The sequence below is a fragment of the Choloepus didactylus genome, chromosome 8 (assembly GCF_015220235.1).
Source record: "Choloepus didactylus isolate mChoDid1 chromosome 8, mChoDid1.pri, whole genome shotgun sequence".
Classification (NCBI taxonomy): Eukaryota; Metazoa; Chordata; class Mammalia; order Pilosa; family Megalonychidae; genus Choloepus; species Choloepus didactylus.
In genome coordinates, this window is record NC_051314.1 from 131850522 (window position 1) to 132839512 (window position 988991).

Genomic DNA, 988991 nt, shown 5'->3' on the forward strand with positions numbered 1-988991 from the left:
CTTTTCCCCAGCTTCTGCCCCTTAAGTTCCATAAAACTTACACAAGATCATTTGCCTCTTAATTTTTCAATCTTTCCATCTTTAAGGTGTGAAGAACAAATCCTTACTCTAAAATTGCTTTGAGTTTAGAGAAGACAGATGATACAGGGGGCTATGATCGTATTGTAAACATTCATGAAGCAAAAATACCCTATAGCCTGAATGACCTATCACCCCCACAATCATAAAGCATTTATTGAGAGCCCACTGGGTGAAATTCATTCAGTCAGTCTTCAAGATTTATTGTTGCTTCTTGCGTCTCTGCTGAGATTACAGGGTCTTTTCATCCCTAGTCCCTGCTTTCCTGAATAAGATGAACGTACTGTTATCCTGAATTTGGTAGATTAATGTATGTAAACAACAACACACCAATATGATTCCTTAGTAAAGAAGGATTAATTTTATTTCTGTTTAGAATTGATGAAGGAAATGAACATTTCGTGTTTCTACTGTCTTGTATCTGACCTGTTTTCTACCCAATATCTTACACATTTCCATCTCTTCTCCTTTGTCCATTTATCCCCTAAGGAGCCTCGAATGACCTTTTCCCAGAAAACTCACCAACTTCCACCCTCTCGCATATGGTACTCCCTTCCTATGAATACTCATTGCACTCTGTTGCTGTTTGTTCTGTGATACTTCACTCACTTTATCCCAAATTATAACAATTAGTTTAATTTAATTATTTGTTACATATATTTTCCAGCGTCAAAAAAGGATAAAATATAAGAGTTACTGTATTTAGAAGAAAATTGTTACAGAAAATCTAGGCTAAGTGTGGTTATTGAAATTGAAAACAAATTTGCTTTGAGGTTCTTGACAGACAAACAAAAAAGGAGAAAAAGTAATTTCATAATTTTTATGATTTTTATGTTCTTGTTTATTGCCCTAATGGTCCCCCAGCACTTAGTTCAATGCTTGTGCATAATAGAGATTCAGTAAATGCTTATTCTATTGAACTAAATCATGACTTAGTTCAATTTACTTATTAAATATCAGCAATTTTTAAAGAACTCACTATTTTTAGAATATCGAAATCCAACTTGAGATAAAAGAGCATACAATAGAAAGTCCTGATCTTTCAGAGTTTATATTATAAGGGAGATAGGAAAAAATGGAAAGTATTTTAAACTTCCAATATTGTAAAAAAAATCAAAACAAATTTTTTGAGATTAAAAAAAAGAAGAAGAAAAAGAAGGGATAATGTTACCTTGGTTTTAGTATACCCATATTGTTCATATCCTTGTTCCCAAAGGGCCTTGTTCTCTTTCCTTTTATTCTTTTTTCCAAATGCTTAAAGTCTGATCTTCTAGGTTGAATCCAGACTTTTGCCCACTTATTACCTGAATAATCTGAGAAATCAGACCATCAATACTTTTCCAAATATACCAAAATGCAAGCTCTATATTAGCAAAATGCCACTTACAATAGACAAGTTCTTTTTTAAAAAATTATTTTGAAATAATTTTAAACTTACAGGAAAGATGCAAAATAATATAGAAATGATACATGGAACTCCAGCATACCCCCCCCCCCAGATATCCAGAATTACCAACTATAAGCATTTTTGCAGCATGTTTTATATCATTCTCCCCCTCCCCCTCCCCTTCCCCTTCTCTCTCCCTCTCCCTCTCTTTTTTTAGTTGTGGTAACATATATACAACATAAAATTTCCCATTTCAACCATTCCCAACATATGCACAATGTTGTACTACAATGTCTCACATCTGTTACCAAAATTTTTCCTTCACCCCAGAGAGAAACACTGCACCTTTTATGGTTTAACTCCCCATTCCCCCTTAACCTCCCCCATAACCTGTACTCTACTTTCTCTCTCTATGAATTCGCATAGTCTAGTTATTTTATTTAAGTGGAATCGTATGATATCTATCCTTTTGCATCATCCATGTTGTGCATATATCAGAACTTCATTCCTTTTTATAGCTGAGTAATATTTCATTGACTATATACAGTTCACATTTTGATTGGCTATGAATCTGTCGATGAGCACTTGAGTTGCCTCCTACTTTTGGCTCTTGTGAATAATTCTGTTATGAACCTTGGTGTACAAATATCTCTTTTCATCTCTGCTTTCAATTCTTGTGGGTATATACCTAGAAGTAGGATTGCCAGGTAAATGGTAGTTCTATGTTTGGCTTTTTGAGGAAGTGCCAAACTGTTTTTCACAGCAGCTGCACAATTTTACATTCCTGCCAACAATGTTTAACAGTTCCTATTTCTCTGCATCCTCACCAGCATTTGTTATTTTCTGTATTTAAAAAAAAAAAATATCCAGTTTCATGGGTGTGAAGTGGTATCTCATTGTGGTTTTGATTTGCATTTCCCTAATGGCTAATGATGTTGAGCATCTTTTCATATGCTTATTGGCCATTTGTATATCTTCTTTGGAGAAATGTCTATTCAAGTCCTTTGGCTTTTTTAAAATTTGGTTGTTTGTCTTTTTGTTGTTGAGTTGTAGGGGTTCATTATATATTCTGTATATTAAGCCTTTATCAGATATATGGTTGCCAAATATATTCTCTGGTTGTGTAGGTTGTCATTTCACTTTAGTGATAATGTCATTTGATGCAAAAGTGTTTAATTTTGATGTAGTCTGATTTATCTGTTTTTTTTCTTTTTCTTTTATTGCTCATGTCTTTGGTGTAAAGTCTAATAATCCATTGCCTAATACAATGTCCTGGAGATATTTCTCTGTTTTTTTTCCACTTTTTTCCCACTTTTTTTCAGTCTTGTATTTAGGTTGTTGATTCACTTAGAGTTAATTTTTGCATATGGCATGAAGTAGGGATCTACTTTCATTCTTTTTCATGTGGATATCTAGTTTTCCCAGGACCATTTGTTGAAGAGACTATTCTTCTCCATTTAATGGGCCTCATACCCTTGTCAAAATTAATTGGCATAGATGTGTAGGTTTATTTCTTAACTTTCAATTCAATTCTTTTGGCCTATATGTCTATCCTTATGCCAGTACCACACTGTTTTGATTACTATAGCTTTGGAATAAGTTTTGAAAACAGGAAGTGTGAGTCCTCCAACTTTGTTCTTTTTCAAGGTGTTTTTGACTATTTGAGGCCCCTTGCCTTTACATGCGGATGTGATGATTAGTTTTTCAGATTTCTTCAAAGAAAGCTGTTGGAACTTTGGGATTCAGTTGAATCCATGAATCTCTTTGGCTAAAACTGACATCTCTGTTTTTCCTCTCTTTTTCTTTTCCTTTGTTAGAGAAGTTGTGTGGTTACAGAATGATCATGCATAAAATACGAGATTCTCATACACCACCATCAACTAACAATTTGCATTGGTGTGGAACATGTTACAATTGATGACAGCACATTTTTATAATTGCAGTATTAATTAAGTCCATGGTTAACTTAGGGTTCACTGTGTAGTGTAGTTCCACGGATTTTTTTTGTTTTGGGTAATATTGACATCTTAATGATATTAAGTCTTCCAGTCCATAACCATGGAATATCTTTTCATTTATTTAGGTCTTCTTTAGTTTCTTTCAGGATGATTTGTATTTTTCTATGCATACATCCTTTACATCCTTTGTTAAATTTACTCCTAGATATTTTATTGTTTCAGTTTATAAAGTAAATGGAATTGTTTTCTTGATTTCCTTTTAAGATTCTTCATTGCTGATGTGTAGAAACACAACTAATATATTTGTGTTGATCTTATACCACATCTCTTTGCTGAACTCATTTATTAGCTTTAATAGTTTTCTTATAGGATCTTCTAGATTTTCTATATAAAGAGTCATATAATCTGCACATAGGGGTAGATTTACTTCTTTCTTTCTAATCTGGATGCTTTTTATTACTTTTTCTTGCCTAATTACTCTGGCTAGCACTTACAGTAAAATATTGAATGGTAATACCTAAAGTGGCCATCCTTGTCTTGTTCCTGGTCTTAGGGGAAAGTTTTCAACCTTTCACCATTGAGTATGACATTAGCTGTGGATGTTTTATATATGTCCTTTATCATATTGAGGAAATTCCCTTCTATTTCTAGTTTTCTGACTTTTTTTTTAATCAAGAAAGGATGCTGGGTTTTGTCAAATGCCTTTATTGTGTCATTTAAGATGATCAATTTTTTTCTTCCTTCCATTAATGTGATGTATTACATCTATTGATTTTCTTATGTTAAACAACCCCTTGCATTACTAGCATAAATTCCACTTTTTCCCAGTGTATAATCATTTTAATGTGTGGTTGGACTCAGCTTGCTATATTTTACTGAGGAGCTTTGCATCTATATTCTTAAGAGATATTGACCTGTAATTTTCTTTTCTAGTAATATCTTTATCTGGCTTTGGTATTAGATTATGCTGACCTCAAAGAATGAATTAGGAAGTATTCTCTCCTCTTCAAATTTTTGGACAAGTTTGAGAAGGATTGGTGCTAATCTTATTTGAATATTTGGTAAAATTCACCAGTGAAGTCATCTAGTCCTGGATTTTTCTTTGTTGGGAGGTTTTTGATTTCCAATTCAATCTCTTTACTTGCTCCTGGTCTGTTGAGGTCTTCAATTTCTTCTTCAGTAACTGTAGGTAGTTTGTGTGTTTTGAGGAATACATTATTTAATTTGTTGGTGTAAAATTGTTCATAGTATTTTCTTAAAATCATTATTTCTCTAGGGTCAGTAGTAATGCGTGCCCTTTAACTTCTGATTTTAGTTCTTTGCATCCTATCTTTTTTCCCACTGTTATTCTAACTAAAGTTTTGTCAATTTTATTGACCTTTTCAAAGAACTAACATGTCATCCTTGATTTTCTTTATTGGTTTTCTATTCTCTATTTTTTTTAAACCTCTGCTCTAATCCTTATTACTTGTTTCCTTCTGCTCACTTTTGGTTTAGTTTGTTTTTCTTTTTTCTAGTTCTCCAGGTGTGAGGTCAGGTTACTGATTTGAGGTTTTTCTTCTTTTCTAATGTAAAAATTTATAGCTATAAATTTCCCTCTGAGCACTGGCCTTTGTTGCATCCCATAAGTTATGGTATGTTATGTTCTTGTTTTCATTTGTCCCCCAATATTTTTCTAATTTCTTTTGTGATTTCTTCTTTAACTCATTTGTTGTTTAAGTGTGCATTATTTAATTTCCATATATTTGTGAATTTTCCTGTTCTCCCTTTGTTATTGATGTGTAGTTTCATTCCATTGGAGAGAAGATAATTTGTGTCATTTGAATCTTTTAAAATTTATTGAGGTTTGTTTTATGGCCTAATATATGGTTTACCCTTGAGAATGATCTATATGCACCTGAGAAGAAATGTTATTCTACTGTTGTTGGATGAAGTGTTCTATATATGTTTATTAGTTCTAATTGATTTACGGTATTTTTCAAATCCTTTATTTCCTATTGATCTTCCACCTAGATATTCTATCCATTATTGAAAGTGATGCATTGAAGTCTCCTAGTATTAATGTAGAGCCATCTCTTCCTGTCTTCAAATCTGTCAGTGATATCTTGATATAATTTTGGGCTCTGTTGTTAGGTGCATATATGTTTATAATTGTTATTTCTTCTTGGTGAATTGTCCCTTTTGTCAATAAAGTGTCCTTTGTTCCTTTTAACAATTTTTAATTTGAGTTGTATTTTGTCTGACAGTAATATAGCCTCTCCCACTTTCTTTTGGTTATTACTATTTGCCTGGAATATTTTTTCCCATCCTTTCTCTTTCAACCTACTTGTGACTTTGGATTTAAGGCATCTCTTGTAAACAGCATGTGGTTGGGTCATGCTTCATTATCCATTCTGCCAATATCTACCTTTTGACTGGAGAATCTAACCGTTTGCATTTAAAGTAACTACCGATAATGCAGAACATACTTCTGCCATTTTGTTACTTCATTTTTGTGAGTCTTTTTATTCCTTTTTGTACCTCAATTCTTCCATTACAGCCTACTTTTGAATTTAGTTTATATTTTGCAGTGAACCCTTTAAAATCCCCTTTTAAATACTTCTGTGCATATTTTTCAGATATTTACTTTGTGATTACCATGGGGCTTAAATTTAACTTCCTAAATCTATAATAATCTCATTTGATTTGATGCCAACTTAATTTCAATAGTATAAACAATGTACCTATAACCCTCTGTCTCCACATCTTTATGTTGTTCTTTCACGCTTAGGCTTCATTCACTTTTTTTCTTCTTCTTCTCCCCCTCCTTCTCCCCCCTCCCCTTCTTCTTCTCCTTCTTCTCCTTCTTCTCCTTCTCTTTCTTCTTCTTCTTCTTTTTTCTCCCCAGACTGCATAATTTCAGTTGCCTTATCTTCCAGTTAGTTGATTCTTTCTTCTTTTAGCTCCAGTATTCTGTTGAACTCCTCTAGGGAATTTTTAATTTCAGTTATTGTGATCTTCATCGCCAATATTTCTCTGGTTCCTTTTAAAGATCTTTATAGATTCTTTTTCATGTATTATTTTGCTGATTTCCTTTAGTTCTTTGTCTGTGTTTCCCTTTTGCACTTTGAACATATTTAAGACAAATTTTGAAGTCTTTTTCTGGTGTGTTCAAACTCTGGTCTTCCTTGTTGATGGTTTCTGATGCTTTCCCTTGTTCCTTTGCATGGGCCATCATTTCCTGGTTATTTGTTTGCCTGGTAATCTTTTGTTGCGCAATAGAATTTTAATATTTTAATGTGCTGTGTTTGGAATTTAGTCATTGAGTTTGCTGTTCCTTAAGCTTGTGTTCAGCTATTGTTATGACAGAGATTTCCTTGAATGCCAGGAGTTAACAGCAACAATAAAAATAATAAACAAAACAAAACAAAAACCCACCTTTCCCAGTCTTTGCATATTAGCCTACATGACTTCTCTCCTTTAGAGCTTATCCTGCCTAACAATGCATCTAAAGAACAGCCTGAGGCAAAAGCATAGAGTTGTCCCTGGTGTTTTCTATATATGCATCTTGTCTTGGGCTTATGTGTATGGCCCTAGGAATTACTCCATCTACACAGATCCAAATGTCCCCTTTCCACCAGGAATCATTCTCTCCTCCCATTCCCAGGTGCCACATTGCATATATGAAAGTCAGCACTCCTTTGCCCCTGGCAGCCACAAACTGACCTCTCTTCTATAGTTCTCCAGCTGCACGATGAACTCAACCACATGCAGGGCAAGCTCTGAGATGGTGAGCCTGCGACAAGTATCCTGATTCTGTCTTTCAGGCTGCCACCAAACAGACTGGCACAGACATACTTGCACCTAGTAAGTACACAAATGTTACTCTGCTCCCTCCAGACCTGGAACTGGAGACCCTCACAGGGAGCCTGGGCCAGCTCTGCACTGATCCAGGGAGAGGTAGGCAAGTTCTTTTTTAGTCCATGTAACTTAAACTTCCATGGCTTTCACAGTGCTGGCATCTTTCCAATATGTTTCTAGAAGCCTCATCACAATACCTTGTACAAATATTGATGGCTTCAGGACTTCATGATTATATTATAATTGTTACTATGAGATTAAATATGTCCTAACAGGTGGAATTACAAAGTTGTTTACTGCAATTTAAAACAAATTTGTAGTATGATAAAAAATAATGTCTTGTTCTGGGATTTTTAAACCACTGCAATGACTAAGTAAGATAAAATTCACCATCTAGTCAATCAAGGTAATTTTAAGAACACAGCATGTATAACTTGTCTGAAAATAGGAATGTAACTGAAATATGTTTGGTTTTTTTAGTCATGTATAAATGTTTGTATACAAATATAGACTAACTTTTTATGACATAATAATTTTAAAACATAAGTACAGTGTTTCATTAATCTTCTTATCATTATTGTATAAATAACCTCTAAATTTTGCATTCTTCCTGTAGTAAAATGTGTTAGAATGGAGGGCAAAAGCGGAACTTCCAGGATCCCCTAAGAGTTTGTGATTCTAAAATGACTTCAGCAGTCTCTGAATGCTTATACCATTGGTATGAATTGCCCTTTTTGTTAGGGATTTTATTTCAGAGGATGATAGTATTGACAGAATTAAATCCCTTGTCCTTCCAGTGGAAGGCAACCGTTAAAAGCTGTTGGTTATCAGATGTTTTCAATGCATGGTGAATTTCTTTTTTAAGTAGCAGAGCCCAGTGGAAAGGGAGCCTCATGAATTGGGAACATGGTTTAACCTCTTTCTATCTGCATGACTTTTAACAAGTGACCTCATTTGTCATTTGGGGATAATAATATCTGCCTTACCAATTTCATGAGGTAAATGAGGTCATATGAGAAAATGTACCTGAAAAGACTTGAGTAATCTATACAATGCTCTGCAAATGAAACAGAAAGCAATTATCATCATTGTTTTAGCCTGATGGGCTGCTGAAATGAATATACCAGAAATGGGCTGGCTTTTAACAATGGGAATTTATTAGTTTACAAGCTCACAGTTCTGAGGCCGTGAAAATGTCCAAATCAAGGCAACATCAAAACGATACCTTCTTCCTGAAGATAGGCTGCCGGCGATCCAGGACTCCTCTGTCAGATGGCAAGGCACATGGCGGCATCTGCTGGCCTTTCCCTTCTCTTCCAGGTTTCGTTGTTTCCAGCTTCTGGCTTCAGTGGCTTCCTCTCTTCCTATGTTTCTCCCTCAGCCTCAATGTCTGTCTCTCTCAGCTTCTGTGTTTTTCTCTGAATTTCATCTTCTTATAAAGGTCTCCAGTAAGAAGATTAGGACCCACCCTGAATGAGGTTACATCTTAAGTTAAGATCCTACTTATCAAAGATTCTACTTACAATAGTTCCACACCCACAGGAATGGATTATTTTAAGAATATAATTTTATGGGGAACAGAAGAGCTTCAAACCATCACAACATCATTATTTTCATTGCCATTATTATTATTTCTGTTAGAAATCTAGAAGGGATCCTTCTTGTCCAGTTAACTAGCTGGTGCTTGAAACATCTCAATGATGTTCTGCATAACTGAAAAGGAACATATTAATTTCTAGGACAGTTCATTCCCAATATTTTATAAGATAGAGGATGTGAGCTAAAGCAAACTCATTTTCAGAAACTTAACAAGTAGAGGAACAAATGCTATAGGAGACTTAGCCCTGTGTTCCAGGAGGTCACATAAAGGTATTAAGATTTGAAACAATCTTTTGGGAGACTTGGAGGAGAATTAGAAGGGAATGAAATTGGGGAGTGTGGGGGAGGAAGGGACTGAAGGGTGGATCTTTGCTAAGACAGGAGATAACCTGTGGCAAAGAAGCACTTCTCTAACTTGGGTCCAGCAGAAACTTGGACTAGACGTTCTGCTAACCTTATAGGATGGGGATAACTGGAGCCCTTTGGAGCGAGAGACCATGCATGAACATTCTCTTTTGATTTCTCTTTATCTCTCTCTGCTGGTCCCACAAAATCCATTAATTAGACTGTCATTGGCCAGGGGCAGGCAAAGGCTCAATGGCCTTGCACACCTCTACAATAACATTTTTTTAGCTGCTCCAATACACGGAACACCTATGACAGGAGGAAAAGCCTCTAGTTCCACATGGAAAGATAATCGGCTCAAAATGCGAAGACTTGATTGTGGTAACTAATATTCCTGAGTTTCAGTCAAAGTCACCTGATTACTAAGAAGGAGAAAAGGATGGGAAGGGTGAGCTGAGATGGCAGAAGGCAAATTTCCCTATTTTACCGTGTGTGCACCATGTGTAGAGGTTGTCTGCTGTGCTTTTGAAAACACAGGTAGCTTTGCTTCACATAATTGAGGATGGTGTTAAAAAAAGGAGTTTTATCTTGGGGCAGAATGAGAGTGCGTGCATGTGTGTGTAGGGGAGGTGGGTGGTTGTAAATGGATTGTCCATTAGAACTGTGAATCTGAATTGCCTCAGATGATCAGATGATTCATCATAATAGTTCTAAGGCTATACAGGGGGGACCTGCATGATTATGTGACTCGATCAAATAATCCACAGTTCTGGGCAAGTCATTTCACTTTGCTGTGGCATAAAGGGATTGAATTAGAAGAGCAATTGCCAGCTCCAAATTCTGTGGTTCTCTATTGAATCATGTCTGTTCAGATCAAATGAAGCTCTCTTTATAGACATGTAGATAAACTCAGAAACAATATTAAATAATCTGGTTGAGGAAACATACCACATTGCAATTAGGTCAGGGTAGCTGTGGGTTAAGGACTTTTTAATGTTATATCAAAACTGAGGGCTGAGTGCTTTTATCAAGAAAGAGAAGGACTTTTCTTCTTTCATCTGTTGTGTCCCATCATTCTCAAAGGAAAGCAGCCACGGGTGATCAGCTCTTGCCAAAGATTTTTAATCCAGGTGAGATGCATATTTCAAATCGTCTGTGATGATTTACACGGCAGTTTATAAGACACAGTGCTGAAAGACTGTCATGGACCCCTGGGTGGAATGTGTTTGAAAAATCTTCTAATTACTTAGTGTTATTACAACCTGCTATGTCAGCTTTTCACTTTGTGACTGATTTTTCTCTTTTTTAATGGATGTATCAAGCCCCAGAGGAAATCAAACTGCAAAATATTGTGCTGAACTAAACTTGAGTCCAAGGTGAGAGGCTTTGGAAAAATACTTGGCTTGATGGGAAGCTAGGATTCTAATAGTGGTGTAAGGCATAGAATACGCCTGCTCATTTCCCCAACTAGTCCCTGCAGCCAAATCTGACCATCTGCCTGTTTTTGTAAATAGAGTTTTATTAGAACACAGCCATGCTTATTCATTTCTGTATTGTCTATGGCTACCGTCATCCTACAACAGCAAAGCTGAATTATTGCAACAGAAACTGTATAGCCTGCAGAGTCTAAAAAAAATTATCCTATTTACAGGAAGAGTTTACTGACTCCTGGTCTATATTATTTAAACAAATGAATCAAACAATAAGTTATACTAAGAATCTATTACATGCCCAGTAGGCATCTATTGTAAGCACACAATAGATTTGAAGTTGTGACAAAGCATGAAGCCTAGTCCCTATTAAGGAATTTAAAATCTAGCTGGGTAGAGAGACAAAGACCAGCACTCATGACCAATGTATTCACCACGATAAACCATTTTAGCTTCCTGGCTGCTAAGACAAACACCACAAAATAGGTGGCTTAACAAGAAGAATTTAGTGGTTCATGGTTTCAGAGGCTAGAAGACTTGCTTCTTCCTGGGGTCGGTAGTGTTCTGTCTGGCCCACAATCCTTGGGTTCCTTGGCTTTCCTGTCCCATGGTGATGTCCTCTCCTTTCTCTTCTGGGATCCCTCGACTTCCAGCTTCCATTCCTCCCTGTGGCTTTCTCTATAAGGCCTCCAGTATTAAGATTAAGACCCATCCCCATCCAGTTGGGCCACACCATAACTAAAAATAACATCTTCAAGAGGTCCTATTTACAATATGTTCACACTCACAGAAATGCAGATTCAGATTAAGAACATGTTGAAATTGGTGTTCATAATTCATTCTACCACATGAACAATAAAAGATAATATATAAACACAGGTTAAATTGTGGCGTACAGACAAATACTGAAATTTGGAGAAAAGGAAGGAGGATCGAGATCTCTAGTAGTTGGGGAAAGAAATATTTAACTTAATAAAGCTCTAGGACACAATGCATACTTGAATACTCCTTTGAGATCCACTGTAATTGGATCTGACCTGTATTTCTACTTCAGTGTCATGTAAGTCACTGATATTTTTGACCTGGTACTTAGGGGATGCCTTAATGACCAGAAATATTTCTGAGTAACTTTAGCAGACTGATTTTTCTAGGATTTGGGATTCCATCAATCTCCCCAAGCTATAGAGAATTCACTCGTCATAGTGGCATGAGTCTTTATTTTTGCATATAGATCGACTTTAAGGGAAAAGGGAACAGATCTAATTTTTGGCTCTGTCTCCTCCTACCTGTGTAAACTTGGGGGTTCTTAAAACTCGGGGCCTTGTATTCTTCATGTATAAAATAGGTAAAATAATAATGCCTACCTCTTAGGGTGGTTGAGAGAACTAAATAATACAATGCCTGTAAGGTGTTAAGAATGTAAAGGGCTTGATGAATGTTTAGCTATTGACCACTGTTCCCAATAATACTGAGATTTATACCACGGACAAGAGAGTCACACTTCCTTCCAGAATAAAAACTAGTTCATTGCTGTTTATAAAGACGCTTGGAGTATAGTTACAAAATAAACTGATGGAAAGCACAGGATTACAGTGCTCCATTTTTTAGTTTACTAATTTTTTTTTTTTTTTTTGGTTGCCCCCTAATTTATTTTTATGATGTCCTTGGGAATTTGGAGACAGGGAGTACTGCATAAAAATGCAAGTACAGATCTGCACTCTATACTGCTGGCGGAATCTGGGTGTTTCTACGAGGCCTCTTGATTGTCTTTGTGGTCAGGCAGGTTGGCCAGGGGATTAGCCTTGAGGATGGGGAAGCAGCAGCCCTAGGTTCTCACCCATTTCTGTGATTATGGAAAAAATCACACAGAAACCAGATCAGTTCTTCTTATCTGTAATAAGGGGATAATAACGTTTATTTTTGTAACTGTTTTGAGTATTGCTGAGAGAGCTCTTTGAAACACTTGAAGTGTTTTGATGTAATCACAAAATATGAGGCTTTAAAATCAGGGTCTGATTGTCCAAAGAAGGCTCTGCTTTCTACATGGGTAGTGTCTGATGACGGCATTGTTTTCTGTTTTCCTCCGGGTAATTGAAGATGAAAGGGCAGGGCGTTTGCCACGTTTCCTGTTGGTAATAAACAGCCCTTCTCCAGGGCTTTGACCTTCGCTGCAGCCCTGAAGGCTTTTAGGGGCAGTGGCGGTGACTCCAGACAGCTCAGCTCACGTTGTCTGTCCTTACAGACTTCTGGTTCCAAGAGCCTTCATATTAACATATTTTTTTAAGAACCTAAAACACTGATGCCATTGTTGGGTTTTGTTCTGTCTTATTAAGAATTATATGGGCTTTGTAAGGAAAAAAAAAAAAACTGTCAGAAAACCAAAAATCTTTTTTAACCCAAATAAAACATGTTTAGTCTAAACTAGGAAACTCTTACAATAAGCAGAACAACTCACGTCTCACCACTTCCGCATGAAGCAGGTAGCAAGTATTGCTATATTTGTTTGCTGAATAACCTTTACATTCACTCTATGAATATTTATTTTGCTCTTACAATGTGACAGACACTGGGCTAAGAGCTGGGGATACTGCAGCAAACAAGATGGGCTCCCTGCCCTCCTGGAGCTTAGAGTCTTACTGGGAAAACTATACGCAGCAGGTAATCACAATAAAGTGGGGTGAGTGCTATGTGGAAAGTTTGGGGTGCTGTGGGAGCACAGGGCACAAGAGAAGCTTAGTTTCTTTAAGTGAATTGCCAAGTGTAACAAAATGAAGACACTGCACATTTCTCTCCACACCCAGACGAGGTTCGGAATGGCTCTAAGAATTAGAAGATGACCCTGGGCCTTCTTGGACCATATGACTTTTCTTGGGTGGTTTGGGCTTTGGGGCTTATAGAGACTCTACCAACCTGTCTGAGTAGTGCCATAGACATCATCCTGAGGCGCTCTTTGACCTGATGGCCTTGGAGCACATCAGACTAAGTAAGACCCTCTCATGAGCAATGAGCACTAGAGCACTCTCTTCTTCCTGGGGGGCTCCCAGGGCACGGCCTGCCCCTGCGTGAACTCCACACAACTGAATCAATGGTAGGTTTCCTGGCTTGGCCCTTTTTCTCTTTGGGGGCTACCTTCCTAAGAGCACAGACACGATTCTCTGCTTCTTCACACTTGTCACTCTGAGGCATGGGCACAGAAGACCCAGTCCATCTGTGGAAAGAGTCATGTAACTTGTCAAAAGATTCTCCTGCCCCCTACTCTCCATCCCTTGACTTAGTGCTGAACGAGAATCCTCGAGTCTTCCTAAGGAGCTATGCAGCCTTTTGTTTGCTTTACTGCATTTCATAAAGTGGGCTATAGTGTTAGCTCATCACAGCCCTGATTTCCCTTTAGTGGGGGCTAAAAATCCAGGGGAATGCTAGCTGGGGACCCACATAGGAGTTCCAGAGGCCCCTTGTTGCTTGAGCTTGAGATTGGGGGATATTGGGGGGGGGGGGGCAGAGATAATTGCAAAAGTTTAAGATAATCACCAAAATCATTGGTTCCAGTCATCCTCTTTGTATAGAGGAAATTGAGGTCCAGAGAGATGAAGTAGCATTGGTGAGGTCACATCAGCTTAGAGTAGAGAGAGCCAAGAGTAGTTGTTCTCAACACTGTCTACACAATAGAATTGCCAGATGTTTAAAAAGAAATACAAGGACCAGGCTTCACCCAGATTAGTTAATCAAACTCTGAGGCTGGGTGTGGGAAAATCTCCTCAAAGTGATTCTAACTACAGTCAGGATGGAAAACCACTGAGCACCTGGTTGTCAGCCTCGGTGCCTAGGTTCGAATCAGACTCAGCTCCTAGCTAGTGTGGGAACGTGGGCAATTTACTTATCTTATGTATGCCTCCGTTTCTATCTCTATAAAATGAGGTTACTAATAATACCTACTTCATAGGATTGTTGTTGAGGATTAAATAAGAAAATACAAATAAAGCACCTGGAACATCTCAAGCCCTGAATAAATACATATTTCTGATATTACTATTTGGTAATGGCAAACGGGACTAGGATTCAGGTCTCCTGATTTCCAGGTGATGCTCTATCCACCATGAGCTTTTCATCTAGGTCTGTGGTGATCAGTTTGGAGGAAAGTGGGGTGCTCCATCCTTTAAAATGGTTCCCTTAAAAAAGAGACACAAATGGTTTTGCTTTTAAATAAGAATATTATTTTTCTTTTTTAATGGCTCCCTAAGCTTTAATAAGTTTCCTAATTCAGTGCCTCCTGCTAGATAGTCATTCATTCATTTGTTCATTTATTTCGCAAAACTTTGTTGAGTGCCTTTTAAGTGCCAAGTGCTGTCTAAATATCACGCATACAACTAAAAAATTAAATCCTGACCTTGTCTTAAAGGGGCTTATAATTTAGTGGAGGAAGGAAAACATTCTAAGAACACGGTGTCTGGTCCTTCAAGCAATCTGGGCAACCAACATACTGTTACAGTTTTGGTATTATTTAAGGGGTCAGATGCCTGGCTTCATCCCTAGTCATTCTGACTTAATTGATGTCAGATGTGACCTGGGCAGGGGTGGTTTTAAGAACTCACTTGATGTTTCTAACATGCATCAAAGTTTGGGAACCACTAATTTAGAAGCTTTCTGGTCATTAAGATACAACGTACAAAGACAGGCTAGAGCTAGGTGGTTAGAAGGGTTCCAGGACATGGCTTATGCTTTGGAAATTTAAGAGTTTATTCTCTAGGCAATAGGGTGCTATTAAAGGTTTTAAAACAGGTAAGTGACATCTAAATTTCAGAAAGATAATTCTGGCTGCAATAAAGAAAATGGAAAGGGCTGAAGACAGGATAATCCTCTAGGAGAAAGAGGTGATACCAAGTGCCTACATTCTCCTGGGATGGTGTCCTAGTCTGCTAATGCTGCAGAATGCAAAACACCAGAGATGGATAGGCTTTTATAAAACGGGGGTTTATTTCACTACACAGTTACAGTCTTAAGGCCACAAAGCGCCCAAGGTAACACCTCAGCAATCGGGTACCCTCACCGGAGGATGGCCAATGGCCTCCGGAAAACCTCTGTTAGCTAGGAAGGCAGCTGGCATCTGCTCCAAAGCTCCGGCCTCAAAACGGCTTTCTCCCAGGACGTTCCTCTCTAGCAAGCTTGCTCCTCTTCAAAACATCACTCCCAGCTGCACTCTCTTTCCTCTTTGAGTCAGCTCATCTATATAGCTCCACCTATCAAGGCCCACCCCGAATGGGTGGGGCCAAGCCTCCATGGGAACATCTCATCAAAATTATCACCGACAGCTGGGTGGGGCACATTTCAAGCAAATCCAACCAGCACCAAAAACTTCTGCCCCACACAAGACCACAAAGATAATGGCATTTGGGGGACACAATACACTCAAACCGGCACAGATGGGGTCCCCTGAGGCTAGATATCCGCAGGAACCCTGGTGCATCAAGGAAAAGAAAAGGAATATGAGCAACGAAAGTGTTTTGCTTCTGCTAGTTTTCAGTTCTGCAATTTAATTGCTGCCTTATTGGTAAATATCGACAGAATTCAGTTAACATGCATTAGGATGGTCTTTATATAAGGGCAACCCCTTTAAGAACTCTCAAACATTTATGGATTTCAGAGTTATACAGAGAAGAATTATCACCCTTAAGAAGTAAAAGGATAAATAGGGGAAGGGGAGTTATTGCCTAATGGGTTGTATTAGTTAAGGTTCTCTAGGGAAACAGAATCAACAAGAGATACCTAAATAAAAGATTTTATAAAAGTGTCTCATGCAACTGTGAGGATGCACGAGTCCAAATTCTATAGGGCAGGCAGCAAACAGGCAACTCCAATGAAGGTGTTCCAAAAGGTGTTCAAACTGGCAACTCCGATGAACTCCTCAGGAAATGCTTAGCTGGCTAGCTGAAGAAGTGAAGGTTCTCTATCTGTCTTGCTTAAAAGTCTTCAACTGATTGGATTAAATCCAGCTGATTGAATTCTCTCATTGTGGAAGACACGCCCTTTGTTGATGTAATCAGTCACAGCTGCAGCCAATTGACTGGTAATTTAATAAAGCAGCCTTCTGGTTTATTAACCAGCCACAAATGTCCTTGCAGTAACCTAACTGTTAGGCCAGTGCTTGCTTGACCAGACACCTGGGTACCATCACCTGGCCAAGTTGACATGTGAACCTACGCATCACATGGATGCACAGTTTCTGTTTGAGGTGATGAAAAAGTTGGGGTAATGGATGTTGGTGATGGTAGCAAAGTAGTGTGAATGTAATTAAATGTAATGTAATATAATTTGAACGTGGTTAAAATGGGAAAATTCAAGTTATATATATGCTACTATAATAAAAAGTCAAGAAAATAAAAATAAAAGGACACAGATTTTGTAATTATCCACCTAATTTTGGCAATGCAGATCGTTAAGCAACCAAAAAGGGTTGGGGGGATTTGGCTACTTACACTGACCCAATTACCTGGATAATTGCCAAATATCCACTAAACGTTATGATGTGCAGATGATTTTAGTCAATGTATCTTTTCTCTGGGGTCTCTCTGTCTCTCTCTCAGCCTTCTTTATCTAATGTTCCTACGTATTTTTTTTTACTGTTACTGGTTCTATGGAGCTAATATGACTGTGGTGAGATGATTGGATTCCATATGCCTTGTGCTCCATCAATATCAGTTGTCAGCTGAGTTCCAATATCAGACTCATCGCTATTAGGAAGGAGGTGGAAGGCAGGAAGAGCCCAAATGGAGACTCAGGTTTTGGCTTGAAGGCAAACACAACAAATTAGAACAACGATAGTTTGCCTTCTAAGCTGACTCAATACAATATTGTCATTGCTTCCAAAGTGAGGTTCTGAATATTATTTATAATTCTTTAAAAATATAAAAACCATTCGTAGCTCAAAGGTCATACAAAAACAGCCCACTGGCTGGAGTTTGTTGATCCCTTGTCTAAATAATCAACAAAACAAGAAATGAGGCCCAGATTTGTAAATTTGCTGACTTCCCTGGTGTAAATCCTCTCACCATGACTAATTTCAAGTTATCCAGATGAACATCACAAAATATGGGGATGGGAAGAGATGTGCAGTAGTGCATGGTTGTATAGTATTCCCACCACACAGATAAAATAGATATAAATAGCTCTGAGAACAAAGATAGTAGTTAAATGTAGCAAAATAATTAGAAAGCAATGAGTTTATGAGTATTTATTGTCTTTGTTTTTAGTATAATTTATGTAATTGTGTTAATACAATTTGCTTTTTTTAATTCGATTTTATTGAGATATATTCACATACCATACAATCATGTAAAGTGTACAATCATCATATAGTTGTGCATTCATCACTCCAATCTACTTTTTGAACGTTTCCTTTGTACCAGAAAAAGTGAAAATAAGAATAAAAAATAAAAGTAAAAAAGAACACCCAAATCATCCCCCTCTCCCACCCTACTTTTCATTTAGTTTTTTGTCCCCATTTTTCTACTCATCCATCCATACACTGGACAAAGGGAGTGTGATCCATACGGCTTTCACAATCACATTGTCACCTCTCATAAGCTACATTTTTGTACAATCGTCTTCAAGAGTCAAGGCTACTGGGTTGCAGTTTGATAGTTTCAGGTATTTCCTTCTAGCTATTCCAATGCATTAAAACCTAAAAAGGGTTATCTATATAGTACATAAGAATGTCCACCAGAGTGACCTCTTGGCTCCTTTTGGAATCTCTCAGCCACTGAAACTTTATTTCTTTTCATCTCGCTTCCCCCTTTTGGTCAAGAAGATGTTCTCAATCCCACGATGTTGGGTCCAGATTCATCCCCAGGAGTCATATCCCAACAATGTAGTTTTAATACTGGCCATGTTTAGCAATCAGCCACAAAATTTCTGGAAATTTAGCAATCTGCTCTCACCAGCTAGTCCATACTGGCGCCAGCACACCACTGCTAGGAGACGGGGAGTTTGAAGGTTGAGAGGCAGTTGGGGTAAAAGCCAAGGAATGAGGAAAGGTGAAGATCATAGCTATGGACAAATGCTTGATCCATCAGTTGAGATCTAGCCAAGCATGAGTGTTGGACAACACAATAGCTGATATTAAAGAGCTGATTTGGGTCATTTTCCCTAATAAACATGACTCAACTAATTTGGGAAGAAAACTCAGTTCAGTTTGGATGACCAAGATCAGACAGGGACAGATATTTGACTTAACATATGGTAAGTCTGATTTCTAAAATACAATGCTCAAAATTTACATTTTTGTAAAATAGTACAAATAGTAAGTGAAATTATCCTGGTAAAACAAAAGAGAGTGTTTTTTCCCTCCCCGTAATGTTGGGTTTTCTTTCCTAACCTAGCTCCCTTCCAAATAAGCAGATAAACTTAAACCGGCTATGGCAGTGGTCCCAAATCTTTACTTTTTTGAAATTTGACCTTAGCTTAAACATTGCCTAATGAGGGAGTAAAATGTATCACTCCTCAACACATGGGATGCCTGTGCATGCTTGTGGTAGGTTGAATTACGTACCCCAGAAAAATTAAGCTCTTAATCCTGTTCCTGTGGGTGTGAACCCATTGTAAATAGGAGTTTTCGAAGATGTTATTTTTAGTTAATATGTGGCCAATTGAATCAGGTCTTAATCCTATTACTGGAGGCCTTATAGAGAAAAGGCCATGGGGGTGGGGTGGGGGCAGCTGGCAGTCAGTGCAACCCGGAACCTGTAAGAGAGAGAAGGGGACATCACCACATGATGGGAAAGCCCAGGAGTCCAAAGATTGCCAGCCAGCCAGAGCACTACCAGCTAGGAGGAAGCAAGCCTTCTAGCCTCTGAAACCAGACACTCACATTCCTGTTGTTAAGGCAAACTGGGCGATTCCCTGAGCCATTACTTCGGCTCTGAACTTTGAGTCTTTACAACTGCCCTTAAATGGCGAGGAATGGAATGGTGGGGCAAGAAGTTGGGAGCAGAGGTGAAATCCAGATTGCCTCTAATGGAATGTGCAATTTTTCTGTGAGGGATATTGGAAACTATAAAGGTCATTATTTAATATGAAATATGTACCTACACATATTTAATGTTTACCACTTAATGGTATCCTTGAGATATGATACTGTTGTTTCTAATTATTTCTTACTTTTTTTTTTACCTTTCTGCAGGGCAGGGAGGGACTTGTGTTTTGTAAATTTATTTTTATGTTTCTTAATATGCAACATTATGCTGTAACATAGTGGACAATCTTTAATAGAGTGTTAAAGACAAACATAAAAAGGCATATGGTTCTTTCAAAGAACTATTATTTCCCTCTCTCTCTCTCTCTCTTTCTCTGTCTCTCTGTCACACAATACGTGTACAAGTCTTGGAAATTGAAGGATGCACAGGAACAGGAATCCCATTAGCAACTGCACTTTGTTGGGCATCAGTAATAACAATTGCCAACTTCCACTGAGGACTCCCTACATGGCAGATTGCATGGAAAGCACTTTACGTACATTACATCATTTAAGTCTCAGAATAACTCTGAGAAGTTGGTACTGATGCTGCCCACATTTCTCAGATAAGGTGAGGAGGCTCAGGGAGGTTGAAAGCATTGCTCAGGGTGACACACAGTAGGTGGGAGAGCTGCTGGGGTGCTTGGGCTGTTTCCTTCCAAGCCTGCTCCCTGCAGCACGCGCTGTACTGCCTGCCTTCTCAAATCACTTACCTAGGACAGATTTCCTGAAGTAGGTCTACATGGGGACAACTTAGAATGAAGGAACAAAAGTAGAAGGTTGTGGAGAATGGGAGAAGGTGGGCTATTTAACACCACAGAGGATACAGTAGAGAAGACAAACTCAGATGCTTTAAAGCTCCGGAGTCTAAAAGTACACTTGGCTAGAATGAAGTGACTGAGTAGGAAAGAAGGAAAGACAGAAGGGATGATTTGGTGGAGGGCCATGGAAAGAATAAAATTAGATATTGAAGCTACAGAACAGAAGCACTGAAACCACACTGAAGCTATGGAATTTCAGGGGTGGAAGAGAACTCGAGTGCCACCTTAGTCCAACCACTGGCCTAATTCATGAATTAGTTCAGTGTCCTGACAAGGTGGTGATTCAACCTCCTTGAATGCCCTTTGTGATGGAGAACTCACTAGGTCCTCTCTGCAGATGAGTGAATTAGAAAGTTCTTCCCTGTATGATACCCATATTTGGCCACTAGTAACTTCTACTCAGTGCCCAGGGCCACACACACAAAATGTTTTACAGGACAGTTCCCAGGGTACAAATGAAAATATCCACACACTGGACTATTGTTTCTACCAATAGCAAAATTACTGTTAGATACTGAGTTCACCAATGCCCCCTAATTACGAATTATCATTCGGTGCATTTCTTAACTCGCTTCCTGGGAGGTAACAAGAATAGCTGACAATGGCCGAATGAGTGTTGACACGTGCCAGGAGCTTTGCAAGCATCATTTTCTACATTGTCATCCTTACCTTACTGATGAGGATGCTGAGGCCCGAGAAGTTCAATAATTTGTTAGGTTGTAGGCAGAGGAGTCAGGATTTGCAAATAGGCAGCTTGAATCCAGAACTAGAGAACCTAAGAAATAAACCACACTGTCTGGCAAATAGGCAGCTTGAATCCAGAATCCAGAACTAGAGAACTAGAACCAGAACTAGAGAACCTAAGAAATAAACCACACTGTCTGGCTTAAAAAGAGAATGTTAAGGGAAGTAGGGAAGTAGGCTTCGTTGGCACGTGACTTGCTCACCCAACTTAGAAGGGCCTCGCACTTGATTGAACATTCTGCTGCTGTCGTCTTGAAAGTTTTAATACATTTTGAACAGGGGGACCCTGCCTTTTCATTTTGCACTGAGCCCTGCAAATTATTTGCTGATCCTGCATCTAACATTAATAAAGAGAGGAAGAAAAGAAAACAATCAAGCTGATAAATAAGCCACCTTGTTTGGTGTCTCGAGGCATCTGGCTGTTCTGTAGTTCTGTAGGTTAATGTGCTTTGGAATCACCTTTAGAACCCACTCCCCATTCTCTGGCTCCAGATCTTACCACCCAGGAAAGCCCCAGTGGGCAGCTGCGGGGATCAGGGGTATAGGGAGTGGGGGCTGTGGATTTCCTCCCTTGTATCTTCAATACCGTTGGTGCTGAATTCTGGCAGGAATGCTTTTACATTTTTGGTTTTTGTCACTTTCTACTCCTATGACATCATGTCTCTGTCAAATGAAATTTATGGGCACATTATACTAGTTGACAGGAACAAGGAGCCTCCAGGATTTCCCCAGGAGAAACTACCACCTGCTGAGTGAGAGTGTCCTCCTTTCTGCTGATGTGGGAGCTCTCCCTGTCTTCATTACCCCTTCACCCTGTTACAAACGCCAGGAACGCGGACTTCAAAGAGCAGGCCTAGACGCAAACTGGAACTGCAGCGGGACCCCCTAATAACTGTGCCAGGACACGCCAGCTGGGAGAGGTCAGCAGTGCTCCTTGAGTGTCTGCTTCCAGTTGTCTTAGTAAATCCAGTTCAACAGAAGTGTGCCTTTCCAAGCAAATATGGCTCAGTCCATGGCAGTCAGTTAAGAAATAAGACAAACTTAACATGTAATAATAAATATCTACCCAACACCTTCTTTATAGCATCAGTTGCTTATTATGTTTTATGACTTAATTGTCTTCATTTAAATTATGAACTCCTTCTAAGTGTCAGTGGAATATATTGGAAAGAGCACTGGACTGAGAGGAAATCTGGTATCTATCTAGCATGTAACTGTTCTAGATTGAGTGAGGGGGTTGAACAAAGCAATTGCTGTGTCCTGCCCTTAGTATCCAGCTCAGAGTTTTATGAGACTTCGTGGAGTGGGCAGATGTTGAACTTGGGTTTCCTTCTGTTGGCTCAAAGTGTATAGGGTTTCAGTCAATCAAGAGACGTTTACTGAGGTCTTTTTATATGTCCAGAACTGAGTCAGAGTGACAAGTAGCCTGCCCAGGCAAACGTGAGTCTCCTAACGAGAAGATTCCATAAAGTGGCTGCTTTCCTGCTTTTCCAGTCGGGGTTGGGGAATCTTGGCTCTGACTGTTAGCGGAGATCCACCAGGGCCAGGTATTTGCACGTGACATCCTTAGACCAGGTCTGCGTCAGTTCAGACACAAATTCAGCTACTATAATAGAAACCCCAAATAATAGTGAAGTAAATGGAACAGACATTTGTTTCTCTCTCAAACAATCCAGAGTTTCCCAGTGTCAGACACCCGGCACCGTCTATCTTGCTGCTCCTTGCCCTCATCTGCATGGCCCCACACGGCTCCCGTGTTGCCATGGTCCAGGAAACAGAGGAAGGGAGGGGAGCTAGAGGCAAGTTACCCACACCACTCTCTCCCAGCCCAATGATCAGAACCTAACCCATGGGAAGATGGGGAATGTAACCTTTATTCAGGGCTGCCATTTCAGAGAAAGGATATTGGTGCACAAATAGCAGTCTCTGGCTGTGATCTTCATCTAGGGATTTGATTAAGATGAAATAAGGGTTTCTTGAGAATATCCACACTCCTGTCCTGTCAGGAGGTGTTCCAGTTTGCTAAAGCTTCCTTTATGCAAAATACCAGAAATGGATTAGCTTTTATAAAGGGGATTTATTAGGTTACAATTTTACAGTTCTAAGGCCATAAAAGTGTCCAAACTAAGGCATCAACAAGAGGATGCCTTCACTGAGGAAGAGCTGATGGCATCCAGAACACCTCTGTTAGCTGGGAAGGCACGTGGCTGGCGTCTGCTGGTCCTTTGCTCTCTGGTTGCATTTCAAAATGGCTTTCTCCAAAATGTCTCTGGGCTTCTTTCTCTCTTAGCTTCTCTCAGCTCTCTGCTTGGTTCTCCTGGGGCATTTCTCTCTAAGCCTCTGGGGGTCCTCTCTTAGCTTCTCCCACAGAATACAGAGCCAACACTGAGGGTTGGCACCAACTCCTCAGAAGGAGGAATGGATGGTTGCTGCCAGAACTTGCTTTCAGTCTTCACAATCCATTGCCCATAAGTCCATGTGCTGAAGTGCATGGAGACCTCCTGTACCAGTAAGAAACTGTTATGTACCCCAGGAGAGACAATGTTCTTTAATGCAATCTTGTGGGGGTAGACTTATTATGGGTGGGATCTTTTGATTAGGTTGCTTCCATGGAGTTGTGATCCCACGCATTCAGGGGGCCCTTTGGGTGGGAAGAGTTACTTCCTGCTTAGAGTCATAGTGGGAAGGGACTGTCTACGACTCTGGTGCTTCCATGCAACATCCGTGAGAGCCGATTCCAGGCAGTGGTGTCCCCAGAGAATTGGGGCAGTGCTGATGCCTCCAGAGCCAACATCTGGCAGATGATTGACACTGGGCATTGTGGGGTATGTAGGGAATCTGGAAGTGGATGTGACAGCACACTTTCCCCCAATAGCTCCGTACTTTCTGCAGAACAGAGTGGGAGTGCTGCAGATGTTTCCTTCTTGTTCTGGTTTGCTAATACTGCCCTTTTGCAAAACACCAGAAATGGATTGGCTTTTATAAAAGGGGGTTTATTTGGTTACACAGTTACAGTCTTAAGGCCATAAAGTGTCCCAGGTAACACATCAACAAAGAGTACCTTCACTGAAGGATGGCCGATGGTGTCTGAAAACCTCTGTTAGCTGGGAAGGCACTTGCTGATCCTGGACTGTGTTCCAGCTTCTCTCTCAGCTCCTGTGCATTCTTCAAGGTGTTGCTCTTGGGGTGTTTTGTCCTCTCTTAGCTTCTCCAGAGCAAAAGCCTGCTTTCAATGGCCGTCTTCAAAATGTCTCTCTTAAGTTGCAGCTCCTCTCTCAGCTCCTGTGTGTTCTTCAAAGAGTCCCTCTTTGCTGTAGCAAGCTCACTCCTTCTGTCTGAGCTTATATAGTGCTCTAGTAAACTAATCAAGGCCCACGCTGAATGGGTGGGGCCACATCTCCATGGAAACTGTCCAATCAGAGTTATCACCCACATTTGGGTGGGTTGCATCTCCATGGAAACACTCAAAGAATTACAATCTAATCTGCCCATACAAGATTACATCAAAGATAACGGCATTTGGGGGGACATAATACATTCAAACTGGCACACTTCTTAAGGACTAATTTACTCTAATCCTCCAAAAATGGTTCCAGGGCTGGTTTACTTTTAGCTTTCAAACATGGCTTGAACTTTCCCACTACCTTTTTTTCTCTCCCAGTTCAGTGTCTTGGAATGCAGGTCCGTCTTCTGTCTTCTGATTCAAAGCTTCTCCATCCTTTGAAATACCTCCTCTTGGAGAAGCTTTCCTCCAAAATACCAGCCTCTGAATTTTTATGACACTTGTTGAGTCTACCTCATATTTCTTTTATTGGTTGAGTTGAACTATTACTTACCTCAGTTGTTAGGTATTTAACTTCACATATGTTTGTCTTCCTCTCCTAGTTAGGTTGCAACCTCTTGAATTCTTTTATTATGCATTTATCAGTCCCTTACTAGGGACTGCTCTTTGCTGGGTACCTGCTAGGAAAGGGGGTACAAAGATCAATAACTCCCCTTCCCTAAGACCTCTCTAGAAAAATCGAGGGGGGAAGGCAGGCATGGAAACAATAACAGAGGAAATCATTGCTAGTAGAGATGCCTGCAAAGTGCTTTGAAAGAACAGAAGAAAATCAGCTATCCAGGGTTGTTGGAAAGTTTCATAAAGGAGCTGACATTTTTACTGGTTTATAAGACAGCAGAGAAGTGGGGGAGTAGTTTCTGGCTATGGGAGATGCGAGTGTAGAGGCATGTGTTTACTGGTTTGAGGGAGGCAAAGTTTGAGGACTATGCATGGGAAGAAGGAGTTACAATGGATGAAGATGGGCAGGAGATAAGGCTGGAAGGATGAGTTGGGCAAGAGGGTGAGGTTCTCATGGACTCTGTTTTCATTTCCTAGCTTCTAAAGCAAATACCATGAAATGGGTTGGCTTAAACAATGGGAATTTATTGACTCACAGTTTTGAGGCTTGGAGAAGTCCCAAATCAAGGCATCATGAAGGTGATGCTTTCTCCCAGGAGACTGTGGTATTCTGGGGCTGGCTGCTGGTGATCCTTGGTCCTTGGCTTTTCTGTCTCATGGCAATGCACATGGCGGCCTCTCCTGGCTTCTCGGTTCTATTGACCTCTGGCTTCTGGCTGTTCCCTCTGGCTTTCTCTCTCTCAGTGGCCTTCCTTATAAGGCCTTCAGTTATAGGATTAAGACCCATCCTGATTCAGTTGGGCCACACCTCGACTGAAGTAACCTCATCAAAAGGTCCTATTTACAAGGGTTTATACCCACAGGAATGGATTAATTTTAAGAACATGTTTTCTGGGGTACTGTGCTAGTTTGGATGTATTATGCCTCCCCCAGATGCCATTATCTTTGATGCAATCTTGTGGAGGCAGATGTATTAGTGTTGATTGGGTTGGAACCTTTGGATTGGGTTGTTTCCATGGAGATGTGACCCATCCAACTGTAGGTGATAACTCTGATTAAATCACTTCCATGGAGGTGTGGCCACGTCCATTCAGCATGGGCCTTGATTAGTTCACTTATAAAAGCTCAGACAGAAGGAGCTTATAGCTAGCTGCAGCTGAGAAACACATTTTGAAGACGGCCGTTGGAAGCTGACACTGACTTTTTGGAGAAAGCCATTTTGAAACCAGAACTCCAGAGCAGACGCCAGCCATGTGCCTTCCCAGCTAACAGAGGTGTTCCGGATGCCAATGGCCATCCTTCAGTGAAGGTACTCTATTAGTTGATATCTTACCTTAGAGACTTTATGGCCTTAAGACTGTAGCTTTATAACCAAATAACCCTTCTTTATAAAAAGCCAATCCATTTCTGGTATTTGGCATTCTGGCAGCATTAGCAAACCAGAACAGGTACGAAGCTCAAAACTGCCACAGGCTCTGTTAAAACTTTCGGATTTTCCTGGTGGTAATAGGGAACCTTGAAAGTTCTTAAGAAAGGGAGTGTATTTTAGAAAGACGGCTTTGTATTGGAGTAATAACTGAATGATCATGGTTGGAAATGAGACTCAAGGCAGATGGATACAAATTCATGTTTGGTGGGGGCACTAGCAGAGAGGGGAGATGAGGAGAGGCCAAATGACGGCAGGGACAGGGGATAGGAATGAGTGACACTGAGGGTGACTGTTGGCTGTGGGGGATACTGCAGATGCCCAAAGCCTTTGGTCCTCCACATAAGATCTTGTCTTACCTCATATTCAGTATATATCAGTTGACTTTCGAAAACTGTGTACAGTGATGCATACTTTTGTGAACATTAGATTTTGGACATTAATTCCTAAGATTTAAACAATGTGGATATTCTTTTTTTAAGTTGCTTATACATTTCATGTGAGTTTACGGCGTTAGTACAAAACTTGGTGATGTTGATTATTACCCTACTTGGTGGTTAGACTATTTTTTTTAACCAAGTACTATTTGTGACATTTGGGGGAGCATGCAGTGCACATTCTGGGAGTACACAGACAAAATGTAAACTCGGCTATATTTTAAAAGAAAAACTAAATGTGCAAAGTGATCCTTTTCCTTTAGGGTTTATAGTTTTTGAAAAGTCAGTGGAGGAATAACTTTCTAATTCTTTCTTTCCATTGCCCAAAGGAAGTTACTGTGATATTTACTAAATTCTTACTTTGTTTTGTTGTTGTTTACTGCCAACAATCCAAATAATAATTAGGGGGTGGAGAGAAAGAGAAGAAAAATGTTTCCTCGTATAATCTTTCTTCTAGTACTAAAGAAGTGCTTTGTCCCTGGGGTAGTACATGCCACCCAAATGGCAGAGTGAGGTGGTTTAGGAGAATGTCTTTCATTTTTGTCTGGTGTTGGCCATAACCACATAATTGTTTTTAAGTTAATTGGCTCAGATGCTACATTGTTTCCAAAGGAGATCAATCTTTCTTCTCTCCATCTCTCTCCTTCTGCCTTTTTTCCTTTCCTGTTTGTTAAGTGCCTTTGCTTTAATGCCTAAATGCTTAACAGTCTATCTGCTGATCCCCTCAGCTCCCAGATACTGAAAATAAATTATCCTTATGTTATGGCCGCTATTAATATATTCCTGTTTGTCTTGGCCTCTGAGTTATGGGTAGCCCTCTGCCTTGAACATTGCATCATAACAGTTGTATAACCTCTTTCAAGCACTGCAGCAAACTTAAATTTATATGCACCCGCGGAGTGAGAGAAGAGAATGGGGTGGAAGCAAGCGAGGACGGTTGAGACAGAAATTCCCTTCCCTGAAGGTCTCTGTCAGTTGATCTTTCTAGAATGACTATGAGAGATTAATTCTCTAGCTGACATTCCTTGTCCAATTATTCACTGACCAAGTTTAATTATGGGGACCGGACGAGATGCCAGTATTAAGTTTTATGAAGAATTGAGGGGTGCTATCTTGGTTGATAGAAAACTCTAACAACTAATCCAGTTCAATAATGTGAAGGCTATTTAGAAAAAACACACAGATTCAGAATTGAACAACTTTTCTCTCCAGAGGGTTCCGTTTGGCTGGTAACATGTAGCAAGTAGTTAAGAGGGATGCTGAGCCCCTTGGAGGGTTTAGATTTAGAACATTCTTAAACCAACCTTTGCACTTCTTATCTGAAATCCTCACCTCCCCTGTGCAAGATCATCAATCCCAACCCAAGTTTTGGAGCGAAGTGTCTAGAGAGCATTATAAGTTTTCCCACAATGCTAATGATTGCTAAGGATTTGAATTTAAGGTTTTTAGGTTTTATTTTTAAAAAATGTGTCTATATAAAAACTTAGGAGTATGTAGTCAAGTGGTTGTCCAATTGTGTTCCACAGAGTCAAAGGAGTACCAGGAAGTGACTTGGAATCTGCTCAGGGCATGGAGAGAGGCTCTGCTTCCTTCCTCTGCTACCTCAAACCAGAACAGCTCCACACTTTTATCTGTCTTATATATCAGGCTTTAAGTAAGGTTCGATTTAAATAATGCATTCTGCTCATTAAATAATTGGAAAACCATTGCTCTAAAATTTCTCATTTTAGAGAAGAGGATACTGAGGGCCAGAGAGGTTTCTAATCTGACCAAAGTCACAATATCAGTGACCAAGATGGATCTTGAGCACCGATCTCCTGTCTTCCTGTCCAGGCTCGTTACTTACCCATTAAACTACTGGGTTCCTCGGTTTGGCCTGCACCAGCATTGGCCAGTCAGCACCAACCAAAGAACTACAATGGAACCCAAAACAAAGTGGGTCTTGTCTACGGAGAATCTGTAGAGCACAGATGTTTAGCATGTAGACTCTGCTTGGACTGTCCAGGTTCGAATCTCTACTCTACCACTTATTAGCTACTTTGGATAAGTTACTAAACTTTCTGTAGCTCAGTTTCCTCCTCTGTAAGACAAGAATACTGACACCTCTCTCTTTGGGCCATTCTGGCAATGAAGTAATTCAATGCACGTGCAAGCACTGAGAAACAGTGTGTCGCAAGTAGTAAATACTTAGTAAATATTAATCCTATTCCTAAGTTTGCATTGCCAGGCTTTCTGAATCCTGGGCTTTCTGTAACTTTTCCTTGAATGCATTGTAGGCTGTAAGTCATCCTGCATTCTCTCTTTGATGTTCAGAGGGTGTCTGCATGTCTGTTAAAGTCTTTGTTACTGGGGTGGGAGGATAATAGGATCATAGGATCAGACAGAGAGATACCTCCGGGGCAGGGGTCTCACCACATGGAGGGAAGCAAAGAGCACCCCAATGCCTGCCACCAGGAATAGCAGTCAGGGCCCTAACCCACTTCATGGTTTGCAGGTGTTGGGGTAGCCAGCCAAAGCATGACTCACACAGGCACTGGGTGGAACAATGTGTACTTATATAGAGAAGAGACAGAGCAAGGCCAACTTCAGTGTTAGTGTTTTCCCCCATGGGCAGCAGGTTCCACTCCACTGCCAGTGCAGGGAGATGTCTGAGTGCACCCCTCCCTCTCAATGCTGTAGGTGAGGAACCCCACTTCCTCCCCTCCACGAACAGATCTAGAGGTAGGGATGGTTCAAGTGCCATAAAACTTACATACTTTAGCCAGGCTGTTTCCAGTGGATGGTTACATCTGCTAGGGGCAAAGGGGAAGGAATGGGCTGGCAGGCCACTCCTGCTAGAGGATGAGTTTTATCTAAAGGTATTCCCAAAGAAGGGAGCCAGGCCACATTTATCACCCATCCTCGGAGCCAGGCCAACACATCTAGTCCTGAGCACAGGGTTTATTTGTAGGTCCCCAACCACACAGAGGCAGTTTGAACTGGAAGCTGTCTTCCTTATGTTACACGAAACTCTGAGAACTGAGGCTCCACGATTGGAAATGACGTGCTCAGTCTTTTGGAGTTTCCCAAATGGATGACAGGGAAGGCAAGGCACCTGCCAGCTTGTTGTCACACGTCCTCCTGCTGATGTGTGGGCTCACTGGGTCTTGGCAGCCATGTTGTAGCGCAGAGTACCAGGGCAAACTGTTATAGCACATCATTTTGAGGTGGTTCATTTGCTAAGGGGGTGAGTTCCTTGTCTGTAAGGATGACCATTGGAACTGTAGGGGAGAGATTTAAAAAAAAAAGTCACATTCTATTCAGGCCCAATAATTCCTCTTTCAAGTGGATCCAATGCTGAGGAATCTCTGGCATCCTTCCTTGGAATCAATTACAGTCAATTTCTTCACATTTTACACCAGTTAAAGGAACATTGTCAAAATAAAATCTTGCCCAACATAATTTTTTTTGTTGTTTTAATTTCCTTACTCTCATTAGCCAAGAACTCCGTAGATTATTTTGCCAGAAACGTATTTATAGAGCCAAATGGATGTGTTCAGCCTTTATTTGGGCTGCAGTGAGGAAAGCCATGCCTTCTTCTTCTTGATCTCATGTTGGTCCATATTACTGCTTCAGCCCCTCTCTGAGATTCTCAGATTTGCCCTTGGGCCTGCGTTTGAATCACATGCCAGGGCCCGTGTCCTCAGTCCTTGGGTACATGTGATCTTGCCTCTGTCCTGCTGATGGGGCGTTTGTGTTAATCTTTCCAGCGTGCAGGCATGGCTTACAGCAGAGCAGAGTGGTCTGGAAAGGTTGGGTCAGGGAGCCTGGGCCAGCAGATGGGCAGCAGAGCTCAGCAGGCACGAGGTCATCACCACAGGTCTGAAGGATTACGCACCATGAGCTTGAACCCAGGCAAGTTAGCCAAGGGAGGAAGGATCAAACGGGCACCAGCAGGGAGGCAGGTGGAAGCCGGAGAGCCAGCAAGAGAAGCAGCAGCAGGCTGGGGACACTGAGGCAGAGGCAAGCTTCGTTGTGCCCTCTTTGACCTTCTTTGTTGCTTCCTGGGACTGGCAAGAACCCACAGGTGTGTGTTTGCTGCTGGACAGCAAGACTGGTCTCTGCAGGTACAATGTATCCCTAATTAAAGATGGACAGAGGCTGAGACCTTTATGAGGTTACCTAATGAGAGATTTTGTTGGGTTGTAACAGAGAGACCCAAACACCTGCTTTTTAACTGTGCCTGGCCATCTTTGGGCAGATCTTCTCCCCATCAGCGACACTGAGACATCCAAAGGGTCAGACACCTTCTCTTGCTTTTGGCGGTTGAACCTGGATTTTGTCTTTTCCATCATCATGGCCTCAGTATGGGGAAACCAAGACTCAGGCCACTCAAAAGCCTGTCCCTGCTTTCCTTCTGAGAGCTCCCTTGTGTCCAGGTGAGTGTGAGATGTCTAAATGGTGGGCAGCATGGTGAGTAGGGAGTTGAGCTGAGGTCTCCAGGCTAAACCATATGAGAGACAAAGCTTTCCTGCCTCCTCCCTCCCCCTTTCCCGTCTCATGTCTTTTTGAGACAGGATTAAAGAATGAGTCTCTTCTTTATTTCCATCCCTATTTTTATGACATAAAGCTTTAAATCAGTCTGCCTGGGTCTCTGTCTCTACTTCTCCTGCTCCCTCTCACTTGAGGTTCTCCACTCTGTCTGCACCGTAGAATCACTGGGCAAATTTAAACATCCAGGCTGCACCCCAGACCAGTTAAGCTGCATCTCTAGGGAGGGTCCCAGGCATCCATTTTGTTGAGCCCCCCCAGGTCATCCAAACGTGCAGCCAACTTGGGAACTACTGCCTGAGCGAAATGTATGGCAATGGACTAACCGGGGCCATCTTGGTAAATGCAGAGCACCCCTCTGTTTTCCTTTTCTGGATGGAGCTGTCAGGAAACCAGGCTTCACTGCAGGTGCAATTCTTTTTCTGAAGCAGAACAGCAGCGAAGAGCTTGGCTTCTAGCCCAGGCTGCCCGGGTTGAAATCCTGACTCTGCCACTTGCTCACTCAGTTTCCTCATCTACAAAGTGGGACTAACCGCTGTGCCTTTGGGAGGATTCCTTGAGTTATTTATTCTATTTATGTATAGAAGATTTGAAATTGCAACTGGCCCATAGTAGGTGCCAAATAAGTGTTACTATCTGTTATGGAATGATATGTTTCAATAAAACTTTATTGTTGGATTTTGGTAATGGATTGTGGTGATGTTAGCACAATGTTATGAACATAATTAACAGCACTGAATTATATATTTGGATGTGGTTAAAAGGGGAAATTTTAGGTTGTATATATGTTAGGAGAATAAAAAATTTTTAAAAATCTATGGAACTGCACTTCATCAACAGTGAACCCTAGGTGAAACGGTGGACTATGGTTAATAGTACAATTATAAAAATGTGCTTTCATCAATTGGAACAAATGTACTACATCAAAGCAAGGTGTTAATAATAGGGTGGTATATGGAAAACCTTTATTTTATGTATGATTGTTCTACAAACCCACAACTTCTCTAATAAAAACCAACCAACTAAATAAATGAAATGGACCCCCCCCCCAAAAAAAAAAAAAAAAGCTTTATTGTAGGACATAAACTTTAGCGCTTGGCCATTTCTCTTTTGTCTTAGTATCAATTTCCTTGCCAAAGACAATGGGCTGTTGCTGATCTTTCATCCTCTCCAACATCTTTTGATGCTTCCAAACCATATGGAGTCCCTTTCATCTATGTTCATCACAAGCTTTAAGATCTCCCTGGATTTTATTATACAGTGATATGAGTTTTGGTACAATTTGGAATTTAGATGGCTCAGTGACTTTCTTGGGTGCTTTTATTTTTAGTTTCCTTGAAGTGTTCTCCAAGCATTGCTCAACCCTTCCTGTGATGCTCTGGGAATTCTGACCTCTTGGACAATGGCAGGCTCTTGAGGAGAGAGAAGGCAGGCAGTGGGCAGCTTCTGTTTAGTCTTACCAGGAATATATAATGCTCATGTTCATTTGCTATTTATCCATCCTGAAGACAAATGCGTTGCTCCTCTGCATGTTCTTTTCAGGGAGAGGGTGTGGAGGGGTGAGAGAGGGTGTAGCCACAAGCTCCCACTTTGGACCCTTCTGTGCTGTAAGGTCTGTTGAGGGTGAGTCAGCTGTGAGTGGGGCACCACCTCCAGGAGTCCCTGTAACTGGAGACGGAGGACGTGAACTGGGGCACAACTTGGGGAATTCCTGGACTTTCAACTCCCATCCATCTCTGCTTGAATTCTTTTCCAGTTTTCGGTTTCTTCTGAGTATTTATGTCATGACTCACGTCAGCCTCTGCGTCACAGACAGTCACTATCACGAACATCAATCTGTCACCTGCCACATTTGGGGTCTACCCCAGGGGCATCTGGAACACTCACTAGGAGGTGCAAGCCCGGCCTTATGGACGGCACATTTAAAAAAAGACTCTTGTTACTCCTGAAAAGGACTGTAAAAAAAAAATGGATTTAGCATCTTGTGTTTTCTTCCTTTACTAACAATCTACCAAATGCATCTTTACTTTAACAGAAGTCAAAGTTAAGGCAGTCGATGTTTCAGAATAATTGACAGGCATGTAAAGCTGCTGGAAACAGCAATGTTGTTAGGCAACTGTTTGTGGGTGTTCAGATGTGAATTAAACCAACCCATTACACTTGTTTGGTGTTCATCGGGGCTGCAATATTTTTATGCAGAACCTGTGAAAGGAGACACAGTTCAGTGGTGTTTATTAGTGACCTTGTCTTGTCCTCTGAATTATGGACAGGCAGGCTCAGAACATCGGGAGGTGGTGTGAACAATTGTGCTGTGTTTTCTGCATATTCCAGATCCATGAGATGCTGCTGCCATCTCGGGCTTGGGCTTTGAAAGTAGAGACAGCGAATGTGGCTTTTCAAATTAGAAATATTTTTAGAAGCAGGTTCTGATTTAGCAATAGCTGAAGCCCTTGCGCTGGAAATAATAACACAAATTGGGAAGGAGAGAGGATCCCCCTCCCCCATCAAACAACTACCTCAGGACTTGCTTGCTTTTTTGGTGGCCTTCTCTGTGAAAAAATTAAGGATTTGCCAATCTGATCAAGAGGGTTTTCAACTGGAATTAGGGGGTGGCGGAGGTAGCACTGACAGGGAGCCGCAGGCTTGGTGTAATAATGTGGTTAACCCACCCTTGGGGGGTGGGTCCAGCTGGCTCCATCCATCTCTGAGGGGAGATGCTTGAGCTCCACAGTCCTTGACTTACAAGGAACCCTGGGGAATGAGTGGGCGGCATCTCCTTCAACACGCGGAGCCCAGTCTCTCGGTGCAGCTGGGTCCTCTTCTGGGCTCCTGACACAGGGGCTCTTGTGATGCCCACTCTCAGCCATCCTTGGCCTGTTCCCAGGCATGGCCACCCTCTGGACTGCAGGCCTGTCCTGGAAGGCTGGGTGGGGGGCCTCAGCATCTGCCACCCCTGAAACCCAGAACCTTGATCCCTTTTTAACTCCCAACCCAGGCTTTCGGTACACCTTCAAAGCACAAAAGTCTGACTCTACTCTCTCTCCTGGAGATTGCCCTTTATTCCCATTCTTCCATGCTAAATGTCTTCAGGGGTCTCACGCTGACACAGTTGTCTTGCCGTTGGGGCACTATCTTCAGGACCTTGAATATGACTCATGCTACAATTATAAGGACAAAGACTTTCTGGCAATTTCATTCTACAACTGATAAGAAACTGAAACAAAAAACTACCAGCTCCCCCTCCCTGAGTCACCTCCCCTATCAGGTACACACAGCAAGTCACATCTCCCACAATCATCCCACTACAGGATTGAGACTAACGGGTCAAAATGCCCCATGAGCACTGGAGATGCAGCTGCCAATAAAGCTAAAGTAATTTTAGATACCATTAATAGAAGTATAGCATCCAAATGAAGGTGGTGATGGATGGACACCAGCCATACATACCACCCTGGAGGACTGAGCTCAAGTCTGGTCGCATATTTTGAGTGGGACCCTGACAGAAAAAGACAAGGATGGCAGGGGATATGAAAGTAGCTCATGTTTTGGGCTGGAATAAAGAAGATTCAGGGAGGGGAGGAAGACAACATATCTAAATTTCAACATTTATTAATAATAAGTACATTTTGAATATCTGCCATGTCCTCATTTTAGTCTTCACAACAACCACCTTAGGTGAGTATTACTATTCCCGTTTCACAGATGATGAAAGTGAGGCTTAGAGAGGTTAAGTGACTTGCCCAAACTCACACACTTTGTAAGTGACTGAGCTAAGTTTCACACCCAAGTCCTTCTAACTCCAATGACCATGTTCTTTCCGCAATGTCTCCCTGGTATGGGGAAGAGAGATTATGCTTTCTCTGTGTGATGCCAGAGAACTGAATTCGAACTATAGGGAAGCCCTCCAAGAAAGAGAGATTCAACTCAACCTAACAAAGAACTTTCTCAAAGAGTTGTCCAGAGATGGAGTGGACAACTCCAGCCGGTGCCGAGTTTCCAGTCCCTCAGAGGTCTTTAGGCAGAGGCTGTGAAGCTAATGTTGAGAGTAAAGTGGAGGTTATTTAATATTATAAGGGGTGTCACTATATGACTGTAATGATCCTTCCTGTTTTATTACTCTGTACAGAGTAAAACCCCCATACACATAAGCTCAAAGAGAAAGGTTGATGTACCATGCTGGGTCAATATCTAGATTACTGTAAAACTGAATTCAAGGACTAGCTATGCCATCCAGTGTTACCAAAACTCTTGGTTTCTCATTTGCTCATTCATTCATTCACTCACTCACTCATTCACCAAGTATTTTTCTGAGGCCCTACTCTGTGCCAGGCTCTGTAGACACAGTGTTGGATAAGGCACAGTCCCTGTCCTTAAGGAGCTTGCAGACCAGAAGGCGAGAGGGACATGTAAACAGGTGACCTTAATTCTGTGTGCAAATATAACTAGGGAAGTTCAGAATGCTATGGGATATCTAATCTGCCCTATGGGAAGGGGAAACAGACTCAGATGCTAGCCAGGTGAAGGGGTGGAGAGGAGAAAGAGGTCTAGGGACTGAGCACAGTTCATATAAAAGCCCTGTAGGCACGAGAAGCCTTCGCCCTGATCCGGAACCGCAAGAAGCCCGGATGTCCACTCCAGGTGCCGGCGCCCCCTGCTGGTCTGGAAGACCTCAAAGCCCCTGGAGGGCAGGGCCTTCCCATGCTTTGCTTGGGGTGCTGGAGTTTTCCCCCAGGATGCCGATGTCTGTTCCAAGGCAGTGTGTCACTCTAATCCAGATCTTCCACATTTCAAAGTCCTGAAAGGGGGCAGTTTCCCCTGAAATTGTCACCCAGCCAAAGCCAAATTGGGTTTTTCAAAGACTTGGGGAAACTGTGTGTCTTCCCACTGGATGTTAGGCTTTGTCAGTTGGAAACAAAAGCGGGGCTGCTTGTGTCCCTGTACTTCTCAGGGTCCCTTGGGAGGGGCTGGGGAGGCGGGCAGAAGTGGGGCTGGGGAATAGACACCTCCCTTTCTTCCAACTCCCTTCTGGTCTCCAGAAGCCCCAGCACAAATCTCTCCCGTGGTGACAATTTCTCATCTCAAGCAAACAGCCCTGAGAGCCTCCCGCCCTCTCGGCTGCTTGGAGACGTCTGAATCCCAGCGGTGGTGCACAATCCAGAGCCCACCTGGGATTCCCATAACGTGTGTTCTTACATCCAGGCGTTATTCTAGAGCCCCAGTGTGTGACAGGTGAGGGGATCATCTCGTTATTTTCCTACCTCCAAGGCAGGACTGTACTTAAACCATCTCAGACAGATGGTTAAGTGTCCTATTTTAAAAGATCTCCAGGGAGGACGATTTCACAATTCCCTGTGGCTGTCTGTTCTAGTATTTAATCATCTTCATTACCAGCGAGTTCTTCTTTATGCTGGATCTAAATCTCTTTGGTCATGATTTGTCTTTTTTTTCCTTGAGGGTAGATGCTGTGGATATTCTGATTCAGGAGAGGAGAGGACATTGCTCCTCATTCTGCTACCTTGGGAATCATCTATTCTACTTTAACACCCTTTTTTGGGGTTTATTTCATTTATTGGTTAACAGGGGGTTGGGTTAGGGATGGCTCCCAAAGACGGTACTAAGCTCTGAAAGCTATGACTTCTCAAATTAAAAGTGCTGCAAAGATATCCGTGCTGGAAATAATAATGCTTTGTGGCATGCAAAGCTTGTGGCTGGAATTTGAAATGACGCAACATTGACTTAGTCCAGAAAGCCGTCCTCCCTTCGTGACATAGAGCGGGAGTGTGGGGTGGGATGAGCAGTTGGGGGGGCTACAATCACTCCCAGTTTGACCTCCCAGAAGTCACTGCAGAGTGAGGCCCTCAGAGAGGGGATGGTCATGTTTTGGGGCTACTGCCCCAGCTCCTGGCAGCTAAGAATCTGAACACATAGAGGAGGGCAGTGGATATTAGGTGAGATTTTCATCCTCCCTACCCTTTCCTATCTTTTTATTGCAAATGCTCTAGGAAGTGTAAGCCCTTAAGCCATTATTAAGTAATCCTTTAATCATCAGTTCACACTTTCAGAAAGGAGGCAAACATGGGGGGTCTGCAGAGGAGGATTCAGGACACCCATGGGAGGGGGGTTTGCCAGGAGCAAAGACAAAGTCTCCACTTTGTGGAGAAGTAAACTTATTTCCCATTTTTTCCCAAAGTGTTCTTGTCTGCTACCTTGAAGCCAGTTCTTGCTCTGGGCCAGCATTAGCTACCTGGCTCTGAGACAGAGACATACCAGGTGCAGTTCGTCCTAAGCGAAGTTCCACCAGCCACGGCCCGTCTAGCCTCTAGCCTCGTCTGCACATAAGAGTAAAAAAGGCTTCGGCCAGTGACTGGATCACATCATGAGACAGATTAATCTGCCATTCACTTGTACACTCTTACCTCCTGGAGCCCTTTAAAAGGAGAGGGAAATAAAGAATTCATTGTTGGGTAGGCATGCGAGGAATTTTAATCTTCTGCACATGTAAATGTGAGATTGTAGAATTTCTGTTGCTTTTTTACTGGTTTCATCAACCATGGCACTGGGTTTGCTATCTGTGGACAGCATTTCTTGTATTGTCATTTCAGAGTTGGCTGGGAGTTCAAGCGCACTAAGGACTCAAGTCTTAGAATTGCTAAAAGTCACCAGATACACGAAAAATGATTTTGGACCTGTCAATCCAAACTCTGAAGAAGACAGAAGGGTCAGTATGGTCCCCACCCAGCTGTGATTCTCCTAGAGAGGGGCAGTGCTCCCCACTTTGTGCAGATTAGCCAGTTCTTACTATTGCACCAGTCAGGGAAGGATTTCAATGAGCTCAGGCTTCTCATCGTGCCTCACTGGATGAATGGCGTGAAGGTTTGAAGATACTTGGGCCCTCTGTATATAGCCCCCCACATATCAGTGTGCTTTTGGGGACTAACAGCACTAGTATCACCTGGGAGCTTGTAAGAAGTGCAGAATCTCAGGTCCCATCTCAGAGCTACTGAACAAGAATCTGCATTTTAACAAGACCCCCAGGTGATTCATAGACACTTGAAAGTTTGAGAAGGGGCTGGGCTAGCCCACCTGAAAACAGGGCCCTCCTGGGTAGATTTTGAGTGCATAGTCCTGGGCAAAATCACTAAGGCAGGCCAAGTTTTTCTTTGGACCACCCACTCTACATTTTGATATCTCTTTCTCTCGTTGAAGCATCCTTCTCCCTCCATTTCCCTCTACTCCCACCCCTCCCCCACCCCCAAAGCAGACAGACAGACAAATAACAACAAAGACTGGACTCAGTATTATCCAGGTCCCTTACATCCTAGAGAAAAGAGACACTTGAAAAAATAATTCTTAGTAAGTTGATAGTGGCTTGGAAACTTGAAAGGATCTTTCTCAGAGGGAAATTGTGCTCCAAACAGGATACTTAATGAATCAATGCTTAACCTAAAGATGATATGTCTGTTTGTAGAATCTGAGTCACTCTGGCACTCTGATGGAGGCTGTATATATTTGGGGTTAGGGTGACTTTCTTAATCATTCATATGACACTACTATGTGGGTGACCATTTAGTACAACTACCTAACAGACTGGCCCTTACTGAAAGGGTGACACCCTCCCAACCCTCTCAGCCCAGTAAGTCCTCATTCTTGCTCACAGACACTAAATTCTTTGTGCTGCGTTTTAGATACTTCTTTCTTATCTATGTTATTTTGATATGGTTGGCCACTTAAGATACAAAGTCTGGTTTTAAAAATAAGCAATGGATTTTAGGAGGGTTTTTGATAAGCCAAAGATGCATAAAAGAAGAGAATTGTTGAGATATGATTCAGGAACTATTCCTGGAGATAGCTGGACCCATGCTTAACAGGGTGTTAGGGTTTTGCTGGGCAGCTTTGACATGCGGTGGCTGCTCATACATCTTTGAATGTCCATTTTATTTCCTGTTATTGTAGGGACAGATCTGGCTTGCACAGTCTTTCTTTTCTTTCTTTCTTTCTTCCTTCCTTCCTTCCTTCCTTCCTTCCTTCCCCTCTCTCTCTTTCTTTCTTTCTTTCTTTCTTTCTTTCTTTCTTTCTTTCTTTCTTTCTTATCTCTTGATCTGATTTCTTTCTCACCTGAGTCATCACTTCCCAGAGATCCAATCCCACAATCCAGCAACTCCCTGACTTTCCTGGGCCCAGATGTTTTCTGAGGTGAAATCCCCAAACATGGATTTTGTCAATAAGAGCTTGTAAAAGACAGATGCTAGGTAAGGGGAATGGAGAAATCCAGGTAGCATAGATGGGACATTGGCAAAGGCGGTGATTGCAAATGTTATATCAGTAAACATAAGCATTATAGGTAGGAAATTGCAAAAGACAGATGCAGTGAGTATGGTGGTCTATGGAGCCAATAGTCCGTTGGATACCTCTTACTAGAAAAATAAGAGCTGAAACTTTCACGCAGAGACCCAGCTCCTTAGAAGAGGGTCTGTTTAGCCAGGTAATCCACTAAACAATGAAGAGAGGACCAGTGAAACAATTTCCCATTAAACTGATCTCCCTGGGTAACTTACCAGGGAACTTTTTCAGGAACATTAGCTACCAATCAGCTCAAGGCTAGCCTTTTCATGCATATTCTTTTGTGAAATGATTGAGGGAAGTAGGGCAGGTCTCCTTGTCCTAAAATATTTCCTCTACAAGCCTGCAACATGCCTGCAATATAGCCGTTTGGATTCCTTCCCTATCACCCTTAGGGGTTGATAGAGCAACCATTCATTCATTCATCAGATGTTAAGCACTTACTATGCGCCAAGCACTATTCTTGACAAAGGAAATTCAAAAGCCAGTAGAATATGGTTCTTGCTTGCAACGTGCTCAAAGTCAGGGTGGGGATACAAAGAGTAAACCAATAGCCGAAGAAATAAAACTAAATGCTTTGATACAGATAATTATAAGATTCTCTTGGGAGCACAGAAGAAGAGGAGCCCAGCCCACCTGAATAAATCTGGGAGGCTTCATGATAGGATTCTTGAGCTGAGTTTAAAGGATGAATGGGAGCTAGAGCCTGCCAGACACATCCAAAGGAGAAGGCTTGGTGACTTGAATGTGGGAGGGAAGAAGAAATAAGAGATGATTTTGGATCATAGAGCCACCCATGGGGGAGTTGGGAAGGGGCACATCTCTGTGCCTGGGTTGGAGATTACAAGTCTTGGGTTCCCGTAGAACAGCATAGAGGTGTTGATGCCTATGAATGCAAAGAGGGTGCTTCTTGAGATGGGAGCAGGACTTCTGCAAAAGAGGAGATGGAGGAAGACAGTGATCAATTTTTCTACTTGGACACTCTATTGAAGGTGTGACAGCACCAGGTTATTCTTTCAAGTCATCCCCTTGCATTGCCATGGTCACCCACTTGGTGGAGACTTGCCCCATAACTTCAGCAGTGAAAGAGTTAACCAGCAGGTTTTGAGGTTGGACAGCAAACCTCCACCTGTTTTGTTTATTTTGTTTAAACATCCATGATTTGGGCATTTAGAAAATTATTGAAATGCCTTAAACAAGGTCTTCGGATGATGGGAAATGCCTTTAGCCCCATGTTTTCCAAATCTCTATAACATTGATCAGTTCCACGTAAAGGAACTTTCTTTACATCTGAAGGACAATCCATCTTGATGGGGGCCTAGCTAAATGCATAGACGTGATGACATATAATTTAGCTAATCTAATTACTAGCCTTCTAGGGTTTGCTTTCAGAGTTTTAAGGACAATTTTCAAGCAGAAAATGACTACTTGGATAAAATTGTTGACATTCAATTTGACTTTCATGGGGAATTTGGCAGAGTTTGGTCATCCAAGTCTGAGTGGAAGGCTGGGCAATGTAGAGTTATTAATATCCTTGACTTTCACTTCTGAATTGGTTTCAAACACTCTCTCTTCAAATAGATAATGGATTCTTATAAAAGAGATGGTGACCAGCTGTTCTCTTTTTCCAAAAAGGGAAAAAAGGCAAAAAGAAAAGGGTTGGAATTGTGGTTAATGATATTTAGGTTGGGCAAGCAGAGATTATCAGGTGTTGAAACAGATTGTCAAAGATGATTGCAAAATTCCATCTTCAGAGGTTTGCAGGTTAAAAAAATCTTCTGCTACTTCTATACTTTTCCTACCAAGACTTTTCATACTAATATTTCATTTTATATTCAGGACTCTCCCCTTGGGTGTAAATCTTATCCCCAGTGTAGGGGTGAAGGACCTGATACTCAAGGAACATGAGAGAATTGGCCAAAGTTAAACAGCTGTGTAGTAATAGGAACAAACTTGGAAATCAGAGCTCCTTCTAATACCTAACCCTTTGACTTCAATACTGTAAATAAAAATATGGCAGATTCATATCCGTCCAATAAATCCTAACCGAAGGTCAGAACTGAAAGAATTTTTTAAGGCCTAGAAAATTCAATCTCAGGTAGTTGTTGGGCAGACAGAGGCAGTGAGGTCCCAGTGTCTGCTGTGTTTGGCCTTTTTGGATTAAAAATATATGTAGAAACTTGAAAGACAACCATGGAATAAAGCACAAAGAATCGGGGATCAAAAAGACTGCCCAGAAGTGTTTGGCTTGTCATGCTCCTATCATCCAGGATAATGTGACCACACGGCACTTTGCATTTATGTCTCCAAGGATCTCAAGAAGATTAAAAAACCTTAAGAAGGACAAATTGCTCAAGATCATGTTGAGAATAGAAGACACAGTGAGAATGAGAAGTTAGAAATGTTCATTTGTTTCCTAAACATTTATTGAGCAACCATTTCGTATGCCAGGCTCCTGCTGTCTGTACCCCCAGCCTTCACACTGGAGAGTTTGACTTGGGCTGGTGTGTTCAGAGGCAGCTCCAGTCCATGAATTGGGCTGCTGAGTTGGGGCCTCCTGGGGCCTTGGGCTGTGCTGAACTGGCGGTCTCCATGCTGCTTTGCTTGCATACCTCCCAAAAAGGGTTTGGAAAAAGTATGTGTCCATCATACATTTTCAAGTTGACATTTAAGAATGCTCATGATAAGTTTAGATGGTTGTAAAGGATGCAATTTCTGGTGCTTTGTAAATCTTGGCAGTTTAAAATAAAATTGTTTCCTAGTTCCTTAAAATTTTTCCAGTGAAAAATGAACATGATAGTTCTCCGATACCTTCTATTATCCATTTAAAATATATATAAAAGCTCTTTCTTTAATACTTATTTTACATCATTTCTTTTTCTCCTTGGAAACATATTTCCATTCCTTTTCCTCCTTAAAATTTTATCCTAATCTAATATAGCTTTATGCTTGAAAATCTTTTGTTGATCACAGTCATACTACTCTGCAATAAAAAGAGATATATAAATTGAAATGAAAATTAAAAAAAATTTCCTTTGACTATAACGCCTTGTGTTAGCCATGTCTTCTAGATTGACATATCATTACAAATATATTAATGTACCATGAATCAACCCAACATAATTAATTATGAGATTAAAAAATTAGTAACGAAATTAAAATAGTACTGGAAATATAGCTCTTAAAAAGATGGATGATGGGGATGTAAGATATCTAATTAAAGGAGGCTTTCTGGACACCAGTTTTTCAAATGTCTCCTTATTTGGCACAGTGGAAGCATTCACACCCCAGAGCAATGGGCCATGGAAGGACGAGGGGTGGGGGAGAGGCGTGCCTCTTCTCTCTCATGTGGGTGAAGGGGGCTGAGAAAGCACACAGGTGGTGTTCCGATTTGCTAATGCTGCCTTTTCGCAAAACACCAGAAATGGATCAGCTTTTTTAAAGGGGGTTTCGTTGGTTACACAGTTACAGTCTTAAGGCCATAAAGTGTCCAAGGTAACACATCAGTAATCGGGTACCTTCACTGGAGGATGGCCAATGGCATCCGGAAAACCTCTGTTAGCTGGGAAGGCACGTGGCTGGCGTCTGCTCCAAGTTCTGGTTGCAAAATGGCTTTCTCCCAGGACATTCCTCTCTAGGCGACAGCTCCTCTTCAAAATGCCACTCTCAGTTGCTCTTGGGGCGTTTGCCCTCTCTTGGCTTCTCTGGGGCAACAGTCTGCTTTCTATGGCTGTCTTCAAACTGTCTCAGCCCCTGTGCATTCTTCAAAGTGTCCCTCTTGTCTGTAGCAAGCTCTCTCCTTCTGTCTGAGCTTATGTAGTGCTCTAGTAAACTAATCAAGACCCACGCTGAATGGGCGGGGCCACACCTGCATGGAAATTATCCAATCAGAGTCATCACCCACAGTTGGGTGGGGCACATCTCCATGGAAACAACCTAATCCAAATGTTCCAACTTAATCAACACTAATATGTCTGCCCACACAAGATTACATCAAAGATAATGGTGTTTTGGGGGACACAATACATTCAAACTGGCACAGGTGGGAAGGGAGAATCAGCAGGTAGCCTCCAACTTCTGCCCAAGATTGTCCTCAGATCAGTGTTAAGATTGAGTACATTTGAAAGTCAACGATCCATTAAAACAATCCATGTACCACAAGGTTACCCATATATCAGATTCTAGACTGACATCCTAAAATACCATAAATACCTTGCAAGCCCTCTTGGATAATTGCTAACATGGTCTTGATTCACTCACACAAAAACATAAGTATGCCTGTATTTTCAGCAGTTTTTAAGAGAGAACTGTGTTTTGGAGTGTTTCATCTGTAGAATCAGTTGAAATGGATACCGCCACTGATTTATCTAGAATAAATAAAATCTTTTGTGTGCAACATAAATTATAAATGCTCCCAATATTTCTTCATTGCAAGATCGTTATGGTTACAATCTGCCCTCTTATGAGTTAGAATCATTGAAGTTATGCTAATTGGAATGGAAGCCAATTCAATAAGCAGAATGTGCTTCTAACTACATATGGGTCACACACGGAGGTTTGTTGCTTTACGCCAGTCTGTTCTTCAGGATAGGCAACATCATACGATGGCAATGACCTCTAGATTCTTGAGTCTTAATACATAAAAGTTTATTTCTTGCTCACACTGTATGTCCAGAGTGGGGGTCAGTGGAAGGTTCTACTTCACAAAGTCACTCAGGGATTCAGGCTGATGGCTACTTCTCAATCTATCACTGCACCATCTGGATAATGAGGTAGGTGAAGAGAGGAACAGGAGAATCTCAATGGGCCTTTCACCACCTGAATTTGGAAGTGACACATGACACTTCTACTTATGTTGCACTGGACAGAACTCTGGTCTAATAGTAGCATCTAACTATAGGGTGGTGGACAAGTGCACTCCTCCATGAGCCTAAAAGAGGAGGAAGAAAGAATATTCTTGATACCTAACCATAGCAGAGGTTGATGTGGGTGGCACTTTATAAACAACATTGGTCAATTTGGGAAAAAAAAGATCACCAAGGGTTGGTGAGCCATGATAAATTGACGAGGTCATACGCATTATATCAGCAAGACTGAACATGGAAAAGGTGGAAAATTTGAATCTAATATGGGAAAAGGCAAGAATGATGGACTTTGGAAGAATGAAACTTGCCCTCAAGTGTGACTTTTACCTAAGATCTTTCTAGGAGATAGAGCTGCTTCTGTAGGGCCATGTGCAGAGGTAGTTGGAAGTACCCCACCATACTTGAAAATTCTGCCAGGTTCTTGGTTCCACCAGACCCTGCCTAGCAGCTGAATGGAAATCATTAGGCAAGGACATTCTATTCACCACTAAGAAATTTTCCCTTTTGTGGGTCACATAAGCTCCTTGACTTTGCTTTGTCTTAAGTTTTAGTCTAGGGAGATTACAGAGTTTTGACCTCACTGTGAACAACAATTAGCTTGTTGTTCACCCTGGGACTTGGAAAATGGCTTACCACCAATTTAGAAGATAAAGAGACTGAGCCAACTCCAGTACTGAGTGCAAATTAGGAAGTGGAGGCAGGGGGACCACAGGCAGAGACTGGAGTGATGGGACCACAAGTCAAGAAATGCTGGCAGCCACCACAAGCTGCAGAGGCAAAGAATAGATTCTCCCCTGGAGCCCAGGAAGGGAGCACAGCTCTGCTGGATTTCAGCCTTCTAGATGCCAGAACCTGGGAGAATACATTTCTCTTGTTTTAAGCCACCCAGTCTCTGGTGCTGTTATAGCAGTCTGAGGTGGGGATGGCTTCTGCTTTGTGGCTGCCTTTGAGTACTTTGAAAGTGGACACCATATCAGACTGAATCTGAGCCTAGACCCAGCAATCATTTCCTATGGGGGTAAACAGGTCACCCACAGGGGCCAAACTTTCTCATGCCTGATCAAGCAATTAAGAAAATCATTCTAACGATTTAGCTCTTCTTTTTGTATCTCCTTCTCTTTGCAAAGAGCCACAGGAAGTGAGGCAGAGGGTTCCCATTTTGTAGATGAGCAAACGGGGTATGGGCTGGTTCCATGACTTAGCCAGGGCCTGGTGAGGTAGAGAGTGCCATGTTTTGAACTCACACATGGTGAATGGATTCTCCCACCAGGAGAGTCATCCTCACGATCAGGCCAGAAGCCATTCTGCTGCTTTCTATCTTCAGGGGTTCATGCTGCCGAAAATCACAAGAGTAGATGTGCTACCACGATGTTGATTTCTTAGCAATTGGAGAGTGCCATAGAAGGAGGATTGTATTCCCTCCTACTCCAAACTCTCTGACCTCACATTGGGACCGAAATTGGTGCTGAGCTCCCAGGAGAGTGTCCCTTAGATGCAGATTACAAAGATAGCCCAGGTGTTAACAGGGATCTGCTCTGCCCTGTGGCTTCTAGTCAAACAGAGCAGGAAAAGAGAGTTGGATGTGACATAAGAAAGAACTGTGCCAGCAAAAGTTCTTCAGAACTGACATGGGTCGGCAAAATATCAGTGTTATTATGGGTCTTTCAAAAGAAGGAGTGGTACAGGGGTGGTATATGGGAACACTGTGTTTTTTACATGAGTTTTCTGTAAACCTACAACTTCTTTTATTAAAAAGTTAAAAGAAGGTGTGGTAATTGAATTATGTCCCCACAAAGACACGTTCAAGTCCTAAGCCCTGGTCCTGTGGAGAGGTGAACCAAATGGGATCCTTGAAGATCCTGTTAAAATGAGGCCAAGATAAATCAGGGTGGCCTTAATCCAATATGACATCCTCAAAGGCAAAGGAAATTCGCACATGGTGTAGAAGCCACAGGAGGAGACGGAAGGAGACAGATGCAATGGAGGTGAGATGGATTGCCACGAGCCAACATTAGCAAGCCACGGACTTCAGAGAAGCACAGCCTTGCAGATCCTTATTGCTGGACTTCCAGCCTCCCAAACTGTGAGCCAATAAATTCCTGTTGTTTAAGCCAGTCTGTGATATGTGTGATAGCCACCTTGGCAGTCTAGGGCAGAAGGAGAGGGGTCACACTATACCTTCTCAGCTCTGCTCTCTGAATTGTGAGTTGATAGAGCTCTCTTGAAGCCTTCTTCTTCCCTCCATTTGGTTCTCATGCCTGAAATGTCTTGTGTCATAGAGCGGACTGTGCACAGCCTTTGGATTTGTGTAGAGCTTGTGTCCAAATCCCAATTCTATCACTTACTGACTGTTAAGGATTGAATTGTGTCCCCCAAAAAGATATGTTGAAATCCTAACCTCCAGTATCTAGGAATGTGACCTTATTTGGAAATAGGGTCTTTGCAAATGCAATCAAGTTAAGATGATGTGACCACAGAGGCTGAGATTGCAGTTAGGCCGTCAAGCCAAGGAATAGCAGGAGAACCCAGAAGCTGGAAGAGGCAAGGAAGGATTCTTTCCTAGAAACTTGAGAGGGAGCATGGCCTTGCAGACACCTTGATTTCAGACTTCCAGCTTCCAGAAACATGAGACGATAAATTTCTGTTGTTTTAAACCACCCAGTCTGTGGTAATGTGTATTGGTGGCCCTAGGAAACGAAGACACTGGCCAAGTGAGCTTGGGCAAGAAAGTTAATCTCTTAGCTACGGTGTTGCGTCTGTAAAACGGGGGTGGTAAATCCCTTTGGCAAGGCTGTGGTCAATTCAGGACACATAGTGGACACTTGATAAGTCTTTCTTATGTGGATGAAGGGCGACAGTAGCTAACACTGAATGAGCACACGGCACATTCCAAATGCTTTACCTTTTTATTTCGTTTAATTCTCACAACAGCCTTGTGGAGGAAGGTACTGTTATTATCCCCTTTGGAGAAACTAGGGATTAGGAGGTAAATTCAGGTGTCCAAGTTCGCATAATTCGTGGCAGGGAGAACTGGGTTCTATGGCTGGCCTGTCTAGTTGTGTTTGAAGTACCTACATAGTATCTGACATGCATTAGATGCTCGTAAATGATGTTAATTAGTGTGAGTTCAACAAATGTATGTTGAGGACAGCTATGTGCCAGGTCCTAACTAATTTACTCATAGAAACATCTAGGCAAGTAGCCTGGTAAAAGGCTAGAACACTACACAGAGGCATCAGTTAGGTTTGATCAAGAAAGCAGTGCCACCATGATGATGCAAGGTAAGGAGCTTATTATAGGGATTGGACCTCACCCAGTCGTGGGAGGCAAAGCTGGTGAAGAATCTTTGGAAGGCGGTTGCGTCTGTAGGTCAGCAGGGTCGGCAGGCGGGAAGAAGAGCTGGTTGTGATGTGGGAGAGAGTGAGGCCAAACTGGAGCCCATTAGGACCAGCAGGAATCCATATTTGTCTCTCACTGCTTCCGATCTTGATGAAAAGCTGGCAACCTTAGCACAGAGGTGGACACATGCTTTGCCCAGAATTTGGAGTAGCTGGAGAAGAATGACTTGGCAGCAGCTGGAGAGCTGCTGGCCCATGTCAAACAGGGGAAGCCAGCAGGGCTGTGACAAAGGGCACCCCTTGAAGCCACACCTGGAGCCAGAGACTGACCGTCACAGCATGAAAGAGCTGCTTCACTTCCACCTCCCAAATGTCCATCTTTTGTGGACAACCCTAATCTGGAGCCACATAGAAAAGGGAATTCTAGGAAATAGAATTCCAGCTTAGTTAAGTCAAGCTGATACAAAACCACTGCAATGATGATCTCTGGCCTCTGAGAAGCAACAGTCCTACAAGGCCCTGTATAGATATAAGGATGATCATCTCATGGAAGGCACATTTAAGCAGAGGCCTTCTGACTCACCCCTTCCTACTCTGGCTCGACTGTCAATTTTACCTGGTTTTAAATGCCCATGCTTGTACACAGACAATCCCTTGAGTTAGAATTTAAAGAAGGAAACATACCAGAGGGTACTGCTAAAATTTTTACCTTAATTGCATTAATTACTTGGTGGTCCCAGCTCTCTACCATCAGCACAGAGTAGCTGACACCATAATCAGACACTTTGGGATGCAATGAGGAAACCTCACCATTTGGCCTGAGACCCCAGACAGGTGATTTTTGCAAGTGGAGAGCAGCATTTAGTGTTAAATGGCTGCTGGGATGGGCAGAGTGAAAAGAAGGGAAGGAACACCTTGGCACTTAGGCAGGAGTTATTCCAGAGAGATCTATTAAAGGTGCCTTTCCTGGCTGGGCAGAGGGGTGGGGGTAACTTGGCAAGAGGAAGAGCCTGTTTGGCCGCCTGTTTTTCAAAGCCTCTGGCCACACAGGAAAAAAGAAGACAAATTTACCTGTAATCCCACCCAAAGAAAGCTACTGTTAACATTTTGGTGCGAACCCTTTTTAGTCTTTTTCCCAGTTCAAATATATACCTGTGTTTAAAAGAAAAGTGGAACCATGCCAGAGATAATATTTTGTAAACTGTTTTTCTTTTAGTGGAAATAGAGTTTTTATCATGTCACTAGTATTCTTTGTTGATATCTGTTCACATCCATGGGGGAATATGTAGGATTTCATTGTATGAATGCCTGCCTAGTTATATATGTAGTGGTTATGAGCATAGATTCTGAAGAGACTGCTGGGGTTCAAATCCCAGGCCCTCCAACATTTACCAGCTTTGAAAACTTGGGCATGTGAGTTGACCTTTCTGTGCATTGGTTTCCTCACCTGTAAAATGGGGATAATTGTACTTCCCTCATAGGGTAGTTTCGAGGAGCAAATAAATTTATTCATATGCAGATATATTGTGAAATTTATATATGTGGAGATATATGTTATTATTTAGAATAATCTATCAATGTTATTATTTAAGCAACCTTTTTTGTTGGATATTTAGATAGTTTCCAAGCTTTTCACTCTTGTAAGTACACCATAACCAACCAATTCAGTGCACTCTTAATTGCTTCCAAAGAAAATTTTTGTGGTCACGTTGAGGAATCATTTTCTGAGTGAATCATGCACTCAACATACATCAAGTGTCCATATGTACGAAGCATTTGTACTAGGCACAAAGAAACATGCACACAGTTCTCTGAAGACATTTAAAATGTAGTGATGGGTTGAGAAAAGGCACGTGTGTGTAAGTAGAAAATAGTGGACAAATGAAGAACTATAGCAAAGTGCAGAAGGGAGAGGAGCTGGGGAAGCAAATCATGCAGTAAAAGACAGAAACACTCCCTCCTCATCCCGCACCACCCCAGACCAGAATTCAGAATTGCATCTGTTTGCCACACTGAGAATCTGTCACCTCAAAAGAGACTATCCAGGGCTGTGTTCCAGAGCAAGAAGCTGGAATATGGATGTACCTTGCAGACCAAATACTGAGGAAATACCTTTTTCTGGAAAGGAAAGAACACATTTCACAGCTGAAAAGAGAAGTGAAAAATGAAACTAAAGAAGCATGAAGGTAATATTTACTTGCTAGATTTGTACAGTGCCTACCTTGAGAACAGCCCGGCTATAAATCTAGCATTTGACTCCCTAGTATGCATACACCCCATTCTCAATTATCTGGCTATTGGTGGATTATCTGTGGCACATTTGCAACCATTTTACTGTCATCCTAAACTGCTCATTTCCTCCCCAGCTCACTGTTAGACCCTCAGAAGAGAGACTGGGATAATGGTGTGAGAGTGAGGCTACTGTACTGAGTCAGGTGCCACAGTTTAACATCAGTTGACTCTGGACATATAACTGAATTCTCTATGCCTCAGTTTCCACATTTGTAAAATGGGGATAATAATAACACCTACCTTATAGGGTTGCAATGAGGATTAAATGAGCTAATGCCTGAAAAAGGACCTACTGCTGTACCTGGCCCAGAGCACTCAATAGTGTTACCTCAAAAAAGACTATCCAGGGCTGTGTTCCAGAGCAAGAAGCTGGAATATGGATGTACCCTGCAGACCAAATACTGAGGAAATACCTTTTTCTGGAAAGGAAAGAACACACTTCACAGCTGAAAAGAAAAAAGAAAGCTCTTATTATTCCTATAATAATTCCTGTGTGTAAAGGGGATGCGAAGCAATTTTAATAATAGTTTAAATAAGCAGTTACATTGCCCCTAAAACACAGGACTATAATGCATCCTAAAGCTAAATGGAAGAGCTGTTTGGATTTGTATCATTGCTACTTGTCTTGATGAGTGAGATCGAAAGCTGAGTATGAACACACAAGAATGGCAAAGAGGGCCTATTTCTCTGTAACCAACAAAATCTAGACACTTACTCACATGAGAATGAAGATGATGATAAAGTTTAATGTCTCCCTCAGGGGCATTTGCATTTTAAAGTGGGGCCAAAACTAAAGGAAAAGGAATGAAGTAGGAGCAGTGAAGTTGCAAGCATCGGTTAGTGGGTGGACAGAAGGAGACATTTTTGATGCAGTGAATTGCAGCACTCCTGAAACCCCCCTCAGACATTCATTCACTCACCCAACACATATTTATTGAGCACCTACTATGCCCTTGGGGTACATTGGTGAACAGCATGGATGGAGATCCCTGTCCTCATGGGGTTTGCATTTTAGCCAGGGATACAGACAATCAACAAACTTAATAAATAAGTAAACTATATGGTATGTTAGAAGGCGATTAAATACCATGGGCAACAGTAGAGCAGGGTAAGGGGAGATCGGGAGTGCTGGGGGAGAGTGACCAGTTGCTGCACTAAATAGGGTGGTCAGCGTGAAGCTTATCGAGAAGCTGGATTTGGGCAATGTCTTGAAGGAGGAGAGGAGGTTCACCCAATGGATATTAGGAAGAAGAGTGGTGCAGGCAGTGGGGACCAATAGAGCAAAGGTCTCATGGTGTGTGTGTTTGTGTGTGTATGTGTGTGTGTGATTATCTGGAGTCTTTGTGGAACAGCAAGGAGGCTAGTGTATTAGTTCCCTGGGGCTGCCGTCACAAATGACAACACACTAGGAGGCTTTATGTATCAGAAATGTATCCTCTAACCGCTTTGGAAGCTAGAAGTCTGAAACTGAGGTGTCTGCGGGACCACGTCCGTTTGAAGGCTCTGAGGTCAAAGGGGTGCCATGCCCCTCTCCCAGCTTTCGGAGGCTCCGCAATCCTTGGCTTGTAGCTGTGTCACTCCAATTCCTGCCTCTGTCTGCGCATGGCCATCTTCTCTCTGGGTCTCTGTGTGTCCTCTCCTCTTATATGGACACCAGTAATTGGATTTAGGGCCCTTATCCAGTATGACCTCATCTTAACTTACTGCCTCACACAAAGAGCTTGTTTCCAAATAAGGTCACATGCACAGGAACCTGGGGTTAGGACTTCAACAGATCTTTGGGGGAAACACGATTCAGCCCACCACAGATAGCTTGACTGGAGCAAGAGGGAGAGCCATCGGAGAAGCAGTACATGGCGGTTCACACAGGTCCTTGTAGGCTACTTTAAGGACTGTGTTAGTCAGGGTTCTCTAGGCAAACAGAACCAACAGGAGATATCTGTAGACATGAGATTTTATAAAAGTGTCTTACACAACTGTGGGGATGCACAAGTCCAAATTCTGTAGGGCAGGATGCACAAGTCCAAATTCCATAGGGCAGGCAGTGAGCTGGAAACTCCGATGAAGGTTTTCGATGAACTCCCCAGGAGAGGCTGGCTGGCTGAAGAAGAGAAATTCCACAGGGTGGGCTGCGAGCAGGCACTCTGATGAGGGTCTTCAATGAATTCTCAAGGAAAAGCTGGCTGGTTGAAGAAGTGAAAGTTCTCTCTCTTTTCCCTTAAAAGTCTTCAATTGATTGGATTAAATGCAAGTGATTGAATTATCTCATGGTGGAAGACAGACCCTTCATTGATGTAATCAGCCACAGATGCAATCAGTTGACTGATGATTTAATAAACCAGCCTTCTGGTTTATTAACCAGCCACAAATGTCCTTGCAGTAATGGTTAGGCCAGTGCTTGCTTGACCAGACACACCTGGGTACCATCACCTGGCCAAGTTGACACATGAACCTAACCATCACAAGGACCCTGGCTCTTGCTCAGTGAAATGGGGAGCTATTGGATGTGTGTGTGTGTGTGTGTGTGTGTGTGTGTGTGTGGTTTGAGCAGAGGAGTGACATGACATGATATTTTCAGTGGGTCACTCTGACTGTTGAGAGCAGACCAAAGGGGGGTAAGAGTGGACCAGGGAGACCAGTTAGGAGGCGACTACTGAAATCCTGGGGAAGGATGATGTTGATTCAGCCCAGGGTGGTAGCAGTGGCGGAAGGGAGAAGCTGTCAGATTCTGGATTTAGCTGAAGGCAGAGCCAACAGGATTTCCTGATGGACTAGATGTGAGTGATGAGACACAGACGGGTCAAGAAGACTCCAGGATTTTGGCCTGAGTGACTGGAAGGATGGGGTTGCCTCCCTCCACTTAGATGGGGAAGGCTGCGAGCGGAGCAGGTTTGGCAATAGAAGACCAAGAATCCAGTGCTTGCACATGCTAGGTTTGAGGTGCCTGTTAGACACCAGTGAAATGAGGGGTTGGCTGTAGAATATGAGTCTAGAATTCAGAAGAGAGCTCTGGGCTGGAGATATAAATTTGGGAGGAGTCAGCATATAGACAGTAGTTTCAAGCCATGGGAATGGATAGGATCTCAAAGGGAATGAGAGTGGACGGGGAGAAGAGGAGGTCTAAAGCCGGAAGGGAGAGGTTTTCCCAAAGAGGGAGGAGTGGTAGGCTTTGGGCAAGGGCTCACACAGCCCCACTCTAGCAGTGCCCGGGCCTGCAGGGGGTGCCGTGGACCTTGCTTGTGGTTGCAAGGGTTTGCTTCCCTGGGAAGGAAGGTGTTGGATAGATTCCTGCCCGAGTGGCAGAAATAATTAAGAGAAGTAGGTAAGAATTTCCTTGTAGAACACGTGCTCGGCTGCCTCCAAGGAATTAGAAAACCTGGGTCTATTAATCTAGTCAGACATCTGGGCACCACTGCCTTGCTTAGGAGGCTCCGCCCCTCGGGCCCTTCCTCTGACCCCCTCCCCTCTCCCCATCCTTGCATCTATATGTCACTTCTACAACCGCTCTGGTTATCATTGATCAAACAGAATCACGGCTCATTTCGCCGTTTGGTTCAATGGCCCGTTCTGAAAAGAGACTCCGGGATTTCGGCAAATTGTAGCCCCCCTTCTTGGAATTCCGCCCACAGAGGCCTTCCCGTCGTGGTGGGCCCCGCAGGCACCAGCCGGGGCGGCCGAGGATAACGCGGGCGGGGGGCTGCAGGCGGGCTTGTGTCCGCGCCGCGGGCCCTCGGCGGTCTCCGCGCGCCCCCACCCTCTCCAGGGGCACCCCACGCAGCCCCTGTCCCCTTCCCCACCGCCCCCCCTCCTTGACGTCATGTGGGTAGAAAGGCGCCGCCGAGGGCGCCGAGCGGGTGCCCAGCTTCGGGCTCCGGGCGGCGCGGACCCCGCGACGTCCGCCCTGCCGGTGCGCCCTGCTCCCTGCGCGCCGCCGCCGCCACATCTGGAAGCGTTCAGCGCGTCTGGTCCGCGCGCCGGGCGGGCGCAGGGGAGGGCGCGGGCGCGGCGGGCCGGGCGGGGACCGGGGTAGCGCCGCGCTCTCTCGCGCGCCCGGTGTCTCCCTCTCGCTGCCTCTGCAGAAACAGCTCCCGGCCAGAACGGCGCTCGGCGCGGCTCGGCGTGGCCAGGAGAGGCCCGGAGCGGCAGCGGCATCGGCCCCCGCGGCGGCGGCAGCGGCGGCTCTCCCTCCCCTCTTCGCCGCCAGGAGTTGCTGGATCTTCTTGAAAGAAAAAAGCCGACCAGGGACCTCGGGGAGTATCCATAAAGAGGGGTGCAGAGACGTCCTCGTCCTGCTGGCCCGGGAGAGCCCCTTCCTCCCGCGTCTTGGGTGTCCATTGCTCCCCCTCTCCCCTCCTTTCGCTCCGTCTCTCTCGATTTCTCTTTTCAAATGGTGTAGCCGCCAGAGGTGCGGGGCTCAATTCTTGGAAGGGGCCCGGATGTACGGAGGATGCATTACAATTTCACTCAAGGAGGCAGTAGTGGAAAGGATCAATTTTTGGTGTTTGATGCAATAATGGGAATCAGGTAATCATCAGAAGGGAAGAAGAAACACTGCAGATCCACAGCTGCCTTGAATTTTGCACGAGAGCCGCCGACCTCGGAGGAGGGATTCGTCCAGACCGGCTTGGGGGTGTTTTTTTGTTTGTTTGTTTTTTAATTTCGCCCTCTTTTTGGCTTCTCCTCCTTGTAAACAATTTTTGGTCAATGGTCAATGAAAACACGAGGATGTACATTCCAGAAGAAAACCACCAAGGTAAGCCTAGCCCCACCGCCCTTGCCGGGGGCTCCAGCCGGGTCTCCCCACCTTCTCCTCCTCTCCCCCGCGCCCAGCCCAGCCGGCTAGCCCGGGTGCTCAGGCCGCGCTCCCCTCCGCCCCGGGGTTGGTCCTTGCGGAGTTTCCCGGGGCCGCGTCCACGAGGGACGCCCGGCGGCGTGGGCGCCTCCGCCTCCGAGCGCCGGGGAGCCGGCGGGACCCGGGCAGGAGCCGTCTATGCGAGACGGATCGGAAAATTCCCGCCCCTCCCCCGCCTTGTCCCCGGCTTCTTCTCCCGAGCATGTGTTTCCTATGAAATTCCAGGCGAGGGGGGGAAAAGTTCCCCAAGTGTCTGCTTCTGCCTCGCCTTCTCGCGGTTTGCCTTGAAAGCCGAACTGCCTGGGCTTGGGGAGGGGGTGCCGGCGCCAGGAGCCCGGCGGGCCTCGGGCCCCCGTGACCGGCGAGGGACCGCGGCCTGGGGTCCTTCGCCACATTTGGGGCGCGGCTGGGAGCAGGCGCGCGTAGACCGCACCAGGCCGGCCCGGCGCCTTTTGGTCACCCCCAGGCTGCCCCCGCGCGTCTCCTCTCTTCCTGGTGCCCCTTCCCTGGGCACCGCACTCCAGGTGACGAGTGGGGGCGGGGATGCAGATGTGAGCCTCAGCGTCTCGCTGTCTCCCTCACTCTCTCTCCCCGGCTCATCTACACCCACCCACCTCTCCACTGCCGTTGACCCCGAGCGCGCCCACGCCCCATGTGTTCTAATTCGCGCCCACATGTGGGCTTGCACCTGAGGATGCAAGGGGTGAGAATTTGGGCGGCGTGTGGGCTTTTTTTTTTTTTTTTTTTCATGTTTTAAGGAAATAATAAAAGGGTGTGACGCGCTCACGCGGCTCCATACTATTGCCCAGTATTTTATGAGCATCTCCATCCTTGGCATCACGTGTCACCAGCTCCCCTGTGATGGTGAAAGGCGTTCGGTTAACTCCCCGCTTCCTGGAAACTTTCTCCCTCTCCCCTCCCCCCACCACGTATTAACAAGTTGTTATTTTTTGACATCGCTCAGCGATTAAGGTTGTAATCGGGTATAGATAAAGTGGGTTTGCTGGAGTGTCAAGTGTCTTGCAACCTCCAGTTTCATCTCTGTCTTCTCTCCAGGGCTCTCTGTCTCTTTGGGTGTAGCCTCTCCCTCCTTTTCTCTCCCAGTTTCCCAAGCCTTCCTGATTACACTCTTCTCACCATCTCTTCCTCCAAATACCTGTCACCACTGGTCTCTGTGACTTCCTGAGCTACTTGCGGGGTGAACCCCAGAAGACCTGCTTGGTGGAAGCCGTTGTCTTCATGGCTCTTTTGCTCAGCCTCCTCCCTCCTTTTGCCCCTGTCTCCACCATATGGGGACAGGGCCAGAAGCCGCTAACCAGCCTGCCTGCCATCCTGAAACTGATTTCAGGGCCAGTTGTCCCTCTGCTTTCCAGCTTTGGGTGGCAGCATGGGGATTTTGCCCTTCTTTGGTAGGAAAAATTTTGTCAAGGTTCTAGGGTGAGCCAGGGCTTTGGGGTCCCAAGGGCAGCTTCTATCCCTGGATCTCTCTTCCCTGTCTCCCCCCCCATCCCTTACCTGTTTCTCTGTCCCTGATGGAGTAGTGGATGGATTAGGAGGAAAGGAAGGAGAAACATAAAAAAAGGTGATGTTTTTGGAGAGTGGGGATGTATCACTCTGCTCCAGGAACTCAGCACCTGCTTGCTTGGCCCACCTCTCAGTCTAACAACCTTGAAGAGAAGAGCTCTCCAGTACTAACATTACTATTATTGCCACTGGCTAAAACATATTATTATTTGCCTCATAATGATCCACATAGTGATCATCTTAAATAGTTTACAAGGTCTCCTTAGTGCAGGATGAACCTCTTCTTCATCCATTTCCTTGCTCTGGTAGACTCCTCTCTTTTGCCCTTTACCCCATGACATCCCGCCGTGTCCCACCACACCCAAGCAGGGAAGCAAACATTAAAAGTAGGAGCGCCGATTCTGGAGAGGCTCGTGAGGAAGATGGAAGGAGAGGGAGCCGGTGGTCGGGGGCCCTGCCTTTCCAGCAACATGCCAGCAAACGCTATGGCAACCCGAATTCCAGTTCTCTGCCTTGGAGCTGCAGTGATTATATAATTCACAGGAGCAATTGTGCCTCCGTTCCTAGATGCGGTTCTCAGGTGGAAGAGCACCAGGGTCCCTGTCCCCCACTCCCCTCCATTTTCCATACCCTCTTCCTTGGTCTGTTGGCAGTGCCCAGATTGCCCAGGTTTTTTTTTTCTTTTCAGGGGTGGGGGCAGGGCAGTGGGAGGTGAGGAGGGAGAATGAGTTTTTATAAGAAAGAGGTTGTTGCTGTGGCTTAGTAACTGAAGAGGTGAAGAAACATGATTGGGGGTGAGAGTTTCAGGAGACAGAGAGAAAAGGGGAGCCAAATGTTGACCTCAAATCAGTAATGGTGATGGACCCAAGTTGGAGAACCAACCAAGTTGCCCATGCCCGGGGCTTTGAGATTTGAAGGCGCTGAATGCATCGCCTTTTCTCCCCCAGTGTTTTGATGGGGTGTGCTTGTGTGTGTGCTTGTGTGTGTGTGTGCATGTGTGTGCGCAAACGTATGTGTATGTGTGTATTTTGAGGGTTGGGGTATGGAGGCCCTTGGCCAGCACATTAGAGTAGTGTGGAGGGTCCCTAAAAGACTGGCTTCGGGCCCTGGGTTTTGGGCTGGGGGTGGCCCATGTGGGCCTGGCTTCACCTCTGGTGCCCCCTCTGTGCTGGAGCCGTGTCAGCCTCCCACTTTTCTGCGCTGATTTTCCATTGCAGGCTCCAACTAGCAAGTGAGTTTCTTAATAGTCACCAATTTAACAAACACAACATCAGAATGTCCCTTATCTGCTGGAGTCAAGGCAGAGGGGAGAAACGTGTGTTCTGGGAGTGGAAGACACACTGTGCTCTTCTTTTAACTACTTAGCAATGCGGCATAATAGCAATCATCGTAACAAAGTCATAATAATAATGATCACAGTGAACTCTTTACAAATGGTCAAAGAACAATGTGGCTTGCACCTTGGCTTGTGCAGGTTAAGAAAAGCAAGATCTGAGCTCTTCTTTCTCTGGATACAGCATGGAGAAAACGAGAAAGAGGTATTTAGGTACATAATACTGTTTCCTAGTACTGCTCAAGTACTTTCCGATGTATCAGAATACTACATAATAGAATATATTAAAAGGAATCAATTATTCATTTCCATAGAGCATAGGCTAACAGTATTTGAATGTGTGCCTATACACACACACATGCACACGCACACACACACATGCACACGCACACACACACCCTGAATAAGAAAAGCTATTTTCAATAGATTACACAGAGCCTGATGCACTTCAGGGACTAGGGGTGTTGTGGAGAATAGTGGCAATGCAGGCCCTGAAGGTAATCGGGATGCTTCTGCCTCATAATGTCAAGTGGCAAGTTGTTCTCTGCAGGTAGATGCCACAGGTTTGGCACTTGGCAAAGGAAACGGTTAGCCGTTAGCTCCCCCTGCCCCCAGCTGTCTGTCTCTCTCTTTCTCTCTCTCCCTCCCTCTCTCTTTCTTTCTCGCTCAGCCCTGGTGATGACTGAGGACTTGAGGTTCATTTTCTTTATGGTTTCAAACAGCTGGAGGTGGGTTCTTCTGTGAGTACGACTCACTGAAGAGGCCCGAGGGGCAGACTGATTGGAGAGCTGGAGGCCCTGCCCATCGCTTTGCCCCCACTTCCTACTACAGATCCTGGCTCATTGCAGGGGCTTGATATATGACTGACTGACTGACTGAATGAATGAATGAATGCATGAACAAATGAATGAATGCTGGCCCGGCAAGACCCAGAGTGGCTGTGGCTTCTGCCTCTTCCAGTAGATGGTGCTACAGGGCTTAGGAGTCAGGAAAGGGTCGGTTTGGTGAGGAAAGATGTCGGGAGGGTTTGGAGAGAACTTCCCCTCTGTGATGCCTGTTTCATCAAGCAGGCCCCCAGGTAACCCGCCAGGCCAGCGTGCGTCGCTGTGTCACTACCCGCATCAGAGGCCCTCCCTCAGGGACCTTTCCACCATTCTCTAATGAAGACCTACTTTGGATCTTTCCCTCTTGATTGCACACTGTTACCTCAGACTTTGTTTACCTCCAGCACAGACAGCATACTTCCAGGTCCTTGCGGGAGCCCTTGGGGCGATTAGCTGAACTTGTTACGGCCTTATATTAATTTTCTCCCTGATTTACCATGGATGGTTCAGTAACCACAGGGCCCAGTGGTTCCCAAGTCCAGTGGAGCATGAGGTGACTTGAAATTTTAGATCTGGCAACTGTAAACTGTGGCGTTACAAAGCTTGTCATCTCAAAAGTGAGAAGACATTTCCCTAACTTTATTAGGGGGAAAAAAAATCACAAAAACAACTGGGTACACTTCACAGCTGATTTCTGCTTGTGAGTCTGGCTTGGTCTCCTGCTGGGTAATGGCAGAAAAGCTCAGGGGACCGAGGGCAGAAAGTAACTGAGATTTGTTCTAATTTTCAGCACTGTTTTCCAACTCCTGGTGTTTTCTTTTATGTCCTTCCCTTCACTTGGCTTTCTTAGTCTTTGTGGCAAGTTCTGTGAGGTCTGAGAAACCCTCAACGCTGTGTTGAGAAGGGATGAGTGGCTGACAGCACTTTCTTCCTTTTACAGTCATCCTTCCTGCCTGATAGTACAGCTCTCAGTTATGTAGTAGCTGCAAGTCAGCCGACACCAACCCAACTGCTCCTTGCTGTGACTCTGAGATCAGTGCTCAGCCTTCAAATTCAGGAGACAATTTTATTTTCCAACAGGAATGAGAAAAAATAAAAGCCGGTAGGCTGGGAAGCACCTGGAGATGTAACAACAAGACTAATTACCTAAATAATCACGCTGATTTAGCCTGTTTCTCGATTCTGTCCTCTTTGTTGCCTAAGTTACTGTTGGACACTGTTGAGGAGAGTGGGAGACTGATTAGGAAAAAAAAAAGGCATGGGGAATTGTATGGTAAAATATCAGGTGCTAAATATTTAGCGACATAAGCGCTAAATAATCTGATAATGAAACAACACTCCGAGTCATGGCTGTCATTATTAAAATCATTTATTAAACACCTGTTTACATGTACCTCAGTGTTAGATACCGTATAAAACAAGTAAAACTGACAGGATCCCCCTGGGAACGGGAAAGCTTTCCAGAGCCGTTTCCAAACCAGGTGCATAGACTTTAACTGAATCCGTTGAGCAGAAAGAGCAAAATGGAGGGACAATTAATGTGGTCATTTGAACCTAAAAACCAGCTGCTCCGGAATGGGCTGCTTGGTTGCCCAAGACGAAGCTTGGCAGACCCTCGTTGCTCCTTTCCCTCTATGGTTTGGGAGTGCTGGAGGCAGCTGCTTATGGGAAGAGGGGCCTGGAATGGGTTCCCTGCTGCCCCTTGACCTTCACCAGCCTCACTTTGAGCTGGTGCCTCGGTTCTTGCCGTGTGCAGTGTGCACTGTGTGGGTGGGCTCACAGATAGGAGATTGGGAGCCCGCAGTGATCTCACAGAGAAGCGGAGTTGTGAAATGGCTGGGGTTGCAGACCACAGGGGAAGGGAGGAAGGGCCCAACTGAACTGGGGTGTCTGCAGGGGGAATTTGGGGAACAAAGTTATAGGTCATAGGGGGCACTCAGCTACTACTTGTGAAATGAGATTAAGTTTAAGTAGGGAGGGATTTAATGGGCTATGAGAAGCACAATTTGGGCTTGGAGCTCAGGAGTAAAACAAAGGTTGAAAACAGGTCCTTACTTCCCCAGAGGCCAAGGGGACCAAAGAGAGAGTTAATCTGGCTTTGGACAGAGGATGAGGAAAGGAAGGGTTAATGGCAAGAAACCAAAACCTCTCAGTCCCTCCCTCTCCAAAATCCACAGAGCATTACTCTCTATAACTGAGTCATTTTAAGATGATCTTCTTGTGCTGTACCCTGTGTTGTGTGTGTGTGTGTGTGTGTGTGTGTGTGTGAGTGTGTGTGTGTGTGTGAGAGAGAGAGAGAGAGAGAGAGAGAGAGAGAGAGAGAGAGAGAGAGAGAGAGAGGGAGAGGAGGGGGGCTCTAGACTCTAGACTCATGAACTTGGCAGGGATTGTCAAACAGACATAGAATAAATATGTCTCTTCTGGAATTGACTTTCTAGGATCAGACTTTATGGGTAAAAGGAATCTTAGGGACAAACTCTTTGCATTTCCAGCTGAGAAAAGGCTGCCTCCTCAAGGGTCACTCAGGCAGCCCTTCTGTCCAGGCTTGTTATCCTCCTGCCTTCTCTTGACCACACTTGGCGTATGTTATCAGCCCTAAAAGAGTGGAATTGCTTGGTATTTCTAGTTAAATTTTGCCTAATACCCTCCCAGCCTCTCCCTAGTCTTCTCACCCCTCCCCCAAATTTTGGACTGACAAAATTATTTCTGTGATATTCAATTTAGAAACTGTGTGTGTGTGTGATCTATCATTGGAAATGTAAAAAAATAATTACTGATTACTTAAACTACAAAGTAAAAGTTCATAACACATCCACAAGAGACCTATAAAATTCAAATCAGTTTTGTCTGCAACAGATACACCTCCGAACCTTTTGCATTTGCTTGCTTCCTTTCTGCCTCGATCCAGGTTGGTTTCAGCCCCTTCTGGGGAGTGGGGTGGAGGAGAGGAGAAGCGAGGCTGTGATGTAGAATTCCCTTGGCAAGCCGTGGGTTGGGTTTCGCTGCCTGGCCAGCTTTGCTGTTGACCAAGGCGCAGATACACGGATTAGCTCCAGGGTAGAACCCGTAGGGACGTTTAGGTCACAGCTGGCTGGAACAGGACAGTCCGCCGTGGACTCTCCTGGAGTTGGGAGAACAAAGCCTTCTTCCTGCTTCCTTGGCAGGGTCTTCTAGGCTCCCCTACTGGTCCCAGGAGATACTTAACTATGGAGTAGTGGTTTCGGTTCAGCACATGGAGGAGGATGCGTCTAGGAGCTGGCTCTGACTTTCCTGTCATCCTTGAAGCCCTGAGGTTCACTGGCTGACTTGCTTGATACTCTTCTAAGTCGTCTCTGGAAGGTCTTTGCGGCTCACTTGGTTTAGCTTTAAGACAGACTCCTGCTTGGAGAGGTGGTCTTTGAGATCCCTGGAGGGAGCCGCCATTCTAGAACATAGCCTTGCAATAATTTCATGAAATATTCAAGCTGCCAATTTGCCGACGGGTTTCTTTTAATACACTCGGCTACATTTGGTGTTGCCTGCTTGAACCTAGCAAAAAGGAGAATAAAATAATCTTGTCTCCTGTCCTTTAGAGAACCAAGCCAAAATCCTGACAGTACATGAATATTCTCCCCCGTCTTGCCCGTGGGCAGAAATGTTGACTTGATTACACAGTTTAGCTCTATTTACTTTATAACCATTGTGTCATGTTCAGTCATTTATATTGTTCCTTTTTTTAACTTCCAAAATAATCCTACAAATTGGGCTAAAACCTTTCGAAGATGTTAGCCCAAGTAAAAAATAAATGAATAAATAAAAATAAATAACGCTACAGCTTGAGAGGTGACTTGGGTGGGAGCCTTTGCCTTGATCTCTTTCTCTGGCAGTTTTGAAGGAATTGAGTCTCATTCCTTTCATCTGTAAAATGGAGATAATAATCCTTAGCCAGTCAACTTCACGGGGCAGCCCCATCACAGTGAAACCCCAGTGGGAGAGTGAATGTAAATTATTCTTAATCTCTTCATCAGAGAGCAGGGCACTGGAGTTTGAAAAAGCAACGTTCAGAGCATTTCAAACAACTCTGTAGGTATTGTTGGATGGGTGGCATTATTCAAAAGTTCAAGGATGGAAATGGGAAGCAGAGAGAAACAGCCTGAGGTCACGTGGCTGATAGGATACCAGGACAATCAGAGAAGTAGTAAAGAGTTAGTCAAGATAGGCCTTATATCTTGGCGTATCGGGGATGTAGTGGTCTTTTTTTTTTTTGACAACTGTCAACCAATCTGCAGCCAGAAGAACCCCAGAACGGAACAGTGGGACCATCTAGACTGCTGTTTGCCAACCAGGGGGTCAGGAATTCCTTATGCCCAGCAGCTGTCCACCCGCCCTGCTGCCGTCTTCCCAGCCATGGTGCATGGTTCCTGTTTTCTGCCTAAAGTCCAAAGCCAAACTGGCCAGAGACCTTTGATGGGTCCAATATCTAGAAATAGGGCCATCGAGAGCGGGAAGGGCACCACCTGGCAAACAAACATCTCTTCACTTTCCAGCACGAGGACCCCAAACCTAAACACCTTTCCCCAGTACAGGAGGACAGTCTGCCTGGAAAATAAAGCTTTGCTTCAAAAAAGTGGACTTTCGAAAACATGCTAATTTTTTATTTATTTTATTTATTTTTTTAATTGCAAAAGTGCCAAAGGTTTGTAGTTAAAGAGAGGGGACAGTTCCATATAATAACTTGAGGCACTTATCAAAATAGGAAAGGGCTTTAATTGGACATTTTAAGTGACAGGATTAGCCTTTAGTTTCCAAACACAAAAATAGTATCATCAGGTGCTGGGAAATGTTTGCATTTAAGTTTGCACCCCATCCCCTCCCCACCTCTGGCCCTATGATCTTTGGAACCACCCAGATTTTTATTTAATCATACTTTTTTATTGTGGAATATAACATATATACATAGAAGTGATAATTTTCCAAGTGTAATTTAACAAGGAGTTAGAGAACAAATTTCAAAGAATGTTATGGGTTACAGTTCCACAGTTTCAGTCATTTCCTTATTATGAAATATACACAAAAAGGTAATAACTTTCAAAGTACCATTTAATGAGCAGTTATATAGGAAATTTCCAAAAATGGTATGAGTTACATTGCCATAGTCTCAAGTTATTTCCTTATTGTGAGATATAACATATATACAAAAAGGTGATAACCTTCAACTTACAATTTAACAAGTAGCTGTAGAGCAAATTTCAAAGAGTGCTATAGTTTACATATGGTTTAAAGGTTTAAAAATAAACTTTATTGAAGTATATTATCTCCCTTTTTATATTTTTGAACGGGCAGGAGTGAAAACTGCCATTTCTTGACTGTCTATTGTGTATTAGGCAGTGTTCTTGGTGCTTCATGTGCTTGATGTCATTTACTCCTTACCCCAATCCTGCAAAGCAGGTGTTGATGTTTGTCAGATGAGGAAACTGAGGACTAAAGATCTTAAGTAACATGGCCAAGGTCACCCGGATAATATTGGAGCAGGGAATTAAACCCAGGTCTGTTGGATTGCCAATGCACTAGTTCTTTTTCTTTTTTTTCTTCGTGAGGAGGAGGTGGAAGAGGAACCTACTTCCCCATCTGTCTTGGAAAAATGACCTTGGTTTGATGTGCTTTGTGGGAGCCCCTGCATCTGCTGGTCACATGTGCTGATAAGCAGTTGACTATTTATTCTTCCAAGATGGCAGCCATGCAGTCATTCTCCACGGCATCTCCTCATTTTCCCACTGTCCAGCTATTCCTTCATTGCCGTGTGGCTGCCTGGGCCCTCTTCAGCTCTTCACATCCCTCTGTAGACCTTAAGGGCAGACCTAGAACAGCCAGCCTTGTCTTTGAGATGCCCACTTCCTGGCATGGGCTTGTTTCGCTGTCCATTCGTGGAATGTCTTCTTAGTAATTCCCTCCTGGAAGAGATACTCTCCACTCTAAACAAGATGCCGATGAATTCTGGGGTCCCTGGACTTCATGTCTTTATTTATTTATTTTACCTTTTAAATATCAGCTTCATTGAGATACAATTCACATACCCTAAAATTTACCCCTCCAAAGTGGTTTTTGGTATATTCATAGTTATGTGACCACCACCACTAGTTAATCCAGAACATTTTCGTCTCCCCATTAAGAAACCCCTCATGCCCATTGGCCGCCACTCTCCTTTCCTTCTGTCTCTTGGCTCCTGGCACCCTCTCATCTGCTTTCTGTCTCTGTGGGTTTTCGTGCATTACTGATAACAGTGATAATTCTACAGCTGGAGCTTGCCTTAGTCGTCTAACTGCGGGCAGCCCATCTCACGCACTTCAGACCTAGATATGTTATGGCAATCTGCATAAGAGATGGAATTAAGAGGAAGTGCATGAGATTAATTAGGGATCTGGACATCATTTGGAGTTGGGGAGGAGCACTTTCTTCCAATTACACAAAAAATGTTTTAAAAATTTTTTTTTCTTTTGAGTATCTCAATAAAGCTAAGGCTGTACGTCTGACCTACCAGTGGTTGAAAATGTTATAAGGTTATAACATCTAAGATGTTATAGATATATGTTACCTATGTTGTAGATACATCTATAGATAGATGCTATAAGGTTATAACATATCAGATGCTATAACATATAAGATGTTAGAAGAATTTTTATTTATAAGAGCCTGCTTCCTTGTGTGGCTCCCCAAATTTGAATCATGTGAGATGGGAATACAGCATTGGAAATCCCGCTGTGCCAGGAGGGAGGTTCTAGTATTTTTTCTGGGCTCCCGTTGTCTGTATCAGAAATTTGACTTTAATTGGGTGTTTAACAATCTAGCAGCTGCTTTTTGATGAGGCGTGACTGTCATCCCCTCCATTCTAAAAAATGAAGGGCTCTAGATCTGGATTTCCCTCCGTGGCAAGTGGGCTTCATAATGTGATGGGAAATGGATATTTGTCAAGACACTGCTATTTAGTCCGTCTGCCTCTGTCTGCCTGTCTGTCCAGTCCAGTAGTGCCTCGTGGACAGTCACGAGGACTCTGGGGAGAGGAGCTTTTCCTTCTACAGGTGGTCGTGTCGTGTCCTCCTCTGTGGGCCGTGCAGAGCGAGGCTGCCCTGTTCAGAGGTGCAGCCCCTCCTGCCCCAGCGCAGCTGAGTGGGTGAGGGGCCTTCTGTCTTCCAGCCTCCAGGCTGCCTGCTGGGAGGAGTGGGGTCCCAGGGGTTCCTGCTCCTGGCACATCTGAAGCCTAAACAAAGAAGAAAAACAAACAGGGTTGGGGTGGGGAGCAGAATCAGGAAAAGAGGAAGAGAAAGGAGAGAGCAGGGACTGAAAGAGCCACAGGAAATAGTGACACTTGGTGGGCCCTTTGCTGTAGATGGACGACTGAATTAAATGACTTTGGAGACCCCCTTTCCAGTCGTGGGGTGGCTATTTTTCTTTGGTCATCATTTTACTTAAAAGTAACAACATCACCTTACATTTTGATTGTTCTTTTATACCTTTGAAATCCTTTTCTCATCTACTGCTTCAATGGATCTTCAAAAGAATTAAACTCTATGGAGTAATGGGATGAATTTTATTATTCTTATTTTTCTGATAAGGAAACCTGGGCCTAGAGAATTCGAATAACTTGCCTGGTCAGGGAAGGAAAAAACCTGATATTTTTTGAGGGTGTGTAGTATGTTAGGTTTTCCCTTGGGTGGACACATATGCATTATTTCATTTGTTCCTTATAAGAGCCCTGTTAAAGCTGGGCAGCTTGTTGGTGACAGACCAGGCCGGAATGCCCACTCCCTGACTCCTGGTCCAGTGCTCTTTCTGTAGCCTCACCGTATCTGTCTGTTAGGGCACTGTCTCTGACTTAGGTACAGATGCTCAAGGCTTGAGTTTGCTGAGCCCCACACACCTCCGTGAGCCTGGGCATCTTTTTTTTTTTAAAAACATAATTTTATTGAAATATATTCACACACCATGCAGTCATCCAAAGTGTACAATTGTTCACAGTTTCGTCATATAGTTGTGCATTCAATACCACAATTTTTGAACATTTTCATTACTCCAAAAAATAAAAATAAGAATAAAAATAAAAGTAAAAGAGAACACTCAAAGCATCCCATACCCCTCCTACCCACCTTGTTTACTTAAAAATTTTTTTAATTGAAATATATTCACATACCATACAATCATCCGAAGTGTACAATTGTTTACAGTTTTATCATATAGTTGTGCATTCATCACCACAATCATGTTTTGAACATTTTCGTTACTCCAAAAAATAAAAATAAGAATAAAAATAAAAGTAAAAAGAACACTCAAAACATCCCATATCCCCCCTCCTTCATATTATTCATTAAAGTTTTGTCCCCGTTTTCCTACTCATTTGTCCATACACTGGGTAAAGGCAGTGGGAGCTACAAGGTTTTCACAATCACACGGTCACACCATAAAGCTACGTAGTCATACAATCATGTTCAAGAATCAAGGCTACTGGATTGCCATTCAACAGTTTCAAATATTTCCTTCTAACTATTCTCATAAACTAAAAACTAAAAAGGGATATCTATGTAATGCCTAAGAGTTACCTCCAGAATGACCTCTTGATTCCTTTTGAAATCTCTCAGCCACTGAAACTTGATTTTGTTTCATTTCCCTTCCCCCTGTTGGTCCAGAAGGCTTTCTCAGTCCCAAGATGCAGGGTCCAGAGCCTGGGCATCTTTTGACCCCACACCCAGGTCACTGATTGGTGGGTTCCGCTGGGGCCTAAACCTGGGTGCTTGTGTTTCTTGCAGAATAGCAGAGGTCGGAGTGCTGAGGCAGAGGGGCCGCCCAGGCACTTGGAAGGCCAATGCCCTTAAATTTAATCCACCTTCTCATGTGGGCTCTGCCTTACCTTCCCTCCCTGGTCCTGCACACAGATGAGTCCTGGCCATGTCCACGGCTAAAGTGTTGCACAGGGTCTCTCCAAGGGTCTGTTGCCTCGTCTGGCTGCCTGAGACGTCTTGGGGATGAGCTCCATATCCAAGTGTGTCACAGTGACTCAGGCTCTTAGCTGGTCTGCAGTGGATAGATTCTTGTGTCCCTGTTTTGCAATTACCAAAGAGGCAAATTTTTTGACCTATGCCCAGCTATCTGAAAGACCAAGAGATAAGCCCCTTTTCAGGATAAATTGACTGTGAAATGTTCCTGAAAATGGGGTTATATCATGCTATTTGTGATGGAAACAATCAGTTGTTGCCCCTCCCCCAGATTTGGGATAGTTAGTCTCCAACAAAAAGTTGTTGAGCATTTGCTGTCTATAAGGCAGCTGGCTCAAAGAATCACTGCATTCAGGGGAAACTTGCATCCTACAGCTCCACCTAGCCCCTTCCTTTAACGAGTGTGTAGTCTAGTAGGAGATGAGCTACACAGCAGCAGGAAAGACAACCCTTGTGATCGGAATGAAGGGTCTGCCTTCCATTTGGTAGGCAATGGAGGGCATTTAATGTGTTTGAGCGAGGGGTGGCGTGATCAGAGCTGCTCTTCCAGAAGACTGGTCAGGCGGCAGGTGTAGAAAGAAGTGGGGGAGCTAAAAGAGCAGGTGGAGGGACGTTCCGAGGTGATTGCCATAGCCCAGGCGAGAGAGGAAAGGAGAACTTTTCCCCCCAAAAAAGCCAGAGGGCAAGGGGTCCCTTTGATGTTACCCAGACAGACTTCCTTCCCGAGGTGAGGCAGGGTAGAGTGGATTTGGAGGACAAATGAAAGATGCCCAGCGCACATGCAGAATTCTCCTTAAGAAGGGGATACTAGAAGCTGTGGAGATGGATGAAATTATCAGGGGAGAGAGAACAAAGAAAGGGAAGATATGAGAGGGCTGAAGATGAGGCTGAAGATGGAGCCCTTACGTCTGAAGGACAGGGAGAGGATGAATTGGAGGAGACTGAGGCCAGGTGGTCAGGGAGTAGCGGGAGAGCCTGGCTGCTGCAGGGATGGAGATTGAGGGAGGAGAGTGTGTCAAGGAGGGCATCACTATCCATGTTCCAGGGAAGATGGAAGCAATTAAAAATAAGCCACTGGGTTTGATGATTTAGGCATCATCATTGGCTTTGAGAGGGGTTCGGAGCAACTCTTGCACAGTCAGATTGCATGATGCCGAGGCATGGTGGGTGTGAAGTAGGGGTAGCACATGTCTATCTCTTTTTCTAGACTTTTGGCTGTGAATGAAGGAAGAGGGAAGGAATTTGTTGGCACAGGAGAGCTTGGAAATTCTGGCGAGGGAGGCTACTGATGAAGCAGATCTGGAAGACACCAGTGAGTGGTGGGGTCAGGGGCAAGGAGGGAAGGGTTTAACCCAGGAAAAGGAGGTGGAAATCTTTGTCTTCAGAAACAGACATGAGGTAAGCAGGGATGCAAAAACGCTGAATGGTATTGAGGAAGGGGAGAGCTGAAAGAGGGGTTAGTAGTGGTCTCAGGGAGAGGGTGCTGCATCCCAAGAGAGGGGAGGGCGGCCGGAGGGGAGACTGAGCTTGAGGAGACAATAGGAAGAGTCAGCAGCCAGTGGGAAACAGTCTGGGACATCCCAGAGAGACCACGAAGGGTTCCTAAATCTCAGAAGGAACCCATCTGAGGTCAGGAAGCATGAGTTAGGGGCCTGTAGGATTAGCATTCCTTGAGAAAGTTTTCCCAAAATTAGAGTTTGGCAAAATGAGAGAGGCACTAAGCTAGGTAAGGAGACAACAAAGCCTGGGAGAACTGAGGTATCTGCTGGGAAGAACCGAAGTGGCTGGTAGAAACGAGGGCCCCAGGACACATCATTTTAGTAGGAGTCAGGGAGTCTGAATTCTCCATTGTGCCTCTATTAAAACATGGATTATTTATCCAAATACATGGTTGGCTGTTGAGCTCTAAGTGGATATATACACAAAGGGGCAGGCAGACTTTCTTCTGAGGGCATGGAAAAAGGAGGGTACATGGCAAGCCTAGGTGGTGGGGATGGTGACAGCTTAAGGAGCATAGGCCTAGGGTAATGGAGTAAGATGCATTGTGTGTGTGCACATGTGTGCATGTGTGTGCATGAGTGTATTTACATGTGTGTGAATATGGACGTGTGTGTGTGTCTGTGCACATCTATGTGTATGCAGGAGTGAGTGTATGTGTATAAGGGTAGGTACCTGGAGACAGTGTTGGCTTCACAATTTGGCCTCCTGAGAGTCTTCTGGGTGCTGACACCGGAGCAGACAGCATGTGGCCCAGAGGCATGAGGTTGTGTTCAGGATATGGATGGGAGCAGGTGACATGAGAGCTGGTGTAGAAGTGGATGTCAAACATCAGGCTTTTCACAGGCCTTCACGGGCAGTCATGCACATGTACTTGCCCTGCCAGCCTCTGTCATGGCACAGCAGAAGAGAGGAGGAGTGTTCTGGGCAATCTAGATTGGAAGGGCCAACTTTAGGGATGGTTACTTAGAGAGTGACTTGCCGCCATGTGGCTGCCACTCCTCCACCCCATTCCATCCGCACCAAGCCAAGCATCCCAGGCTGCGGTATCAGCTCTCCAAAGAACTGGTTGGCCTTTGTAGAGTGTTGAAGTGCTGTGATTTTATATCTTATAATTATAACAGAATATCAAATTCCTGCAAACAGAACATTTTATGATGTTTTCTTTATCCTTTCCTTTCTCAACACCCCATAACAAAACTGTTACAAACCACTAGAAAATCTCAGGTTGGATCCTCTTTTAGCCTTGCAATGTCTGGATTTCCCTGTAATCAACAAAAAATATGATATCCTGAATGTTTAAAGAAGGATTTGAGTTTTTTTTGGTGCCAGGACAATGCCATGGAAGGAAGCCCTGCTGGATTGGCTTTGAGTGCACTCTTGACTTAAGAAAGAGTAAATGACCACTCATGTGGGTAGCCAGGAGGTGTCTCCAGGCAGCATTAATGGTCAGGAAGGCCTTTCCTGGTGGAATGGGAAGGCTGCATGTGCCCAGTGTCTCCGGCGATAAGGAGGCCGGGTCCACAGACTTCCACCCCCTTCCACCTCTCTGCACTGGCCAGGGCCTCTGGAGGCAATGGAGGCTGGTTTCATTCTTGTATGTTAGCATCGTTCCAAAAAGAAGCACAGATCTTGACTTCTCCATCATAGCTGCCACTCTGCGTGTTGTCTGGAATGGAGTGTTAGCCCATCATGGTGAACTGCACAGAAAGCCAGTGGCTCTGAGTCTCCCCTGCTGTAAGCTTCTTGGCCCCTGCCTCTTTGATATGGTTTCCCACCCCACCTTCTCTTCAGATGGGCCTGAACATAGGATGGGACAATCCAAGGGGGAGGGGGAGGCTTTGCCTGACAGCATATTTTTTGTGCCTTTCTTGGAGAGGGAAGTAGCACAAGTCTGTCTGTCTGGCCTGGAAATGGTGACTTAGGACAGACCTCATGGGCACTGGTGTGGCTGCCCCTGTGGCCACCGTTCACCCTAACTGGCCTTGTCTGGGAAACCTACTTGCAGAATTTGGCTTTATTCTGAGGAGCCTCAGGGCAGTGCTGACCCTGACTCAATCTCTTGCTGGGTCTGGGCAGCAAAGAGCTTTGAGATTTCTCCCCTTTTTCCCTCCGGAGAGACTTGGGCTGAATGCAATATTTTCTTCTGAGGCCATCAGTTGTGGAGTGAGCTGAGTCAGATGGACAGGTTTCCTCACTTCCAGCTGCTGTCATGCCTTGGATACCTGATCCTCGGCATTTCTTTGGAGTTTGGTTTGGCTTCAACTGAATAAAGGGGAAAAGAAAATCCCAAATAAGAAAATGACCAAGAGAAAAATGTTCTTGGATTGGGTGAGGCACTGGAATGGGCCTGGTTTTCTTGAGAAGTGGGCACAGCTCTTCTTGGAGACATCCATAGGTAGCAGAGGGTATCGATTGCCTTCAGGTGTTCCTGGTCCATGGATGGGCACAAATCAGTGCCGCTTAAGTTTAAGGCTGTGGTCAGTTTGAAAGGGAGAGGATAAAATGGCAATTGAGGTAATCTAATTAGTGTTTTTCAGCCCCAGGAGTAAATGCACAGGAATTTAAACCAAAGACTCTTAGGGAAAAGTTTCTCTAACACTCAAAGACCACATGCACACAAATTCTTTTTTTTTTAATCATATTTTTTTATTTTGGAATATAACATATATACAAAAAGATAATATCTTTCAAAGTATATAGGAAATTTCCAAAAAGTTATGAGCTAAAGCACCATAGTTTCAGTTATATCCTTACTGTGAAATATATATACAAAAAGGTATTAACTTTCAAATTACAATTTAACAAGTAGGTATAGAACAAATTTCAAAGGATGCTGTGTTACAGTTCCACCATTTCAATTCTTTCCTTCTAACTATTCTAATACCCTAGCAACTAAGAAAAAGAAAATTATATAGGGATTCAATATCCATAATCCTTTGTTAAATTCCCTCTTGTCTGTTGCTACCCCTTCCTCTAGTTTAGTCACTTTCCTGAACTTTGGGGATGTGTAGGTAGTGAGCACCCTCACTTGTTCCTGTTGAAAAGGGATGTCAAATTTATGGGAAAAGGGGACACATCTAGTTAATGTTTTTGAAGAGGCTATTGCCTCTGGGTTTTGGGACTTAGCTGGCATAGGAGTTCTCTGAAGGATTTAAGTTTCTGAAGAAAGCTCACAATGTCTTTAACAGGGGCTTGCATGTGGTGTGTGCATGCGTGTGTGTGTGAGAGAGAATTTAGGAGAGAAGGAGTGGGGTGGGGGGAGAGGGAGAGAAAGCCAGGAAGAACGAGAGAGGAGAGAACAGTGTGCCTTAGTGTGAAACCTCGAAAGACAGCATACTGTCACAAGATGTATGTGTATCTGGGAACAAGAAGATCTGTGTTTAGATGTACCAGATGTACCTCTACCTCGTGACTTGCTTTGACATTTTAATCAAATCATTTCCTTTCCCCATGCCATAATATCTTATCTACTTTCCCTTCCATTTAAGAATATGTTTATTAGAACTGTGTGTGTGTGTATGGTCCTTTATGCAATAGCAGCTGTATTTGTAACTTGTAGTATTGTATTTTTGAGGTTCACATGCTTAAAGAGGAATATTTCTGAGCTAAGTTTTCACCAGGAGAGAGTATTTTGGGGGTGGGGCAGGAAGAGTGTAAAACAATACTGGTCCAAGACTTCAAAAATAGTACCTGACAAAACAGGCTTTAAAGGCATGGGGATATCGTGCATTTTGTTGGCCTTTGTATATAAAACTATTACTTTGTATATAAAACTATTGAGAAGGTACTGTAAACTGGGGATGCTTTATCTTAATGCAGGAGATGTGACTAAGAAGCCACACCTACTTCCAAGAAAGTCTTTATGAGAAAGCTTCATTGGCTTTGCATTATTTTCCTTCCTTCTGGTTTTCTTTCCTTATTACTGAAGCACATGATTTTATAGTTCTTTTAGCAAGATCTGTGAGTGGAAGATATCCTCAGTTCTTGTCTGAAATACTCTTTTTTTTTTGTCCTCTTGAAGAATGGTTTAGTCAGGTACAGAATTTTGTATTAGCAGTTATCTTCCTTCAACAATTTGAAGATATTCCACTATCTTCTGGTTTCTGTTGTTGCTGATGAGAAGTCTGCTGTCAGTCCAAAGGAGTAATCACTCTGGTTTTTAAAAAAGATATTCTCTGTATCTTTAATGTTATGTAGTTTTACAATATTTGTGTTAATAAGTAGATTTTTAAAAAAATCTTGCTTGAGACTTGTGAGATACTTCAATCTGAGGATTCATATTGTTAAATCAGTTCTGGAAAATTCTCAGTCATCTTTTCAAATATTGCCTCTCCCCAAGTCTCCTTATTTTATTCTTCTGGAACTTTATGGTTTCAACATTGAGCTTTCACATTCTACCTTTTCGCTTAAATGCTCTTTCACAGTCTGTATTTCATTATATCTTTTTGCTACATTCTGTATAATTTCTTCAATTTTTTCTTCCAATTCACTGGTTTTCTCTTCAGCTGTATCTAACCTGTTGTTTAACCTCTAATTGCATTTTTATTTTCAATGGTTATTTTGATTTCCAAAAGTTCTATTTTCTTCTTTTTCAAATCTTTTGTATTTTTCATTGAGTATTGTTTTTTTTTTCCTTTATGGGTTCCCTTCCATATTTTAGATTGGTAAGCATTTTAATAAGTATCATATTTACAGTCTATTTCAGATTGTTTTCTTTATTCCAGTCCTTGAGGAATGGTTCTCCTGTTTATTGTATCCACTGACTTTCACTGATGATGGATTGTTTCCCTCTGTGACATCTAAACTTTGAGTTTGGCCCATCTTCATTGTGACTTTTTTCCCCACGAGAGTCTAAGCACCTTGGATTGTGGAAGTATTACTATAATGCTGTTTTACACTTGGCTCTGCTGGGCAATTTGGATGGTTTCACTGGTCTGGAAATAAGTTTTAATATTTACTTCTCAACTTGGAGTGTTCACACCACACTAGTCATGAGAAAAATTTTTCACACTCAGATTCTCAGTCAGCGACAAGTGGAACACGTATATATTGGATATACTGAACTCAATGTATGTTCAGGAAACATTTTTATTTTTCTACCATTGCTGCATTCAAACCATCCCTGTTACATCTTCTTTTCCTATCTTTTGACATCATCTCAGGCATAGCTTAGCTTTCCACTTGCATTCAGTTATTAGAACAGTCTCATTTTAATAATTAGGATCCATTTACAGATATTAAAGATTCAGTCTGGTGTGCTTGAAGCTCCAGTCTCATATTCAATTCAAAGTTTCTCCTCTCTGACTACTTCAGGCCTTACCCATAGCTTTCAAATTTAATGGGAAACAGTGTCATGGCCTATTTTTCCCCTTCTAGTTTTTCCTCTCCTTGGTCTTCCAGGATTGGGGCAGAGGAGAAGGATTTAGAGGAAATGGGGCTGAAGTCCTTTTCCTTTTTCGGTGCTGTTTTTGCCTAACACTGGCTGGCCATTGTGCTGTCCACCATGGTAGCCGTTTCCAAATTGGCCCTTTCTTGGTGCACCTTTGTGGATTCTTTGTAGATCCCCGTGGGGCCATTCGTACTGCAGGGTGATGTGGTCTCTGCTCTCCAGACCAGACCCTGGCTGTCTGCTCACCATCCACAACTTCTTTCTGCTGAGGCAGCCCTCTTGGGTGGAACACTTTTACGGTGGCTTGAATCCAGCTACCTTACATGTCATCAGCTCAGCCCAGTTGAGGTGACTGGGAGGTGCAGGCTGCTCCCCATTGTTGCCCTTTCTTCTTGCTCTGCCAACATGGCTTCTCCAATTAGCTTCCTGCCTGGAGAATTCTGACATCCCAGGCCCTAGGGATGCTCCCCTTGGTCTCCATGTCACTTGGCTGGGGAGGAGGATGGGGGAAGCACACTCTGCCTAAGCCCACACCTCATGAGCTCTAGGATCTCCCATAATGCTGTTCCCTTTCTTATATAGGTTGGGTGGGGATTTGAGGGAGGGTTGAAGGACAGCTCTGCAGGGTGGTACCTGTCCAGCACCTCTTTTGTCTGAGGGGAGCTTCCCACTGATTGTTCTTAGTTTGGGGCTTCAACTGGAATTCTGAGGCAACAGGAAAAATCTCAGTCAACATCCCAATCAGGTGAGTAACCATTTCCTCATCTCTTCTCTGGATGGGTGCACAGAGATTTAGACTATTTTTACTGGGGGCAATTGATCCAGGTTCCTGGCTTTATGCCAGGACCCCAGTTCCAGCTTTCTGCTCTCTGGGGTCCCTTAGCTATGTCTCTTGCCCCCTGTAGGTGCTGAAACCCCAATCTTGGTCCCCCCAGGACCCTCACGGTGTTAGTGCCATAGCACATCGTTCCAGCTTTAAGTTCTATGCAATGTAGAGAGAATGAATTCTGTATTCCATGGTGGTATAAGCTTGGCCTGCCATATTGCCAGGACTTGACATTGGCATCTGTTTTTCTTTATAGCCCACTAGTAATACTTCTACCTCTATCACAAGGATGTTGAGAAGGCAAATGAGATAATGGATATGGACAATGCTTGAAAGTAAACCTGCAATACATTTAAGAGAAAGGGATTATTATAAATATACCTCTGCTGAGATGGTAAAGAATTCTCCCTGAACTGGACATTAAATAAAACTATATTTATAAGAGAAAACTCTCAGAAGCCAATGTGACATGATGATATTTAATATTTTACCTGCTTTTTAATGATTGTTTCCCGCTTATGAAATCTAACAATGTCTAGTCTGTCAGACGGAACTTCCTGGTTTTTAGAGTATTTTAAACTTTAATCCATTGTTTCTCTTTTTAAACAACAGTAAGTATAAGAGGTATTTATGAAGTATACATTAAAATATATATGTGGTACATTAGATATCTATTAGTAAAATTGGAATATAGAAGGTACACCAGGCTGACTTATTCTGTCATCCTTGCATAGGGAGCCAAAGACTGGACATGCTGTCAATCATCAATCAATCAATCAATCAATCAATCATGGTTAAGAGGGTGCTTACTGTGAGTTTGGCACTGGAATAAGTGCTTGGCAGAGGCATAAACAAGCATATCAGATTTTGACAGCCATGCATGAAGTGTCTGCTAGCTACCTGGATGAATGAAGCAGATGGGCATTTGCCCTCCTGGAGCTTACCATGGAGGCACTGGCTGAATTGTGTTAGAATTTCTCCATGGTGGCAACCTAGGCACCTTGTTACAACTGTACTAGTTTGAGAAATGAGTGCATCCTCCAGACTCTGAACATGCTGCTCAGTTTTTCACCAAGCTCCAGTATACAGATTGATACCCTGATCACTCAGCAGCTTTGGGTGTAAGGGGGTCAAACATGGTATGAAAGATGTTTTTTTATGGCACTCTAACATGAATTGGGAAGGGCATTTGTGGGGTCGAGTTGCTCTCTGCATCATTGAAGTTTACCTTTGGTTGCCATCTTCCCCTTCTGGGCCCTTTCCGTTGCTGTGAACTTTCTCACTTTTCCCTCAGGTATTCAGGGCTCTTTCCTTTTACCTTTCCTGCCCTCTGTCAAAACAGGCCGTGATGCCCGACAGGCCCCTGGCAGCACTCTCTTTGCCCATGCCATCCCAGGTGTGTCTTGGATGAGCTTGGCTGTGCTCGGCTCTCTCTGGAGGCCAAGGGCAAAGCCCAGGGTGGGAGGAGAATGGAGAGCTCATCGGGAAGAACTCATCAGAGGGAGGCAGGAACTGCCTGTTCACATTTTGTACAAATTTAAGACATTTTATCTCCTCTCTGAAGCCTTTGCATGTTCAGCCTTTTCTCTCATTGTGAAGTGAAAGACTTTGTGCCTTCTCCAGAAACTTCAAGTCTCAGCAAACACGTTCTGGAGGAATTAGTAAGACTAAAATCATCCTGTGGATGCTTTTCCTGAGCCTGTGGGTTCAAATTAAATCAGGCAGAGGATGCCTCTGACATGACATATAGGTTTCAGGTTCTGTGCAGGCTACCTGGTGAACTTGTGGAAAAGGATGCTGAAGTGTAACCTGAGCTCAGGGGGAAAGGGTGCTGTGATTGATGAGTGATGTCTGCCACAGAAGCAGGGTGCCGTGATTGATGAGTGATGTCTGCCACAGATGCAGAATGGGGGTGAGGCACGCAGAACTCCCACTACTCTGGCCATTCCTGGTAGAAATGGGCAGGTGCTTAGGCTGTGTTTAAACTTCTGTTCAGCCAGTTTATTCAATCAATTTGTCAAACAAATAGCCAGTTCATTGAAAAAAAGAGATCACTTGAAATATGTGCTTTGATAAAATGCAGGAAAAAGAAAAAAAGCTTACCCATTTTTAGGTTATTTTCACTTTTTACTCAGGTGGGTTGGTAAATCGTAGAGATCTTTTTAAAGATGAATTAAGTCTAAGAGCTTCTCATTTCTGGTCTAACTTTCTGGAAAGCTTCACTTGATAATACTTTGTAGTTTTATTACATTTTCCTTCCAATTTTTTTTCCCCAAATGTTTCACAGATATTATAACATTTTATCCTCATGTGATCCCTGTAACAGATTCGAATCTACTGTATAGACGGGGAAATTGATGCCCAGAGGTGACCTGACTTGCCAAAGGTAGATGACATGTCATGGGCAAGTGAGGGATTGGCCATGGTCTCCTTCCTTTGCACCTCCATCTTTCTGTGAGTCTCCTTTGGGGTCTTGAGGAAATTTCCATCCATTTTATTACTGTTGATATACTCTCTCAGGGCAGGAGACTGTGTTTGGTGCAGTGACTCAAAATAGCTGTCTATTCCCTGCTTAAGAGGTTGCCCTTTCAACAAAAAGCTGATGAATTAGACCCCACTGCTCCGATAAATACTTTGGGGTTTATACGATGGAAAATTTTGTTTGGAAATGAAAATAGCCCACAGCCATTCATACCCTGAAGTTGTCAGCTAATGCTCTCTGAGTCACCTCTCTCCATCTCCTGGCACTCGTGGGGGGCCCCCAGTGGTCCACCTAGAGTGGCCTGAACTTGGCCATATTTGGTTTTCTAGCGTGCCTTGGCTTTGAAAGTGCCTTTCAACCTGCCAACACCCAAGTGGGGACCCAATTCAAGCAGAGCATTTAAATGGCCAGGCTGTAGAGAAAGCTCAAGTGGAGATGTCCAAGGGATGAGCGGCCATTTACTTAACATAAATCAGCTTTCTGAGTGTGAGCGTCTTAATGCATTCCTTTAGTTATAAACAGTTTAGAGTCATGACGGCCAACATCTTCTCACTCCCTCTCTCCCTAGCCCAGGCCTCCATTTGGATGTATTTCTACAACCAGGGACTTTGATGATTGCAAGGATGGGAAGGAGGCTGTTCTGAAGAATAAAAAGCTGATGTTTATTGAGCCCTTACTCCTGGAGGGTTAGCCGTGCCACGGGTGCTGGCAGACTCTCAAGCACAAGCACCCAGTGGGCAATGTGCTAAACACATCCCACGCCCCACCTCGTTTCATCCTTGTCTCTAGTTTATGAGGTTGGCACGATGATTATCCCCCTTTACAGAAAAGGAAACCAAGGTTCAGAGAGCTTAAGACATTTGCCTAAGGTCACCCAGCTAATACATGGTGGAGCTGGAATTTGAACCTACACAGCCTGTTTTCTGAGCCCTTGAGCTTAAAAAGCACAGCCATGATTATATTGTTTCTCTTCTAACTTGGAGAGTTTGTTGTTGGGCTTGGGAGATTTTTCTTGGTAGCTTAAATAATAGCCCGCTGGCTGGTGGAACAGACCTGCGGACACTGCCCAGACCCCTTCCAGCCAGAGGAAAGTTCAGTTAGGAATGTGCATTGTCACGGAAGTGGGGTCAGTGTGATGGCCTTGCCCAAGTCTCTAATTTAGAACATAGAGAACTGGGCGCCCAGCATCTTGTTTGTGCTCTGCTCTCATTGCTGGGGCTTCTCCTGGAGGCAGAAGTGCCAGCGCTTGTGCTTGGTAGCTGCTGCGTCCAAGCTGCGGCTGACAGTCAGGGAGTCCGTTTTGGTATAAACAGGGGTTGGTATATTTAGAAATAATCTCTAGAGACTGTCATATGTGTTTATCTGCACGCTCAGAGAGAAAAGTCAGGGAGATGGGTCAGTAAGAAAATTCTCGGGTTGACATCAAGTTGACACAGTGGCTCTTTCCCAGGGATACAGGATTGCCTGATACATGGGGCCTATTTTAGGGTCTTTCTTTATCAGTTTGGAATTGTCACTATCTGCAGTGCGGTAAAACAGGGCTAGCCTGGATCTGCCTTTTCTGACTTGAAAAAAGTCATCCCGCAGGCTTGTCTTAGATTCAGTCTCTCCTCCTCATGCTCACATGTGGTGGGGCCCTTTGTGTTCTCTCCCCAACCCCCCTGCAGATGTAGCCTTCTGATTCACTGCCTAATTTAGGGCAGAAACTTGCAAGCAATGTCAGGAGGGTCTGTTTTCATATTGCACATGCTTAATGTTCTTGTTTTGAATGCATTCCAAGAGGATACAATCAATAAAGGAGGATGGACACATTTAGGGCTGTGTGGTGTGGTCAATGGAGAGTCCGCTGCTTTCGGGGATAAATCACATTTCTTTTTCCCTTCCCTTCCCTTCCCTCTCCCTCTCCCTCCTTCCTTCCTTCCCTCCTTCCCTCCCTTCCTACCTCCCTTAAGGGTATTTCCTTAAAAATACCCTTTTCATTTATTAGGCGGAACAGTTTTCCAAGGGGGTAGGAAAGGGCAACAGAGATTGCATCTCTAGCAGTTAACAAATTCCTTGCCTAATATTATTTGGTAATTTGCAGTTACAAATTGTTTGCCTCTGGCTTTTCTCCCAAGTTTGATGCCTATTTATTTTAGAGTCATCTACACTTGTGTCGAGACCATCAGTGTTTCCTATAAGATGGTTCAGTTAGAACGAACTCCTGCTCTGTATCGTGGGGCTCTGAGTGAGGCTTCTTAAGCAGTCACCGTGTCTGCAAGGCTCGGGACCCTTCCTGCGCTTTGTGATATAGCCACTGTGTTTGGAGGACACAAGGTTCTGCTCTATAGTACTTTCCACGGTGAGGGAAATTAAGGAGTAGAAAGTGGAGCAACTATCCATGGAATCCAGGGAAGGGACAGAATTACTGGCTGGGGCAAGACAAGCTCTCATAATCTGGAACCGACTCTAAGCTGGGGTTATGACTTGTGGTTCCCTTGCTGTAGTTAAATGTTTAGCAGTGAGGCTGACTGATGGTCAGTACAGCGCATTGCCCACTCAAGAGATGAATGGGCATCTGATTTACTACCTGTATCTCCAGGGTCAACTGGGAAATTCAGTTTAGGTACAACTAATAGGTGGGTGAATGTGAGTGTGTGTGTGTGTGTGTGTGTGTGTGTGTGTGGTAGGTTGGTGAGAGTTTCTTTTATTTTGTTTAAATCTGAATATTAGCTAACCTTCTGGACAAATGCTTCATATTGTGGTATCTAACATATAAAAATAATTTTAAGGTGCAGACTTTGTAACTGATTGTGATATCTCTTTGGGGTCTGGGAGGCCAAAGAGATATGGCCTCAGAGCTATAAGAGATGAGGGAGCTAGAATGGATTCCTTCCATAAAGTGCAGAGTCTTAAAGAGGTTCCTGCTCAAGAGAGAGAGAGGAGAAAACTTCTGTTTACTGCTCTGGCATAAACAGCAAGGAAGCTTACAAGTCTGTTCAGGTGCTTACTGTATCACCCACGAGAAACACTAGGCCTGTACCACTTACAGGTGTGGAGTCTGAATTTATACTACATGCATATTATAGGAACTTTAGGATAAAAAATTAACATGAAAACTAGGTCCAGGATAATTGACACCTGTAGGACCCTTCAAAACGAAACACTAAACAATTCTGAAGCACATTTTGACAGCTCAGAGCCCTTGAAACTTTCATAAAACAAGCAGTCCTGGCTGAAGTTCAACTAACAATAAAAATATTGGCCTTATAACAAAGTAAACCACCATGAGCAAGAGTTAGCAGACACAACAAGCAGGAGAATTAGCACCCTAAGAACAAAAGTAACAGGACAATTTAAAGGGACTACAAAATAAATTTGTTTATAATGTTTAAAGAGATAGAAGAAATATGAAAGAATAGTTATTTGTGGTGGATTGAATTGTGTACTCCAGTTTGGACATGTTCTTGGCCTTGATTGGCATTCTGGTGGGTGTGGACCCATTGTGAATAAGATCTTTTTAGGCTGTTACTTCAGTTAAGGTGTGATCCAACTGAATCAGGTTGGGCTTTGATCCGGATCGCTGGGGTCCTTTTAGGCAGAGTGAAAGTCGGATGGAGAGAGAAGCTGCAGTGAGCAGCCAGAAGTGAATAGAACCCAGAAGAGAAAGAAAAACATGCTGCCATGTCAATTGCCATGTGACGGAAAAGTCAAGGACCAGAGATTGCCCACTAGCTAGAAGATACTGACTCTGGAAGGAAGCAAGCCTTCTAGCCCCTGAAAATGTAAGCCAACCCCACTGTGTGGTATTTGTTTTAGCAGCCGGGAAAGTGAAACAGTACTGTAGAAAAAAGGATTTGATAAAAGGGCCCAACAATGCTTCTCGAATTGAAAATCACAATCATTCAAATGAAAAACTTAATGGATGGGTTAAACATCAGATCAGACATAGCAGAAGATAAAATAAGTGGATTGGAAGTTAGAGCTAAGGAAGTTGCCCAGAATGTAGCCCAGAGAGATAAAGTTTTGAGTATATAAAAGAACATTTGAAAGAATTGGAGGATAGAATGAAAAGGTTCAATATATGTCTAAATGGAATACTAGGAGACATTAGAAAGAATGATGAAAAGACAATAGTTTAAAAGATAATGCTGAAAGTTTTCCAAAATTTAAGAAAGATATTGATTTTCAGATTGTAATAGCACTCTGAGTAAGGAATAGGGTAATTAAAAATGAATGTATGTCTCGACACTCAATGTGGAAAACTGCTAAAATGTCAAAGAAAATGAGAAAATCTTAAAAGCAGGCAGGGAGAAAAGACAGATCGTCTATCTGCAAACAGCAGACCACAATAGAGGCCAGAAGACAATGAAATAATATCTCCAAGGGATTGAATGAATGTCAAACTAGAATTCTATGCACATTAGATTATCATTCAAGAGGGAAGGTGAACAAGACACTTTTCATATAAAGAAAGACTGAGAGCATTTACCTATAAAATGGTCCTCACTGCAAGACCTGCTACATTTAATAAAGAAGCACTAATGTTTTTTAAAAAGAAGACCATGATTCAGAATGGTTAAAAAATGAGGTGGTTTAAAACATTGAACAGGAATAAAGTAGATTAGTGATACAATTGGTGCAAAGAACAGAATTTAAGGTATTCTGAGGTCCTGGTATTTTTCAGGGGAATAACAAACTGTTATTTATAAGATTTCTTAATTCAAAAGAAACAAGAGAGAAATATCCAGACAGGGACCTTTGGATACCATCATCATCACTTAGAATAACAAACTTATGCCGAGTTCTGACTGCATGCCAAGGTCTCTTATTTATAGTATTTCATTTAATCTCACAGCAACTATAAGAAAAAGGCAATGATCCTCTTTTGATAGGTAAGGAAACAGGGGTCTATTTTGTATCCCCATCTCAAAATAATGTGCAGTCTGTGTTCCACCAATGTGAGATAAGGTTTAAATGCATTAAACACCTTGCCCAGGTCACAGTGCTGGAAGAGTGGTGAAACTGTTCTTCTAACTCGGGTCTTTCTAACCTCAAAGCCGCAGTCCTTTGCCCCTCACTGTCTCCTTCTCTGGGTAAATGACTTTCTGGAATAGTCAGACGTTGGCCCCCTACTTCCCTTAAATCGATGCTGCCCTCTTCCCCTCCCGCACATTCTTTGGTCTCCTGTGCGACTTTTCTCATTCAGACCTGATGTCCTGGCTGTGTCATTACCAGATGTCACACAGACCCTGATCTTTGTTTTGTTTCCAACAAGTCTGGGCTGGCTGGCTCTCCCTGATTTCTCTGTGGTGCTCGGGCAACATCGCCAGCACCAAGTTGCTAGGAAATGCAGTAACGATCGTAGCATTTGGAGCATGTGCCTCTCTCCCTGCTCCCGTGCACACCTGCCTCTACCATCTGTTCAGGATGCCCACTACTGCTGTTTCTAGCACTTTGACCCTGCCCTTCTGAGATGCTCCACTGCCTTCTGGACTGGGAATCTTAAGGCTTGGATTTCCTTAACCCAGGAATTATCAGTGAGAAACCAGAGGCCGAGGGCACTAAGCTGCACTGGGCCCCGATGTTGACCATACACTAGAGACGAGGTGCTAAGAATGAATTGTCCTGCATTCAAGGAATCTTCATTCAGTTTCATTGTTTTGAACAAAAAGGTTATACCTTAAGTTTAGCTCCCAGTAGGCTGAATTAACTGGTTACGTCTGTGAAAATGGTTTTTTTCTTTCCTCCTTTTGGTTGGTTGATTGTGGACCACACTGTTTGGTTTCCTGGGTTGCCAGTGCATTCCATGCTAATATGGTTCATCAGATAGTCCCACATGACCTGGCTTGAACACAGAAGGAGAGGGGAGCTCTGAGTGTATTCAGGCTGCTTGTCTCTGGCTTCCCACTGTCATCATCCTTTTTAGGGTTTTCTCCGTGCATGTGGGGTCCCGGACTGACATTGCCAGGGTTAGCAGGTCTGGTAAAACAAGGCTCTTGGCATCAAGAGGGGAGCCACAGGTCTGTCCCTCACTCTGCTTTTCCCCCAAGAGGGGCAGGACCAGGATAACCTGTGGTATGTGGTGGCCCGTGTCCTATGTCTTTGTGACTAAGACAAAGTATTTTGATTTCCCCAGTGTGTGCCAGAGGATTGGCAAGTCCCTTCCTTAGGGAGACGGTTGAAGGGGGTGGAAACAGCATCCATGTTGCAGCTGGAAGAGCCAGGCTCACGTCCTCACTCAGCCACCCTGGATGCGGCCTTGGGGAGCCTCTGATCCTCAGTGTCTACAGCTGTAAATTGGGGACATGAATCTCCATGCAGTAAAGATAACCGAATGAGATAATGCGTGAGAAAACCAGTTTGTAAACCTTAAAACACAATGCAAATATAAGGCGTGTTACTTTCGGTGCTCAGGAGATGGATTGTGGGGAGTTAATGGCCCTGGTTTTTCCATACTTCACTGCCAGGAACCACGAGAGCTGTCAATAAAAATTGATTGATGATGAGGCAGAGAAGCTGTTTGACTCGATGTGGAAGCCAGTGCTTTGTATATTAAATGCATGCATTCATTCAATCATTCATTGAGCAGCTATTTATTGAGTACCTACCAAACGCCAGATGCTGGAGTACAACAGTGAGTAAGACAGGTGGAATCATGATAAACTCTTTCTCTGAGACTCACGAAATCAGAAAAACAAGGTGAATATTTTTCAGAAAGCTAAATTCAGTATAAGGGATTGTCCTTATATTATGCTGATGGTATATCCATCTTGCTTTTTGGTGTTAAAATGTCTTTTATTTTGTGAAATGATGGTGATAATAGATGGTAGTTGATTTTTAAAAAATTATCAGGTAGTGAAATTAATAAAAAAAAGTTTTGCTGGTCTTTGAAATCCTTAAGTTGAGGAACCTCTGATCTAGCCCAATCTTTAGCATCCCTAACAGGGGTCATCTACTACATCTGCTAAACTCATAGGGCAGCCATGCATTCCAGTTTTGAATAACCTTTACCTTTTGAATGTTCTTTTTAATATTAAGATGAACTCTGCCATCCTATGACTGCTGTCTGTTAATCCTACCTCTTCTATCTGGAGCAAAGAAAACACATTTACTCCATCTCGTTTAGCCTTCCATATTTTTGAAGCAAGCTACCATGCCCTCTCTAAATGTATTTTCCTGGCTCTGTATCCCACTTCTTTACCCAGTTCTCTTGTGGCTTCTTTCCAGATCCTACATGGTCTTGTTCCACTTTGTCAGTGTCCCTCCTGGAGCTGATGCCCAGAATCGACACAGGGCCCCAGCTGTGGGCTGGCTTGAACCAAGGGCTCAGCTTGCTGCTTCCCATCTTCTGCCCCTGAACGCAGATTAAGGAAGTAGAGATTGCATTTGCCTTTTTGGCAGCTGTGCTATGCAGTTGACTCATATGAGTTACAGTCGACAAAACCCCTAGGGTCTTTGTTCTAAAAAATTGCTGATAAGCCAGGGATTCTCCCCTCCCATCCTATGTGTAGGCAGTGGATTTTTTTTTTTTTTTTTTTTTTTTTTTACTCTAAGTGCAGTTCTTTACATTCATGCCCATTATATTTCATCTTGTCATCTGGGACAATAGTTTCAGCATATTGAGGTCATTCGGATCTTAATTCAACCTTCCAACGTATAGCCGTTCCTCCCAGATTTGTGTCAGCAGTGCATTTGACTGATTTGTCTTCATCCAAAGTTTTAAGTCAGTGCTAAGATAGCTAGAGCCAAAGACAGACCCCTGGGTCACATCAGTAGAGACCTTCCAAGATTAAAGACACCTGTGAATCAGTGCTCTAAGCAATCATGCATAGAATAATATATGTCTGAAGGCATCCGTCACCCATGCATCTATGAATCAGCTAACTCCACGTCCACCTAACTGTGTTAACCACGCTGGTGATGTGAGTTCTATTTCTGACCCTTCCAGCTTATCTTTCTTTAGGCAATCAACTTTGTTCATTCTTGAACCACACCATCTGCACGATTGGGACTTTCACATTTACTTTTTTCGGCCCAGATATCTTTCTTGAGCTTGCATATTTTAATTTTCTACTGGACATCTCTAGAATGTTTCAAGAGTTTTTCAAAATCTTCCAGCCATCTGGAATCTTCTTTTTCTGTAATCTCTATTTCAGTGATGGCACCATCAAGGTGACCAAGCGAGATTCCTGGAGCCATTCCCAGTATCTTTGTTTTCCTCTCCCTCCACATCTAAATCAATCAGCTGTTCTTAAAGATTCTACTGCCTCAATATCTAGTAATCCATCCCTCAGGCTCTCACCTGTCTTGCCAAGACAACTGTTAGAGCTTTCTGACTAGACTCCCCATTCCTGTTTGCACTGCTTCCAGCTCATACTCTTACCATGTCAACAGAAAGCAAAAGCACAAATCATGTTACGTCATTATACTCCTTAGAGCCCTTTGCTGGCTCACTGTCCACTGTTCCACTTTAAGTGATGGTTGATGCTTTGTGGCCTGCCTTTCCTTGTCTCACCAGCCTAATTCCTGACTGCTCCCCTATACCGCTCTGCACTTTCAATGTATTTTCTATCTGCTGGTTCCTAAATGTGGTATGCGCATTTGTATTTTGCACATGCTGTTTCCTTTTCCTGGAATGCCTTTTCACCCTTTCTAGTCACCTAACTTCTACTTCTCCTTCAGAACTCAGGTCAAGCTTCCCTTCCTTTGGGGCTCCTTCCCTGACAGTTCCAGATTGAGTTAGTTGTCCCTTTTCTGAGTTGCCATAATGCTCTGGGTGTGCCCATTAGATAACTTGTCACGTGGTAGGGTAACTGCTTATCTGACTCTCCCTCTTGGTTGGGGGCCCTTCTAGGGCAGGAACTGGGCTTACTTTCTCACTGTAGCCACATTTTCTATTCCTGAACCTACCGTACACTAGGCACTCAGGGTTTGTTGAAGAAATGGGTGATAGATGGCTTGATAGGTACTTTCCAGTTTAACCTGGACCAAATGATCGTTAATTTCTCTTTTCAGTGATATGCTGTGATTCTGTGTCTGTGGCACCCCTTTGATTTATAGGCCTTGTAATCCTATTAAAAAAATAAAACAGGTACTGTGACATTGATTGGGTTTTTTTCCTCCATAGGTTTTCCAAATCATCTGACTTCTAATCTACTCTAGGCTTGTTAAGCTCCAGTTTTACCACTTAGTTATGCATGTGTTCCTCTGACCCTGTATTAGTCAGGGAAGGCTGCCACCTGTAACAAGCAGCCCCCTGAATCTCAGTGGCTTAACACGGTAAAAGTTTAGTTTTTATTTATGTCACCGTCCACATAAGTGATTTGGTGATTCAGGTTCGTTTCATCTGTGGCTCTGTGCACTTCTAGGTCTTTGGAGTACTCTCCGTGTAGCTGACGTATGCAGATGAGAAAGCAGAGATTGCATATGGGAGGTTCTTTCAGGCCGGGCCTCCAAGTAGCACACCCTCACTTCTGCTCACATTTCACCAGCCAGAACTTAGTGACGGGGCCACTTCCAACTGCCAGGGAGGCCGGGCAGCATAGTCTAGCTGTGTCCCCAGGAAGAAAAAGGGACACAGATACTGATGAGCACTAGCAGTCTGTGCATTGTTCCCATTCCTGGGTTCTGACCATCTGTTTCCCAGGCTGCATTCCAAGGCCGTCCTTCTCCAGGGCTTCTACTGGGCACCAGGCCCACTGATCCTCCATCTCCCAACCTGGGGGTTTGATCCTTGCTCTTTGCCTTCCTGTTCTCCCAACCCCATGGGTCAGCCAGCACCTAACTCCTGCCTTTTCCCAACCTGTCTGGACTTGATTCTTCGTCTCTCCAGGGCCCTGTTTCCTTGCAGCTCCTCTTTGCTTTGCTCACCTGCCTGGGACTGGACCCTTCTGACTCTTGGTACCTGCCGATTGTTGCCAGGTGTGATCCTCAGATGACAGAACCTCCTTCCCCCAACTTCCCGGCCCCAGAAGGGTAGAGAAGAATCCTATGCCCAGAGCACTGCAGTTGTCCTGTGAGTGGTGGGTATGGCTGCGAACTCTATTTCAGAGACAAAGTTGCAATGAGAGCCATATAAAATGTAGGACATTGGAAAACATTGCTGTTGGGAAGCCAAAAGAATCAATTCTGTATTTCTTGAAGAAGAAAAAGCCTGAAGGCGATAGCTAGTCTTGGTATATATAAAAAGTTGGTTTAAGTTTTTTTTTTCTTTTTTTTTTAAAGCAATGGTGCTAGAGTTGGCTTTTTTGTTTGTTTGTTTGTTTGTTTTTGTTACTGGGAAAGAGAAGACAGTATCTTACATTTTCAAGTGGGATTTTTAGGTTAGAGACTGTTTCAGTTTGCTAAAGCTGCCAGAATGAAATATATCAGAAGTGGGTTGGTTTTTCAATGGGGATTTATTAGGTTACAAATTTACAGTTCTAAGGCAATGAAAATGTCCAAATTAAGGCATCAAGAGGAAGATACCTTCTCTGAGGAAAGGCTGATGGCATCTGGGGTTCCTCTGTCACATGGGAAGGCACATGGTGATGTCTGCTGGTCCTTCTCTCCTGGGCCCTGGTTTCAAACTGTCTCTCTGTTTCTGTGGGTCCATCTTGCTTCTCTTGGGGTGTTTTCTTTCTAAGCTCTCTCTCTTCCTGAGCTCTCTTAAAGGACTCAGTAAAGGATTAAGACCCACCTTGAACGGGGTGGGTCACATCTCCATGGAAACAACCTAATCAAAAGTTCTCAACCACAACAGGTCTACACCCACAAGGATGGATTAAAAGAACATGGAATTTTCTGGGGGTAGATAACAGTTTCAAACCAGCACACTAGAGACAAAGAAATAATTTCTGAATTCCAGAATTTGGGGAGATGGGAATGGGTTCATGAGAGAGGTTAAGTAATGGACTTTCCTGGAAAAAAAACCGTGGGTGGGATGGCCTGGCTCAGGTGCCTCGGTTGCAGGCCGTGGATGAGCAAGTGCCAAATCTTTTCCCATTCTGCAGTTTAAAAAAAGAAAAGAAAGAAAGCTGGATGTTAGGCTTTTGGTTCATACCTCTTTTGAGAGAGATGCTCACACTTAAAGTATTTGTCTCTGGGTAATATTTCCCAATGATCTCGTAAGTGGAAGAGGTATTGTCTTTCAAGGTTTTAAGAACTGCGATGCTCAAATTCCATTACCAATTTCACTGCCCCTCGTTGGGTCACCCATGTGGGCAGGTCACTTCTCCATTCTTTGGATGGTCTGTTTATCCGATAACTGGGGATGGAGACGGGATGCATTTTCGGGAGCTTTGGGTGTGAAGTAATGCATGCTTCTAACCTGCTTTAGAATACCTAAGTAAAACATCCTTGTGAGAATTCAAAATACAATCATGCTTTTATTTTGCTAGGAGCGTTTCTGTGCATCTTAGCTGTTTGGTGCTTGCCATGAGACATGCACAGATTTTTGCAAGTGCTATTTCTTTGAAGTAGCTCTTTACGCTGTGTGCCTCTCCAAGTGAGGCCTGAAAGGGTGGGCCTCTGCTGCTCCGGGGCTGCGGGGGACAGATGCCAGCTCAGGCTGCTAGTGAGGTGGTTAAATCACAGATTCCTGAGCCAGGCTGCTTGGCCTGAACTGGTGGCTTTCAACAAGGTAGTTAACCCCTCTTTGCATCTCACTTCTTCCGTGAAGTGAGTAGTTTTAATGCCTACTGTAGTAGATTGAATTATGTACCCCAATTTAGACACGTTCTTAATCTAATCCATGTCCCTCTGGGTGTGAGCCCATTGTAAATAGGATGGCTGGAAAATAGTTATTTTAGTTAAGGTGTGGCCCAATTAAATGCAGTTGGGTCTTAATCCGGATTTCTGGAGCCCTTTATAGGCAGAAGAAATTCAGACATAGTTGGAGAAAGCCATGGGGAGGAGCTGGAAACCAGAAGTCAACAGAAACAGGAAAGACAAAGGAGAGGACATCACCAAGTGATGGTGAAGTCAAGGAATCTGAGGATTGTCGTCCCACCAGGACCACTCCTGACCCCAGGAGGAAGCCAGCCTTCCAGCCAGTGCCTTGATTTGGACTTCTGGCCTCTGAAACCACAGGCCAACAAAGTCTTGTTGTTTCAGCCAACCCTTTGTGAAGTGTTTGTCATAGCAGCCTGGCAAACTGAGACACCTACCTACCTTAGGGGATGCTGAGAGGATTAAATAAATATATGAAGAAAGAGCAAGTTCTGGCCCATAGTGAATTCTTTCTAAGTGTTAACCATTATTTTTTAAGCAAGAATTTGAAGAAGGTACCTGTGCCTTCTATGTATTGTGTCCTCCAGAAAAAGCCATGTTCTTTGGTGCAGTCTCGTGAGGGCAGATGCGTTGGTGTCGATTAGGTTGGAACGTTTGGATTAGATTGTTTCCATGGAGATACGCCCCACCCAACTGTGGGTGATAACTGATTGGATAATTTCCATGGAGGTGTGGCCCTGGCCATTCAGCGTGGGCCTTGATTGGTTTACTAGAGCACTATATAAACTCAGACTAGAGGAGTGAGCTTGTTACAGCCAAGAGGGACGCTTTGAAGACTGCCATTGGAAGCTGATGTAGACATTTTGGAAAACGCCATTTTGAAATGCAACCTGGGAGCAAGCAGATGCCAGCCACGTGCCTTCCCAGCTAAGAGAGGTTTTCCGGACACCGTTGGTCACCCTCCATTGAAGGTACCCAACTGTTGATGCATTACCTTGGACACTTTATGGCCTTAAGACTATAACTGTGTAACCAAATAAACCCCCTTTATAAAAGCCAATTCATTTCTGGTGTTTTGCATTCCAGCAGCATTAGAAAACCAGAACAGTACACCAGCCTCACTTTCTCCTTTGTTACTTGCTGACTAAACAGCCGCCTCCCATGCATTTCAAAGGCCCTGGGGCAGCCTCTATACTTATGGAGGGAGAGGAGAAAGACCTTCCCCCTGTCCACCTGCTCTGCCTGGGGTTCTGTAAGGAAACGACCATCAGGACGCAGAGGAACCAGTGTTCCAGCTGACGGGACTTAGCTGATGTGGATGTCACCTGTCCCTGCAGCACCCAGACAATATCAGGGGACCCCGCTGTGCGAGCAGACCTCAAAGCCCACTCTCTGCTGACATTGAATTGAGGAGGTGCTAAATTGGGAGGGAAGACTATGCTTCTGGGACTTGGATTATTACTTCGGTGGTGGTGGTGGAATGTGGCTCTGAGACTAAGGTCTAACTATATTGAAGCTATTCCTGTTGTGGATTGTTCTTCTTGTACATCTGGTTCTGTGCTCTGGAGTGATTTCGCCTGTTTCATGCTACCCACAGAAGGCTGGGGCAGAGGGGAGAGAAGCGGTATTAAATGAACATACAGAGGATGTCTGTGCTGTGTGGGCCTCTCCGTATGCCCTTATCTATGCTTGCCCGTCCCCTGGTGCTGGGCCCAATAATGCCCCTGACCCTGGGGGTAAGCCAGGGCTGGGGGATGTAGTAGAACAATGTCAGCTTAGGAAGAACAGGATTAATTTGCACGAGGCTAAGGCCACACTGTTTTGAACAAGTAAATTAACAAGTGTTCCTCTAGCCCTTGTTCAGTGTAAAGCACCTTGCCAGGTGCTGGGTGGGGTCCTTAGAGTAGTTAGACTTGACTCGTCCCTCGAGGAATCCCTGATCTCTTGGGGGAGATGAACCCATAAATGAAACAGACCGTGGTGAATGCAGAAGTAAAGGCAGGAGCAATGGGAAACACCACACTCACTGGGCTGGAGGGCTCCTGGGACCCCCAGCTGGGCTCATTTGGTGCGTGTTATACACACAGAGGCCTTTATTTCGGTTCTCCCGTGCCCCCTAGACTTTGGATTGGCCTGCTTCTGCAGAGCTGGGCAGACCTGGCGTGCACTGTTAGGCAGAAGCAGTGGGCAGAAGGACCCTTTCTGCCTCAAGAAGCCCCCAAAGTATACGGGTTACTCATCCCCATTGGTCAAATAACCAGCATTCTTGGGAGACCACTTAACCCTGCTCCCTTGCTGCTGCTTTCGACTTGAAATGGTTTTCAGATGAGATGCAGGGTATATTAGTTTGCTGTTGCTGCTGTAATAAATCATCCCAAATTTAGTGGCTTAAAACACCGTGCATTTATCATAATACCATCTGGAAGTCAGAAGTCTAAAATGGTGGATCCACAGGGTTATGTTCCTCCTGGAGGCTCTAGGGGAGATCCCTTTCCTTGCCTTTTCCAGCTCCTGGAGTCACCTGTGTTCCTTTGTGCCCCCCCATCATCAAAGCCAGAGACATGGCATCCTCTCTCTCCTCTCCTGCCTCCCCTTTTTAAGACCCTTGTGATTACAGCAGACCCAGCGGAATAACCAAGGATAATCTCCCCATTCAGGATTCTTTATTGAATCACATCTGCCAAGTCTCTTTTGCCACGTAGGATAACACAGGACCTGGATATCTTTGGGCGGCCATTCTTTAGCCTGTCACATGGGGCCTCTGCGGTGGGAAGTGCAGTGCTGAGAGCAGATTTTGGAGGGAGATTTCTCATTCTGTGCCTTCCTGCTTTCAGCCTTATGCTCCGTTTTGGCTTGGCCTTGACCTGGCTGTGGCACCAGGGCAAGTGGCTTGCTTTCTCTGGGCCCAGTGTCCTTATCCGTGGAACAAGGGCCTGGGGCAGATGCTCTCCAAGCACCCTCCCAGCTCGGTCCTGGCTGAGTCTTCCCCTCTCCCACCGGCTCCCGTTCCTCATTTGGTTTCCTCACACTGCTCTGTCCTGTCAGCTCATGGAGAGACCTGGGCTGCCTGGAAGGGGTTCAAGAGGACAGGAAGGTGAGGCTTTGGGAACTGGTTCCTGGGCACCAATTAATTAAAAGGAGGACAAGGTGCCTAAAAATCTCCCCCAGAGAACCTCTTTTGTTTCTCAGATATGGTCCTTTCTCTCTGTCTAAGCCCACATGGCAGGTGAACTCACTGCCCTCCCCCCTACGTGGGACCTGATTCCCAGGGGTGTAAATCTCCCTGGCAACATGGGACATGATTCCCATTATCCAGTGTATGGACAGATGAGTAGAAAAATGGGTCCAAAAACTAAATGAAAAATAGGGTGGGATGGAGGGTGTTCCTGTTTGCTAATGCTGCCTTTTCACAAAACAACAGAGATGGGTTGGCTTTTATAAAGGGGGTTTATTTGGTAACAAAGTTACAGTCTTAAGGCCATAAAGTGTCCAAGGTAACACATCAGCAATGGGGTACCTTCACTGGAGGATGGCCAATGGTGTCCGGAAAGCCTCTGTTAAGCTGGAAGGCACGTGGCTGGCGTCTGCTCCAGAGTTCTGGTTTCAAAATGGCTTTCTCCCAGGACATTCCTCTCTAGGCTGCAGCTCCTCAAAAATGTCACTCTTAGTTGCTCTTGGGGTATTTGTCCTCTCTTAGCTTCTCCAGAGCAAAAGTCTGCTTTCAAAGGCCATCTCCAAAATGTCTCTTTAAGCTACAGCTCCTCTATCAGCTCCTGTGCATTCTTCAAAGTGTCCCTCTTGGCTAAAGCAAGCTCTCTCCTTCTTTCTGAGCTTTTATAGGGCTCCAGTGAACTACTCAAGGCCCACACTGAATGGGTAGGGCCATGCCTCCATGGAAATTATCTAATCAGAGTTATCACTTACAGTTGGGCGGGTCACATCTCCATGGAAACCCTCAAAGAATTACAATCTAATTAACACTAATACATCTGCCCACACAAGATTGCATCAACAATAATGGCATTTTGGGGGATGTAATACATTCAGACTGGCACAGGGGGGATAATGGAATGCTTTGGGTGTTCTTTTTTACTTTTATTTTTATTCTTATTTTCATTCTTTTTAGAGTAAGAAAAATGTTCAAAAATAGATTGGGGTGATGAATGCACAACACACAACTATGTGATGGTACTTTTAACAGTTGATTTTGCACCATGGATGATTGTATAGTATGTGACTATATCTCAATAAAACTGAATAAAAAAATGGAGGACAGGAATAGCAGAAAAGGTCATGTAGATGCAGTGATATTGCCCGGCCCTATATAAAGTATCCTTGGAAACAAATGAAAATATGGCATGCCCTGGAAACCTAATTGGGCCATAAATAACTTGTACAGTGATTTCATATGAAACTTCAGTTATTCTTCTTTTCCATTTAAAGCCTGATAAGGCCAAATATTTGTAAACTGCCGGCCAGATGGAGGGTGTGTCTCCCTGTGGTTGGGATGCCGGATAACCCTGTCTGTGTGCGGACTGGTCTGAGCTGCTGTGTTCAAGGAACGGAGAATGTCTGGCCAACCCTGAACATGGCACTGGGGGCAATACATCACTAAGTGTTGTTTCTCAAATCTGGGGGGTGGGTGTCCAACTCTGCTCTGAAATAGGCTGGGAGAAGTTGCCAGAGGACTGGCAGGGAAGGCGAAACTCCTGTATCTCCCCTCACTCTTTGCCACTGCCAACTCAAGAGAGTGTGTGCTCGTGAAAGTAGTTAACCTTTCTTAAGTGTGCCCTATTATTAATGCACTGTATTTAATCCTTTTACTATTATAGCATTCCTATTTTACTGATGATAAAACTGAGGCCCAAAGAGGTCCAGTTAGGAAGCAGAGAGTTAAGACTCACTCCGAGATCTGTCTGCCTCCAGAGAACATTGTCTTTCTACTATGTTGCATCGTCATCTCCTGGGGCCTTCCCTTCTCTTCCCTTGAAGCCACTGCCTATGGGAATGGAGTGTGGGAGCAATGGGTGGTGAGGATGGGAGTGGCGTCTGCACAGAACCCCAGTCTGGGTAGTTGAGGATGCAAAGCCATGTGCTCCAGCAGACATAAACCTTGGGCTTTATAAACCAGGCCGCTGGGGACCTTTGGACTGGTCTTGCGATGGCTGCTTTGCCCTCATGCCCAAATTTAGCTACATACTTTGAGAGAACAAGGTCCCTGCTGGGCAGATGTTACTGGAAAGTGTGTGTGGTTGTGCTTCTGTGCCTGTCTGTGTGACAGGGGCATCTCCTTCCCAAGCAAACTGGCCACTTGTCGAGTCAGGGAGAGTGTCCTGCACATCTGTGTCCCAATTGCCACACCAGGCAGGCCCAGGGAAGCTACTTGCCTGGACACTTCTTGACCACTGGCCCTGAGCTGCAAGGTGGGGGCTGCAAGGAGGAATGAGGCAGGGGCCCGGCTGTCAGGATGGACACTGTGTACACATTTAATGTGGATATAAGGAAAGCAGTGACATGCAGCGTGGATGAAAGGCATGATGCTCTGGGCCTCCCAGTCACCTTGGTGACACACGTGTGAGTGCATGTGTGTGTGTATGCTTATATACGTGTGAGGGGGACTGCATGACCATCTGGGGAACCTGCCTCGCTGGACCCCAGACCCTGGCTGGGTAGCAGGGGCTCTTCCCTTACCAGTTCCTCTACGCCCATCACAGGTCACTTTACACATTTGTGTGATCATTGATGATTTTGGGGGCTTCATAACTCCTTGGCTCAGGGGGAAGGTGGCCCAGGCACTGCCATCCTGAGCCCAAGCCCTAAATCCATAGTTTTTTCAAGAAAACTGCCTGTCTTTCATGATGCTTGGTTGCAGTGTCTGCAGGTGCAGGTAGCCAGGGACCACCCAGTAACAGAGCTATATGCTTCATTCTGAAAGGACCTCTTTCTTCAATGGAATACTGGGTGCATAGAGCAGACCAAAGCAGAGGCTCCATCCTCCCCCTGCCTCGGTCACCTTCTCTCCATGTGTGAGGTAGCCTCTCATCAGAAGAAGGATGCTTCCAAGTTGTGCCAGAGATTCCACCTACATGGCCATACCTGCTGTTCTGGTTTGCTGAAGCTGCCATTATGCAAAACACCAGAAATGGATTGGCTTTGATAAAGGGGAGTTATTAGGTTACAAATTTACAGTTAAGTCCATAAAAATGTCCAAACTAAGGCATCAACAAGGGGATACCTTCACTGAAGAGCAGCCGATGGCGTCTGGAACACCTCTGTCAGCTGGGAAGCCACGTGGCGGGTGTCTGCTGGTCCTTTGCTCCCAGGTTGTGTTTCAAAATGGCTTTCTCTAGTATGTCTCTGGCTTCTGTCTCTCTTAGCTTCTCTCTCTCAGCTCCTGTGCGTCCTTGCTTCTTTCTCTCAGGGCGTTTCTTTCTAAGCATCTGGGGGTCCTCTCTTAGGCAAACTTTGGGCTTCATCTCTTAGCTTAGCATCTCCAAACATCCTTCTGTCTGTTTCTCCAGGCATCTCCAAGCGTCAGCGTCTGTGTCAGCTCTTGAGCTCTCTTAAGTACTCCAGTGAACTAATCAAGACCCACCCTGAAGGGGCAGGGTCCACACCTCCATGGAAATAATTTAATCAAAAGTCTCACTGACAGTTGGGTGAGTCATATCTCCATGGGAGGCACTCAATCAAAAGGTTCCACCCAATAAGATTGGGTTAAAAGATCCTGGCTCTTCTGGGGTCCATTACAGTTTCAAACTGGCATACCTGCTTTGTCATCTCTTTCAAGGTGAGTGGCTTTTATTAGCCCCATTTCACAGATTGGGAAAATTAAAGGCAGGAAGGCTGCCCAGTGAGCCAGGAAAATGAGGGGTGATTGTCATTCCAGGGGGTCCTGCTCCAACGCCTGCGAGCACCAGAGAGGGCCAGGAAGGGCAGCTTGACAAGGCAGCAGATGCTCCAGAGGCTGGGCCCAGTGGGCGTGTAACACGGCCAGCCCGCCCCATGAGCCCTGCTGGACCCCACTCAGGGGAGGGGCCCTATTGCGGTGGCTGCCCGGCTTGCCAGGTGCTTTTCAGATTCGAGTGTTTATTAACTTTGAAGGAGGAACTTCAAGAGTGGAGCGAGTGGGAGGTCCGGGGCTCCATTTGGGAAGCCTATTTCTTTTGCCAGTGTGTTCCAAATCATAAAGTCCTCTGCCACCAAGGGGGGATTCTAGAATCAGTGAATGCCACAAAGTGCATAGGAGCTGAGAGGGTCTTTGGTGGACTCCTTCATTTTACAGATGAGGCGACTGAAGAGAGAGGTGACCTGCCCGGAGTCCCATAGCTGCTTGCGGGGGAAAGCATGAGGAGAACCGGATATCCAGCCGAGCTATATCTCATCCTTTTTAAGAAAAATTGTGGTTATTTATTTATTTATCATAAAATTTGCCATTTAACCGTTTTAAATGTGTAAAATTTAGTGGCATTAATTACATTCACAGTGTTCTGCTACCATCACTGCCACCCATCCCAAACCCTTTTCATCACCCCAGACAGGGACGCTGTACCCACTAAGCAGCATCTCCTTTTCCCAGCCCCTGGTAACCTCTAATCTACTTTCTGTTTCTATGAATTTGCTTTTTTTAAATATTTCATGTAAGTATGATCATACACTATTTGTCCTTTGGTGTCTGGCTTATTTCATTGAGTGTAATGTTTTTAAGATTCCTTCACATAGCAGCATGTGTCAGAACGTCATTCTTTTTTATGGCTGAATAATATTCCGTGGTATGGATACACCACATTTTGTTTATCCATTCATCTGTCGATGGGCACTTGGGTTGTTTCTACCTTTTGACTATTGGGAATAATGCTGCTGTGAAAAGTGGTGTACAAATACCTTCAAGTCTCTGCTTTCAGTTCTTTTGGATATGTGCCTTGGAGTGGAATTGCTGGGCCATAGGGTAGTTCACTGTTTAAATTTTTGAGGAACCATCAAGCTGTTTTGCATAGTAGCTGCATCATTTTACATTCCCACCAGCAGTACATGAGGGTTCCAGTTTCTCCGCATCCTTGCCAACACTTGTTATTTTCTGTCCTTTAAAATAATAGCCACCCTAGTGGGTGTGAAGTGGTATCTCTTTGTGGCTTTGCCTTGGCCTTTTTGACTCAAGAGGGAGAACTGACTGGGGAGGTGGAGTGGCTTCAGTGGAAACGTGGGTGGTGATGGAATGTTGGCTCTTGGCAGGGTCCCCACTGGGGTGCCTTTCTTAGGCCATGACCTCCCTGGACCCCTCCTTTGGGTTCCAGGGACTCAGCCCTCTTTAATGACAACATCAGCAATGGAAACAAGACCAAGTAATGACTTCTCTTTGTTGAGAACTTAGTCCAGGGCTGCACCATGCTAAGTGCTTATAAATGTTTTCAGATCCTTGAAATGACTCAGAAGTACCTGTGTCTCAGAGATGATAATTAACTCGCCCCAGCTCAGGAAGATGGCGGCAGTGCAGAATTTGAACTGTCATCTCATGTGACTGCTGAGCTGTGCTTGTAACCAATACTATTTTCTCTTCCTGGAGGTGGTTCCCCTTACTTACTCAATCCCCTTGCAGATTTGTTCCCCTAAAATCTAGTATTTCTAGGTCCCACACCCTGCCTTCCCACCTTTCCCTTGTTATCTTAAGGGACCAGTACCCAGATCCTTTTTGTCTTGGAGGTTATAACCTCCTAATTATTATGGAGACATAGCCAGGGGACAGCAATCTAGAGAGGGTGACAGAGTTACAGGGATTGGAGAATGTTTCTGAGGTGGAAGGTGGAGGGGACGTTGGCCTCTGACCTCTGTCTTCTCCTTAGGGCTCCTAAGGCTGGCTTCCCCTTCCACTCCCTTTCAGCCCAGCCCTTAGCTGTGAGTGAGGCCTGGGGGAGAACCCAGGCAGCAGGTAGACGCCCTGGGCCTGAGTCGGGACTTGGATCTCTGGATGCTCCCCACTGGACTGAGCCTTGTGAGATGTTTCCTCAGCCCTCCGAGAAGAAGATGTTGGAGAAGTGGGACCAGGAGAGGGCAGACACCACAGGATCTAGAAAGTGTCATGAAAACCTGAGCAGCTAGCTGGGAGAGAACAGGTAGCTCGGGCACAAGTTGGATGGGAAACATGCACGTGGCACTCAGGAGTTTTCTGGATCAAGAGGCTCTGAGGAAAGCGCCTGGATTCAAATTGCCGAGAGGTTGAGGGATGGGGGTGGGCAAGTCAGTCTTAACCTGGATCTCACTGGGTGGGGGGCTGTGTGCCTTCACTTCTCTCTTGGTTTCATCACTGGCAATGGGAATGATGTCACTTGTCTCCTTACCTAAAATTCTCAGGCCTGGTTGAGTTCAGCTTTCCTTCAGCATCTTCTATTTATACCTACTGTGTGCAGCTGTCAGCCGGCACCAGAGATCTAGAGATGAACAAGTCATGGCCTACCCTGGGGGTACTCATGGGTGCCCAGAGCAGAGGATTTGGACAAGACTGCAGTTGTGCAAAGGCAAGGAATTGATCTAATGTTCCAATCATCCAGCTCGCACGGCCAAAGGTCTGACGCCTGATGCTTAATGACGCTTGAAAAAAACCGTAGATGTCTTTGGACATGAGTCTGGTTTTACTCAATTGTGAAGGTGTGTTTGTGAATGTGCATGTGTGATGTATCTGATATTTGAAACAATTTATGACCGAAATTCTTTGCACCCTCCTCTGGTCCCATGTCACATGCCGAGGGCCCTGCACAAGGCTCGGTGGGGAAACACTTGTGTAGGGATGGAGAGCCGTCAGAGCCCCCAGCTCCCCTCTGGACTGGTTGAGATTCCTTCCTCCCACTCCCTTCTGGCAGTACAGCTTGCATTTCTTATATTCCAAATACCTTCACCTTCCAGCTTCTTTTCCCGGCAGGGACCTCCCTCTCTTCCCGTAGTTGCCTCCTCTTAGGATTGTCCTCCAACATCCCCACGTCCAACCCCATCCCTGTCGAGCCATGCTGATTCTCCAGGAGTCCCTGGGCAAACCGTGGGATAACAAACCAGCTGAGAAATGGTGACTAAAGGGTCATATCCCTCATTGGGTGGCCCTTGAGGATGCACTTGCCCCATGAGAGCAGGCCTATTGGAGACGGCAGCTCAGGAGAGCTGGACAGACGCCCTCTCTGGCCGAGAGCCCACCCCAGTGAGCAGCAGGGGGTGGTCACCAGGGAGGAGACCCAGGCACCATTTCCAGAGCCCCGAGGAACCTGGTGGGGATGAGGCCGGCCGGGGAGGGGTGGCTGGAGCAGTGAGATGCCTGGAGTGTTCTAGACCCTCAGTCTGCCAGCTGGAAGGGCCCTTTTATGGTGTCTGCCTGGACTGCTTCCTTGTTCTAAAGAAGAGGGACTGGAGAGCCAAAGAAGGGAAGTGATTTGCTTGAGCTCACGGAGCAAATGCGAGATGAAGCTGGGCCTGAACTTCAGACCTCTTGACTTTGGCCTAGTTCTTTCCCCACCAAATGCATGGAAAGAGTCAAGACAGGTTCCTGTCTGCCTGAAGCTTGATCCTCACCAAGGAGCCACAGCCTGGGGGATGGAGTAGGGGGAGGGGGGCCTTGCTTGCGTTTCCCTCCCTCCCACCTTCGTGCTGCCTGCTGTCTGGCAGGGCTTTGGTGGGGATTAATGAGATAAATGGCTTTGACTTTTCTAAATGAAAGAAGCATTATACTTCGTACAAAGCATCGTTATTAAATGGCCTGTGAGTGTAGAGGAATAAGCTGATGCTGTTTCTTTTGTCCTGCCTTAATGAGAATTAGAGACGTCTAGAAGTGGGACAAATCGGCCGTGTTTGGGTGCGTTTGTGTGTGTGATTTTTTAGTGTGTAAATATGTGGGGGAATTCTACCCCCATCCCATACTGTGCAATTCCATCGATAACGGAAGAATCTCAGAGCCTTTCACCAGTAGAAGATTCGTGGAAAGTGGAGCACCGTTTTCAAGGACCTCTGAAATTCATTGTAAGACATCTGTATCAATCCCCCTTCTCACAAATTGACACCTTCAGTACTGGTGGGTGAGATACAGCCATTTTTAAGAGGCCTTACGTGGAGGGTTGTGCTTCTGGGGAAAAGACGTGCAGCTTTCATGTTTTATTTCACTTCATTGAAAAGGAGATCCTCCACGTCAGTGCCCTGGGGCTTTATATGTGGGCACCAGTGGGATGATTCTTATTAAACAATGCTCTCTATTTGGGGAGTACTTTAAAGTTGTCCAAGTGTTTTCATGGATGTAATCTCATTTAGTCTTTACGATTGACCTGAGAGGAATTTATTATTGTCTGGATTACCCGGAGGAGGTGGTGGAGGCTCAGGGACACGTCCATCACTCGGTCCTTGGCCGTGCCCAGTGTCAGGGAGCTGAGGCTACTCGCCTGGGCGGCTGGGGAAAGCCACTCACCTCCTGAGGGCTCGTTCTGCTCTAATGTCTTTGGAGGGCGCATCCCAGAGCTGGGGCCTGCGGGGCCTCTCACCTCAGGTAAATGTACTTGGAGCCCAGTTGACGTTAAATGGAATTGTTTTAAAAAATCGAGACAAAATGAAAACGGGAAGGATCTTGCCCATGTTTCTCAGCTAATTTTCAAATCAGCCATTTTACTTTACCCCAAACCGAGATGCTTCTGCCTACAGACGGTCTCATTTGGTGCCACAGGGCCGCAGATGATCCTTTGCCTAGCATTTAGGTTCAAGCCAGCAGACGGCTGCAAAGAGGGGGCAGAAAGTTTTCACGGGGCATCTTGTTTCTCTGTGGCCCCAGGTGGACACAGGTATTTCCCTGCCCCCGAGGATCTGGTGCCCTGTCCGGAGGAGAACCGTCACCAGCTGGAGAGGAATCTGACACTGGGTTGGCCACAGTAATTTTGGAAGTGTGCTGAAACAACAGAACAAACCCTACCTTTTCTCCTTTTGATTAGAAAGAATTGTTTATTGTAGAGCACTGTATAGCTAAACTTATAAGACTCTAACCCTCAGGCACTCATTTATTGTCACCACCGTACTGTGACATAGACTCTGTTATTGTTTCTGTTTCACAAACGAGGAAGCTGAGGTCCAGAGAGGTTGTTTCACTGTTCAAGGTTGCACAGCTGGTAAGTGATAGAGCTAGAGTTAAATCCAGGCTGCCTGACTTCTGAGCCCATGCCCTTGACCGCCTTTTGGGAAATAAATGTTACTTGTCACCTAAAGGTAACCATTATTAATATTTTTATGTCTCCTTCTAATCTAATATGAAGAAAATATCTTTTATAAAATTGGGCTCCTATTGTATATACATTTTTGGACCTGTTTTTGTTGCTTAATATTATGCTGTGAAAGTTTTTTTCTATACTGTTTAACCTTTTTCAGAAGCGTAATTATGGCTTCCAAAAATCCTATCCCATGGATGTGCATTGGTTTATTTAACCGATCCCCCAGTGATGGGCTTTTAGGTTGTTTCCTATTCGGTGTTAGTATAGGTTACTAACTATAGGTTACTAACTATAAGTTAGTATAGGTGGTGAAGACCCAAGTACACTGCTTTGCCAGAGTCTCTGATGAGGTCTTTAAGTAGCTTCTGAGAAGCGCAGTGGAAGGTTTGCATTTTCTAAGGACTCTCCTTACAGAGTGCTAACTTGCTTTCCCGGCAGGGTTTATCAGAGCTTGCTTCTTTCTGGGTGGGGTTCTGGAGCTGAGCTCCTCTACCCTGAGGCTGGAGGAGCTACTGACCCAGCTCCTGTTTCTCACTGAGCCCGAGTATCTGAGGCTGAGTTCTGAGCTCTTGGCCCAGGAACGGGGTCTTCTGTTGCAGGGACCACTGGACCATCCTGCTAACCCAGGCCCTTGGCCCAGGAGGCGGGATGGCACAGGTGTGACATGGGCTTAGTGGAGCTGCCACTGGCTCCCAGAGGCGCCTGGCACGTCAGTGGGTGACAGCGCACAGGGTTGGTGGATATCAGCCAGGTAAGCCGTCCTGTCACCTCATCCTCCCAGGCAGTGAGAGGGACGGAGGCTGGGATCTCCGAGTACAACGAAAACTGTTGTCGCAAGGCAGCACTGCCTCAGATGCTCTAATACTGGTGACTGGGAAAGGTGCTGTCACTGTCTCCATTTTTGTACCAATAAATTGGGGCCAAAGCAGCAAATACCCCTATATCATGGGGACAGAGGTCTAAGTAATTAATGCTATGGGAAAAGAACCTCATGGGACTGTTACCCTGTCAGATATACATATTTTCATTCATTCATTCGTTCATTTGTTCATTCATTCATATGAGTTTTATTGAACATATACTAGGCCCCAGGCTGTCCTGGGCTCTGGAGATGCAGCGATAAACAATGTAGACAAAAGGTGCTTGCCCTTCTGGTAGGGGGGAGACAGATAAGAAACAAATATTTATTTAACATGTAATAAGCTTATTTAGCAGATGAAAACCACACAAATTCAAAATAATCTAAAAGCACCATCTCTATGAACCTCTGAATAGAAATCTGTAAAGGCTAAAAAAAATTCTGTACGAGAACTTCCTTGCAGCAGATGTCCTTTAAGCACCTACTAAGTGACAGCCACCGACTGTGCCAGGATCTCTGAGGACCACAAAGTGGGTTCCTGGTCTCAAGGCGCGTATGGATTGCTGGAAGAATAAAAGAAGGATCCCCAGCTTTAGAGTCTGCCTCATCTCAGGCATTCGTAAGCTGAAGCAAAGTAGAGGGCGAGCCAGCATTTGGGTCTTAACGGTATTGTGCTTGACCTCTGGGACTCTCCCTTTTTCCTCCTCTGCACTCCCTGCCCATCCCTGGGCACCAGCAATCTGAAGGGTTTTCCATTTTTCTAGCTGGGTGTCTTTGTCGGGGGAAGATCGTTTTTGCATTACAAAAAGGCTCCTTTCCTTTCACAGTTAAAGAGCTGAAATGCTGACTTTCATTTTAAACTTTAATGCATCCTCAGCTAGGTCCTGTAATTCGGGTATGCTGCCAGCAGTGGTGATACGTGCCCCAGTTCAAAGAGCAGGAAATCCACATTTCCCTCCTCTACATGCTTGCAAATAATTGGAAGAAGAGTTTTGTTATTATTGCAATTTATCCTCTTTGGTTGAAGATTATGGTTTAGCTGTGTGTATCCGTCCATTTGATTTCTGCCTGATTTTCTTCCTTCTGGGCTCTGATGGCAATTTGAAAGTCCCTGGGTACCAAGGGAGAATGCCATTAGATTAGGGTCCTCTAGCCAAGAGCACAGTGGCTCTTCGGTCCTCTGCAGAGTGAGGGTCACTGGCTTCCAGTGGGATTCTCTGCTAGCATTCCTTCTCCTCTCTTTACCTCCTCTTGACTAGCTGCCTTAGAAAGAGCAGAGCAAAGTTTTACTTCTCTGGATCACTAGAAGGTGTAGTCTGGTGGCTGGACCACTTTTCCAGTTGGCGTGGCTTCTGAAATGCTTTGGGTTCCTTTTTCTCCCTCTTGCCTTTTCCCTAGTCATTGGAGGCAGGTAATGCGTAGAACAGAAATGAGGGAGTTGTATTTAAGGCTAAGTCTGAGCATAGGGCTGGGGAGATAGCTGCAGCTGTCCCTGATGTCTTGCCTGCTCTGAGCGTCCCCACCTCTCAAAAACTGTGTCTGTAGCAGGGTGAGAAACAGGAAGGTGGAGGAGTAAGAGAATGCCATGGAAAGTAGTTCAGGTAAAAGGAAATAGGAGTGAGATGCATGTGGTTGAAACGTTCAGGAACCCTTAGGGAGCTCGCTGGGGCAAGAGGATTTGCATCTCGGTGGGATGCTTTCTCTTACTTAGGTTTGGGGGAAATGTCAGCTTCTTCATCTGCCCACCGAGAAGAAATTAGTTTAACATTCATGAGTCAAGTGTATTAAACACCAACAAAGGACTTTTGGGTTCTATGTTGTTTGTTGGGTCCCAGAATCCCTTATCCTTTGAAAATATGTCTTTTTTGCAGAGGCGGTTAGTTTCTGATCAGAAAATCCACCCTGATTAGGGACATCAACTTCTGAATTGGTTCTTGACTGTTTTTTGTTTTGTTTTGTTTTTTGTTTTCTTCACAATTTAGCATGAAGTGTGCCGTGAGCCAGCTTTCCAACTTCCCACACCTCAGTTCTCGTCATGCTTTGCCCATTATGACCTCCTCTCAGTATGCAGCCGTCTTGCCACTAGCCCCAGGTGGCTATTTAAATATAAATTAATTGAAATTAAATAAAGTGTAAAATACAGTTCCTCAGTTGCACTAGCTACCTTTCAGGTGCTCAACAGCCACATGTGACATATTGGACCAGAATGCTAGAACGTGACTGTCATTCTGGATAGTTGTAACATATGGCGCTGCTGTAGATTGAATGTCTCAGTCGAGGTTCAAGCTTATAACAGAAATTGCTCTAGCTATTTTAAGAGGAAAGATCTTTCCTACGGGAATTTAAGGGCTACCAAGTTATCGGAAGGGTTGGCAAGCAGGCTGTGGGCTGGGCCTCCAGAAATGACTCCCTGAGCATCACCACAGAACCGGGCTGCCAAGGGAACTGTGACTCCAGAACCGTCAGGAAGCCGGGGAAGCAGAGGTCACTGTGCCAAGAGCTGGCTCCAGGATCACGCCACCCTAGCCGTGAGCCAGGGATCAGGAAGCCCTTATCAGCACCATGCCAGCCCTGTACCAGCAAAATGGATATTCTCCCCACTTAGCTTAGTTTCAGTCCTCTTCTTGAGTTGGCTAACTCCAGAGGGATCCAGCCTCAGGGGAGACTGCGGATTGTGGTTTGAAGCTCTCCAGCCTCTGCAGCACCGGGAGGCACCCTGCCGTCATCCATGCCTGCCACTGGGTGCTGAGCACGCTGCATCCTTTCATGGGTGAGCACCACTGGGCTTGAGGACCAGCAGGCCTGGGCTGTCATCTAAGACAGAAATGGAGCATCCTCTCTGTTCTTGCACTTTCCGACTATAGTTGTAATGCACCAGATAGGGGAGATGAACAGCCCCTGTCTGCTTTTGAACTACTTGGCCTTTAATGGGCAGAGAAAGTAGGATTTCTGTTTCAGGTTGGCTCTTCCCCTCTTCAAGCGAGAGCAGGCCTCTTGTGACTACAGTGAGATGACAGACAGCAAGAGCCAACTGGGCTTCTGCGAAGATCTCGGGTGACACCCTGGCCTGAGAAAAACATTTCCTTTGCACTGGAGAGATTGCTAAGGGGATGGTCGGGACTTTAGAAAGAAATGTACTTGCAGTTCTCTTCTTTCTAGGTGTGGACTTCTTGCTCTCTATAAATCCGTCTGGGTTGTCTCTGTTTGTGCGAAAGCTGTTCATCAGGAATGACCTGCCTTTGAGCATTGCAGAAGGTACCGGGACTAAGAGGGAGGCAGAATTGTAGAAGCAGCTCTGCAGCACTGTAGCCTTTCCCACACACATGTCTAGCTGGGGATCCCTCTATGGTGCTAGGAGGTTTGGGCATCTTTCTTCAAGGGTGGCATGGAGGTGGGGAGATAAGGAATACTGACAGTGAACGTTTGAGTTCTGCTTATTTAGAGTAGAGGATCAGGGAGGGGCTGTTGAGATGGAATCATTTAAGCCCAAACATGAAGGGTGAGAAGGAATCACCAAGAGCAGAGGGTGGAAAGTTCTAAGTATGTGCAAAGGTCCTGTGGCAGACAAGAGCTCAGCATGGGTGAGTAGCTGAAAGGAGGTCAGTGTGTCAGGAGTGCATTGGAAGGAACAGGCCAAGAGTGGAAGGAGATGAGTTCGAGAAGTGGGCTAGACTTCGTAACCCATGGTAAGGGATTTGGATTTCGAAGGGCTTTAACAGAGCCTGATTTTTAATTCATATGTCTAATAGATAACTTTGGCTACTGCATAGTGATTGGATTAGGGGCAGGCAAGAGTGGAAATGAGAGAAATGTCAGGGGGCTATTGCAGCATTCTGGGGCAAGAAATGGGTGGTGGCACAGGAGACAGAAAACGTTGCTCACCTCCTCTTTCCTCAGAAGTCCTACCCCACAACCACCTCCAAGAATTAGGTTGAAGAGCCTCATGGCTTGAGAAGACGCCCGTTCTTTAGGGCATAGAGGGACTGACTGCAACAGTGTTCTTTGTTAAGTTTACCTGTTGTCTGCCGTCAGCTTTATCATGACGTCATTGTCACTGTCTTTGAGCATCTTTGGGGATATGGTCCTGGATCAGGTTCATGGATGGAGATGCATTGAAGAAAAAATATTCATCTGTTTGTCCTTGAACACCTTCCAAGTGTCCACGCCTCACTCCTGGGGTGTCCCTCTGAGCAGCAGCACCTGTGTGCAGGAGAAGGGCCCCAAATGGGGGTCACTTCCTTATGTCCTGGGAAGAGAGGCTGTGGGCACTGCCTGTTTGTGGGCAGCCTGATCTGCTAAGCTGCTGCTCTGGGGCTCTTTCTGGGACGAGAGTATCGGTGGAACAGGCCTCCTAAGGCAGGAGCCAGAACAGACTTAAACCGCGGCATCCTTTCAGCTGGCAGCGGAGACAGAGCTTTGAATCAGCTTTATAATTTGAAAATTGGTCTCTTTGCATTGGGTGGTTATTTCCTGCTAACAAAAGCCATCAGGCACACAATACTGCCTGCCCTACCTTCGTGGCACCGCTCTGTGTTCAACAATGTGGGGCCAGGGCTGGAGGTTCTCTATTCCTCGGATTCTTCGCTGACGGTGCCATCCTGTTGCAAGCAGGTAACCCAGAGGTGCTCTTTAGGGGATGATTCTGGATGGGGAATCATGGCGGTGGATGAGAAAAGCCTCCAATGAGGCACTTGGGAATCCAGTAGCAATTGCCACTTCCTTGGGATTTCTTCCCACATTATCAGTGCCGGATTATCTATAGGTAGATGAATTGTACATCGATATGTTCAATGTTATCTCTGCTTTTACCTGTGTCATCTCATAGCCCAGGAGGAGAGAAGGTTATAGAAACTGCAACTCATGGTTTTCTTTCCCAACTAGGTGGAAAGCTCAGGGAACTGTCTGGAAAGTGATGGAGTCCTTGGTAGACATGGGTGGGGTTTGGGGGACGGAATGAAGGGGGCAGGCCCTCCTTGGAGTGAGACTTCATCTTCCTTTAAATCACTGTGACTTTTCAGAGTATTGAAAGACAATTGAAAGCACAAAATATTTCAAAGCAATTTTTCAATGATGCAGCTGTCATCATTGATGGCTCTATTCCCTCCCAGTTACGAGAGTAGGCAACTTAAAAAAAAAAAGAAGAAGAAAACTTTATTTGGGTAGAGCAAAAGAATCTATCAGACAGGACTTTCAGAACTTGCTGGATCTGCTTCTGGATAATGGCTGGGTTAGTTGTTTATCTAGGGGTGAATCTTCCCCAGATGACCCTCAGTTATGTGACGGCCTATGGGGGATAAACTGCATTTGTCGGGTGCTTTCTGGGAAGGAGGAACTAAGACGAAAAGGGAACACAGAGAAACCTCTTACTACCTGAAAGCACGTGAGCACGTTATTCAAAATGCACGTTGGCTTTAAATATTTCATCTCTGAATTTGAGAGCATTTTGTATTCTGGAGAGAAAGGCATTGTGGAATAGAAGATCCAGGAGCTCCAAAAGGGAGAGTACTTTGGAGGGGTAAATTTTTTCGCGGTGAAGGGGCAGCCGAGCTGGGCCTGGAAGGTCGACCGTTGGCCCCGAGAGGCCATGCCCGCCTCACCTGTGCTGCCCCCGGGGGTCGCGCTGACCGTGGCCAGGCCCTCTGTCATGTCGCCAGGCTGTAGCGACGCTCAGCACCGCCAGGACGAAAATACTGAAGGTTGTTTTCTTGTCCTCTGGCTAGGGAGAGATTGACATTCCATTTTTCCCCACGGGCTTATTCATATGCGCTTTCTCCGGATGGTGTGCTCCAGAGAGGTCCCTGTGCTCTGGGAACAGTTCACAACATAAATAAGGTCACCCGTGGCGCGGGGAGGCTCGGAAGTCAGAACTGCCTGGGCGCGCTGCGGACCGGCTGCCATCTTGCTCCTCGGAGGCCGTTGCCTCGATGCCTCAGGGTGCCAAGTGTGGTCTCCAAAGTCGTGGGACCGCTTGGTTTTTGGAACTGGCAAGTGGTAAAGGAGAGGGCGATGAAGGAATACGTGTGTTTGTGTAGGGTGTGGGGTGAGTGAAAAGACGAGAGTCTGAGACGTGGCCATCTCAGGGAAGCTGTGACGCGTGGAGGCCTTAGTCGAGGATTGGGGTGTGGAGAGGCCGCCCACAGTGGAGACACGGCTGATTGTATATACGTGAGGGAACAGGAAAAGTCAGTGCAGGAGAGAAAACAGTCCATTAAATTGTATCAATGCCAAAGAGGGAGAACGGGAAGGAAAAAGTATACACTACAGATTGAACACAGTGGGTTTAGATTTCCGGTCTTCTCTGGAGAACCCAATAAAACATGCGCTTAGGCCATGTTGGACCCGGGCTCTCCAATAGAAACACTGACACCTCCCACTTTCCCTCATCCCAGCGGTTAATAAAGGGGCTGTAGTGTGGTGAATGCTGAGTGTGAAGATCACGTTAAACATAGAGATTACTCTTGGAGTCAGAAACTCAGTCCCTTCAACCTCAGGCCCCATAAAACCCATGTATGTGAGCACACACAGGCGTGTGCGTGTGTGATCTGAGGGCGTGGGAGTGCATGCTAGCAGATAGTGGTGAGTCCCGGGCTCGCCGCAGAAATCTTCCATTGTCTCCCTCGGTGACTTCTCATGAGTCATATGGTCCTTTGTTTTCTTCTGTGTAAGATGGAGACACTCCTTGCTGGCTGGTGATGAAAGCCGTTTCTGTGCTTCAGGTGCCTATGAAACACTTGTAACTTTTGTCATTATCGATTCAAATCACCTCTTCTAATTTTTTTCCCTGGGGTGTTAGGAACAAGGCGAAGGCTCTCGGCTTCCTGGAGTCTTCTTCCCCTTATGTGTAGGGCCCTCAGGGTGAGGGAGGTGGGGGGCACTGATAAGGTGAGGAGAGCAGACGTCTCCTGGGAAGGGCTGGGTTCTGTCTGATCCCGATGATCTGATAATCTGCCTTACCTCCGGGCAGGGGCACTGCCTGGAGCAGCTGGGGCAGAGGAAAGGAAGAGGGCAGAGGGGGTGGACAGTGAGGTGGAAGTCAGGGTGGCTTTTAGAATACAGCCATGAATTGAGACTAGCAGAGAGGAGTGTTCCAGGCCCTGGGGTAGGGTGGGTTGGGGTGGGGCCCTAATGCTCCAGGGACCAGATGGCAGCAGTGCAGGAGGCAACTACTGTCATGTGATGAGAAGGCAGCTGGCCAGCTGGTGCTGGAGAGGGCCTGATGTGCTCCTCTTGGCATCATTCAAGGTGATAACTAGGTGGCGTCTGTGGTATCATCCTCCCACCCGCTGTGTGCCCAGGGCAGACAGCATTAATCTGTCATGATATGCTGTCCTATTGTGCTCAAAAAGCCTCAGAATCCTTTCTGAGCAGTATTTTGGATGGTCATATCAATCAATCAGCATGAGAGTTGAAACCTATTGTCCGTCACTGATGTGATGGAAAGGATCTTGACTTTGGGATCAGCAGAAGTACATTCAGATGACAATCAGCCAGCAACAAGCATGGTGGCATTGAGTAAGCTAATTAGTCAGATCTCTGTGGATGCAAGGGACAGAAACCCAATTCGAATGAGCTCAAATGAGCCCAAGCCACATTACTCATGTCCTGTAACAGGGAAGCTCAGGGCAGGGCTGGTTTTGGGATCCAATGAGGTTGCTAAGAATTTTGTGTCTAGGGCAGACTCTCTCCATGTGAAGATGTTGTGATTGGCTAATCTGGGTAACGGGCTTCTCTCTGAATGGTCCCTTTGGGGGTCAGGGATGCTAGTGGAGTAGTGAGTCCTAGACGGCAGGCACGCTGGGAGCCAGGTCATCTTGAAGGTCAAATGCTAGAAGGATCAGGAGAAGGGTTGGGTGGCGGCTGGAGGAGACACTGAATGGTCACCTGTATGTTAGTGATCTGCAGGCCAGGCCAGGGAAGGGCTCCATGAGGCAGCTTGCTCTGGGCCTGGCAGCTTCCCCGGGAGAGCCTTGAGCAGAGAAGAGTCTCGTTGTGGGGGGATCAGCAGTGACGGACGTGCAGCTGGTCCAGCTGTTCTGGCCACGGTCTCCTGGGTGACTGGAATGGCATGGGGATGCCAAGCTCCTGGCCCCCTGTTCCCCCTGTGCTCTGCTCTTGTTCCTGCTGCACCTGGGCCAGTGGCTGGAGGTGCCAGGTCTCAAGGTCACGCCTGTTTTGGGACGTTCACTTGTGGGCTGAGCTGACCATATCCAGCAAACCCTGTGGGATTCTAGGGTGAGACATCCAGCCTAACGGACAGAGGAGTGTGCACCAAGTTTGTGTGGTGTTTTAGGGACTATGGTTGCCTTTAGACAGAGCAGCTCAGAGGTCCCTGCTCTGTAGATGTCAGTCCCTCTGGATTTCCTGGCCCCTACCCAGGTTTCCTTCCTGATGGTGTCTCTCTACCCCCACCCTGCCAACCCCAGCCACACCCAGCTCCCTCTCCCAGCTATTTAATGCTATATAAGAAATCACCGCCAAACCCAGCAGCTTATAACAACAATCATCCTACTATCTCTCAGTCTCTGTGGATCAGGGATTCAGGAAGGGCTCAGCTGGGCGGTTCTGGCTTGGGGTCTCTCCTGCGGTACAGGCGGATGGGGACTGGTGCAGCTGGGGGCTGGCTGGGTCCCTGTTCCTCCACATGGCATTTCTGGGTAGGTTACCCTGGGCTTCTTTGCAGCAGGGCAGCCTTGGGGTCTCAGGATGCCTTACATGGTGGCCGGCTTCCCCCAGAGAGATTCAAATGGAACAGCGTGCCTTTTCTGACCTAGCCTGGGACGTTACAAAGTATCACTTCTGCTCTACTCTCTTGGTCAAAACAGCCATCCAAGGCCCACCCTGTTTCAAGAGGTGGGCGTTGACCTACTTCTCAAGGGGTTGGGTGCCAAAGAATTTGCCATCAGGTCCTCCCTATCTCCTCTTATCCAACCAACATTTAATGCTGAGATCGGTTTGCAGTCCTGGATGTGACCTTACTTTGGTCCAACCCTTTCATTTTATCGTATTTATTTTTATTGTTTGGTACTCAGGTGTAGAGTGTTGAATGAATCATACTCTTCAGTTCATTGTGCATCTATTATTACTGATGCTTGCAATGGCCTTTCTCATTCATTCATTCATTCAGTCATTATTCTTTATCCCCACATTCTACTAACATTTTCTCATTTCTCTTTTATCCAGTGAATGTGTTTTTATTTGTTTGTGTTCTTATAAATATGCATTAAATTTTTTTTCATTAGAGGAGTTGTTGGTTTGCAGAAAAATCATGCAGAAAATAGAGTTCCCATATTACCCGCCTATTATTAACACTTTACATTATTGTGGTACTTTTGTTACAATTGATAAAATATTATTATAATTGTACTATTAACTATAGTCCATAGTTTATATTAGGGTTCACTGTGTTGTACAGTCCTATTTTTTAAAAATTTTTATTCTAGTAACTTCTAAACAACCTAAAATCCCCTCTTTTATCCACATTCAGGTATATAATTCAGTGATGTCAATCACATTTGCAGTGTTGTGCTATCACAACCATGCATTCCCAAAAATATTTCCAACACCCCAAAAAGAAATTCTGTATCAATTAAGTATTAACTCCCCATTCTCTACCCCGAGCCTGGTGCCTGCTAACCTGTATTCTAGTTTCTGACTCTATGAATTTGCTTAATTTATTTTGAATTGCATTTCCCTATTAACTGATGATGTTGAATATCTTTTCATGTGCTTTTTGGTCATTTTAATTTACATATATTGCATTGTGTATTTATCTTATTCTGCATCTACCTTTTCCCCCTGGCACCACGTTTCTAAGGTCCACACAAGCTGTAAGCAGGCATGCAGTGACTTGTCCCCTAAAATGAGGCAGTGAGGCCCAGAGAGGGGGAGTGATATGTCCAAGGCCGCACAGCTGAACGGGGCTGAACTAGGCCTAGAACAGATTTCCCGACTCTTTCATCAGCATCACACTCTAGTGTTTCCATGTGTCCCCCTCTCAGGTTTCTGCAAATTCTTGAAATAATTTTTTTTTTTTTTAAATCACCAGTCTTGGACCCAAAGCTAGGCACAGCTCAACCGTCTTCTCTGCAGTGACTGCTGTCCTCTGTCCTCTCCTCCCGCAGGTTCCAACTATGGGAGCCCGCGCCCAGCCCACGCCAACATGAACGCCAACGCGGCCGCAGGGCTCGCCCCCGAGCACATCCCCACCCCGGGGGCCGCCCTGTCCTGGCAGGCGGCCATCGATGCGGCCCGGCAGGCCAAGCTGATGGGCAGCGTGGGCAACGCCACCATCTCCACAGTCAGCTCCACGCAGCGCAAGCGTCAGCAGTATGGGAAGCCCAAGAAGCAGAGCAGCACAGCCGCCACTCGCCCACCCCGCGCCCTGCTCTGCCTGACGCTGAAGAACCCCATCCGGAGGGCGTGCATCAGCATTGTCGAATGGAAGTATCCTTTGTGCTCTGGGTGCCCGGCCCCAGGGGTCAGCCCTGCAAGGCTGGCAGCAGTAGGCTGTGATGGCCGTGGGGAGCCTACAGATTGGTCCTCCCGCCCACTGTACCTGCAGCACTGTGGTGCTGTTAAAGTGCTGAGTCTTAGGCCCTACTCCAGACTTGATGGCTCAGAATCTCTGGGGATGGACCCAGGAATCTGCTTGGGTTACAGGCTCCCCTCTTAAGTACACCAAGCAGCATTTGAGAAAACCAGCCTTAGAGGTTACAAAGCAGACCTCACGTCACTGAGCCTGCCCAGTGATCTGCCCGTGTGATTAGCGATGGCCATGCACCACTCCAGAACCTTCTTTCCCCTCTGTGTCATGCTGCTGGGATGTTTCATGGTCTCGTCTCCCTCTAGGGTGAAGGATCCCAGGAGTGCAAGAGGCAAGAAGTGAGTGTCCCAGCTCTTGGCTTAAGGGCTCAGAGCAATGGTTCTCAGCCTTGGTGGCACATTAGAATCACCTGGAAAGTTTTAAAAGAAAACCAGATGCTTGCGCTCCACCCAACACCAGTGAATGCCAGTTCCCTAGGGAAGAGCCCAGGCATCATATTTTTGAAAACTCTCCGGGTGTTCCTAATGTGCAGCCAAAGTTGAGAACACTGGCCCAGAGTTGTAATCAGATCCATCCTGTGAGTCTAGAAACCAGTGATGGGTCCTTCAGAGGAAATGGCTTGGGAGGGCATTGCAGGCTCCTCAACATCGTGGAGCCGTACGTTTGGAGCGCTGGATCTTAGAGAGCAGTAGGTCTGCCCTTGACTTTGACCTGTGATGACTTTGAGCCCCCACAGGAGAGACTTACCTAGGGTCATCTTGTCAGTGACAGAGCAGGACTAGAAACTTGGTACTTGGTGGCAGGCATCTTTTTTTAAAGCAGTTTTATTGACATATTTTCACACACTCTACGATCCAACCAAGGTGTATAATCCATGGCTTGCAGTATATTCACAGAGTTGTATATTCATCTCTGCAGTCGATTTTAGAACATTTTCATTACTCCAGAAAGTAAAACCCCTTACCCCTTACACCCCCTTATTATTGACACTTAGCATTGATGTGGTACCTGGTGTTGGGCATTTTCATCATGAGGATCTATCCATTCAGGCAGGGCTGTCATGTCCTTCAGGGACTGGGGATGGAAACATTAGGTTTCAATAATGAGTTTCCATGGAAAGATTTTAAAGTCTTGGGTAGTGGTTAAAAGGTAAAAAAAGATGACGCAGGGATAGATGAAAGTGTCTGTTTAGCAAGAAACATTAGCTCCATAAATGTTTGAGCTCCTCAACTCAAATTAACTTTAATAGAATGCAATTAAAAACAGGTGGCTGCTGCAGAGCTGGCCAGACAGGCCTGAACGGGCCATCATGGATTCAGTGCCCAGAGAGTGGGGAGAGACTTGGCTTTGGTTGGCCCCTCTCTGGCTCATCTCAGAACCCAGGGAGCGGGAAAGCCAGGAGGGGACCAGGAGAGGGGCAGTGAGGCCCAGAGAAGCCAAAGAACTTGCCCCAGATCGCACAGTTGGCCACTACCAGAGCTGGGTGCTAAATCCAGGTTTCCTTGTGTCCAAAATCCAGACACGTGGCCATGGCTTGAAGAAAGGTATCAGGGTGAGCATTCGGGGAGGCAATGCAGCCCCTGCTGGGTCACGGTGGGACATGGGTGTGCTGCCTGACTGCCACCCCAGGCCTGTCCCTTGTACTCCCAGTGCTCGTGGCCTCTCTTAACTGCCAGAGCTTCAGGTCCCCCATCTGTAAAAGAGTCATAGCTGTCACCTCCCAAAGTATTTGTGAGGGTTACACCATCCATGCACGTGGAAGCACATGCAGAAAACCTGCCCCATGAGAGTGGTCAGTCAATATTGGCTAACGCTGAGTACACTCTTCACCTCTAGGAGGTACTGAGAGTACAATGAAGTTCTGGTCAGTGGACGAAGCCCGAAAGAAGGGAGAAAAGGGTAGGGGAACTGTCTGCCTCAGCAGAGAGCAGTTACAACAGAGGCAGGTAGGGGAAGCAGGTAAAAGAGGGGACTTCGTAAATGTGTGATGCAGTGTTCATTGAAACTGGTCAAGGTCCCAGGGGGCTGGAGCCAGGGACTTGGGCAATGACTGTAACTGAGCCAGTGAAGGTGTTGATGAGGTAGTTTCCCCAGCTGCTAAATGGCACCTTGGCCACCTTGTTGCACCCCCACATTGGGGCAGGGGGTGCTGCAGCTGTCCCTCCCAGGGGAAGATGCCCATCCAGCTGCAATGGAGAAAGGAGACCCAGCCTCGGCAGCGCTAGTTGTGCAGTGTTCTCAGACTCTCTTAGGTGTGTAGCTGGACAGGTAAGGAGGTAGCCAGGTGTGCTAGCTAGTCAGTGTTTCTAGAGAAGGTGGAATCCGATGCTGTCATTAAGTAGAAAAGGCAGTTTTAAAAAATGATCTGGTCCCCAGATCATGACACAGAATTCTCCCAGGGCTTACCTCAGCTCTCCTCAGCTTTTCAGCGGATGGCTTTTCTTATCTGCCTGGTTGTTTCCTTTTACACATTATCTTCTCTGGCTTTAGCTGGGGACTGTTAGCATAAGATGATGGGTAGACAGCCTAGGTGAGGGGAGGAAGTGGAGCTGATAGCCCTAGAAACACCCCAAGCTTAGCTACTGTCCTCCCCAGCTCCGTGGAGGGGGCGAGCTGGCATTTGATGAGTGGATGACTGTGAAGTCTAGTTCGGTTGAATTGATGTGCCCTTGCCCTGGTGGGGAGGAGCTCAGGGGACCCGATGGAGGGACTGAAACTGACCAGCCTCTGGGCTGAGGGCCACTCTCCCAAGCAGGTATGAAAAGGGTTAGGAGGGGAAGAGGGATGGGACAGTGTGGCCAAAGGTCTACAAGAATACCTTAGGGCTACTTTTGGGGAGAGCAGTATAGACTAGTCCTTAAAGACTCAAACTCTGGAGCCAGTCTTGCTGCATTTGAGACCCATTCTACCATTACCCAAGTGACCTTGGGCAACTTAACATTTTACTGTGCCTCAGTTTCCTCATCTAGAAATGTGGATAATTTGTACGCTTAGGGTGTTTCTGTAGAGCAGTTAGTGCCTGACGCAGCTTTCAATAAGTGTTAGCTAGTGTGGTTGCTAATTACCCTCGTCATCGTCATCATCAGCACCACCCTCATCATCACTTGTTCCTTGGCCTACTCAAGGGGCAGCATGATGTATTGGAAAAGATTAGTCAGTTGCTCTGCATTCTGGTCCTGGCTCTGCTATTTACCAGTGTGGGATCTTGGAGAGATTGTTTTACTTTCTACATCTGTTAAGTGGGGAGTTTGGACAGGTCCACTGCATGCCATCTCTTAGGAAATGCACTCATAGAAAATAACTTTCATGTGGTGTGTTGGGTAAATGGACCCTCAGGTGTACCCACAGGTCCGAGGGGCATCAACAACCAGCTCATCAGTTGGGAAGCTCTGGCCTGGATAATGACAAAGATTCCTTCCAGTTCCAGACTTCTGTGACTCTGACCCAGGGTTGTCCTTCCTGCACGTCAGGCAGTCCGTAGCCGGGGAATGAGCACTGGACTCGGAGGTCAGGAAATCTGGGTTCTAGTCCTTACTGGTCATTTACCTGCTGTGTGGCTTTGGAGATGTTCCCCAGCTTCTCTGGGCCTCAGAGGTTTGCAACAGATGATCTCCAAGGTCTCTTTGTGCTTCAGAATTCATTAATCTTGTGAGTGCAGGTTTTCCCAGAATTAAGTCAGTCTCCTCACCTAGGAATTTCCATCCCTCCTTCTCTTCCTCCCCCAGTTAGATTTCATATGCTAGGTGGAAAATTTGGTAATGTGGGTGAATGGGGCTGGAAGGGCACAAACTGGCCTTTCCTTTGAAGCTTCCCCTTTCTTTCCTTTGCTTGTGGGTGTGGATGGGGCCTCAGTGGAAGGGATCTCATCACATTAGCTCACTTTTCTCTTGATACTGGCTTGTTTCTCTAGACCTTAGCAAATGCAATTTGAAATGCCAAGGGCCTAGAAGTGAAGGCTTTGCCCACCGAAGGTAGTGCCCTCCAGACTGACTATACTCTTTGTCTTCTGTGGGAAACTCTGCTTGGAAGGAGAGATGGCTTCCTTCCTCCAAACACCCACTTCCCCTCTGTACTCTTCAGGATTCTGAGACCCCGGGCTGTCTTCAGGTTCTCTGAAAGCTCTGAGAGGATAAGAGAGAGGGGGGAGAAATCCTCTAAACTTCAGTTTAAAAGATTTAAAAGTCAAGCCTCCAGACTTTAATTAGAAACATTAAAAACCAGATCGGTCTTAAAATCCCATCCCATCCCGTCCCTCCCATCCGAGGCTGCCCGTTTGGGCCCCTGGTGGCTGCCGTGTGAGCCGTGAGGAAAAGAGGGTGCCAGGGGCGGGGGGCTGGCGAGTCCTGACTGGGGCAGGCCCTGCTCTTTCAAAGCAACCCCAAGTACTCATGAGGGAAAATGAAGTCAAATGTAATCCAAATAAATAAAAGAAGGGGAAAGAAAGTTTTTAGAAATCTGTGTTTACTCTGGCACGCGACTGACCTCCACTGCTTTTGACATATTAGGAAAAATTTTGGCGGCGACCCACTAGAAGCACTTAAAAAGGCATATGTTTCTTTTCAGAATACAAGGGGCTTGGAATGTATTGTTTAAACAACATTCTTATGAATCCTTGATTCATTTAAAAAAATATATGTTTGTATGTTTGTTTCACTTGTGCCTTCTGAGACATTAACTTCCTTAACTCCCTTCCTCAGGCCATTTGAAATCATTATTTTACTGACTATTTTTGCCAATTGTGTGGCCTTAGCGATCTATATTCCTTTTCCCGAGGACGATTCCAACGCCACCAACTCCAACTTGGTAAGTCCACCACCGTCGAGTCTTTGCTTTTCTTAACTGGTGGAGAGTTGCACTTGAATCACATGGATTCGAGTTGGGATGTGGAAGTGAAGAAAGATGTGTATTTGACATGTACTTGAACGAGAGCGCCGCAGAGCTCAGATCTTGAGGGCTATTTTGCTCTATATTCAAATCAGCACCTGTCTTATCACAGCCTGCTTTCAGAAAGAATATTCCAATTAGGTGGGAGTGAGCTCTGGGTGTGTGTGTGTGCATGTGTGTGTGCATCTTGAGTAGCAAATCCCATGAGTGCTACAAAATGTGCTGCACAAGTTGCAAGTGCAGGTGTTTGCAGGAGTGAGCTTTTATTCTTGGCTCATTGGTTGTATTTATTTTAAGAGCCTTGGTTTCATTGGTAGCATTTGCTCAGGTGATCTGTAGCATTGCTGCATGATGAATAAGTTCTAGGAAGCTTTTAAGAAAGTTTGCTTTTGAAGCCAAGATGGATTATTTAGTAAAGAGGTTTCATTTTCTTGGGAAAGGCAGCTTTCCATTTGGATTGTTGGGAGGCCAGTGCTGGCAATTTGGGGTTAGAATGGAAAAAATGGAGAGTGTGTTTACTTTTGGCTGAATGTGAAGTCATTCCAAAGGCCTCTGCTCCGTCTGGGCATGTGAGGAAAAGAGCTGTGGAATGCAGTTGGCAAAACCAGGCACTCTGGGATGCCTCTGCCCCAGGCTCGTAGGAAAATCCTGTCTCTCTCCCTCTCCCCTGCAAAGTCATCAGTACTTTCCATATAATTTCCACCAAGTGTGTTTGGTCACCAAAGCCGCCATCTTTCCCGTCATCAGCACCTTCCTCTAATTAGCGGGGTTGGACTGGCTGGTGAGATGGTTTTCAAAGGAAGCAGGAGGGTTACTAGATTCTCCATTCCACTGTTGCCAAGTGCTGATGTTCTCATAGGGTTCGTGTTTTGGTTTTTTAACCTTTGACATTTGCTTTGACCTCTTCAGCAAAGAAATCTGAGGCATGTTTGAAACTTCTCCACCGTTCTCCCGTCTTTTACAATCAGCTGCTGCTTCATGTTGGGCCAGGTGTTCGGTTGGGCCAGGCTGCTACGTCTCGTGGCTTGGCCGGGGGACATGTGCTGGGAACGAGTTCCAACCCTGGGCCAGTGAGTGTTGAGTGATGACAAGGACAGAATCCGCAGGCAGAGCATTAGCTGCGGTCCACATGGCCTTCCGAGGCGTGACCTTGTCTCTTAACAGGCAAGAAAATCTTACTGTGTCAAAATAAATACAAGCAAAAAGTGTCTCATAGATGGTCCCTGGAAAAGCGGGTGCTTCTTCCATGGATTAGAGTTCTTCTCTGTGTGCTCACCTCCCTCCTCCACCACTGGTCCTCCCCCAAACCCCTGCAGCTTTATCCCTGATCTGCGGCTTTTTAGAAAGGAGTTCTGGTTACATGTGGAATCTACTTCTTGTTCTTAAGCCAATGAAGCTTTGGGTCTGCTCTGGGCCAAGCAGTGCTGAACGTGGGTGGAGGAGCTTGGCTTTATCTTATACCCCCGAGATGGCTGTGTGACATCTCACCCTGGGGTTTGCAGGAGGATTAGCAGTGTCACTTGGGGAGCTATGGAAGACCAGGGAAACCTCGGGCTGGCTGAGATCCGTCAGCCCCACACCTCCGGAAGGCAGAGGGGCTGGAAGGAGAGCCACAGTGTCACCTTGGACTTATTCTGGAGCTGGAGTGGTGGCTTTGCTGTGTTTAGATAATGTTGGAGGGAGAGCAGTTTTTTTCTAAAAAAAAAATCACACCGCAGGGTGATGGAAGTATTGTAAAACTAGATTGTGGTGATGGCTGCACAGAAATTTTATATTTATATATGAATTTATATATATAAATTCACTAAAAATCATTGAACTGTGTACTTACAATGGGTGATTTTAAAAAATGTATCATAGTAAGATATATATATATGTATATATATATATATGTATTTATACCATAAAATTTGCCATTTTAACCATTTTTGAGCGTACAATTCAGTGGCATTAATTACATTCACAATGTTGTGCTACCATCACCACCATCCATCCCCAAAAGTTTTCTATCACTCCAAACAGAAACTCTGTACCCATTAAGCAATAATTTTCCAATCTCCACCCACAGCCACTGATAACATCTAATCTACTTTCTGTCACTATAAATTTGCTTATTCTAGACACTCCATATAAGTTGAAGCATTACATTATTTGTACTTTTGTGTCTGGCTTATTTCATTGAGCATAATGTTTGCAGGGTTCATCCACACTGTAGCACGTATCAGAACTTCACTTGTTTTTGGCTGAACTATGTTCCATTATATATGTGTGTGTATATATATGAATTATGTTCCATTATACACACACACACACGTGCGTGCACACACATTTTGTCCATTCATCTGTTGATGGACACTTGGGTTGTTTCCACCTTTTAGCTATTGTGAATAATGCCGCTATGAACATTGGTGTACAAATATCTGTGTAAGTCCCTGTTTTCCATTCTTTTGGGTATATACCTAGAAGTGGGATTGCTGGTTCACATGCAATTCTAGGCTCAATTTTTTGAGGAACTGCCAAACTGTTTCCCTACAGTATGTAAATTATACCTCAACAGGTATTTTGTTTGTTTGTTTGTTTTGTTTTTAAAGAATAACAGCAGCACATGAGCCCAGGCTTCTCAAGGCATTCCGTGGTGAGGCTCCTGTTGCTGTTTCTTAAAAATAGCGGGTAAGGTTGGATAGAGGAGGGAGAGAAGTGATGAGAGCCAGGGATATTTGTCGGAGACTGGGCGCTATACATTTGGGAGGTGCAGAAGAGAGTGTGGGGAGTTTGCAAAGGGGCTTCTAGTTGCTAAAGCAGTTCCTCCCTCTTTGAAGCGAAAGCTTGTGTGACAGGCAATGCCTTACGAGCTCAGGTTCTTCCATCCTAAAACCAGACAGACAAACACACAAACATGTCTCACTTCTTCCAGCTTCACCTCTTAACTTTGTTTGGTGGCTCTCTGTTTTTTGGAAGAGTAGTTTGCACTTACCACCTCTGTGAGTTCGTTTTTTCTCACTCCTTGGCTCCTTGCTCTGTTTCTTCCATTCTTGTCATTTTAAGAAAATGGGTCTTTGGGATGTCACAGATAGGAATCTCAGTTGGCAAATTTAGGCAGGAAAGAAATGTAACTTTCTTTCCCTTAACTGAACATAATCTCTAAGATTCCATCTTGCCAGGTAGCATAAACTTAATCTCTGTTAATTCAGGGCTGTCAGCCCTTTCTCTCAGGTGTAGCTCAGTCCCAGGGACTTCTCCAGGGCCACTGCATTGCGGGGCAGAAGGGACATATTGTTCTTGGAGCAGTGGATCCACCCTGCTGAAATGGCTTTGTCCTTCTGGAAGGGCCTTGGTCTTTGATCCAATGTGCTTGCTTGTTCTCCATCAGAAGACCTCTCCAGCCCCAGATGTCTTTCAGGCTTGGGGATGGGGCACGTGGTGCTGACTTGAGGGCTCCGTCTCAAGGACATAGCCCGGGATCTAGCCCATTTTTGCTTCCTCTCTGACACGCCCGTGTTTGCCATCTTGGGATTGTTGTTTGTTTGGGACTGGGTAACCAAGAGACTCCTGTGGTTTTCCAGATCTATTGCTGATGCCCTGACCTGGGCTTCTGTAACCCAGAAGCCAAGGATCTCACTCCTTCTTCTCTGTGTTAGAAAACCCCTAAAACAAACACCTACATTTACCAGGCCATTATTCTACTCCATGAGATAACCAGTATGAAAGTTAATGTTGTGATGTGAGCCCTTCTCCTTCCTGTTCTCTCTGCAGCATATTATACTGCCAAATACCCCTTCTCAAAACTCTTTACCCCTCGGCTTCTGGGACACAGTTACTACAGGTCTCCTATTTTTCTTTACCATTTCCTTCCTGATTCTTTTGGCTTCTTTTCCTGCTCTACAGGAAACTTCACCATGGTTCTATCCTAGACCCTCACAGCACCTTTTCCTTTACTCTCCCCTTGGTGAACTCATCTATGTCCACAATTCTCTTTATCTTCCCTCAGTGAATCTGATTCACTAGTTCTGGGGTAGGGCCCAGGAATATGTATTTTAAAAATTCCTCATACGGGTGCTAAGATCAGTCGAGTTTGGGAACTACTGGCCTCTTGGTTAGAGCAAAATTTGAGTCAGACAGACCTGAGTTCAAATGCTGGCTTCACCGCCTTGTAGCTCTGAATCTGAACTTAAGGTTATTTGACCTTCCTGAGCCTCATCTTTAAATGGAGGTGGTATCACCTCCTAGAGTTCTTGAGATGAGTTAGGCAGACAGTGACCGTGCAGTGCCAAGTACAGTCTTGGCACAGGGTTATATGGCCAGGATGTCTTGCAGGTGCCTTGAACAAACGAGACCCAAATAGAACTCATTGTCTCTACCATCGTACAACTCTGCCCCCAAAAGAAAACAGAAAAATCTGTCTCTGCTCCTCTTCATTGCCTTAGCTTGGCCAATGTCAATGTCATGCTTGTGGTCGTGCAGAGTCTTCTTTAATGCCTCCTTCCTCTCACTGTGCTCCTCTGAGCAGGCATCAGGAGGTGGAGATTTTAATTGGCAATATATCACATTTAGCCTCCTTTTGAATTTCAAAGTAATTTGTTTAAACTCTTTGTGCCTTAGATTCTTCATCTATAAAAGGGGAATAACAATAACAGTTTCTACCCCGTAGGGTTGCTGTGAGGATTAAATGAGTCAAAACATATAAGGATCTTAGAAGAATGCCATAGGAAGAACTATGTGTTTGGGTATTATTGTCATTGTTGTTGTCATCATAGTCATCCTCATCCTCATCCTAACCAAGGCCCTTGTCATCTTTTGCCTGGACTATTAAAATAGTCTCCTTCCTGGTGTTCTACCTCTAGTCTCTCCTTCTACTGGTTTGGTCACTATTTTGGGATACTTCAAGGGGCAGCCTGTGTCTTATAAGGAAGATAAAAATGCAAGTAGATTTCTGTAAATACTGAGGGTGACAGAGAAGGACAGATCCGTTTTGCTGGTTGGGGAGGGAGTAGTGGAAGGCTTCACATGGGAAGACATATTTGAGGTGCATTTTCTAATAAGGAGGTAATTACCAGGCCAAATGAGGCATTTTGGGCCAAGGGATGCCCTTGTACGAAGGCCCCAAGATGATGCTGTTTATGACTAGAGGATGGGGTGCTGGTTGCTAGTAGATGAAGAATGGCTGGGTGATGGGAAGCTTCACGGCCTTTGCCAACGATTGAACTTAACCACAGGCAAGGAGGAGACCCTGAGGGTTTTAGGAGCAGGAAAGTGCTGGATTCAGATGCATATTTTAGAAAGCGTGCTCTTGCAGTGTAGGGAGGGTGGCTCAGAGGGAGGCCTCACTGTTTGTGAGGAGAACAGGAAACTTTTGCAGAAGTCTAGATGATGGTGACAATAGGGATAAACAGGGGGTGATGGCTTGAGGAGGTAAACCTGCCTGGACTTGTGACTGATTGGTATTTTGGGGAGCTGCCTCCCAGGCTGGGGATGAGGGTGACTAGGTGCCATTAGCCAGGAGAAGGACTTTGGGAGAAGGGTCTCTTTTAGGGGGAAGGGGATGATGGGCACAGTTTGGGATTTGTCAAGCGAGGAGTCCATGGAATGTGCAGATGGAGATGTCTTCCAGGCAGTAGATATCTGTCTGGAGTTCAGGAGATGGTTCACACTGAAAGCAGAGATGTGGATTCAATCAAAGCATAGGCAGGAGAAGGAGTCATAGCTGTGGATCAGAGTGCCAGTGATGGGGTGGAGAGTGGGGGATGTAAATAACCACAGTTGGAACCCTGGAGCACCCCAGCATTTATAGAGTGGTTGGAAGAACAGGAGCCAATAAAGGACAGGAGGGAGGTTTGGCCTGAGAGGTAGGAGGGGTAATTGGAGAGAGTTGAGTCTTGGAAGCTAAGAGAAGACTACAAAAATATGAGAGGGACTGGTTGGTAGTTCAAAAGCTTGTCTTTGTGGCCACCTAAAGCTGCTAACAAGATTTATTATGAGGAGGGGAGCTGAGCTTAGGCCTAGAAGTAGGAGAAGAGGGCAATTGACCCACGTTTGTACCTTACCTAGACCCGGGCCTGCAACAGTAGATACATAACAACTGTTTATTGAGATTCAATGGCTGCAACATTTCCCTTGTCATGCCAGAATGTGGCTTCCCAAATCAGTCACGTACCCCTAAAAACATGCTTAAGAAGTCCCCCATTACCTTCATAGCTTTTTTTTTTAAAAAAAGAATGATTTCAGAGTCCCACTTTGAGAAAAAGGCTGCCTACAGCCGTGGTTCTTAAGCCTCACGGCATGAGAACCATGTGGCGCGCTGATTTAAATGCAGATTCCCAGGCCCTGCTCCCAGAGGTTCTGTTTCTGTGAGTTGAAGGAATCTGCATTTTAAACAAGCTCCCTGGGTCATTCTGATGCAGGTGATCGTGGTCTGCTCTTTGAGAAGAGGAACCTAGGACATTCCCCATCGTATGAGCGGCTTGTCCTTCAGCTCGCTAGCTAGGATGGGACACAAAGATGAGACACATCAACTGCTGAGGGGTTTCCCGCTGTGTTTGGTTCAAGAGTAATCTAGCAAACCACACTCACACTGTCATAGAGTTAGAAAATTCTTCTTTTCACACATGCTTGCAAATTCACATCTGCACTGGCTCCTGCTTGCAGTTTCTCTCGCAAATTTGTCAGCTTCCATCCATTCTCTCTCAGCCCTTTCCTTTCTCCCACCTGTTTAAAATAATCCCCATTTATTTTTCTAGCACTTTACTTTCTTCTCTTTCCAAGAGAAGAAAAGTATTCCAGAATAGATTTTTGCCATCTTTCTCTCATTATTTAAATGAAAGTCTGTTTGTTTTATGCTCCATCTAACATACACTTTTGCACCAGAATCAATCATCTTTGTTATCTTTTCTTTAAGCTAGTGGAGCCTAATGAAACCTGAACCAGCCCATGACACATTTCTTTATTATTCACAGTCTTGTTGTTGCATTGCCACCTACTATGCAGTAGATCATTCATTATATAGAAACTGTAAATCCATTCTACCAAAGCTTCACCCATTTGGCAAATTGTATGATGTCTCTGGAACAACCTTTGCAAGCAGAGAGAACTCTGTGTGTGGAAAACTTCCAGTTCTCCTTAAGCCCCAAAGTCTACACATATTTGGCTTGAGTTGAAATATTAAGAGAATATATTTGGCATTTGACCTTGAGCAAAGAACAGTGCCATGTACTTTTTGGAGCAGGAGCCAGGCTTGATGGGGAGGTGGAGAAGGGAGGGAAAGAGGCCAGAAAAGGAATCTTCTTTGGGGCTGTGTTTTCTTCTCCTTTAGGGGAGAGTTCAAGAGAAATGGCTTGGTCAGATTGAGCTTCCTTTAAGTCAGGGGGCTTGAGCTAGACTTGGGAGAAGCCTGGGATGTCTGTGAAATTACTGTAAAATTGGGGTAATAATGAGAGTTGCATCATAGGTGGTTGTGAGGATTAAATGAGTTAACATATAAAATGCTCAGAACAGTGCCTGGCACGGGAAAGGTGTGTTGCCATTTAGAATATAACACCAGATTCTGGAGGCCCTGTCCTGCCCCTGGTCCTGGGTGAGTCAGGGTCAAGGGCACGTCAGGATGAGAGAGGAGACCAAAGAGCTGTTTCCTGGCAACTCTAATCCAGCCAGCCTGGTGTGTCTCTGTAGGCCTTGTTTCTTATTACACGGGGAGGGGAGCAGGGAGGCATTTGTGGGGACAGAGGAGCCCCAAGGAGAGAAGCCGGAGTGGCCTGTGGGGACCACACCACCCTGTCCCCACCCTCCCCCACCCCCAGTTTACTTTTTGGGCCTGAGTCATCCCTCTGTCCCCCTCCCAGTCACAGCTCAGGGGGCCGGGGTGCGTCTGCGGCACTGTGAAATGGAGGTTCACTCATTCCTGGGCAGTACTGGGTGGAAGACGCCCCACCTGGGGTCCTGTGTTGAGACCCTCACAAGTTCTTAGAGGAGTCTGAGTCCTGCCCAGCTTTGAGCAGAGCTTGCGGCCACAAGTCAGAGCTTTTATTTGAGAAGTGAATTAAAGTGCCGGTTTGGGTTCCCCTCGTCTTTCTGCAGTGAGCCTTGGTTTTGAGGGTGTCTTGGATCTGAGGTTTCCATGCATCCATGATCATGATCATAGCAAAATGAGATTATGATTGCTGTCTTGTATGTGTCACCCTAACATGCCAGACACACAAATTTGGCAGAAAAATACTAAAATATACCAACAGATAATTGCAGGTAATGAGCCACATGGCTTCTGCATCATGTACCGATCATGTCCTGTGCTGTGCAGTCAGAGCAGGAGAGGGTGCGGGAAGTGGCCGGGGAGAGTCTGCGTGTACATGAGAGGATTAGCTTGACACTGTGCATTGGGAATGTGATTCTGTGGTTCCATGGTCCTAAGATCCCCCCCAAGCATTCCTGCTGAAAGGTCTGGGTGGGGGCCTGGGCGTGTCTTGAAAGCTTTCCAGGTGGAGCCAGGGCTGGGAGGCACTGACCTGGGGAGCCAGGCCTGGGCTGTGTGGCCTTAGGGCAGGCACTTAACCTTTCTGTTTATGCTTCCTCGTCTGGCAGGTACGTGACTGCATACCTGCTTGGTCATGCTGAACCCTGGTTGGATGACTCCCAGGAGCCAGTCCTCTGCCCACAATGCTTCTAATCCTTGCAACAATAAATTATCCTGTCTAATTACTTACTTGAGGGTAGAGAATTTATTTCCATCCCATTCATCCTGTTCATCTCAGTGCCTTGAGCAGTAACTGGCACGTGGCAGACGCTCACTCAGTATTCACTGAGCGAATAAATGGGTGAATGAATGGACCTGCCAGGTCTGTGGGATCCTCCCTTTATGACCGATGAGGAAATAGAGGCTCAGGGAAGTGACTTGGTGAGCAAGTGGCAGAGCTGTAATTTGAACGCAGGACTGCACAAAACCACAGCGTGGGGGCTCTTTGCTCTAGTCCCTGGAATATGTAGGGCTGCTGTAACCATCAAATGGCATAGTTGTGAAAATGTTTTGAAAATTAAACACTCAGCACTATTAACAGGTTATCATTATTATTTTTAAAGCAACTTGGTTTTGTTGTAACTTGAATCTGGTAAATGCTGGGTTAATGCAAGTTGAACAAGTTACTTTACCGTAGGGCTTCTCCAAGCTTTCAGCACGATAACAACAGGCGCCATTTATGTGTTCGTGCCATATGTAGAGGCTGTTCTCAGTGGTTTATGTGTATTAATGTATTTAAACGTCTTGACCCCATGAGATGATACTGCCCCGTTTTACAGATGAGGACACTGAAGTTCGGAGAAGTTAAATACTTCGCCCTGTGAAGTGTAGCTGTGAAGCAAAGATGCCGTCAGGCAGATGCAGGCAATTGATCTGCAGATGTGTCCCTGATCGTGACACAGCCCTCTCTATGTGCACTGAGGTGCACCTTGTCTCGGTCCAGGCACAGAGACCAGAACCTTTCCAGATCTCACAGACAGCCTGAGGCATGGCGTTTCTCAGAACACAACTTGGCAAACGTTGCTCTGTAGAAGTACACAGGCTTAAATTGCAGACAGAGGAGAAAACCCTTGCCCCAAGGACCGATGCGTTAGGAGAATGGAGAGCCCTGGGAGCAGGGGAGGACAGGCTGCAAGGCCAGTGCAGGAGAGGACTGCATGAGCAGCCTGTTAGGAGCACGACATTTCAAATTAGATGCCAAGCTCCTTGATAGATTTGTGCTTAATCGAATCCTCATAAACCTTCATGGTGCCTGGGGTGGTTGTTTGCCTGCTGTGTTTACTCACTAAATATTTCAGAGGGAGGAGAAGGCATTGTCTGCTCTGCATTTACCAGTGGATGGGGTGAGAGGAGGTGCTGCTTTGAAGTCTAAGTGTGGTGACACTTCTTGATCCCTTTGAGACCCTCTTTGTTTGGGGAGAAAACGTTCTATCTGAATTCAAGTTCTATGTAATGGGACCCCTTTCATGCACCCAGCTTCTTTTAATTTAAGTGTGTTCGAAGAAAGTCTTTCTAGAATGTGAAACAAATCTCTGGACCCTTAAAAGAAAATTTCTGAAAATATTTCATCCGTTTTTCTGGGACAGCATGGTCATTAGGAATTTCAGTGATTAAACCTGCTGGAGTAGCACGAAGACATCAGAGAGCTGAGTTACCTCCAGGTGGTCTCAGGATGTGATGATCTGAAGAGGTTTTGGACATGTTTTATGTCCCCCACCTCTATTGGGGTGTCTGCCTGCTCCAGCACCAGCCCTTTGAATTTGCTGCTAACTTCTCTCCTGTGGGCTTGAAAACCAGATAACAGGATCCATTATCGTTATGTGCAAAGTAAGAGTAAATAGATTCTGATTGAAAACCTAAGGGGCTCACTTATGAATAAAGTGCATTAGCTTTAATTCATGGACTTTATAACATTGATTTTGGCTTTCAGAAGCCGCTCCCCCCACCTCTTTATTTCCTTTTGTTCTTTCTGGTTTCTGTATGGTGGAAGTTGTTGGATTAGTGCCTTCCAATCATAGTCGGTAATGTCACCCCTTGCATAGCCCACACTTCTGTCACTGGCACTGTTCCTAGGACATTATGCTTATTAACTCACTTAGCCCTCTCAACGTCCTGTTAGACCTCTTGTTATCATTATAATCGTTCCATTTTACAGAGGAGGAAACGGAGGTCCGGGGAAATGGACTCACCTGCCCCCAGTTAGGAAGTGGGAGAGCTAGTGTCCCAGCCCCGGCAGGGGGCCCCTGAGTCTGTGCTCTTAACCGCCCTACTGTGGGGCTTCCTTCAGGTGCACAAGGAAGGGGTGCTTTGCTTAGAATATGGTCCTTTAATAATTGGGGCCTCAACTCTAGTATGTACAACATATGTGATTATCTCTTCACCAAGGGGGTCCCCAGGGAGGAGAAACAAAAAGTATGGGATGGAACTCTTCAGGTTGTAGTGCATCTGTGGATGTTTTAGGGCAGGGGCATAGCCATGGAGCCCCTCATCTGTGCCATTTGTTGGGGGGAGTGAGGCCATGCATTTTGTCCAGTGCTGCCTGTGGTGGGCTGGTTCCTGGGGGGTTCCTGGGGAGTAGACTTGGCCTCGAGGCCCTTATTCTCCCATGGACCAGTGATTCAGCTGAGCTGAGCTCCTCCTCCTAAACTGATGAGAGCTTCCAGTTGGGGTGCAGGACCCAGAGTCAGCCTGACTTCTTTAGACTGGCTTCAAACCAGAACAAACCTTGCAGCCTGAGCTGTTGCAAGCAAGACCTGGGAGCTTCCTTGAACTCAGGGACTTCTTGGCACCCTGGTCTGGACTGACTGCTGCTGGGGGGGCCAGGGCTCTCATAAGTGGGGAACTTTCATGGCACCTGGCCCAGGTTAGCCCGACATGCCTTTCAAGTTTTAGGGCTCCATGGGAGATGCCCAAGCATAGCAGAGCCACGGTCAGAGCGACAGGGCCCGTGGTGGGCAGTGAAGGGGCATCGAGCCGGGACTTGCAGTCCTGGGTCTGGTTCCATTTCTGCCACTGACTAGTGGCCTGGTCTTAGCCCTTTCCTTTCGATTTCTTTGCCGTGTAATAAAGATAACAATTCCTACCGCACAGAATGATGGCGAGGTTCAAATGAGAGAATGCATCTGGAAAGTACGACAGGCTGTACTAATTAGGGGCATTATCACGATAATTGTTATTATTAAAACCGGGCAGATATATTCCGTCTCTGATCTACTTACTCCCTCTTCCGGCACATTCCTCCGTGAATCTTTTCCCTCAGCCTGCTCTCAAATTTGGAGATAACGTCAAGATGCAAAAGAACTAAAAGCCAAGTTCCAAATTTAGTTCCTGACCTTTCCCAGATGGATGGCGAACGGCGTGGAGGTAACTTGGTTGCCGCTGAGAGCTCAGCTGGGCGGCCCAGGGAGCGGGGTCGGTGTGACCCTTGACTTTTTGTGAAGTCCCAGAACAGACCCCGTCACCTCTCACAGAGCCCGTTGCTGCAGAGCTCACCCAAAGTACTCCTTTTTCCTCACTGGGTCTAGTTTACCTGGCACAGCTGAGCATAGCTGTTGTATGGTGCCTTTAGCTCCATCCTGCAGTTTGCAAAGCCTGCTTCACACAGAGCAGAAAGGATGTGGGAAACCCTGGACTCCTCTCTCCGTGCTCCAGGGCACACAACCAGAAAGACACCCTGGGAAGGGTCTTGGGAGCAGGGTCCGATGTTGAGAATGAGGAAGAACGAGCACTCAGAGGAGGCTGCATGGCCTGTGCAGGGGCTTCTTCACAAGTCCAGGGAGCAAGAAGCTCAGGGCAGCCTGTGCCTTCAGGTAGATTTGGGTTGTGTGGGGCAGGGGAGGTGGCAGATGGTAGATAGTATGCTTAACGGCTGGGCTCTGTACACAGCTCAGAATGTGGTTGTGTGGGCATCCAGGGCAGGTGGACAGGGCAGGTGGGGATGGGCTTTGTGGGAAAAGGTTTGGAAAGCCCACACCTGGCTGTGTGCTCTGCCCCAGCCAGACAACCAGGAGAGAGTGGGTGGGAGAATGTCATGGGCAGCAGACTGGGGTAACTTCTGCTTTCTCTACTCACAGAGGGGTTGCGCTTCTGCAAGGCCTCACCACTCTCAGCTTCCCTGGCCTCAATGTATATGGCTGTAATGTGGCACTACACAAGGCAGGCTGTCCCCTGAGCCCACGTGGGAGGCACGTCTGAGCTGGGGCCTCCTGGGTTCCAAGCTGCAGACCCTGGGAGAGTGTGCTGGGTGGGGTCAGAGGGGGAATGGAAGGCAGCGATAGATGCCAGAGGAGAATGCACAGGGAAGCGAGCAGCGTTGGTGTGCAGGATTGCCACCTGCCGCCTTGTACTGGGGGTAGGCATGGGTCAAAGATCAACCCTGGTGACCTGCACCCTTGTTCTATCCTCCCCACTTGAGTGTGAATGAGTGAGATAATGAGAATCGCTGCTGTGATCAGGTAGGCTCTGTGCTATATACTATGTACAGTCGACTTTAAGAGAGGGAGATTATCCTGGGGGTGGGGGTGGGGGGCAGGGAGGTGGCCTGACCCAGTCAGCTGAGTCCTTACAAGGGACTGAGCTCTTCCTAGTGAAAGAGATTCAAAGTCCAAGGGGATTCAGTGCAGGAGAAGTTCCCTGCTGCTGGCTTTGAAGATGGAGGGGGCCCCATGGCAAGGATCTGAGAGTGGCCTCTAGGAGCTAAGCGTGACCCCTGGCTGACAGCCAGCAAAGAACCAAATTCTGCTGACAACCTGAATGAGTCAGAAGAGGGTTCCAGGCTCCAGATGAGAGGGCAACTGGCCATCACCTTGATCTCATTCTTGAGATTCCCCAAGCAGAGAACCCAGCTATTCCTTGCCTGGACTTCTGACCTGCAGAATGGGCTTTGCTTTAAGCTGCTGTTTCTTTTTATTTGTTACACGGCACTAGAAAACCAGTACACCTCCTCTCTTCCACTTCCCCCTTGCAACAGGTCTTAGCTTTTTCACGTTGGGCCTTTTGCTCTTGTTGTTTCCTTTTGGCTCCTTGGCTCCTCTGCTTTGCCTGCTAAAACCAACTGATCCTTCATGTCATTTTCTCTGGAAGCCTTCCCCGAGCTCCCTAAAACAGCTTTATTTGTTTGTTCTTCTGGATGATATTATTCACCCTCAGGGCTCAGATGAGAAGTCACTTCTGGGAGGAAGCCTGCCCTGACTTCCGTGGCTAGATTTGGAGCCACCCCTCCATGTTTCTGTAGGATTCCAGACTGCCCTCCCTGAGCGCTTTTAACCTCCCGTGTACTCATCTGCAGCTCTCCCTAACAGTAAGCTCTGTGCGAGCAGGCAGCATGGCCATGCAGTGTCCAGCTCTGTGCCCGAAATTTAGTTGGAACTCAATAAGGAATGGCTGCAGGCCTGGCTGGGCTATAATAGGGAGTGCGTCTTAGCTGCGGACAGGGTGGGCTCCCTGCGCTCTGCTTATGTATAACCTGCCCCTGCTGGCCAGTGGCCTTGGTCCACCAGGAGGTCCCTTCCAGCCTGAGGGGCTGAGACTTTGGTTCTGCCCTGCAGGGTCAGGGCTGGCTTCTCCCCTCCCTCTCTTGCCTGCTCTGCCCATTAGCCTCAGACACCTGCCAAGGAAAGCAGGGAATGCTGAACCGGAATGGAGGTCTGTGGGCAGGGGTAGTCGCCAGGTCCCTGCAGGCCCGGCCCCGACCCCTCCTCTGCACCCCCCGGACCCCAGGTGAGCCAGAGGGAGGAGGTGGGGCCACCACGAAGAGCCTGGCTTTCCGCTTCCAGCTCCCTACAGACCATGACCTTCCAGGGAGGCCCGGACACATCCCTCCTGCTCTTCCCTGGCATGCAGGCTGGTGAGAATTGGGTTTGGCAGAGAGCTCAGCGGTGGCTTGTCTCTCTCACGCTCCCATCCAGATGGGGGTGAGGAGCTCTCGGTGGACACGTGGAGATGGGGCTGGCTGGGCCCACACCCTTCCACGGGGCATCCCTCCCCACGGCCTCTTGCTCGCCGCCTTGGGGGCTGGGGGTTGTCACTGGGTTCCTGGCAGAAGACCCGCCTCATAACCATCTCATCATCTCTGCCTGGGATAGGGACCGGCCCGGCTCACTGTGGGAACAGTCTCAGAGGACGGACGGCTGGTAGAGTGAGCCCAGGGGGTGCCCTTCCTCCCCAGGAGGAGCCGTTCACTCCCACAGGGTGATTTCTTTGGGATGTAGACAGAGGGGTCCCATTCACCCTTAGCTCTCTCTCCGTCCTTAGCACAGTTCCTGAAACACAGACAACACTCAGTAAATATTTGCTGAATAAGCACATGAACAAGAGCAGCCATCCATGGACTGGGATTCCGGTGAGGTGGTAGCAAAACTGAGAGATCAGGAGCCAGGGGCCCTGGATTCCAGACCCTTCTCTCCTCCTCACTAGCTGGGTGAGCCGGGCAGGTAACTTTGTCTCTCTTAACCTCTGTTGGTTCATTTGTTATAATCTAGAAGATTATGTTTGGGTGATTCTTTTATATTTTGCATGTCTATGGTTCTTTGCCTGATAAATAGGCCATTTAGCTTGGCATCCATATATTCATTCATTTATTCAAATCAATACCTATTAATTGAGTGCTTACTGTGTGCTGGGCAGAATGCTCGATGCTAGAAGTACAAGATATGCAGAAGCAGTCAGGTCTCAGCCTTATGAGACTTATGTTCTGTGATATCCATCAGGGAAACAACCAGGCAAATTAATAACCAAGATAATTTCAGATAATCTGCAGTATAAATACCATGAGGGAAATAAAAGAGCATAATAAGAGAGTTACAGGGGCTTTGCCTGTTTGGATATATTATGTCCCTCACAAAAAGCCATGATCTTTAATCCAATCGTATGGAATATTGGGATTAGGTTGTTTCCATGGAGATGTGACCCACCCAACTGTAGGTGAAACTTTTGATTAGATTGTTTCCATGGAGGTGTAGCCCCGCCTATCCAGCATGGGTCTTGATTAGTTTACTGGAGTCCTTTAAAAATGCTGGCACAGACCCAGACGCTTGCTGGCTTAACCCAGAGATGCTTGGAGTTGCGGACGCCTGACGTTGGCTGTAGCTAAGAGAGACATTTTGGAGATGACCATTGAAAGTAGACTTTTGCTAGCCTAGAGTTTGCCTGGGAGAAACTAAGAGAACACCCCCAGATGCCTAGAGAGAAATGCCCTGGGAGAAAGCCTTATGAAAGCAGAAACCCGGAGCAGATGCCAGCCACGTGCCTTCCCAGATGACAGAGGTTTTCTGGATGCCATTGGTGTTCTTCAGTGAAGGTACCCTATTGTTGATGCCTTTGCTTGGTTGCTTTTATGGCGTTTGGACTGTAACTTTGTAACCAAATAAACCCTCTTTATAAAAGCCAATGCACTTATGGTATTTTGCATAATGGCCGCTTTAGTAAACTGAAACAGGGGCGAAGGGGCCACTTAGAATGAGCTGGCAGGGACGGTCACTCTGAGGAGCTGGTGCCGGAGCTGAGAGGTGGTGAGAAGGGCTGTGGGAGGGCCTGGGGAGGGGCCCTGCAGGCAGGGGCAGCAGGTACGGACCTGGGGGCCAGGAGGGCTGGAGGCGAGGCAGGGAGGTGGGCAGGGCTGGGTCATGTTGGCCACGGTGAAAGGTTTTGGCTTTGTTGTAACCATTGGGGCCAACAGGTGCCCTTAGCTTCTGAAGGCCTCCAGAGTATCCAGGAGAGTGTTAGAAAGGTGGAGGTTACTGCACGTACTTTGGCATTCTGAGAGTGGTTTGTGTGGTTGTCCATGGGCCTGTGTAGATTTTGCTGAGAGAAGAAAGCCCTGGCAGGTGAGAGCTGTCATTTGGTGAAGGGAAGTTGGTCACAGAAACATGTCAAAGAGACGTGTCAGAAAGCGAGTTTCCTCTGGGGGAGGCTTTTACTATACACTGTGGTCTTGGCGAGTCAGCCTTCATTGATCTGGCGACTTCTTTCCATCCAGATTCCCAAGGGGAGTCTTTTTGGCCCTCCCAGCAGGGCGCTGTACAAACTCCTCAGCCCTATGTGAGTTGGAGAGCTTTCTAAGTGTCACTGCTGCACTCCTCAGGGCCTCTGGCCTCTCCCGCCTTTGCTCTCAGAGGAAAAGCAGTGTGGAGACATCACTCTGGACCGCCTAAGTAGGCTTCTGTGTACCTGCAGTGCACCCGGTCCCCGGCCATCTGCAAGGAGGGTGCAGGCACCCTGCATTCTGAAGTCCAGTACTAGGGGTCAGTTTTGAGCAAGCCGCCATGATCCAGTCCACATGAGGATACTGTAAGCCAGAAGCCGGAGTCGCCTTTGAAGGGGGGATGTTTGAAGGGGTGTCCTCTCCTTTCCATCATTCCTTTATTTGGGAATGAGGCTCAGGCACAGGGGAGACAGCACGGAGCTGGGAGCCTCTGGTCTGGTCCTGGACAGTCACCAACTGCCTGGGTCACCTTGGTGATGATGCCCAATGCCTGTGATGCTTCTAACGCCTGCAGTGCTGAGCCTCACGTGCGCCATTCATTTAGTCCTCCCAACAACCACGTGTGGTAGGTAGTCCCAGTAACCCCTTTGGCAGATAAGGAAACAGGTTGGAAAAGTGGGTAGCTTGCCAAGTGGCAAGGAGCTGTGATGACACCCAGGCAGTGAGAACCCGGGGTCCATGCTCCTGACCACACTGTCCTCTACTGCTTGGGCAAGTGGCTTCAGCTCACTGGGCCTCAGTTTCCTCACCTTTAGGGGAGGAGGGGGTTGGAGAAGAGCTGGAGGAGGGTGAGATGATCTATAAAGTCCTCCCCAATGATGGTGTTATACAAATTCTTTCCATGAACCCCAACAGAACAGAAGCTATGAACAGCAATAGAGTTCACATTCTAAAGGAGGAAAACGAGGGCACAATCAGTGTACAAAAATTTATTTTCAGGAATCCATCAAAAAGAGATCAAAAGAAATACTTTCTATCCTCCTACACTTGCTCGCAAATTGTATATTTATGGGGAAACTTTAAAGAAATTTATTCAAAAGACTATTGGTGTGGGATTTCCCAGCTCTTGTTGGGTTGTGATATCGTCTGGTTGTGCTATGCTTTCCTCCGCATGTGTGATTTGGCATTTTATTCTCCACCCCGTCCCTCACCCCTTTTCCAGATTTTGGCACAGAACTGGGTTCTAATGGGACATATTCTCCATATGCTATAAATTGTCTCTTTAGTTTACTTTTAAGTTGCCTAAAGACATTTGACTATACATTTACACTCACCGGTATTAGTGGTGTTTGAAAAAAATAAGTATCGTCATCCATTCATTGGTATCTTGGTTTGTCAGGACTGCTATAACAAACACCACACACTAGTTGGCTGGAACAACAGGAATTTAATATCTCACAGTTTTGGAAGCTAAAAGTCCAAAATCAAGGTACTGGCAGGCTGGGCCTTCTCCAAAGTCTACAGCATTCTGTTGGCGGCTTGCTGGCCAGTTTGTGCTTCTTCCTCATGGAGATCTCTCTCTCTTTCTGTCTCGTCCTGTGTTCTTGTGTCCAGATTTCCTCTGCTTATAAGGTCTCCAGTCATACTGGATCGAGGCTCACCCTGATTCAATTAGCCTCATCCAAACAGGATCTTGAAGATTCTGTTTACGCAGGAGTCCACCCCCCAGGCCTGGGGCTTAGGGGTTAGGAGTTGAGCGTATCTGTGTGGGGGACATGAATCCATCTACCACCATTCATCACTCGAAACATGGATGACATCGTGTTGAGTGAAATAAGCCAGGCACAAAAGGATAAATTTCGTGTGATACCACTGATATGAAGTAATTAGAATAAGCAAATGGATAGAGTCAGAATCTAGATTATAGGTCACCGGGGGACAGGGTGGGGATAGGGAATGGGAAGTTAAGGTTTGAAATTCCTATTTGGAGTGATGGAAATGTTTTGGTGATGGATGGTGGTGATGGTAGTACAATATGGTGAATGTAATTAACAGCACTGAATTATATATTTGGATGTTGGGTAAAAGGGGAAATTTTGGGTTATATATATAGTACTAGAATAAAATTTTTTAAAAAATCCATGGAACTGCAAAACACAAATAGTGAGCCCTAAGTTAAACCATGGTCAATAGTTAATAGTATAATTATGAAAATGTGCTTTCATCAGTTGTAACTAATGTACCATACCAATGCAAGGTGTTAATTTTAGGGAGGTGTATGGGAATCCTGTATTTTGTGCATGATTGTTCTGTAAACCCACAACTTCTCTAATAAAAAAAAAAGATTCCTATAATAAAATAAAAATGTTTTGGTAATGGTTGGTGGTGATGGTGGCCCAACTTTGTGAATGTAACATTACTTGATTGTGCACATGAGTTAAAATGGGAAAATTTGAGTTGTATATGCTACCATAATAAAAACAACAACAACAAAAACCCATAACAGCCAAACTAATAATCATTATATTGCATGGGCAGAGAACAGAATTGTCTTATAAAGATGATATCTGTTCTCTTACATTATGATTAAAAATGTTTGGGGGTAGACTGTGGAATTTTTCATCCTGCTAAAGTGGTTCCTGGATGATTAAACTTAAGACTTGCTGGATTCCAGGGTAAAGAGCTAGGAGGAAATCTGAATTTTCATCAAGTGTTAGAGTGTGGCTGTTTAGAAGTATTGTTACACCTGCTATAAGGCCTAAGGAGAGGCTTCTAGGAAGAAAGAAAACATACCCCAGGGGAAGGAAACTGAGCAGACTTTTCAACTCCTCTGTAAGATTAGGGGAAGACAGGCGGGCAGTACTACGTTGGAGGGATTGTGAAACAGCAAACCCAATTAGGAGGCAAAAAAGTTTATGCATTTAAAGGGCATTTTAACTGTCAGTAAGATACTGAGGCTGTGAGTGCTGCCTGCCATCATTCCTTAGCATCAGGACAATTTTAAATTCTAAGTTTCCAAAGTCATTTATCCCCCTGTAGCCAGTCATTTCTAGTAAAGCGTGTTTATTTCCATTAAAAAAAAAACTGTTATACTCATTTTATCCTTTTGGAATCAGGAGAATTTTCTGCCTGAATAATTTATTTTTTCCTCTTCTCCGATGTAGGATTCTTGGTTTTGGCCTTTTAGAGCGAAATAATAAAACTCTTTGTTTATTCTAGTGGTGCTTTGCCTACATTAGAGTTGTTTCATCTCAAACATTTGTAATTCTATAATTTGAAATCAGCTTTCCTTAAACTTGTGGACTCCTTAGATTTGAAATCCACTCCTGGTTGTATTTTCAGCGATGACACACCTCTTAATGTAGGTTTATTCATTGGCTTGCTTGTTCATTTAGTTTTTCATTCGTTTATTCACTCAACAACCATTTATTGAATTACAACTGTGTACTAGACACCGAGTGAGGGGTTTTCAGTTGTAAAATACATCGTCCCTACTAATCTCGGTGGCTCACATGGTCGTGTGGGAAACACCGGATTAATTCTTGATTACTGTAAGCGTGAATCTCTGCCACATTGGGGTGGGATTTGATGGATCGCATGGGTTTTCCTGACTATCTGTCTTTCTTGCCTCCATTTGTCTGCTAGTCAGTTCATGCCCAGGGATGTTTTAAAGGGTATAGAGTAGTCCTGCCGTGTAGATAAAGTGCTAACCTGGGCCCGGAATGGCTAACCTGGCTCCCTGCCCTGGGGTGAGTCACTCAACCTTCCTGAGCCTCAGTTTCCATCTGTTCCTTAGAGCTAATTATAGCTGTGTAGCTCACAGGCTTTTTGTGAGGAGCATTATCTCATTAGAGATAATGTTTTTAAAAGCTCTTTGGAAATTCTGCAGCATTATTCAAATGGAAAGTATTGTTATTTTTATTATTGCATGCCCATTAATTCAGCACCAGGGTGGTGACAAAAGAAGAGAGGGCCTCATTGTCACACTCTGCTCTGCACCGTCCCTGGGTGTGGGTGTGTTTGGCTTGGGGATGGGGAGGGGGTGTGAGAGGAGGCTCGAGCATGGTTCCCACCCTTGAGGAGTTGATCGATCAGATCGTGGAGACAGGAATCAGGTTGAGAATCACGGAATCATGAGAAGGGAGAGAGGGCTTTGAGAATCTCTTTGGGCCTCTCTGCTCCAAAGTTCCACAGTCGTATTCTGGAAAGCCTTCATTTGGGGGGTGGCACTGAGCTTAGCTGTCATCAGCACCAAAATCAGAAACCACTTTACCACTGTCATTAATGAAATAATCATTCGTTGAGTAGTGGTGTTTATCTAGGGGCATATGGTTTGGCTGGGGAGTCAGGATACTTGCATTAAAAAGGATGGATAACAGAACAGAATTTCCTCCACAGGTGACAGCTGAGAGAATGCCATGTGCTGTAAGAAACTGGAGGCCTGAGGTTGGGGGGTCTGGGGAAGGTGTCTGAGAGGCAGTGGGCCTGAAAGAAGGAAGGGCAGAATTCAGACAAAAGCAGAAATGCCTGAAAAGCCATTCTGCGTTTCTGCTTATTGGTAGCATTTAATAATGTTTTCCCTTCAAGCTTGAAAAGATTGCTTTTTGCTCTCAGTACCACGTTTGGTTTACCTGCCAGGTGGGGAGGGCACCATCAAACCAAATCCATGTAGCTCTCTTCACTGTTGCCACTCCTTTTTGCAGGCAGGGGTTTTGCAGTGACTTGCCTGTGATTTTTTAGGTCCTGGGTCATTCAAGGTGAATGTCTAAGAGACAGGACCTGACAGGGCTGGAGGGGGTTGGGGGAAGGGGGGAGGTGAGGTGGGGGGAGAGGGAGAGGGACAACCTGAGTCCATCCGGATGGGAGCAGATGAGAGAGGACACGTGACTCCTTCTGGAGAACTCTAACCCCTCAGATTATCACAGCATATTAATTTCACTGTAAGTCATATCCCGATTCCTAAGCTCCACCCTCATCCCTGTCTCCATCTCTGTATCTGCACAATTCAGGGCTGGAGGGGAAGGGGATGGCATCTAGGGAAATTAAACAAGTCACTGAGAGAGGGTGGTAACCCCCCAAACGTTGAGAAGTGCTTGTTTAGTGTTTCAGAAGCTTCCAAGGCAGTGAGTAATTCCCCTGAAATTTCGAGAAACAGGGCCAGACAGAGAGAAATGGGAGTTAGAACAGTACACTGCAGAGGGCAAATTGGGGAAAGAGAAATTCTGCTGTGGTAGCCAGGCCAGGCTCCGTTCCAGACAGCGGCGTTTCTGTACGATGTTAGGACAATGGGAGAATTATTGACAACTTCCATAGGCCACCTTGGGGAATGAAACACCAAATATGGGCAAAGCAGACACTTGGCTTTATTGGCACTGGGGCTTCACCAAAGTTATCTGCTCTTAAATACTTTCTAGGGACCCACTGCCTCTGTATGACAAGTGTTAGATAATTCCCATCAACTCAGTTATTGATAGAGAAAGCAGAAAGGTAGGACAGTAGAGAAAGAAGATAATGCTCAGTTAACTGGAGGAAATGGGAAGATAGAAAGGAGAAAAATGGAGAGAAAGTGTAGATTTTAGGGCAATAATATGTAAAAGGAAATTGTGAAAATACTATGACCAGACTGGAAGGAGAGGGAGTGTGAATTGTAAAGTGAAAGAGATGTCTGTTTGCTCAAAACTTTCCTTTTTTTTTCGGTAATTAAATAGGCAGCAAGTTTCCTCCTAGGGGAATCATTTTGAAAAATTCACCCCTTAACACTTGGGATTCCTTGTTCTTGATTCATATTCCTAGGATTACCACTGTCAGTTTTGCAGATCCCATTGGGAAGCAATAAGCCATCAGCGCATCTGGTACTAGTTAGGGGGGTGCTGGGAATGGGGCTATTTTTATGCAACTTCTAGGGCTTTGTAAAATTATTTGTATGTTCACATGTATATTCTGTACACACACACATGCATGCTTATATAAAACCTGTCATATCTTTCAGAAATCTTTGAAAGAATTAGCATTTTAAAGTCATACAGAAATCTCCAGAGGGACTTTAGAGTAGAGAAAGAAGAGAAAAAGAGAGGGAAAAGAGCAAAAATCCATCACTCTGCAGTAAATCAATCATCCACAGGACTGTGGGAATCTCTGATAAATCTCTTGTGAAATAAACCCCCTTGTGCCTGACAGTTCTTTTTGGAAACATTGACTCTGTCTTTCGGAGTAAAATATTGCTCTGAAAAGACTGGCCGTGGAGATATTGATCCCACTCACAGGCAAGGAGATATCTGAACTTGTCCTCCAGCCACTGCTCAAAGATTGCAAATCTGCTGTTCGCATGTGTGTATTTAACCAACCTCTTTCCATGCCAGGCCCAGATTTCTGGGAATGCATTGCAGTTCAGGGATTCTGTGTTGCATCTTCCATTTAACTGTTGTGTTACCTTCAATGATGCTAATAATGATTACTACTAAAAGTCTAAATCATGAATTGTGTGCTGGGTGCTTTGAGCTCCTCACTCTAATCGTGATAATAATTCTGCAAGGGAAGTGTTTTCAGGTCCAGATGAAAACAAGGAAGCAGGCTCAGAGGCAAGGGATCCTTGGCAGGGCTACGTAGCGAGGAAATGGGGAGCTAGGACTCGTGTTCCTTCAGTGTACTGGATATTTGCATCCATGTCTCCCTTGGGTGTGGTTTAGAGGGGGATGGGGAGGTGGGTGAGGCATCCTGGTGCTGGGACCACAAGAATGAGCAAGTGAAGCTTCTCCTTCCAGGGGCTTGGAAGGGGTGTTAGGACTTGGGCTTCCTTGACCCTGGTGCCCTACTAGAAGCAATCCCGTTGGTAGGCTGGTGGGTGTCCCTGGGACTCATTGCTTTGCTTCCAGTACCTGTCTAGACCAGCTGTGGAATTTGTTGTCTGACCTTTTCAATGCAGAGTCTGCACAGGATTTGATTTTTCCTAGGGTCATCTGTAAGGAACCGGGGAATGATATCTTACATCTGGGGAGATGTGATCTTGGAGGTCACCTGAACAACAAATGAAACCTTGCAAGATGACATTTGGGGCTAATTAACTCGGAAACGGATGGGTTTACTTGATCTAAGCTCTCACAAAGGGCATTTGAATGTCTGAGGCTGAGGGAGAAAGGGCAGCTTTGACCCATCTTGGGGTTTTGTGCTTTATTCTTATGAACCTTTGAAAAAGTTCAGGTTAACCCATATGTTCAGACTCATGCCAGGCTTGTGTGCAGAATCAAGCTGAGTAGGCATCCATTCTAGGCTCAGAGCCAAGAGAAAGAGAGAGGGGCTTGGCAAAATATCATGGGAAATATCGCAGTGCCCTTCTCCTAGACTCAGAAAGCCCAAGACCCATTTACTGTATCAACTGTAAGACTTCTATTGGTGGTGCTTTGGAAGGCAGGACTCTAGGAAAATCCTGGCTATAGGAATTCTTACAGAGTAGAGATTGGGCTCCTACCTTTTCTGATTTTCAACATTATCTTGATTTTTATGACCATTTATGAACTGTCTGCCATACCAGAGAGTTTCTTGGATCAGGACTGCCCTTGAGTAGGATACAGTGGCCTAAAATGCGGGGCAAGAGAGGTTTTTGCCAACTGAGGCCAGCAAGTGGGACTGGACTTGAGTGAACCAGCCCCAAATAAGGAGGCCCAACTCCCATGAGCATGTGCAGGTCCAAGCTGGGCAAACCCAAAAACAGGGCTGTTGGTGAAGCTGGTTGTCTAAGCCTGGGGTACTAGATGAAGTGGAATGCCAGATTGTTCAGAAGCTCTGGAACCTGGATAGCTGGCAAAAGTTAAGGAACCAGACTGGCTTTATGAGTCAGGACTGGATGGGAGGCAGGAAGCAAAGCTAGGGATCCAGGTTGGGATAACTGGCGATTAGGCCGGGGCAGGGGGCGGGGGGTGTCCCAAGGATCCAGCAAGGAGACTGGGCCACAGAGAGCCGGGATACCGTCATGGAATCTGGGCATCAAGAGTAGCTCTGGCAGCCCCTAGAAAGGGCTGGCAACCCTTTCCATCAGCGATGGAGCTTATCATGTTGGTGAGAAGCCGGGAGTCATTCTCAGGTTTGGCTGGCCTGGAGCTTGCAGGTGGAGTTAAGTCGGGGTCTGGCTGGAATGTAAAACTGAAGGGGCAGCATAGGACAAGTCCTGGCCTTGGTAGGAAGAGGTAAAAGGCAGGTGTCCATTGAGCAACAGAATCAAGAGGTGCAAGAGTGGCCCCCTAACCCCTAATCTCCTACCACCCCCTGGGGAACAGAGCAGATGGCATTCCAGGATGAGTTCCCTGCACTCAGAATATGGAATGCCCTGTCCTGCCTCCTTTTCTATTTCTTGGAGAGGGCCTTAGGATTCAGTGTTTACACTTGGCTGGACTCATGGCAATAGGAACACAGGGGAGCTGTCCCTTCTTTAATTGGGAGGCTGGGAATGTCCTTCAGCAGTTCTTTGTTGAGCTTGACCTTGTATGAGATCTGGAAACTGACTGTACAGGATGAACTGGTACATTTATTTAGAACACTGCTCTCAGTCCTGCCTTCTCCCTTAATTTGATAAAATCCAGACAGTAAAGAACCCACCACTTCTTTCTGAAATCCAAAGCACATTACAAAATGTTATGATGAAGACCAAATTTCTTAAGTAGGCCACACTTCTCTTTTTGAATTATTTTTTTCATCCCTGTACCTCTCCTAAGATAGGGTATATAGGTGATGTTTGCTTTCTTGCCTGCTTAGGACAAAGGGAAAATAAGCCAACTCCCTTCTCACTTCATATTTACAATATTCTGCCCTTGTAATTCTAAATGGGGCTCCCAGGCAACTTAAAGCAGCTTTGACAGTAGCAGTGCGTTCCCTCTCCTCTAGAAAGTGAGGCAACTTTAAAATATGTGAGGCTAATTTCATCCCATCTCTGTGAGTTCTGATCGAAAGGGTGTCTGGTAAAAAACACGTGCAGGCTGGCACCCAGTGGCTACTTTTTAACATGGGGATTTAAAGACAATGACCCAGAATCAACATTTAACCCATGTTTGAGTTTTCAGTTTTCTTCGGCTGCTCTCTTTTCTTGAGAAGCAGAGATGGGGAAACTGTCTCCAATATCTTGATCTAATAATCTCATACATTTATAGAGAGCTGTGTAATGTATGAAGCACTCTGGCTCTGCCTTTTGGAAAGATGACATGTAAAATACTTTGGTAAATGTTATCTCTGGGCAGGTGCCAGGGGCCTGAGGCAGCCCGTGTCCTTGTGTCCTACATGCTTTCCTTTGTGTTGGTTGGCTCTTCTGGCTAAGTTCATGGTTTGTCTGTCTTTGACAGTTATGAAGACTGTAACAGAGTCACAGATTTCCTGATTTCCACTGAACTCATGCCATTTGTTCACAACAGACTGTCCACGTGGTATGGGTTTCCTGGGGCCACAACTAAACTCAACTGCAGTACAAGTCAAGGTTGGTCGATCATTGGGGCTAAAAGAAAACTTGAAGAATATTTGATTCAATTTCCTGACTTTGCAAGATAAAGAAACTGAGCCTAAGTAAAATTTTGCTCAAAGACTAAATAAAATGAAAGTTACCTATACCATAGCCTGTGTTCTTTGTATACCCTGCTGGCTGTTGGTAGAAGCTAGAAAATGGAATTTGGGATGACAGGGATGGTTGTCTGCCTAAGAAACCATATTTAATAAACTTAAAGCTTCATTTATCACTCACAAGGCATTCATATAGGTTTGGAGGAGCAGAACCAAAAATAATCCTTCACTTTTCAGGAGCAACTCTGCATAAAAGACTCAGGGGGCTTTGGACTCTGTCCCTGTCTTGTCCCTTTCAGTAGTCAGGACAAGGGACCTGGCAAGGGGGCTGGGTACCTCCCAGCCAGAGAACAAGTGCTTGTCATAGAATGAGTCGTGAAGCTGGGCAGAGAGCCAGGTTTGCAGAAATGGCTTTGTACTGATGAAGAAAGGAGAATTATACCTTGTTTTGGCCTCCATCATAATGAGAGTGCTACAGAAGAGTACAGAGGACTTTTCTCCGCTCCATATGCATAGCTACATAGATGAATGGATTCTCAGGAATCCATTCTGTTACATGGATGGATGAGTTAAAGATTGGCCCATTTTAATAGCTTATTGCCTGCCAGGTGTATCCTGAGCTCTGTTGCTCCAGGGATGTAGCATGCCTCAGAGTGATCTGGACTGAATAATGATGTGGTCATCAATGGAATGACTTATGGTCTTGGCCTATTTGGGCAGATGTTAAAACCTCATATTGCTAGTGCTTAGACTAGTTTTAGAAGGTTGGAACTCAATCTCTCATTGCGAATTGTGGTGTTGGTCAGTGAGCTTCAGGACAACATTGGATGTGCACTTCCTTAGGTGGTAGCTACATCACAATTGACCACATCATGGCGTACCCATTCCAGTATGGATTGTTCATAGGAAAAAGGACACAGGTCCCCCTTATGACACAAATGACTAATCATCATCCAATGTCTGTTTTCCTCTTCTTCTTTGGTGATGGAATTTGCAGTTGGATGCATGGCTCTTTGGAATAAAGAACTATAATTTCCAGCCTCCTTTGTGGTTAAGTGAGCTTGCACGACTAAGTTCTAGCTGATGGGATGTTGGCAGAAGTGATGTGTGTAACTTCAAGGTGTGCCCTTAAAGGGGAAGGTGTGCCCAGTGCTTTTCCTTTCCTCTTTGCTGCTGGCCAGATGCTTTCATGGTGATGAGCCATTTTGGATCATACAGACTAAAGCAATCCCCTGGGGTGGGGGGGTGGGGTGAAGTCATAATACAGAAGGAGCCTAAGCCGCTGACAGCTGGCAGGGGAGAGCCCTCATACCCATTTGGACTTCCATGCGAGAGAGTAAGTAAATTACTCTCCAGCATAAGCCACATTATTTTGGTTTCTGTCACCCACAGCTCAATCCATAACTTAAGTTCTGCTTTACTTATTGGGCACTTTGATTCTAAATAAAACAAAAGGGAGTGGTTGGATAAGATGGCCAAGCTCCTGTGACACTGAACGGGCCAGAGACCAGAACAGAAAGTGGAAGCACGTTGTTAGTTCTCTTCTTTTCCTGCTTCCTATCCCACATGTAGGACTGGTAGGCTGTGTGGATCAGTACATCCCACTGGTGCTGAGCATCCTACTGCTCTTAGTTTTAGATCCTCTTGGGACTAGTTCCTCTCATGATTGGAAGTGGTGACAGACAAGTTAAAATTGGAGGGTGAAGGCTCAAGGAGTTTGTTGTAGGAAAATCCGTTCTGGGTTGGTTCCTCTGGCATGGGCCAGCAGAATGAAGGGCTAGGAGACAACCTCATTTCTGATCTCACATTAATAACTGACTTGGAGCAGCCAGTAAGTTGATGAAACAGTTTATATACCTTTTAATCTTATCTGTGTCTTTTGGTCCTCAGACAGCCAGATTATTGTAACTTTTCTGAGAATTGGCCCTTACCTTTGAGACTAATGACAGACAGTGTTCCTTTGACAGGAGTGTCCTGCTTATATAACTCTCTCTCCATTTTAAGGTAGAGACTACTTTGCACTAAGGTGGGGGAGAGGTGGATGAATTCTTTGCCGGTGGGAAGGTGTCAGGGATGGTGTTGATTGGGAAAGTAAGGACTCCAATTGCAATTCTGCTTTTTGTTCCAGTGTAGAGAGTGGCGGCCCAAGGCTAAAATGCTTTCCATCCTTTTATCCTTAAATTTTCCTCCCTTCGTCATCTGGAAGCACACAGGCATAGAGCACCAATACGATGGAATGTGCTAGGCAAAGCAGTAGAAAAGGCATAACCACAGAATCCCTCCCAGTCCCTTCTACTGAATTGCACTTTCATGAATTCTTGGACATCCCTTTTCCCTGCCTGTTCCAGTTTGCTAATGCTGCCGATTTGCAAAACACCAGAAATAGGCTGGCTTTTATAAAAGGGGGTTTATTTGGTTACAAAGTTATAGTCTTAAGGTCATAGTGGCAAGGTAAGGCATCAACAACAGGGTACCTTCACTGGAGAAAGTCCACTGGCATCTGGAAAGCCTCTGTTAGCTGGGAAGGCATGTGGCTGGCTCCTGCTTGCTCCCAGGTTGTGTTTCAAAATGGCGTTCTCCAAAATGTCTAATCAGCCACAACTCCAAGTGTGTCTGAGCTAAGCCAGTAAGCGTCTAGGGCTGTGCCAGCATTTTTAAAGCACGCCAGTAAACTAATCAAGACCCATGCTGAATGGGTGGGTCCACACTTCATGGAAATAATCCAATCAGTGATATTACCCACAGTTGGGTGGGTCACATCTCCATGGAAACAACCTAATGTAAAGGTTCCAATCTAATCAACACTAATAAGTCTGCCCCCACAAGATTGCATTAAAGAGCATGGCTTTTTCTGGCACACTGCCCCTTTCTGGTTCCCCCTGTCCCCAAATGCTTAGTAGAAGTTCTTTTACATTCAAGAAAAAGAGAAGACTTCACCTTTCTCTTCAGTGACCCTCCTGAGGCCTCTTCTCTGATTAGGGAGATTCCCTATGTAGGAATCAACAACAGGGCTTCCCAGAGCATTTTTTCTTTCTTTAGCTTCTCCTTTTAAAAATGTTGGGTCCTTCCTGACAAAAGGAGGCTTAGTCATCTTGCCTCAGTGACAGGCCCTACTTAAAAAATAAACAGCCAAGAAATCCTACGTCCCCCTCCAGCCACATGCTGCTGAGATGGGCCAGGGAGTGAGAAAGAAGATGATGCTCTCAAAGGAGAGGCAGCTCCGAGGCTCTGGCTGAGCTGGCAGTGAAACGCAGGGTGGGCGAGCAGAAAAAAAGAATCCGCCAGGTTATAAAAAGAACACCACCTCAGATGACAGAGCTCCTCCCTGCCTGCTCCCTGGCCCCTTCATTGAGGGAGTCGGCTGTGTCTGGCCTCCTGATGCCCACTTAACCCATGGGGACCAGGAAGGATCAGAAGAAGTTGGGGTTCTCACCTGGCCAGATGTGGGGCAGCAAAGAACCAGGGTTGGGACTCGGGACTCCCAGCTGGGAGCCCTGGACTTGACTTTGGAATCTTGGATGTGTCCAACTACAGCTCGGAGGGCATGGGGATTTGCTTACGAGAGAATCCAAGGTTCTAGAGCAGGTGGCACTGAAATGGCACTGGGCATTTTAATGGGGTGGTATGGGGGAGAGACTAAAGCCTAGAAGGCCAACTTCTCAGTTGACTTCTTGCAGGCTGCTTCCTTCCTTCTCTCAACTCCACAGGCATAGAAGATCTCATCGGAGAGGTTAGCTGATTGCTTTATATCGTTTCCTCATGATTTCATGTACCGGCAGGACAGAAGGAAGGTGGGTGCCGCACGATGGATGTTGATGACACTCCCTGAAGTGAGATGTTTCCTGGGGCTTGTTTTCTGAGGTGGCTCTGTGTTCTTAGAGAGGCCCATGCTGCCTTCCTGAGGGTGTAGGTGTGAGCTCTCACTGTTTATTATCAGGAGAGGAAGGATTTTCCACTTGGTGAATCCTGTGACACTGTGAGAAGACCCTTCTCATGCGGACATCATTCTCTTTGTGATCTCGTGAGCTCATGAACACACGCAGATGTGTGATGGGCCTTGTTTTGCATGGAGAACCTGCAGCATGGAGATACAATTTTCTCTGAGGGATGCTTCTTTGGCGGAGAGCTGAGTTCCCTGGAGACCTCAGGGATTGGAAGCTGGAGCTCCTCAGGATCTGAGAGTTCGTGTGGTGCTCACCTTCCCTCTGCACAGGGAGAAGCTTCAGCTTCAGGAGCTTGAAAGGCAACTCGCTCTGGGGCTCAGAGAAATAACTTTACTTCACTTGCGCTTCAGTTTCCTTGTTTGAGAAAAATAGGATTACCCTACAGGATCTTGGAGGACTTTTCCAGAATTCTATAATCAGTGGACTTCTGTTGTCACTTTCTCACCATTCTTTGTCCTTAGAACTGGCTAGAAGAACTGGATTATTGGATGAACCTTGAAGACATAATGCTCAGTGAAATAAGCCAGACAGAAAAAGAGAGATATTGTATGTTACCACTAATGTGAACTCAGTGAAAAATGTAAAATAAATATTTTGCATTGTAGAATGTAGGGGGCCTAGCGATAGCGATAAACAGCAACTAGTGAAGGGGGAACGGTAATCTAGTAAGAACAGATAAGTTATCGAGGGCAATTTCAATGTTATAGGAATGCTCAGGAATGGTTATGGTTTGCAGATTTTCTTGGGTATGGTAGGAACATATTGGAAGCAATGTAGCTATTTTAGGTTATTTGTTTTTCTTATTCCTTTGTTTTGTTAGGGTTTGTTAATTTTCTTGGGATATGGTAGGGACATGTTGGAAGCAATGCAGTTATTTTAGGTTATTTGTTTTTCTTATTCCTTTGTTTTATTTTGTTTGAATTGTTTGTTCTTTTCAATTTTTGGATAAAATAAAAAAAAAGCTGTTGCATTTAAAAAATTAGCTTCAACGTAGTTATTTTAGGTTATTTGGTTTTTCTTATGTCTTTGTTTGATTGTGGTTTGTTAATTTTCTTGGAGTATGGTAGGAACATGTTGGAAGCAATGCAGTTATTTTAGGTTATTTGTTTTTCTTTTTCCTTTGGTTATGGTTTGTTAATTTTCTTGGGGTATGGTAGGAACATGTTGGAAGCAAAGTAGTTATTTTAGGTTGTTTTTCTTAATCCTTTGCTTTATTTTGTTTGAAATGTGTTTTTGTTTGTTTGTTTTTTAATTTTTTGATAAAGTTAAAAAAAAAAAAAAAGAAATAAAGCACATGACTGGATACAACTTCCAGAATCAGTGGAAAAAAAAAAAAGAAAACTGGATTGTTTGTTAAGGAATTTCTGACTTCAGTCTGCTTTCCTCATACAAGGAGTTCATCAGTTTTAGGGGTTCATGTCACCTGGAGCCATGGCTGACTTAAAAGCTCTACAGGAATATGTAGGATTTCAGAGAGAAAGGGCTGACTACCTCTGGGGACACATCGCCATTCAGAACCAGGGCATCTCCTTTCCTAAAGAGAATGGGCTCTCAGGAGACTAGGTCAGGCCTCCTAGAAGCGGGAGGATGAGCCCTGGAAAGCCATTTTAGGGGGCACTTCCCACAAGCTTTGAAAAGTCTAAGGAGAAATATTTCTGAATCTGAAGATTTTCTCTTTTAAACTTTGAGCGAATTACCTAACCTCTCTTATCTTATCTTGACATGCTACCTCCACAGCTCCCCAGTACCTCTCATTTTTATTATTAATATTGTAAGGTGCTTGTCATTAAAGGTAGAGATGCAGAAAAAAATCAATAGCTTAGACCCAGCAACAGCAGTGAATCTGACAAGACAAAAGAATGTGTTTAGTGTGATTCCATCCGTATAGAGTTAAACACAGGCATCTAAAGGGATGCATACTGCAGTGGGAAAAACAAGAGCTTCTGGGTGTTGGCAGTGTTGTGTTTCTTGAGCTGGATGGTAGTTGATGAGGGTTTACTTTGTACTTATTTATTAAACTGTAAAAATCTGTTTATGTACTTTTCTGAAAGTGTGCTTTTTTTTTTCAAAAATAGAATAAAGTGATGTGGAAAGCAGAAAGAAAAATAAAAACCCAGTAACTTAGGAATTGCAGATAGACATGGCAGATTGCATTTTCTCTTCCAAAACCACACTAAAATGATGGTAAAGAAATCTTTAAAAAGTGCATAGACCACAAAGACAAAATGAATGGGAAAGAAGACACCAACAGCCATATATTGGGGAACTAGGTTTTTATTTATTCTTTTTTTTTTTTTTTTTTTGTATTGAAATATTCTTTGATGACATAGTTGGCTTGCAATTCTTTTCCATTGTCCTTAAAAGCCATAAACCTGCAGCCAACTGCTTGGAGGGCTTTCCTTTTTTGTTGATTTTGCAGAGGCTTACCCATTTCTCTGGTTTCTTGTTGTGAGCAACCTTAGTGGGGTTGACCTGGTGCCCCTACCAGCTTTTCATGCACAGACTCATCACAGTTGGCTGCAGGCACAGATGAATTCCACGAGTTGGGCCTCAGTAGATGAAGACGTACTCTAGCACCTCTTTCAAAGCAGTGTTATTATGCATGACAGCTCCAGCAGCAGTGCCCTCCTTGGCTGTCTGTGGTGGTGGGTTAAGAGCGGGACTGGGTCTTAAATTTACGGAGGAGACCCTGCCTCCATGCCACCCAGCAGTGGTAGACAATGACAGCAACAATATTTTGAAAGTAGTAGAAAGTAGATAGTAGCTGACTTTGCAGCTATAAGAGAGCTGAATCCTAAGCTGCCATCGGGAAAATTGAGACAAAATTAAATTTGAAGCTCATGACTCCCAAAACATTTGGGAACTAATAGTATTGGGTATTTTTGGAAATGGTGGTGAATGGGGCTAAAAACTGGACAACTGGTTGAAAGTCTGTTTAAGAAGCAATTAGACTTCTGATCCCATTCTTAGCAGTTGCTGCCCCTTCCCCACGTTAGCGAAGACTGGAGCTTTCTTCTCTAGTGAGGGTAAAAGCAAAGGACTCGGCCACAGAAAGTACAATTGAAGACAGGGTACTATGTGGTGAAAATAGGGCTGAGGCTTCTGGGATTTCTATCTGGCTCTTAGGCAGGAACATCCTTCTCTGGTAGAGTGGACCAGGGTAAGAAGAAAGCCCTAAAGATATATCAGGGTCTACCCAAGAGAACAATTCAGCTATTAACACTCACTCTATAGCGAAGCCTGGTTGACAAGTTCCACCTACCACTTAGAACATCCTGCCAGTTTTTTGTTATTTCACTCTCAGATGTGAGCAGTTCAGTATCACTGAATATCTGAGGAAAGCTTTTGAAATAAAAATAAAAACCAAAGCAAATAAGCAAATAAGCAAAGAAAAGCATTTTAAAGGAAACAATATGAACGAAGAAAACTTAAAAAAAATTGTTCTCTATCTTTAGAGAGGTAAGAGAAGACATTATATCCCTGAAACAGAAAGTAATTGCTGTATAGAAAGAACATTCAAGAAACAAAAAAGGAACCCTTGAAAATTAAAAATGTGATAGCTGAGGGCTATGAACGAAACAGAACTGAAGAGTCTCTGGGAAAGTAGGGTAAAAAATCAGAAATGAAAATTAGTTGGAAAAATGAGACAATTAGATGATCCAGTCCAGTAACTCCAACCTCTGAATATTAGAAGTCCCAGGAAGACACACCAGAAAAAAATACAGAGGGAAGAAAATCATCAATGAAACAATTCAAGTGCATTTCTTAGAACTGAAGGACATTAGTTTCTAGACTGAGAGTGCCCATTAAGTGCCCAGAAAAATGGAAGAAAATAGGCTTACAGCAAGGTACATCATTTGGAAATTTAAAAAAAGTGGGAACAATTGGAGGGTCTTAAAGGTTTATAAAGAGAAAAAATATGTTACAAAGGATCAGAAATTAGCCTGGTTTAGGATATTTTAACAGCAGCATTGGAAGCTAGAAGACAGTGGAGCAATGCCCTCAAAATTCTGAAGGAACAAGATTTCCAATTGAGGATTCTATATCCAGCCAAACTGTCACTTGAAGAAGAAGGTAGAATAAAGAATTTTCAGATAGGCAAAAATCTAACAAAACTAGCTCCTTCTTTACACCTTCTTGGAACCTTCTCTCAGGAAGTTACTGGAGGAAGTTCTTCACCATAAAGGAGTTGTCAAGAGAGGGAAACATATGTTATTCAAGAAACAGGGGATTCAACACAAGAGAGAGGCAAAGAGAATAGGTGAAAGGAGATCCTTTATAGCCGTGATATTGTAATCCTAAGATATTGATCTAACTTAAATTACAGTATAACTATTGGGAAAAATGGGGGGATGAAAAGTGTGGGACGGGGAAAGAAAGCTAAATCCTTACCTTCCACAGTGGGAAATCAACTGAAAAATTGGTAAGAAACTTTATAAGCATATTATTTTAAAATAAGGAATTGAACACCAAAAGAAACTTCTAAGGAATTAAATGTAGTTGTTGTTACAATGAAATGGGGGATAAGAAAGGAGAGTCTGGATTTTTTTTCCCAATAAGCCTTTTAGAATTATCTGACTCTCTTTAAATTATGTGAATATATAACAGATAAAAATTAAAAATAGGAAAAAATTAATAGCTTATTGCTGATTAGTGGCTCTTGACTTGGCTATCTCCTTTGGCATTATTTCACATAAATAAAACAAGGAGCCTATGTTGTCCATTCATTTATTCCACAAAATGTGTTGAGCACCTATTGCCTGCTGGGCATTGAGGCGATTTCTTTTTTATTCATTGTTATTCCCGTTTCCCCTCTTCTCATTGCTCCTGTCCTGGACCCTCCTGCTGGGACCGTGTGTGTAGGGAGCTGGGACTGCCTGTCCCCTACACCTCCCTTCTAGATCGGCCTCTCGGATGGGTTCGAGAAGCCTTGATTGAGCTTCTGCCCTGCTCTTTCCAGTGGTAGGTTGTTAGGGGTGATGATTTATGCTCTTTTTCTTCTAAGGGGGAAGGAGCTTGCCCTACTCACAAACTCCTGCAGGGCAGGGTCCATGGTTCATTTGCTGAGCACAGTTCCCAACCTGTGCTTATTTCTTCTCTCCGGCCTCTCATCCTCAAAGTAGACCTAGCTGCCTGCATCCTCAGGTGACGGCTTAGGCGACTGCGGCCGTCAGGGAAAGCCAGCGGCAGGCCCTCCCTGCCCTACATTTATGCTTTTGCTACCGGCAGTCTAGTTCTTTGTGACTTAATCCCTTGAGTCTTGAAGGATGTTTGGAATTTAAGGAACGTATAAACGCCCCTAAGAGGGAAAATACTATGAACCATTATCATAGTAATTTCCGAGCTGGAGTTCCCACACCGCAGACTCTCAGAAAGGGCATAATGTTGTCCAGAGAGCTATTTTTAATATTTCAAAACACCTAATGGAAATTGCCCATTTGTTCGTGTTCAATCTGCTAAGAGTAACTAAAATGTCAAGTTTCTTTGCTTTCAGCTGAAAGGTATGTATTCACCTGGGAAGGCAGCTCGGGTTATTCCATGCTGATCCTTACTCTAGTTGGTAGCCAGTTGTCTTCAATAAGCATAAAAATGGGAGGGGGAGAGAATATTGATCAGTTTATTTGGATGTAGAATCTTTCCAAAGGTGGACTGTGAAAGGAGTCTTTGGGAATGAAGAGATGGGGTCTCCATGTGCCAGCTCACGCATTCCTGGGGGTCCGGTGGCAGCTGAGGGCAAAGTCCAGGACAGAGGGCAGAGGGAGGGGCTGCAGGGAGCAGTGGGAAGGCACCGATGACACACCTCGTTGACTTGCTTTCTCATTTTGCTGAGGGCTGGCCCCAGTCGCCAGCATGGCTGTACACGGCACCCAGCGCGTCACTTCTCCATGCAAGTCAGACCCAATCACGGCAGCCTCGTGGCAGCAGGGAAAATGCTCCAACGAGACCAAGAAATCCAGAGAGAATGGGAGCCCCAAGCCGTGAAAAATGATGTAGACCATGGCCTACTTTCTTGCTTTGTAACAGTCACTTGCACTTTTCTGGGGCACAAACAGACTGATCCAGGCTGGAGAATGGAAATGTGTGAGAATGTTGTTTGGCAAACGAAGGCCGTTCTCTAGCCTCCGGCGGTTCTGGCTTTTGAGTCCAGACTAAAGAAAGCCAAGCTGGAGACTGTATATGAAACTTTGCTAGCCCAGTTACCTCTTTGCTGCCTTGGGGGTGGGATGGGGGTGGGGAAATGGTTGTCGGGGATTTTTTGTCTTTGTTTTGTTTTGTTTTTAGGGAGTGGTGTTTGGAAGCAGAGGCATTTAATAAACACATTCTGACCTTCTACGGCCTTTAAGCCACTGTCACAGACTGGCACTTAATTGGTCTCCATTTGTTTTGATGTGTTCTAATTTTGTGTTTCCAAGCAGACTGGAAGCTCACTGATGTCAGTTTATTTACAGGGAAGCCTCAGTTTTCTCACCTGTAAAATGAGGATAATAATGCCTGTTTTGTACATCTACTATGAATATTCGTGGTTTGGGGAATTTAGTTTTGGTTCTGAATCCTCCTATCCACCCTTCTTCCCTTCCAAAGTTCTTTTGGGAGGGATCTTACTTCCAAAGAACAATTGACAAATGGCAACAAGATGACTGCTTTCTTAAAGAGCTGGGCAAGCACCTGATACCATCCGCTCCTGTTTTGGGTCCCCCCATTCCCTCCCCACTGAGTCTAGACCAGTTGGCTCCTAGGGGCAGGTCCTGAGCCCATTTGTGCAGCCAGTGGTCTGGGCGAGGATGCCCACCTACCTCTATGGAGAGACAAGCCCCACCCAGGTGCATGCCACGTGGAGGCTGGAGGTGCAAGAGAAGACGGGAAACCCGTGAGGAAAGGTTCACAGAGAGAAATGGTCCATTCTTGCCTGTCCAGTGACCCTGCCCATTGAGTGTCCCTTCTAGAATAGCCACTCATTCTACAAGAAGACCTAGAAATGGGTGGAGAGAGGGGTGGACAGGAGTGGGTGGGTGGGGGTGGGTGGGAAATGGCCTTCCAAACGATGAGGGCTAGAGGTGATGGATGTCAAACCCCCAATGCACTGCCTGGCCATGGAGTGAGCGTCGCCAAGGTAACTGTTTTTATTAGTAGTGGTATTGCCATCCCCAGAGTTGATGTCCAGGCTGAAAACATGGAATTTCAACTGAGATGAAATTTCTTTTTTGGGTGTGCTTTTGAGGACCACTTCACTGAGAACCAATACAAGGCAACAGGCTTCTTGAGCATCTTCGTTAAAACTAGAATAATTTCTGCCCCTCATTTGCCCATGCATCTGGAAAACCCATGGGTTGAAAAATAGAACTGAAATTTGTATAATGCCTTAAACTTTACAATGAATTTCTTCATATGTCATTTGAGCCTCGTAGCAGGGTTGTGAGGTAGGTGGGATTAGTGTTCTCGCTTTGGAGATGAGGACACTGATGCTGAAATGACTGAAGCACCGTGTCAAGTTCATACCATAAGGAAGTGGCTGAGGGTAGGACCTGATCCTCTGGGCTCCACACCTTGTGCTCCTTTGTGTAATCTACAATGCTTCCTCTGCCTGCTGCCCATAGCTTAGAAACAAGGCTTTTCACTTTTCCTATCAGCCCTCGTTGAGGGGATATCCATGTGTAGCCTTTTCTGTATTCCAAGGGGGTAAGAGATAGGGCTTTCAGCTCCTGCTGGAAGGTCACAGAAAAATGGGATCCAGAAATGCCTTCGAGCTGGGTCCAGCAGAGTTGGGCAAGTGTGTTTACCATCGCTGAGTCAGGCCCTTCCTCCCCCGCTGCCTGGATTTTGGATTGATTTTGCAGCGATTCTGGCGTCTCTGTATTTCGCTTGGCCTCAGAGGCATTCCAGTGATGATGATGGCTTGTCAGGGTCATGGCCCTAGTACAAAGCAAGAGCTATTCATGGCTGATCTAAAACATAACTAGAGCCACCTGCACCCGAGGCTGGCTTCTCAGGCTCTGGGGTCTGGAGCTGCTGAAAGTGGCCATATCACTGTGTGTCGCAGATGTTAAAAGGAACCTCTTTTCCTATTGGCTTGCGTGAGTATTTGGAAAACCAAGTTGTCTGCTACCCTGCCATATCTGGTCACGTGGCTCCATTTTTCATTCCATCTCCAGGGCCTGGAATGTCCCTCTTCCCTCTCGTTGTCAATCTGAATCCTGTTTGCCCACAAGACCCTACTTCCTCCGTGAGATCTCCCTTCTCAGAAATGCATGTGACCTTGTCGTGTGTCACTCAAGTTGGTGCTTCATTATATATTCCTTGCATTGTTCTATGACTGCTTCATGGGCAGTCAGTCTGATTCTGTGTGCTTCGGGGACAGGCAGTGGTCTTTCTCAGAGTGCAAGGATGTGTGGGGTCCAAGTGAATGCTGACAAATTCATTTGCTGAAACGTACTGGAGGGTAATAGAGACCTGGGGACCCAAAATCCTGGTTTTGTTACCCAGGACAAATCACTTTGCCTCCCTGTGTCTTAGTCCTTACCTGTAAAATGAAAGATGTGAACTAGAGCAACTCTAAAGTTTTTTTTTTTTTTAGTAATTGTAGAATTATCCAAAGAGATTGTCGTTGCTTTTATGTGTCTATATGCACTCCCCATATTGCAGGCTGTTAAGCTGTCTTTGACTTATCATCTGCACCTATGATTTGGCTGCATGTAATTAAAAAAAATTTATCTGCATATCTCAGGGGAAGGTTACGGGGAGCATGATGGCGTATTGAGTAGTGTTCAGAAGCAGGGGCTCAGGAGTCATCACACCTGATCATGAGCAAGATACTTCATTAAGCACCACTTTTCTTATCAGAAACATGGAGTTAACAAAACCACTTTCATGGGGTGAATGGAGGAATAAGCAAGATAATATATGTACGTACACACACAGGCAGGGCTCAATAAATAGTGGTGGCACTAATAATTATCACAAGTGGGAGGGGGCGGGAAGCAAAGGGGGTGTCCTCCAATCCTTCGATGAGCATTTTCCGATTTGTAAACCATTGGCTGTGTTTTAAGACGATGCCTTTGTCCTTTTAATAAGCAGCGTAATGATTTGAGGGAAACCATTTCAGTTCTAATAAGAACACTAGCGACGCTAATTATTCACGATAGGATTTTAATAGAGTTCCATAATTTATGGAATTGGGAGAAACTTACAAAAACATGGATGGAATCTCTGGAGTCTCAGGTTTCTGGTGAATGATTCAAACAGACTGGTCTTGCTTCCTGCCAGCACAAATAAATCAAGTGTAAACCTTTACTTTTTAAGCAAATTATGAAAAATGGAACAACTTAAATGATAAGAAACTTTTAATGAGACACTTCATTCTTGAGGTGATTTGGTTAGGAGAGACTCTCCAATTTGACCCTGAACTACAGAAAGCATCAGACCTATTGTATTTACTTTTACTTTTTATTTCATTAGTTCTCTGGGTTTAAGTAACTGAAACTTTCTCAAGTATTAAAGTTGGAAGGTGGCTCAGTGGAGACTTTTAAAGAAAGACTTTGGGTATGAATCAAAATTTTCTAACTCCCTTCCTCTGAGACTTTGGGAAAGTCGCTTGGTGATAGTGAATGCCTCAATCTTACCAACCAATAAAAATGGCATGAAGAACATGACCTGGTTTTAGAGGGTATTAGTGAGAAAATAAAACTTTAAATGATCCTTTTCTGTCTAAGTGAAAGAATGCATTTTGGGTGAGTGTTACCTTTTAAGTAACTTCTGGGCAAAGTCCAGTTTGTGTGTGTGTGGGGGTGTGCGTATGTGCGTTTCTTAGCCTGAAATCTAAGTACTTGTCAAGGCTTCAGCACATCAAGACTTTAACAAACAGAAAATAATTTGATTAAAATAATGTCCTTTCATCAGTGGTGGGTGAGCTAGACTTAAGACTTCAGATCTCCCATATCTTGTCTTGACCATGTATGTTGAACTGAGTTTTAACACTGACTCTCAGAGTCAGAAAAAATTCCAGAAGATAAAGGAGAACCAGAAAGCCAAATATTAATAAATACTCAGAGAGCAAAAAGAAATAATGGGAATGGGCATCCATTGCAGAGGGCATGTAGCAAGTGAGAAGAAATTGCTTTTGATAAAGTAGCACAGGGTGAAACTTCAAAGAAGTTATCTTCTACCTTTTAATCCCATTAGTGCTCTAGTGATTTCTCAGAGATTGATTATCTCTGAAGAAATGTGTTTTCCAGTACCATTAGGCTCAGCAAATGTTCTATACTGTTGGGATGATGGGCATTTGTTCTATGTTAGCCCATGTCCTTCCAGCTTGTCTCCATCCTCACTAGCCCCAGTCAAGGGTAGAGAAATGCTTCTATCCTCAGTATCAGTCTTTGGGATTCTCACTTGTGTCCCTGGGGAAGGCAAGAGCAACTCAAACAGAATGGGCAGGAACCATGTGGTCAGGTGATCTTTAGGTCAGCTGACCAATTCTTCTTATGGATTTTGGTGTTTGTTTAGGGTTTTCATGGTGGGGAGATACACTGTCCCCATTCAAAATACATCTTTAAATTAGAAACGAGATACCTAAGGAGCGTCAAAAATGAGAGAAAGAAATGCTTTCTCTTACTTTGTCCAGTCTGGTGGGTAAAGGGCATTGCCAATTTTTAACCTTGTAAATAAACTTCTTATACTTTCATTTTTGTCAGATATAAAATGGCTATAGTACTAATACTTTTCTCAGCGTTGTTAGAAGAATTAAATGGATTAATGTTTGTTAAATGCTTAACTCTGTGTCTGCTTGGAACCACAGAAGGCAATTAATAAAAATTAGCTAAAATTATGCTAACTATTCTAAGGAAAAGGGTTAGTAGGTATATTGGGGATGGATATTAAGAAGGAATAAGGCCCATATTGGGAAAAGTGGGAATCAGGGAGAGGATTAGCCAGCAGGCTTCTGAGTGTGGGAAAATGCAGGATGTAAACAAATTTCTGTACTTAAGTGTCAGCATCTTCCTTGTCTCAGAAAAAACCCACATCAGGCAAGTAAGAGAAAAAGGACCTATGCATTTTCAAGATGGTGTGAGCACAGGGCAAAGGGGCTGCCCGTGAGTCCATGGCAATCAAGTGTATAATATTGGTCTCAATTACTTCACTCATTGCTTCATTAGTCAACTCACATTCATCATTGAACCTGTGCTGTACATTGATTTATAGATAAAACTGATCCACTCCCGACCCTTAAGAAATCCAAGGAGGAGACAGATAAATGACCAGTTAGACAACAAGTTGCTGAGTGACCAGGAGGATTTTATGCCTGAGATTATTTGAACAACAGTTAGCTAGCAAGGGGAGAAGGGTGTTTCAGGTAAAAGTTGCTGCATTGGAAAGGCCCTGAGGGCAAAGCACCATGTGTAATAAATCCTTGTCTGCTCACCCCAATGCCCGAGTCATCTCAGGGTTGGTCTCCGTTGATTGCCTTTTCTCTTAAGTATGGGACATATTTTCATGTTTCTCCCCCCATATGTCTGATAACTTTGGTTTGTACTTTGGACATTGAGTGATTGATATGTTGTAGAGCCTATGGATTCCGTTATGTTCCTTTGAAGAGTTTTAATTTATTTTTAATTTTTTTCAGTCATTTAATTTGACTAAACTGTAACATTAAGCTCTGTCTCCTCTGTGTTTGGCAGCAGTTGAAATCTCCATTCAGTTCTGTTAATCTTAGCTGAGTTGCTTGGAGTCTGCCCCATGCCTGCATAGCTCAGGGGGTCAGCTAGAGATTTGGCTGGAATTTATATAAAGAATTTAGAGCTCCTTCTCTGAGGCTCTCTTTTTTCTAGGATTTCTCCCCTCATTTCCCACCTTCCCCAAACTCTGTCCTCTGATTCCTCAACCAGTAAGCCTGCAGCTTTCTATCTGAATTCTAGGCACTCCACAGGGGTCTTCTCTCAAGCAAAAGGCTATAAAACCCAGAAAACTTTCTTCCCAGTTTCTACCTGCCTTTGGTTGCTCTCTAGTGTTCAATAATAGTTATTTTTAATTTTTTGTTCAGTAATAGTTATCTGTAGAGGATTGATCTGATGTAATCTACTCCACTGTCATTGGAAACAAAACTCAAAACTCCCACAATGGGTGTTTCAAGCACTGCAAGTAGTTGCATATGGTTGGAGAGGAGTGTGTGTGTGTGTGTGTGTGTGTGTCTGTCTGTGTCTGTGTGTTGCAGGGACTAGAAAGATTTGCAGCTGAGAGGAATGCAGAGGCCAGATTGTCAAGAAGCTTTATATTACACTAAGGAATTTTAATTTTAGCCTGAAGGCTATGATACGCAGCTTGAATCAGAAGAGTGAAGTGATCAGAATTGTGTCTCAGAAACTTTGCTTGGCGTCTTTGCAAACGAAGCACCAGAAAGTGTGGGAAGGTAGCTGGGAGGCTGGTGGGTCAGACAGAATCCAGTTTTCTCCTCTGTAAGGTGAGGAGTTGAACTAGCTGACCCTTAACACCTCTTGCAGCTCTAATACTCTGTTCTTCCCATTAATGCCCTCATTTGGCCTTACTGGAGCTGGGAGCTCCTGTGGGGCTGTGTTTTGCTGAGCCCCATACACAGCCCTTAGAGCCCAGGCTTTAATTGATGCCATTAGAGAAAAATAAACTTGATGGGGTTTTGTGATTTATGAATACATTAAGGTAACAGGAGCACAAAGCAACACACATGAACAACCATAATGGTTAACAGCCTTTGAATTTCTTTGGCTCTCCCTTGAGACCTCCTGTGTCACCATGGGTATTTGATCTTAAATGACCTATTATTAACCTGACTTTGATTTTTTAAGTCCTCAGAGAAAAAGAAATGAGCCTAGGAGGACCCAGTGGTGTGGATCCATTGCACTGGGGGGGTACCACAATTGGGAAGGTGGGAAGATAGTCTAGTTCTGTCCCTGGAGGGCTTCAGGAGATGCTGATGGGCGTGTTGATTTCAGCCTTTCCTGGTTCTGCAACAGGAGGGAAGTGGAGCTTCCCGGAGCCTCAGGTTACCGTACCCCTTCTGAGGCTTCCTGGAAAGCAGAGACCCTTGCTCTGCCCTGGTATGAGTCAGAGCTTGAGAGGAAATGCTGAGAAGCCACCCCTGTGCTTGCCAGGGAGGGGCGTGCAGAGGCCGGCCCAGGTCTGGCCCTGGCTGGCAGTTAGAGCTGGGAATCTCTGCCTTGCAGCAGGACGCATTTTTAGGTGCTTTGTCCCAGTGGGAGTTCAAGCTTCAGTGCTTAGAGGTAACTGAGTGTGCTGCCCGTGGTAAATTGATTGTACACTCAGGTCATGATGCCTTGGGTTTTAGGAGTTGGGGAGGCAAAGACATAATTCTCAAATGCTGTTGTTTGCGTGCAACTGGAAACTGAGGCTTTCCTCATGGGATTGCAAGGCGTGGCGTGGTGGTTGGTGAATTGCTTCTTCCTGGCTTTTTGCTTTTTCACAAATGGTATCTTATTCAGAGCTGACAAAATGATATTATCTTTTATGACTTGAAAACTTTTTTCCGATCTGTCCCTAACCGGGAGTTTATGAGTACATCAGTTCAGACATTTACTAGGCACCTGCTCTGGGCTTGGCCTGAGGATATTCAAGTGATAAAGATATGCATCTTGTCCTCAGGGAGGCCCTAGTCTAATTACGTGCTCCTGCCTATTCCTTGGCTGCTGGGCTCTCTGTTAGGCAGACTGAGCCTGTAAACTGGGGGAACCTTTCCATGCAGGTCCCCCGTCTTCTTTCAAGCACTGAATTGGATTTGGCTAACATACCACAAAGTGGGTGAATGTGCTTGGGGCATGTGATGTTCAAGTTAGGTCACACTTGATCTTTTGCCAGCTTCTGTTTTATTGATTCTAGTGGAATCAGGGCCACCCATGGACGCCTGTGCTATTATTTGAGAGGTGTTAGGAGGCCTGCCCAAGTTTGTCTCCTAATTCCTTGCCTTTCTGCCTGACATCTCTGTCATTGGTGTAGTGTGCATGGGTCAAGGCATTACCTCCAGAATAATCCTATCTATGCAGGCCCATTGTTTTGGAAGGAGTTGGTTGGGGAAGCACATTAACTTATTTATGATGCTGCATCGGGAACTGTGGATGGCAGATATGGGGACAGACAGGTGAGCTTCAGGAGAGAGAAACCGATACACAAGAATATGGGATAGGAGGGAACAGGAAGTCTCTTCTGTTTGAGTTTTGGCAGGCTCTGTGTCGGTTTCTCTCCCCACTTTATTCCCAGCACTTTTCCCAGAGTTTGGCACAGAGAAGGTGCTCAGGAAATGAAAACCCCAGGTCTGGCCCGGGCTGGCAGTTAGATCTGGGAAGCTCAGCCCTGCTTTAAGCCTGGCCAGACCTGAGTCATTAGAGGATTCTTTGCATTGTCTGACAGTGGAATTTTTGCTCGATTTCATTCTTTTTAGTGTGGCGTCAGCATGGGCAGGACTGCGAGGACAGTGGCTGTCCTTCCCGACGTGGGGACATGCTCTCTGCTCTCATTTACCTGCCCTGGTTTAGGTCAGACGCCCATTTTCAGAGGGAAAAGTCTGTGAGAGAGGACCTAAAGCATGATCTAAACAAAGATGCACCGGGCTGCTCCGCCACCTCACGTATGGCTGATGAAACCAAGTTTGGCTGTGGGACTGGTCTTGGCCCAGGATGCAGAGTATCCACTAATGAGGCAAGTGACTTCCAGAAGATCAACATAATTAGTCAGCTTTCACTGTTCTAGTGACTCACCATCTTAAAGACATTATGTTCCAACCTAAGTGTTAGGGAGTTGAGGTAGAAGACTCCGAGCTTCTACCCTGGGGAATTCAGAATGTGACTGAGAACCTTGAGAGCTGGTGGAGAATGGAAGGGGACTTGAGTTCTTTTCTGTGTGCCTGTGCTTTTACTCTCTCTCCTCGCTTGTTCAGTTGGAGGGAAGATGAGGGAAATACTGTATTAGAGGTTGAGGTGGATTGAAATGGACTGATGAGAGACAGATAAATTGCCTAGCAGAAAGCACTGCTTACCAGGCCCCTCTAAACCCGCAGGCATTTCTGGGGGGCAATTAGTGGACGTGGCTTTCTGGGGCAGGGGTGGGGCGGGAACCAGCCCCCACTGTGTGGCCAGGGTTAAGCGTCCCCTTTGGAGGCAGGGAGAAGAGCTGGATGGCTTCTGTACCTTAGATTCTGGAGCCTGTGGAATGCCCTGTGGCAGGGAGAGATGGATTCAGACCCAGTGGCTGGTTCTGGGCTGGATCACTGAGAACGTCTTTTCCCTGGGGTGTCTCAGAATAAGTGAGGTGGATGTAGATCTGGAAAGCTAACCAACATCTTCTCTGAAGGCTGGGAATGTGTTGACCTTTCAGGGTATTAAATTCTGTAGCTGTTTGGCCAGGGTAAGAGGTGCATCTGATGAAGCAGAACTTTCCTTGGAACTAAGCACGTTGGCCCCTGTAGAGCTTGAATGCTTATCCTTTGATCTCATGTGTCCCCTGCTCCGGCCAACTCCCACATGGGAGGCTGGAGCAGAGAGTGGGTGTGCCTTACTGCACACCCTCCCACTGCGAGAAAGACGAGGCAAAGCACACATGCTACTCCCCGTGGTGCCTGGAGTCTCTGGTGACCCTGTGTGAGGAGCCTTCCAGGAAGAGTTTCTAGTGGGAAAACTCAGACAGAGGGAGCTGTGTTCGAGTTCTGCCACTTCCTGGATGGGTGACCTTAGGGACGTCACTTAAACCTTTTGAACCTTCTTTCCCTTCTTCTCCTCCTCCCTCCCTCCCTTCCTTCCATAAATAAATATATATATATATATTTGAATGCCTGTCAGGGATTTTAAGTGGTGGAAATGCAGTGGAGGATAATATGGACATGGCAGATGTTCTAGTAGGAAGAGAGAGAGAAAGAAAAATGAGGTAAACAACAAAATAAGTAAGACCATTTGAAGAAAATAAGGCAATGCGATGGAGAAGGCCTGGGATTATGTGCTGTTTTAGATAGGGTGGTGTGGGAAGGCTTCCCTGAGGTGATGCTATTGGGGTTATGATCTGATGATAAAGAGCCCTGCACTATAAGTCTAGAGAAAGAAGAGGGAGGAGGCAATGCAAGGCCTTGAGGCAGGAAGGACAGAATGCCCCAAGGCAGGACAGAGCCTGGTTTCTGAATCACCATGTGGACAAAAGCTTATCAGGAATTGTTTATGCCTGGGACTGTGAGCAAGAAATTAACTTCCATTGAGTTACACCACCTGGATGTTGGTGTTTATCCCTTATGGCAGTTCGTTGCCCGCAAACTAATATGGTATAAATCGTTGTATGCAGCAGTGCCGAAGACCTGAAGCAAATGTGGAAACTTGCGCACAAGAGAGTTAAGCCAATTATCACCTCAGCAACAGGAGTCAGTTGAAGAGCCAAAGGGAGGCTGATTTCCACATTCAACGCTGAGCCGAGGCTCTGTCCTGCTCTAATGTCGATTGGAAAGGCAGCATTTCCAGACTCTTGACGCATTACCAGGAGTTCTTTGTCCTCTAATTAAGCAATAATGTGCTTGTCCAATAAGTGCCATATGGTTGTAATGAATCAAGACCAAACTCTCGGAGCTCTAAAAATTAATATTATTAATGATAATAAAATCCTGCAATTTTACGCCACGCTTGTCTTCTGAAGAGCTCACATTGCGAGTATGAAGATATAGGTCCAAATATCCTACCAACTGTACCAAGGGAAGAAATGAAACCCCACAGAGAGCTCACGGAAATGGTTTCAGACTCTAAGATAAGGCTCAAATCTTTCCATTGTCTTTACCTCTGACACCATAATGATAGCTAATCTTTTCTAACAATAAACCAGAATAGTGTGATAGGATTAGGGAAGCGGGAGTATTTTAATGTCACAGGGAGGAGATGAAGCACAAATAAGGGGCTGAAGTTAATTAGACACTACAGAATGTCAAGATTGGAGAAAACCAGAATAGACTTGTGCTGATGAAGCTTGTCCACTGAGAGAGGATATGGGGTGAGGACAGGGAGTGGCGGAAGGGGCTGGTCCGCCTTGGCCAGTGCCTCCCTGGACGGGAAGTAGCAGGTGGCTGCAGAGATGGTGAGGAGCCGAGGGGGGGACATCTCGGGAAGGCTGCGTTCTGCTGACAGGGACACGTGAGGACAGGGGACGGTTTTCTGTCCAAGAGAGAGCAGGGCTTAATATGAGCAAACGGTGGAATGAGGGTGTCCAGGCACATCTCTTTTTTAGGAGTCACAAACGAAAAGGGCAAGAGTTTCAGAGTTTGGCTCCAACTCAGATCTGCTTCTTCACTGGCCTAAGAGATGTGGGATGACCCAGGGGAGTCTGGGGACAGTCACAGCATTTGAGAGAGTTGCCAAGGAAACTGCGGAGACCATTATCTGGTCAGCCCTCCACTTCCATCCAGGAAGGCCTATCACTGTAAAAAAATACCATTAACCTTTCATTCAACAGGTATTAATTAGTTGGCCATTATGTGCTTTCCTTACTCTGGAGGAGCTTATAATCAAGGTGACCATATAATTTATCATCCAAACTGGGACGCGTTTGAGAATGAAAAGGGCACTGTTAATAATGATGTTGGGACAACAGGCTTACCCAAGGACTGTCCGTGGCAAACTGGGACATACGGTCACCCTGCTTATGATCTGTGAGCCATGCAGCCGTCCCGCCGAAACGAGGCACAGCGAGATACCTGCTGCATGTGCATCTGTCTTACTTCCTAGGGCTGCCTTAAGGTACTGCAAACTGGATGCCTTAATGCAAAGGAAATTTATGGTCTGACAGTTCTAGAAGGCTAAAAGTCCAAAATCAAAGTGTCAGCAGGACCATGCACCATTGGAAACCTGTAGGGGGGCCTCCTTCCTGGCCTCTTCTAGCTTCCGGTGTTTCCTGGCAGTCGTTGGCGTTCCTTGGCTTGTAGATGTGTCACACTGCCTCCTCCATCTTAGCACGGCTGTCTCCCCGTGTCTTTCTGTGTCTCCTCTCTCCTTCTTATAAAGGCATCGGTCACATTGCATCAGGGCCCACCCTAATCCAGTCTGGCCTCATTTTAACTAATCACATCTTCAAAGACCCTAATTCCAAATAAAGTCACATTCACGGGGACTGGGAATTAGGACTTGAGCATGTTATTTTGGGGGACACAATTTAAACCCATAATAATGTCTCTGTCTTCTGCCAAGAATGAGGCCCCCCTTCTCCCTGCCGGAGCCCATTCTCCTCTTCAGGACCCAGCTCAAGCCTGTGCACATCCCTTTCCACCCACCACTCTGGCCACTGAGCAGGTTTGTGACCTTGGGTAAGTTCCACGACCCTTCTGTGTCTCTGTTTCCTGATCAGTAAAATGGGGACAAAAACAGCACCTACCTCACAGGGTCACAGTGAGGATGAAATGGGTTAACATAGGTTTACACTAGAACGGCCTGACAAAAGGAAAGCACCACATACACACTGGCTATGATTGTGATTAGCTTGTGATATTTGTAATTTTCCCAGTCTCTCTGCACTTTAATTTCTCATCTGCGAAACAGGGACAACAATACCTACCTTTTAAGGGCCTGGAATTCAATAAAAGTCAGCCCCCCTTCCCCCTTAGAATCAGCAGCAGGCATCAAAGGGTGAGTTTTAATACTTTCCACGCAAGTTCACAGATTTATTACACAATATATTTAGATGTGGTTAAAGAACATCTTACTGAAGGGACTGCGGAGTTGCCCAAGGGGAAAGAAGCAGATGAGGAGAGGGATGTGTGGCCTTACATGGAAGAGGTGAGCAGGAACCCAGAGACGCAGACGCCAGCCTTCCCAGTGCTTGCAGGCCAGAGAGAAGACTCTGGAAGTCACCAGGTGTCTGGCCTTTGTCTCAGGATAAAAACCAGAGGGACCTTCTCTAAACTAGGGAGGCAGGGCACTTGGGTACATCTATAATCATAAAATGACAAGCTGGTTTGCTTCCAGCATGTGACCTCCATCCAGAGCTAATGGGGGTACACAGAACTACTGTAGGCACTTGGAATTTTTTTTTTTTTTACTTTATTATATTCTTCTATAAAACAGAAAAGTTTTATTTAAAACAAAATGTTTTTATAATGAAAAAATTCCAGACAATATCAAAGTAAAGAGACGTGTAGAATGAGTTCCCATGTACCCATCTCCCAGCTCCAGCTTCAAGAACTATGACACTTGCCAATCTTGTTTTGTCTATTCCCCTCAAGAATTTTGTGGGTTTATTTATTTTTTGTGTGTGGGAATATTTAAAAGCAAATTCCAGCTGTTGTATATCTTCAACTGTAAATAGCTCAGTATGCATTTTTAATAGACAAAGACTTTTTTTCATATATATATATATAGCCAAGTGTCACTATCACCCCAGACAACAACAAAATCCAGTAAATCCTTAATATCATCCAGTACCAGTTCATATTCCAGTTCCCCTCCTTATCTCAAAATATCTTTTGACAGTTGGTTTGTTTGAAGCAGGATCCTAATAAGGTCCACATGTTGCATCTGCTTGTATGTCTTATAAATATATATATTTTTATCTGCAATTGTCTGCCCCTTTTGAAAGCCATTTGTTTGTTGAAGAAACTAGGTCAGTTGTCTTGCAGGCTGACTACTTCCTAAGTTTATCATTTAATCTGTTCCTTTATCTAACTCCATGTTTTCTGCAACCTGGAAGTTCGACTCAGGTTCCCTGTGTTTTGCGGGGAGGAGCGAGGGTTTTCTGGTCATGGCTGTGCATCTCCTGTCCTGTCCCATCAGGAGGCACTTTTAGGGATGCTGAGACCGTTGAATGGGCTCAGGAACCGTCAGCCTGATCCCTCCATTATAGAATTCTTCAACCTTTCGCCTAATGGTTTTAGTGTCCATTGGTGATTGCTGCTCTTATTTCATTAGGGCTTGCGAAATATTGACTTCCTGATTTTATCATTTCTTTTGCATTGGTAGTTGGAATTCTTCTATAAAAAAGAATGTTGCTTTGCCAGTTATTTGATTATCCTGAAATACAGTTTGACAGAAAAAGCAGGCCATGTGTTTTCCCATTATTTATCCATTTGCAGAGTAATGAGTTGGTGCTCTAGCTAAGGAGGATAGCTGTTTATTAATTAATTAGGCAAACATTTATTGAGATCCTAATGTGTGCTGAGCATTGTTCTAAATTCTGATGATCAGTAGTGAACAGAATAGATAAAAATTCCTACATTCCTGGAACTTACATTCTAGTGAGAGAAGGTGGACCATAAACAAATCAGTAAGTTTAGATATTGTGTAGGTGATAAGTGCTCTGGGGAAAAATAAAGAGGGCAGGAACAGAAGGAGGGCTGGGATGGGGTGAGAGTTGGGTTTGCAATTTCAAACAGGCCCAGGAAGCTCACGAGAAGGTGGCATTTAAGCAAAAATCTGAGGAAGGTGAAGAAATGAGCCATGGACGTGTTGGAGAGGAACATTCCAGACAGAGGGCCTGGAGGTGGGAGCATGCCTGGAATATTTGCAGAACAGGAAGGAGACCTGTGTGGCTGGTATGGAGTGAGCCCAGGAGGCTTTAATAGGAGATGATATCAGAGAGGTGGGATTGGGGGCAGATCGTGTAGGATCTTCTAGACCTTTATAAGGGCTTTGGTTTATACCCTGAATGAGAGGGGAAGCCCCTGGAGGATTTTGAGCAGCACGGTGACAAGATCTGATTTTTACTTTAAAGGGTCCTTCTTCCTTCTGGCTGTTTGGGACAGAGGATGGAGTAGAAAGGGATGGGGCAGAATTGAGTTTAGACTTAAAAGCAGAAAGCCTTCAGTCCTTCTTAAGCCGGTGTCTGGTGAGGGTGACAGGAGTGGCTTCCTTGGTTTGTTGGGGAATCCTGTGCTTCTGACTAGGAATTGAACTATAAGAAATGCCTCCCTCTCAATTCTAAACTTTAACATTTTTAGGTGTCCCATTCTCCTTGGCACAGTTGAGTGCTCTGTAACATAAAATCCCAGGGCAGAACTTTCCTCCTCCCAATTCCAGGCAGAATGACTGTATGTCCACTGTCCCAGAGAAACAGAATTTTATCTGACAATAAAAGGGTGACACATGGGGAAGATGCCACCACCAGGAGAGGGTATAATAGAAGCAGCCTGTATGCCTGTCAAAGAGCTGTTCCCCCTCTCATCTTCTCCTCTGGGTTTGTATTTGTACTGTTGGCAGCCAAAGAGACACTCAACCTCAACTTAAACAGTGACTTAAAAAATTAAACTGAATCTAGTTCAAGTAGATCTTCCCTCAAAGAAAGCTTGCCATCTCCCCTTATGGTTGCTTACAGGCCTGTTGGGCATCTTCACCAACACTGAAGAATGGTATTGGCTAACCAGGTACCTCTAGTGGGAATTTCAGATGATTCCAGAGCTAAGTCAGCATTTGTGGTGCGATAGGCCAGTCATCTCTCCCAGTCACCAGTTTGATGATGGCAAGGGTTGGCTTAACGAAGAGCCTGATGACATGTGGTGCGGATCAGCTGAGCACCCTTTCCCCAGGTAGCTTGGACCACACCACCTTTTCATCCACGATGCAGCCAGTGAGCCTTTGTGTGTATGTATGTATGTTTGTGTGTGTTTATGAGCATCTATCCTTGCCTGTAGTACCCACCTATCGTAGACTGCTTATGAATTTCTGGGTGCTTAGCAACCAGGAGAGGGTATAATACAAGCAGCCTCTATGCCTGTCAAAGAGCTGTTCCTTCTCTCGTCTTCTCCTCTGGGTTTGTATTTGCACTGTTGGCAGCCAAAGAGACACTCAACCTCAACTTAAACAGTGAGTTAAAAAAATTAAACCGAATCTAGTTCAAGTAGATCTTGCCTCAAAGAAAGCTTGCCAGCATCTCCCTTCTCATCATTCCCCTGTCTTTGTTTCACGTGTTTCCCTGTAACCTTCTGGGATCCTTTCCCGTGGCCTAGCAGAAAGGTGAGATGCACCAAGAGAGACAGGGAGGTCTCCAAACTGCAGATTTCTTCTCAAGCCACAGGTTCTCCATGTAAAAAGGAAACAGTGTGGGAAGCAGATTCTTCAAAGAAGGCATGTCAGGACTTGGGTCTGGACTTCTGCCTCTTATTAAAGGGAAGGTTTTTTGTTGCGACTGTATCAAAGCATTTCAGTCTGGCCACAATCCTCAATAGCTACCGATACCCATCAGTTTAGCAGGACAGGAAACAGTGTCCTGATGCCAGGGGTCACCTTGAGGAGCCAGGGGCTGGTGGGAATAGAAGGGAACTGTCGTTTACTGAGTGTCTGCAAAAAGGCCATGCAGAAAAGGTCCTGTAGGGAACATGGACCTTTGCTTCTTGCATGGGATGAGCCAAACCCATAATGGATGCTGCATGTAGAATTGTGTTCTGCAGAAAATTCAGGGATCCACGGATGCATTGATAAAGGATCTGTGTTGGGATTTAAGTAATTGTCAAGGCATCCATGGCTGCAGAGCAGGATGCCAAGACCTGGCTCCTGGGCCCTTTCTGGGATGGTCACAAAAGGCAGTGAACATCTCTTAGCTCCTGGAAAATGCCTTCCTTTCTCTGCCCCTGGGTAGACTGTGACTTCCTTCATGACCTGGTTCTCACAGGAGAGCCCTTGGAGCTGCTCAAGGACCAGTTTCCATAGCAGGACTTGTGGGTGTGCTCTTTTCTCTACCAACTCCACAGGCCCTTGTGAGAGGAAAATAAGAAGACACATGCACTGAGGGTCTTTTCTGTGATTAGGAAAACCGAATACTTATTTAATGGATTAAACCAGCTTTATAATGAGTGCTTGAAGACTTGGAATCCAAAGTCTTTTGTTAGAATCCAATGTTCTCTTGTACTTCTAAGCACTCCTGGCTATTACAGGGATCCTGGAGCTGGGGGAGGGGCACAGAAATAAGGGGGAGGTGCATTGTTAAAGACTTATCAAGCATTTCTTGGGTCTGCTGATGGGAGATCCATGGAGTGATCATCTTAGCTAGGTTCCCGGATCAAGTGTGCTGTCTGACACAGGGAACAAACACAAACCTATCAGTGGGGTCAACCTCGTAGACCCACAAGTTCTTTAAGGCTGGCAGGACCTTTGAGGTCATCTAGCCCAGTGCCCCCATTGAATGCTTGATTAGTAATTGCTGCAAAAGCTCTGGGCTCTGCAGGCCACACATTGTTTCAGGCCCATATTGTTGGTGCAGAATATGGTTGTAATTAGTGGGATGCTGCTAGAATATTGGCTCCAGACCTGAATCCACAAATTGGAAGAATTTTGGAAACAAGAATGTCCAGAGGAAGCAATAGACAAGAGTGAAGTTAGAAAGTGGAAGCAATGAGGAAAGAGTAGGTCAATTATTTAGAAAGGAAAAATCAAAGTTTCATAATAATGAATATTCAGTAGTTCAATAAAAAGTATCTTTGTTCTGCTCTCATTTGATTTGAGTTTTCTTTCAGGAAGAGCTCTTGTCTTCCTGCCTTTGGTTTCTTCACCCTCTCAACGATTGAACACACTGTGGTTTGACTGATCTTCTTTTTTTTTTTTTTTGGCTTTTATAAAGGGGGTTTATTTGGTTACACAGTTAGAGTCTTAAGGCCATAAATTGTTCAAAGTGATGCATCAACAATTGGGTACCTTCACTGGAGGATGGCCAATGGTGTCCGGAAAACCTCTGTTAGCTGGGAAGGCACGTGGCTGGCATCTGCTCCACAGTTCTGGTTTCTAAATGGCTTTCTCCCAGGACATCCCTCTCCAGGCTGCAGTTCCTCAAGAAGGTCACTCTCAGTTGCACTTGGGGCGTTTGTCCTCTCTTAGCTTCTCTGGAGCAAAAGTCTGCTTTCAACTGCCATCTTCAAACTGCCTCTCATCTGCAGCTACTCTCTCAACTTCTGTGCATTCTTTTTTTTTTTTTTTTAATCTTCATTTTATTGAGATATATTCACATACCATGCAGTCATACAAAACAAATCATACATTCGATTGTTCACAGTACCATTAGATAGTTGTACATTCATCACCTACATCAATCCCTGACACCTTCATTACCACACACACACAAATAATAAGAATAATAATTAAAGTGAAAAAGAGCAATTGAAGTAAAAAAGAACACTGGGTACCTTTGTCTGTCTGTTTGTTTGTTTCCTTCCCCTATTTTTCTACTCATCCATCCATAAACTAGACAAAGTGGAGTGTGGTCCTTATGGCTTTCCCAATCCCATTGTCACCCCTCATAAGCTACATTTTTATACAATTGTCTTCGAGATTCATGGGTTCTGAGTTGTAGTTTGATAGTTTCAGGTATCCACCACCAGCTACCCCAATTCTTTAGAACCTAAAAAGGGTTGTCTAAAGTGTGCGTAAGAGTGCCCACCAGAGTGACCTCTCGGCTCCTTTTGGAATCTCTCTGCTACTGAAGCTTATTTCATTTCCTTTCACATCCCCCTTTTGGTCAAGAAGATGTTCTCTGTCCCACGATGCCAGGTCTACATTCCTCCCTGGGATTGACTGATCTTCTAAGAGTCTGTACCTACTGTTTGGAAGTGGGTTTCTCCTAGTCTAACAGGAGAGAGTTGGAGCTCTCTGAGCCTGGTTTTCCAGGCCTCACCCTATCTTTCCTCACCCTTCCATATAAGCTTTTATTTGGGTCAGGCCTTACTCTGAGTCTTTGGCATGCTCCTAGCACAGGGGCATGTCTTCTGGTGCTGGTATCTTCCGTGGTATCTATCATCAGCATAAGCACATGGTAGATGCCTCCAAAACTTTTAAAGAAAGAATGAATGGACCCTCTATTCTGAGTACAGAAGCAAACAGGTGTGAACACAGAAACACCACACACTGCTAAGCATCCATGGGGAGAAAGAGCCTCTTCTCTCTTTCCCGGCGTTTGACAGAGGGCCAAGGGGCAAGAGGAGTATGAATATCAACCTGAAACATTAGGATACAGGAGCTCCAGGTCTTGTTCCTCCCTGGAACCAGCATCTGCTGGAAAGCCCAGTGTTGGCGAGCCTGGCATGGAGCCCTTCTTTCAGAGGAAGTGAAATGTCCTGAAAGGATGAGTCAGTGGGAGAATGGAACCAAGGAGTGAGTCACATTGGGAGGAGAGGCTAAAGGGTTTTCTCCGCTCAAAGATATTTTAGGCCTTGGTAGGTTTTTTCCCACTTATCTTGTTTATATATAAGTTTGGGGCATGTGACTGCAGTGCCTAAGTCTCACAATATAATGCACAACGCTTTCCTTTGACCATCAGGAGTGCTGCATTCTAGAACATTCTAGAGCATTCTAGAGAGGGGCAGTAGAGCAAGGGGTTAAAACGACTGGTTTTGGAGCCACCAGACTGGGTTCTAATTACAGCTCTTCCTGGAACCAGCTGGTAACCTTGAGCAAGTTGTTTAATCTCTTGAAGCCTCGTTTTTTTTTTTTTTTTATTATTATTATTTTCCATGAGCGTCAAATGAGGCAATGTGGTCATTTATCAACAATATTTATTGAGTACCTAGGATGTGTATCTGGCACAGGGACATGGACCCTGCCTTCAGGGGGATTACAGTTTAGTGGGGGAACAGACAATGTAAAGCCTTTAGCCTAGTGCCATGAGCAGAAGGAACTCAATATGTGACAAGGGTTACAAAGACAATTACTGCCTCTGTGATTTCGTGTAAACCAGTTAGTCCCCTTTGCATCTCAGTTTCTTCATCTCTAAACTGGGGACCTGAATGAAAACCATGTCAAAGGGGAGAGCCCCTAAGTCTCTAATCTTGGGCTGAAGATTTTGAGCTCGTGCTTGGAGTTGCTGGAGAATCTCTAGGATACAGCTGGAGAGACAGCTGGAAGGATCAACCCCGTGGCCTTCAGAGTGGAGCCAGAATTAAGATCAACATTATTGCAACTGGCAGGTATGGTGAGCTGAAACAAATAGGAAAACTTCTGAGCCTGATATTTAGGTTCCAAAACTCAATTGCTGAAAAACACGACTGGGGAGATCAGACTTGAGGGTGTTCACATGAAAAGAATCTAGAGGTTTTATTCTTATGTGGTTAGGGCTGCTAAAAATAGGACACAATCCCAAAATGAAGGATGAATGGTTTGTAGGGCAGGGAAGACAAGTAAGACCAATAATAGTGAATATTTTGGAGTTATTGCAGGCCAAGAGAACTACATACATTATATCATTTAATTACACTGTATCATTTAATCCTCATAAAGTAGATATTATTATTATTATTATTACTACCACTTTTTTAGATGAGAACACTGAAGATTAAGAGAGGCTAAGTAATGGATGACGAGGGATGCTTTGCCCATGGCCCATAGTGAACAGCTGAAGGACCCAGGAGAGCTGTTGGGGAGGATGTGGTAGTTTGCTTCTTATACTTTAGGGGGTCATATGAGGAGGAAACATACTGAGTCTGGGTTACTTCTAAATGCAGAAGTCAGACCAGTGGGTGGATATTATGGGTTCAGTAAAGAGCTGTTCAGAAATTGCATAAGTTGAGAGGCCACACGTTCTCCATCCCTGAAAGCATTCCTGCAGAGGCCAAGGGACTGTCAGATGTTGGAGAGGGGATTTTGTTCTTGGGAGAGAACTGGCCAGATGATGGGTAAGTTTCTGTCTGCAAAAAAAGTAATGATAGTATCTGCCTTGAGCCCCATGTAAACTTTTTTTCACCCTATTCAAAGTTCCATGAAATTATGAAGTTTGAATAAACTATTATGGTGTTTGAATAAACTGACCATACAAGTTAAATTATACAGTGTGCTACAGAAAATGTAGATTTTGCACCAAATAAACATCTCTTCCCTTGGTCTCACACAGAAGTTGAAGTTTTAAAACAGCCAATAGCATCCTTTACCCTTTTGTCTGATTTACCTTAGTGCTAACCGAGTCCATTTTGTTCATATCTCTAATTGAAGTCTGATCTCTTTTTCAGCCTTTTTAACAGTTGCTGTATGAGGTAATGCTGACATTCATAGCTGCTGAAGTCTGGCTCTGAGTCTCAGGTGTCACACAGATACCTGAGGTTCCCAGGACCGACCAGGTTATACACAAGAGCTCAGCATCTCAGAATTTAGAGATAACTATTACAACTCCGGAACAGATGTGACTGCCGTAAGAGCTTACAATCTAGGAACCCTTACAATAAGCCTTCCCCGGATGACCAATGCTCTCAGATTCAATTATTAGAGTTTGCACATTATAGTTAATCCATATTAGTGAGGCATTAAAGTGTTTGTCTTTTCCTTTCTGGCTTATTTCACTCAACATACAGTCCTCAAGGGCCGTTCACCTGAGTGCATACCTCACAACTTCATTCCTTCTTGCCACCGCTCAATTTAACTTTTTAATAATATCCCTAATAAGAACAACAATAGTAAAACTGTCTGAGCAAATGAGGTAACATGGATGAAAGCAAAACAAAAGCATCTGTATTATATAAAGGAGAACATAAATTGTACGATGCTGGGAACCCTGCACCCTGAGTGCTGGGCTCAGCCCTCACGTGGCGTGTCTGAGGGATTTCCTCAGCTCCTGACAAGGCTGACAGCCCTTCTCCCAACACCCTGTCCTCCCTTCCAGGGCTAGTTTTCTTTCCCTCCCGCACCACCTTAAATTGAAATGCAACACATATGTGGAGTCTTCAGAGTCTTTTTGCCTGTTGGTTGAGCCATGTGGAGGTTGTCAGTATGTTACAATATAATATTGAGTTCACAGACTCTTAAGTCATTCTGGGGAAATGGCAACTCTACTGATATAGTTCCCAAGTTTTATAGGGAGCAGTGGTCAGCTCAACCCTACGCTGAAAATGCATCCTCCCTCCCTTCTTCTCTCCCTCCCTTGCTCCTTCTCTCCCTCTCTCCCTTTAATTCATCCAGGAAATGTTTGTCGAGTGCCCACTGTGCACCAGAGCCTTGCTGGGGGCTGGAGATTCAAATGTGAATGAGACGGGGCCCGTGAGGACCTCTCAGTCTGAGGGGAGACAAGGGCAGGCAGGGAGTGACACCCCAGTATGCGGAGCATTGTGACAAAGGCTCGCACAGGGCACTGTGGGTGGGTGGGGCACTTAATCTGGGGATCCCCCAGGCAGGGCTGTGTTGGTGGGGTCCTCCTGAAGAGAGGACTTGGGAATCAGGCAGACCTGGGTTGCAGACCCCAACCCACCACATGCTGTGTAATCTTGGGCAGATTCCTTAACCTGTCTGGGCCTCTGGCTTCTCACCCACTAACTGGGGATGGTATTACTTTTTTCGCATGGTTTCTTTGAAAGTCAAGTTTAATGAGTTAATTTAGGGAAAGCACTTAGCAGGATGCCTGGCTCAATAAAGGCAAGTTCCCTTTACTTCCTGACCTTGGAGAACAGAGATCCTTAACTGTCCTGGTTCACCTTGGTACCCAGCTGCATATCATAATCACCAGGAATAGTTTCTGAAGTACAGATTTCAGGGCACCCACTCCAGAGATTCTGTTTTGGTGGGTGTGGGAAGGGGCTGCACAGCAGTCTGGAAAGCTCCCCAAATGATTCTGAGGCACAGCTAGGCTTAGAAACCTGCTGAAAATATATGCAAAAAATCCGTGTGTAGGTGCGTTTTTCTGGAGAGAGGCTCCCTCATTTTCATCAGATTCTCAGAGTGCTCTATGATCACACAAAAACAAAGAACCACTCTTGCAGAAACCGTAGGCCAGTGGGCCCGGAAGGCGGGTGTGCAGCTATGGACTTAGGACAGGAAATGGCCCCCCAGGCTAGCACTGCCTGCCTCTCCCTCGGACCCTCACTCCTAAGATTCCCCGGGAAATCAGAACAGGTGGTTAGTCTTCTGTCTCTCTGGCATGTAGATAAGCAGTTGGGGAAATAGAAGTGTCTCCTCAGTTTTGTCTCCTGAAGTTCTTAAGATTCTTTGTTGTAACCAGCCTGAAAAGGTGCCATGGAAATTGTTTCAGCCTGGTCCCTGTAAATGTAAGATCTGCTACGGATTGCATTCGTCTGAGCGCGGGGTGGAGATGGAGATGAGATTGCGTGTGTGCAGGATAGCCAGCCTCTGCATGGGCTGAAAGCATTGGCATTATCTCCTAACTGGCTCAATCCTTTTCTGTAATGAACCTCCCTTTCTTGTCTCTGTCCCACCGCCCACTGCCCCTAGCCGCTGCTAGTTTCCTGGCAAGGCCAGTAGTCACCAGAACCCGGGATATTGTCATTCTGATGAATTTTCAAGTGTGTGATGTTAAAAGTAGGTGCAAGGGGATACTGGCTCTGTGTTTAGCAGCTGAGGGGACCTGCATTTCCACGTGTCTTCTGATGCTATGATTCCTGGACTTTTTTTTCTTTGCTTTTTGTTATTATTTTTTCTCTTTCCACCTCTTTGACTTTCAGTTCTTGGTAAATCTTCTAGGATGCTCCATGGACTGTGGGAAGGACAGGGATTTGCAACTGTCCTGGTCACTTGGGATGACCCCGTGCCCTGATCGTTAGAAAGAAGTTTGTGATGGTTTGTAGTCGCTGGTGAATACATCAACACACACCTTCCTTTGCTGTTTCCTGTCAGAGCTAATCGTAGACCACGTTGAATGGATTTGTGTGATTCTGTGTGATTTGCCTCACATAGAATCCTGACCCCCCCACCCCATGAGGCTACATCTAGAATGTGAAATATTTGAGTGTCTTGAGTATCATTCTAAATAGTTTGTTCATTTGTGCATTCATTGGTTTTTTCCTTCATTCATTCAACAGCTGTTTTGTTTGTCTACCAGCAGTCCTCGTAGGGACTGGCAGTATAGAGAGGGACAAGGCCACTCCTGCACTCGGGGAGCTCCATTCCAGCGTGAAAGGCAGGTGCATCCGGAAACATTACAGGTAGACAGAGAATCGCACTTTCTCAGCCTGCTTTCTCCTTCAGAGACCAGTGGCTGTGTATTCCCACCTCCTCCATCCCCAAATCTGCTCATTTGCACTAGGATAACTTAAATAACTTAAAATGCTACCTCGCCCGTGGGCACGTGCATTTAGACTGGGGTTAACGTCTAAAGAACCGGGGTGCGGGTCTAGCTTGGGAGAGGGGCAGGGCCTGCTGGAAGACGGGAAATCTCAGTCTAGGGGGCTGCTCCTTCCTGCTGTACTCGGTGAAGCTGTGGCTCCTTGCCAAGCGATACAAACACTCCCCCCTCCAACTTTTCACTTTCTTGGGTTTCTACTTGTCTGGCCTTTGTCTCCCCCACTTACCAGTGGCTCCAATTCCTCTCTATTTTAATGTGTGAGATGGAGAGGGAAGGGGAGGCCCACAGCAGGGAAGGGGGCTTCCCCCCTCTACCCTGCACCCTCCACCCCTCCTTCAGGGCCAGTTCTAGCCCCAGCCCCCCACTGCAGGGCCTGACGGTGCTGCCCGGAGGCTCTCTTGGCTAACTGCTCTGGCCCTCACCCCTGGTCTGCTGTGTGGCCCTGGGACCTGTCCTCTCTGTGCACACGTCTTTGTCCAGCACTCCAAGACCTCCATCAGCCTCTTAGACCTCTCTGTGGCCGTCACTTGAGTGCCCAGTCCACACTGTTCCCAGCCCGGCCGCCCACTGTCTCCTCTCTTTTCAGTCCCCTCACGGGGTCCCGCTCTGAGGGGGCAGAGTTCCCACCATGGCTGTGGTGTTGGGTACCTGCTCTTCAGTCCTCTCAGCTTTGTGGGAAACCTGATTACAACGGATGGCTGCAAAAAAGGCTCCCCTCTCTCCAGCATGGCCGAGCTTGCAGCCTGCACGCACGAGAGGGGCTCCTGCCCTGGTTTCTGGTCGTCCACAGCCACCTGGAGCGTCTGCTGGGTACACGTGGCCCCGGTGGTCTGTGAGGTCAGGCTCTTGCTGCGTCAAGGCCTGGGCACCTCGGGGGGAGGCCAGGCACCCTGCACCGCCTTGGGAAGGAGCATCTGCCGGAAAGCCGGACAGAGTCTGTGGGCAGTGAGGTCCTGAGTGGACAGCAGGCCCGGGGAGGATGGCTCCTGAGGGAATTGAGGACTCCTGTCTGTGAGAAGAACAGCCTTCTGCCCAAAGAAAACAGGAATTTGATTTTTTTTTTTTAAACAGGAATGAAAGGAGTAAAAAAGAGACCAAGAGAACTGTAGAGGTCAGAGACCGAGACTGAGACAGAGAGACCAAGATGGAGCCAAAGAGAGGGTCAGAGGAAAAAACAGAGAGAAGTAGTAACACACACACACATACACACACACACACCAAGAAGTCCAGAAGAGGCAGTAGTGACATTGTTTAGGATTTATGGATCTCCAGCTTGTTCACAACTTGTGTTTGGGATCCAGTACTTAAACGTTTCCAAAGTGTAGTTTTAATGAAGCTATAAATCTAATAATAATATGATTTATTGAGTGATTATGATATGCCAGATACTGTCCTAAGCTAATGCATTTATAAACATGACCTCCTTTAAACCTTGTGACAGGGAGTTATAATTATCCCCACTTTATGGAAGAGGAAACTGAGGTTCAGAGTAGGCCACATGGCTAGCAAGGAGAGGCACTGGGACTCTGAATTCAGGTCTGATTCCAAAGCTTATAATTGTCTTTTGGGGGTTGCACTAATCATTTTATCCTATGAGGCTTTGTTTTCCTTAAAATTGACTATGAGCAGGCTCCCAACCCTGTATCACCCTTGCCCCCTGCCAGCACTCTATCTTTTCCTGTTGCCAACAGAGTCAAGCACACAGACCCACTGGAAAAAATTACATTTGTGTTCTCTTTTGGGGATTCAAAGTCTTTCCCAGGCAGTACCTAGTTTAATTCTCACTGTGTTCCGTGAGTGGGTGTTATTACCTACATCTTACATATAAGGAAACTGAGGCTCAGAGAAATTTAGCGATTGCCTAGGGTTGCCCTACACAGCTCTCATGGTGCAGCGAGGATGCAAATCCAAAGTGTTTGGAGTTCAAGTGTAGCACACCCACCCTAGGGAGCTGTCCTCTGTGGAGCCAACTTCCAAAGAAGCAGTTTGCATTTGGCATTGAGATGGGCCCGGTGGGGATTAGAGAGCCCTTGTTAGCTGTTGTTAGCGAGGGGCAGAGTGAGCATGCAGAGACTTCTCTGGAATCGCTTCCCAAGGTGGAGCATCTGAGCCATGGCTTAGCTTGTTCATTCTGGGAGCTTCAGAGAAGTCTCCTAATAAAGTAAAATGATGATTAGTCTGGCATGTTTGGAGAGACCACCTTTCTGGGAGGCATCAGTGACGGGCAGACCAGAGAAAGGGGCAGGCAGTCCCCGGGGAGGGAACGGGGTGTGGCCAGGGGAGCCAGGGCCCTGCTGCACTCTCTCCCTCTTCTTTCAAGAGAAGTAACAAGGGAAGTGTTGGGGATTGACCCATGTCCCTACAAAAGGCACATTCAGGTCCCAAGCCCCAGTCCCGTGGGTGTGAACCCATTTGTAAACAGGACCTTTGAAGATGTTATTAGCTAAGGGGTGGCCAAACTGAATGAGGGTAGGTCTTATCCAATATGACCAAAGTCCTTGTAAGCAAAGGAAATTGGACATGGAAGGACAAACCAGAGGAGGATGTGCAAGAAGACAGATGGCCATGTGACAGAAGGCTGATGGAAAGCCATCAACAGAGTGCTACAGACTGGAAAAAGCACGGCCTTGTGGACACCGTGATTTTGGACTCCTTGTCTCCCAAACGATGAGACAATAAATTCCTGTTGTTTAAGCCAACCCATTGTGGTATTCTTCATAGCAACCCTGGGAAGCTAACAGAGCAAAAGTGCATTTCCCTCTGGTGTTTCTTCCTGGTGTTGCAGCAAAAGTCTGAGGGCTCTAAGACCCCTGACATGCGTCCTGATCTTAGAGCCGAGTCTGTGGATGCTTAGAGGAGAGATAGCAGTTTCTCTGCACAAATGGCGAGGAGAACGGCTGAGGGGAAAGCATGAGTTGCAGCCACAACCCAGGAGCTGCCTCTCCTCGGAGTGGTGACTCAGGCCTAAAGGAGAAAGTGGGGCTGCCAGCCAGAAGCAAATAGCCCCCACCCCCAAAAAACTTGAAGACAATATAATACCCTCAGGGCTACAGGTGGTATTAACTACCACCGCCTCCAGGGTTGATTATGACTTTCCAAGGCCCGAGGTCCTCTGGTATTTGGTGACCCTGCCCTTCAGCATGTCAGACATCTTACCGTGTCTCTACATCCCCCATCAAATACAATATTTTTGCTGCAAAGAAATTAGAAAATATGCTTGTATTTTATAAGGTTGGGTTTTATTAAGAATAAATTATTCATTTGCTCTTGTGACAAAAACTATTATGTTGAAAGATAAGTGAGTTGAGGTGCATTTGACTAGTTGATACAATGTTAAATTTTATGGACATTGAGTTAAATATTCATTTTGATTTTGAAGTTTTCTTTTATATTTTGGACCAAATTTGGTTTTCATTTGTTTTTTTTTTTTTCTTTAATTTTCAAGTATTTTTGTAAGACAATGAAAAGCTTGTAGGCTGTAGGCACTGAGACAGTTGTGCCTAGTGGATAAAATCTCTTCTATCCCTTTCTACCTCCTCTGTCCCCAGAGAGAGCGAGAGGAAGAAAGAACAGAGACTACTTCAGGGAACTGACGTTCAGTTTCTCGGCCTTTATTATTCTAGGTTATCAGTTCCCTTCTTTGGTGTTGACTTTCTAACTATATAAGCAGTGTTCTTTGAGAAATGTGGAAACTTTCTGTGTATCCCAAACAGATAATGCTAAATCAGTTACCTCAAATCCTTTGGGAGAAGGAAGGATGTAAATTCTAAATATGATTGTATCGAACAGCTCGGATTCTCACACGTGGAGGTGAGGAAGGTGAGGAGGGCTGGCGCTTCAGAAGGCTGAGATCTGCGCTGCTGTGTAGATGGCAGGGTTTCTGCCCCTTCCCCGTCAAAGAGCCTCACCAGGGTGCCGAGATGGCAGAGCCCTTGGCGGGGTTGACTGTGGAAGTACTGGTCACCAGTGGCCACCTGAGAAGCAGAGGGAAGAATGGACTTGGGATGTAAGAGCTGGGTGTGTACCAGGAGAGGAGGGCTGGGGAAGGCTCTTCCAAGCCAGGGGACCCAGCTGGCCCAGGCATGCATTTAAGGCCAGTCCGTGGAAACAGGAAGACGCTCGGCCACCGGGGACGCCATGATCTCCTGTGTGGCCACCGAAGCTGGGCTCTGGCTGTGCTGCCCAAGGCAGGGGGCAGATCCAGTTTCCAAAGGGCAACTCAAGGGAGAAAGCTGTTACCCCTCTGGAAAACTCTCTCAGCAAGTGGAGTAGGAACCGTGGGGGAGAGGGAAAGGAAGGAACATTAGGCTACCCTCAACCACAGTGATTTATCTGACATAAGAAACACTAAATTGAATTAGCCTGAAATTATGACATCCCATTAACATGACAGACTCATTAAGAACTCTGATGACTACTGATACTTAAAGAAGAAAAAAAAAAAAAAGACTCACAAAAATATCCAGGGAGATTTACAGCAGGAAAAGAAAACATAGATCCCTTGAGAGCCCTGATATAAGAGAACAAAGGAGATCCTGAAAGTGACTGCCGTTGATCAAGGTGAGAGCTGAAAGCTTTAAGGCTGGACCATGGCACTCCCTAAATCCGGACGAAGCATCCTTTGGATCATGCCAGGTGCTTTTCCATAAGGCAGTAGCACATCCAGCCAGAGCTTGCTCTTCATTAATGGAATGGAATCCCCTTCCTGCACTAAAAACGAAATTATGTGAATCCTTTAAAATTTATTTGAAAGAGGGAAGGTTTTTTGTGCATCGTGTCTTACCATAGACTGAAACCGTCTCACTCCTTATTGCCTAATTAGTAATATTGTATTTCTGGGTGAAATGGTGTGTTTAAACATTGCCAATCGATTTAAACAAAAGATTTCAAAATACTGTAGGATGGAGCACAGTGAAAAATTCTCTGCCAGCCAGCCTTCTCCTAGGGTAAGGTTTATGTCGTTTTAAGGTGCGCCTGCACGGTGGGAACCTAGCAGGAGAGGAAAAGTTTTACTATTTCATGGCTTCCTGATCTGCTCCATGTTTTCTAGCTCCTTCATCTTCTTTATCTAGGGCTTAACCAGTCCTGGGTCTGTTGTTTTTTGTTTCATAAAACTCATTATTTTGGGGGGCATATAATAGACATGTGCTGGGCTCAGCTGGGCTTCTGTCATTCATTTATTCATTGTGCATTTAATAAAGATATAGTATATTCCAAGACTTCATGACATGTTCTAGGTGTTAAAGATATAGAGATGAAGATAATGCTAGAGATGAGTATAATACAGTTCCTGACTCTGAGTAGCTCAGTCCAGTGGGAAAACAGAAAATGGCAACAAAATTGCAATTGTATTGTTTTTGTAGAAAATTGCAATACAACATGGTGGGCAAGGAGGATGGTAGAGAGATGAACAAATTACCACGGCATCCTTGAGAAAGAGTATATTAGAGTAGGTATCTGGTGTAACAAGTAACCCCAACTGATGGTGGCTTGAAAGGATGAAGGTTTCCTTCCTGCTTACTTCACAGGTCAGCCTGGAGTGATGGGGTGGGGATGGGGTTATTCGGTGGCCCAGACCCCTCTGTCTAGCGGCTGTGCCATCCCCTAGGGCCTTGAGTCTTTCTGGATCTCCTGCATCTGGCTCTCAGGTTAGGGACAAGAAAGAGGACATGGAGGGCTGCACACTACGTTTTAGGGTCCAGCCTAGAAGCAGTGCTTAGCCTCTTGTGGGGCAGATGGGAATGTGGCTGCTCTGTGGCCTCAAGGAAGAGAAACAGGTTCAGTGGACACTAATGGGAAGGTGGGAGAAGCTCCACCAGAGGTGAGCGTTGAGGGTGGAGTAGAGTTTGCCAGGTGTGAAGATGGGTGCTGGGTGGGTGGGTGGGGAGATCAGGGGCATGAGAAGGTGGGTCTCAGTGAAGGGAGTGGAAGTGGCTTGGATGTGGCTTCAGATAGAACCGGATTTAAGGGCTGGCCCCATAATTACCAATGGCGTGACCTTGGGCCTGGTCCTTCTGTGTCCCAGGTGTCCACTTCAGCCCTTCATCCCATGCCGTCTCCAAGGTAACGGACGTCCCCGGGGACTTGCCTTCCAGTCACCACAGGCTCTGAGCCCCTCACCGGGTTGCTGGTGGCTGGGGTGGTGGTCTTTGCTTTGCCCTGCACAATGCAGACATGGAACCTCATCCCTTTTCTTTCATTTGCGCGCGCGCACACACACACACAAACACACACACACACACACACACACTCTTATGCAAGGCTTTTCTTCTGTTAGTGTTTCAGTCTATGCTCAAGTATTGAGAAGATGGAGGGAGTGCATATCCTCATAGTGTGAATATTGAATATTGGAAATTTCTGTGCTTAAAAACGCCCCTGAGGCATTTTTTGCCAACTTGGGCTTCAGCCTTTTAAAACTGTTTCTTGTCCTTTCCACCTCTCTCTCTTTGCTGCTCCCAAACAACTCTTATCCTCCCCCCTCCATTTTTATTATGCAGAGCAATTCAGTTCTCTCTAGTCCTTACCCCTGAACTTGGCTCAGTGCCTCCAGCATCTCCACTGAGGTGCCTTCTCGAGCAGAGGGCCTTCCAATGGGGGTCTGGCCTTGGCTCCTTCAGCACTGGGAAGGGGGCAGTAGGAGATTTATTTCCCTATTGCTTTGAATTATGCCACCTTCTTAGAAGGCAGAAGCAGATGGTATCAATTTTTGTGTTTAGTAACTTTTTCTTCCCTCTTATACTTAATTTCACTAAAGCTCAGTCAGTTTCCTCTTCGGTAAAATGGGAATGTTGCCACTGTCTTTGGAGGGTTGTTGGGAGAATGAAATAAGATGATACATGAAAGTTGGTGATGTGGTGCTGGGCAGGCAGTGTATTTATTTTAATCCTCAATTAAAAGCCAGAGAGCATCAAAGGGCTTGGGGTAATCCTGTGACTCTACTGTGGGGTGATTGGAGGGAAAGAGATATCTGGAGGGGAGTGAGTGGAGCCCAGTCGCTTTGTGCTCCATGGTTTTCCAAGGAGAAAGGACTGTTCTCTACACTCAGAAGCCAGAATGTAGCATATCAGATTCCAATGGGAAGAGAACATTTTCTGTGTCTGAAGTTTTTTCCATTAGGATTCAGGATGTGGCTACAAGGAGGCTTCAGTCTGCAGGGCGCACCCCGGAGAGGTGGGTTAGTGGCTCTGGGATTCCGTTCCTGCCATCAGGGTGGTGCATGGTGGTTTCCTCCCAGGTGTGCTGTGGCTTAATGGCCCTGCCAGGAAGATTTGGTTGAACCTTGTCACTGCAGAGGAACTGGTTTGCATGAAGGGTCCTGAAGGGAAGTGGCTGATGAAGGTGGGTGGTGCCCAGGCACGCCTCCCCTGCAGGTGCCACTTCTGAGGCTGAGTGCCCTCCACCTTTCCTTCTCTGTTAGAGGTGGAGGACGAGAAGCCCAGCTCCTTAGGGCTGCCCTAACAGAGTAGTGCAAACGGGGGGGGGGGGGGCTTAAAGCAACAGAAATTGATTGTCTCACAGTTCTGGAGGCTGCAAATCCCAAACAGAGGTGTTGGCAGGGCCGGGCTCCCTCTGGGGCCTCTAGGGAAAGATCCTTCCTTGTCTCTTCCAGACTCTGGTGGCTCCAGGTGCTCCTTGGCTGATACTGCAGTCTTGCCTCTGTCTTCACATAGCTGTCTTTCCTCTGTGTCTGTATGTCTGTGTCCAAATATCCCTTTTCTTATAAGGCTGCCAGTCATATTGGATTTAGGGCCCACCCTAATCCAGTATGACCTCATCTTAACTAATTATATTTCTGTAGACCCTATTTCCAAATAAGGCCACATTTTGAGGTTGCAGGTGGCAATCTAATATACCAGGAAAACTGTGAGCAGGTCATTGGAGTTGGGCAAGGGACCCTTGATCTGAAACCGTCCTCTCTCCTGGCATTTCAGAGTCTCATGGAGCTAACACCCTGCAGAGGAAGCCCTGCTGGGACACCTCCAGAGATGGGGAATCCATTTGGGGGATGTGAAGAGCAGAGGAGCAGAGTGAATCTATTATGCTTGAATCTATTATGGCCCTGACAAAAGCCATGTTCTTTTACACCAATTTGTGGGTGCAGACTTATTGTGGGTGGAATCCTTTGATAAGGTTGTTTCCATGGAGATGTGACCCACCCAATTGTGGGTGAGCTTTTTCATTAGATTATTTCCATGGAGGTGTGGATTCCGCCCATTCAGGGTGGGTTTTGATTAGTTTACTGGAGTCCTTAAGAGAGTCCTTAAGAAAGATGTTTGGAGATGCTAAGCTAAGAGATGAAGCCCAGAGTTTGCCCTGGAGAAGCTGAGAGGACCCCTAGATGCTTAGAGAGAAATGCCCCAGGAGAACAAGCAAGGATGTACAGGAGCTGAGATAGAGAAACTAGGAGAGACAGAAGTCCAGAGACGCTTTGGAGAAAGCCATTTTGAAACCAGAACCCAGGAGTGAAGGACCAGCAGACACCAGCCACGGGCCTTCCCAGCTGACAGAGGTGTTCCAGATGCCACTGGCCTTTCTTCAGTGAAGGTATCCTCTTGTTGATGCCTTAGTTTGCACACTTTTATGGCTTTAGAACTGTACATTTGTAACCTAATAAATCCCCTTTATAAAAGCCAATCCATTTTTGATATTTTGTACTCCGGCAGCTTTAGCAAACCAGAACAGATTTGAACAGGGGGTATCTGTGTTGGTGAGAAAGGTCTTCCCTATAGCACTTGTAGAGCTGCCTTCTTTTACCTTCTACCCACTGCCCTTCTTTTACCATCTGGAAAGGAAAAAAAAAAGTATTCTCTGTCCCTTATGGTTTCCTTTTGGGAACCTGACTCTTTGTCATCTTCTCTTAAGTTAACTGTCCTTCATCTAGGTGTTTGTCCTTCATCCACATCTCAGTTCCACTTCCCCAGCCCACCCCTCAACAAGATGCGATTGCTTCCTGTTTGGGGCAGCTCATTTCCGTCATTGTAGCCCAGGATTACACACCCTTTTTCTTAAAAAAGCAGCCATATTATTTTGTTTACTCATGTTGAACTTTCAGACAACTGAAATTCCTAGGTCAGTTGCTGGTAAGCTATGCTTCTCCCTTTCCATCCTTGGATAGTTACTTCTTTTGGATGTTTCCTACCAAATGGTTTTCACTGGCACACTTTTCCTCTCTGGCTCCCCTTGCCTGGCTGCCTTCCCTCCTTGTTCCTGCTCTGTGACATCCTTTTTTACTTTCTCCACTGTGAGTCCTGTATTTCAGTGATGGGAGAAGTTTGGGGCTTCATCCATTTTATGAGCTTCTTTTCCTGCTAGCACTTTGGTTCCCTCTGGCTCCACCCCATTTTTCCACACAGGAACATTTTTTCCCAAACTCTGACCCTACTACTGAACATCTGAGTGGGTTGACCCTGGGGTTCTTGCCCTTATAAGAACACAGTGGTCATCAGGAGGATATACTGCATCCTACACTGGAATATCTGAAAAGCAGGGAATGTTTTACTAAATTAAGATCCTGTGTGCACACCGGGCCCCTTCATTCCCAAGAACAAAATGATGACTAGGATGTCTTTTTGGCTACAACAGAATCTGGTAGAAAGTCTCATGTTACCTAAAGAGAGAACATGTTCTAATGTTGCCTTGCAAATGAATCAAATGCACTTTCCTTAACAGAAGAAGAGACATGTTTTTTTAATCATTGTTGACGTTGTTGGTCATTAGGTGCATGGCACTGTGCTAAGAGCTTGGCTCCCCTTGGTTGCCCAGTCCACAGAGCAAGTCATGAGGAAGTGTACAAGTCTACAGTCTCCACGAGGTCGTACAGCTTGTTCTGGTCACACTGTTAGAGAGCAGAGACCTCAAGCCCCTTCTTGTGAAAGGAGGGGCTCCAAATCAGGAAATCACATTGCCCATAGATGGAGAGGACAGTGGGTGGAAAGCGCGTGGGCTGGTGGCTGTCACTACTGCGGCCACGTAGGTGAGCCTCTGCATCTCGGATTCTCAGGTGGTGAAATGGTGGGGTTGGATTAGGCATTCCCAAGAGTGTCTCCGGCTAAAAGTTCTAGGATTTGATGTCTCTGTCATTTCAGAAGTAATTTCCTTTCGAAAACGTCACAAGAAAAAAAAAATCGCCTTCTATGGCAGTGTCCTCTGAATGAGCTTAGTGCCAGAGATAGAAACACATTTTTACAGGAAGTGGAGGTAGACCGAATAGGGAAATTATTAGAGAACTCAGTTTTCAGGGAGTCATCAGCTGATATATTTCTGACTTAGTACCCTGGAATTTGAGCCTGCAGGGACAGACAAAGGTCTTCCACTCAGCCCAGACTCAGAACTTACGTCAGGTCTGGAAGGGACCCAAGAGCCCTTCTAGTCCAGCCCCTCGTTTTGGGAAAGACCTTGGAAGCCATAGGGGCCAGATTCCCGGAGAGAGCTCTTAGATCGGGTCATCCTCCCAGGCCATGCCTGCCAAGGGCTGCTCTATCCCAGGAATGTGGAGCTTCTGAGGATCTTCTAGCCTCTCTTCCAATAACTTCTGCTTTAGAAATTACAACTGATAAAAACACTCTTGAGACTTACTTTTTATTTAAAATAGGTGGACCAGAAGTTCACCTGCCAGACTTGGTTAACGCAGCATGCCTGGGACAAGGTGTCTGGAGACCCTCCCATTAACTTAGGAAGTTCATCTTACCATTGAACCTGAATACCTTCCATTGCCAGCTCACTCTAACAGTTAACCACTGCAAGGGATCTTGTTAGTGGGAATTCTTGAATCCAGAATTCTTTGCTCCTTCTCAGGCAATAAAGTGTGATAAACTACAGTCAAGATTTCCTGGCCTAGGTGCAGTGAAAGCCTGAATGAGGTCTGATTGGTAAGATATTTTGCGTTCTTCACACAAAAGTAATTTATAGACAATCCTCTTTCAAACTGCTCTTTTATTCATTGGTAAGTTGGCATTTCAAACCTTGAAAAATGTAAAGGACGTTTAATTTTCCAGGCTGGCTGGTTTAACCCATGGCACAACTGAAACGCCGAGTTGCCGTGAACCACAATGGAATTGATATTTTTGCAAAGGAATAAATCTAGTATTTGAGTTACGGACTTGCTCTTTCTTATACTGCTTTTGGAAGGAAGGAAGGCCTTCAGCAGTTCCAACCAGAGCATAAGCTCATCTGTACTAAAGCATAAAAGAAGAATATCCAAGAAATCTTTACTCTGGTAGGAGGGAAATGAAGAAGGAGCAAGAGGTCACTGGGTATTGGCAGAGGACTCCAGGGACAGCAGCAGACAGAGCAGTGGGGTTTAAAGTTCATAAAGGCATGCTTGTTTGCTGCCATTATGGTCCCCTGTAAGCGTTTTCCCTGGGTGTTTTAATAGTCACACTGACTAACTGGGCTGCAGAAGTAGGTCCAGAGGTGATCAGAGTGAAGGTGGTGCATGCAGGGGAAGGCTCTAGGGCTTCTCCAGCCTGTCTTCTGTTCAGAATAGATGGACTGGAGCTGCCACCCAGCAAAGGACATTTGGCTCCCTTTCTAAGTCAGCAGTCTTCTGCCCAGTGCTGCATCCAGAGCCCAGCTTTCCAAAAGGCACATTCTTGCCCAAAGCACCTCCTTCCCCCATGGGGCCCCATCCTGCTCTCCTCAAGGTTGGGGGCTGCAGTAAGGGACACCCCACCCCTGCCAGGCTGCATACACCCAGGCCCTTAGGAAATTTAAATCCCATCACTCCCTTTGCTGCTTTCTCTATCAAGTTTGTAAATTGAGATCCCAAATTTGAGAATTCATTTGTTCTTCCCTGGGTAGTCTTTCTCTCTCTCTCTCCCTCCCTCCCTCCCTCCCTTTCAATCTTTTGCTTCCCTCAGAGCCTTCTGCTTCCATCCATTGGAGTCACTCATTGACCACTGAGAATGCTCGATTAAATCCCAAGTACTGTGTAACTTAAATTCAAATTGTACCCCAGGAAATCTGACACAGTCTGTGTCTCTCATTGATTTAAAAAATTAAGACTCAGTGATATAATGTAATTCATTATTATGTAATAAAATCCTATTATGGATTATAGTTTTTCAGTGACTAATTTAATTTCACTTGTTAATGTTCATTTACATTCTCACTTATAATATGTTCTATACCAGAAGTCCTAAAACCATTTTTCTTCAAAAATCAGCAATACAGAATTTTCCCATCAGTTTGGACAAGGCTTCCCTTGTATTTCCTCCTCCAAAAACATTCAGTCAAGTGAGGTTTCCCTACATTTAAATTCACGATTGAATAGAACCACTCTGGGCAATAATTAATTTTTGAACCAGAAGCCCCAGACGGAAATGAATTATATTAATTTCAAAATTGGACACTTTGAGGAGCCTTTAAAAGAACCAGGGCTGCTGCAGATAAGCACCTAGTGAACCAATCCGGAAGTGAACCCGTATCTTTAACCGCGACAATAAGCTTGTTTCATTAGGACTCTGTCCCTGATTTACATTTTCTGAGGGCTTAGGAAATTTAATTCAAATCTGTTTCCTCTGAATTTTCACTATTGGGATGCTCTGGTATGGAAATGGCCCTCTGTCCTTATGCAGGTTGCCTGTCCCAGAGGGCGAGCTGACCTTGAACTTAGGACTGCAGGCATGGCTTGGGGAGGATTGGGAGGTGACACTGAAGGCTGAAGGACAGGCTTTGGGTCCTCTCCCTGCTTCTGCCTGCCCCCAGAGACCACCTTCCGAGGTGCCCCTGAAGTGTGCGCTTGGCCAGGAGAACTCCCCATCTCTGTGGAACCCTGGGCCTCCCTCTGAGCCTGGTTAAATGTGTCCCCAGGCCAACACGCCCTTTCACAATTAATCACAGCCCTGAAGATGAGGCACTGCAGGTCTGTGGGCGTGTGATTTCAGTGTTGTACGATGGCAATGAGCGGCTCCATGTTCCCAAATTGTGATGACTTGGACTTTTTAAAAAACAGAAATCAAACCTGATTTGGAGGAAAAGGCAAATCTGTACAGTGTCTGTGATAGAAAATCATGTTTTCTACCTGGTGTCTGCAGGTTTCAACCAGGGCAAGGAGAGTCAGACTGGGGATACTGGTTCTTAAGGGAAAAGGGCAAGGAAATTGCCCCCTGAGCTTTATTGCCCATTGCACCGGGGCTGGCATTCATAGGTGACATGGAGAGAACATGTTTACATTTTGTGATTTTTAGTTTTCAAAGTGAGGGATGCATTTTGATATCCTCTTAGTTTCTCTTCATCATATATTGTGGGCCTGTTATCCAAAATTATTTTCTAAAGTTTTCTTGACATATATTTTAGCCTTTATAAGTTAAATATTGACTATATAACATTATCTATCTTGATTCTTGGTGCAAATTTGTCCCTTTGAACTTGGAGTGGCTTCTGGGTGTTATATCACTCGCTCATACCCATTATGTCTTGAATAGACTTTTGAACATGAATCTTTCTCATCTCTGGTTTTTCCTTCCTTCCCTCCACCATTCCCTACTTCCTCTCCCCTCCCAGCCCCCAGTTATACTTCAGCTTTATTAACTTTCTCTTAGTTCTGGGACCAGGCCAAGCTTTTTCTGACCTCAGGGCCTTTTCATCTGTTGTTCACTCTGCTGGACTGCATTTCCCGTAGATGCTACACACCTTCCTTATTCGCCTTTATCATGTCTCAGTGCAGATATTACATCACAGCAAGGCCTTCTCCAATGAGCATCTAATGTGGCACCTTCCTCCCAGCACCTCACTCCCAAGAGTCTCTTGTTATCCATTTATTCTATTTTATTTTTTCCACAGCACTTATCACTATCCAAAATGATTTCATTTATTCCCTTATTTGTTTGTTGCCTGTCTCCCATCAGGATGTTCTCTCTGCTCTCTGCTCTGCCCCTAGCACTGGGGCATGCATGCTCAACAAATACTTGTTATAAAGATGAACAAATGAATTGATCCTGGACTCCTAATTTTTTTTTTATTCCAGGCAACATCTAAGAGCTTTATGGAATGAATACATCCATTAGGAAGATCAGTAATGTGTAAAAAGCTTCCTATGAATACTTTCATTTAGTGTTTACCCGTAAATATCAACTGATATTTATGGAGTCCCACTGAGTGTCAGGCACCATTGCAGAGCAGTGATTCTCAACCTAGGGATGATTTTGCCCTTGGGGACAATTGTCAATGTTTGGAGACATTTTTGTTTGTCACAAATGGGGTAAGAGAGATGCTATTGGCACTTAGTGGGTAGAGGCCAGGGATGCTGCTAAATATCCTGCAATGCACAGGACAGACCCCTCAACAAAGAGCTATCCAGCCCCAAATGCCTGCTCTACAGTCCAGGATGCATTGGTGAATGTGGGGGAGGCAGACAATAAACAACAAGATAAATCCTGATCATGATAAGGGCTGAGAAGGAAATTAAATGGGGAGATGAGATTGTGGCTGTGGGAGTTACTTAGGTTGAGTGGTCAGGGAAGACTTTCTGAGGAGGTGGTATATGAGTCAGGACCCAAAAGTGAGCCAGAGTCAGCCATGGAGCTCTGGCAGATGCTACCAGGAGTAGAGGACAGTGAGGGCTCATGAGGGGTGGGAACGGGGTGCAGTGGACAGCTTTCCAAAGGCCCTGAGGTTTCAGTTGTTTTAATTGAGGACCAGTCATTCTGGAGCTTAAATGGTACTTTCATCCAATGAAGATAGCCCAGAAATCTGCTTGAAAAGCCATAAAATGATTGTCTGAAAAATCTGTCCTAGAGCGGAGAAAATTTCCTAAACATTTATTTTCAGACTTCCATAAAGTCTTTTAAGAATTGGTGGTTTATCTTTTGGTAATTTGCTGCCAAGATGATTGCCTCTTCCTCTTTTTTGGTATTTGGATGCTTTATAGATTCATTTTCCCACTCAGGGCACAGAGACTTGCAAATGTAGTCATAGGATCAGATTCTATGATAAATAACGAAGTCAGGGCACAGAGATGTAAGGAATTTTTCCCAGCATGCATGGCCACGTTTGGCTTTTCAAAAATGGAGCCTGTGAGGTAATTTGTTTCCTTCATAATAGTTTGGTGAATGTAACCTTCTTTGATCCATTGTGCACCCTGTGCTTAGAGAGTCCCAGAATGTCACCCCTTCCTCCATGTTCCCCCTGAGAGATTTGTCACTGTCTTTCCTGGGGTCTTTGTTGCCAATCCTGGAAACGTCAAAGGATTTACTTCTAGGATGTCCTTATCCTTGATATAAATGTAGCGTTTCTTTACTACTCGTGCGTCTGTTAGGTTGATTTGGGCTGCAAGTGTCCTGCCAACCAACCCTCACAGCAGTTATTGTCTCACATAGCAAGAAGGCCCAAGGGAGAGGATTCCAGGACAGGGTAATTCAGATTAATTATGTCAGCAAGGACCCTGGGTCTTCCCATCTCTATGCTCTGCCGTCTCCAGGGTGTCATCTCTGAACTCAGAGAGCTCTCCTCAAAATCACAAGATGGCAGTAGCAGTTTCCAGCATCACCACAGGCAGAAGCAGCAATGCCCAGGGGAATGTGGTGTGTGAGTGTGTGTGTGTGAGTGTGTGTGTTTGTGTTCCTTGAGTGACTCTTAAAGAGTGTGGACACCTTTCCAGAAGTCTCCACAGACTCTCTCCATGTTTCATTGGCCAAGGATCAGTCAGATGTACCTCTAGCGAAGAGAGTGGCATTGTCTTGACTGACTTGGGTGAATTAGGATTTACCTGTATCGTTGGGAGAGGCGTGGACACCCGAAGGGCATCTACCCCCTCCCCACATCCAGAGAGAAGGGGGATCTGCTTCTGGTTGGCAATGATTCTAATGTTATCACTGGAGGCCTCAGAGAATATCGACCCCCATATATTTCTCTAGCCTTTCATCATGTGCAGAACTATGTGATTCTTTTCTGTTAAGTGATAATGATTTAAAAAATGACAGTGATGATGTTCTTGAGTCTCTCTTCCCCCTTGTCTGAGGGGCACCTTTGCAAAGTGCAAGCCTTGCTTTTGATACATTGGGTTGAACGGCAGGATTTTAGATTTGGAAAGCTTTAAAAAGCATTCAGTTCCGTCTCCTCATTTTACAAATGGGAAACTGAGGCTCATGATGCCAAGTACCTTCCCAGGATCTCACAGCTAAGAGTTGAGACATGCCTTTGGTGTCTACAGCTCTCCACTTACGTCTTTTTTTCTGCTTTCATGATGCCTGGTCCCTTTTCCCTCCAGGCAATCAATGCTATTGTGTACTTTTGAGTTTTTATCTCAGTTAAAATCTGCGGAAGGGCTAAATGGCATCATTTATAGCTCAGCATGAATATTAGATAATTCATACTTTTAGTCATGTTTTGAATCACTTAAAGACATTTCAAGCATTTATTAACCTCTGTGGAAAGTATTTGGGGAATATTTGGCCCTTCAGAATCACACCATCTGGGTGGAACCTCTTCTGCCTTCTTCCTCCTCAAAGGTGGACCCCAGCAGAACCATTTCAATGGCCATAAGCAGAGAGGAGAAAGGGATCTTCCTTCACCTGGGAAAAAGCATCCTGCCTGGCACCCTCCCTGGGCCCTTTATATTTAATTTACACATGTTCTGTGAGTAAATCCTGAGCTCCGTTTCTTCTCATATGAGTGGAGGGTGAGATGAACCTTGTGGATCAAGGGCCCTGAGCCCTTAGAATGCTACAAACCCACAGATGGGAGTGCACATCTGGCAGTGTCCTTCAGGGTGTCCCCAACCCAACAGACCTCTCTTCTCCATGTTGAGGTGCTTTGCTTCTGGAAATCCCCCTGCATGATCATAGCAACCTAGGAAGTGGCTATTTGTACTTCACAAGCTTTCCTTTTGTCAGTACAAATGGGATCATAACGGGGATCCTACTAAAGTTCCTTGGAGTATTTAGGAGGTGACTCGATTTCCACATTGAGAATTGCAGCCATGGAAAACTCATGCGGAGTGAAGCACACACCATCTTCCCCATAAACGGAAGACCCTCCTAACTGTTTGGACCATCAGGTCAGAGCCCAACTGGCCAGAACCAAGAAGATGGGGTAGGATCTTAGGGCTACTGGTCCCGTGTTTTCATTTTCTCCCCCTCTAATGCCACTGTGCGCAGCTGTTATAGACATTTGCTCTCTTCCTCTTGCAGCATTTCTCAGTTGGGGTGCTGTTGGCATTTTGGTTGGGACCATACCTCGTTAGGGGCCTCTCCACCCATACCCATTGAAGGGTGTTTAGAATCCTTTGCTCCCCTCCCACCCCCATTTACAACCCAAAGTACTCCCACTCATTTGGCTCCTGGTTGAGAACAATATTAAACACTGAAATAGTTGAGAGTCAGAATTCTGGAGCCTAATTTAGCCTTATGTCCAAGCCTATCCCCTTACACCACTGTTCCTCTGTTTTCAGGGTGGTTTTCTGAACCTAGGAAAGTTCACGCTGAAGGACATTCTCTCTTATGTTCATCAGCCCCAGCGTTTTATAGCTTCACTCAGCAAAGAAGTGAAATGGACATTGATCATTAGCTTTCCCCTTTCTTCTCTCCCCACCCCACCCCATGCCCATGGTGCTTTCACCCAGACTTTCTGGATGTAGTTTTGTACCAGAGCCTGCGAAACAGAGCCCAAGGGGGCAGAACAGAGTGCTGTGACCTAAAGCGTCTTCACAGCATGTCTGCTTCTTGCCAAGCCTCAGAGCTGTAACCCCAGGCCCACTGCTTCAGTATGCAGGCCGCATGTGATGTCTGCGCAGTCACCACTTCAAAGGGGGAGGCAGGGGCTAGGGAGACTTGGCAGTTTCTTGGACATCAAACAGCACTTACAACACAACAATTTGATGAGTTATGAATGAATCAGAAACAGACGAGTTGCATTTCTCTCAGAATGCATATTTAAAACTTCTTATACACACATATACACATATACTCACAAACACACACATGCTCCCAGCTCCAAGAACAACCCTTCCTAGGGATGAAGAGGCTTTGTCCACATGTGCTGGAGGATTCCTGAAGCCAGGGTGCTTTTTCAACCCATGACACATGCGGGGTCTCTTCCCTTCCCTTTCCTGGCCACCAGCCTTCTAGAAGGAAGCCATCCCTTAAAGGGCTGGGTGAAATCAGGTGATGGGTTCTGCACATTATCTTGGGAAAGCCTCTGTGTATGGAAGTTCAGTGGACCCTTCCCAGCCCCACCTTGGGAATCCATAGTCTCACATTTTCCATATAGGAGATGGGCTGGGGGAAGGGGTGGTTTTGGGGGTGGCATGCAGCTGTGTTTACAGGGAGGAAACGGGTGACCCAGAGGCACTCACCCCTAATTTGGCTTTCTCTTTCTCATCTTTCTAGTCAGGTCTTCTTAAATGTCACCTCATCTGAAAAGCCTTCCCTAGGCTCCACCCTATATCATCTCGCCCTGTTATAAATTTTTGACGTGCCCTCTCCTGCCCTTGGCTTTTGAAGCACTTAAAACAATTTGTAATTATATATTTGTTTGTGTGGTTGTCTTTTCCTCCGACAGTTGGTAAGCTGCATGATTTTGGGGACCTTGTCTGCTTGCTCTGCATTGCAGTTTGCTCAGTGCCTTCACAGTGCCTGGCATGTAAAAAACCCTTGTCGGATGAATGAAGGTGATGGTTGAATCCTCTTGGGTTGATGCTTTTGAAATAGGGAGTAAGCAGAGGGTTTGATGTACGTGGACGACCTTGGGGCTTGACCTTGATGAGGGGTGTATTTAGGATACAGGAGGGCGAGCTGGACATGCCTCGCCCTGCTTGTGAACATCGTGTCCAAAGCTTCTTGGAAGCCTGTTTGAGATCTAGCTGCTCTCCGGGAGCTCAATGCAATGTATGAGCCAGGCTTTGGAGGAGATCCAGAGGGAAGAAGGCCAGTTGATGACTTATAAAATGTAGATTAGTATTTTCAGAAGCTTGGAGTAGTATTTTCAAAAATGAAATGAGATGTTGAGGGTTGGGAGAATGACAGCATGGGAAGTCGAGGCTGCTTCTCACCTCAGAGGTGGTGGTGTGAGACCGTGGAAAGAGCTCCAGCTCTGGAGTTAAGCCTGAGTCTGAGGCTAGGATCTCACTACTCACTAGTTGTGCGGCTCTTGGTCAAGTTGTTGATCCAGTCTGAGACTCAGTATTTTCACCTGTAAAATGGGGCTAGCGATGCCTCACCTCAGGGTTGTCATGAATATTGAACAAGATGATAGATGTACCCACCAACCACAATGCCTCCTTCATGGTGAGTGTCTTGTGAGTGTTAGTTCTCACCTCCTTTCCTCCGCTGAATGGCCAACGTAGTTGATTTAAGTTTTCTTGTGGTCTCCAACTCAGTCTAATTTTGTTTATTCTGGCAACCATCAAACATCATAATTAGCCAGTCCATAGGTACATGTTATGCACATACAATGTACCCATCATAGTGTTAAGGATGGTAGAGGTTCAGAAGGGATATAATTTATCCTGTAGAATGTCTCCCATGTTGACATATTCTCGGGGATATCTGTCGTGGTTTTTAATACCCCTGCTCCATATTGTATATGCAGCCCGGAATAAAGTGATTTTCAGGTGCTGTTTATATTGAAAAAGTTGGTCCGCCCCCTCAACTCAATATAACATTATTAAGAAAAGTCTTGAGTTACTTTCCAAATAGAGTTAGCAGAACGTCAGAATCTTTGCCTGTAGGTGCAGAATGTCTGCAGAATGTCAGCAAAGGAGATTTGTAGCTGGGATGTTTCTGGGACTAGCAGACCATGTGACTATATCCCCAAAACATCCATCCATTCTTGGGGAGAGGGGTCTTAGACACATGTGCTGGAGGATTTGCGACCCCAGGGTGCTTTTCCAACCCACAACACACCTAGGGCCTCTTCCCTTTCCTTTCCCTGGCTGCCAGCCTTCTAGAAGGAGGCCATCCATGTGGGTCCTTTGCAAGGGCTGGGTGAAACCAGGTGACAGGATGCTGTGCCTAAGTCGAGAGATCAGGAAATATTTAAAGCACTCTACTTCCTAATATGATAATTTCTGTGATAGCCATATGATATGACATATTATATTTTGGTTGCCTGTAGGCAATTGCCTTCAGTTTGTGGGTTAACATGTAATGCATTATAATGTTTCCGATTAAAATAATGGGAAATAGGCTAGTTTTCCCACAGAATATCCAACTTTCAGGAATGGATTACTGACACCTGCTTTAATATACATGGTCTCCATCTTCAAGGAACACATGGTCTAGTTGTGGTGACAAGACAGACAACTAGAATTGAACCCTCACATAAGGAGCGTAGCACATAGTACAGGGTGGTGTGCAGTCAAATTATGTGTTAACATGTGCAACACAGTCTTCTGGTTCTGTGTTCAAGAGAAGTCTCCCTGTGGGGATGGAGGGTGCAGAGGGCCTCATGGAGGTGTCACTCTCCTGGCCCCCATAAGGATGGTGGGTCCTGGGTGGGGAGGTGTTCCAGTTTGCTAATGCTGCCGTTAAGCAAAATACCAGAAATGGATTGGCTTTTATAAAGGGGGTTTATTTGGTTGCAGAGTTACAGTCTTGAGGCAATAAATTGTCCAAGGTAGGGGGGTACCTTCACTGGAGGATGGTCAATGGTGTCTGTAAAACCTCTGTTAGCTGGGAAGGCACATGGCTTGCATCTGCTCCAGAGTTCCGGTTTCAAAATGGCTTTCTCCCAGGACGTTCCTCTCTAGGCTTCAGCTTCTCTCCAAAATGTCACTCTCAGTTGCTCTTGGGGCGTTTGTCCTCTCTTAGCTTCTCCGGAGCAAAAGTCTGCTTTCAAAGGCTGCCAAAATGTCTCTGCAAGCTTCAGCTCCTCTCTCAGCTTCCTTGCATTCTTCAGTGTCCCTCTTGGCTGTAGCAAGCTCGCTCCTTCTGTCTGAGCTTATATAGGGCCCTAGTAAACTAATCAAGTCCCACGCTGAATGGGCAGGGCCACACCTCCATGGAAATTATCCAATCAGAGTCATCACCCACAGTTGGGTGGGTTGCATCTCCATGGAAACACTCAAAGAATTACAATCTAATCAACACTAATACATCTGCCCACACAAGATTGCATCAAACATAATGGCGTTTTGGGGGACACAATGCCTTCAAACTGACATGGAGGGGAAGACCTTTTAGGCCATGGTTATTTGAATTTCAGACTTTAGAAGTTCCTTTCAGCAAACAGTCCTTAAGTATCTATAATGCACCCCGGTCCTATGCTAAATATAGAAATGATAAACAAAGAAACAGAAAACACAGTATGATGCCTGCTGTGAATTTCTTTAGGTCTAGGAGGAGTGAGAAGAAATGTACATTGAGAACATCATGATTCAAGGTTGAAAGTTATGGCATGCTAAAGACAGGGACTGCTGAGTAAAGCACTGCTCAGAAGAGGGGGGCGGTTTAGGTGGCATCTGAGAAGTGGCCGTGGCTTTGGTGCAGCCAGTTCCGTGAGGTCTGGATGACAGATGTGTGTGATATTAGCATCTGGAGCTGCCGTACCTGTCAGAGTGGACACTGCCGGCCAGGAGAGCTGGCCCAGGGTTCTGGAGCCTTCTGCCTGCCAGGCGCACACCCTCCATCTGCTGGAGAGGTGGGAGGCCTGGGGGGCTGAGGAAAGGGACCAGGGTGGTGGGGGGCACTGAGGAGATTAGGGCAATGGCTATTTACCAACCTCCGCAGAAGGATTTTCAGATTTAATGATCAAGTCCTTACCAGGCACAATAGCTGAAGTTCAGTCCAAATGAGAACCCCAGGTTGGGAAGCCAGTGAAGACGGGAGTGCAGGTTATCTACCTCCCTCACCCCACCCCAGAAAATATATTTTGCCCCATAATAGATGCCTTGATTTTCTCTGAGGCTTAACAGTAGGGCCTGGGTACCCCACACGGGCCTGAGTACCCCACACACAGATAATGGAGAAACCGGTTACCTTTTCCAAGCACACTGGCCCCTGCCCCAGGCTGCTGGACCTTCCCCCAAGTCCAGCAGAGGGAGGGGGTGAGCCTGGCAGAGCAGAAGGCTCCCGAGCCCTGTGCCAGCTCTCCTGGCTGTGTCCACTCCGATAGGCAGGTGCCTGGGTGGCACCAGGCATTAAATATTTTAACAATCACTTCCTGCCCTTATACCTTCCCTTCTCTAACTAGTAAGAAGCAACAGGACATATTAACCCATTGAAGTCTTGGTTTCAGATGAGGTGTATGAATGTTAGAATTTGTTTTCTTAAACAGTAATCAAATACCTTTGAAAACATTTTAAGACTCCATTCTATAGATCAATATGGTTTGAAAGAAGGCAAGAGTAAAATAAACACAACAGTCCCCGTGAACAAACAAAGAAAGCAGACAATTGTAAGTGGTCTCGTTGATGGTTGGAATGGTAAGAGTGTCATTGGGTGGGACGACTGTGTGCCTGAAATTTGATGGCTCTCAGCAGGCAGATGGTGTGCCATGTGTGTGAGTGTGTGCCGTGTGTGTGTGTGTGTGTGCGCGTGAGAGAGAGAGAGAGAGAGAGAGAGAGAAAGAGAAAGAAAGAGGGAGTATCCCCTTGGCTGCCCCGTGATTTGGTTGTTGTTGCCGGAGGTTGTTAACTGGCTCTACTGCCATACTCACAGTGCCCCATTAGCCCTGTAGTTGTTTGGCCAAGAATAAGGAATCCCTAATTATATTTTAGAAATACAGTTTAAGGAGCTGAAGACTAAAATAACTGTCTTAAGCTTCAGAAAACTCATCTCTGGAAGCTATCCATGGAAGGATGTTTGTACTTCCCATGGGGATCTGATGGAGACAAAAATCAAGTCAGATTTTTCTACATTTCAGCCAGTGTCCTCCTTAAAGACTATTCATATATTTCTTCGAATAGTAATTGCTTTCTTTTTCAAGAGCCAAAATCCATGTAGTCCCCAAATCAAATTCTCAACTAAAATCAGATGGTTTAAAATCCAGTTATTTTAAGTGCTGTGTATGCTTTAAAATGTGTGTCTGGGTATATTGTGTATAAGCGGTTCGCATCAGAGATGCAGCCAGTTAAGCTATGTGACGTTCAGTAATGCATGCCAGAGAGAGACACTGACATCCTTATCCTTTCCTCCAGGAGAGGCTCCTGTTTTACTTTCAGCCTGTTTCTAAAAATGGCAGATGTAAAGTAGGAAAACAAGTTTATCTATTGTAGGAAGGAAGGAAGGGTGGGGAGGGGAGTCTAATTTTAGGCTTCAGTGTGACTTATTTATTTATTTACTTATTTATTTAACTTTTATTTTGAAATACTTTCAAACTTACAGGACAGTTAGAAAAATAATACAAACCCCACACAGAGAACTCATATCCCTACCTTCCCCCACCCCCTGATAACCAGAACCACCAATTTTAACATTTTGCCAATTTGCCATTCCTTCCTTCTTTCCTTCTTTCTTTCCTCCCTCTCTCCCTCCTTCCCCTTCCTCCCTCCCTCCCTCCCTCCCTTCCTTCCTTCCTTCCATTTATCTATCCATCCATCCATCCATCCATTCATCCATTCATTTTCTAAACACTTGAGTGTAGGTTGTATACATCAAGCTCCTTGAAACTTAATACCACCATGTAAATTTCCTGAGAACAAGGATATTCAGTTATGTAACCACCTTAAGTACAGTTATCAAGTTCAAGAAATTTAGCGCTTATACAAAATTTATAGTCTGTGTCCATTTTTTTCATTTGTCCCAATAATGTCCCTTTGAGCCTTTTCTCCTCCCTTGCTAGATCCCATTCAGGATCATGTATTGCATTTAATTGTCATTGTCTCTCTAGTTGCTCTTTCTTTTTTTAAAAAAATTAATTATGGGAACATATATACAACATGAACTTTTCCATATTAACCACTCCCAAAGTATCCATTCAGTGGGAATAATCACATTCACTATGTTATGGTCCCCTCACCACCTTCCATTACTAAAACTTTCCCATCTCCCCAAACAAACCCAATATCCATTTTACCTGCTCCTGCCCCTTGAATCTGTACTTGAATTTCTGTCTTTATGTACTTCCATATTCTCCGATATTTCTTTGTAATTATATTGGGGCTTAACTTTAACATCTTAAATCTATAACAATTTCCTTTGCTTTGGTATCAACTTGATCTCAATAGCATACACAAGCTATGTTCGTATACCCTCATCCCCCCACCTTTATGTAGTTCTTGTCATAAATTACATGTTTATACATTATGAATCCAAAACAACTGATTTATCATTCCATTTTATGCATTTGCCTCTTAGATCCTGTAGAAAGTAAAAAGTGGAGTTACAAACCAAAAATACAGTAGTGCTTGCATTTATTATTTACTCATGTCGTTATCCTTGCTGGAGATCTTTATTTCTTCGTGTAGCTTCAATCTATTGTCTATTGTCCTTTCCTTTCAACCTGCAGATCTCTCTTTAGCATCTCCTTTAGGGCTGGTCTGTGGTGACGAACAACCTCAGCTTTTGTTTTACCTGGCAATGTCTTACTACTTCCCTCATTTTTGAAAGATACTGGTTTGCCGGCTATAGAGTTCTTGGTGGGCAATTTTTTGCCTTCGGCAGTTTAAATATGTCATCCCACTGCCTTCTTTCCTCCTCCTTTCCTAGGATAGATCTGCACTTAATCTTATTGAGGCTCCCTGTTTGTGACATATTACTTCTCCCTTGCAGCTTTCAGAATTCTGTCTTTATCTTTGGCATTGAGAGTTAGATTATAATATGCAGCAGCATGGGTCTATTTGGATTTGTCCTGTTTGGAGTTTTTAAGTATCATGGATATGTATATTCATGTCTTTCATTAAATTTGGGGAATTTTCATTTATTATTTCTTTGAATATTCTCTCTGGCCCTTTCTCTCTTTTTTCTCCTGCTGGGACTCCCACAGTGCATATATTGGTAGGCTTGATGGTGTCCCACAATTTCCTCAAGTTCTGTTCACTTTTCTTTATTCTTTCTTCTTTCTGCTCCTCAGATTGAGTGACTTCAATGGTCTTATCTTCAAGTTTTCTGATTCTTTTTTCTGCCAGCTCCAATCTGCTGTTGAACCCCTCTGGGAAATTTTAAATTTCTGTTACTGTGGCCTTCAGCTGTATTTGGTTCCTTTTCATACTTTCCATCTGTCTATTGATATTCCCTTTGTGTTCATTTGTCATTTTCCTGATTTCCTTTAGTTCTTTGTCCATGTTTTCCTTTAGCTCCATGAGCATATTTAGGACCATTTTTTTATTCAGTTTTATTGAGATATATTCACATACCATACAGTCATCCATGGTGTACAATAAACTGTTCACAGTACCATCTTATAGTTGTGCATTCATCACCCCCATCTATTTTTGAACATTTTCCTTACACCAGAAAGAATCAGAATCAGAATAAAAAATAAAAATAAAAAAAGAACACCCAAATCATCCCCCCCATCCCACCCTGTTTTTCATTTAGGTTTTGTCCCCATTATTCTACTCATCCATCCATACACTAGATAAAGGGAGGGCGATCCGCAGGGTTTTCGCAATCACGCTGTCACCCGTTGTAATCTACATTGTTATACAATCGTCTTCAAGAGTCAAGGCTACTGGGTTGGAGTTTGGCAGTGTCAGGTATTTACTTCTAGCTATTCCAATGTATTAAAACCTAAAAAGTGTTATTGATGTAGTGTGTAAGAATGTCCATCAGAGTGACCTCTCAACTCCATTTGAAATCTCTCAGCCACTGAAGCTTTATTTCGTTTCATTTTGCATCCCCCTTTTGGTCAAGAAGATTTTCTCAATCGCACGATGCTGGGTCCAGATTCATCCCCAGGAGTCATATCCTGCGTTTTTACACCCCTGGGAGTCAGGTCCCATGTAGAGGGGAAGGCAGCGAGATCACCCGCCAAGGTGGCTTAGTTAAAGAGAAAGGACCACATCTGAGCAACAGAGGCACTCAAGGGGAGACTCTTAGGCACAATTATAAGCAGCTTTATCCTCTCCTGGCAGCAACAAGCTTCTTATGGGCCAGCCCCAAGACAGAGGGCTCAGCACATCAAGCCATCAGTAGGATCATTTTTAAAAAGTCTTTGTCTGGTATGTCCCAGGTCTGGTCCTCCTCACTGATGGTTTCTAATGCTTGCATCTTCTCCTTTGCCTGGTCCAACACTTCTTGTGCCTTTGTATGTTTTGTGACCTTTTGTTGAGACCTAGACATTTTGATATTTTAATGTGTTATCCCTGGAATTTAGACTCTTTAGTGTCTGTTTCGTAAGCTTACATCCAGCTAGTATTATGACTGAGCTTTCCTTGAATGGCAGGAGTTTAAAAAAAAAAAAAAAAAAAGAAAGAAAAAAATGAAAACACCTTTCCCAGTTTTTGCAGATTGACCCATGGGAGAATTGTCCTTCAGTGTTTATCCGTACAATCAGTTTAGACAATGACTGCGGCAAAAGTATAGTGGCCTCCCTGATCTTTCTGTGTGTGCATGTGTTTTGCACATGTGCCCTAGGAATCTCTCCCTTTTCCCTAGAAAACAGTTTCCTCATGGTCCCAGGTACCATGTATGCCCTACAGCCAGCAATGCCTTGCCCCAGACAGCCACATGACTGCTCTCCCACAGCGTTCTGCAAGGGAGTTCCTTGAGTTGCCTTTTACATGCAGGGCAAGTCCTGGGATGGTGAGTCCCTCAGGCCACCACCAGACTGATCAGGCCAAACATATGCGCTGCCACTCTGTTCCTTCCAGAACTGGTTCCAGGGATCTACACTGGGAGCAGGAGCTGGCTCTATGCCCAGCTGCTTTTTGGTGGTGGTAGTGGGAACAGTAGCCAGGGTGCCAGGAGATGCCACTGTTTTAGGTAGCCTTTCTCCTGATTCGATGCTCACCCTGTGACTGCAGTCCTTTATTTTTTCTGGAGCTTTGAGAAAGATGTTTCTTCCCCTTCTTGCTGGTTGTTCAAATCTTCTGTGGGGGGATGTAGCCCTGGAGCATCTCACTCCACCATCTTGAACAGGGTGGGGCCAGGGTGATTATTTTCATTTGACTTGCTTTTGCAACAGAACACCCGGGGACTAGTGTGGATTTGAGGTCTGTTTATGTTTCAGTAGCTTCATTAGAACCATATTTAGTGGGCTAGTGATGATATTGTTGATAACAGCTTTAGGATTTATGACATCTTTAACTGAAGGATTAAAGCAGCTTGACTTCTTTCTCTTTCCAGTGGGGAAGATACCTTTGATGGTGATACCTCTATTCTGAAGATTGGGAAATTAGTGGAAGGTTAGGTAACTCAAGGTTAAGAGTAGATTTCAACTCAGTTCTCCAGAACTTATAGGACTCACGATGATGTTGGCATTTGGTGCTATGTGTGTGATCTGGAAATCTGAAACAAGACAAACATTATCAACTTTAGACTGGCGGAATCTCAGAGAACTGGGCCCGTGTTTTGAAGTTTGGAAGCATCCCATTGATCAAAGTATACTAGGGGAAAAAGGTTCAAGTTAATTTTTCATTCATTCATTCATTCATTCAGTGTCTATTTCTTGATCACCTGTGAGGGGCCCAGCTCATTACTGGGCTGTATTTGGGATAGATTGAAGCGGATGCAGTATACTCTCCTCCTCTTCAGTAAGTAACTCCATTCTATCTGAATCTGTAGCTATAACTGGGTATTTTTGTGCCATAGAGAAGGAAGAAATTATGCAGGTGGGTAGTGTTGAACAAGCTGTGATTTTATGTATCAAGATGGTTGTATAGAAATGGTGAGAGCTGTCTCTTGAGGTGCCTCTTAGCAGAAAGGTACAGAAAATATTCAAAGGAGGCCTGTTCTCCAGGCAACATCAGGACTGACATTTCCATTGTTCTGCTGAGAGCCCAGGGTCCAGGTGGGCATCAGCACGGAGGTGCCCCCAGCCCCATGTGCAATAAATCAGGCAGATCTTATTGAATGAGGAGCCCCCCCAAGGCCATTGGGTTGGGCCAGAATCCTTGGAATTTTGTGGTTTTCTGGGCGCTCTGCGTCTTCTTACACCTTGTAGTTACCTTGCTCCTGTATCATCACATCTGTGGGGCTGTCCCTGTCTGTGAGCTCCTCAAGTTTCATGAACACGTGAGGTTTCATGAAACCTCAAGGAGAGGTTTGGGATGTTCTCACTTTGCTCAAGGAAGAGTATGTCCATGAACTTTAACTTCTCCAGAGACAATGCTAAAAACACACTTGATGGCTATTGTTGCCGACTTTTTGTAAAAATATGTACCTCTGTGGAGGTTCCTTTAAATATAGCAGTCCTGTGCATCTCTATAACTTATGCAGTAGAAGCAGAGATGAGTCTTGTTCTCCCAAGAGCATAAATTAATTCATACAGGTTCAGTCTTGCTTGGGGGATTGAGGTTTGGGGTGGGGGGGTATGATAAACAGGACTTGCTCTCCAGTCCCTGTTCTGCTCCCTCTTTCACCTGTCATTCTCACTGCACCACTTTGAAGTTATGTGCACAAGCTTGGGGGATGAGAGGCAGAAACTGGCATTTGGATTAATGGCTAGATAATCTGGAAGAGTTCAAGAACCAAGAAATAATTCATAGTTTGTTCTGGGTTATATATTTTTATGGAGCAGTGCTGCCAGAAGCAACGGCCTTAATTTCCTAAGTATCTACTTCTTGCACTGATATTAACTTTAGCTACTCTTTGCATTTGCTGAACACATGTCAACTGTGGTAGGGAGAGAAAACTGAAGGGCAAGTTAGTGGCAGGGAGAGAAATGAGGGATTCTATTGCTGCTGTTAGTAATATGAATCACAGTATAGATTCACATTATTATATACTGTCTGACTTAAGCAAATTGTACTTTAAAGAAATTCAGACAGGTTCAGTATTTGAGGGACTCTTAGCATGATTACTTGCAAAGAAAAGAATAGCCACCAAAATTCTGGATTTTAATTTATCTGGTCTGCTTAAAAGCATGACAAACCTGTATATGTGTGAAATTTTTTCTAGAGAATAGAAACCTGGGTAGGGAATAATATTTGGTTCTCAGAGTGCAAAGCTTTGAATTTTAGCAAAAGAGGTATTTTATTTAGGTCAGATAGTATTACTATTTGTTATCTTTGTTGTTTATCCAGAATGTTCTCTCTGTTATGCCTGAGTTGGTCTTTCTTTGCCTCCTCCTCCTCCCTCCTCTTTCCCTCGGTGTATTTTTTGGTGCACTGGCTGCGTGTCTGGGATTACCACACGATGAGGCTATATGGGTGAACAGTTGGATGTGATTTGTGCCTTGGTGGAATCTGGTAGGAGAGACGAACAAAAGAAACATGCCTCTGTTGGACGCCATGTATTGTCTTCTCTGATATTCAGACCCACCTGGAAAACCCTGAAACTAATATCATTGCATGCCTCTTGGAGATGTTTACAAATTGCTCAACAACCTTTTTGCTATTAAAATATCTTCCTTTTTGGAATTGTCACATTGGCTCTTCTGGCTAGTGATAAATCATGACCTGCTCATGCTGCCCGTTCTAGGCTCCCCTTCACTCTTGGGGGCTTTGGACCTAATTAAGCATTTTCCAAGAGCAAAGTGGTCCACCAGGAGAGAGTACCTGCTTTTCTCCTCTTCCAGAGCCGAGGAACTGGGCAAGTATCTGACAGCCTGAACAGGCCTCGGCTTCAGTCTAGAGTTGAGGTTACCCTCAAGGTTAGCGACTTCCTAAGGGGAGAAAAAAATCCCTCTCAGCGTTCTCTCTGCAGCTTCATCTGGTGCTGCTTGTTCCGCGGCCTTCAAGTTGTCACCAGCAGGTTATCTATCTTCAGGTCCCCCATTCCCACCCCTCCAGTCCTCCTCGGAGAGGTGATCAGGTTGCGCAACGGCTCAGTGTGGGCCTCTAGCCTTCGAGCAGCATGGGGGCTGCCTGGGGAGAGGGGCTGAGGGTGAGGAGGAGGCGAGAGTACTGCCTGTTACACATGGACATCTAGACGGGGGAAGAAACATAACGGCTTTATTTTTAGGCTTTGCTAATTCTCAGTCTTCTCCTGGTTCGCTGCTACCTGGCAACAACAGATTGTCATGGCAACGCCAATGTTAATGAGTGAAGCTTTCGGTGTGTCTCTTTTACCCGGTGCTCTGTGACAGACTCAGTGTGGGGCTCTCTTTCTGGGCATCAGAGCCTAAAAGCTAGACACCCCTGCTCTCTGAAGACCTCATGGGCCACCGCCATAAAGGGAAGGAATGGAGGGGGAGGGTGTTGGCAAGGGATTTATAGTTTAGCTTACACATTCCTAATTTGTTCTGCATTTAGGCCTCACACACTGCCCCTCCGGCTGCCCGTCCACCCCTTTATGTTTTTAAGCAGCCCCTCCCTCGGCTGCCCAGCAATTTACCTGGCATTGCCATGTCAGGGTGCCGCGGGGTGGAAGCAGGGTTTTAAGGCACCTTTTGTTTTTTTTGCATTTGGTCAGCAGGTCTCTGCATCCCAAGTCCTGAAGCAAGAGATCTATTGCTAGTCTTGGAGAAACTGGGGCTGAAGTCAGAGGCTGACAGCCTGTCCCCTGGCCCTCAGGCCGAGAATCAAAATCCCACCGATCTTCTTTCTTGCTGCACCCCACATCTTTTGCTCAAGGTTGATGTCTGTGCCATCACACTAGTATGTGAGACAAGCAGGAGGGTCTGTTGCAGCTTCTTGTGTCTCTGTTTTTCCACTCCTAAAACAGCACTAATCCGATACCTTTATGGTCCTTAATTTCTGTGCTGCTGCCGAGTGATGTGTGCAAAGTGCTTTGGGCTCCTGCTCGCCAAGTCTCTGATGTCGGAAACTTGCTGAAGCTCGCTGTGACTCAGTTTCCTCATTTGTAAATGAACAATAATAATGGTGTCTTCCTTAGTATCTGGCAAGACTTAAGCCAGATAAATAGGTGTCAAGTACTTAACACAGTGTCTGGAGGAAATGATTGTTCAGTAAATAGCAATTATTATTTTGTATGCTTATTAGTTCATCTGCACACTGATCTTGTGAGATGGGTGCTGTTGTTATTCTCAAATTACAGAGGAGGGAACTGAGGCCTGGAGAGGTCAGGCACCTGTCCAAGGTCACGGCAGGGCACATACTTGACCTTGAAGCCTCTGTGTGGTCTTGGTCACCACCTGCACTGTGAGCCTGAAAGTGCTGGCCCTCCACACCCCTCGATTCCCTGTGCCCAGACTGTACAGAGAGCCGCACCCTTCTCCTGTGGGGTTACTCTGAGGTCTCCTGCATGTGCACAAGCACTTTGCACTCCTTGAATGACAGGTGCTTGTGAACACAGAGTGTTCCTGTCATTATTATGTGTTATCTACAGAGAGGCTGCTCTTAGCTTTGGGGGCTCATCTTGAGGTTGGCCCTTCAAAACCCTGTATTGAGCAGTGGGGTCAGAACTCTGGCTCCTCGTGGCAACCTCCACACGGCCCTGGCCGTTTCTTGGGGTATAGGGTCCCTGGTGACTGCCTTTCAGGTGGGCTAAGGAAGACACTGCCACTTTACTAGCTTGTCCAAAGTTTTCAGCTCCTTGTAGTGGGCTTAAATTTGTTTTCAGAGTAATAGTTTTTTTTTTTTTTTTTTAATGAAGTAAATTATTCTATGTATTTTTAGAAAGGTGGTACAATCCCAGGATGCAAAATTAGAAATAGCATTAAAAAAAAAGGCGTACAGTGAAAAATCTCCCTTCTTTCCCAGCCCTCAGCTACCAGTGCTTCTTCTTGTAAGGAGACCTTCCATAAATGAGTGTGTGTGTATCTATCTATACATTAATTTTTTTTTAAGCTCAGATAGGACACACATACATTATGTCGTGCTTTTTTTAAAATTTTTTTACTAAACAATTGTATTATTTAGGGTTCTCCAGAGAAACAGAACTAACAAGATTAGACAGAGGTAGGTAGATAGATAGATAGATAGATAGATGGATGTAAGCCTTAAGAGTTTTATTATAGGAATTGGCTCAGGTGACCATGGAGATTGGCTAGTCTGAGTTCCGTAGGGCAGTCCACAAGCAGGAAACTCTAGTGAAGGGCTCGATGAATTCCCCAGGAGAAGCTGACTGGCTGAAGTAGAGATAGAAATTCTCCTTTCTGCTTGCTGAAATCCTCAGTTCTTCCTTTAATGCCTTCAGCTGATTGGATGAGACTCCTCTCATTGCTAAAGGCCATCTCCTTAGTTAACTGTAGATGCATCCCACCACAGATGCAATCAACTGATGATTTAAGTCCACTTAATACCTTTCCAGTAGCAATCAGGCTAGTTTTGCTTGACCGAACAACTGATATCATAACCTAGCCAAGTTGCCATATGAAATTAACCTTCACAACAATATATCTTTGGAAAATTCTCCATGTCGGTATAAAATCAATGAGAGTGACTGCATTCATTTTCAATGGACAGCTCAAAAGGTTTATTGTTATTCTGGGTAAATGAAGGCAATTATGCAAGTAACTGTGATATAAGCTTATGAAAGTCAAACTACTGGGAAGAAGTTAATAGCAACAGTGATTGACTATTGAGTATCATCAAATAACACTACTGGATTATTTTTAATCCCCATAACAGTTCTTTATCTCCCATTTTAGAGCTGAGATCCAAAGCCATAGAGCTAAAAACATGGCTGAACTGCAGTGTGAATCTGAGTTCACATCCCCGTGGTCCTCAATCACATCATGCTCCTTCTCTTATATAAATATGCTTAAAAATGGGTCCCAGCCACAGGCATGGCCCGTAGGAGTCAACACCCTAGGACCCAGCTGTAAATATTTAAATTTAGTAATGGCTCACTGAACAGTCCTGGTCATACCAAGCTCTCTTTCCTATCTTCCCTGCATGCCCAGTGTTATTTTTTTATTTTTTTTTTCAATTTTATTGAGATATATTCACATCCCCATATAGTCATCCAAAGTGTACAATCGGTTGTTCACAGTACCAGCATATTATTGTGCATTCATCACCCCAATCTATTTTTTGAACTTTTTCCTTTACCAGAAAAAGTGAAAATAAGAATAAAAAATAAAAGTAAAGAAGAACACTCAAAACACCCCCCCACCCTATTTTTCATTTAGTTTTTTGTCCCCATTATTCTGCTCATCCATCCCTTCACTAGATAAAGGGGGTGTGATCCACAAGGTTTTCACCATCACACTGTCACCCCTTGTAAGCTACATTGCTATACAATTGTCTTCAAGAGTCAAGGCTACTGGGTTGGAGTTTGATAGTTTCAGGTATTTACTTCTAGCTATTCCAGTCATGCCCAGTGTTATTTTGCTGGTGGACACTTCAGGTTAGCAAACACATTTCCTTGATGTATGAGGTTTGTTTGAACTCTGTCCCTTCGAGTCTATGCTTCTGCTTCTTTACTTCTGAAGTGTGCAAAAAGGTCTCACCCCTGCCTAAAAGAGGTCCTGAAGAAGGGAGAAACATAGCGTCCGGTGCCTCAGCTGAGCTCCTCTCCTGTCCCCTCTCCCTCTGACGTAGGTTTGAGTCAGACCACTGATGCTCGCAGGTGCAGAGTAGGTGCTCAGCAAATGTTTGCTTCGTGAGACAGCTGGCTGCGTCTCGATGGATTACCCATTCAGAGATGCATCAGAGATACGTCAGTCTGAGTTCCTTTGCTGTAGGTTTAATCTTCTGCTATTGGGAGATGTTCTGTTATGTTCTCCAGGGCTTTGGTCTTCATTTTCCTTATCTTTCACACTTCGAATCTCCCTTCCCTTTACATGTGCTTGCCCATCTATTAGGAGAGATTCTGGTCCTCAGTTTTGGTACTGAGCGCCCTGTTAACCTGACAGCAGGCCTGAGATGAGAGGAGGTGAGTGAGTTCAGAGCTAGACCTGTTCTGTCCCAGGCTGGTCCTGTCCCCTGGATGGAGAGCCCTCTCCCGCTTCCTAGCCTTGGCTGCATCATATCCAGTCATCTCTCCTGTTGGGGCCAGCCCACATCTGCCTCCTCTCTGCAGCCCATCATGCTGTTTCTCTCCTCTGAGCTCCTACCACCATTTCTGTCCCCAGCACCCACACAGCGTGCCAGGTTATTCCGTTAGCATTTCACGTATGCAGGGGCACCTGGAGAGCCATCCCTGGGAGCTGAGTTGACCTGCCCTTGGAGGATCAGGAGCTGTCCCATGGAAAATCCTAGTCCTTGGATAGTCCTTGGGAGCTTGCAGTGACTACTGTGGCTGTAGTGTGAACAGCTTCTAATATCCTGTGCGGAGGGCTCTCCCCAAAGAGGCAGAAGGACCCCTGGTGAGCTGAAGGGCCTTGGAGCCCCATGCCCGCCCTGGGAGAGGGGAGCCCCCGGGGCAGCAGGGGGGGAGTCTGTGTCCTAGGCCATGCCTCCACGCGGCCAATATCATGGCTACCTGTGTTGTGAAGTTTATGCCAAAGACGCTTAGAGCTCATCCTGCTCTCTAAGTCACCAGTGCTCCCCTTCTCTTGGCATCCTCTGTGGTCAGAAGCTCCACAACCAGAGATGCTGCAAGCAGCATGGAGATGCATTCTGGGATGTCAGCTAAGGGGAGTTAGGTACAGAGGGAAAACGATCAAACAGTACTGGACAGAACTACACCAGATGTCCCCAGAGACACCTAAATCCCTGAGAGTCTTGGGCAAGAGTGAGGGGAGGCCAGGGCTCGGATGGGGGGTGGGGGGTTAGGGTAGTATGGGAGGAGCATGTGGGGGTGTCCCATGGCTCATCTCGCACTTCTTGCATCTCCAGGCAATCGGCCTCTTTGGCAGCCTCAGCAGCGTCCTTTGGGCCTTGGTGAGGGACTAAACCAAACTTCTGCTCCTCCTCCTATCCCTGCCACCTTCGAAGGGCTGGATTGTAATTACCTGAAGGACCAAGTAGACTAGAAATAAATTCTCCCCTACCTGCTTCCTCATATCAACATTCTTTCCAAGAAAGAAGCAAGCTCTCATTCCACAATTAGAGATAAAAGGCTTACACCGGAGTTGGTGATGATGTGGAGGGAAGGATTTTCAGTTGAAAGGATTCCAGTCTCTTTATATAAGAGATTTCTTATATAAAGAGAAGGGGCCCCCAAAGAAAAAGGTTTAGAAAACTGATGCTCAGCCCTTTCTGCACATTATAATAATCTGGGGGGCTTTTAAAAAATACCTTTTCCCCTGTCTCACCCGAGTTCCCGATTCTGATGGCCTTGGGTGGGGTCTGGCAATCATTATTTTTAAAAGCACCCCCATGTGATTCTAAAGACAGAATGAAAAATGTGCACACCCCAGCATAGAATTTGCTATCCCAGACCAGGGCCGACTGAAGGCAGATTTTTAATCTGCGTTGCACATGTGGAAAATGTACATCAGGATATAAGAAGTTTAGCTGCTGAAAAAAATCTTTCATTTCTGATTATAAGATTCCTCTGTTTATTTTAATATTTTTGGAGAAGAAGAAATTTACAGAGAAGAAAATTAAGAAATCACGACTGTTGATATTTAGATGTGTTTTGTCTCTTGTATGTATAAACATGCAAACACACACCCACACGCTTTGGATCCTGCTCTATATAATGCTTTGCAACCTGGGTTTTCATTTGGTCTTGCTTTGGTTTAATACTTTTTCCTTACAGAGATGGTTGCATTTCTGGGGAGGAGTGAGTGAGATGATTGTTCAGGAAGCAATCTGGTACAGGTGGGTTTGGAATTGGACACAAATTTGTTCACATTGCCACTGTGTAACCTTGGGCTTGATTCTGAGCCTGCGTTTCCTCATTTTAGGAAATTAAAAATGTGGATATTGTTTAGGAAAGTAAAGGTAAGGTAGGCCAAGCACTATTCAGAATCTCGGGCAATGGTAGCTATTATTGGAGAACCACAATGGGGGGCTACTGAGACTTGAGGTGCTCATTATAGGGTCACTATTCCCTTGTCTCCCTCATCTAAGCCTAGGAGAGAGGGCTGGGGGAAGCCCCCAGCTGAGATTTAGGAATCGGTTTGGCTGTTGCCTGGTGCTGTGACCTTGGGAACATCCCTGCCCTTTCTGGGTCTTGGTTATGGCATCTGTAAAGTGAAGCTCTGGGCTCCCCCAGTCCAACATCTCTTGCACCTGCGATACCGCAGAGCCTCCATAGGTACAGTAAATGTTTTTCAACAGTGAGACTCCTGATCTGCTTTCCTTTCTCGTGGTCTTCTTAGGTTAAATGCAACAACACCCCAGATATGACCTACCCCACAGAGGGCCAGCTGCCCCATGGCAGATGTGCTTGGTTTTCCTAAAGAGTTTAATTTCCAGTGGGGCAGTACCATGTTCTCAAGGTGCTAGGAGGGGAGGGGTATTTTTCCCCAAGGACAGTACACGAGGGGTAAAACTGCAGCACAGACTTCCCCTTTATGGCTCCTGAACTGGGGCAAAGGAAATGTGGATTTTCAAAAGCATAAAAAGAAGTTCAAAGTCTAACCGAGAGCTGAAAGCATCTTTCAGCTGCTGAATGGAAGGTCTGTGTGGCAGTGCTGGGAAGGGGAATCGAGTTAGTCTGGCTTGTTCCAAATAAAATGCTATATTTAATTTCACTGTGGGAAACATTTGATGTCCGGGCTCCTGCAATACATAAAATATATTTAAGAAGATCTGTTTTGTTAGAACAACAGACAAAAAAAAGGGGGGGGGTCCTCTATATCAGTTGCAGGTTGCACATAGTCATCTAAGTGTTTCGATTTGTTTTTTTAAATCATCCGGCAGCTGCTGACCAAGGGTTGACCATTCAGTGTTTAGCCACCCAAATGTCATCATACGAATTGTGTGTGTTTCAATATTTCAATCTATGAAATGCCTTTTGAGTAAAACAACATACTCAACATGGGGATGGGAAGCTGTCAGTTTTAGAACTTGCGATGTGCATTTACATGCTTGATGTGCTGGGGGAAGGGCTGAGTCTAAACCTGTGCTGAATTAGAGTCAGCAAATATAGGCATGACCGTGTGTTTTAAAAATCAGCCTGGTGGCTTCTCCTTTCCAAAATCGCCGTGGCCTTTGTGCCTGGCATAAGTGTGGTGGTCCTTTGACCCTTCTCCCCCTCTATAGAGGACTGCCCTTGTGGATTTCTGGCTAACTGGAGATGCAGAGTTTGGGGGAAGAGGCCCACAGAGCAGCTTTGCTCCTTTTTATTGTTCCTATCCCTTAAAGCTCCCACGATTTCCCTTCCTGACTCTACCAATAATTTTTGGTGTGATGTCCGATAAAGCTCTTCTCCTCTCTTTGGCCTTCATTATATTTACCATTCAGAGGACCAGCCTGGCTTGCTAACTCAACGTTGGAAACTCTGCTTCCTTGCAGTTTTCCTGGCCAACTAAACACCAAGCATTTAAATTTTTTGCTCATATATTTTAAAGTAATTCTTTAAAAAGAATCAAGTATTTTTTAAGAGTGTGCCACTCTCTTGGGTTGTAAATAAAAATTGCCCAATATGTCTTCTGTCCAGCTTTTCCCCATAAGTCTTCCAGGGAGAGGGAGAGATCCAGGTTGCTTGTCCATAATTGGCTTGATCCCTTTTGCTGGGATGCAAATTTGAGAGATGAACTAATCTTTTTAAATGACTACGAAGGTTTTTCTCTTTGGATCACCTGAAATCCTGGAAGTGTTTGCTTTCACACACACCACGGACTTTCTTGTATCTTGAAAGGATTTTCAGAGGATCTGTCTCAGAAGAGGCCCTGGGAAAGCAAGGATGTATGAGATGCTCTTTGGCCTGTTGACACGGGGCACAGGGGAGTGTCTGTCCTTGAATAGTTCTCTCTGATGCTGGATCCCAGATCCAAGAAAGAGTGGGAGCAAAACAACTCCCAGACATTGTCACTGCCAGGAGAACCCATGAAGAGAATGCTGTTCCTACCTAGAGAGTACTTCTGCATTTTAGAGGTTGAAGAAAATGGTTCTCTGCCTCTCACAGCCAGACTCAACCTGAGATAGTGGAAATGGTGAGGGATTGGGGGCCTGGGAACTCCAGTTCCCAAACGGACTGTGCTGTGGGCTCGCTGGGCCATTCGGCAACAAGCACAGCTCCATGGCAGGTGGATCTGTGTCAGGATCCTTACTTTGGGATGCATTTTGCTCTGTGAATTTGGGTGAACTCCTTAACCTCTCTGAACCTCAGTTTCCTTATCAGAGAATTGTTGTGAGGATTGTACCTGGTAATGCATGTGAAATACCAGGTAAAGGACTGGCTCCCTATGAGAGCTCAAAGGTGGCTGCCAGGACTGTAGCCGCATTACATCCGCCCTCTCCTGACACCACAGGTGTGAAGGCCTGCTGATATGGTGGAAAGGACTACGTAAATATTCATCTTTAGTACTGTAATCTAGAGAACTGATATATAAATTTTTTATATATTAATACATTGGTTCTTGCAATATTGTAAAACAGCTGTAACACCCTATTCATATCTTGTTGAACTAGACAACTTAAACACCTTCAATGTGAAAACAACTGAGAATCTATTCTCAGATTCTCAGTTGTCATATATGTTGTAATGTTTTATGGTAAAATTTTGTCTTCTTTTTGCAGTGACTTTGTAAAAGATGCAGCTTTTGGAGTCTGTGAAAAGGATTTTGTTTTCTGGTGAAAAAGGATCTAAATCTGATACATGGTTAGATTCTGCTAGATCACTCTGGTGTGGGAGAGGCATCTGCAACCCGAGCTCTTGGTGATCTGCTGTTACCGACCTTGTTTGTCTGGACTCACTCTTGTTTGTGGTGTCTCTTATCTTTTTTACTTGTGTTTGGAAGGCAGCAGATGGTAGGTTTTACATTATATTTAGGGTTAATATTATGCCTTGTTAGAGCAACACCAAAATTAGCTCCTCTTTCCTGTGCATTCATTTATTCAACACATATTTATTGAGCATATACAATATTCTAGGCGCTTTGGCAGACTTTGGTGATGCAGGGGTGAACAAGAGTTTGGCATCTGAACCATTCTCTGTGTGTATGGGGAAGAACCAGAAAATATAGACGTAACAAATAAATAAATAAGGGATCATCGTATTATGTTAAGTGCTATGAAAAACAAATCAAAATGAACCAAAGCAGGGTAATAGGATAGAGTGACTAGAGGGAGGGCCCTACTTTAGGTTGGTGGCCAAGGAAGGCCCCTCAGGGACTCGGATCACATTTCTAGGTACTCCACGATCAACTAGTCAGTGACACAGGTCTCTGGAAGTGAGGCTATTCTGATTACTGCTTCGACTCAGCTGTCCATCATGGTAGCCAGCCCACGTTGTCCTTGGCCATTAAGTGCTGCTGCTTGGCTGCTGCCAGCCTGGGATCTGATCATCCCCACTGTGTTTAAGGATTCCAGCTCAGTGACAGCAGTTCCTATGGTAATATCTGACCTGCAGAGAAGAGCAACCACAGAGCTCTTCAGGGATGATGGAGCTAGTCCCAGAAATTTATTCCTCACACATCTGGTGAAAGGTGTGTCCTCTGGACATTCGGGGTGAGTGAGCAGGTCCTCCATGATAAATCCACTTAACTTTCCAGTCTCTAAGCCTTTGAATCCCCTCCCCTACATTATAGCAGGGCAGGTCTGGCATTTCGACCTCAGGTAGAGTCGGCCACCTTTTGGACCATGCTTCAGCGAACCACCCTAACAAACTGTTAGAGCCCTTTCTAACCCCTCGAGCTACGACACTGAATCCAGAATCTCTGCTTAGTGGGCCCATATCAATAAATTCAGCTTGATCCAACTTTATGTTCCTTCCACCATTATCTGATACCCTTAAAATTCATTCCCGCACATATTTCCTTGATTTCTGTCTATATAAACTGGAAAAACTCATGTAGTTCTTTTGGAATATAGCATACTTCCTCATGGGTCATGCTTTGTATATCACCTCTCAGGACTTGTTGGGACTTTAGTTATAGGTCTGGAATAAAAGGGGGTGGGGTGGGGGTGGGCCTATGAGAGGAATTAGCAGTGTCTTGCAAGTGAGCTACCTCAGGACACTCCATTATAGTTTCGTCTGGTAAAATAGGGTTATCCTTTTCAGATGGAAGTGTGAGGGCTGTTTCCTCAAGGGAGGCAATTATAAGTTTATCAGACAAGCTAATGGAGGCTGGAAGATTGAATCCTCAGGGCAGACTGGAGGTTTATATGGCAAAGAAGACTTGGCAGAATCTATGGTTTCAGTATCCCCACCATCATCGTTATCAGCCCATTTATCCGCATTCCAATTTTTGGGATCCCATTCTTTCCCAATCAGCACCCTCACTTTAATAGCAGACACCCTGCAAGGTTGGGAATTCAATTTATGCTGTAATTCAACCACTTACCCAATGAAACTCTGGTTTTCAGAAATCTCAAATCTGCAGCCACAAGAAATAAGAGGCTCTTTCAGGGCCCACATAGAAATTTTCATGTCCTTTGTGTGGTGCTTGAGCTGGTAATTTGAAGCCTTGAGCTCATCCCTTTCTTGAATAAAGTATCCAGCATCCTTAGAAACAACCAGCCAACAATGCTATGTTTTAACTCCAAATACTCTGTCACTCAGAGCCTTGCCAAGTAGCAGTATTCCTTGGTGATATTTTGTGTATCTCTATTGCCAGTTTACACTATGGACTATCAGTGCCATCTTGATCGTTGAAAATAAAGTCATTAGCAAGTTTTAATCTAATAAGTTTGGAGAAACAATTCCCAAAACCCCAGAACCAACTCGGAAATCTCATCCTTAAGATTCTGTTTCTCAAGAACAATTCCTGATATCAAAATCTGTTTTAAGGTTATCCAAAGAAATAGAACTCTGTGTGTGTGTGTTTGTGTGTATAAATATGTGAGTGTGTAAATATTATGTGATTTATTATAGGAATTGGCTCATGAGACCTTGGGGTTTGGTAAGTCCAAATTCCATAGGGCAGGCTGCATGCTGGGAACCTGACGTAGGTTTCAGTGAAATCCCTGAGAGAAGCTGACTGGCTGGAATAGAGAGAGAAATTCTTCTTTATGACTGCTGAAATCATCAGTTCTTCCTTTAAGGCCTCCAACTAAGTGGATGAGACTTCTGTGATTGCTGAAGGCAATCTCCATTGTTGACTGTAGATGCAATCTGCCATAGATGCAATCAATTGACTAATGATTTAAATCCATGACATACCCTCCCAGTAACAATCAGACTAGTGCTTACTTGACAAAACAACTGGACACCATAACCTAGCCAAGCTGACACATGAACTTAACCATTGCACATGGGAAGATTTCAACTATGTAGCTGAGTGGAAAAATAGAGAATATTATCATAATACAATGATCCCATTTTTAGAAAACATGTAAACTCCATTTATATGTGATATAGGTACATATAGGATTTACTATATCCTGAAAAATCTAATAGGATGTACCTCAGATTGTTAGTGATAAGCCATTTCAGTGGATGAAATTGCACATTATTTTATTTCATTCTCCAAATATTTATGATTCTACCGAATTTTCTACAATAAACACTTTGAAATGAAAAGTGAAAAGAATGTGTTGTTTTTTAAAAAAATACTAGTGATTTTGGTCTCACCATGAAAAGCTAAAAGCTGCCCGAGTAAAAGTCTGAAGAGTGAATAAATCAGTGAGCTCACGGCCATTTTAAATACCCTGGCTCCATGGGGCAGCAGTTTGTATTCAGAAAGGTTGTGTTGGAAAAAAGCATCAGATTTTGAGTCAGAAAACTTGGCGTCCAAGTCCTAGCTCTCCCTTTGATGGGCTGTGTATCTTGGACAATACTCCTAGCTTCTAACCACATGGACCTGTGGCATCTTCAGTTTGCAAAGGGAAAGGAATGATGGTAGTAAAAAAAAACAATAATCTTGTTTTCATGGAGTCCTTGAGAAGATTCAATGAAAAGGAATGAGAAAACATATTGTAGGAGAAAAAGCACCATGCAAAGATGAATATTTGAGGTGCTCATGTTGTCACACAGACTTGACTGTGGCCCAAATGCATTTTGGGGTGCACATTCTCACGAAGCAAAGGGGACATACTGTGATTAGGTGTTGGGCCAGCTTCTGATGCCACGTTGGAAATAAGCCGACACTCTGAACTTAAGGTTTAGTTCACTTGTCCTGAGCCCCCAGTGAGGTGTGCTTTCTCATTCACTGGAAGGCTGTAGATGAAATGTCATCTCAACAGCAGCCGCGCTGACCGTGTTCCGCAGCCCCTTTGATAGATTGCTCAGCTGTTCCATTGCAATGATCCATTGGAAATAAACCTGCAAAGGAGTTGAGCAGAGGGAGGTGCCAATCTGAGTAAGGATGCAGGAGAAGGGCAGTGCCTCTCCATTTAAATGAGGTTTGCATTTTAATGGACCTTGGGTACTGGGATCTGAAATGTCACAGTCCTGACGTATTGGAACGGACATGGACAGAAACATTGATGAACAGTTCAACGGGCACTTCTGTTTTAAATCCTTGATTTGTTCAAGGCCAGGGACATCTTGTCTGGCTCTACAAGATTGACAGTGTCTTGGGCAATCGTGTCCACATTAGGATGTCTTAATGGAGAGTCAATCCTCCGCAGAGAAGATGTACAGAGAATAGAATGGTCCAGGCAGGGCTATCATGTAAGTGTTTGAGCCCCTGTTATCACCCAGGTATTTCTGGATATGTGTTGGTGAAGCAGGCAAGTCTGTTCAACCTCTGAGATGTATTTCCTTGGGGACGCACAGCCCCATTGAGATGCGGAAACTGTAGCATACACACAAGGATAATGGCTACTGGGTTGAACTGCCATGTTGAAAAGTATGCTGGTGCTCAGCATTGCCTTCTGACCCTAAGAAGAAAGCCCTGATCTTGCCATTTTGAACAGGTGCCTGAGTAGCTACTGATTATTGCTCCAGCAGTGCAGTTCTTTTTGATATAGCATCCATTGTCCTTCCTGTAGTAGGTGACCCTCCTGGCCCGCCTGTTGATAAGGATATATAAGAAGGATAATGACATCACTAACAATACCCAGCATTTGCTCTGTGCTGGGTACTGTGCCAAGTGCTTGACATGCATAATCCTGCTTAACCTTCACATTGACCTTGGGAGGCCAGTTTTGCTAACCCCATTTTATAGAACAGGAAACTCCTGTCAGCAGTACTATCCTATCCCATAAAAGATGCACACATAAAATCCTTTGGTAGTTCAAAGAAGGGAGAGAGTAATTCTGGAGACATCAAAAAAAAAAAAAAAAAAAAAAAAAAACCAAAAACAAACCTCAAATTAAATTTAATGATCTGTAAAATGGGGTTAGCAAAACTTGCCTCCCAAGATCATAGGACTAAAAAGCTACTACTGTGGGGTTTGAACCCAGGTGTCTGACTCTAAGGTTCATGCTCGGAACACCTCAATTATCCTGCCTCTAACTGAATTGGGTTTCCAGCACTAGTGATGGTTTTGAATTTATTTATGTGCTATGTATATATTAATGAGTGTCTACTCTGTACCAGGGAACTGCTTAGGGAATTAAAAATGAATGAATCATGGTTGTGTCCCTCAAGAAGCTTAAATATATAAATTTTTGAGTTTAAAGTCTATAGCAAGAGCTCAATAAATGATTGATTACTGAGTAAGCAATAATAAACAAACATATTCTAACTTTGTTTACAGACACCTATAACTCCTGTTAGCATTTATGTCCTATCCCATAAAAGATGCACACATAAAATCCTTTGGAAGTTCAAAGAAGGGAGAGAGTAACTCTGTTTCGAGCCATCAGGAAAAAAAAAAAAAACCACCTCAAATTAAATGTCATATTTGAGCTGGGCCTTCAAGAATGGGAGGGTAGAGACAGTGAGGATTAGTTTCCAGCTGGCTATGCCTTTTGGACTATAAACTGAAGCTACTGCCTGCCGGTTGATTCTTGCCACTGACCCTGTGTGTCCCTGATCTGTTTCTCTTTGTAATTTCACTTCCCAATGACATTCACAACTTCAACTCGGAAACAGTTTTAATTATAATGAACATGTTTGGTCACAAGAGACCTAGGAGAGAAAGTGTGATTTCCAATCTCCTCTCCACTGTCATCTGTACACGAATGGCTCACATCTATATTTTTATTCTAGGACTCTGTCCCTAACTTACAATCCTGTTGGCTTAGCATCTTGATATGGTTGTCCAAGCATTCTCTTAGGCTTGAGGCTAAATGTGTTTCCTTCCCCGTTCTCCCTTCTACGTGAGCTCCAACCAGCTTTCCAATCACTTGTTCTGGTTGACACCTATTCATGAGGTAGCAAGGCTGGTCCATTAAATTTTATTTTAATATTCAGGAAGGAATGGGGTGATGAGTCTAGAGACTTATGTTAGAAGGTGACTTTGGAGATCAAATTCATTTATTGGATCACTTTGAGATCTTGGGCAGTAGCATAACTTGCCATCAATTTCCTTATAAAGAAAAGGACAACTTGGCTTTCTTTGTATAAGCAGTCAGATCAGAGCTGGAGATAATTAAATTAGAAAGCACCTTGGGGTCCAAAGATGGAAGGTGTCATGTAAACATCACGATGCCGTTGCCATCGTTGTCAGGCGGGAATGATAATGTAAGATTTGCTTACAAAGTGGTTTTGTGATGTTTGGCTGAAAGTGATAGTATGTTCCTGAGCCAACTGTTAGGGCTATTTTTCTTCCAGCACAATTTACAAAGTGCTTTTCATTACACCCAAATTTTGCTGGACTGGAGAACTTGGACGCTTAAGGTAGTGGCTTTTTAGAATGAATGAATAAACAATAGCACTTCGAACTGTAGACTGTCAAGACTATTTCTAATTTGCTTTTCAATCTCATGCAAGTCACTTCACCTCTCTGCTTTTTGTTTCTCCATCTGTGAGATATTGCTCACTTTGCCAGGATATCTTCAATATGAATAAGATAATGTGTGGAACCCATTCAGCTGCTGCATCATTAAAAAGCATTTATTCAGCACTTACAAAGTGTTGCACAAAGAATTATAACGACTAGGTCCCTGCCTTGCCTGCTAGATTAAATTCTATCTTAAAAAGGCAGAAAGTAGGCAACTAAGGAGAGCAATAATTCAAATGTAATCTTTGTGTTATGTTATACAAATCATAGTAGCATAAATAATGAACAAGAACTGACACTGGAAGAAAGCCTGTTATTCAGACGGAACTCATGTCAAAAAGGTAAAAGATACAGATGAAATGATCAGGAAGTTCTCACCTACCTGGAATGAGGTCATCCAGGAACCTTGTTTATGTAAGTGAATAGGTTCATGGCCACGGCCAGACATTGCCCAGTGGGACCTGAGCAAGAAAAGTTCCCAGTAGGGGAAGAGGGAAAAGGAAGGTCCTCTGGAGAATTTTGGAGTATTTACATTTTATGTTACTGTCTCCTCCTGTCAATCTCAATTGTGACTCAGACATTAGGCTTAAGACCCTGAAAGAAGAAAGGCCTGTTTCTTAGGGAGGACATTCTTAGGTAGTAGGCAACCACCGTTTCATTTTCCAAACAGCTCTCATCATTGCTTCACGGGCCTTCCTGAGAATGAGATCCAAGCCAAGCTGGACATGGATGGAGCCTCGGAGAGCAAGGCAGCCGTGCAAACATGATCAAACACAAATCGTCTTGAGGAGTCTGCACAAGTCTGTGTACATCCGATTTCCCCATCAGTTAAACACTTTGAAAGGTTTGCCCCAAAGATAAGAATACCATTTGCTTCCCCAGTGCAAGGAGGAAGAGGTTACTATATCAGGTTTACTTATTAAATTATCTCCTACTGCTTCTTAGAGAAGCTAAACCCTTGGGGTATGCTGCTTGCACAAACGTACACATATGCATTTTGCCAGGAGATTAATTAAATTAGCTTTTGTCTGTGTATCTCTTCATGGGTTTACAAACAAACATCCTTTCACTGGTTTGATCTCATTTGATACCAAAAACTAGCTATTGAGGTTGGCAAGGTTATTATTAATTATCCCCATTCTATATATGAAGAAAACAAAACTCAGGTTAAATGGTTTGACCAAGGTCAGATAGCCAGTTGCAATTTAAGATGGAGACCAGGTCTTTATACTCTAGTTTACTCTAACACCTCTTTTTCTGGAAATCATCAACATTCCAAAACCACTTGTATTTAAAGACCACCTGTCGATGACACATTTACTGTACAAAGATTTCAAGTCCCATCTGGATCTCTGGATTCCTCTCAATATCCCATGCTTTAAAATTATTATTTTTGTCACCATAGCACAAAGTATGGTTAAAACCTGATGTGCTGCTGTTAATAATTACACAGTGTCGCTGTTTCCTCCAAGGAGACTCAAAATGGAAGCTTGCACACCGGAAACTTGTCCTTCACTCTACTTGGGTCTTAAACAGCTATTGAGTACATGGATCCTGACTCCCATCTATCTCCTTCTGGTTCTCCAGTGCATTCCTTGTTGGTTTTCAGCAAGGGTTTCAAGCATTCTTTTGGCATTGGAGGGCTCTTGAAAAAATAGCCCATATAATGCAAATTCTTTTCTAATAAATGCATTGTATAAGCAGTAACTCTGAACAAACTACATCTGGATCCCTGGCCAGATGGTTGATGCTAAACTTGTTTAAAATTTAAAATAAATCTGCCGTGGCCCCTATTTCAGATGTGGTTGTTGCTACTGGTGGTACGGTGGCCCTGTGTGTGTATAGGGAGGTGATTCTAGCTAAGCATACTCTGGGTTGGCCACCACGTTTTTCTCTGTGCTCTGGCCTCTTCTTATTTTCATCTTCTCTGAACTTCCCTCTCCCTGACTTTAGCCCAGAAACTGCTTTCAGCTGCTCTCCTCCCTTCCACCAAGAGCAGCTTTCTGGAAAAATGATTCTTGTGCTTCAGTGTCAAATTTTCCCAAGTCTTCAGCCTTTCAAGCTTTTAGTGCTAACTGGGGAATTGATCTAGCTGAAGCAGTTTTCAAGATAGGCCATGTAATCTAGTAATTCCCATCATGGACTTTTTAATCAGACAGATATGAGTTTGAATCTCAGGTCCACCTTTCACTGATCTTTGGCAAGTTGCCGAACCTTCAGAGTCTGTAAAATGAAGTAAATATTATTGCCCTTTTGTAAGGATTAAACGAGGTTGTGTAAAAAACCCGGATCTGCTCACCTGGTGGAGAGTCGGTACATTTCAGTTCCATTTGTCTCTTTCCCTCTTTAAGAACTCAGGAGGCATCTCTCTCCAACTTTCCATTTGGGGATACTGGGCAATATGTTGATCAGGCAGGAGAAGCCAAAGGTCATTTTACCATCAGTGACCACCCCTCCCTGATGATAAGCCCCAGCTGTCCATTCGTTGCTGGCTTGCGATACTACATTTTATTGATACTAAGACATACATTCTCCACTAAATGTTACTGTCTCTAAAACTGGGATGCATTTTACAATAGATGGTGTGCTGTAGTTTAGTTGGCAGCGTTTTTTCTTTTGTGGTGGTTCATAAAATAATGGGTGTGTCGTACAATGTATGACTTTTTCAATTTTATGAAATATAGTAGTCAACTTTAAAAACGTGAGTCTAGTGCTACATGGGGAAGCTCTGCTCATCACAGCAGCTCAGGGAACCAGGCTGCTGAAAGCCTCGTCTCTACGCCTGCTCCTGTAAGCTCCCTGCTGAGTGAGCGGGGCTGGGTGGATTCTACACTGGCTCTTACTGACCCTCCTGGAAATAACACGCCACTTCTCGTATTTCATTGGCCAGAACAAATCACACGGCCGCACCTGACTTCAAAGGAGGTGGAGTCCTTGGATATGCAAAGTATTCAATAAATATTTATTAAATAAATAGTAAAATACTCGCTCAGTGGAGAGACATTTTGTTGAGGACCTACTGTGTACCAGGAACTATGTTAGACATATGGATAAAATAGAGCTTTAGCCCCTGAAAGTTTTAAAACCAACTGCCAGACCAAAGAGGGCTTCTGGGGTGCTTGAAATGTTCTTTTTCTTAAATGAGGTAGTAGTTCCATGGGTGTTTGTTGTCCATAATTCATTGACTGTACATTATTGTTTTGTGTATTTGTATATGTGGTCTATTATATAATGTTCTAGTTTGCTAATGCTGCTGGAATACAAAACACCAGAAATGGATTGGCTTTTTAAAAGGGGGTTTATTTGGTTACACAGTTACAGTCTTAAGGCCATAAAGTATCCAAGGTAAGGCATCAACAATCGGGTACATTCACTGGAGGATGGCCAATGGTGTCCGGAAAACCTCTGTTAGCTGGGAAGGCATGTGGCTGGCGTCTGCTCCAAGTTCTGGTTTCAAAATGGCTTTCTCCCAGGACGTTCCTCTCTAGGCTGCAGTTCCTCAAAAATGTCACTCTCAGTTTCTCTGGGGACCTTTATCTCTCTTAGCTTCACTGGAGCAAGAGTCTGCTTTCAACAGCCGTCCTCAAACTGTCTCTTATCTGCAGCTCCTCTCTCAGCTCCTGGGCATCCTTCAGAATGTCCCTTTTGGCTGTAGCAAGCTCGCTCCTTCTGTCTGAGCTTATATAGTGCTCTAGTAATCAAGGCCCACCCTGAATGGGTGGGGCCACGCCTCCATGGAAATTATCTCATCGGAGTTATCACCTACAATTGGGTGGGTCACATCTCCATGGAAATAAAGGATTCCAATCTAATCAGCATGAAAACATCTGCCCCCACAAGATTGCATGAAAGAATGTGGCTTTTTCTGGGGGACATAATACATTCAAATTGGCACATATAATAAAAGAGTTTGAAAAGAAAAAAAAAAAAAACATATGAGTCTAAATTCTCTCAATTCAAGTGTGAAAGATCTTCTCTGACCTGATATTTCTTGATACAGACTCTTTTGGGCTCCTTATTCTGTGTTATCTGTCCAAAGTGCCAATATAGCAGGTTGCTGTCTAGATAAAGGAGTATCTGGAGGAAGTGTGTCTGGGCTTCTGATGAACAATTTAATACTGAGTGAAAGACATTTAGGGTTGCATTTTCATGTTGGAGCTCAGTTTGGCCCTCTCTGGCTCCAAGATGCCTTTCCAGCATCTTATAGAGGGAGCCACCATATCACTTGTTTTTTTGTTGTTGAATCATCACCACTATCCATTTCCAAAATTTTTTCATCATCCCAAACAGAAACTGTGTAATAACCATTAATAACCCCCCATTTCCTCCTCCCCACAGTGCCTGGTAGTCTCTAATCTACTTTCTGACACTATAAGTTTGCCTATTCTAGGTATTCATGTAAATAGAATCATACAATATTTGTCCTTTTGTGTCAGGCTTCTTCCACTTTGCATATTATTTTCGGGGTCCATTCATGTTGTAGCATGTATTGGAACTTCTTTTTTTTTTTATGGCGGGATAATGTCCCATGTTATGGCTATACCACATTTTGCTTATCCATTCATCTGTAGATGGGCACTTGGGTTCCGTCCACCTTTTGGCTATTGTGAATAGTGCTGCTACGAACACTGGTGTAGAAGTATCTATTTGCTTCCCTGATTTCAATTCTTTAGGGTATATATCTAGGAGTGAACTTGCCAGATCATATGGTAATTCTATATTTAACTTTTTGGGAACCTCAAGTTGGATCCTTCTGCAAGCACTTATTGAGCAGTTACTCTGTATCAGGCATTGTGTTAAGCACTTGACATGTATAAACCCTCTTAATTAGTATAATAACTCTATAAAGTAGGCATTGTTACATCTTTTTCTTACAGATGCGGTGACTGAGGCTCAGGATTACCTAATTTACCCAGGACTTGAGCCCTTGCCTGTCCACCTCCAAAGGCCTTGATCTGAACCACTGCCTTTCTCCCAGTCCAAGTCAGCAAAATGGTTCTTAGATTACTCCCACTCTGCCTTATCTAGTGGAAATGACAGAATAACATAGGGGTTATAACAGGATTTTTATTGTACTGTACTAGGAATCCAGTTGACATGCTAAGTGCCAGACATGGAGGTGAGGAGATTATGGATTTTGGAGGTGGGGGGAATGGAAAGGATGGCAACACAACCCAGATTTTAGCCTTTTAAAGTGAGTTTTCTGATGAACGAAATGTGGTATATATGCATAATGGAATATTATTCAGCGCTAAAAAGGAATTAAGTTCTGTGACAACATAGATTAGCCTTGAAGATGTCAAGTTGAGTGAAATAAGCCAGACACAAAAGGAAAAATATTGTATGCTCTCACTGATATGAAATAATTAAAATAAGCAAATTCATGGAGTTGGAAACTAGAATATAGGTTACCAGGAACTGGAGTTGGGGTAGGGAATGGGAAGTTAAGGCTTAAATTTACAGTTTCTATTTGGGATGCTGGAAAATTTTGGTAATGGATGATGGTAATGGTAGCACAACACTCAACGTAATTAACAGCACCGAGTTATATATTTGAATGTGGTTAAAGGGGGGAAATTTTAGGTTATATATGTTACTAGACTAAAAATTAAAAAAAAATTCCCCAAGATTGTATAAAACAGTGACCCCTAAAGTAAACCAAAGGCTGCAGTTAATAGTACTATTATAAAACTGTTCTTTCTTCGATTCCAACAAATGGAACACATAATGCAAGTTATTAATAATAGGGTGGTATTTGGGAACTCTGTATTTTATGCATGATTTTTCTGTAAACTTACAACTTCTCTAATAATAATAATAGATTACAAAACACTATTAGCTTTGCTCATTGATTAATTATCAATCAAGGATTAAATACAACAGCAAAAAAAAAAAAAAAAAAAAAGTGAGTTTTCTGTCCTTGTTTCATCTTTTCGCCCCTGGCTTTGTGTAAACAGGTCTCGGGGCAGGGGTGTTTGTCTCTTATGAGCAGTGCCCCACTTTGCCCATCTATGATTTTCTTTCTTCCTGAAGATGAAAAAAAAAACAGCAGGATGCTTTTCTTCCTTCTGCCTTCAGTCAGATGTGCCCCAGTTGTCAGGGAGAGAGAAGTAAGTGCTAGATGATCTATCAACTCAGTTGGAAAGAAAATGAGCATTTCCAACAGTGAGTAATTGGGGCTGACTGTGTGCCAGGAACTTTGCTATATATATATATATATATATATATATATATATATCTATGGGTCCTGAGACACAGACGAGGAAGACCCTGCCGAGGCCGCCAGCAGCACCCTGTCTGGTGGAGAAGAGCTGTGCTTGGTCTTCCGTTAGCGGGACCATGCTGATTGGTACAAGGAGGATGTGTTTGGGATTTGGGGTCCTGATGGGTGTACTCAGCTTTATCTTTTCCTTGCTCTCTTTTAAACCGTAAGCTTCTGGGTTCTTGACTTTATAATGTGGGTTGTTGTATTTTCCTCACGGACGCGTGGAAAGGATTTATCAGATGCTCTTGTAAACTGCAGAGCCTCATGGGGGCCTCAGCCAGTGCCTGGGATGGGGTTGGGTTCCAGAAGTGACAGCCATGACTTGCATACACATGAATAAAAATGTGTATTTGTATATATGTATGTAGATTTTAACATTCATTCCCTTGTTCATTCAGCAAATATTTATTGAGGACCTGTTCTAAGTGCCAGGCATTAGCAGCCCCAAATCCTGACCCATCAGGAGTCCTGTGTTCTTACGAGGAGAGACACTGAATAAAATAAACAAGTGAAATACATCTTTGTTGGAGGGTGGTAAGTGCTATTGAGCGAAGTAGAAAGGAAACGGGTGGGGTAAGGTGGAGGTTTACATTTTAAATAAAATGATTAGGGCAGGCCTCAGTCTGGTAGAAATGACAGAAGCAGGTGTGTGGCTATTTGGGGGGAAAGCCTTCCAGGCAGGGGGACCTGTAAGGGCAAATGGCCAGAGGTAAGAGCTTGCCTGGCCTCTTGGGGACCAGCTCAGAGGCCAGTGGGGTGCATCTGGAGTGGCAGGAGTTGGAGGGGGGTGGTTGGTTGCAGGTAAGGCCATTCGCTTTTACTGGGTGAGGACATTCACTTTTACTCTGAATGAGATGGGAGACTTTGGAAACATTGAGCCAAGGGTTGGCCTACATTTTCACAGGCTAATTGTGGCTGCCGTGGGGATAAATCACTCTTGTGAGGACACATGTGTGCATGTGTGCGTGTGTGTGAGTGTGAGAGCACGTGTGTGTGTGGGTGTGTATCCCACCGTCCTCCAGGGAGCCCTGCTTTCAGCTGAGGGTGTGATGACCTTTCTCAGAAGACCAGATGAAGAAGGGCCACAGCCAAGGAGGAGGGGAGCGGGGAAAATATGGTTTGCATTGTGGCTTTGGCCCTTCTTTGCCTCCGTTCTGGTTTCCCACCGCCTGCTGTGGGCCTGGAACGCGGTGGCAGGAAGTGAGGGGCTGTGGGCCCACCCGCTGACCCGCCGGCCCTTGAACATATCCAGATTGCGGTTGGACCAGCCGAGGACAGACACGTGGCATTGGTGTGTGTCAGAAACAAGGGCTTGGGCCGTGGGCCAAGGCAGGAGGGTGAGCTGAGGGCTTTGAGGGGCCTTCTCCCCTCTTGACTTTGAGGGACACAGCAGGGGGGGGATTCTCCGGAAGGCAGGTGGGGGCACAGAGACTTCAAACACCATCGCCAAGAAGTGAGAAATCACAAGCATGAGTATTCCTCCTCCCCAACCCCAAGAGAAATCCGAGCCTGTGGAAGGTGGCAGTGTGACCTAACGTGCCTAGGACGCGGGGAAGAGAGCAGATGGAGTGGGGAATGAAGTTGCACAACACTCACCCTGGTAGTTAACGGCCTCCAAGTCTGCCTGGTTCGTGCACCCCTGACTTTGTCCTCCTTCTCCCGATCCTTAAAGGGATCTGGGACTTTCTGGAGAAAAGGGGCCTTTGCAAGCAGAAACTTCTATTCTGATCTGTATGGGGGGAGGTTACTATTTTTCACTGTTAATCACAAAGCCATAAATACCTTTCCCCAAGAAAAGAAGAAAATAATGAATCTAACAACTAACTCTTATGCAGTACTTGCTTAGTACAAGGTGCCGTTCTGAGAACTTGATCTGTACTAACCCATTTGATCTGAAGAACAATCCTTTGGTGTAGGTAACATTGTTATCCCCATTTTGCTGACAAAAAAGCTCAGCCCAAAGACCCACAGCCAGTAGCTTCTGGGCCTGTTATTCAGACTCATGCTTCTGACCCAAGGCCTTTGTCAACCATGTCATTATTTCTTGTTCACCTTCTGGAATTTCAAGAGAGGGTTTTTGGTAATCATTTGTACAAATATACACAAGGAGCAGAAGAAACTGGCTTAAGTCCTTTTTTTTCCCCGTCTCCGTGTGGGCCAGTTGCCTGGCATCTGGCGACTGGCAATTCTCTCTTCCCGTTTTATGCTGTCATTTATTGGCATATATTTCATCTCCTTTTCTGAGGCCGGAAACCCATTGAGGCCAGAGTCCACGTGGGATTCGTTTATATATCTGCCAGAGTATCTAAGCCGACGCCTTGGGCATAGTAGGTACCTGGTAATTGTGAAATCATTTCTAAAGTTGGTGGATGCCTCTGGTAACCAATTCTCACTTAAGCCACTCAATTCTGAAAACAATGAAAAGACAACCTTTAAAAATGTGAATCAGAAGACAGTGTTATAGTTGAGTAACACTTGTATGATTTTCAAAACCATTCTCCCCAGTTTATCTCACTTCATCTTCCTACCAACCCTGGGAGGGTGGCAGGGCACACGTTTAATTATGGGGGAACTGAGGTTAGAGAGAATAAGCAATGGTTCCAAAAAGATTGGAGCCATCATCTCCAGATTTCCTTTTCTGTGAGCAGTAGTCAGTACACACATCTTTTGGGGACAAAGCTTGAATACAGCACTTAATGATACTTATTATACATGGCAAATAGGGTGTCTTGATGCTGTTCTTTCTGGTGGGTTGGAAGGAATCTAGTGATGTGCTACTCAAAATGTGGTCCCCCAACTGGTAGACCAGCTACCTGTTATCTGTTACCAGGTCAAGACCATGCAGAGAATATAAATGTCTATGAGCATGTTCCTCAGTTAGGGTGACCTTTTTTCTTAACTTTAAAAAATAATTTTAAAATAATTTTACTTTTAAATAATTTTAGACTTAGAGAAAATTAAAAAAAAAAAAAAAAAAAAAGGAATAGTACAGAATTCTCCTAGACCCTTTACCCACCTTACCCTAATGTTAACCTCCTGCATAACCACAATATCAAGAACAAAACCAAGACGTTTACATTGGTACAATACTTTAAATTAAACTTTAGGCTTTATTTGTATTTCACCAGTTTTTCCACTTCTATCATTTTTCCAGTCCAGGATCCAATCCAAGCTGCCATATTGCACTTAGTTTGTCATATCTCCGTATTCTCCCCCAATCTGTGGCAGCTCCTCAGTCTTTCCTGGTTTTTCATGACCTTGACACTTTTGAAGAGTACAGGTAATTATATAGCAAAATGCCCCTTATTTAGAGTTGGTCTGAAGTTTCCCCACAATTAGATTGAGGGTCTGTGTTTTTGCACAGCGAGTAACCCAGAAGTGATGCACCCTGCTCAGGGTCTTGTATGAGGAGCCCACGAGGTTGCCACATCCTCTGATTGGTGCAGTGAATCTTCACCAATTGGCAAAGGTGGTGGCTGTAAATTTCTTCACCGTAAACCTGTTCATCAATAAATTTCTCAGGGGAGATATTTTGAGACTATGAAAATGACCAGTTTCTTCTCACACTTTTGTTCATAATTTTAGCATTTGTTGGTGGGTCTTGCCTGCACCAATTATGGCTGTGGTATTTTCCTAATGATAGTTTTCTATTGTCCTCTTTCCTTCTACATGTATTCATTGGAATTCTGTTAGAGCTGTCCCTTCTTCCCTATGTATTTATTCAATTATTAATTTACACTGGTATCATGGACATTTATTTTGTTCGATGGGGTATAATCCAACATTAAAATTATTTATTTTGTTGCTCAAATTGTTCTAGCTTTGGCCTTTGGTAGCTCCTTCAGCATGGCCCTGGTGCCAAGCACTCCCTTACTTCCTGACACCACAAGATGTTCCAGTTTCGTCTTGTATTTTGCCCTAACCCTGGAATCAACCACTTCTCTAAGGAGTCGTGGTTCCTTTTATTGGAGAATGGTGTTTAGAAACCAAGATCTGGGTGCTAGCTGTGCCCATGGACACCAAGTCACTTTTTTATGTCCACATTTTCTGGATGAAGGAAACAATAAGTCAGTTCCCATTTTGGGACTAGATCCTTATCGTGTCATGGCTCAATAACAGTTTTGACTCTCCCACTTTGAGTCCCATTGATCTGAAAGATCTTCTCCGTCACCATGTACATGTGACCTATGTGATGCTAGTTTCAAATTCCATTTAATTAAAGTCATTCAGTGTAATTCATTCCTGCATGCATTTAGCAACTTTGTGTTGCACACACATGATATGCCAGACCTTGTGATGGGTCTGGGTTTATGTTGGTGAGTAAAGCTCTGCTTGGAAGTTTATACTACAGGCTCTCTTATCAAATCTAGGAAACCGTACCCCTTTTCTTGGTCACTGCATATTACGAGAACTCATTTCAGATTATTCAGCATTCTAAACCTTATAAATCCAGCCTAGGGGAGTGTTGCTTTTGATTTAGTTTCAGAAATTGGAAGATGAAGAGTCTGTCTATCCCCTAGTACCTTCTGGTGCTGTTAAAAATCTTTGCCCACAGCTTGATTCTGACAAACATGCTGTTGACTCTTTTAGGCCTCATGCCTAAAAGGTCTTTGACTTGCAAAGACCTTTGAAATCTAACTGCTTACTCTAACCAACACGTGAAAGTCTGTTGGCAGGAAGGAGATAAAGCTTGCTACAAAAATAGGGCTCCATCTTCAATGCTCTGCTGTCCCAGGGAAAGGGAGAGGTCTGGGGTTGGAGCACTCCTCTTCAAACTCTTCTCAGACCCCAGAAAGACCTCTTCAGCAAAATTCTATTGCTTGACTCTGATCTACTCCACCTACACATCCAGCTGGATCTGGGTTCACATTGAAGGAGATTAATAGTGATGTCACGTAAGGTTCCTTGGACATGCCTTATCCTTGCTCCCACTTCTTATACTTCCCATCTGGCTCAATACAATCTGGTATTATTTCAGTGCCTCTCACTTTGGCTGGTTATTAGCACTTTCTTTAAATATTCGAGCATAAATGAATTAAGAGTCACATTCACAGCCAGAAAGGCATCCCTGGCAAGGAGGATTTTGCTGGCGGGACAATGCAACCCTTTCAAACAAGTCAGTTGTCAGGAAGCATCCACTGGTCTCCTTTACTTTCAGAAAGGGTGGGAATGCTGAAATCTCATGCTAAAGCTGGCTCTCTCCTGGTCCTTTCTGCTATGTAGTAAATGATCAGCCTTTTGTGTCACTGGACAAATGTGTGTTCTCAGCATACAAAGTATATACACAGTAGCCTGTTCTTGGGAGGAAGGGAACTGTGCTGGTTTGAATCTATTATATCCCCTACAAAAGCCATGTTATTTTAATCCGTTCTTGTGGGAGCAGACTTATTATGGGTGGGACATTTTGATTAGATTGTTTCCATGGAGGTGTGACCCTGCCCATTCAAGGTGAGACTTAATAAGTTCACTGGAGTACTTAAGGGAGCTCAGGGCCGACAGACCCTGACACATGAAGATGTAGACAGAAAAACATTTGGAGATGCTAAGCTAAGAAATGAAGCTCAGAGTTTTCCCTGGAGAAGCTGAGAGGGGACCCCTGGATGCTTGGAGAGAAGTGCCCTGGGAGAACAAGCAAGGATGCACAGGAGCTGAGAGAGAGAAGCTAAGAGAAACAGAAGCCCAGACACATTTTGGAGAAAGCCATTTTGAAACCAGAAGCCAGGGACAAAGGACAAGCAGACGCCAGCCACGTGCCTCCCCAGCTGACAGAAGTGTTCTGGAAGCCATTGGCCTTTCTTCAGTGAAGGTATCCTTTTGTTGATTCCTTAGTATGGACACTTTTATGGCCTTAGAACTGTAAATTTGTAACCTAATAAATCCCCTTTATAAAAGCCAGTCCATTTCTGGTATTTTGCATAACAGCAGCTTTAGCAAACCAGAACAGGAGCTGTCAAGCTGTGGTCAAGTTCATGGCCACATGCTCTGTGACTGGAAAGGTGAGGGCAATAGGAATTGCCTGCATTTGCCTTGAAAAGTAATGTAGGGTCCAGGAACCCGAGAATCCATTTGCCAGATGTGCCGAAGATGGGCAGCTAGATACATTCTCCTCGGCAGGGAGAGCCGTTTGTCTGATCCTCTAGCCTTGAGCCTGCTAGATGACAAGAAGCTGGACTGTGGAGATGAAACTTTAGTGCCTCCTTAATGCTTTCATGTTGGTGCTTTCATGAAATTTTTCTGTGCGTCTGTGCCTGTGCATTTTAGTACATGGAATCAGGTTTAGAGAAAAGCTTTGTGCATCCCATCCTGCTTGTAATGCAGTGGTCTGCCCTTGAGAATTTTAAATTAGCTGACCTAGATAGCTTAACTATTACAATTAAAAGTAAGAGAGCCTGTGGATTGGCAGGGGGTGCAGGGCAGGGCAGGGAAGATACCTCCCAGGAGCTTTGGTTCAGGCAAAACAATAGATGTGCTAAGAGATGCTGGGTGGGGAGCATACTTGCTAGCTGCCAAGGAAGCTTCAACAGCCCTTTTAGGACTGAAAGCCATGGGAAGGTGGCTCATTGGTGTCACCCTGCTGAGGACCCATGACCTTTGTGGGATTGTGCCAGGCAGATTCTCTTCAACAGAAGGATCACAGCAACATCATGGCTGAGATTTCCAAAACATTCATGCTTCCATTTCACCTCTATGTTAGATTCTCTGGGGGCAGGCAGTCTCCTCGCCTCCCCAGCCTGGTCCCAAGGGAAAGCCTGGAGAGGACCTGCTTTTCATGGTGCCAAGTAGCCATACTTGCCTTCTTATTTCCTGTGTTTTCAAATTCCACAGAAATTCCTAATTAACTCAGTTGCTCTACATTGACAAGCTCACATCTGGAGCTTCCAAGTCTGGAAAATCATTCGGCCTGGATCCATCTCGGATCTTCTCCCCTTCACACCCAGCGCAGCAGCTGGGCGCTGCACCAACTCCGGCATTGCAAGATGTGGATGCCAAGGGCTGGAGCCGCTTAGGGCTGATTGTTTCACCCAGAAAATCATGGGTGAGATATTTTTAAATTGCTGGCTTATTTGGAAGCATTTTTGTTGTTGTCGTTGTTAGGAGAGTAGGAGATGAAATAGTCACAAGACTGGAGAGGTTACCTCTACCACATGCCGAGTCCGTACAGTATCCTATAACTGAACCATCTCAGGGTATTGGGGTTTATTTAGGGCCGTGACTGGGGTGAAGTATAGCACTCTTTAGATTAAAACTATGGGTCCCTTGGGGATAGGGTGCAAAGTCAGGTGGTGACAGGTGAGGTGTGGGGAGGGGATGAAGGTGTGAATGACTAACCAAGTATGTGTCTCTGTCAGATGGCGTAGAGGCAGTTAGGTGCACAGGGGATGGAGAAGCCACTTCCAGTTCCATTCTTCAGTTCTAGCTCCCATCCATTCGCATCATGGATCTGCTGTGTTGGTTTGGATGTATTATGTCCCCCAAAATGCCATGTTCTTCAATGCAATCTTGTGGGGGCAGAGATATTAGTGTCGATTAGGTTGGAATCTTTGGATTAGGTTGTTTCCATGGAGATGTGACCCACTCAACTGTGGGTAATACCTTTGATTAGATTATTTCCATGGAGATGTGACCGATCTTAATGATATCACTGTAGGCGTATAAGAGCTCAGACAGAAAATCGCTTCTGCAGCTTAGAGAGACATTTTGGAGACAGCCACTAAAAGCAGACTTTTGCTGACACTTTGCCCCAGAGAAGCTAAGAGAGGACAAACGCCCCAAGGGCAACATTTTTGAAGAATGCACAGGAACTGAGAGAGGAGCTGGAACACAACCTGGATCAGCAGACACCAGCCACGTGCCTTCCCAGCTAACAGAGGTTTGCTGGACGCCTTGGCCTTCCTTCAGTGAAGGTATACTTGTGTTGATGCCTTCATTTGGACATTTTTATGACCTTCAGACTGTAACTTTGTACCAAATAAACCTCCTTTATAAAACCATCCATTTCTGGTATTTTGCATAACTGCAGCATTAGCAAACTGGAATAAGTGCTTACTAGGTAGCAGCCCTCGTCTCAGTGCTTTGCATATGTTGACTCCTTTGATGCTTGTGGGACACTATTGGGAAGCTATTATTATTATTATCCCTGTTTTAAAAATGAGAATATTGAGGCATTGGGTGGTTAATACGTTTGCTCAGGAATATTGGCTTCCAGAGCTAGGATTTAAGCCTAGGAAGTCTGGCTTCAGAATCTACTCTGCCCTACCCTAGGCAGACTGTCACTAACATTGGTTCCATTCTATCCCAACCCCAAGAGTTTTCAGAGAAAGCAAATCCATGGTGTCCTTTAAGATAGTGCTTCTCAAGCTCAAATGTGCCTTTGGGCCATCCAGGGATCTTGGTGAAATGTAGATTCCAATACACTAGGACTGGGGTGGGGCCTGAGAGTCTCATTTCCAGCAAGTTCTCAGGTGATGTCAATGTGACTAATCAGTGGTCCACACACTGAGTAGCAAAGCCTTAGTAGGGTGTTATGTCTGTGGTTTTCATTACCAGGTTATTCTTAACTGGTTGTTGGGAAACCCATCCATTTAAGTAGAGCTCCTTCAGCAGTAAAGTAACCCTACTAAGAATTTAATGAGTGATCTTCTGGAGAGAAAAAGGGCCTAAATATCAGAGAATACCCAATTTCTGTTTAAAAACTAATTTTCCTAGGACTTTAATGGAAAATGGAATGATTATGTCTCCTTTTTCATATCTTAGGTAAGGCTCATTCTTTTTCCTGACACTGATGGGTTTACTTCAGTCCTATTTTTTTGAGTTACCATTGTATATGATGCCCCCAATCCCACCCCAGCAGTGTAAAAGGGTCAGACACAAAATTAGATTCCATCACAAAAGCAGAATCACCATGGTAACCACATCCTTTGATTCTTGAGTGTGCCCAGCGATCCTCGCAGGGCTGTTGAACTGAGCCAAGTAGTTCTCCTGAGAAATGGAGGTGAGTGGTGCCCTGCCCACACTAGGTTGCTGTATTGTCACCACTAAGGCAGTGGCCTTCTCTTTACTCTGAAGATTCCAGATACTCAAAATCTCCTCCAACCCCTGGAATCCTGAAGTTGGCGACCGGGGTGTTTTCTGATCATAAGCTTCTAACACCATGCGAGTACTACAGTGCATTGGGATTCTCTTGTTCTTCTGGTTTGAGTTTTGGTGGATAACCACGTCTGAGTCGTGCTGTGTTAATGTGTCAATATTTTGGTTTATCTGCTTACTGGTGGTATGGGGCATATGGCAAGTCCAGTAGTGAATGACCCCAGGACATATGCCAGACTCGACCATGTGGTAGCCTCTTGGAGAGTCTTAATTCCAGTTAAGTGGAACCAGTGAAAATGTGGCTTTCTCCGTCAAGTTTTAATTTTATACATTAAAGCAAAAGTTAGCTTCTGTCATTTGGAACAGTCTCCTCTTCTCCTGTCTTTCCTTTCTGTTCTCTTTGTGGCCTCCATTCCTTATTGGATGGTGGTTTGGATTCGCTTTGTCTATCTCATTTGGATGACCTCCTCAGAGAGCACTCTGTACCACTCCATTAAGACTCAAGAGATGACTTAATGTTTGATGGAGCTGAGAAAAAGGTAACCAAAATGACTCACTGGAATGAAAATGCTGCTTTCTGTTCACCAGAAAGGAAAAACGAACTAAATTGAAATAGCTTGGCCACATGACTTCTTAACAGGTACCTTTCGTATGTGGAAATCAATGGTCACCCTTTTCTGAGACATTACCAACAGGGAAGGAAATCCAGGCCCTCCTGCTTCCTGTAGAATCTCATTTTTAATGATGATGACTTATGAAGATTTGACCTATGCAAGAAATGTGTACAGACAATGACAATGACTCTAACCTCACTTGCCTTACTTTTCATTTTTATATCAAAGCTTGAAGAAGCCAACTTCAGTACAGATTTACTGTCAGTACAAATTAAGACCTGCACTGCTTCCCTATGCCTTCTCAAACTCTACTCTTATATACCTACCTGCAAAACATTTTAAGTGGTATCAAAGAGATGATGATTGGCTTTAATACTGAAAATCTAAAATTAATAAAAGTGGTTTTGACTGCTACTACTATTTGTGTGTTCTTTTATGTAGGTTTATTTAAAAATCAAACAATAGTGCTGGTTCCAGAGACTCTTTGTTCCATTCTTCATCATCAAAACAGACAGAATCAGGTTTGGGAGCAAGGCTCATGCACATGAAACCAGGAAATTACTATGCAGAAGAAGCATTTTCCCCCCAGTGTGATCAATATAGAGAGTAAACATGATGTATATATATACCAAGAAGTATTTCTTGTCGGGGAGTAACTAGATAACCAGTTGACTTTGACATGATCGTCTCACAGAAAGATTGTGTTGTACCAAATATAGGCAAAGATTTCTAAACTCTTCTACTGAATTTAGAAAGAACTGGGGCTGACCAAAAAGTGTGTCTTCTCATCTTCACTTTGAATATCATTTCTGGGCTGCAGATCCAGAAGTTTCCCACATCCATTATCTGGCCATCATGGTGGTAAAGGTTTGAGAAATGGGAGCTAGAGTAGGTATCCCACCAAAATTGCATTAAATCTTATTGAAAAATTAGAAGGTAGCCAGTCAGTGTGACAGATTGCTCTGGTGTAGCCTCAAGGGTCAAGTAAATGCAAAATGGGCTTTGGTATTGATCCTTGATGTGCCCTGTGGATGGAAGGGATGGGCTGTAGTCTGGAGTGGAGAGGGAATCTGAATTACTTGGTCCTTTTGGTGGGAAGGTCACTTGTGTCCAGAGGGAGTGTTTTTGGAAAGGTGTTGCTCATCTGTATCTTCTTTGAGAAGCAGAAGTTGAGAGTTATCCCTGCAGGAAGTAGAGAAGAAGGGTAAAGAGGAGTAAAGATCCCTGGCTCGGGCTGAAATATGGGAACTGATGATCCAAAGAGATTCTAGAACCCCAAAACCCTGGTTCTGGAGGTCCGGGTTTTAAAATTTTGACTAATGTAGCTCTTCAACTCATTAAATATTTTGACCAAATTGCTTAACAACCCTAAACCTGAAGTTTGCTTATCGATAAAGTAGGAATAATACTTACTCCAGAGGATTAAATTAAATAATGTATATGAACCATTTAGCTAGCATCATGCCTGTTACCTAATAAGCTCTTGAAATTGGAGTCATTATTATTACTTCTGCTATTATTTCAATTGCCTGACCAGGAAGTGTAATTGGGCATGGAGGAAGGATCTGTATAGATAGCCGAGATGTCAGCATTAGGGTTGGCATAGCAATGGCAGTAGAACGGTTGAGAGGGGACATTGCCTACAGACACTCCAGTTGAGTCCCAACCTCCAGGCCCCACCAGCCACTGCAGTGGTTTATTAGTCCCCTGTTTGACTGCAGGGTTGGGACAACATAGCTCTCCCAGCTACTCAGGCTTTCCATCCACGCATACTTTATCATATTTTTTATTGTAGAATATAACACATATACAAAGAAGTAATAACTTTCCAAGTGCAATTTAACAAGTAGAGAGCAAATTTTAAAGAATAGTATAGGCTACAATTCCACAGTTTCAGTTATTTCCTTATTATGAAATACAACATATATACAAAAAGGTAATATCTTTCAATGTGTGATTTAACATGTAGATATATAGGAAATTTCCAACATTGTTATGAGTTATAGGACCATAGTTTCAGTTATTTCCTTATTGTGAAATGTATATTCAAAAAAAGGTATACTTTCAAATAACAACTTAACAAGTAGCTATAGAACAAATTTCAAAGGATGCTATGGGTTACAGTTCCACCATTTCAGTTCTTTCCTTCTAACTATTCTAATACCCTAGCAACTAAGAAAAAGAAACTAATATAAAGATTCAGTATTCATAATCCCCTGTAAATTCCATCTTGTCTGTTGCTACCCCTTCCTCTAGTTTAATCACTTTCCTGATCTTCAGGGGTGTCTGGGCAGTGACCACCCTAACCTGTTCCTGTTGAAAAGGGGCATCAACTTTATGAGCAAAGGGGACACATCTGGTTGATGTTCTTGAAGAGGCTGTTGCCTCTGGGTTTTGGGACTTAGGAGTTCTCGGAAGGATTTAAGCTTCTGAAGAATAAACTCAGTGAGCCATCCACACATACTTTTGCTACACTATGGGGGAGACACACGTGTCATCCTGGAAAAAGCTCTGGGTGGAAGCCACAGCTGGGACGCTGCTAGAGGATATGGCCTTGGAAATAGCCTCAGACTGAGTTACCATGGGGCCTGCTGTCACAAAGGCCTTTCCTCCCCAGGGTGTTTCTCATTGGCCCAAGGGTTTTAGCTATTTTCCTGGGAGGCTCAGTTTTTAACTGGAAAGTGATTTTATTCCAACAGTCTGTTTTCATTCCCTTCCCTGTTTTTGACCGTCCCTCCTCTCTCCCACCAGCCACCCACTCTGCTCCCCTCTACACCCTGCCTCGTTTCCAATTTTAGCGGTGTTGCCAGGGTAGGTTTTCCGAAAGCCTGCTTCCATGGCTGGGGCTTGGGCCGTTTCCACAGAGGCTTTGTGCCCGGGTACCTTTCCCTGAGGCTCAGCAGTTGTGCCCCATCTGTTTGTCTGGCCGGAGCCATGGAAGCATCTTCAGGGGGCAGTGAAGACTGAAACCACCCAGACAAGGGGCAGGGGAACCTGGCCCCACGATGACCGGTGTGTTAGGGGCCCCAGTGGGAGGCTGCCGAGTATTCTGAAGGAGGGAAAGAAATGGAAAATAAAAATAAAATTAAAAATAAAAATGTTTTAAAAAGTGATTTGTGAAGAATTAAACACATTTCTTTCAAACTGCTTTATTACTCAGAGGAAATGTATCAATCAACAGTGAGAGCTAAATTACTAGATCAGTCAGAAAATATTATTGCTGCTGAAGAATCAATGCTAATTGAATCATTAGGGCATTATTACATGAAACACAGATAGCGCGGGATGATCACTCCGCTCCGCCTGATCTATAGTCTTCAAAGAAGCAGTGAAACTGTGATTGCATCGCCTAATCTACTGACACACTGGATTTTTCCTTCATTATTGGCTTTCTCATTGGTATTAAAAGTAGGTGGTGCTGTGAGCCATTGATTGTATACTTTGGATGGTTTCTATGGTGTGTGAATATATCTCAATAAAATTGAATTAAAAAATAACAGCACCCCCCCCCCCCCAAAAAAAGTGGTTGGTGGTTGTGGGAAATTTCTCTTATTAAGAAAAAAGAACATAACATAGTTGTCCTTGAAGTCAGTGAAGCTGAGCAATCCTGACAAGTAGGGAGGTAGCGAACAACTTGGATTACATTTTAGAAATCTTCCAGTGGGATCCGTGATGCGTGAGGAAATATCTGCAACTTCACTGAAGTTTCTGCTGAAGCGAAAACCGAATGAGGACCCAGGCTCCGCGTATGAGGCAGGGCCTGCAATGGGTAAATGGTTTCGTGGCCTGGACACTCAGGTCTGAGCCTCCGACCCCACTGGAATGGCTCCTGGGAGGCCAGCATGAGAGCTGTTACCTCTGTCCCCACCAAGCACCTGGCACTGACCTTCCCACAGGGCAGACGCTGAAGGGTATAGACCGAAGGAACGACATGCCTTTTCCCACCATGTTTGACCTTCTCATTCCCTCCTTTCCCACCCTCTCTTGCCATTTTCCTTAACCCCATTCTTAGTTTTCCGGGGCTTCTATGACAGATATCACAGACCGGTTTGCTTAACCAACAGGAACTTATTACTTCATGGTTCTGGAGCTGAAGTCCAAGGTGCTGGCAGGCTGTGCTTTCTCTGAAGTCTGCAGCACTCTGGTGGTGGCTTTCTGGAAATCCATTGCCCAGTCCCTGCCTCCATCCTATGGCCGTCTTCTCCTACTGTGTCGAAATTTCCTCTGCTTATAAGGACGCCAGTTGTCTTGGATTAAGGTCTACCCTGATTCACGTTGGCCTCAATAAAAACATCTTCAAAGATCCTACGTATAGAAGGGTTCACACAATCTTGCATATGCCTTTGTGGTGGACATGATTGAACCCCTCACACCTCTGGCCACCCACAGCCCTCCTCGGTAGCACCCATCCAGGCTGCCCCCTTCAGTCAGTGGCTCCTGTTCCAAAATTTCCCCTCCTCTGTGCCAGTGCTTCATGGGGCCTGGATTTCCAAGGTGAGGCGGTAATTAAACTGAGAGTCCCCTGATCCCATCATCTTAGTGAGTGCTCTGGCCAGTGTGGGGTCCCTTCTAGGGGCTACATTTGCATTTTAACAGGAGGTTACAGGGTCTCTGCCTGAATGGAGTGACCATCAAAGGGATTTTGAGTATTTCTTAAATAATGCTGTAGAGAGACTTAGTTCACCCAACCAGTCTCTGCCAGGATCCTCTTAACAATATGATGTGATGGGGGTGGGGAGGAGGTGGGCACTTCCTTGAAAGGTTCCCAACAGCTGTGTTTCTGACTTGCAAATGGCTCAGGAACTCTAGCTCCTCCCTCCTGTGAGTCAGGAGCAAAGTTGCAGAGCGAGGCGGACAGCATTTATTGCTGATCCTCTGGTCCGGGGTGCTGGGCTGGCTCTGTGCTGTCACCTGTGTCATTTAACCCTCATTAAAATTTCTCAGAGGCAAATATTATCATCCCCAGTTTTGCAATATGAGACGACAGAAGCTTATTCTGAACAACTTGTCCAAGGTCATGCAGAAGAGGTAGCGTTCAAATCCAGGTGCTCTCAACTCCATTCTGCCATGTCGTTTTTTTGCCTCCCCCTTTGTTCACCATCCACCACACATATGTGCACTCACACACACACAGACTTCTCAGTTGATCCTAACTCTCCTTTAGATGCCTACTGTAGTTCTTCTATTTGTCACTTCCCTGCTCATTCATCTGCAGAACCTCCCCATTGTCTGCTGCCTCTAATCACTTTAAGTCCTCCACCTTCTGTCTCTCCCCTTCTCCAAGCTTCTCTGTCCTCCTCCATTGTGCTGCCAACTTACATGTTCAAGCGCTGGCTACCCCTCCCCATCTCTGTGTTGCCCCAGTAGCCCACGTGTCCAGGAATGTAGTAAATATGGAATGAGCAAACCCATAATGCCTGTGTGTCATCTTCCCTCACCGCCTTCACGTTAACCAGCCTGAACCAACCCCCCTTCACTACTGTCCTTTTCAGCTCTGCAGTAATTACTGCTGGCTGAGGAGGAAGACAAATGGGGAGTGTTTGGTTGAGAAGGAACCCCTGGTAGACACAGTTAGTGGATATGCACTCACAGATAGAAAGATTAGGACATTTCTCCTGTCTTCATTTCCCTTGTCCACTCATGTATGTGTTTTCCCATTGGCCCCAATATTCCTTGTTCTGCCTCCTCCACCCATGGAACTGAGAGCTGTCTCCAGGAGCCATGAGCTGTGCTTGTGTGCCTCCCACTTTTTCCAAATGCTGAGGACTCTTTGTATGAGATCATCTTGTTGTCAAGGTGACCCCTCCTGAAAAAGCTTAAAGGTGTGTGTGTGTGTGTGTGTGTGTACGTGTACACACAGTGCTAGAGAGTGGGTGAGCAGAAGAGAGCACGTGTGTGTGGGAAAGGATATGTGATCAATCACAGAATGTGAGAAGCCTGGAAAAACAGGTCAAAGGGATGACAGGACCTGCTACATTTGTTCTAATGTTGAAGTTCATCCAGTGTCTTAAGAAGATTAATGAATGTGGTTTTGAGTTGCTTTGTGTTTTCATGGGCTGAGCAGCGACAGGTGGATTGTTTTTGAACCCCATCTCCTTGCTTGCCCCTCTCCCTGCTCAACAGGGGAAAGCAAGCGCAGCTCTGCCATTTTTCTGTGCTGCTTTGTTCAGAGACACTGATACCCAAGGCTCTTGGCTAATGGGGTGGAATCATTAACGGAGACTTTGTGGAAAAATCCCTCCCACTTCGGTTGTATATGCCGTGAAAGCAGGGATTTTTGTCTTGTTTTATGCCCTGCTGTATTCCCAGTGATCAGTACCTGGCACTCAGTGGTTGCACTAAATTTTGTTGAATGAATGAATTCATTTGCCAGATATTTTTCCAAGTTCTCAACCCACCATATTTCCATTTCCTCTGCACCCCAAGGTAGTATTGCCATGCCCTGCCGTCGCATCCCCACTGTCACCGTCACTCAAGATCCTCCCTCCGTAATGCAGCCTTGTTCCTCCATCCGAACTTCTCCCCAGTCCTCCGCCTGCCCTTCCCCATCCACGTAGCCCCTCCTTCCAGCCAGCCTGTGTCCCCACGTCTCCTGCACTCCCATGCCCATTTTCCCCAGCCACGCTCTGCTCTTGCTACAGTCTTGTATTCCTCCTGGGATTCTGTTTGTCCTTCAGGTGAGAGGACACAAACTCACATGCCCACTGGAGCCAGGCGAAGGAGGGTACCTGGGAGAAGTGGGCCAGATAGAGGAAGAGTCTTCACTTTGCCATAGAAATATGCTCATTCCCAGTTCTCTTGATGAAAACAACAATAGAAAATGACGATAAATTGCTACAACACCTGGCTTCTGTGTTAGAGAGAGGATAGGGAATGGGGGGGTCTGTGGCAAACAAAGAACACCTGTTACCTAAGGTGGACGCTGTAACAGTTGAGCACCATGAGAGATGGTGTCAGTTGTTAGGAGCTCTTCTTATTTTTTAAGACAAGGAATTTGGATTTTACATGAAATCTACTACTTCTTAAATACTGGCTCAAAAAAATGTTTTTTTCTGAACACCTGTGCCTGCCAAACAAAACCCATCTGTGGGTCACATTGGCCCTCAGGCTTCTGGTGTGTGACCTCTGCTTCAAGGATTCTTTCCAAATCACTGAAGCCCCAGTGGACCTTTCCCTTCCCAACTGCTTCTAGCCCTTGGTGAGCAGCTTCCACCATGCAATGGAAAGACCACTAGCTGGAGAATCACAAGGTCTGACCTCTAGTCCTGGTTCTGCTGCTGGGCCTCAGTTTCCTCATCTGTAAATGAGAGCAATAATATTTGCTCTGTCTAATAATATAGTATTGCATGGCTGTTTGGCTTATAATTTCCATGTGCTTTCATGGGCATGATTTCATTTGATCCTCAGAAGATCCCTGTGCAGCAGGCTTGCAAAGTGTTATTTTTCTTAATTTAAGAGGAAAGAACTGAAGCTCAGAGAGGGTAAGTGACTTATCCAAGATCACATAGTTTGTAGATCACGAATGACTTATCCAAGATGACACAGCTGTAGAGTGGACCCCAGGGTTGGGGACTTTTGTCTTCTGGCCCACAGCCAGAAATTAGTCAAACTCAGACTAATTGTTGTTTGGTGTTTTGTTTTATTTGTTTGTTTTTCTTTTTAACTTTTGGATAAAATGAGAGCCTCCAACTTGGTAAGCTGTTAAGCACTAAATGGGTATTTAAGGAGTAAGGAGCTTATTGTTAAGTGGGTTATTTCTAATAAGATATGTGCCATACATTTCTGCATGGTTTAGCACTTCTGTAGCCACCAACATAATTGATCTCTGATTTCCTGATGGATAATACTCTGGTCTCTCTTAGCAGGTTGTGGATCCCCAGGGATAGGGATGCAATCTAGTGCAGAAAAGTGGGGCTGATAGGAGGCATGTGGTAAATAATGGCCAATAAAACTGAGCCGAAGGAAAGTGACGATGCTACTGAGAGAGAACCATAACATGAAACCAAGGCTGGGCTGTGGCTGAGGACAGTCAGGAGGCTCGACAACTACGGTTCAAAACCCTCAGTTCGTAAATTGCCTATTGTCACTGATCAAACATGCATTGAAGCCTAAGTGGAGGCTGCCAAAGGTGGTCACCACCCGAGGACACCAAATTGGGGGGTGGGAGGGAAATGGTATTCTGGAGTCAGATCTGAGTTTGACTAATTTCTGGTTGTGGGCCTCGGCTTCTTCATCTGTAAAATGGGGATAACAATACCTACCTCCTGTGATGGTTAGGAAAGCTAAATATAGGAATGTATACAGTTACAGCTGGCATAGTGCCCAGCCCAGAAGAGGGGCTCGAATGCAATGCCCAGTGCACTCAAAAAGCAATCTCTTTGAGCAGTGCTGATACTGGCACTGTGTTACCTGGTTTTGCTGTTTCTGAGCACTGAATTCCTTACTGCGATTGTCAGTTGGGTTCACGCAACCCAATATTCATTTCCAGCAGTATTTGGAAGATCCTTTTAACTTGAGATTTTATGAAGACGATAAAAACAAGCTGAGAATGACTAGTCCCACATAATGGAAAGAGAGCTATTTTCAGTTTACTTAAGGCCAAGGTTAAACTGGATATGCAGCCGAGTAACGATGCAAGATGCCAGGTCCTCTTTACTAAGGAACGGGATGGGACCCTCAGCTGCAGTGATGATGGGCATACACCCTGGACAGCTTCCCCAAGAGGTTCCACCCACCCCATGGTGGGCCTATCCCTTGCTGCTCTTTGCTGGAACTTGCCGTTCTGTTTTAGGGCCTTTCACCCGGGTCTGCAGTTAGGCGCTTGCTCCAAGACTCTTTTAGCTTCCGCCTTGATTAAGTGCACTGTCAGGGGTCTCTGGTGGCCCCCGGTGTGCTTTGCAGAATGCTAGCTTCCTGCTCTTTTTGTGACCTCTAGCCCAGGAATGCACTGTTGACTCATGACTGCAGCCCTGCTCGCCAGCAGAAGCACTCGGCGCCCCGAGTCTGTGCTCTCTCACTAGGCGGGGAAGGATATTTCCTAAGGGGGCCCCCAGATGAAAGCAGACCTCATCTTCCCCTCCTTGTGTGCAGGCTTGGCTGCCAGGACTCTACCTGGGCAACACCTTTAATGCAGACACCTCCCTCTGGAACTGCCCAGAACCCTGGGGTGGTGCAGGAGTCCCCTGTTAACCACTTCGTGCCCACTGTCACACGCCCTCCTCTGCATGTGAAGGATCCCAGTGCATCAGGCTGGTGACCTGTGAGCCATGCCCCAGCCGCACAGGCTCCGTGCTCTTCCTCGGAGCAGAGTCTCCGCCTGCTCTCGCATGCACCGGGGTCTTGTTTAGCTGTTGGACGTTGAATTCCCCCCACAAAACTGTGCTGAGGATTATTGGTTAATGCCAGGGAAGCACTTGGGGCCATAAATGTCAAGTTTAAATCAATAAACAGGGGGATTAGGTTCATTTATGCAAAAGGGAACTCTTTACAGTGGACATGGGAGGAAAGACTTCACTTTTATCAACAAAAAAACAAACAGGGTAAACTGTAAATCCAAATCCATCATGTCCCAGGCCTTTATCTTGCCTTCTCACCCTGACAATCCCGTGGGATTTCCCTCACGGGCTGTACACTCTATTCCACTGCTGGATTGATTGCCTAATTGAGCATGTGCATTTGCGGTTATTTTTCCAAAGGAATGTACGTGTCTTAGGAAAGTGTTGAAAGAAGAGGGAATGAGGCAGAGAGCACCTGGCCCCGCAGAGAGGCCTGTGCCATTTGGGATGTCAAATGGAAGATGTATCTTTTTTGGATTTTGCCTGCTTTAAGGCTGCGGTTCGATTAAGGATGAGATTCCTATTGTGGAGACAATAGCACTGAAGCAGAAGGTTTCCGTGTGAACCCAAATGCTTCTAAGAGGCTTCCTAAATGAGCCATTCCCAGCTCAGTTCCCTTCCCGATAGACTCTGTCAGTACATGGGTACTCAGCCCCCCAGACTTTAAAGTTTTCACTGACTCGACATTCAAGAGGAAGGATCCTTGGCCAGGAACTTTTCGGATGCTTTTTAAGCCTCTCCTCATCAGGTTTCTCACAGAGGAGGCAACTGAGGCTCCAAGAGGATGTATAGACCATGTCCCAGCTTATGTTCCTCCCAGAAGCAGCTTTTCTATTGTCCCCATAAGCCTGGTGGAGCTCCACAACTCTTTCTCTGTAGTTCTGAAATCCAAAAATCTCTGAGAAGTGAAAGTTCACTTATTACCCATTTGGCAGCAAAACTTGACCTGACCCAAACTCATTTGGGGGTAGAGTGGACCCAAACTGACACAAGGCTACTGATAGTCTTTATTTAACCCCCTTAGAGGGGATAGTCTTAGGATTCGCTGAAGAAATATTAATGTGCTTGATTATGGGGCCCTTCACCCTGCTGTGGTGTTATAGAAAATATATGCACAAATTCCCTTTCTGAAATATGAAAATTCCTGAATGCTGAAAGGCAATTTGGCCCCTAGAGTTTGCAGTAAGGGGCTATGGACCCCTGTAAAGTTCTGCGTGCGGTGAGCCCTCATGGGATGTTGTTGATGGAAATGTTGCTGAACTTTTCTATGGTGTATCCGGTAGTGAGGTAGTCATAGAAACCAGGCACCTTGTTTGGAGTCTTCATTAGGCACCTCCCTTATGGTGGTGGGAGGAGGCACCTGGATACAAAGAAAGAGAAGCTACACACAGGACAGGTGACAACAGTCCAGGTAGGATCTGGGTGGCCCCTAAAGTGAATAGCGTCCACAGTCAGAGCTGCAGGAGGACCAAAGGGGAAATGATGCCCAGCCAGGCCAGGTAGGGCTGGCACAAGCAGGGGGCCTTAAAGGCAGGAGGAGAAAGTGGGAGGGGTGCTTTTCGGCCAGAGGAAGATCAGGGGTTCAGATTCAGAGCCTGGGATTGAGTGCAGGGTGCCCAGGGGTCAGAGGTGGGGAGTAGGGGTGTGGAAATTTTGCAGCTGCTCCTCACAGTAGGCAGCAGGGCTGGGTGGAAGGGGACAGATTCCGGAGGCCTCGACTGCCCAGCTAAAGAGCGTGGCCCAATTCTGCAGACACAGAGGCCAAGGCAGAATTCTGAGCTAGGAAGTACCTGCCAAATGTGGGGCTCTGGTGAGGCTTCCAGGATGAATTCGATCCTGAATCCCAGTTTTCCTTTATCCCTCAGAGCCAAAGCTTCCCTTTCTTGAAGCATGGTAGAGTAGTAACAGCTAACACTTATTTAGTGCTTCCTGTGTAATAAGTACTTCCCTTAATACTTTACCTATTTTACCACCTGTACTCTATGAGGTCAATTATGTTCTTATCCCCATTTTATAGATGAGGAAACCGAGGCACAGAGAGGTTAGGCAACTTACCCTGGGCTCATGGATGGTGAGTGTAGGGGCTGAAATCAGAACCCAGCCAGCACAGATTCCATGGACTTTTATCTGCTGCACTCTACCATACACTCCTCTTCCACACATCCCAGAAATGAAGCTTGTTTCTAGTCAACCCTGACCCTGGATGTGGAGTAGCCCATCGACTCCAGCGATTTCAGCCAGTGCTCTGTTCCTGCCCGGAGAATGTGATGGTGGAAGGACGTGGGGACAGGGCAGGTGTGACCAAGGCATACCCGACGAGGTAGAGGGTAGGGGATGAAGTCCTGAAGATGATGACCCAGTGAATAAGAAACGCAATTTGATGTCTTCAAGGAGACCGATTCCCTTGGCTGACAGCTTCGTGCATAGAGGCTACTCTACTTCTCTATCCTCCCATCCACTTCCAGGCCATCCTGTCCCCTTGTGCACACACACGCTTCCGTTTACGCCTCTCGTGCCCTACGCTAACTCCCTGATAGATAGAATTACAGCCTTAAAGTGCTACGGAAAGCTAAAGTAAAAGGCTTCATTGGTTTCCTTCCTCCAATTCTTTGATTCCTGCAAATACGTAGCTCCCTTTTTTTCATTCTGAGTTTGTCTTTTCCCATTTTCATCCGGATTATCCCAGAAACAAACCCCATTTTTTTCTTAAAAATATCCAAGACCTTTTTTCCTGCATGGTGGGGGTGGCCTTCTCTAAGCGCACTTTCTCTGCAAATCTGTAAGCTTTGCATTTCCTGGGGGTTGGACACACCCTTGCATTATTCCCCGAGGTTACTGTTTGATTTCCATGCATTCTCTCTGCCTGGTCAGCACATTGTGTTCATTTTTCCTATAATTCTGATTCACCCTCTTCCTCAGACCCCATGCTTTCAGGCAGGTTTAGTTAGCTACGCTTGCATAAGCTAAAATGAGATGTAATGTTTGTAGGGAAACTGCTCGTGGCTTTCCGGGTTGGGATACAGCAGCGCTGTGCCGTCCTGTGGCCCCCAGCTACCGCGGCAGCGTGTCCGCAGGCTGCATCTGTCTCACGGGCACTGTTTCCCCGTGTCTGAGCTCCAGCCGTCCTGACTTTCCTGGTGAGCAGCCAACGTGAGGATCCAGATTTCTGTGTTTTTCCTCATTTCCCTCTGGACGATGATGGCAAGAGTGTACAAAGAGATGATAGGAAATCTTTGCAGAAACTTTTCAGGTCACTCCTCTTTTTCTTTTAAAATTCCTGATATCTGCCAAGCCTTTTCGTCCTCTTTTAATTCTCTGTCACTTCGTCTTACCTTCCTTCTTACCTGCTGCTCTTTTTCTTTGTTTCCCCCAAGGAATGGGAGGACAAATTTGATTTTAGGAACAAAGCAAGAAGCGATGTGGGGAGAGGAGGAAAGCACTGTGCCCCCCACAGAACATGGACAGATGGCTGAGAACCCTTGTAGACCAGAAAGAACTCTTCTTTCCCTTCCCGTTCTTGTAAAGTTAGTTATTTCTAAAATCAAGACCAGCTGGGTAATTGGGTGTCTCTGTCCCCTTAAAACTTTAACTCAAAAGTTCTATGTATGAGTGTAGGTACATGTATGTGTTTCTTTTTACTGGGGAGAAAACAAACACCGCAACAACTTGGATAATCTAGGAAGGTTTAGCTCAAATGTCCATTGTAAACTAGTTTAAAAAAGACAATTCTCCTGTCCTCTGTTTATACTGTACATTCCCTTAATTTCCACTTCTTGGCTGCTGGACTCTTCTTTATAAATACAACCAGTGAGCAGTGTCTCTTCCTGCCCAACTCCTGGCCAGCTAAGGAGAAGAGCAGATGGGTCTGAGAGCCAGAGTTGGAATGCTGGGAATCTCCGTGATGTCCTTCCAAGGAACATTTCTCTGCAGCTGGGCCAAGGGCAGGAGCCAAGGGAACGTCCCTTTCCATTGTGAAGAAGCTGGGGCCCCGTCCCCTATTTTTACTTGGCAGCCTGCAAGTGAGATTTTAAGCTCATGGTGCCACAGAAACTGACAGGTGATGTGTATTGCTAAGTGCCGTCCAGGACAAGCAAGATGCTGCTGGAGAGGGGATGGCTGCAGCTGGGGAACAGAAGTGAGTCTGTCTTTCTTTCTCGGGGTTAGGCAGGTGTAAGTAATTCCCCAAGAAAGTGCATAGATATGCATGTGTCCAAAGCCTCAGTGGTGCCAGCTCTTGCAGAGAGCAACGTCCAACTCCACTTTTCAAAAGGCATTTGGAGAGAAGTGAACAAAAGTAGGGGAGCAGATGTAGCCTCCTGCCATTATGCCTCACAGTGTAAAGGTAGAAGGGCCAGCTCTGGAGTCAGACTTAGGTTCAGCTCTGGCTCCACTACTTACCAACTCTGGGAACTTGAACAAGTAGCTCCAACTCTCAGCCTCAGTTTCTCCATCTGTAAGATGAGGGTCATGACAGACCCTTCTTATGGTTCAAGGAGACTGTAGACAGGAAGCACTTGGTCCAGTGCCAGCCCTCATCGACTTGTCATTGTGGAGATGCTGGTGCCAAAGCCCTCACACACCCTTTCCATCATCTATGGACCTTGCTGTCTGATCGTTCTTTTCTGGCTGTAGCTGAAATTCCATATACTTCAGAAGGTGGTTCTGCTCTCAGGGGAGATGAAGAGAAGCTACCCAGAATAATAACTGCATTTCTTGGTCTTTGGCCTTGAAGGTGTCCTCTCCCCAAGCAGTCCCAGAAGCCTTTCCTGTCCTTATCGGTTTCTTGGGGGAAAAAAAACCATTCCGTCTACCACAGCAGCTTCTACCATAGCCTGCACTTAGAGCACTTTCAGTTTGAGACAGAAGGAGGGACAGACTGTAGAATAGAGTCATGTCGCTTTGGACAGCCCTGAGTTTAACAGGTGCGTGCGTGTGTGTGTGTGTGTGTGTGTGTGTGTGTGTGTGTGTGTTAATACTCTATAATCATTAATTTCTATCTCATCAACATCTAGGGAGTAGAAAATTGTTCCTGAGAGCTTCTCAAGAACGTGGGGGAGAGATGGAACACAGTCTCAGTCATCATAAGGTCATGGGGTGAAGCCCAAGGGAAGGCAGAGTTACCGAGTCATCCAGGTCCCCTGAGGACTGTTGCCCAGCACGGGGATAGATGGTGGTTGACTAGTTAGAGCTAAGCCCAGCTGTCAAGAGCAGTGATATGAAGGGGTACAGCTGGATCACATGCAGACTTTCTTCATGATGAGAAGCTGATGCTCTGAGGGATTTCCAGCAGAGCTTTCCAAACCGCGGAGGTTGAGGTGGTTCGGCAAGGCAGCCAGGAGGCAGCGAGTTGCCCTGGCATTTACCCAAGTGGACCTTCCATGGCCCCTGGGCCTCCCCCATTACCAACTTTCCTGACTGAGAAGAGTCTTTCTAGACATTGTCATCATAGTGAAATCAAACTCCAGCCCTAGTCCCAAGCAAACAAATGTGCACCGCTTCTGGTGGGTAGAAAATAAATTGCTTTATAACCAAAATACTATCTTTTGGTTATGTGTCTCTCTTGGACAAATGATCAGAAACAGCTGCCCTGCAGTTCTCTGGAGAATGGCATCTGCCTAGCGTCCATGAAGCAAAAACACATCGGGGATCAGAACCAAGAAAGGACTGGGGTGAGAGGAGGGACGTAGAATTAACGCCTAGCACCACTTCCATTGGAAATGAAATCACTTCCTTTCTCTGGCCTTTGGTTTCTGCATCTCTTCAACAGGGCTAATGAAACCTGTTTCTTACTGCAACTCCACACCGTGAAAATTTATTCTCTCTGCTGCAGCAGGCTTAGGCAAAGCAGCCAGCTACATAAAACAGCTTGATTTCTTGAACATGGTGGAAGGAGGTTGTTTAATGAGTGAAACCGTGTAGCTGACTCCATGTCTGTCCTACCATTAAAATTTTTATTGTTATTTGTGAAGTATCCACTGGAGTTCAGAAAAAGCCTGCACACCACGAAATCCAGTCAGCTCAGCTCCTGTTGCAGTTAAAACAAGTTCTGTAACCCCAATTAATAATGATTTTTTTTTTCCACCAGAGACAGCTGTTTGCATGAATGTATCTGATGGGGAGCTCTTATGTGCTTGCTCCCTGAGTGTAAATATTCTGTCTGCCTAAAACAGAAAGTCCAAAAAAGGGCAGGTTTATGCAGAGTGGTCTCTGTGATCTGGCCACAGTCAAGGGCCTCTTCAAATCATCAGCTCTGATATTATACACAAACGACTGGGTCTCTGGGAAAGTCTGGAAGGAGACGGCAGAGGGAGGGCAAAAAGCTCAGTGGGAGGTGGAAGGGAACGATGGAAAAGGAAAACCGAACGACTGAGAGCTGAGAATTTGGGAAGGAGAGCTGCAGGCATCTGCCACGGTTCATGGCTTGCCTTCTTGTAGAGCCTTTACTGTAGATCAAGAAGCAAGCACAAGAGTGATGGGTTCTGAAGGCCAAGGTTGTCTCTGTAAGTGGCAGAGGCCAAGTTTGTCCCCAGAGATTATTCAGATTCTACTCATAGCAAACACCAGAACTGATCAAGGTTATTTCTACCTGGATGGCTGTGTGTTATCATTCAGACCTGTTGAGTGGGGCCTTTTCTCTCTTCTTTCTAAGCTCCTACTCTTACCCACTTATTTTTCTTTCCTTTCCTGTTCCTTCTTCGGTGTTTCCAGTAAGCAGAGTCTCCTGGGTCATACCCCTTGACAGTGAAGTACCACTTGTTTGCTACTCTTTGTGTTACCATTTGGGGGATTGGTTTCCATCTCACCTCCCTAGTGAGGCAGGTAAAGGGGAAACTCTTCTCACTTCTTCTTGCCACCTCATGCCCTTGTCCCTGGTGGGAGAGGAGTGACTTATCTGACAGATGAGTTTGGCTTAGCTCCTTCTTGGGACTCTCCTTTGCATCTCCTTGACCCCAAAGAAGGATTCACAAAGTTACTGGGGCTGGCTCTGGACTTGTGGAGAAAGCCTGAATGGCCCTAATGTTTGGCTGGGTGAGTAGGTTTAATTCTGGAAGGAAGTATTGGGAATCCCCTGTGACTACACATCTAAGTCATATCCTCCAATCTAGAATTTATTTGTAATAAAGCTGTTACTTTGATTTCATGGTGTATGCCTCCAATATCTTATTTCTTAGTTGGTTCTGAACTTGGAAGGGGAAGAAAGGAATATTATTTACTGGCCACCTCCCAAAGCCCCAGAACCCCTCCTTGGTCTTTGATTAATGTATATAGAAGGCTCTGTCAGCAGCTTCAGATAAAATGGAATCAAGGAAACATCCCTAGACCCTTTTCTCCTCCCAGAGTGCTACTTGAAAAGACACTGGAACCTATCTCTATTGCTTCAGTTTGCTAAGAACATCTGCTAGAGAAATGGTATTATCTTCCCTTTTTCCCATCTCTGAAATAATGATATCTGCCTGACCCAAGGGTGTCAACGATTAAATGAAATGACACACACCAACACGTAGTAGGTGGTCAATGAATTCAATACCTGCTGCTCCCATCCCTTGGCGACCTATTTCATGGTTAAGTGGCACTTCTCATGTCTAAATTACCTTCTGATATTTAAAACATGCCTCTCTTATTGCAAATGAAGGCCATTTCTTTTATTGCACTGACAGCAGTTTATAGTCTTAGAACATGATGGGAAAACCTCATATCCTGCATACCTGGTTTAGGGGACTGTTTGAAAGAGAAAACTTCAAAACCTATATAGAGAAGTCAGGGATGCATTCTGAGTGGGAGCAGAAACAGTACAGGGACCCAGAGGAAGCTGAGTGTGTCAGAAGGAGCTGGGCCATTAACATTAAAAGTGGGACGATGAGCCTTGAGGTATCCAGTGGTTGACCTCACCTGGGCACCCCTGAGTTTCGCTTTGCATTATTTAAAGCAACGAATGACTAGGTCCAGAAAAAGTCACCAGAGATATCCTATGTGAATGTACAGTTTCCCACAAAGGGGAATGCAGAATCCACTCATTTCTCTAGAACTTTACTGTGTGTGTCCCATACTGTGCTCACCACTATGGAACCTCTAGAAAGGCGTCCACTCCGCATTACTCACAGGCTGGTAGGAGGGAGAGGATCCATACATAGGCGTCAGAAACACAGCCCTCTGTCCATCCGTGAGCTTCTCGTGGACATGGCCTGAGCCTAGTTACCCCCTAACCCTCTAGAACAGTCCTTCCATTCTGTTTCTCTCTCACACTAGCACTTCAATTCCTTGTTTGTTTATTTGAGTTCTGGATGTGAACTCTGCTGTGACCCTGTGTTTCTTAATTGCCTCTTAGTATAGGAAGGGAGGGTTGGGGTTCTGAGACTTCCAACGGGAAGGACTGTCTGATTCCCCAATGTCCTGTGTCCTTTGTGTCTTTTCCATCCCGGCTGCGAGAAGCGGACAGAGGGGTGCCTTGGCGACTCGCCCTGGGCTGTCTATCGGTCGTCCAGGGTCAGAGCTCCTCCCTCCCACTGCTCACCTTTTCTCCACTGCACTGTTAACACCCAAATCAAATGAGGGAAAAGGAAATCCCAAATTAAATACTCCACTGGGCCTTTGGTTATGGAGTCAGGGTTGAAGTCGGCTTGGTGGGCCCATCAGAATCTGCGGGGAAGGGAAGAGATGCAGGTTGGAAAGTTCCTCGGGGCTTCTGATCCACCCCACCCCACCCCCACCGGGAACACTGCAGTCTCCTCCCCACTGTCAGGAGAAAGATCTTGCACGATCCCTCTGTCCTCGCTTCACCTTGAATGGCAACTGAGGAGTGGTCTCCCCGAAAGAGCCTCCTCCAAAGATGTTTTAAATGAGGGGAGACAATGCGGAGCTGGGTACTTTTCGGAAGAACAGAAGCCTACGATGCAAAGCTGTGGATCAACACCTTGAGTTAAATCAGCCGTGCCTCCCTGTGGCATAATGGCGCTAGGCGGTGGGAAAGCAGCGGCTTAGGATGGCGGGAACTTGGACGCTCTCCCTGGCTGCATGGCTGACTTGCTGGGTGACCTTGGGCGAGTCAGACTCCCGCTCCACCTGCTGTGTCTGTCATCTGCAGAATGTAGATGAAGACACAGGCCACCTGCTGGCTTTCTCGAGGTGTTGTGAGAATGGAGGAGAGCGTGGGAACCGAGTGCACAGTGCTCTGCCGCAGAAACAAATTCTGGTGATTCGTGAAGCACCGTTCCCGAGGAGCAGGGGCATCTGAGAACCTGTGCAGGGCTCACTAACAGTCCTGGGGTTGTGCCAGGGTGTGGAGGGCAGGCTGTCCCTGCAGGGTCTGTATCCGCCAGCCGATGTCCTTGCCTGCCTGTGCCAGCAAAGAGGAATGGGTTGTTTGAGCTGTCGGGAGGCGGTTGGTACAGGAGGTATCTGGCAGAGCAAAAAGGAAGCGCCAATCAGAGGAAGCTGGCTCTTCAATTAGAACCCTGAGCAGAAGGGTCTGGGGCAACCCAGAAGGCCTCGCCCAGTTCGCGAAGTGTGTGACAGTGAGCTGGTGGCCTTCCGCGAACCACAAGAGTCAGACCTAGTTCATCTCCTTTCTTCTAGAAAGGCAGACACGTGAGTGTCCTCCTCATTTAACAGATAGTTAAGCTTTACTATGAGCTGGGCAGTGCCTTAAGCAAAATAGACCTGCTCCTGACCTCACAGATGTAACAGTCAAAACTGTTTCTTGTCACTTGCTTAAGAATCGGGGGTAGGGGAGGGAGCCGTCATAAATGCAGATTCCTAGATCCTGCTACCAGATCAGACTATCTGAGGGTTGAGCCCAGGAATCTACATTTTTCACATGTCACAGGTCATTCTTGTGCACATTAAAGTTTGAGATCTCGGTCAACTCTGTCAAAGCTAAGGTTGATCAGTCATCTCCTTGTACACACTGGTGTTTAAAAATGAATTATGCACACACTTGATACGGTTTCATTTACTCTAGCCTAATATGTCTAGATTGCTAGTAAAGCCACCCGCCCCTTTATTCTGATCTTATGGAAGATATCTGCTCAAATCAAATTCAGGTGTTGATTTGAGCTTTTATTCTCTGCCTAGCTTCATGCTGTTCAGAAAAGACATATAAAAGCTCTAATCTTGGCCCCTGATAAAGCTTACTGTAACAACCATGGTTGAAAAAACCCACCCATGCTAATCAGTTAGAGATGAGGAGAAGGCAGAGTAAGATTCAGGACCAAGATGTAGAGCAGAAGATGAGTTTGCAGGGGTATAGAGTCTGAAGATGTTGATGGGGGCAGGACCCCTTTCCAGCCGTTCTCTGATTCCAGTCTGATGACCAGAGTCATAACCATCTAAAGAACTTTAAAAATATATGTATCCTGGGAGAATTTAGGAGATCCAGAGAGGGTGCAGGAATCTGTACTGATTAAAAAGTTGCACAGGTGATTCTGATTTGGGTTACCGGATTCGGGAACCACCCCACTATCTTTTTAAAAAGTTAGCCCCTTACCCCACCACCCCACTTGGTCTCTCTACTTTGGGCACAATAACATCAGCTCCTTTATCCATTCCTGAATTCTGTTAGCTGTGTAACAGTTGGACCCTGAGATTGCGGGGGCTTAATACAACAGGAGTTTACTTATCACTCATGTAAATCTAACCAGGGGTCTGGTGGCCCTGCTCCATGTTTGTTCAGGGACCAAGGCTTTGCCATCTTTAGCAAGTAGCTTCCTTACTGGATGTGGTCCAGCTGACAGATGGCGAAGCATGATCAAAGATACAGGTGCCTTTTATGGGCCAGACCTGGAGGGGATGACTCTCACTTCTGCTGACCTCCTGTTGGCCAGAACCCAGTCCTGTGGCTACCCCTGTCTGCACAGGAGGCTGGACGACGTGGCCACACTGCAAACCTGAAGGAGTGGGAGGTGGGTGTGGTGTCAGCTGGCTCTTTTCTACCGCGTTCCCATCACAGTTCCCTTTCTCTACAACTCTTTCACCGTGCTCATTGGTCCCTTCTGGCCTCTTCTGGATTCTCCCAGGCCCTCTAGGGGTGAAGGTCAAAAGGAGTGGTAACTCTCCAATCTTCAGAATTTTCCTTTATCATTCTTAGAACTGCAGAGAAGGCCTCTTGATTTTATATTCTTTTCACCTGCTCCCTCCATCCCCCTATTTCTCCTTTTCCCCCACTTTATCTGATTTTACTCATAGGTTAAACCATATGAAATTGCCAATGTTTGATCATTTTTTACTTACAAAGTGGCATTTTCATTTGGTTCAACCGAATACTACACTCCCAACTTTCTTCTAAGAGAACCCTGATTAGCCTTAGTAAGTGGACTTGCAGTCTGCTAGCAGAGATTCCCTTGAGAATCAAGCCAAAGGAGAGAGAGAAAAGATGTAGAAAGAGTTTCTTCCCATTAAATCTCATTGCCAGAGGCGTCTTGTGCCTGTCCATTCTGCCATAAATGTGAGTTCATCTCACATCTTCCTTCAGCCTTAATCACGGCTTCTCATTTCTGGTTATTTAATTGCTTCCAGGAATCGGTCTGTTTCCACCTCTCAATGAATTAGATAACAAGAGTTATATCATAATTTCCTTCTTCAACTTAACCACCAGGAAGCTAAGGCCAGCTCTTTTGATTACCCAGAATAATTGAACTATGCTTTTTGATTGGCATAATTTTTTTTTTAAAAAGCATATATTTTGCTTGTTATTTTATGACCATTGTCTTTTTAGTCTCACATTCTTTATTTTTTTAATGTGACATAAAAAAGACTAGAGTCATTTTAAAAAATGATGTGGGCTAAAATAAATGCAATTATCTCATAATCTTTTGAGGAAGATTTTACTGTCTCCATGTTACATTTGTGGAACCTGAGGTCCATAAAAATTAAAGGGCCTTTCTGAGGCCGTAAAGCAACTCGGAGGAAGAGCCTGGCCTGGACTGCAGGAACAGGTTCAACTCCAGTGCTCCTTCTGCTCTAAGATCCTGCCTTTTCCTAATTGCCCATTGCCACTGGAATCTCTTCCTTCCCAAGTTCACAGAGCTCATATTTTAAAAGAGTTGAATATTTTCTCATTTGTTATTACAGGTGTAAGAGCATCATCTCCTGAAAAGAAACTCACTATATATTTTTGATCAAATTCTGGTTAGTTTTGTCCCGTTAAAAGGAATTTTTTAATTTTTGGAAGAGATGGGAAAGGGCAAAAGCCCTTTCAAAAAGTAGACTTGAAAGACTGATAAGTAATTTTATGAGTACAATATAAATTTATGTGTACATTCTTTCAAATTCTCAAAAATCATTGGGGAAGATGGGATTACACTGGCGAGTAAGTATGATTACCAGCTTTGCTTTTTCGTAATTGGAAGTGTTTTACATGGACTTGGGGAAAATTGGATAGCCCAGTATTTTCGATATTTTCCTTTCCTTTTTTTTTTTTTTTTTTTTTCCATTTGGAGGTAAAAAAAAAAAACCAAACAATTCAGGAGCCACAAAGGTGCTGGGAAAGGTAGTTTAAAGCAGTAGTTCTCAAAATGGGGCCCTGACCAGGCAGCATCAGAATCGCCTGGAAACTTACTAGAAATGCAAATTCTTCATCCCCACCCCAGATCTGCAGAAGAGCAACCCAGCATATTGTGTTTTCATCAGCCTTTCAAGTTTTTTTTAATGCCTAGTAAAATCTGAGGCCAGCTGGAAGCCACTTCTCCCTATGGGTAGGAACTAGACAGTTAAAACATCTCCGAGCTAATTAAAAATGCTAATGAGGAAAATTAATGCCTTTGTAAAAAAAAAAAAAAAACAAAACAAAACAGTTACAAGTTTGTGCTTAAAGTCCAGAAGTAAGTTGCCTGTAAGAAATTATGTTTTTAGATGCAAAGCTGCTCTGAAGTGTTGATACAGAGAGCTAAGAACCACAGCAGAATTTCTGAGGGTCTCTTGACAGGAAAAAGTGGTTTGGGGAGTCTTTTCCCCGTGGCCGTGATTCTGTCACTGTTGGATTAAGCCTGGTGTGGGATCTAGGTGTGTCACTTTCTTTATATATGCTTTAAATCTAGAGTTATACTTTGCTTTCATTTTATCATTAATAATTAGTTCATTTATGCTTCTATTTTCTTTTTAAAGTAGGAAAAGCGTAGTGACAGCATCCTAAGCTAAGTTCCTGTCTTCTCAGGTGTCCTGGGCATGATCAGTTTCCTCTTTCCTTGCAAGCAGCCACCAGGCTGCTCTTTAGTGTCCTGGAGTATGTAGCCTCTCAGAAGTGCTGGTCCAGCTATCCGGGAGGGCAGACATCCCATTCCGATGAGGTCATTGACGCTCGCCTGTGCTGGGCCCATTCTGGCCCGAGTCGGCACTGGGCTGGTGGGGACAAAAGAGGAGGAAAGATGGCCAGCCCCCCAAAGGCAAGGAGTGGGGGCGCTCGGCCGGATGGGGGTGAGTGCCACTCAGGATCAAGGGCTCAGACTTCAGATCCCTACAGACCTGAGTTCGAGCTGTGCTCCTGTCTTAGAGAAGCCTCTGTCTCTCTCGGCCTTAATCTCCTAATTTCCCAAATGGAGGGAATAATAATACATACCTTGTAGGTTTGTTCTGAGAATTTAGTAAGTTAATGCAGCAGTTCTCAACCTTTTTGGTCTCACCCTCAACAATTAAAGAGGACCACAATGAGTTTTTATTTATGTGGGTTATAACTATCAATGTTTACTACATTAAAAATTAAAAGTGAAATCATTTAAAAATAATCATCCCATTACATGTTAACATGTCACATCTTTTTCTCTGGAAAATAATTATTTTCCTAAATGAAAAAAAAATTAGCAAGAGAGGTGACATTGTTTTACATTTTTGTGAATTTCTTTAATGTCTGGCATAACAGAAGACAGTTAGATTCTTTTATCTGCTTTGTTACTCAATGTGTCATGTAGCCTCTGGAAAACTCCATGGTATAGTTGTGAAAGTATTCGAGTGAAGAAGACAAGTAACATCCTAGAATTAGATGGAAATAGTTTTGACCTCGCAGATGAATTGGAAAAGTCTCAGGAACCTTTCTGGGGTTCCCCAGTTCACTCTTGGAGAACCACTGGATTAATAAATTATGACAAGTGTTCAGTACAATGCCTTACACATAGTATGCTCTGAATAATAAGTTATAATGACAAGCACTGCCATTAGCAGGAAGACATAGCACTAGTGGCAGCTTCTGCACATAGACAAGGCAGAGATCTAGAAGTGAACCAGGCTCTGCCTCCTGCAGGGTCTCTGCTCAACCCACACACCCCACCAATGCTCCGTCTCTGCTGAAAGGCAAGCCCTGTGACGTATCCTCTGCCAGCGGGGCCCCGAGAGTGTCTGGACGTGTTTCAGGCTGCAGCACTGGGACGTGTGCATGCGTACTAATATGGCAATGGTGTTCACTGGACAGCCCGTGGTTGCCTCTCCTCCCAGAAGGCAAATCCTTGCCTCTCCATCATCTTGTTTATCTTCTCCGTGTCCCCATGGGGGAGAGACTCAGTCCGGCCTCTCGGTGCATCATCCCAGGGCCAGGACTTGAACCCAGGTTTCCTGACCTAGAGTTAAGTCAGGGTAAAGAGGGAACAGACAGAACAGAAAACCTCTTTGGGTTTGGCATAGACCTGCCCGGGGGCGCCGTGGGGTGCTTGCGGGACTCACCTGTGCTGGAGTTGGCTGCTGGGAACAGTACTTGTCAGCGCCACCCGGAGATGCTCAGAGTCACCCGGAGACACGGGCCAGAGTCCGTGGCTTTGTCCTCCCATCAGAAGACTTGCAGACCAGGCGACAGTTGGCTGGCGCTCCCCACCACCTTTTCCCTGGCCTTTCTTTGAGTCCATAAACCATAATGCCAGCAGTGGGCTGAGAGCTGTAGCAAGCTGCTGTGTTGGCATGTAATTTGGAAACCCTTTTCACTTAGCCATCTATGAAACACCTGGTGTGTTTTCAGCCCCCAAACTGTTTCCTCCCTCGTCTCCCGCCCAGGCAGAGAATAGAGGAATGCTGACCAGTCCAGACGAGGGCTCAGTCTCGCAATTGCAGTAGCAGGCTTGTGGCCAAGACCTGGGTCTCTGGTATCATCCTTGCGGGACCTGAAGCCATAGGTTGAGAATGATGGGCAGGGAGCCGGGGCCAGGAAATTCGACCCGTGCCAGTGGCTGGGGTCATATCAGACAGGTGTCAGCAGCATCAGTGGGGATGGCAGACTCAAGAGGCAGCCAGAAGGTGGTGATGGAAGGGGCAGCAGGCGGCTGGGAGCTAGAGTGCTCCTGCACCTGTCTGGGTGGGAGTGGGAGAGCCTAGAATGTGAGACAAATGATAAGGGTCTAGAAAGGAGTAGGAGAGTGACAGTGAGGGGAAGGTCAGAAACACAAGGAAGAGCTGGTAAGTGGCTTCTGGCCTCTGCATTTAAAACAAAAATTATGGTAACATATCTACAACATAAAATTTGCCATTTTAAGTGTCCAATTCTGTGGCATTAACTCCTTTTACAGTGTTGCCATTAACACCATCTACTACCCAAACTTTTTCAGCACCCAAGATAGAAACTCTGTACCTATTATGCAATCATTCCCCATTCCGCCTCCTTGCAGCCCCTGTCGCTATGAATTTGCTTATTCTACATATTTCATATAAGTGGAATCATACAATATTTGTTCTTTTTTGTCAGGCGTATTTCACTTAGTATAATGTTTTCAAGATTCGTCCTTGTTGTAGCATGGACCAGAACTTCATTCTTTTTTATGGCCGAATAATATTCTATTGTATGTTTATATCACATTTTGTTTATCCATTCATGTCTTGATGGACACTTGGGTTCTTTCTACCTTTGGCTATTGTGAATGATGCCACTATGAACAACAGTGAATTTTCTTTTATTGCTCTTGCTTTGGGATGTCATATTTATTACCCCTGCTTATTTTTATTTTTATTTGATCTCTCCTTTTTAAATGTTCTCTGGGTGCCTTTAAGTAGGAAACACTCATTCATGCAACAGATATTTATTGGGTTCCTATTATGTGCCAGGCATTCATTTAGTGAACAAAACAGACAAAAATTCCTGCCCTCGGGGAGCTTACACCTTAATGAGTGGAAGAGATTGAAAATATAGAAAAAAATAAGTAAAATGTATAGTACTAGTTGCAGAGGGGGAATAAAAGCAGGGAAGGAGACAGGGTGTTCCAGAAGGATCAAAGAAGTTCTCGCTGGGAAGATGGTGTGTGCGCAAAGTCCTATAGGGAGTGAAGAAGTAAGTCATATGGATATCTGGGGCAAGGGCATTCAAGGGCAGAGGGAACAGCAAGTGCAAAGGCCCCAAGGCAAGTGGTGCCTGTTGTGTTGGAGGATCAGAGAGGAGGCAGGTGTGGCTGGAGCACAGTGAGTCCCAGGAGGAGAGGTCAGTGAGGAACAGGGGAGGGACAGGGAGGGCCTTGTAACGGGTCATTGTGATGGCTGTGGCTTTTTCTCAGAGTGAAGGGTGGAGCTGATGGGGGTGTTGAGCAAAGGAGTGGCATGATCTGATTTGCTTTCAAAGGGAATGAAATGGTGAGAGTGCTGGGCCTGGTAGAAGCTGGAAGGTTGATTGGGAGGCCAGATCAATAATCCAGGAGGCAGATGTTAGTAGCTTGGACCAGGATGAAAACAGAGGACATGGAGAGAAGTTTCTGGGTTGTATTTTAGAAGTACAGCTGATATGATTTGCTCAAACATTGGATATTGGATGGGAGAAAGAGGAGTGAAATTCAACTCTAAATTTTTTGGCCTGAGCAACTGGAAGGCTAGGGTAGCCATCATCTGAAATGGGCAGGAGATGGATGGTGGCTGGAGGAAGTTCAGGAGTTTGCTTTTGGACCTGCTAAGGATGAGATATCCAAGTGGAGCTGTCAAGTAGGTGGCTGCAGAGGTCCAGGATGGAGCAGATGGAATCAGGGAAATGACCTGAGGAGTGCAAAGGAGAAAGAGAATCAGCAGCAGCAGCCCTTGTTAAGCCAAGCCTAAGCCAAGCCCCACCCCAGGACCGAACACATATAAATGAAAGGGTCCCTCAGAACCAGACTCATACCCTGGGCGTCAACCCAAAGAGCTATTATGGTTCAAATTGGTGTCTCCCAAAAAAAGATACATCAAGTCCTAACTCCTGATCTCTTGAATGAGACCTTATTTGGAAATAGGATCTCTGAAGATGCAATTAATTAAGATGAGGCTGAAGTGAGTTGGGGTGGGCTCTAGTCCAGTATGACTGGTGTCCTTATAAGAAGGAGAGAACTGGACACTGCTGTATAGACACCAGGGAGAAGGCCACGTGAAGATGGGGCAGGCAGAGATTGGAGTGTTACATCTACAGTCCAAGGAATGCCAACAATTGCCAATGAACTACCCAAAACTAGGAAGAGGCAAGCAAAGATTCTCCCCTAGAGGTTTCAGAGGGAGCATGGGCCTACCGACATCTTGATTTTGGATTCTACCTCCAGGACTGTGAGACAACCAATATATGTTGTTGTGTGGGACCCAGTTTGCAGCACTTTGTAATCTCAGCCCCGGGAAACTAAGATGGTGGCCAAGGGGGTCTCCACTCCTTCCTCTTCCCTGTTGGTGCTGCAGAGCCCCTCCGGCCTCATGGGGCAGCAAGTGATGGTGCTCACAGCCTTACTTCCAATAGGAATGTCTCCTAGGGTGTGGGTAGTAGGACGAGGTCCTGGCTGGAATTGGAAGGGAAGCACCCAATGGAGTGTGGTCTCCCCAAAGACCAGGGCTGCCTCTGAAAGAGTTCCAGCGGGGCCTTCCAAAGAGGGTCCACGCTCTGCTTTTCCCAGCCTGGCCTCTTGCTCTGTTGTTCTCCTGGGCCTGCCTTCAGAGGATTGCAGCTATCCAGGGAGATGGGATTGGCAGATCCCAAGTCCTTGATTAGAATCTGCACAATGTCAAAACTGTCAAGGACCGGAGAGAGCATCCTGTCCAATGCTCTCTTCTTGCAGATGAGGGAACTGAGGGCTGGGGGGAGGGGGTGACGTGACTTGTCCAAATTAGAAGCTCCATGACCTAGGGCAAATCACTTAACCCTTGCAACCGTGCCAGGCCAGAGGGCATTTCCCCAGTGTCTCTGGCTTAGAGATGGCTCTGTGCTCATCGTCCTCCTGTTTCTCTCTGACCCTCCTCCACTTGAGTTTTGCTGCCAGGTCAGGGTTTCGGGAATGATTGACAGTGCTGCAGTCACCCAACCCTTTTGGCAGTCTGCCTACCCTGATGGAAGAGATGTGGATTTCCTTGGCAGCAGCATTTCCTCAAGAAATATCTTGCCTAAAATTGATGGTCCCTCCTTTGCTTTGGTAGTCCCCATGTCTATGGTGGAGCAGAAAGTTAGCTCTGTCCCAGGATATTCTTCCCCATCTGCCAGAGTCCACCCCTCACCCCATCCCAGAGCTATTTTTTTGTTCTCCTCTGGCCTGCTCAATCCTGTATAGGTCTCTTTTGCTCTCTGCAAATCCCTCAGTCCTTCCAATTGTCTGGGCTGCCTTTTTCTTGACTACTTTTTAAGCCTCGGGACTTCTTAAATATCAGCTCCAGTGTGCCTGCCTGATGAGCTGAGGTCATTCCTACCCTCAAGTGACCTGGTGGATTAAGCAACAATGCTAAGGATTCCAGGACAGTGAGTTTGAAGATTAGCATCTTTGCTTGCCTGTTGGGAAGCCCTTGGCCTTTCTGGAAGTAGGAAGAGTGATATTGACCTTCTGCACAGGCTTTGGTGGGGAACAGTTGATTACCACAAATGCTCAGCTCTCTAGCTGAGGAGCTTCCCACTTTCTGCCCCCACCCAGTGGTTCTGAACTTGTAGAGCTGGAGCCAGCAGACTGGGACATTTGTTCCACTCCTGTATCAAGTGAAAATCCCGGGCCTGGGTGTCTCTGATGACACAAGTGCTTGACACTGCATTCCAAGGCAAGGAAGGACTGTGCTGCCTCTCTCTTATATTAGGTCCACCTCTACTTCCACGTTGCTGGATCCATAAATTCACCGCATCAGGAACGCCTATCCCCTCCCGCACCTCTGTCCCTTCTTTATAGGTAATCAAACATTTTTCATTCTGTGGTTGCTGAGTAAAACCCCCCGGGGGACCATCTTGCCTGCAAATAGAAGGTGAGCTTGTCTGCTGGCCTGCCTGCCATCATATTTTTACTGATGGCGATTCCAGAGCTCAAACCTATAGTGCAATGGAAAGAGCCTGGAAATGAGAAGGAAGACACTTTGGCTCTAGTATACTTGCCCCCTCCCTTTCTACTGCCACCTGGAAAAGTTATCTTACCCCTCTTAGGCTCTTACAAAAAGGAAGTGCTAAGCCGGCAATCTCTGGGGTCCCTCTGGCTCGTACATTCTGCAATTCTCTGTAGCCTTCTTGTTTCCAGTGTATTTTTAAAGAATCCTGCATTATTTATCCCAGTATTTCGGTTCCTCTCCATTGCACAGTGCTATCCATGCAGTAATGCCATCAAAACACCTACACTGTACCTCAACAATCTGATGAGATAAAATGCCTCATCCTTGGGCTCTGGGAACAGAGTAGCAGTTCTCCGATTCCACTATCAAAGAGCTCAGAAAACACAGGCTGCCAAGGAAGAAGGAGCAGCCACGTGGAGCACCATGTGTGTGTCATTAGGCAAAAACACCTTCTCTATCCCCAAAGCCTCTGTTTTCCCCTAAGCTGCCTTATTTATTCCCTACCTCTACCCTTAGAATAATGCCTCTGAGCTTGTTGGCTTTTGAGAATGTGTTGGGAGGGCTGGTATTGGGAGCATATGGCCTTGTTATCCTGCCTAGAGCTCAGAGTTGGACTCACCAGCAACTGGCTGGGTCCTGCAAGTAATTAAGCTGTGCATATTGATCCAGAGTGGCACAGGGGCCTTGGGCTTGCTCCAGCCTCTGACACCTGCTCTCGTGTTCCTTGTGCAGTGTCCCTCCGTGCTCTGGGCACACCTGTAGATGGAGTGTGGGATGCTCAAGGTTGGTGCTGCCAGGGCTGGCAGGATGTGTTTGTGCCCCTTTTCCCTTTACAGACACAGGATCTTGAAAGGAGCCTTGAGTTCCAAGAGAAGCAGGAGCTGGTGTGGTCTTGTAGTGAAAATAGAACTGGCTCTGGTGCACCAAGTGAGTGACCTTGGGTCTTAGTTTCACTCTAAGCAGAAAGGAGATCATTGCAAGTTCTTCCCCACTCCAAGGTGGGGTCCCAGTGAGATGATGTGAAAGCATGTAGGAAAGTTTAGAGGGAGTTTAAATATGAAAGTGTCACTTATGGAGGCCGTGGTCCAAGGAGAGAAGGGCAAGGGCACTGGAGCTGCACAGACCTGGGTTTGAATCCCGGCTCTTCCTTGGGAAAATGACTTACCTATTCTGAGCATTCCTTTACTCATCTGTAGACTGAAGGATGATAAAACAACATTGACTGATTATTGATAATAGTAAGAGTATCTGTGATTCATTGCATGCTATTATGTGCCAGGACCCTCATTCCTTTTCTTCCTAGAACTTAACAGGATTTGCAGTCACATATTACTATGTATGGATTTTTGTGTGTTGGTGTAACGTCTCCCTTCGAGACTATATGCTTTGTCACCACTGTAATCGCAAAGTCCAGTTCATCACCCAGCCCACACACAGCAGGTGCTCAAGGAATGTTTGTAAAGTCAAGGGAAACTGTGTGTCTTGCACTTTCTCCTTTGGTTCCTATATTCACCCTTTAAGGTATGTACTATTATTATCCCCGTTTTAAATGGGAGTTAAATGGGGCCAACAGAGGGTAAGTGATTTGTTCAGGGTCATGCAGCAGGAATTGGTGAAATAAGGACTCAAACCCTGCAGTGCCTGATTGCAGTGCCTCATCTCCCAACAACTGTGTGTGTCTCCAGTCAAAGAAACAGCAGGGCCAATGCATGGGTGTCCTAAACAATCACCCTTCGATTTAAGTTCCAAGAGATCCATTTTCATTGTTGAAGATTAGCAAGTACTGGTGAGCTAAAAGAGGAAAATTAAAACCACATATTTCCCCACCAATTAGAGTAACTGCTATTCATATTTTGGTGTATATCCTTCTAGTCTTCTGTACATAGTTAACAAAAAAAAAAAAGAGTTTCTGTTGTACATACTGCTTGGTAATCTGCGTTTTTTAACCTAAGAAAATATTGTCAAGATATTACTGTATTAGTAAACATTTTTTTCCAAAATATAATTTTAATGACATAATTCCCCTTGCAAGGATGTACTATAATCTATTTAAACAACCCTTAACTGTGGTGGACACATATGCTACCCTTAATTTTAATCCATATTTACCTTTTTAAAGTATTCTGAAAGGGTGGCTGGGTAGAGAATTCACAGCCAGATATAGCTTGGGTTTCATCCCTCAGGTTGACTTGCCAGGCTCCTTCTCTAACTGGGTGTGGTCATAAAACTTTGGGGTACTGGGGCAGCCAGTAAAGGACCATGCTTTGAAATGACTACTGGGTAGTGAGACTCCAACTTCCATTGTTATAAAAATAGCAGTGGCCAAAAGTAAGTGTGTGTGTGTGTGTGTGTGTGTGTGTGTGTGTGTGTGTGTGTGTTGGGAGCTCAAGGTTGAAAGTTAGGGGTTGGTTTGCTGTTGACTTTGGAGCAAGTGAGTTATAAGGCAGTAGTTGACACAAATCAGTGGTTTCCCCGGCTTTGGAATGGGTGCCTGGGAGACCCCTGGAAGCTGAAGTGTGAGGACCTAGTGGGCAGAGTGAAAACAGTGCTTGGGGGCGGTGGGTTGGGGCCTGGGACCAAGGGGTGGGCTCGGGCCCATGGGATCTGTTCTGTAGCCATACATGCCAAGCACTGGTTTTTAGTACTGGTGGGGGAACTGTGATGTTTACAGTAGGATTTATTGTTAACACCAGCATTTATTTAAATGGGATAGGGATTTTCCATTTGTTAAAAGCAGTTTTCTCTTCTCCAACCTGCCATTGTTTCAAGCCTTGACCTACAGTACTTGTCAGCACTTCTTTGGAAGTTTGGAAATAGGGTGTGGGGGGACTGGGCAGAGAGGAAACAACCAAACACGTAGTAGGTGCTCATGGACAAGCGACGGGAATAGATTATATCCTATATCTCTCGTAATAACCCACAAACTAGGTGAGATAATACCCATTTGACAGCTGTGGAACTGCAGCTCAGAGAGGGCGATAACCACTGGAACTGCTCAGCTCCAACTGGAAGCTTATCTTGGAGGCGTCCAAGTGAAGGAATTGAATCATAAGAAGAAAAACACTAAGCCCTGTGCCCCAGCTTCACTGAATCCCCCTCTCTCCCAGGGGAGGGGTTTGGAATGTCTGACTCCTGCGTGCGGTAAGGAAGACGCCCGGCCGGGATTCCTTCTGTGCGGCACATCTGGGAAGGGGTATCCCCCCTTGGCGATTCTTGGGCAATCTGGATGTCTGGCTGGTCAAGCCAGCCCCATTCCCCTGACTGTTCTTTTGGTCTTGGAGCACCTGCCAAACATCTGACATTGTTCAGTATCGATTGCACGTAAAATGAAGAGTCGGCGCTTCAAAACAGTTGTGTGTTTTTTTTTCCCCCTTGTTGTCTAAGAAACAGGTTTTTAGGGTCTTTGATTCTCTCCTGGAATAACAACCATTATAGGGGCATCCATTTAAGCTAAAGAGCCTGTGCCGTCTGCAAGGGACCAGTTTGTTTTCATTTCACGTTGAACCTTGACTGGCTCCAAAAATTTTTAATCAGGTGGTTTCTGAAAGAGGCAGAGACTGAGGGGGGTGTGAGGGATGAGGATTTGGTCCTGAAGAGGTTTAGCTTCCAAGCGTATGGCCGGAGTGGGGCTGGGAGGCGGAGGGGTGATCCTCTGAGAAGGTGAGGGTCACTGGCAAGATCCAGCCAGCCCTGTGTTCCGCGGCTGGAACAAAGAACACGTTGAACCATACAGGACTCTGGCGTGTTTGTTGATCGACTTACCCAGGGGCCAGGGCCAGCTGCTTTTGTTCCAGAGGATTTCATGGATTAACTCCCTGGACTTTGGGAAATTGTTTCCTTTTGAGAAAGGGAAGTTTTGGAGTGGCTGCAAAGGAAATGCTCCTGGGTAGGCTTGGGGAGTGAGGGGGGTGTTGGAGGGCATGAGAGGCCATGTATTATTCATTGGTGGGATAGCCAGGGGCTTCCAGGGAGGGAACATTCCAGACTTGTGGTATCCACACTCTGAGTGCTACTTCCAGTAAACACACCGTCTAGCGGAAAGAGGAAGCCTGAGGCCAGAGCACGTCATGGGTACTTAAGCTAGACCGCAGTAAGAACTTCCCGGTGCTCAGGGTTGCTAGGCACTGGGATAGGTTTCCCAGGGAGATCGTGGCTAGAAACACCATCTGCCAAAGATGGTTTAGTCCCGGAAGAGGTGAGGGAAAGAACAAGACGGTCCTTTCTGTCCTACTTAATCTTGGTTCTGCTGGCTCCAGGCGGAGCTTTCCTTTCCGAGGTGGAAGTAAAGGCAGTCTGGGGTCTTGGACAAGCTCGGAGTGTCTTGTAAACGGGAGGGCTCCACCTCCTCAGCATCGCCCCCACCCCTGACCCAGGGCCCCGGGTCTGCAGAGTTTGTCTGCTCCGTGCCGCTGTCCTACCCGGGCGGCAGGTCCCAGCAAGTCCATGCACCGCGCGGGAAGGGAGGAGATACGGCCATATGATTAAATACTCACGCTCTGTCAAAACACTGACAGTTACCAAATGCCTCCTCCTCTATGGGGAACGGTGAGCAATGAGCAAAATGACTTCAATATGCAAAAGGCATTCGCCGGAGGAGGCCGGGAGGGAATGCTAATCCCGGAGCCAGGAGGGAGCAGCGGGGATTAGCGCTTGATTTATAGGCTGGCTGAGAGAAAGCAGCGAGGCTCAGCCGCCCGCGTTCTGCTGTGCGCATGCGTGCGGAGGGAGCCGGCCCCAACGAGGTCTGAAAAATGGGTGGGAGTGGGAGGGAGGGGACTGGCCGAGAGTTCTCGGCCCGGGCTCTGGGTGCAAAATCTCACACACGGGCCTCTAGACTTTGCAGGAGACCGGAGTGGTGAGTACCCGTTTGGGAAAGACTGGGGAATCACCGCTCCTGGAGGTGAGGGATCCACTTCTAAGCTCTTCTATATAAACCCTTCTCAACTGGGTACAGAGAAGGGCGACTGAGTGTTCAGTGAGCGTCACAAAGGGAATCAGAATTCCACACAGATGCTTCACCCCAAAAGGGCACTGAAGGGCGTGTTTACAGGGGAGCGAGGCGGCCTGCAAGGGAGGTTGAGGCACCCAGGGCTGGCAGTCCTGGGAGCTGTTCCCGCCCCTAGGCAAGGGATGGAAATAGTCTTCCTGGAGCCCAAGAGCAGGAGGCTGTGGCCACTGGCACCAAACTCAGGGGAATGTTGAAGAAAACACCCTGGCTTCTCTTTCCCGATGATTACCAGTGTCCCGTTGGTGCCTTTCGTTGGCCAAACCAGCTCCAAGCCAGAGAACCAGGGGGATGTTGCCTGGAGGCAGCAGTCTCCCAAGACACAGAGCAGAGAAGGGAGGGTGCATAGTGGAGCCGCAGCGTAACAGCTTATCTGTAGTATTAGCTTAGCTTTAGCCAACTCTGGAAAGCCCCTCCTGAGAGGGGAAGTTTTAAAGAGGTTACCCCCTCTCAAAGAATTCTTTCCCCAAGACTAGCACATGTACCTTGTAAAACAGATTAAACAAAAAGTAATGAAACTCTGAAATGCCACATGTACACCTTCCTTTCTCTGTGAAATACCGACTTTCAGGGGGCAGGGATGGAGACTTTTATTACCAACGGTCTGGAATAACTTTAACCTCCCCCCCCCCCCCACTGTGTACAGTTCTGGTCAGCGTACAGGACTGTTTCACACAATTACTCAATTCTGACAACAACGCTTGGAGGCCGACAAGATGGTGACAAATGGCAACCAGTGGCCTGAGTTCTGCAAGAATAGATGAGCAGGCCTGACCCAGCCCAGGCTACAGCCGCTCTCAAGGAGATAATAAACCCTCCATGGAGAAAGACTGCAGGGGCCTGTGGCAGGTGGAGGGCAGGATGCAGAGATGGGAAGAAACTGGACTTTCCTCTTGGCTTAAGGCTGGCCATCAATAGTCTCAAGTGGATCTCCTGCTCCCTAAATGTCTCCACAACGCAGAAGCCATGATGTCTGTCCTGCCACTGTTCTTTTGGGCCATGTCTGGTGGTGGTGGGGATCAGACGGTCATTTCCTTCCCTGACCAGGCTAGAGGGGCTGGGTCAGCAAAGGGACAGTCAGTCCCAGAGGGTGCAGGATGGAGGGAGAGGTAAAGAGAATAGGGGAGGTGAGGGGCAGCAAACCCACCCACACCCTTTGCCAAGGACTGGGGGCCTTGGCTTGTTCTCCAGGGCAGTGTGGACCTACTTGGGGAAACTGCAAACTCTTCTTCCTCATGGAGCTGCTTCTTCCTCTCTAGAATCCCGCTGAACACTTTGCCGCCAGGGTGCCCTGGGGTGGGCAGGCATCGTCACCTAGAACCTTTTCCAGGTGGTGACTGCCACCGCTCAGGCTAGACAGACACCGGCGGTTGGGGTGTGGAATTCAGTTCGTGGAATCCAGTTCGTGGTCTCTGATGCCAATTTGGGCGAAATGTGGATTTTCCTCTGCTCTTGTGTGTCTCATTCCCAGTTCTGTTCTGATTGGAAAGAAAAATAAATTATGTAGATTTGAGTCCAAGGTGCAGCCTTGGAGTTGGTGTTTTCCTTGTTGACACAAACAAGATGAAGACTGCCCTGAACTTAGGAGGAACCCCCAGTGAGGGTCCTTCCAAAGGGCAGTTTAAGGGCTACAAGCCAGACTGCCTGAGCTCCAGTCTTGGTGTTGCCACTTACTAGCTGGGTGACCTGGAGCAAGTTATTTAGCTTCGTTGTTCCTCGGTGTCCTAATCTATGAAATGGAGATAGTTGCAGCATCTGCCTTAGAGAGTTTATATGAGGATTAAATGCTTTCAAGTGTGTAAAGTGCAGAGAACAGTGCGTAGTGCATACTATGTGATGTAAATGCTCTCCGTTAATATTACAAGGGACTCCTTTCTGGGCAAAGCATCTTCCTAGGGCTTTGGGGAGATGGGACATCTGTGAGGCTACTCTGGGCAAATATTCCCCAAGCATCTACCTCATTCATCAAGTTATTTCTTTGCTCAAAAACCTTGCGTGAGTCTGCTTGTTTGAAAATACCCACTTGGATCAGGCAAACACGTGAATTCTTTGTGGTTGGCTCTCTACAACCTGGCTTCCAACCTCACCTTCTCCTTGAAACTCTCTGCTTCACTAGAGAAACCTGTTAATGGACTCCAGACGCATATTTGCTTTTACCCCCACCTCACCCTGCCTGAAATGCTTTCCTCCCTCACTTTTACCTCCAAAGCCTCTTCATCCTTTAAATTCCAGCTCAAGTTCCAGTTCTTCCACAAAGCCTTTCCTGTGCCATGGGTCTCCCCATCCTCTGAGATCCCTCAGCCTCCCTGCCTGCCGTGGACTGGCCCTCCTGCTACCCCTGCCTCGTCATGTCAGTCATCTCCGTTTAAGCCTGTTGCTTCCCAGACGGAGGGAAGCCACAAGTCAGAGGGAAGCCACAAGTCAGACTTGTTATTAGGGCCGGGCATTATGGGGATTTGCATAGTTGCTTTATAGGAGTGTCCACTCTAAGACAGTTGACTTGCTTTCTTGATTCTTCCATTATGTCCTTATTGTGATATGGAGACCCTTCTGCATTTTGAATGCCTGGGAGAGGACAGCAGAAGTGTTGTAGCCACTGCCTCTAACCATCTTTTCCTAAAATGGAGGCAATTTACAGTATGACTAGTGCTATTGTGTATTTATCAGTTCTATTTAACACATTTCCATAGGTCCGGGACCTGAATAAAATAAACAGACAGCTGAAAGAAATCAACTGATAGCCAAGTAAGGACCTGGTGTTGGTTTTTAAAAAGAAACTGCTTGTATCATGGATTGTACTTTAATTTTGTTCCTATTAGAAGTAGAACGTCTCAGTGATGCCTTATTTGTTTTGCTTATTTGCTTAGTTGTTAAAAGTTATTTGTCCAGATTTTTGGATCGTTTCAAATCCAAAAATCAACAGCTCTAAGGGGGGAACCATGGACCCAGGCACTCATGACAGACATTAGGGGAAGGAGGGGAGCTGGTGGAGAAGAAACTGGGCCCCAAGAGCTGATTCCACAGCCTGAGGAGGTCCTCCGAGGTGCTGGGTCAGGACCTACAGGGCAGCTGGTACACTGGGGACATGCTGTTCCTTCTGGAGCTGGGAGAAGGCCTTGGGCTCTTCGGAGAATTAAATCAGAGTGAAGCCAGGAGAACCGAGACCTCTTGGTGTAACTGGGCAAGGAAAGCCCCAACAGACAGAGGAGTGTTTGAGGAGCCCTGAAAGATATCTTGTGGGCTAAGATCCTACAGAGAAGGGAGAGGGCTCTGCCCTGGAGCCTACACAAGAGTTCTGCATGCTCAGAAGATGACAGCAAAGGCTGAGATGTGATGGGGGTCCCTGAGGATGGGGCTGGATCCTGGGGTAGCACAGCATAGACTCTGCAGCCTGCTTGGGAAGCTGTCCACTGCTTTCTAGCATGTGACTTTGAGCAACTTCCTTTACCTTTGTCTCAGTTTTCTCATCTGTAAGATGTGATCATAATTGTCCCCATCTCCGAGAGGGTTGATGTAAGAGCTATCAGTTGAGGTATGCTACATGCTTCCAATGGAACCTGCCATATACCAAACCCCTGAGAAGTTGTGCTCCTCCTGCTGCTACTGTTGTTATTAGTATTATTCTTCAAGATTAATCCATAGAAGTTTCTGCTTTCCAATGACTTGAGTCCAGCATCTCCCTCTTAGTTTGTTGCCTCATCTGGGTCTGCTGTATCATGGCTTGAGGATTAGTTCAGTCTGTAAACAACTATTTCCCCTCTCTGTACGGTGCACAGTTCTCAGCCCTGTGAAGGATACAGAGGTGATGATTAATAAAACCACCTTAGGCAGATGTGGCTCTTCAAAGGTGGGAGTGCTCTGTGGGAAACACTCTCCAATGGGTTCATCTTGAGAGTCACCAGCAGGAGCTTGGCTGGGTCTCAAGTGATGCTGCAGGGGAGTGATATCCTGTGGGGCTTTCAGGACCCAAATTCTTTATGGCAGTAACTAACAAGGCAGAAAGTGGGGGGCTAATGGGGACTGGATGTGCTGGCTGGAATGAGCCAGAAACAGAAACAGTTGGAGAGCTGTACTTGTACTGAGGCTGTCTCTCTGTGTTCATTTTGGGCAGCCATGAAAAATGAAATGGACTCTTATACCTCTTTTAGGCAGGGTTTGGTCTAGGGGCAGAGAATGAGAGTTGTCTGAGGAGATTTTCTGCTTCCCTCAGGACTGATGCCTTGACAGCACTTTTATGCAGCCTCTGTCTTTGTCCCTGGCAAGTACTTGGCGGGCAGCTGTTTGACTGAACAGTGCAAGGGATATGAGCTTTACATGGCAGCTTCTAGTAGGCTGGGCTTGTTCATCTGAGTCCTGTACGGCACTCAGTTGGAGTCTCCTTGGCCTGAGTGTTGAAAGTTGGCTCTGGTTTTAAGGAATAATAGAAGCTCACACTGAGGTGTTGGATGATGATGATGATGATGATGATGACGATGATGATGACTGACGACAGTGATGATGATGACAGTGATGATGATGACGATGACGATGATGACAGTGATGATGACAATGGTGATGACAGTGACAACGAAGATGATGACAGTGATGATGATGACAACAGTGATGATGACACTGAAGACGACGATGACAACAGTGATGATGACACTGATGATGATAACAATGATGATGATAACGACGACAAAGATGATGACAATGACGGTGATGATGACGACAATGGTGACAGTGATGATGACAGATGATGACAATGATGGTGACGATGACAACAGTGATGATGATGATGATGCTGATGATGACGACGGCAATGATGATGACAACGATCATGATGACAACAGCGATGACGATGATGATATGATGATGACAATGATGACGACGATAACTGATGATGACGATGACAGTGATGATGATGACAATGATGATGACGATAATGATGATGACGATGACAGTGATTATGATGATGATTATGATGATGACAATGATGAAGCCTTTGCAGAGGATTCATCATATCCTAGGTCCCATTTCTAACCCAGACACCCAACAGCCACTCAATAAAGCACTCAGGAGCCCAGGAATCCTTTCAGATGATGTTGACCCTCCAGAGCAGCTTTGATAAGAAAAGTCTCTGCTTCATTCCTTCAACTGTGAAGAATGTACTGATGTTTCTGAGCTGTGCGGGTTTCCCTCAGGTACAAAGAGGTCATTACTGAGAAAGGGAACGTTTATCTTTTGTCCCACAGAGAGATGTCCTGAGAGCCTTATAACTACTGGGAAGCCTCCCAGGTACTCACTGGGTTGCAATAAAAAGGTTCAGCTCATGGCTGAAGTCATGGCTGCTCACTTGAGACTTGTGAAAGATACTAATAACAGTAATGATTAAAATAGTAACTGTTAGGAAAGTATACCAGATACTAATTGCTTTACATGCATGATTTCTAATAGTCACAATAACTGCATAAAGCAGTTATTCAGATATTCTGAAGTTGGAGACCATGGAGCTGCAATTCAAACCCAGGTCTCCCTGATTCCAAAGCTGTGCTTTTTCTACAGCATATGGCAGAGGTGCATTCTGGAGCAAGAGGTGATGGGGTTTGCGTTAAAGGAAGAAGGTGGAATAATGCCTGGGCTGGCTCTTACTGTGGCTCCCGGCTGGACCAGGCTGCTGGCTCCCCCTCAATCCTTGAGATCTTTGAGCATCAGGGATGGGACTAATGTCTCTGTCAGTAGACACTGGTCCCAAGGCAGCCAGGCATGCTGGCAGCACTCTCAGCCCAGTCTGTCCTGCACCATTCCCTCAGCGTGCATGGGCCTCCTGACAAGGAGTGACAGCTGTGATTCAACGCCTGCACCAGTGGCGGGAGGCATGCAGGTGAAACAAGGGGGAAAGAACTGTAATTACCTCTTAACACATTTTCACATTTTCTGCTGTCAGAATGGTTTTGTTTTCTGATTTGTTTTCATCTGCTTGAAAATTAGTTGCTGCAGTGCATATTGGTCTGTGGCAGTTGTTCTGCGAGTTGCAGTCATCGTCAGCAATGTCAGCCTGGCAAACGTGGTTTTTCTCTCCTTTTCCCAATATATGTCCATTTCTGTGTGCCTTGAGGGTGAGGAGAAAGGGATGACTGTATGTCTGTCTGCCCAGACTCCTCACTGAGACCTGAGAGGGGACAGACTTACAGACTGTGTCTTCCCTGAAGGTTCAAGTCCCATAGGTTGAACTGCATTGCTCTGTGCTCTTTCCTCTGAGCTCCCTCCCCATCCTCCTGTTCCAGGCCATCTCCCATCTCCCCTTCTCTCCCCCACCACACAGGTGTGCAGCCTTCCCTCCCCACACACCTTCCAGCCCAGGTACAGCTCCCCATCTACTCCACTCCAGCATGCAGCCCCCACATGGTAGCCAGGCCCACCCTTGACCTGCCCACTCCATCAGCTTCCAGGCACCTGCACCCAGACTTGGAGACTATCCATGAAATGGAGAGGATTTGTTCTGACCTCTCTCGGCCACAGCACTGGCTTTTGGGGCCACTCCCTGTAGGAAGGTGGCCTGTCTTAGTCAAGCTGGGTAGCAGTCTTTTTTCTTAGGCTGAGACAGGCAAGGATGGAGAGGCAGCCACCTGTTGTCATGGGAGCAGAGATGGAGAGAAGAGTGGGCATGCAGAATGTGAGGTCCTGGGTACCCTCTGAGGGGGGATGCCCACCAGCAGCTGCTCCCTGGAGGGAATGGCCTCTGAGCACTCAAGGAACAAGAGTATTCGAGCCAGAAGGAACCTCTGGAGTTATTTCATTATTCAGGAGAAAAAACTGAGGCATGGAGGAGTGTCAAGGATGAGCTTAAGGCACACAGCTGGCTGTTAGTACGTCTAGGATAGGGACCTGGATCTCAAATGCATTCCATCCAACAGTGGCTGGGGCTGGTTTCATGATTTAAGCAGACAGCTGCTTATGTGTCAGGATTTGAGGGATCTGCCATTTCATCCCTAGAATTCTTACCTTTAACATTAAGTTTTGGAGTAAATCAGGGACTATTGAATGTTCTATAGCCAAAGAATGCTTTCATCTAGCAAAACCTTACACCGGATGGAAAACAGGAAAGAACAGGATACTTTGGTTCAAGTATGAAAGGAGGAATGGGTGAGCAGAGCCCACCTTCAACTTCTCCAGATCCCTTGAGGAGGTCCCTTGGGCTCCTCTCTAGAACCTTCAGAGCCCCATGGAACATAATTGGAAAATGTTTAGGGCCTGTTACTAGGGCAGACTAACAGATGAAGCCATTAACAAGTGTACCTTAGCAAGTTATCAGAGTAATTGAAAGCAGAGACCAGGCCTATGAAAGAATGAAACCCCCAATGGGGTAGATTTTGCTTAAAGAGATATCCAGAGAGAACAGGAAAAGTTTGCCACATGGGAAGGGCCAGCTCATCTGGGATGTGCCCTTGGGGTGAGGACAGGGCAGACACAGAAACAGGGCAGCCTGGAAGCTGGGTGCCTGGATCAGGGGGCAGTTACCCAACAGGCCAGAGAATGTCTAGCTACTAATTGAAATGAAACCAATTTCCTAGAAACATTTAGTTTAATTCATCTCTGTCTCCTCTAAGTATACAAGCAGACAGACAGACAGACGCATGTGCGCGCTCACATGGGCGCGCGCGCGTTTTTCTTGTTATGATGATTGGAAGGTAAAAGGATGTTCACGCTTCACGTCTCAATAACAGCTTCCCTATCTTTGTTCTCTACAAAAAAAAAAAAAAACCCAAAAACCTTCAGAACACCCAACACTGTCCATAAAACCAAGGAAGCTTCCGGCGTCAATAGTAGGGCCCAGCTGCTCCTGCTACTGGCTTCTTTTCAGAGCCCCAAGAGTTTATTCCAACACCAATTCCCTCTAAGAGCTCAGCACAGTGTGGGCCGAGCCCTGTACCTCGGGGTCCCTCAACCAGGCCGTGTCCCAGGGAGCCCGGGGAGCCTTCTTGCTCCTGTCTCCTGGCCTCCCCAGCATCCTCCCAGCCCAGCTGCTCACCACAAGTGGATTTCGTTTCTGAGGCTTCTTTAATACATGTTAACACTTCATTCGGGACTTGATCTGGTTACACCTGCACAAAGAGCAGAGCAGAGGGGCCCTGCAGATAACACATTTGATGTAGGAACCAGCCTTCATCTCAATGCACGGAGGGTGGGTACTTATCGTTGGCACCGTTAGCACAGACCAGGGCTGATGGGCTACCAGTGCTGGACCATGGGTTCCTGGCTGCCTCCGTCAGTGTGGAGGATTCCTGGGCTGTCTTCATCAATGTGGAACCTCTCTCCCCACTCGCCCTCCCCTGCCAGGGGAGTGGATTCCAGAACCTTCTCCTTGCTGCTGGTGTCAGAGAGCGACACAGGGCGCAGAAATGGTTTTAAATTCTACAGGAACAGACAGTTGCAGTTGTCAGATGTCCAGATGGCTCCACCTGACTTTTATGTCTGCCATTTATTTGTTTTAATATTTTATCTCAAAATGTCTAAAATTTGCAAACACTCTGTACCCACTAAGCAGCAACTTCCTGTTCTCCCTTTCCCCCCATTCCCTGGTAATCTCTAATCTACTTTCTCTATGACTTTGCTGTTTCTAGATACCTCATATAAGTGAGATTGTGTAGTATTTGTTCTTTTGTGTCTGGTTGATTGCACTTAGCATTATGTTTTCAAAGTTCATCCATGCAGTAGCATGTGTCAGAGCATCATTCTTTTTTATGGCTAAATAATATTCAGTTGTATGGCTATACCACATTTTGTTTATCCATTCGTCTGTCAATGGACACGGGCTGTATCTACCTTTTGGCTATTGTGAGTGACGCTGATATGAACATCGGTGTACAAGTATCTGTTTGAGTCCCCGTTTGCAATTCTTTGGGGTATATACCTAGAAGAGGGATTGCTGGGTCATACGATGATTCTGTATTTCACTGTTTGAGGAGCCACCATACTGCTTTCCACAGTCCTGCCACTTATTTTTGAATTTTTTTTATTTGTTTATTGAAGTGTAATTTTTTTCCAGTAAAATTGACTCATTTTAGGTATGTAATTCTATGAATTTTTGGAATAGCTTTATTGAGGTCTATTGCACATACCACAAACTGCACCTATTTAAAGTGCTTGCTTTGAGAAGTTTTGACATATATACCCGCTGCGAAACCATCACCACATTCAAGATGGTGAACATCTCCACTACCCCTACCCAGTTTCTTCCTGTCCCTTGGTAATCTCTCTTGCTCACCCTTCCACATCTTCCCGTCTATTTTCTGTCACTATAAATTAGTTTGCATTTTCTATAGTTTATATAAATGCAGTCATAAAATATATACTCTTTTTTGTCTGACTTCTTTCATTCAGCATATTTTGAGGTTCATCCATGTTTTTGGATATATTGATAGGTCATTTCTTTTTATTGCTGAGTAGAGTTTTATTGTATCATATGCCCCAATTTGTTTATCCTTTCACTTCCTGATGGACATTTGGGTTCTTTCTAATTTGAGGCTATTTAAATAAAGCTGCTATGAACATCTGTGTACACATCTTTGTATGGACATGGGCTTTCCTTTTTCTTGGGTAAATACCTATGAGTAGAATGGCTAGATCGTGTGGTAGGTGTATGGATTTCTTCTAAGCAGTGTATAATTGAGTCTTGATTTGCAAATATTTTATCCCAGTTGGTGGCTTATCTTTTCACTCTCACCCTCGTGAAAAACCAGTTTCTATATCTGTGTGTGTCTACTAGGCTCTCCACTCTGATCCATTGATCCATTTGTCTACCTTTATATTTTTGTGTCACCCTTTCTTGATTACTACTGATTTATAATCAGGTGGTGTTAGTTAGTTCTCCAATTTGAGCTTCTTTTTCAAAGCTGTTTTGGTTATTCTAGGTCCTTTGCATTTCCACATGAATTTTTTTTTTTAAATCTTCATTTTATTGCAATATATTCACATACCATGCAGTCATACAAAACAAATCATACATTCGATTGTTCACAGTACCATTACATAGTTGTACATTCATCACCTAAATCAATCCCTGACACCTTCATTAGCACACACACAAAAATAACAAGAATAATAATTAAAATGAAAAAGAGCAATTAAAGTAAAAAAGAACACTGGGTGCCTTTGTCTGTTTGTTTGTTTCCTTCCCCTATTTTTCTTCTCATCCATCCATTAACTAGACAAAGGGGAGTGTGGTCCTTATGGCTTTCCCAATCCCATTGTCACCCCTCATAAGCTACATTTTTATACAATTGTCTTCGAGATTCATGGGTTCTGGGTTGTAGTTTGATAGTTTCAGGTATCCACCACCAGCTACCCCAATTCTTTAGAACCTAAAAAGGGTTGTCTAAACTATGCGTAAGAGTGCCCACCAGAGTGACCTCTTGGCTCCTTTTGGAATCTCTCTGCCACTGAAGCTTATTTCATTTCCTTTCACATCCCCCTTTTGGTCAAGAAGATGTTCTCCATCCCACGATGCCGGGTCTACATTCCTCCCTGGGAGTCATATTCCACGTTGCCAGGGAGATTCACTCCCCTGGGTGTCTGATCCCATGTAGGGGGGAGGGCAGTGATTTCACCTTTCAGGTTGGCTTAGCTAGAGAGAGAGGGCCACATCTGAGCAACAAAGAGGCATTCGGCAGGAGGCTCTTAGGCACAATTATAGGGAGGCCTAGCCTCTCCTTTGCAGCAACAGTCTTCCCAAGGGTAAATCTTGTGGTAGACGGCTCAACCCATCAAACCACCAGTCCCCTATGTCTGTGGTCATGTTAGCAACCATCGAGGTGGGGTAGGCCAATACCCCGGTATTCTCCACAGGCTCCTCAAGGGGGCTCTGCATATTTTTTTCCTTGTTTTTTTAACTTTTTTTTTTTTTTTAATCAACTGTATGAAAAAAAACACACACAAAAAAAAATAATTAAAAAAAAACAAACATACAATAAAAGAACATTTCAAAGAGACCATAACAAGGGAGTAAGAAAAAGACAATTAACTTAAGATAACTACTTTACTTCCAACATGATCCTACTCTACCCCAAGAAAGTTACCTAATAAAGAAACATTTCTGTGAACTTGTTCCTTCTATACCCATCAGAAATTAACAGACCGTAGTCATTCCTGGGCATTCCCAGAACGTTAAATTTACCCGTGATCGCTTATCTGTTCTTCTTGGATTATTGTTCCCCCTTCCTTAATTGCTCCCTATCGCTAGTTCCCCTACATTCTACATTATAAACCATTTGTTTTACATTTTTCAAAGTTCACATTAGTGGTAGCATATAATGTTCCTCTTTTTGTGCCTGGCTTATTTCACTCAGCATTATGTCTTAAAGGTTCATCCATGTTGTCATATGTTTCACGAGATCGTTCCTTCTTACTGCCGTGTAATATTCCATCGTGTGTATATACCACATTTTATTTATCCACTCATCTGTTGAAGGACATTTGGGTTGTTTCCATCTCTTGGCAATTGTGAATAATGCTGCTATGAATATTGGTGTGTAGATACCTGTTCGTGTCACTGCTTTCCGATCTTCCGGGTATATACTGAGAAGTGCAATCGCTGGATCGAACGGTAACTCTATATCTAGCTTTCTAAGGAACTGCCAGACTGACTTCCAGAGTGGATGAACCATTATACAGTCCCACCAACAATGAATAAGAGTTCCAATTTCTCCACATCCCCTCCAGCATTTGTAGTTTCCTGTTTGTTTAATGGCAGCCATTCTAATTGGTGTGAGATGGTATCTCATTGTGGTCTTAATTTACATCTCTCTAATAGCTAGTGAAGCTGAACATCTTTTCATGTGTTTCTTGTCCATTTGTATTTCCTCTTCAGAGAACTGTCTTTTCATATCTTTTGCCCATTTTATAATTGGGCTGTCTGTACTATTGTCATTGAGTTGTAGGATTTCTTTATATATGCAAGATATCAGTCTTTTGTCAGATACATGGTTTCCAAAAATTTTTTCCCATTGAGTTGGCTGCCTCTTTACCTTTTTGACACATTCCTTTGGGGTACAGAAACTTCTAAGCTTGAGGAGTTCCCATTTATCTATTTTTTCTTTTGTTGCTTGTGCTTTGGGTGTAAAGTCTAGGAAGTGTCCACCTAATACAAGGTCTTGAAGATGTTTCCCTACATTATCTTCTAGGAGTTTTATGGTACTTTCTTTTATATTGAGATCTTTGGTCCATTTTGAGTTAATTTTTGTGTAGGGGGTGAGGTAGGGGTCCTCTTTCATTCTTTTGGATATGGATATCCAACTCTCCCAGCCCCATTTGTTGAAAAGACCATTATGACTCAGTTCAGTGACTTTGGGGGCCTTATCAAAGATCAGTCGGCCATAGATCTGGGGGTCTATCTCCAAATTCTCAGTCCAATTCCATTGATCTATATGTCTATATTTGTGCCAGTACCATGCTGTTTTGGCAACTGTGGCTTTATAATAAGCTTCAAAGTCAGGGAGTGTAAGTCCTCCCACTTCGTTTTCTTTTTTAGATTATCTTTAGCAATTCAAGGCATCTTCCCTTTCCAAATATATTTGATAACTAGCTTTTCCAAGTCTGCAAAGTAGGTTGTTGGAATTTTGATTGGGATTGCATTGAATCTGTAGATGAGTTTGGGTAGAATTGACATCTTAATGACATTTAGCCTTCCTATCCATGAACTTGGAATATTTTTCCACCTTTTAAGGTCCCTTTCTATTTCTTTTAGTAGAGTTACGTAGTTTTCTTTGTATAGGTCTTTTACATCTTTGGTTAAGTTTATTCCTAGGTACTTGATTTTTTTAGGTGCTATTGAAAATGGTATCTTTCTCTTGAATGTCTCTTCAGTTTGTTCATTTCTAGCATATAGAAACACTACTGACTTATGTGCATTAATCTTGTATCCCGCTACTTTGCTAAATTTGTTTATTAGCTCTAGTAGCTGTATAGTCAATTTCTCTGGGTTTTCCAGATATAAGATCATATCATCTGCAAACAATGACAGTTTTACTTCTTCTTTTCCAATTTGGATGCCTTTTATTTCTTTGTCTTGCCGGATTGCCCTGGCTAGCACTTCCAGCACAATGTTGAATAACAGTGGTGATAGCGGGCATCCTTGTCTTGTTCCTGATCTTAGAGGGAAGGCTTTCAGTCTCTCACCATTGAGTACTATGCTGGCTGTGGGTTTTTCATATATGCTCTGTATCATATTGAGGAGGTTTCCTTCAATTCCTACCTTTTGAAGTGTTTTTATCAAAAACGGATGTTGGATTTTGTCAAATGCTTTTTCAGCATCTATTGAGATGATCATTTGATTTTTCCCATTCGAATTGTTAATGTGTTGTAATACATTGATTGATTTTCTTATGTTGAACCATCCTTGCATGCCTGGAATGAACCCCACTTGGTCATGGCGTATGATTTTTTTAATGTGTCTTTGGATTCGATTTGCAAGTATTTTGTTGAGGATTTTTGCATCTATATTCATTAGGGAGATTGGTAGTTTTCCTTTTTTGTAGCATCTTTGCCTGGTTTTGGTATTAGATTGATGTTAGCTTCATAAAATGAGTTAGGTAGTGTTCCATTTTCTTCAATGTTTTGAAAGAGTTTAAGTAAGATTGGTGTCAGTTCTTTCTGGAAAGTTGGTAGAATTTCCCTGTGAAGCCATCTGGCCCTTGGGCATTTGTTTGTGGGAAGATTTTTGATGACTGATTGGATCTCTTTGCTTGTGATGGGTTGGTTGAGGTCTTCTGTTTCTTCTCTGGTCAGTCTAGGTTGTTCATGTTTCCAGGAAATTGTCCATTTCCTCTACATTATCCAGTTTGTTGGCATACAGTTGTTCATAGTATCCTCTTATAATTTTTTTAATTTCTTCAGGATCTGCACTTATGTCACCTTTTTCATTCATTATTTTGTTTATATGGGTCTTCTTTCTTTTACATTTTGTCAGTCTAGCTAGGGGCTTGTCAATCTTGTTGATCTTCTCAAAGAACCAACTTTTGATGATATTTATCCTCTCTATTGTTTTTTTGTTCTCTATGTCATTTATTTCTGCTTTAATCCTTGTTATTTCTTTTCTTCTACTTGGTTTAGGATTGGTTTGCTGTTCATTTTCTAGCTTCTTTAGTTGATCCATTAGTTCTTTGATTTTGGCTCTTTCTTCCTTTTTAATGTATGCGTTTAGTGGTATAAATTTCCCCCTCAGTACCGCTTTTGCTGCATCCCATAGGTTTCAGTATGTTGTGTTCTCATTTTCATTCATCTCTATATATTTAGCAATTTCTCTTGCTATTTCTTCTTTAACCCACTGATTATTTAGGAGTGTGTTGTTTAACCTCCAGGTATTTGTGAATTTTCGAAGTCTCTGATGGTTATTGACTTCTAATTGTATTCCATTGTGGTCAGAGAATGTGCTTTGAATAATTTCAATCTTTTCAAATTTATTGAGCCTTGTTTTATGTCCCAGCATATGATCTATTCTGGAGAAAGTTCCGTGAGCACTAGAGAAGTATGTGTATCCTGGTGATTTGGGATGTAATGTTCTATATATGTCTGTTAAATCTAATTCATTTATCAGATTGTTTAGGTTTTCAATTTCCTTATTGGTCTTCTGTCTGGTTGATCTATCTATAGGAGAGAGTGATGTGTTGAAGTCTCCCACAATTATTGTGCAAACATCAATTGCTTCCTTTAGTTTTGCCAGTGTTTCTCTCATGTATTTTGTGGCAACTTGATTGGGTGCATAAACATTTATGATTGTTATTTCTTCTTGTTGAATTGCCCCTTTTGTTAGTATGTAGTGGCCTTCTTTGTCTCTCAAAACATCCCTGCATTTAAAGTCTATTTTATCTGAGATTAATATTGCTACACCTGCTTTCTTTTGGCTGTAGCTTGCATGAAATATTTTTTTCCATCCTTTCACTTTCAGTTTCTTTGTGTCCCTGTGTCTAAGATGAGTCTCTTGTATGCAACATATTGATGGTTCATCTTTTTTAAGCCATTCTGCGAATCTATATCTTTTAATTGGGGAGTTTAATCCATTTACATTCAACGTTATAACCGTGAAGGCATTTCTTGAATCAGCCATCGTATCCTTTGGTTTATGTTTGTCATATATATTTTTCCCCTCTCTCTATTAATATCCTTTAATGTACCCATACCGAATCTCTTTAGTACTGAACCTTTCTCCAAGTTTCTCTGTCCTTTCTTTGTTTCTCTGTCTGTAGGGCTCCCTTTAGTATCTCCAGTAGAGCAGGTCTCTTGTTAGCAAATTCTCTCAGCATTTGTTTGTCTGTGAAAAATTTAAGGTCTCCCTCAAATTTGAAGGAGAGCTTTGCTGGATAAAGTATTCTTGGTTGGAAATTTTTCTCACTCAGAATTTTAAATATATCGTACCTCTGCCTTCTCGCCTCCATGGTGGCTGCTGAGTAGTCGCTACTTAGTCTTATGCTGTTTCCTTTGTATGTGGTGAATTGCTTTTCTCTTCCTGCTTTCAGAACTTGCTCCTTCTCTTCCGTGTTTGACAGCATGATCAGAATATGTCTCGGAGTGGGTTTATTGGGATTTATTCTATTTGAAGTTCGCTGGGCGTTTATGATTTGTGTATTTATGGTGTTTAGAAGATTTGGGAAGTTTTCCCCAACAATTTCTTTGAATACTCTTCCTAGACCTTTACCCTTTTCTTCCCCTTTTGTAACACCAATGAGTCTTATGTTCGGACGTTTTATATTATCTATCATATCCCTGAGGTCCATTTCGATTTTTTTGATTTTATTCCCCATTCTTTCTTTTGTGCTTTCATTTTCCATTCTGTCATCTTCCAGGTCACTGATTCATTGTTCAACTTCCTCTAGTCTTGTACTATGAGTATCCAGAATCTTTTTAATTTGGTCAACAGTTTCTTTAATTTCCATAAGATCATCTATTTTTTTATTTAGTCTTGCAATGTCTTCTTTATGCTCTTCTAGGGTCTTCTTGATATCCTTTGTATCCCGTACTGTGGTCTCATTGTTCCTCCTTAGTTCGTTGATTAGTTGCTCTAGGTCCTGTGTGTCTTCTGATCTTTTGATTTGGGTGCTTGGGCTTGGGTTATCCATATTGTCTGGTTTTTTCATATGCTTTAGAATTTTCTGTTGTTTTTGGTCTCTTGGCATTTGCTTAACTTGATAGGGTTCTTTTAGGATTTGTAGACCAATTGAAGTCCTTATCTCTAATTTATCAGATCTACAGCTTCGTGGAGTACACTTTCTCTAACTAACCAGCAGGTGGCGTCCACGAGCCACCTATTCTCCACAAGCCAGTTCTCCCCTGCTTAGCCTTTGTGGTGAGTGGGGGAGTGAGTCTTGTGGAGTCCAATTGGTGTACCAAGCTTGCGTGAATAGTTGGTGTTGCCCACCCTGTATATGGGGCGTGTGTCTGGGCGGTCACGGAGTGGGGGTGACTCTAACAATCAAATCTCCCTGGTGTTCCTGGAGTTTTAAAGCTGCTGCAATAGTGTAATCCTTCAGTTCAGTCCTGCCACAGTTTGTCTCTGCCACTGACCCACAAGTCCTTGGTATTGGCGTATGGCTCCTGAGACTTGCTAGTGGGTCCCTCTTCCAATCCGTGCACCCCCTGGTCCTCTGTTGAGGGATGACTGTGCTATGTCACAGGTGAGTGCCGTCCCCCCAGGGCGGTTCTGGGCTGCTGGGCTGTATAGGGAGGCTCCCAGTCTGCTGAAATGATGGTTGAATGGGGCTTTGTTAATTCACGCTGCTCCACCTTCCCGACTCTGGGACAACCAGCTGAGGGTGCAGGGAAGGCTAATGTCCACACGCAGTTTTGTGGTGTGTGCATGTTATCTGAAGCACTTCTGTCACACTGGGTTGTCTGGGGCAGCTCTGGGCTATGGGGCTGGTGACGGGCAGGAGTGTTTCCTGTCCACCAGGATGATGGCTGTGAGCAGACACTCCCCTTTTCTTGGGAAGTTGTGGTGTTTAGGAAATTTTCTCAGCCACTGGATTATTGCCTTTTGTCTCAGAGCTCTCTTAGTTCTGCTCTTGTCTTGACCTACCCACACTGCAAGTCTTTGAGGGTTTCTGTATTGTGCTTCTTAATTGTTTTAGAAACAGAAAAAAAAAAAAAGATTTAAAAAAAAAAAGCCCTCCTTGCAGATCTAATGGGTTATTGAAATGCTAAGAGACAAAGCAATTAGGGCCATTAAGGAAAGATCCAGGGTGCAGAGAGATCAGTTTTTCTTCGGGATTTGCATATGAGCCTCAGGGCCTGAGCTCTGCCCTTCCCCTTTCTATGATCACCAGAACTCCAAAAATCCTCCGCTTTTATTTTGGAGTATTTCTTGCTGTTTTTTGCTATGCCTATCTCCTCTCTGCTGGGCTGGCTGCTCTCAGATTCTCTGGTGTCTGGTCTCAGTCTATCTATGGTTAGAGTTTGGATCAGTAGAATGAGTTTCCGATAAGAGCTGCCACTGCAGTTCTCCCTTCTCCTTCCCAGCGCTGATGGCCCCTCCTCCCACGGGACTGAGCCTGGCAGGGAGGGGCATGGGTCCCCTGGCCGCAAAAACTTACAGATTTCGCTGATCTCAGCAGTTTGACGTGTTCATGAGTGTTGTATGAAGTATGCCCAAAGTCAAATTGCTCTGCGGTGTCCAGTCCACGCAGTTCCTGGCTTTCTACCTACTTTCCTGGAGGAGTAACTAAAAGATACAGCTCACCAATCCGCCATCTTGCCCCACCTCCCTCCACACGAATTTTTTGAGTCAGCTCATCAGTTTCTAGAAAAAATAATTTTTGCTTTATGTATTCTGAAGCAGTGTTATTAGGTGCATAAAAGTTCAGGAGGTTATGTCCCCTTGACCAATTTTCCCCTTTGTTGTTTTGAAAAGAACTTTTTTTTCCCCTGGTGATATTCTTTTTTCTGAAATCTACTTTGCCTGATATTAATATAGCCACTTCAGTTTTCTTTTGATTCACAGTAGTATTGTATATCTTTTTTGTATCCTTTTATTTTTATGGGTTACATTTGTCCCCATATTTAAAGTGGATTTGTTGTAAGCAGCGTGTAGTTGAGTCTTGCTTTTTTATCCAATCAGACAATCTCTGATTTTGAGGCATTTGGAATATTTGCATTTAATGTGAATTATTGATATATGTTAGGTCTAAGTCTGTCATCTTGCTATTGTTTTCTATTAGTCCCACATGTTCTTTATTGTTCTCTTTTCCCTTTTTCCTCCCTCCTTTTGAATTAACTGAGTATTTTTATGATTCTGTTTCATCTCCTTTTTAGATTTACTAGCCATAACTCTTTGTTTTATTATTTTAATGGTTGCTTTAGGGTTTATGGTATACATCCTTAATTCATCACAGTTTGCTTTCAAGTGCTATTATACTACTTCACATATATAATAGAAACCTACAATGGTGTGCTTACATTTCTCCCTTCCTGGCTTTTATGCTATTGTTGTCATTCCTTCTACTTCTGTACTTGTTATAACCTCCACAATACATTGTTATTACTTTTGTTTAGGCAGTCAATAATCTTTCAAAGAAAAAAAATCTCAAATACTTAAATATGTACTAACCATTTATGGTATTCTTTATTCCTCTATTTTCTACCTAGTATCACTTTCCTTCTGCTTGAAGGACTTCCTTTAACATTTCCTATGGTGCAAGACGTCTGGTAAAAAGTTCTTTCAGCTTTTGTGTGTCTGGAAAAAAGTCTTTTTTTTTTTTTTTTGCCTTTGTTTTTGAAAGATATTTTCACTTAGTACAGAATTCTAGGTTGACAGTTATTTCTTACAGTGATTTAAAGATGTTGTTCCACCATCTTCTTGTTTGCATTATTTCCGACAAGAAATCTGCTGTCATCCTTATCTTTGTTCTCTTGTATATACTGTGTCTTTTTATTATGGCTTCTTTTAAACATTTTCTCTTTATCACTAGTTTTGAGGTGGATGTGCTGTGCCTTGGTGTAATTTTTTTTCATGTTTATTATGCTTGGCATTCATTGAGTTTCTTGCATCTCTGGGTATATACATTTTATCAAATTTGGAAAATTTTTGGCTATCATTTCTACAAATGTTTTTTCTGTCTCCCTCTCCTATTTCTGTGCGAATTTCTATCACTTATATATTAGGCTGCATGAAGTTGTCACATAGGTCACTGATAGTATTTTCATGTTAATTATTTTTTTCTCTGTTTCATTTTGGATAGCTTCTATTACTTTTCAAGTGTACTAATCTTTTTCCACCATGTGTAATCTGATGTTGCCCTCACCCAGTGTGGTTTTTATCTCAGACACTGTAGTTTTCAACTCTAGAAGGTCGATTTGGCTCTTTTTAATATTTTCCACATCTCTCCTTAATTTGTAGACCATTTGGAATACAGTTGTGATTACAGTCTTAATGTCCTTACCTGCTCATTCTAACATCTTTATCATTCTGGGTCAATTTAGATTGATTTTTCTTCTCATTATGGGTTGCACTTTCCTGCTTCTCCTTGTATCGGATGCCAGGCATTGTGAATTTTGGCTTGTTGATTGCTGGATAATTTTGGATTTTTATACAATTCAATTAATTAAAAAATGAATTTATAAATATTCTTGAACTTTATTCTGAGACTCAGGTTACTTGGAAACAGTTTGATCCTTTTTGGTCTTGCTTTTAAGGTTTGTTAGACAGGAACAGTGCAACATTTATTTAGCGTTCGTTATTCCCCACTATGGAAGGAGGAAGACCTTTTTGAGTACTTTACCTAATGCTCTGTGAATTAGGACCTTTTACAGTTCCTTGATAGGAACAGACACTCTCTCCAGCTCTATGTGAGCACTGGCCACTATTCACTTTAACCCTCTCAGATGGTTCTGGGGCCCTCTAAGGTGACCCTAGATGACTCCCACCTCCCTATGTGTAGTCTCCTCACCTTAAGTGTGGGTGGAGCCTGTGACTTGCTTCTAACCAATAAAATATGGCAAAGGTAATGTCACTTCTGTGATCAGGTTATGTGAAATGGCAAAGGCAATGGGATGCCGCTCCTAGGATTATGTTGCATTACGTAAGGCTCCATCTCAGCAGACTGGAGGTAGAGAGTCTCCTTGCAGGCCTGCTGAAGTAAGTGACCATGTTGGGGAATCCCTTATGGTAAAGAACCTGAGGGTGCCCCCCAGCCACCAGCTGGTGAAAAGCTGGCACCCCTGGTCATCCAGCTACAAGGAAATGAATTTGACCACCGAACTAAATGGATCCTTCCCCAGTTGAGTTTCCAGATGAGACCACAACCTGGCCAACACCTTGAGTATTGCCCTCTGAGACTGAGCAGAGGACCCAGCTACGTCATGCTTGGACTTCTGACCCATGGAAACGGAGAGATAATAGGTGCTGTTGTAAGGCACTGAGTTTGCGCTAATTTGTTATGCAGTAATAAAAACTAATAAAGTTCCTTCCCTGGCCTCAGGTAATTTCCTGATATGCATGTGCCAGTCTGTTCTCTGCTGAATAATCATGGGACCTTCTGCAGACATCTGGAGTTTTCTCTCTGTGTAACTGTCTCCTTTCCGGTGGCCTGTGCTATGAACTCCAGCCACCTTGCCTCCCCAGACTCAGCTCCAACTCCTCAACTCAGGGAGACCGTAAGGATCCACCTGGGTTTCCCCTACATGTGCTGAGGCCTGGACACTTTACTGATGCAGTAAACTGGGTCAGTCGTAGAGTTGACCTCGTTTGTTTCCTGTCTCTTGGGGGGGTCACTGTCTTTTGTTTCCTGATGTCCAATGTCTTGAAAACTGTTATATATATATATAAAATGTTTCATACAGGAGGGTAAATCTGGTTTCTACTATTCCATCTTGGCCAGAAGAAGTCTCTAATTCTATGAATTTTGTCAAATTTATAAAGTTCTATAACCACTATCACAATCAAGATATAAAGCATTTCCCTTATCCCACAAAGCCCTCTTATGCCTCTTTGTAGTTAATCTTCTCCCCTAACCCCCTGGCACCTGGCAATCACTGTCCTGGTTTCTATCCCCATAGTTTCACTTTTCTAGAATAGCATACAGATGGAATCACACAGTATATAGCCTTTGGAGTCTTGCTTCTTTCACTTAACAAAATATTTTTACAATCAATCCATGTTATTGCTTATTATATGTTATTTGTTCCATTTTATTGCAGTGTAGTATTCCACTGTGTGGCTATATCACTATCCTTTCAGTGACTTGGGGACAATTGGTCCAAAGAGTCATAGATATTAAGGGAGAGGATTAAATTCCATGCACCAAGCCTAGCCTTTCCTTCTTTCCTTTCTCCCTCACCCCCTCCTTTTCTTCCTCCCTTCTTTCTTGCCTTCCTGCCTTTCTTCCTCCCTTCCTTTATGAAAACCTAGGAAGATTTACCTAATAATTTGATAATGATTATTTTAAAAGCCATCCCAGAGTTTTTAAAGTTGTCCTCCACAGGCTGAGAAATGTACACCCACCCCCAAAGCCAGAAGACTGATTGGAGGTTCTGGAGAGAGGAAATCCAGGGGATGGACTTTCTGGAATTGACAGCCTTTGCACAGCATGCATGTGGAGGCTGGTCTGGGCTGCATCCAGTCTCTCCTGCATCCTCCTTCTTTCCTGTCCACAAAGTCAGGACAGTCCTTTGGGCCAAGAGGCTCCAGACAGCCTGACATGTTTCTGGCTCACAGAAATGAATGCCTGGATTTCCTTCCCAGCAGGGAAGTCTGGGAATCTCTCTGAGGAAACAGGAATGTCTCCGTGGAAGCTGAATTTCAAATAAATACCTGGGAGGAAACACGGGCTCCCCTCTGGGCCCTGGAAGCCCGGCACGAGGCAGCGGCTTGTAGGAGGAAGATATCTTGGCCATGTCTTCCCCACAGGGGCATCAGAAGGGAGCAGGATGCCCACCAGAGCTAATGAGGGGGAACACGTGTGCACCCTGTCCATGGGTATGCATGGTGTCAGGGCCAGCCGTGTCCCCCGAATGAGCCGTCCGAGACAGGGGAAGGCCACCCGCTTTCTGCTGGAGAGAAGAGGGGGAGGACCAGAGAGCTCTGCAGTCTGGCTGTGGCAAGTCTCTGGAAGAGGTTTCGCTTTCTTTGAGCCTTGGTCAACTCCTCTAAGATCCTTCCTCCTTCTAAAGAACTTAGTGCACATGTCTGTTAGGAAGGAGTTCAGCTTCAAGTGACAGAGTACTTGATTGAGAGTATTGGTTGCTTAAGAAATTTCAAAGTCGGGTGTCCCGGGGTTGGTCCAGCAGCTGGAGATACCACCAAGGCCCGAGGCTCTCTCTCTCTTTCCACTAACTGGTGTGACAGCTGGAGCAGGATTCCCCACTCGTAGAACTTCAGACTCAGCCCTGAGCATGGTACATGGTACACGGCAGGCCCCAATGATGGTCTGTTAAGGACAAAGCGTCTCAGACTTTAGCATGTATATGGTTTACCTGGGGAATCTTGTTAAAATGCAGACTGGGATCCAGTAGATCCAGTATGGGGACTCAGGATACAGCATTGTGAACAAGCTCCCAGTCTGATGCCGCTCCTGCTGATTGGGAACCTGCTTTGAGCAGGTTGGGCTGAGGACACACAAGGAAAGCCCTTCCCGACTTCCTGGCTGTCACGCCGGGCGAGTGGCTGTCTGCAAGGATGTTAGCAGGTCTCAGATGTGGGCCTGTGTAGAGAGGGGAGAGAGAACCCTGGCTGTGGTTGTCTCCAAATCAGGGGGACCTGGGTGCCCACAGATCTCCTCTTTGCCTCTCCAGGCTCCCACCTGCCAACAGCTCATAACTTGCCCGGCTCCAGCCATGAGCAGCAACACGCCCTCCCACACCTGGGTTCCAGAAGTGCCAGGGACACTGCCCTACTGTGGGAAGGGCCAATGCCTTTCAGATGGCTGAACTTTCCTGGCGCAGAGTGGGCTTTGGGGGCAGTGGCGGGGAGACTGGGAGAGGGAGGGAAAAAAATGTATTTTTGGTGAACATTTGTGCCCAGGGGAAAAGCCAAATTCTCCAGAGCAGAGCAGTAGATTCTTTTTTTTTTTTTAAGTAGTGGGAACTGAGTTACTGGAATTTCTTCTGAATTAAAAGCCAAACAAAAAGTTCCTTGTGGTTTCAGTTACACAAGAGGCTGCTGCCAAGATGGAATGAATGAGAAGAGCTGCTGAAAGGAAGAAACGACGAGGGGGGCTGGAGGATAAGGGTTGAGCAAAATAGGGCCCCAGGGCCCCACACAAAACAATTCTCCAGGTTGGGGCAGGATGCCTATTTTTGACAGTCAACTTTTCGGGGAAAGAACTGACTGTACTCAGGAAAAAAAAATTGTATGTGAAAGTGATGTGTATGCTGTAAGATGCAAACACATGTGAACAATTATTATTTCTTTGTAATTTACCATAATTCGGGCCTTGCCCTCTATGGGGTCTTGCTTTGTTTGGTTTCCTGACTGACTGGCAGTGGGAGCAGACAGTTTTGCCCCCAAGCTACAAGCGAGCTTGCAGTTCAGCCTGGCTCAGATGGGAGTCTGCAGCCAACGCCTGCTGTTCCAAGAGGCAGGGATAATTAAATTCTATTGGTAAACCCAAACTTCATTTAACTCCAGGCCTCAAGCCTCCTCTCTGTGAAATCTTCCTGGTGGCCGTGGAGTAGGCCTGGGCCAGAGTCATGTCCCCTTTATTCTCCAGCCTTCCCTTTGCTTGCAGCTGATGTGGCTTGGGGTAGGACGGGCCCCCTCCCATGGGGCTCAGCTTCTCCCCAGCTCCTGGGAGAGGGCACTAAGTGCAGCGGCTTATGGCTCAGACCTTGCTCCCTCCCAGAAACGCTCCATCCGCCCCACTCCACGCCTGCGTGCTTACCTGCAGGCCCTTTCCCCTTCCTTGGATCACCTGTGTTGGAAATGGCACATGAAAGCTGATTGAACTCATCCTTCCTGACTCCACATTCAGTGTCTTCACTTGAATAGCTTGAAATGGGTAATGGCAGGGGTGTTTACACCAGAGAAATTGGCAAATGCTACAAGCCTGGGCTTTTTAACCTACAGAAAGCTGGTTATTAAACATTTACCAGCACATCACTGGTGGTGACCACTTGTGAAGGTGACATAGGTTTGGGGGAGAGTCCAGATAGTAGAGAAAATCACCCGCTTGCTTCCCCACTACCTGGGCTGGCCACCCTTGAGTAATTCTTTGGAATTTAGGAGCTGGAACTCACTTTGGATACCTTCTTAGTCCAGGGCAGTGGGGTGTGGGGCTGATCTAGTTCTTTTGTTAGAAGACTGCTCTGGAACACAGCTGGAATTACTCTAAGCTGCCTTACAGAGAAGGCTCATTTTCTATGTTCCTATTCTCCCTTCTGTCCCCCTCTACTATCCCCTATTCTTCTTCCGCTTTCTTTTTGTTAGACATTATTTCTACCCTCTTTTCTCAGCTGCTAATGTGTTCGTTGTGGGTGTGTGTGGTGGGGGGTGGGGGGTGGTTGGTGTAGACTTACCCAGGTGCTTTTGGGGAGGAAAGGCATTTTATTAGAGATCAAAGTTTTAAGTCCAAGGAATAATCCACCGATGGTGGAGTTCAGTCATTTTCCACCGGAGGTAGAGAGGTGCTTTTTCAATTGCATAACTTTTCAGGCTTGGTGGTGTTTCAGATCAACACCTTTTAGGGTTGGAATTCACCCTGGAGCTCCCTTAGTCCAGCCCTCATTGTACAGGTCCTGAGGCAGAGACCAAGGGAGCTGCCTGCACATTCAACTCTAATGCAAATTAAGGCCTCCCAGCCCCATTGCCTGTTCCTTCCACTTCACTGTTTAAAGGGCCATTGCCTTATGTGAATTATGGCTGACTGCTGGAGTTATTAGAAGGGACAGAGGGTTACCAAGAGCTAAATACTCGCCATTTCCATCAGGCCATTTCGCTTTTACTTGTCCTTTTTCTCTGCAAAGAGCAGACTGGCCTGGTTGACTTCCCATTTAGAGTTCGTGTCAAAACTCACCGAGGTCTGCAACACAGTTGGCTCCATGAGAAGAGGGTAGAAGACAAGAAGCTTGGTTTTCCTAGACTCTTGCCTTGATAAAGGAACCTGAGGAAATGTCCTAGAGGGCAGTGTTCCCAGAACAGGATTCTTTTGAGATGGAGCAAGTAGACAAGGAGGTGCCTTAGGCAGGATGCCAGGCCGGAAGGGCGCAGATCCATCCACGGGGTCGGCGTGGGTATCTTGTAGTGAAGGCATCACAGGTACCACTGGCTTGATGGCCCAGGATCAGCTGCTTGGCTGTGGTTCTGGCTTCAGGTTCTTCTTGATGGTTGGAAAACAGGTTCTTGAGGTTCATTCAGAGGCTACTGTTGACCGAATGTAGATTTTGTGCCAGGCAGTGGGCCGGGGTGATGGAGATGAGGCTGGTCCCTGCCTGGAGAGCTCACTGCCTAGTGGGGAGACCAGCCGAGAAGCAGACAATGATGTCACCCGGGCGCTGGGGCCCTCCTGAGCAGCTCTCTTCTGGAGAGGGAAATGTCCTCAGGGGGCTCCTTCTCACAACTTTGCTATGTTCTTTCCTAGCTGAGCAGGCTTCATAACAGGATAAAGGATTTCTTCACTGCCGGAAAAGAATGTATGTTTCGGGTGCTCAGATTTGCCAGGACAAAACTGGTTGTGGCCCTCCCTCACTCTTCTGTCCCCGAGTGCTTTGGAGCCCCAGGGGATCTTTAAGTCAATTTTTATTCTGGTTTTCTGGATATAAAATCAAAAGTCCAGGGATGGGGGCTTGTGTAAGAAACTAGGACATTGCGCCCCTGGTCTGGCTGGCTGGTTTCAATTTTGCCTTCTTAGGAGGGGCCCCAGGACCCAGATGTGGGGGTCTCACAGGGCCTGCCCCAGTCAGCAGAGGCTTCGCCATTCAGACCCTGTCTGGGTTTCCTTCCCCCTTGGTCTCCTGGTTCCTTTACTTCTACCCCTTCTTCCCAGGGAAGGTTCTAGAAGGGAGGGTTTCTGGGAACCGGTGCCCTTTTTATTTGACCTTCCTCAGGGAAGGGATGAGGGCAAGTGTCAAGTCACCCCTGCTCGCCCTGACCAGGGTCCAGGCACATGTGCCCTGGTGAAGTGTCAGTGGATAAATGACCCGTGTCCCTTGAGGCAGTGCTGCTCATGGTACAATTCCAGAGAAGCAGGGGAGTGAAACTGATAACTTGATATCAGTTACTCCGGGAGTTTGAATTCGCTGAGATCAACCCCCTCAAGAGGCTTTCAGCCTGCACTGCCCAGGTGAGGTCTTGTCTGCCACTAAGTCCTCTCTATCCTGTGATTCTGGGTAGAGCAATGATTACGTAGCACCGGGAATGATCACCATTTTTAAGTCACTAATGCTCAACTGCGGCCACATGTTTGAATCCACCTGGGATCTTTCTGCAGCAACAACTCTGGGATCCTGAAGTCTGCTTACTCTAGGCCATGATTCTCAAACTCAGAATCACCTGGAGGGATTCCTGGGCCCCACCCTCAGCTTCAGTAGGTCTGGGTGGGGCCAGAGCATTTGCATGTCTGAGAAGCTCCCAGATGATGATGCTGATCTGGGACCACACTTTGGGAACCACTCGGATAGACAGCTGGATCAGAATCTCTGCAGGTGTAGCCTGGGCATCAGCATTTTCCAAACTCCCCAGGTGATTCTAATGTGCAGCCATGCCGAAAACCATTTTAAATCATGGCTTCACCTGACTAATTGTCACGGGTCAGGGTGGTGCCAGGTGCCGTGTTAATGTGGAAGGAACCTTCTGGAGTCCCGCTGATCAGTGAGCCACCCAAGGAACAGAGGCCTGACCAAGGACATCCGGCTGTTTTCCTTGTCCTTTTCTCTGAGCATGAATGTGCCGCAAGTTGTCAATAGCAATGCTATTCATCCTACACCTCCTTACCCTCTCCTGCCAGCTTCTCTTGGAGGTTTGATGGTTTCTTGCAAAATGTACAGTGATGGGCTGTTTACCTCACTCCAGAGTTTGGAGAGTTTATTTGCAGATTCCACCCCCTTGGGCAGTTCCAGAACCAATCAGCCAGCCCGCTGGCCCTAGCAACCTGGAAAGCATAGTCAGTTGCCCTGAAATAGGATCATTGCACCCAAAAAGTGCCCTTTCCACTTCTCCCCATCAAGTGTGCTTTTTAGTTCCATTTTCCTCTTTAAGTTGGCTTTTATGGTCCTATGTTTATGATCCTTGATGGGACTGGTTCTGTTTCCAAGGCCTTCAGGAGAGGCTCTTTCTGCCCAGTCTAGGTGCAAGGTTGAGAATCTGCCCTCGTATTCTTGGCAGGGCCAAGCCTCTCCCTGTCTCTTCTCCCCTAGACCACTCACTGCCCCATGCTTGTGTCTACAACAAGGAAGAGCAAGCAGATTAATCGCCACGCTGAGGATATCCTGCTACCCAGTGGTTCTGGCAGCTTCTGTCAAAGGAGTCTTTAGTGCAGCCTCTATCAGCTGGGCCGTAGCCACTGCTTGCAACTGAAAGGTAGCACTAATATGCATGTGTGACCTGAAAATTACAATGTACGCTGCTGGGCAACACATGTATAGGAAGGCACATTTTAATTAAAAGTCTATTCTCCAGCTCAGCCTTCCTGTAAGGACACAGAATGCCAAGCTGCCAGGTTGCCAGTCAGATCGAGGGGTTCCCTCTTGCAAAGTGGACCATGCTAGAAGAACTATAGCTCCACTGGAACTGGGGGCCTCTGACTAATTATGCACCGAATGCCTCCCCTAGGGGAAGCTGTACGCCCAGGTGATTAGCAAAGCAGGTGGGGGCCAAGGCTTCCTGAGCAATGTGGGGTCTTCTGTCATGCAGCGGGAGGTGGGTGCAGACAGTACAGAGGGATGGTGTGAGGGTCTGGGGTTTTGTGTGGAAAAATGAGCAGGAAGGAGAGAAGAGCACGTGGCCTTTCAGCAAATTGTGAAACTGATTGAATGTGGCCATCAAGCACTGGCCCCACTGGCCACCCCTCATTTGCAACTCTGATGAACAAAAGGCACTGTTAGATGACCAGAAACCCAATTTCCTATGGATATCTACAGGGGAAGTCTAGAGAAGAACTACAGGGTCTATTAAATGTGTGCCTGCTGCCTGATGTCTGGCATATTCAGGAAATCAGTTCTGAAAGATGAAAATTCATTCATGCAACTAGTATTTGTTGAGTCCCTACAATGTGCTGGGATGGTGCTATGTACTGGGGATTTGACAATGAATGGGAGAGATTTCCGTGCCATCGGAGAACATAAACGTACGCAGGGCATTAGATATCAGGGTGGTATGTGCAGAGGTATACAGTGCTTACAAGTGCACACCGGGGGACACCTAATTCTGAAATGACTTTTTAGGATCTTAAGTGATCAGGCCTGGACATGTGATTTTTGTTTTCTGCTTATGAAATAATAGCTTTTCTACTCTACCATTTAAACACTCACACTCACTTAGCTCCAGTTACTCTTCTTCTGATGAGAAATCTGTGTCAAGTCGCATAGAATCATTGACTATTTGCATTTGGGGGCTCACCTGGTCCGCTCCTCCTACGTTAAGCGTGAGGATACTGAGATCAGAGATGTTAAGGAATTTGTCCAGAATTATGCAGCTGGTGAGCAGTAAAGCATGAATGGAAAACTGCTTTCCTGACTCGCAGCCTAGCATTCCTCTGACTTTACCTCACTGTGTTGCCTTTGGGAAAATGGAGCCAAGTCAGGACAAGTTCTTGGGAATTTATGGCCAACTGCTTTCTCTCTCTCTCTCTGAAGAGTTAATGTTTTAATTGGCACAGCAGAGCTGGAGTCTGCAGGTGGGTAAGCATGGACAGGTGGAGAATCAGCAGTGAAAGAGAGCCTTCTGGCTGGCACCCCACTCCCTCGGCAGATGTCGCAGCACTTGGGGATGGTGGTTGGGGTGGGACAAAGGGCATCTAGAAAGAGGTGATGCTGGGACACTGTCTCCTGGCCCTCCATGTGCTCAGCAGAGTGGCTGCATGTTTCCAAAGAGGATGGTGTCGACCATCTCCAGGGACCCAGCAGTGTAGACAGTCCCCTGTGTGAGGGGACCTTGGAGAGAAGCATAAGAATGAGGCTGAGAAAGTGCTGGTTGGAGGCAGAGAAACTGCCCTCTTTGGGGGAAGGAAATTATTTGTGTCCAGGAACTTCCTTTCCCAACCATGCAGATTTCTGATGACTACAGGGCAGGGCAGGAAGGCTGGAGGGACACGTGATTGACTGTACCGTAGATGGCAAGTGGCCCGAAGACCTTCTGCCTGGGTTTTATTACAGGAGTACATTCAGGGCTGCCCCACTTGACGTCATGGAGAATGAGAAGTCGATTTGGGGCATTTCCCCCTCAAACCCGTGCTCAGAAAAGGTGTCAAGGACTCATGGGGTAAAATGTTATTTTTTTCTGGACAGGGTGTACTTTTCCCAGGAATCTGAGATGTGTGTTAAAAGAATTAATGACATTTCTAGAATCATCAGTGCTGGTTATAGGGTCTTCGGCCTGTAGGGATGCCTTCCCGTCGGCTCTGAGATGTTGGCTTTCTCAAATGCGCTGCCTGAATCAGCCAACCTATCAAAGAAAAATCAGTGGTGGCTTCCAGCATGGACTTTGGAGTTATGGAAACTGGATTTAAATCCCCAGTTTTGCCACTTACCAAACATGTGATCAGGTCACTTAAACTTGCTGAGTTCTAATACGTTTGTAGTATGTGGCGATAATATGTCATAAGGTTATTGCAAGGGTTAAAAGTATCAAAGCACCTAGCAGTGTATTTGACACACAGGGGCACTTAAATGCACTTAAATGGTAACCCTTATTAAAACAGAGCAGTAAAAAGTCCTTTCTTTGAAGACCAAAAAAAAAAAAGGTATTTGGAAATGATGGAGCAGTGTTTTATGGAGCAGCCAACGCAATGAAAATGGAACCCAGACGTGTATCTGTCCAAGGGCCCTTCGCTTGGCAACCCTTATCCCTTATCCGATGCGTGTCGTTTGCCTGCACCACCTACTGGTGATTTCACGAAAGTACACACTCTTTTCCTGGCTTGGTGAGTAGGCCACCTGGGGGAGGTGGAGGAGAGGAAGGTAACTATAGTTTTACAACTGTTTTGATTACTTCAAATTGAGATGTTTGTAAACAAGATGTTAGAGTCTGGAGATTTTGTTTGGTCTTGTGTTTGGCATAAATACAGTTTTATTAAAACTTGTCACAGCAGCATCCTGCAGTGGAGAATGTGGGATGTGGTTGTGATGGAAGTTAGAGGCCACTTCTGAGTGGCGGCATTTGGAGGTGCTGTTTCTGGTTAGCACATCCCGGCCACTTTAGGTTTCCTGTTGGTCGCTCCCAAGAAGCAGGGGAGGGGAAAGTGACCAACCCCTGGACGTGGCCCATTTGCCATTAAGGTCCCCTCTGTTTGCCTCCCGTGAAGAGTGATGTACATGGAGGGAGAAGGCCTTTCTAGAGATCTCCAGTGAGCCAGAAGAGAGAGAGCCAACCCAGGGAGTCATGTCACCTTTCTTTTTGAGAATTTGTTTGGAAGCGTTTTTCCGACTGAAAAGACAGGAAAGGACGTCTCACTGTTCCTTGGATTTAATGACCTGCCCGGGCCTGGGCTGCTCTGAGCCTAACTGTCAGTGAGAACAGCAGGAGGGCGTCTTTGGCATTGGAAATAGGGAAGAATCAATTGACAGACAGCCATTAAGCACTACGAAGCACCAGAGCTGTGCTGGTTACTGGGGAGACAAAGAGGCGTAGGACCTGACCTTGTCCTTACAGAAGAGTGAAGCAAGAGATGAATACTGAAAGACAGCTGCATCCTTGCAGAAGAGTGGAGAAGGAGGCGTGCATGTGTTTAGCTAGGTGTGGTACCTGCCTTCCAAGAGGACACGCCAATTCCATATGCATTTGTTGTGTCCCTTCTGTGTATAGAGAAGCGCCATTGTAGATGCCTTAAGGTGTGTAGAGAAGGATGAGGTTGGGTACCTGTTCCCGCCCTCTCTTCTCTCCCTCGAGCTCTCACATGGCACAGCGTAGAGCTCAGGAGTTCTTTCTGGAATCAGACAGCCCACATTTGAACTCTCCAGAACTCAGCAGCTGTGTGGCCTTGACCAAGTTATATATCCTCTTTATACCATCAAGTATTCAATCAACAGACATTTGTTAAGCAATGCTGTGCAGGCGCTGGGCATTGCAGTGGCCAGAGCAGACAGACTGGAGGGATTTAGGAGGACTGGAGGTGTCTGAGGGTGTACAGAGGCAGGAGAACAGGACGGGGAGGGCAGGTGGCATAGCAAAGCCAAGCTGCCCACTTTAAAGTGGCCGGGGGATCTTTGAGTTCCCAGCCAAATCTCTGCCCCAAATGGGCAGACCCAGGGTGAAGGTCTAAGCAGAAATGTTTTTGTGTGTGTGTGTGTGTCCTTTCCTGTTTTCCTCCTCATTCTTATTCATCTGTGCCCTGTGGCGCCAGACCTATGGAGTGCCAGTAGGAGCCCATGTGCCTGGTGAAAGGGGCACTGCCAAAGAGCTTTCCATAATTACTTCCTTTCTTTTATTTTCTGGTGTATTTATTAGTTGTAAAAGCCCCTTGGCAACTCAGGAAATTCCGCTTCCCTCAACAGCTGATTTATACCTTCCTTGGTATATGCCCAAACAAATAATTGAATGTGTTACCTGGTTTTTCAGGGGGCCCCTTGTGAAATTCAAAGCTTTGGGGGGGGGGGGGCAAGGGAGTGGAAGGGGAGAAGATAAGGAGGCATTGGGACGCTGGGGGTCTCCAGGGGCCTGGGGTGGCCTGTTTAGTGGGCTGTGTTGAGTAGTCATCTAGTTTCTTCTCCACATCTGACAGTGGAGGGGGGTGGGTCAGGAGGGTGCTTACGTGACAGTCTTCAATCTTGCAAAGGCTCTTGCAAGGAAAGGGTCATACCGTTTAATGTCCTCTAGACCCAGAGTGAAAGAAATGGGCTCAAACAGCAGCCTAAGTGCTAGAAGAGACCATGTCAGTTTTCCTTGTTAACAATAAGCCTTTATCATTGAGAGGCTCTCACCTGATTGTAACATGAGGACATTTGTGTGGTCCTATCTGCAGGTAGTTGGATAAATGTCTAGTGCTCTTAATGAGTGTTGGTATAATTAATCCTTTTCAATCTGTGACTAAATGAATGCTTCTAACACCTGGGGGGGTTTGCACAGTTTGACCTTTAGAATGGTTTGCTTTGGCTTATTAGTTATTTTTGTAAGTATATACTTTATTTCCCCAAACAGGCTGTATATTTATCATTTTACTTCACATTCTTCACCAGAACCTAGAATAGTGCCTGCAAGTAGTAAACAATAAGTGTTTGATGAATGAATAACAGATGACAGCCAGGGGCAGATTCTGCCAGTGCCTACACTATGTTATAATTTATCTTTTTTTTCCCTTGGGGTGATAGCAACTCTTGAAGTAACTCTAGCATCAAGTCTTCTTTTGTATTGATACATTGATTTAACCATTTATTAACCATCTAATATGCGCCAGACATTGTTAGGTGCTGGTAATTCAGGATAACACAAGGCATACCCTGGCCATACAGAAGGGGTGTTCACCATCCACGTAGGGAGACAGACATTCAAACTAATATAAAGATATCATCTTTAGATAATTTAAAATGAGATGCCAATTCACAATATGTTAATCAAGAATGTGTATTAATCATCCAAAATAGAGGGAATCCTTTTTGTCTGGCATCAAAGGGGAGTTCCAAACTATACGTGATCTGGATCCTGAAAATAAGTGGGAGTTATCTAGAAAGTGAAGTTGGTGACTGTGCTGGAAGAAGGAGGGACGTTCTAGACAGAGGGAAGGGTCAACAGCCCAAGATAGGACCAGGGCTGTGTGTTTGAGGACCCCAAGCAGGGATCCCCATGGGGAGGAGGGAGGTGCCTCAGGAGCTGTGAACTGAATCTCCTGGAAGGAGCAGGTCTGTTCCTTCGGCAGCAGGGAGATGCTCATTGAGACTTGGAGGGCCCCTCTGGTGCCCGAGACTGGACAGGTGGCTGGTTAGGAAGCCACCCTGGTGAGTCTGTCCCCAGGGAGACCAAAAGCGCCTGGACTAGAGGGGGCTATGGGAATCGAGACAGAAAGTCGGTCGAAAAAGAAAGTGGCTGTGTGGGAGCAGGGGAGGAAGCCATCTTTGTCATTGGAGCACATCATAGAGCTTAAAGAGTGCCAACGGGTTTAAGAAAGGGAGAATACAGGCTGATCAGGGTGGAGCTCACACTGACCAAGCCAGAGAAGTCCAGGCAGAGCTGCTGATTAAAATGGCTTTTTTATTTAATATATAATATGTCACCCTAACAGTGAACATCTCTGATGGCTGGTGGGCCCACAGACACATTGTTGGTTGCACTGATTCAGACAAGTGGTCAAGGCAACTTTCACCAGCGATTGAGCGGAAAACCCAGCACAGATGGGGCCTTCCTCTGCTAAAGGTGCCCTGGTATGCCGACTGTCACACCTGCCCCAGGTGTGGAATCTCTGTGGTCAAGAGAGCCCCCAAATTCAGCAATGGCTGTGCTCACAGTTCTGTGTTGTACTTTTCCCAGGGAAGAGTTTATTTGGCGTTTGTCTTCCACCTCATCCCTCCTTCCTATTCTCTCTTCCTCCGTCTCTTCCAGGGCCTGGGTTATTGCAGAGGTCTTCCATCTGGCTCCCTACAGCCCTTACTTCATGCCTCTGCCAGAATCTTCTTCCCAAACCCTCTTTTGTTCTTTAATCCTCTTCTCAAAGCCTAGGAAATAAGCATCTGACAGGTGGCGTTTAGCAACCCCCTAAACTTATGCACCATTATTCTCCTTTAGGAATCACCAATATGGCCAAGCTGAAAATTCCTTGTTTCCTGTTCATATCATGTCTGTTACCCCTTTCTGAAATCCCTCTCCCGCTTCTGTATTTCCAAATTTGACTCAAAACAAACCTTCATGAAGCTGCATCTGCAGTCCCCCGCTCCTGCGTGAAGCATCCGTCCTCTGATGTCTTGCCCCCCTTACTTCACTTACATCAGCCATTTGGCACATGGTACGTGTGCTCATGTACCCCTATTTCTCATACTAGGGCAGAGAATTTTCTTGCTTTTCCTTGTGTCCCCAGTACCTACATCCCTCAAAGAAAGTTATTCAATGAATAAGTATTGATAACGATGATTCTGGCTCAGCCAAGCAGGCCAAATAGATGCTAGATGGTATTAAGTGTGGCAAATGCCTCCCATTTATTTGTTGCAATGGGTCAGGCACAATGTTAGGCCCTTTGTAATCATCACATGACTGAATTACTGCAACCACCCCATCGATTGGTGCTATCTCCATTTTGAGATGCTGAGACAATCTTGCCCAAGGTCACACAACTAGTAGGGGCAGATCCAGATGCAGAACCATGGTCTGATTCTAAGTCCATGCTCCTAACCACCATGCTACCCAAACTCTTGGCCCTTGTCCTCTGCCATTATCTTGAACTGCAGGTTGCATGGGGTGTTTCCATTGTTTCGTTTTGTGAACATGTTGCTGCCTTACCTCTGTGGTTGGGTCTTGCCCCCTCTCTAACATGGGAGCAGACTTGGCAAGAAGCAAGGAGAATGGAGGGCGTGTCACATGCCAGAGTGGCCAGAAAAATGAGGTTGTTCAGCAGGTGTCATAAAAATGGATGACTTGTGCCCTGTGCCTTAAAGATGGAAAAATGAAAAGGGAGTGGGGGAAAGAGAGCTGTTGACAGACAATGAGTGAGCACAGATATTTATCCATGCTAATGGGGTGGGGTGTGAGAACCACTCTGCTCTAATGGTTAGGAGGAGCAACCTCTTAGCTGCAGGTTGTGGCAGCACAGGGAATCTTCATCTTTGAGACAGAGGAAGCTAAAGTTCTTGGCTGCAGACAATGGCTGAAGCATTTCTGTAACGATCCGGCCTCACAGGCCCAGAGACAGGTCAGAAGCAACAAAAACCCTCGATGTTTAGGGAAAACTTGACCCTGACCCTGACTTTTGGCTCTTCACTTCCTTGTCAAGTCTGAGGCCATTTGCATCACTGCACTGGGGCAGGGAGGAGGCTGGAGAAAAGTTACTGGGGTCAAAGGGGTGCAGGCCCAGCTTTTTTTTCTCTCCCAAGGTCAACCCAAAGGAATATTTGGAGCTCCTTTCAGAATACCCTAAGTGTGGGCATTTTGACCACTGCTGCCCACCATCATCACCTCCACCAGGGCCTGTGTCCCCAACTTCCCGCTTTGAGGTTCCCCACATTGTATGGAGCCACGGAGTGAGGAAAGAGGAAGAGGAAGAATGGGATTTAGGGGACACAAAGTAGTATAAAATACCCTGGTGGTCTGTCGTCCAACAATAGGGAATATGCATGCGAATGAGGTGAAATTTCTCTTCTTCTTAAATGTCCCACTGCCTGGAATTCTACCAATATAGCTTTACTCTGCTTCAGTTATCCCATAAAACTCCAGGGAAAGAGAGAACTTTAACTCACTAATGCCTTTACCGGAATCACATAGCTCATCGCAGATCAAATAAATCCACCTAAGTGACTGAAGAAATGGAGAAGGGCTTAGAAAGCCAATTCTGTCTCCATCACCACTTTGCCTGGGTCCTGCCTTGGGGCTGCAACCCTCTGTGAGTTCATGGGAGAAAAATGTCCATGATAAAAGGAAAGATGTGGGGTACAGGACAGGGAAGTGAAAAATTCGGTAATGAAACCAGCTCCAATTATGTTTGCAAGCTTCCTGAGTGTTTTCCCCTCAGCCTATTGTCCAAATTCCTCGCCACTTACTCTCTGGAGACAAGGGGCACACAAAACACAGGAGCTGCCTCTGCAGGGGGCTGCCTTATTGACAACAGCATGTACCAGAGGCATTTCAAGGCTGATTGTCTCATCCTCAGCGTTGACCTGGCTTTGAGAGGGAAATTGCACCTGCACTGGGAGGATATTGACAAACAGAAAACCATTGGCAGAATCAGAAATTTGTCATTAGCGGGCAAGCTCACTGGCTTGAGTCTGCTGGTACTGTTATTATGGCTATTATTTTTAATTCCTCAAGAGAAAACAGGTTGAGAAAATGGGCCATAGCCTGTGCCTCCTAAGGGAAAGGCACAGGGATGATGCTAAGGAATCATCTCTGTAGAACGCAAACATCCGTATTGCACCATTACTGAGCCTCTCGGTGTGCTTGTGAATTTTATCAGTGAATATTTTGACATCAAAATCATTAATGTTCAGCCTTTGTGGGAATATTGGGTCTTCTACTTCTGCTTGGTCTGAATATATATATAATATATTCATATATAAAATGTATTCATATGTTACATGGTCATATATATTAAATATTCATAGAGAATATATTCACGTATGACCATATACATTATATATATTCATATATATTCATATTCCTCTATACTCTATGCATATACATATGCATATAATGTGTGTATACCTGTATATATTTTTAATGATCTCATATAGATCTGTTGCAGCACTCTAACCACTGCCAAAAATAAATAAATAAATAAAACCACACACGCATAAAAATAAAAGAAGAGAAAACTGCATAAGGAGATTGTCTTCTGTCTCAGGGGACCTCAGCAGTTCTAAAATTTGCTTCCAGAATATACTTCCTTCCTTGCTCACCTAAGGGAGACACTATTATGCCGTGGTTACAGACAACGGCTTTGGAGTCCCACCATTTGGTTCAGATTCTCTTCTCTGCTGTTGTGACCATGGTCTGGTGATTCTGGAAGACTCAGTTCCCCCATCCCGCTGCCCATAGGATGGCTGAGATGCTTAATTAAGAGGGGAAGTGTGTGCAAAGCACTTAGCCTGCTGCCTGCCCAGTAGTAAATGCTCAAGGGTCTAAAGTTTCTTTAACAAGAAACAAAATCATTCCTACCATAATTAGAGTGAGAGTTGAAAATGCGAGTCTGTCTCAGGTGACAGTGTTTTAAATTCACATCGAGGCTTAAATGACGGGTGCCATGCATTTCTGCCCCGCCACTTGTCATTTCCATCCCTGAAAGCGAGAAGTTGAGGCTGAAAGCCACTGAGACCCAGTCGCTACTGCTCTGCTGTGCTGTCTGTGGCCGTGGGATGGGGTTCTGGTCCTGGGTTTGCCGCTAGCTTGTGGGATGGCTCTAGGCAGTCAGTCCCCACCTCCAACCACAGCTGACTCATGTAGGGGCTTTCCGGGGGTCCTCGCAGCCCCCTTTATGTCCCCATTATTCCCATCGCCCAGGACCGTGCACCGAGTGTTCTCTTAAAGGATGATGCAACTGATTGCCTCAAGAGGGACTTGACTTTCTAAGTTTGAGTGTGGACATGCGGGGGATATGCTCTGTTTTGTTTACTCTTCCTAATGAGTCTGAACCGGGCTAGTGAGGGTATGAAAGCATTTGAGTGTTATTAGTTTTAAAATTAGCTGGAGCTGTTCCCTGTTCACTGTGATTATATGAAAAAGGAGCTTTCTAAGGCCAAGGTTGAATGGCAGGAGTCTTTCATCCTAAAAGAGCCAAGTTTATGAGCTACACATTAGAATCCCTTGGGAAGCTTTAAAAATATTGATGTAAGGAGCCCCAGACCCCACCTCATTTGATTGATATACACATCCCCCTGTCCACTTCCTGGACTTCAGTTGTGTGTGTGTGTGTGTGTGTGTGTGTGTGTGTGTGTGTAAGTTCTTCAGGTAATTCTAACATGAGGCCAGGGTTGAGACCACTCAGTGCAACTAAATGCATTTTCCAGTGTAGACTGTGAGAAGAAGCAGGACGGAGTTTTGGCGCGCCGACCAGCTGTTTCCCATCTCCCACTCGGTGGGTATTGGCCAGAAACCGCTCATCCGGAATGGCTTAATTCAGGTGCTTTGGCTAGGAGGGCACGGGTTAGCTCAGAGCAGCTCAACTTGACCCATCACCAGAACCACTCGAGGACCTTCAAGCAAATCAGATTCCCACCAAGATTTTCTGAGACAGAATCTCTGTGGGTAGAAACGAGGAACTTACCATTATTATTATTGTTCCCAGTAGATGATCTTGATAATCAGCCAGATTCGGGAGCCACCTGGGAGTAGGGGAAGACTCCGTCCTCATTCTTGGAGAGAAATTTCATATCTTTCCTCTTGGCCATCTGATGGCACTGGGCTCCTCTGAATAGACCGCGTTAGCTGTGGACCCTGAAAAGATGCTTAATTGCTCTGAGCCTGCATTCCGTCTTCTGTAAAATGGGAATGATAATGGCACCTGCTTCATTGACATGCTGTATGGGTTAAATGAGTCAGTGCATGCAAAATGTGCCCAGCACATCGGAAATGTTCAATAAGTGTTAGCCATCACCACCATCATTTTGTAACTCAAAGAGGAACTACAGGCTGAAAGAGAAGTTTGGAAGATTTAAAAAGTTTACACTTAAAAATTCTGGCCCTGAAGTCTGTGGCAACTCTAGGGATTGGAGGGCGTAGGTTGGTTTTGAATGATATCTGAACCAAAAACTTCACTGGGGAGGGTGGAAGTAAGATTATGCTTGTTCCAGTCAAGAAATATTTGTTAAGAATAAAAGCTATCTTTGGAAAACAGTGAGGCCCCAGTTACCAAAGGCCTTTACATGCTGAGCCATCCCAAATGAGTTAATTAACTGTCATTTGTTGAGTGCCTACTGTTTACTGACTTTGTGCTTAGTGGACCTCACATATAAAAAGGACAGTGTTCCCTTCCCTGGGGGCATTTGCAGTCTGGTCTGGGAAGCACAATTAGCACCCTTTGAAGAACTGGAGAAAGAAGAGAGGATGTATAATTAAGTGCTGAATTGTGTCATTCAGACCCTCCAGGATTACCAAGTTCAAGGGCAGGAGCTCAGTGATCCCAGAAGATGGCAAGATGGGGAGAGAAGGACCCGAGTCAGGGAAGGGCCAGCAAATCCAAAGACAAAGGAAGTCCAAGGCGAGGCCTCTGGGAAGCAGCCACAGCCCAGATGGGGGCGGACGCACAGCCTGCTTGGGACGGAAGGTGTGGGTGCAAGTCATCCGGGAACCACACAGCCGCTTCTGACGGGGGTCACTGGGTCTTTGTCCTCTGGCAGCTCCCAGCGGTCTGCACTGGGCCTCCTCGTAGCCAGGCTTTGGGGCTAGGTCTGTTCAGGAAGCCGTGAGCTCTGCCTGACACCCCAGGAGTGTCATCTGGTGGAGTAGCTCTGCCCCAGGGCTGGGCTGACTCGGTGAGCAATTTAGCACAGGTCAGAGCAGAATTTCCCACACAAGCTTCTGCTCTAGGATTTGCTCTGGGGGAAAAAAAATGAGCAGGGTTCTCTTAGTGAAATGGTGCAGCCTTAATTGCCCCTCTGGAGAATCCCAAAGATGCTGATTAGCATTTTAAAGGTTCAGACAAATCCTGCAGTAAAGAACTCTGGGTCACTTCTGCATTTTCTTGACCACAGAACCCTCTGCCCACGTAGCACCTATGAACATTCTGAGAACTGGTATTCTAGGCTAATCTCCTTGGAAAAACTGGAATAACAAAGCTTCTTGCAGAGCATCATCTGCCCCTTCATTTTCAAAGTGAGGAGGATGAAGACCCTGGAAACTGAAGAGATTTTCCTAAGATACACCCTGGCCCTGCTGTGGCAGGGGTCAGGGACCTCAAGTCCTGGGCTGGTTTCATCTTCTTTAGTTGCTAACCAGCTGGAAGAAAGAATGGGAGAGACTCCTAGGCAGGCTTTGAAATTGAATGAAATTTCAGTGTGGTGGAGAGGCTATTTTGAAGACATTTCAGATTTGTTTCTGGTTCAGTAATTTTACAAAATGAACATGATCCAACTGATTTATTAGGAAAAAATTTGTAAACTTTGGTTCACTTACAAGAAGTGTTTGGGTTTCTGAAAAAAAAAAAAGAGACTGCTTTTGAGGCGTGCAGATTTTCGTGGCCATCTAGTGTTTATGAGGTGAAATCTGGCCAACTGTGGCCCTCGGTGAGCCATACAGAATGAATTCCTACCCTGAGGCTTTGTGTGTAGCTATTTAACCCATTCCTTATCCCTCTGCCCTCGGCTGAGGGACTCTCCCCATACTGGGATATTAGGATCTGGTCTGCATCCTGGCAGGGGCAGAAGGCAAGGCCATGGTTGCCCTGGGAATGTGCCCTCCCCTCCTGTCCCACCCCTGGTCCCAGGCTGGCCCCAAGTGCTGAGCAATGAAGGCTGAGGTCACCTTGCGGAGCAGGGAGGAGAGCAGGGGCAGCTGCAGAGTCCCTGTATTATTAGGCCCTGACCTCCTAAACCTCCATTCCCTTCCAAGGAAGAGCTGTGGGAAGTGACCGATTCCTGGAAGCTTCTCCACTTGTACTTCTGCCCTTCTTGAAGCCTGAGGACTTTCCTACTCTGCTGACTGTGTCAGTGAGTTCTCCACTCTGAAACTGGGGATTGGATGGGGACAAGGGCATGTAGATAGTGCGTGGCCTCTTACACTTACCTTCTCCCCATAGAATGCTCTTTCTCTAGAAGGGTTAAATACATCAATTGCTTAATCACCAAAATGTATCCAGACCTATTTTTGGAGCTTTGAACATGTTGACTCTTACATAAGATTCATTCAGTATATATAAACTATTCAGTAAATATTCCTTCATGGGAAGAATGGTATTTTGGTCTGTTTTGTTTCTCTGTCCTTCAAGTTCTAATTTAGGGCTGGGGAGAATGTTGGCTCCATCTCTCGGTGTTGGTTGCTTTAAGACCGAGTGCTCTGGTTGGATCTTGCTGCCTTCACACTGGCGAGGGGGCTCGCACAGGCCCTAGGAAATTCCTAAATGTAGAGCATGCGTAGAGGGGAGGCTGGAGAGCAAGACGCAGAGCTGGAGAAACGGCGGGCCTGGTGCTGGGAGGCTCTGCTCAGGGCAGATCTTCGTGCCTCTTTCCTCCCTTTGACTGCTCGTACTTCTGACCCGTCTCCACCCAGGCCTCCATCTCTATCTCCTCCTTGTTTAGCCGAGGGTTCAGTGGATGGAAGCAGGCATCAGGCTGTGGGGGCTTCGGAGACTGGCTGGTGGGTTTGGGCCCTGACCCAGAGGTCAAGTGTGGGAGCCAGCCTTCTACTTGCCCATGCGGGGGGCTGCTGGCCCTGCAGGTGGCTTAGAGGTTGGAAAACAAGTGGAGGAGTCCATCGATGAGTTTTTCTAATGGGCAAGACTGCTACGTAAGGTTGTCAGATGGCGAGCAGGGTTGGAAACCCTGAGGGAGGGGTGGCTTTGTTTCCCAACCAGGCACCCCTGGGGCTGCAGGTGGCCCTGTAAGCCAGTGAGTTCCCCAGAGGCCTGGGAAATGAGCTGCTTTGGGGTAGAGGCATGCCTTACCTGACGTTTATCCCCATGCCTCCCTTTGCACTCTGCACATCTGTTGAATGGGCAGATGGAGACATAGGGGTGGAGGAAGTTCCCGTAGATGGTCCTGCTGCCTTCTGAGTGAGAGATAATCTTTTCTTAAAAGAGTGTAGAAGGCAGCTCAGTTTCTCTCATACCTGCCAAGGGGGAAAGGGCTGGAGCAGGTTGTACTTGTCATTTCTCCTATCAGGGCTCTGAGTGTACAGAGAGGACAGATGGAAAGAGTTGTCTGCCAAGGGTGCTGAACTCCAATGGGAAATGAAAATGCAAAGAGTGGATTATGGTGAGCTCCAAATCTGAAGGCCGGGTGTGCCTGGATTGTGAATGGAGAGGAGGGCGTGGGGTTAGAGAAGGTACGAGGCCTGGAAGAAATCTGGAGAGGGAACTGGCCTGAGAGACTCTGGGATTGTAAATCTTTTCCTCTCCTCAAAGTTGGGCCTCACAAGCAAGCACCTGATCCCCACTTTTTTTAAATCATTTTTTTTAATTGCAGCAACATCTATATGATACTAACTTTTCCATTTTAACCATTTTGAAGTGTACAATTCCTTGTCATAAATTACATTCACAATATTGTGCTACCAGCACCACCACCCATTAGACAAGATTTTCCATGACCCCAGACAGAAACTCTGTACCCATTAAGCAATGACTTCCCCTTTTTCTCCCCCCACCCCTCTTAATCTACTTTCTGTCTCTATGCATTTGCTTATTCTAGATAGTCATATAAGTGAAATCATACAATACTTGTCTTTTTGCATCTGGCTTGTTTTACCCAACATGTTTTCAAGGTTCATCCCTTCTGTTGCATGTATCAGAACTTCATTCATTTTCCTGGTGAGTAATATTCCACTGTAAGCATAAACCACATTTTGTTTAGGATGATCCCCTTTTGCAGGAAGCAAAGGTAGCCACAGAAACCTCATTTGATATAGTAGCCCAGCACTATAGAAAGATCCTCCAGTCCAAGATTTTCCTGAACAAGTGCAATTATCCCCATTATGACAGATTTAAAAAAATTATTGTGTTAACATATATATATAAATTATATATAAATATAAATAACACAAAGTTTGCTATTTTAACCATGTGATTCAGTGGCATGAATTGCATTTGTGATGTTGTGCCACTGTGCATTGTGACGTGGTTTGCCAGCCTGTATTGTAGCTGTTTGATGCCGTGAATGGGGTAGATTGAGAGGACATGCCAGCTCATAGAATTGAGTGTCCAGGGCAGACAAACCCTGACGCCTTCCCCTCTCTGTGAAGGTACAGAGAGCAGATTTCTTTACAGGCCACTCAGCAAATTCCCAGAGGCCTTGGGCTCTTCCAGACCCCCTTGTGAATAAGCCCTCTGCCCCGCACAGGGCAATGCATTAGTGCCAGAACAGTCAGATGCTTTTAATTTCAAAGGTGCTCCCTGCATCCAAATCAGAGCTAAGGCACAGAGCTTTGCTCAGCCTACACCTGGGCACAAGGATGCCCAGGTGGAAAGAGGAGAAGGGCAGGGCAAACGTGGCTTTTGGATGAGAGAAGCAGCTGCACCCAGGGGTTTTGAATTTTTACGGCGCATGAATCTTGGACATGCCATTCAATTCTTACCTAGTTGAAACACGGCTCTAAGTAGCTGGATGGCAGCTGTGTGGGTTGTTTCCAGGATGATAACTGCCTCACCGCAGCACCAGCCTGAGCCATTCAGAGACCGCTGGGCAGAGCCTCCTTGGCAGGGGCTAAGGGAGGTGCCTGAGCATCCGTCTTCTGTGATCTCCCAACCTGTGTACAGATGCACACACCACAGGCTGTTTCTTTACTCAATCTGGCTCTCTCTGTCACCTCCACAGCCCCCCACCCCACCCCCAGCCCTCCTGTGTCCAGTCCCTGAGGCTTGGAACATGGAATTTAAAAGCTGAAAGGGCTCTGAGGTCATTGAATTCAACCCCTTCATCTTACTGGGGAGGAAGCTTCTCTCAGAGGGGTTAGGAGGCGTCCCCCGCTCACAAAGCATAGTTAACAGTGGCTCTCCATGGGGCCCAGTTCCCCAGTTCCAATCTGGCCTCCGTCCCCTCTGTGACAACATATTTTATCTATTTCTTTGTTGATTTGTCTTATCTCGGATGTCCTCTCAATCATTATGCCTTTCTTCTAGCTATGCATGTTTGTAGAGGTTCAGAAACAACTCGGGCTGTGTCGTCTCTTCCCCCCACCCTTAGAATAAAGCAAAGCTGGTTGCTCCTGAGGCAGAACCCTGATGTGCTATTAATAATAGCAGACGCCTTTCTGGTGCTTACCACGTGACGGGCACTGTTTTAAGCATATTACTTATGTGAACTCGTTGAATCCTCACGTTGACCTTTCTCATTTTACAGTCGAAAAAACGGAGTCTCTGGGAGATGTAGGAATTTGCCAGAAGTGCAGTGGTTACGTGTGGTGCAGCCAGGTTGGAGGCCAGGCCATCTTGCTACAGGACCCTATGTGTCTTACCTGTCGCGTGACAGGCTGCCAGGGTGGGAAACGGGCTTTGGAGACCTGCAGAGGCCGAGGGTCCTCAGGCTTCCTTCTGGTGCACGTGGGCAGTGCTGGGTGAGCAGGCACACAGCCCTTCAGCTCGGGCACTGAGCACCGAGCGTCTGACATGCTCAGCGGCCTGAACGCAGGGCTGCCGACGGCCTTCCGGATGGCAGCTCTGGGGTCTTCTGCTGAGGTTCTGTCAGAGGGAGCAAGCAAGCCTGAGGAGACCTGGAGACACCTCACATACAGCTGGTTTAAGCCTTAGGTCTTAAGAAGTGCTGAAGTTAACACCTGGTGGTCTTTTATTCAGTAGAATATAAAATTAAAGGGAAAGACCCTGAAAATACTTCCTCTTTCTCTCCTCACCTCAAAATCCTTTGAATGTCAGACTTTTCCCCAAAACAACACTCCTGAGCATTTCTAAAACCTGTATCTTCCTAGAGCTGCCATGACAAAGTACCAAAAACAACAGAAATTTGTTCTCTTGGCCAGACGTCCAAAACCAAGTTGTCGTCAGGGCCATGCTCCCTCGGAAGTCTGGAGGGGAGAATCTGTTCCTTGCCTCTCTCCTGGCTGCTGGTGGCTTGCTGGCAGCCCATGGTGTTCCCTGCCTCAGTCATCACGTGGTTCTCCCCTTCATCTGTCAGTGTCCCCTTCTTATAAGGACACCAGTTGTATTGGATCAGGGCCCACCCTACTCCAGTTTGGACACATCTTAACTGGTAACATCTTCAAAGACCCAATTTCCAAATAAGGTCACGTTTGCAGGACCAGGGCTTGGGACTTGATGAACATGTCTTTTGGGGGAGATGCAATTCAACCTGTAATACTGTGTGTCACAAATTGCCTTTCCAAAGAACTTGCTTTGCAAACTGTCAATGAATTTTTCTTGTTAACAGGGTCCGTTCATCAAAAAATGATTAAGACATGCCGGATTAGAAATGTTCTCAGCAATTTGATTTGCCACAGGATTTACCAGTCTTTAATCTGCAGTGTACTTTGAAGGGTAACTGCATCCACAGTTTCCTAAAAACTGGTCTTTCTCCTCCACCTCACCTACCAACGAGGAAGAGTTATCAAGGCCTGTTTGTTAACAGCTCCTGCCAGTTGCAGTGATAGTGTTCATTTGCTGTCAGGGGAAGTAGGCTGCCTGGGCTTTCACATTCCCAGGGACTAGAGGAAGTCTGGACCTCACTCACCAAACGACTGTCCTGCTGTCTGGAGCCCTGTAGTGATTGATTAGTGTCCCCGCAAAATCCATGTCCACCTTGAGCCCCAGAATGGGACCTTATTTGGAAATAGGGTGTTTGCAGATGTAATGAAGTTCAGATGAGATCCTGTGGGATTAGGGTGGGTCCTAAATCCAATGACCAGTGTCCTTATAAGAAGAGCACAGAACACATGGCCACAAACAGGGAAGGAGACATGTGAAGGCAGAGGAGAGCTTGGAGGGATGTGTCCAGGAGCCAAGAAATGTGTAGGGGTGCCAGAAGCTGGAAGAGGCCAGGAAGGATCTCCCCTAGAGCCTTTGGAGGGAGCGTGGCCCTGCCAACAACTTGACTTTGGATTTATGGCCTCCAGAACTGTGAAAGAATAAATTTCTGTTGTTTTAAGCCCCTGCAGTTTATGGTAGTTTGTTAAGAGAGCCCTAGCAAAGGAGAACACCCACTGTTAGCCACCTGCTCATGCCCGCGGCTCAAATTGTGATGAGTCCTCCTGCCAGCCAGCTCTTTGCATCTGCTTTTGGTGATGGTGTTGATTTTCCCTCCCATTTACTCCTGGTTATAGCCTTGGGGTGTGCAAAGCTGCAAGTCTGACCTGGACTTGAGATCGTGTGCAGCCCAGAGGATTCAGAGCTGTGCTCAAAAGCACTTTCCAGGCCAGTTCCCTTTGATCTGTTTTCTGGATCCAGGTCCTAGGTAAGTTTCTTTGAGAAGAAGGGCTTTTACCGCTAAGACAAAATCTTCTAACTGCTGAGTTAGTTTACCCCCCTTATTTAATAGTTGAGACAAATTGGGGCTCTGAGATGCTCAGTGACCCATCCAGGACCACAAAGCTCCTTGGAGTCAGCAGAGCCAGGACTCGAACCCAGCTCCCTGCTTCCCAGGGCTCGTGCATCTTTCTGCTGCAATGCACTGCCTTGCAAGGGCGGCGGGGTGGAGACGTGTGGCTCTGAACTATAGTTCTCAAATTTTGATGTGCAACAGAACCATCCGGGGCACTTTCTAAAATTACAGGGCCATCCATTTGGAAGGACCAGATCCACATGGAGTGAACCCAGGGACGTTGCCTTGGGAAAGATGCGTCATCTTTTTAGATTCTGGATGGGGCATTCTTTCTGTACTGCTGAGCCTGGAGCACTGGAGGCTTTGCCTGCTCTCTGGTGCATTTGAATTTGCATAGTCTCTTTAAAGGGCCGGAGGTGCAAATGCCTCTTGCTTAAGCCCACTTATGTAACTAACTGGTCACACCTATTCAGAGAGACAAATACAACTGCCCAGAGTTGCAGACTTTAAAAACTAACAGTAGAAACTGAAGCCCTGCTATGCTGGGTGGGCTTGTTTAAAGGGACAAGCCCTGGCTCTGTCTCCAGAGGTTATGATTCAGAAGGTCTAGGGTGGAGGCCAGGAATCTGCATTTTTGACTCACACGTCCTCTTCCCTCCTCCCCACCCCAACCCCATGTGGTTTTGAGGCAGTTCATCTTTGGACTGTACTTGGAGAAAAATGCTGACATGCATAATTACAGGAATCATTCGAACACCCACATGCTGGAATATGAGGCTAGAAACTCAGGGCCATGAGCGTCCAAGTGGGTTAGAGAAAGAAGCAAGGCATTTTACACTTTTAATGCAAGCAACATGTAGTACAATGATATCATCCTGGTGATCACGTTAAACAGTATTTTTGTGAGCAGCTCTTTGCATGTGGCATCGCGAGCCCTCGACTGCATTCGGTGATGCACGTGCACATGGTCCCTGACTTCTGGTGACTTCGAGGAAGGGCAGCAAATGGGTAGTGGAGTGCCGCAGAGCAAATGTATGTAGGGATGACTCTGCCAGGTGCACATGTACAAATCTTCTTCGGCCTCCCTGTTCTAAGTCGCATCATGAATTTCTGGAGTCTCTTGTCTTACTTGAAAAATACCACACAATGGGTTGGCTTAAAGAATGGGGATTTATTGGCTCATGCGTTTGAGGCTAGGCAAAGTCAATTATCGGGGTGTCAGTCAAAGTCTGAAACATTCTGGTGCAGGCTGCTGGCCATCCTTGGGGTTCCTTGATTTGTAGCCCTGCCGACAGGTGACGTCCTCCCCTTTCTCTTCTGGGTTCCCTTGACTTCTGGCTTCTGGCTCCTCCCTGTGGCTTTTTCTTAGTATGTTTGAATTCTTCTGCTTATAAAGGACTTCAGGAATCCAGGTTAAGACTGAACCGCATTCATATGGGCCACACCTTAATTTTAAATGATACCTTCAAGGGCCCCATCTACGCTCCCACTTAGAGGAATGTGGATTAAGGTGAAGGACATATCTAAATTGGGTTACATCATTCTATCTACCACAATAGCTCTCTAGAGTTTTTAGCAGGGAGAAGTCTGGGTGAACCCCGGAGAGCTTGTACTATATGCAGTCAGAGAACCGTGGCATGGGAATCTATGAGCTCCACATTTATGGTTCCCAGAGCCAGTCAACTTACTGATGGCTGCATGGCTACCATGCATTGCCCACTGATTAGCTCATTTAATCCTTTAGCCACCTTATCAGATAAGTACTAGCAGTATCCCCATTTTATACACAAGAAAACTGAGGCTCAGAGAGGCGGAACACCTTGAGCCAAGTCTGGATTTCAGCCCAGGTCTGTTTGACTCCAAGACCCGCACTTTGCCATTTTCAGTGCCCTCGATTGAAAAGATGGGACAACATCCTTGTCCCTGCCTCCCTTTTAGAGAGAATGTGAGAAGGCAAAATCCTTGAAGTGTGTCACCAACAAATCTAACTTGGCTTTTGAATGAGTGGGAGGCAAAATGACATTGACAATAGGATTTATATGAAGTTTTTTGATTTGTTTATAGAGAACTACTGTAAACCCCTTCTCATTGTTGACTCCTTTGGAAATTTGACTTCCAGAGGAGCAAATGCAAAGTATTTTTCATACCCTATCCCTCCTTTCATAGCTCTGAATGGTGAAATAAGATGGCAGGTGACTGAATGTCTGGAGTAGTATATATTTAGCTCTGCCTGAAGGTAGGGGGATGGGCTAGATAGATGAAATCTGCAAGGCCTTCTACTCATAGGATTCTTTCATTCAGTATGTTCAACTTCTCAGTAGGTAAGAGGGGCCAAGGATCTACTATATTTTGGAGATATCATGCAACCAACTCCTAATGGTCTGAAGATTGTAAAATCCCAACATCAAGAGGACCAACTGTTGCCTCCAAATACCTTTCTTAAGGCAGGTGGAGATTTCTGTGAATCCTGGAAGGTGTACCTGGTTGGGAGGTAGGTACGAGGAAGGAAAAGGAAGACAATCCCCAACTTCAGCAGAACCCAAGCCCGGTGTCTATAGCTACATGAAATAACTTCTAGGTATATGATCCTGATCATAGGCACAACGTCTTTTCTCCAAATCCTTGTCCTAGATTTCCTGTCTTGGTGATGGGTGCAAGTAGAGGGGCTTTCATCTCTTTGCTCAGAATCTGTAGCCAGCCTGGTTCTTTCCTTATGTCAGCAGCTCTGGGGGTAAGCCGGTGTCACCTCATCTTTCTCGTAGCACTTCTAGCTTTCCCAAAAAGCCAACTCTGGCTCTTTTAGCAAATGACTTCCAGATGCTGGAAGCAGCGGCCAGTGGAATTTTATTGCCCCCAAACTATGGTTCTGGGCCACATACTTCTGACTTGAAGGTAATTTGGAATGTAAACATTGCAAGACGTGTACTGGAATTAATTAAAGCTACCCTGTATTCTCCAAGGCCTGCGAGCCTGCAATTAACTGTTTACATTAACACCAAGCCAGGCAGATCAACTGGAGTGTGCATGAACCCTTGATTATCACTTTCCCCCTTTACCTTCAGGGTAAAGTGAAATTGGACCCAAGCTGACCCACTTCCCCAGGGTTGGTCATTAGTCCCAACCTTGTTAAACACTTCTTCTCCAGCAAAACAAACAGGAGACAGACAATGCCTGGGAGGTATAGTTGAGCATCACCTGTTGATGTGGAACTGAGGACAGGCGTGATCCTCTTTACCTGCTGTGTCAGATGTCCGAAGCTTGTTGAACAGTGTGCACGCAGGGATGGACAGTCACGTCCAGGCTGGGCCTTCAGAGAATACTGTGGCATCTAGCATTTGGCTGATAAACTAGAAACACCTTTTTGGAGTAATGTTTAATTGCATCGATAGCTGTGGCATTTAAAAATAGGATGTGCAGGCTGTAAAGGCTCTGAGAGATGAGGTAAATGGTGAGAACCCCTGGAATATTCCTCACTTTTCCCCATGTGATACCAGAGGGTGATGTTGTGGCTTCCTGGGAATGGTCCCACCCAGTGCCAGGGTATTTCAGAGGCCTTTGTGGGAAATACCAGGAAGGTACACCCTAGGGCTGACGAGTCCAATCCAGCACACCCCTGCCATGTCTTCAGAATGGTGACTTTTGGAGCAAGGAGCATTAAGAAAAGCTGAATAAGTGAGTTTCCTACATTCATTATAGACTGGGACCATTAAAAGAGACTTTGCTGGTCATCTAGTCTACCCAGCTCCTAAAAAAAGGGAAGGAACCCTGCAGTCTTCCAACTTAGCCAGGCTTTTCTTAAACACTTCTGGTCATGGAGAGAGATCAGTGGTGTGTGTGTGTGCACGCATGTGCACACTGACTATTCTGTTGTTGAAACTCTCTAATGGTTGGAAATCCCTCCTTAAATTAACAAAAGAAAATCCCTTTAACATATTCATAGGCCCTCATTCTGCCAACTGATATTACCCAGAATAAAGTGACAATTCCTCCTCCAGTGTTTCTTTTGGAATTTGGAAGTGGTCTTCGTTTTTATCTGCCTGGTCTCCTCCTCTTCTCAATTCCTGCAAATGCCACTCGTGTGACTTGGTTTCCAGACCAACCTGGGCATCTTCCTTTGGGCTCACATTAGTTTTTCAGGTGGTGCCCAGAAGTAAACATACTACTAACAGGGGCTTCATCAGGATGGGGTGAGGGAATTTAGTATCTGTTCTGTTTTGACCTCCATCCGTCTAACAGTGGAGCTCAGTGTCAGTGTTAACTGTTAGCCATCATATCCATCGTGTCACTCTCTTGCCTTAAAAGAAACTGTGGCCACCCAAAGCCCACAGTACTTTTTTTTTTTTTCATGTGAATACCTGTTGAGCCGGGGCTCTGTAATCCTGAAGTTAGATAAATTTTAACCTAACCCCAGAAATTTACCATAAACCTTATTAGAATTCATTTTGTTAGATTTAGTCCTTTCAATATTGAGAGATTGAAACCTTCCCGAGCTTTGGGTGTGTCTATATTTTCATCTGAGTCATGATTCTATATTATCACAGTTTCATAGAGCTGGTGTGCAGGAATGAGTCAAAGACCATGGAGACTGCCTTTCCAGTTTACAGTGAACCATTGATCAAAGCTCTGCGGGTGTGGGAAGGCAGCTCTGGGTCCGCTTCACCACCACCACCCAGCTTGTGTTTCTCCACTTTGTTCCCAAGGATTTGATAGGAGACTCTGTCCAATGACTGGTTAAACAGTGTGCTTGACGTGTGTTAGACAGGGCAGGCTAAAGGGCAGCAGAGTCCTTGGCATGTGGTGGGTGTCCGGAACATTCTGGTACATTCTAGAGGTGAATTAATCAATGAAGATACTGACAATCCTCATTTTAGGCCATAATTAAAATGTCACTTCCTCCCCATCCAAAAAAAGAGTTTCACAGATGTGTTCTTAAAGCAAAATGGGGGGCTTTGAGTTTAATTTCTCTAGGCGCTTTCTGGTAGGCTCCTAATCAGCAGGAAACCAGCTCAGAGGGCTTTGGAAGGAGAAGTAAGCTAAAATTAAAGGCCTAGAAAATCTCCCCCAAAAAGGTCATCCCTATTATCTGTGAGGATAAACTAAAAGACAATCTTGGATAACATTTAATTTTGTTGGTTCATTTAGAAGGTTGATGCAGAGATTTGATGAGTGGATTTTCCTGACTCCCTCCTGTGTAAACACTCACTGGCTCCCCCAGAAGCAAGTCTGCCAGGTACGAGCTAAGAGGACCCAGGAGCATCCTTTGTGGTGAGGCAGTGCTAGGGGGTCTGCCTGACTGAAGCAGACAGAGCTGAGGAGACCAGGCTTTCAGCTGAAAGGCTTTCATTGCATTTTATCTATTGACACTTTTTAAATTAAGAGTTTCCCCTGAGATGACCCATTGCCTCCTATCTGAGCAGAAAATAATTACCATCAAAGCAGCTCCATCGTGTGCCACGTGTCTTTCTCGTGACCACAGAGTCCAAGGGTGACATCAGCACCTCCCTCCCTGAGGTGGCTTTATCGGCGCAGGGCACGCAGCTCTGGATACCGTCTTACCCTACTGTCTCTACTTCCCTTCTCCTCTCTCTTCTCTTCCTCCTCCATCTGCTTGGTCTCTTTGAGGCAGGTGACACAGTTTGCACGCTTGGTCCCCATTAGGAAATGGAACCACAGTCACCTTACATCCCGGCACCTGGTCTTTCCAAGAGCCAGAGCTCTCTCCAGGCTGAGAGTGCTGTGGAAATATCCAGTAATATGATCCAACTGGGGTTACCTCGGATAAAACTTTTATTTTACTGAGCTTTGTTTGGAGAGTTCATACTTCCCCATGATTTTCTAAAATAAATATTTTAAATATAAATTTAATCGAAGCATTAAGACATGTACAGCAAAGTGCAAAACTTGTAAGTATGCAGTGAATATTGCCATGTAGCAAGCGCTCAGGTCAAGAAACATCATTGGCCTGCACCCCAGAAGCTCCCTCATGTCCTTTTCAATCACCCACACTTTCCCCCAGTAACCACGATCCTGACTTCCAACTGCCTAGATCAGTTTTGCCTGTTTTTGTACTTTATGTAAATGGATGTGAAATTATGTATGTGAGATTCATTTATGTTGTTGCCTATAGCTGTTTTTGGTTCATGTTCGTTGGTGTATAGTACTCCGCAGTAAGAATATCCCACAATGTTTCTCCCCATTCTGCTATTGATGGATATTGTTGTGTTTTTTTCCCCTCGTAAACATAAGCATGCATAAGCATGTACTTCAGTTAAGTGTAATTCCTAGGAGTGGAATTGCTGGGTCATAGGGCATGTGTGTGTTTAATTTTATCATTTCCAGTTGTACAAAGTGGTTGTGCCACTGTGAATTTTTTTTTTCAATGTAGAAACATGTAAGAACAACCTCCCCCGTCCCCTTCTGCTTTTGTAAGAGGAAATAGAGGTCATTACTTATTCAAGGTCAAAAGGCCCAATCTTTTGACCCCTTATCCGGTAACCTTTTCATTAGTCAATAAAAATTCTTCCTTTTGATGGATAGAGAAAAAAAGGAAGCATCTCCTTTAACTCCCTCAAATTTTCCCCCAGTCTGTACTTTTGCCTTGATAATTTTCAACAAATGCTTTATTCAAACTACAAATGCTGCATAAAAGATGAGCACCCTAGAAGTTTACCAAGAGGATTTGGGGAAACAAGAATCCCTGACACTCCTTTGGCAGAAATCATGTGTGTCTGTGTGCTTTCCTTTTGTGCCAGTAATCTGGGAATGGGAGAGAAATGAGTGTTTGCTAAACACTGAATTTGTGACAACACGGGACCAGCTTCTGTCAACTAGATTGGTGAGTGTCCAGGTGAACGGGCCACCTAGCTGAGTGTTTTTCCTTCCAGCCACCTACCTTTCTTGACTAAGTAGCTGTGTTGCCAGTGTGCTTGACTTATGGAGGGAAAGAGTGGGTCTTAGCAGTCCTTTATGCCCTGGGCAATTTTCATTAAAGAAAGAAATGAAGGTAGACTTTTGGGTGCCCTGTGCCTAGCCCAGAGCCCACCCCTCCACCCGCCAAGCCATGGGAGTCCTTAAATCATCCGTCTGCCCTCCTGTGAAAGGCTTGGGGGAAGGGATTAGAAGGGGAAGAAAAATCTATTTATTGAACAAAGATTAAACTCCAGTCATTATTTTAGGCATTGTGGATACAGTTAACTGAGCAAAGAAATAAATGAATGAATGATTCATTTAGAAATAAAATTACAAGAGCTTTTGCTCTCTTTCACAGATCAGAAATCTTCTGAGATTTTACCCAGGTCTAGGAGTAAGAGCGCTCTAAGAATGCATGACTTTGAGGTCAAAGTCTCTTAATATTCCCTAACAGCAAGAACCTGTCCTCATAAGGCAAAAGGACAATGCAGAGATCAGTTACCTTTCCTTGGATTGGAGACTCTCTGGGGTTCTCCAGAACCAGCTCTGAGAACAGTCACCAAGCTATGGGGAGAGAGCAGGGCCCTTGTAGAAAAATCACCGGGGGCCCTGTGCTCCCATGCTCCTACCCAGCCCCACTAAGGGAAATGGCTCTGGGCCTGATCAACTTCTACTACCCCGCTGAGCAGTTACGGGCAAGGGCTCTGGCGTCCAATCCCGGTTTTGCTCCCCCTTGGCTATGCATCCTTGGAAACAAGCCTGTGTTTCTCTGCAACCTCAGTTTTCTCACCAATAGAATGGGCAGAGTCTTACCTACCCCGCTGGACTGTTTTGAGGATGCAGCCAGTCATTGTACATGATGTACATGGCACCTGGTTCACATTCAGTTAGTGTTGGCTAGGATTGTCATTGTTGGAAAAAATATCCATCGTGTGCAAAGCAGCATGATGGGCCTTTTTTAGCATCTACTTCCTGATACTCTAAGACCATGCGTGCCACAGTCTCAGTGCCAGTTGTTATGCTGGAGTTTGCATTGGCTGATGAGAAAAGCCCTGGTTTGTCCGGTATAAAGTTCCAGGCTCAGGCTTGGTCAGAGGGAGTGTAGCATCTACGTACAGTCATCGAGTTTCAGATGCTTGGAGACCTCTGTGGCCAAAAGGAGACACCCCAATGACTTGCTGATGCCTGAGGCACCATTAACTCATTTGTTCATCAACACGAAATTTATCTAGTGTCTGCTAAGTGCAAGGCTGGTACTGACCCAGGTTTGTGTGCCTGCTAGAAAGAGAGCTGGTTTGCCAGGGGAGAGAAAATGCAGTTGGGATTAAAAAGGTGACTAATGGCCAGAGGAAGACGACCACTCCCAGCCAAGTGTCAAGGTTAGTCTGTGCACTAAATGAGATTATGCATGTCAAGCGCCCAGCACAGTGCCTAAGACATAAAAGGAGCTCAATAAATAAAGGAGCTCACCGGTTGCATCTGAATCCAGCTGAACAGAGGAAATTTCTTGGAGGGCATGAGTATGGTGGTCTGGGGCAGTCCAGAAGGGTCCTGATGAGTGATTGGGTTGGGGACGGCAGGGAGGAAGGCAGCCAGTCCGGGCAGGGGACGGCTGCTACCCACAGGCCCCTCACGCTCCCTAAGTGGACAGGAGACTTCGAGAGGAGAGAGAGAGGAAGACATGCTCGTCTTTCATTTCATAGCTAGACTGAAACCAGCCCTGGGAGAAGGAATAATGTGGTGACTTAAACTCCCTCTCAGGAATGAATAACTGGCATTGTGTTTTAATTAGTGAGGAGAAGCTGGGAAGCCTGAACCCCGAGGAATGTGGTTTTCGGTTGCACAGGATGCAGATAGCAACAGGTACAGGGGCCCAGGACTAATCTGGGGGTTTCCTGGGAGGAGAGGGTGGGTTGGGGGACAGAAGCGGCTTGGTGATAACTGCCCAGGGGTTGGGAATGTACAAAGTCGTTCTAGCCAAATTGACTGTCTTCCCTGAGTCAAATTCACGGGCACTTAAAGAATTATCTGTAGTTCCCTGGATTCAGAGTCTTTCTCCTTCTGGAACTGGTCCCCACACAATCAGAAAAGGTTTTGTTAAAACGGTGAAGTGTAATTACTGACCTGACAGGTGGCAGCAAGTCAGAGGAAACATCTTACTCTGCAGACCCTTAAATAATGATTGTAAGCGAGGCGACAGTGACAGGTTCTCCTAAGCATGTAGCTGGCCCCGTTGAGCCACGGAATAACCCAGCCCCTAAATTCCAGGTAAAATCATGTCCAATAGCAAGTGACTTCCTTCTTAGATGAAGATCAAGGGCAGACAGACTCAAGGACATTGGGATAAATCGGTCTTTATTCTCCAGCTTGCAGTACAAGAGAGTCCATCCACTCCTTTCCATCCCCCCAACCAGCCCACATTCTTCCAGCACTTTCTCTGTCCCAGGCACTGTTCTGGGTAGAGGCTTCAAAGTCTGTAAGAACAGGACTCTGCCCTCAAGGACCTCAAAGTCTAGAGAAGTCTTTGTCAAGGGTCCCAGAGAGCAAAGGGGTCAGGCTGGCTGCTTGGACAGGTGGACACATGGCTTGGATGAATTTACAGCTCCCTCAGGCAGGGGCAGGCACTCATTTGGCACAGAAAACAGTGCCTAGCACAGAGGAAGTGCAGAGAGGGAGAGAGAAAGAGAGAGACGGAGAGAGAGAGAACACTCACTCTCCTCCAAGTCCTACTCTGAGGAACGAGGGCTGAGAAACTCAGAACTGAGCTCCTTGTCTGACAGTAGCAGTATCTTCCTTCAGTCTCCAGAGGGATGCTTGTAAGTCTCTCACACCGGCTCTTTCCTGCACATATAAGGATCACAGGCTTCCCTCCTTCAGAGAAATGCGAAATGCCCTTTTCCGGTGGTGTATCAGGAGCTCCATAGCCTGCCCTAACCAGGGGTGGCTGTGTAGCACCAAGACTTAGGGGCTCCCCTGCCCTGGCCCCAACAACTGACCTGAGGGGCTGCCACAAAGATGCCGGAACTAGACGACTCTCCCAGAGACGGTCCAGGATGCAAGTGTCCTTGGGCCTCTGCGCCCCCACTGCTCCCTGAACCTCTCTAGCCCTGTGTCTCCCAATCCAGGTTCTCTCCAGAGAGGGGAGCTTCTGCGGGAAGGTGTGCAGGGGAGAGGGGTCCGTCAGCGTTGGTTGGCCGGACCCTAGCTTCTCCTGCTCAAGGAGGCTGACAGGTGAGCTGCGGGGATGGGATATGGCTTCAGCTGCCTCCCCTTCCCCAGGGTTCTTTCCACAAACCCTTCCAAGGCAGGCTCTGCCTCCTTCCACTCTCAGTCGCCCTTTGGACATTTCTTGCTCCCTTTTGTTGATTCTTGCTATGGATTCTAATTTCATCTAACGTACCTATAAAGACCAGGAGCTCACGCGGCTGAGCATGCCCTGAGAATGAAGGCAGAAGGAGAGGGCCAGATCCTGAGACGGCTCAGCCCAGGCACGCCAGACGGTGGGGTGGTCCGGCTGGACATTTCCCTTCTTTGTGCTTATGTCATTTGGAGATTTCGGGGAAAATACGAACCCAGGGCTGATCAAGCCTCATGAGCTCTTCTGGTCTTGGCACCAGCTCCCCACCCCTCCTGAGTGCCAGGCTCCTTGGGGTTGTGCTGCACGATGGCCTCTCAGTGCTCCGCTGGCATCGCATACTTCCTCTCCCTTCTCAGGGAGCCAGTTCCTCTAACCCCCGCCTCCCTGGGAATTTGAACTGCATGAGGTGGTTTTTACTTCTAAAAGGCCCAGCATTCAGGGCGATAGACAAGTCTCTAGTTCCAAACTGAGCAGAGGAATTAGATTTCCAGTGATGAGCAAGTGCCTGCATTCAAATCATGTATTTCAGGTCCTGTGGGATCCAGCCTCCCCCAGCCCTAACCCTCTGCTTTGGTCTGAGCTGGGCAGCCAGTGCAATCTGCGATTCTCCCCTTTATCGCCAACTGTCAGCCTTGCTTTCATTCATTTCGCATATATTTGTTGAGTCTCTGTATATGCTTTTTAGTAAAAAAGAAAGCAGCAACCCAAACACCAACATGCCCTATTCCATAAGACGACTGGGTACGCACTCTCATTAAATAGCAATTATTGCAATTAGTGGAATGCATACGTGATGAATCACCCTTCTGCCCCCACTCCTCCGATATACCATGCCTGTGGCACTAAGGGATACTCCAGGGGGCTACAGAGCCAGATTGTGATGTAGAGGATGAAGAAGGAAGGGCTGCTGTTCCAGAAGTTTTCTTCTCTCTTGTCAGATCTCTCTGTGCTCTCAACAACTCTCTCTATGGCTGCTTCTTCTTTCCTCCCTTTCTCTGTGGGCCACCCCCAGAGAAAGCACTGTATTAAATGAGCAGCTCTCAGGTTTGCAGCCTCAGCCGGGGTTTAGGCTAAAGGAGCCAGGAAGGGCTAGCAGACAATAAGAAAGACAGCCTTCCTGGTATGCTAGGAAATTCAGCCTCGTCTGCACCCCACTCCACTGTACACTCACTAATGCCTCAAGGACAAGCATCCTTTGTGAGAGAGCCAGGCCTGCTAGAAACAGTGTGACCCTTGGATCAATGAGGGCCTTCGATGGCCCTGGAAGCTGTAGCTGCAGCTGTTTAAGGCCACGGATGGCTGAGGCTGCAGCCGTAATCACATATTTGCAGTTGCCACGTTATTGAAAATTGAAGGTGTGTGAGCCTCTTCCTCCAGCTGTCAGAGGCCCATCCGGCATGTGCTCAGCTCAGGCCACCCGCACTGTCCATGGCCAGCTCCAGCTGCCTGACCGGTCCCAGCCCCATTGGCACCTCAAACACTCTCAGGTCTACAGGGGAGGGGCCTCCTCTGGTTTTCAGGGTGTGGTGGGCGAAGGAGCAGGTGCCTGTATTAACCTGGGCCCCTCCTTTGTCCCCTGGGAATGACAAGGTGGGGTCCAGCTTCTGCCCCTGGCTAAGGTGGTGTAGCACAGGCACTACTTTGGAAGCCCTTTACTAGCAAGTGCCACAGCCTGGTTCAGGACATTATCTTCCTCATCTGTAAAATGGGGATTTATATCCATCTCAGTGGGCAGAAGGGATGATGAAATGCAATAATGCTTTGCCTTGTGTTGGCATGAATTGATTAGTTAATCTGTTCAGGTGATTCAGTTGATATTGAGCACCTACTGTGTATCAGATTCTGGGGATAAAGCAAGCAGTGACTAAGATAGAGCATGTGATTAGTAGTAAGTGTGTGGGTGGGTGGGTGAGGTGGGGAATAGACTATTAAGCAAGTGAACAAATAAATAAACGAGGTAATTTCAGATAGTAATATGTGCTATGAAGAAAGTAAAATAACACAGGGTGGGAAGTAAGGGCTCGCTGAGAAGGTGACATTTGACCTGAGACTTAAACAAGGAAAAAGACCTAGCCATGTAACGATTGGGAGGGACAGCCTTCTAGGCAGAGGGCTGAGCTAGTGCAAAGGCCCTGAGGCAGCAGTGACCACGGATGGATTACGTTGTAAGAGTCATTCCTGGTTCTTGTCTCAAAGGCTGGGTGCAGACTGTCCAGCTGCCGAGGCTCATTATTTTGCCCAATAACCAAACTCATTTATTTATAGCATGTTATTAAGAAATGGATTTAATATGTTCTTTTGGTTAACTGAATGATCTTACACTTGTCTGCGTATTGTTTGATTGTTGCAAATTATTTGCCGTGTGCGTGTGCCTGCTCTGGTGAGCCAAGAGGAAACCAGAAGGTCACACCTGCTGTCCAGGTGAATCCTTGGGTGAATCACAGGTGGTTCTGGAACCACCCCCAGATGCCTTTTTCTGTTTTTAACTAAAGTAGTAATGGTTTTCCTGGCTTCCAGGGCTCAAGGGCTGGCTGAAAGCCAGGAGGGGTCAGCATAATTACTCCAGGGATGTCTTCCTGCCATCATGAGAGGTGACAAGTGGTGGCTGATGGCCGGAACACCTGTGCACATGTGGCGCTGTCCAGTTGCAAATCATTCTCACCTGCATGGCCTCAGGACAACCTCATGAGGAGGCAAGAGAAGAATCTCCATCTCCATTACATGGATGAGAAGAGTGAGGCTCAGAACCTCTTAGGTGACTGTCCAGGTGGAGATGGGACTCACATTCAGGCCTTCCCTGCTTCCCTCCTGCCTCCCTCCCTTCCTTCCAGCCAGCCATCCTCCATCCTTTTGTTGAGCTCCTCCTTCCCCAGCAATATTGCAAGTGGCTAAGGCTGTGGCATTGGTGCTAGCCAGGCTGCTGGGACTCAAATATCTCCCTCATCTCCCGCTCATGGTTGTCTTTCTCCTGAAAATCGAATGAGCTAATGCATGTGAAGTACTGAGATAAGTGCTCGGCCCATAGTAAGTGCTCAGTAAATGTTAGTTGCAGTTAGCTTTAAGCCAGGTCCCCTGCACTGGGCTGTCCTTGCTGTCTTTCATGAGGCTGTTCATTCTGAAGGCCCTTCCCTCCTGCCCCCTGAACTTTCCCAACCGTGGACACTTGTGCCCTTGTGTCTTTCTGGTTTTAATGCTCTCCATGTATCTCCCTGCTTTCTGCTGCTCTCCTCAAGGCCTCTCTCTTCCTCAGTCTCCTTCCTTCCTCCCCACTCTGCACCCACAAAAGAGACAGCCATTTACAGCTGTGCCCCCTTTCTGGCAGACCTTGCTTCCTTTCTCAACCTGGCAAATCACATCTCGAAGTACATTTGAAGCTTAGAAGATGCTCTTTTGGCACGCAATTCAGAAAACAGAAAATACCCAAGCAGCCTTTATTGGCAGCAAAGATGCCATGGCTTGGACTCTGAACATCTGCCCTGTACCTGGCCCCTTCCTGCCCCCGAAGGAGCAGGCCCGGTGCTGCCTGCACCCTTTGCTCACCTTGCAAGTCACACTCGAGGGATCCCCTTTCCGAGGTGGTCTCTCCGCATGCGGCCAGCATGTTTGGGGAAACTGCATTCACCAAGGAGTGACTCTAAGGGAGGCCAGCTGGGGCCTCGTGGCTAGTCATGCAGGGAACACGTCTCTGGCAAATTTCTGGAAACACCTTTCAGACCACCTCTGGGGCAAGGCCCTTCTATTCCTCTCTTTCCCCCTGAGTCTAAAATTACGAGTAGAGTAGAGCTTTGACGCTTAATAGTGACCCAGTCTCGCCTCAGTTTCTCTCAGACATGCAGGTGATGGGGTTGACTTCAGGGAGCTCCCCGGCCTGGCACGAGACGCACCTCCAGGGCGTGTCTTCATTCATTTAGCTATTTGGAGGGTTTTAGGTGTTTTATTTTCCCATTTCTCTGGGCCAAGGAGGGACTAGCCACGACCTTACTTCCCAGAAGCTCTGTCCCTGGGATACAAGCCTGGACCAAGATGACGCACTGGATTTGCCCCCACTTTTGCCTCCAAAGGAATATGGCCCAAGACTGGCCCAGGCCTGCAGCAGGGACACACAGTGCCCCCTGCCCCCATCCTGCCACTCAGAGCTGCCCGGGCCGTCCTGCCCCCGGAGGAAACGCCCCCTCCAGCCTGCACCTGTTGGAGAGGGAGCATTGCCAGAACCCTGATGTTTTCCACTACTTTTCCGCTCTGCTATTCTGTCTGAAGTAGGGAACAGGGCAGACTTGCTCTTAGACTTCAAAGGTCATTAAAAATATGAAAAGGAATAAACAGGCCTCATAAATCACTTCCTTGATGGGCCTGTTGGGAAGAGTCCAGGGGGACGTGGCGGCACTGGGCCTGGGGTCTGGCTGGGTCAGGCCAGCGGGCTGAGTGGCAGCTCCTGCTCCTGACTCAACTGTGTTTTCTTCCTTCCCTGAGGCTCCGGCTCATTCCTTGCCCATCTTTGTCCTGTCCTCCATCTCTACTGTGCACCTTCCAGGCACCAGGCTGGAGACTCTTACAATTGTCATTGCATTGCAGCTTGATCACAACCCTGTGAGGAGGGAATTGTCGTCTCCATTTTACAGATGAGGAAACTGAGGCACAGAGAGGTTACATGACTGGCCCAAGGTCACACAGCTTTAACCCCAGGTCTGTCTGATTCCCAGATTCTCCTTCCAAAGGTCTATGCCCTCTGAGCCCTTTGCAGTTCTGTGAAATGTGAAAGTTGCTCTGCCTCCTCTGCTCCCACTTGTCTCCCCATCTCTTCATGCCATGGGGTATCCGAGGCCCTCCCCCTCACTGCAGAGCCCTTCTGGGAGACCTCTGGCCCACCATCCACGCCATCTAGTTTCAAGTTCCACTTCCTCTGAACTACTCTCACATTGGGAAACTATGCATCGACATCCTGATACAGTAAGAATGCCACAAAGTCATAGATTAGCTCACTAATGGGGCGCCTCTTTAACAAAGGACTCATGGAAATCATCCCTAAGAAGTGAATGTCTAATAGTTGAATTTTTTTTCTTTTTTTTTGAAGTACCAGACTATATGATTAACTAGAAGGGATATAGGCTCTGGAGTCAGACAGATATAAAATCCTGACCCTGTTGCTTACTAGTAATGTGAACTTAGGAGAATTACACAGACTCTCTGAATTTCTGTTGTATCATTCTCAACACAGGGATTAAGTGAGATTATGCATATAAAGCCACAGCACAGAGCCTCACATCTAGGGCACCCTCAATAAATGTTACTTTCATTTTTAACCCCCTTTGGGGGCAAGCAGATTTTTTCCTGCTTCCCTTCCAAGTCATTTAATAGCTGCCAACTCCACTTAAGCTGCCACGTGGAGGGGATGGCTCTGCCCTTGGCCTTTCTCCTTGGGGTGCTCGGGCCCCCAGCTCTGTGGGTGTCAGGAATCTTTCCCTTGGCAGGGAGGAAGGCAGCTGACTTAGGACTTTCTTTAGACTGTGGGTATACCCCCAGTGCATGTGCTCATAGTGTTTCTCCAGGGGCCCCCCAACCCCGTGCCCGGCAGTCACCCGGCCTGCTCGCTCCCTCCAGGGTTAGGGTGCGCGTGGGGTGTGCGGAGCCTCCAGAGGCAACCCGTGGGAGTCAGGCTCACCCACATTTCAGGGGGAACATTTGTTCTTCATTATCAACTCAGGATATTCTCAGAAGGGATTTTGAGGGAAGGGCCAAACTAGGTAGAGAGGAAGAGAGGGCTCCTGAGGGAGGAGGGGAGAGGGAGAGAGACTAGAAATGGTAAAAAGGGGAGGTGGAATTAGTTAAGATGATAAAGGCAATATAATATGTGGGCTGTCCTTCCTTCAGAGGGAACACATTGATCTCTTGTGCATTAAAATCACCTGGGAATCTTGTTAAAAATGCAAATTCAGAAAAAAAAATCCAGTGTCTGAACTGGGCTCCAGAATATGCATTTCACCAAGCTGGTCAAGCAATTTTGATATAGATGTTTGGGGACCACGCTTTGAAAATCACTGGAACTTCAGCTGGGCCTCTGAGACATTGGATTCTCAGAAAACCCCAGGCCCCTTTCCCTGGAAAAGCAGGTTTGTCTCATCGCAGGTTGCCTGGCTACCCAGCTCATTAGGGGAGCCACCCTGCTGCCCTTGGATGACAGGGACTATTTTCCATGACTTCAATCAGGCATGACCCTGCCTCTTAGCTCTCCGCAGGCTGTATCTCCTAGCAGATGCCCCCCTGCAACTTCCAGCAATGACATGGCCTTGAGGGCCCATCCGTGTTTCACCTGCTCCTCAAAACTGGTTACATTGATCAGCCCACCAGATTTGCTGCTTGAAACACAGTTTAGTATGATATTTCATTGATCTCGCCTCATTTCATGTTGCTCAGATGGCTCCTGGCTGGAAGGCACTTGAGAGACAATCTATCTAATTGTCCTTGATCTGGGGTGTGCATTAATAGATCCTGAGGAAGCTTCCTAAAAATATGCAAGCCCAAGCTCCAGGAGACTCTAGAGTTGGTCGCCATTCTCTCTATTGTGCTATGGCTGATACATTATTTACCTTTTGATATCCATTATTGCCTCGTTCTTTGTACCTTCCTCCATCTACTGCCAGGGATTTGGATATGGTGGCTGGAGCTCTAGCTGCTATCTTGGACCATGAGGAGGAGGTAAAACCCTAGGGATGATAAAATGGTGAGCTGGAAGCATCCTGGTCTTTATAAATTTTGTAGAGTGGACTATCTACCTCCAGATTTTTGTATCGAGAGATGAAAAAAACTTTTAATTTAAAAGGAATCCCAGAGCTACCCTTTGAAATTCAGATCTTGGTATTAGATGCCTGTTACTCTTGCTTTTTCAGTAGTTTTATAAATTTTCAGTAGGATTCACTCTGTTTATATTTCTTTTGCAAATCTCACAAAGTGAACACACTGCCAGGCATATGTAGTCAATCAGCAGATGCTCATTTGATTGAGTGGTTGGTAGAGTTGTCTTTCCTCCTATTTCCACCCAAAAGAGATGGGGTTTATTGTGTAGCTAGAAGCCCTGGGATTTCATCTGATTCTGTCAGTAACTAGCTCTGTGGCCTTGGAGCCACTGTGGTCCACTATGCAGTGGCAGCTTTGGGCCAGAAGACACCCTCACTCCATCCACCTCTAACCCACCATGAGACTGACCGTGGTCCTGAGAGGTATTTGTGGGGTGTGCACAGGAGCTCAACTGTGACACTGCTGATTGGAGCTGGGGATGATGACAGAGTGTAAGTTGAAGAAAGGTAGTGAACCAGGAGAACTGCCTAGTCAAAAACAAGATGAAAGTTCATGTACTTCATTAGCATAAGTCCTCATAAAGGAAGATGGAGCCAAAAGTAAAAACCCAACATGGCTCAACCTGGTGACAGTGACAGGAGTGGGAGGTAAGGTTATACTTGAAAAATCCCACCTGGATGGAAGCCCTCAGGTGGTTCCTTCCACCTTACCTTCATCCTTCACCTGTGGCCTGTCATCCTGAATATCTAAATCAGAGGATGAGATCATGTAATTACTTGTTTGGAGGACAGATCTTCCAGGTGTCCTAGGGAGGGGATCAGTTCTTTGCAGAAGGAAATTATGATAGAACCTCAGCCCAAAGAACAATCTTGTTAGGCTACTTGCTCCTTTCTTCTCCAGGCGGTGTGGGTGGAGAGGACCCTGACTGTGAGAGATCTCTCACCTCCACAATGATCCCTGAGCTTTGCAGGGTGGATCTCTCAGGATGGTCTGCCCAGTTCTTTCTTGGTGCCTGAGCAGCTCAGCCTCCCTGTGGATATTTAGCTCTTGTCTAGCAGCGTCTGTCCAATGGAGAAGCTCTCAGGATGTTATCACAGCAAAGATGTCACCATGACCTGAGCATTTTATTTCCTTCTTTTCTGTTAATTTGTCCACAGTTGTCACTTATTTCTGTTCTTGGCTTGGGCATTGAGACAGGCTGAAGGGTGCGGATGGATGGATTTGTCCAGCTGAGCTCCAAATGCAGCCCAGTTTTTCAGATGTCTGTTTCTTGCTCAAAGACATTGCAAACCCCACAAGTGAACACTGGCAAATAGTCACTCTCCAAACCACAGTGAGCAACTTCATATGAGCAACATAAGTGGGCATGTTATTGACAGTTGAGCTTTATGGAATCTGGGAGCTAACTGAGTGAACCTTAGCCACTTGGTCTGCCCTTGGGCCTTTTATTTGCTGTATTGGTGCAATTAGATGACTAGATGGGGGCTTTTATTGAATCAGCTCCCATTAGTGAGTCCTTTTTAGGTATTGTTAATGACTCTTCTTTAATGTGCCATTGATCCAGTGCAACATACACTTTGACAGTGTGGGTAGTCAAGGCCATCCAATGCAGCCACTACGAATGACTTAAGAGCAAAGCATCATCACCTCTGGGACCCAGTGGAATTTGCACACAAGTCAGGTGAAATTCAGTGCCACTGGCTGTTGCCCTTGTTGTGTTTTTACCTCTCAGATGGATTTGCTCTGGAGCAACAAGAGTATGGCCATTAACAAAAGTTGGCTATACATACCTCCTGGTTTGCAACAGAGAACTGGCGACAGCTCCTTGCAGAGTGGTGTGGGTCTCTAACGACTTCCTGGTCCCTGTGGCCATCTAGTGACTGTGCAAACATCACCGTCCCCCATTGATGCCGCTGTGCTCATGACTGCATTTCTCTCCACCACGATCACATCCTTTTCCAGTGCATAATTTTGGAATATTTTTGATTAGTGGAATAATAGCATCAACACTTTCCACTGTTTAATAATTATAATTTTTCAAACACATGGAACTCTGTAGTACATTAACTAGAATTAGGTGCTTTGTCTTGGTATTATAATGACTGATTGCCAACCTCAAGTCTATGTCTGGAAATTTTCCCCTGAGGAAGGGCTTGCTCCAGCTGCAGTCCTGGTGTACCTGTCGGGGCAGGGCACCATGCAAGTCACCAGGCCCTGCCCTCACTCATCAGTGTGGTCCCTTCTTTCCTCACCTCATTCATAATTGCCACATAATCCATGCTGATTTGTCACTTTAGACTATTCTCTTCAAACCACCCCCACCCCCAAAAGAAAAACCGTGGTTTTAGCATTTTGGTGAAAGGAAGACATTTTTCTTGGCCACTTGTGGATGCTGTGTGGCTGTGTGATGCTGTGGGCATGGCAAAATCTTCAAGCATGGGAAAGATATGGTCAGATGTGCACTTCATCACTTTTACTTTGGAGAAAACAGAATTGCAGAATTGGAAACAAGGAAGACCTGAGCACCAGTTAGAGGCTCTGGCATCACTGTCATGGATTTTGAGTGAATAAAAATTACCCCTCAAATCCCAGTGGAAAGTGCCAGGCTGCAGAATGGCATTCTACTTTCCAGAAAGTCCACAGCAGCTCGTTTTGACCCCGGGATTGGGAGTTTGTTGCTCCCACAGTTGAGCCTCAGATGGAACTGCAGTAATTGGTTTGCATTATGGGGCATGTTGTTTGAAAAATGCATATGTTTAAACACTAGAAACCCATCCAACAGGGTGAGGTGTGTTCTCTCTGGAAGGCTCACAGGAGCTGAGAAAGACTAGGTCAGCCCTGGTTCATGGGCCCCAATTTGTGCTGGCCTCTTAACCCTCACTGCAGGGGCACGGTTTAGAGAGGGGGACATCGTAATTGCATCTTCACCTCTCCCTCTTTCATAGTAGACTTTGCATATGTTAAAAGCCCAAGAGATGGGACTTCACCTGAGTAGGAGATGCCGAAAGGGTCTGCCTGCCTTGTGGAGATGGGCCAGTGTGGGAGGGCTGGGCAGGAAGACCGTGGGAAAGTCACCTCACATGCCTGAGCCACGGTTTCCCATCTGAAGAGACTAACATAACAACAACAACAACAATAAACACTAGCAGTTATTAAGTGCTTCCATGTAGTGGGTGATATTGACTCATTTAATCTGTATAATGATCTCTGAGCTGGTACTGTTATGATCCCCATTTTACAGGTAAGAAAGCAGGTCTGGGAAAGCTGTGGACCAGGATTTGAATGCAGGCCTGGCTTTGGTCCAGAGGCCAGATGTTTTACTGATATGCTATTTTCCCAAGGTTCTAAATTCTGTAAGATTTGGAGAGAACAGTTTTACCCTGCAACCTTTATAAAAACCACCTGGCCAGTTGGAGATACAAAAAGCAATTTCTAAAAACAACAATGATAAATCAGTGATGAAGGGAAGGATTATATAATAAGTGTTGCTAGGACAATTGGTTAGCTGTTCGGAAAATATCAAAGCAATTTAGATCTTCATCTTGTACAGTTTGTCACAGTATATTCCAAGTTGATTACATAGATTAATGGGGGGGAAAAGGAAGAAGAAAATGGAAGTAAGGATCAAATCTCTGGCTCGTGGAGGACTTTAATAGCTCAAAACAATGGAAGAAATTATAAAAGTTGATAGTAGTTCCAGCTTCAAAAAAATTAGAAATCTCTGTACATCAGAAAATAAAAAGTAAAATAATAAATGTGGGAGAGAACTACTCACAAATGCATTATTTTCTTTAATATCTGTATTTTTACATATATTTAAAACGATGAGAAATATGAAGACTCGAATAAATAAATGGATAAAAGATTCATACAATGTCCCAATTAACATTTGGAAAAATTTCTAACCTTGGTAATAATAAGAAGAAATTCTTATTTAAAAAGGTCATGTTAATAAGATTATATATATGCATGTATACTAAATATACATGTATACATATGTGTATGTTATATATGTGAGGATATACACACATACAGACACACATACATTTCCTAGGTTTATCTACTGAAAGGTCATAGAAGTAGTGACACCCCTAAGGCAATGAGCAAACCTAGCATCTAGATCTTGGTTTCTAAATACTGTTTTCTACTAAAAAGGGTCAAGAGCAAAGTAAACCCAAGAAAAGCCTGTAACATCTGGTGCCAGAGAGTTGGCACCAAAGAATGATGGAGATATGTCAAAAGGGTACAGGAGCCAGGTGGAAGGGACTTCCATTGACTAAGTCTGAGATAATTTGAGCATCAGAATAAATAATGACATTAACCGATTAAATCAAGTAAGAAATGGTAAGTTGAAAAACAAATGGAGGAGAATAAGGAAAACTTTCTCTTACAATAAAATGCCAACTAACAAATGTGGAAGAAATTATGGAGTTAGAGAATCACCTCGAGGCAACTATCCTGTTGCTTCAAACCAGAATCATCAGTGGATTCTAAAACTCGTGGGTGAGACTTTAATGAGGACTTTAATGAGGGTATTTGCAGAATCTCAAAGAATCTCCCCACAAATTGCTTATCAATTAAATATCAATCTTATAGTGGGGAAACTTGATATCACCTTAATCAAGTGGCCAAAATTATCTCCAGTAATAGGACAAGTAAACCTCACGCGCCTCCTGCTATATGATATCTAGAGATGGAGATGTCACTTCTGTAGTATTCCTGCCCCAAATTCATAACCTTAATCTAATCAGGAGGAAATATCAGACAAACAGAAACTGAGGGTCATTCTACAAATATCCTGGCTTGTCCTTTTCAAAAATGTCACGGTCATGAAAGACAAAGAAAGTCTGAGGAACTGTGCCATATTTAAGGAGACTAAAGAAACACGGCAATCAGATGTAATGCACGATCTTGGATTAAATCCTGGACTGGTTTTTTTTTTTCTTTTTCTTTTTTTGCTATAAAGGACATTGGGGGAAATTTAAGATCTGTAGATTAGATGACAGTATTACATCAATGTTAATTTACTGATTTTGCGATTTGTACCATTAGAGGATGACCTAGCACTTATGAAATGCATATTGAAGTATTTAGGTCTAAAGGAGGTATCCTGTATGTAACTTAGTCTCAAATGATTCAGGAAAAATATGTATGTATTTTTGTGTATATATGTCTATATATATAGACGTGTGTGTGTATAGACACACGCAGACACACAGAGGAGATAGAGGGCAGGGAGGAGAGAGAATGGTAAATGGCAAAATGTTAATCTGATATCAGATAAAGACATCACATAAAGATGTCAATCTGAATGAAGAATATATGGGAGTTTCTTTACTATTTTTGCAAACTTTCAGTTTGAAATCATTTCAAAATAAAAAGCTAGAAAACAACAAATGCCCTATTTTGCTTCTTGAATTAACAAGGAAAAGCAAAGGGAGGAGCAGATGAGGGTGAAAAGCAGGAACTCCTGAGTCCTGTCACCAGGCCAGCTTGGCCCAGCTTTTCGGGAATGCATCTTGGCAATTCATATTGTAAACCTTAAAAAAAAAAAAAAAAAAAAACTTAGCTTTTAGCTCAAGTTTCCATTTCTACTCAAAGAAAATAAACAAATATGCAGTGATTGATGCATAGATATCTTATGACAGTGTTACTTTAAAAAGTAAAATGTTGGCGCCTCAATATTGAACAGTGAGGGCTGGTCTGGCCATGCTGGGGCATCTGATGTGCCCATTAAATGCTGTCTCTGAAGAGCGTTTAACAGCACGACAAGATCCTTGTCTTATAACATTCTGTGAAAAATTAGAATAAAATTGTGTACATGCAATAGACTCTCAATGTGTGTTTAAAATGTGTGTTTCAAGAAAACTGGAAGAAAACGAGTCAAAATGTTGAGACTGTGCTTCTTTGTGTAGCATTTTCCTCTATTTTTAAACATTTTCCAATAAATTACGAGCAAATATTACTTCTAAAATCAGAAACAAACAGCGACAACAAGTAAAGTGAAATTGGAGCCTGTCCGTGAGCATGGGGAGAAGTCTCAGGTGAGGACAGAACTCGCTGTCTGCAGCCCCCCTGCACTGGCCCAGGTGCAGCTCTGGAGAAAAGGATAATGGCTTGTGGGGCGGGGGGCAGGATGGGCTGCTGATGTCATAGGAACTGCATGGCATGTGTCCTCCCACAGGTCGTGGTGGACCCTCAGTCCTGCTGCTGCCTCCACTCTTGGGACAACACGGTGCTTTGTTTTATAAATCTTACCAGCCCAGATGCTGTTGAGGTTCGGGTGCCCGTGTTGACACGTGCTTTCTGTGTTGTTAAATAACAAGCAGGTGTTTGGACTGGGAGCAGTTGCTGGGGGAGTTAAGCTTGCTCAGGGAGATGTACTCAACCGGAGGATGAAGTTAGGTGCAGACTGGGGCACTGTGCCTTGGGTTCTAACCTCTGGGAGCCTGTCTCAGGTTCTTCCTTATAAAGCGTGGATAATGCTCTCTACTTTGCAGAGTGCTAAACACGATTATGTTGATAAGACCTGGCATGAGCTCATGCACGGCAGATGATATTTCTATCCCCAGACATATTTCTGAAGGTCCAACTAAATGTGGTGAGTCAGGGCTTGGGGTTCCAGAGTAGGGGGTTGATTTCTAAGCCTGGGCCTCTGTCTCAATCATGACCTTCTTCAAGACTCATGGGAGTAGCCTCTTCCCAGCCAGCCAGGAAAGTGGTGTGATTTAACCTGCAAAGCATGGTGAGTCCCACTGAAATCGCCCTCTGCTCCCTGTTGGTCTTTACTCCTCTCATCTTCATGGGCACACATCTAGTCTCTCTACCAGGATTATAAACCTCTGACCAGCCACGATGATCATGAGTTATTCTAATGTACCAACCCCAGTATTGCCCCAAGTACTGGGAACATAAATATCCTCAGTGAGAACCCATTGGAAATGAATGGCCCTGGAATTAAGGCACCTCTGCCATTTTTAAAACGCAAGCGATTGAGTGCTTGCCATGTGGCAGGCCCTACAGATCTCATTTAATACCCCAGTGGATGAAGAAACTGAGTCATGGAGAAATGAAATGATTCACCCAAGGTCAACTGGCAATACGACGTGAGGCTGGAATTCCAACCCAGGTCAGGTGAACCCAAAGTCTGTACTCTTAATTCCAGCCCTGACCAGCCTCCCAGATACCCCAGCCATGGGTAACTTGGAGTTCTGATCTTTATGCTCCTGTCCTGATCATTCATCTTGTTTGCTTCCTCTCTGCCTCTGTTCCCTCAAGCGTATTATTAAACAGCACATATCTTTCTTCTTCTTCCTCATCTCCTGTAATTCCCACAGTGGTCTACAGGGAAGGTAAAATGTTTAAGTGTAGGGAACATTAATACATCGTCCAGACTACTTCAGAAGGTAATTTACTAAGCCTTCAAGCAGCGACGGGTTCCGAGGTGTTAAATGGGTACCAGTCCTTGTTCTCCATCACTTTGGAGAGCCTGACTACAGGGGATAATGCAGGAAGAGATTTAGATGGGCATTCAGAAGACTTTCTGACAATAAGAGTGAATAAACACAGAAATAAATTACAGAAAGACACCATTCACTTCCTCCTCAGAGAGTCTTGAGAAGAAATGCCTAACATTTAGGTAGCTCTCTTTGGTGTTCAAAGCGCTGTCACACATGTCACCTCTTTGGGTTCTTGTGAGAAAGATGGGATGAATTATTACCCTTTGACGAGGAAACTGAGGCTCAGAGAGATTAAATCATTTTCCTCAGGCCATTGGGGAGCTAAGTCAATCTTCTGACTTCTAGGCCCTTATTCCTTCAACAAACATTGAAGGAGGGAAGGGAGATAAGCTACATCCTTTCTAATGCTGCTTCCAGCCCTGCAAAGCTTAATTTACCTCAAATAGGTAGTTCTCTGTGGCTATTAAGTTTTCTACTGCAGGTTACCTCCAACTAGTGAGAAAAGATGTCTGCAAGTTAGGAAGTGGATGGAGGCCCCCTTTTGGTCACTCTGAACACATTCCGTTCCAGAGGAGGCCAGCCTAAAATAGAAGGAACCACAGCATTCCTGCAATTAGCAGGCATTTATCGGTGCATACTAATAACCCTACTGGAACTGAGAAGAGCTAAAAGCCACAGGAGCGAGTCAGAAAAACCAATCCTAGGAACCAATCCTAGGCCAGAGGACAAATTAAAGTGTGAAAGGTCATGCGTCAGGATTCTCATCAGGTTTTTGAGAAAGTCAAGCCCATAATTCATCATTTAAATGCCCTAAGCTGCAGGGTGTCTCTCGCTTTCTTTTTCTTGCTGAACCCCCATAGACCTATATGACCACCCTAAGGTTGAGGTATCCAAGAGCCCAATTCAGGGACTCTGACGTGTGCTTCCCAGCTGGTTGAGGCCACTCATGATTCCCAGCTTTAGCTTGAAGGTGACCTAGAGGTCAGCATTCCTAGTACTTCAGTCATGCGGTAACACCGTTTCCCTTTGCCAAGCTGGTCAGGCAGTGATCGGGGTCAGATGTCCTCGCCCCCATAACCCAGCCACATCTCAGCTGCTGGAGTTTCAGTCTTGATTTCCACAGGTTGCCCCAATGATTTATGTCCTATAACCCAGCGGTCTCAACCCACACGCCTCCAGCCTCCCACCTGCGGGAAGTCACTGACAATTAAAAACACCAGTGAAAAGCAACAGCTGCAATTTATTACATCGAATGCTGTTTCCTTCCTCTTGAAGAGAGTCTCCCGGAGTGGTTTTCTTTAGGTCACCTACTCTGTGTTGAGCATATTAGCTAAAAAATGGCCTGAAATGTAGGCAGATAAGCAGTTATAGAAGAGAGAAAGGCACTTTTGCTTGAGTAGCAGCTTATCCGACAGAGCAGGATGTGTCCACCCATTGGCTCCCTGGTCCCTGGAAAGCAGATTGAGTCTCTTCCCTTCTTCCAGGGGTGTCCATTCCCAGCCCGCCCTCCCCAGCCCCCTGTGGCCTTCAGCTGGTGGGGATCAGCAGTCCTGGGTTAGTGTGCTGGTTTGGATGTATTATGTCCCCTAAAATGCCATGTTCTTTGATACAGTCTTGTGGGGGCAGATGTATTAGTGTTGATTAGGTTGGAACCTATTAATTCAGTGTTTCCATAGAGATGTGGCTCAATCAACTGTGGACAAGAACTTTCATTGGGTTATTTCCACGGAGGTGTTGCCTCACCTGTTCAGGGTGGGTCTTTATTGGATCACTGGAGTACTTTAAAAAGAGCCACACAAGCCCAGATGCAGAGCTGCAACTTAGAGAAACATTTTGAAGTCTGCCGTTGAAAGCAGACTTTTGCTCTGGAGAAGCTGAGAGAGGACAAAACGCCCCAAGAGCAACATATTGAAGAACGTACAGGAGCTGAGAGAGAAGCTGGAACTCAGTCCGGGATCAGCAGATGCCAGCCACGTGCCTTCCCAGCTAACAGAGAAGTTTTCCGGATGCCATTGGGCTTCCTTCGCTGAAGGTATACTTGATGCCCTAGTTTGGACACTTAATGGCCTTAAGACTGTAACTTTGTAACCAAATAAACCCCCTTTCTAAAAGCCGATCCGTTTCTGGTATTTTGCATAATGGCAGCATTAGCAAACCGGAACAGTTAGTGTCCCAGGCTCCTCGCTCACCCACCTTGTGACCTGCTCTCTGAGACTTTGCTCTGAGCAGCCAAGTCTCACCTGTAGAGTGAGAATGATGATACCTGCCCTACATCATTCCAGGTCATCATGAGGGCAAATGCACAGCAAGTGGAAGCCCTTGGCAGCTTCTAAAGCAGAGTCTCAGATTGAAGTAACTAGTCACAGCTATTACTAAGAAGAGTCCTTGACAGTGATTAGGTGCTTCCAGCTAAAAAGTAAGCCTGAAAATATCAAGGCTGGTCTCCTAAGACTGTTTTAGTATGAATAGTTTGTAAGTAGTGGGAAGAGCTATGAGTTTTTTTGTTTATTGGGGCAACATATGTATAACATAACATTTCTCATTTAAACCACATTCAAGCATACAATTAATTAAATTCACAATGCTGTGTTACCCTCACCATCATCCTTTACCAAAACTCTACTGTCACCCTAAACAGAAGCTCTGCACCCATTGAGCATTAACTCCCCGTTTCCCTCCCCACCTCAACTAGGAACCTGTAATCTGGTTTCTGTCTCTATGAATTTGCATATTCTTCTTAGTTCATATCATATAAGTGAAATCATACAATATCTGTCCTTTTATCTCTAGCTGTTTTCCTTCGAGGGTCATCCATGTTGTAGCTGTATCAGAACTTCATTTCTTTTTATGGCTGTGTAATATTCCACTGTATGTATATACTGCATTTTACTTATTGATGGACACTTGGGTTGCTTCTACATTTTGGTAATCATGAGTAATGCTGCTACAAACACTGGTGTACAAATATCTAAGTCCCTAAGGCTATAAAATTTTAACGTAAGGATACCTTTTCAAAAGTCTTGAAAGGAAGGATAAAAGCACTCAAAAAAAAAAAAAAAATCTGAGCATCCTCCTCTTTCTCAGTGACAATTTTGCAAACTGGTTAAGGTATCCTGATTCTCAAGGGAGAAACCACCACCAAGGCATGGATGGAGAAGTTTCATTTCCCTGCCACTGCTGTGGAACTACCTCAAGACTAATTTAAGGACCTAGAATTTTCTAGTAAAAATGAACAAAACGTGTTAGGCATACTTATTCCAACTCTGTCCATCTGTCTTTCTCTCTGTGTATCTGTCCATCTATCCTGCTGATTTCTACAGGATTAGAGGTGGCTTTATAAAATTTTGAATAATATGAAAGAGGACGATTATAGCCCCACTTGATTTTTATGTTACAGACAGAGCAGTTGCTTTTTAAAGAGCCATGTTTATCTCTGTCCTATTTTGGGGCCCAGGTACATGATCCTATTTTAGCAGCTCTGTGTGTTGTGACTCTTGAGATTTCAGCCCCTGGTGAGTCAGAAGGTCTGGCTGCCTGGACAGACGTGACTCGGATGGGCAGGAGGAGCCTATTCACCAGACAGGGATTGAAAGGGGAGCTTTTGTGCTTAGTGGAAAACATAAATGAAAACTCAGGGCTTAAATAGAAATCCATTACTGTTCTGGGGGGATTCTTTCTCCCAGTCTCTGCAAGTCTCATCCCACTCCCAGAGAAGAGTGGTGCCTCTGGCCAACTTGCTGGCCTTTTCCTCTTCTTTATGTGTCGTGGGGAAGAGGTTTCTGGGTCACACTAGCCTTCAGAGTTAACAGAGCAGCCTCATCACAGGTAGAAACGGTGGATGAAAGAGGCGATGGAGCACAGATACTGGGACAGGCGAGGGTCAGGGGAAGAGACTTTACTCTTAAAAAGATGAAACTCTAAGGAAAGGGTGGCTTGCTCTGAAAGAAGAGAACCAGCAGGTTGATATTTTCTTAACTGGAGATTGGACCAGAAATTCTGTATTATTTATTTATCCATTCACCATCCATCCATCTGTCCATCTGCCTACCCATCCAATTGTGCATCTGTCCATCCATCCATACATCTGTCAGTCCATCTGTCCATCCATCTATCTTTCCATCCATCCATCCATCCATCCATCCATCCATCCGTCTGTCTATCCATCCATCCATCCAAGCATCTAACTATGCAAGCATCCACTATATATTTAAAGCTGGCTATGTACTGGGTCCTTTGCTAAATACCAGGGGTACAATGCCTACCCTCAGGAAGCTTACAGACAGGTGGGAGATAGACAGGTAGAGAGGCAGTTTTGCTATAAGATCCCTTACAAAACTAAGGTTTTATGTTTCCAGGTTGACAGGCACTTTGGCATTTCGAATGGTCTGGAGCGAGCCTGTGCCCTGTGTAGAGATAACTGTGTGTTCAGGTAAATCTCTGGATAAACATGCTGGTGTTGCCAGGATCACTGTTTCTGGCCAGGTGCGCACTGCCCCTCCCCCTCACACCATTTCCCCAGACCCAGACTCAGTTTGGAGCCAAGCCCTCCCCATCCTCTGGGCCCTCTGTGGGTGTGTGTGCCTGCAGGCCCCAGTGATAGAAGCCCCCAGCCCCAGCAGAGTGGAGATGGCCATCACGGAAGTTGGGATAGTTGTGTTTCTAGTTGCTGTTTCGATTTCCCAGTGTTCCGTGAAAGCTCCTGAATCTCTTCCCTAAATAACAAAGTCCTGTTTGGTATTTGATGAAATGTTTGGAGCACAGCGCTCAACCGAGCAGAACTAAGCTGCTGACAAAATACTGTCTCAGCCATTTAATAATAATAGCTAACATTTGTATAGCGCTCTACAGTTTAATAAAGCACTTTCAACACACTGCCTCACTGGCTCTTCCCAGCATCTCTCTGTGATCCGAGGGCAGGGTTATCATACTCGGGGAAAACAGGCCGCCTGGAGGAGAGGCTGAGAAATGTACTCCAGGGCCCAGGGCTGGGAGACTGAGGCGGGCTTTCCACCCCTGAACGGGAATCTTTGCCCTTTGCTGCCCCCTCTGGAAGCTTTGGTGTTTGTACCGCCTCTTTCCACCATGAGTTTGGTCCTTCTGCCTCTGCTCTCATCCCCCTCAATACCTCACTTGCTGCCACCACTTAATCTTCCCCCAACTCTCCTTTGATTGTACCCTCTTCCCACTTTGGCATCTAGAATAGCTCTCCCAGGATTCAGTCCAGACTCTCAGAACCGGAACTGCCTCCTGCACAGCCTGGACCCGTGTCACTCGCCCACACCACCCCTCACTACCACCAGCGTGCGTTCTCTACAGCCAGGCTGGACTTGGCGCCATCCTTGGAGCGAGCCGTGGTCAGCTTGAGATCCCAGTGTTGGCTCTCTGTGAGACGGGAGGAGCAAGTGCTTTTTATTAAAAAAAAAAAAAAAAAAAAAAATCAATTGCGACTTCTTTGGTGTCTGGCAAGGGGCTACTTAATTAGCAGCAAAGCCCTTCTGAATCGGTGAATAAGAGATGATCAAAATGGGTGTCTGTCCATGTGGGCGTCCAGTATCACCACCGAGTCAAGAGCAGGACGAGGCCCCAGGATGGGCACCTGGTGAGCAGGGACTGCCTGAAGGAGATGCCAAGGGGAAGGGGGATGTGCATCCAAAGACCTGTTGACCCATACCAAGGCCAGCCGTGGCCTCTGCCATCAGCCCCCCAGGGAAGTTGGCAGCTGGAGCCATGGCCATTCCACCCCCGGTCGGTGGAGTGTGACCGGAGACGGCTCACCCCAGCCGTTCTCCCGGCACATGCCGTTCCCTCGGTGAGGCCCGAGGGGGTGGCATGAGGTGGGACGGAGAGTTTGGAGCATGGGATGCCTCCGGGAGGAGGGCTCAGTGAGTGATCCTGTGTGCCCGCGTGTGCCTTGAGACAGTGTCTTGGGACAGAGACAGAATATCAGAAGCCGGGGTTAGTGCCCTGGGTGTGGGATGGGGCCAAGGGCTGGTCCTAGGCCCCCAAAAATGAAAGGAACCCCCCCTTCTCATTCCTTCCGCCACCTAATCTGGCCCACATCCCACCCCTACCTCTCCCAAACTGTGCCCTGGTACTGGTCGCTCTAAGCCGGGTTTTATGGGCTAACCTGACAATCATGCTGTGAGTTACAACATTGCTTTATGGGAAAAATTATTTTTTGCCATGGATTTCAGGAATAGCCTTTGTTTTAATTTAAAGAATAACTGTAAAATTGTAATTGCTCGAGTAATACATAATCATTTATAGACAAATTAGAAGACACATAATAAAAAAGAAAAAAATTTACTCAAAACCTCAGACCTCAGAGACACTACTGTCATTATGTATATATCCTTCTAGCCTTTTCCATGCAAACATAGAAATATATAATTTTTAAAAAAGAATCCTATTACGCATACTAATATGCAATCTGCACTTTTTAAAGTATGACAACTATGCTTCTGTGACATTAAATATACGTTTACACCATCATTTTAATATTTGCCTAATATTATATGATATGAAGGTGTCATAATGTCCTTAGTGCCCTGTTGGGGTTGTTTCCACTATTGCCAAGAGCACCGTAAGAAATAACTTTATGTGTATACCCTTTTCACACTTGCTCGTCTCCTGAGGATGAATCCCAATGGCAGGATTTGTAGGTGCAAAGGTATGCCTTTGATATATCTATTGTCAAAATGGACTTTATAAACCTTGTCCCAATTGAGATTCTGAACAGCAGAATATGACGTTTCCTGGTTCTTCACACCCATGCCAACTTTACTGATCTCAAAGGAAAATAACAACCATGATATGGCCTTGGAAAATGTTTTCTGAACCAACCCTCATTGTTTTCAGACAACCCAAGAGCCACCTGAGGCTTCCTTATTTCTACCTATAGAGTTAAGACAAAATTTTGGTGTGGTGAAGGGATTTGGATAATTCCTGGAAATGTCGTGAAATGGGATTGATTTGCTCCATATCTGAAATTTCACTGAGGAAAGAGATCACAGTAAACATTCAACAGTTTAATTTATGCCCTCCAGCCTTTGTTTGACAACCTTCTTTTAACTTGTAATCAGGTACAGCTGTAGGTACTTTTAAGCCCTTGTCAGTGACGCGAGGGGTATCCTGAACTCAGTCAAGGGCCCTGGGCTTAGACCAGGCTGTCACCTGGGGTCCTCCTGTGGTGGAGCAGCATGGCAGCCCCAGGCATTGGTTCGATGGTCCTGAGTTTGAATCCCTCCTCCCTTCATATTAGCTCTGTGACTTCAGGTGAAGCATTTGGACTATGCTTCTCTTTCTTCGCTGGGGGAATTATTATGCTATCTACCTCATGGAGCTGCTTTGAGGATTAATACCATAGGTAAAGACTTTAACATATGATTGTTTTTCCCTTTTCATCTGCTCAAATGAGAGTTTCAGCTCATTCATCTCTAAGAACCCTAATAGGTCTGATTTCCTAGGGATGACAAGTCAATACTCCTGCATTTATAAGCATACATTCCAGAAGTGCTGTAGAATCCTAGCTCAGGGAAGTGATGCTTTAAAAAAAAAAAACACAATTTGCATAGGTAGGCACGAGCTTTAGCACTCAAAGACTGGGCATTCTGCACAGCCCTAATTTGCTATGGTATTGTCCACGTGCTCCCTTAGCAGATATTTGTCATTATCTTCTTGCCTTTGGGCTGTTTCATCTTCCAGTTTAGAAAACAAGTTTTCAGGAGGACAAGGCTGGGACTGACATCTCCTTTGACACCCCACCCCTAACTGGGTTTCCCTCCAGCCTGGGTCTGTGTGATGGACCCACATTCAGGGGTAATTAATCGGTTGCTAGGGAGTTTGACTGACAGGGAATTTATTTCAATGGATCAGCCTTACTGGTCCTGGCCAATTCCTTGCCATTTGATATTGGTTTATTTCTTCCCATCTGTACAACCCCCAGGCAGGTTTGGGTTGCATTTCCCTCTCACAGGTATCTTTCCAGGGGCTGAATCCTGTGTTGATCAGGCAAGTTTCTATTTGCCCTAATGGGTTAAAACAATGGGTGATGATAGGGCCCAGCCATTTGTTATGGGGGAAAAGCAGATTATTTCCAAATATTAGAGAACTAAGATCAGTCATTAAATTCTTGAAACACTTTTTATTTTGAAATGCTTTCAAACTTACAAGACCATTGCAAAAATCATACAAAACCCATACAGAGAACTCCGTTACCCCACACCCAGATACCCAGATCCACCAACTTTTAATATTTTGCCATGTTTTCCACATCATTCTATCTATCCATTCCACTGATTAAGTTTTAACCACTTAAATATTATCTTTAGAAATGTCTTCTCTTTGGTTCTCCAAGCAGTATAATCTGGCGGATTACAATATGAATATAATTGCCAAGTTGTATTCCAACTACACTGTTCACCCTTTCACTTACAGCATGTGCCCACTGGAGGTGGAGGATGGTTCTTTCTGAGCCCTGCATTTCCACTTTGTGCACATTCTGGTGACTTTTCTTTTCCCTGCCCCTTGCTGTCACCTGCAAGTGGAGTTCAAATCACAGGTATGTCCTGAGTCCCTTTTACTCTTCCAGCACTTTGCAAATTCACCCTGGGGATCCATTCATCCGCTCTTTCATTCACTCAACAAATGCTTATTAGAGAAATATAGCAAAGGTCGGTTTGAACAAAGACTTTCTTCCTCACTCATGAATGTGAATATGCCTGGTATAGAGTAGGTGCTCAATGCACTTTCTAAAAAACAACGGCCATGGTTCCTGATTGGCCTTTGTCTAGCTCCTAGGCCTTGATTGACTTCCCTGGATGAAACACATCCCTTCTTCTTAAACAGAATACACTGACTATAAGTTAATCTCTTCTTGATACCCCAGAGCCGCTGTTTTGACTGTCGGTGCTGTAGTGGGATAAAGGGACCCCTCCCAACCTGTCCCCCACCTGTTACCGAGGTGTACAGGGTTCTTTGCTCCACATTAAAGACATCCAGAGTGTTGTCTTTTTGAGCTCTGGCATTTGATTTTTATAGTTTGTTTGCCTCTTTTCCTTGCAGTGAAACAGCAGATGCTTATTTCTTGCTCTGTCAGTATGTCTCTTTGTGATAAGCATTTACATTAACTTAGCATTTTTCAAATGAATTATTTTATTTAATCCTCACATCAACACTGCAAGGTAGATAGTATCATCTCCAATTTGTTGAGAAGGAGAAGGAGAAGAAACAACTGACGCTTTCAGGAGTTGAGCATGAGACTCAGAGCTAAGTCTTCCGATTCTAAGCTGGGGGCTCTTTCTGTGCCAGCATTCTGCCTCTGTTTAGCAACTCCTCACCTTCTTTCTAGTTTGCTACTGGTAATCTGCCACAGCACAATTTAAAATTGGGTGGAAAATGACTAAGAGTTTAGGAGGCTCTCCTTCTAAGAAAGTGATTGCAGCTTAGTGCATGGGCTTTGTGACCTGTCTTCATTTTGCCGTTCAGTTTTCTTTTTCTGTGATGTGTAAGCAAGGAAGATGGATACCAGATAGGGTTGCCAGATTTAGCAGTAAACAGAACAAACAGGACACCCAGTTAAATTTGAATTTCAGGTAAACAATGAATCATTTTTAGCATAAGTATATCCTAGGTGATATTTGGGATATACTTTAAACCAAAACAAGGATTTTTTGTTTCTCTGAAACTTGAATGTAGCTGATGTGCTGTATCCTATCTGCAGCCCTACTAGCAGAGCCCAGGCTGGGTGAGCAGTTGTTCTACTGTAACACTAGAAGTACCTTGATTAAGAGTGGGACCTGGGGCATCATGGGATTGAGAACATATTCTTGACCAAACAGGGAATGCAAAATGAAACAAAGTATAGCTTCAGTGGCTGAGAGATTTCAGATGGAGTTGAGGGGTCACTCTGGTGGACACTCTTATGCACTATATAGATAACCCTTTTTAGGTTTTAATGTATTGGAATAGCTAGAAGAAAATACCTGAAACTATCAAACTACAACCCAGTAGCCTTGACTCTTGAAGATGATTATATAACAATGTAGCTTACAAGGGGTGACAGAGTGATTGTGAAAGCCTTATGGATCACACTCCCTTTATCCAGTGTATGGATGGATGAGTAGAAAACTGGGGACAAAACTAAATGAAAAATAGGGGAGAAGTGGAGGGATGATTTGGATGTTCTTTTTTACTTTTATTTTTTATTCTTACTCTTATTCTTTCTGGTATAAGGAAAATGTTCAAAAATAGATTGGGGTGATGAATGCATAACTATATGATGGTACTGTGAATAGTTGATTGTACACTATGGATTGTATGGCATGTGAATGTATCTCAATAAAATTGAATTTAATTTTAAAAAAAGAGTGGGGGCTGGGACAATAGATCAGTGGGTTGCAGAATCTATACTGGAATAGATGGCTCTTGAGCTGCTATTTACATGGCAGTAGGGAATGATTTGGCGGCTAGTTGAAGAACGAATTATTCATAGTTCATGCTGAAAAAAGAGCAGCAAAGCAGAAAAGGCCGAGGCTCAGAGATACGCACAAACCAAATAAGGGTCAGTTTGCTTTGACTAAAAGTATATTTCTTTTCCAATATAACAATGTTTCGTCTCCTGCCTAATGTAATGATCAGTTTGGTTCCTGTACTGGAAATTGAGAGAACTGTGCCTCCTTCTCTACACACTCAAGTTGATTTGACGGTGATTGTTTGAAAATCTTTGGTTCCCTGAGGCAGTAAGTATAAAGAGCAACCCTGCCTTGAAAATGGGATTAGGTTCCTAAAGACATCTTCTAGGCAGTCCAGAATTTCTTGAAATCTAGGTATCATTTTTTCCCAGTAATGTCTTCTTTAGATCTTACAACTCTTGCTTTGAAGGCTGATAGCTACCTACTATTCAAGAATTTACCTGTGATAGTCCCAGGTAAAGGAAGTTTACTGGATAAGTTGGAAAGTGTCAACCTGTTAAATGAAATGATGTGGCGAAGAAGGGGCTGTTGTGAGAGTGTTTCCCACGTGGCAGTTTCACAGTGTATTTGTGCAGGTAACTCTGGGTTCTGTTGCATTCATAGGAGATAGAAACTTGTCTCGTGCTCTTGTCTGAATCTCTCTCCTCCCCACCTCCTTTTTTTAAAATTTGGATATGTTTACATTACAGCTCAAAAGACCAAGAAACTCCCTTTTTAATTTATATTCAACTAAGTTTTCTTGAGTGCTTATTATGCACCAGGGGCATATGAAAATGCAACATCCCAAACCTCCTCCCATCCATTTGTTGAGTATTGACTTGGGATAGGGGCTCTCACCTTCTCTTCACCCTCCCAGCAAACTCCAATTACGGATGAGGGCATGGAAGCTGAGGGGTTCCTCACGCCCCACAGCTCGTAAGCAGTAGGATTGAGATTCAAACTCATGGCTTTTGTCTCTAAATATCATACACTTTCCACCAGAATCCCCTGTCCAGTTACTCAGTCAAGACGGTGACTGCAAACCATGGGAGAGCAGGCAGGGAGGAGTGGTGGTGGAGTTGAATGGATTTAACTCCAATTTCTCAAAGAAATATTTACTTTGATGAGCATGCACTGCTGCCCTAAGAGACCAGTGCTGGGGTTTTCCTAGTTCCCCAGAAGTGTGGACATTGACCTAAGCATTTCCCCTAACCTCTTTAGCCTGGAAATGAAGCTGGGAATCACGCAAGGTCAATGCCCCTGGCCGTGAGCCCTGGGTCTCCAGGTTTACATAATCTGGGAAGGCTTGAGAATGGCCCCTGCCTGCTTCTCTGGAATCTCCTGCTCAATTTGAACCACGTCTTCTAAGCAGGGCATTGTGGGAACCTCTCAAGTTCAGGGAAGGTTCTGGGAGAGAAACAGATGAGGGGTTGTGGCAAAGCACTTGGAGAGCATGCAGAGGCCAGGGAGGCATTTGAAGTCTGTAGAGCTGGAGTGACAAACCATCACTCCAGATACCCCTGGGGCAGGCCCTCTCCTCTCTCCTCCTGCCGTGATAGGGGTTAGCTCCTTAATAGCTGGGTGGTACGGAGGTTCTGGGGTCTCAGGAACAGGACCAGGGTGGTGGGAGATTTTTGGGGGTGCTTAGGGCAGTGGCTATTCACCAATCAGTTCTGAAGTATTTCAATAGTTTAAATCCTCAAATCCTAAGTGCCTTATTAAGTATATTAACTCGGTGACCCTCATGATCACTCTAGGAGTTGGATTCCGTGACTATCTTTAGTTAACAGGTGTTGAAACTGAGCCACAGAGCATGTAAGTAACTTGCCCAAGATCCTGCAGCTAGAAAGTGGCAGTGCAAGATTTGAATCCATCTGTTTAACTTTGAAGACTGTGCTTTTAATTGCAAGGTGATTTTGGGCTCCTTATGCAAATTGCCCACTACTGTCCCTGGAGGTTGCTCTAAGCTGGCCATCAGAGAGAGTTCATTTCAAAACAGTGACACAATTGGGTTGGAGCTGAAAGCTGGGTGTGCCCTGTCATGCACCTTTGAGATCCTAAAAAGGAGCGGGCGTGATGTTTATTCGTTTAAACCTTCACGGAGTTCTCCTTTCTTCTTCAAGCCTAACTTGAAGGTCCAGGACCTGGTAGAAAACGGAAACAGAGACCCAGCCCCTCAAGGCCTGCGCAGCTCTCAGAAACCCTCATTAATCATCCGAGCCCCGGGCTGCATCTGCGAAGGAACTTGGTCCATATGGTAGCGATCAGAGGAGACTTAAAGGAGTGTTTAATATGCAAAGCCTGCTGCTGTTTTCCATCACGAGTTCCCAAAGTTGCCTCAGAGATCACCAGGGAGCCCTGCCCTCATAGACTCCCTGGAAACCTTCTCCAGGACCCTGCTCCCCCTGACGTGCTGGTGGTGGCCGGGCTGTCTGTGAGAGGAGCTGGGGGTGGCTGCGGGGAGGGGGCGCGGTGGGGGCGGGACGGGGGTGGTGAGTGTTCTGCAGAACCGCACCCTTCCACCCCCATGCCCACCTCTCCACCCCCGTTCCTGTCACCACCCCGGGTTCGCAGAGGAAATGAGGTCGTAGCCCCGGGGTTTGGGGACAGTGGGCTTGGGTATTTTTAAAAAGTTGTGACCCCAGGAAGAGATCACCCAAATGTTGAGACTGGGTCAGGACGGCTATGGCTCAGCCAAACACCTCGTTGGTGTCTCCGAATGCCCCTTGTACATCTCGGAACCAGCTACGAGGTGGGGCACAGTCCGTGAGGGACCTTTCACGCCTTGAAAATGACTCCCTAATCTCCCACCGTGATGCAGAGGAGGTTCTGGGGGGTCTCAGCAGAGGGCGATAGGAAGGGGGAACCAAATGAGACTTGGACAATAAACCTTGATTTTGTATCCACTTCAAGGCAAGAGTGGTCAGGTACGTGCACAAATACACACTAAGCAGCGTGTGTGACCATCACTTCAGAGTCTCACTTGCCTCAAAGATTCCTTTGGGGCTGCCTCGGAATCGGAACCATCTCACCTCCTGGTTTCTGCGCAGGAGCCCCTCTTCTTGGAACACTGGGCCCCTATGTTGCCCTTTTCTGCTGACTTGTCCCCCCTCCAACGAGTGGGGTGTTCCTTCCCGTGTGATATTGCACCCCTATTGTGGCCAGTCTCCAACCCTGTTATAATTCTTTGCTCCCCTAAGTTCCTCAAGGGTAGAGACCATTCCTCACTCCTTGTAATATCTCCAGGGGATATGAGACTGCTGTGTGGTCTGCAGTTAGCCAATGAATGAATGAATGAATGCTCCCTTCCTTGTGTCATCACGGACTCTGCTTTTTTCCACCTTTACCAGTGAAGGGGGACTAAATGAGCGTCCCCAGCCCCCGTGGTTATCCACCTTCCAGGTCATTTCATTTCATCTCCACGGTGGCCAGCCTCAGTGTGCCGTGTACACAGCACGTGCACATAGTTCTTCATTTCATTTCAGCCTGAAGACAGCTCCAGGAGGCAGCAGCGACACACAGCCGGCTGCGTACACTTACACTTTCTGGAAGTGGGTAAGGGAAGAAGCTGGCTCCGTATTTACCTGTGTACCTGTGGGCTTAGTGGAAAGTGTCCTACGTGTGGCTAGCTCAGGCTCCAGGAGGCTGGCAGCGCCAGGCCTGATGCTGTATCGGGGTCGCACAGGGTCCCTTTGATCTGGTCATGGGGGTGTCTGTGAATCCCAGGGGCACAGGGGCTGTCAGGACCAAGCTTACAGATCACACCTCGTGTCTTAGTTTGCCACAGCTGCTGTAACAAAATACTATAGACTAGCAGGCGTAAACAACAGCAATCATTGCCTTGTGGTTCTGGAGGCTAGAGGTCCCAACTCAAGCTGCTGAAAGGGCCATGCTTCCCCGTAAGTGGAGGAATCCATTCCACGCCTCTCCCCTGTCTGGTGGGTGGCTGGCAACCCACGGAGTCCCTTGGCTTGTGACGGCCTAACTCAGTCTCCACCTCTGTCACCTGCTGCCTCTCTCTCCATCTCTCACTCTGTGTCCAGATCTCCTCTCCTCAGAGATTAAGGCCTACCCTAATTCAGTTTGTTTTCCTCTTAACTAACAGCTTCTTCAAAGATCCTATTTATAAATAAGTTCACAGTCGCGGGACTGGGGATTAGGACTTGACATGTGTTCTGGGGAAGACACAATTCAATCAGTAGGAATCCCTGGGTTCCCAACCCTGGGCCCCACCTCCATGCCCAGGCCCCATTCCCTCTCTGCCTGATTCATGCCTGAGCTTCCAACAGCAGATGGGGACTGCCCAGCGGTCCCTGGTCAGCTGCTATGAGAGCACACGTTCACGTAGCCCCTCCCCACCCTTGGGAGCAGGTCTCAGGCCCAGCTCCTACCTGGGGTCTGTGTGTGTATGTGTGTGTGTTTGTGTATGGGGGCAGGGGTCTTAGTCCTCATGCAGATCCCAGAAGAGAAGGCTGGGATACCAGAGGGGGAACTGGGAGTAAGAGGATTTTGCCCAGTGGCTGTTCTAATAGCCCTTGGAACTACTGAGAGAACTGGCAAGCCAGGGGCTCTCGTGAGGTCTCAGGGAAAACCTTGTCCCAGCCCAGCGGCAAGTGACTGCAGCAGGCCCTCTCTCGGCTGTAACTGAGACCCTCCTCTCCCACCTGCAGTGGGAGGTGGAGAGACCCTGGGCTAGCTGCCAGTGCCAGGGTGCGTATTTACAGGAGATGCCCCAGTTGGGGAGGGCCTGACTTCTGGGGCCACCTCTGCGGGGGATGGAATGCAGGTCTACAGACCCACCTCTCTTTAGGGCAAGGGTGGGCAGGCCTGAGTCCTGGCCATTAGGATCCAGACCCTTGGCTGGTGCACGCGGGGGACTTCCCAGTGGTTTCCAGCCCACGATGGAGTCACGCGGCCTCTCAGCAACTTAGTCAGACTATCCAGACATGGAGGTGATTGGCACATCAAAGAACCCCCTTTCCTGTTGGCGTTTCCAGTGCCTTCTCACAGAGCTGCGGCACCTGGCCGAGGCCTACGAATAGCCTCCCTGAGGGAAAGGGGAGCTCACTGCCGTGCGGGGCCAGGATTTAAATGAGTAGTCAGCACAAGAGGAGGCACTATATTAAGGCCTGGTTATGTTTAGAAGTCATCTAGAGAATGTTTGGCATGCTGAATATAAACGCAGGCTTCCGTCTGCCTACCACACTTTGAGATTTCTCCCAGAGGGACCCAGAATGTGGGGCACCCTGGAGAGGAGCTGGGAATGTCTCAGGGGGAAGGTTCTTTCTCGGGAACTGGGAGACAGTGGGAAAGTAACTCCTGAACTTGCTCCTTGCCTGGCTTATAAGACATATCCCAGATATCAGATGGGGATAGGGATGGGGATGGGAATGACCCAGTAGTGGCAGTGTTTGCGTTCCTTTGAAGTCGACCAAACCCTGAAATGCCTCTGCAATGGAATCCAGTTGGCACGGAAGACCTCTCAGAGACAGGTGTTAGCTGCCAGGATGTTACTGTAGGGTTCATTTAGCCCAGAACACTGAAGAAAATGGCTGTCCCCTGACCCACACTGAATTGAAGGATGGTGAGCCCAGAAAAGATTGGAGTTTTGAAGAGCCCTCCTTTGATGGATGGGCAAACTGACACCCAAGGAGAGCACGGCCACCTGCGTAAGCTCAGGCATCCAACAGCAGAGGCGCAACTAGAATCTAGTTGCAAGCTTGGGTTGCTCTCATAGCACGTTCCCACGGATTGAAGAACATTGCTAGGGTGAAAAACGAAAACGCTGTTAGGATTGAGATGTAACTGGAATGCAGCTCCATAGTCCTCTGTGAACTGAAACATGGCTTGGGAAGTGGCCCTTGGCAGCTTTTGGTATGGAAGGAGTTTGGGCTGGGTTTTAACAGCATGTGAAATTTCGATAGAATATCAGTTTATTCATGACCTTCTCACTTGGAATCAACATTTTTTAAGATTAAAGACAAAAATCGTAGGGCTCTGTCTTAGTTTCCTGGCTGCTGTGACAAATACCACACAAAGCGTCGGCTAAACACTCAGAATTTATCAGCTCATGGTTTTGAGGCTAGGAGAAGTCCAAAATCGAGGCGTTGGCAAGGCGTTGCTTTCTCCCCAAGGTCTGTAACAGTCTGGTGCTGGCTACCAGTGTTCCCCGGGGTTCCTTGGTTGTTCCCTGAGTCACGTGACAGGACAAAGTCCTCTCCTTTCTCTTCCTGGTTCCTGCAGACTTTCAGCTCCCCACTTATCCCTGTGGCTTTCTCTTTATAAGGCCTCCACTGACAGGATTAAAACCCAACCTTAACTGAAAATGACGTCTTCAAAAAGTCCTATTTACAGTGGGACCAGATTAAGAATATGTTTTTCTTGGGTACATAATTCAATCTACCATAGACTCACATGGAATAAAGTGTTATAGGTCAATGCTTGCGTGTGCCAGGCCAGAAGCATCTTTGGGAGGGGTGCAACTGCAAAGGGAGGAAGAGATCCCCACACCCCAGCCCTGCCCTCCTGACTGAGATCCTAGCCCCACACTTGGCATGGTCACAGTAGGAAATGTATTGCATGGGCTCTGAAGGAAGGTCTTATGGAGTGGTCGGGAGGGCTTTGCGGGCAGGCAGATCTGCCTTTAAAACCCAGCTCTATTATCCAGTGGCATTAGGGTCTTGAGCTACTTCAGTTCTCTGAGCCTCAGTTTCCACATCCATAAAACGGAGATAGGATTGTGGTCTGGGTGTTCATGTACCTTGCACAGTGCCTGGTACCTGAGATCCTTTGAAAAGTTCTCTACAACATTGAATGCAGAATGCATATAGTAGGTGCTCAAGAAATATTGCAGTCTGCTTAGGAATTTGGAGATTTATTTACTTAGTCTTGGGGAAGAAAGAAGGGTAATATTCCATGAATCAGGTTGTATAGATCCAGTGATTACAGGGAGAATGTAAGTAGAGCAAGGAAAGCAATAGTCCCGGGGTCTACAAAGGGTTCAGAATTCCTTTTGGGGTCTCTGACTTTGGCGCTGATCTTGGGGCGTTCAACTCAATGGGAGGGTGGCCTTTCCTTCTTGCTGCATTGAGAAGTCCCGGGCTAGGCTTTTCCCAGGGGTGGATTGTGACAATATTAGTAGCAACCAACATTAATTGAGTGTTTGTCACATGCTAGATACTGTGCTGGATACTTTATCTCACAGAAAGCTTATGATGTAGGAGGCTATTGTCCCATTGCCCCATTTTACAGAAGAGGAAGTTGAGGCACCAGAGAGGGCCTATAACCTACTCAGGCTCACATAACTAGTCAGGGACATCACTGGGATTTGAACTCAGGCAGTACAGCTCTAGAGTCTGTGCCCTTAACCGCTGTACCACATTGCCTTACAAGTAGTAGAAAGAGAAAGAGCAAATGGGGAGAATGAAGCTGGCTATCCATATACAATGATAGAAAATAGAGGAGTAAGTACCCTTGGGTTGGGTGGTCAGTTATTTACGTGAGCTCTATAGCCCAAATGCCCAGATGACTTGTTGGGTGGTCGGGCGCCCCTTAAATGGGGAAGAGATGCTTCCTGCAGGCTCAGCTCTTATCAACCTGACCTGAGGCCCCCATTTCTCTTTCCCCTTCTCCCCTGAACAGCAGCTGAGCTCTGCTCCTTCACCAGGCACACACCCACCGTCCATCCCAGTCATTTCTCTCCTAACCCCATAGCCCCCTGGACCACAGCCTTATGCCTAATTGCTGGACACTAGAATCTTCCAAGTTGGCAGGGACCATGGAGATCACCCAGTTGATTCTTCCCCCAACTCAGGAATCCCTCTGCAGTCTTCTTGGCAGGACCTTCCCTAATCATCCAAAGGGCCCAGAGGCTCCTTCGAGGGCCCACTTGATTGCTAGAAAGCTTTTGTTCGTAAACTCAAGCCGAAGCTGCCTCAAAGTGGTTCCAGCAGCTGGCCCCAGCCAGACCCTCTGGTCCAGTCCCTTGGGGCCTTTGAGACGGCAGCTGCTGAATGAACTATTTCACATACTCTAATTCCAGGGCTCTCAACTTCACAGTGTTGACATTTGGAGCCAGATAATTCATGGTTGAGGAGGCTGCCCTTTCCATTGTAGGATGTTTAGCAGCATCCTGGCCTCTGCCCACCTGATGCCACTAGCACCCCCCACCCCAAACCCAGTTGTAATAACCGCAAATGTCTCCAGACACTGCCAAACGTCCCCTGAGGGGTAGAGGGCAAAGTTGCCCTTGGTTGAGAACCACCACTCTAACTCTGCCTTGCCCACTGCTCAGAGGACTGCCCTAAGCCTGTGACAACTGTCGGCTGAAGAGGCATCACCTCCCTCCATCCTGAGTCCACTGAAATACCACGTCCCTGGGGCCCAAAGTAAAAGCCAGGAGTCCTTGCGGCCCTTTCCTGGGCCCCAGATGCTCTGTCAGGAAATGGAGGAGTGAGGGTGGGTCCCTGGGCCTTGCCCCCACCCTCTCCTCCAGAGTGGCTCGTCCAACTTGATGAGAGACAACTGAGTGAAGGTCAAGTCAAGAGAAGCCGTTTGTTTCTAATGCCTTCTTTCCCATGTGTCTTTCCTCAAGAACTATTCTGCAGTGAGTGTCTCGTTTGGTTTGGTGTCTAAAATGCTGCAGAGGAGAAAACGTCATGAGCATTTCTGTCTTGGCTTGGTTTCAAGGCTTTCCCCACCCCAGCCCCAAACCCAAGCCCACTGCCTCGCCCTCACACGCTGGGCCCAGAATTATCCAGTGAGGAAACTGGAGGAAGAGAGACTCTGAGGCCCCGGGAAAGGCCTGAGAATGGAGAGCGAGGACTCCTGTCTAATTTGTGTTCACCCAGGGCAGGAGGCTACAGTAACCTGCCTTGTTCCCTGTGGCCTGACTCAGAAACGTGCGGCTGAAATGCCTGGCTTTCACCCCACATGCAGCACAGTCGCTCTTGTCCCCAAAGCCACAACACTCCCTGCAAGTGCTTCTAGTGTGCTCTGAGCAAGTGGCTTGGTGGGAAGACTGGCCACGTGGGGCTTTCTCAGATTAGATGCTCATGTGATGTTACAGAACCTGCTCTGTGGGCCTTTGGCTTTTGGTGGGAGGCTCCTGCTGGCAAACCTCACCCCATTTGGCCCCATGTGGCTCGGTCACCATCTTCCCCCACCCCCTTCCCCACTCAATCAAGTGTGTCTTGGTGGGCAGTGGGGGTGGCATCCAGCAGAGCCTGGGCCCGTAGACAGAGATTCCATAGAGCGATGGTGGACTGTGCCATGGTACCCATTCACCCCACCAGGGTCTCCTAACACCTGATTCAGGTGTGTGTTGGGGATGAGGGGGAGCAGGTCTGAAGCCCCTGATGCCTTGTTGTAGGGTGGGGGCCTGTGTCTCCTTGGCTCTGCTCCTCTACTCCTACCTGCCCCAGGCCAGGCGCCTTTTGTGCTGCTGCCTGTGATTCCTCTCCTGGGATGGGGCCCTGCCAGGAGGGGCTGGGAAGCAGGGAACCCAAAGCTTATTCTGGTAGGCATGGAGGGGGCGCAGGATTTAAAGGTCTGCTTCAATCAAGTCAAAGCCCAAATGGCCCATGGCAGAGGAGATCGGGAGCCTCTGCCCAGGGAAAGGACTTGCTAAGTGCCTTCCTTCCCACCCCCCACAACTTTAGGGGTCAGGGAGAACCCTCTGGTGGGGTATTTCCTGGAAAAGTGGGGCATGAGCCATGCCTGAATTGTGGACAGGATTGGAAGGGGAGGAGGGGGTGTTCAGGGGTGGGAGATGCAGGGCTGGGGATGGACAAGGTGTATCCAGGGCGTTGGGGTGAGATCCACCTGGGTGAGGCGGAAGCTCCTTGGAGAGAAGCAGGGGAAGCCAGGCCAGAAGCATGGCCGGAAAGCCCACCTCCTGGCTCCTGAGTGCCAGGTGATGGTGTTTCAACTGGTGCTGCAGGCAGCAGGGTCTTTTCAACACTGGATGACGTTAGTGTGTTCTACCATGATTGATCTGGCACTGTGCTCACATGGATCAGAGGAAGGAGACTCTGCAGACAGGCATGCCAATGACGCAGGAGCCGGTGGAAAATGGCAGAATGGGGAAGTTGCCTCCCAAATGTAGATGGGGAGGAAGTAAGGGGTTGGAGGAAGGAGTAAGGGAATCTCTTCCCCAGAAGTTCTTAAACAGGCAGAAGACCCGCCTTCCATATCGCTTCTGTGCAGCTAAACTGCCAGCACCCCTTTCTCTGGGGCACCCTCCCTCAGCACCCTCAAATCACTGCTCCCTTGCCGAATCCTGTCCCAGCAGCTCATGCAAAGTGGGAAATGGAGAGCAGAAGCCCAGGCAAACTGGACTTTGTGTTGCTGCCAGCATCTCTGGGTCATTCTCCAGCTACCTGCCTGGAGTTTTGCTGAGCCAAATCCTTCTTTAGAAGAGCGAGCAAACCAGCTAGCCAGGGACACTCCACGGTGCACAGTTACTGCTGGGACACTGGATGGAGGGGTGACTTTTAAAAGGGTCTGAGAATCTAGTCAGCAGCTGAAATGAATTCCGTCTTGAGACCAAGAGAGGGAAAATGTCTCCCCGGATGTGTTCTTTCCAGCTGTGTTTGGGGGTTGTGAGAAGCTGTGTCCAGATCGGGCCCCAGGGACAGTTTGGCCCACTGTCGATAGAGCCTTCGCGTGGGGAAGAGGCCAGAAATGGGATCCGTTCCTTTTCCCTTCCCAGCAGGGAGAGTCGAGGGCACTCTTCCCACAGGGTGGATTATAACTTAATTTCTGTGAGCATGGTGAGAAAATGTCATTTCTCAGCTGTGCCCGATGCCGGTTTTTGCTTTCTCCAGACACAACAAGCCTGGCCTTGATTTTTGGTTTTTGCTTTCTCCAGACACAACAAGCCTGGCCTTAATTTTTGGTTTCATTCTTATTTCCTTGGTCTGCTCTCTACCTTTCAGGTTTGACTCAAACAGCCATTTCAGAGCTGGTGGTTTTTCTCCAGCTTTAGAGTTGTTTTTTTTTTTTTTTGGGGGGGGGGTGGCTTTATCATCACACCAAGGTTCATTTTTAGGCAAGCTCAGGAACCTGAAATAAATGGAGCCAGATCCTGGGGCTTTCGGGGGAGGGAGTGGAGGATGGACGAAGGAGCTGTAACATTTTGTAAAGTTGGATATTAAACCTACAGCAGCAAGACTAGCTTCATTCCTCCGCCACCCCGTGTTTATAATAAAGTATTTACCTTCTACTGGATGTGCCGTCAGCAAGAACTACAGAATTGGAAAGGGATTTTCAACAGTGTCAGGGCAGACCTGTTCTAAGCCCTCGTTGAAGACAAGGATGGATTAAGCAAGTTGGCATTCAGCTGATTGAAAACCATCAGCCTCCCTGAGCACCACCACCCCCACCCCGAGTGCTCCTGCCTCTCCCCTAGGACCCTCCGCCTCTCCACCTCTCCACCTTTCCACCTTCCGCAGCCAAAGGTCGGTGCCTTGGTGCAGGACTTTGTTTGGGCACTCCTCCTGGGTCTGTTCTGATTGACTGGTGTTCTACCAGTTGTTAAATATTTCAAGAAGCTTTCCATGACCTGCAGCATTCCCTCCTTCTTTCTTTTTCCCCTTATTAAGATAGAAATGGTGCTTATCAAAAACCCACTTGTTCTCTTGGTCCAGCCCAAATGTCACTTTGTCTTTGAAGTCTGTCCCAGTCAGAATGAGTGAGCCGCCTCTTTGCCCCACATAATGCTTAGTTTCTACCTCTTTTATGGAGCTGATGCTATTTAATCTCATGGTAGAGCGGTGGTTCGTGATGGGGCAATGTTGTTCCCCAGGGGACTTCCTGCAATGTCTTGGGACATTTGAGGTTGTCACAATTGCAGGGAGGGCTGCCACTGACCACTTGTAGGCAGAGGACAGGGGTCCTGATAAATATCCTACAATGCACAGGACGGCCCCCAATGTCAATAGTGTATTAGACTGACCTACATTTCTGCATGTCTGTCCAGCTTCTAACCTGGGAGCACCTTGAGGGGCAGACGCTGCTACTTGTATCTTGCCCCAGTCCACTCCTCCCTGCCGCCACCCCCCAGGAACAAGTGCACTACTTTGCATTTAGTTGGACACTCAATAACTGTGGCTGAATTGAATTCATTTAGATAAATTGAATCAAACCAAATTGAACCTAAGCTACCCTGCCGATCGTTAAGCAAATTCACCAGTTTCCCTGCATGCATGGCTCTGTCTTTCCTTGGCTCCACAGTCAGGAAGTGGAGAGGGTCCGACTCAAGCCCACCTGGGTCACCTACGCCAGGCCCCTGAGAAGGCTAACTCGGGGCCTTGGGGGCAGGTGCAAAAAGGTAAAAGGCTTGTGAACTCTGGCAGTGAATGGATGTAGCTCCTGGTTTATCCTGCATTTCATCGATGCAAGTCCTCATCTGCAAAAAGTTGGGGCCAAGAACAACCCCTGCCCCCATTCTCTTTCACATGGGCTTTGGAAAGGTGCAGGACCATCCAAATCTGGACAAAGAGGCAGTGTGGTGCAGAGCAGAGCTTCCCAACATTCTCATGTTGTGGCCCACAAATAAAATGCTCACCTCCTAACAGGACACATGGGAAAGCAGTGAGGCTGCTTCTGGAGGTAGGCAGCACTTCCGCTGCATGGGCCCTGCCCTGCTCTCTTGAGGCTGTTTGGGGATGGGGGTGTAGGACCACCTACCTCACCCCCACTTAATAAACTCTTACTGCTTTGAGGCAGGGGCTGCTCTTGGTCTCCTTGCTTCCCTCCAAATGTACCATGTATTCCTTTCACATCACTTCTGTTACACTCTATCAGCATTCCCACCCACAGATGAGGCACAGACAGGTTGCTCCACTTTCCCAAGGTCACACAGCTAGTCTGCAGTAGTGCCTGGCCCTGAACTCAGAGCCTATGCTTTGGCTGCTCTAGACCATCCTTTCTTCCCACTTCTCAAAAACTCAGAGTCTCCTCACGCTTCCGTCTTCTTTGTGGGGTCTTGAATGCATAAAGCCATCTTGTCTGGATGTTTTTAAGTCATCCTTGCAAGTTACAAGTGATCACTGGGTTTTATGTTTAGCTCACTGACTAGAGCCAAAATTGGACAAGAATTGAATTGAGACTCTTTTTCAAGATTAGATTTTCTGTTCCAACCAGAATAAACTGCTGTTCCCCAGCTATGTTCCCTGGTTTCAAGCACATTTAAAATTACAAGAAAATTATCTTGCTTTAAGGCGACTGGGATTTCTGTTTCCCGATGAAAGTAGCTACTAGAGAGTGGAACTACCCAAAACCAGGGGGTGGTGCATTGGCCATACGGGAGGCAAATAAAGCTCTGGCTTTCTTTTCTTGGCCCTCTTAAAAATGTATCTAATTTTGGGCATGTTTAGTTTGGTTCATCTTGTATCCAAAGAGGTTCTTTTCTCCCTAAGTGACATCTCTGGGGAACACGCAATTCCCTCTTCTCAAGGTGAGCCACCTCTTCTCCAGCTGCTCACAATTACTAATTAGTGAGCAAAGAGACTAGCAAATAAAATTAGCTATTGGGCCATGGTTTGGGATTGAACCAGAGGGAGGAGAAAGGTCTCAGTTTGAGTATTATTTTTCCTAAACAAAAAAAGGAAGCACAAGACATACTGCACTTCTCCCCTGGAAAGTTATCACATTCACATCTGAAACATCCATACCCAGAAGTGGGGATTGAATTTTGCCCTCCATAAAGACACGTTCAAGTCGTAACCCCTGGTCCTGTGGGGTTAGGTTCATTACAAATGAACCCATTTGTAAATAGGACCTTTGAAGATGTTATGGGTGAAGATGAAGCCCAAATTGAATGCAGGTGAGCCTTCATCCAATACTGGTGAAGTCTTGAGAAGCAAAGGAAATAGGACACAGAAATAGGAGACAGAAAGAGACAGATCGCATGTGATGGGGGCAGAAACCGAGCCAGCACCAGAATGCTACAGACTTCGGAGGAAACCTCACCTGCTGATACCTTAATTTTGCACTTCCAGCCTCCCAAAATATGAGACAATAAATTCCTATTTTTTTTTAAGCCAACCAATGTGTGGCATTTGTCATAGCATCCCTGGGAAACTAAGAATACCCAGCATGTTCATTCCATAGGAAAAAGATCATGGGCGATTCTTAGCTTGTCAACAATGAAGACACCAGAGAGGCTTTCCAAAGAGGTTGCCTGGCTTCATCCCGGGAGAGAAAAAAGAGTGAGGTGCCATTCTCCAGAAAGGGTGTGCTTCTGTTACTTGGTGCTAGACCAGAAGAAGCAGTACCTTTTCTCTCTCTCTCTCTCTGATATATCCAGTGCAGAAAGAGATACAGTCATTCATTTCATGGCATGTTATTACATCATCTCTTGCATATCATTACAACCCTTTCCATTTCTTAGACCAAAGAACTGTGGGTAAGATTTACAGACATACTCAGGGACATGTCTTGTAATTGGCAGCACCAGGACTATAACTGTGGTCTCCAAATTCAGTGCCTTTATTAGGAATTGACAACTGATAAGTGCCAATTTCATTGGAAAGGCAAAAATAGCACATAAGAAAGGACTAGAAAGCAAAAGTGCTAAATTAGGAGGTACTAGGTGTTCTCTGCTCTCTGGAAGCTGAGAAATCCAGGTTAACCACAAAGCCGTGGGCAGTTTGTGGGTGAGAAAACAGTACATTCACCCACTCGGCTGATCCGTGAGATCACCTCTCAGGAAATACTGTGTTTAGAACCTGATGCCAACTTTTCTCACTTCCTCAGCAAAGCTCTACAGTCACTTTCTTCTCTCGATGGTGCCGTGTTTGTTCTTCCCAGCCCCGCGGTGGCGGAGGCAGATCCTTTCTCAATGTCCCTGTCTTTTCAGGTGCCCCCTCTTCCCTTGGCTGTCTTCTCCCTTTCTTCCTGCTCTTCAAAGAAAATGGGTCTCCCGCAGCCACAGAACTCTGCCCTCTTTATATTCCACTCTCCATCTCGCTTCCTGTCTTTCTCCTTCCTCACTGCCTGGCTGATTTTGCATGTCATACCCTTGGGGATGTTTTTAGTTTAAAAAAAAAAAAAAAAGGCTTCTCAAAAGTGAATTCTGCTTATGATTAATCAAGGCTGTTGTCACCAGATGTGGCCATTGACCCACCCATCTTCCCCCTCTCCTGCCCTCCACTGTCTGTTTCCTCCAACCCACTGTTTTCTGCCACCTTCTCCTTTGTAAGTCTCAGCCTGCCCTGAGTTGCTTTTTCTTTTTTTAAAATCACAGTAACATATATATAACATAAAATTTACCACTTTAAACATTTTTAGGAGTACAATTCAGCAGCATTCATTATTTTTACAGTGTCGTGCTACCATCACCACAAACAGAAACCCTGAATCCATGAAGCAATCACTCTGCCTTCTCCACTTGCCCCAGCCTTTCTAACCTCTAATCTGCTTTCTGTCTCTATGAATTTGCTTATTATCGATACCCATGTAAGTGGAATCATACAATATTGGTCCTTCTGTGTCTGGCTTTTTTTACTCTGCATCATGATTTCAAGGTTCATCCATGTTGTAGTATGCACCAGAACTTGACTCCATTTTAGAGATGAATAATATTTGATGGGTATACCATATTTTGTTTCTCCATCCATCAGTGGACACTTGTGTTGTTTCCGTGTTTTGGCAATTGCGACTAATGCTGCTATGAACATTGGTGTACAAAGATCTGTTTGAGTCCTTCCTTTCAGTTCTTTGAGGCATATACCTCGAAGTGGAATTGCAGGGTCTTGTGGTAATTCCAGGAGCCGCCCAACTGTTTTCCTGGCCTGAGTTTTTCATCCCTTAAATCAACTAGAAAGCTAAGCAATCTTTCCTGGCTTTCTAGTGGTCAATCAGGTGGGCCTTCAGCCCAGTAGATGCATCTTGCTGCTTAAGCAGACATCCAGAAAACTTTGGGGTGTGTTTCCATGGAGACAATGGAGTATTTATTGTAGTACCTTCCTTAGACTTTCTTATGCAACCTGCCCTCTTTCTGGGATTGCTTTGATGCTGCAGGGAGGTTTCTTAAATTAATCCTGTCAAAATAGCCTTCGAATTCTTTTGGAGCAGGGATTTTTTTTTTTTTTTTTATCTCACAAGACACAAACTGTTCAAGGGAAGAATTGAGAACAAAGACAACTCAGGAGGACTGGAAGGAACTTGGAAAGCATTTGGAGAAAAGCATGGAAATGATTGATGGGTTGGAAAATAGGACCACTCATGAGGGGTGAGAGGAATGGGGATTATTTTACTGGGAGAAGAGAAGGCTGACAAGTGACCTAGTAATAAGCTTCAAGTTTGTGAAGGGTTAGGACATGAAGTCACGATTAACCGGCTGCCCATTACCCACAGAGAAGGAAAGATGCAGAAAGTGGTAAGTAGGGGAGCCTGAAACTCCAGGAAGAACTTCTCACAGTAGAGCTTGTTAAATAGAGCATCGATGGATGGGGCATGGAGTCTTCTGTGGAGAACGCTTCCCAGCTGAGATTGACCCTGGAATGGTGACGGAGCTCTGTCTATGAATCATCTCGCTCAGGGTCCCCAACAACTTCTCTGCACATTAACACCTGGATGGTCTCGTCAGAATCCCCTGGGTCACATGCTAAAAATGCAACTTCCCGGAGCCCACCTAGACCTCCTGGTTCAGAATCCCTGGAGGTGGATCCAGGGGTCCGTTTTTCACAAATTCCAGGGGAGTCTTATGCCTAGTTCATTGAGAACTAAGGGGCGGCTGAGATGCAGAAAGGAAACATCTCCCTGAAATTCCATTCAGCCTCCAAGGTTTTCCACCATCCAGGAGGCTTTCCAGAGCCCAGGCCGCATCTGCCTAAGTAGCTCGGTCTACTATCCTTACTGGCTCACTTGGGATGGACCCTGTGTGGGCCCAGTGCAGCTTGAAAGGATCTTTGTGTCTTTTCTTAGACAAGAGCACAAAGGTGCTGGGGGAAAAAAATGCTTTCTCCCACACTTCTGTTCTTGACGTGACTCAGCAGCCACCCAAGTCTTAGGTAGCAGCTTGTGGTGTTGTCAACAAGTTCCTCCTGTTGACCTAAAGGGATGTGCTGGTTCAGATGTATTATGCCCCCCAAAACGCCATTATCTTTGATGTAGTCTTGTGTGGGCAGGAAACGTATTGGTGTTGACTGGGTTGGAGACTTTTGACTGGATGTTTCCATGGAGATGTGATCACTCAACTGTGGGCGAGATCTTTCATTGGATACTTTCCACGGAGGTGTGGCCCTGCCCATTCAGCATGGGCCTTGATTAGTTTACTAGAGCACTATATAAGCTCAGACAGAAGAAGCAAGCTTGCTACAGCCAAGAGGGACACTTTGAAGAATGCACAGGAGCTGAGAGAGGAGCTTCAGCTTACAGAGACATTTTGGGGATGGCCCTTGAAAGCAGACTTTTGCTCCAGAGAAGCTAAGAGAGGGCAAATACCCCAAGAGCAACTGAGAGTGACATTTTTGAGGAGCTGAAGCCTAGGAGGGAACATCCTGGGAGAAAGCCATTCTAAAACTAGAACTCTGGAGCAGATGCCAGCCATGTGCCTTCCCAGCTAACAGAGGTTTTCCGGACACCATTGGCCATCCTTCAGTGAAGGTACCTTATTGTTGATGTCTTATCTTGGACACTTTATGGCCTTAAGACTGTAACTTTGTAACCAAATAAACCACCTTTATAAAAGCCAATCCATCTCTGGTGTTTTGCATTCAGGCAGCATTATAATGCAAACTAGAACAAGGGGCTAGAGTGGAGAGACTGGAAGTTAACTGATTTGGTCTCTTTTGGTCTTCAGCAGGTCATTTTCCTTCCAGGTCTGTTTCTTTATCTGAAAATGGAGGAGGTTGGACTAGATAATCTCTAAAGCCCTTCCAGCTCAAATTTTCTTTCCTTATTTACCATTTGAAAATTTGTAATGCTTAAGGAGATCTTGAAGAGTATAAAATCTTAGATTCGGTGTAATGTTTCAGAGTGATTTTTAGATTCAGTATTTCTTTTCTTTTTGCATAATTTATCTTTGACTGGGGTAGGGAGTGGGGAGGATAGGGAAGGGTCTACTATGAGACCCATTGCCAGTTAGCTTATGTGTGAACCTGCTGCTCACTCAAATGTGACTGTGGACAAGCTTCTCTGTCACTTGGTGGCAGCATACCAAACTGCAGACTCTGTTCTTTGGTCTTGGAACAGTTTCTTGTGTTTTTAAATGTGGAGCCTGGAATCACAGAGTACTGTTCTGGGGTATAATAGGAATGTTGCAAGGGGCAGAAGGGGCCGGGCCTGGAAGAAGGAGAATTATTTCACGGCTTTCTTTTCTTTGGCTCTGTTGAGTTCCAGACTGCAGTGGTATTAGTATTAAATATTTAATATTCATGTTAAAAACCTCCAAGGGAGATTATTAACTTTGCTTCTAAGCTCTTGGGAACCAGTCACAGTCTGGTACTTGAAAAAAATAAAATAAAATTTTAGTATCAGAGAAATTGCTAGTTGCCTACCAAGCTTCCAGTCTAGTTGTCTTCCTTAATAATGAAAATCTGATTTTTAGCTGGGCATATAGCTACCTAGAATAAAAGACTAGATTTTTCAGTCTTTTGCAAGGCTGGATGACTAGTTCTGGCCAATGGCATATAAGCTAAAGTACCGTATGCAATAATTTAAGGAAGCTTCCTTGAAAGGGAAGAGATGAGCCCTTTTCCTTCCTTCCTCCTTCCTACTTCCTGGAATGCAGTTGTAATGACCAGCATTCCAGCAGCCACCAGAGGCCATAAGATGGGAGCCAAGCATTGAGGATGGCAAAGCAGAAAGGTGAGATCCTGGGTCCCTGATAACCATGGAGCTGCCAGCCCAGCCCAGGAATGTCTCCCTCAGACAGCTTTTACTTGAGAGAAAAATAAAGTCACTATTATTTTTTTGTTTGTTTCCTTTCTAAGCAGAAACCAAATCCTAATAGATACGCATAGGTATCCATGATCTGGTTTGAAAGTGAAGGTCAAAGGCAAAGGGCTGCCTTGCTAACTGGCTGTCACAGCTAAATTTTTCAGAGCCATAGACTTTTGATATAACATAGCACAGGAAAGGATGTGAATTTTGGTGTTGGACCTGGGTGTCACATCCAGCCCTGCCTCTGATTAGCCATGACCTCAATCAAGTTATTCTCTTGAGCCTCAATTTCCTCATTGGTAAATTAGAATAATAATCTCTGCCTCACAGGCTCTTCATAAGTATTAGATATCATATATGTAAGATCTTTCATTTACTATCTAGCACACAGTAGGTGTTTAAAAAACGGTGGCTGTATGCATGTGTGTATGTCCGCCTGACCCCAGACACTGTGCTGTGCTCTGGGGATGCAGAGATAAATACAGTATAGCCCTTGCTCTCCAGGGGCTCGTGCCTGGGGAAGGTCTTAGTCTTGTAACCCGGGTCCAAGCACAGAGTGTGTGCGTGCGTATGTGTTGTGATGGAGACCTGGGAGATCTTAAGGTGAGCAGGGTGCAGACACCAAGGGGCACTCCCGTGATGGGGGGCTTCTCAGGCTTTACTCATTTAGGACTGCTGCTTGCAGTGCTCTCCCCCTCTTCTCTGTTCCTCTTCCAGACCCTGTTGATTTTTATGGCCCTTTAAAGTCCTTCCTCATCCACAGAGCCATCCAAACTATTCCAGCCTTTCCTTGAAATATTATTGAGTTTATTTCAAGACCACATTGTTCAGGGCTTAATTTATTCTCCTACTGGTGTCTGTATGTGCACGCATGTCTATATACACACATGTATGTATGCGTGTGCTTGTGTGTGTGTGTGTGTGTGTGTGTGTGTGTGTTTTCTCTCCACCTGGACGCTAACCTTCTTGAAATCAGAGACTAGGTATTGTCATTCTTTTTATGTGGAATATAGAGACTTGCTAAGTATTGTTATTGAGAAAGCACAGTTTTACCAGTTAAGAATGTCTTTCTTTTCCTATGAGACCCAAGATCAGGCCCAATGGTCCTTTTATATCTCCTGTGGCTGCAGATGGTGTAATGAGGCAGAAAGGGTGAGTGAGCCGGCCAGGGCGGCTCCGCTGAGAGATGCTCACGTCACCTGGCTCAGAGCTGGGCCCAGGGGGGCTCTCCTCCTCCCCAGGTGTGAACCAAATGATGAGGCGATTTCTCACTCCAAAGGAAACCTCTATAAAAGAGGTTCCTTCACCAAAATCCTTGGGTGGCTGTAACACACCGTTAGCCACATGTGATAACGGCCCCAGGGTGAGTGGGCTGTCAGGCAGGGGAGATGATCTGTGTCCTCCCATCAGGAGTGAGCTCTTGAAATCCCACATATTCATGCCTCGGATCCCCAGAGGGACTGTAGCCCTCACCAGAGGAGCTGCCCCCGACTCCTCTCCCCTTGCACGTGCCCTCTCCTTGGCTGTCTTGACAGCATTGTCCGTCCCCAGGAGTTACCTGTGAGTTACCTGTGAGGGTCTAAAGACGAGCCACCTTGGAGGGCTTCCCAACAGGCAGCCTTCCCCGCCCTAGAAACCCACCTTGGCTAATCCAATATTATATTGTGAAAGATCTTGGAAAATACTGGAAAGATATTTTCCCCCCTCTGCATCGTTTTTGCCTTCCTATTTATTTTCAATAAACTCAGCATCACTTTGACCTGGCTGAGCTAATATCATAGTCCATTCCAAGTAACTTACCAACCTGTACCATCAAACTAGTTATGGCTGTCAGAGAGAGGTAGATTGTCCGACTGTCTTCACAGACACCTCCTTCTCTTCCTTCTCAGTGAATTCCTCCCCAGCCAGCCCTGACTCTCAATGGAGTAGTACTTACAGAGCGCTACTGTATACCCAGTCCTGCGGACCCCACACCTTTCTCTTCCTCTTTTGTTTTACAGGATTTTTGTCTTTCTTCCCTCTGGAGGTAATGTCTGTGTAAAAATAGATGTGGGTTATGACATGATGTGGGAGACTGAGGAAAATAGCATGGAAGGTCTCTTTCAGCCTTGAAAGTCTAATTCCCTGTCTCAATCATAAGATGTTCTCAAGTAACTTGGTGTGAGTGATTGTGTGTAAGGAAGTTCTCTGTCAGGGAAGTTCCAGTTTGGAAGGAAGAACGTTGAGGGTGCTCAAATAGTGGTCAGGCCCACCTGAGCAATGGCTGCAGAGGATTCCAAATTTCCAGCAGGCCCAGCAGCTCCAAATCCATAGCAGCAGCATCTTCTTTGAGTACTGAGTTAGCAGAGAGAGCTGATGGCTCCCAGGGAGAACCTTAACTCATCAATCAGCTGTGACCAGCCCTGGGGTCCCTGCTTCTGCTCCAAGTCTCAGACCCAAGTGAGAGGTGAGCTCAGTGTGAAGGCCCACACCTCCCATTTAACTCTTTTTTTCTTCATAACTAGTGTGATTCTGAAGGTCTCTGGGTGAACGCATGTGAGAATAAACAAAGTGAATTTGAAACCTTAATGCAAAATGGAAAATACAATCTTAGGCGTCTCTGAGAGATGGTAGGAAACTCAAGACTGGCAGTGGCAGTAAAGGAACATGCCTTTTTGAAAGGTTCAGCTTGCAGAGGAGATGTTGAGAATGATGCCAATGATGTTAATGAGTCTACGTCATTATATTATATTATATGTCATTATATTATATTATATTAACCCATAAACCCAAGGGTGGTGGCCTGGTGCAGAAACTTGGTGTTCTGGTTTGCTAATGCTGCCCTTTTGCAAAACACCAGAAATGGATTGGCTTTTACAAAGGGGGTTTGTTTGGTTACAAAGTTACAGTCTTAAGGCCATAAAGTGTCCAAGGTAATGCATCAACAATCAGATACCTTCACTGGAGGAAGACCAATGGTGTCCAGAAAACCTCTGTTAGCTGGGAAGGCACATGGCTGGCGTCTGCCGATCCTGGGGTTGTGTTCCAGCTCTTCTCTCAGCTCCTGTGCATTCTTCAAAATGTTGCTCTTGGGGCATTTGTCCCCTCTTAGCTTCTCTGGAGCAGAAGTCTGCTTTCAATGGCCATCTCCAAAATGTCTCTGTAAGCTGCAGCAGCAAGCTCCTTCTGTCTGAGATCTTACATAGGGCTCTAGTAAACTAATCAAGGCCCACACTGAATGGGCAGGGCCACATTTCCATGGAAACAGTCAATCAAGAGGTTACACCCTAATCAAAGGTGACACTCACAGTGGGGTGGGTCACATCTCCATGGAAACACTCAAAAGGTTCCAACCTAATCATCACTAAAGACATCTGCCCCCCAAAAATTACATGGTGTTTTGGGGAGACATAATACATCCAAACCGGCACACTTGGTAAGGATAAAAAGAGGGAGGGACTGAGGTTATGTTGTTTTGGTGTTGCCAGAGCCTGGTTGGCACCCGAGGTGAGCTCCGTTGCAGGCTCGTTCTTTTTGTCTCAAGAAAGAATTCAGGGACAAGAGGAACAGCAGCAAGCAGTAAAGTTTATTTGAAAAAGCTGGCACACATGGGGAAATAGCAGAGGTTGGAAAGAAGGAATACACGCTAGAGAAGTCAGTGCAGGGGGGCCTCAAGTGGGGCGGGGGGCACCGCACCGGGTTGAGCTATGTCCAGGTTTTATATGTTGCTAGGCTTCAGGCTATGGCTGGGGGTGGAAATTCCCATTTTCCCCAACCCTGGCTTAACCCCTCCTTTTCCTCCATCTGGCTATCTCAGCCGATTCTAGGAATTAGGGGTTCTCCTTTCACCAAGTCCCTCCTTTCTCCCTCCTCCTGTCTATCCACCTGTCAGCTGGTTCTGATAGGGTTTGGTCCTTTTGCTCAGCCCCTCCTTTCTCCCTCCACCTGTCTATCTTAGCTGGTAGGGTTGGGTCCTCCTTTGGCTCAGCCCCTCCTTCTTGCTCTCCATCTGGCTGTCTATAACTTGTTGCCGACTCTCCATCTGAACTGACCAACACCCCTGGCCTGCCCAGAGTGCCCTATTCTAGCCTGCCTCAGTGGGAATGTACCATAGATGTGCCGGTTTGTATATATTATGTCCCCCAGAAAAAGCCATATTCTTTAACGCAATCTTGTGGGGGCAGACGTATTAGTGTGGGTTAGTGTGGTTGGAACCTATTGGTTCGGTATATCCATGGAGATGTGGCCCCGCCCATTCAGCGTGGGCCTTGATTAGTTCACTGAAGCTCTGTAAAGGCTCAGAAAGAAGGAGCTCACAGCCGCCTGTAGTGGAGACAGACATTTTGAAGACGGCCTTTGGAAGCTGATGAAGACATTTTGAAGAACGCCATTGTGAAACGCAACCTGGGAGCAAGCAGACATCAGCCATGTGCCTTCTCAGCTAACAGAGGTTTTCTGGATGTCATTGGCCATCCTCCAGTGAAGGTACCCGATTGTCTATGGGTTACCTTGGGCACTTTATGGCCTTAAGACTATGACTGTGTAAGCAAATAAACCCCCTTTTATAAAGGAGAATCCATTTATGGTGTTTTGCATTCTGGCAGCATCAGCAAACTGGAACAATAGATTACAATGGGTTTCTTAATACAGTTCACATAATAAATACAGAGCCGGAATAATCTTGTCTCCTGCTAGAAGTCTCATTTGGCTAAAGGCAGGGCATCTAAATGTGCTACTCTTGCTGTAGCTTACTGACAGTTACAGTTCCCAATGTGAGAGAAAAGTGGTGGCAATAGGGATTACCACTTCTGAGCAAAGAGAAAGAGCTCATTCAGGTGAGAAAATCTTAGAGGAAAGTGGTCAGTCATTTCAGGGTCTCTACTCAAAAAGTGGAGACTGTTAGACATTACCCAACTCTTGGATATCAGGAAAGGAATTTCAGAAAGTACAGACAACAGGTCTTGTGATTCCATGAGATTCTCTGAAAGGGAAGATGGTTCAAGAAAAGCAGAACTATCAGAGGCCAGTGCAGAATGACAAGAACACCCATGGGCTTCTGCAGAGGGTTTAAGTCAAGGAAGAAAATTATGAAACCACAGGCCCAAATCAGTGAGAATGGCCTACAGTCTAAAAGGAAGGAGTTCAACAAATACTCTTACAAAGGAATTGAGCAAATGCAATTACAGGATGTACCTGCCTTAAAGGGAGCATGTACATCTTGACAAGTTTTATCCTAAGTAGTGGAATAACCTCCTGATTTTTTCTTAGAGCTTCTCACAGGCATCTCAGTGAAATGATGGAGCATGGCCATGGTTCAGAAGTCTAGAAAAGGCAAGCCTTTTGATCTTCTAGAGTCCAGAGGCTCTAGAAGAGTAGGCTTGATTTTCAATCCTGGCAGCCTCTTAGAATGTACTTGTTAAAAGGTGGTGTGCTTGCTTTTTAGAAAGAAATCAGTAATTTTAGGACCACACCAAATTAACTGAACTTTCTCTTGTTGTGGGATGACTAGGCTTGGATCAGAAGAATGCTAAAGATGTAGGGTTGATTGCCATAAGGCATTTAGAAACATCTATCATGATTGATTGGTGAAAAGTCTGGAGAAACAGGTTTGCAATTGATTGGCCAACAGTGATCAAAGAACGTGGATTAACAGATTGATGTTGAACTGGAGAGAGGTCACCAGTTCAATACCATGAAGCTCAAGTCTAGTCCACGTGACCTTCGTAAAACCACAAAAAATAAACATTGGATTTGATGCAGACCCAAAGTTGGAAGAGATAACTAATGCCATGAATAAAAAAAAATTTATAAATTCCATACTAGTTTCTTACCTAACATGGCAGCAGGCCAAACTTGCTTATTATCCTTCTTAAGAACTTCCAAATAAAATACCCGGAAATATTCCAATTTAAAACTGGCAAATGCGTTATAAATTAAGGAGCACTAAAGAGCATATATCAAAGAGCAGATGGAATTCTTCCCAGCAGGGATGGATAGATTGAGCCTGAATTCCACACGTCAACCCATGGCCAGCCCCAAAAAGCTGTGTTATTAAATAAGACCTAATTCAGGTAGAAAGATGTATAAAAACATATTAAGATATGCAGGGTCTCAGAAAGTAAAACTCATATCTTTCTCCTGGGACAATGAATGAATTAATCCCTAATGTTCCAGTGGACTGAGGTGAATCAAAATCAAGGACCCTAGAAAAGTAAAAAATGAACCATGGTGGACTTAAAACTAATTAAATAGAGCTGGAGCATAATAATTAAGAACACAGGCTCTGGGATCAGAGAGACCTGTCATTAAATCCCAGCTCTGCTAATTGTAGTATATGCAGGAATTATTTAACCTTTCTGAACCTCACTGAAAAACTGGGGTTTCTGTAAAGATTAAATAGATAACGTAGGTAAAGTACTTAATACAGTTCTTGACCCATAGCATGGGCCCAATACATTATTAGCTCTCATCAGCCCTATTAATATTATTAGTAAAAATAAGTATATTAACTGTGGTTACAAAATAGAAAGCATAACTAATTTTTAAAACAATTATTTTCGAGAAATAAGTATATAATAATAAACTGCATATATAATCTTAGGTTAAATTAATAATGACAAGGAAATAGTGAGTGCTGGAAGAAAGCAGGTATTAAATGTACTTAAGATATATTAAAGGACTTGTCTTAAATGAAGGGAGTGTGAATTATAGTTTTGTTTTGAACTTCTTTAGTCGTTGGAGTTTAGATTACATATGTATTTAATAAATGTAAAGGCTAAAATTCAGGATTTCTACTTTCCAAAGCACTAAGAGGCTAAAATCAAACAAAGCATGGTCTATGAAACAAAAATGAGAAAATTAATGCATGCAAAAAAATCCTGAAGTATAAATGGCAAAAGTAAAGTCAAATATATCAATTATGATAAAATATGTAGGTGGATTATATGCCCTTTTTATTTAAAGTCAAAGACTCTCCAATTTAGTTTAAAAATAAAATCCAACTGTAATCTGTTTACAGGAGACATACTGAAAGCAAAGTGATGGGAAAAAAAGTTAAAAAATAAGATTAATGATTTTGGAAACAGTAGAGAGTAGGTTCAATAAATATATAAAGAAGCCAGTTCTCTGAAATAAAAAAAAAAAATTAGGTAACCTCTGGAAAGTTTAGATATAAAAAAGAGAAAATAAAATTAATAAGGAAACACAATAGCATATGCAAAGGAAATTTTAAGATTAAGAGAATGCATGCTATTCAGGGTTATATGATAAGAAATGTGAAAATATTAATGCAAATGCAATTTTCTGGAAAAACGAATTTCAGCATAAGGATAATTTGTTCCAAAATACAGAAAAAAGGTTGAAGTTAAAAAATTATTTAGTAAGACTAGTATAATCCTGGCAAAGATGTCATAAAAATGTTTCAAAACAATCTTAAATATGAATACAGATGAAAAAAAACTAACTAAAATTTAATCCAATGGATCCATGATTACTGTAATACATCAGTGAATCAACTAAAAAAAAAAGAACAGCATGCAATAAAATCCAATGCTTTACGAATTGAACTTTTAGTATACTAGCAATAGAGTGATATCTAAGATGATAAAGAATAACTGTCTCAAACAAACAGCAAACATTTAGTGATGAAACCCTGGAGGCCTTCCTTTTAAAATCAAGAATAAGGAAGGGATGTGCACTGAAACAGCTGATAATTAGCATTGTAAATGGTCTGTAATGCAACGAAGTGGTGAGTGGAAAGGAAAAACTAGAATTGTCGATATTTGAAAATCCAACTAAAAGTGGTTAAGATTAATGAAAGACTCAGAAAGGTGGCTGGATATGACATAAATATTTTTAAATTCAATGGCTTTTTAGTATACGAATGTAGCATTCAGAAAATGGACTAGAAAACAATTCTTATTGACAATAATAATTACAAAGTATTAAAAATGTGCTTCAATATTTTAAATTACAAGTCTAATGGCAATTAAATTTAACTGAAAAACATAGACGAACACTTTGAATGAATACAAACATGCAATATTTCTATATGGGAAGACTGAATATTATGAGGATGCCAAATCTTTCCAAATTTATTCATCTTTGACTTTGAAAAATTCCAGTCAGAAATTTTGGGGAAGAAGGAGGGTACTTGACATAAATAGGAAGAATAAACAGGCAAAAATTACCAAGGAAAACATGTAACATGAGGAAAGGATCTTTCCCTATGTAAGAAAATGTAGTGTATTTTTCCACAGAATTGAACAAATGGTTTAGGTAAAGGAATCCACAGAGAGAGCAATGAAACAAAACAGCAAAGAAACAAATTCTAGTAACCATATATGCTGATGTATAGAATAATTTTTTTAAATGTATCCAAAATAAACTTGTGTGCAATGGCACCATTTTAAAAGTGGAAAGCCTAGAGCTATAAATTAATGGATCTGTTCAAAGGCAGGAGAAAATTTGCATCGTCCTACTGCCTCTTAAATGTAGAACATACTGTATACTAGAAAATGAAATCTGTTTTCCTTTACAAAACTGTTTAAAATTATCTCCAATTCATGTATGTTAAAAAGAACTTGAAAATGTTTCTGCAAATATGGCTCATGAGAACCTACTATAGGCTAAAGGAAGCAACAAAATCCAATAGAAGAAAGGGTAGAGCAGGAGGCTGGATTTCAGGTATTTGGAAAATAATTTTACATACCTACCTTGTACCAAACAAATTACAGATGGAATAAAAAGCTAAATGTAAAATAATAAACCATCAGAATGAATATTTAACTGCTTTCAGGATTAGAGAAGGCTTTTTGAAACATAACAGTAATAGAAGAAAACACAAAGGGAAATATTACTATTCAATGCATAAAATATTAAATTTTTACATACAGAGAAATTACAAATTTGAAAGGCAAACACAAACTGGGAAAATATTTATTTTTAAAAATGACAGATACAGGGTCAATATTGCTGTTTCTAAAGAGATCTTAGAAATCAATAAGAGGAAACACTTAGACCCCTATAGGAAATTTGTCAACGTGAACAGATTTAGTTCACGAAAGGTGAACTACCAATGGGTCAAAATATGTATTTTACGAATCAGCCTCACTGGTACAAGTGAAACATAAATTAAAACAAGATGCCGTTTTTCACAAATTGACAAAGAATTTTTAAACTTAATAACAAAATACATTAACAAAAGTTGTAGTATGAAATGGGCTCTCATGCTATGGGGGAGCAGAAAAATTTATAACCTTTCTGGAAACAATTTAGCAATATGTATCAAGTTCTTTGAAATGTTCATACTCTTTTACCAGTAATTTTCCTTCTGGGAATTTAGGCTAAGAAAATAATTAGCCAAAGATTTATAAATTTATATACAGTGATGTTCATTGCAGTATTATGTATAATGGCAAAAAGAAAAATGTGGTAACAACCTAAAATCAAAGGGAAATGATTAAATTGTGCTGTAATTCATATAATGAGCTAAGAATTATGTGTTTGAAGCTGACAAGTAGAAATGCTCATTTTACATTAATAATAGGATGTTAAACATATGGACAGTATAATAACAAATTTTAAAAGGAAAATAAATATGCATAATATCACATTTTCTATACAGCATAAAAATAAATTCAAATAGTACATATCTAAAAACTCTGGACCAACACCAATGAGATAAATTCATTATTATAAATGCAAAGTTCTGAGCAGAGGCTCAGCTCAGCATAAGGATAATTTGTTCCAAAATACATCTTTTCAAGGACCCAGGGACTTTGGTGGCTCGCAGGCTGGGTGACGTGCATGTACCCCAAGTCAGACCCAAGCCCCTGTGATACCATCACGGTGCCCCGGGCAGGAGGCAGCAGCACATCCAGGCACTGTTCTCCAGGTTTTCAGAGGGTCGTCTCAGCTCGGTCCCCTCCAGTGAGGGAGGCTGGTGGGAACCATCTGGAAATCCTGTTATTTAAGGAACTGCAGAGGGATGTTGAAGCTGGAGAGGAGACTATTTAGGGTCATTGTTATAGCTGATTTCAAGTACAGCAAAGAAGAGGACGTAGACTAATTCCCAGTGGCTCCAGGCAGCAGAACTACTTCTTGGGCAGGAATGAAAGGGACGCAGATTTTGGACCCAGGTGAGGTGTGGTTTCCAACAATTTCTGTGTATTAACAAACAAATGCTGATCTGGCAGAGTGTCAAGCTGCACGACCTTCCTTAGGGCCTGATGATGAGAGGCGGCTTTATTGGGCGGAAATTGGACTGGAAGGGGCTGCAAGACCTGCCAGCTTTAAGATTCTGCATTTCCATTTAAGGACTGACTAGAAAAAAAAAAAAATTGAGTTGTGCACAATTTCCTTTGCCCAGCAGTTCTCAGCCTTTAGTGAGCAAGAGGTCAGCTGGAGGGCTTGTCAAAACAGATTCAGCAGGTTTGGGTGGGGCCTGAGAATGTGCATTTCTAAGAAGCCCCCAGGGGATCCTGATGCTGCTGGTTCCAGGGGCCACACTCTGAGAACCACTGCTTCGGGTCAAAGCAACAGGTGCGGAGGTTTCCTTCAGGCCGCAGCTCAGTGGTAGAGAAAGCCCCGCACGTCTAAGCCACATGCTGCATGACCCCTGGCTTGCCTATGGGGCTCCCCGACGACATTGCTGACATTTGTGGAATTAAGTCACAGGCTGCTCTTTACAGACCCTCTCCCTGCTCCTGAGGGCCCTCTCACCAGGCCAGACGAATTGATGCTGGTCATTTAAAGTTTCTGAGGGAAACAAATGGGTGATTTTCTCCTGTCATCTTTTAACTGGTCTTAGGTGGTGGGGAGGTTCATTGTCGCTTAGAATTTCATGAAAGAAATATAGTTGTTTTTGATTCCATTATTAGGTTATGGGGCGGGGGGTGTTTTGTGGATTTGTTATTTATTTGTTTGTTGTTTTGCTTGACCCTGGAAAGAAACTTTTCTTGGTGAAACACCTTGTTATGATGACAGCAGACAGTCAACAACATAGCAAACCACAGACGAGCCCCACAAAGTTTGGTGGTGTCCTCAGTGTATCAGAGAAATTCTGATGAAGATACCCAGCTCTTGTGATTGTCTTGCTTCAAAGCCAGCCTCGTTTATCTGAGTTTTTGGCGAATTGTGCAGCCTTCCCCCCACCCTCTCCCCACCTCCTGCTGCTCTCTCCCCAAGCTTATGCCGTGCAGTGTGAGCAGACTGTGTGCTTTACACACTTTGGAGCCGGTTGCCATGGCGCTGGGGAGGAATCAGTTCCTATAGTAACAACAGGTTGACTTGTGGCAGCTTCTACCCCAAGCGGGTCGAGAGCAGCGACTTATTTGATCTCATGTTAATCTGGAAGAGATGGGTATACGTAGGGCAGAAAAATGTTCCATTTTCCTACAACCCACCCAGTCCTTCCTGCCTGCCCTTACTCCTCCTCGCCACCAAAAATAATAATAATAAATCAGCACTCTTTCTTTAGCAACCTACAGAAATAAACTGGAGTGTTGTGTTCTTGTCTTCATCAGATGAAGGTGTCGAGTTGAGGTTCGGTCCTATCCCCCTACCTGTTTCCACAGCCAGCCCACCACCTGCAGGCCTGGGTCTGGGTCTGGCTGGCTGCTGGGGAGAAATCCTGACCGTCCTAAAGCCCTAGGGGCAGGGGTCACAGCAGCAGAGGCCCCTCTATGAACAGGCTTGAGAGGGCCTGTGTTTTCTGCAGAGTTCCAGAGGCTTGTTTCTAGCCTTAACAAATCGAAGAAGGAGCAACCCCAGAAAAGGGCCAAGATGTAGAACCTCCTGCACCATCCTCCGAAGAAATGAAGCGTGATCAGTAATCCACTAGCACGTGTTTTCAGTGGGGAGCTGGCCTGTGGTCCTGGGGCAGGCAAAGTGGGGCGTTGGTCTGGATCCTTCCTAACTGGAGAGACTCCAGCTTGTTCATAAAGACTTCAGCGCAGGAGGGTCCATGATCCCCCATCCCCACTGTTCATCCAAGTGCCTTACACCATTTGTGGGGGGTTGAATTGTGTCCCCCAAAAACATCTGTTGTAGTCCTGATCCCGGGACCTGGGAATGCGACCTTATTTGGAAATAGGGTCTTTGCCAGAGTTGAGGTGAGGTCTTACGGGATTAGGATGGGCCTGATCCAATGACTGGAGTCCTTATAAGAAGAGGGAAATTTAGATGCACAGATGCACAGAGGAGAAGGTGATATGAAGACGGAGGCGGATTTTGGAATGATACATCCACAAACCAAGGAACACCCAGGACGGCCCACAACTACCAGAAGCTGAAAGAGGCAAGGAAGGGTTCTTCCCTGCGGGTTTCAGAGGGAGTGAGGCCCTGCCGATGCCTTGATTTCAGACTTCCAGCCGCCAGAACTGGGAGAGAATAACTTCTGCCTTTAGTCACCCAGTTTGTAGTACTCGATTGCAGCAGCCCCGGGAAACAAACACGACACTTCTGCGTGTTTCTACTTAAATTACTCAAATATCACTGTTCACTCATTCAACAAATGTACGTTGAGCTTCCCCATGTGCCAGGCCCTCTGTTGACCTGAGGACAGCATCGAATTGCACAGACAGGGATGGTTCTCTCGTGGAGCCACATTCTGATGAGGAAGAAGGATAATGAGCAAAGAAAGGAAGAAAACATCGGGAATGTGGAGAGAGCTGTTATGAGCCTAAAAGTGGGTGACTTGATAGGGAGTAACTGGGGAGGGGGCTGCAAGTTGAGCAGCCAGCAGAGAGGCCTTCCAAGGTGACACTGAGATCTACTTGCTGGGAAGGAGCCACAATGGGACCAGCTGGAGAAGGCACCTCCCACGCAGAAAGTAAAGGTCACCGTGATGGGGTGACATCCACGCCAGGGGCCAGCAGGAGAGGAGGTTAGGGTGGAACCAGGGTCCACATCTGTAGGACTTGATGCCGTGGGAAGAGGTCAGATTTTCAGGAACATGGGAACCCTTGTAAGTTTTTTTAGCAGGGAAGGAACAGTATCAGATTCCTATTTAAAAGTTCACTCTGGCTGCCTCTTAACACTCATTTTCCATTTGCCTTCCCATTGGTTGAAAGTAGGAAGAGCCATTTGCTGCCCATGGTGTGCTTGAAGATGGTTGGTGTGTCACTCCACATCCTTTCTTCCCAAGCCCAGTGACTCAGTCCCATTTTTCCTCCCTGTGCAAGTGAACTTTGTTATGCCAGCTTTCCAGGGACAGTCCACATTGTTTTTTTGTAGAATTCTAGAGCCAGAAGGGCCTGGGAGAGCACCAGGGCCAACCCTTATTTTACAGAGGTGAAAACTCAGTTTCCAGAAGGGCATAGTGACGTGGCCATTGTCACCCAACCAATGGGCCTCGGGTACTAGAACCCATACCTCCCCATCTCTCCCCCGACTGCTGGTCCTTTCCATGTGCACTTTTATTTAGTTGCGCTCCTTTTTATTTCTCCTCTCCTGGTTAGTCTTCTCTACCTTTGTCTGTTCCCTGCCATTCCCCGGTGGGCTAGAATTTTCTAGTATTGGGATGCTGATTGCAATAAGTGGGAAATTTGGCCATCATTTTCAGTTATACTGAGGTTTTTATTGTGGTGGCAATTGCGGTTCTCACCCTCTTCTGCTTCTGTGTTATTTGTGGCTCCCATCGGGGCCTGCCTGAATTCTCCATGCCTTCCCCACCCCTCCTTGTTTCCCGGGCCTGGGAACTGGGTGTTATCGCTTGTTCACTGACAGCTCTGTGCGACAGGCTGGCGTGCAGGGGAGGCGGCCAACACGTGGCCTTGGAGGCCACCAACCCTCCCTCCTCTCAGGATGGAGTATCACACAGAAGTGGTCAGGCTCTCCTCTGACTCCCACCCACACACGGGGGTTCTGCTTCCAGGACTCCCCCTGCCTCTGTCCATTCCCACACGGGGCTCCTGAGCCCTTCATTTAGCAGTCAGAATACTAATGATAGGTAATAACCGCAGCTGCAGGAATGACACATTAGCATTGGGTAACAAATAAGCCCTCTGCTGTCAGTGCGTGCCCTGTCACAGCCAGCCAGCACGGTCGGGGCACAAGCCACACAGCCAGAACCGGTTCTTCAACCTCACTAGGGGCTGGGTTCTTCTGAGGGCTGGGGGATTCCACGTCAGGGTCCATGGCTGGAGAGCCTTGGAGTTTGGCAGTGTTGTCTGGACATCAGGCAGTAACAGCACTAGGCTGCTCCCAATGACACTATATGCATCAGTCATCACTGAAACCTCCTGGATTATTACCCCATTTTTTGGATGGGGAAACTGAAACTGAGAGAGGATAAGTGATTCATCCAAGGTCACTGGCCAAGGAAGAGTCAGAGCTGGAACTTGATCCCGGGTCCAGGGCTCGCTGCTGCCCCCATCTCAGCCAGCAGATGTGTTGAGTGGCTGCCAAAGAAGTAGTGTGGCCACGAGTGCTGCTGTAGAAGGGACGGTGCTTCCGCATGGGGCTGCCTCGGGGCGGGCTGGGCTGGCTGGGCAGAGACGCGGTGGGCAGGGCTCAGCTTGGGGAACGTCTATGTGAAACCCATGCCCAGGGTCATGGCAGGACAGGCCTGCCTGGGATTCAGAAGATGTGTGTCTTGGTTCTGACGATGCCTCCAGTGACCGTGGGGCCTTAAGCCAGTCATTGGCCATAAGCAGTCTGAGCCTTAGCTTTTTCACTACAAAGAGAAGGAGCTGGATTAGAAGACTTTACGGTCACGTCCACTGATGTCATTCAGGATTTAAAAAGCTCTTCCTTGATGAGCAGACATTTCCTTTTTGACATATTTTCATCTTCCCATTCTCGGTCAACATTGCACTGTCAACTGCAGGATTTCTAGGCCCCCTATGCCTCTCTTTTCTGTGTATCACACCCCAAGGATGCTTATTTTTCTTTTTTCTTCTTGTTTTTGTTAGTGTTGAATTGAGTCATTGCCTTAATATTATTTTTTTATATTAAGCTAGGAACAGTGCCTTTCTGACAGTGGTGATATAATCAGTGGAGACTTTTTAGCTCCCCCAATCCTGCCCTGAGCTCATCAGTAATTCTCAGGCTAACTGCAGTTCAGAGTGGGCTGTGCCCACTCAGCTGCATGGACTGGGAACTGGCTTCTCTTCCAGGCCACAAACCAGTCCAGACCCTCTCACCCAGGAGGATTTGTGAAAGATGACACCAACCTAGAAACTGTCAGAGAAGGACCAAACAACCAAGCACGCAAACGAGAAGGGTTGGGGAAAGTGGGCGTGGCAGGCCCTGAGCAGTCCATCAGCACCCAGCACCCAGGACAGCACCCGGGACAGTATCTGATAAATATTGGTTGAATGGCTGCCATTGCCCATGGACGAGGAGAAGCTGAGCTCAAGGCCAGAGCTGCTCCTTCAATCTCAGCCAGCACCAGGGCAGTGATATCTTTCTTTCCATTGCAACATAGAGAGAGTACTGGATCGGTAGTTCAAGTTGGAGTCCCAGCTTTGCGACCTCCTTTGTGACTTTGGGCAAGCTGTTGAACCTTGAGCTTTAGTTTTTGAGGGCGAGCACCCCTTCTTCTCAGCCTTGTTGCAAAGTGTTTATAAAACGTGAGTGTGCAATAGCCCCCCATGAGCCCCTGAGCTTGGGGAGGGAGGGGTTGGAGAGCAGAGGTGAGGCCTCACTCTATCCCCAACACATGGCCCAGTGGAATTCTCAACAAAAAGTTAGTGGATGGATGGATAAATGAAGGGACAGATTGACAAACAAATAAACAAGGAATGTTCTGGGAGCTTGGGAACTGCTGAAGATCAACCTCCCCTGCTTCAAGAGGGCTGTCCTGCCTTTTTCTGGAACAGGCCAGGGGGCTCTGTCCTGCTGTATATTTCTGCCCAAAGTCATTCCCTTGGAGAGATATATGGGGTGATGGTCCAGCCCAGAAACCCTCAGCCTGAAGCTTTACCTGGGAGTGTGCGGCCGCGGCCTCAACAACCCCATACCTGGTGCTAGAAGACATGCTCCAGGCACACCTATTTATCCGGAAAAGCCCAGCCTCCCCTGCATCAGCCGGGATGGGGCGGAAGGCAGAGCTCCTCGAGAGAGCAGAGGGCATGCCCCACTCCTTCCCGGCTGCAGATGGATGACAGTCATCCCTAGGACTTATCTGGCCTTTTCTGCCAGGCCCACCTGCTGCTGCTGCTGCTGGCAGTTCTGTGCTGTGCTGCCGTCCTCCGCGGGGCTGGGGCCTGCGTCTTGGCAGCCTCGGGGTAACAATTAGGGGTGGGGCAGCTCCCCAGCTGGTGTGATATTTGAGGAGGGGCCCCGGGGGAGAAGGAAGGGCTGGGACCCAGCCAACAAAAGGAGAAATTAAATGGGCTGTCCCGGGAACCTGCAGTTAGCATTTAAGTTCCAGCATTAGCTGTGGGTTTCACCCGGGGAGCAGAGCTCCAGTGGGGGGGTTCCGCGCCAGCCCCCTCCTGCTCCCCCTTCTATTTGTGAGTACAATTTATTCTGCAGGAGTTGGGAGGACTCTCAGCAGAGTCACTGAGATAGGATATTATCATGCCTGAGGCTCAGGGAGCCAGGCTGAGAGCTTTTCACATGGCCCATGCCGAGCGAGGACAAACACAGTGACAGAAACCATCAAACCGGGCCAGACAGCACGGCGGCTGCCCTGTCCTCCCCCCTCTCGGCCCTGGACAGTGGCTGGCCCTCAAGGGGCATCAGCGTGGTGTCAGGCCCCTGACCCAGAGGGATTTAGGATGTCATTGCATTTACTGTCAGATCATTCAAACTACCTTTGTGTTGTGGAGAGGCAGCTAGGAAATACTGAAAAAATCCACCTCCTCCCTCACAACGACCTGATTCTGTGCTCTGAGCACCTACCAGGCTCTTTCCCCTTGTGGGGGGCCCCACTTCAACTTACCAGTAGGGTGTGTCCCCACTTGACAGCTGAGTAAGGTGAGGTTCCCAAACATTCTAAGACAGGCCCAAGTTCACACAATAGATGTGGAGGAGAAAGGACCAAAAACCAAGTCTGCTTGACTTCCAGTCCTCTTTCTGTTTCTCCATGTGGTCCTTACAGAGCAGGGTGCCAGGTCTCCCTCTGTCATCCTGGAGAATTTCTCCATCTTCCACGTGGGAAGATAAGGTGAAAGAAGGTTGCCCAGCAGCCTCCAGCTCAAGCTTTGTTAACTAATCCAGGGAGCTGCAAGATGGCAGAGGGGTCATGGGGAGTCCTCGGAAGCTCCCAGAAATCATTTATCCTTCTTTGGACTTTAGTTTCTTCCAATAATAATGATCACGAGCATTAGAAATAATGCAATCAATAACCACAACTGGGCTCATGACTGCCTTGGAATGAGCAAAACCCTAGGCCATGCACGTGGATTCTGGAAGTAGAAACGGCCTCATAAATGAAAGTTGGAAAAAATAGAAACCAGCTTGCAAGGAAGGTTCTAGGTGTCGCAAGCGATGCATTGGGCCCCTTCCCACGTGGGTTGGCTGAAATCCATTGTGCCCAGGTGGAGGGACAGGGTTAGTGACCTCTCTAGGCCTCTCCAACCTGCAGAGTCTTTTAAAATCATGTTTCCATCAAAACATTCCCAAGGCTGGACTCCACCTCCCACAAATCTTCCCATCTTTATTATCCTGACACCTTAAGGGGTCAGACTGAAATGCATTTGTGCCAGCCAGTGTATACCGGGTGTACCCAGAGCCGCCGGCCTGCATTGACAATAAGGAGGCTCATTGTGGAGAATCTAAACACAAGAATGAAATTGTTGAAAAGTTGGTCATCTTTCTAATATCATGCACTGACAATTCTAAATAATGTCAGCGATAAAGTATTCTCCCCATTGGGACAGATGGCTTGCCACTCCCTGCCACCAACACTCTGCACGCTCCTAAATCCACATTTCCCTGGTCAGTTGTTTGCTTGATTGTTTGGGGTTTTATTTTTATTTTTTTTAGCCTATGGGCCACCAAAGTCAGTTTCATTTGTCTTCCTGGTCAACCCCATTCTTACTACAGAAGTGTTGTTTTTCGGTGGTTGTATTTAGGCAACTACCTAGAGAATAGTAGGAAACCACAGGAGGGGAGGAGAACAAGCAAGAAAAAGACTGTTTTCCTCTTTTTGTTATTTATTTCTAAATGTCACAGAAATATTTCTATTCATTTTGGGGTTTTGTAATGTGCTTTTTTTAACCGAGGCCTAAATCAGGGGCCTGTCTTGGCAGTGTCCCTTTAAGTAGAGCTGAGGGAGGGACGGCGTGGTAGGGATGTGGGGAGCTGCAGAGGACTCTACTGTACAATTTTCTGGGTCCTGACTGATAAATTATTGTGCGTGTTCCGTGTGCTCTGACATGCAATACAATTTGTCCATGCAACAGTGATGATAGGCTGTCCTGTGCTAATAATCCAGAGCCCTTTATTTAGCTCCGTCAGGCTTTTAGAGAAATCTTAAGTAACCGTTCACATCCCTTTATCAGTTTTCTCTTCCACGTTTTAGCATAAGTGGAGAAAGCTTTTAACCTTGAGAATTTTACTCACAGAGGGGCTGGGGGCGAGAGAGAAGATGTGTTGTTAAAAGCGTAAAGGAAGTGGGAGGACGTTGACACGCTCAGCTGGAACAGCTTTCTCTGGGTCTGCCTCAAGGAGGGGTGAGTCTGTCTGGGACTTAGACATGTCAGGTCCACGTCCCAGGCCCTGAGAGGGAAGTGACTTGCCCAAGGTCACATGGCAGGTTCATCTGGAGGTGAGTTTGAGCTCCTGTGAGCAGACAGCCTTCCCCACACCTTGAAGCTCTCCTTGGGTTTTTGGTCCCCTGGTTCCCACCAAGTCAGACAAAACATGTGTCCAAAGCTCTGCCCACATCGCTGCATGTCCCTTGCACACTTTCCTGTGTCTGAATTATTGGTGGTAGATTGGAACCTCTCAAAAACAGATGCTGCTTCTACGCAAATTGCTTTGTGTAGCATCTGTGTGGTCCAACCCACCCTTGTGCAAAATGGGCTTTGGCATTTGGATGTCGCTTTTTGTACTTGGTGCTGCGAGCCTTAATTCGTGAAGCTGCCTCTTCCTTTGAAGGCACGATGCTTGCAATTTGGGTAACTGAAAGGTTGTGCCTGGACAGTGGTCTTGTGATTCAAATATAGTTTCCAAAAGATTGGAACAACAGAGAGGGCATGCAAGCATTTAGTCCGAGCAGTTAGATGGTAACAGCGATGGTGAATGCTCACAAGTTGTTCTCTATCTGGTTATACTCAACGATTTTTGTTTTTACTCCCCTGGGAGCTTTCGACTAACCTTTAGTAGTAAAGTGAGCTCCCTAAATATGTTGCTTAGATTACAAATGTTTCCCCAACCCCCCTTTCATCCCTGGAGAGCAAACACACTTGGCCCAACTTCCAGCATGTCTCCTGTTCCAGTGAGGCTCCTGGGCCATCTGTATTCACCATGCCCTGATCATAAAAATGAACTGAGCACCCTGGGGGGCTCCCCAACCAAGGAACTCTCACAGGAAGCCTGGCCAGTCCAGACTCTTCAGTCCCAGGGAAAGACACTGACCTGTTTCTGCATAAGAAAAGCCCTTGCTGCAGTGGGATCTGTACAAGTGGGTATCACAAAGGTTTGTTCTGAGCTGAAAGCTGGCATGAAAAGGCCCTGCCAGTGAGCAACGTTAGAATTAAAGACATAATGATACCAATTAACTTTCCCATGCCCATGCTCTCTGCATTTATTATTTGTGTAGAGATAAAGCCTTAAATAACAGGGCCAGCCTCTTTGGGAGCCCCGCTTGGAGGGGGCGGGGAGGGGGGAAGGCAATGCCCTCATTATAGCAAGTAAGACGGATGGTGTTCGGAGACTGTGGCACATCCCCCAGGGACAACCTGTAGAAGGGACAGCATCTTTCCAAGCCTGGCTAAGCCCCAGGGGTGCATGTGCTCTCTCCTTGACAGAGTGCTGGCTGGGAAGGGGAACTAAGGTACCTGGAGGTCCAAGTCCTTGGCCATTTGCCTTCCCCGGCCCAGGGAGGAGCAGTGCAAAGAGGTGCTGAGTGTGGCTGCCCGTGACCCACTTCTCTGGCCTCGATTGTGTCATCAGTGAATGGGAGGTTGGGGACATCTGCCCAAAAGATTTTAACCTGGACAGGCTTCAAAGAGTCCTTGAAGTTCCTGAAGTTGCCTGCAAAATGGGAGTGTGAATAGGCTCCTGGGCCTTTCTGAAAGGAGAGCATCTGTCTGTTGCTTGCGTCTGATTCTCAAGGAGGTCCCTGAACCAAAAGTTAAGGGCCACTGAAGAAGACGCTCTCCCCAAGCATCCATCTTGCTCTCCCAGGTGATGGTTTTATGGCTGCCAGATCTGTGCATTTTGTCAGCTCAGTCAAACTAAGTGAGGTAGTAGAGACAGATGATGGATGCCTTTATTAGAAATGTCTTATAAGTTGGCAGCTGTAAAGACTGGTTCCCCTCCCCAGGTTATCTTCAATGAAAGACCCCCTCAGGCATTATATCAATTTAGAGCTAACCCCCAAGACCCTTTCTCCTGCGGGGCAGCCTCGGTGCCTTGTCATTCAGAAGCAAGCTGGTCTCCTAAGCCCGATACCTTCAACATCAGCCCTACACTCCATATCCCATCGGCTTCTGCTCAGTGTGAGCTGCTGGGCAGTTGGTGGCAGTTCTCATCCGGAGGTCCACTAATAAATTAATAGTAATGAATTTGCCCCTTGGGAAAGTCTCCCAGAGTACTTGGAGGTATCCAGGGTGAAAACAAAAACAACTCTATTTGGGAATCGGAGCATCTGGGAAGATTCTGGGAGACGGATTCCCAGGGAGTGCCGAGAACCAGAGGGCCCTCCTTCCGTTAAGTTCTGTTTGCAGCCAGGTGCAGACAGGTTCCTTATATTTCTTTTGCTTTCTCTCTTCCCTCCATCTTTCCTCCCCCTCCCCCCTTTCTTTCCTTTCTGCCTTCCTAACTTTCTTTTAATTTTCTTTTCAAACTGCCACCACCAGCCTTATGTTTCTTTTAAGCTTTCAAAAACACTCCCTTGCTCTAATGTGAGTTCTTTACCTGGGGCCTAAAGAGCCAGGTCTGTGAACTTGGGTGGGAAATCACTGGGTCTTTATTTTCAGACTTCCAGCTGAAATGTAACATGTTATTGAGTTGTGAATATGGACAACAAACCACAATAGTGTTAGCAGTTTCTGTGACTTTGACACCATTAGAAACCACAGATATTTTCCTATCACATAAGGGTGGCTGTAAGCATCTCAAAGTACTGTTCTCTCTCATCATTAGTTGACCAGATTTCCTTATTTAATACATTAATAAAGAAGTCCGTCCATTTTTGTATCAGAAATTTGTCTTTTAAATCTTTCTGATGATGGTATTTCAACATGATCTGATTCCTCTGCGATCCTTTTATTTACATTTAAAATTGTGGCTCTGAGAAGGGCTCCACAAAAAAGGTTACAAGTCCCTGCTCTAAACTGCTGTTCAATCCTGTGCTCCTGATGTTTGGATTGTTATGGAAGGAACCCTGAGCTTCTGTGCGAGTGTGGAATACAAAACCCAGGGCTGTAGGGTTTAACCCCCTATGCACCAATCCTACAAGGAAACCTTCCTAACTTGGCCAACCCCAGAATGTATTTTGCCCTGGGCACTCTTTTGCCTCCTCATTAAATAAGTAAATAGTCCATGAGGATTTAAATGGAACTCGCATCCATGTAGAACCGACTGACTTAGTGCAGAGCTCATAAAAACCTTGAGATCTATTTGCTTTAGACCTCCAAGCTTTTAGAGCCCCAGAGGAGAGGGCGGAGCCTCTGGCAACCCTCACTTGGGTCAGAGCTAGGAAGCCTCTGAGCCCTGGGCTAAGCTGGGTTGGTGGCTGGGATCCCGAACCCTGCGGTCAGCTAGAACGAGGCTCCATCCTTGGCCGTGTGACCCAAGCAAGTCATTTAACCTCTCTGTGCCTTGGCTTTCTCAAACGTAAAGCAGGGATGCTTGGCCTGGCTCATCTTCCATGCTAAGCAGGTGGTAGCTCTTACCATCATCCCTTGCACACACCCCCTGCAACATTTGGCAGGCTCAGGAAAAGGAGGAGGAGACAGTGGAGCTTCCGAGGGTAAATGCAAAGCGGGGAGCCCTTTAGCAACATTCAACACGGGGGCCTGGTGTTTTCCTTCTACCTGTCCTCACCATCCCCTGGGTACTAAGTAAAGAGGTGACAATGTGGCCGCAGTTCTTTGGGAGGTAGGAATGTGCCCTTTCTCTTTGGCTTCTGAGTGATGGAGTCTTCGTGTCCGGTTGGGTGGGGGCATCAGCTGGGGCTCCAGAATAAACTCATGCAGTTATAAATAGAAGGCATAAATTCCCAGAGAAGAGGGGAGGGAGCCAGGAGACAGCAGAATAAGTTGGGAATTTTCAGTTTCTCATCTGTAATGATAATATTTAATAGCTATCATCATCATCATCATCATAAGAAAGGATTTTGTATCAGAGCCAGAGCGGGGGAAAAAAGTGAGCCTTTTTCCCATGCCTTCCTGGGGAGAGCTAGACACTCAAACCACGTCAAAACAGGAGAACTAAAAATACAGCTCAATACCCTTTGCCCCAGGGGCCTGCCTGGAAGAACCGGGTGCAAGACGACCCAAAGCAGAAAAGGGCCCAGAGGGCAGAAGAGGGGGCAGAGCTGGCCCTGAATTTAGCTATTGGTTTTCACTTCCTCCTTTAGTCTCTTAGCAAGAGCTGTTAATGCACAGGAAATCTAATTGGTTGGTGGTTCACCCCCTGGCATCCCTTTCTGCCAAAGGTGCTAATGAGCAGGGAAATCACAGGCCTTCCCAGTGCAGGTCCTTAGGGGTCCTAAGGTTGTCACCCCTACCAGGAGGACCGTATCTGAATCCCAGCAAACTAAGGGTCTTTCTGATTTTTAAAACCTCCAGATGAGCTCATTTGCTTGCACTCCCCAAGAGTTAGCAGCAGGGCCACCAGGGACGCTTCCTTCCCTCTGGCTTAGTCTCAATTCTACTTAGTCTCAAGACCTTCCTTAAACCTTATTCCAACTGTCCTTTCCCCAGGCCGCACAGTAGGGCATCATTTCCCCTTTCTATGCAAGTCATTCTTTCTGACCCTCATCACCTTGGGAAGTTGTTTTGAACTCTCTGCAGGTTCTCCTTCTCTTACTTTGGTTGTGGGTCCTGGAACTGGGCTTAGGATCCATTAAGGACTTTAGCAAAACTGCAGACAATACCAGGAGGTATCCTACCTAGTACCCCGCCGGCCCCTTCCTTCTTTCTTCCTCTGATTTTCCTCTGCAATCCACAGCTCTTTTTCAGGCTCTCAGAAACCCTTGCCTCCATCTGTGTGATGCACTGTCTGTTTTTCTTTTCTTGATAGACAGCCCTGCCCTTTTCCTTATCTGAGCAGTGAGAGTGGTAAGGGAGCAAGGAAAAGTAAGTGGCAGGGACAATCGGAAACCTGGGTTACCAGCCTCTTGAAGACATACTCTCCACCTGGCATATTATATAGTGCCATCGAGGGGCACTGTGGGATACAGATGAGCTGTAGCAGAAGCCTTCCAGAGGCCTTGGGAGGAATGCATTGCAGTCTGAACAAGGCAGAGTCCTCATCTTAGCGACGTCTTGTTACCTTTTAGTCTTCTAGAGCTTATGAAAGAGCGTTTATCCAGAGGGCATGTCTTTGTCCCATGGTGCTTTCAAAGTCCCTGTTTGACCCCGCCTGACCAGGGATGGGGGAATTGTCAGCTTCCGGTATGCAGAGCTGAAAAGAGAGTGAAATGGGGAAAGGAGACTGCAAGAGCTGGTTCCACAAGGAAAGAAGCCACTTCCAGGGGGCTGACGACTTGGGAAGGTGCAGTCTGGATTCCCAGAGAAAATGAGTTTTTAGACCCGTAAAAGGTTGTAATTTGAGTCAGAGAGGAAGTTAAGAAAGTGAAAACATGAGCAAATGCCAGAGTGACAGAATCCTCATCTCCAGACTGGAAAAGACTTTAGAGGGATCTGCTCTAACTCCCTCATTTTATAGATTTTGCAAGAAAACCTGCCTGCCCAGGCGCACAGGGCAGGGACAGAGAACCTTTAACTCCAAATTTTCTATCCTGTTCGCTGCCTCCCGCTTCTCACAGCAAATCAATCTCGCCTCCTATTTCAGACAGAAAAAAAATACCAAGGCTATCAGAAAATAACTTCCTCAACCTTCTCAGTCCCTGCCAACAAATGAATGTGTTCCTGTGCTCTCCTCACCCTGTCCCTGCCACATCCCTGCCCCTGGGATGGTCAGACCCCAGTGCTGTCCTCCATAGCTGCCCTCACACCAGCCCTCTACTCCACTCTCCCTCCATAGCCTTGGCTGAGTCCCTGGCATCTTTTGTCTGGAAAATTGCAACAACCCCTTGCCTGGTCTCCAGGCTTAATCCAGCTGCCACTCTTAACTAGAATTGCTTTTTTTAAGTGCAGCATGGGCAAGTTGCTGCTCTGTTTAAAATTCTTAGAACCCTTCAGGGTCCCAGTTGCCCCTAGGAAAACTATCCACCTCCTTATCAGAGCTTGTAAGTCAGTGGTTCTTAACCCTGGATGCACCTTAGGAATCACCAGGGATCTTTCAAAGATGACCAGTGTTTGGGCCTCACCCCTAGAGACTCCGGTGGAATCGGGTGGGGAGTGGGGAGCGGGGAGTGACATGGTGCTGGAGCCCAGGAAAACCAATTGTTAAATCTAGAGGAATTTTGCCAATCCGTTGTTAAACACGACCATTAGTTAAATTAAATTATATAGACTTACAATTAAATAATATTGAAAACAAATGTCATAAATACTCAAAAGCCATCCCCTCTTAATTATCTTAGAAATTTTTACTGGTAACTATGCTCTTGAGGTTATTGGCAACTACAGTACCCATATGGCAGAAATACCATATAACGAATAGAGTGCTATGTGACTTTTCCCAGCTCTGCGTTCAGTGACGTCTCATTGGTAGCTTGACGTCAACCACGGTGATTTGTAGTGTAAATATTTTCATAGTGTAAAGTATTTGCCCTACGAGAATTGGCAAATGCTACAAATCAGGGCTGCCCCAACTCAGACCCAGTTGTTCAACATTTACCAACCCACCACTGGGTGGGGCTCAAGTATTGACATGATTTTTTATTGTATTTTTTTATTATATAATATAACATATATACAAAGAAGTAATAACTTTCGGAGTGCAATTTAACAAGTAGAGAGCAAATTTCAAAGAATATTATAGGCTACAATTTCACAGTTTCAGTTATTTCCTTATTATGAAATATGACATATATACAAAAAGGTAATATCTTTCAAAGTATGATTTAACAAGTAGATATATAGGAAATTTCCAAAGTTCTTATGAGTTATAGGACCATAGTTTCAGTCATTTCCTTATTGTGAAATATAATGTATATTCAAAAAGGTATAGCTTTCAAATGACAAGAAGTAGCTATAGAACAAATTTCAAAGGATGCTATGGGTTACAGTTCCACCATTTCAGTTCTTTCCTTCTAACTATTCTAATACCCTAGCAACTAAGAAAAAGAAACTAATATAAAGATTCAGTATTCATAATCCCTTGTAAATTCTATCTTGTCTGTTGCTACCCCTTCCTCTAGTTTAATCACTTTCCTGATCTTCAGGGATGTCTGGGCAGTGACCACCCTAACCTGTTCCTGTTGAAAAGGGGCGTCAACTTTATGAGCAAAGTGGACACATCTGGTTGATGTTCTTGAAGAGACGGTTGCCTCTGGGTTTGGGGACTTAGATGGCATAGAAGCTCTCTGGAGGAGTTTCTGATGAATAAACTTAGTGAGTGAAACTTTTATAGAGTGTCTGATAGAGATCTGGGTATTCTTTAAGGTTTTTTGGGACTACTTTTGACTTGGGCTTATCATATTGTGGTCATTTGGCATATCTAGGTGAAGCTTGCATAGGAGTAACGTCCAGGACAGTCTCTTGACTCTATTTGAATTCTCTTAGCCACTAAAACCTTATCTTGTTGTCTTTCTTTTCCTCCTTTGGTCAAAAAGTCATTCTCAATCCCTTGATGCCAGGTCAGGCTCATTCCCAGAATCCATGTCCCACATCGCCAGGAAGGCTCATTCATCTTGGGGGTCCTGTCACATGTCAGGGGAGGGTGACATGATTTTTTAAAAGCTTCCCCTCAACCCTACCCAAGTGATTCTAACATGCAGCCAGGGTTGAGAGCTGCTTGCCTAGGAGGAAGACCCCTTTTATGGTGAATTCTTAAATACTCACCTGGGTTCTGCAGTATAGAGAAGACATAAACCCATTGCTTCTAGACTGTGCTCTCCAATACAGTAGCCTGTAGATAGATGTGGCTATTTAAATCTAAATTAATTAAAATTAAATAAAATTAAAGATTCCGTTCCTAGTTGCACCAGCCATCTACCCAGGTGCTCGGTGGCCACAGGTGGTTGGTGGGTGCCACATGGCACAGCACAGACATTGAGCATTTCCATCACCACCAAACATCCTTGGGGACAGTGCTGCAGAATTGACTGAGCTTGATCATCTCCCCAGTCCTGCTTTTTGGAAATCTAGTACACTAGCAGTGGTACCTGGTTTCCAATTCTAAAGTGAAGAAGGCCCAGATGACCGTTTTATCAGATACACTGAAGAATTCTTAAGATTTTAAAAATCAACATTTTCCCCAGACATTGACTTATAATAAATTGTTCCATGATGTTAAACAAAAGAGAGAGGGGCGGGGGGGTATAAATAAGTGGATTATTCCTGATGAACAATCTATTCACAGTCTTTTCCCAGTTACCATTGTAACTGTTTCCATCTGGTGATGTAGCCATTGTGCGTCCGCGGTAACCTAATTTTTCTAATTTTTTTTTTAAACTTATGGGCTCTTGAGAAAAATCTGGCAACACAGCCTCTTTCTTCCAGGAAGCTACAGGGGCCTGCCAGCTTTCCACCTGTCGGGGACACCTCATGTGGACCTGTCAGCCAGTGGAAAGAGAAAGCATCCAATTTGCCTGCACGTTGGGTGGAACTATCAGGGGTAACTGGACACAAGCCCAGAGCAGACTTTTCATTTCTCCCTACGCTTCGTTTTCCTTTCTCCTTCGGAGGGGATTTGCCCCTGGGTGACTTTATGTCTCCAGGAGGCCCGTGTTCAGAGATGTCTTTTCATTGTTGCAAGTGCAGCAGGACTGACTCCCGGCAGCCTGGAGAAATGCTGCCTCACCTGGGAGCTAGGGGGTACGCTGGCGGAATGTTCTCAGGGCTGGCCCACCTTCAGGGATGTGGTCATGGACACATGCAGCAGACACATGGAAACGAGCACTCTTCTTTAGGTCCACCTGGGCTTTGCCACTTTGCCTAATAAAACCCCCATGTCATTGCTAGACCACTGACCAGCTTTTACCCTCTAGTACTCCCCACTCCCAGCCCCCACACGGGTACGTCCCCACAGCCAAACCTTACCACAGTACCTGCTCCTGGGGTTAGCTGCCTTGCCTCGAACCCTGAAGCTGAGGCTGCAACTTCATCTTCCACAGAAATCTGGGCTCACGAGGAGGGACAAGGCTGACAAATGAGCAGAAAATGCACCCTGGGCTGAGGGGGCCTTTTAGATGTGGTGTGTGGGTGACTCTCAGCTCCAGTCCTGGGCAATGGGCTTGTCCCCACCCAGCCTGGGTCTCCAAGACCTGCTTTTCCGGGCAAGGCCACGACATCCAGTGGTGGGGTTAGAACACAGGCATCTGACAGCCAAAACCCTCCTCATTTCCTCGCTCTGCCCTTGTGTGACCTTGGGTAAGTGGTGGGCGGAAAACACTTTGGAGCCTGGCAGCTTTGGGTTCAAATCTCAACTCTACCCCTTGCTGGCTGAATAGTTTGGGGCAAACCACTGAACCTCTCTAAGCCTCTGTTTTCTAATCTCTAAAGGGAGATATGAGTGAGTACTTCCTCGGCAAGGTTGTGAAGATTGAGTGATGTATCTCGAATGCCTAACACAGGCACTCAGTAGACGTTAGTTCTCTTATTCTCTCAGGCGTAAAACCCTTCTCAGGTCCTAGCTTCCTTGCCTGTAAGGTTATAAGATCTAAAATTCTGTCATCTCAACAGCCCTTTACAGTAACATCTTTGAACACCTCTGAATTAGACTGAAAAGGAAAACTGAGAACAAAGCCACACAATTTGCACAAGGGTCCCAGGGCAAGATAAAGGTGGGGCAGGCTGGAGCGCGGGTCTCTAGGATCTGGTATGACCATATTCCCACTCCCGATGGGACTGCTCTCTATTTGGTGTGGACTCAGAGACAATTCCTGATCTCACAGGTAAACTGGGATGCAACCATGGTAAATTCAGGCTTTGGAGTCTCTGGGCTTGGAAATCAAAATTTCTCAATTCTTTGATGCTTGATTTTCAAGGGAAGAAGCAGAGAACATCTGAGGCCCCTAGGTATACCTTCAAGTGTAAACCTGTTAGTTAATTACACAGATTCCATGCTGCCTGGAGAGTGTGACCACCCCCCTCCGTGGTGGAAATGATGTCCTGCTTACTGCCGATGTCGATGGGAAGTGTCTCCACTACCGTAAAACCCTGGGATGGGGTCTGGAAGGCTTATCCCCTGGACCCAGCCAAGGGAGTCTTCAGAGTTGGGTGGAGAACGGGGTGGAGCCAGGAGGGAGAGATTTAAGGAGTGGGGGGATGGAGACGGAGGGCTCTAACAGGAAGAGTCTTCCTTACCCAAGGCCTTCAGGATCGGCGGCTAGAGCCCACCCCCAAAGAAAACACAAGAGGTAGGCCCAACCCAGTCTGTCTCAGGGGAGACGACAGAATGTTTGGTTTCCAATCTATAACTGGACAGGATATGCAGAAGCTACACCTGCAAAGTCAGCTGGGGCTAGACTTTAGTTCAATTAGAATCCAAATTCTGTACTCTGTAAACTTGCCTAACTCCATATGTATTTTTCCTCTCTAATTTCCTAGTGAAATTTTTATATGAAAATTCCAAGCCTTACTTTAGCTGAACAAAGGGTGAAAGGGCTTTTTCCGCGGCTTTGGAGAGAGGTGGTGGGAAATCAGTGCGCCCCTAGTGGCCAGAGGCAGTAGTTACGGGGGAAGTGAGTTAAGAGTCCCCTGGAGCCCCTGCAAGAGATGATGCTATAACTGTCCAGGAGACAGCAGGATTCCAAGGCTGCAGCAGTTTCTTTCTTCATGTCCGAGGTTCCTTACAAATCAAGACCATTGTGTGTAGCCCTGAGCCCTAAGACTTAAGAAAAAAGTAGGCAGTTAGTAGAGACCCAATTTTTGGCTGCTTTCTCTTTTGCTTTTACCCTTGAGCAGTTACTCATAAATAATAGCTGCCTCTTACTGGGCATTTAGAACATTCTATACATTGATATGCACGATCTTACTTAATCCTTATGAGACAGAGTCTGGTGTTGGGGTCCCTGGTTCTCACCTAGGGCCCCTGTGAACAGATGGAGAAACTGAGGCTCAGAGAGATTAATTTGTCAAGACCGCATGGTGAGTAGATGGTGGTCTGGCTTGCTGGACTCTGGGTGCCCACCTTCATCATCTGCTCCCTATGAACTGAACTTCAGCGTGGCTGCCCTGGTGGGTTGAAGGAGTTCAGCCAACATGGGAAGTATATGTGAGTGGTGTGTCATGTACAATCTCAGCCGGTGGGCCCAACACCCTGGTTGAATAAATTGAATTTCTAGGAAATAGGGTGCTTTTTAGGGTGCAGGCTTATTCCCTTGGGGTTCTGCCTGTCCTCAGTTGTGTGTGTTTCCATGATGTTCTCCAAGGTTTCTGAGATGGGGAATGACTGGAAGAGGTGAGGAGAAGGATCCCTTCTTATTCTCGACTTGATTATTCTGGAGTGTGCCACTAGCAAAGCTGCCCCATGTCTGAGGACACAGAGACCTGCCCAGGAACCCGAGGGGTTTTGTTTCGCTTTCTGTGGTTGTGGGGCAGAAAGGCTTGGGGTGGGGGCCTAATGGGATCTGTGGCCTGAGGATGTGCTGAGCTTTGGCTCACTGAGCAGTAGCTTCCTGCCCAGGCCTGTGGTCCTTGGACACACCAACTGAGGATCCTTAAACCTAGGGCCCCTGTGAACAGGAGTGAGTCATTGTCACCAGGACTTGCCCTGTCACCACCTATTAAATTTTCTGGGGACCCAGCAGCCCCCAGCCTGTGGCCACACAGCAGCCTCTCCTGGCCAGGAGGCTCTGGCATGGAGCTAGGCCTCTCCAACTATTTAATGTTTCATTAGTGGTTTTCCAAAGGCGTGGGTCCAAACTTGGCTGGGCCACGTCATACGGAAGGACGTGAAACTTAATAAAACCAAACTGTTGAAGGATCCCAAACCCAGGAATTTGGTCGTTTGAAGTCCAGGCTAGAGGCCTTGGAAGGCCTCTGCATCCTTTCAGCTCTTTCCTCGTGTGGACACTTTTATGCCATACATCAACCTGTTAGTGGTTCTTAACTACTTGTCATTCACTAACCTCTTTTCACATCTGATGAAAGCCTTGGATTCTCTCCCCAGAATAATGCACCCATGCACATACACACAGCATTTTGCTTAAAGCTTCAAGATATCCACAATCCACCTTTTAAAGATGGTCCATGGGTTCCAGCTGAGAATCCCTGTGCTGAACAGCATTTGCTTCCAGGCTTAGATGTGGAGAACCGTGGAGTGTTATCTCACCAAGAAAAAGAATAAACAGGTTTCTGTGGGGTTTTTGGAAATACCAGAAGCCCAGAGTGGGGACTAGATCATCAGAATCACTGCAGACTTCACAGACATGGGTGGGAGCTCAGTTGAGTGGCAGGCTCATCTGGGTCTCACAGACAACCCAGGGCACCTGTGCAGAGCTTTAGAAGTCTGGGGACCAAGCTGCTGCAAGGCAGGTAGGCATCAGCGAGGGGCAAGGGATGGTTTCCATCTGGTGCCCATGGCAGCTGCAAGGTACAGAAACATTGAGGGTGACACACTTGAATACAAATGCTGGTTACTGTTTGTTAACTGTGTGACCCTGGGCAAGTACTAATCTTCTGCTTCTCTGAAATTGGAAATAAAGCTTGTGGTTGCAAGGTAATTGTATTCAGAGTGTCTGGCACACAGTAGGAGCTCAAGAGACTAAAACAGTAACTGGTGGTAGAGATAGAGGGAGTAGTAAACCGGTACAGATCCAGCCAACAACATGTGAGTGGTCATAGAGACAGATGGAGAAACTGAGGCTCAGAGAGATTAATTTGTCAAGACCGCATGGTGAGTAGATGGTGGTCTGGCTTGCTGGACTCTGGGTGCCCACCTTCATCATCTGCTCCCTATGAACTGAACTTCAGCGTGGCTGCCCTGGTGGGTTGAAGGAGTTCAGCCAACATGGGAAGTATATGTGAGTGGTGTGTCATGTACAATCTCAGCCGGTGGGCCCAACACCCTGGTTGAATAAATTGAATTTCTAGGAAATAGGGTGCTTTTTAGGGTGCAGGCTTATTCCCTTGGGGTTCTGCCTGTCCTCAGTTGTGTGTGTTTCCATGATGTTCTCCAAGGTTTCTGAGATGGGGAATGACTGGAAGAGGTGAGGAGAAGGATCCCTTCTTATTCTCGACTTGATTATTCTGGAGTGTGCCACTAGCAAAGCTGCCCCATGTCTGAGGACACAGAGACCTGCCCAGGAACCCGAGGGGTTTTGTTTCGCTTTCTGTGGTTGTGGGGCAGAAAGGCTTGGGGTGGGGGCCTAATGGGATCTGTGGCCTGAGGATGTGCTGAGCTTTGGCTCACTGAGCAGTAGCTTCCTGCCCAGGCCTGTGGTCCTTGGACACACCAACTGAGGATCCTTAAACCTAGGGCCCCTGTGAACAGGAGTGAGTCATTGTCACCAGGACTTGCCCTGTCACCACCTATTAAATTTTCTGGGGACCCAGCAGCCCCCAGCCTGTGGCCACACAGCAGCCTCTCCTGGCCAGGAGGCTCTGGCATGGAGCTAGGCCTCTCCAACTATTTAATGTTTCATTAGTGGTTTTCCAAAGGCGTGGGTCCAAACTTGGCTGGGCCACGTCATACGGAAGGACGTGAAAACTTAATAAAACCAAACTGTTGAAGGATCCCAAACCCAGGAATTTGGTCGTTTGAAGTCCAGGCTAGAGGCCTTGGAAGGCCTCTGCATCCTTTCAGCTCTTTCCTCGTGTGGACACTTTTATGCCATACATCAACCTGTTAGTGGTTCTTAACTACTTGTCATTCACTAACCTCTTTTCACATCTGATGAAAGCCTTGGATTCTCTCCCCAGAATAATGCACCCATGCACATACACACAGCATTTTGCTTAAAGCTTCAAGATATCCACAATCCACCTTTTAAAGATGGTCCATGGGTTCCAGCTGAGAATCCCTGTGCTGAACAGCATTTGCTTCCAGGCTTAGATGTGGAGAACCGTGGAGTGTTATCTCACCAAGAAAAAGAATAAACAGGTTTCTGTGGGGTTTTTGGAAATACCAGAAGCCCAGAGTGGGGACTAGATCATCAGAATCACTGCAGACTTCACAGACATGGGTGGGAGCTCAGTTGAGTGGCAGGCTCATCTGGGTCTCACAGACAACCCAGGGCACCTGTGCAGAGCTTTAGAAGTCTGGGGACCAAGCTGCTGCAAGGCAGGTAGGCATCAGCGAGGGGCAAGGGATGGTTTCCATCTGGTGCCCATGGCAGCTGCAAGGTACAGAAACATTGAGGGTGACACACTTGAATACAAATGCTGGTTACTGTTTGTTAACTGTGTGACCCTGGGCAAGTACTAATCTGCTTCTCTGAAATTGGAAATAAAGCTTGTGGTTGCAAGGTAATTGTATTCAGAGTGTCTGGCACACAGTAGGAGCTCAAGAGACTAAAACAGTAACTGGTGGTAGAGATAGAGGGAGTAGTAAACCGGTACAGATCCAGCCAACAACATGTGAGTGGTCATAGAGAGTCTACAGAGGGCTTCCTACTGGCCTCTAAAGCCATGAGCCTTTTGAGAAATCTTACGTCCTGCCCCCGTCAGAGCTTCTAATATGGGGGGAGACAGAGATTGTTAAGAAAACATAGGTGTTTGGGCAGCTGGCTATAGCCAACAGCATAAATTGCCCCTCAGATGAGCTGCAGCAGGTGCCCTGGGGGGCAGGTGGGGCTCAAAAGCTGTGGGTGCCCAAAAGGAATGGTCCAAGAGTCTTTCTGACTCAGCCCCTGTACCTGCCATTTCTGAGTTGCCACCATCTGCTGGGATAAGCTCACGTCAGGCTGGAGGGGTGAGTAGGAGGAAGAGGGTATTTGGAGGAAGATGGGTGGGGAGAGGGCATCCCCCTTTGGTGCTTTCAAAATTAATGCACTCTTTTTTTTTAATTCATTTTATTGGGATATAGTCACATACCATGCAGTCATACAAAACAAAGCATACATTCAGTTGTTTACAGTACCATTATATAATTGTGCTTTCATCACCAAAATTAATTTTTGACATTTTCATTACCACACACACAAAAATAATAAGAATAAAAATTAAAGTGAAAAAGAACAATTAAAGTAAAAAAGAACACTGGGTGCCTTTTTTTTTTCTTCCCCCATTTTTCTGCTCATCCATCCATAAACGAGACAAAGGGGAGTGTGGTCCATATGGCTTTCCCAATCACATTATCACCCATCATAAGCTCCATTTTTATATAATCATCTTCAAGATTCATGGGTTCTGGGTTGTAGTTTGATAGTTTCAGGTATTTACTGCTAGCTATTCCAATTCTTTAGAACCTAAAAAGGGCTGTCTATATTGTGCGTAAGAGTGCCCAACAGAGTGACCTCTCGGCTCCTTTTGGAATCTCTCTGCCACTGAAGTTTATTTCATTTCCTTTCACATCCCCCTTTTGGTCAAGAAGATGTTCTCCATCCCACGATGCCAGGTCTGCATTCCTCCCTGGGAGTCATAGTCAACGTTGCCAGGGAGATTCACTCCCCTGGGTGTCAGATCCCACGTAGAGGGGAGGGCAGTGATTTCACCTCCCAAGTTGGCTTAGCTAGAGAGAGAGGACCACATCTGAGCAACAAAGAGGCATTTGGGAGGAGGCTCTTAGGAACAATTATAGGGAGGCCTAGTCTCTCCTTTGCAGCAAAAGTCTTCCCAAGGGCAAGTCCTGTGGTAGAGGGCTCAGCCCATCAAACCACCAGTCCCCTATGTCTGTGAGCACATCAGCAACCATCAAGGTGGGGCAGCCCAATACCCCTGCATTCTCCACCAGCTCCTCAAGGGGGCTCTGCATATTTTTTTCATTGTTGTTTTTTTTTAAAATTAACTCTTTTTTTTAATCAACTATATAAAAAAAATTTTTTAATAAAATAAAAAAAAATTTCAAACAAACCGTAACAAGGGAGTAAGAAAAAGACAGCTAACCTAAGATAACTACTTTACTTCCAACATGTTCCTAGTCTACCCCAAGAAAATAACCTAATATAGCAACATTTCTGTGAATTTGTTCCTACCATACCCATCAGAAATTAACAGACCATAGTCATTCCTGGGCATTCCCAGATCGTTAAGTTTAGCCACGATAGCTTATCTGTTCTGATTGGGTTATCATTCCCCCTCCCTTAATTGCTCTCTTATCACTAGTTCCCTAAATTCTACATTATAAACCATTTGTTTTACATTTTTCAATGTTCACATTAGTGGTAACATAATATTTCTCTTTTTGTGCCTGGCTTATTTCTCTCAGCATTATGTCTTCAAGGTTCATCCATGTTGTCATATGTTTCACGACATCGCTCCGTCTTACAGCCACGTAGTTTCCCATCGTGTGTATATACCACATTTTATTTATCCACTCATCTGTTGAAGGACATTTGAGTTGTTTCCATCTCTTGGCAATTTGAACAATGCTGCTATGAACATTGGCGTGCAGATATCTGTTCATGTCACTGCTTTCCGATCTTCCGGGTATACACCGAGAAGTGCAATCGCTGGATCGAAGGGTATCTCTATATCTGGTTTTCTAAGGAACTGCCAGACTCTCTTCCAGATTGGCTGAACCATTATACAGTCCCACCAACAATGAATAAGAGTTCCAATTTCTCCACATCCCCTCCAGTATTTGTAGTTTCCTGTTTGTTTAATGGCATCCATTCTAATTGGTGTGAGATGATATCTCATTGTGGTCTTAATTTGCATCTCTTTAATAGCTAGTGAAGCTGAACATTTTTTCTTGTGTGTCTTGGCCATTTGTATTTCCTCTTCAGAGAAATGTCTTTTCATATCTTTTGCCCATTTTATAATTGAGCTGTCTGTACTATTGTCATTGAGTTGTAGGATTTCTTTATATATGCAAGATATCCATCTTTTGTCAGATACATGGTTTCCAAAAACTTTTTCCCATTGAGTTGGCTGCCTCTTCACCTTTTTGACAAATCCCTTTGAGGTACAGAAACTACTAAGCTTGAGGAGTTCCCATTTATGTACTTTTTCTTTTGTTGCTTATGCTTTGGGTGTAAAGTCTAGGAAGTGGCCGCCTAATGCAAGGTCTTGAAGATGTTTCCCTACATTATCTTCCAGGAGTTTTATGGTACTGTCTTTTATATTGAGATCTTTGATCCACTTTGAGTTAATTTTTGTGTAGGGTGTGAGGTAGGGGTCCTCTTTCATTCTTTTGGATATGGATATTCAACTCTCCCAGCCCCATTTGTTGAAAAGACAGTTATGACCCAGTTCAGTGGCTTTGGGGGCCTTATCAAAGATCAGTTGGCTGTAGATCTGGGGGTCTGTCTCCGAATTCTCAATTCAATTCCATTGATCAATATGTCTATCTCTGTGCCAGTACCATGCTGTTTTGACAACTGTGGCTTTATAATAAGCTTCAAAGTCAGGGAGTGTAAGTCCTCCCACTTCGTTTTTCTTTTTTGGATTGTCTTTAGCAATTCGAGGCATCTTCCTTTTCCAAATAAGTTTGATAACTAGCTTTTCCAAGTCTACAAAGTAGGTTGTTGGAATTTTGATTGGGATTGCATTGAATCTGTAGATGAGTTTGGGTAGAATTGACATCTTAATGACATTTAGCCTTCCTATCCATGAACATGGAATATTTTTCCACCTTTTAAGGTCCCTTTCTATTTCTTTTAGTAGAGTTATGTAGTTTTCTTTGTATAGGTCTTTTACATCTTTGGTTAAGTTTATTCCTAGGTACTTGATTTTTTTTAGTTGCTATTGAAACTGGTATCTTTTTCTTGAGTGTCTTATGTACATTAATTTTGTATCCCACTACTTTGCTAATTTTGTTTATTAGCTCTAGTAGCTGTATCATCGATTCCTCAGGGTTTTCCAGATATAAGACTATATCATCTGCAAGCAATGACAGTTTTACTTCTTCCTCTCCAATTTGGATGCCTTTTATTTCTTTGTCTTGCTGGATTGCCTTGTCTAGCACTTCCAGCACAATGTTGAATAACAGTGGTGACAGCGGGCATCCTTGTCTTGTTCCTGATCTTAGAGGGAAGGCTTTCAGTCTCTCACCATTGAGTACTATGCTGGCTGTGGGTTTTTCATATATGCTCTTTATCATATTGAGGGAGTTTCCTTCAATTCCTACCTTTTGAAGTGTTTTTATCAAAAAGGGATGTTGGATTTTGTCGAATGCTTTTTCAGCATCTATTGAGATGATCATTTGATTTTTCCCTTTTGATTTGTTAATGTGTTGTAATACATTGATTGATTTTCTTATGTTGAACCATCCTTGCATGCCTGGAATGAACCCCACTTGGTCATGGTGTATGATTTTTTTAATGTGTCTTTGGATTCGATTTGCAAGTATTTTGTTGAGAATTTTTGCATCTATATTCATTAGGGAGATTGGCCTGTAGTTTTCCTTTTTTGTAGCATCTTTGCCTGGTTTTGGTATTAGATTGATGTTAGCTTCATAAAATGAGTTAGGTAGTGTTCCATTTTCTTCAATGTTTTGAAAGAGTTTAAGTAAGATTGGTGTCAGTTCCTTTTGGAAAGTTTGGTAGAATTTCCCTGTGAAGCCATCTGGCCCTGGGCATTTATTTGTGGGAAGCTTTTTGATGACTGATTGGATCCCTTTGCTTGTGATGGGTTGGTTGAGGTCTTCTGTTTCTTCTCTGGTCAGTCTAGGTTGTTCATATGTTTCCAGGAAATTGTCCATTTCCTCTACATTATTGAGTTTGTTGGCATACAGTTGTTCATAGTATCTTCTTACAATTTTTTTAATTTTGGGGGGATCCACAGTAACGTCACCTTTTTCATTCATTATTTTGTTTAAATAGGTCTTCTCTCTTTTAGATTTTGTCAGTCTAGCTGGGGGTTTGTCAATCTTGTTGATCTTCTCAAAGAACCAACTTTTGGTGTTATGTACTCTCTCTATTGTTTTTTTGTTCTCTATGTCATTTATTTCTGCTTTAATCCTTGTTATTTCTTTTCTTCTACTTGGTTTAGAATGGGTTTGCTGTTCATTTTCTAGCTTCTTCAGTTGATCCATTAGTTCTTTGATTTTGGCTCTTTCTTCCTTTTTAATGTATGTGTTCAGTGCTATAAATTTTCCCCTCAGTACTGCTTTTGCTGCATCCCATAGGTTTTGGTATGTTGTATTCTCATTTTCATTCATCTCTATACATTTAGCAATTTCTCTTGCTATTTCTTCTTTAACCCACTGATTGTTTAGGAGGGTGTTGTTTAACCTCCAGGTATTTGTGAATTTTCTAAGTCTCTGATGGTTATTGACTTCTAACTGTATTCCATTGTGGTCAGAGAATGTAATGCACTCTTTTAATGTCAACATTTTCATCTTCTGAGTTCCTTTGCCCTTGAGCAAACCCCAGCAGCCAAGTCCAGTTGAGCTCTGAGGGCCCCTCCACTTCTACTCTGTCCCCCACCGCCCCCAAGGAGAATCCCTGACACCTTCTTTGTGTCCCCTGGCCAAGAAAATTGTATATCAAGCTTTACTTTGTGTTGTTTGTATTATAAAAAACAATAAGTATTTTTTCATATCTAAATATAAAGTTATTACATTGAATAAGCTTTTCCAAACTACATGCTGTGTATTCAAATCAGTGCTCCTTAAAAGAGTGTGTATGTCCCGCTTGGGAATTCTGAGATGCTTTGGCTATAAGAACATCAGTCTGGAGAGAAAGGGCCTGGCTGGAGCGCAAGGGTGTGAGTAGGGACCTGATTGTGTGCAGTTGTGGGGTGCACAGCCGTTCCTTCTTGCCTACCCCCATCCCCATGTGCGGTCCCACCCCACAGCTGCTCTGCCACTGTCTGTATGAGCAATGCACCACTTTTCCCGGCCTTCTCCAACAAATGCTCACAAATATTTTGTCAGGTTGTCTGACTGCTATTGATGTATTCTAAACAGATAGACTTGGCCTCCAAGGAAGGGAAGGACAGTGTGGTTGGGTGGTGCTAATTGAGGGCAGAGCTCTGGCTTGTGAGACAGGAGACTGTGAACCTCAGTCTCCTCATCTGCAGGTTGGGCACATGGATGCCCTGGGTCCTCCCACCTTCCACTGAGTTGTCATCCTTGGTTGAGATGATGTGTAGGGAAGCATCTAGAGGCCTGGCCACACACACCTTGGAGGTAGAGCAGTGCATAGGCGCAGGGATGCAGGAGGTGACGCTGAGCATGCATAACGTGCAGAGATGTGGGAGGTGATCCTAGCAGTGTATTAAGGGGAAGAGGTGCAGGAAGTAATGGCTCCACAGAGCTGGAAGAAGTCTTAGGGATGCTGCCTTGGCTGAGGGTTCTCCTGAGGCTCTGGAGAAGGCAACCCCCAAACCAAGTCATGACTAAACCTCTCCTTGACTTGGCCTCCCGCCTTCTTGCATGTCATTCTCTTCCATCATCATTCCAGGCCCACCTCTGTCCTGAAAAACAATTAGTTGACATTAATATCTGATTGCCAGCTCCCTCTGCCATTTGCCCCTACCAATACCCCCAGGAAAAGCAAAAGGAATGGCTGCTTTGAACCAAATCCCCAGGAAGCCTTAGCCGTAGCCTTGCACATCACGTGGAGAAAACATAGCTGTGGTGCTGAGCCCAGCTGTTTGTGCTTGCCCATGGCTTCTCTCAGAACAAAGCTTAAAGGACCAGGGCTGGAGCAGGAAAGCAGTGAGAGCTTGCACAGAGTATCTGAGCAGACAGGGGCAGCAAAGGGAAGATTTTGTTTTGTTTTACAGGGAGCCAAAGAGAAGAGTGCTTTGGCTCTGGGATCTGTCAAAGAACTGAACATGAAAATAAAGGGAACAGACAAGGGACAAACTGCTCATGTGAAGACATCTCAGGGAAACAGGAGAGTCAGGTGTGCTTAGCTAGTTTTATAACGTTAAGTGGGGTTGTTATTAGTGATGGTGAATACACCACCCCAGCACGCAGAGGGAGGTGAGTTCTGTCACTGTTGAAGCTGATTAGACTGGAGATTAATCCTGGCGTGGATGATGGCTGCTAGATGCCTGGAGCAGGGCGGGGGGCACTGGGGCTGCAGCCACACAGAGGGTAGGGGTGGGTGAGTCCGCCTGGAGGCAGAAGTTCTGCTGCTTTTCCAAGCTGGGCCAGGTCTGCCCTATGGCTTGGTGGGTTGGGTGGCTGAGGGGCTGCTGTGGGGAAGCAGAGAGCCCCTCAGCCTGGAGCCCGGCTGGGCTCAGGACATGGATCCCACCCAGCTCCAGCTTTCTGACCCACAAGGATCCAAGGATCTTTTTTTTTTTTTTTTTTACGGAGAAGGAAATGAAGGCTTAGAGGGGCTAAAAGTACCTTCCAACATGGTTGAGAAGTTCAGGGAGATGGATGTGGATGCAAGGAACTGGAAGCCTCTTGAGTCGTTTGCGAGAATTTGGGGGCTGTCTGGGGTTTAACATGAGATCCCCTCACTCCAGCTTCTAAGAGTGTCACCTGGTCCAGGGCCAGAGTTGATGAGATTCATTCCTTTCCATCTTAAAAGCATCAGGGTCCTCCAGAGCCCTCCATTTAACCCAACATCTTAGAGGCACCTTGGCTATGAACCAATGTCTTGGAGGCGCCTTGGCTATAAACCAACATCTTAGAGATACCTTGTTATGAACCAACATCTTGGAGGTGCCTTGGCTATGAACCAACATCTTAGAAAAACCTTGTTATGAACCAATGTCTTGGAGGCACCTTGGCTACGAACTAACATCTTGGAGGCAGAGGCAGCTCGGAAGTGGAGGGAAGGGTCCGGGGGAGGTGGGAGGTTGTACAGCTCCAGGCTGCTCCACAGTCTCTCCTGAGTCCTTGCAGCTCTAGGTCTTCCTGGATCCACTCTGAACCTGCCTGCTTCTTCCTGGCCCCAGGGCACAGGTTTTGGAGCATTTACCCTGATCTCAATGCATCTGGTCTAATCCTTAAAGACCAACAATAGAGGGTTCGAGTAGACAAACCTTGTCATTCAGGACAGCCCTAGGTGTTTTTTAGGCTCCCAAAGGCATCAGTGACAACTCTGAGATGCATCTCAATGCCCCGCCTCCTTTCACTCCCCCCAGTTACCTAAGGTCAGGGGCCCAGGCGGCCTGTTCTTGGTTGGGTTCCAGCCCCTGACACATGGCTGACACCTGGCCTGGCTCAGTGGCTATTGGATCCTAACTCACTGACTAGAAGTATGCATTAACTGCAACTGCTGTTGTTATTTCCCTTCAGCTCCCAAACTACACTTTCCACAATGATCTGGACCCTCCCTCCTGCCTTGTCCCTGCTAAGCACTTGAGACCCTGCTCAAGTCCCATGTCTTCCCATAAGTGTCTCCTTCCCTATGACCTTCTTCTCAGAATACTGGGGTGCCCTGGTGACACTTCAGGGTCTAGTACAGAGCAAAACTATTTTATTGCCTGCATGGTCTGACTCCTCAGCCCCTTTGGGTGTGCTGAGCCTCCTTAGGGGGTGGGAACTCCTCACCTCCTCTACCTCCTGCCACCAGGCCTAGTGTGAAGCTGGACATAGATGAGGCTGAAACGACTAGTTTATTGGATGGTAAATAAAGGCACTCACTGTAAAATCTCAGGCCATGTTATCTGGGCTTGGACAACCTGAGCCTTCAGCTCCATCTCCTTTCTAGGCATAGCCTTTTGGCCTTTTGCCTGCTTATTAGAAGCTTTATGAACAGAATTGTAAGAGTAGGGGACAGAAGATTTTAAACTGATTTTTAAAGGAAGGGCTAAAGTTTTCCCTTTTTATTTTGTTTTGTTGCCTCTATCATCATCATCATCATCATCACCGCCACCACCACCACCGATGCCACCATCCTCATCATCATCACCATCCATCCATGCACCCCAAAATATTATTTCGCACTCTTCTGCCTGTGGTTTTCTAGTAGGCACTGAACCAAATGAAATAAACATGCTACTTAGCTTCACAATTTTAAGATCCAAAACCAAACCCACCAATGAGGTTTTGAGTTGGGTCTTTAAAGATGAGTGGCGGAGGCGGGGCAAGATGGCAGACTGGTGAGCTGTAAGTTTTAGTTACTCCTCCAGGAAAGTAGGTAAAAAGCCAGGAACTGCATGGACTGGACACCACAGAGCAATCTGTCTTTGGGCATACTTCATACAACACTCATGAAAACGTGGAACTGCTGAGATCAGCGAAATCTGTAAGTTTTTGCGGCCAGGGGACCCGCGCCCCTCCCTGCCAGGCTCAGTCCCGGGGGAGGAGGGGCTGTCAGCTCCGGGAAGGAGAAGGGAGAACTGCAGTGGCTGCTCTTATCAGAAACTCATTCTACTGATTCAAACTCCAACCATAGATAGACTGAGACCAGACACCAGAGACTCTGAGAGCAGCCAGCCCAGCAGACAGGAGACAGGCATAGAAAAAAAACAATACGAAAAACTCCAAAATAAAAGCAGAGGATTTTTGGAGTTCTGGTGAACACAGAAAGGGGAAGGGCGGAGCTCAGGCCTTGAGGCACATATGCAAATCCTGAAGCAAAGCTGATCTCTCTGCCCTATGGACCTTTCCTTAATGGCCCTGGTTGCTTTGTCTATTAGCATTTCAATAACCCATTAGATCTCTGAGGAGGGCCGTTTTTTTTTTTTTAAATCCTTTTTTCTTTTTCTAAAACAATTACTCTAAGAAGCCCAATACAGAAAGCTTCAAAGAATTGCAATTTGGGCACGTCAAGTCAAGAGCAGAACTAAGAGAGCTCTGAGACAAAAGGCAATAATCCAGTGGCTGAGAAAATTCACTAAACAACACAACTTCCCAAGAAAAGGGGGGTGTCCGCTCACAGCCACCATCCTGGTGGACAGGAAACACTCCTGCCCATCGCCAGCCCCATAGCCCAGAGCTGCCCCAGACAACCCAGTGTGACGGAAGGGCTTCAAATAACAGGCACACACCACAAAACTGGGCGTGGACATTAGCCTTCCCTGCAACCTCAGCTGAATGTCCCAGAGCTGGGAAGGTGGAGCAGTGTGAATTAACAAAGCCCCATTCAGCCATCATTTGAGCAGACTGGGAGCCTCCTACACAGCCCAGCAGCCCAGAACTGCCCTGGGGGGACGGCACTCACCTGTGACATAGCACAGTCATCCCTCAACAGAGGACCAGGGGGTGCACAGCCTGGAAGAGGGGCCCACTTGCAAGTCTCAGGAGCCATACGCCAATACCAAAGACTTGTGGGTCAGTGGCAGAGACAAACTGTGGCAGGACTGAACTGAAGGATTAGACTATTGCAGCAGCTTTAAAACTCTAGGATCATCAGGGAGATTTGATTGTTAGGGCCACCCCCCCTCCCCGACTGCCCAGAAACACGCCCCACATACAGGGCAGGCAACACCAACTACACACGCAAGCTTGGTACACCAATTGGGCCCCACAAGACTCACTCCCCCACTCACCAAAAAGGCTAAGCAGGGGAGAACTGGCTTGTGGAGAACAGGTGGCTCGTGGACGCCACCTTCTGGTTAGTTAGAGAAAGTGTACTCCATGAAGCTGTAGATCTGATAAATTAGAGATAAGGACTTCAATAGGTCTACAAACCCTAAAAGAACCCTATCAAGTTCAGCAAATGCCACGAGGCCAAAAACAACAGAAAATTATAAAGCATATGAAAAAACCAGACGATAGGGATAACCCAAGCCCAAGCACCCAAATCAAAAGACCAGAAGAGACACAGCACCTAGAGCAGCTACTCAAAGAACTAAAGATGAACAAGGAGACCATAGTACGGGATATGAAGGAAATCAAGAAGACCCTAGAAGAGCATAAAGAAGACATTGCAAGACTAAATAAAAAAATGGATGATCTTATGGAAATTAAAGAAACTGTTGACCAAATTAAAAAGATTCTGGACACTCATAGTACAAGACTAGAGGAAGTTGAACAACGAATCAGTGACCTGGAAGATGACAGAATGGAAAATGAAAGCATAAAAGAAAGAATGGGGAAAAAAATTGAAAAACTCGAAATGGACCTCAGGGATATGATAGATAATATGAAACGTCCGAATATAAGACTCATTGGTGTCCCAGAAGGGGAAGAAAAGGGTAAAGGTCTAGGAAGAGTATTCAAAGAAATTGTTAGGGAAAACTTCCCAAATCTTCTAAACAACATAAATACACAAATCATAAATGCTCAGCGAACTCCAAATAGAATAAATCCAAAAAAAACCCACTCCGAGACATATACTGATCACACTGTCAAACATAGAAGAGAAGGAGCAAGTTCTGAAAGCAGCAAGAGAAAAGCAATTCACCACATACAAAGGAAACAGCATAAGACTAAGTAGTGACTACTCAGCAGCCACCATGGAGGCGAGAAGGCAGTGGCACGATATATTTAAAATTCTGAGTGAGAGGAATTTCCAGCCAAGAATACTTTATCCAGCAAAGCTCTCTTTCAAATTTGAGGGAGACCTTAAATTTTTCACAGACAAAGAAATGCTGAGAGAATTTGCTAACAAGAGACCTGCCCTACTGGAGATACTAAAGAGAGCCCTACAGACAGAGAAACAAAGACAGGACAGAGAGACTTGGAGAAAGGTTCAGTACTAAAGAGATTCGGTATGGGTACAATAAAGGATATTAATAGAGAGAGGGAAAAATATGGCAAACATAAACCAAAGGATAAGATGGCCGATTCAAGACATGCCTTCACGGTTTTAACGTTGAATGTAAATGGATTAAACTCCCCAATTAAAAGATATAGATTCGCAGAATGGATCAAAAAAAATGAACCATCAATATGTTGCATACAAGAGACTCATCTTAGACACAGGGACACAAAGAAACTGAAAGTGAAAGGATGGAAAAAAATATTTCATGCAAGCTACAGCCAAAAGAAAGCAGGTGTAGCAATATTAATCTCAGATAAAATAGACTTCAAATGCAGGGATGTTTTGAGAGACAAAGAAGGCCACTACATACTAATAAAAGGGGCAATTCAGCAAGAAGAAATAACAATCGTAAATGTCTATGCACCCAATCAAGGTGCCACAAAATACATGAGAGAAACACTGGCAAAACTAAAGGAAACAATTGATGTTTCCACAATAATTGTGGGAGACTTCAACACATCACTCTCTCCTATAGATAGATCAACCAGACAGAAGACCAATAAGGAAATTGAAAACCTAAACAATCTGATAAATGAATTAGATTTAACAGACATCTACAGGACATTACATCCCAAATCACTAGGATACACATACTTTTCTAGTGCTCACGGAACTTTCTCCAGAATAGATCATACGCTGGGACATAAAACAAGCCTCAATAAATTTAAAAAGATTGAAATTATTCAAAGCACATTCTCTGACCACAATGGAATACAATTAGAAGTCAATAACCATCAGAGACTTAGAAAATTCACAAATACCTGGAGGTTAAACAACACACTCCTGAACAATCAGTGGGTTAAAGAAGAAATAGCAAGAGAAATTGCTAAATATATAGAGACGAATGAAAATGAGAACACAACATACCAAAACCTATGGGATGCAGCAAAAGCAGTGCTAAGGGGGAAATTTATAGCACTAAACGCATATATTAAAAAGGAAGAAAGAGCCAAAATCAAAGAACTAATGGATCAACTGAAGAAGCTAGAAAATGAACAGCAAACCAATCCTAAACCAAGTACAAGAAAAGAAATAACAAGGATTAAAGCAGAAATAAATGACATAGAGAACAAAAAAACAATAGAGAGGATAAATATCACCAAAAGTTGGTTCTTTGAGAAGATCAACAAGATTGACAAGCCCCTAGCTAGACTGACAAAATCAAAAAGACAGAAGACCCATATAAACAAAATAATGAATGAAAAAGGTGACATAACTGCAGATCCTGAAGAAATTAAAAAAATTATAAGAGGATATTATGAACAACTGTATGGCAACAAACTGGATAATGTAGAAGAAATGGACAATTTCCTGGAAACATATGAACAACCTAGACTGACCAGAGAAGAAATAGAAGACCTCAACCAACCCATCACAAGCAAAGAGATCCAATCAGTCATCAAAAATCTTCCCACAAATAAATGCCCAGGGCCAGATGGCTTCACAGGGGAATTCTACCAAACTTTCCAGAAAGAACTGACACCAATCTTACTCAAACTCTTTCAAAACATTGAAAAAAATGGAACACTACCTAACTCATTTTATGAAGCTAACATCAATCTAATACCAAAACCAGGCAAAGATGCTACAAAAAAGGAAAACTACCGGCCAATCTCCCTAATGAATATAGATGCAAAAATCCTCAACAAAATACTTGCAAATCGAATCCAAAGACACATTAAAAAAATCATACATCATGACCAAGTGGGGTTCATTCCAGGCATGCAAGGATGGTTCAACATAAGAAAAACAATCAATGTATTACAACACATTAACAAGTCAAAAGGGAAAAATCAATTGATCATCTCAATAGATGCTGAAAAAGCATTTGACAAAATCCAACATCCGTTTTTGATAAAAACACTTCAAAAGGTAGGAATTGAAGGAAACTTCCTCAACGTGATAAAGAGCATATATGAAAAACCCACAGCCAGCATAGTACTCAATGGTGAGAGACTGAAAGCCTTCCCTCTAAGATCAGGAACAAGACAAGGATGCCCGCTGTCACCACTGTTATTCAACATTGTGCTGGAAGTGCTAGCCAGGGCAATCCGGCAAGACAAAGAAATAAAAGGCATCCAAATTGGAAAAGAAGAAGTAAAACTGTCATTGTTTGCAGATGATATGATCTTATATCTAGAAAACCCTGAGAAATCAACGATACACCTACTAGAGCTAATAAACAAATTTAGCAAAGTAGCGGGATACAAGATTAATGCACATAAGTCAGTAATGTTTCTATATGCTAGAAATGAACAAACTGAAGAGACACTCAAGAAAAAGATACCATTTTCAATAGCAACTAAAAAAATCAAGTACCTAGGAATAAACTTAACCAAAGATGTAAAAGACCTATACAAAGAAAACTACATAACTCTACTAAAAGAAATAGAAGGGGACCTTAAAAGATGGAAAAATATTCCATGTTCATGGATAGGAAGGCTAAATGTCATTAAGATGTCAATTCTACCCAAACTCATCTACAGATTCAATGCAATCCCAATCAAAATTCCAACAACCTACTTTGCAGACTTGGAAAAGCTAGTTATCAAATTTATTTGGAAAGGGAAGATGCCTCGAATTGCTAAAGACACTCTAAAAAAGAAAAACGAAGTGGGAGGAGTTACACTCCCTGACTTTGAAGCTTATTATAAAGCCACAGTTGCCAAAACAGCATGGTACTGGCACAAAGATAGACATATAGATCAATGGAATCGAATTGAGAATTCAGAGATAGACCCTCAGATCTATGGCCGACTGATCTTTGATAAGGCCCCTAAAGTCACCGAACTGAGCCATAATGGTCTTTTCAACAAATGGGGCTGGGAGAGTTGGATATCCATATCCAAAAGAATGAAAGAGGACCCCTACCTCACCCCCTACACAAAAATTAACTCAAAATGGACCAAAGATCTCAATATAAAAGAAAGTACCATAAAACTCCTAGAAGATAATGTAGGGAAACATCTTCAAGACCTTGTATTAGGAGGCCACTTCCTAGACTTTACACCCAAAGCACAAGCAACAAAAGAGAAAATAGATAAATGGGAACTCCTCAAGCTTAGAAGTTTCTGCACCTCAAAGGAATTTCTCAAAAAGGTAAAGAGGCAGCCAACTCAATGGGAAAAAATTTTTGGAAACCATGTATCTGACAAAAGACTGATATCTTGCATATACAAAGAAATCCTACAACTCAATGACAATAGTACAGACAGCCCAATTATAAAATGGGCAAAAGATATGAAAAGACAGTTCTCTGAAGAGGAAATACAAATGGCCAAGAAACACATGAAAAAATGTTCAGCTTCACTAGCTATTAGAGAGATGCAAATTAAGACCACAATGAGATACCATCTCACACCGGTTAGAATGGCTGCCATTAAACAAACAGGAAACTACAAATGCTGGAGGGGATGTGGAGAAATTGGAACTCTTATTCATTGTTGGTGGGACTGTATAATGGTTCAGCCACTCTGGAAGTCAGTCTGGCAGTTCCTTAGAAAACTAGATATAGAGCTACCATTCGATCCAGCGATTGCACTTCTCGGTATATACCCGGAAGATCGGAAAGCAGTGACACGAACAGATATCTGCACGCCAATGTTCATAGCAGCATTATTCACAATTGCCAAGAGATGGAAACAACCCAAATGTCCTTCAACAGATGAGTGGATAAATAAAATGTGGTATATACACACGATGGAATACTACGCGGCAGTAAGAAGGAACGATCTGGTGAAACATATGACAACATGGATGAACCTTGAAGACATAATGCTGAGCGAAATAAGCCAGGCACAAAAGAGAAATATTATATGCTACCACTAATGTGAACTTTGAAAAATGTAAAACAAATGGTTTATAATGTAGAATGTAGGGGAACTAGCAGTAGAGAGCAATTAAGGAAGGGGGAACAATAATCCAAGAAGAACAGATAAGCTATTTAATGTTCTGGGGATGCCCAGAAATGACTATGGTCTGTTAATTTCTGATGGATGTAGTAGGAACAAGTTCACTGAAATGTTGCTATATTATGTAACTTTCTTGGGGTAAAGTAGGAACATGTTGGAAGTTAAGCAGTTATCTTAGGTTAGTTGTCTTTTTCTTACTCCCTTGCTATGGTCTCTTTGAAATGTTTTTTTATTGTATGTTTGTTTTCTTTTTAACTTTTTTTTTCATACAGTTGATTTGAAAAAAGAAGGGAAAGTTAAAAAAAAAAAAAAGAAAAGAAAAAAGACAAACAAGGAAAAAAAAAAAAAAAAAAAAGATGTAGTGCCCCCTTGAGGAGCCTGTGGAGAATGCAGGGGTATTCGCCTACCCCACCTCCATGGTTGCTAACATGACCACAGACATAGGGGACTGGTGGTTTGATGGGTTGAGCCCTCTACCATAAGTTTTACCCTTGGGAAGACGGTTGCTGCAAAGGAGAGGCTAGGCCTCCCTGTATTTGTGCCTAAGAGTCTCCTCCTGAATGCCTCTTTGTTGCTCAGATGTGGCCCTCTCTCTCTGGCTAAGCCAACTTGAAAGGTGAAATCACCGCCCTCCCCCCTACGTGGGATCAGACACCCAGGGAAGTGAATCTCCCTGGCAACGTGGAATATGACTCCCGGGGAGGAATGTAGACCCGGCATCGTGGGATGGAGAACATCTTCTTGACCAAAAGGGGGATGTGAAAGGAAATGAAATAAGCTTCAGTGGCAGAGAGATTCCAAAACGAGCCGAGAGATCACTCTGGTGGGCACTCTTACACACACTTTAGACAACCTTTTTTAGGTTCTAAAGAATTGGGGTAGCTGGTGGTGGATACCTGAAACTATTAAACTACAACCCAGAACCCATGAATCTCGAAGACAGTTGTATAAAAATGTAGCTTATGAGGGGTGACAGTGGGATTGGGAATGCCATAAGGACCAAACTCCACTTTGTCTAGTTTATGGATGGATGTGTAGAAAAGTAGGGGAAGCAAACAAACAGACAAAGGTACCTAGTGTTCTTTTTTACTTCAATTGCTCTTTTTCACTCTAATTATTATTCTTGTTATTTTTGTGTGTGTGCTAATGAAGGTGTCAGGGATTGATTTAGGTGATGAATGTACAACTATGTAATGGTACTGTAAACAATCGAAAGTACAATTTGTTTTGTATGACTGCGTGGTATGTGAATATATCTCAATAAAATGATGATTTAAAAAAAAAAAGATGAGTGGCATAAAATTAATTATGCTCACATAATTAATAACAGACCCATTTTCATGTCTATGACTCATCTGATCTTGATAACCAGTCTATGAAGTGGGTAGGTAGGACAAGTCTCTCCTTTGAACAGGTTGGGGAACTGAGGTGTGGAGTATAAGGTTATAGAGCGAGCAGACAGGAATGCAACAACATATCGTCTGACGCTGATCACTGACAGAAGATTTTTTAGTGGGTGCATTTAAGTCAGTGATGTGCTGAAGACATCCATAGTGGTAAAAAAAAAAACAGACTCAGGAGCCAGGCTGGGTGAATTCCAGCTCCTCCACTTACTTAGCTTTGTTTGCTTGGCAAGTTAATTAACCTCCCCGTGCTTCAGTTTTCCCATCTTTAAAATGGGTATAATAGTGCTTATCTCATCGGGTCATAATGAGGATTAAATGAATCAATATCTGCCAAGCAAGTATTAACTTATTATGTGCCTGGCACACAATAAGCACTGAATGTCTGCTAAATAATAATACGAACCTGAAAGTGCAAATGGGGTTCTTGATACTCTGTGCTCTCCTTTTTGTGTATATTTGAACATTGCCATAATAAAAAGGAAGGGAGTACGTTGTCACTTGCTTCTCTGTTAGCTTAAGAAGGCTCCAGATATGAGATGAGCCTTGGGATGAAGGGATGAGACCCTGTCGTTTGAAAACCTGGCCTAAAACATTGTAGATTTCTTTTATGGGTGAATATTGTGTGTTCATGCCTCATGGCAGAGAAGATGAACAGAGACTGAATAACAATATCTCAGTAATGAGATGGCGGTGCTAATTGCAAATGCTGATACATCCTGCTTGAGAAAACCTTGATTTCCAGCCTGGTTCTATGACTCCACCAAAGCTAGATAATTATCCGGGCAGCACCTGAGACCTTGTTGTCTGTTTATCTTATTGGCTGGCAGCACTCCAGGCCTTTAATGTTAAGCCTCTCCTCTTGTTCCTGGAGTTTCCAGGACGATAATGAAGTGAGGGTGGAGTGCCGTGTGCACCATGACTGGTTAGGAGCCTCAGCCAGAGAACACTCGCTGGAGGGGCAACACCATAAGCTTCAAGGGATCCAGAGCTCTGGAGAATAGAAAACAGCCAGGTGGAGAGGAAGGTGGGAGGTTTGAGGCAGTTTGGTTGTGGGAAACAAGGGGTTGGTTTCCCAGACATCACTTCCACTTTGCTGTGCAACCTTGAGCAAGGCACTTAACCTCTCTGAGGCTTGGAGGTCTTATCTGTGAAATGGGAGTAGTAACACTGGCTCAGACTGCTTCACATACACAATCAGTTTATAAATCTTAAAGTGCTCCGCGGATGTTGTTGTCATCTGGAGATAGTCATCCTTGCAATGACTGTCATCTCCATGAGCAACATGGATTCAGCTCCCTTTCTCCTTTACGCAGAGCCAGCCGTGTGGGTCTCAACGGGAGCCTAGGTGGTCTTGTATCCGGGACAGCCGGAAGGTTCTGCTGTACCACCGCCACCTCGCTCCCTTCGAGGATTTCTTTTAAGCCATTATCAATCATTAATAGCTTATGTGTGATAGGCCCATTAGATAGTTCCCTGCCCTTTTGATCCCCTGCTAGAAGCAAGGTTCTTTTTGATAGGGGTGAGAGTGGACGGCCAGATCGTGAGGGTCGTGGGGTTAGGAGACTTAGCATGGGCATTGTGAGGGAAGGGGAGAGAGGTTCTGGGAATTTAGGGCTCAACACAGAGACACATGGGGTCAGCTTAGAGGCCTGGGGTGTTAAAGGGCCTTTCCCAAGTTTCCTATAGATAAACTTGCTTCTCATACCCTGAATTCCTTTCTCACCATGTCTCACTCCTCAAAAAAATCAAGTTGAAGCAGCTGCGACTCCAGGCCAAAGATACGTCTTGCATTACTGACCTTCTAGTTCTTGGCCCCAGAGCTTACTAATTGGATGTCTTTGGCCAAGTTGCTTCCCTTCGTTGGGTTTCTGTTTCTTTGGCTAGCAGGTGAGAGGGTGGGGCAGGGGCAGCCGCAGAGTGAAGTTATTGGAGGCAGGTGTGAACAAGGGGTTTTGAGGGCCTGGCATTGGTGAGTGGGGGAAACTTGGTGCCTGGAGCTGCAGACACACAGCTCCTGCCCTGCATGTCTCATCTCAGACAACTCCACGAGGACTGGAACAGCCTTTCTAAGGCTGCTTTTCCTTTCCCTTCCTTTTTTTTTTTTTCCTTTAATTAATTTAAACTTTTTTGATTAAGTGACATCTTTCATCACTCCTGGCAGCTGCTGAGAGACAAGATAATTTTTAGGTGCATTGACACTATATGATTAGGACAAGTGCAATAAATAACAGATGAAAAGATGACTCTCAGCAACCTGAAGCCCCCCCCATCTCTTCAATCCACCCCCTACCATCTCCCAAAATGAGCCCCAGGTAGATGCCTTCTCCTGTTACTCAAGGAGCTCCATGGAGCGTTGGTGCCTTCCCCGTCACAAGGTAACGAAGATGATGGTGTGGGAAATTCTGCAGTTGTCCATGAACTGCAGCTCTGCTGTGAGGCCCAGGGCTCTATCAGAGCTGCCCATTTCTCCCTGGTGGAAGTGCTTAATTCTCTGTCCCTAAAGCTTCTTTAGAAGTCCGCTAGTCTGAACTTCTTCACTAGGGTGCTGGAGCCCACTCACGGGCAGGGTTTAGCCGGGCAGGGCGTGGAGCACAGGGTCCCCGGGCCAGTCCCTTCCGGCCGGCCATGAGCGTCTCCTCCACCTCCCTGTGGAAACTGTGAAAATGCCATCTTTTTCTCTGTGGGCCACGCTGTGAAAAGGGTGGAGAATCACTGCTCATCCACAACCATGTCCCCAGGGAGGATAGGAATTAAGCCACCCCAGGGAATGTGAAATCTGTCCTTAGCTCTTCAAAATTGCCAAGGTCCCACGCTCCTCCAGAATGGGCCTTGTCACCCCTTCTTCATATTAACCAGGAATGTTCACAGGGCTCAGCCTAAGCCACCTGTCCTCTCTGGGTGACGTCTGCTTCCCCTGGTTCCACCCTGCCTTGGTTGAAACCTCCCACATGTTCCTTTTCTCAGAGTGAATGATGGCCTCTGCTTGGGAGCACCTCCACCCAGTCCCAAGGGATCCTCTAGTCAGGCATTTTGTGTGGCGTGGGGACGTACCTTGTGTATTTATAATTAGTATTTATTAGGCAGGATCAAATCAGTGACACTCAACCATGTACAATCCCGAGTAGTTATGTGACTGGAAGGCAAGCATCTCCTCCACTTCAGAGGCCCAGCTCGCTGGGCGTGCTCCTTCCAAGGTGCTCGGGAAGGATGGATGAGGTTCCTTGGGTAGCAGAAGATTAAGTGGACAAATGTATATTAAGATAAATGATGCGTTTTGTCAGCTTCCGGACGATTGCTTGCTAAGTGGGAAGAAACGAAGCGATTGAGATTCCCATTGAAAGCTTGCACACTTTGTGGCTGTTTTTTATGGCGGTTCTTTGTGAAGAGCTAAGCTTGAAGGATGGAGAGGGAACTCTGGAAAAAGAATGGCTCTGGGATTGTAGGGAGGGACCCATGTCCAGACACATTCCTAGTTTCGTTTCCCCTCAATTGACTTAGCACAGTGCTAAGGACATAGTAGATGTTCCATAAACACATTGATAAACTGCACAGGGGAACTTACTTTGTGTGGAGAGGGGTACTCCCTGCCTCAGCTTCCCCACATGAAAACCAAGGCTTGCTGGCTTACATTCCTTGGAGGATACATGAGCTACTCCGTGAGGGAAATTGGGAAAAAATTGGGGAAGGGTGCAAACACTTTCTACTGATCCAAGCCACTTTTTAAATATAATGTATTTTTATTTTTTATTTTGAAATAATGATATAGTCATAAGAAGTTTCAAAGATAGTACAGAGAAGTCCTTTGTACTCTTCATCCAGTTTCCCCCGATGCTTACTTTGTATGTAACTATAGTACAATATCGAACCAGAAAACTGACATTGGTACAATGTGTGTGTCTAGCTGCGTCATTTTATTACACATAGATTCTTGTGATCATAATACAGAGCTATCCCATAACTGCAAAGTTCTCCCTTGTGATAGACCCACTACCCTGTTCTCCCCCCACTTATCCCTAACCCCACATAAACACTAATCTGGTCTCCATCTCTATAATTTTGTCATTTCTAGAGTGTTATATAAATGGCTTTTTCATGCCTTCCCGTAGGTTACATTTTTTAGAGCTCCATTTTGATTTATCTCTAGGGTTTTTTGAGTATATCTCTTTGTATAGCTCTTTTGGTGGTTGCTGTAGGCATTATGTGATTTATACATAATTTATCATAGTTTACTGGTGTTCCAGTTTGCTAATGCTTCCATTATGAAAAATACCAGAAATGGATTGGCTTTTATAAAGGGGATTTATTAGGTTACAAATTTACAGTTCTAAGGCCATAAAAGTGTCCAAACTAAGGCAGCAACAAGATGATACCTTCATGAAGCACAGCCGATGGCGTCCGGAACAGCCATGTCAGCTGGGAAGGCACGTGGCTGGTGTCTGCTGGTCCTTTGCTCCTGGGTTGGGTTTCAAAATGGCTTTCTCCAAAATGTCTCTGGGCTTTTGTCTTAACTCCTCTCTCTCAGCTCCTGTGTGTCCTTGCTTGTTCTCCCAGGGCATTTCTCTCTAAGAGTATGGGGGTCCTCTCTTAGCTTCTCTGGGGCAACCTCTGGGCTTTACCTCTTAGCTTAGCATCTCCAAACATCCTTCTGTCTGGACCTCCAAGCATCTTAAGTGTCAGCAAGCATCTGAGTCAGCTCTTGAGCTCTCGGAAGTACTCCAGTGGACTAATCAAGACCCACCCTGAATGGCGGGGTCCACACCTCTATGGAAATGATATAATCAGAATTCTCACCCTCAGTTGAGTGGGTCGCATCTCCATGGAAACATTCAATCAAAAGTTTCCGCCCCTTAAGACTGGATTAAAAGATAATGGCTCTTCTGGGATCCATGACAGTTTCAAACCAACACAACTAGTATTGACATTTTACCAGTTCAAACGAAGTGTAGAAACATATCTCCTTTTATTTTCTAAACCCTCCCCCATTTATTACATAATTGCCTTAGATATTTCGTCTTTGAACATGAAAACCATATCAGTATTATAATTTTTGCTTCAACTGTCAAACAATTTATGAAACTCAAGAGGAGAAGGAAAACCTATTGCATTTACCCATATATTTGCTCTTTCCATTCTCTTTCTGGTACTCCAAGCTTACTTTCATCATTTCCTTTTTGCTTAGAGAACTTCCTGTAGTCACTCTTTTAGGGTCAGTCCGCTGGTGACAAATCCTCTCAGTTACCACCAGTCAGGGAAGGAACCCTTTCTTCCACACTTGGCCTTTTCTGGCACCACCCAGCAGGGCAGTTGGGGACCTTGTTACAGCCCGGCCATGGGGGAAATCTGGGGTCCCCCTTCAGCCTTGGCTGGCAGATTTGGAGGTGGCTGCAGTTGTTCCATGGTACTTGGCTAGAGTAGTTATTGTCTAAATATTTTCTGTTTTGCGAGGCTGCCCCTTTCCTGATCCTTTGGCTACAGAGAGCAAGCCTTCTTTGGGGCTTTTTCATTTTTGAAATGCCCAAAAAGCCGGAACGTGCCACCATGTCACTCCTCTGATGCCGAGGTCTCTAGCCGGTCTGCCTTCTTCTCTCCACCTTCCAGAGTCTTTTCATGCTTTTTTTGTAGATGACATCCAGGGCACTTAGTGGGAGGAATAGGGAAAAGTAAGTCTCCCCCGCTGTTCTGGAATCCGAAGTCTCTATGCCACTTGATTTTATGAGTTCTGTCCATGCTTCATTTCTTTCTGCTAGCTTGTCAAGTCTCATTCATTCCAACGTAGTATAGAGAACTTTTAGCTCAAAAACCTTCTGTTTTCATAGAGAAGGGCTCCGACTTCTGAAATCTTATGTTAATATTTCTAGACTTTTCCAGAGCAACAGTTATAACATCACATAATTAGCCTAGTGTCATCAGCATAACATATCATTCTCCCAGCTCTTATCTCTTTTGCTTCCTATTTCAAAAATGCTAACCCCAGGTATATTTGACCAGTGCCCATTCACAACCACAAAATTAATTTATTCTACCTGTGCTAACACTTCTATTCTTGTCCTATGTGTTAGTTTCTTTAATTGATGGCTACTGTTCTTTTTACACTTTTATTAGGGTATATGATTAAAAATGCTTATGCCAGGTTTGTCCTTCTGTCTTCATGATAATTGTTAGTTTTTATAACACTCTTTAGATAAAACACCCTGTTGAGGCAGCAAAAACAAGGGGCTTTGAACTAGGATACTTGGGTTTTTCCCCTAACCAGCTGATCATTTCATTTCTCTGCACCTCAAATTCCTCATCATTAAAATGAAGGAGGTGGAATTAGTTGGACTTAGAGCTTCCTATGGAGTGCTTGAACAGTCTTTATGTTCGGGCTACTCACCTCTAATAAAGTCAAAGATACAATCAGACCAGCAAGCTGAGAACAAACATGTAGATGGACAGGACGTGAGGAATTTTCTCAAGACTCCTGGGTACCATCATGGGTTTCTCACCATAATTTTAATTTTCATTGACAGTTGTGCTTGGAGCAACACCCAATTTATAAGTGGCTTCTGTCTGTTTCTTTCCCTTAAAGTTAAGATGTCTTAATCACAGGTCCTCTTTCTCCCCTTTGCCTCTTCCTGGAAGTCTCCCCACGACTCCCTGCTACTCTTCCCTTCTGGAAGCGGAAGTGCTCACCTTATCCAGGTGACTCACCTGTGCTCCCTCGATGCCTCCCAGGGCTCCCGTGCCAAATGCAGGAAACAGGAGCTAACCCAGGGCGTGCTGTCCCTCAGAGCAGACAGACGCCACTCGGGGTGATGCCAAGGGTACCTGTCGTGGCCAGGAAGAGATAGAAATAGGCCAGGGAAAAAATGGAGCAAGTGGGGAAAGCAGAGCATGCAGGAGCACCAACGAAGGGAAGAGATGGATGACCAGAATGGCTCAGGGAGATGGGAATGCAAACAGAGTAGAATTTTCTAGCGAGTGATATGACTCATCTTCACCTGTCGGTCGCCAGGCCTCAGCAAGCTGGCGGCTGTTTCCTCGCACAGACTCTGGGTTGTTTTTAGCCGCCAGCCAGGGATGGTGGGATTATGTATCCTGCTCCCATTAAAACATGTCCAAGGGATGGGTCCCTTCTCCAAAGCAGCATGGCTTGGCCAGTCACGAAGCCCGTGTCGACTGCAGACTCTGCAAGTCCTTAGCTCCTTGCAGGACACTGTTTTAGCAGCCCCATGCCCCCATCAAGAGTTCCTCAAGGAATTTGACCCCTGGGGGAACTTGGTGCATGATGAAGTTTTCATTTCCAAGGGACCATGATTTCCACGGATCACTTTGTGCAAAGGAATCCAGAACCGACTGCGTTTAAAGTGAGTGAGGAGGACACGTGCCTGGAGCAGAAAGCAGATGGGCCAGGATGAGTGTATGTGCACACTCAGCATACATATGTTTTCCAGGGATAACGCCAGCCACGAGGATGGCTCCCCTGTCTTTCCTTTCTCCTTGCTGTCTTCCACCGCCACATGGATTTCTCTCTCTCTTTCTCTCCTTACACTCCTCTGCAGGAGTCTCGGTCACTCTCCGGAGGCTTGTTCTGCCTACTGGGGAGGATCCTGGTCAGTGTGAACCCCACTATCCTCCCCGACTGTGTGTGCTGAGTGTTCCCCAACCTCCTAAACCTGATGGGATGTCAGCAGGTCCCACCATCCAGAAAGAGCAGAATCCCACCCTCAGTCCCAGACCCTCCCTCCCAGTGAGCAAGACGTAGGAAGGAGAGCAGACCTTGCACTGTGTTGTTACAAAAAGGGTGAAGAATTGTGAACTCACGGGCAGAGTCGGACCCCCGGAACCTTTGGGGACCAGGCACTCAAAAGGCCAGTTTAGGGAGCAGAGAGACTGGAGGTGGGGGTGGGGTCACCAAATGTCACGATTCTATTTTCCTCTGGACAAAAATCACAGATAATTATTACAGAATCCCTGCTCCTTCTGGAGGTTAAAATGGCTCAGCTGTCCGTTCAGAACCATTAAGGACCCTGAGAAATGGAGCAGGGACACAGTCACCTTCCCTGCCCTTTTCCTCCGGCCCTGGGGCTCGCTGGAGGCAGCAAGAGCTGCTGGCAGGGGCCTTCCTGCTGCTTCTGAAACTGGCCATGGGGTGATCTGGCCACTGTTTCACTTTGCAAATGGGGGTCCAGAGGTCTGCTGAGATTGCTGAGAATTCCAATAGGAGTAAGCCAGCAGAGCCCCCAGCAGATGTTGGGTGAGGGCAGCAAAGGACCGGGCTGTGTAGTAACCAAGCAAGCCTCTCGGGTCTGCCCTGATCTCCGTCCTGCACCCTCTGCCATTGTGCCTTTAAATCCTTCCTTGGAGCCGAGAGCACACTACCCTTCTCAAGTGGTGTCCTTGGGGGCTCCTGCAGGAGACATAGGGACCCTGAAAGGCGAGGAGCCTGTGAACTCGGGTCACCTCCCTCCCACCCACCCAGGTTTCCCTTGGAGCTCTTGTCTGGGCCACAAGGGGCCCTTCTGGGGCCTAAGCCTCCTTCATGGTCCAGCACGGCCCTGGGTCCACAGCACCCAGGACCACCCACACTGGCCAGCCCCTCCTCCTTCACTCGTCAGCTCTGCCAAGCTGCCCCAGGCCGACTGCCCCCACAGGGCCACCCACCCCCATGGGAAGAGCAACTGAGCGACCACATGGGGGACCCTCCCCTCCCTTGCTGCAGCCCCCTGCCCCACTCCGTACCTTCCAGAACATCTTAGACCCTTGGCTTTCCCACCAGGTCCTCCTGAGCCCTAGCCGGCAGGCAGACCCAGACTCCTAAGAACTCAGTCCACCCTCCCAGGCAGATATTGGGGGCACCTCGTGGCCATCCAGGGATCTGGCCTCTGGCCTGCATGGCTTAGCCCACCTCCCTACCCCCCTGCCCATGTCAACCTCAACAGTTAGCAACGAATCCAATCCAGCACCTGCCAGAGGAAATGGCCAGGACTAACTCCTCTAAATTACCCATAAATGATTGATTGACTTGGGAGAGACCAAAGAGCCAGGAGTCAGCGTGTCTGGGTTCTTGTCCCATTCCAGCTACTGGCTTACAAGTGTCCTTGGGCAAGTTACAAACCTCCTGTGTGTCTCTTTTCCTCATTTGGAGTAATAGTAGCCAACATTCATTGAACACTTATTAGACTTGATTTTTCATACATTCGGGGAACAAGTTTGGAATGTCCACAGCATCAGAACAGATAAGAGATCAAAGCAGCCTGTTCTCACACTGGGGTGTCCCAGGTAAATGTCAGCCCCGCTCACACACGCCATCTCATTTCAATCCTCACAACCATGTGATGCAGGTATTGGCATTATCTTCCTAGGATCATTATTCCCATTGTTCCTCTTCTATAAATTCAGAACTGAGGCTCAGAGAAGTTAAGTAACTTGCCCAAAGTCACACAGCTGGAAGAGACACCAGGAAAGGTGAGCCTCTGGTAGGATACCTGGTGGGAAGGTTGGACAGCTTCTCTGGTTTGCAGTGGTAGAACCACCACATGGATCCAGGAAAGGAGACACGGCAGTGCTCCCTCCCTACCCTCTGTCAGGCCAGGGCTCCCAGCTCTTTGTCTCAGGATAAAGTCAGAACCCAGGTCCTTTAAGGCCACACCTAACACTAGCTCCTTCCAGGTACTGTCCCCGCATAGCCAGTGCAGAAGCTGGGCAGTTTCATGGACGAGACAAGCTGGGGGGAGGAGGGGTTGTCTGCACCAGCCGTAGTGCCCCGGACCCTGTTAACTTCTATCACTGGCCCCGCCCCAGGCTAAACCAGTCCAAGGTGAACACTGAGGGTCCTGCCAGGTTAGTCCAGAGCCTGGACCAGAAGGCAGAAAGGCAGAGAAGGAGCTGGCTGCACGTGGGAGCTGTGATGCTGGCACTCTCCCTCTCCGTCGCAGCCTGACCCCCAGACACAGGTACCTGGTGTCCCCGGGCACTTGTCCTTTGAAACTTAAAAGGCATTTCTCACCAACAGCATCCCATGGTGGCCCGTGGACAGACCAGTGGTTTTCTCGCCACCTTCTTAGTTGCAGAGTTGGAGGGAAATGCCCCAAAGTGAAGTCCCTGAAAGTGGCGAGGAAGCATTAGTTGTGGTCAATCCCCAAGCAATAAGCCCTAGGATCTCAGGAGCCTCTGATCACACACATCTTGCTTCATAGCTGGGGAGATCTCAGGAGCCTCTGATCACACACATCTTGCCTCATAGCTGGGGAGATCTCAGGAGCCTCTGATCACACACATCTTGCTTCATAGCTGGGGAGAAAAGGCACTGGACTGCGTGCAAGGTCCTCTCTCTGCCATTCATCTCAGTCATCTCCAGTCCACAGAAAATGCTCAATAAATCATGTCACCTTTTTTTTTTGATACAGGGAATAAATAAATATCTTGACCAATATCTAAATAAATATAAATTAACAGTTACCTATGGAATGGATATAATGCATTTTCAAACCATAGAAATCAAGAGGTGGGGCTGTTTGGGAGGGAAAAAAACAGCATGTGGACCTAAGTTTCTTTTATTTGTTGAATATGTACCAACGTATCTATCCAAGGGGCAATATTATGGAGTAAGAAGATGAGGCCTTACTGAGAAAAGACCTTGAAAAGTATGCAGTTCTGCCCAAATATAACTAATTAAAATTTCGGTGAAATTTATAATGTAAGCTAAGGGGCTGAGAGAAAGAAACCTTAAAATCAGCCAATTCTTGGGCCCACCCAATGCTTTTTTGTGGGAAGGAAGAGAGGGAGGAAGGAAGGCAAGCAATTTCATAAATCACAAATGACAGTCCTGCTCTACTTCCACCCCCATCCCCTCCTTGCACCCCTTCCCCTTTGCTGTTTGAAATGTCATATGAATTTATTGCTCCCGCCACATGAAGTCAACTGAGATGGAAATGTTAATTTATTGGATCAGACATGTGTCAACCTGCCTCTGATAAAATGCACCTCTGCGGCACGCCAAAGCCCACTGTCACGAAACCACTTAGTACACCACTGTGAAACTGCTGTGTTTGAGGTTTTCTCGCTGCTCTGGCTGGCTCTGGCCCCTGTCCTGCCATCCCTCCAAGCTCATATCTGTTGGAGGTGGGGTGGGATCTGTGAGCCCATTTAGTAGTAGGAGTAGAGTCCTGGAAGCTTTTTGAGGAAAGTCCTGTTGCCCCTTCATACCTTTGATGAGGCTCTTGGTCCTTTCCCACCTCTGTCTTTGCTCACAGTTGCTCCTTCCACCTAGAAGACCCTCCATCGCCACTGAAGCAGTTTAAAACCCTACCCATCCTTTAAGACCCAGCTCAAAGCCAACCCCTCCACACAGCCTTCCCTCCTTCGAGCTGGAAGTGAGCTTTCCTTCCTCTCTCTAGCACTAGGCACTTCCTGCATCCTGCATCCTACCTTATTCCACCATTATATGAATATATTGTCTGCCTCTCCTGCTGAATAGTGAACTCCTGAACATTTGAGACCGATGAATTTTTTTAATCACCCCATATATGTCCCTGCACTCAATGCAGTGCCTTGCACAAAGGAGATACATCATGGTGGGATGGAGAGGGCATGGGATTTGGAGTTGGACTGGCTGAAGTTCAAATCCTTTGCTAGCTGTGGGACCTTGGGCAAGTCGCTTAACTTCTCTGAGCTTTGGTTTCCTTACCTGTAAGAAAAGGACAACACTAGTCACTCACGTGGTGAGAATTAAATGAGTTACTTGTGTCTACAAGTGGCAGTCACGCAAAATATATGTGTCTCTTTTTATTCTCCTCACCCTGCTGAACCCCACCAATTTCAATATTTCTTTTGAAAGGACTAACACCTGTAGAACGTGACCTTCCATCTCCTTCACGGTTCTGCACTTGGGAATGGGGATTTTACTGAGATGATCAAACAGTTAAGTCACATATGTGCCATGGAAAGGACATCAGCTTCCTGTGGATGGCTGAATTTTGACACCTGTTCTTAGTGGGCGACATGAGTACACATGACAGAAGGTGAGAGAAGGGCCATCCACGTTTAAGAAGGTTTGCAAATTGAATATTAACCAAGTTCAGCCTGTGCCCTTATACCTAGTTGGGGGGCTTTCCACCCCTGGCCTCAAATGAAAGCCTTTGTCCTTTGAGAAGTTGGGAGTGGTTCTGAGGTGCAAAGCAGCTCTCTGCCCACACACTACCCCTCTTTGAGGGCCATGGGGCTGCTCACTTAGCAAAGGCTCTGAGAAGTCCTACAGCAAAGAATTCTTTTCATCTGTGTTTAACGTAGTGTTTCCCAAGTTTATTTGACCAAAGAACCTTCTCTTTTTTTTTCATGTAATACCCAGTCATTTCCTGTCATTTCCAGTGAGAACTGTTCAGTCAAATGATCAAAATTTGAGAGATGCTGGCCTATCTTGCACTGTATTAAGATCACCTCTGATGATCTTGATTTCTTTAATTGTTGGCAATGTCTTGGATGGCCTCATTCAGAAGTGAAACCATAAGCTCTGAGCTCGTATCTATTTCGGGGGTGGGAGCAGTCCGTGAGTTTATTTAGTAATAGGACTAGAGTTCTAGAAGATTCTTGAGGAACGTGAAATAAGAATATAATAATAATAATAGCCAACATTGTTTGAGCGCTTACCTGGCTCTGTGCTAAGCTCTTTACATGCATTGACCCACTTCAAACTCACAACTGCTTTAGAAGAGTGATCTGCTTTATAGAAGGGAAAACTGAAACTGAGAGAGGTTAAGTAACTTGCAACCAGGTCACACAGCTATTAAGCAGTTGAATGTAAAACCAGATCTCTGACCCCCAAGCCCCCTCACACTTACCCACTACTCTGGGCTACCATTTCAGTTCTCACCGCAGTAACAGCCATAGCAACCAAACCTCCATCCTTGTTAATTGAGGATAGCACGTGGGGTTAAAGAAGCAGAATAAAGAAGAGTGAGTCACAGCAAATAGTCATGGAGTCTAGAACGAGACCGGGATGGCCTCCTCTGCTGGGGGAAGGGAGAGGCCTCCGGGGCATCGTGGGCTTAGCTCATCCTCAGCACATGCACACACACGCACACGTGTGCACACACACACACACCCTTAAATTGAAACAGGCCCTTTTCCTGCCCTGATCCTTCTCCAGGCCTGGGCTTCTCACAGCAGGGACCACATCTTCTTCATCATTGAGTCCCCAGTGCCTAGCTCGGTGCCTGGTAAACTTAGTAAATGTTTCTGGAAATTATCAAAGCCTGGGCCCTCCAGAGGGCATCTGGCTGGACTAGAAGAAGCCTGTTAGATACTGGGCAGAGCTGTGGAGTCAGTCGAGGCAGACCCTGGAGTTCTACTGTGGAAGTCGGAGGTGGTGATGGGCAAGAAGTGGCCCGAGCTGGGTGCTTGCCCCAGGGTAAGGCTGCTCGTTCCCCAGCCTCTCGCTGGGTGTGGGCAGCCCTGAGCCAGAGATGTGACTGTAGCCAGAAGGTGGTGATCCTGGCTCCAATCAGGTAAAGGCCATGGGATCCCTGGCTGCTCCACCTCGTTACCTTCCAGAGGAATCGCCCAGGGCTCCTGCACCTCCAGTTACCTGTAGGACTCTGGACTCGGGTCAGCTCAGGAGATGCTGAACTCAGACCCAGTGGGCAACTGTGTTCTGAGTTCTGGGCTCTGCTCTCCAAGGCATGGAAGGAGCCAGGTACATTTGACATCATACCTGTATGTGTGTGTGTGTGTGTGTGTGCGTGCTCCACGAGCTCCTGTTACACACGGGTGCACACACACAACCTCATGTTAGCAAGACACCCTGGAGCACTGGAGAGTGCCTTGTGGGAACCTCAACCCTGGATATCCATCTAACTCAGACAGATGTTGCACGTCTCTTTCTGCCTCTTAGGTATTTTCTCTTCCTGGCTATTTTGCCTTTTTATCCTCCTTTCTATTTTTCAATTGGCTTCTCTAGAAATTCTCCCTTGTCTCTTTCCTTCTCGTCCTGTCTCTTCCCCCTCTGAGTGTCCTCACCCACTCTCCTATCTGTTATTCGATGGACCACAAGAACACGCTTCCATCCCAGCTTCTGAATTCGACCCTGGCCGCCTCACTGACCTCTAAGACGGCTCCCCTGCAGGCCCCTTCCAAGCCAAGCCGCTGTCCTGAGTCACCATTGTTAAAATGAAATGTCCAGCTTCTCTTCCAAGCAGAAGTGCTTTGCAGCTTTTCTCCAAGCCCATGGACGATGGAAATGAAAACAAGCAGCAGCACTAGCAAGAATTAAATCATGAGAAGGAAAAATGGAAACCAGTAACAGCCTCTGGAACCCTGTGATTTGATCAGCCCAGGGCTGGTCGGGAGGCACCAGCTCCACAGATGGTGGCTACTGGTGGGCAGCACACAGCCCTGGGCACCATGCACGGTTGGAGGTGTCGGCTCTCACCCAGTCCAGCCTGCTCCAGTAACCATTCACCGTCGCTGCTGCATCTTCCTCCTGGTGCGCTCCTCCCTTACTGCTCTCTTTGCCCACATGCCTCTCTTCATAGTTCTGGTCAACCTGCTTTACCCCTGACCCTCTCTTTCTTTGCACCCCGATCCCCTGCCCTCCCCTGCCACCCCAATCTGATGCCCTTAGGGACTTTCCTCTGTCCAGTCTGCTTCTCTTATTGCTCATTTCTCTCCACTTTCTCTTACTCCTCCCAGATGACCTCCAGGTCTCAAATTCCCTTGAGTTTAAAACATATTGTCAGTTGTTTCTTTCAAACAACTTCCTGGGATCAGCATCTTAATAAAATTGTGACTCCTTTGTCGTCATTTACCTTTAGCTCAAGGCCCCTAAGTGGCCGGGCTTTGGATAACTGGTTCAGGTGTGGCTCTGCCCAGAGCACTGGGTCTCAAGTATGGCTGATGTTAGTCACGTAAAAATGCTGACACGGACACGCAGAGAGGGGAGCCCCACCTGTGCGTCCCCCTCTGTCTTCTAGTGGTGCTTGACTTGGCTGCAAGGGGGTCCACGCAGGTGAGAAGGGCATTGGTAACTGGAGACGGTGCTCCGTGCTGATGCAGCCTCCCTCCCAGGGCCAGGACCTTCTAATTCAGTTAGAAATCACATCTCCCTGAAAAGGCCCTTGAGAAGTGAGCGATGCTAATGCTGAGAATCTCAGGAACTGCCTGGAGAGTTCCTTTGTGCAGGAGCCATCTTGCCGGGCCCTTTCCCCCATACGTGGCCACCTCCGTGGCCTGTGGTGGAGGTCAGTGTGGAGACGGCAAGGGGTGGCTTTCCCGGAACAGACTTCCCTCCAGCCGTTTGCTCACCAAACATCTATCGAGGGTCCTGCATGGGTGGGCACGGCTTGGAGCTGGTGGAGGAAGGAGTCGTTACTCAGATCACTAGTTCAGTAGATTCCTAACGACGGGCTCCCTTTCCGGACTCTGGGTCCCTGTGGGATCCTCGGAGGGGATGACCCTGCTCGGCCCTGCCCGGCCGTGGACCCTCGTCATCAGGCTGCTCTTCTGCGGGTGCAGGCTGCCTGCGATTTCAGGGGCACACCTCACTGCTGCCCAGGGCGGGAATTCTTTCACCCTCGGATGGGGTCCTCCGCATTTCAGAGAGAAACACTAAGAAGTACAAATTCAGCTACTCCACGGAGAGTGGTCTCTGGAATTTAATTTTACGATAAGGGGTCAATGATGAACGCCTGGATCCTTCTTGAGAGCAGGGGGGATTGACTTAGTTAATAGTCCAGTTATAAAAATGTGCTTCCATCAGTTGTAACAAATGCACACACCAGTGCAAGCTGTTAACAATAGGGTAGCGTATGGGGATCCTGTATTTTATGCATGATTGTTCTATAAATCCACACCTTCTTTAATAAAAAAAATAAAATAAAATAAAATAAATTTTAAAAAAAGAGAGAGGGGTCGGGGGGAACTTGGCTGAGGTGGGGCCTGAAGGAGGGTAAGGAAGAACCCAGGAAAACAAATCCCGCCCACGACACATTTTTGCCCAATTAGGCCAGGATTTGAGGGCTGGAAGGGAGAGGAGCTCCCGTGGTCTGACCCACATACCCACCCCAAAGCCAGGACCGTCCCAGGAGGCCCTGACCCCAGCCTCGTGATGGTGCCTGCTTAAAGTGAGCTTCAGGGACCACCCCACAGTCCCGATCAGTGGAACCGAGGTGTGGAGCTGGGCCCAGGAGCAAGACCTCTGCTTGCAAGGAGTTGGCGATGCCCCCCAGGCTGAGTCCCCAGGGGAGGCGGGTGTCCGCCACCCCCTGCTAACCATGCTGTAGCCTCAGGCGCTGGCCAGGCTGAGCCTGATGCAGACCCCCAACTGCTCTTTTGGAAGCTGTGGACCCCTACAGAAACATGCATTTAAGTGTGCATCCCAAACTCTGCATATGATTTTACATAGCCCAGGGCAGGGGATTAGGGGGGTCATTCTACAGACTAGAAAACTGAGGCCCAGACAGACAGAATGCCTTCCTCCAAGTCTAGGCCTTTCAACCCAAACCAGGGCTCTTTCATCGCCCCAGATCTACCTCGAGTCATATACTTTGTTTAACTACCTGTCTTAGGACACAGAGCCAGGCTACCAGCCTAGATTTCCCCAGGCAGAACCTGTGTCCCATCCTCAGCCTCCATCAATAAACTGCAATTTTCTGGAACCTGCACCCCAATTTGGGGGTGCAGAGGACATGGTCACCTCAGATAGGGCCATGACCCCACCCTGCAGGACACCGGTGGGCCCTCAATCAGCAGGGGTTGCAATGTTAGGGGAGAGAACAGAATTCTCCTCTTCTAGAATGTGGACTCCACAGCCAGCTTCACCCACCCTGGATTGAGGGCGGCTGGCACTGGGCTTGGGCTGGGGCCTGTAGGCTGGTTGTCGTGGGTGCCGGAGGGATGCCCTGGGCCAAGGTCCTCTCTCACCGTCTCTGCGTCTCTTCCAGGCCCCAGTCCTGCCCACGTAGAACTTGATCAGCCTGGTTCCGGGCACTGCCCTGCTCTTCCCAGTGAGCCACTTGACCATGGCCCTGGCCCTCGGGGAGCCAGGATGACTCGCTGGCGTGGCCACCAGTGTCAGGAGAAAGCGTGTGCGTGGGGCGGGTGGGGGCGTTGGTGGCGGTTGACACGGAGAGTGAGTGCCGGGAGATTCAAGAGCCAGAGAGACCCAGAGGGACAGGGAACCGCTCCCACTAACTACACCTCCCTCCACTCCCCGCTGCTGCATTCCTTCCTCCACCCTTGCCCTCTACTTTCCTCCCAGCTGCCGCTGTTAATTCATGTGAGAGATTGGACCGGGAGATGTGGCCAGTCCTTCCCCTCGGCCGTAATGAGGGAGGCGGTGGGAGGGATGGCGGGGTTGATTGGGGCCGCCTTCGTTAGAGAGAGTTTGTGTCCTGATGGAGGAGAAGCTCGTCTTTGCAGAGCCGTGTGCTCAGGCTGCCTCCTCTCTGCTCAGGTCCCTAACTGGTTGTCTGGGTCCTGAAGCAGGTTGTGTATTGGGCTGACATTGGAGTGGGTGGACGGTGTTGCTTTGGGGACCCAAATTTCCCAAGTCCCTTTCTGTGTATCCTCTAAGCAATGAGGAACAAAAGTGATTTTTCAGTTGCCCACGGTCCCTCTTTAAGCAAGGTTTCTGGACTCACCTTGTGAACTTAAAACCACGGAAAGGTGGGTTAGCAATGGGCAGATACAATCTGTTAAACATCGAACAGCTACCTACGGTGCGGGACAGAAGTAGGACACGGGAATCGGAGCGGAATTCAAATCCCAGCTCTAGCCCTCACTAATTCTGGGGGGCAAGGAACTTAGCCTCTCCAAACCTGGTTTCCTCAGCAGGGGAAAATAACACCCATTTCTTAAGATTGTTGTGAGGATTAAATGATATTTTATACTTGAAGCTCTTTGAGTGGTGCTGGAACTAGGTACATCCCAGTGAGTGCACTGAAATCTAGTCTCCCCTCTTGCCTAAGTGTGCAAGATACACTTAGTTCATGCAGATCTGGTGAATTCAGTGAAAAATGCCCCTAACAGCCGAGGAGGCACACTGTGTAAAGTGACTACCAGGGTTGAAATCCACATCAGCAGTGAGATCACAACTCCATCTGCCTTTAAGTAAAACTCTTAGCTTGTTTTTCTCAACCCAAATGGTTAGAAAATTTAAAGCTTAGCAAAAAAACTTTACAGGGAACTTACAAATATTTACAAAACATGTTGTAATATTTTCTGTGCAACTGGCTTTGCGACCATTTTAATGAGATAATCTGCCCAATTAACTGAACAATTAGATCCTTTTTATTGTGGTAACATAAATATATAACATAAAATTTGCAATTTTAGCCATTTTTTAAGTGTACAACTCAGTGGCACTAATTACATTCACAATGTTATCCTATTGTCACCACCATGTATTATCAGAACTTTTTAATCACCTAGACAGAAACTCTGTACCCATGAAGCAATGAATCCCCATTGCTTTAAATCTTCTGCCGACCCCTGGTAACCTCTAATCCACTCTCTGCCCCTATGAATTTGCTTATTCTAGGTATTTCATATAAGTAGAATCATACAGCATATGTCCTGTTGTGTCTGGCTTATTTCACTCAGCATAATGTTTTCAAGGTTCATCCATGCTGTAGCATGTATCAGAACGTCATTCCTTTTTACAGCTAAATGATATTCTATTGCATGGATATACCACATTTTATTTATCCATTCATCCATCAATGGACACTTGGGTTGCTTCCGCCTTTTGGCTATTGTGAATAGTGCTGCTATGAATAGTAGTGGAGAAATATCTGTTTGTGACCTTGTTTTCAGTTATTTAGGGTATATACCTAGAAGTGGAACAATTAGATAACTTTTTAAAAATTTCTTTCTTAGCTGAGAAAACTTAAGGACAAGAAAGAAAAAAACCTGGTCAATGTCCTAAAGCAAATTAGAGGCCAAGCCTTGTCAGAATTTTCCACACTTGAAGTTTCATATTGTTAATTAAATCTCTTAGTCTCTCTCATTTCCCTGTTGAGGAAAAAAAGGGGAGGTTCACCACAGGAGATAGAATTATCTGAGAGAGACATTTTGCGTTTGAGAAGAGGTTAACATAGCCCAACTAGCATGGCCCAACAGTTGAATTCCATCTTGTTACAAAATAAAATTTTTTTCTCCCTTGTTCCTGCCCCCCACCCCCACCATAACTTCCTTTGTTCTCTCCTAGCTGGACTTTAATATTATTTTAATTCTCTCCCCCTTGTTATCACCATGCTAAGACACAGTTAACGTGGTAATGAATGAAATACCTTGCTCAGTTCCTCTACTCATGATCCATCAATAATTAGACTTGAAATTTTTCTATTTTGCCATCTAGAAGAAAATGCCTATGAGGCTCCCAAAACAGAAATCAAGTGCAGCCCATTTAATCCCCAACAAGTAAACAAAGTGATTCTTCCTCCGTGAGATGCCCAACCACATTCATAATTGGATCATTAAAGTACCATAGAAGCTATTATCAATATAAAGAGGAGAAACAAAAGAGAAGAAGGAAGGCGCAGCAGCGTTAGCAGACACACATTTCTTGCGGCTGGGAAAGTAATGAATTGTTACGGGCCAGTGGAATGGAGGGAACATAATGGGAGAGTGTAAAATAACCCAAGGATGGTGGCGTTGCTTCTGAAGACAAGTCTATGAACCAAAGGTCTTTGTGCTTTCTTACCAAGAGACTCCTTTCTTTCCCCCTCGCCATCTCCCCCACCATTTTTAGGAAGATGCTCCTGACAAGCCTTCCTTGGAGTCAATTTCACGGCAGTTCTATCCTACAAGGAGTTAGGAGTATCCTTGATGCTTTGGGAAGCTCAGTGAGGTATAATTAGGGTGCTCATGTTATCCAGTTTACATCTCCATTCCTGTGTAATTATTAATAATGCCCTCTTCCCCTCTAAAAATTGTCCTTCTTTTAATGAGAAATTATATGCTTACACTACATCTAATGCAGGGAGAGTAAAAGAGTGTCAATTGTAAGTCAACACTGATGGACTGATAGTAGCTGCCTAGAGTGCTGTGTTGAGAAGGATTCTGAGGTCTCCTTGTGGTCAGAAAGTAAAGCCATGATGATAGATGAGCAGCACCTGCCGATGGGACAAGAAGGTGAGAGGCAGCATTGCCTGGTGTAGAGGGATGATCACTGACAAAGGTCAGGAGGTCTGGAATTTGGACCCATCCCTGCCCCTGGTTTCCTCTGCCACCTTGGCGCTTGGCCCTGCCCATCTGACATAGCACCAGGTACTTTTTAGGGTCTGTTTCAGTTCTAGATTGTAATCTAATCCTGTGTCAAGTGGAAAATTGTGTTAGATGACATCTGAGCTCCTATCACCCCTAAAATTACCTGACCCTGTGATAATCTCACGAGGAGGTCTTCTCTGCCCAAAAGGGAGGCTCCTTTCACATTGGGACCGATAACAACCATTTCCATGGTGTACTTTGCCATTTAAATATGTAACCACAATCATATGATTTTAGGTTTTATTTTCACCATCCCAATTTTATAGATGAAGAAATTAAAGCTAAGAAAGGTTACGTGACAGGACTCTGGGCCCAGCCTGCCAGTGTTACAAACAGTCTGTAGGGTTTGGGGAACCAACTTAATCTTTCGGTGTTTCAATTTCCTCATCTGTAAAGGAGGGATAATATGATTACATCAAATATTATTGTGAGGATTAAATGAAATAATCCATGCTAGGCGCTTGGAACAGGGGTCGGAATATAGAGAGCATATAATCAAATTAGTGGACAGAAGTGATAGAAGTAGTAATAGTAATAGTAGTTGCTGTTGTGCCCAGCTAGGAAATGGCATAACTGGGACTCTTTGCAGGTCTGGTAACCCCAGAGTCTGTATGGGACCCCAGAGTTCAGTACCTCATCTACCTCAGGATTTATGCACAAGTCAGAAAGAGTAAGCTCAGTGAGGAGAAAAGGAAGGTGGTTTTTAAGGAGATTCTCTTTACCCATCTAGCACCAAGAGAATATTGGTTGGGAAGCCGGCCCTTCTCCCTCCTCAATCTCAGACCATTCCACCCAGGCACGTGAGTGGGAGGGTGAGGCTCGCGGTTCAGGCCAGCGGTGACTCGTGGGCACACAGCGGTGGGGGGATGGACGAAGCTGCTGAGCTGGCAGGAGCCCACCGTCCTCGCACCCCAGGTCGTCTGTCTGCCTCTCTCCCCTTCTCTGAGGCCAGGCAACCTAAGACGTCAACATTTCTTTTGTAACCTGTGCTCTTTACTGGTAGGGTTCCATGCTGGTCAGGAAATTTCCCCTCCATCAGCACATGGCCCGGCCGGGTGTTTCAAAAAAGGTGCTGTCAGTATCACAAGCTGATGCCCAGCCCCGTGTTTTTCCATTTTCAGTGGGTCTGCACAAATTTTTAAGGAATTTGCAAGAAACTCCTCAGTCAGCGAACTCCTGTGTGGCACGGTGAATGCTGAGTGTGCCCAGCTGCCCATCCTCAGGTGGAGAAGGAGGTAGAAGGGATGGGTGGAAGGAGGAAAAAGCAGCTAGAGAGGCTGAGGGGAGAAAAGGAGAGACCGAGGTAGGGTGGGGAGAAGAGACAGAGGAGCGGGAAACTGAGGGCAGCTGAAAGAGTGTGCTGAGGATGGGGGTTATTTTCACCTAGTGTGAGACAGATTCACTCCTTCATTCTTGGATTTTTGGTGTCTTGGCTAAGAATATGTCAACTGAGTGATGTCTTTGGAGCAGAGAGATGGAGAGGAATGTGACACTTTGCAGGAAGCTCAGGGCTGGAGCTGGCTCCTGTGGGGGGTGGGGGTAGGTGCTATGCTGAGCATGCTGGCAAGATCTTGGAGTCAGGCACCCCCACCCTGCCATGTCAGGAGGATTGTGTGTCCTTGCAAATAGAAAGGCTCCACTTTCCATAGCAATCTCTTCTCCTCATCCATAGAGGGATAAAGGGACGTCCCTAAATGGAAGGGGCCTTCCTGATACCTCTGCCAGCACAGTAGGCAAGACAGAGGAAGGGCTTTGAATATTCCAGCAAAAGAGTATGAGGAGTAACCAGGTGCAGCCCTGAGCATTTACGGCACAGAAACACATTTCTCCAGAAAGTTCAGGAGCCCTGGGCTCCCTCTGCCCGCCTCTCTTCCGGTTGTGTTGTAGCCTGTTTGGGGCACTGTCGGCCTGCGGGAGGGTGGAGGGGGCCTGTCTTCCAAGATACTGGACTGGCAGAGGAATGGCCGTGGAGGCTGACTGAGGGCCAGGAAGTGGGGGTGGTTCTCACACCTGAGGAACCCGGGTCCCCACATCGACTGCGTCACAGCTCCCACGGTGAGTTTCTGCAGCCGTGGTCAGCTGAGCCGGGAGCATGATGGAGTGGAAGGAGCATTAAGAGCTGCATCCTTGGCTTCTGCCTCTGGTCCCAAGTCTGCACCCACCTAGCCGGGAGACCCTGGACAAGTCGTTTCCTATATCTGAGCCTCATTTGCATCATCTGTGAAACAGGGAGCTGGGCTGGATGCTCACCAAGATCCGTCCCAGCTCTACAGTTTGATCCCTTTCAGCTGGGCAGAACTCGAGTCCCTCAGGGAACTCTCCAGAGTCTGCCTGCAGGAGCACGCACACCTCCCCCCTATTGTCCACCAGAGGAAGCGGGCTGCTGGGCCCACCCAGATAATCGTCTGCACCACAGGAGGGCAGAAGGAAAGCCCAAGCATAGGGTCAGGAAAAGATGGGTGGCAAATAGTCATCCATCTGGGGCTAAAATCGGCTGCTGGTCATCATCTTCCCCTGAGAGGGGCAGGTCCCAGATCATTGCTAGGTGGAGTGGAAACCTAAAGCACCCAGATCAGGGAATTGGTTAAATAAATTAGGGTGTGTCCATCCCTGCTGCTAGAATGCTAGTAGGTTATCGAAAGCAATATTGTAGACAAAATCGAATAATGTGTTGAAATATTTAGAAGCTGTCATTAAGCAAAAATAGAAGACCTATGATGGATATGATCACAATTTTGGAAAACCAAAGCATACAGGTGCAGAGGAAATAGATGAATCGTAGGTAGCAACATGTTAACAATGGTGTGTTACCTCAAGGAAGTGGAATATTGCTTGTTTTTATTTCCTTTTTTCACCCCTGAGTTTTCTAAATGTTTTATATTTCTAACATGAACCTTTGTTATCTTTGCTACTAGAATATAAAATTATTAAGATTATAAGGGAAAAGGGGGATCAGCTGAGGGAACGCCATGAACACCAGGCTATGGAGGGAGGAGGTGGGAACACAAAACTTTATTCCTGGCCATTTAAGAAAACCGAACCCGAAACTTATACTTTGAGAGCAAGAACCCCTGACCTTTACCCAATTTAACCCAATTTAACCTTTAGCCGCCTGTCTTTAGAGCTTTGGCTTTAAATGCACTCACCTCATTTCTAGCCTGGACCTAATGCTCTCCTCATTTGCAATGCTAAGCTTTTTATCTGTTTTTCCCTCAAAGCTTTGTAGTTCATTTTAAAGACCTTAGTGAAGGCTGAAAGGCACCGCAAGCCTGGATTATTCAATGCCAGTGCCTGGGACAAATGAAAGGTCACAGAAGCGAGCAGGGAATGTTTCCAGAGGATTCCAGAAAGCCAATCTAGGAGGCTCTGGAAACCAAGTAATCATTTAGCCAGAGAGGTCTTATTTGCTTTGGGTTGGGTGTTCCTCTCTGACTTTTTCTCCATGTTGTTAGTGTGTGGGAAACAGATGACCATTTCCCATGGTCTAGAAAGCATATGTGGTGGGGCTGGGAAATGAGCTGAGACCTCTGGAAAAGCATGAAGGTCTCGGATACAGCTCAGAGCTGAAGGTGCAATGGTGAGAAATGACCAGCATGGTTATTTTTAGACCCCTGGTTGAATTTCCAAGTCTCATCATTCAATGAGCAATAAATACAGCTCCCCTCTACAAGATGCCAGGTTAAAATCTGCAAAGTCTAAATATAAGGCAAACCCTTGCCCACAAAGGACTGGCAATCTAGTTGAGGAGGTGAGAGGCAATAAGCCCAGGTAAAGTTAGCACTACAGAAATAATTTACAACAGTGATGCAAGAATTGCTAGAAGGTGATCAGTAAGTGATTAGATGCCAAGGAAATGGCACAGACAGTGAGTGCTCCAAGGCATTCCAAGGAGCTGTGGGGCTGGGAAAAGGAGGCAATTGGGCTGAGCCTTTAAGAATGGGTAAAATCTGAGGAGAAAGGAAGCAGATATTCCAGGCCTGGGGGAAATGATGGCAGATGTTTAGAGTTAGGAGAGCCCAAACTGTATTGGAAGGCCCATGGAAATTACGGTTGCGAAGGTGGTGTCACTCATGTTGGGTAACAAATTGCCTGGATACTTAGTGGCTTAGAAGAATGACTGTTTCTTTAGCTCATAGTTCTGCTGGTTGGTAATTTGGGTTGGGCCCTAGCGGTGGATTCTTTCTGACTGGGCGGGGCTCAGCTGATCGTAGTTGGGCTTGCTTAAGTGTCTGCAGTCCTTGGGGCTCAGCTGATCCTAGTTGGGCTTGCTCAAGTGTCTGCAGTTTATCAGAGGGGCTCAGTTTATTGTAGTTGGGCTTGCTCAAGTGTCTGCAGTTTATCGGAGGGGCTCAGTTTACCGTAGTTGGGCTTGCTCAAGTGTCTGCAGTTGGCTGGTGGGTCAGGAGAGTTGGCTTGTTTATGATGGCCTCGGCTGGAATGGCTGCTATAACCTGGTCCTCTTTCCATGTGATCTCTCATCCCCTGGCAGGCTATCCTGGACTCTTCAGGGGGTGGGACAAAGGTTCCCAGTGTGAGAGGAGAGGAAGCTGCAAGGCCCCAAGAGGCCTAGGCTTAGCGGTTGTACAGTGTCTCTTCCATGGTGTTCTGTTGATCAAAGCAAATGATAGGTCAGCACAGATTCAAGAAGTGAAGGAATAAGACTGATTCTTCAAGGAAAGACCCTTTTTTGTCATCGTCCACATATGGTTGGCTGGAGCCAAATCCTAGAGGGCCTTGGTTGTCAGACCGAGGAATAGCTTAATAGGACAGACTCGGAAAGTATGTGCTGGGCAAGAGAACAGGATACTCTTGAGATTCCCAAAAGCTGGTCTGCTGGTCTGTGCCAAGCTGCAATAAAGATTTATCCTTTTGCAGTTAATGAGAAAAATAAGCAGAGTGCAGAGTGTACGTGCAAGTGATGGTGATATAGTGGGGACTGACAACTGCTCTTTATTCTCGAAGATTTCTCCTTCCCTTTATGGAGTGAAAGAGATAATAAATGGCAGTTGTTATTTTTAATATTTTTACTTGACAGAATAAATAGCTGGCAACCCTCTGTCCATCCATAACATTCCTTTTACTATTTTACGGAGCCATGGAATCTTGACAAGAGCCTGGGAATTGCTAGATAGATTATTAAGATCAAGGATTCCCAGCAGGGGGAGATGGCTGTAGACCTACTCAATCAAGGAAGGCTTCTTGGTGGAGGTGAGGTCTCAGCTGAGCCTACAATGGCTAGCACTTTGTTGGGCAAAAGGCTGCCAGCTTTGGAATATTTATGTTATATTAGCAGCTCCTTATCAGATCAAACACAGCACCATCACCTCAGAGCTTTCAAGCTGAGAAACACTTTCAAAGAAAAGGCTATTTTGTATTGCTTGCTTGGAAATTGAAAACCTGGTTTAATTCTAACCTGAAAAGTGCTTTCATAATATTTACTTAAGCATTATCCGTTCAACACTGACTACAGAAAAAAAGTCTAAATTCCTTTCGCTGACGTTCAAAGCCCTCCCTCATCAGCCCCAGTGCTCTGTTTCCAGCCTGTCTACCATCTTCTGCTTTAGCTTGTCTTCTTTTGACCTTTGCTTGCACCCTCCCAGCCCTCCAGGTTCACTATTCTACCCCCTCCTCCCTGCTCCATTCACACACTGCCACCTCCTGGAGGCCCTCATTGTCTGGCATCAGTCAGAGTGCTCTGGAGAAACAGAACCATACATATAGCTATTAGAACAAGATTTCTTTTAAGGAATTGGCTCATGCGATGGTGGGCGCTGGCAAGTCTGAATTCTGTAGGGCAGAGGCGACAGGCTGATAACTCAAGCTGGGTTTCTCTGCTGCCGTCTTGAAGCAGAATTTCTTCTTTGCCGGGAAACTTCAGTTTTTGCTCTTAAAGACCTTTCCGTGGATTGGATGAGGCCCACCCACGCTGTCAAGGATAATCTCCTTTACTTAAAGTCAGCAGCTTTTAGATGTTAACCACGTCTACAAAATGCCTTCGTGTAGACTGGTGTGATTGAAAAACTGGCTGCTGTAGCCCAGCCAAGCTGACACGTAAGACCAAACCTCACAGCACACGTCCTCCCTGAGGGCAGGGATCTTGTCTTCTAGGGTCTGTATTCCTGTGACTCCGTGAGGGATCTCAGTCAGTGGGTAAGGGCTGCGGTTATTTGCTGGTGAGATGGGCACAGGTCCTGTAGGGAGGCGGGACGACCAAGCCGGCTCAGGATGGAGCTTTGCTAACATCCCAAAAGGGGCCAACACAGCAAGAGCCCCAGCCTGTCCTTCTCTGCTCTGACACCCACAGTCCCACTGAGCACAGTACCCAATGGAAAGCTCCCTGGGCGGCTGGACATTTCATCAAGGGCACGGTTGAAGAAAGCAAGCCCGTTAGAATCAGAGACGCCCTCTGCTTGCACTGAGTAGAGGCTTTGCAGAGGGAGGCCAGGAAGTCAGCAGGGCTGAGTGCTTGTCATGCAGACCCCATGTGAAACAGCACAAGCTGGCAGCATTGCCGGCGGTGCCTAGATTCTGTTGCAAACTGTCTGGGAAGGAGTCTGCACACTTCTCAGATAACAGTGAATTCTGGGACCTGGTATTTAGCCAGTGGGTGCACCCCAGAATGGACTGGGGATAAAGCACTGGGTTTGGAGTCAGAAAACAGGTTTAAACCCTCTCTCCACCCCATACCAGTTGGGTGAGCTTCAGTTCCCTCATCTGTCAGATGTAGATGATAGCACCCTTTCCCCCATACAGGGATAAGGGTGAGAACATTGGGTAGCAAGCAAAAGCACCTCACGGCGCACAAGCCACCCACCCATGTTGGCTGATGTGCTTGTTGTGGTCCAGGAGATGGCTTTGTGCGTCCAGTTCAGAAACCTGCGAGAGCTTCCAAGAGCTGTTTGCTAGGTACACATCCCTCTGCTCATGCCCGAGTACTTCACGGTAGTCTGGGCACCAAGGGAGCTTCTGGGTGTGACCAGCTGGGCTATCTAAGGTTGTGGGAGAGGGTGGTGACCATGGCCTGTGTGTTCAGGCCAACCCTGGAGAGGGGAGAACTGTGTGGGAGAGGAGAGGAGGCCATTCACACCAGAGCTGGTATTTGTGCAGTGATCTTAACTCTTCACAGATCTGCTGGGTACTGGTTCATCCCCCAAGTCAGCAGGGCATGCGTTGTTATTTCAAACCAAAATCCAGAGACGCTCAGTGTCTTGCCTGAGGACCTATGATTCGTTCATGGCAAAGTGACCCTTGGTGCCTTGATTCAGGGTCCAGTAGTTGGCCCACTGGTGCCTGGGACTGTCTGCAGGAAACTGGAGGCCCACTCTCCTGCATGCTTTGCCTTGGGCTTGCTTCCCCCACCCGGTACACCCTCCGCCCCAGCCCTCCTAACTCTCCTCCCACCCCCAGCAGCCCCGGGGGGCCCCCTGTGCCCTGTGAGCCTCTGGACCAGGCGCGTCCGAGACCCAGCTGGCACATAGCGGGTGCCCAGGAAACACCACTCCTTTCCCTTTCCCCCTCTAACCTTGAGTAGTCCTGGTTTCTGCCCTTCAGTTGCCGCTTGTGTATACTCCTGGGGGTTGTGGTGATCTGGATGTGCAGGCCTCGGGACCCCCAGGAGAGGGAAAGCTCTCCCCATGCATCCCCCCACAGTCCCCAACCCCAGGCCGGGCATATGAGCCTGGGCACCACCAGCCGATGCCCTCACGTGGCTTCCCCTCCCACGTGGAAACACGCTCACGGCTGAGTCCACAGCACCTCGGGACCGTGCCCAGCCTCAGAGTCCTCTGCAGAGACCACCGACCAGTCCTCTGTGGGTACCTCCGGGCAGAGCGCCCGCCTCTCCCAGCCCCTGTGCCCGCAGGTCTGCATTCCTTTCCCTCAGAGCACTTTTGCTCCTGGCGGGCAGAGGGTGCGCGTGTCATTGGAAAGGATGCCCACAGACATCAGCGTGAGAAGCAGAGAGCCCTGTAGCTGAGAGGAGCTGAAAGAACCCTCCAGACCTGCCGTTCCCAGACCTGGACGCTCTTCAGAAGCTGAGGGGCTTGTTAGGAATCCAGATTCCCAGGTCCTGCCCAGAACATCCTGACAGAGTGGATCTAAGATGGGACCTGGGAGGCTGTATTCTTAACAAGCATCTCATGACATCTCTAGGAAGCCATGGGAGAACCAAAGTTTGGCATGCTCAGCTACACTCCCGCCTCTGCATTTTGCTGATGAGGAGGATCAAGTTCAAAGAGGCCACATGGACTCCCCAAGGTCACCCGGCTTGACAGCGGCACATCCAGAATTAGAACCCAAGTTTTCTGATGTCCGGGACAGTGCTCTTACAGCCTTGGCTTGCTTATCACCCCTGTGTTTCTAGAAGGAGAAACAATGAAAGGAAAGATGGAACCCAGTGCTCCCAGTCTGTGAGTGAAGACACCAGCTGGGTGCCAGCCAGACCTTGGTTCCAATCCTGTAAAATGAGAAAAATGCTGGGCCCACCTCTTAGGGTAGTTGTGAGATACTCTGTTTAGAGTGCCAAGCACTAAACCTGGTGTGTGGCAAAAAATGAGGAGCCAGGCTCTGAGTCCACTGAGAGGCCTTCAGGTGCCGTAGGTTTATCTGCCTGCCGTTAAAGGAACGGAGGCGTCCCACAGACAGGTGCGTTTCACACTGCCAGAGCACTGCTAGGCGGCAAACAGCTTCCAATTCAGGGCTCAGGAACGCCAGGGTGAAGGCCGGAACCCCTGGGCTCGACAGGCCCGGGGGTCCCCATCTCCCTCCTCGCCCATTGCAAGCTTCCTCTTCATGAGGGAAAGTCAGCTCAGGGCTGGGCCCATCCCTGCCGAGGTCCCCGAGGGAAAAGACTGTGAATGGCTTTCACCACGACTTCCCTTTTTGGGTCACGTGCTCCGGTTTCTTGCTCTCTGTTGAATATCATTATAATTGAACTGGTCAGCAAAGAGAACAGGCCCATTTTTACAAGGGAAAGGGGACACCCATGAAAAGCCAAAATTACGACTTTACAGTTAGCAGGAGACACTTTTTAAATTCGATCTGCCTTCAGTGTAGGCATCGGCCAGTTTCCAAGAAGAGCTCGTTCATGAGGGGCTCGAGCCCTGTTTGGAGGAAAGGTGAGTTAGTCTTCTTTAGGTGGCATGTGGTCCTTGGGAAGAAAGCTCGTTGACTTGCTAGGGGCGTAAGTGGACGAGGCTCCGTCAGGGTAGAGTGTCTCTGTCCATCGCTGGTGCCCAGTGCCCAGCGCCCAGTGCGGTGCCGGCTGGACCATCAGGGTTTGGAGAAGGACTGCCGCTTCACCAGCATCCTCAGGGCCAGCTGGAAGACCTCCTCAAGCTGACTTTGGGAAAGTGGCTCAGATGTTCGGAGTTCAACTTCTCCTCTGGGTGTCTATGAGTGTCTGCCCCCTGGACTCTGCTTTGTTAATAGCTTGGGGAGCAGGTGGCTTCAGCCAGCAGAGTTGGAGTGAGGCTGGGGTGAGTCTCCAGGCATGAGTGGGGAGGTGTGGAAACCCCCACCCGCCCAGGTGACCCCTCTCCGCCATCTTGTCTGACTTTGGGGAAACCACATCTCTTTTGTGTGTTTCAGCCTTGCTTGAGAACACTGTACTCCTCTCCTCCTGTTTCATGTTTCAGATATATTCATCCTCCTTGTATAGCAGGGTAGCTCATACTGGTTCTCATACTTGAGATCATCAGTAAGTATGATCTCATTTCAGATTCACCGCATCTCTAGGAGTTGAGTTTTCTCATCCCCATTTTACAGATGGGGAAGCCGAGGCTCAGGGAGGTAAAGCAGTGTGCCCAGGAACGGAGGTAAGCCGTGGCAGAACACATCCTTAGGATTCTGTGTCCAATCTTCTGTCACTGTCTGAGATGCGCTAATACACAGATGGAACCCAGACCCTACTTCTGGAAAGTCATAATCTGATAGGGGAAGTAAGATGTGCTCACAGCATAAGGTAGGATATTACCCCAAGCAGGATCCTCCCAACACTGGTCCACCAGGAAAAAAGTATAGGAAAAAAAGTCAGATGATGTTCTGGATGGTAGATCAGAAAAAAGCACAGATGCAACATGTTTTTTTAATGGAGTGTATCAGTGGGAGCTATTGCCATTTATGTTATGTAGCTTTGTGGCTTTGGGCCAGTCCTTTCCCCTCTTTGTGCCTTTCCTCATCTGGAAAACTTAGACATTGGATCAACTGAGCTTCCAGGTTCCTTCTAGCACCAATGCTTCCTGTCCCAGCTGCTTTCTCCGCCGATCTCTGCAGCTTTCTGGGCAAAACACCAGGAAGGAATTGGAGCATCAAGGGGACAAACAAAACGCACAACAGAGGGGCAGTGCTCCTTTGGAGAAGGAGCTGGTGCCAGGGGAGCCTGGCCGCCTGCGTGAGGCTCTTGTTCCCGGACTTGGACATGCACGCTCAGGCCGCTGCACCCAGTGGAAGTGTGTCCAGGCTGCGTGGGTGGGCACGGAATTTCCTTGCCTGTTGGTTTTTAAGGAGCCTGGATAGATGGTGTCATTGTGTGTGTCCTAGCACAGGAGGCAGAGCTGAGTTGCTGAGGGAGGCCCCCGGAGATCCGGACTGGTGTATCCCACGTGCATGGAGCTGGAGGTGGCTGTCCTCAGGGCAGACGTTCCTGTGGGCCCACAAGACCAGGGACAGGCTCGGGCCAGGATGGGGACGGAGAGGGGTAACAGTAGCCCTGCACTGCCCTGGGTCCATGCCTACCTTGATGAATAGCCCCTCTCTGCCTCCAGTCATCCGTTCACACCTCCATTCATTTACATATGCATTCATTCATTCACTTCACTTCCTTTGCTCATCCCCACCCCCCTCACGAATGTGAGGGCGCCTCCTGGCATCACAGGCTGTGGGTCCTTCCAGGGCCGTTGGAGGAGACGGGATCCAGCTCTCCATCTGAGGCTTCAGTCCCTGAATCTACACCCCCAGGCAATTCACCATTCTCCACCGACCCACTCCTGTGCCTGGGGACACAACCTCCAGGGGTGACCCTCCCGGTGGTTGAAGAGCTCCGATTCTGGAGAGTCCTTCCTTTGAGATGCAATCAGCCTCCCTCTAATTTCCACTGATGAGTCCTGGCTCCTTTCTCCAACGTCCTGGACCCACATGGGTTAAGTCTGATCCTTTAAAGGGTTCAGTGCATGTGCTCAGTTTGTTCCCAAGTATGCAAAGGGGCCTGTGAGGTGGTACGTGGACAAACATTTTAAATAGTTACATGTTTTTACTGTTAACTTTTTGGTGTGGCAAGCAATTGTGGTGGTACTAGTGATTAAGAAAAAGTTTCCTTTCTAAATGTCTATAGATAAGGAAAATGAGTTGATTTAAAGAAAAAGCATTAAGTAAAAAGTTCTGCACATACAAGGACAGCAGAAATCACGATGTTCCTGAGAAATGCTGCTTTCAGCAGCATGGGCCACCCTCTCACCAGCGTCCCCTTCCTGGATCCTCATCCTCTGTTACCTTCAGTTCATCTCTTTGTTCTTTGGTCGTAGACTACACATATCATCCCAGCTTCAACTGTAAGAATTGTCTCTCAAGCCTACACCTTCAGCTCTGACCTCCCCCCGTCTCTGCTCTCCTCCATGCACTCCACTCAGATGTCTTTGCTTCTCTTCCTGTCTGAAGTGACCCTCTCAGACAGCATGGATTTCTAGAAGCATCACGGGTTCAGGAAACAAAACATTTCTTTAGTGTTTCCTGTTTAACATGTTAGCGTACACTTTCCCGTTAGTCTTCAATGCATCTCTACAAGAAGGCATCATCTACATTTGAGAGATGAAGACATGGAGGCATACAAAATTTAAATTATTTGGCCAAGGTACAATAGTTGTGGCAGAGCAAAAATTTAAAACTCAAATTTGTCCTTCCAGGCCATGGAATGTCCATGGAGGCTTCTGTCTTAGTTTCCTTAGTTTCCTAGGGCTACTGTAACAAAGTACCACAAATTGGGGGGATTAAACAATAGGGATTTATTGTCTCACTGTTCTGGAGGCTGGAAGTCCAAAACTGAGGTGAAACCAGTAGGGGAGCCTCCTTCCCAGCCTCTGCGAGCTTCTGGTGTTCCCTGGCATTCCTTGGCTTGTAGAAGCGTCACTCCGCCTCCTCCACCTTCACGTGGCCGTCCTCCAGTGTCTGTCTGTGTCTGTGTGCCAATTTTCTCTCCTTATAAGGACACCAGTCATGTTGGATCAGGGACCCACCTACTCCAGTTTGGCCGCATCTCAACTAATCACCTCTTCCAATAAGGTCACAGTCATGGGGTCAGGGGTTAGGACTTGAGCTTGTCTTTTGGGGGGATGCAGTTGAACCCATAGAAATGGCCTCCTTCTGTGTCCAGGAAAGGAAATGGAGAATATCTTGCATAACTTCTGCATTTGGTAAATAAAGAAACTGCGGTCCAGGAAGCTTGTGTGACAGGCCCAAGTCACTCAGCGGCCACTGGCCAGCTCCTGCGTTGGACTCTGCTATTGGATCTGATGCTTTCATTCTGAGTGAAGTCTCAGTGTCATGTTTGATAGTTCCCTCTCGGCCCACCAGTGGCATAACATTTTCTGGATCTGCCGTGACCTGGCCTCCCCCTCTGCTCCCTCTGGTTCAGGCTGTCATCGCCTCACTTCTGGACCACTGCAGTGGTCTCCCAACCCCTCTCCCCACTTCAGTCTCATCCGTCTGCTGGTTGCTTTTCATATTTATCTTCCTAAAACATCGTGGGCACCTATCACCCCTTGAGCAAACACTGTCATTCATCCAAGTTACCATGGACCTTAAGTCCCAGGGATGACATCCCTGTTATGAAGTACAAACTCTTTACCCTGTCGTTTGAGACCCACTTGAATTTAAACCTTACCTGTCCTTATAGCTTTATCTCTCACCACACAATCTCTCGGCAGGAAGGGTCTAGTCCTTGTTTCTCCCAGGGAACTGGGATTTCCCCTGTAGAAACGGCCTCACTTCACCACAGTTCGGCCTTGCAGTCTCTTCCCCCTCTTTCCTCCTCTTTGGTCAGGTCTGCCCACCCTCCAGGCCCAGCTCAGACCTCAGATCCTGAGCATCAGCCTCTGGCAATCATCCTCTCCCCAGATCCCTAAACCGTTTATTATCGGCAGTACTTGTTAGGCAAGTAACAAGCCTGACCCTGTGTTATAATTTCTCCCCATTATACTCACCTCTTCTGTCTCCTTGGCCACACTGGAAACCCTGGGAGAGCAGAGGCAGCATCTGCTCTTTGTAATCCCAGCCCTTGGTTCAGAAGGCCCTTCAGCTCACAACCCCCATGTTGACAATGCTACGATGTCCTGGTGGGTGTTCCTTGTTTGAATTCTTATGGTGGGGGCAGAGGGGAAAGGGTTGCTGAGGGAGATGTCCAGGACACTTGCCAACAGTCACAGAACTTAGAAGACACATCATAATGCCATTAATAAATATCCCTATGCACAGCATGCACTGGCCGAAAGTCTGCAGTGGTCCACAGAAAAAGGAGATTGAAAGTTCTAGGAATGTCAAGCAATCCTGTGGAAGGAGGAGGGGTCCAGCTGGCCCTAAGAGAAGTAGGAACATTCCAGTAATGGGACCCTAGAGGCCAGAATGGAATTGGGGAGGCAGGGAGGTGACTTCTCAACTTGAACGGTGATATTGGGAGAAGGCCACACCAAAAATTCAGAGATCTTTGAAAGATTCAAGCAGAGAAGTTTGGGCCCAATTAGCTAAGAATCGGGAACCCCTAAAATTTCTCGAGGAGGGAAGTGATAGGATCAGAGAGAGATTCTGAAAAGTTATGGCACTGTCTCTTCCTCAGAAACTCCTTCACCCATTGAGGGAAAGAAAAACCCCGCTCGGAGGAGGGAAATCCCGGGTCTGCAGCCCTGCATTCTCCCTCTCCAGGTCTCTGATCCTGGGATGTTGAAGAGCCCCTCCCCTGTAATTTACCCTTCATGCTGCCGTATCCTTTGGCTCGGCAGCCCTGCCTGCTATAACAAGAAGTTAAGCGCAGAATTACATGGGCAGCCCTCTGATGGGGATTTGGGCTGATCTCTCTAGATCTAGTCTGAGACCATAATCTGAAATAAGCATCTCACGCACAGGCTGAGCGCTAACAGGGCGACAGCAGAGCATTTGTCTTAGAGTGTTTACGAGCTCCTGTCTTCTCCAGCTGGTCCAGACTCGGCTTCATGTTAACATGCCCAAATGGCTGATACAGGGCAGAAGCGCTGAGCAGCAGGGGGATACAGAGGCGGAACAACTCCCGGGGTGTCAAGATAGCAAAGAGAGCCTATCAATAAGAACACGTTTAGATGCAAGTCCCAGAAAACTCAACCTGGGAGGGTTTCAACAATTGGGAAATTTTGTCTCACAGAAAAAAAGCTCCAAATAAGGATGGCTCCACAGTTGAGTCATTCACTGGCTTGACAAGTTTATCCAAGACCCAGTTCTTTCTTCCTTTTCTCTCTGCCACCCTCAGCATGTGGCTTTTGCCCTCAACTAGCAGCCCTCATGCTCCAAAGAGGCTTGCCATAATCCAGACGTCATATCCGGACATTTGGGTAACCAGCTAAAGAAGAGATTGTATTGCTTTCATGCATGTATGCCTCTCTGTGTTTTAATCAATGAGGAATCTTGCCCATGGACACCCCAGAAATTTCCCTTCAATGCACATTGGCTAGGGTTGGGTCACTTGCCGCTTGCTAAGCACATAGATGGAGGAGAGAAATGGGATAACCTCAGCTGGGTTAGGCTAGTGGTTGGTTGCAGCCAACGGTTCTCTCCCAGGGTGGTGACAGGTATGACTAGGAATGGGAAGAGAAGATGGGAATCCATACTGCAGTCAACTGCAGCCACGTGTCCACGTGCCATCAACAGCATGCCAGGCTCCCTGGGCCAGCTAGGATCTAGGTGGCAAATGCTTGCTTAAAATTGCTAGAATTAGCACAAAAGTCAGCATTCAGTGAAGCCTCAACAATGCCCCAGTGTCCTTCTTATTCTGATAAAGGTGCCAAGTAAGGGGCCCCTGGAATAGTTGAGGGGTGAGCCAGGGGAGTCCAGCTCTCTCTATAACCATGAACAATGGAAAAATGTTGTGTTTGGTGTCCTGGCTCTACTGCTTACAAGCCATATGACTTTGCAAAGGATTATGTAGCCTCTTTGACTGGGTTCCTCATGTATGTGGAGATGGTAGAGATGGTGGTAGAGATGGTGGTGGAGATGATGGTGGTGTTGGTGGAGGTCAAGGTGGAGATGGTGGTAGAGATGGTGGTGAAGATGGTGGTGTTGGTGGAGGTGGAGGTGGAGATGGTGGTAGAGATGGAGGTGGAGATGGTGGTGTTGGTGGAAGTGGAGATGGTAATAGAGATGGTGGTGGAGATGATGGTGGTGCTAGTGGAGGTGGAGGTGGAGATGGTGGTAGAGATGGTGGTGAAGATGGCGGTGTTGGTGGAGGTGGAGGTGGAGATGGTGGTAGAGATGGTGGTGGAGATGATGGTGGTGCTAGTGGAGGTGGAGATGGTGGTAGCGGTGGTGGTGGTGGAGGTAAAAGTGGTCAAGGTGAGGAGGAGGAAAAGGCAGTGGGAGGAGGAGGAGTAAGAGAAGGAGAAAAGGACCTACTCTTCACAGGGTGGTTGTGAAACTCAACATCAAATGTATGAGAGAGACAGGGGTCTGTAAACTGTAAAGTGCTATCCAGTGAGCCTTTGCTATGGTGATTATCACATAGCTAGCAAACCTCCTAAATCATGGGCCACGTGTGGGTCAACTCCTCAAACAAAGGTGGGCATTTAGTAGAGAGTTTGAGGCCACTGCTGTACCTTCCCTCCATTTGGGAAGTTACATGGTAGCCTACAGGTCACTAAGCAAATGTCCCACTGGCCCCAGAAGTAATTCAGGCCTGAATGGTAACATCTGTCACCCCCTGCCCTCCATTAGCCCCGAAGGAAGAGGTAATGTCCAGGAGCCAGGCTGAGCTCCTTGGAGAGGAAGGGGCAGGCGCCACTGACTGCCAGCGGCGCAGTGAGAGGTCAGGCAACCTTCAAAGGAAATGGCTGAAGAGGTTGAGCCTCCCTCTTAGAGGACAGTAGGCTGAGCCACCCCTGGGTGGAGGGGAGCAGGTGGAGCGGGAGCACCTGCCTTGGACAGGAGCCTGGCCCGTGTGACATTTTGGGCCTCAGATGCAGGCAGTCATGTATCAAAGGCTGATTGTTTCCTCTCTGCTGTTCACATTCCAGATGCCAGGTAGAGAACTCAGAAGGGCCTGCCTTGTGGGGTTGACAGTTAGAGAGACACAGCCTAGAAAGAGACTGCAGGGAGGTACAAAGACGGTGTCTCAGGAAGTCGCTGCTCATCTGCAGGACTTGCCTGCAAGAGGTCAGCACAGGCCACGTTTCTGGGTCAGGACCGGGGAAGCAGAGGGCCCCAGAGAAGCGAGCAGGACCCAAGACAGCCTGCGTGGTGGTCTGTGGGTCTGAGCCCCAGAGCTGACGGGCTGGGGCTGCTGAGGCAGGGCAGCCCCCGGAGAAGAAGACAAACTTGCCAGAAATTAGCAAGCAGCTAAGTTGTTTCAACTTAGCATCACAGGCAAGGACAGAGAAATAGATCGTTCAAGGAGTAGTTGTGTTTTCAGCTGAGCTACTGTAAAAACAGTGAAACTAGTTTTCTACTTACCTAGCCTGGATAATTGTCACTTGCCTTTGGTGAAGAGGTGAATGGTTCTTTTTGAGGCTGCTTTACTCTTAGGCTGTAAAATGGTTTGTCCTGTCCCTTCTTCCTTTGAGAGAATGTTCTGAGTGTTAAGGTGAGGCTGTCTGAACCACGGGGAGTCTTCTAAATAAGGCTTCTACATAAGGCCCTCGGGAAGGACCTGTCCTTACAAAACTTGAAATCCAAGCAGTGGTCTCCAGCACCTCCACTCCCCACCCAGCCCCTTTCTGCCCACTTGAGGTGCCTGCAGTCTCTGTCCTGCAGAAGGCGATGCTTTCAATCTCCTGATGAATCAGTCCCTGTTAAGGTAGTAGCTGGTTCAGGTTTAACCTTGACCATGGGTGTTTCTGATGGAGACCCTAAAAGGCTAGAAAACCTTTAAGATCCAAAGGAATGCTTCTGAAGGGCTGAATTTCAGGTGCCATTGGAGTCCCCAGTAAGGAGGGGAATTTTAGATCTAGTTCCCTGCTGTCCACCCTTCAATCATATCCTTGAGGTGGCCCTTTCCCTGCCTGTGTGGCTCCCACTGGGCACAGCAGTCCAGGGTTACGGTCAGCCCAGGAACAGAGACAGCTGTGCTGCAGCAGAAGGTCACCAGTCCAGCTGTCCCCGAGGCGTCATCACAGGTCCCCTCACTTCTGTGTAACAAGGGGGTTGGCACATGTATCCTCCCCTGGCTGAAATTCCAGCTGCTTATATCCTACAAGTCCAGGAATGGCATGAGAGGGCAGTGCAGCATGTAGCATGGGGCAGGGTAGACCCTCTGGATGTACTTGTGGCTGATGCACTGAATGAGTAAAGGAGACAAGAGCCAGAGTGTGGTTCTTAAAGTTTCCTTGTCTCCTTTGGTTAGCAAACAGGCAGGAGGCTGTATTTAGAGGTCAACTTGAGAGGTGCTTAAATTATGAAACAATTTGGAATACAAGGTGCTGCTTGACGTATTATTATTGTGTTTATTGTCTTTGTACCTTGTACTGAGATGGAAAATTGTCTAACCGGGCTTATCAATTCCATTTGGTGTAGAATTCTTGGCAGCTTCAATAAATACACTTGAATCAATTGAAGTTGGAAAACATACACAGGCTCTCTGGGTATGAATTTCCATGCCCTAGGTCTGTTACGTAGCAGATATAAACCTTTTGGTGTTCAACACAGACTTGCCTCACTCCACCCTGCACATGTGGGCTGCAGAAACACACATACGTGAGCAGATGCATCAGTCATCCCATGATTGCTCTTGACCTAGGAGCCCTACCCCGGCCTGGCTTCTGCTCACAAGGAGCCTGTGTTCCCCTAAACACAGATATCAATAATCTTCTTAATGAAGGGTATTTTTTATGATGAAATTGATTTGTATTTCTTGTGATCCTCAGAATGATAAGAACAAAGCAGAGGAACTCTTTGTTCTTTCCATGTCCTGGAATCTAATTGTGCCTTAGGAGAACTGCACTCTAGCCAGGAATCAGCATCCTCACTTCCCATAGAATTTTGGAGGGACGTTGGAAGTCTCCACTTTGGAAATGGTGTCCCAACTTAAATATAAACAAAAACTAAAAAGAGCAATAGCTCGCTCTTCCCAAATAAACTCTTATGCAGAACTCTGCATATGAAGCAGATAAAAGTATCCCAGACCGATCAAGAAGAGGCAGCTGCTTCTGTGTCATGTGCATGCTCTGTCCACACCCCTGGACTCTACTCAACTTGTGTCAGACCCTGGGATGACTTGGAATGTGGGTTAAAGCACTGCTGCTCTGGTTCAAAGGGGTACAGGGCCAAAGCCCCACCTGTCCAGCCTTCCCCTACCTGTAACTGCTCCTAAAGCAGCTCTGTGGATGCCTTTTTTAAAAGGCATTTTAAGAATGCCTAATTGGTCCTTTTACAGATGAGTAAACAGACTTAGAAAAATTAAGTGACATGCCCAGAGAAACACAGTCAGTTGGTTCCAGAATCAAGATTATTACCAGCCAAAGATTATTGTCCTCTGGAAGCTATCATGTCATTGCAAAGGTAGGCTATGTATACGTGAAAAGATAAATGGAAAATTAAGATAGCACGCTGTTCTAGTTTGCTAATGCTGCCGGGATGCAAAATACCAGAAATGGATTGGCTTTTATAAAAGGGGGTTTATTTGGTTACACAGTTACAGTCTTAAGGCCATAAAGTGTCCAAGGTAACACATCAGCAATTGGGTACCTTCACTGGAGGATGGCCAATGGTGTCTGGAAAACCTCTGTTAGCTGGGAAGGCACATGGCCAGCATCTGCTCCAGAGTTCTGGTTTCAAAATGGCTTTCTCCCAGGTTGTTTCTCTCTAGGCTGCAGTTCCTCAAAAATATCACCCTCAGTTGCTCTTGGGGTGTTTGTCCTCTCTTAGCTTCTCCAGAGCAAGAGTCTGCTTTCAACAGCCATCTTCAAACTGTCTGTCATCTGCAGCTCCTCTCTCAGCTTCTGTGCATTCTTCAAAGTGTCCCTCTTGGCTGTAGCAAGTTCACTCCTTCTGTCTGAGCCCATATAGTGCTCTAGTAAATTAATCAAGGCCCATGCTGAAAGGGCAGGGCCACACCTCCATGGAAATTATCCAGTCAGGGTTATCACCCACAGCTGGGTGGGCTGCATTTCCATGGAAACAACCTAATCCAAATGTTCCAACTTAATCCCCACTAATTTGTCTGCCCCACAAGATTGCATCAAAAAATATGGCTTTTTCTGGGGGACGTAATACATTCAAACCAGCACACGCGCTCATTGGTGTCTACTTAACTCCACAAGTTTTTAGAAGACCTCATGACTCCTGAGAACTGGGGCTTGCTCTCCACTGATTTCTTCTAAGTATTTTAGACCAGGTACATCTATGGGCCCCAGGTTGCCAGTGGTACTCCTGGAAAATGAGCAGGGAGAGAGGAAATAAAGGGAGAAGAAGATGGAGATGCTTCCTTGCTGCAGTTGCATGGTCATCCTCTCTTCCGAAGCTTTTCAAACCCCTTCCCCAGCCCTTGAGATTGGAAAGTTCAAACCTTGACACAGAACAGTCGGCATGGGAATCTTAGTCCATTCCAGGTTGGTTTCCAAAGTTTCCCAGTTCCCAGGGTCACAGAAAGGGCCGGGTTACCGAATATTCAGTGTATCTCAGGGAGCCCTGTGACCACTCAGGACTCAGGAGGGCACCCGGATCCTCTTACCTGCGAGCCCAGGGGTGAGGAGGGCATATGTAATTTTGTGCCCATGCCCGTTTGTGTCTACACATGACCCGAGGAACCCACAGGATCAAGGAGGCAGGAGAAGGGTCTTTGACAAACTTTTGTTCTCCACTCCATTTCTACTTACCCTTTGATGCTTCAGTGGCAGTGCCACCCATATTTTGCAAGACTCAGCCCAGTTGTGTCACTCATTTAAATTTCCTTGGAATTAATTCTGGACAGGTGGGATCAGAGGAATTCACAAGGCTTTTCTCAGCAGCTGGTGAGCGCAATGACTGTTCCAGACCCTTCAGCATCCAGCAGCTGCCTCTAGGGATTCTTGTTCAGGCCCCTTCTAACTGGCTCCCTGGACGCTTTTCAACTCTATCTCAGATACATAAACAACTTTCAGGGAGTCTGAATCCAGTTGTGCTTTGGGGATAAGAAGAACCAGTGAAAAAGTTTGCTCTGACACCCTGGGAGGCAAGATGAGGATGAGATGAATGAACCTTTGGAACAAGAGTCAGAAATCTGGCCTCTGGTCCTCAACATGTACTTCCTGGCCTCAGAATCTCATCAGTTTTCTAATATCTCAAGAAAGGAGGTTAATTAGAAAATCTTTATGATTCCTTCTCTCTCTTGGACTCCATGGTTTTATGCAAGAGATAGATCATGCCTAGGAGATAAATTCTCATGGTATGAAAAGGCCTTCCTGGGGATAAAGTTTCCGTTGGGATGTTCCTTGTTGAATTGGGAGCTCCAGGATTCCACCTCAGCTCTTCTTCTTTCTTTACTCTGTACACTGTCCCAGGGAAACCTCATTTCCTCTGCTCCTGTAAGTTGATCTCTCTGCTGAGCTCCACCCCTGTACATCCAACCACCACTATCTCCATTTCAATGTCCTGTAAGTGCCTCAAGTCCATTATGTCCATAACTGATGTCTGCATCTTCCTCCAAAACCCTTCGTTCTCTTCTGGAAGTTCCTCAATTCAGTGAGAAGCATCACCATCCATCTAGTCACCCAAACTAGTAACCTCAGGGAGGGGGGTGGACATCTCTCACTGCCCCTTCCCTCAACCTCCATGTGCAACCAGAATCCAGAGTACATCCCTTGTATCGCTCAAATTCACCTACTTCTTGCCAATCCCACCATCTCTACTTTGGCTCAAACCCCCAAGACCTTTTGCCGGATTGCCGCCCCTACTCTCTCCATCCCTTATGCTCACCATCTATTCTCCACGCCAGCGCCAAAGTGTGGTGCATGTCTCGTAACAATTCCAAGTGCCCGGGCATGACCACAAAGCCCCTCCTCTCCTTCCCCTTGCCCGCCTCTCCAACCCTGCTCCTCACAGCCTTCACTCCAGCCAGATCAAGTGTTTGCATTTCCTGAAGCTCCCACACTTTCCTTGTCCTTAACTCTCCCTCCACTGGCACATGCTTGACACCCCCTGCCCCCACCTTCTTCACCTGGACAATTCTTCATCTTTCCAGAGCCACCTCAGCTCTCCTGACCTTTGGGAAGTCCTTCCATAGCTTGCCTCCAGAACACCACTCACCCACTGTACTGAATCATCTATTTGTCCCCCACTGAGATCCTGGAGGTCAGTTTCTGAGCCTTTTTTCTCAAAGCCCCAGCACCCATAACACTGCGAGTCTACAGTAGGTGTTTAATGGATGTTTGAGGGCATGAATCACCATCATGCCAGGTGGGTCCTACACATATGGACTGGGATGTAGGACAGATGTCATGTGGCCTGGGTTAGGGAATGGTCTTTATTGGGAAACTTACAAAGGCCAAAGGTCAACAAGAGAAGAGATTCCCCATGCCCCCATCTCACAGAGGCATACAGGTCAGGGAGCCTCATTCCAGTGGAGGGGCCCTCCTTCTTCCCCTGGCTTCTCTTTTCAGAGGCCGAGCAAGGCAAAGCAGCCCTGTCGATGAGGGAATGAACAGACGGCTTGGTGCCAAGCAGTCTGATATGGTGCCAAGCAGTCTGATAGGGGGTGCCATCTTCCCAAAATACAGGGCCCTCAGAGCCTGTGGGACATTGCTGTTCTCCCTGGTGGGGAGAGGAAACCACAGGTCAGTGGGACTCTGAGCTTGGGTGCAACCTCTCCCAGAAAGCTCACTGTCTACATAACCCAAAGGGAGATCCAGGGCCATTTTCTGACAATCCTACTGGTTGTACCACAGTGATAATGAATGAATGACTAAATGAATAGATGGATGGACAGACAAGTGGATGGGTGGATGGATGGATGGAAGAGTAAAAGCTACTAGCCCCTGTGTGAATACATGAAAGCACCTGACACCTAATGGATCCCCAACTTGTATTTTGATTCCCTTTCCTTTCTGCCCTTCTCATCCCATCTCCAACTTTGTGAACTTCCATGGAAGTTGCTGAGGGGTACAGAAGGAGGCGCTAAAAGTGAAAGCTCTGAACCATAAAGGGGTGGAGGTGAGAAGACCGTGACCGAGCAGTTGTTCGAAAGCTTCTCCCCTCCTGCCTTTCCCCAGCCTCCCTCGGGTTGCATTGGGTCCTTTCATAACACATTTCCCCTTTCAATACTGCCCTGATGTTCATGTATAACCTCCTATCACCTAGTTTTAAAAGGTTCAAGGCTCCCACGCATGGTGATTTGTTCCTGGGTCATGATCCCAAGGCCACTGTGTCCCTAGATCAATGTGACGATGCTGTATGTGTAAGAAGTGAAGGCCGAGTCTCCCTTGGAGATGCAGGTTAAATCAGAGCCCTCCCTTCCCTTCTCGCTGTTGCTGCCTGATTTCAGCCTTCACTGCCACATGGACCAGTGGTTCTTAAAACTTCAGGGTACCTCAGAAACACCTGGAAATTGTTCTAATGCACATTTCCAGTGCTATACCCAGAGAATCTACTTCAGGAGGTCTGGGTGGAGCCCAGAATTCTGCGTTTTTTAAATTTGCATCCTCAAACTGTCTTTAACACAGAGCTGGACCCAGTGAGGCCAGCACTCACCAAACCTAGGGAATCAGAAAGACTGAACGGGCATGCCAGGGCATGGTTGAGCTAACCTCTCTCTGCAAAGCCTCCCACCAGGCTCCCAGTGTCCTGGCTTCTTGCACACCCTCCCAGCAGGCTAGGCTGCAGAAGGCGTGCCCTCCAGGTGATAGCCCCTCTCCAGAATGTGGGTGAGACCCAGTGGTCTTTGGGGGTTCTGCTTGACCCTGCAGAGGATGGGAAAATGCATCTGGGGGCCCTGAGCCTAGTGCCTCCTGGAGGCTGTGGACAGGCCTGCCCTGCTTGGAGGCTCTGCGTTCAAATGCAGTGGGGACTGAGATTTTCTGGCTCCAGTGAGAGATGGCTGAGGCTCCTGCAGAGGCAAGCAGTGGAGCATGAAGGCATCTAGGCCACCTGCGCCTGGTGGGGGCCATTAGGCTCTGCACTGGGAATGGGTTGTGGGAGAAAGCAATTAGTGGCAAAGGAAGCAAGTGAATCAGCACAGACTTTGCTTGCTCTAATTGAGTCAACGAGTTAGTCCTGCTAAGTGTATGCACCCAGGGACGGGCTGACTCTGGAAATGCATAGCCCTTCTTAAAGGTGGCAGGGGAGGGAAAACTGCCTTTGTCCCCTTGGGAAGACGGATGGAACTTTTCCACTCACTGCCACCACCCCCATGCCTGCCTCCATCCTCGAAGTGCAGATTTTCAATGCTGACTTGGTCTACGTCATTGAACAAAGAGAGCTTTGTTTTCTCAAGAAAGAGAGAGAGTACAAATTTCCAGGTCAGTGTATGTGAGCAGGTGGCCCCAATGTTATGGCTGCTGTTAAGAGATCTTCAATGTCTTGATTGTTTTTGCTGCGGCATTTTAGTTGTCATTTTGAGAGAATTCAGTACACTCCCCAAGACCGTGGCCATTATCCTCAGGGTTTGTCACCTCAAAATTGTGGCACAGTTTCCCTGTGGTTCTGTCTTGCCTCCTCTCTCCTCCGACTTGGCATCTTCAGATTGGGTCATTATGAGTTCTCATCTGGGAGACACAATAAAAGCTTAACTGATTAAAATAATATGTTTCGGTGCTTGCTTGTGATTTCATAGCTAGTGTTGATATGGGTGGTGAGAAATAAGGGTGTATTATTATTAATGGTTTGTTTTCATTCTTTAAACACCTTTGGACTTTTTATTCATGTTTTTATTTTCTAAGAATCTGCTTAAATGTTATAACTGGAACATTGAATGGAGAAGGGAAACTGGAGTCAAATGGGTCTCCAGTGATTCCCTGTGGTTCCTGGACTTTGTATGAACATTGATTGCTACATATTATTCCATCATATACCTTTGAACCAAATATTTGTCTGTGAAGCCATAAAATTCATTCTTACCATGTTCCCATTAGCCATGTTTTCATATACAGGGAAATTTTGTATATTACAGCTAGAAAGCATCCAAGAAATTAACACCGCTTCACCATTTTACATTGGAAGGACCTGAGATGAAATAAATTCAAAAAACTTTCTTCCGGTCCAAAAAAAAAAACAAGTTTCAGAAAATGTGTAATTTCTCCAGCACCCCAACATTTGCATTTTAAAAGGGGACTTATGATGGTGGAAAAAACCTTTAATACTCAGTAGATTGGGCTTATGGTGGTGGAACAGGCAGTGGCATTCCTACTTTGGCTTAGGGGTCCCAGCCTGTGACCCCCTCGATCCTGCCACAGATGGGGCCACATTTGCCATTTACTTGTGAGATGTGATGGTCAGAACTTCCCAAATCCCCAAACTAATGATTTTGTTTGTCTCTCTCTTCTATTTTTGTTTCCTAGGAACGAGTGGAATATCTCTTTCTCATTATTTTTACTGTGGAAGCATTTTTAAAAGTAATAGCCTATGGACTTCTTTTTCACCCCAATGCTTACCTCCGCAACGGTTGGAATTTACTAGATTTTATAATTGTGGTTGTAGGGTAAGTATAAGTTCCTTTCTCTCCTTTGTCTCCCCCCAAAGGTATCCCTACCTTCCACCAATACATACCTCTTTTTTCTTCTTTATTTATACCTCTTCTTGATTTGATCATAAAGCACTGAGCTTTGGGTAAGAGGAGAGGATCTGTTAAAAATCACTTGGAATTCAGACTTTCTCCAAAGAGAGGGAGGAGTTGTTACCAAAGAGCACTGTCCTCCTCCCTGCCACTGCTCACATGCACACGTGCACACACGCACGCACACACACACAGAATTGACTCTGAAAGCTTCTGGTGCAACCCAGGGCCCCCTCTACAGCTGACGACATTCCTTCTCAGGAAGGCCTTTTGTTTCATCTCCACCCACATCTGGCCCAGCAGCTTCTCTGGCTATTTCCCTGCTGTATCACTGAGTAAATTCAGTTCAGCTCACCCATGAGCAGGTGGTCCATGGAGGGGGGGGGCACACAGGAGGTTCATAGGATGCTCGTGCCTAATGCCCTGCATTCCACCCCCACCCCTACAGGGAGTCTTGTCCTATGGCCCCAAGGAACCAGGCTGCTAAAGACCAGTGGGTGACGGGAAACAGGGAACTATGGAAGATTACGGTGATGGGTGACCGAACCCAGACCAAACACCCCTTCCCCCCAATATCCTGCTCCACTTTAATATAGGATGAAGCAGTTATCATAAGCTTAAAAAAAAAAAGCAATATAAGGAATTTCAGTTTATCAAAAGATAAGATTTAAAAGTGATGAACTCCTTATTAAGAGATTAGTAACTTTGAAAAATGATTCTCCGTAAAATGTTCATACCCAACAGGCCTGCCGACGTGTGCCATGCAAAATATAATTTATTAAAACACGTTTGATGAAGAAGTTCCGACAGCTTATCCATTTCACTTCCAGGGAGAGCTGGCTTGTCTGAGCTGATCTGTTGTGAGCCTGGGCAGTGGATATGGAGCGACCACCGGATGTTCCCTCCTCCGGTCCCTGCAGGCCTCAGTGTCACTGTCACTGTGTCGTTAGACTCTCTTCCTGGGGGCCTGTTGTCTGTCAGTCCTTTCGTGCCATCCCAGGCAAGCCCAGGCCACTGTGCACTTCTCCAGAGCACGCCCTGTTCATTTTCTTTACTGCAGGAAATGACACAGGAGCAAATCAAGACCAGGTGGAAATTATTTCCTTGTCTCTGGCCATCTGGACGACTTATTAGGGTTGTTTGGAACAGTTGTAGGGTTTTTTCTTTGTTGTCCTCTTTAGCCTGGCCGATGAATGACGCACTTTGGCCGCTTTAACATCATAGATATTCGGGTGACATGAGGGCCACTAAAGTTATTAGAGCCATTAGCCAGGTCTAAATCTGGCTCCAGGGGATGCAGGATGAGGATGCAGCTCCGTGAGAGACCCCACTGCTTCAGCCCAGGCTAGGATAAACAGAGAGCAACTAAACAAAGGCCTGGAGATATCTAAGGAAGCCAAAGCAAAGGTCTTTAGGGTGGGTTGCTCCAAATGCCCTCGAACCCTTTTTAGACCCAGCATCTTTCCCAAGGCCCAGGTCTCTTGGGCACTCTCACACATAAGCAGAAAAGAGCCTCAGGAAGGAGAGTGGAGGCTTCTGGGACCTATAGAGAGACAAGGGTGACTTGCAGGGATGGGTTTTGTTCAACTGAAGAGCTGATCTCCTCGTGTTTACAGAGCAAGTTGGGATTGAGGAGATGTGCTCTCCCCACCCCACCCTCCATTCATGGCCTTATCTAAGGTGCTGGGGGATGGAAACAACAAACACAGGGCAGGCAGCAAGCAGGAGCCCTGGAAGGGCAGCCTTGGATGGATGCCTTGCTGCTCAGTTGTACAGGAAGCATCCGGCCCAGGCCCAGTGACCCAGCTCATCTGCACCTGGTTTGGCCCTGGCTTCATCCCTTAGGCTGTGACTCCTCCCAGTGACAGGAGGGAGGCAGGCTTTTCAGATTCCAGTTACCCCTTCCCTGGAGCCCAACCGTGAGGCTAATGAAGAGAGGGGGACACCCAGACTTGGCATGCCTCCAGAGGATTCCTCTGGTTGGCTTTTTAAGCCACAGAGATTATGAACCTAGTGCTTGTTCATCTTGTGGTTCACTGTGACCCTTTGGGTTTTTTTCCCTCATTGATCTCATGCTAAGCATATTTGGCAGCTGGTTTCTCTTCTTCATGGGTGTTGATCCTACAGGCTCGCCATCCAGTCTAAATCTCAGCCCATTTTTCTAGCTAGAAAAATGACCCTCCCAAAGCAGGTGAAACTTACCATCTCTCTTCAGCTGTGCCTCTTTTTCCTGCCCTCTTTGCTTCCCTTGTCTTCCTTGGGAAATAGCTGCTTTCCTTGGCCCCTTCCCTGTGGCTGCTTAAGGGGAGGTTTCTTCTGCCTCCTGCAAATCACAGGGGAGTCTCACTTGCCCGGGGCAGATGTGGGCTTGCCCTTCTGCTGACTGAGCCCCTCTTTTGTCCCTGGCTGACCATTCTTATGGCATATGACAAGAGGCATTTCCCTCCTACGGTGGAAGAGTGTCCTTGGTAGAAGGAGAAGGCTGGATTGTTGAGTGAGTGCAGAAAGGAATTGAGAGGCCTCTATAAGCTACCCCACCTCCACCCCCAGGATCAAGGAATCCTCAGCAGATCCAGCTGCTCTGGAGGGTCTACTGCAGCCTCACAGGCTTTTGTTACATCCCTAACTCCCCATCCCTCTCCTTCCCTTGCAAAAGCTCGCATATCCAGCTACAGAACTGCCAATCGCACCTCTTAGAGAAGTCCCCCAAGCCAAGCATCCCCATCAAAATCCAGCCCTTGGGGACACGTAAGCACAAAGCAGTGGTTTTGCCTGTACACCTCTTGGAACCATTCTTGAATTTTGTACCCCTGCAAAATTAAAAGCAGACACGTAATAAGAAGTCTGTATCAAGTTGGGAGAGGGCTTGGAAGAGAAGAAAGTTGTCTCCATCTCTGTTCCCTCCACCAAATAAAATTTTATGAACATCTTGTACTCCGATAAGCTATTGCTTTCTTCCAGGAAATTTGAGGAACCGAGTCTGGTTTGGATTTGGAACGTTGTTTGACAAACTGCAAACTGGTCTCCATTTCCCAAGGTTTCAGTGATCTAGGTTCAGTGGAAAGAACATTTCTCCCGTTGAAAAAGGAGACCAGTCTCCCCACTTCTGGCAACTTCTGCCTGGGATTCAAGGCATCGCCAACCAATACATGAAACCATCAAGTTGCCAACCTGAAGTGAAAGAATCTAGAGCTGAGAGAGGCTATTACCTGGCCAGGGCTGTCAAACTTTTTTAGCTGCAAGAACCCATTGTTCAAACAAAGTTTTACTCAGAGGTGCAATACATAAAACAGATAAAAGGCAAGCCACTCTATTCATTAAATCTGGGGTGGGGGAGCCAGAACCCTACCCACTCAGCTCTAACCTAGCTGCCGAAAAGTCCCCAAGGGGTTCCATGGAGCATAGTTTGAAAATCCATAACCTAGATCCATTCCCTCATCAATGGGCTTTACCTGGCTCTGAGCTCCTACAATACTAAGCCCCCAGCTGCAGCCCCCACCGCACCCCACCCCCATCCCTGTTTCTAGATCCATTTCTCTGGGGCATGAATCATTTAAGAGCGGCAAGCCTATTCCTCAAGGGCCAAAGTTCCCTGATTCCTCCATGGTTATTCCACATCAAACTTCCAAAATCCCCTTTCCCTTTCACATTGTTAGCTGATGATCTTGCTGCTTGTTTCCTAGAGAAAATAGAATCAATCAAGAGAGAACTTTGGCACTTTCCCCAGTGACATCTGTACCCCTATAAAGTACCTTCCTACTGAACCGTGATAAACTGCCCCTGCCCCTACCCAAGGCCAGCCCCCCGCGATGGGTACCAGATCTCACCTGTGCCTCCTGAAAGGCTCCATCCTTCCAGTAACTGTTCCCTTGCATTCTGCATCATCAAATTCTGTTTCTGCTAGATGACTTCCATTACATATAAGAATGCAATAGCGTCTCCCATTTAGAAACAAACAAAACTCTCTTGAGCTCACGCCCCCCTCCAGTAACCACCTTTTTTCCTCTACTCACATTTAAAGCAAAATCCCTCAAAAAAAAAAAAAAAATGTGTATATAGTATCATCTGTCACATGTGACTTTTGAGCTAACCTGAATTGAGGGATCAGTAAGTGTAAAATATACACCAGATACGCCCCCATCTACCTGCTCCGTTCCAGCCACACTGACCTCCTTTGGTCCCGTGCTCAGCCTGCTCCTCCTCGGGGCCTGGAACAGTCTCCCCAGAGAGCGCCACGGCTCACCCCTTCACTGTCTCTAGGTCTCTGCTCTAATGTCGCCCAAGGAGAGAGCCCCTTCCCTGGCCTCCCACCCTGTCTCTCCAGATTCCCCTTCTAACATTTGATGCACATATTGACTGATTATCTGATTCATTGTCCATCTCGCCACTAACATGTAAACTCCACGAGGGTGAGGACTTTGTCTCTTCGGTGGACAAAGGGTCTGGACCAGTGCCGGGCCCACAGCAGGTGTCCGTGCTTGTTGTAGGAATGAATATACAAGCCCAGGCACAATGTGGTAGAGCTGAAATTTCCACATCTCAGTGACTTGCCTTATGTGGGGTTTTGATTCTTCTTGAAACTTATTCATTGAGCCATTCAATCCTTCATTAATTGTTCAACATATATTTCACAAGCATCTGTTATGTGCCTGGCACAAAGTGGGATCATTTAGTTGTGTCCAGGAGCAAATCAAAGGGGCAGTGTCGTTGGGAGGGAGGAGGTGGGCAGGGAGGAGAGAGTATGTGTGTCCTGGCACCCATGGGAGGGGACCCTAGGACACCATGGAGGGTGGCAGAGGGGATCACAGAGAGCCGGGGACACTGATGGCCAACTCTACCTGCTCTACACCTTGTCCAGGGCCTGCCCAGCTCGCTGAGCGCCAGGTGTGTTCTCACATCTGTACGAAGGCAAAGGGCCTGCCAGACCTCTCGGGGGCATGGTGACCCCTTGGCATGGGCAACCCCCACTCTGAGAGAGCGTCACACTCACAGTTACCTGTGGACCCTCCCTTACACACACCTGTGGCACTCGCTCCCGGCTGGCGGACCTGCCATCCCTGCTGTTCCAGCTCCTACCTGCAGAGAGTTCAGAGCCCCAGCTGGACAGCGAAACACTAACGTGACCGCTCCTTCCCTCTTTCCTCTCTTTCAGGCTTTTTAGTGCAATTTTAGAACAAGCAACCAAAGCAGACGGGGCCAACGCCCTCGGAGGGAAAGGGGCTGGCTTTGACGTGAAGGCGCTGAGGGCTTTCCGAGTGCTGCGTCCCCTGCGGCTGGTGTCCGGGGTCCCCAGTAAGTAGAGCCGTTATTCTTGTTTTCCGTTAACTTGTCACTGTCCTCCGCCTACCCACACCGGATCGCCGAGAGCGCTTTGCAAAAGGGCCGAGGCTATATAAACGGAGGTTTTTAAATGAGTCCCTTTGCTCTAAAGAACCCAACTCTGCCGTGAGTACATTAAAACTCACTGTGGCCCCTGCTCCTGTAAACACCCAGTAAAACTTCACGCCAGTCACCTGGCCAACAGCGAGGCAGAGAAAACAGTTGTGGCCACTGAGCAACCTCCTGCAAGGCCCTGGGGCTGGGAATTTAAATACCTCTGTAGCAGGAGGGCCAGGTGAACTCAGACACCTAGTCTCCAAGCCTCACAGTGTATTATATGCAATGAGATTGCCTCTACTTTCTGTATTTTTCCAAAATAAAAAATAATAGCAATCAGAAAAGCACCAGTGAACAATCTACAAGTGCTGTTTTGCCATTCACCCAGCCCGGTCCTTTCGTGTCATACGGGGTGTCCCTGGCTCCAGCACCCTGTTTATGGGCACACTTCCCGTCATTGTGAGAACTGGTTTTGCCCAAGGAGCAGGTTGCTCTGCTCTCTCAATCAGGCAGACGGCTTCTTTGGAGAGACATCCCCTGTCACACTGTGAAGCACATAGACGTCTCCCCCTCCATCGTTCCTCCAGAAGCCCGTCCTGTTGCCAATGAGCACACTAGACTGGGGCACCCGGCATCAGCTTGTGCAAACCCCAGCCCAAGGAGCTGCTTTAGGAGAACTCCTCCCTCAACCCCTCCTTGCTCGCTTTGAGCTGTATGAGAACAACCCTGGGCTTGTTTTCTGAGGATTCACACTTTCATGTCAGCCTCATTGGATCTCCATTGACTCCAGGCCTAGAAGGTACCTAAAACTGAGCTGGAACCAGACTAGCTTGGAAATGGGTGGGGCGGGTGGAGGTCCAGGAGAAGAAAGAGGTCCTCAGAACACACAGCCTCCCCTACCTGGACCACCTGGTTGCCCCTGTGCTGCTGGGCGATCTCTCTTACAGGCATAACTCCTCAGAAGTGTGGGATCTTCCATCAATCCCTTTTGCCCCTGGAAATTGAGACTAAATATTGTGAAAAGGTCTTCCCAAAGTAACTTAATTAACTAGCAGCAGAGCCAGAGCTAGAACCAGGTCTCCTGACTTTCAGACCAGCTTTCTTCCTGACAGCACCACATCACGACCTCTTTTAAAGAATTAAGTGGTTCTGTAACTCAGATCAGCTAAGACTTTTACATGTACAGCCTGTCTCCCCGATTACATTATAAGCCTTTGAAGCCTGGACTCAGACCTTATCTGGTTCCTGATTCCTGCATAATGCCTACAGGGTCTTCCCAAATGTAGGGGAATTTGCTGAATAAAGAAGGTAGGCGTAGTTTTTTTTGTTTTGGCCCCCGGGGCAAAGCCCGTGGCATCTCTTCTTTTCAGGAGCACATCTAAAGCAGACTTTCTCTACTTGGCTTTTACTATTTGTGGGCATGAGGGACAGAAACAGTATAGGAACAGCCATAGCCAAATTCCCCTTTGCAAAGCCTAAATTATCTAGGTTTTCTGGGTCAATTGCCAAAACTCAATAGACAGGAATCGGGTTGGGTGAGAGGGACTTTGAACAGAGTTTATGATGGTAACAGCCAATGTATCAGTGGTGGAAACTATGAATTAATTCCCAACTTCCAAGAAGATCATGGGGGCTAATAGGAGTAGAGACGTACACTGTACCTTCAAAGAAGCATTGCAAGGGAAAAGAGGGGACAGATAATTACGAACAAATAATACAATAATGAATCTTACCCCACCATGAATGTATTTATTAGGGGCCTCCAGTTTCATTGTGGTGTGTGCTGGGGCATCATAAAGAATAAACATGGTCCTTTCACTTGAGGAACTTGGCAATTTAATAAAAGCATGTATCGGTCTGTTTCTGCTGCAGAACAAACAATCCCAAGTGCTCAGTGACTTAACAACAACAAACGTTCTTACCTGGCTCAGGTTACATGAGGCCCACAGGTCAGCTGCAGCCCTCCTGGGCTCAGCTGGGCTCTGGGCTTGACCAGACTCTGAGTGCTATCTCATGCCAGAACCCAGGTTGAACGAGCAGTCACTGCGTCGTCAGCCACATTGTTCTCATGGCAGAAGGCAAAGCTCAAAAGGGAGTCCTAGGGTGACACCACTCAAGCATACCTAAAGCTTATGCTAGCATGTGACTTATATCACACCCATTCACATTCCATGGGCCAAAGCAAATCACATGGGTAAGCTCAAAGAGATGTACACTGTACCTACAGAGAAGCATTGCAAGGGTGAAGAGGGGACAGATAACTGTGAACAAATAATACAGTCCACCATGAAGAGATTGCGGAGATTGTTTTCAGCAGAAATAGTTACTGTAATTACTCTAGTACAGCGATTCTTAGAGATGCATATGATGGAAAGCCACTCAGAACTCAGTGCATTGACAGGGAGGATTAGATTGGAAAGAGTAGCTAGGGTCCCATTAAAGAAAAAACTTCCTGAAGAACGTGTTTGTCTCTATCTGCTTTTGAATAATGGTAGAACCATATTGTGGTGGTCAGAAAGAGGTAACCCCTTGGAATTCTCTCATCAAGAAGATAAGGACATGATGGAACACCTCAAATGTCATTAATGAGGATAACACAGATGGTTTTGCATTTGTTGCAGCTCATGCACAGGACCAACAATGGTGTCTTGTTTTCTGTGGGCCATCAATAAAAAGAAGGTGGCTCCTCTTGGAGGTGAAAGAAACGACTTATTCAGTCCTTCACTCTTTCTCACTGGAATAGGATCTGTGCAGCATTTTATTACTATTTTTTGTGGTAGGATATATACAACATAAAAGTTGCCATTTTAACCACTTTTAAGTATACAATTCAGTGATGTTAATTCTATTCATAATGTTGTGCGACCATCACCACTCTGTATTTCTAAAACTTTGTCATCACTCCACACGGAAACTCTGTACCCTTTAAGCAAGCACTCCCCATTACTTCCTCCCCTCATTCCCTGGTGAGTTCAGATCTACCTTCTATCTCTATGAATTGCCTATTCTGGATATCTCATATAAATAGTCAAGCAATATTTGTCCTTCTGCAACTGTCTACTTATACTCAGCATAGTGTTTTCAAAGTCCATCCATGTTGTAACCTATATCAGAACTTCATTCCTTTTTATGGCTGAATAATATACCACTGTATGGATATAGCACATTTTGCTTATCTGTTCATCTGTTGATGGACACTTGGGTTGTTTCCACCATTTGGCTATTGTAAATATGTCCTTATGAACTTTAGTGTACAAGTATCTGTTTGGATCCCTGTTTTCAGTTCCTTGAGGTATGTATCTAGGACTGGAATTGCTGAACCATATAGTAATTCTATGTTTCACTTTTTGAGGAATGACCAAACTATTTTCCACAGCAGCTGCGCCGTTTTACATTCCCACCAGTAAATCATGAGGGTTCCATATCTCTACATACTCACCAACACTTGTTTTTTTCCATTTTTATTTGTTTGTTTCGTTTTGTTTTGTTTTTGATAATAGCCATCCTAGTGGATGTGAGGGGTATCTCATTGTAGTTTTGATTTGCATTTCCCTAATGATGTTGTGCATCTTTTTATGTTCTTATTGGCCGTTTATATATCTTCTTTAAAGTAATGTCTACTCAAGTCTTTTGCCCATTTTTCAATTGGGTAGTTTATCTTTTTGTTGTTGAGTTGTAGGAGCCCTTTATATTTTTTGCATATTAAGCCATTATCAGATATATGATTTCCAATTATTTTCTCCCATTCTTTAAGTTGTCTTTTCACTTTGTTGATAATGTCCTTTGATGCACAAGAAGTTTTGAATTTTGATGAAGTCCAATTTATCTATTTTATCTTTTGTTGCTTGTGCCTTTGGTGTCATATCTAAGAAACCATGGCCAAATCCAAGGTTGTGAGTATTTATCCCTATGCTTTCTTCTAATAGTTTCATGGTTTTAGCACTTACGTTTAGGTCATTGATCCAGTTTGAGTTAATTTTTGTTTATGGTGTGAGGTAGGAGTCCAACTTCATTCTTTTGCATGTTGTTCCAGCACCATTTGTTAAAGAGAATATTCTTTCCCCATTCAATGGACTTGGCACCCTCATCGAAAATCAATTGACTTTGTGGCTTTTTGAAATAGTGGCATATGTAGACTAAGGAAAATAAGTGCACTCTACTAGTTCAGTTGCCATTGTCTAGAAAAATGTCAACAGTATCTTCTACAACTGCAAACCTAGACAGATTTCTCCTCCTTCCATTTTGTTATAACTTTAGGTTGCCTCCTTTTGTATTTTGGCAAAACTTTTTAAGAGAGTTCTGTTCTCTCCAATTCATGTCCTCCCGTTTTCTCTTGAACCCACTCCCATCATGCTTTCTCCCTGACCGAGATCTCCAATGATTTCACATTACTAAAGACAGTGGTGAGAGAACCTAAGATGGCGGCTAGGTGAGACAGGGCAAAAAAACACCTCCGTGAAAAATACTAGATAAAAACCAGAAAGTGACCCAGAATACAGGTTTCAGTGATGCACCGGCTGGGCAAGGTCTGCTAGAACCACAGGGGCCGTACACGTGGTGAAAACGGGAGTCTGCATTCTGAAACGAGTGAGTAAGCCGGCTGAAAGACCCAAGACCCGCGGCCATGCTGCGGTGTGGGGAAGCCAGGGGTTGACGTTTGGAGACGGACTGGTTCTTTAAAAAAAAAAAAAAAAAAAAAGGGAAAAACCCAGGAGCGGCTGCAGTTGTGACAGTGGAAACACAGCAGGAGCGGGCTGAGCCGGCCTCTCGGTGTCTGGCGTGGAGGATAGCCCGCTGCAGATTCCCTCAGGGCCAGGGGAGTGAAGGGGAGAGCCGGACGGAGAAAGAAACCCTGCTGCTTGCCCGGGGCTGTGCCCACAGCCCAGAGCCGTGCCAGTTGTCCCGGAGCTGGGAAGGAGGAACTGTGTGAGGAGAGGGGAGGGGTGGAGACTCCCCGTTCAGCCATCTTTGCATCAGGCTGAGAGCGCCCCTGCACGGCCCGGCGGCCCAGGGCTTCCCTTGAGGGATGGCGCGCACTTGTGACATAGCACAGCCTTCCCTCAGCAGAGGTCCTGGAAGATCACAGCTGAGAAGGGGGGCCCGCTCGGAAAACCCAGGGACGCCCGCTCGGAAAACCCAGGGACGCTACATCAATGCCGGTGGTTTGTGGGTCAGCGACAGAGAGAGTTTGGGGCAGAACTGAAATGAAGGCTCAGACTCTTGCAGCGGCCTTGAATCTCCGGGAACACCTGGGGGGTTTGACTATTAAAGCTGCCCTGCCTCCCTGACCACCCAGACACGTGCCCCACATTCAGGGCAGACGGCTCCAGCAACACACCCAAACTGAGTTCACCAACTGAACCCCACAAGAATCATTTCCCCATACACCACAAGGACAAAGTTGAGGAGAACTGACTTGAGGGGTATAGGTGACTTGCAGACACCATCTGCTGGTTAGTTAGAGAAAGTGTATGCCACCAACTTGTATTTCTGAAAAATTAGATTGGTAATTTTTTTTACAACTTGAAAGAACCCTATCAAGCATAGCAAATGCCAAGAGGCCAAAAACAACAGAAAATCTTAATGCATATGATAAAACCAGATGATATGGAGAACTCAATTCCAAACACCCAAATCAAAATATCAGAAGAGACCCAGTACTTGGCACAATTAATCAAAGAACTACAATCGAGGAATGAAAACACAGCAAAGGATATAAAGGACATGAAGAAGACCCTAGAAGAGCATAAAGAAGACATTGCAAGAGTAAATAAAAAAGTAGAAGATGTTATGGAAATAAAAGAAACTGTTGGCCAAATTAAAAAGACTCTGGATACTCATAATACAAGATTAGAGGAAGTTGAACAACAACTCAGTGTCCTAGAGGACCACAGAACAGAAAATGAGAGAAAAAAAGAAAGAATGGAGAAAAAAATTGAAAAAATCGAAATGGATCTCAGGGATGCGATAGATAAAACGTCCAAACTTAAGACTCATTGGTGTCCCAGAAGGGGAAGAGACTGGTAAGTCTAGAAAGAGTATTCAAAGAAATTGTTCGGGAAAACTTCCCCAACCTTCTACACAATATAAATACACAAAGCACAAATGCCCAGTGAACACCAAATAGAATAAATCCAAATAAATCCACTCTGAGACATACTCTGATCAGACTCTCAAATACTGAAGAGAAGGAGCAAGTTCTGAAAGCAGCAAGAGAAAAGCAATTCACCACATACAAAGGAAACAACATAAGACTAAGTAGTGACTACTCAGCAGCCACCATGGAGGCGAGAAGGCAGTGGCATGACATATTTAAAATTCTGAGAGAGAAAAATTTCCAACCAAGAATACTTTATCCGGCAAAACTCTCCTTCAAATTTGAGGGAGAGCTTAAATTTTTCACAGATAAACAAATGCTGAGAGAGTTTGCCAATAAAGACAGTGGTCAGTTCTCCAGTGCCATTTTACCTGATCTATCTGCAACATTTGACACAGTTGATTGTCACTTGTCTTTGAAACACTATTGTCATTTGACTTCTGGAACATTGTTCTTTCTTAGTTCTGCCCTTACTTCACTTGCTCTCCCATTTCAGAATCCTTTGATGATTTCCCCTCATCTTCTCATTCTCTTAATGTTGGGGACCTCCAGGGCTCAATCTGTGGACTTCTTTATCTACACTCATGATACACATGATCACATGATAACTCATCCCTGGTTATCATGTCCAGTCTCATGGCATTACATATCATCTTTATGTCTTCCGATAACTACCAACTGCATGCCAACAGTCCAAACCTCTCCTCTAAAATCCAGACTTGCACACCGAACTGCCTTCTCCATTCCTTTCATTGCTATGCAATGGGATCTTGAACTTAGCATGTCCGTCACTGAACGCTCAATCTTTCCAAAGTCCTTCCTATTTCAGTGCATATCAGTCCATCCTGATAGCTGCTCAGGTCAAAAATCTTTTGACTCATTTCTTTCCTCTCACCCTTTGCATTCAGTCTACCAGAAAATCCTATCAGCTGTTCCTTCAAAATATATCCAAAACTTGACTCTTAACCACCTCCACGTCCACCCCAGTGCCAGCCACCATCATCTCTCACCTGGGTTACTGCAGTAGCATCCTACCAGGATTCTCTGTTTCCACCCTCGTCCTGGCAGCAGCCTAGTCCTGACACAGCATCCAGCATGTTCTCTTAAAATACAAGTCAGATCATGTCATTGCCCCGCTTGGAACCCCCCAAGGCTGCCCAAACTCACTCTGAGCGAGAGCCAAGTCTTTTAGGCCCTATGTGATCTCACCCTCTGTCCTCTCTGACCTCATCTCCCACATCCTTGACCTCTCTCCCTCCTCACAGCCTCAGCGGCCTCCTCGCGATTCCTGCAGCTCCAAGCTCACTTCCATGTAGAGCCTTTGCACTTGCTATGCCTTCTGTCTGGAATGCCCTTCACCCAGATATCCACATGGCAAATCCTCGCACCTCGAGTCCCTGCTGAGATGTCATTTTACTAGAGAGGCTTCCCCTCACCACCCTGTTTCAGCCCCGTCACGCTCCCCAGTCCCCCTCCCTGCCTTAGTTAGCCTATACTGCTTACCTTCTGCCATACTATATGTTTACTTGTTCATTTGTTTGTTACACCTCACCTTACTAGAAGGTAATCTCTGTGAGGGCAAGTTTTTGCTTGTTTCATTCCCCATTGCATCCTCAGCATCTTCAACAATGCCAGATACATATTCATAGAATGAAAGGATATTGTGACACGGATCCCTTCATAGCCAAGCAGTTGTACTGCAAACCACAGTGCCTGAGAACTAAGCAGCTCGCTAAAACAACATTAATGCTAAAGGCCTTCCATTGTAAACCTGCCTCCAAAGGGTTTTCACTTCTTATTTGGTCCTCATGACAATTCTATGATATTAGGTAGGATGTTATTTCTTCTAACAATAGGTTTTTTGGGTGGTTTATGGGATCTGCAACTCTAAGTCAAGAGTGGTAAGGGCCTAAGAGTCTGCCATTGTTTTTTAAATGCCCATATGTTTATTAAATGCCAGTGAAGTCTCATGATCACCGATTATGAGGGAGAGACATGAGTGTGAGAGTACAAGTACGTGAGTCATTTATTAATTCATTCAACAAAATTTACTGAGTACCTACCTTATGTAAGAAATTTGGCTAGCCATTGTAGCAGGTACAGAGAAGAGTCACAAGTTAAGCGTGTTCTCAGAGAGCTTGAAGTCTAGTAGAAAAGTGTTCATAAAAACAATGTTATAGAATAAAAATTAAAGAGTCAAAAAGGAAGTTTAGAAAAGAGGAGATAACTTCCATGAGAAGTGTGCTTTTGAGGACCCCATACTTTGAGGAGTGATAGGGGTGAGGTAGACAATCTGGAGAGCTTCTTGGAGGAGGTGGCATTTGGGGTGGCTCTTGAAGGATAACCAAGGAAGGGCATTCCTGGAAATTGTGAAATGGAAGGAAGGAGAATGGCAATGTCCTTGGAGATATACACAAAATCTGTTAGACTCGGGAGTTGATTACATTATGGATATAAAAATTATACTGACTCCTTCTATGAAAATCTATGTGACTGGAAGTTTTGATCATTTTGCATCGTAGAGAGTCTTCCACCATAAAGGAAGTCAGTTCCCACTGCTTGTGAGGCTTCCACTCTCCCGCAGCAGAAGTGCTTTGAAGGATGCATATTGTACCAAAGGATAAACCATATGGAACAAGAAACATTGTATAATAAACGTGAACAAGAAACATTGTATAATAAACGTGAACAATAAACATGGAGAGTTGTGTTTAAATATGTGCAAGGTATACGAAAGGAGTACGTTTCTTAGTGGAGCAGTTAAGTGAGGGGTTATTTTATACTTTCTGCATAATCTCATATGCCCCCCTGGAGAAGACTTCTCAGGGATGGGTTAATCAAAGGGAGCAGGCAGGTGGAGGTGCAAAAGTGCCTTTTACACTCATGGGGTCTTTGACAAAAGCTCGGAACAGCCCGAGCTGGATCTGATGGTGATGGAGATTGAGCAGTCGTGGCCATGCAAGCCCAGCCCCAGGCTTGGGAAGCACCATCCATTCACCAACAGCATCCACTGAGCACATGCTTTGAGCCAAGCACTAATTCAGGCACTGAGGACACAGAGACAAACAGGGCATATGCCCAACTGTCCAGAGATGTGAATGCTTCAAAGCTTTGGGCAGGATATTATTTTTCCTAGGATGTGAACTTTATAAAATTAGCTCTTTTAAGATGTCTCTTTTCTCAGTTAACAGTTATATCAGGAAGTACATAGAATAGAAGACAGCTTGCCATTAAATAAGGGTTTGCTTCAGTTAGCAATTCTTCAGTGGAAAGGGATCAAACTTTTTCTTCCTATTTTTTTTTCCTTGCTCAGGTTAGAACTGTTTTCTGAAAACAAATCAGCACCAATTGACCGACAAATACCCGTTGAAGTGGATAGGATTTAGAAGGCGTATAATGTTTTGATCATAAGCCTTTGAATCAAGCCTGGCTTCTACCACTTACTCTCTCAGTGACCTTGGGGAAGTTACTAAGTGTCTCTGTGCCTCAGTTTCCTTATCTGTAAAATGGGGATAACAACAGAACTTACTTCATATCTTGTCAGAAAGACCAAATGAGTTAATCCACACAATGCACTTAAACCGTGCCTTGCTTGGAGTAAATGCTTAGGAAGTGTTCGCTGTTACCGTGCATTGCATTATATTAGGTTGCCTTATGTTGCATTGCATTATGTTACAGTGTTACATTGGCATATTAGTTAATATTAGTTAATATTAATATGTTACATTATTTTATATTAAAATAATTATGTTATTTTAATTACATTACATTATATTATTAGGGATGTAAAATAGAAATATATGACAAGTCCAGTATCAAGACAAAACAGATGCTTTAAAAGCCAAAGAATATTCAAGAGCTCAATAGCAACTTAAGACCAAAAAATAGCAGAGAGCTGTGTGTGATTGTTTGACTTGTATAGTATAAAAATGAAGTGGCTTTAAGGAGGCCAGGACCTTACCAGAGCCTGTGGCAGTCTGGAAAGTTTTAAGAAGGAGGAAGAATTTGAGGAAGGGATGGAGATTGGGGCGGAAGGACATTTGGGTGAAAAAAAGTTGCTTGTTTGGGTCTCCAAGCCAGGCCAGTGCAGCCTGGCACGTGGGTCTGTGGGTGCAGCAGTCCCACCGCAGTGAAGGAAGTGGAGAGAGCCACGTGAGAAAAGTCAGCAGGAGCAGGCTATCGGGGGGCCTGGACCACCCTAATTAGGGTTTCTGGGTGTTTCTGCTCCCTTAGAAATGTTCAAAAGACTGCACTGCAAAGAGACAGCTGGATGTCTTGGAAATCTACTAAAGTGCATGAGAACTAATGATGGATCTTGAGTTCCAGGGAGGTTCACCAACTCACTAGCTGGTGGCAGAGTTGGGGCCAGAACCAGAACAGAGCAGACCACTGCTTTCCCACCCTACACAACTTCCATTCTGGAGGCCACATCTGGACACTTCTGTCTCTCCTGAGCATGCTGCCAGATGATCTAACATTGCATGCACGAAACACTTATTTTGTTGTTGCAGATTGAATGGATCCTTGACTTAAAGCTTCCCGGTGCAAAATTAAAACTCACCAGAGTGCTAGAGTGCCTAGGTGAACCACATTCAACTTGCAGAATGGGATCAGTAACTGGAATTGGCCAGAGTGACAGGCAAATGCTGCCAGTTAATCAGTTCCATTGAGGGCATATTTGAGCTATTAAAACCAACTTTTCTAGGTTTTTCCACACTTGGCTGGTTCCAAACGAGTCATGCCATCCTGCCTGATATCTGCTTTTCGCTTAGCTGAGCCACAGTGGATTTGCAGTCACCCATTATGTTCCCCAGGCTAGAGAGGAGGAGAGTTCCAGAACCAGAGATTCTTCTGGCAAATATCTCGTTACCCTCACTTGGACTTAAGGACAACTCATCCTTCCAGATTTGATGAAAGAAAACCTGTCTAGAGCTGATACTCGGAACTCATGTAACGCAATCCCTGATATTTACATATTTTGGAAACTGAGTCCCAGGGGGGCTCCCCAAGCCAGACCAGAGACTCGAATCCACACTGCTTCCCTCCCCACACCCTGCTTTTACCAACATCTTCTTGGGATCGTGTGATGTAACCCCACCCCCTTTGGAATTCCTTTCTGCCGCAACTGCTCCGCCATTTCTTTCCCTGAAACAGGAAGTTCTGCGTGGGAAGGGACTTGAAATATCCCGTCCAACCAGGTCTCCCATTCTACAGATGGGAATGCCGTAGCCACACAAGTCCAGTGGCTTTCTCAAGGTCACCCAGCTACCCGGCGGGCAGTCAGGCCTCTTGTTCACCCCATCCAAAAGGAAGCCCTGGTGGTGACCACAAGGGTACCTTTGTTTGTGTGTGATCTAGGAGCTGCTATCCGCACTCCCTCACACCCATTAGATCCTCTCAGGCACCCCAAGAGGGAGGTGAGCCTGCAGAATCTCAGGGCTCCCTCCCAGCCAACTGCCCTCTCCCTGAGGCTGCCCCAGGGGCTGTTGTGGGCTGTGGTAGAGCAGAGCCCTCTGGAGGACAACTACAAACAGTGGGGCCCCTTAGCATTCCAGACAGGAAAAACCGCTCCTTGCGACTCAGCTGAACGGCTTTGCTGAGCTGTCTGGAGTCAGCTCCCAGCTGTGGCCAGCTGTGCCCTGGTTCCCCAACACCTTTCACGTTCACAGCAGAGCCACATGATGCTTGCCCTTTCACACATGGCCCGGGGTGACTCCTGCCCTTCCACTGCAGAAGCTAGCTCCCTTTGCCCTGTGCTAGTTTGGATATATAATGTCCTGCCAAAAGCAATTTTATAGGGCAGACGTATTAGCGTTATTAGGTTGGAATCTTTGATTGATGTTTCCATGGAGATGTGACTCAATCAACTGTGGGCCAGACCTTTCATTGGGTTATTTCTATGGAGGTGTTGCCCCACCCATTCAGGGTGGGTCTTTATTGGATCACTGGAGTACTTTAAAAAGAGCCACACAGGCCCAGATGCAGAGCAGCTAAGAGTGACATTTTGAAGAGGAGCTGCAGCTAAGAGGACAGAACAGCCCAAAAATGACATTTTAGAGAATGCCATTTTGAAACGCAACCTGGGAGCAAGTGGATGCCAGCGACGTGCCTTCCCAGCTAACAGAGGTTTTCCGGACACTATTGGCCATCCTCCAGTGAAGGTATCTGATTGTTGATGCATTACCTTGGACACCTGTAACCGAATAAACCCCCTGCATAAAAGCCAATCCATTTCTGGTGTTTTGCATAACGGCAGCATTAGCAAACCGGAACAGCCCCCTTCTCTCCTCCAATTAGGCAGCGCTTGTCCCTCTGCAGGGAATCCTGGCCTGGGAGTCAGGGGTGCAGGGGTGGTTCCCGCCTTGCCACCGGCTTCACTGTTTCCCTGCTTTCTGCTTTGCCTCAGCAGCTCCCTCTACAAAGTGAGGTTAAAGACGGGCACACCCCTCAAAGGGAGGAGATTTTACCCAAAGCCCCATGAGCTGCCGGCAACAAAGACTCTTTTAAATCTGCCTTTTGAAAAGAGACTTTATGAATTCCTCTGGGCCATGGCATCAGGTGGTAAGGAAAGAAAGATGACCCAAATGCGGCAAAGTAAGTTCATTTAAGCAATGAGCATATTTCAGAAGTTCCGGCCTCTGCTGCCGTGGAGTTTTCCTGAGAGGTTATTGTTATTGAATATCAATAACAGTATGTGACTAAACTGGGAAAATCTGTATTACTTGGTGTTCAAAACACAGCAGCTTAAAAAATAATAATGACAAAGGATGTGTTCAATCACACAATAATTCTCGTATTTACTGAAGAGCACAGACATTCCCCCAACGATGAAAAACAGCTCTTTTTGATTTGAGAACAGAAGGTGGGTGGTGATAAATGTTAGGGCACCCACCACCCAAAAGCTCGGCATCAGTACAAGGCTTTCAGACTCAAAGAGCTCTATTGGCTGATCAATTGGCCCAGCAGTCCAGGAAGGCAGAGGACGTTTTCCTAATTTATAGATAGACAAATACAGCCCCAAGTGCTCTCCCAAAGTAGTGAACGGGAGATGGTTTCCAGTTGTTTTCCAGGCTGGGAATCACTGCCTCCAGAACTGGGGTCTCAGTTGTTTTGGGGGAGTGCAGCTTTCCTTGGCAGGGTGGGATTACTGAGCTCCCCCAGCTGCAAGCTGCCACATCTGGCTTTAGAAATTGCGGGAGTTTGGGGTTTGGCTTATTATTTACAGTTTTAGGGCTTGTGAACCCCGTCAGCTCACGGACTGATGCAAAGGATATCACTACCACCAGAAGGACCTAGGATGACATGGAAGGCACCCTGGGTCCCCAGCAAGACCAGTGCTCTAAGTCTAGCTAGGCTGTCACTGGGTCATTTGACCTCTGAGCCAGTGAGACTGTGTTAGCCCTAAAGTTCCTCTGAGCATAATCATTCCATGCTTTGGTGATAGAGAGCAGCAGTGGCCTGAGAATTTCTTTTTCGGTCACTAGTTCTAGACCTGAGGATGGCTTTGATGGGGTGTGGTCTTTGGCAAAGCCCTTTGCTCCTCTCTCTTTCTCTCAGCTTCCAATGCAGTAACAATCATATGGCCCGGAGGTGGGAGAAGAGGCCCGGTAAGGACTCAGCAGGGGTTTATCCAGCACTGATCAAGTGCCCAGCACCAAGGCAGCTGGTAGAGTAATCACTGAAGAAGCACCAGCCTCGTAAACTCAGGGAGCTCCCACATGCAGCTCTCGTGCCTCTGGCCCTTCCTTCCCTGGAGACACCCAAACATGAAAACTAACGACCTGTGGCAAGGTGACTGCAACCTAATTTGAAGTAACGGTGATAATAAAGGCCACTTGGGCTCACAGGTGACCCATGCTTTACAAATGTCCTAGGAAGTGATCCATAGACAGAATTGGAGCCCCAGGTACCTGTCATTCTTGGTGCGTTCCTCTTGCTGACTCGTGACAGACAGAGGTTAAAGACCCAGGCAGTGGGTTCCAGAACTTAGGTGCACACTCCCAGAGCTATGGGATGTCAGGCAAGGCACTTAACAGCTTTAGGCCTCAGTTTCCTGGTCTGTAAACTCGCCCCTGCCTCATGAAGTCATTGTGAGGATGGACCGAGTGAATGTTTGTGGAGCGTTTAGAGTTGTGCTCAACACACACAGGAAGCATTCAGCAGATGTTAGCCATCAGAGTTCCAAGGAGTCCAGCTCCCTCTCTCCCTAATTCAGGCTCCAGGTTGGGCTGATTAGAGGACGGGGACCTTCTGTGCTTGGTTTTGTTAAATCAACTTTATTGAAGTATAGTTTAAATTCAATAAAATTCATGCATTTTAAGTGTACTGTCACAGATACAATAACTTTCCAACAATATAATTTGATTTACCCTTCCCTTTGTCCTGTGTGATTGTTATACATCTTTTACTTATATACATTTTATAAATCCCACACTACAGTGTTATTATTTTTGCTTTAAAGTCAGTTGTCTTTCAAATATTAAATTATGAGGAAAAAGAAAACATCTTTTATATTTACCCACTTTTTTATTTTATTCTTTCCCTTCCTTCCTTCCTTCCTTCCTTCCTTCCTTCCTTCCTTCCTTCCTTCCTTTCTTCCCTCCCTCCCTCCCATTTTTGGTGCTTTTTATTCCTTCCTGTATTATTTCTGCTCATGTTGGAGGACATCCCATGGCATTTTTATAAGACAGGTCTACTGGTGATGAATTCTCCCATCTTTCATTTATTTGAAAGTGTTTTATCCCATCCTCTTTTAGAAGAATATTTTTGCTGGATGTAGAATTCTGGGTTGACAGGTGCCCCCCAGCCCCCCCCCCCCTCAGAACTTCAAAGTTGTTCCATCTTCTCCTGGCCTGCATTGTCTCTAATGAGAAGTCACCGATATTCTTTTCATGCTTCCCCTATACATAGTATTTCACTTTTTTTCTCTGACTGCTTTCAAGATTTTCTCCTCTTTAGTTTTTGGCAGTTTGACTATGATGTGTTCCATTGTGGTTTTCATTATATTTATCTTGCTTGGAGTTTACTTAGCTTCTTAGATCCATCCAGAAATTGGATAATTTTTATCCTATTTGGGAAATTTTCGACCACTGTTTCTTCAAATATTTTTTTCTGCCCCAATCTCACTATTCTTCTGTGGAACTCCAATTACACATATGTTTGGCCGTTCTAGATTACCTCATTGGTGTCTGAGGTTTTGCTCAGTTTTCTTCAGTCTTTTTTTTTCCCCTCTGTGTTTTACAGATTGGATAATTTCAACTTATTATTCTTCCAGCTCACTGACTTTGTCTTCTGGTGTCTCTTTCTACATTAAGCCTATTCAGTGAAATTTTCATTTCAATTACTTTTCAGTTATAGAATTTCCATTTGGTTCCTTTTTATAGTTTCCCATTTTTCTTTCAGGATTCCATATCTTTTCCCACTTTAAGAACATGTACTCCTTTAATCCTTTGAATATATTTTCCTTTAATTCTTTAAACATACGTGTAACAGTTGTTTTAAAATCTCTAAGTCCAACATCAGAGCAATCATATTCGGTTTCCATTGGCTGCTTTGGTTCTTAACTATGGATCACATTTTCCCATTTCTTTCTAAATCTAGTGATTTTTTTTAAGTGGGTATTGAATCATGAATAATATGTTGTAGAGACTCTGGATCTTTCATCTTAAAAGTGTAAATTCTTTAGCAGGAAATTCTATTACTGGCTTATGTAGACTTGATTTTATGCTTGTTAGTGCAGATCAATTGAAAACTCAATCCTTTCAACCTCCAAACTCTGTTTTCCCTTCAGGTCTTGTCAGAGCTGGGTTTTAGGGTTTGGTGTCCCAGTTGGTTGCCCAGAAGTTTAATGAGTTGTTTTTTTTTTTTTTTTTTTTTTTCAGTTTTCCAGTAAGTTTTTATTATTATTTATACCATGATTCAGGATCCCAGGGTGGGGGTCATTATGTAACCAGGTCCCCCTTCACTGCCCTGGGAGAAGGATGAAGGACAGGGAAGAATGGGATAGGCCAGTTCAGATCTTCCCAGGAAATGTGCCTTCTGCCCTGCAGTCATCCCAGGCTGACACCCAGGATTTAATGAGATATTAACTAGATGTCTCCACTATGACAAGGCTAGAACTCCAACCTCCTGACATTGCTTTCTTCACTACTGCTTAGCATCTAATGTCTCTTTTCTCCTTTCAACCCCATAGCAGTTACCATCTGATAAGCCCTAGTGGTTTCACCCTGCACATGTACAACCCAGCCCAAGCTACAGACTCACAGACCCCTACACAAACTTCTAGGCCCCTTATTTACCCATCTGGCTCCTTTCTGCTCTCCCAAATTCTGCTCTGATCTCTGCCTTCTCAGCTCAATGGGACTGCAGTAGTCTGCTTCTACTATAGTTCTTTGGGCCACAGTCAAGAAATTGTTCCCAACAAGAGAACAAGGATGATTTTGGTATTTTCCCCATGAGTTTCAATTCTCTCAGGAATTAAAGTCTGTGCTGCTTGATGTCTACTTCCTGACAAGAGTTGCCTCTTATATTTTGTGCAGATTTTTAGTTGTATGTGGTGAAAGGGCTAGTTTGATACCAGTTACTCCAAAATGGCTGAAACTACTTAATTTTTAAACCCCAAAATGAATGACCAATAGGTTAGCAGATGTAAGGTGAAAGGTATTCCCTATGTATTATATGTTATATACGAAGTCATTCATCACACATTTATCGAGGACTTATTGTGTGTAATGCACAGTAAAAATTGTTAGAGGGAAAAGCACCAGAATCTTTCTTAAGGTATTTGGAAAATAACAATCCAGCCGATTTTATAGGCGAGTTGGGTGTTCTCATCTAGTGTCTTCCTTTAATGATGTTGAAACCTAGACCCAAAAAGGTGACATGACTTGCCAAGTGGCAGGAAAGGAAGTAGCCTGGTATCTTTTCTACTAAATCCAAAATCTTAAAAAAAAGAAAGAAAGAAAGAAAACATAATATTTGGATATTGTTTCCTCTACAGTAAAGTCAGTCAGTGCTAAGGTCCTGCTTGGTGCTGTAGAAATGTGAGCCAGAATGGGGAAATGCATTGGTCTGGGATCCTCACATTATCTTGTTTGAGTTGACTGGAAAGATGAACCTGTGGCATAAAGAGACACTGGCAACAGTTAACAGGCTTGGTTCTTTGTCAAACTCAGCATCAAGAACAACTAGGGAAGAGAAATCTGAGTTGCTGCATTTGCTGGAATATAAAGGGAGGGAGGTATAATCAGGGAATCTTAGTAACTCCTCCAACCTGATAACTCTGTTGTCAGTAGATCTCATTTGCCACCAAAACCATGGAGACATTTTACAGTTCTCCAAGAAGCTGCATTTTTATGCATTTCTGAAGGAAGGAGTCAGAATTAGCAGTGATTGCAATGGACCACCACTCCCTCTGTTTTTATCTTTTTGTCAGTTATGTCACTCTGCCTGCAGCCAGTCCCCAGAAACTTCTCTCCAAGTCTCTCTGTCCAGGATCAAGCACTAAAGAAATGTAACAGGCAGCGACAGAATATCCCATGTATTGAAAGACCCAGGTCCCTGGTTCTGGAGGTGGGAGTGGTAGGAAAAACTATCGTGAGAGGATTTCCCTAGGAAGCTTCTCTCTTAAGAAACGTGGGCCACTTTTGCTTTCAGAATTGGCAGATGAGGTACTTTGGATCAACTGTCCTGCTGAAGACAATTGGAAATGGTGGATGAAAGATTCTAAATCTTCCCTCTTTTGAAACTTGGAAAAGATGCTTGACAGAAACAAATATAAATCCTCTCTAGAGAAAAATGACATCAAAATTCTCAAAATCTTTTGAAAACCAAGTTTGCAAAGTCTAACCCACAAAACAAAATAATCAGGCACACGGACAAAAAATAACATGAATGAAAATGAGCAGAAGCAATAGATGATAGAAACAGATCCACAGGGGATCCAGATATTGGAATTATCAGATTTAGCTTTGCAAATAACTATATTTACTATGTTCAAGGAGATAAAAGACAAGATTGAAAAGTTTTCAGAGAACCAGAAGACATGGAAATGAACCAACTGTAAATTTTAGACATGAAGAAGACAACGGCTAAATGAATGCAAGGAATAGGTTTACAAGAAGCTGTGGCACAGCTGTAAAAAGAATTATTGGACTGTAGAGAGGGCAGGGGAAAATACTGAGAAACGAGCATAGAGAATCCAATGGATGGAAATAACAGAAAAGAATGTAAACAATTAGGGAACAAATGGATGCCAAATTTTATCAGAAATTTTTCTACATCTATTGATAGGCTCATGCATTTTTTCGTTCATTAACGTGGTGAATGGCCTGTTTTAGCTCGTTATTGAAGTTATGGTGGTACTCGTGGCTATCTTGGTGCAGGAGGAGATCCGACTGGAACAGTCATGTGGGATCTTCTGTGCACCTGACCATGTTCCATTTCTCGACTCAAGTAGTGGTTATGTGGCCATTCGTTTTGTGATAAATCGTTTGCTGTAACATCTTTCTTTTTTGCACTTTTCTGTAGCTATGTTATATTTCACAAGTTTTTTCCAAAAGTTTAGGAAAAGAAGAAAAAGTGCATGCCCAGGCATCTACATCGTTGCCAGGTGCCAAAAGAGGCATTTCCTTTCCTGCCTGTAGCAGAAAGTTCCACAGGGTGTTGCAAATAGACCATCACACTGCTAATAGAGAGGCAGCATGCAGGGACGGCAAATCGTGGTCCAGTTGCTTCCAGAGGATCAGGGCTGCCATGAGAGATGTTCTGTTCAGAAGGCTTGTGGGGCCCCAGCTGGGACCTGAGGAGAAGAGGCCCTGATCAATAGCGACATGTGGCACAAGGTCAGAAAGTAGTGGCATCTGTGCAGGGAATTTGCTGTCTTTGCCTCGATGGTGGCTAAGAGTGGAGGCTTTAGAGTAAAGTTGGCTTGGTTGTAACTCCAGCTCCACCATTTATCAGGTGTGTAAGTTATCTGTCTTACCTAAGCCTCAGTTTATTGACCTTTATTGATAGTTGGAGAATTAAATGAAGTGATGCCTGTAAAGCACTTAGCACAGTGCCCAGCACACACTGGGTGCTCAAGAAATGGAAGCTATTATTATCGTTATCATTGTTTGCTTGGGATCAGTCTCCATTTTGCCATATTTAATGTTCCCCTAACACCAGGATTTCTTCTCTGTTTTCTCTGAGCTTCTCTTTCCAACCTACATTGCTAATAAAAAAATTAATTCAACATGAAGCTTGACATTTTAATTACCCCGTAAGTTTATCATTTATTAAACCACAGAGTATCCACCATCCCTTCCTGGGACAACAGCCCTCCTTTAGTGTTCTTCACATCATTTAGGGGATGCTGAAATTTATTGATGTGGACAGGTTAAATTAAAAATAAATGAGAATTTGGGACAGTGGAAAAGTTTGGTAATGGATGGTGGTGATGGTAGCACAACATTGTGAACGTAATTAAAAGAACTGAATTATATATTTGACTGCAGTAAAAGGGGAAAATTCAGGTTGTAAATATGTTACTAGAATAAAAAATTTTAAAAAAACAACAAACAGTGGAACTACACAACAGAAACCATGAACCCTAAGTTAAACCACGGACTATAGTTAATAGTACAATTATAAAAATGTGTTTCCGTCAGTCGTAACAAATGTTTCACACCAAGGCAAGATGTTAATAATAGGGTGGTACATGGGAACCCTGTATTTTATGCACAATTTTTTTGTAAACCCACAACTTCTCCAATTTAAAATGAATAAACTAGAACCTCTAATGAATAAGGGCATTCTAACAAGGACATGTAAAACCATGAAACTTGAGACTGTAGAAAAGCTAGCCAGACAAATGTCCCTCCATCCTTTAACAGGAAGTCTCTTTTCCAGCAAGGAAATGAATCAGGCACTCCTGAACTTCAACGTGACAAACTTGTTTCTTAACCCAAGGGAGAACTACCTATCTTCCCAGTGCTAGAACTATTTTCTTTCAAAAGCCATTAAGCCTGTGAGACCATTGAAAGTGTCTATTGCTCCATTAACCAAATGAAGGCACAAAACATGATTTGTGAGATTCATTGTGCCTCTGAGTTCTAACCAATGGGAACTGGTTCATGTACATCAGAAGTAAGCATGGACCAATGGCCATGACCCTATCCAAGGGAGCATTGGTTTCTAGACTCTGTCCAGGTATGTCTTTGGAAAACGAGGACCGGAGTTGGCTGGTGGGTTTGAATCAGAGGACATTTATCTCATCAGCCTCCCTGGGTGGGGTCGTCTTGGCCTATAAAACTTAGATGCCCTCCAGATACTATAACTCCCCTTGGTTTAATGGAATGGTGATGGTGGCGCATGAAAAGCCAAAGATAGCTTGCCAACAACTCCAGCTCACTGTTCTGTCTGCCCGGTGACATCCCTTTGCCTCACGCTTCTCTACTCTGCTCTCTGGTCTGGGAGGCTGGCATGTGGACTATATCGAAAGGGTCCCTTGCTTTCCAGCTTCCAGTTGGCTTCAGTCAATGGGGATCCCAGCAGGAGCTCAGCAGTAAGGAGGAGGGTGGGCTCAGAGTTTGTATATCCCCAGATCCTTCCCGTGGGTCATCTTGACTGGTATTATCACAACTCCCCACAGATGACTCTCCTTCCCGCTCCCTACAGCCACTCCCTCCATCCCCTTCCTCAGGCTTAGGGCTGCTGATAGTTCACTCTTCCTGCTAAGCCCAGGACACTCCCCTGTGGTTCTCTTCACCCTGCCCAAGCCTTTGTAAAATGCATCAACACCTCAAATCACCTTAATTTGAATGAGCCACCTGTTTTTTGCTGGAAACTTCCGATCTGATATTTGTAAGGTGGCTTCATAAATAATTTTTGAGTGCCTACTATAGACAGTGTAGAAGGGGATTTGGACTCGGCCGTTTATGATGAGCACCTGCAGGTTCTGAGCAGGGCCATGGAAAACAGCATTTTCAGGCAAGTAATCAGACAGTAGTATGCAGAATGGGGTGGGGTGGGAGAAAACTGGAGACAGGACGCTGGTGTACCCATCAGGCAGGAGAGGCTGAGGACCCCAGTGGCTGCAGTGGGAAGAGGAGAAGTGATGGGCGCTACCAGGGAAGAACTGTCTGGGATTGGTGAAGGAGCAGGTGGCTGCCAGGTTTTGAGCCTCGTGGGGAGTGGTTTTGGGGAGAGGGAGATAAGCTCAGGTTTAGATGTCTTGATTGTGAGGAGATGATGGGACAACCTAGTAGAAATCTCTATAGGCTTGTGGAAAAGCACGAACTCAGGAGGGAGGTCAAAAAAAGCATAATTGCAGATTTTGGACTCAGCTATGGGGTGGTGATGATTGAACCTCTGGGAGGGAGTGATATGAATGAGTTTTCTCAGAAAAGAAGAATTTAGAGAGAGAGACAGAGAGAGTTTAGAGAGAGCCACACAAAGGGCAGAAGACTGACCAAATAAAGAGTAGAAGGAAGATGCTTCCCCCACTGACTCAGCTCACATGTCCACCCCTCTGGGAAACATTTTCCTTTTCCCCCAGATTAAGTCAGTCCCACCTCTCCTTTATGCTTCCAGAGTTTGGGGGCATAATTCTGAGGAACGTTCTTCCCTGAATTTGCATGTAGTTGTTATCTCGTCTCTCTCTCACCCTGGCTGACAACTCCTCCTTATCAGGGACTGTCTCTTTTTCATCTTTGAGTATTTGCTGTTCTGCAAAACACCAGAAATGGATCGGCTTTTATAAAGGGGCTTTATTTGGTTACAAAGTTACAGTCTGAAGGCCATGAAAATGTCCAAATGAAGGCATCAACACAAGTATACCTTCTCTGAAGGAAGGGCAATGGTGTCTGGAAAACCTCTGTTAGCTGGGAAGGCAGGTGGCTGGTGTCTGCTGATCCCAGGTTGTGTTCCAGCTCTACTCTCAGCTCCTGTGTGTTCCTCAAAGTGTCTGTCTTGGCTGCAGCACCTCCTTTTTTCTGTGAACACTTTTATAGGACTCCAGTGATTCAATTAAGACCCACCCTGAATGGGTGGGATAACAGCTCCATGGAAATTATCCAATGAAAGGTCTCACCCACAGTTGATTGAGTCACATCTCCATGGGAACAATCAAAGGATTCCAACCTAATCAGCACTAATACCTCTGGCCCCACAAGACTACACCGAAGAACATGGCATATTGGGGAACATAATGCATCCAAACCAGCACACTAGCATAAAAGAGGTCCAGAAGGGAGGGAGCGGAGAAGGGAGAAGAATTAATTACGATGTTGTAGGGAAACTAAAATTGTGCACTGTTCAGGAGGCAAGAATAGGAGAGAATTTCAAAAAGAAGAAAGGGAGGGGGGAAAAAAAAAGAAAAAGGAGAAAGAAGTAATCAATAGCATCCTGTAGGTCAAGAAAAACAATGACCAAGGCACAAGCATGGGATCGGCCAGTCAGAGGCCATCTGTCATCTTGGAGGAGGCCAGCTTGGGAAAGCCCATGATAAAGGCCATGCTGCCAAAAGGGAAAATGAGTGTTGAGCTGCTCATACCTGTAATGCTGCAGCCTTGGGTTGCAGTTGTCAGAGTGTCTTCCATAACTCTGTTGAATAGCTTTTATGGCTGCTGGAAGGAGAGACACACGCATACATCACTTATGCTCCCAGTGGTGCAGTGTAGGGACATGTCTCCCTGTCTTGTGTTCTGCAGAAATCGTGTGTATGGAAAAAACTAAAATAAAATTTTTAATAATGATTAACCCTAAAGTAGTCTCACACCCGTTCTTAAGTGGTCTTTTCTACACACGGTGCTTGCTTCCCGTGCTTTTCTGATTATACAAATGACTGAGTAGGAGTGACGTGATCAGGATCACCCCACTCTTTGTCTTGGGACCTCAGCAAGGCTGGAAGAGGCAGCTGTGGCCTTCCAGGGTGACCAGCGTGTTGGAGGAGCTTGCTTCTCACAGCGAGGTCTGTGGACCGACAGCTTCAGCATCACCTGGGACCTGGTTAGCAATGCAGAACCCAGGCCCCACCCCAGGGGTACCGGATCAGGATCCCCAGGGGACTCCCGGGCACGTTCCCTGCTCTAGCGTTTTGCCCCAAGAGCCTGACCACAGCTTGCAGTAAAGAAAAGCATCACTTACATAGATTTGCTATGGGCTGGACAGGTTTCTGCACACTTCACATGAGTCACCTCCTTTAATCTTCCTGACACCTTATGGGTCGGAGCTATCATCGTCGTCATTCTAGGGTGAGGTCAAATAGCTTGTCCAAGGTCACACGGCTGGGCAGTGGTGCAGCCAGGATTCAACCTGGTCCTGTGGCTCCAGGAGTGCTGTTAGCCACCGCCCCGCCCTGCCTCTTGCACCTCCCACGGCCAGTGGCAGTGTCCTTTGCAGGTGCTCAGGAGGTTTGCAGGTGTTGGTAGTGGCCTTGAGAAAGGCAACCCTGGCCCTGTAAAACCCCATAGGGGAAGAGATGTCTACAGCCTGGCACACCTGGTTCTCTCCGTTTGGGAAGGGGGAGCTTCTCTGGCAGGAGTTCTGCCCTGGATAAGGAAGTAGCTGGAGAGGGAAAGCCTCACTCCAGATTCCCCTCATGGGAGAGGCAGGAGCTTTAGCTGGACTTCCTGGCAGTCAGTGTGCCAGGTGCAAGGAAAGGGGGGTCAGGGGCAGAACAGAGCTTAGAGGGTGCCCGTAGGGTGATGTCCTCTCAGCGGTGTCCCTTCCTTTGGACACCTATTTTGGTGGATGAGTCCGCTTCTGCAGTAGGAGCTGGTAAAGAAGCTTAGCATTTGCTCACCATCTAGTGACTCCATCATAGTGTTTGAATTTAATTAAAAGTTTGTTGGCTAATGCGGAAGACATAACCTGCTTTGGTTGGGTTAGTTATCATCATTCAGCTCCTCCACTTTTCTGCCTGCATCCTGAGGGGAGAGGATGGCGAGCATAAATCGGGGTGTTGTTTCCTAAAACTCCCAGGGTGGCCCCAGAGCGAGGACGTGTCCTGACATCACCCTAGCCTTGGGCCAAGGCTGATGTCCTCTCAGTGATGTCCCGGAGGCACTGCAGGGTCCCAAGTCAGCAGAGAAACCACCGACCTGTACGTTCACTGGTAAACATTGACTGTGTCATGAATGGAGCTGATCACATTCTAGAAGAAATTTTTCAGGGTCTGAGGTTTACTGGGCATTTCGTTTCATCAGGGCTTTCTGTAGAGCCTGCTTCTCATGGGTGCCCCAACCGTGCCTTCGGTTGGATGAACCCTGCTAAGGGGCTCACGATTAAGGTGGCCCCCAAAAGGCCACTGGAGTTAGAGAACCCTTGGCCTAATTCTCCTCCCTCTATGGCAAATGATGGGGATTATTTCCTCCATTCAACAGATGAGGAAGTTGTCAGAGAGTCTTTCTCATGTGCTTCCTGAAAGCAACTGTGATTCCTGCTTCCTCTGACCTCAAACAGAAGCAGAGAACCGGTTCCCCGAATCTCCTTCCAATCATTCCTGTGAAGTGGCAGAACAAGCCGAGGAAGAAGCTTGGGGCAGACGTAGGAGAGCCGTGGGCCTCTCCCCGGGCACCCAGGCCACATTCTGCAGCTGGAATGTGCAGTACCCCCTGCTCGGACCCATCCACCTGCCTGCTGCCCTCGCCGGCTCCTCATTGTCGTTCAGTCTCCAGCCCCAGTGTCACTTCCTGAGGAAGCCTTCTGTTCCTTTAAAGCTCTTAACAGAGTAATTATATATCGATTGTGTGATTATTTGACTGTTTGGTTTCCATTACAAGCTCCGTGAAAGCAAGGCCTCAGGCCTCTGACTCACCCCTGAATCCCTCATCCCTAGCACAGTGGGTGGCCCAGAGAGCACAGTTCAATAAATATCCTTTGAGTGAGTGAAAATTAAGGCATTGCATCAGCTGACCCCAGAGTCCACTTCTTGTTCCGACAAACTTTGAGTCCGTCTGGGAGAAACTTCTGCCTACTCCCCACCATCCTAACCCTCGGCCAGCCCCAAACTTTTCTTTCTCTATTTCAGGGATTCTCGGCACTATTTCCTTATAGATTCTCTGATCAAGCCTCCTCGATCGTTTTTATGGCTTTCCTAATGCTTGGTCAGAAAGCATGGAGTCTGAATAGTTGGGAATATGAATACATGTTCTTAACCACCACCAACTAAGCGATAAGTCAATGTGGAACTGAACAATGAAATCAAACTCATCTTAGCAAAGAGCTCCAGTTTGGAGATCTTCAATGATCTCTCTCTTTCCCCTCCCATTTTATCCCAGAATGACTTAGTGAACTTTGAAAGAGAGGAGCACAGAGGTAGGGTTACGTGGAAAGGACAGAGCCCTAAGTCCAGCTCTTGATTGGACAACACTTTTGCACATTACCCTTCAGTCCTTTCAGGGTAACTTTTCATTTCCCACTTTTCTCAGACTCCTACACACAAGATCATTTTCAGACTCCTTCCTAATATTACCTCAGGGGCCGAGTTGAACTGTTCATCACCGAAGCAGAATTTGGTGAGACGCTTTTACAAAACAGGAGAATGTGGGCTCTCTGTTCCCTCCTATATCCATCATGGTGAACTGTAGAAGGTGGAAGCACCAACCCTAAGCCAACTTGTGTGTTTTCAGGCTTATCTCAACACTATCTTAAAGGAAGATGCTAGGTTTTGCTTTCCATACTTGACATTTTCTCCCGATCTTTTAAGTAAAAACGGGATGATTTACAGCCACAGAGCCTCTAAAGCCTTCGTCGCCTGGAATTCTCAAGTTGAAGTCCAGAGGGAATGCAGGAATTTGTCCAGGGCCTAACAGCAACATATGAGGGAGAAAAGGAAAAACCACGTACCCCAGCTAAGCTCCATCTCAGGCCTTCTCCTAACCCCAGCATTTAATGATGACACTTCCTGAACCCCCTCCTTCCTGGAAGGTCTTCCTGGCAGCCAGACATTGTTGGAATTTTTCCACCCGCCAAGAGAAGGCCACCTGATGTGAACTGCTAATTAGCAGACTCAATTTCTAGATTATGCGTTGTTGGGTCCCTATGTGAAACCATATTTTTCTGAATTCCCAGTATAGTTCTCATATTAAATATTCTATTCTGTTGTCCCCATAAGTACATAAGTATTTGTAAGACCTCATATCCTAGCCTTGTTTTAGGGCTAGGAAAATAGGCTCATTGTGTTTGTAGGCTGATAATGCTCTTGCATTTGGGGCATTTACAGCGGTGACTTTACCAGGCTTTTCTAGGACCCGTTTTGCCTCCACCAACAATTCTTGAAGAAGGGTCCAGCCATTGCTTACCAGCCTGAGCATGGCTTTTCTAAGCAACAAGGGGGGGGGGGGGCAGACAAGGGAGAGATGTTGCTGTGTTTTCCAAATTAGAACTTGAGCTGGAGTTGCTCTTTCTGGGACAGCTCAAGCCAATCCCAAGAAGAAGCTGTTAAACATCTAGGCCGTGAGAACCAAGCTGTGCATGAGTGATGGGAAAGGAGGAATTCTGGCCCCATGCCGTCACCTGCCAGCCTGGCTGCTGCAGTCCCAGGCCGGCCATGAGGAAAGCAGGCAGAACCTGGCAGCCTGTCCTGGACTGGCCATGGAAACTTCCAGACTCCCCGGGAAGCAGAGACTAAGCTAGATTCCAGAGAGTGAGGGCCAGGGGCCTGGGAGGGGACTTGAAGAGGTGGGCAAGGCAGATCCTCCAGGGCCTCACAGGGCACCAAAAGGATTCTGGTCTTTATTCTAAGAGCAGGAGAGGCCATTAGAGGTTGAAGCTGGCTGAGCTGCCCTTTGGACCAGCCCCTCTGACTGCTCCTGGAGACTTTCCCACCGCGTCTCGTGTTTTCTTGCCGTTTGAGGCTGGAGCACTGAAGGCCTGATAACAAAGCCTCCTGTGCCCAGGGCAGCCTGGATTTGGGGGTTCACCTCCCCCGTTCAGGAGCAGCACTTACAATGCTCCCCGCCCCCCTTCCTCCATTCCCACCCCCACCCCTCGCAGCCCCCGGCAGACGCCTCTGAAAGTTGCTTTGCAGTTCCCAGTTTTCAACTTTATCCGTGGCTTCGCATACTTTAACACTAATGTGTGTACAACTTGCTAATTAATGGAATCATTTGGATCTGAAAACATCTTGTTCTAATGGGAGGCTGCAAAGCACGCTCATTAATTCACAGGTAAAATTATTCCAGCTTTTCTCTTCTTTCATTTTTTTTCTTTTCTCTTCCCAGCTTGGCTTAATAGCTGGGGAGAATTCTTCTAATTAGCCTTGTGATAACCACTCCACCAAAGCGCAACTCACCTGTGACCACCTTGAGGTCTGGGGGGAGAGGGCCCCACTTTTGTTTATCCAGAGGAGAGGGTGGTAGGCAAATACAAAGGTGAAATCCACCACCACCACCCACCACCACCACCCACCACCCCAAACACAGAGAAGGGAGAGACTTACGTGGCTGGGAGGGGAGGACACTGGGGCGGTTGGCAGGTCAGAGGAAGAAATCAGAATGATCCACATGGTGCAATTCGGGGGGTGTGGTCCCCAAGATGAGCTCCAGCACAACTGGTCCAGATGTCGGGAATGAGGCCTGGCCCTTCCCTTGGCTTCTCTCCTAGGATGGGAAGACTTGGCACATTCACTCTTGGGACAAAGCTCAAAGTGACTTTGGGGGGTTGGGGAATAATCTGGAGGTGACTTGCAGGTAACCACCTCCCCATCATTTGCAAATGGCTGGCAGCAGCATCTTTAAATGAGTAGTGTCCTCGGTATATGTGTTAGTTAGGGTTCTCTAGGGAAACAATCAATGAGAGATATCTATGAATATAAGATTTATACAAGTGTCTCACGCAACTGTGGGTATGCACAAGTCCAAATTCCATAAGGCAGGCAGCAAACTGGCAACTCCAATGAAGGTGTTCGATGAACTCCTCAGGAAGCAAACTGGCAACTTCAACGAACTCCTCAGGAAATGAACTGGCAACTTCAATGAACATGTTCGTCGAACTCCTCAGGAAACGATTCACTCACTGATCAGCTGAAGAAGAAGTGAAGGTCCTCTATCTGTCTCGCTTAAAAGTCTTCAACTGATCGATTGGATTAAATCCAGTCAACTGCATCCTTTCATTGTGGAAGACATGCCCTTCATTGACAGCATCAGTCACAGCTGCAGTCAATTGACTGATGATTTAATAAACCAGCCTGTTGGTTTATTAACCAGCCACAAACGTCCTCACAGCAACAGTTAGGCCAGTGCTTGCTTGACCAGACAGCTGGGTCCCATCACCTGGCCAAGTTGACACATGAAGCTAACCATCACATTATATTATTAAGGTGTCATCGAGCTTATCAGGAAGGGTGTCCTCCCTTTGGACAGCAGGCAGGCCTACAGACCTTTGGGGTACACTGAAAAGACCCATGTGCTTGTCAGGGGTTTTGAATGGAAGGCTCCAGTGTTCTTCAGAGTCACGTTCTGAGAGGAAGTGGCCTGGTCAGGGGTCTGTAGGAAGGAGAAGTCCAGCATATAAGCCAGAGAAGGTGCTTTAAGAGCTGCGTCCTCAGCCCTGTCCTGGAGACCTCACCACCCAGAGGTATCCAGGTGGTAGGGGTCAGCCTCAGCAAAGCATGCCCCACCCTACTGGATGCCCAACTTCCAGGCTGATGGGTGTGTTATAGCAGAAGGGTCAGCCTTGGGGCTCTAGCAATCCCACCCCAAGCCAAACCTTGAGAGGTCAAGTCCTTGCATGGCACCTCTAGTCTAAGTGGGCTCCCTCTGCAGGAGAAGCTGCTCTAGGAGGAGAAGAAGATGTGCGGTGGTCTCTAAAATGGGATATTAGAAAAACTAGAGGGTTCAGGGTGAAAACAATTCGTTCTTAGAAGTGCAGCAGCTACCAGCCCCTTTGGGCGGCTGTGCCTTCAACAGTGATTTGGAGTTGGGCCAACCTGGGTTTGGATCCCCAACTGACTGCAGCACCTTGAGCCTCAGTTTCCCCATCTGAACCCTGGGGCCGGTGACGCCTCACTTGTGGAGCGATGCTCTGGCTGCTGATGCTACGACTGTTTTTTCCTTGCAGGTCTCCAGGTGGTCCTGAACTCCATCATCAAGGCCATGGTCCCCCTGCTGCACATTGCCCTGCTCGTGCTGTTTGTCATCATCATCTACGCCATCATCGGCCTGGAGCTCTTCATGGGGAAGATGCACAAGACCTGCTACAACCAGGAGGGCATAGCTGGTAAGGGGAGGGTGCTGGGCGGCCCGCTCGCAGGAGGCTCTCGGTTCCCTGCCGCTGGGCGCTGCAGCCCGCTCCACCAGCCGGGCCCGGGTGAGACCCCTTCGTTCAGATGCTCACGTTGCCAGACCCTGGGTAAACTGAGAGGCAGAGATTGCTATTCTTTTTCTCTATGTTCTGATTTTTTTTTTTTTAACTATAATAGATCTCTGTTAAAAGACATTGTCCTGCATTATTGAGCACTGCTGAAATGAGCGATGCAATTCAAGAAATAGTTAAAGAATTAGAAACTATCTTTTGTCAATCCATCACTTTTTCCCCCTTGGCTTGGAAGAGGCAGCTTTTTTCTTTAATTGTGGTGTATATATATAGAGAGAGAGAACATAAAATTTCCCATTTTAACCATTTTTTAAGTGTACAATTCAGTGGTGTCAATTACATTCATAGTCTTGTGCTACCATCACCACCGTCCACTACCTAAACTTCTCCATCCCCCCAAACAGAAACTCTGCTCCCATTAAACAGAATTCTCCATTCCTCACCCCCACCCCTGCCCCTGGTAACCTGTAATCTACTTTCTGTCCATACAAATTTGCTTATTCTAGATATTCCCGATAAGTGGAATCATGCAGTAGTTGTCCTTTTGTGTCCTCTTATTTCACTCAACATATCTTGAAGGTTCGCTCATGTCGTGGCATGTATCAGAACATCGTTCCTTTTTATGGCTGAATATACCACATTTTGTTTATCCATTCACCTGTCGATGGACACATGGGTTGTTTCCACCTTTTGGCAATTGCAAATAATGCCTCTAGGAACATCGGTGTGCAAATATCTGTCTGAGTCCCTGTTTTCAGTTCTTTAGGATATATACTTAAGTGTGGAATTGCCAGGTCATGTGACAGTTCTGTGCTTGGATTTGTGAGGAACCAGTCCATCACTTTTTAAAGCCAACCCTGCATATTTTAATTTAAGAACCAAAACTAGCCTTGCCCCTGGGTACGTCTCCGTTCCATGGGTTGTTCAGTGTAATTTGTTGTCAAAAGCCCTTGTAAGCAGGCAGCTTTGTCCTCGGCTAGTTGGCTCTCCTCATCCTAACCCTGAAGTCTTTCCCCCTGCTTGGCTAGAGGGGCTGACCCAGCTCCTCTGCTCCTAGTGTTTTCTGGTTCTCCATTCACAGGCAGAAGCCCCCATCCCCACCCCAGAGGGGAGGAGGGGAGGCGTGGAATCATCTCTTTGCCAGTAACAAAACTTTTTCTCAAGGAGAAGGCTTGTTTCTGGCCCATGACTTCTCAATTCTTTCCTTTTTGAGACTTCTCTCCCCATGACCCTTCCATAAATCAATATATTTGACAAGCAATGCTGGCTCATTAAACTCTTCCCTGAGTAGATCTCGAGTTTTGGCTTGCAGGATATGCTACAAACTGCTGTCTTAAGTTACTAAAATCTCAGCTTGACCTTTACAAAAAACATGGAAACAGAAATTGACAAGGCTTTTAAACCGACAATATAAAGTAGTTCAACACAAAAGACTTGAAAAAATACCCCCCAGACACACACACACACACACACACACACACACACACACACGCAGAGGGGTGAGTACGGTCAAATTTATGTGCTTCCTTTATTCAAAGGACAGTCTCAGTTTCTGGTATCTTGGTGGAGAAGGGAGAGCATCTATCTGGAGCATGGAAGGATATCCCATTTCTCTCCATCTATACTGCTTCTCATTCCCATTCAACCCAGTCATTAAATCTAATTTAAGGGGCCACCTCTTGTTTGTGGGGTGGAGAGGGACAGCACTTACAGAACAAGAAGTGAACAGTTTATTCATATTCAGAAACTATAATGGATTACCTAGTCTGTAGGTTCTGGTTTGACTGGATGGATTGACTGGTATTTGTGAGGTTTCTAGTCATTGGTTGTCACCTGTCCAGAGTCCTTTAAAAAAATGTAGTCACAGAATTACTCAATTGTCAATTGTTTTTCTTTCTTTCTTTTTTTTTTTTTTTTTTTTTGATGGACAGTCTGCTTAAGATTTAAGATTTTTTTCAATCTAGAGAGAATTTCCAAATTACTTGGGTCATAATTATGCAAAATAAACTATCAGGTTTTTTTAAAGTAGAATTTCTTTAAAATTGGAGCAAACAGGCCTTGCCTTTAGGTAAAATTCGGAGATTCTCAGCCTCGCTTAAAGAAATACCAAATAGTGCAATGACTAATATTTCCCCTTTTAATTCAAAACCTTCCTTTCATTTCAGTTTGATTGGTAGCTAGCCCCTGACCACTAAACTTATGTTAATTGTGTGACTATGTTTGCACTCGTTCTAAAACCTGCTTAAGAGCTGACTGTGGTATGTCTAAAGTTTATGCAGTTGTACTGAAATTATCAGCGATGCATTTGACCCAAACTCAAGACCCAAAATCACAGAGATGCTTAATCTCAAAGATTCCCCATCATTGCAGCAGTGGATGTCACCATGGCCTGTGCCACATGGGGGAGAGCAAAATGGTGAAATTCTGCCATTGGAGCAAAGATGGCACCCTGCTGGCCATCAGATGCCTGTGCACCACTGAGCTACAGAGAATGATCCAAAAACTGAAGACGATTTCTATCTCCCTAATGGGAAAATTCTACCGGCAGCAGGCTCCTCTAAGAGCATGCAACCCTGCTAGCATGTAACCCTGGACGCTGGTTAGAAATTACTGGTAAGAGAACCGCACCATTTAGTGTGGCCAATTTAAGATCACATCATCCATCCTTGTCAGTGAAGCAGAATCAGAAGATGTACCACGACATATCTGCTTCCTACCACCAGACTCTCTGATTATTTATGGCCTGGGTTTTGCCTTTACCCTGCAAGTTCAGAAGAGAAGTTGGCTCCCGTCTCAGAAGCGACCATCAACCAGGGGAGCCAGGGGGTCAGAGGACAACAAGACTCTACCAGGAAGGGGACCTCCCTCCTCTGTTTGGAGCCAGCCTCCCTGCTGGGAAAAGGACCAAGGGCTGTTTCTGCAGGATCCTTTCCTCTCAGGCACCCTGCAACCAAGAACTCACTTGTCCCCTAGTTCCTAACCACCTGCTGCCTAATGACAATCCAGGGACCCACTCCATTGCTCCCCAACGGAAGCTCAATGTCGCTGTCACCCAGGCCCCTTACACCCCCGCAGTGACTCATGCTGAGGAGGAGAGAAACATTTACAGGAATCTGGATGCACTCGCCGAATCGTAGAAGACCAAAACCCTCCATCTCTCAAAACCAGTCCCCATGCAATACAGAGAGTTTTGTGTGACCTTCAGAATGGGTGATTTTATTTTTTTAATTTCAGACTTTGGATTGAATTAGCACATTTTCTGCAAATTTAGATGATGCAAAAGTGCCTTGCGAGCCCTTGTTATCATTTTCTTAGTGGAACTAAAATCCTTTTTGCACTTGGAGATTATTTCTCAGACTGTGAGTTCTTTGTACTCATTCCTGATTTTAGAACACATTGGATTTTGAGTCATGTGTGAACCTTCACTCTGCCACTTTGCTGCCCTTCCAGCCCCTGTGGAGATGGTCTCATAAGTAACCATTTCTCCCAAATCCCTGCGGCACCTGCAAGGCACCTTCCTCGTTCCTCAGCAGATCTATCACCATATGCCGATACCTTTTGTTTCTGGTTGTGCCATCTGTTTGGTAGTTTTCTGAGCCAGGTCACTCTGAATAACTCTCCCAAGCATAATAATTACCCCTGAGACTGGCAAAGAATTGTTGGCTAAAACCTAGAAATGAAATCACCTTCATTCTATTCACACCTTAAAGTTGGGCCCTAGAAAACATAATTAATTTTGTCTTTGGTGATTTCTCCTTGTTACCCCAAACTGGCACTCTCCCAAGATTCCTCATTCTTATTGATATTAACTGCATTTCTAGAATCTCTCCTAATCTTTGCCTCCATTATTTTACCAAAAACTTAATTTGGACTTTCCAGCATGAGCCTCTCTATTCATTTCTGGTTTAAATGTAGGGCCCACGTTGCTTTGTTTCTTTCTCCCATTTCATGTTCCCACTTTCATCCCTGGGACTTCATGACTCTGCAAAAGAAAACCGACACGTTTTCATGTTTCAGCTCATTTCCCCTCACCCTAGAGTGCATGTCGCTAGGACCTGCAGATTTGTGTGTGTTCACATTTTTAAAGTGTTCCCTTTCGTGCTTCTTATAGATACTTATTTTTACCAGACCCATCCTTGCTTCTTAATTGTTCTCAACTCTTCTTAATTGTTGTTCAAGACAGGTTTAAAATAGCAGCGCGTCACTTGAGCCTTTAGATAATCTTTCCGAATCTCATCTCTTTCTCTTTTATTAATGAGATCACTCCCCCTTGATGCCGTTTTCTTTTATCATGTATTTGTAAAATCCCTGAATCTATTTCTCTTCCTTGAGGACATTCAGAACTCATTCTGGGAGCCTTCATATTTTCCTTATTTCTGCCTGTTTAGGAACCGAGAATGCAGGGAAAGCTGTCTGATTAGCAGTCACCATGGGAAGATTTACAGCCTCCTGATTCCACTAAAAAGCAAAACATGAACAAAAGAAATGCATCTTCTCTTTTTGTCCCGTCTCTCCTGTCACTTCAGCACCTTCACCACAGTTGTCTGAACCATCAGTCTGGAAAGCCATCACTAGAGAGGATGAGATCCCAACAGAATTTATGATCTGCTTGGTTCTTGGTTTCCCCATTTCTCAATTCTCAATATTTTAGGTGTTTTTTATTCACCTTTTTATGTATTCTTTAGGTTTGGGATTCGCTGCTTGGTTTCCCATTGTTTTATAGCCTCCATTGTTTAAATTCACATCCGGGTCTCTGAAGATGTCATTAGACCGGGTGGGACTTGTGACTAGAGGGCAGCTTAGCTCAGGCACATTTAAGGAGACCTCCTGGGAGCCAGACCCCAGGATGCGGAAATGTCACAGATATGTCACTCTCTCGAGCAGTTCAGGGGCCTTCACAGCTTGGTCATCGCACAGAGGGCTCACGTACAGCCTTAAGCAGCAGGTCAAGAATAAGCCAGAAAACGGTGTTATTCAAAACAGTCCAAATGTCCAACAACTGGTGAATGGATAAACAAAATAAGGTGCACCCCTACAATAGAATGTATTGCTCATCACAGAAAGGAAGAGACTAGACTGACACACACAACACGGATGAACCTCAAAAACATTATGCTAATGAAAGAACATGAACTCAAAAAGCCACGTATTATATGATTCCATTTATATGAAAGTTCTAGACAAGGCAAAGCTATAGAGACAGAAAGCAGATCAGTGGTTGCCAGACATGGGGATAAGAGCAAACAGACAGGAAGGAATATTTTTGGTGTGACGGACATGTTTTAAAATGGATTGTGGGGATGGCTGTGCAGCTCTATAAATTTACTAACAAATAATTGAACTGTATATCTACACTTGGTGAATTATATGGCATGTAAATTATATCTCAGAGAAGATGTTAAGGAAGAGAGAAGCCAGGATAACACATCTAGCGTCTTTTCAACCATAGCAGTCAACTCCATTCTCCTAAGAGTTATCTCTTAGTTAAGGATTAATATTTCTCTTCTCTCTTCCACTTTGGAGTGAACAGACTCAAATTTGAAGCCACAAACTGAGGAACAGCCAACTAGCCAATAGTCTTCATTACATCGGTACTAGATACGTGGGATTGTTTTGATATGTATGACACAAGAAACGATCCTGGATGACATGTGTCTAAATATAGAACTACAAGCAAATTCTCTCTCTAGGGGCGTGTGCCACTGTTGTTAGTGGCAATCGTGTGTTTGTTAGAACTGAGAACTATTCTGTTTATTGCTGTCATTACTTTCAGTGAGTAAGAGGCAGTGTCCTGAATTTCACAAGCTTCTGTGAATTCCACACTAATATCTTCCAGCGCTTGGGCAGAGACTTCCTCAGTATTTTCTCATAATGGAAATTCTTAGATCAGTCAAGTCTTATTTAAATTTACCAGTGGCCCCTGCATCAAAAATACAGACCACATCTTAATTCACTAATCTACTAATAGCCATTTCCAACATATGGAATTAGCCCAAGTCCTGTCTTTTGCCCCAGTAGATATATTACACTATTTCCTGTCCCTACTTAGGGAGCATTCACCCATCGCCATTCTTCTTGATTAGAGGTCAAAAAAAAGAAAAAAAATACTTCCCTCTGGAAGATATTAAGGCTAGAGAGCAACAGGCTCTGCTGTAAGGTTCCCCCATCACACGAAAACATAGTCAGTAGGTGTTTGTACTCTGCGGTCAATTGTCTTCCGCTATAGTCTGAATTTAATTTTTAACCTTCAATACAAGGCTTCCATTATAAGGGACTTGCAACCCTGATAATGCATCATATGATATGTGATGGACCCAATATATAGTCAGAGGACATTATTGAATGGGATCTATTGACTATGTAAAGTCTTCCAATCAGTCTAGCCCTCACTCTAAACTCTCGTATTCCAGCAGAAGTGTCTCTAGACACTTTCCCACCCAAAAAGGGCTCTCAGAAAATAGACTTCTCATAATTTTCCAGGACATTTTCCACTCCAAGTGGTTGCATCATCATCATTTTGTGGATCAAGCATTTGATCATGATGCCAACATGTTACAACAGAATGGGAAATGACCCTACCGTTTCGCAAATTAATTGCTGGAGTTAAAATGCCATCTTTATGACAACTAGTTGAAAGTTCTGGCCCGCTGAATCGATGGCAGCCTGAAAGGAATACCTCATTCCTTATGTTGTTTAATTCATATGTGGGAAAACTAATGAAAACTTGCTCCACGTTGTCGCCGCGGCTGTTTAGCCCATCGCATCACCCTTGTCCTATCACTTTTCTCTCTAACTCCTCTCTGCTTCTTTCTCTGCCCGTCTCCCCCCTCCCTTTGGCCTCCTTCTCTTCTTTTCCCCTGGTCATTTAAGATGTTCCAGCAGAAGATGACCCCTCTCCCTGCGCTCTGGAGACGGGCCACGGGCGGCAGTGCCAGAACGGCACCGTGTGCAAGCCCGGGTGGGACGGGCCCAAGCATGGCATCACCAACTTTGACAATTTTGCCTTCGCCATGTTGACGGTGTTCCAGTGCATCACCATGGAGGGCTGGACGGACGTGCTGTACTGGGTACGTAGCTCGAGACGGGCAGAGGCGGGGTCTGAAGGAAGTGGCATTTCCTTGGCATCTCCCTTTTGCCTCCACCCCCTGATGGAATGGTTGATGGGTACCTTTGATTTCTTGCAGGTCTCACCTGAGAAACAAAACATGAACTTTTCACCCTAGTGAGTCCTCTCTCCCTACCCACCAGCCTAACAGAAAGTCATTTTTCGATTTGTCCTACTCTAGGAAGAAACACTGGCATGCAATCAATGCTTTGTCAATTAGTTGGCCAAGCTTGGCATAACGATATCATCCAACTCCTCCTCCCATGGTAGAGTCCAAACTCTACTCTTAGGCTTTCCTTGTCCCTTCCCCAAAAGAGGGCTAGGAAGACAGCTTCTCTGGGCACAATTATTAAGTTTTGGGATTTCAGAGAAAAATCAGGCCTGGTCTTTTAAAAAGAAGCTATTTAAAGAAACCTTTTTTACTGTATTTTGTAGCTTTGGGCCATATTATTGTATCTTTCTCATATTACTCTTACCTAAACATATTATGGCAGTCCATCAGATACAAAACACTGCCCGCAAAACAATCTGCTGGTAATGTGATGCATACTTAAAATACCAATTTATGTCAACCGGTTGACATTAAATCTTCTTTAACTTTAAAGATGCATCTTTTATTATCCAGTAGCCAATATTGCTTCATCAACTTTCAAGCCATTGCAGTGTCCTAACAAAAAAGAGCACCACATTTTTCTACAGCCTGACCCTACATGGGCAAAACACACACCATATTTAATCTATCTCCATTCTGGCAAAGCCAACACCACTATTTGTAAAAACTCCAGAAAATATAGTTCTTTGTAGTATTTCCTACTTCAGCATGAGCAATGGCTTCTTGCCAAAACCCAGTTTTGTCCTCCTTCATTTGGGCAAATAATAGTTCCCAGTCTGGAAGGACCATCTCTCCCAGAGTTTTGCAAACAGCCAAATTTATTTGGCCATAGTGAAAATAATTTAAGAGCCTGCCTAGGAACCAGTGTGTACAAATTAAAGCAAAGAAGAGAGAGAGGGAAGTGAATGCCTTCCCATCAAGCAGAGCTCCCACATAGAATGCAGCTGAGGCCAACAGAGCCGTTAACTTATTCCTGAATCAGAAGGAAGACTTCTGTAGCAGTACAGAGATTTGGTGCAGGGTATTGTATCTTCTAAATATTTTTTATAAGCACCATTTCCTATTGATTCAAAACCCCTCCTTTCCCAGGTTTTATGTGCTAGTTGACATGCCAAAACCCAGTATTGTTATAAAATTTATACCTCTCTGCAAATAGCTACTTGCTGCTTGCCTGAGTACCCTGTATTCATTAAACATTTACTGAGCATCTCTTGCATGCCAGGTGTGGTCCTAGACACTGAGGATCCAGACATAAATAAGATTCAGTTCAGACTGAGAAGCCTGGACTAGAGAAGCAGACAAAATTCTAAACCGAGTAATGGTGGCACAGCTGGTGTCTGTGCCCTGGTGGAGTTGCTGGGCCGAGATACATTCAAAAGAAGACAAAGGTCAAATCACCCTTGTGTCAAATGAAAATGAAACATGGGAAAGCCCTTTTTAGGCTCATGCTTGATAAGAACTTGTTTTTGAAACATTCGCAGAAAAAGGGGAAGGGAGTTGAATTTATTATACTTAGGCAAGTTTATTTCATTTCACAAAGCAGAACAAATCCCCACTCATCCCTCTGCCTTGGGTGGGTCCCTCTGGCCAGCCAAGGGCAGAAACATCCGTTAGCAAATAGGCCTGTTTCTGCCTATGGGCCATAGAACATATGATTGTATAGAACTGTGCTTCGGAACCTCATCACAAGAATTTCAAACCCATGCCTTAAGTTGCTATGGAAACGCCTTCCGTGGCACCAAATTGAGGGCAGGGTGGCTGTGGGTGGGTGGGTGTGGGGATGGGGAAATAGGTATAATTTACTTTGTTTATGACCCTGATGTATTTTCGTGATCTTCCTTCATCACTCCCTCCCTCTCCTCCACCACAAGTCATCGATACCCCACCAGCCAGATGTGCTCCAAAGAAATACCGTCATAATGACAGCCAGAGTGGGGAATGAGAAGGAGCACACAACTGCAACTACCAATTTTCAGCAGCTGTGTTGTGCCTTCTCCCCTGGGGTGTGTGTGATAGAGCTCAGGCTGGGAATGGAAAAAGTGTCAGAGGTGATGAAACAACCCCGGGCTCCTGGGACCTGCCTCTCGGTGATTTTCCCGGCACCGTCCCCAAATGGTCGTGTCATGGGTGTGTGTGTGCATGCATACACACGTGCACACACACCTAGAATTGAAGCAGAATCTCCTTGGGTAGTCACGATGGAAGCACTCCCAGCCCAAGGCTCCTGCTTGCAATTTCTCTAATCACTTTGACCTTTCTGTGGCCATTTATTCTTCCTTTTTTCCTCCCCCTTCAGCTTTCCTCCTCCTTTCCTCAATGCCTCTCTCTCTCTCTAATCCACAGGCTCTCAAATCTCAATGTGATTTAGCATCAAACATGGAGTTTTCTAAATATAAAGACGCCCAGGCCTCCCTCGGAGTCATTGAATTAGAAACTCCAGAGTTAGGGCCCCAGTGTCTGCAACTGGAAAATGTTCCCCAGGTGATTCTGATGCCCAAGCTATAGTTTGAAAAACCTATTGAACCTGAATGGCGGTGGTTTGCTGCCACTGATTTGAACCAGCCTAGGGAGATAGTTTCCATGGAAATTGGGGAAATAGGGTGGGTCTAGCACTCAGAAAAAGGCATTTCCCTTCAAGCCTGAAGTCAAGTCTGGATGACCAGGGAAGGAGCAACCAAGATCTTCAAATATAGCAATGCATGGAAACCCCAAAGCTGGGTTCATCCTGAACCCCCAGATAGCTGATTAGATATTCCTGGGTAATAATAGGTCATTGAAGCATTAAAGAAGCAAATTAATTCAGTAACTGGATATAACCTGGGATGGAAGGGACCAGGGAGGTCACCAGTAGCAAATGGCACACAGCTGCCTGCTACTGTAGATGAAATTAAATCTATTTCTCACTTTCTCTGACATCATTATTGCATTCCATTGTTATGATTTTGAAGAGTTACTGGACTAAAAATAAAATAAAATTTGGTCAAGTAATACTTGAACATTGCTTCAGCTATGAAAGCCATTGGCCATGCATTGCCCCAACTAGCTGAATAATTTGCTTAAAACATCTACTTTACCTAGTGCTGTGTTCCAGAAGTTTGCAGGTGTCAAGGAAGGGGGAGGAGGGAGCTGCTGGGGATTTGAAAACTAAGCTAAAACTCAGGTTTCGTGTGTGATTTCCTCAGAAAATGGCTACTTAAGCCAAAGCCTTTCCATTTACTCTCAGAATGTCTGAATCTCTTAAAAAACAGAGTGGGAGGTGATCAGATAAAAAGCATCTGCCTTCTTTAAGAACAATGAAGCACCAGGAGCAGAAAGGATTCAATGTTACATAACATTACCATTGGTTTCCTTTAAATTTTTTCTTTTTTTTTTTTTTTTTTTTACTTTCCGTTTTGTTGTGTATTTTTTAAACCACACATCCCTAGCCTTCTGCAGTAATTCAAGACTACTTGTCTTGTATGGTGAGAGCATATGTCTTCCTAAAGATACAAGAGGCTGAATCAAGATGATCTGCAGGACTCTAGATGTAGGGTTCTCCGACCTGGCCTGAAAGCTAGGGTCACTTTGGAACTCCGAGCATTATCCCTTCCGTGTTGTACCCAGGTCACCATTAGGCAGCATCAACATTGGACAATCATTTAAACAACTCTTGGGTGCTGAGTTTGTGCCCAGTACTTGAGAAAGCCCCATGCTCATGGGAAACAGGTATGGCTCCTGAACTGGGGTTTGGACTGCACATGTAAGAGCTGGGGGAAAGAGAGGCACAGTTAGAGTAGGGGCCATACTAGAATCCAGGTGTTTCTAGCTCTTTAGGAATCTAGCTGCCTGCATAACCTTCCATCGAGAGGACTTTGTTTAACCTCTGCTCCCTCGGGTCTGTGTTTTCCTGACTCACGCCCCTCCCCACACTACCACCAACATTCAGGAGCCACCCTCTTCCTGACGCCACCCATCTCCTTCCCTCCAAGTCAGTTCTGATTTAGAAAGTTAGAGATTGAGTTTAAGTATAAGATTAGAAAGAACACTTAATGAAAGATCATATAAAAGTAAGATTTATAGAATCACAAATAGTGTCTTTTCTACTATCTGGGGTTAGTTTTGGTTCAGCCAACAGGAGACCTTGGGAACAGAAGTCCGATGTTTTAACCTTTCATAATTCAGTTGTCAGGCCCACACTGCTCCATCTTGTCATCCAACTTACATGCCTGGACATGCCAAGAAGCTATTTCAGCTACTAAACTTGCTAGCACGCACAAACGTAAGGCAGCCATCAATTTCTTAATGGTGCTGAAATATCTCTTATTTATGACAAGATCTTTTGCATCTAAGAAGGTTGGATTAGGGTGTTTCACACTATTTTGTTTTCACTCCATCTTGTTTTAGTTATACACGCACCCTCTTCCACTACAGAAAATAGAAAATGACTCTCTAAAGGAATCAAGCAAACAGAAGGAGTAGAGCTGAATTCTAATGATGACCTAATAGTCATTTTGAGTGAAGACTCGAAGAAAAATTCTCAAGTAATCCAGAAGCAGCACCCTGGACTCTCTAACAGATATCCAGTATAGAGAAAGTGTGACTCAGCCTTGTTAGGACCCTGTAGTTTTTAATTTTTTATCTGCATCAGTTAAGAATATTACCCACTTGGAATCCGTGCTACTTAAAACAAAGAATCAGTTCTCTAGACAATAACCAGCGGTTTGTAAACATCAAGAAAGATTATTAGCATTGCATCTCTCAAAGCTGTCATTTACTTATGAGGTTTTAATTTTATTCATATCACTGGTGTTAGATAGTTCTTATTATTCAATAATTCAATTTAACAAAAATTTACTATGCTCCCAAGGCTGAGCTAGGGACTGGGGGTTGGGGAACAGAGAGAAATAAAGCTGCCTTCAAGAAGGTTAGGCTCTAACTGAGGAGGTAAGGAACACACAGTGAGACGTGACTCAGCAATGAAGGGCAGTACATCAGGGAGAACAGGAAAACAGCAGTGGTCATGGAATATTCCAGAAGCGAGACTTTGCTGGCCTTGAGGCTGGACAAAGAGCAGGACAGAAGGCTCCTCCACGTGGGGAAAGCAAGCTGTATCACAGCTTGGGGGAGTAGAGAGAACTGTGTCTTAGGTGCTTTCAACAGGCCCAGGGAAAAACGCAGCTACCCTAAAGCATCCTTGCCCGTGGAGTCTGAAGGGCCACCTGGAGATGCGCTCACGGGCAGCAGCCTCGACCCCCACCGTGTTGGCAGCACCTGGGCCAACGGGCCCGTCTTCCTTCCGCCATGAGCCAACTGTGCCCAGCGCAGTTTCCCATACGTTGGCTCCTGACCTGCCACCGAGTGTCAGTGCAGGATCCCAGCTGATGTCGGGGATTGTTTTCACTGGAGCAAGGAGTTCTTTGCTGGCTTGTTTCAGTGTTAGAAGTATGTTGCTGTTCTTTGCCCACCTAAATTAGGCCTGTAATTGAGCATGGAGGCACACACAGGTGTTCAGCAGACAACAATAAGCAGGTGCAGGGGGAAAGGAGTCAGGGGAAACCTGTTCTCAGACTGGCTGCTCATCCAAGGACCCTAAGGTGGATGCTGTATTCCACCAAGCAATGTGACAAAGGTCATGAATGGTCACAGACTTAGTGAGCTGTGGCCCTGGGTCCGCAGCGAATCCTGTCCTCTGAGGACACCTGGGCCAAGCACTCGTCTCCTGCCTTTTGGCATCTGCTGAGACTGTTCCCTCTGTTTGGCTCCACGATGCCTGGGCCAAGACCTTCTGGGAGAAGCTGCATGCAATTTGGAAACTCCCAGAAATCCAGCTAGGAAGCGTGGCCTCGAGGGGATGTATGGGGAGGTGGTGTTCCTTTTATTTTTCTTTTGGGAGAAAAAGCATTTGGTAGATTTGAAGGTTTGAGGCTGGGGTTCCCCTCACAGAATTAGATAACGGCTTCAGAAGGGTCTTCTGTGTTTTTTATTCAGGATCCCTTTTGCTCCTGCTCAGATTCTTGGAGTAGTGAGGCTGAGTGTCCTGGGGGTTCTTGGTCCTGGAGACCCTAATGGCAGCAGAGGGTAGACAAGATGCCTCTCTCCGTGCCTTGCTTAGAACAGTCACAAAGTTTCTTTTGTTATAGGCCTAAAAAACATCTAGCTGCAGTGGTTTAAGACCTGTCCTTTCACCACCTCCAGATAAGGGTGTCAGCAATCTGGGTCATTTTTTAAAAAACCATTACTCTTTTTATTCTTCCCCTTCTTAATAGCTCCACTCCAGCTGCTGTAAGACATCCATCTCATCACTCCAGGCATTGCCCTAGTTCAGAGCCACCCAGTCTTGTATGCTGGCTACCCAGCCAGCCACCCAAAGTAGGTGGCCCGGAATGAAGAGGAGAAAGTAAGAGAGAAAAAAAAAAGGGTGCCTTTCTTTCAGCCCAGAGCCAGGCAGACCCAAGAGTCACCGTCTAGTAGCTTCTTGAGCCTGGCTCACTGAGGGAGAGTGGGACTCTTAGAACTACTGTGGGAGCTCGTTACCATCCCACCTGCCCTCCTATCACCTGCGATGCCCCATCCTGAACCTCTCAAAGAATTAACCCACAGCCAAAGAAAGAACCGAGGCAGAAATGAAGGAGGACAAGGGGAGGTGGGTACCGTGCATTTCTCTCATGTTCCAGAGCCAAGTGCTCCTGGCTCTGGCCCTGTCTGTGGGACAAAGGTCATTAGGTGTCTAGCTCCATCCCATTTGAAGTCCCTAAAGCTACTGGAGGTCACTCACCTTGTATGCAGCACGGAGGAAAAGATGCCCAAACTAACCAAGGGCCCCGAGAAGATCCCCAAGGCTCATGGGTTTGGTGACAGTTCAGAGATGTGTAACCTAGAGGACTGAGTTTTCTGTGGGGGGAAATGTTCACAAAGTTTAGGGGGCAAAGAGGAGCCAGTCAAGAAAGGTTTCATTTAAAGGAGGCTGTCTGAGCACCAACCAGCCCTACCCCCCACTCCCCATCTGCCCGGGCTCCAGAGGCAGCTCCAGGAGGGAGACTGTGGAGAGCTCCCATCCTCTCCCGGAACCTGCTGTTGCTGTCACCCAGACATAGGTGAAGGGGTCTGCGCTCTATCTAGGAGGGAGCTGTTGGGAACTCCTTCGGGACAGGCGTCCTCTACCACTCCCGATCCCATGACCCACACTTGAGGAAAGTGCTTCTTGGGGGGCAGCACAGAATAAGCAGGTGGTTGATCATGTAGACCATTAGGTTAGCAACACGAGGTCCAGGTATGGGCTTCAGGGCAAACCCCTGAAATTGTCTGGAGTGCTGTGTGCATGTGCATTTTCATTTTTGGTGAGAGTCTACAGTTTTCAGCAAATTTTTGTGATCTCACTGTTCTTCCAAGAAAATAACGAAGCACTAATTTGGAGAAAGTGGAAAGGATTTTTCTGCCTTTCATTAGCAGGATTTAATCTGAGAGAGGAAAAGCCAGAGGCCATGGCCTTGACCCCTGGTTTCAACAGAAGCCCTTCCCCAGCACAAGTCTCAGACTTCCATGTCGGGACTGTCTTCAACCCCACTGCTATCTCTGCAATGTCCAGCAAAGAACACAACGTCTTCCTCATAGCCAGCACTCAATAAATACCATTGAACGAATGTAGACTCTAATACGACCACTGCTAAGAATAATCAAAGGACTTCCCTCTGCTGGTTTGGTTCATACTGGTGCCTTCTGGCTAAAGGAAGATGATAAGCCCTCCAAGGTTTGCTTCCCAGGCTCACTGGGGTGGGCACCGGTCTGGTCCCCCTAAGACCTTTCTGCCCTGCCTCTCCTAACACCTGCTGTCTTGCTGGATTTTTTAGTGGTTCAGCTATTGTGAAAATCCACCACCCCAAAGCCAGGATGGCTTTCCAGCTGTAAGCTCTATTTTTAACAATTGTCAAGCTCCCAGAAAACCCCCGTTCCCATCAGGGGATCGCATGGGCCCTCGGCTTCCTTCCTGCCCCTTCTTCCTTCAGTGGCCCCACGATGCCTGCTCTCTGACCTCGTACAGGAAGTCCTCCCCGCTCCTCTCCACTACACTCTACGACTCCACAGACCCACTCCTACAATGACATTTACCACCCTGCCTTGGAGGTTACTTTTACTTTTGTCTCCCCTACTAGCGAGGACTTCCTATTTACGGTACAGTGCACGGCACATATTACGTTCATTCATTCACTCAGCAAACATTTACCAAGCACCTGCCATGTGCAAGGCACAGTTCCAGGCACCTGGGATCCACCATTGAACAAAACAGACCAAAGTTGCCTGCCCTTGTGAAGCACAAATTCTAGCATAGAAGACAGAATAAATGATAATAAATGAATATATTATACAGTTAGGAAGTGACAAATGCTATGGAAAAAAATAGAACAGGGTATATGGAACTGGGAATGCTCAGTAAACACTTGTTAAATTTAACTGAGGTATGATAGGGTTAGACGGACATATGTTGGGAACTCCTTCCTCAAGTTGAAACCAGTGATCCCCAAGCCGTTGCTACAATTTTTGCACTACAACTATGTTTGGTGAATTTCTCTAACCAAAATATAGTAATACCAAATACATATTTTGGATTTTAAAGGATGTATTGAGAGGTAACACTTTGAACCAGTCAGGCGAGGTGGGTCTCGGTATTTCTCAGCCTAGCCTATTCACAGCACAGAAAGAACACAGTACTGGTCTAGCATACTTGGGTAACGGGATAAAGCTGCTCAGAGGCTGAGCGTGTCACCATCCCAGCACACCTGTAAATCTCTGGAGGCATCTGGAGTGGAGACCCAGCCCTGCAGTAGTTATCAAACTTGAGCACCTTAGAATCCCCCCGGGTGATTAGCATGCAGACTGCTGAGGCCCACTGAGGCCCTGGGGTGGGGCCTGGGAAGGCTCTTGGCTAACTACAGTTCTCCCTGCTGATACTGATGGGATGGCCCCACCACACTTTGACAAACACTGTTCTGCACCTTAGCGGAGGCCATGCTGTGAGCCGCAATCTTGTTGGGGTAAGTTGGAAGCCATGGAGAGAATGATGCGTAAGCCAGTGTTTCTCACGCTTGAACTTGCATCGATTGGCCAGGGGAGCCTGTTAAAACACGGAATTCTAAGCAGCCGTAGAGTTCCCGATTCAGTAGGTGCAGGGTATGTGCCCAGGTGTTGATGCCCCTGCTGGTCCACACTTTGAAAACCACGGATGTAGATCATTCAGGAAGCTTGTGTGCCTTGGGAATTTGGATGGCTCTGAGTTCATTTCACCAAGACAAAGGTGGGTGGCATATTTAGGAAGATCAGACTAAACCTTGGTTAGTGTCGTCAGAATGCATCTGAGAAGATAGGTTTGAGAAACCAAATCAGAATAAACTTCCTTTTTGATATAAATGCTGCTCTATGACTTAACATCACCTTCATTTCCACCCTCTAGCCGATGATGTGATGGTAACTATTTAAGAACCTGTTCTTAGGGACCGGAGTGGAGGGGAAGTGGATTTGTAGCATTTGCTCATTTCTGCAGCATAAATGCTCCCACCATGGCCAATTGTGTGGAGTCACTGACCATGGAGTTGGGAGAAGATGAAGGCCAACTGCAGCACAGCACGATCTCCAGCTACCATGGAGGTTTATAGCCTTTCTGCAGTGTGTCCCCACTATTCAGTTAGTTGCAGGTGACAGTTTCCAGGCTAAGGACAACTTCCATCAACACTGTGGTTGCAGATACAGGAACAATTCTTTGAGCACATCAACCAAAACCAACCTTTTCCTGGCCTGTGGCCTATAGTGCTTGTGAAGTGCTGGCGTTCAGCCTCTCAATTCTGGGCACGGCTGATGGGTCCAGGTGGCAAGCCCTTTAGGAAAGTGTCTTTCTGCACAGATCTCTAGGGTTTCACCTCTCCAGCTCTGTCAGTAAGAAATGTGGCATTTCAAACACAAGGTCAGGGTGCCAGGGAAGATTTGACAGCCACATGAACTCAACTGAGCTCAAACCATCCCGTACAAAAGATATTATTTTTTGAGATGGCCCACCTTCTTCTGCAAGCAAATAGAGAGTGCTGGAGACATGTTTCTCTTCCTGGAAATAAACCGACAGAGAGAGCCAGGTGTGATTCCTCTTGAAGCAGAGACTGCAGAGGTTCCTTACAGTTCATGTCAAGGTCATGGAGGGTGTTTATGGGGTATAGATGGATCCTGATCCCGATAGACAAAAACCGTCAGTGGTTTCCTCTAGATTCTGTTCATATGCTTTTCTACCTGCCTCTGTGCTTTAACCCAATTCTGCTTTCTCGCTTTCCTAACTTTCCTTCATCTTTCCAGATGCAGGACGCTATGGGCTATGAGTTACCCTGGGTGTATTTTGTCAGTCTGGTCATCTTTGGATCCTTTTTCGTTCTAAATCTGGTTCTCGGTGTGTTGAGCGGGTAAGCTGACCATTTCCATGTCCTCTTTACAATGCGGCCGAGCAAGGTTCCAGCCTCCACTCTATCCATCGCCAGGATCCTCAGGGATGGGACCCTAACAGGCCCAGGAAAACCAGGGGGGGGGGAAATGTCTCCATTCAACCAAAAATTCTGATACATTGGCTGGGCAGGCTATTTGGGCTCTGATTTGCACCCAGAGGATCCCCGGGTCCCAGCGCTGCTCAGGTGAGCGTCTTGGGAGCCGGTGGCTGGCGCTTGGCCGTGCTCGGTTGCTGAGAGTGCCTAACTAACTATCATTCCGTTCTTCCAGGTCAATGATGCCGTAGGAAGGGACTGGCCCTGGATCTATTTTGTTACACTAATCATCATAGGGTCATTTTTTGTACTTAACTTGGTTCTCGGTGTACTTAGCGGGTAAGCAGGACCAAGGAAAAAGGTCTTGATTTTTCCATTTATTTATTCTTTCTGCTATTCCTGACTTCATTCTTTTTCTGACTCTGATGAACCTGTGATAAGGAATCACCTCAGGAGCCTTGAAGTGAATGTCCTTGGCTTGGCTGGGTAAAGGGACAAATGTGCAAGAAGTAATCCATTGGTTTGGGTGGTAGACAATGGGAAAGAGCAGATAATGTCACCAAGTGGTGCCTGGTCCTCCTTGTTTCCTGACAGCTCTTCCGGCCTCTCTCACACCCCAAGTAGCTGTTCAAGCAGTTGGGATGCTTCTCCTTGTGCCTTAATGACCTCACCCTGAGGAGAGGCATGGTGAGACCCTTGAGTGGGAAGGATTTGGCAACAGAGATCTGAGGGACAATCCACAGACTCTGTGCCTTCAACATGTGCAGTAGCCTTGCAGATAGTTATTTGCCTGACCTCTTGAGCCAGTCGTAATTTGTGGCAGGCTAGTAGGAAAGACTGCAGATGTCTTTTATTCAGTGTTGAGCAGGCCAGGGTAAGAAGAGTAAGTTTTCAAATATAAATAAACAAGTGTAGACTAAAAATCAAATTCTCTTCAGGTCTAATTTATAAGTTTAACTGCCCATTTTTGGTATTTCCTTTTCTTGGAAAGGGCACTTAGCCATTTAAAGCCATAGATTATTTAAGAATTGAGAAGATGGAAACTAGTTTCCTTTAAATTTCCAGAGATGCTCTTACTGCCAAATCTACCAGGCTGCAAGTATAAAGTCTACCTAATTTTGGCCTTTGGTCAGATGGGGTTAAAATTGGTAGAAGTAGCATATGGTTGGAACATCCCATAGCCCTGGGGATGGCCAACGTGATGCCACAGAGACTTGCTGGGTATTTTCTCAGCCCCCTTCCTTCTCAAGTCCACACCAGCCATGCCAAGGCCTAACACCCAAATGCCCCTGGTGGCCTGCTCATGGGTAACACACTCTGCTGCCTTTGCTATATGGGGTGGAGGTGGGGTATAATCTATCTCTGCTGTGCTTGAGACAGGTCAGCTGCTTTGAAGAGTCTTTCCTAGATAACCAGGGGCATTAATGCTGGGGAAATTCAAGCATAAGGGGAAAGATCCCTCTTCATTTTTGCTCAGTGCATAAACTAGAAACAGCTACTCTCAGATCCTGCAGCAGCCTAATGCAATGCAGGAATGTTGGGCTCAGTCTTTGGAATTGGGTGAAGGAAAGAGTCTGCTCCCATCCTCAGCCCTTCCCATGGTGGGTGGCCTGTTAGAGACCTTGATGACATCATGCCTTCTGCCAAAGTGACATTGCACAGGAGACTCATGCCCTCCAACAGGGATAGATAGGATGAGCAGAGCTGTCTAAGTCCCAATTAGTTGCCTGGAAGGTAGAGCAGTTTCGTTTTTATATTCCAACACAAGAAAATGCCCTGTGTTTATATGGCATTGAAAAAGTCAACCTTATCACCACCCACTCAAGGCATACATTTGAGTATCCCAACACTACTGCTTGTCAGGCAACTTCACTTTTTTTCAACGTTAGTTTCTTTGTCTGAAAAAATGAGGATAATAATACCAACTGACAGGTTGTTGCAATGATACAATGAGGTCGTTTATGTAAAATATTTAGCATGGTGACTGGTATATAGTAAGTGCTCAATAAAGGTGATTATTGTTGATCGGTAGCTATCAGAAATGGAATTATTGGATTAGAACCATTAAACGTTAGAACTACTACAACCCTTTCTTTTTAAAAGCCATGAAAGTGAGGCCAGAGAGATTAAATGACTTGTACAATTTCACTTTGCTAGTAAATAACAGAACCAGGACCAGATGCTTCCATCCTACATATTCCCATCGTTGTGCATTAGGTATACATTGAATGAGATTGAACTGTAGCACAAGCCAGAGCTTTTAAACAAAAGTGCAATTCCCCTTCCTTCCCCTGGAGAGGGGGAACCAAATCTGAGCAACTGCAATGCTCTGGCCGTTTCCCCAAGAGAGTTTCTCCTTAAGCAGAAAGCCCACCATCCTTTTTGGCCATACCAGAGAACGTCCTGGTGTTAGCAAAGTAGAGAAGTCAACAACAGCAGTTGCTGACATTAGAGAAAAAGCCGTTTTGGAAACTGCATCTTGTCCTGACTCAGTCCAAATGAGACAGGCATGTGAAAACACCCAGCCTAAAGCCTGGCATTTAGTAATACTCAGAAATGTCAGTTGACTCCAAACAGGAACTGAAAGGCTCTTGGGAAGTATCACAGCTGGCTTTAGAGTTAATCCTTTTGAATAGACCTCTGAACCTTTGAGTCCTCAAGTCCATACATTGGTCTTTTGGAGACTTTTCCCAGCATCTGCTCCCTGACCCATTGCCAGAGCCCCCAGTCTGCTCCTCGCAGCTCCAGAATCACTGATTGAATGTCCGCCAAGGCTTCTGGGCCTCTGGGTGGACCCTCTGCCAGGGCAGTGAAGTGTCCGTGGGTGTCTGTGGGGCATCATCCCCCCTTCCTGGTTTCAGGAGGCCTCTCCTAATCTGTTCTGAGGCCTGGCCCCTCTCAGTGGTCAGCCCAGGACCTTGCAGGGGCACAGGCTGGGATCAGGTTCCTGTTGGACCAACCACGCAGTGGCCACGGTTTCAAGTCAGCATCTCAATTGGCCAGGACAATACAGTAGTCACCACAAGAATGCAGTAAAATACCTGCTGATCCAGCAGCCAGACTTCTGATTAAGCCAACCTTCCAGAAGCATTCTCAGTGCTCCATGAGATCCACTTTAACAAAGGGAGTGATAACAGTAACACTTCTCTGTATCAAGCTCTGTGCTCAGTGCTTCACCTGGGTTAGCTTATTTAGTGTTCACAACCTTATGAGCTAGGCGCTATTCACATCTCCAGGTTACAGAGAAAAAAAGCGGGGTTTGAATGAGAAATGACCTCGGTTCTAACAGGTGAGAAATCGGACGCCACAGCCCCCTATACCCAGCCTCCATGTGGTACTCTTCCAAACCCATTTGACCAGTTAGTCTCATGATCCTGTCCCACCCACGCTGTGAGATGGTGAAGAGCAGAAGCTGTAGTGAAGAAGGGCGAGATGGAGCAGGCGGGCTGCAGAAGCAGACCATAGCAGCATGCTGGAAACAGCCAGTGGGAACAGAAGGGGTCCCAGGAGGAAGCTGCAGAGCCACCCCCCGGAGACCACAGCAGGGCAGAATTGTTTAGCAGGGGGAGCTAACAGCCCTACAAATCTTAATAGTCCTCGAGAGAGAACAGGGCCACCAAATCAGCAGCACTGCAGTCTTGGGGCCTTCTGGAACTGGGATGTGTGGAACCCTACGCACACCAGCTAAGGAGAGCATTATTTTATAGCCCAGCATGATAGCTGATCCTCATAAATTATGTCCTTTTAAGTCACCAAGAAAAGGTTAAATTGTGCTTGTGTATTCTGCTTGTGAAGATAGAGAAGATAGCACTTTACAAAGCTTCAATTTAAAAGACGGAAATGCAACAGTTTTGGTCATCAGAAGGTTATGTTTCCTTTATCTGGAACATTCACCTATCCAGAACGCCTTATTTCTGACAAGGCCAGATAGAGGCGGTGTAAAGAATATACATCTCTTAAATTTTTTTCAGAATGCTGCCATGTTCATTGTCCTCCTTTCACCCCTCTGCAAGTCAAAGGACTGGTATTAACACAGATAAGAATTGGATTATATTGACTTTCCCCTCCAGAAATCTCAATCTTCAGCCTATTAGATAAAAACAACTACAGTGTCAGTGAGATTCTTGACACTGCACTTGAAGCTGGACTCAGGTGTAAGTCCTTGGACTCCGGAACCTGGTCATTTCTTGTTTTTAAGTGATTGCAGAGAGAAAGCTTCCGATGTGCACCTTCGGCTGGCAAGGGAAGACATGGACCCTGGGATTTCATAGCTGGGTAATCATCCAGTCCTTTTTCCCACTGGGAGATAGGCACCTTTCTTTCCCAAAAAAGGCATAGGATGTGGTAGGTAGTCACTGTATAATATGGAGGCCTAAACTGGACCATGGCCCAATGTCCAGGTGCAAGAGGAAGCAGGAAAAAGGCCAGAACATACATAACTTGGGGGTGGGAGCAAGAGGGATGGCTACATTATATTGATTTCCAAAGGACATTGAGCCCCAGTGGTCAGTAGTGACTGGATTTTCCACCTTCGCCTCCCTTTGCATGCTTTATATCCCTGAAACCGGCCCATGGATCTCCACCCCACCCCGCATTTTTCATGTTGGCCATTGCTGGTGAGAGATGTGCTCCTGCCTTGTGACAAATCCCATAGCTGTGACTGATTGTCTAGCCAGCTCCAGTCTCTGGGCCCACCGCAGCCTGTCAGGGTAGGGCTTCATGTCTTCATTAGCTTAGTCCCCAGAGCAGGCACGTGGCTGGCATCCAGGCAGGGAGATAAAGAGAGCCAGGCACTGCCTCCCAGCACACCTCTTACTGCAGGGGGTCTGGTGGGAAAACCTGGGCTTACCCCCCACCCCGCCACTGGCCTGGTTATGCCCGAAGACTCCCTGGGAGCCGAGGGGAGCTAGCAAGGCTTCAGACATGACCCTGCCACTTCACCTCCCCCCTTACCCCCATACACATACTTCTGCAACAAGAGAAAATCTTAAAGCCAATCAGATGCATCAACGTGCCTGGTTTTTCTTTTCGCCCCATGTATGTTTATTTTAGATCCACAGAAGTCTTAAGGTAGATGGCTAGATTTTCATTCCACCAGGCAGATGCTGTAAAACAGAACCAGGTCAACTGTCCCTACTCCAGTTTAATCTCAGTCCTATTCTCCTACCTCCAAAAGAAGGATGGGTAGTTGTTTTGTAACCAGAACTTGAACCCTCTCCAAAATAATCCAAATGAGCTGAAGCGAATTCAGCTATTCAGTGACCTCACACTGAACAAACCCACTCCATAGGAAAGGAACAGAGATGCAAGTGGGTATGGGCAGAAAGAAAGTCAGCAGATGGGGGCTGGAAACAGTTTTTTGGAGTTGATTTGCATCAGGAAGGAAACAATATGAAGTTACTAGCTCCAGAAAGCAAGACTAATGCCCCGGAGAGTTAGCCAGGTACAGGAATAAGAGGTGAGGGGAAGGAGGGCTGGAATCTTTTCCATCCCATCCCCAACTTAGGTGCTTCAACAAAAGGAGAGAAGGAACAAAGCAAGACAAAGCTTCCATCAGAGTGATAGTTGTCAATCTGGTCCTTTTTCCCTGACATAAAACTCCCTGGGAAGGGAATGAAGTTACCCGCTGGTTGGCAGGAAGCCCAAGAAAGAGCAAGTTCAATCCAATTAGAATTGGATTCAATCAAATTTAAAAAGAAAAACACAATCCAAACCAGAGCATCATTAAAAGCAGCAGTTGAAGAGAATTCGTTAGCTTGAGAGCCCCCACATCTCCCAATTAAAAAGTCCCCTAGCCCCACCCCCATCCCACCATAAAATCGGTGAGTGCTAAAAATCGGTGTTCTCAGAAATGGTGCAGGCAAACTGCAAACACTAGAAAGTGTTTATGGTGATAGAGCCATCCCTACATGACTGAGTGGATTCAAGAACCAAGCCTCTCGCCCCATAGGGTTTGCTGTGCTGTCCTTCCCAAGGTGCCTTTTCCATAGTGCTTGGCTTGTGGAAGAAATTCCTTCAGGGTGGTTTTGCAGGCTCTTTGTCCTAAATTAGACCATTACTGGTGACAGAAGGAGGAATCAGGGCTCCAGAATTAACCAAGTTGCCTAGCATATGTACACACACACACACACACACACACACACACACACACACACACACCCCACTACCACCAAGGACCCTATTTCCCTTGGGCTGAAGATCAAAGACAAAAATGCTCCTATAGACCTATTTTAGAAGCAAAAGCACAGCTTTGCTTTGATAGTTGAGAACCAGCCTTGTCAATTATTGCCTCTTGCTGCCAGCCCCCTCCTTGCTCAGAAAGTGAATTTGAAATCAGAGAAAAAAAGGACAGAATCGTGGAAAATAGGAAAGACACAGACATTCTGTCAGAACTTCTCAAGAGGCCCTTCTTCCAGCAAATCCCAATCCAGTTCCAATCTCTGCTCATTATTATTATAAACTGAATGCATCATTTAACTTTTATATCATCTTAATTTTATCTATCTTTCCATTCTGATTGAATTAAAGGGAAAAAGGGGGGTGGGGGGCAGCTCCCAGGACATTTTCTTGCGTTTGGAATCCTCATTTGTCTCCGTGTGGGAAAAACTTTCTCTAGATTGGAAATCCTTCCAGGCATGCTAAGAGTGGCAAGTGGAGTCTAGTGAGGAAGATAGAGACCAAGGAGATTAAATCTCTCGAGCCCTGTGTCATTGGTGTCCTGGTAAACACTTAACAACCAGCTCTCTGCGGGAAAAGCCCCGGTTCATAATATCTGCCAATTTCTGAAGTGGCAATATCCCCACCATGGCGGATTTCAAGCTACCAGCCTGAGATCACTGAAGCCAGAGTTGGGAAGACGTACATCCAACTGGCTCCCAGGAGCCAGTGCAAGGGAGCAGAGTTCAGCTCACCCTAAAACTTTTGCCCCCTGGAGACTCTTGTAAGGGTTTTCAATTGCCATGCAATTCTAGGTGGCATGAAAATGCATGTCCCACAACTGTTGTGGTTTTTATAGTTACTGCTTGAAAAGGGTTTCCGGGTCTTTGGAGAGAAGTTATCATGAAAAGGCAAAGCCTGTGATCATGACCCAGGACAAAAGGGAAATGGACTTTATCCATCCCCTTATCCTCTCCTGGGCTGTGTCAAGAAAGTCCGCTTCAGGGCCTCTTTTCCATTTATGTGGGAGTAAAGACAAAACCTGGAGTGACTAGAGAAAGCTGTCTGTGGAAATAGGGTCTTGTGGGCAGGTCTCCTAGCACAAAGCAATTAATCCTTTCGTTTCCCCTTCTCTCCACCTTTCCTTCCACTCCCGGCCCACTCCCTCCTCCCATGTGACCCCCTCTCCTGCCTGCTCCTCTCTCTCTCACCAGAGAGTTTTCCAAAGAGAGGGAGAAAGCCAAGGCGCGGGGCGATTTCCAGAAGCTGCGGGAGAAGCAGCAGCTGGAGGAGGACCTCAAAGGCTACCTGGACTGGATCACTCAGGCGGAAGACATCGACCCCGAGAACGAGGATGAGGGCCTGGACGAGGAGAAACCCCGAAACAGTGAGCAGCCTGTTTTGTCTTTGGACTGGGGGTGCTGGGGGACCTCAGAGAGAGTGGAAGGACAGCATCGAATGTCTCTTCCCCACCAACCTGGAGCAATATCGGCCTCGTTTGTTGGAATCATTTTCTACTTACAGAAATTAGTCACAGATATCAAATAATTTGCTATTGATCCATAAAACCTCATATTCCTTTTAGAATCTTTGACCTTAAAAGACAGTGTTGAGGATGGAGTATTGTGTGAACTACACATGCTGTTGAAATTCACTAAGGAGAGCATTTTTGAAAGGAGACACCCTTTCCCTCCAGTTGTCATCTCTTTGGGCTCAGGAACAGGCTTTTTGCTCTAGGCTTGTTCGAAAGGAACAGTTTCCAGCCAAGCAGCTACCTGGAAAACTTGACACCTGCATGGTTTCCACTCCTCCTTTGCAGTAGATTCCCAGGCACGGTTGAGCTTCCTCACTGGAAAAGGACCCAGAGGTTTCTATTAAGATTAGATCCAAAGATCTGGGGAAGTGCTCAATTAGAGGGTTAGGGGAAGCCCAGAGAAATTTGTCAGGATATGATTAGATTACAGAAATTGAGTCAGAGCCTTTCCTCCGGGCCTTTGCATGGCAGATTATTGGACAGGCTATTAATGGAATGGAAATTAGAGTGATAGATGACATTGACTTTCAAGTGTATAGAAGAGGATGATCCCTGGAAATTCAGGCTCTTATCAGATTAACTGAGTGTTTCTCAAAGTATGGTCAGGGGATCAGTGGCATTAGCATCTCCAGGGAGCTGGTTAGAAGTACGAACTCTTGAGTCCCACTCCAGACCTATTGACTCAGAAACTTTGGGAGTGAGGCCCAGAAATATGTTGTAACAACCCCGCCCCCCAGGTAATTGTGATGAACACAGAATTTGAGGACCGCTTGGTTAGCTCTAACTGCTCTGTGTGTCTCCTTTGACCTTGACCTCATTTTGACCTCTAACCATACTTTTCCCTCCTCTCTGTCTGTGCAATCTCTTTCTTTCTTTTTGCCTATTTGAATCGGCAGGTTTCTGAAATCTCAGGCATCCTATGTTAAAAATTTGTTCGTAGACATTGAGCATCTACAGGAGTCAAGGAACTAGCAGGTTAAATAGCTAACCAGGACATTTGATCTATGGAGTCATGTAGGGAAGGGGAGGAAGTTAGAAGCCTGCATTAAACTGAGAAGGAAATAAGACTCCTGAAAGCTCAGGAAGACTGACCCAGGGAAAGCAGTGTTCATGATCAGAGGCTTCTTTCCTTGAGGAGGCCTGGAAGGCTGCAGGGCTGTCAGGAGAGTGGACCTAGGGAAAATGATGGTCTTCCCATCAGAGTTTTAAAATCCCTGTGTGTGTAGGTGTGTATGTACCTATATATTCCAACAATTGTATATGTAGATATAGTGAATCTAACTCCTTGGTCTTGTGAGTAGGCATTAATTATGTCCGTGTTCAAACTTCTTGATTGATTTCTGTGTGTTTCTACTCATTAGTATCTGAGTCTGACATTGTTCTAACTGGGAATCTGAGAGAAGGAACAGGAGGAGGAGGAGGAAGGGAAGAAGATGGAAATGGTAACAGAACAGGTCCTCAGAAGCATTCCCCAGAATCTCCGCTCCCTCGTTTCAAAGATTGATTTAATACGTTTCCCAATTATTCCCTTTCTAATAACCCTATTCAAGGTACAAATGCAAAATTAAAACACACGAACAAGAGACTGGTAACAACGTAATTAATAACCCAAGCAGGCCTTCATGCTCAACTAAGTAGTTTCGCAAGTTAAAAGACAGGACCTTTGATGAATGATAGCAATGAGCCATGATGCCATTGAGGGTCTTTCTGGAGAAATGCCTGGCAGTTTCTGTTATACTGTTGATGAAACTGGGGAGTAGTTGATTAGTTTGTGGCACCAAGTGGGATGGTAAATAAATAAGCTGGTCTGCAAGCCACAAAAAAGCTTACCTCTACAGCACAGGAACTGGCACTTTGGCTCCTCTCTCTACCCAAGTTTGAGCGGAGCCCATATCTCATGATTAATGACAAGCATTTTTTTTTTAGCATGTGTTATTAAAAACGTGCGGTATCCACTACTTGCTAAACAGCCAGTGGCCATCTGCAGAGACATAGTTATTCTGTTCTCTGCCTGAAACAAGAGCTTCCAAGGGAGCATATGATGCTTCTCCGGCCTGCCCATTGAAAGAATAATTTCCAAGGAGAGTTCCCAGCATGGAGTGTTCTTTGCTGCTGGAGCAGATCAGATAGACAAGGCCCATCTCCCCAAATTCCAGGCCAAAGTTTGGGAAGAGCATAACGAACTACCTACCTCAGTGGACAGAGTCTGCCAAGATTTTCATAAGCCCAAATATGCATGAAATCCGGCTCTGGAGGCTGCTGTTCCTCCCCCCTTGTACTGCTTCCTCGTGACTCGGAGGAGCCTTTTGGTCCTCTGGTCCTCTGGTGCTCAGCCAGCCTGGTTCTGGGAGGCCTGGAATGGGAGCTTGGAAATGGTAGAAGAGTTCCAGAGGATGGGCGAGGGAGCAAGCATCCAAAACAACTGGGTGTGGAGAGTGACATAGACACATGCAACTAAGTGAAGACTTAGGGGTGGAGCCAGGAAAAGAATCCAAAGGACTGTGTCTACTGGGGGAGTCCAAGTAAAGTTGATGCGATTAATTTATTAAGGAGTTGGCAGCTTAATATAGAAAAGGCAGGTCTGCGGCCCTGAAACTACATTCTTGTCTTCAGAACTTCATAGCTTGCTGCAAATCATATATGCTTCCACTAGAGTAGTATCTTATCTTCTGAAATCTCTAAATGATTATAATGTGCTATATTTGCCAGTTGTTTTGAGCCCCAAAGCTAATTAGATATTTAAAGAAAAATGTATTGTCACTCTTCATCAATGGCTCCAGCAACTTCTGCAGAGTCACGGTCAGCACTTAACAGATGCCACCGGTGGGAGAAGCAGCAGACTGCAGGGACTCCATGGCACATCATCACATGGTGCTGAGCATGCCAGAGGGTGGCTAGTTTTCCATGTTTCCTAGGAAATGCTGTAAAAGCCACTGAGGAAGTAGAAGGAACAGAGAGAAAGGGCATAGTTGGGAGGCATTTCTCCAAATAATTAGAGTAAAAATGTGGCCAGTAAATTATATACAGAAAATATATTTGAGTTCATTCATTCATTCATTCACTCATTTAACAAACTAAAGGCCTACTCTGTGCCAGGCACTGTTCTACCCAGGGGAATACAGAAGTGAATAAAGGAGTCAAAGTCTCCTCCCCTCATGGGACTTCTATTATGGTGGGGAGACAGACAATAAATTAAATAGCATGTCAGAGATTGACAGAGGGGAGGAAGTGTTGAGAGGTTGTAATTTTAGATGGGGTAACCAGGAAATATCTCACTGAGACGCTGGTGTTTAAATAAAGACTTGAAGGTGGTAATGAACCATATAGATGTTTTGGGAATGGGACATTCCAGACAGATGGCACAGCCTATAGAAAGGCCCTGAGGCAGGAGCATGATGGGTGTGTTTGAAGAACAGGGCGGAGGCTGATGTGAGTGGAGAGGAGTATAAGGGGGGACAGTGGTGGGAGATAATGTCCAGGGTAACCAGGGAGCAGATCAGGTAAACCATTGTAAGAACTTGGACTTTTACTGGGAGTGAGCCAAGAAGCCAGGGGAGGTTTAGAGCAGAGAAATGACATGATCCCTCCGGCTGCCATGTACAGAATGGAATGAAAGTGGATGAGGGCAAAGCAGGGGGACAATTAGGAGGCCACCGCAACCATCCAGTCCAACGATCAGGGTGCCTTGCCTTGGTAAGAGTGGAAGTGGAAAAGTCAGACTCCAGAAGGGCAGCATCCATGGACATATCCAATGTGAGCTGTAAAGGAAAGGAGCCAGGGTTTTCCGAGGCAATTGTCCCAAACAACACTGCAGAATTGTCATGTATTGTCATAGGGAAGACTATGGGAGGAATAGGCGTCACGGCAAGAAAGACTTCTGGGGCCTCTGGGGACAGCTACCAGGATTGAATGTGTTAGATGAAGACTAGGTAAAGGCTAGACTTTTAAGTTGGCCTATTAGACATCCAAGTGGCAATTATGTTGAGTAGGCAATTGGGAATACATGTGAGTTCAGGAGAGGCCTGGGACAGTTATAAGCTGGGGAGTCAACGACATTTAGGAAGAATGATCAGGGTGTCACATGTTGCTGTGAGGTCAAGAAAGATAAGGCCCAAAGACCGATCATTAGACTGAGCAACCTGGGGGTCACTGGTGCCTTGACAAGAGCAGTTTTGGTGGAATGGGGTGGAGGGAAATGGCAAATCAGAGACCTGTTTCATCAAGACCTCAGATACTGGACGGAAGGGCGTTAAGCATTGCTTAGCAGGCCTCTGTGGCCTCACTGCTGCCCAGCTGAGGAGTTGGGCCCTGATAGAACCAGGAAAGGGGGAAGAGGAGATGCCCTAACCCAGCAGGCCGGGTCTTGCCCTTCGTTTGTCCCCATCCACAGCCATGTCAGTCCCAGGTGTTGCCTCTGCAGTTGTACAGACAGCCTCAAAGGGAAGACAAGATGCTCAAGAGTCACATCAGGGCCAAAATGCAGAAGACAGGCAGGATGTGGCTATGCTTTTGCACAGTTGCCCTGTGCTCAGTTTCCAAAGGGAGGCAGCCCCAAGCCTCTGTGCTCTCGGGGTCAAAGCTGGGATAATATGTCACCACTCTAGTGACTGTCCCCTCCCCACCCCTTCAGGAGCAGAGAGCATCCCTTTAGAAGGCACAGGGTTTGTTGTAATCTGGAAAGATGGCCTGCTCCAGAGGGATAGGATCCATTCTGATAGAAGACCCAGGCATTAGAGGGAGAAGCCTTAAAGAAAGACGTAAAGGCAAGAATTTCTTCCCGTCTTGTTCTTCCTACTCAAGAACAAAAAAAAAAAAGAAAAGGATCTACAGAGTAGCCATTTATATGGGAATCTCTCTCTCGTGTCATTAAGCCAATTTCAACACAGTCCTAGGCCTCTAACGCTTGAAGTCTAAGACAGAAATTTATGTGGATGGGCATATAAAAGACAGACGGACGGTGGAACCCAAACATTGAATTTCCACCTAGATAAGCAGGATTAAATATTTACACCAAAGGTATTCAGTTAGGTGACTCGGGAGCCACTTCTGCAATCATCATTATCCAGCAGAGTCACACGCCGGCTGCAGGCCCTGCTGAGTCGTGGCTAATGCATTATTGAAATACAGAAATCAGAGGGGCTGACGAGAGCTGCAGGTTGCCCGCGAAAGGGCCCCATGCAGCTTGAGAGTAGGAGTCTGAATATCCCTGATTTACATTATATACACGCCAAGGGAATGTGCATAATTATTTGAGCTTCTTTTATTTTATTTGAATCAGTCCAGACAGTATTTCCTCTGGTGTCAGTCTGTGTTCAGAACTTGCCACCTGTTCCAGTTTGCTAATGCTGCTGTTACGCAAAACACCAGAAATGGATTGGCTTTTATAAAGGGGGTTTATTTGTTTAAAAAGTTACAGTCTGAAGGCTATGAAAATGTCCAAATGAAGGCATCAACACAAGTATCCCTTCACCGAAGGAAGTCCAATGGCGTCCAGAAACCCTCTGTTAGCTGGGAAGGCATGTGGCTGGCATCTGCTGATCCCAGGTTGTGTTCCAGCTCTACTCTCAGCTCCTGTGCATTCTTCCAAGTGTCTCTCTTGGCTGCAGCACCTCCAGTCTGTGAACACTTTTATAGGACTCTAGTGATTCAATAAAGACCCACCCTGAATGGGTGGGGTAACACCTCCATGGAAATTATCCAATCAAAGGTCTCACCCACAGTTGATTGAGTCATATCTCCATGGAAACAATCAAAGGTTTCCAACATAGTCAACCCTAATACGTCTGCTCTTACAAAAGTGCATCAAAGAACATGGTGTTTTGGGGAACATAATTCATCCAAACCAGCACAGCACCCATCTGGGTTTCTGTGGCAGAAGCCCGTGATGCGTCCGGCTCGGATTGCATAAGGACAGACACTAGATCCACTTCTCCTTGACTCTCTTCCAACTTTTCACCCTTGAGTTGTGATACTTCAGAGGGCTGGCCTGACTCCAGGCCACGCGGTAAGAGCAAACACGATGGGACAGACCCCCGAGCTCTTTCAGTCAGCCCTAACCAGAGCACTAAAACTTGAAAGCTGGAAAGTTGCCTTAGAGATCAGGTGAGGAGGCTGGAGCCTGAGGTGGGGAACGGCTCATGGAGCAGATGATGAGAGAGAGAAGTCAGTACCCAGACTCGGGTTTCCCAAGCCCCATCCAGGCCCCTCTCCACCAGGGCACTCCTCACAGCAGCCTCCTGGGATGCCCCGGGGCAAAAGTATGCTCTAAGTCTCCCTCTGCCCCCCTAGCCCTTGGGGCATTTCCCCGCATAACACAGGCAGTTATAATGACCTCTGTACCTTTTTGTGGCTGGACTAGACTCTGAGGGCCTCGGCTGACCCCCCTTGAATTCACTCTGTGTCCCCCTACCTGGCATAGCCTGGGGCTTGGGGATGTCATCACAAAACACAAACCACTTGCATATAGGAGTTGGTGAGTACCTGCCTGTAAGCAAGCTCTGCCGCGCCCTGGGCTGATGGATCAGGCAAGCCAGGCCCCTGGCTGGACTTAGTAGGTGCATTGTTCTGTCTGTTCAGAAGTGACCTCTGTGTAGCATTGCTCGTGACTTCCTTTCAAAAGTGCTTTCACATACACATCTGCTTTCCAATAGCTCTAAAGCATCCGCAGCTCTTGGGAAGGGCAGGGATGGTGGCAGAGAAGTTGAAGTGGCAGGGGGCCGTGTTAGGAGCACTTGAGAACTGTGATTAGGAGGGAGTTGCCCCGCATGGGGGCTCTATTTAATGGATTCTTCTGTTTCTGGTAGTAATTAAGGCCCAGGGACCCGATATTGTGTGCAGCTCCTCCCTGGGGGAAGACCAGATCACAGCGGGGCCCCTGGAGGGCAACTCTTCACAGGGAGACGCTATGGCTGCTTTGCTGGCTGGCCTTGTAAGTTTGGAGATACCATTCCCCAGCCGGGGGGCAGCGGCATGGCTGCCCGAGGGGCTGTGTTGAGTGGACAGAGAGACAGACACGTAAACCAACCCAGACTCCATGAGCCGCCATGCATTTCTTAAGGCAGAAAGACACTAGGCCCCTGGCAAAGTTGTTAACGTACCACAGTTAGGAAGCCGTGAAAAGCTTCTCACTGAGTGATGGCTCTATCTTTCTGGAGGAGTGGAGAGGCGAAAGCCACGTGGCATTTTTGACAGGAAGCTTTCATGTCTGGCTCACAACCAGCATTCGGTCACCAGGAAGTCACCTGGCTGGTCACCGAGGTTAACAAAGGCTCTGCTCCCCTTTGGGAGGCACCTGCTGCCCCCAACGTCTCCCCACCCAGTGAGGCTCCCAGCTCACAGCACCCTCTCAAGACGGGGAGAGGCTCCCCTGCACCCCCGTAGAGCCCCCGGGCTATGCGGTGATGACAGATGACCCGGAAAGAGTCAGGCTGGGGCACAGACATCAGCACTCAACAGGGCTGTGTCTTTAGGGCTGTGTCCCAGGCCAAAAGATAATCATCAGCCCAAGAAACTCCAGAATGCAATGGTGGGGGAGTGTGGTCAGCATCAGCTGAGAAAGATACCAGACTCTCTCTCCCTTTGTCTTGCTTTAACTTTCACCACCTCACATCCCTGGTGAGGAGGGAGCCCGGGAGGCAGCAAGGACCTGAGCCAGGTGCCAGGGTGGGCAAGGCTGGGGGTTCTGAGAGGCACACTAGGGCCTGGACCCCTCCCGCAGTTTAAAGGGGATGGGTGGGCAGCTGGGATCATTGGCCCACCTATGGCCCAGCAGGAGGCAAAGAGACTTGTTAGGTCCTGAAGAACCGACCCTCTGAGCCCTTGGCAGAGAGCAGAGCTTGGAAGGCCTACTTCTTTGCACTGCCTGAGGAAGAGCCTCCGGTGCCTTCCAGCCAGGGTCTCTCCCAAACCAGCTTCTCTGCAACAGCATCGTCATCTTCCCATTTACCCCTCTTCCTAAAAACCCCCTCTTTTTCCCTTCTCTTTCTCTTCCCTCCTCCCTCTTCTGTGTTTCCTCTATAGTTATCACCTCCTACAGTCAGTTGCCACATCTTATCATTGGTCCTTCTGGAATATTCCTCTCACCCTTTCCCTCCCTCCTCTCCATCCCCTTCCCCTAGAGCAGTCGGCTGACTGCCCTGCCTCCCTGCCCCACTCCCACCGACCCCATACAGCATAGCCACATGAATATTTCTGGAGCTGACCATGTCCCTCCCTTGCTCTGAAATTTGGGGTGTCTCTCTACAGCTACAGAATAAAGCCTGGGCCCTGGGTGTGCCTTGGCTCTCTGATCTGTCTCAGCCAACAGCTTGAACCATATCCCTCGCTACTCCCCTCCAGCGAAACCAGGCCGCTTCCCCTTTTCCCGACATACCTCTTCTTTCTTGGCTTCCAGTCCTTTGCTCACCACTCTTCTCTCTGCCTAAGACATCCTCCCCACCCTCCTCACCTCCCCTGTCCCTACCCAGCCTTGCACCCCAGCACAGAGAGCAGAGAGCATCTTCTCTGACACTCTCAGAGCCTCCCTCTCCAAGTAACCCTCCAAGATCTCACGACCTTCTGCCTGCCTCCCTAGTGGGCAAAGAACATGCATTACCAACTTTTTATCCATGCTTCCCCTCCGTGTACAGGACAGGGACTTATATTTAAGACTTCTGTCCCCCCCCAAAAAATATCAAATTGAATCAAGTCCTCTTTGGGTCAAGAGAATTAAGGTTTTCTGGCCCTATAGCCCTACCTAGTTGGCCAATTACTCTTTTGTCTAGTCTTGGCTGTACCCTTGGTCAGCCCTCGGGGAGTGTACTGAGCTCAATAGCGTGGGCAGAAAGGTTTAGGGATTGAGAAATCAGGCCTAGCAGGAGAGTTAGGAGGAGTTGGAATTATAGAGAAGACAGCTGGTTCATGGAGCAAGGGGGAGCGCTCTCTCACCCATGTTCTCTCCTCAAACAGCCATCATCCTGCATCTTGTGTGGACCCAGGCGGTTGACTCTGGGGCTGGAGAGTGGACACATCTTGCCCTCTCGGGCTCTCCTAGGGTAAAGGGCAAAGGTGGGGCAGGGGCACGAGAGGGGGCGAGGTATAGACTGAACAGTCTTCCCCTGAATCATTTCAGATGGGTCTCTTATCCCCATTTCTCAGATGGGAAAACTGAGGCTCAGAGAAGTCAGTTTGCTCACCCAGCTTTTACGTGGTAAATCAGGCCTCGGGTCCTGTTCACCTGACCCTGTGCCATCCTTCTCCCCTCCACGGTCCCTCCTGCTCAGTGATTGGAGCTTTCCTCATCCTCCAGCCAGAGGAGAGCTAGAACAGATCCTTTCTGCTACCCCTGCCACAGCAACTTCTTCATTCTCTTTTGTATTGGCATGTGTCACCCTCAATCTAATCTGCAAAGCAAGTGCTTAATACAGGGATAGCAGGGAAAAGAGGGGAGAAGAAGGAAAGACGTAGCAGGAAAAAGTTGATCTAAAGTTGATCTTAAGTTACAGCATACATTTGATTTTAAAAAATACGATTATAAGAACTACATTTGAAGCATGAAAAGAAGTGATGGCCTTATTCTGCTCAAGCAAAAATAAAGTTAACTGAGATAAAGAGGCATCCGTCTGGAATTCTTTAAGAGATGGCCTTGCTCGGAAAGAGGCATATCAATTACACAACCCATCAATGTGTCTTTCAGTGCAGGGTTCCTTTTGGACTTGGTTAGAGGAAGGCATTGGTGAGACAGAAAGCTCTAGAAATGGGGTGCTCTCGTTCACAGACAAGTCCACCCTCCTGGCTTGGCGAATACACCATGGGGGCCGTGATGTAATCTATCTTTAATGATTCAGGATTGTGCAGAGCTGCAGGCTCAGCACTTCTGAGCCTCTGTGACCCCAGGAACCTCGGCATTATGAGGTCCTGGGAGGGGGTGCCCTGACCAGGGACAGCCTCACAGCAAGGAGCTGCTTTCAGAGCTTCTTTGGAGACGTGCCAACCTCTACCTGAAGCCACCGAATCCTTTGTCGTGTAGTCCTGCCTATGCCCACTCAGTGCCTTGCCCAGGGCAGGCCCCCAATAAAGTGCTGACTTGATTTTAATTTGGTGCTTGGCCAACAAACACACCTGGGAGCCAAAAGCAGCTCGGCAGAGGGATAAAAGGGAGATGAATCATCTTAAATTCCCCTTCAATCCACTTCCTCTGATAACCAGCGCTCAGCCCCCAAACAGAGCCACCCACCGTGCAGTTTCCTTGGCTCCCACCCGCCACCCCACTCTCCCTTCCACGTAAACGCTGGGAGATAAAAAGCCCATGTCACATCGAGATGTACTATCTGTCAGGAGGCCGTTTGTGGAGGAGAAAAAGTGACAGCTCCTGCCTCTATCACCGCTTGCCAAAGTGGAAAATTATCATCTGGTAATGGAGGGAGATTAGCCACGTGCCATATTTCCATCACCGGATGCGTGGCATGGGAGCTGATCCACGGTCCACGGAATGCCGAAGCCGGTGGGAAGAGCACGGAGACTGGATTCCTTGGACTTAGAGTGGCAGGCTGCATTTGGGGACCTCCTGGAGGCACGCTCGCCAGACTGTGCTGTCCGTTTGAGTCATTTGTGCATTTATTCAACGCAGCCCTTGTAATACCAGGATAAATAAACACAATCTGTGTTCTGAGGGGATTTTATAGCCCAGTTAACGAGTCAGATACACGAATAAGTAGGCACAGCGATGAATTAAACATATGAACAAGCTACTGGAGAAATACAGAGGAGAGAGAACAGGGTGCAGATGGGGGTGAGGAGGGGCGGCCACACAGAGCAGGAAGGGTGCCACATCAGTCAAAGTAGGCTAATTGCTGTAATAAGCAACCCCAAATCTCAGAGGCTTAATACAGTAGAGGTTACTTAGCAGCCCACAGTTTGGTGTGGATTGAGGGGAAGTTAGCTCCACACAGCCTCTCAGGGCCAGGGCCCCTTCCCTCTAGTGACTCAACCACCTCTCAGGCCTCAGAGGGCTCCCCTGAATCTCTGCACCATCCAGCAGAAAAGAGAAAGGAGAGGGGACATGGGGGGGCAGGCTGGAACCTCGAGGCCAGGCCTGGAAGTGTGGAAGTGTGGGCCTCGCTCACCCCCATTCCATTAGCCAGAAACGTAGTTATTGGTTCTGCCAAACTTCCAGGAAGGCAAAAGAACTGGGGTTTGGTGAATACCTAGCAGGTTCTCTGCCATCAATGGGGAGCAATTCACAAGGCAAAAAGGATGCAAAAGGACAGTTGAGGCTGAGGGAACAGCAGATGCAGAGCTGTGGGAGCAAAATAACTTTTTTAAAAAAGGAACTGCACATGTTTTGGGGTGACTTTAGTTCAGGTGCACAGGGGAGAAAACAAAGATGAGGTCAGAAAGGAAGATCGAGACCTGGTCACAAAGGACCCTGGAGCTGGACTTTCTCTTATGGATAAGGAGGAGTCACTGAAGAGGTTTAAGCAGAGAAAGAGCGAGGTCCAAGCTCACTGGAGGAAGACCACAGAGCATCCGAGAGAGGGAGGAGCTGGAGGCAGGGAGACGAGTCACGGGGCTGAGCGGGCTGCAAGGGGACTAGACAGCAGGGGAATGAACTGGAGGACAGCCTTCCACTTTGTCAGCTGCATCTCAGGGCCAGTGGACACCTGAACATTGGCTCTGGTGTAAATAGCCTTCCTCGAGCTTTTCCAGACCCAGGATGGGGGTCGAGAGGAGGTTCAGCCGTGACCTGCCCCTCTGGGGATCCTGTCTGCTTAATAGGGGTGCCCTGTCATTGCCCTTTGCCCTTTACTCTCTGAAGGCCATAAACACCCCAACCAGTGGTCCCCCTAAAAGTGCCATATGTGGAATTCTGGGTGACTCTACCTTGCTTAATCCCTGCCCTTATGATTAAATGTCTTATGAAAGAAAAAAACAATGACAATGTTGAGTTACAACCCCAAACGTAAGGCACTGATGGCTCCTTACTTCCGAATTACTTTATCAAATAGAAATGCACACACTTCTGGTGATGGCTGCAGTGTGTCTGGGAGAGATTTATGTTCCCATATAGCAGGAAAGATTCCATCCTCTTAAATAACTATAATACCTGCTCTAAGTACTCAACTATTAATCATTGTGATCACTTCGTATTTAAGCCGCGCAGTTACAGGGACAGGACCAAAGCCAGGTCGGAAACGATGGAGAATTTACTTAAGGGAGCTCCTTAATGAAAAGGGCAGTGCCATGGGGACAGGGATGGAATTCTTCAAAACAGAAGGCACAAGGATAGCAGTGGGCTGGGAGAAGAGAGGAAAGCTGGAGAGGGGACGGCTGGTATGTTGAAGTTTTAGCTTTCTGGGTCACTGCACAAGGCCCTATGTTCCTTCTTCCGCCAAGTGCGTGGCTCCATTCAATCAGAAAACCTTAAAATCCCGGGAAGAAAGGGGCCCCCAGGTTGCCGAGTCTCTCCCCAGGCCTCAAGGCAGAACCAGATGTCCAGACACACCTTACCCAGGTGGAAATGCTGTTGGGAGCCGAGACAGGTGCCCAGGCTGTTCCCAAAGGGCCCCCTTCCCTGATAGAATGGTTTGTATCCTGAAGACAGAAATGGGCAGATTTCCTCCAGTTCACGGTGCTCCCAGCGTCGTTTCAACACTGTCTCAGCCAAAATCACAGGCAGCACTCAAAAGTAGCATCACGGGAACTGGGCAAGGGCCTCCCAGAACAAAGCAGGTGGTTGTGTTCATTTCCAAACACCCGACTTCAAGCCTAACCCTGGACGTCACTGAAAAGGCCATAAACTTTCCTCCTTGGTCCCAATTTGGATCCACCAGCAGGACCCACGCATGCACAGCGAGGTCAGAATCACCACTCCTCAAAGAACAGGATGCACAAGAAAAATGGGTTTGCACAAAAGACCCTGATTCTCACCGTATGGTCCATGAACAACTGGGCTGCAAAAGTCATCCAGGAGACCAGAGTGAAAAAGCAGGGTGACCTAGGCTAGATGATATTTCCAGCTAGCCTACAGAGAAAAAAGGAAACAAAAAGAAATGTGTAAATTTCGCTGATTACTCAGGTTCATAAAAATATATTCATTGCAACTTAGACTTAATTCACATTAGTTCATCAGACTGACCAAAAATCCCTTACCAAAGTTCTGCAGGGGTGACTTACATACCCATGAGCTTTCATGAGAGAAGTTCAAAGATTTATCCTTTCCAAAAATGTATATTTGCATTTTGATAAAGTTCTTCAGTGTTTTTTTTTAAGTCAAGATATTAAGAATTCTTTTTAAAATGTTTTGGACAGGGTAGTTGTTGATGCTCCCTAAATCATGTTATAAAAGTTATTTGCCAGACATGAGTCTGGTTTTGACTAACATCCCCTAGGTCTTATTCTGGGGACTCCGTGAGTGACTTATCTGCAGGAACCCAAGCCTACCAAAATCATAAGTCAAGAGAGAATAAAAACCACAGGCCAGAAGCTGTTAAAGAGCTACTACAACTCCACTAGAACAGGCCTGTGCCTTTTGCTTGGGAGTGATATAATAGATCTGTTCTCGGCGACTCACTGAAGAGGTGAAAAGCATTAATTATATGCTTGACAGGTTGGCTTTAAGGCAAAAAGCCTTTGTTTACCTTCCCAATTCCAAGCTTCAAATCAGCCTGCCCAACCATTATATCTCATTTCAATGACTCGTGAGATATGATAATGATATCCAATATCAGGCCGGTTATTATGTTAACAAAACTCTTTGAGGGTAACAACCCACTCACACATACTCAACAAGCACCATTCACATGGGCAAAAAGGAATCAAGGGATGTTCAGTGTTAGAGTCTCATTGAATTTACTAACATTTGCTGAGGTCAGCTGGGTCCGGCGTGACTAGAAGCTTGGTGTGATGTTTATGGTGCCCAGCAGATGAGACAGACATCTGCTTGGTGGGACATCCCAACCCCCAGGTCGGTGTTGACCCACAACTCACGCTGCCATTCTGCATTGCCTGGGGAGTTGAGGTGGTCAGTGGCTGACAGTCAGGCAGAGAGCCTTAGGTTATCATCAGAAAGATCCCAAGCTCTTGGGGAAATGGGAGAGGTTCTTCTTGAGCCTCTTGGATGGTTTAAAACCATTGCCAATAATTCTTTTCCATTAATTAGAATTTCCATAATCCATTAAGCCATACTCCTGGATCAGATGAGTTGAGAGTACCATGAGATGAGCCAGATGGCCTTCCACTTTCACTCCTCACAGAATGCCAGAGCTTTGGGTCTGAAAAATCATACTGTTTTCTGGTGAAACTCATAGGAGTCCAAGGAAAATAGCAGCCTGATCTCCAGGCCCCGCTTAGTAACCAATGGCCAATTGGCCTCTCCTCCATTTCCTTGTTTTTAAAATGAGGGGTCAGATCATACAGCTGCAAACCCCTTCCAGCTCCGGGATTGTTCCTTTAGTTCTAAGCTGGTGCAGGTTAGCTTTAGCCCTAAGAAGTTTAGGCCAAACTTGGATCATCACATCCATCGGACCTCAGAAGAATTCAGTTGATGCTGGAATCCCACAGTCTCCAGACCCCTGGAGTTGCACTGAGTCTCCCGCAGGATTCTCTGAACCCTGAAAACCAGGCTGCACTTCCGCAAATCCTCAAGTCACCCCTGTACACACAGACCTGAGAAGCTCAGCCCCACCTGACTCATGAAGCTGCCAACTCCCTTCAAGACCAGCCTCAGACATCTCTCCTTTTCTATCTTCCCTACCCTCACTGTCCCCCAGCCCGAAAGAGTGGTCAGCCCCTCCTTTGTGCTCCTAGAACACCCAGTCCAAGCCCCCACAAAAGCCCTGATTAGACACGATCTACTATATCTGTTTACTTACCTGTATTACACCATCAGGTAGATTGCATGCTTTTTGGGGGTGGGGATTTTTGCATTCCCAGCACCAGCAGACAGTCTGGCCTATAGACAGTCAGTGAATAGTGAGAGGAAAGGGGGTGGGGAGTTGGGGGATACAAGTGGGGTCTTGGCCTAGGAGTCCTTGGAATTCTGCCATTGGGAACAGATGAGTTGGGCCAGCCTCGTCATTGCACCAGATCTAAAACCATGCTGTGCAGATCCAGTCCAGTACAGGATATTTAATGACTCAGACACACAAATTAATTTTTCATCTTCCGTTCCTTGCCTAGTCACTTTTCTTTTTAACTTCAGGGGAGCACAGGACTATCCCACCATGTTGTCTTCTCATTCGGCCTGTATTCACCTCCCCTTCTCTTTCTTCTTCAAATGCTTGCAGGGATGTGTCCAAAATAGCCTCATTTTATTTCTATCTCACCAAAGCCAGCTAGCCAGCTGAGCATGGCAGTCAGGAAATGGTTAAGAGAGTGCCAAGAATGAATTCCTACTTCTTTAGGACCAGAAAGCAGAATATGTTTAAGGCTTGGAAAGGTCAACTCCCTTCAAACAGGGCAGAGGTTCGATTTCATCTATTATGTGGCCTTCGGCAGAATGCTCATTTCATTCAGCAGCTGCAATGGAGATTTATGGATTAAATGTTATCACAAGCTGAGACTTAATGAGATCACAACTGTATCTCCTGGATGTAGTGGAAAGCAGCCATTTTGGTAATAAATAGGGAAGAGTATCTAATTTGTAAATTCCTCTTTCCGATGTGAAGTTTAATCGGATCAGTGAAACTGAAGGGAATTGTTGATGACCAAAAATTATTTCCCATGCCTTACTGTGGCCAGGAAACATTACTCCTAATGGAAATGGCATGTTGCTCTGGCAATGGGAGGGAATGACAATTTGTCATTAGACTAACCCAATTGTCACATATTAAAAAATACGTTTAGACCAAAATTTATTTACAACCAAACTGGAGCCAAGGTGCCATATCACTGTGTTACCGGTGTCGTTGGTTCATGGAAACAAAAACTTTTTCTAAGTAAGCTACAGAAATCCATAACAGCAGCCTTCCTAAAAGGGTCCCATGGCCCCGTGATTTTGTCTTGACCCCACTGAGGCAGTCAGAGTACAGCCACGTGAACCACTGTGGTGTCCAGACTGTGGTGACAAATAATTCTGCCGTCGCAAAGAACGGGTCAAGGGAATGAACACAGTCTCTTGCAGGGCCTCGGTTTAGTTTAGGGTTAAAAACAAAGAAACAAACTAAAATGATGCACAAGGGAGGTTAATGCAGCTCTCGTTTTTCCAACCGTGCTTAGATAATTTTCCATGATCAATCACAGTTAAGGACTTCTGCAACCCGTCTTCTCACAAGCTTTAAGCATTTCCGGGACAGGGACCATGTCATGTGTCATTTGCTGTTTAGCACACAGTAGGAACTTCATGACTATTTCATGTCGAGGATTACAACAGTGGTGAAGACAACCAGGAAGTTGATGACCCCAAAGGGAACTTGGTTAGCTGTGGTCCTCCTTTGGGGTTGCCCCTGAGAACACATATCACAACCAATAAGTATTCAGACTCCAGATGACCTTTTAGATGCAAACCAGTGATCCTGAGGTTCTTCTCTTCAGCTCTCACTTTGCTTTGGCATTCCGTAATAATTATACACAGTGGCCAGTCCCTCTACACATGGAGTCTTATTCTTGATGCTTATGAATGACAGTTACCATTTATTAAGCACCTCCTCTAAATCATACCATCTTTAATGAACCCTCCAAAACTAGCACTGTCATCTCCATTTTTCAGACGAGAAAGCTGGGGTTCAGACAGTTTGCCTAAGGCCAGAGAGTTTAACCAGATGGGCTTAACCAGGATTTATACCCAGATCTGTCTGACTCTAAAACCTTCCTCTTTCTCTTTTGCCACCCTGGAAATGTTGTCAAGCCAGGAAAAAAGGTGAGCTCAAGGAAAAAGGAAGTCCCACCCCAGCCCTCCCAAATAGTGGGCCATGTGATAGGAAGGGCAAATTGAGTGGAAAGAGACCCCAGAAAAGAAGTCAGGGGGCCTGGCTCTGAGTCCCAGTTCTGATGCTGCTCAGTGCTGTGACCCCAGACAAGTCCTTCCCTCTCTGAGCCTCAGTTTCCTAATATGTAAAATTACTACTTAATTGGTCTCAAGTCCTCTACACCTTTTAAGTTTCTATAAATCTTGAGCCCCTGATCCCCTCCAACCCATCTCTGACTCTGGCTTACCCTTCAGATCTGATGGGAGGCCAGGAGGAAGAGTCTGCCCCTGGGAGCTTCCGATGGCTCTCTCCAGCCTCCGCTGTGGACCTGCCTTCCCCCATGGACCCACCTCTCTCGTCTGCCTTGAAAGCCCTGAACATAGACTCTCGGGGCTGAAAGGTGTCCCAAAGGCTCTCTCCCTCTCTCCCTGGCACCCCACCTCTGCACGAACCCCTCTCCAGTACCCCCAATCCAGAGTCGGTCCACCTCTTCTCGGTCACACCCTGTGCCAGGAAGTCACCGTCCCAAGAAATCTCTTCCATTTTTTGCCCAACAACGGTAGTTAGAAAATTCCCCCTTCTCTTGAGCTGACACTTGCGGCTTTTAAACTTCCACACGCTGGTCTGAGGTGTCACGGGTGCAACACTGTCCCCCAGGAGCACTGCTAATTATCTGTGCTTAGTTAATTACTCCTGCTAATTGCTTGTCTGTCTTTGCTCTCCCTCCTGCCTTACGTTTCCATTAGGATTGTGTGTGGTTGGGTTTGTTGGCTTTTTTTTAATTTTTATTTTGAAATCATTGAAAATTTACAAGACAGTTGCACAAATAATACAAATCCCATACAGAGAAATCCAACGTATCCCCCAAGACCCTGATCCACCAACTTTTAACATTTTGCCACATTTTCCATATCATTCCATGTACCCTTCTGTTTATCTATCCATCTATCTGTCTATATATGTATTAATCTGTTTTCTAAATATTTGAGAGCTGGTTGTATACATTCAAGCTCCTTGAACACTTAATACTGCCATTTCCCAAGCACACGATATTAACTTATGAAACCACATTAAGTGCAGCTATCAAGTTCAAGAAATTTACAGTCTACATTCAAAATATGCATTCTGTATTTTCTTATGTCCCAATAATGTCCTCTAGGACATGTTCTCCCGGAGCTGTGCTTTTAAAATCATTTCCCACGTCTTCCCACCTCCCAGTAACCCTATAAAGTTAGTCCTAAGTAGTTAAAATGGTATGCGCTTCTCAATGAATCAGTGGTGAGGGTCTAGAACTCAGGACCCCTGACCGTAACATGCACAGTTTCCATGAGCCCTGTCTGCCTGTCTCCCGCTTCCCTCCTGCCCCTTGGGAGGCCCACTCCCTCCAGGACTATTGGCATTAAAAATAGACCACTGCCTCCTTTCTGCTTTCTCCACATGGGGAAAATCTCTGTCTTCACACCTTTTTAGCCAGCCATCCAGACGGTTATTACTTCTGCAATGCAAGCGGCAAGAACCAGAGTATAGCTTGAATCTGCCCTCGGTACAACCCCCTTCTCCGGCTACTCAAACACACCCACAACTGCTCCCACACTGCGCCCACTGCCAATACTCCCCTGCCTTGTGTGGAAAGCCTTTTCCATGTCCCACCCACCATGATTCCACTGAAGCCCAAAGCCTCAGTGTCCCCCCCTTCTGGGTTTCCTCTGGGCCCTGACCCCACAGCATGATTCCTCCTAGAATCTGGGACTCAGAAGGAGAATAGAGTCTACCCCAGGCCCAGGTGAGCCCAAGGTCCCTGCTCCCTGTTAAAGCTGGTTTCTGAAGCATTAGCATTCCCACTCCCTGCCGGTGCCTCCAGGCTTCTTGCTTGTTGAAGACAGTGGTCCTGTTTCCCTGGGTTTCTAAATCCATTTCTCTCTTCAAAAGGAGGAACAATCAGTCCCTCTAGCAAGGCCAACTCTCCTGAGAAATCACAGAAGAGTTCTAAGATTAGAGGGAAGAGGGAGGAAGGCTGAGGAGCATCTTTGATTCAGATTCAGTCATGAGAGGAAGCATCTGGAAGGGGAAGCTGTTCAGTAGAATATTAAAAATGGCATTGTCCGGCATTGAGATCCATCTGTCCTCCTTGCACATTTGGTCTGGGGTCTGTTCCTCCTTCTCTGTGCTTGGCTTAGAGCCTCCCCAGCAGCTGGGGGGTTGGGCACTCGCTGTGCCCTCTGCCCACCAGTGGCCGTGGCTGGGCCCTTTCACCAAATGGCAAAGGAGGGAGGAAAAAGCTCTCACCCGGGTAGCGGAGTATGCATTCTTCTCCCAGCTCTGATGAAACAATTCTGCAGATCCTGATCCCTAGCCCCAAGATTCTCATTTGTACCCGCCCACCCCCACCCCCCAGCTCAAGGGGAAACAAAGAGAAGTGGAAGAAAGCTGAATTAGGTGTGTGGTCGGCACCCACCCGTTGTAGACCATCTCCCGTGCCTGCCCAGAGGTTACAAGCCACGTTCCCACCCTTGGAGGCTGCCCCCTCCCCCCCGTTCGGCTTCCCAGGGAGGTCAGCTGGTGTAGCAGGAGAGGTGATGCTTTCTGGAAGCTTTGGTGGACCTGAGAGGACAGGAGGGTGGAATAGACAAGGATAGGTGGGACAGGGGATTCACGATTCTCCCTGGCCGTTTCTAAGAGGGTGAGCAAAGTGCCAGTGGAGGGAGAAAGCAGCAGGGGGCAGAGGGCAGAGAAGCCCCCTTGCCCAGCTCTGCTCATTCGAAGCCTCAGTTTCCCCATCCGCTAACCGTGGTTGAGTTCACCTTTCCTGACTGTCTCCCTGTGTCAGTATGAGAATTAAATGAGGCCATTTCGTGACAGAACTTTAACCCCTGCAAGTGCTGTACTCTTCTCTAATGAACCCAGTTTTGGAACAGAAGAAGAATGGCATGTCTACCTGTTCTAGTTTGCTAATGCTGCGGAATGCAAAACACCAGAGCTGGATTGGCTTTTATAAAAAGGGGGTTTATTTGGCTACACAGTTACAGTCTTAAGGCCATAAAGTGTCCAAGGTAACACATCAGTAATCGGGTACCTTCACTGGAGGATGGCCAATGGCGTCCAGAAAACCTCTGTTAGCTGGGAAGGCACGTGGCTGGCATCTGCTCCAAAGTTCTGGTTTCAAAATGGCTTTCTCCCAGGACGTTCCTCTCTAGCAAGCTTGCTCCTCTTCAAAACGTCACTCACAGCTGCACTCCCTTTTCCTCTCCTTGAGCCAGCTCATTTATATGGCTCCACTGATCAAGGCCCACCCCGAATGGGTGGGGCCACGCCTCCATGGGAGTATCCCACCAGAGTCACCTCCCACAGCTGGGTGGGGCACATCTCCATGCAAACAACCTAATTCAAACGTTCCAACTTAATCCCCACTATTCTGTCTGCCCCACAAGATTGCATCAAAGAATATGGCTTTTTCTGGGGGACATAATACATTCAAACCGGCACACTACCAAAGCACCAAACTGCATGGTACAAATAGTAAATATTTTAGGAAAAAGAAAATTCTGGGAGAACTGTGTAGTACAAGAAAGCTCCGCAAAGACGGTAGGATGCGGAGGGCCTGAAGGGCTTCACGTGTGTGGAGGAGCCCTGGAGGGGGACATCAGGGCAGGGACCCAGACGTAGGCATAGGGCACCTGCCGGCACCCACCGGCACCCTGGTGTGTTAGGCCCTCCGTGAAAGGGTGTCACACCAAGCTGAACTGAGCATGGCACGCCCCGAAGGCAGAGAGTAGAGCCAAAGTGCCAGATTCAGGGCATAAATGGGAAGTGAGTGGGTGGGTGGGGTGGAGCCAAATTGTAAAGGGCTCTGGGAGACAAGCATAGATTCTACTGGTGAGTGATAATGATTGGATATGAAAAAACCTGGCCGAGGGTCAATTCTTCCAGCAGAAGAGAGAACAAACGCTTGCCCCCAAGCCCAGTCCTCTCTCCCTCCCAAATAATCAACAAGGAGATGTTTCATTAAAAACAGAGCACTCCTTCCTTATAAAGCTCAATTTATTTCTTCTAAGGCAAAAGAAGTCTTCAGAATCTCCTCCTGAACCCCCAGCAATTGCTTGGCTTGAAAACTTCCAGTAACGAGCAACTCCCAACCATTCAAGGCAGGCAGGCCATTTTGGAAATGTTCCTTACTCTAGGTCAAAAGCTTCCCCACTTCAACTCTCCTTTGAAACTACTCTGGGCAGGCACTATCTTCCTTCCACGTGAATATCCTGCAAATATTTGAAGATGGTGATGGCTCCTGACCCAGCTTCTTCAGATGAAAACGTTCCATTTCCAACTGTTTCTCTTTGCACATGACCGACAGACCCCTCACTGCCCCAGAACTGTGCCTTTGCTTCTGTCTGTCTTTCGGCAGGACCCTGAGTGCTGACCCTCCCTCTGAACGGTGTCTGCCCAGTGCAGGAGAAGGGGAGCCCCTGTCCCCCTGGTTCTACCCATAACAGACGGCCCAGAAATGTGTGAAAAAAAATACTGCCAAGGACCTCTCAGGGAAAGATGTAGGTGATTAAAGTAGCAAGACAGGCCAAGGGCCCCATCCTCCCCAGGGCAAGAAGAAGGAAAATAACAACTGCAAGCCTCCAGCAGGCAGAGGAAGGAGATTAATTAAAGTAAAGGAGTTGCCGCTGAAGGGGGCAAGCTGATTGATATTCTGACAGCCGCCCATAAACTCATTCACGAAATTATGGGGCTGAAGAGGCACCATGGGGTTGGGAGCTAAAATGACTCACTTCACATAAATGCCAGTCGTGGAGGCAGCCTGGAAATTTAAGGCAGCAATTTCCTGGCATGCTGGAGAGGAAGACAAGTCTGAGACCCTTCCGAAGAAGTATTGCTCCTTGCTCAAGTCGGCTCCCGTCTGTGGAGCCCCGGGTCCTTCAGGATGGTGGGGGGTGTGGGGACGGGGGGTGTCTCTGTAGAGCCTCCTTGCAGGAAACCTGACCTGGGTCAAGATTGTCTTGAGCAACAGAAAGCAGTGGAGAGGAAGACAGGGCCCGAGGGAAGAGAGAAAACAAGAGTGAATTATGAGCTCTGTGTAGCTGTTGTAGACAGCATAGAACAAGAGACAAAATTCAGAGAAGGGAGGGGCCCCCAGGCTATGCCCACCTATGGTGCCTTTTGACCAAAGGTGGGCTTTTGGCCTCTGCTCAGTGTGGGTGGATGACGACTGAGGAAAGGAGGCAGCCCTGAGTTATGGAAAAAGGATCAGGCCTCTACCACCAACTGCTTTGTGACCCTGGGCACATCACAGACCCTCTCTGGGCCTTCACATTCTCACCTGTATAATGAAGGGCTAGCCTACGGTCTTCCAGATCCCTTCTACCCCTACCATGGGGTGGGATTCCCATCTTGTTTTACAGCGGGGAAACTGAGGCACAGAGAAGTGAAGGAACATCCCAAGGTCACATAGCTACAATGTGGCTGAGCCACTCGTCACATAGCTACAATGTGGCAGAGCTACTCAGCTCTAGTACCTGTTTCCCAGCCACAGTGCTCTGCGTGGGGACTGCCCCTCTGTGCCCAGCACAGCTGGCAGGGGGCCCCTGGGCAGGATTACAAAGTAACCATCTTCTCCCCAGGACCTCCTCCTGCACTTTCTCTTGCCCCCCATGCCCTACTCCAAGGAATACAGCAACTCCTCAGGAAAGACATCTTATCTTCTCTCTCATCAAGCTTAGGAAAGGGATTTATAAATTCATCCAGTATCAGCAGTGGCTGATCTCATTGGTTTAGCGTCAGATCTACCCAGGTTCAAATCCTGAATTTCATTAGCCACTCACTTTGAATAAGTTACTTAATTCTCTAAGCCTCAATTCCCTCACCCATAAAATGGGGCATAGAATCCCTTCCTCACTGAGTTATTTTGAGAGTTGAATCAGATAATGTGTGTCAAAAACAGTAGAAGACACACACCAATGCTTAAAAAAAAACAGAGCTATTACGATAGAAATGACCAATACTGCCACCGTGCCTCCCCAGAGGGGACAAAGCCTTAAAATGAAGGGGTGGCTGGTAGGCTTCACTGGATTGGGTTGGAGAGGGATGGGGGCACAAGTCACACGCTGTCCCTCTGATATCACACCACATAGCCAGCCATCACTGCTAAGCCTGGCCTTGGGAACTAGAACACATCTACTCTCTGTGCAAAAATCATTTTATCCTAAAAGAATTGGGGAGCCTTATACAGAAGTTCACATAATTCATGTCTAGAATATTCCCCCTCCTCCCTAATGCCTGCAGGGGAGCTTTGCTTCCCTCCCCTTGGGGGTGTCTAGCCCCTCCGTGTAATCAGGTATCCTGTTTCCCCATGCCCACCCCCATCCCCACCCCAGAGCCTGAGCCGCTTTCAGGCTGCCCTGCCATCCCTAATGAAGGTGGGTGAGAGAGGACAGGGAAGGAGACAAGTGCCACATTCCCAAGTTTGTTTGCTGCCACTGAACTTCCTTCCCTCCCCTGCCACTACCCATCTCCCACCACCAGTAACAACCGAGGTGGCTCAGCTCAACGGTGCCGGTGCCGTAATGGTGGAGAGAGATTTTCTGCTTGGGAGCGCTGGATGTTTATGTCCTGCTGGGAGCACAACGACCCTGATTTTCTTACTTGGATTATGGCTGCAGATCAAGGGCAGGCATTTATGCCTCCTCCCAGTTTATAGCTGTAATAAAAATTATGATGATGGCACTTCATGCTTATATTGTGCCTTTTTAATAAGGCCACTTTGTTTGGCTTCTTAATATTTAATCCTGTTTTATATTTACTTTCCGAGGGCTTAAAATCAACTGGGTTTTAATTGCTTGTATGGAGGAAGCCAAGCCGGGCCTGGGCTGACAGAAATTTGTTGAGAAGGCTCTGGGGGCTAGCGGCCCCCTCCTCCGAGACCTCCCCACCCAGACGGGATGCCGGGGCCTGGGTACCACTTTGCTTTCTCTCTTCTCTTTCTCTTACCTTGTCTTTCCTCTTTCTTTTTTTTTTTTTTTTTTTTTTTCCTACTATCTGCTACTCTCCTCTTCCACTCCCTCAGTCGCTTTCTCTTAGAAGAGACCTTCAGTTTGTCTTCTAGTTCAAATTATTCATGTAAGTGATGAAGAAATGAGACCCCAAATCATCATGGGACTATTTAGTGGCAAGACCAAGGCCAGGGCTGTGTTTGGCGTTTCCTGGGTTCATAGAGATCAACTCTGAGTTGGGAAAAAGAGCTACCAAGAGCTCCTTCTTCCACCAGCTTGAGACCAAGTGTGACCCATGTGCTTGAGCCATCAAACTGTAAAAAAGTCACTTTCCAAGTCATTTTCTCTGCAAGAGAAAATTAAATCAGATGAAACATATGCAACGTAGTTCCTCCCTGAAGACCCTCCCTGGGGTGATGAAACACAACCAGAATGCTTGGTTCCCTCCTGCCTTGGAGCTAAAGCCTCCCAGTTCTTAACAGTAATTCAACCTGCAAATACGTATCTGGCGGTATGTATTCTGGAGGTTGCAGGAAAACTCTGGACCCAAGCCCAGCCCTTCTGTGCCATTCACTAGCTCTCACCTTGGACAGCTCACTTGAACTTTTCGGAACTAGCCCTTCCCCTGCCAGTGGGGATGACAATGTCTAAGTTTCCTCCCTGGTCAGGGCCTAGGGTCAGGGTTCCGACAGAAAACAGATGAGCAGGATGATTTAAGGAGAGTTTAATGAAGATGCAGTTAGGGTTTAGGGAACTCAACAAGGGAATTTGCAGTACCCCAAGGGTAGCAACCATGGGAGCCTGCAGAGAAAGGAGAGGGAGCGGTTACCAGAAGTCAGAGAAGGCAGCCACCGGGGGAAGGTCAGGCAGCAGGACCTGCAGCCTCTGGGAGCAGGACACAGCCGACCTGCACCAACCCGGCTGCCCACAGACATCCTGCAGGTCCTTCCTGTTTGCCAACCCGGCAAGAAACCCAAGCATGAAAGACCCATTGATATCCTTTGCCTGGGCAGCCTCCTGGGGCACAGGGCACGGTGGAGAGGGGCGGAGAGTGGGCCAGTGGGTAATAGGAGTGCCCTTAAAACCCCACTAAGACATGTAGTGTGACTATTATGGTCCTGTATCCAACACCACTAGAAAAAAAAAAAAAAGGAATTCAGAGAATTCTAAGATAAAGTCTCTGACCTCGAAACATTACAAGATAGTCAGGGTGACAAATCTAATACCTGTGAAATAGCAGCAAGCTACAAGAAAGATTAAAACTATTCAGTGATATTAGCAAATATTTATAGCACTTACCATTTTGCAAAATTCCTTTATATATATTATTTCACCTCATCCTTGTTGGAAGCTCTTTGAATAAATGGTATCATTATCCCCTTTTTACAGATGAGGAAACCTGGGCTCCAAAAAGGTTAAAAAAAAACTTACCAAGTCACACAGCTAGGAGAGGGTGAACTAAAATTTGAATCCAGGCTTTTTGAACTTAAAATTCTCACAGCCCCAGTGTTCTAGAAGCTCAGAAGAGGGGACCCAGTGGACGGTGGCGTGGTCCCACGAGCCTCCATGGAGGAGGTAGTATGAGAGCTGGGCCTCCGGGAATGGATAACATTTGAAAAGGTCGGGGTCAGCAAACTTCCACTCTAAAGGAACCAATAGTAAATATTTTAGGCTTTGCAGGCCACACAGCATCTCTGTTGCAACTACTCAACCCTGCTGTTATGGTACAAAAGCGGCCAGAGACAGTATGTAGAACAATGGGCCTGGTCACGTCCCAATAAAACTTTATTTACAATCACAGGTGTCAGGCAGGATTTGGCCCATGGACTGCAGCTTGTCAACCCCTACAATAGATGAAAGGGAGGTGGATGGGCACTCCAGAGAGGAGATATGATGTATAATATATATATATATATATATACAAAAAGCCCAGAGGTTGGAATAAAGATGGAACATTCAAGAGACAGTAAGGATCCCTGGACAGAGAGTTTCTGCAGGAAGTAGCAGGATAAATGGGTGAGTAGATCAGATGAAGCCAGATAACACAGTTTTGGATCCCTGATTAGTCATTGAAGTAGGAAATTGGGAATCCTTTTGCTTGTTAATCATAACCCTGAATAGGTGCTTTGAGTAAATGACTGCAAATTAAACCTCTCATATGCAAAAATAAATAAAATGGGCATCTGGCCAAGTTAATGGCAAAGCAAATTCTTCTGCTCCATCCAAGAATGCATGGGATCCTGGGCAGTTGTATCCCGTTGGTCTGGCTGACCCAGGATTCAGCCTTCTGGAACCTCATGGCACTCCACAGCACTGGAGAAGTTCAGGTTGAGCAGGAAGTGCCTTCAGCTCTTTGGGCTTCCAATCCTGCCTCCCCCCCGCCCCAGCGACTGCCTGGCATGTCCACTCCTGACACCCCAATCCTCTCCCAAAGGGAGGAAGGAAAAGATTGACAGAACTCATTGATTGGTCAGTTCTCCAACCTTGGATAATGTGCCACCAGCTAAGTTACAGAATAAACTCTGTGCATTTCTCCCGGCAAGTCTCATGAGAGACCAGCCATTCCTACTGACAGTCACACCAGGACGTCCCAATGCCTCGTCCCAAGGGACAGCGTCAACGCTGTTTGGGGGTCCTCAGAGGTCCTAGAACTGTTCAGATGTCTCCATGTCTCCCTAAGTTCATTCCCCATCCGCTCACGTGGAGCTTAGCTCTAATGCCCCTCACTCCATCATCATGCCTTAAAAGATCCGAGCCAGACTGCCTTGAGGAGGAGGCTGGATATTTTCTTTGTGGTTAGTTCCCCTCCACAGAGCTCTTCCCAGCTGCAGGGCCTGGAGCACTAGTCCTCCCTTTCCTTAATTTATGCACATGGTAGAGGGAACACAGTCAAGTAGGCCTGAATCACGAGCCACTCTGCCAGGAAGGAAAGAAGGAAGGGAGGGAGGGAAGGAGGAAAAAGAGAAGAAAGAAGGAATACTCAAGAAGAGTTGGCTTGCCAGTTCCTTCGTGGATTTATTACTAAATAACCTAAGTGACTTTCTTTTTTTTCTTGCTTTATCAAACTCAAGCTGCCCTGACTCTGAAGCCCCTGCCAAAACCCCTTCTGGAGTCCATTTGTATCCACCTTGGATGGGTTTGGCCATCCTGGGACACACCTCATGTTTGCAACTTGGTGACTAAATGAGATCTAATTTCTTTTTAAGGAAAACATGAGTGTTAACACCAATGGCACAGCCTGTAGCAGATGCACCACTTGAAGATTTGTTTTAAGCAGTAGAAAGAACTGACTGGGAATGATTGCTAGTTCTGGAGAGAGCTCACTTTCTGCAGGGGGGAGTGAGGCCCATGGCTGTGAGCCTCCTTTTTCTCCGTTGACGGCAGCTGGGAAAAGGCTGTCCAGTTGATCTGTGATCTGTCCATACTTTCAAAGCGCCATCTGCTGTTTAGTGAAGGATTCCCAAATTTCAGTGAATAAACCCTCAGGGCTTGCAAGCCCAGGCAGACCAAGGAATAGCAATCTCCGTGGCCGCTTGAATCCGGTGCTCCTTTCCCTTCACGATTTGTATGGTTTCCAGTTTCTGGAGATTACTCAGTGGCTGAAATGACTTCTCAGAATCCTCCCACTGTCCACCCAGCTATTCTCCAAGCAGGTCAGTGGACACATTGGTGACTGCAAGAGAATAACCGCACACCTCCCTCAAGACATAGAACTAGTCCTACTAAGCACCACTCAAGCAAGTGTGCCCACCAAGAGAAGATGTTTTGGGGAGAGAAGACATTCCTTCCAGAATGGGGTTAGGTATTGGCAGGATGGAGTCTGTACAACTCATTGCAGCCACTGGGGATATTACTAGAAATGCAATTACATTATCCATCACCTGCAATGGCAGTTGTCAATTACTCTTTCACTGAAATCTCATTTTCTTGTGGAATCTTCTCAGCAGAAGCCAAGGAACAGGAGAGCCCAGAAAAACCATATTTGACCCACAGTACCTGGTGCAGTGAAGCTAGAAAGTTAGGAATTCCCTTGCTCTCTAACATTCTTCCTCCTAAATCCATTCAAAGAAGCACATTTTTTTTCTACATCAGGTATCATGAGATTGTCTGCAGATGAACACACAGTCACACTTTACTTCTGAGGGAATCAGAATGAGCTGGTTGCCTTCAACAGAGAAAAGGTGCATGGCACTTGGGTTCTTTGTGCCTTAGTTTCCAACCAATTCATCATTTGCGTGGCTAAAGGTGGGGTGAGACCTTTCCCCCGCTGCAGTCAAGGGAGAAAAAGGAGGCTCACAGCCCACGGGCCTCACTTCCCCCTATGGGAAGTGAGCTCTCTACTTCTCCCCAGCCAGTTTCTTATGCTGCTTTAAACAAATCTTCAACTGGTGAATCTGCTACAGGCTGTGCCATCTTGTCCATTGAATTAGTATCCAGTATTTAGGATTCCAAAATGTTCAACAGTTTGGGCACTCAATTTCCAAGAAGAAAATCAAGTCAATTTCTCTAGAGCAGTAAGTCCCTTGAAGGATCCGCTGTGATTCTGCTGTCTAAGCCCTTAGAGATAGGAGCACAAACTCAATCTTCACCTGCTCCATTCCCTCAGGTGACAGACGCTTATGGGATAAATTATCACAAATCAATAGGCACTACTATGTTGATGTATTCCCCCTTCCAGGCGAGATATTTTCATTTCAGCAAGGAACCTTTAGACCCTTAGATATATGACAGCCCAAAAGAGCAAATCTAATGGAGACCCCTGCCAGCCATCAAGGGAGATGACTTAGGTGCTTGTCCAAGCACTTTCCACGCAGGTGTCTGCTGGCTTTGCCCACACAAAAGGCCAGTGCTGCTCAAGTTCAGTTATGCATTAAATGCCCATGTTTTTATCAGGCTTTTCCTGTTGTTTGTATAGTTACTGTATAGTTATTTCTGAACTCAAACAAGGTGAGACAATATTGATGCCAAAGCCAAAAATTGGATAATACTTAAGATTAAAAGATCTCAGCCTTCTGGACTCTCCATTACTGGCCAAGGTTCTCACCCACTCAGGCAACCACGTGAGCTACAGAAACTTGGTGACCCCTTTGCACAGCCAAATAAAAGACCACTCGTTATGACAAGCACTTTTGTGATTATCATCCTAAATTGAGACACATCTTTTCTCTAGTAGGGAAAACTTGGACCAAGTCATTAATGTCAGCTCTTAACCCACAATTAATTCTTTTTTTCATAAAGAATTTCTGAGAAGTGAAAAAAAAATGATACTGATGGTAAAGTTTCTGTTTATTCCAAGTTTTGTATTTTAAAGATGAGTGTGGTTTGGGACATGGCTCTTTACATAAGTTAAAAATAAGCCTGACCATTTTCCATGGTGAAAAATCTTCAGAATTCTCACTAACAAGTAAACATCCAAGGAAGTTCATTGAACATGATCTGAGTTTCAGGAGAAGAGGTTGAAATCAGGAAGCATCCAAAATGTGGGTTGACCTTCCCTTCATGCCCTTTCGTGGAACTGATGGGACCACCTGTTCGCTCCCCCTGGGGGCAGCTGGCCATCAGAAGGGTTAGCAGCTTTCCCACCTCCATTCGCTGCTGCTTCTCATGAATAACGGTGACTCTGCCTTACTCAGCATTTGTCCCCAGCCCCTCCACAGTGGCCTGGCAGTGACTTCTATCAAATGAAGTGGGGACTTCTCTCCTTGAGGAATTAGCTGAAGCATTTTGGCATCCAGAACTCAAAGACCGTTGCCAAAGACAGAACTCCTTCCTCTTAATGTGCTTGCACCCTCCTCTTCAGCTCTAGGCCAGATCCAACAGAAGTTCACAGAATCCTCTTTATATAAACCTCCTCAAAAGACCACCCATTGACAAGCAATTTAACAACTCTGTGGCACATTTAAACTTTGATTAAAAGCAGATACATAAATGTTTTGGACGTGATCAGGCCCCGGCATTGAATGGGCCTCTAGTGAACGGGATTGAATGACTGAATTGGACCAAGGGGCAGGTAGATTGGTGGGCTGTTTTGCCACCTGCAGGTGACACCAGCTGATTGAACGTGGCAAGGAGCCTTGATTACACTGCAGGTGGTTCCGTGGAAGGGAGATGGTGTCACGTCACCTGGCCACTGGGTAGGGGCAAAGGGGGGCACCAGTGCTACAGTTTTACTTGAACCTCTAAAAGCAGCACTTCCCTACCTAGGCAACGGGGATGAATGGCAGCCCCTCCTAGAAATCCCTTTCCTCAAAGTTACTATTTAGATGCACCAGTGTAGACGGAAGCCTCTGCAGCAGTGATTCCTTCTCCCCAGAGTTCATGTCCTTTGTGTTGTAAATGTATGTGATTTGGGGTTTTGGTTCTATTTTGTTATGTTTTCTTATATGTCTTTGGTTTATTGCTTTTTTTAAAAAAAATTTCTTTGGTTTATTTTCGGAGGTGAAAATGGATGTTCTGTGTGAAAGCTGAGTCCCTTGTTTCTTTCTTTTGCCCGTGGCTGGCTGCATGCTCTCTATTGATGTCTTGTTCCTGGTTCTTGACACTGACGGTCTTGTCTGTGAAAGGAGGCACTCCGGCGGGCTTGCTTGATAAGAAGAAAGGGACGTTTGCTTGGTTTAGTCACTCCACAGAAACCCATGGTAATGTTCCGCTGTGCTCTGTGTGTGTCAGTGTGTGTGGGTGCACACCAGACTGGACGGGAGGGTATCTCTCTTGATGGTTTATGATGCAGTGGCCATGTGTGTGCACATGTGTGTATGTGTATGTGTTTGTGCGTGTGTGTGTTTTGTGAGGGGATGGTAACCCATCCCACTCCAAAGCCACTGCCTCATCTGTGTAAAGTTATCAGACCTTGACACTCAGCCGTAGCTGTTCCTTGATGGAGCCCTTCCTTTGAATAGTTCTGGCCAAGATTAACGTCACTGCAATGCAGACTTGGGGCTGTTACAGGCAGTGCCTTGATTTGGGAGATGATCTGGTTACTCCCACCACGTGGGCTTGACCACTCCTAATTTTGGGTGGCCCTTCCAAGCCTAGCTCCACCACCGGCACACCACTCCACCAGCACATCAGAGACTCTCTGGGAGCAAAGTGTCACAAAGGCAGATAGCTTTGTATTCACTGCTCAGCCCTTCAAACAGTGATGCTCTGAGAGTCAAAGGGACCTCAGCTCAGAGAAGGCTGGAGATAGGTAGGTTGAAAGATGGACGGTTCCTCAATGTTAAAATTTCCTTCATGGAGCAAGGAATCCCGGCAGGCCTTGAAAGCCTGTCTTTCCAGCTCTCGGTGCTGAAACCATTCCAAAGGTTGGGTCTCACTCACCAGCTCCCTCAGACCTTGGGTTGTGAAGTGAGTGGAAAAGGTGTGACTTCTACACCTCTGTTTTGCCACCTGAGACCCTCCAGTGATGCTCCCAGAGCCTCGTTCAGCTTTGAGAACCTTGTCCCAGGCTGCAGAGTAGGGAGTCAGTCAACATGGACAGTCAAGATGAGGATGGTGCAGGAGGTCAGGGCACCGGGCTGCAGTCCCAGACCCATCCCAAACACACCGTGTGAGCTTGGGCACCACATCCCTTCTCTAGACCTCACTTTCCTCCCCTGTGAAGGGAGGGAGGTGAGTTAGAGCTGGATGATTTCTTTTAGTCCCACCCAGCTCTAAACATCTATGAAATGGCATCCAGATTTCTTTTTACCCAACCTTATTGGAAAGGAGTCCCAGGTTGGAGAGGTCTTCCATGCATGGCAGTCAATCATGGGGTAAGTTATGGGATTTCTATCTGTCCCTTGCATGTTCTTGAAATGATTCTCTTCTTACCCACCTATCTTGTCTTCCAAAAAAACTGGGAAAAATCCACATCCATCAAAACTATCCATACAGCCATTTAGAAGCCTTTTCCTGGGCTTCCACCCCATGGGGACCTGTCACCTGGTGCCGCACCCTCGCTGGTTGCGGGTTCTGTGGCTGCTGAGAGCTTGTGTTTTCCTCACCAGCAGAGGAGATCTGTTCAGAAGGACAGCAATGAAGACGAATGCTGTAACGGCCTTTCTAAAGAACAGGGATTGCCAAAACTAAGGAGCTCATTCTTGCATCATATTAAAAGGGTAATAGAAGGTGAAGAAGAGAAAGGGTTCTCTGGAGTTAAATTTTTCTTTGGAAGAAAAACTAATAATAAAAGAAATGGCTTCTTCTAAGCCACCAAGCTGGGTTCCAAGCTAGAATATTCTCACTTCTCTGGAAATCTCACTTCTGCCATGAGAGGAGGCTGGATACAGACTATACCAGTTGGCACTAGTGGAATTAGATGGTTTATATTCCCAAGTCAACCTGCTGAGATGGGAAGGTCAGGGTGGCTGGAAGGGGGTCAGTATCCCTGCAAGCTACCCTAGGGCCACACTTAAACTTCATTTTATGGGCGCCACACCTACACTCCTCCTTCCCAGTGTCTGCAGGGCTAGCTGAATCTCAGCTCACGGTTCTGGTCCTGGGCATTCTCTCTGAGCTCTGTGCTTCAGGTGGGGTCAGAAATATAAATGAAGCAGGACCCAGAGAACAATACAGGAAAGGGAACCAGGCCTCCAAATTCATCTGATGCATGTGGCAAGGATGCTCTTTCCATGAAACAAACTGAACCCTACATTTAGGGATGGAGCCCCTTAGAGTTGGTGGGTGAAAGAAAGAAGGGGAAGAAGATATTTTCATGAAAGCTTCACTTTTTGTGGCAAGTTGTGGCTGCCCATAGAAAAGCTCCCACAACTATGAGATTTACCCATTTTCCTGAATACAAAGGGCATAGAGTTGAGGGTAGAGAAAAGGAGTCAATGGTCAGTTTTTCAGGATGTCTCCTGTAAGATAAAATAAACTTACCATCAGATTTTCCCCCACATCCCTACTAGTTTACAGTGTCATTGGCAGCAAAACTTACCCATACAAAAAGCAGGTGTATCAGTCAAGGAAATCCCCCGACCTGGCCAGGGCAGTGCTGGGGCGTCAGCCCGCTCAGACGCTGCTCAGGCCCTCTTCCTGCCCGTCTGCCCTCTGTCTTGGTAATGGTGTGCTGCAGACTAATGCTCTTATGTCCCCTTTTTCTCTCCGCCCTCATGCCTTCTTGCTCTTCATCCTTTCACCACGTGCAGTGAGCGTGCCTACAAGTGAGACCGAGTCTGTCAACACCGAGAACGTGGCTGGAGGTGAAATCGAGGGAGAAAACTGCGGGACCAGGCTGGCGTGAGTAGGCACGGCGAGCCTGGGTGCCGGGGCTTTTCCGGGGGAGCGGGCAGGGGGGCTGCATCCTAAAGTCAGCCTGGGTTCACACATCATGAGGGTTGGCTGGTCACCAGAGACTGGGAGGTGGCAAGGAAAAGAAACTTCAAGGAGAGACTCTTCTCCTCCCTTGGGACTAAGTATGGCCCCCACGCCAGGAAATGAGTCTTAAAATTGAGTCTGGTCTTTAATTCAGCACTTCTGTGAAGGTCTGACTCTTGGATTTTGAGCCCCTTTTCATCACATCATATAACTACAGAGTGTGGGGGGAGAGGGGAGCATCCAAGCCTGTTTCTTCCCAGCCCTTTTCACCCCCTTTTGCAAGAGATGGCAAGGTTAGGTCTCCCTGGGTCCCGGGTGGCCATGCTTTCCATTCTAATAAATGTCACCTGGAAGAAAAGCAGACAGGTAAGAAAATACACTGGGAGATGATAGACATGTTGGTCCTTGTGTGCTACTGTAAGTTATCTGTCTACTGAAGGCAAATAGAGACGCCTGAAATGCAAACTTGAGTTCACTTTGCTCCGTCTAGAACACAGCGACTCACCTCCCCCAATATGCACCCATGCATTGGTGTTTGTGTCTTTTCTTTCCAGAGGTCGGTCCCCAATCCCTGGTTTGGTGAACTGACTGTGGCCCGGGTCTTGGCAAGGTGTGATACCAATGTCAAAAGGGGCAGTTAACATACAGATTGTCACAATCACCCATCTTAGTTCAGTCTTAAAAATGGAAACCTATAGTCCTATGAAATGTTCCTCCCCCCAAAAATGAAGAAAATTAAATGATTTCACTGCTAAAAATAAACAGACTGCTGGCTTAATAACCAGTGTCCCAGAAAGCAGAGTCCAAAGATAAAACTCCTATCTTTCAGATAGTCCAATTGACCTGGAGCAGGAGGGCTCCTAGAGCATTTAGTTCCTGCTGTGGGAGTGGAGACGGATTTTCCTTTGCCTCGGGGTAGCGGGACTACCAACTTGTCAATGAAAGGAGCTGCAAACAAGAGGCTCTGTGGGGGACCAGTCCCTAATAAAATTAGTTTCTAAAACACCCCATCAGTGGCCTAGCAACTTATTTCACTCTTCTTTTCTGAAGTGACTCGATACATTGGGCAAACCCCAATCCAGAAAGGTGAGCTTTGGGTAAGTCTCAATGCAGACTCAGGAATGGCCTCCAACCAGTGGAGGAGAAGAGAAAACAAGGCTTAGGCACAGACCAGCTCTTGCAACCTCTGGTTCCAGGGAACACAGGGTACTTCACTCCCTATCCCTCAGTATCACTCACCCTGACAGTGGCACCAGGGAGTCTGCATGGCAGATTTCGCAGCATTGTCGGGAAGCAATTATTGTCAGAATGTTGTTTAAATATGGCACTAATTACATTTTTAAGCAGCGGTCCAGGGCTTTTGCCTCTTCTCTCCTTTTGGAATCAAACAAAACAAGCTTTTTTGTTTCTGGAAGAGGGCCCCAGACAGCAGCACTAGGGAAAGGCATAGAGGAAGACTTTGACGCCTATCGTCAGTCCTGGGCTTTCTGCTGTCTGGACACCAGAAGGGGGGTTGGAGAGAAGATGATGGAGGACCCTACACCTCTGACTTTTAGGCCTGATCCAGAAGGGACTACGGATCTGGCAGCAGGTAGTCACACAAGAGTACATTTCAGGAGAGCATGGAGGCTCTGCTGGAAAAAGAACATGACCCCCGTGGAGGGAAGCTGGCAGTCTCACACAGATCTATCATTTCCTTGGGAGGATGTGCTCTGCAAGCTTCAAGGAGCTCCACAGGGATGGCTCCTGGATTGTTATCCCCATGAATATCCACATTTATGCACCTGCTCTGGGCATATAAAATGCCTAGTCACGGTGCCAAAGTTATAATACTCAATAAATTATGGCCTTTCCCCATCTCCTCCCATCCCCCAGACAATGGTGGGATAAGACTCTGTCCATGTTCCTTACAGGAGAAACAGCATAAGAGCCTTGTATGAGGGAGGAGGCCGGAGATGGGTCTGGGGGCTGAGATGGAGGGCCATGTTCCGAGGAGACAATGATAGAGCAGCAATTTTATAACTAAGAGTTAGAAGGTTCACATGGTAAGACGAGCTCTGATGAGGATGGATATATAGTGAGAAAGCCTGGGTGGAGATGGTTCTCAGGGGAAGGGCAGGTGGGCAGAGGAGGTGATGTAAAGGAAGAAGCCTTCAGACTTGGAAGACAGAAAGTGGTAATGATGCTGAAGGCAAAGATGAAGGAGGGCCCAGTCAAAGAGGAACAGGCTTGCAGGTGTCACATAGACAGCGGGATGGGGAGAGCCAAGGCTCAGCTCCGAACAGGGATGGAGACACATGTTTGAGGCTATTGGTATAAAAACTATCCATGAAGTTATAGGACAGGGTTGTTTGCAAACTCTTTCTTTGCAAACAACAGAAGACCAAGGACATCTTCTTTGCAAACACAGAAGACCAAGGACGAAGACTCTGAAAATGGACAAGTAGATGACAGAATCAGGACAAGCAAATGAACAGATAAACAGGTGTTAGGAGAACAGGTAGGAGCACTCTCAGTCCTGGAAGCCATGGACGGAGGAATTTCAAGACAGAAAAGTAAATGATGTAATTTGGGGGTTAATACCAGAGGGTCCTATTTGGACTGGAAGGTCAGGAAAAGCTTCTTTGAAGAATTGAAACTTAAGCTGAGAACAGAAGGGTGAACATAAATCTTTGAGGTGAGGAGTAAGCAAAGATGTTCCAATCAGAGGTGGCAGTTTGTGTCAAGGCTCTGGGGTGGGAGAACCAAGCCGAGCAGTGTGTGAGAGATGAGGCTGCAGATGGGGCAGCACCAGGTAGACCCAGCCCCACAGAGACCCCTTCACAACTTTGGTCTTTATCAGGAGTGTGAGGAGTCATTGAAGGGTTTTGAGCATGAGGGGCAGGGTGGGGAGGTGGATGTGGACCCATCATTCAAGAAGGATTTACCTTGATGTTAGGGAAAGAACAGGTAGGAGAGAGGCTGATAGGGAAGCAATAGTGCCTATCGAGGTGTGAGATGATGGTGGATCAGACTGGCGTCCTGACAGTGGAGATAGAAAGAAGAGGATGCATTATTTCTATGTTCTGTAGACTCTACAGGGTTTGAGGATGCATTGATTATGGGGTTTGGTGTTTCACTGAGGAAGGGGAAAGGAGGAATGAGGCAGTGTAGGGCTTGCACTCAAGAAGTTAGGCCATAAAAGGGGTAGGAGAAAAACAGATGGTACAACGAGTCGGCAACAACGGTCACGTCGAGGGATGTTTCTCATCCTAGACAAGACTGTGGTGATCTTTACATCAGAGACGAAGCCAGTGACAAGGGAGAGGCTAAAGAGGCTGGAGAGGAAATAAGCGAGGATGCGAAGAACTTGCAGAAGGAGAGAGGTGGTTAACTTCAAGGACATAGTTGAGGCACATTACATGGGAAGCAGCTGTTCCTCTACCTCTGGGACTAAGTGGAAGATGAAAAAAGAGACCTGGCATCAGGAGAGCTTGGGTCCAACCCCAGCCGGCCACCAAGTAGCAATGACCTTGGCCAAAACCCTTCTGCTTTGAGTCTCAGCCTCCTGCTCTGAGAAGCAACAGGACTGGGCTGATCACTGGTTTCCAGGTGCCTTGGCAGAGCCCTGGGGGTCTTGGGGACTGCGGTCGCAGTTGACTCGTCTGGGGGAGGGTGGCGGCCGGTTGCTAAATCCTAGGCTCCCAGGATTACTCCGAGGGTACCGGCGGCGGGGGCTCTTTCCCGGAGGCGAGGGCGAGGCGGGGGACTTGGCCAGGTCCCCGGCGGGAGGCGCGCAAAGTATGGAGGGCGGCGAGAAAGGAACAGGTGGGACACGGTTCTTTTAGGGTGAAGAAACCAAGAGAGAGAGTTTATTAGGGGAGAGTACAAGCTTATATCGGGCGGTTTAGAGGGCGGGGTAGCTGTAGGGGTTAAAGGCTTGGATTGGTTCTGAGAGAGCGCGGAGGTTGATTGAAAAGGGGCGAAAGTTGCTCCCGTAACGGTGTCCGGCAACAATGTATGCGCACCGGTGGTGATGGGAGTTGCGCTGGCAACGGGGAGTGTCCGGGCAAGATAAGGGGGTGGGGAAAAGGCGGTTCCCTCCGGCAAGCCTCCCCTAACATTGGTAATTTGGGTGAGGAAATGGGGCCTGCCTCCGGCCTCACTTTCCCAGGCCCGGGGGACTGTGGAGGGCGCTGTCACCCGTACCCACTACCCTCCCCAGGGGTGGATCCGGTCCCCCAGCCCAGGCCCGCCAAGTTGAAGCACGTAATCAGTGTCCCGCATTTCCCCCTTCTTTTCTAATTAAAGGAAGAAGCTTACCGGAGAGGTCCGCTAAGGGATGAGGGAAGGGGGAGGTCGGGGAGGGGAAAAGGGGTTGACGGTGGCTCAGCGAGGCTGGAGCTCGGCGTTGGTGTGGCGCCCGGGCGCTCGACAGGGGCCTTGCTGCTTGCGGGATGGACGAGGGTGGGGGGTTTAAAGTTGGAGGTTCAGAGAAGCTGGAGCTCGAGGTTGGTGCGATGTTCAGGCGATCGAGAAGGGCCTCGCGGTCGGCGGGTTGACCGGTGGCGGCGAGGTCGCGGAGGGTTGGTTGTCATCTCGGAGTAGGGAGCGTCAGAGGTGGCGAGTCGCTGGTACTGGACTTGCACGAACGAGGAAAAAATAGCATCCGTTTGTTTCCTTACAAGCTGGACAATTCTGCGGATAATGCAGGGTCCTAAGGTGAGAGCTAGAATAATCATTAGTAGGGGGCCGAGGAGAGGGAGGAGGTATGGGAGGAGGGGGGTAAAGATGTGGGACCAATAGCTGGTGGCTTCACGGTCCTTTTTTGCGTTGTTCCAGTCCCTCTCGGACCTTTTTTAGGCTGTCCTCGGCGAGACCTGTGGAATTGGCATATACACAGCACTTTTCTCCTAGGGCGGCGCAGAGGCCTCCTTCTTTGAGGAGGAGAAGGTCGAGACCTCGGCGGTTTTGGAGCACTACCTCAGAGAGGGAATTGACAGAATTTTTAAGATGGGAAATAGCGTCTTGTAGGTGACGAATGTCCTCGTCAACAGCCGCCCGGAGGTGAGTTAGGGCGGAGTCTTGACTGGCTAATGCAGCGATTCCGGTGCCAGCGCCTGCAAGACCTAGGAGGGAGGCAATCGTGAGGACGGTAATGGGCTCTCGCTTTTGCAGTGGGGCAGAAGCTGCAGTTGTTTCCAGGCGGAGGAAGAATTCTTCCTCGCTGTGGTATAGGACCCTAGGGATAAGGACAATTAGGAGGCAAGTTTCATTAGTTGTATTGAGGGTTTGCACGTTAAGGCAGGGGGTAAGTCCTGTAGAGGAGCAGAGCCATTGGGAGGAGTTATGAGGGATGAGAAATTTTGCAGAGCTGCTGGGAGATGAGTAGTCGGCACAAGCTGTGAGGTTGGGAGAGTTACTGAATGAAAGGTTAGGGGGACGGCAGAGGTATTCCAATTGCATTCCGAGGGGCTGTCCTCTGTGTTTTCTGAAAAGGAGAGGTTGGAGGCAACTGGCTCATACAGGGGGGAGGAAGTGGAGAGGCAAAGCCAACAAGAGGAGGTAAGATTGGGGTTGGAGGAATTCACTGAGGTGAAGGCCGCTTGGATAAGGCTGAGGAGGGGAGAGGAGTAACGGGCGGGGGGCGGACGAGGTTGGGGTGGTGGTGTTGGCAACGCGCCGTTTGCAGCTGAGGTGTGGCTGGTTGGAGCTGAGGTGCGGCTGGAGAGCTGTGGAAAAAGGGGGTTAATGACTTTATTGGGACCAATGGCAGAGGGGTTTTTTTGTACAGCCTCCTTTTTTACAAGAATAAGGGAACCTGGGTCGACTCCTTTCAAATAAATTCTGAAGCCTCAGGTTCGACCGAGTAACCAGGAGGGATCATTGGGGAGCTGCACACTGAGATTTAAATGTGAGCAGGTACCTGTAGGTGCAATCTGGTGATGGCCTCCATAGATACCCCAGTTAATGGGTTCTTGAGGTGGTTTGCAGTTAAAGGGTGCCCATTTTAGAGTTAGGTAATGATCAGTGGCATAAGTCTCCCACTGAGTGGCTAATGTTTCACATCCCCAATATGCACAGTAGTATTGGTTGGGGGAATTGCAGTACTGTTTTCCAGGATTTGAGGATGGGCACATATAATATTGGGCTTGATTCCAACCAGTGGCTCCCACTACCGAGGGACCATCGAGAACCATGCACATGGTGGCATACTGAGCGGGCATGCAAGAGACCTCTGCCCCTGAATCGAGCGTGCCCGTGTACCATTGCCCCTCTATTCTTAACTTACGAGTAGGCTTTTCTGGGGTGATAGGGACTGTCCAGAGAAGCGTTTTACTGCCGGTGAAGTGATTAGTTTTATTAGAACCGGCCGGCACGCTGCCTCTTAGGGGCGGGGCTGAGGCTTGCCCCGCTTGGAGTTTAAAGCTTGCTCAGTGCCCTGGCGCTGACTGCCGTCAGGGCACCAGGGATAGCAGAGGTTTTTTAAGCTATCCTTGCTAAGATCTCTGGGGCTGCTCTTGCAATCACGCGCCCAGTGATAGCCACGCTGGCAGCGTGGGCAAGGAGTGGGAGGGGGGCGCCCATTACACTGCATGAAAGGCGGGCGGTTGACTTCTGCATTGGGGCACTCCCGGGCAAAATGACCGCTCTGCCCGCACTTAAAACAACCGGTGGTGGCAGCTAAGGCGGCAGTGACAGCGCCAGAGACGGCCTGGGCTAGGGACGCGGCAGCTGGGTCAAAGGCGCTGCAGGCGAGTATCCAATCGCATAGGCTCTTCTCCCGCAAGGGAAGAATAGCCTGCTTGCAAGGGGGATTGGCTCCCTCGAGAATGAGTTCTCGAGCGAGAGCCAGTAGGGCCTGGGGATCATTAACCTTTCGAGCGCAGGTTTCCTCAACCCTAGAGACAAAGGTGGCAAAAGGCTCATTTGGCTCCTGGAGGAGCTTGGTGAATTTAGTAGGCCGACAGGCGGAACAGTTGGCAAAAGCTCGCAAGGCGATTCCCCGAAGGATAGGCCAAAAGGCGGCAGGCGCATTAATATAGACGGATGCATTTATAAACGCTCCCATGCCCAAGTAGGCTTCGGGGTGATGATAGACTCCAGTGGCTGCGTCTTGCTCTCTTTGCTTAGCTGCTTCCGCCTGGAAGTGAGCACGCCAATCTACAAACTGGCCGGGGTTAAGAATGGAACGGGCAAGCGAGGCCCAGTCTTGGGGGAGGCAAAAGTTCATGGCAATATCCTGTAGTAATTGGGAAGCGTATGGGCTACCTAACCCGTCTTCCTTGACGGCCCTGCGAAGCTGCTTGATAGTATCAGAGTCAATGGGATACCAGTCATACGGTTTCTGTGGTGTGGGGGTAAGGTTAAGAGGAAAGCAGCGAAAAGCACGAGAGAAAGGAGGACGCGCTTGCAGAGGGCTTGGCGCGGGAGTGGGGGTAGGGGGAGCGTTGCCCCAAGGGTTGCCTTGAGGTGTAGAAGGCAGCCAGGGGTTGTTAGTCGGCAGGGTGGGAGGAGCGGCGGCAGCTGCCGGTAGCGGCTCCGAGGGGGAGCGCGCCGGAGGGGGAGGCGGAAGTGGGAGGCCCCAAGCGTCGCAAGACGGAGGCGCGGTGGGAGTGGCTAAGGCATAAGATGATGGACTAGCTCCGCCCTGTGAAAGGGCGGGGTAAAGCGCTTGCGGTTTCCGGCCCAGCTTAGGGCTGACGTCATCGCCGGAGCACTTCCTCCCCTCGATGGAAGAAGAAGGAGGAAGTTCGCCATCTTGGCGAGGCTTAGTATTGCTTTGTTTTTGGGGGGCGACTTCGAGCGCGTTGTTAATTTGCTCGACTAAGGATTCTGTGTCCGAATCGTGGTCTACATTAGTATCGCTGTCTGAATCTGTTGGCTGGGTTGATAGGGCCTCCTTGGATTTAATGGGGCCTCGATCAGGGGGGAGGGAGCCTTGAAGGCAGGAGCGGACGGTTATTAAGGTGGGGAGCAAGCTGGGAGGGAAGCGCTTGCTCTTATGTTTCATGGCGTTGGTGACCCGATTAATAAGGCGATCATAAGTAACAGGGTCCCAAAGATGGCAAGTGGTGAGCCATGGGTTAAAGGGCAGCAGGAGGTCCCAGTATACCTGCAGCTGCCGGACAGACACTTTACAGCGATGTGTGTCTAGGAGACCCGCCAGAGCGCGAACTTGGGGTGCTTGGCGTGCAGATAGACGATTACCCATAGCGGAGTGAGAAAAGAAAAAAAGGGGGGTTGATTATTGAGTAAAGAAAATGAGGTAAATCGTGGCCGCGAGGCTGAAGGAGACTGTGAGAATAGAAGGCAGGACCCTCTAGTAGCGAGAGCAGTTTGGGGGGGGGCGGTTGCAAAGAGGCACACCGCGCTAAACAAAGAAACAAAGACACAGAGGACCACAGCAAAGTAATGGAGGGGAAGAGGGAAAGCTACTGGAGGAAGAGTGTTAGGAGGAATGTGGGGGATATAGGAAGAGAAGACGAAAGGTAGTCGGGGGCAAGAGTTAGGTTAATGCGGGAAAGGAAGAGAGGCCCGGGCGCGGAGCGGCGTGGGAGAGGCGGCCCCAGACGTGGAGCGGCGAGGGAGAGGCGGCTCCGCGGGGCGGCGAGGGAGAGGCGGCCCTTACTTTGCAGGCGAGGAGAAGGGGAGCTGGAGAGGCGTCCGGGCGAGCGGGTGGTTTTACTGGACCGCTGCGTAGAAAGGACTTTTAATTCCAGGTGCCCCACGTTGGGCGCCAGTTGCGGTCGCAGTTGACTCGTCTGGGGGAGGGTGGCGGCCGGTTGCTAAATCCTAGGCTCCCAGGATTACTCCGAGGGTACCGGCGGCGGGGGCTCTTTCCCGGAGGCGAGGGCGAGGCGGGGGACTTGGCCAGGTCCCCGGCGGGAGGCGCGCAAAGTATGGAGGGCGGCGAGAAAGGAACAGGCGGGACACGGTTCTTTTAGGGTGAAGAAACCAAGAGAGAGAGTTTATTAGGGGAGAGTACAAGCTTATATCGGGCGGTTTAGAGGGCGGGGTAGCTGTAGGGGTTAAAGGCTTGGATTGGTTCTGAGAGAGCGCGGAGGTTGATTGAAAAGGGGCGAAAGTTGCTCCCGTAACGGTGTCCGGCAACAATGTATGCGCACCGGTGGTGATGGGAGTTGCGCTGGCAACGGGGAGTGTCCGGGCAAGATAAGGGGGTGGGGAAAAGGCGGTTCCCTCCGGCAAGCCTCCCCTAACATTGGTAATTTGGGTGAGGAAATGGGGCCTGCCTCCGGCCTCACTTTCCCAGGCCCGGGGGGCTGTGGAGGGCGCTGTCACCCGTACCCACTACCCTCCCCAGGGGTGGATCCGGTCCCCCAGCCCAGGCCCGCCAAGTTGAAGCACGTAATCAGTGTCCCGCAGGGGACCACCTGCAGGGGCTACTACAGAAAGGCGACCAGTGGCATCACTTTGGTGTATTGCACTTCCACATACAATATCATATGAATAAAGCAATCTACAACCTAAAAACCTGCAAACCATAGTCCAGGTGACATCAAAGGATCTCTTCCAGCTCTCAAAGTCTATGAATCTATAAAGAATAAAGTCTCAGAAACAGCCTTGGGTGAAGAGGTCAGTGACAGATTCATACCACGTGAGCATTCATCTCATCAGGGAAAATGAGGGTTAGGGATTGGAAGAACTTGAAGATCAGTCCAGAAGATCCAAACTCGTTCACGAGTCAGCTAGAGGATGCTGAAATGGCCGAGCAGTGCTGACGCTGCACTGGAGAATGACATCTTCCACATGGAGTCAACCTCAAAGAACAATTCCCCATGTTTTTTGGCAGGCCCTGTAGCCTGGGAGCACTAAAGTCAGGCAGTGCTGTGGGCTGGGTGGGGGTCTGGTCCGGCGGGCACAGCAGATCGCCCAGGCTCTGTGGGGGTCGGCACAGCCTTTGAGGGCCGCTGTGACTGCAGGGCCGTGCTGAGTTCCGCATGTAAAGTCTGGGTTAGCCTGGGAGGAGTGTGAGAGATTGGGCGGAACCAGTGAGGGCCACAATTGGGTTCAATGAAAAAGCAGGAGGGATCCTAGCAAAGGAGATTCTGGCCAGAGATGGGGCTCACTTGGGTGCCCCCAGGAGCTGAAGCAATGCTGGGGGACCACCAGAGCCCGGATTGGAGCCTTCCCAGGACAGCGGCTGTGAGTGGTGACGAAGTGGCAGAGACAAGAGGCTGAGTCAGATGTATTTTCACCATGGACAGTGACTGCAGTGCCATCTGACTTACGTTAAAGGCAAATTTGGGACGCTTAGGGAAATACCATTTCACACAGCAGGTAGTAAACATGTGGTGTTCATTACTCTAAGGATGGGGGTAGAGGCTGAAATATAAATAGCTCCCAAGAGGTTCAAATATTTGTCAAATGATGACAAATGCAAATTGAGTAACTAAGCAAAATGAGAAGAGTTTTGGGTTTGTTTTGAATCTTAGTATCAGGGAAGAAAATCACGGCCTCCCAGAACAGTTGTCTCGGAGGCCTGGTCAGAGAAAGTATGATTCTGGGTTGAATGAATTTTGGGTCCAACCCAGGGGAGCTGTTTAGACGGGCCTACATATTAGTTACTAACTTTCTCTACCTCCTACCTCTTCTTTAAGAATACACTTAAAACACCAGGTAGGAACAATAATGGCAGGTGAAGCCAAGAAAACTTCTGAGCAAGCTGTGCCTACCCCACCAGGGTTTGGAGATGCTAGAGGTCTCAACTGCTCTGAGGAGTCTAGAATCTGATGAGTAAAAGCCAGTAAGAGGAGGTATTGGCCAGAGATTCAGCAGCCCTGGGAATCCAAGGCCAGAATGCAGTACCCGGACGTGCACATGGACCCTGGCTGGCTTACTCATGCCACAGGCAGACCAGCCTTCCAGACGCTGAGCTGACGGTCACTTCTAAGGACGCAGAAGGCTGCCAAGTGATGGCGTTCCTCTTTTTTCATGAAGTGGGGTCCTACAGTTGACTTCCACCTGCACAAAGGGAGGACAAAGATTCAAGACCTTCAGACTTACAAAAAGTGATGACCCCAGCTCTCCAAGGACCTCAGTCTCCAGACAAAGGCCACTTGGCAATATTCTCCCCTTTCTTAAGTACTATGATGCTTGGCATGTCTGCTGATTACTTACGTAACTTGTGATCTTTTAAAAGATTAGTCGATCTTAAAAGGGGACGAAGGTTTCAAACTCAGTGGGCCTAAAATCGTGCTCACGGTCCCCTGAGCACAGCCACAACAACAAATCAGTTTTCAAGTGTGGTGTCCAGGGTTATACAGCAGGACTGTAAGCAAGTGGAGAAGACAGCCCTGCTCCGTTTCTCCTGCTTGGAATGTGCCGGAGTGCTCAGGAAGGACCCACAGCCAAAGTCCATGCTTGAACTGGGACTTCATTTCAAACAATCACCCACAGTCCCAGTCCTTCCACACCCACATCCAGAGACCATTTCCTTGGGAGACATGGATGCTCAGATGTCAGTTTCTCCATATGGGATTTTTTCAGGATGCACTTTTGCTTAAAGCTGATAGAGAGACCCTTGCAAGGGAAGGGCAAGTGCAAGGGGTCTGCTGCAAAGGACACTCTAAGAGGTCACTGAGAAACTCCTGGGGACTCTCTTCAGTTACAAGCATAAAGGCCACCGTCACCCACTTTTGCTCCTGTTCAACGGCAAGAAGAGGCAGTCGCCCAGCTGCAAGCCTGGGGTTGGCACATAGGGTCCCAAGCGCAGCATGGCCCTGATTCCCCATCTCCCAGTGAGCAGCTGGAAAACATTCAGTTCTGCCATTACTCTGTGGCTCTAAATAAAACTCTGCCCTGGGCTCCTGGTCCCCCTCCCACGCTCCCTGTTACCATGTAAGTAAACCCTCCCACCCTAGCAGGCAGCCTTCAGGGTGGGAAAAGGTTATTCCCTAACGGTGCAGCGCAGGGAAGGCACTTGGCTGCGATTCTCTGCGCCCCAGAGATATAATTATCTCATGCACGATGGCTTTGCCACCTGTCACGTCTTCTGTTTTAAATTTTTTTTTTTAATAAAAAATAATGAGAGGGGTTGGTGTTTTCTTCCTAGGTGACATGGCTTGCTTTGTGCCGAGCTGGGGCAGCCCAGGCTTGCAGCCACCGCCGCCTCCCTTCTCCTATTTGCTCTCCGCATCTCCCTCTCTCTGCCCCTTTCTCCACCTCTAAGCTGCTTTCTGTCTTTCTGTTTGTCCATGTGAGCAATGTCGCTCTACATGGACCCTCCCTGCTGTTCACTCCTTTCTGTGGGCACAAAGCCTGTTTTGACACTGCCTGCACGTCTGTTTTTGTCTCAAGTGCTTATGTTTTCTCTCTTTCCCTCCCTCTCTGTCTCCTCCCTGAGTCTCCTCTGTGTCTCTCTCTCCCTCTGTCTCTATCTCTCTCTACCCCCCTTCCCACCTCCCTCCATCTCTCTCTCCCTCTCTCCCTCTCTCTTTTCCACTCCCCCTCCGTCTCTCTCTCCCCATCTCTCTCTCCCCCTCTGTCTCTTCTCCCCACCTCTTGAGCCTCTTGCCTCCCCTCAGCCTCCCCGGGACTCTTTCCCATATGAAGGAGGGTCTCAGGCCTCTGGAGGTCGCCCCTCCCATGGGAGCCTCTGCCCCATATGGTGCCCCTTGGAGCCGGAGCCGCCAGGCCTCCCCTAGGCATCTCCCCCCAAGGCCCCAGGTCTTCTGGCTGCTCGTCCCGTCAGCACCCTCAGCTGCCCCTCAGAGCCCACGGCTGCCCAGCTGGCGGCTCCTGGGCCAGGATGGCAGAGGCCTTTCCATTTCCAGCCCATTTTGCCTGCTCCTTGTTTAAAAACCCAGCACTGGCCAGGCTCCTGTTCAGTCGCCATTGGGGGTCTATCGATGCAGCTCTGCCTGTGCTTTTCCCGCTGGTGATCCCTTCGTGTTCAGGGTCCCTTCCTCTGTGGCTTTTCTCAGTAACTGACCAAGATGCAGCCCTTGCTGCACGCTTTCTTACACCACCTCATGTTTCTTGCTGGGCAAACCCCGATTGTCTGAGAACATGTGCCATCCCTCTCTGGAGAGAGTTGTCTACGCTTAGAAGATACCAGATTGCTAGATTTGTCAGCTGGGCCAGTTCTCTGTCTCCACATTAAAATGCACGCACACCAGGAGATGCTGACGGATAGGGTTCTCTCTACCCAAAGTTGTTCTAGTTCCCGCCACACATCCTTCCATGGGGTAGGCCAAACTCCCTGGAATGGTTGCACGTCCTTTAAATGGGAGGAAGTGGGTGTGTGTCCGCTGGTAACACTGCCTTCTTCTCTTTCAGCCACCGGATCTCCAAGTCCAAGTTCAGGTGAGTGAGCTGTGGTTGTTCTTCCATTTGCCCACCACCCCAAGGCCCAGGTAATACCTACCCATTGGGGGAGTAGAGTAGGGGGTGATCTTCTAAGTGGGTAGCTGCTTTCTTTTTGTGTGGCTCCCAAAAAGAGGTGATGGAGTCAGATCAGGCAGATTATTCGGGGGTATTTTATAGTTTGTCGAATTCCTTGTGACCTCCAATCCTTTTGACACCACCATCCCTAGGAAGTTGAGAGACCCAAGGCGTCCTTCCCTTATAAGATGAAACCCAGTTAATGCAGACACCGTGTGAGCCCTTGTCCCTGCTGATCCCCCGCTTCATGTCGATGGGACACTTGGTTGTTATGGAAGCACGTGGGATTACAGTCTTGCTCAGCTTGAGAGCCTTCTGCAGGACCCCTGGTCCTCAGCCCCCATCTGCCTTTCCATTCGCCTCCTCCACTCCCCTCCCTCCACACACCCTTTGTTCCGGTCACCTGGAACTTCTTGCCTGTACCAGAATGTTCCCTGTCCTGTCGCACAGGGAGGCCTTTGGGTGTAACCTTTCTTCCACCAGAATCCACCACTTCCTGTGTCTTCATCTGGAGAACTCGGACTGGTGTTTAAAAATGACCTTGAAAGTTTCCACCTCTGTGGCAGCTTCTGCAAACTCTCCCAGGGGTTGCTCACCTCCCTGCGTTCCCATAGCGCCTGGCTCATACCTCTCTCATGGCACTTCCCATATTTCACTCTAATTATTTGCTCCCAGGGCTGGTTCCTTCACTAGGCTATGCGGGTTTCAGAGGTAGGCCCCGCAGAGGCATTATTTCCAGAGACTCGAGCCAAGTGCCTGCCCAGCGGTAGGCTCTCCGTACGTGTGTGCCAAGTGAATGGATGGATGGATATGTGTAGCGGGTTGTGCATTTACTCCCACTAAGCTTGTACATGACGGAAAATATTAGTTGTTTATTTTTCATAATTGATCTAATCTGGCCTTACCTACTGTGTAGCAGGAGCATAAATAACACTAAATTTAAGGCCAGCTGAGTAAATGTAGTTCAGTGTGACATTTAAGTAGTCCCTCAGGATAAAATGTTTAGTCTCCCTGATTTCCTTTTCCTGGTTCCTCTCCAGGAGGGAACCTGGATGAATGGGGGGAGGGGAGTTCAGGATCCTGGGAAGTAGACAGGCTTGGTGAAGACCAGTTCTTGAATTCTCATGAGCCCTCTGGACCCTGGCTTTTCTGAGCTCTGCAGTGGCTAGTCTGGGCGGCAACCTGAACCGGTACCCGCAGAGGTAGAGCTGATCCGTCTGGTTTGAGCATCACCACCGGAGTCCAAGGGCCACCCATTTACCTCTGATCTTGAAATCTCCACCTCTCTTCTCCGACACCACTGACTTCAGTATGTCCACACCTCATCTGAGTTCTCAGACAATTCCAGGGCCCTCCCATGCCATGAATGAGCCATGGAGCACCAAGAACACCCATCGACTGGCTTCCTCCCGTCCCCACCTCTGCACCATCCTGACTAGGGCTCCCAGTCACAGGCTGGCATTCTCCCAAAGCCCACACACACCCCAGGCTCTACCTAGTAGGAGTGACCCCTCGTCCCCGTGTCTCTGGGCTTCCCCGTGTCTGTCTAGCAATGCCCTCTAACCCCTCAAGGTTTGGCCCCCAAGAGCTGAGGATTAAATGAAGATTCAAGCGTCTGGCTTTCTCCTCTACTTCCATCACCTTCTTTCTCCCATCTTCTGCTGGAAGTGGAAAGTCAGGCTTTCCCCTACTTCCTCCTTTTCCCAAGCCAGGACCACCTTTACGTAAAACTCTAGGACCTAGTCCACTGAGCCTGGCTCTTATTAGATGAAAGAGAGCTCACAAAATATACAAATCCTCTCTCTCTCTCTCTCAATAAGGCCTGGCTTTTACTGCTGTATCTCCAGCATCTGGAACAATGCCTGGTACATAATAGGGACTTAATAAACATTTGCTGAATGAATGAATGAATGAATGGTCTTGCCTCAGCAAGATCGTAGGCTTGACACAGACTCAAACAAAATATCCAGTTTGACAGCTGAAACTGGGTAAGCACTTTGTGCTTCTAACAATTCTAAAGCATTGAGATCCCTCGTGAATCCCCCAGATAGTGAGAGTAAAGGGATGTAAAAACACATTTGCAAATATTTCAAAAAGATCATTCTCATTACATGCAAATGAGTGATTGATGAACGAATGAGTGAACAACCAAACGTGATCTGGTAGATGGAACAGAAAATTACACGGTTGTCTCTCCTCGTTGGAGATTATCCAGAAGACTCCGGGCACATTTGTATCCCGTGATCTTCTGTGTAACCTATGCATTTGAAGAAGGGGAAAGAATAGTGGTTGCCCTAAACTCCTAGAATCTCTGCCCAGCTTTGAGACTCTGCTCACTCTCCTCTATGTCAGCCACATCGTCCCCATTGCCTGCCTCTGGGAAGTGCTTCTTCCACTGCTGACCACCCTCTGCCCCAAATATAATAGAAATAGAATAGAAATATAGAAATGCAGACAGAAGACTTGGTATCCCCAAAAAGCATATTGCTCGGAGGACAGTACTATCATTAAACCCATTGTTAGGTGCTGGGACTGAGGTTCAGCAAGGCCAGGGTTACTTGGCTCACGTGTGTCAGAGTCGGAACTTGCTGCCCCTTACGGTGCCATCCTCGTGAAAAGGTTCTGCCCAGGAAAATGCAACCTTGTTTCTGTAAATCTGTCGTATCTTGGGTATAGAGTAGAAACCTCTAGAGCAGAGCTGTCGACTAGAACTACGACGTGAGCCACTTAATTCTTTTTAAATTCCAGTAACTGCATTTAAAGAAACAGGTGAAATTAATCTGTTACTTAACCAGGTGTATCTATAATATTATTTCAACATGTGATTGATATACAAAATTATTAATGAGGTATTTTACATTCTATTTTGTGCCATATTTGAAATTCAGTGTGTATTTTAAATATGAAGGGGTTAATCAGATAACTGGGGTGGCTGGGTTTTCAAACCCCAACTTTACAGAGTTCTGAAGTGAACCCCCTGCTATTGGAGGGTCTGTTTGACCAGCCTTCAGTGAAATGTGCCTCCAGTATTCCCTGTACTTCTGCTATGCCCTAAGCAACAAGACACAAATTCACATTTGTCCCAATCTCTCATAATCCAAGTTTAAGTTGCTTAGCTTTAAAAGGATTAAATTTCATGATTTTCTGGGTCATTTGCTCTCAGTTTTGTAAAGTAAAAGATGGAAACTTACTTCAGCCCCTAGGAGGAGCCTGAAACATCCACCATTTTGATGTTGTCTACTGATCTGGATGCTTGTCAGCAATTGTATGCCAAGCAAACTGTTTCAGGAACGCCGCTCTGTCCTCGCCCCCACCCTCACCCCCAGCTCTCTGTGAACTTAAACCTTGTTTTCAACAGGAAGTTAGTAAATTTGCACAGTTTGTCTCTGCTGCTCAACCAAACTGGGAGCCAAAAGTTGTTGTGTGACATGGACTGCGTGTGCTAAACACCCTGGGCCTATAGTAAAATGTAAGACCGTCCCTTTCCCCGTAAAAATAAAAGGTAACTAGCAATAAAAGGAAATGGTAAGCCATTACCTCTGGGAAACCTTCCCTGGATCCTCCAAGACTGGCTGCAACCCCTTTACAAATGCCCACCCCAGTGTTGGTGTGCTATACTGCCATTGCCCGGCCACTGGTCTGTATCACCCATAGATCTTTTATGCAGACAAGGACTGTGTCTATTGTATTAACTATTGAATATCCAGTTCCTAGCCCATGGTAGGGAGTTAACAAATTTATCTTGAATGTATCACTAAAGTGAATAGTGTAGAAAACAAGTGCTACAGGAGTTCCAAGGCCAGACAGACTAGAAAAGTCCGTCATGAAGGAGCTGGGGCTTGAGCTGAGCCTCAAACATGGGCAGGTCATAGAAGGTAGAGGTCCTGGCAGTTGGGAAGACATTCTGGATAGTTGGAAAGGCAAGAACAAGGCCTAGCATTGGGGATGAGCAAGGCAGATCCAAGGGTGAGTGAGGAGAAATTTCCCATGGGAATGGAATGCTGTAGAAGTTTAGAGAAGTCAATTAGAGGCAATTGTACCCATCCTTCTCCCCTATGTCTGCATATGATTCTATTTCTAGAGTAAATGACTCTTCCAGTTAGTATGACGGGAACATAAATAGCAGGCAAATTTCTGCTCCCTATTTTATCATTTAGTTTCTATATCTTCTATGCCTATGTAAATACACAAATAAATTTACACATTCTAATAAACTGTTGCATTTATTATACTGTAGGAAGCGTTGCCGGGAAACCAGTTGTCAAGCAAAGCTATATTTTGAAGAGTGGGAGGTGTATAATTATCCTTAAATACTTTCTCTGGATAGTAATTACCCCCACCCCCACCCCAGCACAAATCCATGTGACGCTCCTGAGTGGCTGTGCCCACAACAGCACAGTTTACAGGCTGCCATGCTGCCCGTGACAGCCTCCCCTTCAGGGGTTCACAGAGAACATTCCAGAGCTGTGGGACAGGCCTGAGTGTGTAGCACCCAGCACCCACTACCCCAACTTGGAGAGAGGGGCTTATTCAAATTCTTGGTGTGAAACTGTCCCCAAGTCAGTTCTTTGCCACTGGTAAAAAGAAGCAACACTCACTACTTTGAACTTGGAGTAACAATTACCAATGATTTCTATAGCTTGATATTGTAGCTATTTACAACATATTCTTTGCAACTATTTTATAAGCTATTTCAAATCAGATATGAGTTTGTCCTGAAAACTCATTTTTTCAGAAAAATAATTGTCTCACCAACACTCAATAAACCCAACATACAATAATCCCAACGACAGGAAAGAAGCAGGTTCCTGCCCTGGCAGGATAAGATGCCTCAGCCCCTACATCCTGCAAACTCCAGAGCTTGCCTCTCCCTAAGGACCACCCAGGACACGTCATCTCATCCCATTGCCCCTCTCCTCAGCCTTCCCCATCCTCACTCTCATCCAGGATGGTGTGTCTGGAGTACGCAAGCCTCCTAAATTGCTTTTGGAAACTGTCATTTTCTGACCCGGTGGTATTTCTTCTCCCTGTAGTGGATTGTCCCCAAGTACCAAGTTAAGTGTCCCCTGCAAAGGTTTGGCCCTCACTGGAGGTAGCTTCCAAGCACCAGCAGTGATAAAACAGGACCCAAGTGAATTCTCTCCTTCCTTCCTGCTCTGCTGCCTAAAACAAAGTTCTCGCTGCAGTTCCACAGGAAAAAAAATCCCTTTCCTAGATAATGTTCCTTGTTTTTCTAATTGATCATAGATTTTAGCCAAGTATTGGTAACAATATTTTCTTTTTTCTTTTTTTTTTTCCTTAGAGGAGTTGTGGTTTTGCAGAACAATCATGCATAAAATATAGGATTCCCATACTCCACCCTGTTATTAACATCTTGCATTGGTGCGGGACAGTTGTCACGATTGATGAAAGCACATTTTTCTAATTGTGCTATTAACTACAGTCCATGGTCCATGGTAATAGGGTTGCCTCTAGGCAATATGTAGAAAAATGCCAGAATAGAAATGTGGATGAGGTCAAGCTAGCCCACAGGACAATGGGGGTAGGGGGGTGGGGTGTGGTTGTGTGAGGCTGGACGAATCCAGCACACGGCAGAGGTCTACCTCCCTACAGACTCCGAATGTGCATTGTCCCCTTGCATCCTGGAGTCCAGTGGTGTTTGCAGGGTCTTCCACTCTGGAAGTAGAGGACAGAACATGCCAGCGAGCCAGCCCTGCACCCACTTCAGGCCCATCACATATGTGCTGCCTGACTCGGGTATGTGAGTGAAAAAACCCCTCCCAGAACCACGTTTTCACACGAAAGGAGTCTGCGGCTCCACAGAGTAACCCTAGAGAGGAAATGACTCCAGAGGCTTTGGTCATCCTCTCTGGCCAGAAATTGAAGTACGGACACATGCCCGGAGTCTGATTTTAGAATATAGGACCTTGGTTCTGTTTCATGGCCCTAAAGTGGAAGGCCAATTTTCAGTAGCTTTTTTTTTTTTTCACCCAATCCACAATAAAAAATACATTTTGCATCCTAACCCAGTACACACACACACACAACTGAAACAAAATTTTTATTAAAAATCAAAAAATACTTTTTCCTACTACATGATATGCATGCTGATATTTTCTCTTCTATTTTATTTTCTTCTGTCTGTTTCTTCAGTGCCAGTCGTGACCTACTAGATAGATTCCTTGGCCCAATCCTGGATTTGAAAAGCTCTGCTCCAAGGCAGATCCTGGATGCTTATTTGGAAGAGTGTCTGTCTAGACTGGAGCGGTTCATAGAAAAGGGATCATTTTATTGAAAAATACAGCTATTCATAGATTATTTGCTCCAAGATTCTGTTTCCCCTGCTGCCTTTTTTACTACTCCAGAGGAGTCCCCATCCTCAGCTGCCTGGTGGATAGTTAGATCTACGTCCATGAGCTCAGGCCCTCAAACACAGCATTTCCAAAGCCGAGCCCACCACCTTTCCCCAGTCTACTGACCTCCCTTCCCAGAGCACGACTTGTCCCCATCTGTCATCATCATGGCCAAAGGTGCCACTCTTCCAAATCACCCCAGCCGGAGATACTGGCAGCTCCATCCCTGCCTGTGTCCCTTGCCCTCCACATCCAGCCTGGCTCCAAACCCTCTGAGGCTGCTTCTGGAATTGCTCTCAACTCAGCGTCCCTCTGTTGCATGATGAAAGCACCTGCCGCCAGCGTTCCATTCCAACCCAGATAGCCAGAATATTCCTCCAACTAGCCCTGATCTGGAAGTTGACAGTGTGGCTGATTTTGTTGGTTGTATGATTTTCTAAAACCAAATCCGGTTGTATCTTTCCCCCTCTCAAAGTCAAGCCCCTCTGCAGGCTGCCTGCAGGACTCCTCTCCAGCACCCTCTTCCTTCTTTCCTTTGCACAGTGTAGGCATTAATTAAATGTGTCTTCAATTGAGTCACCATCTATGACTCTATATTTTCTCCCTGTCAAGAGGATGAAATAAGGAGCAAGCCATAAACCTCTCCATCAAAGGATCATAAAAATTTTCACATTTCCTTGGGGATCGTCTAGCTTAATGGTTCTCAACCCTGGCTACGCATTAGAACCACCTGGGGAGCTTTAAAAATTACAATTACCAGTGCCAGTGACTAAGACCCACCCCCAGAGGGCTGGATTTAATTGGTTTGGAGATGGGACCTAGGGACTGCTGGTTGGTTAGTTTCTGCTTCCCCAGCTAATTCAATGTGCAGCCAGGTTTGAGCATCTCTGACAAAGGTCTCTAACCCAGAGGCCCTGGGATCATTGGCTGGCACGTGCCAGGGGACCACATACTGCATGAATTGCATGTAATGGTCTATGTATGTGTGAGTGTGCCCATTTTTCTGGACAGAAGGTCTAAACATTCATTGGATTCTCTAAAGATTTATTACCCCATAAGAGCAAAGAACTAAAGATCTAGATCAATCCCTTACAATTTACAGATGAGGCAGCGTGGAGTAAGGGGCTAGAGAGGCAACCTCATCTGGCTCTACCACTGTGCGATATCAGTCCAGTTACTCAACTTCTCTTGTCCTTAATTTTCTGCTCTACAAAAATCAGAATAATACCTGCTCTGCAAAATTTTAAAGAATTAGGGAGAAAGCATGAGAAATCCTGATCTGGCATATATGAGAGTCCATAAATGGTAAACATTACTAGTCCTGTCACTAATACTCAATGCTAACCATACTACTTCTAATAATGCCATTATTAGAATGGAAAAATATTTCCTATTTATTGAACACCCTCAACTTTATGCCTGATGCATTATATGGTATTTTATGGATCCCTGCTATGACCCTGGGAGGTTGGCCGTATTCCCGTTTCGCAGGTGAGAAAACAGCACCATAGAGTAATTCAGAACACCCCCAAGGCCACGGCTAAGTGGCAGAGCCCCGTTAGCTTGATGGAGAGCCCGTGTCCTCGCCACTGGGTTCCGCTGCTCTCCTAAGGCAGTGAAGCCGCTGCCGTGAGTTTCCAGTTGGAGAAAATCCGACCTTTCACACCATCTCCTTCTCTCCTTGCTCCCGTTGCAGCCGCTACTGGCGCCGGTGGAACCGGTTCTGCAGGAGAAAGTGCCGCGCCGCCGTCAAGTCCAACATCTTCTACTGGCTCGTGATATTCCTGGTTTTCCTCAATACGCTCACCATTGCCTCGGAGCATTACAACCAGCCGCACTGGCTCACGGAGGTCCAAGGTGAGAGCCCGCGCCCGGCTCCACCGGGCTTTCTCTGGCCAGCTCAGCCTCGAATCCCACGGAGGGAATTGTCACAGGTGGCAAGTCCACGGAGAAGCGGCCAGTGGCCGAGGCTCTGGGTGTGACCCGTGTTGGAGACACCCAGGGCCTGGCCGCTCTCAAGCCCCACAGTCAAAGGGACACCCTTGATCCGAACAGACTGGGCTCACCCGGCTGGGCCCACCCCATCTGCTCGCCCCAGCGGTCAGTCTTGGGTCCAGGTGACAAGGACACGAGCCACAGCTTGCTTGGCTCTGTCAGGCCCTTGGCTGCCAACTTCCCAGAATGGATTTTCAATCCGTCAGGCCTTCCTGCAGCCTTGTGGTGGGCTTGCCCAGAATGATTAAGGAGACGAGCAAAAAGGCAGGTTCAAGGAAAATAGATGTACTGTTACTCTTCTCCAGACCACAAAAGAGGACCCCACGAATCGGTGCCTCGGCACCCCTCCTCGGGAGTCAAGCAGTCATGGCCCTGATCTCCGGGGGCTGCCTTCCAGTCGAGGGGTGCACAGGTCAGGCTCGGACAGCCTGGCTTCCACCTTTGGCTGCCCAAGTTGGGCAGGTTACTTACCTCTCTGAACCTCGCTTCCCTTCTCTGAAAAATGGGCGTGATGGTAATAGTACATACTGTATTAGTTTGCTAGGGCAGCTGTAACAATGTACTGCAGACGGGCTTGCTTAAACCACAGGAATTTTTTGTCTCACTAGTTTGGTTGAGGCTAGAAGTCCAAAATCAAGGCATCAGCAGGATCATGCTTCTTTGGAAGTCTGTGACGTTCTGGCCATGGCTTGCAGCAGTCCGTAGCTCCTTCTGTGCCTCTGTCACACGGCCGTCCTTCTGTCACCTTCTGCTGTGTCCAAATTTCCTCTGCTTATCAGGACTCCAGTTACACTGGACTGAGGCCCACCCTGACCCAGTTTGGCCTCATCTTAACTAATATGGCCTTCGAAGATCCCATGTACAAACTAGTTCATCCACAGGTCTGGGATTTGGGACTTGAGCATGTCTTTATAGGAGGCGTGATTCAATCCATAATAGTAGCTCTCAGCACTGTTGTGAGGAGTAAAGAAGATAATGCCCATACAGCCTTTGATACAGATACAGAGTCAATGCTCAGTGCTGTTTCTTGTGTTACAATTAGATGTCCCTTTCCCATTGGCTGGCCTCTAAGTGTTCTGCTCTGGCTAGGGGTGAATGGGAAAGCTGTCCTGGTTGGGGGAGTGCTTGACCTCCCACCTCCCACCCAGTGGTGGTAACTCTTGTGTTTTTCTTTCTCTTCCTCCCTCTTCCCCCTCCTCCGGTGCCCCTGCTTGGACCCCACCCCACTCCTGAACGTGCCAGATACGGCCAATAAGGCGTTGCTGGCCCTGTTCACGGCGGAGATGCTCCTGAAGATGTACAGCCTGGGCCTGCAGGCCTACTTCGTGTCCCTCTTCAACCGCTTCGACTGCTTCATCGTGTGCGGGGGCATCCTGGAGACCATCCTGGTGGAGACCAAGGTCATGTCGCCCTTGGGCATCTCCGTGCTGAGATGTGTCCGGCTGCTGCGGATATTCAAAATCACAAGGTAATTGGTTCCGCATTTCCCTTTGGAGATGGGATCAGGGGAGAAGTTCTTCCAGAAGACGAGAAGGGTGGGAAGGCAGGGGTGGCTGCTATTTCCTGAAGGCTCCATCCTCAGCTCCTGTACAGTAGAAGGGAGCTTTTGCTCCTTTAGCTGGCCCGTCATGGAGAAATGCCTTTGGCTGCTCATATCAGAGACTCGACTCGATGACGTAAGCCAGTGAGAGGTTTGCTGCATCGCATAAAAGAAGTTCAGAGGTTGGCAGCTCAGGAGGCTCCACAAAGCCTCAGGGGCCCAGTCTTCTTCTATCTTTGCTCTACCAGCCCTTGGCCAGCTTCTTTCCTCAAGGGCACACAATGGCCTCTGCAGATTGAACTGTTTGGTTCAATTCAATTCGAGGCGGGAAGGAGGAGACGCAGGGCAGGTCGGGGGCAACTGTTGCTCTTGGGTCAACCCCTTTCCAGAGTGCTCCCTGAAATCTCATCCAAGGACCTCTGATCTGCCTCATGGGCAACCCCCACCTGTTTGGGAGGCTGGGAAGTGTAGTCTTTGTCTGGGCATGTTGCTGAAATCAAGATTCCTTAACTGGAGAAAGATCATGGAAATTGTGCTGCAAAGGGTGTTCATTGATCCATCCATAACTTCACCCCCTCCCCATCTGTCTGTCCATCACCCACCCAAAGACTGCAGTCTCCCTAACTGCCCAGGTAAAACAGTGATTCTCACGAAGAAGACAGGCAGTGGGGGCGAAAGCTGGAGTTGGGGTGGCATGCTCTAGGACAATAATTTTCAACTGTGTTGTGACCCATTTTGGGTTGTGAAATCAATTTATTGGATCACTACCATCATTTTTAATTGATTTTTAAATCATTTTTTAAACAGCTTTATTGAGATATAATTCACCCCTTTGAAGGATACAATTCAGTGGTTTTTAGTATATTCAGAGTTGTGCAACCATCACCATATCTAACTTTAGGATATTTTCATCACTCCCAAAAGAAACCCTGTACCCATTTCCCCCTTTCACAGTTTCCCCAGCTCTAGAAAACCACTAATTTGCTTTCTGTATCTATTGACTGGCCTATTTTTGGACATTTCATATAAAGGAAATCATATAGTATTTGGTCTTTGGCAACTTACTTCTTTCACTTAATATAATGTTTTCAAGGTCCATCCATGTTATTGCATTACTTTTTATGGCTAATAGAATTCCATTGTATGGATATACATTTTAATTATCCATTTATCAGTTGATGGACAGTTGGGTTGTTTCTAGTTTTTGGCTATTATGGATAATGCTTCTGTGAACATTCACTTTCAAGTTTCTGGGTGGACATATGTTTTCATTTCTCTTGAAGTGGAATTGCCGGAGTCATATGACAACTTTGTGTTTAACATTTTGAGGAACTGTCCAACTGTTTTCCAAAGCAGTCGCCCCATTTTGCATTCCCACCAGCAACGTATGAGGGTTCCAATTTCTCCACATCCTCCCAATCATCATTTATCCTGAAAGAATGAAATAGAATAGAAAAACATCAGAGGGCCTCACTTGAATGTGAGCATTGTTTCATAAAAGTCTCTGATATCTGTATCTCTAGAAAGATGACAGATTAGGCAGAGACAGAAGACTGATAGATATCTGAGTTGCAATGTAATATATATTCCTTACTGTAGGTTGTATTGCAGGGACAAAGAAACAGCAGGGGGGATTTTCTCAAACCATGCTCCCCTTGCCAGAGGTACAATCCCCCTCCCCTTAAGAATCTTTGCTTTGGGAGTCCAATTTGATGACAAGAAGCATTGAAACCATCAGTTCGATTGTGGGGTGGGGGGGCAGGAAGTGAGGGATGGGTAGCTTCCATTCAAGGACCTGTAGCTAACGACAGCTTGGCTGTGTGAGTCATCAGGGGCCTGAAAAGCGTCCCCAGGTATTGCCTGTCTCTTCATAATTTTCTCAGCACCACCCAGTGCACATGCATGCGAATGGAGTTGTCAGGATCGAGTGAAACAAGGTATTTAAGTGTTCCGTGCATTGCAAACGCACAGGAAGCACTCAACTGGAGGCTTTTGTTGTTGTTGTTGTTGTTGTTGTTTTTATTATTTGGAGGAGGAAGAAGGAAAAAGAGCCAATGGTGATCTATACATTCACACTCTCTTACTTCTATTAATTTATTTACCATCTGTAAATTATGTGTCAAGCTCTGAAAGGCAGAAAAAGAAGGTATTTGGCATGAACTGGACCCAGGAGAAATTGACAGTCTGGCTGGGGAAATAGAGTTTGTGCACATGAAACAATTAAAGGGAAATCAAAAAATAATGTAATCGGTTGGCAAAGTAAGTGGGAAAAAAAAATACCTGCTGTGGGAAATTGGGAACAGGAGAAGGTCCCTGGGGAGGGTTTAACATCAGAGGAGGGACTAGAATGATGCAAAGAATTGAAATCCGCAAGTTTAGAGCTACTGAGCACTAGGAGAAAAAAGAGCTCTTCCTGAATGTCCTGAATATCTTGGCATTACAGAAAAGCCTTGGTTTATAATAAAAGCAGTAGAAATACTAGTGACGAGAGTTGTTCTTGTGCATCTACACTTACTCCACACCAGATACTGTGATCTGAATGCTTCCAGGCTGTAGCTCGGTTGATGTTCACAATTACCTCTAACTGCGGGTGCCGATACATACGGAACTGTTATCATTATTGCCATTTTGCAGATAAGAAAACTGAAGCTTAGAGAATTAAGTTGCTTGCCCAAGGTCACACAACTCATCGGAGGTCAAGCTGGGATTAAAAGGCAGGTCTGTCTGACTTCAAGTTCTGTGCTGCCAACCCTCACAATGAACTGCTAAGTTGCCGGGCTAAACTGTCTCATCTCATTTATGTCCCTGATACAGGACTTTAAGGATGTTTGCATACTGATTCTTGTGATTAGGTAATTGCTGATTCTACTTGCTCCCCTTGGTGAAAGCTATTTTTAACTTGGGGTTTTCAGTGCCTCTTAAATAATTCTCAAAAGCCCATGCGTTCAGGGTCTTGGTTGCTTTTTTCATTTCCTATAGAAAAGAAATCCTGTTCTTAGATATTGTCATCGCATCTTGAAGAGATTTAACAGTTATTCTTTATTTAATCACCAATTTATCTATTTGTACCATGAAACTATTGCCAAGAAACTGTTTATGTAATCTATCTTTATCAGAGAGCTTCCAATAATCTCCCCATGAGAAGGATTATGGGATTTTCTGATCTCTACAAACTCTATAAACAGAATAATTTCGTTATCTAATTGGATGTTACTTTAGCAAAGGCCATCATCTTCCTGTTTTCTAGTCTCTAAACCCTCTAGGGGCTTTTGGAAAACAGCAAAGAGACTAATTGTGCTGGGGAATCCATGTTTCCTCTGAACCTTGTCTTCAAGCCGCAGACTTAGTGCAAAATGCTGTAGGGACCAAGAAAAGGCTTAAAATATGGGTTTAGAGTGGATGCGTGGTCCTTCAGACTGGGCCTTAAGGTGGTTCGTCTGCCTATGGTTCTGCAGCCACACAAATATTATTTCTCCCCCTTCTTGTAAAATCTCCTGGAGAATATTCTGCAATGTCTCACCACTTGTATGTTGGAGAAACAGTTTTTAGAATGTGCTCTGAAACAGTGACGCCGAGGCTCTCGAAGTTAACTTTGAGCTCACTGAAAGAGGGAACTTGGTAAGGGCTTCACTTCTAAAGATTTGAGCCGTCAACCCCTGGAGAATTCCATGCTGGGGGTCCAATGACTTCACTTTGAGAAACATTGGAATCACATCCAGATTTAAATTAATTCACTAACTGGCCTAATTGCTGCTGCTGCTCTTGGTCCACTTTCTTGTCTTAAACCATGGTCCTTCGTCTGTCATTGGAAAATGTCATTCTCACATCTCCATTCTCTCCTCCATGCCAAAGTCCCTAACCATGCCAAGATTGTCTTTTTGGTAGTTCTTGACTGAGAAAATGCGTAATAAGGAAATACTATGAATTCAGCAAGGCTTTTAAATTAACTTGAATTTCATGAATTCCTACACATCTGCGTACATTCAGAAAGTGGCCATGTAAATACAATACAGGCTGTTTACTCGGTCTGCTGCAATGCTTGGTGTCCACATGGATTCAAGGATCCTTTCCTGTAATTCCAAGCTGCCCTCCCCCCACCCAGCACTCATGGTCCAGGAGTTTGGAACACCGATTTAGACAGATGGTTCCCAAAACTGTGATGTCATGACCCAGTTGTGTGTCCAGAACAGTTGTACAGTGTGTAGCAAGTAATTTGTTACTGCTGAGAGCTAAAATACCAAAGTTTGGGTATGATTTACTTTTTAAACAAAGAAATACAAATAAATTCAGGAATGTCCTTGTAACGCCATCACTCTTGGTCCCTTGCATTCCTAAATGCTTTTATGAATGGATGAGGAGAACAGAGTGGACTTACAACTCATCCGTGTTACCTGAAGGGGCAGAAGTCTCTGTTGTCATTATGACAAAAGGGAATCAGTAGCATGTGTAGGTACCCCATTGCATTTTTTTTGCTTTGTCAAAAACTGGAAATGCCTGAGGGTGTGTACTGTGTGTATAAATAAACTCCATCCAATATGTCTCAAGAAAAAAACACAAAAACCTGGGAATCCTGCCCTAAACTGTAAGTCAGTTGATTCCTGAGGGTTTGTAGTGCTAAGGCACAGTGGAGGTGGGAATTACAGAATAGGGAAGACAAGATTCCTACTCAGTGAGATGAGGAAGGCCTGCACGTGGCCAGAATCTTTGTCATCTTTGGGTAAATTACCCATGACAATGGACCTTCCAACTGCATGATGCATTGGCCTCTTTCTCCTGCTTTGAGGCTTTATGGAACCCCAAATGTGGCCAAGATTCAATATCTGGTTTGTCTGTGCTTTGCAGCCCAGTCTGATATATCTTTCTATGGGGAGGAAGAAGGGCTTCTGTTAGATTAAATCTGGACGTGATTCCAAGTTTCTAATTGCATCTAATTCCTTATACAGTTGGTTTTTAAGTGCATTCAAATCCCTCCAGCCTTTCTATTTTTCCTCTTAGACTTCAGTCCCTCTTTCTTTCCCCTACGGCTTCTCCTGTGCGCTCCCTTCCCACACACTGGGGAGCCATGTCTCCATCTGGGGCTCCATACAGCCCCAAGGTGGGTGCCTTTGGCATATCCTCCAGCTCTGTCTCCATTTCCCTGCTAGGGTCTGACCATGAACATCAGATCCATCCCCACACCTCCCTTCCCACCCCTCCACCTTCTTGCCCCCACTCTTCCCAGGACCCCATGGAAGCCCCAAGCTCAATAAGGGCATATTTGGCATTTGGTCGGTTCCCAGGCCAGGGTCCATGGAGAATGCAGTTGAGACTCAGGAGCCTGCATGCTTGCAGTCAGCACGAAGGGTACGTATTCTCTGGGATGGTGACCAACCAGAATCTCCTACTGGGGATTGAGAACATACAGATAAGGGCTGCTTGAATTTCCTCCCTCCCTAACCTGATATGTCCATGGTTGTAGGGGCCAAATGGGTGACAGTGAGTAGCTCCATGGTCACAAAGCACCAAGGAGCAGCCTCCTACGGCCATCCCAAGGTCAAAGCCAAACCACCTTGCCAGCTTGACCAGGTTCCATCCCGATGCAGGTCCTATTCTCAGCAGGACCAAGGCCAGTCATGCAAACAGGGAAGACAAGACCTTCGAACATGTTTGTCCCAGGTAGGGTTTGACTTTAAAGTAAAATACATAAAATATACTTCCCAGCTACTAGAACGGAAGGTCAGTTACCAAGCAGAACAGAACCTGGTAGATTTGGCCTTGGGCCCCAAGCTGCCACGGACCCTGACAAAAAGAGTTCAGAATCCTCCATTCTCTTCCTTCTGGCCCAGCATGCAGCCATTCAGCCTTCTGCTCAACTAAACTCTAGTCTCTGTGTGTGCAGGGAACTGGGGCCACGTCTACTGAAGCTCTGGGCCTTGGACACCCACTGGTGTCCCTGCCCAGGGAGAAGCAAGGGCAAAGCTGGGCGGACTCACCGAATGAGCTCTGTCTGCTTTCCAAGTTCCTCAGCAGGATGCTCAGTCCCTCACCCCACGCCCTCCCAATCCCTTGGGAATGGGATACAGATTCCCCACACCACACGGATTTACCACATAGAATTTGCTTTATAAATACTCTACCAACAATAGACCTCTGCCACCAAGACTAAGAGGGATTTTTTTTTTTTTATTTTTTTTATTTTTTTTTGCCTCTCAGTATGAGAACAGTTGGGACAAGTATAAATTTAGTTCTGACCCTCTGTGGGACCGAGAGGAAGTAGGATGAAGCATTTATTAAACACCCAAAAGCTACTGGCCCTGTATTTTAAAGATCTTTTATTTATAGCAATCTCAGTACTCTGCTCTGTACCTAAAATGTAAAGGACCTAGCCCTGAGCTATTTGAAGCAAAAGGTTCACAGGATGAAAGTTCCAGTTCAAGGAAGGCTGGATGGCTGGATATCTGGATATTGTAAGAGAGGAAGAAGAATTCCTCAGAGCCCCAAACCAGAGACAGATTTAGAGAAGGGAAAACAAATGGAGATAAAAGTCTCCCCAAGCAGATGGTGATTTGAACCAAGAGGAGCCTAGAGAAAAGGTTAAAAAAAAAAAAAATTGAAGCAGTGGTAGGCAAAGAGAGAATTTAAAGGAAGGCTGAAGAGGAAGAGGGAAAAAGGGCAGAAGAGAATTTATGTAACAAAAAATGTTGATCCAGCAAAAAGCCCTCAAAGGAACATATTCTAAAGAGAAAACGATGAGCTGGGTTGGTTGGGGGGCTGGGTGGGCAAAAACACACACTTTAGAGAGAACGATTCGGACCCTCAGGAGAATTGAAAAGGGAAAGTTGACCCTGAGGATGACTGCGTGTGAGGATGGGGAGGTGAGACCCTGACGCTGGGCTGAGCCAGCTCCCAGGGGCTATAAACCCCCGGCTCCTGGATGTAAACGTTAGAGGAGGTGGTCATAGGGTGCATTCTGCTGAGGAGAGGATGCCTGGTTTTCCTCAGTTTCTCTAAAAGGTCCATGACCAAAAGTCACAAAGTTCTTTGGTCTGCTGCTGTTCACTCTTCTCCAAAGCTTTCCTTTTTGGTGTGAGTACATGTGTTTCATATTTTAAACAATTGGGATAAAAGCCTCAGTTGATTGCTAATATGCCATCAATCCTGCTAGCTTACCACCAGCTACTCTTTCTTAAAAGGAAAGTGGTTCTGGGACATGAGACCCTCTTCCGCTCCCCAGGCCACAGCCCTTGAGAATCCGATAGCCCTCAAAAAGGAGATAGTCTGAGCATCCGCAGGTCTGCCAGCCATTTCATTTAAACAGCATCCTGTGTCACCGTGCCCACCTGAAAGGCACAAATCTCACCTGCATCGATCATAATGAAGCCCCCACCTCCCACCTGCCATCAGCCAAGGCATGCCAGGCTCAAAGATCCAGCCCTTCTCCCCTGAACCCTGTCATGCCCTCTGCCCCAGTACCATCTCAGCAGTCCTTCTGTCTCAGTCTTATAGAGAATATCTAAAGCATCTCCAGGCATTCTGTTCACCAAGCTGGGTACCCCTCCTGAAGCCAGGCCACTGCCACCAGCCCTGCTCCTTTATTCTGCTCCAAGGAGCAGCAAGAACGGATGGCCCGCCAACCACGGGGCAGAATTCCTCCTCTGCCGCCTTGAGGGGAAGCCACAGCAGGTTGGAGACATCAACAGCCAGTGTCTCCGTTCTTCTTAACTGTACAGTAGCTCTTCGGCCCAGAAGCTTTTCATGTGAAGGATGGGCTGGTGCCCGCGTGCCTGGCTGCAATCTCTCTCTTAAACAAAGCCTGGCTCAGACCTGCAAACCTGGGGCTGTGCTTAGAATGGGGGTCCTTCCACAAAGGAAACATGCTCACAGCGGTTTTCTGGAAACCCTAGCCCAGAGGTCTCAAAGCCACAGCAACCCTATTTTCTGTAGGGCAAATGGACACATTCTAGTTCGCCACATGTTCTGGAATGAGGTGAAATAGTTAAAGTCAGGACTCTTAGAAACTCGGCAGCATGGATTTAGGAAAACTGTGGGAATAGATATGATGTGGGGGAGGTGCCCTACACCCTCTAGTCTCCCAGGACACCAGGGCCCCAGTCACACACCCATCACACTCACCTGGCTGTACAGCGTTTATTTGAGGACAAAGGAGGGAAGGACGGAGAAAAAAACAATCTCTGGTCTCTGCCCTCAAGAGCTTGAAGACTATTTGATGAGAGAACACTGTCCCACTTAAACATTTAAGAGCATTTATAGAACAGGTACAAATAAATGCGTATTACTATTCTGCAAACAGTGGGGGGACAGTGGCTGGAGGCAAAATAGAGGTAAGGAAAGGCGGAATTTGTGAAACCCTCCAGGTTGGGAAGAAGTTCATGTTTACATCCAGGCAGTTGGCCCATCTGCTTCTGTCTCTGAATATGAAAACCCTTCTCTGGAGAGAAGTGCCCAGGCTGGGGGCTGGGGATGGGGCAGGGGCAGCGGCGGGACTGCATGTGGCTCACTTACGCAATAAAAACAATCCGCCCTGTGTCCTGGTGATGAGCTGGGGATATCTGGAGTGGAGGGCATCCAGGTAGTGACCTGGGAGACAGGCAGGCCCAGGCAGAGTTGCAGGGAAACAGCGATTTTTCTCATCTTACGCTTGCTCCGATGTGGGGCTGCGTCACTTTTGCTACAGTGCATTTCTTCATCCTAAGCTGATCATTTCACAGCGGCCAGCTGCATCCAGGAGCCATCAGTAGCTGCTCCCTCCTTTTCCAAGAGAAAGGGATTTTCCTCAGGGCATAACAAAGGGCCTCTGGGAGGGCCCCGTGACTGTAAGGAGTGGGGGACCCCTTCTCCAAAGAGGCCCACCCACAGCCCAGCTCTGATCAGGACAGAGCCCGCCGCCCCGCTCACAGACACGCACACTTGGAGCTGTTCCCATGGGTGTCCTGGGTTTGCTGGAATCCAACAAATTGCCTGGTTGTAAGAATCCTCTGGGGTGCATGTTAAAAATACCAATTTCTGGACCCCACACTAGAGCTATTGAACCAGAATCTCCAGAGGAGAGGTGTTCTGTTGCTGTGGGTGTATTGTTATTGCTGTTTTTAAACCAATTCTTAGGATGGTAAATTTGGGGCACTTAACATACCCTCCTTTTCTTACCCACGTGTGCTCTAACTCATGCCTCTGCCAAGAAGCTACTGCCCAGGCTGGGCTGAGGCCAGCATTCTTGCAACAACAATTTAAAATAAAAGTGTTTTTCTACTTAAAGATCAACAGTGATAACAACAATTGCTAACCTTTATCAACTGGGTGCCAGGCACTATGTTGAGGGCTTTTTTTGGAAGATCTCATGTAATCCTCCCAACAACCTCCTAAAATATAGACTCCTGTTATCTCTATTTGTCAGCTGGGGAGAGAAAGAAGAGAAGTTAAGTGACTTGTCCAAAGGCATGTAGAGCTGCAGATGGCGGAGCTGGGTGGAAACCCAGGCTTCAGATTACCGAGTGTCCTCTCCCCACCATGACCACCCTGACCCTGGGACTTGGGGTGAACGAGTTGCACACAAAGTGTGAGCTCACCAGCCCATTTCACCACCACCCACATCCTAGGATGGAGAAAAACAGGAGGGAGTTAGGATTTATCTTGGGCTCTCTGGCGGGTGTGGGAATGAGGAACGTGCTGAGTAAGGAAAGCCGAGGAGAGGGAGGCTGACGACCCTCAAATTGATCCTCAGGTACTGGAACTCCTTAAGCAACCTGGTGGCGTCCCTGCTGAACTCGGTGCGCTCCATCGCCTCCCTGCTGCTGCTGCTTTTCCTCTTCATCATCATCTTCTCCCTCCTGGGGATGCAGCTCTTTGGAGGGAAGTTCAACTTTGACGAGATGCAGACTCGGAGGAGCACCTTTGACAACTTCCCCCAGTCTCTCCTCACCGTGTTTCAGGTATGGGCTTTTCTCTGCTGGGATTATGACCAGGGGGAGGGGGAGCTGGGTGTTGGGGTGAAAAGGAGGAAGGAGCCTCGAAACGGTGATGGGAAGCTTCACCCTTTCCCTGGGCAGTCAAAGCCAGCCTAGATCAGCCACGGAGAGCCCCTACCCAGGAGAGTCTTGAGATCTGTCTCCTATTTCCCCAGCCCCCAACCCCCTGTGGAGTCCTACTGTTGGATGGACTCAGAAAGGAAATCTGAGCAATTTAAAAACTCTTTCTTAGCCATGGAACCCTTTATTCAAATATATTTGGACACAAGAGCACAAATCTAAACCAAGGCAAGCAGAAATGCCCCTTTTAGGAGAGGGGAGGGTGATGGAGCTCTCTCCTACTCACCATGCTTGCCCCAAGGAACAAAACGTATAACTAGCCCATCAAATATGTGATTTCATGGGTATTTTTTGCTTAGGACAAGGCTAAAGTAGGTGGCACCTATTTAACAGTAGATTGATTTACAGATAGAAATGAATAATATTTATGGATGTTGCGAAACTCATGAAGATGGAACCCAAGCGACTATCGTTGGGGGGAAACCAGTATAGCATATTGTTCTCTCAAGGAACATATTCACATTTGTTAAGGAGCCCTTGATGGCTTAATCTGAGGAATGGCTAAAGGTGTCACGTCATGCGCTCTGTGGGGATAGTAGGAGATGTTTGATCCAGAAAGCCCTTCGGTCACACTTCAAATAGAATTCATGAACTTGGACTAAGTATCAAGTAGCTCAGAGCCCCTGGGGAGGGAAATTGGAGGCCAGGAGGAGGGAAAGAGGTGGAAAAAAAATTGTGGACATGTTTGCTAACATAGTGGGGCAGGGCAGGGGCGTTTTGGGGTTTGCTGTTGGTCTAACGCTGTGTCCCTTATTGGTGGGAATGTGTCATTCAGATCCTGACCGGGGAGGACTGGAATTCGGTGATGTATGATGGGATCATGGCTTATGGCGGCCCCTCTTTTCCAGGGATGTTAGTCTGTATTTACTTCATCATCCTCTTCATCTGTGGAAATTGTATCCTTTGCTACATCCCCCCACCTCCCCTACTGCCCCACCCTCCCTCCGCCTGCAGTGCAGTGCCAAATAGGCGTCCCCAACAAGTCCCGACTCGGGGGTAAATGCTGTGGTTGTCCATCCACAGAACCCCGAGGCCACAGAGGGGAGAAAAGCAGTCAAGGCCTACTTTAGCCACAAAGGTGGGTGTTGGTTGAAGCCTGCAGCTTCCGCCCAGGTGAGGACGAAAATTCATCTTCCTGGACAGGCTTGGGCTGTAAGTCTAGGTGAACGACATCCCCTGGCATTGGGTCACGTGCAATCGTTCACATAGATCATGGGGTGGACGCACCTCTGCAGCTGGCACCCCTGGCTGCCCTGGAGCCATCGCAGCTACTCCCAGGTAGGATGCTCCCTTAAGGGTGACCGAGCTGTCGTCCTTGAGATGACCTTCATCTCTCCTCCCTGCCTTTTCTTCAGTATCCCTTCCTTCTGAAGCTGCTTCCTGGGGCTTTAGTCACAGGTAGAGCTGGACAGACCTCACCGGCAGATCCTCCCTGATCCCACGTGGTCTGTGTCCAAGGCTGAGTCATCAAGTAGAAATAGCTCTGGCCCAAGACTCAGGAGCACCAGGCTGAAGTCACAACTTAATGTAGTGTGAAAAAACATGGACAGTGGGACCAACAGATGACTTCACGTCTTACCAACTGGGTGACCTTGGGCAAATTAGAGGTTCTCTTATCTTAGCACCTGTTAAATGGAGTAACGGAATAATAGTGCCTACAACTTAATGGGTCATGGAGAGGTTTAATGGGATAATGCTCAAAGCTCCTACCATAGGGCCAGGCCCATGATACAATATTTGGTAGCATCCTTGGACAAGACCTTCACCTCCCTGGGTTTTGGTTTCCCTGTATGTGAAATGGGGTGAATGTCTGGGGAGCCGGCGGGGAGGTCAGACTTAAACTTTAAGACCCGTTTCAGCTCTACTCTCTTCGATTCTACGGTTCTCTGACCACAGTGTTTCAGTTCAAGGTGGGCGGAAGGGGAGAGAAGGGCAAATAGACCTCTTCAACCAGGAATTCCACAAGCTTTGGCCAGCTCCAGCCAGGCCCTCCAAGGGTCTTTGTACGTATAGGCTCACATTAAGAATTGGCAGAGATACCAGGCTGTCTCCTCAGTGCCCAGTGATAATGAACCACTCTTAAGAGAAACCATTCAGCTAGAGACAACATGGTTTATAATGTTAGTTACAGCCAGCCATCTCAGTGGGGAAAGCAGTAATGAAACTGAGCAATTAAAGAGCAAGACAGGGCTCACTGTCTCACACATGCCCAACTCCAGCCAGCAAGCTAACCTGGTCTCAACCCTTAGAAAACTCACGGAGGAGGGATGGGAAGGATGGGGGGACACTGGTGGGCACTGGACCCCTCAAAGTGAGTCACTGCCAAGCTCTCTCTTCTGGGGAACTGGAACTGGATCCCTGCATGTCTTGCACCTCCCCCCTGCCCCGGGCCCACCAAATATCCCAAGGCCAAGATCATTTTCTTTAAGAATGGACACAAACAGATATCCTACTGAATGTGTTCTTGGCCATTGCTGTGGACAACTTGGCTGATGCTGAGAGCCTCACATCTGCCCAGAAGGAGGAGGAAGAAGAGAAGGAGAGGAAGAAGCTAGCCAGGTAACCCTCTAAGCTTACTCAGGCCCAGGGCCCCAGGGTCACAGTTCTAGAAGGCCATTCCCATTGCTGGTAAAGAGAGGCTTGGGCCCCTGGCCTCTGCTGGCCGTCCCTCCTAGAAGGGCACTGGGTTGGGACTCCCTACAGTAAGTTGGGCCTCTCTCCTAATTCCTAGGCATTGGTCCAAAGTAAGGACCATCATGTATTATGTTCTCTGCAAAGGGATTATATTTCCCTATCTGCCTGGGAAGTTGGAGGGGAGGCGGTTTCTTCTGCTAGGAGAAGCTGTGATTGATGGTGGCAATAAAGGGTAGGGAGAGGAGGAAAGCAGCAACTCAGAGGGGAAATGCAATTCCAGCTTACAGATTGATTCCCCCTCTCTATTTTGCAGCTCATCCCCAGTGTTAAGAAGGCAAAACATTGTATCCCATCATTGTCTAAATGATGTTGTAGGCCATACATTTGCTGGACATTGAGCAGAGTTCCTCCAGGAACAAATGCTAAATGAGATCTTGAACCTTACTTTGATTCAGACAGAGACCAGAGCAGCTAAGAAGCTGGGAGAAGCCAACTGAGTGCCAGCCAGCGCCAAGTGTGGCCATGTGCCCAAGGGACCAGGCAATGAATTTGTGGTTGAGTTGTACACATAAAGGAAGGGGAACGTAGAGCCAGAGAATCTGCTCCCACAGGCCCCCAAAAGACCACAGGGTAGTTTTGTTCTTTGCTGTTCCCTATCACTCAGTAAACATGCATTTCTTCTTTCTCCTGCTGACCGGCCAGGACTGCCAGCCCAGAGAAGAAACGAGAGGTGGTGGAGAAGCCAGCAGTGGAGGAGACCAAAGAGGAGAAAATTGAGCTGAAATCCATTACAGCTGATGGAGAGTCCCCGCCCACCACCAAGGTGAGGAACCATTTCCTACCAGGAGCTGTGAGGGTCACTGCTGAGGGCAGGAGGGCCACCGTCTTCCCAGGCTAGACATCCCTGTAAAGGAAGGACAAAAGAAAGAGTCTCAATGAAAGAAAGCCAGTGGGGGCAAGGGCTGCAGGAGCCCTGGGAACACGAAGAGAAGGCAGATTGATTGAAATTGCATCCCAGCCTTCTGCTGACGTCCTGAAGGGTATGTGCAAAGTGACAAGGTTATATTCTGGAATTAATAGCTCAGCCAGTGACAACAATGCCATTTCAAGCCTCCTCCAAGCCTCTAAAGCCATGGAACATGTCTAACCTCCTTCTTCCCCTTAGATCAACATGGATGACCTCCATCCCAATGAAAATGAGGATAAGAGCTCCTACCCCAACCCAGAAACCACAGGTATGTCCCACTGCCTGATGCTGAGAATGGGAGGTTGGGGGTAGGAAAGTTCCAAATTCAAAACCTCCACGTTTTAGGCATCAGTGGTTCCAGTTTCCCTCTACAAATCCCTTGCCACTGCTAAATATCTCCCTGTCTCTGCATTTAAGCATTTGTCAATCATGTTCTGGGACAAACTTTGATTCTGGTTTGCTCATAACAATAATAGAAGGTTAAATAAGATCATGTTGGAGCAGTGCTTTCGTGTCCTTTGGAAGCTGGAATCCAGATGCATTTAAGATTTTATTATATCATACGTTGTAAATTTGTTATTAAGTTATGTAATTGATTAGTATAACATATGTTGCAACATTATGCTCATTTAATAATAATAGTAAATCCCAAATCTGTCTTGCCCTTACTCAGGAGGCAACGCTGAGCACGAGGACAGCTGCCACCACAGATGTCTCACTTGTTGCTTTGCAAAATGCTTTCGGGTCTCTTTTTATAAAAAAGAGCTCTTACCAACTCCACCGCCTTCTGCTTCTGATACGTCAATTGACAGGCATTCTCCTTTAGAGAGTTTTGGCTTCTGTGGTCCTTAGATCTCCCTCCAGGATTCCCTTCCCCTGGTTCAGGAAACCCATTCTAATCGCTTGCCTTCCTTTTCCCTAGAAATGCAGACATTATGGCCAACATCAAGGTTGGGGTCAGTAACGCTCCTAGGACTTGATGGTGGAAAGGACTGCTGATTTTACTGACTTTTCCTCCTCTGCAGCACTTAGGCTATATTTGGGTTGGCAGCCAAGTTAGGTGGCTGAAAATCTGCATTTATGAAGGTGTAGAAAAATCTACACTTTTTCGCTTTCCCTCCACCCGTTCTCTGCTGGATCTGTCTGCAAGGACACAAGCAGCCATTTTTTTGTCTCTGGGAGACAGGCTCACTGTGGACATAGCATTCGGCCCCCCTCCAGCAAGGGAAATAGGATTCGGTGTCCTGGGGTTTGGAGAAAAAGAGTAGCAGGAAGTGTGTTTCCATGTGTGGACACTAAGCCTTTTGATGTCTTAGAAACCCTTCTGGATGGGAACTATTATAGATCTTCACAGTCTTGCTAAATATATCAACAAATGCAATGGGAAGCTCTTGTCTTCATCCTGCATAAACACAGAACTTTAACATAACTTTTTTTTTTTTAGATAATTGGGGAAAATTGAGCATGGACTGGGAACTAAATGATGTGGAGTCGTTTTTGTTCATTTTGTTGCTATAATAATGATATTGTAGTTTTGTTTTTAAAATGCTGACGTGTTGATGGCCTGAGTCTAAAATGTTTAGAAGTTGCTTTAAAAATGCAACAATAACAACAACACAAATTGGTGCAGGGCAGATAGTGAAACAAGGTGGGCAAAATGTCAATAGTTGTTGAAACTGGGTATATGGAGGTTCACCATACTCGTCGCCCTACTTTTGTATATATTTAAGAAGTTTAAAAAGAAACAAAGAAAGCAATAAAATGAACTTTATTCTGGTACACCTCCCTACACACAGTATGAAGCAGGAGGGGCTCTGGAGCTAAGGGTCTTCACACAAGCCCCCAGCGGCAGTCAGGCCTGAGCCTGTTTATTCTAGATGGCAGTGGGGTGGGAACACCTCTTGCATCAATGACAATAATCTCAAATTTCATTTTTCTAAATATACTCATGTCTTTGCTCTTCTGTGTTGCATTAATGAAATCAAAGAGGGTCAAGGAAAAAAATGGACTAATGGGAGTATCGTTGTACTAATCGGCTGTCATGGAAATGTCTCTGGGTTGAACCGGCATGACTATGTCTGGCAGCTTTGAGGATTTGTGGAATGACTATGCTTTTAAACCCAGAAAGCTCTTTCCACACTTTGCTGATGATTCTGTAGATATTTTAGATTATGTCCTTTTACCCCATCATGTGGCCACACTTCTCTAACCTCCACTAGGCCCACGCCTTCCTTTCTCTCTGGCCCCGTCATCTCTCTACCTTTGTTTGGAGGCCACTGGTCCATAGATAATCGAGGCTGTCCTGCCCTCACCCCACCACCACCACCTTTTAAGCCAGCCCTCAAGAACCCCCTTTGGTTCACTGTCTCTACTTTCTGTTTTCACACCCAAGGGCAGTGTGCTCTTAAAGCTGGGTGACCGTGTGTCTGTCCCAGCTAGAAGACATAAGCTGCTATTTGCAGACAGCACAACTGCTCCTGATTCATTAAAAGAATGAAATATCACAAGGGGGTTAGGAGGAAATAAAGAACTCACACTTCCGCTTTTTATTATGCACAGGGCATCTCCTGAACTCTCCCCGGGCCCCAGTCTTCAAAGGCTAAATCAGCTTCTGCTTTCCAGCTCTTCCTGTCCCCCGTTTCCTCCCCTCCCTGCCCCTGCATGTCATCTCCTGGGTGCCTTAGTACCAGGGCAGCAGGAGTTCCCAAAGACTCTTCCAGAGGTCACTGGGCCAGTTCTCTCAGTTCTTTTCCATCTCTCTTTCCCTCCTGCTTCTCTTTCTTCTGAACCTTGGAAGGCAAAGAGCCTGATCTGCCATTGTCCCCGCAAACCACAGCCCCTTCCACATCCCCAGCCTCTGGACCCTTCTCCCCTTCTGCACAACAACCACCCCCCCACTTCACTCTTGCCCTCTTGCCCACCCTCTTTGCCTTTACCCTTCTCTCCAGGGCTGCTGGGTTTGGCTGTCCAGGGTGCCCAGTGGCATGTGCCCAGTGGCCAAGGGGAAACTGAAATCCAGCCTGCCCTCTGCTAGCGTTGCTGGTTACCCATGCTTGGCCATGAACACCCAGAGAAGAGCCTTCATCTAATTCAGGCAAAGTGGCCATGCAGGCCAGTGATGGCCTTTTGGTTCTTCCTCTGTATTTAACCCAAAAAAAAGCTCACCAGTTGGTTTTAGCCTCCCAGATTCATATACACTAAATTTTAGAAGCTTCCACTCACCCAGGAAGAAAAGCATTGGGCCAAGATAAGTAGGATATAATTCTATTTTATTTAAAGTAATTAACGTAAGTGAACATAAAGATATTCTTGAGTGTCCTTAAGGGCTTAAAATTAACAAGTATACATGAAAAAAAAATAGTGAGGACGAGAGAATGTACAGGGCACTCCTGAATGCTGTGGGGGAGGCTTTAGCTGCTGCAAGGTATCCAAGGAGAGGAGAGCCATGAGGCTGTGGAGTCTGGGGGGCTTCATGGAGGAGGGTGGTCCTGACAGGGTTGTGAATTCAGGAAGTTGGAGAGAGAGGAGGCTGTTTTAGGACCCTATTGTTGTCACAGACACTGAGTGTTGAAAGAAACCTTGGAGCTATTCATTCATTGATTAACTACTTATCAAGCTCCTGGTGAGTGCCAAGCACTGTGGCACAAGGGCTATGTCTGGGGGTGGGGGAAGGCAGAGAAGGGCCCTGCTCTCCAGAGCCTACGGCTCAGTGGGGGGACACAAGAAAGCAACCCACCACGGAAGGTAACGTCAGGTAGCGATACGTGGTGGGGACATCATGAAACCCAGGGTTATGTTAGAGGGTTACTGGATGGGGAGGAGGTTGCTTTGACTGTGTGGTACGGGAAGGCTTCTTTGAGGACCCACCATTGGGGCTGACCCCTGAACAATTCCAAGAAATGAGGCATATGAGAATCGGAGGGAATTGCTTGTGCTCATAGACAGAATGCACTTGACAGTGGAGGGTCCCAAAGAGGTCTTGGGGATGAGATGGGAGAAGAGGCAGGAGCAGGTGGGGCAGACTTCAGAGGCCATGTGAGAGGTTTGGATTTGACCCAGTGGCAGTGGGCAGCCACCAGAGGTTCCTAGGTAGGAGAGCGATGTGATCTGATCTCCCACTTACCTTTTCAAAGACTCCCTCTGGCTGCCGTATGAACAAAGGTCGGTAGATGGGCAAGAATGGAATTGGGGTAGGGGACACTTAGGAAACCGGTGCAGCCGTCCAGGTGAGAGATGATGGCAGCTAGCCAAGGGCAATGGGGTGGAGATAGATTTGGAGAAATGGTCTGTTTTGGGGTATATGTTGCAAGTCTGATCAACTGCAGTAATTAATGGATTAAATGTTGGGGAGAGAGAGAAGAGTAAAGGGTGACCCTCAGGATTTTGAATTGAGCTGACCAAGATGATCCCCAATGAAGAAATTGCATCCTCAACCTTCTTTCCCTGCTCTGCCACCGCTCTGATCCGGATGCATGGCCCTTATCAGTCGTGCACTACCTTTTGGCTGTTAGTGAACTGTGGGGCCTCCGTAAAAATTGTAAGCTCCTTGAGACCAAGAACCATGGCTTGCCTTGGATTCCCAACCTCGGGTTCAATGCTTTGTATGAACTAGTTGTTTAAAACTAGATTTTTTTTTTTTAGTCATTTGCAATTTTATTACAGAGCAGAAATAAATCATTTTCTAACAATAAATATAAAAATAAATAATAATATTAAATTAAGGTTTGAAAAAAAATAACCAACAAAACAAAAGCGTTAATAGCGAGAGGCTGGAAGGATTGGGAACAGGCAGGAAAATCCCACCAGCACCGGACCCCCAGCCCTGGGAATGTTTGTTACAGGCCGTCCTCTGCCCCCAGCCCGGGCAGGGCCCCCCACCACACATACATTCTCTCCACAAAGTACAAAATACATATTTTTAAAACCTCAACAAGCCAAGCATCCTGCAGGGGCCCTGGGGAAGCAAGAGTTTGGTGGAGGACAAGGCCCGGGAGCCTAAGAAAGCCCCTGCAGGGTGAGGGAGTCATCTTGGGTCTTCTGACCAGGCCGGATTCCCCGTCCATCTTCTTATGAAGAGTGAGTGGGGCGAGAGGTACCCTGTTCACATGGCCATGAGCAAAACCTCCAACGGGAAAGTTGGCCAGTGAGTAGAGAACAAGGGTCACCAAGGACCAAGGGTGGAGCCTTTGGCTGTGCCCTGGTTTTACTCTGGACGACTGCACCTGCCATGCTGAGAAGCAGTGACTCGAGCACGGCACACCTTGCTGTCATGCTTGTTCCCAACCTCCTGCAGCAGAGAGGAGAAGACAAAGACCCCCAAGCAATTCCATTGGCATTTGGGATTGAGAGTCCTGGGGGTTCGGTTGACAGACCCCGATGAACTTCTCCTGACCTTTCCTGATTGATCAGCCTCCCTCCTTACACATGATACTTGCTAAGTGTCAAATGCTGTCATATTCTGTCCCTTTACAAATGTGGGTTTGTCCTTCAAAAATAGTTTCCTCTTAAGCATCATGTCTGACATTCAAGCGGCTCTCTTGGCTGAGACTGGTGTGTGTCTGAGTGGACCAGTGGATTTGATTCTCCCCAGAAATGGAAATCAATGCAGAACTTCATAAACTAGAGACACAGACTAACACAGCAGAAAGAGCACACAAAATCCTTCATTAGGAACTTAGGAAAGCACAAGACCAGTAAATATGGGTTTCTATAAGCATAAATGATTAAAATAAGTATAATTTACCTGTTATCAAATCACCATGAATGAGAAAGTACCATATCATTTAGAGCAAAACTGAAAAGAATCCTAAGACCTAAGCAGAAATTTAAGATCCTTCCCAATTAAATTTATCTTGTAAATATCACAATATAGGCCACTCTGGTTTCACTTGTTCTGCTTTAAGTAGGAGACTTTGCCTTTAATTTGCAAACAAAGATTTGTATGTCAGAAAGCTTCCACCCTTGGCCTGTACATGATTTTTCATCTCCTGCCTCTCTTGTGCTGAAAATATTAATTGCTTTGCCAGTCAGCTCTAATTCCTCCAGGGAAAGAATCTGATTTATGTCTACATTCTGCTGACCCTCCAGCAGAAGGTCCCTAAGTGCTTCTTGCTTGATAAAGAACCACTTTCTGTGCCAGCCATGTCTTTTCTGTACATCACCTGCCTTCTTTTCTATTATTATTATTATTTTAATTTTTTGGTAACATATATACAACACAAAATTTCCCATTTTAACTACTTACACAGTGGTATTAATTAGGTTCACAGGATTGTGCTACCATCACTACCATCCATTGCCAAAACTTCTCCATCACCCCAAAATAGAAACTCTACACCCATTAAGCGGTAACTCTCCTTTCTCACCCCCACCAGCCCCTGGTAACCTGTAATCCACTCTCTGTCTCTGTGTAGTGGTGTAGTCTAGTCACTTTATGTAAGTGAAATCATACAATATTTGTCCTTTTGTGTCTTATTTCACGCAACATGATGTGTTCAAGTTTCATCCATGTTGTCACCTGTAAAAATCCATTCCTTTTTAGAGATTAATAATATTGCATTCTATGAATATACCACATATTGTTTATCCATCCGTCAATGAACACTTGGGTCGTTTCTGCCTCTTGGCTATGGTGAATAATGCCGCTGTGGATATCGGTGAACAATTATCCGAGGCCCTGTTTTCAGTTCTCTGGGGTGTACACCTAGGAGTGGAATTACCGCCTGCCTTCATTTTAACCAGAAGAAGAGGGAGTGCAGAGGCATGGGTGGGTCCATACAGTGGACTCCCCGTAACTGTCTTTTCCCAGCCAGGAGAAGATTTGTCCCCCGTGAACCTCTTCTTTTCGAAGTCCCCTCCATTATGAAGCTAACATTGGTGTCGACGTTTAACCATCATCAAGAAATAGATGCAACTGTGTGTCACCCCTCCCGGGGTTTTCAGCACACAGAGAGATGGGGCAGAGGCATTTGAAATCAGGCATCCACGGTTCTGCATGCTCAGTGCCCATTGAATGCAGGAGGCAGACCTGCTGCTGGGGATCACAGGCAGGTAGTTCACTAGACCCGTGTGACTCAGGACAGCCAGACGGAGGACACTCTCTGGGGTGGGGGCCCTCATAGCTACAAGGAGAAGGGCAGTTCAGACAGGGCGAGGGCATGAAGGAAGAAGAGAGCACATAGTGAGTGTTCAGAAAATACTTCGATGCGAGTGGAAGGTTTTTGAGAGGAGAATAGCAGATGAGCACACTGATAACAGTGGCTTCCACTGACTTCCAGCTCCTGGCTGCTCCCTGTGGCTGCTCCCGTGTCCAGTTTCCTCTGCTTACAAGGACTTTGCCCATATGGGATCAAGGCCCATCTCATTCAGTTTGTGTTTAGAGTCTCTCCTAAGGGAAGAGAGAATGATAAAATCAGCTGTCACTTCTAGAACACTTGACAAATGGGTTCACACCCACAGGACCAGGGCTTGGGACCTGAACATGCCTTTTGTGCGGACATGATTTAATTCCCCAACAGGTACACATTATTATTATCATCCCATCTTACAGATGAGGAAACTGAGGCACAGAGAGACCCAATAAAATGTCCACAGCCAAAAAGAAGCAGAGCCCAGGTTTGGATCAAGGCATCTGGCTCCAGAATCCATGCTCCTAACCCCCATGCTATTACCTTTCCCCTTATAAAATTTTTCAAATGCCTTTGACCAAAAGAACTTTTAAACAGGACATAGAGTGTTTCCCTCCCGTGAGCAGTGTGTTTGCAAACAAAAGAATAAATTTTTTACCTTGGTCCACCTTAAATGTGGCTGCTGGGTTGGAGAGCAAAGGGGCTTCCTTAATTGGGGTCAGCATCTTAAAAGGATTCTCAACCTCTGGGTGAAGGGCATGTCGTGGTCAGCGTTATTGCCCTACCACCCCTGGAGCATGTGAGTGTTTTCATGTTTTCAGAAATGGGGGAAATGTGCTATTAAACTCCTGGAACCTTCAAGGATAGGTTGTTGGCAAAGGATTGCATGAAGTCAGCTAAGCCACATGCCTTCACCCACCTGCAGCTTAGATAGACGAGTAACACCTAGTAATGTCCTAGTCTTACCCAGTCATCTCTTCTGGTGCCTTACAACTGGGGCAACCAACCATGCCAGTTTGCATGGTTTCCTGGGATGTGGAAATTTCAATTTTAAAACTGGGACAGTCCTGGGAAAACCAGGATGAATGGGTCACCCTACTTACAACCCCATGATCATACATTGCCAGGGAAGTCTTTCCCTAACAGACTTGAGATCCAGCAGTACCCACAGGGATAGAGCAATGTCTTGGCTGGTCCCCTGCATTTTCTGAGATACAAATGATTTCTTGATTCCTACCAGTAGGAAGGTATCTGGAGGTAGGTGGTTATGGGATGGTGGAGTTATTCAGGATGGTGCTTTTTTCTTACAGGAGAAGAGGAGGAGGAGGAGCCTGAGATGCCCGTGGGCCCCCGGCCACGACCTCTCTCGGAACTGCACCTTAAGGAGAAGGCCGTGCCCATGCCAGAAGCCAGTGCATTTTTCATCTTCAGCTCCACCAACAGGTGTGCAAGGACATTAGGAAGGTGGGACTCGGCTCAGCCAGTGCCTGTATTTTATCTGAACTTCTGGATGGAATCTGGGGCTCCTCCAACTCCCCACAACTTACGTCAACAGACATTGATTTAGGGAAAAGAGTACTGGATTCTTTATTTTTCTCTTCCCTTTTTTGAAGTTTGTAAACTCTATTTCTAGTCTTTGTGTGGTTACCATTGATATTTTATTAAGTATATTTAACTTTAAGTCTAAAGTTAAACAGTGTCTTAAACCCCCTCTGTACAAATAGAAGGACCTTTAGAAATTTTAACTCCTCTGACCCCTTCCTGACTTATATGTTGTTGATTAGTATTTTAGTCTTTGCTTTCATTTTTAACCCAAAAAGGAGACATTATATTGTTATTACTATTATTATATAGACAGCGTCTATTTGGATTTACATAAAATTTACCATTTTATTTGTTCACCACTTTTTCCTGCATCTCAGCCCACCCTTCTCCAGTCATTTTCTTTCTTGTGAAATATGTTCTTTAGAGGTTCCTTCAGTTTCTTGGCAAAACATTGCTTCTGTTTACCCATAATTGTTTCCACTTTTTGTTCTTGAAAGGTAGTTTCTTTAGGTTGACTGTTTTGTCCCTCAGCGTTACAGATACGGTTCTATTGTAAAGTCAGATGTCATACTATCTTTCCTCTGTAGGTAATCTGCCCTTTCTCTCTAGTGTCTTTTAACAAAATCTTCCATTGCCTTTGGTGTTGTGCAGTTTCACTATTATGTGTCTAGGCATGGATTTCCATTTATCTTGCTTAAAATATGTTATACTGAATCTATGGATTCTTGAAAATTTGCAGCCATAATCCCTCTAAAAATTGCCTCTCCTTCTTTCTCTCTATTCCTTCCTTCTGGAACTCCAGTTAGACATATGTCAGATCTCTCGTCTGTCCTCCCTATCTCTTAATGCCTCTTACTATCTTTCATCCCCTCATCTTTCTGTATTCTGGGTAATTTCTTCAGACGTGTTTTCCAATTTCTTAATTTTCTCTTTGACCTTATCTAAACTACCACTAAACCCAGTTTTTTCACATCAATGATTATATTTTTTCATTTCAGACAGTTCCATTTGTTGCTTGATTTTCCAGAGCCATCGGTCCGTATCTAATAATTTTTGTTAATTCATCTTTGTGATTTAGTCCTTTTTTTCATTAAATCTTTCAAATATAGTTGTTCTATATTTTGTATTTGATATTTCCAATAATTACAGTCCCCTGAGATCTAAATCACTTGTTTGTTCTTTCTTTTGGTTTCCCATCTTAGTGACTTGCCTTCTTGTATTTTGGTGATCTTTGATTGTCATCTCATCACTTTATCCTAATTGGTGGAATCCTGTGCACCTAAATTGGCATTGGGGGATCTTCTTCCAGATACCCCTTGAGGGTGTTGTCTCAGCATAGGCAGCTCCCCAGGATCCCCTGCCCCACCTCAAGATTAGCCTGAGGGGCACTTTCCTTATGACATTTTTTCTGTTGACACCCATTTTCAGGCAACTCCACTCGTCCTGGACGCTCACCACACAGACCTCAGCTCACTGGGTCTGTTTTTGTTTTTTCTGGGATTTGTCTGTTTGTTTATCTGATGATCCTTGCAGACCTCCCCCACCTCTCATGAAAGCATAGTTGCCTCCAAGAGTTTGTCCATCCGAGGATTTGGTACATCCACAGCAGAAGGGTCCCTTGCAGCACTTAGTGAGCCACAAGACCAGGAGCAGGAGTCTGAAATCTGGGTCCAAGCCCTGACTCTCTACAGACTGTGTTCCTGGGCAAGCCTCTCCTTCCTGGGCCTCCATGTTTCTGTCTGTGAAATGAAGATACTAACACCCATACCTCTCTCCCTGCCTGTTGTCCAGATTAAATGAGAGAGTGCATAAGACACCCTTGGCATTCATGGATCTTGCATTGGGGTACAGTCAGGGAATGCCAGAGGTCCACATGTGTAGTTCTTTGTAATTGTGCTGAGGTGTAGAATTGGATTGCCCCCCTTGATGCTACTATACAGAAGCAAATCACCTAGCCAGAGAGCAGGCCAGGCCAGCTTCTCAGCACCCACATCTCCGGGCAGTTCTGTTGTGCCCCATGCACAATGTATGAAGTAGATCTCACACAGTGATTTTTTTTTTTAATGCCAGGGAAAAGAATTCCCCAAATGAAAGCCAGATGTTCATATCACAGAAGTATTGGAAAATTTAGAGATCCACAAAGATCTCAGATGTAACCCTCCAAAATGTCAAAGATTTGCAGTCCGTGAGTGTCCATAGAAGTACATGATGGTGGTGGTGGTGGTGGTTGCCAATACCCAGCAGTAGCAAGACTTCAGGTTGAAGAGGCCACTCCCCAAACCGACAGGCACCTTTTGCAGGCCGATGGAGGAGTCAAGGAGGGCGGCTCCTGAGGCTCGGGGAGCTGCTGCCCTCATCTTTCCTGACACATCTCTTTCCTTCTCTCCTCCTCCCCATGCAGGTTCCGCCTCCAGTGCCACCGCATCGTCAACGACACCATCTTCACCAACCTGATCCTTTTCTTCATCCTGCTCAGCAGCATTTCCCTGGCTGCCGAGGACCCCGTGCAGCACACCTCCTTCAGGAACCATGTACGCCTGCCCTTACAATCCCCGCGCCCCTCCCTCCTAGCAATGTGGCCGGGCTTCTGTTGCTGACCTCAGCGTCCAGTCGGGAGCCCAGTTCCAAATCTCATAACCAAATGCCCAGTAAACGTTTCTTCAAAGAAATTAGGGTTTTGTAGAAACCCATCTTAGGACCAGAAGCCAGTAAGAGCACATGAGCCCAAATGCCTCAGGATAAATGGTCTGATCATTGGGCACAGGTCAGGACTTTGTAATTCCCCTGTGGATGCTCCCCCAGGAGGTCTGGTTCTATGTAAGCCTGGTCGGGTATGGCCACTGACTCCCTGCCCTGCTCTCAATAGACTCTGATCAGTCCCAATAATTTGGGGGAGAGGAGGATCATTGGCACAGAGTGCTGATGTAGAAGAGAACCTCCATGACCTTCTGTAGAGTGAAAAACAAAATTTGGAGACCCACCCAAGGCTCTGGTGAATGACGTTAGAAGCTAGAGTAAGAATTAACAGAGCAATTGCTCTATCTTGAAGCCTCAAAACTTTGGAGAATTCCAACCAGATGGGCATGGAGAGAGGAGCCCACCTAGTCAAAGGCATACCCATGCCAAGCCACTCCACAGCCCCTGGAGCCTGCTCAGGCCAGGGCTTGCCCACTGAGGCTAGCAGGTGTTGGCCTAGCTCTGATCCATCACCTGAAGCATAATGAAGCAGGAAACCCTGGAGCTTCTTCCAGCCTGAGTAAGCCTCACCTGGAGGCACGTCCCTCCCTTGCCCCAAAGGAGACAACACCAGCATGAGCTCAGCATTTTGTATCTTCCTGCAAAAATGCAAGCCCCACTCTCTGTCCTTTTGCCAAGCACCCCAGAGGTGCTTGCATAAATGAGAAAAGCATCCAACCAGATGCTGCCCAGACCCTGAACCTGCCCTGGAAGCTCCCATCCCGTATCTGGGGACTTCATCTGGAGCCACCAAGCTGCCTGAGGCCAGCCCGGCTTCAGGATCCAATGTCACGTATGTGCCACCTGTCTCCCAATTTGCTGCCATCCATCTCCATGTGGAAAGCCTCATTTGGGTTTTGAAGTGTGGTTCCTTTTCTGGTGAACATCCACTGACCTCTCTTCCCATCCCACTTTCCTCCCTCCCCCACCCCCTCCCGTCCCCTCCCTGTTTCTTTTTGCTTTGCAGATTCTGTTTTATTTTGATATTGTTTTTACTACCATTTTCACCATTGAAATTGCCCTGAAGGTAAAGCTCCATGACCCTCTCTTCTCCTCTCCCCTTCCCCTGTGCCAGCACCAGCTCTCTGCCGCCATCTGTCGCTAACACATATGCTGCTGTTGGTGTCGGGGTCACTCTCAGAGCCACTAATCCAATTGTGCTTATTTTTCAGATCCTAGGCAATGCAGACTATGTCTTCACTAGTATCTTTACGTTAGAAATTATCCTTAAGGTAATGCAACCTGAGCAATGCACTCTGTCCTTTCTTTGCCTCTTTCTGCTCCGTCTGCCCATCTCTTTTCTCTCTTCTGTTTCTTTCACTCTTTCCTTTTCACTCTCAAGCCTGAAATGGGAGGAATTAGTGCCCCTCGCTTTGTGCTAGGTGCTTTGCTCAGGCTCAGAGGCCAGAAGAAACCACCTCCACTGCAGCCCCTTCCCTCCAGCCCTGAACCAGTTCTTGGCCGGAAAGTGGCACAGAGCAGCCACGGTGTCGACACCAAAGCCGCCACATCAGCAGGGCCCCTGCACACACTCACACGCATGGCTCGGACGCTCACACGAGCACTCTCACACATGCGCTCACACACACATACCTTCTCCGGGTAATTGACGACTGACCCCTACTTAGAATTCTCCTTCCTCCTCTTGCCCAGAGGAAATGCCCCCCAAACTCCCAAAGAGGAGGCATGATCAGCTGCCCTCTTTGGATGTCTGTCTGCCCACCCTTCTCAGTACTTGCAGTGGACAGACATCAGGACCAAGCTGCTGTTGGGCCCGCGTGATTGTGGTCATGGGCCTAATGCAAGATCTGGAGCCGGTCTCCTGATGAGGGTTTTCCACAGACTAATACAGATTTCTTTTGAACCCTGGCTCACCCACGGAAAAGCTTTGTTAGAATGCTCCTTCCTCTAAGGACGGGGAAGGTGGGAGAGAGAACTGTACCAGAGAGCTAAGTCCAGGGGCTGAGGACCAAGTGCTGAGGAAAGCTTGAACACCCAGGCCCCAAGCCCTGGACTTCAGGGCACACAGGCCCGGCCCTGCTTGCTGCCAGCCCAGCCCTGGGTGCCGGACCTCTGTTAATGGAACCACTACAACACAACCAGCACAGGGATGAGAGATATCATTTCTAGGTTTTTCCAGTATACTCTTGAACACCTAAACCAATGCATTACCAAGCGACCTCATCTGAGAGTCAGGGCGTGAGTTCTGAGGGCTCAGGAAGAGAGCACTTCATTTATTCTCATCTCAGAAGAGGGGGTCAGATTTTACCCATAGTCCAAGCAAAAGGGTTATTGGCTCTGAAGCAACTACTTCAGCATCAGTGTCTTATCCCTGGGAGATTTGCCCAGAACTCTCCGTGCAGAAGCGCCCAGGCTCCCTTGTATCCTTCTCCGTGGCTCATGGACACTGGATGTCAGTTCCTGACTGCCAGCCTCTGCCAGCCCTACACGCACTTCCTTTCCTGATAAAACACCCATGTCACGGACCCCACCCTCTAGTTAGAGACAATTTGAGTGGGGCAGTGGTTGTGTGCCTTGTTGCCAAGAGGCTCTGTGTCCAGGCACCTAGCTTCCATCCCTGGTTCCCGCTAACCAAGGGTGTGCCTCTGGTTTTTCTCTTCTACTCAGGGAAAGAAGCTCTGACCAGGCCCCAGTTCCTGGGGCTTGGGGGAGAAGGGAGCAAAGAGTTGCATGCATGCATTAGGACATGTTAGGACACGTGCCTGCATTAGACCCCTTTTTCATGGCAGGCTGGTTGTTTCTCAGGGAGGCACCCAGATACCTGAAATTCTCTCCCAGGATGAGAAAAGTTCTGAGGCTCAACTCTCAGAACCTCTCCATAGAGCTTCCCTTGTAGATTTCAATGGTGCTATTTTTCCTTCAAGATTGCCATACAAGCCTATGTAAAAGATCTCTTTGCAAGCATTTGTCATGGCAAGACTCTCTCCTTTCCTTCTCCCGTCTCCCTCTTCTCTCTTTTATGCTCAGTGTGTTTCTGAATATAAACCCCAATCCCCAGGACGTGTCCCTGCACGGCCTTCCCACCAGCTGCCTCTGCCTGGCCCAAAGGCGCAGTCTCAGGCCAATAACACAGACAGCGATGGCTGCCCAAGATGAGCGTTGGGTATCAGGGACTGTAGAAGGAACTGGGGACCACAGTGGTTGGCCTGAAGAATGCAAAGGACATAGAAGAGGGAGTAGATGGAACCAGGGCCAACAAGTGGAAACTACAGGAGATAAGACCCTTTGATTAGCTGGAGCCATCCCACAGTGGACGAGCTGCCTGGAGAGGGGGCGGCCGCCCATGGCCGGATGGAGGGTACTTCCTGCCCTTCTAGCTCAGAGCGTCCGTGACCCTATGGCCCATTCCTGTGTCTCTCCTCAGACTGGAAACAAGCCAGCAATAGATTTTTGATGAGTAATAGCTTAGAACTTTCAGAAAGTCGAGCCTAGCTAGGTGGCAGCTAGCAAACCAAGGTAAAGGAAGGACATTTTGCACTGGATACCTGAACACGGCTTTTTCTGATGCCCTGAATGCCACAGGTGACTCTCCAGTAAAGGATGCATTTTCCAGCATCCACTTGCCCTTGCCCTTTTTCCCACAGCCACTTTTCCCCAGCCCTGCCCAGGTGTGCACACACACACATACACACACACACGCACTTTCAAAGCACTGGTCTCATTCTAGCGTCCCCTGACAAAACTGGAGTCAAAGGACAAAACTAGGCCCTCTGAGCTCCAGTCATCCATCTCCCCAAGAAATGCTTTCCCCACACGAGGGAGGGCTCTGCCGGAGCTCAGAAGTGGCCTCAGAAGATCCAAGTAGAACCAAGAAGACCCAGCACCCTTTCGAAGGCTAAAAGTTGCATGGCTTGGGAAGGTGCCCTGCCTTCAGTAGGAACAGAAGGCTCTTCGCTCCTCGGTTGCCATGAACTGTGGGAACAACCCGAATCCAGCGGCGGGGGCCCCAGGTCTTTGCTGAGAGGCAGGGCTGTGAGCCCCTCCAGATAAGGGGGACCTCCAACTCTATTCCCCTACATCCTTTTATGTAACTATCCACTTCTAGAAACTGTTGCAGAACACAGGTGGCTGTGTCCTCCGTGACCCCCTGCTGGGAGAGATAAATGGAAAGAATTGGGTTGCAAAAGCTATTTTTGCCAATTTCCCCTGTGCTTACTTTTGAATTGCTCTGCGGATGTGCTGCCCTGGGTATGCTCTGATTCCAAAGAGATAAACAGGACCCCAGATGACCAGGGAGCCGCTCTCAGCCTCTCAGCATCAGCTCCAAATTCTTCCCTCTGACTGACACCTCGTGGCTTGTGGCCTTTCATGGTCCTTAACCTGGAAATCCGCTGGCCCTTCATTCAAGTCATCTGAATGGGGAAGGCCGTTTGTTGAGCACCAACAGGGCACTGCTTTGTCCTAAGCTCTAAGGGAGGTAACAGTAGCCAAGTCCTATAATAAGAACCATCATCCCATGTGTTACCTTTTTAGTTTTTGAAGGGCTTTCACACTGTTTGTCTGTAAAAGCCTCACAAAGGCAGGGAATGGTATCCCCATTTTACAGATGAGGAAATCGAACTTCCCTCATGCAGGAAGAATCCAGAGTTCCAATCCAAGTTAGCCAGCCCCACTTTTCAGTTCTCTCCACGAACAGCTAGCACTTATATGGAGCTTTCTCTCTGCAGGATAGCATTCAAAGCATTTTACATGAAATAACTCTGTTGATGCTTATAACCCTATAAGGAAGATACCATTATCCCCATTTTTCAGATCAGGAAACTGAGGCACAGGGATATTAAGTAACTTAGCCCACGCCACACAGATAGAAACCCAGGCAGTCTGGCTCCAGAGTCTGCGCTCTTAACCACGATCCCACATTGCCTCTCCAAACACACAGCTCCTACCCTTAAAGAACATGCCGTCTAGAAGTAAGATAGAATGTTTGGCACATCACATGCCACAGTGAACCAGGAAGTGGAGAGGTGCTAGGTGCCAGAGTGCTTGGTAGGACTTTTCACTGGGCTTCTGGTGACCAAGCATCGCAGCTTGTCCAGGACTGAGGGGTTTCCTGGGACACAGGATCCGCAGTGCTAAAACCATGAAAGCCCTGGGCAAACTGGGACAACTGGTCACCCTGCTGGGCATACCTCCGCCCAGGTGCCTGGTGTCCTAAGCTGCCCCTTAGGCTCAGCTAAAGGGTAGGTAGAATTTGGGAGGATGTGAGGAGTTTGCATACAAGGGAAAGCCAACCTGGCAGCACAAGCAAAGGACCCTAATGGGCTGGACGAGAACATACGGTAAGGGACAGTGGAGAATCACAAAGGGCTAGTGGGGCCCAACTTGGAAGGGCTTCAAATACAGGATTCGGGAGACTGACATGGTCTGGTAGGTTCACATCCTGGACTAGAGGGTTCTTTGGTGGGTGCATAAATGTTTTTTCTTGGTACTGTATCTCCTTCTTGGACCTTGCCCCTCCCCCAGTTCTCCGTCACCTCACTGCTCTTAAACTGGGCCCTACAGAGGTGCTTGGGACCTGCCCATGGGGGGCTCTGGGTAGAAAGGGTGTGCAGGGGTCTCTGGAGCATGCGCTAAGGCCAGTCACACCCGTGTTTCTCTGTGCTCCCTGCAGATGACTGCTTATGGGGCTTTCCTCCACAAGGGCTCTTTCTGCCGGAACTACTTCAACATCTTGGACCTGCTGGTGGTCAGCGTGTCCCTCATCTCCTTTGGCATCCAGTGAGTAGGGCTCCTGCAGGCCCAGATGGGGGCATGCAGCAAAGATTGGGTCTCAGAGGAGACAACCAGGGTTCTGGGATGCCTTCCTGCAGGGCACCCCACTGTGACTGTGCTGTGAAGGGGGAAGCTGTACAACATAGTGGCTTTGATTGCCTGTGTCCGTGTCTCAATAGTGTGACACCTGGGGGTATGTTGACCCAGAAGGAATATGTTTGAATGTCTGGATCTTGCACTAAGAGGCAGGGCCAGTCCCCATTATACAGACAGGATGTCCCCAGGGACTTCCCGCTTCTCTCACCTTGTGCCCAGTGCCCTTCGCTGCCCATCAGCTGCCACTGCCATTGCCGTGGCTCTCCCTGAGCCTCTGGTCCATCCTCCCTCCCTTTCTGTCACCTCTCCCCTCAGTACAAACATCTGATGCTTTAGTGACAATTTAGATAGAGAAATAGAGAGGTAGACAGACAGACATAGATGTAGGAAGGTAGGTGGATAAATAGGCAGACATAGGTAGGTAGGTAAATATATGATAGATAGATAGATAGATAGATAATATAGCTGGATAGATAGACAGACATAGATGTAGGTAGGTAGGTAAATAAGTAAGTAGATAGGTAAGTAGGTAGGCAGGTAGCAGACAGGTGGATGGATGGATAGAAGGATAGATGGATAATATAGATGGATAGGTAGCAAGAAAGCTAGGAAGTACTGATTCTCACTCAGGGGCCCAGTGGAATCACCTGGGTAGCTTTAAAAGAGACATTTATCTGGATCCTACCCCAGAGATTTGTTTTGTTTGTTTTGTTTTGTTTTAATTTAGTTGGTCTGAGGTACATCTGGGCTTTAGGATTTTTTAAAGTTCTCCAAGTGAGTCCAGGGTACAGCCCCCAAGCTTATAAACCTTTCTTAGTTTTAAATGGATCTGATAGCTAGTTGCTACTGAGTTCTCACAGCTAATAATAATAATCATGCATTTAATTTTCAAAGCACTTGCATATACACATTCTAATATGGTTCTCACAAAAAAATCATGTAGGCATGGCAAATGTTGTTATCACCTCTTTACAGATGGGAAAATTGAGATTGAGAGCATCATGGAGACTTGCCCAAGGTCGCCCTCAATGGCAGAGAAAGGTTCCAGTCCCAGGGGTCCTGGGTCTCCCTTCCCAAGGGTGTTTTCACAGTCAGCCTAGATGGGGTGGAGATGGGGGCTTAGGTGTGAGACCCTTTTCTGTGGTCATCAATTATACTACCCAGAACTTTCTACCTGGGCGCCTACATGTCTAGGTTCTCCTGCCAGCACTACCTCTAACTCACTATTTAACCTTGAACCAAGGTTTAGTCTGTGCTCTCCCCATCCCTTCCAATCCTTCCAATCTCTTCCCATTGTGATTCAGTGCAAACTAAGCCACACCCTGAGATACTGTGGGGTAAGATGCAGTGATGGCTAGAAAAGTCCTTCGCATCCTTTGGAATAAAGAAACCATGAATCAGAGAAATCAAGCCCCCTCTTGAGCTCCTCATCCTGACCATTTGAAGAATAAAAGTAGTGCTTGCCAATGTGTCATATATTTTTTAGATCCCAAGGTAGGTCTAAGGCTCTCTGAAAGCTTGAGAGAGTAGCTCAATCCTATGGTTAGAGCCAAAGGGTTGGGATCAGCTTCAGACCTTTGGTCAGTAAGTCCCACCAAGGTTGGAGGGATAACTCCAGAAATCATCCAGGCATCTTGTGGAGGAGCTGTGGGAGAACCTGCCCCTGCCCAGGGCTTCCTTTCCCAATGGCCTGGGGCTCCCAGAAATCCTGACTTAACCCTGGTCTCCTGGCTGTGTGGACCTGCTGTGTAGACACCCTTCCTTCTTGGAGTCCTGACTGAGCTATGAACCAGAATGCATTTTACAGATAAATGTAATGGGTCCCTGACTAGGACACACGTGTGGAGATGGACACCAGAATATCCCACCTGACATTCCACCATCAGTGCATTCTTTCTCTAAGTGAAGTGACATCTTCGTCAGATATAATAATAAAATCTACCAATTATTAAGTCTGTAATATGTGTCAAGGGCACGGCTGGAAGAGTCACATGGGCTTTCTCATTGAATCCTTATAACCATCTTAGGAGATGATTGCTGTCCCATTTTGCCGATGAAGAAACTAGGGCTCAGAAAAGTTAAGAAATGTGTTCTCAGTGACAGGGCTGCTAAATGGCGGAGCTGGGCCTGGAACTCAGGCTTGCCTTGCTCTGAATCATTTTGACATGATAGGTGCCTCCTGAGTAGCACCTCATATTGCTGATTACTCATGGTGATTTGTTTTCATATGGTTTTCTCCCCAAGGAGAAAGTCCCAGGTTACCGACAAGCTCTGGCTTCTTACTGGGCAGGGGGTGGGAGTAGAGAATGGTCCCAGGACAGAACAGCCTGGAACAGACTTTACATCTTCTCCCACTGGCCTGGGACTAGCCCTGTCAGGAGACCCCCACCACACTCTCTCCTGCTGCACCAGGAACAGTGGGTTACCACCTCTTCTCTCTCCCAGGTCCAGTGCCATCAATGTTGTAAAGATCTTGCGAGTTCTACGTGTACTTAGGCCCCTGCGGGCCATCAACAGGGCCAAGGGGCTAAAGGTGAGTGGAGTGGGCCCAGGCGGGGCCATCACAGGGCTGGAGCCAACGAGAATCAACCTCCATGTATAAAATGGGAAGATTGCAGGGCTGTTTATTACCCTGGGCCTCATGGGGAATGTTGAGTTCCATTGGGTTCCATCGGTCACCTCTGGGAAAGTTGCTTTGCCTCTTTGGGCCTGATTTCTTCTGCCACTTGTGGCAGGGCGGCTGCCCAGGCCGCCTCCAGGAAAGGCTCATGGCGTGGCCAGAGGGGGCTCAGGCTGCAGATGTCTCCTGAAGCTGCCCCCCCTTCCCCTGCTCCTCTCCTCCCACTGCAGCACGTGGTTCAGTGCGTGTTTGTTGCCATCCGGACCATCGGGAACATCGTGATAGTCACCACACTGCTGCAGTTCATGTTTGCCTGCATTGGGGTCCAGCTCTTCAAGGTAAAGTCCTGCTTCCTTCCCCGCCCATCACTATCCCCAGGGAAGGGAGTCAGCAGATACAACTAAGAGAGGGCAGTAGCCGGTCAGACTTGGGGAGAAGGCATTGCTCCCCCAGGCCAACGATCTTCTTTGTAGCAAGAAGGGGGAGGGGCTTTCATTCTCTGAACCTCTGTGTCAGTCATGTGTCGATGTATCGCTAGCATCAAACCCACTGTTGTCCACCTGGCTTCCAGAACCTTCCCAAGTTATCCCCCACTGCTTCCTGACATGACCCCTTGGCACAGGCCAAGGTCCTCCTTGGTGTTTGCTCTTTTCTGTCTTAATCCTTTAAGTTCTGCTGTTCTCCCATACCCCACCACCTCCACCATATATAGACTTCCACTGATTTCCTCCCATCTAACTCATCCCTCTGAGCCAGCTCCACTCCCACCTTCCTCAGGACACCTTCCCAGAGAGCCCATCTTCCCTGCATCAGAGCTCTCTTTTTGGAATCCCAGGGGTACTTGCAGCACTGAGCGTCTTTCTTCACTGGCTGCTTTTTATAGCTGGGTTGTGTCTTCCTCATCTGGACTCTGCACTCCTTACACTTTTTATCCCATAGTCCCTAGCACCGTGCAGGGCTCTGTAGATGTTCACCCATCACGTCCTGATTGAGTCATTGATTCCAATCACTTTGTTCTTCTGCTTTCTAGGGAAAGCTCTACACCTGTTCAGATAGTTCCAAGCAGACCGAGGCAGAATGCAAGTGAGTACGGGCTGGAGGGCAGCCAGGGGCTACACTCAACAGGGTAGGATTAATTCTGGGAGGCTGGCGACTCAGTGTGAGAGGAAGGACAGCCTGTCCCTTCTCAGACAGCAGTGGCAGCTGGACCTTTATCCATATAGGATACAGTCCCATTGTCATGACATGTACCCCTAACTATTCCTGGATGTTCTACCCACTGATGTTCTTCCACTGGCTACCCCTGTAGGATTTAAGTCCACCAGTCCCATCTCACCCAGCACACCAGGAGTCGTTGGTTGGTCAGGTGTGCAGGGAATGGGAGACCCCAGAATGAATTCTTTCTCATCCTCTCTCAGGGGTAACTATATCACATACAAGGACGGAGAGGTTGACCACCCCATCATCCAGCCCCGCAGCTGGGAGAACAGCAAGTTTGACTTTGACAATGTGCTGGCCGCCATGATGGCCCTCTTCACCGTCTCCACCTTTGAGGGGTGGCCAGAGTGAGTAGACAAGCCAAGGCCTTTTCCACCGGCTGCTCAAGGGTCAAGATGTTGGCTGCCCTCCCATTTCCCAAGAATTTTTTATGTCCCTCACCCCTTCCTGGAGGTCACACTTGCCTGTGTTCTTCCAGGCAATGAGGGTGTGCTTCTAGAACAACCTATAGGCCATGCTGACTGCTGACACGTAGGCTCTTTTTTTAGATGTCCACATTTTAGAAATGTCAACCAAAAATGAGCTTTTTTAAGCTTCCCTTCCCAACGTCAGTGTAAGCCACAATGATAGAAATCTCTGCTTCACCCACGTGACATCTAGGGTGGGATTTGGGGAGAATTTCCCTAGGTGTGGGCACGTTGATCACCATAGGATTTGAGATTTCCACTCCCAGTATGTTCTCAATGTGCGTAAAGGTGGCTGAGAGGTCTCTTTTTTATTAGACCCTGACCCAGTCTCCTTAGAGAAAGCCTCATATATATTTACAGTGGAAATTAAGAAATGGATGAAAGCCTCTGTCCAGATGTCTCTGCGGAGGCATCATTTTAAAACCTAAAGACCAGCCTGGTTGGCTTTTTCTCTGTGCCACCTCTACCAGGCAGCTGTCCATTGGGTGCTCCATAGATTTTTGGATAGACCCCTCTGGTCACCAGTTTTTCCCCCCAATTTCTATTCCAATGAAATTATAATCTAAACAGTCAGAAAATTATTTCTACATCAACAGCAGTGCATGGTCTTGGATAAAAGTCACTATTATCATGTGGTGAGATATAGATGGTACCTAAGGAACAGCCAAGTGCAGTGGAGAGTTACAGTGGAAGCAGAGGAAGTAATCCCTGTCCATGAAGGGTAACAAGAATGATGGGCACAGAGCCAGGCCCAAATGACTAACACACATAGGTAAACTACCTACATCTAAAACCAGACCACTGTTGATGGTCTGAATGAGCATGGGTCATGTTAGCATTTTTATCTACACCGGTATTTACTCTCCAATAGATTTATTTTACATTCCCCCTAACATCCTCCAAGTCATGCCAGTTTGCAAAGCTGTTGTAGTAGTTACCAATATTACCAATATCTGAAATCAATGTCCATGGCTCATATTACATTTAAACAGTTCCTGACATTCCAAAGTGCCTTCATATAAGCTATATGAACCACCCTGCAAGGTGGGAAAGTCAGGAATCACTGCCTCCATCTTACAGAGGAAGAATCTGAGGCTCAAAGAGATTAAGTGGTTTGTCCAAAGTCACATGGCGAGTAAGTAACAGAGCTGGGACTTGAACCCAGAGCTTCTGACTCCCAGCTTAGAGCTGCTTCCAGCACCGCTGATCCCCAGGACCCTTCCGAGCAGTGCTGCCGTCATTCCGCAGAGGTGAGACTGCTTCTCCAGTTCCCGGTGTGGGGCTGTCCCCTTCTGCAGGCTGCTGTACCGCTCCATCGACTCCCACACAGAAGACAAGGGCCCCATCTACAACTACCGCGTGGAGATCTCGATCTTTTTCATCATCTACATCATCATCATTGCCTTCTTCATGATGAACATCTTCGTGGGTTTCGTCATCGTCACCTTCCAGGAGCAGGGAGAGCAGGAGTACAAGAACTGTGAGCTGGACAAGAACCAGGTAGCTTCCCGGGAAGGAGAGGAGCAAGGAGGTGAGGAGGGAAGCAGGGCCTACGAGGAAGGACAGCAGTCGGCAGCCTGCAGCCTGCCCGGAAGCGGGGTTGTAGTCAGGGGAGTCAAGACAGATGCTAAGATCATCCATCCACTCCTCAATGAGAATGGAGCCCCCAGTCTTCTTGAATAGCCTGTGCAAAAGAAATGCAAATCCCAGACTTAGTAAATGCATTCATCCAGCAAATATTTGTTAAACATCTGCTTAAGGGAACTCGGTGATAGGCTCTGTGAAAAAAAACTTCTACCTAGAAGGTACCCAGGTTTGTCAGCTCAGTTGCTTAAAAGGAGAGAAACCAGAACAAAGAGGGAGCAAGAGCTTTTGGAATGGGGAAGAGGACATGAATTTAAATGGTTTCTTAAGTAGAACACACAGACCTGTGCATGAGGTGAGGATAGGAACGAGGTTTAAGTAGGGGCCATATGGGGACATGTTCTATTAGCCTGTGAAACCCCAGCTTTCCAGAAAAGGAGCTGGGAACTCCTTCAGTGATGATGGAAGCTGTCAGGGTGGGATGTAGGGTGTGGTCACTGAACCCAGCTAGGTTCCCGATGGGAAGGGTCCATGGAGAAGCATGGTCTTCCTGTGCACCAGCTCAGGACTGGTAATGGGCAGGAGCATGACAAAGTGCTCAACGCTACCCCACCTAGGCCAGTTGAGCCCTTCCTGAGGTTCAAGTCAATGTCTTCAGTCTAGACTCATCATTCTGACTGCTGTGTGGACTTTGCAATGGAAGGAGATCAGAAAACAAGGTGGCCAGTTAGAAAGCCCCGCGATAGTGTAGTTGAGAAATGATGAGACCCTGAGTTGGGTTACTGGTAGCAGCAATGGAAAAGAGGGGAAGACAGTAAAATTGGTAAGGCTTAGGGATTGAAAGCTTGTAAGCTTGAGAGTAAGGGAAGAGGCTGGAGTGACCCCGGGCTCCTGATTTGGAAATCTGGGCACAGTGCAGAGACTTAAACTGGATCTGTGCTGGAGTCCCAAGAAGCTGGTTAGCCTGAGATCTCATCCCCTAACAGTGAACTGTGTCTTCTGATCTTGTGGACACTAGTAAATCAGGAAGACAGATTTAGGACAGGAAAGAGAAATTGAGGAGGCAAGCACCCCAAGGAAACTCTGTGGCATAGGAAATAATCAATGAGAAGACCAACTATCCATTAATCAATGAGTATGTATCAAATGCCAAGTTCCAAGCACTGTGCCAGGCATTACTGAGTTGGGAAAAAAGAAGACACAAACCCCTTGCCTACAGTATAGATCAGGGGACTTGACTAGAAGGGATTCTCTCCTTGATTAAGGGAGTGATGGAAAACCACGTATTTTTCCAAATAACCTCTCAAGCGAGCTAGAGCAAGAGATCATTTCTCTGATTTCCTGAGAACCCCACCCTCAGGGTGTGTAGTTTCATCTACATCCCACCCTCTTCTGTCACCCCCAACCCCAACATCCAGGTAACTAACCCACTCTCTCCCCACTCCCTGCACCCCACCTCCTCCCTCCAGCGACAGTGTGTGGAGTACGCCCTGAAGGCCCGGCCCCTGCGGAGGTACATCCCCAAGAACCAGCACCAGTACAAAGTGTGGTACGTGGTGAACTCCACCTACTTCGAGTACCTGATGTTCGTCCTCATCCTGCTCAACACCATCTGCCTGGCCATGCAGGTCAGTCCTGGGGAAGCCCTGGTCCCACTGTGCCTCGATTTGGGAGAAGTAGGAGGTGTTAAAGACCCGGCTTGTCACCATCCCGACAGCCAAGGGAGGCAGAAAGAGCAGAAGGGCTGTCCTCTTCTCCCCACTGGAGAAAGACAAATGTCTCTTCTCAAGGATGAGCTCCCTGTTTGGGACCTTGTGAAAGAATGCATAGGACCATGAGTTGATAAAATGGAGAGAGTGAAGGAAATGGAGAACAGAGAGGGTGAGCTTGAGTTCCTCATTGTGGTCACAGGGTGTAGAGGTTGATTCTTCAGGGAGGTCAGCTTCTGCTAGGACTCTCTGAGGTGCTGAGAGTCTTCATGAAGTTGTCATAATCAATCAAAGAAGGAGCACAGAACTCTGCTGACCTTTGTTTTCATAGAAGGGAGAAAATTATAGGATGTCCCAAGTGCCCCTGCCTGCCCAGGAGAGGCAGAGGCCCTTCCAGGGGTTTGGGTTAAGAAAGAGCCCTGTCGAGACAAGGGCCTCCTAGAAGGCTGGGAAAAAAGGTCGAGGGTGGTGAGAAGCTGGCATATCTGCACCTCATGTTCATCGTCCCCCACTTCCCCACTCCCTGGGGATCTCCCCCTCCCACAGCACTATGGTCAGAGCTGCCTGTTCAAAATCGCCATGAACATACTCAACATGCTGTTCACCGGCCTCTTCACCGTGGAGATGATCCTGAAGCTCATTGCCTTCAAACCCAAGGTAGGTCTCTGAGGAAGGGCATCTGGTCCACCAGCACCGGAGGGGTGAAGAGGAGGCAGAGGTGAAAGTATTGAAGGAAGGAGAGCGAGGGGCAGAAATAATCAGTGAAAGGGCCATCCCCTCTCCAGTGATAAGTGCTCCAACTCCTAAGCCTGCCAAGGCATGAACCAGGCCAACCCCCTGAAACAGAATCTCAGCGCATGGTCTGGACCATGTCTGTGTTGCACACGAAATAGATTCCTCCTAGAGCTAAGCCTCTCCTTCTAGGGGAGGCAGATGATGGTCCTTCTCCCACCCAGTCCCTGATTTTTAACCCCAGTACATAATCTAGACAAAACTATGCCCCTAGACTGGCAAACCAAACCTCTCCAAGCCCAACCCCCAGCCCCACTCAGGCCTCTGCTGTACTCTTCTCCTATCTCATCAGGTTGAGACGAACGTCACTTATAAAAACTTCAGCCAGCGATGAATTGCTTCTGGGCTCAGTGTTCCAGCCTGCAGGGACATCATCCTATTCCCTGCCTCGGGGCTGCCTCACTGCCCCCTAACACCCTCCAGCACAGGAAGAACAGCTACCTGCAAACTTCCATGCTTGGATTTTTGTACACAGCTTCTTTAAAAAAAAAGTTGAGAGAGAAGATTAGAACCACTGTCTGAACGGGGCAGGATAGGGAAGGTTGGTTTACCTGCCATTTCTGGATGCTCTCTGTCCTCCCTAACCAGCCCCACCTCATTGTCCTGGGTAATAAAGGAGCAGATGGGAGAAGCAGAGCCTTCCACCTCCAGGCTCTGTAGACAGGTCAGAAACCTGGCTTCCAATGGCCTGGGATTGACAACATGGGAAGTTACTCCTGACGGGAGGTTACCAGCAGTTCAGTGGCTCCCTTGACTACTGCAGCACGTTTCGGAGAGCAACAAGAAGGAAAGGCTTGGTGCTAGGAGAATTGTGCTGTTTAGACTTGGAGAAAATCTCTCCAGCTTTCAGAACCTTCTCTTTCCCTCCTTTACTAGTTTTTCCAGATGTAACACAGATCAACAAGAGGCAAAACAGAAGAGTCTCTGGCTATACCTTCTGTTTTTATTCAAAAGTTTACTGGTCCCAAGGGGGGAAAAAAAAGGTGACTTGTCCCAGAATTAATTGGGGAGAGGGAGAGGTTGCTCCATGGCTGTTGGATCTATGTTAATTGACAAGCATCTCCGTCTCCTTCTTTGAATTACTATTGAACTAACATTTCTTGATAACCTACTGTGTTCTATACATACACCATTACATGTAATCCTCAAACTGCTCTTATAAGTATTAGCATCCCCATTTTAGGGATGAGGGAAGTGAGGCCCAAGGCAAATAAGTGCCCAATATCAATTACGCCACTGCTCAGTGGCAAAACTGGAATTGGAATCTTGCACCTCTGACTTTGTAGTCCCAATGTATTTCCTACTACACCAAGCTGTTAGCAAGTGTCTGCTGGGTACTCTTCAGAAAGAGGGAAACAATCTTTGAGGGGCCTGAGACAGACAACATTCTTACAATGCTGATTCTTCCTCTCATTCATAAAGAACGCCTAGGGATCTTGGCTAATTTTCAGAGAGTAAGACTCCTAATGAATGTCATTTGGTGATAATTACAGTATTTCCCTACCTTCTCCAGAACAGCCAATATATTCTTTTTCTCTCTCCTTTCCAAGCCCAGTCCCATTTAGGGGCATAAATTTTGTCCTGGCTTAGAAAGGACTACTGATTGCCCTGGCCACTGTCTGCAGGGTCCACAGCATCTCCGCCTACCTAGGATACCATTCCAAGCCACGAGGCCAGGAGGACTTACAAGTTCACCCCACACACACTCCCTCCACAGCAGCATGACTGCATGACACTAGAAATGCAGGATTGCTGCCGAGTTGAGCTTCGGTCTCGGATAACAGCCTCTCAGTGGGGAAACTGGCACCATTTCATCTGGTTTCATGAGACATATGGTTTAAATATTTCAAAGCCTTGAGTCATTCCACAGTTGACTCAGATGTGTTTCTGATGCAGTCTGCAGAGCCCTGCAATGGACTTTCTGACTCATGTCTCATGGGCACAGATGTATTGAACAAATCTGCCCTAGGAAGCAAATGAAACTGACACCTCCAGGAGCCTTAGCCTGGAAGACCATCTACCTAAATCCTGCAGATCAAAGAATAAGCCAGTTTCCTAGGCTGTAACTGGGGCTCCAAGTTGGGATGGTCTAAACCATAAACTGCCTCCTGATTTCCTGAATCCTAGGGTTCCTTTTGTGAGAAGTTGGGGTAAAGTTAGAGAGAATTTCCCAAGGAAGGAAGAGAGCCATCCTGGGACTATTTGCATTCCATGCCCACCAGGGTCAATCTGTGGTACAAAGAGAAAGGAAAATGGATTTTTTCTATGAATACCCCTAAAGGGACTGGACTTTTGATAATAGATGGTCGAGTTCACTGGATCTGGCTGGCCAGAGAAAGATGATCAGTTGGGAGGGGCATTGAGGAGAGCAGGGTCTCCTAGATTCTCATTAGGATGTTCTTCATTCAGGAAGAGACCCCAGGAAAAGCATCCCACCCCCCAAAATTTCAGAAAACCACACCAGAAACTACTTGAAGTTCTGGTAGAAATATCTAGCTGGATCTGACCCAAGAACCAATGGCTTCTAACAGTAACCTCAAATACATAATGGCTTTCACATCTCACCATTAAATAGGATTCTGTTCTGTATTTCTAAGCCTTAGATATAAGACAGTTTAGTAGCAAGGCTATGAAAGATTGACATTAGTCATAGCCAGGGAGAAGTTATCTGAAGTTGTCACTGCTTGAGTTTTCTTCTCTATCCTTTAAGTCTCTGTGGTTGGTTGGCTGGCTGGCTGGCTGGCTGGCTGGTTGATTGTTTGGTTGGTTGGTTGGCTGGTTGATTGGTTGGTTGATTGGTTGGTTGGTTGGTTGGCTGGTTGATTGGTTGGTTGGTTGGTTGGTTGATTGGTTGGTTGGTTGGTTGGTTGGTTGGTTGATATTCTTCATTCTTTGATTGTCTCCATGGTGATGAATGTTCCCATTGTCTGCATTTCTATCCTTTCTCCTCACCACTCCCTGGAAAATGAACTTATTCAAGTAAATCCCTGCCTAAATCCAATTGCCCTACTCCTTGAATTCACACTCTGCTCCAAATAAACACACACACAGAGAGAGAGAGAGAGAGAGGGACTAGGTGTGAGTAGAAACCAGTTTAGATTAATTCAATCCCCCACCAAAACCTTGGGGAATCTGTGGTGATGGTTTGAAAAGAGTGAGATAGATAACAGTAGTACTGATCTGAGACCCTAACAACAAGCCAGAGGAAATTCCTTCCCTAAAATAGAGGAATTACTTGAGACTATTGGATGCTATCTGGGTTCTATATGACAGTGCAGGACAAGTTGGTCAACGTAAAAAAAGTTGTGTTTGGATGGTCTCAGGGTAATAAATAACTGGATTGTCCTCCAACCGTGAGCTGAAGTTTATCAACAAAGAAAAGTAAATTTAAGGCAGCCTTTATAATAAGCACTGAAAAAAAATTCAATGCCTAGGAATAAATCTAACAAAAAATGTGTAAAATCTCTACAGAGGAAACTATAAAATTTTATAGAGAGGAATTAAAGAATGCCTAATAAATGGAGAGATATATAATGTGCATGAATGGGAGATTCAATATTGTTAAGAAGTCATTTCTCCTCAAACTTATCCATAGACTCAATATGATCACAACTAAAATTCCAAATTGAACTTCACTCAAAGTGAGGGGGTGCAGAGAAAAAGGGAGCCACACAGAAAATCCTTTATGGCTAGTAGGATGACCCTGGGTGGCCCCAAAGCTTCAGCCCATTTTAGCACCACCATGGAGGGGGAGTGCAGGAATCTGGTTCAGAAAGCAGTGTCAGCCACAGCTACTCCACTGTCAGCTAGAGGTTGGTGGTGTCACTGTTGCCTGGGATTTGCACTGATGATGTCTCAACCCGGTGATAAGGGAAGGAAGAGCTAAGGGAAGGGCTACAGGCCTCTCCTCCCCAGCAGAAGTCTGTCTGCCCAGGAAGATGGGAGTGCACCCCATTGGAAGGTCTCCTTCCCCATCAGCTTCCATGCAGTCATGGAAGGGTGGAGACTCAGAGACTGGTTGCTGTCTCTGAGACCTACCTCATTCCCTGTAGCTGGAAGCATCCTTATTAGGCTACAGCCCACTCTGGAAGTAGCCAGTGCTCTCTGCCTCTTAGCCTCTTCCCCAAGGGGAGGATGCAGGAAGGGATTTGACCCTGGCAGCTCTCAGTGATCTAAGCCTTTGCCTCTCTTTTTAGCTTTCTCCAGCCTGAGAACAGTCCAGAGAGGAGAATGGAACCCAAATGAAAATGCTCGTTGACCTTCCTTGCCTTTCCTTCCTTGCTTGCTTTCTTCAGTTAATAGCAAGCAAAGCCTCGGGGCTCACTTTCATGTTGCAGTTCATATTGGGGTGAAAAGCCATTTCAGACCTAAGGAAGGAAGTGCGGCCACAAGACAGGCTCTCTCCGATAGAGCTTTCTGCAAAAATGAAAACAGTCTCTGCCTGCGCCGTCCGTAACACAGCCTCCTGTGGCTAGTGAGCTGAAATATGGCTAGTCTCAGCCGAGGAATTGAATTTTTAACTTTATTTACTTTAATTAACTTACACCTAAAAAGCCACGTGTGGCTGGTGGCTGGTGGTTACTGGATGGGGCAACCCAATTCTACATCCTGCCACTTTCCCGTGAAATTCCTCTATCTACCTGTCTTGGCTTCCGCAGCCCGGCCGCTCTGGCATTCCAAAAAGCCAAATGGTACGGCTCATCCTCCCTAACCTTTCTCCAGCTGCTAATTTTCTGCCAGAAATTGACTCATACATATTCCTGAGGGGATAAACCAGTCTCTTTTCCTGGGATCCCCCAGCGTGGATTGTCTCCTGACTCTGTCAGTCCTCCCAGTCACCCCTGGATGTCCCCAGCCCTTGTCAGCTACAAGTCCTCAGGCCCTTCTCCTTCAGGTTCCGCCCCGCCCAGTTCCTGAGCTGGTCCTAACTAGGGCTGGGAGTGCTTTGGTAGCATCCCTCTCGCAATTGTGGTCTAGAATGAGTCTTGCTGCTGTAAGCCCATTTTGGGGTGTGCCCTGGTGAGCCCTGGGGTACCCAGCTTCTCTCTGTACCAGTCCATTGGGCTTCTGACCAATGGTATCTGAGAGCTCTAATCCCCTGCATGGTCCTTACCTGACCCTTGCCCCAGGGTGTAAGGATCTTGTCTTTGTACATCCCAGCTGCTAGCCAGGAAACTGCTGCCTAACAACCTTGATGTTACTTCCAAAATGGGAGCCAGCCTTCTAGCCGTGTCCTTCCCTGGCTCCAGCTCTGCTGGCATCCTCAGCCTGCCCACGGCTCTGACTGCCAGGCCCCAGCATGCCTTGCAGTGAGCCATCTACATTGTCTGGAGCTGTGACTCCTTCTGCCTGCCCCAACGCAGAGGATTTGACCAACAATCCCAGAATATCAGCAAACAATGAGGCTGCCACCATATTTTTCCTGCTTTGGAGGCTTCCCTGAGGCCCCCATTATCTTTCAGGAAAGAGGAAACAAGGGCAATGAAGCCTTGTCTTCTTCTCAGAGAGCAGAGAGGCAAAAGAGGGGAGGTTGGCGGTGATAGTAGATGCTGACAAAGAGAGGGCCCCTCCATTCCTTAGTCTGTTGCCCTGGAGAGTCCATCAGTGGATCCTTGGCTGGAAACTAGGGATGAGTCATTAGTAGCAGGTGGTCTGGTTAATGAATCAGAGCTGCTGGGGACTATGGGGAGGTTCAGATGCTTTCTCTTTATCAGGACCATGTAAGCAACATCTGAGCTGTGAGAATGACGAGCCAGGGGCTCTTGAGTGGTCCTCTTGGTGAGCAGCACCGTAGAATGCTCCAGCAACTTGGAGGCCTCCAGTCTGAGGGAGGCCATGCTGGCCTTGGACTCCACGCATGAAGGCAGGCTTGCTCTTATTTCTAATTGTGCCTGTATGGTACAGGAGGTCCCATGGCTTCCAGTGGCCTCCAGGAATGGCCTTAACTCTTGGGAATGATTGCTGGCCCTGACGTGGTGGCTACAGGCCCCGCCAAGGAGTGGGGAGCCGTTGGAGATACCCTGAGGATGTGTTCCGAATGGAAAGAGTCATCACCAGTTCAGGTCTTTTCACTGGGCTTGTGCTGAAAGGGACAGATGAGGGCTGCTTGTGGACAAAGAGGGAACACTGGAGTGGAGAGGTGGGGCCAAGAAGGAGCTCTCACTCCAGCAGAGACTCAGCAGCCCAAGCTCCTTAGTCTACTCTGTTGGCTGTATCCACCTCTAGAACCAGCTGCAGTCTCTGGTTTCCCTTTGGCAAATAGCTTTCCTCCCACTACCTAAAGACGTGATGGTCCACACCCTCCAGTCGGCTTGGGGTGCTCCCCGGGCATCCATGCTGTGCAGATGCAAAGGGGGCTTCTGAAGCGGAAGCTCCACATTCTGCAGGCATGGCCCACTGGTTTAGGCACTGGAGTCCTTGTTCTCCGTAACAGAACTTTTCCCCAGGAAATGGACCAGGGCCTGATATTTACCAGGCAGGTGGACAAGCTGGAGCAGCAACCTCAGCAGATGACTCAAACCCAAAGTCAAGTGGTAGACTTGCTTGTCTGACCAAGCGAGAGAAACTATTTTTACCAGCTACAAGCTGGGCCTATCTAACTACTCAGGCCATTGAATCATCTTTGGATTGTGGTTTTCATTAACTTCCAAAATCAGACATGCTGTCTGTCCGCCAGAGAAGACAGGTGGGCAGTAGGCCTAAGGATATAGTCCCAAATGTTACCAACAGGAATTTGAATGGGATGTGTGAGTCTCCATTAGAGGAGCTTCTGGTCAGTATAAAAGGAAATCTGGCAAGTGCTACCTGCCCTGGGGCAGCCTGGGGCACAGGCATGAGAAAAATACAGGACTGGAATTTCTTTCAGTGCACCAGCCCAGCCACCTGAGGTCCAGAGAGCCCCTGCAGGGCTGAGACCCTCAGGCCTGGGCCAGGACCTGCCCCTGGGGATGGACTCTCAGGGCTGGAGAGACCGATTTCCCCACACTCTTCCATGGGCTATTGAGAGAAACTTTAGGACTCTTTCTTTAGAGCACAGTAAAGGACCCAGGAGAAGGAAGGGGAAAGCAAGATGACTGGCAGGAGAGGATGCAAACCCAGGCCATTTCCTTTTTTTTGAAAGCCAATAATCTTTTAGCAACTGGGTTTGTTTTCAGCAGATAATTACATTGCCAGTTGAAATCTACTTTCCCTCCAACTTTCCCTCTGGCTCCTACTGCACCACTTGCCAATAATTTCCCTCCCACAATGTAAGTTGGCCATACGTTTCTGCACAATGCAATAATTTTTGTAAGGCTTTATTTTTTATGCAATCAATTTTTTTAGTTTCTCTGTTTGATCACCTACTGCCCCCAAATCCCACCAAAAGAGAAAATTCTGGTAGATTAGGAACCAGGAAGCCTAGATTCCACCTCAGCATTTCCTGGAACAAGCTGGTTGGGGGGTGGGGGTGGCAGCTTGTTAAGGAGGGTAAGGGATAGGTAGATAGTTCATATAAGACTTGTTCTTTTCCATGTCTCAGTTTCTCCATAAAATAGGAAGCCTGACTTGGCAGATTATGGTAGACTGAGTGAGATCATATCTTTTTAGTAACTGAGATTTCTGAGGAAAGTGTCATGCAGATGAAACACGGCAGGATCCCTGTCCCTGGGGAGTTTTCACCCAGCCGTCTAACCCAGTACAAAAAGAACTTCAACTCCTGCCTTTTTATGCCTTTCTTTGTCCATAATCATTTTTAAATGGGTCCTTTTGCAATTCTGGTGTTCATTTATTCTATCCCTTCAGCCAGATTTCTGCTTAAAATTGCAGTAAAAATTCAAGACTCATTTTAATGCATCCGTGAAGTTGGATTGTACAAGACACAGCATGAACCATGCTACCAATGCCTAAAACCAGCACTCTACCTTCCTGCAGCTAATGCAACCCATTACTGGGCTTTACAAGATTTGACCTCAGTTTTTCACTGTTTCCTCTCTTTCTGTGTCCTTTACACCTTGTCATTATCATATCATTTATTTCAAGAAACTTTGTGTTTGTGGTTTAGCTAGTGTTTTGCTGCAGGCTGAAGTTCACCAACAGCCCAACAAATATTTTACTGAGCACCCGAAGTACTAAGCAATGTGTTTGGTACAGGAGACACAACAGTGAATACAAGTAGGCTGATTGGTGCAGGTTCACCTTTTAAAGAAGAGACCTCCTTGACTTTGGCCATTCTTGGGTCTTATGGAATCTGAGTTCACCACCTCATTAATCACTGGAAAATTGGCTGTTGAGCCTACTACTCATATTCCTACTTAAAAATAAATGATCAATAAACACACCAACCAATTTTGTATCAATTCCTACACCTTAAGTTAAGTAACATTCAGAAGCAAGGAGAGAAGGAAATACCACATCTTGACTGTCTGCAGTGAACCAAGCATTGGGTTAGATTTTTTGCTTTTGTCATCTCATTCAATCTGTAAAACAAGCATTATGGTCTCCTATATTAACATTTGAGGAAACCAAAGCTCAGAGAAAAGTTAAGTAGCATGTCCAAGATCACAGAGCTAGTTTTTATTGTTGTCTTTTGTTTGTAACAAACACTTGTATAGTGCTTATTATGTGCCTCACACGGCTTTAAGCACCTTAGCAAATATATTAACTCATTTGATCACTGTAACAACCCTGGGATTTTAATCCAGGTCTAGGTTATTCAAAATCCGTGCTCTTTCTACTGCACCGCATTGAAACAACAAAAGTAAACAGGCTGGGATGGCACTACTTACTATGTAGGTCCTTAGCGAATATGAGGTTTCTTCCCTATGTTAATATTGTTGTAGGAAAAACAAAGACCAAATGCAAGCAAGCCCCTCTCAAGTGACGACTCTATGGAAATTAATGTAGTTGCTCCATTTATATGGCCTCTGCTTCCTGTAAGGCACCTCGTGTCCCCTCTACCTCTCATTGTCCATGCTCTTTGGGCCCCATATTTGCCTGGATTGATTGGTTTGGTCCTTATGGATTTCCTTTCCAAGTCTGAAGTGGGACAGTTACTTTCAGGAGAGGGGGAAGTCACCTGACAGGTGGGCTCAGGAAAGGGAAACAGCCTAATAACACTCTCACATTCATGCCTATGCACCTACACACACACATATACACACACAGAGACACACACTTGACATGGGTTAAGTACATGGCAAGTCTTTCAAATTGTGGAGACAGAAACTAAGTTGCTGAGTTCCTTAAAGACAGGAGGTGTTTCGTATTTGTTTATTTTATTTTTTATTAGAGTTGGTGGGTTCACAGAACAATCATGCATAAAATATAGGATTCCCATATACCACCCCACTACAAACATCTTGCATTAGTGTGGAATATTTGTTACAATTGATGATAGCACATTTTTATAATTGTACTGTTAATTGAAGTCCATGTTTAACCTAGGGTTTACTGTTTGTGTAGTGTAGTTCCATGGATTTTTTAAAATTTTTATTGTGTTACCATCCATACAATATAACATTTCCCCTTTTAATAATATTAAGATATATATTTCAGTGCTGTTAATTATATTGACAGTGTTGTGCCACCATCACCCCCATCCATTACCAAAAGATTTCCACCATTCCAAATAGGTACCCTGCACATTTTAAGCCTTAACTTTGTGTTCCATATCCCCCACCCACCCACCCCCTTCCCTTGGTAACCTATATTCTAGATTCTGACTCTATGAGTTTGCTTGTTCTAATTGTTTCAGAACAATGAGTTCATACAATATTTGTCCTTTTGTGTCTGGCTTATTTCACTCAATATGTCTCCAAGGTTCATCCATGTCGTCACATGTATCAGGACTGCATTCCTTTTTATAGCTGAATAATATTCTGTTGTAGGTATAGACCACATTTCATTTATCCATCATACTCATTTTTGTCTCCTTGGAGTTTACTTCACATTGCACTGGTCCATAGTCGACATTCAGTGAAAGTTTAATGCATGCCTGCATGTATGAATGAATAAACGAGAACCATAGAACTAAAGAACAAGAAAAAGAAAAGAGAGTCAGAATATTAATGTCAGAAACACCCTTAAGATCACTGACCTTCCATTGGGGCAGAAATCTCTACCCATCCCTAACAGATGGGCTTCCAACCTTTGCCTAAACATTTTCTACCATAAGAGATTCCCGATTTCTAGAGGCCACTGTCTCGGGAATCATTCTTTATAGTGAACTAAAATGTGTCTCCCTGTAGCTTCCACTTATCAGTACTGCTTCTTGCATCCTTTCTTTCTATAAGTAGTTATTGAACACCTCAATGATGTTGAGGACAAGCAGGCATGGCATCCTCTTTACAGGGCACACTGTAGCACAGGAGAGACCAACAAACAAACATACAAAGAGTTTGCAGCATGGGGTAAGTGCTATGATGGGTAAACAGGCTACCATGGGGAGCACAGTGGAGAAGAGGGGCTGGTTTTGATGGGTTGATCAAGGAGGGTGCCATTTAAACTGAGACCTGGAGGTTGCAAAGGAGCCATAAGAGTATTTTGTACAACAGGACAAGCAAAGGCCCTGAGACGGGCAAGCTCAGCTTGTTCTGGGAACTGAGAGCAGTGAGTAAAGAATGGGCAGGGGCCGAAGCCTGCAGGCCCTTGAGGACCACAGTGCGGCCACTTGGAAACCAAAAGGGCATTAAAGAAGGGAATTATATAATGTGATTTACATTTCTGAGCTGGCATGCTGGCTGCTTAGTGGAAAATGAACCGGTAATGGGGTAAGAGTGGGAGCAGTCAGGAGCCTGTTGTTGGAGTAGCAGTGACAGCACTAGAGGTGGAGAGAAGTCAGCCAAGTCGTGATAATATCTATGGTGAACTGATGTAAAGGTGAGGAGGAGGAGTCCTGGGTAGATGTAACAATGTTGCCATTTACTGAAATAAAGAAGAATAGGAGAAACCAACTTAAAGGGGGGACTTTGGGATAAGTTAGGTTTAAAAAAAAAGTCACGTAAGCAGCTAAAGTCTGGAATTCAGAAAAGCAGTCTGGGCTGGTGCAAAGAGTGTAGCCATTGGTACTAGTTAGAGAGACTAGTTAGTCCCCACAAAACTGCCCTCACTTCTGACACCGATTGCAAGTTTAGGGGTTTCCCAAAGCCACAATCAGGTTTGGTCATTTACTGGGAGGACTCAGAACTCACTAAAAGCGATTATCCTCATGATTCATTACAGGGAAACGATGCAGGTTAGATGTAGCCAAAGGACAAGACACAGAGTAGAGGCTGGGAGGGGTCCAAACAGGAAGCTTGCAGTTATCCTTTCCCTGTGGCGTCATAGACGACATTGCCTCTTCTTAGCCACGATGTGTGATAACACACACAGAGTATTGCCAGCCGGGGAAGCTCATCTGAACCTTTTAGTGTCCACAGTGTTTACTGGGTCTCAATCACCTGCTGCCCACATGCTGACCTACAGTCCCCTGCCCCTTCTGGAGGTCAACCAGAAGTCAGAACTAATAAGGCACAGCCCGAAGCCCCTATCATAAGTCACATTGTTAGATTTCCCAGTGGCCAAAGCCTTCAGGCAAACAGTCATTCCTATTAGAAAGGACATTACAGGGGCCTAGGGATCACCTCCCAGTAGCCAAGGGCAAAGGCCAGAACTCCCTTTGGGTAAGGTTGATTCTTCACCACACAGCTGGAGATACAGTTTCAGGAGTCAGCACCAGGTGCTTCACTCTGACAGTAGAAACTCCAAGGATTCTGTCTAGTAGCCTCCATGTCCTGGGAGAGGAGAAATTGGAGAGTGGGCAGAATAGGGAGGAATCTGAGAGAGAAGGAAAGAAGAAAGAGAAGGAAAAGGGCCAAGAGGCTGAAAGCTAGGTAGGCTAAAATGAGAAGAAGAAGACAATGCTATTTCTTAGGACAAGAGTATAAGTGAGTTAAGTCAGCTGCAGAGAAGGAAAGAAGTCACCTTCCAGGGCTTCTGGAAGCTTAGGGAGGGCAGAGAGAGGACAGAATGCCACCTGCTGTCCAGAGGCTGGAGTTTCTTAAGTGCAATTCTTCCCACTTCTATGCCCTCCCTTGATAAGCATTGCAAAGGCTCCCAATTATGCTACTCTTTCTCCAGTACCAGAAATCCCTTCCCTAGGAGGAGTTTAAGGCATATGGCTACCAAGAGTTCAACGAGCATGTCCCAAAGGAGCCCACAGCCCTCTTCTCTTCCCAGGACTGGATTTGGAGGCCTCATCATTCCATCGAGGGAGTTTCCAAGGCAGACCTCACAAACTAAACTCTTCTGCTAAGAGTTTTCTTCATATTAAAAAAACCCCACAGTAAGGGGAGTAGAGTGTACCCCCATCCCCAACCAGTGCTTTAGCGAGGGACAAACACTTTCATCAGTAATCTTCATTCCTTCACAATCTTTCCTCTCTCCCCACCCTACTCACCCCATCACCACCACCTGACCCTCAGGAGCACCACCTCACCCCACCTCACCATTCACCTCACCTCACACCACCATCGCCACCTCACCTCCACTCCACCTATATAACAGTTAGGTCAGCCCTTGGGCTCACAAGTCTGACCAGCTCAACTCCCCATCTCTGGATGGATCTTCTGTGGGGTGAAGGCAGGATCTTCAGAGCTTAGTAGCTATTCTTAGCCAAGAGGGGATAGCCCTGGCCACCACCCAGAAATACACAGCTCTTGGAGTCCCTATCAAGGGAGGAGTTTTTCATCCCTATATAGTCATTAAAAGTATAGAAAAATGCCTTGAAATCTTTTCCAAGAATCCGGGGTCCTGGTAACTGCTCAGTTTTCAGCCTAGTTCTTTGGGAAGGTGGCCAAAAACAGCCTAAGATATTGACTGAAGAAAAAGAAATGGCAGTCTAGTGGGGCCAAGGATTTAGTATTTGGGATAAAGGGATAATGGTTGTGATTGGGTCAAGTTCAAGACTCAAGACTGTTGACTCTTGCTTTGCATTGTCACGCCCATCAGTCCTTTCCTCTCCTTCCCCTTGGCCAGTAGCCTCATTGTCTAAACCCTGGGTCACTGCAGAAACCTGCTCATTATTGTTCATGGTTCTGAGCACTAACACCAGATTACTCACCCTAAAGCACAGTGTGTGCATCTGCAGGGGCTCCGCACTGTCCAGAGATAAGTTCTCTGCCAGGCACTTCAGACTTTTTCAATCTGGCCCCAGCCTAGCTTTCCAGCCCCCATCTCCCCCTAGTTTTCTGCCTGTGCCTGGACTTCACTCAAGTTGAGCAGTCACTGTTCATCCATGATGGACCCTGTGCTCTCCTTTCAGCACCAGTTCAAATGCAGCGTCCTTCAAGCTGCTTTCCCAGATCAGCCCAGCCAGAACTGGTCTCCACCACTGCTCAAGTCCCAGGCTCTTTTTCTCTTTCCTGGCACTTAATCAGAGCTCTTGATATAAATGCCTTATCCTTCCAGCAAGACTGCGTCTACAAGTAAGACTATCTCATCCATCTTTACATCCTTCCAAGGCTAACATAGTAGCATCTTCTACCTGTCAGGTGCTCTACGAAGGTCACCTGGACAAAAGCCAACCAAAGCTGGCCTCCACAGACAGCATCCCCTGGTGCTCAAGGTGAGACTGAGGAGCTCTGTCTTCCTTGCTCACAAAAATTATTGCAACCTCTCTATTACAAGCTCTAACAGCCTAAGAAGAAACTTCCTTCAATTCTTCACCCACCTCACTCCCAGGCCGCCCCCCTAGACCTTGGTTCTCTCCATGGTGGTCCCTGCTGCACCACTGGGGAGGAAAGTGGGGATGGAAGGGAGTAGCCTCTGTCACCTACATAGTCATCTCCTGGGGCCGAACTCAGGAGGGCCTGGTTCCATGGTCACCTAAATTTGGGATATACTGGTTTAAATGTAATTAGGCAGATTTCTTTAGTACTGAGCTCAGGGCCTTTAATAGGTGAATTGTCCTGAGGTTGTCCCAGGTCAGTGCTCCGGGGGTTAAAAGTATGGGATTCCATATTTACAGAGGACAGAACCTTTGTTTGGGGTTTGTTTATTTGTTTTGCTTCATTGGGTTTTTTGCAATGCAAATTAGCGTCTCACAGATCTATTGTTCCACAGAACACAGTTTGGGAAATGCTTCTCTGGGGAACACCTTTTGTAGGTAATGTTCTGAAGAAATGAAGACTTGGGGTCATCTTCAGTGGCTGGTTAATGGCCAATGTTTGGTGTAGATAAAAGTACCATTAGAAACGTGCACATATCTTAGATTGTGTGATTTTCTATTTCCTCACTGACCCAGAAAGTTTCACTTTTTTTTATAAAGACCTCAAGATTAAGCAGGAATATTTCCGTTTTAAAAATTGTATGGAGATTTAGACCTGCTTTTAGGCTGATGGGAATCATTGACATCCCTACAAATATCCAAAGCACCCCTCAAGAGCTGGGCCTCGTTCCCCACTGAGAACCACTGCCTTAGGTTCAGGTCAGACTTCATTTAGTTTCATTTAATTTTAGTCCAAACCTATGTATCCAAGCTTTTGAAAAACTACAGTGCCTCCCATCATGAGTGGACCCCCCCAGAAGCAGCAGTTCGCCACCTGTGTCACATTAAAAGAAACAGGAGAGGGAAAAGGAAGCAAGTCAGACCCCCCCCCCCACCCCCTGCCCTCCAACGGCACCCCTGAACCCAGAAGCAGGTGCCGCGTGGGAGCTCCTGCCAATCTCTTACAGCCTGATTGGCGAGTCGGCATTACCCTGATTATTATTTATTTGTACAGTGCCCCAGGGTACCCAATGCCAAACTGCGTGTGCAGACAGGCACAAATGGGCTTTGCCAGGGAGGGGCCTCCCACCACAGCTCTCCTACCTGGGGATTTGCATATTGTTGCAACATTGTGACAGATTTCTTTCCTGCCTGGTGCTTGAGAGCTTTAGAGTCCCTATGAATGATAAAAAATAATTATATGACTTGCATAAAGCCTTCGTGTGGGCAGGGTAGTATTAGCTATTACATTTAATTATTTAAGGTGGAAAATTATTCACGCCATGTAAAAAAGCCCAGTGGCGAAGTACACTGTGGTTCCCCATCTCCATTCCTGCCACTGGGGAAGACCCTGGAGTGCACGGGGTCTGGCTGGGGTGAGGGGGATTCCCAAACCCACAGGGCCCTGTGGCCTTGACCCTGACCCACTGTGACCTTTGGGCTCCACTGGTACTCCCAGTCCCTGCAGGAAAGCAGCCAGCCAAGCCAGGAGAAGGAGCGTTAAAATAACAATAATAGTACCCACTGCAGCAAGTAGTGGCCTGGGCACGTCCACTGAGTAAACACACTGAAGTTTCCTACAGAGCCCGAGACCTATGTTCTAGTTTTGTTCCCATTTTACGGAGGAGGAAGCTGAGGCACAGAGTTTACAGACTTGCCCGCACACTTGAGGCTCGTCTCTGGAAGGGAAGGCAGTAGACACCTGCGTTCAACATCTCGTTCACTGAAGTGGGTGCAGATTGCTGGCCATAAGGATCTCAGTCTGCCACACCTGTCCTTTAGATAAGGGGGGTCAGCCCTTTCGGTCAGGTAGGGGCTGGAGGCTGGGGTAAGGGGGAGATAGGATGGACTGAGGGAGCTGTAGAAGGGTTTTCAGCAGTTGAGGGAGCTGGCAGACCTGGGTTCTGGAAAGCTCTCTCCAGGGTCCGGGAGGGCAGAGGGATTGGAGACAGGTTACTGTGTGGCCTCAGGGGTTACAAAAGCAAAGGGGTGGGCGGCTCCTCCTTGTTCCACCCCCTCCCAACCTCTGCCACTTCTGCACCCTCCCTTCTCCTTCGAAAATCAGGGATTCAACCATTTAACAAGCTGGGCGTTGAGGAGGGCTTTGCAGAAATGGGCTCATTTATTCTAGCACTCGTGGCATGAAGCAGCTATTGGGATCCCATGTCTACCCAGGTGCAACGTGAGGCAAAAAAAAGAACCTCAGGAGGCCCCCCAAAGGAGCTTCGCCCAGATCCCCCAGTTTTCATCTGCTCCTGGGGAGGCCAGTCTTGCTTGGCTGTGGCACCTCCCTCATTGAGTGTTGCAGAGGTCAACAAACGAACAAGTGAATAAATGAAGGGAGGGCTTTGAAACTTTCCTGGTGAAGAAAAAGAAACAGCTAGCTTAATTCTAAAGAAAAATCTCGGAGAGGAGGTGTACAGTTAAAAGCGAGCCTTGCCAGGAGCGTGCGTTCCTCTAACAATGAAGACGACACCCCCACCGCCCCCACCCACCTGGGGCCTCCGCTCATCCAGGGGCAAGGCTGGGGTCACAAGGAGGGTGATTCCCAGCCCCCGGCCCTGCGCCCGCTCCTGCCCTTTGTCCCCACAGCCCCAGAGCTCTCTGCAGTAGGTGCCTCCAAGCTCCTCTGAATTAACACATCACAGGATGGGAGCAGAGAAAGGCTGGAAATCCTCTGTCCCTCCCCTGCTGCCAGAAGCCCGTGAGCAGCTAGCTGTGTGCTCCAGTTATGCCTTCTCCATTAGACACCACTAATTTCCATGATTACTGTTCTGTCTAAAAGACATCCTAATGTAATGCAATTTACATGATCTCTGCTTGGTGTCGGGTACCAGTGTGCTCTGATATTCCATGGGATGGGCCCTTCCCAGATGCCCACCGCTGCCCTGCCCGCCGGTTCAGCTCTGCTGCCTGGTTGATTCCTGGGATGCAGGAAGGTGCTTCCAGGAATGCCACTGCCAACCCCTCACCACCTGCATTCTCTCTCTCTGCTCTCTCTCTCTCACAACCTCCCACCCTCTCCGTGTACTTGTCCCTCCTTCCCTCCTCTTTCTCGTCCTCCACCTCTCCTCCTGCCATCCGCCTCAATGACCTTCCCCAACAATTCCCTGCTCCGTCTTTATCTTCTCACATGATGTTCTGTAATTGCCTTGCTCTCCAGGACCAGAGACAGGCCCACTGGGCAGCCCACTCCTGTCTTCCCAGTCCTCTAGCCAGCAGGAAAATGAACTTCCCCTGTAGGAACAGTGGTTTCTAAGAACCTAGTAATTAGCTGTCTACAAGAATCTTAAATCCAACAAAATTTAGACACAACAACCCGCGTGCTATCACCAATCTCAATTTGTACGAGCCAGATCCCATCTGAGAGAGTCTTGAGATAGTCACACTGCTTATTACTACCCAGAGGATAGGCATAAAGGGCCTTAGAGACAGGTAAAAGGTGAGCTCAAAGTTCTAGAACCTTCAACTTCTTCCAGACACCTGGGCTTGCCTTCTCCTCTGTCCCGTCCCACCCCAAAATTGAACCTGTTACCCGTACCCAGCCAGGAGGGAGGCAGATCAGCTCTAGACAGTAGAACAGGCACAGTTCATTAAATCCTCCCCATAACCCTCTGGTTATCCCGTTTTATGGGTGGAGAAACTGAGGCACAGAGAGGTTAAGTTACTTGCCTAAGGTCATCCACCTCCTAAGTGGCAGAGGTAGGGCTTGAACCCAATCTGTCAACCTCCAGTGGGTATGCTCTTAACCACTACACCATACCACCTCCTTCAACTTGCAATATCTCCAATGATGGAGGTGGATCAGAGCACAGACAATCCAAAAGAGAGAAACATCCAAAACTCATGAGCACGTGAAATAAATCAATATGATGCTTTTGCAGCACATTTTCCTTCCTAATAATGATTTGCTGATGCTAATGTCGATTTGATGGTCCACCTTCTCAGCACATGCCAGCCACGGAGGGACGGCTCACGGCAGTCAGAAGGGCAGACCAGCAGACATCCTGGGTGGACAAGCGGGAGAACTTCTCTAGGAGGACGAGAGGAGAGCCCTATCTCCCAATCTCGTCCCCAGCGGCTGGGAATTTGAAAGGGGGAAATTTACCATATCTGTATAATTTAGGGTTGAAATTAGGGCTTCCAACCCTGACAGTACATTCCCTTCTGGATGATCAGCCTTGCTTGGCTCTGAGGATTTGGACATGAGAGATTTGGTTTGCCACTTCAGGGAAAGAAGGGGAGCAAGATATAACTTAGTCTGGACCAAAATGATTTTGTAAGTAAAAGAAGTCTGATTTTTTTTCCCCACCCTCCTTCCTCCAATACACTCCCAAGACCTCTATGACCAGTAGTTTCCAGCAAATGAGGGAGTGGGCAAAAACAGATGTGTGCACGCACACCTTTTGTACATGTGTGTGTAAGAGAGAGAAAACACCAACATCTTACACTCCAGAGAGTGTAGAGGAAAAAAAACCACTTCTCCCAGGTCCTACCCATGTAGGGATCTGGCCAGGTGCGTCCCTTGGACAACCTGTGGACTAAAATGGAGGAGATGCTGAGAATGGGTGTGGATGGGGTGGGAGGGAGGGGCTGCCACCAGGGTGGAGGGTGGAGGCCGACAAAGAGAAAGAGACCTGAAGCTGGATTGAGGGGCTCATGGGGTGGGAGGGCAGGTGGACCAGTCAGGGTGAAAAGCTGCTTTTTAAAGGGATTCCGTCACCCACCACCCTAGACACACTCTCTCAGGACTGGACCCAAAAAACCCTATTAAGAACCATACAATTGAAGCCCTTGGTGATGAGGGAGCTGGCTGGTTTCTACAGCCAGTGGAGGGCCTGGCGCTGGGCCACCAGGTGGCTTGCCATAGGATGGAGAAGTCAACCAAGAGCCTCCACAGGCAAAGCCTGGGGCATCTGAGGGTGATGCAGGAGGCTTTAACTAACGGCCCAGCCGACCCAATGGACGCTGGTGCAGGGCCCTTGGGAGACGGCCTTGGTCAAGGCATTGAGGGCCCTGTGGGGTTTTTTTCCATCTAAACATACACAAGAAATCCAAGAGAAATGGTGATGGGTGCCGCCCAACTAGGAGGGTGACTGGGTCCCTTTACATCTCGGCCGTTCCCCTGGTGCACGCCAGCCAGCAGCCAGCGCTCAGATTAACCTCTGTGCATTTATCTGGTTTTCAGTTGCTCTCTGCCTGTCTTCCTTTCCATTTTCTCCTCTCTTCAAGCTGTTGCAGACCAAGACCATCTTACCATTTTGTTTCAGGTGCCTCTGGTGGACGAAAAGATTCCAACTCATTCTCTCTTCTCACCTCCCCACCTCTACCCATCTTCCTCTCTCTCCTCCTGCTCCATACCTGAGTAACGTTTGGTTACCCCATTTTCTAGGCTAGAGGCAGAAGCTTCCTGGATTCTGCTCTTGTTCCTGTTTCTCTCCCTTCTCTTCCTTGTCACCCCTCCCCTTCCCTTCTGAGACAGCTCTGCTCACAGAGATGGTATTTGAAGCTAGAGACATTCCCCCCAGTGTTTTCCAAAATCTAATTTTAAAACCACACATATTTATAGTTCATTGAGGTCTTCATTCTCCGCGCCCCCCACCCCCACCCCCCAGTCAGTGTTCTCTATTTGCTGTATGAATGATATCTGAGAACCTGGGAGGGAACTGGTTGTTTCCTGCTCACGGCACGTGACTTAAATGGGAGAGAGCCTCAAAGCCTCTGCTATAGTCAAAAAAATGCTCTGGGAAGCCAACGGGAAAGCCATGATTTCAGGCTGACCCTCACCTAACCCACGCCCTGGCCAACGTCAGCTTTGCAGGCCTGGCTGTCCAAAGTCGCAGTGGTGGCATTTCTGTTTTCTTTTGGCAGAAATGCCTGGGAACTGAGAGGCCCTTTTCCCCATGACCTGACCTCCTACACTAAGAATAACAGCCCTAGGACGGCATGTCTTGCAGTCCCTCTGGAAAGCGGGCATAGCTGGGGTGTAGAGAGGTGAAGGGCGCTGGGTAGAGCTGGGGGAGAGGGGGGTGGGAGAACACAGACCCCCATCTCTTGTGCATAAGAAATAAAAAGGGAGAGCCGGCAGCCACAAGAGAGCTGGACAGAGAGGAAGACTCTTAGCAAACCCACTTGCTCATCTCTAGAATCCCATCTCCTAGAAGCCCACTACTGGTGTAGGAAAATGCTGATCCTGCTGAGCAAATATATTCCAGCCCCATCTTGTCCCCTTTGCAGAATATTCCCTTAAAAAGTAAAGGATATAATGTTCTATTTTAAAGAAAGCAAATCTCTTTAGTACTGGGTCCTTTCCACACCGTGGGGAATGGGACCGTCCCGTGCCTGGGATTTCCTGAACTGTTGACGTCCAGCCCGAGCAGTCACGGAGCATCCCAGAGAGGCAATTGGTCGAGACCCAAGAAACCCAACACTGCTTTGTAAAGAACCCTCCCACCTAGGACTCCTGGGACCCGCTAGGGAGTCTGACACTGCTTTTTCCTTTGTTGACCAGTTGTCCGAGTACCTCCAGAAGTTCTTCAAGAACATTCGTTGTTCCTGTTCTCCACATATACTATAAAGCAAATAGAATCCATGAGTACAGGACGAAGTGGTGACGCCAGGACACTGGTTTTCCTTTTCCATGTCAGAATCTCTCTTTCATGGCACCACTTCGTCTTCCTAAGAAGACCGTGTGTGCATACCCTCCACCAGCCTCCTCTGTCAACCCTCCCTCAGGAAAGACTTCCATAATCTCATTCACTTTGGGATATAAATGGGTGACACCCCTTCTCAGTGGCATTTGCATCTCAGCAGGACTCTGTAACAGAACAGTTGTTGGGAGAGGAGCCTGGGAGGTTGCTTTGGGGGCACCCCTGACAGCACTGTTTGGGGTCCCAGCCTACATTGCCAAGCTATGAGAATCCTCTTTCTCTGTCTTCTCGCCCCTAGTAAAGCTTTTGCCAGGTAGCACTGCCCCTGGAAACACCAGAACACGTCCAGTGCAGGAGCAAAGGCTACCCTGACTTGTTCTACATGGAGTTCTGCCTATTATAAAAATTGTTTCAACATTTGGTCATCTTGTGACTTCTGAGCTTTACAAGAGCCAGCTCTGAGCCCAGATGACCCGGCCGCTCATCTGGGCCACCCAGACTGCCATGGTCTTCAGGGCCTTTTAATCTCTCAGCATCACCTGTAGGACCACAGCCCGTTCACCTCTAGGAGGTCACATGCATGTGCTTCTCTCCCTCTAGAAAGGCCCTGCTGGTGGAGGGTGTGGGAAAGTCTGCACGTGGGCTGAAAAGAGACCAGTGTACCCCCAAGCCTTTTCAGCAGGGCCCCCCACTGCCCATCACGCCCACTCCCGCCCCGCCGGGAAGTGGAAAGGGCCTCTGCGAAGGAGGGTGGCGAGGCGGGAAGGTCTGTAGGATGGGGGACTGTGTGGCCAAGGGAAAGTGGGGCCGGAGGGCTGGGCTAGACACGTCCCTGCCGCTCCCCTCCCTCCTGGGCTCCTGGCCCCGGTGTGGGCTCCCGGAACTCCAGCAGCAGCTCCCAGAGGCCTGAACAGTGATTCTGATGGTGATGTTGCTCTGTGCTTGTCTGTCTAATATTCCTTTTTAATCCCCATCCTGCCTGCCCCTCCCTTTATGTAGGGTTACTTTAGTGATCCCTGGAATGTTTTTGACTTCCTCATCGTAATTGGCAGCATAATTGACGTCATTCTCAGTGAGACGAATGTGAGTATAACTCTGCTCTCCCCAGGAAACCTCCTCCTTCCTTCCTTCTCTGCCTTCTCTGTTTCCCTCTCTCTTTTTCTCTCTCTCACTCTCTCTTTACCTCCTTTTATTATTATTTTTTTAATTTCCTGTTTTTAACCCCCCTCCAGTCATGCATTTTATTGAACCTGCCGTCGTCCTCCTGGGGAAAAAAAGTGGAAGCTTCTCCTCTTTTTTTCCACTTGTCCCAGCTCTGCCCTGCTGTGCTGGCCCCAAGTGCACAGAGCTGAGCCGGAGGGAGCGGGCGTGGAAAGGCTGCAGGCCCCCCTCCCAGGCGGCCACGTCCGAACGTACCCTGAACTAACCCAGCTTTTGTCAGGCCTCTCCACCCCGTGAAACCCAGGTTACCCAGGTTTGAGCCGCCAGAACTGTAGAGTGGTAAGAGAGTATTGAATATGCCCACGTAACCTCTTTCTTTTCTCATTTTTTTCTCTTCTCTCCCTTCTTTCATGCTTTTGTTTTTGTTTTGTTTTTTTTTTTTTCATTTTTCCTCTTCCTTTTTGTTTTGTTCTCCTTTGTTGTTGCTTTTTTTTTTTTTCTCCTTCTTTGTTGTTGCTTTTTTTTTTTTTTTAATTTCCTCCCTCTCTCCCCTCTCTCTCTTCTCCCCGGCTTCTCTGCCCCATGCAGCACTATTTCTGTGATGCATGGAATACATTTGACGCCTTGATTGTTGTGGGTAGCATTGTTGATATAGCAATCACCGAGGTAAACGTAAGTACATGGCGTCTGTACCTAACTGTCCGTGCCTGCTCTAACACTCATTTGTCTTTCCCCATTGTTTTTTTTTTAATTCATTTTATTTTCTCCTCCCCACCTCCTTAGTTTCATTTAGTTTTTTTATTTAATTCTTTGTTTGTTTAAATTGGTTTAAAGGATTTTTTGTTCTTTTCACTTTATTTTGAAAAGTTTGGGCTCTTTTATTTTTTTTAACTTTGGGAACGAGTTAGGACTCCCCCTTTCCTTTTAAGTTCTGATTGCTGCATCTTTTCTCTCTCCCCTTATAATCAGTCTGGCATGACTCACACTGTATAGGAGGATGCAGCTCTGGGAATGAATCATGGAGTGAGAAAAAGAAAGGATATTTGAAACTTCTGGGAAGCTGCTGGGGCAGGGACCCAAACCTCTTCTAACCCCACCACCCCACCTTCACCTCCAGACCTCTGACCCTCCCTTTCTTGCCTTTCCACTAGCACAGCATCTTGGAAAGCTGCTCTCACAAAGTGGAACACCCAGAGTTAAGGCTATGACTTTGCCTGCATCGTCAGCCTCAACCTTCCCTCATCCAAGAACCCCAACCCCCATTAGATTCACATTGAACAGGCTTCATCTCCATTTAACATCAGCAGCCTATGCAGTCAGCCTGGCCCCTCCAGCTCATTCCAGAGAGAAGAGGAGAACCAGTTATTTTAGGACTCCTTTCTATACCCCTCCTCTCTGGAGAAGCTAAGGAGCCAGGTGGTTGGGTGATCTACTGAGAGCTCCTCGAGTGGGTCTTTCCTCCCGGTTGCTGTGAAAGCAGACTCCGTGTGAGCACTTCACTCCCACAATCCCACCACAGTAACCTGCCCTTTGCACCTGCCCTTGACCCCCTCACAATTCTGCCCCTGGCTCCCTGGCCTCAGACAGGGCCCCGATCCCTGCACTTCAAGGACCCCTGCCATGCCCCCCACCCCAAGAGTTGCCTCCTCCTATACAGTTCCTACCAGTTCCTGCACATGTCTTTTTGTTACCTGGCATGTTTAAATCTTCTCTCTTTATCAATAGGCAAGCCCTCTTGCGGTTAGTCTTTAACATGTGTTGTTTTATTTATTTTTGTCATTATTTTTCCTTAATCAAGAGACTTGGTAATGTTTGCACAAACCTTTTGATGCACTGAACCATTGAATAACAGCACGGAGCAGACGCTTTAGAGTTTTGATCTGAGATGTTCGAAAATACCCCACCTACCATCTCCCTCATGCATCCTCCCCCTCCTGCTCTCCACTCCATCCTCTGCTCCCAATCAGTTGATTTGAGATGTTATCTGATCTGCCTGATTCGCCCTGATTAGAAGCCCCTGCCTGACCCTTTCCCATTAGCCTCTCACCCCCTCCCTGCTCTTCCTATAGTTCCAGGTCCAGCTGCCCCTCTGCTTCCAAGATCTCTAGGGTGTCTTTGTCTCATAGTGTGTGAGTGTGTGTGTGTGCACGTGTGCTTGTGTGTCTGTTTTACTTATTCCAGTAAATCCTCAGTCCATAGAAACCTCAGACCATCAAAAATCAGTCTTTCTGCACCTGTTCTGTGCCTCCCCACCACCAGCACTCCCAATATTGCAGGTTGTTAGAGCCCTACACTGTACCCCAGGTGCTAGTCAAGCCCATTAGTTACACACTCCTATCTAAAGGCCAGGACCTCTGGGCTTGGTGCAGGGCCACGTGGTGCTCTGAATTGGGAGAAGTCAGGAAGGACAGGAAATGCCTTTGGAGGGCTTTAGTTAGACAGAGAACAGCATGGATCCATATGAACTATGTGTCAGGGACTCAGAGCTCAATGCAGGAGGACACCAGAAGTTGACCATAAGCTGCTCCCCTGGAAGCAGGGAGGACCCATTGCACCCTCAGGGGCTCCTTGGGGGTGCTTCTCACTGTCCACAAGGTCCATAGCTCACTTGACCTGCCTTTTTCTCCCAAACTATTCATGTTTTTCAAAGGAAAAACAAAAACATTTTGTAGGGTATAAAGTTTCTGCAAAAAAAGCTGGCTAGGTTGGGAGGTAGAGAGTGGGGGTGCGGGACAAGAAAAGAACATGAAAATGATCATGGGGGCCTTAGATTTGTATGGTGATTTTCTATTGACAGTTCACTTTTGCATTCATTAACTCTTTTAACTATTAACCACCACATGAACTTGACAAGAAAGAATTATTATTGCCAATTTACAGTGCTAAAGGAGAGGGTAGAGTAGAGAAATTAAGTGCCTTCTCAGAGCCACTAGCTAGAACCCAGGCCCCTGCTCCTGGGCCAGCTCACTGTCCCCCATGCCAGAATTCTTGTCCCCTTAACCCTTGATATCCTTTGATAAACATAGAAATCTCATGTGTCCCCTCCCATGTACTCCCGCAAGCCAGAATTTGTTTAAACCTTACTTTCTGTGATTTAGATTTTAAATAGCCATAGTGGGATTTTGTTGTGTTTTTTTTTTCATTTTCTAAGTTAAAAAAGTGTTTCCCAGCCTACCCTCAGAGATCCTGGCACCCATTTCTGCTCCCAGCCCCATTCCTCTCACACTATGATGCCCTTTACACGACAGACCAGAGAGGGATTGAGGATTTGAGGTGCAAAAATTATACTGAAAGACAGTGTGTGTGTAATTGGGGGCAAAAGGCAGTGTCCAGAGACCCCACATGTAGGTCAGAACTACTTTCTCCCCCCTCCCACCCAACTCACGTCTCCTGAATGGCAGGAACAAACGTGACGTCACCTGGGTAGGAAGGCAGGGTGGGCGAGTCCTCAAACTGGGGCGTTGCTGAGTTCTGCTGCTGCTTCTTGCTGTAGTTCTTACACTACAAGTGTTACCAAATGCTCTAAGACTTGGTTTCCTCATCTGTGAAAGAGATATGATGCTATTTACAGCAGTGTGCTTCAAAGCTGAAATAAGAGTATCTACGTAAAAACTCTGCAAACTGTAAAGCACTACTGAGTGGGAGAGGCTGTGGCACCCAAGCAAATGCCATTCTTTGCAAAACCACCTGCTGGAATAACTAGGAGGGCTTGGTCTCTAACCAAGACCATTTCATTAGTCTAATTATAACTTACTACCCACAGGCACTGTTAGAGTCCTTGTTTCCCAGTTATGATTAGGTTCTTGAAGACAGCCAGACCAAAGCAAACACAAGTTTATGGACCACTGCCCATAGTTCTGAAGCCTCAATAGGCCTGTTCCAAAAGCACAGTTCTGGCATAACCCTGCACCCAGATAGCAACCAAAATTATGACTGACGAGTTACATGAGTAATAATGCAGTCTCTTAACCAGTTGGGTTCTGCGTTTAGCTTCCCTGCAGCTTACGGGTAGCTTCCCTGCAGCTTACGGGTCTAGATACTCTGTGATTGCAGGGAAGTTTACAGCTCCAGGATTTTCTTCCCAGTCCCATGGGTTTAGAAAGTCCTACACCCCTGGTCCTACTCCAGGCCTCCCCATATTTTTCTAGTTTTAGTGTCATCATGAGACATACTTCCAGACATACATTCTATTTGGAAGGAATCAGCACTTCTAGCCTCAGAGGAATCCAGGAGGGCTTTTCACCTGTAACCCCTCATCCTTGATTTTTTAAACCTACAGAAATCTACTCTAATCACACTCATACCTGCCTTATTCATCCCAACTGCCCTCCAAACGCTCCCCCTGCTGAAGCTCATCTCCCTTCAACATTCCCCCTTAAGCTCCTTCTCTTTCCTCAGTGCCTTCACCAGGCTGTGTGCCTCTCCCTCTTGGGAAAGGGATTTCCCACCAATCCCGGAAAGTATCGTCCCTCCATTCCACAGCATTTGTAGCATCCCTCTGCCCCACTCCATGTGTCAAGCGCTAGTGTTGGCTCTTGGGATAGATACGTCAGTGGACAAAACAATAACCCCTGCACTCATGGTTTTGCAGTTTAGAGAAGAATATCGGACAATGAGCAATGCAATAAAACAGTATATAAGGAAATTATACCGTGTGTTAGACGATGATAAGTGCTTTGGGAAAATATAGTGCCAAGTAAGGGAGATCAAAGGTGCTGGAGAGCAGAGAAGATGGGTACTGTTTTAAATAAGATGGGATTACTGAGAAGCAGGCATTTGAACAAAGCCATGTAGTGAGGAGTTGCCCGTGCAGGTATCCGGGAAAGAGCTTTTGAGGCCAAAGGAGCACCTATTGTGGCTGGTGCAGACTGAGCTGGGGGGGCGGGGGGGCGATAGTCAGAGAGGTAACAGGAGACCAGACCTTGGCTTCTTCTCTGAGCAAGATAGGGAGACCCCGGCGGCATGTGATCTGAATTACATGCTAAAAGGACCGCTCCAGCTGTCTGTTGGGAATAGTCAGTAGCAGTCAAGGACAGAAGCAAGGAGATCACTTGGAGGAGAGCAGTGAACCTGGTGGGAGACGGTGGCAGCTTGGAACATGGTGGTAGCTGCACAAGCGGTGAAAACTCCATCTGTCTTGAAAGTAGAACTAGCAGTATTCCCTGAAAGACCGGATGTGGGTGAGGGAGAAAGAGGTGTCCAGATGACTGCGAGGTTTTGGCTTGAGCACCGGAAGGGTGGCTCGGCAGCAGGGCGTGTTGGCTGAGGAAGATGCTCGGGTTTGGATGAGTCTAATGGACGTGCGAGTGGCGATGTCAGGGAGGCAACTGGACACACAAGTCTGAGGCGGGTGTGGAGTCCTCAGCATCCAGATGCTATTCAAAGCCAGGAGGCGGGGGAAAGTCCCCAAAGGAGGGAGGGAGACTGAGGAGAGAAGAGGATGGAGCGGGGCTCCAGCATGAAGAGGTCAGGACGGCACGTGCCCAGAGCTGCTTCACGGTCAAATTTCTCTTCATTCTGGGAGATGCCTCTGAGCAGCTGCCGGAAGTGTCTAGAAGGAGATAAAATTTCCCGCAGTGTAGACTTATGCTGAAGTCTGCTTTAGCATCCAAGACTTAGCCAAGCAAGCTGTGCTTCTCCTCTCCATCCTGATGCATCCCCTTGTTCTAAACCTGAGGCATATCTTCCTGGGGGTACCCTGGGTGGTGAGAATGCAAGACCACGTCAATTGAAGGAAGCTTTCAGGCCTTCCTTTACTTCTTGGGTCTGAAATTATATTTTCCAGAGGGACCCAGAGCTTTTACCCTTGAGATTGTTAATGAAATTTCTTAGAGCCTCAAAAATGTTCCCTCATCCATCCCCAACTGGAACCAATTTAGGTGCCTGAGCCACCAGCCTTCCCCAACACTCCTCTTTTTCCCTTCTGTATTGTAAAGTATATTTCACAATAGAAAGTGCTCAGGGCCTGGATCCTTGCATAATGGCTAGAGAGAAGTATTTCCAAATTGTGAATTAAGAAGCCTGGGTTCTGTTCCAGCTCCTGTACTATTAAGCCAGGTGACTTGGAGTAATTAACACCATCCTCTGGGTCTCGGTTTCCTCAAACACAAAATGAGGTGAGTAGGTTGAGACGGTCTCAGAGGACCCTTCCCACTCCAGGATGCCATGACTCTGAAATGGACAGTTTCAGATAGTTTGAGACAGATGCTTTGTTGCCAGAGTCTAGACAGGCATTTCCTTTAACAGAGTCTCCAGGGCCTGGTGGGGATCTGCTCATTGGCTTTGGTGTGGCATGAGTGGACATTCTCCAGAGGAGAGGCCCGAAAGGGACGTTCAAGCAGAGGATCTGGCTCAGAGACTGTGGGAGGGGAAGGGACGTGACCCTGAAGAGCATCTGGGGAAGGTTCAGAGGGAGAAAGAGCTGAAGGATTTACTTAGGGACCAGCATGTTAGTCCATAGACATGGTCAGGGCGGGCAAATAAAGTTAAGGAACAAAGGTGACCTCAGCTGACTTGGAGCAAGGCGGGGGCAGGGAGAAGGATGAGAGGAAAAGGAAGACAGGATGATACTCTTTGATGAACAAATGCTGTGCGTCAGGCATCCTGGTGGATTAAATCCTCAGAAGGCTGGTCCTCCACGCGAGGACACTGCCGCTTAGACAGGGCAGTTTGCCCAAGGTCACACAGCTAATCCCAAGGTCATATAGCTAATGGGTGGCAAGTCTGAGATTCAAATGCATTTCCGTTGAAGAGCTGACCCCTGCATTTCTGCAGAGCCCCCTGGATACATCCTGGGTCAGGCTGGCCAGGACTTTGCAAAGGGCAGGACTCAGTGGGCCTTCCAGCAATGTGGCCGGGTGACCTGGGACCAAGCTCTTACCTGAACTTCTCTGTGCTTGTTGAGGCTGCCCATGTCTGGCCAAGGGAGTCCAAATGTCCTTGGAATGCTCAGGCAGAAAGCAGCCGGCACACCCAGGATCGATGCATCTAATTAGTGGGGCTCAGGAGACAAGAGCAAAGAAGTACAAAGCAACCGCCACTGCCCTTGCCCAAGTGACAGCTCGAGAACGGAAGTGGGAGGAAGAGAGCCTGAGGAGGGGCTGGGATGGGGCTCAGCTGCCAGAAGCGTCCAGGGGGCTGGGCCTCTGAGTCCTGTGGCCCTGACTCCGCATTCCCCTGAGTTCCTGAAGCCAGTGGTGCCTCTCCACCATAGACTCACAGGCCCAACTTCCAGTAAAAGTAGTAAAGTAATACAAGAAATAAAGTGTGTTTGGCTCCTGCTCTGGCCTTAGGTCCGGGAGTGCTGGAGAAAGGCAGGCAGTCCTGAGTCATGGAGAGAGCTGCCGGCTGCACAGCCACCCCCACGGGGCTGAGTCGCAGAAGTGGCTGCACAGCTCCAGTCTTGCTCCCATCCTCCGACCCATGGCAGCAGGCCTGGCTCTCTCTGAGCCTACCTTTATGCCCCAAACCACAGCAGGCACGAGGAAGGCCAGGCAAGTGGAGGGTGGAGATAGAGAGGCGCTGTCAGAAAGCACACTTGTCCGAGAACATTAGGGCTGCACGTGGCTTTGGAGACCATCTAGCCCAGGCTGGTATCTGATTATTCCACCAGCAGGCCTGGAATATGATAGGGCCTGGGATATATGAATCTTATAGATGAGCACACAGAGAGCCAGAGGCAGGAAATCCACTTGCTGACACTCAACGTGGCTTTCTAAAAGCAAGGCCAGCCCAGATCCTGGCCCTGACACCCAGTCTTGTGGGTTTAAATAGCATGGACTGGCTTGAGCAGGTGGCCTGGCCAGTGACCGTCTGATGACAGTGGTCGGTGTGGCCTGCTCTACTTCGAAGGTAGATGGATTAAATCGGGATTGGTGGTGTCAGAACGAGCCGGCTGGGGGAAAGATTGTCCTTGACATGTCTCTGCACCTCCGTTTCCTGTTGCTGGCTCCCGCCTGCTCTTGCCCTTGGAGCTTCCTCCTGGCTTCTTCCCACTTTCAGCACCACCTCCGACCCCTCCACCGATACCAATGCCACCAAGGTGTCTTGTCTCAAGGCAAAGTGATTCCAAAACACTAACTCATACTCAGATGGTAGTAACGCAGTACGCTCTCTCTCCGGGAAGTCATTTGACTTTTCAAGAGAAGAAGGTAAGGCTGAGCCTAAAGGTTTTCTAATGTAAGGCTTTGGGGATGGATACCTGAGTGGGAAAGATAGTTTTGTTTAGGTGCCTCTCCTCCCTCAACTCTTCTAGTTGTTCTACAAAGGCTGTTTTCTACTCTGCTTAGAAATAAAGCTGGCCTCAAGAGGTTCAGCACTCATTCCTGAAGTGGGGCAAGGTGTCTGGGAGTGGAGGGCCAGCAGCCCCCCAGATCTCTCCAGAGCGAGGCTTGCTGTGTGGACAGCGACGAGACGACGAGGGGCACTGTGGGGTCAGATGTGATAGGAGAACAGGGAGATGGGCCTGAAAAAGTGGACCCATACAGCAAGTTTTCCCAAAAGCCTTTGCCTTGAGAAGCACACGGCAGGCTTGACCCAAGAGTCCATGGGAACCAGTTTTCTAGGGACACTCTGATTTGGGTTCTTAACCCAACTGCATTAGACTGCCTGAGAGTCTGACACAGCTCTCACAGGTCCAGGCTCCCCGGCCCTCTGCCTTCTGACCAAGGGCCCCTCACTTTTTGTTTCCCTCTGTGTTCTTTCTCTTCCCTCATTCTTATCTTTGCAACACACATTCAACCCTCTCCCTTGCCCCCATGGCACAATTCTTTCCTTAATGTAGAAGTGTGGCAGGAGGCTGTCACCACACACCCCTTGGTTTGCCCAGACGGCCAACTGCATCCTAGCCAGCGTCTGGTACTTCAGTTCTTACAGGCTGAGCCAGCCTCTGCTGATGTATTTGCCAGAAGGATTCCAGAGCAAAGGGACCTAGAAGTTTCCATGAGCTAGTAAAGAGGGTGCGCAGAAAAGCTATACCTCAAGCAGGCTCTAAAATACCCACAATGCCAGAAAAGTATAACTGCTTCTCTTGGCACCCAGTCACTCTCCTAGTTACTGCTCCTACCCAGAGAATCATCTCCTTTTGTTTTGTTAAAAAAAAAAAAAAAAAAAACTCTAAAGAAGACTCTCTCTCTCTCTCTCTCTCTCTCTCTCTCTCTCTCTTTCTAGCATATGGAATTCTTTGATGTTGTTAGCACTGCTGACAAGCTGATTTCATTCTTTTCTTCTTCACGGTGTTTCCTGTGTTTGTTTGTTCGAATGGCTGGCTCCCAGCTGTCCTTCCCTGGAGAAGATAAAACTACTGTGGCTATTTTGCAATCGGTCTTGTTTAGCGTGTGTCTCCGGCGGTGACAGCACCTGAGGAGCCGCTGTGTTGCAGGGGTCTTAGCCAACTGACCCCTGAGGCTTGAGCTGCTTCCAGCCGCAGGAGCTGGTCACTGTGCAGCTGATAACAGGCTGCTCAGAGCTGCGGTCCTTCCCTGATGTACACAAAAAGACAGGAAGAGCAAGGGGGAGACAGGCTCTGAGCTCTCCGTCTTCCCCTTGGGGTCAAAGACCCCCCCTCCCCAGGCGGGGTTCTGAATGGAGTATTTCAACCATGTTCTTGTTGCTACAAAGGTACAAGAAGGGCCCTTCTCCTTCTAGCTGGACTTTCACTTTGGAGAAACCACTGGGTTATAGCACAGGGATGCAGGGCGGGAAGGTGTCTGTTCTTTGTCCTCCCCACCTTCCCATCTTTTGCTTTACTCTTTTGTTCCTGCCCTTTCCTTTCCAGTTCTTTTGCCTCTCTTGTAATTCCTGTCTTGCTCTACTTAACCCTCCTCCCTCACCAATCCATTTCCATCTCTCCATCCACACCAGAACCAAAATGGAAATTCTACTTTAAATTGCTTAGCAAGTACTACCCATAGTTCCTTCATTTGCTTCTAAATCTGAAAGCCATTGACATTTACCCTTAGCTACTTTATATACCAGTTGACTAGTGCTTATATAAACCTTGCATCTCTCTTGGCAAGTAACATCTCCATTGAATGTGAAAAGCCTTACAGTTTAAAACTTGCTTTGCTTTGGACGCCTTGACGTTCCTTTTCCCGGCTGCCATCTTTGGGCACTCTGAAGTTGAACATCTCCTGACTCCTCCACTCTGTAGGGCCACACTTCGGTTCCTGGGACATGCAGTTCTCCTGGTGAGATGAGGAGAGAAGAGGATAACAGGGACCCTCTCTCTTGGCCCATCCTTGCTGGCTTCTGGCCCTGAAGTCTCTAAAAGCCCAAACTCCTGCCATTCCCAGTTCTCACTGCACCAGCCTATAAACTCCCAGTCTATAAACTCTGGTGTCACCACAACAAAACGCCGACCCCTCACGCTTCCATCACCCGATGACACTCTCCCACTTGAATCAGCCAGCCCGTCTGGCTCATCAAGATGAGTTGAGATTAAGGCAGTGGCAGTAGAGAAGCAGAGCTTGGGTGGGAGTGTGTTCTGGCCCAGATCTTCAGGAATTTATCTCAGATTGACTTCCTAACTTCTAGACAAGAGACTCCCTCTTTCCCCCCCAAAAAACAACAAACATTTCCAAAATCTTTTCTTGGGAAGAGATTTCCCAAAAAAGGCAAGGATTCTATAGCAGGTAGCTAGTAAAAGACTCCCTTCCTTCCACAGCACTGTTTTTGACCCCTGTTGCAGAGGAATGTGGAATTCAGTGGTCCTGATAATATGGCCGCTCGTCTCATGGTTTCTATAGAGCCTATTCATGACTCGGCCAGGAGCCTGCCTTCCCTGGAGGGAATTAGAGGGGATCTTCACTTCTCAAAGTTCATGCATCAAGGAGGCTGCAGCTATGTCTTATGATCCCTTCAAAATGCTCTCCATTTTCTGACCTCAAAAGAATATTCTGGAAGATCATTTGGTTGAGTAGACAAGCCCCTATATCTACTACCCAGCCCCTAAATCCCTAGTAATCCTTCCCCCTTGGCTACACACACACACACATACACACACACACACATCTTTCTTATATAGTTAAGAGCTATTTTAGAACTACCTTTTAATTCTCCAGAGAGACAGTGTAATGTAACAACTGGGAAAAACATTCTACTGATCTCACACCCATCCTCTTGGGAAAATCCCCGCCACCTAGGAGTTCCATTCCCTGAGTCTCATCCCCCAGCATCTTAAACATGGCCTGGAGGAAATTCCCCAGTGAAAAGGAGTAGTGAGTACATTCCAGAAGGAAAGACTTTGTCCACTGAGATGATGCTTCTGGCTTGACCCTGAGCTTATTGAGGATACACATTTTTCCAGAGAATGTCCCTCATGAGCTGCCCAGGGTCATTTCCTGTCATACCAAATGAAGGCAGTCTGCCTGAGTATACAGAGGTAAGTAAGGCGATAGGGTTTTCCTTCCCATCTGTCCTTAGCTGTTATCTGGAACTCCTAGCAAGGGCTCTTTCTGAAAATGCCCCACCCCTGTCTTAATTATGGAAAATAACCTCATTTCCTTTATACCAGTTGCATGAACAAGTTAAGCCAATTTCTCCCAATATCTTGAAACCCTTAAAAATTACCAGATCAGTAGAAAACAAAGATGAAGGAATTGGCTGCTCAAAAATTTACCCTGTGCCTCCCATTAGTGGAGAGACAGGGCTGTGCTAAAACTCGGCCAGAACGCTCCGGGGAGGTAAGCAGCAATGCTGGCTCCCCAGGGAAGGGGGAGGCAAGAAGGATCCAGGCCCATGGGGCATCAGACTTCAGGGAATCCGTCCACCCCTTTCTTCCTCAGGAAGATACAAACTAACTAAAGGGAACTGGGAGCAAACCCTGGTCGGAGGTTGATGGCACAAGTCCTCCAGGCTAGTGACTAATTCTGAATTTAGATCAAGAGATAGAACCGTTGCTAGGCAGCTTCTCAAGGGGCTGTACTGGGTATTCAGGAAAACGTGTCAAGCAGCACAAACACGGTCTTTGAGCTACAAGTGCTTAGCTTAGGACACCACAGACACCCAACCACAGCCAGAATATCTCCGTCCCTAGCACCCCTGGGGATTTCACCTGCAGCTGGACAAGGGCACCGATTGGGAGACTGCGTGGTCCTGCCCGTGTATCTGCGGACCACAGGTTCTCTGAGGAAAGGCTTGTGACTTACGCGGCTGCTGCTTGTTCCCACATAGAAATCACCGCTTGATTGTTTTATTTTATTACTAAGCAGTTGGTACCATTTTCCCCAAGCCAAATGGCTATTTATTTTTGGAACCATGGATCTTGTAAGCCGAGTTCCTCATATGAGAGCAGGGTGGTGTGAGATGTTAAGAGGCAACTCTGCTCCAGCAAGTCAAAAGTGCCCTCTGCTTGGCTAAAGGCCTAAAAAAAAAATTACTCTGCAAGTCTCCACATTGCCCAGCATGAGGCTTTTTGGAGAGCTATTACTACTGGGGTTGGGGAACCCCATGTAGGATCCTGGAAAGCCCCCTTGCTCCCTCTCTCTACTGCCCCCATACCTCCTCCTGGCTTCCTATCTGCTGTTATAGAGACATGTCATAAGGATGATTAAATTAGTACATTACTAAAATAATAATATGTGATCAAGATGATGAGAATGGACTTAAAGCTAAAGCTTGAAGTAAAATATGATTTAAACTAACTTGATCGTAAATGGAGCTGTAAGCAGCAAGAGATAAGGCAAGCAAGAAAATGTTTAAAAATAGCAAATGAAGGATTCTGAATGTTTAAAAGGTAAAACGAAATAAATGGTTTACCTCTTTTTAACAGCTAGGGGTTAGTTCACTCTGGCTGGGTAACTTGGTGGGTTCTCTGAATTGTCTCCATTTTGGACCTACTCAGGATGGGATTGATCCAGAAGACATTCAAGCATTCGCCCAGGGTTCTGGGGAGAAAAGGGCAGCTTTGGTGGTTTTCGGGTTGGCTCTAGGTGGGGAGCAATGCCCAAGCCTCCTGGAAACTATGCCTCCTACCCTGACAGCATATATAATGTAGATTTACCTTCATCTGACCCTCGCATTCCCTCCCCCCAGTGAAGCCCTCAAAACGTAGAACTCCTGACCCAGTAACACAGAAGCACAGGCATTGCTCAGCCTGGAAGGGGAAAGGAGGCCTGACCTCAAGGCTGACTATCACACTGCATTGGAAAACGTGTTTCTGTACTTTCACATGGAATTGTGTGTGTGTTTGTGTGTGTGTGTGTGTTTCTATGTTCTGTCTCAGCCTAGTAGTCAGATTCTAGTGACCCCACAACCTCCAGGCAAGTGGACTGGCCCAGCAGCTGGTCATCCTTAGGAAGCAGAAACTAAGATCTAGAATGCATTCTGTAAATGACCAGAGAAGCATCCCTTCTCTCCCCTGGCCTCACCCTATATCGCCTCCACCACCATTCTCTAAAAAAGGACAGTCTGCCAATTTGTTATGGGGGAAAAAAGGAATTTGCTGAGAAATCTGTTACCAAAGAAGTATTTTCATTCTGCAAGCAAATGTCTAGTTGTGCATACTTCCATCCTTCCAAAATCCCATTACACATGTTCCTCGTTTGTTCCTTTAAAACAGAAACACAAGAGCAACCATCTGAAAGTGGAGGGTAAAAGCCAAGTCGTGACCTTCTGGAAAGAGTTAACAGCTCAGACAGTCAGGATCAGTCAGGGGCTGAGCTCCAGGAGCTTGAGTCCAAAAAGCAGGGGCAACACCCCAGATACAGGTTCCAGGAGATGGGGAGAAGGTTGACACTTAGACACTCAACCTGCAGCAGGTTTCCTCAGGCCCTACCCCAAAGCGAGTTCAACAGCCAGACCCATGAGAACAGCTTCCTGGGGTGTTAATTATAGTGTCTGAAATTGTGCTCAGAACTTTAAAGTTTGAAAGAACAATTCCATGCTCATTGTTCCATGCCAAGGGCCCAGCTCTCCATAGCTGTAGCATAACTGCAGGGTCACCTCCCACCTGAGCCTACGGCCTAGCGTCTGGGTGGAAGTAGGTGACAGCCACCTCTTTAGGTCCTTCCCTCTGATAGCTAGAATTCAGTCTTCCTGAAACCTGAGGGGCCACTGCCTTTGAGCTCCTTTGCTTCAGTGTGTGTGGGCAAGGAGAAGCCCTGGGCAGAGGCAAAGCCTGTCTCATTCAGCTGGCTCTGTCCAGGGTAAGCTAAAGGGCATAAAATGCAAACATTCAAAGGTTTTCTTAGGATACATGGTTAAGTAAAAAAAAAATAAATAAACCCTCCATCCACAAAATCCAAAAGACCTCATCTATGATAGAAGCAAGTTATTTAATTCATGAGCAGACAAGGTCATGGGTAGGAGGGCACCTTGTTGGTGTTTCTAGATGTGGGACCCAGGTACACCCAGCTCACACTCAGAGGGACGCCCCAGAACCTCCCAGGCCTATGCTTTTGTATTTCTTTCACTTGTTTCCTTTTGCCCTCTCCTGCCACTGTGTTGCTCCTGTGTTAGCCAAGACCTAGAATACGGGGCGTCTTCGTTGGAGACTCATTACAGCTTATCTCTATCTGCCTTTCTTTAAAGCCAGCTGAACATACTCAATGCTCTCCCTCTATGGTAAGACCGACCCTCCAGACCACGCTCCCAGCTTCTGTGACCCCTCTAACACCCCCTGCTCTTCCCGTCCTGACCCCGGGTCTCTCGGAGGCGAGCCTCGCCCCCCATGCATGTAGTCCCATGTCTGTCCCGTGCCTTGCCTGCCTGGTGTCGTGTGTGCCGTGGACATGCTGTTTGTGTGGTGGTGTTCCTCTACCTCCCCCAGCTCCCCTTTGGGTGACAACTCACTGTGATCCTGACTGTCGAATGAGCCACTGGGAGAGAATTGGACCCAAGGACCATTTCCTGTTAAACATCCCAGGGACTCCCCTGGCCAAAGTCTCTGATTGTAATCTGGTGTGGGAAATTGGCAGAGGGCACCTAGGAGGCCATGGGAAGGGGAAGGAGGACGGAGAGAGATGGTCCTGCCCAGAGACTGAAAAGCAGACAGACAACTTCCGACTAATCATCAATGTCTGAAACAACTGACCTCCTGTGGGTTCTGAGTTTAAGGCCAGAGCAAATGGCTGAAGCTGGGATTTTTTACTGATGGGTGGTAGAATTTCTAAATTCCTGAAGTTCATTGCAGTTAGGCTCTACTCCCTTTTCTGCAGCAGGTTCGAAGAGGGAAAACGGACTAGCTTGTTTGATTGGACCATTCCTGAGTCTCTGGTTTGCTCTGATGAAACCACGAGGTGCCACTCGGTGTGACCTTGGGTTCTCCTTGGAACAGCCACCTCCAAAAGGAGGAGTCACAGAGTTCAAAACAGGGCCAAGCGCGGGTTTTGGAAAAGACCAGTGGGTTGATTCCTTGAGCCTCTGAAGTCAGCAGACCAGAGCCAGGATTGGCTCCGTTGGTGGTATTCCCCAAAGCAGTCCATCCCAGACTTGTTGAAAGGCAGACAAGGGGAAAGCTCAGCTCTGGCTGTTTTTGCCCTACTTGCCAGGGACAGCGATTTGCATGTGCTTCCTCACTGCATTGTCATTCTGTTTATTAGAGGAAACTGTTGTGTCGAAACAGAGAGAGGTATTTATTCACTTTCTAGTGCAGCCTTAGGAAACTGCAGTGGCCAGGGAGGGTTCTGAACCCCAGGATGGAATTCAAATTGCAGGCTTTATTTTTTCAACTCATCAGATCCAGCTGCCCCTGTGGCACCAACTTCTCAAACTCTTGACACTCGCAGCTGAGGCTCCCGCTGAAGCTGGCTCTTTCTTCTTTTCTCCCCTTCCCCGAACATGGTGGAACTGACAGCCGAGTTATAAAACCCGAAGCCTTCTCTGCGTTCTCCTCTGGGGGAACACAACCTCCTTTTAAGGAGAGAAAATAGAATTGCGAGTGGATACACAGATGAGAGAAATGCAGAGATTAAGGGCATCAAAGACCTCAAAACTCATGGGCAGCTGCAGGCCCGGGGGCAGCACAAGGGTCACTGCCCCTACTTCCCTCGCGGGCCCTGTGGCAGACCCCGGGGCGGGCCCCAGACACCCAGAAGTCTGCCCCCGCACCTGGAGGGGAGCAGGGGCCCTAGAAGGAACCAGGCTGCTCTGGTTTTGAAATATAAGAAATATTTTGGCTCTTCTCCTGTCTGGAGAGTCTGAGAATTGGGAAGGAGCCTTCTGGCATGGCTTCCCAGGGTGGAGGACGGAGGAGAGCACAGGTAGAGGTTACCCCTCAAGCTTCCTGCCTCTCTAGAGGGGACCCTTCCGAATTAGAGCGAGGTCAGTGGCCTCGGAGCATCTGCCACTGCAGGGACAGTCACAGCAGGCCATGGGGTAGAGGGCCTGCAGGAGCCCTGGAGGACGGGTACTAGGGGGATCGTCAGGGTGGGGGGGTGCAAACAAGGTGTGAGTCAAGGAGGGGCTGACCAAATAAAGCAAGAGGAGAAATCAGGCGAGAGGAGCAGGAAGGGCCAAAACCAGCCCCCAGTGATGGCCTGAGACCCTCCCGACATTGAGGGAGGCATGGACGGGAGCAGTAGCAGGAAACTGGGGGTCCATTCTCTCCTGGTGCCGACAGCAGGCGGGGCCACGGCGGGCTGGGTGAGCTGCACTGGTTCTGGGGAAGGTGGGCTCTTGTGGGTTACACCCACTCGGCTCTCTGGGCTCTGCAACCCACTGGCTGGTGTGGGCAGGAGGAGGGTCGAGGGGGGTCCATTTGTGTTGCCCTGAGCTCTGCAGGCAGAGGATGACAAGGCAGCCTGTCCTGCCCCCAGAGCCCCGGTCAGGGAAGTGCCCAGGCCCCCAGGCTCCCCGAATCCAACAGGCCAGGGGAGAGCCTTCAGTCAGCAGACACTGCAGCCCGAGCCTGGGCTCCCAACTCAGCTTGCCTAGGCCTCGTTCCCAGGGCTCCAGCCCTTCTCCCTCCAGGGTTCCCTCAAGGAGTTGAGTTACCCTGAGCAAGACCCCTTGGTCCTAGGGTTGCCAGGGGTTGTCTAGTGCTCCCTCCAAGCAACTCTTTCCCCCTCCTCACCCCTTCCCCACATTCCCACCCAATCCTCCCAACCTGGAGGGGCTCAGAGCCTCATAGAGGGCTCCAGGGCAGCGGGGAGCAGAGGGCAGCAGCTTCAGAGACCGAAAGGAAGGCAAGGGCTGCAAAGCAGCAGTTTCCCTCACCCCCACCCAGCACGAAGCAACACCCCCATCCCTTCCCACGAAGCGAATGGAAGTGTGGGGGTCCCCAGCAGCCTGGCCTTGGGATCCAGCCAGCTCTGACCCTGTGAGCTCCCAGCCCGTGCCCACCTGGATCATACCTAACTAAGGGCCAGATGGAGGCAGCCCCCATAAAGCCGGGAGGGAGTGGGACTGGGGCTGCCCCCTTGGCATCCGAGCAGGTGCACACAGGGCAGCTGCTCTGGGCCTAGAAGATTTCAAAACCTGGAAGATTCCTCGGGCACCTCCTGGCGCTCCATCCAGGGGGTTCAGGACTAGGAATGAAGGGGAATGGGGGGGAGATAGAAAACTGGGCAAGGCCGGGGTGCACAACTGGGCTCCCGGTTGTGCACCCAGGGAAGTGGACCGGACCTTCCATCCGTGGTCCGGGGGCTGCGGGCCTCAGGGGAGGGGACCTAGTGCAGCCAGACCCCCACCCTGCCGAGGGCCATGTTTCTGAGAGCAGGGCCCACCCTGTCCTCACCCCCACCCCCCTCTGTTGCTGCGTTAACTGCTGCCTCGTTGCCGCTGGCTTCCAGAACGCAGAGGAGAACTCCCGCATCTCCATCACCTTCTTCCGCCTCTTCCGGGTCATGCGCCTGGTCAAGCTGCTGAGCCGTGGGGAGGGCATCCGCACGCTGCTGTGGACCTTCATCAAGTCGTTCCAGGTAGGCCGCCCCCTCTCCTGGGAGACGGGGGTGTGGGTGGGGGGCCAGGGCCAGCCCCCAGCTCCCACCCGGGGCCCGGGAACTGCACGTCACCTGCAGGGATGTGGGACCCCCTCTAGGGTCCGGACGACCTGGGGCCAGTCCTCCAGCCGCCTGCTCCCTGGGAGGCAGTGGCTTCACCCCTCTGGCCTGGCTTTCCTCATTTCTGAAATGAGAGGGTCCGACTGGATTTGTGGTTTTCCAAAGCCTGTTTCTGGAGCCCCGGATTCCCCCCAAACTCAGGCTAGGGGAGGGCGAGAGGTAGGGGGAGGCTGAGAGGGTTCAGCTTTCCCCCTCATGTGTTTCTCCTCCAGAATTTATTGTACAGAGGGCATTTGTGGTATGGAACAAATTTTAAAAACACGGACCCAGATCCTCTGATAACCTCTCTGGCCCCTTCCGAGCCTAGCATTTTTAGAATCTGGCCCTCACCTTCCTCCCAATAGGCATTTCGGCAATGTCTGCCGTCTGTACCTGTCTGTGTACTTTGTCCCACCCTCGGGTACCCGGGGTTCATGCCCCTTGAGTCGAGGGTCTTGGCAGCTGGGGCCAGGGCTGCCTAAGTCCAGAACTCACTCTCTTTTCTCCACCATCATCTTCCATCTGTAAAATTTAAAAAAAAATTTTTTTTAATTTAAAAAAATGTTAATTTTTGCCCCTGGCCAGCTCTGAGGAGCATTATGTAAGTTGAAAGTTGAAAAGAAGTAAAGCTCTGTTAGGTCACTTGAATCCCTTGAAGTTAGCTGGTGTAGCAACCCCTAAACAAGGTTTCAAGCCTCCCTGGCCCGACATGGACAGCGGGACTCACCCTCCCATGGAAAGGCCACTCCGACTTTCCAGGACAAGGAGCCTCAGCAGCTCTGAAGAACGGCCTTGGGGTCCCCCGCACTGGCCAGTACAGCCACAGGATGAGGCAGGAGCCAGTCTCTGATCCAAACTAGCCCATCACTGCTGGGGGAAGCCAGAGGAAAGGGGCTCTGCCGTCAGGCGCCAGCCCTGCTCGGGAGTCCTGCCCAAAGACATCCTCTCCATGCAGCCTCCTGCCCGGGGACCCATTTTCCCAGGCTCTTTAAAGGTTTACCAGCCTGGCACTGAGGGCTCTGGGTTCTAGTCCAGCCCAATGCCCCAGCCTGGCTGGGCTCACTCGGCCAGTCCTGAGACGAGGCCTGCACTGACTCCAGCTTGCAATGAGCTGGGGCTCCAGTTGTGGCCTTCACCCTGTGAGGAGTTTGCCTCTGCACCTCTGCTTCACCCCTGCTCTGAGCCCTCCAGAATCCCCCTCCAGTGAGGCTTCCTCAGTCCACCATCGGCTTTCAGGTTGGAAAGGACAATGCACTGCGGGAACTGTGATTTCCACAGCAGGTCCTCCGTGACCTTTCCCACTGCTAGAGAGGGAGGGACTGTCCCATCCAGCCCCTTTTCAGGGAGTTCTGCTCTCTCTGCAGGTGTGGGCGCTGAGAGCAGATGCAAAGTGCTGCCCTCAAGGACTTACAATTTAAATAGGTGGTCAAGACACACACGCCAAAACCAAAACTGAATCCTGCTACCTGCCCCTTTCCCACAAGAGTACAGATAACAAAAGATTTAAACGTGCAGATTTGAACGTGGTGCATCAAAGGAAATAAACCCCAACCTAATTTAGGAAGAAAGAAGGTGAAAATGTATTTGCCCCAGGCTTCATGAAAGTTAAATGCCCCGCCCTCACACACATACACGCAGGAGTCTGCAGGGGTCTGTGGCCCCAGACTCTCAGGAGGGCTGCTGGCCGGCTGCTTGGTGACCTCATACCTGCCCAGCCCCCCCAGCACTCACGCCAACTCCGAGGAAACCCTCCCTCCCTGGTGCCTCTGGCTGGGCCCTCCCCTGTGCCTCCACGTTTGTTTATTGCATCGCCTGCTTCTAAGCCCTCGAAGTGCCCTGCTCAACCCAGAGGGTGTTGTGGGGTGGGGAAGGGGGTCTAAGGTCAGACCCTGGTGGGAGCAGGACTGAGCGAGGGCTGACCTTCGGGGTCCCAGAGCTGTGAAGGCCTATAAAGGTGCTGTCTCCCCAACCTGTCCCCGAGCTGTTAGAAGGCCCCAGACTGGGGTGACTGTGAATTGAATTTGTGGCACGAAGTCCTACAGGACAAGGCATCTGTGGGTACACAGTGCCACCTAGTGATTGTGTGACAGTTGGCAAAGCATCTCCTCGGGAGCAAGAGGGCTCAGCCCCCTTTCCACCAAGGCACCCTCAGTCCCCGCAATGCCTGTCACCAGGAGAAGTGGCAGCGGCTCTGGAAGATTCAGTCGTCCAAACTGCCCAGCAGATAAAATCTTGAGTGAATAAAATGTACGAAACCCAACAATGCGCAAGGCACGGTGCTAATGAACACTTTATTTGCCTTCAGTCATTTAAACATCGCAAAGGCCCTGAGAGGTAGTTGCCATTGGTCCCACTTTTCAGATGAGAAAACTGAGGCTCAGAAAGGTTAGGTCACATGCCCAGGCTCCCAGAGCTAGAAAGTGGCAGAAATAGGACTTGAGCCCGTGATCTTTCTTTTACATTTTTCCTTACTAAATGTTTCCATGAGCATTGTAATCCCTGCTTATTACAACCAAATGAAGCAAGGCAAAGCACTGTAAGGAAAGGTGCAGTCCCTGCATCTACCTGCTCCCCCCTGAGGTAGCCACTGTTGGTTTGGTACGTACCCTTGCACGTCTTTCTCCTTGCTCATACAATACACGTACATAAGTGGGAAGAGGTTTTGTTCTTACTGAAGTGGAATCACACCTGGCTTTTTCCAGTACACCACACTGCTTCTGGCTCACAGCAGAAGTGAGGGCCAATTTCTTAGCCTCTCCCCAGGTGCCCAGGACTTCTTGGGGCTTTGGGCAGTGGCCCCAGGCCCACCCAAGCCAGGCCACGGGTGACGGCTGCAGAGAGTGAGGCCTCACTGCGGTCCCATGTGCTTCCTTCCAGGCCCTGCCCTACGTGGCTCTTCTCATAGTCATGCTGTTCTTCATCTATGCTGTGATCGGGATGCAGGTAAGAGGAACCTCCCCACTGCTCATCCTCCTCTCCCTCCTAAAAGTCACAGGAAAAGGTACTTCCCCAAAATGGATTCCCAGCAGGCAGCAGGGAGAATGGCCAAGAGCAGGGTCCCCGTGGCCCCAGGCCGGGCTCTGTCCTTAGAGTGTGTTCTTGGGGGCACTTCTCAGGAAACAGCAGGAAGGCCTGAGGTGCATCCCCTTGTCCAGGCCCATTGGGACTGAGAACCCAATGTGGTTTAGGAGAAGCTAAAGACTGAGAGCAAGGCAAGCAGGCAGGAAGGAGAACTGGGCTCCTATCAAACGTGCAATATTCCGAGGCCTTCCAGGAGTCCAGTTGCACCTTCTCCTACCCCAAACCTGGAGTCCTCCAGCCTCTCCCCAGGCTGACCTCCTATGGTCAGACTCAGAAGAACCCACTGCCCAGCACGCCACACCAGCCGGCAGCTTTGCCACAGCAGCTCTTTAAGATTCCCCTACGAGCTCCTTTGCAGAAAGGCCCAAAGGTGCACAGGCCCAGACCTCTTGAGGTTTCAAGAGCCACCTCACACCTGTAAAGGGGGTGGCACTTCCCAAGAGAAGCATAGCTTGGAAAGGCCAGGCAAAAAAAGGAGGCATCTAATTTCAGGGATGAACTAAGCCTGCCCAAACTCTGATCTCTCATTCCATATCACTCTAAATGTCAAGAACTAAATTTGGAAGAGTGCTTGGGGATACAGAGCTGAGACGGCAAAGATGAGAAGGCCAGGGAGCCCCCTGTGCCTGCTGGAAGCCACGTCCCAGTGTCCACCTCCTACCACCTCAGCCCCCAGCACCCACTGGGCCTCAGGCCTTCGTCCTGAAGACCTGTGGGCTCTACACCCCCTACGTGTGTCCAGTGTGGGGAGCTGAGGTTGACAGGTGGGCAGGGAGGCAGCAGCCTGCCCCCGGATACACTGCAGGAGCTCCCCCACCCAGGGGACTGGTCCAGGTTATGACATGTGACCTGGTCAGCCATGACCCCTGACGAGAGCCCTTAACAGTGGGGGGGGAACCAGGGTCTTCTCTGTCCACAGCTCACTGAACCCCCCTTCTGTCCCTCTGCTAGGTGTTTGGGAAAATCGCCCTGAATGACACCACAGAGATCAACCGGAACAACAACTTTCAGACCTTTCCCCAAGCCGTGCTGCTCCTCTTCAGGTGGGTCTCTGCAGACACAGGTGCATCAGCACACCTGCCTCGTGCTCTGGCTGTAGGATGGGGTAGGGGGGAGAGAATTGGTGATGGGTCTCCTGCCCCTGACCAGAAAGCCAGAAGTTTCATTATTATTTATAATAACTTTCCATGGCGTAACCCACTGGACACTGGTGAAACATCTGATAATTACCTGAGGGCATCAGGGGATCAAGAGGTAAGTACTGAAAGCCCCTGGTTTGGAATCTGAATAGGCTCAAGTCCAAGCCTGCTACATACTTGCTTTGACCTTGAACCAGACAGCTCATGTCTCTGAGCCTCAGAGTCCTTGTAAAGTCAGGTATCAGTGACCTGGGGTGTCTGGGCCATTTGCTGTGTTGGGTGGCTCTTTCCCCATGCACAGAGTTGCCTCTCATTTAAACTGAGGGTCTGCAGGCCCAAGAGTCTTCCACAAAGTCACCCTCAAGTCTTCAAACTCCCTGGAAGGCCCCTGCCCCCAGTGCATCTCAGGCTGCCCCTGAGTGAGTCCCTGCTGTGGCCGCTTCTCCTTTCTCGCTGGCTCACAGTGACCCCTTTGGTCTGGGTCAGGCTGATGGGGATCCCTGGATCAGGGGCTCCTGAAGTCCATCCTGGTTCAGATATTCTACCCACTGTGGCACTGGAAGAAGTGGGGAGCCCTTTTCTATTCCCTGGGGTCCCTTTCCAGATGGTCTAAGGATCCTATCCATCAGCCATCCCCAACCTCCCCGAGTCCTAAAGAACCCAGAGCCCACACCCAAGACTGACCCATTATTGCTTAAATGTATGGGATCCCCAGATGTCAGTCTGGTGTCACCAGGGCCATTGTGACCTGTGATATAGCACCCTCAGGCCTGTGGTCCCTTCAAAGGTGGGCGTTGGATGCAGATACCATATCAAGCACATGGCTCTATCTCCTCTTTGTTCCTAAAGTCCTTGGTGGCTGAAAATATTTTTTTTAATATTAAATGTATAACAGTGCTAAGAAATAAAACATGAAAGGGAGCTATCAGTGAGCCAGAAATGTTAAGGAAACCTAAAGGGAAGAAAGTGATAGAATTCAATTGGCCAAGGGACAAGACCTGAGGAAAACACCAACCCTTAAGGTTAAGGCCCATGGAGGAAGTGAGAGTGGTTCCGGGGGTTCTCTGAGCTTGGGGCCCGGGAAGAGTCTGGGGCCACACCAGGCTGATTCTTCAGGAGCCTGCATTTGGAAAGATTTGCTAACACTTGGAAGTTAAACCAGCAGTGCTGGACATCAGGCTGGGCTTTGGGGTCTGAGAGGCAGAGCCAGGCCCCCTATTGCAGGGCCCCCCCCCCAGGGAACCCCACCCTCAAGGAGAAGCTACCTGCCCACCTCCCTGGCTTCCCACCCTGCTGTCTCCACCATCACCAGAGAGAAGCTTCTGTAATTAGAACCTTATCCTCAGAGATGTGAATGGGGGTTCTCAATCACAAAGAACCTTCAACAAGAATCCACAAGAAACTGGGGGGGGGGGGTATCACACATAACTAACAGATGAATGAACAAAGGCAGAGGAGAAAGAAGGAACAGAGCCAAAAGATTTGAAAATAAATATAATTCATATCTCTAGAGAGATTAGAGAACAAGTCATATCTGTTGATTTAAAAAAAAAAGAACAGCGTATTAAGAAAAAGAACAAATTAGAGAGATAACTTAGAAGAGAAAATACAATGGTGGAAAATTTTCTGTAAAGTTGATGGGATGGATTCAGCTGAAGAGTGAATTAATTAATGATATGGAAGATCAAGCCAAGGGATTCTCTCAGAATGTAGCCAAAAGGACAAAGAGATTGAAAATACAAAATAAGTGTTAAGAAAAGGACAGAGCCAGAAAATCCCATAAGTCTAGTACATATTCCAGACAAAAAGAACAGAAGGGATGGAGAGGATGAAATAAAGGAATAAACAAAGAAAATTTCAAATAAAGACTTATGTCTTCAAATTGGAATGGCCAACTAGTGCAGAAGAGGTTAATCAAAATTCATTATGATGAATTTTTAAAATACCAAGAATAAAGAAAGTATCCTAAAATTTTTCAGAGGAAACATTATTTTCTGAATATATGAACCAACTGGTATTAGACTTTTCATCAGCAAATGAAAATGGGATAATGATGAGAAAAAATGTATTTTGAATTTAGACTTGAACACACAGCCTAATCAGCATTCAAAGAGAAAAGCCAGATAGTCATTGTCAGAAATGTAAATACCCAGAAAGTTTGCTCCCCTAAATCTTCTCTGAAATGATGACACAAGGATGCAATTCCACAGAATGAAAAATGAATCAATGAAACAGAATGAGCAGGGTAATGATATGAGAAATGAAAATGATATTATATTAAGCCTAATAATTAAGGAAAAATGTCTAAAATCTTAACAACAATTTGAAGGTATTCAAATAGTATCCCAACAATGGAGGGAGTGAGATGGCAGAAGAATGAGAAAATGAAAGTGTGCTAAGATTCTTCTCCTTTGGAGACAGGAAATGGATGCTGTTTAACTCTATACCTAGAAGAGTTAAAGAGACAGAGACCATGACAGCAGCTGCCAAGTAGAGCACTCACTCAATCCAGTTACTGTCAGTTACCTAAACACAAAACAGACTTATCTGGAATGACCCACCTTTCTGGATTGACCCCGTCTGGCTCCCTGGGGCAGGATATTCTAATAGAGAAGAAACCAGAGGCAGTAAAGTCTCACATAAAAAAAAGGGGGGTGGGGGGGCATTAAACTGAACTTCTGTAAGACAGGGGGTCCCAGAACTGAAAAGGGTAAGGAAAAGGGGGCACTGAGTAAGGGAGAGAATTTAAACAAATCATAGGAGCTGGGGAGAAATTTCTGCATAAAACCAGACACAATAGATCAAGATTCCCAGAGAAACAGAGGAAAGAAAGCTCTTTCCTAGAGGTGAAACAATTACACAAAAAGCACAATCTTAAAAATTATACTGCATATCCATGGCAAGAATCAGATGAAGGTGAGCTGAGAAAATATGATCAGTTAAACTTGGACTATTCTAAATGTCCAGAATATGTTGGACCAAGCATCAAAGAAAAGCCTTAACACAAAGCCAAGCAAGAGTGAAACCCTAGAGAAGGGGAGAAACTGATCTTTAGAAATAACTCATCAAGAGAATCAGATGCGTAGACATCAACAAAAAAATTACAAGCCATACTAACAAACAGGAAGATATGGCTCAGTCAAGGGAACTAATTAAAACTTCAGAGGAGACACAGAATTTGGAACCACTAACTAAAGAAGTTCAGCAAATCTCCTAAATCAATTCAAGGAGATAAAGGAAAATGTGCATAAAGAGATAAAGGATATTAAAAAGACAATGTGAGAGCAAAAAGAAGAATTTGAAAATATAAAAAGAAACATAACAGAAATTATGGGGTTGAAAGGTACAATAGTAGAGATCTAAAATATACTAGAGGCATACAACAGCATATTTCAACAGGCAGAAGAAAGAATCAGCAAATCAGAAGACAGGACAATCAAAATCATACAGTCAGAAGAACAGATAGAGAAAAGAATAGGAAAAATAGAGCAATGTCTCAGGGATTTGAGTGTCAGCATGAAGCACACAAACATATGCATCATGGGTGTCCCAAAAGAAGAAGAGAAGGGAAATGAGCCAGAAAAAAATATTTGAGGGAATAATGGCCAAAAAATTCCCAACTCGTATGAAAGACATAAATATGTCCAAGAAGTGCAAAGTACTCCAAACAGAATAAATCCTAATAGATTTACTCCAAAACACATACTAATCAGAATGTCAAATGCCAAAGATAAAGAGAGAATCCTGAAAGCAACAAGAGAAAGGCAATTTGTGACATACAAGGTATCCTCAATAAAACTAAGTGCCAATTTCTCATCAGAAACCAAAAGGCAAGAAGACAGTGGTATGATATATTTAAGGTACTGAAAGAGAAAAACTGCCAATCAAAAATTCCTTATCCAGCAAAACTGTCCTTCAAAAATGAGGGAGAGTTTAAAATATTCACAGATTAACAGAAACTGAGAGTGTTCATCAACAAAAGACTGCTCTACAAGAATTACTAAAAGGAGTTCTGCAGGTTGAAAGGAAAAGACGAGAGAATGGTTTGGAGTAGTGTGGAGAAATGAAGATTATCAGTAAAACAGTAACTAAAAGGATAAATGCAAAACCCAATAGTACTGTACCCTCAATATACAACTCTACTCTTTAATTCCTTTAAGAGTCAGAACACAATTGAACAAGAAAAAGGCATATTTCCTGATAATGAACATGCAAACTTTAAAGTGGTAAAATGGGATAAAAACAACATAGGGGGAACAGAGGGATATGGGAGCAGAGAACGTGTATGCTGTTGAAGCTAAGTTGGTATCTTTTCAAATTAGTAGGTTATAGATGTAGATTGTGTAAATAAACTCCAGGTTAACCACAAAGAAAGTATTTTAAAAATATACAGAAACATAAATGAGAAAGGAATCAGTCAGACACATCACAAAAGATCAACTATACATAAAAGATGTTTGCAATAAAGGAAAAGAGGACAACAACAACAAAAGAAAGATACAACATATAAAAACCAAAGGACAAAATGGCTGGAGTAAGTACTTCCTTTACAGTGATATAACAGAATGTTGATGGATTAAACTCCCCAATCAAAAGACTTTAAAAAAAATATGATCCATCCGTATGCTGTCTACAAGAGACTCACCTTAGTCCCAAAGACACAAATAGGTTAAAAGTGAAAGGTTGGGAAAAGATATTCTGTGCAAATAGTAACCAAAAAAGAGCTGGGGTAGCTATACTAATACCAGACAAAGTAGACTTTAAGTCAAAAGCTGTTATAAGAGACAAAGAAGGACACTAGATATCAATAAAAGGGTCAATCCACCAAGAAGAAATAACAATCAAATATTTATTCACTAACCACAGTGCCCCAAAATACATGTGAAAACACTAGATTTCAATATGCCACTCTCATCAATAGATAGAACATCTAGACAGAAGATCAATAAGGAAATAGAGAACTTGAATAATATGATAAATGAACAAGACCTAACAGAGATATACAGAACATTGCAACCCAAAACCACAGGATATACATTCTTCTCAGGTGCACGTGGAACATTCTTCAGGATAGACCACATGTTGGGTCACAAAAGAAGTCTCAATAAATTTTAAAAGATTGAAATTACACAAAGCATCTTCTCTGACCATAACAGAATGAAGGTGGAAATCAATAACAGGTGGAGAACTGGAAAACCCATATATCACACTCTTAAACAATCAGTGGATCAAAGAAGAAATTGCAAGGAAAATCAGTAAATATCTTGAGACAAATGAAAATGAGAACACAACATACCAAAACTCATGGGGTGCAGTGAAGGCAGTGCTGAAAAGAAAGTTTATAGCCCTAATTGCTTACATTAAAAAAAGAAGAAGAAGGAGAAAGAAAGAGTTAAAATAAAAGACTTAATTGCACACCTGGAGGAACTAGAAAAAGAATAGCAAACTAATTACAAAGAAAGCCAGAAGGAAAGAAATAACAAAGATTAGAGACAAAATAAATGAAATTGAGAATAAAGAAAAAAACAATAGGGAGAATTCATAAAACCAAAGTTGGTTCTTTGAAAAGATCAGTAAAATTGACAAACCCTTACTAGACTGACAAAGAAAAAAAGAGAGAAGACACAAATAAATAAAATTAGAAATGGAAAGAAGGCATTACCACTGACCCTACAGAAATAAAAAGGATCATGAGAGGATATTATGAACAACTGTATGCCAACAAATTGACAACCTAGATGAAATGGACAATTTCCTAGAAATACAGAAGCAACTACACTGACTCGAGAAGAAATAGAAGCCCTCAACAAACCAATTACAAGTAAAGAGATTGAAGGCAAAGATGCCTTCACAGGTGAATTCTACCAATCATTCCAAGAAGAATTAATACAAATCCTGCTCAAACTCTTCCAAAAACTTGAACAGAAGGAGACTCTACTTAATTCTTTTTATGAAGCCAACATCACCTAATATCAAAGCCAAATAAAGATACTACAAGAAAAGAAAATTACAGACCAATATTTATGAATATAGATGCAAAAATCCTCAAGAAAATACTTGCAAATCAAATCCAATAACACATTAAAAGAATTATCTACCATGATCAAGCAGGTTTTTATTTCAGGTATGCAAGACTGATTCAATATAAGAAAATCAATTAATGTAATACATAACATTATCCAAACGAAGGGGAAAAAACGCAGGAGTATCTCCATTGACACAAAAAAGGCAGCTGTCAAGATCCAGCATTCTTTTTTGATAAAAAAACCTTAGAAAAATAGGAATTGAAGGAAACTTCCTCAATATGATCAAGGGCATATATGAAAAACCCACAGCTAACATCATATTCAATGGTGAATGACTGAAAGCTTTCCAAGATCTGGAACAAGACAAGGATGCCCACTGTTACTACTGTTATTCAACAATGTACTGAAAGTTCCAGCTAGAGCAGTTAGGCAAGAAAAAGAAATAAAAGGCATCCAAATTGGAAAATAAGAAGTAAAACTTTCACTATTTGCAGATGACATGATCCTGTATATAGAAAGCCCCACAAAACTACAGCAAAGATACTAGAACTAATAAATGAATTCAGCAAAGTGGCAGAGTACAAGATCTACACACAAAAACCAGTAGTGTTTCTATACACTAGTAATGAAGAGGAAATCAAGAAAAAAATTCCATTTACAATAGCAACTAAAAGAATGAAATATCTAGACTTAACCAAGGATGTAAAAGACTTGTACACAGAAAACTACAAAGCATTGCTAAAAGAAGTAAAAGACGACCAAAATAAATGGAAGGCCATTCCACGTTTGTGGATTAGAAGACTAAATATCATTAAGATGTCAATCCTACCCAAAATAATTTACAGATTCAATGCAATCCCAATCAAAATTCTAACAGCCTACTTTCCAGAAATGGAAAAGTCAATTATCAAATTTGTTTGGAAGGGTAAGAGGCCCCAAATAGCCCAAAACATCCTGAAAAAGAAAAACATTGTGGGAGGACTCAGTTCCTGGCTTTAAAGCATATTACCAAGCTACATTGGTCAAAACAGCATGGTATTGGCACAAGGATAGATATATTGACCAATGGAAACAAACCGAGAGTTCAGAAATAGACTCTCACATCTACAGCCAATTGATTTTTGACAAGGTTGCAAATTCGACACAACTGGGAAAGAATAGTCTCTTCAACAAATGGTGCTGGGAGAATTGGATATCCGTGTGCAAAAGAATGAAAGAGGACCTCTATCTCACACCATATATAAAAAGCAACTAAAAATGGATCAAAGACCTAAATAGAAGAACTAGGACTATAAAACTCCTAGAAGAAAATGTAGGGAACCATCTTCAGGATCTGATGTTAGGCAATGGTTTCTTAGACTACACCCAAAGAACAAGCAACAAAAGGAAAAATAGATAAATGGGACCCCCTCAAAATTAACTTTTGTGCATCAAAGAACTTTATCACGAAAGTGAAAAAAACTCACTCAATGGGAGAAATATTTGAGAACCACATATCTGTGGAGGGTTTAGTATCCAGAATATATAAAAAATCCCACAACTCAATAATAAAAAGACAAACAACACTATTTAAAAATGAGCAAAAGACTTGAATAGATTTTCTTCAAAGAGGATATACAAATGGCTAAAAAGCACATGGAAAGATGCTCAACACTAGCTATTACGGAAATGCAAATCAAGACCACAGTGAGATATCATTTCACACCCACTAGAATGGCTACTATTTTAAAAACAGAAAACTACAAGTGTTAGAGAGGATGTGGAAAATAGGAACACTCATTCATTGCTGGTGATAATATAAAATGGTGCATCTGCTGTGGAAGACACTTTGGCAGTTCCTCAGGAAGCTAAGTATAGAATTACCATATGACCCAGCAATCCCTCTGCTACCCAGAAGAACTGAAAGCAGGGACTCAAACAGATATTTGACACCAATGTTCATAGTGGCATTATTCACTATTGCCAAAAGATGTAAGCAACCTAAGTATCCATCAACCAGTGAAGAGATCAACAAAATGTGGTATATTCACACGATGGAATACTATTCAGTTGTAAAAAACAGGAATGAAATCCTGATGCATGCGACAACATGGATGAACCTTGAAGATATCATGTTCAATGAAATAAGCCAAACACAAAAGGACAAATATTGTATGATCCCACTGATATGAACTAATTATAATAAGCAAACTCATAGAGTTACAATCTAGAATATAGGTTGCCAAGGGATAGATTGTGTTGCTGACAGGGCAACGCTGAAATGAGACACAGATACAAAGTTAAGATTTAAAGGAGCAGGGGACCCACAGCATCGTGTGCCAAGTGGGTGCTGATGCACCTGTGCTTCAGTTATTTATTCGTTTGTTACACAAAGCTAGACTACGCTACGTGATCAAAAGCATTCAGGGTCTCTCAGATATTAATCTTTACATCCTGCTGCGGATAAGAAGGAACAATCTGGGGTCAATGGTTAACACTGCTGTCATAGTCACAAGACACACATCTTTACAGGGCGTGCCTACAATGGCGTTCCATGCAGGCTTGTGGCCCAGCGTTCCAGGCCACCACCCCGAACATGGTCTAAGTGACATGAAAAGCTTGGTTCCCCACAAGATTGGGGTTAGAAAATGGGGAATGGATGCTTAATTTGTACAGAATTTTTATAGGTGATTGTAAAGGTTTGGAAATGGATGGTGGTGATGGTAGCACATTATTGTGAGTGTAATTAACAGTGCTGAATCGTATAGGTGAATGTGGTTAAAAAGGGAAACATTAGGTTGTATATGATAACAGAATAAAAATTGAAAAATAAAACATAGGACTGTATAACACAGTGAACCCTATTGTAGAAGATGGACTATAGTTAATAGTACAAGTATAAGAATGTTCTTTCATGAATTTTAACAAGTGTATGACCCTAATACAAGGTGTTAATAATAGGATGGTATATGGGGAAAAAAATACACCTACTGTAAACTATGGATGATAGTAATACTATTTTAATAATCTTTCATCAATTTTAACAAAGATAACTACTGTTAAAAAAATAGTACAATTACAAAAATGTGCTATCAATTGTAACAAATGTTCCACACTAATGCAAGGTGGTGGTGGTGGGGTGGTGTGTGGGCATCCTGTATTTTAGGTCTGATTATTCTGTAAACCAACAACTTCTCTAATAAAAATTTTTTTTAAAAGTTTATCTAATAGATCTGTTCTCAATAAATGATCAAAAAAGACATTCTTTTTAAACACCCAGAAACTTTCACCAAAGTTAGCCAAGATTTAAGACACAAAGACTTTAACAAATTCTAAAAATTCTCTGATTTCAATACAGTAAAATTAGAAATAAACCATAAAATAATAGTCCTTTCAAAGTCCATACACTTAAAATTTTTGAGTCACTCAAAAAAACTCAAAGTTGAAAATACAAACTACTTAGAAATGAGGGAGTAAGAGCACCATATTCCAAATTTATGAGCTACATCAATCAATACCAAAGGAAAACTCGGAGCCTAAAATTAATTTTTTTAAAAAATATAGAAATAAATGAATTAGAAAGAGAGTAGCAAAATAACCCCAAAGTATGAAGGAATGCATTTATAAAAATAAAAGCAGAAATTAATAAAATATAAAACAAAAACAGATTTAACCGTTAAGATAATTTATGTTGAGAGAGATATAGTACTCAAAAAATAGTATCAAGAAAATTGGATACCTATAAAGAAAAAGATAAAAATATATTTCTACTCATATCTAACACAAAAATAAATTCTAGGTTACTAGTTATTGTGAAAAGAAAAACTTTAAAACTTGTACAGGAACATATCAGAGAATATCTTTATGACCTAGAATAAGGGAAGGAATTTTTACATAAGATTCCAAAAGCACAAAACATGGAAGAAAAATTATACATTTGGTCATGTTAACATTTAAAACTTAGATGTATCAACATAGGCCATAAATAAAGCAAAAAGACAAGCCACAGACTTGAAAAGTTTCTTGCAATGAATATAACTAAGGATTGATGTAAAGAATATATAAAGAATCCTACAAATGAACAAAACAAAAAAACCCATGAACAAAACAGGCAAAAATAGGCACATACAATTCAGCCTAAGATAACATCGAAAGTCTCAGTGCTCTAATCATCAGAGAACTTCCAATTTAAAAGCAATGGAATATCATTTTATACCCATTGTATGAGCCACATTTCTAAAAATTCACTAATACCAAGTTGGCCAGGCTGTAGAGCAGTGAGCTTTCTCCTCCACCTTGTGAGAGGAGTGTAAATTGGGCAAACACATGGAGAGGAAGTAATACCAAGTAAAAAGGAAGACACATACCTTCAACCCAGAATTCTCCTTCTCAGATTCCCTGTGTGTGGACCTGCATATTCATCACAGTATTTTTTGTAATAGCAGAAAAAGAAGGAGGGGGAAGGAGAAGAAGGGAAAAAGAAAGGAAATACCCTAATCATCCATTTAACAGAAGGGTGGCATTTTTTTAATGGTATATTCTAGAGTATACTCTTACTACAGCAGTTAAAATGAATCAGCCAGAGCTATATATATCAAAACAGCTAAATCTCAAAAGTCTAATGTGGATTGCAAAAAAAAAGCAAGTCTGCAGAAAAGGTAAAGTCTGTTACCAAAGATCTAAAACTTTCAAAATAAAGCTATATGAGTAGAAAAATAAGGACAAAAACTGAATGAAAAATAGGGTGGGATGGGGGATGGTTTGGGTGTTCTTTTTTACTTTTATTTTTTATTCTGATTCTGATTCTGATGTAAGAAAAATATTCAAAAATAGATTGGGGTGATGAATACATGACTATATGATGGTACTGTGAACAATTGATTGTACACCATGGATGATTGTATGGTATGTGAATATATTTTAATAAAACTGAATTTAATTTTTAAAAAAAGTACTATTTAAAATAAAAGAAACTTTAAAATAAAAATAATAAAGCTATAGACTTTCATATATAGTAAGCTTATCAAAGCATTCAGGGATTCATAAACACCAGATGCAGTTTAGTAGTTCCCTCCAGGAGTGGAAGGAAGGTGCTGGGCTGAGAAGGCACCTGTTACATGAGACCAGCTACAGGGGTGTTGGGCTCTCTCACCTGTCTCCCCTAGGTGTGCCACGGGAGAGGCCTGGCAAGACATCATGCTGGCCTGCATGCCCGGCAAGAAGTGTGCCCCAGAGTCAGAGCCCAGCAACAGCATGGACGGGGAAACGTTCTGCGGCAGCAGCTTCGCCGTCTTCTACTTCATCAGCTTCTACATGCTCTGTGCCTTCCTGGTAAGCCACAGGAAATGAGTGTGCAATTTCAGGACCCCTCCAAGGCCTTGAACTCTGCAGCTCATGGTCAGGGCAACTCCATCAGAGGAGCTGGCTTGGGAAGACTAAATTAGTGGGAACACCCAAACACAGTGAGACAAGGCAGAAAGCCCTGAGCCAGAATTCAGGAAGCCCATCCAGGATCTCTCTTGCCCATTCCTTGTCATGGTGGCATTGTCTTAGAGAGCAGAGGGTTGGCTTCAGCCATGCATGGGCGCTGGCCAGAAAAGCAAATTCAAGTGGCAAGTGGGTAGGAAGGTACTCTCAGAGCCCCTCACTGTACCCTCTCTTTTCTACAGATCATCAATCTCTTCGTAGCTGTCATCATGGACAACTTTGACTACCTGACAAGGGACTGGTCCATTCTTGGTCCCCACCATCTGGATGAATTTAAAAGAATCTGGGCAGAGTATGACCCTGAAGCCAAGTAAGTTCCCAGAGGGAAATCCTGATTTCCCAAGCCAAGTGAGGGGACTGAATGGCCCTACCTGTAGAAGGAGTCCTAGAAGGGTCAACACTGGATGGATCAACTGGAATCACTGAATTGTCACCAGACCCCAGGGCAAAGGGTCAAGGGCCAGTAATAGGAGTCCTGGCCCTTTTGACAAAGTCAAAGACCATATCTGTTCTTTTCGGTTGAATAGGGCAGGAGACCCTTGTTTCAGGAATAGCTAGTAAGTAGTCAGTTGAGGGCATCTGAGGCCAAGGCTTATCTAACACCATCCTGCTTCAGGTCCAAGGATTCCCTCCACTGATCACATTTGGGGGACACTGGAAATTCCTGTTGGTGGAATGGTTGGTTGATTGAAGCAGCAAGTACATCTTGGGAATCTCATTTACACTATTAAAATCCCTTCCACCTTGACCATAGCACTGATGATGATTAAAATCTAAGCACATGTATATTGGTTTTGGAGTTTTACCATGCAGTTCTGCAACTCTGCACCAAGTTTGACCAACAGGCCTACAGCTTTGGAGAGTGTCCCCCTGTAGGTGGTCCCTGTAGGTTACCTTGACCCTCTGACCGCCCTTTCGCTCCTCCCCTAGGGGTCGTATCAAGCACCTAGATGTGGTGACCTTGCTCCGACGGATTCAGCCCCCACTGGGTTTTGGGAAGCTGTGCCCTCACCGCGTGGCTTGCAAAGTAAGAGGTGACCTGGGTTCCCGGGGAAAGGAGAGAAAAGATGGGAGGCAAGAGACCTTGTTTGCCTTGTTACCTTGGTCAGGTCATTGACCTTTTAAGGGAATGAAGATAATAGTTTATGCCTTAAGAAAACAGACCTGAGCCAGACTGTATTTTAAGGTTCTTTCCAGCTCTATGTTCTCAGACTCTCTGAAGGAACAATGCAGTGAGGACCTCATCTCCTAACCAGCCATGCCCCCTCCCCCCAAATAAAAGGACTTCAGTGTGGGGCTGCTGCTCAAACTGCTAAGAAAACACCACTGATGCATGCAGGGAAACTTCCCAGCCTAGGATGAGTGGAGAAGTGGTTCTTTTCCTGGGGTCAGAGGTCCTTTAGAGAGTCCATGCCTCGCTTCAGGAATCTGGGAGGCCCTAAAATTGTAGCAGAATCACTGAAACGCTCACAAATTTTACCAGGGAGAGGCTCTGTCACCTTCATCAGATTCCTAAGTGAGTCCCTGATCCAGAAAAGGCTAAGACAAATACCCTAGGTTCTGTACCTAGAACTCTTGCTTGTGTGGCACTCGCTGGAGTTTAAGGAGCTATTGCCTCCTTAAACTTCGCGCCTAGGTGTCTCTCTTGCCTCACCCTAAACTCAGCCCTATAACTCAGCAGTTGCTGAAGAATTCTTTCCACTCTCCCCCTTTCCATTCCTACCCCACCCCCACTCTCCCCCTTCTGTACCCCTTGTTGGAATGACAAAGAGCTGAAAAAGTTGGAGGAAAGTAAGATCAGGGAGCGGTAGAGGGGTAGAAACACGAATGACAAAAGATTTGGTTCTGTGGATAATCCAATCATGGAAAATAGAGTTGAAGGTGTATAAAACCTTCTCCCTGTGTTGTTTTACTCAGTTTCTTTTCTCACATATGTGTCCACTTTGTTCCAAAAGAGATTTTAGAAGATTTCCAAGAATATGGAAAATAGGAGGACAAAAGAGCACAAATTAAAAGTGGGGGGAAAGCAGCGCGGGAAACAAGGGCAAGGCAGAGTGCAGCCTGGAGAGACTGAGCTGCACCCTGGGGCGGCTGCGCCTGGGCTTTAAGCTTCCAGACACCATGATGGAAAGAGATGTTTGACCGTTATACCAGCCGCACTATCTGTGAGATTCAAAAACATCCGGTCCCTCGGAAAACCATTGGCACCAAGATGGACGGGAGGAAGGCGCGGTGCAGCGAACCGCCCCTTTGGCCCCGCTCCAGGATAGACGGGGTACTTTTCTTATAGCGCCCCCAGTGGATGCTGAGGGCGCTGCACCATAGCACAGTGCACCGAAAGCAAACCATGGTCGTGGGAAAGAAGCGGAGAAGGCAACGCAGAACTAGCTAGCTGGTCCAGCTCGATGCAGGGGTATGTTTTTAAATATACGGAAAGAGGATGCCTTCCATCTCCAGCAAGCAAACCTCCCGTGATTGCTTCTCTTCGCTGGGCCTTTGATGACTGCTAACTGGCAAGTGGCTCCCGCCAAATGCTAGCGTGCAGCTGCTCTTGTTGCCAGTAGAGAGATCCATATGCCTTCGTAGACATATGAGCAGGGTGGGGTGGGGAGGTTGAGGAAGCCAGGGTTTATTGAGGACAAATTTTATTCCTCCCCCACTCGGTGGAAAGAGCAGGAGCAATTTTGGCAAAGCCAAGATTCTCCCCAGAAAAGGTTTTGAACACATTTTGGCGACCCAGGCCGCGTAGCCGCACCCCTTGGAGCTGCGCGGCTCCCTCCCAGACCCTTTGAGAACCGTCAGCCGCGATCACAGGCTTTGCCTCCTCTCCCCCTCCAGCGCCTGGTCTCCATGAACATGCCTCTGAACAGCGACGGGACTGTCATGTTCAACGCCACCCTGTTTGCCCTGGTCAGGACAGCCCTGAGGATCAAAACAGAAGGTAAGTGTCACCCGTGGGCCGTGGGATAGCGCTCAGAAGATCCCGCCACTCGCCAGCGCTCCCAGAGCCCTCGTTGTCTGAACGGCCTCCTTGCCTCGAGCCTTATTTTGAACTCTTGCTTTCCATCAAACACCACAAAATTTTCTGGGTGCGATTTTGAAGTCCTAGAACATAGTTTAAAAAAAATTAAAAACAGAAGGGGATGAGTGCTCCCTGAAACAGTTAATGGACATTTACTGACTACAGGTGGGGCTCTCAAATGCTCAGCGCTCTTTTTAAATGGAAAGGACCTGTTGTGTTAGGAAGGGGTCATGGTGACTAAGGGTGACTTCGGCCAGGGCCATTGCAGACAGTTGTGCTGGCTGTGACTGGCCCTGGGTGCTCAGCCATCCGACACGAGGGGGTGAAATCTCACCTGTGCTCCCCCAGGCAGTCTCCCTCAGGGTTGCATCCATCTGTGGGGACCCCTTTTTCTAGTTTGCACAAAGGTGCCCTGGCCTGTCCTAAATGAACCTGCTGTCTGAATCGCTCTGGACAGGGTTGTATAAAATTTACCTAAGAAGATGTAATCCCTGCTCTCCAAGAGCTTCCGGTCTCAAGTGTTTCTGAGTGTGGACAAAAGACCACCTGCCTCCAAATCAGCTGTCGTTGCTTGCTAAAATGCTGAGTCCCGAGAATCAGCCCAGATCAACTCACTGTGAGCCTCTGAGAGTGGCGCTCCGGAAGCTGCATTTGGAAGCAGCTGCTGAGATGATTCATTCGTGAACTCAAGTTTAAAACCCACTGGTATAGTAATTAGATAAAACACATATGAGACAAGCAGCTTGTTTTCTTTTCTCCTTCTTACATCTCAACCTTAGAGGCTGGGGGCTGCCAATCACAGTGCTTCCCTTTGGTGCAATGGAAGGCGTACTGTCAAGGAGAGAGGAGATGCATTCTTATTGCAAATAACATGTGCGGTAAATTGTTTATTCTCTCTCCACTTTAGTTTCTTCATTTGCAAAATAAGAAAGGTTGCAGCAGCTGGGAATTCGGTTCAATGAATAACCCAGAGAGGTGCATTTTCTCAGTTAAATCCCTCCAGAAAATCATAGAAACATCTGACATGAAGGAAAACAAGATTCAATCCAACAAGACAGATCAAAACATAATGAGACAATCTTAAGAAAAATAAAATAGTTCAAGTTCTGTTGCTAAACTAAAAAGAAAGCAAACGCTGAAGAATATAACCTTCAATAGCCAATGCAATAATTCCATCTGAAATAGACGTAAACAGGCCTATATCTGACTACCAAAAGCATTAAATGCACATTTATTCAATGCACACATGTATATGTGTAACATAGAAGAGAAATTGGAGGGAAATTCATTAACATGTTAAAATTGATGTTCCCTGAGTGGTAAAACAGAGACTTTATCTTCTTCCTTCACTTTTGTTAATTTCCAAGTTTTCTGCAATGAATATTATTACATTTATGTTCAAGAGGAAAGGCCTTCTTTTCCAAGGAGAGAAGACATAATGAGTGCTAGAATATGCTGCAATACTTAAAGCCCCATGTAAATGGATCAACCCTGTAGAGGAATGAAAAGTATGGATTCACCGAAGCCAAAACTCAGCAAGGCTGGAGACACACTGTCAGGCCAAATCAGATTCCAATTAAATAATACCAATAGCTGATAATGATGAAGAGGAATCTAGCAAAAATAGTCAAATACAGAGAGTCAAGATCATGGAGAAATAGGCATTCCAGAGGAAGGGGGAGAAGGCAGCGATGTGGAAACTACAGTCAAGTAAGAAACCAAAGGAAATCTTTTAAATGCCAAGACAGTTCAGAAGAACTCTCCAAGGGCCTACAATAATCCACTTTAGAGCAAGCCTTCAGAGACAGCCCCCCACATACTTATTAAATTGTCCAAAGACTAGAGGACAAAAGCAACTTCTTAGAAGCCACTAGCAAAAAAAAAAAAAAATTGAGAAAAAACATCCATGTCTGTGAGCCTAAGATTTACATCAGTCCTTACTCTTCAGACCTTTGGGAATGGAAGGAATTAGAGAAAAATTACCACCTACTTCAGAGAACCAGGGCTCTCCCAAGTCCAGCACCAGGCCAAACAAATTTTTCTCTTGGAATAAAGGAAAATAGTTTCAAATACTTAGATGATATGAAAAAACTGTCAGTGAAGTTGTACAATTGCATAATTGTGAGAATAAATTAAGGCTTGAAAAATAAATGAACGATCCTTTTTGAAGATGCATTAGTTTCCTGGAGCTGCTGTGTGACAAATTTTCACAAACTGGGAGGCTTAAAAACAATAGATATTTATTGTCTCATAGCTCTGGAGGCCAGAAGTCCAAAATCAAGGTGTCAGCAGAGTTGGTTCCTTCTGGAGACGCTCAGGGAGAATCGGTCCCCTGCCTCTCTCCTGGCTTCTCCAAAGATGGTTGCCAGCAATTCCTGGTATTCCTTGGCTTATAAATACATCATTCCAACCTCTGCCTCCATCTTCACATGGCCTTCTTCCCTGTGTCTCTGTGTGTCCTCTCCTCTTCTTATCAGGACACCAGGATTTAGGTGTCACTGGGTTTAGGACCCACCATAATCCAGTATGACCTCATCTTAATTAATTACATCTGCAAAATCCTATTTCCAAATAAGGTCCCATTCTGAGGTCCAGGTGGATTTTTGAAGGACACTACTCAACCCTGTACAGAAATAAGTATATTTGACTATTGTATTAATTAGGAGTCTCAGAAACCATTAGCAATCTTAACCATGAAGGGAGTTTATTGGCTCTTTAACTGGAATGCCTCTAGCTTCAGATACTGTTGGATCTGATGCATAAACAGGGAACTCAGACTTCCCTCCAAGGCTAGCTCTCCTATGTGGCTGCAGAGGTGGACTTAAATTCAGGCTGTCCAAGATTATCCACTAACCACTATCCTTACTGCCTCTCCTATTGAATAGCATTAAGCATCCCCTGTATTGGTTTTCTATGGCTGTATAACAAATTACCACCAATTTAGCAGCTTCAGTTTATTAGCTCACAGTTCTGTAGGTCAGGAACCAGGCACAGGGTACTGGGGTCTCTGCTCGGAGTCTCCCAAGGCTGCAATCAGGTTGTTGACCAAGCTGAGTTCTCTGTTGGAGGCTCTGGGGAAGGATCCACTTCTGAGCTCATTTGAGTCATTGGCAGAATTTGGTTCTTACAGTTGCTAAGACTGAGGTCCCTGTTTCCCTGCTGGCTGTCGGCTGGGGACCACTTTTCAGTTGCTGCCCTTCTTTCTCAGTAGTTCACACATGAGCACTGGTGTTCTCCCAGCCCAGTGGAGCCCATCTCTCTGACTCCCTCTTCTGCTCCCAGCCAGAGAGGTCTACGCTTAAAGGGCTCACATGATTAGGTCAGGCCCACCTGGATAATCTTCCTACCCGAGATCAGGTGTGTCATGTAACATAACCAAATCATGGGAGTAAACTCCCATCATCTGTATAGTCTCGGGGATTTTGTGGGACATGTACTCCCCTGGGGTCAGCTGGATTCTCGGGGGACATCTGAGCATCCTGCCTCCCACATCCCCTCTGCAGGACTCAGCTTCCTTCTATCGGGCCCATATCCCAGAGGCTGTGTGGAATAGACAGGTCATGAACCTTGGTTACCCATAGAGAAATTAAGCCCAGAGAAATGTATGTAGCGAGTGAGTCCAAAACCTCAGAGCCCGGTGTCTTCTGATTTCTGCTTGCACAGTTAGGTTTTGCTACCTCTTCGGCCCAGGAGACTCATGAGAGCCCTCTTTGGCATGGAGGTACCACTGTGGGTGGGTGGATGCTCTGTTCAGGTTTGCAGGGGAGGTTGTTCTTCTTTCCAATTACCCCCATTTCCCTGTGGCAGCCCAAGTTAGTACATGAGAGATACCCCACCACCCCCCTAGGGAGCGACCCCTCCCTGCCCTCCTGTCGAGGCCGGTGGTTGGAGCTCTTGGTGACACTGCCTTGGATCCTGCAGCTCAGCCAAGGCACCCCCAGCCTCTGCACTCCACGTGCCCCCCAGGTGAAGGGACAGTGAAGGGACATCACCGGCTGTTCTAAGAAGCAGCAAGAAAGAAGGAAGAAAAGGTGGAATTGGACAGGAGGCAAGAGGGAAGGAGGAAGGGAGAAAAAGAGAGTGATATAAAGAGGAAGGAGCTGGAAATGGGGAGACCTGGGGAAAAAGAAGAGGAGCAGGAGCAAGAAAATGAAACTGCCTACTAAGAGGTGATTTCAGGGCAAAGTGCCACCAGCAGCAACTTCCCATTTTATTCAGGGGCCCCATCTGGGCCCTCTGAGGAGCTGGCGATAACTTCTAGCTTTGCACCTCCCTTCCTGCAGGGAACCTAGAGCAAGCCAACGAGGAGCTGCGTGCCATCATCAAGAAGATCTGGAAGCGCACCAGCATGAAGCTGCTGGACCAGGTGGTGCCCCCCGCAGGTGGTGAGTGCCCCACATCCCGGGACCTCTGCCCCCTCCCGGCCAGCCCTGCCTCCCTCTCCTCCAGTCAAGGCACCACCGGCAATGCAGAAACGTCCCAGAGACATGAGTTCTTGAGTCCACTAGGCTGGCTGGGGACTTGCTCCCTCCAGACCCTTCCTGTGGGGCTCAAAGGCTCTGTTTGTCAGAAGGATGGGGGTGAGAAGCCCTTCTCCAACTCAGACCCAGACTCTCAGGTTGGAAATCTGGTTCCATCCCTCATTGTAGACAGGGCCCAACAATTCCCTTGATGCATAGATGTTAGGCAGAACTTCCAAGGAAACCCACAGTGGAGGTTTCCCCATAAACCACTGGGCTGATTGCTCCAGGAATAACAGGGCCCCCCAGGAAGATTCCCCTCTTGGCTGAAGTTCTCTTTGCTCTTTCTAGGATGGTGTTTTTTGACCCTATCAAGCCAAAGTCCCTTTTTATAACATATAATGCCCCTACTACTCCCCAGATTGAATAGAACCTTCCCACCCATGTAATTTCGCAAATATTAATTTAATGTTTTAACTATAATGTAAAATATATTCAAATCAAATGTTTTCCAATGCATAAATGCTCAGACACAACTATGCCAGAAGTTATAGTTAACCAATGAGAAGCTCGCGTGCACCCACTTACAATGAATAAGTTTATGCTTAAAAGAAGAGAGACAATATTCAATATTGTCAACACTTGATGATTGAAATTTTGAAATAAGGGCTAAGTAAGTATATTTAAATAAGCTATATACATACATACATTCATGAATACATTAATAAACAGGACTGTAGCAGCTGCAAATGCAGGTTGATACAGGCAGGTCAGAGACAGTGGGTGACACAGATACCCCAACGGGCATTGCCATCAGGGATACAGTTTTCCAAAAAGTGAACTCCCCTTGGTCAAGTTCAAATGAACAAAAAATAGTGGACTTCCCTCAATTTACACAGTAGTTATATTCCTAGAAAATTCTGAGTATATTAAAATCATGCAAAAAGTATTTTGTGTTCATATGTAAAACAGTTAGGTCCTAATCTTAGATCATCACAAGCAGATTGTTCCCACTTGGATGTCCAGCAGATGCGTGAAAGCCATGCAGAGTGCAAGGATATTGTTTGTTGTGCAAAACACACCTGTGCTTTATGGGACACATCTAACACCCCTAAAAGTCAGTAGCACCCCCAAATCACTGTGACAACTAAAAAACGTCCCTACTTTTCCAAAACGTTCTGTAAGAGGTGGGACCACCCCACTGAGAACCACTGCCCAAGGGAAAGCAGAACTGGGGTTGAGTGAAGAATCATCTAAATAGGCCCATACCTCCTGATTTTCTACATACATTATTTTATTTAATCCTTCCAACAATTCCATGAAGTTTGTTCAAGGAACTAAATTTCTTAGAAGCTAAGTGGCTGGCCCAAAGGTGCATGGCAAGTGCATAGCATATTCGGGTTGCAACTCCAGGTTTGAGGGATCCTAGAACTCCATGCTGGTTCCACCATGCATCCTCCCTCCCTCACGCCCCTGGGCAGGGTCTCAGGGCTTGTCCCTCCCACATGGGATTGAGTCCCTTGCAGGGGGAAAGGCCCATCTCTGCTATGGATTTGGCTATTCCTAAGGGACAGGAGTACCATCCCAAGCCCTGAGACCTACCCCAACCTGCTTCCCCACCCATCGCCGTCTCCTTCCCAAAGAACTAGGAGATGCAGCAAAGAGGCTACTTGCTGGGCTTGAAATATCCCCCTTAGAGACTTACTGGCTTCTCCACCATCTGGTTCATTCCCAGGATAGAGGATGTGTCATATCTAATCATGGGTGCCCAGCCCAGCAGGGATCCAGCCAAGCCACATGATGAAAAAACAGAGTCTAGACTGGTTTTAAAGGAAACTCCCAAATTCAGACAGGAGGAAGGTGCTCCCTTCCACCAACCCCTCCCTGCAACCTTTAAACAGAACTATATTTGCATGTAGGGGAACTGGCCAATTTATGGTGGGCATTTGAAGGTTTGGAATAAAATAAGAGTTGACATTGCCAGTTAGGTGAAAAAAGTAAGGTGGGGAGAATGTTGACGATATGCTACCTTTTTTGCAAAACAAGAAGGTATAAGAATATATTTGCTTATATTTGCCTAAAGAATCTCTGGAAAAATACTCAAACTAATAAAAGAGGTTATCTATTGGGAAGTGGTAGCTGGGCGGATGGAATGGGAGCAAGACTTTTCACTGTCTACCTTTTTATACATTTTTCTCTTTTCAAACCATCTCTTTTTGTTCTACTACTTCAAAAAATTATGTTTAAAAAATTAAGGAAAGGTGTTCTTTTTTCACTTTTATTTTTTATTCTTGTTCTGGTTCTTTCTGATGTAAGGAAAATGTTCAGAGATAGACTGTGGTGATGAACGCATAACTATGTTATCATACTGTGGACAGTGGATTGTATACCATGGATGATTGTATGGTGTGTGAATGTATTTCAATAAAACTGAATTTAATAAAAAAAAAAAAAAAAGTTAAAAAAAAATTAAGGAAAGTTTGGATACTAAAAAATAATAATGAAAGGGTCCCACTTACTTCCCCCATTTACCTCCAATTCCCTTTCCTCTCTTCATATCGTCTCAGATGATGAGGTCACCGTTGGCAAGTTTTATGCGACTTTCCTGATCCAAGAATACTTCCGGAAATTCAAGAAACGCAAAGAGCAGGGGCTTGTGGGCAAACCCTCCCAGAGGAACGCCCTCTCCCTGCAGGTGAGGGGCTAGCGGGAGAGGTTCTCACTGCAAGGAAAGTCTTGGTCACCTCCACTGCCCTCCTGTCAGGGTCTGAGTCCCTCACCAGTAGGCCAGAGGCCAGGTCCCTTCAGAAGGAAACTTTCTGAGCACTGGAAGCCTTTTGCAAGGCAGATGTGAGAAGGTGTGACATGCCCCTTCCCTCCTGCCGTGTACACACATGCACATGCCCAGGGACACACACACTGCCTTCTACAGTCTTGCCTGCCTTCACCACCCTCAGAGCTCTGGTGAGCTCCTGAAGTTCCCATGACAGCCCCTGATTCCAGGTGGTTCCTCCTTCTTCCCTCCTGGATGGACAGATGGACTCTTCCACCCTAGGGCAGGCAAGGGAGGTCCAGGGAAGCACATCTCCTGGTTCACATGTACAGGTGAATCCTCCCGAGGGATGGGGGGTTGGGTTGAGTAGTCCCAGGGGCCTGAAGGAGCAGGTCCAGGCTTGGGGTGATGGCCGGCCGGGAAACTGTGGTGGAGAAGGACCAGAGCCCTCATGTGTCCCTCTGGGTTCCAGGCTGGCCTGCGCACACTGCACGACCTTGGGCCCGAGATCCGACGTGCCATCTCTGGAGACCTGACGGCAGAGGAGGAGGTGGACAAGGCCATGAAGGAGGCTGTGTCTGCTGCCTCCGAAGATGACATCTTCAGGGTGGGTGGATGCTACAGTCAATCTCTTTGACCTTGACACAGTTCAGTTTGAAGCAGAAGGGGGTGGACTGGTATTCTGCCAAGGGAACTCAGGGAGAAAGGCCTGAGCTCTGTCACAGATTCCAAATCTTCCTGCTCAGCTGTCACACTCTTATCTCCCCCTTTACTGAACCTGACACCTTCTCAAATCAGGACTTCTGGGACAGCGCAGCCTGTAGGGAAGGAGGGAAGGAGCCTAAGGGAAATGCTTCCTTGGGGAAACTTCTATATTAGAAGTACCAAAGTGGTGGCCACTGGGCTACATCAAATCTGCAGATCTATTTTGCTTGCCAACATTTGAAAATCTTGTGCATCTAAATAACAAGCTAGATTTCTGGCTTCTCCTTTTTAAAAAATCAGATCTGGCCATACAGGCCTTGTGATTCCGCATGGCAATGACGGGCTGGAACCAACTGGTGGTCACTTTCTTCGGATGGAGCATATATTCTCTAGTCCACCAGAGCCCCTTCTCACTCCTTTCCTGGATGCTGAGGCCCAACATCAGTTGCTTAGTGAAAACTAACCGTGACAAGAATCCTTACACACAGCTCTCTTCAGTTGTTTGCATTACCTGCCTGTGCCCTGAAAGCTATGGTTAGAATTCCTTCTACAGCAAGGGAGAAGCTACTGACCATCACTGTTCTGAGGCCCTGTACACCCATTACTCCCAAACTCCCACACCCCTTCCTAGCTACAAAAAAGTCAGGGAGGGCAGCTAAGCCCATCCTGCCTGTGGCTGTCCTCTCATCCTCATCTTCATTCTCATCACCATGAAATATCCATCACTGAATGGCTGCAGGGACATGACACCCTGTTAATACCATCCAACAAGACCCCCAGAAACAGATACTTGATAAGCTCCTTCACGAAAGCCCAAGGACATTCTGATGTTAATTAGACCAAGCTTGCAAATAGCTACTCCACCATTTGCTCAGGACAAGAAAGAATGTGGGGGAAAATCATTGGTTCCTGATTTGAACTCTTTAAGAATCTTCTGGGGAACCAGAAGCCGTCATGTAATTGAAGTAGTAAATTCATCCCTATTTTCAAAACAGTTCGGTTAACACAGTTTCTGGCTCTGCACACCAGTTGGATACCACTTTTAAAAATCTAGTTAGAGAGAACCTTCTGGTCCCTTTCCTCTCCTCTTGGCCCTCATGGTATTGCCTGCCAAATCCAGTAGCTGGCTGCAGTTAAGGATTGCCATCCTGGACTTGTCCTTGAAATTCAGTTCTATGCTTCAGACGGTTCATTAGAAACTTCTGGGCTTACAGTCAGTATCCTCCCTGCCTGACCCAGTTCCCCAGATAAGAGAGGTCCTGTCTCTCACTGTTGTCCCAGCCATTTCCGAGGGGAGGCGTGGTATCTTGGGTGCCTGGGTCCCCCCACCTCTTGGGCTGCCAGACCCCACAGGTGAAGAACTTCACCATGTGCCGTGTGCCACCCAGTCCCGCGCCCGGGACCTCTCTGACCTGGCAGTTCCAGGTAGCTAAGGGGGCGTTCTCCTCCACCCACCCCATCCCGTCTTGCCTACAGAGGGCCGGGGGCCTGTTCGGCAACCACGTCAGCTACTACCAAAGCGACGGCCGGAGCGCCTTCCCCCAGACCTTCACCACCCAGCGCCCGCTGCACATCAACAAGGCGGGTAACAGCCAAGGCGACACCGAGTCGCCGTCCCACGAGAAATTGGTGGACTCCACCTTCACCCCCAGCAGCTACTCGTCCACTGGCTCCAACGCCAACATCAACAATGCCAACAACACTGCCCTGGGCCGCCTCCCCCGTCCCACCGGCCACCCCAGCACAGTCAGCACCGTGGAGGGCCATGGGCCCCCCTTGTCTCCTGCTGTCCGGGTGCAGGAGGCAGCCTGGAAGCTCAGCTCCAAGAGGTAAGCGGGAGGGTGGGGACCGCCAGGGCCCACGCACACGGGCCCCTTGCACTCCGGCCAGTGGACATCAGGGATGGCAGAGAGTTTGGCCCCCAGGCCCACCACTCAGCCCTCAGGCTGGGGGTGGAAGCTGCTGCATGGGGCCCCAGCGAGGAAGGGAGAGAGGCACGATGCTGCCTCCCATGTCCTGCCCTTGATCAAACATGGCAGCCATGCTCAGAGTAAGCCAACATCGCCCATTGGCCAGCAGTGTCGTGAGGGGCCATGCCTCCGGACAGAGCCTCCTCTCCTTTCTCATCCTACCTGGGCAGAGGAACCACTGGCCCTACAAGATATTTGTAGCTGGCTTCACAACAGAAACCATACCCTCTGCCCTTTCCCAAGTCTGCCCAAGCCTGGTCTTTCTCCTGCTTGTGACTCGAATGAGGTTACCAGCTCTTCGTTATACCCCTTCTCTACCCCTTCCTGGTGACAGGAGCTTCTCTGTAGCATTTGCCACTCAGCCCCAGTGTAGATATATCCCTGGTAGCCTCTGCTGCATCTCCCACCTCCTTACTCACTCTTTTCTTCCCATCCTGTGCTCCCTGGTACTGTAGGATTCCTTGCTATGACATACTGGGGTGGTAGGTGCCTCCTTCCATGCTCTGGGCTCAGGAAGTACAGCCTGGGCAGAGAAGGGTCTCATCCCTGTCCATCCCAGCAGCTCTGGGTTTCCCAAGGTAGGGGGTGGGAGAGCACATACCTCTGCATCTTGCCATACCACCCTTAGTTGTGCTGCTCTTCCAGAGTAGGACAGTGCTCCCCAACAGGCTAGATAGACCCCCAGTTTGCCAGGTTCTGGGACAGCTCTCCTTTCCTGCCCTCAAGCTCAGAAAAAAATGGAGAAGTGCACACTAGCCCATTGGTCTTCCTGTCCCTTCACAACACCAGTTTTCAAGAGGCCACGTGCAAACCCACAGGCATGGGGCCTGGGCATTTAACATTGTCTGGTGATAGACAAGTCAAATTGGCCATCTCATCTACTTCACTCCCTAGAAGACTGGCCGGTTAACCACCCAGCAACAGAGGCGGGTTGAGTCCTTTGACTCAGTAGACATATATTGATGCCTTCTATGTGCAGAGTATGTGCTCACACTGGATTTTGTGTGCTGATTACAAAGGCAGGCTTTGCATAGGAGAATATCAAAGTGTAAGTGGCCTGTCTTGATGGCCCCCTCCCTTCTCTGCAACCCTACTCTTCTACAACTTCAGTGCCAGTTCTAGTACCCCTTTCTCCTCTGCTGGCCTTATCAATACCTCTTCTTAAGGAAAACTATATTCATCAGATGCCCATTTCAGTGTATATTCATTTGTCTTCCTCAAAGGGGATTTGCATATTAAACTTTGTTCTGTATTAAGTAAGGGGAGAGTAATTCTTAAAAAAAGATACAGGGGAGAAAAGATGAGGGGATTTTCTTCTTCTCCCCACAAGTACAGTTATCAGTGAAATGTAACATATACAAAGCACCTTGCACAAGGCCTAGCACATAGAAAGTGCTCACTGGATGTCAGTCCCCTCCTTCCCACTGCAGTTGGTCAAAACAGAACTCAGGGTGCTGAGCTTCAACTTGGTGAAGAAGAAAAACTTACCAAAGTTCTAGCTCTGGGGTCTTGTCCTCTGTGTTGCAGCTACAGGCTAAGGGCCCCAGCACTGGCATTGCTTCTTCTGGGGACAGGCCAGCACGTCCTGCACACAGTGGTCCCTCAAGAAGAGGTGTTGCCCACCTGCCGCCATTCTCCATCACCAGGTCCTCCCATTGCATCCCACCCAAGCACATTCTACCTCCTCTCCTCCTTTCACTCCATCTTGAGCCTTCAACATCTCATCTTTCCTCTGGCTATGGGTGGGCAGCCATCTGTTAGGGCCTCCCCCGAGATCTCTCCTCCTACCCTTCCTTAGTTTCCCACAGGCCCAGGGTCACAAGCCAGGGGCACTGAGCCAACACTCAGGCCTGAAAAGGTAAACTGGGATATTCCCCTGGTGCCCTCATGGGTCTGAGAATACAGAGTGGGCCCCAGTACACAGGGTCTATAAGAAGAAAGATGGAGAGAGGTACCGAGCTTGGTACAGACAGGAAAAAGGAAAGCAGTCAGTCCAGAGTTAAAGGAGACATGAGCAAGTGGGCAAGAAGCCCTGCCCCAGAAAAGGAAAGCATTATGGTCTAAGGCACATCCTGATGTGGAAGATCTCAGGCTCAGCAGGGGCTCAGGCATGGGAAGGACTCAGGCTCATTCCCCTCTTCTCAGAAGTGAGGCTTCTACGTGCCTTTTACTCCTAAGGAGCCAGTGTCAAATGCAAAGCCACATCAAAATATGACGCCAGGAACTTCTCAGTTTTATCCAACAGATGCCCAAAGGCCCAGCTGCCTGCAGTAAAGGAAAGGCACAGTCCTCTCACTGGCCCACTCAGCCCAGTATGAAGCAGCCAAGGACCCTTCTTTGAAGCTGATCCTCTCTTTCCTTCAAAGCACCACCTCATCTGTTACTTCATTTGTTACAAGCCTCTGTGTCAGGCAGGGCATAACTCATTCCATTTTGTAGAAGGAGAAACTGAGGCACGGGGTGGGCTAAGCGACTTGGGCATGGTTACAAAGCCAGATAGTAACTGAATCGGGGTCAGAACTCAGATCTCCCTAGATCCTAACTCAGAGGTCTTTCTCCTACATAGAAGAACATTAACCTCACACATCTTTGTCTCCGTGGCTTCATCAACCTTCGCAGGAGGAAGAGGCCACAGCAGTAGTGTGTGTGTTTGTGTGTGTGTATGTGAATATGTGTGCAACAGTGTGCGCACACCTGGGAGTGTGTGTGTGCATGTGTGTGCAAGTGTGTGTGTGTGTGTGAGAGATGCCCTACTTGCTGAGGGAAGAGGAGGAGGGTTGGCAGTTCCTGATTTTTCCCTCCATCTGGGACATTTTAGGTGCCGCTCCCGGGAGAGCCAGATAGCCATGGTGTGTCAGGAGGAGGTCTCCCAGGACGAGACCTGTGAAGTGAAGATAAGCCAAGACACCGAGTACTGCAGCGAGCCCAGCCTGATCTCCACGGAGATGTGAGCTCTGCAGCCCTTTGCCCGGGCAGAGCCACGGGGGTGGGGAAGGGTCTGGAAAAGCAGTAGCCGGTACAGTGACACCCACTCCCCTTGTTTGCTTGGCCTGTCCTCGCTATAAAATGCTTCCAGGAAAACCTGTAAAACTGTGTTTCTTAGACTTTTTTGACTGCAACCGAAGTCATATATTAGAGTGAGATTCTGCACACATAGACATACATTGGCAATTAAACAGAAGTTTCCTGAAACGCCTTACAGTACAGTTCCCCAGCAGAGGGCACTGTTAGCAAAGCTAGGGCTGAGGTTTTTCTCAGGGCTGAGATGTTTCAAGTGTGGGTTTTTTTAACTGTACACCCAGACCTATTGGCAGGTTGTGACATCCACTGAGTCAGTTGTGAACAGAACAGCATAGCCTAGACTAGAATAAGACTAGAATAGACAGACAGCATGACGTGCACAAAGGCAAAAATAGTTAATGAAACATTTGCTTCATTGCCAATATATGTGTGCATATCTTGTAAAATGTTGTAAAATGAATTTTCGACTTTGGGCTGCAATCAAAAAAATGTAAAACAAAACAAAACAAAAAATACTGTTTTAGAGGCTTCGCTGAAAGCACTCATGGTAAGGAAGGAGCAGCCCCATAGGCTTGGAAAAACACAACAGTGTAACTGGAAAGGACACCTTGGACAAATGAGCTGGGCAGGAGGGCCACAGGCCCCCCAAGAAGTGGAAGGAAATGGGGTCCTCCGTCTGCTCGCAGCACAGCCAGCACAGGGCACAGCTTTCCAGAATTCTGTGCCCTCTTCCCTGAGAAACTGGGTTGGAAGGTTAGCAGAGTGTCTCCTTTTCCCCTGTGTAAGAAGATGAATCCAGTGAATGGGAAGAACCCTGGAAAGAGTAGTCAAGGGACAGTGACTCTTGCCCAGTCAGTGAACCTCCCATCAGCAAAATGTGTGTTCAGAGTGGGGGAGTGAAATACCATCTCTTTTTCTGTCTTAAAACATAGTGAATATGAAGCCAAAAGAAAATCTGAAGTTCTTGAAGAGACAGCATCCTATAAATTGACTTTTAGAAAATGAAAATTAATACATGGCCACATAACCTCGAAATCAGATAAATCACTTGCTCCAACCCTTTTCAGCACTTCTTGAGGGTTTGGTGCATCCAGGCACTCTGCCAGGTCATGAAAAAACTGATCTCCACACTGAAGGAGATCTTACAGACCAGTTAGGAAGTTAGGAGGTGCTCAAGAAACTTGGGGCTTTTCTAGCTAATTGCTGACAGAGTGGTCCAGATAAAGGGATACAGTTGTTTAGGGAAGGTGGAGGTGCAGGGTGGCTGTTCCAGGTACCATGCATGAGGTCAGACAGAAGCTGGGTCTTCAAGAGTAAGTAGAGTCTGATCAGGAAAAAATGTAATAGGGAAGGCTTACCAAGTTGTGAATGAGCAAAGGCTTGGTGGCATGAATGTTTTGAGGTGTCATTCCGCAAACTTTCCGGCACAGATCCTAGAAGTCACTGTGCTGGGAGCAAGGTGGGCTCCAAGAAGGCAAGGTGACCAGGTCTTTGCCCTCAAGGAGCTTGCAGAGTAGCACCAGGGGCAGTGTCAGTGGCCTCGTTGGTAAAATGAAGGGGGTAGAATGGAGCTGTGCTCCACAGACTGAAGGGTGCACCCATGAGGGATTGTGAAGTCAATTTAGTTGCACCAGCATTTTTAAATGAAATAGAACAGACTAAAAACAGAAACAACTGGAGTACAATGCATGCAATAAAGGTAAGTAGAGTTCCTGGAGAATAGTTCAATCATGTCTGTCTATGTGTTCCGGGATTATGTAAAATAAATTTCTTATTGTGAATCACAGTCAAAAAGACTTGGAAGCCATTGACTAGATGCTCTGCTACCCACTGAGTTGTATGTTTGTTGCAGGCAACTGTTTATGGGCGATTGATAATGGAGGGGTTGCCAGAGCAGGGAGAAATCGGGTGGAGGATAAGTTCAGCCTGAAGGTGGGAATAGTCATGGTAAATAGCATGGGTAGAGGTCAGCAGAGGAGCCCGGGCCATTCCTTGAAAGAACTTTCTGCACCTAGAATTTTTTCCAGTGTTCTCAACAACTTTGACACAAGAGTGCCCCCTTGCCTCCAGTCAACTGCCTGGCTCATCCTAGGCAGTTTGTGTAGGAAGAACTGGAAGGCTCCAACAAGCAGGGCATCTGTGATGCCAGAGAACAGGGCTGAGTTTCCTAGGCTGGCTGGTTCTACCTCTTCTCTCCCCAGTCCCATATGTAAGCACAGGTACCAGGTTCCCTTCACTAAGGGAAACAGCTAACTGCCTTCTGAGATGGCAGAGTCGCTATGGGGTGGGGGGTGGGGGGTGCTCCCTGGTCTCCAGGAACAAGCCCCAAGAGTTCTCTGTTCCAGACTCTCCTATCAGGATGAAGAAAACCGACAACTGACACTCCCAGAGGAAGACAAGAGGGACATCCGGCAATCTCCAAAGAGGGGCTTCCTCCGCTCCGCCTCCCTAGGTAAACACTCATGACTTGCTCCCCAGACACATCCAGCGGTCGGCCCCAAGATGACACTGGTCAAGGTGCTCAGGGACAACTGAGAAACAGGGGTAGCCTAGCTCCAATGACCTCCACCCCATGCTGGTCTCTAAAGAGACAAGAGGGAGTTCCAGGGTGTTCTCGTTTGCTAATGCTGCCGGAATGCAAAACACCAGAAATGGATTGGCTTGTATAAAAGGGGGTTTATTTGGGTACATAGTTACAGTCTTAAGGCCATAAAGTGTCCAAGGTAACACATCAACAATTAGGTACCTTCACTGGAGGATGGCCAATGGTGTCCAGAAAACCTCTATTAGCTGGGAAGGCACGTAGCTGATGTCTGCTTTCAAAGGCTGTCTCCAAAATGTCTCTGTAAATTGCAGTTCCTCTCTCAGCTCCTGTGCATTCTTCAAAGTGTCCCTCTTGGCTGTAGCAAGCTCGCTCCTTCTGTCTGAGCTTATGTAGTGCTCCAGTAAACTCATCAAGGCCTACGCTGAATGGGCAGGGCCAGACCTCCATGGAAACTATCCAATCAGAGTCATCACCCACAGTTGGGTGGGTTGCATCTCCATGGAAACACTCAAAGAATTACAATCTAATCAACGCTGATACATCTGCCCACATAATTACATCAAAGATAAAGGCATTTGGGGGGACATAATATATTCAAACCGGCACACAGGGGCAGGGCTTGCTGGGATGAGACTTGGACATACTCTACATGACATGTCTTGGAGACAAGGTGAAGGATAAGAGGAAGTGTGTCTGGGGCCACTAATGTGACTCCTTGTGCCTGCCCTGGGTATGAGTCATTTCAGACCAGTGTCCTCTTTTCCCACCCTGATCTTGTTTTTTGGTTGGCTTTGCAGGTCGAAGGGCCTCCTTCCACCTGGAATGTCTGAAGCGACAGAAGAATCCAGGGGGCGACATCTCTCAGAAGACAGTGCTGCCTCTGCACCTGGTTCACCATCAGGTAGCACATGCTTTTGGGCAGGCCCCTGATCACCACTTAGCAGACCGCACAATTCCCAAGGCACCAATCCATTGTCACCTTCTCATCCCACCGCTGCATCCTACCCCTGGCCCCACAGCACCCCTGGGAGGGATGCCCACTCTTCCTATTCAGGTGAGAGCCTTAACAAGGTCTAGCATTTCCCAAGGTGAAGATCTAGGAAATAGTGGTGAGCAGTAACTCCTCACATGATCCTGGAGGATCAGCAGCCCCAGGGTTCTGCCCGAGCTGTCCTCTCAAGGTGCCACTGATGTCACCTTCCCAGAGGTTGCCTGACACTGCAGAGCACTCAGGCAGACGTGGCCATACCTAGAGCTGGAAGACACCTGGGAATGTAGCTGCACAAAATTCCTTCCACTGAAATACAGAAATGATCGAAGAGCTTGCAAGCTTGTCAGGAGTAGAAAATGATATCCAAGGAAAACAGGTTCAGGGAGATTCAACAGAAGAAAGATCTTGACATGGCTGACTCCAGCTGAGACAGTGAAATCCAAGATACCACTATCAAACATATTTTTGGTCTCTTAGAACTACTGGGAACTTCGAGTTATCTAAGAGTAGTCTATTACCTCCAGGCTAAATAGGATCTAAACCAAAATTTCCCAGCCTTTTTTTACTTCCCTACTCCCTTACCACAGATCTATGCTTTAAAGGATTCTTATACCCAAAGATATTCAACTGCCAGTCAAAGCTTTTAATGAGCATAAGTTGGCCAGCATGGCTCAACTAAGTTGATATTATTTCCACCCAAAGAAATACTCTATTTTGCTTACCTTGTGTGGCATTGTCAAATGTGTATGATTTCCATTGTGCTTTCTGAAATATTGAACATAGCTTTCAAACCATCCCCTTCCCTCCCCTCAGGCCTCCAGGGACCCAGGAACCCCAGGCTGGAGACCACCAAAAACAATGGGCAGGAGAGGATGGCAGAATGTGGGGACATCGTGTGTGCTTTTTTAAAAGATTTCTAGAAATTGATTTCACCAGTCTGTTCTCATTGAGCTGACAGAGAAGAAACTCTTCTTAAGTCCTCTACTGTTCTTTATGCCTTTCTACTACATCCAATCTACACAGTTCTGTTCCTATTCTCTCTGCCTCTTGGAGCCAGAGTTTTCCACACTGGGGTCACTCTCTACCTGTGAAAACATCGTTTCAGGGCAGCTGACCTTGTAGAGCAAGTCATTATGGCAGCTAAGATGTGGGACACGATCCCTAACCTCAGGATGCCGAAGGATATTTGGGGGCAGAGGAGATCAATATATAAATTGTTCAATTACCCTAACACTGTAAGATTTAAACAACAGCTCAGGACAAGCTGAGCTGGACACTGTTAATTTAATGGCTCAAATTAACAATGTAAAAATTAAAACACATACTGGTTTTGTTTAGCTCTATGATATACAATATACTTTTTCACACACCCTATGGCACTTGAACCTGTCATCATCACCCTCACAAGGCAGATAGGGAAGGCATTGTGTTCTTGTTTTATAGACAATGCAGGCATCATCATTCTTTCTCTTCTACTGATAGAAAACCAAGACCGAGAGAAATCACAGCTAATAGGTGGTAGGACTGGCGCTAAAACCCAGATTATCTTGATTCCATTCGATCGCAGCTCTCTGAGTTTAGAGGAGAAAGAGATCTCTTGAGAGCTGAGTGATCACAAAACATATTTGGGGGTTGCTGAAACTTTCACCAGATCTTGAGGGGGATGGATTCAGATGGGTATAAATGATGGTGAGGTGAACTCCAGGCAGGTGGAAGTAGCTGGAAAGCCATCTGGAGGCCCACTTGTCTATCCTAGTAACACGTGTTCCTTGTGTGTCCACAGGCACTGGCAGTGGCAGGGCTGAGTCCCCTCCTCCAGAGAAGCCATTCCCCTACCACGTTCCCCAGGCCGTGCGCCACGCCCCCTGCCACGCCAGGCAGCAGAGGGTGGCCCCCACGGCCTATCCCCACCCTGCGGCTAGAGGGGGCCGAGTCCAGCGAGAAACTCAACAGCAGCTTCCCATCCATCCACTGCAGCTCCTGGTTGGAGGAGAGCGCCAGCTGCGGTGGGGGCAGCAGCGCCATCCGGAAAGCCCGGCCTGTGTCCCTCACTGTGCCCGGCCAGGCCGGGGCCCGGGGCAGGCAGTTCCACGGCAGTGCCAGCAGCTTGGTGGAAGCGGTATGTGACTCCACACTGCCCGGCTGATGGGGGAGGGAAAGGCCCAAGCAGCAAGGACTTTGCTTGCAGAATTGAAATGGGAGCACCACATTTCTTCCCAAATAGTTGGATGCCAAATCTTTTGGCCAGGAGGACCCTCACTCTTAAGGCCTGCAGAAAACCATGACTGCACAAAATGTCATTGGCTTTGCTTGGGGCTGGTTCTGATGCAGAGGGAGAAAGAAAGTACTGAGCAATATATTCCTGCCATAGGCCACAAAACCCCAGAAGGACCTTGGCTTTCCATTGTACAGGCCAGTGATGTGCTGTGACTACTCCAAGTGCAAATGTGAGCTTGGACTGCATTTGTAGACATGGGGGGTCAAGATCAATGGCCCTTAACTCTGATAGCTAAACAGAACCACCTAGGGAGCTTGGGAACTCTGTGACCAATTAAATTGGGATTTTTTTTACAGCTCTTGGGATGATTCTGAGGCACAGCCAGAGTTGAGAACCACTAGTTCAGAGCAAGAGAGCATTTAGTTCCACCATACTTTGCCCTGGGTGAGGTGTCAAGTTTAGTCCTGGCACCACATTTTAGGGAGCCTCTGACAAACTAGAACAAATCCAAAGGAGGATGACCAGGTTGGCATAAGAGGAATGGTTGAGGGAATTAGGGAAGTTGACCCTGGAGAGGAGATGTCTTAAGAGGCCACAAAAAAACATCTCAAAGCTGTAAAGGGTGCCTTGGAAAGAGATTACAGTCTGGGCAGGAATCTCAAATGAATAATTAGAGGGAGCTGGCTAACCTGGTGGGCAGACACTTCAAAATGAGGACTGTCCTATAAAGTAGTGAGTCCCCCATCACTGGGTGCATGCAAGCAGAGATGAGGCCCATCTGTCTATCAGGCTCTCACGCAGGAGATGGAAAATTAAACCAGTTGACTTCTAGGGTCCCTTCTAACTCCTAAACTCCAGGACACTTTGCTTGGCCTTGGTTAGCCCTCATCCATTCCACAGCTTCTAACTGACCACCCACCATGGACAAGCACAATCCTGGGTACCAAGATACAGCTGAGAACAAACAGAGCCTCTACTCTCCTGTGCTCATATTGTCAGGAGGGGAAACAGGCAATACATAAACGAGTATGTAACATGTCAGGAAGGGGCAGGTGCTATGAAGAAAAACAAAGCAGGGCAGGGATTTAAATAATGAGAAAAGGGGAGCAAGACAAACATATCTGAGGGAAGAATGTTCCAGCCACACTGTATTGCTCCTCTCCTCCTGGCTCTGCAGCAGATTTAAGTGGGAGACGGACACCACCGCAGCTGGCAGGAGGGTGGGGAAGCTTCCTAGCAGAAACCAAGCCAGGTGCACGGAAGGTGCTTTGCACACATCACAATCCAAGATTCTCACCCCTAGAAAAGCAGCCCACCGGCAATGGGCAGAGGGCAGGAGTTAACCATTTCATCAGAGGAGAATGAAGGTTTCTGGCAGAGAATAACATGGGAGGCATCTGCGGGAGGCCAGGGAGGAGAAATACGAAGGGACAGGTGGCGATCCCCCATGAAACAGCCCAGCGGGAATCCTACCGCCCTCCGTGCGCCGAGCGTCTCTACGTTCAGTGACAGATTGGAGCAGCCCAGCTGAAACTTCTCTCCTCCCTCTTACGCATCCCTAACTGCCTCTGGCCACCTCTCTATGCACCTCCCAACACGCGCACACACACACGTCCAGGAGCCCCTTAGTCTAGTCCTAAAGAAAGAAGCTGAGCCCCAGTAATAATTTTCCTCTTTGGTTCTTCTTCATGGCCCTCTATCCCCTCTCCCTCCCCCTCCAGGTCTTGATTTCAGAAGGACTGGGGCACTTTGCTCAAGATCCCAAGTTTATCGAGGTCACAACCCAGGAGCTGGCCGACGCGTGCGCCATGACCCTGGAGGAGATGGAGAGCGCGGCTGACAACCTCCTCAGCGGGGGCGCCCAGCAGAGCCCCAACGGCACCCTGTTACCTTTTGTTAACTGCAGGGACCCGGGGCAGGACCGAGCAGGGGGCGGCGGCGAGGACGAGGCCTGTGTGCCGGCCCTGGAGTGTCGACAGGGCGGCGAGGAAGCCCAGGACAGCAGGGTGTACGTCAGCAGCCTGTAGTAGCCAGGGACGGGGAGACGCTGGGTTTGTTTTTGGTTTTTTTTTTTTATTTGTTTCAATGTTCCTAATGGGTTCGTTTCAGAAGTGCCTCACTGTTCTCGTGACCTGGAGTTAACCGGAACAGCGTCTTCATTCATTTCTGTTGGGACAAGACGCAGTTGGGTGGTGTGGAGAAGTCAGCTTTTCAGGGAGAAGAGAGCCGACAACCCCGGGTTTGTGTCCGCAGAGGTAGAGGGGCGAGGAGGCGGCGGAGGGATCCGCGAGGGGGCGCGAGAGCAGAGGCGCCGGCCCTCTCGCGGTATTTCAGGCCCTGCGCGAGGAACCGACGGCCGCCTTTGGGCGCGAAGGAGAACCTCAGCTTCCTGCGGCAGCCCTCGCCCAGAGGACCCTATATCAAACGGGTGTCTTTCAACTTTGCTTGTAAAAAAAAAAAATCATTTTGCACATATTCTGTATGAGCCTCACTGTCTCCATAGAGCCAGGGCCCTGTGGATTTGGAGAAGGCTACGGGGGCGTGACTTCCGCCGAGGATCCCAAGCCCCACCCCGGAGAGGGAGGAGGAAGGGGCAAGAGGAGGCAGGAGCTCTTGGGAGTCGGGAGCCGAGGGCGGAGCGGCCGGTGGCAGCGTGGCGGCTTCGCACCGAGACCCCGGGCACGGTGGCGGCGGCCCCGGCCACGTGGCCCGAGTCAAGGGTCCTTAACTTGCACAAGCCACGCCGAGCTCCGGACCAGCAGCTGTGCCCGCGGTCGGGGCGGGGAAGGGCTGGCAGTGCCCGCCAGGGAAGGGGCCGCTAGCTCTCGACGAAACCAGGTGGTGCTGAGCTTCTGTTGGGCGCTCTTTTGTGGTTTGACATTTTTCTTGACAGCATGTTGCCGTTTTCATTTAAAAAAAAATTTTTTTTCCCTAGGGGGAGGGGAGGAAGAAGAGTGTTTACAAAGTTTTGTAGCCACCCACCTTACTGTTTCCACTTTTGCCAGTGTCAATCAGGTTTGATTTTCCGGTATTATTTAAACGGTTGTGGTTTCCTTTTTCCACGGAGGGTTCAATAGAAGCCATTGAGGAGAGTTTTACCAGCCATTGTGTATGCCCAATAATTTGTTGTGATTGATTTCCTTAGGTAGTAACAAATCTTTTTTTTTTTTTTTTTGGTTTGGTTTTATAATTTAAAAGTAATAGGCAATGCACTCAATATGGTCTTGCACGTATGGGTGATTGAGTTGGGTTCCTTTTAATGCTGGGTGTGTTGGTGGGTGCCAGAGAGAGGAACATGTATGAGAGGGAGTGTCTGTGTGTTGTGTGTGTGGGTATGTAGTGCATCGACTGTGTGTACCTGTTGTTGGTGTGTATATTCATCCACGCAGTGTGCCCACGTACACGAATGAGTACCCTTTCTTGTTTAACGTGGGGAGATCTGAATCTAGGGCCATTTGAAAGCAAAAACAAACCACTGTCTCTGCTTCTGAAACGGGAATCAGTAACTCTTTGCATTTTCTGTCCCACAAGATATGCAAAAACAATGCAATAATATTCATTTTAAAAATACAATTGTGAGTTGTGTTGGCATTAAAACTGTATTTTAAAAACACAGAAATTTAAGGGGAAAAAAACTCAAGAAGGTGTTTTGCTTCGATATATTCCTTGTAATGTTTTATTGCATTGATAATGTTTCTGTTGAAGAAACTGTTATACTTGAATTCAGGTCAGTTTCAGTATTTTTCAAATATTTTTTTAAAACTGAATTGCAGTTGTGCCAAGCGAATATAATGAATTGAATTAAGTTTGTCTTTGAACTCACTTCTTGTATATTTTGCTGCATGTAAAGTAAATCATTTTGTATTTGGAGTTGTGACAAGCTTTACCTTTGAACTCTTAAGTGCTTTGCTATATGTGGTTGGGGGAAAAGGGAAAGATTTAAAATTTTTCTTTTGATTTGTACAAAGAGCAAAGGTATCGCCAGTGTAAGTCATTATTCTGCCATCCACAAACAGGTTTGGACATTACTGTTTTGCATATCTTGTGTTCGCTTTTATTTCCCTCAATTTTTCTGAAATCATATAATAGGTATATTCCTACGACATCATGCTTTGAGAGACCAGGATATATTTTATTTCAGTTTTCACTCTTTTTGCTCTGCTCGGGTTCTCTGATTCAGTAGTTCTCCAAGAACAGCTCTTTAGTTCCTGGGCTGTCATCAGCATCTCCCATGGGAGAGGGGCTGACTCTTTACTCCCACAGCACAAACTTGCCTCAGTAAAATGTGCTCTGACTGAGAGGATGAAATTAAAGGCAGACCTGTTAGAAGGGAGGAGGACACTCACTTCTGGCAACTGCTGCACCCAAACTCAGATGGTAGGGACTACAGAAAGGCAATTTGGTAGAACATTGGTCTATCCAAATGTCAGCTCCGCCTTGCTCATTTCTCCATCCTTTCCTCACACTGGAGCAGTATTTCCTCCAGACTTGTCCTTATCATATGTGGCAGCCATGGAGGGGAACAAGACAAGGCAGGAAGCCTCGGGAGTCTACAGCGATAGTGGAAATAGGGACTTTATGGGAACATCTCTTAGGCCCTTTGCATCTGCATAAACCATCACCATGTTGGTGCTGTTTCCTTCAACTATATTTCACCAAAAAGGGACTGATTTAGGGAAAATAGGACCCAATGTTCACCCAGAGTTTACCCACTGAGTCTCTTCCAGTCCTCAGGTTCCCTCAGCTCTTTTTGGCCTTGGCCCCTGGTAGGCTAGAAATTAAAATAGGGAGCAGTCCATTCCTCAGTGAAGATGAGTTGTTCTTTCAAGAACTGACTCATGAAGAAGTGGAGCAACATGCCAGATAGTCCCACGTTATCTTAGAATCTTGAAACAGAAGAGTTTCTTCATGTTTCTCCAAGCCCCACCTACTCAACCGTTCTTGGTTCCTTTCCAATGGCATTAAGGTCTTGTAGAAATCAAGTTTAAGTGTCATCCTTTGTCCAGTTCCACAAAATTTCTGCTGCTGTGATGCTAAGACTAGTTATGATGGAGAGAGGAGCCCTTTTGAATCACTTTCTGGTTCTTACTGTACATTTGGCCCCGCAAAAGAAATTTGGAGTGTTGATTGATCCTACACTCAAACACACATTCATCCTTTTCTTGCCACTTTCTGTTTTCCGAACTTTTCATCTGCATCACTAAGTCTCATTGGTCAGTGGATTGGGCTACAAGGCTGGGTTCATGCCAGCTCCTCCCAGGACCCTACCCAGCTGCACCTGGGCCCTACCCAAGCAGCCCTTCACCACTCACACCCACAGGCTCCCTTCTCCTTTGTAGCCTTCCTCCCTGCACCCTGCAAGAACAATGCCAGCAGTGACACTGCTATCATCAAGTGAAGGAGGTTCCAATGGCAGTTTCCTCTCTGGAGCAATGATTTTCTTCACCTGACCTCAAAATCAACTAGTATAAGGTTAACATATGATTCCCATCATCCGGGCAAACTGGTAAAATCAGTAGAGAAATCAGTGAACCTCACTCCACCATGCAATAAGTGATGTTTACTCACCATCTAAAATAGAATTTTCCCCCAGGACCTTGTAAAACATAGCTGTCAAATTTTCTAGAGCCCTTCGACCAACCCTTGAGTGACAGGAGGAAAGCACCCAATGACTTAAGGAACAAAAGGACTTGAAGACACGTGGTTTAATTTTTGTCCTCTGACTGGCCCTGCCTCTTTTATGTCCACAACTTGGTCTTTGAATGATTATTCATGTGCAGGGCTACATTAAGCAGAAAGATCTCAATCTTGGCTCCTTTCTGTTTGCTCCTAGAAGATTCTTTTGGTCTTGAAGCAAAAAGAGGAGGCTTTTGCCTAGGTTTGGCTTGATTCATGAATTTTTCCTTGCTTTGAATCAGAAATCACCTTATTTATACCCCCCTTCCCCCATCTTCTCAGTTTGATAAGCTTCCCACCAACTGGGAAACCCAAGAACAAAGGAGCAAGGCTTACTTATTTCTGCCTCCTTGGTTCCAAATGTCGGTGTCTGGAGTGAAGCCGCCCATCACTTTCTCCCAGCCATTCTCCTTCCGGAACTCCTGACCATTCAGTAGAAGATAGTGGAACAATCAAAGTTGGCATCATTCTGAGAAACAAGAACACCCTGAAAAGGGGAGATTTGGAAGGTGTCAAAAGGATGACAGTTGTTTTATAAAGGCCAGTTAATACACTCCCATCACTTCTAAAAGCAAAGAGATACAGCAAGAACCTAATTGTGACATAAGGTAGAGCCCTGGTGGTCAGAGGTTTTAGCCTCATCAAACCATAATCGTAAATATTGCTAAGGTGAAGGATGACATCTTTATCCCTAGAGGCCTAGAAGAATTGAATTATCACTCTCTAAGAGTTAGAAACTCTTTAGCCAACAGGCCAAGGAAGGAGCAGTCTGACTTCAAAAGGACCTCTTTAAGCCACAGGGGGGTCAAAAAACATTGGCTGGTAAAATCTGAGCCAATTCTGTTTTTTAAAAAAGACGTGGATCTGGGGAAATGTCAGTGCAGAGAAACCTAGAAGGGAAATGAGGGGAAGAAAAGGGTGTCTGTTCCCATTTTAGGGAAGGGGGAGAGGCCGATACCTCGAAGCTCTACTTTGGAAGAAAAGAAAAATAAACTTTAAATCTTAGCACTGCTCTCTCGGCCAAATCAAAGTATGGCTAGATGTGGGGGTGCCTGCCACATGGTGTCCCCTCTTAGAATTGCTTCAGGCTTAGCCAGTGTTCCACCAGCAGAAAGGCACGAGGGGAAACCCTTGTCTCACCCGCAGTGAGGCTCTCAAGCACCACTTTAGGGAGATGTGAGGGGAAAAAAAGTCTATAATTGTCAGGGGTGGAGCCTCCTTCCACATCCCTGAGCACTTCTCCCTCTCCCGGCCTCCTTTCCTGGCCCCATTTCCCACTCTTCCCCCCAGACTCATGAGAGGGACAGAGAGCTGAGAAAAAACTCGTGCAGAGTCTGACATGGGGACTTTGTAAAGCCATTTCTTTTTTTAGCTGTATTTATTTTCTTGTTTTTGTTTCAAAGCAATGAAGCATTGCTTTCTGGAGCCGGATACCAATATAACAGATAAATGGGTTTCCGCCAGATTTCCACACTGATGAGACGCTTAGAACACAGGACACAAACACACACACACATCCTTAAGGGACAAATGCTGGGGCTGAAGTCCTCGATACGTGATGTTGGATAAGCACTACATGAAGAGAAACAGAGAACCAGAGTAACTTCCTTGGGTGGAAATAGTGTCATCTGAACACATTATCATTATGAAATATTGATCTACATTGGGAAAATATAACTGCTACTAAAATCAAGACTTTTTCCTCCCATGGTTTGAAAAGGTTTGAGCCACAGCAGATGAAGTGAACTTCCTGGTATATTAGAAAGGCTTTTTAATCAGTCTCTAAAAGGGAACTAGAGATTGCAGCTGAATATATGAAGCTTAAAAAACCAATTCAATGGTGAGTGTGGAGTTAGAGTTGAGATCTTCCATGAAAATTCCCTAAGTCTCTAATAGTACTAAGACTAGACAAAGACTAGATGATTAAAGTTTGAAATGTAACCATCACCAGAACCAAATTCTCTCCCTTCAAATCAGATGTAAGCCTCTTTTCCAGAATTCACCCCAGTTTTCAGAATCCAAATCATTTGGCTTGTATAAGGCTCCCAGAAAGAGTAATATGATGCCTAACTGGCCATGGAGCAGAAATTCACTGCCAAGCTGCTGTCTAAAAATCACTCGTGCCCCTCATACATAAGAAGATGCTTCGCCGAGGTCCTTATCAGGGAAACCTCTTGGTAGAAGAGATCATAGGTATGAAAGAGAGGGTGATCTCTGTATGAGAAAATACAAAAATGGCACAATGTTTCTTGTTCACTGTTAAGGCCTAGAAAATTCCTGGTCTGACCATCTCGAGCTCCTGAAGTTCATCAGCAGGGTCCTGGGGAAGAAGGGGTGAGCAGACAAGGGGTTAAGCCAAGGGAACCTGCAACCTAGAGCTTTCAGACTCCCCTGCATGAAGTCCATCCTGACCCTTAGCCAGGAGACGAGAGCAGAGACGGCTCTTTTCTGTAGAGTCACAGTAGGAACATAAGTCAGCAGGACACTGTATCATGCCATCCCTAGGACTTCCCGACATGGAGAAACCATACCGAAGTTTAGAAGAAAAAATAATAAGACTTGAGAATCAAAGGTGTATGGTTTGTCAGTAAACAGTCCTGTCCAAGGGGCTCCTTCAGAAAGCACCTCCAGTGACCGAAAGGCAATGGGCACCTTTCTGCTTCCACACATCACACATTCACACCTCACAGCTGCATCCCATTGCCCCAGACATGGAATCCATCTCTTGACTTCCCGACCAGATTATGCTCCACTCCTCTTGCTGCCTCCCAGCCTGCCCTGAATACATACATGCAGCTCTCCCAGAGCATCGTGGGAAGGAGGTTCTGTTCCTTCCCAGAGCATCATGGGAAGAAAGTTCTATTCCTTCCCACAGCAATAGGCCATGGGCACCAAAGGAATATAGAGGTTTGGACGAGTCTGTGATGATAGGAGCTTCAAGCAAGTTGTCGCAAAGCATGCAAGTTCATTAAGAAATAGGGTGGTGGCAGCTCGCCGGTTGGTGAAGCCCTGGAATGTCTATTACTCTTGTAATGTTGCTGTTTTGTTAGGATACCCCAGAGCTATCAAGCAAAACTCCCCTCCATTTAAGAGGCTCCAGGTAAAGCCCCTCCATCCATCCTCTGATCACGTCCTCCTGCTCAGGCCCGCCTTCACACACCCCCAAACCTCTCTGATGCTTGTTCTCAGTGTGGAAAGATGGACAGTGCCTCCACTGTCACCCCGACACCTGTCACCACCCCCACACATCTGCACAACCCCACACCTTCCCCTCCAGGCTCCACGACCTCACAGTCTTACTGTTGTAAATAGTGCTGTACAATTTGTAATCGTCAAACAATCCCGTGTCCAAGGCCTCGCCTGTGCGCCTTCTCACCCTCGAGAAAGGCCAGGGAATCTAGAAGGGGCAACTTTTTAAGGAGAGCTTCAGGGTCATCTCTGTGTGAGACGCTATGTATATTCCTGTAAGATTGCATTTTTATCTAAGGAATGATGTTATTTAAAAAACTAAACAAAAAAAACAAAAACAAGAATTGCAAATAAATTTCTTAACAATGTCTACATTGGTTCAATTGTATGTTCCCTCTTCCATATCCTTTCTCTTCTCCTATTTCATAAAGGTCACAAAAATGTACTTTACTCTCGATTATCTCAGTTGTCTCAGATCCTCCAATGGGGAGGAAGGCTGGGGGCAGGGGGACATGGGAAATCTGCATCCAGTAATAATCCCTAACCTATTTCAGCAATTAATCTCATTATCCACCTCTTCCTTGCAACGTAAGAGTTAACAGAGAAATGACCAAAGGTTGACAGGGAGCCAGAATAGGAGGAATTAAATGGATAATCCACAAAATAGAAGGCCTGTCCCCCAAATAATTGGGAAGGCACAAAATTGAATGAAGGAAGGAAGGAAAGAAGGTGTCAGGGAGGGAAGGAAGACAGGAAGAAGGGAGGGGGATGATAAGATAATGTATATTAAAGTGCTTTGAAGACCATACAAATGCAAAGTTCTTTTGTTGCTGTTGCTATTATTAACTCAAATTGACTCCCAACAAACCTTCCAGAACAATCCCCAGTGTTAAAAGAATTATACCAGATATACATGACTTGGCTGAGTATAGTTATAAGAACAGAAACACTCCCACGCTCTCCCTGCTGATGATCAAGTCCATTCCAGGAATTACAGGACATCAGCTGTCTCTCTACTTCTCCACTAGGGCCTCCCTCCACCCTGCCCCACTGCCCAGACCCTGAACCCTGGAGTCTTCAATTGTATGAGAAAAAAGAGGTATGGAAGGGCTGGGGAGCGTAGCTGGAGACTTATCTCATTTGCGTTTGCTGCCTGCCCCAGCTCCAGGAGCAGGTTGGAGGTGTCCTCCACCAGCACCTGGCCCACAAAGTCACAACCCATGGGGGTTCACAGTCAGTTGTGAGGTGTCATTTGTCACCAGTCACTGGCTACCAGTAAGCATCAACGTTTGCAAATGATGTTTTTAATCAACTAGAACAGAGTCAAGGCTTTTCTTAAAAGGAAATTACTCTCGCTTGCATTTTGATGTGTTTTCTTAAATGGGAGAAAAAAGAGCAGACTTACAGCCAATACCAGTAATTACACTGACCATGGGAAGTATCACCAAAGTGAGGCTCACCCATCACTTGTGCAGGGCCACACCGAAGTGTTAGGATCTGGGGTCAGCAGTTCAGGTCTGGCCTGGACTTCAGCCCCCTCTTCCTGCATCAGGTCTGCTGCTGCCTATTTCTTCACACGTCCCTGTTAGGTTGGAGTCATTCAGGAATCCATACAATGCAGCGAGTCAAAGTTTAAGTATAGAGTTTAAGATTTATTAGAGGAAGAAAGCAGGTGGGAGCTAGCAGAAAAGAAGAAAAAAGATAATGGCTCCAGCTTTCTATCTGAGAGCAGCATTTTTTAACAAAAAAAGGAACCCACTTTGGGAAGGGTGCCTACTGTGGTGTTCTGTCCCTCAATTGGGTAAGTGCCTATCTAGTTTTGGGCTGATTGATTGCTAGGGTTCTGAGACAGTATTCATTTTAGGAAAGCAGCTGCGTTATCTAACTAGGGAGAGCAGGCCTTTTTGGTTGTTCATCTTATGGACATATCTGACCTTGTCTTACCCGCCTTTGAGGTGCCACTGTGGCTGGAACAGCCTTGAATAGCTAACAACAGCCTTCATTCTTTAGTTTATGGGGCACCTGTTTTCTGTGAGATAAGCTGCGGGGCCCTGGGTCAGAAACTCCTTCTACATGTTAGTTGCTTCTTCTGGGATCTAACAGTCCCCCCAGAGGAGATTTGGCTAGTGATCTGATCAGTCAGAATATTCGGTACCTAATTAGACTACGCTTACTAGTGGGGAGTATTATGGCATATTTATGACATTCTCTCTTATACTTTATTTTTCCTACTTCCAACCATTTGACCCCAAAGTTGCAATGATGCCCCATTGACATACCATGTGACACAGTGTTGAAATCAGAAAATATAGTTAATATACTTGCACGCAATGATCTGTGTCGCATGATTCCAATACCCAATAAAGCCTTCTTCCCTCACAGCTGACACATGTGCTTCTAGCATTAGTGTCTCCTGTCTTTAACTTAAGGTATTATCCTCAATATATGGTACCTGAACCACCTATAAAAATCACTTGAGTTGCTTGATTAAAACACAGATTCTTGAGCCTTACCCCAGAACTATTTTATCATATTCTTGGGATTGAAACCCATCTGCAGTTTAGACAAGCTCCCCAAGTGTTTCTTATTCACACCAAATTTTAGAAAACACTGGTGTCAGACTTCGATACCTGTTAAAATGCAGAGGTCCCTGGGAGAGAGAATGCTTTAAGCTTCTATCATTCCACTACATTCTAGCAGGAACAAAAGAACTGAGGATATTAATTAAAAATTTGGGAGCAGGATTTGATTGGAAATGGGGACAATGGTTGTCAGCACTGGAGAGAAAGAATGGAGAGGGGAGGAAATGTATAGCAAAAGGTATAAGAGGGTAATGGTTTATGTAAAAGGGCTAGAGTCACCACGAGGCAAATTTATTTGATTTCACCTGCTTAGAAATTTGGAATTGGCTAATGAAGCAAAGAAGCCAGCGATAGCAGGTGATCCAAGGTCCACGAGAAATAAGATGGCTTGGCCTTCTGCACATGGCCACCATCTTGAACATCTTACTAGGAACCTGGAAAAGTCTTTTTCTGCGAACTCCTTTGAGAGTATGGTAGTCCTTAAAGTATGGCTGGTGTCAGTAGGACCCTCCCCTAATCCTCTCTAGAGTGCCTAAATTAGAGGAATGCTAACACTCTACGACAGGGATTAAGCAAATCAGCTCAGACTTGGTAAGAGGAAGAAAAAGCAGGGAAGAGAGGATTCTTAGGTGTTTGAGGAGGGTCCTGAGGAATTACCCACACTTTAGGCATTCTCCAAACTTAGCAGTGAGGTTGCAGTCACATATCATGTCTAGAAATTCTACTTAACAACCTTGAAATTCCAGCCTTGTTTTTAGGAAAGGAAAAGCTTCAAGACATGTTAGAACTAGGGTGACCACATAATGTGTTGTCCAAATTAGAACTTTTGAGAGTAAGCAGGGGCTGGACATGCTGGAACATCAGAAAGAAACTGGGTCTTAAGACATTTGAGTAACCTCATTAGAACCTAGGAGAGAGGGCATAGCCTGGAGAAGGTGTCGTGTGATTTATGTGGCACTCTGTAGACAGGAGCCTCCCTTGTCTCAACTCTTGCTCCTGAAGCTCAAGTAGTCACATAATTACCAGACCAATGCTTTTAAATCAGTCATGTCACATTACATCCCTGCTCTGAGCTGTCCAATGCTTTCCCATCACACTTGGATTAAAATCCAACATCTTGACCATGATCTATAAAGCCCTATGTGATCTGACCCTGTCTACTTACTTCTCTGCCTTTAGACCTTGTTTCCCATTTGCTCCCCTCCAGCTACACTGGCCCCCTATTTATCCATTAAATAATCCAATTTATTCACTCCTGTGCCAGTTATCAATTTATTGCCTCTCAGCTCCAAAATCCACTCTTCTTTATCTTGCTTTGTGATACAGGAACTTGACCCCATAAATGTTTCCTCCTTTGCCAGTTGGCTCAATGTCAATAGAGGCTTTGTCAACAGAGGATAAAATAAAGGGGCTTCCTTCCCCATTTTGGTGTGCTATTTTTCAGCATAGCAGCCAGTGTATCAGTGTATGGGAGACCCAGTAGTGCTCAACCCAGTAGTCCTTGCAGCCCAGACTAGCCTGCCTATGCCCTCCAGCAGGTTTCTCCACCACCCAGAGGCCCCTCCGGTGGACCAGCTCTGGCCCATCACCCCTGGCAAGTTTCTTTACCACTAGCAGACTGTGTGTTCCTGTGGCAGCCACACCTTCTCCGAAGAGATCTGAATCAGCCTTGAGGTGAGTAGGAGTTTCTTCTAAGTTGTCAGTTCCTTCCTAATTCCCTCTCCCTCAGCTCTAGATGCAGTAGCCAGTCTCCAAATTTGCTAATTCTAGTTTGGTCATTAACCCCCTTTTATAAATTAACAATTCTTTTTATTAAATTTTTCCTGTCCAAATTACCAGTGTGGTTTCTGTCTCCTGATTGGATCCTGAATGAGAGTTACAGAATTGGTACTTGGAGTGGTCTGAAGAGACAGACTCAACAATGAGATTTGGGGATGGGTTTGGTTATGCATTGGGTTGGATGGCAGTGCTGAGTTTTTTACCAGTGGGAAATTGGATGCTAGTTATCCATGACATAAAGTGATATCCCAGTTAATCAAGTTATCCCCTTTGGTTGGCCATGATAAAGTACTAACTAAAGCAAGTGCCTTGGGAGCACAAGTGGCTATTGCAGTTGATTGTTATAGTAAAAGTAATGGCAACAAGACTGTGGTGTAGAATGGATTTTCCTGATTGCAGAAAGAAAAGGACAAGTTCAAGATCACAGTCTGAAAGCCAGAGCTTCCATGGTAGGCCCAAAATAACCTCTTAGTTCCTGTTAACACAGGGCCAATATTGCTGAAAATAAAAGACAAAATTTAACCATGCAAGTGGCTGAATTACATTGTCAGTTGAATTCACATCCTTGACAAGTTTCTCATGTGATCGGGAAATGGATTGGGAAAGAATGGGACTCTGAAACTGGGAATGGGGAAATCTTATAGGATTCAAATGAACTGAGACTCTCAAATCTCAAGTCACTCGGAGCATCCCTTGACAGTGAACGTAGGTCACCTCCTGTGTCTGAGAAGACCAGCCTTCCTTTGCTGGAAAGCCCTATGATAACTTCACTTGGGACAGATGCCTTGAAAGTGATGCTCATTTTCCTCAGGACCCACCACAATTACTCCTTGTTGATACTAGACCTATAAAATGGGTCAAATCTCAGCATGTTTCAGGGACTCAGACACAAAATATATCCCAGGAGGAAATAGCTTATACACTAAAAGAATTTCAAGACTTTATACACACACAGAGAGAGAGAAACTGGGGAATGTGTGTGTGTGGCAGGGGAGATGTAGATGCTAAGGGTGTCACAACAAGGAGGGTGGTGTATAATACCAGATCAGGCCACATTCATTTTTATGAGTACACTTACTAGAGATTCCAGATTTTATATGTTAAATTATGCAGCTGGATTTGGCTCTAAGGTCTTTCTTGGTTGGTTGACTGAAACTTGGGCTCAACAGGTTGCGATGTCAGAGCTTCCCTGGCGTGATGTCGAAGTAGGAATCAAAAGGCTTCAGAAGATGAAATGTTGCTGTAGATTTTTCAAGTGTAACATTCACACTCATCCCTAACCCCTGAAAAGGCCCAGGAAGCACTCTCTTCATAAGGTGTTGAGAAATAAATTAGTGAAGGGAACACCCTAATTCTTTAAAAGCTCTGTGGTGGCGAGGAACTCAAAGGAAAATGTGTGTGGAAGGACCTCTCAGAATTTTTGTCACACATTGAATGCTTACCAAAGGGCATCAGCTGCAAAAGAGGCTCTCAGTAATCAAGTGGACAAAATGACAAACTCTGTGGATGTCAGTGAGCTTCTTTCCCCAGACACCCCATTGTTTGCTCAGTGGGCCCAGGAACAAAGTGGTCTTGGTGGAGGGATGGAGGCCATGCACAAGCTCAACAATCTGGACTTCTCCTTACCAAGGCCCAACTGGCTACTGCTACTGCTGAGTGCCTAACCCACCAACAGAAGATACCAACACTGAGCCCCATATGGAAACTCCCCAGGTGTACCAGCCAGCCACCTGGTAACAAGTTGATTACACTGGACCTCTTCCATCATGGAGAGAGCAGAGGTTTGTCTTCACTAGAATAGACACACATTCTGAATTTGGATTTGCCTTTCTGCCTATAATGCTTCTGGCCAGCACTACCACCTATAGATTCATGGAATGTCTCATTCATTGTCATGGTATTCCTGACAGATTTGCAGCTGTTCAAAGAAATAAATTTTATAGCAAAGAAAGGGCAGCAGTTGGATCATGCCCATGAAGTCTTGCCATCACCCAGAAGCAGCTAGCCTAACTGAAGTGTAGAATGGCTTACTGAAAATTCAATTATAGTGTCAACTCTTAAAGGATGGGGACTCTCTTACAGGCTATAGTATATGCTTTGGATCAGAGAACATTATATGGTGCTGTCTCCTGTACAGTCAGAATACATCTGTCTAGAAATCAAAGGGTAAGAAGTGGGCAAAGCTTCTCTCACCATTATACCTAATAAAATATTAGCAGAATGTTTTGCTTCCCATCCAGCAAACTTGAGTTCTTCTGGTTTGGAGTTCTTAGCTCTCAGGGAAGGTGGGGGAACGAGTGGGGGGCTGCTTCCATCAGAGGACACAACAATAGTTCCATCAATTTGGAAGATGTTACTATCATTTGACCACTTTGGGCTCCTTAAGCTACTGAACAAAGAGGCCGAAAAAGAGATTACTCTGCTGGCTGGAGTGATTGATCGCAATTGCCAATGGGAAACTGAATTGCTGACACAAATTGGGGGTTGGGGGTGGGGCTGCTATGCAAAAAGGAGGATTATATTTGGAATCCAGCATATTTCCATGCCAAATAATAAAGTTTAATTGAAAGTAAACAAAGGAATTTTAAAAAATCAAGACTCTTGAGGATTCAGACCCTTTGGGAATGATGGTTTGGGTCATCCACCAGGCTAGGCACTCCAACCAGTTAAGGTTTCTATCTGTGGGCAAAGAAAAACTGGAATTGGGCATGAAGAAGGAAGACATAGATATCAGTTATGACCTTGTGACCAATTACAAGGATTGTACAAGCTTTTCATGTTTTTGTGTATATATTTGTTTGTATATATTAACTTTCTTCTTCTTTCCCTTATTATTTTATAAACAAGTTGTTGGAGGATAACTTTTCATTAATCACTACTTTAGTTAAATCATTGGGTAGCAAAATATTCAATGAGATAGTGGCTGAGTTTGGAGGTATTTAATATAGCCAGCAATGGATACGATGTTATCGTGTGTCCCTCTGCCTGGAACAATCTTCATTTCAATAAGTAAATGCTCGAACACGGTGGTTGACTGGCTGACCTTCTGTCCAAACCGTCCTTCCTTTGTGGACAGACGGAAGCCTCTGAGGCAGCCTCCATGTATCCTTTAAAACAGGATGGCCTGAACCCTACCACTCAGCACCTCGAAACAATAAGCCCAGGGAAAGTGGACGTGAGAAGTGTGCTTGTGATATAAACCAGACCTTGAGCTTTGCCTGAGAATTGTATTGCCATTACGCACAAGTTCAAACAGCATCAAGGTTCTCTGAGAATACGTGGTTATACTTAATATATTTAACAAGTTTTTATTGAGCTCCTGCTATGTACCAAGCGCTGTTCTAGGCACTGGGGATACAGCAACACTTGGTTCTGCACCACCTCTAAAACGTCCCCCAGAACTCAAATGAAACTACTCTTCTACAAACTCAAGGCAGGTATTGGGTAGAGCCTCACAAGGTACAGGCCTTCTAACAAGTCTGGCTGAGGGTCAAAGGCAGGGTCTCACAGGACCCTGCATATAACTCTGCAGCCTGAGATGAGAGTAGAAGGTGGCATCTAGCAGCTACAACTGCCAAACCTTGTGCCTGACGGGGCTTACACGAGCCCGGTGAGCTCACTAATCTGCAATTGTATGTGCAACTGATGGTGCTGGAACCATACGTCCCACCTTGCTGATCCTACCTGCAGAGTAGGATGGATCTATTCAAGGCAATGGACGTCTGTCCAGGCTGGCCTATGCAGGAGCTTTCTTATCTAGGAGAAAGGGACAGGAACAGCAGTGGCCTCCACCTCTGGCTAAGTCTTGTACAGTCCCCTGAGAGTGCTGAATCCGCTGCTGGAAGAGAGCAAAGGAGAATTTTTTTCCTGGGATGGAAGAAGAGCATATGTCCACAGACATCAGTGCTGAGGCCATCCAGCTTCCATTGGCCCCTGTACCATTGCGGGGCCCCCAGAGTCAGTGTATTATTTTCCTACCGCTGTGTAACCAATTTCCACAAACCTAGAAGCTTCAAATAATGCACAATGATTATCCCACAATTTCCATGGGTAGGAGTTCAGGCATAGGTCCTGTGCTCAGGGCTGTAATCAAGGTGTCATACAAGCTGCATTCTCATCTGGAGGCTTGCCTTGGGAAGAATCCATTTCAAAGTTCATTCAAGTTTTGGTAGAATGCAATTTCTCTGCAGTTGTATGGCTGAAGTGTCCATTTACCCACTGGCTCCCAGCTGGGGGAGCTCTCGGCTCTGAGAAGCTGCCTACGTCTGTAACTCCTTCAATAAGCCCTCTCACATCTGCTTCAAAGCCAGCAAAGGAGATTCTGTCCCTCTAGTCTGCTAAAAGGGGGTCTTACATAATCACAAGAGTGACATCCATTGCCTTTGCCCTATAAGGTATCCTAGTCAAGAAAGTGGCAAGAGCCTTTGCTGTATTCTTTTGGTTAGAAGCAGTGCACACAATTACACAATGGCATGGACACCAGGAGGCAGAAAACGATTAGGAGCCACCTTAGGGTCTGTCTGTCACAGTCAGCCTCGGGACAGGAGACTGCATAGGGAAAAATCTCAACTAAGGGATTTGGGAACATGGGGCTCTCACTTGGACAGCACTTAGTGCCCTCAACAAGGCAGGGCTCCTAGCACTGCCCGCTGAGCCCCTGGAAGGATCCCAAGCCAGACACAGGATGGTCATTCAGACTACTTCTGGGATAGCAGGGTGAAGTGACTGACCACACCTTCTCTGCAACACTCTCATTCTGATCCCCATTTTTGACACACACACACACCCCAAATGTCACAAGCTTTAGTCATGTCTGGCAACAGGAATGGCTGATGGTCTTGCTGGCCAAAGTCAAACTCCTTTGTGCTTTCAGACAATAGGACTCAACGGGGGACCGAGAGCCCTAATGAGTGGCTAATAGCCTATGTGTAGACCTGAGCTGGGCTTCAACATAATCCAACATAGAGGGATCAGCTCTGACAGCGAGGTGCAATTCTGCAGACTGGGTACAGCAAAATCCTAAATCTCCTACTGAGCCTCCTTCCTACCCTAGCCACACCACCCTCCCCCAAGAGGACTCATCCAAGTTTACTCAGTCCTTACTGGAGACCCAAATGAGGTGAAAAGCTGGGTCCAGAGCAGAGACTGAGCCCATACATAGGAAATCGGGCAACTCCAAGGGCAGGACCACAGAGCACCAACCAGTTTCAGCTGAGAATTTCCCTGTGAAGAGGAATTGCCTTCTCTTCTGTGTTTAGGAAAGATATTGGAAGGGACAGAGCACAAGTGAATCAGTCTTCTCAGATGCTTTGAATCTCTTAGTTCTAAAACTGTGGGCACTCGCCCAGATTTGAAGCTATGGGAGAGACTGAGTAACAAGCCCAATGCCAGAGGTTCTGGTGAGGACCAAGAGCACATGGGCAGAGCTTTGAAATGTTATCAGTGCTTAACCAACCCATCTACAACTTTAGCCAGGCTATAAAGAGAGAGAAACGAGAATGGCAAATATTTATTTTATAAAGAGAGAAAGCAGAGAAGTTGGTAGGAGGAAACCCTGCCCCAGACACAATATTTAGAGGAACACACACTTCCTAGTGTGAGGGAGGAATGAATTTAAGCAAGGAGGGTGTTGTCTCTTCCAAACCTCAATTAACCCAAGACTTAGCACTTGAGAAGCCCTTTAGCAGGTAGTGATGGATACTGTACAGGAAGAAACCTGAGCAGAAGAGGATGATCATGAAGGACAAGGTGATGAGGGTGTAGATGGACATTCGCTTCTCCATGGTTCCCCTGATCAGACAGAGGTAGGGTCCAGGGCAGCTAACAGTGCTGCAGTGAGTGATGGCTTGGTTCACCAGGGGCAGGTGTTGGGACATGAGAAGGAACAAAAACACACACTGAGAGCCGACCTGCAGGAGGAAGTAAAGGAGGTACAAAAGCAAAAGCATCTTCTCCCGGTGGAAGTTCATGATGGATTTCTTTGGACGGGGGACATTTTCCTGGATTCCCACCATAGAGCCCTCCTCCACTTCATTTGCCAATGACTCCACTGACTTTGCCTTGATCTGTTTATGCCGAATCTGAGCCATGAAGAACTCCATGAGGAAGAAGAAGGCTAGGAAGATAAAGAAAAAGAAATACCAAATCCCCACCACAGGGTTGCTGAAACGTCTTTCAAAACACTCAATCAAGCAAGGAGTGGTGATGTTGCCGTGGCACCAGAAATCCTCGTGGATGGGGACCCACGGCATTCGGACCACGTACACCACGACTCCGTACACAGCGATGAAGCCAAACCACAGTTGCCGCCCGATGTAGTAGCTGGATTTGTCACCTGCCACGGAGTGGAACACGGGGATCAGTCCAGCCACTGCGGCTGCAGCCATATCCTCAGAGGCTCAGGCGGGGGGTGATGAGACCAGGAGACCTTGGACAGCACCTCAGGAAGGGAAGAAAAGGAAAGAGGAATCCATGGTCAGAAAGGAAGGGCAGTTGCCAGGAACAGCTTGAGCAAGTTCTGGAACCATCCCCACCCCTTGGCTGCGTATCTTTACACCTCTCCGAGCAAGCAGTATTTGCATTGTCATGATGTGGTTACTCCTCCGTCTGTGTTTCAGTCTCTGGACGCCACACGACCAACTCTATTATAATCGCATGTGTATAGCTCCCCTCTCCTGCTGGGTTAGAAGCTTTCTGCAGGTCAGGAGCCACCCTTTTTCTACACTCACAAGGTCCACATCATCCAGCAAAGATCATTATACAGACTAAAGACCTAATTATACTTGATGAATGATGGAGAGAACAAATACATGACTTGAAACAGTTATCGTTGAGTGTGGCTATTCTAGACGCCCTATAGAAATCTCTATTCTTTATTTTGCATCTTCTCCAGAAAAGAGGTACAATGGTCCCTATTCTTTCTTGCTTCCTTAGCACGCCACTCCCATCTACAACCCTTGAGACGGTACCTCTCGCCATACTTTATAATAATAACCTTGACCATTTATTGACAGCTTATTTATGCCAGGTCCTATGCTCGTGGTTTGGAGACATGATCTCTATAGAAGGGCAATACATTTTTAATCTTTTTTATTAGCTTAATTTGGGTAATTGTCTGTCTTCTCTTACTTATGTCCTTACAGATGATCATGGCCGACCATTTAACTTGATGTTTAGAGCACTTAATTAATGCTTTATTTTTTTATTGAAAATTTGCCACAGCTAGTGTGAAGATCTCTTTAAAAGGCACCTGAGACTTAGCAATATTGTCTAAATTACCCTTGAGAATCAGGTTACACTACAAGAGCCCACACTTAGGAATCCTGAGAGGCAGCCTCTAGCATCATGAAATGGATGCAGGAGTACCTGGCTGGGCTGCCCAGGAGGGATGGTTTCGCAAGGAAAAGAGCTGCAGGGGTGGACGGAGACAGGAGGTGGGGGGAGAGATTACATATTTATATTATTGTCACTAATTATGTGCCATTGCTGTGCACATAGTGTGCCCTTATGGGTTTATTATCTCATTTATTCCTCAGAACAACCTTGTGAGATAGCTATGGTTATTCTCACTTTATAGATGACAAGCCCAAGGTTTAGAATGGTTACGTAACTCCCCCATGACACACCTGGATGAGAAACCAGAATCATCTAACTGCACAGCCTGAACTTTGGAGCTTCTCCTGCTTCACTCACTTGCCCAGACCCAGCCCTTAGCCATGGTCCAGAGAGGACAAATCCCTCTCTCCTCAAGAAAAATGAAAACGCTGGAAGAGTCTGGAATTAGCTAGGTGGCAACCCTAGAACCAGAAGAGACATTTAGAGCAATTACAGGAATGCGAGAGGCTGCCAAGACTTCGGCTTTTGGAAATGAAAGCGTGAACCAGTGACCAGCCCGCATTCCTCCGTCCCGTGGCAGCAGCAGCGGAAACAGCTATGGCTGCGGCAGTGAGGCCCAAATTCCAGGAGCAGCCAGCTGGGGCCAGAGCTGACAGAGGAGACCTGCTCCTAAAAGTTGGGGTTGAGGGTCAAAGGTTGGTGAGTTTTGGCCCTCTGGGCAGGAGTGCTTCCAGCCTCCCACAGGCATCCACCTGGATGTCAAGAGCTAGCGTGTGGATGGGCACTTCCTGATCTGGCAGATCCCTGAGGGCCCAGCACCAATGCTGGCCTCACTTTCTCTCAAAAGCAGCATCTTGGGGCTGCTCACCAGTATCTACAGGGACAAAAAGAGCCAGTATACTTCTTTCACTTTCTTTTGGCAGATCCCTGAGGGATGAGCAGGCATGCTGGCCAAGGTTCCGGCCTCAACAGCAGAAGCTGCTGGCTTCTCACCAGCACATAATGAGATGCAGTGCATTTCTTTTTTTTTTTTTTTTTCTTTTTCTTTTTTTCTCTCTTTGTGTGTGTGTGTGTGTGTGTGTGTATGTGTGTATTTTGTTTGTTTATTAGTATTTTTTTCTTCTTCTCCTCTCTCTCTCCTTCTTCTTCTTCTTTCTTTTTTTAATTCTTGTTCTCAGTAGAGTAGACTGAAGACAGGGAGAATTAAATTTCCTGAGTGACCCCCAACATTATGCACAGTATGTCCAGTTCTCAATAAAAATTTACAAAAAATACAAGAAGAAAGGAAAGTATGGCCCAGTCACAGGAAAAAAAGAATTCAATGGAAACCATCCCAAAGGAAGTGCAGTCTCTAGAATTACTAATCAAATATCTTAGAATAATTCTCATAAATAGGATCCATGAACTAAAAGCAAATATGGACAAAGAACTAAAGGAAATCAGGAAAACAATATGTATGCAAAAAAGAAGTTTAATAATGATATAGATATTATAAAGAAGAACAAAATGGAAATTCTGGAACTCAAAAATACCATTACTGAAGGGAAAAATTCAGTAGAGGGGTTCAAGAGCAGACTGGAGGAGGCAGAAGAAAGGATCAGCAAACTTGAAGACAAAACAATTGCAATTGTCCAAGTTGAGGTGCAGAAAGGAAAAAATAATGAAAAAAAAAAGAACAGAACCTGAGAAGCCTATGGGACACCATAAAGTAGACCAATATATGAATCTTAGGAGTCCCATAAGGAGAAAAGATAAAAGGCCAGAAAAAAAATTTTGAAAACTAATGGCAGAAAAATTCCCAAATATGATGAAAGATATGAATATACAAATCCAAGATGCTCAACAAACACCAAGTAGGATGAACCAAAACAGATCTACTCTCCAAGACACATTATGATCAAACTGGCCAATGCCAGGGACAAAAACAAAATCTTAAAAACAAAAAGAGAGTAGCAACATATCACATATAAGAGATCCTTAATAAGATTAACACCTGATTTCTCAATAGAAACTATGGAGCTAGAAGGCAGTGGGAGAACACATTTAAAATGCTGAAAGAAAACAACTGTTACATGAAAATATTTTATTCTGCAAAGCTGTCCTTCCAAAATGAGGGAGAAATTAATTCATTTCTGGACAAATAAAAACTGAGGGAATTCATTACCACTAGATCTGCCTTACAGGGATTGCTAAAGGAAGACCTCCATGTTAAAAGAAAAAGATACAAAATAATATCGAGATCCTGGATGAAGAAACAAAGACCTTTGGTTTGAGTAACAATATGGGCAAATATAAATGCCAGTATTATATCATTTGTAATGCTGTCTTTTATTTTTATAAAGTTGAAATCAAATGCATAAAAAACAAGCATAACAATTATGTGATGATACTGTGAGCCAGTGATTGTATACTTTGGATGGTTTGTATGGTGTGTAAATACATCTCAATAAAACTGCATTTTTTTTAAAGGCAAAAAAAAAAAACAAGCATAAATCTTTGTTACTGGGCATACAATATTTAAACATGTAATTTGTCACACAAAGAACATAAAAGAGGGAAGATACAGGTACTGTGTATGTGTATTCTCTTGAAGTCAAGTTAGAATCATCACAAACTAGATTATAATAGATTTAGTATGCTAAATATAATTCACATGGTAGCCATAAAGAAAAAATCTTTAAAAATCTGAACAAAAGAAAAGGATAAGTGATTCAGATTCAAAATGGCTCATTATAAAATATGAGTTAAACAAAAAGGGACTAATGGAAGAAAGGAGGGACAAAAAAGGTATGACTTACAAAAATCAATTAGCAAAATGGCAGAAGAAAATCTTGCCTTATCAGTAATTTCTCTAAATGTAAATGGATTAAACTTTCCAATCAAAAGGCAGCCATTGGCAGAATGGATGAAGAAACACGATCCACCAATACGCTGTTTACAGGAGGCCATCTTAAATCCATAAATGTAAATACGTTGAAGGTAAAAGTATGGAAAAAATATTTCATGCAAATAGTAAGCAAAAGAGAGTGGGAGTGGCTCTATTAATATCAGACAAAATAGATTTCAGGTAAAAAACTATTAAATGAGACAGAGAAGAGCATTTTATATTGATAATAGGGTCAAGTCAACAAGAAAACTTAACAATTATAAACATATATGCACCTGAACAACACTATAAACTAACTAGATCTAAACAACATATATACAACACTTCACCCAACAACAGCAGAATGCACACTCTTTTCAAGTACACATGGATAATTCTCTAGAAAAGAATATATGTTAGGGCACAAGGGAAATCTGAATAAATTTTTAAATATTGAAATCATAAAAGGTAACCTCTCTGACCAGAATAGAATAAAACTAGAAATCAGTAACAGAAGGAAAACCAGAAAAGTTACTAATGCATGGAAATTAAACAGCACACTCTTAAACAACAGGTGGGTTAACGAAGAAATTACAAGGGAAATTAAAAAATACAAATGAAAATACAAATGAAAACAAAGATACAACACAGCAAAATTTATGGGATGCTGCAAAGGCAGTGCTCAGAGAGAAATTTACAGCTATGAATGTCTATATTAAAAAAGAAGAAATATCTCAACCTAATAACTTGATTTTACATCTTAAGGTACCAGAAAAAAAAAGCAAAGTAAATCCAAATTTGAGAAAATAATTAAGATCAGAGAGGAGACAAATGAAATAAAGTATAGAAAAACAAATGAGAGAATAAACAAAACAAAGAGTTTACTCTTTGAAAAAAATCAATAAAATTGACAAACCTTTAGCTAGACAGACTAAGGAAAAGGAGAAAAGCTACAAACGATGAAAATCAGAAAGGAAAATAGTGATGTAACTACTGAATTACAGAAATAAAAAGGATTATACAAGAATATTATGAACAATTGTACACCAAAAAACTAGGTAATCTAGAAGAAATGGGAAAATTCCCAGAAATACATCAAGTACCCAAGTTGACTTGAAGAAATATAAAATATCAACAAACCTATAAGAAGTTCAGAAATTGGATCCATTATCAAAAACACTCCACCAAAGAAAGGTCCAGGCCCAGATGGCTTCAATGGTGAATTCTACTGAACATTTAATGAAGAATTAATATCAATCCTTCTCAAACTCTTTCAAATAACTCAAGAGGAGAGATCACTTCCTAATTCATTCTAAGAGGCCAGCATTACTCTGATACCAAAGCCTGGTAAAGACATAACAATAAAAGAAAATTACAGACCAACTGCTCTTATGAATGTAGATGCAAAAATCCTTAACAAAATACTAGCAAACCAAATCCAATGACATTTTTAAAATATTACACACCATGAACAACTAAGAGTCATCCCAGGAATGCAAGAGTTTCAATCAATGTAATACACTACATAAATAGAATGAAGGGGGAAAAAATACAGGATTATCTCAATAGATGCATAAAAGGCATTTGGCAAAATCCAGCACCCTTTCTTGATAAAAACACTGGGAAAAAAAAAAAGGTAGGAATAGAAGGGAACTTTCTCAACATGATAAAGGACATTTATGAGATACCTACAGCTAACATCATACTCAATGGTAAAAGACTTAAAGCTCTCCCCCTAAGATCAAGGATGCCCACTTTCACCACTGCTATTCAATATTGCACTAGAAGTTCTTGCCAGAACAATTAGGCAAGAAAAAGAAATAAAGGGCATTCAAATTGGAAAGGAAGAAGTAAAACTAGCTCCATTCGCAGACAACATGATCTTATATACAGAAAACTCAAAGGAATCACAAGAAAATTATTAGAGCTAATAAGTGAATTCAGCAAAGTTGCAGAGTTCAAGATTAACACAGAAAAAATAATTCTGTTCCTATACACTAGCAATGAATAATCTGAAGAGGAAATTAAGAAAACAATTTCCATTTTCAATAGCATCTAAAAGAATGAAATATCTAAGAATAAATTTAACTAAGGATATAAAAGTTTTCTTTACTGAAAACTATAAAACACTGCTGAAAGAAATTAAGAAGACTTGAAGAAGTAGCAAGACTTCCCATGTTCATGGACTGGAAGGGTTAACATTGTTAATATGCCAATATTCCCCAAAGCAATACACACATTCAATGCAACCCTGATTAAAATTCTAGCATTCTTTTTTTAAAAGAAATGGAAAAGCCAATAATCAAATTTATTGGCCTTGAGTAGCCAAAACAATTTTGAAAAAGAAGACCTGGGTTGGAGGACTCACATTTCCGAATTTCAAATTGTATTTCAAAGTGACAGTAATCAAAACAATGTGGTACTGGCACAAAGACAGACCAATAGATCAGAGGAACAGAACTAAAAGTCCAGAAATAGACCCACACAACTATGGCCAGTTGATTTTTGATAAGGGCGCAAGTACATGCCATAGGGAAAGAACTGTTTCTTCAACAAATGGTGTCAGATAAAATGGATATCCATATGCAAAAGAATGAATTTCCCCTACTCACACCATATACAAAAATTACAATGGATCAAAGACCTAAATATAATGGAACTTTGAATAAGAAGTGAGATCCAGTGGATATACACAGGTTAGGGTGAAATACCGATACATCACAAAGTAATTTGGGCAGAAAATAAAAATGTATTTGCAGGGCCCCCCCTGAGAAACTGGGGCAAAATGCGGAAATGTTGGACTTCCCAACCTGGTCTATTACTGATATTCTCACAAACATTGAGGACTACCAATTTAGTAGGCTAAGCCCTCAATCTGGGGGCTTGCCCTTATGAAGCTTGTTACTGCAAAGGAGAGGTTAAGCCTACGTATAATTGTGCCTAAGAGTCTCCCTTAGAGAACCTCTTTTTGCTCAGATGTGGCCTCTCTCTCTGTAAGCCCACTTGGCAGGTAAACTCACTGCCCTCCCCTCTAAGTGTGACATGACTGCCAGGGGTGTAAATACCCCTGGCAACACGGGATAGCTATAATTTTTTAAACTGGAAAATAACAAGTGTTGTAGAGGATGCAGATGAATTGGAACTATAGTACATTGTTGGTGGGACTGTAAAATGGTGCACCACTGTAGAAAGAAATATGGCATTTCCTCAAAAAGTTAAATAAAGAATTACTATTTGACCCAGCAACCCCACTTCTAGGTATATACCCAAAGAGAGTGAAAACAGTGTGGCAAACACGTACTTGTAGACCAGTTTATAGCAGCATTATTCACAATAGTCTAAACCTGAAACAATCCAAATGTCCATCCACAAATAAATGGTTTAAACAAAATATACATAGACGTAATGGAATACTATTTGGACATAAGCAATGATGAAGTTATGAGACCTTCTGCAACATGGAAGAACCTTGAAAACATGCTCAGTGAAACAAGCAAGATACATAAGGACAAAAATTGTGTGGTATCATTTATAAGAGATGACTAGAAATAGCAAGTGCATGGAGATGGAAAACAATTTACTGCAGGAAGGGAAGGGAGGGGGAAAAAAAGAAAGGGATGGTTCTATTTGTGTGATTTAGTAGATCTCTCTAGCCTGCTTTAGGGGATGGTCTTAACAGAAAAAAAGAGAGGGGGGATGGGGGACCAGGCCATGGCAGACCCTCCTAATCTCACCTGCCAACTCTTGTGGAAAATGAAATCCTTGATGTCCAAGCCCAATGTCCTTTGCTGTTCCTCCTTCTGGGAGAGCTGTGTGGCCAAACCCAGTTAACTCAAATTAAAGACCTCAAAGCCCCATAACATGGGTTGAACAGTGACTAAAAGCCGGGTGCTGACCACAGCAGCCCAGTTTCTCCAGGACTGGACCTCTCTGGATCACCTGTGTCTCTCTGCCTCTGATGCCACAGCTCTGAAATCTCCAACTACTTGAGGGACCCTTGCTCTACTGGAAACATCACCCCCCACCACCAACTGCTCTGCTCCTTGGAATCCCCCAACTGCTCCCGCCTACCTCCAACTCCCAGCAAGTTACCTCATTGGCTATGCCACCTGCCAATCAGTACTCTCGGAAAAGCTGGTGGAAGAGAGTCTTCGGATGGAGTCCCTATGGTTTAGAAGGGAGGGTTTTTGCAGCCCGCAATGTTCCTGCCGGGATCTCTGTCGGTTTCATGATTCAGATGTCCCAATAGTCTAACCCTGGAATAGACTATCAGCAGATTCTCAAGGAGTATTTGGTATCTTTTCTGTTCTTTCTAAATCTCCAACATCTCTCTCCCCTACACCCTCATCTCTAGAGAAATCACCAACCAGGAAACTTCCTCTTTTTTCTACCAAAATCCACAGCTTCATTTTCGTCTGTTTAATGCCTCTTTCCTCCTCCTCCTTGTTGCAGTGGAGGAGAAGAAATGATCCTTCTCCTCGAAAGGCAAGTTTCTCCACAGGAGTCCCAGATCCCATCCCCCGACTTTCTCGGGTTCCCGGTCCCATCCCCTCTCTCTCCTGAATCCTCAATTCCTGCCCCTCTCCAGAATTCTCCCCCTCAGCGTTCGAACAGTCTTTCCCATCTTGTCGCCCCTATGTAGAGCTACAAGAGCACTCTCTGGTCTTCCTCACAGCCAAGTTCCTAGGAAATTTAACAGCCTACACTTCCTCACCTCCTCTCCACTTCCTCACCTCCCATCAGCTGAGGTCAGAATCTCTGTCTCCGTTAAAAGAATGATGTGCTTGCCTTAATGAAGCAGCCAGATGATTGGTTCACTGTTTCCTTTGGCCTTGCCTGAAATCCCATGCTACGTGTTCAATCACAGTGATTCTACTACAGTAGGTTTGTGGTATATTTGTTTTCCTTTCCTGGTTTTTGTAATTTCAATTTTATTTTTATGGTTTATACTACAAGAGCATACTGTAAGCTACCATAAATTCTTTGGGGTAAAATTTATAAATAAATAGACAAGAAGAGAAACACTTGGTTCAATTTGTGTTTGATTCTAAGAGCAATTTCAAAGGAATGATTATATAAATTATAATCAACAATGTGAAAAAATATTATGCAGTCATTTAGCTTTGACTCCTCAGTATCTGACATAAAGTCAACCTCTATAAATATTTGTTGACTGTGGGAATGAATGATACAAAGCTAGGGGGACACAAATGCAAAATATTATTGACCTACTATAAACTAAAAAAAAAAAAAAAATTCAGCCTTGCACAAATACATTGTTGGAAAAGAGAGTAGTATTTTTAATAGTTTTTCGGGTGAGTGTTGATATTCATCTTTGATACTATTCTAAAAGTGCACAAATGGTGGTTTCTTAAAGGTGAGCTGCAATCTGAAATCTGATTGTTGAATATTTCATATTGTTACACTAAAATCCTTAGGTCTGCTTTGCACTTTGAATGGATCCTGTACTAGTGCACGATCATTTTAAAGTAATGCATTGCCTCCCTGAGTTATGTGCATCTTCCAGAATTGACACATTTCATTACAAATTTTCAATAGATCACATTTGTTACTATGACCATGGATCCCACCAGAAACTTTGGAAAGCTGTCAAGCTTAAGGTGGTGGATACAAGTTTTCCAAAATTCTGATTTTCCTTTTGGGAACTTACCTTTTATTATTGATGACAAATACTGTCAGGAGATACCCTTGAGGTGCCAGATTCACCTTGTTCATTTTCGATAAAATATCTGCCCAGTATCCAAATCCAATTAGCGTTAGTTTCTCTGTCATTGATACTTTCAAATAAAAATGGTTTTGCATAAAAAAAAAAGAGGCCAGTTCAGTTCACACAATTTTTTTTTTTTTTGGACAAGCATGGTATTTTAGAATGTAGCAGAAGTGCTTTATGTATACTTCCCACTTCCTATAATAGAATATTAAAAAGATATGAAGAGAGGCGGGGCAAGATGGCAGACTGGTGAGCTGTATGTTTTAGTTACTCCTCCAGGAAAGTAGGTAAAAAGCCAGGAACTGCGTGGACTGGACACCACAGAGCAATCTGTCTTTGGGCATACTTCATACAACACTCATGAAAACGTGGAACTGCTGAGATCAGCGAAATCTGTAAGTTTTTGCGGCCAGGGGACCCGCGCCCCTCCCTGCCAGGCTCAGTCCCGGGGGAGGAGGGGCTGTCAGCTCCAGGAAGGAGAAGGGAGAATTGCAGTGGCTGCTCTTATCGGAAACTCATTCTACTGATTCAAACTCCAACCATAGATAGACTGAGACCAGACACCAGAGACTCTGAGAGCAGCCAGCCCAGCAGAGAGGAGACAGGCATAGAAAAAAAACAACACGAAAAACTCCAAAATAAAAGCAGAGGATTTTTGGAGTTCTGGTGAACACAGAAAGGGGAAGGGCGGAGATCAGGCCTTGAGGCGCATATGCAAATCCCGAAGCAAGGCTGATCTCTCTGCCCTGTGCACCTTTCCTTAATGGCCCTGGTTGCTTTGTCTATTAGCATTTCAATAACCCATTAGATCTCTGAGGAGGGCCATTTTTTTTTTTTTTTTTTTTAAATCCTTTCTGCTTTTTCTAAAACAATTACTCTAAGAAGCTCAATACAGAAAGCTTCAAAGAATTGAAATTTGGGCACGTCAAGTCAAGAGCAGAACTAAGAGAGCTCTGAGACAAAAGGCAATAATCCAGTGGCTGAGAAAATTCACTAAACAACACAACTTCCCAAGAAAAGGGGGGTGTCCGCTCACAGCCACCATCCTGGTGAACAGGAAACACTCCTGCCCATCGCCAGCCCCATAGCCCAGAGCTGCCCCAGACAACCCAGTGTGACGGAAGTGCTTCAAATAACAGGCACACACCACAAAACTGGGCGTGGACATTAGCCTTCCCTGCAACCTCAGCTGAATGTCCCAGAGCTGGGAAGGGGGAGCAGTGTGAATTAACAGAGCCCCATTCAGCCATCATTTGAGCAGACTGGGAGCCACCCAACACAGCCCAGCAGCCCAGAACTGCCCTGGGGGGACGGCACTCACCTGTGACATAGCACAGTCATCCCTCAACAGAGGACCCGGGGTGCACAGCCTGGAAGAGGGGCCCACTTGCAAGTCTCAGGAGCCATACGCCAATACCAAAGACTTGTGGGTCAGTGGCAGAGACAAACTGTGGCAGGACTGAACTGAAGGATTAGACTATTGCAGTAGCTTTAAAACTCTAGGATCATCAGGGAGATTTGATTGTTAGGGCCACCCCCCCTCCCCGACTGCCCAGAAACACGCCCCACATACAGGGCAGGCAACACCAACTACGCACGCAAGCTTGGGACACCAATTGGGCCCCACAAGACTCACTCCCCCACTCACCAAAAAGGCTAAGCAGGGGAGATCTGGCTTGTGGAGAACAGGTGGCTCGTGGACGCCACCTGCTGGTTAGTTAGAGAAAGTGTACTCCACGAAGCTGTAGATCTGATAAATTAGAGATAAGGACTTCAACTGGTCTACAAACCCTAAAAGAACCCTATCAAGGTCAGCAAATGCCACGAGGCCAAAAACAACAGAAAATTATAAAGCATATGAAAAAACCAGACGATATGGATAACCCAAGCCCAAGCACCCAAATCAAAAGACCAGAAGAGACACACCTAGAGCAGCTACTCAAAGAACTAAAGATGAACAATGAGACCCTAGTACGGGATATGAAGGAAATCAAGAAGACCCTAGAAGAGCATAAAGAAGACATTGCAAGACTAAATAAAAAAATGGATGATCTTATGGAAATTAAAGAAACTGTTGACCAAATTAAAAAGATTCTGGACACTCATAGTACAAGACTAGAGGAAGTTGAGCAACGAATCAGTGACCTGGAAGATGACAGAATGGAAAATGAAAGCATAAAAGAAAGAATGGGGAAAAAAATTGAAAAACTCGAAATGGACCTCAGGGATATGATAGATAATATGAAACGTCCGAATATAAGACTCATTGGTGTCCCAGAAGGGGAAGAAAAGGGTAAAGGTCTAGGAAGAGTATTCAAAGAAATTGTTGGGGAAAACTTCCCAAATCTTCTAAACAACATAAATACACAAATCATAAATGCTCAGCGAACTCCAAATAGAATAAATCCAAAAAAAACCCACTCCGAGACATATACTGATCACACTGTCAAACATAGAAGAGAAGGAGCAAGTTCTGAAAGCAGCAAGAGAAAAGCAATTCACCACATACAAAGGAAACAGCATAAGACTAAGTAGTGACTACTCAGCAGCCACCATGGAGGCGAGAAGGCAGTGGCACGATATATTTAAAATTCTGAGTGAGAGGAATTTCCAGCCAAGAATACTTTATCCAGCAAAGCTCTCCTTCAAATTTGAGGGAGAGCTTAAATTTTTCACAGACAAAGAAATGCTGAGAGAATTTGCTAACAAGAGACCTGCCCTACTGGAGATACTAAAGGGAGCCCTACAGACAGAGAAACAAAGACAGGACAGAGAGACTTGGAGAAAGGTTCAGTACTAAAGAGATTCGGTATGGGTACAATAAAGGATATTAATAGAGAGAGGGAAAAATATGGCAAACATAATCCAAAGGATAAGATGGCCGATTCAAGAAATGCCTTCACGGTTTTAACGTTGAATGTAAATGGATTAAACTCCCCAATTAAAAGATATAGATTCGCAGAATGGATCAAAAAAAATGAACCATCAATATGTTTCATACAAGAGACTCATCTTAGACACAGGGACACAAAGAAACTGAAAGTGAAAGGATGGAAAAAAATATTTCATGCAAGCTACAGCCAAAAGAAAGCAGGTGTAGCAATATTAATCTCAGATAAAATAGACTTCAAATGCAGGGATGTTTTGAGAGACAAAGAAGGCCACTACATACTAATAAAAGGGGCAATTCAGCAAGAAGAAATAACAATCGTAAATGTCTATGCACCCAATCAAGGTGCCACAAAATACATGAGAGAAACATTGGCAAAACTAAAGGAAGCAATTGATGTTTCCACAATAATTGTGGGAGACTTCAACACATCACTCTCTCCTATAGATAGATCAACCAGACAGAAGACCAATAAGGAAATTGAAAACCTAAACAATCTGATAAATGAATTAGATTTAACAGACATCTACAGGACATTACATCCCAAATCACCAGGATACACATACTTTTCTAGTGCTCACGGAACTTTCTCCAGAATAGATCATATGCTGGGACATAAAACAAGCCTCAATAAATTTAAAAAGATTGAAATTATTCAAAGCACATTCTCTGACCACAATGGAATACAATTAGAAGTCAATAACCATCAGAGACTTAGAAAATTCACAAATACCTGGAGGTTAAACAACACACTCCTAAACAATCAGTGGGTTAAAGAAGAAATAGCAAGAGAATTTGCAAAATATATAGAGACGAATGAAAATGAGAACACAACATACCAAAACCTATGGGATGCAGCAAAAGCAGTGCTCAGGGGGAAATTTATAGCACTAAACGCATATATTAAAAAGGAAGAAAGAGCCAAAATCAAAGAACTAATGGATCAACTGAAGAAGCTAGAAAATGAACAGCAAACCAATCCTAAACCAAGTACAAGAAAAGAAATAACAAGGATTAAAGCAGAAATAAATGACATAGAGAACAAAAAAACAATAGAAAGGATAAATATCACCAAAAGTTGGTTCTTTGAGAAGATCAACAAGATTGACAAGCCCCTAGCTAGACTGACAAAATCAAAAAGAGAGAAGACCCATATAAACAAAATAATGAATGAAAAAGGTGACATAACTGCAGATCCTGAAGAAATTAAAAAATTATAAGAGGATATTATGAACAACTGTATGGCAACAAACTGGATAATGTAGAGGAAATGGACAATTTCCTGGAAACATATGAACAACCTAGACTGACCAGAGAAGAAATAGAAGACCTCAACCAACCCATCACAAGCAAAGAGATCCAATCAGTCATCAAAAATCTTCCCACAAATAAATGCCCAGGGCCAGATGGCTTCACAGGGGAATTCTACCAAACTTTCCAGAAAGAACTGACACCAATCTTACTCAAACTCTTTCAAAACATTGAAAAAAATGGAACACTACCTAACTCATTTTATGAAGCTAACATCAATCTAATACCAAAACCAGGCAAAGATGCTACAAAAAAGGAAAACTACCGGCCAATCTCCCTAATGAATATAGATGCAAAAATCCTCAACAAAATACTTGCAAATCGAATCCAAAGACACATTAAAAAAATCATACACCATGACCAAGTGGGGTTCATTCCAGGCATGCAAGGATGGTTCAACATAAGAAAAACAATCAATGTATTACAACACATTAAAAACTCGAAAGGGAAAAATCAATTGATCATCTCAATAGATGCTGAAAAAGCATTTGACAAAATCCAACATCCCTTTTTGATAAAAACACTTCAAAAGGTAGGAATTGAAGGAAACTTCCTCAACATGATAAAGAGCATATATGAAAAACCCACAGCCAGCACAGTACTCAATGGTGAGAGACTGAAAGCCTTCCCTCTAAGATCAGGAACAAGACAAGGATGCCCGCTATCACCACTGTTATTCAACATTGTGCTGGAAGTGCTAGCCAGGGCAATCCGGCAAGACAAAGAAATAAAAGGCATCCAAATTGGAAAAGAAGAAGTAAAACTGTCATTGTTTGCAGATGATATGATCTTATATCTAGAAAACCCTGAGAAATCGACGATACACCTACTAGAGCTAATAAACAAATTTAGCAAAGTAGCGGGATACAAGATTAATGCACATAAGTCAGTAATGTTTCTATATGCTAGAAATGAACAAACTGAAGAGACACTCAAGAAAAAGATACCATTTTCAATAGCAACTAAAAAAATCAAGTACCTAGGAATAAACTTAACCAAAGATGTAAAAGACCTATACAAAGAAAACTACATAACTCTACTAAAAGAAATAGAAGGGGACCTTAAAAGATGGAAAAATATTCCATGTTCATGGATAGGAAGGCTAAATGTCATTAAGATGTCAATTCTACCCAAACTCATCTACAGATTCAATGCAATCCCAATCAAAATTCCAACAACCTACTTTGCAGACTTGGAAAAGCTAGTTATCAAATTTATTTGGAAAGGGAAGATGCCTCGAATTGCTAAAGACACTCTAAAAAAGAAAAACGAAGTGGGAGGACTTACACTCCCTGACTTTGAAGCTTATTATAAAGCCACAGTTGTCAAAACAGCATGGTACTGGCACAAAGATAGACATATAGATCAATGGAATCGAATTGAGAATTCAGAGATAGACCCTCAGATCTATGGCCGACTGATCTTTGATAAGGCCCCCAAAGTCACCGAACTGAGCCATAATGGTCTTTTCAACAAATGGGGCTGGGAGAGTTGGATATCCATATCCAAAAGAATGAAAGAGGACCCCTACCTCACCCCCTACACAAAAATTAACTCAAAATGGACCAAAGATCTCAATATAAAAGAAAGTACCATAAAACTCCTAGAAGATAATGTAGGAAAACATCTTCAAGACCTTGTATTAGGAGGCCACTTCCTAGACTTTACACCCAAAGCACAAGCAACAAAAGAGAAAATAGATAAATGGGAACTCCTCAAGCTTAGAAGTTTCTGCACCTCAAAGGAATTTCTCAAAAAGGTAAAGAGGCAGCCAACTCAATGGGAAAAAATTTTTGGAAACCATGTATCTGACAAAAGACTGATATCTTGCATATACAAAGAAATCCTACAACTCAAGGACAATAGTACAGACAGCCCAATTATAAAATGGGCAAAAGATATGAAAAGACAGTTCTCTGAAGAGGAAATACAAATGGCCAAGAAACACATGAAAAAATGTTCAGCTTCACTAGCTATTAGAGAGATGCAAATTAAGACCACAATGAGATACCATCTAACACCGGTTAGAATGGCTGCCATTAAACAAACAGGAAACTACAAATGCTGGAGGGGATGTGGAGAAATTGGAACTCTTATTCATTGTTGGTGGGACTGTATAATGGTTCAGCCACTCTGGAAGTCAGTCTGGCAGTTCCTTAGAAAACTAGATATAGAGCTACCATTCGATCCAGCGATTGCACTTCTCGGTATATACCCGGAAGATCGGAAAGCAGTGACACGAACAGATATCTGCACGCCAATGTTCATAGCAGCATTATTCACAATTGCCAAGAGATGGAAACAACCCAAATGTCCTTCAACAGATGAGTGGATAAATAAAATGTGGTATATACACACGATGGAATACTACGCGGCAGTAAGAAGGAACGATCTGGTGAAACATATGACAACATGGATGAACCTTGAAGACATAATGCTGAGCGAAATAAGCCAGGCACAAAAAGAGAAATATTATATGCTACCACTAATGTGAACTTTGAAAAATGTAAAACAAATGGTTTATAATGTAGAATGTAGGGGAACTAGCAGTAGAGAGCAATTAAGGAAGGGGGAACAATAATCCAAGAAGAACAGATAAGCTATTTAACGTTCTGGGGATGCCCAGAAATGACTATGGTCTGTTAATTTCTGATGGATGTAGTAGGAACAAGTTCACTGAAATGTTGCTATATTATGTAACTTTCTTGGGGTAAAGTAGGAACATGTTGGAAGTTAAGCAGTTATCTTAGGTTAGTTGTCTTTTTCTTACTCCCTTGCTATGGTCTCTTTGAAATGTTCTTTTATTGTATGTTTGTTTTCTTTTTAACTTTTTTTTTCATACAGTTGATTTGAAAAAAGAAGGGAAAGTTAAAAAAAAAAAAAAAAAAAGATGTAGTGCCCCCTTGAGGAGCCTGTGGAGAATGCAGGGGTATTTGCCTACCCCACCTCCATGGTTGCTAACATGACCACAGACATAGGGGACTGGTGGTTTGATGGGTTGAGCCCTCTACCATAAGTTTTACCCTTGGGAAGACGGTTGCTGCAAAGGAGAGGCTAGGCCTCCCTGTATTTGTGCCTAAGAGTCTCCTCCTGAATGCCTCTTTGTTGCTCAGATGTGGCCCTCTCTCTCTGGCTAAGCCAACTTGAAAGGTGAAATCACTGCCCTCCCCCCTACGTGGGATCAGACACCCAGGGAAGTGAATCTCCCTGGCAACGTGGAATATGACTCCCGGGGAGGAATGTAGACCCGGCATCGTGGGATGGAGAACATCTTCTTGACCAAAAGGGGGATGTGAAAGGAAATGAAATAAGCTTCAGTGGCAGAGAGATTCCAAAACGAGCCGAGAGATCACTCTGGTGGGCACTCTTACGCACACTTTAGACAACCTTTTTTAGGTTCTAAAGAATTGGGGTAGCTGGTGGTGGTTACCTGAAACTATTAAACTACAACCCAGAACCCATGAATCTCGAAGACAGTTGTATAAAAATGTAGCTTATGAGGGGTGACAGTGGGATTGGGAATGCCATAAGGACCAAACTCCACTTTGTCTAGTTTATGGATGGATGTGTAGAAAAGTAGGGGAAGCAAACAAACAGACAAAGGTACCTAGTGCTCTTTTTTACTTCAATTGCTCTTTTTCACTCTAATTATTATTCTTGTTATTTTTGTGTGTGTGCTAATGAAGGTGTCAGGGATTGATTTAGGTGATGAATGTACAACTATGTAATGGTACTGTAAACAATCGAAAGTACAATTTGTTTTGTATGACTGCGTGGTATGTGAATATATCTCAATAAAATGATGATTAAAAAAAAAAAAAAAAAAAAAAGATATGAACTCAAAAAAATGTTATGGACTTCATAAATAGAACATTGCTTAACCATGTGTGCATACCATCAAATACTAGAAAAGTAGGTAGAAAAATGAAAACAGATGAAGCATTAGGGTAGTGGACTTGTAGGAGGATTTTTTTTCTTTTGCTATTATTATAATGAATAAAAGCTGGAGTGGGGTGTGCATATGAGCTTCTCTGTAATACAAATATACACTGTAGTCTTTAATTTGGTAAAAGATGTGGTTTGGGTTATCAACTGCTGAAAATCAAACTGTTTCAAAATGTCATGGCTTAAAACAACAATGATTTCTTATTTTTCATGATTCTGTGGTTTGGACGTTTGGGCAGGGCCCAGTTACCTGGTTCTTCTACTCCTCATGGCATCAGCTGGGATGTGCCATGAAATTGCAGTCTGAAGGCAGCTGGACTGAGCTGGGTGGTCCACAAAGACCCCATATTCAGTGCCTCCATGTGGTTTCTCCCACTGTAGAACTGCCTCATCATCCAGCCTAGGTCTAGCTCAAGCTTCTTGGCTGCCTGGCAGCTGGCTTTTCCAGAAAGCATAGAAGCAGAAGCCGCACTGCCTTTTAAAGCCTAGCCTCTGAAGCTACACAAAGATACTTCTGCCATCTCAGTCTCGAAGGGAGGGGAATAGACTCCACCTCTTGGTGAGGGGAGAAGCAAGGTCTCATTGCAAAAACCACACAAGGTGGGAGAGATAGCTGTGCTTGTCTTTGAAACAGCTTGCCAGTGGGTGCTTTAGCAGTGTTTCATTCCCAAAGTTCCAAAGAAACTTATTTTAAGGAACTCCTGCTTAGCAGGCAGCCTGGTGAAATAGAATCTGGGGACCATTTATATAAAACCCCTGGGAGTTCACTGTAAACTTGACCTTTTGAAATGAACAAAAGAAGGAGCAGCAGCAGTCTTCAGCAAGTGTGAGGGTAAACTGAGGCATGTCTGGAAGCAGTGAGTGGGGCCCTTTACAAAGAAAGGGGCTGCTGGCCCAACCTGCCCTCTCCAAGGTCTACAGTGCCCTGCTGGGGCCCCAATGATCCAGTTCTCTCGGGACAACATTACCTGGAGGTTTTATTTTTTGCACTTAGAAATTTATAAAAAATGATTTTAAAGGGTACCAAATTCATTCAACCGATATTTATTGAGCATCTGTTTTGTGCTAGACAATGTGCTGTGTGCTGGGGCTACAGCAATAAAAAGACAGCAGGCAAGGTCAGTGGCCTCCCGGAGCTTACGGCCTAAAGGGGGAGACAGAGAAACTTACACCAATTTCAGTATGTTGAGAGCACTGTTCTGATGGGGAAGGACCAGGTGTCCTGTGAACACGGGGGCTGGCGCCCCACCCAGCCTCCCCAAACAGGCTTTCTGGGGCATGTGACTTGGAATCTGAGATCTGAAAAATGAATGCTGGTACAAGGAGGGTGGGGAGCAGACGAGAGTGCTTGGGGAAGAAGGTACAGCCCTCACAGAGACCCAGGGGTATCGGGGTCGGAGAGCCCCAAAAGTGGGGTTGGCAGGCAATGAGGCTTCAGAGGCAAGCAGGAGCCAGAACATATAATGCAGGATCTTGTGAGTTTGGGTTTATTCTAAACTAATAGGAAGCCATTGAAACACCCCAAGGAGGGAGATGGCTTGATCTATTTTACATTGTGTAAGGTCAGTCTGGAGTGTGAAGATTGAATTGGGCAGATGGAAGCAAAAGACCAGTTAGGAAGCTGTTACTCATATCAAAGCCACAAGGGGTGAAGGCTTTGTGCTAACAGGACAGTGGGCAATGCAGATAAGGGACATCTGGTGGCTGCTCGAACGTAGGAAGTGAGGGAAGAGGTGGCATCCAGGAAACAGAACCACTGGTAGTTATCAAGCAGTGAATTGAAGCATAAACGGAAGTGCAGCAAAATATGGAAAATACAGACAGGAAGCGTGGTGGTGCTTCGGTCCTTCTTCACCAAGAACCTGGGACTTATCCTTGTCCGGGTCTCCTCCCATCTCCTTTTCTCATCAGCCCGATTAGCTGCAACCTGCTGGACCTTTTCAAGGACCTCCAAACCTAAGAGGGGAAGTTTAAGGAACAGGGTCTCCTGCCCAGACCCAGGGAGGGGTCAGTTCAGAAGTGAAACTGATGATGTGTAGGTCGAAACAGATAGTGGGCCAAACCTAAGATCTAGGCACCAACATGTTTATGGAAAAGAGAAAGAACAGAGGGGGGCTACCCCCATCCCTAACGTCCCCTAACAAGGACTTACAAAAGCATAAGGATGAGGGCTACCAGGACCCCTGTCTCCCTGGGGTCCTGGTAGCCCCAGTGGAGGTGCTGCAGCAGTGGACTGGGGGGGGGGGGGACTGCATGGCCTCTGGGCATGAGCGCTCGGGTGTCCAGGTGGCTGCAGAAGACACCTCCCTCCCTCACCTCAGGGGCCAGCACCAGCGCTGAGCAAAGCCGAGGTAAGCAGTCAGAAGGCGGCGGAGGGAGACATTCAGGAAGTCGACGAAGGTCGTGCCAGTTTGCAGCGTCAGTGAGGACGCACACCCTGTGGGTGGTGGGTACTGCACCCGGGAAACCCTCGATGTGCCCCACCCAGCCAAGGGGGTTGACACGAGTTAATACCACATCCTCAGGGCGGAGGGAATTGGAGACCTCTTCAAAGACCCGCAGAAGCGGGGGTGGGGGGTGGTGGTGGTGAGTTGGGGGGGTTGTAACACCCATCTGCGTTAGAACGTTGTTTTGGTCTATGTGGTATCCCCGGGACCTAGGAGAGCTGAATAAATGAGTAAGCGAGTGGATCCCCTAGTGTATGTTGTCACAAACATTGGGACTGGCAGTTTGATGTGCTGAGCCCTCGATCATGGGACTTGCCCTTATGAAGCTCGTTACCGCAAAGGAGAGTCTAAACTTGCATGTAGTTGTGCCTAAGAGTCTTCCCCTGAGTACCTCTATGTTGCTCAGATGCAGCCTCTCTCTCTCTAACTGAGCCATCTCGGCAGGTGAACTCGCTGCCCTCCCCCCTATGTGGGACCCAACTCCCAGGGGTGTAAATCTCCCTGGCAACGCAGAGTATGACTCCTGGGGATGAATGTGGACCCGGCATCGTGGGACTGAGAGTATCTTCTTGACCAAAAGGGGGATGCAAAATGAGACAAAATAGTTTCAGTGGCTGAGAGATTCCAAATGGAGTCGAGAGGTCACTCTGGTGGACATTCTTATGCACTATATAGATAACACCTCTTAGGCTTTAATGGACTGGAATAGCTAGAAGTAAATACCTGAAACTACCAAACTCCAACCCAGCAGTCTGGACTCCTGAAGACAATTATATAATAATGTAGATTACAAGGGGTGACAGTGTGATTGTGAAGACCTTGTGGATCACACCCCCTTTATCTAGTGTATGGATGAGTGGAGGAATGGGGATAAAAACTAAAGGACAAATGGGGTGGGATGGGGGGATGATTTGGGTGTTTTTTTCACTTTTATTTTTTATTCTTGCTCTGATTCTTTCTGATGTAAGGAAAATGTTCAGAGATAGACTGTGGTGATGAACGCATAACTATGTTATCATACTGTGGACAGTGGATTGTATATCATGGATGATTGTATGCTGTGTGAATGTATTTCAATAAAACTGAATTTAATAAAAAAAAAAAAAATAAGTAAGCAAGTGGACAAGTAACAACCCACTTTGGCCAGAAAGAAAGGTGTTTGAGATGCTGTATCTCCCGGGGGCCATCTGGCGTTAGATCAAGTCACGCTGCACGTGGCCCCAGGTTGCCAGGAGTGTGTCCTCTGACAACCGAGGACCCAGGCGGTAAGCCCAGGGGTTTCTCAAGCAGGTGCTGAGAGGAAATCACAACCCAAATATCAAAAGAAATTCCTGGGCCTTCCCACTGGGGATGACAGATGCTCGGAGCCTAAAAGACTCAGGGCTGGATCATCAAGGGGAATTCCTTGTGTGGTAAGAGCTGTAGTGCAACTGTGAAGAGCTAACCAATCCCCTGAACTTAAAACCGCAGTGGTGGGTGATGAACACGTTTCCATAATGGATGGTGGTGATGGCAGCACAATATTGTGAATTTAGCTACTACCACTGAATCATATACATGAAAGTAGTTAAAACGGGGAATTTTGTGTTGTGTATGTATGTTACAACAATAAAAATTTAATTTAAAAAAAAAGCGCATCAGTGCTGACCTGAAATTCTCAGGTGGATCAGCTCACCTGACAGACTGAATTGGCCTAAATGGGTTTGTGAGGAATCAGGACACTGAAGATGTCACCGTGCTGCTCTGGGTGTGAGATCATGATCCAATGTCAAAAGATGAAGAGGGGACAGTGTCGTACCCCCCTTAATGCACCGTGAGGCCTGGACCCTAATGGGCCTTCTGACCATCCTTTCTCATCAGCCTGATTAGCTGCAACCTGCTGGACCTCTTCAGAGACCCCCCCAAACTTAAGAGGGGAAGTGTCAGGAATGGGGTCTTCTGTTGGCCATCTGACCAAAGTGGATAATATATAGGTCTCATTCCTAGATATTAGAAGTGAACAATATGCCACAACCACGTGGGGTATATGCAAACCATATGCTTTAACTGGGAAGACCATTTTCATGTCGAAGATCATTGTCTTGTTTAATGACCCTGCTGCTGCAGGAGTGGTGGCCTTTGCCGATGACCACGTCCTGGCATGTGGGAAACTGCAGCTATTGCTCTCATCAGAGAACTCATTTCATCCCCCTTAATGAGCAGGACTGACCCTCTCTTGAGACACAACCTGGACTTTCTCCCCATCATACCACCATAAGAAGCAGTGGGAGCAAAGAACAGATGGAACAGACTTCCCACAAAGCAAATATACAGCACCAGCCCCTATCTAAGCCAGAGGATATGCTTTCTACGAGAACAAGAGGAGCATGCAAGAGCCATCAACAAGTAAAAGGCGAGGATCCCCAATTCAGCCTTTCCTCAGTGGCAGCTCAAGATGGAGGGGTGGACATGGGGTTGTATGTGGACATTACTCTAGTAAATACTTCTATTTTATTTCGGCAGCAGAGTCTGTGATCTGTGAGTGAAGGTGTCTGTCTGAGGGAATGGTGGTCTCTGGACAGACTATAAGCGTTCCATAACCTCAGTGTCACCTTACCTTGAGAATGGTTTGGGCAAATCCCCTTGAATTACAGCCTCACCCAGGGAGGGAAGGGTGGCAGGAGGAGACATCAGGAGAAGGTGAGGGTATTGCTTCACAAGCCTGAAAGCCTTGCCCTATGGAAATGGAAGTTGTGAAAACACAGCCCAAGAGTGGGACTACTCTGTGGCAACACTGCTGCCCTGCCCTTTCTCTGTATGACTAGAATTTTTAGCCAGACACATGGCTGCCCTTGATAAGACCATATTTCCGAGTCTCTTTTGCAGGGAGAAATGCTCCAGTCAATGGGTCGTGAGCAGAAGTGATGTGTGCACTTTCTGGGTCATACACTCAAACAGAAGGGGCTCTCTCCCTTTTACCTTTCCCCAGATGCAGACCAGGACGTTATGCCAGCTCAGAGGGTGGTTGTGAGGGTTAAACTAGATAACCTGTGTAAAGCCCACAGCAGGGCCTGGCATTTGCTTGGAGCTCAGCAAATGCTGGTTTCTTCCCCCTCCTCCTCACCTGCGCTTATCTGCAAAGCTGCTCTGTACAAACAAGGAACCACCATCAGAGGGCTGGAAGAGGTGAGCAGTAGAAGAAGGAGGACAAAGACACAAGAATATGGAGGAATGGGGTCTCCCTCAGCATCACCATGGGGGTGACTCTGCACCCCACAGACCACTGCCCTAGCACTTGCTTCCCTGCGATTTTTAAGACCTGGGAAGTTAGGTGTCTTCCCTGTGGGTGTTCCACTCCCCCAGCACCCACTCTCTCCTTGAGATTTGACTTCTATCCCGACCACACCGCTGGAGCTGGTCTCTCAAAGGTCACGAGAAACCTCTCAAACTCCTGATCCGTTGGCATATCTGAGTCTAGTGCCCCATGCAATGCTTGCTCATAGGGCTCAGTAAATTCTTGTGGAATGAAAACGTCTCTTTTCTCTGATAGTCACCACCTTCACCAAGTGACCAAACTTAGCATCGGTAATAGTAGCACAGATTGTGATCTTGGCTGCGCAGCCTTGTGGTAGACCAAACGACATTGGTCTGAACAACTTTAAATGGGTGACTTGCATGGTATGTGAATTGTATCTCCATAAAATAATTTAATCAATAACACTGGGAACAACCTGACCCCATGGACCTGCTATTGTGATGTTGTATGAAGCACACAGTGATCGCCTGGGAGGTATCCTTGCCGAAAATGTTTCACTTGAATCAAATCGAGTCTTTAGACCTCACTTCTGGTTTACAGGATGTACAGGGAATAGAAAAGATAATGCTAAAGGACACTACAAGGAAACTGTCAGGCATGTATAAAATGTGGAATATTCAATGTCATAAAAAAAGCAAGGAACTGACCAAGACATGACAGCCATAGACAATACGTGAAACCTGAATATATCTGTGTGACCCAATCCCCTAGCAAGATATAAAACATTACCATCACTCCAGAAAGTTTCCTCATGCATAATATTGCCAGATTTAGAAGAAAAAAATAATAGCAGGATGCCCAGTTAAATTTGAATTTCAGATAAACATCAAATAATTTTTTAGTATAAGTCAATCCCCAAATATTACATGGGAGCAGTTTAGCTGAGCATCCTGTGTTTTATCTGTCAACTCTATTCCTACCCCATCCCAGTCAACTCTGGACCCCCATGTCCCAGATGCAACTACTGGTCTGAATTTTTTCACACCATTGATTAGTTTTGCCTGTTTGCCAGCTTCATGTAATTGGAGTCATAAAGCATGTACTCTTTTCTGTAAGTCTTCTTTCACCAACATAGCATTTGGTGTTTTATTTGTTTGTTTTCTTGCTTTTTAACTTCCAATTTTGAAATCCTTTCAAACTTACAGAACAGCTGGGAAAATAATACAAATCCCATAGAGAACTCCAACATACCCCCAACCCAAATACCCAGGTCCACCAAATTTTAAAATTTTGCCACATTTGCTGTATCATTCTAACATCTGTCTATATTGATCTACCTACCTCCTATTTTCTAAACATTTGAGAGTAGTTTGTTTACATCATGCTTCCTGAACATTTAGTACTTAGTACTTTGTGTACATTTCCTAAGAACAAAGATATGTAGCCACTTATGTAACCACCTTAAGGACAGTTATCAAGTTCAAGAAACTCAACATTGATACAAAGCTTACAGTCTATACTCCAATTTTTGTATATGTCCCGTGTACTGGATCATGTATTGCATTTAATTGTCATGTATTGAATTCAATTGTCATTGTCTGGTTAGTTGCTCTTTTGTTATTATTATTATTATTACTGAAACATATACACTGTTGTTTTTGTATCCTAGGCCGCTTAAAGCAAATACTATGAAATGGTTCAGTTGGAACAATGGGAATTTATTAGCTTATATTATGAGGCAGAGAAAATGTCCAAATCACAGTATCATCAAGTCGATACTTTCTTCCAGAAGATCAGCTGTTGGTGATCCCTGGCTCCTCTACCACATGGCAAGGCACATGGTGTCATCTTCTGGTCTCTCCCTTCTCTTCCGGGTTTTGTTGCTTTCAGCTTCTTGCTTCTGTGACTTTCTTTCTCTCTCTCTGTATTCATTCCATTTATAAAGGACTCTAATAAGAATGAGGTGGATCACACCTTAACTGAAGTAGCCTCGTCAAAAGCTCCTACTTGCAATGGGTCCACACCCACAGGAATGGGTTAAATTAAGAACATGTTTTTCTGGGCTACATTCAGCTTCAAACCACCACAACAACCTAAACTTTCTCATCTCAACCATTCCCCAGCATACTATTCAGTGGGATTAATCACATTCACATTCACATCCAGAACTTTCCCATCAACCCAAACAGAAACTCTGTACCCATTATGCACTAACTCCCCTTTCTCCTCTCCCCACCCCTTGTAACCTGAACTCTACTTTATGTCTCTATGAATGTACATATTCTAGCTATTTCATAAAATATCTGTCCTTTGTGTCTGACTTATTTCACTCAAGATAAGATCTTCAAGTTTATCAGCAGCTCATTCCTTTTTAAGGCTGAATAATATTCCATTGTATGTATGACCCCATTTGTTTTATCCATTCATTTACTGATGAACATTTGGGCTGCTTCTACCTTTTGGCTATTGTGAATAATGTTGTTATAAACATCCGTGAACAAGTATCTGTCCACGTCCTTGCTTTCAGTTCTTTTTGTACATACCTAGGAGTGGGATTTCTGGGTCATATGGTAGTTCAATGTTTAATTTTTGAGGAACTGCTAAACTATTTTCCACCATTTTCTATTCCCACCAGCAAGTCACCAGGGTTCCTATTTCTCAGCATCCTCAAAAGCACTTGTTATTTTCAATTTTATTTTTAATAATAGCCATTCTAATGGGTGGGAAGTGATATTTCATTGTGGTTTTAATTTGCATTTCACTGATGGCTAATGATGTCAAGCATCTTTTCATGTGTTTATTGGCCATTTGCTTACATTCTTTGGAGGAATGTTTATTCACGTCCTTTTCCCATTTTTTAATTGGATTGTTTGTCTTTTTGTTGCTAAATTGTAGGAGTTTTTTAAATATATTCTGGATATTAAACTTTTATCAGATATATGATTTCCCAATATTTTCTCCCATTCTATTGGTTGTGTTTTTACTTCCTTAATAATGTTCTTTGATACACAAAGTTTTTAATTTTGATGAATTCCCATTTATCTTTTTTTTTCTTTTGCTGCCCATGCTTTGGTGTAGTCTAATAATCCATTGCCCAGCATGGTATTTTTGAGATTCATTCATGCTATTGTGTGTATCAGTAATTTGTACTATTTTTCATATGTATACCATGGTTTATCCATTCTCCTGTATAGTTAGCTGGGCTGTTTCCAGTTTTGGGCTATTATAAATAAAGCTTCTATGAACATTATTGTACAAGTCTTTTTGTGAATATGTTTTTTGTTTCTCTTGGGTAAATATCTAGGAAAGGAGTAGCCAAGTTACAGGGTAGATACATGTTTAATTTTCTAAGAAACTGCTAGACTCTTGCCAGGGTGGTTATACAACAGAACATTCCCACCAACAAGGTATGAAAGTTCTGGTTGCTCCAAATTCTTGTCAACATTTGATGTTATCAATGTTCTTAATTTTAGTCATTCTGGCGGGTGTGCAGTGGCTTTTCATTGTAGTTTTAATTTGCATTTCCCTAATGACTAATGGTGTTGGGCAGTTTTTTGTATGTTTACCAGCCATTCATACATATATGTACGCTTCTAAAGTATCTAAAGAAATCCTTTGCCATTTTTAAAAATAGAGTTGTTTGTCTCTTTTTATTATTGTTTTATAAGTGTTCTGAATATAGTATGGACACCAGTGCTTTGTGAGATATATGTCTTGCAAAATATATTTTCCCTTTCTGTGTCTTGCTTTTTCATTTCCCTAATGGTGTGTTTTGATGAACAGAAGTTTTTAATTTTAATGTCAATTATTCTTTTATGGTTATTGCTTTCTGTGTCCTCTCTGAGAAACCTTTATATTACAGCCAAGTCACAAAGATCTCCTGTGTTTTCTTCTGCAGGCTTTATAGTTTTAGCTTTTATATTCAGGTCTATAATCCATGCTGAATTAATGTTTATATACGGCATGAGGTAGAGGTCAAGGTTTATTTTTTCTATAGTGATGCCCAGTTGTTCCAACACTATTTCCTTAGAAGACTTTCCTTTCCTCATTGGATTGCTTTGGCGCTGTGTCAAAAATGTAAGTGTCCATCTATTTCTGGGCTCTCTATTTTATTCCATTGATTTATTTGTTAATCCTTATGCTGGTACCGTTAGTTTTGATTATGGTGGCTTTAGAATAAATCTTGAAGTCAGGTGGTATAAGTTCCCCAACCTTATTCTTTATTTCCAAGACTGCTTTGGCTATTCTAGAGCCTTCGAATTTCCATATGCATTTTAGAATCAGCTTATCGATTCCTATAAAAAAACTGTGGTGGGATTTTGACTGGGAAATATTCTGCAAATGTTTTTACATTTTACTTCCTTCTAGATAACCACCATTCCCTAGCCATGTTATTGACAAGCACCTGCACCTAAGTTCTGTATCCCTCACCCACATCTCTGTCTCGTTCTTTCATAAAAAGGAATCAGTTCTGAGCCTCCGATTCTTTTGACTCATTTTGGTTAAACTCTCTCCAAATTATTTCTGTTCCACCATCTACATCCCTCGCCTCTCTTCCTTCAAACCTCACTGTTCCCTCTCTCTCATATAAATGTAAGCCTTGTTTCCAGATGTAGTGGTGCCCTGCGCTGGCTTCATTAAGAGGAAGAGCCCCAGCCTGGGAGTTGGGAACTTCTAATGTCTTTACCAAGCTCATCCTCTTTCCTGAGCTCTCTCCCCTGGGCTCTGCCGCTGGCCGCCTGTGTAGCTTCACTCTTACCAGTTTTCTTATCCATTAAGCAGAAGGATTGGACTAGATCAGTGGTGTGATTTTGTTTTGTTTGTATCAAAACTCCTTCAAGAACCCCATGAAACTTATGAATTCCCTTCCCAAGGAAAAACATACTCACACATAAACATGTTGCAAATATTTCCATGTGTTTAAAAACTTCCTAGAGCTTATCCATGGACTTCAGTTTAACAATCCTTGGACTTGACACCTTAAAAAACAACAACAACAACAACAATAGCAGCTCTCTCTGTTCCTAACTCTAATTCCTATTGGAAATAGGAATAGACAAGTAGCAACTTCCATCCCTGCTAAGAACATAACCCTGAGAAGAACAGTGCTGACATCACTCAGCCACATTCAGATGATCGGGATTCTGGAAAGTTTTTGTGCTGAGAAGATGCACGGTTTAGACCAGGGATCCCCATACATCTGTTTATTTGCCTCCCAGAAACCAAAGCTAATCATTTGTAGAATTTGGGAAAATTCTCCCCTTAGGTAATATTTCCCCATCATTCACTCTGTTTTGCAAAGCATGATTGATAGGTTCAGCAACTTGGAACCCCCACTTCTACCGAATTTAATGGGAGTGTTGTATTGAATTTAAATGGATACATTGTAATTAAAATAATTCTAGAAATATTTTATATCAGAAGAAAAACTAAGGATTAGGACTCCAGTATGAGAAATGCTGCTCTAAAGGTTCTCTGGGGGCATGACATTGGGGGGCAGGATTGAGGGGAGGGCACCTTACAGTGTGTTGCCTGTGACAGGCATCCCCGGACCAGGGGTCAACATGGAGACATGGAGCTATTGCTCTGGACTCCATTTCCCATCCTGTTTCCCCCGTGGCTTGCTCCCTCTTGCTGCCCCCAAGCACTGACACTCTGTCTTGGACCCCGTTTTCCCTGCCCAGCCCTTTGAATGGACACTTCACTCACACTATCCACCATCACCAGTGAGCTGACTCAGCTTCCCCTTTAGACCCGTGACATGCCAGAATCCAGGACCTCGGGCCAGGATCATTCAGGGCCCTGGGCCCCCACATTCTTCAGGACATCCTAGGCTGTTTAGTGAGTGTGCCCCAGGAAAAAAAACAAAACAACCTCCCTCATCTCCCTGGAAGGGTGCAGTCCTGTGTGAGGAGCCCTCTGATTTACTCTTAGCATCATCAGATCCTCAGCAACTCACAGGGCTGAGATCCATGGAATTCCCAGGAAACTGCACCCAATTGCTCCCTCTCTCAGGCTGCTCTTTCTATTCCCTCTTCCTGCTCTGATGCCCAGATTTCCAGTCCATTTAGGCACTCGCATCTTTGGTATATAATATTTCTTTTATGTATAGCAAATTCCTCCTAACAGATGAGATTCTGTGACATTAGAACCAACATTTGCCAAGCACTCTTGCATCCCTGGTTTTATTTGGCCCTCACAGAGACCTTATAAGTAGACCTGTTGCAGCCTTCCCAGATGGGCCATCCATAGCAATACAGAGCCCCCTTGGTGGTCTCCCTGCTCCCTCCCTTGCCCTATAGCAGAAGCTGTGAGGTGCCATGCAGACCTACCCTCCATGACCAAATCACTCATCTTCTCAGCTGCCAGGAAGCTCACCTGCCAATGGCTCTCAGCTGAGACCCTCCCCAGGAACTGAAGAAGAAAGCTGCCTGGCCTGAGCTCGTGCCCCCTTCTTAGGAGTCTATATCCTAGGACCACGTAGATAGAAGAGCATTGAGCCTGGAGCCCCTTGCCTCAATTCAAGATATCTCTGAAAAGCCATCTCATTGGGCCTCTTTCTGGGGAATTCCAACCTATGACCCCTGATTGTCCTTTCTCACCAAAGCAGCCAGAATTATGCTGTTAAAGCATAAAATCTATTGTGTCACACACTGCTCAGCTCTCCTCAGTGGCTCCCCATTTTCTCTCAGAGTACAAGCCAAAGTCCTACTAATAGCTCCAAGGCCCTAAACCACCAGCCCGGGACCGCTGTCTCCCCACAGCCTCCTTGCCATGCCTTAAACTTGCTAGGTGTGCTCCAACCTCCAAGCCCTCGATCACACCTGGTGTTCTCTCTGCCCACAGTGCACCTGCCCAGCTCCCAGTGGCCCATGCCCTGGCTTCCCTCTAGTCTTTACTCAAATGTCACCTCTGAATGAAGCCAAACCTGACCACCCTTTTCAATTTCTAACACTCCCTTCCAGATTGCTAATCTCCCTTAGCCCACACTATTTTTTCCATAGCATTTTCCATATCCTAGCATACCATATATCCATATGTTGTTATTTATTCTCTTCATTGCTTATTGTCTCCTACACACATACATACACACACACATGCACACACCACACACACACATACACACACACACAAGGTAGGCTCACAAAAGCAGGGATCTCTGTCTTCTTTGCATCTCAAGAGCCTAGAATGGTGCCTGGCCCAGAGCTGGCCTGCAGTAAATCTTTGTAGAATGGATGAGTGAATGAATGGATGAATGAATGAATGAATCCAAACCTTGATCATAAAAAGCCTAGACTCTTCTCAAAGGGCAACAGCAGAGTTTTCCATGTCAGTCTGGGAATGAGAAATCTATAAATCCTCTCCCAATAATTTCCATCCCACCACATATGTGTACTCTGGGTCATCAGCCTTACTACAGACTTCTACCTTATAAGTCCAGATTGCCACCAATTTCAGTGCCCAAATTTACACTTGTATTCCAATCATATTGCTGATAAGGGAGAAAAACAAGAAGTGATGCTCTCGGCCCAAAATTAAGGCCAAATTACATCAGAGCATATTGTACGAATTAAAGTTCCACAGTGACTGAAATAGAGAAGTGGGGAGAGAATATGGCCCCCCATAGCCCAGAGCCCGAGCCAGAGTCACCCAGAAAGCAGCCATTTGTTTCAAAGAACATCACTCATCACATTAATATATTCTATTTGAATTTTGGTTTATTTTGTCATTTTGTAAAATGTTTTCTAGTTACAGAAAGCATAGATTTATGCCTAGTTTTATGTTTGAATATGTTTCAGTAAAATAATAAACAACAATCTGAGCCTGAATCATGAAAAAGAAAAACAAAGCTGGGATTGGGTAAAGTGGGAATTTTAGTGGAAAGGGCATTGTGAATTCTTGACCTTTTTAAAGTGTAACTTTTCTTGCTCTGTCACTGAAAATGATCTGCAGCAGAATCACCCATTTCAGACTCATATGGAACAATTTGATATGCACCCCCAGAATCCTGAACAGGATCTCTAATTCACCACTGAAAAGAGCCAAAGCTCGATGAAAAGTAGCTACTTCCATACCTTGGGGTCTAAAATATGCCCAGAAAGCAATATGCTTGCAGAATATCTAGGGTGGCACTGAGAAAACAAGAGGCAGCTTAAAGGATCTTCCACTGGCCAAGATATTGCAATTTGAATGATAAAAAGGAAATAATCATTACATTGCACTGGAACAAGTCTAAAAAAAAAATCCTAAGCCTATAATGTTATTCCAGAACAGAAAAAAACTGAATGTGTCCTAGAAAACAATTTCAACTCATGTAAAAGATTATGTAGGATATTTTAACGGTAATCATGTTATTTTTATTCCTTTTGCTATCACCTTAGTATTATTATTAATTGTATTTCACTGGCTTTGTTTGTTGTATCAACAAATAATAAAATGCATTTGTTTATTTGTTTTAAAATATCAAAATTTATAGTTAGAAGGGTGAATGGCCTATTGACCATAGGTAAGATATCTACAAATGAGTTTAGAATGAGAATTGATGATAGAAAGTGAAATATTAGAAGAGTGTGGAACACAATCAAGCAGTGAAATAATAAACTACAATCCAGATAGAGGGCTCATTACTTCATCAATTCAAGCCAGAACACAAAAGTTGTAAAAGAGATTTCTATTGAAAAGAAGGGTGTGCAACTCGGCAGGTGAACTCATTGCCCTCCCCACTATGTGGGACCCGACTCCCAGGGATGTAAATCTCCCTGGCAACGTGGAATATGACTCCCAAGGATGAGCCTGGACCTGGCATCATGGATTGGGAACATCTTCATGACCAAAAGGGGGAAGTGAAATGGAACAAAATCAAGTTTCAGTGGTTGAGAGATTCCAAATGGAGTCGAGAGGTCACTCTGGTGGGCACTCTTATGCATTATATAGATAACACTTTTTAGGTTTTAATGCATTGGAATAGCCAGAAGTAAATACCTGAAACTATCAAACCACAACCCAGTACCCTTGACTCTTGAAGACAGGTGACAGAGTGATTATGAAAGCCTTGTGGATCACACTCCCTTTATCCAGTGTATGGATGGATGAGCAGAAAACTGGGGACAAAAACTAAATGAAAAAGAGGGTGGGGGGGTGATTTGGATGTTCTTTTTTACTTTTATTTTTTTATTCTTATTTTTACTTTTTCTGGTATAAGGAAAATGTTCAAAAAAATAGATTGGGGTGATGAATGCACAACTCTATGATGATTCTGTGAACAGTTGATTGTACACCATGAATGATTGTATGATATGTGAATATATCTCAATAAAACTGAATTTTTAAAAAAAGTTAGGTATATGACAAGAAAAAAAAAAAAGACTGGTGGGGGAAAAAAGAATATATGGTCCAGGTTTCAAGGGAAAAAAAAACTTTGGCTTGAAAAAGCTGAACACAAGAAGGAGGAATTCGGTTTGTGTATCAGTTAGCTTTTGCTGCATGATAAAACATCCCAAAACTAGTGGCTGAAATGTTCTCTTATTATTCTCTCCAGTCTATAGGCAGACTGGGCACCTCTTCTGGTATGATCTGGTTCAGCTGTAACTGAATAATAGACAATGTCTGAATGATCAGAAAACTGGGTGGTCTAGGAGGGCCCTTAGCTGGGATAGCTCATCTCTGTTCCACACAGTCTCGCATCTTCCAATAGGTTAGCCCAGACTTCTTCACATGGAAGACTAAGGATTCCAAAGGTCATTAGGAGAGAGCAAGCTCCAGTGCATCACCTTTGCCATTGTCCCATTGACCAAAAAAATTCACATGACAAAGCCCAGTATCAGCTAGAGAGAGGATTAGCCATGAAGGCATGAACAAAACCAGGGCCATTACTGCAATAAGCTACTACCGTTCGATTTATTAGATTTCCAAGAACTGTTTATAAATGTTTAGAAATATTTTGCTTGTTAAATTTATGTCTGTCTGGTCAGCATTCGAAATGGTTGAAAAAAGCAGTCATAAAATTTCTGATGTGATGTAAAATGTCTAAGGAAATTTATTTAATCAAGTGTTAACTCATCCTATACGTTTAAAGAGGATTTTAGTCTGAAATTTATGCATCGATAGCACATGAATCAAAGAACAAGTAAAAGTGGTTGTTCTTATTTTATGCAAATATGACTAGATCAGTAAACAGACAGGCAAGCTTTTTAAGTTGAATTTAAAACCTTGAGAAAAACTAGAATTTTGGTTTGACACGTTCATTCGTTTGTTTTGTTCAAGACATTTATTGTCTTCTATGAGACAAGCACTATTTCAGGCGCTGGGAATATGGTGAGCAATGAGTCTCAGTCCTTGCCTTAATTGAGTCTTTACACTAGCCAAAGACACAGAGGGGAAAGCCAAATAAACAAGTAACATTATTCCAGATCACGGAGAGACAAACGCCAGCCAATGAGAGACTAAGCCCTCATTTCCTGGCTGGATTCTAGCTTCCTCAAGGCAAAGGACACGCTGTCCCCTCTCTCACTCCCCAGGACTGGGAGCAGCAGCCATTTCCCTTTTTCCATTGCCAAAGACACCACCATGTTCTCCGATTCCCTCCTTACTCCAACTCCTGAAACCAGCCTCCTGGATCTTTGACAATCAATCAACGAATCCACAAATGTTTATTGAGCATCTATTTCCTCTGTCAGGGCAGAGAAAAAGGGAAGAGAATGGTAGTAACCCAGAGAACATGCAACAAACAAAGCACCACAATGTTTACGTGCACTCCACAAGTATTTACTGAACACCTGACACCCCACTAAGCAGTGAAGAGGGAGAGGGACACATGTGAGGTGGAAGTACCAGAGTAGCAGGCAAGGCAAGACTGTATTTCTTCCAATTGAAGACATCCATTTTCTTACATTTTCAAATCTCTAAAATCGACTTCTTCTTACAATGATGATGCTTCCATAGGCTGAAATAGGGAACAACAGCACGAAGCAGCAGCATGCCCTGTGAGCTGTGCAGAGCCGACAGCAATTAGATTAGTGGTCTGGAGTCAGGCTGCCTGATAGAATCACCCGGCAAACTTGAAAAATTCTTATGCCCGGGCCTCACTGCAGACCAGCTAAATCCAACTGAATTAGGATGGTGGGGTTAGGGCAGGGCACTGGTAGTTGCTTACAGCACCCCCAGTTGGTTCTAACATGCAACCAGGGTGGAGAACCACTGAGGTAGGAAGGCAATTTCAAACTGGAGTACACATTCCCCAGAGATTGTATGAAAACTTTCCAGGAGTACACCTACACAGCTACTTCAGGACATGGGTCAGCAAACAAGGGCCTGCGGAGCCAGTCTGCCCATTTCCTGTTTTGGTACAGTGCTGGAAGCTAAGACAGTTTTTTGTTTTGTTTTGTTTTGTTTTGTTTTGTTTTGTTTGCCCCCATTTTTCTACTCATCCATCCATATACTGGACAAAGGGGAGTGTGGTCCATATGGCTTTCTCAATCACATTGTCACCCCTCATAAGCTACATTTTTATATAATCATCTTCAAGATTCATGGGTTCTGGGTTGTAGTTTGATAGTTTCAGGTATTTACTGCTAGCTATTCCAAGTCATTAGAACCTGAAAAGGGTTGTCTATATTGTGCGTAAGAGTGCCCACCAGAGTGACCTCTCGGCTCATTTTGGAATCTCTCAGCCACTGAAACTTATTTCATTTCATTTCACATCCCTCTTTTGGTCAAGAAGATGTTCCCCATCTCACGAAGCTGGGTCCAGATTCCTCCCCGGGAGTCATATTCCACATTGCCAGGGGTATTTACACCCCTGGGTGTCAGATCCCACTTAGGGGGGTGGGCAGTGATTTCATCTGCCAAGTTGGCTTAGCTAGAGAGAGAGGGCCACATCTGAGCAACAAAGAGGCATTCGGGCGGAGGCTCTTAGGCACAATTACAAGCAGGCCTAACCTCTCCTTTGCAGTAACAGTCTAAGATGGTTTTTACATTTTTAAATGGTTGGGAAAATATCAAAAGAAGACAGATATTGTTCAACATGTGAAAATTAAGTGAAATTCAAATTTGTGTTCATAAATAAAGTTTTATTGGAACACAGCTACTCCTCTATTTACATATTGTCTATAGCTGTTTTTGTGCTACAAGGGCAAGGTAAGTGCTTGGGACAGAGACTATGTGGCCCGCAGAGCCTAAAACATTAACAATCTGACCCTTACAGAAAAATTTGCTCATTCCTGCTTGAAAGGAATGGATGCCCAGATCTCAATATCCCTGTGTCCCCTTCCAAGAATTTACCTGCCTGGGAAGAGGCCATCTGTGCCTTCCCACCTCCTTTTTCACACTCACCCTTCCCCCACCTTTCAAAAGAAAGGTAGGCCATCCTCTTCTAGATACATACCCAAAAGAATTATAAACAAGGACTCAAACAGATCCTTGTACCCCAATATTCATTCATAGCAGCATTATTCACAATAGCCCAAAGTTGGAAACAAACCAAGTGTCCACCAACAGATGAATGAGTGGAATATTATTCAGCTGTGAAAAAAAGGAATGAAGTTCTGAAACATGCTACAACATGGATGAACCTGGAAGACATTGTGCTGAGTGAAATAAGACAGACACAAAAGGACAGATTTTGTATGACTCTCTTATATGACATACTCAGAATAAGGAAATCCATTGACAGAAAGCAAAATAGTGGTTACCAAGGGTGGGGAGAGGGGATGTGGGGAGTTATTGCTAAATGAGTATCCACTTTAAGAGAGGTTAACAAGTTTAAATCAACTTAGAGTTCTGCAGACTTGGTTAGTCATAGTATCATAAGATTTTTAGAACTGAACTGACTGTAAGGCATCTAGTTCATTACGTCCATTTCGGAGAAACTGAGAAAGAACGGTTGTATGACTCACTAAATGTCGCACTGCAGATCCAAGGAAGGACGCTCCGTGCCCATTCCTCTGGCGCAGTTCTGTTTCCTTGGCTAAATCACCCTGCCTCTAGCCATGATATCCTGAGCTCTTCATCAAACTCAACCTTCCTTTCCTGCCTTTGGTAACTAAGGCGGGGTCGCATCTTTTCCAGAGATGGGTGTGATTTCTTCTGTCAGACAGACTGGCGATTTTGAACTTGCTAGAACAGAAGCAAGGAGGACGAAGGAAGGGAAAGCAGAGGGAGTATCTGCTTCGGCTTCAAGTTCAGTCTGTAGTTACCAACTGGCTTGTCACGAGGTCTGCAGCCACCAACCCCAGAAGCAGTGCATTTTGCACTCAGGTCTTTCTAGCTTGGCACAAAAGTTTGGGGAGAAGACCCGGTTCCTTAAAATCCCCCCAATTTCATTTCAGTAAATGCTGATTAGGTGCCAGCCAGATACCTATACCCCAATGTTCATGGCAGCATTATTCACCATAACCCAAAGATGGAAGCAATCCGTGTCCATCAAAAAATGAATGGATAAACAAAATGTGGTATATGCATACAATGGAATATTATTTAACGCTAAAGTGGAATGAAGTTCTGATATAAGCCACAACATGGATGAACCTTGAAAGCATTAACTTGAGTAAAATAAGTCAGACACAAAAAAACAAATATTATATGCTTGCACATATATGAAATATTTACAACATGCAAAGTCATAGAGACAAGAAAGTGGGTTTCAGGTTACCAGGGTCTGAAGGAAGGGGGAATGGGGAGTTAATGGGATGGATATAGAGTTTCTGTTTGGGGTGATGACAAAGTTTTGGGAATGGATGGTGGTGATGGTAACATAAAATTGTAAACGTAATTAATGCCACTGAATTGTACACTTAAAAATGGTTAAAATGACAAATTTTATGTTATATATACATGTACCACAATAAAAAATTTAATTTAAAAATTCTAAATATATGAGACAATGCTGAATTTTCCAAAATTCTTTTGGAAATAAACAAGCAGAAATGTTTGAAGCCCAGAGTCTTCAGGCCTAGTTTAACTGGACCTTGGCTGGCAGGATCCGGCAGAGATGGCGGCCAGGGGGCTGCAAATAGCAGGGAAAGAGCAGCGGGTACTTTGGACAGTAAGAAAACCCACCGCCCCAGTTCCTGTTCAGGTGGGTGGAAAATAAAGGAAAAGCTAAGTGTAGATTCGGTGAGTGTCAAAGGCCAGGCAGAGGCGTCTAGACTTGATAGGGAAGGAAATGGCATGGATGGTGGGTTTGGGATAAAGGGAGGAAGAAGATGAAAAGTGCAGTTTTCTAAAGGAAACGGGGCAGGAGCGGATAGGATGAAGCGGGGGGTACGCGGCTCGAAGTCATAGTCCGGGCCAGCAGGGCATAGCAGGAACCCAGTGCAGCGGGAACTCGCGCCCAAATCGGTCTGGTCTTAGAGGGTCCGGAGCAGAGCAGACGCGGACGAACCCGCAGGACTGGAGACTAATTAGGTGTAATTAGATGGTGGCATTCCTTCAGCAGAGGTGGAGTAAGCTCTGTCCAGCACTGTTGGCTGCTGTGGGGACACAAAGTCTCCAAGAGTTCGTGCCAGAAATCTGAGAAATGGCTGTTCTCACCTCCTCTCCCAGAACCCAACAAATGGTCTGTTCTCAGAGTTGTCCCTACCTTAAGCAAGAGAAAGGAATGAAAGAGAAAGGGTACAAAAAGGAATCGGGACTAAGAAAACAGACTCCTTTTTTTTTTTTTTTTTTTTTGAGTCCTGAGTTACTTGACGTCAAATGACCAAGGAGAGAAAGAAGAAAAGTTCGAAGAGAGATAAGAGCAAAAGGTGAAAAAAAAATTAAAATCGGGTTTTATGTGCTTGAGAATAAGAGCCGGAATCAAATTTGGGAGCGGCCTGAGGCTGGAGAGTCAGTTAACCGCTGGCCCTGCTGGTTTGGAGCTGCAGGCGGACTGCGCGGGCTGGAGGAGCGCGGGGAGGAGCGCGCACCTGGGACGCCGAGGAGGAGGAGGAGGAGGAGGGTCTGGGGCAGGGACGGGTCCCCAGCCAAACCCCTCCCCTCCGCCCGGCCCGCCCCCGGGGCCGGGACTGGAAGCCGGAAGCCGGCTGAGCTGAGCAGAACCGAGTTGGGGTTTCTCAGCGCAAGGAAGGGCTCCGGGGCGTTCCGCCGCTGCACCCCAGCCTCGGGCCGCGCCCCCACCCCCGCGACCTTGCCGGGGCCATGGGGGCTCCGCGCCGGGGGTCCCCAGTTTTCCCGGGGTCCCCGCTGGGGCTGCTGTTCCTGCTCCTGAGCGTGCTGGCCCCGGGTCGCTGCGCCCCGCGGCTCTTGGACCACCCGGCGCCCGTCTGCTCCCAGCAGGTGAGACCCCGACGCGCCCCGGAGGCGCCAGGGGACCCGAGGATGCTGCGCGAAAGGGGGACGCAGGCGGGAGCGGGAGGCGGCGGTTGCGCGCCGGGGCTTGGCGGGGCAGGAAGTCTGCGCTGGGGTCCCAGAGGGTGTCAGAGGCTGGGGTGCGGAGCTCCGAGCGCACCGGCCAGGACTCTCGGAGCGGTGGTAGGTGCGATGTGGACCCGGGAGAAGAGGGACTTTGAGAAGAAGATCTCGGCGGCGCGCGTTGCACAACCTGAACCGCCGGTCCTGGGCGGGAGGCGGGAAGTGACACCTCCGCTGGGCCCCGGAGTTTGGGGAAGGAGGCCGAGGCGCCCGGGCCCGCCAGAGAGGGGGGCAGGGCGGGTCAGACAGGGGCTGTGAGGAGCGGGGCCTTCGGAGGAGCCAGGACGCGACCCAAGGGCCCCCACGCGGTGCACCTTACAAACCCCCTTGCTCCGCCGGGCGGCTGATCCGGATCTCGGAGCTTTCCCTTTAGTTGTCTTCCTCATTGGATGACGCCGAAGGAGCCGGTGTAGAGGGCGGCTGCGCGGAAGGTGTGGGCCCCGTCGGGTCCCAGCCCCGCGGTCGTCGAGTCGCGCGGAAGAACCGAGGTGGCCCGGGGGCTTAGGGACCCGGAGCGGCGGGGATGTGGCTGTGAGCGTTCGGGGACAGTTGTGCGGAGGGCGGCCTGGGGGCGTCGGGCAGACTCGAGTCCCTGCCGCCGTCGGGACAGCTCGGCAACACCTCCCCAGAGGGACGAAGCCCTGAGGAAGGGGGCGTACGATTCTGGAGACACCCCCCTTTTCCCCACCCCCCGCCACCACTCGGGCCTGGGAATTGGGTTAGCGCTGCGGGATAACGGTGGGTGTGCCACGTCGCACCCCGCTGCGCCGACAGGAAGTGACACACCCGCCTTGTTTGGGAGCATCTTAAGAAAAAAAAGAAACAACAAAACACTTTTTCACTTCTCCCCTCCAAACTCGCTCTTTCTTCCACTTTCTGGTTTTCTCATCCCCCACCCCCATCCCTACTGATTCCTAAGAAATCGTGGCCAGCATCTGGGTCAGAGCATGTGAAACAATCAAAACGATATTTCTCCTTAGCTAATTTTGTGGAGGATTTACCAAAATAGGGTGGAGGGTGAGTGACCATTTAGGAGAAATTATTATTATCATTGATGATCATGAGAAATGTCCTCAGGACTCCTACTCTTGGGCAAAGCAGGGAGACATATGCTCAGCAGATCTTCCCTGCAGACTCTATAAAATCCTCTAACATCCGGGATCCACTGTTCAGTTTTTGGTGCATTTGTCAGGTGCCTGCGGAAGGCACTATGCTAGGACTGAGAGTAGAAGGAAAGATGCTGAGGGCCCCCCTGTCTTAATCACCTGGTTGGGGAGCAAGACTGGAAAACGGGGATCTGTCATACAAGGCACCTCCTGGCCAGTGCTCTTTGTGCAACCAGTGAGTGTACAAATTTCCAGGGAAAAGAAAATGACTTCCAGCTGGGGCATTTGTGGGAGAGAGGACATTTGGGTGCCCTGAGGTTGAAGAGAGCATTCCAGGCAGTGGAAAGGACCAGGACCAAGGCCCTTGGGTGGCCCAGGTTGTGTGTGGCAGGAAAAGGAGTCAAGAAGCTGGAAAGGGAAGTAGGGCTTCCATTATGGCATGAGAGCTGGGCTCAGAGGGTTTTGACTTTAATTGTACAATGGGAAGCTACTGAAGGTCTTCATACAGGTGCACGACATGATTCCAGAGTTGCCTGTTGGCCAGATTTGTCTGCGATGTCTTGCTCTCATCCTTCCTCCCTTTCCCCCTCTACACATCCCTAGCTCACAGATACCTCATCTTCACAGACACAAACAGCTTATCTCCTCCATTAACTAGTTCTTTTAAAAGATAATAAAAAATATGTTTACAGCCTCCCCCTCCCCAGCCCCGAGGATCTGGGGGAAGGTGCGGAAGTATTGGACTTCCCCACCTGGACTGGTGTTGATGTTGTCACAAACACTGGAACTGACGGTTTGATGTGCTGAGCCCTCGATCATGGGACACGCCCTTATGAAGCTCGTTACTGCAAAGGAGGGGCTAAATTTGCATATAACTGTGCCTAAGAGTCTCCCCCTGAGTACCTCTTTGTTGCTCAGATGTGGCCCTCTCTCTCTGTAACTGAGCCACCTTGACAGGTGAACTCGCTGCCCTCCCCCCTACATGGGACCCGACTCCCAGGGGTGTAAATCTCCCTGGCAATGCAGAATATGACTCCCAGGGATCAATCTGGACCCAGCATCATGGGACTGAGAGTATCTTCTTGACCAAAAGAGGGATGCAAAATGAGACGAAACACTTTCAGTGGCTGAGAGATTTCAGATGGAGTCGAGAGGTCACTCTGGTGGACATTCTTATGCACTATATAGATAACACGTCTTAGGTTTTAATGTATTGGAATAGCTAGAAGTAAATACCTGAAACTACCAAACTCCAACCCAGCAGTCTGGACTCCTGAAGACAATTATATAATAATGTAGATTACAAGGGGTGACAGTGTGATTGTGAAGACCTTGTGGATCACACCCCCTTTATCTGGTGTATGGATGAGTAGAAAAATGGGGATAAAAACTAAAGGACAAATGGGGTGGGATGGGGGGATGATTTGGGTGTTCTTTTTTCACTTTTATTTTTTATTCTTGTTCTGGTTCTTTCTGATGTAAGGAAAATGTTCAGAGAGAGATTGTGGTGATGAACACATAACTATGTTATCATACTGTGGACAGTTGATTGTATACCATGGATGATTGTATGGTGTGTGAATATATTTCAGTAAAACTGAATTTAATACAAAAAAAAAACTGAATTTAATTAAAAAAAAAAAAAGAAAGAAAGAAACCACACCCCTCAAATTTCACTCCCCTCACAATGGTCTTGGTAGATGCAAAATGATATGGTAAGGGCGGAAATGCCACAAATTTGGCCTCAGGAGACATGGACTTGCTTCCTTCCTTCACCGCTTCCAATCTCTGTGACCTCAGGGAACAGTTGTTTAGGCTGCCTAAGCCTCTGTTTCCTCATCTACAGCACGAGGGCTGGGGAGCCGTCTCAAAGCCAGCTAGCACCCACATTCCAGAAGGGCTATCCAAGCCTGGCTGGATTCAGCCCTCCTGAGACAGCCTAGAGGCTTTTGCATGTCCAATATCTCAAAGACAGGATGTGTCAGTATTTGTGGAATGAAGGGACAAATGAGTGAATGAATGAATGAATGAATGATTAGCTCTGCTTGGAAAAACTCAATCAGCTGAGACCAGGCATCATAATGTTTCTGGCTGCCTGGGTTTAGCACCTCAAACCCCAAATGCCTCTGATTTCCCCACAGAAAACCAGTGGAGAAGCCATAAAGCTTGCATTTCCTGGGCGGTTGTGTGGCTGGTCAGTCCCCCCTGCCTGTGCTTTCTTACAAGTTTCCCACAACTGCCAGCCCAAAGGAAAGCCCAGAAGGAAAGACAGCAACTTGGGATCGGTCCATGTGAATGTTCACACAATTTTATAGACAGGATATGTGTTTTGTTACAAATGCATTCTTTCCGGCGCACTTGTGGTTTTGACTTGTGGTAGAAGAGCAGTTTGGCTTAACCCTTTTATCTTCTGGTTGCCAGAAGCTGCTTTCAGCCAAGCTTCTCCTCCAGCGTGTAAAAGGTTATGTATGTTAGACACCCTTCAGTGGTGTGGGCACTCGAGTAGGCAAGGCTGGGGTCGCTGCTGACGGTAAAACCAGCCAAGTTACTTGGCTCCTGCAGGCATCTAACCCGACTTCCCACTCTGATTGCTCATCAAGCAGCCTTCTATCAAGCAACTGTGTGGCCTCAAATAACATCCAGCAATGTGGTGCATGGGAGGGGACCCTCGGCTGAAAGCCAGAGGCTCCTTGTCAAGCTTCCCCTCTCACCTGCTCTGCAGCCCTGGCTCAGTCCGGAGTCCACTCCCAGGAGCCTGTGTCGTCTATAAAAGTCGCTGAGCCTCACCTTGCCCGGTTGGGGAGGCAGTGAAAGATGTGGTGTAGGTACAATTGCTGGACCAGGTGCATCATTCACCTGTAGCTTGTTCAATGTGCAGTCCTTCTTTCCGTCTCACAACACCTGCAAGGCAGTCATGAGTCAGCTGTGTTGTGGAAGTTAGGTGATTGGTCCACGATCACCCAGCTAGTAAGTGGATTTGTTCACTGAAGTTGCCTCTTTGTCTTTGAGAATTTACAAAAATCTTCCCTTCTCTATAATTTTGTTTGGGGGGTGGAGAAGATAATATTTGTACGCAATCAATGTTTCATGACCTCTAATGTATTTTTTTTTTATTTTAGTGTTCACTTTTATGAACATTTTCCGTCTTGTTTCAGTCTTTTTTCCCCTTATCTTCCCTCTCCCCATTTTCTCTGCTTCCCTCTCTTTACCCCCAGGAATCAGGGGTCAGCAGCTTCATATCTGTCAATCTACATCTCTATGTTCATACAATCATATTAAAACATAAATAAATATATTGGGAGGGGTTTTTTCCTCATTTATTTTGGTAGAAAATAGCATCATACTGTAGAAAGCTCTTTACAATTTACTTTTCTCACTTATTAATACAAATTTGTCATCATTCCATGTCCGTAGATATCCATATAATTGAACTCTTTTTAATATTTATATAATATTCCATTTCTATTTTGATGGACATTTAGATTTAAACTACACCTCACTTTATTCAGCTATTCCCTGTTAATGGATAATTAATGCCACAGAAAAAAGAGGAAAATCTACTCATTTTTTAAAGCTAGCATAAGCTTTAAATTCCAAAGTTTTATAAATTTTGAACCAAAAAAGTATGACTATGATCTCACTTATGAATATAGATGCAAACAATTCTTTTTAAAAAATCAGCAAATTTAATCTAGCAGAATACTAAAAGAATAATGGACCATAACCAAGTAGAATTTATTCCAGGAGTACAAAGTTGGTCCATTATCAGCAAATCTACCAATTAATTTATTACATCAGTAAATTAAAGGAGAAAACCTACAAAGTTGTGTTAATAAATGCTGGACTGGAGAGCTATTTAAAGGTTCAGAAGCTGATTCTCCACCCCACCCCCCATATTAGAGAAGTTGTGGGTTTACAGAACAATCATGCATGAAATATAGGATTCCCATATTCCACCTCACTCCAACACCTTGCATTGGTGTGAAACCTTTGTTAAACTGATGATAGCACAATTTTATAATTGTAATATTAAATAAAGTCCATAGTTTAACTTAGGGTTCACTGTGTAGTGTACTTCCATGGATTTTTTATTTTATTTTATTGTGTTATCATATGTACACTCTAATATTTTCCCTTGTAGTCATATTCGGATAAATATTTCAGAGCTGTTAATTGTGATCACAGTGTTGTGCTACCATCACCACTGTCCATTACCAAATCATTTCCATTGTTCCGAATAGGAGCTTGTGCCTTTAAGCCTTAACTTCCCATTCCCTATCCCCATCCTGTCCCCTGGTGACCTATAGTCTAGATTCAGACTCTGAGTTTGTTTATCCTAATTGTTTCAAATCAGTGAAATCATAACGATATTTTTTTAAATCTGTTTTAATTAAAATTATAAGCAAAATGGTAATAGAAAGAAAACACATAAAATACTGACCATTAAAAACCAACACCAAAAACAGTACAGAATGGTGACATACCAAAGTTATTGCCACTAATCACAGGATTTAGAGGGGGATACCCAATTGTTAATCAACTGACTGCGTTCCAAACCCTTCCAGCATCCTCCTGGTCTACGTGGAGGCAAGAACCTTTCATCATTGACATCATCTTGCAATGGCTTTTGAGTAGTTACCAGTGGATGGTAGGGAGGTACCCAAAATGGAGTGTCTGTTTGCCTGTTGTAGGAGAGCTCTTCATCTCGAAGGGAAAAACCAGTTTCTTGTCTTCCATGTCACAGTCCTGTGAGTCTCAAGTGGGAGGAGACATGAGAGGGTGTGTGGAAGTGAATCGCCTCACGATTCAGGAATCGGAGAGCAACACTTGTTAGAATGAGCAGAGGCGGTTAGATGGATTTTGTTATCGAACATCTAAGGAACACCTGGCAGGGCTGGTTCACTAGCCCTGGGCCCCAGGGTTGGAATTTAATCATCGGGAGCTGTACAGGATGCCGAAAGGAGTGGAGTCCGGACTCTGAGGGCCGATGAACCTAGAGAGGTGGGATACGGGATGAAATGGCATGCTTAGGGTCAATTGTGGGGCATTCGTGGGGCTATTATCCACGTATCCGCTTTGTGAATGGACCATGGCTCCCTCCCCCTGCTTCACCGTGCTCCACGCCTCCCTCCTAAGAGAGGCACTAGAGAGTCGCAGCTACCTGAGCAAGGTGGGACACAAGCGAGCTGCTGAAAAAGTCCGTGGGCACATGCCAACGGTGACTTACACACGTAAAACAAATCACCTGTCGTTCCTAAACTTGTCTTTTTCTGGCCTCAGCATTTGACTTTCCACCTTACAGCGTGTTTGGTCCATTTTGCCAGTTCAGATAACTGGAAACTCATGAGCCTGAGTTCTGCCCAGCACCTCCCCTAGAGCCAACACCAAATCTGAATGTGCAGAGGTCCCCATTCGAACAATAGCTTCCATTATTGAGTGCTTACTGTATGCCAAGTCCTAAAGAAGGTGGACCAGTGACTAAAGAGCAACCCCACTGTGCCGGACACTGAATGCACTTTGTCTCATAGAGCAGGCAAGGAGATGGTTCTCTGGGAACTGCAGCCTGTAGAATTCCTTAATTTTTAGGGCTTCTAATGCTTCCTCCTTAACAGTGCTGGAAGACTGGAGTATTTTGTTTAATTGCATAATACCTAAACACATTCTCGTTGCTTGAAATTTTGTAAAACACAGATATCTTAGAAGTGAAAAGCAAAAGGCTCCTTGCAGATGCACATACGCTGATGCACACACACACACGCACAAACACCCTCCCACCCACCATCACCGCCAGCCCACCCTGGCCCAAAATCTTTATTTATATTTTTAACATTTCATTCTTAACAACTCTATGAAGTTGATATTATGATTATTCTGATTTTACAGTTGAAAAAAATTTAAGACTCAACAGTATTGGTTATCTTGCCCCAAGTCACTTGCTGAAATTCATCTCAACCCCAGGTCTTGGGTGTGTGTGTGTTTTCCAAAATGGGGTCAGATGACCAGACTTAAGCCCAGATTACATTTCCCTAAAATGTTTGTACTTGAAGCTTCTAAATTTAGCCTTCCACGTCCAATGGGAAGCAATGTAATGCCATATTTGCCCTTCAGTTTTCTCATCCATAAAATGGTGCTAAGGATAGTACTTAATCATAAGTGTGCCCTGAGGATTAAGTGAGATATATAAATCACCCAGAACTGCTCCTGTGATATTTGGTCCTCACCCCGTCCCCTTTTCTTGCAGTGCTGTCATCCAGACCAAAGATTAGAAGCCTCCATGGTTTAGCACGAGGATCATTTTACACGAGTACCCCAAGACAACCATCTCAGCATCTTTTAAACTGTAGCATCCCCAGCTCATAGCAGTTACTCCTAAAATGCCAATTCCACTTTGCCACTCACTGTACCCCCTTCCTGCCCCGTTTCTCCTTGGTTGAACAGAATGAGAAAGTGTGAGGAGATGGTTCCCCCCAGATGTGGGCCCAAAAGGGAGAAGGGAGGGCCATTTAAATTTCATTCTTTTACCTGCTACCACATGCATGAACCTTGAAAGTGTTATGCTACATGAGACAAGCCAGGTGCACAAGGACAGATACTGTATGATTCCACTTATATGAAATATCTAGGACAGGCAAATTCACAGGCACAGAAAGTAGATCCAAGGTTACCAGGGGCTGGTGGGCAGGGGGAAGGGGGAGTTATTGCTTAATGGGCACAGAGTTCCTGTTTTGGGTGATGAAAGAATTTTGGTAATGGATGATAGTGATGGCAAACAACATTGTGAATATAATCAGTGCCACTGAACTGTACACTTAAAAATGGTTAAAATAGCAAATTTTATGTTTTATATACACATAACCACAATAAAATTTTTTAAATGTTTGAAGTGGGGGAACGGGGGAAGGAGGAGGGCATTAGGCTCACAAAACCTATGTTACTAGCCCAAGGAACCAAAGTTGCTTTCTGTGACCCCCGTGCATACATTCTTAACCACTGTGCTTTATATATGACATGCCTGAGTCCTTTTTCCAAAGTTAGGGCTTGTAAATTCTCTGGACCAACAAAATTTTTTTTTTTCTTTCTTGAAAACGAGCCAGGGGAGAGCGTCTGGAGCCTTCCTTGTGAATTAAAGTTCTTTCACAGCTCTAATTACCTTCTCTCTTTTTTTTTACAGGGGCTAAATTGCACAATTGAGAATAGTAAGTCATCTTTTTTTGCTCTTGTCGTTGCTTTGTTAGTAAAGTGATAAACTCATGCTGACACCTGACAGAAGCTTTGCGTCTCCCCTTCAGGCTTGGGATGTGGGTTATAACCATCGGCAGGGGTATGTGGGGAGGTCCTTGGGAATCTTGGATATGCACCTCCTCTCGAGAATATTGAGTATGCAAAAGTAAGAGATGAGAAACAAAATTGTCATTCGATTTTGAAAGTGTTCTCAGGGGGCTTGCCCTTATGTATCTATAATACAATTTGATTGTATTATACAAACCACAGCTTGTTAATTTAAGTGAGGGACATCTCTGGTGTGGATTTGTTTTGTGGTTCCATTCCAGAACGAGGCACATATTTCGAGGGTCTGTGCTCATTAGGGACCTTGGAAATAGAAAAATAAAGCAACTCTTATTACCACCCAGGTATATGCCTTCCATGCCCCATCTCCAGACACTGCTTCAGCGCAAAACCTAGCTGTGTGCTTCATCTTCTCTTCTTTAGATTGCAGCTTTGTAGTGGAAAAAGGGGACAGGGCAGTGAGACAGAGAGGGGTGGTGAGGTGGGGGGCCAGCCTGGGGTCCCAGGCTGGAAGGCCACAGGCCCCTGAACTATTTAAGAGCTAGCTCTGGACCCCACTGCTGGGGCATGTCAGGGGCTTGGCTGCATCCTCTGATTGCTGCTTTTCCCTCGTTGCCAGGTAACTGCCTGGATGACAGCTGGACCCGTCCTCGACCCCTGACCCCCTCCTCCCCCAAAGATGTCCAAGCCCAGCTGCGCTTCGCCCACAACCAGAATGGAGACCTACTCCCCGTGGTTCATATTGAGTGGGCGCTGCAGACAGATGGTGAGTGGACAGGTCAGTGGGTCCTGGGGGAGTCTGCCCACCTCCACACACTAGGCCATCTTGCCCCCCCCCCCCCATTCAAGCTCAGAATTGGGCTCCCAGTGCTGGGTTCCTGCTCAGAAATAGGGGCACAAATTTAATGTTGAAAGGGTCAATCATTTAATGAATGCAGTTAATGCTTTTTAAATATTTTAGATATGAACCCACAGGGATATCGTCTCATCCCATCATCCTTGATGAAAGAAACACCTTCCCTCAGCCTAAAATCTCCATCAGACTGGGGGAAAAAAAACAGTCAAGGGGTTCATTCTATGACTGCAAAACCACGTTTACTGGAAAAATGGTAACACATGTGGCAGCCTGTTTTTGACCTTAATTCAGGGGCTGGCATTTTTTATAATAGTATCCCTCAAAACCTCTTCAGCGGTTGAGAGTCATATTAGAGAATCAGGACGATTGGGGTTAGATTTGTGAACAGAGCCTGGGGAAGTTCTCTTTGTCGGTCCCCAGCCTGAATGCTTGCTCCTCACCCCTGCAACCTCTTCAAGGGTGGAGGGCCTGACAGGGACGCCCCACATGGCCATCTTCGACACCCAGACTGTATTGTCAGCCCTCTGGCCACAAAGATGCAAAGCCTTTGCTTCAAGCCCGGGTAAAACCTCACTTGTGCTTGTTCAACTGAGGAGTAAGGCGGTAGGCTCACAGAGACCCAAGAGTGAACTGAAAGGCACAGGAAGTGGAGAGTTGGGTAAGATGGGCAGATTTCCTCATCGGAGCAGGCAGGGAAGTGACCCACCCAGCAGTTGATCCTTAACCTCCCTCTGTGTATGTCCTTGCCCCCTTCTGACCTTCAGCCAGCATCCTATACCTGGAGGGCGTGGAGCTATCTGTCCTGCAGCTGAGCACCAATGAGGCCTTGTGCGTCAAGTTTGTGTTTCTCTCCAAACTGGAGCATCACCACAAGCGGGTAAGACCCCAGCTCCTGAGTGACACCAGTACAGCATATTGTCCCCAAACTCCGGCCCTAATTTAGAGTGGTCAGGATGGGAAGGTGCTGGGAGAGTCTGAGGAATGCAAAAGAACTGCCTCTGGGGGAAAGGGGCACATCTGCTGTGAGCAATACCGAGGGGCAGAGTGTGTTTTTACAAAGTTCCCTGGCACCCCCTACCCCTCACCCCTGCTTTTCCTCCCAACCTTTCCTAACTATTCATTTTTTTTTTTTTTGCCCTGTTTGTCTACTCATCCATCCATACACTGGACAAAGGGGAGTGTGGTCCATGTGGCTTTCCCAATCACATTGTCACCCCTCATAAGCTACATTGTTATACAATCGTCTTCAAGATTCAAGGGTTCTGGGTTGTAGTGTGATAGTTTCAGGTATTTACTGCTAGCTACCCCAATTCTTTAGAACCTAAAAAGGGTTGTCTATATTGTGCCTAAGAGTGCCCACCAGAGCTACCTCTCGGCTCCTTTTGGAATCTCTCAGCCACTGAAACTTATTTCATTTTATTTCACATCCCCCTTTTGGTCAAGAAGATGTTCTCCATCCCACGATGCCAGGTCTAGATTCCTCCCTGGGAGTCATATTCCACATTGCCAGGGAGATTTACTCCCCTGGGTGTCAGATCCCAAGTAGGAGGAGGGCAGTGATTTCACCTGCCAAGTTGGCTTACCTAACTATTCATTCTTAAAGAAACTTGAATTGGAAGAAGACTTCCTCAGCCCTACCTCCTACCATCTCTGTTGGTAACTTGCATTAATCTGGGATTCATCTGCAGGAAGGAAACATTTTACCCAGACCCAGCAACTGCTGTGAGTGATGCCCAAGTAAATGAGGCTGGTTTTGCTGCCCCCAGCGAGATGGCAAACTGTTGATTCTCTCTCTGAGTCTTAACAGTAGTTCTCAAACTGTGGTTCCAGGATGCATCAGCGTCACCTGGGAGCTCACTGGAAATGCAAATTCTAGAGCCCCACCGTGGATACGCTGAATCAAAAACTCTGGGGGTTAGGGCCCAGCGACGGGTGTAAAGAGTTCTCCGGGAGATTCTGATGCATGCTCAGGTTAGAGAGCTGCTGGTGTAAAATCAGTGGCGCAGGCACAGGTAGCTGAGACAGGGCAGACCCCTTCTCCCAGGTTTCAGGTTTCATTAGACCCCGATCTTGACTGCTGTGTTGATGGTGAGGACCCAGTGCCCAGATCTACTCAGCAGCGAGGCGCCCCCTCCCGTCCGCCAGGGTATTTAAAATGGGCGTTCAAATCAGCATCTGCCATCAGCACCATCTGGAGAAAAACAGCAGAAGCTCCGTTTCTCTGCCACGAGGGTGCCTGCAGCCCCAGGGCGAGCAGGGGCCTTCCCAGCCCTGCCTGTGCACTTTCTGCTCCAGAACATTCTCAGGAGATCCCTGGCTTTCCCATTTAAGGAGGAAGAATCATTAAACAAATAGTTTTTAATGGCCTCCTATGTGCCAGTTCTCCCGGTAGCCCCGAGGTCCTCTGGCTGCAGATCCGGTAGACCCATTGTTCTGGAGTTTTTGAGAGGACCCAGATCCTCTGGCTCATGCCCCTGCTCTCACCTGATGGGGCCAGATCCAGCTTTTTAAAAATAAGCAGAAAAGACAGTGGAAACCAGGATACAGATGCCTCTGATTTTGGATCTCGTTGCAGTTGTTGTTTTGGTCCTTTTTTTTTTCCCCATTCACAGTTTTGTGGCAGTTTTATTAAGATATAGTCACACACTATACATTCCATCCATACAATGAATGGTTCACAGTATAGTCACTCAGTTGTGCATTCATTACCACAATCAATTTTAGAACATTTTCATTACTACAAAAACACACACACACATCCCATACCCCATATCCCCCCGTATTATTGACTTTTAGTGTTGGTGTAGTACATTTGTTACTGTTGATGAAAGAGTATTAAAATATTGCCATTAACTATAGTCCATAGTTTACAGTAGGTGCGTTTTTCCCCAATACCACTCTATTACCTCCTTGTAATAGGGATGTACATTCGTTATAGTTCAAGAAAGAACTTTTTTATATTTGTACAGTTAATCACAGTCTTTGTCCACCACAGGGGTCACTGTGTTTTACAGTCCCATGTTTTATCTTCTAGCTTTCGTTCTAGCATCAGACACGACTCTAAACCTCCCCTTCCAGCCACAATCACACACATCATTCAGTGCTGTTAATTACACTCATCGTGATGTGCTACCATCACCTCTATCCATTTCCAAACATTTAAATTCAACCTTGTTAAAAATTCTGCACACAGTAAGCATCCACTCCCCTCTCTACCCTCATTCTACCTCCTGGTAACCTATTTCTAGGTTTTTAACTCTTGAGTTGACTTATAATTAGTTCCTATCAGTGAGATCATCCTCTATTTGTCCTTTTGTGTCTAATTTATTTCACTCACCATAATGTCCTCAAGTCAGTCTTATTTTTAAGCAAATATTGGGGGAGGGGCTGCAGGCGGGGATGGGGTTCTTTGGGGATGAGTGAGAGCTGCGTGACCTTCCAACTCCCCTCCCTCCCTTCCCTCCAGTGGCGTTTTACCTTCAGCCACTTTGTGGTGGAACCTGGCCAGAAGTACGAGGTGACCGTTCACCATCTGCCCAAGCCCATCCCCAACGGGGACCCGAACCACCAATCCAGGAGCTTCTTTGTGCCAGGTAAGAACATCCTCCCAAGGTCGCCCTGCCCGGCTGGACAGTGGCTGCCTTTGAGAGCTGGCAGCACCCACAGAACAAACACAGGTTGGGAACACGGAGCTCCTCCCGAAAGGCAGCACCCGTTCTCTGTTGGCGGACCCTGGCCTAAGATCCCAAGAGTTTTATGGGTCTCAGCATCCCTCCTTCTGTCCAGGGAAGCATGCAGGAAGTGTCAGGGGACAGGCCACTCTTGGGAAGGTCCCAGCCCCACTCCCAGCAGTTCTAGCCTCTATCTCCTCGCTCTTGACTGGTTCCCCACATCCCACCTGCGTTTGCCTAATGTCTGCTCTGTGTGTGATACTCTCTCCTTTCCCTCTAATCCAGCCTGCTGGTGAGTACCTCCAGGTTTATCTTCTAAAACATCATTTGACATGTGTGCACGTTTCTCCTTCCTCCCCAGAACCTCACTGCTTCCCCGTGATCTACAATGGTCCCCACTGTTCAAAGCTGGCTACATCTGGAACCCCAGGCCCCCAGAACCTAGCAAATTGCCTTGTATATTGGGGGGGGTCTCAGGAAATGCTTATCAAGCATGGGGAAGACCTCCATCCCTGGAACATGCCCCCACCACACACACACACACACACACACACACACACACTCACAGTCAAGTCACTCACCACTCCCCGATGAGTTTCATATGCTGTGTGTTTGGTTTTTATTGGTCTCCCCAACTAGGACACAGTCTCTAGAGGGTGGGGACTTTGTCCTGTTGACTACCAGATCTCTCGTGCCTACAGCAGTGCCCAGCACACACATATTAGGTGCTCAGTAAGTCTTGGTTGAATGAGTCAGTCTCCCTGGTTCCCTCCTGTGGTGGTTTGAAGCTTTGTACCCCAGAAAAACATGTTCCTAAACTTAATCCATTTCCATGGGTGTGAATTATGGGTTTTGATGAGGTTACTTCAGTTAAAATGTGACCCAACCCAATCAGGATGGCTCTTAATCCTATTACTGGAGTCCTTTATAAACAGAATGAAAACCAGACAGAGAGAGAGGAAGCCACAGAGGGAACAACTGGAAACTGCAAGTCAGCAGAACCTAGAAGAGAAGGGCGAGGCCAGCAGAGGCCGCCATATGCATTGCCACTTGACAGAGGAGCCCAGGACCAAGGATCACCAGCAGCCAGCCCCAGAACACCAGTCTTTGAGAAGAAAGCATCACCTCAATGAGGCCTTGATTTGGACTTGATTTGGACTTCTAGCCTCAAAACCATGAGCTAATAAATTCCCATTGTTTAAGCCAACCCATTGCATGGTATTTGCTTGAGCAGCCAAGGAAACTAAAATTCCTCCCAGGTTCATAAAGCAGACCACCTTGGTCCCTGTCTCTCCACGGTGTTTCACACCTGTCATGGGTCTTCTTAAATCAACATAAAAATGTCACAGTCCAGGAAACTTGGGAAGGGGGGACAAGAAGATAACTGTGGAGCAGTGTCCTCAAAGTGTGGTCCCTGGACAAGCAGCATCAACAGATTACCTGGGGACTTGTTAAATGGGCTGATTGTCAGGACCCACCCCAGAACTACTAAATCAGAAACTGCAGATGATGCCACCTACGAATGTCTGAGAAACACTGCCACAGGGGAACAAAGCACTTGTCACCATGGAAAAGGGAAGAGGGAGCCCTTGGGAGAGGAGGCTGCAGGTGGGAGAGCAGGGACTACAGTGGCTCAAGACTCTCTTCCAGGGAAGCTCAGGATGACGACACTTGACTCTGGAAGGTTCCCTGAGAGTGGAGGAATTAGGCCTATTTCCTTGGCTCGCAGATCAGCCCTCGAGTCTGTAGGGCCTCTGGCCACTGGCAGCCGTCCAGCCCTGGGCTTGCTTCAAAGGAGCCACCTTTGAACAGGCTTCTGCAGAAGGAAAACATTTGTTGTTCCTGGTGTCAAGACCAAGGCAGGGGCCTAATGATTTCTCTTCTTTTTGGCCTGCAGACTGCGAGGACCCCAGGATGAAGATGGTCACGCCATGTGTGAGCTCAGGTAACTGCTGCCGGCTGGCCGGTCCTGCCCGGGGGAGTGGGCAGAACTTTCCTGGAGAGCACAGACACACATGCCCACTCTCACCTTCCCCTCACTCCCAACCCTCGCAGGCAGCCTGTGGGAACCCAGCATCACAGTGGAGACCCTGGAGGACCACCGCCTGCTAGTGAGCTTTACCCTGTGGAATGAGTCGGTCCCCTATCAGATCCTGCTGAACAGTTTTCCGCACACGGAGAACCAAAGCTGCTTCGAGCAAATACAGCATGTACCAGCGGTAACTTTCTGCCACTTTTTTTTATCCCACTAACATAGCTCAAAGCCACCTCTCTGAGCCTCGACTCTACCCTCTCCTGTTCTTGACAACCGTGCTTCCGGAAGCTCAGAGCTCAATACTGTGCTAGGTCAATAAGTACCCAGGGCTGCTCGGTCCTTTTTCTTAACTTTCAATCTTTTTGCTGATACTTCCTCCACTTTCAGCCGTACCCCAGTCCTTTTTTGATTCCCGTCTCCATATTCTCTCCCTGTTCTCTTTTTGTTTTGTTTTGTTTATTCTACTTTACTCCAAGAAGAAATTAAGGATAAAAAAAAAATAAAGTGGAAAACAAGACACAAAAGGAAAATAAAGATAAGGAAATAAGATGAAGCCAGGGATGCAGTTAGTACGGAAAATGCTTGCCATACAGTTCTGTACAGCTGCTAGGTGTGAACACAGTTTGTCTCTTAGGATTCCCAGCAGCCAAAGCAAAGAGGAAAATTCCCATGATTACACGTGTTCATGTATTAACAACAAACCAGTTGCCTGGAGAAATGTGGTTTCTCCTGGAACAGAGCCCTGAGAAGCATTTCTCCCTGACTGACCTTCATAAAGTGGGGACTGGGCAGCAGTGGGTAATGTCCTCGGCAGCACCCCAGCAGCAGGTCTGGAGCAACTTCTTAACCAACTCACCTTACCCATCCTCTCCTCCCAGCCCAGACAAGAGGATTTCCACCAGCGGTGGAATACCACGTTCACCCTGCAGAGCTTTAATTGGTGCTGCCACCATCGAGTGCAGGTGAGTGAGTGTGGTGTGGGCTGATGTGGCAGGGTGTTAGGCAGGTGTCATGGGGGGTATGTGGGCAGGTGATGGGCTAGCATGGGGGACGAGGGCAGGTGGCATGGGGGGACATGGGTAGGCGACATGGGGGTGTGGGCAGGTGGCATCAGGGGCCATGGGCAGGTGACATGGGGAGGTGTGGGCAGGTGAGCATTCCTATCCGATGGGCAAGGCAGAGAAGGACAGCCTTGTGCCCTCTCCGAAGACCTGGGGCTGCTACCAACCAAATTCACTGCCTGGCCAGGCACCGTCTCTGCCTTTCTCCAGCCCTGTTCTCCCAGCCTCACTGGGCAACGTGGCCCACCAGCTGTCTGGAGTAGCCAGCCAGGGTCCCTTACCCTCAGATAGCCTCTACGGGCAGCCAAGTATCAGACGGGGGAGTCCCAGGTCTCCCCGCCTCTCGGCATCTCTCCCCCTCCTCTCTCTGCTCCTGCAGATCCAGCCTTTCTTCAGCAGCTGCATGAATGACTGTCGCCGACACTCCGTGACCGTTCCCTGCCCAGAAATCCCAGATATTCCAGGTAGGAATGTTGAGGCATGTTGGGGGTGGGAGTGGGTGAAGGTCAGCAGAGAGAGTTTAACTTGGAGCGATTCAGGCCTGAGTTATAGCATGGGGCTTTAGAACCACACTGCCCTGAGGTAGAATCTGACTGCCTTTCATTGGCTGTGCAGCCATGGGTGAAGTACTTAACCTTTCTGATCCTCAACTTCCTTGACTGAAAAATGAGGGTTGTAAGTGTCATAGAGTCAGAGTGATAATTAAATAGCTACAAAATATACTGAGCGCCTGCTGTGTACCGTGTACTGAACACAGTGTTCTACCAGATGTCCCATTTTCAATCCTCACAAGCTGAGTCACAATAATCCTAAGTAGAGACAACCTACCACCCCACCTACCCAGTTTTACATATGAAGAAACCAAGGCAGAGAAGTGTTAAAAAACATGCCCAAGGTCACGCACCAAGGAAGTGACCGAGCTCTGGGTTCAGATGTGAGACCCAGCAGCCCCTTCCCTTCCCCTGGGTGGCATCCACCCCTGGCTCAAACGCCATCTGCAGCCTGATGGGGAAGTCACAGCTACATGCTGACAAGGATGCGAGGGACATTGCACCAGCTTCCCGAGTGGGAGGCAGGGTGCCCCTTCTTAAACCCACAGCTAAAGGTGTTTCACATAGGGGGTTTCTTTCAACATAACCCACACCTCAGGTGCTTGAGGCAATGCCTGGGTCACGAGCAGGCCTTCAGAAAATGCAGTGATGATCTTTGTGATTGCTACTAATAATTAAGAAAACTGGTCTCCCTTTGTTTTCCTTGCAGTTCCCATCACAGGTAAGCTCCGCCCTCCTCCCCCGAGTCCTGCAGAACCCACATGGGAATGCCCCCCTGAGCCCCATAAGGAGCCGGGCAGGCCAGGCTGACCCGAGAGGCCGGGCCAGGGCGGGTGAGATCAGCAGCAGGGCCTGGGGCGGGGCCGGGGGGCTTGGGGCCTCCCCTGCCTCGGGGCTCATGCCGTTCTGCCCACCACAGACTACGTGCCCCTATGGGTGTACGGGTTCATCACCGCCATCGCCGTCTTGCTGGTGGGCTCCGTCATCCTGTCCGTCATCTGCATGACTCGGAGGCTGCCTGGTAAGGGACCTGGGTCCCCTCTCTCCGCTCTCCTCTCCTGCTGTCCTCCCTGTCCCCAGCGCTCACGCCAGCCTCACAGCTAGCCCTTCTCAGGCTGCCTCTCTCAAGCTCGGTTGTTAAGAACTCAGACCCTGGATCAGGCAGACTTACTACCTGGCAAATTACTCACTTCTCTGAGCCTCGGATTTCTCTTCTCTAAAGTGGGCATTATAATGATCATAACGATTCCCACACCACTTAAGGATTAACAAAATAATGCATATGAATTCTTAGCACAGAGCCTGGCATGTAATATTTGCTCAATATATGACAGCCATAAATACATTTATTGTTATTAAAGTTAATATTATTAAAGATCAACAGGTTTGAAGGAGCCAGGGTGGAGTTTTGGGGAGGGAGCAGCCTGATCAACCCCAGCCTGCAGCCCGCAGCCCGCAGACACATACATCTGAGATCAGGTTGAGGAGAGAGAGAGCAGGCTCAGGCTCCTGTCTGTGAGCCTATGGGAGTAGATCCCACCCACCCTCACCAGGTTTGCAATCGTAGGGACATGACTCCACAAACCTTAGAGTCAGTTTTCTTTCCTGCAAAATGTGATGGTCATGCCCCCCTTTCAGGGCTGTGGTGAGGATTAAGTGGACCAGCCAAGGAAGGTGCTTGTTGGTGGAGATGACTCGACACATTCTCTCTCCGTCCTGCGGCTCTCTGCTGGCTGAGTTCCCAGCAGGGGAGAGCATGGGTTTGCAGGTTGGGGAACTACTTTTCCCTGCCCCAACCTCCGTGACCCGAGGCTGTTTCTTCTGTTTCCTGAGATGCAGTCTCCACACTTAGCAACTGGCAGGCTCTCCAGGACTAGATACTGAGTAATGGGTTAATTGATGATTACTATGTTGAGGAAAGCCGGCGTGAGGAGACCTAAATTCTGGTCCTTCTCCAGAGGGATGCTGGGAAGGTTTTATAAGTCAATGTCTGCCTGTGCTTTACAAACTGTAGCACTCTCCATCACCATCGGGAGGCGTCTCGTTTCATTTCCATGGTGGCACTTCTGACCGTTTCCTGAAGTCCCCACATACCCCGGGTGAATGAGAGGATGAGAAAGAAACCTCGGTCGTTATTTGACTGTCTTTTGACAACTCTGGGAAAAGGCCCAAGGGCTGGGGATTGAAATTCGGGTTCTAAATATCTTCCTTGGACATTGGTGGATTTGGTTTGCCCGTGTCACTAAGGAGTTAACTCGTACCCTGCAGTCTTTGTTCATAACATCTCCGAGGCTTGCTTAATTAAGGATGTTGGTTTCCCTCCCTCACCACAAAAATACTAGGAGGAAATGTCGTAAACGGGCCTGGCAGGTTCTGGAGATAAGTGTTGTAAGATTGCTGCCTCCTGCTGTGGCCCTTTTGAGGAAGAGGCTTCCCTGAAGTGGAAAGTCTGCTCTGGGTGGCCAGACGGGGAGGCAGGGGCCAGCCCTGTCATGAGCGACCAGTGTGGAGCCCCCCATCGCCACCCCGGGTGGTCCCGGCGGGGTTGGAGCTACGGAAGAATCACTGTGACCCCAACCGATTGAGCACTTGCGGTGCTTGTACGTGACTTCCCGTAATCCCCTCGCGAACCCCTTTTACAGAGGGAGACACCAAGTTTCAGAGATGTTAGTACCTCTCTCAGATCACACAGTGAGCAGTGGCGGAACCAGAATTCGCACTCGGGTCCCTGGTCACTACTCAGCCTGGTGTCCTTGCAGAGGCCCAGAAGTGCCCAGCAGCCCCTGCCTCGGGAGCCGCCGCCGTCCTCCTTGGTGCTGCCCCTCGTCAGGGGTGGGGGGTGCCCCCATCACACAGCGTCTGCCCCCACGAGCTGGGTCCCTGTTTCTCATTCCTAAAAAAGAGCCACTCCAATGATTTCTTTTCCTTTCAGGGTCTCATCGTGAAGAATACGGCAGTGACGCCAAATACTCTGGTGAGGCTCTCCTTGGCTTGGGGGCAGGGAGCGGTTTTGGGGTGTGTTTTTGTTTTTAAAGGAGGATGGTGAGCTGTCTTGGAAGAAATGGGGGGTCGCCTTCTGGGGTTCACCTCCTACGTCCCTGCAGGAGAGTTCACCTGTAGGGGAGCCTCCTCTAACGCCCCCACCCAGAGGTTCCAGGGCCCTGACAGGTATAGGCCAGCATGTCTCCAACAGCCACGTCTGGGCTATTTTTTTTTTTTTTTTTTTTATTCATCTAGACAAGGAAAAGAAGGTAAATGTACTTTATTTTGAAAAAAGAGGTCCTCCATATGGCAGATATATCTATTCCACAGATGGGCCTTCATGCATTTTTTTTACTATTATTAAAATAATTAAAGTGTAGGCTAAAGGCTGGTAGGAATGGGCAGTGGGGAGAGGTTCTTTTTCCCAGAAGGCACCAGACTGTGATTTTTTCAGGCAGCCACAACAAAGCGAAGCAATGTTTAGCTTCTTGCAAAAGGCCTGCCTCACTTCTCAGCCCAGGGACCCCCTCACTTCTTGGCCCAGAGAGCCCCTCACTCCCCAGCCTCTTGTCCAGGCTGGCCAGCAGTGCCGTTGGCCTGCAGAGTGAGACTCAGCTTGGACACACCCCTGAGCTGTGGCCTCGGCTTCCCTGGTCTCCCTCAGATGCCCTGCCCATGGCCGAGCTGGCCCCCCCACCCCTGAAGCCACGCAAAGTCTGGATCATCTACTCGGCCGACCACCCCCTCTACATGGCTGTGGTCCTGAAGTTCGCCCAGTTCCTGCTCACCATCTGCGGCACCGAAGTGGCCCTCGACCTGCTGGAGGAGCAAGCCATCTCCGAGGTGGGCATCATGACCTGGGTGGGCCGCCAGAAGCAGGAAATGGTTGAGAGCAACTCCAAGATCATCATCCTGTGCTCCCGAGGCACCAGGGCCAAGTGGCAAGCGATCCTCGGCTGGGAGGAGCCCGCCATCCAGCTGCGGTGCGACCGCCAGAAGCCTGCCGGGGACGTCTTCACCGCAGCCATGAACATCATCCTCCCCGACTTCAAGAAGCCGGCCTGCTTTGGCACCTACGTCGTCTGCTACTTCAGCGGCATCAGCCATGAGGGTGACATCCCCGACCTCTTCAACATCACGCCCCGGTACCCGCTCATGGACAGGTTCGAAGAGGTCTACTTCCGCATCCAGGACCTGGAGATGTTCGAGCCCGGCCGGATGCACCGCGTTGGGGAGCTCATGGACGAAAACTACCTGCAGAGCCCCAGCGGCCGGCAGCTCAAGGAGGCCGTGGACAGGTTCCAGGAATGGCAGGCCCAGTGCCCCGACTGGTTTGAGCGCGAGACCCTCAGCTCTGCAGATGATCAGGACCTGCCATCCCTGGACGAAGAGGTGTTCGAGGAGCCGCTGCTGCCCGCGGCGGGTGGCATCATCAAGCAGAAGCCCCTGATGCGGGAACCCGTCCCCGAGGGCGGCCTGGTGGTAGATCTGTTCATCAGCGAGGAAGAAAGCGGAGCCTCGAGGTTAGAACCTCAGCATCGGCCCCAGGGGGAGCTGGTGGCCCGGACCCTGCAAACCGTGGTGCTCCCGGTGGACAAGGTCCCGTCGGCTCAGGCCGTGGAACCCCTCCCTGCAGCTGATGGTAGGGGTGCTGCCAGCCGGCTGGCCGTGACTGAGAAGAGCGAGGCCGTCCCGCTGCTGGAGGCCCACGGCCCACAGCGGAACAGCGTCCTCTTCCTCCCCATGGAGGACTCAAAGGACTCGCCTCTCTGCAGCACCCCCATGGCCTTGCCCGACCCCCTCCCGGAGGACGTGCGGGAGCAGCTCGAAGGCTTGATGTTGTCACTCTTCCAGCAGAGTCTGAGCTGCCAGGCCCAGGAGGGGTGGGAGGGGCCCCCAGTGGTCCTCAAGGACCCCTACACGCCCTGCGAGGAGGAGCAGAGGCAGTCGGTGCAGTCTGACCAGGGCTACATCTCCAGGAGCTCCCCGCAGCCCCCGGATGGACTGGTGGAGATGGACGAAGAGGAGGAGGGAGAGGAGGACCTGGGGAAGCCGGCCGGGCCACTCTCTGCCGAGGACCTGGAGAACCTGAGAAGTCTCCAGCAACAGCTTTTCTTCCAAGAACTTCAGAGGAACTCTGGCTGGGACAGCATGGAGTCTGAGAGGCAGGACTCCTAGTGAGGAGAGAGAAGGGTGTATGTGCACCTGGGTGCACACGGATGTATGTATTTGCGTGTGTGTTTGTGGGCAAGTGTCCTGATTCTGCCTCTGGACATCCCTTAACCTTCCTTTATATGACCATCGGATCTGATCCCCTTCCGTCCCCATGAGAATCCACAGCTCATTCCCAGGAGAGAATGGCTAAGTGTCCTGGAGTCTTTGTCATTCATTCATTCATTGATTGATTTGACATTTATTTTTGCACCTACTGTGTACCAGGCCTCCGGGATACAAAGATAAATTGTGCATGGCACGGCCCCTGACAGCCAGATTAACGTTTCAGTGAGAGAGACAGACTAGCACCGGATGTAAAGGCTGGGAGAGGGGCCTGCCGGGGCCAAGAAAATGCACACATGAGGCACCCAGCCTGGGGAAGAAGTCCCTGGGTCAAGGGACTGTGGCTAGAGAAGGACGCAGCATGTGGGGAGGGGCTGGGGGTGAGTGGAGGGGGGAGGCAGGGAGAGAGGAGGAGGAGGAGGGGAGGAAGGCATACCCCAGTGGGGGACGGTCCGGGGGCCAGGCCTGGGACTCCTTTGATGCCATGGCCCTGCAGGGGGGCAGGCTGAAGCCGCTCATTTTTGGAAAGCAACAGGCTGGAAATAGGTGGTACGTGAAACCTAACAGCATTCAGCAGCGAGAAAAGTCTGAAATTCTGAGCTCACATTTTGGCAGCATTTTGGAGTGGGGGTGAGGGGCGGAAGAGAGTGGGGAGGGCAGAGGAAATCTGGGAAGGTGTTCCACTGTGTCCAAGAGGCCTGACGTTCAGACAGCATTTGAGAAGAGACTCAGTGTTTGGAAGAATTTGTCCCGAAATACCTCCTGGGGGTAGACTGAAGGCTCTAGCTGTCTAGGGTCCCGAAGGACAGACCAGGATACCGTCTGACGCTGGGATAGAGGGTCTTTCATTGCCTGTGTCTGAGTCCTTAACTATAGTTCCAGGCTTCAGCAAGGGGGAGAGGATTCTGAAATGTGATAGCAAACCAGATATAACAGAGGTGTGTGCGTGCATATAAAAGAGATTGTCAGCGAAAGAATAAGTTTGTTAACTCTGATGAGGATTTCGAGTGGTTATTTTTTGCCACATACTACTATAGATCAGGAAGTCTCAGTTGTGGAATTCTTTCTTGAAGTGAGATTCTGCTTAGCAGGGCACCGAGACTGTCAGTCCCAGACAGTGTGTGGCCCATTCTCAGCCCAGCAGCTGCAGAGACCTAGGGGAGGGAGGGAAATAACTGAGCCCACCCACCCGCCAGCCTCGCCAGCTCCGTCTTCCTTCTCCAGTAGTCCTGAAGTTGGCATCGTTGGGTCCCGATGCCTCCAAAGCTTTCGGTGGCATTTCCCCAGCTGCCAAGAAGCACTTATTAAATGTCCAGTGTTCATACAAAATACCACAGTGGACTCTTCCCTGGCTGGAGCCAGGGCTCTACCTGGTAGCAAAATGGCCCCAAAGCACTCCTGTCCTACTGTCCCAAAACTCAGTTTCCATTTTGATTCCGTTTCTTGAATTTGAGCCTTGCTGGCCTTTGAGCTGTATCAATAAATAGCCTCCATAGGCATTGTCCACCATGTCACCTTCATCTCCTTTAAAAAAAAAAACAGCTTTGTTACTATATAATTCATATATCATACAACTCACCCATTTCAAGTATGCAATTCAGTGGCTTTTAGTATATTCACAGAGTTGTGCAACTATCACCACACAATCAACTTCAGAACATTTTTATTTCTCCAAAAAGAAACTCCGCACTCCTTAGCCATCAGCCCTCCAGCCCCCATTCTCCCAGTCCCCAGCAACCACTAATCTACCTCCTGTCTCTATAATTTTTGCCTATTCTGGACATTTCACATCAGTGGAATCAGACAGTTCACTGGGGCTTCCTGACCCCTTCTTTCTTCAATGTCACTCCCTTGTCCCCCCTCATCCCGTCACCCTGTCTCTGCCCACCGTAAGTGCTGGGAATCCTGCCGCTCTGAGTGTGGTGTCTGCTATTAACCAAATGCTAAAAGCCAAAAGTGAGTCTATTAGAGCCATGCTTTTATTTTTGCAAATATTCTTAGCCATGGCTACTAAACCCTATTTCACCCACAAGAGCCACTTCAAGAACAGATGCCCTCCAAGCTGTGACTTTCCCACCTCTCTGGCTCCTCTCTTAGACAGGGTGCAGCAGAGGCAGCTCAGGGCCTGGGGTGGAGACCAGATGGTCAACTGGCCAAAGACCTGACCTGTAACTGGAGTCTGATGCAAGCATGCCCACCATGTCCCTGTGAGCTTCCAGCTCCAGTGTGCATTTCCATGGCTTTTCCTGCCCACAATCTAGATCCTAGTTCAAAAGAAAAAAAAAAGAGGGGGAGGATTATATTTCAGATGTTGATCTAGACATTGCTCCATAGAGTGCTGCTTGCAATTTGATCCTAAACTAGTTTCTCTTCTCTGCTTAGAATGGTTCTCAGAGGTGTTCAGTTTCTGAAAGGAGTTTTGTTCTGTCATTTAAACATCCATTCAGCAGTTTGAGCTAGGATATCTAAATGTAAGGGGTTTTACTTATTCCCTGCTTATCTTTGAAAATTAAATCGGGGATAAGAGATAAAAAGATGCACTCACAGAACAACAGGGGTTTTAATTCTGTAGCAGTTGGTGTTCTCCTTTCCCAAATAAATAAGGGGAGTGCCAGGCCCTGTTCCAGCCCAGCCGTGCCTGAGAAAAATTGCCAGGTAAGGACCATAAGACTTAATCAGCTCCTGGTCATGCAGGAAAGTAAGGGCCCAAGAGTTCCTTAACTTGGAGGAAACTGCAGAGCTAGTATTTCAGATCCAGCATGTGTCTCACAAGCCACGTGTGCTGGACGGTTTCCTGATAGAGCAGCTGGAGACAGATCACACAAGGAATGGATCCTTGAATGACTGTAGTCAAGTTGTCTTCCTTAGGTCTCGGGTTCCTCGTCTCTAAAATGGGCATAGCAGTAATTCCTACCTCATATGGATCTTAGTCAGAGTGGATGTGATGTACACGTGCAGCTCTTGGGGGGTGTCCTGCATCCAGGTAGCGCTCCATGAATGTCAGCTGTCATTCAACCAGATGTTGCCATGACTACAGAGCTGCTGCCTCTTGTAAGAAGTCCTGATGCTTCCTCAGGTCTCCTCGCCTCTGGGCAAAAGAAGCGCCTTGAACTGCATCTGGAGCAGAACAGTTTATAAACCTTGGGGCACTATTGACTAACCCTTTCTCCTGCTGTAATTGCCCTCTCCCTCTAGTGTTTACTATTTTAGATTATGAAAGTAATATATTTTTTAATACTTGGCATACAGTAGGAGCTCAATAAATGCGTTGACTGAGTGAATATGCTCACTGTGGAAAAATTGATACGATACAGATTCTATGTTATAGAAGAATATAAAATAAAGCAACCACCATCGCCACCACACATGCCATGGGCACCAGCAAGCTGGTGCGCCCTTACTGCTTTCTACTAGGACGGCACCCAGGTTGGAGATCTGCCATGTACTCTCAGCTGCCGATCCTAAATGGCTTCCAGGCCTATCTCCTTGCTTTTGGTTTCTCCCTAGCAATCCAAGTCCCACTGCCCCTCCCAGATCCTCACACTGGGTTCACACACTCTCATCCTGTTCAGTTAGGAGATTAGGGCAGGTGGGTCATCCAGTTGGGTTGGCCTCATCCATTGGAGGAACATGGAGTCCTCGCTCATGATTTGAAGGGTGCCAAGAAGTCTTGCCCCAACATGCCTCTTCCACCCTAGATTCCTTAGGTTATTGCCATCTTAGCATGAATTCTTTGGCTAGATCCTTTCCTCTCTGATTTAAGGGGGAGAAGATACAACAGTGGTCTGAGAGAAGGAGGAGATGGAGCTGAGGGGTGAAGTTGGCTGGCTCCCTACTTTTACCTGCACCCTGATGTGATGTCCCTTTTGTTGGCTTCTGCTCAACACCTCTTCCAGAGGTGGCTCACACAGAAAATGAAAACCAGCCCCTGCTTTTTAAGAACTGCAGAGCTTACATGGAGAGGGAGTTGAACCCAGTTAACGGAGGTCTGAAGGCTGCCTGGGATCATGCCGAGGTTTTGGAGGTGGCCAGACCTGAGTTCATCTTTCTGAGGCTCAGAAATATGGACATAAAGTTTACCTTGGAGGTGACTAATGTGCATCAAGGGTCCAACATGGTCAACCGCATGATATATCTTAGTGCTCTTCCTAGGGCCAGAAGTGCAGGTCAGACTCAACCCTTCAGGTGAGGCCCAAGTGTGGTCCCAGTATTGCCCATTTATGAGAGATTGCCCCTAGTGTCACTCCCCTTTGATCACGTGCCCACCAAAATCGGCAAGAGCAACTTGCTTAACTATAAGAAATGTATAAATATTTCTAATATGCTTGGTCAAATTAATCTTATTTAGCATCTAGATTTAGGAAAAAATGAGGACATGATTTTATATTGTTCTCTATGTGTTTGATTTGCCTAAGCACTCCCCCCCACTATGATTATAAATGTCTTGAGAAAAAGGACCATTTTGCATTTGTCACCTCATTTCATTCTTCCCACAGCTCTTTGAGGTGGGTGATATTACTCCTGTTTCATCAGTGATGAAAAAGTTCCAGAAGGTCAAGTGATTGCCCAACACCACACAGCTAGTAAGAGGCAGAGCAAAGCCGAGGCTCCCAGGCTCTTCCCACTCTGTGATTTGGCTTCCCTGGTGGCCTTAGAAGGAACTGCCAGATGCCTGCAACTACAGGGTAACAACCCAAAGCAGTTTGCATGGTACTGGATGTCTCTGATTTTATTTTGGTGCAGACCCAATGTTCTGCCTTAGATAATCCCCTTCATGGGTTTAAAAAAAAAAAAAAACATGGAACTGTTCTCCTTTATACATTAGAATTCATGCTCTAGCTGGGGTAAAAGTAATAGAGGAAGAGGGTACAGCATTTAAGAATCAGTTTCTCAAGTAAGCTATTCAAGGAAAGAAATGGGAGTGAAACAACACTCGCAGCCGAGACCCTATCTGAGTTAGCTGTGCCTACAGAAAACCTGGCCGGACACCCACGCAGTCCAGGCCAAAGCCACACTGCCTTCCCGAATCGTATGCCAACTGCCTAGAAAGAAATAGCCAAGGTGTCCCCACAATTTTAACTCAACCCTGTAAAACGATGGCAAATGTCGCAGTGACATTTAAGGATTTAGTAAGGAAACCAGGACAGGAAAGATCTTAAGAAATCACACAGGAAGCTTGTCACAAGTCTCAAGTTTTTTATTTTCAGAACAGAGTCTGGTTTTATTTTTAAAAAGAGGAGGAGAAGAAAAAAAAGCCGTGAGAGATGCTAGGAGGTGCTACTTCCCTCCTCCTTCCAGGGCTCTGACTGCAGCTAGCTAGCTTCGACAAAAACACGTGAAATCAGAACCAGGGCCTTTAGAGGGGGTGCAGTCCAACCCCTCTCCCCACTTTTAACTTTTTATTTTTGTATCATACACAGCTCAAAATTTCCCATTTGAACCACTTTCGAGTGTTCAATTCAGCGGTATTAATTATCGTCACAATATTGTGCTACCATCACCAATATCCATTATCCCCACTTTTTCATCCCCTCAAACAGAAATTCTGCACCAGTTAATAACTCCCCAGTCCCTACCCCCAACTCTTTTGTAAAACAGATAAGGCTTCAGAGGCTCAGATAGAGAAGCACCTTCCTTGCTCAAATGTTAGGGGTAGCTAGGACTAGATTCTCCACTCATGGTTCTTTTCTGTGAACCATTTGCTGGCGTAAGCCTGTGGGGAGAGGGCACCTTCTGGTGGTTAGGCCCAGGGGAACAATGGGTCAACCACGGGTTGAAACCTGAACCACAGATGCCCCTAGAAGCAGGAAAAAGGAAGCTTTGGGGGTCATTTCTTATGAATGAGGCAAGGGAATGAGTGAAAAGGACCCAAGAAAAGCACACCAGAAGGAGGGGACTGGCACCCCCTGAGCACAGATAGCTCGCACCAAATGTTTGAAAGAGGATGGCCAGGGGTGAGTTGGGGACGGTCAACCAGGCCCAAACAGGTTTGGCCTCAGCCAGAATTGGCCCAGGTGCAATCAGTCTCCACATACACAGGGAAATGGCAGCTCATTGGAACCCATCACAGCCTGCCACTGGAAAAGCAAACAGCGCTGGGAGATTTTACAGGCAGTCACTCAGCAGGGATGCAAGGGCTCAACAGTAGAAAGGGGGTGGGTCAGGGGCCAGCCTGGGGCCAGCCATGGCTCAGACACGATGTCCTTTCACAGTCACTGAGATTAGGTAGCAGAGAAACAGCAAAGCTGGAGAGAGGATATAGGAAAAGAGGGAGTAGCTATTGGGGCTCACTCAAGGCCTGGGCCCCAGAGCCTTGAGCACATGGAATTCAAAGGGAGAGAAGAGAAATCAGTAGTGGAGAGGAAAGAAGGCATAAAATACAATTTGCTGCAAAATCCAGCCAGCTAGTATTGGACCTAATGGGGCAAGGGGCTGTGAGGCCAGATAGTGCATTGACTGTAAACATCATTCCCACCCCTCAGCCCACTCCCCTTCATTCTCACTCTGAGAGTAGGAGAAAGCTCAGGAGGACCCTGGTGAAGCCATTGGCCCCTCTTGTGTCTCTGCCTACAGAGACCTCTTCTGCCAGTAGGCTCCAAAGAAGTTGGGGAAAGAGTGGTACCAGACAGACCAAAACAAAATGGGTCTCTTGGCCCAGGTGAGTGGCTTGGCACTTCTTGGCCCCTCCCTGGGGTGCAGTGCAGCTATGTCAGTGCAGCTATGATAGGCTTTGCAATTCCCAGCCCAGCCAGGGGCAAGGAGCCCTCCCCTCTGCTCTCCTAGCTGGGAGCTCCGGACACACCTGGGCAGAAGCAGGGAGACTCCACAAATCCATGCTGGCCCCCAGACAGAGAGCTCTCCTAGACACAGAGCATTAGGACCAGAGCTTTAAAGACTCATGACCTTAAAGAATGTTAGAGTTGGACGGTACCTTCGCCATCACTCATCCAACCTCCTTGTTTGGAAAGGAGAGGAAACTGAGGCCCAGAGGGTAAGAGTGGAGTGGGAACCAAAATTCACATCTTCTGGTAGCTTGTCCAGGGTTTATTACACAAAACTAAACTTCCCAAACATAAGAAGGGAGAAGGGGAAACATAAATTCTGAAAATTTCCTCACCCCATCTTCCTATTGAGGGGTAGAGGAAAGTGAGTATTTCCTGGCCTTGTTCCCTCCTGGCCGTCTGCACCCTTACCTCCCCTAAAAAAACACTTATCCTACCCCAAAGATTCCAAGAGGGATGTCCTTTTCAAGACTACAGGTGAACACCTCCTGGATGTCTCATCACCATCCTCAACAAGGGAACACCACAGAGGAAGATCGGGGCAGGACTCTAACCAGAGCAGAGGAGAACGGTCACCACCACAACCCTTTCTGCTCTACACCAAGCTTCCTAGAAGAAGGACTATTAGGGGACCCCTTGGGCCAACTTCATATCCATCTAGGAACCCCACCTTAGCTGCTGTTCTGAGCCAAGATCTGACCCAGTCTGCCCCAAACCACAGGAAGGACAGGAGTTCTGGGTGCAGAGGGAGAGCCCAAGGGAGGGCAGGCCAATGGCTGATACTCCACAGACCCTGTAATATCACTGGCACCAAACCCTAGCTGGATCCAGTGGCCATGTTGAATGCAACTTCTGAGTAGTTTATGTTTTTTGTTTTGTTATCTTTTATTTTGTTTTTTGTTTTTTTTTTTTTGCAAGCAGCATCAGTGCATGATGCAACAAAGGTTGACAGCACGGAGGTAGAAATGCTCACTCACCCAAGAAGGGGTGCAGTTTGGTCCTTAGAGTATGGACTCCCTCCTCCCTCTGAGCTGAGAAGAGAGGAGCAGGATTAAGGAAGAGCCTGGGTGAGTTTCTTTCTTGGAGGAGAGCAACTGGGCAGCTCCCAGGAGCCCAGCTCTTTCTGGGAATTCATGGCCACAAATTCAGGTAGGAAAGAGGATGGTGGTACATGTAGTGAGGGCAGGGCCTCCCACCAATTGTAAGGGGCCACAGGGTGGACCCAAGAAAACAACACAACACACACATGAACACACACACACAGAGACATACACATTGCATCTACCATCTGGAAGAAATTCAATCAACACATCGGAGCAACAGTGCAATGGCCACTAACCACAGTCTAGAAGAGGCTGGCACTATCAGGCAAGGGGCAAGACCCAAGGCCCAGCATCCACTGTCGGGTATGCCCTGTCCTCCATTCTTCGCCACAATGGATGGGAATTAGGGTGGAGGTGAGAAAAGCAAGCAGCCGAGATATCCAGCCCCTTGAGGGTTAGGATCAGGCTAGGTTTTGGAGAAGGGCAACTAGGATAAGTGGGCCTACCTCCCTAACCATTAGCTGCTGGTCTTCTCTAAGCAATCTTGACCCAAGGGATATAGCAGGAGACACTGGCCCTTAGCTCTATTTGACAGTTACCTCTTCCAGAGCCTGACCAAATCGGGGTGAGAGAAGTACAGAGGAGGCAAGAGCTGGGGGCAACTCTCAACCCCAAAACAAGGCCCCTTGTCCCTATACCCTCAATTTTGGGAGGCCACAGCCAGGGTGTTGACATAACCATGGGGGCCCCCCTCGTTCTCCGAGATGCAGTGGCCCAGTTGGGAGCCTCCCTGAGGAGCTGGCGGCGGCGGTGGCGGGGCGGAGGGCGGAGCGCCGTAGCTCCCCCTGGCCCGGCTCGGGGAAGCCCGACTCCCCCGGTCCCAGCAGCCCTCCAGGGCCTCCAGGCCGCGACAGCAGAGGAAGAAGAGGTTCTTGAGCATGAAGATGGAGAGAGGCTGCTGGTAGCTCACCACCAGGAGGCAGCGCAGCGCCAGCAGCGGCACGTCCACCAGGCAGCCGCCCAGCAGGCGCAGGAGGCGGCTGCAGCTGCCGGGACCCGAGGCCTGGCCCCAGGATGAAGCCGCCGCGGCTGCGGCGTTGAGCTCATAGAGCCAGAGCACCGGCGAGGCGAGAGTGAGGAAGTAGACCGCGATGAGCAGGTAGCGCAGGTGCGCGGGCAGCGGCACGCGGCCCTCCAGCATCAGCTCCACCAGGGTGAAGCTGTCGAGCAGGTCCAGACACGTGCCCAGGAAGCAGCCGGCGGCGCGGTGCTGCTGGGGCTGCAGGAGCAGAGGGCCGGCAGAGCCCGGGGGGGCACCCGCCTCGCTGATGGCCCGCACCAGGCTGTAGAGTAGGGGCACGGACAGCGCCATGGTGAGGCGGAAGCCCGTGGTGCCGAAGGGCGCGCGCAGCTCGATGAGGTCCAGAATGGACGTGCCCAGAATGAGCACCACCTTGGGCGTGAAGGCGATGGAGTAGATGAGCCAGGCTAAGTAGGCGAAGGCGAACTCGCCTGCCGGCCCGGACGCTCCCGGGCCGCCCCCGGGACCACCGGCGCCCCCGCGGCCGCCGCGCCCCTTGGCACCCGCCCCGGGCCCAGCCGAGGTGGTGGAGGCGGCGGGCAGGTGCAGAGGCGGCGCCGCGTGGTGGTGGTGCTGGTGGTGGTTGTGCGCGCCGCCCGCCGCGCCGCCCCGACGGCCCCGGCTGTTCTTGGCGAAGAAGATGGCCCAGCCCACCACCACCACCAGGTCGGTGGCGATCCAGGAGCACCAGTATAGGTCGGTGACGGCGATGAGGTACAGGTCCAGGAGGCCGCCCTGCGCTAGCAGCAGCACCACGGACAGCGCCTGGTAGCCCCAGCTGCAGCCCGGGCTGGGGGAGCAGCCGCGGCGCCGACCCCTGCGGCCCGGGCGGCCCGGACGGCTGCAGCAGCAGCAGCACGAACAGCAGGAGGCGCCGCTGCCGGTCCCAGTGCCGCCTGCGCCCCCCACCGAGCGGCCCCCCGGCCCCCCGACGGCCCCGGCCGCGGCGCCTCCGCCGAAGTCGGCGGCGGTCATGCTGCAGGAGGAGGTGGGCGTGGAGGCAGAGGAAGGAGTGGTGGTCGAGGAGGAGAAGGCGGCGGGCGTGGGGTCGGCGGCTGGGGCGCCCCCTGGAGCCGGGGGTCCCGGGAGCCCGGCGGCGGCGGCGGCGGCTGGTACCAGCGGCTTGCTGATGCTGATGCTCTCGTCGTCGTCCTCTCGCTCGGCGCCGGTGCTGCTGCTCGGGGAGCCGCCGCCGCCCCCGCCGCGTCTGCCGCCGCCTCCCCCCCTGCTGGTGCTGGTGCTGGTGCTGCTGTCGCCCGAACCTCTCCGGCCGCGGGAGGAGCCCCCCCGGAGGAAGAGGGGCTGCAGCCGGGCGGCGGCGGGGGGCGGCGGGAAGGATGCGGACGAGCACGAGACCGAGCGCGGGTTGCCGAGCGCAGGGTGCATTGTCCTCCGAGGGGCTCCGGGGGGCTGCCCAGCTGCTCCCCGAGCGCCAACCCCGGGCTGGAGGCGGCCGAGGGAAGCCGGGCCAGCCGCCGCCACCTCCTCCCCAGCGGCTGGGACTCGTACCCGGGTCGGGCGGCAGAGAGATCCGGACTGGAGCCAGTGGACTGGGCGAACCGAGCCCGGGGTGGCGGGGAGCGGGGGAAGCTGGGCCGACCGCGGTGACGCCGGGCGGGGCGGGGGCGGGAGCGAGCCCCGCCGGAGAGGGAAGGGAGGCTGGCGGCGGGGAAACCAGGACTGGATTAAAGGGGGAGAGGAGGAGGCGAGAACAGAGAAGGAGAAAGCCTGGCTCGCTGGATCAGCAGGAAGAAAAGGGGGCGATGGGGGAGGAGCGGTGCTCAGGAATGTGAGCCGGGGTGGGGAGCCCTGTGGGCCAGGAGAGTGAGGCCGGAGGAGGAGGAAGCCGCCAGTTTGTAGAGGGACGCTGTGCGGGAGGCGCTGGGGGACCTACACTGCGAATAGGATTCCTAGAGAAGTGTTTCTGACGTCCTACCCGTTGAACCGCGGGAGCGTTGGTGGCTGCAAGTCCATGGGCTCGGGGTAGATCCCTCCCCAAGCGCCAGGTTCAGCCCTTGGCTCCTGCGCAGAAGAGCAGGTTTGGCCTCTGCACCCTGCCCGGTGCTCTTTCCACTGGGCCATGCTGCCTCTCCTTAAGGCATAAATAAGACCTCGGACAGCAGCCTCGAAATTTCTGCAAATGTTTGTGTCACACACGGGAGTCAGTGGACGGGGCCATGCCCTGAATATGACTGTTAGAGGAGAGACCAGGTGAAAGGATTTTTCCAGTGGCTCCAGCCAAGGCGGGGCTTTGGGTATTCTCAGAGGCTTTTAAAGAGGGAATTGGAAGTAATAGGAAGAGGTGTCTAGCAGAGAGGAAAATAAAAGGCTATTTAGAGGTGTGGGCACCTTGATAAAAACCAAGGTTCAAAGGGGGTGGTGGTGAGTGTTACATCCCACCAGGGTAGACAGAGGCTGCATGAACGAGAGCTCACACTGACTCACCCCATGGACTTAGTCCATGACTGGGGTCAGATATCTGGGCAGCAACTCAGGAAGTCAGTAGTCCCTCGAAGTGATGGCTTTAGGGGTTTAGGGGAGAAGGAAATGACCAGAGCAGTTAGGCTCAAAAGAGATCTGGGACTCATGGATAATGCAGGCATCCATTCCCAGCCCCATCAAAGGCAGTCAGGAAGCTGGCCTTCCCCTGCCCCTTCTCCAGATCCTTCAGGTTGCATATTCCCTGCCTCATCACCTTCCCTTTAAAACAGCTGCTGGGGACACATCCCAAAGTAATTTGGGCAGAGAACAAAAATATATGTATGCAGGGGCCCCCTGAGAAGCTGGGGAAAATGCGGAAGTGTTGGGCTTCCTCGCCTGGATTGTTGCTGATGTTCTCACAAACACTGAGGAATGACGGTTTGATGTGCTGAGACCTCTATCTTGGGGCTTGCCCCTATGAAGCTTGTTTCTGCAAAGGAGAGGCTAAACCTGCTTATAATTGTGCCTAAGAGTCTCCCCCTGAGTGCCTCTTTGTTGCTCAGATGTGGCCCTCTCTCTAACTGAGCCACCTCAACAGGTGAACTCACTGCCCTCCCCGCTACGTGGGCCCTGACTCCGAGGGGTGTGAATCTCCCTGGCAGCGCTGAACATGACTCCTTGGGATCAATCTGGACCTGCCATCGTGGGACTGAGAACATCTTCTTGACCAAAAAGGGGATGTGAAATTCAACAACATAAAGTTTCGGTGGCTGAGAGATTTCAAATGGAGTTGAGAGGTCACTTGGACATTCTTATGCACTATATAGATATCTCTTTTTAGGTTTTAGCATATTGGTACAGCTAGAACTAAATACCTGAAACTATCAAACTCCAACCCAGTAGCCTTGACTCTTGAAGACGATTGTATAACAATGTAGCTTACAAGGAGTGACAGTGTGATTGTGAAAACCTTGTGGATCACACTCCCTTTATCCAGTGTATGGATGGATGAGTAGAAAAATGGGGACAAAAACTAAACAAAGAATAGGGTAGGATGGGGAATGACTTGGGTGTTCTTTTTTACTTTTATTTTTTATTCTTATTTTTACTTTTTCTGGTACAAGGAAAATGTTCAAAAAATAGATTGGGTTGATGAATGCACAACTATATGATGGTACTGTGAACAGCTGATTATATACCATGGATGATTGTATGGTATGTGACTATATCTCAATAAAACTGAATTTTAAAAAAATTGCTGCTGGGCTCATCCTCCTGGGTTCATCCCTCCGGGCAGCATGAGGGAAAGGGGTGCAGTAGAACTTCAGTGGTTATAGCCCAAATTTGCCTCTTGCAGAAGAGTATGTTTGAGCCAAACCTGCTTCTCCAGCCTCTGGGAGGTCGGTCTGTCCCACCAACACATGGTAGATGGGTGCTTTAGGACACAACCTGCAGTATCTCCACCTCCTCTAGGCATGCACAATCTTTGAAAAGTTTGATGTCCAAATATCAGGTATGCTGGTGAGAGCATGAGCTCTGGGTTCAGTGATCCCAGCTGTGCCACTTTACAGATGTTTTGTGATCTTGAGCTGGTTATTGCACCTCTCTAAACCTCAGATTATTCAATTTAAAAAGGGACCCACTCCTCCCTTAATGGTTTGTTTGCATATTAAGAGACAACAGGCGTGTGAAGGATTTAGCACAGCACCTGGTTCATAGTATGGACTCAGTTAAAGTAGCTGAAGTTATCATCATAATTCCTCTTAGCTTGTGCCTTAACATCCAAGGGAACATTTTTTCAAAACATGGGCCACCAGTGGCTGTTTTCTGGGCTGGACTCCTTCGTGAGGCCACATTCAGAGTTCTGCTTCCCCTAGCTCTGCACTTGGGGAAGTGCCAGGTAGCAGAGCTACTAACACTAGGAGCAGCACTTCCTGGAGCTGAAGAGATCTGGCTGTGCCAGCCTGCATGGGGCCAGGGCGGGTAACAGCTCAGTGGAAGCAGCCCCCACTCATGTGTGAGTGCTACAGCAGGTCAGGCAGATGTCAGGGCTGAGCCAGCCCAGGTAAAGAAGCGGGTTGGGGAGCTGCCAATTGCTAATGGGAGTGATTATAGCCAGCCTCCCAGCTCTCCCCAGGGAAAACACCAGCCAGAGGCTAACATGGAAGCTGGCCCAAGACTCCTGCTCAAGTTATTGAAGCAGTTGAAGAAGCAAAAGCAGCTGATGAAGGCAAAGAGCTGGGCCCCTGAGAAAACAGACATTAGAACCTATCCCTCCCCCCACTCCCATGCCCCCCTACCCTGGCCCACTCACACTCCCTCCTGCTCTCAGATTTATCTGCCATGTCTAGAGCTTTCTCTCCCAGTAGCCTTCCTGAAGACAGGACTTCCCTCCTTGGTAACTTGGATTGTAACAGCTCTTCAAAGTTATTCTTTCCATCTCTGGGAAGTTGTTCAGTCAATCTATCAGATTGACTTTCTGTATGAGATTCTGTAGCCCAAATTCTTTCAGGGCCATGGCCACTAACAAGACTAGAAAAAATAAGGATGAGAAGTCCAGGTAAATGATAGAATAAGTTGGTGATCTGAGTAATGAAGGGAACTCCTCTTTACACTGGGTTTTTTCCAATCTTTTGTACACACACATACACACACCTGTTGCTTCAGCCTGGAAAGGGCTTGACAAGGGTGTGAGATGAAGAAGGAAGACAAAAAGACTTTCTCATGAATTAAGTATAGAATTAACATAGGACCCAGCAAGCCCACTTCTAGGTATATACTCAAAACAATTGAAAGCAGGGACTGGAACAGATATTTGTACAGCAGTGTTCATAGCACTTGCCGAGAGATGGAAGCAACCCAAGAGGCCATCAACAGATGAATGGATAAACAAAATGTGATACATACAGGCGGTGGAATATTATGCAGCTGTGAAAAGGAATGAAGTTCTGATACCTATGACAATATGGATTAACTTTTAAGAAATCATGTTGAGTGAAATAAGTCAGACAGAAAAGGACAAATATTGTATGATCTCACTGATGTGAAATAATCAGAAGAAGCAAATTCATAGAGTTGGGGTGAGACCAAGACTTCTGACTCTCAGCCCAGTGCTCTTACCAGTCTACCACTCTCTCTCCTCACAAGCCCAGGATAGCAGCACATTGCAGGCATCCTGGGAGACAGGGACAAACTAAGCAGGTTTCAATCCAAAACTAAAGTACATGTTACCTGGGGCTGGGCAAGGGATAGGGACTGGGGAGTTAAAGCTTAATTGGTATAGAATTTCTATTGGGGGTGATTGTAAAGTTTTGATAATGGATAGTGGTGATGATAGCACAACATTGTGAATGTAATTAACACCACTGAATTATATACCTGAATGTGGCTAAAGGAGGAAATTTTGGGCTGCATATGTGTTACTAAAATAAAAATTTTTTTAAAAAAAGACTTTCTCATGTATAGAGGATCTGGAAAAGGGAAGTAGTATTCACTGTGCTCCTAGTTTACAGGGCTCCATGCTAGATACAATACCTGGAAACTTGGGGACAGAGAGGTAAAGCAACTGGCTCCAGGTCATACAGTTAAGGGCCAAGTTGGGGTGAGACCAAGACTTCTGACTCTCAGTCCAGTGCTCTTACCAGTCTACCACTCTCTCTCCCCACAAGCCCAGGATGGCAGCAGATTGCAGGCATCCTGGGAGACAGGGACAAACTAAGCAGGTTTCAATCCAATAATATACTTCCCTAAGTACCTGTTAAGCGACAAGCACTGGGTAAGGCCCCTGTGGAGACCTAACATTCTTGTAGTCCTGGAAGTGAAAGGCCAATGGCTCACAGCCTTCCTGGGCCAGCAGTAGCTGGACTAGGAGAAAAGGAGAAATGCTTCCAGCCAGCTCAGCAGTAAAGGAAAGCTCAGTGGGGCAGGGAAACATTTCCTAGTACAGAACCAAGGCCACAGTCTTTACTGATCCATTCTGTTCATGCTCAGTGCCCTCTTGCACCTTCAGAGCAAGAATAAAGAACAAGTCCAGAGGGAGCTGTCAGAGAGGTGTGTGTAGCCTCACAGAAGCTCCCTGTGTGAACACAAGATGAGAAAAGACACAAGCAGGGTCCTTTGGTTCTCAATTACACCATCACCATACACTGACGCTCAGGAAATGAAAGAGCAGCTGCAGGGGAACTTGTCGTGAAGCAGGATGAGTCTGCGGAGCATCAGCTCATTAGGAACTTGAAACCTCCAAACTACTTTGAGAGCTCTCTAAAGGCAGACGCTACATCTACTCCCAATCCAGCGCTCCTCTAATACCTAGAGTCAGGCTGTGTGCCATGAGCTGCCCCAGGCCACAGTCCTGTGGGTTAGAGAGGGGTGGGCCACCAACATTTCCCATTGCCCTCAGCTCTGTGATGCAGAAATTCTGTTCCAGGCAAGCATAGCTCAGAGGTCTGAGGCTCCTTTCCTCCACCCAGCCACTGCTCATAGGGTGGAAGCTCTACCCCATGCATGGCAGGCTGGAAACACTGGGCCCCAATTACCTTGTCCCAGATCACTCATAGGGCAGAGGTTCCACCCTGAAAGACCAGGGATTACCAACCCCTCCTGCAGAGTGCACACATACAGAAGGGATGTCATGCCAGAGAAGTGGCTCACTCTACTCAACTCCAGAGCAGTGCCACAAAGGTTCTTCTCAGGATTAGATCAGGTGTAGGAACAGAGAGCTCTGTAGCTCTCCGAGTTACTCAGTGAGTAATTTAAAGGAGGTCAGCTAGGAGTTTAACAGAGAGAACAAGGGAAAGAAATGGCAAAGGAGAGCCCTCCTGAGGTCAAAGCAAGCCTCAAAGACTGGCCTCAAAGACTACCACTACAAAGAAGTCCCATTTTGATTGGACCAGACTGTGGAACAGTTTATGTCCAGGGCATCATCAAGAACAATCAACTAGCAGTTGGTGGAGGCTACCAGCTGGGAGTGATGTCAATAGAGGCAGACCGGCCAGGGGCTCAACAGGAAGATCAGGGAGAAGAGAGAGTCAAATAGAGCCCAGCTAAAACAGTCATCCCCGGGGGAGGGAGCTCTGGTAGACTGTGCACATGTCTAAGGTGGTCCCTTCTGAGGAATGACATAAAAGCCTTCACACTGCAGGGGAAACAGACTACACTGAACTAACTACTCAGGCCATGTCACAGAACAAACAAGCAAGCAAATAATAGTAACAACAAATCCTGGGAAGGGAAGGTGCCACAATCAGTTTTCAGAATTGCTACAATGTATTATGTTAAATGTCCAGCTTCCAACCAAAAAATTATGAGACAAGCAAAGAAATAGGAAAGTGGGACCCATATGCAGGAGGGAAAAAGCAGGCAACAGAAACTGCCTTTGAGGGACCCAGATACTGGACTTAGCAGAAGAAGACTTCAAAGCAGCTATTATAAACATGTCCTGAGAACTAAAGGGAAGCTTGATTAAAGAATTAGAGGAAAGTATGATGACAAATAGAAAATAGAGAATATCAATAAAGCAACAGAAATGATTTAAAAAAGAAACTAATGGAAATTCTGGAGTCGAAAAGTAAAATAACCAAAATGAAAAACTAATTAGAGAGGCTCAACAGATATGAACTGGCAGAAGAAAGAATCTGCAAGCATAAAGATGGAATGATAGAATTATACATCTTGAAGAACAGAGAAGAAAAAGCATGAAAAAAATGAAAGTGCCTCAGAGAAATGTGGGACACAATTAATTGCACCAAGGAGAGAAGAGAGAAAGGAGCAAGAAAAAAATTGAAAGAAATAATAATTGAAAACTCCCCTAAATTGATGGAAAACATTCATCTACACATGTAAGAAGCTCAACAAATTCCATGTAGGATAAACACAGAGATCCACACCCAAATACCACATAATCAAAATTTTGGAAGAGAAACAGAAAATCTTGAAAGCAGCAAGAGAAAAAGTACTTGTCACATATAAGGGGACCCCAATAAGATTAACAGCTAACTTCTCATCAGAAACAGTGCAGGCCAGAAGGCAGTGGGATAACATATTCAAAGTGCTGAAAGAAAAAAAAAGTGAAGCAAGAGTCTTAACCAGCAAAATTATCTTTCAAAAATGAAGGTGTGTGGCTATAAAAGGGAGGCTAAGCCTTCCTATAATTATGCCTAACCGTCACCTCCAGGGAACCTCTTTTGTTGCTCAGATGTGGGCTTTCTCTAAGCCCAACTCAGCAAATAAATTTATTCACCTCTGCTGCTATGTGAGACATGACTCCCAGGAGAGTGAACCTCCATGGTGACGTGGGACATGACTCCCAGGAATAAGCCTGACCCTGGTATTGAGGGATTGAAAATGTCTTTTTGACCAAAAGGGGGGAAAGAGAGGTAACAAAATAAGGTTACAGTGGCTAAGAGATTTCAAATAGAGTTGAGAGGCAATCCTGGAGGTTACTCTTATGCAAGCTCCAGCTAGATATACCAAATGACCACAGTATGCCAAGCCCTAACTAACAGTAGTTCCAAAATACCTAGGTCCCTATCTGAGACTATAAAAGTTTCACAAACTAAGTATATTTTTCAGAAACTTAAATCCAGCAGAGTGTTCCTATGCCAGTCAAGTCCTAAAACACAGAGGCAACAGCCTCTTTAAGAACATCAATCTGATGCAGCCCCCTTCCCCATAATATCGACACCTCTTTTCAGTATGAACGAGTTAGGGTGGTCACTGCCTTGACACCCCTGAAGACTGAGAAAGTGATTAAATGAGAGGAAGGGGTAACAACAGACAACATAGGATTTAACAAAGGATTACAAATACTGAATCTTTATATAAGTATTTTTTTAGATGCTAGGGTATTAGAATAGCTAGAAGGAAATAACTGAAATGGTGGAACTGTAACACATAACATTCTTTGAAATTTGCTCTATAGCTACTTGTTAAATTGTACTTTGAAAGTTATCACCTTTCTGTATATATATTTCACAGTAAGGAAATAACTAAAATTGTGGAACTGTAACCCATAACATTCTTTGAAAATTTGCTCTCTAACTACTTGCTAAATCATACACAAATAATCACTGTTCTGTATATATGTTAAATTTTACAATAAAAATGTATTTTAAAAATGAAGGTGAACATGCTTTAACATGCATGAACCTTGAAAACACTATAAGTGAAATAAGCCAGACACAAAAGGACAAATACTGTATGGCTCCACTTATGTGAAATACCTAGAATAAGCAAATTCATAGAGACAGAAAGTAGATTTCAGGTAACCATGGGCTGTGTGGGAGGGGAATGGGGAGTTATTGTTTAATGAATGGGTACAGAGTTTCTATTTTGGGTGATGAAAAAGTTTTAGTAATGGAAGGTAGTATTGGTAGCACAACAGTGTAAATGTAATTAATGCCTCTGAATTGTACACTTAAAAATGGTTAAAATGGCAAATTTTACATTACATATATGTTATCACAATTTGAAAAATGAAGATGAAATAAAGACATTTCCAGATAAACAAAAACTGATAGAATCCACTGCCAAGAAATACACCTTGTAAGAAATACTATACTAAACAAAGCTTTTCAGACTGAAAGCAAATGACACAAGACAGTAATTCAAATCCACATATGCAAAAACAGTGCCAGTAAAGGTAATCATGTAGGTAAATTATGAAAGATAGTGTAACTATATATTTTTTCTCTTAACTGATTAAAAAAGCAGTTGCATAAAATGATGTGATTATAATTGTACTGTTGAGGGTCTTTAACACATATAAATATAATATATTTGACAATAACAGCACAAAGGAGGTGGGTGGGAGCAAAGCTGTATTAAAGCAAGGAAACTATAACAAAGGTTACTCAAAACTACAGGAAAAAATGAAAATAACCAGAAATAGTAAATAAGAAGGCTAAAATAACAAACCCTATAAATACATAACTTGCTCTCCATTCTACTCTCAGCTTCTTTGAAAGACATAAAATTAGATAAAGTAAACATGATAACAATGCATTGTTGGATTGGTAACATATATTGACATGTATTATTACAATAACAGCACCAAAAAGGGAAGAAGGTAATAGCGCTATATAGGAATAAATTTTCTAGATCTCACTATTTTAAAATTCGTATAATTCTGAAATAGAGTCTGATAAGTGAAGTTGCATATCCTAAGCCCTAGAGCAACCATTAAGAAAATAACTCAAAAAGTAATTTTATATATAGCTTTTATGGTGTGACTGTGTAATTGTGAAAACCTTGTGACTGACACTCTCTTTAACCAGTGTCTGGAAACATGAGTAAGAAAATAAAGACAAAAAATTAATAAATACTGGGGGCGGGGAGATAAGGGGTATGGGATGTCTTGGGTGTTCTTTTATATTTTTTATTTTTATTCTTATTTTAATTTTTTTTGGAGTAATGACAATGTTCAAAAATTGTGGTGATGAATACACAATTATATGATACCATGAATCATTGATTGTATACTTTGGATAATTATCTGGTATGTGAATATATCTCAAAAAAAATTACTTTTTAAAAAAGTAGTGTTAAAATCATTAAAGACATTAAGATACACTAGAAAAATTCACTTAATACCAAAAAAAAAGTCAAATAAAAAAATAAGGAAAGAATATAAAAAAATGAACTTCCAGATTTCAAAATAGTCACTGAAAAAAAAATTCATGGGTGGGTTAAATGGCAAATTGGAAACAACTGAAAAGTGTTAGTAAATTTAGTAACGTCTTTAAAAAGTCTCTAGGACATAGTACAGAGAGCTAGAGATTGCGAATCTATAAAGGGAGACTAAGAGAAATGGGGAATGGACTGGGAAGGTCCAAAATATGTCTAATGGAAATTTCAGAAGAAGAAAATAGAAAACATGGGGTACAGAAAATCAAGAAATTTTGGCTGAGGATTTTTCCAAAATTAGCAAAAGAACACTCATCCATAGATTTAGGAATCACAATGAAACCTAAACAGAAGGAATAAAAACAAACCTGTTCCTAGATGCTTTGAAGTAAAACTGCACAACATCTAGACAAGGAAAAGGTCTTAAGAGGAAACAGACTCTGAAAAACTAGTTACTGCTCTTTCTGCCATCTTGGAGCCTGTGGGGCCGGCTGGAAACAGGATGGCAAATATGTCCGACAGCTGTGGTCCAAGGCCATTTGTGCTGGCTCTAAGCAGATGAAACTGAATTCTATTTGGGCGAGTGATGTGCTTATACATATAAACAAAAAACAACTCAGTGGCTCCTAGTGGCAAATCTAACAAAACCAGAGAAAACTGGGGAAGGTAACTTGTGCCCACAGAAACAAAATCTGAAACAACCTTCCTGCTAAGGCCATTGGATACCAAATCCTGGAAGCTTTATCTTTCAAGGATTTGAACTTATTGAAAAGTAAATAAATAAAATTGTGCATTTGTAAAAACAAAAACAAATTACTCATGAAGGAACGACAATTAGATTGACAGCAAACTTCTCTCAGAAATAAATAGAAGCCAGAATGTCATGTTTGGTAGAAATAAAGCAAAATATATCACTAATCACAATAAATGTCCTAATAAATGACAGATTTTTTTTTTAAATCCAAATATCTGCTTTTATTAGAAATATCCCTAAAACTTAAACACAAATAAAGATTGAACTAAAAAATTAGACTAAAGAACAGACTGAAGAAAAATATAACACACATATATATTTTATATAGTTACCCAAATAAACCAGGAAATTATTAACTAAAAGAAAGCTGGTATGGCTAGGTTAATATTAGAAAAGAAAAGCTTTGTGCCCAAGAAAATTTTTAGGGATAAAGAATTTCACCATATAATGATAAAAGAGACAGTATAGCAAAGTGGTGAAGGGCATACACTCTAGAGCCAGACTACCTGGGTTTAAATTCTGGCTCCTTATGGTTTTGAGGCTAAAAGAAAATCCATATCAAGTTATCATCAAAGCGTTGCTTTCTTCCAGAAAACCAGCATTCTGGGGCTGGCTGCCAGCAATCTTTGGCTCCTCTGTCACTTGGCAAGGCACATGGCTGTGTCTCCTGATCTCTCTCTTCTCTCCTGGGTTCCATCAAATTTCAGCTTCTTGCTTCCCCCTTTCCCTCTGTCTGAATTTCACTCTACCTTCTAAAGGACTCCAATAATAGGATTAAGACCCATCCTGATTGAGGTGGGACATACCTTCTTAATTGAAGCAACCTCATCAAAGGGCCCTACTTACAACTGGCCCACACCCACAGGAATGGATTAAATTTAAGAACATGTTTTTCTGGGGCACACATGGCTTCAAACCATCACATAGTGCCATGTAAATATCTGCTGCTATAAAAGGACCAAGCTCCAGAAAGATATCAGGATTCTAAACTTGTCTGTACACAATAACATAGCCTCAAAATACATAAAGCAAAAAGTGAACGTTATGATGAGACATTGGCAGATAACATTATTATAGTGGGGGATGTAAATACATCTCTCAGAGACTGATAGATCAAACAGGTTGATCAAACAGTGATGAAGATATGTACATATTGAACCATACCATTAACAATCTTGATCTACTGACTGAACAGAGAACTCCGTATCCCCCAAATCTGATACTACATATTGTTTGCAAACATATGTGCAACATTTACAAAATCTGACCACATGTAGACCATTATTCTCTGATCCCAAATAGATTAAAACACAATAACAAAAAATACAACAATAAAAATGCCCCTCCCATACATTTGGAAAATTTTAAACATATTTCTGAATAACTCATAGAAAATATTTAGAAGTTAATGATAATGAAAATATTACCTGTCAAAATGGATGGGATAAACCAAAGGAATACTTAGAGGAAAATTTATAACCATATATGTTTATATACCAAAAGCAGAAAGACTAAAAATTTTAAAACTAAGCATCCAACTTAATAATTTGGATAAAGAACAATGGAGTAAATACAATGAAAACACAAAGAAGGAAATAATAAAGATAAGAACCAAAATAATAACAAGGATCATCAAAACTGACAGTTAAATACATGGCTATCTGGCTTGATTTATTAAGACAAAAAGAGAAAGCGTAAATAAGCAATATAAGGAATTGAAATAGGAGATTTAACTATGGAAACAATTTTTTTAATGATAAGATTATGAACAACCATGTTACACCAATGTATTTGAAAACTTAGACAAAATGGAAAATTCACTTTAAAAGACTTTCCAAAACTGTCAAAAGAAAAGCAGGAAAACCTAATTATACATATAATAATTAAAGAAACTGAATCAGTAATTAAAACTCTCCTCCCTCAAAAAAAAATTTACCAGGCCAAGATGTTTCTGTGTGACCCACCACATAATCCCACCTTAAAAAACTTTCAGAAAACAGAAAAAGATGGAAAGGGTCTCCATTTATTTTATGAGGCTAGAACTTACTCTTTCTATCAAAACCAGACAAAGACAGCAGAAAACATTTAAATAAGGGGCCAATCTCACTTTTAACAGAGACAAAGAGCTCCTAAACCAAATGCTAACTAGCAGCATCCAGCAATCAGGCTTTATCCCAGGGATGCAAGGAAGAGTAAAAGATGAAAGAAAAACTATTAATGCAATTTGCCATGTTAACAGACTAAAGGAGAGAAATATTTATTTTAACTCAATAAATGCAAAGAAACAACCAACATTCAACATCTATTCATGAATTTAAATGAAAACCAAGCAAAACAGAATTTATCTTGTAAACAGGAATATGGCCACCGAGACAAGCTAGATGCTGACCAATCCCATTTCCTTCTCCTGGGCCCAGAGGAGGACCCCAATTCCCATCTTCTTTGTCGGTGTGTTGAAACCACGTGCCTGGCCAATGGATGGACACTGCCCCTGGGTCGGGCCATGACCTTCCTTCAGTGGTCCACGCTCTCCCCCTCGTCTGCAGAGACCCCGGAAAACAGGTGCCTGAGATAACAGCAACACAAAACAGAGGGGGCCTGGATCCCTGGGTTGCCATCTAGAGAAGAAAGGCCAAGAATAGCCACCTGATCCATACCAGACGATGGAATGAGCAAGAAACACACTTCCATTTTGTTAAGCCACATTCTCATCTATGTGTGGCTGTTTCTGGGTGCTCTGCATTGTTCCATTGGTTTGTGTCTCTGCCAATAGAACACTGTCTTAATTACTGTAACTTCATAAAAATGTTTGGAATCTGATAGATCAAGTCCAGGATCAAGACAGTGATGAACTCCTTGAAGACAACGGCAGTTTCTCATTTCTTATCCGAGGACTTAGTAGGTGCTCAGTACTTGTGAAGCCAAAAGAGGGAGTTAGAAAGACCAAAGGAAGAAGCAGATAAAAAGGGAAGAAGGCACACAACCTTCCCCTGTGCAGAGAAGGTTCCAGGGATGCTAAGACTTCTGGGGTAGAACTGTAAGCGGAAGGTTTGAGGCAGAGTTGGAGGCAACAGGGAGAGTTTCAAGCTAGAACCCCAGTCTCTCCCTCCCACCAAAAGAGAAAATGACATTAGGCTTTTCAAACCAAGAGCTGGAGGAGCCTGGAAGCAAAAGCTGAGGCTGTCAGCTTCCCAGCAGTTCACACCCTGAGACAATCCTCCCACCTCCAACCCCCGAAGAAGCTGCCAAGAGCCCCAGGCAGAAAAACAGGCGTCCCAGCATGGCCCGGCCTCGGCAGCACCACGCAGCACTGAGGAAGTGTCAGTGATATATATAAAAAAAAGAAAAAATTATAGCAGACATTTTTAAATTCCACCCTCAAGGCAGCATCTGGTTGCTACAGCAACCCCAGCTCTGCCTGAAGACCTGATTACCAACATGCTCACTGCACCTGCCTTGAGCTGCCAAGAGGAGGCGCCGCAGGGACCCCAAGCTGCTGCCCCCCAAGGGAGCACGGAGGAAGTGCCCCGGTGCAATGATGAAAGGGACCAAGCACATCCGTTCGATAATAAAATTTAATAATTTTATTTTAAATGTGCACTTAGTTCATGTTCAATGTGCCTTAGAAAGTCTTTCAAAATTTATTTAGCTCCATTAAAATACAAAAAGGTTAACATTTTTTTTGAGTTTGGGGTTGAGCAAATGAAGGTGGCTTGTAGTGAGTGCTGGTTCTGCACAAGGTTGGAATTGGAGCTGAGTGATCAGCCCTGACTCTCGCTTGGATTCATGTTAGCCATGCTGCCGTGCACACGCTCTGTGGCACCCAGTCTGGAATCGCTTGAGATATCTTCAGGGAGGCCAAACAAGTGGGAAAGGGGGAGAAATGGCCACAGAGCCACAAAACCGGAACGACAGTCAGCCAGCCAAAGGGAGAGAGCTAGAGGCAGGCAGAGATGCTGTCATCCTTAGTTTGGGGCTAAGGATTCTTGACTCTGGCCAGGACAGCTCCCCACGGAGCTACACTTGGCTTTGATTTATTTTCTGGCTCACTTCTATGCTCCCGTCCCTGCATTTTCGTAAGCTCGACCTATTTGGCAAGGGAGAGCTCCCCTGGGTTGTGTCCACCACGGCAGCTGCCCCAGGATGTAAAGCAATGCTTGGAGGGCAGGTGAAGGGCTGGCTGAGGTGAGGAGCATCTTCATTCAGTATAGTGGGGAGAACACTGGACTCACAAGCTAGGAGACCGAACTCTAGACCCAACCCCTCCATTTTCCAACTGTGGCTTTGGACATATCACAAAAAGCTGAACTCCACGAGGACAAAGACCTTTGCCAGTGAACATTCACTGCTGCAGTGCCCAGTAGAGTGCAAGGCACAATGTAGACACTCAATAAATGCTTTTAAAATGAAAGAATGAATGTGCTCCACTATGGTTCCTTTGTTTTTAAAAATGGGTTAAGAATTAACCTCTCGGGGGCAAGATGGCAGACTGGTGAGCTGTATGTTTTAGTTACTCCTCCAGGAAAGTAGGTAAAAAGCCAGGAACTGCGTGGACTGGACACCACAGAGCAATCTGTCTTTGGGCATACTTCATACAACACTCATGAAAACGTGGAACTGCTGAGATCAGCGAAATCTGTAAGTTTTTGCGGCCAGGGGACCCGCGCCCCTCCCTGCCAGGCTCAGTCCCGGGGGAGGAGGGGCTGTCAGCTCCAGGAAGGAGAAGGGAGAATTGCAGTGGCTGCTCTCATCGGAAACTCATTCTACTGATTCAAACTCCAACCATAGATAGACTGAGGCCAGACACCAGAGACTCTGAGAGCAGCCAGCCCAGCAGAGAGGAGACGGGCATAGAAGGAAAACAACACGAGAAGCTCCAAAGTAAAAGCAGAGGATTTTTGGAGTTCTGGTGAACACAGAAAGGGGAAGGGCGGAGATCAGGCCTTGAGGCGCATATGCAAATCCCGAAGCAAGGCTGATCTCTCTGCCCAGGGCACCTTTCCTTAATGGCCCTGGTTGCTTTGTCTATTAGCATTTCAATAACCCATTAGATCTCTGAGGAGGGCCGTTTTTTTTTTGTTTTTTTTTTTTTTTTTTTAAATCCTTTTTGCTTTTTCTAAAACAATTACTCTAAGAAGCTCAATACAGAAAGCTTCAAAGAATTGAAATTTGGGCACGTCAAGTCAAGAGCAGAAATAAGAGAGCTCTGAGACAAAAGGCAATAATCCAGTGGCTGAGAAAATTCACTAAACAACACAACTTCCCAAGAAAAGGGGGGTGTCCGCTCACAGCCACCATCCTGGTGGACAGGAAACACTCCTGCCCATCGCCAGCCCCATAGCCCAGAGCTGCCCCAGACAACCCAGTGTGACGGAAGTGCTTCAAATAACAGGCACACACCACAAAACTGGGCGTGGACATTAGCCTTCCCTGCAACCTCAGCTGAATGTCCCAGAGCTGGGAAGGGGGAGCAGTGTGAATTAACAGAGCCCCATTCAGCCATCATTTGAGCAGACTGGGAGCCTCCCAACACAGCCCAGCAGCCCAGAACTGCCCTGGGGGGACGGCACTCACCTGTGACATAGCACAGTCATCCCTCAACAGAGGACCCGGGGTGCACAGCCTGGAAGAGGGGCCCACTTGCAAGTCTCAGGAGCCATACGCCAATACCAAAGACTTGTGGGTCAGTGGCAGAGACAAACTGTGGCAGGACTGAACTGAAGGATTAGACTATTGCAGTAGCTTTAAAACTCTAGGATCATCAGGGAGATTTGATTGTTAGGGCCACCCCCCCTCCCCGACTGCCCAAAAACACGCCCCACATACAGGGCAGGCAACACCAACTACACACGCAAGCTTGGGACACCAATTGGGCCCCACAAGACTCACTCCCCCACTCACCAAAAAGGCTAAGCAGGGGAGATCTGGCTTGTGGAGAACAGGTGGCTCGTGGACGCCACCTGCTGGTTAGTTAGAGAAAGTGTACTCCACGAAGCTGTAGATCTGATAAATTAGAGATAAGGACTTCAACTGGTCTACAAACCCTAAAAGAACCCTATCAAGGACAGCAAATGCCACGAGGCCAAAAACAACAGAAAATTATAAAGCATATGAAAAAACCAGACGATATGGATAACCCAAGCCCAAGCACCCAAATCAAAAGACCAGAAGAGACACACCTAGAGCAGCTACTCAAAGAACTAAAGATGAACAATGAGACCCTAGTACGGGATATGAAGGAAATCAAGAAGACCCTAGAAGAGCATAAAGAAGACATTGCAAGACTAAATAAAAAAATGGATGATCTTATGGAAATTAAAGAAACTGTTGACCAAATTAAAAAGATTCTGGACACTCATAGTACAAGACTAGAGGAAGTTGAACAACGAATCAGTGACCTGGAAGATGACAGAATGGAAAATGAAAGCATAAAAGAAAGAATGGGGAAAAAAATTGAAAAACTCGAAATGGACCTCAGGGATATGATAGATAATATGAAACGTCCGAATATAAGACTCATTGGTGTCCCAGAAGGGGAAGAAAAGGGTAAAGGTCTAGGAAGAGTATTCAAAGAAATTGTTGGGGAAAACTTCCCAAATCTTCTAAACAACATAAATACACAAATCATAAATGCTCAGCGAACTCCAAATAGAATAAATCCAAAAAAACCCACTCCGAGACATATACTGATCACACTGTCAAACATAGAAGAGAAGGAGCAAGTTCTGAAAGCAGCAAGAGAAAAGCAATTCACCACATACAAAGGAAACAGCATAAGACTAAGTAGTGACTACTCAGCAGCCACCATGGAGGCGAGAAGGCAATGGCACGATATATTTAAAATTCTGAGAGAGAGGAATTTCCAGCCAAGAATACTTTATCCAGCAAAGCTCTCCTTCAAATTTGAGGGAGAGCTTAAATTTTTCACAGACAAAGAAATGCTGAGAGAATTTGCTAACAAGAGACCTGCCCTACTGGAGATACTAAAGGGAGCCCTACAGACAGAGAAACAAAGACAGGACAGAGAGACTTGGAGAAAGGTTCAGTACTAAAGAGATTCGGTATGGGTACAATAAAGGATATTAATAGAGAGAGGGAAAAATATGGCAAACATAATCCAAAGGATAAGATGGCCGATTCAAGAAATGCCTTCACGGTTTTAACGTTGAATGTAAATGGATTAAACTCCCCAATTAAAAGATATAGATTCGCAGAATGGATCAAAAAAAATGAACCATCAATATGTTGCATACAAGAGACTCATCTTAGACACAGGGACACAAAGAAATTGAAAGTGAAAGGATGGAAAAAAATATTTCATGCAAGCTACAGCCAAAAGAAAGCAGGTGTAGCAATATTAATCTCAGATAAAATAGACTTCAAATGCAGGGATGTTTTGAGAGACAAAGAAGGCCACTACATACTAATAAAAGGGGCAATTCAGCAAGAAGAAATAACAATCGTAAATGTCTATGCACCCAATCAAGGTGCCACAAAATACATGAGAGAAACATTGGCAAAACTAAAGGAAGCAATTGATGTTTCCACAATAATTGTGGGAGACTTCAACACATCACTCTCTCCTATAGATAGATCAACCAGACAGAAGACCAATAAGGAAATTGAAAACCTAAACAATCTGATAAATGAATTAGATTTAACAGACATCTACAGGACATTACATCCCAAATCACCAGGATACACATACTTTTCTAGTGCTCACGGAACTTTCTCCAGAATAGATCATATGCTGGGACATAAAACAAGCCTCAATAAATTTAAAAAGATTGAAATTATTCAAAGCACATTCTCTGACCACAATGGAATACAATTAGAAGTCAATAACCATCAGAGACTTAGAAAATTCACAAATACCTGGAGGTTAAACAACACACTCCTAAACAATCAGTGGGTTAAAGAAGAAATAGCAAGAGAAATTGCTAAATATATAGAGACGAATGAAAATGAGAACACAACATACCAAAACCTATGGGATGCAGCAAAAGCAGTGCTAAGGGGGAAATTTATAGCACTAAACGCATATATTAAAAAGGAAGAAAGAGCCAAAATCAAAGAACTAATGGATCAACTGAAGAAGCTAGAAAATGAACAGCAAACCAATCCTAAACCAAGTAGAAGAAAAGAAATAACAAGGATTAAAGCAGAAATAAATGACATAGAGAACAAAAAAACAATAGAAAGGATAAATATCACCAAAAGTTGGTTCTTTGAGAAGATCAACAAGATTGACAAGCCCCTAGCTAGACTGACAAAATCAAAAAGAGAGAAGACCCATATAAACAAAATAATGAATGAAAAAGGTGACATAACTGCAGATCCTGAAGAAATTAAAAAAATTATAAGAGGATATTATGAACAACTGTATGGCAACAAACTGGATAATGTAGAAGAAATGGACAATTTCCTGGAAACATATGAACAACCTAGACTGACCAGAGAAGAAATAGAAGACCTCAACCAACCCATCACAAGCAAAGAGATCCAATCAGTCATCAAAAATCTTCCCACAAATAAAGGCCCAGGGCCAGATGGCTTCACAGGGGAATTCTACCAAACTTTCCAGAAAGAACTGACACCAATCTTACTCAAACTCTTTCAAAACATTGAAAAAAATGGAACACTACCTAACTCATTTTATGAAGCTAACATCAATCTAATACCAAAACCAGGCAAAGATGCTACAAAAAAGGAAAACTACCGGCCAATCTCCCTCATGAATATAGATGCAAAAATCCTCAACAAAATACTTGCAAATCGAATCCAAAGACACATTAAAAAAATCATACACCATGACCAAGTGGGGTTCATTCCAGGCATGCAAGGATGGTTCAACATCAGAAAAACAATCAATGTATTACAACACATTAAAAACTCGAAAGGGAAAAATCAATTGATCATCTCAATAGATGCTGAAAAAGCATTTGACAAAATCCAACATCCCTTTTTGATAAAAACACTTCAAAAGGTAGGAATTGAAGGAAACTTCCTCAACATGATAAAGAGCATATATGAAAAACCCACAGCCAGCATAGTACTCAATGGTGAGAGACTGAAAGCCTTCCCTCTAAGATCAGGAACAAGACAAGGATGCCCGCTGTCACCACTGTTATTCAACATTGTGCTGGAAGTGCTAGCCAGGGCAATCCGGCAAGACAAAGAAATAAAAGGCATCCAAATTGGAAAAGAAGAAGTAAAACTGTCATTGTTTGCAGATGATATGATCTTATATCTAGAAAACCCTGAGAAATCAACGATACACCTACTAGAGCTAATAAACAAATTTAGCAAAGTAGCGGGATACAAGATTAATGCACATAAGTCAGTAATGTTTCTATATGCTAGAAATGAACAAACTGAAGAGACACTCAAGAAAAAGATACCATTTTCAATAGCAACTAAAAAAATCAAATACCTAGGAATCAACTTAACCAAAGATGTAAAAGACCTATACAAAGAAAACTACATAACTCTACTAAAAGAAATAGAAGGGGACCTTAAAAGATGGAAAAATATTCCATGTTCATGGATAGGAAGGCTAAATGTCATTAAGATGTCAATTCTACCCAAACTCATCTACAGATTCAATGCGATCCCAATCAAAATTCCAACAACCTACTTTGCAGACTTGGAAAAGCTAGTTATCAAATTTATTTGGAAAGGGAAGATGCCTCGAATTGCTAAAGACTCTCTAAAAAAGAAAAACGAAGTGGGAGGACTTACACTCCCTGACTTTGAAGCTTATTATAAAGCCACAGTTGCCAAGACAGCATGGTACTGGCACAAAGATAGACATATAGATCAATGGAATCGAATTGAGAATTCAGAGATAGACCCTCAGATCTATGGCCGACTGATCTTTGATAAGGCCCCCAAAGTCACCGAACTGAGCCATAATGGTCTTTTCAACAAATGGGGCTGGGAGAGTTGGATATCCATATCCAAAAGAATGAAAGAGGACCCCTACCTCACCCCCTACACAAAAATTAACTCAAAATGGACCAAAGATCTCAATATAAAAGAAAGTACCATAAAACTCCTAGAAGATAATGTAGGAAAACATCTTCAAGACCTTGTATTAGGAGGCCACTTCCTAGACTTTACACCCAAAGCACAAGCAACAAAAGAGAAAATAGATAAATGGGAACTCCTCAAGCTTAGAAGTTTCTGCACCTCAAAGGAATTTCTCAAAAAGGTAAAGAGGCAGCCAACTCAATGGGAAAAAATTTTTGGAAACCATGTATCTGACAAAAGACTGATATCTTGCATATACAAAGAAATCCTACAACTCAATGACAATAGTACAGACAGCCCAATTATAAAATGGGCAAAAGATATGAAAAGACAGTTCTCTGAAGAGGAAATACAAATGACCAAGAAACACATGAAAAAATGTTCAGCTTCACTAGCTATTAGAGAGATGCAAATTAAGACCACAATGAGATACCATCTAACACCGGTTAGAATGGCTGCCATTAAACAAACAGGAAACTACAAATGCTGGAGGGGATGTGGAGAAATTGGAACTCTTATTCATTGTTGGTGGGACTGTATAATGGTTCAGCCACTCTGGAAGTCAGTCTGGCAGTTCCTTAGAAAACTAGATATAGAGCTACCATTCGATCCAGCGATTGCACTCCTCGGTATATACCCGGAAGATCGGAAAGCAGTGACACGAACAGATATCTGCACGCCAATGTTCATAGCAGCATTATTCACAATTGCCAAGAGATGGAAACAACACAAATGTCCTTCAACAGATGAGTGGATAAATAAAATGTGGTATATACACACGATGGAATACTACGCGGCAGTAAGAAGGAACGATCTGGTGAAACATATGACAACATGGATGAACCTTGAAGACATAATGCTGAGCGAAATAAGCCAGGCACAAAAAGAGAAATATTATATGCTACCACTAATGTGAACTTTGAAAAATGTAAAACAAATGGTTTATAATGTAGAATGTAGGGGAACTAGCAGTAGAGAGCAATTAAGGAAGGGGGAACAATAATCCAGGAAGAACAGATAAGCTATTTAACGTTCTGGGGATGCCCAGAAATGACTATGGTCTGTTAATTTCTGATGGTTGTAGTAGGAACAAGTTCACTGAAATGTTGCTATATTATGTAACTTTCTTGGGGTAAAGTAGGAACATGTTGGAAGTTAAGCAGTTATCTTAGGTTAGTTGTCTTTTTCTTACTCCCTTGCTATGGTCTCTTTGAAATGCTCTTTTATTGTATGTTTGTTTTCTTTTTAACTTTTTTTTTCATACAGGTGATTTGAAAAAAGAAGGGAAAGTTAAAAAAAAAAAAAAAGAAAAGAAAAAAGACAAACAAGGGGAAAAAAAAAAAAAAAAAAGATGTAGTGCCCCCTTGAGGAGCCTGTGGAGAATGCAGGGGTATTCGCCTACCCCACCTCCATGGTTGCTAACATGACCACAGACATAGGGGACTGGTGGTTTGATGGGTTGAGCCCTCTACCATAAGTTTTACCCTTGGGAAGACGGTTTGCTGCAAAGGAGAGGCTAGGCCTCCCTGTATTTGTGCCTAAGAGTCTCCTCCTGAATGCCTCTTTGTTGCTCAGATGTGGCCCTCTCTCTCTGGCTAAGCCAACTTGAAAGGTGAAATCACTGCCCTCCCCCCTACGTGGGATCAGACACCCAGGGAAGTGAATCTCCCTGGCAACGTGGAATATGACTCCCAGGGAGGAATGTAGACCTGGCACCGTGGGACGGAGAACATCTTCTTGACCAAAAGGGGGATGTGAAAGGAAATGAAATAAGCTTCAGTGGCAGAGAGATTCCAAAAGGAGCCGAGAGGTCACTCTGGTGGGCACTCTTATGCACACTTTAGACAACCCTTTTTAGGTTCTAAAGAATTGGGGTAGCTGGTGGTGGATACCTGAAACTATCAAACTACAACCCAGAACCCATGAATCTCGAAGACAGTTGTATAAAAATGTAGCTTATGAGGGGTGACAATGGGATTGGGAAAGCCATAAGGACCAAACACCACTTTGTCTAGTTTATGGATGGATGTGTAGAAAAGTAGGGGAAGGAAACAAACAGACAAAGGTACCCAGTGTTCTTTTTTACTTCAATTGCTCTTTTTCACTCTAATTATTATTCTTGTTATTTTTGTGTGTGTGCTAATGAAGGTGTCAGGGATTGATTTAGGTGATGAATGTACAACTATGTAATGGTACTGTAAACAATCGAAAGTACAATTTGTTTTGTATGACTGCGTGGTATGTGAATATATCTCAATAAAATGATGATTTAAAAAAAAAAAAAAAAAAAAAAAAAAAGCCAAAAAAAAAAAAAAAAAAAAAACCCCCAAAAAAAAAAAAAAAAAAAGAATTAACCTCTCTCCACCAGATGTTCAAATGTGGTGAGCTCTGACAAAGTACAAGAGACTGATGTCTGCTTTTAAATGCTTTGAAAAATGGTAACTGCTAGGCAGATACAAGCTAACAAGACTGTTATCTGGCCAGGCAGCTCAGCTGACCCTTAGACAAGGGGCTTCACCCATTTCCTCAGAGCACTTCAAGAAATTATCACAGTTAAATGCCTCCTGGTGCGAGGCAAGCACTGGAGTTGGTACTGCTGGCTGCCTCCTTCCTTACCAGAGAGTTTGTCTGGAGCTCAATGTACTTTCCAAAGCTCCGTCTCCTGGCCTCCCTGCAGCTAGTGGTGCTGTACGACCCAGTTGAGATGAACCAGATATAACTGGGAGTCAGCCACAGCGTGGGACTTCAGGGAAAGTTCTTTAAAGGGAGTAAGCTCCACTTGCTCAGCTCTTCACCCTCTCCTGCTTCCTCCTTGGAACATGGATGAGATGCTTGAAAGTGTACCTGGGCCAGCTTGCAACAAGGAGAACAAAACACACATGCTGAGGACAGTGGGGCAAGCACCTGAGTCCTTGATGACATCCTTGGGCTGCTTCCCCAGCCCAGGAAGGTCTACCTCTGAATTCCTGTTGCTTACCAAAAGTTTCCTTCCCAGTCAAGCCACTGGAGCCAGATTTCTGTTACATACAGCTGCATGTAATCCTAAGTGATCTAATACTGTACTTAAAATAGCTCACGTATTTCTCATATAACCTTATGAAACACATATTGCTAACACCCACTTTATAGATGAGAAAACCGAGGCTCACAGAAGTGAAGAAAATTGCCCAAAGCCATGTAGCTAATGAGAAACAAAGCTGGGATTTGATTCCAGGTGTGTGACTCCAGAACCTACTGTGTTTTCCATTTCCTGTGCCACTTAAGGGGGAAAAAGAAAAGAAATCTGTGTTTGTCTCCAAGGACTTGCAGGGTCTGCAGGAGCCATTTATTCAACCAACATGTATTGAATCCTACCAAGTGTCAGGCATGTAAGTGTGGGCATACAACAGTCAATCTATATGGAAAGTCCATGAAGCTTGTATTTCAGTGGAAGACGGAAAATACCCAAGAAAACATAGGTCATGGGGTGAAAAGGACTATGGAAAAAAACAAAGCAGGAGAAGGGGGAGAAAAGACGCTGTTTGTTACAGGAAGTTGCAGGAAAGTCCCTTTGCGGTGACATATCCCCCGGACTTTGGTGAAGTGACGGAGCAAGCTTTGTAGACATTGGGAGGCAGGCAGAGGCCCCAAGGCAGGAGGGTGCACGGTGTGTTCAAGGAGCGGCCCGGGGTCCAGTGAGGCTGGTGTGAAATGATCCTGGAAAGCAGCAGGTGAGGCCCAGGAGGTAGTGGAGGGGCGGGGTGTGGAGGCAGTTATGATGTGGTAAGGAGTTCTGGCTTCTGCTTGAGCGGGAAGTCCCAGGAGGGTTTCGATCAGCGACTAGACATGACCTGACTTATGGGCCAATGAGTGGAAAGCTGGAGGGACGGAGGGTGGGAGGGAAGGATGCAGGGCCTGAATGCAGGATAAGAGAAAGAAGACCAGGATGACTCCAAGCCTTTGGCCAAAGCAATGAGAAGGAGCTGCTGTGTTCCTGGCTGGGGAAAACTGCAATTGGAACCGGATTGCACTTGGGTCCTGGAGGAGGATTGGGGGGGGGGGGGTTGATTTGGGACATGGTTAAGCTCCAGTTCTTACAGAGTGAGCATAGGAACAGAGAAGAGCCCAAGAACCAAGCCTCTCCTTGTGTATGATCACCTCCTCGTGAGGCAGCAAGTCTGACAGAGCTCGTCACTCCCTCCTTCGTGAAATGTGTTTTTCACTCAGCCAGGGCAGAGGCACACCAGCTCTCGAGCCCCCTCCTAGCTCACCGGGCACTCATTATCTCCCCTGCTCCCTCCTCGCCTCTAAATGACTCTTAGACACCAAGCAGAGGTGTCAAGAACTCCGTGAGATGTGGCCAAGAAAGTAAGTTTAAGAAAACAGGAGGCGTAATCAGCTTGTGTCAAATGCAACCGGACATCTGAGTATGACGAGGCCAAGAACTGACCGGGGGTGGGGGTTGGAGGTGTTGGCAACAGAGGTGTGTGACACGAATGGAAAAGCAGAAATCAGAGTGCACCAGAGGAAGGGATTTCAGAACAAACAGGTATTTTCTAGAATCACTTAGGAAACGCTCCCCCTTTAGAACAAGACCATGAACGAGATCCCCTTTCTTTTCCACACCAGGGAAGGTGCTGAGCAGATGGGGCTTCTTAAGAGGTAGCATAATTAATATTTATTATGATTATTTTAATTTTAAAAAATAAACCCCAAAGTCCTGGGCAAGATACTAAATCACAGTAAAAAGTAGTACCTGAGCGTGAGCTACACACCTTGCTGGCCTGGGGGATTCCTTCCGTGATGGCGAGAGCCCTGGAGAGGTTTCCACAGGAGTACGCACCACCTCCCCTCCTGTCACAAGTCCCTCCCAGAATGGGAAGGAAACTGAGGCACAGAGGAAGGGACTGGCCTGAGGTCAGACTGCCAGCTGAGGCAGAATGGGCACTGGGTCCAGAAACCCTGAGAGTTACACCTAAAATGCTACTCAGGGTACGTTTCTGTGGCTTCTGCCCAGCCAAGGAAAAAGCCATTTCTCTTCTTTCGAGTGACCAGCAGGCAGAGGTGGCAAGGGGTCCACTGCCAGCTCCTGGCTCCCTCCCTCCCCGTAGCCTCTACTGCACAGCCCTCGCTACAAAGCCCAGCCTTCCTCCCGGAAAACCAGCTGCACGGCCTCGTTCACATCATTCACCACGTGGGACGCCTCCAGGAGCCCCGGACTGAAGCTGAAGTCCCGGTGCCCGTGGAACGGAGGGTCGCCTGCCCCCTGGGCGGGCTCTGCGGGCTCCGGGTCCCTGGGACTGTACACGCCGGTGCACACCAGAATGGAGGCACAGCTCTGGGGTGCCAGGGGCTGCTGTTTCCCCGGGCCTTGAGCCCCCAGCTCCTCTGCCCCGTCATGCTTCGCCTGCTGCAGGTACTTGTGGAACAGGTTGGCACCGTAGACATCAGACATGGGGTTGTCACTGGCAGGGGTGGACACACCGGAAAAGGAAACGGGAAAACCCAAGTTCAGTGTTGCAAGGCAAAGGGAGCAGAGAGCAACTTTGGGGGTAGGGGTGTGAAGGAGATAAAGGGAAACGGGGATGAGAGTAGGCAGGGAGGAGGGTGGGGGGAGCAGTAAAGGGGAGAAGAGACGTATGGCGCGTACCCTACAGCGTAGAGTTTCTGGATGGGGGCAGCCCAGCCCCGCTTCTCCGCCTGCTGCTTGATCAGGTCCTCTGCGTACCGGTAAGTGAGGATGCTGGGTTTGCCCATCAGGCCCTCGTATCGCAGTTCTCTGCCCGTCAACTTCCGGTAAATGGTCTCCAGGCACAGGAGAAAGGTGCCGTGGCCAAACCTGCCAGAGAGGAGAGCTCAGCAGCTCGGTCTTCCCCTCCCCAGGCCTTTCTCTCAGCAGTACCCACAGATGCTAACCTTTCCTCCAAGGCCCTCGTGGTGATGGATCAAAGTTAAATTACTTCTAGTAAGAAGAGCTAATGCTGAGCATTTCCTAGGTACAGGAATGGAGCTGGCACATCACATGAGGTAATTATGATACAGATAACATGGGAATAGACAGAGACAGAGGAATAAGAACAAGTGCAGACAGAGACAGAGAGATGAGGTAGATATTATTATCCTCATTTCATAAGGAAGAAACTGAGACAAGGAGAGATTAAGTAACTCTCAAAGAGGGAGTCTGAACCCAGACCTAAGTTTAAACTCTGCGTTAGCTTTGTGGCAGACTACTGGCTGCCCCTCTCCCCTTCTTTCTTTCTTAGTGCCATCTTTAGCTGAGCACATTGCCGCTAGGTATAAAAAAGGGCATTCTCTTGCTGCCCTCACAGCTGGGGGTGGCCACGTGACTAAACTTTATCCAAACAGCCAATCAGAGCAGACATGTTGGGCTAACCTCCCAGGAATTTACAATGGGAGAGGAGGTGCTTTCCTCAATCCTCCCCCATTCCTTCCCACCACCTAGAAAGCTGATGTGATGGCTGGAGTTCAGGCAGCCATTTTGGATTATGTAGCAAAGGGCTGAGAATTGCACAGCAAGAAGACAGAAAGTACCTGACATGGTACCACCTCTGTATAAGCTACAGGATTGCCTAGCCCAGACTTCCTTCACATTGGAAAGAAATAAACTTCTATCTTGTTTAAGACACTTCTGTTTTGTGTTTTCTTCTCTCACAGCACAACCAAATCCTAAGTGATACGATGCTATATTAAAGTTATATTTCAGTGTTGTTTATGGGAAGAATTTTATTTTCAATTGTTAAATGATTGGGAGAAAATTTAATTTCAAATCTGGTTTACAAATTGAAATCTATTTAGTTCTTAGCCTACATAACCAAACTCCCCTCATGTAGTGTCAGCATACCCTAACCTAACTTTAGGAGCAATACCTCAGAGAAAATAGCTAACCTCATGCTGCAGAAATATGGTTTGAAAGTGACAAGACAGTTAATAATAGGGGAAACTGGGTGCAGGGAGAGAGGGGGTATATGGGAACTCTCTCTACTTCAGGCTCTGTAAACCTAAAACTGCTCTAAAAAATAAAGTTTATTAATTAAAAATAAAAAATAAAAACTGACATGACAGAACACCAGAGTCCCAAACCTCTTTGGGGTCCCTGAGTCATGTGTCCTGCAGCAGTACCAAACCACCCCCCACCTCTGCTGACGATCAGCCTCAGCTCACTAGGAGCCAGAGACAAGGTGAGAAAGCCTCTAGACTTCGGCTTTGCAGATGAAAACACCCAACAGGACACAGCAGCCATCAGCCGACCTTCCATCTTGAGGGTCAGAGGGAAGGGCCATCTGTACCCGTGGTCTCCACCTGTGCTCGGCCCCCAACAGGAACAGAATGGAGGATGTCTGCACAGCTGGTTCTGGAGTGGGGGCCTTCTCACCTGGGCATCTTGGCTTCAGCCATCCAAAGGAGATCCATATTGCTGGCCAGGACAGGGAGGTGGGGGTAGGGAGCTGTCACCAGGCCAGTCCCAGGGTTCCCATTGCTGAGCAGGACGTCCACGATCAGCTGCAGGCTTGTCTCCCAGCGCACCGGCTCCCCAAGAAGGAGCACCCCTGTAGAGAGCAGAAGAATGGGGGTGAGGGGTGCAGGTGGCCCTCGGGTGCTAGCTCAGTGGCCAGCTGGTGCTACCCCACCACAAGCGCTCCACCCATGGCACCCTCCCTGAGCCAGCCCTGAAACAGCCACTCACCCGCTCACCCATGGTGAACAAAGCCAGGGCCAAGGCAGGGGCTCCCCACGGGCTCCCGTTTTAACTTGTGGCCCCAGTACTCCACAGAAGGGGCTCAAAGAACACAAAGGACAGCAGCAAGTCTCAGGCTGGCTTCCTCCTACTGCAGGTCTTTGACAAAGGCTTCCCTTGCCTCAGTTACTTCTCTGCGAGCCCCACTCCAGTATAACTTAATGGGCACAAGAGAGGGCTCTGGGGTGACAGAGACTGGAAGTCAAATCCTGACTCAGCAGATTTTCCTGTACGACTGTGGACAAGTTAGTGACCCTCTCCAAGCCGCACAGTAACATCGCCTACGTGCAACGTTGTTATTGGGATAAAACGAGACACAATAAACAAAGCACTTAACCCAGGGCTGGACACACAACATGGCCCCAACAAAAGGCAGCTGCCGAAAATGAGCTACCAGACTAGGGAACTGGACCAAGTTTGTGGTTCCCAGTGGGGCAGCATCGCCCCCTAGGGGATCATTTTGGAAATTGCAGGGCATATTTAATTACCACAGGGACTGACAGTGGGCAAGGGTTGTAGATGGAGGCCGGAGATGCGAGATGCTCAGAACAGTCCCACACAATGAAGAACTGCCCCAATTCTAGTAACATTTGCACGCCCCAGCTGATAGTCATCTGGATGAACAACCTGTTACAATTAACTGTACATAATTTTACATACAGTTCTAATGAATGTTGATTTTTCCATAAATGCAGCTAGCACATAAGTTAAGAGAAGCCTTTACTTTGCTTTTTCAAAATTTTACCATGAGTTGTTCCCTATGTTGGAACATCACTTCACCAATGGCAAGGCTGCTTCTAATTTCTGAGTTACCAATAAAACCCACCCCCATCACACTTATAAACCCACCCCCAACACTCCTGTAATCCCACCCCCATCACATCTATAATAAACCCACCCCCATCACTCCTGTAATCCCACCTCCATTACACCTACAATCCTGCCCCCATCACCCCTATATTACTCTACCAGCAGCAGGCCAGACAGGTGCACTAACAGGGCCTGAGGGCCTGAAAGGAAAGGAAAACCAGACACCCTGACCAGAAGCCCTCATTTACCTTCAATGGCTGGGAAGTCACTCCTCAGAAGGGGCTGCCAAGAGACAAAGAAAAGGCCCATCAACCCAAAAGTCATGTTCCACCAGCAGACTCCCACACCTGCTTCCAAGGGTGGGCGGGAGGAAAGACTCCTTCCATGCACGTCAAAGCCCACCCCCAGGAGCTAGCCCACACCAAGGAAAAGCTGGAGAGAACTGAGGAAGAAGAGCCAGGGAAACAGTGGGAAGAGCGGGCCCAGGAGGTCACGGAACAGACTGAGACTGTCACAGGGGGAGGGCAGCCCGGGGAAGGGCTGGTCAGCTGTCCTTCTCCAGCGAGGATGGCAGGCAGGAAATGGGGCCAAGTCAGAGAGAGAGACAAAGGTGAGTCTCTGGTGAAAAAGGAAGCCATCAGCGCATGGCGGACCATCTCCTGGACGTTGGTTTAGGAGGCAGGAGCCTCCACTCTAGCCTCATGGGTCCATTCCCTGCCCAGTCACAGCCTTGGCTCTGCCACTCACCAGCCACGGACCCAGGGTGGGCCAGGCTCCTGGGCTCCCGGGTTGCTACTCTTACATTCTGTGCCTCCACACAAACTGCACAGCTCTAGGAGAAAGGCTCGGGGGACGGAGCCTCTACTCAATTGGAGAGCTCTGGAGGAGCTATGTTCAGATATATAAGTAAGTGCAATTAAGCTTGTTTGTTTATACCTGCATTTCATCCAATTTCGAGGGTAAAATATAGACTCTGATCTAAGGTTTGCATGAGGCAAAAGGAGGGCCAAGGGGCACCTGAAAGAGACAGACCTCTAGAAGGTACAAAACCAAGGGTTAAAGACAGGCCCTGTGAGTGCTGACCAGAAGAGATGAGAAATCAAACCAGTGCCTGCACATAGGAGCCAAACCCAAAAGGCACAGGGGCAGATTCTCAGGTTTGCCAGTGTCACTTTCACAAGCCCTTGCTCACAGTGGTGATTAATTTTACAAAGGTCAGCAATTCTCCCAAGTGATTCTGGGGAAGCCAGCTCATAGACTATAAAACTACTAGAGAAGGAGAGGCGAGATAGTTAGTCCCTCCCAGAGCAACAACCAGGAACAACTAGTAAAAGATCTGGAATAACTGCTGGGGGACGACAGTGACTGTCCACACATCTCGCAACAATCCGGATTGGGAGGAATGCCTGAGATCACAGCGTGGAATCTATGAGTAGAAACTGTGGACCTGAGCCGAGAGCCCCTTACCCCCACAGCAATACAAACGGCAAAGCCTCGCTGTGATAGAGAGCAGCACTCTCTGAACAAGTGAATATACCTCAGCCCAGCTCTAACTGGGGTTTTAATTGGGAAACATGGACTGATCAATGCAAGCTGCAAATCCCCAACAAGCAGACAGAGGCTTTTAGTGACAACTGACCTTGAAGAGCCAGGAGCTTCTCTGTCTCGGGACGCAGGGCCCAGAGGACCAGATGCTATCTCTGGCCAACAGGTGAATCTGGGGGCCATGGACTGAACCTGAAAGGGGGCTTTATGTCCCTTTTCCTCTCTCTCAACCTGAGCAGCTCAGTGGAGAAAGCCTCAGCCATTTTCAGCTGTCAGTGCTCCACAGTAGAGAAAGCCTCAGCCATTTTAAACTTACAGCACTCTGACCCAGACAGAGGGTGGAGATAGCAGAGTCAGAGAAACAAAGAATCTATTTATGTGCAAATGAAAACTCCCTAGGGGGCATCTTCCCTAAGAGGAAGAAGGTGGTGCCAAGCTCTACTACCCGCCTTCCATTCAGAACCAGACCCCAGAGCCTGGGGGAAAACAGCCACAGGCCACACCTCCTTACACCAGTCTGGAGTGACAGGCTGACAGGCAGCTCCTGCTAGGCAGAAAAGTACAGTGATTTGAGGCCTCACAGAATGTACCAATTTTCTAAGACACACCCTTAGGGAAACTGGATACTGAATATTCTTCCTTCTGGGACCTGAGCCTGTTCTGGTCTGGGAAAACCTGATTGGGGTAACCAAGGAAAACAGATGCCTAGAGAACAGAAAACTACAACCTACACTAAGAAAAACTAAGTTATGGCCCAAAGGAACAAACTTACACTTCAACTGAGATAAAGGAATTGAAATAACTAATGTTAGATCAATTCAAAAAGTTTAGGGAAGATATGGCAAAAGAGATAAAGGCTATAAAGAAAACACTGGGTGTACATAAGGCAGAAATTGAAAGTTCGAAAAAACAACTGGCAGAATCTATGGAAATGAAAGGCACAACACAAGAGACAAAAGACACAATGGAGACATACAACAACAGATCTCAAGAGGCAGAAGAAAACACTCAGGAACTGGAGAACAAGATACCTGAAAGCCTACACGCAAAAGAACAGATAGAGAAAAGAACGGAAAAATATGAGCAACGTCTCCGGGATTTGAATGACAAAATGAAATGCAGGAATGTACGTGTCATAGGTGTCCCAGAAGGAGAAGAGAAGGGAAAAGGGGCAGAAGCAATAATAGAGGAAATAATCAATGAAAATTTCCCATCTCTTATGAAAGACATAAAATTACAGATCCAAGAAGCACAGCATACTCCAAACAGAAAAGATCTGAATAAGCCTATGCCAAGACACTTAATAATCAGATTATCAAACGTCAAAGACAAAAAGAGAATCCTGAAAGCAGCAAGAGAAAAGCAATCCATCACATACAAAGGAAGCTTGATAAGACTATGTGTGGATTTCTCAGTAGAAACCATGGAGGCAAGAAGGACATGGGGTGATATATTTAAGATACTGAAGGAGAAAAACCCCCAACCAAGAATCCTATATCCAGCAAAACTATCCTTCAAATATGACGGAGAGTTCACAATATTCTCTGACAAACAGACAATGACAGAGATTGTGAACAAGATACCTGCTCTACAGGAAATACTAAAGGGAGCACTACAGACAGATAGGAAAAGACAGGAGTGAGAGGTTAGGAGCACAGTTCTGAGTGATGGTAGCATAGCAATGTAAGTACACTGAGAAAGGTAACTATGAATATGGCTGAAAGAGGAAGGTTAGGAGCATGTGGGACACCAGAGGGAAAGAGGAAAGATAAAGACTGGGACTGTAGAACTCAGTAAAACCTAGAGTGCTCAACAATTGTGATAAAATGTACAAATATGTTTTTACACGAGGGAGAACAAATGAATGTCAACCTTGCAAGGTGTTAAAAATATGGAGGTATTGGGGGAAAAATATAATCAATGTAAACTAAAGACTATAATTAACAGAAACATTGTATTATGCTTCCTTTAATGTAACAAAGGCAATATAACAATGCTGAATGCATATAAGAGGGGGGCATAAGAGAGGGGTATGGGACTCGGCATTGGCAATGTCTGATTCTTTATTCTACTTTAGTTTAATATTATCTTTCCTTTTGCTGCTTCCTAGCTGTCATGGTTTTTTTTGTTTTTAGTTTTCATTTTTTGTTTTTTTTTCTTTCCTCTTTCTTTTGCCTCTCTACCTTCGACTCTTCCTCCTGCTTTGTGGAAGAAATGGAGATGTCCTTACATAGATAGTGGTGAGGGTGGTGAACACATAAATATGTGACTATACAGGGAACCATCGATTGTTTGCGTAGGACAGAATGTACGGTGTATGAACAACACCATCTTAAAAAAAAATGGGTTGATGAAGAAACCTTGAGGGCAATATACTGAGTGAAATAAGCCAGACACATAAGGACAAATATTGCAGGGTCTCACTGATAGGAACTAATTATAATATGTAAACTCATAGACATGAAATATAAGTTACCAGAATATAGAATGAAGCTAAAGAATGGGGAGCAGTTGCTTATTATGAGCAGAATGTTCAACTAAGTTGAACTTAAATGTCTGGAAATGGACAGAGGTGATGGTAGCACATTGTGAGAATAACTAATAGTGCTGAACAGTGCATGAAAGTGGTGGAAAGGGGAAGCTCAGAGTCATGTATGTCACCAGAAGGAACCCTGGAGGTTAAAAGATGGGAATGTTTAAAACAGTGAATCTTGTGGTGGGCAATGTTTGTGATTAACTGTACAAATATTAGAAATCTCTTTCATGAACCAGAACAAATGTACGACCCTATAACTAGAAGTTAATAATAGAGGGGCAGATAGGGAAAAAAAATATACCTATTGCAAACTATATACTACAGTTAATAGTATTTTAATGTTCTTTCATAAACAGTAACAAATGTACTATATCAATACTATCAGTCAACAATGGATGGGGGTTGTTAGAGCTATGGGAGGATTTGAGTTTCCTTTTTTTTTGTCTTTCTTTTTCTAGAGTAATGAAAATGTTCTAAAAATTGAAAAAAAAATTGTAGTGATGGATGCACAGGTGCATGATGGTACCGTGGGCAACTGATTGTTCACTTTGGATCTTTGGATAATTGTACGGTATGTGAACAATCACAACTTTTTTTAAAGTGTGATTAAAGAAAAAAACAAAAAACAAAAAACTACTAGAGGGAAGAGATGCTGGGGCCCTGAAAGGTACCCTTGGCTGGTTACAAACAACATGCAAGGAAAGGGCTTAGGAGCTCGTTGCTCCTCTGGGTCATTCTTTAAATCCTGGAGCCCAAACCCTCGGCTGGATATTCCCCTCCAAGGAGGCAGCCCTGCAGCAGCGCAGACCAAATGCAGCTGTGAGCAGGAGGGGTGGGTGCAGGGTTGGCAAGGGGAGCCCGTGCAGAAACGGGGGGGCGGAGGCGAGCACTGGGGCCCTGGGGGTGCTCATGGGTGTTACCGTGGTCTTGGGCCGCCGCTCCAGATCCACCATGTCGAGCATGGGGAAGGCCGTCCGCAGCTCGTCCACAGTAACCACGTTGCGGAAGCCCAGTCTAGGGCCAGATCAGGGAAGCAACGCTGGACAGTGCAGGGGGAGGTGACTTTCTGAAAGCCCCAGATCTCATGTGAGGACAGCTGGACCCAGTCCTGGTCAAACCCCGATCCCTGGGCAGGAGGGAACCCACCAGGACCCAGGTCGAGCGAGCAAGGGCGACACAAATCCTCACGGCACCTCCAGCCACTGTTAGGCACCGCCAAGCACCTTCCAGGCACCAAATCCCACGCTGGGGAGCAAAGGCCTACGAGAATCCCCAACTTGAGGTGCTCACACATGCAGACAGCCCATCCAAACCGTGCCCTGCAGACTGCACTACCTCTTACAGCCAAGGGGCTCCCAAGGGGAGATGCCTGGTGGGCTGGGCAGGCAGGCAGGGCCAGGGAGAGGTTAGACTTGAGCTGAATCTTGAAGGACACACAGGGCTCAGCCAGGGACAGGAGGCCGTGGGGAGTGACAGGCCAGATCTAGTCTCATCTGCTCCAAGATCTGTCTCTACTTTCCCATCCTTGACTCCAACAGGACATGGTTTCAGATTCCTCTCAAAACGAAATCTCCCAAAAATGATGTTTTCACCAGATCATCCCATCAGATAAACCTGTCCCGATTCCTTGCTGTCCTCAGGAGAAAGTTCATGCTCCTTGGGTTTGCACCCAAGGGGCCCTACCCCCAGCGCCACCCTTCCTGCTTGCTCTGCATCCCATGCTATCTCATCCCAACCTCTGAGCCATCCCTCCTCTTTCCAGCCTCCTTGGTTACATATGAACCATTTCCCCTGCCTGGCAAACCATCCCCCTCTCCTGTGGCCCATCCGTGAAGCCATAGGCAATTCCCACCCCAGGGAAAACCCTTCCCCAGCCCACCTGAGACACCCAGAATGAACACCACTCATTTTAGTCTCCTACCATGTGCCGTTTCACTATCCCTTTATTCTCACAGCTGTGCTCTTCTCGCCTCAAGTGTGACTTGTCACAGACCCAAATCCTCATCTTGGTGCCCTCCATTCCCACCCCTAGAGCATGCAGCACGAGCTGGTACACAGGGGGCACGAGCAGACGTGCTGCTTGAAAACAGGAACTGAGATTCTGCTTCTCAGGTACGCACACACTCAAAAGGCTGGGGGGTTCATGGTAGATGTTCAATTAATGTTGGCTGGCAGGTTGACTGAGCACCCCAAGTAACATCAGAACCACCTGGGAGTTGGTCTTTGTTTTGTTTTTTTTTAAATACAGATTCTGGAGTTTTACCTCAAAGCTAGCGAGTCAAGACTCCCCCGGTCAGGCCCTGCCTGGAATCTATGTTTTTAGCTCCTCAGAAGATTCCAGTGTGGTGGCATGGGGACTGGCTTTTGGAGACCACTGAGCTGGAGGACTGACCACTCTTGAGAGGTGTGCCCCTCCCCGAGAGCCCACCACACATCCATGAGCCCCAGCACCCTGCGTCTGGCCTCCTCCTCCCTATGGACCCCTCAGCCACGAAGGAGAGCCCCAGGCCTAGCCCCTTCCTCGTCAGCCAGAGCGAGAGGCACCAAAAGGATACACTCGGGCATTTTCCACCAGGGGTCCCTGCCCAGACACCAGCATCCGCTTCTCGTGGAACTGGGAGAAGAGCTTCATGGGGCTGTGAGAGAGGATAACTTGGTCTGGCTCCACCTGTGACAGGCAAGAGACAGAGGAGAGCAGAGGAAGAGGTGACTGGTGAGGGAAAATAATGGGGGGATAGGTGGAGGGTTCTCTCACCTACGAAGGGGGGAAAAACACTGCCACCTCCCCTGCCCCCTGCCAAAAAAAAAACAAACCCAGCCCTTTCTGGCACTGAACACTTCTAGAAGCCACCACGCAGGTGGGAGAAGAAGTAAACAGGAAATGCCTGCAGACGTGGGCTCTGCCCACTGCACCCCTCCAAGTCTGTCCAGCTCACTGCTGTCCCCTTGGGCTTCTGGTGGTGGCTGTGTGGGCTCTGTCACCATCACAGAAACAGGCCTTAGAGATCTACTTTGCAGTTTCGGTCCTGCTTAAAGACTTGACTCTTTTAGCATGGATGAGAAGTCTAACAAGGCCATCTTTGCTTGGAATGTTTCTGGAAGCCTCTTTGGAGGGTTCAATCACTCACACTCTGCGTTAGTCCCCAAACGGTACTGCCCAGTCCATCAGCCACCTTATTTACTTCCCCGGGTTCTAAAGGACTCCTTCCAAAAGCTAAATCCATCCTTATAAAAACAGCCTGTGTCCGTGTTGGGATGGAGTGGTGTGGAAGGGCTGCTCACGGAGGGCAGCCCTCACTCAGGTGTGTGTGTCCTGCTGAAGAAAAGACAGGTGTGTTACTTTAGAGTCCCACCTGGGAAGTGGAGATCTGGACAGATGAGACTCTGGCTCAAAGAGACAACCCTAATGCCCAGAAGAAAAGGAACGGCTATGAAGACAGTAGATAAAACTGTCAAATACATAGGCAGGGCTTTTGTGCTCTCCATGCATATTTTAAAATGACCCAGTTTAATAAAATGTACCCATTGCAAACCATGGACTATAGTTAAGAGTAATATTTTTTTTTTTTTTAATTCTAGATTTTTTTCCCTCCCACTTTTTTTTTTTAATCTTCATTTTATTGAGATATATTCACATACCATGCAGTCATACGAAACAAATCGTACTTTCGATTGTTTACAGTACCACTACACAGCGGTACATTCATCACCCAAATCAATCCCCGACACCCTCATTAGCACACACACAAAAATAACAAGAATAATAATTAGAGTGAAAAAGAGCAATTGAAGTAAAAAAGAACACTGGGTACCTTTGTCTGTTTGTTTCCTTCCCCCATTTTTCTACTCATCCATCCACAAACTAGACAAAGTGGAATGTGGTCCCCATGGCCTTCCCAATCCCACTGTCACCCCTCACAAGCCACATTTTTATACAACTGTCTTCGAGATTCATGGGTTCTGGGTTGTAGTTTGATAGTTTCAGGTATCCACCACCAGCTACCCCAATTCCCCAGAACCTAAAAAGGGCCGTCTAAAACGTGCATAAGAGTGCCCACCAGAGTGACCCCTCGGCCCCCCCCGGAATAAAAGTAATATTTTAATACTCTTTCATCAACAGTAGCAAATGTACCACACCAATACTATGAGTCAATAATAGGGGGGATAAGGGTATGGGAGGATTTGGGTTTTCTTTTTTGTTTTTATTTATTTTTTGGAGTAATGAAAATGCTCTAAAGTTGATCATGGGCTGTGTGCACAACTATGTGATGATATTTACAAGCCAATGATTATATACTTGGGATGGTTTGTATGGTGTGTGAACATACCTCAATAAAAGTGCATTAAAAAAAAAAATGACCCAGCTGATGGAGCACTACTCATCTACCATTTTTCCACCAGGGTTGAGAGATCTGAGCCCACCCACCTGGCCGTGACCTTCCCCGAGGCACAGGAAGGAGGCATCGTGGGAGCTGGAGTGGGGTTCCCGCCTCACCTTGAAGCCCAGGAGGGCCGACAGCTCCCGGGCTTTGCTGTGCGTTTGGATGTTCCCGGCGTTGGTGACGAAGACCACGGGCACGCGCAGCTGCCCCCGCGCGTCCAGCAGCCTGCGGAAGGCTTCCAGGGCGGCGGGGATCACCCTGTGGCCGCGCACCAGCACCCCGTCGATGTCCAGCAGGAAGCCGAAGGTGGGCGGGCTCTGCACGGAGGGCGAGAGGACAGTGACCGCTGCGGGCGCCGACGGGCCGAGCGGAGCCAGGACGCAGAGACGGCCAGAGAGAGAGGGTCACCCGGGGCCCTCGAGAAACCAGGTCAGAAAGAACTAACAAAGGAAGGCCAGGCCTTCCTGGAGGGGTAAATCCATCGATAGCAGGGAATTATTTCTTTCTCATTTTTAAGCACATAGCTATTTAATTAAATTTTTACATAATTAGTGTAAAATCATTTTTAAATTGGAAAATAAAGAAATTCAAAGAAAGCATAATCGCAGCATTTTAGCACAAATAATTAATATTTTTCTTCCCAATTTCTTTTTTAGTATTCGAATGCTTTTGGCATAGCTCCTTGATACATGCAAGTTTGCATCTTTTTCTTTTTGCTTAACATATATGTCTTTTACAACAGTCTTCATAATGTCTTTAAAATTTTTGTTTTATTATAACAGCACACCCACAGTAAAAAACAAACCCCAATCACTACATAAATTTTTTTTAAATATTTCTGTCTCCACCTAGTCTTTTTCTCTTTATATATATTTTCCAGAAACTTCTTATGACCATATAGTAAATACATTATTTATCTTTTAACTACGCACATCAAAGAATGAAATCATGTACTTTCTTTGCATCTTACCTTTTTGGAGGTGACATCTCTGGGCTGTCTTTGCCTATTCCCTTATATAGCTCTACCTCGTCAACATCATTCCTGGTTATAGAGGGCTCTGAGTGAATAATTTTTAACATTATGTTTCCCTTATTTGGAACATTTAGATTTTTCCACATTTTTTGCTGCTCCATAGAATGCTGCAAGGAAACTCTTTGTGTGTACTGATTTTTCCATATTCCGGATTTTCCTTAGGCTAGATTTGATAAAATAGGGACAATAACTCATAGGGTACAAACATTTTAATGACACAATGCCTATTGACAAACTGCTTTCCAAACACATGTATCAATTTTCATGGCCATTGGCAACACACTTTACCCTTGTCAATACCGGATTTTCATGTATATCAAATATTTCGTTAATTTAAAAGTAAGAATATGGTGTCTCATCTCAATCTGCACTTCCTGGACTCATAAAGTTGAATGCCACAATTTTAAAAATTCATTACAGTCCCTATTTTGTAAACTGCTTATTAATGTACAACATGTTTTTCAATAGTCAGGAAAATTTAACTTAACCTTTTTGCTGTTTTTCTTTTGTGGGTGCCAACTAAGTCAAGCTATTCTTTCTGCCCAAATCCATAACGGGCATGGGGATCTCTAAGGGGCAGCCAAGAAACAGGGAGACTGCGTCCGGCCCTCCTTCCTTAGCTGGGGTGGCAGAACCCTCAATGCAACAGCTACCAGTCTAGGGAACAACTGAACCCTCTGATAATGTAGCATTTTAACAAGTGCAAATTAATTCCAAGTTTGTAAGTCCTGAGCAAATAAGCAGAATTCAACAGAGGTGGTTTCTTAGGAGAGAATTTTGAGCTAGGCATGGAGGCAGTTAATTATATGCATACATTTAACAAATATCCACTAAAGAGCAAGCTGAGCCAAGCACCAGAGAAGACAAGCAGGACACACGCGATTGGTCCTGGCCTCCCAGTTCACTGGGGGGGCAAATAAACTAAGCAGCGGTGTACAGTCCGCACGGAGTGCCAAGTTGAGTGATGAGGAAAGTGGGGGGCTGCAAAAGCCTGCAACGGGGGAACTGACCCATGGGGGGTGGGCAGGGATTGGTCATCATTGGTCCTATGCCAATTTAAGGAGTTTGGACAGATCCTGCATTTAGAAAAATTTTGGCTGCAGAGAGGAAAATGGATTGAATGGACTGAAGGGAGTCAAGGTGAAGGAGGCCAGCTGGGACCAACTGCAATCCATGACAGAGAAGATGGTGGCTTTAACCGGGGAGATGGCAGGATGGGGAGATGAGAGGAGCAGCTAGGACCAGTTACCCATCCTGATGCAGGGCCGAGGGAGGGAAGAGCCACAGGTGGTGCCCACACTGCTTTGTGGCTAAGAAGCTGGAGGGATGGAACCTAGCAACCTGGAGAAGCCTGGGGAAGAAAGAAGAGCCCCACTTTGGACCTAGTAGACAAGCAAGTGGAAACGTCAGCCCTGGAGAGAAGGTCCAAGAGATGGAAATTTGGAAGGTCTCTGCTCTTGGAGGGCAGCTGAAAATCTGGGAGGACAGAGGCAAGAACAAGCAGAAGTGAGGCTCAAGAACCACGCCTCTCGCCATTTAAGGATGGGCCCTGAAAAAGCCGATGGCAAAGGCCGCAGGAGCAGTAAGGAGGGAAATCAGAGAGGGAAGGGTCAAAGAAGCTGAAGGGGGAGTCTCTGGGTAAAATAAAATAGGAACTGGAGTGACAGTAAAGTGATGAGCCCATCTCCCTCCACTGAGCAGGGGAGGCAGCCTTCCAGCCCTTTCTGCTAGTGTGTGCAGAGCCTCCAGTTCTCATGATAGTCACCATGCAGGCTGAGGATGGGGGCGGTGGAAAACTAGGAGGAAGCAACTCAAAACCAACAAGATATCGCTTCTGACCCCCAAAACACAGAGCTTCTGGGGAGAATTGTACCAAGCTCCACATCCCAAGCAGGAAATGCCTACACACACGATGCCTCCAATTTTTGGCTCCAGAGTCTGATTCTATTGCACTCCGGACTGGTAGATTGTTTTCTACAGGTTGGAGGTGGGGTGAGGTGTTGAAGATAAACATTTGAGCTAGATACATAATGATGGTGTTTTTATTTAAGCCTGCACCAATGCCCTGAGGATAGGTGTCATTTTCTCCCATCAGGAGAACCTAGCAAAGGGTGCCTGGGCTACCCATGCTGCTCAGTACATATTCATGGAGCAGTCTGACTGCACGAATAAGGAATCAGAGTCCAATAAAATAACTAGTCAAAGGTCACCCAGTTCCCAAATGCTGGATTCAGGATTCAGCTTCATGTTGCTCTAGCAACAAAGTGGGAGCTCCTTCAGCTGCCTACACAGCCTCCAGAGTGATACAGGAAGGATGCAGGTGTCAGGTGGTCCTCAGGCAGAATGCTTTGCTCCCCCTCCCCTACCAGCCCCCAGCTGTGTGAGTTCTGGTTCTTCTCTGTACTCCATGCACTCATGGACCCAGTGCCCTCAAGGACCACTGGAGCACCTCTCTCTTCTTAACAAATCCCACCGGAATGAGGGTCCTATCCTGGGGCCCGTGGATAGATGTCAAGGTGTCCACAAAACCCCTTAAACCACAGTGAAATGCCACTTCATAGCCACAGGATGGCTATTATTAAAAACAAAACAAATAGACAAACAAAAAACAAAATAAGTGTTGGAGAAGATGCAGAGAAATCGAAACTCTAATGCAGTGTTGGTGGGAATGTAAAATGATGCAGCCACTGTGGAAAGCAATTTGACACCTCATCAGAGAGTTAAGTACAGAATTACCATTTGACCTGGCAATTTGACTTCTAGGAATATACCCAAAGAGAATAATAACAAGGACTCAAACTGGTACTTGTAAACCAATGTTTACAGCAACATTAATCACAATGGCCAAAAGAAGAAAACAACCCAAGTGTCCACCAACAAATAAATGGGTAAACAAAATGTGGTGTGTACATCCAATGGAATATTTTTTGGCCATAAGAATGAAGTTCTGAGACCTGTTGCAACACAGAAGTACCTTGAATACTTTATGCTCAGTGAAATAACCAAGACACATACAGACAAATATTGCATGATGTCACTTATAAGAGATGTCTAGAATCAGCAAATTCAGAGACAGAAAGTAGATGAGAGGTTACCAGGCATGGGGGAGAAGAGGGGAGGGAGAGTGTTTGTTTGGTGGATATGAAATGTGTGTAAATAAAATTAAAGGGAAAAAAAAGCCTCTATGTGCATTTTTTCTGATAAAAGGAACCATAGTGCTCAGAGTTCATCACTGTATTCTTCTGAAAGGGAACCACCATGTCAGTAGGAAGGGATGAGGAAGGTATGGGCTTTGCCCTGACATCTTCACACTTGGCACAGTGATCCTCACAGGTGCTCAACAGAGGCTAACCGAATACTGAATGACCCAATGATCAATGGTTGGGGCCAGACAAGGCAGACCTTTTCCACCAGGCACATCCCTTCCAAAGTGAAAAGAAGTGGTGACTCTTAGAATAAAGTCCCTAGAAGTGAGGACTGTCATTCTAGCACCGGTGTGCCTTCTTTTTTATATTGTTGTGGACGCACTGCATACGATTCTGAAACTATAAACTTAACACTCACTTGCCTGTAATTTTGAGACGAGCAGGAAATTTTAACCTGGACAGGATTTTAAGTGATATGAAGGAATTGTTGATATTGTTCGGCATGATAATGGCGTTGTGGTTATGTTGAAAATGTTCTTTTTCTTTTAGAGATGCATGCCAAAGACTTTAGGGGTGAAATGGCAAATCATAAGTTTAGAGGCTTCACAGCCACAAAAAAAGGTGAGGTGGGGGGAGGGATAAGCAAAGCAAGTGTGGCAAAATGCTAGTAATTGGTGAATCTGGGAGAGGGGAATATGGGGTTAATAATATTATTCTCTGTTTTCGGATTTTTTTTAACCTTACATAGTTAAAAAAAAAATTTTAACGAGTTCATTTGTGCTGATGGCTGCAAAATTTAATGTGACATAGTTTTTGGTCTTAATCATAATATCCTAAAAAATTCTCGAGATTTGCTCTCTTTGAAATGAGAATCCGCCACTCCTGCGACTTAGAACACGAAGGTTTTCAGGACCACGTAGTAATATCCTCAAGGCTCCCTCATCTATAACTATACACTGAATAATCACCATCACCCCCAAACTCTCAGGTGGTACATACCAGGGTTCCTAACCCTTCCTTCCTGACAGCAAGGCCACTCCTACCTTCAGAGTCCCCTGCACTGTAAACAGCAAAAGTGCCTGGAGATCAGGAGGAAGGGGTAGACTTGTTCATTGTATCCTCTTCTGCATCTGTATTCTGATTTTTTTCCATATCACTTGATTTTTTTTTTTAACAGTCCTGGGTATTACGCCTGCTCCTCTAATTAAAGTTCATTATTTGTGGCAGTGAAAAAATGTGCAGGATTTTAAGATTCATTTGAAACAAAGGGCTTACTAAGATGTTCTTGCTTCTACCTGAGAATTGGTTTGGCATGTTTTCAACAATGACAGCAATGAAAAGCAATTCCACACGTGGGAGGACTTAATATATGCCATTCAGTATGCAAAGTTCCCTACATGTATCATCCTATTTATTCTCACAAACACACTGCATGGTAAGTAATACACAGTTGGGGAAATGGAAGTTTAGAAAGCTAAGGAACTTGCCATTAGTCACGCAGCCAATAAACGCTGCAAGCAGGATTCAATTCTAAAGCTTGATGCTGTGCTACATCCCCTTCTTCCCTTTTTTTTTTTTACTATCAAAAAAGTCACTCAGAGATAGCTCAGGACCAGCAAAGTTGCTAGAGCATCTTTCATGTTTATATCATCACAGTTTACAAAGTCTCATTCCATACTTCTAGTTTGGCCACCTTTGGTTCTGTCACACTGGCCAAGTCACCTAACTTCTCTGAGCCTTAAGCTGCTCCATATATAAATAAGGACAGGGATAACATAGCTGTTAAGGACCCTAGAACCAGACTGCCTGGCTTCCAAATTTTGCTACTCATCAGCTGTGTGGCCTTGGGCAAGTTGCTTAACCTCTCTGTGCCTCAGTCCCTCCAACTGTAAAATGGGAATAATGATAGTACTTACCTCACCCAGTTGTTACGAAGATTATACAAATTAATAATTGTGAAATAGCACAAAGTAAGTGCTATGTGTTTTCAAAATAAATGATTTTAAAGATGCATCATAGGGTCCTGTGAAAGCACTATACAGATGTAAACTATTATCATCATTAAATAGAAATTGTGAATGTAGAAGAGAAAGTGATCACCTTTAAGGAAAAGGCACAATGGCCCAGAGGGGAGTAAGGGCTTGGGATCCAACTGCTCTGGCTCATTGGCCTGGCACTGCTGTCAGCTGGCTGACCTTGGAAGAGGCACTTAAAAACTTGACTCCAAGCTTGCCCATCTTTCCTAACACCCGGGTCGTACCTACTACCTCCAAAGCTGTTAGGACAATTAGCGATCACTCAAGTACCTGCTACAAACCAGGGATCCTGCGCCAGTTCTCTTCCCCTCGCTCCCTCCTGGCGCACCCCTAAGTCCTCTCCCTGCACTCTCTGTTCCTTACAGCTCTTAACAAACAGGGCCAGAGATGGGTGGGAGTAAGGGCTCCCTTTGTTGCAAATGAATCTTAAAATCCTGCACATTTTTCCACTGCCACAAATATGAACTTTAAGGAAAAACCGGCACCGCGTCCACTTTCGCTCCCGGGCTGATGGCCGAAAGGCGCGGTTCCCAAAGGCGTCCCATCTCGAGTCCCCAAATCCGTTTCAAATGTAGCTGAAAACTACAATCAAAAAAAATTCTCACTGTGAAAAGCAATGAGGACAAAGCGCAGGACTCAATAACATGAACGGGGAAAAGGCACAAGGCACCTGCCGAGAACTCTCGGGTTGGAGAACGTCCAATCTCGGAGCGCATTTTGGAGTTTGTTTTTCGTCATTCTCTATTAGGAGTGAGTTTTCTTCTCGACTGAAGGCACTGCAAATAGCCTGTGAGCCAGGGGGACGCAGGACGCGGCGGGGACATTCGAGCCCAAGGCAAGAAGGAAGTGCTCTTGAGGTCAGTGGCCTGGAGAAGGCCATTCCCAGGAGGCCGGGGATGCTGGAGCGCCCGGACCGGCTGCGCCTTCCTCCCCGCGGCTGCAGGCCCCATCCCCAGCCCTGAGCACCTGCTCGGCCGGGCCCCGGGCCTCCTCACCTGAACACTGCCCGCCGCGTAGCCCCTCGCGAGGCAGCGGCCCCGGAACCCCGCGGCCGCGCGAGCCGCTGCGATCCAGCCGCGTAGAGCCATCCGGCCGCCCGCCGCGCGCACATGCAGACAGCGCCGGCCCTCCGCGGCTGGGGGGCGGCGGCGCGCGCGGCGTCTCGGGAGTTGTAGTCCTTCGTGGCCACGGCCCGGGCGCTAGCTCCGAGCCGGTCTGGGCGAGGAGGACCCAAGGGAAGAGGTGCAGGGGTGAGGAGCGCGAGAGGGGACCCGGGGAAGGGGGCGCCCGGGCGGAGGAGGGCGCCGTTGGAGCCAAAAGGCACAAGGACCCGCCGCTTCGGGGACCGAGACTTGGGTAGGCTAGTAAGCTCTCCAATCTCGGCGTGCCTGCGGACTTCCTGGAACGGGCGTTTCAGGCTGAAGCCCCAGCTGCCTCGGTGACTTCAGGAAAGAAACGACAATGAATTATGTGGAGGACACTGAACCTTGATTGCAAGAAAGGGATGGAGGAGCAGATCTCTGGGGGTAAGTCCCGTGAGCCCCAATCAAGGAATGCTGGTTGGGCGCCGGTGAGTCACTCTTGCATTCGTTCGGTGTATATTCACTGAAGTACTTTCTGCCGGGCGAAGTATATCCTTGAAGAATCCCCCAAAACTCACACTTTGTAGGGAAGTGGAGAAAGGAGTAAGATGCAAAGTAGAAAATAAGTGTCCCGACTGGGAGGTGCAGATAGATAATTCAACAGACTCTTGTTGAGCACGGCTGTGAGCTTCGCACTGCAGGCTCCTGGGGGTAGATACAAAGATGGATAACTTAAGAATGGACTTGGCAAATTGAGGGGAAGGAGGGCACTTCTGTGGAGGTTCTGAGCCGTCCCTGGTCAGGGAGATAACGGTGCAGGAAAGGGAGGCCTCATTGCTCACCATTTGAAATGGATAGAAGGCTCCCTTCCAGACCCTTTGAACTGTCCCTGGATTTAGGTATGCAAAGAATGAATGAACTTACAATGTATTTAGCTCGGGGAGGCTGGGGAGAAGGAGGGGGCCAGGGGTGAACAGGGACAATGAGACTAGCAGTACCATTTAGTCTTCCCTCAGGTCACCCGCAGTTGACCAGGAACTGGAAAACTGATTCACATTAGCCAAACCCTCCAAAGACTGACATATAAACCTTGCACATGGTTTTCCAGGATTGGGATGCACTTAATTTCTTTCCCTGCTATCGACTACCCAGAAATTGATTTATGAATTAGAAGATTTATTGGTGTTGGTTTTAAAATATAGCCACAAATTCTTTAACAATCCTCTCTTCAAAAGAAAGAGACTAGTTCCCCTCCCATTCAATGTGGGCTGGACTTAATGACTTACTTTTAATAAATATAATGGGACAGAAGGGACAGTGTATGATTTTTTCAAGGCCAAATCGTAAAAGCCATTGTGGCTTCCACCTAGCTCTCTCTTGAATTCCTCCTTCTAGGTGAGTCAAATGGCACGTTGTGAGGGACACGCAAGCCACCCTCTGGTGAGGCCACTAGGGGAGAATCAGGCCTCCTTTCAATAGTCACGTGGGAGAACCATCATGGAGTTAAATCCTTCAGACTTGACCACATCCTGATCAAAACCTCATGAGTGACCCTGAGAGAGAACCATCTAGCTAAGCTACTCCCAAATTCCTGACCCAGGAAATAAGAAATGTTTATTGTTTTATGCCATTAGGTTCTGGGGTGATTTGTCATACAGCAATAGACAACTAACGCACCAGGTGAGCATACAGCAGGAGCATACTCAGTGCTATTTTGTCTCCAGGAATTCTGAATCTGGGTCAAGGGTGTTCCCTATTTTTCATCTAGGTCTGCCTTGGTTTTGATCTTCAACTCTGCACTGAATGCCACGAAACAGCAGCCTTTCCTGGCAGGGATCAGAAGCAGATTGGTTCTTTTCAGGAAGGATGACAGAACAGAGGTCACCTTCTGGGAGGTTCCAACCTGATATTGTATCCAGTACTCTGAGTGTATATTTATAGGGAGATATTGATAAGCCCTCATTAGATTCTCTAGGGATTCTTTTTTTTTTTTTTTTTTTCCATGAAGATATTTATTTACAATCAAAATGCAAAATTTTGGAAAATTTTTGAATTACACATGCATTTCTAATAGCTGAACAAAATAACATATCTTCAATGATTTCTTCTGCTGATTACAATTTTTCCAATATACAAAGTAATAAAATGTTCAGAAGCTTTGAAGATGCCAGTTCAAGGTTTACAAATCTATAATCATTCCAGTAAATAATTATATATTTCAGTTCTAGAGTGAGAATTATATTTGAAAGCCTAAGACTAAATCAAATTAAACATAACTCTCAAATATTTTGTTTTGAAAAGCCAACAAGATATTGGGGAAAGACATTCTTTGGGCATGGTGAAACATGCATTCTTTTTTTTTCTTTTTTTTTTTTTTTTTCCATTTTTATTGAGATTGTTCAGATACCATACAATTATCCAAAGATCCAAAGTGTACAATCACTTGCCCCTGGGTACCCTCATACAGCTGTGCATCCATCACACTTAATTTTTGTTCAATTTTTAGAAACTTTTCATTACTCCAGACAAGAAATAAAGTGAAAGATGAAAAAAGAAAAAAAGAAAAGGAAACTCTAAACCTCCCCTATCCCTAACCAACCCCCTCAATTGTTGACTCCTAGTATTGATATAGTACGTTTGTTACTGTTTATGAAAAAATGTTGAAATACTACTAACTGTAGTATATAGTTTGTAATAGGTATATAGTTCTTCCCTATATGCCCCTCTATTATTAACTTCTAATTGTATTGTCATACATTTGTTCTGGTTCATGAAGTGATTTCTAGTATTTGTACAGTTGATCATGGACATTGCCCACCATAGGATTCAGTTTTAGACATTTCCATCTTTTGACCTCCAACTTTCCTTCTGGTGACATATATGACTCTGAGCGTCCCCTTTCCACCTCATTCACACACCATTCGGCGCTGTTAGTTATTCTCACATCTTGCTACCAACACCCCTGTTCATTTCCAAACATTTAAGTTCATCCTAATTGAACATTCTGCTCATACTAAGCAAGAGTATCTACATTTCTTCCACAAGGCAGGAGGGAGAGTCAAAGAAGGTAGAGAGGCAAAAGAAAGAGGAAACAAAAAAAATGACAGCTAGGAAGCAGCAAAAGGAAAAATAACCTTAAATCAAAGTAGAATAAAGAATCAGACAATACCACCAATGTCAAGTGTCTAACATGCCTCCCCATCCTCCCCCCCTTATCTGCATTCACCTTGGTATATCACCTTTGTTACATTAAAGGAAGCATAATACAATGATTCTATTAGTTACAGTCTCTAGTCCATGCTGATTGCATCCCTCCTCCAGTGCCTCCCCATTCTCAACACCCCGCAAGGTCGCCATTTGCTTGTTCTCCCTCGCAAAAGAACATATTTGTACATTTTATCACAATTGTTGAATACTCTAGATTTCACCAAGTTACACAGTCCCAGTCGTTATCTTTCCTCCTTTCTTGTGGTGTCTCTCATGCTCCCCATCTTCCTCTCTCAACCGCATTCTTAGTTACCTTTGTTCAGTGTACTTACATTGTTGTGCTACCATCTCCCAAAATTGTGTTCCAAACCACACACTCCTGTCTTCTATCACCCTGTAGTGTTCCCTTTAGTATTTCCTGTAGGGCAGGTGTCTTGTTCACAAAGTCTCTCATTGTCTGTTTGTCAGAAAATATTTTGAGCTCTCCCTCATATTTGAAGGACAGCTTTGCTGGATACAGGATTCTTGGTTGGTGGTTTTTCTCTTTCAGTATCTTAAATATATCACACCACTTCCTTCTTGTCTCCATGGTTTCTGCTGAGAGATCCGCACATAGTCTTATTAAGCTTCCTTTGTATGTAATGGATTGCTTTTCTCTTGCTGCTTTCAGGATTCTCTCTTTGTCTTTGACATTTGATAATCTGATTATTAAGTGTCTTGGCGTAGGCCTCTTCATATCTCTTCTGTTTGGAGTACGCTGCGCTTCTTGGATCTGTAATTTTATGTCTTTCATAAGAGATGGGAAATTGTCATTAATTATTTCCTCTATTATTGCTTCTGCCCCCTTTCCCTTCTCTTCTCCTTCTGGGACACCAATGATATGTACATTATTGTACTTTGTTTCATCCTTGAGTTCCCGGAGACGTTGCTCATATTTTTTCATTCTTTTCTCCATCTGCTCCTTTGCGTGTAGGCTTTCAGGTGTTTTGTTCTCCAGTTCCTGAGTGTTTTCTTCTGCCTCTTGAGATCTGCTGTTGTATGTTTCCATTGTGTCTTTCATCTCTTGTGTTGTTGTGCCTTTCATTTCCATAGATTCTACTAGTAGGTTTTTTGAACTTTTGATTTCTGCCGTATACATGTCCAGTTCTTCCTTTTCAGCCTCTATCTCTTTTGCAATATCTTCTCTAAACTTTTTGAATTGATTTAGCATTAGTTGTTTAAATTCCTGTATCTCAGTTGAAGTGTACGTTTGTTCCTTTGACTGGGCCATAACTTTGTTTTTCTTAGTGTAGGTTGTAATTTTCTGTTGTCTAGGCATGGTTTCCTTGGTTATCCAAATCAGGTTTCCCAGACCAGAACAGGCTCAGGTCCCAGAGGGAAGAAATAGTCAGTATCTGGTTTCCCTATGGGCGTGTCTTAGAAAATTGCTCCACCCTTTGATGCCTCGGGTCACTGTGCTTTTCTGCCCAGCAGGTGACGCCTGTTAGCCTATAATTCTTGACTGGTGTGAGGTGGTGTGGCCCCGTGTTCCCCCAGGCTCTGGGGTCTGGTTCTGAATGGAAAGGGTCCCACCCCTTTCCTCCTAGAGAAGACAGACCCCTCAGGTGGAGGTCATTAGCATTTCAATGGTCTCACTCTCTGCTTGTGCTGTCTCCGCCCTTCCTGAGTCACAGCCCTGGAAACTGAAAATGACTGGGGCTTTCTCCACTGAGCCAAAAAAGAAACAGATAGTCCCCTTCAGACCCAGTCCAAGGTGACCCTCCAGCTCTCCCAGGTCAATCATCACCCAAAGCCTCTGTCTGTTTTTTGGGGCTGCGTACCTGTAGTGAGCAGTTCACACTCGCTACTTAAAACCCCAGTTGGAGCTCAGCTGAGCTATATTCGCTTGCTGGGAGAGAGCTTCTCTGTGGCACCACGAGGCTCTGCAGCTCGGGCTATGGGGGAGGGGGTCTCACGATTTGGTTCCGCAGGTTTTACTTACAGATTTTATGCTGTGTTCTCGGGCATTCCTCCCAATTCAGGTTGGTGTATGATGAGTGGATGGTCTCGTTTGTCCCCCCGCAGTTATTCTGGATTATTTACTAGTTGTTTCTGGTTTTTTGTAGTTGTTCCAGGGGGACTACTTAGCTTCCACTCCTCTCTATGCCGCCATCTTGCCCGACTCCTCTCTAGGGATTCTTGAACCAGAAAGGTTGAGAACCATCCTCTGAGAAGAAATCATACGCCTAGTAATCCTTGCTCTGTTAAAGAGTTCACATCTCCAAGAACAAGGACACTTCTGTCTGCTACCTTCTGTCACTGCCTTCTCTAAGTTCACACACCCACATCCTCACCCCCACCTCGCTTCCTCGGGCAGTGCTGAATAAAGCCAACAAACTGGGATCTGTTGTTTAAATCACAGGCAGACTACTGTCTTTGGTGCTTGACACATCCTTATTTTGTTTCCCAGTCCCATTACAACACAGCTGATCAGGATAGAATGTTTTCTTTTATCCCAGTTCTGAGAATATTTACTCGGTTCACCTTGATTGGACTTTGTCTATACTCCGTTTTGTACCCTTTGTGCTTGTATGACTGCACTGTGCGAGTTTAATAGGAGGGCCCCACAGGTCTTGAGTCACATGTTACTCATGGGGCTTGTTCACGTTGATTTTCTAAATTAGTTTTTGTCTGAGAGGGTGCCCCAGTGCTTGGAGTGAATTGTATTTGGAACCTGAAGTCTCCCACGCTCTGAGTGAACCACCCTCTTTCCCCACTTCCCTGTCTCGGTTCAGAGGTCAGAGATGCTCACATTTTAGCATGTTTCATAATCACCCAGAGGGCTCATTAAACCACAGATTGTGGAAACCACCCTCGGAGTTTCTGACTTGCATTTCCAATCAGTTCTCAGATGGTGCTGATGTTGCTGATCCAACTAGGGAACCACTGCCCCAGGTAACTCTCTTCGGGGGGCAGGGCATGTCTGAGCAACTGCTGGGTGAGTTAACTTCTGGAGTCTGTGAGCTTCCCCACCTTGGAATAGAGACCAAGACCCACCTGCCTCTTTATTCCCTGCCTCCCTTCCCCAGCTGCATGACAGTTGTGTTCAGCTGGAGCCCAGTGCTGCTGTTTGTGACTCCTCCCCTTCACGTGTGTTCCCTAATTTTTATCTGGGTCTGCCTTGTTTTAGTCTTCCTTGGCTGTGGACTGAACCCCACAAAACAGCCATATTTCCTGGCAGGAACAGAAGTGGACTGGTTCATTTCAGGAAAGAAATAACAGCACAGAAGGTGCCTTCTGAGATGTTCCAACTTGATTGTCCCTGACACACATACGAGTTCATTATCTCAGACTCATCTCTTTGAGGGCAGGTACCTCGCCCCCCTTGTAGGTCCAGTCATGGTACCTTGCACATAGTGCTCAGTTAATCCTGATAAGCAAATGAATAAGTACCCACCCTCCGACTTCTCATATAAGCTTGCTTATGCACGTTTGCATATACATGTGTTCATAAGCCTGCTCACACCTATGCACTCAATTTTTATTGATTAGAATTGGATTTGGCTGTGAATAAAAGAAACCTAAAAAAAGAGAAAGAAACTGCAAACGAAGTTGGGAGAGAACAATAGAGGCTTGGCATTGTGGCTCCATAAACTTTTTGGGAACCCAGGCTCCTGTTACTCTGCTTCACCATCTTCAATGCCTAGCCTCCACTTCGTGGTCCAAAGTGACTGCTCAAGCTCCAGCCATTGTGTACACATTCCAGCCAGCAAGAGTAGGCCTTCTCCCTACAGGTATGATCCCAGGAAGTGCCATACATCACTTCTGCTTGTACATCATTGGCCAAAAGTTAATCCCATAGCCCCAACTAGCCACAAAGGAGACTAGGAAACGTAGCCTTATGCCTGGTTAAAAATCAGTGGTTCCTTTCCCACATAAGAAGGGGAAAAAAAGATATTGGGGGATAATTGGCATTTTCTGCCTCACACCAGAAGAAGATAGATAGAAGAAATAAGTCAGAAAGAGAGAGTTCAGGGGTTCCCAGTAGAGGACTATCAAGGATTTTGTGACCAGAAGAAAGAGGGTGGGTAACAGACAACAGGGAGGTGGGTGGCCCTGGAATATGGTCAGTAAAGGGATTTCAGGATGGTTTATCTCATGCAAAAACATGCACACACACACTTTCCCCAGACCCCCTTCAGTCTTGCTGAACAGGAATCCTAAGAAGAGGGTAGAGTTAATCTCTGTAGGGGAGGATTTCCACTCCTCATTTTTCCTAGACAAGGAACTTCTATTAATAACACCTCCTGGCCTCTCTCCACCTGGGGAAGAGGGCTAGTGACTGGTGAGCTTGGAAGAAAACACTGGAGCATATGGGGCTCAGCCCTCCCCTCTCTTTGGGAGCCCCCGTCCCCCCACCGGACTGGGTGTTCCGGTCTGTCCCTGTGGCGAGGGGGCCTGGGGTTTTACACCTGTGCCAGTGCTGGGGCAGAGAAGTGTGATTCCAGGGTAGCAGGTGAGCGAGCCCGCTGTGTCTCCGTCAGGCTTTTATTGGTAATAAAGCTGCCGTTTTTATTTCCACCTGTCCTGTGCCTGTTTTTCATCAGGTTTAGATTCAAGCAGGAAGACGCGGGGTTTCATTTACTGACCGCCCCTTAAAGCCCCAGCAGCTTCCATCCCCAGTGGCCCCAGACTAGAGACCCCTACCTTGCCTTCTTCTACCCAGCCAGCCCCTCTGGGTGGTGGGATAACTGGCCACCTGTGTTGTAGAAAGAACTCAGGTGCCCAGGCTGCCTCCCGGACCTCACCTACCAAACCCCTCCAGACCTCACCTACCAAACCCCTCTAAGCCTGCTCACAGAGGCAGGGCATCATATCCTTTATACTACGATTAGAACTTAGACCTAAGACCTATACAAAAGGGAACACAGAAAGGTGAACTAACTCACCCCATAGTATAAATAATGGATACTTGCTCCAATGCCGAAAGCTAGTTCTGCAGGTAGGAAGAAGGGAGAGAGCTTGAGGCACTAGATGAAAGCCCCAGGGGCACTAGGGATCCCAGGACAAGCTTTAGCACCTTGCAGGTTTTCCTGGATGAGTCACCTCAGGCCCAGCTGCCTCGCCTGCACGGACAAAGTCAGGCAAGGGACATGGGCACTGTTGATTCTGGGCTCAGGGTCACACCATTTGGGTTCCTAAACTGTCCCAGGACACTCAGCGTGGCTGTGCCCAAGGATGCTGGCAAAGGAGGTGACAGAGACTTCCTGGGACCTGCAGAGATTCCCTGGGAGCTGGTTCTGGAGCTGGGGCAAGGGATGAGAGAGTCCTAGTCAGGGAGCTACGGTGGTAGTCCAGCCTTGGGTGGTTTGTGTGGCCCTGATCCTTAGCTAGGTGACATTAACAGAAAAAAATATAAACCACCTAGACTAAAACACTGCCACTGAGCTCATCCACCACTGGCCTCTCCACCCCTTCCCCCAGCTGTGGGGAGGATGGAGGGTGACTTCTGACATCTTGACCGTCTGTAGAAGAAAATAAAGAACTCAGGGAGCCCCCTGGTCAAGTCCGTGCTCCTGCCCAGGTGCTCCCACGTCTTCTGAACCTGCCCAGCGTTTCCTGCCGTGGCCATGTCCCCTCCTCCCCTTCCTGTCTCCATCCTCCTCCCTCCGCCATCACCACCTGCTCCAGGGAACTCCAGCCCAGGAGAGGCCAGGCCGCCCAGGCCCTGGAGTGACAGGCTGGCCTGCGTGGAGGTCGGAGACCGTGGCCAGGCCGCTGTGAAGGATTTGGCTTCCTGAGGACCAAGCTGGGTCCTGGCTGGTGAGAGAAGCTCCCAGTCCAAGCAGTGGGGAGAGAGCATCGCTGGGGCTCAGGAGCATGAGCTGCCAGCTCAACCCAGCAGGTGCCACCTGCATCTTCCTGCCAGGCCTGCTGCCGTGGGTGAGCCTCAGGGCTGCCGGGTCCCGTGGGACATCTCGTTTGCAGGTAGATTTTCGAGCGAAATAACAGGAACAATAAAAGGAAAGAAGAGGAATGAGTGGAAGAAAGCAAAGAAGCTGGAGAGGAAGAGATGAGAGAAAAGGAGAAAGAGGCAGGAGAAGAATGACCAAGGGGATTTAAAAAACCCAAGAGAGGAAGAGGAGGAGGAAGGAAAGCCCAGAAGACAGAGTCTAAGCATTTTGGGGAGTGTGTGATTCTAGGCGAACCCACGCTGGGTCCTCCGCCCCTCCCCGCTGAAGGCCTGGTGACTACTCGGGACTCCCTACTACCTGCCCCTGCTGGGCCTTGCAAATGCCCCGACCCTCCCCCAGGCCGTTACCCGAGGCAGCACTGCACCCCGGGTCAGGGCGGGGCCAGGGTCCTCCAAATCTGACTCCTTGCCCACCCTCAGTGTTCCAGAGCCCTGAGGAAGCACAGGGACATTTATCTTCTGCAGCTCAGCACCCTCCACCCCATGCCTTGGGAAGGGGCAGCTGGTGCCCAGGGAGCCTCTGAGTGGATCCGGCTAGCCCCAGGCTGCAGGCTCCAGGCTGGGCTGGTTAGTGCACTGGGCGGGTCTCAGCTCAGGCAGCCCCCCAGGTCCCCACAAGGCAGGCGGGGGGCCCAGGAGGAGGGGCAGGAGGCTCCTGGGAAGCCCGGAGCCCAGCGCATGGGTGGACTGAGCAAATGGAGGGGCTGCTGAATCCTGTCGGTACCTGACCCCCTCCCCAACTCGAAGGGACCCCATTTGGCTGCTCTCCTGCACACTCACCCCTCCCCACCCCAATGTGGACGGGTAAACAGGCTTTAGTCTGGCCACTCGCTGTTTGCTGTGCACATAGCTGAGAGCACCACCTAGGAAACAGTCTTGCCCAAAGAATCAAACCCAAATCTTATCAAGACTCTGGGACCAATTTGCAGGAAATACAGAGGCCAAAGGCACATGTTAAAGAATAATGGGAAGGCAATCAGCCGATTCCAGACGAGGAGTCCTGTATGAGACAAAGGATGTGTTTTCTTTACCAAATAAATTTCAAGAAACAAAAAGAGAAAGAAAAGAGAAAGGAGAACAGTGGCAGACAGCTCTAGAGGAGTTGTCCAGTTGAACTCAGGCATGGTTGTTAGATGCCAGAGCTGTGACCTCCCTGGGGAACTTTGACAGCCACAATTCAGAATGGAGAGTCCCCAAGCGGAAAGCAGGGGTCTCAGCTCCGCAGGGTCCCGGAAAGTACCTTCCATTCTGTCCTCACTGCTCTGATGCTGCTTTGGTTCTAGAGCTCTGAGGGGAGGCTCTGAATAGAGTCAACGCAAGAGTTGTCAACCTCGGGACTACTGACATTTGGGGTGGGATAATTCTTTGTTGGGGGATGGAGAAGATGGAGATGTTCTGTGTCTTAGAGGATATTTAGCAGCATTTCTGCCCAACAGCACCTGCCCCGCTGTGACAGCCGAAAATGTCTCCAGACATTGGGAGGCAAAATTGCCCCCTGTTGAGAAGCACTGGGTCAGACTTCAGACTTTCCTGGTACACAGAGAGTAACGGGTATTCCCGCTCAAGAATTCCCAGTTCCTGAGCTTTGGGCTTCCCAAATCAGGAGAGCCCCAGAGCACCCCACACATACCCCATCTCTGGTTGCCCCTACAATCTGCCGGTTAAGTCACAGGCAGGCTCAGCGGCCATCTCCCAGCCCTTGCTTCCTTCTCTATTGTGCATGGTGTTTCCGTCTGTTTCCATTTCCATTCCACAACCCTGGGGAGATGTTAGGGCTAATGCAAAGGCCCAACCAGACCTTAAACCTGGAAACCGGGCACAAGCAGCCCAGATGCTTATCAGGGTAGGAATTCTCAGTGGCAGGACCCCTGGAGTAGATAAATACTCCACACTCAAACAGCACAGGTTCTCCCCTGTGATGTGAGGTGGTGCATGCAGAGCTGTCATCCACTGACCCTGACCCGAGCAGTTTGGCCTCCCCGGGAGATGGGGTCTCTTCCCCTGCTCTCTTGGACCCTTAGTGCTGTGTAAGTAATAAAGCATCATTTGCTGAGCCTGTTTTCCCAGGTGTCTTAGTTTTCTAGGGCTGCTTAGTTTCCTAGGGTACTGCAAACGGGGAGGCTTAAAACAACAGAAATTCATTGCCTCACAGTTCTGGAGGCTGCAAGTCAAAATCAAGGTGTCAATGGGGCCATGTGCCCTCTGATGTCTGTGGGGTTCTGGTGGTGACTTGCTGGCAAGCCGAGACTCAACCTGTCCTCCATCACTTGGCTCTCTCTGTCTCCTACCAGTGGTGTCCAAATTTCCTCTCCTTATAAGGACACCAGTCACATTGGAATGGGGCCCACTCGCATCCAGGTTGGCCTCATCTTGACATCTTGATTCAAAGATCCTATTTCCAAATAGGATCCCATGCACCAGACAAGGGATTAGGACTTGAACATATCTTTTGGGGGGATACAATTCACTCCATAGCACCAGGCTTATGTTTTCTCTAGCAATATAATTAACTCAATTTCGTGAGTTTCCAGACCTTTCCACTGAGAGTTACCACAGCCCAAAGACTGTGCCTCATCACAGTGTTGAAGCCTCAAGACTCCGGACTTTCATTTACCAGCCTGTGAGCTCTTCTAGTCCCTTCTATTTCAAGTTAAAGGCAGCCACCACAAAGGTGGAGGATCTATTGGACTTGGGGAAAACGGCAGCATTTTCCTCCTATCTCTGCCCTTCTCCAGGGGAGGCTTACTGCCCCTGAATCAGCAGGCATGGCTCTTATCTCCTGCTGAGACTGGAACCAATCTGAGGCACAGAAGCAGAAGCAGACATAGTTCATCCTGAAGAAAGCATCTTCCTTAGCAAAGCTGTATTCCCATTTCCATCTATCTCTGTTTACTGACTACCTAATCTTATCTAGATTTGATCTTTCTTATGTATGACTTTGCTGAAAGTAGCAAGAAGGAGCCAGAAAATACCAATATTTTATGGTGATACCTCTGAAAGTTAAGTATAGACCTATCATATGACCTGGCAATCCCATTTCTAGGTATATATCCGAAAGAATTGAAAGCAGGGACTCAAACAGATATTTGCACACCAATGTTCATAACAGCGTTATTCACTGTTGTGAAAAGTTAGAGCAACGCAAGTGTCTTAACAATGCATGAATGGATCAACAAAATGTGGTGTATACACACAATGGAATATTATTCAGCCAAAAAAAAAAAAAAAGAATGAAGTTCTAATACATACAACAACATGAATGAACCTTGAAGGCATCATGTTGAGTATAACAAGCCAGACACAAGAGGACAAATAGCATATGATTCCACTTATATAAAATACCTAGAACATGCAAACTCATAGAGACAGACAGTAGATTACAGGTTACCAGGCATGAGGGAGGATGGGAAATTATTGCTTAGTGGGTGCAGAGTTTCTGTTTGAGGTGATGAAAAGATTTGGGTAGTGGATAGTGGTGATGGTAGCACAACATTGTGAATGTAATTAATGCCACTGAATTGTACACTTGAACATGGTTAAAATGAGAAATTTTACGTTATATATTTGTTATCAAATATTTTTAAAATGCCAACACTCTGAATTTTTCCTACTTTTTCATATAATGTTGCAGCCTGGTTTGGCACATGATCTGCCTTCCAAGGTAAGGCAGACAACAGGGTGAACCAACATTTTACCACTGAATACAAAGGGTCATTAGCTCTCCAGCCTGCAATATCTGATATCTCTGCAGCCTGACTGCTTCTGGGAAGCCAAGGTCCCACATTTTAGGTTATTTCATGCACAGAACTCCACTTTCAGGTGCCATATTTGGTATCAGTTAGGATTGGATTTAGCTGTGAGAAACATAAAATCCAAAATAGCAATGTCTTTAACAAAATAAAGGTTTATTTCTCTCTTGTGTAAATGAGGTCTGAAGATAATCCAAGACTGGCAGGGTGCTATACAGTGTCTGGTTGCTTCAACACATACCCTCAATGCACAGCTTCTACCTCATGGTTTAAGATGGCTACCTGAGCTCCAGCCATCATATCTATGTTCCAGCTAGCAGAAAGTCAGAAGGGACAAAAAAGGGTATGCTCCAGCCCTTTAAGGATACTTCCCAGAAGTTATACACACACTTCTACTCACACACCATTGACCAGAACTTAGGCATATGGCCACAGGCAGCTGCAAAGGAGCCTGGGAATTGTAGTTTTCATTCCAGACAGCCATGTGCCCAACTGAAAATCAAGATTCTATTTTTTAAGGAAAAAGGAGGAACAGATACTTGGAGACAATAGCAGTTTTTGCCATATTACTTCTGAAACAGAGTATAAGAGGAGCGGGATCTGCCATCCGTCTACCAGTCTTCATGGTCTCCCAATGTGTCCTCACCAGAAGGTTTCTCTTCCAACATTAAGTGAGGGTTTGATTTTTATTCAAGAAGATGACATTTCTTTATGCCTCCACCATCGTTCCTATTGCCTTCCTATAGCCAGTGTTTTCTCTCTACTAGAGCTGGAGAGGTCCCTAACATGTCGCCCAGCCCAGCACTTTCAGTGATGTGACTAAGGCTTCAAAAAAGACACAGGCCACAGGGTCTGGCTCCTCCAATCTCAATATGCTGCTGTTCATGTCCACCGTTCCACGCCCAGTGTATGGAACAGTGCCCAGTACAGTCGGGGAATGTACACGGTCCTTCCTCTTTGTTCATGGATTCCATATTTGTGAATTCGCCTACTCACTAAAATTTATTTGTAACCCCAAGTCAATACCCATGAGGCTTGTGTGGTCATTTGTGGACACGTGCAGAGCGACAAAAAAATTTGAGTTGTCCAACATACACGTTCCCAGCTGAGGTCGATCGAGGCGATACGCTGCCTTTTTGTTTTGGCTCTCATACTGTAAACAAGTGTCCTTCTCGTTGGATATTTTGTGCCACATTTTTTACATTTTTGTGCTTTTCGCTGGTGATTTTGCTCTTTAAAAAGTCCCCCAAGTGTAGTACTGCAGTGCTGTCTAGTGTTACTAAGTACGAGAAGGCTTTGATGTTCCTTACAGAGAAAATGCATATGTTAGATGAGTTTCATTCGAGCATGAGTTACAGTGCCCTCAGTCATGAATTCAATGTTAGTAAATCAACAATATGTATTAAATAAGGTGTCTTTCAACAGGAGACAAAAACATTATAACCAGATGCTTGCAGGAACCAAACCCCCTGTGTTTCCCCTGGGAGCAATGCTTCAGTATTCACTAATTCAGTGTTTGCACGACTTTATAGACCATAACTACCATGAATAATGAGAATCAACTGCATATGTGAATGGTGGTAGAGTCAGAGCTCGAGCTGGGACCTCCTCCACCAGTCCATCTTCTTCTCTCTCCCACCCTGACCTCCCCAAATCCCACCCACATCACCAGCTACCTGTGGGCAGGCCTTCCTGACCGGCAGGGTGGACACAGAGGAGGACCATTCGCAAGTCGGCCAACTTCATTGTTTGGGGACAGATTCCTCCCTTCACTCTAGTCTCCTTGGTGGCCCTTGGCCCTTGGCCAGTTATTCAGGAGAGAGGAAGGGAAGGGGGTTTTCTGAAAGAGGGAGTGCCAGGATGGAATGAGGGGTGAGGCCATCACTCCAGAGCTCACACCCCCTTGGACCCCTCTGCCCTCCACACCCCTTCAGAGTGGGCACTGTTGCAGGAGTCCCAGATCTACCAGAGAAAGTGCTGTGTGAGAGGAGAAAATGGATTTGTTCTTTCTTTCTCCAAAATGTTGCTCAGATTGTTTATTTCTTTTTTCCACTTCTAACCCCCCTGCACCAGGCCTTTGCCACATAAAACAAGACACCTGCCTTCTTTCAGACAAGGCAGATGATTATTTAGCAGGTGATAGTTTAGCACCTTCTCTGGGCCCTGCCTGGGCTAATGCCATGGAGGAATCAGGGGGCAAGAGACACATCTGCAAACACAGTAAATCCAACACATGTGGCTTCCCTTATTCATTCATTTAAGAAATAATTAAGAGCTTACATTGCAACAAGTTTTATAATAGATATTTGAAAACAATCCAGCTGCCCACTTTTAGGGGCCTTGTTAATTATAAACTGCAGGACCTTCACACAGTGAAACACTGCACTATTAGAAAAAAAAAAGGAAAGCCTCTAGGTACTGCTCTGGGAAGATCTCTGGGGTACACTGTTAACTAAAAAAAGAGCAAAATTCAGAGCAGTGAATAATATGCTGTCTTTTATATCAGAAGGGGGGGAATAGAATATTTGCATTTGCTTATTTTGCATAACAAAAGCATACACAAGAAGCTAGTAAACATGGCGTGGGAAATGGATGGGAGGGAAACAGGATGGAGGGAGGCGTGTGGGCACAAGTCTTTTCAAAGTATTCCTATATATAATTTTTATTTAAAATTTTATTTAATTATAAAATTAAATATATTGTATATTATTAATATATATTATTTATAATATAATTATTGATACTTATGATACTATATCAATTAATATGTTAATAGTGTTATATTGATATTTATAATATAAATATATTGATATTATATAAATTGTAAAATTATTTAATTATAAAATTAAATATATATTAAAATTAAATATATATTTAGTTTTAAAATGTGATTGTATACCTAATCAAAAATTTTATTTTAAACATAATAAAATAAAGAACTTATTATGATGTTCCTCTATGTTGCTGTAAATTCATACAGGGTACAGATGGCCCAAAGCCAAGAGTGGTCTTTTCTTTCTAGGAGGGGAGATATGGCTGTGACAGCAAAGTCTGCAAGTGAAAAGGCAGAAGCAGGGAGCAGGAGTGAGACCCTGAAGAACTGGATGGCGCTTTATGGTGAGTAAATAAACCAAAATAATAACTCCGGGTGGTGGAATTACAGTTGACTTTTTTTTTTCCATCTATATCCTTGTGAATTCCACAAATCTGTTCCCCCAAGCATGTTTTTCAATCAGAAAGGATTTTTTTATTCAGATTTATTTACTTGCGGACTTATTTATTACTTTACTGTTATTAAAGTTTTGCTCCCTTGGGACTGGGGCCGACTGCAGAGCCGAGATGCGGGACGCGGCCGCGTGGTACCGGGAGTGGCCAGCAGGGGTCAGCAGCACCCCGCGGCCCGCCCGCGGCCCTCCACAGGTGATCCCAGGAGGCGGCCGCGGGGAAAGGTCCTTCCTGCCATCCTCGGACTCACACTAATCGCCGTTTCCTTTCTCCATGTTTCTGTCTTGGGCCATTTGCCACTCAGGGCAGCCACTGGGTCTCGGGGGGCCACGGCTGTCTGCAAGCCGGAGGGCGGAGTGGGGAGGGGGTTCCCGGGGCCGCCCTCTGCAGGGGGACCCTGGACAAAGGGAAGGCTCTTAGGGGGAGGCCTGGGCGCCAGGAATCCATCCCTCCCTGGGGAGGGGGACAGGAAACTGAGGCTGTTTCCGGGGCTGGGACGCGGCCAGAGGTCAGAGGAGGGGTCAGCCTGTCCCGCGAGGGAAATAGCTGCTCCATCCTGGCTGCGGCCACTGGCCTGATCAAGCTGGAGGGGGTTGTCCCGGGGCAGGTAAGAGCTGAGGCTGCAGAAGCTGCACCCTCCCACCCTCACAGCCAGGAGGTTACGGGGCTGGGGGAATCTGTTCTGGGCTGAGGACTCCCAGGGCAAACCACGCTTGTGTGTTGATTCAGCACCAGGCTGAGAATCAGAAACCCTGCTCTCACCTACTGCCCTTGGGAGATTTCTTTGCCCTCTCTGCTGTTAGGTCATCTGTAACATGGAGGTTAGATAAGATGACTTTTGGGCGTCTCCCTGCTCTGATATACTACGAATCTTAAAATCTCTAGTCCCTTCACCCTCCCCACCCCAGAGCTGGCTTAGCCCCAGGAAGGCCTGGCTGAGCTGGGACAGGCCCCTTCCCCTTACATAGGGTCTCTGGACAGTTTCTGGGCCAGAGCCCTTTGGAAGGCTGCATCCAGCTCACCCTGAAGGAGGATGAAGTAGAGGCTGTTGTCTAAAAGCCTGGACGAAATGAGACCGGCAGCTCTGCCCTGGCCCCACATTTATGGGTGAGCAGTGAGGGAGATGGAGATTTCTTGTGGCAAAACCAATCCAAATCACTCCCCTGCCCCCTTGTACCACAGCAGCTCTTCCAGCCCCCAAAGGTTTTATTTACACTCTTCCTACACAGGGCAGAAAGGACAGGAGGAGAAGTTATTTTTAGGATGATCCCTGTTGAAAGAAACATATATTATGTATGTGAAGATAAGACACGATCCTAGTCAGTCCTCGAGTGATGAATTCTCATGAGAGGCAGGGATCACACCAGTCATTCAAATTTTGACCCTGAGATTTGGGACTTAGTGGCCAAGATGGGCCAAGCTGTGGTAAGCATTAAAATAAGAAGCAGACACATCTTCCTGAGGAAGCTCCCTGACTGCATGGTAGCCTCAGACCTGTTGGAGTACTTACACGGGGGCTGAAGGCTTCAAGTGTGTTCCAGGAAACAAAGCAGAGCTCCGCTGCCTTTTGTAACCTAGCCTTGGAAGCCATAAAGTGTCACTTCTGCCCTGTTCTGTTCCTCAGACCAGTCACCAAAACCCTCTCTCTTCCAAGGGAGGAGGCAGAGACCCTGCCTCTTGATGACAGACTGTCAAAGTAATCCCAAACAGGCTGCATAGCTGAGCCCTTCCTGAATTCTCCCCACTCGAACTGTGAGAGAGAACACATTTTTATTTTTTTTAAATGCTGTGTTTTGGGGTAATCTGTTACACAGCAATCCGTAACTGAAAGAGCTACCATCATGGTAAAAAAAAAAAAAAAGATTGACTCAATAAACCTCAACGGCTGCATAAACTAGTGGGTGAAAATCTGATGGAGAATAAGATTTTTACATGAGTTAAAATGTCTCCTCACAAAATATTACTAAATGACAAAGGGAAAAATGGTAACATTAGAATAGGGAAACCTGGCAGACAGTACCTTAACTAAGGAAACAAAATTAATAACCTCATAACAGGCAAACTAACTCACAGGTATGCATCTGGGGTGCGGGAAGCACTGGTGTGTAGCGTTTGCTCATTTCTGTGGTGTAAAAACTCCCACTGAGCCCACTTTCAGATTACCCATGGTTTAACAAGCAGCTTGCAAAATGACTGAAATTTAATAATCGGTCCCTTTTCTTGTTACACACCACCTGCATAACGTGCCCCCTAACGTGATGTCACCGAGAAGGAAAGAGCATCACTTTTGAGGTGTTCCTTTCAAAAACTCATAACCAGAATCTAGTCATAAGGAAACATTAGACAAACTCTAATTGAGAGACACTCTACAAAGTCACTGGTCTGTACTCTGCAAAATGTCAAGGTCTGAAAACCCAAGGAAAGACTGAGGAACGGGGCCACACTGAAGGAGACTGGAGAGATACAACAACCAAAAGCAACATGTGATCCTGGGTTGGATATAGACCAGAAGGAAAAATAAGCTATGAAGGGCCAAATGGTAAGATCCCATTGATGTTAGTTTCCTGGCTTAGATGGTTGCACAGTGCCTACACAGAATGTTGCTGTCTTTTAGGAATACACACTGGAGCAGTGAGGAGCCATGGGTATATTGTCCACAACTTACTCTCCGTTTGTTAGAAAATAAGAGCATAGATAGATGATAGATAGATAGATAGACGATATAGATGGTAGATAGGTAGACATATAGACAGATGATACAGTTGATAGATGTATAGATAGATGATACAGATATAGATAGATGGTAGATGAATACACAGATGATAGAGGATACAGATGATAGATGATAAATGATACAGATATAAATAGATGACAGCTATATAGGCAGATAATAGATATATACATAGATAAATGTATAGATAGATGATACAGGTATGGATAGATGGCAGATGAATATATAGATGATAGATAAATGATGCAGATGATAGATGATATGGGTAGATGGAGAGATAGAGATAAATATAGAGAATATATTGATAAATTATACACATGATAGATGATACAGATTAGATGATAGATATAGATAGATACATAGATAAGATAGATATGATAGATTGACAAATGATACAGATATAGATAGGTAAATTATACGGATGATAGGTGGTACAAATTAGATAGATGATAGAATGATATAGCAAATGTAATATGTTTACAACTGGGGAAGAGTATGTAAGAGTTATTTGTACTATTCTTGCAACTTTTCTGAAAGTTTGAAATTATTTCAAGATAAAAAGATGAATGTTCCGTGGTTTCCCCTGAAGTTTAATCCCGACCGCTAACCTGCAGGGGAAAAAGGATGATTTGCCTCTCTCAGAACCAATAATGGCAACAATATTCCCTCAATTTGAATTTCCGGAAGCCCCTGCCCTTCTCCTAGGAACTGTGCACAATGAAGCAAAAGCTTCAGGACCCAGGAGCAGGAGGCCAGGCAGGGACATGCATCATGGGTGCAGATGACAGAGGTGTCCTCTATGGTAAGCTTGTCAAGTTACTGACCCTCGGGGTGCCAAGCCTTTAGGTTTTCCAGCCCAAACATCTCATCTGACAAAGAAGAAAAAAGGATTTAACCTTACCCTAAGGGAACACACACACACACACAAAATAATAAAAATAGGTTATGTTAATTCAAATTACAGAAAGATGTTTTGTTAACACAAGATTTTACTGCAGATTTCTTTTAAATAGATTGCAAGCCCCCAGATGTAGCAGTTTAATTTACAAAGTTCAGTTAGCAGACACGTTTTTCCAAAAGACATATGTCAGAGAACCCGGGAAATACTGAGCTTTTTCTGTTCTACCCCTGGCATAAATGTCATTCAGGTTCAAGGGGCCTACAACCTGTTTCCAAGACTTTTCCCCTCTCTGATCCCATCTTCATAACTCAGGTGTCCAGTTCTGTGGGTGTTCCTGGTTCTCTGTCCAGGACTCAGCCTGTGGAACTAGGCATGAAGGCAAGAAAGAAGGCAGTTGTGAGCTGATTTTTCCGTCAAAGATCACGCCAAGTCCATGCCAGAAACCTTGTGCAACTCCCTGTGTGCCCCTCCACCCTCCAGAGCCACGTCCAACCCCACTACCTACACCCAAGCTGCTAAGTCCCATTCTCACCGTTTATTAATTCTAACTCGACTGAGCTGGGACCGAAAAGAGAGCTGCTGGGGTTGGTTAAGGCAGTGAATCAAAAACCCTTACCTCCGAGTTAGACAGGTTATTAGAGGCCTTGTTCACCTGGGTACTCAGCCTGTGGTTGAGGATCCCTAGTTGGCAAGGCTTTTCCCAGTGTCAGTTACAGACAGTGATGAACTCCAGAGAGAGGGCTGGTGCCTCACCCCCATCGCACCCCCAGAGCTGGGGAAGCAGGTGACAGATGATGGATGGGAAGACCTTAGAGGCCACTTGGGACTTGTAAGGAATTCTTTGATTCTCTTTCACATCCTTTGGTGGAGTCAGGACAGGGCTGACTTCCTCGTTTTCTTCTCCCAAAGACCAGACTAGAAGCCAGAATCTCATGACACAAGGTCTTTTGTTTGGGGAGACTGTGCTCTGCTCCCTCCTGCCTCAGCAACCAGCTCAATAGACTTCAGTGAGTCCATTCATTCAACACATCTTTTATTGAGAACTAATTAGGCTCTAGGCTCACAGTGTGCATGCAACAATCATTCGTGTCTGCCCACATGGAGCTTACAGTCCAGAAAATTCAGAAATATACAAATAATTACAATTGTGAGTCATGAAAAAAAAAGAACAGGGTGAACAGGTTAGGGGGTTGAGGAAACCTTTTTGGGAGTGACATTGGACTTGAAACCTGAAGGAGAGAAGAGAGGAGAGAAATAGGTGGATTCAAGATACACTTTGAAGGTAGGTTTGATGGGACTGGATGATGAGAGCAGGTGAGAGAGAGCAGTTTTGAGAACTTCTCCGAAAATTTCTGCCTTGAGCAACTGGGTGGAATGGATGGAGGTGCCATTTACATGATGGAAAGCACCAGGAAGTGAGCAGGTTTGAAGGGAAAAAACTGATGAAGTCCAATTTATCAATTTTTTTCTTTGGTTACTCATGCTTTTGGTGTCATATCTAAGGATCCATTGCCTAATACAAGGTCATGAAGATTTTTCCCTATGTTTTCTTTTAAGATATTTATGGTTTGAACTCTTATATTTAGATCCTTGATCCATTTTGATTTAATTTTTGCATACGGTGTGAGGTAGGGGTCCAATTTCTTTTGTGTGTGGATATCCAGTTTTCCCAGCACCATTTGTTGAAGAGACTATTCTTTTGAAGGGAAGAGATTGAGAGTTCAGAATTGCACATAGTAGGTCTCTGAGATTCCCATGAGCCATCAGAGTGAATAAATAAGTGTGGGAATCCTCAGCAAATAAATGGCATTTAAAAGCAGGGAAATGAGTGAGACTACCTAGGAAAAGAGTATAGAGTGAGAAGAGAGGAAAAAAGAAGAGGAGAGAAGAGAAGAAATGAGAAGACAGTCCCAGAATGAGCCCTGAGGAAATCCAACACAGAGATCAGATACAGAAGGAGGATCTGGGAAAGGAAACCCCAAAGCAATGTCCAGAGAGAGAGGAGAAAGCCAAGAGAGTTGTCATGAGGTTGAGAGAGAAGAATATTTCAAAAAGATGAGTTTGGTCTAGTGTTTTTGAGTGGTCAAGCAATATGGAAGCCATGGATGACCTTTATAAGGTCAGTTTTCATGACGAGATGGAGGTGGAGACTACAATGGAATGGACTTGAGAATAAGAGAAAGTGGAGGGTTATTCTTGTGCACTTGTGATTGAGAGCTGTTTTCACCTCCCTATGGCCTCTTGGACAGGTCATCTATAAATTTATTCCATCTCTCCTCCCACGCCTGCATGAAATCCATTTTGTCCGTTTGCGACAGGGTGCTGTACCTGTAGGAGAACGGGAGCCCAGGTCAGCCCCAGGGAAGGGGTCAGGGAACACTCAGTATTGTGAGGGGATCTCAGATGCTCACAGGACATATTTCTCCCCAGTCTGAGAGCAGGAGCAAACAGAGATCATGTGGGTAAAACCCTCTGAAACCATCCAGGCTTCTACCCCAAACCTCTAGAAGTGGCGAACACAAGTTGCCCCACTTGGGATTGGAAAGGGAGAGGAGGGTGGGGGAAATGCACAAGGACACTCACTTGATGGAGTTTATGGCCAACTGCTTGAGGGTCTTCAGGTCAGCCTTCATGCCCCCGATGCCCATGAAGGCCTCATAGAAATCATAGGACAAGCCTTTGGAGCCAAAGATGCCTGGGTCATCTGAGCTGATCACCATGGGGTGCCCGCTGGCCATCAGAGCTGCTGCAGGGTGGTTTCTCAGGTCAGACACCAGTTTCAGAACCTGTCCGTAGGAGGCAAGGGAGAAAGGCAAACTTTGATCCATAAAAAGAGGTGAGACCTTGAGCATAATCAGCTCCTTTCTTACCCCCGTCGCCAATCTGAATATTGGGATGACTTCTGGGCATGGAATAGACCCAGTTCTCATGCCCTTCCTAATTTTCTCCGTGTTTCACCACTGCCACAAATTTGTGGTCTGACTCTCTCTTGGTCCTGTTCCAAGCAGCTCTCCTGGACACAGCAAGACAGGCAGCTACTACACAAAAGATTCCAGGAAACTTATCGCAAGCAGCAGTATCTGATGGCCCCTTCCCACTTCATTGGCCTCCCCCAATGTCCCTTTAGCTTTGTCCTCATCTTTGCCCAAAATTTCCACCCCACTGAGGACCCTCCTTATCATGAGTGGCTTAGGCAAAAGGTCATTCCTAAATATCTTTATGAATGAGAAAGGGAGAGTGAGTTAAGGAGAAAGACGTTATACAGAACAAAGCTTGGGTATGAGAGTGAAAGATGAGGTTGGGGGAGAAGGTCACATTGGACTAGCCCCATGGATCATGCATACCTGGTTGGAGATGGGACAGACCTCTATGGGAATGTCGTTTTTCCGGAAGTATTCCATGACTGCTGGGTGTTTGCCCAAAGCAAATCCATGGCCAATCCTGGTGGAGTTGAACACTAGGGCATCCAGAAGGTTTGTGTCTGCAGAAGTACCCTGCCAGTCTGGGGTGAAGGGAAAGTTTTCAGTAGGGGACCGATGGATCTAACCCATGGACCATCCTCCGACAAAGGCTCCAGACCCCCTCCCCACCCCACCCCCAGGAAGAAAATGAAGAGAAATTAACATATATTTCCTATTTCCTTATAAAAACGCTAAAGAAAGGTATGGCAGCCCTCCCCTGCTTTTTTTTTTGTAACAAATAAGAAAGTGACATTTAGATACGTTTTATAAATCAACCAAGGATATTCAACGACTAAATAGAAAAACCAGGTTTCATATCTCTCTGACCTCACAGTCTGTATTCTTTCTTCCTCCTTTTTGTTTGTTTCTGTAGCCATTTTCTGGGAAATTTACATTTATAAACTTTGCTAGCAACTTATTGCAGATTCTCTCATATATACTACTATCCATATAGTTATCTGTACATAACATATTTACTTTATTTATATATGTAACACTACCCTTAGTACGTGCTTAATTACTAGATCACGATGGCTTTTTGCTAATAAAGCAGTTGCAGACACTGTGGCCTGCTCCTTACCAGCCATCCCCACTATGCCTTCCTTGCAGGCAGAGCCCTCTTAGAGGGTCAGAACGCCAGATGCAGACTTTCCCAGCCTCCCTGGCAGCTAGGACGGTCCTAATGCTAGCCTGGAAAATTATCTGCTGGGGTAATTCTGGGACTTCCTACCAAAAAGAGATGGACCAGAGAGAATGTCTCTTGCTTCCTGGGTGTGGTCCTGTTTGAATATGACTCCACCATCCCAAGACTCAGTGGGGCAAAATCACCAACTCAGTGAGGATTATGGAAATTGCTTATTATGTGAGATAACAAATTACCTGCTTGTTAACCTAGTGTACATGGGTACTGCATTCTTTATAGACAAAAGTATCCTAAATGATTCACCTAGAAAGTATGAAAATTCCACTTTTCTATGAGGCATAAAACCCATGAATTTCCATTGCTGGCTAGGACATGTATGTTAGGTTGCATTTCATTGGTTTCCTAATCTAGTACTTTTATTTTTTTAATGCAATGTTGTTAAGATATATTCACACACCATACAATCCATCCTAAGTATTTAATCGATGACTCACAGTATTAGTACTTTCTCTCTTTTTTTAAGATTTCTTCTTTGTTTAAATAAGAATATTTCTCTTGGGTATTAAAAACTCGACTCCTAGCAAAATCCTCTCCTAGGACCACACATCTCATAATTTGGCTGGTTCTGTTAATTCATTTCATACTGTCCTTTAATTATTGCACACAGTTGAGAATACCGCTATCCTTCAGATACAATTCTTTAAATCTCCTAAAATATACCTTGATCTAAATTGGATCTAAGTTGACTCAAAATATTTAGGAAGAAAGGATTATTGCACATGGACCCTTCCTTGGAGAGATGACGTGATAAACCAAGTCTCAAGTCTGGTTGGGGAATGCAAGCTGTGCACTGCTCTCTCCTCTTCTCCTTGGTCCCCTGAGGGTGCCTGGGGCTCTCTGATGGGTGCCAGTTGGGGTGCAGCATCCAGCCTCTTTCCTGTTCTAGGCCCCCATTTGAACGTCCTTCCCTAGATCTTTATTCTTCATCTGAAATTTCAGCCAGGATTTGGCCCTCCTTCTGCTAAGGGTTTGCACCTTTAAGGACCGGATATGGCAAGTGTGAGAGAAGATGGAATGGACCTGTGGGTTGGGCTTTGGGAAGCAAAGAAGTGGCTGGGCTCAGGGCACTGTGAGGTCCATAAAACAAAGAAATGTCTGGGCTCAGGGCACTGCGAGGTCCGTCCAGCACTGATGGGTGTTGGACAGACCCCCCCCTAGGATGACAGAACAGACCCAGTTCTGGGCCCTCTTCTGCCTCCCCCCAGCCAGGTGTCTCTGTGAAATGGGGGTAATCAGAGAGGGTTCAAATTCAGATTCCACCTCTTACCAGCTCTTCAACCTTGGACCCAAACTCTCTCTGTTTGGAGCCTTGGGCTCTTCATCTATAAAATGGGGATAAAAACACATACCTAGCAGGACAGGGGCAAGAATCAGAAATGATATATATAAAATGCCTGGTCCATGGAGGGCCCTCAGCAAGCCAGAGTTGTAATTACCATTTTTATAAAGCACACGAAAGGGCTCTGAAAACGGCTAAAGACTTTAAGTATAAGGTATGGGTACCACGGCCCCATAACCCATCAGTACCGTCAGGTGACGGTGAGGGGCTCTCCTCCAGCCCCTGCTTGCATCCCGTGTGGCTCAGCTCACCTGTCTCTCCAGCATGGAAAAAGTACGGTAGTTTGGTGCCTTGCAAGGTTGGTATCAGCAAAGCCTCCTGGTAGTCATGCAGGCTGTGGCCAGTATCCTCACGCCCCACCTGCCAGTCAGAGAGAAGGGACATGGAGGCTTCTGCACACTATGTGCCTCGCTTTTGCTGACGGTACCCCTGCACCTGTACTTGCCCTTCCTTGTGCCCAGCTACTGCTGCCTGGGGTCCTTTGTGACTTGACCTTTTAAGAAGGAGCAGGGGGACATGACTCCTGGGGATGAGGCTGGCCCTGGCATTGTGGGACTGAGAAAGCCTTCTTGACCAAAAGGGGGAAGAGAAATGAAACAAAATAAAGTTTCAGTGGCTGAGAGATTTCAGATGGAGTCTAGAGGTCATTCTGAAGGTTATTCTTATGCATTATATGGATATCCTTTTTAGTTTCTAGTGTATTAGAATAGCTAGAAGGAAATACCTGAAACTGTTGAACTGTAATCCAGTAGACTTGATTCTTGATGATATTTGTATAACTATATAGCTTATATGGTGTGCCATGTGATTGTGAAAACCTTGTGACTGACACTTCCTTTATCCAGTGTATGGGCAGATGAGTAAGAAAATAAAGACAAAAGAAAAGAAGGAATAGGAGCAGCGTTGGGCCAGAGAAGAAAGTACAATATTGCCCCAAATAATTCCTCCCTTATTCAGAGGCTTTACCTCGTGTCCTCCCAGCCCCTCCCACCTTGACTTCTCCCACCCACCTGGGTTTCAGCCTTCGTTCCTTAGAGGAGAGAGAGACAGAGAGACAGACACAGAGGGAGAAAAACAGAGAGAGGGAGAGACAGAGAAATAGAGAGAGAGTTAGGGACAGACAGAGAGGGACACAGAGCCAGAGCCACAGAGAGCCAGAGAGTAAGCCCTGAACCAGGAGTCAAGAGAGCTAAGTCCAGCTCAGCCTCCATCACCCACGGCCCTTGGATACATCAGTTTCTCTCGGTGTGACTCAGTTTCCCAGCTGTAATGTGAGGAGCAACTACACCAAAATCATGCTTTTCAAACTAAGCCACACATACCCTGAGGGCTCTGCGGTGTGTGCCAGGAATAAGGGTGTCCCAGGATTAAAAGGGCAACTCCTTTAGAATGCCAACTGGTAATTTGTGGGGACAGTGGGTGGGGAGGGAATGGCACATTTTTATGTTAAAACAAACCTGAATACTCAGTGGAGTAGAACGCAGTGTAGAGTTGAAAGAAACCTGGAACTTGCAAGTAGACCGCTTTGAACAATGACCCATCCCTACTCCAACCCAACTTCCCCCGAGTGCTCACCCATTGGATATGTGTGCACCATTTTGGAAGCCCTGCACTAGAAGCTCTCCCTCTAATATTCCTTCTAATCCAGTGTTCACTACAGCCTTTGTTAGTGCCACACATACAGAAAAACGATGAGATGGGAGGACCTTGTACCCCTTTCTTGAGAGGCCAGGTCCCAAGGACCCTAGGAGGATGGCCTGGGCCCAAACTAAAATGACTCTCCCACTACGGCCACTCCTTTGGGCTCTGGCTGGTCTGAAGCTAAGAGCGTCAGTGAAGTCTCAGGTAGAACATGCAGCTTACCCAAGAGGAAGTCAGGATGGCCTTTTAGCCTGCTTAGTCCAAATTAACTTAGACTCCTTAATGATATTTGTGAATTAATTAATTTAGGGTGCTGTTACCTCAGAATTCTGACCTGGCTGTGGCTTTGATTTAGTGGGAATGGGGACAGCAACAACAGTTTTGGCTGTGCATCTTCAAAAATAGATGGGGAAACAAATGGGATAAAGAAGAGGGAGGGGACATATTTCCCAATCTTGACATTGGTAACCCATTTGGGACTCCGCTTCCAGACCCCAACCCCTCTGTGTGCTTCATGGGGCAAGGACAGTTTTGAGAGTCAGATGAAGGTTGAAAATATGGACTACAAAAGAGGGCAGCAGGCAGCGGCATGGGCAAGAAGCCCATAATTATTGTCTAAACTCCCAGAATCCCTTCCTTATTCTGGAACTTTCCTTTTTCTGCTAGAGATGGTCGGTGCTGCACTCTGACCAGGTCTGTGGTCAGCTGTCTGTGCCTCCCCAGGGGTTTCAGGGTGGGCTGGCCCCAGCCCATCCCTTCCCTTCCTAAAGAGCTGCCACTTGGACCCTGGTGGCCCCTGCACTCCACCTCTGAGGGCCTCTCAGCTCACAGATTGGGGTAAAGAGGCCACTTACCAGGTCAAAGCCCACCATCGTCTTGGGAAACTGGGCCTGGAGCTTCATGGCTTCTTTGACAGACTGTGCAATGAGAGACACATTCTTGGTTCTGAAAGAAAGAGAGAAGCACAGAGAGAAGGTGACTGGGGTGCCCTCAGGTCCTGGGGCTGGTCTAGTCCACTCAGGGGATGCAGCAACCATTCCCCAAATCCTCAGCACCACCGCCCTCCTGTCCCAGCTGCTGTGATCCCTTTAAATGGCTCCAGCTGACTTCAGTGGGCAGGGTAAGAAGTTTCATCTGTCTACAGTTGGATGAAGCAAACTGGCCTTGTCCAAAACATGCCCTCTAAGACGGTGGGTTCCAGAAGTGGGCGTGGCACAGAGGGTGGCTTTCTGTTCCCTGGAGACCTGCAAAATACTGCAGGTCACTTCCCTTCCTGGTAGAGTGCTGGGCCCGACAGTCCTGCGTCCATCTCTGATTTTCAGCAAGGCCCTAGGCTAGGCGCTGGTCCCAGAGGCCCTGGGCACTGCGGAAGCCGTGACCCAGCTGTCTGACCTCCTTCTGACACTCCTCTCTGCCTTTAAGTCCAGGACAGGGACAAGGCCCATGCATGACAAGGAAAGCACCAAAAGGCAAAGTCTGGCAAACTCCACACCAGGACAGAGGCTCCACCCAGCCCCCAGCTGGTTTGTTCCAATCCCCAGCTCCATGGGGACTAAGATGGGAGTCCCCAACCCCACTCACTTCCTGTCGTCCAGAGCCCTGCAGGAGTACAGGGGCCATTTATCCCCTGCAGCTCAGCCCCCACGCTGTCCTGCCCACAGCTTTGGGAAGGGGCAGCTGGTGCCCGGGGAGTCTCGGAACAGGTCCGGCTGGCCCCGGGCTGCAGGCTCCAGAGCCCAGCACATGGGTGGGCTGAGCAACTGGAGGGACTGCCAAATCCTGTCAGTGTCCGACCCCCTCCCTGACTCAAAGGAAGCCCATTTGGCAGCTGTCTTGCATCTCATGACATGGACACATCACAAGCTTTGGTCTGGCCACTCTTTAACATAAGGAGAGAGCTCTTTGGTCAAACGAGAAGGAAAATAAAGCCTCTAAATCTTGCAGTGCTTGCCTGGGGAAGCAGTGGCTCCTTCCTATACATCCCTGGGTCCCACACACAGATGCTGAGTCAGCTGGACTCAAGGCCTGGGCACCGACCCAGGGCAGAGCCCCAGTGGCAAACTGAGGCAAAGAAATGGGCCAGTTATCCCAACATTCAGGTGGAAACAATACACCCATGATGGAGTCACCTAAGCCAATGTCGGGTCACAGCCTAGAATTATCCAGAAAATTGCCACCATTCTCCGTTTCCATTTGGTTGTGGAGCCCTGAACTAAAAGCGATTTCAGGGGCATATCCCCACTTTGCACATTTACACACAAATGCACTCACCTCCATTGCCTCCTCCTCCGTCCCGGTTTTGCAACTCTGCCCGCATCCCACACTCCCAAATCTTGCAGCTTCAGGCCCAACGCTCTCTCACCTGTGATCTGTGTAAATGATTTTCATTCCAACAAATCCAGGATGATCTTTGGCAAACTCATAAGCCATGCTCCTGTAAGTCTCCACCACCCACTCTCTGCTGTGTACTGTGCCGTCCACTTCATACACCTGCAGGGAGGCAGGTCCCAGCAGACGTCAGTCAGAGAGGGGAGGAGCAAAACCACATTCCCAGTCGCTCTAAAACCGGGTCGGCCTTTGCACTTGGCCTCCTTTGGTGTCTTTAGGGCCTCTGACATTTTTCTGGTGCTTTCTTGCAAGTCCTAGCCCCTCCCGGGAAAGACCCTTAAGTGCCACGGGGCAGGGATTTCTGCCTGTCTCGTTCGTGGCTGGGCTCTCTGCACCTTGAACAGTGCCTGGCGTGTGTAGAGTACTCAATAAGTGCTTGTGTGGTGAGGACTGGGGCAGCTGGGGAGAGGACACAAGCCAGAAAGCCACTTCATCTCCCTCCCCCAGGTGGGGCACCCTGCCACTAGGGACCCAAGAGTGGCATGGTCAGGGGCAGGAAGAAGAGCCAGGAAAGAGTGGTAGGTAAGGCAGGGGGATAAGATGCTGTGGGTAAGAGAGATGCAGGTGGGGGGTGGGTGTAGGGGGTCCTCTCTAAGTGACCGCATGGGAGGTTAGTATTTCAGTATCCAGGTACAGCCAAGCTGCGGTGAGAGCCAAGCTGCGGTGAGCACTCCCTGCAGCACTCAGTGCCTCTGCACCCCCCTTATTGACCCCTTGCCCCCACCATCACTGGGCAAGGTCTCACCCCCACAAAGAAGACTGCAGTCAAAGTCAAGATGAAATACGGGAGTTTCTTGAGAAATAGTACATAGGGATTCGATTTATTTCCATGACATTAATTAAGCACCTTCTGTGTGTAAGAAACCGGGCTTGGCATTGGAAGGAGGTCAGTAAGGCAAGATGCCTGCACTGGAGGATTCTACAATCCATTGGAGAGACAGCCCCTCCTCACTTTTGTAATATACATCAGGGAGGATTAAGTGCTAAACAGAGGCACCACTCCAGCCCTGGCATCACAGAGGGAGAAGCAGCTTGTTTTGACTGGATGGGATCAGAGAAGGTTTCCTGGAAGAAAATTGCATTGAGCTGGGCCTTGAAGGATGAGTAGGAAATTGAGGCAAGCTGCTCTGCAAGCAAGACAGTTCATCCCCTAGGGGTCAGGGGGCTACAGGGTTGCCAGTCCTGGCCTAAGGCTCAGTGGTCCTCAAGGACCAAGAGCATGTGTGAGAAAGAGAGGTTCAGGGAGTGGATGGAGAACGGAGCCAGGAGATCTCTCCTCCCAAAGGAGACAAGGCCTGGGCATGATGGGAGCAAGGGGCTCCCAGGGGACCACCTCCTCTTCTCCCGCGTACCAGTTGCTGGCCTTGCACCACTTCCCCGAGCCCAGGAACCTCTCCCTTCCCTCCCGGCTGCAGCCATTGTGCCCGGCGCCCCCATCCGGGCTGCCCTCTGCACTCTGGGCAGTCGCCAGCCTGCCTGTCCCCAGGCCCAGGGAGCAGCCTTTCTGCTCTTTGATCTCCCAGGGGTTCTGCTGACTGCCTGGGCTGGGGGCAGGGGGGTGAGCGGGCAGCTGTTTCCAGCCCCTTCTCTCGGGCCCATTGGCCTTTGCTCCCCTGGCTTCCTCTGCTGACGCCCCTGGCAGTTCACAAATCCCCAGCCAGGGTCCAAGAAACCTCACTCTCTAGAGGTGCAGTTTCCCTGATTGCGTGGCCTAGGGGTGGACAGCTCAGGATTACTGACGGCCAAAGCTACCAGCACCTTCAACAAGAGAGAACCTCAGCTACTGTTAGCTGAGTATCTGGTATTGCCCGTTACTGCTATTTAACAAGAATTTCAAAAATAAGCCTTTCCTGTCACTGATCAAAGGATTCCGTCTTCTCTTCAAGAGGCTTCCAGGCCCTGGGTTACAACCTTCCCATCCCTGACGCAGAAGGAAGACCGTGTGCTGTAGCCCAGTGGTTCTCCAAGTAGCATCCAAGGAGCCTGTGGGGCCCCTAGACTTTTCCAGGAGGTCTACAAAGTCAAAACGCTTTTCATAGGAATCTCAAGATGTTATTTGTCCTTTTGACCCTCTTTCTCATCATGAGCAGATGGTAGAATTTTCCAGAAGCTGTGTGCTGTGTGCTGATGCCGTCACTCTGGTCACCACGTATGCATTCACGAATGCATTAACACAGGCATGTGGGCTTGTGTGTTCTTGTTTTAGACTTTTCTCAGTTTTAATTCCTAATACAGCATCTATCAATAGATCTAAATCAAATAAACGAAAGCTCTTTTGAGATCCTCAAATTTTTAAGAATGCAAAGCGGTCCTGGGACCAAAAAGCTTGAGAACCAATACTTTAACCAATGGAGAATTGTCACTTGAAATCACCTGGGCATTGCACGGCTGGTGTGCAGCAGGGAGAAACAGAACTCTGCCCTGTGCCTGGAGGGCTGTCGCCACTGAGTCACCCCCCTACACACACAGCTCCCCGAGGGTGGGCCCAAGTCGTTCTAATCTCCCCAACTCTCCTAGCCCTGCACCAGAGCAGGTGCTCCATAAATAAGCATTAACTTAGGAAGAACGCTGTCCACGTGGAGTTTTAAAAGAACCAAGCTGCAGGCGGTGTGTTTTAGGGAAGGGATGAGTAGACAGATGTTGGCAGGTAGGGAGGCTTGCAGAACAGAAGGGAGAGAAAAGAAACAAATAAACAAACAAATCAACAAATGACAGTTCTGCCTAAAAGACAATCCCTAGCAGATTAATCAAGTATGCAGAGAAGTGTAAATGCACCAGGGGCTCGCTGAGGGCTCCAAGTCGGGGTTCTGTCATTCCAGGGCTTATCTCTGGAGAAGGCTGGGACCCCTACTTTCTAGGGTTCAAACCACGCCCTGGTCCCCATGGCATGGAGCACCGTGAAGATGGAATCTGGCCTCTGGGGCTGCAGATGCCAAAGCCCCACCCAGAGTAGCTTCCTACTGTCCTGGTGCCCCTGTCAGTCAGCAACAGGCTTGCCCTGGCCCAGAGCTTGTGCAGCCCGGGCCTCTTGCAAATAGCAGCTTGACAGAAGCGGCTAGGACAGGATCCTGAATGCTCAAAAGCATCCCCACTTCAAGGGGTGGAAGACCCCCTTCTGGATGGGTGAGAGCTGCAGCTCCTCATTGCCTCCCGGCCAGTGTGGTTACAACCCAGGCGTTCCCAGAATGTTCTCAGCTGACCTGGGCAACTCCGGTCAGCCTTCTGGATTCAAGTTCCCAGTGTAGATGCGATCTGTCCCAAATCAATCATGCCTCATAGGGTTGTTGCAAGGATCAAATGCATTAATATATAATAATGTAATATATTACATTAATATAATTAATGATAATTAATGAAATGATAACTATTAATAAAAACAGCAATTATTGTTATTATTACCAAGCTATTATCAGAACCATGATAACAACTCAAAACCTGCAGTTGTCCCAGGAATTTGAGTTAATATCTAAGAACTTAATTTGAGAGTGCAAGGAGATGGCCTTGGTCATCTAAGTCTAAGTGGTATTAAAAGCTGTTATGTCCCTTTAATAAGGCTTCTCGGGTTGAAAGCACATTAAATTCAATCTAGATTATCTGAATCTTCAGATATAGTTTAATTTTTGTGGAGAAATTATTCAAACTGCATATTACTTATAAAATCTGCTATAAGATTACAAAGTTTTATTGTTGACCATATCATGGAATTATAGAATTTTGAAGCCGGAAGTTACCTCAGGGAAACTTGAGAGTTGCTCAAAGTCAATCATTGCTTTGTATCAGAATATGAACTAGAGCTCAGAATTTCTAACTCGCAACGCAATTAGCATTCACTACTGGAACATCATGCATTTAACAAGCGTTAGTTGAGCGTCTCCTCAGTGCCAGGCATATGCCAAGAGCTCTACGTTCCTAATCCCACTTAATACTCGAAATTACCCTATTAGGTGGGTCTCACTTTACAGACTAGGATTTTGAACCTTAAAAAAGGTTAAGGCGCTCAGCTTCGCCCTTCGGTTGAGCGGGGGCTGGAGCTCTGCCACGTTTCCTTGCTCACCCTGAGCTGTGTGTGTCCCGAGGCTGCCCCAGCTCTCACCAATTGCACGCTCTGGTGACAGCCCAGTGAGTCTCTAAGTCTCAGCCCTGACTGCACGTTGGAACCACCCAGGGAGGGGAGAGAATGCTGGGGCCCCACCCAGACCAATTAAATCAGAACCTCTGGGGTAGAACCTGTTTTCTGGAAGCTCCCCAGGGGATTCTCGTCCATAGCTGGGTTCAGTGCTCCCATTTTTGTGGTTTCTATGGATAAGCAAGCAGTGCTTTCAGAAAGCGGAGCAGCGAGGAGGTTGCAGAGTTACGACTGGCCGTATGCCTGCAGAGTAACTCCAATAACATGGAATGGTGGTCACTGCAGCAGCAAGCGAGGGGGGGATTGTCAATGAAATGTCTGCTAAGAATCCAGGAAAAGCATGTGTGCGTGTGTGTGTGTGTGTGTGTGTGTCTGTGTGTGTACGGGGAGGTGGCATGCCAGTAGCCCTTTCTGCACAAGTGGCCTGGGTGCCCTTTCCCCGCGACCTGTCCCTCTTGGGATCTCCCATTGCTAACAGCCAGCAAGCCAGTCCCCTGGGCTAATCCTCTGGGGTCTGAAAAGCTGGCCTGGACCCAGCCTGGGCCTCCCATCCCGGCAGTGGGGGCAGGGCCTGGAGCCCAGGAGCTAAGACCCGCCTAGCAACTGTTGCTACAGGCGAGTAGCTTTTGTTATCGAGCATTAGTAACACAATAGGAGGCTCAGCGGCCAGGATAGTCCATCAACATCATCTCCAGGCCCTGAATTAGCCCCACGGCCAAGAAGGGGGCGGTAATGCGGCTCAGCAAAAGAATTCCAGCGAAGACGGTTTTTAGTTGTTAATGTGTGGATGGTCTCCCCTCTTCTGGCTAATGGGGGGCATTAAGGCAGAGACTCTCCGGGCCCAGAGGCCTTTGTTCCAGGGTCAGGCCAGAACAAATGGTCAGATCCCATCCCCCTCGGCCTCCACCGGAATCAGAAACCCTAGCCGGCCTTCCTTCCACCTTCTAGGAGGGCCGGCTCAGGGCAAGAGCAGGGAGGGAGGACGGGAGCTGGGCAGAGTCCCCAAGTTGCATGCTCTGGAGCCTGAGTCTCTCTACCCGACACAGACGTGCTCTGTGCTCCAGGCCTTCTCTCTTTTCCTCCAATCCACTTTCTCAGCGCCTTCCCCAAATTCATCCCCCTCCAGGCTCAAGATGAAAGTCACAGTCCTCCAAGGCACCGAGACCCAAAGCCTCTCTAGCTCTCTTCTCCCTGCCTCTTCTTTCCTCCACCCTTCTAAAGAGCCTGAGGTTCTGCAAACTTGGGGACTTGCCCAACAGGAGGCTACTTCCCTGCCAGGGCAGGTTCAATGACAGGTAAAACGGTATCCTCGGAAGTATCATTTCCCCCTCTGGAAATACTGAAACGGAAGCCGGATGCCTCTCTGGGAGCTCCTTATGGCTGCTACGATGCTCAGAAAGCCAAGTGCAGCGGGAAAGCAAAATAATCAAACTTACATCCCTGCCTCTGTCTGGTCACCCCTCGCCCGCTGTTTGACCTTTGCCATGCTCTTTGACCTTTCCGAACCTCAGTTTCCACATCTGTAAAATGAATTATCTTCTCCAAAACAGAGTTCTTGTGAGGCTCAAATGAGGTTATTTAGGTAAAGTGCTTTGTAAAGGTCAAGGTAAAGGTCTTGTCTCAAAGCTTGGTCTGGAAGCTAAGTATAGAATTACCATATGACCCGGCAACCCCACTTCTAGGTCTACACACCAAAGAATGGAAAGCAAGGACTCGAACAGATGTTTGCACACGGATGTTCACGGCAGCATTGTTCACAATTGCCAAAAGGTGGAAGCAATTCAAATGCCTATCAGACAAATGGATAAACAAAATGTGGCATATATATCAATGGAGTATTGTTCAGTCATAAAAAGGAATGAAGTTCTGATACATGCTACAACATAGATGAACCTTGCAGACATATCATGTTGAGTGAAATATGCCAGACACAAAAGGACAGATATGGTATAATTTCATTCATACAAAATAACCAGAATAAGCACATCCATAGAGACATAATTCAGATTACAGGTTTAGGGGAGTGAGGGGGAATGGGGAGTTAATGCTTAGTGGCTGTAGGGTTTCTGTTGGGGTGATAGAAAATGTTTTGGTAATGGATGGCAGTGGCAGCACAGCACGGAGAATGTAATTAATACCACTGAACTGTATACTTGAAAGTAGCTACAATGGGAAATTTTATGCTGTATGTTACCACAATAAAAATGAAAAATAAAAAAAAAAAGAGGGGGAAAAAGCATGCTCTGGATCAGACAATCTGCATCAGAAACCACCACAGTTTCCAGAGAACCACAGAATCAGAACCCTGGGAGACTAGGGTCCAAAACCAGGGATTTTGATTTAAACAGCACCTCCGTGTACCCCAAAGTCTGAGCACCACCATCGACAAGCAACGTCATGACTATTGGTGCCAGCCGAGGACACGGTACAATACAAGAACTGGTCCCAATCTGAAATAACTCACAATCTAGTTGGGAACTTGGGGCTCGTGTGTTATGACATAGATAACACAAGGCAAGGAAGGAGGGAGGTGGGAAGTAGGCTAGAGAGGAAGACACCCAATGCTGGAGTCCCGGGAAGGTGGAAGGAGGGAAGAAGGGGCTGGCTGGGGCGGAGCCTAGAGGGGGCGGGGCCCTTGGGTGGAGAGAGGCGGGTTTCCCGGCCCCAAATGGTGAGTGAATTGTGGGAAGTGCAATCTCCTCCATCTTACATGGGCTGGGCCGAGTCCTCGCTTATCTCCCTCGGGAACCCTGTTCTAGCTAGAAGGCGAATCAGACCCTCTGTTTTCTTTTAAAAGATTATTCTCTACCACTTAGCAAGGATGCCCTGATTCTGATTACTGTGTCCAGAGCTTATCTATTCTGCTCACTAAAGTAATGAAAGCTCTACTGGGGGCAAAAGGCAAGCCCCACGCCCACCTCTCAAGAACTCAGATATATAAGTCCGTAGTCAGAGTTAAACTGGAAAACAAACAGATCCAAGTGGAGATATGCAAAGTCCCCAAGACTGCCGGAGCTCTCCCTGCCCAGCCAGAACTCGCCTTCCTGCGGGTATTAACATCTCTAAGGAGGAAGGTGGGTCAGTCCAAGATGCAAAGAAAAGAGAGGAAGCTTTGTCCCTGACCGACAAACTGGAATAACTGGTTCTTGGGCTAAGTGTCTCTTCATTAGAGAGCCGGTGAACACTTTATATCAAACCAGGGGTAGTGAAATCAATTTAGATTGTCCCAAATAGCATTTTCAAAAAGGAAAAAATGCAAAATGTCAGGGTCACTGTACATTGCATTGTTGCTTGAAACGTCTGTTTCATTTTATAAGTGTATATGAGTAAATCTGAAACTGCTGTCTTAACACGTTTTTTGTAATACTTTTGTTTTCTGGGAAAACGGCGATGGCTTTCATCAGATTATCCAAAAGGCAAAGAAGACTGTTATGGACTCAAAGATTCTGAGAGCTCAGTGATGGAGCTGATCAGGACTGACTCACCAAACAGCCGTCAGACTGTAAATTGGCTTGAAGGAGAGGTTAAAATTTGCCTTCAAGGAGATAATTTTCTGATCAGGAAACATAAGAGTCTGATCTGATTGACATTTTTCTCTGAAATTTTTGTGTCATTTATTTTAATTTTCTTGTTTATACATCAGTCTCTTATGAATTTGGTTAATGTAAGTCAATCCTCTGGAGGCCTGTCATTTCTGAGTATACAAACAATACAGTTTCTGAGCCTATAAAATTCATAGGACACAATAAAACCCTAGTACTACCACCCTCTAGCCCCTGCCACAAGCTTAAAGGTCAGGCACCAAAGCATTTGTATATTCCGTAAAGATTTGAATGAATTAGCAGACTCTGTTTAGATAACAATGTAGAGAGCTCTACACAAAGGCCAGTTTCCCCAAGCCACTTAAAGCCTTTAACCAACTAAAACTCTTGTGAGTCAACCAATTGGAACGTTCAGGAATCCTGCCAATTCCATAACATACCCTCCTCCCCAAAATCCTTCTGGAAAGTTCTCCTCAATAAACTCATGGGATCTTCTAGTAACATTTGATCACCAGGAGGAAGGGCTACTCTCTTCAACAGACCTATCCCCCAACCTAGAGCCTCAGCTTTCCCCAGCTCAAGTTTGGCCATCTGAGGTCAGTCCATCTTATGGGGCCTAAAATCCCCATTATCCTTTGCCTCTTGCCAAAATGCAAGACCCCAAGGTCAACTATTTTCTCACACTACCTAGGGCTCCCTCCTTTCACAGTCTCCCTAATCCATTCCTTCAACCTTCCTTGCCTCCTTAAAATCAAACAAAACAATTTTTTAACCTTCTTCAAGGACCCCATTTCTCAACATACTTCAGGAGAGGCCCCTTATCCCATACTCCAACGCTTGCCATCATCCTGAGTGATTTCATCCTAGTCCTTGGTGTTCTGGATCCCAAGGGCACGTACTCCCCTTAGAACGCCAGTGTCAATGGCCTCCCCCTGGAGTTTATCACCCAAAGGGCTCCACTTCTGATGAACTGAGCTCCGATGTCCTGGGTTCTGCCACCACCTCCTCTCTTTCCAGGTTGCTCACTTCCTTCACCACCACCCTGTGCTTTCCCATCATTTACCTTCAACTCCTCTTGTCCATCTGCTGTTCTCATTGAACTGCCTTCCCCACCCCACCCCACCAGTATTCTTCCTCTCGGCTGCCTCAGTCTCCTCACCTCCACTTTCTGCCATGTGTCTTTCCTGCTAATGTAAACCGACGCCCAATCAAACCATTTTCTACTCCTAGGCTTGGGTTGATGCAGAAGGAAATCGCACACCAGCTTGGACTCCTGCAGAATCTTATCTCCGATCTGGGCAGCCCTCAGCCCTCTAGAGGATGATTTTATCTCCTGCCATCAGCAACCTGTCCTATCCCCCAAGGCAGTTCTCTCAACCATCCACTGCTTTACCCTTCACTGCCCCTGTGTCTGGGTGAACAGTCCTTGCCTCTCACATGCAGAAAACACAAGAGAGCTGGGGCAGGCTCCTCCCTCAGTCCTCACGCTCATCCCTCAACAGTCTCTATTTGCCCCACACCCTCCTTCCCTCCAGCCTTAGAGAACCTTCTCTGGTTCAAGTCCCTAGGTGCTAGAATGACCTCTTCCTTGGTCCCAAAATTCCCTGCGCTCTCTCTGTCATTCCCTTTCTCTCCTCTATTTTTAACCTCCCCAGTCTCCTTTCTTCTGTATGCAAATTAAGTCTCTCCTACTCTAAAAAGAACCTTCTGGGTTGGATAATCCCCACCCCCACCTCCAATTCATTGTCCATCCAGAACCTCAGAATGTGACCCTATTTGCAAATAGGGTCTTTACAGATGTAATCAAGTTAAGATGGGGTCCTACTGGATGAGGTCAGGTCCTATATCCGATATGACTGGCGTCTTAGAAGGAGAGGGAATTTCGGACACAGAGACACAGGGGAGAAGGCCAGAAATTGAGGTGTTGCATCTAACAAGCCAAAGAATGAATGCCAAGGATGGCCAGCGACCACCAGGAGTTGAAGGAGGCAAGGAAGAATTCTCCCCTATGGCCTTTGGAGAGAGCAAGACCCTACAGATGCCTTGATTTGGGACTTCTAGTCTCCAGAACTGTGAGAGAATAAATTACTCTTGTTTTAAGACACTATGCATCCCCCTTGACTACCTCCCTCTTTCTTTCTCTCAAATCACAGTCAGGGTCTTGAATCAGCCAAACCTGGCTTCAATTTATCACCTCCTTTTCACTCTTCTACTCCTGAAAATTGGGCTTCTGTTCTCAGCATACCATTGAAACTGCTTAAAGATGACCTCCTCATTTCCAAACCCAATGGACTCTCTTCAATCCAAATTTTCTTGATCTCACCTCTGCCACATGGCTCCCTCTCTTCTCGAAATCCCCTTCCCTTGGCCTCTGGGAGGATTCCATCCTAGCTGTCCTCCTCCTTCCATGACTCTTCCTTCTGAGTTGCCTCATGGATTCCTCAGCTTGTCTGCTGTTTGCAGGGCTCCCCCTTGGCCTGTTCTATTCTCATTCTGTGTCTTCCGTGGGAACCTACCCTCTCTCCATTTGAATGATCACCTTTCTGCTGACACATGGGAGAGGGGAGGGGGCACAGGCTTTCCAGCAGCTCCTCCCTGCCTGGGTAAATCAGGGGACTGGGTGAAGCCTGTTTTCCATCAACTTGCCCCAATTCCATTTCTGACTGCTTCTGTGACGGCAGCATTGCCCACGGAGGGCCCCAGTTCAACCGCGCCCCACAGAAAGGGCCCCAGAGGAGCTCACCCACCCAACCACATCTCATGGAAGTAGAGACATTTACCAGATTCATCAGCTGCCCCCTTACCAAGAGCCTTGTCCTAGGGGACTCAGGGAAGCTGTGTTTGGATGTGAAAGGAGACAGGTCACAAGAGATCCAGGCACGAGGAGCTGCTCAAAACCCAAGGCCGGGGCACCCTGAGCTCCCAGGAGACACTGTGCACCATGGGGGAAGGTGAGAAGTGGGAACTAAGGAAAAGGGAGGTAAAGGGGCAGGGGCATTCATGGTCACAGTTTTGCTTGGCTTGGCCCAGCCCATTTTGGGGCTCCCTTGCTCATGATGTCCCCTGGAAGGACCCATGTCCCCTTGCACTGTGCACATTCTATTCCTCTAACCAGCACTAGAGTGGAAACCTGTGAAGACCTACAAGGTAAGGGTTAAAAGTCAAGCCAGAGTTAAGGAGAGGAGGGAAGGAGAAGGGAGGGGAGGGGAGGGGAGAGCGGAGAAGGGAGAGGAGTTGGCTCACCGGGAAGAACGTGGCTCTGAGCTCCAGATAGAACACATTGTCCTGGTAGAACTCCTGCAGACACTGGAAGATATAGTCTTTGAACACCGGTGCATAATGGACCAGGCCGGAGATTGTGAAGAAGATGCTTTCAAACTTGGACCAAATGGCATCTTGGTTTGCATACACCAGCTCCGGGTTCTCAGTCATCAGAGTGAAATTCTTCAGCAGCCTGTGCAGGGGACAAGGGAGCGAGCTGGGGAGACACGCTTCGGCACCTGTAGGAGTCCCCTGCACTTGCATCTCCCACCCAGAAGCAAACCGGGAGGAGCCATAGGAGGGGTCGCTGGGAAGAGGGGAGACAGTTCAGGAGGGTCATTCACCCCAGCTGGACTCTCCTGTTTTCCCTGCACTTGCCCATCTGACCCCACTGCATTTCCACCCTACCACCCTACACCAAGCTCTCATTGAGCAGAGTGGTGGGAATAACTCCAGACCTGGAACCACATGACCTGGGTATACAAACCAGATTTGTCAGTCACCAGCTGTGTGGCCTTGGGCCACTTACCTAACCATGCTGAACTCCTGTTTCTTATTTCGTAAAACGATAACCTCATGAAAGCACTCTGTAGATGGTTCTAGTACTAAAATAATTGTTCCTTATACTATTGCTAAATGGAGTTTGTTAGCAAGTTGCTCCATCAGTTTTCAAGCTGTTGCATCCACCAGCTGGAGGGTCATTTCATTGCCCCAGGAGCTGGGACTTTTCCTTCTTCCCACTCTTTTTGAACTTCAAGGCAAACATCATTTTATCCAATAACTGTGTTGCTAAAAATACCTTTTGCAGAGAAAATACAATTTTAAATGCACCAAGTGCTTACTATGGAAAGAAAAGGTGTTGAATGCTTTTAGGAAGCAATGTATCTTTCTGTAGAGTTAGAACAGAAAAAGCCTCCTGATTTTTTTTTAACGTGGGTTTGTACCGAGAGACACACCTGCCTGCACGTGCTTTCTGAACCACCACTCACCTGTCGTCAAACTCCGTGACATTCTGTAACTGTTTCCGATATTTCTCCAGCAAAACCCACTCTGAACATTCTGTCGGCTTAGGTGTGGGAGGAGTGGGGTGAGCAAATTTGAACTGGATGGCCCCCTTTGGGGTGATACAGAAATGGCAGTAGGGCCTGTAGGTGACATTTTTCAACAGCCAGTCCCCACTCAGGATGCTGAAGTCATGGACATGTAAGGCGGCCCCTGGAGGGGAAGAGAAAGAAGTGGTGACCCAAGGGAGGTGAAGACAGATTCCCGGTTTGGGGGTGGGGTGGGGGTGGGAGTGCAGATGGATGAGAAGATGTGGGAGACCTAAGTTCCTCGGGAACTGAATGTCCTTTCTCTCTGTAGCTCCAAGAGATGCCCTATTCCCTGCCTTTGTCTCTCTGGTGTGGCCACAGCTACCTTCTCTGGTTTAAGACTGGGGCTTTCTTGGCTTTCTCTCTCATAGTCAGAAACCCTGGGTGGGCTCCATCAACAGAGACAGCTGGTAGAGAGGGGGAGCACTGGGCTTAGGACCAGAATATGGGGCTCATCCGGGGGACACGTCAGCTTCTGGGGCCAAGAGTTTAAACGAGGTCTCCCCACCCAACGCAGGGCAAAGGGCCTCAGACACTGGGACCCTTCTGCACAATCGCCCTTGATCCTCCCGCCCTGTGCCCCCAACCTCCCACCTGAGTGCTGACTTTCCCCTCCCTGCTTCAGGCCAGCATTTAGCTAACTTCCCACCTGCAGGCTTTGGCCTTGGGGGCCCCATGCTGGCCCTTCAGACCTGACACCAGCTATGACCCTGGCACAGCCTACACTTTGACCCTCTGCTCTTCTTCTCCTGCAGCCCCTGGTCCCAGGTGTGTGAGGTCCGCACATTGCCCTTTCTAAGCCTCACAGTCCCATGAACTGGGGATGATGAGATCTACTTATGCAACCTCACAGTTATTGTTTTTTTAACCTCTATTTATGACATTTAATTAAAATGAGGTATAGAAAAGTCCTTAAAAGCTGTAAATTGCTATTTATATGTGTGGATTTATAATTAATTTGTTATTCATGGAAATTTGTTTATATGGCACCAGGATGCTATATCAAATTGGACATTTTAGGGTAACTTAGTCCCCGGGAAAAGGGCAGGAGAAAGGGGTAAAGGGAAAGATGTGAAGGGAAAGCTAACCTGCTTTCCTGGACACTGTCTTACGGCCGGACGCTTTTTCAGCTTTGTCAGAGACCTGTTACCTATGGGGCCTCCTCCCTAATGTCCCTCTGAGCCTGTGTCCCCTCAGAAGCAGGGTCTGGGTTTGCAGGTAAACCAGCAATCTCCATCAAACACCCCTAGCTAGTTTGCCAGCAGAGTAGAGGAGCAGAGGAGCCGAGTGGAGATCTCTCTACTCCATACAACACTAAGGAGCAAAGGCTTCCAATAAACAGCGTGGCTTCCCCAGCCCTTCCCAGGCCCCCAAACTGCCCCTCTCCAAGGCTCTACCTTTTGGCATCTTCTTCAGGATAGCGAACACCTGGCTTTTTTCAATGAGGCTCTTGGCCTGGAAGAAGTGCATGCTGGGTGGGAACTTCTGGGTCTTCATGGCTTCAGTTATCTCGGCGTTTTTGAGGGCCATGAGCTTCTCGTTGGCCTTCATCTCTTGTTTCTTCAGAACCAGCTGCCCCCCCAACTGCATCTTCTTCTCTTTTACTAACAGCCGATTCCGTATATCGTCTATGGGTATGGCGGAGCAGAAAAAAGATACCGCCACCACCAAAAGCAGGGACAGCAGGGCCGGCGGCCTGGATGGGCCAACCATGGACATTGGGACGCCTGGAAGAGGAAATTGCTCAATTGGAAAATCAGTGGGGCTAAAAAGGGGGAGTGGGTAGGTGAAAAATACAAATTTAACAGTGGAACTCTAATTTTCCTTTTCCCACCCCTTTCTCAGACTAGCGGCAAGCAGAATATTGAATATTGAGATCCCAGAAAAAAAGACCTTCAGGTACAGATGGGGTGGGGGGTTCCCAATAAAAGTTCACCATGAAGTCTCCTTCTAGTGAAGCTTTTCAGTCAACAAGACCTCCTTATGTATGGAGAAAGAAATTGCACTCAGAAGTTTAGTGTTTCACTTTTAGATATAACCACAAGACATTTGAGGAAAGCCTCCAACATGAGAAAGAGAGACCAACATGAAATACACAGAGAGAAGAACCAGGAAGAAACTGAGACGATGTAGAAAGAAAAGAAAAATCCAAAAGAAGTGTAATTAATATCCTTAGAGAAATAAGAAAAGGCATTGCATCCATAAAACAGTAGCAGAAGGTTAGGAAAAATAAACAGAGAATAAGAAACAGCTTTTAGATTAAAAAACATGAAAGCTGAAATTTAAAAATTTACCCAGAAATATTACAAGGTGAATTTGAAGAAAGCTTTTAGAAGGTAGGACAAAACAGGAGAGAAGAACATGAGAGGATTGTTGGTTCAGGAAATCTAACATCCAAATAACAGATATTTTAGAAGGGGGGGGAAGCAAATAGATGGGAGGAAATAATCAAATAAATAATACCATAAATTGTCGCAGAAATGAAGACCTGAATTTCCAGATTGAAAAGACTTGCTGAATACCTTGCACAGCATGATAAACTAATTGGCATTAAAAGAAGATTCTGAAAGCTTCCAGAGAGCAGCTAGTTAAGGTTGGTAGTGAACACGGATTTAAGGACAGGAGGAAAGAAAATCTGAATTTACTAAAGTCTCCTCTTGCCAAGCATGACATTTAGCATTTGATATGGGGTATCTATTTGAATTACATGTAAGAATTGTTTCTGAATACTTGAAAGCATACACACCAGGACAAGAGGTATAAAATGGTGTATTGGAAAGAATCAAGACTATAAATCAGGAGGCTACAGGAATAGCTCCAAATTACTATCACTCTTTGAATGTGAGACCTTGGGCAAATCACTTCATGTCTATGGGCCTCAGTTTCCTCGCCCATTAAAAAAAAGAAAAGGAAAATGAATTGGACTAGATAAGTGTTTCCCAAAGTGTGAGAGGTGTATCATCCGTGACACATGATCTGATTTTTGGTAATTCATTAAAGAATATGAACTATTTTGATAGGTAGGTAGTTTTAAAATGTGTATTAACACATTAAACCTTTTATATCATGATTATTATTGTTTAGGTTGAATAAAAGCTTTTTCAAGTAAGTTAATTTAAAGAAACATATTAAGTAAATAGAAGTACAGAGATACGACACAAATGGAAAGTTTGGTAATATTTGGATTAGATTATATCCAAGGTTCCTTTCAGCTCTTGCATTCAATTATTCTCTGATGTATTAGATGCAGAGAGGGAATTTTAAGAAGGAAATACCTGACTATTTACCCCAGTAATGCAGTTATAGTAGGAGTCTTCCCCCCAGAATCAGAGTGGGACTTTTGAAGAACCTCTTCAATTTCATTAAGTCCTCAGATACCTCCTCAGACTCTAGCCAAGGAATTCTTCACCTGCATCTGAAATCTGTAGGGAAAGGGGACAGGGACATCTATGTCACCATCCCATCCACCCCGTGCTCCACCTCTGCTCACTGACCCAGCCCCTTGTCCCTCTCTCCCAAGGGACAACAGGGAGGCCACCAAGTTCCAAAATCTCCAACACTCTCTTCTGAGAAGGACCCTGCGGTAGGTTGAATTAGGTACCCCAGGAAAGACGTGTTCTTAATCTTAATCCTCATTTCTGTGGGTCCCAGCCCACCCGTAACAGGCCCTTTTGAAGGAGTTATTTTTAGATAAGGTGTGGTCCAGCTGATCCGGGGGGCAGAAGACATTCTGACCCAGACAGTCAGCGAAGGGCACAGGGGAAGAAGCGGAAGTCACCAGAAACCAGAAGAGCAGAAGCAAGGAAGGGACATCACCATGTGATGGGGGCGGAGATGCAGGCCAAGGAGCCCCGAGTGCAGCGAGCCAGCACCAGAACACACAGGCCCCGGGGAGAAAGCAAGGCTTTGTCCTGCACCTGGAGTTTGGACTTCCAGCCTCCGAAACTGTGAGTTTATAAATACTTGCTTAAGCCAACCCGATGTGTGGAATTTGTCATAGCAGCCTGGCAAACTCAGGCAGACCCCAAAAGTAGTCCATGGGGCCCAGCAGACTTGGCCTGGCCGGCCAGACAAAAGTTTAGTAGTGCTCAGGACAACCCGGTCAAACACAGGGGAAAATAATGCACATCAACACTTAATGCTATGCTGACCTCATCTTCTCTCTCTCCGTGGAAATTTTCGTTTACTTATCCAAGAGGGTGCATGAAAATTATAAAAATAGTTTCTCTCCAGACCGAGAACAAACAGACACACCCGGTGCCTCTGTGACTCTGAGGAAAGGTCCCTGGGCCCACAGCTATTTTCAAAAGCCCCGTGTACAGAAACCCCAAGTTCTCCCTCGTCGCTGAGGGTGGGGGGCAGGAGGGCTGCCGGAAGGTCAACGCCTGAGGTCCCCATGACACAGCTCCACCCCGACCTTCTCCACCCCACCTGGGATCCCAGTTACCTCAGAGCAGCTCCAGAGGCTGTCCGCTGCCTGCTCAGCCCCCCGGACAGCTGTGCCAGGAGCCCCAGAAAAGCTTCCCCTCTTGTTTCACTTCCTGCCAGAGAGGGTTTCACTTCACTTGGGCTTCAAGTTGCACAGGCCTCTGAGGAGAGGCGGGAAGGAGAGGGGTCTGACAGGGCTGAGGCGCATGTGTGGTGTGCGTGCATGCGGGTGGGCTTATGTGCATGTGTGTTTATGTTATGTGCACACATGTGGGCTTATGTGCATGTGTGTTTGTGTGTGCATGTGTGGGCTTATATGCATGTGTGTTTTTGTGTGTGCACGTGTGGGTTTATGTGCATGTGTGTGTTTATGTTTGTGGGGAGGTTATATGAATGTGTATATTTATGTATTTTTTTTGGTGCCTGTATGGGTTTATGTGCATGTGTGTTATGTGTTTGTGTGTACAGATGTTTAAGTAGTTGTATGTGTGTACGCATGTTTACTTGTGTCTTTGTGGGAGTCTTCTGTGTGTGCATGTGTGGTTTTGTGTGTGTGTGTTTGTGTGCATGTGGGGCTATGTGTATTTGTGTTGGGTGTTTATGTGTATGTTTGTGGGCTCGTGTGTTTGTGCATGTGGGTTTATGTGCATGAGTGCTCATGTGTTCATATGTGTGCATGTGTGTTTTTGTGTGTTCATGCAGGTCTGTGTGTTTGTGTGCATTTATGTGTTTGTGTGCGTGTGGGGTCATGTATGTTTGTGCATAGGGGTTATGTGTGTGTTTGTGTTTATATGTTTGTATGTAGACCTGTGTGTTTCTGGGAACTACGTGTATGTTTGTGTGGGTTTATGTGTGTTGAGGGGGTTATGTGTGTTTGTGTGTTGTGTATGTGTAAGGTCTAGAATACAGTATTAGGCAACAAGCATCACAAACAGGAGCTCCAACATCTGTTCATGACCCTTGGGAAATGAACAGTATGATTGTGGATTGTGGGGCAACCCTTTGAACAGAGGGTAGAAAAATGATTATGATAAAAGGTACAGGTTTTAGGGAGGAAATTCAGGGGTGTTGGGGGCAGAGCAGTAGAGGGAGTGAGGAGGTGTGAGGCAAGACTGGCAGGGGGAAACAGAGAGGAGAAAAACGGCTCCAAGAAGAAGTGAGTGAACTGGACCAAACGCCACTAGCAGGAGCAAATCGGAGTGTTCGTGAGCGCTGGTGGCAGAGACAGACTAGCCTTGCTCCGGGCCTTACAGCTCCCAGCTGTGTGGCCTTGACCATGCCATTAGACCCTCTAGGCTTCATTTTCTGATCTGAAGATGGAGATGAAAGTCGTGAGAATTAATCGAGGAGTGCCTGCGCAGCACCTTGCACAGGGTAACTTCTCGATGAACAGGCCCACCAAAGAGATGTGAGGTTAGACTACGTCCTACGTGTGCGACTTGCTCATGGTCTGTAGACGTGACATGCACCCACTCCTCCCCAGGCTGATTCTCTGAGCCTCCTGCCCCACAGCTCCCCACACCCTCCACGGCCCCTCCAGCCCTGTGGCTCCCAGATCTCAGAGCCCCTGGACTCTCTGTCATCTTCTCCCCAGAGGAGAAAGGCTTCATGAACACAAAGAAATCCAAAAGTGGTATTACAGAGGAGTTAGAAACTCCCCCACATTCAGGATCAGTTCATTTTTAAGAAGTCAGAGGTGTCAGAAGGAACACACTAGTAGTAAAGAAAAAGCAAAGCTGATTAAAGCAGAAGGGTAAGAAGAGCAAACCACCAATTTTGAAAAGAAATCATGGGAAGTTTTTAAAAAATGTTATCAGATGTCGGATCAGAGCAGAAGATAAAGCTTTTCTTTCCAAAAGCTTTGATGGGAAGTAGGAACTCATTTTCCCATCGAAATGCTGGCCCCGGAGAGCCTAGCTCCTGGCGCGGCCAGGGAGAGCCGTGAGGACGGTAGGGAGAGCCGTGAGGACGGCAGCTGCTGAGTGGCAGACCCTGCTCGGGCCGGGAGGGTGGAGGACTGGGAAACAGGAAGGGGGCAAGGGCTCAGTGCACGTACCTGGAAACAGGATCAGAACTAGGCAGGGGTCAGACCCAGGAGGAGCCGACGAGGTGCGCTGCAAAGCCGCTGGCTCAGGGGCAGCTCAGCCCGCAGCCAACCTCGTGGGCTTCTGTGGCCGGAGTCACCTCCACGGGGGCCTTTTGTGGGTGGGCTCCCAGCACTGTCTAGCGGGAAAAGTGCAGCATCTGAAGACAGCGGGCAATGGGTGTAAAGCTGCAAGGCCATTCGGGAAGGATAATTCTGCCAAGTGCAGACACCGTAAAATGTGAAACAAGGCTCTCCTTTTTACGCTTGTGGAAAACGACCATCAGAAGCAGCAACTGGGCTTATTGTGCTCAGAATCTGAAACTCTACAGGGCAGAAAAAGAGGACCAAAGCCTCTTTTCAGTGACTACAACACTAAACCTACATGGCAAGAAGCCTGAAAAGATAAGTGCCTTATGACCCCAGAATTCAAGACAGGAGAGGTTTTCAAAATTAGAGATGATCTATGGCTACACAAATATGTATTTTTTTCTTTTTAAAAATTTTTATTGTAGTAACATGTATTCAACACAAAATTTCCCATTTTAACCATTATCATGTACATTTCAGTGGCATTGATTACATTCACAATATTTAATGTGCTACCATTACCATCATCCATGATCAGAATTTTACATCACTGCAAACATAAAATGTGTACACATCAATTTCTCATTGTCCCTCTTTCCAGCCCCTGGTAACCTCTAACCTACTTTCTGTCTCTATTAATTTGCTTATTCTAGGTATTTCATATCTACGAGATCATACCATATTTGTCCTTTTGTGTCTGGCTTATTTCAGTCAGCATATCTTCCAGGTTCATCCATGTTGTAGCATGTATCAGAACTTCATTCCTTTATATAGCTGAATAGTATTCTCATTGCCTGGATATGCCACATTTTGTTTATCCATGTAAACATTTTTCCATTTTTAAATAATAGGCATTCTAGTGGGTATGAATTGATATTTCATTGTGGTTTGATTTGCATTTCCCTATTGGCTAATGATGTTGGGCATCTTTTCATATACTTATGACTATTTGTATATCTTCTTTGGAGAAATATTTATTCAAGTCCTTTACCCAATTAAAACTTTTTTTGTTGATGAGTTATAGGATTTCTTTATATACTCTGAATATTAAACTTTCATCAGATATATGACTCCAAATACTTTCTCTGACTCTGTAGGTTTTCTTTTTACTTTATTGATAATGTCCTTTGATGCACAAAATTTTAAAATTTTGATGAAGTCCCATTTACCAATTTTTTCTTCCGTAGCTCATGTTTTTGGTGTCATGTCTAAGAATCCACTGCTTAATACAAGGTCCTGAAGATATTTCCCTATGTTTTCTTCTAAGAATTTATGGTTTTAGCTCTTATATTTAGGTCATCGATCCATTTTGAGTTAATTTTTGTCTATGATGTGAGGTAGAGGTCCAATTTCATTCTTTTGCATGTGGATCTCCAGTTATTCTAGTAATACCATTTGCTCAAGAAATAATTCTTCCTCTATCGCATGGTCTAGGCACCCTTATCAAAAATCAATTAGCCATAGATATGTGGCTACAAAAATATTTGAGAGGTTTTTTTTGTCAAAGCATCCCTTTCTTCCCGCCAATACCATGAATTATATGCTGCCATATACCTTGCAAGGATTGCAAAACTTGCAAGATTGTGCTATAGGCAAGGGAGAGTTACCTATGGTTTAAGGTTTAAATGCTGGATAAACCATTTTTACACAAAGGAAATAAGATTCTCTGGTCTGCAGAGTTAAGAAAATGGAAATAACAATGGCTAAAACTTATTGAGGCATATATATATATATATATATATATATATCCTCATTTTATCCTTGCAGCAATCTTACAAGGTAGGACCTTTTGCTATCCCCACGTGACAAATGAATACTGGGAATTACCTGGAAGTTAGGTAACTTGCCCAAGGTCACACAACTGTTAAGGAGCATGGACTTGAACGTGGGCAGGCTCCTCCATGCTGCTTTCCCCGGCTGCAAGGCCTGCAAAGTTGGGGTGAGTCACTAGCCTGGAGCAGCTTGCTTCAGCCCAAGAGAGAAGATCCTTGGAGAAGAGCCCAGTTAGCAAAGGGGTGATACAGGAATGGACCCTAGCAGGCATCAGAGGATTTTCCAGATACTGAGAACTCGTGTTTTTGATCACTGAAACACTTTTAGGAAGCAGAAAAGTTTGCTCTTCCACTGAACTACATGCGATTTTGAACAAATTTCCTAATATCCATGAGCTGTAGCGCCTTTGTTTGCAATGAAGTAAAAGTAACGTGTGCTCCCTACTAAGTATTTTTCCAACTAAATATGTGCATGTGCAAAACGATATATGTGGAAATGTCTTAAAAACTATTAAAGTATACAACTGTACAGCATAAGTATAGTGAGCATTCATTATTATACTTTGTATTGCTGGTGCACTATCACTATATTTACTGATGCTACTGAGTATATAGCACTGTTTGACCCTGTTCCAAATGGTTTTAGACTACTCTCCTTACATATGCTTGCATATGTATGTGCCTTCCTGTGCATTTAACTTGATATTTCTGGTGTGTCTATTCTCTAATAGTACTCTCTTCCAATGTGTTACTTCTTGTTGTTGTGGCCTGAGGAACCATATGACCAAGACTGCAAGGATTGTGTATAAAACAGTCATCCATGGATTCTAAGTAAAAGCCTCCTCAATTCTCCTATGAGTCATGAGAGTAAGTGCACTCCTGTAAGTGCACGGACTACTTTCGGTTGGCAGATTTCACACCTGAATTAATCTTAGTTCTCCTCCAATACCACCACTAAAATGACAGTGATGAGTTTTTTGTTGTTTGTTTGTTTGTTTGTTTGTTTAAAGCATACATCCATAAGGATGAAGAAAACAGGAAAGGCAAAAATAGCAACAAAAATTGGAAGCTGGAAGATAGATGAACAAGGACTAATAATTTACAAGATCCAAAAAAGCTGAATCTTAAGGCAGCAGTGGGGAAAGCTAAGAAACCACATTGGGTATCTCTAGAATACCTAGAAGTAGGGGTGAAAGTAGGTCCAAAACAGGAGGAGAGGTTGAAAAGCTGTTTTGTTTTGTTTTGTTTTGTTTTGAACAGCAAATTTTATTGAGATGTGTTCACATACCATATAATACATCCAAAGTGTACAATCAATGTCTCACAGAGTCATCACCTCATTGTATAATCATTTTAAACACTCGATTTTAAACCATTTTCATTACTCAAAAAAAAAATAAAATTACAGGCAGACAGAAGAAAAGAAAACTCAATACACCCCATATCCCTTATTCCCACCTATTATTGACCCCTAGTATTAGTGTGGTACATTTGTTACTGTGGATAAAAGAATATGAAAATATTACTGTTAACTGCAGTCTGTAGTTTGCAATAGGTACTTTTTTCCCATATTCCACTCTATTATTAACTCTTTGCACAAGTGTTGTATGTTTGCACTAGTTCATGAAAGAACTTATTTATGTGTGTTGTGTTAATCTTAAACAATGTCCACCTCAAGTTCACTGTGTTATACAATCCCATATTTTAATCTCTGGCTTTGGTTGGAAAGGTTTTTAAAGAAAGGACTGGAGCTACAGATATTCTAGTCTCTTGCTTAGTTAAGGATGAGGGTACCATACTAAAAATGAAGGTATCATTGAAATTTTGCATATTGAACATTGAGTCCCCCAATATTTCTTCCTCTACCATCTCTCAGACCCAGCAACCAACTTATACCTGAAGGCAAAAAAAGGGAAAAGCCTTCCCTGGGCTTTAACCAGCCCCAGAGAAAAGACCTAAAGGTACTGACAGGGATTTACCAGATCACTGTCTAGTAAAACTCACAGCCAATAACTTCCTCCCACCCTCTACATACCCAGAGCTCATAGCATCCTTTTGTTACCCCACTTTTAAAATAGAAGCAGACATCCAAGATCCACTGCCCTGAAGAATGCCACAGTTATGACAGAGGGAAAAAAGCATCTTGGAACAAAGAGAAGAGGTGGGAGAATAAAACTTCATCTGACATGAAGAGCCTCTGAGAGATAAGAGAAGCTATTGCACCCATGAAACAAGAGCAGGATCCTATAAAAAAAGAAAAAGTCAAAGAATTCTTAGAAATTAAAATGAGACTAAAATGAAAAAACTATAGAACTGTTGAATGATGAAATTAAGAATATCTTCCTGAAAGTAGAGGAAAAATACAAAGAAAAGGAAAATTGAAGGAGAAAGGTAGAAAAATAGAATGAACAGTTCAAGAAAACTAATATATGAAAATGTCATTCTGGAAAAGAAAACAGAGTAGAGAAAAATTATCCAAGAAATACTGCCAGAAAATAGAACAGGAAGGCATGAGAGTCCAGATTGAAAAAGAGCCTGACACAATGGATGGAAACTGACCACACCAGGACCCATCACAGTGAAACTTCAGAACATGGGGAGCAAAGGAAAGACCGTAAAATCATCCAAAACAAGAGAGTACACCAGAAAAAAGGAATTCAGGGGATCCAGGAAACATAAGGAACTTCCCAACTTGATAGTGAAGGAAGATCCCAAGACTGGAGCTTCACAGCAGACCCAAGGGCCAGAAGTCAAGGTTGGAGCTGGTGAAAAACCTCTAGGAGAGAATTTTTTCAAGATGAAATTGATAGAATATCCTATGTGTTTGATTGTTTTGATAAGAATTTCATGCAACCAGGGGAGACTTTGAAGATGAATAAGTGAAAAGGACATAGAAAGCAAAGTAAAAAAAATGTGATGACTATTAATTCCATGGAAGGAAAAGTTATCATAGTAAACTACCCGGCTTAGCAGTGTGTACACAGCCATTCTAATATGAGCACTGAATACAGAACTAACGAAATTGTGATATAAATATGTTGGGATGATGGAATGGTAGAAAATGTGTGCCTGTGGGGGGGGGTGGAAGACAGAGCTGGGCGTGAGCTAAGTCTTCCTCTTCTATAGTGGGAAGCCAGCAGCTAATGCCTAAAATGAGAAAAAAAAAAAAAACAAAAACGATGAAGTAGGAATATAAACTAAAAGATTCAGCTGACAGACAAGCACCGGCTCCGAAGAGCACCAAATGATTGGCACAGGGAGGGGTGGGTGCCAACCCTGATGGAATCCTTTGACCTTTTAAACCACAGGCATGAATGCCTGGCCCCAGTTTGGGTGCCTTCTTCCTGTTTTTCAGACGGTTGCATTTTCCATTAAGGCAACCTTGGAGCAGAATGGAGAAATAGGTGGTATCCTATACAAGTCACAGCTGTTATGCCCAAGCGACACCCAACAGACTGTCACTAACCAGAGTGCAGAATGCCTGTGGAGGAGTCCTTCCTGATTCTAAGAGAAACTCTGAAAAGTAAGACTGAGGGATGAAACGCATCATTCTTGAAATTAGCAGTTCTATGTCTCTCTTCCCCATTAGATGGCAACAATTTATGAAATATTTGTGCAAAAATTGTTAACATCTATTTAACACTTGCTAGGTGCCAGGTGCTGCATGGAAGTGCTTTATCAGCATTGTATTCTATAATTTTCAGGACAATTCCCATTTTACAGATGCAGAAGTGCAGCCCCAGATTATGTAAAATATCTTTGCCCAGGCAGACTGGCTCCCGGGGTCAAACTCCCCACCCCTCTTTTCTACTGCTTTCCATCTTATCTCATTCCCTGCTATACTCCCTGTACCTTGCGCAGTGCTGAATAGATACTTATTTTTACTGTCCTTTTTGTTGGGATGCAAACAGTCAAAGGGCTATCCATAAGGAAAAGGCCATAGCTCATGCTCTCTTGACCTCGTGACGGCGTAACCGAGCAAACTTTGAGATCTCGACTCAATTTAGCCCATACTGACTGTATTCATTTCCTGTGACTATTTCCCCAGTAGGTCACAGTCACAGGGGTGGGGAATTAGGTCTCAGCATGGCTTTTTAGGGGACACAACTCAACCCACAACCCTGACATTTTGACCTTTCCCCTCCACAAAACCGGACCCTCTCTCAATTTTCCCCATCTCTGTAAGAACCGTCTCCTTCCCCCAGTCTCTTCCAGCAGAAACCTGATTACCGCTCTAGACATTTGAGAAGTTGGCTGATGCCTTCCACATCTCCCGCACCAAACCTTCCCCACACCCAACCGATTCTCCCCCAAACTGCGTCAGGCGTCTGTGCATTTCTCTCCGTTTCCACAGCCACCACCACGGGGTCAGGCACAGCATCTCTCATCTGCTCCGTGTCAATTTACTTTCCACTCTGCAGATCTAAAAATCCTGATCTCAGCCTGACTTCCCTGCTGAAAACCTTTCAGAGTCCACCCACTACACTGAAAGTAATAGCCAAACTTTTTCTGGCCGACTGGGCTGGGCTTTATCTGGCCTTGGACCCATCTCTCCAGCCTCTCTCCCCGCTGCTCCCTTTTGCCCACTTGGTGGCTTGGAGCTACGGGCCCCAGAGAAACATGTTCTTTACTTCAATCCATTCCTGTGGGTGTGAACTCATTGTGAGTAGGACTTTTAGATCAGGTTACTTCAGCTAGGGTGTGGCCCAGCTCAGTCAGGATGGGTCTTAATCCATTACTGGAGGCTTTAAAGGAAGGCTACAGACAGAGAAGTTACAGAGATCATTCAGACACTGGAAGTCAACGGAACCCAGAAGAGAAGCCAGGAGAGGCTGCCACGTGTGTTCCATGAGATGGAAAAGCCAAGGATCCCCAAAGGTTGCGGGCCAGCCGGAAGATACCTACCCCAGGAGGAAGCAAGCCTTCCAGCCTCTGAAACCCTGAGCCAATAAATTCCTGTTGTTAAGCCAACACATTTTATGGTATTGTTTAGCAACAGAGAAATGAAAACATCCTCTGCCCAATCTTCTCTTAGCATCTTAAATGTGAGGAGCCCTTTCACTTTTTTTTTTTAAAGGAAGAAGTAATGATTGTCATATGAAGCATAAACATAGAAAATCCCAAGAAATCTGTTTTTAAAAACTACCAGAATAAATAAATGAATTTAGGAAGGGCATATAATATAAGGTCAATGTACAAAAATCAATTGTATTTCTATATTCTAGCAACAAACAATGGGAAAATGAATTTTTAAACAAATTCATTACTTTTTGTGGGTGAATAGTATTTCATTGAATGGATAGACCACATTATTTTTATCCATTCATCTGTGGATGGACATTTGGTTGGTAATTTTTTTAAAACCCATTTACAATAGTATGCAAAATAAAATTCTTAGGAACACAGGGACTCAAACAGATACCTGTACACCAATATTCATAGCAGCATTGTTCACAATGGTCAAAAGTTGGAAATAATCCAAGTTCATCAGCAAATGAATGAATAAACAAAACGTGTCATATACATACAATGAAATATTTTTCAGACATAAACAGGAATGAAGTGCTGATACATACTACAACATAGATGAACCTTGAAAACATTATGCTAAGTGAAATAAGCCAGACACCAAAGGACAAATATTGTGTGATCCCATTTATGTGAAATATCTAGAATAAACAAATTTATAAAGTCAAAAAAGAGATTAGAAGTCATCAAGGGCCCTTTCACTTTTAAAGATTTTCAATGCAATTCCCTTTGTCTGGAAAGTTCTCTCCCACCCAACCCCACCTCCTTTATCAGGCTAACTCCTGTCTATCCTAGAGGCATAATATAAATATTTCTTCCTCAAGGAAGCTTTCAATGAACACCCTTCAATCTAAATTTAGTCCCTCTGTTATCCTCTTCATAGCATCCTCTTCTTTTCTTCCACAGCATGTATAAAAATTTGTAATTTAGAATTCATGTATTTCCAGGATTGTTTGTTTAATATATGTCTCCATAGAAGGTGAAAGCTGCTTGAGGGTGTGGACAAACTATTTTTTACAGCTATGTCCTTTGGGTCTATGCAGCACCTGGCTCAGAGTAAGTGCCCAAGAAAGCTCTGTTGCAGGCATGTGTGCATGAATGAACATATGAATGAAAGCATGGAGGGGGAGGGAATTCTGAGTGTTTGTTGCAAGTAGTAGACATTTGAATCTTGTCCACCTGGTGTAATGGGGACAAGGTAAATGAGATCAAGGTGGCCATTTGGCACTGCCACTAGCCTGTGTGGCATCTTTGTATGTCACCTGATGAAAACAATGGTGAAAAGTATAGATGAGTTTATAATGTCAGCAATGTAAAAAGGTGCCCTAGAATTGTGCAGTGCTCAACCTGTGCACTAGTGCATGGCAACCTTGAAAGCAATGAAAAATGCCAATGGCATATCGATAAGCCTAACTGGAATTTCTTGTTATTTGTATTTCGTTTTCATCCATCTTCATTGAAACACTGATTCTAGGGCCTGGAACCATCTCATGTTCCACTTTTTGTTTTCCATTTCCAGCATACTTTTGCAAGCACCAATGCTTGCCTTTGCACTCTCCATCCTTTCTTTCTTTATTCCTATTTTTTGGGGGGGAGAGGGGAAGCTTTTTCCTAATTCCATCTGTCATATCTTGTGAGCCTGTATTTTGCGGTCCTGTCCTCTGGCTAGTCCAGGGATTCATCACCCATCACACACTGACATCTGTGTCTTGCTCTCACCTTCAAAGCCAAGTGGGTTCTGAAACCAAAGATAAAAATTGCCTTTAATGTGGTCATGCCCATTTGGGCCAGAATTTCCTTTTTTCCAGACGTGGGGACGCTTACTTTCCAAGGGTCAAGGACTTTTCTGACCATCTGTTGACAGGGCCACAGAAGGACTGTCTGCACTTCCTGGTGTGATATAAGAATAACAACAGAGGAGGGGAAGGGACCAGCTGTCTTGGAAAATCTTCTCAAGATCCAGCTGCCTGGGAAGCTGCCTGCCTGCAAAGCCACAGCCTCCTCCAGGATTTTCTCCACTGTGGCGAAGAGGCCTTCTTAAAATAAATCAGTCCACGACACTTCCCTTCGAAAAACCCTGCAGAAGTTCCCTGTGGCCTCTGGTTAGCCTTGCCACTGGCCACACAAGCTCCAACGAGTCATACTGCACTCTTTGCAGTTCCCCTAACGGGTCTTGAGGCCCGGAGAAGCTCTTCCTTCCTGTTTCTCCCTGCGAACTCCTACTTAGCTTCTCAGCTAGAATTTCGTTTACTCTCACAAGTCTTGAGCTCCCCTCCACCCAGCCCCAACACTAAACCGAGTGCCCCTCCCGTGCTCGGGACCCTCCTGAAAAGTTCCAGGGTCTGTGTGTCTCCACCACCAGGATGCACGTTCTTCGAGGGCACGGTCTGCCTCGTTGCCTGAACACTGCACCTGGTAGGAAATAACTCCTCCAATATTTGTCCCATGAATGAACAAAGTCATGTGGTTATTTCCCTTACTCCTTCCAGGCTTCTCTTCTTGCCATCGAGGGAGCATCAGGCGAAGGGGACTCAAGAACTGTCCTTTGCCATATCTGTTAGTCTAATTTAAGTAGGTCCTTTATTCCTAAAGTTCATTTCATTATCCTCGTTCTACATCTCTCTGCCTCCTTTTTGAACCAGAAGGCTCCCTCCAAGTCTCCCCATCTGTGGCTATTCAGGAGGAACAAGGGAAAGCCTGAGCAGGCAGAGGAGAGAGCAGAGCTGGAGGGGGGACGGGAAGCCGAGGAACCAACCCTTCTGAGTAAGGCCTTTGTGCTCTGTCTTTGCCTACCGACTCCTTACAGATCCCTGAAGTCATTGTTGTCCCTGTTGTCTAAGATGAGGAAACCAAGGGCCCAGGGTCAGATGAGCAGCCCCAGTGGGTTCTGCAGGCGCCGAGGGGTGAGACATGGTGAAGGCACAGCAGCAGCTGAGCCTTTCCAAGGGGTTCAGCCCCTTTTTTCTTAATTATGAACTTTAACTTATATGCATAACAGTGATAACTTTGAAAGTACAATTCAATAAGTAGTTAGAGAGCAAACCTCAAAGAATGTCATGGATCACAGTTCCATAACTTCAGCTATTTCCATTATTGTAAAATACATCATACATACAAAAAGGTGTTAACTTGCGATGTACAGCTCAACAAGCAGTTTTAAAGGTAATTTCAAAAATTGTTATGGGTTATATTTCCACAGTCTAAGTTCTTTCCCCATTATGCAATACAAGGTATATAAAGAAAGGTGAAGACTTTCAAAGCACAATTCAATGAGTAGCTATAGAGCAAATTTCAAAGGATGTGATAAGTTACAGTTCCACCATGTCATTGACCTCCTTCCAGTTATTCCAACACTCGAGCATCCAAAAAATATACGTATAATTATATAAAGTTTCAGTATTCATAGACCTTTGTTAAATCTTATCTTGTTTGTTGCTACCCCTTCCTCTCACCTAATCTCTTTCTCCATCTTCAGGGGTGTCTAGGCAGTGAGCACCCTAACTGGTTCATATTGACAGGGTGTCAACAGTATGGGGAAGGGGGCTGCATCTGATTGTTCTTCTTAAAGAGGCTGTTTCCTCTAGGTTTTAGGACTTGTCTGGTATAGGAACATTCTGGTGGATTTAAGTTTCTGAAGAATATACTTAGTGAGTGAATATTTTATAGAATCTCAGGTAGGGACCTAGATATTTGGGGACTACTTTTGATAAGGGCTTGGCATACTGTGGCCATTTGGGATGTCTAGCTGGAGCTTGCATAAGAGAAACCTCCAGGATAGCCTCTCAACTCTATCTGGGATCTCTTAGCCACTGTGACTCAGCTTGTTACCTTCCTATTTCCCCCCTTTTGGTCAAGTAGGCATTTCCAATCCCTCCCTCCAGGGTCAGAGTTCAGCCCATTTGACAGATGAGAAGCAAATCCAGAGAAGACACGGGTCCAGTCACAGGGCGAGTGGCTAAGCCGGGACTGCTACCCTAAACCTGGCTTTTCCTTAATGCCTCCTGGGGGGAGAGGAAAGGAAACAGATGGTGGGTGGAAAATAAAGCAAGCAGGGATCATTCCACGGAGAAGCAGGGGTTCTGGAACCCAGGCTGGGGAGGGGTGGGAGGTCCTCCCTTGGAGGCCGGTGGAAAAGGAGAAACTGCCTTTGCATCACCCCCTCCTCAGAAGCGCCTGCTTCTGGCTCCAAGGAGTGAAGGAGCTGCCCCCCCCATCCCTGCAGGAGTCTTCTCTTTGCCGTTGCCCCTCCCCTGTGATTGCCCAGGGCCCAGGACCCTCGCTTTCCAAAGGACCCTTGAGCAACCCTTCAAAACCCACATAGACTTAAGAAAGCCCAGGTGGAAGGTAGATAAGACATGTCTCAGCCCCTGAGGTGTTCAACCTCGATTGCAGGAGAATCGCCCAGGAAGCTTCCAAAAGACCCAGAAGTCCAAGCTCTGCCCCACACTCATTAAATCAGATTCCCTGGACTTGGGGCTTGGGCATTGGTATTTTTTAATGAAGCCCCCTGGTGATTCTTCTGCACCACGAGGGCTGAAAAAACTCTGCCTTATCTATGCACAGAGAAAGACTCAGATTCTTGGGGAGTCAGGGAGGGGAGTGGGGGGCTGCTCCCTGAAGGAGGTGGGATTGGATGTGACCCTGGGCTGCCTCCAGAGGAAGGAGGACCGAGGTTTGGGAAGCTGGGATGAGGGGATGGGTACTTCCTCGGCCCACAGCCCGGGCCCTTCAAGAGTCTTCTGCTCCTTGGGACGGGGAAGCAAAGGCAAGCCAAATAGTTCCAAGTTTGTTTCTTTCAAGCCACATTAAAAGGTGTCTAAGGGTCCCGGTGCTGGGGAGAGGGGGTAGGGGAGGCAGGGAGAGGATAACAGGAGGGACGCTCTGCCTCTTTCCTCTGCCTCCACTTCTCTATCCTCCTCCCTCAAGCACAGTGTGCTCTGCTCTCCCAGCTCCACGGAACCCCTGCAGTTTTGCCACCAACCTTGCAAAACCCTCCACACTCTGCTTCCAACTGGGAACGCACTCCAGGGGACAACACTTGGTTCCTCGGCTCCCAGAACACGGAGGGGAAGGAAAGCCTCTGAGGACTGCAGCTTCCCTCCAAGCTGAGGCACCAGACAGGGCCTGGCCCGGATCCCTGGGACCCAGCCATGGTGGGTGGTGTCGACACCTGCCCCCCACTGAGGAGCACACCCTCTCTTCACTCCTTTCTCCAAAATGCTGAGGAAAATGTGCTCTTAGCCGCCCCTGCAGAGAACAGGCCTGTTTTCCAGGGAGGGCCTGAGGTCCGCAATCTGCGCCGTGATACACTGGGAAGTTGCAAGCTGAGACGACATTACAACAGAGCCTAGAAAAAGGGGAATGGGGCCTTCTCTGGGGCCAAAGCAATCCCCAGGCAGGATTGAGAAAATACCTCTGCAATTATGACCTGCGTTTCCAGGGATCCCTTAATATTTTCCAGCCTCTCGGTCGGGCTGATGACAAGGTTAGCTCTTGTCCCTGTGGCTCAAGATCGGGGTGTGGGGGTTGTTGTACGCCTCTGTACTGCTCTCCCCACCCCGTCCCCGCCCCCACCAGCTAACCAAGAACACCCATTTGCATCTGGAATTGCTCTATAGGTATGCCGGGGCGACCTCCTAGGCGCCCATTCTCCCCCCACAAGGCGGCTGGCAAGATTTGAGGCGACCCCACCCTCCCATGGCCTGGAACCTGGTGATATCTGGTTAAAATGTAAATATGGTGATCTTAAATATTTTAAATATATTTTAAAGAAACAGGTTGCCCAAGGACCAAAAGGATTACTTTTTTACATGCAAATGAAAACAATGAATCTTTAAATGCAGTTATTGTCAAGGTGATGAGGTGACTTAGGCAAGGGGGCCAAGCTGGGTGGGCTTGGTACACGACTAAAAAACAAACCAAAAAAATCCCCAGCAATCGGGGTAGAGAAGAAAAAGACCAAAAGGGGACGCAAGAATCCAGGATAGTTGATAAAAAGTTCTAGGGAATGTAGAAAGAGGACAGGATCACTGGGGTCAGAAATTGAGGGTGGCGAAGGAAGTCATTTCCACCAGAAGACCAAAAGCCATCTGGGACAAAACAGGACAGCGTCTGAGAAAGCGAATGCAAGAACTCAGAGCGGACGAGGACTGCTTTGGTCTCAGTGTCCTGCGCTTCCTCTCCTCCAGCCCTTCTCAGCTGCAATATTTTAAATCAATGCTCAAAACATGTTTTCCTTCTTTATAATGTTGATTTCTTTATAGAGATATCGATTCCTTGAATGAAGTTTAGAGCATGAGTTGAGAAGAGGCCTGTGAAAACTCAGGCCAAAGAGCCACTGTTGGTTATATTTTGTCAACTCCTGGCTGCCATCCCTTGCAGGCTCTCCCCAACATTCTTAAGGCTGTAGTCATGAAAACATGTTGTAATGGATTGAATCGTGTCCCCCACAAAGACACGTTAAGATCCTAACCCCTGGTCCTGTGGATGTGAACTCATTTGTGGACAGCATCTTTGAAGATACTATTAGTTAAGATGAAGCCAAACTGGATCAGGGTGGGCCTTAACCCAATGACTGGAGTTCTTACAAGTAGAGGAAGTTTGGGCACAGTAGGAGAAGACAGATGGGGAGAGCGACAGCCACGGACAGGGGCAGAGAGGGGGTTATCGTCATTGAGCCACCAATGGGATGCTCTAGACTTCAGAGAAGGCATGGCCTGCCAACACGTTGCTTTTGGATTTCTAGCCTCCAGAACTGTCAGCAATAAACTGTTGTTTAAGCCAACCAGCCGGTGGTATGTTATTACAGCAGCCCTGGCAGACTAAGACACGTGTTAGGAACAAATGTTTAGTGACACACTCAGAGGGATATCATGACATATTATCCTCTCCTGGTGGTTCTCAAACTAAGGTCCCTGAATGAGAATTACCAGCCTCACCTGTAAACTGGTTAGAAATGCAAAATCGCAGACCCTCACAGACCTAACTCTAGAGGTGAGACCCAGCAATCTGTGCTTTAACAAGCACAGGTGATTCCAATGCACACTTAAGTTTCAGAACCACTATATGTCCTAGCCCATACAATACCATCTTCCTTTAATGACAAAGATGGGTGATAGAGCTGGTAGATGGAGAGAGTAGAGGCATTTCAGAAGGTGGGTGTGCTGGTTTAATTATACTATGTACCCCAGAAAAAGCCTTGTTCTTTTAATCTAATCCTATTGTGGGTGGGAGCTTTTGATTAGATTATTTCCATGGAGATGTGACCCCACCCATTCAAGGTGGGTCTTAATTAGTTCTCTGGAGTCCTTAAGAGAGCTCAGGAAGAGAGAGAGAGAGCTCAGAACTGACATAGACCAGATACTTAAAGAGAAGCTGAGAGAGACATTTTGGAGAAAAGGACCAGTAGTCGTCACCACGTGCCTTCCCATGTGACAGAGGAACCCAGATTCCACCAGCCTTTCTTCAGTGAAGGTATCCATTCTTGTTGATGCCTTAGTTTGGACATTATTATGGCCTTAGAATTGTAAATTTGTAACCGAGTAGACCCCCTTTATAAAAACAAACTCATTTCTGGTATTTTGCATTTTGGCCACTTTAACAAACTGGAACAGTGGGGAAGGTCCTAGATTTGTCCCAGAAGATCTCCAAGTAGCCACTCAGTCTCAAGGGCTTAGTAACAACAGAAGGTTTGCAGCGTTGGATAAGCAAAAACACAAGAAAAGCGTACCCCGCTAGGTTAGGCAAATTTGGTGGGTTAAAAAGGAAGTGGCAGGCTGCCTTTTCACAGGGGTCAGGTACCACCCCACACAGGTAGACAGAGTCCCAGGTAATACAAGTGCACACCATCCTCCCAAGCACTGTTCTATGTCAACAAAAGGTCTACCTAGAAAACACTATTCCAGAATACAAACAAGGCAAAAGCAAGTAAACCAAGGAGTGTCTGCAATTATTAACTGCAAAGTGTCTTTTTTTTTTTTTTTAAACCTGAAAAGGAGTTTGTGTGCTCATTTCAGGTGCTGTGTGGAGAGCTGACCTTGGGAAACAGGAAAGCAGCTTTTCTGGATGCTTGTAGGGGAGGTGGGGAAAAGAGAGTTTGGTGGAGACCCAAGAAAGAATTTGAGGGATTAAGTTGCAAGGGGAAGTCTGCCTACCCTCTGCTCTTTGGGCTGGGGTCTCCTGACTTGGGGTACACTTGCACTGGTTGGGTCTCCCAAACAGGCAGTGGTCCAAATGTCCTGACATGCTTGTGCTCTTGGCTGTCTTTTGGTCCTCTGTCCACCATTCAGGCTCACTTGTCTTTCCCCTTTGGGACTCACATCTCCATATGCCCACCCTTAGTTATGGTTGCTTGGCTGGTATCTGGGAGCTGGGCCTCTGCCTGCTCTTGCCCCCTAATCAGGCTGCCTGGGTCTACCCTGACTGTAGGAACAGTCAAAACTAAATAGCACATGGAAGTGGCTGGCTGGTGCCATCCACTGTACAAAGGGCAATAAGCCCTGGGAGCATGTTCTTAGGAGTTGCCTCAACCACAGCCCAGCCTGAGCCTTGCACTTCCTTGCCAACTAATGACATGTTTTGCAAGGGTGCTTGCACCAACAAGGAGCCATGAGCACGAGACTAGGAAAAGGCATGGAGAGCCAGATGTGGGGGAAACAACTCTTTGTGAGACAGAGACCCTTTTTGTTTGTTTGTTTTCAGGGAGCACCAGCAGGAGGGAACCCAAGACACAGCTGGACGGCAAAAGGAAACTCGCACACCTAGGGATGCATGATTGACAATGAGGATTTCCAGAAACTTGGGCACTTAAACTGTGATCGAAGATACTTCCCTTCTGGGGAGGCCTCGATTTCTCTATCTGAGTAAGGAATAATAATGCCAATCCATTTGACTAGCTGAGGGACGGCAGAAGTTTGTTATCATCAGCAGACCAAGCCGAAGTTCAAGCACTCCCTGCAAAACTTCAGAAGGGTCTGCCTTGTCCTTTGTTAATGGAAGAGTTCACTCTTTCCTGCAGGCACCATTGCTTGAGGCCCTCTCCCTGCCAAGCATTGTGAAGGTAAAGACAAAAAGGATGGGAGACTGGGACCCTGGGACCCCATGGCCATGCAGATACTGTCTGATTTAATCAAGAAGTGTTTACTGAATGGTGCTGGAGGTTAAAGAAGTATAAGGCCTACTTCATCCCATTCCTCAAGGAGCTTGTAATTCTTGTTGGGAGAGCAAGGCAATCACATATGAAATCAACAGGAACAACATGGAGCAATATATAACCAAGCTCTACATTGTGCGGTACCGACTTCAATTGCCATTGGAATTCAGAATGAGGGAGATCAATAACGAGGGAGCCGGTGGTGACAGCTAAAGCTCCCGGCCTGAAGCATTCTTTAGTCTCAGTCATTGTTCATGCCACAGACTGTTTCTGTTCCAAACAGTAGAAGCCGGTCAGAAGGCCTCAGTCACATCACGGATGACTCATAGGTCTCCAGAGTTTCATTTCAAGTTTCTAAAATCACAAGTGTGGGTCTTGTCGACTCCTCCTGGAGGGCCCACCCACCAACCAACTCGAAATGTGGCTGCAGGCGGGCTCGGTGTCCCCAGCCCTGGTGTCCCCAGCCCCGGTGTCCCCAGCCCCGGTGTCCCCAGCCCCGGGGGTGGATGGGAGACTGAGAAGAGGGACTTCCTGTTCCCACCTGACAGGGCTGTTTGAACCAGACAGGGTGAATAAGCTCACACCTGCACCCCATTCCTGCCTCACCCCAAACCCCTCAGACCTTTGGGAGCACTCGATTCCTGGTAATAATTCACTATTTGATTGGGAGGCCAGTGGGTACTTGCTGATCTTACAGAGCATCAGTGGACAGGGTGTGGGCAGGGAGGGAAGGGGGAAGAAAAGAGGAGGGCCTGCAGAATTCCAAACACAGAAACAGAATTTGAGAGGGATGAGGGCAGATACACAGGGGACTGAGGACTAGAACACGTTGTCTGCCTTGACACATGTTTCTCTCTCCCCTCTGTTCTTAGGGCACCATTCAGACCTGGGGTCCGAGAGGCTCTCCCAACCCCACCTCAGCCCCACCCAGCTGCTCGGAAAGTCCCCCCGGTTTCTGCTCCCAGTTCCCAAACTGCAGGTGTAAGTTGAGGTGTCTCAGGTGTGCTCCAGGTGTGCTCAGGTGTGCTCTGGGCAGGGCCTCATTTTCCTCTCGCCCAGGAGTCGACAGGGCAGAGACCCAGCCCTAGGGATGCCAGTGTGCCTTCCTTTCAAGTGATGTGCTTGGGAAGTCTTTAAAATTTGTCTGAACCAACTAAATTAGAATTTACTTTTGTTGAGAAAGTAAAAGAGTGTCCCATGTCCTTTCAGGAGCAACATCTGTCAGGGTGAGATGTCAAGCAGTGGCCCAGAATTCAACAAACACAGACAGTGAGCTGAAGCTTGTCCAGGGGCCCGCGGATCCCGGTGTTCTGGCCAGTCCCAAGCTGTGCTCAGGTTCACGCAGACAATCCTGGAGCTGGACAGACAAATCCAGCTGCAAAGGATTATGTTTCAGGGTCACCACAACCTCACTTAGCTTCCCCTGGGTCTCTGGTGTGTGCCTTTCAAAGGACACTAGCAGTTTGTGGGAAACACTGATGCAGCATGAATCTCCCTTTAATAACACAAAAGATGCTATTCAAGCCTTCTTGCAAAAGCTCCTAAGAAAAAAGGAGCCTAAATCTGAACTTCCTTCCATGAGACCCTTCCGTGAAGGAAGTGGAGAGACCCGTGGTCCAGGTTCTTGATGGATAGGTATGCTGCCTGGCGAGAATTCCTAATAATAAATATATTGTCCCTTGAGGACTTAACGTTGAGCCAGTTGCTTTACTTACATCATTTCATTTAATCGTCTGTGTATTGTTGTTTTCATCCCCATTGCAGACCCTGGGAAGCTGACCTGCCCAAGGTCACACAGCTAGTAATTGGGGGAGGTGGAATTTGACCTTAGGTGACTCAGTGTAAGAACCCATGCCTACTTCCTCCCTCATGGGCTGATGTCAGTAATTCCCAGCTACCTCCAGGATTGGTGCCTTTACAAAATCAAAAGCAGGACTGGAGAAGCTTTAGGAATTATATGTTCTAAGCCATAGGCTGCAAATCTACAGCCTACAGGTCATTTTTTTTTTTTTACAGCTTTATTAAAGCATATTTTGCATATATCATTTACCTATTTTAAATAAAAAATTTGATGACTTTATAAATTTATCAAGTTGGGCAGCCATTCCCATAACTCAGCTTTAGAATATTTTTATTACCCCAAGAAGATCCTTCATGCCCCATTTATCTGCACACCAAACACAACCCACAAAGTTCGTGTTCGGAACACCATATTTAAAAGAAAAATTTTTTTTAAATTTTTGCTAAGATTGAAAACTGAAACAATTTTGCATAAAAATTTAAATTTTCAACTTCTCTTGAAAAAAATCAGAAGATTGGACAAAATTGGATCTTCCTTCCTACAAGGTAAAATTAGTAGCTGCCCTGTTGGACGGAACATGTGCTTTCCACCTCCTTCTGTGAAATCAGGGAGGGGAACCCACACAACAGGGCCCCTGAACCATGGCCCCAAATGTTCACCCTCCAGCCCCGGACACCTGGTTCCACGGCACTTGGCAGATGGCAGAGCTGTTGTGACTGCTTTGTTGCTGCAAAGTTAATTCTTGGACCCCACCAGAAAGGACCTACTCTATTTATTATGTGGCTTTCTCTGAAAATAAAGCCAATTGTCTTCTTTTGAAATTTCATAATGAGAGTTTATAACTGATTGTGGTAAAAGAAACAGGGTTTCTTTAGAAGTCCACCTCTCCCTGGACTTAAAAATGACATTTCACAGATCTCACTTTTTGGCTTACCTTTGCTAGACTCAGATAGCATTCTTTAGTTACTAGAGTACACATTGCTGGTTGTCCACCCAATTTCTTTTGTTCATTATTATTTTGTTCAGAGTAGCAATATCTTCAGGGAAGGTCTATCCAGCCCTAGAAAATACACTATGATTGGCCCAAGCTGGTAAACTCACAGTTTTTGACAGTGATTGGCTTAGGACTGGGCATATGCCCAGTTTCAATCAAAGAGGCATAAGCGGATGTTGGCATTAGCTGGAGAGGGGGAGTGGTGCTTTTGAAAAGATTTTCCTCCCTTTCTGCCATCCTTGTTAATTGTCACAAGAGAATGTGACATTTGGCGCTATCGCAGCCACCTTGTGATCATGAGGAGAAAGCCAAGAGAATCACAGAGAAGCTGAAACACAGCCCTGACATTGTTGAGCTGCAGAGTCACCCAAAGGTCTCCTTCTCGACTTCCTGTTATGTGAGATAAAAAATGCCCTTATTGTTTAATTCACTTTTACTTGCACAGTCTGTTATTTGAAACCAAACACATTCTTACTACAGTGTTATATTCTAATCAGGAGGTCCCTTGTCTGCACCAGGATGCTCCCTACCTTTCCATCTTTTGCCCAATTTGTTAACTCTATCTTGGGAGTGGGTTTCTCATATATGAAGCTACCTTCAACCATTTAAAGTTGGTGTTTGTTTTGAACACTTAAGGGATGAACTTTTTCTCACCATAACTTCAGATTTTGCATGCAAATGATATACCCTAAAAACTAAAGATGCCCTGATATAAAAAGAAACAAACGCTAAAAGCACAGACCTTGCTACAAGCAGATGGACCTCCACAACAATTCTGGATTCAATTAACAAACAGGCAAAGGGGGTTGCCCCAGATAACCACAAACTGGTAGCCAGCTCTGAAGATCTGTGATGTGGCTTTGTTGGCTGCCAGCTTCCTCCCATATACTTGTTTAATTAGAGAAAGAATAGTCTCTTCAGGAAGGCTTCAGCTGCTTCAAGCCTCATCCCACCCTAACACCTGGGGAAGAGCATTGTCACTGTTCTAGTTTGCTAATGCTGTCGGAATGCAAAACACCAGAGATGGATCGGCTTTTATAAAAGGGGGTTTATTTGGTTACACAGTTACAGTCTTAAGGCCATAAAGTGTCCAAGGTAAGACATCAGCAATCGGGTACCTTCACGGGAGGATGGCCAATGGTGTCTGGAGAACCTCTGTTAGCTAGGAAAGCACGTCGCTGGCATCTGCTCCAAAGTTCTGGTTTCAAAATGTCTTTCACCCAGGACATTCCTCTTTAGGCTGCAGTTCCTCAAAAATGTCACTCTTGGTTGCACTTGGGGTATTTGTCCTCTTTTAGCTTCTCCGGAGCAAGAGTCTGCTTTCAATGGCCACCTGCAAACTGTCTCTCATCTGCAGCTCCTGTGCTTTCTTCAAAGCGTCCCTCTTGGCTGTAGCTCCTCTTCAAAATGTCACTCTCAGCTGCACTGAGTTCCTTCTGTTTGTCAGCTTATTTATATGCTCCAGTGATTAATTTAGACCCATCCTGAACGGGCAGGCCAACACCGCCATGGAAATTATCCAATCAGAGTCATCACCCACATTTGGGTGGGCACATCTCCACAGAAACACTCAAAGAATTACAATCTAATTAACTCTGATAGTTCTGCCCACACAAGATTATATCAAAGATAATGATGTTTGGGGGAACATAATACATTCAAACTGGCAGTCACCCTATTTTGGGTATGATAAGGGGGTCAGCCTGAGCCCTGGCCACTGGCTTCTCTGTGTTCAGAGCTTTACTTGCTAACATTAGCTTCCACCTATTAAGTACTTACCAAGTGCCGGGTGTCTTACGTCTTAGCGCCAATCCCTAAAACAACCCTGTAAAGTGGGTTCATTATATTGCCCATTTCACAGACAAGGAAACCAAGGCTCAGGGAGTTCAAGTGACTCGCCCAAGAACGAACAGCTGAAAAATTGCAGAACTGAATCTGATGGGCTCCAAAGTCTGCCCCCTCTCTGTTGTGCTGTGCAGCATCGCCGGCCACTCCAATCCAAGACAAGGGGTCCAGAACAGATGGCCAAGCTCCTGGGTGTCCCTGAGCTGCAGCTAGTTCCCAGCTCCCCGGAAAGCTGCATTTTGGCAAGGGGGCTCCAGCACCAGGGTCCTAAGCCTGAGACCTCTCTTAGGTCTCCAGGTGGTGGAGTAAACCCCTTCCGTGTTGGCATGCATTCTGCGATTTGTTATGAGCTGCCTAGGGAGGTCCCCAGGCCCCTCCTGGCCCAGGTTCTGCCTCCATCTTGCCTGTCTTCCACCCTGGAGCAGAGGCCTCATCCCAGCCTCCACCCTGTAAACAGGCTCCCCAGTGACAACCTCTCTTATTAAAATAGGACCAGGGCAAGACCGAGGATGAGTTCTTGCCCAAAAGTTTTACTCAGAGTCTAATCAAGCCTTTTAGACGTAACTTTCATTTTACAGGATATATGCAGATTTAACAAACAAGTTAAATAGCAGAATGAGGGAGGAAATAATGACCCAAATTTAGACTATAGGAGGTTCTACAAGGTAACAGATCTGTCTCTTTAAAAGTCAAAGTCATTTCAAAAAGAGAGGGCATTGTTCTAGACTAAAACAGATTTACAAAAAATAGCAAAATGCAATGCATAATCCTTGATTGGTTACCGGTTTAAACAAACCAGCTATAAAAAGATATTTGGGGAAATTTGAATATTGCTTCAATACTAAATGAAATTAGATTATTATTATTATTACTATTATTATTATTATTGGTGTGACAATGGTATTGTGATTATATGGATGATGTCCTTACTTTTTGGAGATGTATTTAAGGGAGAGAAGTCACTATGTTTCAAATTTACTTCAGAATGATTCAGCAATAGATAGAAATATAAAGATAGGTGATCGATAGATGAAGGAAAGAGAGGTAGGTGGTAGGTATTAGATAGAGTGAGCAAATATGCAAAATGTTAACCACTGTTGGATCTGGGTGATGGAGATATGGATTTTTACTGTACTATGCTTTGTACTTTCCTGTATGTTTGAAACTTTCCATAATCAAGAGTTTAGAAACTAAAAGGAATTAACTATAGGGTGGGAACTTGAAGCCGGCGCCTCTCTGTTGATCAAGCTTTGCCCGCCTGGTTCCCCCTCTTGGTGTGCCCAGCTGTGTGGACCCCCTGCTATTTCCGCTAGGGACCCCCCTGAGGTGTGAGTGAGCTTAGAGACCTCTGGGCCCTCTGGAGCTAGACCAGGAAGTTCTGGGCCTGCACAGCCAAGGCAGGGGTCTTGGAGATGAAGGCAGACGTCTCTTCCATTAGGGTAGCCATACTGAGACCAAGAGCCCTCCTGGGCATTTCTCCCAGGGGGAAGAGGGACAGAATTAACAGCACAGTGTGCTGGTCAGCAGCAAGGCTGGGCCCTGGAGTTAGACCCATTTGCAAGATTAGAAAGTCATTCCTGGACATAAAAATCAAAGACGAGGTCAACATTCCCCAAGTCACTTCATAGACTTGGCACAATTGTCACAAAACACCAGTGAACAACTGTATGGAACTTGACAACATCATAGCATAACTCAGATGGAAAAAGAAGTGGGCCAAAAATGCAGGCTTGAGGGATATTTTTGAAGATCGTGAGCTCCTTGAGGAGGAGAGCCTCTCCTGGCTTGGCTTTCTGTCTCCCCACCAAAACCCCCATCGGTTACACTGGGTCTCGTACACACAATGGGTATTTGGCCATTTCTAAAAATTTAACTGAAATGAGAAAACAGCCAAGAAGTCCTAGAACCTTCTCTCCCTGTGGCTGACCAGACAGCCCTATGTTGACCTCGCTGCAAGGCAAAGGGCCATCGGGAAGAACAGTGGTCAGCAGTAGGGAATCAGAGAGCACAATGATCTCAAACGCCTGACCCTGAGAAGTTCATCAACCCAATTCATCGGTACTGCACTTCCTCATGTAACATGGTGCAAATGGCTGGAAAAGTGACTGTAGGAATCTAGACATGGGGACAGCTGACTGTATCACCCAGCCGAGACAAATGCCACCCACAAGTGCAGGATCAGATCAGGCTCAGCCATGCAGCCAGCTGCCTGAAATTTCCTTAGAATGCTAGCACTGGCCTTGGAGCTGAGTAGACACAGGTTCACATAGTGGCTCCACCCAACACAAGCTGATCTTCTTTCATATTATTCAACCCCAAAAAGGAAAGAAGTTCTGATTCAGGCTACAATATGGATGGACCTTGAGGACATTCTGCTGGGTGAAAGAAACCAGGCACGAAAAGACAAATACTGTATGATTTCACTCACATGATGTATCTAGAATAAGCAAATTCATCGAAACAGAAAGTAGATTAGAGGTTACTAGGGAACAGGGGCTGGGGACATGAGGAGTTATTGCTTAATGGGTAGAGAGTTTCTGTTTGGGGTGATAAAAATGTTTTGGTACTGGATGGTGGTACTGGTAGCATAATATTGTAAAAGAATTAATGACACTGAATTATACATTTAATAATGGTTAAAATAGCCAATTTTGAATTATATGTTAGCACACAAAAAAAAAAACCAAACAAAAAAACTTGATCTTTGAGTGTAAGTTTCCTCATCCAAAAATGGAGATTTTAGTAGTTTTGCCCTTATATTAGGGAAGAATCAAATAATATGATGTATGTGAAACAGCTGTCAAAACACCTGGGACACAGCAGGCATTCAATAACCAGTAGCTGGTGTTATTGTTTTTATGATTGTAAATGCAGTTATATACTCTATCTGAATAAATTTCTCGTGGCCAGCTTTCTTAGTTATAAGGAAGAAATTACTTGATCACCTTGGAAATATGTTTATCAGTCAAGCTAACAATTGGTTTCCCTGCTTTATTCAAGGTTGTGGGAGGAATGGGAGAAGAGAAACAGAATTTAGTAGCAGGTCAGTCAGCTTTACCAGGATGGAGACCATGTCATCTGGGTGCCTTTAGGTCCAGCGCTATCAACCACAGAGCAGGTGCTCAAAAACATTTGGCAAATAGAGTGGAATCCATGTGAAGCCCCCCAGAGTGCTGACCTTATATAAAGTGGAGTCCCAGGATCTTCCCTGCGGGGGAGAAGGTTTCGGTGATGCAAGAGATCTGGTGGAGGGGACATCAATTCCATAGAAATCTGCACAGGGCATGTGTGAAGAAGATGGTATCCTGACTCTTTTGGAACTGGTGAGCTGCAGGAGGGAAGCTTCTAGAGCTTTCCTGGGATGAAAGTTGTACCTGGAGCTACAGTCTTAGCAACTGGACTAGTGAAAAGACAGGCTGTAATTAATGAGAGCTGGCTGGGTTATCAACCACCATTAACCAGTGATTTTATTGGGCTACCTGATCTTTGGAGAAGGAAATGGGCTATAGACAAAGAAATTAGCATTCTATAAGCAAGAGAATCTGTATGTAGGAAAGGACCTTGAGATCGCAGCCTCCTTGCCTGCATCTTACACAGGAAGGCCCAGAGAGACCAAGCTTCTGGCCCTGAGTCTTCTTAGTAGCAAAGGAGGTACTAGAAGCCAAGCTTTCGGACTCCCCCCACCGCCCCACTCAGCCGCTCGCCAGGATGCAATGCCTCTGCTAACCAACCGACATACGGACAGCCACACTTTTCCACACTTTTCCTCTCTCTCGGTCCTCCCACAGCCTTTGCCATCCTTCCCATCTTCCAGGCACCATGAGACTCCAAGGGGCAGAGTGCTGGGAGAGCAGCAGGCTGGGATTTGAGGTCTTTCCAACCATTTTCTCTCTCTCTCTTTCTCTCTCCTCTTTGGCTGCTTAAAGGAGCAGGGCAGCCACTGACTGCTTTGTCGACCTCAGCAAAAGGCATCTGCATGTCTTCCACCGTCCCTAACTGCCAGGCCCAGTGCCAGAGAAGCAGACACTTTGTCAGTAGAGGATGCCCCAGCTTTGCGCTCTGAGCAGGAGGCAGTTAAAGTCCTCTGGCCGTACGGACTTGCCTCTGGGGGAGGAGGGAAAGGCTTCATCTTCTAAGGAAGTTGCAGCAAATGTTCTCATTTAAACAAAAAACAACAAGAAGGAAATAATAAGATGGAGAAAGAGCCAAGAGGGGAAACAACCGAACTCTTGAAATGACACTGTAATTAGGGCGTAACTGCTTTCCAGATTCTCACTTGCAGAGAGGCGTCTACACCCAGGCTGGTATGTTTATGAACCTGGTTAAAAGACATCAAGGCAAATTAAACTGCATCCCAGCCTTGCAATTTAGCATGCAAATGAGATGCAGGCACTGGGGCTTGACGGAGACCAATAAGGAGCCCCGTGCAGGTCCCGGGCTGCTGGAGAGGGAGATTCAAACTGGACTGTGGTAGAAGGAGACCCTGGGGGGCCCCGTGGAGGGGGCCCTATCCTGTTTCCACCAGGGACAGTTTTCATTTGTTTGGTGTGGGCTGACAGCAGGACTAGGAAAGAGCTAGTTTGGCCCCCAAGAACTGTGTCAATTCACACCGGGAGTACACCAGACCAAGCCCTGGGACTATTTCCGTGAGTTTGTGCCAGTATCTACCCAGCAGGGACACCTCCCCAACCAGGACCGTTGCGGCAAGGCGAGCTGGGCATTGCCAGGGTGTTTGCATGGCAGAAACTAGCATATGGGCCCCAAAGAAACGCTCCTGGGTAGGGGAAGGGAGGGCTGTACCCACATGAATTACTCTCTGGTGGTTTTGCTTTGGTTTCGGAACCTGTGGCTAAGGCAGAAGGACCAATAGGGCCCCTGGCCGCGTGGCTTTTTCTCCTCCCAGCTGCTTCTGTCTCTCTCCCGGGCTCCTGGACACAAAACAGCTGAGCAGATAAACAAGCCACCACCTGCTCCCTCCTCCCCCCTGACACCGCCCCTGTCCCCAAGCCCCACCCCTTCTTCCTTGCACTCTCTCCCTCTCCGTTCAGTTCCTCCCTGAAGCCAAACTTCCCCGAGGCCGCAGCTGCAGCCTGCTCTCTCCCCTCCTGTGCGCGCGTCCCCGGCAACCCTCCCCCTCCCTCGCCCCCACAGTCTCCTGTTCTCCACCAATGGCAAATGAGGAACATGTGTACAGAGCCCCGGGCTCTGCCTCCTCCCCGAGCCATTTCAAACAGAACAGTTGTGCTTATGAAAGTAAGACGTGGAGCTCTGGCGTCCCCAAGGACCACGCTGGCCCCAGAGCCAGCCGGTGTCTGGTCGCTTGGCCGAGAGCCCCTCTGCGAGACGCAGGAGAGCTGGAAGGAAGGGGTTAAGCCAGGAGGGGCCCAGTTCAGTTCCTCAGGGCAGGGGAGGCAGAGCCCTGGGGTGGAGGGCAGGGGAGGCAGGCTAAGGGACCCAGAGGCCAAGGCCCAGTTTAAGCCCTCAGTGACGGTGCGCACACGCACACACGCACACACACACACACACACACAGTCTATGCTCTTATTAACAAAATAGAGTTGTCACAACAGACTCTGGGTCTGGTAGTCAGAAGCCCTAGATTGGCTGTTTAATAAGTCCCCAGTGCCAAAGGTAGGCCCTCCTGAAGGCCCTGGCCAGTGAGGGGAGACTGTAAAGCAACCCCAACGTGCCTCCGCCCTGGGAGGAAGGTGTGTGCCGTGAGCTGGGTGGTGGGGATCCCCAAGAGGTTTTCCTGGCAATTTGGAGTTTAAATCTGGGCTCCGATTATCTCACCCGAGTTTTGAGCAGCTTAGGTAAGACACTGTAACTAGGAAGACAATGTACCAGCTTCTGTCTTTACCCTCAGGTGTCCAGATTTATTCAGAACCCTCTCTTTACAGTTTTGTGGACAAGGCAGGAGGTAAAGTTGGAGCTTGGGAAGAACAAACTTGCCTTTTGTTTGCTGTTTCATATCTGTCTGTGTACCCTAGTGCTATTTTGTGTGGAAGGTAGCAGGAGAGCTGGACAGCTTGGCACTGGGCTGTGTGACCTTAGATAAGTTACTTAACCTCTCTGAACCTGGAAATAATATCTACCTCACAATTTACCTACTCTTTGTCTTTCAGATGAAATTAAGTGATAAGGTAAAGTTAATGTAACATAAAACACTGAGCATTTTGCTGGGGCCCCACTTGGTGCTCAATAAAATAGTTTCCCTTTTTTTTTCCGATTCTTTGGGAGACAAAAAGGAAACACCAAATGAACATTGGAACATGTTCAATGGAAGTGGCAGGAGCAAAAAGATGCCAAACCCAGGGTAACTCAAATAAGGAGGTACACATAGATCCCCTGGATAGTGGGGAAGTGGGGAGGGTGGTATGAGACAGGTGGGAAACTCCTCCAGGAGGAAGTCAAGAGACAAGACTTACCTCCTTCTACCCTTAGGGCAGGTTGATTTTATGGGCTGGATAATTCATTGTTGTGGGGGCTGAGTCCTATGTATTACAGGATGTTCAGCAGCATCCCTGGTCTCCAGCGACAAGACTAGATGTCAGTAACACCCCCTTCCCAGATGTGACAATCAAAAGGTCTGCAGACATTGCCAAATGCTTCCCAGGGAGGGGGAGAGGGAAGAGGAAGGCAAATCGCCCCTGGTTGAGAACCACGGCTCTAAGAGCTCAAGGCACACACTTTCCTTTAGGGGTCTGTGCCAACACTGCACTCACAGTAGGGCCGCATTAAATGTTAGGAGGATGGATGGACACCAATTCCTTGCTATTAAACGAGAGAGACTCTGCAAACCCCTGAGAAGGAAGTTGTGGTAGTAGAGAAGGCACTGAGTGGCTACTCTGAGAAATACGGTGCATGCAGGATTGGGGAAAGGAGAAGTAATGCTTGCTGGACTGCTGAACTGGCCACAGAGACTCCTGCCTGGGACACTGCCTTGGTGGAATTTCTCACTTCTAGACTTTGTCTTACCTTCTTGGCCTTCCTGTTTGCAAAACGGAGGCAGATTTTCAAGGCAAAGTGGTAAATGATTCAGGGTGGTGGGGTCAGGCCTGTTGCCTTAGACAAGCCATTTCACATCTCTGCAACTGCCTCCTGGACCCAAGCAGTTCTATGGTTGGGGATTGAATCATGTCCTCCACAAAAGAGATATTCAGATCCTAACCCCTGGTGCTGGGATTGGGAACCCATTTATAAATAGGACCTTTGAAGATGTTATTATTAGTTAAGGTGTGGACTCATTTGTGACTAGGATCTTCAAGATCCTGTTTAGATGAGGGCAGATTGAAACAGGGTGGGCCTTCATCCCCAAGACTGGAGTCCTTATCAGCAAAGGAAATTTGGAAGCAATCAGTCAGTAGAAGCCAGAAGTCAGTGGAAACCAGAGAAGCAGACACAACGAGAGAGAGAGATCTCCATGTGATGGAGGCAGCGATGCAAGCCAAGGAGCCCCAAAGATTGCAGCAAGCAAGCACCAGAAAGCCACAGACTCTGGGAGAAAGCCTCCAAAACAGTGAGTTGGTAAATGTCCTTTGTTGAGCCAACCAGCAAGTGATATTTGTCACAGCAGCCCTGGCAAACTGAGTCAGCCCCTTCCAGTTTTATGTTCTAAGACCTGAAATTAAACCAACTGAGTAATTAGAGCGTTGTAAAGTTTCGTCTTATCACACTTCAAGCCAGCAGTATAATTCTCCACATGTCCTTGTTAGGACTCTTGTTATCTTGCCTAGAAATATTTCACAAGATCCTACTATAGGCAAAGTATTGTGGTCGCCACTGGTAAGGACAGAAAGAAGACCTTCCCCCTTTCCTCCAAAGGCTCACAATCTAGTTGGATACAAATAATTCCAATAAAAAGCTGTACATGAAAACTGTCTCATACTCTCCAATGGCTTTGAAGTTACGCAGACCTGAGCTTGAAGGCTGGCTCTACAATGACAATGTGCCCTTGGGCAAGTCACTTCATCTCAGCTTCTTCTTCTGTAAAAATGGGCATAATAATAGCACCTGTGTCACAGGGTTATTGCAAGGGTTCAATGAGACAATACATTTAAAGCAATTAGCATGGTGCTTTGTACATAATTAAGTGTAAAATAATTGTTAGCTGCAAATACTTATTGCCTGCCTGCACCAGGCACTGTGCTGGGCCCTGGGTACACAGAGATTCTGCGCTGGAGAAATTCACCATATTATGGGAAAGGAAATAAGGAACAACTCCAATGCTCAGAGAGCATCTCAGGATGTGGAGCAGAGGTTGTAACTGTATTGACTCTTGGAGGGCCATAGGACTCACCCAGATTAAGGGGAATGGGGCCTTTGGGAAGGCGGGAACCCAGGTGCAAAGGAGCCAAGGGCTCGGTGCTTCTGCAGAACTGCCTGTATCTGAGCAACCCTGGATTTATGTGGGGTCAGGGTGAGAAGCAAGCTTCGGGGTTAGTTCCTGAAAGAAGGGACCTGTGCACACACATACACAAATGCTTCCTTGTTATTAGACACAACCATTTCCCTTTTTGACACAACCACCAGGCAGCTTGGAGCCAATTTTTAGGCTCAGTTGTTGCAGCATGTACATGCATCTGAGTTTTTTAGTGCAATTATTTTCTTGCCCCAGTTTCCTTTACAACTTGGGCATCAACTTTCATGCTGGTTTTTAGATTTATGGTACCTGTGCCATTTATCAGCAACTGTGTCAAATTCTTTTTGAATACAGATGGTATGTAAATAAACAAATAAATAAACTCTGAACACAAATGCGTATAACCGAGCATGGAGACAGACCCCTTCGGACGAGCTCCACCAGGGCAGTGACCAGAGTCTGTCTCGGTCACTGTGGAATCCTGGGGCCGGGACCAGCGCCTGGCACACAGGAGGGGCTCAGTAAAGAGCCACAGAAGCAGAGAGTAACATTAGGGATGTTTCACCTAAAGGAGCCTTCTCCACAAATGACACTGGGGCGGACCTATCAGACCACTGGCTTCGTCACACATTCGGCTCTTTATTGGACTTCTTTGTATATTGTTCACTAATTGTTTTGGCTGAAAGCCTTGTCCCAACCAGATGGCAAACTATACCTCAAGGACAGATCCTTTGTCATGTGCACAGTGTCTCCCGGAACTGCACCTAGCGCGGTGGCGTTAGCCTTATATATAATAAGCTAACTGAGCCTCCTTGCAACCCAGCAAAACCAAGCCCCCTAGCCCTTCCACGTCGGGCCAGAGTTGGCCAGAGGGAATGGCATCTTTCTCATGTAACCAGTCAGCCAAGGAATATTTGGTGAAGCAAAGAACTGCTTCTTGTTGGTCCTTGATGAGGGCTTTGTGCACATTTTTCAAAGCAGCTCTATTCACAAAAGGCAGGGAAGGGAAAGAGGAGCTCAGGCCTGCTAGAGAAGGGACCCAGGTTCCTACAGGGGTGGGGACAGGAGACAGGCCCCTGCGAGCGACCACCGCGGCCACCACTCTCCCCACGGGAAGCTCCCTGGCTCTTGGCTCCTACCAGGAGTCGGTCTCGACCCACGAGTACTCACGTTACAGCTGTGTCCAGTGCTTCTGTGGGCCCCAGGGATTCTGTGACCTCCCACAACTTCCTTCCCCCTCCTTCCTTCTTTCTCACTTCCCCATTCTCTCCCTGCCTCTCTCAGTGACAAGAGTATCAGGTTTCAGTTTTCTGTGTCCAGGGAAATGACAAGATCTTCTCCCCTCTTTTTAACTTGGATCACACCTTCAGCGCCGTCTGGCTCTCCTGGCCTGCCGGGCTGCTGCAGGGTGGGCAGGGTCACGGGGTGGAAGCTTCCAGGCCTGCACTCCCCTCTTCTTGGTATGGTCCTCCCGCATCTGAACCACAGGCGACTGGCTCCAGGGACCCCCCCACCCACCCAAGGAGTGTGGGAGCACTGATGGCCTGTGCAGCAGTGGGGGCAGCTCAGACCTGCCATCTCCAGGCAGGCCAAAGGTGGTCTCCACCTGCTAAGCGACAGAGGGAGAAGGGAAAACGCTGGTTAGTTGTAATACGACTATTCTCTTGTCGTTTACAAAGGGAAACAGGCAAGAGAACAAACAGGATTCTGAGAACAGCAGAGGGGAAAGAGCGAGGGGGACAGGAGAAATCACAGGAAAGAGTCAGCGGGAGACCCCTCACAGCCCACCACCCAGGCCTCCACCAGGAGCACGATGGGAAGCGAGGCTCTGGGACCGGCTTGAAAACAGGTCTCCTTCCGGAAATTAGAAAAGATCAAAATATCGATTACAGGGATGTGGGGGCGGAGCCTCTCCATCACCAATGACAAATATCCACTCTGCTCTGCTTTAGTGGGGCAAAATTGTTCCTTGGTGCAAAACTGCACTTTGGGTACCCTGAGGTGGACGATGTGGGGAACTGTGACCTAATTTGGGCCTTGCCCAGCACTGCTTGGACAGGTGGAGGCTGGGCATCCCCCGTGTCCTGGTTTCACAGGTGAGATGGCTGAGAGGTCACATGACCTCCCCCAGCACCCTCAGGGACCCAGTGCTGGAGCAACCTCGGGGATCCACCACCCCACCCTGCCCCCACACGGGCACACACCACAGTGTTTCCCTGGCCCATCAATCAATGAGTGCAAAATGACTTCAAAAAACAAAAACAGACCCTCAGGTGCAAAAGCGAGAGGAGGACTGGTGCAGAGGCTCTATCTGCAGTGTTGGGTGGGTTTCGAGGTCTGGGATGGAGGTGGGGGAGAGGGGGAGTGTGGTAATGGCTACCTTTTGGCCCCTGGGTGTCTTCTCTCCCCCAGTACCCTGCCAGCGAGCCCCTCGCCCCCATTCCTGGCTGCTGGGGGCCTGGTCTTTCCCAGTACACAGTTTTTAGCACCCTTTAAAAGAGGGCCATGGGAAGTCGGGATAAAGTGTGTCTGGCTCAGCTTTCCTTATTCTAGGCCAGACACAGTCTTAGGAAACTGCCCCAGTCCTAGCATTGAAATGAAACATAAAACCCATGCCGTGCTGTGCGTAGTGACACATGTCACCAAGGACATCCCAGCTTCAGGCTGAGCTAAGGGCATTAGCTCGGGTGGCTCCTGAGGGCTCTCCAGCCCCCATCCGGCCTTCCCCCGCCCAGAGTCACCAGCCTATCATCTCAGCCCCCGCCAGCCAGGCCCCTGAAGATGCAAACACCCTGGGTGTGCTTACCTTCGGGGCTCACCCGGCTGTGGAAATAACATGCAACTTCCCAAGGTTCTGAGAAATAACTTTGCTAAGAGTGTCACCAGCTGCAGACTCCCCTGTCATAAACTGCCCCAGCCCTAAGCCGCCTCGGGCTTTTATCCCCTCCCTCTTAGCTACTCATTACCCAGCTTAATTAGGCCAGGAAATGCTCTGGCGGAGGACGCTCTCGGCGGGAGGCGAGGCTGGAGGGGAGAGTCTCAGCAGCTCCACTTCCTGAGGCTCGGGCTGGGGGCTGGGGAAGGACGAGGGGAAGGGCTGTGGGAGATGGCAGGGCCGCGTCCTCCGGCAAACAGCTGCTGGGAAAGAGGCAAAGATGCACACATTTGCTCTCCAGGCCCTCCAGGGAGCTGAGGGCTTCACTTGTTTACGGGAACACGCCGGATCTGAAAGCTTAGGAGCCCCTGCCCACCCCACCCTCACCTCCCGCCTCAATTAACCAGCCTCACCACCTCCCTCCTCAAATCCTCAGGATCCACTTGCAATATTTCAACCCCGTCCCTCCCTGACATAATCCCAGCCAAAGACCCAGCCAGACGCTGCCTCCCATTTTTCAGCTAGCCCCTGACCTTCACCTTGAATTGCCTTGGCCGCCTGTGCGTGGCCTGGTTCTCCCCAGAAGGAGAGCCCCGAGGTTCTTTTCGAGGATAGATGCAGAAATGGGTTTGCCGGCTTAAAGCTGGGGGTGCTTCACCCATTTTTAAAGCTCGAGTTGCAGAGGGAAGTAGCATTGTCTGGGGGTTAATGGCATGCGATTTATATTATCAGACAGGTGGGAGCCTCAAGTCCAGCTCTACTGTTTACTAATTCTGTGACCTCGGATGAGCTATTTCACCTTTCTGAGCCTCAGTTTCCTTAGCCGCAAAAATGGGGATAGCAATATCCACCTCGTGGAAGGCTGAGAGAGACGACGACATATCCTTATACTAGAAATGGGCAAGCACTGATGTCAGGACACCGGTTAGCCAGTGAGGCAGCTTGAGTTAATTTTATTTTTATTTGTTTGAGAGGGATAAGGAAAGGTTTGGAAAGGGGGAAACTAATATTAATGAGCTGCCACAATTGGGAGCATATTTATATTTTTTTAAGTATTGGGCACTCATTTATTTCACTTAGTCATTATCTGTTGAGGCTTCATGTTGCAAATGAGTAAACTGAGGCTCAGAGAGGGTGGGTATTGGCTGGTAAAGGGCAGAGCAGGACATGCAATAGGGTAGAGCAGATGACAGCTTCACTGCTGGAAATGTCAGGATGACACACACCCAGAGCAAGAATGACCCTCAGCCTGCACCCCACCCAGCAGATCGTTACCCCCCAAAAGGGGACTGCAAGGGCTTGGAAGCAAAATATCATCCAGGAAGGGCCGGGCCCGGGGTGCCTGTCTCTTGTCCCCATGGAACACACAGGCACCCACCTCGACGCTCTGTGCTGCTTGGTTCAGTCTTCCCTGGTTCGGGGGTTTTATGCCTTGTTGCTTTGTTGGTGTCTGTTTTCTGAGAAAAAGTGCACTTCTTGAGAAGCGACCTCATTGCCTTCACCAGTAGGAAGACAAAAGTGATTCTTGATTCTTGGACATCCGAGAGTGCTGTTGGACTTGAAGTTTCTTAAGTAACTTGGAAAGCCCTCTCCCATTCCAGCAAGAAAAAATTGAAATGCCGCATGGCAGGGGTGGGGGTTGGAGAAGATGGGGTACCTCCAGTTCTACCCAGAGGAAGGTGGTAGCCTATTTGCCCAGGCCCCTCCCTGGAGAACTCTCCTGGGACTAGATCTCCAGGGTACCCGAGGGCATCTGGGTATCCTCTTAGTCCACCAAAGGAATCCTCTTTCCCCTGCCTGCCCCCCTCCCCCCATTTAGATCCATTGCTTTCCCGGCATCTCGGACATGACGCTTTTAGACTTACTTGGCAGATCAGGTGCTTTTCATTTGGAATGCATAAAATCAAAGAAGGCTGGTGGCTGAGCAGCCAGAGGCACAAAAATCCTTGGAACCCTAAACCTCGAGGGCCCCTGGCTTTGTCACTTTCTGCTTGTGATCTAAAATAAGTGAAGTCAGGGATAAAGAAAATAAAAACCATGACTTTCCAGGCTGCCAGAAAGGCTGTCAGGCAGAACTTCATGTGGCTCCCGGGAGCAAAGCTTGAACAGAGAGTAAAAGTTAACGAGGCAGCTTAACATACAGAAGTCCCTACACTCTGGAGTTGTCAGAAGTCCGTCCCGTCCGTCTGTCTGGCCAAGTAGGAAGACCCAGCCAATAGGAGCACAGGGGTCAGTGGGGCTAGGAGTGAAGGAAGGTGCTGAGGGGTCATGCGCTCCCAACCCCAGGTTCCATGCTTACCAGGATGCTGGGGAGCATAGCTGAGAAGGGGCTGAGGGAGGGAGGGGGGGCTCCCAGGACACAGAAACTGAACCCCCAATTCTGAAACAGAGGAATTTTCCTCTTGGGCCATCCTCCCCTTCCCTTCCATCTGCATTCTACCTCTCCCTTTCTCCCACCCACTGGGGGCAGCATCTTCCCCTGGCTGACTGCTACACAGAGGCCAGACTGAGAGAAGCTGCCTCCACCCCAAGTTGCTCGGGGGCAAACATCTGCTCTCTGCCATTGTTTCCCCTCCACCTTAGGGGGCGGGAAGGACCCACTGGAGCTCTCCAGCACCCTGGCTCAGCCAAATCCTACCCCCCACCAGCAGTTTGGGGCACCCTCCTCCCAGGCAACAGGGAAAAGCTGAAAGCTTTGCCCTTGGCCAGTGAGAGAGGATTTTCAGGGTGTTGGTCCCACTGGGTGGAGGCCTGTGGCAAGCGGGCGGGGACTGCCACTGGGGGCAGAGGGCGGAAGGGTGACTGCATCCTCCCTGGCAACGCCCCTGTGTCCCCGAGCTGAGGGGTGCAGTCACCCCGTCCCTCCCTCCCCTCTGGCTCTGCCCCTATGCCTCTTCCGAGCAGCCCACAGGAAGCACTGGGAGCTGTGGGTGGAGGTAGGCGCTTGTCTCACCAACTGCTAAATGCCGGGCCATGGGGACTGACTCATGAAGCCCGGGGTGGGTCATGGATTCAAGTATTCACCTACCAACCTGCTTATTCATTCCGTGGATATTTGCTGAGTGGCCTGTCTATGCTGGGTTTTGGGAAGGCAGTGGTAAACAAATTGGACAGGGTGGGTCTCTGCTCTCAGGGCAGTGGAGGAGCAAATGCTAATCAATGTTTCAGCGTCCTAGGGCTGCTGTGACAAATTACCACCCACCAGGTGGCTTAGAACAGTGGAGAAGTATTCTCTCAAGTTCTGGAGGCTGGAAGGGGTGGGCAGGGTTGGTTCCTTTCGGAGGCTTTCTGCCTCTCTTTTGGCTCCCGGTGGTTGCCACCATCCTTGGTGTTCCTTGGCTTGTGGCTGCATCGCTGCCTCCATCGTTACATGGCCCTCTCCCTCTGTGACTGTTTCTTCACTTGGCTTTCTTAAAAGGACACCAGTCGTTGGATTTAGGGTTTGATCTGAACTAATCACATCAGCAAAGCCCCCATTTCCAAATCAGGTCCCATTCTGAGGTCCAGGTGGACTTGAATTTGGGGGTAAGGGGGGCGCTATTCCACCTGGTAACATGTAGTGAGCCCAAATAAAGACACAATGACAAATGGCATTCCATGTTTGGAAGGAAAAGGGAAGGATTCAATGAGAAGGTGTGAAGTCAATGAGATGGGAGGGAGACAGCAAAGGGTTTTCTCAGGAAATTAGCCAGGGCTAGCCAGCCTCCGGGTGGCTTCCAGAGTGGAAGTTCTCTGACCATCTGATGCAACATGTTCCAGAACCCAGGCAGGCTCTAATTCCAGCCTTACTAATGATTTGCTGTTGAGCTGACCAGCAGCCCTTAATTTCCCCACGGATGACACTACTGGCCTGTCTCCCAAGGCTAAGGGGAGACATGTGCCTTGAAAGTGTTTTGAGATCCCTGGACAAGACCCAACCTATTGTGATTACCAGCTGCAGCATGCTATTTCTCACACCTACCCACTCGCTGAACACAAGCTCCTTCTCCCAGCAGACACCTGGTCCCTTCCCGGCCTGAGCCCTAAGGCTTCCCGATGAGTCCCACGGACACTTCTGGATGCCCTCACTCCCTCCTTGGAGAAAATCTTACACATTTCCAGTTTGACTCCTATGTCTGCTGTCTCTGCTTCCATGTGGTATTATCATGCCTTTTGTTGACTTCTCTTTATTTATTTTAACAAATAAACAAAAATATCCAGAATAAAATGTAGACAGCCCCTCTTGCCCTCTGCTTTCACTCTCTTTGCCCCTCACCTCTACCTCATTTCCTCCTTCAACTGTTTGGTGTGCACTTTCACACGTTAACTCACTCAGACATACAAGCACACGTGGGTTTCTTAATTCCATGTAGAGGGACTCATACTATGGTTCCATGTTGTTTTTTTAAACCAATAATTTGTTTTTCAGTATATGTGCTTTTTAACCTAATACAATGTCTTTCGGTATTTCTTCTGTTTTAACTGCTTTGTTGTATTACCTGGTATGTATGTCTTATTTACTTAATTACTTCCCTATTGATAAATATTTTGCCACTCCCCCCCCCCCTTTTTTTCTTTTGCTATTTATTACACATCAGGTGGTTTCTTTATAAGGTGAACTTAAGATGGGTTGGATTTCAGGTATGTTTCATTTTTAGAGACCTTTCTTCCATGCAGGCAGATGAGGAATCCGCTGCCGAGAATGCGGTTTTTCCTTCTTCTATTTAAGTCCTGTTTTTGGAATCATGTCCTATTTTTGGATCGTGTCCACTGGTTCCTGGGCTGGGCCCCCTCACACTGCCATGTCCTTTTCCTCCTTCCCCAGCCCATTATCATCCTGGTGGAATTCGGTGGGTTGAGTCGTTTCCCTGTTTGCTCTGAAACCCTCCCCTCTCTCTCAGATCCCCCAGGCTCGAGGCTGGAATTCCTCATCTTGTCCTCTCTCCTCCAGTGGGGATCAGTGAGCTCCTCTCTTACCCTCCTCTGTGCACCGTGTTCTTGAGAGCCCTTAGGATAAACAACTTGCTAGGACATGAGTCACCTCTTACCTTCACCCCTCCCAGCCTCCTCTCCCCCGGTAAGCTACTGGTTCTGTCCCAGCTTCTGTCTGATCAGATCTTATTTGTCCAGTTACACTTTTTCAGCGTCTCCTCCAAACCTTGATTTTCAAGGGCATTTCCAATACCACCACCTCTGCTCTCCGGTTTCCTGACAATCTCTCCTTCCCTAGCTCAAGGCCCGCTATTTCCCAATCCTTTTGTTTCCTCCCCCCACTCCCAACTCCATGGGTTGCTCCTCTGCTTTGCCTGGCCTGGAGCCTCTCCCCTCGTCTTTCTCCAATAGCCTTTCCTCTCTTTTCCAAACGCCTTCTTCTGTACCACACAAAGTGAAGTAGAATGGCGGCAATTACCTAATGAGTCTGCACAATGCAGACAGCCAATTAAAATATCCTTGACACCATGAATCCCCTTCACTTTGTTTAAAGCTGAACTCCAATGAGGTCTGCCCTTCACGGAGTCTGTCACACCATCTAGAAGATTCTGAGGACAATAACCAATGTTTATCTCACTAGTGAGTGAGAATTTCAGCAACCTCTCTGTCTGGCTGCCATCTCCCAAAATAGAGGATATTTAAATTCACCCACAAATAAACAAAAACAAAAAAACAAAACACATCAAAACCTACTTTCTTAGAGCTGGTGTATAATTGTGAACCAAAATTCACACTCAAAAGAAAAATTTCTGCATTTTATCTGCAGATAAATCCCAGCATTTTATCTGTAGATTGACACACGCTTTTGCAGAAGTGCAGCAGCTTCTGTAACTCCAAAGACCTTGCCATTTCTTCCTCTTGCCTTGCTAAAAGAAACAAACCAGGGGAATCCTATGGAACAAAACAAATTAATAGGACTCGTTAAAGAAATAAGCCACATCTCAGACCTCAATACGTTTATTTTCTATTTCACAATTCCAGTCAGAGAATATTTAATATTTTACATCAATAGTATTAGAACAATTAAATGACTTCAGTTGTTTTCTTAACAATGCAACTAAGTGCATTGTTTTTTGTTTTTGTTTTTTTAGAAAAGAAATCAATAACCAGGTACCTTAATCAAATGTTGATGATTTGAGCATGGATCTTCAACTGGATTTAAAATATCCTTGGGGAAAATATGAATTTAAAACATGGAGCCTGCCTTTCTTGATGAATCAAAACAAAAATATATTTGGTATTTTTCTGAAGAACATTTCTTTAAACAAGTTCCTTTTTCTTCCCATCCCTTCCCCTACTTTGGATTATCAGTCCTGAGAATGGGATATAATAAAAACATCACTAAAGCAAAGCAAATACTCTTTCTCCCCAAGCCCCTCCTTTTTAACTATCCATTTAGATTTCTTTGTAAATGTGTGCATTAATTTCATGAACTGGAGACCTAAGATTTGGTTTCAGACTCCAACTGAACCCACTTTTTAGCTGAATGACTTCGGGCAAGTGATGTCTTCCTCTTTGAGCCTCAGTTTCCCTGTCCGAACAATGGGGAACATAATAGTCACTTCCCAGGATTGTGGTAAGAAAGCAGTCAGATAATGTATTTGTGAAGGTGCTTTAAAATGAAACCCAGTAAGTCCCTGATGGATCCTAATGGGGATAAAATTACAAATAGACAGTATTTGTTGAATTACGCAAGAAATACTTACTCATAGGCATGGGAGGGGGTGATTTAAACTCACATGACTTATGAACTCAATTAAGAAAAATATCACAAAAGTGTTACATTTTCCATGTTAAAGAAAGGTTTCGGTAAACTTTCAAAATGCCTTTTTCATAATTTCTTTCTTGTAAAGAACAAACTCTAGGATTTATTTGGTCTCATAGACCTTTGGAAATAGCAAAGAAGCCCAAAGTGAGGAAACCAACCAGAGAACATCCATATAGAAACCCACTTTGTGAGCCGTGCCCAAAAGGTCAAAGATGTCCCTTCAAACACCCTGGATTTGGGGACAGAGGCCTTTTCCGTTTGTTTCAAAATGTCCCTCCTCCATGGTTCTTCTTTTACTCTACTGAGAAATCACTAAGGCACAGTTTTCAGGTGCTGGGGGCTCAGAGTGGCATGATGGACTGAATCCAGCTGGTGGTATGTTATGAGCTGGGAGACCGTGGACAAGTTCAAAAGCTCTGAGCCTCAGTTTCCTGAACTGTAAAATGAGGATAACAGTACAAATCTGGTAGGAATTGTGTGAACATTAAATAAGAATATGCAACACAATTTATAAATTCTACAGCCTTCTGTACAATAAGCCATTATTGTCATTACAGATAAATTTATTACTAAATTTGGTTTTATATCACACAATGATCAGTCTTTTTTGACTTTTCATTGCTCTCTCGTTCTGGTTTGCTCGCTCTGGTCTGGGGCAGTTACAGACGCTTTCTTTTCATGGCATACATTAGGTTTTGGGATAAAACTGCCCTCTCAGAAGCCATGGGAAACTATCTGGTTTGATTCTCCCCTGGATTTTACTCAGCATGTCTTTAGCAAGGCCCTTTCATTGCTCTTTTCAAAAGTCCTGAACAAACGTCCTGAAGTGGAGATTCCTTACTCAAAACCATTTTTTCTAACTGATCTCCTTTATGGCTTCCTTGAACCCTAAGTTAAATCAGCACCCCTTCAGAAGCCAGTTTCTCTAAACAACTTTTTTTTCTATTGGAGATTTGATTGGAGAAGTTTCCTTTCCTTTTCTCCCCCATGTCCTGTGTTTCCCCTTTTTTTTTTCCTTATCCTACCACTCACCATAGTGTTCTTTTCTCTCCATGTCACTGTCATTTCCATCCTGCCTGTACCTACCTTGGTTGTTGACTCCAAAGAAACAGAACCTTCAGACATACATGAGATTAGCGTTTCTAAATCCACTTTGTTGTAACTTTTTTCTCCTCTTAGCATGCAGAGATTACAATCCAGTGCCCACTCTCATTCTAGGGAGATGATGGAGAAGGGAGTCATTGTGCTTGTGCTTTCAAAAAGAATCAGTGTTGTTGGGGAAAGAGAAGATTTCAACTCTCCACCCCCCAACAAACATTAGGTGTAGTAAATAACACTTCTTCATGAAATACATGTTTACGAGTATTTATAAACACACACACACATGCACACGCACTCAAATGTGATGAGTATTATCAATTCTACTAGCCAAAGAAAGCAGTTTCTTGCTGGGGGAGAAGAGATGGAGAAGAAGGTAGAAAAGTTTTGCATGATGACAGAGCAAATGGGGGAGAAAAGAAGATTAATAGGAGGTGAAAGAGAAAGATTCAGGAAATGGGAGAAAGAAGACAAGGAAAAAAGAAAAGAAACTTCTTCAAAGGAATCTTAAATAATTTTAAAAGTTTGGTTCCATTTTCCACTGAGGTAAAATCTATCATCGGGCTCAATTCAGTTTTTAACCTGCAAGTTCTTACCTTTTTTCCCCCGTTTAGTTGTTTCACTGTTGTTTTGCTTCATTTTGTTTTGCTTTATTAGCTCATAAACTAAGACTTATTGCTTCGTTTAAGTGCAAGGTATAAAGTTGACTGTGGTAGCTAAACTTCAGTGGCTTGTTATTGAAGATTTTCTTTACATCCCTTAATGTTTTGCTCTTCCCCTCTCTAATATTTATTTTTACAGCATTATACTATCCCCTGTCTGTACAAAACTGAAGTAAAAAACAAAAACAAAAGCATAACACACTTAGGAAAGGAGGAAAAAGGCATGTGTGGTGTCAACCACAAAACAAAAGATGAATTCATGTGTGTGCTTGTTTCCCCTTTCTACCAGTCAGAGCTGTTGGCTGAAAACAACAGGACGACTGTGGCTGTATTAGTCAGAGTTCTCCAGGGAAACAGAATAGGAGATACATCTATATCCTATATAGATATAGATACAGATATAGATATAGATATATAGATATAGATATGTAAATATTATGAAATTTATTATAGGAATTGGCTCCCATGACCATGGGAATTGGCAAGTCCAGATGCCATTGGGCAGTCTGCAAGTTGGGAACTCAATGAAAGTGACATTGAATTTTCCAGGAGAAGCCGCAAGTTGGGAACTCTAATAAAGGTGGTAGTGAATTCCCTTGGAGAAGCTGTCTGTCTTGAATGAAGATAGAAATTCTTCCTTCTGCCTGCTGAAATCCATTCGTTCTCCCCTTAAGCCTTTCAACTGAGTGGATGAGACTTCTCTTTGCTGAAGGCACTCTCCATAGCTGATTGTAGATGTAATCAGCCACAGATGCAACCAACTGACTAATGATTTAAGTCCATGAAATACCCTCCCAGTAACCATCAGGCCAGTGCTTACCTGACCAAACAACTGGACGACATAACCTGGCCAAGTTGGCACTTGAGTTTAACCACCACAGTGGCTGACTTAAGCAGGGAAGGAACAGACTGAAAAGTGAGCTCCGGGATGACTGGGGAACTAGGCTTGGAAAATGGGCAAAAACCATAGCTGTTCAGGCAGCAGAGAGAACACCAACCAGGACCTGCCTCAGGAACAGTTTGGTAAACTCCTACAGTCACTGCTACTAGGGACACTTTGTTCCATTTCTGTAATAATAATAATCTCTACCCACCTCTGCATCTCTGGCACTCCCTACAGATTCAAAGGCTTGGACAGGGGTTTCCAGTTGACTAATCCCCAGGGGAAGAGGGAATGCCTCATTCTTTCAGACTCTTGTGTGCTTCCTCTTTGTGAACATGGACTTCCTCATTGGGGGAGAGTCACAAAGAGGATGAGGGGTTTGGGGTGGGCAACCAAAGCAATGACCAAGGTCCATTTACTACCCAATATCCACCTGCAGCCTTCTTCTCATACTTCACACTTCCCAGGATTTACTCCCAGGAGCCATACTCCTCTCCATCCATATTGTTTAGCCCAATCTACTTTCCTTAAGAATTGGGATCAATGACCCCAGCCAACATTATAACCCCTCCTTTTCCCTGTTTACTGGTTTCCATTCCACTGTGTTTCCTGATGGAAGCATGCCTCCCTTGGGTATTAAAACTTCTAAACCAGCAGAGATCGGATTCATGAGAGTGGGAAGCAAAAAATTTCATGCATTGCTCATTGGGTATATTCTCGCCCACTTCCACCTCCTGGTTCTTAGCTCTGTGTATTTTGGGTCACTGGTTCAGAGCATTTTGTAATACAGCACTCCAATCTCTGAAAGTGTTACAGCTATGTCTTCAGTTGCCAAGGCCATGCCACTGTTCTATGAGATTTCTTGGTAAGGGGTTAGATGATAAGACCATTGAATCCCATGGACAATAGTCCATTGCCTGTTTCTTTCACTGTAAAGCAATGTTTGTGGGATACCTTGGTATGTTTGTGGCATTTATTAACTTCACAGAATAAAGGAAAGCAAACTTAACTCTCGAATATGTGTCAGTTCCACTAAGGACAAATAGGTGCACCCTTTTTATAATGGTAGAAGTCTAAAGTAATAAAGCTGCCATCAAGTGCCTAGCTAGTTTTCTCAAAGAATGGAACCAGTACAGAGGCTCAGAGTTGGCAGGATTCAAGTGGGGCTCAGAACAGTGGAAGTGGTCAGGTTGGCCTTGCATAGAGGATGTTCACGTTGTTGAGACCCATCCGTGATCTCCACTCCTGCCATCATGACCTCTTGCTCCTGCGCCCAGTGGGTGATGGGGAAGGAGACTCCCTGATGTCCACAGGGGAGATCACCTCACCCACTTGATTCACTTGCAACACAAACAGAACCCCCAGAAACACCTGCCTTCCTAAGTTATTGAGAAGATTCAGTGAGCCAATAAATGTGAAATGCATCACACACAAGTGAATGCTCAATGAATGGCAGTTATTAATACTGAAGAACAGGATATGTCCAATGTATAACATATATCCCAAAACCATGTGGAAAAAATACAGTAGAGATCAAACGTAATATATGATTTTTATAGCACATTGCTTAAAACAACACTCAAAACAGGCTATGGAACCCAAAGAAACCATCTTTCTTTTTTTAAGGAAAACTTCATTAACTTTTATAAAATCCAATACTAGCTACTCTAATCAGAAAAAAAAAAAAGTTATATTCATTTTGGAAGTAAAATCACATTAGATTTAGGTGCTGTCATTGCCCAGAACTTTATGACTGTATTATATTCATGGGTATATACATATATATATATATATATATATATATATATATATATATATATATATATATATTTGAAGTTTATAATACATTAAATTAAACTTATAAATAGAAGAAAACCACAAAAGGAAAAGTACTTACAGATTTTGTAAAAAGGGAAACGTTTCATAAGTTAATACTTTACTTTTATGTGACTCCCACTAATGATCTCAGATTGCTTGGTAGGTAATCGTTGGTTGCCACTTTACAAAATGGCCAATAAATATCATTAACAATCCAACTGATATCTATTGCACAAGGCATTGTATGGGCTGTGGGTATGGAACAGAAAGCAGGGTTTCTTCAGCTTTTGCAGAGCTACAATCCAATCTGAAAGAAACATGAAATGACACTGACCGAGGCAATAAAATGGATAGCACGGAGACATCCTACATAGGATGGGGAGCACCTACAGTTTCTTCCCCCTCGGATCTTTTGAAAAACAGAACACAGCATCATTTCCAGAAAGAGAGAAGGACTGCTCTGTGTGATGGTGTGTGAGGAGGGGAAGGTCAGCATGTGGGAAGCTGAGCACCCAGAGAGCAGCTGCACCCACAGGAGAGAGTGAGCAGGCCAGCCTGAACGAGGGGAGGGGCCACCAGGGCAGGAGCTGGAAATGAAGGGAATGAGGGAGGACGAGGGCCTTAAGGTCACGCAACATGGCAAGGACAGAGGTGGTCAAGACAACAAGGCAACACTCCCAGGCTCCTAACATTACTGAGAGACTGTGCTTCCTTGATATCTCATAAATCACGGAGTTTCTCAGATAAATAAGCTCATTTAATTACCCTCTTTGCTGCTATCACTAAACCAGTAAGTGTTTCCCAGAGAGAGTTTCCTAGTCTTACCAGAGACATGAAAGGTGGAAAACCTCAATTATACTCACGAACTGCAAACAGATGAAAATGTTGTCAGGTGGAAAACCCGGTGACAATTTGTGGTACTTTTCTCCAGCATTACACATCTGTCCCTATGAAACTTCCCAGCTGTAACACCTTCGTCTTAACTCTGGCTTGCCACTTTACTGCAGTTTCCTTTCTATTTCTCTCTTATATTGCACATACATTGTTCACACAGTGTTCATCTGTGTATATATGTGTGTATATATATACACAGATAGACATATATTATGCACACACACACACACACACACACACATATATATACTGCAAAAGCCTTGAATGTCCAAGATTTTTATTTCTTTAATTTGCCCATATACATTATCATGGTGGCAGTCACATAATTGGTTCCCAATAAACAGTTGCTCACCCTTCGAGAAAAATTTATGGGGAAAGATGCCCTTTAAAAGCTGTTCTTTTGTTCTCTGCCTCCAGGTGTCCTTGAGTGAAATCCCTTGCTCTTGGTTTTAGTATCCCCAACACTTTCTGTTCAACTTTAAAAGGGTCCGTGTATTGTCTCCCACACAAACCAGCCATCCAGGGCAAGTTTTACTTCTATGAGTTTGTTGTAGCCTTTGAAGTGTGATTTCAGGATCTAGGCTTTTATGCCTCCCTCCACTGATGCCTAAAATTTAACCACTAGAGATTCATTCATCTGTGCTCAGTGTGTCATTCTCCCAATACCCCCTTTTTAAGGCTTTTCCTTGAGTATCAAAGAGTCAGGAAACAAGATTACTCCCCTGGGAAGTTTTGGGACCTATGAGACAGTGGGCAAGTCTCCCAACCTCTTCTGCTGCTGAAACCACCACCAGCCTCCCGGAGTCACAGGGAGAAGTGGGTGAAATAACACCTGTGAAAGCACTTGGCACAGCGCCTAGCAGGTCTCAGTAAACGTTAGTTTTCTTCATAACTTCCCCAGTTCCTCCTCTATAAAATGGAGCTTAGAATACCTGTCTCGCCTGCTTTCTACAAGTAATCCAGGAATCTGCTTCCATGCCCAGGCCAGCTTCCGTTAGCATAGTAGCTTTCAAATATTTTTTATTCCAACCCACAGTAAGAAATATCTTTTACGTAACGAATCCAGTGCCTGTGCATGTGTATACACACACACATTTGTGTAACTGAAATAAAAGTTTTAGAAAACAATACTCTTACTAGAGAAACTGCAGTCAGATATCTTCTACTCAATTTTATTTCATTTTCAAACTGTAGTTTGAAATATGCCACTCTATCACCAGAAGGCAAACGGACGTTTTCTTCTAGGTCCTTCCGGAGTAATCTACTTGGAAGCTGCTGGGTGGTGTGGGGTGCTCTTCTCTGCTGCTCCGGGTTCTGTGCCCCCATCCCACACCCCACTTTGCTGATCATCGCACAAGGGCTCCAGCACAGCCTCTCCTCCGCTGTAGCTGGGGCACCCTTCCCTTTTGCCCTCCTATCCCCACATGTGGCTGAATGTGGGCATCACATTTTTATTGAAGGGGTGAAGCAATTAAAAGAAATTATATTATACAAGATAGAAAAAAAAAAATTATGTACAAAATTGAACTTTTTTTGGAGTTGGAGGACAATGAACCTAAGAAATTAGTTCTCTCATGGCTGAAAGGGCCCCCTGTGCACATACCCACCGAGTCGCCTTTGCCCCCGTTCTAGTTTGTTAGAGCTGCCATTATGCGAAATACCAGAAACGGATTGGCTTTTATAAAGGGGGTTTATTCGTTACAAATTTACAGTCCTAAGGCCGTAAAAGTATCCAAACTAAGGCAACAACAAGATGATACTTTCACTGAAGGACAGCTGATGGCCTCCAAAACACCTCTGTCAGCTGGGAAGGCATGTGGCTAGTGTCTGCTTGTCCTTTGCTCCTGGGTCACATTTCAAAATGGCTTTCTTCAAAATGTCTCTGGGTGTCATCTCTTAGCTTAGCATCTCCAAACGTCCTTCTGTCTGCATCTCCAAGTGTCAGTAAGCATCTAGGTCTCCTGGCTTAGCATATCCCGCGGTATATTCATCCTTTTGCTCTCTGTGTGAGATCCTTTTAAAGAACTCCAGTAAACTAATCAAGACCTACCCTGAACGGGCAGGGTCAAATCTCCATGGAAACGTTCACTCAAGAGGTCACACCCTAATCAAAAAGATTAATAACTCTGCTCCCATAAGATTGCATTAAAGAATATGGCTTTTTCTGGGGGACATAATATATCCAAACCGGCACATCCCCCTACCCTGAGGATTGCTCCTTCTTGCCAGAACACCTGCGCATCCCACCCTCTCACTTCCACCCTGGGGAACCCTCCTCCACCCCACCGTCAGGAAACCCTGCCCTACCCAGCGGTGTGATCTCATCCCAGGAAGGACTGTCCTCCCTTCTCCACAGTGTCCCATCCTGGGGTCCAGATCATGGTCCCTCCACCCCCGAGTCGCATAGAGCAGTCTGGGGTGGGGCTTGTTCTATGTCCTGGACTCCTAGGGAGATCCAGGTGAGCCTCTGCATCCAGGGCCCCTTCCAATCTTGCTTTCACTGTGAGCTCCGCACCTTCTCTTCACCATCCAGCAGGCACTGTTGCACTAAACACGAACTCTTTTTTTTTTTTTTTTTGGTAACTATTTTTAAAATTGTGTTAAAATGTACATAACAAAATTTGCCATTTTAACCATTTTAAGTGTACAATTATGTGGCCTTAATTACATTCAAAATGTTATGCAACCATTGCCATTATCTATATCTAAATGTATCACCAAAACAGAAACTGCATCCACTAAGCAATAACCCCTCATCCTTCCTTCCTCCAACCCGTGATAACCTCTAATCTACTTTCTGTCTCTATGAATTTGCTTATTCTAGATATTTCCTGTAAGAGAAATCATACAATATTTGTCCTTTTGTGTTTGGATTATTTCACTCAACCTGAAGTCTTCAAGGTTCATCCATGTTGTAGCATGTATCAGAACTTCATTCTTTTTTCCTTTTTAATTAGAGAAGCTATGGGTTTACAGAAAAATTATGCATGAAATACAGGGTTATCATATACCACCCTATTATTAACATCTTGCATTGGTGTGGAACATTTGTTACAGTTGACAAAAGAACATTTTTATAATTGTAGTATTAACTATAGTCCATGGCTTAACTTATGTTTCATTGTTTGTGTTGTGCACTTCCATGGATTTAAAATTCTTTTTATTCTAGTAATATATATACAACCTAAAATTTCCCCTTGTAATCACATTCAAATATATAATTCAGTGCTGTTAATTATGTTCATAATGTTGTATTACGATCAAATCACCACCATCCATTGTCAAAACTTTTTCCCAAATAGAAACTCCTTAACTTCCTATTCCCTACCTACAACTTGTCCCTTGGTAACTGATAGTTTAAATTGTGGCACTATGAGTTTGCTTATTCTAATTATTTCATATCGGCAAGATCATACAATATTTGTCCTTTTGGGTCTGGCTTATTTCATTCAACATGATATCTTGAAGTTTCATCTACATTGTCGCATGTATCAGGACTTCATTCTTTTTTATGGCTGAATAATATTCCATTGCATGTATGTGTAACATTTTGTTTATCCATTCATTGATTGATGCACATGTGGGTTACTTCCATTTTTTTACAATTGTGAATAATACCCCTAAGAACATTAGTGTGCAAATATCTGTTTGAGTCCCTGCCTTCAATCTTTTACCTAGAAGCAAAATTGCCAAATCATATGGCAATTTTATACTTAACTTTCTGAGGAACTGCCAAACTGTCTTGTAAACACTTGTAATTTTCTGTTTTTAGTAGCCATTCTAGTTGGTGTGAGATGCAATCTCATTGTTGTTTTGATTTGCATTTCCCTGATGGCTAATGTTGATGATCTTTTCATGTACTTTTTGGCCATCTGTATATCCTCTTAGGAGAAATGTCTATTCAAGTCTTTTGCCTATTTTTTAAAATACAATTTTATTGAGATAAATTCACATGCTATATAATGTAATCAATGTCTCGCAGTATCTTCATATAGTTGTACATTCATCACCACAATCAATTTTAGAACATTTTCATTACTCCAAAACAAAATAAAAATAAAAATAAAAATAAAAATACAAAAGAATACCCAAAGCAGCCCATATCCCTATCCCGCACCCCTCATTATTTATTTATTTATTTTTGCCTTTATTTTATTATTTATCTGCCCATACACTGGATAAAGGGAGTGTCAGTCACAAGGTTTTCACAATAAAATGGTCACCTCATATAAGCTATATACTTATACAATCATCATCAAGAATCAAGTTTTGCCCATTTTTTAATTGGTTTTGTCTTTTTGTTTTTGAATTGAAGGATTTCTTTTCATATTCTGGATATTAACCCTTACCGGATATGTGATTTCCAAATATTTTCTCCCATTGTGTAGGTTGTTGTTTTACTTTCATCATTAAATCCTTTGAGACACCAAAGTTTTTAATTCTGAGGAGGCCTCATTTATCTATTTGTTTCTTGTGTTGCTTGCGCTTGGTGTGTAAAGTTCAAGTAAACATTGTCTGGCACAAGGTCCTGAAAATGCTTCCCTACATTTTCTTCCAGGAGTTTTATAGTTCTGGCTCTTATATTTAGGTCTTCAATACATTTTGAGCTGATTTTTATATATGGTGTGAGGTAGGGGTCCACACTCATTCTTTTGCAAATGGACATCCAGTTTTGTCAGCACCGTTTGTTGTTGGTTGAAGAGACAATTCTTTCCCCATTGAGTGGTGTTGGCCCTCTTTTCAAAATCAGTTGGCCATAAATGTGAGGGTTGATTTCTGAATTCTCAGATCTCTTTCATTGGTCTATATGTCTGTCCTTGTGCCAGTAACATCCTATTTTGATTACTGTGGCTTTGTAAGAAGATTTAAGATCAAGAAGTGTGAGTCCTCCAACTTTGTTCTTCTTTTTCAAGATGGTTTTGGCTATTTGGGGCCCCTGCCTTTCAGTACAAGTTTGATGATTGGCTTTTCCATTTCTGCAAAGAAGATTGGTTGGAATTTTGATTCGGATTCCACTGAATCTGTAAATCGCTATAGGTAGAATTGATTCTTAAGAATATTTAGTCTTCCAGTCCACAAATTTGGAATGTACTTCCATTTATTTAAGTCTTCTTTGATTTCTTCCAGCAATGTTTTGTAGTTTTCTGTGTACAAGTCCTTTACATCCTTGATTAGATTTATTCCTAAATATTTGATTCTTTTAGTTACTCTTGTAAATGGAATTTTTTTCTTGATTTCTTCTTCCAGGTGTTCATTACTAGTGTATAGAAACACTATTTAGTTTTGAGTATTGATCTTGTACCCTCTCACTTTGCTGAATTCATGCATTAGCTCTAGGAGGTTTGTTATGGAACTTCATTCCTTTTTATGGCTGAATAATATTCCATTGTGTGTATATACTACATTTTCTTTATCCATTCGTCGATTGATGGACACTTGGGCTGCTTCCATCTTTGGGCTATTATGATTAGTGCTGCTGTAGACATTGAAATGTAGGTATCTGTTTGAGTCCCTCCTTCCAATTCTTTGGAGTATATATCTAAGAATGAGATTCCCTGGGCCATGAGGTAATTCTTTGTTTAACTTTTTGAGGAACGGCCAAATTGTTTTCCACAGCAGCAGCACCATCTTACAAATAGGCAGTCTCATGTCACACAAGGACAAACCTTTTACAGAGGCAGTTTAGCTTGAACCCTAAGGTTTAACCATCCCATAATTCTTCAGGCACAACTCTCCTCAGACCAGCTTGCTCACATTATTCGGCAGAAGAACATTTAGCTCCTTCCCTTCATTCCCTTTGGCCCTTTTCAAATCCTGCCCCTTCAGGCCATCCAGTAACAAAACAGATCTCCTTGTGGGCCACTCACCCCGTGTACTTCTTCCTTAGATGCACAAAGGGCCAGTCAGAGACTATGACTCTTCAAATTTTTAGGCAGGGGCCCTCCTTCTCCACAGCTTCTGTCTGCAAGAAGGGAAAGGGAAAGTTTCTGTCCAGATACAAAAGATTTCTTAAGAATCTAATGAAATAATGAATACTAAAAATTATCCTCATTACTGAAATGCAGACAGAACTCTACACCTTACACCTTAGTCCCTATACCTTAGTATGAGTGCATTTACTAAATTTGCAACCAGAGATTTGGGATAAAGGAGGAGTAGGGCAGGAAGGCAGAGAGGATAGGAAGAGACGAAAACATCAAGAGGGGCACTGGAAAGTGAAGATCAGATCGTCATTGACTACTTGATCATTTTGAGCCTCAGCTCTAGAAGCCGGGAGCACACTTGAATGCCCCACCAAAGTCACTGCTTCACAGATCTGAAAGATTGTTCCTACTGTTCCCCGAGCACCTCCTAAGCTTCTCCACAAAGCTAGATCCTGCACTTCTTTGACGGTCAAAGAACTGACTATTTAATGGAGGAAAAAATTGTGAACAGTAAGAATATGGTATTTAGAGTCTAGTTTGGAAGTTTTCACAAAGAGCTGATGGAGCCTAGAGGAGGGGTGTTTCCACTGGGGCCATGCAATGTAAGGCTTCTTAGATGAGGGAATTTGGGGTTATACTGAACAGTTGCTCACTTGGACATGGTGGTCGGGGGAGAGCTTTCAAGGCAGACCATCCAAGGCATGAGCACAGTGTACTTTAGAAATGCCCTTGGTCTTGTGGCCATGGAGGAAGGAGATAAGTCAGAAAAGTCAGCAGGGAACCTATTTTTGAAGACTCTTGCATGCCATGCTAGGGTCTTTGGTTTTTCTCCTGGGAGATGAGTAATCTTGGGAGATTGTAAACTAGGGGATAATGGTGTCAGATTTGTGTTTTTGAAAAATCCCTATGGCAGCTGTATGAAGACAGGCCATAAAATGAGGGAGTAACTACTATTAGTAAAACCATAATGAGGTGACATTAGAGATGTCAGAGCTGTGATTAACATTCACATGAAAGGAAAGAATGCTGCGAGAATTCATAAGAGGCAGAGATTACTCAAGACTGGAAGGACCCAGGGAAAGGGACTGAGGATTTGTTTGTTCCTTGGCTCATTCAGAAAATACATATTGAGCACCTACTATGTGTTGCTGGCACTCAAAGAGTAGACAGTAGTTTGGTAGTGACTCAGTTTCACGGTCAGGGTTTTTTGGGAGATGGTGAAGACATGGACATGCTTATGTGCTGAAGGCAGAGAACCAGAGGTGCAGAATTTGAACATGGTTTTGAATAATACATAGGAGCTGGGTAGGCAGAGCAGAGAAAACAATTGCAGTAAAACAATGTGTTAACACATCCTTTGGGACTAAAACTCTGGAACAAATTCATGCTGGGCTCAGATGGGGAAGTTCTGGATTCAGGACCAGCTTCACAGCATGGTCTCTGGGGTACAGGTAGTAGTAAAGTCTCAAGGGGGTTCTTTTCCGTGAGCGGCCAGCTGGATTCCTGGTCCTTACACGACCTATCTCCCAGGAACAGGGGAAGGCATGCCTCCCGTCAACAACCTTTGACTTTTGCGCCACTAGATCTGAGAGAGGCAAGATTGCCCTTTCCAGGGATGGAGGCAAAGCCTGCCTCTCCCGGAAGGGAAGGAGATGGGGACTGTAGCTCTCTTGAGATACCACATTCTGGAACACTTTATGGCACTGCTCTGGCTCTGGCTCTGCAGTCATTTGTTCTTCCTTCAATTATGGCTCCTATCACACTGCATCATGACCCCTTATTTACTTGACAAATAAAATTCATCTTCCCCACCAGACAATGAGCTTCCTCCAGGCAGAAGCAGGCTTACTCCTCATGGTATCTTCTTCAGTGACAGCAACCGTGGACATGCTCAAGAAAATTGATGGAGATTAGGAATGAATGAATGAGTGCTACTTACCCTGGTTCCAGGCACCAATGTTTCCTCCTTAGGTTAAGGCAACAACCTCATAATTGGGATCCCTTCTCTGGTCCTGCCTCCCTCCCTGCTGTTGCCACATGGAGGGGAAACCAGAATGACCTTTCTAATATACAAACCCCATCATATCTGTTCCCTGCCCCAAATCCTTTGAATGCTTGCCATTGTTCTTGAACTGACCTTGGACCAGACTTACAAGACCTTCCTTGATCTGGCCAGCTTACCTCTCAGGCCCACAACCCACCTGGTGCTCTGAGGACCAGTCCTAGTGAATCTCTTTAGTTTACCAAATGTGCTAGGCTCTTTCTAGCCTTTTGGTCCTTCACTCATGTTGGAAACATCCCCAGTTCCTCCTGTCTTCATTTCACTGAGGTAATTCCTCCAGGCCTTGGCTTACTGTCTTCCTACTGCCTTCTCTGAGGTCCCCAGAGAAGGTTAGAGACCCTCTGTTAAGGGTCTTTCCCTATCAATGCACTTGGTATCACCATTGCCTATTGGATTTTGTCTTGGTTTCCTAGGGCTGCTGTAACAAAGTGCCACAAACTGGGGGGCTTAAAACCACGAAATTTAGTCTTTTATAGTTCTGGAAGTCAGAAGTCTGGTATTGAGGTATTGACAAGGCCATACTCTCACTGAAGGCCCTAGGAGAGACTCCTCCTTGCCTCTTCCAGCTCCTGGTGGTTGCTGCCCATCCCTGACATTCCTTGGCTTGTAGCCACAGCACTCCAATCACTGCCTCTGTCTTCACAAAGCCTTCTCCCCTGTCCATCTTGTCCACCCCTCTCCTTATAAGGACACCAGTCATTGCATTTAGAGCCCACCCTGATCCAGTATGACCTCATCTGAACTCGTTACATCTGCCAAGACCCTATTTCCAAATGATCACATTTTGAGGTTCCAGATAGACCTGAATTTGGGGGATGAGGGGTGGTATTCAACCCATTATGACTTGTCTGTATCCTCTGTTAGACTAGAGGGTTTATGATGACAGGGAATGTGTTTGCCTTACTCACCACGATATCCTCAAAGCCTAGAACAAAGCCTGGGTCTCAGTGTATTAAGTGTGGAATAAATAAGTGGATTCTGGAAGAGAAGAAAGAAAAATAATAGCTGCCAGCAGAAATGGAGGTGAAGGAGGAGGGAATAAGTTGAGAATAAAGAAGTGAAAGGATATGAAATAGATCCCATGAGTAAAGGAAATGTCGGGGTACAGGTGAAAGAATGTAAGTTGGGGGAGAATTTTGAGTTCTGGTTTGGACATGTTAGAGCCTGGCTCCCTGTGGCATATCTGAGAAGTCATGACTAATAGGAATTGGAAATCAGTGTCAGGAAGACATGCAAGCTCGAGTGAGAGTCTCAAGAGTCATGGCCAATATCTCCAGATTCGGAGATGCTGATCCCTTTGTGTATAACCTAGTAGGTCTCTGGAACTTTGGGTATCTGTGTGACACCTGAAACTCAGAGCTAGAACTTGGCAGATATGAATGTCAGTATTAGTGCATACAACAACTGTAAAAAAAAGCTGAAAAAGAGCCCAGACTTCATTAGAGATATGAATGAAGCAGATCTAGTTAGGACTAGGGCAAATCGGGCCAAAGGGTAAAGGATGATACTGACTGTGTTTTAAAACTTCAACTTCCATGTGAAACCAAGGGAAGAGAGGTTTATTTGGTGCAGGATCTATATTCCTAAACAATTTAACTCATACAGTTTGTTCAAATACCGTAATTACATGGAACTTTGAATAGGAAGTGAGACCTGGTAGGTTTACATAGGTTAGTGTGAAATAGCGACACATCCCAACGTAATTTGGGCAGAGAATAAAAATATATATGCAGGGCCCCCCTGAGCTCCGGGAGAAAATGTGGAAATGTTGGACTTCTCCACCTGGGTTGTTACTGATGTTCTCACAAACATTGAGGACAGACGGTTTGGTATGACAAGCCCTCTTTCTTGGGGCTTGCCCTTATGAAGCTCGGCACTGCAAAGGAAAGGCTAAACCTTCTTATAATTGTGCTTAAGAGTCTCCCCCTGAGTGCCTCTTTGTTGCTCAGATGTGGCCCTCTCTCTCTAGCTAAGCCAACTCGGCAGGTGGTTTCACTGCTCTCCCCACAACGTGGGACCTGACTCCCAGGGGTGTAAATCTCCCTGGCAACATGGGATACGACTCCCAGGGATGAATCTGTATCCGACATCATGGGATAGAGAACATCTTCTTGACCAAAAGAGGGATGCGAAATGAAACAAAATAAAGTTTCAGTGGCTGAGAGATTTCAAATGGAGTCAAGAGGTCACTCTGGTGGGCATTTTTATGCACTATATAGATAAACCTTTTTGGGTTTTAATGCATTGGAATAGCTAGAAGTAAATACCTGAAACTATCAAACTGCAACCCAGTAGCCTTGATTCTTGGAGATGATTGCATAGCAACGTAGCTTACAAGGGGTGACAGTGTGATTGTGAAAGCCTTGTGGATCGCACTCCCTGTATCCTTGTGGATGAGTAGAAAAATGGGGACAAAAACTAAATGAAAAATAGGGTGGGTGGGAGGTATGATTTGGGTGTTCTTTTTTACTTTTATTTTTTATTCTTATTTTTACTTTTTCTGGTATAAGGAAAATGTTAAAAAAAATAGATTGGGGTGATGAATGCACAACTATATGATGGTACTGTGAACAGTTGACTGTACCCCATGGATGATTGTATGGTATGTGAATATATCTCAATAAAACTGAATTTAGAAAAAAAGAGTCATGGCCAAGACATTGGAGAGGATGGAGAAGGAGGTAAGAACAGGCAGAGTAGGGGAGGACACTGCTCACAGGGACATGGAAGCGGGGAGAGAGAGCAGGGGCAGCAGGAGTCAATTTTAATTTTTAACACTGTCTTCTCAAACCCAATATATCCCAAATATTATCATTTTAACTTGTAATAAATATTTTTAAATTATCAATAAGATACTTTATGTTCTTTTCTTCATAGTATGTCTTCAAAATCCAGTGTGTATTTTATACCCACGGCACATCTGAGTGTGGACCAGCCACATTGTGGAGGCCCGTGGCTACCACGTTGAAGGGTGCAGTTTGGGAGTGCATCTCTAAGTTTTAATAAGGGCAGTGTCATAAGGGCCTCTGCACCCCCTCTACCATCTCCTTCAGTGTGTCTCAGAGGCTGGAAGGAGCATGGGTGTTTGTTTGTCCCAAGGACTCACAGCGAGGAGGAAGGTTTGTCATCTTCACACCATTCCAGGGTCACACTGAACCTGTGCCCCCACCCCCCAGAGGCAGGGCCATGGCATCAAGCTGTCCAACCTCAACCAACGATCACTGAACCAAACTTCCTCCCTGGAGGACAGAAGCAAAGACAGCTGTTGCCTTTCTCCTTGGGACCCTCAAAGTCACCACAAAGTGGGAGCCTGTTTGTTCCATCGCCGTGGAAGTTCCGTTATAAACAACTTGGCCCTGTGAGATGGTTTTCAGGGTTCCTCCAGTGCCATCGTCACTACCCGCCCCCTGTCCTCACCACCACTGTGTTGACTCAACCCACAGGGGTGGACATCTGGGTTGTTCTTTTTCTTTGGATTTGCCCAGCATCCTCTCTTTGGGGGAACTGCCCCACTGCACTTCCCTTCTAATTCATCTCACTGTAGTGAGGCTGTCAACCGCGGGGGCCTTCTCCACCCCTACCGGGAGGTGGGCATTTGACCCATCCCAAGGCAGTCAGACACCATCTCCCTGGAGTCTAAATACTGAGCAGGAATAGAAGGGCTGAAGGCAGTTGGACCCCAAGATCCACTCAGGTGCCCTATGGTCTGTCCTTTCAAAGTCTGGTAGTTTAGTTCTTCCTCTGATTCTGTGAGCTCTCCTTCCAGCACCTCCTCCCCACCCTCCCATCCCTACCATGAATCATTTCCATTGCTTATAACCAAAGAATCCTGAGAGACACAAAATTTCAATCTCAGTTCTCAGTTTGCACAAAAAGGAAAAAGGAAAAGTAAAGAAGTCACATATATATATAATATGTACATTTACTGTGCTAAATATAAGTTTTTAGGGCTAGCAGGTAGGTTTTGTTTTTGTTTCTGTTTGAGCATTGGAAGCTTCCTATGCCTCACCGGACTCCAAAATCAGTGAGTATCCAGGTGACTCCACACAACCTACCACTTCCAGGCTCAGAAGCTGAGTGGGCAGCAGGGCAGGGACTAAACTGAGCTACCGTGGCTCTCAACCCCTTATGCAGGCCGTTTCCTACACAGCCAGCAACAGCTGCTGTGGGTCTCAGTCAGTTCTTTTCCTCCTATGGAGGGACTGAATTTTTTTTTAAATTAAATTCAGTTTTATTGAAATATATTCACATACCATTCAATCATCCATGGTGTACAATCAACTGTTCACAGTACCATCATATAGTTATGCGTTCATCACCACAATCTATTTCTGAACATTTTCCTTACATCAGAAAGAATCAGAATAAGAATAAAAAAAATAAAAGTAAAAAAGAACACCCAATCACCCCCCCATCCCACCCTATTTTTCATTTAGTTTTTGTCCCCATTTTTTATACTCATCCATCCATACACTGCATAAAGGGAGTGCAATCCACAAGGTTTTCACAATCACACTGTCACCCCTTGTAATCTACATTGTTATACAATCTTCTTCAGGAGTCCAGACTACTGGGTTGGAGTTTGGTAGTTTCAGGTATTTACTTCTAGCTATTCCAATACATTAAAACCTAAAAAGTGTCATCTATATAGTGCATAAGAATGTCAACCAGAGTGACCTCTTGACTCCATTTGGAATCTCTCAGCCACTGAAGCTTTATTTTGTTTCATTTCGCATCCCCCTTTTGGTCAAGAAGATGTTCTCAATCCCACGATGCCAGGTCCAGATTCATCCCCGGGAAACATATTCCATGTTGCCAGGGAGATTTACACCCCTGGGAGTCGGGTCCCACGTAGTGGGGAGATCACCCGCAAAGGTGGCTTAGTTAGAGAGAGAGAGGGCCACATCTGAGCAACAAAGGGGTACTCAGGGGAGACTCTTAGGCACAATTATATGCAAGTTTAGCCTCTCTTTTGCAGTGACGAGCTTCATAAGGGCAAGTCCCATGATAGAGGGCTCAGCACATAAACCACCAGTCCTAATGTTGTGACATCAGCATCAGTCCAGGTGAGGAAGTCCAACACCTTCACACCTTCCCCCAGCTCCTCAGGGGGGCCCTGTAAATATATTTTTATTCTCCGCCCAAATTACTTTGGGATGTGGAGGGACTGAATTTTGAATTTTATTCACTCACAGTCTTGGTTTGCCAGGGCTGCTGTAACAAAGTCCCACGACTAGTTGACTTAAACAAAGTATTGTCTCATGGTTCTGCTAGCTAGAAGTTGAAAAGCATGGTCTCTACAGGGCCAGGCCTCCTCTTCCAGGGGACATCCATTCCACGCCTCTCCCCTGGCTTCTGGTGGGTTCTGGCAACCCACGGTGGGCATCGACTTGTGGTGGCCTAACTCAAGCTCTGTCTCCATCACCTGCCATCTTTCTCTCTCTGCCACTGTCTCTTTGTCTTTGTTCAAATTTCTTCTCCTTATTAGGACCTCAGTCATATTGGATTGGGACCCACCCTGTCCCAGGTTGTCCTCATTTTAACTAATAGCACCTTCAAAGATCCTGTTTACAAATAAGCTCACATTCACATTACCCAGGGTTGGGACTGACCTGAACACATCTTTTTGGGGGACACAGCTCAATTTCCCAACACGCACTGTTTTGGTTTGCTAAAGCTGCCATTATGTAAAATACCAGAAATGGAATGGCTTTTATAAACAGGATTTATTAGGTTACAAATGTACAGTTCTAAGGCCATAAAAGTGTCCAAACTAAGGCATTCACAAGAAGATACTTTCACTGAAGAAAGGCCGATGGTGTCTGGAACACCTCTGTCAGCTGGGAAGGCACATAGCTGGTGTCTGCTGGTCCTTTGCTCCTGGGTTCTGGTTGCAAAACATCTTTCTCCTAAATGTCTCTGGGCTTCTGTTTCTCTTAGCTTCTCCCTCTCAGCTCCTGTGTATCCTTGCTTATTCTCCCAGGGCGTTTCTCTCTAAGCATCTGAGGGTCTTTTCTTAGCTTCTCCGGGGCAAACTCTGGGCTTCATCTCTTAGCTTAGCATCTTCAAGCATCTTTCTATCTTCATCTCCCAGCGTCTCTAAGCATCTGGGTCTATGTCAGCTCTTAGCTTCTCTCCAAATTGTCTCTCTTAAAGGACTCCAGTGATCTAATTAAGACCCACCCTGAATGGGTGGGGTCACACCTCCATGGAAATGATCTAATCAAAAGGCCTCACCTACAGTTGGGTGGGTCACATCTTCATGGAAACAACCTATCCAAAGGTTCCACTCTAATCAAAAGACTAATAAGTCTGTCCCCACAAGATTGTACTAAAGAACATGGCTTTTTGGGGGACATAATAGATTCAAATCAGCACATGCACCTTCAGCAAAAACAAAATGGATCATGAGATAAAAAATATACTATTAGAATGAAGATGTCACACCAGAGTATTCTTTGTGCTTCAAATTGTGGTGTGATGTTACCATTTGGAAAAAGTAAATTCATTTTGCTTCAGAGGCAGTCCATTTCCTTAGCTGCAAAAAAGGGTAAATACTTTATCTTTCTGCATTTGTTTAATTGGTTCTTTTTTCATTAAAATAATATTTTTAATTTAAAAATGTTTGATACTCAGTATCTTGAGTGTTGTGTTAAATTGAGAAGGAGGGATGATAACAAATTAAAATGTTATTTATTTAACCCTTTTTCCAAATACATGTAAGTTATTTGAAAAGAGCAGAGGAAAGTTGGGGAGTATTATGATAATAATCAGATTCTGCACATTACTTTGTAGAACGATTTGTCTGTATAAATTCTGGCCTGTGATATTTTGGTCCATGGTGTAAAAGCAACAAAAAAAGAGAGAACAGAATCCCTCTGAAGTATAATAGTACATGCCATCACATCAGCTAACAATATAGGACACAGAGACTTTTTTGACTTTACTTTCAGCAAGTAGTGTAAATTATAAGAAAGATGAATTGTGTTTTAGAGTATAAAATGATCTCACTTGCAGTTTTTGTGTTGCCAATTACCAGCTTTGAGGAGTAGAAAAAATGGTGCCACAGCACAAGTGGGGAGCATTTTCCCAGAGCTTTGAATTCACACTGAAATTTGCATGAAACATTATTCTCATATGAAAGTAAAACAGATATCTTATGGGATACAAAGCAAAATGCACATGAGTTTGTGCGTGTGTGTGTGTTTTAGCTACCACCTTTATTTATTTATTTTTAAATTTGGTGTTACAATAATATTACAAAATTTGCCATTTGAACCATTGTTAAGTGTACAATTCAATGGCATTAATTACACCCACAATGTTGTGCAACCATCACCACTATCTACTTCCCAAACTTTTTCATCACCCCAAATAGATACTTTGTACCCATTCAGCAATAATCACTGTATTTCCCTTTCCCTCTAGCCCCTGGTATCCTGTCAACTACTTCTGTCTCTATGAATTTGCCTAGTCTAGATATTTTATCTTACTGGAATCATACAATACTTGTTCTTGCGTATCTGGCTTATTTTGTTCAGGTTACAGTTTTCAAGGTTCATCCAACTTCACTCTGCTTTAGGGCTGAATAATATTCCATTGTATGCATATACTGCACTTTGTTTATCCATTCATTCATTGATGGACACTTGGGTTGCCACCATCCTTTGGCTATTGTGAATAATGCTTCTGTGAACATTGGTGTGCATGTATCTGCTTGATTCACACATGACTCCTGAAGCAAAACATGATACGGCAAAGAAATTTCCCCTTTACAGCAGGCTGCTTCCAAACCCTCACTCCCCTGGGGCAGGTGGTACGCACGTTCTCTGCTCTGCCGTCTCAGTCAGTGTCTAATCAAGAAAATAGACATCCTGGTGGGAAATTGGTTGCACAGGTGTTGGAAGAGCTGGAGTCAAACAAGGATAGTGAAGCAATTTGAGAAATCAGCAAGGGCAGGAAGTCACTGCCACCCCTAGGGTGAGAGAGACACAGGGAAGAGATGATGTCACCAGGCTCCTGAGGCTAGAGCTGACTGTCTGTGGGTGTGTGGGAGGGGTGGGGGACAGGGGCCCTGAGAGCTGGTTCCATGGAGGGACACGCTGTCCCACTGGAGATGGAATGCTGCGGAACAGAAAGAGAGGGAGAAACTTCCAGGCCTCTCCTTTCCTCCTACCCTCCAGTCTCCTCCCAGGGCATCTGAGAAATGTAGTTCCTACCCTCGGGGCAAGGCCGAGAAGGAAAGGGAATGGATCTGAGCGCCAAGGGAACAGCACAGGGCAGGCAGGTATGCTGTGAGGGAGCAATTCAAGAGGCACTGGTTCAGGGGACTTGCCTCACAGTTTCCCCGGTTCCCAGGGAAGGGGGAGGGGGTATTTAATCCTGGGTGGATGGAGCTATTTCTGCAATCTCTTTCAGTTTGACGTGGAGAAACTATAGTTGTGGATCTTTCTAGAAGTTACCTGTAAGCTGATGATCAACGTGTGACCCGCGGGCTCACATGAAACCCCACCTGCTATGGCTCTGCCCTTCTCCAGCTCCAGTGCCAAGAGAGCCCTGGAGTGGGCTGTGGGCTATGGCCATTGACTAGCATTAACTAATCCTGTTATTTGTTATTTGGGAACGGCCATGAGAACCTGCTGACCTGATCATCCTTATGTCACAATAGAATGGGGTGTGGAAAAGGCATTTGCTAACTCTCAGGTCTCCTCGGCCTCGCTGGCATGTATCTGCTTCCATGACTTTGCTTCTGCTGATCCCTTGGCTGGTTCTCCTGTCCAAATCCTCCTGGTTCTTTGAGGACCAGGCAAGCACCAACTCCTTTCCCAGGAGAGCACATGAACCCCTTCTCCCTCTGGGCACCTTCAGCTCACTGACGGTCTCTCTCCACTTAGTGCGTACTTTCATCCGCTTTTTACTAGTGAGTCCTTGGTTAGACGGTTTCTACAACTGGACTGAAAGACTTGGAGGATAAAGACTGAGTCTTTTTTGTCTTTTTCATCCTCGTAGGCTCTGCAGGGCGGAGAACAGTGCCTTGCATTGGTTGGCACCTAATCAGCATCTACTGAAATGAAATTGGGGGGATTTTAAGGAACTGGGTCATCTCCCCAAACTTTTTGCCAAGCTAGAAAGACCTGAATATAAAATGCACTGCTTCTGGAGTTGGTGGCTGCAGACCTCGTGACACCGTTGGTAACTGCAGACTGAACTTGAAGCTGAAGCAGACAGTCCCCCTGCTTTCCCTCCCTTCCTCCTTCCTGCTTCCATTCCAGCAAGTTCAAAATCGCCAATCTGCCTGACAGAAGAAATCGCACCCATCTCTGGAAAAGACGTGACCCCAGCTTAGTTACTGGAGGTCGGGAAAGGAAGATTGAGTTTGCTGAAAAGCTCAGGTCATCATGGCTAGAGGCAGTGTGATTTAGCCAAGGAAACAGAACTGCGCTAGAGGATGGGGACGGAGTGTCCTTCCCCCGATCTGCAGTGTGACCTTGAGCAAGTCATATAACTGCTTTCTCCATTTCTCTAAAACAAAGGTACTGAACTAGTCAGTTCAGTTCTAAAAATCTTACAATTCTATGACTAATCAAATCTGCAAAACTCTAAGTTGATTTAAGCCAAGCATAATAACTTTTTTCTGTTGTTAGTAAATTATTTTACAAATTTAAGTTCCATTCAAAGCAAAGCCTTTTCTGAAGCACCCAAGAGGAAACAGGACATCTCAGTTACTTGGAGACTAGAATAAAGTGCAAGGCTCCCGGCAAAGCCACCCTGAAGCTGAGCACTGACTTGCTGCAACCATCGGGTGCTTGTTGAGAGCAAAAGCATCTAGGGACAATAAGGTGGAGAGGGCATTTACTCGCCTCGAAATTTCTTTTGCCCCATCAGGTTGATCTCAAGCCTGTTCCTAGCATTTGATCATCTCTATGGCACCAGATTAATTACTTTTTTTTTTTTTTTTTGCTTGTTCAGATAACAGCCTGGTACCATCTTCAAAGATCAAATATCTGGAAGAGAGACAAGATGACATCTAATAAACTACTGGCATCTGCCTTTGGTTAATAATTTGGACACTTTAACCTAGGGGCCTGTCATTAGGAAGCTCAGAGTTTTAATTAGAAAGGACAGGGAGATTTATGTATTAAGAAGAATTTAGTTGTCACTCTTCATTTTCTCTGTGAGCACTCCAGTGTGTAAGGAAAGGAAAAATGAAAAAGGACTGGGAAGTATCTAAGCCATGGGTATTTTATTTATTTGTAGTGTTTTAGGTTGTTTTGATGTCAAATCCAGGAAGAGTTAACTTAAATAGCAAAGGACCCACCCCACTCACTTCAACAGCATGGCAAGCTGGTTTGAGACAAATTGCCCTTGTTTGTGGAAGTGGAAAACATATCACAAAACTTAAACGGAGATTAAAGCTGGTGCTTTTCTGGCACCTTCTCTGTAGTGTTCCAGAACTGGCATTGGAAATAATTTTGGTGTCCTGTACAGCTTTGCAAAAGTAAGGAGTCCTAATGTTTGCTGATGGAGAAAGCCCACTCTAATATTTGAGGGTATATTTCCTAACTTCTTCCCTCTACAAAGCACCCAAAGGACACCCAAACCCATGTCTAACATGGGCTATGGCCATTCTTTAGCATTAACTAACCCCATCCAGCACTTCATCTCTGGAATCAGCCTGCCTGGTTTGAATACCAGGTCCACTAATTTCTAGCTGTGCGATCTTGGGCAAGTTTTTCTTTAAGCCCGTCTCTTCTCCCCATGTCCTAAGAGAGCTAAAAGAGGCTTTTCACAGCTCTTGCTGACATTAAATCACATGCTTGTCAATCTTGCCAGCTCAAGGGCTATATCAGTTATCTATTGCTGCACAGCAAATTACCCAAAATATAGCAGCTTAACACAAGAAATATTTACGATCTCACAGTTTTTATGAGCCAGGCATCCAGGGGTGGCATAGGTGGTGGTCCTGGTTCAGGGTTTCCAGTCAGGTGGCAGCCAGGGCGACTGCATAATCTTGGAAGTGATTTCCCAACAGTTTTGCCCCACTCATGGATGAAGGATGGGAGGGCCAAAAAGGTGAGGCCGTTCACCTAATTGTCTTCTGTCTTGTCCTGGCAGAGGTGGCCCAACCATTTTCTGAAGACCATCTTCCAGGGTAGGGATGGAGTTCAGTTGCCTGGCTTTTTGGGCAGGACAATGGGGGAAGGAGGAACACCATTTTGTAACTGAGCTAAAGCCTAAAGGATAACTGCGGACTCTTTTCCTTCTTCTTCCCTTTCTCTTTTTTGCACCTTACTTCTTTTTCTCTCTCCACTCTTAGTGTGCTGTACCTTTCCTTGTGTGCTAATATAACATTTGCCATGTCTGTTGTGCCAGTTTGAATATACTGTGTCCCCCAAACACCATTATCTTTAATGTAAACTTTTGTGGGCAGATGTTATCAATGTTGATTAGATTGTAATTCTTTGAGTGTTTCTTTGGAGATGCACCCCACCCAACTGTGGGTGATGACTCTGATTGGATAATCTCCATGGAGGTGTTTGCTCCATCCATTCAGGGTGGGTCTAAATTGAGTCACTGGAGCCATATAAATGAGCTGATGGACAGAGGGAACTCAGTGCAGCTGACAGTGAACTTTTGAAGAGGAGCTACAGCCAAGAGGGACACTTTGAAGAAAGCACAGGAGCTGCAGATGAGAGACAGTTTGAAGACAGCTGTTGAAAGCAGAATCTTGCTCCGGAAAAGCTGAGAGAGGACAAATATCCCAAGTGCAACTAAGAGTGACATTTTTGAGGAACTGCAGCCTAGAGAGGAATGTCCTGGGAGAAAGCCATTTTGAAACCAGAACTTTGGAGCAGATGCCAGCCACGTGCCTTCCCAGCTAACACAGGTTTTCTGGACACCATTGGCTATCATCCTGTGAAGGTACCCATTTGCTGATGTGTTACCTTGGATACTTTATGGCCTTAAGACTGTAACTGTGTAACCAAATAACCCCCCTTTTATAAAAGCCAATCCGTCTCTGGTGTTTTGCATTCTGGCAGCATTAGCAAACTAGAACATCTGTTTATTCATGTTCTTCCTTTTAAAATGTAGACATGCTTCAAGGCCAGAGCCTGTTCTATCGATTCAGTCTTGCAACTGAGATTTTCTTGATTTTGCCTAGCGAGGCTGTAATACCAAGGGATCCCTGTGTGAGAGGTGACCATATCATTTATCATCAAAGTAAAAGGGGGTACCATTCCTAATGATGCCAGGGCAATAAGCATAAGCTGGAAGGTCTCTCCGCCCTGTCCGTGTGTCAACCACACCAGATGATGCGCACAATTCTCTGACTCTGCCCTGGACCGTCCCCCTCCTTGGCTCTGTCCACTTTGTTTTCCTCCTCCCGATCTTCCTTCATTCCATCATCCATGAAGCTGTCACAGAATAAAACTCCCTCAGCATTTGTTTCTACTCCCCTCATTGTGCTTTTCACGTTTTATTTAGTGATGTGGTACGGAATAGAGAGTCTCTCTAGCTGGATTGTAGATTGAGGGCTGTGAGCACTTATTACTCATCTTTGAAATCCCCCTTGAGCCTCAGCCAAGAGGTCTAAACATGGTATGTTTACATATATTTATAGAATTCAGAGGAATTCTGACTTCATCATGGATAATAATAATGGATGTGACCCTTAGACCCAAGGTTGAAGATGTAGGTATTTACAGGAACTAGACAGGTCATTTGAATGAGTGAGGGGCTGGGCTGGGTGGGAACCAGTGTGAAGCAGAGGGCACATCCCATCTCATGGGTTGAGCGTTTCCTGTGGGAATGTCAGGCGCAAGGGTGCCAGGTTCCTCGATTTTTTTTCAGAGAAGTCAAAACTCTGTATTATTGGGCAAAACACCCTAATTTTAAAAGTTTGACAATGGATTAGAAGAATTTTAGTAATGAATGAGAAGTAGGCATGGTGATTAACAAGACAGGCTCGAAGCAGATTGCTTGGGTTCAAATCCTGGCTCTTTCTCTTACTAGCTGTGTTCCTAGGGCAAATTACTTAACTTCTCTGGGCCTAAGTTTTCTCAACTGTAAAATAGGCTATTCCCTAGTGCCTACTCCAGGAGGTTAGTATAAGGATTAAATGAGTTAATAGTAAGTTCCCCATGTGTTTCTTAAATAAAGAATGTTTTAAAAAATTTAGATACAGGCCAAAGGAAACATGTCTGGGCTGGCTAATATATGCAGCTCTCAGCCCACCAGCAGGCAATCTCTGGCTTAAATGTGTATAATATATTCAGACCACACAGAGTAGGTCCTACTTTGAAAGGGCCCGCTGCAACCTTCTGTGCTCTGAGTCACTCCTTCCTGCTCCTGCCCCTGACGCCTGCTCTGCACCTGCCTTCCACATGCCCCACGGCTGGTGGCTGGTACGACAGGTTAAACCACCCCATTAGACCTCAGCCCAGAACACCTCACACCCTTCTCGCTGTGCTCCACTGACACAAGGAAAGCTGAAGGGACAGGGGAGGGCATGTCTCATGCATGGCCATATTGCAAGGATGTGATAGAGCTCACTCAGGCTGGCTCAAGTCAATAGTTCTAAGAAACTCAAAAGCTATAACCTGGCAGTGTGGTATAGAGGAAAGAGCAGGGGCTTTGGACTCAGGCAGGCATGGGTTCAAACCCACACAGATACATCTGTGTGACCTTAGTGCTTTTGACATCTGTAAAGTACATCTAACCCGGGACTGGATCAATGATAATAGCAGTAAATACGACAGGCCCAGTTCCACCATTTCTTTCTTTGAACCCTTTTGGAATTTTCCTTCCTATTCCTTCAGCCAGGGAAGCTCCCCTAGTCTAATCTTCCTCTCCCTGCTGGTGTCTGAGTCACTGGCTCAATCTTCCAACTGGCCTCCTGGCCTCAAGTTGGTTCTGCCACCTGCTGCACTGCCTCCTCTTTTTGAAGTTTGCATCAGTGTTGCCAGGTGAATCTCCCTTTCTTACCTTCCTCTCTCACCAAGCCACTCTTCTGTCCTTGTGCTGCCTCCCAGTTGCCTGTGGCATTAATTCCTCTGGCTGGCTGTCCTTTAAGGCTTCTCCTAAGCCTTTGTCTCCTCCTTATAGACCCCCAGGCCCACACCGTCCTCAATTCTGGATAGTCTCTTCACCGTGCTTCCACTCCTGGACCCTTGCTTATTCTCTCCTCAGGATGCCATGTCCTCCCCTGGCCCCACCATTGATGAAATCATGTCTCACCCACAGGCCCAGGCCAAATCCCACCTGCCATGAAGGTGTCCACCATTCTAGCGCAACTCAATTCAACCTAAACTTACCAAGCAACTGTAATGTACAAGGAACTATGATATGAGAAGCCACGAAGCTGGACAAAATGGGGAGCTTTAGTCTCTCTAAGGGGAAAAAAACTAAACAAAGTAGAGGAAGGCGCATTTGAGCTGAGATTGGAAGGAAGGTTGGGATTTTTCCAGGTCAGTGTGGGCAAGGTAGAATGCAGTGGGTCCATCTGTCCATCTGGTCTGCTCCATCTTCAGCTGCCTTTGTATAAGAAATTGTCTGCACCCCACACACAGGGAAGGGATGCACCAGCCGTGTTTGTGCCAGGAGACCCTGTCCTCCCTGGCCATAGACGACACTTGAAACAGGCTGCCAAGCAGATTTTCTTTCTTGTGAATTTGGGATTGTGGTTCACAGGAGCTGGTGCTTGTCTACCTCTGGGACTGAGGACTTTGAACTCAGGGATGTAGGGCAGCACTTTGCTACCATATACTCCACGTGTAGTGGGGAGGAAGAATGAAACAAATGCTTAGAGAAGCAGAGATGGGCCAGCAGCCTGTGGGAGAGTCAGCCTAGGAAGGCAGCGGTCGCCTCTGCAGTCCCCAGATCGAGGTTCCAGTTCCTCGGAAAGCCTGACCCAATGTTCTGTCTGTGGGTTTCATGAGATTCTTTCATATCCCTATCCCTGTTTTTCTGGCTTGTTTATATGTGCTTAGTTACTTACAGCCAAAAGAGTTTTGACTAAGACAGAAGCCGAAACGCTGGAATTTTCAAAGAGAAGCTGGGTCTGAGATGTCCCCTTTAGTCTGAGTGCATGGTGGGAAGCACGCGGATGTCAGGCTGATGGGTGGGTTGTGGCACGTGTCGTGGAGAGCCTTGAATGCCATCGCTAGAAGCTGGGATTGCACTGCTTAAGAAGCAAAGAACGGTGGCGGTTTTGTGCAGAATAGTACTTCAGTTTCAGAGACGGGCTACAGAAAGCCTAGCCTGGGTGGAAGCAGTAGAACACAGATTTGAAACTCGGCTGGTAAATGGCAGCTTTTACTAGCTACATGACCTTGGGCAAATCACCTAATCTCTTAATCTTAGTTCCCGAATTTGCAAAATGAGAAAAGAAATGCTTCCCTCGAAAGATTTGGGCAGAAATCATATGAAACAATGATGATAAACTTGCAAATACTAAGCACTCAAATGTTAACTTTTATTAATATCTTTCCTTTCTATATTAACCATATCATACATTAGAATTATTTTTAAATTATTTCAAGTGTGCTCATTTTGGCTCGTAATCAGATCAAAAACCTCTATGCAATGATGACATCTTTAACTTTTTTTTTTTTTTTTAGCATCTGTCCTAATTCCTATAAGAGCTTCTGGGCAGAGAATGAAGAACTAAATACTCTGATTGGTTGTTGGCGGCAGCAAAATCACTCACCCTAAGTTGGTGGTTAGTGGCTGATAAATATTTCCATGTGTGTGATGGTTCAGGAACTGATGGCCTGGGGTTGGGGCTTAGCAGAAAAATGACCACATCACTGAAGCCACTTCCCAAATGATGAGATTTAATGAGCCAAGGAAATTCAATTATTCTCTAAAGAGTACTTTCTGGTTTAGATTATGACTCAGTGGCTGCAGTTGTTGCCACCAAATCTTTTGTAAAAATATGTATAGATACAAATGGGCCAGGGCTCAAACCACTCTGATTTTATTCATTCATTTACATTTATTAAGTCTCTATTATGTGAAGGGGATGGACCCATATAAGTCTGATCAAAGATATATACAGAATAGGATAGCTGCCCACAAAGACTTTACAGTCTATCAGGAGAGCCAAGCCATGGAAACCAATAAATACAAAGTAAGGCAGAATGTGATGAGAACAATACAAATGGTAGAAAATATAAAGGAGTGTAAGAGGAGTGAGAAATCAGGAAGGCCTCCTGGAGGAAGGAGCATGTACACTGGGCTTTGAAGGATAGGTAGGATTTTGATAGCTTGAGTTGGGTAAAGCTGAGTGATGTGAGCAAAGGCACAGAGACTGAATAAGTCTAAGTGGCCAGAGCATGAGATCTGTGCAGAGTAGGCAGGGATGGGGTTGAGGGGGAGGTAGCTGGGAGCATGGGAACCAGGTAAGCCTTAAATACTTAGTTAAATGGTTTGGATTTTGTATATGAGGCAAGGGGGAGATCCTAAAGGTTTCCAAGCTGTAGAATAATGTGACCTTTATTGAACAATTTGTGATCGGTTGGTGGTGATGTGCAAGTAGGGAAGATTAAAAGTGATTGAAACAACCCAAGTTCTGAGACGCATCAAAAACTGTTTTCCTGACATGATGAGTTGGGATGCAGGTGTGTTGATTTTGGTGCTGTTGGAACAATCAAGTAAATACTGGGTAAGCTTCAGAAATATGACTGGGGCTTGAGGGGCAAATCAGAGCCAACATCAGAGTTCACAGACCTTCCCATACAAATGATGGTTGGAGCTGTTGGAAGGATTACATGCCCCAAGGAAAGAAAATTTATAGAGGAAAGAAGATAAATAGGCAAATTTGGGGGTCATAGTCAGGGAACTGGAAAAGGAGCCAGAGAAGGAGCCAGCGAAAGAGAATTTATAACTAAAATAATTATAACTAATATCTTGTAAGTGCTCATTATGTTCTGGGAACTATTTTTAGGGCTTTACACTAATGGATTCATTCAGTTCTCACACCCTAATAGGTAAGTACTATTACTTGAAGACACTGAGCATCAGAGAGATTAAGCAACTTACTCAAGCTCACACAGTAAGGCTCAGAGCCCAGAGTCAAACAGGTACATGCAGCCTGACTCCAGCGCTTCCAGTCCATTCTGCCTCTATAGTGGTGCAGGGCTCAGTCCCTGAAATCAAGGGATAGAGGAGTTTGAGGGAGGGGGTGGTCCGAAGTGATGACAGGTCCTGATGACAGGTCACGGGGACTGAGAATCAAAACCATGAACCAAGAGCTGGAAAGGATATAAAACGAGGCTTGGTTTCACAATATCGTGTACATACAAGAGCACACCGCACAGGACTTTTATACCTGCCCAGCTCTCTTTATACCTGCCCAGCTCTCTTTAACAGGGTTCATCAAGCATAACAAGGAGGTTTTCACTCATGTGATTGTTCTGGGAAGAAGGTGGCTAAATGCATTAGTCACCAGCCTTCCCTGTCATCATCTTAGATCCATTAACCCCATTCAACCTGTCAGTCAGCTGGCTGGAAAAGAACGCAAGCCAAACCAAGACTGTCCGCCGAGTGATCCTTTAATGAAAGGTCAGAGTAATCTAATGAAAGCTTCAGCTAGCTTCTTTAGCTGCAGCCAAAGAAAGGTGGGGAAAGGGATATTACAATCAAGGGAATTTACACAGGGCTCACGTAGAACTGGGAGTTCTACTTCCCTTTTATTAGGACAATAGAAGATTAATCCCCAAACTACAAAGACATTTGAGGACTATTGAGTTTTTAGGTTGAGCTTTATCAGGCACTGGCTAATCAACTGCCTCGGCTTGAGTTTTTTGTTCTGCTCAGTCGTCTTTGTGCAGAATTCCTGTATACGTTCCCTTTATTGGGCAGATCCCACCTATCCCTCCAGTTGCTGGTTAAGGATTATTTCTGGCCAATGTGAAACACATGCAAGACTGCCAATCGGTACTTCAGCCATCCCCACCTCAAACTCACGTGGATGATCTCAGCTTCTTCAAGTCCACGTGTCTTTACCTACTTGACCGTGTATGTTGTTTTCATGCTCAGCCTCACTATCATGGAATGGCAATCTGGAATGACAGAGACATTCTCGCTTTTTAATTCATTCGATAAGTATTTATTGAGAGCCAATATGGGAGATGGGGCAGGCACTGTTCTAATTGAAGAAGACAAAACAGTAATTAAATGAGTCTATGATTTGTCATGTGATAAGCGATTTAAAGGAAAATAAGTGACTGTAAGGGAGTGGACAGTGAGGGGACAGTAGAGCTGTTTTAGAAAGGAGGGTCAGAGTATGGGGTGATATTTAAGCAGCAGCTGAAGCAAAGTGAAGGATCTAGATCTGGGGATATCTACACAGTCATGGGGGGTTGTACATGGACATTGGGTCATGTCCACTCTTTGTAGGTCATAAACTGCTCAAGAGCAGAGAGTGTGTCTTGTCCATTTAATACCCCTCAAAACAACTCCTGTGGTGTCTTGGACCTATTCATTTCTCAGTAAATACTAGAGGAATGGGATGAGAAAGTCTATTTGAAGGTATAATTTAAAAAAAGAAGCAGCAGCAGCAACTACTGACTGTTACATTGGACCAGAAAAAAACATTTGTTGCACAGAACCTTTCTTAGAAGAGATTTCATTATGATTAGATGTTCCAGTTTGCTAATGCTGACGCTATGCAAAATACCAGAAGTGGATTGGCTTTTATAAAGGCGGTTTATTTGATTACAAAGTTACAGTCTTAAGGCCATAAAGTGTCCAAACCAAGGCATAAACATGAGTACCCCTTCACTGGAGAAATGCCCTTGGCGTCTGGAACACCTCTGTTGTCTGGGAAGGCACGTGACTGGCATCTTCTTCCTTTGCTCCCAGGTTGTGTTTCAAAATGGCTTTCTCCTAGGTGTCTGGGGGTATTCTCTTACTTTCTCCCACGCAAACTCTGGAGTAGCGAAAGTCTACTTTCAATGGCTGTCTTCAAGATGTCTCTCTTGGCTGTAGCAGTGTGTGGACTTGCGTGGCTTTTATAAAAGGACTCCAGTAAATCATTCAAGACCCACGCTGAATGGGCTGGGCCACATCTCCATGGAAATAATCCAAAGGTATTATCCACAGTTGGGTGGGTCACATTTCCATGGAAACAACCTAATCCAAAGATTCCAACCTCATCAACACTAATACGTCTGCCCCCATAAGATTTCATTAAAGAACATGGCGTTTTGGAGGACATAATACATCCAAACCGGCACACTAGATAAACCTAGAATTTTTACATGGGATGTGAGTATGCATTTGGAAATGGTTATATTATATTTTAATAGAGAACTCTTGTTTGTAGCAATAATTGTTCTAATGAAATTTTACCTGTTGAATTAATTATCAGTTGGAATTTCGTACATTTTATTAAATGTAAATTCTATTGCAACTTTTCTCCTTTCCTGTAAAAATAATTATTTCAAGTAGGCAATGCCTTTATAATATTTCAAAATCAGAAAGTATACATAGACACTCAGTGAAAAATCTCCTTCCCACCACTTGCCCTCCCAGTGCCCAGTTCCCACTCTTGTCCCCAACAATGCACACACATCACTGCTATTATTAGTACCTAGTGTATACTTCCAGAGATTCTTTATGAATATTAAAGTAAGTATAAATGTATATTAACCCTCCCCTGCTTTGACACAAATGGTGGCACACTACATATACCATGTGACACCTTGTTTTATACAATTTTATAATACATCTTGGAAATCTTTCCATATCAGTATATAGAGCATTTCTCATTCTATTTTACAACTGCATAATGTTCCATTGTATGAAGGACCATGATTTGTTTAAAGAGTGTCCCACTGGTGGACATTTAGGTTTTTAGTCTTTTTCTATTAAAATAATGCTTTAGTAAATAACCTGGAAATGTACCTGAAGTGTTAAGTGTTAGAGGAGACAGAAATATAGACAGAGAGACAGACAGACAGAATGATACAAGAAATGTTGCAAAATGTCAAAAGTTGGTAAATCTGGGAGGAGGTTCAATATATTGTTTTTGCATTATTTTCGCAGCTTTCCTGTAAGTTTGAAGTTATTTCAAAATAAATAAATAAAACAAAAAATAATAACCTAGAACATTACTATTTTGTACATATGATGAGTATAGTTGTAGTAATTTATATCAATACTGCTAAATTGCCTTCCATAGAATTTGTACCATTTTACTGTCCCACCGGCAATGAACAATAGAGGCAATGCCTGAGATGGAACATTTAGTTGTTTCATTCATGACATAAACATTGATTTAATGTCTTTTGCCTCCTAAACACCATGGACAGTATTAGGGAGGCAAATCAAAGAGGACATGGTTGCTGCCCCAAAGGAGCTCATAGTGTAGGGCAGTAATTCTCACTCAGGATGATTTTGCACCCCAGGGGACATTTAGCAATGTCTAGAGATGCTTTTTTTTTTTTTAATTCAGTTTTATTGAGATATATTCACATACCATACAATCATCCACAGGGTACAGTCAACTGATCACAGTACCATCATCTAGTTGTGCATTCATCACCACAGTTTTTGAGCATTTTCCTTACTCCAAAAAAATAAAAATAAGGATAAAAATAAAAGTCAAAAAGAGCACCCAAAACATCCCATCCCCACCATCCCACCCTATTTTTCATTTAATTTAGCCCCCATTTTTCTACTCATCTGTCCATACACCAGATAAAGGAAGTTTGAGCCACACATTTTTCACTATCACACAGTTACACCACGTAAGCTATGTAGGTATACAATCATCTTCAAGAATCGAGGCTACTGGGTTGCAGTTTGTCAGTTTCAGGCATTTCCTTCTAGCTATTCCAATGCACTAAAAACTAAAAAGGGATATCTATATAGTGCATAAGAATATCCTCCAGAGTGACCTCTCAACTCCATTTGAAATCTCTCAGCCACTGAAACTTTATTTTGTTTCATTTCTCTTCCCCCTTTTGGTCAAGATGTTCTCAATCCCATGATGCCGGGTCCAGATTCATCCCTGGGAGTCATGTAGTCATGTCCCACATTGCCAGGAAGATTTACACCCCTGGGAGTCATGTTCCATGTAGGGGAGTGGGGTGGGCAGTGAGTTCACTTGCTAAGTGGGCTTAGAGAGAGAGGCCACATCTGAGCAACAAAAGAGGTTCTCTGGGGGTGACTCTTAGGCACAATTATAAGCAGGCTTATCCTGTCCCTTGCAGTAACAAGCTTCATAAGGGCAAGCCCCAAGATCAAGGGCTCGGCCTACAAAACTCACAGTCCTCAATATTTGTTAGAATATCAGGAATAACCCAGGCAGAGAAGTCCAAAATTTCTGCATTTTTCTCCAGTTCTGCAGGGGGCCCTGCAAATACATTTTTATTCACTGCCCAAATTATTTGGGGATGTATTGGGATTTCACACTAACCTGTACAAACCTACCAGATTAGAGATGCTCTTGACTGTCACAAGTGGAGGTGAGGGTGGGGGTTAGTTGTAGAAGCCAGGGATGCTACCTCACACCCGACAACCCACAGGGCAGTCCTCACGACAAAGCAGCATTCAGTACCCCCATGTCCACTGGGCTGAGGCTGAGAAAGCCTGCTCTAGGAAGGGAGCCACACATGCAAATGGGCTACAGAACACGTATACTTTTAAAATCTAGAGGAGGGGCTTCTAGGGATTTCTGAAGGGTTAGGGAGACCCTTTCGGAGGGGTGGGATTGCTCTGAGGCTAATCGAAGAAAGAAGGATGGGATGAGAAGGCCAAGGGACTGCAAGTGAAAAGGTGGGGATGGGTGAAAAGACATGAAACATTTGAGGAAGGACGAGTGATTTGGAAGGACTGGATGAGTGAAAGCTGGGTGAGGGAGGAGGGTGGGGGTGCCCAGAGACAGAGGGGCTAATCAAAACCACAAGGGCTTCGGGGGCTCAGCTAAGGAATGCGATCTTTATCCTGGGGGTTGTAGGGAGTCACCAAGGGGTTGTGTTTTCTTTTGTGTCTGTTTTTCTTTATTAGAGAAGTTGTGGGTTTACAGAACAATCATTCATAAATGATATCCATCCTATTTTTACCCCTATTATTAACACCTTGTATTAGTATGGCATATTTGTTACAACTGATGAAAGCACATTCTTATAATCGTATTATTAACTATGGTCCATGGTTTAATGCAGGGTTCACTGTTTGTGTAGTGTAGTTCCATGGATTTTTTTTTTTTTATTTTTATTCTGTTACCGTACACACAATCTAACACATCCCCCTCTAATCACATCATGTATATATTTCAGTGCTGACACTAAAGGGTTTTAAGCAGAGGAGCAAGGTGCTCAGATGTTCATTTTAGAAACTCACACTGGCTGCAGGATGGAGGGTAGCCTGGATGGGACCAGACCGGGTACAGGTGGAAGAAGTGGAGGCTGTAGCAGCAAGCCAGGCTAGAAGTGACAAGTGAGAACCCAGGCAGGGTGGGAATGGAGCGGAGGGGATGGATCCAGAAAGGAAGGTAGAATCAGAAGGACATGGAGGTAAGAGGGACATTATAGGGCGATTCCTAGGTTTTTGATGCGTAAGCAACAGGATGGGCAGAGAGGTCATTCAGTAAAATGGACAACACAGGAGAAGGGATATCGGTGAACTTGCTGTGTTTGAGTTCCAGGTAGAGCTAGTCAAGGAGCAAGTGAATATTCAGACCGGCAGCTCAGCAGAAAGCACTGGGTCTGCATGCACATTTTAAAGGCATCAGCAAGTGGCTGTCCCTTGAAGCCCTGTGTGTGGATGAGCTCATCCCAGGGGGGATGCAGAAAGAGAAGCGAGTGGAGAACAGAACCCAGGGGAGCAGCTGTTGATTGGCCTCCATGGAAATTGCATGAGAAGCTGAGTGCTCATGGCTTTTATGGATTGCTGTTCTCATTTCTTCTGGCTACACTGACACTGCTGCTTCTAGATGCTGCTCTCTGTTTCCTTCCATGCAAGCATCCTAATTCTTTTTTTTCTTTTCTAATTCAGTTTTACTGAGATATATTCACATTCCCTACAATTATCCACAGTGTACAATCAGTTGTTCACAGTACCATCATATAGTTGTGCATTCATCACCAAAAGCAATTTTTGAACATTTTCATTACTCCAAAAAATAAAAATAAGAATAAAAATACAAGTAAAGAAGAACACCCAAAACATCCTATCTCCCCCATCCCCCTATTATTCATTTAATTTTTGTTTCCATTTTTCTCCTCAGCTGTCCACACACTGTAGAAAGGGAGTGTGAGCCACAAGGTTTTCACAATCACACAGTTACACAGTGTAAGCTACATAGTTATACAATCGTCTTCAAGAATCAAGGCTACTGGGTTGCAGTTCAACAGTTTCAGGTATCCACTGAAACTTAATTTTGTTTCATTTCTCTTCCCTCTTTTGGTCAAGAAGATGTTCTCAATCCCACGATGCTGGGTCCAGGCTCATCCCTGGGAGTAATGTCCCACAGTGTCAGGGAGATTTACACCCCTGGGAGCCATGTCCCACGTAGGGGAGAAGGAGCATCCTAATTCTTGACAACTCTCTAGAGGGCCATGCAAATCCAACTTGTTGTTATTAATACTGTTATTTTCATTATCAGGATGCTTACCTGGTACCTGAAAGTCTTCTACAACCTACCTCTGCCACTCTGCAACAACCCTTTGCCTGGTTCTTCGTTGTTGAGAACTTGGTTTCCTGCCTACCTCACAAGGAACCCTGTGCAAATATCTATCACGGAACTATATTAATTTACTGCAGTTGTCTGCTTTTTTGCCTGCATCTCCAGCTAAAGCTAAAAGCTCCTTAGGGCAGGAATTATGCTTTATTCGACTTAGAATCTCCAGTACTTACTGCAGCGCTTGGTCCTCAGCAGGCATTTGAATAATGGCTGTTGAATGAATGTCTTTGGTTGAGTTCTAAGGGGATCACTGACCAGGCTACCATAGGTCCCAGGGCTGTCCCAGTTTACACCTGTTGCCCTGGCATTGTTATCAATAATGACCCCTTTCAATCTTAAAAGTGTTCTGGTTTGGATGATAAAGTATATGGTTACCCTATTTACAGAACACAATTGCATTGCTGGTTCTAATGCTAGGCATGTTTCTCTGTTCAGAAAACATTCCTGCCAGAGAAACCAGTGGACACAGCAGGGTCTATTACTAATTCCAGTTGACAATACATAGTGGGAACTGCTTTTCTGAAATCGTGAAGCAGAACTAAGACATGAAGGATTCAGAGAAGCAAGGGAGTTTCGGCAGATACTCACAATAATATAATTCTTTTAAAAACCAGTGAGCTAGAGAATAGAATCAACACCAAAAATGGTTAGCACAAATAGAATGCTGCAATGCAAAGGACCAAGAATCATGGAATTGTATAAATATAAAGGGCCTCACAAATCAGGTGGGTACAATAATTCATTGTGTAAATGGGGAAACTGAGGCCCAAAGAAATTATGTTCAATTTACCTAGTTTATACAATAGATGTAAAAACTGGGCCTACGTATAAGGATAAACCAATAGATCATTGAAAGATAATAGAGAGCTCAAAAAAAGAACCACACTTAGGCAGTGATTTGATTTTCATCAAAGGTGCCAAAGCATCCCAGTTGGGAAAGGAAAGTGCTTTCAACAACTAGAAATCCAAATGGGAAAAAATGAACTTTGGCTCCCTACCTCACACCATTCACAAAGATTAATTTGAGATGGATTAGAGACTTAAACGTAAAAGCTAAAATTGTGATGTGCCTAGGAAAAAAATGGGAAACTATTGCCATGACTTGAAGGTAAGCAAATATTTCTTCGAGAGGACACACAAAGCAATAACCACACACAAAAAATTGATACAGTAGACTTCATCAAAATTAAAAACATCAGCTTATCAAAAGGTACTGTTAAAAAATGAATAAGCAAGCCACAGATTGAGAAAAAAATCTGTAAAACACATCTAATAAACATTTATTAGCTACAAAGGGAAAAATAGTTAGTTTATAGTGCAGAAAACTGGCAGATTCTACCCAACCAAGTGTCCCAAGTTAACATCATCAGTAATGGGACCAATTGTCATTGTGTGCCTCCTGAGAGGATGGACTGAGAACACAACCTCCCTCCTGTGGCATTCCTGCCAAAAATGCATAACCTGAATCTAATCATGAGGAAACATCAGACAAACCCAAAATGAGGAAAATTTTATAAAATAGATAGCCAGTACTATTCAAAAGTGTCAAGGGTATAAAAGACAAATACTGAGAAACTGGTTCCACATTATAGGCTACTAAAGAAACATAACAGCTAAATGCAATATGTGATCCCACATTGAATCTTAAACCAAATAAAGAATATTAATAGACTATTGTTGAAATTTAGGTAGGGTCCAAAGTTTAGATAATAGTGTTATTATCAATGTTAAGTTCCTGATTTTGATATATATACTATAGACACTTAAGAGGATATACTTTTCTTTAAGGAAATATACACTGAAGAATTTAGAGGTAAAAAGGCATAAGGTCTGCAATTTACTTCAAGATATATTAGAAAAAAATCTGTGTGTGTGTGTGTGTGTGTGTGTGTGTGTGTGTGTGTAAGTATGAATGTGTAACAAGAATAAATGACAAAGCCAATAGCAGGGTAAAATGTTAACATTTGGAGAATATGGGTAAAGGGTATACAGGAATTCTTAATACCATTTTTGCAATCTTTTTATAAGTCTGAAATACTTTCAGAATAGAAACTTAAAAAAATATATGTCTGATCCAAAAGACTTGTATGCACAATATATAAAGAATGCTACAGCTCAATAAAAACAAATGACCCAATTAAAAACTGGATGAAATATTTGAAGGGACACTTCAAAAAGAAAGGTTTATGAAAGGCAAATACACATATGAAAAAATGCTCAAAATCATTAGCCATGAAGGAAATGCAAATTAAAACCATTAAGCACTCCTACACATCCAATAGAAGAACCAAAATTCAAAAGACTGACAACACTAAATGTTGGCAAGGCTTAGGAGTAATTGGAACTTTCAATATATTGTTGGTGGAAGTATAAAATGGTATAACTACTTTGGAAAAAGTTTTAACAGTTACTTATAGAGCTAAACATACAACGCCTCTATAATTCTGTTACCCAAAGGAAACAAAAGCACATGTCCAAGAAAAGATTTATACCAGAATGTTTTTAACAGTTATTTATAATGGCCCCAATCTGGAAACAACGTATCTACCGATCAATAGGAGAATGTATATACAAACTGTGGTATAGTCAAACAATGGAGTAAATATTCAGCAAAAAAGGAACAATTGTGTAACAGCACCAATGAATTTCAAAAGCAATATGCTGAATGAAAGAAGCCTTACACACAAAAATACAGACAGTGTGAGTTCATTTATACTGAGTTCTAGAATGGACAAAACTTATCTGTGATGAAAAAAAAACCGGAATAGCAGTTGCATCTGGGAGGGTGGGGATGAGCATTGAGAGTTATTAGGGAACTTTCTGGGATGACAGTAATATTCTGTATCTTGATAGGAGTTTAGGGTATGCAGTTATCAAAACTCATTGAATGGTACTCTTAAGATCTGTGTATTTTACAGTACGCAAATTTCACCTAAACGTAAAGAACCATAAACAACTATTGAACCCTAATTATTATCATGCATATTGAAGTGTTTAGGGTTGAAGAGTACTGATGTCCACAACTTACTTTGCAATGCATCAAAAAAGATTAATTGATAGGTGGCTAGATGAATGGACAGATAAGGGAAAAAGATTAATTGATAGGTGGCTAGATGAATGGACAGATAAGGGAAATAGAGCAAAAAGTTCATTGTAGAATCTTGGTAGTGGGTATATAAGCATTTGTTATACAATTATATCAACTTTCTGTATGTTTGAAATTTTTCATAATAAAATATTGGGGGGAAATTTGGGCCCAGAATTCTAGTCTCCTAATTCCCAATTTGGTGTTCTTTCCATGTTCCCATACTGCTGTTTTGTCCTAGCAACCTCCTTATTGAGCTTTCAGTGTCTAATCAAGAAATATTAGCCATCCATTTGAAGAACCAAGACAGACTAACATTAATATATGAAGGAGCTATAACAAGGTGAGCCAGGAAAATCCTCCATAAAGCCAAAGATATAAATAAGCAAGCAATTTAGATCCTGAAAAAAAGCCCCCAAAATTAATTAAGGCCAAAGAATGCACAGAAAATCAAAGTAGAAACCATCCTGAAGAAAGGCCATGTTGCCATATTGGGGAGCTGGCAGGTATATTACCTATGAGGCCACCATAGCTTATGTATAATTTCAGATGATGTTAAAGACCTACAGAGCCAAGACAAGGAAAGCAGCATTAGGTCTTACATTTGTCAGACTTCTGCCTTCCCTGAACTTCATATATAATGTATTTCATCAACTTCATTCTTGACTCATGCTTACTTAACACACAAGGCAAGATCACCAACAAGAAAGGTCCAAGAAAGCAACTGGTTTACCTGCACAGGCACAAGAAGTTTCATAATTTCTTCTGCTGAGCAAGACATCGAGAAGATGACTAAGAGGCACACATGTGAACAACGGCTGCATGGCAAACAGGATGCCTAGTGGAGTAGTTGTCCACGGAAGCTTAGCTTTAAGCAGTATTCATAGCACTAAGAGGAGCAGCAGACTAACCTGCTTGGCTGCCAGGAAGCAGAAAGAGAGGGCAGCTTTGGGGAGCACTCAGGGGCACTCCACAGATGAAAAAGCTGTGCTACAAATGGCTATCAATATTGATTCAGGCTTCCCTGAATGCAACTGCTATCCTGAATCAAAAAACCAATGGGCAGCCTATCTTGACTTGCTCCTAGCCTAAAAAGGGTGGACAAGCTTCACTAGCCACACTCAAGGATTTGGAAGGGATTTCATGACAGTATTGACTCCGAGTATTAAAGAGATACAGATATAAACAGATAATGCACAGGAAAAAACGAATGTGTGTAACCCCTAATTCACGTTTAAAAATTCAAATTTATAAATTACTTAAGTTTGGGGGTATTTAAAAAAATATTTTAACATAAAAAAATACATGCTAATACAAAAATTTGAGAAAATAGAAAACAAAAAATTGAGGGTTATTCTTTTGTTTAAAATTTTACATAATTTTCCCTACTGTACAAGTTATTTGTGCTTATTGTCAATAAGCTGGGAAATGGAAAAGTGCAAAGAAAAAAATTTTAAGTGATTATTCTCATCCAAACAATTCACTGCAGCATTTCTTTACATTTTAGCATGTTTTTCTTAAGTGTTTAAAATATGATTGACTCTTAGACAACTTTTCAAGAACATGTCTGTTGTAAGCCACCTTTTTTTTTCCCCAAGTGGGATATAAGTGAAACAAATTGCTAAATAAAGAGCATTTAAGGTGCCAGTACTGCTTGTTCTGGTTTTAACATAATACTAGTTTCCAAGTTCCAAGTACATAATTAAATAAATTGAATAGAACTGGACTGTGCGTCAGTCTCCCATCGTACGGGAACGAATGCCGCAGATGCCCACCAATCCGAGGTGCCTCCCGTATCATTAACGGGCAACCTTTGCATCTCGCTCCCCTTGCCAGAGGCTGCTGAGGGAGGCAGATTCTGTGCTGAGGTCACCGCAGTGTCCCCCGTGTTCTGTGAACGTCTCTTAATTGGTACACGGAGGGGTGGACTCGGCCAGGCCCGCAGTGCGCGATTCTGGTCGCCTCTGTCGTCCGCGAGCGCTTGAGCAGCGAGTGCGTCTCCTCCTCATTTCCCTCTGCCCCAGCGTGGAAAAACACCAAGTCCTCTTCCTTTCTGCCCTTAACTCACTTGGGGACTAGTGGGAATATGCCAAAGGAACTTGCCTGAAAATTAAGAGAAGCCAAAAGGAACTAAACAAGGGAAATGCAAAAATAACAGCGTCACAGAGAGGTTTCATGGGTTTCGGAGCCTACAATGGCTAACGCGCTCCCCGCACACCTTTCCTGTTTGCTGAGGGCCTCCCGGGGAACCCGGCTTTAGGGCTCCAGGGCTGCTCCCCCTTACGGAGGCAGGGCTGGGGGGACCCCAATCTCCTCACTGGTCCAGAGGAAACCATGCGCGGCAGCAAGGGCTGAGGGCGCCTCCCCTTCATCTCCTTACCTCCCATCTCTGGGATCAATGGATTTTTTTCCTTCTGCCTAGTGCCTTATGTGAAGAGAATTCCCTTGCCGCACGCTCAGTGTGAGAGAGTGTGACGTAATGAAGAGTCCGGGTGTTGACGTCATCCTCCTGGCCTGAGTATGAACCTAGGTTTTAATGATTCTCAGTTGTGTGCGATGTTTTTTTTTTTAGTGACAGCTTTCTTGAAAGATAATTCACACACCGTACAATTCATCCATTTAAAGTGTACAATTCAATGTCTTTTTGTATATTCACAGAGTTGTGCAACCGTCACCACCATTTTAGAACATTCTCATCACCCCAGAAAGAAAGCCTGTACCCATTAGCAACAGCTTCCTCTTTCCCACAACCACCTCTTTCCCCCCAACCCTGGGGAACTGCTAATCTGCTTTCAGTCTCTTTGGATTTGTCTGTTCTGCTGGCTGTGTGCTCTTGAAATAATTACTTAGCTTCTCTGAGCCTCAATTTCTTCCAGTGGTACTGATAATAGCCTTCACTTATGCATCGCATAGAAAGCATTCAATAAAGGTTAGTTTTCTCCTTGCTTTTCAGGGTGGGCCTCAAGATACTTGTTGGTTTTTGTTTGTGCGTTTCTCTCTTCTAATGACAACTGTGCTGAGGTAGAGTCTATTATCACCCTACAACTTTACAAAAATGGGGGCAAAGTCACTGAGATGATGACTATACATTTTCTTCCTTTTGGCCTAGTTGTATGAACAAGCTTCCCACCACCTAGAGTTCCAGTAATAAATAATAATAATAATAATAATATCACATTGGAAGTTCATCATGTGCTAGGCATAGTTCTAAGTATTTTATATGGAGTAACCCATATAGTCTTCAAAAAGCCCTATTAGATAGGTGCTGCTGCTATCCCTGTTCTACAGATGAGCAACTTTGAAGCACAGAGAGGGTAAGTTACTTGCCCCAACTTAGACAGCTAGTAAGTGAGTGGTGAAGCCAAGCTCCACCCAGGCAAGCTGGCTCCAGAGCCAGCTTGTCTGACTCCAGACCCCAGTGGGCCTCTCCAGGAAAACCAAACACTCTTGTCGCCCGCCATCAACAACAGGAGGGACTGCCAGAAGGCCTGGGCATGGCTCAAAGACTTGGTCCATACTTTATTAAGTTTTTATATTCTTCAGTGACAGAGTCTTGGTCACCTGGAAAACATTTGTTTCTAGATGCTACAGTGTCAGGGGCTGCAGGAATTCAGCTGGAGGCCTGTGAATTCAGATCAGAGTGGTACGAAAATATTTGTTTCTAAATCATATCACTAACCACACAAACCACGCTGGGATAGAAAGAACTTATATTTCTAAATAGCATGCAGCTTTGCCGAGCTGGTGACCAACTCTTTCCTTAGTGAAATGCCTCCGTTATCACTTACTAGGCGCTTGCTCATTTCTTGGAACTGCATCATACCCTCTACTCATCTTAGTTCTGAGAACCCTTTATAGTAAATTATAGCATCTGTCTTCCCTGGGAGTCTCCAAGCTTTTTGGGGACAATGTCTGTATCTGATTCATCTCTGTGTTCCTAAAGCTTAATACAGTTCCTATCACACAGCAGATACTTAATAAATGTTTTTTGAGTAGAATGAAACTGATTTGAACTGCTCTAGGTCTGACAGTCCTCGCTGGTATTTCACTGAAGGATGTGCTCATGTGTTTGACGATAATTTCAGTCCTGTTCTAATTCTGGGGGTGCCTACCTCTCAAAGTTCACTGTCGTGCATTCTCTCCGCTTCGTGGCTTCTCTATAGGGAACCAGAAAGTTGGGTTTAAGCCTGTGGTTTTTAGTCCCACAGGAACAGAAAGTCAGTTGAAATGGAAATCCAGGCTTTCCCTTTTGATCTGGCATTCGTAAGGGGTATGGGGCAAAGCTGGAGGAGAAAGGAATTGTGAGGAAGGAGAGGGGGCACCTCTTTCTTCCATTGTGCCCCAGTTCCCAATTCACTGACATTAATTGCTAGCCCAACAAATACACAGCTGCTGCCAAAGCCGGCCGTGAGGTCTGGCTGTCCCGGGCAGCTGGTTTCCCAGCAGTGGGCGGGCACGGTGATGCCATGTTTCACGTCTTCTGTGACCTGCCTCTCCTGAGCTGGTCGATGGAAAGGCACATATCCCATGACTCTTTTCTGCTTTCCTTGCCTCCCAAATGATGGTTTCCCTGCTTCTAAGCAGTCTCCTCCTGACTTGTTTTATGCCACATGGCTGAGGAACCTCTCTCTATTTCAATGGCCTTCCTATTGAACCAAACACCAAGCCTACCTTCCTTTGAAGTACCACTTATTCTTTGTTTATGAACACTGGTTATGTATCCATAGAAAGCTACCTATCTAGTCTCAATATAACAGAAACTTACCAACATAAAGTAGTTTACTCTTAGGGCTGTCTACAACAGTGTAATTTTGCTTTGTTCCTTCAGAAAAGGAGTTTGATCTCTTATGGCCTGTTCCTCTATTTCAATTACTTATTTCACTCCTTCTGATATTGTGGTTGAGACAAGAAAACAGTAATATGCAATGTATATGTACAAAAGGTCTTCCACATTCTAATAAAAACTAACAGTATATTAAATCTAAAATAGCAAAACTATTCCCAAATCTAGGCCCAAAGTGTCTAAAATGCTGACTTTCTGCAGGGATAACTGGGGATGACCAGAATAGTGGATTTGAGGGAGACTGGAATCCCCTCAAAAAAAAAAAAATTTCTCCTACCCCTGGTTGTCAATAAGCCTGAGCGTCTATGATAAAAAATTAATTTTGAGGGTTAAGCATTATCCTTTTGAGGAGCTATCCTTTATGATACATGAAGTTCCTACTATCACAGTATGAATTGCTTTATAATTTACTGTCTTTCTCCCTCAGGGGGAAACAGAACAACCTGAAGTTATTGGGTGCCTGGCGGAGAGGGAAGAGGGAACAGTGAGAAGTGGTGGTGGTGTACTCACCTACTTTGAAAGTTTGCTTCAGGCCAGCTCTGGATGTAATAGAAGGAATCATCTTGGAACAAGAAATAATATTTAACAGAGCTCTTAAAAATCTTTATTCTTTTATTAGCCAATTTGTTTCTCAGAGGGACTATTTATTAAGATAATAATCTAGCGTCCAACTTTCGATACAATTCTCAAAAATTCAGTATAATTTTGAAAATGTCTTAGTAATATTTTGCAAATATATACACACATATTTTTACTTGGGTATGGATATATTCCCCAAACATTATGAATGGGAATGTTTCTAGGATCTTTGAGGATTCTTCAGAGTAGCAAAGAACTGAGGAAAAATCAGAATTACTTTCTGAACCTGTATCATGTAAATTGATTTAAATTAAAGCAACTGTTAAGGTCCTTCACTCTCAACTGACTCTAATCCTATTACTTTAAGTTTCTGCTACTCTAAGTACCAACTGACAGAAAACAACTTTCTGGCGTATATGGTAAGAGAAACGTTTAATGGGAATATTAGTCCAACCCTCTCATTTTACAGAGGAGGAAACTGAGGTCCAAAAAGTGAAGTATTATTGAGAACATCATCTGATTTATTTAAAGCTGTTTACCATCTCAAGCCAGGCATCTGTTTGGAATCACTATGCCTTTCCCCTCTCCTTTGGCAGAGACTGCTAATTGGTTTCCAACATCCATTCTCTCCTTCTTCCCTTGTAATAGAACCCCTGGTTTTTAGGTGGGCATGAGAATACTCAGAATAAAGAGTTTATTTTCAAGCCTTCCCTGCAGCTGGGTGTGATCATGCCACTGATTTCTGGCCAGTGGGATGTAAGCCAAGGTGGTGAGTGCAGCTTCCTGAAAGTGTCCTTAAAGGAAGGGGATGTGCCCATATTCACTCCTTCTCCTTCCTGCTGATGGGAACACAGCAGTGATGGCTGGGGAACCATCAGATAGAAACTGTACTGAGGATGGTAGAGCCAGCAGAAGGAGCCTGGGTCCCTGGTATCTGTAGAGCCCCTGATGACCTACCTTCCTCTGTTAGAAATAAACTTTATATTGTTTAAGTAAATGTTGTTGTTGTTGTAATTGTTACCTGCAGCCAACGAAGCATGAACCTAACCTCTGAACAAGTTCACCACCACTCCATCCTTGGGTCTCTGCTAGCAAGCACACTTAACAGCTCTGTGCTTAGTTCTAGATTCAGCCATCTGGTCGCTCTCACCCTGTCATGTCTGCTGGGGTCCCTGAGCCCTGCCTATCCTGATTTCCCGTTCTCGATACCTCTATCATAGAACAGTACATAGTTGAGTTGGTTATTCTGGTTTCGCCTTCCCCCATCCATTCTCTGACCCCCCTTCATCCTGTTAAGTGATCCAAGAGGCTGTCCCCTAAAGTCTTCATCATTCAGGTCCCTTCCTAGGTGATTGGCTTCAGTCACTTAGAGAAACAGGAGATCAGAAGGAGGCCTAGTAGGGTGCTGTCTTAGTTTGCCAGGCTGCTATGACAAATACCACACAATGGATTGGCTTAACAACAAGAATTTATCGGTTTACGGTTTAGAAGTCTGGAAGTCCAAAATCAAGGGGGTCGGCAAGACCATGCTTTCTCCCTGGAGTGTGTAGTGTTCTGGTGCGGGCTTACTACAGTCCTTGGGGCTCCGTGGCTTGCATCTCTGCCTCCCGTCACATGGAGATGTCCCTCTCCTGTGTCTGCTCTTCCAGTTTCCGCTGACTTCTGGCTCCTTCCTCTGTGGCCTTCTCCTAACTAACCCTGTCCGAATGTCTTCTGCTTATCAAGGACTCCAGGATAGGATGAAGACCCACCCTGATTCGGTTGGGCCACACCTAACTAGTACTTTCTAAAACCCTATTCACAAATGAGTCCACACCCTGACTCACCTTATCATATCATATGCAAAGGTACTATTTATAAATGGGCTCACATTCACAGGAACCCGGATGAAGATTAAGAGCATGCCTTTCCTCGAGGGTACATAATTCAATCTACCCCGGTGGGAATGGCTTTCCCCGCTACGAGTCTGGGTGCCCCAGAGTCCTGTGTTGGTTTCCTTGGCCTTGTCCACCGTCTGTAAAAGGTCCTTCATCAAATTCTCTTCTGAATTCCATCTGAGTGTGCCTTCTGTATCCTGCTGGTGCTGTGACTAATACAATCACAGCATAATCATTTGGTTACTTCTGTTTCTCCTCCCCTAGGATATAAGTTTCCTAAAGGTAGGGATTTTATCTTTTTTTTTTTTTTAATTGCTTACAGCCTCATAGCATAATTTTCTGCAGGAGTATTTGTTGAAGAATGAAAACATGCTTATGCATAAATGTAAGAAATCAATAAAAGTGTTTCCCTTCACTGTGCTTTCCTAGTTTAAGCTTTTTATTTTAGGTTTTATATTTTGAATAAATAACATAAGTCCTCCTTCTACTTTGACCCACTAACCACCCAGATCTCTTTCCTGAGGCAAACAATGTTTAGAATGGCATTTTAATAAAATTCATCTATATAAAACCAATGTTCGTATTTTTCTAAGTCTTTAAATTTGAATACCACCAATTCAACATACTTTTTAATTTCTTAGGGGTCTGGAGAAAATTGTATGAATTCCTTGATTAAGGTAAAATTGTTAAATTATTAAAACATATTACAAGAAGCATGAAGGATTTCAAAGCACACTAAAAATTCTTATTAAAAAAAAAAAGTGAGTCTAAGTTGTTCTTAGCCAAAGTCCTCAGGAATTTGGTGTGGAGAAGAGATACAGTGGCCCTCAGCCCTAAATCACCAGAGAAAATGGACAAAACAGACAGCTGGGGCATCCCATCCTCTTCCAGGGGCATTGGAGCCTGGGTTGGAAGTTAGTTTTTTCATTTTCTCTGGTGTAAAATTTAGGAGGTGTCTTTGACTCATCTCTTTCCTTCAGACGGCAAAGCCAAGCCAGCTTGCTGATTCTATCTTTGAAACCTATCTTCTACCACTGTGCCGCCTTCCCGGGGCCACAAAGCTAATCTTGGCCCTCATTACCTTGTTCCTGCCTTTTGCAAGTACCCTAAAATAGCTTCACTGATTCCAGTATGTCCTTAAGTCCTTCCTGGCCCTAGGCAACCTACCCAAGCTCGTTTCTCAATCCTGCCTCACAGATATTCTCCACCATAGATCGCCTTGCCTCTGCCACCCCACAAACAGGCCTGCTCAGTCCTGTCGCTGCCTGTCCCTTTGTATGTTTTTCCCCATGTCTGAAAAGACTTTCCACCTCTTCTCTGGCTATCCAAATTTCACCCCTAGTTCAAGTTTAGCCCAGATTTACCTTTACCATGGGCTTTCCTCCAAGAATTCTAAATGACAATAATTGCCCCCTTCCCTAGCACTTAGTTAGAGAATCAAAGAGCTGGAGAGAACCTTAGAGATCAATGAAATCAAAGCCTTCATTTACCAAATGAGGAAACAGATTTAGGGAGGAAAGGAAGTGACCTACACCAGGTTATCCAGCTGGTAAGAGAGAGAACAGTGCAAAAAACGAAAAACAAAAACAAAAAACAAAAAAACCAAGATCTTCAACTCTTAGCCTAGCACTATTTCCATTTCTCTCCTACATGTCTTTACATTAAAGAGGAATTTGCTTGTATGATTTATATTTATTTCATGCAGTGAGCTGTCTTTCTATACTAGAAGAAAGATTCCTGAGACTAGAAACCATGTCTTGCACTTTGTCAGTATTCTTACAACAAATAGTAGGTACTCACAACCATCTTTTTGGGTTGAACAAAAATGTTTTTTTCAACTCTTTTGAAGACTATGCAATGCCTCGGATGTGATGAGCATGTGGTAGTTACTTCAGAAATACCAACTGATTGATTAGCTAATTGTAAGGCAATCATATGCTGAGGGATTCCTTTATTCATTCATGTAAAAAGATATGCACCAGGCACCATCTAAACACTAGAGGTGCACAGATTATGACCTGCAGCCGCCTTGCTGCCGCGAGGAGGTGTACACAATATCTCAGGTAAGACGAGCAGGCACACAGTGCTACAGTACAACACGGTCGGAATTCAACTGGAGGCATGCCCAGTGGGATGATTCTTGGGAGGGCATTACAGAAAGGTCACTTGCCAGATGGGTCTTGAAGGATGAATGCAATTTCACCAAGAATAGAAAGAGAAGCCGCACCCAGGAATCACGGTCAGCAGATGTGCAGAGGCAGGAAAGGACACATGGGGTTAAAGGATGAGTAGGCGAAAGGGCTACGTGTGCAGTGGAGAAGGCCAAGGTGGGGACCAGTGGCAGGAGACCAGGCTAGACAGGTAGGTTGGGATGGGCTTGCAGAGACCCTCGCATGCAGTGCTAAAGAGTTGGGACTTTATCGGTAGGAAACATTTTTAAGCAGGAAGTGACAGAATCAGATATTTGGAAATGGGGTGGGAAGGAAGGCTTGAAAAGAAGAGCCTGGAGAAGAGGAAACCAATTGGGACACAACTCCAGGCACGCAGGGGAGAAAGGATGAGGCGCAGAGGGGAAGCCACTGGAGTGCAGGGAGATTTTTAATTCCAATTATAAAAGTTTCCTACATAAGAAACTAGCCTAGAAGGACAAACACAAAAATGTTAACTGTAGTAATCTCTGGGTAATGGTATTATAGTCTTCTTTTTTACTTGTGGATTCTTTCCTTCTTTGTTTCTTTCTTTTTTGTATTTTTAAAGTTTTACACATTGAACATATATATCATATATTATATACATAATTATGAATAGACAAAAGAATATTACTTTAAAAATAACATATGCTCATTATGAGAAGACAAAATATATAAAAATGTGTAGAAGAGAAAAATTTTTAAATCTATAAAAATGCTCATGTTATATAATATTAAAGGGAAAATCCAGATTCAAAATTGCATGTAGTATATGACCTCATTTTTATTAAAAATATATATTTATGTAGAAAAAGGTTAGAAAATATACCAACATGTTAATAGTAGTTATCTCTGATGGTGGAAATTTTGGGTGATTTTTTTTTTTTTTAGTTTAGTTTAAAATTCCTCATATTTAGTGTGTATTTCTTCTTTTTTTCTTTTTCCATACACTGGTGCTCATAATTATAATAGAATATTTGGAAAATGAATAAAAGAAGAAAGAAGATGGGTGGATAGGGAAATCTGTAGTTAATAATACAATCCAAGAGAGACTTGCCATAATATGATTACATTTCTTAATTTCTCCCTTTTTCTTTAAGCATTTAGCATGTACCAGGAATATTTCACTCATTTCATCCTCACAACAAAACTAGGAGGCAAATATTATTTTACCCAGTTTACAGATTAGCAAATTGGGGTATAGAGAGATTAAGAAATTAATTTCAAAGGAGAACAATTGTAAATGGTGGAGCTGAGACCATGTGTTACATAAAAAAAAACCAAAAAAGCTTTATTGAGATATAATTTACAATGCCATCGGGTATTACTTTTATATGCTTTAAAAAAATCACATTTATTCATTTGTTTGTTTAAAAATCACACAACCCTCCAGAAAAAAATAATTATGTTAACATTTTGATATCCTTCCCTCCTGTGAGTTATATTCCGGAATTGAGCTTGCCTTCTCCAGGTCTCTGAGGAAGGGATAGGATCAGATCCAGGCCTTGAGGGAGAAGGAAGAACAGAGGCAGATATGAACCAAATTTAAGGCTGTGGGGACGGAAGTCAGGAAGATGACCACCAATGCCTCACTTTTCCCAGCAGCTGATGAGTGAGAATGGGGAAGGGTTACGCCAGGGTTGGCCTGGGGGCTGGAGGCGAGTGGGAGCCGTTTAGAACAGCTGTGATGGGGATAGAAAAGGGCCTGAACGAGGGATGCAGGAAAAGAATTCGAAGTATCGCTGGGACCCCGTTGAGACTGGAAAACCGTAATTGTTTTTGGCAGAGCCAATTAACACACTTAACATGATTTTTCTCCAGCAACAACAATGTAGCATAATTGTATTAGCCTTTTTCTCTAGGTCCTATTTTTAAATGTTTTTCTGAAACTTCTTTACATTCTCTGCCTGGTACTAACACGAGATGCCTTTATTCTGACAGTAGTCAAGGCCTGTTTAACTAAACAGGATGGGAGAGTGAGCCTCTAGCCGCTAACAGGTAAGTGTAAAATTGTATAAACAAGTTCAGAATATCAATTTCCGAAAAATAATTGGAGGACTCTCTGGCTTGACAACAGTTTACTTAAAAAACGGGAGTTTCTTCTTTATCCAGTGTATGGATGGATGAGTAGAAAAATGGGGACAAAAACTAAATGAAAAATAGGGTGGGATTGCAGTGTTCTTTTTTACTTTTATTTTTTATTCTTATTTTTTTAGTGTAAGGAAAATGTTCAAAAATTGATTGGGGTGATGAATGCACAACTATATGATGGTACTGTGAACAGCTGATTGTACACCATGGATGACTGCACTGTATGTGAATATAGCTCAATAAAACTGAATTTTTAAAAAATGGGAGTTTTGACTGTCCATGGCTCAGCCAATATGAACCAACAGGGTGAACCAAAAATATTAACTTGGTTGTCATAATATAAACAAGCTTATCAGATCAAGGGAAGCAACCCTACCATACTGTGCGTTGGTGAAATCACTTCTGGGTTTTTTATTTATGATCCCAAGAAGAACCTTGACAAAGAACTTCATCAGGACCATAAGAAGTCTCAAATCTGTCATGTGAGGAAGGAGTAAGAGAGGGACCACAGCTCTGTCTAGTCTCTTGCTGTTCTCCCTTCATATGTCCCACCCCTCAGAAAACACCCCCAAAGCCTTTATATAAAAGGTGATGATTCCTTCAGCTGTACCTCTGCTGGACTTCTGTATCCACCTGCCTACTGGATGTCCACCCTTGAATGCCCACAAATGCCTCAAGGTCAATAGGTAAACCTGCTTGCATCGACTCTGTCTCAAAAAGGATATTCCTCCTTTCAGTCAGTGTCATCATCACTTGCCCCATCACCCACGTCATCTAGGATACCTGCTTCTCAAGCACCACACACCTCAGTCACCAATGCCTACAGAGACTAACTCCACAATGTAATCATTATTTCCCCTTTCCTCCATTCCCTCTGCTATTGCCCTAGGACCTGATTGCTTCCAGACTGAATTACTAAATTCTGCAATTCTGACATCAGTCTATCTGCTGACTAGTCTTTCTGATGTCAGTCTGTTTTCTCCTTCTGCTTCCTCAAGCTATTCTCCCTAATTCTTCTAGAGTAATTTTCCTTAAAAAAAAAAAAAAAGAAATCTGTTATGTAGTTCTCTTGCTTAAAATCTTTCCATGTCTTCTGCCAACATTTTTGCACAAAGCTTCAATTCTGAATTTAGCATTGAAGTCCCTTCATGATCTGCTTTAGCTGATGCTTCCAGCCTCCTTCTTCTAACCCCCAACAAAAATGCTTCACTCCAGCCACTATGAACCATCTGGCTATTGTATGCCACTGTGCCTTTTTGCTTTCCCCTTCTCCATCCAGCTGGCTCCTTGTCCTTCAAACTCCAGTGAAGCTTGTCCTTGTCCAAGGAAGCATTCTCCAGTGTCCTAGCTTATTTCTCAACTGTATTCGATAGCACATTGTGCCCATATTGATAACTGTAATCCTTGATTTACTTGTTTGCCTTTCTGTTGAGACTTTAATTGCCTAAGTGCACGGACCCTGGTTTATTGAGCACTGTAAATCTAAAACTAGCTGAGTACCATGCACAGCACAGAAAAGCCTTCAACACTTGTGTTTTGTTTTGTTTTGTTTTGTTTTACTTACTGTTCAGTGTGTTCAAGGCACTGCTTGAGGTGCTAGGAATACAATAATGAACAAGTCAGACCAGGGTCCTGCTCAGACCGGGGTCCTGCTCAGAATGAATGAATGAATGAATATTGAGCAAATGAACTGGGAGTGTTTACCTTTTGAAAAGAGAAACTGTACAGTGGCAATGACTGGTCTTCAAAGGGCTTTAAGATGGAAGAGAAAGTAATACATTTTTATCTTGCTCTTAAATTAAGGATCATTGAGTAAAATTTAGCTAGAGTCAGATTTTGCTTCACTGTAAAAGAAGATTCTTTGAATAATTAGAATTAATCAAAAGAAGAAAAGTCTGCCCGAACCAATCAAAACGGCGGAGTGAGATGCTTCAGGACTTCTCCCCACCTCCAACAGAAGCTTTGAACAACCAGCAGGAAGTGGCAGAAACATTTTTCTCAAAGTTCCAGAAAACATTTAAAGAACTGCAGTAAAGAGTTGAGCACTGAATCACGACAAAGGCTACTTAAAAGTGGTAGGATCTCCTGGTGCTCTGGCTGCCCCCTCCCCTACCCCTCACTGGCTCAGCGTGGGGCCAGCCTGTGCTCCAAGTGCAGATCCCTGGTCACGGCTCTCCAGGGAGCAGAGCAACCCTCATGGACATACAGGCAACAAGTCTGTCTGGCCCAATCTGTCTGGTGGTGGTCCAAGGGACTCACCTTCCCAGAACTTGCCTTGTGTGGAGAAGGCAACACATAATTCTGTGGGAGAGCAGTCAGATTGTCCTGCCTAGGGCAAGGGATTGTTTGCCGTAGTACATAAAGCACAGTGCCTGGGGACCATGAGGAAACTCTTTCCAAGGGGAAAGGGAACATTTGTATCTGTGTAAATGGGGGAATTCCTAGAGCCAGGAATACATTTATGCCAAAAGGATCAGGCATTTTACCTATCTTAGGCTTGGAGCTATTCTCTGAACTCACTGTATGGCTAAGCGCTGAAGGAAAGAAGGTCCACCTGCAAAGACTGGGAAAGGACTTTTTTTCCTCTTTTTTTTTTGTTAGCTCCCGGCATTCAAGGAAAGCTCTTCACAACACTAGCTAGATATGAGTATAAGGAACAGATACCTCAGAGTCTAAATTCCAGTGATAATAGATTAAAATATCAAAATGTCAAGTTTGAGCAAAAGAAAGAAGAAGTGATTGCCCAGACAAAGGAGAAAATTAAAGCATTAGAAACCATCAATGAGGAGGACCAGACCTGAGATATAACAGAAAAAGACTTTAAAAAAATGGTTCTACATATGCTCAAAGAGGTAAAGGAAAACTTGTATGAAGAACTAAAGGAAATCAGAAGAATGATAGATAAATACAAACAGAATACCAATAAATATAGAGATGGAAATTCTGAAAAAGAACCAAACAGAGCTGAAAACCACAGTTTTAGAAGTTAAAAATTCCCTAGAGGGGTTCAACAACAGATTGATCCTGGCAGAAGAAAGAATCAGTGAACTTGAACATAAGACATTTGAAATCATTCAGTCTGAGGAGCAGAATGAAGATAGAATGAACAAAATTGAAACAGAGCCTGAGGAAACTAGGGACACCACAGAATGTACCAATATATGATTTATGGAAGTCCCAGAAGGAGAAGAAAGAGAAAGGTGCAGAGAGAATAGTCGAACAAATAATGACTGGAAACTTCCCAAATTTAATGAAAGACATGAATATACACATCCAAGATGCTCAACAAACTCTGACAGGACAAACCCAAATAGACCTACCTACACCATAGCATACTATATACAAAGTGTCAAATGCCACAGATAACGATAATTCTGAAAACTGCAAGAGAGAAGCATCAAGTCATGTACAAGGGTGCATCAATGAGATTACGTGCCAATTTCTCATCAGAAACTTTGGAGGCAAGAAGGCCATGGGATAATATATTTAAAGGGCTGACAGCCCCAAATTGTCAAACAAGAATTTTATATCCATTAAAACCATCTTTCAAAAATGAAGGAGAGATTAAGATATTCCCAGAAGAACAAAAGCTAAGGGAGTTTGTCACCACTAGACTAGCCCTACTAGTTCTAAAGAGATGCTAAAGCGAGTTCTGCAGGTTGAGATTGAGAGGACAATAGACAACAGATTGAAGCTGCATGAAGAATAAAGAACTCTGGTGAGGGTAATGACATGGTAAATATAAATGCCAGTATTACTGTATTTTTATTTGTAACTCCACTTTTTGTTTCCTATAGGATCTAAAAGGCAAATGCATAAAATGTAATGATAAATCAGTAGTTCGGGACTCATAATGTATAAACATGTAATTTCGGACAAGAACTGCATAAAGCTGGGGGACAGAGAGCATAGTTAGGGTGTTCTGTTGAAGTTAAGTTGGTATCAAAGCAAATGAGATTCTTAAAGATTTAGTATGTTAAATTTAAGCCCCATGGTAACTACAAAGAGTGTATCAGAATATGCAAGCTCATAGAGATAGAAATTAGAGTACAGTTTGCCGGGGGCAGGAGGAAGGGGAAATGGGGAGTCAGTGCATAATGGGTGTAGGGTTTCCGTTTGGGGAAATGGGAAAGTTTTAGTAAAGGAAGGTGGTGGTGAAGACACCATGATATTGTAAATGTGATTAATCCCACTGAATGGAGTGCTTGGGCATGGTTGAAATGGGAAAGTTTATGTTGTATATATGTTACCACAATTTAAAAGAAAAGAAAAGAAAGAGCAACTCATGAGACCATGACAACTAAATGCAATACATGATCCTGGATGGGATATAGCAAGGGAGGAGAGAAGGCTCAAAAGACATTATTAGGACAAAATCAGAATATAGACTGTAAGCTTTATATCAACGTTAAATTTCTTGAACTTGATAACTGCACTTAAGATAGTTACATATGTGTATATCCTTGTTCTTAGGAAATGTATATGGCAGTATAAAGCATTCAAGGAGTTTGATGTATACAACCTACACGCAAATGTTCAGAAAATGGATGGACAGATAGGTAGATAGATAGATAGACAGCAAGATAGATAGAAACATAGATACATGGAAACATAGATAGATGGAATGACACGGCAAATGTAGCAAAATGTTAAAATCGGAGTATCTGGGTATATTGGAGTTTTCTGTATGGGGTTTGTATTATTTTTGTAACAGTCTTGTAAATTTGAAATTAGTTCCAAACAAAAAGTTTAAAAAAAGAGAACATTATGGTAAAGGATGGATAAATAGACAGACAGACAACACAGACAAATAGGTAGGTATGTAGGTAGGTAGACGGATATATAGATAAATAGAATGATAAGGCAAATCTGGCAAAATGTTAATTTTGGTGGATCAGGGTATCTGGGGGTTAGAGGTATGTTGGAGTTCTCTGTTTGGGGTTTGTACTATTTTTGTATTTTGTAATTGTCCTATAAGTTTGATAGTATTTCAAAATTAAAAGGTAAAAAACAAAACAAAACAAAACAAAACAACAACCAGAGAACCATCTGGCTCATGATTTAGTGACTCCCCATAAATGGAAAGTGATCAAGTAAAGGCTGACCTCTAACCAGTATGTCATAGTAGGCATTCCTCGGTGGATGGAAGGTTGACTCAGATGACCTCTAAGTCACCTCTTGACCATGAAACCATGATGCACTTCTAACTTTCCTTCCTTTCATTGCTCCATCTTGCTAGCCACACTTTGAACAGAGGTAGTCATTATCTCACTAACACCTTAACTTCAAAGATTTAATGTGGGGACCACTGTTTTTCTCTTTCCATTTTATTTTTTCATCATCTGTCCCTATTTTGCATAAGCATATCTAGAAGCTCATTTATACTCTTTACACCTATACCCAGCTTTATCTGATTTTATTCTCCCTGGTTCATCACTAATAATTCAGGCAGAGTCTTTAATTCAGAGGATAACGATAAATGAGCTCAAAGAACACAGCTGGATGTTTCATAACCCAATTGGGTTGACAGAGTTGCCAGCAGTTGGGAATCACCCTTTCATCTTAAACTGAGTCAATTGATTGGAAAGCCAATGAGCAAGAAATTAATCTAGTATCTGACAGTATTATTTTTATAGTTCCCATAGCTACCTAAAAGCAGCTCAACACACAACAGCTGCCCACTTAATGTGTAAGTGACAATAACCTGTGGGCTGATTCTCTCTTATGACAGTGCCCCAGATTAGGTGCAGTGTCAACAGTCGATTGGCATAAGGTTTCTTTCTAATTGTCCGAATGAAAGAACTCCTTGATCTTACACATGAGAGGGCAAAAAACACGTAGAATTTGTGCAGATGTTCTCAATTGCCCAGTGTCTTAGTCTTTCAGGCTGCTAATACAAATACCACACAATGGGTTGGCTTAAGCAATAGGAATTTAGTGTCTCATGGTTTTTGAGGCTAAAAGTCCAAAATCAAGTTATGGGCAAGGCTTGCTTTCTCCTGAGTTTGTAGTGTACCAGACATCCTCTGTCACTTGGTGATCTTTCTCTCCTTGCGTCTGTCCCTCTGGTTTCTGCTGACTTCTACTGACTGATTGCATCTGAATGACCTTTGCTTGTAAGGACTCTAGTCATATGGATTTAGGACCCACCCTGATTTATTTTGGCCTCATCTAGACAGGCACATCTTTGAAGGTCCTATTCACAAACAAGTCCACACCTTAACTAATGATGACATCTGCAAAGGTCCTATTTACAAACTTGTTCACAGCCACAAGAACGTGGATTAAGACTTGAATGATTCTTTTGTGGGGTACCTGATTCAATCCCAAACACACAGCCCCTATGCTTTAGTCCCAACATAGAGGAAGGGTAAGGCTTTTTCATTTATATGGAATCTTTCAATCTTCCAACACTGCTGACCAATCACTGTTTTCCCCACCATTGCCCCTCTACCAGCCTTGGATGGTCTGCTGCCACCTCCGTTTTGCCTGCTGTCAGAATTGCCAACAAGGGATGCTACTCTGTGCCATATGTTATGAGTTTTGAGACTCAAGACACTTGTACCCTGCAAATGGATTGATGTTATCAATTTATTTTCCACAGGTCACCATTCAACCTTTAGCTAGAAAGCTTGGTTGGAAGTTGGGTTTCAAATAGGCACATGGGAAATTCTCAAAAGGCCAGGAAACTAATTTGGGACCCAGAATTGTTAGAGATATTTTCAGAGTTCCCAACCTTACCAGTAAGTATTGCGCCTGGAGATTTGTCTCTTCTACAGTTAATTAAGAAGCTGGCTAACTCCTGTTGTTTAGTTTGGCTGGGATGGGCCATTATATCAGAATGTTTTTATATCAGAATCACATAAAAACATTAGCTAATGTATTGGTGGTCTAGGAGTATAGAACTAAAAGCCATCTTATGGGCTGTCTGTGTTTTACCAGGATAAACACATCCAAATCGATACACTAATAAGTGCAGCCATCACAGGGTGTGCCTGTAGTTTTTCTTTCTCACCAACAGGTCTCTTCCCACTAAGACCCCACCCCTTTTAGATCTTCAGCTTCACAAAGTCAACAACCACAGTGGTGGGCCTTGTTTCAGTTGTTGAGGGAAGGAGGAGGTGATGGAAGAGGAGACTTGGTTAATGTTAAAAGTAATGAAACCATAAACATAACAGATCTGAATTTCATAGGAATTTCTATGTCCTCAACTTCTACAACAGAGCTTAGATCATAGTAGCTGCTCAATAAATAGTTTTTGAATGTTTGATTGGTTCAATCAAATTAGAAAACAATTAGTCTCAAAGCTTTATTCATGAAAAGTAGAAAAATTTTCTTTTCTTTTTTAGTAAAAGAACAAGGTTAGTTTAAAAAAAATAATAGTCTGACCTATATTGTAATAAAATGAATAGTGTTCAATGTAATTATTGTAAATAGTTTTAGATTATATAAATGTTTACTCTTTATTCTAAGATAAAAAATAAAGATAAAGCTGGAAAGTTAATTTCTATGCTGCTCTTTAAAAAAAATATTCTCAGATCAAGAAATTGAGAGCGTACCAATAAATGATTTTTACGGTGATGGCAACTGAAACATATTTCATCCTTGAAACACAACAGAATCAATGAAACAATTAACAGATGCTTGGTGTCTAAGAAGAGATCCAGGAGATGACATAGCTCTTGCCCTGAAAAAGATTATGTTTGGTTGGATGCAATACAATATATATTTATAATCTTTCTCACCTCCATCTTAATTATACAGGCATGGAATAAATAAACCAGTTGAGAAAATAACTCATTTGGACCTGCCCAGATAAACTGAAAAGTTAAATGTTTTTTTTTTTTTTAAATACTTCACTTTTGAGTTGAGTAGGTTTCAAAATAACGAAATGAGTAATACTTTTATGAATATACCAGTTTATAGTTGAAATAATTATCTCAACAGCTCCTCTTAGCAATCGTGGAGGTAAATGGGATGAGAGTGTGTGTCATTATTACTATTTGACATTTGAGAAAATGCAGTGTGATACCCAAGCTCACGCAGCTGCTAGGTACTTAAGCTAGATCTAGAATCCCAGGTCTTTTTGATGCTATAACACTGCTCTTGCCTTTATACCATATTGGTTTCCCCACTGAATATCACTTTAAGTTTAAATATCACTCTAAGGTTAAAAAAATGTTTTTAGCTTAACTGGTTTTGGAATTAAAAAAAATTTATTCAAGTTTTTATACTCTGAATGAAGATAGCTGAGTGAGTTTTCCAATTCAAGACCCACTTTCCTCATGAAGTCTCCCCCAAACACTACACCTCACGCAAAACATTTTCTTCTGTGAACTCTCTAAAAGGGGCCAGTGGATTCGATTATTTCTAACTCCCCTTTTATAACTTTAAGACCAAATGGCATGCTTATATTCTACACTACACAGTCTTACCAATTGCACCGAAAAATTCTCAAGGCCAGAGACCAAATTTTCAACCTAAATTTGTTTCCCTGCTGAATGAAACAATTTGGAGAGATCACTCGGGCCCCACTAAGGAGTTTGAGCCCCTATGTGTACAACTCAGGGCAGTCCATCAACCAAAATAATATGACCTTTAAACCGAGGAGGGAGGGTTCGAGACCAAAGGAATGTCACAAGGAGCTAAAATAATTAAAAAGAAAGTTAAGAAATTAAGGATTGTGGCCCCTTTGAAAAGAGATTAAGGGAAGAACTCGTTAAGATTCACTAGCTCCTGAAAGGCACTGAGAATTGAGATGCTACAAAGCTATTTGACCCGGTGCCAAGAAGGAGGGGAGATACCACAATGAGACGGGTCAGAGCGGGACACTCCAGGAATTCAGGGAGGAATTTTGGAAGAGAGCAGCATAAAGTCGACTAAGTGATCCAGGGGCCGCAGGAGAGCTGAATCCTAGATACAGTTTTTTGAACAGAACTGAAGGAGAGTGGTTTATAAGGAGATAAAGTCAGCCGAGGAGCCTGAATCAAAGAGGGGGGTCTCTCTTTTCATTCTCACTCACTACCATTTGTAATCATCTCCTTTATGGCTGCATATGATGTTAAAACCAAGTTGGTAAAGACCCAGCTGGCTTAAGCAGAAAGGGCCGCAGCTTCTCTCCTTGGGGCAACCTCTGAGAGGACGAGGGGCCCTTCTCAACCATGGTCAGGAGGGTTTCAAGCTGGTTTCATGGCAGTAACACATTACCAGTCTAAGGGCAACAATAAAAAGAGCTGTTTGGAAAGCCCTAGTTTCAGGCAGCCTTGCAGCTATTATTAGAGCACTGTGGAGGAAAGAGGGAGCTTACAAACACCACAATTCACAATGTCGAAAGTCCCTGTTCTGCTGAGCTCTGAGGAAAGGTGTGTACAGGTAGAAAGGAAAGCCACAGAACTGGGAACCTTTCCACTTCCATATGGGCTTTGGGGAGGGCAATTAACTGGAGAAGTGATCAGAGAAATCTCTGGACATGAGGGGACACTTACACTGAGCACAAGCTAAAGAATTTCTGACCTCAATTCTCTGTTCATAGAGAATTCTTACAGTGTCTTTTGCTACTTATCCTAACATATTTTTGTCTTTTCTTTTATAAACGTTCTGTCACTTACTCTTTCAGTAAATTACCTCCTCTTGTCTCTGTCACCTTCCCCAGCCAATGGCCTGTCCGTCCATTTGGATCTCTTATGTATCACTTCTCAAACTTTCTCTGCAGAATCTTCCAGACTGACAAGCTTCCCTTGGTGATGAATGTAACAGAGTGCTGGAAACACAGGCACTATGGCAGGTGGGAAGGAGCACTGGGACAGAAGCCGGAAGGCTGCTGGGAGAGAAATATAGACAGTGGCAACTTCAGGGCCACAAGAAAGGGAAAATATACCTAATCCCTTTCTGACTTGCCTTTTGCTCACTCACTGCCTATATGTGCCCTATATCCTGTGGCAGCATTGCTGGCCTTAAATGAAAAAGGTTGAGTGTGCACCTTGGGCATTTTCATATGTATAGTGATTAGCTCTGTGCCACGTGAAATAAGGAGTAGATGGAACTTGATGATATTATGACGATAATCAGAAACCAGAACAGCTAAGAAGCCTGATACAATAAGTGAGAGAAATCAAGACTGGGGAAAACAGTTTGAAAAAATATTATGGCCATCACTGTAAAGTAGAGAAATGAAGTGGAAGCAGAAAATCAAGTTTATATGGATGTCTTAAAAGTAATCTTAAAATTAGGTGGTTAACTAGATTACATAGTAACAGCAAGGATCGTTTAAAATAATAATCGTCTGCTTTCTACCACAGACCTTCTTTACCATTAAAAAATATAGAGTAACCAGTATTTTTGTGAATATTAAAGATTAGTAAATATATAACACATTTATTCCTCAAAAATTTATTTATGACCAATTATTTGTAAGCTGATACAGAGGATTAGGGAAGACAAAAATAAAGGAGCCCTATGGCTTACTCCCCTGTGGAAGGGCTTATAATTTAGTTAGGGAAATTAAGCATTTGTAACAGATGTAGACAAGGAAGAGGCTGAGGTAGGCCTTAATGACTAGGGAGATCCTGCCTAGCATCTTTAAGGAGAGGAAGAGTTTGAAGAGGACAAGAAGCAACAGTTTAGAGGGGCAGCGTGAGCTCTGTAGACCTGCGCTGTTCAATATGGTAGCCAGTACCCACCTGTAGCAATTGAACACTGAAATGTGGATAGTCCAAATTGAGATGTGCTGTCAGTGTAAAAGAAAAAAAGACTAAAATATCTCATGAATATTTTATATTGGTTACATGTTGAAATGATATTTTGGGCACACTGAGTTTAAGAAAACATATTATTAAAATTAAGTTTACCTTCTGAAAACAGATAACGCTGACCATACTAGACAAGATAAGAGTAAATGGGGGAGAAACTAGGGGAAAGAAAACCAGTTAGGAGACTTCTAAAATAGTGAGATGAAAAGGAACTGGTTTAGGTGGAGACTGGTGTTACCGAAAAGAAAGAGGATACAAGGAAGAGCCAGCAAGACTGTGATTATTAGGAAGAGGAAAAAGTCACAGGCTAGCCCAGGAATCTAGGAATATAATTGTTCCATTGAAAGAATTAAAAAGTCAGTAAAGGGGTATTAGTCAGAGAGAAAAATGCTGAGTTCTTTTTTTCCTCCCTTTTAACATGTTGAGTTTGAAGAGATGGGGAAACATCCAAGTGGCAATTGGGTAAATGACACTGGAGCTCAGGAGAGATGCTAAACTGAAGATGGGTATCAAGAAGTTATCTACACTGGTGTGACAAATAAGGCTGTGAGAGCAAATGGTTCCGCAGGGGAGAAAGCAGACAGGCAGAGGAAGGGAGTAAGCAAGCAAATTCAACCAGGCATTTAAAGGAATTCTGATTTCTTATGGTTTTATGCCATTACTCAAATCATAGTTTTATAATCAAAGTAATAATTAATTGTTGCATATTGGGGAGGACCCTGTGCCCCCAAAAGTCTAATTTAGTAGGTGTGCTGGTTTGGATGTATTATGTCCCCCAAAATGCCATTATCTTTGATGCAATCTTGTGTGGGCAGACATATTAGTGTTGATTAGATTGTAATTCTATTGATTGTTTCCATGGAGATGTGACACAATCAACTGTGGACAAGACCTTGATTGGATAACTTCCATGGAGGTGTGACTCCACCCATTCAGGGTGGGTCTGAATTAGTTCACTGGAGCACTATATAAGCTCAGACAGAAGGCATGAGCTTGCTACAGCCAAGAGGGACACTTTGAAGAACGTACAGGAGCCGAGATAGGAGCTCCTGCTTACAGAGCAACATTTTGGAGACGGCCTTTGAAAGCAAACTTTTGTTCTGGAGAAGCTAAGAGAGGAAAAACACCCCAAGAGCAACTAACAGTGACATTTTTGAGGAACTGTAGCCTAGAGAGGAATGTTCTGGGGGAAAGCCATTTTGAAACCAGAACTCTGGAGCAGACGCCAGCCACGTGCCTTTCCAGCAAACAGAAGTTTTCTGGACACCATTGGCCATCCTCCAGTGAAGGTACCCAATTGCTGATGACTTACCTTGGACATTTTATGGCCTTAAGAATGTAACTTTGTAACCAGATAAAGTCCCTTTATAAAAGCCAATCCACCTCTGGTGTTTTGTGAAAAGGCAGCATTAGCAAACTAGAACAGTAGGGAAGAGAAGACAACCCCAATTACAATAAGATAATTAACTAACACTTCAAAATAAATAAAAGAAAGATGACACAAGGAAATTCTTGATAAGTGAATCACAGAAAATGTAATTTCTTGTGTAAGAGTCCTGGGAGACACACCTCCAAGCTAGGGTGTTTCAGGAAAGCATTAAGAAGGAAGTGAGTTTTGAGTGGGTCATGATCTGAGGGCGAGTTGTAAGGCATTCCAGGCAATTGAAAGGGCATGGTCAAAAGGGAGGATGCAAGAAGGTCCAGGCACCTGAATGAAGTAATTTGGCAGAAGGAAAGGAGTCATTGGTGGGATAGAGTGAAAGCTAGGGTAGCAGATAAGGCTAGAAAGACAGGTGGAAGTCAAATTGTGGCAGGTCTTGGGTAAAAATCTACAGGAGTTGGGACTTTCTCCCTTGCACAAGGGAGAGTCATTGAATTTTAAGCAGGTGAGTGACATGATTGAATCTAAATCTTTAAGAAAGTTAACCTGGCTCTATTGTAAAGGTGAAAACCAAAAAATTCAAGGACCATTTCATTCAAGCCCTTCCACCCAATACGAGGTAGAGATTAAGAGCCTTTCCCAAGAGACAACCAAGATTTCCTGACTACTTATCTAATTGATGTTCTAATTTTAAGTTAGCCTGGCTCTTCCAGAATAGGTACGTGTTCCGGTTTGCTAATGCTGCCGTTATGCAAAATACCAGAAATGGACTGGCTTTTATGAATGAGATTTATTAAGTTACAAATTTATAGTTCTGTGGCCATAAAAGTGTCCAAACTAAAGCATCAACAAGAGGATACCTTTGCTGAAGAAAGGCTGATGGTGTCTGGAACATCTCTGTCAGCTGGGAAGGCATGTGGCTGGCATCTGGTGATTCTCTGCTCCTGGGTTCTGGTTTCAAAATGGCTTTCTCCTGGGACGTCTCTAAGCATCTGGGGGTGTTCTCTTAGTTTCTCCCGGGCAAACTCTGGGCTAGCATCTCCAAATGTCTCCAAACATCTGCTCTCAATGGCTATCTCCAAAATATCTCTCTCAGCTTCTCTTGGGGCATTCCCCCCCCTCCCCTGTTCAGCTCTCTGTGTGAGCTCTCTTTAAAGGACTCCAGTGATCTAATTAAGACCGACCCTGAATGGGCGGGCCCACATCTCCATGGAAACAATTCAATCCAATGTTTCCTCCCTAATCTACAGACTAATCAGTCTGTCCCACAAGATTGCATTAAATAACATGGCTTTTTGAGACATAATATATCCAATCTGGCATAGTACATTATGGAAGGCAGTGCTCTAATGAGAAAAGCAGGGACATGCATGAGGGGTTGCCAAGAATTTGTGAGGTATGTGGACTTCAGTTAAGCATAGGCAACTAAAGTGTTAAAAACAAGACTAGTCTTCATAGAACTCCAATTTGATTCTGGGACTAAAATAAGGAGAATCCAGACCAGGATGGAAGTCAAACGGAGAGAAAGGGCAACTTAAGTAGAAAAGAGCAGCAGTGTAATAACTAACAGAAATTTGGATGAATAGTCAGAAGAGTTGGATTCTAGTCTTGGTAGAAAGTGGTCACTGAAGAAGTCACACTCTCATGGAATGGATGAGACAAATGAGAGAGTAATCCATTCCAAAGTTCAAATAAATCAGGTCACATGTGTTTTGAGTTGACTGTTTGGAATTTGCAATGTATTCCCCAAATGAGCAATGCTGTGAAAGGTGGTTAGTTTTCCAGGAACCTATATATAAATTTCCATCATAGCTCAAATATTACATGATTTGCAATGGGAAATATAAGTATCTTTGAAACATTAATAAGCAAACAGGAAAACAAAACTAATTAATATTGAGGGATTTTTAAATGGCAAATATTTAATTAGGTAAGAATATGGAATGGAGGGTTGTGGAGAATATGAGAGTCATTTCTAGGCATTTTCAAAGTCATCGGAGGCTAATGGCACTAGGGACAAATAGAAAGGAGCAGAAGCAAGAAAGGGAAGGAAAGTATGAACTGTGTATGTGTGTCTAAGTAAGCTGATACAACCAGTGTTTAAAAGGCGAAAGAAGGGGCCAGGCTGGAAAAAGCCGGGAGATAGTACTCAGAATCAGGGAGAAAGGAGGATGAGTATCCAAAATATAGGTAGGTCCATCACACTTAATTTTTGTTCAATTTTTAGAAACTTTTCATTACTCCAGACAAGAAATAAAGTGAAAGATGAAAAAAGAAAAAAAGAAAAGGAAACTCTAAACCTCCCCTATCCCTAACCAACCCCCCTCAGTTGTTGACTCCTAGTATTGATATAGTACGTTTGTTACTGTTTATGAAAAAATGTTGAAATACTATTAACTGTAGTATATAGTTTGTAATAGGTATATAGTTCTTCCCTATATGCCCCTCTATTATTAACTTCTAATTGTATTGTCATACATTTGTTCTGGTTCATGAAGTGATTTCTAGTATTTGTACAGTTGATCATGGACATTGCCCACCATAGGATTCAGTTTTATACATTCCCATCTTTTGACCTCCAACTTTCCTTCTGGTGACATATATGACTCTGAGCTTCCCCTTTCCACCTCATTCACACACCATTTGGCACTGTTAGTTATTCTCACATCTTGCTACCAACACCCCTGTTCATTTCCAAACATTTAAGTTCATCCTAATTGAACATTCTGCTCATACTAAGCAAGAGCATCTACATTTCTTCCACAAGGCAGGAAGGAGAGTCAAAGAAGGTAGAGAGGCAAAAGAAAGAGGAAACAAAAAAAATGACAGCTAGGAAGCAGCAAAAGGAAAAATAACCTTAAATCAAAGTAGAGTAAAGAATCAGACAATACCACCAATGTCAAGTGTCTAACATGCCTCCCCTATCCCCCCCTCTTATCTGCATTCACCTTGGTATATCACCTTTGTTACATTAAAGGAAGCATAATACAATGATTCTATTAGTTACAGTCTCTAGTTTACGTTGATTGCATCTCTCCCCCAATGCCTCCCCATTTTTAACACCTTGCAAGGTTGACATTTGCTTGTTCTCCCTCGTAAAAGAACATATTTGTACATTTTATCACAATTGTTGAATACTCTAGATTTCACCAAGTTACACAGTCCCAGTCGTTATCTTTCCTCCTTTCTTGTGATGTCTCACATGCTCCCCATCTTTCCCTTTCAACCATATTCATAGTTACCTTTGTTTAGTGTACTTACATTGTTGTGCTACCATCTCCCCAAATTGTGTTCCAAACCACACACTCCTGTCTTCTATCACCCTGTAGTGCTCCCTTTAGTATTTCCTGTAGGGCAGGTGCCTTGTTCACAAAGTCTCTCATTGTCTGTTTGTCAGAAAATATTTTGAGCTCTCCCTCATATCTGAAGGACAGCTTTGCTGGATACAGGATTCTTGGTTGGTGGTTTTTCTCTTTCAGTATCTTAAATATATCACACCACTTCCTTCTTGCTTCCATGGTTTCTGCTGAGAGATCCGCACATAGTCTTATTAAGCTTCCTTTGTATGTAATGGATTGCTTTTCTCTTGCTGCTTTCAGGATTCTCTCTGTCTTTGACATTTGATAATCTGATTATTAAGTGTCTTGGCGTAGGCCTATACATATCTCTTCTGTTTGGAGTACGCTGCGCTTCTTGGATCTGTAATTTTATGTCTTTCATAAGAGATGGGAAATTTTCATGAATTATTTCCTCTATTATTGCTTCTGCCCCCTTTCCCTTCTCTTCTCCTTCTGGGACACCAATGATACGTACATTATTGTATTTTGTTTCATCCTTGAGATCCTGGAGACATTGCTCATATTTTTTCATTCTTTTCTCCATCTGCTCCTTTGCGTGTAGGCTTTCAGGTGTTTTGTTCTCCAGTTCCTGAGTGTTTTCTTCTGCCTCTTGAGATCTGCTGTTGTATGTTTCCATTGTGTCTTTCATCT

The 988991-nt window shown here is 45.8% G+C and overlaps 5 protein-coding genes and 2 long non-coding RNA genes across 17 annotated transcripts; 3 read left to right on the plus strand and 4 right to left on the minus strand.

The window, feature by feature from the left end:
* Positions 1-54414: 54414 nt before the first annotated feature.
* On the plus strand, positions 54415-701484 carry CACNA1C (calcium voltage-gated channel subunit alpha1 C). Of its 3 annotated transcripts, XM_037846264.1 has the most exons (48): positions 54415-55088; positions 112921-113242; positions 118040-118145; positions 466360-466499; positions 471727-471866; positions 501091-501249; positions 508216-508412; positions 519288-519391; positions 526423-526595; positions 559746-559836; positions 573196-573222; positions 581350-581510; positions 582891-583116; positions 592907-593114; positions 594046-594166; positions 595715-595829; positions 596607-596727; positions 597070-597139; positions 605309-605441; positions 607945-608074; positions 609247-609306; positions 609452-609511; positions 613912-614018; positions 616554-616641; positions 616959-617066; positions 617759-617811; positions 618147-618293; positions 619712-619913; positions 621467-621625; positions 622253-622363; positions 644621-644704; positions 658562-658594; positions 661762-661890; positions 664888-664953; positions 666043-666134; positions 677401-677566; positions 677905-678032; positions 678653-678749; positions 680561-680663; positions 685028-685129; positions 687772-687899; positions 688450-688584; positions 690159-690511; positions 693471-693599; positions 696019-696125; positions 697016-697119; positions 698993-699328; positions 701149-701484. In XM_037846264.1, the coding sequence occupies exons 1-48, from the start codon at positions 55040-55042 to the stop codon at positions 701452-701454; spliced, it is 6486 nt and encodes a 2161-aa protein (XP_037702192.1). In that variant the 5' UTR covers positions 54415-55039; the 3' UTR covers positions 701455-701484. The 3 variants fall into 3 exon arrangements, with proteins under 3 accessions (XP_037702192.1, XP_037702191.1, XP_037702190.1); XM_037846263.1 differs by lacking the exons at positions 519288-519391; positions 609247-609306 and adding an exon at positions 518874-518977; XM_037846262.1 differs by lacking the exon at positions 609452-609511.
* On the minus strand, positions 657516-677548 carry LOC119541915. The gene is made up of 4 exons (XR_005218381.1): positions 677388-677548; positions 662404-662532; positions 661794-662095; positions 657516-659881 (listed from the first exon to the last, which is right to left on the minus strand). It is a non-coding gene; the product is annotated as an uncharacterized LOC119541915 (long non-coding RNA).
* Positions 701485-757420: 55936 nt separating the features above from the next.
* On the plus strand, positions 757421-780020 carry IL17RA (interleukin 17 receptor A). Its single transcript, XM_037846917.1, has 13 exons — positions 757421-757686; positions 766099-766123; positions 766834-766980; positions 767835-767947; positions 770537-770663; positions 772639-772686; positions 772797-772960; positions 773655-773738; positions 774217-774301; positions 775098-775109; positions 775308-775409; positions 777321-777362; positions 778035-780020. Exons 1-13 carry the CDS (start codon positions 757549-757551, stop codon positions 779546-779548), a joined length of 2601 nt encoding a protein of 866 aa, XP_037702845.1. The 5' UTR covers positions 757421-757548; the 3' UTR covers positions 779549-780020.
* Positions 780021-784828: 4808 nt separating this feature from the next.
* On the minus strand, positions 784829-790105 carry TMEM121B (transmembrane protein 121B). The gene has a single exon (XM_037847525.1). The coding sequence runs from the start codon at positions 789937-789939 to the stop codon at positions 788173-788175; it is 1767 nt and encodes a 588-aa protein (XP_037703453.1). The 5' UTR covers positions 789940-790105; the 3' UTR covers positions 784829-788172.
* Positions 790106-815022: 24917 nt separating this feature from the next.
* HDHD5 (haloacid dehalogenase like hydrolase domain containing 5) lies at positions 815023-834865 on the minus strand. 2 transcript variants are annotated; one of them, XM_037845449.1, is made up of 8 exons: positions 834601-834865; positions 827435-827707; positions 825564-825676; positions 823929-824022; positions 819176-819209; positions 817755-817929; positions 816012-816200; positions 815023-815826 (listed from the first exon to the last, which is right to left on the minus strand). In XM_037845449.1, exons 1-8 carry the CDS (start codon positions 834691-834693, stop codon positions 815493-815495), a joined length of 1305 nt encoding a protein of 434 aa, XP_037701377.1. In that variant the 5' UTR covers positions 834694-834865; the 3' UTR covers positions 815023-815492. The 2 variants fall into 2 exon arrangements, with proteins under 2 accessions (XP_037701377.1, XP_037701379.1); XM_037845451.1 differs by having other exon boundaries at positions 827504-827707; positions 834601-834860.
* On the plus strand, positions 834796-901184 carry LOC119541459. Of its 4 annotated transcripts, none has more exons than XR_005218279.1 (3): positions 834796-835175; positions 850619-850713; positions 898107-901184. It is a non-coding gene; the product is annotated as an uncharacterized LOC119541459 (long non-coding RNA). The 4 variants fall into 4 exon arrangements; XR_005218277.1 differs by having other exon boundaries at positions 834796-835131; XR_005218278.1 differs by lacking the exons at positions 834796-835175; positions 850619-850713 and adding an exon at positions 879748-879952.
* On the minus strand, positions 856054-912907 carry ADA2 (adenosine deaminase 2). 5 transcript variants are annotated; one of them, XM_037845446.1, is made up of 11 exons: positions 912730-912906; positions 879293-879427; positions 877403-877732; positions 875904-876129; positions 874897-875107; positions 863960-864087; positions 862452-862542; positions 860208-860316; positions 857798-857955; positions 857037-857239; positions 856054-856781 (listed from the first exon to the last, which is right to left on the minus strand). In XM_037845446.1, the coding sequence occupies exons 3-11, from the start codon at positions 877722-877724 to the stop codon at positions 856685-856687; spliced, it is 1545 nt and encodes a 514-aa protein (XP_037701374.1). In that variant the 5' UTR covers positions 877725-877732; positions 879293-879427; positions 912730-912906; the 3' UTR covers positions 856054-856684. The 5 variants fall into 5 exon arrangements, with proteins under 5 accessions (XP_037701374.1, XP_037701373.1, XP_037701376.1 ...); XM_037845445.1 differs by lacking the exon at positions 912730-912906 and adding an exon at positions 880453-880503; XM_037845448.1 differs by lacking the exon at positions 912730-912906 and adding an exon at positions 880453-880503 and having other exon boundaries at positions 879281-879427.
* Between the last annotated feature and the right edge of the window lie 76084 nt (positions 912908-988991).

Coding starts and splice junctions, on each gene's coding strand:
- CACNA1C (XM_037846264.1), top strand. CDS start 55,040: ATGGTCAATGAAAACACGAGGATGTACATTCCAGAAGAAAACCACCAA. Junction 519,392..526,422: donor GTTCTCGGTGTACTTAGCGG/GTAAGCAGGACC, acceptor CTCTCTCACCAG/AGAGTTTTCCAAAGAGAGGG. Junction 619,914..621,466: donor GTGAGCTGGACAAGAACCAG/GTAGCTTCCCGG, acceptor TCCTCCCTCCAG/CGACAGTGTGTGGAGTACGC.
- IL17RA (XM_037846917.1), top strand. CDS start 757,549: ATGGGGGCTCCGCGCCGGGGGTCCCCAGTTTTCCCGGGGTCCCCGCTG. Junction 772,687..772,796: donor CACGCCATGTGTGAGCTCAG/GTAACTGCTGCC, acceptor CAACCCTCGCAG/GCAGCCTGTGGGAACCCAGC. Junction 777,363..778,034: donor CAGTGACGCCAAATACTCTG/GTGAGGCTCTCC, acceptor GGTCTCCCTCAG/ATGCCCTGCCCATGGCCGAG.
- TMEM121B (XM_037847525.1), bottom strand. CDS start 789,939: ATGCACCCTGCGCTCGGCAACCCGCGCTCGGTCTCGTGCTCGTCCGCA.
- HDHD5 (XM_037845449.1), bottom strand. CDS start 834,693: ATGGCTCTACGCGGCTGGATCGCAGCGGCTCGCGCGGCCGCGGGGTTC. Junction 819,210..823,928: donor AGCGGCGGCCCAAGACCACG/GTAACACCCATG, acceptor GTCTCTTGGCAG/CCCCTTCTGAGGAGTGACTT. Junction 816,201..817,754: donor GCTGAAGCCAAGATGCCCAG/GTGAGAAGGCCC, acceptor CCTCTCTGGCAG/GTTTGGCCACGGCACCTTTC.
- ADA2 (XM_037845447.1), bottom strand. CDS start 877,724: ATGTCCATGGTTGGCCCATCCAGGCCGCCGGCCCTGCTGTCCCTGCTT. Junction 862,543..863,959: donor ATCATTTACACAGATCACAG/GTGAGAGAGCGT, acceptor TCTTTCTTTCAG/AACCAAGAATGTGTCTCTCA. Junction 856,782..857,036: donor TTGGCCATAAACTCCATCAA/GTGAGTGTCCTT, acceptor GTTCTCCTACAG/GTACAGCACCCTGTCGCAAA.